Source organism: Prinia subflava, chromosome W (assembly GCF_021018805.1).
Source record: "Prinia subflava isolate CZ2003 ecotype Zambia chromosome W, Cam_Psub_1.2, whole genome shotgun sequence".
Classification (NCBI taxonomy): domain Eukaryota; kingdom Metazoa; phylum Chordata; class Aves; order Passeriformes; family Cisticolidae; genus Prinia; species Prinia subflava.
The window spans coordinates 9,731,372-10,855,263 of NC_086282.1; the positions used below are offsets into that span (position 1 = coordinate 9,731,372).

At 43.4% G+C, this 1,123,892-nt stretch overlaps 2 protein-coding genes and 1 long non-coding RNA gene across 7 annotated transcripts; all 3 read right to left on the reverse strand.

Annotated features, from left to right (window-relative positions):
• Positions 1-107,408: 107,408 nt before the first annotated feature.
• Positions 107,409-127,320, reverse strand: LOC134563406 (uncharacterized). 3 transcript variants are annotated; one of them, XR_010083360.1, is made up of 5 exons: positions 121,858-127,320; positions 119,617-119,762; positions 116,206-116,322; positions 115,129-115,226; positions 107,409-110,816 (listed from the first exon to the last, which is right to left on the reverse strand). It is a non-coding gene; the product is annotated as an uncharacterized LOC134563406 (long non-coding RNA). The 3 variants fall into 3 exon arrangements; XR_010083361.1 differs by adding an exon at positions 111,219-111,289 and having other exon boundaries at positions 115,129-116,322; XR_010083359.1 differs by lacking the exon at positions 107,409-110,816 and having other exon boundaries at positions 113,438-116,322.
• Positions 127,321-279,829: 152,509 nt separating this feature from the next.
• Positions 279,830-974,407, reverse strand: LOC134563470 (adhesion G protein-coupled receptor L3-like). 3 transcript variants are annotated; one of them, XM_063421391.1, is made up of 25 exons: positions 973,955-974,407; positions 973,585-973,761; positions 844,485-844,551; positions 701,242-701,484; positions 615,336-615,549; positions 526,124-526,233; positions 467,661-468,461; positions 445,054-445,134; positions 394,590-394,895; positions 392,783-392,886; positions 377,966-378,151; positions 375,218-375,256; positions 362,336-362,519; positions 361,394-361,516; positions 357,625-357,833; positions 356,773-356,949; positions 339,667-339,876; positions 338,926-339,146; positions 332,134-332,200; positions 330,637-330,728; positions 309,620-309,788; positions 306,735-306,860; positions 304,079-304,175; positions 288,986-289,114; positions 279,830-283,544 (listed from the first exon to the last, which is right to left on the reverse strand). In XM_063421391.1, exons 4-25 carry the CDS (start codon positions 701,312-701,314, stop codon positions 282,739-282,741), a joined length of 4,524 nt encoding a protein of 1,507 aa, XP_063277461.1. In that variant the 5' UTR covers positions 701,315-701,484; positions 844,485-844,551; positions 973,585-973,761; positions 973,955-974,407; the 3' UTR covers positions 279,830-282,738. The 3 variants fall into 3 exon arrangements, with proteins under 3 accessions (XP_063277461.1, XP_063277460.1, XP_063277459.1); XM_063421389.1 differs by lacking the exons at positions 288,986-289,114; positions 375,218-375,256 and having other exon boundaries at positions 279,832-283,544; XM_063421390.1 differs by lacking the exons at positions 288,986-289,114; positions 615,336-615,549; positions 701,242-701,484; ... (1 more) ...; positions 973,585-973,761; positions 973,955-974,407 and adding an exon at positions 573,956-574,195 and having other exon boundaries at positions 279,831-283,544.
• Positions 879,866-880,681, reverse strand: LOC134563429 (uncharacterized). Its single transcript, XM_063421345.1, has one exon. The coding sequence runs from the start codon at positions 880,679-880,681 to the stop codon at positions 879,866-879,868; it is 816 nt and encodes a 271-aa protein (XP_063277415.1).
• Positions 974,408-1,123,892: the final 149,485 nt, after the last annotated feature.

Sequence of the window (1,123,892 nt, forward strand, 5' to 3'; positions counted from 1 at the left end):
ACAAGAGGTACCAAAACAAGCCTAAAATCTCATTTCAAGCGAAATGCGTAACACAGTTAAAAGAATCAAATGAAGCTTCAAAAGGACATGCTAAAACATTGCATAAAACATACAAGATTGATTACAAAAGAGACAAACTATATACTTAACATGACACTTAAGAAAAAATTCTGACTTGCACCTAATAATACAACCATATCTGTTAACAACATTCATGAAATATTTAGATGGCTAAAAAGATAAATAGAATCATTTAAAATGACAAGTACTTGTTAGAAAACCCTATCGACAAATAACACAACATAAAAACTTGAACATCAACTTACAAATGCTACTAATTTATATACTTAACATGTCATCGAATTATATTTTAAAACTCTTATCTTTTAAAACTCTCATACACTAGGACAACTCACAACTAACAATACAATCAAGGATCTAACAATTTGCATCGTTTTAAATCTTCATTTCAGTTAAACCTGTTTCTTCCCTCTTTCTCGCCTTTTTTTTTTTTTTTTTTTTTTTTTTTTTTTTTTTGGTTCTAAGCACAGTTATAATGTCAAACTTGTTTTCACTGGGCAAAACTGTTCATTTACTCATTGCCCTAAGACCTTTCTCAAAGATTTCTTGACCCTACTGCTACTGCTGGCAGGATTATCAGTGAATTTCTGCTGCCCTGGCATCCTCCTGCCCAGGAAGATTGCTGGCTCTGCCAACTGCCTCTTGAGTGTCAGGTAGTTCAAAATGCTGTGAATCATGTTTCCAAACGCTCTTATGTGGCTGAAAAACGACAAACGTGGACTTTACAAGTACAATTTCAGCCTGTAGATTACTTAGCTGTTTCAGGAAACATTATTCTCAACTCACTGGCTGTGGTCGAAGCTGGGAAGATTTGCTATTTGGAGAACCTGGGAGAAGGTCACTCAGCTTGAGAGAATTTGTGCCACATGACTTTGCTCAGCAGAAGGCTGGGCTGTCATGGCCCTGAATTCAAATTACCTCTATTATAACTCATCTTGATCCTCTCAAAATTCACACTGACTGAAAAGTCTCACTGGCTAAAGTCCCTTACCCTTGTCCCATTCTGTCAGGCATGGGGACATCATGGCTCTCAGCTCTCTCACTAGTGCCATCACTGAACAAAACACACCACCACAGTCCTCAGGCTCTGAAACTCATCCCCTGAGGCACACTCCTGTGCGTCCCCATCGCTGCAGCACAGGACATGCTCGCCTGGGACTAAGCCAGCACAAAGTTCCTGAAAAATGACCTGCTGGTCACTGCCCCAACCCGCCAAGGAGGGGTCATAAAACAGATTCTCTCAGGCCATTCACTCCCCAGCCTCAGGAGTGACAAAGCACTAAAAGCTAATGTGCAAGACAGCCTTCTCTCATCTCTCTCCCTAGCACAGAAGACCAAACTCAAGAGCAGTAGCACAGCCTCTCTGCCCAAACAGATGTGCCAGGGGCTGGCTTCAGCCAGCTGCACCCACCTCTCTAGGCAGGACAACAACGCTGAGAGTTCTGAGATGAGACTTTGTTCAGCTCTGAGAATCATTCTCAAAAACAACTACTAGAAGACCTAGCAGTAAAGCAAGGGACCACTCCAGCTGGAGATGTCAGCTAGAGCCCTCTCAGCACCACTTACTCAAATGCAGCTAGCATGGCACTAATAACTATTTTCATGTAATTTTAAATTTAGTTTCCTTTTTCTCTCTCTCTTTTTTTTTTTTTTTTTTTTTTTTTTTTGTGGTTCTAACTAAACTTTACAAGTTAAACAACTATACCTTTTACAAATTATAAAGCACTCTTTAAATCAACTAACTCTTAAATCTAACATAAGTAAATTTCAACAAAAATCTACAACCCTCATTAACTTTATAAACTCTATATGTGTGGTAACTCACTAAAAATTCATTACTAATTAAACTCCTTAACATTTAAGTATAGACTCAAACTTAACTTAAACTTATCAGGGCCCAAATCCTAAAAACAAGCTTTAAAACTATATGTTTAACAATAATTAACTCAAATTCAAATTAATTCACACAAAAATTAATTTTAACAACATCAAAATGTAGAAACAACTCATCCTTACACAGAGTTAATAACTCTAGCTAAAAACTCATTTCTATTTCATTTTTTGCTTTATCTTTTTCATGATAGGATATATCTTTCTTTTTCATGTTGCATTTCTCACACAGTGATGGATTCTTTCACAACAGAGGGACAGATGACCATTTTCCCTTCTTTTTCTGGTGTTTTTCTTGCAATGTCTACTTGTTGCATGTTTTCACTGTCTCTGTTTAACAATCTTGAAAGCTTCCTGGGTAATAGCACGACACAGGGTCGAGTTACGATGCTTGCTTATCTTCAAAGACGACACTGACATGCCTCTGCACTCAGCGAAGGGGGGGGGTAAGAAGATTTCAGAGCCCAGTCCGTCGGCTAGTGCAGTTGATTGGCAGACTGCAGGGGCATAGGAGCCTCTAATTGAGCTGACGGTGTGCTGGCATTCTCATTAGTAGACATCTTGTTTATTATGTTTTTGAGCGGGACAGAGAAAGAAAGAAAAAAAAAAAAACACGGCTCAGCCAGGAACATTGCCGGTCGCTCCGCTGCTGCTGCCGCCCTGAGATCCGCCTCCTTGCTGCATCACTTGTGCCCTCCTTGTTCCGCCTTCGGCCCCTCCTGCCTTCTCATCTTTCGCACCGCCTCCTGGGTCTGGCAGCTGGGCTACTTCCTGTTTGTTTTCATTCGGCCCGAGAGGTGCAGGGAGCATTTCCTGCCTTTTCCCTGCACGGACAGCCAGAGACGAACAAAGGGAGGGGCAAGGCGAAGCTGCATTCTCACTCTCGGAATGCGTGGAATGCATGGAATCTCCACTGAAGCGTCTGGCTACCTTAGATTTTTCCTGTTGCTCCTTTGTCTTGGAGAGGGAAGTTGAGGGACAGGGAATCTGTTTTTCTCCAGCTAAAATTACGGTTTTGCTCTTTTCTGCGAATGTTCGCAAGGTATTTATTGCTTTTTCCCAAATTACGCTTAACTCTGAACGTCTCTTTGCTCTTTTTCCGGGTAAAACTACAACGTCCCATAGCAATCTGCCTTTCTCTTTCCGTCCTGCTTCTCTGCAAAGAGATGCTGGCCGCTTTCGCTTTCCTTCTTCCCGAATCCATAGGATTACGTGATTTCTATCAGAGTCTTTGATATTTTCGCCTCTTTTCGAGACAATGGACGCTACAAGCTGCATGGCAGCCAAAAGGTACCGGTCCATAATTTAATCCCTCCGCGTCTGCCGCTCTTACCTTCTCTCTGCTGACAGTAGGTGGTACTGTCGCCTTTCCTGACCAATCCAATCGACAGACGCTCCCCAGCCTGCCTCGGGAATTCCGGACTGTAGTTCGCAAGCGACACACACACGTCCAAAATCAAGCGAGGACTTCCAGCATTTAAGCTAATTAATTAACAGCATTGAAGCTAAATAATCCACAGCATTGAAGCTAAATTATCCACAGCATTTAAGCTAAATAATCACACAGCATCGAAGCTTTATATTTCATTAAAATCCAGGGCTCTGTCCCTGTTCGGGCGCCACATGACGTGGAACCCTGGAAAGACTGGGGACTAGAATAACGTGCGTCCACACCAATATGGTTCTAAGCACGTAATCCGCTTTATTCTGTGAGATGGTGGGTTAAATACAGACAGAATAGTTTACAAGAACAGGTGCATTCTGATAGGCAGTGAGAATACAGAAATATGTAAACTATTGCAGTTTAAGGTAGCCACCGTGTCTTCCCAGTAACTGTTCTATGCTAGTAACTGTTCTATCTTAATACATTCCTAGTAGCAGATAAGTTTATCTGCTACTACGTATGCTGAACGTACTGAGGCCTGCTAGGCCAGGCCTGGGGCCTGGTCTGAGGCCTAGTTTGAGGCCCAGGTGTGGATAGCTCTACCTTATGATACAAGCTATCCTCCTACAAGTAAATCTGGAGATGAAATACCAAAGCACACCTTTGTATCTTTGGAGTTCACTTCCACAGTCTGCCTTTGAAGTTCTAGAGCCAGACTTCAAAGATGTATGAATGCACAAATCCTATTCCTACTTGGGCAATTTTTAGAATCTTACCTTGTGACAATTAAATGAAATTGATGTTTTGCGATTCTCTGGAGCCCCTTTTTAGAGGCAGTATTTCCAAAGCATTTAAGTAATTTATGAACTAGAGTAAATTAAGGTAAATAGCTATTGTCAGAACTAGGAGGCTTACAAAGCTTAGATTCCATTTGAAAAACCCACCATCTCCACACAGCAATCTGTTTTGGTCACTATCAACAATTTTCTATTGTTAAATTGTCAAAAGTAGCAAACTAACTAGCTTTACAGATAAGGCACTGCACATATCAATCATTTCAAATTGCTGTGCTCATGTTTCTGCTCAATCTATGTAACTCATCTCAGCATAAAAGTCTCTGTTGGTAAGGACAAGGTAACCAGTGCTAGGGAATCATAAATGTTTATGAAGAAAGATATGCAGATACCCAGGGGTTGAAGTTAATCCAGATGAGATTTGACACATTGATACAGCAGAGAGCTGAGAATATTTTTTCTAACATTAGTCTATTTGTTCATAAGAAATACAGCAGCAGCTCTGTTTGCAGATGTGCTTAATTTATTTAGATTTCTTCACCTGTGATGGAGACTTACAGAAAGTTATTTGGAATAATGAGCAGATGAAATAAGTCAGCATGGAATAAAGCTGTAAATAGTGCTCAATTATCAGATAACATGTAAATGCAAAAGGAGAGAATATTCAAGCTCCTATGAAGCTAAGCAAATGCATTATTCAGTTATCTGTTATTTAATTCACCCTCTATTTTCCTCACCTCTTCCCAGCAACTGCTGGAGCCAACAGTTAATTTTGATACACATTCCCTCCAGACAGAGGACCACTTGACTGCTGTCAGATAGAACTAGCCTGTCTGGGACATTTAAAAGCTTCCCATTAGGAAGTAAGGAGGTGTCACCAAAAGCCAGCTAAGTTCATCCACTTTGGATGTGTTTTGCACTAAGAGAAAACTTCATCAGCCACAGAAAGAACCTTGACTGTTAGCTTAGATGATGTGACCAATACTGGGAGAGATCAGTTTGACTCTTGGTGACTGAGCTCCTACAGTATCAGTTGGGACCATCTGCTGTCATCATCAGCAGAAAACTGATGGATCAATTCCTAGGGCAAGGAAGAAAGGAGTATGGCTTTTCCTGTATTACAGCTCTTTTCCAGCTGTTCTTCAACATGCCTCAATGTGAGTCTGGAGTGTACACAGGGAGAAAATTACCTCTGCAGTGTTTCACTTATCCTGAAAGTTGTTAAAACTCCCTACTGCTTTGACTGCATCTAAAAATCAGTGTACCACTTGCATTAATAAAGGAGTTTTTTTCATGTACTTTCACAGTAGAAGTATCATCTCACATCAAGAACTACACTTTAGTTGTCTTGTTACAGTGCCATGCCAATTTTCCAATGCATCAGAATATCATCAAACCAAATGGCTTAATCTTACTTGCAATCTAACACTACACCATGCCACATTTCAGAACACTCAGATCTTCCACAGTTGTTTTTCCCTATGCCACAAGCCCAGGGTGCATCTCTGCAAGGCAGTAAAGGTGCATGCTTCTAACCACTCCATGCATCCTTCTCCTCCCATCCACTAATCAAACTAAGAGAACCTTTACAGACCATCTCCTGGAAAATAGAGACACATTTCAATAAGTATGCCTGTGATGAATGAGGCCTGGGGGGATTCCCACATCCTATTAAAATTTCTATGGCTTATAAAGAAAAAATGTATAAAGGGCAAACACATATATGACACAAAATTATAGAAGCTATTCAGGCAGGTTTCCATATATCTGAGTTATTGCTACACCCAAATGATTTTTAGTATTATTGCCTATTTCAAGTTGCAACACAGTACTTGCATTGCAATCACTTGCCTGCAAAATATGCTATGGAACAAATCAACACATTTGACCAAGATCAGGTGTGCTGTGTTTCAGAAAACACCATGTAATTACAAAGAAAGGCATTAAGGACTCTAAACTTGTCAGGTTGATTTTACATTGGGCACAGGCAGCTGGCCATGTCAATGATGCAGGCCTTATACACAAGGCAAAACAGTTTGAACTGAGACACAAAAATATCCTTCTCAAACCCTAATGGAAATTTTTCTGGATCAAGTCAATTCTCCCAGAAATTTGAATGTGACAGCAGAATTAAAGCATGATTTTAGTCCCTCCTTTGGTTGTTTTAATGCAGATAATTCCTAACAGTAGAGCATTAACTACTGTACACAGAGGCATATGCTGACACTCTGGACACAGCAGAAGGGCTGGAAAAGCTGGTTTCAAGGAAAAAGAGATGAGGTAATTGCATCAGCTTCAGCTGGACTAAGATTTCCATCCAATATTAAAGGAGTTGCACTCAGAATTCAAGTCTTGTTACAAACACCTACTACTCAGGTTTGGGTACTTCAGAAGCACTCCACTCTACTCAGAATATCTAAAATTAGTAGGAATAAATACAGAATTACTATAAAGCTTCTATATAGTGCAGCGATATAAAGCAGGCATGCTTAAGCAACAGTTTAGGAAGATTGGCTTGCTGCCCACTGTTTAACAGTGAAAAACACATAACTTGCTTCACCCATAAAGTGAGCCAACAAAACTCCAAATTTTGAACTACTCAAACAAAATCATCATGCAGAGACCTGCAAGAAACATCTTGCTGACCCAGACACAATGAAATTAACTCCATTTTGAGCCCAAGAAGAATTCAATTGTATAAAAACACCACATTCCAAGTAGTGCAGTCTCTTGTGTCCCATGTGAATGTCCTACCGATAAACCTAGACCCTCAAATGTTTCAACTTTTCTTTCTGGCCAAGTAACATTTACGCAAAATTTAGTTGGTTTTTTTAATAGGACAGTCAGCTGAGAACATCAAACAGCATAATCCTGATTTTCAAAGAGGAAGGAGAAACATCTTTAAGAGAAACTAGGGAGAAAAATAATTTTCTATGTACCTAGAGTTCTGTGCCTTGCCAGTGGATCCTCCCTGCCAGTGGCACAAAGAGAAAGTGAGGATGCCTGTGTATGCCACAATGCAAAAATCACTATGAAGGGCTTTCAAAACATACGGAGGGAGAACAACTGGAAACACTGAAGCAATTAAACATTAAGTACCTGCTATTAAAATAAGTAAGAGATTGGCAGCAGGACTTTTGGGCTCAGTTGTCAGTCAGGAAACCACAACTTCATTAGGAGTAAACTTGAAAGAAAAATTAATCTTTTCACCTTCTGTGCTGATGTAAATGCTCCCTTTTGCATTTGATTATGTACAGTTACAAGTAGTTTTCTTTCCTAATTATCCTTGCAAAACACTTTTGCAGAATGCTTTCTTTGGCACTGTTTGATATTTGAAAAGCACTTTTCAATTTTTCTTCTTCTGTTCAGTCTATATTATTGGCGATTGATGAGAGACGGGAAGACTGATTCAGTGATCAGAATTCGATTTTACTCAGGTTTCCCAAAAACTTATATACTATTTCAAACAGGTTAATGATTTCTACTACAATAATCAGGTTAAAAATCACACAGAAAACTCATGCATTTTACAACAATTCTTTGCTTGCAGAAGTTGATTGAATCTTCTCTCTTCCTGTAAGCAGGTGTAATCCCATCTCCTGTAATTTTCACAGTTCTGTTTGTTCCTGCCATGGCATCTTGGTTATCAAACCAGCTATGCTAATCAAGTCTGTTTGACTCTCTGTCTTGTGTATTCCCAGATATATTATTAGATTAGATTAGATTAGATTAGATTAGATTAGATTAGATTAGAATCTTTATGGAGTGTTCTCCAAAGCTGTTTCTTCATCTCTGTCTTTTCTCAGCCCTTTTAAGTACAATCTATAACAAAGTAAAGGGTAAGGGAGCTATTGATTATAGCATTATAACCACTGATAGCATCTCCATAAAGATGTTAACAAACCAATCGAAGGTCAAAATTGACAGAAGGGGCTCTGCAGTGCCAAAGCATGCCCACACATGCAAGGGCTAGAGGGCGCGTAGTGTTCACCTGCAGATTTACCAGTTATGCTGCTATGGAAATTAACAGAAAATCCCAGACAGCAGCCTAAGAAAGAAGAAGTGGATAAAATGAAGCCAGAATGAATAAACTAAAATATCTGGAGTGTTGGTGCTAGGTACCCACATCATTTTGTTCTTTCCTTCTTGGATCCTGTTTCAGAAAGCTGAATGTGCACTGCCATTATCCACCTGAAAATATTCCCCTCTAGAACCTGAAGTACTATGGATATCTTGGGAGAAGCAGAAAGAAGGAAGTCCAGAAAGGACATGCTTGATTTTACTCCTCAGAGCACATAAGGTTATGCAACCCCTGGTGCATCGAAAGCACTACTCCTTTCACATTAGCTGTAAAAACTGCTGACCACTAAGCACTATAATCCAGGCAACAAGACACACTGAATTGACAAAAACCTGCTGGAAAATGTTACTCTATAGCTTTTTATTCACTGGGCTAAACCCAAATGCACGTAAACCTTTGTAGCAACATGCTTTAAAGCCAGCAGCGGTAAATCAGCCCACTGCTCCTTTTTATGAGACCAACAGTATTTTCAACTAATAAGTGTGGAGTCCTGGTACCAGACAAGGTTAGTGCTTGCACAACAGGCAGCTCAGGGTACAGAGGCTGTTTCTGTGCGCAGGGTGTGCTGACCTCCTCACTCATGGAATTAACTCTGCAGCAAAGTCAGCGTGTGAACCTACCAAGAGGTGGCACTGGAAGGACACTTTATGGAAGGAGCCAGGCAAACGTCTGCTCCACAGAAGGGTGGTGAGAATCATCCAGCACACACAAAACCTCAGGAACAGCTGACGGTTCATCTCTTTCAACAGGTAGCTGAAGGCAGCCTTTCTACCTCGTTCTGCAACTTCATCACACTAAGCCGACTCGCACAGAACAATACCCACACACACCCCCACACCAAAATATTATCAGGACTGTTTTCCTGTTTTTCAACACTACTGATAATGAATTGAAAGAATAAAGCCACTAGCGAAACATTCACATGTAATTCAAAGCTGCTACCAACTTTATGACTCTCTGCAACTCTGTGACAATTCCAAAAACCACCAGGAAGAGCAGACTTGTTTCTAGAGAGCTTAAATCTACTACACATGGAGATCTGCATCTCCCATGGAGAAATGCTAGCAATCTACAAATAACAGAACAAAGAATAAAAGACTGCAAATCATGATATTAGAAGAGGACCTGTAATATTACATATGGTATGGCACTGATGCTTGTAGAGTGTATTTTTACACATATCTATGCACAAATCTATAAATACATTACATAAATTCAATTTTAGACATTTTCCCAGTGAAACACTTTACTACTATTCATATGGGTGGTAGTCCTGAATTAATATATTGGATATTGTATTCTGTGGGAAGTGTCAGAGTCAAGTTTTTCTTATCAGCAGGTAAAGAACAGCTCTCCTTTTACTGTCCCTCTCTATCCTTCCTCAAATTCTCCATCAAAGGGAAACAATAGTTTCTGGTTACCCTGGTTTTGTTTGCTTTTACCCATTCCAACAAACCAACTTCTCACAACATATTTAAGGCCCAATAAGTGAATTTATGCACACTTTTGTTCATTGTTAAGTAACCACCTGCTGCAGTTAATGTACTCATAAGTAAATCTAGGTGTGTACATTTACATGACTGGAGTCTAAAATTAGGTTACTCAAGGCAAAAAATCGGCTAGGTACAATCTAATTGCTTATAGTATCTTCTGCATATAAAGCATTTGAATTATTTTGAATAGTTTATTTCTGAATAAAGGTTTTGTGTGCTGACTTGTGTGTAGTGACCCAATCAGTCCCCAAACATATAAGATGGAAGTAAAAAAGACTTATTTTAACTGACATTTCACATAAGCTTGGTCATTCTGTTTCATCGGAAAAAGGTGAAACATCATTTACAGCTGTTTACTGAATATTGTACAACTCTGGAGTCTTTAGGTGCCTGCGGAGGTTTACATTTCATCACAGCCAAAAATTACTAGATATCTTATTTGTTAATACTACCATATCATAATTACAATGGCACAGTTTTGAGCTGACATAAGTTCACTATAATCTACATCTAAGTTGCTAAAGTACACTTAATTCTGGTTTACTGTCATTGGGCAGCAACAGCTCTGTTGCTGGATTTATTAGCTGGGGAAATGGAGGTTTATTTGTTTGTTTGTTTTTCTTCCAATAAACATCACAGTGAAAAGAAAAATTAAGACCCAGTGCAAAAAGATTAAATTCCTCATAAGTATCTGTATGTCAAGCAGCTGAAAACTCTCATTCCTTTTGCCTTTATGAAGGAAAAAAAATATATCTGAGAAAAAAGTTGAACTCACCAATTTGTTCCAACAAAATGTTATCAGTCTGTCGCATTTCAGTTACCTGTGTAATCAAATCATAAATGAAAATCACACAGCATTCAAAATACCTCTAATGTTCCAAGTCAAAATATATTCTTTATAGAGAGAGGCAACTCACATTGTTATGCTTCAAATTGATTACCACAAACTGTACCTATAATTAGATATAACTAATGCAATTTAGGTAAGAGAAAACTAATGTTTGAAGCTAAACACTGAAAGTCATCTTGTTGCCTTCCAGTCAGTTATCAAGCAGAAAATGCAGTCTCAGTAATTTATTATTATTAGAAACATCAGACTCTTAATTTATTCTAAGGACTTAACCACATATTTAAGGTAGTATTTCCCAGATGTATTTCAAAACAGCAAGCTTGCTTGATTTTTGCTGAAATAAAAAGCCCAGAACTCCTCCACTCTTACTATAAATGGATGAACCAGGAGAGGTGGACTAAGAGCCAGCTGAAGACTGCTTCAGTATAACTAACCAACAGGATCTCGTTTTAGCTGTCTACATAGAAACAAACAAAAGAAGGATGAATTAATTAAAAAAAAAAGTATAACTGTTATAAATGCCAATCAGATATTCCAATTAAAATAATTATTTGGTTTATTAATAACAAATCAAATTACAGAATTTCGATAACCCACCAACAGCGGAGAAACTTGACAGAGTTTTCCCGGGAAATGTCAAGGGTGAACCGTGAGATACAGGGTCTGGCAGCCTGCTATCTCCCCCAATGGTTCACAAATTTGCCCTGTTTGGGGCTTGGGTTTTATACACTTTATTTAGCCCGTGGCAATATTTCCCCAGATTCACCATTGTTTCCCCACTAACTAAACAAAATTCGGGAGGCTCCCCAACCAAGCAGAAAAGAGTCCTTTTCTTAGTTCAAGTGTTAATGTCCAATTTCAATAGGTCCTTATAGTTGATGAATGGTCGAGATATCGAGGATGTGACTTGATGGTCCGCGAAGCTGGCACCCAAGGTGTGAGTTGCTGGTGCCAGCTTATCTCCGGGGTCCCCTCCCAGGTGCTTGGGCAGCTGCGGGCTTCCCCGGAAAAATCCCTTTGTTCTCTTATGAATGGAGGTGTCAGCTGTCTCCGGGCTGTCAGTTTCGCCGTCTGCTGCAAAGTCTCTTTAAAACATAAATTTCTACCTGATATCACATTATGCAACTTTATAAATTTCTAATTTATCATAAAAACATGAATTAACCATCTATGTTTATAACATAACCTTTGTGAAGTGACAGGTGTTATAGAACCAAAGCAACATTTGGCATAATTTCAGCTAATGCATCTTAGGATCCCCAACTAATTGTTGCTCTATGCAAATGACAGGACACACAAATGTGCAGGCAGTATTCCATGACAATGTGCCCCAAAGTCTTTGGGATTCTTCTCCAGCATTCTCAGCATTCTCTCATTTACACAATTAGGCCTTTACCCACCCACAGTTTTCCTTCCTACAGCAGGCACTATAGGTACCACTACCTTCTTGCTGACCTCACCTAATGTTTTTATCCACCCAATAGGCTTCTATAGATAGCAGTATCACATGTTAACTGTGGGGACTCAGACCAGTCTCCTTCCCTCCAAATAACTCCAGGGTTAGCACATGCTTTATGGTCTCCTTGGCTGAAATATCAGGCACAGATATTTGCCTGTAACTACTCAAGTAGGAAGAGGGATAGAAGTTCCCCACCACTAGGACAACAGTAACAGCATCTACTAAGTGTGAAGGTTTCCTCCTTCTCTTAGCCATCTCCTAAACCCTGCAGAATTCTCTCCTTGCCCTCTCCCAGCCATGCTAGGAATAAAAGCTGAACAATGAATCGCTCTGTTCTCCTCTGAGCAGCAGGCACTGTTGCTACTCCCTGCTGCCTCCCAAGGGCTTTTCTATCTGGTAACAAAACACAACACATAACCCAAAGCAATGAGGCAAATAGAGCTACCTTAAACTGCAGTTCTCTGAAGCAGCAGTACATGAAATTTCATGATAACCTCAAGAAGGGAGTGTGCTTGCCCCAACACACAATTTAGTTTCAATCACACAGAAGAACCTTACTGATGCTTTGTACACATTAGCAACATGGTATTTATCTCACTTATTGCTAGACGATAGCAACATCATGTCCCTTCCCATACTCTAGGAATCATCATCCCTGTCTAGTAGCCCAGCAACAGAGAAAAGTAACATAAATATCATGTACCACTAGTTACCATGACAAAAGGAGCCTAAGAGGGAGGCAGAAGGAGATTGGTCCGGTACTTCAGACCTATCCTGGGAAACCTTAAAAAGGGCCAGAACTTAGTCAAACTAGATTCAGAAGACTGAAAAAAACACAGGACTATGTTATCAACGCACAAGAGGGTCTTATGCTGGCACCATAAGAGGTCTGTTCTCTAGAGCTAAGCTTCTTCAGCTCAGGAACATTGGAAGCCTCCCCTACAATCTCCAAGACTACTTGCTGTGCTGTTACATTCATTGCTGGCTGGTAGGCCTGAGGTACTGTGGTTTCCAAGGTGATTTGTGGGTTGAAGGCCTTGCATATACAAGCAGGAATACTAGTCATTTAAACTTGCCTTATTTGTCTCAGTTTCCAAGTCCTGAAATATAAGCCCACATGGTGCAACAGCACTTCATACTGAGCCTGAGTCACCCACCTATAAGGAAATGGTCCAAGATCACTTCCACAGAGGCCATTAAACAGCATCTTCCAGAAAGTAACTCACCAGCCTGACTAATTGAAACTCTTGACGTCACACTTGATGCCTAGTTTTGTCACTGCTTATAATAGCAGCAACATTCTGAGTATTATGTTCACAATCTTTATTTAATGATCAGTGTGGCATGCAGAGCCCTCTTCCCACACAGTGGGAAGTGGAAGAGGAAATCTTATTACAAAGAATATTGTCATATGAACAGTACTGAGCTCTTGTAAAGACACAGAGCTCACTTTAAAAAACAGTTCTACACCACCAAGAGAAAAAACTATGTTTTTCCATACAGAGCTCCACATTCTGTAAAATTTAACAGGCAGGAATACTACTGTATTCATCAACTGTGTTGATCTTTAATTTCTTCCTTCAAAGTCCCCAAAAAGAAGACTGCTTTAAAGAAGCAATCTGTATTTGGCAGCAGGACAAACCATTCAGTTAGAAATCCTTCCTTTTGCAACCACATGATCTGATCCAGCATCCAGGCTAAGGTATTTTCAGGAGGTGCTTAGTGTCCCCTTTTTTACTCTGCAAGAGTAAACACATGACAATCCAAAAAGGAAAATAGCTGTGGTGGCAGAAGCAATTCTGCAACCTTAACTATAATCTGAGCTTCAGCAATTTTCCTCAACTGACCCATAATTTCACATAGTGCCATCAGCAGCTCTGAGTTAACACCACTGCCTGCTGCCAGGCCCAAATCTAAAGCCTGCCAAGACATAGTTACAGAAGCATTTAGGTTGGAAAAGACCTCCAAGATCATCCAGTCCAACCTTTGACCGATCACCACCTTGTCACCAGACTATTGCACTGAGTGCTACATCCACCCATTTCCTGAACACCTCCACTACCTCCCTGGGCAGTCTGTTCCAACGCTTAGCAACCTTTTAATAAAGGAATTCTTCCTGAATTCAAGCGTGAGCCTGTGTTATGCAGAGTTTTAAGAGCAGAGAGGGTGACAAACAACAGCATGTACATTTGTGTTCACATGTGCATGCATGCACATGTTTGAGAACCACAGATGTTGAGATGCACAGATTCACCCTCTATGCTGTAACTTCAATGTTAACCTTGGGCAAAGGGCATATGAAAGTCACGCATGCGAAAATCTGTTAGAAAGCTCAAAAACATATCTTAAGCCCTCTCCTGTTTAAAGGCATCTAAAGGTTGCACATTTAGTATAAATTCTTGTTTGTACTAATGTACCAGGAATTTTCAGAAGAGGAGAATACAAGGACACCTTGCTGACTGAAACTAGGCATGCATGAGGACCAAGGTACACCATTAAGCCGCTCAATACCTCCCACTGTTTCCCTGTGTCCCTGTGGCAGGAGGTCACACAGACCTAAGCAGGTACTGAGGAAGTCAACTCAGCATCCATCAACAGCTTTTCTGCTGGACTGGATTCAATCCCATGGACAGCAAGGTATGAAACACAAGAACACATAGGTACAGCCCCAAGTTGAAAATCCCATTTGTCTTCTACCAGAGAAGAAACAAAACAACACAAAAACACAAAGCAGCACTGTTTACATACATATAATTTGAGAGATGACCACAGAGATATAAAAAAAATTAGGCATCACACACTGATATGAGGAATGTAACCAGAACACTGTTCAATAAGAAAATATAATTTTCCTTTTTATAAACGGGGTGCAGAGGAACAGCCATGAAAATGTCCTCTGGGGAAAAAAAATATAAACTGGCATGAAAGATGAAAAAGCTACTGAGGATTATTATTGCTCCAATACTTCATTTGGTGGTGTTACCATTGGAGTTCTTAGGAACTGCAACTTGCGAAGCTTTAACACACTTTGTCAATCTTGTGAACAAATTGACCTTAATCTAACTAAAGGTCACCACTCAAAAAATCCACCCAAAACCAGAGATTGCAATCAAGGACTGTATGCAAAGAAGAAAAGGCAGATGTGGAGAAATTAACGTTATGCTTTTATAGCTCCCATGCTGATACTCAAAAACTGATGTTGCGTTTTAGTGGACAGACCATTGGTTTGTTAATAGCAGCAGTCATAAAAGCCCTAATGAAGCCCCATGAGCACTCTGACCACACAAAATCTTGTATTCTTGTGTCAGCACGCTGAAAGAATCACATCTTTCCTTTATGATCTGCCTTTTAATAACTATTTTGCTGTGGGGGTTAGGTTCCTACTTTTTCTTCCTCCTGTCACTACCCTTCTTTCCCAGTATTCTGACATCTTGAACTGTCAAGAGTCAATGTGTAAAAGCTCTCAGACTTGATTGTCAAAATACTGAAACAATTTTCTTGTGTTTATCTTTTTTGCTCTCTGAGTATTTGCAATAAGCCTGCTTCCAGATTCAATGTTTGTGTTTAAGAGGCTGTAGTATTAGCTACAAAGGATCAGAGTGCAATCCTAGTGGTATTACAAGCTATGAAGCAAGCACAAAAGAAATCCAGAGCTTTCTATAGTCAATTTTTTGTCATGTAACTTAGGAACAAACACTTTTTTTTTCCTCTCACTCTCTCTCTGAGACAGTTCATTAAAAAAGCATCAGAAATTACTTGCTTTTTTTTGTGATGGATTTTGTTCTCATGAGAAGAGACAGATAATGCTGGTAGCTGCTGTTTAGTCTCTGGGATGTTAGTCTGCCCAAGAAGCCATCCCAATTCCCAGTTCAACAGGCAGGTTTATAAATTGGACAGCGGCAATTCTTGTTAAATGGAAACAGTCTCAACACAAGACAGACTAGTTCACAGTCATGATGGTCAGGTAACATCCACACACTATGATTTATGTTAATTTTAGCAAAGCCTCAGTGGTGTCAGGCCCTAAACCGCAGCACAGGGTTGCAAAAAGCACTTAAGATGGTCCTGCCTCATGAAGAAATCTAATAATTAAATCAGTTTCATGTTTATATGTTAGTGTGGAGGTAGAATAGTGTTTGCATTGACCTCAGCTGGCTCATCAAATCTTGTCACTTTTTCTAGTTCCCTAAAATGAGGATGTTCTTTCCTTCCAGCCTCCTTGTCCTTGTTCTGGAATCCACCCTCCTTGGTCAAGAGACCAGAATAGTGCGGGTGCACACACTTCCCACATCACCACTTTCTCCTGTGGTTCTTCTGTAATTATATCATTTATTGAAGAACAAAATGGTACAATGGGGGAAAGAAATAGTCTTCAAGTGTGGAACACACTCTGCAATTCTTAGTGATCACTGATGGGTTTTTTGTCCACCAACCCTTCCCATAAATAACTAGTGTAAGGAACCTTGGGCTTATGATTTTGGGACAAAAGTGTCTTGGTTAAGGATTTTGCATTAGAAGTGAGGAAAGGGCTGAGAGTGAATTCCTGAAAAAAAGCAAAACAAAATTTGCATTTTTAAAAGGAAAAAAGCATCTTGAAAAATCTCCTTTGAAACCACTTGCACATGGAATCTTGCACTGAATCTTGTTCCAGAGCTGTCTCCGCACAAATAAGGCAGTGTACACATGGACTCAAGGGTACAAATGTGCTTTTTCTCTGCATAGCAGAACTTAATTCAAGTAATGGATTAGCACAGATAGGTTGGGTTTGAACCAGGAAGATAAATCAGAGCATGGATATAATCCAAATTGTCTAAGTTATATAATTTGTGATCACTTTATTAGAAAACTATAGTTATCTGCAGTTAACTTCTCTGGTACCTAGGCCCACAGCACAAGATATAAATGTTAGCTGCTTCAAATCATACCTGAGAAAACCGCATAAGAAGGTTTAAATGCTTTTTTTTTTTTTTTTTTTTTTTTTATCTATCAAAATTAAAGTGGATGTGTGAAATTCTCTTTTTTCTCTATACGAGCACTTTAACTCTAGAATGCAGGAACCCTTAAGTTACTCCTCATTTATCTACTGACACAGCAAAATTTTGAACTGATGTCTCACAAAGACTAGAAACTGAATACTATTTACACTGTACAGGCACAGGTTCACGAGCCCTGCACTTTGTCTTTGAATCAAGCACTCCATTTATCCAGAACTATGGAGTTGAAGTTTCACACATCTATCAGCCAGAGTACAGGCTGCAGTGAAGTGCTGCGTTTTCTGAGATAGGAACATTTTGATGAACACTGTACGAGTGACTAGTGGGATCACCTATGTCCAAAGAGGATGTATAGCAGACCAACTCACATCTTGCCCAACTCACCTCTCATCGATAAGGGGAATCACAGAGCCTGAAGGAAGCTCAATAAGTAACTGTTCCCACCTCCTACATGGCAAACAGTACAAGTGCTTAATACACTTGCTTACATTTTATTGCGTAGGTGAATACAATAGAGGTTTTGCCCATTTTCAGAACTCTCCCTTGCATCTAATTTACCTTTTTAAAAAAGAAGGGAATCTTCCTTCCCTAAGGGTGACTGAGAACGCTCTGCAGAAAGGATGATGAGAGACCAAATAATCAAGAGGACAGAAAGTCTGACTGTGGCACGCAGTACAGTTTCATGTAAGTCCTGTAAGGATCTCAGTGCACTGTTCTGTCCTAGAAAAACAAAGCCATAAGGACCAGAAGTCTTCACTTTTTATGCTCTTTCTACAAAAAAAGCCAATCAAATAAACAGAGAAGTGCAGGATATGTCCAACCTAGAGACACGATAAAATAGGGTGGGCTCTGTCCCTCTGTGAGAAGTGTACTCAACTCTTCTGCCAGAGCATGTGGGCAACATACTTTCAGTGCTTAAGGTGAAGAAGTTTTTCCTAATATCAAGCTAAGATCTCTATTGCTTCCAATTAGATTAATTGCTTCTTGGCTTAACTTCAAAGAGAGGTTCATTTTTCATTGTTCATTGCCATTCTCTTGTGAGTTCTTTATGCATAGGAAATGATTTTTTTTTTTTTTTAGATTGAACAAGCAGTTTTCTCTTCCTAAAGGTAACATTTACAGCTTATAATTCTTGGTAAAAATAATAAGGAAATCACCATGGGACTCTTAAGATGGATCTCCAGGTGACTCTTAAGATGAATCGCCATGCTCTCAGGAATACCTAAACCAGTAACACAACCACATTCACATTTTTTTCAAGTAGAGCAGAATAACTACAACTACCCCTCATGCCTGATATTATTCATTCCTATTAACACAATCCAGAATATTAACAACTGCATTTCCTGCTGTAGCATCACCTTGTTGCCTCTAGTGTGTATGCAAATACAAGAAGAGATGGTTCTCTCTCCTCACTCCATATCCCAGTTTTGAGATTTTAAGGGATCACATGTCTGAACAGAAAACAAATGTCTCAATGCCTTCAAGTTCAGACCCTGTCTTTGGCTTCAGGTAATTGTTCTGTACCACTCATCAATTTGCAAAGGCAGAAAGGAAAACGAGCTTTTTTATCCAAGAAGATGTAGAAAAAAGCATGGCAAAAATTGATGGTGTGGCTGCACTTAAATGCAATTTTTACCAAGGAGTGCTGTAACAATTCCTTCAAAATAACCCATAGCTGACCACTCCTTAATACTTGTCAGACAAGATTCAGAGGTAGCAGATAAGTTCACCTGGCCCTTTCTTACATCTACTACGTGTCCACAGAATGCATGCAGGCAGATGTCAGGAAAAATATGTTCTCTAAACCCAGTTCACTTATCTGTCTGAGATCAAAATAAGGCTTCACAACCTCCATGTTTGCAAACTAATTAGCTCCCTGAAAATTCAGTCCCTTCTATAGTTGCAATGATTTCTCTGTGGGCTCCATTTAGAGAGCATCAAGGTAGCTAGGTGAAATAGCCAAGTCATGCTAGAGAAAAGCTATTTCCATTTATTCTGCTGTGAACAAGTAAATTGGCTGGGAAGGTGTCAAGTGTTCAAAAATCGTCCAAAGGAGTTTCTCCTTACTTTGAAGAATACATTAGTCATTTGATCTAGGTTTTTAACACCAATGAGATTTTTCAAAATATCAGAAATATACACATTCTTCATTTAGACACAAGACATAATCCAAGTATTTGAATGAAATGTTATCAATTTTTAGTGACAAACTAGATTCAGTAATCTGAAAGGCTCTGTCCTGTCACCCTTTAGAACTAGGTGAAAAACCCCAGAAAAAAACCCTACCCCAATTATAGTCCAAACTTGAATTACTCCACTCACAATTTAGCAACTGGAGCTGCCTCAGAGCAGGGACCATAGTGCTCTGAGTTTTACTGCAGTTCAAAAGGCAGTATACTCTATACACTAGATGACCTTTTCCTAGTTATAACCTTTCCAACTTCTCACCTCAACAGCAGAAGCACTACAGAAAGCTGAAGCTCAACTATACAGCAAACTGTGGCCCTGGATTCTGAGAGGCTGAGCAACACCCCCGTCCAAGCCCATTTTCATTTGTTGTAGCAGAGAAGAGACAACATTCAATCCCCTTTTCAAGCCTCTGTCCTTGTGACACTTCTGTGAAACAACTGAGAGGTGCTCTCCCTTTTTTATATGGGGCAAATGATAAAAAAAAAAAGAACTTGTCCTCATGTTAGGATCAAGAAGGTATGGAAACCTAATAGCATGACTAATGCATTTAAAAGCCTATGTGGAACATAAAAAGCAAAGGTTCTCACATGCTGTAGCTTTTCTGCAAGATGATTAACACAGTTGTTCACTCCTTGGCTACTCACACATCACTCAGTGGCAATTTCCCACACAAAGTCCAAGTAAAGCACCTGGAATCCATAAGAAATCAGTGCCAAAGCAAGGGCAAATGCCAATATCCCAAGGAAAGGCCATAAAGTATCATGCCATTTTTCAGTGCAGCTCAAGTGTATGCCAACAGTATATGAAAGCTTCCTAACTTGGAAGTCTATTTGTAGATCAGTTCTAAGAACAAGGCTCTCTCTTGACCAGGATAGTCTGTGTGCTGCTCCAGGCAGATGAATATAGCTCATATGGCAGCAGTTTCACCTCCCGAAGCCTCCTATTTTCACTGCAAATTAAATTCACAGGTAAAAAGTTTGTAGTTACAGCTTGATTTACGAGGCTTGATTTATACTGATGGCACTAGAAAAATCAGACTGCAGGTGTTGTGCAAACTTCTCAAAAAGGAAAGGTAAACTGAGGCTTAAATTTGAGGTATTAGTTGTAGAGTAGATTTGGACACATTTCCCCTTTTTAACTGAAGATTGGTAATGTCAAAAGTTAAGCAGCTCATCATTAAAATCAGAATTCTAATCTGGCCTCCTAACCACCACAGATATAATAAAAAAGACAGGCAAGAAACTCTAAAATGCACTTTGACTCCTCATTATTATAATGCAGAGCATTTAAAGGCTAATTTGTCTCAAGTACCACAAAGGTAGGACCCCATTATTAACACAGCAGGGACCACTCAGGTGGAGGATCCAGCTGAACTGTCCAGAGGAGCAGAACAGGGAACACAGCCATAATATCCAATACTTTAGGAAAGTTTACTGTGGAGTCCAGCCTGCTCATACTACTCCAAGCAGATGGAAGACCACTTCTGTGTGGATTAGACATTTGAGATGAGCAAATTAGGATCAAGTTCAACATATGGGCTCCATAGTCTATAACCTGCTAATGAGTAGCACCACTAGAAAGGCCAGAGAACTGGATCTGAAGGACTACACACGAGAGTCCCCATGGCTCTGTTTCTAAATCATTTATATGCTCACACTTTATGTGAGGTGGTGCCTAAGCATCAAACAGCCTCCTGCAGAACATCGCAGTGTCAGGTGGACTGCATGCAGATCCATCTCCACGTGGGCCAGATATCATTTCCACTGTGGGATCTGAAAGGAGGCAAGTTGGTGTTTTCAGTGCTGTCTCAGATCAGCAGACACTGGAACAAAAGAGTCCAGTTCATCTTACAGCCTTTACACCACTGAAAAGCATCTAGCTAAGAATGATTTCCTAGATGGCTTCAGCTGTGGTTTGGTTTTAACTAAATTAGAACTGAAGGGAAAGTATTTCAAATACAGAAATTCACTGTCCAATGCCATTGCCAAGCAGAAGAGAAACTTATCCAGGTGTAGTCGTGCATTTCTGTACCCGAGCAGGTGTTTCCATATAAGGAAGTGAAGCTAGAATTTTCTATAGCCTGCTCACTGTAATTGGCTCAGTCCCAACACAGACACAGTGATAGGACTTTAGAAGTGCACCTCAAAGTCTAGTGTCCATCTCATTGGGCCAAGAGCCAAAAAAGCCCACCTAGACCATCGAGTACTAAAGGGCCTGCATAAGAGTACACGAGGCTTTTTGGGAGTGCCTTAGCCTGTGTAGCTGTGCTTGGTACACTGTGCTCGGCTTATCTCTTTTCATTTTGTAACGTTTATTATTTTGCTGTTATTAAAACTTTATTTTACAAAACATATCCTGAGAAGCCGTCTCGCTATTTTATTAAGCCATTTCTCCGCTGGCTAGACCCTCAGAGTTATCGGGAGAAATCTCGATAAATGGCGCCCGAACAGGGACCCTACATTAGGGTAACTGAATCGAAGTTTGCTGACAGAGAGCCCTCACGTTCAGCTAGGCCATTTTGCTCTTGGTTTCGTTTTTTTAAAAGCGAGCTCGTGGTGGTTTTTTTAGTCGTGAAAATAAAACCACATTTTTGAGTCAAAAAGGCTGAGAGGGAGCCTTTTGACTGAACCCCTATACCGGTGAGAGGGGGTCTTTGCCGGACACCGATTCTGGTACAAGGTGGATTACTCTTTAGAAGAGAGAAGCTGCAGTCTAGCAGAGCTGGAGAACAGCTAATCACCGAGTGACCTGAGAGAGTCGGAGACAACCAAGAGCTGCCGGGAGATCACAAGAGCCATTCTGGTGAGTGACAATGGGGACCCGGCAATCCGTAGAACAGCGAGACACCTTTTGTTATTTTAATTATAAACTGACTATTCAAGACTATAAGTTTGAGAGGAAAGAACTTAAAAAACTTGTGAAATGGGTCTATAAGAAGTATCCGGACACTAATACAGCTGAAACAGTAACAGTGGAATTTTGGGACAAAATAGGATTGAAGTTGTATAATTCAAAGAAAAAATCTGTGTTAAAATTAAGACCCATCTTTAAAACTGTGTTAGACTTTGTAACAGAAGAAGGTGAAAGGCTCAGCAGTGAAAAAACACTTGAAACTGCAGAAAGAGAAACCTTGGGAAAAGCCTCTAAAAGCAACCATAAAAAAGGAGCCCAGAAAGTAAAATGCAAAAAGGCTCCTGCTCACCTTAGACATGAAGATAAAAATCCAAGTTCTGATGCCCCAAGTCCCAGAAAAAACCGGTTTGATTTACTCCCGAGGAGAAGGCACGGGGCGGCTCAAAGCCCTCCCCCGAGCCGTCCTCAGACCCCCGGAGTGGGACCTGTGCCAGCCGTGGCCAAGCAGGCAAAGATTCCATTCCAACCGCCCTCCCCACCCCCTCAGTCACCCAGTACGAGATTCGGGCGATCCCGGTCCGTTAATTTTGAGCGCGCGAGTTTTGAACAAAGCCCTGAAAGCGCGGGCTCACAGAACAATGAAAAACGTGGAATTCTCCCCATCTCTGAGGCAGAAACTGTAGCTCCACGTGGGCGGGCTCAGTACAGCCCGACGCTGCGGCACGAACCATCTGATGTGTCGCTCAGTTCCTCCCACTCCAGCACGGGAGGCTCCCCCTCCATGGGCGGTCCCAAGCCTCGGGCACCGCCCCGGGTTGCCACCCACAGCCTGGACAGACACGCCCTGGCTGTGAGGAGCGTGGGAACCGGATGTGACATCCCGGAACTTGCCCTCCCCAAGATGGCGGCGCCCATGCCGGAGAAATGTAAACAAACTCCGATGAAAAATCAGAAAGTTTCCCACACGTCCTGCAGTTTCTCTGATGATTCAGAGGATTCATCAGCCAGCATAGATCCCTGGCACAAGATAAGGAAAGAAACCAGCACCCCAGAGCCTGCCCGGCTCTGGCGACAAGAGACCAAAACAAAACAAAAACAAGGACAGAACAAGACTGAAGCAGTGAAAGTTTATCATCGTCTAAAACCCTCCAAGAAAACAGAACAGAGACAGCTAACAGTTCAATTCCAGCAGCCAAGATACAAAGTAGACTTCGTCCAAAAGAAGACTGTCATGAAAACCACCACAAGAATCCACCAAAGCAGCAGGCTCAAAATACCTTAAAACCCTGACCTATTCTTTTATTTTGCAGTTTTAACAAGAAACCCAGAACTTTATAAGTTAATTTTTTCATTAAGATCTGAAAAAGACTATCAAGTAATTCCAAAACAAAAGGTTTTTCTTTTCTGTTTTGTCAATTAAGCAAGAAGATTGTAATAACTTGCCCAAAAATTTATATTCCAAACTAATTATAAAAGCGAATTCCTAAATAATTTTTCCTTTACAGGAAAAGATTCTGCAAAAATATTTTGCTTGCTCATATCTTTAATTAAAATAGCTAATTCAAAATTCAAAAGTTTTTAAAAATAGCCCGTATAAATATTACAAAAAAAAATTATTAAATTCATCTCTATAATTAAATTGAAAACCTTTCAAAATTCATACTCCTCTAAAAACAATTCGTTTTATAAATAAGTCAAAAAAATCTAAAATCTCATAACCCTGTAGTGAAATCCTAACACCAAAAAATAAAAATCAGATTTTAAGAAAGTCTAAAAACTATATCTCAAAACCAAAAAAGAACAACTGTCTACATGTTTTTCAAAGTTCATATTTTATGTTTACAAATTTTTATGTTGCAAGTTTGGTAGAGGGAGCGAAGACCTCTCAAGAAAAAGTTCTAATCAATTGTAAAATTCACGTTAAAATACTAATCTTTTTCCTTTTTTCTCAACAGCAACTGTATTGTGTCACATGTTAAAACAAACATTAAACTCCTAAGTTTTATAGCAAATAGCAAGGTAACAGCAAACTTTTAACCATACATCAAAATACATCAGCTCTTGTAAAAAGTGTCGCATATATCTCAAAGTCAAATTAAGACAATTGTGCAACCATGCCCAAACTACCAAACACTAACTACACCATCAATAGCAGCAAAAGTTAACCCTCAAAATTAAAAACAAGTATCATGCAATATCAACCATTTAAACAATTCAAACAAATTCACTTGTCTAACCACACACTTTTTAAAGTATGTTCTACCTCAACACATAAAGGAGAAAAAGACCAAAAAAGACAATTAAAACATCTCTTGTAAACATTTCTCATTCCTAAATATACAGTTCTTAAAATTACAGAAGTTTTTCAACATATCAAATCTACCACATATTATAACTAATTCATTCAAAAGCCAATCTATTGTTAAAAAACACACAAACAGCTAAAAATGCTCTTTAAAAGATAAAAATGGGAAAATGTGTAGTGCTTTCTATTATAGAAAGGCTGAACAAAGTTATATATATGTTTTTTAATCTCTCATATTCATAAAAATTCTGAAAACAAGACAAATTTGAGAGCCTGTCCTTTATGGCAGGGAGAGAGGTTTTGTTTGTCTCCACAAGTACAGACTCTAAGAAAGTTCCTGCAAAAGAAGTTGAGTCACAACTACAAAGGAAGAAAGGAGAGCAGAACACACCTCAAGAAGAGCATGCAAAAAGACCCAGAGTGACCACAGACTGTGTCTTCAAGAGGACTTCTGCATTTTGACACAGCCCAGCACTATAGACACTGAAATACGTTTGAAGCAGAGACTTAAGTTTTATAAAAGTTGCACTGTTAAAATTTCTGAAGTTATTATTGTCATGTCAAAATTGTTCGTTGTTGTATGTTAAAAGTTATTGTCAAATCTTTATGCAAAAGAAAAAGAAAATATAGTTCACTTGAAAAAATCTCCCCAAAACAAAAAGTAAAATAAGATTCATATGTAATTTGAGACTAAATATTAATTTTAAAAGATTGGCTAATAAAAAGAAAGTACCAAATTTAAAATTTTGTAATCCATAAAACTATAGCTCAACTATAAACCAAATTGTTAAATAACAATAAGTTATTGACACAATCACAATTATGAACAAAAGTGAGAATTTTTTCAAAGTAACTATTTCTCTTTTTTTTTCTTTTTTTAATATGATTTTACAGGGTGAGATGTAGTCGTGCATTTCTGTACCCGAGCAGGTGTTTCCATATAAGGAAGTGAAGCTAGAATTTTCTATAGCCTGCTCGCTGTAATTGGCTCAGTCCCAGGACAGACACAGTGATAGGACTTTAGAAGTGCACCTCAAAGTCTAGTGTCCATCTCATTGGGCCAAGAGCCAAAAAAGCCCACCTAGACCATCGAGTACTAAAGGGCCTGCATAAGAGTACACGAGGCTTTTTGGGAGTGCCTTAGCCTGTGTAGCTGTGCTTGGTACACTGTGCTCGGCTTATCTCTTTTCATTTTGTAACGTTTATTATTTTGCTGTTATTAAAACTTTATTTTACAAAACATATCCTGAGAAGCCGTCTCGCTATTTTATTAAGCCATTTCTCCGCTGGCTAGACCCTCAAAGTTATCGGGAGAAATCTCGATATCCAGGGAAAAGATAATTAACATAACAACAAATCCTACAGAAGATTTCCTGAGGCATTACCACAGGGTAATAAGTTATAATCACCAACAGTGATAATTACAGCTAACACAAGACTACAAAATGCAAGCATGTCTTCATCTATCCAGCTCCACCAGTCTCAGGTCATTGCTATTGACAGGACATGATAATCTGGAAGAATTAAGACATTTCAACACTGTTTCATCACAACATGCTTGAATTATTTAGATCAAAACAGTTGCAGCATGTCAATCATTTTTACCATAAGTCTTCTAATAGAAGGGATTTTATTATTGCTAGTTAATACATGTTGCAGTCTCCAAGGTAGGAGCATAGCATACAGCAAGTTGCATCTGTATCCAAGCTACTTCAACCCTTGTTTAGCATGTTTTCTTCAAGCTCCAAGTTTTCTGAAGTGTGATAACAGAAAGAAGAAGCATTCTTCAGTTCTCAGAGAAGGAAAAGAGGTATGTCTAGGTGAGAGTCCCAGGGGGAGGACGGGTACATCCTACCTGAGGGAACGCAATCTTAAACATCAACAAGTCCTCAATCAGAGTAATTTGCAACCCATCATTACTGATCACTGATTGCTCCTAAGTTACATGGCATACAGAGCACTTGATAACAAATTATCCCCTTCATCTCTGTGCCAGAAGAAGAAAGACGTCACTAAGTCAGTATACAGAACATTTACTATAGAAAATACATTTGGTCCCTTAAAAATGAAGCCTCCTTACCAGAGTTTGGACAGGATCTGAAAAAAATCTTCCATTCACCTAGCTCAGTTGAAAAAAAAACCAAAAAAAACCCACACAAACAAAAACCACACGTATAGAATAGGGACTCTGAGAATGGAGTTTGGAGACAGAGCAACGCACGATCCAACCAATATGGTTATAACATACGTTCTCCCCTTTATTCCCGAAATGGCTGGTTTTATATGGTGCAGAATAGTTTACAGTAACAGGTGCATTTCTATTGGCATGCAGCATGAACAAGTATGTAAGCTATCACAGTTTAAGGCAGCGACCGTATTTCCATCTTAACTATCCTAGCTAAAGCATGTACACACCCTAAGTGAATTTCTAACTGCGCCACAGGTTTATCTACTTCTAGGCAGGCCCAAATCTGAGGCCTTGCAGGCCCAAATCTGAGGCCTAATTTGGGATAGCTCAACCTTTATTCTATAAGTCATCCTGCTCTTGCTACATTTGCCTGTTTTTCTTTTGAGCTATCCAAACTGGGTTTGTAGCAGGGTTGACTACTTTTGCATACACTGTTACAAGCAGAGCACTATTTGATTCACTCAGAAAAACCCCAAGATCTCAGCTATTAAAAGCATAAGATAAAAGCACAGTACTCAGTCTTTGCTATTCATTCATACACAGGTTTTAAATTTAAAGTCCCAAAATTGTCTGCCGTCTCTTCTTTACTGCTTGGTGATGTATCACAATTGCAGGCTCCTCTGTTGTTACTGGGATAGTCAATGTTGCTTTCTGTCAACGCAGCTGCAATGATGTGTCCTTGTTGCTCTATAGCATTTTGCATGGCTGCGGTGAATGCTGCTGTCTTGTTGTCTTGTTCAGCTCTGGCGGCTCTTACTAGCATCTCATTGACTCTACAGCTTTGAAGAAGGGAAGTTAAAACAGTCTTGGTATGTGAGTTGGTATTCTCAAAGGCAAGGGAACGAAATAGATGTTTTTGCATACTAATGAAAGTAAAATATAATTATCAAATCATTTTTGCCATTACCTCAGAGACTGCAAACTGTTGAAACACTTTCTTTTAGTGAAGATCCTGATACCTTTTCCTGGGCAAGGATACCAGGTTTCACTTTAAAGTTGATTCAGCTGTTATATTAATAAGATCAAATTGCTAAGTCAAAATAACTTGCATATTATTTTTTTGGAGCAGAAACCTCTGGGCTTTGTTGGCAAACAACATCTGTCCAAGTTAAAATCAGAGTCTGGCCAGGACTCAAACTTTAAGTTGGAGTGATGGTCTCTAGTATATTCTTTTAAATATAACTTCTAATAACAATAAACATAAAATGCCTAAAATACAGCAAACTGTTATAATATCTTTACACAAAAAAAAAAAACTTAAAATGAAACTTAAGAAAAAATTCTGACTTGCACTTAACAATAGAATTACATTTTTTAACAACAGCATTTACGAAATGCTTAAACGGCTAAAAAAAAAATAGAAAAATTCAAAATGACAAATGCTTTTTGAAAAACCTTATAAAAAATGACAAAGCATAAAAACCTAACTGTAATATCAACTTACAAGTACTATCAATTTTTATATATATTTTCATACTATATAATCAATATATCAGTACTTAACATGTCAACAAATTGTATTTTAAGACCCTCATACACTAATGAATTCAAAATGAAACACAAAAGACTAAAACAATTCACAACTAACAATAAAACCAAAGATCTAACAAATGGTATCTTCTCCTCAAATCTTATTTATCAATGTTCCATCATTATCATTTCAATTAAAATTGTTTCATTTCTGGAGAAATAACTAAACTTTACAAATTAACTAAACATACCTTTTATAAACTGTAAATCACCTTTTAAATCAACTAATATTTAAATCTAACGTAAACAAGTCTTCATAAGAAATTTTACAACTTACAGTAATCTTATGAAGTCTATATGCAGCAAATCAATAAAATATAAATTCATTACTAATTAAACTTCTTGAAACTTAAATATAAACTTAAATTCATCAGGGCCCAAATCTTAACAATAAACTTTAAAATTATATATTTAGCAATATGTAACTCAAACTCAAACTAAACCACACAAAAATGAATCTTAACAACATCAAAATGTAGAAACGTAACTTTACACACAATGAATAACTCTGTCTAAAAGCTCATTTTCATTTCATTTTCTATTTTAACTTCTTTCTGATAAAATGTTTTTTTCTCACACTGTGTTTCTCACACAATGATTGATTGCTCCACAACAGAGGGACGAATGATTGTATTTTCTTCTTCTGGTCTTTTCTTACAATGTCCACCTGCTGTTCTGTTGAAACACTTGTTGAAGTGCTGTGAGAATTTCTTCGCTTTGGGCTTGGAGGATCTTATCAAGTTGAAATATGTCCACTTTGCTGTATGTTTTCACCATCTCTGCTTAACAATCCTGGAAGTTCCTCGGGCATTGGCATAACATAGGGTTGAGTCACAAAGACTTGATTGCTTTCAAAGATTATACTGACAGGTTCTGCGCTTATTGAGGGGACACTCATGCTGCCCACCCTCACCGCATGGGGGTAGGGAGATTACAGGGACCAATCCGACGGCCAGTGCAGTTGATTTATGGTAGAAGTGTTCACGCCCGTGTCGAAAAGTAGCGATAGGGTGACAAATTGCGTTGATGTAGGCTGCGGGGGTGCAGGGGCTTTAGATCGAGCCGAGTCTGAATTCCTGAAGGCTGACATGGGCGCAGCCATGTTTGTTTTGGTTACATGTGCCGATGATGTCAGCTCCTGTTCCGGCAGGGAGAAGGCTGACACCGCCTCGCTCTCAGCACCGCCTTGAACTCTGCCTCCTTGCTGCGTCACTTGTGCCTGCTCGGCTCTGCCTTCGTCCCCGCCTGCCTCCTCGTCTGTCACCACGCCCCCTGAGTCCGGTGGCCGAGCCATTTCCTGGTTGCTTTCATTCTCCCCGGGAGCTGGAGAAGGCATTTCCTGCACTCGGACCATGCGGTACGCTGCATCTACCATTCCATGCAGACAGGGGCAAAGCGGAGCTGCATTCTCACTTACGGAATGCATGGAATTTATACCATAGAACCTGGCTATTTTAGATAGTTTTTTCAGCTCTTTTGGTTCAGAGAGGGAGGCTCCTGAGTCAGAGGGACAGGGAGTCGTTTTTTCCAAGGGTATAATTGCGGTTTTGCATTTTGCAGTGAATGTTTGCAAGGTATTTATCACTTTTTTCCAAATCATTCCTAACTCTGAGCAAATCTTTGCTTCTTTCCCTTGCGAAACAACAGAGTCCCATAATAATTCACTTATTTCCTTCCATCCTGCTTCACTAAAACGAAGCGATGGCTGGTTTAACCTTCTTTTTTCCCGAACCCATAGGGTTAGCTGGTCTATATCAGTTTCTTTTATTTTTTCGTCCCTTTTTGAGGCAATTGTAGCTAAAAGCTGCAGCGCTGCTTGATAATCTTTTTCCATCTTTAGAGTCCTTAGTTTCAATTTGCGGTAGTTGCTTACCTTCCCCAGAGCGTGTCGCTGTTCTCCTTCAGGTGAAATCAGGCGACAAGCGTTCTCCAACTCCAGCCCTGTGAGCTCAGGAAATGTCTAAGCGTCAGGGATTTGCTCCGCGTTTAGGCGAAATCCGTGTTCAGACGAAAAGTTTAAAAATCAGAATAAAATCAGCATTTAAGCTCCGCATTTAAGCGTAATAAAAATCAAATAAAATCCGTATTAAAACGTATCTGCATTAAAGCAAAAATAAAAGACAAAAGCAGGTCCCTATATCGGGAGCCAGTTATAGAATAGGGACTCTGAGAATGGAGTTTGGAGACAGAGCAACGCACGATCCAACCAATATGGTTATAATATACGTTCTCCCCTTTATTCCCGAAATGGCTGGTTTTATATGGTACAGAATAGTTTACAGTAACAGGTGCATTTCTATTGGCATGCAGCGTGAACAAGTATGTAAGCTATCACAGTTTAAGGCAGCGACCGTATTTCCATCTTAACTATCCTAGCTAAAGCATGTACACACCCTAAGTGAATTTCTATCTGCGCCACAGGTTTATCTACTTCTAGGCAGGCCAAAATCTGAGACCTTGCAGGCCCAAATCTGAGGCCTAGTTTGGGATAGCTCAACCTTTATTCTATAAGTCATCCTGCTCTTGCTACACACACACAAAAACAAAAACAAAACAAAAACAAACACACAAACAAAAACTCCAACCAAACACACACATGGCATATACAAAACATTAAAATTTTATGTTGAAAAACTTACATGGCTAATGAAGATATACTATTAGATTCTACTACCTCATGCCTGATGCATGGATTGAGTAGCATACACTCCCAAAGATTACTTGAAAAAAAATATACCATGTCAAAACATTGATGATGAATGAGATGAGAATGAAGAAACAAAACAAGCCTGTCATTCCCACTCCTGGTATTGAAATGCTCAGCATTTGATATCAAGAACTGGGCAAGGACCAAAGCAAGACTTGCCTTTCTTTCCAGTTCCATTGCCATGGAAATCCTCTTTTGTTCCTCAGAACCAAGATCACCCTCTGGGTGAAGCAAGAGACTGACAGCTATGGGAAATGAAATTTTTTGTCCTGTTGCAGGCTGGACTCGAGGGCATACTCTGCCAGTGACAAAGGTACCTCTAAGGCAATCAGTGGGAGCAGAGGGTCTGCCAGCTCTTTGTAAATGTCCTGTTTAGTACTTCAGACTTGTTGATTTGGCCTGCTTACACTCAGAGAATCCAGAATATCCAGAAGGAATATATCAACTTCAAGAAAATATGCTGACTCATGACCCTAATGGAGGGGGAACATGCAGACTGTATTGAACACCTTTTTATTGCAGGAGAAAAGAGGTTGGTATCAAAGAATGCAAAAGGATAGGCAGAGGTTCTGGGGTCCCAAAGGCCTCTCACACCTTGAGCCTGAATCAGTGGGCTCTTTGTAGGCAATAAGGTTCAATTAGAGGATGTTAACATTATGATGCTGGAGGATTCTGATGAGTGAAGGAGACTGGGGGAAAGTATCAGTGCATACCCAGCTGATCCTGTACTTCCAATAAAGATGGGGAACAAAGCAAAAGAGCTTTTAATAGACAGCAGAGCCTCACATTCAATAACAATGAGCAGTAAGGGCCTGTAAGTAGTGTCACAGTACTGATGTTTGGAGCAATGGGAAATAGAACTTTGCAGTCACTCTAGCAACCTACAAAATATACAATGGAGGTACTAAACTGTCCCATGAGTATATATATATATATGCGCTAGAATGTCCTTTCCATTGTCAAGATGCAAGTTAAATGCTCAAAAAACTTTGTTTTAAAAAGTCTGTACAAGTTATACCTCCCACAGGAAACAGCATAGAAGGCTTAAATCTGTTTACTAATGGACTGGACCTTGGATGAACCTGAGATTGACATCCCAGGTCCAGTACTGAACGTGGTAATCCCTCAGGGGGACGGGCTTCAGAGAAACCAGACAAAGCAGGGAATGTGAACTCCAGGAAGAGCTCAAGCCAGGAGCACAGCCAATGAGAGTAAATCAATACCCTGTTAGACTGGAAGCGTGTAAAGGATTGGAGCCCTTGATAAATGCTGCCATGCAGTATGGACTGCTGGGGGAGTATCAGTCTGAATTAAATACTCCTATTTTACCAGTAAGGAAGCTTCATTCTCAGGACTATGGACTGGCACAGAAGTTAAGAGCCATAAACCAAATAACTATGAATATATAGACATGCACACATACCCCACCATACCACTCCTTACACCTTGATATCCTCAGTTCCGGAAACAAATGCTTATTTTAGTGGTTTTGGATTTAAAAGATACTTTTTTTTTATCCCATGAGACATCAAAGAAAAACGGTTTTGGCCTTCAAATCAGAAATCCCATAATGGGAAGAAAGATGTAGCTGTGCTGTACTGTGCCCCTTCATGATATGAAAACAGCTCTACTCTGATTGGTAGCACATTAGCAAAAGCATATTGCCACTGGAACAATGGCAAGGTTACAATAACAATGTAATTTTGTTGGAATATGTTGATGAAAGAAGAAAAATGGATTGGCAGAAATACCAAAATGTTAAAAATAACGCCCCCAAAAAAATCAGAAGAATGGTGGAGAACTCCAAATCAGCACATTCTCAGAACTGCTGAAATGATGAGATCCTTATCAAGAAGTTATATCAAGAAATTAATGTGGAAACAGATGTCCAAGAAGTATCAAAGTTTCTGCAGTTTAATGGGATTTACATACCCTCTGTAGGCCCCAGTCTAGCAAAAAGGTGGAGTATGACTGAAAAAACCAACGAATTTTTTCAAAGTTTTTCCTGGCAATTGAGATCAAATAGGTAGATGTCTTACTGACTGCCTTGATGAGACTCACCGAGTCAGAGAGTGAGTCCTTTTGAACTATTGTAGGGGAAGTCATATCCAGCTAAAAAATTGGGCAATTGAAGCAATCAAATGCATGTTAAAGGGGAAAAAATGATAAAATGTTATTTGCTATTTTGCACATTTTATCATCTTTACATAGGTACTTCAGTGTTGACAGGAGTCAATCCCCGAGGACTTAACAGCTGCCAGCTGTGGCAGACAGATGTCACTCACTTCCCACCTTTTGGAAGGTCAAAGTATGTGCACGTATCGGTTGACACGTTTTCTGGAGCAGTGTTTGCATCATCTCATCCAGGAGAGACTACACAGAACACCATAAAGCACTTCCTCCTTGCCTTCGCTACCCTGGGAGTACCAAAAAAAGATCAAAACAGATAATGGACCTGCCTATGTCTCTCGTAAGTTAAGAGTTCTTCAGTGAATGGGGAATAGAACACAAGAAAGGCATACCTGCAAATCCCACAGGACAATCCATCATAGAGAGAACACATCAAACCCTCAAAAGAGTCCTCAATCAGCAGCAAAGAGAAACAAACATCATATCTCCAGTTGAAAGACTCTGCAAGGCTCTCTACGTCATCAACTTCCTGAATGGTACAACATCGGAGCCTGACCCGCCAGTACTTCGCCACTTTGCAAATACCACCCAAGCAAAGCTTGCTGAGAAACCACCTGTGCTAGTGAAGGACCCAGAGACTCATCAAATTTCTGGGCCTTTCCAGTTAATTACGTGGGGTAGAGGATATGCGTGTGTTTCACTACCATCTGGCCCAAGATGGTACCCAGGAAAAAACATAAAACCATACCTAGGCACTACAAACACTACTCCATCAAACACTGACAAGAATTCCTCTGAGTGAAATACAAGACCCCCTCAAAACCAGACAAGTTCTGCCTGGAGACAAAGGCACCACCGAATGTCTACATTCTGAAGAAAAGACTGTCCTATCACACGACAGCAGACAAAACAGAGAAGCTGAACAACATTCTGCTGCATCAGTCAATCCATAAGCCAGACATACCCTGAACACAAATTATTCTCTGTATTATATGTTTTTACCCCTTTTTTATTTTACCCTAAAGACCCCTATTATTCCCTTTCTCAACTCTTACCAAAAACCCCTAACCTCACACCCACTTACCCATCCCTTGCTTATATATATATATATAAAAAAAAAAAAAAAAGGGGGGAGGAGGGGGGAAGGAAGAGAGGAAAGGAATAAGGTACAACACCCTAACCCTCCCATCATAAAAGACAACAAATTTTGCTTATATTCCCTATCAGAAGCCTTATCCCTGTCCAGAGATGAAAATTGGTGCTCTCCTCACTTCTGCTTGGATGCTCTTCACCGTACTGTATGCCTGCAGCTGGATTTAGCCCACAGCCTAGCCATAAATGTTTGGATAACCTTAGCAAAAACACTGAAACAGGATAACGTGCTTATCCATGGGCAACATTGATAACCCACTTTCCACATGTCTAGTAGGGATTCCTTTCGTAGCAGATGACTGGCCCGTCTATAATTCAGAGCTCCTCCACACCACAGGTAAGAGACCCAATGCGGTAGATACTTGGGATGAGTGGACAAAAATGTTGCCTAATGCTCTAGAGGAACCCCAAGAATTGGACCTTCTGGGGTCCACCAAAGCAACATACTGCATCAAATTTTACTTTAGACATCCAAAGAATAATGGGCCAGAAATTGACCAAGTAAAAAACACATACAGAAAAGACATATCACCCATTAACAAAGCTTATAACTATCCAGATTGGTGCAATTACACCACTCGCGTGATATCTGTATCCTCTCTCCATCCCAAAGTACTACCCAAAGGAATGTTTCTCATCTGTGGTGACCAAATATGGGCTGGGATCCCCTCACACCTCCAAGGAGGTCCCTGTAGCCTTGGGAGACTTTCTACCCTCACGTCAAATATTACCTTGTTACATAATTGGAAAAAAGAAAGTGAAGCAAATCGCCACAAAAGATCCTACACGGAATTTGATGAAAATTGCGATCCCATATTATACAATTGGAATAAACCAAAAAGAATTGCTGTCTCCCTATTCCTACCATGGGTAGCTGCAGCTAAGGCCCTTGGTGAAATAAATCACCTAGGCTGCTGGCTTAGTAAGCAAGCCAACGCTACATCTGCTGCTCTGAGTGATCTCTTAAAAGATGAGGAAACCACAAGACATGCATCACTCCAGAACCGAGCAGTGACTGACTTCCTGCTGCTCGCCCGCGGACACGGATGCCAAGATTTCAAAGGGATGTGCTGCTTCAATCTCTTCATGCTCAGAATCCATCCACACAAACATCCAGAAACTGAGGGAACTTGTGAAGGACTTAAAAAGAGAAAAGAACCAAGACTGGGTCCATGACCTTTTTGGTCAATGAGGATTAACAGGATGGGTTGCATCTTTTGTTAAAGGAATTCTGTGGATTTTCATTGTAATTGTCATTGTATTAGCTATGTTCTCATGCCTTGTCCATTGCTTTAAAAGAACTATTGGGAACACCTTTTTATTAAATACAGAAAGTGGATTGTTGCAGCCATGAGGCCTGAGAGGCCTCTCTGGGGGTCAGTTGCCAGAAGACAAAGAAATGCCTAGTCATGGTGACTGGACCAAATAACCCCTCTCCTGCCCTCAGACCCTCTCTTATCTTCCTGTAAGACAATAGGTCACTTTTTACCGCAACTCATTTTCATGGGTTAGCACTGGCTAGGTGTTAATGCACCCATGAATATATGTGTTTTTTCTTAACAGCTACTGTGGGATGTGATCAAGAACAGAGCAGAGCAGGCCCAAAACTTGAAAACAGAGAACAAAACTTTATTACATTACATAAGAACAGAAATAGAAAGGAAAACTCTAAACACACACAAAAACAGAAATGAAAACTTCCCAGAACATTTCTTCTCCTCCCCCAATTTCTACCTCTTACACGTTACTCTCTATAGACCAAAACCTTGGGTTTTAAAATCAAACAATCACTACTCAAAAAAACCTAATCTTCAATTCAGCAAGGGAGAGAGGAGTCTCTCTCGCACCACAGACTGCTCCTCAGAAAACACATGTCCACCCCTTATGTGTTTCTAAGTCTGCAAGGGTAACACTCTCTTTTCTATGTCTAGTGCTCTCACCACTGTCCATGGACCAAAGCTGCTATAGGGCTCTTTTAAGGATGCTTGCATGCCGAGATCTCCCCATCTTTTCCCTGGGGCCGAGGGTTCCAGGAACAGATCTTCCCTGAGGGCAGAGGGCTCCACCACACCCTCCCCCTCTCTTCTCTGTTTGCTCCACTCTTAAAGTGCTAGTCACTGTAGCAAAAGTAGAGGCAGCTGCATCTACCTAAATGCAGTTTATGTTCAAAAGAGACTCAAGTTCAGTCTATGGCTAACATTATGCAAGAAAAGTCCAGCTCAAAAGCCACTCCTCTTCATCTCTGCCCACCTGGGGTTCTTTTCATCTTCCTTTATCATCTCGGTCCCAGGCTGTTTCTCTTCTGAAACCACTAGCCATGAGAATCAATGTCTGGGAAAAAGTTTCCTTCTGCCAAGAAAGGGTTAACAGTTCTTGGCTCCCGGCAGGGTCCTGGACTCTGCACCTCTTTACACAGCCGGGAACTTCTCCTCTCCCCTCCCCCCGCTCTTTCTTTGCTGCTGGCTGCTGCCAGTGTTTGAAACTCTGAAGCAGCAGTCTCTCTTCTTGGGGGGGGAGGGGGGGGAAGGGGGGCACCTTCACAGTTTTCCACCCCTCCATCCTGGATGGGGCCAGCTCAGCTCCATTCCTGTTCACTCTCTTCCCCCCCTCCCCGGGCATCGGCTTACCTCAGCCCGGCCGCATGGTTCCCCTCCCCCACCCAGCCTAGTAAACTGGCCAGGGGAGGAGATGTTTCCCTGCTGAAACTAGAACCCAAAAGAGGCAGACCCTCTGGGAGTCCTTGCTTTTAACCCCTTGTGTTCTCAGAAGCGTTTCTAAACCTCCCAGTGGCTACTCTAAGTGCCAGCATAAAACTTGACTACTGATTAGTTTGCCCACAATTTCTTAGAAAATTCACTTCCCCCTCAACCATGACACTCATACCATTGGACCATTTCTCAAAACCTTGATACCTTATACAAACCCCACTTTTGCCCAGTTCAGTAGAAGAGCTGTCCCTGAAACCCTTCACGGAGGATGCCAATAAAGACTCATCTGTGGAACCTCATACAGCGCTTCTCCTCTCTCTCCCTGCATCTGCCAGAGGCACTTAGCAAGCTCATGAGCTGAAATCACTAAGAGCTGAACCTGCAAAGAGCTGAAATCACTGATAGCTGAGCTTGCTAAGTATTGCCTGTGCCTGGGAGCTTTGCCCGAGGTACTTGGACAGGAGGTACTTAGCGGTACCCTCTGTCCAGGAAACCCTAGGGCAGCCGGGATCGGACTGATCTTCTAGCTCCAGGAAGGATAAACTTCAGTCAGTGAGCACCTTTGCCCTTGTTCAGTACACAATTTTCAAGATGGAAACTTTATATCCACACTTGGAGAGATGAGCCAAGGAAAGAAAACTGAAAAGGACCTTGCATTGTTCTGGTGGTTACACAGACAGCTGTAGGGCTCTTAAAGACTATATTGATGCACCAATATCTTCCACAAAATCAAAACCTATATGTTTATTGTGTTCTTTCTGGTTACAGAAATAACTGTGGTTTTTTCTAACACAGAGTGTGACTTGTAAGAAATGCTCTTTGGATATGTCCATAAGTCTCAAAGGGGAGAATTTGATATCAGTTGAGGTTAAAAATCCACAAAGAAGTTCACAGTAACTCTAGGTTGGTTTTGAAACCATTACAACAGTGTACCAGAGCAATGGAAGAGTGAAGAGTTCCCAGCAACAGAGTATTATGAATTGTTATTTCACTGACAATTAATTTTTCAAATAGACTCAAGCAGAAACTGTAATTGAGTATATGATTAAATAATAACTTGGTGTTAGCTGATAGGAAGAAAATATAACCTCAAGTTACCCCAGATTATTGTAATGCTAAAAAACACATCCAGGGAAATTTATATATGGAAATGATAACACAACGAACCAGACCAAGACCACCACACACGCATAAAGAATTTTGTTATATAATTGTGAGTGACCAGACATCTCTTTCTGTATTATTCATTCTTTATTGCCTTTTTGGATAAAAGACTCCCTGCTTCCTAGAAGGTGTGATGGTAGCTTTAGATGTCTGGCACCCTATTCTGCGGAATGGTAATTAAATCAAATATCTCAACTCCTTTTGTAGATTGGCTCTTGAACACTGGGTGAAAGAACCCTGCTTTAGGGACAGCAGTATTAACTGGTTGCCTGTTGCTCTATTCAGTGGCTCCATCAAAGCAAACATCACAGCTGGATGCCTCACTTTGGTTCCAAATCAAAGAAATACACTGAGAAAAGCACCAGTGGCCAGATCAGGTTGGTCATATTAAAACAGGAGGTCAGAAACAGAGGTTTATTTTTCAGAAAGCATTATGTGATGTTCCTGTTCAACAGGAGTCAAAGATGCTATTTTTTGACTGCTACCAGGAGCACTGCATGGTTATTTCCATTTCCAGAAAATTTTGGAGAATGTACATTTCCTGTGTCAAAGCCTGCAGTTCTGGGTACCCTACCAGCAACAACTGCTGCAAGAGCTCAGCATATGAAGGACTAGAAAGAGAAGGATGTCAAGTTTAGCCCTAGTCCTCCTGTGGTCACTTCACAGTTAAAAATATAAACTAGATACCAACAATTTGGTTTTGTTTTTTTATGAAAAAAAAATCTGCTAAATCAAGAAATTACCTCTGATTCTGTTTTTATACTGAGCTGTTACAAATGCTAAACAGTTATCCTGAAGCTTTTGATTATTCTTGAAATATACAGACATAATCTCATATAATTTCTAAATAGCTTGTAATTTCTGAATCACTTTCCTCCCACCTATTTCAAAGTTTATTATGTTATAGGCTTTATGCCAAGGTCATCAGTTTGCACACAATGTAGATGTTAGGCTATTTTATTGGCATTTCTGAATGGAAATGTCTCTTGACTATTGATTTGAAAACTCCTGAAAAATCTGTGCTTTCTTTCACAGCTGAAAAACTGAGACAATATGGTTGACACAAACACTTTATGGTGTCAGGTACACACAACTATTGTTGTGGAGAACTGTGCTTCAGTGGCTTTCAGTCTGGTCTTCATTCAGCACAAATCCTCTTGTCTCTGTCTTTCTTGTGTGTAGCATTCCCTGAAACCATTTACTTAAGTGCCTATAGAAATGTAAACAAAGACATTAAATACCTCAACAATTACTGTATTAGACCTTTGGAAAACTATTCTCCTAAATTAAAGTACACTTGAATGAGGAAATCTTATGGAAAAACATCCAATAGGGATTAAAAAATGTCTGGGATCAGAGATTCTACCAAAGTCTTTGGTAAACCATACTGTGTCCTATTACCCTGCAGTAGGGTTCTCCTTTGGTTTCTCTATTAAGCGGCTCACAGAATCCTACAAACAGCATCAGTGCTTGGCCTTTCCATTCCAGTTTGCCATGAGTCACAAAGCTTGAAATGTGACTGTGCTGGCCATGGTGACCATACTTCAGCAAAGGGGTGTTTGAAATGAGCTTACGGAACACATGGTAAATGTACTAACTCTCCCCGTGAATCTCAGAGCAACTGAATGTTCAGCTCTTGTATCTGACAAGGACCAAAGAAAACCAGGATGCTCCTGAAGAATTGCATATTCACCAAGACGAGGAGACCCTTAAGTGAAACATGCCACTTCCCAAATGCAGCTGGCAATTCTAGAAGAGATAGTTATGGACTGCTGACCCAGGAGAAGACCCTGACTTACTACCTTCAATTTTTTGAGGAAACTCCTCCTCCATCTTCTTCTACACTCCAGCCTTCCTCTATCCTGTTCTTTCTTTCCTCTCCCTTGAAGAAATTTACCTATCCACTCTGTAATCTTACTTTTTGCGCCGACAATCTGTGTTTCACAGATTTTTTTCCCCTGTGGAATGTGCTACTAAGTAGCTAAGGCTAGTGTAATAAATGATGAGAAATAATTCGTATTTTTGTAAATATGTAACAAGAAGTCAAGTTGTGTTTTATAAGTGAATAAAATTATTCGGGGTTGGAAATGAGATAAGGCCGGGAACCAGAGACACCTTTAGAGACAACAGCGAATTAGCAACAGAAAGAAGACAGCTTCAGCAGCAGATGTAGTATCATTACCAGGGAGGAGTGCAAATGACTCAGCCATCAGAACGAGATATGGATCTTGCCTCCCCATCTGAGGTGCTCATCCCCGATAGGAATCTCGAATCTCGAATCTCGCCGCACCCTTCAAAAATTGCATCCCAATACTCGGTTCCCAGAATCGAACTAAATATTCATTTCCACCCGAAAAAGGCCATTCAACCGACCAGACAGCAAAGATGAAGACTACATGAATATGAAAAAAGACTGAAAAGACAAAGAGAGTATGTCTGGGAATACACAAGACAGAGAATCAAACAGACTTGATTAGCATAGCTAGTTTGATAACCAAGATGCCATGGCAGGAACAAACAGAACTGTGAAAATAACAGGAGATGGGATTACACCTGCTTATGGGAAGAGAGAAGATTCAATCAACTTCTGCAAGCAAAGAGTTGTTGTAAAATGCATGAGTTTCCTGTGTGATTTTTAACCTGATTATTGTAGTAGAAATCATTAACCTGTTTGAAATAGTATATAAGCTTTTGGGAAACCTGAGTAAAATGGAATTCTGATCACCGAATCAGTCTTCCCATCTCTCATCAATCGCCAATAATTGGTGCTCCGTAAGACCGAAGAAGAACCGGCTATCTGCTGGCAATTGGTGACGACCCTGGAACTGATTGTGACAGCGAAGGAACAGTGTTTGGGCCTACAATCATCTGTACGTCGGACGTGACAGGTGAGCCAGGGAAACTCAAGGTATGGGACAGGACGTGTCCGACGAGAGAGACGTTAACAAAACCATGCAATGCTTGCTGAGCAATCATGTATCCCCCATCCTTAAGCAGGACCTTAAGTCGCTCCTACGATGGGCGTCACACGTTCCCCAATACCACCCCTTCCTCTGTTCTTACTCTCCGCTACTGGGACAAGGTTGGCGTAAAGCTCTACGACCTGGCTACGCTGCCTGGCCACGAGCCAGAGCTACACCTGCTTCCTGCATTGAGGGCGATTATGGAAGCAATTGAAAAAGAGGGAGGGAGCGAGGCAGCCTGTGAGGCTACCGCGGAGACGGCCCCGGAGGCCGTGCCAGACCAAAACCTGCCCAGGTCCCGCTCCCTGTCCCCCCGTCTGCACCCCCTCCCCGACGAACGCCAGAGATAAAGCCCAGCTGCCACCTGCAGCCCCACCGGGATCCCACCAGCGACCCCAGAGCCGCCGAACGCTAACCGCTTATGGGGACTCTGACTCTAGCAGTGACGGAAGCCTTTTGACCCCAGCCCCGAAAATGATCCAGACTTACTCGCTTCAAATAGGCATAACAATTGGTTACAGATAAAAAAGAAAGCCCTTAAAGACAGAGACTTTGCCTTTATTTCACTAATCAATGCCTCTTCAAGTTTCACCAAATGGCCAGCTTTTACAGCAAATCATCGCACAGGACAGCAACGAGTGCAGACACAAGTCCCACAGCCAACCCAGCAGCTGACACAGTAACCAGGAGCAACCTTCAGCTTCCAGCTGGCCCAGCCCCTATCCACTGGACCGTCTCCAATCTACGTACAGCCACCCCAAGAACTGCAGTAACGTTGTCTAATTGCTCAGTTTTTGTCTCCCTACAGGAAATCTATGGATTCTTCCCAGGTCTTCTCAGGGGTGGGTGGAAACAGTCAAAGCTATCAAAGCCAACACCTGGTACAGATCACCGGGCCTGAGGGGAGGGTGGCAACTGTCAGGCCTTATGTGTTGTCTAGTTTTGTGCGGGGGAGATGTTCTATCTCAGTAGGGAATTTTTATGCAGTCAAATTTTGTATAAAGGTCATTAAAGCGCGCGACTTTAAAACTAACCTAAAAAAAAAAGTTTGGTAAATTAATGTCTCTTAAGTTCTTAACAGGAAAAGGGGAGCCAAGGATGGCACCCCTGCTGAGAAGACTGCAGAAGGCTCTTTTACGTTTTCAGTCTTTTTTGTTCTTGATGAACTCTAAACAAATGGTTACAGCCTTTGAGTGAAAACTTAATGCAGAACTGCTTCTCTCCTTGTCTTGTCTAGTTTGTCATCAAACCGAGGTTAAATGCAAATGTGTTGAATGTATGATACTGTAGTACTGTGCATCTCTTAAAGGACGAGGTATTTGCTGTCGTGTGATCCATCAAGATGCATCAGAAATAATGCACAAATTCAACGAATAATGTGTGTATATAAGTTTGATCCACCTGAAGAATTACAGCACAGTGGCTTACTGCCACTGAGAATAAGGATATATGATGATTTCCTGACTATCATGATATTTACTGAGAATTGTTTCTAGTGCTCAGATACAGCCTGTTAAACTTACATGCTTTTGACAACTTACCTGCTTTTGACAAAGATTGTGATAACCAGTTTGATTTTTAGTTCAAAAGACATCTCCCTGGAAATATTTGGGCTGGCGAATAGGCATGCATTCAATTTCTGCACAACCCTTGCAAATTTTAACTGAAATCAAAACTTTACATGATGTACAAAAGATTTTTTGGGAGCAAGCTCCCTATTAGAAATCCCAAATGCAGAACTAAGTCTTTTGTTTAACCTGCTAAAGAGAGATTCAAACCTTTTTATCGCCTAAAAGACTTAATTTACAAGTTCAACATGCACTGCAGAGCTCAGTAAACTAGCAAGCTGCATGCTAGGCACCTAAACTGCCTTTCCTTTTAATAATTTTGCATCTAGCAAAACAACCTTATGCCTTAATATTTCAGTGGGACTCAGGAAAACCAGACCCTCTGCTAATTATCGAATGGGTCTTTTTGCCTAACAATATGCCCAAGACTATTTCCATGCAAGATGAACTTATGGCCATGTTGATTGTCAAGGCTCATCAAAGACTGACTGCTTTGGCCGGGAAAGATTTTGATCGTATCTATCTACCTCTCACAATGTTTTATTTGAATTGGTTGCTACAGATGTCTGAAAAATTGCAAATTGCTTTAACAAATTACCCAGGGCAGATATCTATCCATCCGCCTAAACACAAATTATTAAGTTTGTCTTTTAATTTAATCCCCAAGCCAAAGAGAAGTGAGACTCCTTTGCAAGCTATGACAATATTCACAGATGGGTCTGGGAAAACCCATAAATCAGTGATTGTATGGAGGGACCCTGAAACTGGAACTTGGCAATCTGATATTGCTGTTGTTGAAGGGTCTCCACAAATAGTGGAACTAGCTGCCGTGGTCAGAGTGTTTCAGAAATTCAGCACACCTTTTAATCTGATTACTGACTCCGCATATGTTTCAGGTATTGTACAGAGAGCAGAGAATTCTGTTTTGAAAAATGTTAAAAATGGCATTCTTTTTTCCTGGTTAAAACTGCTGGTCTCCCTGTTAGACCAAAGGACGGCTCCTCACTTTGTGATGCATATCAGGTCACATTCCAATCTACCTGGCTTTCTCACTGAAGGTAATGCCCAGGCAGACTTGTTAACCTTATCAGTGCAGCATGTTTTGCCTAACAAAATAGAGCAAGCTAAACTGAGTCACTCCTTTTTTCACCAAAATGCTGGGGCTTTGGTAAGACTTTTTAAATTAACTCAGCACAAGCCTCTAATATCATTTCTATATGCCCTGACTGTCAGCATTGCTCCCTTCCTAATGTGAACACAGGGGTCAACCCGAGAGGTCTACAGAGCCTGCAAATTGGGCAGACAGATGTGACACACATTCCTGAATTCGGCCGCTTGAAATTTGTGCATGCTTCTATTGATACCTTTTCAGGTGCTCTGTTTGTCTCAGCTCACACGGGAGAGACAGGGAAAGACGCCTGCAGTCATTTCGCTGCTGCCTTTGCCACCTTAGGAATTCCGCAATAGATTAAGACAGATAATGGACCCGCATACATTTCCCGTAGAGTTGCAAACTTCTTCTCCTTATGGGGTATCACTCACAAAAAAGGCATACCTCACTCACCCACAGGACAATCATAGAACGCGCCCATGGCTCTCTCAAACGTCTTCTGTTACAATAAAAGGGGGGAGCCGAGGACACTCCTGCTGAAAGATTATGCAAAGCCCTGTATGTTTTTAATTTCTTGAATTGTTCAATGACAGACTTAAATCCCCTCAAATTATTGAACTTGCTACTGTTGTCAGAGCTTTTCAAAAATTTTCCATTCCTTTTAATCTAGTAACAGATTCAGTTTATGTTGCAAAATTGTGAAGCCTCAGCCCTAAAAGAAAGTGTAAAACCTGCAAACAGATGATAGATTGGAATAGCTGAATAAACTCCTAAGAAGCTAAAGACTCCATGTTATAAACGCCAGGACAAATTTATTGCCAAATTCAATAGTTTGGTTTATTAACATCCAAATCACAAAATTTAGAATCAAATTATAACAATTTCAAACAATAAAAACAAAACAATACGAACCCCACAAACAGCGAAACTTACTTGACAGAAGTTCTCCCGGGAAAAGTTGAGCCAAGGGTGACCCCAGAGACACAGGACCTGGCAGCCGGTGTCTCTAGCTGGGTTCACGCTTTGCTCATCTAAAGGCCCAACTTAAATACCCTTAACTTCCCCCTCGGCAACCTTCCTCCCATTGTTTCTCTAATCATCGGCCATTAACTTTGTTTACATTAAATCCCGAAAGGGTCCCCGGGCACATTCAAATGCTAATGTCCAGAGTAAGTCCTTGCTTTGAGTAACTGTCGTAGAGGTGTGTGATGATCGTTGCAAGTCCTTGCTGGCATGTAACATTTGATCGTTGCAAGTCTTTGCTGGCACGTAGCATTCGACCGTTGCAAGTCCCGATGAGTTCAGCTGCACGTAGGCAGGGGTAAGTCATCAGCGCCTCGTGTTCTCACCTTCTATTTTTGGAACCCGGAAGATCAGGAGAGGTGCTTTACAGAAGTTCGTGAAACGTGCGGGTTGAGCAGACACACATACCTTTACACAATATATATCACAGTTCCCAATCTATAATTATTTATAGAACATGAATTAAATAACCATATTTCCCACACTCCATAAATAAATTAGAAATTTAGTTAAAATAAGCTTATATGTATTAGACATTATATTATGTATTGTTATAATTATTCCTTATATTTTACAGTGTGTTTAAACTGAAGGTAGAATCTGGATCTTGGCTAGATAACCTGTTTAGTGGCTGGGGTTTGACACCTTGGCTAAAAGATTTTCTTCGGATGGGAATGCATGTAATGATTTTAATAATAATTGTATTAGTTATGATACCTTGCTTGCTTCAGTTTGTGCAGAGATTAATTAATAAAGCCATCAAGGGGGTGTTCTTGGTTAATAGAGAAGGGGGAGATCTGGGAATACACAAGACAGAGAGTCAGACTTGATTAGCATAGCTAGTTTGATAACCAAGATGCCATGGCAGGAACAAACAGAACTGTGAAAATTACAGGAGATGGGATTACACCTGCTTACGGGAAGAGAGAAGATTCAATCAACTTCTGCAAGCAAAGCATTGTTGTAAAATGCATGAGTTTCCTGTGTGATTTTTAACCTGATTATTGTAGTAGAAATTATTAACCTGTTTGAAATAGTATATAAGCTTTTGGGAAACCTGAGTAAAATGGAATTCTGATCGCTGAATCAGTCTTCCCATCTCTCATCAATCGCCAATAAGTATGAAGTAATACTCTGTCCCGCTTAGAAAAACTGTATAAAAACAGACCTCGCAAAACTGAATTCATGAATGGGGGAGCTCCGGTGTGATAGAGGCCAAAGCTGAAGTTCATCCAGTGCCAATCCCGGGACTCGACACTGAATCTTTGATTGTGTGTTACCCAAAATTCTTTCCAATTGATTTTTTTATTAATAAAATTATTATTAATAATCTTAATTGGCTAACTCATTTATAACATTTTTGGCACCCAAACAGTGACCAGTTTCAGGGTCTACAGTCCCTTTTTTCTGTCCGGGAGGCACCCTGCTGATTCAGCAGCCCAGCAGAATGAGAGAGATTCCGTGGAACCAACTAGTCACCGAACTACTCAAATAAAAAGCCGCAATCAAAGGGGATAGGAAAAGCTAGCTTTAGGCTCTTGGGAACTCAGGATGAAGGCTTGGGGAGGGGGTCTTCGGGAACCGTGGTAAAAGTTCACTTGTAAAACTCAACATGCATGAAGAACCTACACAAGAAAGAGGAACCATAAGTACTGTGTGGTTGAGTGAGGTGACCAGGTGTGAATGTGTGTGAATGAGACATGATATTATCAAGAGGCGAGTGAGGACCTCGAGGCTGCATTTCCATCCACCTGCAAGGGTAGTGGTTGGGCAAAGGGGAAGCGATAGCTGTGTGTTTGTGTAAAATTTCCGATCCTCGTGAGGTCAGAAGGTCGGTCACAGGTAGACTAAAAGGGAGGGGACGTCCTTTAGAGTTCGAGGACTGGTAAACCTTTTAGTCTGAGACCAGGTAAGGTCCACAATGTGGTCTGTCCACAAGAAAAAGGAAATTGAGAGCCCATCACCAGACGAAGACCCACTGGTCGATCCCCTGCTGGGCTAGTAGTCTGGTGATATTGAGTCGCAACTTAGAAACACGGTACCAAGAACAATGTAGGTTATTACTTGAGAATAGGTAAACAGGGATAAGGCTGAGCCACTTCACAGTAGTTTGAATAAAAATGAGACTGAGCCTGGGTAGGGTTCAGGATAAATACGCAGAATAATCCGCTGGGGGAGGCATTCCAGAAATCCCATAGAGAAGCCCGCTGGAGTAGTTGTTAGACTGTTGAGAGGAATGCCTCACAAAGAAGAAGAAATCTAAAGAGAAGGTGATTCAATATTGCATAGAAATGGGGGGGGGGAAATGTATTACACTAGGCTTGCAAGAGAGTGGCAGCTTCTGAGCTTTCTGAGCGTCTAGAGACAGCTGTGCTGCTCTCTGAAAGACAAGGGCTTGATGCCATGAATAATTCAGCATCCTGCCCAAAGAGTAGGTCAGCAAGGCTGGCAGCCAGCAGCTGTAGCTGTCACAGCTCTGCTGTCCCCAGCGCCGTGAAGACACGTGCCCTGTGTGGCCATGGTGGGGCCATGGTAGCGCAAAGAGTCGGGGCTGCTGTCCCACAGAGATGTGCCCATTCCTGTGCCTGCTGGGTTGAGAGGGGTTTGCCCCTCTCTGCCTGTCCCGCTCGGTCCCCTGGCAGAGTCCCAGAGCTCTGACTCGGCCCAGGCAGGTCCGGAAGTGAGAGCTGGAGAGTCCCAGCGTGGCAGAGGCTGCTCCGGGTGCTAGATGTGAGCTGCTTTGGTAGCAGAAGTGCCTTTGAGCCTTGAGTGGCCATGGTTAAATGCGTGAGTGTGAGTGGGGGGCGGATGGGCTGCAGAGCTGCCAAAACCTCGCCTGCATGCTGCTGATCATTCTGGGGGTGTCCCTGGTGAGCAGATGTCCTGGCCGGGGCTAGCAGCATCTTTGCAGGAGCTGTGGCTCTGCTGTCCCATTCCTGACAAGTGCTGGGAGAGATGTGCTAGCACTAAGACCCTGTTATAGCCATTAGGGCTGTCTTTATGCAAAGCACACCTTTGGGGTTTGCCATACATAAAATAAAACCAGGAGATAGTGAGCTTGAGAAAGAGAGACAAAGAGTAGTAAAAAATCCCACTGTGTGAAATCCCTGCTGCGTTCGAGGTGTTTTGGAGCTCACCTGTGCAGTAGAGTTAAGGCTGGTGTTGCTAAGGTTGGTTTAAAGTTATTTGAGATGGAGTTACAGAGTTAGGAAGTTATGAACCAGCCCGGTGGTAGTTCCCCTCTGTACAGTGTGGTAGCACCGCGCTGTGAATCCCACGTTTTCCATGCCAAGCACCCCCCAAGGCTGTAAAGTTTTTTTTTTTTGAGGTTTTGGCTGAACTCTGCAGATTTCTCAGAGCATAAATTACTTTTCTGAGTGAAACAGAGCCAGGAGTTCTTGAGGCTGCAAGGACAGAAATAGAATGACCAAATCCCTTTCCAGGATGAACCAGAGCCACGTAAAATCTTTCTCTTTCACTCTGGGAGCTCTTTTTGGGGTGTAGTTGGTGATAGTGTTTTGAAGACAAAAGCTTGTTAAGTAGCCAAATGCACTAGAAATTTTACCTAAAAAAAAAAAAAAATCCCCTGAGAGCCGCATGCCAAAGGCAAGATCCTGCAAAGAATGTAGCTGAAAGAATCCAGAGAAGTGTAGTAGAGTCAGTAACATCTCCTCCCCTCCCAGCCAGCCTATAGTCAGTATTAATTTACCTCATTTGCAAATCAATGAGCCCAGGGTGTCCCTGCATGTCCCTTGAGTGTCCCAAGGCAGGAGCCAGATGACAGCCAAGCCCCAGGCAAGAGCACAGAGCTCTGCACTTTTTTCCTTTTTTGAGTTATTTTTGGTCGATTTGTTAAGTTTAGGTGCAGCCCCAGGCCCTTTGTAGCATCACCGAGCTCTTCAAGAGTGACTTGGAGAAGCAGCAAAACCCCAAATTTGGGTCATTTCCCATCCCTGACCACTTTTCTTCCACTTCCAGAGTGGAGGCTCGGAGTTTTCCCAGGTTTAGAGCCCGGGCCCAGCTCCTGGGCTGTTCCCTGAGTAAGTAAAATCACCAGAGTGAAGCTTCCCTGCCACTTTTGAAATTTTGAGAGAACTGAAAAAGAATCTAAGTTAGACTTGAATATTTTTCTTTATTTTTAACTGGAAAGGTGTAGTACAGCTTTAAGTCTTGTGAGGTTTTTTTCTTTTTTCTTTTTTTTTTTTTTTTCCTTTTCTTTTCTTGCTGTTTTCCTGCCAATGTTGTGTCTAAAGTCTAATGAAGTTTTCCCACTTCCTCCCCCCAGGAGAAGCACTGAGAGTTTAACCACTGGGGGGTCCCTTGTGATAGTATTTTTTGTTGTTTTAACACCCAAAATGTAGAGCTGAAGACCAAGCCTGGAGCAGCTTTAGTTAGATTCATATCCCCAAATCCAGGTGTTTCCCACCTTGCTATGCTCTGTTTCAGTGTTTTAAAGGCTCAACTCCAGCCAGCAGGAGGCATTTAATTGTGATTTTAGATAAGTAGAAAGAGAAAACCTTCAAGTGTTCCTAAGTTTGTGGCTACCCAAGGGGGAGTGACAGCCAAGACAGCACCTGGGCTCACCCTGGCATCAGTCTGTGCCCAGAGTAGTGCCAAAGCCAAGCCTAAACCCCTGCTCAGACCCAGCTTTGAGCCCTCAGCCCTAAGCCCAGCAAAGAAAAAGCCATTTCTGTGTTTCCTGCAGAGCAGGAAGAGCTCCCAAGCTAGAAGCTTTTTCCAAATCCTAAAGCTAGAAGAGAGTGAAAGCACTCCCCAGTTTTCCCAGTTCTCCCAGCTGAGTTGCTCAGCCCCTCTGCTATGCACACCCCCCCACTTTTGTATTAAATTTGGGTTGTACATTGTGAAAAAAGATAGACCTAAGAGTTTGTGTGCTAAGTGCTTTGAGACAGAGCAAGACCTGACTGAACATGTCTTAATACTGGCTAGACATAATTGAACTAGACTCCCCTTTGTAGTTTCAGCTATTTTGAAAAAAGATAGAGACAATTCAATGCTAGAGCACAGGACCTAGCAGTCAAGTGCCGGAAGACGGCCAAGACATCCTATAAGGTTGACCCAGTGAAACTGTCTAAGTGGGGTGTTTTTAAAAGGAAGTTCACGGCTCAAGCTCAATATAGAATTCCAAGAGGGGTACTCTTGCTGCCAAGAAGATAGATACCCTCGCCGCTGGCCGCAAATCAGTGGGCGCAGACAGAGGCAGAAAAGCATACCCATAGAAAACCCTAATAAACCCGAGCCTAGCTATATGCCAGATGGCGGGCCAGCCCTTGAAAGAGCGGCCTGGCAAAAGAGAGCAAAGCCTTAATAGATGCGAACCGAGCCTCGAGAGTACGACCCATCAGAAGTGCTGGTGTTATGGTATAAAAGGGTGTCATCCGTCTAATGGCACTAAAGTTAAAAAGTATAAATTTGAAAAAGAAATAGTATGCCACGGCATACGAGACATGCCTAAAAATGCACAGTCAAGCTTGCTCAATCCATACCGATAGTGTTGAAATAGAACAAACTATCCCCGTGTATAACCCAAATAATCACTCAAAGAGACCCGGGGGAGAGAGACTCACACCCATAACATATTTCCAAATTAACATAGCACCCCGCGAAGAAAAATCACTAAGTGTATGTGTAGCAAACAGAAAAGACTTTTAAAGTAAGAGAAACCTGAAGTATGGCAAGCCCACATTTGAGAATAAATTAACCAAGTTAAATTCTTTGAGAGAAAAAGATAACAGAATTTGCTTAAAAGTTAAAGAAATTTTCTGGGTATCAAATAAAAAAGAATTGCAAAAAGAACCCCCAGATACAAAAGAAAATCAACCATGCAAGAGAGACCAAACCCTGATCTATCTGTTGAAGAGGCTCATAAAATTACAAGCAGTAGTAGAAACTGTCTCAAGCCTCACTTTAGAATTGGCTAATCAGCATTCTCAAATATGGGTTCTTGCACACCAAAACCAACAAGTTTTAAAGAAAATAATGGCTAAAGATAAAGAAGTCCGTGAGAAATTCATAGGATCAGATTGCAGTAAATCAGCATCTCGAGCTTCATAGTTAGAACAGTTGTTTGAAAAGAAGGCATGGTAGAGAGAGATAAGAATTTTTATGATATACACCATAATCAGGGCCACATGTTTGCTTTGTCTAACACCATGCCTTGTGCTTTTAAAATATTTAATAAAACAAAGAACACAAATACTGGAAATCATGAAGCTAAAGAGACAAAAGAAGAGCAAGGCAGCAGAGACATTAGCCAGTTTTGAAGTTCAAGCCAAGAAGTAAAGAGATGGCTATAAAAGAGGTCTTAAACCAGAGTATTAATAAATAGAAATAAGAATAGTAAAACACAAATTAATGTGTTGAAATCAGAATTGGAGGAATTGTAATAAATGATGAGTAATAATTCGTATTTTTGTAAATATGTAACAAGAAGTCAAGTTGTGTTTTATAAGTGAATAAAATTATTCGGGGTTGGAAATGAGATAAGGCCAGGAACCAGAGACACCTTTAGAGACAACAGCGAATTAGCAACAGAAAGAAGACAGCTTCAGCAGCAGATGTAGTATCATTACCAGGGAGGAGTGCAAATGACTCAGCCATCAGAACGAGATATGGATCTTGCCTCCCCATCTGAGGTGCTCATCCCCGATAGGAATCTCGAATCTCGAATCTCGCCGCACCCTTCAAAAATTGCATCCCAATACTCGGTTCCCAGAATCGAACTAAATATTCATTTCCACCCGAAAAAGGCCATTCAACCGACCAGACAGCAAAGATGAAGACTACATGAATATGAAAAAAGACTGAAAAGACAAAGAGAGTATGAAGTAATACTCTGTACCACTTAGGAAAACTGTATAACAACAGACCTCGCAAAACTGAATTCGTGAATGGGGGAGCTGCGGTGCGATAGAGGCCGAAGCTGAAGTTCATCCAGTGCCAATCCCGGGACTCGACACTGAATCTTTGATTGTGTGCTACCCAAAATTCTTTCCAATTGATTTTTTTATTAATAAAATTATTATTAATAATTTTAATTGGCTAACATTTATAACAGCTAGGGACAACAACAAATAAAAGCTCTGGGAAAAAAATTATCTCACTGAGAGCAAGGTAGAGAACAACTTCCATTCTTGTCTAGAAATCTCTTCCACTACAGAGCTAAAAAGATAACTAAAGAAATAACTAATCAGAATAATAATAATAATAATAGTAATAAATAATCCCATGCATTTGAATGAATGAAAACACAGGTGAATGCAATGCTACCTTTAACACTGACACCAAAATAAATGTTTAAAAAGCAACCCTCCTGAGAAGTAAGGAAAACACAAGGATCCTTGTGAATAAGTGATCCTCTGTGAGATCCATAGAAATAAGTAGAACAAATCCCTGAATCTAGTTGCAGGGCACTTCTTAACTGAACAACTTTCCTAAAGAGAAAGGGATTCAGTTAGCACTCGAGTTCAGCCATGAAACATCCATCTGTATCTACAAACGGTCAGAGGCAGCTAACTTCAGTCTCAAGAAACACACTGATATTTTGGCTGATGGCAGCACTTCAGCTAAACCAGCATGGTAAATAGCAAGGAGTTATGCAAGGAGAAAGGAAAATGTATGTCTAAAACCAGCATGTGAGCCTAGGGCCTGCAAGTCAGTCAGCACAGCACCTCCACTGAAGCCTCAACACACTGAATGTTACAGTTGGACTATCGTTGCTCTGCGGTAGAGGAATGGATTTTAAGCACATGCATTAAACATTTTGTTAAGCTTCAGCCTGACCTGCTGACATGTATAAACAGACAGCTTCCACTCTGTTTAATCCATTTAAAACATGTCTGACGCCTTCAATGCTGTTAACTCTGGTCTTCAGTTGCATCACTCAGCTCTGGTGGCTGAGCCAGTGTTCAGGGTCCTACACATATATAATTATCTCTGCTAAGAAAGAGTATGCACAGGAAAGCCCTGCTGGTCTTGGGAGTAGAGCTGGGAGGAAGTCTGGGGGCCTAGAAACCAATCTTTTTCCTACTGCTCTGTGCACACAATTCCACCACCATCCCTCTGATTACTACACAAAAAAACTTCTATAATGGGTTTACTTTATATCATTCTCTTTTCCTGAGTATTCTTGTTAAGGAATCTCAATGCTCTTGTACAACCAGAGCACAATCTGGTTTCTGTCACAGAAATCACAGTGCAGAGATGGATTTGTTTTCTGTTTTGTCTATGTTACCTCTTAGACTATGCTTTTTATTCCTTCAGATACTTTAATTGGGCTTATAATTAGACCGTGCCTCCCTGCCTTTGTGCACCTTTTGCCAGCTTCCTTTCCTAAGTGCAAGATCCTAACAATATTAACATTCTCCTCTGGAACTCTTGAGATCTTAGCAGTAATTTCATGCACCAATAATGTTTTGCTGAAAATAAACAGACCTAAAACATTGGTAACCTGGGAATAATCAAGAAGTCACACATGTCCTGATATAGAGCCAGGCTGCCTGGTGACCTCTGTAATTATGTCACTCATTACCATATCCCCAGCCAGCCACTTTCCCTCTGGGTGATGGAGTGAATACCTGTCCAGCTAAGCAGACTGAAAAGGTGTGACCGACAAATCAATGAAAGCTGATGGGATAGAATCCCGGTGCCACAAAGGTTTAGGCTCACTGGAGTGATTTTGTTGTAGGAGCTGATGATCAGATTCCAGGTCCTGCAGCAGGAAACTAATTTTTACTCTGGCACAGCTCTAACATTATATGTTTCAAAGGATTCAAGGCATCTCTTACATTAGTAGGCATTCCTACTAATCACAGGTCAACCTCTGTAATACCATTCTGGACACAGGCATGTGAGACTCCACTACTGCCTAAAATGAGGTAACTATTCCCCTCAAAAGCACTGATGCTTCTGTATCCAAATATCTGTCCACAGGCAGCAAAGAAACCTTGGTCATGAGCTAAGGAATGTGCAAATGTCAAAATAATGTATTTAAGACAAAACCAAAATGAAACACCACACACATACACACAACAACACCACGCACCTGAATTTTAATCCTCCAAACACTGAGACATATGAAGAATGAGACAGTCTTCTGTCTTGGTACACACAGTAAATCTCTTTGCAATAGCAAAACACTTCCAGGAATCTCTTACAGCATAGATGCCTGGTGGTTCTCCAACAAATTACAAAACTTGGCACAAGTGCACACAAAAAAAGCACAAGTAAGCTTTTTAGTTTCAAGATCATCTTCCTAATTGCAAGTGGAACTTCAAGAGGCCAGAGACCACTGGAACAGGGAAATGGATTATTCTGTGGTATTTGGAATCTTGGCTGCTGGCAGGTTTTTAAAAAATTTTCAAACAAATGTGCACCAAGAAACCGCCCACAAATATATCCTCTCTCAGGTAGGAGGAAATGAGTACCTGGCCCCTGAGATTCATCCCTGAACAATTTTTCTGGGATTCCATGCAATTTCCACAAAAAAAAAAAAAAAAAAAAAAAAAAAAAATCTAAATGTGCAATATTTATTTTCCCAGAAATTATTCCTTGTTTTCCTAAAACTCAAATATAAGACATTTCAGTCTTACACATTCATGTCCTGAGGATTAACTTTCTACTCTAAGGTGGTCTAAATAGAGAAAGAAAAGCTACACCAAAGTTAGCTTCATTCACGGCCTTCTAAGACACAGATTGAATCATCCTCTGAGACTGATCTCTCCTGTTCACTGGCTTACACCAAAATCTAACTGCAAGCACAAAGGATCTCTGTTGGTCTAAGTCAACAGGAAACTGGAAAAGGTCCGTAATACTAAAAGGCAGAGAACAATACTCTACATCTTCAAGCAAATTACCTTATTCATAAAATATTTTAATTCAGTTCTGTTTCTTTGGTCTTAAACATAACAAAGCCACTTGTCTCGATTTCACTGAGCAGCTATATTTCTGAATTTGCTGCTAAACTAAAACAGAAAGAGTGAGTTTGTGGTTTTCAAAGGTTTTTTTTTTTCTCTTGTTTTTAATGGCTTGTTTAAATTCACAGAACAATCGTTTGCTCTCATTATGTCAGTCTGCAATTATAGCATGACAGAGGAGCAATCTTATTTCAAAATTACTTTTTTTAAATGGGAATAAGCCAATCTCATAATTTATTGAATTCTCAAACTTCAGCTACAATGGCAAATGCTGTACATAAGTTAAATCAAGACAACAAATTACAGTAAGCAATATAAAACCACAGAAATGTAATTAGACAGTTTCAACAGTTTTTCTTGTCAGAGCAATGGAAAGCATGCAGATGAATCTGAAACTTATACTGAATTTTGTTGAGTTCAGCCTAAGAACCACTTCATGTGATGGAGTCAGAGACTTCTGGTCCATGCCTTGGGGTCAAGCTATGGCAGACAAGTGCTTCAGGAAAAGCTGTTAAAATAGCTTTCACATCCAAGCCTTCATGGATTCATTCCCATTGGCACAAAATGGATTTTATTTCTCCTTCTAGACTTCTCAGCTCTATTAAATACCACCATGTCGGGTATTAAAGACAAACCTCCAGTCTGTCATTTTGGCATTAAGGATTCCAAGACAACAACTCAGCTTTGCCAGAGACTTTGCTATAACCCTGAGCAAACTGTTTTATCTTCTTTCTTCTCTCTTTATGACAGCAACTTAGATTGCAACTTCTTTAGGAAAGAACTCCATTTTAGCAGACAGAGTAAGAGACCTTCAACTTAATTTGATCCTCTAGGCACCACTGTAATTACAAAACAACAATAATCAGGGGAAATGATCAAATAATTAATGTGAAAAAAAACAGAGATGCATCTTATATATTATTCAAGTAGCTGAAGTTATTAATAACTTCCTAGATTATTGAAACTAAGCCAACAATAAAAATCAAATTTATTTTTGCTACCACTTCCTTCTGTTACCATCACCCTGTAAGACTGAAAACTACAATGGCACATTTAACCTAAGTGAGGAAACCACCACTGCCAAGTGCTGCCTCTGGACAGAAAACCTTGTAGGGGAGCTTTTGCATTGCAATGACTTGCAAAGTCGTAATAATATTTCTGTGTCCAGATTAAATTTTATAGAAGCCAATTTTTTACTATCAAATGTAAATCTGGGGCCTCTATTACCTGCCACACTGTCTTAAAATAGTTCCAAGGTTATGCTGTCATCGCATAACTCTAGAAATCTGTAACCCTGATTCAAGCACTGGAAATATAACACAGAATGTACAGCAAAAAAAAAATGTACCATCGAGCACAATTTTCTACAACAATAAGCTGGGGAGTGTCTGAGCAGAAAATTCATCTTTGATATTGATGTATGCATCAGCAGCCCATAAGTGAAGATCACACTTCTATCAAATGCTCACATGGTAATGGTGCTTGTGGAGCTACTTCTGAAGTGTCAGAAAACAACAGCAATAGCTTTCTTAAGTCCTGAAACTCATTGTTTGGCTATCTGGAAATGAATGTAACATAGAAACCTACTTCTGCTCCCATTCACTTTGTTCTCAGTGTACCCAGTCTTGGCTCCAGATCCTCTACCCTCAGCTTTATTTGTGATATCAAAAACAAAGCAGCACTTCTAGAAGATGCAACTTTCAATCCAGTACAGAATAATAGGAGAAAGCAGCAATAAAGCTATAAATTTCCCTATTTGCCAGGTATTAAGGAGAGCAGGGAACTTTTTTGGGCTTTGCATACAAAGACTGCTAAAAGGTCAGGAACTCCATGGAAAATACTCCACAGACACATTGTCTGGCAAGCAGCTTGTTAAAGCTCGAGTTTTGCCAGAGCAGGACAGACCGTGTACTAAGCATTTCACAGCCTCACAATTCAGGTTGCCCTACAACACAGGGGACCAAGGACTTGAGACTTCTCTTGTACAGCAGCCCCCTACACACAGATGAAAAGCACTGTTCGTGAAGCATCCTCACCTCTGTATCACACAGAAATATAACTTCACTTAGTGGGGAGACTGTCACAGATGACACTAAAAGAACCACACAAGGACACGCAGGTGTGCAGAGCAGGAGAAAAGGGGTAAGTTTTTTTACAAAACTCAATTTTATACATTTCCTATGGGGCCTGTGGATTGGAGGATGGAATTCCACATCTCAAACCACATTGGTCAAGCCAACTGTCAATCAACTTTCTCCTCCCACCTAGAAATATATAAACAATGAAAGACAGTTAGCAAAACATGGCTATTTTGTATAGTACAAACTGTGAGAAAGTAAAAATTCTGACTCCAATATGAAGAACATTACAGAAGGCTTAGAAAAGTCTTCAAAACCAGGGTGACAGGGAGACAGCAAGACACACCAGAGAACCTGCTGGCAAACATGAGGTTCAGCCAGTAACTCATCAACAGGACAGAAATGAACTGCAAAGGTCTAAATAGACTCCCATAAAGCAATAGCTTTATTGAATATGCTGGCCTATGGATGCTACATATTTTTGCACGGTGAAACAGAGTGATCTGTATCATGTTAAGAGCTGTCTCTGTGCACAAGTCTGAAAGAGATGGCCCATTTGTACACATTTCTCTAAGACAGAAACAGTTTTAAAATACTAAAAAGAAAACCAGGTGAAAATGATAAGTCTTTGTTTTACAGAAATTATTGAGTCAAAATTGTTGGCTGCTACACTGGGGATGGCTCCACTCTTCTTAGTAGCCTAGGTTTAATAACTGTATATAAAACATGCTCAAAATGGACCTCAGAACAGCATCTCTGCCTCCATCCCAAAGCAGTAAAAGTGTTATGAAGTTGTTTTTCATTATCATGCAGGAACTCTAACTTCAGGAGTAGGAGGGCCAAACCCTGACCACCCACAAAAATACAGGGAAATCTCAATAAACAGAACACAGAAAATGAAGCAAGGGGGAAAAGCTCTGCTCAGCGGAACAGTTGAGCAGACCCTAGTCATGGTCATGTTATAAATGCCAAGCCAATTCCAATTAATAAAATAGAATTATAATAATTAAAGAATTACGGGACAAAAATTTTGGGCAAACCAACAATCAGAAGCACAGCGCCAATGCCGAGGATCGACACTGGGTGAACCTCAGTTACGGCCTCTATCGCACCGTAACTCCCCTCGTTCATGAATTGGCCCTTTTCGGGGTCCCAGTTTTATACAGTTTATTTGGCCAGCGGCAGAGTATTTCCCCACAGTTCTCTGTCTTTGGGTTGGTTTCTTCATATTCATCTCTGCCGTCTGGTCTGCTGAATGGGGTTTCCCCACAGAAAGATGAGTGTTAAGTTCATTCCTCCAGTGTATACATGGGAAGCAAAGTTCTGAATGAGAGGCGTTCTCCTGATTATATCTTTCACAATGGCTGGGTGTTTCACAGTTCTGCTGCCCCTGAAGGACTGATTTCAATCTTGATTTGCCCTTTGTTCTGGTGTCAATAGTGGGCTTCTGATTCCTGGCAAGGTATTGTCCTTCCTGGAATAGCTGCCCCTGGGTGTTGCCCGTCCTGAAATTAGTTAGTTTCATGCCCGACCTGCTTGTATTTTATTTCACGAAATATATTTACATTCTACATACACCAAAAACACGAATTAATATACAATATTTATTACAGTAGCAAGAGAACCTGCAGTCTTACATCAGAAAGGGCACTCTTTCATGAGTTACACATGAGGACAAGGCTCTGTGCTAACACCACTGTTTCCTACAGCATCAAGCACCTAACAGAAGGTAGTTAACAATGAAAAAAGCCTGTGCAGTGAACTCTGGGCAGAGACTTGTTACCAAGTCTTGTGGCAGTGTGTTAATTTAATCAGTTATACTTCATATGTTTTCTGTACTGGTTTGGTTCTATGTACCCTACCCCCCCCAATTAATATTCCTTTGTCTCCCTCACATGAGTTATTTTAGCCTGCACCTGCACCTGTTATGTGACTTTCAGTTAAGTGTCTGTCACCCTTCCCGCCTTTGTAAAACCCCTCCTACCCTCTCCTGATTAGTCCACGTTATGTTTCCCTACCCCTGGGTCCCTCAGCAACTGGCCCTGGTTGGCTAGTGGTAGCCAAACCACTCCCCTTGCTCCCCCCAGCTAGCCCCTGACAAAACCCCACTGTACCCTCCTCTCCTCGGACAGTTCTGGGATGAGGAGGTGTTTCCAATAAACCCTCTGTTCACTCAGAACTGTCTCTTCCTTTCATTCCACTGCCTGTCGCTTCTCCATCACTCACAAGAGTCCCACAGGATAAGAACCCACAGGAGTCAGCCCTGCTTGCGTCGCTCGCAGGCTGACCCTCAACGACGCTTGTCCCAGTGTCTGGGCTTGCCGGGACAGGGTCCGCTGACCCTTGTAGGCACCGCGACAAAGTCTAACATCAAATGCACTGAAAAATAGTAGCACAACTGTATTCCCCATGTTTTCATTTAGTCTGCGACTTTGCTTTAATGTGTTGGCAATAAACATCCATCCAAGAAATGGCACACATGGTAATATCACCCTTTTCCCTGGAGCTGCTTTTCAGGACTATGAGGAAAATAAAACACAGTAGCATCCATGTCATGGCTCTTTCATTTTTGTCCAGTAGGACCTTAGTAACATGAAAAAGAGAGCATGAAGGCCATGACTTGGCACACTACATTTTTATATCTATAATGTTTGGCAACCATAAAGTTTTGCATGATTTTTAACAGTGTGAACCTCATTTTCTGAACACTGAGGTTGAACTGCCTTGTCAAAGAGCAGCAATATACTCAAAATTCTGCATTGCCGAGAGACTGCTGTTTGACACCGCAGCAGAAAATAAGAATTTGCACAATCAAATAACTGAATTGAAACAATAAATTAACATTTTTACTGATTTTAGCTTGTCTCTCTGACTGTATGTCAGGTGCAGGGTGACAATGATAACAGTGAGTTGCACTCACTGATAATTCCCTTAACCAATTATTCCATATTACTGCAGGAAGCAACACTGGAAGTATCTTTTGGAAAATAAAGATGCCTTGCTTTTAGAGCAAGAGAGTGTGAAGTAGACAATGTGCAGGGACTGATTTTGAGCATGAAGAACAACCAACAGTAAGCTCCTACCAGTTCTGCAAGCACTGCTCAGGCTGAGACAGGGATTCTACAGGAAAAGCACTAAAGCTAGATCATTCAGCTAAAGCCCCATGAGAAAATATGTACAGAAAAGGACAAAAGAGCAACATAAACCCATGCAGAATCACAGAGTTTTATAATTAATTAGGATTTGATTTGGGAATCTATCCACTTTTCCCTCTTTTTTTTCCTTCTTAAATAGGTCCTAAGTTTGTTAGGTATAAAGCGTATTCTCTGTACAGGGAGACAAAAATCACACAAATCAAATGAGAACCAATGGCTGTCAGGAAGGTAAGTCCATAGTGCATGGAACTATCATGCACCCACAGGGATGGAAGGGACCTCTAGAAGTTACAGGGCAAACTTCCACCTCAAGGCAAGCTCAGTTTTGCCCATGTTATTCCTGATCAATGTCTCTGCCTGACTGGCAATTAAAGACCAGCCACAGATACCTCAGATCCTGAGCAGAAGTATCCTTGTACAGCAGCAAGCAAGCAAGCAAGACAAGCATTTCCATCTTGAAGTAACTCTGGAAATACATTTGTTTGTGAGGATGAGCCACACACATCGCACATATAGAATTATCCTCAATAAGCAAGACTTCAAGAAGCCTGCTTTTACAAAACAAATGTAGAATAGCACAATCCAGCATCAAGGACAGCTGTGCTACTGCTGGCCCAGAGCCACAAGGGACAGACACCCAGCTCTCCACGTTCACCACCCCAATGGTCTAAGTCCGGGCACCCATTGTATCCCCTGCATCTATACCAAATCTCACTGGGACAAGAACACTTGTAACTGAGACAGTATAGGCCTTTAACAGCTTTAGTAACAATATTTCAGCATTTCAAATGACAGAGCAACATTCCAACAGTGCTCAACATGAAAACTGAGCTATTGTAAAAATCTGCATTCAGAGCAATGGCAATATCAGCTGGTCCCCAAAGAGCCAGGCCCAGTCAGCCACTAGGGGAGGAAGCATTCACACAAGAAAGTCCACTGTCTTCTGAATGAAAGGGCTTAAACAATTTACTGGCACAAGAAATGCATTACTTAAGTCAAGGGTACTTATTTATAGCCTATTTGATTTAGAGATCATAGAAAACAGAAACTTCTGTTTCTTTCCTAATATGACCCTTGACCAATATCCCAACTGAATTTTAAATTTGATAGAGCCCTTCTTTCAATTTTGACACCAAAATGAGGCTGTGGTGATTCAAAATTAGCTTACAGTAAGTGGAAATTCCAGATTAGCTTTCAGTCAAAAATACCGTGGGACTGTGGTTCACAGTTCTACAACCAGCTTGCAAACATACTCTGGAAATACAAGACCCTAAGAAACAGATGATATGGCAAAACTAGTGGATGTCACATGGTGAGATGCAAAGCCATCAAGGAAAGAAGATGTCTCATAAAAAATAAATAAAAATGTAGTACCAAAATTTGACTATATTTATTTCATATTCCATAGGATTTGGTTCCATTCCCAAATGGTGCTATACCAATAAATCCTCCTTCCCTAGGAAGTTGCAGCAACACAAAGGATAGAGGAAATGACACATAAGCAATCTGTGTGTTGACAAGAAGGCAATTTTGTAATATGTTGTTATTTATGGCCAACACTTAAGCAGATGGAAGACGCATCAAAATGAGAGTTTCATTTAGAACATGCAGGCCAGGGAGAAGTCTCTGCAGGAGATGTGCTCCATGGGAAAACATGAGGCACTTCACAGCTAGAACTATGTTACAGTGTTTGTGATAACATGCTGCAGACCAGGTAAAGATGCAACAGAGAGTCTCTCAAATAGGTGGCAAAAGGAAAAGTAAGAAGTGAAACCTTATTCAGAAGTGCACATACCCTGAGCAGCCCTCTTGCTTCCTGAAGGAAGTAGCATATCCCATGACCTGTCCTGCTGGAAGTCTGCCCCTTTTCCTATTCCTTCCCCCAGGGCGGGTGACATCCCTCACTTTTATGGGCTCAGGTGCTGAACCACAGTCATGATGGCAAAAGCAGCTACACAACTTGGCCCTTGCTCTGTGCACTGACCAGATTTGCATTTGTCACCCCACCACATTCATTACACTTCCCAGAGGCCTTCTGCCTCTGGCACTGCTGGGAGCACATGGTGATGCAGTGCAGGAAAGGAATGGACTGGCCAGTGAGCGATTTCTAGCCATAACTCACAGCACAGCACACAGCTCCCAACAAATGCACTTTTTTTAGCTGTATTGCTTTCCATGACATTAGCTCATGCACAAAAGGGGAAAATAAGTTAATAAGGGAAAAATATTTATGCCTCCTCCTCTCCCTCCCCACTATTTCATTTTAATCTAAATCAGTTTGGAAGCCCTGCTGGCATCAGGGCCCTGGAGCACTGACAGCATCAGGAAGCTTTCACTGAGTCCAACTCTCTGTTTTCCTCTCGACTGGCAAGGCCCCTTAGTCATACCATGGGACACAAGAGGGAGCAAAGCAGTTTTAGAATAGCAGTCTCTTTCAAAGCTGAAGTTTAGGAGTTTCCCACCCACTGAGGTATCCCCATGCATGCTAGGGTAATAACCCCTGTAGCAGGCGCATGATGTGCTATGGAATGAAGTTTGAGCTATCCCAAACTGGGCCTCAGATTTGGGCCCATGTAGAAGTAGATTAAACTTGTGGCGCATTTAGAAATTAAGTTAAAGTGTGTGCATGCTTTAGCTAGGACAGTTAGAGTAGAAACACGGTAGCTGCCTTAAGCTAAGATTGTTTGCATTCTTTCTCATTCTGAATGCCAATAGAAATGCACCTGCAACTGTAAACTATCTGACACTGTATAAAACCAGCCATTTTGGGAATAAAGAGGAGAATGTATGTTGTAACCACATTGGTCGTATCATACGTTGCTTTGTTCCAGCCCCATATAGAGACCCTGGTTTCAAACCCCCTCACCTCCCTCTCACACCCGCTGGCAATTCAACTCCTCATGTCACATGACTGTGTTCTCCAAAGATTAAGTTTGTGGTTTGGCTTCCAAACCAGTTAAATGCTCTGTATGTGCCTTTTTGCCTTCCTCTGCTGACTCTGAGCTTATTAGCCAATTTCTGTTGCCTTTGGCAGGGAGGAAGCGCTCTCAGGAACTTTCATGGTTTTTGCAGGAATTAGCAGGAGAGGAAGTGAAAATACTGTTTAAGACCCTGGTTGGGAGAAGACTGTACCATGAATGCTCTGTCTGACCAAGCTGCAGCAAACCTATGTGAAGTTGCTCCTCAAAATATGAACACATAGGAAATTTGGGTTCATTAGCTCTGCTTCTCTCTGTGTTATTCCATTTTTTCCTAGGCTTTCTACAGCTTCATCCAAACTCTGTGAGGCTCACCACAAATTCTGCCTGAAATATTTGTCAGTATTCTCTGCCTGGCAAAGTAGTGAGGTATCCTCCCTTCCTAGTACCTCACTGCCTGAAGCATATCGATATAAGCACCCTGTTCCTGCAAAGATGCATGTAACAGGGAAATTATTCAGCGCAAGGGTCACAGGGACAGAACAAGGGGCAACAGGTAGAGGTTGCATCAAGAGAGGTTCCATCTTGATGCAAGAAATTTCTTACAGTGAAACAATCAGCCAGTCACTGGAACAACCTCCCCAGGAATGTGGTAGTATATCCATCACTGGAGGTTTTCAAGGTGCAATTGGACAGCATGCTAGATAGTCTCATCGAGGCTCCCCTTCCCACAAAGGGATGGACCAGATGATCTTTCAAGGTCCTTTCCAAACTTTTGTAATTCTCTAATGCCAAAAGAAAGGGTCTGTCCATTGCACCAATATCCAATCCCTCACACACCGCCAAACACAACTCATGCTGGGGCAAAAAGATCATAAAAAGGTTGGGGAAAAAGCCAGGACTAGGGAGGGACTTTCTTTTGGTGATGCAGGTGGCTCAAATGCACAACAAATTTCAGTTTCAGAGGTTATTTCTGGAGGTCATACCTCAGCTCTGTTATGCTAACAGTTGCTAGACAACAGTCTTCATATGAATATAAAATCAACTACCAGGAAAAAGAAGTCTAAAATATTATTCTGATTTATCTAGGAATATCTGAAAATTCAAATTAAATTTAGCTAACAGGTATGTCCAGGTAAAAGTAGAAGTGAAAGTGTTCAAACAAACTACTTTCAAAATTAAGCATTTTGATATTTCTTTCCAAAATGTTTCTCTCTCCTCTGAGAAGTAGTTTATTTTTGGTTTTGGTAAAGCACACAATTTTCCCTTTCCCTTCACTGACTGAAGCAATATTTCACCTAATACTTTTTCCAGGTTTTGATAGGCAAAAAGGATGCACTTCTTGCTTTACAAAAAATGCAAGAATAGAAGTGTCTCCATTCAGATCAATGAGTGGCTGAGGCTTTTCTTTAGAATAAAAGAAATCTGAAATTCTGTGAGAGTTTCTGTTACTTTTCATACAGCTCTTCACAACTTTGCATAGTTAAACTGCAAATTAGGCTTGGAAAAGTTATGACTTCTGCTTTGTAAAAATGCAAGCAGGACAATTTTAGGTGGGAAGCCTCAGCAGGCTTAGCTTCACTTTAACTACATTAAAGTTAGGTCACTGTCAGTATTGAGACTGCAAGGATACAGATACAGTCAAATTCATGAGCTACTATAATCGAGCTGAAATGAAAAACTTTCAATGCTATGTTAACAGCTTGAGTGGAAAATACAGACATCACAGATTGTTAAAAAGATTAGTTAAAAAGGTTAGTTAGAAAGCTTGCCAGAGTTGTTTTGGCAGTGAACACACTGATAAGCACCCTCAAGGTGAATTACAGGAATGCTGCTGAGGTCGGAGGGACATTATGCAGAGAGCACTGTCTGATGGTAAAGCAGGGCACCTTACCTGGGCAGCTTTGTCACCCTGGTTTTTCTGAGTTTTTCTAAAGCCTTCTGCTTGGTTCATAAGATGGAGTCAGTTCTTTAGTTTCTGCATAATATTAGGAGTCAGTTTTTCAGTTTCTCGCGCCTTGGAACATAAACAAACCTTGTTTCTGTTCACTGTCTTTTGTTTACATATTTTCTAGCCTGAAAATAATGTTGATTGACAGCTGGTCTGGCCAGTGGGGTGAAGGGGTAGTAACCCCAGCAGCCAATCCACAACCAGACCCACAAATGTATAAAAATTAAAGAAATAGACAGGCTTGCCCTCTTTTGGGGGAGCAGCTCTTGCACTGCAGACCTCTTGCCTCTGTGTTGTCATTTTGCGTGTCAGTTGACACATGGCTTGGAAGAGACAGTAGTAAAATGTGCCTAAGAAGTAAGCATAGAATAGATGGAGCAAAATTAAGGTTGTTTTTTCATTGTTGGGTTGTTGTCATTTTTTTAGTAGAAATTCCTTTTTCCCTAGGGATGACTATTGAAAGCCTTATTTTGCTAATTATAAAGGTTAACCTAATTTTAAACCCGTGGAAATTATTAGGGATTAAATTTTGTAAGATACCTTGTCTGATTATCCTACAGCCAGCTCACACAATCCACTTCTTCCTTGGTTTTCCTGCAACAACTCCAGAGGCACCTGCTTGGAGGAAACAGGGCAAGTCCATGTGGTGCCTGCCCCTCTTTTGAGGAGGGGTGCCACCCTCAATCTGTGCCTCTGCAGGAACAGTGACAGCTGGTGGCAACAAGGTGGTAGGTACACAGAGCAGAGCAGCCATGGGGGCCTTGGGAAGTTTTCCAAAGTGACAGGAGTCAGAAAGCCTCATTCCCAGCCCCTCAAAACAGAATAAATAAATAACTAAATCCTTGCACACATCCCCCCTAAATACATTCTTTTTATACAACTTCTCACCAACTCTCTACAACCACCTCCATGATTTTTCATAGCTGCACTTCCCTACCCTGGGAAATCTTAAGCATTGAGATATGGACAGGGAAAACCATGATGACCAAAAAAGGCTCTAAATCATGGCTGAACCCAAACCTATGGTTGAGTTACTCACATTGAGCCTTCAGGCATTGCAGCAGCTTCCATGTGTGTAAAGCAGCACAAGGGGATACTCATCTACATGTTTAAAAGAAATAAAAATACTTCTGCCAGCTAAACAGTGTCATGGGTTGGCACTGGCCAGATGTTAATGCACCCATGAATATATGTTTTTTCTCTAACAACTCCTGTGGGATGTGATCAGGAACAGAGCAGAGCAGGCTTAAATCTTGAAAACAAAAAAAAAAACCCACCAAAACTTTATTAATTACATAAGAACAGGGACAGAAATACTCTTAAACACACACAGAGACAGAAATAAAAACTTCTTAGAACATTTCTTCTCCCAGTTTTTACCTCCCCACCCATCACTCTTCACAGACTAACCTTTGGGTTTTAGATCAAACAATCACCACTCAAAAACAAACTAATCTTCAATTCAGCAAGGGAGAGAGGAGTCTCTCTGGCACCACAGACTGTTCTCCAGAACACACAGGTCTACTCCTTATGTGTTCCCATGTCACCTGTGGCACCGCCCGGAGAAGTCTGCCAGGGTGACTCTCTCTTTTTCCTATGTCCAGCGCTCTCACCGCTGTCTCATAGGCCAAAACTACATACAGGGCTTTTTAAGGATACTTGCATGCCGAGCTCTCCCCTTTTTACCCAGGGGCCGGGGTTCCAGGAGCAGGTCTCCCCTGAGGGCAGAGGGCACCACCTCACCCTCCCCCTCTTTTCTCTGCTCGCTCCACTCTTCAAGTGCCAGTCACTGTAGCAAAAGCAGGGCAGCTGCATCCACCCAAAATGCAGTTTATGTTCAAAAGAGACTTAAGTTCAGTCCATGGCTGACATTATGCAAGAGAAGTCCAGCTCAGAAGGCTACTCCTCTCATTCTTTGCCCATCGGGTTCCTTCCAATCATGCTTTATCATCTCAGTCTCAGGCCGCTTCCCTCTCTCCGAAACCACTAGTCATGAGAATCAATGTCTAAGAAAAGTTTCTTTCTGCTACACAAGGGTTAACAGTTTTTTCTCGGCAGGGTGCAGGCTCAGGCACTCCCAGGCTCCACAACTCCCACGTGGCTGGGCACCTTCTCCCAGAGTTTGGGGGTGGAGGGGGGTGAGCACACACAGAAGGCACTTCCACAGTTTTCCACCCCTCCATCCTGGACGGGGCAGTTCAGTTCCAGTCCTGTCCCCTCTCTTCTCCCCCCCCTGGGGGCTCTGGCTTACCTGAGCCGACCACGTGTTTTCCCCTCCCCCACCCAGCCTCGTGGCTGGGCAGGGGAAGGAGGCCTGACACGTCTCTCTGCTGAAACCGGGATCTGAAAAGAGGCCGAACCCCCTTGGGGTCCTGCTTTTAACTCTTTGTGTCCTCAGAGGCGTGTCCAAACCTCCGAGTGACCAATCCAGGTGCCAGCAGAAAAGCTGATTACTGATTGGACTGCCTACATCCCCCTGGAAAAAATTCACCTCCCCCGCAACCACGACAAACAGCCAGAGAAGCAGACAAACCAACATATTTTAATGCAAACAGGAATTTAGCTGTTTTAGCTATTTTCACCTCAAGGATTTATAACATGCCCTGCCTCCCAAGTCTATTTCCTTCTCCAATGTTACTATTAGTCAGAATTCTATGAAAAGGTTTACCAAAGCTTTTCAGACGAAAAATCAGAGAGAAGGTCATGCTCTGCCCATGCACCACAGCATCTCACATCAGGCAGCAAGCTGGGTTGTTTCCTCCCCATCCCCTCTCTTTTGTTCATCATGCCTGCTGTCCCAATTTTTCACATTTAAAATTCACAAGGCAATTTTTGGAGGCTTAAACCAGGGGCCAGGATGTAGAGAAAGCAAACTGGTGTAAATCCAAAGGTGTCATGGAGCCGTGGTGATTTACACGAGCTGTGTCAAAGGCTTGCTTTGCGTCCTCCAAAGCACAGCACTACTAGCGTGACCATAAAACAATAAATAACAATAATAAAAATGCTCTGCACACATTCTAACTTGAATAATTGCTTTCTGTCTCTTTCCATTCCTCTCAAAGTGGCAGCAGGACACAGCTACTCCCATTACTTGCTTTGCTAGCCCAAAGAAAACCAAGCTCTTAAAGTCATACATCCCGAGAAACATTAGGAACATGTTTACACAACAAAGCAGAGGCACCTTGGCAGCAAATGCCAACATCTTTCTGTTGCCTTGAAAGATCCAACAGGGACACAATAGCAGCAAAGTAGGTTTGGGCATATTAGCCAAGTATGAACTTCTGAGGGAAACCAGGAAGGCTTTCAGCACTTGCTCTAAATCTCCACCTCTTTCTCCTCTACTTCCAGTGCAGAACCAGTGTATTGTCTCAGACACCAGTAAGTGCCTTGCTGGCTGGTCACACCAGACTAGCCTCCTTAGTCACCAAAGCAGATATCCAGCTCACTGGAAGCATTTGTACCTTGGCTGTGGGCATCTTGCTGGTGCATCTTCAGTGGCTGCCTTACCTATGTCAATGCAGTACGCTACACATTTGCTTGGGCTTGCTGTGATCACACTTATTTTGTTACAAAGAGCCCAAACAAAATTGCCTGAAGCGTCCAGACAGAGAAATCATTGTCAGCTCTGTCATACAAGTGCCTCATTACACAATGACAAATGGTGACAGAGGAGTCTGCTGGTTTGCTGACCTCCAGCTGTTGCTCAAGCCTATCCAGGATCAGGAGGACAGAACTGGTATCTACAGCTCTTAGAGGTCTAACTTTGGCCTAGGACATTCACAGTTCCTCTAATCTTTTCCCTTCTGACACAGCCTGTGCTTCCTGACCCAAACTCTACTGTAACTGCAGACATGAACACAATGGAAGAAAGAAATCAGTAAAGACCCCTAGGAAGCAAAGAGGAAAGACAGTCTAAGGGTCAGAGATTCATGAATGTAAACATTGCAGAGAAAAAGGAGATTGGTAAGAAATGGTGCAAGGACGGAAAAAACTTGAAATCCATGCAGATTTATACTGGAATGCAGCTGGGAGATGCAAGGTGGACTGTCAGAAGCTCTGTGCACTGGTCTGGGCCTTCTGTTTATCTCTGTGATAGTGCCCTCACCAATATCAATCTTTAGGTTAGTGGTAAAGAGCTCAGGAGCTCCTTGCAGGGAATGTGCCACACATTAAAATGAGAGTGCAGAACTGGAGGAAGAGGGGCTGGAGAAAAGATAAGAGGAAGAACAGAATCCTGCTGCTTCAACAGGCATGTGTCTCTGTGTGATTTTACCAACCCAGTGACATGCTGTTAAATTTCCTCTGTCTTCAAGAATGGGAAAGTCCATACCTATGCAGCCATGACAACAGCACACAAATACAATTATCGGCACAGCAAAACATGAACCTTAAGAGACTGATGAAGGCATAAAATCCTCTACAAGGTTCGCAAGATGAGTCTCTACAGCCACTAAATCACCAGGATGAAGGCACTCACCACTGTATATTTGAAAAAATTTTAGAGGCTCATTCAATATTGTTGGGAACAGCTGAACCTTTTTTGGTATTGCTAAAAGAAACCAGTAAACAGAAAAAATCACTCAGTAATACTAAGCTATCACTTCTCTTTAAACTTGGAAATACATTGACATTTTTGGTTTTGTCATTATAGCTCCAGACTGGTGTAAGACTTAATGTCTGGAATAACTGCATTGATCCATTCACCATCACCTGCTGCCAGAAGTTACAAAAAATATACTAATGGCACTCAGCTTAGTTTGAATACTGTAGGAAAAATAAAAGCCACCTTCCCCAGAGTAGGAAACACCACAACAACTCAGAGAGTGCAGTTTTCCCTCTGGCTACAGGAAGACATCTGGCAGTCATGGTTTTGAGGACCTGAGGTGATTTACAGATTGCTCAAGCCTGCCAGAAACCGGTGTGAAAGTGCATCTCTGTATTAGGTAGAGGTATGTGGAGCCAGTCAAATACACCTCAGAGACCACCCTTCTAGGACTCTTTGTGGGAATAGCTTTGCTAGGCTGTCTGTAATGAGTTATTCTTGCTAACCTTTATATTGCTTTAGCAATCTAGAAGCTCTGAGCAAGATCAGGGCACCAGTACATTTTTGCACAGTATTCTCAGGAAGAATACCTGCTGCAAGCCTCTCTAGCTGAAAGCCTGGCACATTTCAGTGGAGCCAAAATACAACTCTGACCCAAGAAGAGAGCAGAAAGCCACACTGAGACTGTGCCTCCTGATCACCCTGATCTGAGACCCCGGCTAGCAGGCACAGCAGTCAGCTGGGGATACTCCTCAGTGCCCTGGGGTACTGAGGGGTGGCTTTTCAAGTGCAAGCACTCCATCAACTGCAACCTGAAAGGCTCATACGTATCATGGGTTATCAAAATGGCTACCTTTTCAGGTAGTTGTACTGCATCCAATAGTCTCAGTATTTCTTGGGCATGTTTAATATTTTTCTCTTGTGATTTCAACAGTCCTCTGTCTTTCTAAATGGCTCCATGTGCATGAACTACTCCATATGCATACCTTGAGTCGGTATAGATATTAATTCTTTTTCTTTTTGCTAGCTTTAGGGCTCAAATTAAGGCAATTATCTCAGCCTTCTGCACAGAGGTATTTGTTGGTAGTGGTCCAGACTGTTACCTCTCTGCTTGTGGCAACTGCATACCCAGCATTCCTTTTTCCACTGATGGCATAGCTGCTCCCATCAGTAAACCAGGTCTTGGCATTCTCAAGAGAGGTATCCTTCAGATCTGGGCGACTGGAGTAGGTGGCTTCGACGGTCTCCAGGCAATCATGGATCACTGGTTCTCCCATACTTCCGCTGAGGAAGGAAGCTGGGTTCACAATGTTAGTTATCACAATCTCAGCATCATCTTGTTCTACCAGTATAGCTTGGTACTTCAGGAATCTCTGTGGGGAGAGCCAATGCCCCCCTTTCGCTTCCAGGACTGTAGACACTGTGTGGGACACTAGCACAGTCATCTTCTTGCCCAGGGTGAACTTGCGTGCCTCTTGGATGTTCATTGCTACTGCTGCAACAGCTCTGAGACACCGCAGCCACCCCTCAACTGCTGTATCCAGCTGTTTGGAGAGGTAGGCAACTACCCTTCGGTATGGGCCCAGATTTTGTGCTAGTGTTCCTAAAGCGATTCCTGTTGTAGTTTAAATTTATGGGGAGCTCCCGGGGGTGGTCCCCCGGGAGACCCCCGGGGTCCTTGGGGTCGTGGGTGTTCCCGTGCTGGCAGGCAAAGAGACTTCAGACACTGGTGGGGTGCTGATGAGGTGAGGGTTTATTCACTGAGGGAGAGGGGAAGGGAAGGGGGTGAAGGGAGGGGAGGGAAAGGGAGCATCAGGAGGCCTCCAGGGGAAGGGGGGCAAAGAGGGCAGAGCCTTCTGCCTTAGCATTCTTATCACAGAGGTTCAAAGGGGCGCGGTAACATTCTCCAGCCAATGAGGTTACAGATACACGATACTGCAGGGAGGATACAGACTTGGGATAAACCATACATTTTCCAGGGGTGAGCTAGAGCAAACCATTTCCATAAAATGCAATCCCACAATTCCTTGCTTCTCATGAGAAAACAAAAAGAACGGCTTACCCACGTCTGGAAGTCCCAAGGCTGGTGCTGACATGAGGGCCTTCTTTAGCTGGTCGAAGGCTCAAGTTGCTTCTTTTGTCCATTCAAGATCTCTGCTCCCTTCCGTGATCAAGGCATACAGAGGTTTAACAAGCAATCCATAATTATAAATCCACAGTCTGCACCACCCTGTCATGCCTAGAAAGGTTCTCAGTTCTTTCACTGTCTGAGGCTTTGGGGTCTGGCATATTGCCTCCTTGCGATCTTGTCCCAAGGTTCTTTGTCCAGCACTTCCTCCATAGCCCAGGTAAATAACTGTCTGCTTTACCATCTGAGCCTTCTTTTGGGATACTCCATACCCTTGCAGGCCTAGAAAATTTAGGAGGCTTACTGTCCAGTCCAAGCATGTTTCCTGAGTCTGGGTGGCTATTAAGAGGTCATCCACATACTGGAGGAGCTGTCCTTCTCCTGGAGGATGTTCCCAGGACTCCAAATCCTTTGCAAGCTGCTCCCCAAATATAGTGGGTGAGTTCTTATACCTCTGTGGTAATGCACACTATGCGAGCTGAGTTTTACGTCCAGATCTAGGGCTTTCCCACTAGAATGCAAAAATTTTCTGTCTGGCTTCATGGAGAGGTAGGCAAAAGAAAGCATCTTTCAAATCTAAAATGGTAAACCAGGTTAATTCAGGTGTTAAACGGGTTAACAGGGTGTAAGGATTGGCAACTACCGGGTACAAGTCCTCAGTTACCTTGTTAACAGCTCTTAAATTTTGTGCCAACCTGTATGACCCATCAGGCTTCTTCACTGGCAAAATAGGAGTGTTGAAATCAGACTGACACTCCCTCAGTAGTCCTATCCTCAAAAGGTTTTCAAAAATTGGACTAATCCCTTCTCTATCTTCTTTCTTTAGGGGGTATTTTTTAACCCTTACTGGCTGTCCTCCTTCTTTAAGTTTAATCTGTAGTGGTAGTGCATTCTTTGCCTTTCCTGGTATATCAGAAGCCCACACTCCAGGAAATACTTGATCTATTATTTTCCTGAAATTTTCCTCTTCATTTGCAACTTCAATTTCTTTGGTCATCATCATTAAACTTAACAGTTCTACATATTGTTGATCTTTTACTTCCAAAATAATTTCCTCATTATTAAATATTATTTTTGCCTCCAGCTGCTCTAGCAGGTCTCTGCCCAAAAGTGCAGATGGATCTTTAGGCATCTATAAAAATCGGTGAATTCTCCACTGTTTCCCCAATTTATACTTCAGTGGTTTGCAAAAATAAGCTCTTTCAGATTGGCCAGTCTCCCCTTTTACCATAACATAGTCATTGGTTACAGGTATTAGGGCCTTATTCAACACTAAAAAGGTTGCCCCTGTGTCTGTCAAAAATTCCACCTCTTTCTCTTTGTTCCCCAGTTTGACTATAAGCAGAGGGTCCTCTAGGGTAGGGCCCTCCAGTCTCTCTCAGTCCTCTTTTACATGAGCAACCACTCTTTCCCCTTTCTGACCATCTTTTCTATGTTCATCACTCCTTCTTAATTCTGGGCACTGGTTTTTCCAGTGACCAAGTTTTTTGCAAAATGCACACTGATCTTTTCCCAGTCGGGGTGGTCCCTGTTTCAGTGGACCTTGCTCACGTTTCCTTTTTTCTCCTTCTTTTACTACTGCTACTAATTTCTTCATCCCTTGTTTATATCTTTCTTCCCCATTACTAAAAACTCTCCTGGTCTCATCCAGTAAAGCTTCTAAATTCTGGCTGTTTGGACCCCAGATCTTCTGGAGTTTCTGCCTGATGTCTCCTGTAGACTGTCCTAAAAATAAATTTATGAATTGCTGCGTCCCTTCATGAGATCCAGGATCCAGGGTGGTGTGTCAGTGCATTGTGTCTCGCAGGTGATCTAGAAATTCAGAAGGTGTTTGAGGGGGGCCCTGTTTGATAGCATATAAGGCTGACCAGTTTATGGTTTTGGGGATTGCTCTTTCCAGCCCTTTTGCTATCAATTCCTGGTATCTCTTTAACCGTCCCAACCCCTCATCTGTGGGTACTGACAATGGTCTGAATTGTAGGCTTCAGGCACTGCTAGAGTCTGTGTGAAAGACAAGTGAGCAACTTTCTCATTCCAGCCTGGGAAGGTCCTAAGAAAGAATTCAAACAATTCTTGGGAAGTGAAAACCATCAGCAGGTAGTGTTTTTCCAACATGTTTACTGGCAAAAGATGTTTACAAAAGGGTGTAGGCTCTGAATGACCAATCATATTCATTGTACCAAAGTACTGTATAAAAGGAGAATTTAGAAGAATAAAGATTGCTCTCATTTCTGCATCACACTGAGAGTCAATGTCATTATTCCATGCCGTCCGAAAACCGTAACGACACTCATCATTATTAGGATCTCAGCCTGGGTCTTGAAGGGGAAGTTTGGGAGCTGGTGGGGGAGGTTCAGGTTCATCCCACTCACTGTCGCTGCTAGGCATTGGTGGATCCCTGGGTTCAGGAGTGGGTGGAGAAACCTGTCGCCCTGTTCTTTTGGAATTTACTTAGCCTTCTGATTGTTTACCTTCTTGGAGTCAGTTTCTCATGCTTCTAACAGTCTCTTAATGTAAATATAGCTCTGTTTACCTAATGGTTGTTTCTTGTTTACATTTCTTTCTGAAGGAGGAGAAAAACTGATTGACTGTCTGTTTGACCAGTGCGGTTGGAGGGGTCGTGATCCCATCCTCCAATCCACAACCAGTGCCAAAAATGTATAAATATGAAAGAAAGTAAAGTTCTGCCCTTCTTTCCTGTTTGGCATCTCTGAGTCCGTGTGGTTCTTTGGTGTCCGATTGGTACAGAAACCCCTACCTCAGCTGCTGTCCTTCCAAAGGAAGATGAAGTTAGAGATGAAGGGGGGGAGGTTGGAGTTAATGATAGTTCTGAATCTGCATTCCCCCAGCACCCTCTGCCTTTCCTGCCTTTTAGGAGGTGGTTTAAGTATGTCTTCTGTCTCTTGTTCCAATGCCTCTGCTTGGTATACCTTGTCAGGGTGTGTGCACCTCTGATTTATCAAGCAGGTACTACAACACCATTTGGGCTTCCCTTTGGTAACTTTATTGTCCTTTTCAAGGGCCAGTACTAAAGGATCAGGTGGTGGCCTCATTCCACAATCCCTTTGCCACTCAGGGTGATCCCTAAGCGTAAAAAACATATTAGCACCACTAAATCAGAAATCCCATGTGACACTGACTATATTCAAACAAATACATTTGAAACTAAATATTTCATCTGCCATGCGTGGACTCCCTAAAAGAACCTTGTCTGATAGAAAAAAAAGGCGGGGGGGGGGGGGGGGGGCGGGGGGGAGGGGGGAGGAAGAAGGCAAGATCAAGATTTAACCTTAGCAAAGAGTTCACACTGACCTTTTTCTGGAATGGTCTTGATCTCCAATGGTAATGGATTGAGGCAAAAATTTAGTCTCTAATTCAATGATTTCATATGGTAATGGATCTAAGCAAAATTTTAGTCTTTAAATCCACATAACATGAGGTAGAGTATGCTTTTCTTTCTCAGCACTGGGGACAAGCTAAAAGAATCCCATATCACATGTGAAAAATGCCTAGTTAATTTCATAGGGAGAGCTAAGCTGGGCTGCACTTAGGGTGAGAACAAGAGGCTTGCACAGACAAGACTGGGAATACACATACTTCAAGGTTAAAGATGGAGCACTCCTTTAAGGGCAGACATGCAATGTTAATTTAAGTACTCAAAGTGATTTTTTATAAGCGGGAGCGCAAAGGGACACCAAGTTCTCTTACTTTGTCACTGGGTCATACAATATAGTAGCTGGAAACCTACTAGAAACTTATAATTAAAGGTCTCTGCAGAATATATGATGGTTCTGCTGAGCTTCCTGCATAATTCTCAGTGAAAGGAGATGAAAAATTCCTTTGAAAATATAGGAGGTAGTGAATCTGTCCTCTCTGTGTGAGAGAACTTCATCAGAGCTGCTGAGGCCTGATGTCACTGAAGGGATGTAATACTTGAAGTACAGCATGATCAAATAAAATATGCAAAACGCAAGCACAGCCTTAGGCTCATTTCCTTTTAAGCAAACAAATTAAAAAATGTAAGGATATGACAGGGGAAAACAACATAGGGAAGAAAGCAAACCTTTCATTCAGGAAATTGAGGTACCCAGAAGTCACTTGTGTGGCCACAACGGGACACAGATATTATTTGACCCAAGTTATGGACCACGCTCTGTGGTAGCCTCTGTGTTTCTGAGGGTGCAGAATGTGGTAGCCAGAGGTGTCTGCTCAGGCCCTGCTCTTTCAAATTGACTGGTTTGGGTGGACCTGGGTGCCTGTAAAGGATCTCTGTTGCATTTGTGTCTTGGTTTGAGGGGAAGTGAGGTTTTCAGGAAGCTGAAGTCAAACCAATCAGTGGTCAGGTTTGAATGTTGGCACCTTCGGTGGCCACTGAGGGCTTAGACACGCCTCTGAGGACACAAGGGGTTAAAAGCGAGGCCTCCCAGAGGGACTTCCTCTTTCTGGCTCCGCTTTCAGGAGAGGAGCATCTTTTCCCTCTTCCCCTGCCCAGCTGACCAGGCTGGGTGGGGAAGGGGGGCCAGGTGGCCAGGCTGAGGTAGGCCCGGGCCCCGGGGGGGGGGGGGGGGGGAGGAAGAGAGAGAACGGGACTGGACTGGGCCAGCCCCATCCTGGATGGAGGGGTGGAGAACTTTGGAGGTGCCTTCTGTCCCCCCGTCCCTCCGCCCCCCGTCCCCCCCCCCTCGTCCCATCTCCTCCCCCTCCCCCCCCCCCAAGGAGAAGGTGCCGAGCTGCATGTGGGAGTTGTCGAGCCTGCGAGTGCCTGAGCCTGTGGCCTGCCAGGAGCCAGAAGCTTTTAACTCTTTCTGAGACAGAAGAAAACTATTCCCAGACATTGATTCTCATGGTTGGTGGTTTTAGAAGAGAGAGAGAGACAGCCTGGGACCGAGATGATAAAGGACGCTGAAAAGGACCCCCTCGATGTGCAGAGATGAAGAGGAGTGGCTTTTGGGCTGGACTTTTCTTGCGTAATGTTAGCCATAGACGGACCCTGAATTCTCCTGAACATAAATAAGACTGTATTTGGGTGGATGCATTTGGCTCAAAACCAAAGACTTTGTGGCCTGTTCTAAGAATAATACCCCCATCACCCTGTGAAGATCCTAGCACCACTCAGTGCTATCAGACAAAACAGAAAAACCCAGCCTTAAGGCATCAGTTTCCCCCCCTTTAGAGGCTTGACAAGGCCTCTACCTTGTCGAGTCTCTACCTAAATAGCAACCAGCATCTAGCAAAAAATAAATATTTAACAGTAACAGTATCTAACAAAATTATGTCTTACCCAGCCAGAAATGTAAAGAAAACAGTAATTAAACAAAGAAAAGAATTCATTTACAATGTATTATCATTTGCATCAGTCTTTGTTGTCGCAATTGTCTCAGGGGCAGAAGCCTTCTTAATTCTGGAGTAGTGGATCCATGGTCCTTAGCCAGCGACTTTTACTGCGGTGAAGGTGGTCAGCAGGACTTGAAATGGTCCTTTCCATTTGGCTTGTAAAGGATCACTGTCCCACCACTTAACATAGACCCAATCTCCAGGTTGGAAAGGATGTACAAGTGTATCCAATCCTATGGGTCTAGATAACACGACGTAGGTTTGAAGCTTCTGCAAAGTAGAACTTAGAGCTATTAAATATCTTTGTAAATCGAGTTTCCCTTTCATATGAATCTCACCTGGGATATGTGGGATTTGATAGGGTCTCCCATACAATATTTCATACGGACTGATGTTATCCCTTCGCCTGGGTTGGATGCGAATTCTTAGTAAGGCTATAGGCAGTGCTTGGACCCACGTCATAGATGTCTCTTGACAAATTTTACTAATTTGTGTCTTAAGAGTCCCATTCATACGTTCAACTTTACCACTCGCTTGGGGCCTATATGATGTGTGCAAGTCCCAATTCCCAAGATTTGGCTGATCTCTTTAATCACCTTTGCAACAAAGTGTGGTCCCCTATCTGATGACATTCCCAAGGGAACCCTGAACCTCAGAATGATATGGTTAAGCAAGACTTTTGTTACTTCCCTAGACGTGTTGGTGCGACAGGGGTAAGCTTCCGGCCATCCACTGAAAGTATCCACTAGTACCAGCAAGTATCCGTATCCCTCTTTACGTGGTAACTCCGCAAAATCTATTTGCCAGTAATCCCCAGGAAAATCCCCTGCCTTTGTTACTCCTAACACCACTCTTTTCCTACTGTCAGGATTGTTTTTACAACAAATTTCACATTTACTCACTACTGATTGTGCAATGTCAGCCATTCCCTTCCCTATCACTGCCTTTTTTAAATGTTTTAGAATATTCTCAACCCCAAAATGTGTGTTTTCATGTTCTTTCTGGGCTAGTTCCCAAAGGATCAGGGACGATACTACAACCTGATTTGCTGGTGTAACAGCCCATCCACTCTCTGTGATCTTAGCCTTAAGGAACTTAATTAGTTTATGATCTGCTTGATCATATTTTGGGGTAAACTCAGATAAATCAATTTCTTTTTGTGGAATTACTGCTAGGATACCTTTCTCTGCAATTCCTCTTGCCACTTTATCAGCAAAGCAATTTCCCAATCCTGGAGCAGTTTTCCCTTTTTTGGTGACCTTTATAGTGCATAATAGCTACTCCTGTGGGTTTTTTAATGCTCTCTAAAAGAGCAAGTATTTGTTCAGCATGTTTAACTGGATTGCCTTGGGTGTTCAGAAGTCCTCTCTCCTTCCAGATGGCTCCATGAGCATGGACAACACTGAACGCATACCTAGAATCAGTCCACATATTTACCTTCATTCCTTAACTCAAGTCTAAGGCCCTCGTCAGCGCAATCAATTCAGCCTTCTGCGATGATACATCTGCCGGCAGGGCCTTGGCCTCAATCACCTTGTCCTGTGTGGTCACAGCATAGACAGTCATTCTTTTACCATTTTTCACAAAGCTACTCCCATTGTGAAGAGTTCCCAATCTGGATCTTCCAGGGGCCTGTCCTTCAGATCTGGTTGACTAGAATGGACTTCTTCAATTGTTTGTAAGCAGTAATGTTCAGGCATACCGTCAATTAAAGTGGGAGACAAAAACATAGCCGGGTTAACGACAGAAGTGGTTTTCAAAGTAACGTCATCCTGCTCTAGCAGCAGTGCTTGGTACTTAAACATCCGGCTACCAGATAACCAATGTACCCCCTTTTGCTCAAGTACAGCTTCTACAGCATGGGGTACATACACCACAATGTGTTGCCCAAGGGTGAGCTTTCGGGCTTCTTGAATCAGGATGACAGTGGCTGCCACAGCCTTCAGGCACCCTGGCCAGCCTTGGGCAACATGGTCTAGTTGTTTAGAGAAGTAGGCCACAGCCCTCCGTTGGTTCCCGAGCCGCTGTGCTAGTACCCCCAAAGCCATATTCAGTCTTTCATATGTGAACAGTTCGAAAGGTTTAGTTAAGTCTGGCAGACCCAGCGCCAGAGCTGACATCAGAGAGTGCTTCATCTGTTTAAAAGCTGCTCTGCTTTTTTCAGTCCATATGATAATCCCTCTCTCAGCATCCTTTAAGGCTTCATATAAGGGTTTTACCAGCAGCCCATAGTTTGCTATCCACAACCGACACCAACCTACCATTCCCAGGAAGGCTTGCATTTCCCTTGTAGTGTGGGGCTCTGGGAATCGACAGATGGCTTCTTTCCGTTCTTTGCTGAGCTGTCGATGTCCATGAAAAATCTCAAGTCCCAAATAAACTACCGTTTCTTCAGCAATCTGTGCTTTGTCTTTTGAAACTCCATACCCACTCAGTCCCAAGAAATTTAATAAACTTACAGTAAGTTGTATACAGTCCTCTCTGGTTCCGGCTGCTATCAAGATGTCGTCTACATACTGTAGAATAACTGCTTTTGGCTCCTGTCTTTTCCAGTCCTCTAATTCCTTTTCTAGCTGATTTCCAAATAGAGTCGGCGAGGACTTAAAACCCTGTGGTAGCACTGACCAGGTAAGCTGACTTTTTCTCCCTGTCTGAGGGTTTTCCCACTCAAAAGCAAAAAGCTCTTGGCTGTTTTTACGCACAGGAATGCAAAAAAAGGCATCCTTCAGGTCCACCACAGTAAACCACCCTAACTCGTCTGTCAGCGCAGTCAAAAGGGTATAGGGATTGGCTACTACTGGGTGTATGTCCTCTGTAATCTTATTAATCGCTCTTAGATCTTGTACTAATCGGTAACTCTTACCATCAGCTTTCCTAAAAGCTAAAATGGTGTTAAGTTTAACACCATTAACATTAAGTGTTAAATTTAGACTCACATTGCACTAATAAACCATGTTCTAAGAATTTTTCAATTATAGGCATTAGTCCTTTACGGCTCTCTAATTTCAAAGGGTATTGCTTTTGCCTTACTGGTGTAGCTCCTGGTTTGAGTGTAACGATCACTGGTTCTGCGCGTTTGGATCTTCCTGGGATATCACCAGCCCACACTATTGGATTTACCTCCTTCTCAACTTCAGCAGGGATTTCATTATGTCTTTCCTGCACAAAAAGTGCAGCTACTTCAACAAGTTTAGATTCAGGTATTATAACTTGTACACCCTTTCCCTTTTTAAACTTAATTTCTACTTCCAATGTTTCTAGTAAGTCCCTCCCCATCAATGGTCATGGGGACGTAGGCATATAGAGGAATTGGTGGTTTACCAAATGCTTTCCCAATTTAAAGTCTAAAGGTTCAAAGAAAGGCCATGTTTCTCTTACCCTGGTTGCTCCAATAACATGTGCAGTATCGTGACTCAGTTTCCCTTTTAAAGTATTTAACGCGGAGTAGGCCGCTCCAGTATCTACAAGAAACTCAACATCTTCATTCCCCAGCTTAGCTATAACCGAGGGCTCTGCTGGGGGGTTAACCCTCGGTCCCCATCATTCAGATCCTGAGCCGCTTGAAGTTTGTACTACTGGGAGTTGGGGGACTGAGGATTTTCCTTTCAACACTGGGCAGTCCTTTTTCCAGTGCCCCAAATTCTTACAATATGCACACTGGTCTTTCTCTGCAGGGGGAGCTTTCTTAAATGGCTTTTCCTGAGCTGCCTTCTTACCAGGTTGGAATTTGCCTCTCTCATTTGGACCTCTATCTCGAAACACTTTCCAGGCCACTTCTAGAAGTTTATCTAGATCTCAAACTCCCTCTATCTTTTGCAGTTTTCTTCTTATATCATTTGTAGCTTGACCCATAAACAGCAAAACCAGATGTGCTTTTCCATCACCTGATTCAGGGTCTAGATCAGTATATTTGATGGCAGTTTCTCTTAACCTGTTTAAAAAATCAGTAGGTGATTCATCATAATTTTGCCTCACTTCATAAAGTTTTGACCAATTTATAGCCTTAGGGACACCATGCTTCAACCCATATACCACAAGGTTTTGGTATCATTTTAACCTTGCCATCTGTCCTGGTACATTCGGATCCCACTCTGGGTTTTCAAGCGGAAATATCTGAGTGACAGTACCTTGAAGCAGTCCACTAGCTATGCCCCCTTCCACGAAAGTAGTAATTGCCTTACTAACCATTCGTCTCTCAGTAGGATCAAGTAATGTGTCTAACATAGAATTCAAATCAACCCAATCAGGATTTTGGGAGTTGACAGCTTGCTCTACTAGTTGTGCTACTTTATCTGGGTTCTCCTTATACTTCCCCACAGTGGTTTTCCACTGTTCTAACTCTATGAGGGAGTATGCGACCTTCACATATACTGGCCCTTGATTACCGACAGCGTGTCTCAGCGGAGCTTGCAGAACTGGCTGTCTTTCCTTTTTCCTAGTACGTCGGGCAATTGCGCTCCTCTCTCTAATCGCTCTTCTTGCTATCTTTCCCCTCCTTCGCCTATTTGGGGCAGCACTGATCTCATCAGTTTTGTCCTCAGTTTCTTCCCCCTCAGAGCTGTCAGACTCGGTTGTAACAAGTTGCCCAGCTCGGCTAGTCCCAATTCTGGAAAGAGTCACACAAGACTTGCTGCGGCAAACCCTCTGTGCTGCGTGTCTGCTGTCCTTGAAAATATCTTCCCCGGAGGCAGCTCCTTGGCCTTCGGGGTTGCTATAGTAACTCACAGGCCTGAGGATGGGGGAGGCACCCCTCCCCCTTCGGGACGTTCCCTCCCTGCTCTCTCCATGAAAGGCTCTATCCCTCTGCCTGCCTTCCCTGGGCGGCTGCACAGCCCCACAGTCTCTCCCCCCCTTCCCCGCCCCTTGGGGTGGCGAAGGAGGTGGCGACAGGGACGGTGCCCGTCGCTGCCGGTCCGCGCCTTCCTCCCTCTTCACCGACCAGGGCCTGACCCGAGCTGCCCGCCCCCCCGCTGCCCCCCCCTCGCGATGGTGACTGAGGGGATGGTGGGGAAGGGGCCGCCCCTTGGCCCGAGCCTGCTGCAAGCGTGGCTGGGACCGGCCCTGCCCTCATGGCAGGTGCAATCAGATCGGTCTCTGCCTCCTCTGGGTTCCTATACATGTTGTTAATGGTCAGTTTTTTCTTTTTACCCTCCAAGACCAATATATTTTCTTTCTTATCACCCAAGTCCCGTTCGCAAGCCAACACCATAAAGAGCCGAGCATATTTCAACTCCTCAAAAGCCCTGTCCCAGCGCAGGAAGACATCAAATCTGATATCAGTTTTGGATCTGCACTCCCAAATCTAGGCCATGTCTTTCCATTATCTAATTGATACATCGGCCACATCCTCTCCAACAGCCTAATAAGCTTAGGCATGGAAAGGCCCGATTCCTCCCCAACCAAATACACCCAGTTTTTCATTATCAATCCCAGAGGGCTATCTCTCGGGATGATATCATTATTCCCTTCGCCAGAGAACACACAGCCCATTCTGATATTCACAACAAAGAACAAAACAAATATTTCTGGTACCCCCCTTTATTCACTCACGTGCCTCTGTTTCAAAGGTTCTTGGCTCTGGCACTTCTGGACCTCTGCTGGCAGGGTGAAGGCGGGGGGGGGGGGGGTGCTGCCTTCTTTCGGTCTACAGAAGATTTCCCAGACGCCTCCCGTCTCCTGCCTGGCTCGCCAAAGCATGATGCCTTGAGGCTGAAACAGAGGCTAGACAGAGTGAAAGGAACAAAATGAGTGTTTATTCAAGCCCATGCCCTTGCGTCTCCAGACCCACAGAAGTGTCCCAGCCCGAATATTTCCAAGATGGAGACGAAAAGGGGCTTGTCCCCAGATCTTACCCCTTTTACAAGTTTCCATTCATTTGCATATAGCAATGCACCGTCCAATCAATAACCCCGAATCACCGAACACCATCCTCTCGGCTTGCCCTTCTCTTCCAGGTTGTTTGTGCTCGGGTCTGGAGCTTGGAGACAATGTCCTTGAACAAGACTGCCCTACCCCCATCACCCTGTGAAGATCCTAGCACCACTCAGTGCTATCAGACAAAACAGAAAAACCCAGCCCTAAGGCATCACAAGTGTTAACCGTTAGAGCATGTAAGGGATGGAAATTGGGGGAGGAGAAGAAATGTTCTGGGAGGTTTTCATTTCTGTTTCTGGGTGTTTAGGTTTTCTTTTCTTTTCTATTTTCTGTTATGTAGTTTAATAAAGTTTTTTTTCTATTTCAAGTTTTAGGCCTGCTCTGCTCTGTTCTTGACCACATCTCACAGTAGTTCATTAGGAAAAACATACACTCATGGGTGCACTGGCATTTGGCCAGCGCCAACCCATGACAATCTTTTAGGGCTGTTTGCAGATGTGGTTTTACTGTGTGCCTATGTTCATCCATTCTGGAGAAGGAAGGATAAATAAAGCTCATTTGCTAGAACATCCCTAATTGTCACTGGGAACTGATCTCCCACCACTGGTGCCGAACCAGTGGATTCAGTCTCTCAGGAATTTTTGAGCTCAGATGTTGTCTTGGTTTGAAAGACAGGTATCTGCTAGGAAGGAGGCAGGACCTCCCTAGAGATGGAGAATTCGAATCTCCTCCCTCTAAATTACTCTAATTTAGAAAATTAAAGGGGCTTTCAGACAGAGGTATGGAGATAGGAATAACAGTTCTTTACTAGTATATATGACAAAACAACAAACAAACAACAACTACAGCATTAATAATAAACAGAACTAAGAACTTTGAGGGCTTTCTTTCACAAAAAAACCCGGGGCAGTTTGATCTCGGTGCTCCTGCAGGACTCTGAGAGGCTGAGCTGGAACGGTGGAAAGTCCCGGGCTGGTGGATGAGATGAGGAGCTCTGCGCTGGTAGCTGGAGTGGCAGGGGGTGTCCCGGCAGGGCTGGGCAGTGCTGGGCTGTGCTGGGCTACAGAGTAGCAGGAGAGCCTCAAAGCTCCAAAGAAGCAGCGGCGGTGGGGGGAGGGCTGGAGAAAACGATCTCAGCATTCCTGGGTACACAAGCAGATGACGGTAGATTTCCCAGGAAGAGGCAGAGGCAGAGTGATGGCTGTGAACTCTTCCTGCAGCGAGGGGCAGCTTGACTGTCTTCCTCGATGCTGAGAGCAAGAGTGAGCCCCCCTCCCCCAGCTCTGTCTTTTTACCTTTCCCAAAGCTCGCGTTATCTCTCCCCTCTGAGGGACATTCCCAGAGACTTAAAAACAATAGGTGTAGCCTTGTGCTGCCATGTCCTTCACCTACTCTCTTTGTTCTGGCTAAGTACTGTCATTAGGGTTTCTTAGAAACTTATGGGGAAAAAATCTGTAAGTGAAAAAGAGGCAAATCTAACCCCCAACAGATGTGCATCTGGTGGACCTCTTGGGGGGGAACTTTGTGATCCCTTGTCATCTTCCTCTGCTTCCCCTTCCCGTGTGCTTGCCATCCAGACAAGGTACATTTGGGTAGCTTGTGAGCAAAAAGTGCAGCTTCACCAGATGCAAATTTGTTTTGATCAGTTTTGATCTGCTCCCCCACCATGCTCCCCAAGTTTGTGGTTTAAAAGAATTGTTTCTGTTTTACAGTCCCTGTGCTCTGATAAGTCTTCTTGTCCACTAGTCTTTCTGGACCAGAATTTTGTCTTTGATCTTTGACAGAAACTGGATAGATGAATTAACATATCAAAACAAACAGGCTTCTTTTATTACCTTTCCCCCAAGTCAGCTAACCTGGAGCTTTTCCAGGAGCAGAAGCTCCTCTATTACATCTTTTTATGCTGATCAAGGTTTGCCATCTTTGTGTAATAGGACACAGAGCTGGAGATAGAAGATTGTTCCTACCAATTTCTATTTGATCTTCTGTCTTGGGTTATGTAACCAAACAAAAAATGTGTATTCTGTTTCATCTGTAGAAAGCAGTTGGGACATGGTTTCTTTTTTTCTTTATCTCTTGTAACTCCAGGGGGAGGAGGGTGGATGCCTTCTGATAATAGGCCAGCTGTTATAACCAGGTGGGGCAATGTTTCTTATCTCTTTCATCAACTTTGTCCACCCTCCAGGGGATATCTTCTGTTAATGGGCCATTAAGGCTCACCAATGACATTACACATTACATCACCCCATTGTGAGATGCACCACCCAGTGGGGAAGAGCCAACCATTCCCTACCCAGATAAAATGGGGACACAGGGACCCCAGATCATGCTCTTTTCCACTGGATTCTCAGAGGAAGACCAGACTCATCTCACCACCACTACAGGATCATCTCTACTCCAACAGAACCACATCTGTCACTCCAGGAGGACTTATTTAGGCTGCTTCCAGCATCCTGGCCAACAGAGTGGCAGGTTGTATTCCTGACACTGTCAGGGTTTTCTAGGACTTTTGTTTGTTTGCTTGCTTGCTTTTTTGTATTACTGCATTTGCATTTTTAATATTCCTAGTAAAGAACTGTTACTCCTACTCCCATATTTTTGCCTGAAAGCTCCTAATTGCAAAATTGCAATAATTTGGAGAGAGGGGGTTTTACATTCTCCATTCCAAGGGAAACTCCAGTTTTTCCTGACAGGTACATGTCTTTCCAAACCAAGCCATCTTCTCTTCACCACACTGCCATTGAAAGATTTTCCCCCCTTCTGCAGCTTGCTACAGTATATAAAATCACTTGCTGCTAACAGTGCTCTGCTGTTCTTTCTCAATTTTTCTGCAAGGTTTTATTTTTGGCACTCAGCAACTGATAGACTTGTTTCAGCCTGATAGTGGAGGGTTAAAAAAAAAATAATAATTTCTGTACAGCTAACTGCGGGTGGTGGGGGGAAGCTAGAAGACGCACGGCCTGAAACCTGACGCAGCCTGGCCTTGGAACAAACGTCAGCTTTCTGCAACCAGCCTCATACAATTGTTTTAACTGAATCAAGTGTGACTCCAGCCCAAGAGATAATTGAGAAGCATTGTTTTAACCAAATCAAGTATAACTCAGGGTAAAGCATAGGTATGATTTAAGATAGTAACTAAGAAATAGGAGAGCCAGTATCTAGGGGTGGATGTTAGTTAACGTATGTATAACTTGAAGCTATAAAACCACAAAGCAACTTTGTATCCTTGGGCACAAGATTTGGGCGTCTCACTGCCCCTGTGTCCCACGCGCTCAAATAAAGAACCGCATATGATCGCCTTCGTGTGGTTATATGTTTTCCTATGCTAACATTTTGGCTACCCAGGACGGGACCTTGTGGGCCCAGCCAGGACCCTGCGACCTGATCACGCTCCAGCCGGCACCGGGTGATTTCTCGGGGAGCCCATCGGGCCCGTGACCCTCGCCGTTTACAACGACCCCTGGTGAGAGGTAAGGTTCTTTATTTTCTGGTCTGGTCTGGGGCCTGCCATTAAGACGCAGCGAAAGCTACGCTTGGTTGGGCAAAAGGAATTCCTGGTGGTATTGCCTAGGCAGCCGTCCGTCAGACATCGCGAAAGCGTTGCAGGATCGGCATCAGTGGTTTTTAATGTATCTGTAATATGGAGAAACTAAATGGGTTAAAAGAGGTTTGGGGCAGCAATAATGCCTCTATACCACGTTCTTCTCCTTTGGGTTGTTTGTTGGCACATTGGAAAGAGGGGAATTTCAGTCAGGAATTACGAAAAAATAAATTGATTGAGTATTGTAATGTGAGCCGGCCAAAATATGCTTTGCCTGAAAACCAGAGCTGGCCACAAAACGGGTCTTTGGATGTAAAGGTTATTACGCAACTTAGATCACTTTGTACACAAGACGGAATGTTGGAAAAGATCCCATACCTAGATTTATTTCTATGCTTGCTCGAGAAACCGGTTTGGTGGGTTGACAGCAACCTGAAAGCAGTAAGGCTTGAAAATAATAAGTGCCTGGCTTGCATCCAAAATAATCGTTGTATGCAGCATGCGATTTTAAGTGAAGCTTTGGGGGGAGAAGGAGATGAACTGGACCCAGATTTATTAGTGGCACCTATGGCCCCTGCTTCCACCACAACCCCCTCGACACCGAGTTCTACCCCGCTCACCCTGACCCCACCCGATTCTCTTACACCTCCCTCGCTCATGCCAGCACAATATGTTTCCCCGCCCCCCTTTGTTTGCTGAAGGAAATTATCCTTCTTTGCCTGTGCCTGCTCCTCCTCCGCCTGTTCAGAGAAACCCCCCTTCTCCACATATACCTGCTCAAAGCTATCCTGCCCCCCCACCGACACCTGCTGAAAGATTTATTCCTCCTCCAACACCAACTCAAGGGTAGCCTCCCCTCCCACCTACACCTCCTTCACCAGCTCCTGTCCCTTCTGCCCCTCTGTACCCTCCTCTGCCAGATTCGCCTGTCCAGAATGTGATTGTGAGGCAGAAGCAAAGGGAGGATGCAGAGAAGGCAGATAGAATGGAAAGTAGTGACAGTGAAGAGGAAGAATTAGATGCCCCAGTAGCTCACCGAACACGAGGGAGACTGGCTCCGGCGTGGCCTAAGGCAGGAAAGAGTATATTGAAATCAGGCAAACAAAAGAGAACAATTATTGCACCACTAAGACAAGGGGTGGGAACTAATGGACCTGTCTTTGTAAAGGTACCCTTTTCACCAGCTGATTTAGTCATATGGAAACAATCAGCTGGAACATATAGAGAAAACCCAGATAAGGTAGCTCGCGTGGTTAAGATGATAATGAAAACTCAGAACCCTGATTGGGAAGATATTCATGTGATATTAGACACTCTGATGGATGAGACAGAAAGGGACATGGTACTTCAGGCAGCGAGAGAAAGAGCTAGAGAAGACATACGAAAAGGTTTGGTGACAGGGTGTCACGAGCCAAAGGATGGTCGTGATGGTTCGTTTTGATTTCAGAGTGCAAAAAGAGGCAATGAGAACTTAGTTCAAATAAAATCAATTGTATCTTTATTGATACACACAATTATGCGATAGGAGAGGAGGGAAAGAGAGAGAGAGAGAGAGTGAGAAGAGGAAAAGCTACCGAATGCAGACGTGAGTCCTCGTGACGCTGGAGCCCAAGACCACCTTTGCAGTCCTCGTGGCGCACGCCAATAGACCGTCGTGTCCGCCGGGGAGATCTCAGAAGCCTGCTCTTCTGGGGGTGATTGTTATAGTTCTTTATCGAGGCGAAGGGCAAGATGCCATGAAGGGGGGAGGTCTCATGGGCACTGCAGGTGTTTTCTCACAATAGAGGGAGCGGTTCAGCCCGAACCTTACAGCAGGTACGGTCGGTCTCTGAGGAGGGCGTTTCGGTCCAGTCAAACACGGCCTCCGCAAACACGGCCCAGAAACCGTAACAGCCCCCCCATTATTCATGTGCGGGTCTCTGAGGAGGGCGTTTCGGTCCAGTAACAGCATCTGCAGGGAGAAGCTTAGATCCCGCTTCGGTCAGGCCAATGGCCCAGGGTCCGTGGGGGTCTCGGCTTCTGGCAGTCATGAGGCAGATGTGGGCCTTTTTGACCGAGTCTTACACAGGGATACCGGATTACCATTTTCCCACTGCAGATCCGGAGTTGGACGCTAATGACCCATCTGGAGTAGATATGCTGAGGCTAAAGAGTTATCAGGAGTGGATTTCAATAGGTGTTCAACAGGCAATACCTAAGAGTATGAACTGGTCTAAGTTGTATGAAATTCGACAGGAAAAGAAACAATCTCCCACCTCCTTTCTAGAAAGACTTAAGGAAGCAGCCAGAAGATGTATTGATCTTCAGGTAGACAGTGAGCAAGGAAGAATTCAGCTTGCCTTTATTTTTCTGGGCCAAGCACAGGAAGATATTAGGAAAAAGCTACAGAAACTGGAAGGTGAAGAGTTAAGAAATCTGGATAAACTCCTAGAGGTTGCCTGGAAGGTTTACAATAACAGAGACAGAGAAGTTGCCAAGAAACAGGGGCAAAGTCTTTTGGCAGTTTTACAGAGACAGGGGCGAGGACGTGGTAGAGCCTGGAGTGGCGGTAATAGAGGTGGCTTTGGCAGAGGTTCTGGTCGTGGGGGGCTAGGACTGAATCAGTGTGCGTATTGTCGAATGGAGGGACACTGGAAAAAGGAGTGTCCGAGGCGATTTAGCCAGAATGGGCAGCCTCAGTTAGACAGCATGTTTAGCCAGAGTGGTGAGCCCCAATTGGATGGTGTAGCCAGGGTCATGGTTTTACATGAGAGAGAGCTAGGATCAAGGGAGCCCATGGTGACTTTGCATTTAGAAGGAAAAGACGTAGATTTTCTCATTGACACAGAAGCAACACATTCTGTATTAAATTATTTTGAGGGGCAAGTTGGGAACAAGTCAGCAGCAGTCATAGGAGACACCGGGAAGGAGGAGATACGGCCATTCCTGCAACCCTTAGATTTGAGCTTTGAAGATATGATCTTGACCCATGAATTCTTATACATGCCCGATTGCCCAACTCTGCTCTTAGGGCACCATTTACAGGCAGCACTGGAGGCAGTAATTACTTTTGAGAATGGTGAACTTGTAATGAGAATACCTGAGTCTAACACAGGAAAGACTTTGATGATAAAACAAAAACCAATTTCTAATATTCCTAAGGAAGGAGAGGATGCAGTAATTCCCTCTGTCTGGGAAACAAATGTACCTGGAAAACCTAAGTTAGCAAAACCGGTACACTTAGAATTAAAGGAAGGAGCAAAGGCTGTACAAATCAAACAGTACCCTATAAAACCAGAAGCACGACAGGGAATAGCAAAGACCATTGATAAATTCTTAAAATATCAAATTCTAGAGGAATGTGAGTCAGAATACAACACCCCAATATTCCCGGTAAAGAAACCCAACGGTGAGTATAGACTCATACAGGATTTAAGAGGCATAAATGAAATAACCAAAGACATTCATCCAGTGGTTGCCAACCCTTATACGTTGTTAGCATCCGTAAAAGAGATATATAAATAGTTTTCTGTAATTGACTTAAAAGATGCCTTCTTCTGCATACCCCTTGACCAAGAAAGTAAGAAACTATTTGCCTTTGAGTGGGAACATCCAGAAAATGGAAGAAAAACCCAGCTCACCTGGACCCGATTACCGATGGGGTACAAGAGCTCCCCCACTTTATTTGGGAGTTAACGGGCAAAGGAACTGGAAATCTGGACCAGAGAAGGGCAAGTACCAAGAGACCAATATCTATTACTCCAGTATGTAGATGACATTTTGATTGCAACAGAGGAAGAAATGACCTGCATAAAGGTAACCACTGAGATTTTAAATTCATTAAGACTGGGAGGGTATAAGGTATCCAGAGAAAAAGCACAAATTGCCCAACAGACTGTGATTTACCTGGGATGTGAAATCTCACAAGGGCAGAGAAAACTGGGTACTAATCGTATTCAAGCTATCTGTGCTATTCCAGAGCCCCAGAATCTACACGAGCTGCGGATCTTCCTTGGAATGACAGAGTGGTGTCGCCTATGGATCATGGACTATGGACTGATTGCAAAACCCTTGTACGAGGCTCAGAAGACGCAGCCGTTCACCTGGGGCAAACCACAGAAAGAGGCCTTCCAGAAGTTAAAGGAAGCACTGACAACTGCTCCTGCTTTGGGGTTACCTGATCTGTCTAAAGACTTTCAGCTGCATGTGCATGAAAGGCAGCGACTGGCACTGGGAGTCCTGACCCAACGACTGGGAAGCTGGAAAAGGCCGGTGGGCTACTTTTCCAAACAACTCGACAACGTAAATGCTGGGTGGCCTTCATGTCTGCGGGCAGTGGCAGCTACCGTGCTGCTGATACAGGAAGCCAGGGAGCTCACGATGGGAAGACACATAGATGTCTATGTGCCACACATGGTAACTACGGTCCTGGAACAAAAGGGGGGCCATTGGCTCTCTCCAAGCCGGATGATGAAATTCCAGGTAACCCTGACTGAGCAAGATGACGTTGCACTACAAACAACTTATCTCTTGAATCCAGCTTTATTTCTAGGTGCCACAGCTGAGGAAGGTCCATTAGAGCATGACTCTTTAGAAGTAATTGATCACACCTATTCAGCAAGAACAGATTTGAAGGACGTTCCCCTAGAGCAACCAGAGTGGGAACTCTTTACAGATGGAAGCAGCTTCATGGAGAACGGAACTTCTATTCATCCCCATATCACTTCACATTTGAGGCACAAGCTTACTAAGAAGGTGCATTTCTTTTAAAGCCAGAGGGGCTGAAGATATGTACAGGCTTTACTTGCAGGACCAGGAGTTTAAAGCTTGGGAACTCAAGGAGGGATATTCAAAACAGCTCAGCTTTGGAATTCCTCTGCTTTTAACACACCAGTGATAAGACTCCCATTGTCTACAAAGTGGTAAGTGCTACTATTTCACTTGGAGAAAGAGGATCAGCAGCATGCGATTTAAAAATGCCCAGCAGTTTTGAAGTCCTTGGTACCAGGAAAACATGTCTTACCACTTCTTACACAGTCAGCAGGTTAGGAAATGTGCATTTGGGAGGGCTGTCTTGTTTTAAAGATGAAAGTTGAGTCCCACTGAAACACCTGCCTTAGGAAGATGGAATACTGAGCTGACCTTCAACTACTGAGACAGCATAAAATCCAGAGTCAGCAACCATAACAGGGGACTTTGACAGTTCAAAGCAACTTGTCCTCTTCTTTTTCTCAGTCTTCTCTAAGCTAATTCCTACAGCTATGATCCAGGAATAAAAAAAAAAAAACCACAAACCTCTTTATGAAAACATGGTGACATTATATTTTGTGCTTTTGGCTGCACTGCTACCTCAATTGTGAGAAAACACCTGCAGTGCCCATGAGACCTCCCCCCTTCATGGCATCTTGCCCTTCGCCTCGATAAAGAACTATAACAATCACCCCCAGAAGAGCAGGCTTCTGAGATCTCCCCGGCGGACACAACGGTCTATTGGCGTGCGCCACGAGGACTGCAAAGGTGGTCTTGGGCTCCAGCGTCACGAGGACTCACGTCTGCATTCGGTAGCTTTTCCTCTTCTCACTCTCTCTCTCTCTCTCTCTTTCCCTCCTCTCCTATCGCATAATTGTGTGTATCAATAAAGATACAATTGATTTTATTTGAACTAAGTTCTCATTGCCTCTTTTTGCACTCTGAAATCAAAACGAACCATCACGACCATCCTTTGGCTCGTGACACCCTGTCACCAAACCTTTTCGTATGTCTTCTCTAGCTCTTTCTCTCGCTGCCTGAAGTACCATGTCCCTTTCTGTCTCATCCATCAGAGTGTCTAATATCACATGAATATCTTCCCAATCAGGGTTCTGAGTTTTCATTATCATCTTAACCACGCGAGCTACCTTATCTGGGTTTTCTCTATATGTTCCAGCTGATTGTTTCCATATGACTAAATCAGCTGGTGAAAAGGGTACCTTTACAAAGACAGGTCCATTAGTTCCCACCCCTTGTCTTAGTGGTGCAATAATTGTTCTCTTTTGTTTGCCTGATTTCAATATACTCTTTCCTGCCTTAGGCCACGCCGGAGCCAGTCTCCCTCGTGTTCGGTGAGCTACTGGGGCATCTAATTCTTCCTCTTCACTGTCACTACTTTCCATTCTATCTGCCTTCTCTGCATCCTCCCTTTGCTTCTGCCTCACAATCACATTCTGGACAGGCGAATCTGGCAGAGGAGGGTACAGAGGGGCAGAAGGGACAGGAGCTGGCGAAGGAGGTGTAGGTGGGAGGGGAGGCTACCCTTGAGTTGGTGTTGGAGGAGGAATAAATCTTTCAGCAGGTGTCGGTGGGGGGGCAGGATAGCTTTGAGCAGGTATATGTGGAGAAGGGGGGTTTCTCTGAACAGGCGGAGGAGGAGCAGGCACAGGCAAAGAAGGATAATTTCCTTCAGCAAACAAAGGGGGGCGGGGAAACATATTGTGCTGGCATGAGCGAGGGAGGTGTAAGAGAATCGGGTGGGGTCAGGGTGAGCGGGGTAGAACTCGGTGTCGAGGGGGTTGTGGTGGAAGCAGGGGCCATAGGTGCCACTAATAAATCTGGGTCCAGTTCATCTCCTTCTCCCCCCAAAGCTTCACTTAAAATCGCATGCTGCATACAACGATTATTTTGGATGCAAGCCAGGCACTTATTATTTTCAAGCCTTACTGCTTTCAGGTTGCTGTCAACCCACCAAACCGGTTTCTCGAGCAAGCATAGAAATAAATCTAGGTATGGGATCTTTTCCAACATTCCGTCTTGTGTACAAAGTGATCTAAGTTGCGTAATAACCTTTACATCCAAAGACCCGTTTTGTGGCCAGCTCTGGTTTTCAGGCAAAGCATATTTTGGCCGGCTCACATTACAATACTCAATCAATTTATTTTTTCGTAATTCCTGACTGAAATTCCCCTCTTTCCAATGTGCCAACAAACAACCCAAAGGAGAAGAACGTGGTATAGAGGCATTATTGCTGCCCCAAACCTCTTTTAACCCATTTAGTTTCTCCATATTACAGATACATTAAAAACCACTGATGCCGATCCTGCAACGCTTTCGCGATGTCTGACGGACGGCTGCCTAGGCAATACCACCAGGAATTCCTTTTGCCCAACCAAGCGTAGCTTTCGCTGCGTCTTAATGGCAGGCCCCAGACCAGACCAGAAAATAAAGAACCTTACCTCTCACCAGGGGTCGTTGTAAACGGCGAGGGTCACGGGCCCGATGGGCTCCCCGAGAAATCACCCGGTGCCGGTTGGAGCGTGATCAGGTCGCAGGGTCCTGGCTGGGCCCACAAGGTCCCGTCCTGGGTAGCCAAAATGTTAGCATAGGAAAACATATAACCACACGAAGGCGATCATATGCGGTTCTTTATTTGAGCGCGTGGGACACAGGGGCAGTGAGACGCCCAAATCTTGTGCCCAAGGATACAAAGTTGCTTTGTGGTTTTATAGCTTCAAGTTATACATACGTTAACTAACATCCACCCCTAGATACTGGCTCTCCTATTTCTTAGTTACTATCTTAAATCATACCTATGCTTTACCCTGAGTTATACTTGATTTGGTTAAAACAATGCTTCTCAATTATCTCTTGGGCTGGAGTCACACTTGATTCAGTTAAAACAATTGTATGAGGCTGGTTGCAGAAAGCTGACGTTTGTTCCAAGGCCAGGCTGCGTCAGGTTTCAGGCCGTGCGTCTTCTAGCTTCCCCCCACCACCCGCAGTTAGCTGTACAGAAATTATTATTTTTTTTTTAACCCTCCACTATCAGGCTGAAACAAGTCTATCAGTTGCTGAGTGCCAAAAATAAAACCTTGCAGAAAAATTGAGAAAGAACAGCAGAGCACTGTTAGCAGCAAGTGATTTTATATACTGTAGCAAGCTGCAGAAGGGGGGAAAATCTTTCAATGGCAGTGTGGTGAAGAGAAGATGGCTTGGTTTGGAAAGACATGTACCTGTCAGGAAAAACTGGAGTTTCCCTTGGAATGGAGAATGTAAAACCCCCTCTCTCCAAATTATTGCAATTTTGCAATTAGGAGCTTTCAGGCAAAAATATGGGAGTAGGAGTAACAGTTCTTTACTAGGAATATTAAAAATGCAAATGCAGTAATACAAAAAAGCAAGCAAGCAAACAAACAAAAGTCCTAGAAAACCCTGACAGTGTCAGGAATACAACCTGCCACTCTGTTGGCCAGGGTGCTGGAAGCAGCCTAAATAAGTCCTCCTGGAGTGACAGATGTGGTTCTGTTGGAGTAGAGATGATCCTGTAGTGGTGGTGAGATGAGTCTGGTCTTCCTCTGAGAATCCAGTGGAAAAGAGCATGATCTGGGGTCCCTGTGTCCCCATTTTATCTGGGTAGGGAATGGTTGGCTCTTCCCCACTGGGTGGTGCATCTCACAATGGGGTGATGTAATGTGTAATGTCATTGGTGAGCCTTAATGGCCCATTAACAGAAGATATCCCCTGGAGGGTGGACAAAGTTGATGAAAGAGATAAGAAACATTGCCCCACCTGGTTATAACAGCTGGCCTATTATCAGAAGGCATCCACCCTCCTCCCCCTGGAGTTACAAGAGATAAAGAAAAAAAGAAACCATGTCCCAACTGCTTTCTACAGATGAAACAGAATACACATTTTTTGTTTGGTTACATAACCCAAGACAGAAGATCAAATAGAAATTGGTAGGAACAATCTTCTATCTCCAGCTCTGTGTCCTATTACACAAAGATGGCAAACCTTGATCAGCATAAAAAGATGTAATAGAGGAGCTTCTGCTCCTGGAAAAGCTCCAGGTTAGCTGACTTGGGGGAAAGGTAATAAAAGAAGCCTGTTTGTTTTGATATGTTAATTCATCTATCCAGTTTCTGTCAAAGATCAAAGACAAAATTCTGGTCCAGAAAGACTAGTGGACAAGAAGACTTATCAGAGCACAGGGACTGTAAAACAGAAACAATTCTTTTAAACCACAAACTTGGGGAGCATGGTGGGGGAGCAGATCAAAACTGATCAAAACAAATTTGCATCTGGTGAAGCTGCACTTTTTGCTCACAAGCTACCCAAATGTACCTTGTCTGGATGGCAAGCACACGGGAAGGGGAAGCAGAGGAAGATGACAAGGGATCACAAAGTTCCCCCCCAAGAGGTCCACCAGATGCACATCTGTTGGGGGTTAGATTTGCCTCTTTTTCACTTACAGATTTTTTCCCCATAAGTTTCTAAGAAACCCTAATGACAGTACTTAGCCAGAACAAAGAGAGTAGGTGAAGGACATGGCAGCACAAGGCTACACCTATTGTTTTTAAGTCTCTGGGAATGTCCCTCAGAGGGGAGAGATAACGCGAGCTTTGGGAAAGGTAAAAAGACAGAGCTGGGGGAGGGGGGCTCACTCTTGCTCTCAGCATCGAGGAAGACAGTCAAGCTGCCCCTCGCTGCAGGAAGAGTTCACAGCCATCACTCTGCCTCTGCCTCTTCCTGGGAAATCTACCGTCATCTGCTTGTGTACCCAGGAATGCTGAGATCGTTTTCTCCAGCCCTCCCCCCACCGCCGCTGCTTCTTTGGAGCTTTGAGGCTCTCCTGCTACTCTGTAGCCCAGCACAGCCCAGCACTGCCCAGCCCTGCCGGGACACCCCCTGCCACTCCAGCTACCAGCGCAGAGCTCCTCATCTCATCCACCAGCCCGGGACTTTCCACCGTTCCAGCTCAGCCTCTCAGAGTCCTGCAGGAGCACCGAGATCAAACTGCCCCGGGTTTTTTTGTGAAAGAAAGCCCTCAAAGTTCTTAGTTCTGTTTATTATTAATGCTGTAGTTGTTGTTTGTTTGTTGTTTTGTCATATATACTAGTAAAGAACTGTTATTCCTATCTCCATACCTCTGTCTGAAAGCCCCTTTAATTTTCTAAATTAGAGTAATTTAGAGGGAGGAGATTCGAATTCTCCATCTCTAGGGAGGTCCTGCCTCCTTCCTAGCAGATACCTGTCTTTCAAACCAAGACAACATCTGAGCTCAAAAATTCCTGAGAGACTGAATCCACTGGTTCGGCACCAGTGGTGGGAGATCAGTTCCCAGTGACAATTAGGGATGTTCTAGCAAATGAGCTTTATTTATCCTTCCTTCTCCAGAATGGATGAACATAGGCACACAGTAAAACCACATCTGCAAACAGCCCTAAAAGATTGTCATGGGTTGGCGCTGGCCAAATGCCAGTGCACCCATGAGTGTATGTTTTTCCTAATGAACTACTGTGAGATGTGGTCAAGAACAGAGCAGAGCAGGCCTAAAACTTGAAATAGAAAAAAAACTTTATTAAACTACATAACAGAAAATAGAAAAGAAAAGAAAACCTAAACACCCAGAAACAGAAATGAAAACCTCCCAGAACATTTCTTCTCCTCCCCCAATTTCCATCCCTTACATGCTCTAACGGTTAACACTTGTGATGCCTTAGGGCTGGGTTTTTCTGTTTTGTCTGATAGCACTGAGTGGTGCTAGGATCTTCACAGGGTGATGGGGGTAGGGCAGTCTTGTTCAAGGACATTGTCTCCAAGCTCCAGACCCGAGCACAAACAACCTGGAAGAGAAGGGCAAGCCGAGAGGATGGTGTTCGGTGATTCGGGGTTATTGATTGGACGGTGCATTGCTATATGCAAATGAATGGAAACTTGTAAAAGGGGTAAGATCTGGGGACAAGCCCCTTTTCGTCTCCATCTTGGAAATATTCGGGCTGGGACACTTCTGTGGGTCTGGAGACGCAAGGGCATGGGCTTGAATAAACACTCATTTTGTTCCTTTCACTCTGTCTAGCCTCTGTTTCAGCCTCAAGGCATCATGCTTTGGCGAGCCAGGCAGGAGACGGGAGGCGTCTGGGAAATCTTCTGTAGACCGAAAGAAGGCAGCACCCCCCCCCCCCCCCCGCCTTCACCCTGCCAGCAGAGGTCCAGAAGTGCCAGAGCCAAGAACCTTTGAAACAGAGGCACGTGAGTGAATAAAGGGGGGTACCAGAAATATTTGTTTTGTTCTTTGTTGTGAATATCAGAATGGGCTGTGTGTTCTCTGGCGAAGGGAATAATGATATCATCCCGAGAGATAGCCCTCTGGGATTGATAATGAAAAACTGGGTGTATTTGGTTGGGGAGGAATCGGGCCTTTCCATGCCTAAGCTTATTAGGCTGTTGGAGAGGATGTGGCCGATGTATCAATTAGATAATGGAAAGACATGGCCTAGATTTGGGAGTGCAGATCCAAAACTGATATCAGATTTGATGTCTTCCTGCGCTGGGACAGGGCTTTTGAGGAGTTGAAATATGCTCGGCTCTTTATGGTGTTGGCTTGCGAACGGGACTTGGGTGATAAGAAAGAAAATATATTGGTCTTGGAGGGTAAAAAGAAAAAACTGACCATTAACAACATGTATAGGAACCCAGAGGAGGCAGAGACCGATCTGATTGCACCTGCCATGAGGGCAGGGCCGGTCCCAGCCACGCTTGCAGCAGGCTCGGGCCAAGGGGCGGCCCCTTCCCCACCATCCCCTCAGTCACCATCGCGAGGGGGGGGCAGCGGGGGGGTGGGCAGCTCGGGTCAGGCCCTGGTCGGTGAAGAGGGAGGAAGGCGCGGACCGGCAGCGACGGGCACCGTCCCTGTCGCCACCTCCTTCGCCACCCCAAGGGGCGGGGAAGGGGGGGAGAGACTGTGGGGCTGTGCAGCCGCCCAGGGAAGGCAGGCAGAGGGATAGAGCCTTTCATGGAGAGAGCAGGGAGGGAACGTCCCGAAGGGGGAGGGGTGCCTCCCCCATCCTCAGGCCTGTGAGTTACTATAGCAACCCCGAAGGCCAAGGAGCTGCCTCCGGGGAAGATATTTTCAAGGACAGCAGACACGCAGCACAGAGGGTTTGCCGCAGCAAGTCTTGTGTGACTCTTTCCAGAATTGGGACTAGCCGAGCTGGGCAACTTGTTACAACCGAGTCTGACAGCTCTGAGGGGGAAGAAACTGAGGACAAAACTGATGAGATCAGTGCTGCCCCAAATAGGCGAAGGAGGGGAAAGATAGCAAGAAGAGCGATTAGAGAGAGGAGCGCAATTGCCCGACGTACTAGGAAAAAGGAAAGACAGCCAGTTCTGCAAGCTCCGCTGAGACACGCTGTCGGTAATCAAGGGCCAGTATATGTGAAGGTCGCATACTCCCTCATAGAGTTAGAACAGTGGAAAACCACTGTGGGGAAGTATAAGGAGAACCCAGATAAAGTAGCACAACTAGTAGAGCAAGCTGTCAACTCCCAAAATCCTGATTGGGTTGATTTGAATTCTATGTTAGACACATTACTTGATCCTACTGAGAGACGAATGGTTAGTAAGGCAATTACTACTTTCGTGGAAGGGGGCATAGCTAGTGGACTGCTTCAAGGTACTGTCACTCAGATATTTCCGCTTGAAAACCCAGAGTGGGATCCGAATGTACCAGGACAGATGGCAAGGTTAAAATGATACCAAAACCTTGTGGTATATGGGTTGAAGCATGGTGTCCCTAAGGCTATAAATTGGTCAAAACTTTATGAAGTGAGGCAAAATTATGATGAATCACCTACTGATTTTTTAAACAGGTTAAGAGAAACTGCCATCAAATATACTGATCTAGACCCTGAATCAGGTGATGGAAAAGCACATCTGGTTTTGCTGTTTATGGGTCAAGCTACAAATGATATAAGAAGAAAACTGCAAAAGATAGAGGGAGTTTGAGATCTAGATAAACTTCTAGAAGTGGCCTGGAAAGTGTTTCGAGATAGAGGTCCAAATGAGAGAGGCAAATTCCAACCTGGTAAGAAGGCAGCTCAGGAAAAGCCATTTAAGAAAGCTCCCCCTGCAGAGAAAGACCAGTGTGCATATTGTAAGAATTTGGGGCACTGGAAAAAGGACTGCCCAGTGTTGAAAGGAAAATCCTCAGTCCCCCAACTCCCAGTAGTACAAACTTCAAGCGGCTCAGGATCTGAATGATGGGGACCGAGGGTTAACCCCCCAGCAGAGCCCTCGGTTATAGCTAAGCTGGGGAATGAAGATGTTGAGTTTCTTGTAGATACTGGAGCGGCCTACTCCGCGTTAAATACTTTAAAAGGGAAACTGAGTCACGATACTGCACATGTTATTGGAGCAACCAGGGTAAGAGAAACATGGCCTTTCTTTGAACCTTTAGACTTTAAATTGGGAAAGCATTTGGTAAACCACCAATTCCTCTATATGCCTACGTCCCCATGACCATTGATGGGGAGGGACTTACTAGAAACATTGGAAGTAGAAATTAAGTTTAAAAAGGGAAAGGGTGTACAAGTTATAATACCTGAATCTAAACTTGTTGAAGTAGCTGCACTTTTTGTGCAGGAAAGACATAATGAAATCCCTGCTGAAGTTGAGAAGGAGGTAAATCCAATAGTGTGGGCTGGTGATATCCCAGGAAGATCCAAACGCGCAGAACCAGTGATCGTTACACTCAAACCAGGAGCTACACCAGTAAGGCAAAAGCAATACCCTTTGAAATTAGAGAGCCGTAAAGGACTAATGCCTATAATTGAAAAATTCTTAGAACATGGTTTATTAGTGCAATGTGAGTCTAAATTTAACACTTAATGTTAATGGTGTTAAACTTAACACCATTTTAGCTTTTAGGAAAGCTGATGGTAAGAGTTACCGATTAGTACAAGATCTAAGAGCGATTAATAAGATTACAGAGGACATACACCCAGTAGTAGCCAATCCCTATACCCTTTTGACTGCGCTGACAGACGAGTTAGGGTGGTTTAATGCTGTAGTTGTTGTTTGTTTGTTGTTTTGTCATATATACTAGTAAAGAACTGTTATTCCTATCCCCATACCTCTGTCTGAAAGCCCCTTTAATTTTCTAAATTAGAGTAATTTAGAGGGAGGAGATTCGAATTCTCCATCTCTAGGGAGGTCCTGCCCCCTTCCTAGCAGATACATGTCTTTCAAACCAAGACAGATTTTTTTGGGCCCAACGTGGGGATTGAGGGCATTGAGAGGAAAAGGAATAACAGTTCTTAAGTGACCTTGTGCACTGGGTATAGAAACCTCCCTAAATAGCATCATGGGGTCTAGCTTACCTTGGTTTGGGTGGCATGTGGTTGTGGCTGTGTTTCTCCCATTTGCAGGTCCTTTTTTAAACTTGGGCTCTATAACTAAGGCCACTGTGGCTGTTATCTAGTTTGCACTATGAGTTAATAAGGTGAGGAATTCATGGATTTTTAACTTCCTCTTCAAAGCAGGCACATAGATACATGGCTATCACACTCTAAGTTTTTGTTTGTGGGGTTACTTTAACAATGGTACCTACTGTGAGGAAATGACACCAGGGGAAATTTTTTCCCAACCCTTCACTCAGCTGTTTGGGTCTATTCCACCAGTTCTTGAAGAGTTTAAATCTTCCCTGAATGCTAATGATATCATACAATGGCTAGTATTGCTCACAGGCCTATTCTATTTAGTATTCCGAGATAAGGGGAGATTGACCTGGATAACCACCCTGATACCTACCCCAGAGAATAAGGATACTGTCCTAGAGACTGAGGGTGCTGCCATGGAGCCTGACACTGCCCCACAGACTAAGGATGCTGCCCCACCACCTGACCCTGACATAAAGCCCACCTCAGAAATGAACCACCCAGATGTGGTGGGAGTTCTGGTGAAGGAGATGAGCCAGATGCTGAAGGAGCACCTTTCCCCAGTGGTGGCCTCATTAGCCCCAGGTAGTGGTAAACCTCCCCCTGCCCTGAAGAGGGAGAGTCTGAAGGTGCAGCAGTGGAACCCACAGACCTTACAACCGTCCAGGTTCCAGCTGAACCACAGGGGCAGTCACAAACAGCAGCAGTTGCCCCTGTGGAAAGGAAGAAATATAAGGTGAAATCAGAGCACCCAAGTGATAAGGATAAAAAAGGAAGGCCCTCACAACCCACAGGGGAGCCAGAAGTTGAGATCATCACCGAGTCCCTGTCGTATGAAAATCTCCATAGTCTGCAAAAAGATGCTGCACGACGGGGATGTGAGCCTTATACAACCTGGTTACTTAGGGTTTGGGACCTTATGGGTAGAGGTGTGCAACTGGATGGTGGTGAGGCAAGGAATATGGGACCCTTGACCCAAGACTCAGGTGTGAATCAGGTATTTGTAAAAGAGCAAGGACCCCTTCACCTTTGGGACTGGCTTTTAATGAGTGTAAGGGAGAGGTTTGTCCACAGAGACAGAATGCAGGAGCACCACCATAGCATGCGCTGGAAGACTCTTGAGGAAGGGATCCAACAGCTGAAAGAAGTGGCAATACTGGAGGTAGTTTTTGGGAGGGGTGGACAGCATGACAATGACCCCGACAAAGTCAGGTGCACAGGGCAAATGTTGTAGAATCTAGCAACTAAAGGGCCATCTCAATATACCACATTCATGTCAACGATTAATGCTGATACCAACCGAGTGACTGTAGGTTCTGTAGCCAGCAAGCTTAGAAATTTTGACAGTATGATCAGTGGCCCACTGCAGACTCAAGTCTCTGCCGTAGTTAAAGAACTCCAAGAAGAGATAAGGGAGGTAAGGGAGGAGATGAGGAGGAACAGTTCCCATGTGGCACTGGTGCAAGTCACAGGCCCCAGAGTCAGAGCCCAACGTCCCTCAGCTAGAGAGAGAAGGTATACCCCACGAGCTGACCTGTGGTCCTTCCTGCGTGACCATGAGGAAGACATAGGAAGGTGGGATAGAAAACCCACTTCTGTTGTAGCAGCACAGGTGCGTGAGCTCAAGGAGAGAAACACTAACCAAGGGGGTTCCACTAGAAAGAAGGTAGCCTCAGCCTCCCATGACCAGGCTGTCAGGTATTACAGAAATGAGGATGCTCTGTCAGATCCCCTTGAAGGAACCTCTACTATGTATGCACAGGAAGAGAGTAGTAACCGGTGCTAGAGGCGCCCTGCCTCTAGCCAGGAAGAGGCACGGGAAAACCAAGTCTTTTGGACTGTGTGGGTTCTATGGCCTGGCACATCAGAGCCACAGAAATATAAAGCTTTGGTCGATATTGGTTGCAGTGTACCCTAATGCCATCGGAACATGTGGGGACAGAACCTATTTCCATTGCTGGTGTGACAGAGGGATCACAAGAATTGACTCTGTTGGAAGCCGAGGTGAGCCTGACTGGGAAGGAGTGGCAGAAACATCCGATTGTGACCGGCCCAGAGGCTCCGAGTATTCTGGGCATAGACTTTCTCAGGAATGGCTATTACAAAGACCCTAAGGGACTCAGATGGGCTTTTGGAATAGCTGCTGTGGAGGCAGAGGGCATTAAGAAATTGAACACCTTGCCTGGATTATCAGAGAACCCATCTGCAGTAGGACTCCTGAAGGTAGAAGAGCAATGAGTACCTGTTGCCACCTCAACAGTGCATCGCCGGCAGTATCGGACGAATCAAGATGCTGTGATCCCCACCCTCAAGATGATCCAAGAGCTGGAGATGCAAGGGGTGGTTGGCAAAACCCACTCACCCTTCAACAGCCCCATCTGGCCTGTGCGCAAGTCTGATGGAGAATGGAGACTGACTGTGGACTATCGTGCCTTGAATGAAGTGACTCCGCCACTGAGCGCTGCCGTGCCAGACATGCTGGAACTCCAGTACGAGCTGGAGTCCAAGGCAGCAAAGTGGTATGCCACAATCGACATTGCTAATGCGTTTTTCTCCATTCCTCTGGCTGCAGAATGCAGGCCTCAGTTTGCTTTCACCTGGAGGGGCATGCAGTACACCTGGAACCGACTGCCCCAGGGGTGGAAGCACAGTCCCACCATCTGCCATGGACTGATCCAGGCTGCACTGGAAAAGGGTGAGGCTCCGGAACACCTACAGTACATTGATGACATCATTGTGTGGGGAAACAGAGCAAGGGAAGTATTTGAGAAAGGAGAGAAGATCATCCAGATTCTCCTGGAAGCTGGTTTTGCCATCAAAAAGAGCAAAGTCAAGGGACCTCCCAAGGAGATCCAGTTCCTGGGAGTGAAGTGGCAACATGGGCGGCGTCAGATTCCCACTGAGGTCATCAATAAGATCACTGTGATGTCTCCACCGACCAGCAAGAAGGAAACACAAGCTTTCCTAGGTGCCATAGGCTTTTGGAGAATGCACATTCCTGAGTACAGGCAGATTGTGAGCCCTCTCTACCTGGTTACCCGCAAGAAGAATGATTTCCACTGGGGCCCTGAACAGCAACAAGCCTTTGCCCAGATCAAGCAGGAGATCACTCATGCAGTAGCCCTTGGCCCAGTCAGGACAGGACCAGAGGTGAAGAACGTGCTCTACTCTGCAGCCGGGAACCATGGCCTGTCCTGGAGCCTTTGGCAGAAGGTGCCTGATGAGACTCGGGGTCGACCACTGGGATTCTGGAGTTGGATCTACAGAGGGTCTGAAGCCAACTACACCCCAACAGAGAAAGAAATCTTGGCTGCCTATGAAGGAGTCCAGGCTGCCTCAGAAGTGATTGGCACAGAAGCCCAACTCCTCCAGGCACCCCGACTACCTGTGCTGGGGTGGATGTTCAAAGGAAAGGTTCCCTCTACCCACCATGCCACCGATGCCACATGGAGCAAATGGACTGCCCTCATCACTCAGCGCGCCTGTATCGGAAACCCAAATCGCCCTGGGATTTTGGAGATAATCACAAACTGGCCAGAAGGTGAAAACTTTGGTCTCACTGATGAAGAGGAACAAGAGCAAGTGATACGCGCCGAAGAAGCTCCACCGTATAATCAGCTGCCAGCAGAAGAAACGTGCTACGCTCTTTTCACTGACGGTTCCTGTCGCATCGTAGGGATGAACCGCGAGTGGAAAGCAGCCGTATGGAGCCCCACACGACAAGTTGCACAAGCCACTGAAGGAGAAGGTGGATCAAGTCAACTTGCAGAACTCAAGGCTGTTCAATTGGCCCTGGACATTGCTGAAAGAGAGAAGTGGCCAAAGCTCTACCTCTACACTGATTCATGGATGGTGGCCAATGCTCTGTGGGGTTGGCTGGAAAGGTGGAAAAAGGCCAACTGGCAGCGTGGGGGAAAACCAATCTGGGCTGCTGATGAGTGGAAAGACATTGCTGCTCGGGTAGACAAGCTACCTGTAAAAGTCCGCCATGTAGATGCCCATGTCCCCAAGAGTCGGGCTAATGAGGAGCACCGAAACAACAAGCAAGTAGATCAAGCCGCCAAGATAGAAGTGTCAAAGATAGACCTAGATTGGCAACACAAGGGAGAGTTGTTCCTAGCTCGATGGGCCCATGACGTCTCAGGTCATCAGGGTAGAGATGCCACCTATAAGTGGGCACGAGACCGAAGGGTGGATCTAACCATGGACAGCATTTCTCAGGTTATCCATGACTGCGAGACGTGTGCTGCAATCAAGCAGGCCAAGTGAGTGAAGCCGCTATGGTATGGCGGGCTGTCGTCCAAATACAGGTATGGGGAAGCCTGGCAAATTGACTACATCACCCTTCCCCAAACCCGCCAAGGCAAGCGCTACGTGCTGACCATGGTGGAAGCCACCACTGGATGGCTGGAAACCTACCCTGTGTTTCACGCTACTGCCCGGAACACCATCCTGGGCCTGGAAAAGCAAGTCCTGTGGAGACATGGCACCCCTGAGAGAATCGAGTCGGACAATGGGACCCATTTCAAGAACAGCCTTATAGCAGCCTGGGCTAGGGAACATGGCGTTGAGTGGGTGTACCATATTCCTTATCACGCACCAGCAGCCGGGAAAGTTGAACGGTGCAATGGCCTGCTTAAAACCACCTTGAAGGCACTGGGTGGGGGGACTTTCAAGAACTGGGAGATTAATTTAGCAAAGGCCACATGGTTAGTGAACACTCGAGGTTCCACCAACCGAGCAGGCCCTGCACAATCTGAGCCCCTGAGAACAACACATGAAGATAAGGTTCCAGTAGTACACATGAGAGGTATGCTGGGGAAAACCGTTTGGATTAATTCTGCCTCCAGCAAAGACAATCCCATCCGTGGGGTTGTCTTTGCTCAGGGACCAGGATGCACCTGGTGGGTGATGCAAAAGGATGGAGAGACCTGATGCATACCTCAAGGAGACCTTGTTTTAGGATGAACTACCCACATCACGTGTCTGTACCCATATCTGTATGTATAGATGTATATAATTTAGGTCATGCATGTGTGCATATATTTTTAAATTCAATGGAATATGTTGGTATGGAAAAAAATTCGGGGTGGATAATGTTGGGGGTTAGATTTGCCTCTTTTTTTCACTTACAGAATTTTTTCCCATAAATTTCCAAGAAACCTTAATGACAGCACTTAATCAGAACAAAAGGGAGTAGTTGAAGGACATGGCAGCACAAGGCTATACCTATTGTTTTTAAGTCTCTGGGAGTGTCCCTCAGAGGGGAGAGATAACGAGCTTTGGGAAAGGTAAAAAGACAGAGCTGGGGGAGGGGGGCTCACTCTTGCTCTCAGCATCGAGGAAGACAGTCAAGCTACCCCTCCCTGCAGGAAGAGTTCACAGCCATCACTCTGCCTCTGCCTTGTCCTGGGAAATCTACCGTCATCTAGCTTGTGTACGCAGGAATCCTGAACTCGCTTTCTCCAGCCCTCCCCCCACCGCCGCTGCTTCTTTGGAGCTTTGAGGCTCTCCTGCTACTCTGTAGCCCAGCACTGCCCAGCACTGCCGGGACACCCCCTGCCATTCCAGCTACCAGCGCAGAGCTCCTCATCTCATTCACCAGCCCGGGACTTTCCTCCCTTCCAGCTCAGCCCCTCGCAGTGCTGCAGGGGCACCGAGATCAAACTGCCCCGGGCTTTTTGTGAAAGAAAGCCCTCAAAGTTCTTGGTTCTGTTTATTATTAATGCTGTAGTTGTTGTTTGTTTGTTGTTTTGTCATATATACTAGTAAAGAACTGTTATTCCTATCCCCATAGCTCTGTCTGAAAGCTCCTTTAATTTTCTAAATTAGAATAATTTGGAGGGAGAGGATTTGAATTCTCCATCTCTAAGGAGGTCCTGCCCCCTTCCTAGCAGATACCTGTCTTTCAAACCAAGACAACAATACATCACCCTCTCTGTTCCTTCAAGCTGTCCCAATAATATACATGAAAATGGCTACAACAGAAACTCAGGATTAGAAACGTATGTACCATTGCCTTTGTCACTTTGAACACTGCAATGTGCAGACAACACTACATAAATGTTTTCTCCTGCCCTCTTGTTACAGAGCCTGCATTGAAGTGTTTTCTGTGGGCTCAGCACATGGCGTTGCTGCATCAATCAGCGTGACACCCCATGGGTTAATGCACAGAAACTCCCAGGTTAAGCCATCCCTCTCTCACTTCCTGATGTCAATATACAACAGAGCCATCTTGTTGCGTTTAAACTTTAGTTGCTCCACGGGTGGATGAACGGCATAAAGCCCTGTGCCAGGTCTGAAGTCAGCCTCACACCTTTGAAACTTTTGGGGTTTCCAGAACTCTCTGATGGACTTAGATCTCCAGCTTTCCTGAATGTTTTCAATAATAGCCATCCAGAGACTGAAGTCCAGTTCTAAAGCAGCCTATGTTATGCGAGAGCAAACATTTTGGGTAGATTGTAGATTTTAACACCAAAAATTTCAATTCACACCTACATGCATTTGTCAGTTCTACTTAAGTCTACCTGGCTCAGTGACTACAGTCTGTGAGGTCGAGTTGGCCCTTTCCAAAATAAACTTCCACTCTCATCTGGAGAGAAAATTGATCTATGGCACAAGATAAAGAGGGCTCTAACATATGCTATTTTATATTGTGAGCACTGAGCAAACCTATATGGCAACTGTGCTTAGACAGCCATGCAAAATAAAATTATCTTTGGAGGTAAAGGCAAACTGTCAGCTAAACCAAGGGAGTTGCTATTTATTTTTGTGATAAAAAAGCACTTCTCTCCACCAACATATTTAATTTTTCAATTCAAATTGGAAATTCCTCTTTGGAAACCACTGCTGTCAGTAATCCTTTTAATTAATAGTGTCCGGAATACAATACTTTCTATATTCTGTACCTTAAATCAACAGAACCCTTACATATTGCATTTCTTTCACAACATATTAACTTTCTGGTCAGGTGCTCCAAAAGAATTTAAACATGAAGAGCATTACCCTAAGAAAAGCAACAGACAATGCTTTAAGGTCAATCTTCAAGCCACAGTGTGGAATGAATTTGGCATCCACTGGATGTCAATGGAGGTCTGAATTTTATCTGTATGCAGGAGATGGATGTATGTTATTTTAAAACTAGATCTCATTACTGATTTTATTAGGATAATTTTGCAGGTTTTTAGAGGGGATGGCTCATTTCCCAGTATTATTATTCAGTGCCTTCTGGTAGATGATAGCGGGAGCTGTTATCACAAAATGTCAAATGCCATTAATACAGAGACAACGTCTATTATCTCACTTCCACTAAAGGACAGAGGTAGATTCAACACGTTTGGTGCTCAGTAAGGACTGGGAAGTGCAAGAAATACTGAAGATAGTGCAGGGATGGCAGCAGTGAGACTGGCATGATGAGAGAGAGGTTTTGCAGTGAAGTGGAACATGCCAAACTGATGCTTGGAAACCATGAGAAGTATCATGTTTAATTAGTGTGGCTGTGCAAATAATGTAATGAGGAATTTGAGAATGAATTTGAATAGCAGTTGGATAAAAGATTAGTAATCAGGATGTCTGCCATCCATCAGAGGCCCAAGAGAGGGGTGCACAAGACACGTTGTCATATGCATCAGAAATGTCCAGATATAGAAATACACACTGACACAGGATGTTGTAAAGATATGGTGGAGTAGCCAGTTGTAAGGAAAATCTGGGCAGCTGCAAAGGGGAAAGCTGAGAATGGGGCAGGACCCCACAGCACCTAGAAATCCAGTAATCCCTGATACACCAGTAATTACCAGTGTGACAGAGCCCAGCTGTGGACAGCAGCTTATGACAGTAAAATTCAAGATTTCACGGAGTGTCTTATAGCAAATGCACAGTTCAAGGAAGTGAGGGATAAAGGATGAGATTTGCACAGAGGTAGCTCAATGAGGAAATTGCAAATTGCTACTCTGCAGAAATTTCTGGTAAAGTGGTAAAGGTGTCATTATTCGCTCACTAGCCAAAAGCAATGGCCAAAAGTTGGCAGACAGCACCATCCCATTGCTCTACAAGGTCTGCAAGTCAAAACAGATAGAGAGTTATTTGGTGAGGGAGGGAATACCTTTATTAATATTAAATAAATTACACCACACCTCTGTTAGAATTCAGCTGATGGGCAATGACCAGACCTAGCTACAGTGATTAAAAGACCTCATTCATATCTAATAATCACAGAGTAATAATCTCATTGTAAAAGGCAATCAGACACTTGTTCACTCTTCTTATCTCTGCTCCACATTTGTAGTTACTAAGAAAGGATCTGCCTTTGATCCTGTGCTTTTCCTGTGCTGCTCTTTAAGCCATTTCATTAAAGGGCCAGAGTTTCCTGGATTAATGTCCATTTGTCATTTCCCCAAATCAATCTCGCCTTGAGTCTGTTGAGACCTTCCAAACATTTTCTCAAATGTTTTTTCAGAATTACAGTAGTTTCTAATGCTGTGCTCAGAGGAGGTTTTATTTAAAAAGACAACAAAACCAAAACCAAACACCTGCCAGAGCAGCTTCTATTTTTTATTTAAAGGTATGAAAATCTTAACCGAATTTTTATTTTTAAAAAGCAATAAATATATTGATTGACTCCAGTTTTGTCTGCATATCTAAGAAGCCTTATTCTTTCAGCTTTTCAATCTGATTATTTTTTTTTGAGTTGCCTCCAGAGCCTGGGCTCAGCCCATCTGTCACTGTTGAACTCTTTACTATTTCTATTTAATTTATATCTACCACATCTGCTTTTTAGGCTCAAGTCTGACCAGTAAAATTTTTTTAGAGCCAAATATTTTAATAAAATCAGTGCCATGCTAAAACCTCATTTTTTTTGGAGGGGGGAAGACTACCACCTCTCCTGTCTCAGGGAAGCATAGCCATTCTGGTTGTTCATAAAGCAAATTCAGTTCTTCATACCAGTGGAGGGCTGAAGTTCAGTGTCAGAGCTTTTCTTCAGCATTCAGATTTACCTGGGAGCTGGTACTACTGCCATCCTATGAATGAGGGGGAATTTTAGTATTTAGCAGGGTTATTAATTTTGATTTGGGGTTTGTGGCTTTTTCTTCTACAGACAGAAACAACTTTCCAGTTCTTCAGTGACACAAGACCGTGAAGTGCCATTGGTCATACCCATCCTATGACAAGATTGCTTCCCATACAACTCTAGCATTCTTGCTAAGAGGCATACCAAATTTAATACAAGCCACCCAGAGACCTCTTATCCTTTTCAATCAATCCATGCATTCTTATCCATGCAGGTGTAATCTACTCCACTTTTACAGTGGTGGTATAGGGATGACAAGACACTAAACATTCAGTAATTGAGTCTCAGCTCTTGGATGCTAACACAAGACACATGTCACTAGATTTTCACAGTGCTGTTTAGTCAGGCAATTCCTTTGCACATGGATTTCAGAGCTTCTAATGTGTTAGTCATTAGGGTGATACCAGAGACCTAACTGAGGCTCTTAAAATGTTCATTCCAGAGCTGCTAGGCTGTGACTGGTACCAGCTAAGACTGTTAGCAGGCCTCTTTCCTAAGCAATGTGATCCAGGCAGAAACATGCTGGGCCATCCACCATCCAGGTGAAGCTCCTGCAAGTAACAGGTATTTCTCACCTCTCCAGATAAAGTGCTTGCTGTGTAGTTTGGACAGGGGAGTGACAAAGGTGTAGCCTTGGTTTGAGGTTTCAGCTCATGACACATTATTCCTGTCCTTAACTGGGGTAAAACCACACATTTGTGTGTTGAAAGTCACAATTTGACTTGCTCCTGGCAGCCCTCTTTGACGAGCTTGTGCCACAGAGGAACATACACGCTCATCACATTGAATGTTAATTGGCCCTGTTGAAAAGTGGGCCTGTCGGAGTTTGCTCCTGCTCAGCCTCAGCACTGTGCAAGCCACAACATAACATTCTGGTTGTCTAATTAGATACCTCCATTGTAGGGTTTGGTTTATAATTGTAAAAGTGTTTCAGGCTGATGCTCACCAGAAGGCCCCATGGGAAAGGCACAGCTGCAGGCTGAGCGGTTGAAGTCGGTTGAGGGGTGAGAGGCAGTTGGGAGTGAGGAGAGTCTGCTGAGAGACAGCTGGAAGTGAGATTGTGATTGGCTGGAGGGATGCGTGGCCAGCGTATGAGCAGAACAATGATTGGATGGTAGGACGTGTGGACAGCAGCACTACAGCTGGAACAGCCAATGGGTGCCTTCCTTCTGTTAAGGTCTGTTAGGCCTTGGTTTGGTTTCAGTTATGTCGGGTAGAGATTAAAGGTATAAAAAGGGTGCCATTTTTACAATAAAGCGATCTCCTTTGGATGCATAATGGGGTTTTGTGTGTCTTTGTTCCCCATTGCTACGCTCCATCAAACACAGCTACAGTTTGTAAATGATTGCATTGCTTTGATTTTTCCTGTTTCAATAGTAATTCACCTGACTCCCGTTCAATGGAGAGGTGTATACAGGTCACACTTCATTCAACTGGGGCAGTTCAGTTCTATCAGCATTCAATTGTTGCAATGAAACATTCCACAATTAGGCTGGCCAGGATCTGCAAGATGAAATTGTGATAACAAATTACATTCTTTTTGAAAGAGGCCTGAAATGCCTGACTGGCAAGACAGAAGGCAGCAGAGAGCTGAGGAATCAAACCTCACAACAGCTCGTGTTAAACCCACAGTGATGTAGCTACCATGCATCTTATTGAAACAATAAAAGCTGTTTTATATGGATCCAAAAAAACCAAGGGTTTCAAGGAAATGTTTCTCACAGCTGAGTGGGTATTTCCCAGGACTTGTTGGTTTTATTACCTCATCTGTGCCCTTAGCTATGAGCAAAGTAGTGCTGAAAGCTCCCCATTTAAAGCAGGCCATAGCAGAGATTTACCATCTTTCCAAAGCTTGTTTCAATTTACTGTGGGCACAAGCTCAACAAAAGCTTATAAAAGAGGTACCTGTAGCTTCCAAATTAGGCCCATTTTCTCTAATTAGCCTCCTTCTTCACAATTTTCCTTTTTCCTTGACTCTTAAAACAGAAAAAAAAAGCAATGGAAATACTGTGAAGGCCATAAAATCCACGTGCTTGCACTGAGCAGGGACTTGACATGTTGGAATTTTGCTGGAAGAGAAGTACAAACTTCAGCTGCAAAATGGACAAGGGAAATTAAGCATTCTAGTTGACTTGGACATGGTTGTGAGAAACCTTATCCATTTGCCTAACATTAATTTCCACCTGGTTATATTCTGAAGGAGTTTTTCTTTTCCTTGGAAGTTAATTCTCAGCATAACTGTTCATTGTTTACAAGCCAGTTTCTTTTAACTCCTGCTGACAGAGCAGAACCTCATTTCATCCTTTAATCTGATGACAGTCTTACTGAAAGCGACCGGCACAGAAGTAGTTTATGGCAAATGCTGTCTTTGCTGTTAGGTTATCATTGCAAAGAGCAGGGACAGGTAATTTGTTTGTTACTGTTAAGCAACCGCAAATAAGAGACTTCTACTAGGACCATTCTGTAACAGAGGACCTCTAAGCTAATAATTTTAATAAGTAGATTAAGAGGAGTGAATGGCTCTAATAATTAGAAATAGTTACAGAGCAAAGAACATGGTTCACGCAGCCTGTGCTGGGCTCAGAATTAAATCTTGACTCTGCACTGAAGCCCAGTTCATCTAGCCCTGCTTTAAGCTGTCTCTACAGCACTGGGAGAGTGTGTACAGAGAGTGCAAGGTGAAAATTCTCAGTTATCTTTGGCTCCCTGTTTGGATTCTTTAGGACTTAAGAGCATCTCATCTTTCCCAGCTCTGTCACAGAGGCAAAGGATACCTGCTGCCACTTCCCTAGGGGGCATGAAGCATCAACTGGGCAACCCACAGCCTGTGCCAAGCAGCAGAACTATCCCATCCTTTATTTTCAGCAACTTGAAATTTCAGCCTGTTCTCCTGGAAGACAGTGATATTCAGGGATCAGAGAAATCAGAGGGTGGGGGGGAAGCAATTCCCTCTAAGACATGGACATTCAAAGCCAAGGAGTTTGTAGTCTCTAAATCCAGATTGAAAGGCCTAATAAAAAGTGCTTCAGATCTGAACAGTGGCCCAGGCATTGCACTAGGAATTATTCCTGTGTTTTATTTAGCCAAGCAAGAGGCATGCTTCTCTGGTGAAGTATGCCAATGCCTTAGACAGATCTTGCTCCTAGGTAAGCATCTCAGAGACAAAGTTTCTCTTCATCCTCTTGGCTGGCAAATTTATGTATGCTTATATGAAAAATTCCTTTGTGTTGGGCATACACTGTTGTTTGCCTCAAAAGAAGGGTGAGCATGGCCATGGCACCTGGACCTATTAGCCCATCAGTTCTTGGCAGCAGTTCTGCTGTCTGTAGAGGTTAGAGCCCTTCAGCTACCCTCTTTCTCCCCACTGGGTCAATACTGCAGCTAAACACAGTGTGAGTAGCCACCCTTTGCTGACCATATTGCCCTTGGCTGAAGCAGGGTAGAAGGTACAGTGATGTCCAGGTAGGAGAGGCATTAAACAGGGCAGTCTGGCATCTCTGTATGCAGCACCTGCAGCCCTAGGGGATGACCCAAACACACTCTAAGCCAGCCAACAGGCATTTGTATCCACAAAGCAGTGAAAAAGCATTGTGCTTTCAAACAGTCTCCTGTCCTGACTTAATTGCAGGAGGGGAAAAATAAGTTCTACCAGAAGGACAGGTAGCTGAATCACTCACAACTTACAGCCTGCAGGGATGAGCCTGGATAAGCAGGGAGGCCCTTTCTGCTTCTAAGTACACATTGATCTATTTGCTGCGTGCTGAAAAACTTCAGGCTTTTATTCTGTACCAACAAACCGTAGTGTCATTTAGGTTGTAGCAGATATTTATTCCCTTCCTGTTTCTCCTCAGAGACATGAATGGTGTTATAAACACAAAGAAAATATCTGTGAAAAATAAAAAGTCTCACAATCAGTGGAGCCCAAGCTGAAATAAACTTAACAGAGCAAGCCTGGAAAAACTTCAGTTCTCCATAAAGATATCATATAGAGGCAACATGCATATAACACAATACTTGATGAAAAAAACTGTTTGTTTGTTTGTTTAGCAAAATAGAGTTATTGTCATATTACTTCAAAATGTTTACACTGCATGTGAGGTTTTTCTCTCTTTATTTGTTGTTTGCAAAATATGGTCATCTTTTATCTTTACACAAAGATCTTGATTTTTTACCTTTATCCAAAGTTAACAACACTAACCCAAAAATTAATTCAGTGAAGCTGCTTAACAGGACAATAGCAATAAATTCCTTCAAAATAGCTGGAGAAATTAAGGACTATTAAGACATGGAAATGATGAATCAGACAGGGTTTAAGTGATCATCTAGCAGTTGCTAAGCCTAATTTAAATACAGAAAGAATATCACATTTCATCAACTTCCATCTTCAGATTTAAGAGCTTCTCAAGCTCTCATTTATACCTGAAGTGTCACTGGCACATATATTAAAGCTGAAAAAATCCATTTACTGCAGCAAGCATGTTAATTTTCCTTTAGTGTTCTTTGTTTATAATAAAAGAAACAAACAAGCAGTTTGTGTTTATTAGTCTGAAGTTCTCCCACAAACATTTATGTGCATTTAGGAGTTGCACTTGTGAGTACTGCTGGCATTCAGTCCAATTGTTCTTTAAAATCCCCAGCATCTCTGATCCTCTGGACACTGCTCCTCCCTATCTCACAAAAAACCCAAACCAACAACCAGCCTTATAAAACAACCTGCCCCCAATAAACACTTTTCCTTAAAGGGTGATCAAAGTCTTATGAAGCCTGCAGCCATCTGATGTATAAACAGAAAAGTAAATGAGAGCTTTATCTGAGGTTCCTAGACATTACTGTTCAAGGAAAGTCATGCATCCTTTCTCATCCCCCCTCAGCCATGGGAAGAAACTCTGGAGAAGACAGCCCACACCTTTTCCAGCATCCTCATTATAATCCTATTTTTTTTCCCTAAGAAATGTGGAACTTTTTCTGCTCTTGTTCTGCTCTGCGAAGCAGAGATGGCAGCAACCTTATGACTTGATTCTTTGGTATCTAGCAAAGCACATGCTCCAAAGAAAGCTCAGCACTTGTTTCCTGCCCCTGCTTAGGCCCCAGGTCCCATGAAACCAATACCCTAACACATCTGCCACCTCACTTACATGTGTGTGTCTGACCAGTTTGAAAATACGTTCTTGGGGAAGGACAAGAGGGAGTCAGATATAGAAAGAAATGTCATAGCAGCCTCATATTCTCAACACACAGATTAAAAAAAAAAAAAAAAAAAAAAAAAAAAAAAAAAAAAAAAAAAGTCTTTTTCAGGGTCTTTCTCATTAGGGAAAGATTATTTCCTCCCAATATAGGCAGAGCCCTCCAAACCCATTTACTTTTTAGAGAATCAGTCAGAGGGGTCAGACCAGCCCATCCCAACAGACATATGAAGTAAAACAAGGGAACTTTTTAAACAGTGTCAATTCATCACTGCATCTTAATCCCCTTGATAGAAAAAGCACAGCACATTACAACAGCTGAAATACTGGGCTGTGTCCCTCACTGTTGTTCATTAGCTGCCCTTTATTAATTTATGCTGGCTGTTTTCTGCTCCATCCAGTCGTATTTTCAGTGCTGTTAAGAACACAGTCCTGGTAAAAAGCTTCAGAAGTTCCCTGTGGTAGCACAACCATTTCTTATCCAGGTATCCTATCTGCAGGTTTAAATCCCACTGTTTCTGCACCATCACCCCGCAGCCATCCCTGGCATCCCAGTACTTCCCCAGTCCCTTTGCAAGAGTTTGTTTTCTTTCTTTTGTTCCTTTTTCCCTGTAGTCTTTGCCCAAACTCACCTGTCTCTTGAAGGGAGCCCTGCTCATCTCCTCTCTCTTTTTTTGCCTCTTCTTCCTTGGGAAGTCAGCAATCAGGTGAACTTGAAAATGGTTCATTGCTGGAATTTTTCACCATCAAAGATATTTAAAGTACATTAAATCTTTTCTTTTAATTTACCTCCTGGTGGTTGTACTTCTGTGTGAATGAATGCCTACAAGGGACCTGAACAGTGGGCATCTCAGCCATACCATACCAGCCACACCTCATACCATGCATTTCTTTGAGCTGAGACCAACTCTAAAGCCTTATGCTACATCCTATGTCTTATTATTTCTACCTATGGCTATGGCTTAAAGTAGTGCTGCATTCCCGCCTTCTCTATCATCTCTACATGTTGCCTCCATAAAAATCTTGATCCTCCAAAACGTTCATTTCTGTCTCAAACCTGAGCTTGCCCCTTCCTTTCACATCACAAACCTTGCTGGGATCTCTCTCACTGTCAGACCAGGTGTGAGAAGTTTGCTTGCAAAAATGATGCTGCTAGGGGACAGTTCATCTCACAAAGCGAAAGAAAAATGAAACAAAAAATCTTAACAAAACCCACCGAACAAAGGGATATTTTTGCCCCTTAACTCTTATTCTTTTTTTTTTCCCAGCAGTTTCCTTTTTCCTTTACTTTTTTTTTTCCTTTTTTCCCCTCTGCATTTATTCCGGGCTCTTCTCCTCCTGCTGTCTCCAAAACCTGTTATGCTCAGATCACATGTAGATCTATCTACATGTCTGAAGATAAGCACCCTAACAAGATGAGATCATTTCACACATGCTGTTTGTTTCCTGTTATATTGGGGAATTTACTGTGGCTGCTGGCCATTATAAATACTGAACCATCAAGACAGCTTTTTCATATATTTCACTGCAATAGTCATTGCTGCATTTTTGTCCTAAAAGTAATTTGATTTGTTGTAATCGATTTGGGTGGGTTTTCATTCTTAATTAACTGCTGTTATGATGCAATGATGCAGTCCTTGTTCACAATTTAGAGGCCAGAAATTAAATTCAGAACAGGGTAATAGCAAGAAGATGGAGGAGAGACTTACCTGCCAGGAAGGTGAAGCAGTGGGCTGAGGAGCCAATTAGCCATGGTGTTGATTGGTGTGCTCTCATTAGTGGTGTGAAGGAACAAACTCAATCTTCTCAGGCTAGTGGCCAGCACCCTGCAAAATTCATTTCTTTGTCTTAAAAAAAGGACATATATCAATAAGAGCTCCCTAGTGCTGTTTTGGCAGACCCTGCCTTTTGCTGGCGATTGGGCAAATCTGCCCATCACTAGGTCATGTAGTGGAAAGCTGAGGCCATGGAACCTTACAAACACACATTCACTGCCACCTCTGCAAAATCCTCTCTTGCAGTCAGAGCCCCCAGCTGCTGATGGACATGTGCAAGGCAGAAGCATTTCCCACCATCGATCTGTCAGTCACGCCAATGCACTTACCTTTGTTATGTGGAATTTATGCTGTTATAACTCTGCTTTTTTTTTTTTGTTGTTGTTTGGTTGGTTTTTTTCATAATATTATTAAGACTGCTTAAAATTTCTTAGCTGGAACACTTTTCAGTTTCTTTGATTTTGGGAGTGGACTGAAACCAGGAATCACACAAATTCTTCCAGAATACAATAATCATGAGTGTTATTTCAGAGATGCCTTTTGAAAAGATTGTTGTACAAGTCAGAACATTCTGTAAACTCAGACTTGAGATGAAAAGACTTTATTGGCAGCACTCTAAAATTCTCCACTGCTTTTGCAATGCTGTTGCAGCTGCTGCTGTTCTGTTGGTCTTCTGGTATTTCTACTTCAATCAGATAACAGTAAATGCAAAAACACCTGTGTATATCACTTGAGGAACTAAACTAGGTATTATTGATCACAAACAGCACCTAGTTCCCCTTTCTTTTTTTTTCTTTTTTTTCTTTTTTTTTTTTTTTTTTCCCCATGGAGAAACCAGTCAGTGAAAACTAGGTGTTTTAATCAAACCAGAAAAGGTGTGCATTTGGTAATGATTTTTGTATGGTTTTTGACACTCTATGGTTCAAATGCTGTGGGTTGTCATTCTTTTCTGCAGAAAACGCTCTAAGCTAGTTTTTATGATGCACCATGGTCAAGATGTTCATGATGCCACTGACCTCCCTCCCTGCTCAGGAGTCAAGAGTGGCTACAAAGATCAAGCCAGGTAATTTGTGTATCTGACTTTTCCTGTTTAGCCCAGAATTGCAGTTTCCATAAGGTAAAAGAGAAGTATTTATAAATTAATTTATTTGTGGATTTAAGCCACAATATTTCTGTTTCCCACTAGAACATTCTAATACACTGTTTTCCACAGGGGGAAAAAATAATCTTGCTGAAAAAAAACCCAATACTTTTATAATCAGTCCTAATAACTAGCTCTGGGCACGATCTTCCTTTGCCTCGAATGAACAATATTATGGTAGTTTTTTTCCCTCTCATTTCAAACAGATAAGCTGAGCTGAGCCAAGATAATGGTAAATTTTCCACAAATCACAGCCTCTGGGACATTATCCTTTTTTTATGTTCTATGAGGTTGTCTAGGTGACGAGTAGACAGTTGTCCTCATCTGAAACACTAATGGACTTACAAGGAAGAAGTAACATTAACAAACTATTCAAGCCATGTGTTGTAAAGAGCATAAATTATGCTTTCCTCTTGGAACAATATCTCTTCTGATCTTGGGTTTCAAATTGTGGCATGTTTGTGAAGGAGTCCCAGAATAAATAAATGCAGATGCTCTTGCCCTGTTTTGTGCCCGAAAAAATTCTGCTTAATTAAGAGGAAACCCTCGCATCTCCAGTGAGAAGCTGATTCTCTCATTTCCTTTTACCCCTCTAATTCCTTAATAACAGATGGCCACACAGGTGTTAATAATATTCCCAGCATGCCCAATGGAAATACTGAGGACATCTAAATGTTGCTATTTACATTAATTGGCAACATTGCCCCAATGGACGAGCTTTAGTTGTCCTCCTAAGCTTTAGTTGTCTCTGTCTGAATACTTATCTTTATCCAACCAGTAAAGTCAAGGTCCTACTCTATTGTTTTCTCCCACAGAGGGTGATTTAATTGATAATGTGGTTTCAAATACAATCTCTTCCTAAATTATCCTATCAATTCCATTAATTCTTTTCTATTATCCTGAAAGTCTAAAAGAGTAGGTAAAAAATTAGGTGCCAAATTCACTGTAAGTTTAGGAACTCAGACTGACATCTCTAAATCCCTTTGATGAGATTTTTGTGATGTCATTCTCTCCAATTAACTTGGAGTGGTGTACTGGTGATAAAAAGATTTGGTCAGTATTTGTCTTCCAGATATTGAGTAAATACAAGTCTCTCTACTTCATCTACATTTAGTCTTTGTTGCAGATGTGATGAATATTTTTTATTTGATAAAGGTCATGCTTACTTTCTTTCCATGCCACAAAGAAACATTCTGTATGTGTGAAAAGTGTCATAACTGAAGGAAAAAAATAGTCTGGAACAGGGACTAGTCAAAAATGCTCTTGGGGAAAGCAGTTACATTTATATTATCAGGACAGGCAAGTCTTTTAATGCTGTGATACTGTAGTAGCAATTCAAAGCTAAGCCACTTTATAAATATTAAATTCCTAAGGAAATAGAAATTCATGGTGTACTAGTTTCAGAATGTTACTTCCACCTGTCACTTTGATCCTGAATGTATGGTCTTTGAACAGCAAAGGGCTTTTCCAATATTAAGATGTAGGTGTCAGGTATTTCCTTGTAGCTGTGTTTAAGAACATTATTTTTTTTCTTGCTCTGCTTTTCTCCTGAAGGATATGTAAACTGCTTTCCTCTCAGCAACATCCTCTGCTCACAAGAAGTGATCTGTGGCCCTGTTCTGCTGTTGCGTATCTCAATTAACATCTAACACCCAAGTATTAGCAAAAATTAGTAAAAAACCTCTCCTGGTTATTCAAGGAACAGCTATTTGAGCCAAATGCTCTTTGATGACCAATGCTCAAGGCCAAAAAGCAAACCCATTTTGTTTGGCTAGCATAATAGCGAGCAGGCTGGAGCATGGTTCCTACAACGCTGCACCTTTGGCCCTGTTCACTAGACTTTTCTCAAGACAAGCCATTACAGAACAGGCAGAAAGGCTGGCAAAATTGCAACTTGAGATCTCTGCAAAAATACCTATGGCACCATCCCAGAAACAGATTTGTATAGAAATGTCCTTTAGTTGTCATATGTGTAGAGTTACTTGTAAGCGGACCTCTGACTTGCCTGACCAGCATGTGAGAATCTGCCTGAAGAACAGCTCTTAAAAGCCTCATACAACTCATGTCTTTCACTAACGCAGCCCCCGGGTGCACTTAGTTTGTCCCTTTCACATATTCACTCTGAAGGTCTTAGTCTATTTATCTATGCAGTGCTGAGTGAAACTCTTTGTTACTGTTTTAAAAGATGTGAAAAAATGCCTTACTGCTTCTTGTCTGGGGTGAGAGCCTTTCTCAACTTTCAGGAAACATCTTGCAGACAGCCAAGGAGAGATCTGTGTGCTCAACATCTTGTAATAACTTGAAATCTTTGCCTCGAACTCACAGCTTTCTCAAGAGCAGGGTCACTGTACTGAAACAAAGAGAGCAAAGCCCCAAGCTATCAAGCAGAGTACAAGCAGATTAGGAATGTAATAAATAACATGGGATAATTCGTGTTATAGTGTATATATATATATTGATATATGTCTTTAAGAATAAATGAAACGAGCAAGTCCGGGCTTGTAGCGAATGCACTTTAAGACAAAAGCTGCTGCCAGGAATCCAAGGTGGAGCTGGAAACGCAAGAAGCACCGACATTAACAACAGAAAAGAGGGTGGACTAGCCCTTCTGGATGATGGGACTGTGAAGTGCCCAGCCATCAAGAACGATATTGATCTAGCAGCAATATCGGGAAAGACGCCCCTCTATTCACCATTCCATCTCCCTATTCAGGCTTTCTGAGAAACTAAATTATTATTCATCTTTTCCTCGGAAAGCCCCATTCAGCAGACTGGACGGCAGAAAGAAACTCATAAAGAAAAGAAAGAAGACAAAGAACTGTGGGGGCCACAGGCAAAATAAACTGTATAAAAGGGGACCCCAAGAAGGGCTGAATTTGTGAACAGGGAACTACGGTGCAATAGAGGCTGTAGTTAAGGTTCACCCAGTGCCGATCCCAGGACTCGACACTGAACTTCCGATTGCTGGCTTGTCCAAAATTTCTGTTTGTCGATTCTTTAATTAATAAAAAAATATTTTATTAATTGGAAATTGGCTGAGTATTTATAACAGGAATATTATAAATGCCAATACAATATTCCAATTAAAATAATAATTTGGTTTATTAACAAAGATCGAATTACAGAATTTCGGTAAACCCACCAACAGCGGAGATACTTGACAGTCTTTTTCCCGGGAAAATGCCAAGGGTGAACCGTGAGACACAGAACCTGGCCATCTGCTGTCTCCCCCTAGGTTCACAAATTTGCCCGGTTCGGGGCTTAGTTTTTATACATTTTATTCTGCCCTTGGCAATATTTCCCCATATTTCCCTTTGTTTCAAATCCAAGGGTGTCTCCGGCTAGGCTGGAAAGAGTTCTTTCTCTCAGTTCATATGTTAATGTCCAGTTTCTATAGATCCTCATGGCTGATGAATGGTCGAGATATGGATGATGATGCTTGATGCTTGGTGAGGGTGTCAGCTAGGGTGTTGATGGTCCTGCCGCCTTATCTTGATGGGTCTCCTCCTGGTGCTTGAGGAGACTGCCGGTTTTCCCGTAAACCTTTTGTCTATTTCTGAATGTGAGTTTCTGGGGTGGTGTCTGCCTTTTCATAATTTGGTTTAACAAGATATTACACGGTGTCCTGAAACTTATATTTTCATACAACACACATATATATACAGTTTTATAGTTTTCAATAAATTTCATTAACTATAAGAACATGAATTAACATACTACATTTTTCACAAGGAAGAAATGAAATTCATCAATACAAAGTGCCCTTTTGGTCAAAAGTTCACTAAAAGAGAAGGGAGCTGTACAATGCACCCATCTCCTTTTAATTGGCTTGAAGCTGCTTCCTACCATGCTCAAGCAGATATGGTGTCAGTGGAAGCCATGCTAAAGCAGAAACTTTTAATTATTTTGAAATAGCCTACTTCATCTTGAGGAGCTGTGGTTAGGACTTGACAGGGAGAAAGAAAAAAAAGTGAGAATAGGCTAATATTTTCTGGAGTAAATCTCTGCATTTACTTCCAAAACTCTTGTGTCCAGCATTTATTAGTGCAAAGGTAAGTTGTTCAGCAGCATATAAGAAGAAATAAAAATGCTGTAAACATTTCTGAAACCATGCATATTTGTGGTTGAATCATTGGGTGATTACATGGGATTTATTTATGTCCTTAACTCAAAAAATCGTGTCTGTCAAGAGGGAACAAAACAGGTAACATAGAGCTTATAACAAACCACAAAACAACTGGCTGTGTATTGGATATTTGAACCATTAGTTATAAGGCAGAAGTTAGACTGAAATACTGCCACATATATATGACAACTATTATTCTTGAGCAGACGTAATCTCTCATAGATAACTGAGGGCCAAACAATAGCTAAGGTGATTAAACCTGTTGCTCACCATGAGTAGGTCTGCAGCAGATAACATGGGTTACAATAATTTTAATTACCTTCAGTCTTCCAAAGTAGTATGTGGGGAAGCAGAGAGGGACATGCACTTTTGCTGAGGTGCAATTGCTGTTCTCTGAGCCTCTCCTTCCCTCTGAAAAGGGCTGTGCATGATCAGTGAGGGGTTGCTACCACAGGGCAAAGATGTATTGGCACTCTGTGGCAGGGAGAGTCCAGAAGACACTAAAGTAATTGAAAGAAAAAAAATGTTTGAAGACACAGAAAAGAACTTTGCAGTTCTTTTTGCAACGAGGAGGCAACAAAAAGCTGCTGGTCAGAAAGAAAACCCTCAGCAAAAACATCCTATACAAGAAAGAAATGTTTTTATAAACTTTGTTGATTGAATTTTCTCTTAAAGTGCAACAGTTGTAGATCCACATCTAACAAAGGCTAAAATCTGAAAAAAAAGTCCCAGGATGTGCCTGGGATCTGTTCCTTTAAACCCACGGTTCTGGAAGACCCATCTGAGAGATGAGACCATTGTGGAATGGATCACAGACCCATGATATGTTCACATGGCAAGTATGAAACTTTGCTACAGGTAGTCCATGTAATGATAAACATCTGTACATCTTGGTGTGGACTCTAACGTGTGATAAATGTAGAGTTAATAAGCGTTAAAAGGCAAAACCAACTTTCACCCTACTATGCTGTTAAAAGTTCTTTCACGTGCTGATTTTGCATTTCTCTCAAATATTTTATCAACCAAACCTTCATGGCACTGTGAAATTAGGCCACAACTGATACCCTCTGGTAAAACACAGCTCCAAGTCCTATGTTGTTCTGGTACCTATAAGCAATAGACTATAAAAAAAGTGTTTACTGTTGGCATAACTTACCTCCCACTGATGCTACAGGGCTTTATATCCTTGAGTTCAAAAAGAAATTGAGACTAGTCTAGTGAACAGATCCCAGCCTACCTTTGTTTTCAGTCTTATGAAGCAAGAGTGAGATCAGAGGAAATACTTATCAAATATTGATGTATTACAGTAAAAAAAAATCTGGCCAATTAGAATGACCTGTTTGTTATGTTTATGCAGGGCTCCTCTTGGTACCTGTGCCTGCTGGGATTTAGTTTAGCACATCAAAGTGTCTGTCAGGATCAGCATTTCTTCATAGTGCTAACAGGATCAGTTGAACACTAACTCCACTTCAGTGCACATGTGTGGAGCATCCTAGAAAAACATTTCTCATGAAAAGAAAAGAAAAGAAAAGAAAAGAAAAGAAAAGAAAAGAAAAGAAAAGAAAAGAAAAGAAAAGAAAAGAAAAGAAAAGAAAAGAAAAGAAAAGAAAAGAAAAGAAAAGAAAAAAGAAAAAAATTTGTGCTGTGTTGCAGCCATGAGGCCTGAGAGGCCTCTCTGGCGGTCAGTTGCCTAAGATAAAGAAATGCCTAGTCATGGTGACTGGACCAAGTAACCCCTCTCCTGCCTTCGGACCCTTTCTTATCTCCCTGTGAGACAATAGGTCACTTTTACCCCGACTCATACCATTGGACCATTTCTCAAAACCTTGATACCCTATAAAAACACTGTAGCAAGAGCAGGACGACTTATAGAATAAAGGTCGAGCTATCCCAAACTAGGCCTCAGATTTGGGCCTGCAAGGCCTCAGATTTTGGCCTGCCTAGAAGTAGATAAACCTGTGGTGCAGTTAGAAATTCACTTAAGGTGTGTACATGCTTTAGCTAGGATAGTTAAGATGGAAATACGGTCGCTGCCTTAAACTGTGATAGCTTACATAATTGTTCACGCTGCATGCCAATAGAAATGCACCTGTTACTGTAAACTATTCTGTACCGTATAAAACCAGCCATTTCGGGAATAAAGAGGAGAACGTATGGTAAAACCATATTGGTCGGACCTGCGTTGCTCTGTCTCCAACCCCGAGATAGAGTCCCAACCTTCAAAACCCCACTTTTGCCCAGCTCAGTAGAAGAGCTGTCCCTGAAACCCTTCACGGAGGATGCCAATAAAGACTCATCTGTGGAACCTCATACAGCGCTTCTCCTCTCTCTCCCTGCGTCTGCCGAAGGCACTTAGCAAGCTAATGAGCTGAAATCACTAAGAGCTGAACTTGCTAAGAGCTGAAACCACTTAGAGCTGAGCTTGCTAAGTATAGCCTGTTCCTGGGAGCTTTGCCCGAGGTACTTGGACAGGAGGTACTTAGCGGTACCCTCTATCCAAGAATACCTACAGCAGCCGGGATCAGACTGATCCTGAAGCCCTAGGAAGGATAAAGTGCTGGAAGTGGAAATAAGAGAGGAAAAATAGGAAATGGTTCTGATGGCTAGAAACTAATCTGACAGAATTAATGAGCACTTGCTACAAAGTCTCCATAGATTCTTTCACATGGCAAATATCCTCTTTTTAAAGCTTAGAAGATACCTAGCATGATGTAGCCCTTTATCCTCTCAGACAAGTCTCATGTCTGCAACCAACCCCACAACAGACACCTTCAGGCAAGCCGGCAAGCCCTCCTGATTCTGCAGACCATCTTGTCTTTCCAGATGGAGGAGAAGGTGCTCTCCTCCCCACAGGCTCGAGATCCTGACACCACATGAAGTTGCCAGCTGTGCTGAGGCACCCAGACAGGTCTTGGATGGTCTCAAGGTAGATCCAGTGATGCCCAAGCCCAGACTTGTAGCTCACACATCTGTTCTGAGCACAAACGTCCTTTCAAAGAGAACCCTGGAGCATGGGGGAGGCTGGGCCAAGAGCAGCCCTTGCCTAATGTGTCAGTTACAGGACGTACTTAAGCACTTAGAGAATTGTGGCACTGCTTGCCACTAAACATGCTCATAACCATCCTGAAAACTTAACTGCTCGATTGTGGTACTGACAATGGTCAGAATTTAGGCATCAGGAAGCAGAAGTGTCTGTGTGAAATCATCACATACTACCTTCATACAGGCTTGAGAAAGTGGCTTGGGAAATATTAAGGAGAAAACCAAAAACAATCCTTGAGAAGTGAGAAATGTTTACAAAAAGGTGTAGACTCTGAAGACGAATCATATTCATAGTGCCAAAGTACTCTACAAAAGGACTATGTAGAAGAATAAAGTTTGCTCTCATTTTACCATCATATAAAGTCATGTTGATATTTCCTGCCTTTCGAAAATCATAACACTTGATGCTATAAATAACTGGTTTCCTTTTTCCCCGGTGACTGATACTGCATTTCTTTAAGCTTCTCACTTTAAAATAAGACAAAAACAATGCTCTCAAAGTGCCAAACTGTACATAAGGGAAAGGCATGTGCAAGAGTGCAAGCTATTCCTGAAAGTCTGACAGACTCACTGTGATGGTTTTTTTGTGTTTACTCTCTTTTCTTTCTGTAAGATAGACTTTGGGAGGAAAAAGGCAAAACAGGCCCAACTTAAAGGTTACAAAGATAGTTTTAACACACACAAAAAGAAGAAATAAAAGAAAAAAATATTTGAATCCTTCTGTCCTGGGGTAACAGGACATTTTCATGCTTTGTATCCCAATCGTGTGTTTCTCTTCCTGTGTTCTCTGTTTTGTCTATAGCCGCACCCCTCCCCCCAGCTGCTGGCTCTCGCTTGCTGCTGCTAGCTTTAGGTTCGCTTTGCTGGCTTTGCTCTCTCTCACTTTTTGCTTTTTGCCTGCTTTTTTGCCATTTTTCTGTTTTTGTTTTTCCCCTTCTTTCCTTCCTCCCCTTCCCTGAAGACATCGGACCTGCTTCAGACCTTGATTCGGGAACGTCAAGGGACTCCCCCGGAGTCTGCATCTAAGAGAAGCTTTGGCACCCTCCCCAGCAGACTGCCCAAGCCGTTCGGCCTCTCTTGGACTGGTGAAAACGTTTGTTGTCATCTCGGGCTGTTTTTCTTGTGTTGGGGAGTGGGGGTTTTTTTGTTGTTTCTTAATAAACAAGTTTTTTCCACTTTTCCTCCGAGGAAATTCCTCCCAAACCCGGTGGTGGTGGGGGGGAGGAGTTGTGGAGGTTTGTTTCCTTTAAGGGGCTCCTTTGGAGATTTTCACCCTAATTTGTCCTAAACCAGGACACCTTCAAAACTCTTCTCCCTTCCCCACAAACTGTTCACTTTCCCACAACCAACACAGAGAGACAAAACTATGATTTTCAGTCACTTTCACCATTTAAACATAATCTTCCATCACTTTGGGAAAAGAGTCTCTCTTGATATCCCATGAATTTCCCCACTGTTTTCTTTTGGGTCTCAACTCTCACAAAGACAGCCACCCAGGAACCTGCCTTTGTGAAGTCCGTCCCATTAGCAGCTTTCCCAACACTGCATATGGGCTATGCCTGCTTATTTAGGGTACCACTTAAGGATGCCTCTGGGCCTGACATTGGTCTGAATTTAGGTTTCAGGCTCTGTCAGTGTCTGTGTGAAAGGCAAGCGAGCAACTTTCTCATGTTGGCCTGAGAAATCTTAAGGAGGAATTCAATTAAACCTTGGGAAGTGAGAAACAATCTGCAGGTTGTGTTTTTCCAACATGTTTACAGGAAAGAAATGTTTACTAAAGGGTGTAGACGCTCAATAACCAATCATGTTCTTTGTACTGATCTACTCTATAAAAGTAGAATTTAGAAGAATAAAGTTTGCGTTCATCTTTACCATCATAGAGTCATGCTGTTATTTCTGTGCCATCCGAAAACCATAACAACAGATGCCTCTTCTAGTATAAAACAAAGATTCTCTTCTTCTGTCTCCAAAATCATCTTCATCTCAAAAACTAGAGATCTCCTTTTTCCCTAGGAGCTAAAGGGCTTCATATCACTTTCCCTTCCTCTATTCAAAATTCTCCATTAAATCTCAGTTGTATCAATCCACAACTCTCAACTACAGCCGCGCATCCCCCAAACAGCATTCACATGTTACAGGAAATAGTCCATTCTCCATGGTTTTCACAAGAGACATCCAGCCAAAAATGGCAAAATCCTCAATCCCTCCTTCCAATAATCTTTATCAGTTCTTTCTCTGACTTTGATCATGCTGTCTCTCTTGATGTGTTCCTTCTCTCTCTCAGGGAAAGGGTTGGAATTCTGGAGGCTTCAGATTGCCCAAGTCCTCTCTCCCTCGGCTGCGGCTTATGGTGTCAGATTTCAAGGCCGAGCAGAGCTCTGGGCAGCCGGGTAGTCAGGAATCATAAATGCTTATACACGTCTCTTGCCCACCCTGGGATTTCATGGGGGGGCTCAGCCTGGAGCTGCCATCCGGGGACACAGACTCCCCTCCCCCTGCTGGGGGAAGGGCTCAGGGCCACGGCCAGGCCTCGGGCCGGCTCCCCCACCCCCAGCAGGTGGAAGCAGCAGGGTGTTTACATCTGCTAGAAACCCGATCCGGGCCGGGACAGGGGCATATTCTCATTCCCTCCCCCGGCCCGGGAGTCACCGGGCCAAGGGAGCCTCCCATGAAAGGCCCGGGCCTGGGCAGGCCCCGGGCCATCCCAGCCCCCTCCCGCAAAGAGAGAGCCGGGACTGCCTTCTTACCTCCTTCGAGGCCGGAAGGAGAGTGACTTGGACTCACTCATAATTTTATAGGGGTATTCCTCAAAGTCACATCTAGCTTCCTCAATGGCCCAACAACATGTCAATATTCAAAAATGGACTCTGATAGGTGCTTGTCTCGAAACGATCCCCAGGTCCTGACAGGGAACTGTTTCTACTTTAAGTAAAAGCCAAATTCTGTCAACCTATAACAGATGCAGAGTCTCAAGTAGCAGAGATGTTTCCCTTAGTTTAATAATAAATAATACTTACACTTAAAGCACACGTATTACATTAACAAGCACTAGATGACGCACAAAAAAAAAAGATGCTTATTTTTTTTGGCTGCTGAGACTTAGTTACATCAACTACTTGCCAGAACTGACAGCTAGAAAGGAGATGGGATGCATCTTCCTGGATCTTGTGGGCCTTTCATCTAAATTCTAACTACTGCAGGTGCCTCTCATTTATCTACTCTCTTCTTTTGACCCATTTAAGTTGATATGGCTTCTGGAGTTTTTTGATAAGGATCACTAGGGTAGATGGAGAGATTGCAGCTGAGTGAGGACCTTCTAACCCAGAAGAGAATCCGATACCTTAAACAAGGTGCAGTTGAGGGACAGAAGTCTGATCAATATGGATGGCCTGAGGTTGTCCAGTGGTCAGGAATGGTCAGGGACCTTCAAAGATTAGCAAGCAAGGACCAAGGCAAACACAAACTCTTGGTAAAAGGAAACCATGGAGAATACAATATAACTGTGTCCAAAATAACACAGATCAACCAGGTATGAGGAAGAACAATCCCTCAGCAGCAGAAAGCAAGAATGAAGGCAGATCTACAGAAATGCAGCTACAACCAAGTAGTGGATTGAGCAGCCCAGAGAAATTGCTCTTGCCAGGGGAAGTTTTGTCAGACTTTTAATGGACAAGAGAGGCAACATTTTAGGCTCCTATGTTCTTTGTTCTCTCAAGTTCTGGAGCTTTGTAGCTCAGGACATAAGCAGATGGCTCCTGGCCCCTTTGGACAGAACATCTGCTATCCATGACAGCAAAAGTATTGACCTGTCTGTGACTAGGCTAGGTCACTGGTTGAATTTCAATCCACAGAATTGTGTTGCTGTTACTCTGAGTGTTCACTGAAGGCAAACACATCACAATGCACTCTTGTTCTTGTCCCACATCTTCTTACATTCTTTATGGTCTCAGAGATCCTGGCAGCATCCAGTAGTTGCTGCTCCCAACTCACCTTCCTTTCCTTCTGGCTTTTCTTGCAGCTCTGGAAATCAGAGAAGCCATTTTGTTTTGCACCACACATATAGCTTTGCATTTTGTTAGGCAGAAAACCATGCTGGCATTAATGTTCAGTTTGTTTTATTCAGCTGTTTTCCACTCCCATATGTACAAAAGCTGCTTTTAATTCTCACCTCTCATTCTGATGCTTATATATGCCTCTGCTTTTCTGAGTTATACTTGCTTTATGACCTTCTGCTCAGTCAGAAAGTTGGCAGGTATTTGCTGCATTCCTATGAGGAATATTTCTCTTATCTTCAGCAAAACTGGCCTGGAGATTTTTATCTGGATTGCAGGAGATTTTTATCTGGATTATACCTAAGAACATGTTGTCCATGTGAAAGAAATGGTAGAACTTTCACTAGTGCTGCACTGCTTTCTGGGTCTGGATTTCTCAGTCAGTTTCAGAAGTTAATGGATAATGAAGACTTACCTCAAACAACAGAGACCACCAGGTGTGGAGGAGATCACTTCAGAGAGAGAGTGAGGAAACCAGGAATAGTTTCGCCTTCAGAAATGAATGCTGAGAGTAATATCATACCCTGACACTTTACTGGCCACAGCTGGAAAACATTCTGCTGCTTTTTAAATATGAAAGTCATTGTATATTTATATTTCATAATCATACACACTTTACATTTTTAACATTGCTGGGAAGACCGTTTAAATGTCTTAGCACAGAGGGACTGTTTGCCATAATAATGTCTCCTGAAGAGACATAGCCCACAGAGCTCAGGATGGGCTTGGCTGCCAACTGTCCTTTTAGCAAATGAATTCCCATCTCTGTGAGATGAGGGCTGTGCTGGAAGATTTCATAGCAGGATCAGAACATATTTCTCCACCAGAATTACAGTTAAATAAAATTTGGTGTAAACTCAGTCTAACTTAACATACCAGGTCCTCAGTTTGACTAACTACTTTGTCATAGTTATCTTAGTTACACACACATATATGGTGCTTTGTAAATTTTTTTAAACCTTTTAAATTACTGAGAACAAAAATAGTACACTGAAGTTTAGATTTTGCAATCAGACCCTCTAACAGTAATGCTTCCCTACTGATTTCATACCATTTATGCTCAGTTGTACCTTCCACACTTTTATATAAAAAAGCATGAGCATTATTGTATACTAGATTTAGATAATGCTTTGAATATAAACCTGACCAGACTGGAAGCTTGTACACATTTCATGGTAGGTCTGAAGGTCTTGAGCCATAGTGTGGAACATGACCAGACCTCACTGGGTAATTTTTGTAAAAATGGAATCCCATCGTTTTGGGTTCCCTCACTTTCATACTAAACAAAATTTAAACTTTTCTTGCATGCAACCTTATGGCTACATCATTCATTTAAGTCTTCTTTTTATTCTTTAGTCTGAATCAGAGCAATTTTTCTCCTTGGATGACTGCAATTTAGAGGGCAAGGGTCTGAACCTGCTTTTTTTTTTTTTTCATCCAAAGCTGGTGTGCTAAACTCCATGAGTTTAAGAAAACAGAAAATGTGGAAACATCCCTAAAAGCAATATATAGTTAAAAATAGTTATGATGTGGCATGATGTCATGTTGTCAGAGCAACTAACTCAATTAGAAATGTTCTTACTGGTCCTTATATGGTTTGGCTGAGGGTACCTCCTGTAAGCATCAAAAGTGATTACTGAATTGCAGGTCATGAAATAATTTCTTTGATACAGCACAGGTGCCACTGCAGTAAATCAGGATATCTCCATGCAATTTTACCAGTTGTGTGTAGCAATGCATCTGTATAACAGGCCATTTTGATGCACCAGCCAAACTGTTTGTGAGAAATCTTATCAAGCCACCTGCAGTCTTGTTTTCAGGGTTCTCAGGGATTCATCAAGGTTTCTAGGAAAATAACAGGGTTAAAATAAGAACAGAGGGCCTGAGAAACTGTCCACAAGGAATGTAAACCCTAGATACAGAAGACGCAACATGATGATGAACATTTGACCAATTAGATGTCCTGAAGGAGATGTACCTGCCTCTTGAACCAGTGACTTGGCCAACCAGGAGTGTGTGCCCATGTGGGCTGTAGATTTTAGAATCTATAACTGGGATTGTAATATAAACAATAAATGGTTTCTGGTGAAATCATATTGGTTTGCTATTCAGTTGCCCATATCCCCCTGCAGTTGTGTATCTAACTCAAGGTGTACCCCTGTTTGTGTCGCTTATTAAGCCAGAGGGTGAAATGCAGATATTTTGAGGATGGGGTGTATACTATGTTAAGTATGAGTAGTCCACAAATGCTTGCTTGCATCCCTTGGGTATTCAACCAGTGGCAGATTTGCAGTTTCCATTTAGAGCTGACCCAACTCTGAGAAATTTGCCAGGCCATGACTCTCAGCTGGGTTCTCCATTTCAGTCAAAAGCAGCTATACTCTAAAAGCTATCCAAGTTTATTGGGAGAAAGACTCCACATTCTGCCTTAAAATAAGTTACACAGATTGAAAAATACAGCCCAGGTCTTTCATCGTTTGTTCATGTTGTACAGACAGGAGTCCTTAGCATGCTGGAGCAGAGCTTGTAGCACCATGGTTTTACAAAGTCAGAGTAAATTAGAAAGAAAATGGATAAAATCCCCTCATAGTTCACTGTAAAGAATAATCATATAGCATCTGCCTTCATGTCTATAGCTGCATTACAATGAAGGACACAATCAGTCTCTCAAACATACATTTCTAGCTTGGCTTATCATCTCCTACCTCTCAAATTGATTCTTCTGCCTCTATTAAGTAGTTTTCCATTGACATTTTCTGTCCTTTTTCAATACACCAGGAGCTTTTGATGACATTGGCTATTACAGGACTTTCAAAACTTCATCTTTTTTAATATGAGGACAATCTGACTTTCTGATATCTTTTCTTCTGCATTTATCCTTACATGGTGCAGGTTTTTTGAAGGACTGGATTTCTCTTAATGGATTTCTCTGGAGTTCCAGTCTGCTTCTGTAAAGCCCAGGAAGCATAGGTTGGGAGGAACAGGAAGGTATTGCTGAATATGAGCCTTTTTTGAAATTTACTTGCTCTTAGGGTGGGGAAGTGAGGTGAGCTGATATTGCTGAAATATTTTTAAAATTTCAGGGATACAAAACTTTGCATTTTATGACATTTTTTAATGGGACCTTCTGCCTATGAAGGTACCCGTAACCTCTCCTTCTAATTTAATCCTCATTTTACCTCATGTATTTATTTATATATTTAATGTTGCTGGTTTCTCTTTAACATCACCTATTATGAGGAAGGTTGTTAACCTGTCATAGTTCCGTTGAGTCATTATACCCACCCTCACCTTCTCTTAGTAATATTGTAACTCTGAAATTGGTAGTAAGTCATTCTTTTGCCAGATATTTTCTTCTGTCATGATGCTGTTACAAAACTGCCTGGCTGCTTTCAAGCAGTCAAGATTAATATGTTGGATCACAAAAGACAGTGTTTCCATAGGAATTCCACTCCATTCCTCTTTAGGTTCACAATGGCAGTAAAGGAAAATACACAGGGACTTTCCAAGGCTGTAGCTCTTCATCCTCATGTGCACTGCTCATAAGAACAGAGTCCCTTACTCTTGTTGAGCTGAGGTGGTGTTAGCAGCAAGTGTCAGCTGGCACTCGGGAAGGACAAGCCTGGCCTGCAGGTTGCACACTGTGCTTCTCTGAAGGGCTGTGGCACTAAACCCCCCAGGTCATGGCATTTGCTGCAATCTGAAATGCAGTCCCCCACATGCTGCTTTATGGTCACAGTCAGTAGAGAGCAAGAATCACAACTCCTTTAGCTGGTGATGATTCCCTCTCCGTGCTCCAGCTAGCTTCGTGTCTTAGTTTGGAAAGACAGGTATCTGTCAGGGAAAACTAGAGTTTCCTTTGGAATGGAGAACGTAAAAACCCCTCCATCCAAATTATTACAATTTTGCAATTAGGAGCTTTCAGGCAAAAATATGGGAATAGGAATAATAGTTCTTTACTAGGAATATTAAAAAACTACAAATGCAGTAGTACAAAAAAAAAAACCAAAAAAACAAACAAGCAAACAAACAAAAGCCTTAGAAAACCCTGACAGAGATACGACCTGACACCTTGTTGTCAGGGTGTTTGAAGCAGTCCGAAATAAGTCCTCTTGGAGTAACAGATGTTGTTCTGTTAAGTAGAGATGATCCTGTAGAAAAAAGGGTCCAGTGCTGGCGAGATAGGTCCAGTCTTCCTCCAAGAATTCAGTGGAAAACCAGCTATCTTGTTGTTTGGGATTGCTGGTTTTATTCTGGTGGAAAGGCTTTGGCTCCTCCCACTGGGTGGAGCATCTCACAATGGAATGAAGTAACGTTATCAGTATGTGAGAGGCCTTAAATGGCCCATTCACAGGTGATGTCCCTCAGAGGAAGATGGGTGGAGGAAGAGATAAGGAGGCACTGCCTTATCTGGTGTTATCAGTTGTCCCATTAACAGAAGGCATCCGCCCGCTTCCCCCACCCCTAGAGTTACAAGAGATAAAGAACAACATCTCCCAACCGGTTTCAACAGATAAAAATAGAATACACATTTTTTGCTACATTTTTCAACCCAAGACACTTGGTAATAAGTCTCTGTCCTGGATTGTGACGCGCATCTGTGATTTAAGGCTGCTGTTTACTTCTTTGCTAATTTTCAGCACTTGTCATAGGTCTTGTGTTTGTGTAGCATTACCATCATCTATTTGGATGGTGTTACAGAATAGGGTACAGCATGGTCAGTTGTGGAATACACAAGACAGAGAGTCAAACAGACTTGATTAGCATAGCTGGTTTGATAACCAAGATACCATGGCAGGAACAAATAGAACTGTGAAAATTACAGAAGATGAGATTAAACCTGCTTACAGGAAGAGAGAAGATTCAATCAACTTCTGCAAGCAAAGAATTGTTGTAAAATGCATGAGTTTTCTGTGTGATTTTTAACCTGATTATTGTAGTAGAAATCATTAACCTGTTTGAAATAGTATATAAGCTTTTGGGAAACCTGAGTAAAATGGAATTCTGATCACCGTATCAGTCTTCCTGTCTCTCAATCAATCGCCAATAGTCAGTAACACTTCAAATCCCTTTTTCTCTTAGCCATCACAAAAGCATTGGTAGATTGAGAACTGCCTGAATGGCATATATCAGGGTTGTGATCACTGGCACAAGGTCCACTTGGAGGCCTGTCACTAGCGGTGTCCCACAGGGGTCAATACTGGGCCCAGTTTTATTTGACTTGTTCACCCATGACTTGGATGAAGGGGCAGAGGCCTCCTCAGCAAGTTCACTGATGACACAAAGCTGGGAGGAGTGGCTGATTCCCCAGAGAGATGTGCAGCCCTTCAGCAGGATCTCGACAGGATGGAGAGATGGTCAGAGAGGAACTGTCTGGAATTCAGAAAAGTGCAGGGTCCTTCTCCTGGTAAAGAATATCCCCAGGCACCAGCACAGGCTGGGGGTGCGCTGCTGGAAAGTTGCTCTGTATAAAAGGACCTGGGGGTCCTGGTGGACAACAAGTCATCCATGAGCCAGCTGTGCCCTGGTGGCCAAGAAGGCTGATGGTATCCTGGGGTAAATTAGGAAGAGCATTGACAGTGGGTTGAAGGTGGTGATCCTGCCCTCTACTCAGCCGTGGTGAGGTGCATCTGGAGTGCTGTGTCCAGTTTTGGGCTCCTCAGGGCAAGGGAGACATGGAGCTCCTGGAGCAAGTCCATTGGAGAGTGACAAGGATGATGAGGGGACTGGAAAACCTCTCTTAGGAGAAAAGACTGATGCAGCTGAGCCAGTTTAGTCTGGATCAGAGAAGATTGAGAGGGACCTTATCAATGTATGTGATTAACTGAAGGGACCATATCAAAAGGATGGAACCAGACTCTTCTCAGTGGTGCCAAGCGATAAGACAAGAGGCAATGAGCAGAAACTGATGCACAAGAAGTTTCACCTGAACAAGAGTGCATTACAGACCATGGGAGCAGGCTGCCCAGAGAGGTTCTGGAGTCTCCCTCACTGGAGATATACAAGAACAATCTGAACACAATCCAGAGCTCAGTGCTTTAGGGAAAACCTGCCTGAGCAGGGAGGTTGGACCAGATGACCTCCAGTGGCCCCTTCCAACCTTAAATCATAGGATCTCAGAATCAGTAAAGTGTTGACAAGTAGGAATCAAGACTTTGATTCAGAAATGTGGGATGACTAGTAAGGACATGCCTAAATATAGGTATATGTTTAAATACACTCCTGAAGCTAAGCCCAAACATTTGCAGATAGAATCTGAGCTGATTAGTACCCATAATCATGCTAGATTTTTACTGAGCCCATAATAAGCTCCTCCTTAATGCTGCGGCAAGGGATTAGCATACACTCACTTCTTATTCAAACACTTAGGAAATTGATTCCAGAACTAATTAACTGGACTACATCTTAATCATACAGACGTAAGCAAACCATCATATGATTCCCTACCAGCCTGATATATTTTCAATTTCAATGTAACTAAATAATTGCAGTACCAATTAGTTAAAATGTAAGTAGGAAAAAACATGGGATGAAGACATCTTAATTTAAATATAATCCATTAAGTAAAAACTGCTATTCTAATTAGTGATAATGTAGCACAATTAGGAAATAAAATTTGATTGGTACATGGGATTTTAAACTTAATTAGTAGCTGCTATCCTAATTAGTAAATGCAGTACAGTTTGAGCAGCATTTTCTTGGGGAGAAGTGCATGTACAGTAGAGATGATGGTGAGGAAAGAGACCTCAGGAGAGCTGAGGAGGGGAGTGTGGAATCCAGGAGTTCAGCAAGTGTCAAGCCCAAAGTCCTGCTTCTGAACCAACACTGACCTTAGAGCAGAGGAGTTCGATCTCGATCAAAAAAGTTGATGTGAAGGATAGTTTGCTGTCACCTTTGGGCAATCTCTCCCTGCAGTTAATTACTTCCAGTGCCCAGATGGAGTGTTTCACTTTGACATTTACAGCTTTCTGTTTCCAAATCTGGACTGGTAAACTTTGATAAACTAGGGAAAAAAGATATGGTAGTCAACTAAATTGAAGAGCTCAGCATTTTGAATTAGGAGAATGTAAAGTTGTCCTAGACATAAAGATGCTACAATACCATGGGTCTGCACTCTTATAACAGGGAGGATATTGAAGGAAGGAGCTTGAGACCTAGCAGGATCTACAGCCTTCTTAGAAAGATAACATTTCTTTTAATGAGAGGAGGTGAAAAAAAAAAGTTTTGGCTGTTATTTCCATTGAACTCCCCATAATTTCAACTTCTTTCTCCTGGAAAATATTTCACCTAAGCCCCCTATTATGTACACATACTTATCATCATTCTTCATTGTATTACTTTGCATTTATTGACACTGAATTTTGTCTGCTGTTTTATCAGCCAGTCACTTAATGTCATCAACATTTCAATGTCAAGTTTAGATTTGTGTTTCTGGACTAGCATGAAAATACCAGGAAATTTTATTGCTTCCTAATCACTCCTTTTGCAATCTCCTGTGACTACACAGAACATACCAGGTCCTGGAAGCACTGTATAGACTGCAATTACCTCTTCATTACTTACCTTTTAAGAGAGGAAAAAAAAGTATTTGGAATAAATTAATTACAAACATTTAATACATAGGAACAAGATATACAAGTTAACTAACCTTATCCCCTGATATCCCTAAAAGACTGGTCAGAGAATCTCTGTCAAAAGATTTTAAAAATCTGGTACTTTGTATTGATTGGATTCTTGTTATTAATACACACATTGCAGACAGTTTCAATAGATTTGTATGGTAATGGTTTCTTTTTATAAAAACTGCATAGTTGTTTTTTTCCTTACTGGATCAATTTATCCAAATGCCTACTCATTCTATTCTTAATTAGAGTTTACACCAGATGCTTCAAGACTTTACTTCAAAAATATTTGTTATATTTACCACTTTCCATCCCTGTAGTACCAAGAGCTATTTAAAGAGTACATGAAAAGAACAGTGCTGGTAGGTCAACACTTTCATACTTACATTCCTTGGCACCTCTTGTGTGAATATTAGTTAGCTTTTGCAGTTGGTTACTATTCTTCCTGCTAATTTACTTGGAAACCTTTTCTATCAGTAATTTAATTAGTTAGATTGTCAGAAAAGCACCCCAGAAAGAGATGTTGCAATATGAGAAAGCTCCTCACTTTACTCAAAATAATTTTTAAATGCCTTTATATTACATAGTCTGATCCTCTCTGGGTGCCCCTGACTGTGCCTCAATCATTTATTAACCCTACAGTACTGACAGCAACATCCCTTTTTCTGATGTATGTAGGAGGTGGAAAGTGCATTTAGCAGGCTCAGCTCCACAATCACTCCCCTCTCCCCCCCTTTTTTTTCTCCCATGGCTCTTCTTCTTAGGGTTTAACATTTAACTTTCCAGAATTTGGGCATGTCTTTTTGTGTGTGTACATGAGTGTTGAAACATCATTTCTAGCTTTCCTTAGTGCCTTTTTTTACTGCACTGTTTGACTGTAATCCTTTTTTTTTTTTTCTCCTCATGGGTAACACACAGTTACTCTGAGCTTCTACTTAAAGCATTTATGCTATAATCCAAGAATTTGACCCTTTTGACTGTTCCTTTTATGTATTTATTCCTGTCTGGCTTGCCTAGATGGTTAGAGAGTTTAGCCAATGAAGAGGCAAATAGACATCAAGTGTTGGGAGATCCATTTTATGGGCTCCAGCCAGATATGCTAACAGTACAAGAACCATATGCTACAACCAATGTTCAACTCACTTTTCCAGTTGAGATCCATCAGTTGTCTCAAGCATTGGCTCACAAAGTTTTGCTCTTAGTCCCAGACAAGAAAAAAACCTGCATCTTATGCTAACATTAAGCAAGGGGCCACGGAGCCATACGGGCAATTTATTGATAGGCTCTTGGCTGCTTTGAAAGATGCCCAAGATTTACCTACAGAAGTGCAAGAACATCTGTTTCATTCCCTTGTCTTTGAGAATGCCAGCTCACATACCAGGGCTGTTTTAGCTTCTCTCCCTCAAGGTTGTGCAGTTGATGAAATGTTAGTAAGAGCTACCAGAGCTGAACAAGACAACGAGACAGCAGCGTTCACAGCAGCCATGCAAAACACGATGCAGCAACAGGGACACATCATTGCAGCTGCGTTGACGGGAGGCAACGTCAACCATCCCAGCAACAACAGAAGAGCCTGCAGTTGTGATACATCACCATGCAGTGAAAGAGACCACAGGCGATTTTGGGACTTTATATTTATCACAAGAACATGCAAACGGGTGAATGGCAGGGATCGAGTCCTGTGCTGTTTAATGGCTTGGGTCATGGGGTTTCACTGGGTGGATCAAAGATTTAGTCCGTTTTGGTGTGGTGATTTTTATTGTTATTATAGTTATTTTGATTACTGTACCTTGTTTGTTACAGTGTATGCAAAAGTAGCCAGCCATGCCTTGGAATCAGTTTGGATAGCTCAAAAGAAAAAGAGGGAATTGTAACAGGATGACATGTTACGGAATGAAGTTTGAGCTATCGCAAACTGGGCCTAAGGTTTGGGCCTGCTGGGCCCCAGTTTTGGGCCTGTATAGAAGTAGATAAGCCTGTGGCGCAGTTAGAATTTAGGTTAAGGTGTGTGTATGGGTTAGATAGGATAGTTAGAGTAGAATCATGGTAGCTACCTTAAACTGAGATTGTTTGCATTCTTTTTCATGCTGAATACCAATTAGAAAACACCTGCAACTGTAAACTGTTTGAAACTGTATATAACCATCCATTTCGGGAATAAAGAGGAGAATGTTGGATTTCACCATATTGGTCGTGTTCTGCATTGCTCTGTCCAGCTTCCATATAGTTAATAGAGACCCTGGGTTCAAGAGAGTAAGCTTTTTTATTCTTCCACATTCTCTTTTAATTCTCCCCTTTGAAGTTAAAAATTAAGCAGTACATTTTCTGTTCCTGAATGTGAAGGTGGAGAAGCAAAACACCAGCATGCACCTGCCAAGTAGACTGTGGATGTTTTCTCTGCTCAATGTCTTCATAAATGGGTTACACAAATATCAATCAGGAATATTATCAGGATGACTGGATTGGCTTTGAAGTGAGGGTAAGAACTACTTAACCATGAATGTTTTCCTGCAATGCTGTTTTTCTGCAATTTTACAAAATATATGAGGGCAATAAACACCAGGAGAGAAAGAAAAGCCTCTCATGCTGAGGGTTAAGGCTGGTACAAAAGCAAATACCTTCACTTAAGTAATGAATAAATTAAGACTGTCAAGTTAGAAGATGGTTCATGTCTGTCAATAACAGATTTCCAATCAGAAGAGTAATTTAGGAAAATGCTAACCAGTTTTAATAGGAGGATTCCTAAATCATTGGGTAAGATCATGACTCCCTTTCTGTGACAGTAAGGGCTTAATTTTCTAACTGAAAAAGATCTTTCCTAGGTGGTTCAGGACATTTTTGTGCCCTTTACTGTTAGAGGATCCTCCTCTCTGAAATCTTTAGTTTTTGCTCCCCAGCTTGAAAGACAATTCAAGATCTGATTCCATTTTGGCAATGACTTTGGCAACATAATTTACCACTGTCAGAAAAAATCCAAAAGTTTATTTTGTTTGTACTAAGTCTGATACTCTATAATCTCATTTGATGTTCTTGACTCCTGAGTTATAAGATCAACCAACTTCCCCCTTTCCACCAAACTCCTATAATTTTCCCATGTATCTTACCCCCAGACACTTTTTTTTCCCCCCACATCAAGTAGCCTTGGACCATTTAATTACCCCTTAGAGAAAGCTGTTCCATACTACTGATAATCCTTCTTGCCTTGCTTTGGAGGTTGCCCAGATCTGCTAGATAATTTTTGAGCTAGACAAACAAATTTCATGCAGCACTCAAGATGAAAAAACACCATGTATTTAAGCAGCAGCCTGGGGGGATTTTCTATTCACTATTCCTAATAATTTTTAGCATAACTACTAATGAGGACTGAGCAGATGATGAAGCTCTAAAACCTCTTTTCTTACTGGCAGCAGTCACTTTGGAGCCCACAACTACATGTGCAAAGTTTTGAAGGATTTTTTACTCCATGCTGTTGTTTCCAATGTGTTTTTCAAATCCTGCAGAAAAAAAAGGTGTGAGTCACCCCAATTGGCAAATTGTCATCTGCAGCATATCAGTCCCTCCTGAATACAGACCAGAAGCCATTCACAGACACACAGCTGCATTCACCCAGTGCTCCAGACAGCTTATCAACCCAGATTTGGGATATTTTCCTACTGCAGTACCCTCTCAGATTTCTATTCAAGAAAGTCACTCAAACATCTGTTTAATACCACTCTAGTTAGCTAAATATTTAAGCACAAAGCTACCATTATACACCTAACAAATCCTTTTCTATTGTCATGGGTTAGCACTGGCCAGATGTTAATACGCCCATGAGTGTATGTTTTTCCCAATGAGCTACTGTGAGATGTGGTCAAGAACAGAGCAGAGCAGGCTTAAAACTTGAAAACAGAGAACAAAACTTTATTACATTACATAGGAACAGAAATGGAAAGGAAAACTCTAAATACACACACAAATAGAAATGAAACCTTCCCAGAACATTTCTTCTCCTCCCCCAATTTCCACCCCCTACACGTTACCCTCCATAGACCAAACCCTTGGGTTTTAAATCAAACCATCACCACTCAAAAAAAACTAATCTTCAGTTCAGCAAGGGAGAGAGGAGCCTCTCTCTCACCACAGACTACTCTTCAGAAAACACGGGTCCACCCCTTATGTGTTTCTATGTCACCCGTGGCACTGCCCGGAGGAAGTTGCCGTGGTAACACTCTCTTTTCCATGTCCAGTGCTCTCACCACTGTCCATGGGCTAAAACTGCATATAGGGCTCTTTTAAGGATGCTTGCATGCTGAGCTCTCCCCATCTTTCCCCTGGGGCCAAGGGTTCCAAGAGCAGGTTTCCCCTGAGGGCAGAGGGCACCACCACACCCTCCCCCTCTCTTCTCTGCTCGCTCTACTGCAGCAAGTCGAGCCGGCCACATCCACCCCAAAATGCAGTTTATGTTCAAAAGAGACTCAAGTTCAGTCTATGGCTAACATTATGCAAGAAAAGTCCAGCTCAGAAAGCTACTCCTCTCATTCTTTGCCCATCCAGGATTCTTTTCATCTTCTGACTTTATCATCTCAGTCCCAAGCTGTTTCTCTCTCTCTTCTGAAGCTACTAGTCATGAGAATCAATGTCTGGGAAAAAAAGTTTCTTTCTGCCAAGAAAGGGTTAACAGTTTCTGGCTCCCGGCAGGGCGCTGCAGGCTCAGGCACTCCCAGGCTCGGCAACTCCCACGCGGCTGGGCATCTCTTGGGGGGGGGGGAACACACAGAAGGCATCTCCACAGTTTTCCACCCCTCCATCCTGGATGGGGCTAGCTCAGCTCTACTTCTGTCCATTTTCTTCCCCCCCTCGGGGCCCCAGCTTACTTCAGTTTGGCTGCATGGTTCTTCTCAGCCCAGCCACGTGGCTCCCCTCCCCCACCCAGCCTAGTAACTGGGCAGGGGAGAGGCGATGTTTCTCTGCTGAAACCGGAACCCAAAAGAGGCAGACCTTCTGAGAGTCCTTGCTTTTAACCCCTTGTGTCCTCGGAGGCGTGTCCAACCCCTCAGTGGCTACTGATTGGTTTGACCACAGCCTCTTGAAAAAAAACTCACTTCCCCTCAAACCAGGACATCTATTCACCAGGATTTCTGAATTTGCTTGAATTTAAGTATAAACTTTGGCATTTTGCTGAGTGGAGATGCCTTCCTGAACAAAGCTTTTATCAAATGAATTAACCAAACAAACCAAAGGAGACTTCCTAAATCCTAGGCTTTCACCTACTGGAAATGGGTTGAGTGTGTGCATAGCTTAAGAAATAAACAGACGTGGGAGTTCTCCGTCAAAATTATTTTCTGCCAGCAAACACAAACAGTGCCTTATTTATCCTATGTGTGGATTGAATTGTATTATTTGTGCCTCACCTGAGTCAAACTTCACTGAGCAAGAGATGCAGACCAAGGGGAGGTCTGGAAGAGAAAGGCAGTAGCAGCAGCCCACCAGGCACAAACATTGCCATTACCAAATTTGAATCAACATAAAACATAATTTCTCTTGAGAATGCCTCTCTGACCTTGGCTTACTGCCACAGGAGTCCCTTGAGGTGTGTGCACATCCCATGAATTGTACTTAGGTTTTTTAAAAAATCTAATTATTGAGCTTAAGATTTCCTCTGATAAGTCAGTCATAAAGCCTGCAGTTCTGCCTACCCTTCGGCTGGGAGAAGCAAGAGCCCTTTAATCTGTCAGTTTGTGTTTTACCAGGGAAGTAATTCCTTCTGGTCTTATTGTACTGCCCAGGAAATGGAAAACTGCAGTCTGTTTTGAGACCTACTGTAGCTTGGAGCAGGGACAGAGGGTCTTCCTGCAGGATTTCTGAGTTCTGGCACCATGGTATAATGGCAGCAAGAACAGAAAACACAAAAGTCTTACCAAAGGGGTAGGTGTTGTGACTGGCAGCTGGAAGCCTGCATTGGGTCACATATGTGTATATTTGAACAAGCATCAATTGTTTTACCAGTTTTGCACAGTTATTTGTTATTTCCAAAATCCTCTCCAAACTCATTTTTTACTGTGTATTTTTATAGCCTCTAGTACAGTACAATAGGGTTTGAGCCCTTGACCACAGCTCTTAGGTAAAAACCACAATTCAAAGACCCAATGGGCAGCCAACAGGTCCCTGCCAAGCTGGTAATGCTTTTCTGCAGACTGCCTGGGAGAGCAGGGGCACAGGTAAGTGGGAGTAGGGGGCTCACTTAGAGTCACATCATGAACTAATGCTTGAGGGAAGAACATTACCTGCCTGCTCTGGGCTGTACAAATTGCATTTCTGCTCCATCTGCATGAGCAGAAATTAGAGTTTGCCTCATACAATGGACCTGAAATAAGCAGAGTGCTCACAGTGAAGGGCTTTTACCATTAGGCCCTAGTGGATAAGTAGCATTTGTTCCTAGAAAATGATGGTCATGCCCTCTAAATGCCTTTTATTGTAATACATTTTGTTATAAATGCCAGGACAATTTATTACCAAATTCAATAATTTGGTTTATTAAAAATTCAAATCACAAAATTTGGAATCAAATAACAGAATTTTAAGTAATAAAAAAACAAAACCCCACAAACAGCGACACTTACTTGACAGAATTTCTCCCGGGAAAAAATGAGTCAAGGGTGACCCAGAGACACGGACCCTGGCAGTATGTGTCTCTAGCTGGGTTCACACCTTGCCCACCTAGAGGCTTAACTTAAATACCCTTAATTTTACCCTCGGCAGCCCTTCTCCCATTGTTTCCACTAAGCACCGGCCATTAAGTTTGTTTATTCTGAAAGAATCCCTTGGCCCATTCAAATGCTAATGTCCAGAGTTAGTCCTTGCTTTGAGTAATTGAACCGTCGTAGAAGTGTGTGATGATTGCTCTGCACGTAGCATTCGACTGGTGTAAGTCCTGGTAATTTTCGCTGCACGTAGGCAGGGGTAGGTTGGTCCGTGTTCATTGTCTCATCAGTGCCTCGTGTTCTCACCTTCTATTTTTGGACCAGGGAGATCAGGAGAGGTGCTTTACAGAAGTCCGTGAAACGTGCGGGTTGAGCAGACACACATACCTTTATACAATATATTACAGTTTCCAGTCTATAATTATTTATAGAGCATGAATTAAATAACCCTATTTTCCATACATTTTGATTAAGCATTCTGATGAATCCTCTGATGAAGAGTAAGCCTGCCCTCATGCCACACTAAACACTGTGGAACAGCTCAGCTAATTTCAGCTGCCAAAAAATTAACTACCTAGACACAGCAGTCACTGGGGTATGCTGTGCTCAGGAGAGATTCAGGGCTCAGGCAGGCTTCATTTCCCTCAGAGCTACCTGCCTCACCACAAGAGAGGGTGATTCATCCTATCCTAAAATAGGTATGTAAACCAGGGATTTGCATCACGCTCTGGTAACGCTCTTCCTCAGCTCCTGATGACTCTCCTGGGAGCCCAGTATTCAGCACTGACCAGCCCTGGGGCCAACTGGCTGAAATAATTTAAGTGCCAAGTAATATGCTTTTTCCCACCCCAAGTAGCCAGCCATCTAAATAAAGGAGTAGATTTTCAGAAGAGAGGTTTTCAGCTGTCAGATCTGCTCCTCTGTGCAAGACAAGTGCCATCCTTCCTTACAGTCAGGGCTTGCAAGCAATTGCATTTCAGACAAGATTTTCTATCCTCACCTCTGCTGAGCAACAGGGGGATGTTCTCATTTCAACATACAACAGAGTGTGGCTTTGGCATGTTCTGTGCAGAGTCTATTTGACATTTTAATTGATGTCATTTGTTAATTAAGAAGGATAAATGATGACAGGGAGAGAAGAAGAGATCTTACAAAGAATGAATAATAACCTTGTTCAAAAGCAGGTAATGAGACACTGGGTTAAAATTATGTACGCACTTGCAAAAATGTCTAAATGTTTTTCAGAAATTAGGTGCTGCCCATCTTTTCCTTATCGCAGAAATGTCAGGGAGTGAAATTCATCAGCTGTAGTAGTGGTGTGTTAATGAGTTCTTTATATTTTATAAGTTTTTCTAAGTTCTTTGTAAGATGGTTTGTTCCTTGGACACACACCCCCCCCCCCCCCCCCCCCCATTTGCACTCCTGATAGTTGCCCCTAGAACTCTCCCAGTAACTGTTAGGTGTCAATCCCTTCCCCCCTCCTCCCTGGAGCCTGCCTGTCACCTCAGAGCCCTACCTCAGAGCTAGAAAGTTCTTTGAGGGGCTTCGAGTGATAGGCTAGGTTTGGGGAAAATTCCCTCCTCTCCCTTGTGTGTGGTCCTCGTTTGTGTCAGTCACCTTCCTAGCCCCTTCTGTATTGAGCCCAACTGGTTGTACCCTCCTCACCACCCTCTGTACCGCCCCCCCATAAAAGGGGGTCCCAAAAAGCCAAAAGTGGCTCGGTCAGAGCAGTCCTTGGCAGGTGGGAAGGCTCTGCCTGACTCCTCAAATAAACCCCTTTGCACTTACTCCGCCGGCTCCTCCCTTTATTCTCCGCTGTTGTCTGCCCACTTGCCACCTTTGCCCTCGACATTTTGTCGGAACCAAGACCCACTGGATCGGCTTGGCTTGCGCAGCTCGCCAGCCATAGCTGTTGCTTGCCGTGGTGCCTGAGCTAGCCTGGGCAGGGCAGGACCGCATTCTGAAAGGCACCAGCGACAATCAGCTACTTACAACACGTTCTCTTTACTGAAGGATTTTCTAGCAGAAAAAGCTTTGCATCCCTGAGTTAAGCAACAGCTGGTCTCCTGCCACAGCGTGGACTGGAGCTCACTATTCGCTTTGTCTCCACTTGCCATTACTGCAGCTGCCACCAAGGCACAGGACAAGGTCACACCACTGCCAGGCTCAGTCTGTCCAGACTGGGCTGTCCCCCAGTTTTGCACAGAAAGATTCCAGGCAGCAGCAACTTCCCTCAGCACTGATGAAGAAAACAATGGAGTTGGTAGCATGATGCTCAACACTAATCCCCTTTTCAGATGCACCAGCAGCTGTGTTTGAGGCTTGTTTTCCCTTAATGCCCTTAAAGTGTGTTATGCAAAGCCCTTTAATAGAGAGCAGGGCAGAGTCTGTTAGCCAGGAGAGCGGCAGAAAAGCAGATCCAAATGAGCCTTGGGTCTAGCTCCTTTCTGTGCAGATGCACATTTAAGCAGAGACAAAAGGAAAGACCAAGCAAATGCTAGAGAGAGAGGAAAAGCAATTTTCATCAGCTGATGTACGGAGTAGAGACAAAGGCTGTCATCCAAATTTCCAGTGTCAGTTCCTGGAAACAGAAAATTTCCAAGCTTGGTGTTTTGAACTGAGAAGGGCTTTTGACATCGAGCAAGAGACAGCATTCATCTAGACTCTCCTGTCCAGTTTGAAGTGACATTTCTGTCTCCTGCTCCTCTGCCCACCCCAGCAGAAGCACTGATATCAAAATCAGCATTGATGTAGAGTATACCATAAGTCCTCATATCTTATAGACATCAGTGTTATAAATGCCAATCCAATTCCAATTAATAAAATAGATTTTTTTTAAAATTAAAGAATTACAAGACAAAAATTTAGGCAAAACCAACAATCGGAAGCACAGTGCCGATGCCCGGGATTGACACTGGGTGAACCTCAGTTACAGCCTCTATCGCACCGTAACCCCCTCGTTCACAAATTGGCTCCTTTCGGGGTCCTTGTTTTATACAGTTTATTTGGCTGGCGGCAGAAGATTTCCCCACAGTTCTTTGTCTTTGGGGTGGTTTTTTCAAATTCATCTCTGCCTCTGCCGTCTGGTCTGCTTAATGGGGTTTCCCCATGAAGAGATGGGTGTTAATTTCTTTCCTCCATTGTATGAATTGGAGGTGAAGTCCTGAATGAAAGGCATCCCCCTGATGGTATTTTCGGTGATGTCTGGGCGTTTCACAGTTCTGCTGCCACTGGAGGACTGATTCTGATCTTGATTTGTCTTTTATTCTGATGTCAGTAGCAGGCTCCCGATTCCTGGCAAGGCATTGTCCTTCTCTGAATAGCAGCCCCTGGGTGTTGCTCATCTTGAGATTAGTTGGTTTCGTGCCTGACCTGCTTGCATTTTATTTTACAGAACATATTTACATTCTACATACACCAAAACCACGAATTAATATACCATATTTATTACACCAGGAAAACTGTACAGGTATGGGAGCTATTTACTAAGGTCTGTAATAAGTATATTGTTTGTGTCTCCGAGGATGAAAGGTGAGAGAGTTTACAGAGTTTCCATGTCCAGGAGCTCAGCAGCCAAGCTGCAATTTTGGAGGAGCCACCAGAGCACCCAAAAGATGCTGAGTCCCTATTCTGACTCTCCTACAGATTCTGGGTTACTTGAGCATGTCTCCTGCCTTTCCCAGCTCTCAGTTTGCTTCAGCAGGGTGAGAAGGGAGCAGTGAGCATTACAGCAACCTTGTCTGGTCTCTGAGATGAGCACCAGCACTGGGGCAGTGGCAGGGATTTCCACACAAAGGTATACTGCAAAATTGCTAGAAAAGTTCATTTGCAACTTCCATTAAAAAAAAAAAATCTGTGAAAACTTTAGGGAGTTGATTAATACCAGCTCCAGACTGGTGCAGGCTGATTGTGGGTTTTTTCCTGTTTGTTTTAGGTTGTTTACTCAAAGTACTCATTTGTTTACCTTGTTGTTTTCCACTCCTTGAATCTATTCATTTGTTTAAGTATGAGCCTCTGTGTTTTGCACTTCTGTTTCCTCTCATTACAGTGGAGCATCTGCTTAGCACTTAAAAAAATAAACCAAAAATAATCTTATACCATGGAGCAGAAAGTTTTCGTAAACTATGAGTGAAGAATGATTATTGTCTATGTAATCCCTTTTATTATTACTATTCATTTAGACTTCAGTTTGACTATAATCTGGATGACCTTGACAAACTTTTTTTTGGGGAAAAAGGTAGGAATCACAGCCTAAGAGAACATCTGAGATAATCAGCCCTCCCTGAAAATCAAGGAAACAAGACTTGTCTTTCCCTCCCTCTGCCAGTCACTTTAAATCCAGTCTTGAGATGGGGATAGCCTGCAAAAGTTTGTTTTTCCCTGCTAGCCAAAAATCCCAAGAGAAGATGAACCTGGCTAGATGTGATTCGGCTGCAAAACATCTGCACAAAGCTCAGATGGGCACGTTTGTGCAGTGTCACAAGAAATGCAGCATCACTGTCACCTTCACCAGCCCCCCAAACCTGGCCAAAACTCTCCTTTCTTCCTTTTCCAGCAGCTGCTGAGGGCTCTCAGAGTCGTGTGCACTCTTCCCTCCCTATAGGAGGGGAGCTGGGGAAAGCATCCCCACACCCCTTTGCCTCCCTGCCTACACAAGCAACCTCAGCCCTCCCTGGTTCTTCACCATGAGTAATGTCATCTGACCAAGTGACATTTAGAGGAAATTGTCTTGTTGATTAAAGGAAACATGCAGTATCTGTGGAAAAGATAACAAGAGCACATAAGGGGGTGATGTGAGGCTGAGTGTCCTCTTGCTGACTAACAGCTGCAGGCAACAATTATTCATTGATGTAATCAAGTCACATGAAATTCCATTACAATGTTGGGGAGTTCTGCATGAGTGATTAAACCAAACAGCAGGTAGATGAGCCTCTATCAGGTTTTCCAGAAACTGCCTGAATTGCTTCTAGGTTCAATTTTAGATCTAAGAGGTGATCCTGTTACCAGCAACCTGTCATGAGTGACTCTGAGTTCCCTTTCCACGTCTCCTGGTGTTACTGACATCCAATAAATCTTTAAAAAAGCAAGCAAACAAACAAACTAAAAACAACCCCAAAAAACCTCCCACACAGCAACACCATTTAGACACCACCACATTAGGAAACCCCAGTGCCTATGATGAAATATTCAGATAAAAAGCACCTGGGCTGAGCTGAGGGTGGACCAAAACCTTGTGAATCAAAATAAACTCAGTGTGTTTCTGCCTGTTTACACAAACATTTATTTCTCCTCTCACTAGATAGAAGAAAAGGAAGATTTTCTACAAAACAAGATAATAGTTGCTGCATAAAAGTACTGTTCTCATAAGCAGCGATATTCATGACAGTGAGTGGAAGAAAGCTTTTTCCCTTGCTCTATTCTGCTGTAAAGATGTGCTATCATTTAGAATATCACTTAATTAAATACTAAAAACGAGGATACATTGGAATTGAATAACTCTTTTCTCCAATAATTTTTTCTAGTGTTCAGATATTGGTCGGAAATAAACCCCTAGCCTTGTCACAGTCATCTAGTACTTAATTGGTTTTTTATTTAGTTCAGTATTAAAGCATGAACTTTGAGGAAAAAATTAATTCATTGCTCTCCAGTGTGGACAACTGGCAATGAGTGATTGTGTGGAAAGAAAGAGAACAACTCCAAATCTTTTTAAAGCCCAAGATCCGATCTTGGTATCATCTCTCATCTTTTACAAAACTCTAGCTGACACAGGAAGCACATCTTTTCTCTGTTAGCATTAAAAAGTAAACTGAAGGTAGGATTTTTCAAAGGCACTTACTTCTTGCTGCTCTCTTGATTCCCATTGAAACCAATGGCAAAATTCTTTCCTTCCTGACCAGAAACTAGGGCATGATGCCAAGCACATCTGAGCACCCCACATACACAAAAATCAATAAATGCTTGTTTGTGTCATCTAGACTGTGTCAGGTCAATGATGTGGAGACCCAAAGGTCATTTTGACCAGCCAAATCCACTGGGGAGACTCCTCCCTTTGAGTTGCCTCTTTAGCCCAACAGCACAGCTCTTTTCATGGTGCCAGGTTTTTTTGGGGAGGCAGGAGAGTTCTTGCTGGTACTGCCTTTTCCTTTCAGCTTTGCTCCAATTTAGACAGTTATGGGAGAGGATAACCAGGATTCCCCACAGCAGGAGAAGGGAGTGGTGGGATTACTTTGGCCTGTCACAGTGCACAGGGCAACACCAATCTCCATGCCAGGGCTGGGCAGAGCTACTTAGGGCCAAACTGGGAGTCAATTGGAGGAGCTGGCAGGGCATTTGGGGGCTGGCCTGAGGGGCCATCATTGCACTTCTTTTAGACAGCAGGCATAGGCACAAACCAGATCAGCTGGAAAGTGATAACAAGACTTGTGTTAACACCAGGAATGGAGGGCTTAATGCAGGCAATAAAAGACAAAGACCATCTCAGGCATCCAGGAAAGCTTGATTTTATAGGGCAGCTGCTGTCCCCATCCTCCCCTTTCAACTGTTTTACACAGTTCTGTCTCAGAGATGCTGGTCCCCATCCCTGCTCCTGCATCAGTGATGTCCTGCCAGGCAAGGGTGACTGAAGGACAGTCACATGTGTGAGACTCTATTAACTGGAAAAAGCCCTGACAGCACATGCCTCTATCAATGTGCTCTTAGAAGAAAGGCAGCTTGATAGGGATTTTGGCCCAGTGCTAAAACCAGGCTAGCAAAGACAAGGTGAGTCACACTTTCTGCACACCTGTGGATCACTGTGATCATTAAAAACTATAGACTACCTTGTTTTATTTGGCTGGATATCATACAGCAGCTAAAATGGTCTGGGGACAGCACTCGTCCTGGTGAGAGGGGATAAGGGAGGGAACAGGAATCAAAAAGATGCTGCAGAATCAGTGGAGAGCTAACACACAAGGAGACTGAAGTCTCCTTATTAGCACCACATAAGAGCAGTTTTGAAACACATGAAACACTTTGCTGCACCATCTGTTTTGCCTCACATTAATCATCTTTATTCCTTGTGAGTAATTCCCTTATGGGAAATCTACTGAGCATGTTTAAATTTATTAAAAACTATCACAGTTTATTAAGAGTCCATACCCAGTGTCTTCTGCCTTACACACCTGATGAAGGGGAGAGAAAAACAGCTGTAATCACAAAATAGTTTCTCTCATCTCTGTACCTCCCAGTGTTATTCATGGCAGTAGAGGGTATTGTTTGCAGTGACATTTCTTGCATGCCCACAGCAGTGCACCAAACACCATGTTTCTCTGGAAACCACGTGCCAAAACTTTTAGAAGAGAGGCAGATGTGGTTACATCTGGTTTAAAGAGAAAAGTTCTCACCAGCTCTCCTCTAAGCTAAAGTACGTAAGCCTGTTCCTAATTTTTAACATGGACAGATTTACCAGCCACCCTAGATAGGCATCAGCCACTTGATCAACTCTGGATCACATCTCCCAAGACAGCAAAAAAGACTTTTTGCCTTCATTACCCTTTGCAGGTAACCAAAGGGAGGCAAAGAACAAGGCTGGCATCATGAGGAACCAGGGAACATTTGCTATATGGCAGGACTTTGTATTCCAGAGGTCTTCAAGATGCTCATCTCTGACAGGACAAGGAAATACTGAAATGGTTTCCATTAAGTTTGTGTTGCAGCTGCATCAAAAGGGAATTTTTAACGACAGAAGAGTGACTCACTTTCCTGGTGTGAATCATCACACTATCTCAGTTTCCACACTTGTATTAGGAATACCAAAACATTTTCTTCTTATCAATAATGGAAATTACTTAATGTGTATAAAGGGCTGTCAAGCCACACCCAAAGACTGAGCAAGACTGCAGAATCCAAGCCTGGGGCCCCTTCTCTTAAGCCTGTCAAACCCACAAGTGGTGTCAGAGGAGGAGCTGTGCTATCCCATCAGTCACACTGGCAACACAAATCCATCTCATAGAGACATAACTGCTTCACCACACCCTTGGCTGGAGCAGGAGCACTGCAGGGGCATGGCTCTTTGTGCCCACTTTGCACCAAGACCAGTAACCTCTGTGAGCTGCCACATCCCAAGTCCCCAGCTTTTGTCCTCCCTAGACTGCAGCCCAGAGCTGTTTCACCTCATGCACACTTTAGTAAAGCTATCTTGGCTTGGTTTGCATGGCACAGAGAAATAGGAAACTTGAGCACAGCCAGTTTTATCCAGTCAAAAGCAAACACAGAGGCAATTATCCCTGCAAAACTCCCTTTGCAAGCTTAACGCACACCATCCAGGCAACCTCTTTAATCTGTACTGCCTAGTGACTCCCTGCTGAATAAGCTCACTTCTCCTTGAGGGGGTTGCCAGCCTAACTCATGTGCCTAAACTGGCAAAACCCACTGAAGTGTGAACAGTCCATCCAAGGAGTTCAGAGACCCATTCCTGGGTAATTAGCTTCCATAATGACACATACACACACAAACACAAACCACAGGAAAGCTTCCCCTCAGGTTTGCTCAGAGTACATACAGCTTTTCACCTGTGATGAATGATAAAGAGCTTGTCTTTTTATTCCCATGAATTAATCAGGTAAGGAAAAAGGGGGATCTGGATGAGTGCCATGGGCTAAAGGATAAAAATCCCATGCACACTCACACAGAGCAGGGACATGCAGAAATGCCATATGGAGAGTAAACAAGCTGTAGTAACCTTCTCGGGCTTTATCAAGTATTCATGGGAAGCAGACTCATGGGGATACAAAACTAATAATAATAATGAACCCACCAGCATCCTGGCATGTTCTGGTTCTCCCTTCTGGCAGCGTTGCCTCCCTGTTTGCATGCCAGATGCCTGTCAGCCCAGCAGCCCAGCCTGCCTGGTGGCCTTCAGCCCTTTGCTATTGGAGCTAAAGCAAAGGAGGGTGCAGCCATGTAGAGGATTTCTTTGCAACCCAGGCCTTTTAAAATAGAAAAGATCAGACAATGTCAGACCTTCAGGGAGACCTGGCAATCCATGGACTCCACTAGTTTAAAAGGTGACGACTAGCACCTTGCAACACCAGCGTCAAATTTTATACTCTTGTGCCTTCAACACAGACCTTGGGGTTTTTTTCCAGCCTCTGAGTAGCATGGTCATTAGGCACTTTCTGGAGATCAGGGATGGCATATGTTACCAAGTTAGTGACCTCAGACATGAAAGGAGTCATCTTAGTAGAAGCTGGCCATTCGACCATAGAAAATTACATTTCTTGAAGGATTTCAGCCTTGAATTTTCATTTCACAATATATTTCAAAGGAAAAATGGGACCTCCTAAACAGATAGCTGGAGGAATGAACTATGAAAGATGGGATGATTTTTCTAAAGGACAATGACCTATTTAAAAGCAACACAAATACCCTGAGTGGAAACCATCCAAATTATGTTGATGTGACTACTTAAGAAAGCTAAATGCAGGCAAGTCTTTGCATCATTAGTGCTTTCAGTTTTAATCTCTCAGAAGTAAAGAGAAAAAATGGCAATGTTGTCATTTCTTGAAAGACAGTGGCAGTATCTTGATTTTGGCATTCTTTGCTTCTCTTTGAACTGTTTTTTTCTCTCCTACATGTCAGATCTCAAAAAAGTTATTTTAAAATAACAGATATAATTGCCTAGAGGTGAGATAGAAAGGAGACAAAGAAGACCTGTATAAAGACTGAGTGCAAAAATGGCTGGACAGCATCTATAAAAATGACCCGGTCACCAATAAAACAGAATTGGAAGCTTTTGAGGGCTTATATGTTGCAGAAAGCAGCTTAGGTCAACTGCAGCAACTACCTGAAGGTGAATATTACAGCCATTTCAAGGAGGTTTTGTGAGCTCAGAAAATATTTACAGGTATGTAGGGGTAGAGCCAAAGCCTTCTGAAGCTGCCATCCCTCAGCCTTGCCCCACTGGGCAGCAGGGGCTTTCCAGGATGAACAAACCACTCTACCACAGAGCTGCTGCTTTGATTTCCTCCCTATACTTTCAAATGACTCTTGTATCTCTCACTTTCTCAGGCTATAAAGTGTCCCTGTGATAAGTTAAACAGTGGTGCTGTTTAATACTGAGATCTATACCTTGTGCTGGAGTAGCTGGGTGCAGGGTGAATGTGTCATGGAATAAGCTGCATTTCTCCTGTATTTTTAAGCACCTCCCTCATGCTTAGCCCATTAATCCAATATATATGGACAGACTTCTTATATTCCAGGCACCTGAACAGGTCCTGCTGCTAATAAACCCCCCTCCCCCCCCCCCCCCCCCCCCAAAAAAAACCCCAACAAAAACCCAACAAACCAAACAAAGCCCACCAGGGATAAAAACAGAGGTTTTTTCTCTGCCCTCAAGTGAAATTGCTTCAAGAAAACCACATTCATTTGTGTTTTATTGGTGAATAAATTGCTATTACAGTACTGGGAAATGCTTAGTGAAGAAGGCCAAAGAGGAGGCAAAACAAAACTCAGCCCTTCAACTACCTGAGGGGGAAAGCTTGAGGAGAGAGGCAAAGAGAAGATGGTAGGAATGGTTGAAAATCTGTGAAGTTCCAGGGATGAATGGGAAGATGAGGGCAAGGAGGCATCCATACACAAGAGGCAGTGCAAGAACACATTACTGATTATGATGCAATTTTAACCCTTGAGGTGTTTTGCTCATACTCATTACACACAAGAATTTTCCCTCATGAGCAGGCACAGGCACTCAAGCACACATCTACATCCGAACTCTAAACCAGCATCCACCACCTTATCAGAAGCAGTCTCTGCCTTTGGACTGGCACACCAGCTGTTACATCATGCTATAATTCCTTATTTTGCCTAAACCAGCTTCTCTCTCCCTGCACCAGGGGCTCCTAAGCACAGACTTGTATCCCATCTGACCCATGGGAACATGACACACTTTGGTTTTAATTCAATCCAACCTTTCCACTTGCTTTGGTGTTCTTTGCTCAATGTCACAGCAAGAGCAGCTTCCTTATTACCTTGCTACATGTTTATAATTAATTTCTCTCAGGGGAATTACAGCCAATATTATTACCAAACACATTTCCTAAGTACTGAAGCAGGATTGGTTCCAAAAAATATATGTGATTTATTTTCTTCCTAGGGAGCAGACATTTCTAAGTAGCAGATTACTGACATGCCACAACCAGAAAGCAAAACATAATAGCAATTAATACAGCATTGTGAAGGAAAGCCTGCCTGCTGCAGAGACCTCTCAATGGCAGAAAGCTGACAGCACCCGTGTCACAAAATCTGTCACAGGACTCAAAATACCAACAAATATTAAGAATAATACTGTGGGATTTAAGCTCCTTGCAGCAGAGACTATCCTTTTATTCTGCTTTTGAGCAGCACTGGGCAGGCAGAGGTCCTGCCCTACAATGGGTGCTACGAGCATCAGCACTAGGGATGAGGGTAACACACATCCATACTAAAGCACTGTGGGTGTTTCAGAGGAACCGAGGCCTTTTGATGGGATAGCTTTCAGAATAAATTTCAATTTTTTTTTCCCTTTTTAAACCTTTTTTTACAGAGAGAGAGATTTTTCCTTTTTTTCTTAAAAATTCATGAAGTTCCCCCTCTTCCCCTGCTTTCCATACTCTTTTGCTTAAAATTTCCTCAAATGTGTGACACAGTAACTTCAGCTGAGATTGTCCTTAGGCAAAAGTAGCTTCTCCTAGGAAAATTGGCTTCTGGAGAATATACTTTTGATCAGCCCTGAAGTAATAACACAAGTGGCCATGGCATGATTTTAAATCACTACTCTCTTAACACAAATCATAGGAAACTGTGTCGTGGTCCTACTCAGTTCAGTGGCCATTTAGCCCTATGCTTCCTTGAGGAGCCACTCCGTGAAAGGAGTAGAGGGGTCTGTCTTAAAAAAAACCACTTACTGCCTTGCCAACCCAAGCCACAGGTGCTTGCCAGAGGCATCTCTGCAGCACAGAGAACCACAGCATCACAGCAAAGCTTCAGTTCACCTGGCCTCGCAGCCAGGTGTCCCCTTCAGCACAGCTCCAGGTCACAGCCCAGGCTCTTTAGTGAGGGTCCTCTAGGAATGAGTTTGTGCACAGCTCATCTTCTCCCCTAGGGCTGCCTTTATTGCAGACACTGCAGGCTGAAAAGGGCACTGCAACGTGCCTGTGGCTGACTTGGTGAACCTGAGCCCTGTAACTCTCCAGCCTCTCTCCCTCATTAGCTCCAAAGACAACAGAAAGACGGTGACAGAGCATAGGGGCAAACCAGCCACCCTGACACCCAGAGCTGCAAAAAGCCACGTTAGCGAGGGCTGGCAAGCCCCTGCTTGTGGATGATTTGAAAATCAATTTCTAAATGCCCCTGCAAGTGTGACCCCAGACAAAATCTTGAGATCTTGTGCAAGAAAACTGCTTTCACTGAAAAATTACCAGTGAAGATTTTCAGATTTTCCCAGCAACACATGGCCAGCAGGGCTGAAAAGGAATAAAGAGGATGGGAAGATCCCTCTATCCCTCTCTAATTTATTTATCCACCTGTAAAAATAGCACTAAAAATTTCACTATGTGAAGAGGGTAGTTTTCAAATGTTAGTAAAACATTTTGCAAGCCACAGAAAGGAGAGAGAATCAAAATTTTAAGTGTGATTTTCTCTATTCCATTGTAGATTTTACAATTGTTTCTATGGACAAGCATGGGGCTGATGATAATTGGGGCTGTGCTTGTAGAAATTCTGGACATTGATGAGATCTTTTCACAGATATCCCAGTTATTGCAGCATGAAAACTCACTTAAAGTGTTTCTGCCTATTAAAATAACTTTCTGAATCCTGAAATAACCATGATAATAGATATAGAAACTTTCCACCTATGCTTTCCAGCATAATGACCTAAAAGGTTTTTAGAACCTAATTAATAATGTTAAAGTGTCAACAGCCTTTTCACTACCTGATGCAGAATATCCCACCTGGTGCTGGCAGCCTGTGGTTGCCACAGTTGCCTTTGATGAGCCATGCATTTGAAAGGATGGCATGCTCCAATTAACTCTGTGGATCTGGACTACATAAAAAGTGCTGTGATGGCATGAAAAAGTGAACTCTTCACCTCCAAATTATACTAGCAGGACTGATTATGGTAATGCCAATTTAAAAATACAACAGCAAGCTTGTTCTTCCACTTTTCTGACTCAAAAAGTCCACTTTGCTTCACAGTGTCTTTATTTTGATAGCAATGAACTTGGAGCCTGGCTCCCTGCCAGGTTTGTGAGCTTTTCCGATCTGTTTTTTTTTTTTTTTTTAAGTAAACTTCACTCAGTAATGAAAGTAGATCCTTGATATACCCATGACAACAACCCAGCTTTTTTAATATAGCACTGACTACCATCAAATTATGGCTATTTAACCTGGAGAACTTCTGGCTTTTGGTCTTATCTCTTAGAGTGCTAGCTGGGAAGATACCATTGTATTCAAGTCTGGTTCTTCATTTTCTTTTCCCATTTCTTTTTAAATTGGGACAGTGGGTCAGGTGGATCTAGGGTCTCATCCTGTAGGATTATTCCACTTTTCAAGACATACAGGACAAAAGTCACTGGACTTTTGATTTGGCTTAAAACATTTTTCCAAATGCCTCAAAGTTTGCCTTCTCTTTTTCTTAGTTTGACCAAGTAAGAAGATTTTCCAGTTTGTGATGTCTTAGGTTATGGTACAGGCGTGTGTTCACACTGTACTACATGGCAGTGCCTGCAGCTTATCGGAAGTGTACAAATGCAAATGCTTCCCAGTGTAACCTGCAAAGTAGGGGGAACTTGAAATCCTTAAGGACAAATTAAAAAGAAACAGATTTGTTAATAACTTGATTGCTTACCCAAAAGCCTTAGAAAGATGAATTTCTGTGTTGTTTGTGAAGGCAGAGCAAGAGGGTTTTGCTTGCTTCCTCAGCACTGTAACCCTGAATGTCTCCCAGCAGCAATAGCAGTTTTATATTGAAATCTGAAGTCACGAATAGCTTGTGTTTAAAACAGCAAGTTGGTCCTCCTGGAATCAGGAAAACAGGGCAAGGTTTCAAAAATAACACATTTTGGGTTGTCTGAATTATCAGTCTTTGGCATCAACATTTTGGAATCATATATTTGAGTTTCCTTCCTACAGTGTAAAAGCAGCCCCCTGGCCAGCAGGACCCCATAGCTTTGGGTCTTCCTACCTCCTGTCTGCACTTGTAGCATTCCTAAAAGACTGCAGAAACATATGGGGATCTTTAAGGAGGAGGTAGGTTTTCAAAGGGTGCCTCTGGTGGATATGACTGCAGGTCTCTGCCCTCCGAGTGGTAAAGCTATTTTTGCACTGTGTTCCTCTGACTTAGGTTCATAATTCCCGTCGTTTGTTTTTGTTTGTGGTTTTTTTGGGTTTTCTTTCACCCTCTAGCAAATAATTACAAGGACAGGAGAATGACATGTTCTGTGGGTATCTCTGAGAGACACTTGCATTCTTTTTGTCATAGACTGACCTCATTAATGCTTGTAACACCCAGTTTATTCCCTCATTTATAAGTGAAGTCCCACTTCCACTTCCCTATGTATTCTCTAGAGATATTTATTTTATTAATTTCTAGTCAATTTTATGTAGTGATACCTAAAACTTATTCTAATCAGTCTCAGCTTTTACAAGGAAATGAGTGAAAATTCAGCATGCTAAGACAAATGAAGCTGGATCAGTTGCAATCTATATCAAGCATGTACATTATCCCATACAGACCCATCTCATAATCATAGTTGGCTAATCTGATTGCTTGAGTCCAATTGTTTTAAATACTACTGGCAATCAATAGAGATTCATCCCTATAAACCTATTTGACCCCTTTCCTCAGCGAGGCAGGATTACACACATAACAGTCCTCTATTACCCTTTGACAGAGGCAGGAATTAGTGATCAAGTCTGACATACTGTAAGAGTCGGTCTGAAGATTTCTCATCTGCCTCATGACTGTCAGAGGCTGAGACCCCCACGGACCCTGGGCCGCAGCACAGGAGTTCTGGCCTGATTAAGGTGGGATCCAGGGCTTCTCCCTGCAGGTGCACCCTTTAGACCGAAACGCCCTTCTCAGAGATGAAGAATGGATGCTGTCACGGTTCCTGAGCCATGTTTGCGGAGGGGTGTTTGCTCTAAACTGGCTGTACCGTACTGACTGCAAGGTTCGGGCCGCCTTGCTCCTCCATTGTGAGAGAGCACCTGCAGTGCCCACGAGATCTCTCCCCCTTCCTGGCAGGTTGCCCTTCACCTCGAAAAAGAACTATAATAATCACCTCCAGAGAGGAGACTCTCTGAGATCTCCCCAACGGACAAGACGGATCTATTGGCGCGCCACAAGGACTGCAAAGGTGGTCTATTGCTTCCAGCACCATGAGGACACACGCTTGTTGTCGGTAGCTATGACCCCCCTTTTCCTCTTTTCTCTCTCTCTCTGTCTCTTTCTTTCCCTTCTCTTCTATCGCATAATTGTGTGTATCAATAGATACAATTGATTTTACTTGAACTAAGTTCTCATTGCCTCTTTTTGCACTTTGAAATCAAAATGAACCATCATGACCATCCTTTGGCTCATGCTGCATACAGATGGTGGAAACTTGCCAAGCAGTCTCAAAAACATCCATCTTCAGAATGAACCCAACACTGTGACCTTCTAAGAGAATAGAAATTCACCTCACAAGGTGGATACTAAAAGATAAGAGAAGCTTCATTGATCTTTCATTTCTCCCTACTGCACCATTGCTAATTGCAAATGATAAGAGGAAGAGCATTCAAAGTAAGCAAAGCTTTTCAATATTAACCTCAATAAGTGAATTAAACAGCAATACTTCGCATAAAATTAGAGATCACTAATGGGTCAAGAAGTACAATTCATTTTTGCTCTGGGCAATCAGGACTCTCTGATGATAAACCTCTGCAACTTACTGTGAGCCTGGTAATTGCTGCCCGTTACTGCAATAATCAGTCTGACCTCAGGGATGAGCCATACCAAAATCTTGGGATGAGCCACACCAAAATCTTGGGATGAGCCACACCAAAATCCTACTGGATTTCAGTGGCTTCAGGGCAGCAGCCTCCACCAACAGTCCCATCCTTTGAAACATCCCAGCCAACAATTCATCCTATGCTCTTGAATAAGACTAAGTCATTTAAACTGCTTCTAAAAGAGCAAGAGGTTAAATCCATCCCGAGGCTATCCTGTTGAAATAATGGTAAATCTGGAGCAGTGTTAATTAACAACTGTGAGGGATTCTTTTCCTATTAGCAGTAAAAAACCAATTACTATCCACAAGCAGCTGTATTTCAGCAGTAAAGATGTAATTGATATTGAAAATTTCCAGTTAGCTTCTGAATCTCTTAGGCATTGCAAAGCTCAAGGGAGAGAGTAATTCTCTTTCTACAGGGGAAGGCATCAAGAGCAGCTGTGCAGAGGTCGATGAAATAAAACTAGTGGAGAAAGACACACAAAGCCTAGAGTAGTAAATATAATCTTATTCCCTATCCCAGTGCAACTTGGTTTTGCATCATGGGGAATTTGTCACACCTGATTCAAAGGTCCAGTGATGCCAATAAAACAGTCTTAACAGAAGCCAATGTTTCATGCTTTGGAAAAAACCAGAAACACCCAGAACCTGTGAAAGTATTCAAACCCCCCCCCCCCCCAACCTCTAATTCCTGAGAAAAAGAGAAAGAGTATACCTGCAAAAGTATATTGCAATGTAGGAAAATTCCCTCACAGTCTCTCCCACGTTCACTGTGCTGAGCACTAACTCACCCAGGTTCTCAGAGGGCTGTTGCAGAGCCCAGCCTGGGGTACAGTATGAAGAAAGGGGTGCATGCCTGGCCTCAGCAGAAGGGAAGCTCTAATCAGTGGGTATTGAAAACAACTGGAGCTGCCAAAGCAGTGCCTATAACAGCTGAAGGCTTCTGTTGGTGCTTCTACTCTATATGGCCATGAGGGAGTCAAAGGAAGACTGGAAGGTTTTTCTAATTAGGATCGTGATGACACCTGTAGAAGGACCTAAGTGACACACATAGGGCAAGTCTGCAGTGATTTTGTGCTTGGTTTGGCTGTCAGAGGTGAAAACCAGCTGCAATACACATTTTCATGAGTTTTACATTTTGATGGTACCTGTAAACTGGCATGTTATGGCACTGAGCCAGTAAGGTCAGTTCTGTGAGGAGAAACCATAAAAGTATTAACCTCTTGTTTGGGTTGAGCTGTGAACAGCAGATGAACAGTAACTGGATCCAAATTATTTTCCTTTTCTTGCACAGATTAGATCCTTAAAGTTCTGCCCTAAGCCAGCTTGATAGCTCACATACTTGTTGATGTGCAGTGAGCTTGCTCTGTCCTTTCCAGTGCCCTAACTAAGCCTGACAGCTTTTAATATTTATCCTCACATCACCCCGTAAAGGAAAGCTATTACTCCTTCCTTGCGCAGGTGAGAAATTCATGCAAAAAAAAAGACCAAACCCAAAAAAAGAGATAAAAGGGTAGGCCATCAAGTAATTTTAAATTGATGGGAGTTAAACACCTAAATAACTGGATAAATTTGGACATTAAAGAGTCACCTACTGTCAGACAGGAATTCCTACTAATTCACAGATTTGAAGGCCTACCTCCCCCCACTTGCTCAATTTTTTTTTTTTTTTTTTTTTTTTTAATCCTGCAGTCCTGGATTTGGTTTGTGCCTTGTGTTCTAAGAACCATATTATGGGTCCTTCAGCCCACAGCCCACAGCCCCACTTCTCTCTGCTGCTTGCAGCAATGAGCCTACAAAGAGTGCACTGCTGTGTTTTAATGATGTTAAACTCCTGGAGCAATTTTCTGGGACCATAGGAGTTCCAGGATACCCTGGAATGGTTCCTGCCATTTCCAAACCATCCAGGAGAAGGAACCATAATAAATCACTGCAGACTAGGGAAATGCTAGACTTTTTCTCTGTGCAAACACAAGGGAATTTAGAGGTGCTCCATTTTACTTTTTAATTCTGTAGATATTTTGCTTCCTTAATGCTGTTTTTTAAAATATGCAACACTGTGCTTTAAGCATGCATACTTGTACTTGCAGACCCTTGCAATAAAACTGATGGTGCCCTCAAAAAACATAATCTAAAAGTTTATTTCCAGCAGTACTTTAAAAAGAAGATAGCAGGGTAATAATTCTAGAATTTTGCTGTGAAATAATTACATGTTTTATATCTTTTATCTTCCTCTTACACTGATCTTGTGGGCTTCAACATAGTGGAGTTCTCTACAATTGTGTGGCATGAATATACAAGCATAATTTCTCTCCAGCTCCAACCATCTAGATCTTATAACCTGCAAGACAGTGGCCACTCACATTTGAGGTAGTCACAGAGGTATCCTTGCTGACGTTCAGAGAATGTGTTGTTCACTACAGCAAGCTCTGCAGGAAATCAGAGCTGTTTTACATCCACCTGTCTAGTGCTGTTTTGTGTATATGACTAAATCCCCTATTAACTTCTTATCTCCAGTGTCCCAGTTTCATCTCCCCCTATTAAAATGTCTCCATGACAGTCAGTTATGATTTCAGAAAAGTCTTTCAAAATGGTATTTTTTTCTTTGGAAATCAATCCTCTCACAACGGAGCAAGTGGGGAAAGCAGAGACAGGATGGTGGGAAGTCTTAAGGGAGAAAAAACTGAAAGAACATGTTAAAAAGAAGTTGCTCATGAAATTCATTCATTTCATACCTGACTGCTTCACTTCCAATAAATAATTGCACTGTGCCAGAGACAGGAAAAGTTCTTGTTAGATCTCTTGGCTCTTCAAAACATAAAACCTGCATATCACAGACATGATTCATAAAGGGCTTTAAGACAGCACAAACACCTTGGCACAATGGGATGCTCAGCAACATAGTTGGAAGCACATGTAGAAATCATGACAAAAGCACATAATGAAAGCTTCTCAAAATTGTGTCCCCACCTCTAAAGTGGACAATAAATCCCTTCTTGCAGAAGGGATCTGTGTTCCTCCTCCCTGTTTGCACTCTCTCCCCCACTGCCCCTCTTGGAAAGGACAGTGATTCATTGTGTGCATGCAAGACCAAAGGTGCCTCAGGAAACTGTTCATTCACACACGCTTGTGGTGTTTTCTCTCTCCCAGTCCTGCACATTTTGTTGCATTTTGCAGCTTCCAAGAACCTCAGAGAGAAAGGCCAAGTACCTCATCCCTCTAAATAACATAGAATTTTTATTTAAGGTATTTTACTTTCAAACTGCTTTGCTTTTTCCTTGTGTTGTGTCCCTCATCCTATCACCAAACTGGTAAATTCTTTTCCAGCTCATACACACAGTCAGATTCAAGTACTGTGCAGCAATGTCCTAGTAAGTCCCAGGATGTACACTCATTATTCCATGTTTTTTGGAGCCTGTGGCACTGTGCAACTGCAAATAGGGTGACCCAAGTTGTCTAGGGCTTTTCACGTACAATTAATCTCCCCATTCATCTTTAAGGACTTTCCTCCTTCTCTTAGCCTTTATGTGTGTGTATCTATACATGGGCAATGCCTGATAGGGGTCATTCCTGATTTGCATCGGTGTAAGGGAAAAGAAAATCAGGCTCAAAATCCAGTAGGTGCTTTGGGCTCTTCTGACAGGTATAAGTGCACAGCATTTTTATTAGTCAGTCACACACCTCTAACCAGCTTTCCACTAAGTGGTTGTTTTAGTATGTTTTGACCCATAAAGTCATATAATTAGAAAAGTTATCAACTGAAGTGCAGACACAGTTGTCTCTGCTTGTTATTCACCCATGCTGCATGATATTTAGATGGGAAACAGCAGATGTGTGTGTGTGGTGCAGCCTGCAACAACCCCATCATCACCATGGAGGAAAATGATCATCTTAGGAACAACACAGTAAGGTGGGTTGATCCCACTCTCTGCAGAGCCTTTTCTTCTCTCATAGGGATCCAAAGCCCCAAAGAAAGTACCATCACTTCTCTCCTTACATTTTACATTGGATATAAATCAGACCAGAGTAATCGTTCCTGCACATTGAAAAACAGTGTCTTGGGTCCTTTCTAGCATGTGCCCATGGCATTTTAGGGATTGCACCAAGGCAATACTTACAGCATCCTGCCTATGCTGAAATCCATCCTGCAGTTACGCTGTGACTGCTGCCTTGGCCCACCCTGCTTGGAAACTACTGATAACTCTGCTCATAGAACTAGAGAAATGCTTCTTGAGTTCCTCCTGCACCCAGAATGATGGGTTCTCAGAGCTGGGAGCAATCCTCTATGATAACTAGTGTAACAAAAAACAAACAAATTTTAATGAAACTCTATTAACTACACTAGAGAGCTGCTTGGAGCATATGACTTCTGGCCCACACAATCTCACCAGTCCCTTCCTGCTTCCTTCTCAATTTCTTACACCACAAAATTAATTCCTTTGGAAAGAGAATTTCCCTTTATACTGTGTTTTAAAGATGATCCTGTGATTAAAAAGCAGATCTTACTTGTTTTCAGATCCCAGCAGGATAGAAAGCTACACAGTTTCCTGTGCCTTGTCCCTGTTTAAGTAGCCAAAGAGATTCTATTTAATCTTGTAAAGAAGTATTAAATAATGGGTCAAGGCCTCTGACACATGGATGTAAGGTGATGTCACTTTTCAAACCTGCTGCTAAGAGGAGAAATGAAGGTACAAAAGCAAGATTCAGCAGCAACTCCAGGCTGTCCCTGACATGGCCAGTGCAACTTCTCCCAGTTCAAGGGTTCTCCATCCACTTCAGGATGAGAGCAGCACTCCCAAGTAGCCTTTCTCTGAGGAGAAGACATTTATTTCAGAGCTGCTTTTGTCTCCTGCCTGCACAGAGTAGAGAGGCAGTGCTCTGTTAGAGGCCACTAAATACAAAGAGGAGGGATGGCTGCAGCTGGAACAAAAGAGACAAACCAGGAGGTTGCAGATGCACCAGCTTCCCTTCCTGGACTATGTCCTTCTACCTGTGGCATCTGTTGTCAACGGGCATCATCAGAAGCTGAGAGGAGAAGTAACATGGAAGAGACTTCATTGCTACCCACTGTCACATATTTGAAAGGAAAATTGTGTCTGTTTCTCTTTATCTCCAGTACCAGCAGGATTTCTGTTGAGCTGGCTACAAATTTCAGACTGCTTGTTTGACATGTCCCTTGCCAGCATCTAGGAGTCCCTTGGTCTCTCCTTTAGCTTCATCCTCTCCTTAGCTCTTTGAAAAAGAAAAAAAAACAATCATTCAGATGCAGCACCTCCTACTTTGGACCTACTCTACCTGGTTGATGTCTTGGGGCTATAAAGGGTGATACAGTGATCAGACAACAGCAAAGCTGAGGATCAGGTCTGAGATCCATCTTCAACTGTACAAATCACCTTCAATGTCCCACAAATGTTCTCCCCAGAGGCATCTTTTTTCTCCAGAGCATTTCCAAGATACTTCAGCAGCTTCCCTAGAGCCTGCAGTGCTCAGCCCCTTTGGGGAATCGCTCTCTGTCACAGACATCCCTCTTCCCTTACTCGTTCCTATCCAGAAGCTGGTTGAAAGGGCAGAAAGACTGAATTTGGGAACAGGGAGCTGGAAGATCTGGCTTCCTGGTCTCAAGTCCTGAGGTGTGTGGACATCAAAGGAAATGGCAAGGGAAGAATGTCAAGCTTTGTACTTGCCTCCTGAGCAGCAGCAGCAGCTCCCATGCACTCTCCTCCAATTTACCTCACTCACTACCAGCCTTGATTTCTCCATGACTTCTTTCCAAATCTGTCATCACATCAGTGTGTTACTCACTGAGCCACTCTAAATGAGCAATTCAGCAGCTTATACCTGCAGAAATTTCTAAAGAAAATTTGATCCAAATTTAAAGGTCATTTTATTTGTATAAATGCAGAAAACTTTCAAAGTAGCACCTGGAATCTTCAGTAACATTGTATAACATTTCTAGTGAGAACTACATTGGATGCACACAGGTTACACTTCACTACAATTCAAAACATCTCTGTTAAAAAGATGACAATCTCAGAAACAAGCTGTTGAGTGGACTTCGGGGAGAACACTTGTTCAGGAAAAAATAGACCAAACCTTTAAAACCTGGACCCTGACGCTTCCTGTCGGAATTGCAAATGTGACTGTAATTGGAAGCTGTCAGCTCTCAGGTAACAGTGACAAATTAAGGTGACAAACCAAGTTAAGAAAGTGAGGTTATAAACGCAGACACACTTTGCTGTCGGCAGGCTGACACAGTCATATGTGAAAGCTGCATTGCAGAGCACTATTTGTAACAACATTCATTGGGAATAGTGCTTAACACTATACCAGGTAGATTTAGGTTTAAGAAGAAAAGAAAAAGAAAATGAGAGAGGGTATATTTTTTCACTGAGCTTCCTTCAAGTCTATTTTCCTCCCTTCCACTGCCACCGTGGAATTTTCCCTGTGCCTCTGCTGTGTCATGTTCCATGGTGTTGGACAGGTGCCTTCACACCTGATTTCAGTCTTTGCCCTCCATCCCTTGTTTGCACAGTGCATAACACAGGTACCACATTTTTTCTTTGCAGAGGCAACAAGAATTGAAAATGGAATAATAGCTCATTTCCCTCTAAAAATCTATTTTAAATACATATTCACACACTCTAGAGGCTTGTGGTTTAAGCTAGAGTATATCTTACCAAGATCCTGGTTTTCTGAAGGAGGATCAGGGGGGTTTCATGAGGCATAGATCTGTAGGAAAAAAAAAAACCCACAAATACCTTCTCATACTGCTTTAAGTTTTTTTTTTTCAGTACGTGGCCCAAAATGAGTCTGCCCATTGTATGAAAACTGCTATGGATAGACAACCTCTGAATGCTGTTGCAGATAAAGAACATGTCAGCAAACAAGGAAAGGAGGACTTGAATGGGCCAGTCACAATAACACTGTGGGTAACATAGTTTGGTGGTGTTACCACCCAAACAAAGCCATCTATGTCCAAGCCCAAATTGTGCCCCTGTGGATACACACCATACTTTTGGCCGTACGCCAATTGCTCTTAGAGGTGCCTTCAACTCTGCATCAGTCACACGGGGAGCCTAAATGCCCATGGGGTAGAGTACTATTAGATGGCTGATATTAGGTTAGATGGCTCCCACTGTTTTGGCCAGGTTCAAGGGCTCCTGAATGTAAGTGAAGTATTTTCTCTGGCTGTTTGGGCTCACATACCATTAATGTGGTGCAGTCCTACCAGTTTAGTACCAATTTGGCATTGCAGTAAGTGTTTACATGAGGAATGAAGCACTGGAGATGGGCTTTAATAGGGGAACTTATTCTGGGGAACAGAACCCTCCTCCTTCTTGGGTGGGACCACTGTCATGTCCAGCGTCCTTGTTTATGGCTGGAAAACATCTCAACATGGTAAGGCTATAATATTTACAGAGAAAAGCTACTCAAAAATTTATTAACACAGTAAAGCACCAATTTCAGGGTACATTTTATTAGCAACAATAATTACTAATCAGTTAACTTGCTATTTCATATTACAAGACCTGCATGTACCATCCACTATCATCGGCTCTCTGAGGCTGGCATAGGTCAAGGATGCAACTCTCGTTTTACATGGTGGTACACACTTTTTCCAATTTCCATTGATTACAACTAATTAAAAGTTAATATCATAGAAGGACCAGATAAAATACACTTAAAAGCCATTCTAAAACTTATGCCTGCAGTAAAATATTTTAAATTAAAACTGAAGAGTATTTCCTGCAATATATTACTATACTGGTTATGTTGTTGGGTTTCCCTGCTTTAAAGAAATTTATTAAGCTGGAAAATGTCCAGTTTTGAGTCAGTTTTATCCCCGATTAGTTATATGTAGATAATTATGTAGCCAGAAGGACTTGCAAATGCATGTCCCCATGGACTGGCTAAGTCTCTTTGCAGGGTGATACAGCAGCAGCAAGCTTTATGGAGGGGAGAAAACTCTCAGAAAAGAAGAGGAAGTTTTTGTCTTCCTCTGCAAGCATGTGCAACTTTTACACCCCAACTGGCCACAGTAAACTGGTCAACACTGGGATTTCACCTTAGGAGTCAACAGGAGACCCAGTGTGCATTTCTGTCTCCTGCACACTTTATTTCATTCCCCTCCTGCTCTGTGTTAATACCTCAGCCAAGGATTTAAATGAGCTGGGGCTGAGAATGTCGCACCAATCTCTGTGAAAGGAATAACACAGCTGTGGTTTCAGGGGATTTAGCAGGCAGGTGCTCTGGGGAGCTCACTCTGGCATTGAGTGTCGGCCCATGGAGAGGAGCACATTGCACCACTTTGATTTTAATACTGCTTTTACTGGTGGAGGTGACGGCCCTGGGACTGTGCCTTTGGCTCTCTGTGGACTTTTACATCTCAGCCTATCATTCTCTTCAGGTAGAACTCGAGATACTTAAATACTTAAATAGTTTCTAAAAACCATAAGATATACTCAACAGGAAGGTGTCCACAAGCTCTGTTAGGTTGAAGATCAGACTAGGGATGGTGTGTTAGGGTCTCTTAGAGCCCTAAGTACTCCTCTTGTGCTTATATTCTTCCCTTAAAGATAATGGCAGAGTATATCTCGCATCTAGATTGTTCTTCCTTGCCTCTTTTCTAATTTGGTGATTTCATGTCTTTCTCTCTGGGCTAGGCACACAACATGAATGTTTCAATAAGAAATTTTGCTCACGTGTTGCATGTACACAGTCCCACAGGCTGAAGGTATCTCATGATAAACATCTTCACTTACTGTTTGTTATCACTATATGCCAATTTCCTGTTTAATTTAAAATACTGTCACTGTGAGCCTCGCCAGAAAGACACACTGGAGTCCGGAGTTTGGGTATCTCAGAGCAGCAGGGGAGAAAATCCCCACCTTGTTTATTACTTCCTATTTTATACTTCTAGCAAGGTGACCATGGATTGGAGAGTGGGCATTCCCACCTCTCACCACATTGGTAAAGGGGACTGTCACACAGTCTTGTTTGTCCCAGCATGGAATGTGAAAACAATGGCTATGTTTATAGAACACAGCTGGTGTTTACATGAAAGGAGCATGAGAAGGTGCAAACCTTCTACTTTAGTATGAACGCTCAGCAACTGGTAAAATCTCATGGTGACAAAATACCTTTTCTTTCCATATTGCATAAAACTGCAATAATCTCTACCATGACTGTTTTGAACATCAAAAGTTGCAACAATTTCTGACAGCTTTCTTTGATTTACTGACAATATTTAAACAATGCATATTCTATAGCACTTGCTGTTACTGAGCTGAGTTTCAAAGTGTTCAGTCCCCTATATCCCTGCCCCCCACATCTGTCTTCTTGAACACAGTGCTAGAGGAGAGCACAGCTTATGGGATCTTCGGTTGTGTTTGCATTCTCCACCACAGCTCTCAGCAGGTTCATAATCCATGACACAGGCAAGGGCAAGCACAGGTTAAAAAAAATAAGTCAATCTATCTCTGACCAGCATCACTCAGAGTGGTTCCACCTTTTTTTTGTTGGGCTGACACAAAGCAGGAGGATGTACTCACTCACTTTACACCACTGCACTAGGTGTCCCAGGCAAGAAAGCTATGCATAGGATCTTCCTATAGCTCTCACCCTATGAATATTCTACACTCAGGAGTTCTGTTGTGCAGGTTTTGTGAATGGCTATAACCTGTGCTATTTTTTCTTTAGAATTTCTGTTTTTTTGTATTTCTGCTGAGGAGATTTTTATAAGCATCCTGTTCTTAAAAACCTAAAAAATGTTCAAGCTATATGTATTGGTGTGTGTATATGGATAGACTGGGAATGCTGCCACAGTACCATCCCAGAAACACTTTATGATTATATTCTTTCCAGTTCCCCCAAATGTCCAGTCCATAACATCAGAAAATGCATCACCAGCAGCTTCCACAAAAGTGGCATTTTGTGCCTTGCACTACCATTGTGATACTGAAAACAAAGGCCCTACAGCACAGTCTTGAAGGATATTTATCTAACAGACTCCATACAATTACTAATTAGAATTGCTAATTGTTATCATATGGAAGACACACAGAAGACTCGGATGGCAGTATAATAGCAAAAAATTTAAATTAAAATTCAAACTCAAAATGGGCGCAGTAGAGCTTAAACCCATCCATTTTCTGATGCTCTGCAAAACAACTCATTCTCCTTCAGAAAGGCTTCCTCCCCAGGAGACTCCTGCCAGCAGTACTATAGCAGAGGAGGTCAGACTGGTAGGAGCAGCATGAAGCAGGCAGGAAAAGGTGCCACGAATCCATGCCTGTATCTATTCACAATGAAAAGGAAACAGATTTTTCTGAACATAATTACAACGTGCTGGAGCCTGCACATCTTGACATGAGTGAATGCACCTTTGCAAAAGCAGCTGAGAGCCTTGACAGCTATCAGGCCTTTCTCACAGCAAAAAATGATTGCTTCAGCCCTCCTGTGTCACCTCCTTGCAGCATCCTGATGGGAAATATTAACGCAGCAGCCTCACTGAGAGAAAAACCAATGTGGATTCGCCACACAGAGCCAGCGCCTCGGTGCCAGGCATTGACTTCTATCATTGACTGCAAACATCCCCTTCCAGTCTGATTTTTCCCTGAAAGGAATCATTATGGGATCTTCCTGTGCGTACCCTTGCCTGTCCAACCAAGGGTCCCTTTTTAACTTCTCTGGCAATTTTTATCTACACACAATAGATGGATCTCTCATACACACTTAGCTCCTACACATGTGTGACAGAGTTGGCTTATAGGTAGGGAAAAATTCCTCTCTCCTTAGCCCCTGGGAAAATGTCTAAGGAGTTTTATTAAGCATCAGCATATCTGCCCAGGAAAAAGGCCGGGGAAACCAGGTTTCATAACTTTCAGCATGTGCAAAGAAGTCTGGCTTAATATACCTATTTGCAATGGTGTGTCTGGGCAGCCCAATCCTGGAGGGACTGCAATGTCAGTGGATTAACTGTGCATCAGAGGTCCTGTGGATTATAAAGATGCTCAGCCTCAGTGGATGGAGGCTTACTTCTGCATGCCTCCTCTGGCTTCCTCAACACGCAGCTGGGAGGCAGGGGCTCGCACTGTGATCACAACTAAGATGTTTCTAAGAAATCCCTAAAGTAATGCACAACTTGTGTTTATTTTGCCTGATCTAGCAAAGGGCTTTACCTGGATAAAACACTGATTGGTTCTGATGAATTGTCTGCACATACGTAAATAGAAGCAGGGGTCCAAGGTTGCTGTTTTAAACAAAAGAAGTTTCTGTGCACTTTGGAAACACTCATGTTGCTTGTAGCAGCAACATGTCTGTGACTGGACAAAAAAACAGCTAGTCATACACAAAATATCCAAATACTGGAATATGAAGATGACTGGAATGTAAGACAGGGTTTATCAAAAGTCTATTGCAGACAGATGCTATGCAGTTTTCAGCAAATACTTTGAATTTTGGTTTGTTTCAAATGCAGCTCTGTAAACAGTGAAAAGTCCCACTGTTAATGACTGGCTTGCTGTATTTATAGAAAGCCAGATGTTATTTAGCTATGGTGGGATTTAACAAGCAGTCAAGCAGTCTAATAACTGGGGGCTTTTTTTTTTTTTTTTTTTTTAAATTCCAGCAACTAAATCAGTAAATCTTTCTTGCACCAGCAACCTCAAATGAAAGGGCATCTACTCAAGGTTCAGCAATACCAGCGTGACACAAGACAGGGAGGTGGTCCTTTTGGTAGAGCAAGTTATGCAATTTGGAGAAAGGACACCCAAGTGTAAATAGGAATAAATGTTTGAATCCTGCGGAAGTTTTTAAAAAAAGCTTTAGCTTGGAAGGTGTTAACTAAAATACATGAAGTAACCCATTGGGGAACCCAGGGATCATGTGACCACTTCTTAAGAGAAAACCTGTTGTTGGGGGTTAGATTTGCCTCTTCACTTATAGAATTTTTTCCCATAAGTTGCTAAGAAACTTTAACGACAGTGCTTAACCAGAACAAAGGGAGTAGTTGAAGGACATGGCAGCACAAGGCTATACCTATTGTTTTAGAGTCTCTGGGAGTGTCCCTCAGAGGGGAGAGATAATGTGAGCTTTGGGAAAGGTAAAAAGACAGAGCTGGGGGAGGGGGGCTCACTCTTGCTCTCAGCATCGAGGAAGACAGTCAAGCTACCCCTCGCTTCAGGAAGAGTTCACAGCCATCACTCTGCCTCTGCCTCTTCCTGGGAAATCTACCGTCATCTGCTTGTGTACCCAGGAATGCTGAGCTCGCTTTCTCCAGCCCTCCCCCCACCGCCGCTGCTTCTCCGGAGCTTTGAGGTTTTTCCTGCTACTCTGTAGCCCTGCACTTCCCAGCTCTGCTGGGACACCCCTGCCACTCCAGATACCAGTGCAGAGCTCCTCATCTCATCCACCAGCCCGGGACTTTCCATCGTTCCAGCTTGGCCTCTCAGAGTCCTGCAGGGGCACCGAGATCAAACTGCCCCAGGCTTTTGTGAAAGGAAACCCTCAAGATTCCTGGTTCTGTTTATTATTAATGCTGTAGTTGTGGTTTGTTTGTTTGTTTTGTCATATATACTAGTAAAAAACTGTTATTCCTATCCCCATACCTCTGCCTGAAAGGCCTTTAATTTTCTAATCTAGAATAATTTGGAGGGAGGGGATTTGAATTCTCCATCTCTAGGAAGGTCCTGCCCCCTTCCTAGCAGATACCTGTCTTTCAAACCAAGACACCTGTGCATTGGAGCACATAATTTGGCAAAAACAGTAACCCAAAGATATGTGATCTGCCAAAAGATAAACCAAAAAGTAATGAATAAAACAGAACCTGGGGGAAGAGAATTGCCTCTAAGACCATTTCAAAATATACAAGTGGATTTCACAGAAATGCCCTCTGTAGAAGGGTATAAAGATCTGCTAGTAATGGTAGATCATCTCACACACTGGATAGAGGCATTCCCAACTAAGAAAGAAACGGCAGAAGTGGTTGCTAGAATAATCCTAGAGAACATCATTCCCCGGTATAGATTAGTTAACAACATTGATTCTGACAGAGGACCCCACTTTGTTGCCCAGACCCTACAACAGGTGATCAAAGCCCTGGGGATGAAATGGAAGTTGCATACTCCATGGCATCCCCAGAGTTCAGGAAGGGTGGAAAGGATGAATAAAACCCTCAGAAGTGTGTTAACAAAATTAATAGCTGAAACCCAATTAAACTGGCTCAAGTGCTTGCCACTAGCACTACTGCGTATCAGAACTAGACCACGGGCGGATATCGGGGTTTCCCCCTATGAAATGATGTTAGGGCTTCCTTTCTTAATGTCCCCTTACAGTACAAGAGATTATTTAGATGGAGAGGAAGCCACAAGGAAATACCTAGAAACTATCGGGAGAACATTAGAAGGCCTTAGAAAAAAAGGGATATCTTCCTCAAACTTGCCCTCTTGACACCAATGTGCATAATATTAACCCTGGGGACTGGGTATTAGTTAAATCTTGGGATAACACCCCACTAACCCCGAAATTTGAAGGTCCTTTCCAGGTACTGCTAACTACACATACTGCGGTATGAACTCCAAAGAAAGGCTGGACGCATATCACCAGAGTTAAGGCACCTGTACAACCTCCCAATAATAGATCAAACTCGTCTGCACTATCCACAGAACCAGCAGTGAAAACCTCATCCATTGATCCACCAGAGTGGATTGTAACCCAAGGCCCAAAAGACTTAAAAATAACTCTCAAAAAAACCCTCAAGAGTTGGCAGAGACTGAAAATTGAAAACCAGGTTTAAAGAGAGACTAAAAAGTTTGTCATAAGTATTTTAAAGCTTCTAGTGTCACTTTTATAGAAGTTAAAAAGTTTTTTATTATAACAGCATTTTAAAAAGTTTGTTATGCATTAATACCAGGTTACTGATTTATTGAGAAAACAATTCATTGTGTTAGTGTTGAGAAAGTGTTTTTAAAGTTCCTAGAAGTAACAATGGTTAAGTCATTTTAAGAGTTAAAACATCCCCCTTAGGGAATTTTACACAGGTTAAATCTTCTACGGAGCATACCCTAAGGGCCACTAAAATAGTAGGGAGAAAGGGAGTGAGAGCTAATTGTTGAAGGAGGACTCTATGAAATCTCTGAGAAACCTCTCCGACCCAAGAGGCAAGACCGGGTGAGCAAGAACTGAAAAGATGGCTCTTACCGGACTCTTGGAAGGGCTAGTGCTAATACTACTCATGAGAAGCACTCTCGGGAGAGATGTGAACGCCTGCACTAAGTGCTACCATCCCATATATGATGGAGAAGATCTTAAGTCCTTACTTAGAGTCCACACCAACCTGAATCCTGGCTGTTTTAACCATTCCCAATTAAGTACCTGTCAAGAAGACGGGAAAGTTTATTGGCTTGCCAGAAATACAGCCTCCTATAGGCAGCGCCTGTTTAGGGAATGCCCCATAGAAGATACCTGGTTGTGCTTTGAGCACAAAGCAAACTGAGACGGATTAGTAGACCTAGTAAAAGAAAACCAATTGACAACTAAAGAAAAAGATAATTTAGACATCCCCCTAGGAAAAACCCTATTTATAGACCTAGTAGAACGAATTAGCAAAGAGTTAAACATGACTAATTGTTGGGTTTGTGGCAATACCCAAATGACTGAAATTTGGCCGTGGGAGGGAATCAATTTGAGTCCGTTAGAAATTTTAAGATGGAAACAAATTAGGCAGGAACCAGAACCAGAAATCCTGGCATCAAGGGGGAAGGAAAAATGGGATTTGAAGTCGAGAGTAACTGGGGAAAAATGTCTCATGAGAACAGAGAAAAAATATACTACCCCCGTAGGGAAAATGGTATGTAAAAGATACCTAATAGTAAAAAATCTGAGTACAAAGTGGGTCCCTAGAAAGCCAAATAGATATTGGGCTATTGGAAAGAAAGAAAAAGAGTGCATTTACCATGAAGGATACAAATTACACAAATGTGCAGATAAAGGCATAAACCCCTTCTGGGGAATAAAAAGACTATCAAAATTTTGGGAATTCCCGTTTGAAACAAGAGATAAGTTTTGGGAAGCTCCAGAACATTTATTTTGGATCTGTGGAGACACAGCATACACTAAGTTACCTGGGTACTGGGCAGGGAGTTGCACTATAGGGATTATTAAGCCAGCTTTCTTCCTGTTGCCAAAAGAATCAGGAGCACACCTAGGAGTCCCAGTGTATGGTGACTTAAAAAAAAACCCAATAGGAAAAAGAGAAGTACAATTGAGATAGGGGACTCCCAGGAGTGGAGAAACAAAGTTTGAACCCCAGAAGACATGATTAAAACCTATGGGCCAGCTACTTGGGCCCAAGATGAGTCCTGGGGATACCGTACCCCAATTCATATGCTGAACAGAATTATCAGGCTCCAGACTGTACTCGAAATGGTCTCCAACCAGACAGCCCTTGCACTAAACCATATAAGTGATCAGTTAACCCAGACAACAGCAGTAATACATCAAACTAGGCTAGCTGTAAACTACTTAGTGGCTGACGAAGGTGGGATATGGGGAAAATTCAATTCTTCCAAGTGCCGCCTGGAGATTGATGATAGGAGTGCAGTAATTAAAAATATCTCCAAAGAAATCCAAACATAAGCCTACGTGGGTACCCAAGAGTGGACTCTCCTAATGAATACTAACTGGTGGGACAACTTTTGGTCTTTCCAAGGGACCTGGTGGAAGAAAGCTGTGTTCATAGTAACCTGTGCAATTACTGGATTACTATTTTTGCCCTGTTTACTCCCCTGCTTAGTCCGAGCAATAACATCCACAGTTCAGGCAAGTATCCAAATCCCCAAAGTAGTTAATCAGAGACAAGCAAAACTCATGTTGGCAGAGAGCCAAGAGCAGGAACATCAGAATGCAAAAGAAATCTATAATAAATTCCAAAAAATCAAAACATTCTACTTTCAAGAACAAGAGACAGTAAATTGATGCGGGCATAAGCCCGATCAAAGAAATAGAGTGGGAAATTGTTATGAACAAATTTATAAGTTAATCGATTGTTACCATGTTGTGTTAATTGTTAAATGTTACCATGTCAAATGTTGATCCTCAAGATGAATGCATAGACTGTTAATCACCCATATTGTTAATTATCCTAACCAACAGTCCCTTACCTGTATCCTTGTCCCGTTGGGTATAGCCTCTGCTCCCCAAAATGGCGCACAATATGCAAATAAAGGGACACTAGGGACACTGGGTACTACTAAGAGACAAAAACCCCTTGTGACAAAAAGCCAATGCAAAATCTTAGATTAGAAATAGTACCCCCCAGACTGGCATTGCAGCAAAGATAGGATCACCAACCAAAGCAACTCCACCGTGTCGCTGTGACCTAAACAGTTCTTCATCTGCAGGACCAACGAGCTCAACAGGTCTTCCTGGCACGCCCGTGAGGATGGAAGCCCCATCTCTGCTGTGTAGCAAAGCTTCCTACCTCCTCCTCCACATTGCCAAAGGGAGCAGCGGCAGTGTGCGCGACCCCGTGGGCCCCCACCCAGAGCTGATTTCTTAATAAAGGCATTAAAAAGAAGCAGGTCTCCTTGCCCTTTTATTTCAAGACCACAGTAGATTTGCCTTTTTGGGTGCACACCTCAGCCTTTTGTTCATCTCAGTGAGGAGTCCTGCTCTGGTTGAGAAGGAATTTTTATTTTCAAAGAGCTAAGCTTTTAAAGGCAAGGCTGTATCGCCATTTACTGGCATTAGCAAGGCTCTTCGTAACAGCTTGAGCCCTTTCATTTGGTGGGTTTTCTTTTGTCTCCTCTAGAAAGTCCTGCACAAATATATTCATGGCATTTTGTCCCTGCCCTGAGCCTTACACACTGGAAATATTACTGCTTTTTCTCGGTCACCTTCTGGCTTGGTTTGTGCAGAAATGGAGCTCCCTCTTTCACAACCTGAAGCTGATTCGTTTCCTTCGCACAAAAATATCTCAGCAGATATTAGCACAAGGCTGACAAGGCTGCCTTTCTTTCTGGGTTTACTTTGAAATAAGCAGAAATCCATACCTCAAATCTGTGACATACGTGGCTGACAGTATCAATGTGTTAGCCTGGATTTAAAGAAAATACTTGATCACAGCTCCCAGGGGATCTTGAAGCACAAGCTAGGAATGATAGGCCATCTGTCCTCAGATCAGGGAAAAACCGGATGACAGGAGCTGTGTTTGCCCTGCTGCCTTCAATGTCTCATTTTGCACCCTGTCTTTCATTACACTCTTTTCCTCTGTTCTTTCAGACTCCAGCGCTCAGGCTTTTTGCTCACTCCTGTGGCAGGTAGGGTACATTGGTGCCCCTTAGCACACTACCTCTACCCTATGGGAGAAGGCTGTCAAACAGCACCCAGTCTCTCTGGGTTCAGAAGGTGCTGTACTCCATTAAATATATTAAATAAATTATGTGCTCAGTCTGCAGGGGAAGGCACTGAAAAACAGATCAGGAACTAAAATGAAGCAAAGCAAGGAAATGTAAATGTGGAGCTGAAGAGCCTGCTGCCCTGTTCCACAGAACAGTACTTGCTTTGTCAGGCAGCAAGTCATCTTCTGATAGTTTCATAACAACAGCTATTAGCTGGATTGCGCTCCTTATTCTCAGCCTTCTCCCCCTTTAAGCTCAGCTGATTTTGCTGCTCAGTGCAGGGGAGTCACAGGCAGATGAACCTACTGTTGTTAAGAGCCCAGTTTCCAGTCTTGAAACTCTTATAAATGCCAATCAGATATTCCAATTTTAAATAATAATTTGGTTTATTAATAACAAATCAAATCACAGAATTTCGATAACCCACCAACAGCAGAGAAACTTGACAGAGTTTTCCCGGGAAAATGCCAAGGGTGAACCGTGAGATACAGGGTCTGGCAGCCTGCTATCTCCCCCAACGGCTCACAAATTAGCCCGGTTCGGGGCTTGGTTTTTATACACTTTATTCTGCCCTCGGCAATATTTCCCCATATTTCCCATTGTTTCCCCACCAACTATACAAATTCGGGAGTTTCTCCAACCAAGCAGAAAAGAGTTCTTTTCTTAGTTCAAACTTTAATGTCCAATTTCTATAGGTCCTTATAGTTGATGGGTGATTGGGATATCGAAGATGTGGCTTGATGGTCTGTGAAGCTGGCACCCAAGGTGTGAGTTGCTGGTGCCAGCTTATCTCCGGGGGTCCCCTCCCGGTGCTTGGGACAGCTGCAAGCTTTCCCAGAAAACTCCTTTGTTCTTTTCTGAATGGGGCACCGGCTGTCTCAGGGTGGTCAGTTTCACCACCTGCTGCAAAATCTCTTAAAACATAAACTTTTACCTGATATCACTTTATACAATTTTATAAATTTCTAATTTATCATAAGAACATGAATTAACCATTCCACATTTATAACAAAACCCTCTGTTCATGCACTTACATCTGCACTTAGACCTAAAATTGGCACTTGACACCCACTGTAAGAGGTAAGTGCTGACAGGCTTTCTGAATAATCAGTGTGCAGGTGTTTAACTGCTGAATTAAAACCCTGATTTTTAAAACTGAGCTCTAAGTATCTGTATTTCTGTAACCAACTCTACTATCAACTTCAGACAGGCACCTTTGGGGAAATAGTCTGGCTATGAGGGCCAATTCCAACACTTTTTGAGTGATCAGCCTCATTTTTTGTGCCTTTCCCATCCCATTTTTGTCAGGTGTCCTCCCCTTTCTGTCTGCTCAGATCCAGGGTTAAAAATGGCAAAGGGAATAACCAAAAGCGACTTAAAACTCATCATTTCTGCTTCTGAAAGTCTTCCCATAGATTCTTGTCCTTCCCATCCTATGTGAAAACTTGGGGGAAGAAGGTAGAACTGGGGTTCATACCTCAGTTATCATTTCAGTGTTGCTTTTCAGCTGCTCTGAATTGCCTCTTTTTGTTGAAAGACTGCAAATGTAATTGGAGCAATGTTATAAACGCCAGGACAAATTTATTGCCAAATTCAATAATTTGGTTTATTAAAATTCAAATCACAAAATTTGGAATCAAATTATAACAATTTTAAACAATAAAAATAAAACAATACGAACCCCACAAACAGCGACACTTACTTGACAGAATTTCTCCCGGGAAAAGTTGAGCCAAGGGTGACCCCAGAGACACAGAACTTGGCAGTCGGTGTCTCTAGCTGGGTTCACGCTTTGCCCATCTAAAGGCTTAACTTAAATACTCTTAACTTCCTCCTCGGCAACCTTTCTCCCATTGTTTCACTAAGCACCGGCCATTAACTTTGTTTATACTAAATCCCGAAAGGGTCTCCTGGCACATTCAAGTGCTAATGTCCAGAGTTAGTCCTTGCTTTGAGTAGAAGTGGGTGATGATCCTGTTGGCACGTAGCATTTGATCGGTGAGAGTCTTTGTTGGCACGTAGCATTTGATCGGTGAGAGTCCCTGTTCTGAGCCGTAGAGGTGTGTGATGATCCTGTTGGCACGTAGCATTTGATCGGTGGGAGTCCTGGTGATTTTAGCTGCACGTAGGCAGGGGTAGGTCATCAGTGCCTCGTGTTCTTACCTTCTATTTTTGGACCAGGGAGATCAGGAGAGGTGCTTTACAGAAGTCCGTGAAACGTGCGGGTTGAGCAGACACACATACCTTTATACAATATATCACAGTTTCCAATCTATAATTATTTATAGAACATGAATTAAATAACCCTATTTTCCACAAGCAACCAAATTCCTTTTTTCTTATTTCAAAGACAAAGTATTAAGAACACTCATGATTAAAATTGTTATAAATGTCCAGCCACTTCCAATTAATAAAATATATTTTATTAAATAAAGAATTACAGAATATAAAATTTGGGCAAGCCAGCAATCGGAAGTTCAGTGTCGAGACCCGGGATCGGCACTAGGTGAACCTCAGCTACTGCCTCTATCGCACCGTAACTCCCCTTGTTCATGAATTTGGCCCTTTTTGGGGTCCTCTTTTATACAGTTTATTTTGCCAGCGGCAGAGTATTTCCCCACAGTTCTTTGTCTTTGGTTCTTCTTCATATTCACTTTTGCTGTCTGGTCCGCTGAATGGGGGTTTCCGAGGAAAGATGAATACTAAGTCTGTTCCTCCAAAGTATGAATGGGAGATGGAATCATGAATGGAAAGGCGTTCTCCCTGATTCGTATCTCCCCGATGTCTGGGTGCTTCACAGTTCCACCACCCCGGAGGACTGATTCCGATCTAGATACACCCTTTATTCTGGTGTTAATAGTGTGCTTCCTGATTTTCCCGGCAGGGGTATTGTTTTCCCAGATTCGTGGCCTTGGGTGTTTGCCCATCCTAAAATTCGTCGGCTTCATGCCTGACCTGCTTGTGCATTTTATTTTACAAAACATCTTTGCATTTTATATACACCAAAACACGAATTATCTGACAGTATTTATTACAAAATCAAAGCTGGAGGAGGTCAACTAAGAGTGAAGTACAAGGTTTCTAATAGCAAAAGCCAGTAAGCAGCAGACATGCCAGAAAACACAGGGTGCGGAGTTGCTGGTCTGCAAAATGGAACAGGACTCCCTCAGGCTGCTGAGTCCCCAGAGAGACAGCTGCTGCGGTTACCCACAGAGATATCTCTCTTGGCTCAGTGGCTGGGAGCAACAACACTCCGACCACATGTTAGTTCTTGTCCCATCTTGTCCCAAACCAGGAACAGCGGCTGGTAAATGCAGACCTTGAGGAAGCCAGGAAAAAGAGACCGCTTTCTCCTTGATGTTTACTTGCCAGAGAAACTGGACTAGGTGAAGAAGAAGCCAGGACTGTGGGGGGTTTTCTTAGTCCAGAGTTTATTTAAGCCCCAGCATGGGCTTTGAACCAGTCAAACAGCCCCTGCAGCCCCCGACCACAAGGTCTGCTGTATCTTTTATTCAGGGGAGGAGTGGGGGCAGGGGTTAAGGAACCCACCAGTGATGTGGCAGAGGAGGAGTTAACCAGGTAGAGGGACACTCAAGGTGGCCAGTGTTCTTCTAGGGGGGGAACTTCCTTTGTTTTTCTCCTATCACTCGACACCCCTCTCTGGAATTCCCCCGAGGGGGTAAAACCCCTTTCGTTCATGGACATGTCTCTGGGGAGGGGACATAGAAACTTCTGGGGGTCTGGGAAGAGGAGGAAGGGAGGACTGACCCAAATTTGGGAAGGGGGGGGAGGGAAAAACTATGAACTGCAAATGGGGTACAGGAATGAACTCTTTCATCACAGAACGCACCGCAACAATGGTGACTTTTCTCCTTTTGAATTCATATAATCAGGACTATTGATCTTCATGGAAATTATGTTTTAGGTAAAGAAGCTTTGCCAAGTTTACTGACAGGAATAGCAGAGTGTTTTCTGCCCTATGTTTTGAAGGGAGGTCAGCAGATGATACTGGCTCTATTCTGGCTCATTTTAGCTCTCCGCTGTAGAGAAAGAATTGTTCTGGCCCAAAAAAATATTTTAAAAGAAACAAGGGCCATTTCACCATTAAACAGCACAAGATTTCCAACACTTCTCTGGAAGAAAACTTTATGATCTGCCTATGAAATTTGGTTTGTCCAAAAATAAACTGTCTGGAGACACTTATTAAGAAAAAATGTTGAGATTCATGTTACCCAAGATCTAATATAAATAAAGCAGGGGAAAGGAAGGAGGATTTTTGAAAGGAAGATAGTGATATAGGTAAGAGTGTGCTACAACAAAACCAAAACCATCTGTACAGCTGAATGTGATAGTACAGAGAAAAAGCTTTTTTGTTTCAATATATTTTTCAAGGAAAGGAATCAAAACAGTTTTGCTGGCATTAAATAGGCACATTTGGGAAAAACTAAACTCCAAGTGCTAGAGATGTGAGTACATAAATTCCTGTGCATCTTTGCTGAACATTCCTACATCAGACTCATATTTTGGATTCTTATGGGTATCATTAGTCTGCTTTTGAAGTTGTGTAGTTGTGAGCTTTTTGGATTTTTTTTAACTATGTACTGGCATAATATTTGCCATTGCTGGCCCATAATGGCAATCAGCTTCTGAAAAAGAATATTCTCCTGTTTCAGTGTTTGCCCTTCCACCCACACACCCGCGCCTAAGTTTAACAGCAACTACGTCAGTATATGCCAAGACTTCAAAGGCTATAGATAATAAACATTTTTAGATTCATTACACACTGAAAAGAGATGGCTTAATATACATACTTAGCTTTACACATGCACTTAAACATACCTGAGTGGAGCAAGACCTCAGGTTTCATATTCCAAGGCCCCTGCAGATGGCTTAAGTTCAGGGCAGTACTAGCCAGCTGCCAGGAATATTTCCTCTTGTTGCCATGTAAAACTGTCTCTCCTTGTCCCATTCACCATACAGAGCAGCTCATCTACCTCTTCACAACAGCCTTCATACCTGGCTACGCAGCACATCTTAAGACAAGGCTTGAAAACAAAACATGGGTCCAAACTCTGACCTCAGTCACCTCCTTAAGCAGCATAACTATTTATTTCTTCCTATTCTGCATAGATCCTACTCAAGGTCCCAAAGGATTTCCTCACCCCCACATCTTGACTAGTCTTTTCAGCAAACCACAGCTCCCTCCCTTACTCTTCTCTTCTTATTTTGAGTCTGAGCTTCATCTCTGAAATTACTTCCCACAGTCTCCCAAATGGAAAATTTTTGAATTGGCTCACCAGGAAGAGACAGATGTGTTTGAAGGAGAAATAAAATAAAAACCACATGGCACAGGTCCAAAGATTTGTACTGGTCTTCCTTGACTTCTGAACAACCCTTGGGACAGAATCCTAATTTCAACTGCTAGGCCCAAGATTTTGCACCTTCCCCCACAAAATAGACTAGATGTAATTATACAGACATCATGGCATCTAACACTACCTGTGCCTTCACAGAGGGCATGCAGGGAGTTGCCCCAGAAAGTGACAGCAAAGCCCTGCCCAACCTACAGGTCATTGCCACTTTTGTGATGCCAATGGCATGGGACCAAATCCAGCTAATTTATCTGTGATTTAGACTGTTCACTGAGGTGTGAGGGACACGTGCAGCCTCCTAAAAATAAATAACTGTCATCCTTGGGGATGAGGTACAGCTCTTCTATCTGGACAATGAGGTCAAGCCAGTCCTGTACACAGTCTTTTAACTTTGAGCCCTAAAGGCTAAATTCACTGTCTTTGCCCCCCTTTCTAAACAAATTGTTACCCTCTTTCTTCTAAGCATCACCTTGAGGTTTCCTCATTGGTGCATGCTCCTAGCAGTATCCTAGCTCCCTGAGACAGACCTAAAGTGTTTGTCCCTCAGCCCCAAGAAGGTAACTAAGGATTACAATAAGCAGTGACAGTACAGTGCATTTTTTACAGTGCCTTGTTGCTCCTCCCTCCATTTCTAAAGTTATTTTAATACAAATAGCAAACATATTTCCTTTAGTAACACAATGTATCCCATTTTGATGACGTACATACTAAAATTATTCCAGTTTATTCAAGATCTTTGTTGCTGCTTATTTTCTGGTACTTTTCTATAAGGAATACAAGCCCGCTTTATTGTATATAGCTCAATCTGCATAGTACTTCTTTTTTAAATTTGGCTTAGTCTTACCTTATACCTGTTTAACTTTTCTGAAATTTTCAGAGTAGACATATCACTTATTCCCTTTGTTCCTTACACAGATACATGTCTCTAAGAGCAGCTCAGTGAATTCAATCTTCTGGGTCCTCTGAAGCTTTGATGTGTTGTCAGAGCAATGGGAAACCATGGCTAATCTGAATTTGGTAGGGGATTTAATATCAAGCTTAGATGAAATAAATCAGATGGAAAAAATATGGCATCAAACACACATGGTGGGGAGAGCATGGGGGTTAATTTGCAACCTTTCCCTTTGATCATGATCCAAGCATCATTGAGCCTAAAAAGCAGATGTTTGGTTTGCTACCTTAGGAAGAGGCATGGGGTATGTGTAGTCATAAAAAAAAAGTCACGATTTTTTAAATACTAACTACAATTCAAGGACTTTTAAAACTTTTTTTGTACAAGTCTTGTCAAAGACCTTTGAAATCAAGCAGGCCACAGATGAGGTAAATTTAATTGATGGTTTGGATTGTGTGCAACTTTTCTACATCAAAGTTCTCTTTCGATAATAAAACATTGACTACTTTCATTCCCTTTGGTTCATTTTTTTTTTTAATTTTAAAACTTTGCTATTCTTGTCAGTGAGAAACTTTTTCAGGCACACATATGGGAGCGCACACCTAATTATACGGTGAGGACAGAAATGCAGGAAGAAACTCTGCATCGTGACCCACCAGCAGCACTTCTATGCCACACCACACACTGTGGTGGGATTTCCTTTCAATGACTCTCATGCTGCTATGTTGTTTTTCATGCCTTCCTACAGCTGACAGTTCAGTCATTAATACCGTGACTTGCATTGCTCTATAGGAAGAATAGACATTTATGGTTGTAGGATGGGACCAAAAACACTGCTGTACGTATCAAAAATTGGCAGAATGGTTTGAGTTGAAAGAGATCTCAAAGATAATCTAGTTTCAGCATAGGGGAAACTACTAGCAGCTTCTCAGAGAAAGCCACCCCTGTATCCCCTTTGCTGCCAAAACCTTGTCATACAAACTTAATCCACCTTGTCACACAAACTTAATCCACTGGGTTTCTCTGATCCATCCAGCAAGGCAAGCTCAGTAACTATAATTCCAGAAAATACATAGACTAATTCTGTCTCCAGAAATAGGAGAATCGAAATGCTGCCTTAGATGGCAAATTCTACCCATAGCCTCACTGCCAACCTCCTCCCCTTTATTTATGCCTCTTCCAGAGACCATGCTTATAAGAATTCATTCATTGTCTTAAAATTGCACAAGTTGAGACTAATAGCCTATTGTAAGAAGACCCATGCAGTGTATCTCAAACAGAACAAATGTAATACTTTTTATGAGATATTTACAAAATGGGTCATAATAGATACAAGAGAAATGCTCAGTCTCCATAAAAATGTCTCCTAGAACATTTTAGAGTTCTGAACACATGACATACAGGGTGGATGCCCCAGCCTTTCTCTGGCATGCAGCAAAACACCCTCAGACAACTCCTAGACAATCTGATAGCAGTCTGAGCTTCTGGTGCTCATCTGAACTGAAGCACCCCAACCCTTTGATGCTTTCTCATTATTAATTAATTCAACATCAATGTTAATTGCCTACACAACACAGAATTGACAGTACATCAAGGACTCAGCCTGCCTGTTTTGTAGCTGGCTAACTGGGAATGCAAGTGCTTTGCTGCTCTCATTACTATTTTTCTCAGGCCAGACATGAAATAAAAGCAGTGACACTTTACCCCCAAACACAGTCTGTTGTGGGTGCAAGTCAGATCTGATAGCTACCAACAAGAGAAAATGGACTCAACTGGCATCACGACAGAAATCCACAGACAGTATTTTTTCCCTTTTGATTATTAGCTTCTAAAGATAAACACTGACATTAAGGCAAGCTTAGAAGATGCAGCACAAAATCTTTGTACAGACTCTCACTGTGGGTACCAATTTGCAAAAATTAATACAAACTGGAAACAAAATAATAATATTTGACAGATGTAAATCAAAACCATCTTGAAACAAAGAAGGACAAAAGGCTTCTTCCTTCACTGCAAAGAAAGCTCATAATTAACACCATGAATCACACCAAAGTTAGTCCAGGCTCAAACAGCTCCAGCAGCTCAGCAGCCAGCAGTGACCCAGTGTGCCATACACCTGTAATTACAGCCTCCACAGCTCCCACACGTTTCAGATGTGAAGCTTTCTGTGCTCTGCTCAGAGCGGTGATGGCATTCTAACCCACAACGTGCATATCTCATGGGTCATGGCCCTCCTATGTCTTCCCCATGCTGAATTGATGGAGCATGTGACTCCACAGTAGCTCCCCATTTGAAACTCCTCTTTGGCAGTTCAGACTTAAGGGAGGCTCTGCTCCTGTCCAGATCTGGCTGATGTTGGGTAACCCCACAGGCAGCTTGGCCTTCAGCTCCTTTGCTTTTTCCAGCAGTCTCAAATCATCCCCCAAACCATTTCAGGGCTGGGCCATCAGAGACTGACCAGATAAACATTTTTATCTTAATCTGTATGTTTTACTAGGCCTGACTGGGTGCAATTACACTGTGGTTGGTGGTTGCCTTGGCTGCATGAAAAGAATGAATGCCTGGCAGCAAGAGGTGAAGAGAGGGAAGGGAGTCCAGGAGGGGGGAGTGAATGGCTTCATCCATAAAGCTGCAGCTGGAGTAGGACGTGTGAGCACAGCCTGGATCCTGTTTTGCAAGCCCTGTGCTCAGCCATTCCTAACTCAGCATGGCAGATGAACTGTGGTGGTGTGGAATTAAGTTCATAATAAGTTTGTTAGGTTTGTGCAGGTTGATTGTACAATGGTATGTTCCTTGTACCCCATTTTTCCCCTGTTAGTATTATGCTGAAATTCCCAAAAGTCATGTAGCTATTCAGTTATTTGTCAATCTTTTCTCATAGTCTGTGTAAACCCCTCCCTGTTGTCGCTGATTGGTTTCGGTTATGTCACCCCATGTTCATACCACCTCTTTGGTTGAAACCCATTGGTTGTAACCTCCTTACCACACCCCATTTCACTGCTGTATAAAACAACAGGTCAGAAGAGCCTGGGGGGCAGTCTGAGCATCCGACAGGTGGTAAGGAGGTCACGTGGGACCCCCAAATAAATCTGTCGTTTTACTGGACTGGCTCCTCCCTTCTTCCTCTCTGTCATTGTCAGCATTCTCCACCGCCTCACACAGCCTCTCAGGACAAGAACTCACAGGGATCAGCCGGCTTGCGTGACTTGCCTAGCTGTACCCTTTAGCCTGCTGCGGCGTCTGAGCTAGCTGAGGCAGGCAGAGAGAGTGAGTTCTCTTAAAGGCACCGTGACAGCCTGGAGCCCAACTTGGGGCCTGAGAAGCTCCACAGACCCCATGGAGAGGACTAGCAAGCTGCAGTGTGAAGCTCTGGGCTTGCGAAGATCGTCCTTGGACATCAGGCTACAACTGGTTGTAGCAGCCTGTGTAATCGGGGTCTGCTCCTGGTGGACGAGGAAGGCAGCCTCTCCAGGCACTCAGGAGAGGTCTTTCTCAGATGGAGACCCCAGGATCAAGCGTTGCACCCAAGCCGGGTAGTGGTGAGTATCCTCCGTTCCTCTGTGAGGACGCAGGTGTGTGTGTGTTAGGGATCGAGTTTCTCTCCCTCCGTGGGCAATTCGTGCGGTGTGTTACCCGAATCGTCTGCTGCGCAGCCCCAGGGGTGTGGGTTTTGGCCCCTCTCCCTGGTTTTGACTCCCTGGCAGCTTTAGTTTTTTTTGGTGGCTTTTTCGTGCTTTTAGTTTGTGCAGAGTGAGTGTCTGCTCGAGTGGCTGTCAGCTCCAACAGGAGCAGATTGCTGTCAGCCAGTTTAAGTTTAGCACAGAGCCCCAGTCTGGCTTTTTGTGAGTGCTTGGGTTTTTGAATACTGGATTTTAAAGCGTGCTGTGGTTTCTAATTTCAGTTGCTAGCTTTATTTAGTCTTGATCCTGTGTGTGTGAGCTGTACTTAACATCGAGAGCAGAATGGGTGCAGGTCTCTCCACAGCTCAGAAGGGAGTGTTTTATGTTTTAGCTGAAGTTTTGAACTTAGAGAAAGTTAAATTCTCTAAGGGTTGTTTGAAGAGGTTCGTCCAGTGGATTTTTCTACTTTTCCCTCAAGTATCCCCAGCACAAGTCCACAGTGCCGGGTTTTGGTGCACTGTGGAGCAGAAAATTTTAGAATTGGCTAATGCAGGGGACAAAACATTTCAAAATTATTCATTCCTGGTCCTGCAGCTTAAGGCTGCCACACTGAAAACCAGGGAAATGGAGGAAAAGCCAGCTTCAGGACAACCTTCCCCAGTTTCTCCTCACCCCAGTCCCAACCCCTCTTTCCCAAGAAAAGGGATTCGAAAGGGAGCGACAGCCCCGAGGTCTGTCAGCTCAGGCTCCCCACAGGTCCCTCGATCCCCCTGCCCGAGCAGTCGAGGCCAGACTGCCCAGGATTCCTCTGAAAGCCCTGGCCAGGCAGTCCGAGGATCATGCCCTCCCCAGACTTACCACGTTGAAAAACCTAAAGTTCGTTTTAATTTTGATGCACCACAATCATCTCAAAATGGCGCCTGTGGTTTTAATTTTGCTGCGCCATAATCGTCTCAAAATGGCGGCGATTACATGCCCCAGTTGTCGTCCTCTTTGTCCCTTTCTTCTTCCCACAATCTTTTCTGTTCCTCCAACCCCTTCCGGTCCCCCACTCCTCCCACTTCCCCAACGATCCCACCCACCCGCCCTGCCCACAGACACACCCCTGATGCTGAATCCCCTCCTCCCTCAGCCTCACCCCTCACCGGAAGTCGGCCATCTTGGATTTCTGGTTCCCACGCCCCCACTTCCAGTTCCCACGATTGGAACCCGGAAGTGGGCAGCCGGGAACCCGGAAGTCCCCATGCCTGTTTTACTGCTGCCCCAGTGACTTACACAAGATCTCAGGGAAGTAATAATACCAATCCTAATTGGCATGCCTTTTCCCAATCCATCATTAGAGATCTGTTTAAGGCACATAAGGAGTATGGCAGAGAAAGTCCATACTTCAGAGGTCTCCTTGCTGCTGATTATTCTGGAATTGTTGCTGTTCCAGCAGATCTCCGACAACTGTTTGCACGCCTCATGAATACAACAGAATTTAAGCTCTGGGAAGGGGCATGGAAACAGTTGCTCAGAGATTCGCTTCCACATCTCCTACAGCAAGCAGACACAGCAATTGATGAGCAAGGCAATGCTCTCACCCCTGAATTGTTCTGTGGTGAGGGACAGTGGATGTCTGCCACCACTCAGGCTTCCCTAATCCCTGCTCCTGCCCTTGATGTTGTCAAAGAGCTCGCATGTAAAGCATTTTTTAGTCTGCAGCCTCATGGTCCCCTGCCTCCATATACTCAGATTAAACAAGGGTCAGCTGAACCTTTTGTAGATTTTGTTGAAAAATTAACACGAGCTATCGAGCTCCAAGTTAAGAATGAGCAAGCTAGGGAAGGGATCTTAGAGGAAATTGCTTTTGTGAATGCTAACGAGTTTTGTCCTGCAGCAATTTTAAGTCTTCCTTTAGACCCCCCTAGAACTCTTCAAAGTATGCTACAAGTCTTCCAGATAAAGGTTCCATTCCTGACCCTGAGGCATCCGACACGAGTGACCCAACCGCATCGTACTTCACGTGAAGTCAACGTTGCTGGTGCAACTGCTGCAGACTCCTCACATCGCAAGCCTTTGCAGCGCAAGCCGTCCTTTCGCCAGACCCCAACAAAGCCTTGTCTTCTGTGCAGGGAGGGTGGTCATTGGGCAACTGAATGTCCAGTCAAAGCTCAATTCCAGGCATTCAGACAGCAGACTCAGGGTGAGGAGGGGAATTCACAACACGTAGCACCACAGGGAAAGCCACGCCCCAACCGCCGTTTCCAAAAAAACTAAAGGGGGAGCGCGGGTCCACCCAGCGCGATGACACCAATGGGGTGGACCGGGCAGGGGAGAAAGGGGGAGAACAACCAGACTGTGACACAAAATTACCTGATGCGACTCGATCTTTAGAACATGACTTGGGAAAACCGATTCTAAAAACTCATTCTGCCTTTGAACCTTGCAGGTTGCGGCTGACGGAATCTTTGATTCTCAGTGACAGCGATTGGCATTTCGTCGTCATCAATCCAAACGAGATAGAGAACTGGCCTCTAATTGAAGGTGAGAATCTCATTGTTGGGGACTACAAATTTACTCCGCATGAGATTGAGGTTCTCCCTGGGAGACTTTCCAACAATCCCAGGCGCCTCATTCTCTGGCTGCGGTGCATCCATCCACCAACATTTTTACCAGAAGGGCAAATTGTAGCACAGGCAATTCCTTTTGGGAATCCATCTCCGAAAAACACTCCATCAGTCAACACAGTTCAAAAGGTAACAGTTCACAAGCCAAAGATCAAATGTACATTTAGGGTGGGAAATGAATCTTTTGACGCAGAGACACTTCTGGACACAGGGGAGGATGTGACGATCGTGCCCACCAAGGACTGGCCGTCACTTTGGGCCTTGGAAAACGTGGCTGGACACATCAGAGGTGTAGGAGGACTCCAATTGGTGAAACAATCCAAGAGCGTGGTGCAAATTAAGGGGCCGAAAGGACAATTGGCAAGTCTGCGTCCTTTCGTTTTAGATTATGAGGAACCTTTGCTTGGTAGAGACCTCATGGCCCAGTGGGGGGTCACAACTGACATTCCTGACCCATCGCAAAATTTTTGGGCTGCGGCCACTAAGAAGCACCCTACCCAAAGGCTGAATTGGAAGACTGATACACCAGTCTGGGTAGAGCAGTGGCCGCTCACCACTGAAAAATTGAAGGCGCTTCAGGAGCTCGTAGAGGAGCAATTGTTAAAAGGACACATAGAGGAGACTAACTCTCCTTGGAATTCCCCAGTCTTCGTCATTCACAAGGCTGACAAGACTCGGTGGCGGCTCCTCCACGACCTCTGCCAAATTAACAATGTCATAGAAGATATGGGGTCTCTCCAGCCTGGGATGCCTTCCCCAACCATGCTCCCACAAAATTGGCAATTGGCTGTAATAGACATTAATGATTGCTTTTTTCAAATTCCTTTGCACCCTGATGATGCCCCTCGTTTTGCTTTCTCGGTACCTTCCATCAACTGAGCGGCCCCAAGGAAGCGATACCACTGGAAGGTGCTTCCCCAGGGAATGAAAAACTTGTCAGTGATTTGTCAACAATACGTCGCTTCTTTGCTGTCCCCTGTCCGCGCAGCCACGGAGGGAGGGATAGTCCATCATTATATGGATGACATACTTATTTGCGCCCCAACTGATGATCTGCTGGCCTACGCGCTTGACCTCACAGAAAATTCGTTGGTTGCTGCAGGTTTTGAGTTGCAGGACAGCAAGATTCAGAAGATGCCACCTTGGAAATACCTGGGCTTGGAAATCGGTAGGAGGTCCATTGTACCGCAAAAATTGGACATCAAAACCAAAGTCAGGCCTCTTGCAGATGTCCATCAATTGTGTGGTGCATTGAACTGGGTAAGGCCTTGGCTAGGTCTGACTACTGAGGACCTAGCCCCTCTTTTCAATTTATTGAAAAGGGGAGAGGAGCTTAGTTCTCCTAGGACACTTACCCCAGAGGCCAAGGCAGCCCTGGTGAAGGTACAGGAGGCAATGTCAACACGACAGGCAAGCAGGTGTGACCCTGGTCTGCCATTCAATTTTATCATCATGGTAAAGGTGCCACACCTGCATGGTGTGATTTTCCAGTGGGACTCATCACACAAGTCACTGAAACAAGGTAGGAAGGGCCAAGGCAGAGGAGACCCTCTTATCTTAGAGTGGGTCTTTCTCAGTCACCATCGGCCCAAGAGAATGACATGGCCACAAGAATTGATGGCTGAGCTAATCCGCAAAGCGAGAACACGGATCAAAGAATTGGCCAGATGCGATTTTGCATGCATTCACATGCCAATTGGTTTGAAAACGGGCCAAATCATGAAACCAATGTTGGAGCACCTGCTTCAGGAGAATGAAGTGCTTCAATTTGCCCTGGACTCCTTTACAGGCCAAATTTCAATTCATCGGCCAGCCCACAAATTGTTTAATTCGAATGTAGAGTTTACATTGGCCTTGAAAAGTGTCCGCAGTAAAAAACCTCTAGAGGCTCTGACAGTTTTTACAGATGTGTCCGGCATCGCAGCAGGCTAAAGGGTACAGCTTGGCAAGTCACGCAAGCCTGCTGATCCCTGTGAGTTCTTGTCCTGAGAGGCTGTGTGAGGCGGTGGAGAATGCTGACAATGACAGAGAAGAAGAAGAGAGGAGCCAGTCCAGTAAAACGACAGATTTATTTGGGGGTCCCACGTGACCTCCTTACCACCTGTCGGATGCTCAGTCTGCCCCCCAGGCTCTTCTGACCTGTTGTTTTATACAGCAGTGAAATGGGGTGTGGTAAGGAGGTTACAACCAATGGGTTTCAACTAAAGAGGTGGTATGAACATGGGGTGACATAACCGAAACCAATCAGCGACAACAGGGAGGGGTTTACACAGACTATGAGAAAAGATTGACAAATAACTGAATAGCTACATGACTTTTGGGAATTTCAGCATAATACCAACAGGGGAAAAATGGGGTACAAGGAACATATCATTGTACAATCAACCTGCACAAACCTAACAAACTTATTATGAACTTAATTCCACACCACCACAGGCCTTTGCAGGACCATCTCTCTTACCATGCCAAATGCATGGGGAAGGATCTGAGGGGCCACAAGAATTTAACTAGGCATGACTCAAACACCTTGACACAATCTTGTTACAGATTAAATCCTTGTAACACTGGGCTGACTGCTGGAAGCTTCAGGTTTGTGACACTTTTCTCTACACCTTTCCTACTGTTACTAAATCAAGTTTCCAGATCATTGTGTCAGCTTCTGTTTAGATGCTTAGAAGGCCTTGAAGTTCTATATCTTTGAATCTATCCCAAATTTTGGGGGGTTCATCTCATCTGCTGTGGCTCAGTACCAACGCAGCAAACCTTGCAGCCCTGAAGCCAGAGTTACTTTGACATTCCACTTCTGGTGTCTGTGGGTGTTCAGCAAGTAGCCAATAACTAGCTGCATTCATTTTCCCCAGCCTAGGAGAAATCCCAGCTTTAGCTTGTCAGGGATTATTAGCATAAGGTTTTAGGCATACCTTTTGTCTTGCTTTGGTTTCAGGCTTTTATCATCACAGTGCCAGTTTGGTTAACTGGCTTCTATCTTCTGTGCTGCAAACAAAGAAGGTGATAATTTGCAATGTTTGTACTTAATTCATCACCTGTAATTGTTTGTGTCACCTGAAGCCTACGGCACAGCATGGCATCAGTTTCTCCGCTCTTGGCAAATAAGAACCACATATACGCTGGAAGAAATACCTGTGAGTATTTTGTTTGGTGACACACTGTACTTCCTAAGTGCACTCTGAGCAGGAGATAAGTGGTCTTTAAACTTTTCTTGCAGCAGCTGCAAAGCCAACACGTGCCAAAGCAGATGAGAGAATTCTGCCCCAAACAACACAACAGCCCAGGCAAATATCAAATGTTTGAGACAGAAACTTTGTCTGAGTGCCATCTTCCCCTCTTTCCAACATATGAGCATCCAGTGAGGAGTCACTGCATCCTTCGAACTCCCTTGCCCTCATTCATACACATCTAAGCCAGCCATGGACAGATCAGCACTCAAGCTTCCTGTGTAAGGAATGAGCAATTAGAGCTACAGTACAAGGCTGCAAGCCCTCAGAGTTTCAGCTCTAGAAATGAAGCTGCATCCATAGTCAGGATGGACAACTTGCATGTTTGGACATAGAGAGAGTCCCTGGCTTGAGGACCAGGGAACAGAAAGCCATTCTGGCAGGAAGACTGAAAGGACTCTGGAAACTTGCCTCCGGGCAGAGAGGGTACAAAAAGGGAGGACTCAAGTGTCTCAGTTTGAGGGGGAGGTGAATTTTTTAGGGAGTTGTGGGCAAACTAATTAATGGTCAGGTTTGAATATTGGCACTTTTAGTGACTACTGAAGTGTTAGACACGCCTCTGAGGACACAAGGAGTTAAAAGCAGAGACTCTCAGAAGGTCTGCCTCTTTTGGGTTCTAGTTTTAGCAGGGAAACATCTCCTCTCCCCTGCCCAGTTACTAGGCTGGGTGGGGGAGGGGAGCCACGTGGATGGGCTGAGAAAAACTACGCAGCTGAACTGAAGTAATCTGAGGCCCCGGGGGTGGAGAAGAGAATGGACAGAACTAGAGCTGAGCTAGCCCCATCCAAAATGGAGGAGTAGAAAACTGTGGAGGTGCCTTCCGTGCCTTCCCCCCCTCCACCTCCCTCCGGGAGAAAGTGCCTAGCCATGTAAGAGTTGCTGAGCCTGGGAGTGCCTGAGCCTGCAGCGCCCTGCCGGGAGCCAGAAACTGTTAACCCTTTCTGAGGCAGACAGAAACTTTTTTCCAGACATTGATTCTCACGACTAGTAGCTTCAGAAGAGAGAGCGAAACAGCTTAGGACCGAGAAGATAAAGTCAGAAGATTAAAAGAATCCTGGATGGGCAAAAAAAGGGAAGAGTGGCTTTTTAGGCTGAACTTCTCTTGCATAATGTTAGCCATAGACTAAACTTGCGACTCTTTTGAACATAAACTGCATTTTAGAGTAGATGTGGCCAGCTCAACTTGCTGCAGTGGAGCGAACAGAGAAGAGGAGGATGTAGTAGTGCCCTCTGCCCTCAGAGAAGAAACCCTCAGCCCCAGGGAAAAATGGAGAGAGCCTAGCATGCAAGCATCCTTAAAAAGAGCCCTATATGCAGCTTTAGCCCATAGACAGTAGTGAGAGCACTGGACATAGAGAAGAAAGTGTCACCATGGCAGCCAGGTAGTAACCAAGAGTGACACAAACACACATAAAGGGTAGACCTGTGTTTTTCTAAAGAGCAGTCTAGTGTAAAAAAGACTCCTCTCTCCTTGCTGAATTAAAGATTAGTTTTTTGAGTAGTGATTGATTTAAAACCCAAGGTTTTGGTCTATAGAGGGTAATGTGTAGGGGGTAGAAATTGGGAGAGGAGAAGAAATGTTCTGGGAAGTTTTCATTTCATTTCTAATTTTGTGTGTGTGTGTTTAGAGTTTTCTTTTCTATTTCTGTTCCTATGTAATAGTTTTTGTTTTCTGTTTTCAAGTTTTAAGCCTGCTCTGCTCTGTTCCTGATCACATCTCACAGTAGTTGCTAAGAAAAACATACTCATGGGTGCATTAACATCTAGCCAGTCCAAACCCATAGCATCAAGTAAGGTCAGAGTAAAGTCACATGTAAAATACACAATTTTCGAGTCTTAAGCAAAGAGATCCTGTTCACCCACTTACTCTGTTTAGGAGCAGGAAATCTGTATCAGCTTCTGTTCTGAGATATACCTGTGTGTCAGACTTGTAGCTACACAAGAAGGAAACCTTTATTTACGACTCAGTCAAAAATGGCACTAAGCCCAAAGTCATTAACTGCCTACTTACTGGTCCACATTCACAGAACCAAAACAACCTTCCCCCCTGTTGGGGGTTAGATTTGGTTTTTTTTTTCTTCTCACAGAATTTCTTCCCATAAGTTTCCAAGAAGCCTTAATGACTACTTAGTCAGAACAAAAAGGGGTACTTGAGGGATATGGCAGCACGAGGCTACACCTATTGTTTCTGAGTCCCTAGGAGTGTCCCTCAGAGGGGAGAGATGATGAGCTTTGGGAAAGGCAAAAAGACAGATCTGGGGAAGGGGGAGGCTCTCTTGCTCTCAGCGCCCCGAGGAGGACGGTCAGGCTGCCCTCTGCCTCGGCCTCGTCCTGGGAAATCTACAATCATCTGCTGTGTACCCGGGAATCCTGAGCTCGCTTTCTCCAGCCTCCCCCCACCGCCGCTGCTTCTTCGGACCTTTGAGGTTCCACTGCTACTCTGTAGCCCTGCACTGCCCAGCCCTGCCGGGACACCCCTGCTGCTCCAGCTGCCAGCGCAGAGCTCCTCATCTCATCCACCGGTCCGGGACTTTCCTCCCTTCCAGTTCGGCCTCTCGGAGCCCTGCAGGGGTGCTGAGATCAAACTGCTCTGGGCTTTTGTAAAAGAAAGCCCTCAAGGTTCTTGGTTCTGTTTATTATTGATGCTGTAGTTGTTGTTTGTTTGTCGTTTTGTCATATATACTAGTAAAGAACTGTTATTCCTACCCCATACCTCTGCCTGAAAGCTCCTTTAAATTTTTTTTTAATCGGAATAATTTGGAGGGAGGGGATTTGAATTCTCCATCTCTAGGGAGGTCCTGCCTCTTCCTAGCAGATATCTGTCTTTCAAACCAAGACAGATTTATTGGTGCCCACTGTGGGGCTTGAGGGCATTGAGAGGAAAAGGAATAACAGTTCTTAAGTGACCTTGTGCACTGGGTATAGAAACCTCCCTAAATAGCATCATGTGGTCTAGCTTACCTTGGTTTGGGTGGCATGTGGTTGTGGCTGTTTCTCCCATTTGCAGGTCCTTATTTAAACATGGGCCCTATAACTAAGGCTACTGTGGCTGTTATCCAGTTTGCACTATGGGTTAATAAGGTGAGGAATTCATGGATTTTTAACTTCCTCTGGAAGGCAGGCACATGGATACATGGCTATCACACTCCAAGTGTTTGTTTGTGGGGTTCCTTTAACAATGGTACCTATTGTGGGGAAATGACACCAGGGGAATTTTTTTCCCAACCCTTCACTCAGCTGTTTGGGTCTATTTTACCAGTTTTTGAAGGGTTTAAATCTTCCCTGAATGCTAATGATATCATACAATAGCTAGTATTGGTCACAGGGCTATTCTATTTAGTATTCCGAGATAAGGGGAGATTGACCTGGATAACCACCCTGATACCTATCCCAGAGAATAAGGATACTGTCCTAGAGACTGAGGGTGCTGCCATGGAGCCTGACACTGCCCCACAGACTAAGGATGCTGCCCCACCACCTGACCCTGACATAAAGCCCACCTCAGAAATGAACCACCCAGATTGGGTGGAAGTTCTAGTGAAAGAGATAAGCCAGGTGCTGAAGGAGCACCTTTCCCCAGCTGGTGGCAAACCCTCCCCCTGCCCTCAAGAGGGAGAGTCTGAAGGTGCAGCAGTGGAACCCACAGACGTTACAACTGTCCAGGTTCCAGCTGAACCACAGGGGCAGTCACAGCCAGCAGCAGTTGCCCCTGTGGAAAGAAAGAAATATAAGGTGAAATCAGAGCACCCAAGTGATAAGGATAAAAAAGGAAGGCCCTCACAACCCACAGGGGAGCCAGAAGTTGAGATCATCACTGAGTCCCTGTCATATGAAAATCTCCGTACTCTGCAAAAAGATGTTGCACGACGGGGACGTGAGCCTTATACAGCCTGGTTACTTAGGGTCTGGGACCTTATGGGTAGAGGTGTGCAACTGGATGGTGGTGAGGCAAGGAATATAGGACCCTTGACCCAAGACTCAGGTGTGAATCAGGTATTTGTAAGGGAGCAAGGACCCCTTCACCTTTGGCACCGGCTTTTAATGAGTGTAAGGGAGAGGGTTGTCCACAGAGACAGAATGCAGGAGCACCACCTCAGCATGCGCTGGAAGACTCTTGAGGAAGGGATCCAACAGCTGAGAGAAGTGGCAATACTGGAGGTAGTTTTTGGGAGGGATGGACAGCATAACAATGACCCCGACAACATCAGGTGCACAGGGCAAATGTTGTGGAATCTAGCAACTAAAGGGCCATCTGAATACAAAACATTCATGTCAATGATTAATGCTGATACCAGCCGAGTGACTGTAGGTTCTGTAGCCAGCAAGCTTAGAAATTTTGACAGTATGATCAGTGGCCCAATGCAGACTCAGGTCTCTGCCGTGGTTAAAGAACTCCAAGAGGAGATAAGGGAGGTGAGGGAGGAGATGAGGAGGAACAGTTCCCATGTGGCACCGGTGTGAGTCACAGGCCCCAGAGTCAGAACGCAACGTCCCTCAGCTAGAGAGAGAGGGTACACCCCACGAGCTGACCTGTGGTCCTTCCTGCGTGACCATGGGGAAGACATGGGAAGGTGGGATGGGAAACCCACTTCTGCCCTAGCAGCACGGGTGCGTGAGCTCAAAGAGAGAAACACTAACCGAGGGGGTTCCACTAGAATGAAGGTAGCCTCAGCCTCCCATGACCAGGCTGTCAGGTATTACAGAAATGAGGATGCTCTATCAGAGCCCCTTGAAGGAACCTCTACTATGTATGCACAGGAGGAGAGTAGTAACCGGTGCTAGAGGGGCCCTGCGTCTAGCCAGGAAGAGGCACGGGAAAACCGAGTCTTTTGGACTGTGTGGGTTCTATGGCCTGGCACATCAGAGCCACAGAAATATAAAGCTTTGGTTGATACCGGTTCTCAGTGTACCCTAATGCCGTCAGAACATGAGGGAGCAGAACCTATTTCCATTGCTGGTGTGACGGGGGGATCACAAGAATTGACTCAGTTAGAAGCCAAGGTGAGCCTGACCGGGAAGGAGTGGCAGAAACATCCAGTTGTGACTGGCCCAGAGGCTCCGTGTATTCTGGGCATGGACTATCTCAGGAATGGCTATTACAAAGACCCTAAGGGGTTCAGATGGGCTTTTGGAATAGCTGCTGTGGAGGCAGAGGGCATTAAGAAATTGAACACCTTGCCTGGATTATCAGAGAACCCATCTGCAGTAGGACTCCTGAAGGTAGAAGAGCAACGAGTACCTGTTGCCACCTTGACGGTGCATCGCCGGCAGTATCGGATGAATCGAGATGCTGTGATCCCCATCCACAAGATGATCTGAGAGCTGGAGAGCCAAGGGGTGGTCAGCAAAACCCACTCACCCTTCAACAGCCCCATTTGGCCTGTACGCAAGTCTGACGGAGAATGGAGACTGACTGTGGACTATCGTGGCTTGAATGAAGTGACTCCACCGCTGAGTGCTGCTGTGCCAGACATGCTGGAACTCCAGTACGAGCTGGAGTCCAAGGCAGCAAAGTGGTATGCCACAATCGACATTGCTAATGCGTTTTTCTCCATTCCTCTGGCTGCAGAATGTAGGCCTCAGTTTGCTTTCACCTGGAGGGGCGTGCAGTACACCTGGAACCGACTGCCCCAGGGGTGGAAGCACAGTCCCACCATCTGCCATGGACTGATCCAGGCTGCACTGGAAAAGGGTGAAGCTCCAGAACACCTACAGTACATTGATGGCATCATTGTGTGGGGGAACACGGCAAGGGAAGTGTTTGAGAAAGGAGAGAAGATCATCCAGATTCTCCTGGAAGCTGGTTTTGCCATCAAAAAGAGCAAAGTCAAGGGACCTCCCAAGGAGATCCAGTTCCTGGGAGTAAAGTGGGAAGATGGGCGGCGTCAGATTCCCATTGAGGTCATCAATAAGATCACTGCGATGTCTCCACCGACCAGCAAGAAGGAAACGCAAGCTTTCCTAGGCGCCATAGGCTTTTGGAGAATGCACATTCCTGAGTACAGCCAGATTGTGAGCCCTCTCTACCGGGTTACCCGCAAGAAGAACGATTTCCACTGGGGCCCTGAACAGCAACAAGCCTTTGCCCAGATCAAGCAGGAGATCACTCATGCAGTGGCCCTTAGCCCAGTCAGGACAGAACCAGACGTGAAAAATGTGCTCTACTCTGCAGCTGGGAACCATGGCCTGTCCTGGAGCCTTTGGCAGAAGGTGCCTGATGAGACTCGGGGTCAACCACTGGGATTCTGGAGTCAGAGCTACAGAGGGTCTGAAGCCAACTACACCCCAACAGAGAGAGAAATCTTGGCTGCCTATGAAGGAGTCCAGGCTGCCTCAGAAGTGATTGGCACAGAAGCCCAACTCCTCCTGGCACCCCGACTACCTGTGCTGGGGTGGATGTTCAAAGGAAAGGTTCCCTCTACCCACCATGCCACCGATGCCACATGGAGCAAATGGACTGCCCTCATCACTCAGCGTGCCCGTATCGGAAACCCAAATCGCCCTGGGATTTTGGAGATAATCACAAACTGGCCAGAAAGTGAAAACTTTGATCTCACAGATGAAGAGGAACAAGAGCAAGTGACACGTGCCGAAGAAGCTCCGCCGTATAATCAGCTGCCAGCAGAAGAAACGTGCTACGCTCCTTTCACTGACGGTTCCTGTCGCATCGTAGGGATGAACCGCAAGTGGAAAGCAGCTGTATGGAGCCCCACACAACAGGTTGCACAAGCCACTGAAGGAGAAGGTGGATCGAGTCAACTTGCAGAACTCAAGGCTGTTCAATTGGCCCTGGACATTGCTGAAAGAGAGAAGTGGCCAAAGCTCTACCTCTACACTGATTCATGGATGGTAGCCAATGCTCTGTGGGGTTGGCTGGAAAGGTGGAAAAAGGCCAACTGACAGCGTGGGGGGAAACCAATCTGGGCTGCTGATGAGTGGAAAGACATTGCTGCTCGGGTAGTCAAGCTACCTGTAAAAGTCTGCCATGTAGATGCCCATGTCCCCAAGAGTCGGGCTAATGAGGAGCACCGAAACAACGAGCAAGTAGATCAAGCCGCCAAGATAGAAGTGTCAAAGATAGACCTAGATTGGCAACACAAGGGAGAGTTGTTCCTAGCTCGATGGGCCCATGACGCCTCAGGTCATCAGGGCAGAGATGCCACCTATAAGTGGGCACGAGACCGAGGGGTGGATCTAACCATGGACAGCATTTCTCAGGTTATCCATGACTGCGAGACGTGTGCTGCAATCAAGCAGGCCAAGCGAGTGAAGCCCCTATGGTATGGCGGGCGGTGGTCCAAATACAGGTATGGGGAAGCCTGGCAAATTGACTACATCACCCTTCCCCAAACCCGCCAAGGCAAGCGCTACGTGCTGACCATGGTGGAAGCCACCACTGGATGGCTGGAAACCTACACTGTGCCTCACACTACTGCCCGGAACACCATCCTGGGCCTGGAAAAGCAAGTCCTGTGGAGACATGGCACCCCTGAGAGAATCGAGTCAGACAATGGGACCCATTTCAAGAACAGCCTTATAACAGCCTGGGCTAGGGAACATGGCGTTGAGTGGGTGTACCATATTCCTTATCACGCACCAGCAGCCGGGAAAGTTGAACGGTGCAATGGCCTGCTTAAAACCACCTTGAAGGCACTGGGTGGGGGGACTTTCAAGAACTGGGAGATTAATTTAGCAAAGACCACATGGTTAGTGAACACTCGAGGTTCCACCAACCGAGCAGGCCCTGCCTAATCTGAGCCCCTGAGAACAACAGATGGAGATAAAGTTCCAGTAGTACACATGAGAGGTATGCTGGGAAAAACTGTTTGGATTAATTCTGCCTCCAGCAAAGACAATCCCATCCATGGGGTTGTGTTCGCTCAGGGACCAGGATGCACCTGGTGGGTGATGCAAAAGGATGGAGAGACCCGATGCATACCTCAAGGAGACCTTGTTTTAGGATGAACTACCCACATCATGTGTCTGTACCCATAGCTGTATGTATAGATGTATATAATTTAGGTCATGCATGTGTGTATATATATATATATATATATATTGTTTTTAAAGATTTAAATTCAATGTAATAGGTTGGTATGGAAAAAAATTTGGGGTGGATGATGTTGGGGGTTAGATTTGGTTTTTTTTTCTTCTCACAGAATTTCTTCCCATAAGTATCCAAGAAGCCTTAATGACTGCTTAGTCAGAACAAAAAGGGGTACTTGAGGGATATGGCAGCACGAGGCTGCACCTATTGTTTCTGAGTCCCTAGGAGTGTCCCTCAGAGGGGAGAGATGATGAGCTTTGGGAAAGGCAAAAAGACAGATCTGGGGAAGGGGGAGGCTCTCTTGCTCTCAGCACCCCGAGGAGGACGGTCAGGCTGCCCTCTGCCTCGGCCTCGTCCTGGGAAATCTACAATCATCTGCTGTGTACCCGGGAATCCTGAGCTCGCTTTCTCCAGCCTCCCCCCACCGCCGCTGCTTCTTCGGACCTTTGAGGTTCCACTGCTACTCTGTAGCCCTGCACTGCCCAGCCCTGCCGGGACACCCCTGCTGCTCCAGCTGCCAGCGCAGAGCTCCTCATCTCATCCACCGGTCCGGGACTTTCCTCCCTTCCAGTTCGGCCTCTCGGAGCCCTGCAGGGGCGCTGAGATCAAACTGCTCTGGGCTTTTGTAAAAGAAAGCCCTCAAGATTCCTGGTTCTGTTTATTATTGATGCTGTAGTTGTTGTTTGTTTGTCGTTTTGTCATATATACTAGTAAAGAACTGTTATTCCTACCCCATACCTCTGCCTGAAAGCTCCTTTAAATTTTTTTTTAATCGGAATAATTTGGAGGGAGGGGATTTGAATTCTCCATCTCTAGGGAGGTCCTGCCCCTTCCTAGCAGATATCTGTCTTTCAAACCAAGACACCCCCCAAAAACCTACAAATCCACAGAGGTTAGCTCCAACCCAAGTGACTACTTGATGGATCAGGTGCTGTCTGTCCTCCTAAAATGAACATAGAAGTGATATCATGCTCCCCAGCTGATTTAAGGGAACTCTAACCTCCTCTATGGCAAGGAGATCCTACAGAAAACGGGTTTGGTACAAATGAGTGAAGTCACCACCATACTTAGGTGAAAAATGTGAAATGATTAATTCATGTTCTTATGGTAAATTGAAAAACTATAAAATTGTATAAATGTGTATTAGGTAAAGTATATGTTTTAGGAGACCTTGTAGCAGATGGTGAAACTAACAACCCTGAAAAAGCAGGCGCCACCATTCAGAAAGGAGCAAAGGATTTAAGAGAAAGCCTGCAGCCTTCTCGAGTACTGGGAGGAGACTCATCAAGATAAGGTGGCCCAGCAATCCACACCTTGGTTGACACCCTCACAGATGATCAAGCACTATCATCCATATCTCGATCATTCATTAACCATAAGGATCTATAGAAATTAGACATTAGCATATGAACTGAGAAAAGAACTCTTTTCAGCCTGGTCGGGGAAACTCCCGAATTTGTATAGCTAGTCAGGAAACAAAGAGAAATATAGGGAAATATTGCTGAAGGCAGAATAAAGGGTATAAAAACCAAGCCCCGAACCGGGCTAATTTGTGAACCGTTGGGAGAGATAGCAGACTGCCAAGTTCTGTATCTCACGGTTCACCCTTGGCATTTTCCCAGGAAAAAGACTGTCAAGTGTCTCCGCTATTAGTGAGTTTATCGAAATTCTGTAATTCGATCTTTATTAATAAACCAAATTCTTATTTTAATTGGAATATCGTATTGCCATTTATAACACCTGCCAAAGTTTGCTGTAGTCACAGAAATGGATGATTAAGATTTCCAGGAGGATGCACCCTTTTTTGATTAAATCTCAAGTATTACATGCCTAAAGTCTGTGTGCCATGATTATTCCCTTTTGGGAAGTACAGTCTCTGACAGATATGTATCACTAGTTGAAAAAAAACTTGAAAAGCCAAGGTTAAGTGGCACAGAAAGGTAAAATGCCCTCTCCAAAACATCCAAGAAACCAGTAACTGTGCCAAGTTATTGCCTGTCTTCTCTTCTGCCTCATGCTGCCTTTCAGCATGAATTAGCCATATGGCCTTCCCTTTCCTTGTGCTTTGCTATGCCAGCAGAGCTCAGCTCCACCATCTGTGCAGAGTTATATTTAGAGAGAAATTCCTTCAGCCCTGTCCAGCCAAACAGGCAGGAACAGGGCTTTTTGATGCCTTGTTCCTACATAATGAGACAGGGACAGCAGAGCTGGCCTTAACGCTGGGCACGCTCTACTTCTGTGACCTCCAGCCCTGCCAATGCCTGAGCAATCATGAGATGGAAAACAGTGTGCTACCTGATGTAAAAGTAGATAAAAAATAGGGAGGGGGGGGGAATGGCAAGAAAGGGCAGTGATTGTCATGCTTTTTCAGAGAGGTCTGGGGAAGAGGCATCTGGTCAGCCTCTTGTTGCAGCCCTCAGTGAGGCAGACCATCCCATCTGCTCTTTGCAGCTCCACACATTCCAAGTCTCTCTCAACGGTAGCTATGTGCTGGGACTGCCTCATGGTGTCACTACACATCCCCCTCTGCCCTGGAAGTGTTTTTCCTTTCCCTTAAATTCTGCTCTTGGGCCCTGTCACTGCTCTTAACCTATGTAGTATGAGCACTTATGCCTTCAGCCTCTCTCAGCTTCTTTTCCTTCCCCTGTCCAAAGCTCTGCACCCCTTGCACTTCACTCTTAATAGGGTTTTCAGCTTTGCTTTGGAGCAGGAGGGATAGGGAAGGATAACAGAGCAGGTTCCTGCCAAGCCAAGCACAATGTACACAAAAGAAAGCATAGAGATGGCAGAGTGCATTTGCAAGCCTGAGAGACTTCACAATAAAATGCCTTTTCTTCTTTCTTGTTTTGTCTTGTTACAGGGAAATAGCAACTGGAGAGGATTCTCCTGCAAGTTTTGTGCGCTGTCTGCTGACAGATGGATGATGTCTTGATTTTGAAACCCAAAGACCAAAAACAGCATCTGAAAGGCCTTTTGCTCCCATTATATGCAGCAGTCTCTTGACTTTGAAAAACACATGCAATCAGAGAGGCAATTGTAAGCAAGCACCAGTTCAGGTGCTGAATTACAGCCAGTGCCCCATGTCCTCGCAGGCACCTGCCCTTCCTGCTGGTGGAGGGAACATGCAGGGCATGACCTTGGCATGCCCTTGGAACCCTGCCAGGGCCTTGCATGTGTCTGCAGAGGGTGAATTGCTAGTTTAGGGGGCTAGACTTGCAACAAGGGGAATTTCATGCCCAGGGAAGGACCAGTGTGATATTAAAGTTATGGTGACAATTATCCCTGCTTGGGAGTCACAGAACTCCCTCATTTGGATATGGGGCCAGTGGTGACTTTTACTGTGACTCTGCTCCCCATATGCTGCCTCTTCTTCCCTTTTCCTCCTGTCTGAAATGGATTGTGAATGTTCTGGGGCTGGATATTCTCTGCATCCTTTGCCCAGAGATGCTGATAGAGAGCACCTCAATGCAAGCAGCACCTGGCCCCTTCCTGGCAGGAAGCAGGAAATGCCATGCTTCAACATAAGTAACAAGAAAATTTAAAAAATCATCCCTGGTTCTCACTTTTTGTGCACTCTGACCATCACACCATACTAATGTAAAGTGTGTTAGCTTTGAAAGTCACAGCAGCCCAGGCTATGCAGATGGGTCTCACTGCACTGATTCAGGCTCATCTCATATCTGCCAAAGATTTGTCATCCCCTTTCCCTTAATGCTTTAAAAACCTCCAAAATGAAGGAAGTAAAATGCAAAACCACAGCAAAGTAATGAGAACAAAAGAGGATTTATCCTTTTTTTTAAGCATATGACCATCCTTTTCTCTTTTCTTTTAATCTCTCAAGCTCATCTGACTGCAAAACTCAAAAGGCTACATTAGCCTAACTGTTCTGTTGTTTCCCTTCCTCTCCTCAATCAGCAGACATAACTTTCCTCTGGAGCAGTGAAGCTTTACAAGCTTTTGAAAAGTAATTCCTAATAAGGATAAATGAACAGGCTGCCTTCTCCTTCTCTTCATGTTCCCAGGGTATCTCCAGAAGAGCTTCTGTGGGTCTGAACTAAACACCACACCCTCTGCAACAACCGCTCTCAGGAGCCTGACACAGCCCAAGTGTGAGCAGAGACCACATGAGATCCCAAGGCTTCAGATCTCACCACTAACCCATAAGGACCCAAAGCCATCTGTCCCCCAAACCTTGCTTCACGAGTTTATCTCCTATAAACAGGGCATTTGGCTCCTGGGGACTTCTCTCCCAAAACTCTTGACTGTGAATAGACAATATAATTTTTTTATCTCTTTGTCCAAAGCTGATGTTTTTGTTCTAAAAGCTCAGAGAACTCCCTTAATTAATTAAATTATATGCACCAACATTCAGGACTTAAAAGATACCACCTAACTCATTTGGGATTTTTTTCCTTTGAGGGTGTCAGGCAGTATAAAAACATATCACTTGAAAACCCAGGTGAAGATGAGTTTAATGGGAATGCACCCCAGAAGGCACTAAGCCCTTTGCCTGCTGAAGACTGGGTGTCTCTAAAGCTTCTTCTCCACCATCCCTCGGAGTTTCTGCTGGGGGATGATGCTCACACTCCATCTTTCAGATGTGTTACTTGCTCTCAAATAAGGGTATGAGGATCATCACATAACTAACCTTAACCAGATGTTCAAAGTGTAATAAATGTAAAGCAAATTCCAAATTAATACATGATATTATTAATTTTAAAAAAAATCAATGAACAGAATTTGGGGTAAGCCAACAATCAAAGAATCAGTGTCAAGTCCCGGGATCGGCACTGGGTGAACCTTCGCTGCGGCCTCTATCGCACCGTAGCTCCCCCTGTTAACATCTTTGGTTTTGTGAGTCCTGTTTATATACAGTTTTTTAGTGGGACAGAGCATTACTTCATACTCTATTTGTCCCTTCAGTTTTTCTTCATATTCATGTAGATTCATCCTCGCCTGTCCGGTCGGTTGAAAAGTTCTTCCACAGGGAGATGAATATTAAATATGACTTCTGGGAATAGTGCATTGAGATGCGCATCCCCTATGGTGGAGCGAGATCCATTTCGGTGGTAATGGTTGGGTTGTTCGCAGTCCCATCTCCAGAGAAGACCCATCTTCCTCGGACCTTCTTTCCTTTCTCTTGTAAATTCGGTCATTCCCCAGTTCCCGGCAAAGTAGTTTTTCAATTCCCAAATCTGTCTCTCTCAGTCTCAAATGATTTTTACCATTTATTTTAAAGGGCACAACTTGGTTTATATTATACATACATTATAAACATGAATCGTCACATATAATTTATCACAATCCCCCCCTTATAATTTTAACATATAATTTGTGTTTCTCTTTCCCTTCTGATTTCTTACCATTTCTAATTGTTAATATCCTTGCCAAAAGTTGCCCCTATGGTTATCCCTTTCTGTTCTTGCCCTTGCCTCAAAGTTAGCTAATGCTGTTGCTGCCCTGCTCCCCTTTTCCCCCTTTAAATTCATTATTTTCAGTACTTGCATGGCTTGTACTATCAAATATATTGAACGGACGAGGCCAGGTGTTATGCAAGGCAAGATTATTATTCCAGCTATGGGGCATAGTATAAAGAGTCCTATTTTCTCCCACCATGTTCTTTCCCTGAATAGTTGATCCCACCATGAGGTTTGAAGCCTTGAGTCCCCTTTTTGTATGGGTACTTGTGCCGCCTTTTTAATTTCTGTGGCTTGGTCCTTTATAGTTTCCCCGTAACCATCAATCCCTGCCTGATATTCAGTTCCTTTTAACTTTCTAGAGGCTCCTTCTTCTCAAGCCAACAAGTGATCTAATGCTGCCCGGTGGTGATATATAAAAACCCCCATTTGAGGATGCTGTTTAGCCAATAATTCAAGGACATCCAAAGTAAGGTTTGAAATAATTTCTACTACTGCCTGCAACCTTAGGAGCCTATCTCGCAGATGGATCGGGGTTTCATATTTCCCATTTCCATCTCGAGCCCAGGTTGCAGGATCGTAGTATGGTAACATCTTTTCTGTTGGCCAATCTTTGCTACCCCAATTTCGATTTCTATCTACTTGTTGGGCTCCTCCTTTTAATTCCTTGTTGTCTGAGAAGCTGAAGGTTTCTTTTAAGCACATTCCTTCATTACTGTCTCCCAAGGGGTTTACATTGTCTCTTTGTTTTGGTAGCAAGTCTGACCGCTCATTGTTAGGTATTGCCTTTGGGTCATGGTCAGCTATTTCCACGCCTGATGTAAACATTTTGTGTCAAGTGCTGTTAAAGGCATAGTACCCATATCCCTTGTCCTTCTGGCAGCTATCCGGGGCTCGGTATGCTGTGGTTTCAGCAGGTTTTTGCTCCTCCTTGGTGCTAAGCTGAACTCCTCAAGGCTGACCCACCATTGAGCACACGACTAGGCTCAGGACCACTAAGATCCCCCATAGGTGTATCCCTCTGCCTGCGTCTCTGCCCACTGGGTTGCCACCAGTGGCGAGGTAATCCATCTTCTCGGCAGCAAGGATATTCTTCTGGGGTTCCATAACTGGGCCGAGCTGTATATCCTTTCTTAAAAGCACCCCACCTGGATAACTTTACCGTGTCTGCCCTGCAGGGTACCTTGTTAGTCCTTCGGCACTCGATTTCTAGGACCTGGGCTCTTGAATCCAATTTTCCCCTTATCCCCTTTTGGAATAGGCGAAACCACCCGTAAGAATCTAATTCCAGTATCCCCAAATTTGTGGCAAGCTCTAAGATCCAGCTGGTCAGTTCTTGCTCCATTTCTAGACACTTATCGCACAAGCCACTAGGTCTATATCCCCCTCTACAATGTACAACCCAAATTTCCTGACAATAACCACACTCTAAATGAATACATGGGTAGCAGGGACATCCCGGTTTTGAACAACTTATCGTGTCCTCCTCGGTCATTTATCACGTTGGTGAAGTTTTATCTTCAGGTCTCTGGGGGAGAAGGTGACTCTCCACTTAGTCTTCTCTTCTTGTCTTTCAATTTTCTTCACCTGAGAAGCATGTGTCCACCCTTTCTCAGCTGTCCTCATGGCAGTATCTGTGGTTAAGAGAACAAGAAACAGGCCCTCCCACTGTGGTGCTAGGGAAACTCCTTTCCAGGCTTTTATTAACACTTCATCCCCTGGTTTTATTTTATGAATCGCGAACCCTAGGGGGGTGCTTTGCATAACTATTCCCTTCTTTCTTAGCTCCTGCAGGTTTTTATTTATTGCTATTAAATAAGGCTGGATTTGTCCATCCTCCAGCCTTGGATGTCTGACTGGCATTCCATGTTCGTACAGCATTTGGTACAACATCTCAAAGGGTGATAAACCGCTCTCAGAGTGGGGCAAAGTCCTCAAATTTAGTAAGGCTAAAGGGAGACATTTAACCCAGGACATTTTGGTTTCCAACACCAGCTTTGATAATTGTACTTTCAGCATCTGGTTCATTCTTTCTACTCGCCCTGAGCTTTGAGGGTGCCAAGGAGTGTGATAATCCCATCTAATTCCTACGGTGTCTGCTAATTGTCCGATAATTTTTGAGGTGAAATGGGTCCCTTGGTCGGAGTCAGTGTGATCTATTATCCCGTAGCAAGGAATAATTTCTTGTAACAAAATTCTCGCTACTGTTCGAGCTGTTGCCCTAGCACTAGGGAAGGCTTCTACCCAGTGAGTTAACTGATCTACTATCACCAGCAGAAACTTATATCTCCCTAACTTAGGTAGTTCAGTGAAGTCTATTTGAATTTTCCCAAATGGTCGATATGCCAGGGGTCGACCCCCTAAGGGAGTCTGCCGTGATCTCGTTCGATTTATTCTCTGGCATATCATACATCCAAGAACTTGCTGTTTTGCTAGTTCATAAATCCCCTTGCATCCAAAAAACTTCAAAAACTGTTCTGACAGTGCCTGTGCTCCCCTGTGTGTCTGCTGATGGAACCTATTCGGAACCTTCCTTGCGTATTCCCTTGATAATAATTCTCTCCCATCTGGCAATTTCCACTTTCCTTCCTCCCACTGGCTCCCTAATTTCTTGTACTCCTCAATCTCTTTTGGGGACAAATGGGAGGGGTATTCTTAGGTATTTTCTTCCCTGACTTTTGGGGTACTCACTACTAGGAGGGCTGCCCTTTCTGCTTCCTTATCTGCCAAGTTGTTTCCCCAAGTTCTGAATTGTATACCCACTTGGTGCCCTTTTACATGTACAATGGCAATGGCCTCGGGCCCCCTTATTGCCTCTAAGATCTGTCTTATTAATTCTTGGTGGACCAACCCTTTCCCTCGGCTGCTAACCAACCCTCGCTCTTCCCAAATCTTTCCAAATGTGTGGACTACCCCAAAGGCGCACCTTGAGTCACTGTAAACTGTCCCTTGCTTCCCTTTCAGCCGCCTAAGCGCTTGCAAAACAGCGTACGATTCACAAGCCTGTGCCGATTAGCTCGCGCTTAAAGGTCCTGACTCTATGACTGCCCCTGATTTCCCGTCCACTATTACATACCGTGACTTTCTTTTCCCTTCTATGACCCTCGCAGACCCATCTACAAACCATTTCTTGCCATCCCTTAATTCCTCCTCTTCCAAGTCCAGTCTTATTTTTGTTTGTAGTTCTACCACCTCTGCACAATCATGATTACATTCCTCTCATGTCTCACCAAACATGAACTGAGCTGGATTTTGGGCAGCAGCTGTCCGTAGCTCCAAATCGGGTGAGTGGATCAATATTGCCTCATATTTTAGCAACCTGGCATCGGTGAGCCACTTATCCGCCTTCTGTTGCAAGATACTTCTAACATTGTGTGGGGTGTACACCACCAACGGTGCCCCGAAAGTGGCCTTCTTAGCCTCTTCTACCATTAGTGCCACTGCAACTATAGCTTGCAAGCAAGTGGGCCAGTCTCGGCTCACAGGGTCTAAAAGTTTCGATACATACCCCACTGGCTTCCTGATTCCTGCCCAATCCTGCATTAACACTCCGTATGCCGTGTGATTGCTAACATCCACAAACAGCTGAAACTGCTTCCTTATATCGGGAAGACTCAACACTGGAGCTGTAACAAGATTTCCCTTTAACTCTTCATGTTGTGCCTCGTCCTGCTCTGTCCATTTTATATTATCTGTAGTCAACTTCTCATATAAAAATTTCACCTTCTCAATGTATCCCTCAATCCATTGTCTGCAGTACCCCAGGAGTACTAACAGCTGCCTCACTTCCCTTTTTGACCATGGAGGAGGTAATGCAAAAATTCCTGCGATCCTGTCAGGATCTAACTTCTTTTTTTCTTTTGTGAGCCAATGTCCTAAGTACTTTACATTCTGTTTGGTGAACTGTAGCTTTGATTTTGACACCTTCAACCCCTTTCATCCCAGAAAATTTAACAGTGCTATCATGCTTTCCCTCACATCCTTCTCCCTAGGACCGGCGATCAATAGATCGTCCACATACTGTAATAGCTTTGTTCCCTTCTTCGGAGCGAACCGGCTCAACAACCACCCTCATGCTTGCCCAAACAGGTTGGGGGAATCGGTGAACCCCTGGGGCAGGGATGTGCATCGGAACTGTTGCTTCCTATTTGTCTCTGGGTCCTCCCAGGAAAAAGCAAAATAGTCCTGGCTGTCTTCAGCTAGGGGGCAAGTCCAAAAGGCGTCTTTGAGGTCTATTACGCTGTACCAAGTGTCCTCAGGGGAGATCTGATTCAGGAGGGTGAAGGGGTTAGCAACTACAGGGAAGCTGGTTTTTGTCCCCTGATTCACCGCCCTCAAATCCTGAACCAACCTAAAACTTCCATCAGTTTTTCTTACTGCCAAAATTGGGGTGTTATGCCTGGATAGGCACGGTTCTAAAATTCCCCGTTTCACTAGGTCATCAATTATGGGTTTCAGTGCTTTTCTTCCCTCCATGGAAATGCGGTATTGTTTTATTCTGATGGGTTCTTCCAGTCTCTGGATTTCAACAGAAATCAGTTCCATTTCTAGTCTCCCCCCTTCTCCTTGGGTATGCCAGACTATTGGGTCTACCTTATTTTCATCCTCCTCTGTTAACTGGTATAAGCTTACCACCAAGTTCTGTCCCTGAAGTATTAAGTTTATTCCGAGGGCCATGATTAAATCTCTTCCCAACAGATTGTAATCTGCCTCTTCTACCAGTAACATATTCCCCAAACCAATCTTAGTTTCTGATTATATTTCTACATTTTTAATAACCGGATCTTTGAAGGGTTCCCCTTTAGCCCCTATCAACATCATGGTATCTTGGCTTTTTGTGCATCCCTTTGGTAATTTCTGAACTGTGGAACGCTTGGCTCCCGTGTCCACCAGGAAGGATATTTCCTCCCTATGGGGTCCTATTTCTAATTTTATCAAGGGCTCCGTAGATGTTCTAGACTCCAGAATGAAGAGGCCCAGACACCTCTAGGCATCCTCCTGAAACATCTTTTCATCTTTGATCCTTCTCTGACAATCCTTTTTGATGTGCCCCCTTTTCCCACAATAATAACACTTAGGGTTTTCTCTCCATTTTCCCAAGTCCCTTCTCGGCGGAGGCGACTGTCCCCTCTTAGTACCATTCCTCCCTGTCCCCCCGAACTCGTGAGGCTGCTCCTGCTTCTGCATTTCCCTGACGGCCGCTACTAGCACCCTTGCTTGTACTTTTTGCTGTGCCTCCTCTCTCCTCATATAAACCATCTGAGCTTCCCTAAGCACTTCCTGCAACCCTTTTTCTTGCCAATCCTCTATGTTTTCCAATTTCCTTTGTATGTCTTCCCATGATTTTGCTACAAATTGCATCTTTAACAACACCTCTCCCACAGGGGAATTGGGGTCTGTCCCTGAGTATACCTGCAGGCTCTTCCTTAATCTGTCCAGCCATTCCGAAGGTGTTTTGTCCCTTCCTTGACACTCACTGAACACCTTGCTAATGTTTTGTCCCATTGGTACAGTCTCCCTTATACCTTGTATTACCATATTCCTTAGATCCCTCATATTTCATCGACCGTCGTCGGTCTGGGCATCCCACCTCGGGTTCTGACTTGGCCATTTTAGACTCCCTGGTTAGGATTGAGGATTTCGGCATTCCCACTCTTGTATTCCTGCTTGCCTGATCATTTCCCTCTCCTCATGATTAAATAATGACCGTAGTAAGGCCATTATATCATCATATGAGTAAATGCTTGTGCCTAGAAACTCATCAAGCCTATTGGAGACCCCTAAAGGATCATCCATCAGTCTTCCCATCTCTTTCTTAAACACTCTCATGTCCGCGGTATTAATGGGCACATTCACAAATCCAGTAATACTGGGGGCAGTCGGCACTTCCCTTAAGGGGAGTAAGTTGTGCCTATCTTCTTCACTTTCACTGTCTCCCTCGCTTACTTTTTTCCCTTTCTGCTGCGTCCTCCTAACTGGGGGGGTGGCAGCTGGTCTAGGCAAGTCAGGGCGTGTGCGGGGGCTAGGGCTGGGAAGGGATACCAAATCCCTCACAGGAGGTGGCTTCTCCGGGGGCGGGAGATCTCGGGGCTGAGGAGGGGGCATGGGTGAGGGTTGGAATTCCGTCTGCCAAGGCTGGCACTCAAGCGGCGGCGCCAAGGCTGCCACCAGAGGAGCTTGAGCTATCTGCAAGGGTTGAGGTGGGTCTCCTGAAGATACCTGGGGAGGGACTGGGGCTTGTGCGGGCTGGGGTGTAAGTATCGAGTATGGTGGATGGAGGTTATCTAAGGGATCCCATGTGTTCCCTCGTGTCTCGACAGGGTTTTTACTTCTTATCAGGTATAACCTGATATTTGCTCTTTCCATATCTGAGCATACTCATATTCCTTATACTCCCGTGTCTCCTTGTTTGCCACATAAGCGCACAAGGCCTGACAAGTCCACTGCTCAAATGTGCCAAATATAGGCCAAGTTAAATGCCTCCTTATCTCCTCCCCCCCGCCAGATGTCCATGCAGAAATGGATCATCCTCTCCTTAGACTTTCTCCTCCTTATGGGACACTCCTCCCAACATTCCAACAGCCACCCCAGGGGGCTTCTCCATGGGATTTCGGGAATGCCTCCCTCAGCGGTTTCTTCCGCGGCTTTTCCCTGAACCTTGCTTTGGTACAGTCTCATTTTGCCCAGACTACTGTGTTCCTCTTTCCTGCGTGAATTCTTCGTGCACATCGAGTTTTATGAATGAAAATTTACTGCGGTTTCCCAAGATCCCTTCCCTGGATCATCCCGGAGTTCCCAAGAGCCCCCGAGTTAGCTTTTTATCCCAACCCCTTTGATTGTGGCTTCTATTTGATTGGTTCATTGTCCAGCTGGTTCTACTGTTGCCATGAATTTTCCTGGTTTGCTGAGCGTCCATATGAAAGGAGAAGTGTGCAGCTTCTCACGCTCGTGAAGGTAAACACAGGACCATGTTTTGTAAATATTGGCAATGTTATGAATTCCTTCTCCAAGAGAAGGGGAGGTTGAATGACAGCCTCCTTGACCAATGTTGGTGGAGAGGTGGGGATACCATTCTCCAATCCATGGTCACCTTGCCACAGGTATATAATGGCAAAATAAACTAAGGGGCAGTTTTCTGCCCTGCATGCCCTGTTGCACCCAGATCTGTGTCCCCAGTCGGTTTTCTGGTTAGGCCTGCACGGCAATATCTGGCGCCCCCATGTGGTCAAGTTGCAAGCTAGTGAGGCAAGAAAAAAGAAGAAAAAAAAAAAAGAAGAAAAAAATCTGCCTTCTACAGCTGCAAAAAGAAGAAACCCACGATGTTCTCAGAGGAGAAACTTCTGTTGGAACTGTTCCAGTCCCTTCTGATGTCCCGTGACGCTGACCTGACCAGGAAACACGTGAGAGAACTGTATAGCTGGGGAAAGAAACTTGGAATTTTTTATAGTGCTGAAAAAGCACTCTCAATCGACCCATGGAAAACCCTGGGGAAAAGCCTTTTTTTATCCGTTCTGAATGGAAAGATGAGAGCTAGCGCTCTTTTAGGAGAATGGGCGAAAGTTTTTTTGCTTTTAAAAGAGGCTGGAGAAGAATTTGAATTCGATTCTGGGTTTTCGACACAGAGCAGAACTTCCCCTGTGAGCTCCGTCGCCTTTGACGACGAGGATTACTCTGATGCAGGGTTAGAGCCGATGCAGGAGATAACAGTCCCCTGTCGGGGGTTGGGCGCGCCCAGCGGGGTTTTTGGAAGGGCTGGGAAGCCTTTTTCGGTCCGCTCCCTGTGCGGCTGGGCGGATGGGGAGCTGGGGTGCCAAGGGGGCGGAGCACTCGGCATTGGGCCCCACGCCAAGCGCGGGGGATCGCCGCCCCAGGCCGCTGTGCTGCCGCGCCGCCTGGCCCCGCCCCACCCCCCACCAGCGGAGGAACCCGGCAGGGGCGGCCCCTGCGCCGCCCCGGCCCCTGGCCGCCGTGGCCGCGGGGTCGCCCGCGCCGCCCACCGGCACCGCGGGGTTCGCCGCGCCGCCCCTCCCCCTCCCTCTCGCGCGACCAGCGGAGGGCGGGCCGCCGGCTCGACCGAGTCCCGCCCACCCCGTCCCGGCCCCCCGTCGGCTGCTACGCGCAGGTCCTGTCCCGCCGCGCCCTGCGCCGGGCACCCCCCGCGCTCCGGGCAGCCGCCCCGCGCCGCCGCGCGGCCCTGCCGTGCGCCCCCTCCGTTCAGAGGGGGAGGGGCCAAGTGCTGACGCCGCAGAGCTGCTGTGGGCTCTGGCCCCGCCCACCGACGCATCGGCTGGCCGAGCAGGAGCCAAGAGCAGTGGCTGATCGGCCATGCCCCCCTGCCCAGCGCGATGAGCACCCCCCCGCATAGAGCGGGGGCTGAGTCACTGTCCCCCGCCCACCCCCCCTACGGGGCCGGGTTGGCTGTGGGGGATGATAATGGGGCGAAAGCGTTTTCTGATGTGCACACTTTTCCTGTCATGAAATCAGATGAGGTTTCTAGTCTGATATCCCAGCCAAATCAGGCTGCTAAGCTAACAGAGCTGCTGCCTGCAGATGCAGCTTTGCCCGAGCCAGTTCAGGGACCTGTGGGTTTGGTTCCACAGCATCATAGCCATGATGACCCATCACGGGCAGTCCCGTTTCCCTTATTAAGGGATGTGGCAAAAAATAATACAAGCTTCACTGAGGCAATTCAATGGATAAGTGCAGAATTTGAGACTCTCATATTTCCTTATGAAATAAGAGGTTTTGCATCAGTGATGTTTGAACCTCAACAGGTTTTTACCTTTGAGAGCAGTTGGAAATTCCTAGCTGGAGAAATGGCTGTCAAAAATAGCCACCTGCCTTGAGACGATCCCTTGTTTGGGGTCAGAGCTGAACTACTTATGGGGAGGAGTGAATATGCTTGCCCTGATGCGCAAACTGGCCTTTCTCGCACTGTCTTAGATTCGTGCAGATACATAGGGATATCTGCATTGATAAAAACCAAGTTATCCTTCTCCCCAAAGCAAGACTTCTCAGACATAGCACAGAAGCCAGAGGAAGCTTTTCATGAATTTATATCGCGTCTGATGAATTTTTTAAAGACGAGAGTCAGGGATAGCATTTTGAGAAATATTTTGGTGGATCAATTAGCAAGAAGCCATGCTAATTCTGCTTGCCAGAGGCTCCTGGAAACCATTCCAGAGACTTCTAATGTCCTGGAAATGATCCAGACCTGTGCAGTTCTGAACACCTGTGATTATATGGTGCCTGCCCTGACGGCTGCTCCACAGCCAGCTGACAAGAGGCTGAATAAGGAACATAAGACACAGACAGATATTCAGGCTAGTGGGGAACAGGAAAAGGAGGCACAGAAAGTGACTCCCTTGTTTTTCTGCGCACAATGTGGGGGTCCAGACCATACTGCAGAAACATGCAAAGCAGTGGGTCATGCCGAGCCCTTGCCAAGCCTGAAAAGTCAGAGGCAAAGAAGAAAAAGCTGAAGACATCAGGGGAACGAAACAGTTTCCCAAGCTCTAGAACAAGAGCAAAATCCGCTGGCTGGTTTACAGCCATCATCTCAAGTGTAGGAAGTGTTGATGTTGCCACATAGCTATGGTCAGTTTTCTTTGGACCTTGCAGTGGGTTTCTACGTCCACATCCTATGTTGCATGCATTCTTTGAGAGAAATTCAATTGCTCAATTTGTGTTTTCTAAGTTCTCTATCCTCAGGTTCTGCGATCTTTGCCAAGAAGGCGGCCACTGAAAGGCTGCTGAGCTGCCTCAGGTGCATTGGACTGATCATGTTTGATCCTGATTTGTGCCACCCTAGTGCCACCCATCACAGAAGCCTCTTCGAGATCTGATTAACATGGACACGGACTGGCATCCTCTCTTTTCCTATATGGCCTCCATAGAGACTTTGGATCCTGTGGAGCTGCTGGACAAGGACTGATTGGAGCAGTGTGATGCTGAGAGCCAGCGGACTGTTAATCATGGACTCAGAGGAACTGTTTGCTATGGTTCAGTTTTATGTACGGTAGCCATTGTGACCTCTGTGGGGAAAGTGCATGTTGTTGGGGTTGTGGTTTTGGGACAGAACTTTTGGGGTTCAGAATTTTGAACTGAGTGGTTAAATTTTCTTGGAATGCTCCTGCCTTTGCACCGTATATTCCCTTGTATCTTATAAAAATTTAAATATATGAGGGTTGTTGGTTAATTTATGTTAGACTATGCTCGAGATATTTTGAGCAGGTTATTGCAAGGGGTTCAGGGTGAAACCCTGGGTAGCAAAGGCAGAATCAGACCAACATGTAGCCCTCACACCGTTACCTAAATGAAGGTCGGTGAACTTTATACAGGTTTTTTTTTCTTTCTTTTTTCCTGTCATAGAATTGTTCATTTTTCTTTTTTTTTTTTTCTTTTTTGTATACTTAAAAGGGTGAGATGTTGCCATTAAATTTTCCTGGTTTGCTGAGCGTCCATATGAAAGGAGAAGTGTGCAGCTTCTCACGCTCATGAAGGTAAACACAGGACCATGTTTTGTAAATATTGGCAATGTTATGAATTCCTTCTTCAAGAGAAGGGGAGGTTGAATGACAGCCTCCTTGACCAATGTTGGTGGAGAGGTGGGGATACCATTCTCCAATCCATGGTCACCTTGCCACAGGTATATAATGGCAAAATAAACTAAGGGGCAGTCTTCTGCCCTGCATGCTCTGTTGCACCCAGATCTGTGTCCCCAGTCGGTTTTCTGGTTAGGCCTGCACGGCGATAGTTCTACAAAATCTCCCTGTTCCGCCGAGCCGCTGAATCAGCGGGGCGCCTCCTGGACAGAAAAAGGGGGACAGCAAACCCCAAAACTGGCCCCACGTTGGTCAACAAAACTGTAATAAATGTAAAGCCAATTCCAAATTAATACATGATTTTATTAATTAAAAAAAAAAATCAATGAACAGAATTTGGGGTAAACCAACAATCAAAGAATCAGTGTCAAGTCCCAGGATCGGCACTGGGTGAAACTTCGCTGTGGCCTCTATCGCACCGTAGCTCCCCCTGTTCACATCTTTGGTTTTGTGAGTCCTGTTTATATACAGTTTTTTAGTGGGACAGAGCATTACTTCATACTCTATTTGTCCCTTCAGTTTTTCTTCATATTCATGTAGATTCATCCTCGCCTGTTCGGTCGGTTGAAAAGTTCTTCCACAGGGAGATGAATATTAAATATGACTTCTGGGAATAGTGCATTGAGATGCGCATCCCCTATGGTGGAGCGAGATCCATTTCGGTGGTAATGGTTGGGTTGTTCGCAGTCCCATCTCCAGAGAAGACCCATCTTCCTCGGACCTTCTTTCCTTTCTCTTGTAAATTCGGTCATTCCCCAGTTCCCGGCAAAGTAGTTTTTCAATTCCCAAATCTGTCTCTCTCAGTCTCAAATGATTTTTACCATTTATTTTAAAGGGCACAACTTGGTTTATATTATACATACATTATAAACATGAATTATCCCACATCATTTATCACAAAAGCATGATACATTTACCCTGGCTCACGTCCCCTCTGCTTCCTCAGAGACCAACACAGCTCATCTGAGGAGATGAGCAGCAGATCCTGAGTAACCAACAGGCAAGGCAACTGCCATGAAACACCATTCCTGAAGATGCCTGAGACTGAAAGCTGACAGAGCATTAATTTAACTTTTTAATCAAAATGAAAGCAGCTTATAGGATTTTTTTCCTACTTAATTATGCAAGCAGGGTAATTTTTTTAAAAGGATATTAGGTTACTAATGGGTTTTTATTTTAAAAATCATATTTACCTGCTATCACAGAACATTATTGCAGAAAGTGTATCTGTAGGGTCAAATGGTATTTGAAATCCAAGTAGCAAAAGCCCACTTTGACAGTTGTTTTCACTGAGCTGCAAATTGATTGACAAATTATTCATTGCACACTCAGACATGTCTATCTTTCAGAAAAGAGAAGCAAGTGTAAAGTAGCCTCATCTGATTTTTATCCCCAAATCATTTTCCTCCCCAAAAGCGTATTGCATTCAAAGAACTCCACAAAAAGAAAAGTAATAAAATACCACTTCTGCTGACTTGTATAAAAAAAAAAAATCCACTTTTAAAAGGTTGAAATTGTGATTATAGAACTGAAATATTGCTAGCCCACAAGCAGTTGGGAAAAATACATATAAATTGCAGTTCAGTGTTTTACAACAATTATATTTTAGCTCTTAAACTGATTTGCAATCTCAACAGATTTACTGTACTTTCAAATTAACATACCATAGCTGAATCTTACTATTGCCATAATTTTACTCAGTCATATTTCTAATGGCAGCAAGTATTTTTTTACTGTTGGATAATTTTTGCTAAGTAAAATAAATACCCTGTTAGACTCAGGCTTTTACCCATAACTTAGCTGGTAACAGTGCCACTCAGCACCAAAAGCTAAATTGCTCTTACAAAGAAGTTGTAGCATCATGTCTTTTTGCTCTTTGAGGGCTGAAGGTAGCAGTAATTTAAGAGTGGAAAGAGGTCTGGGAGTTAAAACCAATACACTGTTCTGGCCTGGGGCCCATTGTCTACTAACATAAAAATGAGTGATGCTTCTCGATCAGCTCAGTGGGACCCCACAGGTTTTTGATCAGCTCAGCATAGTGCCACCAATTTTCCTTTTTGGTCAAATATTGGGTGTAGGCACAATGTTGAATGCAACTGTGTTATGGCAATACACCATGCTGCCATCAGTCAGATCCAACCCTATAACCAGTCATGCCCACAGCTGCACTTAACCCCAATGGTAAAGGGAAAATGCAGGGTATTGTGCCTGGGGAGGAGACAAAACACAAGTGTGGAGAGTGACTTCTGTCATAGACCATGCACGGCCATGAGTTTATCACATTTAAACATGTGCCTATTTAGTTTTCCTCTGAGCTTTTACATAGCTGATGTAAGCTTTGTTCCCTGTTAACCTTTTGCTCTGTTCCTGCTCCTGGCTTAAGGATTTCGCTGCTCTCAGTCTACAGACCAATACTTGTAGTTTGAGATAATTCCTGCTATAAAGACTCACTTTGAAAGGTATTGAGGTGCAGTTCCATGGTAATGCAAATTTATTTTTAAAAGACAAAAAAGCCCACAAAACTTTGAAAAGTATGTAATACCCATGGCAAGCTGAAACCTTCTAAGGACTCAACCACAGGGTTAAAAACTAATATTTACAGTTCACCTGGCTAGAGCTACAATACAGTGATACATATCACACAAAGATTAGTGGTTTGACATTTCACACTGAAGTCATAGCTCACAAGGCAAAGTCTGTTCTCCTCTCCATGAACCAGCTCAGCCACACCTTGTAGCACTTACACTTCAAAAAAGTGAAGTTCAAGGCCAGTATCTGAAAGAATATATAAAGATCTCATTTGTCTCTACATAACATACACACTTAAGGTTAGCAAATCTAAAATGCATGTGACTTTCAAATCTTACTGTTTAGGCACTCAAGAACTAAAATACTCAGAATCATCAGTTGTTTAACATGATTGATATGTTCCAAATGAAAAGAGATAGCTTTGGGGATTTGGGTCAGGTACAAATGCATCCAGTTTCTCTAAAAAAATAAAATAGTACTACCATGATTTGACAGACACTATTTCCATACCTACAATCAAAATGGGCACTTGTTCAGCTACAAAGTCTGTCTTTGCCTTCACTGCTAAGAAGCATCACTTCATTACCTTGGACCAGTGACGAGAAAGGGAAATTTATTAAATTCAAAAGATGACTTCACTATAACCTTTCTGGTCTGTTGATAGTTCATACATAAGCTACCTTACACATATATCAGCCAATATTTACCATTTGTCAATTTGGACGTCCCACATATCAGTACAGATGGGAGAAAAAAGTTATTATGTCTAATGTCCCTTGCTTACACAAAAGTTCATACTGAATTTGATGTTTCAAATCACACACTTGACAATTTTATTGTTGTCAGTGATAAAGGAAAAAGCTCAAATGAAACCAGTGTCCTTTGCTGTCAAACACAAGGGTATCTCATGTCTTGAATGCAATCACAGGCAGGAAATTGCCTGCCCTGGTTTCAAAGAGATTTCTGGAAGAAGAAGGGAATGACTTCTTCATAAACCACATTGTTTTTGAAAATTGTCTGTCAATCAAGGAAACCAAATCTCTGATTAGATGTTAACTCATTCAACTTGTCTTAATGTTGTCCACACAGCATATTAGGTGCTTTCTTTAGGACAGCAATATTTGTCAGACAGTAGCTTAGTCTCCAAAAACTTTGTTACCAAAGTTTTTCAGCCAATGCCTTCAATTTACCAAAAAATTCCTTGTCTGTTTTAGTCACCATTTATTTATCATCTCTCATGCCAAATGTGTTCATTCCCTCACTGCTCAAATAACCCTTTGATTTGATTCAGAAGCCCATGAAAAGGCCACAATAGCATTCACAGCTCACACCAGACTTATGGAAACATCGGGTGCAGGAGCCAACTGGCAAAGGCAAAACTTGATAGCATAAGCCTGGACAACAGGAATGCTCAGCAAAAAGGCTGTGCAATAGCATCTTGTCTTAAAAAAACCCCAAACCATACAAAGAAAGAGGATCCCAGCACAGGGAAATCAGATGATGCATTTTTGCTTTATGATTGCATGAGTACACATCTCCCATAGGCAGCAGCTGGGTCAGTTTTAGCAAAGCTCCTCTCTGAAAACCTGCCCCTTCTGTTTAGGAACCCCACAGCTCCTGTTCCCAAAGAAAGGATGGGGGTTATTATTTGTGTTTGTACAGTAGCTAGAGGAAGAACACTAAGACTTTCACCGGGAACATCTCTGGGCATGACTTCAAAATAAATTTAAGCACTGATGACAGAAGCTGTGGAGTTACAGAAGAGAAAACAGGGAAGTTCACAGCAGCCCTTCCCTTGCCTCTCTGGGAGATCAGTTAGGACTGACGAAATTGTGTGCTAGGGAAGGTAGACGGGAAATTTTGTGGTTTTTTCAAAATCACACAAGATATTGAGTAATTGAAGGCAGTGCTAAAAAGAGCAGCATGTCACAGCAAAAAGAGTTAGGATGTTGCCTACAGTAAGATGTTAAAAAGTCAAAACAAAATCAGGGATCAGACACTTGTCCTGCACTTCAAAGCTGCAACAACAAATACTAACAGAGTTATATAACCTTCTGCTTCAGGATTTAAAGTAATCTCTATGATAAAATTAATATAAAGGTCAGATTAACCAGTTTCTGCCTACTCCTCTCTCTCCCAAGGCAACTGGGTAGTGTTCAGAAGACTTAAACTGCTGGGAGGTAACTCACTAAATCTTTTCACAGCATGCTCTGGGTCTGATTGGAAGTGGGATTTCAGCCCATGCATCACTTAGCTGCTTTTGCAATTTTTAACTGAGTTGCTCTCCACTCTGAGACCACATCTGGCAATATCTAAAAACTCTCCCTACTCATGAAAATGTGATGAATACCAGGGTTTGCCAAGAAGATTCATATTAAATCTAACAGCTTTATAATAGTCAATAACCTACCTGTCAGGTCCAAGTATTTTATTAAAGACCATACTAATGGCTTTTCTCTAATATTACAATATTGAATTCTGTAGGTGGGCTGCACTGTGGAAAAAAAAAAATCACCTTTTCTATTTTTGTAGCTAAATAAATACATATATGCACAGGAGAAATCTACATTAGTTCACTGCACACTTTTGAAACATCCCATCTCTCCTGACACACAGTGGCATTTATTCTCCATGAACTTTGATTTCTGGGCTGCCTCTCTACTGCTTCTGGTCAGGGACAATCCCCTACTGAAATTTCTCTGTTTCACTCACTGTCAAAAATATTTCCCCCCCGCTTCCTTTCCAATAGGGTAGGATTACTCTTGACTAACACCAGCTGCTGACTGCATGCTCCTTTGAAGCATCTTGAAGTGGTGATAGTCGGTGAGACAAGCATGGGATGGGCGCAGCTGGAATCTGATTCAGTTGGACTATTCATTTTAGGGACAAAAAGCCAAATGCCATAATTTAGGCACCAACACCTTGCTCTACCTCCTAACCTAGTCTCATCACAGCACCTAATCTCACACCACTGCCCAACACAGTTAATCCCTCCCATCTCTGACTCTTTCTGGTAAAAAAATCTTGTCCTCCCTTGAGATTGCATTGCAGACTTCAACTTCCCCAAAGGGCTCAGGTTTCTCCCCAACAGGCATCCCAGAGAAGGAGCAACCACTTGTAAATAATTCTTGGATCACCAACACCACAATACATCACATCATGCTCATAAACAGAACATCTGCTTCCTACAAACCCAGGACAAAAAAGTTCCTAACTTAATCTCTGCTTGTTTTGCAGGCAGCAAACCAAAGGCTCAGCCACTGGACTGTCAGCATTGACTTACACTCTCTCATATCACCAGAAGCAAGAGGAAATGCAGCTGCTCTTGAACTCCCCTCACTATGATTAAAGGCTCACTCAACCTGCATAATTCCTGGAGGAGACAAGTACGTACTCCCACAGACTCACCTTGCTCCATAAGTTATTCCTCAGCACCATCAGCCATGGCTAGGGCCAGGGCTTAAGTGGGTGAGATGGGTGGACATCACAGGTGGAGACTCAGGTGAAGATGAAATAGGCAATTAGGGTTTAATAATGCCACTGCCCTAATAATTTGCTACACATGGTGCACAAGCTTGGCACAGCTTGGACATTTTATTTTACAGCCTAAATATGCCAGGAGATGCTGCAGAAGCCAAAGTTTCAGGCTGGAGCAGAAAAATAGTGGCTGAGGTCCAGGAGACCACTTTTGCTGTGGTGGTGGGTGGGTCCTGCCATTGTCTCAAAGCAAATTCCTTGCTACAGACTGGCACCTAGGCCAATATGCATGGCTCCTCCTGTAAAAACCATACTTTGTCCATGTAATGCAATCAGTACTTCTGTTTTTTTGCTGATGGCCAGAGAGTTTTTGCCCATTTCCACCAGACACAGAGAGCATATGTAAGGATGAGCAACAGCAGCTAGAGAAATTAGTCATACATGGAATATGAAGAGTAAAAAGAAAAAAAAAGCTAAGGACATTTTTTTGTGCTACAGAGGTGTGAGTCCTGCCAGCCCCTTCTTCTTTGCTCCCTGTGGAGTTGAATTCTTCCACATGTTTTGCAGAAATAGTGTGTTTTGAGGGGAATAAGATGGGAGAAAGAGATGTCTTTTATTGCAAGTTGCAGCTGAGTCCTGCTAAATACTGCAGGCAATGGTCCCAAATTGTTTCCCTGACTGACCCCAGTGTGAATAGCTTGTCTGACATAGGGCTCATTTGGAAATGCAGGTGTTGAAACCAGGCTGGAACACTAAAGGTTATGGTTCCTCAGCCAACAACAGAAAGTGCCACCTGACACAGCCCCTCAGGATGCTACCCAAAAGCTGGCAGAAGGAAGACTGCATGTTTTTCTGTAAGTACATGTGCATGCATGCAGGTGAGTGTGTGCACACATGATCCTCCTGTGTTACTGTGAACAGCATGAGAAACACCAAGCCTTTGAGCCATCAGTCCCAAGGAACAGAGCTGTTCACCCTGTAAGTGTATAGGGAGGGACACAGGGGACAGATCCCCATCGATCTCCTCAGGTTCCCTCTCCAGTCAACAGCAAAATGGAGACCTCTCCACAGGGAGGCTTCAAAGAGAACCAGAGAATATACGGACTAAATACAGGCTAATGCTCCTTTTCCACTCCTCCCCCTAAATGCAACAACATAAGGTTTAATTGAGGGCAAGCCTCCTCCTTATGATGCAGTCCTGACCCCAGAAGCAGCTGTGTCTGGATGAAAGGCAGATGTTTGCTCCAGCCAGCTGGGGTCAGTGATTCAAAACAGCTGCCCACTGCCAGCAGAGCCCATGGGAGTGAGCAGAGCAAACCTCCACAAGAAAAACTAGCAAAAATGTCCAATTAGTAGACTTCCCAAGGCTCCCAGCAAACCTTGATGCTGTGCTGGGTCTGCCCTGCTTTTGGTGGAGCAGCACACTACGTCCTGCTTCCGTCTTTGGGAGGCAGAAGTGGTCAGAGTTGATTTTCTCATTTGTATTCCCACTCAGAAGCAAAAAGCAGATCCTGTTCTTCTGCAGTCACATCAGGTATCCAGCCAAACAACTGTGTGCCCTTTAGATGGATTAATCTACCTGCTCCCAGCATTGCTCTCCAACTCTCTCTCTGCCCGAGCTATGTGTTATTCCTCATCATGCCACAGGAGTTGTGTTCCCACTTCCCCTCTTGTCTGAACACTCTCATTGGACTGCAGGACACAAGACAACCAAAGCAAAGGGCTGAGCTGGTGCTGGAGACCTTTTTCTTGATGTAGCCAGCAAGATTTGATGGCAGCATTCTCCCAGGCCACCCAGCCCTGAGTTAATCAGCATGGCATGCTCCTTCCTTCTCCACTTCCAAAAGCTAATGCCAAATGAGCCACCAAAACTTACAGGAACATTTTGAATTTGCTATGCAGCAGCTAAATTTTTCCTTGTTACAACTATATAGAGAGAATAATTATTTCTAGAAGGCCTTTTCATACTCCATGGAGTATTAAATAGGCAACACTGGATTTCCCTTAGTTGAAATTGCTTCCTCTGTCAAGGTAAACCCTATGCTCAGCCCCCCTCCATCTCATCTTCATTTTGCTGGCTTTAGCAGGCTGCTTCTCCCTAAATGACTGAACTTGACCACTGTAACTAAATCAATCATCCATCTAGAGGTGGATACTTGGATTTATTTATGTGGATGAGGAATGCTGTAGATAATGGGTCATTAAAAATTACACTTTTCAAACCACAGGTATCATGAGCCTGACTGGCAAAGAATGAGCTTTTTGATAAGAAAGAAGGCTTAGGAGGGTCAATTAGGTTAAATTGGCTTGGATCATCATCCTCTGCTACACAGGCTTTATTAAAGCCTGTAGTTGGAGATAATAGCTTATCTTCACTTCAGCACAATTATTTTTAAAATGTGGCCGCACAGTTTTGGGATTGCCAACACATGATATCCATTACCAACAAATCTGAGATTAACAAACATTTGAGCCCATCAGATTAAAAGGGTAATTATGTAGAAAAGATAGGGAGGACAAAACCACTGTTCTGTCAAGCTACGCTCAAGCCTCTGCAGAGCATGACTGGCTTGTGAAATAAAACACTGCAGGTCTTAAAGGAGCCAGTCAGCCGTGAGTAACCTGAGCCCTGCAGCTGAGCCCTTCCTCTGGGCACTCAGATGGGGTTTCCCTAGCCTGAAAAAGTTTCGGGGGCTCCAGCAATATCACAGTGCAATCTCCTGCTATGAGCATTTGCTCTGGGGAAGGAGAGAGAAACCCCTCTTAAGTCTTTCTCAAACAGATTATCTCATCTGTCTTTCTAGACATCTGTTTCTAGGTAAAAGGGAAAAACCTGCTTGCAATGAAACTAGCCACTGAGCCCAAAGCCAACGAGCTGCTCATATGGTTCTGTTCCCCCCCCAGTGCAGTCCCCCAGCCCTTTCTTTGACAAGAGCTGCAGGAGTAGGGTTCCTCCTTGTTTTCCTACTGTCTATCATCTAGTTTCACTGGAGGGTGCCTCGCTGCCCCTCTCTTCCCTGCTGAGCCACGCATCCTTGTTCTGTGGGACCTGGCAAGTGCATTGCTGATGATTTGCTATACCTCTTGGTTTCCAAACACCTGAGGCCAACCCTTAGATATTTCAGACAAGAGGGAAACCACATTGCTTGAAGGAAAGCATCCAGAATACCATCAGAATGAGTACACAGCACCTGGTGATCATCAGCAGCATTTTTCTTGAGCTGTTGCTCTCACACCTCATCTTTGTGTGACAGGATTTATAAGAGAGGCATGGGAACTGGGAGATCTCGAATCCCAGCCTCATTTCTGCTCCCTGCTTGTCATTTGGCTGGGAGCAAGATATTCATAACCTTACACATCCGCTTCTGAAGGTATCACGAGGACTCATCAGACATCTATGTTTATAAATAATGGCTTGTACACACAGTATCATGTGGTTTGCAGTCAGCACAACAGTGAGCTTGGCAAGACAGCCCTTCTGACATCCAAGGAATCCTGAGGACCACTGCAAAGATGCCTTCCAAATAAATCCTGTCCTTGGAAAGAGACTCTAAGATGGATTTGGAGAGCTTCCCATATTTTTGTTTTCTTCATGACATTCCCTCCTCTGCCCCATTTCTTACATGCTCTTTTAATATTGGGGGGGGAAAAAAGATTGCAAAAATATATCATTTTTTTGTCACTAGAAAGTGCAAAAATTTGCTGAGACCCTCTCCCTATTTAATTCATCCCAAATATATATGCATGATATCAAGATCAGAGTGTGAGAAAAAAGTCCCTTCTTTATAGAGAAAGCATGCATTCATAGAACAAATTTTCTGTAATAAATGTCTTCCTTTTTACCATATATTTTATAATCTGTCAGCTAGATCTTACCTGTATGTGCAATGGGCAGATGTCGGAGTCTAGAACATCCCTCTGGCCACCCTGGAGGGTTTGGAGACCGGACAGGGGGGTCTGGGATCTGTACAGGGGGGTCAGTTAGACCCACACGGATCCCAGGAGGACACTGACTCTGATTGCTGTCCATGGGAGTGAACACTCACATGCAGGAAGAATCACAAATCCTAAGAATTTAAAATAAGTAGTGGATGGTTTATTATAGAATATAAATATAGAAATTAGGATTCTTAGTATATGGGGCTGAAGAGACAAGATGGAGGAATTGGGGAGTGGCCCCTGTCCTCCTTGTTCTTGCTCTCGTCCCCCATCTTGTGCTGAGTTGGGTTTTAGAGATTGGCTTAGAGTAGAACTGACATGTTAGTAAAGGTAGTAGGTATTGGTAAAATTTTGTAAATAAAAAATACATCTCGGACAGTGGTTGGGTCAGGGGTACCATACATAAGGTGCGGGGCTCTCTGATCCGCCCAGTCTGCCGCGTGTCCTGCTCTGCTGGGGATGCCTCACAGAGCTGAGAAAGAACTAAGGTACCCTGCCAGGGAGGCCTGGCAGAGTTGAAAAAGGACTGAGATAATGAAGAATAAACAACCTTGGAAATGTGCACCGGCGGACTCAACTTGTCGTCTCTACCTCTGGTGTGTAACACTTAGGGCAAAGAGAAGACTGAAAACCTTATTACCTCTGGGAACAGCAACCCAGAGGAAACCCTCAGGGAACAGCAACCCTGGGGAAAAACCTTATTACCTTGGGGCCAGCAACCCCAAGGAGAATCTCAGGGAAACAATAACCTTGAGAGGCAGACATTTAAAAAGAGAGCAAATGCATGCATTTTTTACCCACATTTAGCCTGAAGTGGCTTCATTATTTATTACTTCAGTTTGCTGTTGCTGTGATTGAGAGCTGGAGAAAGGAAAGCCTCCAAGCAGGGATCATGGGAATATAAAGGGAATTGGCACTCACAAGTTGCTGAGAAAGTCTTGGGCTTGTGGCCTCATTTTGACTCCTATCAATGCCAAGTGTAAAATAATAGTCTGATTCAGAGCTAAATACCATCTAGATTTCCCACTGAGTCCATTAATTCTCTTCTTTTATTGTGGCAGAAAGCATTAAATACCACAGATTGGAATCAGGGTTTCATGCAGGATCTGTATTGCAATTACACAGCATCCTTTCCCAATTCAAGACATTGTATTGATTTGTTTGGGGGTAGGGAGAGTCTTTTTTTTTTTTTCTGCCAACTTAAAAAAGCAATTTATTCTTTCTTTTTAGATCAAATTGCAGATGTTTTTGTCAAGCTGCTTCCTATCAGAACTGGTGCATGAGCAAGGAGTGGTTGTTCATGAAGGAATATGTGAGTTGTGGACCTGTATTCTCTGGTCAAATCACCTCTCTGCGATCTTTGAGGATTATCATAACCAACGAGTTCCAAAGTAACACCTGCTATGCACTGTCTAGCCAATTATTTGAAGCTCCTCTGTTTCTGCTGAAGTTTTGGCAGCCAGCCTGTAAAGTATGACTCTGAGCTGTGTTTCTACAATATATGCTTCTAGGAACGAGACAAACTGCTTTTTCTAGCCAGTGCAAGAAACATTTGCCTCTCTACCACCACAAAAACAATATTAAGCAGCTGCTCAGCACTGCTTTCTAAAAGCATTTCTGTCACTGATCAGCAGAATTTAATAACATCCAGATTTAATCCCTCAGACTCAAGCTGGGCTCCCAGCAGAGGCACAGGGTGTATCAAGGGGGTATTTTGAAATTCAAGTTCTCTCACAGGCAAGTGAGCAGCTGGAGCTATTCTGGGTTGAAATATTTAGCCAGGGCCAGATGACCAGATTTGACAGGACAGTGGCAAGTTCTGCTTTAAAGTTTACTTTTTTTTCACTTGGTGCTTCACTCTTGTAAGAAGCCCAGAAAAGAGTTCCCTCATCAATCCTTTTTTTTTTCTTCTTTCATTTGGCATACTCAGGGTTTCATTTGACAAATGCAAGGAAAAAGGACTAGTTTGGCTGAAAGATGAGCAGTCTAGATGATGCTCTGAATGTCAAGAAAAAGCATCTTTGGGGTGCACATCACCAGTTTCAGTGAGGGGGCATCATTCTGTAACATCAATGAATTTCCCAGCAAATAGGAAGTTGCTCTGAGTTGTGTGAAACAGCAGACTCACCCTTCAAGGCTTTGTGGTCCTTGGAAGGAGGTGAACACCTCTGAAGATGGTCAATGCACTCAGTGTTGTCCCAGGCTCCTAAGCTGGGTGCTTCCAGTGATGGTGAGAACCCTCCATGTCTCCTGTTCCACTTCATCCTTCTCTGCCCAGCTACAAAAGAAATAAATTAAAAAGCCATACTGACACCAAAGTAATTCAATAAGACAAGTGGCCATTAGCTATTCTTCATAAAATTGTTTCTGACTTGTGATGGACGAAGCTTGCTAAGGCGGGTGGCCAGAAATATAGGATTATGCTGAATTATTCATAGAGATTTGCATAAAGCCCAATATATATGTTACCAAAAGTAGATCCTATAGGACAGATGGTATCCCTGCTCCTACTTTATTTTTTGCCCTGTCACTGTGACCCACAGCATCCTCTCTCCAGCCTTCATCTTGCAGTCTGTGCTCTACTCATTGCTTCCACAGTTGTTTGCTCTCTTCAGCCCTTCCAAATACTGACCACTCCTCCACATTTGCTGTCAGCTCCCAGCTGAACCTCTTCACGCAAATCTGTTTCTCCAGCCTTTTAGGTGACCCTGTTTTGGGTTATGGTCTTGCTCTTACAGCCATCTTATTTCTCAATACACCCCGACTCCTCCCACCTAAACAAAGAGCATTTGCCATGTTGGCCGGGACTTCACCTCACCTACAGCATATTGTGAAGAGAACTCTGGAGAAACATCTCTCTTCACCTCAATGAATATATAAATAAATTACAGAGTGGTGCTTTTTCAAAGTTTATTTTAACAGTGAAATAGTTTGCAAAACTGACACACTCAGCCAAGCAATGGTTGTTCCTTTTCACTCCTTACCCTGCAATAAATGCCCTGCTGGAAGAAACCCTCAGTCTCGGGTACAGTGCAGAGTTTTGTACCCTTTCCCCCCATAGCTGAAGGTCCTTGGCAGAGCAGAGCCAGATGTCCTTCTTGGCTTGAAAACAGGCTTCCTGGGGGAGGTAGTCCAGTCCACAGGCTATTTTTATGGAAAAGAGATGTGTAGAGAAGAATAAGACATGAACACCTCCAAGGTACCACCTGAGGAAGATGTATTTCAACTTGAAAAAATGATCTGATTTTTTTTTTAAAAAGCCCACTATTTTGGTATTTTTCCTTATTTTTGGGAATCTTAAAGCCTAACTTAGACACCTCTTCCCTTGCTAGCAGTGGTTTGGTAAAGTCATGCCAGAACTTCAACATCCTTTGAACTTAAAATAGAGATGGCAAGAACCTACCTCAGCTGTCCTTCACTAGCCATATTACTTAAAAATTATTCTTAGAAAAGTGAAGTGACTTCTCATCACTCAGAAATGAGCAAGGCTGTAGGTTTGGTTGGCAGAAGTAGTTTATCCCTTGTGTCATGGGTTAGCACTGGCCAGATGTTAATGCACCGATGAGTGTGTTTTTTCCTAATGAGCTACTGTGAGATGTGGTCAAGAACAGAGCAGAGCAGGCCCAAAACTTGAAAACAGAGATCAAAACTTTATTACATTACATAAGAACAGAAATAGAAAGGGAAACTAAACACACACAAAAACAGAAATGAAAACTTCCCAGAACATTTCTTCTCCTCCCCAGATTTCCACCCCCTACACGTTACCCTCCATAGACCAAACCCTTGGGTTTTAAATCAATCACCACTCAAAAAAACTAATCTTCAATTCAGCAAGGGAGAGAGGAGTCTCTCTTGCACCACAGACTGCTCCTCAGAAAACACAGGTCCACCCCTTATGGGTTTCCATGTCACCCGTGGCACTGCCCAGAGAAGTCTGCCGTGGTGACACTCTCTTTTCCATGTCTAGTGCTCTCACCACTGTCCATGGGCCAAAGCTGCATATAGGGCTCTTTTAAGGATGCTTGCATGCTGAGCTCTCCCCATCTTTCCCCTGGGGCCGAGGGTTCCAAGAGCAGGTTTCCCCTGAGGGCAGAGGGCACCATCACACCCTCCCCCTCTCTTCTCTGCTCGCTCCACTCTTCAAGTGCCAGTCACTGTAGCAAAAGTAAAGGCAGCTGCATCTACCCAAATGCAGTTTATGTTCAAAAGAGACTCAAGTTCAGTCTATGGCTAACATTATGCAAGAAAAGTCTATCTCAAAAGCCACTCCTCTTCATCTCTGCCCATCTGGGGTTCTTTTCATCTTCTTTAATCATCTCGGTCCCAGGCTGTTTTCTCTTTCTCTTCTGAAACCACTAGCCATGAGAATCAATGTCTGGGAAAAAGTTTCCTTCTGCCAAGAAAGGGTTAACAGTTCTTGGCTCCCGGCAGGGTCCTGGACTCGGCACCTCTTTACACAGCCGGGAACTTCTCCTCTCCCCTCCCCCCGCTCTTTCTTCGCTGCTGGCTGCTGCCAATGTTCGAAACTCTGAAGCAGCAGTCTCTCTCCTTGGGGGGGGGGAAGGGGGGAACCTTCACAGTTTTCCACCCCTCCATCCTGGATGGGGCCAGCTCAGCTCCAGTCTTGTTCACTCTCTTCCCCCCCCCGGGGCTCCAGCTTACCTCAGCCCGGCCGCATGGTTCCCCTCCCCCACTCAGCCTTGTAAGCTGAGCAGGGGAGGAGGCGAAGATGTTTCCTTGCTGAAACCAGAACCCAAAAGAGACAGACCCTCTGGGAGTCCTTGCTTTAAACTCCTTGTGTTCTCAGAGGCTTGTCTAAACCTCCCAGTGGCTACTCTAAGTGCCAGCATAAAACCTGACCACTGATTGGTTTGCCTACAACTTCCTGGAAAATTCACCTCCCCCTCAACCACGACACCTTGTTTCCAAAACAAATAAGCAAATCTGCATACCTTTTTCTTAACAGTTCTGAGACAGAAGTTCAGATGATAGCAGCTGGTATAACTCCATGGTTTTCACTGGAGCTGAGACAATTCCCAGTGTCTGAGTAATGAATTGTCATGAGTGAATGAGGAGCGGCCAAAGAAACATTTGGTTTCAGTTATGTAAGATTACAAATAATGGATCCTAGTTCGGGATTTTTTTTTTCTCCCTTTCGGTCTTAGCCACGTATGGATAGGGAGATTTTAGTCATAGATTGCTGGGCTTTTACAAGCATTTATTTTTTCCATATAAAAATAAGCTTGTGTTTCACCTGCAGATAACAGTCCCTGAAAATTCTCCCCCAAAGAAATAATAAATTCAGCATTCAAACTTATCTCAGCAGTAGATGGCACTGCAGGGACTGAAACCTGAAAGGGAAAAACCAAGACTCAAATTTTGCTCTCAGAAAGGATTGTCAGGATTATAATTACTATACAATATCCCACACATGCAGGTTACCCTATTAAGCACGTATTGATTATAAATTGTTTCCATAATTGCGATTTTAATGCGTGGAGTTTCTAAGGGCTTTGCACATGCTCTGTTGTGGAAGAAAAAAGTTGCCTGACTGCAAGAAGATGGGAAACCTACCAGCAATTAAATTTTGATTTTTGTATTATTTATCACAACACATACCTTATAGTTTAGCTTTTTTGGAGCATTTATCTGGCTTAAAAGGTAATGAATAAGCTTTCTATTGTGGGAAGCATTTGATTTATAGCCTGAAAAATATTCTTCCTCTTACACAACAGGATTATACTGAGTTCTTTTCTAGGCCTGTCCTGAGGTGACAGGACATTTTCATGCTTTGTATCCCAATCGTGTGTTTCTGTTCCCGTGCTCTCGGTTTGTTTTTTCTATAGCCGCACCCCTCCCCCCAGCTGCTGGCTCTCGCTTGCTGCTGCTAGCTTTAGGCTTGCTTTGCTGGCTTTGCTCTCTTGCTTTTTTATTTTCCTCTTTTTTGCTTGCTTTTTGCCATTAAGAAAAGTAAAGTTAAGGGACCTGTTCGGGAGATCCAGTTCCTGGGAGTGAAGTGGCAAGATGGACGGCATCAGATTCTTACTGATGTCATCAACAAAATCACAGCTATGTCCCCACCAACCAACAAGAAGGAGACACAAGCTTTCTTAGGTGCTATAGGTTTCTGGAGGATGCATATTCCTGAGTACAGTCAGATTGTGAGCCCTCTCTACCTGGTTACCCGTAAGAAAAACTATTTCCATTGGGGCCCTGAGCAGCAACAAGCTTTTGCCCAGATAAAGCAGGAAATTGCCCATGCAGTAGCCCTTAGCCCAGTCAGGACGGGATGAGATGTGAAGAACATGCTCTACTCTGCACCTGGGAGCCATGGCCTGTCCTGAAGCCTTTGGCATAAGGTGCCTGGTGAGACTTGAGGCCGACCACTGGGATTCTGGAGTCGGAGCTACAGAGGGTCTGAAAGTAACTACACCCCAACGGAGAAGGAAATCTTGGCCGCTTATGAAGGAGTCCAAGCTGCTTCAGAGGTGATTGGTACCAAAGTACAACTCTTCCTGGCACCCTGACTACCTGTGCTGGGGTGGATGTTTAGAGGAAAGGTTCCCTCCACCCACCATGCCACCAGTGCTACATGGAGCAAGTGGATTGCCCTCATTACACAGCGCGCCCAAATTGGGAAACTAAACCTTCCTGGGATTTTGGAGGTAATTACAAATTGGCCTGAGGGTGAAAGCTTCAGTCTCACTGGTGAAGAGGGAGAAGAGCAAGTGACCCGTGCTGAAGAAGCTCCACCTTACAACCAACTGCCGCCAGAAGACACACGTTACGCTCTTTTTACCAATGGTTCCTGTCACCTCGTAGGGATGAACTGGAAGTGGAAAGCAGTTGTGTGGAGTCCCACACGACAGGTCGCACAAGCTATCGAAGGAGAAGGTGGATCGAGTCAACTCGCGGAACTCAAAGCTGTTCAATTGGCCTTGAACATTGCTGAAGCAGAGAAGTGGCCAAAACTTTACCTTTATACTGATTCCTGGATGGTAGCCAATGCTCCGTGGGGATGGCTGAAGAGATGGAAGGAGGAGAACTGGCAGCGCAGAGGAAAACCAATTTGGGCCGCTGAAGAATGGAAAGACATCGCTACCCGGTTAGAGAAACTACCTGTGAAGGTTCACCATGTAGATGCCCATGTCCCCAGAAGCAGAGCTAATGAGGAGCAGCAAAACAATCAGCAGGTAGATCAGGCTGCCAAGATAGGGGAGTTGAAGATAGATCTTGACTGGGAGCACAAGGGAGAGCTGTTCCTAGCTCGATGGGCCCATGATGCCTCAGGCCACCAGGGTAGAGATGCCACCTATAAGTGGGCACGAGACCGAGGGGTGGATCTAACCATGGGCAGCATTTCTCAGGTTATCCATGACCGTGAGACGTGCTGACATTAAGCAGGCTAAGCGGGTGAAGCCCCTCTGGTATGGGGGGCGGTGGTCCAAGTACAAGTATGGGGAGGCTTGGCAGATTGATTACATCACACTGCCTTAAACCCGCCAAGGCAAGCGCCATGTACTAACCATGGTAGAAGCCACTACGGGATGGTTGGAAATCTACCCCGTGTCTCATGCTACAGCCCACAACACCATTTTGGGCCTTGAAAAGCAGGTCCTTTGGAGGCATGGTACTCCTGAGAGGATTGAGTCAGACAATGGGACTCATTTTAAAAATAATCTTATTAACACCTGGGCTAGGGAACATGGCATTGAGTGGGTGTACCACATCCCCTACCATGCACCAGCTGCAGGTAAAGTGGAGAGATACAATGGATTGTTAAAAACCACTTTGAAAGCATTGGGGGGGGGGGGGGGGGGGTCTTTCAAGAACTGGGAGCAGCATTTCGCAAGGGCCACCTGGTTAGTTAACACTCGAGGTTCCACCACCCGAGCAGGCCCTGCCCAGTCTGAGCCCCTTAATATAGTAGATGAACTCCCAGTGGCCCATGTCAGAGGTTTGTTGGGGAAGACAGTATGGATTAATCCTGCCTCGAGTACAGGAAAACCCATTCATGGGATTGTCTTTGCTCAAGGACCAGGTTATACCTGGTGGATAATGCAGAAAGATGGGACAACCCATTGTGTACCTCAGGGAGATCTGATTGTGGGATGATATCATTGTTTGCTGAGCATTACCACCATTGTCTGTACGTTAGATCATACAGACATGAGACAGAAGGAAATGTGAAAGTGTCAAAGGTCTGAGCAAGTAAGATGGAAGGAAATGTGTAAGTGTCAAAGGTTTGAGTAAGTGAGATGAAAGTTTTTACACTGTATTCAGTAACATGTTCACGATATGGGATAAGGGGTGGAATGTCTTGGGGTGACAGGACATTTTCATACTTTGTATCCCAATCGTGTGTTTCTGTTCCCGTGCTCTCGGTTTGTTTTGTCTATAGCCGCACCCCTCCCCCCAGCTGCTGGCTCTCGCTTGCTGCTGCTAGCTTTAGGCTTGCTTTGCTGGCTTTGCTCTCTTGCTTTTTTTTTCTCTCTCTTTTTTGCTTGCTTTTTGCTGTTTTTCTGCTTTTGTTTTTTTTCCCCTTCTTTCCTTCCTCCCCTTCCCTGAAGACATCGGAACCGGCTCTGGACCTTGATCTGGGAACGTCAAGGAACTCCCCCCTGGAGTCTGCATCTGAGAGAAGCTTTGGCACCCTCCCCAGCAGAGACTGCCCAAGCCATTCGTCCTCTTTTGGACTGGTGAAAACATATGTTGTCATCTGGGGCTGTTTTTCATGTGTTGGGGTGTGTTTTTTCTTGTTTCTTAATAAACAAGTTTTTTCCACTTTTCCTTCGAGGAAATTCCTCCTGAACCTGGTGGTGGGGGGAGGGGTTGGAGTTGTGGAGGTTTGTTTCCTTTAAGGGGCTCCTTTGGAGATTTTTCCCCTAATTTGTCCTAAACCAGGACAAGGCCTAATCTCTATTAGGTATTGTTATAAAATGGTGGTATACTTTCTTTAAGGCATGAACATGTGTAAAAGTCAGCTGGACAGAAGCTGTTAATTGAGTGTGCTGTATCTCTTTGAGAAAAGCTGAGAGAAAGAAGGGTTCCCATGATCTAATCCCACAGAAAAAAAGGTAGCATCCCATTATAAAGGTGGGCTCATTCCCGCCCTCACAAGGGACCTCCAGTTGATTTCAGATTCAAGTAATTAACCATCACCTGGTCTTTAAAGCGAGCCTTTCCCACAGCTCAGCTCCAAACCTGCAAGGTCCACTTCTATCGCTGTGGGTAATTTTGGGGTGATCCCAGTTGTAGTGATGTGTTTGCTGGTGCACTAGCAAACCAGCTTCTCTATCCCAAGAGAGAATTTCCTGCTTGGATACCTTAGCACTGCATCTAAAAACCAGGGGCCAGAATGTATGTTGGGGAGGGGATGTGCTTGATGCCAGTGAGTCTCTGAAGGGCAGGAGCCAGATTTGGAGCTGGGTGGTGGGGTTACAGAGACCCTCAGGGCTAAGGGCTCACTCCATGTCAGGAGCAAATGCTACAAGGTTTATGGTAGGGTCACATCGACATCTCAGATCAGCATCTTTGTCTCCTGCATCTTCCATCTCAGTACAGAAGATAATGGCTTTCCAGGAGGAGACTTCAAACCACAATAGCCAAACCTGTGAAGTCTCAGGGTTGAACTGACAGATCTTCATAGCTGAGGAAGCTTGGAACCTGCAGCTGCCATTAAGACAATTGCTCTAGCACATCTCCCTTCAGGGATGCTCTTCCATTCTTCTGATGTCCCTGGGATTTTAGGCTTAGGGGCAGGCAACTAACACTTCTATTTGGACCTAAAAACCTCAAGTCCAAGGAGGAGCATATGCCTGTTTGGCAAAACCATACACAAAAGCAGAAGAAAGGGTAAATGTACTTCTTTGTGTCACAATTGTCTATGTAAGTATCAGGCTGTGCTAGTTCTTGGTAAGCAAGCATTTGCTTAGAAGAGGTGGGGTAAACGATTAAAAAGCTGGGAGAAAGCACTTCTTCATATTTAAAAATAATAATAAAAAAAAATGAGCAAGACATTTCTTCTCCAGAACAACCCTGCCTGCATTTGCAGCTGCAACATGTGTGAAAACAAAAAGCACCACTTAGGGCAACCTTTTCCAAAAGAAGATAATCTTATAAAATATGCACTGAAACAAAAGGAAATTAAACCAGTGTGCTCACTAATGATGTGTGTGACAGCAGCTCACTCTGCTAGGTGCTGCTTGCAGAAGTCAGTGGAAAAGAAACAGAAAGCACTGTTGCAGGGATTAATCCTGCACTGATCAGGGGTTTAGCTGGGCATCCCACATGCATTCACCAGCACCACTAGGCTGAGCACCAGTTTTGGGGTTGCTCATCTCATGCCTGTACCAGCGTTATCCATCCTTTTGCTGCTCATCCTCGTTTCTGAGGAATGAAGGGCTGCTCAAGGAGGTGGGACATTTTATACTAGCTAGGACATCCAAAGTAGACATTTTACTCTTTCTTCTTCTATTTTTTCTTTGCTTTTCAGTCTGTGGGCTCCTGAAATTGGGAAAGTGTCATTATTGTGTAACAAACATTGCTGTTATTTAACTAAAAAAAAAAAAAAAAAGGCAAAACAAATCACCAAACATCATTCTGAGCACATGCCAGCACACAATTAGAAAAAAAAAAACCACTACAAAATTTACCTTTGAAAATAACTTTCCATTTCCTCTTTTCATCTCCTTTCACTTTGTTTTGGTTGAAAAGCAACAATAGAATGTCAGAGGTGAGAGGAAAGACATTTTTGTGACAGAATTGTGGAATATAAAATGGCTTGGGGAAAAGCACTTTTGCCAGTCTCATTTCTATTCAATAACTCAGTAGGCTTTCCTATTTTTATGTACACATATACATGTACAGATGTGCAGGTGGTGCCAGGATAATTTTATCTGCATTTACAGAGCATTTCCTACTTTGCCTTTGTCATCCTTGTTGTCTATAAATAATAATCATCCCGAATTTTCATTTGAGAAGCAGATCATACCAGGAATGTAAAGGGTGATGGCAACTTGTTTAACTGTGATCTTAAAATAAAAATTGAAATGTTCTGTGTTGTGTTGCAAGAAGAAAAAGAGCATAGTGTTGTTGCCTTGTTTTGGTTTTGGATTTCCCCTGCTTCCAAAGAAATAAAGGGACTGAAGCATTAAAGGTAGCTGGGTAGCATGCATTACTGTTGTTGTTCACAAAGAACAAAGCCTTTCTTTTAAAAGATTGAAATGTGTTTTACCTGCTTCCATCCATCTCCCACTCTCTTGTTCCTCTGTCTGCCCTAAAATTTCACAGCAACATCTTACTGTCTTGGCTTAGCAACACAGGTATTTGTCAGGGAAAGTTTTAGCTCTCCTTGGAATGGAGAGTGTAAACCCCCTCCCTCCAAATTATTATAAATTTGAAATTAGGGGCTTTTCAAGCTAAAATATAGGATTCGGAGTAACAGTTCTTTACTAGAAATATTAAAAAAAAAAACAAATGCAGTAGTACAAAAAAACCAACCAAACAAACAAAAAAACAAACGAGCAAACAAACAAAAGTCCAAGAAAACCCTGACAGAGTCAGAGATATAACCTGACACCCTGTTGTCAGAGTGTTGGAAGCAGTCCGAAATAAGTCTTCCTGGAGTAACAACAGATGTTTTTCTGTGGAGTAGAGACGATCCTGTAGAAAAAAGGGTCCAGTGCTGGCGAGATGGGTACAGTCTTCCTCCAAGAATCCAGTGGAAAACAGGCTGCTTGGTGTTCCTACATCTCAGTTTTTATCTTGGTAGAAATGGTTGGCTCCCCCCTCACTGGGTGGAGCATCTCACAATGGGATGATGTAATGTGAACCAGGGTCTCTATTAACTATATGGAAGCTGGAACAGAGCAACACACGGTACAACCAATATGGTTAGATCATACGTTCTCCTCTTTATTCTCGAAATGGCTGGTTTTATACAGTGTGAAATAATTTACAATTTCAGGTGCATTTTAATTGCCATTCAGCGTGAAGAAAAATGTAAACAATCTTAGTTTAAGGCAGCTACCGTTATTCTACTCTAACTGTCCCATCTAGTCCATACACACACCTTAACCTAATTTCTAACTGCGCCACAAAGCTTATCTACTTCTACACGGGCCCAAATCTGAGGCCTAGCAGGCCCAAATCTGAGGCCCAGTTTGGGATAGCTCAAATCTCATTCCACAGCACATCATGCTCGCGATCTCTAAGAAATCCAGTTACAGTAATGTGTCATGTCACCGGTGAGCCTTAATGGCCCATTAACAGAATATCCCCTCCCCCTATCGAGGGTGGACAGTGGTGAAAGAGATAAGAAACACTGCCTCACCTGGTTTTAACAGCTGCCCTATTATCAGAAGGCATCCGCCCCCTTTCCCTCTTGGAGCTACACGAGATAAAGGAAAAAAAAAAAAAAACCCACACATCTCCCCAACTGGTTTCAACAGATGAAATAGAATACACTTTTTTTTTTTTTTTTTTTTTTGTTACATAGCCCAAGACACTTACACAAAGGGAGCTTCACTAAATGTCATTTCAGAGTGGATAAACTCAGCCAAGATCTGGAGCAACACATGGGGTTTCCAGGTGTGGAGAGTCAAGCACTCCTTTTGCACCCATTTATCAGACTGTTGCCTTTCGATGGAAGGGCAGGCGACCTGGTTTCAGAAAGCCAGCACGGCGGCTCGACCTTCTCCCGAGCCACTCGGGCCACTGACACGCTGATACCAATGTGGTGGATGGCAAATGGCGGTTTATTGGATCAGCACGTGGGGTTAAATAGTCTAAGGGGTCTTTACTACGTCAGGGGGGGGGCGGAGGGTTCAAGGTGAGAGGCCAATGGGGTTAGGAGGGGTCACCACAGGAGAGACGGGGGGAGGGTCCTTATCTTTCCGTGACATCGCGAGATCTTCCGGTCGCCTTTCCTTATCTAACACACACATCTCCCCCCCCCGCCTCACAAATAAATGAGGCAGTTAAAACATAGGCATTAAAAAAGGGGTACAAGGTAGTAACTTAACAAGGAGAACAAGGGGGGTTTGGAGAACCTGAGTAGGTTTTGCGAGGCAGATCAGGCAGACCTCGCGACTGGCAATGTTCATAGTTTGATTCACAGCATCTGTTGTTGTCCGGTGCGTGACTGTTGGGTGCTCTCGGTTGGTCCCTTTCCTCTGGAACTGGAGTGTACACTTTACGGGGGCGTCTCACAGGCATGTCCTGTAAACAGAAACTCACAATTTTCATTAGTCTCATTCTGAAGATCAGGCTTGATCGACTTAAGTGGACACCACCTGATTCTTCCCTCCCTTTTGACAGCTGCGTACCCTCTCCCCGTGAGTACCAACCTCCAGCCCCGTTCCCATTCACCCAGCTCATTTTTGATTACAACTTGCTGGCCCTCCTCTAATGCTCGGGTGGCCCAGTGCTTTTGAGCAGGACTGTTTGTTTCATCCCCCCTGGGGAACTGGTTCAGTGCTAGCAGGGCAGTTGCCAGCAGCCTTGCCTGGTCTCCTGGGGGAATGGCATTGGTGAAACCCTCTGACTTCGCCAGCACCTCTATTCTGGTTTTGAGGGTTTGGTTGGCTCGCTCCACTATGGCCTGACCTGTAGAGTTGTATGGAATGCCTTGCACTAACGTGATGCCCCACTTTGAGGCGAATTCTTGCACAGGTTTGGAGGTAAAATTTGAACCATTGTCAGTTTTAATTTGCTTGGGGATACCAAGCCATGCCATGGCAGTCAGCCAGTGTTGAATCGTGGCTTTGGAGTTAGTTTTGGAGTGCTGTGTGGCCACAATCACTCCGCTGTAGGTGTCCACTGTCACTGCCAGCCATGGTCTGGGCTTCAGCAGTTGACATAAGGTGAAGTCCGACTGCCAGATTTCTGAGGCTTTGAGACCTCTTGGATTGACCCCACTGGTCCACAGGGGTGACCTCTGGCAATGAGGGCAGGTGGCCACTACATGTTTTGCGTCCGCTGTCGAGATCCTGCACCTCTTTGCCAGAGCTTTGGCTCCGATGTGGAACGACTCATGTAGTTGGCGAGCTGCCTGCAATGTCCACACTCCCTTTGCCGCGGCGTCCGCTTTGTCGTTGCCAGTCTGGAAGAAGCCCTTGACTGGGTTGTGGCTGTTGACATGAATGACAGACACGGTGCCCTGTCGTGAGGAGAGCGCTTCTTCCAGCATTGTGGCTGCTGCAGATGTTGACACGCCTGGTCCCGACATGGCCAGGCACAGCCTTGCCACGAATATAGAATCTGTCACGATGTTAAGGTGTTCATCTTGGAAGAGTCCGCACGCCAAGACCACAGCTGCTGCTTCCAGTTGTTGCACTGACAGTGTTGGGTCACATGCTTTGACACAGTGCCATTGTTCTCCGGTCTGCCACACCGCCGCTGCGGTGGAAGTCGCGGAGGAGGCGTCTGTGAAGACCGTCAGTCCTGGCAGTGGTCAGTCCATGACCTTTGGTGGCAGGTCTATGTCAACAATGGTCAGTAGCTGAGTCCAAGGTGGTCTGGAGGCGTAGCAGATTTCTCCTCCAAAGCCAGTGAGGGCAAGGGCCAGGTGCTCCGACGCTGCGGTTGACTCCGTGGTCAGCTGCTTGCGAAAGGGGAGATGGATTCTTGTTGGTTCAGTTCCCAGATGTTTCAGGGCGAGTTTCCTGCCTTTCATGATGATGTTGGCGACGCATTCGACTCCTGGGGAAAATGCACGAGCTGGTTTTCCGAGGACGACCCATTGGATCGGCTGGGCCTTCTCAGAGGGTCCTTGGGCCAGCGCTCCCACTCCTCCCTTCTGAGTGAAATGGACGTACAGATCAAGGGGCGCACCTGGGTTCCACCTGGCAAGTGTGCCAGTAGACATCTGATGTTCGATGAAGTTGAGGGAGCTAGCTGCTTGTGGCGTCAGCTCCTTGGGTTCCCAGGGGTGATTTCCTTTCAGGAGATCATACAAGGGGTCCATGACCTCGGGAGGGATCAGGATGATGTTGCGGAGCCACTGCAGAGATCCCACGAGTCGCTGCATGTCATGGAGCGTCTTGATGTCTCGGCAGACCTTCATCTTGGGAGGGGTCACGTAGGAGTTTGTGATCCCCACTCCCAGGAAGGTCACGCAGGGTCCTCTTTTGATCTTTGTGCTCGCAATCTCAAAGCCGTTTGCCTGGAGAGTCTCTGTGATTGTGGACACTAACTGATCCACCTGGCTGGCTGATGGTGCAGCGATGAGGACATCATCCATGTACTGAATGATGGTTGCAGCAGGGTGGGAATGTCGGACTGGCATCAGTGCTCTGTCCACGGTGATTTGGCATACCGTAGGGCTGTCCACAAAACCCTGTGGTAGCATGCGCCACTGGAAACGGAGGCTGGGTCGCTCGCCGTTTGGGAACACGACAGAAAAGGCAAACCGTTCCTTGTCCTTGGGGTGCAGGGGTATCGAGAAGAAACAGTCTTTGATGTCCAGCACTGCGCATGGCTGCCCTTCGGGGATGGCTGAGTTCATGGGCAGCAGTGTCTGAACAGGACCCATAGGTTTGGTTGTCTTATTCACTTCCCTGAGGTCATGGACGAGGCGATAGCCTTCTCCAGACCTTTTGGGGATCACAAACACGGGGGTGTTCCATGGGCTGGTGGAGGGTTCTATGTGACCCTTTTGCAGCTCACGGTCAACCAGTTCCAGCAAGGCTGTCATTCGAGGCTTTGGCAGGGGCCACTGCTCAATCCATACAGGGTCTGACGATTTCCAAGTCAGTTTGATTGGCAGCGGTGGGTGCACGGCAGTGGCCCTCAGGATAAATTTGTAATCCTGACTCCTAACATAGCAAAGACGTCCCTTCCTATCAAGGGTGGTGAATTTCGCAAAATGTAGGGGTAGTTTGCCACAGTTTGTTCTGGTCCTTCTTCTGTGTGGAGTGTTATAGCTACCAACTGGGTGCTTCTCCACGCCCGGGTCTGCCCTCCCACTCCTCTCAATGGGGGTACTTCTTTAAATTGCCAATGCCGAGGCCAGTATGCTTGGGGGATTATCGAACAGTCCGACCCCGTGTCCCCCCAAAACTGAAGCCCTATGACATGGGGGTCCTGGCTGCCATAAAGGCGGCACGTTCCCCATATCACCAGGGGCTCCTTCCCGATTTTCATGGCCAGGGCCACCCAGGAGTCCCGCTCTGGGTGACTCCTGCTGGCCCTGTGCCACAGGTGCGGCTTGTGGTGGTGGTGCACACGAGGGGGCCGCTGGCGGTGTTGTGAAACCTTGCCATTGTGTCGCTGTGGGGGGTGCAAAACCGGCTGTCCCCTGTGGGGGCATGGGGTATGAGGGTTCCCCACGCCACAGGGGGTTGGCATAGATGGGCCGCCTCGCATTCGCAGCGGGAGGAGGCTGGGTGTGGCCCGCACTCCCCCTCCCTTTCCCATTTCCCTGAGGCCGGGACCTGCAGTCTTTGGCAAGGTGCCCCTTCTTCCCACAGCCCCAGCAGGGCCCTCTCGCATGGGCTTGGAGTGGGGGCATCACTGGGGATGGCTGTGCTGGCTGGGGACAGCTCACTGCAATGTGGCCTGCCTGGCCACATTTGAAACATGCCATCGCACTGGTTAAGGTGCGGACGGCTGCCTGAATGGGTGTCAGTTGCTCCTCTTTTACTACATGTTTAATCATGTCGGCCAGGCTGGCTCCGGCCGGCAAGGAGCGCAGAATGTCTTTGGTAATTGAGTTACATTGTTGCCGCAGGCAATCAGCTACTACGGGGCCTTTCGCCTCTGGGGGCAGGGTAGACGAATCCACCGCTGCCTGAAGGCGATCCACAAACTGCGTGAAGCTTTCGCTTTCACCCTGTTTTATGGTGGACCATGGAGAGGGCCTGGCCACCACTCGGGATGCAGCTCGAATGGCCTCCCGGGCAGCCTGGGTGGTGGCTCTGACCTCCTCAGCCCGCATGTTCGCGGCTTGTTGCTGAGGGGTTATCATGTCATCATGTTTTCCCATCAGCCTGGATAGGCTGGAGTTGTGCAGTGGCTGCCCTGCTCCAGAAGACTGAGCCAGTAAATTTGTACAATTGTCCTTCCACTCTTGTTTGAACACAGTCATTCCCGCCCCATCAAATATCATACGTCCTATCTGTTTAATGTCAAAAGGGAGCAGATCAGAGTTGCCAAAAAGGCCATCCACCAGAGTGGAGACCATGGCTGAATTCAACCCTTTTTCTGAAATTGCTTTTATGATTGTTTGTATGTCTTTGGGATTTACCGGTGTATATGTTTTTTGCTGGTTACCCTCTGGCCCGGTAACCCTTACTAGGAAGGCTTTCACTGTGGCTGCCGGTGCCCATTCGGCACAAGCTATTTTTATTTTCCCCCAGTCAGTGAACTGGGCCGGCTCGTATTTTGAACCCCTTCCGGAGTGGCTTAAGGTTTTATTAGGTTTTGCTCTAGCCCTTGCTAGCCTCTCTGTCTCTAAATCCCAGTCAGTGTCTGACAGTTGTCCCGAACTGCTGCCGCTGGTGGTTTCCAACCGAGAGTCGGAAGCGGACTGCCAGCGCACTTCCGGGGTCCCGTGCCGTTTCGTGCGGCTCCGGTCCCGCCCCTCCCCTCGGGGGTGGGGCCGCTCCCGCCCCCTGGGCTCGCCCTGCCTCCCGCGGGGGGAGGTCTCTCCCTTAAATGATGGCAGTGTTAAACGCAGCTCCCGACGGGGCGTGTTCTCCCTGCCACTGTTCTGCGCGTGCGCGTTTGCAAAAGCCCGCGGTTCTGAGGCGAGAGCTTGCTCCCTGCCGCTCCCCCGCGCACACAAGTGCCCACAGCTCCCGGCTGAACGCTCGCTCTCCGCCGCTGTCCCGTGCATAGGGCTCTGCGGAAAGCTGCCTCTCTGAACCGCGCATGCGCTCTCCGCCACTGTCCCGCGCGCACGTGGCGGCGGAAATCCGCGGCGCCACTCCAAGCATGGACTCTCTCCCTTCCTGCCGCTCGTACACGCCAGCAAAAGCCCGCGGCTTCTGTCTGAGCACGTGCTCCTCTCTCTCTTCCCCGTCTTTCCCCCGCGCATGCGCGTCGGCAAACATCCGCGGCTCCAGGCTTTCCCCACCAAGAACATCCAGACCCCGCCCTTCCCCGTGGCTGCCAGCGCGATTTTCAAACACATATGGCGGCCGTGCCGCCCACATGTTCTCCCGTGCCACGTGCTCGGCGTCTCTGGCCTCGCTTGCCAATCCCTCCCAGAAAATCTGCGCGTGCTGCCACGCCTCGGGCACCAAAATGCCGGCTGACGGCGAAGAGACGCATTGGGGACCCGTGGATTTTCGGGAAGGTTCCGTGGGCGAGGGGGAGGCCGGTGGGTTCGGCGGGGGGGCCGAGGGGTTCCCTGAGGGTACCGGGGGGTTTGGACTCGGGCTCCGGGAGGGGGGAAGCATGCCTGGTTCCTGCGGTTCCCCACTCTCGGACAAATCATTTTCGGATGCCGTTTGCGTTGCAGCTCCCACCCCCAGCTTGGGAGTAGCTAGCAAGCACACGCGCGCGGCGCTCCAGGTCTCCTGTTCGTCCATTGCCTTGCGTAGAGCCTGCTCGACCCTTCCCCACGCCTTGAGGCTTTTGGCGCTGCCCGTGGATTTAGTATCCTCGGCTAGGGCAACCGTGCACCTCCCCCAAACCTCCGAATGTAATACATCTACCGGTCGTTCGACAACCCCAAGCTCTAATAACCTTGCCATAGCAAGTTCAAAATCTTTGAGCTTGCACTCAATTCCCCACTGTTTATGAATCGAACTTACGACCTTCGCCATGGCTTCCATTGGCTGGTCCGACGGCGTCCCGTCCGCCTAGGGTCAGATCCTTTGTCCTGCCCTGGCCACTGCTCCTGTCCAGGTGAAAATCCCGATTCCCGAGCGTTTTTTTCTCCCGGGTTTTCGGCACCACAATGTTGCCTTTCGATGGAAAGGCGGGCGACCTGGTTTCAGAAAGCCAGCACAGCGGCTCGACCTTCTCCCGAGCCACTCGGGCCACTGACACGCTGACACCAATGTGGTGGACGGCAAATGGCGGTTTATTGGATCAGCACGTGGGGTTAAATAGTCTAAGGGGTCTTTACTACGTCGGGGGGGGGCGGAGGGTTCAAGGTGAGAGGCCAATGGGGTTAGGAGGGGTCACCACAGGAGAGACGGGGGGACGGTCCTTATCTTTCCGTGACATCGCGAGATCTTCCGGTCGCCTTTCCTTATCTAACACACACATCAGACCAAAACCAAACCAGGGCACTCAGCTGGCTGCCAAAACATGAACTTGGAAGTTTTCATATATATTTGTAAATATATATAATAGGTATCTTTACATATCATATGTAATATATTACAATATTTATAATATATATTATAAATTTGATTTTATTTTTAATACTGAACACAGTTTTAAGGTTAGCAGCAATCTAAATCCAAAAATTTTAATTTCATGGTGCCCTGGACAGAAAAAAATGTGTGTCAAACCTTTCCTTTTTTCATTTACAAAATTCTACCCTGGAGAATTCTTTTTGATTTTAGTGGGGTTATTCCTGATTTACAGGAAGAGAGGAAGGTAGTAGAATGTCCAGCGTGGGTGTCCCTGGTGGAGTTTTCCTTACTGTCCATGGCACATCCTCCCTATGGAGCAGTGGGGAGATGGAAGGGAACTATTGACTGTATGGGGAAACAAATGTAGCTAATGACACTGAATTTCCTGGTAGATATTTTGGTGATCTTGTTTTCACTTCTGGTGATCTCCTTTACACAATTTTATCCATGACTGTTCACATGCATCCACTCCTTCCCATTGGTAATTGTGATTCAAGGTGATTCAGGACCAATCAAATCACTCCCAGCAGCATGGTCTGGAGAGTTTAGGAGTGTTGAGCCAGATGTTGGTGTAGCTATGATGTCGCTGTTAGCCTCGCTCGAATAAACACACGGAGTCAGGATTTTGGGAGAGCAGCGCATCAGAGGAGAATCTCTGCCCTTTGTTTGTTACTTCCTATTATATACTTGTAGAAAGGTGACCATGGATTGGAGGGTGGTATTCCCACCTCTCAACCACATTGGTCAAAGGGACTGTCACACAACCTCTCCTGTCCTTGGAGAGGAATGTGAAAACAATATCAATGTTTATAAAACAATCCGCTGTTTGCATGAAAGAGCGTGAGAAGGTGCAAACCTTCTACTTTAATATGAAGGCCCAGCATACTAGGAAAATCTCATGGTGACAGTATGACACTAACAGCTGTGAGACCCCCAAATCTACCAGAACACCTGGAAAAAGTATTGTGATCTCAGCACGTGTGCTGGCAAACCCAGACCAAGAGATATTCTCATAACCCACCACTATTTTGTCCCCATGACTCATCTTGTTACCCCTTTGATGGGAATTGTTCAAGAGGAGCCAAGACAAATGAAGAGGATCTAATTCCTCAAAACAAAACTAGAGTAATGTGCTAAGTAGTGCTTAAACACTTGAAAATGCTTTTCCAGATCCATAGGCACCCAGCTAAGGAACAAGCAGAGTTCAGCCAGGCCATAGGTGCAGTACTGAAGGAGCTAAATATCAGCTGAAACAGTTTGCCCCACATCTGGAAAGCTTTCTGAGCACCTCAGAAAGCTTTGCCTGAAACACAACATCTTCAATATATTTTATCCACATAAATATGATAAATGTATCAATTTAGGAATTAGCAACAATTCAAGGTGAAGACACAAGCAAAGAAGGTAGTCAGATTTCGCGGTGCCCAACTAATGGTCCTGTCCCACAGACACGCTTATAAGAGCAGATGGGAGTCTTTTCTGCCTTGAATGAATTCAGCTTTTGCTGACACTGAGTGGGGATTTTATCACTGTGTTGGGGGTTAGATTTGCCTCTTTTTCACTCACAGAATTTTTTCCCATAAGTTGCTAAGAAACTTTAACAACACTGCTTAACCAGAACAAAGGGAGTAGTCAAAGGACATGGCAGCACAAAGGGAGCTTCCCTCAGAGAGGAGATAACACTAGCTTTGGAAAAAGAAAAAGACAGAGTTAGGGGGGCAGTTGCTCTCTCTCTCGCTCTCAGCATCGAGGAGGACAGTCAAGCTGCCGCTCACTGCTGCAGGAAGAGTTCACGGCCATCACTCGGTCTCGTCCTGGGAAATCTACCATCATCTGCTCATGTACCCAGGAATCCTGAGCTCGCTTTCTCCGGCCCTCCCCCCACCGCTGCTGCTTCTTCGGAGTTTTGAGGTTTTTCCTGCTACTCTGTAGCCCTGCCCTGCCCAGCTCTGCCAGGACACCCCTGCCGCTCCAGCTACCAGCGCAGTGCATCTGATCTCATCCACCAGCCTGAGACTTTCCACCCTTCCAGCTTGGCCTTTTGGAGTCCTGCAGGGGCACCGAGATCAAACTGCCCTGGGCTTTTGTGAAAGAAAGCCCTCGAGGTTCCTGGTTCTGTTTATTACTAATGCTATAGTTGTTTGTTTCTTTGTTTTGTCATATATACTAGTAAAGAACTGTTATTCCTATCCCCATACCTCTGTCTGAAAGCCCCTTTAATTTTCTAAATTAGAATAATTTGGAGGGAGGGGATTTGAATTCTCCATCTCTAGGGAGGTCCTGCCCCCTTCCTAGCAGATGCCTCTCTTTCAAACCAAGACACACTGATAGCAAACAGGAATACAGCTACATCAGTGTATATCAGTTTTTACTAATCTTGCTCCTGCTGGACTCAAGTGCAGGTCCTCTCCATCTTATTTCCACAAGCATTGAAAGGTACTCAGTAGAGCCTGAAGGTCAGGGCTCATTTAGCACTGACCAGCTATTACAGGACCTAACCACCCTACTCACAGACATCTGCAGATCCAGTTTTACATAAGATGAATAGCAATACACTGAGCCTTAGTCTTATCAATTTGCCTTGTTTCCTCCTGTCCCTGCATCTGTAACAAAGCAGGGGATAACACACCTTTCCTGCATCCATCATGTGCTGGCTCTCATGGCTCTTGCCCAGCCTATTTAACAATCCTGGCACCCGGCCTCCTCTTTGCTACAGTAGCCTCTTTTGTCACTTGTCAACTAATTAGACCTCGCAGGCACATTACCAGCGTGGGCAGACAACAAGGTCTAGAACAATTACATTTTTATTTAAAAAAAAAAAAGCTACCAGATGTTTGCGGAGTCTTATCCAAAGGGATTTAATGGCAGCCTCAGCATGCTCCCTACAGGACAGCATCTGCAAGTCTCCAAACAGTGTGATTTCATTAATTCCTCAACAAGCTCAGATTTCTACCTGGGGCCCAGATTTTTCTTGTTTTTCTCCAAACATAGTGACAGATATATAGAGGGGGATTGCTATGCATTCCACAATGCAGAATTCCTACTGTACACCAGTCATATGCCAAAGCTGTCACACCAGGTCTTCCGACCATTCCCAGTCTCCAGGAATTTAACATCCTCTGTGCTCGGACTTGGTCAGCTTGGACAGAGCAGTATTGGCTACTGCAACATAGCACAGATGATTTATGAAGTTAATCTGGCTCAGGAAGCCCCTGTTTGGCCACAACAATATTCACACCTCTGTTTCAGGCCAGGGGAGACTGAGACCAGACTCCTTCTGGCAATATCTGCTACAGCAGGGCCTGGAAAGCCATCAATGCTCATAAATCACTGCATCAAGGGAGAGGCCTTTATCAAGGCAACCCTTTTGTCTCTTCTGTATCTGATAGCCATGATTCTGCAATAAAGGCAGAAATACTGTTGGCTTCCACAGTAATTTACTACAGAGAAAAATCAGGTAGTAGGTTCGATACAAACTTGACAGTTATAACTAGCACTCAGCTGTGTGTCAAGGAAGCTTGACCTTCTTACCCCACAGGAGAGGAAGACGGTTGCTTATGGTGTTTTCTTTCTATTCCTCATCTCTCTCTGCCCTCCTCATTGCCTCCCAAGTTCTCTTAGATTTTACATATATAGCTTTTGGCACTTCTCTTTTCTGTAGACTTTTGTCTAAGAGAAGGAAGGAAAAAAACACCTCCCAAAGGAAGGACTGCCAGACAGCTTGCCAGAGAGAGAGATCTGTGATTTCTGAGACTGGCATAAGACAGAAAAAGAGTGGTGGCATCCTTAACATGAAATGTGCATGCAGAACAGAAGTTCAGGGGGCCAAGAGGACATAGCTAAGTTCAGGCATACCTTCCCAGTGGAGGACTGCTGAATACTGAGAATTTGAATTCACTTATTACAATCTCATGGTGATTAAAAAAAACCCTCTTCAGCAGCTGAAATTAAATTAAAGCTTACCCACACACATCTTTTACCTGATGCAGTCTGATAACTGGTGGGATACCTAGAGATGTGTTTTTCTCTCCCTTAATAGTCCCCCATAATTTCCTTCATCTTAGCACCTTCTCTCTGCTTGCCTCTGCTCCCTTAAAGCTTTTACCATGCGGAGATTCTGGCAGCACAGAAAAACTAGAAAAGTAGTATCTATAGCCAGAATGCATTTCACACCCTGCTGGCTACCACAAAGAATATTTCTCCAACACATCTGTAAGACAGTTTGCAGTATTAAAGAGAGGGAGGTCCTCTACAGTCAAAACATTGTGATGGAAATTACACATTTTGATCCACAAGTGCTCCACAGACTTAAGTGTCTCCATGCAGATTTTCTTGGAAAAAGACAGGCAAAAGCTAATACATGGGCCACTTTCAGGCAGTCTGTAGGCAGACTAAATTAATCACTTCTTTTACAAGATGATTCAGTGGCAAACGTGGAAGGACACGCCTCCTTGGATGGGGGAGGGTCAGCAGAGAGGTTGGGTGTTGACATGGTGCATTTGATGTTTGTATACCAGAGTAGGAGAGAGATGATCCTATGGGTTCCTGTAGTGCTGTACTACCCAATGTAAAATAGGCCCATATCACCGTGGAGGCCTGTTGCCATGAATTTTCCTGGTTTGCTGAGCGTTCATATTAAAGGAGAAACGTGCAGTTTCTCACGCTGGTGAATTGTAAACACAGGACCATGTTTTGTAAATATTGGCAATGTTATGAATACTTTCTCCAAGACAAGGGGAGGTTGAATGACAGCCTCCTGGACCAATGTGACAGGAGAGGTGGCGATACCCTTCTCCAATCCATGGTCACCTTGCCACAGATATATAATGGAAAAATAAACTAAGGGCAGGGTCTTCTGCCCTGCTGCTGTTGTTGCACCCAGATCTCTGTCCCCAGTCTGTGTTCCTGGTTGGGCCTCCACGGTGATAACTGGCGCCTATACGTGGCCAAGTTGCAACGCCCCAACGTGGGGCGCCAGTTATCACCGTGGAGGCCCAACCAGGAACACAGACTGGGGACACAGATCTGGGTGCAACAAGAGCAGCAGGGCAGAAGACCTGCCCTTAGTTTATTTTTCCATTATATATCTGTGGCAAGGTGACCATGGATTGGAGAAGGGTATCGCCACCTCTCCTGTCACATTGGTCCAGGAGGCTGTCATTCAACCTCCCCTTGTCTTGGAGAAACAATTCATAACATTGCCAATATTTACAAAACATGGTCCTGTGTTTACAATTCACCAGCGTGAGAAACTGCACGTTTCTCCTTTAATATGAACGCTCAGCAAACCAGGAAAATTCATGGCAACAGAGGCCCAACCAGGAAAACAGACTGGGGACACAGATCTGGGTGCATCAACAGCAGCAGGGCAGAAGACCCTGCCCTTAGTTTATTTTTCCATTATATATCTGTGTCAAGGTGACCATGGATTGGAGAAGGGTATCGCCACCTCTCCTGTCACATTGGTCCAGGAGGCTGTCATTCAACCTCCCCTTGTCTTGGAGAAACAATTCATAACATTGCCAATATTTACAAAACATGGTCCTGTGTTTACAATTCACCAGCGTGAGAAACTGCACGTTTCTCCTTTAATATGAACGCTCAGCAAACCAGGAAAATTCATGGCAACATCTCACCCTTTTAAGTATATAAAAAAGAAAACAAAAAAAGAAAAATGAACAATTCCATGACAGGAAAAAAGAAAGAAAAAAAAACCTGTATAAAGTTCACCGACCTTCATTTAGGTGACAGTGTGAGGGCTACATGCTGGTCTGATTCTGCCTTTGCTACCCAGGGTTTCACCCTGAACCCCTTGCAATAACCTGCTCAAAATATCTCGAGCATAGTCTAACATAATTCAACCAACACCCTCATATTTTTAAATTTTTATAAGATACAAGGGAATATACGGTGCAAAAGGCAGGAGCATTCCAAGAAAGATTTAACCACTCAGTTGAAAATTCTGAACCCCAAAAGTTCTGTCCCAAAACCACAACCCCCAAACAACGTGCCCTTTCCCCACAGAGGTCACAATGGCTACCATACATAAAACTGAGCCGTAGCAAATGCAAAGCTGCATCTTCAGGCAGCAGCTCTCTTAGGTCAGCAGCCTGGTTCACCTGGGATGCAGGACTAAAAACCTCATCCGATTTCACGACAGGGAAAGCGTGCACATCAGACAACGCTTTTGCCCCGTTATCATCTCCCACAGCCGACCCGGCCCCATAGGGGGGGTGGGCGGGGGACAGTGAATCGCTCAGACTCCTCTCTGAGCGGGGGGGCGATTGTCGCGCTGGGCAGGGGGGCGTGGCCAGTCGGCCACAGCTTTCAGCTCCTGTTCCATCAGCCGATGGGTCGGTGGCCGGGGCCAGAGCCGGCGGCAGCTCTGCGGCTCCAGCGCTCGGCCCCGTCCCCTCTGAACAGAGGGGGCGCGCGGCGGGGCCGCGCGGCGGCGGGGGGGGCTGTGCAGCGCGTGGGGCCCCGCAGCAGAGGGCAGCGTTGCGCCCAGCCCTCCCCCCGCGGCGCCGGACCGGCACCGGACGCGTGGGGCGGGGCGCGGCGCGGTGGGCGGCGGCGGCGGCTCCGCTGCGGGCACCGCACGGACCGCCGGCGGCGGCGACCCCGCGCACAGCATTTGGCGCGGCGGGGGGACGGGGCGGGGCCGGGCGGCGGCGGCTCCGCGCGGCAGCTGCAGGGCGGACCCCGCAGCGGCGGCGGGCAGCGGGGGGGTCGCCGCGGCATGCCGGGCCCGTGAGGGGCGGGGAGCAGGGCCGGCGGAGCGGCGGGAGCGGCGTTGAACCGCTCTGGCTCGGCGGGACACAGGCGGACGCAGCACGCGCGCGCCAGCGGCACCGCCCGGGCACAGTGGCCCAGCAAAAAGGCTCACAAAAGTCCCGCAGCCCTTCCGAGACCCGCGCTGGCCACGCCCAACCCCCGACATGGGGGCTGGGATCTTCTGCATCGGCTCTAACCCTGCATCAGAGCTATCCTCGTCAGAAGCGACGGAGCTCGCAGGGGAGCCAGTCCTGCTTCCTGTCGAAAACCCAGAATCAACTTCAAAGTCCTCCCCAGCCTCTTTTAGAAGTGGGAAGACTGTTCCCCAGGTCCTTAAGAGAGCGCTAGCTCTCATATTTCCGTTCAGAACGGATAAAAAAAGTTTTTCCCCCAGGGTTTTCCATGGGTCGATTGAGAGTGCTTTTTCAGCACTATAAAAAATTCCAAGTTTCTTTCCCCAGCTAAATAGTTCTCTCACGTGTTTCCTGGTCAAGTCAGCGTCACAGGACAACAAAAAGGAGTGGAGCAGTTCCATCATCAATCGTTCCTCTGAGAACATCGTGGGTTTCTTCTTTTTGCAGCTGTAGAAGGCAGATTTTTTTTTTTTTTTCTTTTTTCTTGCCTCACTAGCTTGCAACTTGACCACGTAGGCGCCAGTTATCACCGTGGAGGCCCAACCAGGAACACAGACTGGGGACACAGATCTGGGTGCATCAACAGCAGCAGGGCAGATGACCCTGCCCTTAGTTTATTTTTCCATTATATATCTGTGTCAAGGTGACCATGGATTGGAGAAGGGTATCGCCACCTCTCCTGTCACATTGGTCCAGGAGGCTGTCATTCAACCTCCCCTTGTCTTGGAGAAACAATTCATAACATTGCCAGTATTTACAAAACATGGTCCTGTGTTTACGATTCACCAGCGTGAGAAACTGCACGTTTCTCCTTTAATATGAACGCTCAGCAAACCAGGAAAATTCATGGCAACAGGCCCACACTGTGAAAAAGCCAAAACTGTGCCTGCCCCATGCCAGGGACCGACCCTGGCACATTAGGAAAAGAGATTACCCAGCTGTGCTTGGCTTCTAGCACAGGACCCTGGACAGCCTTTGGCCTGGCAAAAAAGCATTACAGAGACTCAAGGAGTACCATTTTTTTTTTTCTCCTGTAAATGCTGTGGTTTTGTTTGGGGACCAGCTTCTGGTATCCCATTTCATTTAGAAGTAAAGATACAGTGAAACACTGCAGGCCCAAGCTCTCTTCTTCTGAAGAGATTGTGATGAGAACAGCAGCTTTCAATGTCTGAAACTGTCTAGGAAAGGAAATACAAAGTCATACTTTTTCTCAATCTGTGGTTTGACATCTTTCCTTTTCCTTTCTTCAGAGGCTGAACCCTGGGCTCATTTGTCACACTTGAAAAGAGGGGATCTTCAGAAGATCATCACAACCTCTACAACTCTCTCCTCAGCTCCCAATGTGATTTCTTCAGCTGATGGATTCAGGGCACATTGCAAACAGTATCGCAATGGCTGGTAACTCTGCACCTACCTCCTTGAAGATGAGGTGCTTAAGGAGCCCCTCTTCATCTCTTCCACTACTAAAAAAAGCTTGTGTGACAGCTTGCAAGGCAAGCAGAGTGCAAGAAACCAGCAGATTGGCACTAGCAGTTCATATTCATCACACAAGGTTTACAATGAGAAGTTTAATGGTGGGGAAGCAGAGAACTGAAAATACTCTTTGAGAACTAAATCCCTCAGCTCAGTGCTGGCAAATATATATCTCTGAATTATGACAAAAGACCATCCATCCTCCTCTTCCTCGTGCACACCAAAACAACAGAGGGGTGGAGGCATTTGAGCCCATCTGGTTTCAGACATGTAAGAGCACAGGTGCTCAAGGATCTACAATGAGTGGGGAGAAGGGGCATAGGGAAATTGAGCCCAGCTGGCTTTGGAACCATCTCAGTACAGCATTGTAACACTCAGGAGGGACTGGTCTCAACACTGGGTATCAGAGTTGGGACATGCTACCGCAGTAGGAGCTATGGGATTCTGCAGCCCTTGTAAGGTCTTGACACTTCATCCACCTGGCCAGAGCAACCAGGTTGAAAGCCTTGCTCTTCAGGGTAAATCAAGAAAAAATGAATGTAAAATTGACACCAATAGCATTTTCAGTGGACTGGTGTATTACTAGCAGTGTTATTGCTTCCACTGCCTTTATTTGAGTGTATGCACAGTGTGCAATAACGTAATTAGATTTCACAATGTGTAATAATGATTTTTATGCAATTCAACAACTGTGCATTAGAGAGGGGAATTGGTTCCCATTAGAGAGCCAGCACAAATCTTGGGCCAATGCTTCATACCTGACAGTGCATCTGTTGGGTCTTAAGTCTGGGCTATAATCCAGTAAAAGCTGGAGAACAGCCTAGTGCAGGGTTTTTTCCACCATGACTCCAGAAATGTGTCTGTTCTTCCTCCTGCCCCATGCCTTCCTGTATGGGAAGCATCACCAGAATCCAAGAGAACCCAGTACACAGCTCCTTCATGACAGGAATGCTCACAGGAGAAGACGACCCCTTTTAGTAGAGTAGGGAACATCTTTATCTACCTTGGAGAAAGCTATTTAGGAGCTAAGGTATACCCACAACACATGAACCTATCCAGGTGGGAGGAAAATCAGCAGCACAGCCCAAGACGAATGAGGGAAGATGAACCACAAGGGGACTGGGGACTACATAGGGCCCATTACTGGGATAATAGGGAGAGGCATATTAAAAGTGCTCCTGACCTACAGATATTCACTGCACCCATGTATCACCGTGGAGGCCCAACCAGGAACACAGACTGGGGACAGAGATCTGGGTGCAACAACAGCAGCAGGGCAGAAGACCCTGCCCTTAGTTTATTTTTCCATTATATATCTGTGGCAAGGTGACCATGGATTGGAGAAGGGTATCGCCACCTCTCCTGTCACATTGGTCCAGGAGGCTGTCATTCAACCTCCCCTTGTCTTGGAGAAAGTATTCATAACATTGCCAATATTTACAAAACATGGTCCTGTGTTTACAATTCACCAGCGTGAGAAACTGCACGTTTCTCCTTTAATATGAACGCTCAGCAAACCAGGAAAATTCATGGCAACATCTCACCCTTTTAAGTATATTAAAAAAGAAAACAAAAAAAGAAAAATGAACAATTCTATGACAGGAAAAAAGAAAGAAAAAAAAACCTGTATAAAGTTCACCGACCTTCATTTAGGTGACGGTGTGAGGGCTACATGTTGGTCTGATTCTGCCTTTGCTACCCAGGGTTTCACCCTGAACCCCTTGCAATAACCTGCTCAAAATATCTCGAGCATAGTCTAACATAATTCAACCAACACCCTCATATTTTTAAATTTTTATAAGATACAAGGGAATATACGGTGCAAAAGGCAGGAGCATTCCAAGAAAGATTTAACCACTCAATTGAAAATTCTGAACCCCAAAAGTTCTGTCCCAAAACCACAACCCCCAAACAACGTGCCCTTTCCCCACAGAGGTCACAATGGCTACCATACATAAAACTGAGCCATAGCAAACAATTCCTCTGAGTCCATGATTAACAGTCCGCTGGCTCTCAGCATCACACTGCTTCAGTCTGTCCTTGTCCAGCAGCTCCACAGGATCCAAAGTCTCTATGGAGGCCATATAGGAAAAGAGAGGATGCCAGTCCGTGTCCATGTCAATCAGATCTCGAAGAGGCTTCTGTGATGGGTGGCACTAGGGTGGCACAGGGTGCACAAAGTTTCAGGATCAAACAGGATCAGTCCAATCCACCTGAGGCAGCTCAGCAGACTTTCAACGGCCACCTTCTTAGCATGGATCGCAGAACCTGAGGATAGAGAACTTAGAAAACACAAATTGAGCAATTGACTTTTTCTCAAAGAATGCATGCAACATAGGATGTGGACGTAGAAACCCACTGCAAGGTCCAAGGAAAACTGACCATAGCTATGTGGCAACATCAACACTTCCTACACTTGAGATGATGGCTGTACACCAGCCAGAGAATTTTGCTCTTGTTCTAGAGCTTGGGAAACTGTTTCGTCCCCCTGACGTCTTCGTCTTTTTCTTCGCCTCCGAGTTTTCGGGCTTGGCGTGGGCTCATCATGACCCACTGCTTTACAAGTTTCTGCAGTATGGTCTGGACCCACACCTTGTGCGCAGAAAAACAAGGGAGTCACTTTCTGTGCCTCCTTTTCCTGTTCTCCACTAGGCTGAATATCTGCCTGTGTCTCATGTCCAGCATTCTGCCTCTTTTGTGCCGGCTGTGAAGCAGCTGTTGGGGTAATCACCATACAATCACAGGTGTTTAGAACTGCACAGGTCTGGACCATCTCCAGGACAGTAGAAGTCTCTGGAATGGTTTCCAGGAGCCTCTGGCAAGCAGAATTAGCATGGCTTCTTGCTAATTGCTCCAAAATTATCATTCTTAAAGTGCTATCCTGGACTCTCATCTCTAAAAAATCCATCAGACGCACTATAAGTCGATGAAAAGGTTCACCTGGCTTCTGTGCTATATCTGAGAAGTCTTCCTTTGGGGAGAAGGATAACTTGGTTTTTATCAATGCAGATATCCCTATGTATCTGCACGAATCTAAAACAGTGAAAGAAAGGCCAGCTTGCACATCAAGGCAAGCATATTGACTCCTCCCCATAAGTAGGTCAACTCCGACCCCAAACAAGGGATCATCTCGAGGCAGGTGGCTATTTTCGACAGCCATTTGTCCAGCTAGGAATTTCCAATTTCTTTCAAAGGTAAAAACCTGTTGAGGTTCAAGCATCACTGTTGCAAAACCTCTTATTACATAAGGCAAGATCAGATTCTCAAATTCTGCACTGATCCATTGAATTGCCTCAGTGAAGCTTGTATTATTTTCTGCCACGTCCCTTGATAAGGGAAACGGGACTGCCCGTGATGGGTCATCATGGCTATGATGCTGTGGACCCACGTCCACAGGTCCCTGAACTGGCTCGGGCAAAGCTGCATCTTCAGGCAGCAGCTCTCTTAGGTCAGCAGCCTGGTTCACCTGGGATGCAGAACTAAAAACCTCATCCGATTTCACGACAGGGAAAGCGTGCACATCAGACAACGCTTTTGCCCCGTTATCATCTCCCACAGCCGACCCGGCCCCGTAGGGGGGGTGGGCGGGGGACAGTGACTCGCTCAGACTCCTCTCTGAGCGGGGGGGCGATTGTCGCGCTGGGCAGGGAGGCGTGGCCGACGGGCCACAGCTTTCAGCTCCTGCCCGGCCAGTCGATGGGTCGGTGGCCAGGTCGGCGGCAGCAGCGGCAGCCGAGAGCCCCTCCCGCTCGGTGCGGAGGGACATTCCCCGAGCGGCAGGGAGGGGACGCGCGGCGGTGCCGCGCGGCGGCGCGGGGGGGCTGTCCATCGCGGGTGGCCCCGCAGCAGCGGGCAGCGTTGCGCCCAGCCCTCCCCCCGCGGCGCCGGACCGGCACCGGACGCGTGGGGCGGGGCGCGGCGCGGTGGGCGGCGGCGGCGACTCCGCTGCGGGCACCGCACGGACCGCCGGCGGCAGCGACCCCGCGCACAGCATTTGGCGCGGCGGGGGGACGGGGCAAGGAGGGGCCGTCCCCGCCGCTCTCGCCTGCCGAATCCTGCGCGGAGCAGGTCGCGGCGGGGCGGGGCGGGCCGGGGAGGCGGCGGCAGGGGGCGGCGCCGGCAGCGCCAGGGGCGGCGCGCACGGCGGCCCCCCCGGCTCCCCGCAGGGGGCCCGAGGCGGCGCGGCTCCGCGCGGCAGCTGCAGGGCGGACCCCGCAGCGGTGGCGGGCAGCGGGGGGGTCGCCGCGGCACGGCGGCCCGGGGCGGCGCGGGCGATCCCCCGCGCTCGGCGTGGGACCCGAGGCCGAGCGCTCCGCCCCCTCGGCACCCCAGCTCCCCGCCCGGCAAACCGCGCGGGGAGCGGACCGAAAAAAGCTTCCCCGCCCTTCCAAAAACCCCGCTGGGCGCGCCCAACCCCCGACATGGGGGTGGGGGTCTCCTGCATCGGCTCTAACCCTGCATCAGAGCAATCCTCGTCAGAAGCGACGGAGCTCGCAGGGGAGCTTCTGCTCTGTGTCGAAAACCCAGAATCAACTTCAAAGTCCTCCCCAGCCTCTTTTAGAAGTGGGAAGACTGTTCCCCAGGTCCTTAAGAGAGCGCTAGCTCTCATATTTCCGTTCAGAACGGATAAAAAAAGTTTTTCCCCCAGGGTTTTCCATGGGTCGATTGAGAGTGCTTTTTCAGCACTATAAAAAATTCCAAGTTTCTTTCCCCAGCTAAATAGTTCTCTCACATGTTTCCTGGTCAAGTCAGCGTCACAGGACAACAAAAAGGAGTGGAGCAGTTCCATCATCAATCGTTCCTCTGAGAACATCGTGGGTTTCTTCTTTTTGCAGCTGTAGAAGGCAGATTTTTTTTTTTTTCTTCTTTTTTCTTTCCTCACTAGCTTGCAACTTGGCCACGTATAGGCGCCAGTTATCACCGTGGAGGCCCAACCAGGAACACAGACTGGGGACAGAGATCTGGGTGCAACAACAGCAGCAGGGCAGAAGACCCTGCCCTTAGTTTATTTTTCCATTATATATCTGTGTCAAGGTGACCATGGATTGGAGAAGGGTATCGCCACCTCTCCTGTCACATTGGTCCAGGAGGCTGTCATTCAACCTCCCCTTGTCTTGGAGAAAGTATTCATAACATTGCCAATATTTACAAAACATGGTCCTGTGTTTACAATTCACCAGCGTGAGAAACTGCACGTTTCTCCTTTAATATGAACGCTCAGCAAACCAGGAAAATTCATGGCAACACCCATGTGTGGCTGCTGATGTGTGAGTGGGCTGACATAAAGCCTGGCACAATTTACCCCTTAGCACAGATGGGGCAAAGTAATTTCCAGCATCATGTCTCCCACTTTAGCCCCGATGACTGGGCTGGAACACTTGCGGCATGTGCCAGAAAGGGCACAGCAGTAGCCATCCGGCATGTCCTGCAATGCAGTGGAGAGCAGCAGCAGAAATGCTCATCAAATCCAGAGCTTGGCTTAACCCTGCCTGGACAACGGCACCCCAAAGCATTGTGACTTGCTCTTGAAATCCAACTGTGGCAACAAACATTTGATGCCTTCAGAATAAATAATTTTCACTTTCCCTCTGAGTGGACTTTTTTTAAATGCCACTTACTCCATCTCTGCCATTAATGTGCACAAGTTGACCCACTTATTCTCTGCTGCGTTTTCCACAGCAAATCATGACTTTACTACAAAGGTACAGAATATTAGAAAGACAATTTCATTGGCAAGATTTTTTTGCTTGTGAACCCATTAGTATTTTCCCTGATTTTTTTTTTCTCCCTTGTCTTGCTAGAGTAGAAAATTGCTCTTTAGAAGGTCTATTCTTACTGCTATTCCTTTGGCTTGAGTGAAATATATATGATGACTTAAGGTTTGAACTCTCAGTATATGTTTCTAATACAAAGTCTCCATGTGTTTGGGGACTTGAGACAGATATTTAATTTTAGATAAGAAATACTGGTGACATCATGCCTTTGTTTTCTTTGCTGGATATCTGTGCAGCCTGCACACGGTGAAGCTATTCAGCCACAATAGCCTCATTGCTTTTAGGAAGCTGTTGATTATTCAGCAGAGGTGCAGAGCAGCAGGCAGCCACTGGTCCTCACAGGTGGGGCTTAGGGGGAGTGCACTATACAAAAATACATATGCGTAAGGGTAAATAAAGGATATTGCAAAGAAAACAGGGGTCTCCAAGTCTCATTTTTGTGCAGCTGCTGCATACCCAGGACAGCAAAACTCTAAGCAGGGCACATCAGCTTGAGGGTCAGCTACCCTTAACCCAAAGCCACTTTGCAGATGTTGGTTTATGCCCCCCCAACATACACACTGGAGAGGGTTAATTTAGTCTTGCCATCAATGACTTCAGCTTCCCACAGCAGCAGATGCTAGCAAGTCAATCCAAGGAGAAGGAAGCATGCACATAACAGCTTAATTTTTAGCTTTACAGAAAAAAAAAAAAGGCATGTCTTTATTCTATTTTGAAACATGACTGACACTGCCGGTATAGTTCCCACTAGCTCTGTCTTCTTGGCTGTGCCAAGAGCTGTTCCCGAATCTGCCAGCAGGTTCAGGTATCAGTGCAGAACAAGGTGGTTCTTCCATGGCAACAGGTGTTACAACAGGTGCCTAGACTTCAGAGCAAGAACTAGAGGAGACTCCTTGTCTTAAGATTTCTCAGAGACCTTTATTCCCCGAGACGGGGGTACAAAAATGAGTAAAGAACAAAGCCCCCGCCTGCTTTTAAACCCGAGGGGTGAGGGAGTGTGGAACAAGCAGGTGATTGGTCCCAGGACAGATGGACAGGGGTTTTTCCCTAACATAGGGCAGGATCAGGGGAGAGATGGACAGCTAACTGAAGCTTAGACAAAGAGGGGGACATGCCTGGGCAGTACCCGACCCTTTGAGCAGAGGGGAAACAGGGAGGAACCACTGAAATACAGAACTCCAAACAGCTTAACCAAAACCCACCACCACACATGACTGAAAGCTCATATGTGTTATAAATGCTCAGCCAATTTTCCAAATTAATAAAGTAATTTATTAATTTAAGAAAATATAGAACTGAATTTAAACATGCCAGCAATCAAAAGGACAATGCTGATAGACCTGGGATCGACATTGGGTGAACCTCTGTCACAGCCTCTGTCGCACCGTGAACCCCTCCGTTCACAAAATCCCGCCCGCTTTAAAATCCCCTTATATATACTTTATTTCGCCTAAGGCCTTTCCAATTCCGTTCAACAGCCCTTTCATAAAGTAATTTCAGTTTTTTACTCAGTCCCTCTCCCCGTTGAATAGGTTCTTCGGAGGAGAGATGAATACTAATTTCGGGGTTTGGGTGGATGAATAGAGGTGTCTTCCTTCGAGTTGGCTGAGATTAGTGTCAGCCTTCAGTGACTGAACCATCAGTAGTCCTTGTTGCCAGAAAAGAGATGGCTCCTTCCTTAATGGCGGTACTTAGCGTCATTCCCTCCACCCAGCTACACCTTTCTGAAAAGCAATTTTTACAAGCCTGAGCTTGCCCGTTTCCAGGGCAAAACCCTTGCTTATAAGTGAAAAGCAACTTTTACAAGCCTGGGCCTGTCCGTTTCCAGAGCAAAACCCTTGCTTTTAAGTTAACTGTATTTTATACTCATATTCTTAACAAAATATAACCCAAAACCATGAATTATCCCCGGTCATCTATAACATATTGTGAAAAATGTGAAATGATTAATTCGTGTTCTTATAGTTAATGAAATATTATTGAAAACTATAAAACTGTATATCTGTGTGTGTTATATGAAAATGTAAGTTTCAGGACACCTTGTAACATTTGGCTAAACCAAAATGTTGAAAAGGCAGGCGCCACCCAAGAAACTCACATTCAGAAAGAGCCAAAAGGTTTATGGGAAACCGACAGCATCCTCAAGCACCGGGAGGAGACCCATCGAGATAAGGTGGCTGAAACATCAACAGTTCCTGACTACTCCCTCTCCGGTCATCATCCATATCTCGACCATATCAGCCATAAGGATCTATAGAAACTGGACATTAACATATGAACTGAGAAAAGAACTCTTTCCAGCCTGGTCGGAGACACCCTTGAATTTGAATAGCTAGCCGGGAAACAAAGGGAAATATGGGGAAATATTGCCGAGGGCAGAATAAAGTGTATAAAAACCAAGCCCCAATCTGGGCAAATTTGTGAACCGTAGGGGAGATAGCAGACTGCCAGGTTCTGTATCTCACGGTTCACCCTTGGCATTTTCCCAGGAAAACTCTGTCCAGTTTCTCCGCTGTTGGTGGGTTTATTGAAATTCTGTATTTCGATCTTTATCAATAAACCAAATTATTATTTTAATTGGAATATCGTATTGGCATTTATAACAATATGCATGGAGGGAAGCTTGAGGAAAAAAAATCAGACTCCTGCAGCAACACCTTTTAGTCAAGACCATACTGATGACATTATGGTCACAAATATTCAGCCCTTCCTACAATTTTGTACCTTCCTACACATCAGGTGTTATCCAAGAAGAACTAGGAGAGCTATTAGCATGGATAAACAGGGCATAAGACAGGAAATAAAATTTAATTGATGAGACACGAGTAAAACTGCCGTACTTGCACATCAACAGAAACACTTAGCATGTGGGGTGTTGTCTTGGTTTGAAAGACAGATATCTGCTAGGAAGGGGCAGGACCTCCCTAGAGATGGAGAATTCAAATCCCCTCCCTCCAAATTATTCCAATGAAAAGGAAAATTAAAGGAGCTTTCAGGCAGAGGTATGGGGGTAGGAATAACAGTTCTTTACTAGTATATATGACAAAACGACAAACAAACAACAACTACAGCATCAATAATAAACAGAATCAAGAACCTTGAGGGCTTTCTTTTACAAAAGCCCAGAGCAGTTTGATCTGGGTGCCCCTGCAGGACTCCGAGAGGCCGAACTGGAAGGAAGGAAAAGTCCCGGGCTGGTGGATGAGATGAGGAGCTCTGCGCTGGCAGCTGGAGGCAGGGGTGTCCCGGCAGGGCTGGGCAGTGCAGGGCTACAGAGTAGCAGGAGAGCCTCAAAGGTCCGAAGAAGCAGCGGCGGTGGGGGGAGAGGCTGGAGAAAGCGAGTTCAGGATTCCCGGCTACACAGCAGATGACGATAGATTTCCCAGGACGAGGCAGAGGCAGAGAGCAGCCTGACCGTCCTCCTCGGCGCTGAGAGCAAGAGTGCCTCCTCCTCTGAGGGACACTCCCAGGGACTCAAAAACAATAGGTGTAGCTTCGTGCTGCTATATCCCTCAAGCACTCTTTTTTGTTCTGACTAAGTAGTCATTAAGGCTCCTTGGAAACTTATGGGAAAAAATTCTGTGAGAAGAGGAAAAAAAAACAAAACCAAATCTAACCCCCAACATCATCCACCCCAAATTTTTTCCCATACCAACCTATTACATTGAATTTAAACCTTCAAAATATATATATATATACACATGCATGACCTAAATTATATACATCTATACATACAGATATGGGTACAGACACATGATGTGGGTAGTTCATCCTAAAACAAGGTCTCCTTGAGGTATGCATCGGGTCTCTCCATCCCTTTGCATCACCCACCAGGTGCATCCTGGTCCCTGAGCGAAGACAACCCCACGGATGGGATTGTCTTTGCTGGAGGCAGAATTAATCCAAACAGTTTTTCCCAGCATACCTCTCATGTGTACTACTGGAACCTTATCTCCATCTGTTGTTCTCAGGGGCTCAGATTGGGCAGGGCCTGCTCGGTTGGTGGAACCTCGAGTGTTCACTAACCAGGTGGCCTTTGCTAAATTAATCTCCCAGTTTTTGAAAGTCCCCCCACCCAATGCCTTCAAGGTGGTTTTAAGCAGGCCATTGCACCGTTCAACTTTCCCGGCTGCTGGTGCGTGATAAGGAATATGGTACACCCACTCAACGCCATGTTCCCTAGCCCAGGTTGCTATAAGGCTGTTCTTGAAATGGGTCCCATTGTCTGACTCGATTCTCTCAGGGGTGCCATGTCTCCACAGGACTTGCTTTTCCAGGCCCAGGATGGTGTTCCTGGCAGTAGCGTGAGGCACAGGGTAGGTTTCCAGCCATCCAGTGGTGGCTTCCACCATGGTCAGCACGTAGCGCTTGCCTTGGCGGGTTTGGGGAAGGGTGATGTAGTCAATTTGCCAGGCTTCCCCATACCTGTATTTGGACCACCGCCCGCCATACCATAGGGGCTTCACTCGCTTAGCCTGCTTGATTGCAGCACATGTCTCACAGTCATGGATAACCTGAGAAATGCTGTCCATGGTTAGATCCACCCCTCGGTCTCGTGCCCACTTATAGGTGGCATCTCTGCCCTGATGACCTGAGGCGTCGTGGGCCCATCGAGCTAGGAACAATTCTCCCTTGTGTTGCCAATCTAGGTCTATCTTTGACACTTCTATCTTGGCGGCTTGATCTACTTGCTCGTTGTTTCGGTGCTCCTCATTAGCCCGACTCCTGGGGACGTGGGCGTCTACATGGCGGACTTTTACAGGTAGCTTGACTACCCGAGCAGCAATGTCTTTCCACTCATCAGCAGCCCAGATTGGTTTTCCCCCACGCTGCCAGTTGGCCTTTTTCCACCTTTCCAGCCAACCCCACAGAGCATTGGCTACCATCCATGAATCAGTGTAGAGGTAGAGCTTTGGCCACTTCTCTCTTTCAGCAATGTCCAGGGCCAACTGAACAGCCTTGAGTTCTGCAAGTTGACTTGATCCACCTTCTCCTTCAGTGGCTTGTGCAACTTGTCGTGTGGGGCTCCATACGGCTGCTTTCCACTCGCGGTTCATCCCTACGATGCGACAGGAACCGTCAGTGAAAAGAGCGTAGCACGTTTCTTCTGCTGGCAGCTGATTATACGGCGGAGCTTCTTCGGTACGTGTCACTTGCTCTTGTTCCTCTCCATCTGTGAGATCAAAGTTTTCACTTTCTGGCCAGTTTGTGATTATCTCCAAAATCCCAGGACGATTTGGGTTTCCGATACGGGCGCGCTGAGTGATGAGGGCAGTCCATTTGCTCCATGTGGCATCGGTGGCGTGGTGGGTAGAGGGAACCTTTCCTTTGAACATCCACCCCAGCACAGGTAGTCGGGGTGCCAGGAGGAGTTGGGCTTCTGTGCCAATCACTTCTGAGGCAGCCTGGACTCCTTCATAGGCAGCCAAGATTTCTTTCTCTGTTGGGGTGTAGTTGGCTTCAGACCCTCTGTAGCTCCGACTCCAGAATCCCAGTGGTCGACCCCGAGTCTCACCAGGCACCTTCTGCCAAAGGCTCCAGGACAGGCCATGGTTCCCGGCTGCAGAGTAGAGCACGTTCTTCACTTCTGGTCCTGTCCTGACTGGGCCAAGGGCCACTGCATGAGCGATCTCCTGCTTGATCTGGGCAAAGGCTTGTTGCTGTTCAGGGCCCCAATGGAAATCGTTCTTCTTGCGGGTTACCCGGTAGAGAGGGCTCACAATCTGGCTGTACTCGGGAATGTGCATTCTCCAAAAGCCTATGGCGCCTAGGAAAGCTTGCGTTTCCTTCTTGCTGGTCGGTGGAGACATCGCAGTGATCTTATTGATGACCTCAATGGGAATCTGACGCCGCTCATCTTCCCACTTTACTCCCAGGAACTGGATCTCCTTGGGAGGTCCCTTGACTTTGCTCTTTTTGATGGCAAAACCAGCTTCCAGGAGAATCTGGATGATCTTCTCTCCTTTCTCAAACACTTCCCTTGCCGTGTTCCCCCACACAATGATGTCATCAATGTACTGTAGGTGTTCTGGAGCTTCACCCTTTTCCAGTGCAGCCTGGATCAGTCCATGGCAGATGGTGGGACTGTGCTTCCACCCCTGGGGCAGTCGGTTCCAGGTGTACTGCACGCCCCTCCAGGTGAAAGCAAACTGAGGCCTACATTCTGCAGCCAGAGGAATGGAGAAAAACGCATTAGCAATGTCGATTGTGGCGTACCACTTCGCTGCCTTGGACTCTAGCTCGTACTGGAGTTCCAGCATGTCCGGCACAGCGGCACTCAGAGGTGGAGTCACTTCATTCAAGCCACGATAGTCCACAGTCAGTCTCCATTCTCCGTCAGACTTGCGCACAGGCCAAATGGGGCTGTTGAAGGGTGAGTGGGTTTTACTGACCACCCCTTGGCTCTCCAGCTCTCGGATCATCTTGTGAAGGGGGATCACAGCATCTCGATTCGTCCGATACTGCCGGCGATGCACTGTCAAGGTGGCAACAGGTACTCGTTGCTCTTCTACCTTCAGGAGTCCTACTGCAGATGGGTTCTCTGACAGTCCAGGCAAGGTGTTCAATTTCTTAATGCCCTCTGCCTCCACAGCAGCTATTCCAAAAGCCCATCTGAACCCCTTAGGGTCTTTGTAATAGCCATTCCTGAGATAGTCTATGCCCAGAATACACGGAGCCTCTGGGCCAGTCACAACCGGATGTTTCTGCCACTCCTTCCCGGTCAGGCTCACTTCGGCTTCTAACTGAGTCAATTCTTGTGATCCCCCTGTCACCCCGGCAATGGAAATAGGTTCTGCTCCCTCATGTTCTGACGGCATTAGGGTACACTGAGAACCGGTGTCAACCAAAGATTTATATTTCTGTGGCTCTGATGTGCCAGGCCATAGAACCCACACAGTCCAAAAGACTCGGTTTTCCCGTGCCTCTTCCTGGCTAGAGGCAGGGCCCCTCTAGCACCGGTTACTACTCTCTTCCTGTGTATACATAGTAGAGGTTCCTTCAAGGGGGTCTGATAGAGCATCCTCATTTCTGTAATACCTGACAGCCTGGTCATGGGAGGCTGAGGCTACCTTCATTCTAGTGGAACCCCCTCGGTTAGTGTTTCTCTCTTTGAGCTCACGCACCCGTGCTGCTAGGGCAGAAGTGGGTTTCCCATCCCACCTTCCCATGTCTTCCCCATGGTCACGCAGGAAAGACCACAGGTCAGCTCTTGGGATGTACTCTCTCTCTCTAGCTCAAGGACGTTGGGTTCTGACTCTGGGGCCTGTGGCTCGCACCGGTGCCACATGGGAACTGTTCCTCCTCATCTCCTCCCTCACCTCCCTTATCTCCTCTTGGAGTTCTTTAACCACGGCAGAGACCTGAGTCTGCATTGGGCCACTGATCATACTGTCAAAATTTCTAAGCTTGCTGGCTACAGAACCTACAGTCACTCGGCTGGTATCAGCATTAATCATTGACATGAATGTTTTATATTCAGATGGCCCTTTAGTTGCTAGATTCCACAACATTTGCCCTGTGCACCTGACGTTGTCGGGGTCATTGTTATGCTGTCCATCCCTCCCAAAAACTACCTCCAGTATTGCCACTTCTCTCAGCTGTTGGATCCCTTCCTCAACAGTCTTCCAGCGCATGCTAAGGTGGTGCTCCTGCATTCTGTCTCTGTGGACAAACCTCTCCCTTACACTCATTAAAAGCCGGTCCCAAAGGTGAAGGGGTCCTTGCTCTTTTACAAATACCTGATTCACACCTGAGTCTTGGGTCAAGGGTCCCATATTCCTTGCCTCACCACCATCCAGTAGCACACCTCTACCCATAAGGTCCCAGACCCTAAGTAACCAGGCTGTATAAGGCTCACGTCCCCGTCGTGCAACATCTTTTTGCAGGGTACGGAGATTTTCATATGACAGGGACTCGGTGATGATCTCAACTTCTGGCTCCCCTGTGGGTTGTGAGGGCCTTCCTTTTTTATCCTTATCACTTGGGTGCTCTGATTTCACCTTATATTTCTTCCTTTCCACAGGGGCAACTGCTGCTGTTTGTGACTGCTCCTGTGGTTCAGCTGGAACCTGGACAGTTGTAACGTCTGTGGGTTCCACTGCTACACCTTCAGACTCTCCCTCTTCAGGGCAGGGGGAGGGTTTGCCAGCAGCTGGGGCTAATGAGGCCACCACTAGGGAAGTGTGCTCCTTCAGCATCTTGCCCATCTCCTTCACCAGAACTCCCACCCAATCTGGGTGGTTCATTCCTGAGGTGGGCTTTATGTCAGGGTCAGGTGGTGGGGCAGCATCCCCAGTCTCTAGGGCAGTGTCAGGCTCCATGGCAGCACTCTCAGTCTCTAGGGTAGTATCTTTATTCTCTGGGGTAGGTATCAGGGTGGTTATCCAGGCCAATCTCCCCTTATCTCGGAATATTAAATAGAATAGGCCTGTGAGCAATACTAGCCATTGTATGATATCATTAGCATTCAGAGAAGATTTAAACCCTTCAAAAACTGGTGGAATAGACCCAAAGAGCTGAGTAAAGGGTTGGGAAAAAATTTCCCCTGGTGTCATTTCCTCACAATAGGTACCATTGTTAAAGTAACCCCACAAACAAACACTTAGAGTGTGATAGCCATGTATCCATGTGCCTGCCTTCCAGAGGAAGTTAAAAATCCATGAATTCCTCACCTTATTAACCCATAGTGCAAACTGGATAACAGCCACAGTAGCCTTAGTTATAGGGCCCATGTTTAAATAAGGGCCTGCAAATGGGAGAAACACAGCCACAACCACATGCCACCCAAACCAAGGTAAGCTAGACCACATGATGCTATTTAGGGAGGTTTCTATACCCAGTGCACAAGGTCACTTAAGAACTGTTATTCCTTTTCCTCTCAATGCCCTCAAGCCCCACGTTGGGCACCAATAATCTGTCTTGGTTTGAAAGACAGATATCTGCTAGGAAGGGGCAGGACCTCCCTAGAGATGGAGAATTCAAATCCCCTCCCTCCAAATTATTCCAATGAAAAGGAAAATTAAAGGAGCTTTCAGGCAGAGGTATGGGGGTAGGAATAACAGTTCTTTACTAGTATATATGACAAAACGACAAACAAACAACAACTACAGCATCAATAATAAACAGAATCAAGAACCTTGAGGGCTTTCTTTTACAAAAGCCCAGAGCAGTTTGATCTGGGTGCCCCTGCAGGACTCCGAGAGGCCGAACTGGAAGGAAGGAAAAGTCCCGGGCTGGTGGATGAGATGAGGAGCTCTGCGCTGGCAGCTGGAGGCAGGGGTGTCCCGGCAGGGCTGGGCAGTGCAGGGCTACAGAGTAGCAGGAGAGCCTCAAAGGTCCGAAGAAGCAGCGGCGGTGGGGGGAGAGGCTGGAGAAAGCGAGTTCAGGATTCCCGGCTACACAGCAGATGACGATAGATTTCCCAGGACGAGGCAGAGGCAGAGAGCAGCCTGACCGTCCTCCTCGGCGCTGAGAGCAAGAGTGCCTCCCCCTCTGAGGGACACTCCCAGGGACTCAAAAACAATAGGTGTAGCTTCGTGCTGCTATATCCCTCAAGCACTCTTTTTTGTTCTGACTAAGTAGTCATTAAGGCTCCTTGGAAACTTATGGGAAAAAATTCTGTGAGAAGAGGAAAAAAAACCAAAACCAAATCTAACCCCCAACAGGTGTCTTACCAAGGGGTCCAACAGTCATCATTCTTCAGAATTCCAGTCACTCTTGAAACATCTTCCTAAAGTTCAGTCTCCAGTTCAGCCAGGACTTATAAAATTGCTGCAGACAGTAGCAACTTCATCACTTTGGCCTGCATGAAGGAAATCATCCTCAGCATAACCCTTGAGCTTGTTAAGGGGCCGCTAACCAACATCCACAGGTGTTCCTGTTACTTCTCCAGTTAGGAACCAGAATTACATCCAGGTGGGCACAGAGCTGATTAAAGCAGCTCCTGGCCTTCATACAACATACTTACATTGTGTTTACTTTTTTTTTTCCCCCTAGCCTTTGTCAGGTGCTTCTCTTAATTGCCCTAAAAGAATAGTGAACAAACCTGTAGATTCAGAGAATTTGGTTGGTTTGGCCTGTAAAGAGGAAAGCTTAGGAGTGATGTAATTGCAGACTTCCTGAACCTGAGGGAGCCAAAAAGAAACAAGGAGAGGGACTATTTGCTGACACAAGTTCTGCAGTGATGGGTTCAATGGTTGTGAGGCACAGTTACCTCTCAGTATCACTCTCTTATGATCCCATACTCTTGAAATTACAGCCCAGGGTGCTGACATGCAAAGTTTACTCCCCTTTTCACACTGCCAGCTAGCAAGTTATTTTCCAGGCCTACCTAATATTACTGTAATTTTTTTATGTTAAAAAATATGGTTGGGGAAAAAAAAGAAAAAAAACAACCCACAAGTGTGAAATATGGCTGAAGACTCAGCAGAGGTGTTTCCACAGTTCCTCAGGAAGCCAGCAATTCCTTCTGACCCTGAAACAAGAGACTAGGTGACAGGCTTTTCTTGTTTTTACTTTTTTTCCCCCCATTCTTTCTTTAAAATGTAAACCAGCAAAATATCTTACTAAAGCTTATTGTACATCACCTTACTGGTGTATTGGGTCAGGGAGTCTGTGAGTTAATCCTGTGATGGGTAATGAAACATTACTTATAACTACATTTAAGACTTCACCTCTTCATTGCCCCACATAGTGCCACTTGCTGTATTACCTATGGTGAACTGCAGCACTCAATTCACCTTCTCTGAACACTACTTATTATTTTATAGGTCTCTAACGTGTCACTTCTTCTGTGCCTTTGCACTAAAAATATTTCTAAATGGCTTCTAACAGGAAAGTCTCTGCTTTAATTTACTAAATCCTGTATGTCTCCTCATTCCTTGGTCACCGGGAGAAGCAGTGCAGTCCAAAGAAAACACGTGCCATTGACTGGGAACCTGGGATTAAGCCTCCTTGGAATGTTATACCCTTAAACACTCATTGTAGCCCAGCCACTTTCCCAGCTGCAATGCACAGTGAGCAGATGTTTTCCTTGCCCCCTTTGACCAGGCTTTCCTCAAGCTGTTGTAGGGGATCTGGCCCATGTGATTAAGACAATTTACCTGGAACTGGGATTCTCTTCTAAGATAAGGCAGCAGAAATCACCACACATGTCCATGAGCTCCTGCCTTTGCACTGGCTGGTGGCTCCTTGTTGCTTTGTCAGACCTCCAGGAATGTTTGCAAACATTGGGATATTTATGCTGACTTTGACATACTACCACTCAGATCTCCCATATTAGGGTTGCATTGTTTTTTATGTGAAATACTGCAGCAGCTAAATGCAATTACCAGAAAGCATATACAAGAGAGCTTGTTGATTGCCAGTAGACAAAGACACTTTGGAAATCTTGGATTTTGCTATAGATGAAAGCCTATAAATTTTAAAAGAGAAACCACATTATCATTTACAATTTCTGTTTGCGAACAAATTCTGCTAAACAAAATTTGTGGCTGATTAAGTAAACATTTATACATAAATAAAACGGTGAAGATCTTTTCAGTTGTTGAGATGCAGCCAGTTCAGTGTCTCGTAAATAATACAGTGATGAATTCTGGCGTTACAGTGCATGATAAAGCTACCTAGCCTCAAAGTCTTAGGCAAACTAATCCATACTCATGAATCAATCAGTTCATTTCAGTCATACCAGTGTTATATAAATGTCACCAAAATCAATGCCTGAAAGATATAACAGATCAATAAGTCCTCATGCGGTACATCTAACTGGGATGCAAACCTACAGCAGATAACTTCACACTGAACACAGCTAAACAAGTAGTTTGAATTAGTCATTTTAATAGAAAACTCAAGGGCAGGCCTGTAATGAGCAGGCATGGATGAGAAAAATCTGGTGCATTATTAATTTCAGATAAGGCCGAGTTCTTTTTCATAATGTACATTTTATTAATGCTTTCTGTGATAGTTTTTCATACCGGTTCACCACCAGGATACAGTAATTACAATGTATTAAGATTCATTCCATGCCTGAGGAGTAAGGAAGTCCAGGTACGATATGGAAAGCAAGTGAAATGTCAATCAGTATTGACTCAGGGCTGGATTAAATCAAAACTGCTGGGTGAGTTTGGTAACAGCACCTCCCACACACAATTTTCAGTGATTATCTGCCTCCCCCTCCTCACTGCTCATCTCCACGTGTGACCTGTGTGCCATCAATATGGACGCAGTGGATGAGATTTATCATTTTTATTAGGACTTGCAGTTGGTCTGGCTCATCTTTACAACTGTCAGTTGTGGGGTGGCAGCCTCTTTAGGGTTGGAGAGAGAGAGAAACATTGAAGGTTGTTGTAAACGCCTCCAAGAATAACTCTTCTAGACATAAAGGCAAGGCTTTAAGGTACAGGATGATGGGATTGTCTGGGGAGAGAAACTAATAGTGAGCGCTCCAATGAAAAAAATCTACCACTCAACCCAACCCAGGGGAGTTCTGCTTTCCTGCAATCTAGGAAAACCAGGGAATATCTTCTTTCCTGTAATTGCTGCCCATACATTTTCCCCATGCTGCACCTCAAACCGCCCCAGGGTCAGGAAGCCTTGGGTTCAGGATTTAGCATTGCCCTTTGGGGCCCTAGAAACCTTAAGAATGGTCCCCTCATGGATGTGAAAGATTGTGAACTTTCAAACATTTTGGAGCTTTTTTTTTTTTTTTTTTTTTGCTTAATACACTGGCTGACTTTCAGCACATTTCCAGCACTAAGTCAGGGTGTGTTGCTCCTACCTTTCACTATTTTTCTTCCTGGAAAAAAGGCTAACAGCCTTCACTGGGGAGGAAACCACAGCCTCCCCAAGATGATGGTCACCTTGCCTGGGGACACCATACAAGGCTGGAGAAGTGGGCAAAGGAAGAGGTGTCCACATGTGGCAGATGAAAGCACAGTGCCCCCCATGCACTGGTTTGATACATAAAAAATGGTCTGATAAATATATAAATCACTTGGCACTGGCAGTTGTTAGGTGTTAATGGTAACACACACAGCTGGATGACAGGAGGTATTCAAGTATTCAAGTGAAAAAGACTGTCTCTGCAGCTCACCTTGGACCACATCAAGCAAATTACCACTCTAGATGCCCACACCCCTCAAGAATTTGAGGCAGCTTCCAATTTCTGTTGATTGCCCTCTGTCTATTCCTTGCAAAGGTAAAGGGGCTTTGGCCCCAATGCTGTGTTAAATAGTGCAACAGTTGTTTCATGCAATCTGGCTTCTTCATGGGGAAGACATTTTACCTTGGCACTGCTTTCCTGCAAAATGTTAAGCTGAAGAGAGTGTTCTATGTCCAGAAGAAGTTATTGGAGGTAATTTTCAAAAATATATGTTTTCTTCTTATGTATCGGCTTTTTTCTGATTTCAGTTTCTAATTTCATTCTCTTTTCCTGATTTCCCTGCACTCCATGAGTCTGAACAGTTGAACTCAGAGTAAATAAGGCATAAGTAAGCTTTGGGTGGTGAATGATGAAAGGGAAACTCCAAAGCTCCTGTCCAACTTCCAGGAGGTACCATCCTGCCAGCGTCCATGCTCAAGTGCAGCCTGTTCTGCTGGTGGTGTTTGCAGATGAGCGCTGTTGTGCCACAGCAAGAGACAGTGGATGACAACTCAGTGCAGAGCAGAGATTTATCAGTTCTCAGTCAGCTAACACCATCCCCCTGCCTGCCATGCCTCATTCCCTGGAGAGGTGTGGACACTACTCCACACTCATGCTACTACAGCTGCACCTAGCAGCGTTACGTATGACTCCTCAGATGTGTTTGGGCATATGAAGGGCAGTACAACACACACATCCATTTTCTCTCCTCTCTCATGGACACAGCTACATGGACACAGGTACCTGCACTGGCTGGCAGCCCCTTGAATCAGACACAGCCTTGCACACGCGTTTGCACAGACAGAGAACTGCACAGACAGGCACTGGCTGACATGAACACAGAACATGTCTAGGCATACCTCCATTTACCCAGCTGAACAGTTGGCCCAATGCCATTAATAAACCTTCAGGGTTTGTTTTTTTTTTTTCTTTTTTCCTTTTTTTAACTAATGCTGAAAGCCTGAGGATCACCACGCTGATGGAGTTTGCATCCCTCTCATGATTTCTGCCCATCCCACCCTCCCTCTTCCCACAACTGCACCAAACAGTCCAAGTCCTCTGTGGGCTGTAGCTGAGTATTTATACCAGCAGAGACCATGGGACCAGTGACTTCGCCCTGTTTAGAGGGACTAGGGAGAAATGTCTGCCTAGTCCTCTGCTGGACAGGTTCATCCTCCTTCAGGTGCCTCCTGCACCTGCAGTGATGGCACAGCTTGGCTGCAAGACCCCTCACCAGACTCCAGCAGGCAGATCCCATGGGTTCCCATATATCCATCCCCAGCTGAGCTGATTGAGAAATGCTGTCTTCAAGATACTAAGGCTCATTTTTTTTTCCTCAAAAAAATATTTCTATTTACACAAGACATTAAAATCTGAGCAGCTTTTCCCCGAGAAGCTTTGGCCAAGTGGAGCTGCTGCTGGACACATGCGCCAGTCCCTATTTACAAGCAACAGCTTTGCTTGACAGTATTCTGCTGGCATGTTCAGCTTCTTCTGGTGTAAGAACTACTTCTCTGTCCCTCTGGTCCTTCCCTTGTTGGCTCTTCGCACTGACAGGTCTGTATTTGCAACAGCAACCTGCATCCTGCAGGTTCCCCTTTATACAGCCCAGCTTGAGAGCATGGAGAGAGGCTCAGGATGGTGCATTAAGCGCAATCAGCCATCTTTCAAATGTTATCAAGTTGCAAAGTCAATGTTTGGAGCAGGTGAAACTAATTTCTTATTACAAAAGACAATTTTCACCCGTTCTGCTCATCTTCAAAAAAGAGACAAGTGACCAGACGGCGAGGGCGCTTCCCAGGGTGCTGCCATGCATGGGGCAGCAGGAGTCTCAGCTGGGCTGTTCTCTCCTTGGGGATGCAAGGGTTTGCTGAGGGTTTGGTCGAGGACAGTTTCTCCAGCCTCTGCTGTTGTGCGATCCCAAGTGAGGGATGGGTGAGCTGAGGCACAGAGGAGCTGAGGTGGTGCACTGGCATGGGCTGGCCGGGGCAGGCTCATGGGGTCCTTGGGCACTAGATGACACTGTCCTCCATGGTGACTCGCCTGAAGACTGGCTCCTGCTTGGGCGTCCTTCCGCCTTCTGTGAAAAACAAGAGGAGAGCAGGTAAATCCCCGGAGCAGGACCCTGCAACCACCACCAGCTATTTTCAAGACCATTTCCATCCCCAAACAAAGCAGTAGATGCCTGGAATTGCCTTGAAAAGGAAGGCTTGCTCAGGGAAGGTGTATGTATTTATGGGTGAGCACTCCATTGGGAATCTCCTTCCACCCTTTTTGCTGAATTTGGTGCTACTCTTTTGCTTGGCTTTGGCCCCCCATGAGCCAGTAGTTTGTTGTACAGCAGCATTGGCTACTGCTGCCCACTGCCCTGCAGAAGAATGACACTGCCTCTTTTCTCCTCTGTGTTTAGCACAGCACTGAGCTATAGCCACCAGTTTGTATCAACACAACAGGGCTTTTATGAGCAAACTGCACTTTCTGTTGTGTCCCCCCTGCCCCTTAGTAATAAATATTCAGTACAAATGACTGCAGAGTAAACAGATTTGTTTTGGTTTCAGACATTAACTGAAGGGTGCTTTACATCCTGAGTGCTCTGCTTTACAGCTGCCTTTATAATCACTGCAGCCCCAGGGAGAAAAGCGCCTCCTTTCACAAGCTCACTTAGAAGGACACAGCCACATGCACTTTGGGGTGACCACATGCAGGCTTTTTTACAAATAATATTTCAGGGAGATCTTAAGATAGGCTAATCATATTCAAGAAGAATGAAGAGTTATTCTGGAGCCATTTTCTAAGCATAAATCATTTCACTCTGTTTCTCACCCCCCCCCCCCCAAATATATGTTGCCCTCTATGGCGTCAAAGGGGAAGTGGTGGGGGCAGAACCAGCAACTTTTCAGACATCTCCCAGCTTGGCAATTTTGATCTTGGGGGGTTTTTCTGAGGAGGAGGGACTTTCATCCTTTCCTTGTTGTTCATCTCTTTTTTTTTCTTCTTTTCCTGAGTAGTGGGATGCATTTTCTCCTTTCATTTTCACTGCTGTTAGCTCAGTGGGCTGCTTTGCATTGCAGTACAAACTTCCAGCAGTGGAAAATGCCTGGGTGCACAGTGTGTAAAGAATAAAGAAAATCAAAAATCCTACTTATTTAATATGTAGCACTCTTCCTGGCTGATATCAACAGCAGCTTAAGCAATGATAATGAGGCCTTTTATCTCTAAGTTTGAATAAGCAAGCAAGGAAGGGGGTGAGGGGATGGTGACCAAAGGGCAGAACTGAGGTGCTTGCACTGAAAAAAAAATCCTCTTTTATTTATCAGGAAGGCACCCTCTGAAAAAAAACCCCAAACCCAAACCGAAAGGCTGCTTTGTGGCAAACCATTAAAACTTATCTTTTTTTTTTTTTTTTTTTTTTTTTTTTTTTTTTTTTTTTAAGGTGAGGAAACCAGGGGCTGGCCAGAGCAGGCACCCGATAGCCACAGCAAAGCTTTAGCTTGCCTCAAATATGCCTCCCATCACACAGGGTTCTACTTCCCCATGACCTTGCACTTCTCTCCAGCTGCCTACAGGAAGCACCTGAAACTCTTTTTGGTATATTTCAGCCAGAGGACAAAGCCTTGCTAGAAATCAGGGGCTTTTTCTTTTAATTCCCCCCAACCAAAAGTCCATTTTCCCACACCCTCTTTGCAGCTTTTGTGCAACCAAATCCTCAGAGATGCTTGGGGCACAGTGCTTCTGCTTCCCAAGTGAAATACCCAGACATCTTCCACCCAGTTTGTTGACCGCTTGGTTTTCAACATTCATCCTCATTCATACTACCACAGAGCTGTGCCCACTGAAAGGTGAAGCCTTTGCTGCTGGTGGGACACAAAGGCTGCAGGGCCCATGTCTAGAGTGAGGTTTTCTGCCACAGGGACCCAAATTCACTCTGCCTGAGATGCCTCCAAGAGAAGTAGAAGACAGGCTGAAAATAGTATTATTATTGCTGTAATTTACCCATCAAGCACCCTTCTGCTGGATATAACCTTTCTAAAGCTGTAACACAAGATGCAGTCCATTGTACATGGCAGTCTGACATATTTGGTCATCTGTACAAATACTGCCATCACACCAGCTGAGGAGGTTGTGCAGCAGCTATGTTTGTGTCTTCAAAGCTGCTGGGGTTTTAAGCAGCACTGCTAAGATACCAAACATTTGCTTCCAACACATAATAATTGCTCTGTATACTAATATTTTTTGTTTATTTATTGAAGTTTTAGCTTGGGTTTTTACTTGTGTACAGTGTATTTAAGGAGTAGAAATATAAGAAAAGAAACTATGTGGAGGGTAAAGAAATGAAAAGACAAAAAATACTTAGAATGATTTTTTGGTTTTGTCATTTTCCTGAAGAAGACTATCACCATCTGTCTGGCGTACTGAATACAATAAACAGTAAGCACCTGTAAAAAGCTATTTTGATGTGAAAAAGGAAGATTTCCAAGCTGTCCTGGCTAGTCTCAATATTTCAGCTTTAAACAGACAGCCTTTTCTGAACTGAGATGATAAATGATCTGGTGTATGATCCATTCATCCCCAGGGCTTGCCAAAGCCTTTGGAAGAGCAAAACTGGCCCTAAGCCAGCTACCCATTCTGAAGGAAATGTCCCTCAGCCCAGAAAGGGGAATGCTGCTGCCTCCCAGGGGTCCTGCAGTGCCCTCCCCTGACTGCACTGTTAATGCCCCCACCGAGGAGAGTCACTGAACAATCCATGGCTGCCTTCCCTGGGAGCACTAATCACAGATTTTATCTGGCTTCAGCTTTACACTGCAGGATGTCCTCCATGCCACTACAAGAGAGCCTGCAACATGACATTTATATAATGTTCATGAGCCCAAACTATTTAAAATGTAAAATATTCATTAAATAAAATTTGCATAGAGTGTAGCTGAATGCAGCAGATAGCTAAAAATAAAGTACTTTTCTTTCTAAAGGTAAGGAGGAGATCAGGGTATGACAGATGACCAAGCCTGTGCTCTTAGGCTTTCCTGAGACAGGTTTTTAATAAGATGAGCTGTCTTTCTATCCCTGTTGACTAGGCAATTCTGCAGGGTATTACATTCTTCATATCCTAGTGAGATCAAGGGCACATGGGTGTGTGACAGAGAGGCCAGCTGGTCAGGGAAGGGGGATGCAGGCAATAGGGACATACACAGACACAAAAGGACCCCCAGGAGCTCAGTGCCTCCCCCCATCACCACTGTTTCCCCTGGCCCTCTGAGGTATCTCACTGCTTGTTACCTGGGGCAAGGGAGGAAAGAAAAAGATTGGTAAACAACTACAGATGTCAAGGAATTAAAAGCAATCAACAGGCAGAAATGAACAGGACCATAGTAAGCAATATCGCCTACACAGTGCCTCCAAAGCTGTGATGAATATCCCCCATTCCCAGCAACCCTCCAGCCTACATGGTCTTTCTTGGCTTGTCTTTTGCCTTGTATTTCTCCTTCACATTTCAAGGAGATCTTACAGTCTCTTCTGGCTCTTGCAGAAAATGGGTGAGAATTGCCTGCTGTAGTCAAAGTGCTTAGTCCTTAAGCAGTAAGCTGATGTGTCAGCTCTTTATGGGGTGGTCTCGAATGGGATTACACAGAAAAAAATAATCCAGTCCTGCACAAATTAGGAGTGAGTGTAGAAAGGGATTCATAACTTGTAAAGCATCCTAAGATGATTTTCAGGAAAATGCAAAGCATGGAGCCTTGTACTTCTCCATTCCCCTCTTCCCACAAGAAGGCTTTCTGAAAGGGACAGCTCAATCAATAGATCAGTATTAACAATCCTCACTTCAAACATGCCTGGCAGCTCATGCTTCCCAAAGGTGGCCCTGTGTTTCAGAAAATGGTCTGTATATCAGTTGATGTTCTCATCAGATCAAGCACTACCTGTTTGCCTCTATTTTGTCTGTTTTCATCTGAAAGTGGGATGCTTGTTGCAGTTGAATGACGAAGCTTTAATCTTCTCCCTATAAGATAAATCTGGTTTGGTTTAGTTTGGTTTGGTTTGGTTTGGTTTGGTTTGGTGTGCTTTGCTTTGTTTTGTTTTGTTAAATGGAGCTTTAAAAAAGATCCCTCGAGTACAGGGCTGATTATCCCCTTCAACCCAGCCTACACAGTTATGTGCCTCAAGCATGAGTATGGATTTAACAACATAATCACTACTAGATTTTCATCAAGCTTTTTTTCTCATGTTCTTGCCTTGGCTCAGCATTAAGAAATGCTTTAGAAGTTTTGCAGCTCTCTCTCATACCCCAGGAGCATTGTAGGCACCAAGGACTTAACAGTGAGTTGATTTTCACAAGCTGTAGTCTGCACAGAAGACACTGCTGCCAGTCACATAAGAATTGTATATAAGAAGCTACTTATCCAAGCACCAAACTTCACCATGCCTATAATCAACTGACACAACAAAATCTGTTCTCAAGGGAAAGAAAATGCCATAAATAATCTGCGTCCTGCTCCCCTTCATAAAACATCCTCACTATATTACAGTCTTCAACCATTTTTGGCTTAATAAAATTAATAATATATATTTTCCCTCTCTTTCATGATTCAGCTGTTTCCTAAGCCATAAGAAGCACCAACAGTGAATTCTGTGATGTCAGAACAGCCTGGGGACAGAAAAAATCAGCTTGAAAATAAACAGCATTTTTTTGCAATCAAAGTGCTAATAGGCATGGACAGGTTGGCAAAGAGAAGGGATAAAGAGGGGAAAAACAGCCTGCACACTGATAAACCTGAAATACATTAAAGGGCTGAGGAAGAATGACCATTTGTAGTAGAAGTTAAAGATTTTTCAGTAGGACAAAACCATCAAATGGCAAATCCACCACTGGTTTGTTCTTGCAGAGTTTCAGAAACACCAGTAAATGCTGTGTTCATCACCTGCCTCCCACTTTACCATGATGATATTTGCTAGGGCGTATCTCACCCTCAGCACGAACTCAATTCCACCATACCCCTGAAAAACTATTTTTTTGAGTCTAATACAGTGAAATAATTTTTACTTTCCCCAAAGTAAGAGGTACCTCAGTTATTTAAAGCCTCAGCAGCCTTTCTTGGGCTGATACATGGATTGCTGGGATCACATGGGTGTGAATCACCTGCTGTACCTGTAAGTGTATCCACCACGCACTATCCACTTTCATTGCTGCTGGTATGGAAAATAAAATTAAACAGGGAGGCAGGATCAAGAGCAAGGGCACAACCTGACTGGCCAGTGGCTGCTGTGCTATGAAGTCAGGTGATTCCCCAATATTCCAATAGGAAATGCTCCCTTACCAAAACCTAGACCCAGCAAGAGGCACTGCTGTGATCAGTGCTTGCTCCCACATGGAGCTTCTTCCCCAGGATGTTTTGGCCAGAGTGGCTGCAGGAAGGACTCAGGTGACTCGAACCAGACTCTTGTAGGCCATGAATACCACCAAGTACCACCACTCCTGGTTGGTGTCCAACAAGACTGATGAGAAGCACCGAGCAGCACTGCCCCAATGTGAGGACAACCCCGGGATGGAGAGGAACTGCTCCACTGATCTGCTGCTGCTGCATTTATCCTCCAGCACTGGGAATATCTTGTTTAACATGTGCCTCACCCACCTGCTCCAAGTCTTCTGGCTTTTACCCAGCATGATAGGACTTGGATAGGCACAGTTTAGATGGAGGCAGCACCAAGGCACTAAGCCCCCTAGGCCATGGGAGGGCTTTGCAAAAAATCACTGAAAATTCATTACCAGTCATATCCAGAGGTGGATATTTTCCCTTTCAACCTTTCCAGTCTATTTTGTGGCTTTCTGTATTCCTGATTGCACTCAAGGGATTTGAAGGGGGAGGCTGCAGGAGAGCAGCAAAGTGCCAGTGGGCCATTGGCAGAGGTGGGGTGGGAAGGACAACGTGGCCAAGGATGGTGAGGGTGCTTGGCATATGCCCGGAGCAAGAAAATAAAGGGACAGCAAACAACGATCAAGAAGGCCTAATGGGGACTTGTTTTACTCTTTGACATGCTACTGGCAGTTTTTAATCTCAGAAAACCCAAATTAAAAAAAAAAACAAAACAAAAACTAATTAAGAAAAGAAAAAAATTACAATGATTAAAAGATACGACACATGAAACACTATACTCAAATCATCCATGTGTTGTTGGCTACTTTATACAGTAGGCACAAAACAGACGTAGAATCACCTGCAACAAATGTCAATTAGTGTTGTGTTTGCCCCTAAACAAGTACCACCAGCCTCATATTTCTAGTCAGCCACAGCTGCATAACCTTTGTGCTTAAATTTCTCAGTTTAGGCCTCCTTTCTTCAGCATTGCTCACCCATGCCGTAAAGGAGTGGAGACCCATACTGAAGACATTAATGGAGAGAGGAACAACAACGACAAAAAAAGAGAGATTAATTGTACAGTACATACATACAGTATCTTTAAAATCGTGATCAGTTGTTTATTGGTTGGCAAACAAGCTTTACTTTTACAACAAATATTAGTAATGAGGTCATTCAACTGTTGAGACTGTACAAAATGGATCGTAAATTAAAAAAAAAAAAGAAAAAGAAAAAGAAGAATTCAGACTCCGTGCTGCTAATTTACCTCCAGAAAGCCTATGTTACTTTAAAATCCAGTCAAATAAATAAATTTCCTGTTAGGAAAAATAATGAACAGAGGACTTTTTTTTTTTTAATTAAAAATCACTGCAAAGTACTTTTAAGCTCATGACACGTCAATCTATTTTCTTCTTAACCACTGCAGTACAAGTGCCTAAACCAGGGACCAGACTGAGCCGAGAAGGCCCTTTGCTCCTCCAGGGAAATGGCCGCTGTCTCCTGTAGAACTCCCACTACGACTACAAAGCCCCATCTCAGTCCCTGGATGTGACCCAAGGGCCTGGATGAGGGGCTGTTCGCCAGAGATGCTTCACAGGATTATTGCCAGGATTGGTTGTGCACTGACAATGAGGAAGTTTGCCCTGCTCTAGGCTGCCAAAAGGTCTGCTGGCAACATGCCGGCTGAAAAAGGTTATACAGCAAGGAAATTAAAAGACTGCCTTAGCTGAAAAGAAATGGTGATGGTGTTATTAAAAATGGTCCTTAGAAAGTGATGTTTGGGTTTGGTTTTTTTTTCCCCGGTGAGTTTTTTTTTTACTGGGATGGGAAGGGGACAGAGGGAAGGAGCAGTGGAAGAGGAAAAACAAAATTTTTAAAAAAAAGAGTTATGAAAAACCTTGCTCCTACTGGTAGACAAACTTACAAGACCAGCACAACAGAAAAAAGTCCTTATTTTTTTTTCCACTACATTAACAGGGATGCAAGTTCTGGAGGAACAGAAAACAGACTATATATGCAATGCTAGTATCTGTACATTACATAGAAATTGTTCGCTTTTCTTTTTCTGCCATAAGTTTTTATCATCTGTTAATACAGCAAAATGTAAAATATGCCTTTAGCACAGGATTCTAGGATTCCCTTCCATCTCATTAAATTTGTTTACATTTTGTTTGCTCCCACAGCAAAGGGCGCTGCAGTGAAACCATGAGTGACCATAACCCATGATGTGATCTGGATTGGTAAGAGTTTTGCTAGCTTGTTTTACACAGAGCTCCCACCTAGATGTGTCATTGCTACTAGTTTCAAATGCACATTTTTGGCCTTTTATTTTTTTTTTTTCACTCTTAAATTAGGTCCTCGGTATTAAGAGCAACACAGCATCAAGGATTGTTTAAACAAACACAGCATAACTTGAGAAGGCCACGAAGTGTGCTGTTATCTATCTCTTTCATTAACATAACAAAGTCTGTCTGGAGGGAAGAAGGATGGGAAGATAAGGGAGGCACAGCAGTTACTGTCCTCTCTGGGCCGGCCTAAAAATTCCAGCAAAAAAAGTCTGAGAATTTCTTTTTGGACAGCATGAAGATTTAGGAGTACACACAATATTACCACTGTTTGGATTAACTCAGAATAGTAAACTGAGCATTACGGAGAGGCTTTTAGTTGTCTCTTTGTTTAATTTTTGCTGCATCTTCTATAGACTAGTGACCAAGTGAGCGGGTCCTTTTGCATTGCTGTCCGAGGAGGTTCCCTCTTTGTTTAGAGGGACTATAAAACCGTCGCTGCTGCCTCGACCTAGCTGGTAGTAAGTGTGTAGCTGATGGACGTGGTTCCTGGAGCCAAGATTAGGCATGCTTTTGTAGTAAATATCGTCGGCATTGCCACCGCCGCTTTTCGCTGGTGGAGGATCAGTCTGGGTGCTGGTGGTGATGCTTTCCGTCATGGGCATGCCAGCCAGTGCGAGCATACTGGTGTAGAGAGAATCCCTGTTGGGTGACTGCAGGTTGTCCGTGTGCTCATTGGTCAGCAAAGGGAAAAAGCTCTCCCTGTTGTCTTGTGGGATGCGATGCCGACTGTAGAGGTGGGGCTGGTGGTTGTCCGCCGAGTACACCCGGGGAGGCAGCAGTGGGGCATCCGACTCCTCATGGATGAGCTCCAGGCCCAGGCTCTCCTCATGGGTGAAGGAGGTGGCATCATCCAGCACGATGGCATCGTCCTCGCTCCCGCCACCCACGCTGTTGATGAGTTTGTTCATCAAGTTGTGGCTCTGCTCGCTGGAGTTCTCATGGTTGTTCAGGTAAGAAGGGATGTAGTTGGAGGTGAGTTCCTTCACGATCTTTTTCTCAAGGGCATTCTCCATGTGGTTGTACCCGTGGTCAAGGATTTGCACGCAGTTGCTGAGGTACTCGCTGCTAGCGATGCTGTAGCTGTTGCCCTGATTACCATTCAGTGGTAGAGTATCCGTGACACTTGTATCCCTGGCATTGTTCAGAAGCCCCTCTGAAAAACATTACACAAGAGAGGGTGACTTGTACAAACAGGACACTCATGCGGGATGTGCACACTCAAACTCCCTTCCTAGGCTGCCACGGCTGCTGGGGCTAGGCAGCAAGGAGAGCATCACGGCCAAAATGGGAGGGCGCAGCTCCATCTAACCAGCTGGTGGTCAAGGGCTTCCCACCAAAAAAATGGAAAGCACTGTCAAGTGTGTGACTTGATGTGGCAATATCCAGCCAGAAGGATAACCTCTCCTGGCCAGTATTCTCCTATAGCTCTTGTGCTCTATGTATCCCTGGGGGAGCTGAAAAATTAATGACCCTGGGCTGGTCCCAACTGCCCTGGCTCTAGGAGCTTTGGAGGAAGGGGACAGTTCCTCTCAGCTGAGGGAAAACTATTTTCAGCCCAGGCTAATCACTACGAAAACTTTGTTTGGGAGTATATCCTTCCTAGAGGGAAAAAAAGTCTGCTCTCCCTTTTGCTGGGCAGGCTGTCAGGATAAATAGATATAAGGACTGAATGGCAGGATTCAGGGAGTAGCAAGGGGGAGGCACAAAGTGCTTCCTGGCCCAGGATTTTCTGGAACAAGGCTAAATGCCCTACCTCTTCTGGCTAAAGGGCATAACCAAAATTATTTACTCCACACTGGCCAGGTGGGGATTTTCTAATACAATTGATGTTGGAGGCAGCTTTTCTGGGGTCTTGTGAAGCCTTTAAAAATAGCTCCTATTCCACCTGCAAAGTTAAAGCAGTGGGTTCAGCAGAGGGTACAGCAAATACCATCACTGTCATGGTATGGTGGGCTCATGGGAACCTGAGAGGAGTAGCAGGGGTGTCCCTGCTCTGCCTATTGCATCTCCATAGGTGTCTCAATTCTGATAGTGTAAGGCTAGAGCTCAGCTCTGTCCCAAAGCACTGCAGGAGATGGCAGGGGAAGTACTTTGAGAGCAATGCCAGCATGAGGGGGCAGGGGAGAAGAAAATCAGGCCCAGCAGTTAAGCCACCATGCTTTCTTTTTTGGGATCACTGGTCTCCTTGGAAGGAGAGCAGATGTGGGGATGCATGAAATAACTTATTGACCTCTCAGCTAAGGGCTTCAGGCATTGCCAAAAACTGGCAAGCAACTCCCAGCAAGGCACAGTGGATCAGAGAAGTCATTAAACTGACAATTTCAGATGAACAGTTGCTAATACCATGCTTAGTACATGGCATGTGTACCCTCTGAAAAGACAGGATTCAGTCTGTATCTGCGATGGAGTAGTTGCTGTATGTCAAGGGCTGGAAAGCGCTACTGAAGGCTTCTTGCTTTTGAGTAAAATGCCCCAAATGTGTCGGTCACCTTTTAGGTTTCTGAAGCTTAGAGGGTGCTGCTGTATCCTGGGTTCCCCAGCAAATGAGGGAGCTATGCCAGAAAATCAACTAGCCATCACAGACATAGAGCAAAGCCGTTGATTTTCATGGTGAAAGCTCTTCAACTGAGTCACGATGCTTGGGGAGAAATAAAAAGTGAACATTTTTGGGGGAGGGCCGTATGTAATGGGTGACAGGTACAACAGCATCTGTTTGATGGTTACGTTGAGTAACGTATGCACTGAGGCACTGAGCACTGCGCTCCTCCTGCCAATGCATAGATCTGGGGTTTGGTGCAGAAATAAAATGGGAGGCATTGCAGGTGAGAAGAGAGTGGGGGCTGCAATGAAATGCACTGTATAAAAATGCCATGACCTTGCAAATAAAAACATGAAGTTGGAAAAAAAAAAAAAAGCATATACAACTAAATGAGAAACTATGATGGGTAAACAATACCACAAAAATTAGAAATAAACAAAGAAAGCATCATCTAATCTCATCTATATATATGTACACATACATATATATCATACATATATATATACATACATACACACGCATACACATATATATACATATGTCTATTCTTAGTCTTTCGATTTCAAAATGGTGAGATTCATTTCCTTTATTAACTACATCACCTATATGTGATGCAATAAAAGTGAACTAAAAAAAATTACATTTGATATGCAATGTTTAGCTTTACTCTGATACTTGTCTCTCTGTAGGGCTCTAAACGACAGCATGAAGAAAAGGAAAGAAAAAACAAGTAAACTTACAGCGACAGTAGGAGAAATATGAGTAAAAAGGAAATTGATGATATGCAGAAGAGAGTAAACAGAAATAATTTCCACTGCCCAGAATACATGAATTTGTTACAAGGTTTATTTCAGGTTAAAAATATTGACATTTTAGACAGAAAAAAAATATTTTATGCACAATATTTAATAGTCTACATTTTTATTTTAAAAATTATCACATTTAAATTGTTTTCCAATGCCATTATAAAATGTTCAGCGTGCAACACAAATTAAGAAATAATGCCAGGAAATTTAAGGAAAGTCTAAAGCTGGTAACGGTCATGCTTGAAAAGACAGGCACTGTCACTGTCACTTCTAAAGTCTTAAAATGAATAGCTTTACTTACTGTTAGGTATAATAACCCCTGGCTGTTGAAACTGAAATTTGTTTCCTTGCTAAAAATGTTTTGCCGTCCATCTTTTGCAAAAGTGCTTTGTAAGAGTATGACTGCTCATGATGGGGTTGCTGGCATTTTACAAACTTTGGTTAGTCTGATTTTTACTTTAACCAAACATATGGCAAACAACATGGACTTGGCAAAAAAAGAAACAAAAAAAAGGGGAATGATGGCATTGCTAAATGAAACTATTAAGAAATGCTTAAAACAAGAAAAGTCAGAGAATAAGATGAAGAGGCAGTGATAACGCTCAGCATCCCACTCTTCAGTGGTCTGTGGCATGTTGGATTTTAAGTAGAGCTTGTTAATGGTAATTAATGCTTGTGAACACCTTCTCTCAAAATTAGTTCTGACAAAAGGTGTTTGGATGTTTTCCTGCTTTGGAGAAACTGAGCCAGTGTATGTCCCTCAGCTTCCAATGACAGTGAGCACTCGGCCCCTCACCTACCACCTCCTCCTTCCTCTACACTCTGTGTCCTATCAAGGACTCGCTTATGCTACTGGAACATGGGATTTTGGCCTTTTAGGGTCTGATTCTGCAGCTCTTTCCAAGGGTAATTTTTAGGACTTTCTGCCCCTGGTGATTGTCTACCACAGATGCAGCAGCTTTGGCTTAAGCAGAGACAGTATTTTAAAAGACGTAACTGGGGAAGGAAAAAGAAACAGGAGGATCAGATCAGTCCCTTGTTCCTTAGGGTGTCCTTCCCCATCCATGGCCAGCACCAGAAGTGGTGCATGAAGGTACAAAAAAAAAAAATCACAGCCTTAGTGATGTGGAATGAGTTAGCCGGATGATGTTAGCTAAGAATGCCTCACTGCACGCCAACCACAGCCAAGGCATACCCAGAGATGATGACAGCATCTACTTTTACAATGCACTCTCCTGGATTTAGCATTTCTGCTGGTGCAGCATCTGTAAACCCCAAAGGGCCACCAAGACCACTAGTCCTGGTTGGTTTTGCTACCCTTCATTTCTGCCATGGGATCTCCTAATATTCACAGTGTGTAATTACCTAACCAGTTTGAAAACTAATAGCTATACCAGTTCTGTGGTCATTAATTAACTTGCAGCTTCCTGAAAAGAATGTGTTGGGTTCTGCTCCTTCTGAAGTCAATGGCAAAGCTCCAGGAGCTTAAATGGGACCAGTGTTGGTCCCATTCTCTTTCTTCACCTCCCATGGATGAAGCCTGAATAGATTTCTCTGTTACTTATCTAACTGTGTTGAACAGAATAGCACTTGCAAAAAAAATATGCTATTTTTGTGGAATAACATTCTGTTAGCTCAGGTAACTGTATCAGATTCTAGTATTAAAAATTTGAAGAACACAAAGTTATTAAAATACATGTAATGCACATTTCTGCCCAAATCGCCTGGGTTCAGTTGAAGTACCCAGACCTGAACATCACGACTCCTCTTAAGGCAATGCTGATCCAGCATTACCTGTTGCCATTTGATTTAAGAGACTCCCACACCTCAAGGTTATCATGCAAAAAACTAGTCAGAACATCAAAGCTCATTTCAACATTTGCACTACACTGAAATTCTTAAAATTCAGAGCATTTCATGTTTAGCAGTAGCCCCTTTTTAAAAAAGCATTCTTGGAAGCAAATGTATCGCACAAAGTTAGCATAGTTTAGGAAATTAATAAACAGCAAAAAGGTCAAACGTGTGCTTTCCTTATGCTTTGAATGCAAATACCCTACTGATACAGTTCAACATCTATTTCTGTCATAAACAACATGCTGCCATAGAGTACAAAAGGGGCTTTCCTGGTAGCATTATAACCATCATTATTTTCCCTTTCTTGGATATCCTTTACTGGGAAGTGATGCCTTCATTGAGAGTGGAGAGCTGGCACACTTGCACTGGAATGCAGTGCTACTCTGTAGTGATTCAGCCACGTTACAAGTAAGACCAAAAAACAAAAAAAATCCCATGGAAGAGGCAGAGCGGGATGGAGCCAGCAAGAGACAGGAGCTGTCAGAGCTCCACGCTCCCCATCTCCTCCTCAGGCCCTACTTAAACACATCTGCCTCTCCCTCACAGAAGCACCAGGACATCAGCTTACAAACATTGTCCCTTCCCACAGAAGCCAGAGCAGAGACAAACATGTAGGTGACAAGAGTGTGATTTCCATAGCAGAAACCTCCATTAGGTACAACTGACTCTGCCTGTCTCTGTTGTCAAAAGGAGGGTATCAAAGATTATCTAGATTCACTACACCTTTTTTCTATTTTTCCCCCTAGTTTCACAGATAAAATGTATAAATGCAAACAGCAAAACCTTTCTTAGCTCTGCTCTTTGGAGCTGGCCTACACTCGTTGCTTCAACTGTCATTTTTCTTAGAGATCAAGGGCAGTTTTGTTTTATTTTGCATTTTACTTCCTGTGCAATGCTGACCACATTTCTCTACGCCATTTCAAATGAGAGCAGCTTTGGTGGCAAAGGCCAGTTTAGCTTCACTTACCTTCAACGGTGTTCCTGTTTCTGAAATGAATGGTTTAACAAGGAAATGCACTGACAACAAAGAGAGGAATGGATGTGTCTGAGAAAACCCACACACACACAGACAAGTCCAAAACAATACAAAAGCAAGGAGACTGAATTAAAAAAAAAAAAAAATCAAAACACTATGAATGCTTTGAGTAAAACTGACAAGAGTCTTTCAAAGTGAACTGGATTGCTCATGGAAAAATAGCATCTGGAAGATGGAAAGATGCATTGAAATGAAAGGAAGGGGAGGGGATCTTTTTTTGTGCCCAGTTCCAAAAAAGAAAAGTGTGCGTGCATGGGGAGAGAAAAAGAAAAAGGAAGAACAAAAGAAAGAAATGGGCCAAAATAAGCCACAGAAAATGGAATTCTCACTGGAAAAATTAGAGAGAAACTCCAGCACACCTTGTGCATTGTACATGCTGACAGAAGGGTTGTTATAGATGGCTGATTCCCCAAGCAATGTATTATAAGGGTTGTTAGTGCCATGAGGACGAAGCAGAGCATTGGTTATAAGATGATTAGCCATGGCTCCTGGAGCAGCCCGATAGAAAGACAGAGAAAAAAAAATAACAAAAAAGGTCAATCAGGCAAATGTGGTATTAAAAAAAAGGGGAAAAGAACATTCAGAATGACAACAGTTGAAATAGTCCTGATTACAAGCAGCCAGCTAATTAGACTCGAAAAACTGTATGCCACTAAAGCAGAACAGATGTTACTGACGATGCACAAATCCAAACCAACGCAAAAGAAAATGTATCAGAAAGCAGATAAGCTACATTTATGGTGGTTCCCCAGTTGATCGGAGTGTAAGCAAGGCTGCACCCACATGCTTGCTACAAAGAAAGAAAGGAAGATGGAAGCCTACACAATGTGGGGGGAAAAACTCTCTGGAAAGTGCCAAACAAATAATAATAAAAGAATATATATAATGACTAACAGACAACAGCACAGTCAACTCCTACTATGTGCTAGGATCTCTTTTACCACTCCTTCACAACATATCTAAATCAAAAAGGCAGAATTATAGAGAAAGGATGGAGAATGCAGCCTCTCCAAACGCTCTCAGCATTTCTCAGACAGCAGCTGTTTCTCATGTCTAAGAGGGCAAGTTTCACTTCAGCTGTTTCTCTGATACCACCATCAAGAACATCCACAAACACCTGAACACATCCTGGAAGGTGACAGCACTACAGCTCTATCTGGCATTTCTATCAGGAATGAGAGTGGCCAGGAAGTGCATGTCTCAAGGCTCTCTGTGTGCCCCACAAACACCTTGTTTCCCCACTCCCACACCTCTTTGCTGCTGTTTCCAAGCACTCAGCCCAGCAGTTGTCCTTTTCTTTTTGGTTTATCCCTTGGAGACACAGCCTCTGGACCTGTGCTTTTTGGGATCATCATGGTCTCGCAGGTGACTGCCAAGACCTACCTCAATTCCTATTGCAGGCATCAACCAAGGAAGCAGTCTCCTCCTACCTTTTAGCTGACCTACAGGATGAAAAACCCTTAAGCCCTTGCTCTGAACCTCTTCTAATCTCCAGAGACATGACCAAATAAAAAAACTTGCCCTTCAGGGCCATTCCCACTGAGTACTAGAGCAGGAAGGATGACCATGGTTTTTAAACTCCAGGACTAAACTGTAAAGACAAAACCTTTCCACCGGGAAAAGAAGTTATTGGTGGAACAACTAGAGCTAGTTAGGACAGGACTGTCAGAGGGCTCAGGTGACCTGGCTGTCATCAACATCTGATAGCCTCAACCCAAAGAAGTAGCCGAAAAGCCAATCCCAAACCCAGTAACCCTTTCAGGAATGCTTTTACCAGTGTCTGAAGCATGGAGACCTCATTTGCCTCTTTTAGGTGTGGAGGTGGCCCCATGCCAAGGTGAAGGCTGCCTTTGCAAGGTAAGACAGTGGGTACAATCTCTTTGGATGGAGTTGATGAGGATATATAAGCCCTGAGGGCCTCTGGCTGGTACAAATCCCTTTAGCAGGGAGTTCTCTGAAAGCTCACACCTACTAATTATTTACAGAAAGGCAAAAACTGGCCAAACCTCAGACTAGGTGGAGGCTGCCTCCTGCCTGCTTGTATGCAGGCCTGGGATGGCATTTGCCTGTGTCTTTGCAGGTAGAGTAGAGAGCAGGCTGTTTCCTCTTCTCCCCCATCATCCACCAACACTTCCCAGCCCCAGGCATATGGCATTAGCAGATCACTTAATCAGTCTTTTGAGCACAGGACAAAGTAGAAGGCAGTGTTGTATGGGGCCTGCATGCCAGGGAGGCTCCTCAACACATGCAGCTGGAAAAAAAAAGACTTGTTTTCTCTCACCTGATATTTTTGTCTATGCTGATGGAAAGCAAGATGAGCTGCTGTGTTTGAAAATAAGGAAACAAAGCTGTCTCCTGTAAGAAAACATTATAGGAACGCTTAACTAAGTAACCTTGAATGTATCTAATAGGTAAATGAGTCAATTCTTTCTGGTAATGTGTTTTCTTCTAATCTCACATACATCTGGAATGAGGGACTGTAGGAACCATATCTCTTCTTGTGCTAATTTTATACCAGTGAGCACTAAGGCCATTAAAATTGTTTCTGCTTTCATCCCACTTTTAATCAAGCCAGGTCATAAAAGATTCAGAAAAGGGCTCACTTTTATACAAGTAATGAGAATGTCTAGAGTTAATGTCAGCCATTAACTCAGAAATGATATAATCCTCCCGTCTGAGATTTAACTCAATCTCCAACTCAGTCCCTATGAGAATTGATATGAAAAATATACCCACGGTGGGCTTTTGAGCACTTTAGCTTGAGGTGCCTTTAAATGCCAGCTGTCAGAAAGAGCATCTCAGTCAATATATCCACAGCCTGATCTTGTTTAGTGAACCCCAGCAGGAAGGAACAAGCTGATCCCACCATGGCTGGGCAGGAGAAGCTGTTTTGCACAAGGGATGCTCTCAGATTGTGACAAGAAAGAAGGGATCAACCTGTGTAAGCACTTAAATGTAGGTTTTGCTTGCCTACATTTGCCAGCGTAGTGGGCTCTGGAATGAGCTGAATTCACACAAATATGGCCCTTTCAGCCAACTTTTAATACAGATCCATGATTTTGACTACAGACTTGGCAAAAAAAAAAAAAAAAGCTGAAAATACAGAATAAGTAAGTAATTTTTTCTCTTGGGTGTGTAAAAGACAGGGCTTGGTACTACAGCCACCCATTCCTGTATGCAGCAACTAAGCAAAAATACTCCATCTTCTGCTTTCCTCTCCCTTCATTTCATTAAGGTTTTTTAATTTACTGTTCAAAATGCCACTTTCAATGGCAGTACTGAGTAAGTCTCCTGGTGCAAATCCAAAACAAACGCTCTGCTAACATGGTCAGATATCTTCCAATACTTTCAGAGACCCAACTGGGCCTTAAGCACTCTGCAGCAGGTTCCCATCATGGTGAGTTGGCAAACTTCATACTTTCTGAACAACACAATAAATGTAACTTTGGCATCTTAAATACAAAATGATTTGTACCCTGTATTCATAAATTTGGGCTCTTGTTCCTTACTAACTGCTCTTGAGTTGCAAAATTCCCAGCCTAAAAGGGTGCTGAGAGAGGACTGCATCCAGGGTCCAAAAAGGCCACAGTTAAACCTTTTGATAAAACAGTAATACACCAACCCCCCCCCAAAAAAAAAAAAAAAAAGAAACAACAAACCCCCATAATTTGGTTTCTCTTTCCCAGGAGAAAAATGTAATTCCAGCCATACATTTAAGTATCAGCCTGACTTTTTTAGACCACTTTATCATTGCCATAGCAACCAATGGGACTATTAGGAAGAGCAGATTAGGTCTGCAGATGAGGCAGGAGCAGAAGGAGCAGGAAGATGACAGAACTATGACCTCATTTGCATGAAAATAGCCTTGGTAATAGAAAGCCAACAAAACCCCAGTAAAGTAAGCATGGGATCCTAGCAGCATGCTCTCCTAAAACACCAAGAGGGTTATTCTGCAGTCCTGTGTGTGAGTGTGCATCACTGGGGCTGCAATTATAAAGGTCAGTGCATGTCTAGGGGCCCAAAAAGCCAGAAAGATCAGGGCTGCAAGTGCCTGTCAACCACCTGGAATCTCCTCCATGTGAGAGCACTCTTGGGATGGGACCCTTGGCAGATGTCTGGCCCAGCATTGGCCATGTGCCTAATATCCTCAGCAGGCAGCAGTTATTACCACTTACTTTTATTTATTCACTTCCTGCTGGATCCTCAGCTCTTAGCATCTGTGGTGCAACACAGATCTCTCCCAGCAAACCCCACAGCTCTGTGTCATCCTTGCTTTCCTACATTCCAGAAATCGCACCCCCTATACAAATCCCTCCTTTGTCATCTGCTGAACCACCTAAGCCCAGAACACAGCATCAATTCTTTATTTAGTTGGGGGAACTGCCTTCTATATCACTGTGCTGAATCACCTTCAGTTCTGCTAGTCAAAGGCACCCTACTGAAAGCAAATACATTCTGTTTCCAAACCCCTATCATGCTGTGTACATATGGGAGCATGAATTTGGGGTTGGGAAAAAGATGGGTTCAAATCCACAGGTTCACCTTTTACAGCATGATGATATCACAACCAGCAAACATTTAACAGCAGCTCACACCTCTACAAAAATATTCCCTGCAACCACACTGGTACAATTAAAGTCCCAAGTCTCCTTGTTTCCACTGGTATTCAACTAAAATTCAGAGCAAAACACAGCTACCAGCTCAGCTCTAATATCCAAAATTACATTCAAATTCAGGTTTCTGGAAGGGCCAGTGCTCAGTTCAAGGCTTCCTGACGCTAGATTTCCTCAAGGATTTGCAGGCTGTGATCACAGGGAGAAAGAGATGATGGCCTTTCAGAAGTCAAGTATTCGCTGGGTAACATGCAGATGCTCCTGCCCCTCTCACAGCATCAGTGATCCTCATGATTCAAGCATCACAGATTCAGCCATACTAGATTTAAAAGGCCAGGGAAAGCCATGGCCTGTGCTCAGGGTGCAGGGGGAGATCTGGAAGGTTGCACTTTTCACTTGCAAACTGAGAAAAACTGTTAGGAAAACCAACCAAGACAAAGAAGACAAGAATCCCAAATTTTTTAACATCATTGTAACCAGACACAAAGGATTCAGATAGCTACACTTAGCTGCTTTCTGTGGCTATGAAAGTAGGTATTATTTTAATGACAGTATGCAAACAAATGAAACCATTTTCTTTTCTTTCTAAGGTAGAAATTGATGTCCTTGATGCAGGACAACATTCAGTGTAGGGATAATTTTTTTGGAAGAGATTCGTGTAATGACTGTATGGGAAAACTGCACCTTGTTAAACATAAGTATGGTTTATTCACTCACTGAAAGCAACGGATGAAAATTATGATGACAAGCACATGTTGCCAGACTCTAGACTGCATTACTCAGGAATAAAATTCAAAAATATTTCTTGTGGGCAGCTGGCTGACAAAGCCACACAGGATACCTTGAATCATCTGCATGGTGTACCCACCTGGGAGGAAAATGGATTCAAATGCTCCTCCAGATTTTCTGAATAATACTGTCACTCACCATGGCTCTGCCTGACTGAAAGGGTGTCCTAGGGTGACTTTATGATGCTTGTATCCCCAATTGTCTGTTCTGTTTGTGCTGTATATTGAGTTCTGTGCCTTTAAGACTGGATCTGAGAGCAAAGCAAGGAACTAAGGAGCACCAAGTTTGTTTTCAAAACAGCTCTCCTCCTACACATTGCTCTCTCTGGACTGTGTCCATCTGAAGCACAGACCAGCACCTGTGACAGAGATCTGTTTTTGATCTTTAGTTAGTTTTAGCTAGCTAGGGCAGAGAAGTTTTCTGGACTGTTCTTTTTTTTCCTTTTTCTTGGGACTCTTTGAATCTGCTCTGGACTGAAAACCCCAGAGAAGCAACAAGGGCTCACACCTGCAGCCCGCCGGGCCTGGACCTCCAGAAAGACTGGGACTGATAAAGAACTGAGTGAGCTGAGCCACCCACGGCAAGGATTTTCTCAGGTTTACCATCTCTGTTCAGAGCAGCAAGAAGTTTTATTGTTTCATATTATTCATTCTTTATGCTTGTGGGCATTTTGTTGTTAAATAAATAAGTTTTTTCCACTTTTCTCCAAAGAAGTTCTTTTCCCAGACTGGCTGAAGAGAAGAGCCTTTTGAGTTTGCTTTCCAGAAAGACCCTATTCAGAAGTTTCCTCTCAAATTTGCCCTAAACCAGGACAAAGGGTTTGAGCAGCACTGCTTTAACTGGGATCATCTTTCTGCACAGGCAACACCACCACCATATATATTTTTTGACTTCTGGTCTTTTCAGTTGCATACCAAAATGTTTTTGGTAAGTGCATTTTAGCAGGGGACTGGAGAGATTCCCCCACGGCCCAGCAAATGTGACAGAAGAGCAGTTTTGCTGAGAAAGGAGAATGGACCAGTTTAAATCTTAATTGGATGAACTATTCAATGCTTAAAAAATGTCCATACAAAATCAGTATTGTCCAAATTAAATGTTTTCACTTTTTGTTCCAGAAGAGTGGCTGGTATGAAAGCTGACTTTGACTTTTTCATATTATTTCAACTTTTTACTAGAAACAAAACAGAGGAAGCATTTATTCTCTAATATCTTCAAGCCACAAGAAAAGCCTTAGGTGTTACTCAGAGTAGGTAAGAAGTGTGTAGACAGACTGTGATAGATCATTTGGTGGTGTCCTCTGAATATCCTATCAAGATGAGCAGAGGCACTTCTACCTCTCCTAGAACTTGGCTGCTTGCTATTTGTTTTATATACAACATAAATTTAGCAGAAATATCTCTGTCACGCCAGTCACATTAATCCATCAAGGGCCAAACAAGCATCTTGAGAAAGGCTGATGCATGACAACAGTAGCACTTCCACTGTCCAAATTTCTACCTTATCTCTGATTTTTCTAGGCAGCAAGGAGTCAGCATTGGCAAATGGGTTATAATGAGCAGCAATTGCACTTTGAAGTGTACTAGGGATGGAGTTTGAGATCCCCAGGGAACCAGTTCTGCTCCTTTCTTTTTTTTTTTCTTTTTCCCTCCTCCCCTGCTTGCCTGTGCTTTTTACCACACCAAATTCCACCTTGTTTTCACTTCTGTATTGGCCAGTGATGTCCACACCATGGCACCCATCACCGCTGCAGGTGGCTAAACTGAAACTTCTTGATCTTGCAACACTGAGACACATCCAGCAGCCCTCATCTCTCAGCAGAAAGGGCAAATTTTGTTACCAAAACCTGACTCATTGCACTGTCTCAGTGCTAACCTACACCTCCTGTCTTCCAGAGTGAGAGTCTACTACCAAAGGAAGAATTTAACCTTCTACTGGTGTTTTCTAAATAACTGCTTCCGAAAAATGCAGGGAAATGTATCCACCTCAAAATAATTCTGCAACACACACAGTTGAATTCACAGTGCAGATACAATTTCAGCCTGGAAATCGCAGCTTAATTATATTTTTGTGTGGGTGGAAGTGTTATGAACAAGTTGATAAGTTAATCGATTGTTACCATGTTCTGTTAATTGTTAAATGTTACCATGTCAAATGTTGATCCCCAAGATGAATGCATAGACTGTTAATCACCCATATTGTTAATTACCCTAATCAACAGTTCCTTACCTGTACCCTTGTTCTGTTGGGTATAGCCTCTGCTCCCCAAAATGGCGCACAATATGCAAATAAAGGGACACTGAGGCACTGGGTACTACTAAGAGACAAAAAACCCTTAAGACAACGAGCCAGTGTAAAATTCAAGAATAGAAATAGTACCCCTAGACTGGCGTAGCAGTGGAGAAGATAAAACCAACAACCAAAGCAACTCCACCGTGTCGCCGTGACCTAAACAGTTCTTCATCTGCAGGACACCCTTAAGACAATGAGCTCAAGGGGACTTCCCAGGCATGTCCGTGAGGATGGAAGCCCCAGCTCTGCTGTGTAGCAAAGCTGCCTACCTCCTCCTCCACATCGCCGAAGGGAGCAGCGCTGGTGTGTGTGACCCCACGGGCCCCCACCCAGAGCTGATTTCTTAATAAAGGCATTAAAAAGGAGCAGGTCTCCTTGCCCTTTTATTTCAGAAGGAATTTGATGGGAGATTTCATTTAGGAAACAATCACATCTCAGTTGGGTTATGTTAGGAACTAAAGAAAAGAAAAAAAAAAACCAACAACAAAACAACAAAACAACCACCCCACAACTTGACCCTCTCCTGGCTAGAGTAACACCCCCCACACCCCAGACAATCTGAGTAGGGAGAGCTGCCCTGAAGGAAAGTTGCCTGGCAACTTTTCCCTACCTAATTGAAATGTGAAAAGAAGCTGCCCACACCTAGATAGCCCTATTGTCCTTTGTAACTACCTCATTTAGCAAGAGTAACTTCGGCTATGACCAGGACAAATGCATATGCATTTGGATATGCAGATAGGGCAGGGCCGCCCCCGTGGATCCTGGGAGGTTTTTTTTGGGGAAACTGCACCCCAGGACAGGAAGCTGGATTCGTCAGAAGAGAATTGGATAGTGCCCTGGCTGAGCGGGGGGTGGATGCACCTCCTGGCCTGGTTTGAAGATTGGCCATGACCTGTGAGGAGCCTGAATGGAATGGGAACTGGCCAGCTGAGCTGACTGATACAGAGAATGGGAAACTCTTGAAACTTTTCCCTGAGGGCAAAGAGCTGACTGCCACTGCTCTGCCTTCTGATGGTTGACCAGAGAGAACTGCCAGCTGTTTCTATGGGAACAAGGACTCAGCATCCACTGGGACAGCACCTGCTCCTTCAGATGGCTGCAGTAGTGTGGAAAACTCTGATCGGACTTTGCAAACCTGCTGATGATTTTAATAATGAGCTGATCACTTCAATAAAGAGCTGAATATTAATAAAGGCATATGCCCTGTTCTTTTCAGGTTAGAAATCAAGATATTAATGTTCTTCATTTTAATTTTCCTCTCTGACAAATTCCCACTGTTTGAATTTGAGCTCAACTTGTTCTGTTCATTATGAAGAAATCCACATGAATTTGACATTAAACTGACTTCCTCTGAAAACAGTAGCAATAATTTCCCTTTTTCCTGTGTGTGTTTCAGATTAAATCTTTGTGGTTGATTTAAAAGCACAGAGGAGAAATAATAAAGCAAAGGGAAATCAAGTATTTATTCTGGAATGCTACCCAGAAGAGGAAACATGCAACAGCACTTAGGCATTTGGGAAGAAAAAGCAAAGGGGAGGGACAAACAATACCCTCATTTCCATTTCCCATTCCAGCGCATTTGCACAGGAGCAAACAGGGAATGAACATGGCCTTCCAAGTCAGGGATAATATCTGTTGTGCCAATACTGGGGATCTGAGGGCTTTGTGATGACTCTGATGGGATTTGCTGGCAAGGGCCTGCTCCCTCATGAATGGACCCTTAGGGCCACATGAATGTATCTGTATTTAAGACTTACCATCCTTCAGTAAGAGCTGCCAGAGGTCCTGGGATCCAATCTGCAACAGCTTTTGAGGTCCTTATGACCCTCATAGGCCTCAGTGATCTCAAAGAAACCCACCAGGAAGCCACAGCCCTGCTTGGCTCTGGGCACCCAGTCCTTGCCTTGTGTCTGTCTCCTGGCTGGATCTTGGCCCTGGGTTGTAGCTCAGTTTCCAGCCCTGTCTCTGCCAGTATCTCCTGGCGGTATGGGCTGGACCCTGGACCAGATTCATCCCCTCACCTTGTCCAGGGCTCTGTCTCCTGGCTTAATCTCCAGTGTCACAATGAACCATCAGTGAGGGTTTGGATTGTGCTTGACTTTCCCCTCTGTGAAAAACATGAGATGATTAATTCATGTTCTTATGGTAAACTGGAAAATTATAAAGCTGTATAAATTTATATCAGGTAAAAATCTATGTTTCAGGAGGTTTCTGCAGCAGATAGTGAAACTGACCACCCTGAAAATCAAGCGTCTCCATTCAGAAGGGAACAAAAGACTTTGCAGCCTTCTCAAGTATTGGGAGGGGACCTGTTGAGATGAGCCGGTATCAGCAACTCACACCTCGAGAGCCACCTTCACAGACCATCAAGCAATATCACCCATATCTCAAACATTCATCAACTATAAAGATCCATAAAAACTGAATATTAACACATGGACTTGGGAGGGAAGCTCTTTTTCAATCCCACCGGAGACGAATTTGGGTTTGAATAGCTAACCAAGAAACAAAGGGAAGTATAGGGAAATATTGCCAGAGGCAGAATAAAGAGTATAAAAACCAAGCCTCGAACATGGCAAATTCGTAAACCCAGCTAGAGACACCGACGGCCAAGTTCCGTGTCTCTGGGTCACCCTTGGCTCAAATTTTCCCGGGAGAAATTCTGTCAAGTAAGTGTCGCTGTTTGTAGAGTTTCGTATTGTTTTGTTTTTATTACTTAAAATTCTGTAATTTGATTCCAAATTTTGTGATTTGAATTTTAATAAACCAAATTATTGAATTTGGCAATAAATTTGCCCTGGCATTTATAACACCCTCCGTTCCCAGGTGTTCTCCCTCATGAAACAGCTCTGGTCTTACAGCTCCCTGCTGTTTCTTTTCTTTCAGACAAGTGGAGCAGCAATGCAGACCACCAAGAAGTCCCTCCAGGAGACCTCCATGGATGAGGGTGGTAGGGATGGTGAGCAGTACTTTGGGGGTGGATGGACATAAAGCATATATATATATATAGCCAAAAGACAAGAGGTGTACATACTCCTGTTTCTACAGCAGGACTGCTATTGGGATAAACTATTAAATTTGCTGTGTAGTTTATAAGCTAAGAGTCAGAGCATTGCAGCAAGAGAACAGCACTTGACCCAACACAACACACTTCTGTAGCAGTTTCTGTTCTCTGTGAAATCTGGTGGCTTTACCCCTAGCCCAATTATTTCCCTCAAGAGGGAAAAACTATGTGCTAACTTGAGTTGATACACACAACTCCATCTGAGCATTTTCCTTTAACAAAGCACCGCCTTGTACCAGTGACAAAGTCCTTTGTCTCTGCTGCTCTTGAGTCTTACCAAAATAAGGAACAGTCCTTTCTTTAACAGATAACTTCCACTTTTCCTCTGAAAAAAAAAAATATCACACACATCATACCACCACCTCCTTTCCCCCAGCCTGAAAACCTGAAGGGTAAGAAAGTACCACATAGTTCATGATGATTTTTTTTCTCTCCCAGTTGTCTCATATCCAAAGAGAGACAGTAATTACTGTATTGCCTCTCACCTAAGACATGGATAAAAATAGGCTGGTGTCACATTGCTGTTTCATGCTATGGCTGCTTGTTTGCAAGGCTGGCTGAGCTATCCCAGAGCTTTTTGACATTAACACTCCAAAGGTGCAAACAGACCCATCCTTCACAATTCTGAGGTGGCCAATGGGATGTACCCAAAACTCAGGCAAGCTCTGTTGCTTTTCCTTCATACATTCCACTTTTCAGCCTTAAAAGTACTAAGCTCCAGAAAACAGTCCATCCTAAATGTATTCCTTTTGTACTACTTTTTCAGCACTGCATTCAAGTGCCTGCATTAAGATCACACACCAAACACCCTGCAGGCAAAGGGAAACTTCTTTTTCCTACTTATGAGGTAATCAGCTTGGTTCAGCTTTTACACCTCTGAAGTTTTCAGCACTAGGAAAAGAAATGTAGAGCACAGGCTGGATGTGAAATACATGGCAGAAGTATGCAGCCAGACCCAGGGTGTGAAAAATTGGACTGAGTTGCAGAGTGGGAGTGCAAGGAGCAGGAATCCCCCTGGATCCTGAAACAGATCATGTTCATGGGGTGGACAGGCATGCTCTTCATTCAACAGTAAAAAAGGAAATCCACAGTCAGTTTCTCTTCCCTTCCTCCTGATTTCAGTGGTATAACGACCCCAAATCCACATCACTACTAAGCCATAATGAGCAGCAAGGGGAAACAATGCCAGACATACTTTTTATTAATCAGTAATTAGATGCTACCTTCAAGAAATATCTGAAATAGTCTTGTGTGCCTTAGGACAGAGTAAAATTTTCATTACAGAACACATTACATCAGGCAATTTTGGGGTTATGCCTGAAATTCCTGGTGTGATAAATGAGAATAAGAAAAGTAACATTATGGTCAATTACTTTGGCTGGGAGAGGGGAGAATAGTAGATAAAAGAGAATATGAAGCTGAAAGAGCCATAAGCAGTGTGTTATCTGCTAAATGAGAAAAAGACATAGCTGTATGTCTAAAGGAGGGATGCACTAACACCAACACTATATTCCAGACTGATGCCCAGGAGGTTCATGAAGGAAGAAGGGATGGAATGTCATACAGAAATGCCAGTCATCATACAGGAAATATGGATAGCTAGAGCAGTCTTGCCTGAGATGTTATCATGTGGCAGGAGGCTGTGAATTTGATGAATGGTATCAGGGAAAAAAACAGGTTTCAATGAGACAGTACCCCAGTTAGAGGATGTCTCACTGCTTTCTGCTCCCCCAGCAGAATCATGAAAACTCAGTGCTGGCCCAGGACATGGAGAAGTGGAATTAAGCTCCATGACCTGGATGCTAGGACAATTCTGGGGACAAAGGATAATTTTCTTCCTGTTTTAGAACACAGATTGCTCTCTGAAGGCTCTGGGGAAAACGCCAGCACACAGAATGTTTAACTTGGGATGATACAGATAATTTTGTGCAAAAGGTGTCTAGGCTGGGAGGGTTGGAGTGGGAATTGTGAACAGGAATGGGACCCTCTTGTATCAACCTCAGACAGGGAAAGCTAATGACCATACAGTTCAAGGTTCACATTTGAATCCTCCAAGCTTCACTAGCATGCTTATAAATAAAACATTAATGAAACAGCTCCTTTAAAGATGAATAAATATGTAAATATTAAGATAAGGACTGTGAAAAACACATTGCCCCCCTGCTCTGTTCAGCCTGTAGTTCTCTGGAGAGTTTTCTCTGTGGAAAGCTCTAAGACCACGAATGTTGCTTTTCAGCTGAAATAAACAGGATAAAGGGAGAAATACCTGGAGTCCCATGCAGCTGGAATTACTTTGATGTCAGGTATATTTCCATATGGAACTGACCACTTGCTGCTTTGGAGATGCCATCTCCCATAGAAATGTTTTTAACCTCCACTTTGCAAATACTTCTGTTTACCAGGAAAAAAACAAACACAACAACAACAAATATTGTGCCCGCCTGTGTGAAAAAGAGGGAGGATGACTGTAGAATTGTAAAACTTACTCAAGTCACTTCAGTGTTCTGCCTGAAAGGCTTCTCTCTAAGACATTTATCAGGCTGCTTCTGTAGTCAGTAGAGAGATTCTGGCCCTTCAGGTGATTCACCTCATCCAGTGTTACACAAGGAAAATAGCTGGATGAAACCTGCTTTGAAGATGGTTCCCCTGGCAGTTCATTTCCCAACTGACCTTTAATTAACAGGCACATCTAGTAACAGGCTCTCACCACACTGGGATGAAGACTGTCAACTTGAAACCTCTTCACTTGTCCCAATTGACAGTCATACTTCCCTCTTTGACCAGAAAAAAAAATGCACAACCAAAAAAGGAGATATATCTTTCTTTTGCTAGCAAGCCCAGAATATCCAGCTTGCTAAAACACATCCCTTGGTAACCTCAGCTGCATCAGAGAGCAAGTTCAACTTCTGTGCTAACTAAAGGAGCAAACATTTAATGCATAACACATTTTGATTTGCCACTGAGATGAAGCAGTGGGATGGCTGAGGGAAACAGTGGCTCTTGCTGGAATCTTTGTGTGACAACCAATTATCCCTTACATTAGATCCAGAGAAGCCTGGCTGCTGCTCTTCAGTCTTTAATGCGGAGACAGAGATGTGAGGGCAGTGTATGTGGATAAATCTGCAGGCATTTGCAGTAATGGAATCTTATAGTCAACTTCAATAATAAATCTTCAGTGCAAAGGGAAAATATCCTGGCACAAAAAAGACCAGTGAGTTGAAGAACAGCACAGCTCCATGTTACACTGCCTTCCCCCTTTGCACAGATTTGGGCAGTGTGCATAATGTTCAGAGAACAGAATCATGTACCCCTAGTTCCCCCAGCACTCAGCAGTCAATATCACTCAGCACAGTCAAAATCCTTCAAGCCTATCCTCAGGCAAAACTCACCCTAAAAAAAAGTGGGAATTTGAAATAACCCCCTAGCTGCCCCTCAATGTTCCAATGGTAGCTCAGATCTTAGAAGGCTTTGGAGGAATATTTCAGGGACAGGATAAAGGATTCCAAAAGAGGCTCTAACTCCCCAGATGTAGTTCAAGACATTTATTCCAGGTGGTTTCCAGGAGGAAAGAGGGCGAGTGCAGAAGAAGACAGCTTTATCTAGGTTTCTGCTAAGGAGAGATAACTGGAACACAGCCAATAGGGTCAGAAAGGGGAGGAAGGGTTAAACTATGTGGTTACAGGCTCTAGGGGTCTCGGGGGAGGGAGAAACCATTTCCCAGGGAAATGCAACAGGAATTCTGTGGGAATAAAGACTGAATAGGAACCAAAGTCCCAACTCAATTCTCAGTTGAGCTTTGCAGACCATCAGGACTGGAAATATTTGCTTTTCATCATTATGAGAGAACAGCTAGGCACAGTAATCTCAATTCTACCCTCTCTTAATTTCAGCATCAACTGTTCAGATAACACAAAACAGAGTTTGGCATCTGGTTACTCAAGGTTAATTCATAAAGTAGCTGTACTGGATGATAAAGGAAACAATTTCTGAGGCTCTTTTTCTGGTATTCTGTTACCGCCACTTTCCTACAACTCCAAGTGAAAAACACTTGGTTTAAAAAAGCTGTTCATATTTCCTCTTGTGCCAGACATCACATTTTGTTTGGCATATAAATTTCTGATAGCCTTTCCTCCACAGATGTCTATCAAGTTCACATCAGTCAGTTCTTCAAACTAGGTATATCAACACCAACACAGACAATTTTGTTCCAAGCACAATTTTTCCTTACATCTATGTTTTGCTGTTCACTTTTGCTTCTGTAAAGATGAAAGTATTGCTACATATGCAGGACAATCAGGACTCCTGTGATGCTTAACACAGGCTGTATAGTTCTGCAATGGCCCATTTTCACTGTCAGCAACAAGGCCTGACACATCAGCAGCTTCTGGCACTAGCAGCTGAGGGAAAGGGGAGATTTCAACTTAATTTCATTTCTCTCTTTCACTTTTCCTAACTTCCTTCCAGAAATGACAATTCTTGAAAATGCACGTGTAGAAATAAAGAAAGAAAAGAAAAAGAAGGCAACAACCACCATAAAACCTCCTCCCATTTATCACTGTAACATTTCTTGGGTGGTAGAACAGGGTCCATTGACGTTTGGGGTGAGGAGGAAAAGGCAGGGGGCAAAGAGGCAACACATTTCAGACTCCTTAAAGCCATCAGAAGAGTTAGAAATATGAAAAATAGTTTATAATTACCTCTGTTGAGTGGAGCTGAACTGTTTATATCTCCAGTAATAAAGGAAGACTCGGACTGCTTTCGAACTGTGTCATTCCACATCCTACGAATCCGACTCTGAAGAGGGATTGAAGCACAGCAGGCAATGAATTTTTAGCAGCTGTAGAGAGGTTTCTTTCTGCCTCACTAAAGATGGCTGCTGGCATGTCTAGCTCAGGATGAGACTTGCTTCTAGCCGGCTGTAAGCAAGCAGTTGCTGTTTTGTTCTAACCTGCCTCATGCATGCCAGACCCTGCCAGACTTACTTTGTAACAAAAACGCTCAAAGAAAAAGTGTATAATTGAATTGCTTGCATCTTAATTAAAAAAAAAAAAAAATCATGCATGAGAGAAACACAGACCCCATGCCAGCTACAGGTTTATCAATATAGCACCAAATAATGGAAAAATAACCTACACACAGAAGCACATGTGCTTCTCATACTCAGACAACTCGTTTCTTATTTTTCTGTGAAGTATGACAGAAGACTTGATTTGTATCTTAGTGTCCCTGAATGAACAGAAATTTTCTATAGCTGTTTTCCATCTTGGGGATTTTAGGGGGGCACAAAAATTCCCCAGAAATGAATGACTTCTGTTCCCATACTGTGATGGTTTTGCCATCTGTGGTATAGCTTCTGCTACTGGCAAAAGTGTCCTGAATATGTTTGCCTTCTGTTTTGTTCCTCATATATGCTGTTAAGTATCTGCCTCTGTGGCATTTACATCACTGTCTCAAATCAGCCAAATGCATCTTGTGAGCAGTTCAATCCCAATCCCTGCACGAAGATGACTGGAGAACCCAGGTGTCCCAGGGAAACTCTCCCCCACCTCACATCTGTGACCCTGATGGACATTTTCCCTGGCTGTGTGAAAGTGATGCTAGGTGGTCTGGGGGACTGGGAAGCCTTTTTTCCCACTGTGACAGGCCACGTTTTTCTTAAGTGCCAAAAATTCAGTGGTATCCATAATGAGATTTTAGCCATGAGAGATCTACCAAGGCTTAATCATATGGTCCCAGGCTGAAAAGTCCTAGATTACTCATTAACAAATGAATAACAGCATCTCCTGATCATGCATTAACTCTATAAATGGAAGTACCATTTGACATGAGGCCCATGCCCTTTAACAGTAATTATTTTCACCTGGACATTTAATTTATTGTATTTCTCTGACATGATCTACTGTAGATTAATTATTCTACTTTCTATGTGCTTCTCAGAGAACAAAGGGATCTTAGAGGCTTTCCTCCTCATGGCCTTCCGTAAAGTTAGGAGCCAGATGTTTTCAACAACTCAGACTGATTTCCATCTACTCTCCATCACCTGTATGAGGTTTCTCCTGACTACAATAGGCCTTAGGAACTTCCATCCTTCCAGGGACATGCTTCTGCAGGCAAAATGCCTCAAACCTCACCTGCCACAAGTGGACTGCTGCTGGAAGACTCAGATCACCCTCAAAAGGGCTTGTTCTCTTATGCTGAGACTGGTGGGAGGGGGGACCATTAAAGTCAACTCTTCCTAGAGAGGAGGGCACCAGCACAACAGCTAAGTTATGTAACACCAGAGGCTTTCAAATCAGCCACCTAAATGATGCTGGATATTGTGAGTTTTGGACATTATTGGGATTTGATGGCCTACTGGAGAGAGGTTCTCTATTCTATTGCTTTAATTTGCTCTGCATAGCTAATAGACCTATGAAAACACCAAAGTGGAGCTTTTGGATGACATCTTGGAAACCACTGCAAATAAATAATGATTTGCTCCAAGACATAAATTGCAAATTAGGTTTTCCTGGAAAGTTATAAGCTGTTACTTGCTGCATGTCCTTTATAATTTAATAGTGGAACTGTCATGTATAATTACTTCCATTACTAATACTGAATAAATTTGTGTTTGGTTTCTATTAATTAAGAAATAAGCTTCTTCATTTTATATGAAATCTTCCTCCATAAATCTGCATCTCTACACACAAGTTAGCTCCAAAACTGCTAAGTGCGCAAACTACACAAAACTTCAATTTTCAAGTGACCAAAGGCAACAAATCTAGTAGCTTAGTGAGATAGTCTGACTCCAGTGGCTTGCCCTAAGAGGTCTGTAAGCTAAGACAAATTGTGTGAGGCATGGAACAGACAAAACCACTGAATTTCAGAGAACCAGCTCTTTCACTGGGAAGTCTGCTACAAGACACTTGTAGCTTTTGATTTTTTTTTTTTTACAAGAAAAACACAGCATCATTCTTGTACATATTAATAGTTTATAGTGACAACCTTCATCTCATGAGTAAAGGATGTACTGGAATGTAGCACAGCTGACGAAATGCTCCCACCTCCTGCTTCCCATGGAGAGCAGGCAGGACACCACAGGTGATACCCACCCACCTGCCTCTGGAAGGCAAGTTTGGACTTTTTATTCCCAACAGAACTATTTAGAAAGTTCTTGGAGAGGCATTTTATTGCCATCACATCTCAGGGGAAGCCACTGCATTGAGTTCAGGTCTGGAAGCGAGGGAAATCTCTGCAGGTGCACTGGGGAGAGGCCTAAGGCAGCTCCTTTGGTGCTGAGAGGAGCTCTCCTCCCAGAAGAGCTTAGAAGGGTCTTGGCATGGCATTGGGACACAAACAGAAAGTGTGGGTTACCTGTGAGCCTGTAGAATATCTTCCAGGTGTCCTTGACCTCGAGGTTTTTCCTGAGCCAGTAGAACTCTCTGTACTTTTCCCACTACAGCAATGCGTGTGCAGGCATTTTCCGTACTCTTTACGTACCTAGCCAAGGAAAGAGTGGTGGTGGTTAGCAGGCAGCTCCTTTTCCAGCCCACTGCCTTCTGATTTTCAACACACTCTGGTTTTTCCTCAGTGTTTCGCTAAAACAAAATCTGCTGCAGTGTGTGGGAAAGCAGTCTAGTACTCCTTGCAGCTGAGCTCATGGCTTAGGATGTCACAAGAGACTGCTCCCAATGCAGCAACACTGCTCATTGGCACCAGCCAGTTACAGCATCCTCTGAGGCATATCAAAGGAGCATGGGAGAAAGTGCAGGTACACTATTCATGACTGGAAATTAATATCATTGTAGATTTGATATAAATTAGCATATTGGCTCATCAAGGTACTGAAAGTTATTGTTTCTGGCAGGAGATTAAGAAAAAAGAATTCCAAGAGAAACATATGAAAGGTATTGATTTTTTATACAGAAAATGTTTCTTGCAGTCAAATTGAAATTTGAGGAAACTGTAGAACCAGCACCATTAGAGTTTATATTCCCAGTTCTCAGGGATGGCTGGAGCCTGCTTTCCCACAGCATTGTGCAAGCCAGTCATGTTTTAAAGGGGCACTGCAAACAAACCCGTGCCACCTCCTTTGCTTCAGAGGAAATATGCTGACTTGTGCCAGGACAGGATCTAACCTTCCACCAAGCTTCAGGTGTGACTTTTTATGGGCAGCCATACCCAGAAACCAGATGGGACATGGCTGAAAGTGAGCAGACTGTACTGAAGAGCCAAAAGAGGGTCATGTTACCCCTTGACACAAAAAAGCCCCCAAACCATCATGCATGTCCAAAACACCAGTTGAAATTCCTTGAAGCATGCAGTTAGCTGTAAAATTTTGCCAAAATCTCCATGAGCATTTCACAACTCTGTGAAACAACTGTTTAAATAGCAAATTACAGCTTTTTCATTAGGCTCTTCCCTAACCGCTTGAGACAAACACATACCACAAGTGCCCAATATGCTTGAGTGCCTAATCAATCCTTTGCTGAGAGAAAATAATTCAATTGCTTTAATTAGCCACACACTGCTTGCCTCTCTGCAGTGTTTTGCCGATTTTCTAGGTCATGACAGATAGGAAAAGAAAGACTTTTTTTTTTTCTCCTCTTAAAGAATACCTCCCTCAGCTCTTAGGTCAGAGAGATGTATCCACTCCACAACAAAGTACCAGCTGCATTCTCCTTCCCTCTGTGCAGCCGTAAATCAGGAACAATCCCACAGTCATCAGTGGTGGTTTGAGGGTGTAAATTGGCTTAAGACAGAAAAGAGAATGGTTCTGTCATGCTGACTGAGAACCCCACGAGCCAAGGAGGCTGTGGAGCTGTACAGGGATACTGGGTTAGGGACTGACCCTTTGCGGGGTGCATTGGAGGTGAGAGGATGTACCAGTCAGAGTGGTGCAGAAATTCAAACTTCTCACAGTGAGGCACCTGCAGATTTAATAAACAATGGTGATGCTTCCTACACTCTTACTATCATCTTGCCTGGAAACTCTCTTTCTGAAAAGTTTGGGATCATCTGCAGGAAGCTGCATCTAGATAAAGCTTTTAAGCTTCTTAAGATGGACAAATTTGAGATGCAACAACAAGGACAAAACTTAACCCCAAAAGTCTTCCTGTGGTTTCAAGAATGACATTTACACACAGCTCTGCAGATCTTTCCAGAGGCATCACTTGCAGAACTCACTTTTTATGATGAATTTTGATTATGTTTTAATGGGTCAGGTCTCGCTTGCCTGTATAGGAAAATGTAACAGAGGAGCAAGGCTGTGGGTCTCAGATGGAGGACAGATCTCAACACAGACCTGACTTTACTCAATAAGCCATTTCACCAAAAGATACTGGTTACCCTGAGAAACTGGGGTAAACATAAACTCTTCCCTATGTTTAATAGTTCAGTAAACTGCCCTTTGAAATTAAGATGTACAGAGCAAATTATCAGCAGATATGAACAGAATTGGTGAGCTTTGTACTACTGAATTTAAGCAGAAAACAAAAAGGTTCTTAAAAATACTTATTACTGATTGTCAGAGGCTAAATTTATCTACATAAACACAGAATTTTTATTCTGTTGGTTTTTTTTTTTTCCACTCCAGTGTTTATCTAAGTTACTCCACTGTTAACTTGCAAATGTTAATTGGGGCATACTTCAATTTCCACCAAGAAGCACTCGCTGTGCTTGCTTTGAGGAAGATTTCCCAAACACTGTATCAAACCCAAGCAATACAAAGGCTAATGAATCGCTGCAGAGCACAGGTCCTTCAGTTCTTAAAAAAGCAGGGGAAGCATCCCCTCCCTATTACATCCCATCAACCCACATATGCTGCCACAGAAAGGGGTAATTTCCTGCAGGGACTGCAAATGAGGATGTAAAGCTCCACTTTGCTGTGAGCACTCAACCACATGAGCACTTTCTGGATGCTCGTGGATTCTCTCCCCTCTCACACTGGCATACAAGGAAGGAGAATCTGGCTGACAGAAGGCAAAGCCCTGTTACAGGGCTGTGCAAACTGACAGCTGCCTTTTCCCTTGCCTCTGACATCTGCCAGGCTGCTGAAATGCCACTGCCACATGTCCTTGTTAGAACCTCATTCTCCAACATCTTGCTGGTTTCCAGCCTAAAGACCACCCTTATTAGGTTCACAGAGATAAATCTGTGTGATAGGAATTCAGGGCACACAGAGGATGCTGCGCTGTGGTTGTTGGGCAACAAAACACCTTGTTATCACCTCTCTTGCTGCTGGGAACCGTCAGTCTTACCTTTTTCTGGAGGACACAGTGGAAAATGAATATAAACATTCCCTGCAGAGAATTGAATATGGTGAAGAGATACGCCATGATGACTGTGCTTTCATTAATATACATGAGTCCGAATGCCCAGGTCAGTCCTAATAGGCAGAGTAGGGCTATTGCACCTATAACCCAGGACCTGTTAGGAGAAACAAAAGAAAAAAAAACAAAGAAAAAAAAAGAATGGGATTGGTTTTTCATCCACACAATAGAAGGCACGTGTCTACAGGCAAGAAGATTTTGCCCCTGGTTTTAGCAAAAAGAAAATAGCATATCAAAATAAATTATAGGGAGCTTTTGTCTTCAAGCTGAATACAGTTTACAAATCTTCAAGCTTGAGGAAATACAAGGAAATGGAAGTGTTATGAGCATAGAAATTTATCATAACCAAAGCACATTTGTAATCACGTCTCTTTTAAATATGTAAAAACAGTGTGCATGTAAATGACATGTAGATGTTATTTCTGCAAATGGAGGAAAAGAAAATAAACCAAATGAAATAACAACTCTGATTGTCGCTTTTTTTAGTGTCCACTGGTTTCACAGGACTGCCAGCTGGATTAGCTTCTTTATTTACACTTAACACCAAGACACATGTATTGCTGCATTTTAACTAGTCACCCATATGCCTGTAAGCCAGATAAACAGCTACAGGCAGGTGGGCAAAGCCTTCCCTGCTTGCCAGATCCACTCCACACAAGGATGTTCTTTGCAATGCTGCTTCACACTTCTTCCTCCCTGCGATGAGGGGAAGTCTATATACTTGTACAGGCACTCACACACATTTGCTAATGTGGTAGCTGCTGCCACACTTCTGCCCAGAGAAAAGGAGAGGCAATCCTTCTTCACATGGGCTGCAAATCTAAGATTATCACTTGCTCCACCTCAGAAGGGCAGTGGGAGTAGAGGTGTAGCCACTGCTTGGCCCCAAATGTTGTTCCAACAAACAGAGGGAGCAGGACATTTTTGCCTGCATTCTCCCACTGACTTTCTGTCTGGACAACAGAGCTGGCCACATGGAATGACTGCTGCATGTTAGGTGTTTTGAATGTTTTCAGGAAAGCTGGAAGCTCTGCTGGGATGGCAGGAGGAGTAAGTAATCCATGTTACACTGCTAAATAACATTTAATCATCTCCTAAATTACCTTCTCAAAGACTGATCTTCCAATACCAGGACAAGAGATGAAATGTGAGAAGCAGTATAAGAACTCTGTCCTGCTCCTAGCCTAGTTTTCACATGATGTATTACCTACAACTTTAAAGGATTTGCTGCTGCACAGGGGAGGGAGTAAACTTGTAACTGGGAAGCAAGCAGCACCTTGAATATCTGTTTGCCCTTTACTTGAAGGTGTGGGAACTGACAGTGGTCAGATTTTAGGCTTCAGGCACTAGCTATAGTCTGTGGGAAAGACAAGTGAGCGACACTCATTCTGGCCTGGGAAAATCCTAAGGAGGCATCCAAACAATCCTTGGGAGGTGAAAAACTGTTAGCAGGTGGTGTTTTTCTAACTTGTTTACTGTCAAAGATGTTTACAAAGAGGTGTAGGCCCTAAATGACCAATCATATTCATTGTACCGAAGTACTGTATAAAAAGAGGGTTTTGAAGAATAAAGGTCACTCTCCACTTGCTAAATAAGCTGGGAGTCATGTCGTTATTCCCATGCCATCCTTAAAACAATAACGACACTGAAGGCTTTGGTTTTCTTCTGCCATCCCCTGTTATTAGGTATAACGTAAAAATGAACATATTGATATCCAATCTTTGCACCCCTTCCTCACTGTTTAGCCCTTCTGCATCCCAAATCAGACAAGACTGCAGTGAGCCAGTACCTCTGCTTCCTTGTCTGCCTCAAGGCCCCCTGAGGTGCTGCAGAAGAGCTCACAGGGACAAAGACCTGCCTATGTTTCCAAGCTCCTTCAGCTTTGTGGGAATGTGGCCTCGGTTTGGGCATGTTTGGGCTTCCATCTGCTAAGCAGAGCATGGGGCAAGGGGGAGAAAGATGAAAAAGCAGCAACTTGGGGGAGACAAAGCAGTCCTGCAGAGGTCAGACAGACAACTCTGCTACAGAGATGCCATGGCAGCTACAGCCTTGAATCCTTTTCCTTTTAGCAGGGCTTGTCACAAACAAAAGCATACCAATGTATTCAAGTCTTTTGTTGTTTGTTTGTTTTTTTTCCATTTAGGTATTAGAATGAAAATGCAGAATTAAGTCTTCCACTGAAGTTTATAAAATATGTATTATTTAACCACATGACCAGAATAGCTCCCTAAGGTAACTGCTTATTAAGACAGTTCTTTAAAAATCACTATTAAGTACCTAGCAGACCAGAATAGCTCTTTTGAAGCACTTCCAGTCAATCAACAAATAATTTTCTTTTTTAACCAAAAAAAAGAACAAATTAAGTGGAAACCTCTTTTTTTTTTCACTTCCAGAGTATTTTAAAAATTATTCCTTGGATATCAGAAGAGTATTCTGCTCTGAAGCACAGCCCATTCTTGAATCTGATTAAAGAGCCTTTGGCTGCAGAGGTGTGAAGGAATGAAACAGTTATTTAGTGAAGATATGCTACCTTCAGTGATGGAAAGGAATCTGTGGGTTAGAAGACCCCCAACAGTGCAAACTGCATGCATTAGAAAATGAGACCCGTCGATAAAGAGGACATGGTGATTACTATGAATAGCTCCATCCCACATCCGCAGAAAAAAACAGAACCAAGCAATGAAAGAGAACATGGGAATGGTGCTGAAAGAATGAACACAAAGGACTCTTCACCAGAAGACCAAACTGAAAGTCTACTGCAAAGTTGATTTGCTTCTATTTTGTGCTACCGCACATTAGTTTTTTGGTTGCAGGAGAAAGAGCGCGGATGCCCTAAGGTATGTAATTTCTAGTAATTTTTTGCTTTCTTCACAGGTTTGAGGTTTTAGTTTTTGGTGCAGCTTGAGGTTTTTCTCTTGCTCATTGTACAGACTTGCTGCTTTTTCATGGCTTTTCTTTCCTGTAGTGGAATTTTATTGCAATAAAGAAACAAAAATATCTGTTTTGTCCTGCATTTGAAAATCAGTGGTTTACAATTAGGGACAATTAGGAGGTACTCCAATGAGTAAGGAGTCTCCAATGCACCAATGCACACAGATTTACTTGCACTACTCCCATTATCTAGAAAGGGAATGATGGGGAATAGCAGGCATGCACCTTTCTGAAAATTTGCTTCTGTATTTATACTACCATAAAGCAATCCCAGTGACAGAACACAGTGGACCAGAGGCTGCTGTTGGTAGAACAAGTCTGTACTACACTGGATTAACTTGGGAACTTTCACCTTAAATTCAAGTAACATCCAATTAAAGAATATAAAGCAAATAAGGTGACAATTGCCTGGCAATACACATGCAGCACATTTACTCTGCACCTTAGCTGTATGCCTGATCATTTTCCTTCACAGTTTGCTCTTCTGCCTCAAAAGCGAATGACAGAAGCTTTAATGATTTTTCAATATTGATCTGACAGCTGGTTCATGAGACCACACTGATAAATGAAATTTATCAGCCATTCAGGTCATTCTTACTTGATGAAGGGTCTGTTATCCTCATAGCTAAAAAATGCGTAGACATAAAGACAAGAACATCAACATTAGAAATATAATGACACAGAGGACAAAGTTTACTGCTAGTTCCCCTCCCTTCTCCCACCAGCCATCACAAAAACCAAAGATGGACCAGCATCAGGTGTCCCTGGAACACACCAGCCTGGCTTGCTGCCCCAGGGAATTGAAACATGACTGGGAATGCTGGCTTAATGCACAGAAGCAGGCATCGCTAGCTGTGTGCTGCAGCTACCCCTCCTGGCTACCATCCCACAGCTGTCAATGGACTGAAGTATCTTTCAAATGTCATGGCTGTCTCTGGAGAAGACAAGTTTTGAAACCCCAGCAGAGCCACCACAGGTGGCTTTCACTTGTTCAAGTGGCAAAACTTCACCACACCTCCAGCACTCTTTGCCTGTGGGGTTGGAGTGTGTTACAGGAGTATCTTTATTGCCATTTACTTTTCCAAAGTGGAACTCCCAAGTTGCCATATTATGAGTCAGAGTGCAGAATTCTTGAGGTAATGGCATCAGAATCTTCTAAAGCCCTGGGTGACAAGGCATGGACCTAATTACTGCCATTTCATGGGAAGGGCAAAGAAAGGCCTCTGCCAGGCAAGGGTGAAAAGCAGCTCACCGCAGTGATGAAGAAACCAAGCCAGATCACTCAGCTCTTGTCACTGTGGGGACACAAGATTAGTCCAGCCATTTTCCTAGGGGAGTCTCCCTGACCTTCTGGGACAGGCTGCGTGCCTAACCCTGCCTGTGTGGCAGGCAATGTGCAACAACTCCCAGGCCTCAGAGGTTCTGAACCTGCGATACCTCATAGAAATCCCCATGGGTGCCAGAGATGGAGGATGGCTCAATATGTTCATCTCATTACCCTTGTCAACTAGGGCCAGTCCATCCTTCTGAGACCTCCTTTGGTCAATACTGGCAACCTGCAGATCCCCTACAATGCAATTAAATGAAATGAAGATATGAGACAATCTGGAGCTGTCAGCCCAGCAATGTGGGCAGGAGCACGGCCTGGATTTCTACTACTGTGTTCACAAGCATGCAGGTTTTATGGCAAAGACTTTATACTGAAAAGCAACCAGCACTAGATTATAAAAGTACAGAATTAGAATTGTTTTTTTATGTTACTGTTACTGTCCAGACCCTCACAAAGTTTTTCAGCAACTCATAATAGTGTTTCTTCAAGGCAGCTGAAGGTTCTATTTCATCTTTGTACAGGCAAAATGCAAAACTGGTAAACTCAGATTCCCTTTGAGCTTGAGGCTAACTCTTCAAAGCAGCTCAAGAGAAAACCACCAAAGAGATCTCATCAGTTTTTACCCTATTTCCAACATGGATGTGTCTAGGACCCACTGCCCAAAGCAAACAAGTGCCTAAAGAAGTGAGATTTTCAAAGATGCCTAACTCCCAGTTTAATTCTCAACACACAGGGGCTGTAGATTTTAGTCTCGTATATCTCATGAAACACAGTCTTTTTCATTTTGCCAACTCAAGTGTTGTAAGAAGCTTAACTCTTGCGTTAGCAACAATTTCTGACAAAAATTACTTCGGCATGTTTGGGATTTTTTTTAACCCCTGGTGAAGTCTGTGAAACCTATCAGTGCTGCAGTAATACTGTGTCATTATCTGCAATACATAAAACCCATCACTTAGACAAGAGAAAAGCCTTTGAAGACCCTCAGTTCCCAGAAAAATGGAGATGCTGACTGGAAAACTGAGATTATATTCACTAGTAGTAAAATAGCTTCAGTAAAAGCTGAAGCAGAAATTGTTGGAAAATCTAGCCTAGCACAGCCGGAGATCTAAAGTGCTATCTCCAGATTTGGTTAAATTCATCCAATACCTGGCAGAAAGGGATATAGCCCATTGCATTCAAATTATGCGACACTGCTCCTCCCACAGTTAATGTCAGACTGTGACTCCCAAAGAGGAATTTATCCCTTAAAAGAACAGGTAGTAAAGGTAGGTGGGGCTTTGCCATCCCCTGAAGAAATGCATTTCTCTACTGACTGCAGAGGAAACCTGAATGATGGCTTAGGTGGAGGCTCCACTTTCAAATACCTGAAGGTAAAAAGCTGCATTATTTAGCGGCTGCATTATTCATTGAATCTGTGAAATTTTACCTCACCTCCCTTGTGTTTCTTTGCAGCCCAGATGATGGATAGCAGATGGTCTACCAATCTGTATAAATACCTAATTCATTTTCTAATCTTAAAAGAGCCCTGACTTTACCTTGGGGCAAAGACTTCTTAAGGTTAATTACACATCATGTAAAACTCTTTCAAAACCTTATTTAAGTTAGATGTCTTTCAATTTCCCAAAGTACCTTCTCCTTCCGTGATGAGAAAGCATTGTTCACATTATCTTCTATATTCCTGTGGTATTTCCAGACTAATACTTAAAAAAAAAAAAAAGTTGCTAAAATTAGCTACTTATAGCCTTATTTAGATGCTTAAGGAATTTCAAAACCAATTCATCCTAAGCTCAGGAACCCCTTTTGCACTGCCTATCCTTTTAAAACCCCAAGAAATACCTTTTTGTCATGAGGAGACAGAATTGCTGGGATACACATGGACAACCCCAAACAGTTACAGACAATCTGCAACTTATATTACATGAAGTAAATGACTTTCATGTACCTAGATTAGCAATACCATGAAATGTTAAAGCTTTTACTTTTTTTTGCAGCAGGAAAAGTAAGTAAAGAATTTACCTTCACATGAAGATTGGTTCTAAAATGCTGCTGAACAGAGAAAGTCTGTTATAAGAAAGCAGCTATTCAGCTCTCATTTTAAAAGAATAATGGCTTGTCTTCTTATTCTTTGAAAAGAGCTTTTTTTTTTTTTAAATTTAACAAAGTATAGTTTTGAGCAACATTTAGAGTAAACCTAGGCCTTTAATAAAACCCTACATAATTAATTCACTTTACATATAATTTTATACAACTCTTTATGGTTTAACTTTACTTAACTTGAATTTATCACTCTTTTGACAATTCCAAGTATTTCCCCATCTCTATGATAGCAGGAAAAAGCTCAGTAAGCATGTGGACTGATGACTTGGGCCCCAAAATAACTGTTTGAAAAGCAAGGAAAAACACCAAAGTGAGTATATAGGACCTTTAGTAGCTGTTAGGGGCACCATTTGCCAAGGCCATCTCTACAGGTTAATAGATCTTAAAAATCTAAGAACATTTTAGTCTTATGCAAAGTTGTTTATTACATAAAAGCACATATCTGAAGGTGAAAGAGTCCTAAATGAGCGGTCTTACAATTGATTGTGAGCATAAAGTCATAAAGAATAAAATATTACAATAAACAACAGTTTTGACACCGAATTCAACACAGCATCTCAGCTTCAGAGTAAAACAACCTCCAGCTCCTGACCCCAGGTAGGGTTCTCGGCCACAGGGTCTCAATGACAGTAAGGGGGCCCTGAGATCACGAACCCCAAGCAGGGTTCCCGGCCGCGGGGTTACAGTGGCAGGAAGGGGTCCTGAGATCACAAATCCCAAAGAGGGTTCCCGGCCTCAGAGTCGCAGTGGCAGGAAGGGGTCCCAGGGTCCCAAACCCACTCAGAGTCCCCAGCAGCCCCGAACAGAGTTCCAGGGCAAGCGCCACAAGGGGAGAAGGAAGGTGACCCCGGGGCCCTGATCCCAAGTGACAAAGACTACAATAGATGGTACCTTTAGAATCCCATTTTGGCTCCCTGGCAGGGCTCCTTCCCAAGGCTGCAGAAGGTGGAGGTTGGATCGATAGATCAGATTGATCGATTGACACCTCCACTTCCAACCCAGAGGCTTTTTATCTATATGTTACAAATGCATATTCATGCCTTTATCTACACACTGCCCAATCTAGGTGCAATTCTTAAAGTTCATAAAACTATGAAAAACTATGAAAAGCAGTATCAAAAACCTACGCATATAGCATATCTATTAGTGTAAAATCTCTATCTTAGTGTACGTCAAAAACTTTATCTTATTTGCATAAAATTTATACCAAAAATTATAAACAGTACTCTATTTTTGTTATGTCTAAACTATATCACTAAGCTTGAAGCTCTTTACTTTTACACTAGCAATTAGGCACTTAGGGTATGTGAAGCTTAAAGCTGAAGCTTAAATCTCTACTTTATGTGTGCGTGGCTTTATATATTTTAATTTTTCTAAAGGTTTTAATTCAACTCCTGTACTTCTCACTCTCTGCAGAGGATCCATGGAAACATGGACTCCAACAGTGATGAAACCCAAATAAAAACAGGTGGATAATGTGCCCCCTCAAAAGCATTCAGAAAACCCCATGGAATTAATTTTAACATGGTGCAAATAAAGCAGAGAAGCAGATGTTTCCTGCAGGCAAGCAGGAGGGAAACATAAAATAGTGCTATTGTGTCTCTCCGCTGCCTGCTGATATGAAGAAGAAGGGATATTTTGCTTTTCCTTTTTTTTTTAACTTCAAGGATTAGAAAAAATTGATTTATTGAAGGAGCTGGAAAGTCCAGCACACCCCTCATAAAGCAAATGGGTTCATCGTTAATTAGTGAAGGAGCATCTTCATGGCAAGAAAAATCAATAGCAAGCAATAAAAGAGTGCTTAAAGGATTTTGCCTTTGCATTACATGACCAAGTTACCACCTTGATGGCATGAAGCCAAATGGCTTCCTAATCTTCTTCCTTAGGCTGCTGGTGTTCATCCCCCCGACTTCCAGTCATCCTTTACCAGTCTCATCTTCTGGCTCCCGTACGGTCTTTGACAGTAGGTGGTCAGTCCCCTCAATACATCTGTAACCATCTCAGGCGTCAGTGAGCCTGCCACAGCTTCATTTGCAGGAGAAACTCCTGCCTTTACATGCCTTGGAGATCTGTAAAGGTTGGTGCTCTACCACCTGGCATAAGGGTAATTTTATATATACTGAAAGTCACAGCCACTTTTGATTTCCACCAGTAGATCTGCAAATATTATTCAGACAAATGAGGCCAAACCTTCCTTGGCCCTATGTGATGCCTAAGCCTATGATTTGGGGCAACGAGTGGCTGGACTTTTCTACCAAAGGCAAAGCATCATCCCTTTCTGCTCAACTCACACAGGGAAGTCATGTCCTGCTTTCTCAGATTTGTCCTTAATTATTGCAATTGGAAAGAGCAATTCTGTTAAGTTCCTCTCATTTTCTGTAAGTAATTAATTACCCTCAGAATTGCTTACCCTGTTTGTTTCCTTCCTCCTACCTTTGCAAAGGCATGGCACAATTATTCAAGCCACACTGATGTGTAACCACATATCTAATTGTTTCCACACTATATGGATTCAGCAAAGCCTTTAGACACATTTGTATTATCCAAATAGCACCAGCAGGGCTTGCTGACAAAGTGCTTAAAATGTATGGCCTTTTAAAACAATAATCATGATTTATGGGTTCACAGAAAGATTGTAGGCATTTAATATCTTCCAGGACACTCTCTCAAATCAATAACCACTGATTGATTTTGTTTTCTTAGATTCAGAAAGGACGACACCTGTCAGTGGGAAGATTAGTGCTTTACAATCACCATTCAACATTAACACAACAGTCACAAAAACATAGGTAAACAACCAAAACCCCAAACCAAAACAATCAGATATCAACCAAACTCTCCTGTGAAAAACTCAAACAGCAGCAGCTTGCAACAAATGAAATCAGATGCTGCCATCAATATCTCTGGGGGAAAAAGGCATGCAGACAAAAGGGCAGTCTCAGATGTTTTTCCAGCACTGGCAGGGCTTCTGCCTCTGAGGTGCTCGCAAACTTGGCCCTCAGGCAAAATATAAATGTGCCATACCTTTTCTTGGTAGGAAGCTTGTAAATAATTCATTTTGTGCCAACTCCAAGTGGTTTTTCTGAGTTTATTTTAGGCTGCCTGATCAAGTTTGTTCATACAGAGATGCAGATGAAGGCTATATAGGAGTAGCAATGAGTTAGACAGGGGACTTAAAAGCATGGTGCTTTCTTATACAGGATCCAGGGAGATCCGAGGCAACTCTTGGCTTGTTCAGCCTGATAAAGAGGAGGCTGAGGGGAGACCTCACAACTGCAGTTTCAGCTTCCTCAGGAGGGGAAGAGGAGAGGTAGACACTCTCTTCTCTGTGGTGACCAGTGGCAGGACCAAAGGAAATGGCCAGAAATTGTCAGGGAAGGTTTAGATTAGATATCAGAAAAGGGTTCTTAATCCAGATGTCACAATCCGCTTAATACACAAGCAGGAGTCGTGATAGGTTTGTGTGATCTCAGAGTGCAAAAAGTACTCAAGGGGACAATAGTTTAATCACATAAAAAATGCACCTTTATTGAGTGCCAACACTTGCAATAGAGGGAATGAGAAAGGAAAAAATAGGATACAGAGCGAGGAAAGAGGGGCAGGAGGATATAGCTACCAATGGCAGAGTGACGTCCTCATGGTGTGGCGTCTGGCCAATGGATCCGTCTTCTTTCCGTGGGGGAGATCTCAGAGTCAGTAAAGTTGTGGGGGCTTCTCATAGTCTTTTTCAAGGTGACAGGCAGTTCGCCAAGAGGTGAGGAGAAATCTGGGGTCCATTGAGGGAACAGGTACGGGTATGATCAGTACAGCAAAGGTACAGGACAGACCAGTCCAGCAGGGAGCACGGTCAGTCCACCGTGAAGTCCCATTGTTTCACGTGTACCAGTTCTTGGTCACATCTGCGGGTGAAACCTGGCAGACACCCCACCTCAGTCTGGGCCAGAACTCCTGTGTTGAGGGGGTCCTTCAGTCTCTGTCTTTATGACGGTTGTGAGGCAGATGAAACTTCGGACTGTCCCTTACACCAGAGACTGTTTGGGCACTGGAACAGGCTCCCCAGGGGAAGTGGTCACAGCACCAACCCTGACAGAGCTCAAGAAGCCTTTGGAAAATGCCTTTTGGGTGTTCTGTGTAGAACCAGGAGCTGGACTTCAATGATCTTCAAGATATTCTAAAAATCTATGATTCTATGACCATCAGGCTGTGAAGACATGGTATTCTCTAAAGGCCATATGGAACACATAGATCATGGCCAGAGCTCTGGGATAAATGAAAATGAGGGAAGATGTTTCTAATGCCCAGCTCAGTACTCCATGGCTAATATCTAAACTTTGCAGAGGAGGAGATTTTCCAAAGGAGGAAAAAGCTATTCTTAATTTTCCAAAGTGCCCAGATCATTTGGTTATACTTGCAAAACACTCCTGTTAAGATTTTTGGTGACAGAATTTGCTGTCTGCATGTCCCAAGCACTGTTTAAACACACTTCTCATCCAAGTTTATCCAGACCCAAACACTGGCTTGGGAGACCTTTTGGCTCATTAGGATCAGATTATCCTCTCCTGGAAAAGGAATCCAAGGATGATTCCTGTCCAGATGCCATCCCTGCAGCTGCTATGCTCTGAGCCTGCTGTCCCCAAAAGTCAGAGGAGGCCAAACATGCTGCATATAGCACAGCTGGGTGGGAAGGAGAGATTTTTCAATACCCTCTTCCTGAACAGCTCACTCAGTTAATCTTTCTATTTTGTTAGTAGGGCTGTATGAAAATCTTTAAAGAGAGCTCATTCTGTACAGGCACTGTTATTTAAGTTATAGGTAATGTCCAGTCAGGACATGGGTGCATGAAAACTTCCTCTCCACGCCTGCTGCTCCTAATAGGGAGTGCTCATGTTGCCAGACTCTCAGCCCTTACTTCATAAATCCGAGAACTCTGAAGGAATGAACCCTTTGCACCTGGATGCTGTGCTGGGCAAGCTCCCAAGAGCTGGACACCCTCATTGTACTTGTGTCCTCCCTCTGCACTCCCAAGCAACCACAAACTCAGAGGTAATGAAGGATTAAACTGTTGTTGTTCTCCAAGTCCAGTCCCCTGGGTGAACCCAATGCAGTATTCAGTTCCAGACCTTTTGTCATCACAAACTATTTCCAGGTTGTAGCATTTTATGATTAAACAAGGAAGATCTGGAAACCACTAGAGGATCTTAAATCTCCATAGAAAAAACTGGAATAATCCTTATTGTCTCCCACTTTGTTTTGTATCTAAAATGGCTAGAAAAAAGCACAAAGTTATCTTCCATTAGTAAAAGCATACCTGCTACAAATTATTGTTCTTCAGTGGTAATGTAAGCTCTTCATATCAAAGGCGAAAAAAAAAAATCTTGCATTTTCAGAAGTCTAACTCATTCCCCACAGCACCAAACCCAGGATGTTTACTTTTTTCTGCATTTCAATCAGCTGAGTAAATAAAACTAAACTGGTAAACTCTGCTCCTGCCAGCACAATACCACTATGTTGAATCAAAGATTTAATTTAAACACTTCTGCAGATGATTTTTGGAAGTTCTATTTAACCTTTGTTTTAAATTTTCTACCTAACTCAGGATTTTTTTATGACTTAAGCAAACCCACAGGACTGAAACAACAAGCTAATCTGGGGGCTGGAATTAGTCATGTCTCTAAATAAAATACATATGTTGAAGCACGAAAATGAGCAGATAATCACTTACACCCATACAACATATGGGGAGAGCGGGCTATGGCAACAGTTTTAAAAGATGCATATCTTCAAAAGGGGCTTCTCAGTTTTGTGCCTGGTGCTCCCCATCCTTCACCTCCCACAACCTGGGCCAGACTCTGAAAGAGCCCAGACTGGGCTTTGCAAGGTTTTATATAGTAATAATCAAGGTTAAACCTTTATGTTTGGCTCCTACTTTTGGCTGTTAAGTTGTGCATTCTTAGATTTATTTCTTGCAAGTCAAGAGACTTCTATGGGGAAAAAAAAAAAAAAAAACAAAATAGAGGAGTACGTTGTGAGTTTTGTTTCCACTCAGAAACTTGAGAGAACATATACATTTTTTCTTAGTCATTACATCAGGGCTGTGTGCCTTTAGCCATGGACCATTTGAAACTTCCATGGCAGCCATCAAGCTGAGAAGGGCTCCTTTGGTCATTTGAGGATTGATTTCTGAAGGCTGCAATATGCAGGACATTTCTGCTTCATCCCTGTTAATGGGATTTCAGCATGTGTTCTTGTGAATCCAGTCACAATGCCTAAAAACATTATCTCCTGTGTGCTCAGAATAAATACATGCTTTTCTAGGGAATTTCATGGTTTTGATATAGTGCTTATTTGTTCATTGTGGAAGATAGGATGCGAGCAGGTTTCCACAAGAGGAAGAAAATTGCAGCAGAACTACTGTGATTAATGCCAGGATTAAACTATCTCAAGGTCCCTAATTAATAGTGCCTCTTTAGCAACAAAAGATGCTCCCAGTTAAGACCCTGGGCCTTCCTGTCTGAAGGAAAGAAAATTAAATTTCCAGGATGACTTTCAGATGAGTTTCTACTGCACTAAATGAGTTTTTCCAACAAATGCAGGACTACAGCCTCATACACTCCTCTTTGAAGGGGTCCCCACATGTAGTGCTTTCTAAAGAGCATCCAGGTGGCCTATGGCATAACCCAAACTATACCCTGACTAAAACAATAACACAATAACATGGGACAAAAAGGGAAACAAACTGGCAAAGCCCTTTGCCTCTTGCCTTCTTTCTCATGCGTCTGTAACTCCTCTTGGCAGCTACAGCTGACGTTTTGCTCTTCCAAAGTAAATAAAATAAAATCTTGTTGTCACATACTACAGCACAGAAGAATGTCAGGAAGTCTGGTCTGGCCTGGGGAAACACTAACAGACTCAACCACAGCCAGGCAGCATCAGGGAGAGAAGGGATGGATGCCTGTGGGAACTTCAAAGGAAAGGTTATGTCTGTAAGGAAAAAGATGGCTTCTGGTCTCTGCTGAGAGATCCTCTCCCCTCCAGCCATTTGGAAAAGTCCACTGTAACTTTAGGTGCAGCAGCTGCTTGGCCCCCATTGGTGAGCCCTCTTAATCTACTAGTAGAACTTCCCTTTTGTTAGCTAAATGACTGCTCTCCCCTCATAATTTTCCAGCAGTTTTCCATGTTGTTAACTAATGAGCCCCACACAGTGCGCAATGAGAGCTTGCAGCAAAGACAAGAGCTCAGATTTCACTAGATATCCTCAAGAGCGCATCTGGATTACCATCAGTGTAGCTCCTCTCTTTTTCCCTTTACTATAACCACGATGATTTGAATGAGCAGTATTTAAACGGCTGCAGAACAAGCACTGCACTGCCATGTAGTGCAAAGGCACTTGAGGAGGGGCTTTGTCTGAAACCCTGTTTTGCAGAGAATGGTGGTTAAGCATCTGGAAACGTGGATGGTTTGTTGTGCTGCAGCATCTAGCATGGGTTGGATGGAAACCTGGTGTGCAAGCTGCCACAGTACATGCCTGACCACGTGGAAAGGAGTTGATGGATGGAAAACGGAAGAACCGTGCTGGACTATTCACATATAATGTATTTTCCGTTGTCACATAAGGCTTCGTACAGGAATTTGAATATGAAAAAGATTCAGTGTAGTCTTGTCTGCGACAGTCTGAGACATTTTGCACATCTAACATCTTCCCGGCACAATGGAAAAGCACAAAGGAGAGACTCTGATCCGCTCAGCTCCAGAAATCACTCCAAACAGCAGCAACCTCTGGTAAAACACCCTCACAGCTGCTCTAAAGAATTCCAGCTGGTAACGCATCCTCATGAGGAGCCATCTGCTAGCAAGAGTGCATCAATACTGTGCTGATATGCCTACAGTCTCCACCTCACAGGCTACAGGTGCAAGCAGCACAGCAGGCTTTCGCCATCCAAAAAGCTTATGTAGCCCGTGGCTTGAAAGAAGTGCCTTCCCTGCAAGCTCGTAAGGCTGGGAGAATCAATCTTCCAAAATAACGCCTTCCTAGGTACATTTGTTGACAGTAAATTAGTTTTTGCTCAAGAGCCTTTTTGTGCACCCTTTGCATTCCAGTTTTAGCTTCAGATGGGCCAGAAGTGCGATATGTGTGATGTGGGCAGAGCTAAGGACTAAACAATGCTCCTCTCTACCCATCTCTGCTCACATGTGTTTGCCAACAATCCACACACAGATGAAAGAGCAATGGCCACAGTGGACATCAAACACCCAGAAAACACCATTGTAAAAGGCTGGGAAGGAAAATCCCCTCCCAGCCTGTGTTTGGGGAGGCATGCTGACAAGCTATATATACCACCCAAGAGGCAGCTGTTTGGGTACTCTGGTCTGTGCCACTTCCCACTAAAGAGATCTTTAAAGGGCAGGAGAGATCCCCACTCAGGATGAATCCTTATAATTTCTGTGTAAATATACTGAAGGAAGACATCAAACAGAACTTTTTCATAAGGGCCTAGGTAAAAGCATGCCACTTTTGGGGATGGTACCTCTTATGAAAATGGAAGCCAATGTCTTCCTGGCATCAGTGGCAGGCACACAAACTCTTGCAGCTCTGAACAACATATCCCACACACACAGGTTCACATCTTTTCCTGGCTACGTGCCTCAAAAGCAGGACTAGAACATGAATTCTGCTGCTGCAGTGGGTACAACCCACTGAATCAGCTCAGTACCAACCTGTCATAGGGAGGATGCCACTAGCACAGGGGGAAGGACCCAGATATGTGGTTACCCTACTTCCCTCTTGAAAGTGCTGGGCTAAGCCAGAAAAGTTAACAAGGACAAAAATAAACCAGCTCTGTACTCATCAAATCTCTTGCTGGGTAACCCCTGGGTAACCAGTGTCCCACCGCAGGAATGTCAGAATCTCCCATGCTGGCACAATAATCCAGGGACTGTTCCTGAAGGTTAGGGAAGTTTATTTATAAACTTTGCACAGTACCTAGAAATCTATCAGCCACACAACATCTGGTTCAGGCACTGCCCTTTGAATGGCTTTTCTGTTGGTGCAATAATTAAAGGTATCCCAGGTGACACCTGATCCCCTATCAAGTTCATTAATTTAAGTGGAGTTATTTGGCTCTCTATTTTCTATACATCATAATGCATTTCTAACCTTTAAAGTGACATAGGCAAGGACCAGATTGAAGGGGCGCTTATTAACAGCCTATTAAAATATTTTATGGCCTTTATTTTTACGTTACCATAGGGAATCAAGTATTTTGTTGTTGTTAAACAGGCTCAGGATTTATGTTGCGAGAGCATCACCACAGCCTAACACAGAGTAATGCTAGGAAATGAGTTGTGAGAACAAACTCTCATTCAGCTCTCCATGTGCTGTAAAGCTGTCACATGCAGATGGCAGCAAGGGGCCCTCCAATGCAGGCCCTTGGTTTGGTTTGTTTTATTAAATATAAACTGATACAACAAGATGCAAGGCTCTGGGACCTGTGTGCCTTTTTGCTAACCCTGTAGACCCATGGAGGGAAGCTCAGAAAGGATCTTTGTTGTCCCCTGTGAAATAATACATTCAGTGGCTTTTTATTCCAGAGCTGCTGTAACACATCCCTGTTTTGCATCTAACTTAGAGCCAGTGACTGTGCAGGAAGACCATGATCTTACCTGCAACAAGACTATGATTGTATCTAGAAGACAACTATGATCTTACTGAAAAATTTTCTAGAGATTGCAAGTCCCTCACTTCCCTAAGAAACCTCCCTCCAAGGTGAATTCCCCTGTCTGTTAAAAATCTGCACTTCCTCCTAACTCAAGAACATCCAACACTGAGACAACACATCTTGAATTTAGAGACTTAATGATGTCCTGCTTAGGTGTTCAGACTACAATCAAGGCTGTTCTGAAATGCTTGGTTTGATAAACTTCCTAGGGTGAGCCTGGCATTTTCCCGAGTTTATTTTATGTTGCTCTTTTTTCTCAAGCATTGTCATGGTTGAGGGGGAATGAGTTTTCCAGGAAGTTGTGGGCAAACCAATCAGTGGTTAGGTTTTATGCTGGCACCTGGAGTAGCCACTGAGAGGTTGGACATGCCTCTGAGAACACAAGGAGTTAAAAGCAAGGACTTCAGAGGGACTGTCCCTCTTTTTGTTTTCGGTTGCGAGGTGAGCACACATCTCTCCCCTTCCCCCCAGCTCGCAGGGCTGAGTGGGGGAGGGGAGGGGAAAAGCCATGCGGAGCCTCTTCAAGATGGAAGGGTGGAGGACTGTGGAGGTGCCCTCCGTCCCCGCTTCCCCCCCAGGAGAGAGACTGCCACTTTGGAGCTTCGGAATTGATATTGGTGGCAGCCGGCAGTGAAGAAAGAGCGGAGGGGGGGGGGGGGGGAAGAAAAGTTCCCAGCTGTGTAGAGATGTGCCGAGCTTGCAACCCTGCTGGGAGTCAAGAACTGTTAACTCTTTCTTGGCAGAAGAAAACTTTTCTAGACATTGATTCTCATGGCTAGTGGTTTGTAAGAAGAGAGAGAGAGACAGCCTGGGACTGAGATGACAAAGGAAGATGAAAAGAATCCCAGATGGGAAGAGGTGAAGAAGAGTGGCTTTTGGGCTGGACTTTTCTTGCATAATGTTAGCCATAGACTGAACTTGAGTCTCTTTGAACATAAACTGCATTTGGGTGGATGCAGCCGGCTTGACTTTGCTGCAGTGACTGGCACTGTAAGAGTGGAGGAAACAGAGAAGAGAGGAAGAGGGTGTGGTGGCACCCTCTGCCCTCAGGGAAGATCTCTGTTCTTGGAAACCCTTGGCCCCAGGGAGAAGATGGGGAGAGCCCAGCATGCAAGCATCTTTAAAAGAGCCCTATATGCAGCTTTGGCCCATGGACAGTGGTAAGAGCACTGGACATGGAAAAGAGAGTGTCACCACGGCAGACTTCTCCGGGCAGTGCCATGGGTGACATGGAAACCCATAAGGGGTGGACCTGTGTTTTCTGGGGGGCAGTCTATGGTGCGAGAGAGACACCTCTCTCCCTTGCTGAATTGAAGATTAGGTTTTTTTGAGTGGTGATTGTTTGATTCAGAACCCAAGGTTTTGGTTTATGGAGGGTAACGTGTAAGGGGTGGAAATTGGGGGAGGAGAAGAAATGTTCTGGGAAGTTTTCATTTCTGTTTTTGTGTGTTTAGGTGGTTTTTTTTCCTTTTCTATTTCTGTTCTTATATAGTTTAATAAAGTTTTTTTCTGTTTTCAAGTTTTGGGCCTGCTCTGCTCTGTTCTTGATCACATCCCACAGTAGTTGTTAGGAAAAACATATATTATGGGTGCATTAGCATCTGGCCAGTGCCAACCCATGACAAGCATAAAAAGTAATTTGTAATGAACCAATACATTTGGAAGAATATCAGCAACATACTTGAAAGTATTTTAATTGCTTGTGTTTTCAAAACATTTTAATGAAGTCAAACCAGGAACAGACACTCATCTGCCAAAGAAACTATAAAATATTTTACAATGACATTATAATTGATGCAACTGGTTATATAAATCCCTGGTGTTAGGCATTTTAAACAAAGATACTAGAGATTAGCTTAAGAAGATTATTCAGTAGGCATTTATTATTTCTGCTTTAACTATAAGGGTTTTGGTGCTTTTTTCTTCCCAGTTTTTAATTTAAATATCATAATGTAAGATGATTTTGTGTCGGTAACCTTAGAGAGACTGTTCTCAGCAAGCAATCCCATACCACTAATGCATGCAAGTAGTCATATTAATAAATGATATTAAATATGCCATGCCTTTAATGCCTCGTCCAAGACCAAATGACAGACTATCTTTCTGGGATCAATCCTAGACATCCAGGAGGGATTGGTCCTCTAATTTCATTTTATAGCAGAGCAATAGCAGGAGAAATTAAAGCTCCCTGCAGAGGGGACTCCCCACACCCTGGGCGAACGAGGGCTCTGAGGGTTTCTGAGCTCACTGGGGTCTCCTGCATTTGTGCAGACTCCAGTCCCCTTTCCTCCCAACCCTCGAGGGAGAAGCTGCACCTAAGAAGCAAAAACTTCACCCAAAGGACCATGCCAGGTCATGGCACACCAGTGGCACTGCAAGCTCTGCCTGCTGAGAAAGTTTTTGGGGTGGCCCTGACCTGGTTTAAATCAAAGCTGTATCTGCAAGAATGGCTCAGCAGTAAGAACAACAGCCTTGCTGAGAGCTGCCTTGCAACTGTGCAATTCAGAAATCTTCTAATGAGCTCCCCTTATGCCTCTTCTTACTCTCCTACCACAAAAGAGAACTCACTCCAAGCCATGTTGCACCATGCTCTCCTTTCCTGAGTGAGCAGTAAAGCACTGACCCCCAACAATTTCCTCCTCCTGAAGCTCATTAGATGGTTTTATTAATTAGCAGGCTCCTAATCTTATCATGCACTGCACCTGAAATCTCGCTTGTGTTTTTGAAGAGAGTAATTAAAGCCAGAGGTAGTTGAATAAACAGGCACTGACAGAGACTAATACTCTAGCAATATAATGAAGCAGCTTGCTAGACACTAAGATGCCCAGGCTCAGATGTTAGCCCAGTACAAGGGCAAACAAAACATGCTTTGGCTGGCGAGCACATCCACCCACTGATGTGGGCACCCCCAGGCAAATCCTCAATAACTTCGCTGAAAGCAATCAGACACTGGGGGAGAATTTGGGTCATACAATCTGCCAGGGGCCAAAACAAACAGCAAAGAAGTAAGGCAGCCACCCTCAGAGCACACAGAAGTAGTAATAATCAACAGTTTCAACACCTTCCCTGTAGAGACTGCAATAATTAGCTGGTAATTATTGGGAACAATTTCCTTTATATAGACTACAAGGTGTCAAGGGTTGGTGCTGGCCAGATGCCAGTGCACCTATGAGTGTATGTTTTTCCCTAAAGAACTACTGTGAGATGTGGTCAAGAACAGAGCAGAGCAGGCTCAAAACTTGAAATAGAAAGAAAACTTTATTACACTACACAAGAACAGAAAATAGGAAAGGAATAAAAAAAAACAAAACCCAAAAACCCAAACACACAAAAAAACCAGAAATGAAAACCTCCCAGAACATTTCTTCTCCTCCTCCAATTTCCACCCCTTACATGCTCAAACTCTTAACACTTACACATCACCTTCCATCTTACTTGCTTAAACCAAAAACCCTGGGTTCCCCAATCAAAGTCATCATCCCTCAAAAAAACCAATCTTCCATTCATCCAGGGAGAGAGGAGTCTCTCTCGCACCATAGACTTCCCACAGGAAACACAGGTCCACCCTCCCGTGTTTCCATGTCACCCATGGCACCACCTGGAGAAGTCTGCCATGGTGACACCCTCCTTTCCATGTCTAGTGCTCTCACCACCGTCCATGGACCAAAACCGCATATAGGGCTCTTTTAAGGATGTTTGGCCAAGTACCAAAAACCAGCCATCTTCTCATATTGGGACTAGCAGTCCCCCCCACATTTACTCCTGGGGCAGAGGGTTTCCAAGAACAGAGATCTTCATCCCTCAAGACAGAGGGTGCCACCACACCCTCTTCCTTTCTTCTCTGTTCGCTCCACTTCCACAGTGGCAAATCACTGCCACAAAGTCTTTGGTTTCGAGCCAAATGCATCTACCCAAATACAGTCTTATATTCAGGAAAATCCAGGTTTAGTCTATGGCTAACATTATGCAAGAAAAGTCCAGCTCAAAAAGCCACTCCTCTTCACTTCTGCCCATCAGGGATTCTTTTCATCTTCCTTTATCATGTCAGTCTCAGGCTGTCTCTCTCTCTTCTGAAACCACCAGCCATGAGAATCAATGTCTGGGAAAAGTTTTCTTCTGCCTCAGAAAGAGTTAAAAGCTCCCGGCAGGGTTGCAGGCTCAGGCACTCGCAGGCTCAGGCACTCCCACACGCACTGGACACCTTCTCCCAGGGGGGGACGGACGGACGGACACGGAAGGCACTTCCACAGTTCTCCACCCCTCCATCCTGGATGGGGCTGGCTCAGCTCTAGTCCCGTTCCTCTCTTCTCCCCCCGGGGCACCGGCCTACCTCAGCCCGGCTGCCTAGCCGCATGGTTTCCCTCCCCCTCCCCCACCTAGCCTTGTAAGCTGGACAGGGGAGGAGGAGAAGATGCTTCTCTCCTGAAACCAGAACCAGAAAGGGAAAGTCCCTCTGGGAGCCCTTGCTTTTAACCCTTTGTGTCCTCAGAGGCGTGTCTAACTCCTCAGTGGCCACTCCAGGTGCCAACATTCAAACCTGACCACTGATTGGTTTGACCACAACTTCCTGGAAAACTCACTTCCCCTCAAACCAAGACAGAAGGTTACCTGTTTCAAGGACAGAAAATGTAGCTTTGCCTCCTTCGTGCAACATTGAATGGAAAATGCCAACAGTGGCAGCCAAATCCCAGTATAATGCTTCATCATCAGCCACTTGGTGTTTTTTAGAAACCATTCTGCAGTGCCAAAGCCCAAGGTATTATCCCTGGTTAGCACTGCTGCTGGCAGAGCTGGTTTCCCTGTTTCGCTCCTCAGAGGAATGAGGGAATAAACAGCAAAAGACAGAAACAGGCAGATAAAAAACCACTTACTTGATATTGTCAAGACATCCAGATTCAGGTTTCAGTATAGCAGTATGATGAAACATTTTATAGAGAGCAATCGCAAGGAAGATGACATTAAGCTGCAATGGAGGGGGAAGGAGAAAAAAAAAAAAAGGATTATGTGACACAGCATAACATGATGGGGAGAAAGTCAGCTCCTTCTTCTGTAACAGATGGGTTACTGTAGGAAATTAGCTCACAGTACAGCTTTATACTGACTGAATCACAGAAAATTTCTAAGCATTTTATGAGGTGACCTGGCCTGTAGATTACAGGACTGGCAATGCCACAGTCTTACCAGAGCTGTAGCACTGCTCATACAAGGCTGGTTCTAACCTCAACTGTCATGCTTCAAACAGCATTATAGAAAATTAGAAATACTTACTGTAAGGGCTTTCCTGTGTTTGAGAGGTGTACAGTTGTGAAAAGTCACTCCAAGCATCTTACATAGTCAGGCCCATTGTAATGAAGCATAAAAGCATCTTTTTCTGTGAATACACCTTTTAAACACATTGTAGCAGGGCAGATGGGCTGGGAAATCACAACTGATGCTTAGCACAATGCAAAGTTGAAAAACAAAAAAACAAAGGGGTTTGATTTGTTCTGTAAAAGATGGGATGATGTTTCCATGCCTCAGTGTTAACAAGGTGGCCAATTCCTGAAAAGGAGTTTCCCAAAAGCCCAGTCTAGTATTTGAGACATAATCAAAAAGGGAAGATATCTTTCTATGAATGAATTACTTAAGGGAAAAAAACACCAAGAGTTGTAGTTCGTGGCATGGCCCCCTTCCTGATGTAGAAGACTGCTGAAATGGCTCCCAAGTTGCAGGAGAAGCAAAAGAAGCAGAGACAATGTCTGCATTGAAGTGAGAGTGCCTAGCTTTCTGTGCTAGCCAAACTGTAGTCAAAACAAAGGATGGTTTATTTAAGCCATATTGTAGTGATTAAAGTATAAGAAAACTCCAGCTGTCTCTAAAGTTGGGTTCTCTACCTTGTTGCTGTGTTAGCTGATATGCTGGCAATGTGCTAAACATGAAGTCGCACAAGTTTCAACTTCTGCTGGTTAGGAATAATCACTTCTTTTCCAGTTTGGACTTTCTTTCCTCCTCCCTCCCCCACTCCCAGATTTCCCCTTTTATTTTTTTTTTTTTTTTTTTTTTTGCATTATCAATGCAGAACTTCACTCTGGAATTCAAAAAGGGTGTAAGCAGTGAGTGGGATCAAAAGTCTGGCACTGCTAAATGTCCAGTGGTAGAAACCAAACTCTGCAAGTCGCCGTTCTGAAGCTCCCTGGTCCATTTTGATCAAGTATTTTGCAATGCCAAGAGCCTCTCATAATGAGGGTCTAATTGCTATGCCAGGTGGGGTCAAAGAAGAACATGCCTTCCTCAAGTTAATCTGTGTAAATTAAAGATAAAGAGAAAAGGGACAGCAAAAGTTTTATTTCTTGACCTGAGAGATGGAGTAGTTAATTAGGAGTTCTTACCGTAATTATCAAGGTCGCTGGTCCTATAAAGCTCCAAATGAAGTAGGTGTCAAGTCGGAGCCAACATCTGTAATGACACACAGGGGAAAGAAGGCATTCAAGGATTGCACCCAGGACATACATCAAGAGTGAGTGAGTGAGTGACAGAGAAGAATGTGAGCTGCAAAACACGCTAGTGGGAGACAGGAAATATTACATTGCTTGTTCATTTAAATGCTCAATTATGTGCCCAGTTTCTGACAGCGCTATTGATGGAGTAAGATAATTATCTCTAGAGGAAGCAGGGAGAAAATGGCACAAGGCCTATTTGCTAAGGCTTTCTGCATCTGTCAGAAAAACTCCTTAGACTGTGGCTTTTTTTAAGGAAGGGGTCTGATGAACATCCACAGAGCTTCTTCTTTGCTTTGTGCTCCTCTTTGCTCTCCAGCTCTGATGCAATGCAAGCTGTCTGTCAGCTGTCAAGCAAGATGAGATTTCTCCAGAAAGTACATCAGAGAAACTTTGGTGCAAATAGGAAGCATGAATTGGATAACAGAAAGCTGAGGTTTAATTAGGTTCAGCAACTTCTCCTTTAAAGTGTTTTATTTCCCTGAACCTCCCGAGTGTTTTGTTTCCACTAATGTTTCCAGGGTTGCATATGGTCTGTGCTATCACAAGAAGTTGATTCATAGCTGAAAACTAAATTATTAATTGCTTAATTTCAACCACATTTAATACACCCCACATTTTTTAAGGCCCCTGGGAAATTACATTTCCATTCCTATTTCATCCCAGGCAATAGGAAGATAAAATGGAAGTGACTTGGTACAAGACAGACAAATGTAAATTCCAAGAAAGTTTCACACGATGTTTAAAATAATAATACCTTGTCTTTGCAATGCTGCAAATCACAGTTCTGTTTATACACAAAGGACTGAGAAAGCATAAAACCACTCTTATACTAAACATCTGATGCAATTTCATGATTAGGCAAGTGACAGGAACTGTATATATGAATTTATCATGGTGGTGGAGATAGCAGTTCTCACAAATGACAGCTCTAGTGTACATGCCTAATGTTTTTTTCCCTTCCAATGGACTTTGCAACAGGCAGAAAGGTCTCTGCCAGCAGCCCCATGGGAGATGATCAGCGGGAGATGATCAGCAGGAGATGTCTGATGAGAGAATAAAACGTGCCCTGAACCTCTGTGACTGGGAGAAGCCAAAATATAAATAAATTCAAATATGCAGAGAAAACTTCCCTCCCTGACCATATAAATTTCAGGTCTCATCAGTGCTGGAGATGTATTGATATATATACACACACTCATAACACTATTTGTCACAAATTAAAATACTGTAATTTCTGTGACTGTCATTCCTGAACTGCCGCTGCAGCTGCTCATCCAGAATCTTCATGTGATAGCATCAAAATCTTAATGCAGGAGGCAAACAGGCTTTCAGAGCGATTGCTGGGAAATCGTTTCCTCCGTAGCTGCTGAAGTTCAAGGTGATTTAGATGCAGCTGGTAATGAAACAACATGAGTGACTTGAAACTACTTGAGACTGATTCCCTATAGGAAAAGGTTTATGTGATCATGACATCTGTGTATCACCCATAATAACATCTGAAATGTCGTCCAATTGCAGCTAGATTTGACAAAGGAATAGAGGTTTAAAGGATAATGAGGTCCCTGTAAAAAGTGCCCCCCATTTCTAAACAAGGATGTCTGCATAGCAGCAGCTCACCTATCTACACAGCATTTCAGACTTTATACCTATCCCATCCCCCTCAGGAAAAATGAGTAACTAGTGCTTATGCCTCAGCTGCTGCATATAAATCACAGAATGCACAGCCCCATCACTTTTTTTCTACTGATAATGAGTGCTGGTGTGTGGGAGAGGACTCAGAGGGTTGCAGGGCTTTTATTTTTTTTTAATGAAAATATTTTGAACTTTTTTTTTTGACAGTTTAACATTCAAAACAACCTCCAGCCTCTGCTGCCCAGGTGTTAGGAACACTGTATTTCAGTCACCATCAACTTGGTTTTCCTTCAGCAACCTGGCTCTTGGAAAGTCTGGGGAGGAGGAAACACATAAACCCTCTCTTTACTACTTGAAGCATGGTGACCACCCTACAGTCACATCTGGTGCAGCTGGTTTTGAATGCATATAGATTGGGATATGGGGAAAACCAAAGAAAGCTGAAATACAGAATGAGCAAAAAGCTGTACCAGGCTCAGCAAAGAAGAGCAAAGCAACTGGTTCCTTTTACAGACAGCAAAAAGAATGAAATTTTCTACTCCACTCCCCTAAAATATCTGTCTCTTCAGTTGTAGAAAACAACTGAGTGACAAGAGACGGATGCTGTGGATGAGAAACAGCAGAGGAACCAGGTTCTGCCATTGAGATAAGTGAGGGCCCAGCATGGAGCAAAAGGAGCCCTAGGAGAAATGGCTTCACCTAAGCTGGAGCACAGCTTGTGAGAAACAGAGGCGGCTTTTTTTAGGCCTCTCTTCACACTTCAAAGAATGCAATGTCATTTTTTATTTGTTTGAATAGAAAAATTGCCTTTCTATGACACCATGTATGATACTCAGTCTTGGGGGACTTAAAAAAAAACCTGCGGTTTTTGGTGGTCATCAGGAAGAGATGAAACTTGAACCTGTTTAAGTCATACCTCATTAAAAATGCAAATTAAGACCAAAACATCAAAACACAGGCATCCCGCCAATTGCGTTGTGGAGCTGTAAATTGCTAATCAGACAAGTACCACACTGAGCTTTTCTTGCCTTAGAAGACAAAAACCCACACACACAATGAGCTGCATAAATGAGCTCCTCAAAACAAGGAAGCAATCAGGCAACTCACTTCCCAGAGTTGCTAATCTTGGGCTGCCGAGTTACTTGTGACCCTCCATGTGCAGCTGTGCTGTGAGCACGGACTTGCCACATTACGAGTTTAGGCTGCGCTGCCATTAAGCAAACAAGCTCTTTCAGGGCTCAGTGAAAGGCAAAGAATTATCATGAAATGTGTGTATGTAGGGAATACTGCTCAAAACCCCATTGCTTCTTCTAGGAGTTACCCCAATGAGTTCAATACCTGTTACAAGCTCTGTGGCACTGCTCTCCTTTATTTCTTAATTTTTTCCTTTTCCACAGTGGCAACTTGCAATATTCACCTAAAGCTTTGCCCAAATAATAAAACTACAAAGACTTTACTCTATTTTCTGCATGAAGAAAAATCAAATAGTAAACTATCCCTGGTGTGCAATACAACCAATAAACAATCATAAGCTGCCATTGGACCATAAAATTTGAAGAGCCCTAAATATATCATGTTGCTCATGGGAGCTCAGTGGTTTGTTTCCTGTGGCTGTACAGCCTTCTTGTCAGAGTGCAGTAATGGGATATGTATGCATCAGACATGCCTTTCAAGGGTGCAATATAGGTTCTGCCTAATGGAGTTGAGCATCCACATAACTCACACTTCCTCCTCCAAATACTGGCAGCAGCACTGCAAATAAAACAAGTTCAGTGGAGCCACTCAAGACAGACCACATTGTTAGAAGCTATTTTCTGAGCAGCATTTACATGCATGAAATGTCAGCGCCTGGCTGATGGACTTGGAGACTGTGTACTTACACAGGGCTTTCATTTTGCTTTCTGACAGCTGGATTGCTTACCATGTATATCCTGCTTTATAGCATTCCAAAACAGGGGAAGAAAGGGGGGAAAATCAAAAGAGAGATCCCTGCCATGATGGATTTGATCACCAGTGGATGAATACACCTACAAGTGCATTTTCTAAAATATATTGAACCACTCAAAGCGTAGCTGCTTTCCTCTGCAATTTGTAAGAGGCTTTGATACGAAACCCAGGAAAGTATGGAAATATGGAATAGCTTCTTGCTGCTGATTTGGGATGGCCTGCTTCCAGCATGAGTCCTCCTAAAGGCTGCTAAAGCCATAGTTGAGCTTTCACTGAATTTTAGATGCAAGTTATTTTCAAACACTAACTACAAATGCAAATACTATTTACTATACTATATTCTTTGCATTTTGTAGCATTGCCCACCATGACCCTTGACATCATATCCATCGAGGAAATGGATGGATTTGGTTAACACACAGGATAAGGCAAATTATGTATCTTTTTGTTTTGGTTTTTTCTTTTAGTGCAAGCCCAGTGTCTTCTTTTTTGCAGCAAAACTTGAGCTGTGACCATTTAAGACCTAGCAGCTGAAGATATGGCCTGTAAGAAATGGTCACTTGGAAGTTCATGACAGCATTGCCAGAATCTCTTTGGCAATGTGAGGGAACCACACTGTCAGCAGTGGGGCTTCCTGCTTTTCATCTTTACTTTAGAGGCTACAATCAGAATAAGGTGAGACGCAACATTTCTGATTTATCTGAGGGAAAGGGCCAAACACAGTTGAGCTAGCCTGAATGGGATGATCTTTTAAAGGAATCATTATGCTGCTGCTTAGTCATAAAAGCAAATTAATATCCTAATATAAGGCATTTGAACTGTTCTAAAACAAACAAAAAAGTAGGAAAAGGATCAATCCCTATCCTTGAAATAATTAAGTATATAAGAGTATCTTTATGGAGCCGCTACTCCAAAATGCCAATATGAATACTAGGATGTGGGACACTTCAGAAAATCACAAGCACCAAGTGATGAGTAAAGCAACAGAGAGAGGAACAAGTGCCTGTTCCTGGCTATGTAATCTGGGCATGTGTTACAAGAGGGTTGGATTTAGAAAGGAAAATGAAATCAAGAAAACCCTACACTGCGTGTTTAAGCAAATCATTCTGAGATGTATGAATGGTGGCACCAAATACCAGGCAAAAAAGAAATAAAACTAACAGCTCCATAAGTCCTGCTTAAACAAATGCAGTAAATAATGAAGGGAGGCAAGTAATATATTTCAGAGGATGTTTTACAAAACCTGGCAAAACCAAGCAAGTTCTTGCAATCAAATGATGTATGCCTGGCATATAGTTCACTACAAATTCTAATCAGTTCTATCCTCCTAATAACATTATACTGAAAAATACATCATCATCCATCAACCAGATGAAGCATGACAGTTATACAAAACATATTATATGGTTTTTATTTTCCTCTATGAGAACGTGATAAAATTGTGCATTCTGGAATTAAAAATTATAAATAAATATTTGTAAAATATTATATATACATGTTTAATCATTAAAAATATCCCTTTGTGCTGTGGGGAGGAAGACATATTGGCACACACACAGGACTGCTGCCTCTTCAATGCCAAGATAGCAAAGTGTTTGCCTTCAGTGAATTTCAGCCAAACTTTCTGCCTGTACCTTCCATGCCTTGGAAACATTTGGCCATCCAAGGTCTATTTGCAAAAGCCAAAGGGTGAAAAGTGTGGAAAGTAGCCACAAAATACTACACTGCAAACTGGACAGGTTAGGACAGCACTCCAGCAATGGCAGATATGCAGGAACTGACTTTCCAGGCAGCTGGAATATGTTTGAGGCTCAACGTGCCTGATGTAGGCCACTGAGAAGAGCTATGTCCTCCACTGAAACACCACAGTTAAGAATAAATTTGTCTAAAGGTACAAGGCAAACTGTTTCCATACCTGATTCAATAGGTGCTTATATAATGCTCAAGAGGGGGAGTGAGTAGAAGAGCTTGTTGGGGCAGGAAGCAGGTGGCAACTGATGGAAAGTCTTCAAAAATGGCAATCAGCTGTTATGTTACTTATTCCTTGCCCTCTAGGTCTGTAAAAATCAGTCAAATTACTTTGGATAAATTGGTAGAAATCCTTAAATCTTACACCCTCCTACCCTTATCTGTGTGGGCCATTTCCTTTCCTTTCCACAATGTATGACATTGATACAAATTCAGGTCGCTGCTCTCCTACTCATGGGAGGAACACAACACAAGTATCCATCTGAGATCCAAGCCTGCCTGCTGGCATGGTAATGGATCATGAGCAGCTCCACTGCTCTACAGATCTGCTTTTTCAAGAAATAAAGGTTCATATATCCTAATAAGGTTTCAGGCAAAAAATCTGCAGTTGAACCTAACAGAAGATCAAATGCTGCCATGGCCTGACCCGATCTATGCTAAAAAAGAGCTTCAGAACCACCACCGGCTCATTGCTATATATGCCTTCATATTGAGCCCTTAAGTTAAAGTGACACTGGAAAGGCAGACACAAGGGAAGAAAGAAAAAAGGTCAATAAAAACACATTGTTAATCCTATTGTAGCAAAGATGGCAAAGAGAATCAAAGGCTCCATTAGACGGTGTTGTATTCCATTAGGCAGTGTTGCATGATAATCTAATGTGCTTTCATGCCAGCTTCAGCAATGTTAAAAACACTTAAGAATATTCATAATGATAACTGATATAGCTGTTCTGATTTTCAAAGAGCCTGATGCACTCCACAGTCACCACCTATTTTGCCTGCAGGCACTGGTAATTTGATAGAATGGTTTTAAAAAAAAAGGAAGAAAACAGTATCTTCATCCAAATAAGAAATACTCTTTGGTTAGAGAAGAAGGATATTGCTGATATAGTCCCAAACTGAGACTCAGGACAGTCACCTCTGCTGATGTTATGCAATGATGTGACAAAATTTTCCTTGACTGACTTCCCTAGAAAACACCTTTGCAAATAATTTCATAGCGGGGAATTTGTCCTGCAAGAAATACTCCCGGCTGAGCTCTGCCTGAACAAACCCTCTGGGCCCCTCACATCCATTTGTTTCCCCCACTCCCATCTCTCCTGAGCAGGTCCAAGCAATGCCAAGGTCACTCACACTTTGTCCGTGCCGTAGCTCCGGTAGTCCACCGCTGCTGACACAGCCACGATCAGTGCAGGCATGCCGTACCCCACCAAATAGAAATACTTCCTCCGGGAGTGCTCGCTTTCAAAAACCTCCACCAGCATGATGTAGAGCTGCACCCCCTCCAGGAACATCCAGGTGAAAGCTGCCAGGAAGAAGAAGTGCAGGAGGGCAGCAAAGACAGCACAGGCAATCTGCATAAAGATTGAAAAGAGCAAGGGAAGGAGTTTGTACCATGATTAATTAAGGCAACATTAATTAATTAACTAAGCCTCCTCTTACTTGGAGGCTTGATAAAAATGAGGGTGTTCTTATCTTCCATCTCCAAAGGAAGAACCTTTTTTCATTTGGAAAACATGTGTGAATTGTTTTAAAATAGACACATATTTGCATATATAAATGATATTAAAAGATACAAAGGTAGGCACATAGACAATCAGGTAAATAAACACATGAAGATGTACATGGTATAAGCTCATTTTTACAACCTGCTTATTAAACAAACACGCACATTATTGACAAGCAACACACATACAGCCCCTGAAATCATAGCAGGCATCAGCATGTGAGTCCCAGTTATCAGCTGGGGGCCCAGTCCTTTCAGGACTTGTGCATGGAATGAAGACAGTGTCAGAATGTTTCTCACTGGTCAAACATTGCAGATGCACTGAGACAAGAGCCTCTGACAGAAGCAGAATTTGCTTTGCCTCTTACTGGCTGGTCAGTCCGGTTGATGCCGATGAGGAAGAGGAGCTCTGCCACGAAGAGGCTGATGCACAAGTTCTTGTGAATCGTGTTGCGGTCGCTCTGTAGCCCACAGAAGAAGCAGAAAGTGAAGATGCAGATCAGGAGGCAGACCAGTGAAAGCAGGATGCCAACCCATGTGATGAAGTCTAGGAGCAGGTTGTGGACTGCATCACTGTGCTGAAGGTAAAACAAAAAAAAACTCATCAGGTGCATGATGCATGACTTCTAATGCATCCCAGCCACAGAGTAAGGATGTCTCTGGCACAAGGCACCAGTACCAAGAAGACTAAATGGACCTAAACTTGAACCCTGCAGCAAGAAAGCTGCAACCTGAAACGCAGATTCCAAAGTACCTTGCAAGCTGCAGGTGCCCTGAACAGACTCAGACCCCAAAACCTTGCAGAAACATAATGCTGTTGATGAAAATACTGAGATATCAGGGCTGCTCTTGCATGTGGCTCAATCTTACACAATCATGAAAAAGGAATGCCTGGACACACAGAATAAAGAACCATTGAACAGAGTGATTTGAGTGTAAAAAAGCATTTCATGCTAACAACATTGTCCAACAACTGCAAGTCCATTACAACCATTTGCCAACAGTGAAAAAAGACTCTCTTTAAATGTTCAGAGATGTATGAGCTTGGAGGCTTTGGAAAGAGATTGCTTACATTTTTTTTTTCTTTTTCCACAGGGGAAGGAGAAAGAAAGTTTGGTTTTTCTTTTGCAAACCCTGGAGTTATATTTTAGAACTCCAGGGAAGTCAGATTGATCCTAAGAACATTATCCAGAAAAAAAAAAAACAAACCGAATTTGCTTTTAAACTATAACAGAACAGTGATTTTAAGACAGCCTGGAAAGTGACTGATTCCCTGTGATGAACTTTTAACACGGATGTACTTCAAAGCCATGCAAACAAAGCCAGTGCAAAGCTAGGCAACAAAGTTTTGTGAGAGGCAGGATAAGTAAGCTTTGGCTCTGCTGAAAAAACACTGCTTCATTGCTCCTGAGCTTACACTGCATGTCCCCCATGGAAAGAAGAGACATGTGATGAGACCCTCCTCATGAGAGTATCCCACCAACTTCTTCCTTATTCAGGCTGTAAAAATTGCCCATAACTCCCCAAGTTTCCACCAGATGTGGCAAAATTATGGATATCATTACTTAGCAAAATGAAAATAAAACATGAGAAATACATGGTGAGTCATGAGATGACTGCTTGGGTGTAAGTGGTTAGAGTCAATGAGCTGGGGATAAAAACTGGCTGGAAATCTCTGGGGGCATTTCATGAAGACCAGAGCAGCTCCAAGCCCAGCTTTGTAGTCAACCAGGTGTGTTATAAATGATAATCACATTCTCCACCGTTTCCAGCATTTCAATGACTTGGCCATTATGTAGGCTGGCAAATATAATAGTCTCACACTTCAAAAAGCCAGGGCAAAGTGGAAACATTTTTCTCTCCATGGGATAAAAGTTTATGACAGATGGAGGGGAAATGTGATTAATTTATCCATTTTCTTTGCCTGCTTGCCAATGACAAAGCCGTATCAAATGTCAGATGGCCTTTCCTGATATACATTCTGCTATGTCGGCACCCACAAGAAACATCTCAAACCTTTCAGCTCTTTGGCTTTACCAGCATGAGTGATAGGCATCAAATGATAATGAAAGATGGGGAGTGATTCTCTGCTCCGTCCCTTCCATGCTGGAAGTCTTATCTCCTGTGGAATCCCCCCTTTTCTAGGAGGCTGAAATCTGATCATACTCTCCTTGTGTTAACCCCTCCTTTGACCCAAACCCTAAAACTCCACCCCTTCAACACCCTATAAAACCCCACAACTTGATGCCTGTGGCCTCTTCCATTTTTCTGCCCCTTCCATTCCCTCTTCCATTCTTCCCCCCCACACACCTTCCTCCCCCTCCCTGGTCTGGGGGGGAAATAAAAATGGATCCTCGTGCTTAACCAAAGAGAGCCTTGTCTCATCAGTTTCCCTGCCGGTGGCTGTATCTCTGGACACGATGGTCACTATTGCCATGCAATACAACAGTCTCCAGGAAGACTTGGAGGTGGAGAGATGGAGGGCTCCTTTTCCCAAACCCCCTTGCATCTCTTTCCAACTATTTCCAATACCTAAGGAACTAGAGGTTACAAGTCCAACAGGGAGATGAGAAATCATTGTGTGCTTTCTGTGGCTCATGACAGAAATGCCTATTCCAGCCAGCTCATCCAGCAGCACCCAGAAACATGACAATATGAAGCACATCATTTCCCTGGCAGCTGTGCTTTGCTTAATCTCAGTGTCATTCCAGCTCATCCATCCCTCTTAACTTTGCAGAAAAATGTTAATGCAAACCTTGCACCTTCCAAATCATTCTTTATTTTGTCTGAGACTGAAGGGGAATGGCAGGAGAACATGTCTCTGAACAAGCCCTCATCTGATTAGATTGGCCTGCCAGGCTGAATGGACCAAGAGCTCTTGGGCTGGGCAACAGGACAAGGCAGCTAATGCAAGTGGATACAGGGAGAAAGAAACCAGGTAGACTTTGGCCAGATGCATGCACCCCACCCAGATGTGGCTAGATTCATCCATCCCAAGACAAGTTTAGCATGGTGCAGGGAAAATTCTCCAAGGGCTTCTTCCCCTAGGTGAGATAAATCTCACAGGTCCGAACTCCTGAACCTCTTATCACAATACCATAACTGCTGATTTTAAGACATGATGCAGGGATTACAGGTGTTTTTGCTCTTGGAGAAGGATCCTACCATCTAGGTTCTTTGTCTTCTTCAGGGAAGGGCTGCTTGCCCAAGAAGCTCACCATGCTTAGCAATAAACATGCTTCATTGCTGTATTATTATTATTATTATTAATAATATTATTATTATTATTATTATCACTCTTACTGCTTTTCTTTTTCATATTAATCGTAAAGATAATACTGATTTTATGTACATAACATTCATCCCTGGAGTGCTGGGAAACAACCGTAAAAACAACTTCTCCATAATTACAAACTCCCTCCCCAAACTGAACAAACTCACAGAACAAACAGAAAGGAATAATAACAATAAACTGGGAACAAGAGCAATTTAAAAAACCTCAGGGGGAAAAGATATGAATTTGTAGCCTTTTTTGGAAAAGTCCAAGAGAAGAAGTGAGCTGAATTTTAACGGCTGGGTACACTCCAGCCTGTTTGGGATGCCCAATTTCAGGTGCTACTGCAGAGCCAATGGATCAGGGAAGACTTGATAAGCATTGGCATCCTTCCCATGGCAGTGCTAACTGCTCCCTAAGGGCAGGCACATCCAGAGCTTGTACACCAGCAAGTACAACAAAAGGCAACTTGCCTTTTGCTGGAGACTGAAACTTGCAAATTATTGCACTGTTACAGCAATCAGAATAATATGGGAAAAGGAACAATAGTGGTAACCTCTCCCAATGCCATGAGCTTTTCCTTGCCATCACCTGATTGCTGCATGACAAACAAGGAGCAGCATAACCTGGCTTACACAGTTGGTATATGGAGTTCCAGGGTTAAATATGATACAGGGCACACCAAGATTTTCTATGTAGGTCTCAGCCTTCAAGCCTGGTCTCTTAACCACAGAAAAATTCAAGAGCAAATATTCTCTTTACCCTGTCCAGCACTGTTCAAAACTCCTTGACTGAGGATAAACAATTTTGATGTGCATGCTAACCACTGAATCACAGCATGGTGAAGGTTGGAAGGGACTACCAGTGGGGTTGTCTGCTCTGACCTCCCTGTTCAGGTCCAACTGGACTCTGTGCCACTGATCATGACCCTCTGGGATCTGCCGCTCCTAGAAGATCCGTAGGGATATCTTTCCAGCACAATGAAAGCCCTAGGGTCTCTAAAGCACACAACATACATCTGAGACCACTGGTGTATTGAGAACAGTCACCTCTCGTTTCTCAATGATCCTCCCAAATACTTGGGCAACCAGAAGAGCCCATGAGAAATACCAGATGTCAGTCCAAGAGACAATTTCCCAACAGCATCAACCAAACAGATCCTTGCCCAAATGCACCATGGCTCTCCAGACTGGTGCTGCATGGCACAGCATGCAAGACACTGAGGTTTGTTATCACTAAGCTACACTCACTTCGCAGAATAAGCTGACACACAGATTACTTTTAGCACAGGAACAACTTACTGAGTAACTGAAAAAAAACCAAAACCTAATACACTTCAGTGACAGGGTTTCTATAGGAAGTATCTTTTACATTTATGATTTAGGTATGAACCCAACCCAAAGCCCAGTGAAAGGAGATGTCTCTGGCTTTGGAATAAAGACCTGAGTTTGTTCCAGTGGGGCCAAGAGCAGTAGGAGGAGAGTGCTGATGGGGATTTGCACAGGAGGAGTGACAGGAGCACTGGTAGCAACCACAGCAGGGTGAGCAGGCAGCCCCGATATTATCCAGGCTGGAAAAATCAATGAGTAGCTCTGGCAGTGCCTGTACACCAGAACTGAGCTAATAAAAAAAAATTCCAGGGAATGTCAGCTTATGATAGAATGACTCTCCCTGAGATGAACAGCCATTTCCTCTCTTATTAAAAACATCAGCTGTTGACTGGAATGCAAAAACAACAACACAGAGGCAGAGGTCTGCAGTGAAAAGCTGCTCCCCCGAAAAAGGGACCCAGCCTGTTTATTTCTTTTCATTTTATAATTTTGTGGGTCTGGTAGTGGATTGGCTTCTGAGGTTACTACCCCTTCACCCCACTGGCCAGACCAGCTGTCAACCAACATTATTTTCAGGCTAGAAATATGTAAGCAAAGGACAGTGAACAAAAACAAGAAAGGTTGTTTATGTTCCAAAGTGTGAGAAAGTGAAAAACTGACCCTTAATATTTTACAGTAACTAAAGAACTGACTCCATCTTATAAGCAAGTAGAAGGCTTTAAAAAATCTCAGAAAAACCAGAGCAAGAATCAGCAGAAGAAAACAGCAGCCAAACCAAGCTGCCAGCAGCAAAGGACACATTCCTTTGCCTAATCTGTCCCTTCAGGAATGGAAGAAGTAATATCTTTGGGAGTGGAAGAATAAGCAAGCAGTAAATAAAAACACGGTGTCATCAACTAGCTCAAATATGACCACTCAGTGCCTGGTGGGAGCTGGCAGAGTGATGGGCTGGGCAGAGACCCAAGTAGGACAGGTTTGAACTTCTGTGCATTGCTGATGCTGCTTCTTGGATTTTTAGCTCTTTGGGGCCATGCAGGGTCTCTCTGCCCTTTTCCCCCTATCTCTGGTGGTGAGAGAGGATTTACTGCTGTGACCTGGCTGTAATGCTTTGTGGCTATGTGCAAAGAGCTACTGAAGAGGCAGACGGTTTTGTAGATGTGTCAAAAGCACCAGCTGGGGGACATGGACTAGGAGTAAATCCCAAGGATTCCTGAAGTGCATCTGAGCTGGCTAAAAGGCATCACCTCTGTGGCTATGAAGGTATGAGAGGCTTTAAGGGAGTTTTTCCTCTTCTGTGGCCAAGAGGAATATGAGCTGGGGAATCTCTTTTCTTTAGCATACATCCCCTCCATCTTCCCTAAGGATGCACCAAGGGAGGTAGACAGCTGTGCTCCGCAGTGAATACAGCACCCACGGACCTGGTACACATTCCCTCTGGGCTCTGCAAAGGTGATGCCATCATTGGCACCATCAGGTCCTAACCCAGGAATAAAGACAGCAAAATTCCCACCTGAAGCCCCTGTGCAACATTACTGTCTTCTGACTTTGGCTATTCACAATAAGGCTGAAATCCCTGAGCATTCCTACAAGCATTCTCTCCTTGCCTTAGTCAATGACGCTGCCTTCATATTCTGCATGGGCAACATAGACCATCTTTCTCCTCTTGTGCCTTCCTCAGCAAGATGAAGGCCTCCTAGCAGAACTCTGTCCCATTAACTTCTCCCCAAAATGCAACAGCCTTCCAGTGACTGCCAGAAGCAGCAATTCTAAGTCCTAGAAACCCCTGTGGCCAGAACAAAGCTGTAAGGGGGCAGGTGTACACAGAAAAATGGGTACAGTCCTCACCTCATCATGTGTCACAGACACTACTGCACATACAGCATGAGGCAAGAGCCCACTATTTCCACAGTACTCACCAACCCCACTGCAACTGAGAGGCAGCTGAGGTGAGATTCAGTTGTGGAGAGGAGGTGAGGCTTAGGAATAATAATTGCATCCATCATCCTGCTTTCCCATGATGGCTGGATTTTGGCAGCTATGATTACTCATATGGCATCTCCAACCCAAGAAATGAGCTACAGCACTTGTGCCAAACTCAGCGTAACTATCCACCCATCCAAGCTGCTAGAAATGTCAGTTTCTGGAAGAAGTTTCTTGCCAGGGTGAGCTATATGACTTGCACATGAAGGTTAGAACACAGGATCAGCCTGCAGTAACTCCAGCTTGCTCCTCTACTGCTTTAGGCAATGGACCACTACATTCCACTTAGACTTCATATAGTTTTATTCCTGTTATAAATGCCAATTTTATTCCAATTAATAAAATAGAATTATATTAATTAAAGAATTACAAGACAGAAATTTAGGCAAAACCAACAATCAGAAACAGTGCCGATGCCTGGGATCGACACTGGGTGAACCAGTTACAGCCTCCAGCGCGCTGTAACCCCCTCGTTCACCCAGTGTCGATCCCGGGCATCGGCACTGTGTTTCCGATTGTTGGTTTTGCCTAAATTTCTGTCTTGTAATTCTTTAATTAATATAATTCTATTTTATTAATTGGAATTAAATTGGCCTTTATAACAATTTTGGCACCCAATGTGGGGCCAGATTTGGGGGTGTCTGCAGTCTCCCTTTTTCGTCCGAGAGGCTCCCTGCTATTCTAGTGGCTCGGTGGAATCGGGATCTCGTGGAACCAATCTGGCCTCCGAACCAGCCAAAAATTTTTAAAGCCACAATCGGAAGGGCAGGCATACAAGCTAGCTTGGGAGGGGCTCTCGGGAACTCAGCAGAGACCCATAGAAGGGGTCTCCAGAACTGCAGTAATTTTTTTCACTTGCAAAACTCAACGTGCACGAGGAATCCATGCAAGAACAGGAGATCGTAAGTATTGCATGGTTGAGTGGGGTGACCGTGTGTGTGTGTGTGTGAGTGAGATGTGATACTATCACGGAGCGAGTGAGGACCCCAAGGTCGCAGTTCCATTGTTCCACGAGGAGCGTGGTCAGCTGTGGGGGAAGCGTGTGCCATTTGTTTGTGTGATTCCCCGAGCCTTGGTGGGTCGGGGAGGAATCAGTCACAGGGGGCTAAAAGGGAAGGGTACGTCCTTTTGAGTTTGGGGACTGGTAAACCTTCTAGCTCGCAACCAGGGAAGGTCCGTTTAATCTTCTTAAAAAATAGGGAGCCCATTGCCAGACAAAACCCCACGGGACGGTCCCCCGCTGGCTAGTAGTCTGACGATACCAAGTCTTTGACTTGGGATTTAGAGTCAGTTCATAAGAGACAACCCAAGAATTTCCTTACTGCTAAGGGTGGGGTTGTATTTTAGCAGAACGCAGGAGAATCTGTCAGGAGGAGTCTCCGGGGAGGGGGTCCCCGAGATCCCATGGGGAAGCCCCTTGGGATGGCTGCTGGAATACTGGCAGGATTGTCCAGTGAGGAGAAGGCGGTCAAAGAAAGAATGATCTGTTTTTGTATGGAGGTTTGGGGAGGGAAGGAGATCAGGAAGCACGTAGTTTGGCCAGTGTTCGGCACATTTGAACAATGGACTTGCCAGGCTTTGTGCACCTACATAAGGAATAAGGAGAGGAGGGAATTTGACGAATATGAGTATGCACAGCTATGGGAAAGATCACGCAGTAGATTATACCCAGTGCAAACTGTGAGGGGAGAAGAATGGGAACCCCTGGATAACCTCCCTCCTCCTTACTCGCCCCTGCTGGCACAAGCCCCTGCTCCTCCCTCAGGGTCTGCACAAGACCCGACCCTGCAACCAACCCAAGCTCCCCCGGTGGTGGCATCAGCACTGCCACTAGAGAGTCAGGTTCTCTAAGCGGAGACTTGAGCCCCGCCGATGCCCCCTCCACCGCCTTGGCCTCTCCCATCCCCTGCAGCACCACCTCCTGAAAGGGATGTGGCGTCTCTCCTCGGTCCCAGTCAGCACACCTGTGCTGATGCATCCAAGCCAGCACCCATACCCTCGGTTAGGAGAACAGGTGGAAGGGGAGGAAGGCTAGCAAGAGGGAGAGCAAAGCTGAGGAGGACAGTCCTAACTTGTTCCCCTTACGGGAAGTGCCCACGGCTCCCAGCGTTATTGGATACGCGAACGTGCCTATTAACACCACGGATGTGAGGGCCTTCGAGCGGGAAATGGAGAAGTTAATGAACGATCCGCTTAGAGTAGCAGAAAGAATTGATGAGTTCTTAGGAACCAGCATTTATACTTATGATGATATCATGGCAATTTTGAGGTCCTTGTTCAACCATGAGAAAAGAGAATTGATCAGGCAGGCAGGGATGAAGGAGTGGGAGCGTAGGAATGCCCAAGGGTCGCCGGGAAATGTAAAATGGCCCAGCCAAAACCCGGAATAGAACCCACAGTTGGAGGATGGGCGAAAGAGCATGATAGACCTAAAGAACATAGTGATCCAAGGTATTAGAGAAGCTGTACCCAGGGGTCAGAATATTAGTAAAGCTTTCAATGAGTGCCAAGGAAAGGATGAGACTCCCTCAGAGTAGTTAGGCTGAGGAAGAGCCTGCAGATATATTCGGGGACGGATCCTAATTCCCCAGTAAGAGAAGTATTACTCAAGACTCAATTCGTAGTAAATCCTGGGAGGACATAAGGAAATTAGAAAAAATAGAAGATTGGCAGGAGAGGGGGCTGCAGGAATTACTTAGGGAAGCACAGAAGGTGTATATGCGGCAGGAGACACAGCAAAAGGCACAGGCAAGAGTGTTGGTAGCCGCCGTCTGGGAAATGCAAAGAAGGGAGCCACCTCCCAAACAAGAGAATGCTGGACAGGGTAGCGCCAGGAGAGGGCAGTATCCTCCCGGACAAAAAAAATTCAGGAAAACCCAAGAAACAGCTAAGATGTTTTTACTGTGGGAGTAAGGGACACATAGAAAAAGATTGTTATAAATGAATAAAAGATGAAAACATGTTTAAAGAGGACTAGGGACGTCTTGGGCTCTTTTTCCGGAGGTCTTGTCCATCTAATGAGCCTAAAATAAAATTAAAAATAGGACCCCACAAGGAGGAGGTGTCGTTTCTGGTAGACATGGGAGCAGAACACTCCACGGTCAAGAAATTGCCTAGAGGTTGCTTTAAGAGCAGGGATACAATAATGGTGATAGGGGCAAAGGGAGAGCCTTTCCGAGTACCAGTGATTAAGAACGTAATTACTGAGTCAGAAAATAAGGTGTGCGTGGAGAATGTATTGCTAGTAGAAGAGGCTGATTATAATTTGCTTAGAAGGGATTTAATAGTAGCTTTAAGAATTAACCTTATAGTCAAGGGAATAGACATTGTAGTGAGTCTGTACTGATTGACCGAAGAGAATGAGAAAAGGGTTAACCCAGCCATAGGGCATACCTCGAGGAAAGGAAGAAAAATAGAAATAAATCCCATATCCATAGAAATTCAAAGACCCGAAGAGCCAATTAAGGTAAAACAGTACCCCATCTCCCTGGTAGGGAGGAGAGGGTTGAAACCCATAATTGAGGATTTGTAAAGCGAGAGATCCTTGAGCCGTGCCTGTCCAGGCACAACACGCCGATACCGGCAGTAAAGAAGCCAGATGGGAGTTTCAAACTGGTCCAGGACCTAAGAGCGGTAAATCTGAAAACAAAAAACAGCTTTCTGGTAGTAGCCAACCCTTACACCCTTTTAAATCAAATCTCCCCAGAGGATGTGTGGCATAGCGTGATAGATTTAAAGGATGCTTTCTGGATGTGCCCCCTAGCCGAAGATAGTAGAGATTTCTTTGCGTTTCAATGGGAGGATCTCGACACAAATAGAAAACAGAAGTTTAGGTGGACATCTTTTCCCCAGGGTTTCACAGACTCCCCAAACTTGTTCGGACAGGCCTTAGGGCAATTGCTTAGTCAGTTTGTCCCAAGGAGAGAATGAAACTTCTGCAATACGTAGATGACCTGATAATTGCCAGGCCCAGGGAAGAGGAAGTAAAGAATAGTACTATAGAATTGTTGAATTTCCTAGGGGAGAAGAGATTAAAGGTGTCAAAATCCAAGTTGCAGTTTGCAGAGCAGGAGGTGAAATACTTGGGGCATTGGCTGACAAAAAGGAAAAAGAAGCTGGACCCCGAGCGAATATCAGGAATTGTAGCCCTGCTGCCCCCACATTCCAAGCGGGAGGTCAGGCAATTACTAGGACTTCTTGGGTATTGCAGACAATAAATTGAAGGCTATAGTGAGAAAGTGAAGTTCCTCTATGAGAAACTCACCACAGATAGAGTAAAATAGAATAAGCAGGACGAAAAAAAGTTTGAAGAGCTTAAGAAGACCCTAGTAACCGCCCCAGTGTTGAGTCTCCCAGACGTGAAGCGGCAGTTCCAGCAATTTGTGGATGTCAGCAACTACACGGCGTATAAGGTATTGACGCAGGACTGGGCAGGAATCAGGAAACCGGTAAGATATGTCTCAAAGCTCTTAGACCCCGTGAGCCAAGGGTGGCCAACTTGCCTACAGGCAATAGTAGCGGTGACTTTAATAGTTGAGGAAGCCAAAAAAGTTACTTTCGGGGCCCTGCTAGTAGTTTACACTTCCCATAATATTAGAAGTATTTTACAGCAAAAAACAGACAAATAGCTCATGGACTCAAGGCTGTTAAAATATGAGGCAATCCTAGTACATTCCCCCAAGCTAGAATTATAAACTGCAGCAGCTCGGAACCCCGCCTAGTTTCTGTTCGGAGATAGATCAGAGAAATGTAGCCACGACTGCTCTGAGGTGGTGGAACTGCAAAGTAGAATTAGACCAGATTTAGAAGAAGAGGAGCTGGAAGAGGGCGGGAAATAGTTTGTAGATGGGTCTGCAAGAGTAGTGGAAAGTAGAAGAAAAACGGGATATGCTATTATAGATAGAAGAAATGGGAAAGTAATAGAATCGGGGCCACTGAATGCCAGTTGGTCGGCACAGGCTTGCGAACTATACGCTGTTCTGCAAGCTTTGAAAAGATTAAAAGGGAAACGGGACAGTCTTCACAGACACCAAATACACCTTCGGGGTAGTCCATAACTTCATAAAAATCTGGAAAGAGAGGGGGCTGGTCAGTACCTGCGGAAAGGGGCTGGTACACCAAGAGTTAATTAAGCAAATCCTGGAAGCTGTAAGGGGACCTAAAGCCATTGCAGTTGTGCACGTAAAAAGGCATCAAGTAGAGATGCAGTTCAGAACTCAGGGAAATAATCTCGCAAACCAAGAAGCGAAAAGGGCAGCCCTCTTAACCATGAGTGCCTCAGAAATAAGAGAGAGAAACCCTAAGAAGTATCCATCTCAGCTGTCCCCTCAAGAAATGGAAGAATACAAAAAGCTAGAAGCTAAGTGAGAAGAGAGAAAATAGAAATTACCAGACGGCAGAGAATTAATATCTAAAAAATATACCAGAAAAATCCTCAGGAGATTGCATCTAAAAACCCATTAGGGGGCTCAGGCGTTGGCTAAGCATTTTTTTTAATTGTTTGAGTGTAAGAGAATTTATGAATTGGCGAAACAAGAAGTGCTGGGTTGCATGATATGCCAAAAGGTAAATAAAACGAGGTTGAGACAAAACCCCTTAGGAGGGCGACCTCTAGCATACCGCCCCTTCGGGAAGGTATGGATAGATTATACCGAACTCCCCAAGGTAGGAAGGCATAAGTACTTGTTAGTAATAGTGGACCAGTTAACCCATTGAGTAGAGGCTTTTCCAAGTCCTCGAGCAACAGCTCATACCGTAGCAAAGATTTTATTGGAAGAAATTGTTCCCCGCTACAGTATCATAGATCACATTGACTCAGATCAGAAGACTCACTTCACATCAAAAATCAAAACAATTGGCTGACACCCTAGAGATCCGCTGAGATTACCATACCCCATGACACCCTCAACGTTTGGGAAGAGTTGAGAGAATAAATCAAACCTTAAAAGCCCAATTATCAAAATTAATGCTAGAAACAAAAATGTCCTGGATTAAGTGTCTGCCCTTAACTTTATTAAATATAAGGACCATACCAAATTCAGAAAGTGGGCTATCCCCCTTTGAATTATTGTACGTGATGCCATATGAGCATGGGATGCCCGTAGGGCACCCTAGATTAGAAGACTCACAAATTCAGCCCTAACTAGTAGCAATTAATAAAAATTTACAGGAATTGAAGAAAAAGAGAATCATTATGCAAAGCACCCCCTTGGAGTTCGCTATTCACAAAATACAACCCAGAAACAAAGTTTTGGTAAAAACATAAAAAGAGGTATCTTTAACCCCTCATTGAGAGAGTCCTTTTCTTGTTCTTCTGACAACAGATACAGCAGTGAGAACATATGAGAAGGGGTGAACTCATGCCTCCAGAGTTAAGAAGATAGAAATACCGAAAAAGAGACCAAAGTTGAGTTACCTCCTCCCTGAACATCAAACTTCACCGAAAAGGCAAATGACAGGAGAGCTCCAATTCCCTACTTGGAATCGGGGTGCTCCTGCAATCTTTATATCCACTTCAAGTACGAATGTTGCCTACAGATATAAGTAGTCCACTGTAAATGAGGGTGGAGGCCATCGGGGTTGTGTTGGAAGCGTTTTGAAGAAGAACAAGTCCTGACCGTGCGATTCTTAGAAAACGCCACTCGTCTGAACTTGTTAGAGTCAGATTCTCCTGAGTAGTATTTGTTGTATCAAAGCAAGTTACGGAGAAAGCTGAATTTGAAGGCCCAGGTTCTGGCCACTGAGTGCCAGCAGACGAATAAGGTACCTTGTATAGCAGAGCCAGTAAAACTATCCCGGTAGGAGGCCTTAAAAAGGAAATATGCAGCTTGAACCACACAGAAGATCCAGGCAGAGAACCCTTGCTGTCAAGAAGACGGCCCCACTTGAGCACCAAAATTGTTATAAAGGCCAATTTAATTCCAATTAATAAAATAGAATTATATTAATTAAAGAATTACAAGACAGAAATTTAGGCAAAACCAACAATCGGAAACACAGTGCCGATGCCCAAGATTGACATTGGGTGAATGAGGGGGTTACAGCGCGCTGGAGGCTGTAACTGGTTCACCCAGTGTCGATCCCAGGCATCGGCACTGTGTTTCCGATTGTTGGTTTTGCCTAAATTTCTGTCTTGTAATTCTTTAATTAATATAATTCTATTTTATTAATTGGAATTAAATTGGCCTTTATAACATCCCTTCTCTCCTTAGCTTGCCTTATGCTTCCACTCCCCAAATAATCAGCACAGTGCAACATGTTTGTGGTAAAGAAATACACTTCCTATTAATTACAACAGTCAAAACACCTTTCTTTTTTCCCCCCTTTCAATTTGTATTTTAAAAAGAAGAGTAAGATCTAGCACTTACTACTGATAAGCAACATTTATCTACCCTGGGGTACCTTTGCTTATTCTGGTTTGGGTGGGTTTTTTAATTGCATTTTCCCACCAGCTCTGAACTTTTCTGGCTGCATAATTTTCCCATGATACATTTAAGATGCATCTACTATAATTAGTATGATGCAAAGCACAAGTTTATGAAAAACAACTTGTAAATTTTGAATAACTCTACAGCAATTACATAGGTAGGATGGCTTATTTAATGATGGGCTTTGTTCTCCAGCATGGGAGCCACCACATTTTTATAGACAATGGCTGGAGGGGAACCTGCAGGTGAGGGTCCAATGCTCTTCCCAGCAGTTATGCATCCTGCTTGTGTGCACAGCTAAGTCTTGGTCTTGGACACTGTTATTTTACCCTAGTGAGTGAATAAGAAACTCTGAACCCAACATATTTTAACAGGCAGAAAGCATCTTCAAATTAAATTCTCTTAATCAGGTACAGTCCTAGTCAGACCAGAATTGATCCCAGAAACTTCTACTCTTTGAGCACATGAATAAACCCCTGCTGCCATGGTCAGCTGGTGGCATTTTCTGTCCCTTTGGATAAAGACATATTGCATTTTCACGCTGGAGAGCCAGATGGCCATCAATCACCTCTCCTCAGCGGCGCTACCTTCCAGCTCCACCTTGCCACACACACTCTGCTAATAATTAAACTGTAGCCCAGAATTCACAGAGCGGCCACCGAGATCCCCTCTAGAGAACACGCTTTTGTGTTATGTTACCAGGCAGGGAGATCATTCATGAGCAGATGTGACACTTGTCAAATTGGTGCTGGTTTTTGATTAAGGAGGAGGACTATGATGTCTGCTCCCCATGATGCCCAGTTTTCAGTCTCATTAGGCAGTGTGCTGTGCATACTCCTTACACCAAAGGATGTTCCCTATGGATCCAAAAATTCAAACAAACAACCGAAGTCAGGAAACTACAAATCTCAGTCATGGGAGAAAATAGTTTCTGTTGCAAAACTCTCAGAGTATTATTAATTATTGTGTGTACAACAGTCCTTTTTAGAGATCCTGGTCATTGCCAGAACATTGGTCTAAGAGGTCTTGCAGAAGCACACAACATCATTTCCCCAAGGATCATTACACCTCCAAGAACACTAACAGGTCACAGAATGACTAAGGAATGCCTTTTTGAACCAACCACAATATTAAAAAAAAATGGCTCAAAAGCATATCTATGAGCAGTGAGCATGAGTCAATGAATGACAACAACCCCCATTTGTTTTTAAACCTCCACTTTTCCAAACCAGCAGGTATTGTCCTGCCAAGACTTGAAAATCAACTCATGACAACAGCATAAGGAAGGTCATATAAGCCACCTTCTATGTCAAGAGCCACATGGTCAGCTCCACCATGGAGCGAGACAGTGCCACCAGGAAGAGCAAGGTGACAAGCAGCTGGCGGGGCAAGTTGCAAATGTTTGCATATTTATATCTGAAATATGTGTCAGTGTTATGTGGGAGGAAACTCTGCCCTGCCTCTGCCCTCAGGCCAGGATGATCACTGAAGTGGACATGCCAGGAAGCTGTCTGGTTGTATCAGTCAACAAAGTGGAGCCAATTTGTCTCTTACAGCAATGGTACTTTGGCTGCAACCAAATGATAAAACATGATAAAACGTGATCTGAAAGTCTTGATGGCACTTGTTAACACCTGGAAACAGCCACTAGCTAATAGCACACTGGCTTGGCACTCAGGAAGCTTCCAGCTGCAGCTCTTTACAACCTCCTGGATAAACATGTGCGAGGAAGGGTCTTGCATACTTTTCCTGCAAGATGAGATAACAGCAGCTCTACTTGTCTCACAAGGTTTGGATGGAAAGTGCAGACATGGCTGACGTATTTGCAGTTTGAGAAGAGGCTTGTTGAGCACCAGGCTGTATCTGCACCGCACAGTAGGGATAGCCCCTGTTCACACCAGTGGAGTGGATCACTATCTGCATTTCCCAGCTGCAATCTCTGACTTCAGTGACTCAGGCATATCTGTTAATTCCAGGTGGGTGATAATGAGCCAAACACACATTTCTTATGAAAATTCAAGCAGTTGTAGGAAATTGGCAAAACCAGACCTGGACTGCAGAATGCCATTGACCTGTAAACAGGCCTCTGAATAGGCCTTTTCTTCAGTCATCTCCCAGGACAATGCCACAAACATTTAATGGCATGTTTCCTGGACTAGGACTGACTTCTGCAGAATAAAATGGTTACCACAACTTGCAGGAGCAACAGATATATCCTGCCCCTTTCAGCTGGACCCAGCTGTTGTGAAAAATGTGCTCCTGGACTCCCATTTCTTTTTTTGCAGAGCTTTTGTCATGCATGGTGCTTATTTAATATGAATTTTATTGCAGCTCTTTACATTCCTCTTCAGATTATTAAGTGAACAAAAATACACAAAGCAGTGACACTGGAAGACTACTTGAGAAAAAGTAGTTTTAAAACCATAATAGCTTTTGTGGTTATGCTGGTCATGGAAGTGATTCTGAAAAGTTCTGCCTGCATGGAAGATGCCAGTTCCCTATCTACCTCAGAGCTGTGGGTTTTGCTGCTGTGCCAGGCACATGAAATGGAGACACCACAATGAAGAAAATGACTAGGCCAAAATCTTTTGGGCATCAGGGCCTTCCTTCTTTTTCCAGCAGTTTAGACTGTTGTCAACCAAAGATAGCCAAGGCAGCTCAGGAAGTGGAAGACCACCTCAACCATTCTCCTGTTCTTGAGTAAAATCCCAAATGTGTGCTTTGCTCCCAAAACCACTGCTACCATGAGGAACATCTACCTTCAGGATTAACTTCTTTAGCTCCAGTGGGGTTAGTCATGTAGAAAGCCAGATTTACATCACAGACATAAATGCAGGCAAGGGAACCAGCTGGTCATGTACTGGACTCAAGTAGATGCCCAGTTTATACAGGATGGTATCAAAAACTTCCCTCTCATGTGTCACACTCTGCATCTCTTGGTCACACAGTGAGATGCAGACAATGTATTTTTTCCCCTAGCTGGAAGAAGGAAAACACTGCTGGTTCCACACATGCACCTCACACAAACACCTGTGGCAGTGTATCTGCAGCTGCCGCCAGCAGGACATCCAACCTGTACCCCATGAGGCAGACTGCACACTTCTGTCCCCCCACCTCACTACTCCCTGGTGGCACAGGGAGGACCCTATGAGAAAGAACCCAGCCAGGAGATGTTCTGCACCAGTTAGCAAAGGATATGGCAAGAGCTAAACCTGCTCACTCACCATCCCCAGCTCAGAACTGGCCATGCTAAGAGCCTAAGACAGGCTTTGCATTGGTGTGACTAGTTCCTGTTTCTCCACAGAGCAGAAAGAAGACTTACATGAGATAGTTTCTACTTTCAGAGTTACTGTCACACAGCAACTTCCCTGCTCAGCTCCATTAGCGGTAACAAAATGGTGCCACACACGGACCACTTTTCCTGCCCAGTGCATTGGCAGCCTGGGAATCTGCAATGCCTACCTTAACTTCCACATGTGCCATCAGGACCGCAAAGTTGGTGAGGTGGTTGCAGGAGCACGTGGTGTGTGTCTTGTTAGTTGTCAGGAGGCGACAGCCCTGGGTGGACCAATACCCTGTCATTGTACGCTTTGTGTAGCTCCAGAATGAACAGTTTGGGTTAAAATTTTCTTCTGACTGCTGCAGGAAAGAAATTAATAAATGCAGTAACAATGATAGGCTCTCAGAGATCTCTAAATGCACTACTGAGGCTCTTTGTAACTCTCACCCTTCAATTTTAGATAAATAATCAGCAGTGGTTTATACGTCAAGTATTACTTGCCAATACCAGAGAAAGGTAGATTGTTGCTGCACTCTTTGCTAATGCAAACTCAGTTCTTTGTTCTTGATTAATTTCAGACATTGACTAAATCCAGCTCTTCAAAACGAGACTGCTTCATTTGCATTGCAGAACAGAGAAATTAATTGCTTTAAGCAATCAACTTCTGCAATGACTGAGCTTGGCTAACAGGACTAGCTGTCCTCTTTCGCTGTAATTCCACTTTCCTCTAACATCCCCTGCCACCATGATCAAATAATATTGTGGTCTATTCTAATTTATTGGTAATTTTTAATTACAGAATGATGCGTGTCAGCAATCGAGCAATGGGCATCGGCTCAAAGGAGACACTTTCTTTACTTCTATTAATGCAATATAAAAAAGACCTTCTCCACAAATAACACAAAGTGCAAAGGACCAGAAGTATAATTCAAAATCTAAACAAGGACTGCTGGGGGCCTCACAGCAGCCAACTTTTGCATCATTTAATTTCAGGAACTGAAAAATAAAGAGAAGTGCTTTTTGAACTCACATACCTTGATGTGCTTGACAGTAAACACCACAGGATCAGCCAGGTAAACCTTATTGCTGAACTCTTTATTTATTGCTGCTGTGATGACAGGGGAGTTGACAATGACGGAGTGATTGGTCAACATCGCTTCTGTTCCCAACTTCATGCTGGCATTCTCCATGGAGAGATAGGTGCCCAGGTTGTTGTACAGCACAAAAGCCACCCTAATCTCACCTAGAAGAGAGGTAAGAGGTTAGGTGGCCGGGTTGAATCACTGGGGTGGCTTTTTTGTTTTTTAGATTGCAAATCTTTTCTCTTAACCAACTTCAAAACTGCTCTGAGAAAATGTGAAAGGACCAGGATGTGGCATATGAAAACCCATCTCTTGCCAATTCCAGTGAGCACCAAGAGGTGCAATGAGCAATCCTTGGATAAGAAGGGCAGAGATACTTCTTCCACAAGAAACTTTTATAACCAAACAGATGAGCAGAAGACAGACAGGGAAGGTGGGCTTATTTATGGCATCAGTAGGTATAACTAGCTTCAGAAAAAAAAAGGCCAGGTGGTCCATTTCCCACCTGACATCACTTTATTCTCCTGGATATACCTGGGAAACATGTTTCAAGCTGACATGTTGCACAGATGCAGTATAAAACTATAATTTAGTCTGGTAATAAATTAGGACTATCTCAGAAAAGTGTAGGGACAACTCTGGGAGAAGAAATCAAAACCTTTCCAGTACAATTCCAATCTCACATGACAGGTAAAACAAAATTTCAGAAATTTCTTTTAAAAATACATTTATTCTCTGAATTTGCCAATCAGATAATCAGAAAAACACCATTGGAGAGCCTGCAGAAAACCAAGTCTACCAGCCAGTTGTTTTTAACTGAAACCATCCAGTTTGCCTTCTGTTTTGCACATTATTTCACAGCCTATAAATAAGACAGGAATGTGATTAGTTTGCCTTTATATGTATTAGTTGTGGAGAGGTATGTTTTTGTTTCTATATGAATCACCACAGTATCTGAGGAAGGTGAGGCACTGATGACTCCAAAGGTTCCTCCCAACCTAAATCCTTTTATGATAATTTTATTTGTAGCTCTTTGGTGACCTCTGGACATGTGTCAAGCTGGTGCGAATTGATGGGGTTCTGCTTTGAACAGAACTCTCCAGTGATACTGTGTTTAGAAAATCAAAACTTCCCTTTCATTGCTGGCAACAGATAGCTGAGTAAAAGCCCTCCTGTCATGGGTTGGCGCTGGCCAAATGCCAGTGCACCCATGAGTGTATGTTTTTCCTAATGAGCTACTGTGAGATGTGGTCAAGAACAGAGCAGAGCAGGCCTAAAACTTGAAATAAAGAAAATTTTATTAACCTACATAACAACAGACAATAGACAAGAAAAGAAAACCCAAACACCCAAAAGCAGAAATGAAAACCTCCCAGAACATTTCTTCTCCTCCCCCCAATTTCCATCCCTTACATGCTCACACGGTTGACACTTGCACATTACCCTCATCTTACTTGCTTAAACCTTCCACAACCCTGGGCCCCCCGTCAGTCATCATCCCTTAAAAAACAATCTTCAATCCATCCAGGGAGAGAGGAGTCTCTCTCACACCACAGACCCCCCACAGGAAACACAGGTCCATCCTCCCGTGTTCCCATGTCACCCATGGCATCACCTGGAGAAATCTGCCATGGTGACACCCTCCTTTCCATGTCCAGTGCTCTCACCACCATCCATGGACCAAAACCGCATAAAGGGCTCTTTTAAGGATGTTTGGCCAAGTACCAAAACCCAGCCATCTTCTCATATTGGGACAGCAGTCTCCCCACATTTACCCCTGGGGCCGAGGGTTCCAAGAACGAGGCCACAAAGTCTTTGGTTTTGAGCCAAAATGCATCCACCCAAATACAGTCTTATTTATGCTCAGGAGAGTTCAGGGTCGGTCTATGGCTAACATTATGCAAGAAAAGTCCAGCTCAAAGGCCACTCCTCTTCCTCTCTGCCATCGAGGGGGGGTCCTTTTCATCGTCCTTTATCATCTCGGTCCCAGGCTGTCCCTCTCTCTTCTGAAACCGCCAGCCATGAGAATCAATGTCTGGGAAAAGTTGTCCTCTGCCTCAGAAAGAGTTAAAAGCTTTTGTCTCCCGGCAAGGCCACAGGCTCAGGCACTCGCAGGCTCTGGCAACTCCCACACGCAGCAGCAGCTCGGCACCTTCTCCCGGGGGGGGGGGGGGGGGGGGGGGGAGACGAGACGAGGGGGACGGGGGGATGGGATGGGGGGACGGAAGTCAGCTCCGAAGTTCTCCACCCCTCCATCCTGGATGGGACTGGCTCAGCTCCAGTCCCGTTCTCTCTCTTCCCCCCCCCTGGGGCCCGAGGCCTACCTCAGCCTGACCACCTGGCCCCCCTCCCCCACCCAGCCTGGTTAGCTGGGCAGGGGAAGGGGGAAAAGATGTTCCTCTCCTGAAAGGGGAGCCAGAAAGAGGAAGTCCATCTGGGAGTCCTTGCTTTTAACCCCCTTGTGTCCTCAGAGGCGTGTCCAACTCCTCAGTGGCCACTCCAGGTGCCAACATTCGAACCTGACCACTGATTGGTTTGACCTCAGCTTCCTGAAAAACTCACTTCCCCTCAAACCAGGACACCTCCCCTGTTGGAGTTTTGTTACACAGCTTGAGTTTTAAACTGTCTTTAAAAGAAATACTTCTCCTCAAATCCTATCTGAAAGCAAGCCAATGGCAAGACTTTCTGAACCACCAGACCAAACTTTATCTAAAATTTTTGGAAATTTTAACACACCTAGTCTGGCTATAATGCTGCCCTATCACTCCATGTTCTTTATTCTTTATGCAGAGGAGGGTGAAGCCCTGGCAGAGATTTCCCAGAGAAGCTTGGGATGCCCCATCTCTGGAAATGTTCAAAGCCAGGTTGGATGGGGCTTGAGCAACTTAATCTAGTGGAAAGTGTCCTTGCTCATGGCAAGGGGGTTGGAACCACATGATCTTAAAGTTCTCTTCCAACTCAAGCCATTCTATGATTCTGTGTTTTGCCTGCAGTGACCAAAGCCCATATATGAGTGTTGTACCCTGCACACAGATTAAATTTTAAAGGAACTCAGAAATAGGAGCATGTTGGGCCCACCAGCAGAAGCCTATGAGTTTAAAGTTGGTCTACAGTGAGGCTGTAGAGATCAACAAATTTGTCTGCTCAAACTCCTGATCTGGAAATAAATGACTTGGCAGGATAAAGACCATTCACATATAACATCATCTAAAATTTATGCTGTATCAGGAGGTTCATAAGATATAGAAAGGCACTAAAGATTTAGAGTCATGACAGTTAAGCAACCTTTTTTGCCATGTTGGCTCATTATTAATATTTGCTACTATTGCTTTCATCCTTGACTTTTTCAGATATTTGTACAATGCCCTGCTGTGAAGCAATTTACTCAAATGAGCCTCTTATCCCATCTGAAGCCCCCTACTGCAGACATTACCAGTTAAAAGCACTCCTCTGGATTCAGCACTGTGCCCCAGAAGCCCCATAATTTAAGGATCTGATGCATTTTTAACGTCAAAAAATACTTTTTAAAGCTGTGAATCACTTAGCAATATAATACATTCCCAGTCAGCCAACACAGATTGCAATCAAGGGCACGAGCAAATTATGTTACCTGTTAATTTAAATCTGAACATAGCAATTGATACTTATAATGGTTAAACACAAAACAATGCCTAAGGCATGACTCTCATGAGGCTGGCATGGCCTGAGGTGCCAGACCTACCATTTCGACCATTTTGCTTCAAGGTATTTGCTGACAGCTGAATGGCGCTCCCATGGCCCATGTTCTGGGGAAACTTCAGATCTTCCAGATTCCCATCTGTGCTTAGTCTCGCAACTTCCAGCTCTGTGTGCAAGAGAGACAGACACTAAGAAAAAATTCTCTGCTGAAATGATTTTCAACACGGTATTTCAAAGGTACAAAATGGTGTTCCAGATCAGTTGAGAGGAGGGGAAACAACTTACAGTGCTGCATGCTAGAATGTGTTTGGGCTCCTATTTCTTTTTAAATCTTTGCCCTGAAGAAATTTTAAATTTAATTAAAAAAAAAAAAAAGTCCAAATAAATTCTACTCTCTGTGGAAGACAAAAGACAACCAGTTCTTGTAAACAAGAACCTCAGGATATTAAGGACAATGGTTAAAATGAAAATCTGAGAATACTAGTTCTTTGCCACTGGTGATTGGTACTTTCTGTAATGTTATCAGTGCTCAGGATCTGTATTCAAGGAAACAGAAAGAAGAGTTGTTCTCATTTTACATATGCACAGTGGGAATGCTGGTGCTTTCCATCAAGCTTGTTTTTTAATTAAAATCAACAATCAGCTGAATAAAAACACAAATTTGTATGTAATGAAACACAATTGCCTTACAATGAACAATCCCCCTGTGAAGCACTGCTCTCATTTCTCTAGCACAGATTATACCCTCAAAGCCAAGAGTAATAAAGGGAGGTCAGGTGCTCATTTTCCATGGGATTTCAAGGGTAGAGAGCTGCCTTATTCCTTTAGGCTCTTTTGGAAAGACTTTGAAGTCCTTCAGACAAAGGCCCAAGACGTATCTAAAAAATCACTCTCCAATTAATCTAGGGACCAAGACCAAAGCCGGGCTTCACAGCCTTTACTCTTCCACCGGCTGCTCACAGTTTTTATGGGATTTGCCCCTTACGGATGTTGTCAGTGTTCTCCCGGATGATGTCTGTCTTCAGCAGGTTGTCAGCCAGCACAAAGGCACTGTCCTCCACCGTGTCCAGCAACTTGGTGGCTGCATGCTGCTGCTCACTCATGTTCAGGTCCCTCCATGCGTTCAGAGCCTGAGGCTGCAGGAGGTTGTTCACCGTCTCCACCATGGCCTGCAGGGCAGAGGGATGGAGTGAGAAAAGGCTCCGACAAACCTAAAGCACTAGAGACCTCTGACATATGCTTATTCCCATCCTCCACACACATCATTTTACAGGGGGACAACAGCATCTCCTTCCCCTACCCATTAGGGCAGCCTGAAATGGAGCAGGACAGCTTTTATACTATCAGATGGAACAGGGAGGAAATACTATTTTTATTATAAATGCAGTCTGGGAATGGTGCTTTTCTGCTTCCATAATCATCAGCTCTGGGCTTGGAAAAAGAAGGAATTAGGGCAGGTGGGGAAGGAAGGGTAGGAGGAAGATGACAGTTTAGGAAACATGCAGGAAAAACCCATCTGCAGCACCAGAACTCCAGAGCAGGGCTGGGGCACTCACAGAAGGTATTTAGTATCTGCAAAGGTTACACTCCCCAAAACATTTCCCAGCACATAACCTCTGGCAAGCAGCCATGAAGACACAGGAATAGCTGAGTTACACCACTTCATCCAGAGCAGCAGCAGGTGCCCGTAGAGATTTAGATAAGACACTACATTTCAAATCACTGCATTCAGGAAGGAGTCAGTCCTGCGGAAACTGCTTCAGTCCCTCCTACAGTGCACCTTCTGCCCTGGGCTGCCACGCACAAAGAGCTCTCCCATGGATAACTTCCCACAGGTTAATCTGGATGCACACGCAGGATCACACAAAACTATACTGGTCTCATGACTGCAAAATTACTGCAGTAGAATTTACCCAAACTGAAGGCTTTTCTCAACCTAAACCCTCTGCTTCGTTACTAGCCACAGCTGACTCAAACACTTTTCAGCTAACATTTTTTAATGAGACCAGCTGTACCAGTTGATAGAACTGATTGTGCAGAGGAAAAGGATAAAAAATAAGCTACTTTGATCATGCTTTCTTCAGCTGGTTATGGTCTAGTCACCAGGCAGGCCTACCCCACAGAGAAACATCTCCACTGCCAGCTAATGCTGACTGCAGAAACCAACCTCCCCTTCAAGATGAAATTGCTGTTCATAATAATTTTGTATATGCTGAGCACATAGGCATCAAACCCACACCTCTGCCCTGCAAGCTGATGACAGTCCCATGAGACTTCAACATTTTCCAAGCCTAAAATGTGCCCCATGGGTTCACTGTCATGGGAATACTTCAGTATTTACTTCTGATACTGTTGCTAAACCCATGGGTGGAAAGAAGCTGTGGCATAGCCCATTCTCCAGCAGAGCCCTCAGGAGGAGTGTTGCAATGGCAACACATGGCACAGAGAGCACAGAGCATCCTGACTCACTCACCAGTCATGGTCAGGTCCAAATGAGCAATGGGAGGATACAATCACATCAAACTAGATTTGTTGAAGTAGATTTCATTGCTACATCCACGTGATCTTGACAAACATTTCAATTACAGCAAGGTTTGAGGAGAAGTAAAGACAGCTAGAACTGTCACTGCTGGTGCTTTTAATCCCAGCAAAGATACCTTCCTTGAGTTTGGAAGGTTTCTCACATCATCATATTTCCTGTTGGGAGATTGCATCATAATTGGGCTCCTCTGACAGCACAAAGCTCCTACTCTCACAGTTACATTTGTTCATGGTCAATTAAATCATTTGTTCTTATGCCAAACCTCTCCTATACCATAAACAGAATGCCTCACTGATAACCATAAATCAATTTTTTAAACTGATTATTAAACTGATTTTCCTGAATAGTCTAAAAATTATCTTAACACATTTGCTATGTACATACAACAAGCCAGTTGAAATTAGTAGTCAAGAAGAAATTGAAAAATCCATAGCACTTAAATCTGATATTTTTCTGAGATTTAGAATTTGGAAGACTGATCTCTGCATCTCCTAATAAAATTCTGTAGTATACTTTGGTAGCTTATCTCTTCACAGGCAAAAAAAAAAAAAAAAATAAGCAGTATTCTTTTCCAGTGACCAAAAAGCTTGATTTTTTTGTGGTGTAGCTTCTACACAACATGGCATTTCCTTGTAAAGACCTTTTATGCCTGGAAAGCAGAAAATGAGGATTTTTCTCCCCTTTCAATATTATCACACAATTTGCCTTACCTCCATTTAGCTCAGCTCCTACTGGTGACTTAAATTCTCTGCTAAAACAACATACTGCATAATTTTATCAATATCTGGATGGTAGAAAATGTCTTTGCAGCAGATCTAGCTCCTGGCTCTGGACAGAAAGGTAATGTCTATTCATCAGAATATGAAACAGATGCTGAAATATTTGTGTTACAGTGAAACATCTGCTGCAAAGACTTTCCCCCAGAAAAAAAAAATCTAATGCATTCTTTCATTTTAAATATGCACATATGTGTGCATGCAAGTTTGAGAGAGAACACCAATTAAGCCTAATGTACTACTTCCTGCACCATGTGCACTCCCCACCCAATACTGTGCATCCATCCCCTTGAAGTGACTACCTGAAACCAGCCACTTCACATCATTTTGGGTCTGGGGTCAAACACAAAAGCTCCAGGAAGATTTCCAAGGACTTTGGGTCACATCCTTATCACGTATCTGAACAAAGCTGGTAGACTGTCTTTGTTGGCATTACATCCAAAATTAATTTAGTCCCTAGCTTTTCCCAGAGGGTCATTCCCCTCACCTGTCTCAGTGCATTAATCAAGTGTTCCCCACGTTATATTTCTGAGTGCAGCACTTCATTATGGCCTAGTGCTGTGGGCTGAAGCCAAGGAGATGAGGTGCTAATGAAATGTTTGCGTTTTGGACAGGAGCTGAGGTAGGTGTTTAAATGAAACAAAACAGCTGTTATAGCAACAGTGATTTGTGAGAATGAGATGCCAACTGGGAAAACTTGGGCAGGGGAGTGGGAGTTGTGGGAAAGCAGGCACATATGACAAGGATAGGCCTATGTCTTTACATTTAAGATGAGCTTTTGTGATTTATGTGGGTTTGGCACCTGGTCCAAAGACATTATGGTCTGATGAAGCTCCAGCATAGAAGAAACAGCTGAGCCAAACTTCCAGGAAAGTCTCTCAGTGACCAGCTGGAGGAGGGTTAGCCCTGAGAGAGAACCTTCAAAATGTAGAAGGCATGGGATAGGTGTGTTTGTGAGCTGATGGCTAGATAGCTTTTACCTGAGATGCCTGGGGATCCTGATAAATGTGGAGACCTTCAGAGGGAGATAGGAAAGTTCTGACATAGTTTCATCCCACCCCACTTCTAGCATTTAACATGCAGCCAAGTAGGGAGTCCAGATACTCTCTAGTTTCTCTCTCCACTGAAAGTAGAAGAAACCACCCCAAGGATTATCTCCATTTTGCTCAAAATCACGAGATTATATCTATCCATAAAGAACCGAACGTCTATTAAAGAATGCTGCATGACCTCACTTGAAGACCCCGTCCTTGCTTCCCAAGCTAAAGAACTACCTCTCCTGTGGTTTTCTTTTCTTCCTCTCCTTGTTCCTTCTTCCAAATGCAGCTCAGCTGAGCTTCTTACAAAATAAAAATGTGGCGCTTGGAGCCCAAACATACCTCAACACCATGCACAGCATGGCTCCAAACCAATGCTGTGGTTGCTTGGACTTCATGACTAGACAGCACAAGCACACTGATCCATCAGGAAAAGGACAAAAGGAACTCAAATTAGATCAAGAGAAAGTTTTCATAAAGCACAGCTTGCTTGTTTGTAGGCTAAGATCAAATGAGGGAAGAAGGGAGCCAGGAAGGCAGACTTTGCATTTTTCTGTGCTGAGATATGTAGCACAGCTTAATGCTCTCTGTGATGTCAAGGTATCTATACATGCAAAGCCAAACCCTCTAATTACCAGCCCATAAAGAGCAACCACCCTGGGTCACAGAATATTAGATAGACACAGTGGACCTTTCATGTCCCCAGCAGTGACTACAGTTGGACAGAGAGAAGAGCAAGACCCTGCCAAACACAAAAGACAAATCCTATGACAGTGATGCCTTTCATTATGTGCTTATATAGAACCAGAGATTGTATGTTCAATGCAAATAAATGTAAATGAATTGCAGAGGGAGGTTTTTCCCAAATAAGGGCATGTGCTCATGGTTTCTTGGTTCTGTCCTGAGGTTACAGAAAAGAAACAAAATGTAAACCTTCTTTCTTAGACACAAATTTGTATTAAAAGATGCATTGTAAAAAGGAAACTAATTAAAATCCTTACAGTAATTATGCATTACTAAAGGGCCATTTGTACATATCCCATTGATTTCCTTTGTGACAGCTGCTAGATTTCATTAAACTGATTTTTGCTTGTTCATTTATTTTTCTCTTCTCCCCTTCCAGAAACGTCTAGTAAGAGTACCTGGCTATGTGGCACACACTTTACACCTAGGATGTTTGAACTCTGTATATATCCAGTGATACTATATCTATTTAATTTTCTTTCCCTGTACCAAACATACAAGACACTACTCTTTGATAAAAACAGATTTTGCAATGTAAAATCTCTCTTTAACTGGGACTCAACACTGAAAATCACTAGGAGATGTTAGAGGTAGTCAGCTCATTGCCAAATTTGGCACCAGACTGCAAGGTGCTACAATGTTTAAGCACAGTGACCCTAACCTTAGAAAACCAGGAGCTCTCATAGAGTTAGGATCTCTTTAAACCTCTGTTCTTCATTTTGGCCTCTTTCTGAGCAGCTGATGGAAGACCAAAACCCTCAACAAACCTACAGCTGGAGAAAATACTGCTTTATGGCTAGTGAATACCAGCAGGTGCTACAGGGAATATTGATTGAATCCTTCTGTTGAGTAATTTTCAAATATGCAGTTTGTCCTTCCTTACAAAGCAGCATCTTAGGAAGAGACTGAACACACTACACACTTTACTTAGCATGAAACTTACAAGGACTTACCTCCTACAGGAGCTTTGGGAGAACAAGGACAGTGGCACAGGGCAATAAAGTACCACTTTTGCAATGGCATCTCTAATTAAAACATCTGAATTTCATAATTTCTAAAGCCCTGTCTCATATTGCTAACACTTTCTTGATCTCACAGGAATATCTGATGCAATGCACTTTCAAAAACTAGGATATGAGGAGCTACAGCCACGAGGCTTTGCATAGGCTAAAATCACGGCTGGTGCATGAAACAATCAGTGCTTTGGTACCCCTGTGCCAAAGGTGTTTGCCAGCACACTCATCCAAAGAGGTTTGCTCACCCTTTCTGAGGACAGCCTGCAGAGTGCAATCACACAGCCACAGCCTCAGGCCCTGCTTATGGCCTGAACTTCAGGTCCTGCCTGAGGTCTCCCTGTGCTGCTCCAAAACAAATCCCTTGTCTTTATTTGAAAAATACAAACACATAACTAGCCCACTTTTTATAACAGCTTGAAGTTTTTATGGCAAATCAGCAGAGAAAAAAGCAAAAAACCCCTTTCAGGTCCACACTTCACAGTGCAAATGAAAAACCCATCAGAGAGCAGATGCATTGAAATGTGGATATGGTACAATGATCACAGTGTTATGCTCTTTTTTCCCATTTTCCGACTGGAAAGCAGTGGTACATGAAAAAAGCTTACTTGTCTCCTTGCTCAAGAATAGCTGGTTTTGCTCTTTATTCATATTAAACGCCCAGTGCTAAAACAAACCCTTTGCTCAAGCTATCAATATTTGCAAGCCTCCAAACTAATTGAGTTAAAGGCACAATCAATGCCATTGACAACAAGTTCTGCCATCAAGTTCTGCTGGCAGTTGTTTGATTCTTGCCTCTGGCCAGAAAAAGCACCAGTACAAGAGAAACTCCCATTAACTCTGAATGTACCTGGTACAGTCAGAATGGACCCTTTGGAAGAGAAGGCCAGCATGAAAGTATGGATGTGGGCACATAAATGCTTCTGGAAAGGTTATTGCATTGAAAGGGACCAGCTCAGGAAATGACAAGTCTTTTTAGAATGGCAAATGAACAGCACCTCAATACCACTACACAGGGGTCATCAATCAAATGATTACACTGTGTGGGACTTCAGGACAAAAAGAGATGCACATGTCATTTCTTCAGCTTCCTAAACAAGGAAAATATCATTTGGCTACATGATGGCATTAAATCCTACTTCTTAGCTGAAAAGTGCCTTTAAATCTGTCTGACAAGACTCTTGGATGATATTTTTCCTTGCCATTTAGTCTTTTAATTAAAAATCAAAATTTGTTCAAAGCATCAGTAAGCACAATGGAGATAATTTCTTACAGGGAAGCCCAGCCACCATCTAGTGTTTTTTTTTTAAAAAAGCAACAGAGTCATCACAAACTGTTGTAACATTCAATGGAATGGACAAACATTTAGACTGAAAGGAGCTCAGCCACAGTGAGTGCTTGAAAATAAATAAATCATTAGAATATCTACTGCTAATCTTTGCTTCTGCCTTCAAAACTAAGCCAGAAGCACTAGCCTACATGTGGTACCAGAGTAGTGATTGGTAACAGATGGTATCAGTTTTGGTGAACTGAGACAAAGCCTACTACTCTTGGCAAAATCAAGAAGAGAACTTCCCATGACCATCCAGAGGAATTTCTAAAATTGCTCCACAGATTGAGAGCAAAGGCTCCCAAGAGAGAGCATGCAACCCTCTCTCTTCAACTATACAGCAAATGTTTATGCTGTGGCTACAGGAACTGTACTGATTCAGAAATGGCCTGGATTCCAGCAGTGCTGAGAACTCACTGTAGTGAGAAGAAAGGCAGTGACCTTTATTAAAATTAGGCCATCTACAAAATGCTTAACTATGGAATTAATGGTCTTTTACTAGGTATGCAAGGTTTGCAATCTTGGCCTTGAACTACCAATAATCTCCTAATGGGAGCATGCAAAAATAATAGGCTATATGAGAAACAGAACAAGGTTACTAATTACAGGTTATGGTTTTGCTTTACTTATTATACAAGGAAGAATATTTTAAGGTCAGAAGGCATCCATAGGACTGAAATAAAAGAAATTGATTGAGAAGAAGGAAATAACATATGACCTATTTCATCTAATGTGATCTTCCCCACAGAATAAGCTGAGAACTGCATTTATGAATCATCTGTATTTGCTGCCCTACTGTTTGGGATTTGAAACCATAGAAGCAACTGCTAGAGTAATTACACTAGGAAAGTGAGCAAGGCTGTAGCAAGAAAGGAAAATGGGCCACACATCAGAAATGCCTCTGATAGAATATCCACAGCATTCAAGGAAACTCCCAGGGAGTCTGAGAGACTCATCCTTTCCTCCAGCAGTTCAAATCAAAGGGATATCTACTGCTGCCCCCTATGGCAATTTATATTCAGACTTTTTACCAGTGACACCAGATACCAGGACTGACTCAGACTCGAGCAGGGAGTAAGCACAGAGCAACACAGAAAACATTAGATTTTTTTCTCAGTTTTGCCATGTGAGAACCTAACCATAGATATAGCTGAGTTGTAGGTGGATGAATTTTGGAGTCTGGTCACAAACTCAAGGCTGCTGCTTTGATCCTCCTCTCCCCTAACAACGGGCTCACCACAGCAGAAATGTGAAGGGTGAGGATTTCTAGTTTATTTCTTGCTGACACAAATCAAGTGCAGGTTTCTCAAGCTGTGAAGTATATCAAGTTCAGAGAGTTTTAACAAAGGACTTCCAAACCACAGAACCTCACTGTGTGTTGCCCTGTTCTTTTGGAATTTTTTTAGCCTTCTGATTGTTTACCTTCTTGGAGTCAAGATTCTCACGCTTCTAACAGTCTCAATGTAAATATAGCTCTGTTTACCTAACAGTAGTTTTTTGTTTACATTCCTTTCTGGAGGAGGAGAAAAAATGATTGACTGTCTGACCAGTGTGGTTGCAGGGGTCGTGATCCCATCCTCCAATCCACAACTGGTGCCAAAAATGTATAAATATGAAAGAAAGTAAAGTTCTGCCCCTCTTCTTTCCTGCTGGGACATCTGTGAGTTGCGTGGTTCTTTTGTGTCCAACTGTGTCAACTGCGAGTCACACTTCTTTCAGATGTCCTTTTAATTATATTAAATGAAAGTTTTAGGCACTTTGATGCTGATGAGCAAACATCTCGATCTCTTGAAAAAGCAGCTAAAAGTACTCCCTGTAGCTATAGTTAATATACAACATTGTATGCTCACTGCTAGCCAATTTATTCCAGCCACTTTAACAATGATACCTCGCCTGACAGGCTGTGCAGAATAGCATCAGGAGTCAAGCAATGCACAAATCTTCAGAGAACTCTCAGAGTTGTTTGACACACACTGCAGAGCTCTTTGTCATACAGCAAATTAAGTGACCAAACCAGGAACTTGAAAACCTTCATTAATTTGCCTCTTTTTATATAAATGGAAGTAAGAGTCTTTCTTGTCACAGGGGCAAGAAGAATACAAGCAAACATGGCATAACTCAATTTGTGCTCCCTCTCAGAGGTGCAAGTTTCTTTTGTTTAATCTTCATGGAAGTTGGGACCAATCATGCAAGCAAGAAAGAAGTAGGACAAACAGAATTAATCCACTTTAAATAGTACTGGCTAAATCCCAGATGCACCTTTTATCTGATGATAACTACTAGGTTAGCAAAGAAAAAAAGTCTCTTCTGCTCAGGTCTAAACTTAATGCCTTGAATCCTCTGAGGAAAGCCTTTAATTTTTTGCTTAGTGAAACAATTCAAACAGCCCATGCTTCAAACAAGAAATGTTCAGAAAACTTCCAGGAAAACCAGAAGGACAACTCTGCAACCACCTACCATTGTCTGCTATCAGGAGCCTGCCATCATCTCATCACTGGCTTCATGAGTGGCTCTGATGACACCTGCACCCAGAAGCTCTTGTAAGTATCAAGGAACAGGTGGCACCTCCATAATCTTTGTTATCCAGACCAGTGCAGAATTACAAAACAGAGCAAGTTGATTTACAGGGCAACTCAGAGGATGGCAGGAACCAAGAGCAGCAAACTCCATTAGATGAGGAAGATGCTGCAAAAGCAACCCTCTGCTGCCTCCTTCCACCCTTTCCACAAAGCTGCCATTCACACTATCTATTGTATTCACCAGCCTCCAGCTTTAAAATCACTCATACTGACTTTATAACAGAAACCAAAAGAATGGGAACCCTGTGAAGTTTTTGCCTGCCAATATCCTCATCCCAAACACATCGTGCAATTTTACATGGGAAGAAGCCTCTGGTTTGGCACTGCAGGGAAATTCATTGGCCTCCTGATGCCCCAGATCTGCAGCCTACAAATCCAAATGAAGCAAGCAGGTGAGCTCAGACTTTGCAGTAAGATGCATGCACATGATAAAAAGACTTAAAGCATGGATGTGGTATGAACCTTTATTAAAAACTGTTTCCAGCTACTAAATCAGCAAAATTCTCTATTTTTTCCCCATGATTAAGTTTTCTGTTTTAATACAGCCTCACTTAATATATTACGTGACTACTTAGCCTCTTTTTTTTTCCTTTACTACCTCACCTCTGTTCCTAGAGGACAGGAGAATTGCATCCACGGCATTTTAATTTGGGGAGCTGAGAAATATCAAGTACATGAAGCTGAGGGGCATGGAAGAAATCTGTGACACCAAACGCAGTTTCACAGTCCCCCAAAGGCAAGTGATTCCTGTTTTCTACAACTCCAGTGCTTCAGTTTAAGGACAACAACTTTTGGATAATGAACAAACATAAATTCTGAAAAAATTAAATTCATACCAGCTTACATCACAGACCAGCCACCAAACCAATCTATGCTAATCAAATGTGTCACCCATTATGACTCATTCTCCCACATGATGACTTTTCCATCCCTTTACCAAAATAGAGTGCAAGAACTTCAGAAAGGTGGGCATAGGAGATGTAGAGCTCTGCTCTCTAAAAGGCCACCCTCTTTGCTAACAGAGCACCTTGCTGAGGCCACTCTGCCACCTTTATATACATTTTGGTCAGCTCAGTCTCAGCTGACTATTAATTAGTATCAGAAATTAAAACCCACTTAGCAGTTTTTTAATTATTACCATGACACAAAAATCTTCCAGCAACTATCCAGTCATTATATTAATATGTATTTATCATGCCACCTGCTGGGTTGGTTCTTGCTGGATTTTTGAGACAAAAAAAGATAATTTACCACATTTGAAACTAAAGAAGCAGCATTTGTAACCTCTATCTCCAGTAAATAAAATCCCTGAGCTTTTAACTCAACAAATACTGTGAAAGTGAACAAATTAAATCTGTTTGTTTTGAAGGTACCCAAAGAGATGAGGTGATAATCTGATAATGCATTCCCAGTTTTATGTTTGAATAACTTGCAGAATTTCTCCATCCACTTTGTATATTTATTTATAGTCATTTATTCTGGGCTTAAGAGGACTTTATACACCAATCGCTACATGGGTTCTGCCAGTCATGGCTACTTAAATTGGTTAGCCCAAAGAAAACAGTAAGACTGATTTTAGCAATTATTATCTTCTCAGGCCATCCCCCTCCTTCCAAAAAAACACCTTTCCTCAATAGCACTTTTGAAAATCACAGTTCCTGGACATCTCTTGCATAAACTTCATACTGCACCTTCCTTTATCTAGGGAGCCCAGAACTGAAGGCACACTTCCAGCCCTCTGAGCCAAATTCAGCCAGGGATGCTCTTCACAGTAATGGGATCAGCATGAGGAGATCATGACAGCAAAGTTGAACACTATTTCTCTGCCATCAACACCATATGTCCCAGTGACTTCCCATGTTCCATTGACTTTACAAAGCCCAGGATGTCTTAAGATTTGTTGAAAAATCTCTGCTAAATTCCCTTTAGCCAGCCTAGACATTTCACTTCTTGGTAAAGGATGAGTGGCCTGTAACAGGACTATCTGCAGTCACATCTAATTGCTATTACAGACAACCGCTCCCTCACTAGATTTTTTGATGACTTTAGCCATACAATTTTCCAAATGGAAGCATACTGTATGAAAATATGTCAAGATACCTCCATATAGTACAAAGCAGAGCTGGAAAGGTTCAATTAGGTCATCTAATTCATTCTTCAAGCCCTCTTTTACAGGACTTTCCTCTTCAATATATTTAACAGATTTGTCCATATCCATACTTAACAGCTCAAGCAATGAGCTTTCATCAGTTTTCATCTACTGAAGAAGTAGGTGCATGATTAATGTTTAAACATGCAAGCAACCTTTCCAAGTGAAAGGAAAGGAATCCTTGAAATTAAGGGTAAGCTGAACTTTTTGCAGAGTATTCAGGTTTTATTCTATCAAGGCTATCTTTCTGTAGGGTATATTAACCTCACCAATTTCTACTGTTTGAAGAAAGACAGAAGGGCAGGAGTGTGCATCCACTCTGAGGAGAATGCCTGTGCAGCCAGGGAAAGCACAACTATGGATCATGTAGCACCCAATGTCCCCAACAGGATTGTGCAGTACAGAGTCAAAGTAGTCTCACCATGTTTCCAGTGGTAGCAGTACACAAGGTAGCTAGCTTGGGAGTGAGCACCGCACTGCAAACTAAATTCCCTAAATTCCTTCAAATGCCTGCTAGTTGGTTTCTCTGGGATCTTAGACAAGGGTTGTGTAACTCCGTAACTCATCTTTATCCATTAAGGTATATGGAAGGGAAAAGGTGACTTTCTCTTGTGACATTTTCCAAAGGGAAGACAGCCTACCAGCACACAGGGGTACTGTTTTATTTCTAATGCCCTAGAAATCCAGACCATCTAATCCCATTTGCTAATGAAATATGTGCTCACAAAATAGTCTGTACCGACTGTAGGAAATGGAATTTTGCAGGAAAATGCAGGTACAGACACCCCCCTCCAGAAACATAGAGTTCATTTATGTGTGTTACATATATACATATAAATAATGATCAAGCACCCATAAGAACAATATCAACATTCACAAGCACAAGACAGAGATTAGAAGGTAAACATTCACATTTCTTAAAGAAGCATTAACTCACCTACAGTATACAAACAAGTTTATATAAAAAAAGACTGGAGCAAATGCTACAAGGCAAGGTTACAGGATTAGTAAGATAACCCAAGGTCCCACTCCTCAGAAGCCCACAAGTATGATCTTTCCAGAATGCAGGGGCTTGACTTTGTTCACATCAAACACAATGTAAGGCTATGAAAGTCAGGCCAGACCTAGGTGAACTTCATGGGATGTTATGTTCATTACCCTGTGCATTGTTTGGAGCACTCTCCTCCTTCCAACATCTCTCTGTGAGACACTACATTTCATTACAATCCTACCTCCTCCCTCATGCTGAGTGTTGCCATTTTGAATTGTTTCTAAATTTAAAAGGGTAAAAGGGGAAGAAGGAAAACTAAGGAAATGCAGGTGGCAGTAACATGAATGACATGCTGTAAGGAAAATCCAGTTGGTCTGGAGACACCTCTGTGAGCAGCAGTTTTGCATTCTTTACTTGCACATCTTCATACTGTCCTGCTCATTCAGATGGCCAGATGAATCATGTCAGATATCTCTTGTGTTTTTTTCCACTTTCTGGTTCAGAGATTTTGTCCCAAATTTTTGTCAAGTCTGAGAGAAATAGGGCAGGTCGGTGAGGTAAAAAATGACATTATTATCCCATAACCTTAACCTTAGAACTTGCTTCCACAAAGCTGGTAATAATCAGATTATTCACAGAGACAAGACCAACTTCACAGTCATTTAGACAAACAACTGGACATGTGTATTAAAAACACAAGAAATACCTGGACATAGGCCCTGCAAGAGCGCTCCCTTTTCTGAAGCTGAGTCCATAAAGAGAGCAGATTAAAAACAGAAAAGAAAAAACAAGTTAGTGACAGAACAAGGGAAAAAAAAAATGAAGAAAACGCCTGTGAAAAACCCCTCATTTCTCTCTTATACAGCTCTTGAAAAACCAACCAAACTAAAGGAGTGAGCGTGAGTTAGGCAGCAATGGAAAACTGGAAGGACTGGTTCCAGAAATGTGGTTAGTCCTTTTTCAGTGAAGTGAAGCACAGACTGGCAACTTTGCAAGAACAGCCATTAGATGGTAGAAGACACTGAAGTCTAGTAGAGATATTCAAGAGATTATGTTTTCCTTACAGCTTGGAGATCACATATGACATTTCCATGTCAAACAAAGCTGAAAAAGATGAGGCTGCTGGTTATTTGCATAAGAGGAGCGTGGGCTCTGCAGTCAGACAGTGCTGATGCCACAGTGAAATATAACCAAGCTTCAGATGAGCAGGACCAATCACAGGGAGCAAGACGTGCAGGACTGCATCCTGATATAGCCTGGACCTGTATGGACCCATCCTGACAGACCTGGGGCTTGGCAGGCAGTCTGCAGCAGTAAGCTGGAATTGGTGAGCTCTGCATCACTGCAATGAAAGCTCACAAAACCAGGCTGCTGAGAGCCACTGGCTTGGCTGGGTTTGTTTTTGTTGATGTGCCTGGTTGGAAATTGCACATCAACAGAGATTCAGGGCAACTTGCGCTCTCAACACACACCAGTGAAATACCATTAGTACAGCTGAGAGCCATATTTGTCCTTGAGAGTTTTGAGGCTCTGAAATAAACAAAATACACCCAGGTATCATGCAATGCCTAATTTCAATTTCTAATTCATCAATTTGTAACAGTAGAAATCTTCTTCTGGGTAAATCTGGCCAGTACGAAGACTTTACAGAAACAAATGGAGATCAAAGAAAGCCTTACTGAAAATTACAGAGCTATCCACTCAGGGGTCTTCCCAGTCTGAAATGGAACAATTATCACCCTAATTAAGCCTGATCCAGTGGAAAGCATAAAGCTTTTAGTGACAGAAAAGTGGTTCCTGAAAGATGATGGCTTTTAAAAATTCTGATTACGCCAGTTTATTTCAATTCATTGTACATCAGCTTGTAAAAAAACTCCACCAGTACAAAACAGCACAGGTGATTACTTTCAGATCCCCAGCACATTTCCTTTAATGATTAAAAGAATATTTAATGGCTAGTGCTTACTTTATTTCTTCTTTCTGACTAAACAGCACTAAAGAAAACTCTTTGCAAATTACTTTTTTCCTTTTTTTTTTTAATACTCTTGATCAGTGAAGGGGAAAATGGAGCAGTAACTCTGCTGCCTTTTTTTTGCCCAATACTACTTCCAAGTTGAATTCATGCATTCTTAAATGAACACAGAGCAGTTGCTCTTCTAAAGAATTAAGTGGGGAATGAGAGCAAGTAAATTACTGAGCCTGTCATCTGGATCACTGACTCGCATCACTGTTTTGCAGGACTTCACGTGGCCCAGAATTTTAATGTGGAATGCAATTGATTTGTATGACTTGCTTGTGCAAAGATGATGGCAGGGGAAAGAAACATGCAATGGGGACCCCAGAAGTGACAGCTGAGCCAAGGAGCTCTGCCTTGTCCAGTCCTCTCCTCCCCTCAGTAACTTGCTCCTGCCCCCATGATACAACCCCATTTCATGTAATTGAAACAAATATCATAAGGTGAGATTAAAAAAAGATGAAAAATATGTGCTTGCAAAGCTGAATTGACAAAATGTTGGGTGTGGCTAGTATGCATCCATAAGAGCAAGCAGACTACAACCATGAAACCTGTTAGTAGGTGACATTAATTGCTGGTTTTACCTAATATTGTCAGACATCACCATCATTTCAACAAAGAACCATGGTATGATTATAACAAATATTGTTATGCTGATGTAACAGTTAATACAATTGTTAGCTACATTGTTATAAAACAGCTGGAAGCAGCACTAATTAAAAGCATCAGGATAACCCAATTCACAGCACATGCAAAGCACATGGGATGCAGGAGTTCAGCTCCTATGCGACTGAAATCTGAAACAATCCCGAAGCCCTTTGCATTTAAAATAGCATCAGTCTACAATAATAACTTACAAGAAAAAAAAAGACCATGTTACTTCTCTGAAAAGCATTTCTCTTCATAAAACACTGAAGAAGTTTCAGGTTTAGGTGGGATCACTTATTCCCCACATAATCTTGGAACCAAGTTCTGTTCATGCTTACATGAATGCCAGAACTGTCAGAGCCTGATATGCAGCTGAGAACAAAATTCTGTGTCTTATTTTAACTGGGTGGCCAATATAACCACATGCTCATAGTCACTACGGTCCAGCTGCTCTTTGTCCTGACAACCAGGCCCACACAATTCACTATCAGAATCCTAGGTAAGTCCTATCCCATGTGTTTACATGAGATTCAGTGATCAGAGGGCCTTTCACTAAGGAAACCTTCAGCTTTAAATGCTTTCTTACAAAGTCCACAGCTCATATTTTCTCCCACAACTGGCAACTCCTAGCACCTTTAGTGCTATGTAGCAATTCCTCTTACTTCTGGAAATGACAGAAGGACTAATAATTCTTCTTAAATTGTGGGCACAAAAGCCACACTGTTGTAAAGCAGTTAAGGTGCTTCTGGGCTAAGTGACAGGTTATCACTGAAAGGGCCCCGCTGCTCTCACCTTATTTAAGCTGCGTGCAGCGCTGTCTTTCCCGCCGGGAGTCAGGTTCCGGAGCTGGACGTCCAGCAGGTTGATGAGCTGGACCATAGCAGACACAGAGTACGTGATGTCACCGGCATACAGGTGGTTCCTGGTGTGCTCCGCCAGCTCCCGTGCGATGTTGGCAGCCATCTCCCCCGATTTCATCTGCGGGTGAGAAAGCACAGGGAAAGGTTGTGCCTGGCTGCCAGTGAGATGTCACTCCAGTGCCTTCTGTCTTGGGTTATGTAACCAAAAATTATGCATTCTATTTCATCTGTTGAAACCAGTTGGGGAGATGGTTGGTTTTTTTCCTTTATCTCTTGTAACTCTAGGGGGGAGGGCAGTGGATGCCTTCTGATAATAGGCCAGCTGTTAAAACCAGGTGGGGCAGTGTTTCTTATCTCTTCCACCACTGTCCACCCTCTGGGGGGGGGGGGGGGGGGGGGAGAGAGGCGGGGTATCTTCTGTTAATGAGCCATTAAGGTTCACGAATGACATGACACATTACATCATCCCATTGTGAGATGCTCTACCCAATGGGGGGGGGGGAGCCAGCCATTCCTACCAAGATAAAAACAGATGTAAGAACACCAAGCATCCTCTTTTCCACTGGAGTCTCAGAGGAAGACCAGACTCATCTCACCACCACTGAATCTGTCTACAGGATCATCTCTACTCCAACAGAACCCCATCTGTCACTCCAGGAGGACTTATTTGGACTGCTTCCAACACCCTGGCCGACAGGGTGTCAGGTCATATTCCTGACTCTGTCAAGGTTTTCTAGGACTTTTGTTTGCTTGTTTGTTTTTTTTGTATTGCTGCATTTGCATTTTTAATATTCCTAGTAAACAACTGTTACTCCTATTCCCATATTTTTGCCTGAAAGCTCCTAATTGCAAAATTTTAATAATTTGGAGGGAGGGGGTTTTACATTCTGCATTCCAAGGGAAACTCCAGTTTTCCCTGACAGATACACGTCTTTCCAAACCAAGACACCTTCCAACCCCACAGCGTTAACCAAGTCAACTCCCCTCAAGAAGAAGAAAAGAGATGAAGGAAGGAGGTATAGAAGCATTTCCCAAAAAATCGACTACAACAAGTCTTTGTGGTTTGATCGTGAATAGATTTTTGCATATTGCTTTTCCAGTCAACCATGGTGGCTTGAACAATTTCTTCTCACTGGGCACTGTTTTACATGGGATTTCCATGCTAAGGAGGGCTTTAATTAGCTTGTCCCATTGGCTTACTGTGCCACTTGAAAAAAACAAACCATGTAAGTAGCCCCTCCTGTCAAGAAAAAGCAGTTTCTGATTTCAGAAGTTTATGTGATAGCAAAAAGATGATTTTTTTTTTACAACTTCTGCACAGAGTTCCTTGCAAAAGGTGCAAAAATAGATGAGATAACCCAGAAAACCAAAGCAAAAAGTTCACAATTTCCATCTTATTGATTTAATAATCTGGTACTAATTTATCACTTAGCATCACTTGTCACACTAGCTGTGATTATGAAGCCAGTGACTCTCAGCACATGTAAAAGCATCCTAACTCTAGAGCAAAAGGCTCAAGCAGAAGCCCACTAGAAGCAAAAAGCCAGCAGGTTGGTTGGCTGAAACTTCTACTAAAAGACTTGTATCATCTAGTTGAGTCACAAAAGTCACAAATAACCTGCAGGAAATTCACTGTGCAATTATTTGGGAAACTCTCACTTTTTCCCTGTGGCTTTTGCCCCTTTCTTGCTGCGTTTTGCTCTACCTGTCTGGTACTCCTTTCCTCTTCTGTGCCATGGGGATTTGGGGCAGGGCAGCTGGCCCCATCCACTTTTCATGAGCAGCCCACTAAAAAATACTGCTCCAGGTTGCTGATCTTTTATTCATTATCTACCAGTCTATGATCTGGAATGCAAATCCATGTGGAATATGCCTGGGACAAGGAGAAATTATACAGGATGACACATAAATGAAGTTCCCACTTCTCTGTCAGGCTCAATGGCAAACTCTGCTGGGGTCTTCATATGAATTTTCAATTGTCTTGTCCAACAGCTAGAAATCAGATATTTCTCTTGTTCTCTCACTTTCTGGTGCTTATCATAAAAGCAAGATTCTAGAGAAAGGTTATAGGCTGAGCTTCTACCTCTCTGTAAATCAATTACCCGAGTTATAAATAAATAACTTACTTCCATTAATTTGACAGCAAAAGCCAATCTGATTTAATGAAATCTAACTCAAGATGTTCATATGCTCATCTTCTGAGAATTAATGCATATGATGATACAGAGAAGATAAATAAAGGAGATATGTTGTTCTTCCCATTAGAGCAATGATAAGATATATTCAAAAACTGAATTATTTCTTTCTTGTTACACAGAAGACTAATGCCATAGAAAACAGATCCTATCTTACAGCTGCCTGCTCTCCTAAGCAGCTGAAGGAAGCCACACATAAGCACAGAGGCTGAATTTTGACCTCTGCTGTTGGCTCTCAGAACTTGAAAGAATGACTGCATCAAATCCCTTTACATAAAGAAATCAATTTCAACATTTTCCTGCAGTTCATTGCTGGAGCTTAGCATCTATCATGACACATTGTGTAAGCTCTGCAGAAAACTGTGGGAATTCAAGATATTTTTTTCAGATACATCAGAGAAAAACCAAAATATTTGATGCTCACATTTTCCCTTGGACCATACACCTATGCAAACTGGCACACTCAGAGAAAATTGCTAAATGCTACAAAGGCAAACACAAGAGTTTTCTGTCCCTGCAGGCTGTTGCTGTTCCTATCTGTCTGCAAAAGTGGTACAGGCTAGTCACTAATTAACCCTTTTCCTTTTCTCTTGGACTGACCCTAAAAAACTGCAAATCTGAGGAATTATGATGTGGCCAAATAAACAACACAAAAAAAAAGGAAGCAATGGAAAAATGTCTGAGAAAAAGGCAGACTAAAGCTCAGATTCTGTGAACTCCTAGGACATAGAAGTATTTACCTGTCCTGGTTTGAGGGGAAGTGAGTTTTCCAGGAAGTTGTGATCAAACCAATCAGTGGTCAGGTTTGAATGTTGGCATCTGGAGTGGCCACTGAGGAGTTGGACACGCCTCTGAGGACACAAGGGGTTAAAAGCAAGGACTTGCAGAGGGATTTCCTTTTTTTGGTTCCGGTTTCAGGAGAGAAGCATCTTCTCCTCCTCCCCTGTCCAGCTTACAAGGCTGGGTGGGGGAGGGGGAGGGAAACCATGAGGCCAGGCTGAGGTAGGCCGGTGCCCCTGGGGGAGAAGAGAGTGAAAGGGACTGGAGCTGAGCCAGCCCCATCCAGGATGGAAGGGGTGGAGAACTGTGGAGGTGCCTTCCGTCCCCATCCCCGTCCCCCCCCCAGGGAGAAAGTGCCCGGCTGCGTGGGGGATTGCCGCCGAACCTGCAGCCCTGCCGGGAACCAGAGACTTTTAACTCTTTCTGAGGCAGAAGAAAACTTTTCCCAGACATTGATTCTTGTGGCTGGTGGTTTGAGAGAAGAGAGAGAGAGACAGCCTGGGACTGAGATGTCAAAGGAAGATGAAAGGAATCCCAGATGGGCAGAGGTGAAGAGGAGTGGCTTTTTGAGCTGGACTTTTCTTGCATAATGTTAGCCATAGACTAAACCTGAATTTTCCTGAACATAAGACTGTATTTGGGTAGATGCATTTGGCTCGAAACCAAAGACTTTGTGGCAGTGATTTGCCACTGTAGGAGTGGAGCGAACAGAGAAAAGAGGAAGAGGGTGTGGTGGCGCCCTCTGTCTTGAGGGATGAAGATCTCTGTTCTTGGAAACCCTCTGCCCCAGGGGTAAATGGGGGGGACTGCTTGTCCCAATATGAGAAGATGGATGGTTTTTGGTACTTAGCCAAGCATCCTTAAAAGAGCCCTATATGCGGTTTTGGTCCATGGACGGTGGTGAGAGCACTAGACATGGAAAGGAGGGTGTCACCATGGCAGACTTCTCCTTCCCCCTCCATTGCAGCTTAATGTCATCTTCCTTGGGATTGCTCTCTATAAAATGTTTCATCATACTGCTATACTGAAACCCGAATCTGGATGTCTTGACAATATCAAGTAAGTGGTTTTTTATCTGCCTGTTTCTGTCTTTTGCTGTTTATTCCCTCATTCCTCTGAGGAGCGAAACAGGGAAACCAGCTCTGCCAGCAGCAGTGCTAACCAGGGATAATACCTTGGGCTTTGGCACTGCAGAATGGTTTCTAAAAAACACCAAGTGGCTGATGATGAAGCATTATACTGGGATTTGGCTGCCACTGTTGGCATTTTCCATTCAATGTTGCACGAAGGAGGCAAAGCTACATTTTCTGTCCTTGAAACAGGTAACCTTCTGTCTTGGTTTGAGGGGAAGTGAGTTTTCCAGGAAGTTGTGGTCAAACCAATCAGTGGTCAGGTTTGAATGTTGGCACCTGGAGTGGCCACTGAGGAGTTAGACACGCCTCTGAGGACACAAAGGGTTAAAAGCAAGGGCTCCCAGAGGGACTTTCCCTTTCTGGTTCTGGTTTCAGGAGAGAAGCATCTTCTCCTCCTCCCCTGTCCAGCTTACAAGGCTAGGTGGGGGAGGGGGAGGGAAACCATGCGGCTAGGCAGCCGGGCTGAGGTAGGCCGGTGCCCCGGGGGGAGAAGAGAGGAACGGGACTAGAGCTGAGCCAGCCCCATCCAGGATGGAGGGGTGGAGAACTGTGGAAGTGCCTTCCGTGTCCGTCCGTCCGTCCCCCCCTGGGAGAAGGTGTCCAGTGCGTGTGGGAGTGCCTGAGCCTGCGAGTGCCTGAGCCTGCGACCCTGCTGGGAGCTTTTAACTCTTTCTGAGGCAGAAGAAAACTTTTCCCAGACATTGATTCTCATGGCTAGTGGTTTCAGAAGAGAGAGAGACAGCCTGGGACTGACATGATAACGGAAGATGAAAAGAATCCCTGATGGGCAGAAGTGGAGTGGCTTTTTGAGCTGGACTTTTCTTGCATAATGTTAGCCATAGACTAAACCTGGATTTTCCTGAATATAAGACTGTATTTGGGTAGATGCATTTGGCTCGAACCAAAGACTTTGTGGCAGTGATTTGCCACTGTGGAAGTGGAGCGAACAGAGAAGAGAGGAAGAGGGTGTGGTGGCGCCCTCTGTCTTGAGGGATGAAGATCTCTGTTCTTGGAAACCCTCTGCCCCAGGAGTAAATGTGGGGGGGACTGCTAGTCCCAGTATGAGAAGATGGCTGGTTTTTGGTACTTGGCCAAACATCCTTAAAAGAGCCCTATATGCGGTTTTGGTCCATGGACGGTGGTGAGAGCACTAGACATGGAAAGGAGGGTGTCACCATGGCAGACTTCTCCAGGTGGTGCCATGGGTGACATGGAAACACGGGAGGGTGGACCTGTGTTTCCTGTGGGGGGTCTATGGTGCGAGAGAGACTCCTCTCTCCCTTGCTGAATTGAAGATTGGTTCTTTTTGAGTGATGATGACTTTGACTGGGAACCCAGGGTTTTGGTTTAAGTAAGTAAGATGGAAGGCAACGTGTAAGTGTTAAAATTTGGAGTGTGGAGGGGTGGAAATTGGGGGATGAGAAGAAATGTTCTGGGAGGTTTTCATTTCTGTTTTCTGTGTTTAGGTTTTTTTTTCTTTTCCCTTTTCTACTTCTGTTCTTATGTAGTTTAATAAAGTTTCCTTTTTATTTTCAAGTTTTGGGCCTGCTCTGTTCTGTTCTTGATCACATCCCACAGTAGTTGTTCGTAAAAACATACATTCATGGGTGCACTGGCATCTGGCCAGGGCCAACCCATGACATTACCCAACGTTATCTCACACACCCAGGTTTCCTCAAAACACAGATGCACCATTCTTCTGGGAAACCGTTTTTGGCTGGCAGGTAATGAAACTACATCCTAGCACTGACAATTCCACACCTACACATGGTCACACAAAAAGTGCAGCTACAAGTCACTACAACAGTGCTGAGACATTCTTTCCACTCTGGCTGTGTGCATGACAGGGGTGTCCAGAATGATGGCTGTGACACATTAATGCTGATTTCCTTGATTCTTTTGAGCTTTTTCCACTGAAATTGAAGTGTCTCCTATCCAATTCTTTCAAACCAAACTTCTCTTATGAGTCCCAAATGCTGGCTTAATATTCCAGAGCTAAGATAACTATCTGGTCTCTTATAACAACAGGACTGAACCCTTTCTTTTTTTTTTTTTTTTTTTTTTTTTGTGTTAATTCTACATAATGCTCAGCAAAGCTTACTGCTACCCAAGAGGATGCATTACTAACTTACTTCCTTTCTATAAATGACTTCTCCACATCTTTCTCTTCATTATTGCCGCATGAAAGACGAGCTCTTTATGTTATTTCTTCCAAAACATGTGATACTCTTTAACCCAAACACTGATATAGTTACATAGAAAACAGGAACAACCCCTGGAGGTTCTCCATGTCTCAAGCTGATATTGAGAGACAAGTAGGAAGGAGGGAAAAAATGTGTAAGTAACTGACCTTTCTACTGCTTGAGGCTTGAGAACAATAAAGGGAATTAAAAGTAATATCTCACTCCCTGATATGAGACTACTTTTTAACATTTTCTACCTCAATTATGAAAAGATTAAATTTTAAAACTAAATAGGATTCTAGGATAAAAGAAAACATTCTGTTTAAACCAAATTTGAACCCAAATTTTTGGTTTCTGTGGGTTTTTTGGCCTATTTTTTTACCTTTTACAAACTGAATAAAACCAGTCTCAGAATGCTAATTTGAAGAAATGAAAACGTTTCTTGCCAAAAATGCTAACACACAAAACACAGTTTTATAGGTCTGCCAAAACAATTCCTCCCCTCTTCCATTTGGGAAGACAGGATTTAGGACAGATTTACAAATGATCACTGGCACACCTGAAATCCCTCTGTGTAACACTCTGCTAACATTTTCCAAGTTTGTGCCACTATCTTGCACCTTCTTATGAGTGAAAAGAAGGTGAAATAATAGTTTTTTGAGAGGACATATTCTCCTGCCTGTTTCATTGTCCTGGGTTGAAAAATATAACCAAAAATATGTATTCTATTTTCATCTGTTGAAGTCGGTTGGGAGATATTGTTCTTTATCTCTTGTAACTCTAGGGGTAGAAAGAGGGCAGATGCCTTCTGTTAATGGAATGACTGATAAAACCAGATAAGGCAGTGCCTCCTTATCTCTTCCTCCACCCATCCTCCTCCGAGGGACATCACCTGTGAATGGGCCATTTAAGGCCTCTCACATGACTGATAACATTACTTCATTCCATTGTGAGATGCTCCACCCAGCAGGAGGAGCCAAAGCCTTTCCACTTAGATAAAACCAGCAATCCCAAACACCAAGGTAGCCTGTTTCCACTGGATTCCCAGAGGATGACTGGACCCTTTTCTTGAGGGTCATCTCTACTTCAACGGAGCCACAACCGTCACTCTGGGAGGACTTACCTCGGGCTGCTTCCAACACCCTGACCAACAGGGTGTCAGGTTTGCCTTCTGACTCTGTCAGTGGTCCTTTGTACTATTGCATCTGTCTTATTTTATTTTTATTTTATTTTTATTTTATTTTTATCTTTCTTGTTGTTTGTTCTCTCTCTATTAAATTGTATTTCTGACTTGGAGTCTCACTGGTTTTGCTTTCAAACCAGCACATTCATATATGCCAACAAACAGAAGTGGGGAGTTTTGCCTGGAAAGATGAAGAAAGACCCTCATGCAGCAGAGTTCGCTGTTTCAGCCCTACCTTTCTCAGAGTAAAACCAACTGCAGAAGAGGACAGTAGAATAAAAATGAGAGAAATTGAAAAAAAAAAAGTATTTAGGGAGGAAAATTCAGAAGAAATAAGAAATATGATGAGAAGGGAGCAAACTAACCAAAACACTGTAGTCATAAAGGCAAAAGTATTTTCCTGCAGCCTTTTGAAGAAGCAAATTGATATTATAAAAAAAAAAAAAAAGATGGCATCAAAGACTGAACTAGGATTTTTAAAAACAGTAACGTACAGATGGACTGGTCAGCTGGAGTTGATGCTATTTTCTGGAGGAACAAACATTTGACAGGTTTCAACAGGCACCATTAGCTGCCAGGAGTAAGGTAGTAAGGCTGTAACAGGGGCTGTGGGCTAACTTCTGACACTGCAAAGCCTTCATGGCATTTTTCCTCCCCTAGCAGGAATTTCAATATACATGTGTGCATTCACAGAAAAGAGTCAGAGCACATCTACCGTCCTTCTCTTTTTTTTTTTTTCTGAATCACAGAATCATTTAGGTTGGAAAAAAACCTCTAAGATTACGAAGTCCAACCTATGACCAAACACCAAAATGTCACCTAGACCATGGCATTGAGTACCACATCCAGCCTTGCCTTAAACAGCTCCAGACACAGTGACTCCACCATCTCCCTGGGCAGTCCAATCCAGTGCCCAATAACCCTTTCTATGAAGAAATGCCTCCTGATGCAAAAACCTAAACCTTCCCTGGCACAGCTTGCATCGTCTTGTCCTTTTGCCAGCTGCCTGGGAGAAAAGACAATGCGCTCCATAGAGTACAGCAGACTTAGATAACACTGACAAAGTGACTTTGAAACTAAGGTATTCAACCAACTTAAACTGCATTTAATGACCTTTAAATAAGCCACCCTCTGTGGCATCTGCTCCATCCAATTCATGATGGTGCTCTGAAAACAGACTGCCCAAAGCAACTTGGATGGAGGATTTCATCGTGCTGTCATCAGGAGTGCAACTGCACCCTCAGATCTGGAAGAGATGATGTGGGGATGTCCTCCACAAAACCTCACTCTCCCTGTGACACACACCCAAGCAGATCTCCAAGACCTCAGGAAGGTGCTATGAATCCTAAGGTTCACCTGTTCTTTGGGACTACATGATCCAGGCAGCTCAGGAGGGCAAGGGTGGGACATGCTTTAGATTTACAGATTAGGGCTTTTTGTGCATTCATAAAGGGAACAAATTTTTCTGTTCTGCTACAAAAGAGGCCTCCTTTCTTCCAGAGGCTTGAAGCTGAGCATTGCAGTGCCTGTCCTCCCCGGCAGCACCCACAGTTGAAAGCTGCAGCAAGGAAGAGATGTCTTCAGGGAAGTCACATGTGGCGCTATGATGGCACTGATGAAAGCAAAAGGCAAAACAAACAGGCTGAGACTGAACATGTGACCTCATGATCAGGATGATGCAATGTATCCAAAGCTGACCTTTTTGCTTCCTGTTACTGCTTGACTCTAGAAATAACCCAGGTAGCAGTGCATAATTCAATCGCACTGGCAACTTTATTCTTCCACTCTGTTAAAAGGGCATGGTAGGCACCAACAATAAAGTAAATGTCAAGAGGCAAATGAATTGCTGAGGAGAACATTTGTTCTGATCTTCCAAGAAGCAGAATAACTAATGGAAGCTAGGAAATGGCTGTAAAACCTAATACCATGATGCAAGCAGGCAAACACCCAACCTACAGTCTGAGCACAGCAAGAGAAAGAGAAGTAAGTAATCATTCTTACTTCACTACACAGATATAGAAAGCAACCACAGCATTTTCCTACCATCCATTCTGGCTTGGCTGAAATCCCTCCATGGGACCCATCACCATTCTTCCTGAGCAGTTTGGATCCAGCAGATGACAGATTTTTGGGAGACAAAACAGATTAGGAATGAAGACATGCTGAGCAGGTATGAACCCTGGCTGACAAAGAAGTATTTTTACCCATTTTGTCAGCTGTGCTGCAGCTGCAGTGGGCTGAGTGATCAGGAGAGCTGGGGATGCAGGAGAGCTGAGCTGCAGGGTGTAACCAGCCCTGTCCTCACAGCACAGCTGGCTTACTGCTTCCTCTAGCTGTCCCCACAGCAGCAAAAAGAGAAGCTGGCTTGACTTAGAGGAGGAAGGCTCTTTTTCATCTTCAGAGAGCTGCAGGAGCAAATCTGCAAGCTTTGGGAGGCATCCCATCCACAGCAGGGATGTTAGAAACCAGTGGTTGATTTACGGATTAATCAGTCTCCATCTTTAAGTGCAGTGATGATTTTCAAGCCTCTTGGTTGGGCAGGGAAACCAAATGGCTATTGGTTATTTCATAAGTAATTTAAAACTGTATTTACTGTAAGGATCCTACTGAATCTTCAAGGCAGGACATACTGACGTGCCAAAAGATGAGCTGGTGGGGAATAAGACTGACCTGGCTGAACAGAGAGCTTTGGTTGGTATAAGAAAAAAAAAAAAAAAAAAAAAAGAAAAGGAGAGAAAGGAGAGCTTATGGCCTCTGGAAAAAGGGCAGGTAACTAAGGAGGACTACAAGCGTGTTGTGGTTATACTGGGAGAAAATTAGCAGGACTAAAGATCAACTATAACTGTATGCTGCCATCAACAAAAAACGTTTTTCTAAACACTCTTAAGACAGAAGGAGAGCTATGGAGAATCTCTATTGGATATGGGGCAAATATAGTGACAAAGAATGAGGAAACGGTTGAGGTGGGAGTTAATGCCGTCTTTGGCTCAGTCTTTAACAGCTGTCCTCAGGGCACCCAGCACTCCGAGCTGGAAGACAGGGATGGAGATCAGAAGAAAACCCCCACAATCCAGGAAAAAGACGGTCAGTGACCTGATACATCATTTACACATCCACAGATCTATGGGGCTGGATGAGATCTACCTGCGGGTACTGAGGGAACTGGCAGAAGAGCTTACTGAGCCACTTTCCATCATTTATCAGCAGTCCTGGCTAACTGGGGGTGTCCTAGTGGACTGGAAGTTGAAAATGTGATGCAATATCATGGAGCAGATCATGCTGAGTGCCCTCACGTGGCATGTGCAGTATCTGGACAGGCTGGATCAATGGGCCAAGGCCAATGGTATGGGGTTCAATAAGGCCAAGTGTAGGTACTGCCCTTGGGTCACAAAAACCCCATGTAGCACTACAGGCTGGAGAAGGGTAACTGGAAAGCTGCCCAGCATAAAAGGTGAGCCAGCTGTGCCCAGGTGGCCAAGAAGGCTAGTGGCATCCTGGCCTGGATCAGCAATAGTGTGGCCAGCAGGACCAGGGCAGTGATTATTCTGGGCACTGGTGAGGCCATACCCTGAGTCCTGTGTCCAGTTCTGGGCCCCTCACTACAAGAAGGACATTGAGGTTCTGGAGCATGTCCAGAGAAGGGCAACAGAGCTGGGGAAGAGTCTGGAGCACAAGGCTTATGAGGAGCTGCTCAGGCAGCTGAGGGTGTTTAGCCTAGAGAAAAGGAGGTCGGGGGCCTTATCTATCTTTACAACTATGTGAAAGGAGGTTGTAGCAAGGTGGTTGTCAGTCTCTTAGTAATAAATGATAGGACAAGAAGAAACAACCTGAGGTTGCACCAGGGAAGGTTTATATTGTATATTAGGAAAAGTTTCTTCACAGAGAGTGGTCAAGCATTGGAACAGACTTCCCAGGTGTTATGGGTTAACACAGTTTGGGTTTTAGTTGAAGAAGAATATGGACTATTGCCCTGTCAGGACCTTAGATTTCTTTAGAAAAGATAACGACCTATCAAGGGCCAGTTCTTGACTACTGGCATGTGGTTTGACCACTGAGAAAACAGAATGCGACTTTTGGTAATACCCATACAAAACTGAGGCTTTGTTCGAGCCCTTCCTCTTTTCTCCCGGTGAGCCACCAGGTAACATCGTGGGCAGCAGCGGGGCCTGGCTTAGGCCCGCTCCACCTTGGGCAGCCGGCCCAAGCCGGGCCGGGTCTCCGGGAGCCGCTGCCGCGGGGAGCGGCCTGGCCGGCTGAGCCCCTTCTCTCCCCGGCTGCCGGCGGGGGAGACTGGAGGCTCTGGCTCGGCAGGGCCAGCCACGTGCTGGAGGCCGCGGCAGAGAAGGCCAGGCCATGGCTGGGCCCGGTAGCAGCTGGCAGTGAGGAAGGGGAGCTGGCAGACTCTGATGGCAGCCCCGAGCTGAGCTATCTTGGATCAGATTGAGGGGTGGAAAAGAAAGTATCCACCAGCCTCCTCTTACAGGCATGGCTTTGAGATCTTTGCAGCTGCCACCCAAAGAGACCACATGAACACCACAGGCCTGGGCAAACTTTAACTCTTTCCCACCAGCAGATGGAACTCCCAGAGCACTGGCCCTTCCTGAAGTGAGAACAGACAAAGTTATGGAACTATAAGGAGACATAGCATGAAACTTGAAGTCGGTGAAGAGTGAGTGAAAAAACTATTTGTAACAAAGGAGAAGGAGTGGCCTAATTTGGCTGGACGTCTCTAGTGAACTATGGATAATGGACTATTTTTCCTTTAACATATGAATGCTGTTGGGGGGGATGTAAGGCTCTAGTTAAAAATTATATGAAGCTCTTTGCTCCTAAGGAAAAAGGGATTTTTAGTTTTTGAGATGAAGATGATTTTGGAAATAGAAGAGAATCTTTGTTTTATACTAGAAGAAGCATCCTTAAACAGTACCCCGAACAAGAAGACATGACCCATATGCAGTGTTAGGAAAGCTGCTATTGGGAAGGACCTCACAAAGGCAGGTTCCTGGGAGGCTGTCTTTGTGAGAGATGAGACCCACAAGACAACTTTTATGTTGTCAGTGGAGAAATTCCATACAAGTTTCTAAGAGAGACTCCTTTCCTAAAAGAACTGATGAAAGATTATTTTTGAATGGTGAAACTGAGTGAAAATTACAAGTTTTGTCTCTTTATGTCCTATGTGAGAAAGTAAACCATTAGTGGAGGGGTAGGAGGGGAGTGCTTTGAAAGCTTCCATTTTATTTTTTTTTCTTTCCCTCTTTCTTTTGGTGTGTGTTAATAAATCTATTTTTATCTTTGAGTTTGTTTTTGCCTTTTCTCCTAATCTTATTTTCACAATAAGAAAATATTTAAACCACTACACTAAATTTAACAAGCAAAGTTCAGTGAACGTGAAACCTCTACACCAGGGAAGTGGTTGAGTCACTATTCCTGGAGTGATTTAAAAGACACCTAGACATGGCGCTTCGTGACATGGATTAGTAGTGGACATGGCAGTGTTGGGTGAGTAATTGGACCCAATGATCTTAGAGGTCTTTTTCAGTATAAATGTTTCAATGATTGCAACCCTCAGCACAAACCCCTAGGCAAGCCTTGCAAGGCTTTCCCCTCAAAAGTCACTCCTGAAAAGTCTTGATGTTCTGTAACTGTAACATCTGTCACTGAGGTTGGATCACATATCTCAGGATCCCAATGATTTCCCTCTCAGGCAAATAGCTTAGATTCAGGGTCATCTCATAGATTCCCCAAGTCCTTCTACCGACTGGTAAAAAGTATTCAACACTGAACATAACTAAATTCCTTCAGAAAAACAATAAAAATCTAGTCCCAGTTGTAACCTGCTGGGCATTTCTGAAAACTTGCCTGTTCCATTTTAGCTTGCTTTGAAAGCACGTAACAAATTAAATGGGGCTCATTTGTTACACAAATGATAGCTAGGATTTCAAATAAAATAAGCCTAACCTTGATGGAGATTTCATCAGTGCAGGCTATTATTTCTCTCTGCTAATGGCTAATGGCCTAGTCATCTTCACCAAGCAGCAAGGTCTCCCAGCTGCCTGGGTGAATTATGGCTGGAGTAAGTAATATTAACCCCTCCAGGGTAAGTACGTAGGTCATAAAACAAGAGCTGCACACAGCTGCTAACGCCAGCAAAGCCAGCCTGTATTCATCAGCTTGCTGGGTGTATGGCAGGAGAGGGACAAAAAGACCACAGGCTTTGTAGTGGCTGTGCTATATCACAGCAGCCCCTTGTTAATTGACATGCTCCTTTGTGGAGGGACGGGTATAACCACAGATGAAGCAAGGTAGAAATGATCAGTGGTAGCAATTCACAGATTATTAGGTCTCAGTTTAGATGGGGGCAGAGAGGAGAATGTCCAAGAGTCTTGTCTGTGGAGTGTCCCCATTCCATTGACCAGTGAGCAGTGGCTCTTTGGGAGATCTGTGTCACTACTGTGCAGCAGCACAGCTCACTGTCAACACTAGGACTCGCTTGCTCTGGCTAAAGGAGTGAATAAATCCCCACAAATTGCTATAATAAAGATTCAGCCCACAGACTCCGTGGCATAAACATACATCTGGTCTCTGTAATGAAATCAGCTGAAAGCACCACTGTGCATTAATAACAAAAATGCTCAACATATTGCTACCAAATAAGCTCTGCTTGTCTTGAACTTCTATTGTCACATGCGAATGCACTTTTAACACTGATAAATGATGAAGTGCTAGAAAACATTCATCAAGGGACTTAAGAGTCAAAAGATAAGCATTACTGCAGCATTGTTTTCTATTCCACCAGGTTTTTTATAATTTGGGAAGAAGTTAAAAACAGAAAGTCAGAGGCACAAACCAAACATTTCACAATGAGCCTGCCTTTGGTAAAGATTTCTTAACTATGGGGTTTATTCTGTGCTTGCATGACATGAAAAAATCCTTGAGGATGCATGAAAGGGTGTTTCCTTTTTCAACAACTCCGTACTTTCCATATGTCCACCCTCCTCCTCCTCCCTCTTCTTCCTTTTCTTGCCACAAACAAGAAATGTCATTCACTCTAGTTTAATTCCACTCTCCAGTCCCTCTCCTTTGCCATCTCTTACCCTCTTTGCCCTAATTTCCATGCAACACTTCCTTTCTTCTTGCAATTCTTGTCTACTATGCACAGCTAATGCTTTATGTGTGACTGTTGATCCTTTTGGGTACCCTTGTGTGAGAAAACCAGGGCGCTGAGCAAGGTCACTGTGCAGGCTCAGAGTGGTAAACACATGGGAAGGGTTTTACCTTTTGAGTGATGTGGTTGATCCAGGGTGAAGAGCAGTTGCTAAGATCAGGTCCTTGGAGTTCCCAGATACCGTCAGGTGCAAGACAACGGAAAGTTGCAACACCTGTAATAGGAAAGTTGCTGTGTTCAGTGTGACTGGTTACATTTTGCCCCTGGGACCCCATGCCAAAGGCTTCTGGGAGCTTATTAGTGCTCATGTCTTGAGTAGGACACTTCTGAGTCATCTCAGTGGCCTAGTCTCCCATCATCTTGGTCCTTTAAGGGCCCTAAGACATAAAAGATGCATGATGTTGTGCAGGAATATTATTTCAAATTTGGCAAACAGCAATTACAGACAGAGAACTTGCAGGAAAGCTGCCAGATACTAAGAAATCAGAAGTAGATCTCAAACACTGAGCCAGCACCTTGAGTGCTCAGCCCCACCACTGGTGATTTGGGATCAGACCCTGTGCCTCATCTTCCTTGCTGTTTTATGAAGATTCTATGGCTCTGAATCATCATTACAACATTTGGCTGGAAACACACAAAAGTCTGAACACTACAAATGCCAAGATATAATGCTGGGGTTTACTGTCAGCCCCCAACTGTCAAGAAGGACTTTAGAGGAGAGTTTTGTTTGGGAAGAGCTGCCCAATCCCTGGTGGAAAAGACACCAAAATGCCTCAGACCCTTTCAAAGACAAATGCATCACTGCTAATATATCACAGCTTTTAACAAAAGCCTGAATCACTGAAATCAGAGATGGGAAAGGCTTATGGCCATCCCCTATCCATAAGTTGGGCTATTATCTTTTCCTTAGTTATTTTTATCCAGTCCTTAGCTCTTGTGCTTAGGAAAGGACTCCCTGCATCCAGCCTTTATTTTCCTTTTTCATCTTCTTTTCCTTTTTACAGCTTTGGTTCAGAATAGCCTTTCCCATCTCTGGAAATCACATCACACTATTTGCAATAATTTTACCAAGTAGGACTGGGAAAGACACCAAAAATGCTCTTTACCTACTCTCACCCCTGATGCCTTTCCATGCTTCTCATACGTTAACATATATTTTATCAGTCTGTCCTCACCAAATTCCAGAGTGAGTCAGTACTCATATACACAGGTGTGAATGGCTCTCCAGGAGTGGAGAATTAACAGTCTCTCCTCTGCAAGTCAGATCCCTTCAACCCTCATTTTCAGGCAATTTCCTCCACTTTTAAGATTTCTTTTTTGAAAGTGAGCTCTTGGGGCTGGACACCAAGACTAGCATGAAAAATAACTATTTTTAGAAAACTGCATTTGTTAAAACACAGCAAACTGAACCATATGCTAAAACCCATTCTTAATGCAATTATGTTTCGAATTGAAAAGGAAATTTCCAAAAGCAACATTTTTCAAGAAAACAATTGCGGGAAGAACAGAGGAAAAGGAGCAAAATCCAATAAGCAATAAACCATTTTGAAAGATGTGGCTTTGTTCTCCCCCACCTCCCACACTTGCCCAGCTGATCACACTGGATGCTGGCTGCAGTTTAAAAAATCACTCACACTGGTTCAGGAGCTTCAAAGTACAAATTTTGTTGATTTCCTCCCCTGTCCCCTCTCTTAGCAAAACAAGCAAAGACTTGGCCACCAACACATTAGTCAGTGAGCCCAGGGGCTACAAATACAGGCAAAACCAGCTAAGGTGCATCCTACACAGCTTCTGGAGGCAGAGGTTGTTACAGCACACGAAGCACAACCCCACAAGTTTTTTAGTACTGGTTGCACAGTGGCAAGGTGTCATGAGAAGTGAAGACAGCCTGCTGTGTCCTCTGGGCCCTTGACTCACCTATGGAGCCCAAAGGACACAGCTGCTTTGCCACCTGGCCCTGCCGAGTCCGGGACCACATAATGTCGTGGGCTTCCATGGGGTCACAGCTCTCTGTTCCGGCCAGCGGCAGCTGGGAGGAGGCAGGCGGCAGGTGCGTGGTCATTTCGTCGGAGACGTCAGCCATGCAGGACGGCATGCTTGTGCTCCTGTTCCTCCTGCCTGAGGCTGATGTGGTGGTGGTGCGGCCGGTGGTGCTGGTGGCCATCCGTGGCGTGGTGCTGGCAGTGGTGCTCCCCGGGCCCAGCGCCCCCGATGTTGATACTCCTGAAACAAAGGCAGAGCTGGTTAGAAAGAGGAAGAAAACAGGACTCAAGCCTAGGTCCTGAGGATGTCCCCTCTGATGACCCCAGTGCCCTGCAGGGTGTAACTGGAGCTACGACTAAGGCAAGGCTTTCTGCACAGCTGCCTTTCAGAGAGAAGCTGGAGCAAACAGTGAGAGAAGCACACAGGGAGGTAATGACCATTGGAGCACAACTGATTTTCCAAAAGCACTAGCATCTGATGAAAATAAAGCAGCACTTTATGCCCTCATCATTTTTCTTCCTGGCATTTTAATGTAAAAATCCTATTTTCAATCTTTTAGGGAACCCCTAGCACAGGAGAGCTATTAATTGTTAAGTGTTGCTGAAGACCCAGCTGGTTTGGACAGAAAAACGTTTTCCACGGTGTAATAAAAAAAACCTCAAAACGACAAAACCCAAAACCAAACCACAAACCCATTCCCAAAATCAAAAGTGCACAGAGGGATGAACACAAGGCCGCACTCTGGAGCAAGCCATCAATTTTCTCTGAGGTTCATGCTTTGCTGCTCCATCCCAAGAGCAGTGCCTGGCCCCTTGACCTGCAGGCCACGTGACACAAGCAAATGTGCACATCAGCCCAGCCAGATCTTTGAGACCATAATTCTCAGTGGGCTTATCCATTGGAAACCTGCAATGAGCAGTCAAACAGCAAGAGGTGGGGAACATGCTTTAAAAGTGCATTAACCCACTGGACATCCTGCAATAGCTGCACCAAATACTGAGTGTGTGAGGAACATTGCGGGATGCCCACCTTACAATTACCTTATTTAACCTCCTACTTAGACCAAGGCGTTTGCACAGACTGGAGCTTCACAGGGATTTGTCTATGGCTTGACCTGAAATACCAGGTGCAGAAACTGAAGCAGGCTGCCCCCATCTACTGCCCCATCACTCCTGTCATGCCATGTCACACATAGCTCGTGGAAAAGCTTGCTTCTCCCATCTCCTTTACCTCACTCAAAAATAAGCACCCTCCAGCTTCTCTCAGCGTAAGACTTTTACTCCAGTTAAATGCCAGATATTTACAACTGCCCCCTCAATCCCTGCCTGAGAAAATGTTGGGGCTGACTCTGAAATGCAGGTAAGGAAGCAATATGAAAAGGCTTGCCTGATCCACTCTTACTTTAATTTCCATGCTGTAACACCTTATTATCAACCCACCTCTTCCAGCACCCAAAAAGCCTTCCATGTTCCAGCAACAGGAAATGGAGTTTCTACACTAACTCACCTGAGCACAAGGACACTAATCTGAAAACAGGTCTTCAACACACTCAGTGAACAGATTTTCCAGCCTTCTCCTGCCACCTTCCTTTCACCATGAACCCTGAGTTTAAATGAACTCTGAAAAATACAATGCAAAAAACATGCAGATCCTGACAGATTTCTTCCAGTTTCTGCTCAAAGCTGCACTAGGTCACCAAGCAATGATTTTCCCTTGATGTTACAGGGAGGACTAAAATTTGTAAAGAACCTCAGCAAATATTACATTTTTACTGCAGCAGGACTTGCCACAAGTATGTTTTATTTCTTCATAATATAGATTAGCCTGGTAAATAGCAACCTGTAAAATTTCTCCATTTACTCTTGCTATAACAAGTTATTTTCCTTATGCAAAATTACCTATGCCACATGCAAAAGAACTGAGTAGATACAGTGGATGCAGTTTCAAAGTCAAAGCTAGCAAATCCTGTTTAAAATAATTCTTACAGTCATGTGTGAGCATATAGAAACATATACTGAGCACCCTGGAGCTCCCCTTGATCCACACGCAGGAGATCTGCATTTTTAAGCCTAGTTTTCATTGAAAATCATTGAATATCACATGGCAGCCTGTTTTTGGAATAGGTCCGGCAAGTTTACTGTCGCAGTTAGGCACAAGGGATTTAATGGCATTTTCCTTTAGCCATAAAAAAAGAGCTGTTTTATCTTTCATAAACCCCCTGGCACCAGTGTCAAAATCTCTTTGAGGGCTTGTTCTTCCAACTTTTTTCTTGTTCCACAGGGCTTTCTTGCTGCTTTTGAAAATAAACACATCTGCCATTTACATAGGACAAGTTGTAAGACGACATGAAAGAGCTGCCTCCAAGTTGCCTAACCGAGTGAGACGGATGGGATACCACTGAACTGAGTTCAAAGGTTTGATTATTCAGAGTCAATTCGGTAATGAGCTCCAGCAATCATGATCACCATGTTAACACCACCCAGTTTTTCACCAGGAATCACCACTTGCCAGTTTTGCTCACACAAGTGTGTGCTTCAAAAAGCAAGTTAATTGGTAAGGAGGAAAAGAACAGGGGATCAGGATCATTTACATATCAATGATTCTCAAATCCAAGCAAAACCACAAAGAGACTGCAACCTGTGCAAAAGTACCTAAATCCTACAGCACAGAACAGAGATCAAACCTCCAGATTAACTCAGGCTGCCAATAAACTGAATTTTTAACTTGGGGGAAAGCAGCACTGCAGTACTACTTCAACAGAGGGATTCTTCAGATAATGTTTCACAAGACAATCTTTGCTCCAAGACAAGCACCTTTAAAAAACACCAACACTACTACAGCTGGGAATGTATAAACCTAATTATTTTATTTTTACTGTTTGTTTTTACCATGCATTGCCATATCAAGACCCTAAAGTTTTTGGGTAAGACTCAGTTTTTACTCCTTACAAATCCAAGACTTTGCTGACTTGGATTCCACGAAGCACAGCACTGAGATAGGAATTTTCAGTGCTCCCAAGAAAGCAATTTATGGCTGTGGAAACATTTCTTACCCAGAAACACCCTAAAGTGATACTTCACTGTTTTCTTTCCTTCTCTATCTAGAGAGCTGGCAGTAATAGCAGAAGACTAAGTTTTGCCATCATTCAGATTAGAGTGGCAGTCATAAAAAAACAAACCCCAAAACATTTCCAGCATCCACAGGGGAGCAACTGCAACTCCCAGAGGAGCCTCTCTCTACTCAGGGCACATTTGACTAGCAAGAAAATAGAAATGTTTAGGTTTTTCCCTTCTCTCTTTTATTTCCCAACCTCCACACAGAGCTCAGGCTTGTGGAGGCAGATTTTTGCTTGGTGGAAGGAAAATCATGGTAGGGATTTGCTCATAGACAAAAAAAACCTAACATAAGTAATGGACTGTCTTTTCCCCCATTTCTCTCTGTTCCCCTTTCCTGAAGTAGTGACATGACAAGTGACCAGCACTTTGTATTTGTCATGAGGAAAATCCACCACGTCATATAACCATGATGTGGTTAGATGCTCTGCTCACCTCTTCCCGGTGCTTGCAGACATGGGAGACTGCTTTCCCAAATGACTCTGACCAGCATTTTCCCATCACAAAAGCAGCTTTGATTGCAAGAAAGGCTATTTGCTACCTTTTCTCTCATTTTTAAAAAAATTTTGGCACCTAGGTCTCCAACCAATGACCCAGAGTACTCAATAATACTTTATAAGGGACACTGTGCACTTTCTGTCCCATGAATGAAGGGTGCCCCTCCAGCAGAAATTGCACAGAGGATTTCCTGGGTGAGGCTCACTGGCTTTGGTGAGGTAAGGGAGGACAGGAGACATCCATCAAGCTGTTCCCCCAGGGTCACAGTCCAAAGGTTCAGCCCGCTGGCTGTGTGCTACGAGCCAGCACTTGCTCACATAATTGGAAGAAGAGGCTGCACTCCAAGTTCTACACTCAAGGTCCAAGCAAACCACGATGACTTCACTCTGGTGAGTTCTGCATTCCCGAGCCTGATGCTCAAGGAGATGGGACGGGGCACCGGCAGCCAGGAGGCCCTGCCTGCTGCACCTAAAGCAGGGCTGGACCAAGTGAAGTACAACTAATCCAGCAGCTCAACAGCAGCAATCCCAGTGTTCTCTTGAGCATGTCCAGACTCCATGCACAATTATTTACACACATTGCTGCTGCACGAAGGCAAATGAAGTACTGCAGGAGTTGGGAAGGCTGCAAGAAACACAAAACCTGGAGGTCCCTCCCTTTCCTCACTCCCTGTAGTTTTGCCCGTTTCATATTTGGCAACCACATCCTTTGCTTACAGCATTCCTTTTATCATTTCTTCTTCTACTGAAAGATGGTGCAAGTTGTATTTACATAGCAAATAAGAAGATCTAGGCACGCCTTGAAAGAAGCAGTACAAAACTCCACAAACCTAATACAATTGGAGGATTATATCACAGCTGTTTTTCTCTTCCCTGTCACATAAATGCATCTCATGGGAATTAATTTTCTACAGGCATTTTCAAACACATTTCATAACATCTTCTGAAACTCCCTAGAAAAACAATAATATTTGAAAGTAAATATATTCCCACTTTCTTTTGCCTTTTTTCTTGTTCTCGTGTGTTTTTTTTTTTTAAGAATTACATGTGAGGTGACAGAAAAGGATGATGAAAACAAGCACCTACACAGACAGCACCTGTAGTCGTGCATTTCTGTACCCGAGCAGGTGTTTCCATATAAGGAAGTGAAGCTAGAATTTTCTATAGCCTGCTCGCTGCAATTGGCTCAGTCCCAGCACAGACACAGTGATAGGGCTTTGGAAATGCACCTCAAAGCCTAGTGTCCATCTCATTGGGCAAGGAGCCAAATAAGCCCACCTAGACCATCGAGTATTAAACAGCCAGCTCAAGGGCTGCACGAGGCTTTTTGGGAATGCCTTAGCCTGTGTAACTGTGCTTGGTACACTGTGCTCAGCTTATCTCTTTTCATTTTGTAATGTTTATTATTTTTGCTGTTATTAAAACCTTTATTTTACAAAGCATATCCTGGGAAGCCGTCTCGCTATTTTCTTAAGCCATTACTCCGCTGGCTGGACCCTCAGAGTTATTGAGAGAAATCTCAATAAGCACCAACTCATTAATACACTGTTGGACTGCAAAGTTACACTGAGTCTATGTTAAAGACATCACCCTGCAAAACCTTCTCATGGTAAATGTCTGCTGGAAGACCAAAAGCCACATGCTGGTGCTATTCAGGAGCGGCGGGCCAGGGAATCAACAAGGTGAGATTAGTCCCTAAATTATGTACAGCTCCTTCCACGTGTTTGAGAGCAACTATGATTTATTTTTAATGCAGGCGAAGGCCAAGTCAGCCTCACTTCAAACATCTGAACAGTTCTCCCCTCTGCTCACACATGCCATTATTTTGAAAAGCTGAGCCAGAATCCTGTGTGTGAACCTAAGTTCACACGCTGCTTTTGGGGCAGTTGGGATTGTGGAGCTTTATTTACTGACACTGACAAAAGGCTTGCAAAACCCATTGATGGAGGATTACATATGCAGTGGCCCCACAGTGCTCAACATGGCACATTGTCTTCAACAACACAACTGTACATAGCCCTGCACCCTGAAAAAGGCACATGAAGTATGATACACAGCTCTTCCTTTTCCTCCCTCTTAACTAACATAAGATAATGAGGAAAAGCAGAGGAGAAGGATGCTGCATCTGAGAGAAAGAAGAACCATTCCCTTGTGGACAGCTGACAAATGGCAAAACACTCTGGATATTCTTTTTTCCTACCTCTTCTAGCAGGGGGATCAGTTTTTGTGCCCAAGGCTACTCTGCCCACATATGACTGCTCTGCTGGGCTTGGACAGATGCTGCAACGGATATGGGCCATATGTTGAGTTCCTGCACTAAGAGGAAACCTACAGCAGTGGTCCAAGACATGGTGCAGACTCAGCTGTTTCAAGGCACTTCAAGCTGGAATCACTTAACACACTGGGACATTCCTCTGAGTCTCAGTCCCAGCATTTAACGTTAAACAACAAAGAATGAGAGCCAAAGTGGGCGAAATCATCACAACAGGCTCAAGTTCTCTCAAACTGCCCCAGCTTGTCCTTTTCACTGCAGCACCACTCTCAGCAAGATAGTTAATACATTCAAAGAGCTACTGAATGCACTGATTTTCAACAGGCAAAAAAGTATGCCTACCAGAGTCCTTTTGACTCAAAACTCTGCATTTGTGACAATGATCAACAGTTCATTCCACGTGCTGGATTGCTACAGAAAAGTTGTTCTGACAAAAACATTCTCATTATTATTGCAAATTTCTAGGTTTTGCCTGAAAAAATATGAACCCAAACAGCAGCCTGACTGCATTTTCGTGAAATATCAACCTTAATGCTTCTGTGGGACTTTTGTGGGGATGTGCGTGTGTCAGCACTTAATACTTTTTCTCTCACCAAACAGCTCTTTATGTCAGGTCCCCAAATTTAGTTGTCATTTGAATAAAAAAAGATAATTCTTTATTTTCTTCTTTTTTTCCTCTCTGACCCATTCTTCTGCAAGAAACTACTGGATCCTGCTTAAAATATGTAACTTCAGAGACATCAGACAAAATTTTAACTGTTATTTTACAGCACATATCTAGCAACACAAGGAGATGAATGGGTACAGCACAAGAGCATCACCTGTTGTCCTCACCGTGGTCCTCTTCTATCAAAAGATAGTTCCTAAAGTCTTATCTCTGGTTTCTGGCCCAGGACCTCTGCCAAATCCACTTTTGTGAACCTCTTGTACCCTTCGGCAACCATCCACTAAGGGTATTAAAGCCCTATTGCTTGTTCCAGACTTTGCAACTGATTCTGAATGCAGAATGCAGAAATTTAACTGGACCATTGTGCACAAGACACAAAAAACCCGAGCATTTCTTTCAACATCATGGTGTAATGCTTTTAGAAATGCAGATGAACTATGCCCATAGGAAAAGATTACAGAAGAGATGATCTAATAGACAGTAGATCAGGATTTATAATAAATGGACAAAACTCAGAGTTTTTAGAGTTCAGTTCAAGGGCTATTTTTAGGCACTCTAGCTTCAATTCACTCTAGTTCTTAAAAATGCTGTCAGATGTGGTTGCAGTTACTTTGAATGTATAAAATCTGATTTTTTCCCCCCAATCCACATGTGGTTTCACACAGGGGAAAAAAGAAGCATGTATATTTTTTCAAAGGATATACCAGCTGCGTATTATTACTGAATGTATGGTGTGAACTTCTCCTAAACAATCACTGTCCCTTGGCATGATTCACATCTATCAGAGCCAGTGGTACAGATCTTATGCTCTGTCTTCCAGCCTGAATCCTTCAAACTCTATTAAAGAGAAGCCTGGAAGGAATTCCCCAGTATCCCACTGTTAGAGAAATCACTTTTGATTTCAGTAACAGGTGCTGTCAGTTTTTCATTCAGACCACATTAGAGTGCAGACACATGAGCGCTACACACCTACAGCTTTAAGAGATTTACTGGAGGCTGGGATTGCCAGCTTTTTGGGGGTTTGGGGTTTTTTTTATCTTTTAATTAATTAAAACATGTATGCTCTATCCACGCAAGCTGAAACATACCTTTTAGTTTCTAGGCAGAACAAGCATATGTGTAGCTGGTAAGAAGGAAACCCAATTTTTTTCATCTGTATGGCAACAGATGTGGCTTCATCTAATGTGTTTCCCACTTTTTGCCTGCACTTATGAATCTTTAATCAAACAACTTGCGTGCACCGTGCAGAGGCAGTGCCAGATGGAGCCAGTCTCTCTTCAGCATTCTCCACCTCCGCATTTGCAAAGAATGGAATCGAGTGCAGGAATCAAAGTGACTGTTCACGCCCCAGCATTTTCTCATCTACCCAATCACTCTGAGGGTGGGCTGGTCAGCTGAAATCAGAGACAAAAAGGAATAAACCATAAAATATCAAAGGTGGAGTTACAGTTGCTCACACCCTTCTTCCTCTAACTCATGTTAGGATCAACTTCATTAGCATGCAGACCATACTGCATTGCCTGATATGAACTGGAGCCCCGAGAGCAGGCCCTGCTGTCTGTACAGTACGTTACCTCCATAGTCTAGAGTAACAGGAAATATAAACTTGCCAGCAAAAGCTCACCTTTAACCTTTCATCAAACCCATCTATTTTCCCTTCTTGCTACCCACCAGCTATTTCAAACCTGTTTTAAAATTAAAAATCCTTCTCCAAACCCACCAAAGGTGCTTCCTCTCTACAGGGCATTTGCTCCACTCAGTCTCTGACTGCATTGTCTTCTATTTTACTTATTTGTTCCATTTACTCTTGTTCCTATGAGGAAACTAGCCTGAACTTTGGAGAGAAATGACCACTGAAACCACCAGAAATACAGAAATGATGAGAAAGGCTGCCTTTTCTCATCCTTGGAGCATGTCCTGGTGCACCTCGGTATGGATGTGCTATCAAGACCCCTCCTAAAAATCAGAGGGCAGGCACAGCTTCAGCCTTTTGGCCATATCTTGGTTTGGAGCTCAGGTTAGTTCAGTCCTCTCCCCAAACTTACCAGTGGTTTGCTTTCTACCCCTGAAGACACAGATGGAAAGGAGGGAGAGAAGAAACAAGCTTATGCTAAAAAAAAAAAAGTATTTCACCTAAACCAATTCTCGGAAGCTGACAAAACTCCCTTGCAAGAATATCAGTATTCAGGCACTTTCAGAAATAAAGCAGTTTCCCTGAAAAAACATGAAATGCTGCTCAGCTCCCTTTCTAAACTCTTTATTACTTATGTAGAAACATCAATTTATTGTAAAGCTCAATTCTAATAGCTGTATTCAAGTTGTCTCAGGGATCTGCCTAAACAATGCTTAACTACAGCACTGGGGTCTAAATTTGTTTTATAGATATCTGACTTCTGCAGAGAGCTCCAACAATGAGAACACCATTAATATTATGAAAAACACATCTACTTCAGCAAAGCAGATTTATAACAAATAAACAAACTGTGCAATATACAGGGTATTTTAATGTGAAATGGACTGGGTAGCACTTTCAGGGATCTCCAGTTTTCCTAACAGAGTACTGGACACAGGCAGCTTGGTGCACTATCAAGTCCATGCTGATATCCTAAAGAACCTGGCATGCAAGCAGCTCTCACCCATGTCCCAGAGGCTAATTTTTCATTTGAGAGAGGCCATTGGGGTGCTGGTAGCAATGGTGAATATTCATTCATATGCTCAGCATTTCAGATCTCCACCCTGAAGGCTCCAGAGCTGGAGGCATTGCATGGCCAGTCATCTCAGTTGAAAAGTCACAGCAGACACCCGAGAGGCAGGAAGGAACAGCCTCCAAATATCAGAAAAGGAGGTTTTATCTAATATTTTTTTTCTCTGAACCATTAAGGGCTACCAGCTCTCATGAAGTCAACTTTGGCAGAGATATAGTTTCAGACTCTTACCTGCAGGGTTGATGACAAGATGACAATACATAAACCCAGGGTGGAAAAACTTTCAACATTGATTTGTAGCTTTAAATCTGCCAGCTTTCAGATTATTCTTGTTAATGGATAGCTCAGACCAGCACATTGCAAGGTAAGCATGTTTTTTTGTGTGAAGCCAAAGAATATACCCACTGACCTTTTAAGACTCAGTATTGGGCCCACAAAAGAGAAAAGACATTTAAAAGTTACAAGCAAGTGAATAGGAGTACTGAAAAGCAAGTATTTTAGGTCAAAGTTGTATGCCTGCTTCCCCAGGTTTGGCATGTGGTTTTACATGCAGTCAGGTGCTAAAGTTTATGTGCCTAGAGGAATTACTGGTCCAAACCAGAGCAACCAAATGCAGAGAAGAATGTCCAGGTGCTGCTGTGCCAGACTAGGGATTTTCCATAATGTAGTCTTGGCTTGGAAGCCTAAACTGCACCTGATCTACTTGGGCTACCAACAAAAGCATAGCAGATCCTCACAAGCAACAGCAGAATCTCAGGAAGCTGGGAACTGGTAGAAAAAAAAATCAAATAGGATGACACAGAAATGAAAAAAAAAAAAAGTATACTTTAGAGATTTTTAAACTGTGTAATGTCCTTGCTTTTTTATAATATATACATCCATAAAATGAAGTATCTGATGTCACTGCAAAGCATAAATTTGATACTTTGAACAAAAGAATCATCTCTCTCATAAGGAGAAAAAAAAAAGATACACATATTCAACATGTAAAAAAGAGGAGAGAGAAGAGAGACAAAGAAAGTCTGACCTGGTCCAATGCGTGTCTTAAAAACATAATTTCTAAATAGCTACATTTGTATTATACACAAAGACAGACATACAGACTTAACAAAATGTGAATGCTTCTCCATAGGTCAGCATGATTCAAAACCATAACAGAAAAACAGGAGGGAAAAAGAAATAGTCAAGCAGTATGTATCCAATTATGAAATACAGCCGAGATGCATATATACTTACAGATGTTTTCTTACTTTCAGTCTAGGTTAAAACTACTGCTACAGTGCATGTCTAAAAAGCTGCTATATGCCTCTAGCACACAGTTTGAACCACATTTTACAGCTCTCACAGGTAACATAAATGCACCAGTCTACAGTGATTATTAGTTTTCCCTCTCTTTGGTATCAAATATGTTCAAATGCTTTTGTTTTGTATTTTTTTTTACAGCAGACCACTCAGTACATGTGTTGAGACCTGTAATGTTGTTAGCCTGGAGCCTTTCACATTCCATGCATGCATCAAGAAGTTTCATCAATTTGCAGGGAAGAAGTATATTAGTTTTTCTAGTCATTGCAGTGCCTCACAGGTACTAAAAAACTCATAAGCCCTAATATTTTACATTATCCAGCCAGAACTCTCATTTTATAATAACACCAACCAAAAATCTAGCTCACTTATTTCATCAAAAGCAACTCTTCTTCCATTATATTAAATATAAATGAGAAAAAGCATGCAGCTGAAGCAGACAGAATAATTTATAATGAGAGGAGATCTGTCATGCCTGTAATACTAAAAAAAAAAAAAATAAAGCATAACCCTGAAATCATTTGGAATTGAAGGAAAAACCAGACTTTCTAGTGTGGTGGTCAGGCTCAAGATGAAAAAAGAGGAAGAAGGTCACCTGTGATAGACCTTCATGGTCAGCACTAAGCAAGTCAAGAAACGCTTAAACTTTCAAATAAATATTAGACACATTTTGTTGCTTTTTCTTCTTTTGAAAGAGGCCAGAGCCTAGCTGACCACAGATCAGAGACATGGCATTCATTGGCATGGCATTCAACCTGGAGATGGCTCAGCAAAATACAAATTCCAAATGTAGGCACTGCAGTGGCAAGCAGCTCATCCACTATGTTTAGCTGCCACAGCGATTGTTCCAAGGCAGAGAGAAATGTGGTTTTTCTTGAAGAAAAAGGGAAAGATTTGATTTAGGAATTTGAGTCAGCCAGTTTACAGATGATAAAAGGTAGCATCAAAAGCCATTCAATTTGTCCAAGACCCCAGGTGCTCTTTGGAGGTGCAGGAGCTATAGGTCGGTGCAATGCCATTGCCTTCACTGTATCAACATCTCCATGCCTGAGCCTTGGCTGAAAACTGTGCCATCCATCAGCAAGCAACTTCTGACATTGTGCCCTGAAAAGCTCAGTGTCTGTTACAGCAAGTCTCCAGGCTACAAAAGAAACTGCAAGCATCTCAACTATTTGCTCGCCTGTCCTTGAGGTGTTTAGTTGGTGCTGGGGAAGGCTTAAGCCTTTCCCAGACAACCAGAAAATCTGGAACTATGGCATAGATGCTAAGAACAGAGTAGTGTGGAGAGGCAGGGGAAAACTCCACCTCAAGCAGCCAACCTGATGTCCTTATTTCCTTCTCCTCCTGCAGAGGACATCATTCATCACAGTCCACAACACACTCCTGGGAAGTGCTGAGACGTGCCAAGGATTACAGTAAAACAAGAGGTGGACAGGGAAGGCTTTGATCCTCCCGTGTTATTGTATGAAGAAATCATTTGCTAATGCAAAAGAAGGAGCCCTTCTTTCAATCCAGGTTATTCCATGAGGAATCTCTTTCTGCAAAGCCTGAAGCTCAGACAAGGTATTGGGCTTGAGGGACCACTCTTCACATCTTCTGCACCAAGCTCAGCATGTCCACGGTATATTTCTGAGTGCAACATGCAACTCCCTAATCCTCTTGGCAGCAATCACTCCTGCAAGGTCAGTTCACCTGGCCTACAAGATGCCTTTCCAAATTAAGCTGTTATTTTCCCTTATTAAACATCATATTTGAGCTAAAACAGCATCACTGATTCAGTTAAACCTTCACTGTTTGCAGCTCTTGTTCAGAGCAGAGCACACAGAAATCTCATAGAGATCGAGATGCCTGGTCAAACAGACTCCAGTCAGTTGTAACTAAGGGAGATGCAACTTTCTTTTGGCAGCATGAATCATTTCAGGTCCAGGGACAGCAATGTGAATTGTGCTTCCTTGCTGAGCTTTTGTCTTCAGTAATAACAAATAGCATCTCCAAGAGTGGCCAATAGACACTGCTACCTACCAGGGTGTGGGATTGCATTTTATTGAAATGCTATGCTCTGTTTCACCCCTCGAAGTGTATGGTTTCTCCCAAGTCTGTAACCCCCCCTGCAGTATCGTTTATCTGTAACCTCATTGGCCTAAAGATCTATCCGCACTCACTTCAAATCTCTCTGTTAAGGGTGCAAATGGAGAGGGCTCGCTCTCTTTGCCCTGGAGGCCTCTGGAGGCTCTGCTCCTTTCCCCTTCCCTCTCCCCTTCCCTCTCCCCCCCCCCTCCTTCCCCCTCTCCCTTAGTAACCATGTTGCCTTCCCGGGGTCGAACTCCAAATAAATCCTCACCTCATCAGCACCTCACCAGCCATCTAGAGTCTCCTTGCCTGCTTGCATGCGAATACCAACGAACCTAGAGCTCTGGGGGCTCCCAGGGAACCCTCCCTGGGGACCCCCCCTAAATCTAAACTACAACACCAGGGCACCCTGACCTGACACTTATTTGCCACAGATGGCTTTCATCTGCTGGCAGCTGCTGATTTATGTGAGGATAGGGATGTTTAGCTCCACGAGGAGGTACTGTCCACTGCCATGGACCACCTTTGAGGGAAATGGGTAGAAATAAGAACAGTCATCTCTAGATACAGCCAGCTTTTAAGCAAGAGCAAGCAGTCATTGGATTTCAAATCTCACTAAGCAACAGAGGGTATGTTCTAATAAAAAGGAAATTTTAAGTGTGTGCAAAGAAAATCAAATAAAACACATAAGGAAGGGACTGAATCTAAAAGCAGATATTAGATTTCTTTTCTCTCTTGCATGCAAAGCAAATGTTCAAGGATGTTTAAAAATCTATTTGACAGCTGGGGCATGCAGGACTCCACTAGCAACATAACAGAATATTATCTGTCCATTTCTGTCAAGCTGAGGCAAGTTCACATTGTGTCGTCTACCTAAATGAAAAACAAAACCATGACAGAACTGACCCAGGCCAGCCTGAGAGTATGCTGGATGAGATGGGACAGAGATGAAGAAAAAGGGAAAGCAGATGCAAAGGGTATAAAATGAGAAAGAAGCCAAATGCAGGGATCAAGCTGACTTAAAAATTTGTTCTCCCTACAATTAACTGTTGGGCTTTCTAGGTTGCTTTTTCCTTTTTGATAGTATCTAAATCATAAAACCAGCCTGACTGGATGAAAGCTGTACGAGTTAAGTCAGTGTTACTGAACATTTCTCCTTTGGAGACAATTTCTTTGCAGGGATCCTCTGAGTGGTGACTGCAGTGTTACATTTCCTTCATCAGCCAACAGAAACATTGCACTGGTGGGGCCAAGCCCTTGCAGGTGATAGGATCCCTGCTGAAAATTCAGGCTAACATTCAGAAAACCCCCAATCTCCCTCTTATCCAGATTTCTCTCCCTGCACATAGAATAAAATCTCATTTATGTGGAACCTACATTACAGCGCTCTGGGCACAGTGCTGGATCACCTCCACTAAAAGGGATCTTAAATCTCTATTTTTAGTTCTTTTCCTCACCTCGGGTTAGTTCCAAAACTAACCCCTGCCTGTCTCCCTTGTCATTGCCTACAAACCACTTCTACATCTGCCCCTTGGGTAACGAGCTGCTCCTTCCACTTTTATTTCTCCATTGTCTTCCATTTGCTTTCCCTTCCCAAAAAAGGAAAGGGAACACATTCTCACATGGAGCTTTCCTCAGCCTCACGCCTGCTTCTTGGCTCTCTGTTCCCTTAACTCCAAAATGAAGGATTCTCTCAAGATAAACAATTTTCGAGATCCCCTTTACTTGACATCTGATGCTACTCCACCGAACCTCCTCAAAGTCCAGTGGGCACGACTTGCAGTGTGGGGTGGCATCTTTCTGGCTGATGTGCTACATCCCAGTGGTAATATTTGCTGAATTACCACTTTCTCCCCCTTTGGAGAACCAGCAGGGAAGTATTAAAGTCTGATTGCAGGGTAGAAACTTCATTAATTTCCCCACATCCAGAACTACCAGATGAACTGCTTGTGTTTGTGAGGACGTGTTTGTATATACTCTTCTTCCTTCTCCACAAAACAAATTACAATTAGAGTTAGCTGCATCTGATCAAACAACACATGAAAAAGGATGTGATAGATTTGCACTCAAAACATCTATCTCATTATAACTGGCATTCTTTTAAAGGGTTTTGTTTTTTTTTTTAATAGACAAATTGAACCAAAATTGATACCCATAAAAGCATTTATGATTTGATCTTCTACAAGTTATTTGTGCTCAATCAGAACTGCAGGCAAAAACTTGTTTTTTCCAATGATAAGCAAGCATACTAAAAAAAAAGAAGTATATTATGAGACACTCAGCTCTCTAATAACCCAACTTGAAGTCAAGGGCAAACTTCCTAGGCCAGAATACATTTCATTGAACAAAACTTTCTAATTAGCTGCTCACAATATAAGAGCTGTGTCAGCAAGTTTCCACACTGCTTGTCTCTCCTTGCCACTCTGCCATGCAGCAAGATGGGAGCACAACAAAGCCCTGATTAAACCTTCCTTGTTGCAGGGCATCCTCAGTTTTCTCAGTGAAACATGTGTTCAGTCCCCACTGTCCTTGGTGGCTGAGGTTAGATGGTTAGGCCACCTGCAGCAGGCGTGCAGCTGGCACATGGAAATAGCATGAATGATGATAGGTAATGATTTAGCCAACATGACCCATCATTTGGGCAGCCAGTCAGAGACACAGATAATGACTAGTCTTATTGCATTGATACACAGAAGCTTTAGGATGCAGCAGGAGCAGCTGGATATTTATTCCAGGCCTACAGTGTTGGAGGTAGCATGAGGTGTTGGGGAAGAAAACATCACCACACACCTGGCAATATCACAGCATCCTCCAAGAGCTCTCAGGTAAAGAAAGACTCATTTTATTACCAGGCTTGTAGGCCAAGGATGGAAAGAGCTATGGAGAGCTGAAAAAGTATTTAACCCTTGAAAAGTGATACAACTACCCAAATGCTGTCCTGAGAACATCAGTAAGTTGAGACAGAGATGTGCCAAGGGAGCGAAAGTCAAGTGTGTGGTCCCTGTGGAGCTCCTGCTCCATGGGTCAGTGAAGGAGCTTGTGAAGCACACACAAGTTTAGTTGCTTTTGTTGTTTGCAATTAGTCCCTTTGAAGTGTTACAGTCCTAACCAAATAAAGAAAACTGCTTGAGCACTGAATATTTAGGAAACCACTGTCCCACTGAGAGCAAAATGGCAAGGGGGATGCAAGGGGAATGAGCTGTGCTTGGTACAGATCAAGTCCTGTGTAGCCTGTGCCATTACAAGTGGGTCAGGAAGGACTTTGCAGACTTCCCTTTCTCTTAATTTTTGCAGTTCATTATTTTCCCCCTAGGAAAAAACAATGCAAACAGAGTGGGTAAGAGATTTAGGTCAAGACTTTCATAAACAGGATCCCAATGTTAGTCTCTGAACAAGTGACCTGAGTTTTAAAAACACTAAGAAAGCAGTATCTCCCACTGCCTTAAACAAACACTGGCCTTTCGAGTATCAGATTATTTAGGGGTCTCAGCCCTACTTTCAGATCAAGTTTCATCTTCTCATATTGTTAGCGTAGGAAAACATATAACTACACAGAGGCGATCATATGCGGTTCTTTATTCCAGCGCGCGGGACACCGGGGTGATAATACACCCAAATCTGATGTCCAAAGGATACAGAGTCGATTCGTGATTTTTATAGTTTAAATTATACACATGTTACCTAACCCCCACTCCTAGATACTGATTATCCTATTCCTTAGTTACTATCTTAAATCATACCTACGCTTCTACCCTGATCCACACTTGATTTGGTTAAAACAATAGCATGGAGCTGTTTACAGAAGCTGACGCTTGTTCCCAGCTAGCTGCGTCAAGTTCCAGTTGTACGTTCTCTACTTTCTTCCCCCTACACATTACTCAATCCAGAAATTACATTTTTTAACCCTCTACTAACATTCCCCCCTTTGAAAGTATTTTCACTCTAATATACTAAGTGTAAATGCTTTCACTTAATACAGTTCATTAGGCTTCAGAGTTTATACTGGATGTTTATTTTCAAATCTTCTGTTGTCATAGGCTTTGTCTGGGATGTTGTTGCGGATTGAAGGTGCTGGGTTCCGTGCCAATGCCTTCATTATGGTCCTGTTCCAAGATGCCTTTTTCTGTATCTCTCTCTTCAGGATTCTGTAAACTAACCAAATTACTAAAAATATAATCAGTAAAATTATCAGATTTTCAAGGATAGACTTTATCCATGAACTCACATTCTATCTTAATCTTTCAAAGATTTTACTTAACCAGCTAGTAGCTAAATCCTTTTGTTCCTTTTGTGCCTCATGCTCTATTTGTTTTAATTGACTGATGTCATGTTCTACATCTGCAGTTACATTTGGGATGTGGATGCAGCAATGGTCGATTTGTCCCTTTAAATATCTACACACTCCGTGTTCTTTCAAAAGTAACATATCTAAAGCCAAACGATTTTGCAGGGTCATTTTGGTGGTGGCCTGTAATTGCACATTGAGTTCCCTAAATCCCTCTCGTGTGATTCTTGCTAATCTGTCTACTTGACCTGTGAGTCTATATAGCATTTCTCTATTTCGATAATTTGCAATGGGACCAAACAAGGATTCTAGGGCCCACCTAATCTTTACTCTACTAGAGGGTTCTTTCTAAGTGTCATCTGGGTTCTTGTCTTCTGAGACGTCTCGCTTTGCTTTTATTTGCAAGGCTTCACTGCTCTTGTTAAATGGGGATTTCTTCTAAATTGGACATAAAGTGGGAAGGCCCAGGGTGATTTCTCTTACCTCCCCGTCTATAGGCAAGTGTGTTGTCCATGTGCCATCACTCATTGCCCATACAAATGGTCCTGGACTTCGAATTGTACTCTTGCTACATCTTACTATAATCTTAGAATCTATTTTGCCTTGTTTGTGTTTAATTTTCCTGCAGGCACAACCAATTCGTAAGGCTATTGCTAATGGTGACTACTGTTTCATTTCTAGATTGTCAGAGGTGCAATCATAAATTTTCTTACATACCCACCAACTTACCTTATTTGCCTCTTTCTGACTGCTAGTATCAGTATTCGTCACTGTGGGATCTGTCTCATTTTCAGAGCCTTTCCATTTAATGCACCAGGGTGTGCTTTCTATATATTGGAATTTCTGGAGGATGCTCACAGACCATGCACTGTCCTAAGGTTCTAGTCCTTTCTAATCTTTCTCTTCACATTTCTACACCACAACACTTTCTGTAGCGTTGTCCCTGATCTTTTGATAGCGTAGAAACTAACATTGCCATTTTGCTAGGTCTTGGTCCTTAACCCACTACTCTATGATTTGTCTCAATTTGCCATTACTAAGAATGCATTCTGACTTTCTCATGGGTTGCATATAGGAATCTTCTGTTATTTTCCAGTATTCTCTGACTACCACCCTTGACTCTGGTACTTGTTTACAGTTAATTGTTTTGTTCCTTCTTATTTCAGGTAATTTTGATGTTATTATTCCTCAGCTTACTGGGTCCCCTGCTGCCTTTGGTATTGGCAGGCAGGCCGTTATTCTGCTGATGGGGACCAGTCTACTTCTCTTTTAGTGGTTCTTCGTTCTAGGTTTTGATGTATACCTCATCTCCTGGTTCGATATTGTGGACTGGATTCTCCAGGGCCAGTGGTCTGTTCCACACGAGAACACTTCGGAGCCGAGCTAGAGTTTTCCCGAGGGACAGAACATAATTATACACATTTTGTTTCTCTGTGACATGAACATTTGGATTGGGGTTAGGAGATTCATATGGTTTCTTATACAATATTTCATAAGGACTAACTGACATCTCACTCTTAGGCTTTATCTGAACTCTCAGCAATGCGATCGGCAAAGCCTGTGGCTACTGCAGTTTGGCTTCCTGGCATATTTTACTGATCTGCCTCTTCAGTGTCTGGTTCATTCTTTCTACTTGCCTACTTGACTGGGGTCTCTATGGTGTGTGGAGGTCTCAAGATAATCCTAATAACTTGCTTACCTCTTGTACCACGGTGGCTATGAAGTGTGGGCCTCTGTCTGATGATATCCCTAGGGGCACCCCAAACCTGGGAATGATCTCCTGTAATAACCACTTAACTGTTTCCTTTGCTTGGTTTGTGCGACAGGGAAGGGCTTCTGGCTATCTAGAAAACGTGTCAACCCCTACTAACAGGTATTTGTATCCTCGAGTTTTTGGCAGTTCTGCAAAATCTACTTGCCAATAGTCTCCTGGTTCTATTCCCATCCGAATTCTGCCTAACTGTGCCTGTCGTCTAGCTACGGGATTGTTTTTCAGACAGATTTCACATTGAGACATTACTGACTTGGCCATTGTTTGCATCCGTACTGAGATTAGGTATTGTCTTAACTACTTTACTAACGCCTCTGCACCCCAGTGACACTCATTATGTTTTACCTGTAAAATTTCTCTCATTACTAAAGGAGGTACTACTATTTGCCCTTGTGCGGTTACATACCACCCTTCTGCGTTCTTCTGTGCCTTCAGCAGTTGTGCTAGTCTGTCATCTTCGATTGTATAGTTTGGCTTCGGAGGCAAATTAAATTGAGAGATATTAAGTCTTGATGGTATCAACGCCATTGTTTTCTGCACCTCTCGCGCTACCTGACGGGCTGCCTAATTTGCTTTTCGATTTCTTTCACAAATTTTGGAGTTGCCTGATTGATGTGCCTTGCAGTGCATGATTGCTACTTGTTCAGGTTTTTGTACTGCATCTATCAATTGTAGGACTGCATCTTGATGTTTAATATTTGTCCCTTGGGAGGACAGCAGTCCTCTTTCTTTCCATAAAGCTCCGTGTACATGCACTACTCCAAAGGCATATTTGGAGTCAGTCCAAATATTCACTGTCTTCACTCAGCTCGAGTGCTCTGGTTAATGCGATTAGTTCTGCCCTTTGTGCAGACGTGTTAGGTGGTAGTGATTTTGCCTCTATTACTACATCAATTGTAGTTACCGCATATCTCGCGTATCTGGCTCCGTTTTCCATGAAGCTGCTTCCATCTGTAAAGAGTTCTCACTCTGGTTGCTCCAGGGGGACATCTTTCAGATCTGTTCTTGCTGAATAAGTGTGCTCGATGACTTCTAGACAGTCATGCTCTAATGGACCTTCCTCAGCTGTGGCACCTAGAAATAGAGCTGGCTTCAAGAGGTTAGTTGTTTTTAGTGCAACGTCATCCTGCTCAGTCAGGGTTACTTGAAACTTTATCATCTGGCTTGGAGAGAGCCAATGGCCCCCCTTTTGTTCTAGGACTGTAGTTACCATGTGTGGCACATAGACATCTATGTGTCTTCCCATTGTGAGCTTCCTGGCTTCTTGTATCAGCAGTACGGTAGCTGCCACTGCTCGCAGACATGAAGGCCATCCGGCACTTATGTTGTCGAGTTGTTTGGAAAAGTAACCCACCGGCCTTTTCTAGCTTCTCAGTCGTTGGGTCAGGACTCCTAGTGCCAGTCGCTGCCTTTCATGCACGTACAGCTGAAAGTCTTTAGACAGATCAGGTAACTCCAGAGCAGGAGCAGTTGTCAGTGCTTCTTTTAACTTCTGGAAGGCCTCTTTCTGTGGTTTGCCTCAGGTGAACGGCTGCGTCTTCTGAGCCTCGTACAAGGGTTTTGCAATCAGTCCATAGTCCATGATCCACAGGCGACACCACCCTGTCATTCCGAGGAAGATCCGCAGCTCGTGTAGATTCTGGGGCTCTGGAATAGCACAGATAGCTTGAATACGATTAGTACCTAGTTTTCTCTGCTCTTGTGAGATTTCACATCTCAGGTAAATCACAGTCTGTTGGGCAATTTGTGCTTTTTCTCTGGATACCTTATACCCTCCCATTCTTAATGAATTTAAGATCTCAATGGTTACCTTTATGCAGGTCATTTCTTCCTCTGTTGCAATCAAAATGTCATCTACATACTGGAGTAATAAATATTGGTCTCTTGGTACTTGCCCTTCTCTGGTCTAGATTTCCAGTTCTTTTGCCAGTTGACTTCTAAAGAGAGTGGGGGACCCCTTGTACCCCATCGGTAATCGAGTCCAGGTGAGCTGAGTTTTTCTTCCACTTTCTGGATGTTCTCACTCAAAGGCAAATAGTTTTCTACTTTCTTGGTCAAGGGGTATACAGAAGAAAGCATCTTTTAAGTCAATTACAGTAAACCATTTATATATCTCTTTTACGGATGCTAATAATGTATAGGGATTGGCAACCACTGGATGAATGTCTTTTGTTATTTCATTTATACCTCTTAAATCCTGTACAAGTCTATACTCACCATTGGGTTTCTTCACTGGGAAAATTGGGGTGTTGTATTCCGATTTACATTCCTCTAGAATTCGATATTTTAAAAATTTATCAATGGTCTTTGCTATTCCCTGTCGTGCTTCTGGTTTTATAGGGTATTGTTTAATTCGTACAGCCTTTGCTCCTTCTTTTAACTCTACATGTACCGGTTGTGCCAATTTAGATTTTCTAGGTACATCTGTTTCTCAGACAGAGGGAATTACTGCATCTTCTACTTCTTTAGGAATATTAGAAATTGGTTTTTCTTTTATCATCAAAATCTTTCCTGTCTTAGACTCCGGAATTTTCATTACGAGTTCACTATTCTCAAAAGTAATTACTGCCTCCAGTGCTGCCAGTAGATCGCGCCCTAAGAGCGGAGTTGGGCAGTCTGGCATGTATAAGAATTCATGGGTCAAGATCATATCTTCAAAGCTCAATTCTAGGGGTTGCAAGAATGGCCGTACCTCCTCCTTCCCTGTGGCTCCAATGACTGCTGCTGACTTGTTCCTGATTTGCCCCTCAAGATAATTTAGTACAGAATGTGTGGCCCCCGTGTCAATGAGAAAATCTACATCTTTTCCTTCTAAATGCAAAGTCACCATGGGCTCTCTTGATCCTGGCTCTCTCTCATGTAAAACCATGACCCTGGCTACACCATCCAGCTGATGCTCACTACTTTGATTAAACATACTGTCTAACTGAGGCTGACCATTCTGGCTAAACCGGTTTGGACACTCCCTTTTCCAGTGTCCTTCCATCCGACAATATGCACACTGATTCAGACTTAATCTACCATGACCAGAACCTCTGCCAAAGCCACCTCTATTAACGCCACGACCACCTCTACCACGTCCCCGCCCCTGTCTCTGTAAGACTGCCAAAAGGCTTTGCCTCTGTTTCTTGACAATTTCTCTGTCCCTGTTATTATAAACTTTCCAGGCAACCTCTAGGAGTTTATCTAAGTTTCTTAACTCTTCACCTTCCAGTTTCTGTAGCTTTTTCCTAATATCTTCCTGTGCCTGACCCAGAAAAATAAAGGCAAGCTGAGTTCTTCTTTGCTCACTGTCTACTTGAAGATTAGTATATCTTCTAGCTGCTTCCTTAAGTCTTTCTAGAAAGGCTGTGGGAGATTCTTTCTTTTCCTGTCGAATTTCATACAACTTAGACCAGTTCATACTCTTAGGTATTGCCTGTTGAACACCAACTGAAATCCACTCCTGATATCTCTTTAGCCTTAACATATCCACTCCAGAGGGGTCATTAGCATCCCACTCTGGGTCTGCAGTGGGAAAATTATAATCCAGTGTCCTTGTCACTAAACCATTTTGTATGTCTTCTCTAGCTCTTTCTCTTGCTGCTCGAAGAACCATATCTCTCTCTGTCTCATCCATCAGAGTGTTTAATATGACATGAATATCTTCCCAATCAGGGTTCTGAGTTTTCATTATCATCTTAACCACACGAGCTACTTTATCTCGGTTTTCTCTATACGTTCTGGCTGATTGTTTCCATATAACTAAATCAGCAGGTGAAAAGGGTACCTTTACAAAGACGGGTCCATTAGTTCCCACCCTTTGCCTTAGTGGTGCAATAATCGTTCTCTTTTGTTTGCCTGATTTTAATTTACCCTTCCCTGTCTGAGGCCACTCCAGGGCCAGTTTTCCTCGTGTTCGGTGAGCTACTGGGGCGTCTAGTTCATTTGCTTCACTGTCACTACTTTCTATTCTATCTGTCTTCTTCACATTCCCCCTTTGCTTCCACCTCACAATCACATCCTGGATAGGGGAATCTGGAAGGGGGAGGTACAGGGGGGCAGACGGGCCAGAAGCTGGTGAAGGAGGTGTAGGTGGGAGCGGAGGGTACCCTTGAGCTGGTGTTAGAGGGGGGATAAATCTTTCAGCGGGTGTGGGCGGGGGAGCAGGATAGCTTTGAGCAGGTGTATGTGGAGAAGGGGGGGTTCTCTGAGCAGGCGGAGGAGGGGCAGGCACCTCGGCAGGCGGAGGAGGGGCAAGCGGAGGAGCGGCTGGCACAGGCAGAGGAGGATAATTACCTTCAGCAGACAAAGGTGGGGGTGAAACATATTGTGCTGGCGCGAGCGAGGGGGGTGTAAGAGAATCAGGTGGGGTCAGGGTGAGCGGGGTAGAACTTGGTGTTGAGGGGGCCGTGGTGGTTCCGGGAGCCATGGGAGATACCAATAATTCCGATTCCAGTTCATCTCTTTTTTCCCCTAAAATTTCACTTAAAACTGCATGTTCTATACAATGCTTATTTTGGACGCAAGCCAGACACTTATTATTCTCAAGCTTCATTGCTTTCATTTTGTCAAGCCACAAAACCGGTTTTTCAAGCAAGCACAGAAATAAGTCAATATATGGTAATTGTTCTACCCTTCTATCTTGTGTACAAAGCGATCTAAGTTGCATAATAACCTTCACATCAAAAGACCCGTTTTTCGGCCACCTCTGATTTTCAGGCAAAGCGTATTTTGGCCAGTGAAAATTACAATATTCAATCAACTTATCTTTTCGTAATTCCTGACTGAAGTTCCCCTCTTTCCAATGTGCCAACAAACAACCCAACGGAGAAGAACTTGGTATAGAGGCATTATTGCTGCCCAAAACCTCTTTTAACTCTTTTAGTTTCTCCATATTACAGATACATAAAAACCACAGATGCCGAACCTGCAACGCTTTCGCGATGTCTGACGGACGGCTGCTTAGGCAATACCACCAGGAATTCTTTTTGCCCAACCAAGCGTAGCTTTCGCTGCGTCTTAATGGCAGGCCCCCAGACCAGAGAATAAAGAACCTTACCTCTCACCAGGGGTCGTTGTGAGCGGCGAGGGTCGCGGTGCCGATGGGCTCCCCGAGAAATCACCCGGTGCCGGCTGGAGCGTGATCGGGTCGCGGGGTCCTGGCTGCGCCCACAAGGTCCCGTCCTGGGTCGCCAAAAATGTTAGCGTAGGAAAACATATAACTACACAGAGGCGATCATATGCGGTTCTTTATTCCAGCGCGCGGGACACCGGGGTGATAATACACCCAAATCTGATGTCCAAAGGATACAGAGTCGATTCGTGATTTTTATAGTTTAAATTATACACATGTTACCTAACCCCCACCCCTAGATACTGATTATCCTATTCCTTAGTTACTATCTTAAATCATACCTACGCTTCTACCCTGATCCACACTTGATTTGGTTAAAACAATAGCATGGAGCTGTTTACAGAAGCTGACGCTTGTTCCCAGCTAGCTGCGTCAAGTTCCAGTTGTACGTTCTCTACTTTCTTCCCCCTACACATTACTCAATCCAGAAATTACATTTTTTAACCCTCTACTAACAATATCACAGGCCCAGTACTGACTCAAGTGTCCAATCTAATGAAGGTGCATGTGGGAGACCAGATCTAAGATGAACCCTAAAAAAATAAGGCTCCCAATTCACTCAAGCCAGCTGGGAAATCCTGAGTGCACATTAGCAAGCAGTGACTGATGTATTTACATCACACCTCAAATACCTATAATTTCCAGTAAACCACAAACATCCTCTTCATATTCCTACAGGAATGCTCAGTTTTGCAAGGTGCGTTTCTTAATCTCTGTCTGAAGGTGCTCCTTTTCCTTGGTGGCAGAGGGAACACAGTGGATGGTTTAGCCCATCAAATTTTAAGTAGATTAAGATGGCTTAAATCCCTCCCACAGCTTGCTACCTCTGTATACGTCTCCTTGCATTTGCTGGACAGAATTAAAAGCAGGGATAGCCTTTATTACGGTCAGGTTAGATTAGTGCTCATGGTTAGAACAGTGCCTCAGGGCTAAGGAACATCTGCTCCATATTTGCTTTGAAACACCCAAAGAGAGCCTGTGCTGCCCTATTTCTCCCCACTCACTGGCAGAGAGCCCTGCACCAGCCTACGTGTACCTTCTGCCTCCCACATCACTGTTCAAGTTCCAAATTGACTGTCTTTGGTGCTTGGGGGGAAAAAAATCTCCTTTCTTATGAGCTTTTGAACAAGTTTCACTGCTGGAAAAAAAAATTCTATCCATGTTTTTCTGAATACAGAGGATGTACTCTCTAAAATCTACTCTAATCTTTAAATAAATACCATGTGAAATGGAGCACTGATGGGTATTGCATCTGAACTGAGACTGACACTGAAGCATTTTGCTTTGCCTTTTTACAATAAAAATGGTATTAATTGTTAGCAATAATACAACACATAACTTAGAGACATGGACTACCACATACAAAACTTGTTAACCTGGTAGTGCAGAGCATGTACTTAGTCCCCAGTTCAGTACAGCTTTTATATCTAGACTCACACTTAAGAGCCTAGCATGGATTTAACTCATTTCACAACCAGAGACACAAACTTTTAAATCCTCATTTGCTCAACTCCCCAGGAGACAAAAAAAAAAAAAGCCATACGAACACCAAAAAATGAGGCAGGACTAAGAGAGGGATCCAGCATCTCTCCCAAGAAGTGCTTACCTAACAACAGAGATATGTCAACCTCAGGCCACATTAGAGAGGACAAGAGCATGTGAAATGCATTTTTCTATACACTAGAGAACAAATGAAATAGTATATTAGGGACCAAATGCTGCAATAACACAAGACTGATCCTGGTCTATCTCTGTGCCCCATCAGCTCAGCCTCAACAAGGGCTAAATCTGAAATCTTTCACACAAACACCATCAAACATTGTTTCAATTGAAAAAGGCTTAAGGTGAGATTTACTTTCTTCCATACAAGTTCCTGCCACAACCACTGTCAAGACTCTTACATGCACTAACACATGACAGATACTAAATGATGAAGTGTATTATATTTCTTTTTAAATGCAACTAACTTGCTTCTTTGGAAAAGACTTGCATCATTCTAAATTTTAATTCAGCTCCCGTTTGTCTAAAACAGGCATCTTGTTCCTCTGCCATCTCACTGTGCTGTAGTTGCTGAGGTTTTCCTAATATTACAGATAGACAAGTTGATATTTTTTATATACTTACAAAAAATAGATCAAGCTTTCTCAAACATTGTGATTGTCCCCTCCTTGCATCAGGAGCACATCCTGGTGACAAAAAGCTAAGCAGAGCTGAAGGTACAATGCTACAGACAAAGAGCAATAGGAAAGGAAACATGTAACAGAAATATATTAGTCTCTTAATGAACAAGGACCCTGTTTCTGAATAAATGTCCTCAAGAGGAAGTAAAATCTGCAAAGAAAACACAAGTTTATAAACATAGCTAATTTGCTAAATTGCCTCAGAACAGACTGGTATTTTTTTCATGAAGATTTCCATGGTTCCTCACAGTCCTGGTTTAGGGCAAATTTGGGAGGAAACCTCTGAATAGGGTCCCTTGGGAAAGCAAACTCAAAAGGCCCCTCCCCCCAGCCGGTCTGGGAAAAGAACTTCCTTGGAGAAAAGTGGAAAAAACTTATTTATTTAACAACAAAATGCCCACAAGCATAAAGAATAAATAATATGAAACAATAAAACCTTTCGCTGCTCCAAACAGAGATGGTAAACTTGAGAAAATCCTTGCCGTGGGTGGCTCATCTCACTCAGTTCTTTATCAGTCTCAGTCCCTCTGGAGGTCCAGGCCCGGTGGGCCACAGGTGCGAGCCCTTGGTGCTTCTCTGGGGTTTTCAGTCTGGAGCAGATTCAAAGAGTCCCAAGAAAAAGGAAAAAACCAGTCCGGGGAACTTCTCTGCCCTAGCTAGCTAAAGCTAACTAAAAAGCAAAAAAAAATCTCTGTCACAGGTGCTGGTCTGTGCTTCAGATGAACACAGTCCAGAAAGAGCAATGTGTAGGAGGAGAGCTGTTTTCAAAACAAACTTGGTGCTTCTTTGTTCTTTGCTTTGCTCTCAGAGGCAGTCTTAAAGGCACAGAACTCAATATACAGCACAAACAGAACAGACGATTGGGGATACAAGCATCATAAAGTCACCCTAGGACACTCACAAAAAGCATTCCAAAAGCCAATAATATAGTATCTGCCACTTTTACACCTCACTGAGACACCTGGCAGACATCACTTCATGACCTATGCTTGTTGTCCAGGTATTGGAGGTGATGATCCAACTTTTTGGCTGTTTGATGAGATGAGATCCGTGTCCATTTCTTGCTATTTCCAGTTTTGTGATTTTTCTTCCAGCTGCCAACAAATTTTCAAACATATGATATGCCACTGATCTTGTGGTTTGTATTTCCTCCAGCACTTCACTAACATCTTCCAAATTCCTGGTAAATCCAACACTGGTTGACGAGCACTTTCCAATGGTGTGAAACTTAATGCAAGTAACTAGTGGAAGTTTGGGAGCAATTAAATTTTGATCAGGGGTAAGTTCAATTTTCAGCATTGTTAGTTATCTCTAGTGTCTAAATAGCTAATATCTATAATAACCCTATTGTGATCAGCAGCATGGAGCCACAGAAAGGGAGAAAAATAACAGCTTAAGAAGTGCCCTCCCCAAGAAAGCCACTTGCCATATTAATTACCTATGCAGTCTTTCTCTCTGACGTGCCATCTGTATCCCAAATTACTCAGTTGCGTTTTCCAGGCAGGTCCAAGTATCTGCCCCTCTCTTAGCTGCCTCTCCTCAGCCTCCTGCCTAAGATGTGCTCTCATGCCTGGCTCTGTTAGCAGGGCTTTTGTCTCTCTGCTCTTCAGTGTGTGTCAGGCCAAAGGAGCAGGGCTAATATTTCCTTTTGAAATGCCAGACAGCTTCCTTTCACCCTCCTTCCAGAACACACCAGGTCCTTGACTGCAAGCTGGCTTTTGCCTGGTTTCTTGGTCTCTCCCTCCAGCTGTGTCTGGAGCAGTGGGACACCTCCAATACTGCTCCAAATCCCTTCTCCCCGTGGGCTGTAAATTTACAGATTTCCTGCCAAAGTGTGCCTAATCCACCACCTTCCTTATCCTTGTAGACATAAAGGACAGCACAATGGTTTCTCATAAAATAAATCAAGCCTTTCTACTGCTCGGTGACACATGCAAGATACAGTCCTTTTACTATGCTGCCACAGCAGGCTCAAAGCTTTCCCACTGCTCTTCCAAGTTCAAAAATCCCCTGTTGCCAACGTAGAGCTATTTCTTTATGCATTCCAGCAGGGCCAACATAGCAAGCAGAGTTCAACACCTCCCAGACTGTTCTTAATGGAAAACGTAAGCCACAAAACAGAGGTTGGTGGCTGAGGTCTGGGAAGCATTCAGAGAAGTAGAGAGATCCCTGCAAAAGCCACTCTTTAGTATGAAATCTTTGTTAGAAGGTGGCCACACCATCAGAGCCAAGCTTCAGGGATGCACAAAACACAGCAGTGGGCTCTCTGGCCTCAGAAGGCTCCATAGAAAGCAGAAAAGATAACAGAAGCTGCTGATTTTTTTTTTTATTTCTTTGTAAGTGAAAGTATCCTAAACATCCTCAGCATGTGCAGCCTGGGGAAGTTAGATGAACAGCTGCCTGGACCTGAGCACTAATTCATCCATTTTGCTTTCTGTTAATGCATACAAACAATGGAAAATCAGTAGATGCAAAAACTCCACAATTTTTATGGATTTACAGACTGATTTTCTGTACCTCATCTAGTCATTTTTATGCCTGTGCAAAGTGATGGCACAGTTCATGTAAAGTACTACCAAATTATCATATGGATATTTTTACCCTCTATTTCCACTGGTACAGCAAATGGCTACAGGTGTCAATGGCAAAAGAAAATGTGCCTTTTAGGAGAGAAAAGGAATACTCAGAAGAAAAAAAAATGAAGTGAATTTGCTATCCCCACTGCTGTCTCCAGATAACGTGTGGATATGTACTGCTTTGTCTACAGAAAATTGTATTTACCTCTCCACCTCTGCCTCAAATTTTTCACATTTAAAGAGGTGTGCGACCACCAGGACCTATTTAGAGAAAGGCAGGAGGAGCATCAGTCCCAGCTGCAATCCTGTGTTGGAACAGCCTCTTTTCACGTTTCTCACCTGGTAGGACATGCACCCTGCTGTGCATTTCTCTTCCTACATTACAGCCTGCAGCTCAAATCCAGCTGGATTAGTGACAAACTGCACTGGGCTCAAGGGGAGATTGAGCACAGAGTGAACAAACCATGTTCTGACTTGCACAGACTCTCCTGGATTCCAGTTATAAATTTTTTAACCAAAAAACCACTGTGTAGGGTAAGAGAAATAGCTTCATAAAGTGTGTGTGCAGCTATGAGACAATCTTCTCTTTTCAGTTAATGGCAAATTTTGAGGCCACGGTTATTATGACAAAACAAATATTCCCACATGCAAATGCGAAATCCCTTTGAAGCTGAATATATACACCAAATACCAAGTACTGCTAGGAAGAGGAAAGGGGAAATGTCATTTCCCACTAAGCCAGCATGGATAATGCATCCCAGCACAAAGCCATTACAGTATGCACAGTTGAATAAACTATCCCTCTTCAAAAAATATACACAGAAACTCCTTGCACTGGTTCACAGACTTTTAAAGCAAGAAGGCATCGGGAATCATCTGCTCTGACCTCTGTGAGAACCAACTGGTACTGTTTCAGCCCCTGTGCCAACAACTCAGGCTCTGAGGCTTGCATCACTGTCAGATCGGTCCAACTGCTGAATCTGCCTGCTGAGAAAGCAGTGACTCTCAGCCAAAAATTGGCTTGCCACCCTTTCTCTTCGATAAAGGCACTCAGTGCACTGAGTTACTACACACCTACGCCAGCTAAACCTCAGCATTATTAAGCAGAGCCCAACAGACTCACTATTGATCTTATTTGGTGACATTTCTGCAAGCACACACACAAAATCCATAGACAAACAAGCAGCCCCACAGAAACTGTAGGTCAAGAAGAAACAGACAAAATCTTTCCTTTAAAAACAAGAGAAAATCCCACCACTCTTCCAGGTGGAATTAGCTATGTCTGTATTTGATATCTAGAAATCAGTGAATATCACTGTCTCCAAAAACCATGACAACCTGAAAATGTGAGCAATTATTTTTCCCCCTTTTTAAAATAGTTCTTCACACTGCTGAAATTCCTGTGTTGTTTTTTAAGATAACAGTGTGATGTCTTGGAGGCTCCAACCTGGAACGTGGCTGCTGGATGAGCCATTAATAATTTCAGGGCTTTGGGAGATTTAGCACCATGTTTCTTCGGTTTTTTTCATTCAACTGCATTTAATCAAAGACTGCAGCTATTCCTCACTCACAGCCAATATATCCATCTGTGTGCGTTCACCTTTGGAAGTTTTTTCTATCTGAGAAATAGTCACATCCAGCACTATGAGGTGTTTGGACAGCCTTTTTTTTTTTTTTTTTTTTTAATTTCCCCAGTGCTATATTGCCAAGGTCGTTTTACGGGCTATAGGAGTCTTTATAAGGTCTTACAGCATTTTAGTATCTAAATAGAGTAATTTATTTATACAAAAGCACATATCTGAAGGCATAAGAGTTCTGAGAGCGGCCTTATTCTACAATCAATTATAAATCTAGGCAAACAAAGTCTAAACAAGACAATAACCAAAGCATAGAAATCTTAACGCACAAAACTCTAATGAAACAGCAAACAAAGCATAGAATTCCTAACAAGCAAAACTCTAGTAAGACTATGAGCAAGCATAAATCTGACATTACAGCCTCCAGGTAAATCAGCCTCCCATCTCCTGATCCCAAGCAGGGTTTTCCAACCGTGGGGTCACAATAACAGAAAGGGATCACAAGATCACAGATCCCAGACAGGGGTCCCGGCTGCGGGGATCACAGTGGCAATAGGGGGGTCCCCAACTCGGCAGAGTTCCCGAACGCAGGGTCGCAGGGACAAGGAGGGGCCCCGGGGTCCCAAACCCACACTGTTCCCGGTTGCAGAGACAGGAAGGAGGTCCCGGGGTCCCGGACCCTCGCAGACTCCCCAGCAGCCCCGAACAGAGTCCCGGGGCAAATGCCAGAGGGGGAAAGGGAAGGGACGGGATCGCAGGGGCAAGGAGGGGTCCCTGGGGTCCCGCACCCTCGCAGGGGGAAGGGACAGGACCCCAGGCTACAATAGATGGTACCTTTAGAATCCCATCCGGCTCCCTAGCAAGGCTCCTTCCTCAGGCTGCAGGAGGTGGAGGTTGGATCGATAGGTTGGATTGATCAATCAATCCCTCCCCTGACCGACTGACACAGAGGCTTTTTATCCCAAATTGCAAAATGCATATTCATATTTTTTATCTACACACTAGCCAGTCTAGGTACGATTCTAAAGTTCGTAAAACTATGAAAATCAGCGTCAAAACCTATGCACATAGCATATCTATTAACATAAAACTCTATCTTACTAGCATAAGGTTCTACCTTGTTGTACATAAAACTCATACTAAAAATTATAAACAGTATTCTACTCTATTTTTGTTATGTCTATACTTTATCACTAGGCCTAAAGCTGTGTCCTACACTGAACTAGGACTTAGGGCATGTAAAACTTAAGGCTCAGGGTTAGATTTCTACTTTATGTATCTAAAGCTTTTATATATTCTAATTTTTCTAAAGGTTTTAATTCAATCTCTGTACTTTTCACTCTCTGTGGAGGATCCATGGAAACATGGACTCCAACACTATATAACTTTGTTTTCCCAACATTTTTTTTTACCTTTGTCAACTTAAAGGTGAAATACCATTAAACAAAGCCAAACAACAACCTGCATTAGGGCAAGAGCCAAGAGAAAGTAGCAATTTACAGCTCTCTGCCTGAAGGAAGGGTAGAGATTACTGCCATTTAAACCCACTTCCACCTTGCAATTTCCACCATTTCCTGCTACTTTGCAGCCTGGTGTGTTAAAACCAAGACACCAGAGCCAAGGTCTGACTTGAAGAGAAGCCCATCTCATTCTGCTTGGGAAGTACATTATATTTCAAGGCAATCTACATCTTGCTGTGGACAAAATTAGGTCCAATAAAACCAATTTCCGCTCTGACAATATTTAAACTTGGCCACAATCAAACAGAGTAGAAAGCCAAATGAAAAACCCAAACAGTAAAGGGATTTCATAGATGAAGGCTGAAAAGCTCCACTGATTTGAACCCCTCCCACTAAAGATGGATGTCCTGCAGTATATTATGGTCTGTGCACTGTAAAATTCTGGGACTTTTTAGATACACTCTTCATTTTAAGTGGATCATGTACTCTACACTCCCTTCTGCAACAGCTTAAATCCCACCATGCAATTATCTTTTCTTGTAATACCACACTTTTCAGAATAGCAGCACACCAGCATTATGAATAAACCCCAACAAAAGAAATTTAAGGACAAAAGAAGCATTGAGGGAGGCAGCCTCAATAACTACACTGTGGTTCATTCTTGCTTGCGGCTGTTGCTGTGACTGTGTGAAGTACCTTTGCCTTTTGAAAAGTGCTGCATGAAAAACTCTGTTATCCAGTCACTAATAGCAGCTTCTTTAAAGATTTCTGATAAACTGCATTGGTCTTTAATTGGATACAGAAAAAAAATATCTTAGTATCTTTGGACCTAATAAAAATTGCCTATATATTTGTTTCTTTATTCTTCATCCACAAAGCTGCCCACAGAAGTTGCACCCCATCCCCTGAGGTTGCAATAGAGTGGCAGAAGACATTTTTGCTAAATCCTTGCTGATCTGACAGTAACTTGCAGTCCCCAACTCCAAACCCTCTCATCTAGCATGGTATCAAACCCGCCCCCTTTGCTACTCATCCCAGCAGCCCTGACAGAGCTTCAAGAAACAAAGCTCACGAGCAGATGCATCCATATCATTTAAATACAGGGATGTAGGTACAACAAACCTCTTAACAGCAAATTAAATGTTAGGATGTGCTTCCTCCTGCCTGCCAGCCGGGTAAGGTAGTGCATGAGGAAGCAGTAGCTGCACTACCACCCTGAGGACACAAAGATCAGAGCCAAGGCTACATCTCAGTCCTGCCTGCAGATTTCAGGGAGTGTGTCCAATCCTATTCTTTTTTTTTATTTTTCCTTCTGTTTCTGCCTCCCTCCCCCTTTTTTTTTTTTTTTTGGGGGGGGGGGAGGGGTGGGTGGGGGTGGGTGGGGGTGTGAACAAATGATAGCTCTGTGAAAATCAGAGAACAAAGGGAAGATCAAAGAAGCAGGTAGCTAGATCATTATGTATCCCAGCTGGGACAAGAGTTTAAGCCTCCAGAGCTTACTTGCCAAGTTATTTTAGAGTTATGCCAAGAGAGCTGTGCCCTCTGAAGCCTTCTGGCATAGGAAGTGTTGTGAGGCTGTTGCAATGAGGTTTTCAGTGCTGCAGGAGGGATGTCAGGCTGCAGGAGCCATCAACTACACAGACATCTAGTTAATTCAAGTGCAATTACGGTCGATAAAAGTTGTTAGCTACTTAGATTTCTTTGGCATCCAATTCCAAGAGATGCAGATTTATGTACAGTTGGGTGTTAGATTTGCCTCTTTTTCACTTACAGAATTTTTTCCCATAAGTTTCTAAGAAACTTTAATGACAGTACTTAGTCAGAACAAAGGGAGTAGTTAAAAGAAATGGCAGCACAAAGCTACACCTATTGTTTTTGAGTCTCTGAGAGTGTCCCTCAGAGGGGAGAGATAATGCCAGCTTTGGGAAAAGTAAAAAGACAGAGCTAGGGGAAGGGGGGGGCTCACTTTTGCTCTCAGCATCGAAGAAGACAGTCAAGCTGCCCCTCGCTGCAGGAAGAGTTCACAGCCATCACTCTGCCTCTGCCTCTTCCTGGGAAATCTACCGTCATCTGCTTGTGTACCCAGGAATCCTGAGCTCATTTTCTCCAGCCCTCCCCCCACCGCCGCTGCTTCTTCGGAGCTTTGAGGCTTTCCGGCTACTCTGTAGCCCTGCACTGCCAAGCCCTGCCAGGACACCTCCTGCCACTCCAGCTACCAGCGCAGAGCTCCTCATCTCATCCACCAGCCCGGGACTTTCCACCATTCCAGATCAGCCTCTCAGAGTCCTGCAGGGGCACCGAGATCAAACTGCCCCGGGCTTTTTGTGAAAGAAAGCCCTCAAAGTTTTTAGTTCCATTTATTACTAATGCTGTAGTTGTTGTTTGGTTGTTGTTTTGTCATATATACTAGTAAAGAACTGTTATTCCTATCCCCATACCTCTGTCTGAAAGCCCCTTTAATTTTCTAAATTAGAATAATTTAGAGAGAGGAAATTCGAATTCTCCATCTCTAAGGAAGTCCTGTCCCCTTCCTAGCAGATACCTCTCTTTCAAACCAAGACATGTACTGAGGCCCTCTGGGGCCTGTGGGGTGTGTGGGTGTGGGTGTGTGTGGGTGTGTGTGAGGATTTTGGGGCAGAAACTGGGTTTGCTGAAGATGCAGCTAACAACTCTGAGGTGCTCACAGAGCACTCTCTCCCTATGCTGCAGCACTCCTGGGACAGTCAGTGCCTCTGGGAAGAGGATGTACATGGACATGTTGGAGATTAGGCTATAAATGTGGGTCAAGAAAACACCCCAGAAATACCACCACATCCCCGATGGGATCTGGCTGTGGAAAAAAACTCAGGACTGTAAGTGTGGCTTGGGTTCTTCACTAGAAGCCCCTTCTACTCTGCTTTTTCTACCTCTGTGTTTGGAAATGCTCAAAGGTACAATTTTGGTGGATGGTAGAACCTGCCTTGCTCAGCATGCACCTCTGTTCTTCCATCCTCACTGCTCATATACCGTGCTCTGTATTTTCCCAGCACCTCTTGAACAACTGAATGCAGTCAGTACTAATTAAGCTGTTCACACAGCCCCTTGTCCCCTTTTTTGTCCTGTGTTGCTTTTCCACCCATATTTTTATTTTCCTCTTCTATTATTATTATTAAAAAAAATTAATGCTTGTAGCTTTGAGCCACCTACAAATGGAGGTAAAGTGCTCTGTGCTAAGATGTTTTCCCTCCTTCCCATGCCAGTGTTCTCTTTAAAGCCAAACCCATGCCTCTGAGAATGTGTTTTCTGGATCTAATTTGTAATTGTCTGCGCAGAGAACAGAAGCAAGATGTTAATTTCACTAGATACTGATTGCAAAAGTCAATACTCCTTGAGCCATTTGTGCCATTTCTCATCTTGACAATTTTTCTGGAAAAGAATAAAAAGGCAAAAAGTGCAAAATATTTTACCCATGTGTGCAGATTATCAGCAATGGTGCCTAGAGACCACAACAAACAAAAAGCATTTTAAAGTATAAACCCATTTCTTTTCTACATGAAAAGAACAGGACATGTATTTCTGTCATTAGCTGCTGATTTTGGAAATATTTGTACATTAATTACACTGTGCCAGCAATAATTGACAAGCTCTGCAATTGCCTTTTCTCTTTTCCTTCAAACCTAGAGGTTCTACAGAACCAAAAAGACCATTTCCTATTATTCAGAATAGTACATGAAATAAACAGCCACAAGGTTAGAGGGTGCCACAGTTTAAAAATCACTTTCCACAGAAACTAGATATATGTGTGAGTGCATGAAATGACTAATCACACAACCAGCACAAGGAAACCTAAAAATAAAATCTGGTCTCCTGACAGCAGGCAATGGCTCCTAGGCCATGCCCAGCTTTCCCCACTGTTTGGAAGGAGCAACTCTTTATTAAAACCATGCCACAGGATGGTGATGCCACATGTCACAGGAAGGTGAAGGACTGTGTGGGCAGAGCAATGCCTGGAGATGGGGCTGGCCACATTGCTCCTAACAGGACTATCCAAGTGAGAGGGATCCTGCTTTAACTATTGGGGCATTCTATCATTCCTTTAGGAATCACAGACTTTATTCCTCTAAAAGCTATTTTAGCTCTGGCTCTTGTGTTCACTTGCATTTGCCTGGGCAAGCACGACAAGCAAGAGAGACAGACTGACAGCCCTGTGGTGGGCTGGCCCCTACTCCATCACTGTTGCCTCCTCCCCAGCACTTCAGCTCAGCAGCAAAATTTAGCATCCCACCTCCAGTTTCTTGCAATATAAACACTTTTATATGATTAATGTGTGCTCTGCATGTTCTACAAACACTACAGCAAAACCAGAGACTTCAGATACTCTCACCACTGTGATGCCAGCAAGCAGGAGAGCCTATCCTGAGCAATGAGGACACACTGTGACTGTGGGTGCAGGAACTCACTGCTCCATAGGGACTCAAGAAGATGGCATCAGATCTCATTAAATGTTTAGGATCCTAATTTTTTAGTGATTTCAATGGGCAGGTAAGCATCAAAAAGAAACCAGTGGTCATTATATATATAAGTCAGGTAAGAGTTTGAGGGTCTGCCTCAGCACAAAGGTCTCTAATTCAGTACATTAAATGAGCAAACAGGACAGCACAGCCCTGGTGCTGCAGCAGAACCTTCAGCTCCCCCCAGGAATCATTTCACTGGAAGCAGCAAACAGAGGAGAACTGACACAGAAGCCCTGCATCTGAAAGCGGGGCCTCAAGATTTCTCTGTGAGCAAAAAAAAAATCTCTTCCCCCTAAACGAGTCTCAATACCTGCCACTCTCCTGTCTCCAGCCTTTGTTCACTCCAGTAATGAACACCTTTGTACAAATAGCTGTAGATTAGAAAAGGAATTAATCTCCAAACAAAGGAGAAGCTTAATTAAGCATTGCACTAAAAGAAAACAGAGGGGAAGTACAGGTAAAAAAAAAAAAAAAAAAAAAAAAAAAAAAAGACAAGACAGCTGTGCAGACTTAATTCCATTTCTTCCTCTTGTAGGTAATTTTACTCAGTGCAATTTTCTTTCTGCATTTGCACAATTTTGTTGCTGAGGCACTGCCCATTAACAGAAGGGTTTTTCTTGCTTTCCATTCACCGGTACCTTTTTTTATGCTTTGCATTACAAGCTCTCCATCAAAAAAAAAAAAAATTATATAAAAAAGCAAAACAGATTTAAATTAGACTTTGGGAGTATGCCATTTGATATACTTCTCCCCAGAGAGTTTCAGCTAATTAAACAAATGATTGCAAAATACTCACAATGGCAACCCTGTCAGCTTATATGCAAAATATCTATACCAAGCCATGGTTATTTAACGAAACACAATGGGAGGAGCAACGTCCTTTGAAGATAAGCACAAACCTTAGGCTGTAAGGGGACACTTTTTAAAACCATGGGTGGATTATGGGGAGACAACGGACTTTGAATATCCCAGCCCATGGCCTCAGGAGTCAGCAGGCACAGCCACACCAATCTGAAAGGGACAGGAGCTGAAGATCTGGGTGACTAGGATGAGGAGACTTCAACACATTCCAAAAATGGATGAGCACACTGAGCTGCTCTTGACATTTAGGCTGAGCTCTATATTACTGCTAGGAGAACAGGCTAGGAGTAGCTAATGATGATGAAGGAAATATCAGGATTTTTGCTGTTAAATTGCAGCAGCTCAGAGCAAAACCTGGAAAGAAGCAAGCAGATAGAAATAGGTGCCTGGAGTAGGAAAGCAGGAATATAAATGTTATGTGATTAGTCTGTGCGTAATTGCTGGAGGCAGTGAAAGTCTAAATTGTCTAAAGTTAAAGGATTTTAAATTTCTCTATACATTACATAAAAACCTTCTTAACCACCCCCCCACACTTTTTTCCATCCTATCTTTCCATCCTATTGCTTTCCTCTACTCTAAGCCATGCAAGCTTGCCCAACAAGCTCTCCGTGTCCATCCTCTCTGCACAGACCCTGCTGCCTATTTCCACACTCTGCTACTCTTTATTCTTCCCATTTTCGTCTTTACAAAACACACCTTCAGCATGAAGCATGCGCTGACTCTCAGGACTGAGTACTCCTTTCCCTCTCACCCCTCCATCCTGTTCTTGTCTCAGACTATGTTTAATTTTCCCAAGAAAGAGACACTTCCGAGGCCAGGCACCTTAGCTTCCAGAAGGATTTTATGATCAGGTGTATGCAACAAGCTCTAACATAAATTATTACAGCCTTAGCTAGGAAAAAGCAATATAAAGATTCCTAAAGCCTTGTTAAGGGTCACAAGAACCCACTGCACAAGATTTGAGCAAACAGAACAGTGGGGAGGGAAGGCAGAGGATAAGGGAGGAAAGGTTGCTGTGCTCATGATAGCATGGTCAGAGGCTGAAGCCGATGTTAAAATACACTAATAGAGTAAGGATGCCGGCAAGCCTCTGATAGGTTTCCCAGCCGTACCTGAGCACTGCTGCTTGCTGTAGCTCTGGCAAACAGGACTGATCTCAGCTGGGTGGACCTGCTTGCACAGCACCCCTCGATTTAGGAGATGAGATTAGCAGGGGATAAGCCTCACCCGCCTGATCCGGGTGCAAACCCAGCTCTGTTGCACTGAATGTTTGAAAGTGTGAGACAGTGGTACCTGGCAAATATTATTATCTATTGTCAGGTGCCATGACCATGATATCCCTGAGAGTACTCCTGAGGACATTGTCCTGGCTGAATCAGCAAGGTGCAAGGCACAGCAGAATTCAGGCGAGCTCCTAGCCATCCAGTCCTCCTCTGTGGTTGCTTCATGCCTTGGCAGCAGTATTAATGAGCAAAAAATTTTTGAAAGGGGAAACTCAGTTCAGAATGTTCCTTTAGGAGAAATGCCAAGATCCTTCCTTGTTTATTTTACTTGTTGTGTAAACAATTTCATAATGCTTATCAATACAGTCTGTAAAGTGTATTTGTTAAAATAACTGGTGTGGAATCCTCCCTTTTCTAGGAGGCTGAAATCTGATCTTACTCTCCTTGTGTTAACCCCTCCTTTGACCCAAACCCTAAAACTCCACCCCTTCAACACCTTATAAAACGCCACGACTCGGCCCCTGTGCTCTCTTCGGTTCCTCCCGCCCTGCTTTCCTCCCCCTCCCCAGTCTGAGGGGAAATAAAATGGATCCTCGTGCTCAACCAAAGAGAGACTTGTCTCGTCAGTTTCCCTGCCGGCGGCTGTGTCTCCTGGACACGATGGTCACTGTTGCCATGCGATGCAACAAACCGGCATGGACGTCGGTATCTTGCTCAGGACTCTGGCCTTTTCTCTAACTTCATACACTGGAGCTAATGCATCATTTGCCATTTTACTTTGTGTATGGTGCTGGTCACACTGCAGGCTCTTAGTGAATCAAGTTAAATGAATGAGAAAGTACCAAAATCACATAATAGACACCAGCACTGGAAATGGTCAGGAAATAGGAATTAAGGATGAATGCTCTGTTTACATGATTCAAACACATTAAGGCATGAGGAAGCTGTGAAATTCTTCACTGTACGTGCTTGGTAAAAGCATTCAGCTTGCTCCTGCCAGATTCCCTCTCAGCAGTACTAGTTCCAGATTCGAACTGCGGAGCAATTTTAAAGTTCAGTGAACAAATTGTTTCAATTGTTTGGTTTTCTCCCATTTTCTGTGTGAATTATTCTCAAATTCAAGCTTAGTTTTTGCTTCTAAATGTGAGTAACAATCTGAGAAGGCTCTAATCAAAATAGTGCATTAACTTCTCCCCCCACCCCAACTTCTTCAAAGTACATAACTCAGCCTGCATAGTTATGGTCAAAAAATATTAACATAATGTACCTCTTCCTAGGCAACAGCTATAGTGTCAGGGGAATTCAGCCCATAATAATACAGCTTGATCCAGAAGCACAATAAAATATAAATAAGCTTGTTACACTTCAGTGGCACACAGGATTCCACTGAGAAGGGTCTTCTTGAATTTAGAAACCTCATCTTCTTTTTACTCTCCCACACAGATTATTTAGAAGAAGATTTATGGGCACACATTCCCTTTTATTCCTGAAAATGAAATGTAATTGTTTACTCAGTAACAGTGTTATTTTGCTGCATGTCTACTACTAAATTTGTGGGCATAATACAGTCACACACACACTCATCTGTGGAAAGCAGTGCTCATAATGAGATAAACCCAAAAACAGGACTTTGAGAAAATCTAAAGGGGAGACTGCCATGAGAGCATCCATAGTTGTGGTCATTTTCTAATGAAGAAAGCCCAAGCAATTTTCTGGGAAAAAAAAACCCCAAAAAACAAAAAACAAAACCAAAAACAAACAAAAAAAAAAAAGCCACAAAACCCCCCAAAAAACAATCCGCTAATCTGCTACAGTGAATTACCACTAATTAGCATGATTAATCTATAAGCCTTTCCCTGTACCTATTTGCAAAAACCCCAGCATCCCTGGCTGGGTAAGGGCAGTCTTCTTCTTGCCCCAAGCCCAGCTGTTTCTCTCCATCCCTGAAAGTTCCTTGGCCAACAACCCCATGGTTGCTGCACCCTCGTGCATGCTGGCCCTCTAACCCTTATAATTACAGCTAATCAACCTTAGTATCTATTCTTACAGGCAGTAAGATCTTTCAAATACTGCTTCTTGTGAGTTTTCGAGGAGAACAAACTACATCAAGCCAATTTGAAGGCAGCAACAAACCATTTGGAGCTAGAGGATAGCAGGCCTTCTCTTCTGAGCAAACACTGAAGTTTTCAAGCCAAATTTACTTGGCTGAAAGTCATAAAATATGAGGACTCTTATGAGGGAGCCAAGTTACAATCTTAGCATGGTGTTCCATAATCAGTAAATCAGTATTTAGTATGCATTTATTAAGGCTGGGATTTCCAAAAGCACTTTTTAAGAGTGAGGTACACAATTAACAGGTATAACTTTCCCTCTGAATGGATTATATCACATCACTAGGATTCCCTGCAACAAACAAGACACAAAGAAAAGAATCAAAATTCAGCAATCCACTTTGAGGAAATCCAGGAGCCAGAACAGGCTTGAAATCCAGACATTTTGAAAAGCATCAGATCACTGTCTCTGGTGGAAATCTCTCATTTCCAACAATATCTTACTCAGCCAAAGATGATTCCAAGAGCCAAGTGCTTTAAAAAAACCCCTGCTTACCTATAGAAAATCCCACTGCACAGCTGAAGAGCCATCAAATAAACACAAAACTGACTCAGTGCTGTCAGGATTAGTATGTCTGAGCCTAACATGATTTGCTTGTATGGGAAATCTGCCTGCCTTTCAACAGCACTGCTGATAAACTTCTACAAGAACATGGTAAACTATATTTCTACATTTTACTGAAAGGCAGACAGACTACACCGCTGGATAGCTCGGGTCTTTAGAAGTTGCTGTTCCTAACTTGTCATTAACTAGAACATTTTTCACATTTTTAACATTTCTTTTTGTAAGGGCGATTTGCTTTCTGTGAATACATCATATACATAGTGAAAAATAATAGCAACTGACAATCACAGACTCAGAATAGTTTGGGTTGGAAGGGACCTTAAGGACCATTTGGCTCCAACCCTCCTGCCATGGGCAGGGACACCTTCCACTAAACCAGGCTGCTCAGAGTCCCATCCAACCTGGCCTTGAACAGTTCCAGGGATGGGACATCCACAGCTGCTCTGGGCAACCTGTGCCAGTGCCTCACCACACTCACAGTAAAGAACTTGTTTCTAATATCTCTTTCAGTTTAAAGCCATTATCCCTTGTCCCATTTCAACAAGCCCTGCTAAAATGTTTCTCCCCATCCTTCTCGTAGGCCTCTTGAAGGTGCTGGAAGGTCTCCTGGGGGCCTTCTCTTCCCCATGCTGAACAAGGCCAACTCTTGGCCTGCCTTCATAGGAGAGGTGTTTCAGACTCCTGATCATTATACAGTATAACACATTATAACAGTATTACATATTATGACATTAATGATAGAAATGTATAAAAGGCAATCTTCCCAACCTGATCCTTTGAAGCTGTATCTATTTGAGTATACACAAGCCCTCCACTGAACAATTGGGATCCTATGTCCCACTCTAACACACCCATATGTTTCCAGAGGAATCCTCTAGATATCAGGGTTTTCATATCTTCCATCCTTCCAGGTGATGATGACACACTTCAGCTATGTCATGGAGCCCTTCTCTAGGTAGGCCCCACATGATGCAGTGCAAGAGATAACACAACATACAGCAAAGGATGCCAGCAGCATGGTTGCAGTGGCGAATCCTGGCTTTCCAGGGGCTAAACTCTTTGTGGCAGAGGGGTCCCATAGGAACTGCTACTTCACATCCTGCACCTTTTTAACATCTCTGGATGTGTAAAATGAAGGCCAGTTATGCCTCTCAATCAAAGCACTGCAGACCAATTCTAGTCTCTTTCACACAGGCATATGGCTTAGGAAATCAGTGAACCTGAAATTTGATCTCTCATATGATTTATTTGCCATCTTCTCCCATTACACAAATATAAATATAACAGGCTTTTTTTCTGCAGCCCTGAAATGATTCAGAATTAATACCAGATGACAAAATGAACCATGTACCAGGAGGGGAAAAGTTACAGTAAAAGCTCCTTCCCATTAATGGGGCCATTCATTCATATGCCTACTATTCCACAGGGGAGCTGGACATAAATTATGATTTTGACATCTAGTTATAGACAATTATATCTGACATAATGAAGTTATAATGGAAGGAGTTTGCACATTGTTTGGTTATTAAGTGCCCATTTCTTGTCCCTGCACCAGGTGCAATGGTGATAGGCCATACAAATCATCCAGAAGAAATGCCAAAATGGGCTCCCTTACTGATAAAGCACCACACATGTTTATTAATTTAACAGCTTGTCTTACGTCTCCCCCATCTGCTCATTTAAAACAGCTATTTGCCCTATAAATATTTCAGGAAGAGAAGTGTAGCCAAAAATTAGTCTGGCAGAAAAGGAAAAAAAAAAAAAAGTTTGAGAAAGGGTCTCTGATGCTGTATGCAGCATTACACTTTTTTTCACATTGCTCTGGTTCAACAGCTTTTTTTCAAGCTGGTAGTAGGACATTCACTTTAGATTAGTGATGCTTGAGGGTGTACCACCATAGCTGACTCTACTTTCCAGATGTTGCCACTGTGAAGTGAGGGAAAACTTCCACCACTGATGGCAAGTGGCAAAACTCAGTGCAGTGGAAAATAAAAGCCATTGTCAAAAGAATCTCCTGGGTGCATGTCCATGTCCATTTTGAGCTTATCAGGTCATACAATGGCTTCAAACAGCCTACAAATAGTAACATTTCAAGGCATCTTTAAATCACAGTTCAGGTTGATCTCCATAGCAAAACTCCTTTACAAGGCAGTAGCCAGCTGGTAAAAAAAAGCTTCTTAAAAAGTGCCCTTTTCATTTTTTTTTTCAGATGACTAAGGATAATAGAAAAAGGTGTTAAATATCACTCAGACTGTTCTTCCCCCCTTCCCCAAAATCCTTAAATATTTTCAAGTGTAAATACTTTGAACGGTTTCCACCAGCACACAGGAGTTAGCACTCCTCCTTGAGAGACTTTGTTAGCTCCAGCTTTCTGCTAGAGCAAACGCTGTATTCTTATAAACAGCAATGCCCCAAGGTGCTCCTCTGCAGTGAAAACACACATTCCAGAGAAATCAGAGCAACAGTTCAACACCACAGTGAAAACCAAAACGGTGAGTGGTCTGCAATTAACCCTTTCTGACTGTGGAGAGCTACAGGAGGGACCTCACTGATGGCAACAAACAAACAGGAGAACTGCATGCTGGCTGCAAGATTTCCAGGCGCTCTGGCTGCTCTGGTTGTGATACTCGTTAGCCCCACCTGTTGCAATGTGGATTTGGGGGGGGTCCCCAGGGAGGGTTCCCCGGGGCCCCCCCGGGCCCTATATTTGCTGGTATTTGCATGCAGACAGGCAAGGAGACTTCAGATGGCTGGTGAGGTGCTGTTTAGATGAGGATTTATTTGGAGTCTGACTCCAGGAAGGCAGCATGGTCACTGAAGGAGAGGGGGGGAAGGAGGGGGAGAGAGGGAAGGGGAGAGGGAAGGGGAGAGGGAAGGAGCCTCCAGAGGCCTCCAGAGCAAAGAGGGCGAGCCCTCTCCCTCTGCACCCTTAACACAGGGAGATTCGAAGTGGGCACGGGTTGATTCTCGGGCCAATGGGATTAGAGATAGACGATACTGCAGGGAAGGTTACAGACTCGGGATAAACCATACATTTTCCAGGGGTGAGCCAGAGCATACCATGTCAATAAAATGCAATTCCACACCCACCCATGATACCTAATGAGAAATTAATAAATAGGGAGAATGGCCCATGTTCAAAGCAGCTGCCTGCCCCAGGAACATCAGTGTAGTCCAGAAAGGTGGACATTTCAGTACAGACCTGAGCCACAATGGGAGATTTTCTTAGAGCGCTGCATAAAACTGAGAAAAGCATTGTATCAGAGCTCATCCATCCCTTCATCATTTTCAGGACCCAAACAAGCTCCATATCTGGCAATAGATTCCTGCATACACATCTACCACCCTGCCCAAAACCCACCCCATTGCAATGTTGACCCATTTAAAAACAGATATCCAGCCTTGAATGAGGCTGCCTATCACAAGGAAAAAAACCCCCAAAACTCAAATGAAAAGAAAACAAACAGCAAAGGAACACAACAACATAATCTCTGTAGACAGGTTCAAGAACAGACTTTCAAATAAGGCAGCTGCAAATTCACAGTACACATGAGGCTTGTAGTCATTGCAAAACCTTTCCACTGATGGTGCAGGTGCGGTGACTGTCACCTCCCTTCCACACAACTGGTGCAACACCAATTACCTGCATGCCTCTTACTGCTTTCCTGAAAGCCACGTGAGATAACAGAATGGTGCTGGCTTGCTGCAATGAGCACTCACACCCCAGGTTGGAGTGAGGGGGATGCTCTAGTGGGCTCAGGGCAGCCAGGAAAGGGAAACCCTGAGAGATGTCATCCTTGAAAAAAAGGCTGAGCAAAACCAAAGAACACGACCAAGAAAGAGAAGGACATAATACGGCATTCCAGAATCACACAGGGAAAAGGGCATGAGGGTCCTGCGTGTAGACCTGAAACAGCATTCACTGCATGATCCTTTCTTGGCTTAAAGGCATCAAATATACTTCTCTCCTTGATAGTGAAGGGTTAAAAATGATTTCTGCATGGCAAGTGGCTAACTGCGGGTGGTGGGGGAGCTAGAAGACGTACGGCCTGAAACCTGACGCAGCCAGGCCTTGGAACAAACGTCAGCTTACTGTAACTAGCATCATACTATTGTTTTAACTGAATCAGATGTTACTCCAGCCCAGGAGATAATTGGGGAAGAATTGTCTTAATCAAATCAAGTATAACTCAGGATAAAGTATAGGTGTGATTTGAGATAGTAACTAAGGATCAGGGGAGTCAGTAGCTAGGGGTGGGTGTTAGTTAACATATGTATAACGTGAAGCTATAAAATCACAAAGCAACTTGGTATCCTCGGGCACAAGATTTGGGCAGCCCACCGCCCCTGTGTCCCGCACGCTATAATAAAGAACCACATATGATTGCCTTTGTGTGGTTATATGTTCTTCCTACGCTAACATCCTGGACTCTTCCACCTGAATGATGTGAGGAAAATAATACTGCCTTAAGAAGCTGGAAACATATAGCTAACTCAGAAGGAGCAGAATGAGTAAGAGCAGGACCTCTGAGAGCAGCAGAGGGACACTGTAAAGGACTCCTGAGCTGAGAGAATGCCTTCTCCAGTGGCACTCCAGCAGAAAAAGAAAAAGCCTGGAAACCAAAGGTGCCTGGCCAGCCTACAGCAGGGAGCCCTGAACAGCACCTCTCTCATGGTGCTGGACCTGGGGAGGGGGAGGCAGGCAAGCTGGTGTCTCAGGGCCTGGTGAGCATGGGATACATGACCCCATGTGTCAGCCTGAATTGAGGCAAGGAGTGCCACTGGGCCTTGCTTCCCAGCTCTCTCTTATCTCTGGACCTGGGAAGGAGGACTGGGGCTGTGCAATAAGCCCAGCTGTCAGATCCTCCTACATCATCTGCAAAGCCATCGACCCTCTTGGGACCTTTGGGAGGGAAAAAATAAATAAGACCCAGAATGCATACATACAAAAAGCCTACTCTACTTTGGTTATGGGATTTCACAGTGCTTCTGCTGTTCAGGAAAGGTTCTCCCTCAGAGACTCCAAATGCAAAGGGGGGAAAAATGGAAGAATGGATCCAGGTTTTGAAGAAAGAAAGAACAAAGGGACATCTTCCACTAAGATGGAAAAGAAAGGTGCAAACCCAGCAAAACCTCTTGCTTCCTGATGTGCTGTCTAAGGACTAGGGCCTGATTCTGTCTTTATGGAATATGAACCTGTTAGCTGAGGTTTACAGGAAAACCTCCCACAGTGCCTTAACACAGTGTCACAACAACCTCCCTGGCTGAAGAAATTCGCACAGAAGGGTAAGAACTTCCTGTGTATCCTTTATTTGCTATTTATTTCTGGAACTGGGGACCAGTACAGAGTTTTGCTTATCAGGTACTGTTTAGGAAATGTACTGACTTTAAGCATATCAGTCTCCAAGATAACTACTCTTTGGACTTAAACTTAGAAGGAAACCTTTTCAAAACACATCAGCTCAACAGGGCAGGAGAGTTTTTCAGGCTGCCTAGCTTTAAATGCCAGGCACACATTTCAAGTTTAATATGATTCGACATATATGTTAAAATCTGCTTCTACACTGCTTTATAAATAGTTTTAGTGCACATATTTGGTGAGTTTAATTCACTTCTTTACTTTGTTTTAGTACCTGGCAGAATTTGAGTATAAACTTTTAATTTAATTTATTGGTATACATGATAATTCTATAAAATCCATTTCTAAGCCAGAGTATCAGTGTCACTCTCATCTATGAAACTCTTCAGTCTATGATATCACAACCTAAGGTCTCAGCTATGCCTGGAATTATTCTGTACAAAGAAGGTGTAAACACTTGCATAAAAATCATGTAGTCACATCCAAATTGTTGGATTTAAAGGAGGTGTAAAAGTAGTTAGTGCCTCATATATGGAACTAATTTTACAATAGCCTCAAATTAATAAGCAGGTGGGGTCTAAGAAGTGTCTTGAAAAATGCTGATGCAAGGCTTCATTTCTATTCACTGATGTACAGTGTCATTACTGGGTGGCTGCACAGAGCAGTGACTCAGAGTAATTACCCTGTAATGCACAGTGACACTAATGTACTAGGTAAACTACTGCAGTTTATACTCTATTCACCACCAGTGTCAGGACTCTGAAAGGCAGGTAAATGTCACCAGTGATAAAATCTTTAAAAAGGAGAAGGCAGTTACAAATAAATCTGTCAGCTGAGAATTGCAACTGCATAGACCCACAGGAGCACTACAGTTGTATCTTTTTTTGATAATACAGGAAGGAAAGATGCTTCTCTTAAAGCATCCTACTCAAGTTCTATTTCTATTTATTACAATTAAAACTGTATAGTGGCTGCTTCTTTTTGCCACTCTAAGAGCAAGGTTGGCTTGTACCTGTGTTCAGCTTAGTGCAAGGGGAAGCATGGAAGGGAAATGAAGAGCATCAAAGGAGTAGCCAGAAGCATTAGTGTTTTATGCTGACTGTCATAATGGTGCTCTGGTTTTAGAGATCCAGCCACAGGAAATGTGGAGGAACACAAGCTTAAGGACAGATGTTTTTGACTCCTTTGTTTAAAACAGCTCTTGTGGTTACGGGATGAAGCTTGGAAGCATGAACCAAGCATGTCCTAAGGTGTCAGAAAAAGCAGACAAACAAAAAGGAATCATAAGCCTAATACACTTAGGGAAAAAATATTATTACAATACTCTAATGTATTTTGGATTCTGAGGCTAGAAATGATGCAGCAGAGCTTCACATCCCATATCCCAGGGCCAGAGGAAAGCCTTGCTCTTCCCCCAGGAGACAGTACCAATTACTACGTTTTTAACAGACCCTAGCCACCAGCTAAAAGATTGATGCCTCCAGACCTAACTTTCTCTCTGGCCCTCTCCTGATAAGTTACACAAGAGCATTCAAATCCTTTTACTAGCACACAGCAGCAGTAATACCAGTCCATCCACCATGCGCAGCTCCTTCTTTAAGATCTCTCAACTAGGGAGTTGGAGGCCCTGGTGAAAGCAAACAGTGTAGCAGTTCATGTTGGATAAACTCTATTTTACCCTCTCTGCAAGCACTGCAACTGTTCTGCATGACCCACTTTGCCCTGCTCCTGGTGGCACTGCCATTCATTTGCTGAGGTAGCTCTGCCCTCATGAATAGCAGATCACTGAAGAGTTTTGCTAGTTTTTAGCTCTTTCAGCTTGGAAAAAGCAAGACACAGGTTCTCTGCTGCTGTTCTATAGTCAGTTCAGATGCCAAGGTAAGGATTTACATTGACCTATTCTAAGCAAGCTCTGATTCATTACCTCAATGACAGACTAGAGCAAGAAGGTCCTGCAAGTCGTAACTGTCTCTGCCTCATTAGAGTGCTCTGCTATAAAAGCAAGGTAGTAAATTTTACCACAGAACTGGAGATTTTCAAATGACTTAGAAGAAGCTGATGATATCAAATGCTCATGTCAAATCCCAGGGTTGTTCACTTAAAGCTGAATGGAGGTTGTGGACTGCCAGGAGATCGTACACAACCAGCCTGACTCATTGCAAGACCAGATTTGGAGAGAGGACTGTGAATCTGGCCTCATTGCACCACTCAGTACATGGCTCCACTTTCCATTTTTCAACTGAGAGCAGTTAGAGAAACATGTGCAGACACAAACACACATCTACAGCCTTACAGTGCTGTGGCAGAATGGTGACAATCACCACACAGGTCAATTTGGTACTCTTTCTGCCACTGTAGCACCCTTTGAAAAGTGGGAAAAAGGGAAAAACCCCAAACCTAAGCACCTAGAGAATCTGAGGCCGTGTGTGGAGCCCGGGGAACTCCACGTGTTTTCCTGTCCCTAGAGTGGGAGCAGAAGTCAGCGCCGCAGCTTGAACTGGGAGCTGTGGTAGTCTGAAAAGCCAGTTAGAAAAGGCTAGACACTATTAGGCCAGTCACGCTGAAAAGGCTCAAACAAATTTGCTAATTTGTTTCAAATCTTGCAATATAAACCCACATAACCCGTCTACTGCAATTACAAAGTCAGAGAAAAGTTCACAGTATAACATAATCCTTACTGCAATTGTATTTGGTTTTATGCTGCAAAACTGTGTAATTACTGTTTCATTTTTAAATTGTTAATTGTCATATGTCATATTTCTCTTCTCACATTTTAAAGAAAAAAAGGGTGAATTTTGGGATTGCATTTTATGGAAATGGTATGCTCTTGTTCACCCCTGGAAATTGTATGGTTTATCCCAAGTCTGTACCCTCCCTGTCGTATCATGTATCTGTAACTCTATTGGCTAGAGAATGTTACCGCGCCCCTTTGAACCTCTGTGTTAAGAGTGCTAACGCAAGGGGTCTCATCCTCTTTGCCCCTCTTCCCCCTGGAGGCCTCCGGACGCTTCCCTTCCCTTCCTCCCTTCCCCCTCTCCCCTTCCCTTCCCCCACTCCCGCAGGACCATGCTCCCTGCCTGGAGTGAGGCTCTGAATAAACCCTCATCTGATCAGCATCCCACCGGCATCTGAAGTCTCTTTGCCTGCCAGCACGGGAACACCCATGACCCTAGGACCCGGGGGTCTACCGGGGGACCCCCCCCGGGGACCCCCCAAAATTTAAACAACAACACTAAGGTATAGAATATCTCCATGCTGTCTTCTTTGGCTGTCTTCTTCCTCCCCTTCTTCCACAAAATTCCCTGGGTTTGATGTTCATATACACTTGCAGAGTTGACCAAGAAATCCCTTCATATTCCTGTACGATTTTCGCTTTGCTATTATCTATTCTAAGAAGAACAAGCTATTTACTTTGATATCATACTTGAATATTGACCAGCCTAACCAAAAAGGAGCAAAGGGAGGTGTAAGAAGTCTGTACCACCACATATGCTTGCTTTGGGGACAAGCTCATTTCCCCAGGCCTCAGGAGCAAACACTGGGGAATGATCCTCCAAATGTGGCAGAGAAATCAAGGGCTTGCATTAATATTGTTTTATTTGCACCACTAAAGACAGGCATCTAGAAATAGCAGGGCTATTCTGGACTTAGTCTGCACATAGTGGCTACTAGCATTGCTCCCCAGGGCAATCATCTCACCTAAAATTTGGATCATCCTCTATAATGGGCGTCTCATAAAGTCTTGAAAAAAACCCTTCAAGCAACAGCAATGCAGACTGAATCCAGGTTTGAAACACTGTACAACCCATTCTGTACCCTTTATTCACCTGAGGAGCAGCTGAAATCTGCCCTTTTGCTTTTTGCCATCAGCTCCCTGTGCTTTTGCACTGCCCTTAGGAAAGAAAGGTGCAAGACAGAGGGCAGGACCTAAGGTGTACCTGTCCCTGCAGGAGTAAACTAGTGGGGAAAGCAAATCACCCTGTGAAGTGATGGGATGTTCAAAGCTATGTAATGGGACACATGGGACACGGTCATCTCATATACATCTCTCCTGCAGGAGATTTGCTCCCCAGAGTGTCCTCAGATGGAAGGTGACAGCTTGGCCATGGCGGCTCAGTGAACAAGTGAGTGATATCCACCCATGCCTGTGGCTGGTTTAGAATGCGAGTGAATGGAGACTGTCCCACTGACTCACCCTTGGATGGCGGTCTCTCCAAATCCGAATCCAGGTGGATCGGTGGGGCAATGTAGGAAATCTGCCCATGGTGAGCCTGCCCTGTGGACAAATAAGTGGTTTAGTTCTGATGTTTCCTACAGAGATCTATCAGGGCTATAGTCAAATACACAGCGTTTGGATTTAAAACAGATTTGCAAGTATTTTGTTCTGTGTGTTTTTCACAATGAACTTCCATTTTGTGGAGGCACCTGGTGACAAGCTGAAATCACTTCCATCTCTCACTTTTTCCTTGAAGACGTGGGTACTCTGTTGAACTTTAGTTGTACTTGCTTTACCACTACTACGTCTACTTTACACCATGTGCTCTTGGAACCTGTTCTCTCTCTCTCTATATATATATGCTATGGAAGAGAACCCAATTTCACACAAGCCCATTCAATCTGTTAATGTCACTTTAAGAGGGAAACAAGCATTCCTATGTCACAGTCATTTTTGGAGGAAGCATGGTATGAAGTACAATACCACCTGTTTGCCCCACCTGCAGGAGACACACGTCATTTTTCAGAGCTCAGCATTGCTTTCACATGAGTGGAAGATGTTTTTTGGTTCCCAACACCATCATGCAGTTTCTCAGTTGTGAAAGACTCAATCCTTCCCTAGCAATTTGGAGGTAACTATATCGAGAAACTTCTATTTATAATAAAAACATTTTTTTATAATTCATCTATTTACTGTACCAATTTACAGGGTTGTTAATCTCTTCTTTGTGGCAGTGCATGTTTTTTGAGTTTACTGTTTTATGTAAGATTTAGTTGTCTGTAAAGGTTCAGTTCTATGTACCCCTACCTTCCCCCCCAATTAATATTCCTTTGTCCCTCTCCTCCATCACGAGGTGTCTGCACCTGTTCCCTTCGGTTAATTGTCAGTTATCTTTCCCGCCTTGAGTTTTCCCCTCCCAGTTACCTTTAATTGGTCCGAAGCACCCTTTTCCCCCTCTGTTCTCCCTAGAGACTGTAAACCATTGGCTGGAGGCGGCAAACCCCACCCCCTTCTCCCCACCTTCTTGGCTCCCCTTAAAACCCTGTGTTGATTCAAAGTCTGGGTCCAGAAAACGGCTCAGAGTTGAGTTAATAAACTCTCTGCTGCTCTGTTCGCTGGATCCTCCTTTCCTTCCTCTGCCTAGCCGCTTTTAAATCCCCTCATAAGCTCCTACGGGGTCCTGCACCTGTCGGAGCCGCTTCGCCGTCGCGGCGAGCGGGCTGGCTTTGGGCTGCGCCTTGTCCCGGTGCTTGGGCTGGCTCAGGGCGACCCCCAGTGGTTCTTTTGAGGCACCGTGGCAAAGCGTCTGGCGCCCAACGTGGGGCAGGGACGGACCCCCTCCCCACGGACGGAGTTAGCGGGGCTCGGACCAGGAGCCGACCCCCCAAAAAGAACTCCTGGACGTCACACAGCCTCAGTGTGAGCTGCCTCTTCTGAGGACTTGCTCCCCGAGGACGGGAAGGCAGCGCCTTGTATCGCACTCTGCTCGGCGTCTTCCCACAGCAGAGGAACCCCCGAAGACCGGCTTTTTGCACCCGTGCCAGGTTTGGTAAGTATAAAACCCCCTTTTACCGCGAGGGGGGCTTTCGGTATAGCAGTTCCGTGTGGGCTAAGCCCGCGGTCTGTGGTCGCGCGGCCCTGGGAGCTGGGTTTTGGGGCTCTTCTTCCCGGTTTGGAAATCCCTGGCGTTTTGATTTTTTTTCTTTTGGTTTCGTTTTTTTTTGCGATCGGAGGTAGTTTTGAAGTTCGTGCCGTGCACCGGTGGTCTTGCGGTTGCTAGTGAGTGTGTTTTTGTTTGCCGGTTTTTAAGCACGTGGCAGTTTACTTTTTCTTTGTGATCTTTACTTTGTCTGGTCTTTGGAGTGTGCAGATTCTGCTAACTTAAAGAGAATGGGTGCGTCTCTGAGCTCTGCACAGAAAGGAGTTTATTACGTTTGTGTTTCAATGTTACAAGTTCAGAAAGTTCAGTTTTCTAAGGGTTGTTTAAAGAGATTGATTCTGTGGCTTTTCTTGCACCTTCCAAATACTTCTGAGGTGGCAGTTCGCAGCTCCCAGTTCTGGGAGGCTGCAGAGAGGAAATTGGTCCATGCAGAAAGTTCGAAAGACAAAAAGGTCCAAGATCTCATGTTTTTGATCTCAAAACTAAAGTTCATTACAAAACAAAAAAAGGGGCAAGAAAAGCCACGGGTTAAGGAATCTACCCCAGTTCCCCCTCACCCCAATACCAGTCCCTCTGTCCCTAAAAAAGGAATTTTGAAGAGGGCTGCTAGCCCACGCTTACTACAAAATACCTTGCCGTCTAGACTCAGCAGTCTTGGCCAGACTGCTGAGGATTCCTCGAGGCACCATGGCCACGTGGCTCGAGGATCTTACCTTCCCCCATCTTCCCCTACAGTTAAGCCCAGAGTTAAGTTTGCTTTGAGTGAGTCACAGGCTCCAAAAAATGGTGCCTGTGATCCACAAAATGGTAGCAGTCGATCTTCAGGGTCGACATCTTCTTCTTCTCCCCTGAATCCTTTCTCTCCTACCCCCCCTCCCCTTCACTCCAACTCCTTCTATCCCCCCTCCCCTCACTACCCACCCAACCCCTTTCTTTCCCCAACTCCTCCCACAACCCCTCCCCTTCTCCAAAAGTTCTCGCCCTCTCGTCCCACCCCTGTTCCTCCCCCTACTCCTCCTACTACTCCTCCCACCTCCTGGCAAGCCCCTCCCATTCATCCCGCCTCAACTCCTCCCACTACCCCTCCCATTTCCCACAGGGCTCCACCCCATTCTCGCTCCGCCCATCACTCCACCCCTAGGGCGGAGCCGGCTGCATCTCCCCGCCCCGGAAGGAGGCCATCTTGACAGCAAAATTCCCATGCTTTTTCTTCTGGTTCCCATGATTCGGAACCAGTAGAAAATAGTGATGGGAATGAGGAAGTACACCTCTCTGCAGCGCCAGTCACCTACAGAAAGACACGGGGGGGGTGACATTCAAAAAGCTAATTGGCATCCTTTTTCTCAAAACATTATTAGAGAGCTCTGTAAGGCGCACAAGGAATTTGGCAGAGAGAGTCAATACTTCCGGGGCCTCCTAACAGCAGATTTAGCAGGGGTCACAGTAATCCCCGCAGACTTAAGACAGCTTTTTGCTTGCTTAATGAACGGCACAGAGTTCACCCTCTGGGAAGCCGCCTTTAAGCAAGCACTGCGGGAAGCCATTCCAACATTGCCATTCCCGGCAATTGACGAGCAGGGGAACCCTCTCTCTGTTGAGTTACTCAGTGGAGAGGGCTCTTTTAGTTCCCCCGATGCCCAAGCCATTTTAATTCCTCCATCAGTATTATCAGTTGTCAAAGACATTGCATGTAAGGCATTTCTTACATTACAGCCACACGCACCTCTACCACCTTTCACCACCATTAAGCAGGGACCTTCAGAGCCTTTTGTAGCTTTTGTTGAGAAACTTTCTAGGGCTCTAGAAGTGCAGGTGCCAGACGAGAGTGCAAGGGTGAAGATCAGGGAAAACCTTGTTTTTGTTAATGCTAATTATTTGTGTAGACAAGCTATTCTGAGTCTTCCCTTAGACCCTCCACGCACTCTTCAATCAATGTTACAAGTCTGTCAAATGAAGGTCCCATTCCTCGCGCGTCAAAATCCACCTGCTCCAGTTCCACCTGCAACTCCTGCGAGGTCTGTGCGTGTGGCAGAACACCCCACTCATCGTTCACAACCGCAACACCGCCCTGCTCGTCGTGGATGCTGTTTTCTCTGCAAAGAAGAGGGGCATTTCGCGCACGAATGCCCCAACAGACCTAAAGGGAGAAGGATGCCAGCTACACCACCAGGAACACCGCAGCCCTCCCGCAGCGACCAAAAAAACTGAATGGGGAGCGCAGGTCTGCCCGGCGTGATGACCCCAACAGGGTGGACCACAATGGGAGAGACGCCTTTGGGGGTCGCTGGAATGACATGAAACTACCGGACTGGACACTTTTAAATCCTGCTTGGGACTCAGCTAAACCAATAGTAACCACTTCCTCTCTCTATGACCCTTTCAGGTTGCACCTTACCAAGGGTCTGCACCTACGGGATCGGGCTTGGCATCAAGTCACCCTCAACCCGAAGGAGCTGAAGGACTGGCCACTGGCGAGAGGAGGTAAGTTCATCGTCATCGGCGATTGTAAATACACTCCGCAAGAGATTGAGGTGCTTCCTGGGACACTCTATAACAATCCCAGGGCCCTCATGATCTGGCTGCGTACTACTCATCCCCCAACATTTGTCCCAAAAGGACAAATTGTTGCACAGGCCCTTCCCTATGGGGATCCCGACCATTACACCTTTTCTGTAAATACTGTGCATCGTGTCACTACACAGAAGCCCATCATTATGTGTAAGATGACACTAGGGGATGAGTCAGTAAATACACCGTTGCTTTTTGACACAGGGGCATATGTGACAATAGTACCCATTAAGGACTGGCCGTCACATTGGGCATTAGAGGACGCGCCTGCAAACATCCGCGGTGTAGGTGGGTTTAAATCGGCGAAACAATCTAAAGGCGTGGTAAAATTTGAGGGACCAAAAGGACAATTGGCTTCTACCCGTCCTTTTGTTTTAGATTATGAGCGGCCCCTGTTTGGGAGAGATCTCATGTCTCAGTGGGGGGTCACAATTTGCATTCCAGACCCTCCACAGGATTTTTCAATAGCGGTCACTGAGAAGCGCCCGGCCCTGAGACTGACTTGGAAAACAGATGAACCAGTCTGGGTCGAACATTGGCTGCTGCCCATAGAAAAATTGAAGGCGCTTGAGGAGCTCGTGGAGGAGCAGTTACAGAAGGGGCACATCATAGAGACCAACTCCCCATGGAACTCGCCAGTTTTTGTCATTCGCAAGAGTGACAAAAAGCGATGGTGCCTCCTCCATGACCTCCGACAAATTAACAATGTGATAGAAGACATGGGGTCCCTACAACCAGGGATGCCGTCCCCCACCATGCTACCCCAAAATTGGAAATTGGCTGTTATTGACATCAAGGATTGCTTTTTCCAAATTCCACTGCACCCGGACGACGCACCACGTTTTGCCTTCTCAGTCCCTTCCATCAACTGAGCGGCCCCAAGGAAGAGATATCACTGGAGAGTTCTCCCTCAGGGAATGAAGAACTCCCCAGTGATGTGTCAGCAGTTTGTCTCTTCCTTGCTGCACCCTGTGCGCGCAGCCACGGAGGGGGTTATCATCCATCATTACATGGATGACATCCTCGTTTGCGCGCCGACGGACAATGAACTTTCACGAGCGCTTGACCTCGTAACAAGTTCGTTAGTTGCTGCAGGGTTCAAACTGCAGGACGATAAGATTCAGAAGATGCCGCCTTGGAAGTACCTGGGCCTAGAAATTGGAAAGAGGACCGTTGTTCCTCAAAAATTGGACATTCGGACTACCGTCCGTACCCTTGCCGATGCCCATCAGCTCTGCGGTGCTTTGAACTGGGTAAGGCCCTGGCTGGGTCTGACTACTGAGGACCTAGCACCTCTTTTCAATCTTTTGAAAGGGGGAGAGGAGCTTAGTTCTCCCAGGGTACTTACTGCAGAGGCAAAAGCAGCGTTGGAGAAAGTCCAAGAGGCAATGTCATCAAGGCAAGCACACAGGTGTGATCCCAAGCTACCCTTCAGGTTCATCATAATGGGTAAGCTGCCACATCTTCATGGGATCATTTTTCAATGGGACCCAAATAAATCACATGACACCAAGGGCCAAGGCAGAGGAGACCGTCTCCTTATTATAGAGTGGATCTTTCTCAGCCACCACCGGCCCAAGAGGATGACACAGCCACAAGAGCACATGGCTGAGCTGATCCGCAAAGCGAGAACGCGGATGTGGGATCTGGCTGGTTGTGACTTCGAATACATTCACATACCAATTAGATTGTCAACGGGCCAATTAACCAAAATTATGTTAGAACACCTGCTTCAAGAAAATGAAGCATTGCAATTTGCTCTAGATTCCTTTACGGGACAAATCTCAATTCATCGGCCGGCTCACAAATTGTTCAATTCAGAAGTGATTTTTAGATTGGCATTAAAGAGTGTCCAGAGCAAGAGACCCCTTGATGCTCTGACCGTTTTTACTGACGCGTCCGGGGCTTCTCACAAGTCAGTAATGACTTGGGAGGATCCCAAAACTCGGCAGTGGGATGCAGATATTGAAATTGTTGAGGGTTCTCCTCAGATTGCCGAGTTGGCCGCTGTCGTCAGAGCCTTTGAGAGGTTCCCCGGACCCTTCAATTTAGTTACCGACTCCGCATACGTTGCGGGGGTGGTATCTAGAGCTGATCAGGCCATTTTGCAACAGGTGTCTAACACAGCTCTATATGAGCAGCTCTCGAAGCTAGTCAAGCTTGTATCCCACCGAGAGCATCCCTTCTATGTAATGCATACGAGGTCACATACTGATTTGCCTGGGTTCGTTGCCGAGGGAAACAGAAGGGCTGATGCCCTTGCTGCCCCAGTGGCAATAGCCCCCTTGCCTGATGTTTTTGAGCAGGCAAAACTCAGCCATCAGCTATTCCATCAGAATGCGCCTAGTCTTGCCCGACGCTTTCACCTCACACGTCAGCAGGCTAAGGCAATTGTCGGCTCGTGCCCATCCTGCCAGTCCCATGCAGTGCCGACATTGCATGCCGGAGTCAACCCCAGAGGGTTAGAGAGCTGTGAGCTCTGGCAAATGGATGTCACCCACGTTACATCATTTGGAAAGCTTAAATACGTTCATGTTTCAGTGGATACTTTCTCCGGTGCTGTCTATGCCTCTGCGCACGCAGGGGAGAGAGCCCATCATGTTATCCAACACTTGCTCCAGGCTTTCTCATTTATGGGCATCCCCAAGGGGATCAAAACCGACAACGGACCAGCGTACAAATCTAAGGAGCTTGCGGATTTCCTGCAGCAATGGGGAGTGGAACATAAGACAGGCATCCCCCACTCCCCCACAGGCCAGGCGATTGTAGAGAGGACCCACCAAAACATCAAACGGGTCCTCCAACAACAACAACAGGTGCTAAAAACTGAGACACCTTCCGTCAGGTTGGCCAGGGCTTTGTATGTCATAAACTTTTTAAATTGCTCCTTTGAAAATCCTAATCCGCCTATTGTCAGGCATTTCCAGTACAACACCGACTGGAAAGTTGAGCGCCACCCGCCCGTTTTGGTAAGGTCCCCTGACTCAGGAAAAGTTGAGGGTCCCTTTGCCCTAGTGACGTGGAGGCGTGGGTACGCCTGCGTCCTCACTGATGGGGGGTTAAAGTGGATCCCGGCAAAATGGGTCAAACCTTACATCCAAAAGAGGAGAAAGAGAGAAGGAAGAGTCCCACAGGTAGCTTCAGCGGCACTATGCCACCGAAGAAAGTGTTCCAAAACGCCCCCATTTGACACCATCTGGGAATGGGAAAACGACTCCCCCTCAGCCTGTTTTTATGAGACCTCATGATTTGTGTTTTTAAGTTTGTTTTATAGGTCCTGCCCACCCAGACCGAATATGCAGACCATACATTTCATCATCGTGATCATCAGCCTCCTGACAACCAGTCAAGCCTGGTTTGTGCCACAGCCCGATGCGAATGTGTGGACCACGCTGGCGGGGTCCTTAGGCCAGGATCACATCTGCCTAAACCAGGCCAGTGCCTCGGACCTGATCTCCTCCTGCCTCGTGGGGATCCCTTTTCAAAAACATGAATTGCCCGAAAGACTACTCTAATATGCCCGCCGTTTGGATAAAATCAGGCCCCGTGTTAGTCCTTTTATTAGTTGGAGGAATTTCTTTTTCCGATTAGAGAATTCAAAAGATGAACCCCAGGAGCTGGAACTCCTTGGTTCAGCCAAAGCCCGGTTTTGCATCCACTTCACCAATGAGGCAAATGCCCTTAACCCCAAGACAAAAAATGTGGTTCAGTCAAATTCCCTATATCACGCCAGATCATGGTGTCAGGGAATGGCCAAAGGAGCACTTCCCCCTCAAGTTTACAATCACCCCAAAAAATTGCCAAAAGGTGTTTTTTTGATTTGCGGGACCCATGCTTGGGCAGGCATCCCCTCTCACCTTTCAGGAGGTCCGTGCACCTTAGGGAAATTGGGACTGTTTTCACCTAACAAAACCCAAATTATGGATTGGGAGCAAAAGAAAAACGGTGCACATAAATCGGCTATTTCTAAAAGAGATTTGAAGAATTTGGACCCAAACTGCGATTCAGAAATTGTACATTGGAGTAAGTCTAAAGGAGTCGCAGTTACTATATTTGCCCCCTGGGTTTCAATTGCCAAAAATATGGGGGAATTGGCTCATCTAGAGTGTTGGGTGGCCAAACAGTCAAAGATGACTTCCAAGGCCCTATATAACCTCCTGCAAGATGAGGATTTAACGAGGCAAGCCACCCTCCAAAATCGGGCGGCCATAGATTACCTCTTGCTCCTCCACGGGCATACCTGTGAGGAGTTCGAGGGTCTATGTTGTTTTAACTTGTCGAGCCGGGCCGAGGACACCAAGCAGATCTTGCGGCAGATGCAAGATATGGTCGGGCAGATAAAAAAGGAAACATTGGACTGGTTAAATAACATCTTCAGTGGCTGGGGGCTCTCTGGATGGGTAGGATCCATTCTGAGGACCATTTTGTTATTTATGTTCATCATTTTATTAATCCTGGTGGCCTTCGGACTAATTAGAAAGATGATGTTTAAATTGATTTCCAGTGCCACTTCTTCCCCCTCTCCAGAAGTTAATTACACTGCGGTGTCAGATGACCCTGACGAAATGGACTTAGAAGGCTCCGAAGGCTATCCGGAATCCGAATACCTTCCTGACCCACCGCAGCCTTTTTCATCTTAATTAAAAGAAAAGGGGGAGATGTGGCAGTGCACGTTTTTTGAGTTTACTGTTTTATGTAAGATTTAGTTGTCTGTAAAGGTTCAGTTCTATGTACCCCTACCTTCCCCCCCTAATTAATATTCCTTTGTCCCTCTCCTCCATCACGAGGTGTCTGCACCTGTTCCCTTCGGTTAATTGTCAGTTATCTTTCCCGCCTTGAGTTTTCCCCTCCCAGTTACCTTTAATTGGTCCGAAGCACCCTTTTCCCCCTCTGTTCTCCCTAGAGACTGTAAACCATTGGCTGGAGGCGGCAAACCCCACCCCCTTCTCCCCACCTTCTTGGCTCCCCTTAAAACCCTGTGTTGATTCAAAGTCTGGGTCCAGAAAACGGCTCAGAGTTGAGTTAATAAACTCTCTGCTGCTCTGTTCGCTGGATCCTCCTTTCCTTCCTCTGCCTAGCCGCTTTTAAATCCCCTCATAAGCTCCTACGGGGTCCTGCACCTGTCGGAGCCGCTTCGCCGTCGCGGCGAGCGGGCTGGCTTTGGGCTGCGCCTTGTCCCGGTGCTTGGGCTGGCTCGGGGCGACCCCCAGTGGTTCTTTTGAGGCACCGCAGCACTTCTTCTAAACATGGAAAGTTAATGACACATAGATTATGATAACAGTTAGAATAACCTTCCCATTTCAAGTAATATTCGTTCTGCAATAAAAGCAGTTGATTCCTCTTAAGAGACACATTCCAAATAATTAATACAGCTCTCTGTTGGCACTTGCTGTTGTTGCTCCAAGCAATTTCCAACCTAGTATCACAGGCAGAGGAGAAGCGGTACAGTCTTCAGGCTTCTTTGTAATGAAATCCAGGAATACCACAAGCACAGTATGCTATTGCACATAATATGTTGAAAACATCTCTCCAGGGAGACAAAATATTAATGGCAAAGGGGAGAGAGAAAGAAAAAAAAAAGAAGTGTGTCTGAATGTGCAGGTTATATTTACTGCTTTACACTGAGGATGACTCAGATAATTTACATTATTACAACAACTGGACATAATTCAGGTTTAAAATCTACAAATACATCATCAATTCTGTATTTGCTTTTAAGTGCTTTAACATGGGAAATCTGCTTCAGGCGAACCCATAGCAAATAACAAGTTCCTCTGCTTTCCTCTTCTTGTGTACATGTTAAAAACTCATTTGATGTTATTAGTGAGCAAAAGTCATCATTTAATAGCTGCTCGGTTCTGCAGCAGAAACAAGCAGATGGTCTGCTCTCACTTCAAGCTGCTCAATGTGCAGGATGATTAGTGCTCTTATAACCACAGAACAGTCTCCTCATTTGCTGCATCAAATATACCACTGAAATGTAAAATAGCTGAGCTTGGTAGGAAACTCTGGAAATCACCTAGCCCAGCTGAAGGGCAGCAAGAGCCCATAACAAGTGTCCAATCTCATTTCCAGTATCTCTAAGGATGGAGATTCTACAATCTCTCTGGGCAATCTGTACCAGTGCTTTGCCACCCTCATAGGAAAAAAATAGAAAAGCTTTTCCACTATCTGTCTGTAAGAAGAGTCTGGTTCCATCTTCTTTATTACTTGTCATCATGTACTTATACCTATCAGTAAGATCCCTTGGATTATCTGGTCCAGGCTGGATACTCATAGCTTCTCAGCCCATCCCCATAAAGAGATGCTTCAATCCCTTTATCATCATTATGGTCCTTTGCTGGACTTGCTTTGGGCACACTGCTGACACATGGTTTATGGTTTATTTTGTTTGGGTTTTTTTAATCACCTGGTCTTCCTGGGAGCAAACCAAAAAAAAAAAGAATGATTCTGGAGCCTGGAGTAAAGAAGATACACCCGCATTATATGAAAGACTAAAAAACATCTGTGAGTTTGTTTAGACATTCATTACAATTTAGTAATAACTATGGAAGCTTATTATTGCTTTATTAAGGCTTTTACTTTATATGGAGGAAGCAGTAGCATCAAATGCTCTCTAGCGATAAATGAAACAAGTTGCAGAAAGCTTTTATCTATTTGCTGCTGATGCAAAACACAGTACTTCCAAACAAAAAAAAAAAATCAAACTTCTGTTACTACCACTACTACTACTACTACATACTACTACTAAAAAAACAGACTTCTGTTAGACTGCGCACTTTTCACAATGCTAATAAAATCAAACTTTGGGTTTTAATATTCCTTCTCCAAAAAAACCAATGCAAACAACTGTTGTGATTCATTTTCTGGGTATGAATGCCAACTCACTTGTGCTTCAGACTCATCAGTGTTCACACAGGAGAAACAAAGGGTCTCCACTGTTGGCTTTTTAATCAATGGAATCCCATTTTTGCTTTAGTTTTACTGTTATTGCCAGAGGTGACCTTTGAGACAGTTGAGGCAAGTGGAGGTATCTGGACCAAGGCCTGGCAATGGGACTGATACACAAGCACATGGTCTTCTTGGCTTTAATGGCATTAAAAGTGCTGCCATTCACCCAGTTAAAAACCAAAATTTTACCCAATGGACCTATGAAAGGTTTTGAGACTGATATCACTGGTACAGCTCAAGTTGATCTTGACTGACAGAATGAGCTTTCCAAGGGAGGCCGACTCCCAGTCCCTGTGGAGCGAGTTTTGCAGTTTCAGATGCTTACTGCAAGCCCCAGCCCTAGGAATGAGGGACTCCTATCTCCCTCTCTTCAGTTCCAGCTGCTGTAGAAAAGCACTTTAAAAGATGGATGTGAGAGCCTTAAAAAAAAAATAAAAGGCAGAAACCCTCCAAACTCCACACCTCCCTCTCCAATCCTTCAGCTGTTTTCTCTGCACATTGAGTCTGAGCTGACAGTGGTGCAGGAAAAAGAAAGAAGACTTCTGACAAAATACCAAAGGTCAAGATGTCTGTTGCTGATGGGAAGTTGAGCATGCCTGGTATCGGGACAGCTTGCATGTCCTTCTCCCAATCCCACCCTGCCTATAACCATCTGCTCTTTCTGCAGCCAGCTCCCAGGTTAAAAAGTAAACAGCAATCAAATGTAATCATCAAAGTAATGTTTGATGAAGTTGCCAATTTTGTACCTACCAGCTCAGGTTGTGTTCCATTTCCTTTATCCCTCTTGCCTGGAGAGGCCTGTGCCCATGGCTCCCTGTGAGGGCTGGAAGACAGCTGTGGATCATCCCTGACTTGCTTTTCTTGCAACACAACACAGGGATGCAGGTCTGGCCAACACTACCTAAATATCAACACCATCTCAGGTGAGACAGGGCAAACAGCAGGTGTGGCACAGGTAGCCACAAACCAGCAGTCTTCATAACAGCCAGGCCACCTGCATGTGCTGTGACAATGTGAAAAAAAAAACCAAAAAACAACATGTTTGGTAGAAACAATTTTTGGAGCAACAATATGGATATGACCTTAAAGTCTATCTACTGACATGCTTTCCTGAGATAGAGGAAATGAGAAAGATGTTTGTGAATTAGAAAAAGTGCTTGACTGGCCATTATTTTCAGGTCTGCCACATGAGAGATACAATGCATTTTAAAAAGCCAATAACTTAGAAGAACAAAGATAATATTTTGTGAAGACTGAAGGAAACATAATAGCTTGGCCTAAGGGATTTTTTAAACTTTTTTTTAAAGGGATCTGGATGCTCATAGAGAGAAAATAAACATCCACACATCTTCAAAAATCTGCCCTGAAGCGATTTAAGTGATCTACAGATGCAATGATATAAAACTACAGAAAAAGTATGCAAATGCATGGAATAACCAAGAAAAGTAGCAACAAAGAAGTCTCATCTGTGTATCTATTAAAACCACTTCCTCCTGATCCTTTTTGGAAGCACACCCACTGTTTGCATCACCTGAGAAGGCAGGCCTTCCTCCTGATCCTGGGCCAAATTTCCAGTGCTGGTGACATTTAATTTTTCTAGAGTACAATGCCTATTGTCATGTGTGCACATGGGAAACTTTTCTGCCTGGCCCTCACTCATTTTCTATCTGAGATTTTCCAGTGCACTGTCAAAGAGAAAACCTGAATAGAAAACATAAGACTGAAAGATTCAAACCCCAAAAGCAAAGGAAAAAACCACCAACACTTACCAGGCTAAAAATAAGGCTTTTAAAAACATTTGATGACTTGTCTCCTAAAGCCCTGGTGATGCCATGAAGATAACCACAGTCACCTGAATGGATGGCTCTCCCTCTTCCCTGCTGCTCCTTTGCTCAGTGCCCATGGTGGGTATGAACAATCATGCACCTTTAATTGCAGTTCTGCCCCACACCTGACTCAGATCCAGCAGCAGCAGTGAGAAGCCACCAGGAGATATATTTTTTTAAACAAATATGATTCAAGTTCTTTGTTCTCAAGGGATCAGAGTCCCTGTTCTTTGCTGTCCTTATCCAGAGGTGATCGCTGCAACAATTTTTTTTTGCTGTCATGTCATATTACTCAGATTTCCACCCATTTTCCAGCCTCTTTTAGCATTCTTTTGTCTTCCACAGGTTCACCAGTTCCCAAGATCCTTTTTAGACAACCTAGTCAGCATTTCATGCAGAGGATTTAATTTAATTTTGTGCTGGTATCTCTGATGACCCATGCTCCCAGGTACTGCCTCTCCTACACCCCTTCTTGTCTGCACCTCTGAATGCAGGCACCTCCATGGATTTAATCCCTCATCTGTTAGTCCATTTGCTTGGATCATAAATTAGTTAATACCCATGAAACCATACATCCATTCCTGAGCCTTTGATTTCAGTTCTTCACATATTTTTACTTTTTAAAATAACGATAGGATGGACACATACTAGGTATGCAAAATACATAGTCTGAGAAGTCTTCGAAAACATGATGACAATTTTACTAATATCTCTACAGATAAAATATTCTTTACATGCTGTGGTGCTTTTTTTCTCATGTAACTGAAAAAAGTAATTTTTAAAAGCAGTCCAGTTTGTCTGTGATGATCTGATCTATAAAATACAACAGTACTTTCTGGGCACATTTATGTAATTCTGTAAACGTTAACAGGATTTTTTTAAAAATCCAATTTATTATCTAGCAAAAGGCTACATTCACTTTGTTGGAGGGCAGCTTCTAGGATCATCACACTCATCCTCTTTAATTTTCAAAACTAGTTAATTTTTTTCTTGTCCTTTTTTCTCCCCTCATGAGTCTTTTTGAATCCCATAATATGTAGGCATATATAAAAACATATGAAAAGAGAACTTAAAATTGCAACTCAAATTCATATGGATATTCACCATTTGTTCCAGCTTACAATTTTCTTACACTATTCCAGCTTATATTCTCTTTGGATGCTTCAGACACAAATCAGGAGGTAAAAAAAACTCTCACTGGCAAAATGCAATTCCTTCCAGGGCAAACAGCAATTCAGTGCAGACTCACTCCTGAAGCCTCTAGCCCAAACTCCCATCAGCTTTAGATGATTTATCTGAATAAAAGCTAAGCTGAAACTCTTCTGGGATTTTGTCCCAGAAAGTTTTTCATTTTATCAACCTTTACTTTTGCACACCTGGTGGACTCACCTGAAAGAAATCAACAATTCCATTCTTCATTTTTTCACAACTCAACTCTTGATTTAGTGTAGTTGCTAATAACAAAATGCACTTTGAGAAGGAGTGCTTTGAAGTGCTTACTACTTCTTTCTTTCTGGAATCTGTGTTCCCCTTTCAGGAGCATTTTACAGCCCTTCATGGCTGGTCCCATTTCTCCCTGAATGTGGAGATCTTCCAACTAGCCACCAAGATTTTTTTGCCCCTTCAACCTTAATTCCCTTTCCTATCACTAATCGATCCAATCCAACCCTACTATGAGAATTCAGCTGGATTTATGAGGATAATGCTGACCCTTCCATTCCTCATACATGCCTTGGGGTACTTTTTATCAGCACTGATATACCTCTGGAAAGTTGACTTGCTGCAGCATCTGAAAGATGGGGACCTGCTAATGACATCACCACAACTGCCTGAAGTCAAGGGAAGGCTCTTTAAAGACTCCCCTAAAGCGTCAGGAATTTTGTAGCTGACTCCTAAAGAGCTCCTTACTCTTTAACCTGAGTATGAAGGCAGAAAGAAGGGCATCCAACACCTCCCCTCCTTGCTTTGACTCTAAAGCAGAATATGGCAGGGCATCCATATCTGCTTTCTCAGTTTAAAAAAAAAAAAAAAAAAAAAAAAAAAAAAAAACCAACAAAACACAAAGAAAGGAAACCTGTCACAGCAGCACCGCAGAGTGCTGGTGGCATCGAAGAAGTTAATTAGCAGCATTGAATTAGACTTTAGGAGAAGATTCTTAATTAGTGTTGCTAAAAATATTACACTAGTCATTTTCAGAACAAACAATCAGTGGCAGATGAGGGAGGAGAGCAATCCAGACCTGTGAGCTACCGTGGTGGAAGTATTTTCAGTGGGGAACAGGAATAAAGGCTGCTCAATTCAGAAATGCAGTAGCCAAAAAACAAATCCAGGATAACCTTGTTCCAAGCCAGGCTAGTGGCTCTACAGCCAGGCCACAGCAGAACCTCAAGGAGCAGAAGGTGTTTGCACCACACAGGGCCTCGAGGTGCACAGATATAACCTACATTGAGAGGGTAATGTCTTGAGAAACAGCCTAGCAGATTATAATCTTGGTTGGGCTGGGAGGAAAGGAGCTGGCAGAGGCAACAACTCAAAAATGGACCATCCAGGAGTCTTTTCTTGGGCTAAACCCCCAATCCCATGCAGACCCCCATCACTGCACACAAGCCAGCTAAATCTGCTGGCCAAGAGATAAATGATGGACTAATCACCAGAATCATGTTTAAAAACCCAACACTCAAAGGCTGTCTCTAGTACACAATGTAGTCCCTTTCTCCTGCAAAAAGCAGCCTTGGACATTTGCAATGTGTCAGCTCTTGCTCCCTGCTGCTGGCAAACAGCTCTAACACAAAGTGCTGGCACATTCGCAGCTGGGTTCAGTGCAAAGTACTTGCACAGGACTGATAAGCCATGGTTGATGTCAGCATGACTCGGTGGTCTCGAACTCAATGAAATAACAACAAATCACTACTCAGGCTGATTCCTCACACTGAGGAGCTCGCTGCAGAAGAGGAAAAGCCCCTTTTCCCAATGCAATTACCCCCCTATCTGCATCCCATGCTTGCTGCCAGAAACAGCTGTCTCAGCTTTTCAGGCACATTCTTGTCAAGGTCCTTTTCCCCCTCATGGTGTTTGACAGGATTATGAAGTGCCGAAGCCTCAGGCCTCCTTTTGTTTTGAAGCTTGAAAGTGAAGTTTTAGCTTAATCATTTGGTGTCTTCCTGCCCTTCCCCTGTTTCAACCATCCTGGCTGCCCATCAGCCCAGTCCCCAAGCACTCCTATGGGAACAGGACCCCAGCCCATGGATATAGGCAATGGCAACAACTGACCTACGAGGATAGAGCAGTATCCCAGTTTAGCTCATGGATGAGTTAGATCTGCTGTACCATTTTCTCAAGGGGGTTTAAATAGGTGCCTCAGAACAGGAGCAGTGAACTGAGGAAGAGGAAAGGCTGCTACAACTCTGGTAAAGTTATCTGCTGTTCCATGGTAGTTTTATTTAGGAAAAAGGAGCAACCACATATTTATTTGTATTGGAGAGACACTGAAGTTCCTCCCACTGTACTAACCAAGCAGTATTAATATTTATGACACACTCTGCAAAGGGATAATTTTGAAGCTGAGGAATATTGCACTTTTTAAAGGTTTTTTTGTGAGAAGGTAGACAAAAGAGCTCAAACTCCAGCTTTCCAGACAGAAAGCAGAAACCCCTCATTTCAGAAGTCTAGTGTGGTATGATGCTTTTTGATAATTTTTTACTCAAACACTGCTTTACAAAGAGAACAAATTTAAAACAGGATAAAAATTAAGAGACAGACCAGGCCTAAAAGTGGAGTATGAATGCAATACTGTCCTCCTGTCCCTTTGAGCTTAGGGTACTGTCTGCCCAACAAATGTAGGCTGAAAGGCCTGCTTTGTTGTAAAAGACCTTTTTTCACCTCCAAACTTAGACATCCCTTTTTGTTTCAGATAGCAAAAAGGGACTGAAATATTCATTGACTGAATGGAACATGAATATGTGGGCAAATATTGGTGGATAAAAGCCAGGGCTCCAGTCACACTACACATTTAGCACAAAGCAAGAGCTTCTCTCTCTGAAAGCCTCCAGCAACACTGTGCAACCAGCAGCTGTCACTGTAAGCAATGAGGAGGATCAGGAGTGAGAGAGTCAGGGACGCTTCTAGGTGGTGTGAAAAACGAGGTTCACTTGGTAAAATTTAAAAGTTTAATAAAAAAATAGAAATAGACAATCAGAAGACAATAAGAACAAAAGTATTCTTTTACAGGCGCCTGGGTACTTTGACATGGGATTCACCATTCAGGTACACTGCTTAACAAAAGACTCGTCCCTTAAAAACACTAGTGTGTTGAATATTCATACATTACATACATGATTCAAACATTCCTTTCAAATCGTAGGTGTTCTTGTTAATCTCAACTCCCTCCCCCTTCTCCCTTCCATCTATAAATCTGGTTTTCTCATGGCTCCATTCAGTCACAGGGCTTTGCCATAAATATTTTCTCAGAGCCTTTTTAGAGTCATTGCTGCTATCTCTTATCAAGCTAGGATACTGTGGAAAAAATTCTTTGGTTATCTTCTCTATTTCTCGAGCTAATTACAAAAGCATCTTTACATAGCATAGTTTCTATTTTACTATCATTCTATAACCTAAAAACTACATTTACCATTTAACTGAAAGAAACTATATGAATACAGCAAACCTTCCCAACATAACACATGGGATATTAATTTTAATATGTGCAAAAAGCCAATTATATAATATGCATTTATAACAGTGGGAGGAAAGCAACTGCAAAGTAAAAACACAGGAGAAGAAGCAATTAAACACTCAGCAGCTCCCTGAAAAATGGCCTTTGTCCACCAGGAGAAGCTGCTCATCAGAAAGGCTCAGCCGGCCTTTTAAAATGCAGCACAAATTCAACTTCAGAGACAGCAAACGTTGCTTATCACACGGGTTCTTGAAGTGACAGCAATTCATATCCTGTGCACAAATGGGATTCAAGGTTCTGTAGCCCTTTTGATGCATTCCTGGGCAAGGAAGTCGGGTGTCAGAGGCGAGCAGCGCAGGAAGCAACTCCCAGCTACATATGAGCACATGACAGCTTTGAAACGTTCAAGTTCCTCTGCCCACTACCTGCATTACTCAGCTGTCAACAGAAAGGCCTCAGATTTATGAAGTGAAAATTACATTTTAACGAGGTGTCATATGTGTTTAAAGTCCTTATTCATCACTATACTGCCACATCTTCTACCCAAGACACAAATGCACTTAATTAGCATATTATAAGGACAGATGGTTCACCTTATCTGCATTGAGAAACTGCTTCAGAAGAAAAAACAGAAAACAACCCAAACATTCTGACTGAATAAAATACTTACAATCACACATCAAGAGAACAACCCACAATACTTGTCAAAATGTGGAAGATAAAAGTTTAACATGCACCCTCTGAGGTTCTTAAAATATCACAAATATCCATGTAATTTCTGTATCACATTTGATTACCAGAATGGCAGACCACAGTGTTAATATGAAATGTGTGGAAGCCACTTAAGCACATTTAGGCTGTATTATAAGTCCTACATATCATATCAGCATCTTCCCTGTGTACTGGGCATATTTATTTATTAATTTCACACATCCATGGAACAGCCCATATGGTAATACTTGGGTCTCCTGGACATAATTTAAAACACCTTCTTGGAAACAGGAGGTCTGTGGTTCCCATGTAACTGGCTTTCCATGTAACTTTGGCTGCTGGGACATCTAAGGCCAAAGTATGCAAAAAGGGATCCTTAACAAGTTCTTCCCTGGATTTCTCTACTATGGGACAGGCTCCAGTCCCCACTTAAGCACTCAAATGTTCAGTCAGCATATCCTGAGCCCTGGCAAGAGCTGCCAGCACTGGGGCACCTCATACAGAACTTGTGGTCTCTGTGATGCCCAGGAACCCCTGGCTGGTGTCCAGGCAGGAGCTGTGCCTGCCCAGGGAGGTGCTGAGTGCTGAGGCACAGATCCGGGAGATGTGCGTTTGTATGCAGCACAGTGCTGGGAAGCAGGATGGGAGTACTTCACCTTTTGGAGAGGAAGTCTTGTTGATATTTTCTTGTGTTTATTTGCACAGAACATATAAGTGAGTGATGATTAAAACAGGTAACTCTAGTGAATATCAACTGATTAGGCTGCAGAAAATTTTCATCCTGTCACTACAGCCTTCTGTTTACCTCTGCATATGTCTAATAAGACACATATTAAAAAAAAAAAAAAAAAAAAAAAAAAAAAAAAAAAAAAGCTTAATACTGTTCTGGGTTTAACTTCTTGAAGAATGAGAAGAGGTGCAGAGCTATCCTTACTAACACTTCAAATTCAAAAACTCAATCAAAGCTACAAAGAAATAACCAAAAAACTCAGGAGCATTTATGAAGAAGCATCCTCCAAAAAGCTCATTTTAAGGCCAAACAGCTCAAAGAAAATACACTTGAAAGGATTTTGGTATCTTCAAGTTCACTTCTTGAGGGCAGACATTAATGATACATTTCTTGGGACTTGCACACACTGAGGAGTGTTTGCTTTCAAAACCACTTTTAGGATAAATGAAAAACAACCCCAGACAAAAAGGAAAAAAAAAAGAGCAGGGTAAAACTTTAAAATGCAGCTTTCCTCATTTCTCCCAGTCTTTCTAGACAGTTTGGGAAAAGACTGGAAATGTTCGATTCTAGGTGAACTGCAGTCCCCAGAACCTGTATTTTATTTTAGATATCCCTGAAATGGATGATGCAAGTGATTTCAAATATGTTACTGGCTATTTAAGTAAATATTTCACTTTTCTTGTTATGATCAATTTTTGGTTTTAAGAGCTCTTCTGAAACTTCACCCTTAATTGTTTTTCAACAACCCATATGTTCAACCCATCAATTTTACAATCCTTCTTTTCTAATTAAGCTGATATTGTTTACAAATTTTGCTACTCAAATTGTAACACCATGGAACATGCCTGCATTGATCATGGCTCTAATACGGAGAAATACTGATGATTTTTGAAGAGAAGAGAAACACATATCCACAATCCACTGTGTAAAAAAAAAAAAAAAGAAAGAAAAAAGAAAAAAAAAAAGAAAAAAAACACCAACAACAACCCCCACCAAAAATTCTTCACTGCTTTCCCAGGGTTGTATCAGCTTCTGTTCCTGTTCTTTGGTGGAGGAGCTGGGCTTAAGCCAACCAGATATTTAGTGTTACATGTAAAGCAATGCAGCATGAAATTTGGTGCTAACCCAAAAAGGAGTTGCACTGAACTTGGAACAGAAAGCATCATGCAGACCTGGTCTCCTGGCTCCTCTATGCAAAAAAGCCTGATGTCAAGCAACTATTTGCCCACCTGTTCAACTCAAAATCAGTGCTTCTGTTTCATTGATTCATAAAAAATTGTTCCCACTAATCAGGCTGTGTGGGTAATGGAGCAGTTAACTTCCTTAGTGATGATTTTTCCTTCTTTTTGAAATATCTTGGCCCATTCAAGTTTTCTCATCAAAAAATTCAGTTGCTGTCAGAGTAGACCTCTCAAAAGTCCTCGACTTCTAAAATAGTGAGGTAATGGGATCCTTACGCAGTTTTACCAGAAAGGAAATCCCAACAATTTTCAGAGAAGAAAACCGCAGGTAAAATTCAGCCTTCTGTCCATATTACAAAGCTTTGCACAAAATTCGCACACAGGGAATATCAGAGAAGGCTCACCAGATTCCCTGACACCAGATTAACTCTCTCATGCCCACTATTAAAAGCTAAAAACTGCTTCAGCTTCCTATCTGATGCAATGGGGGATTCTAAATTCTCATCTAAATCAGAGTGAAACTAAAGGGGCTCCAAACCAGAGTGACACAAAGGTAAATCAAATCCTTGCACCTCACAGACTTTCAGCCCCCTGCAAGGTTTTCACCTATTCTCCTATTTCACCATCTTACACTGCAAAAAAAAAAAAAAGGGAGAACAATTTCCTTTTTTAATAGGATTTTCCCTTTTTTTAGGTTTTTCACTGATTAAACCTCTTTTTATTTAATATATATTGTATTAAAGATGCTATTACTGACAATGGTCACCACATGCAAAGCGCCAGCAAAGAGTCCATTATAATACCAGGAAGTAATTCACTAAAAAGAAGAGAAACTGTGAAATGGAAGGGATGGAATTGATTTCCAGTCCTTGGGGATAGCCAATAGCTCACTAATTGCTCTGCTTCACTCCACCACCCAGAAAGTACATGCTTGTCATTAAGTTAGGAGAATGAGAAGTATTACTTCATTTTTTACTCATCTGAGATCTTGCAGAGGTCAACATCATTGAAAATATCTCTACTCCTTAGCAGTCACTCAGTTCTTGTTCATCTGCTTCTTCAAGATTTTCTTCTCCCCTTCCTTACATTTTTGTAAAAAAAATCACAATTTTGCTGCCACAGTTTATGCCTTTCATTCCAGCACTCCCCAGATTTTCATACCCACAATTTCTTTCAGCATCTCTTGATCCATTTTCATTACATATGGGTAATATGCTGCACATAGGAAAAGAAAATCTCAGCAACAGAAACCTTTTCACTTCTCTTTTGCAATCTAAAGCCCTGAATCCACTCATCCACTTTCAAGCTTCTTACTTACAAAAAATGTTTCAGAAAAAGCTGTTATGAGTTGAATACTGTCCAAATTATATTAATTCTGTCTTTTTCTTACTTTTTCAGCCTTTCAAAGCACACAGTCCACCACAAGAACTACCTGATACTATGACTACATCAGTACAGTAACAACCATTTAAAATGAGCAAATCCTGTTTGGAAATTCTTGCAACATCATACAAGCTTGACCACAGTGTAGGCCAAGTCTTGTTACTAGTAAAGTGGTAACTTTATAATTGCAAAATTATGATGGAGTCGATAAAGGTAAGGGAATACACCTAAGTAACTAACAGGAAAAAAAGCCGAAAAGCTGGGAAAACTCTGGGGACCAGATGATCCTCTAAGATAAAGTATAGTAAGTCACAGTAAGTCATGAAAATCTTTAAAAATTAATGAGAAACTTTACATAAAATAAAGCAAGAATTTAGAGGGTTTTGTTGATTCTCCTCCTGACTCCAGACACACACTTGTGGGTGCATGACCACATATTCAATTAGTCTTAGCTTCCCTAAAAAGACAAAACACCCTCAGCTTAATAAAACAAAGTAATTTAAACCGGCAGGCAGTTTTCCTCCAGCTGTTTGCAACAACAACTTCTTCCATGCTTTGTTTTGTCAAAATTCCTGCAGAAGGGAAAATGATCTGATGACGTATGAAAGAAATTTGATTCAGGAGAAAAGACTGCTACCCCTGTGAATAAAAGCATGGTCATTTGGAAACTGTTTCAGGCTACTTGTGTGTAGATACTCATTTGTCCACTTAATTTCAACTAAGACAAAAAAAAAAAAATCTTCACATATTAATGTCTTCATAATCATTATAGGTCTATGGTGGGGCTTTATTTGCAGAAACTCAGCCAGATCAGTAAGATCAAAGTGTACTTCAATTTTACACAAAAAACAAATATTAAAAAAAATATATAGAAAGATTTTTGGTTTGGTATTAAACTCCTTACCTGCTCTGCTGTCCAGCGGGCCAAAATCCAAGGAGTATTTTACAACGTGATAGTTGTTCCATACATACAGGAGGTTGTCCCGGGGATTATAATCCACAGCAGCAATGTACTGATAGGAGTTTGGAAAGGGCACATCCACCGTGCTATCCTTGCTTTGGTCAGTGTTATATATGTAGTCTATTTTATTCCCTGTGGCTTCATTGTCATCATCTTCATACACAGACTTCACCACATATAAAATCCCACAGATCATGAAGGCATTAGAAGCTGACCTCTTGTCATAGGCAGTATCCCATGTCCCTTCGATCCTTAACGTGTAAGGGTTCAACTGGCTAATGACTATTTTGCCATTGTTTTGTTCTGTTGCATAGATTACCCAGAGCCCGCTCTCATCCACGGCCAGGTCTATGTCAGACTTGCCTCCCCAGCGGTAGGGAGAGGTGTCGTGGTAGTTGGCGTTAGCTATGATTGCCTCCCCGCTCTTTATCCTTGTCCGCAAGTCAAACTTGACAATGTTCCTGGTCCGCTCCTTGTTGAAGAACAAAGCCCCGTCGTACACCACGAACCCCGTGCCGTCCACCCGGTGTGGGAGTTTGTAGGTTGTGGTTGGCCTCCCGGCGATGAAGTCATCCTTGGAGGAGTATTCTGTCAGCGTGTCTGTCCGGTACGGTGTCCAGGGCATGTAGTAGATCTTGTCAGAGGCCTGCAGAGGGTCCTTGCACCAGGCGCCTGACTGGTGGTCAGACTCGAATAAGTGTTCGCTCTGGTAAACTCCTTTCAGCAGTCCAGGGCAAAGAAAAACTGTCGTAAGGGAAAAGAATTTAAAAGAAAAACAAACGTTAATGGCAGTTCAGGGGTGGCTGGCCCAAGCATCTCAACAGCTTCTAGTCGCGGAGCAGAGGACACTTGAGATGAGAGGAAACCCAAGAGCAATACCCTGTAGCTCGAGACTATTCTTCCAGCCCACTGTATCTTTGGAACAAGATCTGCTCCACCAAACTGGGTGTCCCCTGCCCCCCCCCCCCCCCTCCCACTTTTCCTATCAGTCAGCTGTGTCTTGTTTTCTTACTGCTTTTCAAATCTACTTTTACAGGTATACTTACTTGGACCAATCGGTTTTGTAAATTCTGAAATTAATATGTGCCCCATAAGGATTTCTGGGTTTGTATTTCCAAATTATATTCTGCAGTGAATCTGTACCTACTAGGTGAAGGGCTAAACTCCGAGGAAATTGATCCACATATTTATTTGAACAGCCCACAGAAGAGTGGCCTAGAAATGGAAATAAGAGAAAGAAATTCCCCTCCTTACAGCCCAAGTGATATTAAATATTTAAAGGATACCAATAGCAAAGCAGAGGCGAATACCTTAGCAACTCAGAAGAGCATTTAAAGCAAAGGGAGTGGGGGGGAGAACACCCATCTGGAGTATAACCAGAAATTAGACTTTCCAAGCTGCTACAGGACACACGAAACATGCAGTCCACACAATTAAAAACAAATGACATATGGATGCTGAAAGGAAAAGACAAGGAAGAAAGAAAGAAAGAAAGAAAGGAAAGAAGGAAGGAAAAGAATAAAGTTTGCTGGAGAGGAACCCAATGTCTAAATTTCAATCAGTTAAAAATGTCCTGTTAAATATAGTAGTAATTCAAACTTAAAACATATACCTTCTATTGTTACATGAGAGGAGCACAGAGGAGCAGTTTGACTAACTGGGATGCTTTGCTGCTCAGACTTCGGGGAGGGCTGACGGGCCAGGGCACGTCCAAAACCTGGGAAGAGGCTCAGCTGCTGCCTGGCTGACCTCGGCCCCATGGGAACATCACCACCGAAGGGCCGGCTGGATGGATGGATAGGGAGGCAAGAGGAGGGATGCTGCAGAGCAAATCTGGCCCTTGCCATCCCCATCAGCACCCTCCTGGCCTGAAGCCACTGCACATGCTTCGGGGGGAGGAGAATATTGGCTGGTTATTTGGAACACTGATCTCCACGATCCTCAAGAGGCACAGTAACCGTGATGATGGGATGGGCGGCAGGGAGGCATGAAGAAGTATCCCACCATGCACTTCTGGCAGCACTGGGCTGGCAAGATGGGATCCCACATTCACACTTCCTGCTCGGAGCATAATTGGTTATTTTTTGTAAATGCAGAAATTGGTAATGTTGTCTGGAGAGCAAGACAGGAGGAAAATCAGACTTAATAACCAGTATAAAATTATACAGATCCATTGGAGTCTAAGTAACCACTCAGGGTTGCTGAAAAAGGGTTGCCTTTTCCAAGAGGCTTTTATGCCATAATAAGACATACTTATGCACATACATAAGTGTGCACACCTTCCAAATTATTAGGGGCAGGAAAATGAGTTATCTAAGCCTTTAAATAGAAATTTAATGGAAAAAAAAAAGGTAACACTGGTAAAAACTTTTCAGCAAATATGAGTTATCTGGTGAAGTTGAGCAGCAGAGATACTAAATAAACTTCAACAAAAAGGTAGTGAGAATTAATGACAAAGTATTTCAACTAAAACGTTAAACTGTTAAATAACTTAGCCTATACATAAGTTATATATATATATATATTTTGAAAGGTATTTAATTACCTTTTTGTTCCACTTCTATTGTAGAGAGAGGGGTAAAGAGAGAAAGGAGAAAAGAGAACAGATTAATGGTACTGTATTGGCCAGGTACTTTACCTCTTTCATAAAAAAAGGAAGATATATCAATTTACTTAGGTATGTGAACATTTATATATATAAAAACCTTTCCTCTGATATATACACTGGATAATATGCAGACAAGCTGAACAAAATACAGATAAATTTTAGCTTTAGAAAAATCTGGCAGAAGAAAAAAAACAGCCCAGCAACTGGGATGTAATGAGCCCCCTGGACTCTACCTTGTCAGCAGCAACCTTAGATTAGTTTCATATAGCAAAATGAAATACCCATAAAGTGAAATATGATTGATACAGCTTTATGTATAGGATAAAAATTCCAGGGAGAAACTTTATATAATATACATCTTCATATATTTTGCCAAAATCCTGTAAAATACAGATCCCTACTTAAAACAGGAGAATATTAATTTATGATGTGAAAAGAAAACTTAGGAGAGTCAAATGAAGTATGTCCGTGGATGTTCGTAGAGTCCTGTCCTTTGTCTTGGAGAAACACACTTTAGTAAGAGTAGGAAGAAAGCACTGCAAACACTGTAGCTCTTATAAATAAGACCCCAAAGATTCACAGTGTTAACGAGACAAAAGTATGTAAGCATTATTTTAAAAGCCCAACCCCAGAACTTGCTGGATACTTTAATGTGAATTATTCACCATGCATCATAATGCTGCTGAAGAGACTGTGTCCCTTTGGACAAAGCCCCTTTCAAGTGGAATACATAAATGAAGTGCACTTATTAATTCCTAAATACTCAGTACTAGTTTCTATACCTAACAACCTTCCTGCAAGAAAGTTTCGGGGTCCTCATCCATAAGCAGTTGTGGCACAGGCCCTGATTTCTTCCAGCATGGTGGGGACCCAACAGCCTCTGCACCCCTAGCCCTGCGGTTTGTTGGTTCCATAGGGCCTCTTCCCCGAAGGTGTAAGAGAAGTCAGGCCCCATGAAATATCAAAGGGAGAAGTGAGAACATGCCAGCAAACCAGGATGGCTTTGACAGCTAAAAGATCTCTGTTCGGAGAAGCGAGACAGGTAGACAGGTATGTGAAGGTGTGCACGTGTACTTTGGTTTTGTTGCCCAGAGTTCACTCCAGCCCCTTCCAGACCGAGACACTTGCCAAGTGTCTTCTGGTGCTGGCATTGCAAAACTCCTTGCATTCAGAAGTCTGGTTCATTTGTATGGAAAATTGCAGGCTTGGAAGAAGAACAAATTCAGGGTAGGGCTGCGAATGCTAAGGGTAGACATATGGATCTACACATCCCTGTCCAGAGAGGCATACAGCTGGAGCCAACTGCAGCTTCCAGAATGAGTGTCTCCAAACTCCAACAGCCTTTTTTACCTGGGCTTTAATTCAGGCACCTTTCTACCTCATAACAGGTTAAGGTTAAAGGCAAATATTTTCAACATGTGGCTGTGTCGTAGTTGAGGAGGAAGTAACTTTTCCAGGAAGTTGTGGGGAAACCAATCAGTGGTCAGGTTTTGTGCTGGCACCTGGAGTGGCCACTGTGGAGTTGGACACGCATCTGAGAACACAAGGAGTTAAAAGCAAGGACTTCAGAGGAAGTAGCTCTCTTTTGTTTCCGGTAGCGAGGTGAGCACACATCTCTCCCCTTCCCCCCAGCTCGCGGGGCTGAGTGGGGGAGGGGAAAAGCCATGCGGAGCCTCTTCAAGATAGAAGGGTAGAGGACTGTGGAGGTGCCCTCCGTCCCCGCTTCCCCCCCCCAGGAGAGAGACTGCCGCTTCAGAGCTTCGGAATTGATATTGGTGGCAGCCGGCAGCGAAGAAAGAGCGGGGGGGGGGGGGGGGGGGGGGAAGAAAAGTTCCCGGCTGTGTAGAGATGTGCCGAGTCCGCAACCCTGCCGGAAGCCAAGAACTGTTAACTTTCTTGGCAGAAGAAAACTTTTCTAGACATTGATTCTCGTGGCTGGTGGTTTGTAAGAAGAAAGAGAGAGACAGCCTGGGACTGAGATGACGAAGATGAAGAGAATCTCAAATGGGCAGTGATGAAAAAGAGTGGCTTTTAGGCTAGACTTTCCTTACATAATGTTAGCCATAGACTGAACTTGAGTCTCTTTGAACATAAACTGCATTTAGGTAGATGCAACCAGCTCGACTTTGCTGCAGTGACTGGCACTGTAAGAGTGGAGCGAACAGAGAAGAGAAGATCTCTGTTCTTGGAAACTCTCGGCCCCAGGGGAAAGATGGAGAGAGCCTGGCATGCAAGCATCCTTAAAAGAGCCCTATATGCAGCTTTAGCCCATGGACAGTAGTAAGAGCACTAGAGATGGAAAAGAGAGCGTCACCACAGCAAACTTCTCCGAGTGGTGCCATGGGTGACATGGAAACCCATAAAGGGTAGACCTGTGTTTTCTGGGGTGCAGTCTATGGTGCGAGACTCCTCTTTCCCTTGCTGAATTGAAGATTAGTTTTTTTGAGTGGTGATTGATTTAAAACCCAAGGTTTTGGTCTATAGAGGGTAATGTGTAAGGGGTGGAAATTGGGGGAGGAGAAGAAATGTTCTGGGAAGTTTTCATTTCTGTTTTTGTGTGTTAAGAGTTTTTTTTTTCTTTTCTATTTTCTGTTCTTATGTAGTTTAATAAAGTTTTTTTTCCCGTTTTCAAGTTTTAGGCCTGCTCTGCTCTGTGCTTGATCACATCCCACAGTAGTTGTTAAGAAAAACATATATTCATGGGTACATTAGCATCTGGCCAGTGCCAACCCATGACAGGCTGTCAGGGCTCTAGGGAACAGAGACAATGCATTTGAGTGCAATCTGGTTTTGCAAGGGAAGGAGCCAGCAAGATTTAAAAGCTCTAGACTCAGCAATCAGAGAAACCCACACACCACTTGTTCTCCCCATCCTGGGCTGTGGCTGGTCACAGTTGAGTAAGGTATTCAGAAAAGCACTAAATGTCCCAGGCAAAAGCAAGAAGGCAACATGACAGATCCCCAAATGTATGGCTTCACACTGATTGCTCTGGCTGATGGTATACAGTACCCCTGGCAGCATAGAAGGTAGTAATTTACATTTCCAAATGCGCAAAAGCTTTTGTAATGCATTCAAACAGCATGATATTATAAAGCAGGGAGAGAGAAGCTTCTAGAGGAGATAATATATTTGCGACCAGCTGATTTGAGTGCCCTGAAGTGTTGATTACCCTTACCCTGAATAACTTATATGTGTTATTAACACTCAGTGCCATATCCAGCTCTTATAATTCCAAACACTGATGTGTTTTGGTGACCTCCTGAATGGTGTTTCCATTGTATGTATCGCAAATACATATTTTCCCTCTGCTAATTTAAGACTTAATGCTTTTGAATTTCAATAATTACTCAGCTTATATTCGGGTGCCATATTCTTCAGACAGGTTCCATGAGAAGGTTGGAGGATTTAGCTCATTGAACAATATTAAAAGAAAGGGTCTAATTAGAGTCTGATTACCCCTTCAGTTACACAACACACCACTGCAAAACCGTCTTCATAAAGTACTGATTGAATTTTTAAAATTTTGCTCAGTTACAGACAATTTTACATCTCTGTAATGCCTGTGCCAGTCTACAGAACTTAAGTACTGATGACAGCACAGGGTGGACCTTACTTTCCTACACAGATCTACAGAAAAAAAAAAAAAAAAACAAACCCAGGCATACATAGCTTTTACTCCTATAGTGAGGCCATCCATTCCTGCTGTCATTGCATAGGAGGAGAACAAGGGTATTTCACCTTGATTCCCTACAGTGGTTGCCAATGCCATTGACTTCAACAGTGCCAGAGGCCAAAAAGAAATCAAGGACCACTTGTTATGTCTGAGGGGAGTTACTAACAAGACTTTCCACACACACTGCCTTCCTCATGATTCTTCAGATGGAAGGAAAACTGAGGAGAGCGTGCAATCATGAGGCACTACAGCCTGTCCCCAAGCAGGCTCCTGCCACCCATTCAGAGAAATTGCACAAAAGCATTAATTAAATGTTCTTAGTATTGCTGTGTTGAGACTGAAAACGCACTCTGGCACAATTAACACTTGAACAACATTAACTTCTCATTTTCTTACTGCCACATTGAATTGCACTCAACTATTTAAGGCACAAGCACACAGTGGCAGAGCCATATCGAGAGCTGTCTACCTGGCAGTGCTTCAAACCCACACAACAGCAGCATAAAATTCCTGGGAAAAAAAGAAAATGTGAGTAGGGGAATATTAAAATGCAATTGCAAAAGTAGTGAAAAAATTTGTGCCCTGTACTTTGCTAGCTGTTTGTTTCACTTTTTATTTTTTTCAGGGCAGATGTTTAATAGTGGAATAAGTGACATCCACTCCCTGCTCCTGTCCTTCATAGATCTGATTGATTTAATATACTCAGACTAATAATTAATACACCCAGCACTAAACATAGTTAATGAAAAAACAGAAGGACCAAAAAACCCAGTTTTTTTGAGGCTGACCTTAGTAGCACAAGCTGCAGCTTCTCAGGCATGCTGAGAGTGTTTTTCATGCCAGATGTGGCTGCTGCATCTTTTACCCACAACCAACTTGACCACAAGCTGAAAAGCAATTTATGTGTCTCTCCCTAACACACAGCCCCATCTGTGGGTCCTAGGTTGAACAGGGACAAGTTTGAGAAGCTGAAAATCTACAAAGGCGCATGTAGAGCAAAGCATGCCCATGTAGAGCCTGCTCACAGGTGAAGGTGCACTTCTTTTTTGAAGGCATGGTTGAGTCCTGGAGTCACAGTAAAAAAAAAACAAGAGACACATTCAAAATTCAGGGCAGCATCAGATCTGAAATAAAAATATCAAAAACTCAGGGAATGAAAATCACAGAATCACTAAATGGTTTTGATTGGAAGGGACCTTAACCATCATCCAGTTCTAACAACACAGCAATGAGCAGGGGCATATTCCGCTTTACCAGGTTGCTCAAAGCCTCATTAAAGTATGAAAATACTTTAAAAAAAAAAATGCATTTCAAACCCACTCAACCCCCATATATGGTTCACCAGAAAAAAAGCTAAGAGAGCTAGCTCGGCATTTATATGACATGTTCTGGCAACCTGAAGTTCAACATGCTGCAGAAGTACCCATCTCTGCTTCTTTTTCTCCTCCCCACACATAATAGTGACAAAAGAGACACAGCCAAGTTCAGCGCTCACTCTGTGCAGCACAGGCACAAAACAAAGTACATGGCACCATTTCTCTCATCCACCCACTCCTTCTAGGGAAGCCTGGGGTCACATTGCAGTGCAGGTGGGCAGTCACCAGACCCCAAATGCCTTGATAATGGGAACACAGTCATGTCCACTGCAGAGAGCTGTACCCAGCAGGCCAGATGATATTTTGCCTCTAGGCAAAGGAAACCAAACAGCAATACAATGGTCTTCGGGTTCACTCCCTCCACTGCAACTATCCTCTCTACAGAAGACACAGTGACCAGCCTTTGCCCCCAACCTCCACATCAAGCTGTCCCCAAGTCAAAACTAAACTCTAGTCATGTGTGTCCCAGTGAAACACTCATTTTCTGAGCTTTTAATGTGAAAAGTTTGAACTTGCAACAGGAGAAAACCTCTTGAGTCTTGGCTCAGGAGCAAACACAAAGAATGGAAGAATTAGGTTTTCTAAGACTACTTTACAAATACATATTACTATTGCTGTTTTTCCATTTTTTGCTGCCTAGTCTTCCTTTACTTTGATTTTTCTTTTTTTCCTCAACATGTTGGATTTTCTAGAATGCATTTAAATGGAGAACAGACCCCATTAACATAACCAGAATTTGCAGTCCAAGAGCAACCTGACACTTGAATGTAAAGCATTCAGACTTTCATTCTCCAGCCAGAGGAATAAAGAAATTATTCTTATCAAGTATATCACCATGAATTATCTTTCCTGTGGCTGACAATTTCTCTTATGAAAGAACATTCAACCTTAAGCCGCTCCAATGGAGTTCTCCACCAGACAAAAATTACTCTGAAAGCTAAGCTTTAAAGTTTATTTAGGTTTAAACTATTATAGTGGTGGGAGTTAGTTTGTAACATTATTTTAAGGTTTCAGTAAACAGAATGCTTCCTTCTTCTTGGCTGTATGTAACTATGTGTGCACTTTAGACTCTCTCCTATTATGCTGGGAAGAAATTGTCTGGATTTATTACACAGGATCCATGCCTGCCTTATACAGCAAATGAAGAGTTAATCCTTTATTTTATAAAAGGGAGGAATAATCTCCCTTGCTTAAATTCCATACTACATTTTTCATATAATATCCAAGCATCAATAAACAAAGGTGCTCTAAAAATACTTTGCGCTACAATGGCTTCATGTAGCCCATTCCCAAAATTATCACCTTCTAATTCATTCTGCTGTGAACTACAGAGACTGGAAATGTCAATAATCTATGATTTCATGAACCACAACCTAAATTAGATCCTTAAATATGGTATCTATAGATCTGAAAAAATCAAAGCTGTTGTTTCTCATAAGTGGATTTTTTTTCCTCCTTAGATTTCCATTCATCTGATAAATTTGTGAAACCCTTCAAACCATTAATTTGGGCTTCCTTAAAATGTCATTGCTTTCAGTCTGCTTTTTAATACATAATAACTAAATTTAATAGATGTTCACTAAAATAAAACTAAGGATTATTAATGTTAAAACACTTGTCAGTGCAACTTAAAAGTCATCAGGACCCAGAAAACCACTAAGACACATTGTCTTGTCCACTAGATGGAAAAAGTTATGGCTTCCTACAAAATTGCCTTGTGTATTACAGATCAAACTTCAGGCTATTTTGGGAGAAAACCATCATTTTGTTAAGACATTCATATAATGGATGATAAGCATCAGAGGCCCAAGCTCTCACATGGACTCTCCCACAAAACCCAAGTAATAACAAATGCTTTTCCATGGCACAGTCCCCTTGAGGCAAATTTTCTATTAGCTTAAATGTTATTACGTCATTTCCTAATTTTAGGTACCAAAGCACACACAAAAAAATGCCTTTAAATATTTTGCAAAGGGAAAATCAAAAATCTCTCCTGCAGAAAGCAAATGAAACTCGGGGATTCTGAGTTTTGGGATTAAACAGATCCATGCTGTGTGCCTGGCCCTGCAAAAGGAGCAAAGAACGAGCTGGTTCTCAATGATTTTGCAAACATTTGGATTTCCCAATATCCTGTGAATAATTTCTCTTCTTTCTTTGCCTCTCTCCTCTCATTATTATTCCAGGTGGCAGTCACAGTGACTGACTTCTCTGAAGAAGCAGACACTTAATCAGCTTCAGCAGATACTGAATGTGATTGTGCTGCACTTCTAAATTTATTATTCCAAGAGATAAATATATTTTTTTCAAGTAAAGATAATTCACTTAAGATACGAGTCCTGAAATATACTGCACTGGAAAGAAAAGAAGCTGCAGGAATTGTTATATTCAAAGTTCATCTTCAGAAAGAATATCTGATTTTTTAATGTGTATAAATCTCTCTTGTTGTCTTGGTTTGAAAGACAGGTATCTGCTAGGAAGGGGGCAGGACCTCCCTAGAGACGGAGAATTTGAATCCCCTCCCTCTGTTATGAACAAGTTTCCCGGTTAAAAAAAAAAAAAAAAAAAAAAAAAAAGGCTGGGCTGTCCCTGTCCTAGGGGGGTTTTCCTGTTTAACCCCCACACCCCAGCCAGTTTGAGGGGGAGGGAAGCTGCCCTGAAGAGGATTTGCCTGGCAACACTTTCCTACCTCATTAAAAAGTGAAAAGGAGCGGCTCCGGCCTTAATTGCCCAGGTATTGTTCTTTGTAATGACCTCTGCTGCGACCAGGACAAATGCATATGCATTTGTATATGCAAATAAGGCCGCTCCCGTGGATCCTGGGAGGTTTTTTTGGGGAAACTGCACCCCGGGACAGGGAGCTGGATTCGTCAGAAGAGAATTGGATAGTGCCCTGGCCGAGCGGGGGGTGGATGCACCCCCTGGCCTGGTTTGAAGATTGGCCATGACCTGTGAGGAGCCTGAATGGAATGGGAACTGGCCAGCTGAGCTGACTAAGACAGAGAACAGGGAACTCTTGAAGGTTTCTCTGAGGGTAAAGAGCTGATTCTGTACCCCTGCAGCAGACTGCTCATCCGCCCTGCCTCCTGATGGTAGACCAGAGAGAACTCCTAGCCGTTCCTATGGGAACAAGGACTCGGCATCTACTGGTTGCAGTGGAATGATGAAATGGGACAGCACCTGCTCCTTTGGATGGCTGCAGCAGCGTGGAAAACTCTGATCGAACTCTGCAATCCTGCTGATGACTTGAATAATGAGCTGATCACTTTAATAAAGAGCTGAATATTAATAAAGGCATATGCCCTGTTCTTTTCACCTCCAAATTATTCTAATTTAGAAAATTAAAGGAGCTTTCAGACAGAGGTATGGGGATAGGAATAACAGTTCTTTACTAGTATATATGACAAAACAACAAACAAACAACAACTACAACATTAATAATAAACAGAACCAGGAACCTTGAGGGCTTTCTTTCACAAAAACGCCCAGGGCAGTTTGATCTCGGTGCCCCTGCAGGACTCTGAGAGGCCGAGCTGGAAGGGTGGAAAGTCCCGGGCTGGTGGATGAGATGAGGAGCTCTGCGCTGGTAGCTGGAATGGCAGGGGGTGTCCTGGCAGGGCTGGGCAGTGCAGAGCTACAGAGTAGCAGGAGAGCCTCAAAGCTCCGAAGAAGCAGCAGCGGTGGGGGGAGGGCTGGAGAAAATGAGCTCAGGATTCCTGGGTACACAAGCAGATGACGGTAGATTTCCCAGGAAGAGGCAGAGGCAGAGTGATGGCTGTGAACTCTTCCTGCAGCGAGGGGCAGCTTGACTGTCTTCTTCGATGCTGAGAGCAAGAGTGAGCCCCCCTCCCCCAGCTGTCTTTTTACCTTTCCCAAAGCTCGCGTTATCTCTCCCCTCTGAGGGACATTCCCAGAGACTTAAAAACAATAGGTGTAGCCTTGTGCTGCCATGTCCTTCAACTACTCTCTTTGTTCTGGCTAAGTACTGTCATTAGTGTTTCTTAGAAACTTATGGGAAAAAATTCTGTAAGTGGAAAAAAAAAAAAAAAGCAAATCTAACAATCTAACCCCCAACACTTGTAAATAAGATTTTATATTTAGAGCACCATTTCAAAGATAAAGCAACCTGAAAAATGAATTCATCCCTGAATATGGGAAAGAAAAAAGTTGTTTATGCTAGTCAAACTCTTTGTCCGTGGCACTGGCCACCACTCACCATCCTCACAAATAGAAAAAAAAACCCCAAACAAATCTCAAATTGTTGTGCACCAGAATTTTCCTTTTCAATTTGCCAGTTAAAAAAGAAGCAGCAAGATGAGTGAGCACAAGAGAGGAAGAAAAAAAAAAAAAAAAAAAAAAAAAAAAAGGAGTGTACAAGATCTGTGCAAAATTCAATTAAGGCTACAGGTCATTCAGCCAAACTTTCCCTGGTAGTTGGCCTCATATTGTTTTCAGCACAACAGCCGATGAGTGAGCTGCCATTAAATTACAGCAGAATCAGCCAGCTGAACATCATTCTCCCATTTAAAAAAAAAAAAAAATTGTAAAAGAAGTGAAAGCATAGCTCCAGAAAGGGAGGTAAGCACTGCAGGGCTGACCCTCTGCAGTGCTTGTTCTGTGGCTGGCTCCTCCTGACAATGAAGAGCCTGATGCTGAGCACCCATCAGCCTTTTGCAACACAGACCTACAGCGAAGGACAAACGAGATGTGGAGATCCAGTCTCCCCAACAGAGACATGAATTAAACCTCATCCAGGCTGTAAGCTTCTTTATAAAATGGGAGAGAGGCATTACTGTGCATTACTTACAGCTTCAAGCCTAAACAAGTAAAAAAAAAAAAATAGGAAAAGGAAAAAAGATACCTGAGCTTTCCCCCAGCATATTTATTTAAGTGTCCTTCCAAAAAGGGTCTGAGGGCAAACTGAGTACCAAGATGCTGTTTCCCTCCATCAAGAAAGGCTTCTATGCACATAGAGGTGGACTAAGAGGTGCTAGCAGCAGGGTTTGATGCTCCAGGACTGCTAAGTGTGGATTTTGAGGGCAGGAACATATATTAATTCCCAGTGCTGCCAGCTCAGCCCAGGAGTGCTCAGAGACAGGGTATGGAGAGACAAACTGACAGAATGTTTAAAGACCCACAACAAAACAGCTGTTTGGGAAACAAATAACCTTGTCTGGTAAAATCTAACCCCAGAAAGTTCTTGTAATGAAGTTTGAGTCTAGGTCTTACTCCCTTTGCCCATACAGCCATTGTAACTGGGTCAGGCAAATAGACCTGGATAACCACCCCACTTCTTCCTCCTTTTGAGATTTAAAATGCACAGGAATATCACATGGCATATCTAGGCAAATGTAGCTAACTAGGAATAATTATTATTTGCATGGGGGGGGTAATATATTTTTTGCCTCCTTACCTGACTTTAAAATGAAAGAAATCCTGAAGTCTCTTAAAGATTTGTCCTCATCCAGGAAAGAACTAAATCTGGGATGTCGAAAGCCTGACAGAGCCATCAAGGCAAACATTAGATGTCTTGCCTTAAGCAATAGGTGGGAAAGGAAAAATATCTTAGGTGGAGAGCACTGAATTAAAGTTCCGTGTCGTTCAGTCTGATCTCTCTCCAAAGAGGACTAAACTGTTTGTCATCCTGCCGGCTATGAGACTAGCTATAAAATAATAGATTCTACCAGCCCAAATGAGGGTAATCATGATTGCCAAGGCATGTCTGAGCTGTGAGAAGTGAGTGAAATCTGATGCTCTTCAGAGAAAACATTTATTGAAAAGCTCTTTTCTCTGCAATAAGCCTTGGCAGTTCTCTCATGTCTTGGAGTATCTACCATATTTCTCGTTTGATTGCAAGGCATATTGCTGACAGCAGCTGCTACGGCTGAGTTTACTTTAATAACGCTTTGGTGGTAAAACACCGCTTCTTTTTAGCTATTAAGAGAATGGTCAGGAAGGATTTCGTATCAATTGCCTCTGTCAATAGTACTTATTCTTAAGTGTCTCCAACTGGATGCTGTAGTAAAATGCCCATCAAAATCAGAAAAGGATTTCCACAAAGACAAAGTGACACATTTGTTTTCCCCTCTACAAATTGGCAAAACACCTACAAAGTAACTGGAGAGATGGGATTTTACTGCAACCACTTTGGAGAGCAAGTGAAGAGCAGGGGAAGGAGATATTAAGACTTCAGACTGGTCCTTTGGAACAGATTTTACCACCTGGTGTCAATTTTAACACCATCTGCTATTTAAAAAGAGAAGATTAAAAAAGAAACCAAGGTGTGCCTTCTAGCATTTTTAGGCTAAAGTAATTAACACAAGTGTTCTGTATGTGTGTGTGCACACATATGTGCACATATGCAGAGGAGTGGCTTCCAACATTTTAGGATTTAAATAATTAACCCAAGTAAGTGTGTGTCACATGCACATACACTCCCATGTGCAATGCAAAGATACTGGCACAACTCACACTTCAAGGCACATTCCTAAAACACTCTAAAAGAAATGATTCTGACACATCCCATCTACAGATTGCTAAAGCAAGTATTGCAGATAACTGCTTGGGAGCCTTCACTTCTCCTTTGCTTCAGCCCTCAGTATTGAGAGTCAACCAAACCTCAGCTGGAGGCAGATGTTTCAGAGGCGATCATGCACTGATGAATTGTGAAAGGCTCCCACGCCTTTTCCCCAGCTCATGCTCCAGATGTGCTGGGGGATGGGAGAGATTGTGTGCACGCCTTTGCAGTGTAAGGCAGACGGGCACAGCCACCTCCTCGAGAGGTACAGAGCAGAGGGTAACACTGAATAACCCCCTCAGCGCCCCTCTGAGCTGTGCACAAGCATTCTTCTCCTCACCTGCTTCCCTCATCTCCGCACCGCACCAAGCACTCATTAATCCCTGCCTACCCTCACGTATTTGGGGAGCTGACTGAGGAGCAGAAACGATGCCGGGAGTCCCCGCAGTGCTCTGGGGACGGCTGCGACAAGCCAGCCTGTTACCAGCTGGGGCTGCTGCACAGGCGGACCGGGAAGAGCTGGCACCAGCTGGAGGGTATTTACTTAAAGAAGCACACAGGTAAAGCCATTAAGGGAGTACCTTGCAGCTAATGTGTGCTCTGAGCCCAAGTGTGAATAGAGAACCCTTTATGGGTTTCAGGATTTGTCTCCCCACTGCTTGAATATAGGGCTAAGAGGGATGACACTGTATTTTATGCTTATTTTTAATTAATAAAGTGCTGATATAAAGCAGGAATGAACTGTCACTTTAAGGAAAACATGTGAGACCTTTAACTTGCACAGGTATATTCAGTGAAGACATTATTCTGCTTGGGAGAACCACAAATTACAGCAATAAAATATATGCAGTGAATATGTAGAAATTTCGTACTATTTGCAATGAACTGAATATTAGGCACTACTAAGACCTACCATTTCACAAAAGAGACTACTTCATTTCTAATTTAAAGCATAAGAATTTATGAAGGTTAAGGGAAGTCTTTTGTGTGCTTTTGCAACAGCTTAATTTCTAATGTATTATATATTCAAAAACTGGGATCCTTGAGGCTCTTGCACATTATTTACTGTGCAGATTATTGGAGCAGTCAATGTGTGGTGCCCTCTCTTTCATAGCCAATGCAGCTATTTCCCCATGGCATCAACAGAGATAAAAAAAAAGGTTTAAAATTTTGCTAAATAAAAAAAAAAAAAAAGAAGTGACAATGAAACACAGTCATGTTGGTATGAGATAATTCAATAAATCTGTCTACTTTGCTATGGCTTAGTTTTTATGTAAAACAAAACTTACTTATCTTGCTAAATTCAAAATGGAAAAAGAATTAAGGATGAGGTTCAGTTTTCAGTCCAGCTTTTAGTAATCTGAAAATAGTAAACAGTGTTAAAAGGGACCCTTAAGAAATCTAGGGGACAGAGCCAGATGCCAAGCTTCACATAAAAATGCCCTATCTTGAAATCTCTTTTGGATAATTTAGATGACGCAAAACCTCAAAAATCAAACTATCACATTGCCAGAAGTTCCCAGAAGGACATCAATGGGGCCATGCTGATATGATGAACAGAGGACTTGCCTCTTTCCTTTCACTGCATCTTGTTCTCTTCTGCATTCAGGAGGACTCATCTAACAGATCTGATGGGATTGTGCCATGGCCTGAACCCACTAACAGCACAAGCACAGCTTACAGCATCTCCCGGGAGAGGAGATTCAGCTTCCCACCAAATTCCTAAATAACTTTGGGGGTGAGAGGGAAGGGCTTTTGAGAAGAGTTGGACCATGCAGACATACAATAAGAAAGGCTGGTGAAAAGGGGCTGAAATTCGAAGTGAAGCAGCTTAAGGAACAGCACCATTAAGACCAGTATGGAAGCACAACCTAGAGACCATCTGTCAACACCCATCTCAACCATCAGCCACCACAGGTCATTGCTAACCTGGTCTGCTTTTTCCATGTTCACCTCCCAGACAGAGGACACCAGCATGATAACAACCCATGTTCCTGGCAGTAACAGCACATCATAAATACAGATCGTGCTCAAGGCACAACCCAACAAAGGTTTAATCAACTGTTTGGCCTCAGCAGGTTTGTGAAAGGCTGGGATGTTGTGCATCTCCCTCACAACCTGAGGGGAAAAGCATTTCCTTCAGTGAGAAGCTCTGGGTAGCCTACCCCATTGCCAGGAGCTCGTGTGGAATCTTTCACAAATGCATACTTCTATAAAAATTTAAACAACTTTCAGTGCATTACTATGTTCTCTTTGAGCTAATGCACAAAATAGAAGAAATAAGAAGAAAGTCCCCATGACAGCTCTACCTGGATTGACTGAGATAGAAGACTTCATCTTTAGCTCCACAGACAGTCTAAATTAGAAGACGACCAACCTAATTTTTAAAAAGGGCTTTGATTTAAAGAAGCAGGTACTCAAATGTTACATCCCCCTGGGGAAATGGTTTCTTCTCCCTCAGGGACCCCTGGAACTCCTGTCATGTAGTCTGACCCTTCCTTCCCCTTCTGACCCCATTGGCTGTGTGCCAGCTCGCCCCTCCCTCAGAATCCCTGAGAAAAGACCCCTGTCCCCCGGGACCTCTCTCTCTCTCTCTCCTGGGACACCATCCTGGAATAAAGATATCTGCAGCAAAGAAAGGGTGAGAGCCTCTTTTGAATCCTTATCCTGTCTTTCTTGATATAGTCCTCCTAGGCCTGAGAAGGGCTGAGCTAGCTGAGACCCTTAAGGGGAATAAGGAGGAAATATCAATTGGCGCCCAAGTGGGTTTACATACAGAAACCCATGCGGAGCTGGAGACCTTTCAGGGTCTTATAAGCTTTTTGGGAAGTTCAATTACCCTAGCCACTTTGGCCACATGTTGTTGCTATAGGTGGGTAGGGATAAGCTCGTAGCTTGTGGTTGCCCAGCCACGAGTGAGCTAAAAGACAGGAGTTCAGTTGCTTCTGACTCAGCATATGATACCACGGACCAGGTAAAGACCTCCGTTTGATCGGTACCGCAAACTGGGAGGGCGTAATTTTACCTTTGCTAGTAGCAGCGGGTGGATTTTAGGACCCTGCGGCGGGGATTTTTTTTTTCTTTTTTTTTCTTTCGTTTCTGATTGCCGCAGCCCGCGGGCCCGTGGAGCGGCTCCGCGCAAGGAGCCCTGCTTTTCGGGGAAACCCCGGCCCGGGCACGTATCCCATCGGCCAAGCAAGGCTGCAGGGACCCCCCGGTGCCACCGGGGCTGGAGAAACGGCGCGAATACGCGACCGCAGCCCCCGAGTTTTCCCCGCCTGTTCTCTCTGGTTATAGGAGATACAGGAGTTACATACAGCTGACTGTAGCAGCTGGAGGCTGGATTTTGAGCTAATAGCTTTCAATAATATCGAATCATGGGCATACAGCTATCAGCTCCTCAAAAGAGTATATTAAAACAACTCCAGGACCTTTTAATTAACGTTAAAATTTCCAAAAGGCTGCAAAAACGTTTTGTTCGTTGGTTAGAACATGAATTTACTGAAGCTGAATTGTTGCAGATAGATACTGTTCCCTTTTGGGACCACGTGGGTACTGTGATCACAGATAAAGTCCAAAATAATGATCACGCCGCTTCTGTATTTATCCCAATATTTTTGCAAGCTCGTAAACATCTTTTAGAGTTAAGCGAACCCAGCCAGGAGCAAAAACTTACCCCATGTAATCCTCCCTCTGATCCACCTTTATACCCGGGTTTACCTTTGTCCCGGGATCCTTTTAACAAAGCCAGTTTCTCTCCGGCTGATCTCGGGGGGGGGGGGGGCAGCGGCGGCCCGGGACTTCTGCCAGGCTGCAGAGCCCCTGGGGAAATCCCTCCACGTGGCAGATAATAATGGCGGCTGCCATGCGCCCCGACCTTCCCCCCACAACCCCTTCCCCCCCTACCCCCTCCCCCTGCCCCCGCCCCCACCCCATACCCCTGTGCCAACCCCTGCTGGCCTCTGGCAGCCCCACCCCACCCCTCCTCCACCTCCCTCCTTCCCGGCTGTTGCGGCGGCTCAGAGGGGGCCGGCCCCTCCTCCCCCTGCCTCCCTCCCGGCCCCGGCAGCAGGGAGAGGGCCGCCCCCTCCCCCCTGCTCAGCCACGGCGGGGGGTATGATTGCCACACGGCGGGGGGAGGGGGACAGCCTGGGTTGCCCAGCCAGCACGGAGAGAGCACTCCCCCCCTCCCCAACCCCCAAGGGACTTCAAACGCGGTAACTTCAGTGTCCTCGGGTACAGGGATATCAGCAGCAGTTCCCAGTCCCTTGGCACATGCAGATGAACACATTTTCTCTGTTGCTCCTGTTACATGTGTAGGTAGAAGGCAAGGTTCTAGGCAATACCAGCCACTCTCCTACCAAGACAAGAAAGAGCTATGCAAAGTACAACGTGAGTTTGGCAGGGACACTCCCATCTTTAAAGGGATGTTTAGAGCCACATTTGATTCTAATGAAATGGTTCCTAATGATATTAAAGACTTATTCAGATGTCTGTTATCTCCCTCAGAGTATGATCTGTGGGACAATATGTGGAAAAGAGCTTTAAGAACACTTTTACAGGAGATTCAGCAAAACCCTAATATGGCTAAGGACACTGAAAATAATGATATTACATTTGAACATCTGTGTGGTGAAGGTGCCTGGGCTTGCCCCGAAAAACAAACCCGAGTATTATCCAAACCAATTTTACTTAGGATTAGCAATGTTGCAGAGAAAATGTTTTATCAGCTACCATCAAGGGAAGGGAAAGGAAGTTATGTCAATGTTAAACAATTTGCTACGGAGAATTTCTTACAGTTTGTTGATCGTCTGAGGACACAGGTGGAACACCAAATACCAGATCCCGTGGTGCAGGCAGAGCTGATCAAAGAGATGGCTCAAAGAAATGCTAATGAGACCTGTCGTAGAATTATCCTCACTCTACCCTTGGACCCTCCACCTACTCTGTCCCAGATGATAGAAGCTTGTTCCAGACGGGCAGAAATGTTCTGCACATCTGAAAGACATCCTGGAACAACACACCCACAGCATACAGCCCCTGCTGGACCACACCCCAGCAGGCAACAGATGCCACCAGACCAGCTGCAGCGCATCATCTGCCTCCGCTGCAGGAAACCAGGACACTTCGCCAGATCCTGCCCCCAGACGCAGAAGCAGAAGAAATTCAACAAACAAAAAAACTGAATTTACAGCGCGTGCCCGCGGTTGATACTACAACGCGCAAAGATATAAATATAGCGGGACTCACATTGGCAAAAGCTTCTCTCTTAAAGAAAAAGGGGGGGGAGGGCAGGTCACGGGGTGTGGGGGTGCAGAAAAATGTAAATGTTAAATGCTCAACTAACAAGGTTTGGCAGCCACTTGGCCGTTTTAGACTTGTAACTACCAAAGGTTTCCATTTCAGATCTACTGAGTGGATGGTTATAACAGTTGACCTGTCTAACATCTCACAGGACCTGACGGTTTACCACATGGGATTGGACAGTGAGTATTTTGTTATTGGGGACACGGCACACACACCCTTGGAAATTGAGATAGCTCCCATGACCATAAAGGGAAAAATAATAGGCCTCATGTTGTTGGCTCGTTGTATGCACCCACCCTTTTATCTGGTAGCGGGGCAAATTCTTGCCCAAGCCATACCGGTTCCAGCAGAGATCACAGCAGACGGTAAATCACCAGAGGTCTACTGGACAGAGGTGGTGGGGGAACCTAAACCCTCTATGATGTGCAACATTATTTGTGGACAAGAGCGCCTCCTAGTGGCGGGGCTGCTCGACACGGGAGCAGACATTACTCTTCTGCCACAAAGCATGTGGCCTTCGAACTGGGAATTAGAGCCGGTGGCAGGCAAACTTCAGGGCATAGGAGGAATCACAATGGCAAGGATTTCGAAAAACGTGGTGCAAATTGAGGGACCTGATGGAAAGGTGGCTAATGTCCGTCCTTTCGTAGCAGATTATAAGGCCCCACTGTGGGGGAGGGACACCATGTCTCAGTGGGGAGTCCAATTGGTCATTCCTAAAACACCCCAGGATTTTTGCAAGTAGCCACTGTGGAGCGCCCTACCCAGAAGTTAAAGTGGTTGGAAAACACCCCCAGATGGGTAGCACAGTGGCCTTTGAGCAAAGAAAAGCTCAAGGCGCTGGAAAAACTCGTGGAAGAGCAATTGGCTCAGGGACATATTGTGGAGACAACAAGCCCCTGGAATTTCCCGATCTTTGTGATAAAGAAACCGGGAAAGGACAAGTGGAGGTTGCTCCATGATCTAAGAGAAATTAATAAAATAGTAGAAGACATGGGACCCCTCCAACCAGGGATGCCCACTCCAACAATGCTCCCCCGAGATTGGAAATTGGCTGTCTTAGACATCAAGGACTGTTTTTTCCAAATTCCATTGCACCCTGAAGATGCCCCTAGGTTTGCCTTCTCAGTTCCCACTGTCAATAGACAGGCCCCAATGAAGCGTTATCACTGGAGGGTCCTTCCCCAGGGTCTCAAATCGAGTCCTTTCATATGCCAACAATATGTAGCCTCATTACTGTCTCCAATACGCGCGCAGAGAAAAGAAGCCATCATCCTTCACTACATGGATGATGTGCTAGTGTGTGGCCCCAATGACTCTATACTCCAACACACGCTTGACCTAGTGGTTAAAGTTTTAACCTCTGCTGGATTTCAATTACAGGAGGACAAGGTTCAAAGGATGCCACCTTGGAAATACCTGGGCTTGCAAATCAGTGCAAGGACTGTTGTTCCACAGAGCTTAGAAATTGGTTGCAATCCAAAAACTCTAGCAGATCTCCACTCCCTGTGTGGGTCCTTGAATTGGGTAAGACCCTGGCTAGGCCTCACAAATCAAGATCTAGAACCCCTCTTCAATTTATTGAAGGGGGAGAAGGAGCTGACGTCTCCCAGGGAGCTGACCCCAGAGGCGAAGACAGCAATCGAAAAGGTACAAAAAGCCTTGTCAGAGAGACAGGCTCACCGGTGTGAGCCAAAGGTGCCTTTCCAGTTCATTGTTCTAGGAAAACTGCCACACCTGCATGGCTTGATCTTTCAATGGATCGAGGAAGAGAAAGATTCACTGTTAATAATAGAGTGGGTTTTCCTCTCCCACCAAAGATCCAAGACCATCACAGAGCCACAGGAGCTGATAGCGCAGCTGATTCGGAAGGCCAGGGTAAGATTGTGTGAATTGGCAGGTTGTGACTTTGCATGCATTCACCTCCCGGTCAGACTTTCAGAGGAGGGAAAGAACTCTCCTGAGAGATTGACCAAAGAGATGTTTGAGCATTTGCTGCAGAGTAATGCCAGTCTCCAATTATCTCTGGACAGCTACAGGGGACAAATATCAGTCCATGCCCCGTCCCACAAGTTGTTCAATGAGGAATTCCACCTCATTCCTCATGAGAAAAGGAGTCGGAGACCACTCAAAGCTCTCACAGTCTTCACAGACGCATCGGGGGCTTCAAACAAGTCCGTGGTGACTTGGAGGAACCCACAGACTCAGCATTGGGAAGCTGATGTTGAGTTTGTGGAGGGATCCCCCCAAGTGGCTGAACTGGCCGCAGTGGTAAGAGCTTTTGAGAAGTTCTCAGAACCAATCAATTTGGTAACTGACTCTGCCTATGTGGCGGGAGTAGTGTCCAGAGCGGAGCAGGCTGTGCTCAAAGAAATAGAGAATGAACATCTCTTCAGGTTGCTTTCAAAGCTAATCTATTTGGTTTCTCATCGACAGCACCTGTTTTACGTGATGCATGTGAGGTCACACACTGATTTGCCAGGTGAGATCGCAGAGGGGAATCGCCAGGCAGACTCCCTTGCTGCCCCAGTTGAAAAGGCACATCTCCCTGATGTCTTCCAGCAGGCAAAACTGAGTCACCAACATTACCATCAAAATGTGCCAGCCCTGATCCGACAATTCCAGCTAACACGGAGCCAGGCTCGAGCCATTGTAGGTACCTGTCCGAACTGCCAGCTCCAGGTCATGCCATCGATGGGCATGGGGGTTAACCCCAGAGGCCTGGGCAGCTGTGAGGTATGGCAAACAGACATCACACACATTCCTAGTTTTGGTCGCCTCAAATATGTTCATGTGAGCATTGACACATATTCAGGTGCAGTGTATGCCTCTGCCCACGCAGGAGAAAAATCCATACATGCCAAGCAGCACCTAGTGCAAGCCTTTGCAGTGTTGGGAATTCCAAAAACAATCAAAACTGATAACGGCCCAGGGTATGTGTCCAAGGAGTTCCTAGAATTTGTCCAGCAGTGGGGAGTGGAGCATAAAACTGGCATCCCTCACTCCCCCACAGGTCAAGCTGTGATCGAGCGTGCACACCAGACGCTCAAACAGGTTCTGGCTAGGCAGAACTCCTCGGCTTCGTGGATGACACCACAGCAGAAGCTCTGCAAAGCCATGTTCACCATCAATTTTCTGAACTGTTCATTTGAAAACATGAGTCCACCTGTGGTACGTCATTTTAATAGTGGTGATCAGTTTAAATTGTCTCAGCGTCCACCGGTTTTGATTAGGGATCCTGAAACTTGGGAAACCAGAGGTCCCTATGAGCTGGTGACCTGGGGTCGTGGCTATGCATGTGTGGCTACTCCCTCAGGCCCTCGGTGGATTCCCCAGAAGTGGGTGAAACCTTTTGTCCCCAAAAATCCAGCTCCAGCAGAAGGGGACGAGAAGCAAGTGACTGATGCTTCGAAGAGAAGACGCCGCCGGATGGAAGAGAAAGAACCTCCTTAGAGGTGGATTCCTTCTGGCAGAAACAGGAACCTTTTTAACATGTTTTAAAAAATATTTATTTTTCCCTTCCAAAGAAAACCTACCTCCCACTCAACACTATGATGAACCCCATCCAAGTTGTCATCCTGCTATCAAGGAACTGTTCAAGGGCTGGGGATTCACTGGGTGGTGGACTTCTGTAGTCAAAACAATTTTGTTACTTTTTGTTATCCTTTTCCTTGTAACCATAGCGTTCGGGATCCTACGCTGTTTGATTTTCAAGGCTATTAATGGCCTCATATCTTCTACCTCAGAAGTCAACCATATAGAGTTGGCAAATCTAAAGCGATCTAGTCTCCCTACCAACCATAAGTGGTGGGAAAACCCACACTCCGTGTCAAACAGAATTTGAGAATTTCTCTCTGTATCTTTTTAAACAAAAAAAGGAGGAGATGTTACATCCCCCTGGGGAAATGGTTTCTTCTCCCTCAGGGACCCCTGGAACTCCTGTCATGTAGTCTGACCCTTCCTTCCCCTTCTGACCCCATTGGCTGTGTGCCAGCTCGCCCCTCCCTCAGAATCCCTGAGAAAAGACCCCTGTCCCCCGGGACCTCTCTCTCTCTCTCTCCTGGGACACCATCCTGGAATAAAGATATCTGCAGCAAAGAAAGGGTGAGAGCCTCTTTTGAATCCTTATCCTGTCTTTCTTGATATAGTCCTCCTAGGCCTGAGAAGGGCTGAGCTAGCTGAGACCCTTAAGGGGAATAAGGAGGAAATATCACTCAAACAGCAGTTTCTCAAGAATCATGGCCCATATCTTGGTTCAACACTGATGTCTGTGAATAACAGCAGATTGTGTGCATGACCTGAGACACAGAGACAGGACAAAGTGTACACGCTACTTTGTCTGAGAGACTGCCCTTCTCTGAAAGCTGAAGAGGGAGTTGCTGGGGGCTCTTGGCAGCTGGTGCTGTCTCTTCTGGTGCCACACTAAAACAGAGAAAGGAGAAAAGATGGATGGGACAGCTCTGGTGCTGCATGTGTTTTCAAGCCATGGGGAACCTTCTGGGCAAGGCTACAGCGTTGGTCTTGTCATGGCCAGCAGGTAAGAAATGCAAGCAGGAAGTAGCCAGCTTTGCTGGCCCCTGGATCTTTTAGTAGACCTGCCAGTTTGAAAAATACACCTTTGATTGATGGCTTTTGCCCCCCTGTTCAATGCAAAGAGTAGGTGTTATGCAGCTCCTCCCTTCAAACCTCACTCGAGCAAGTAGTATTTCCATTTTACAGATAAGGAAGCCAACACAAATGCCAATACCTTGAAACTCTGACAGAGCAAGGAGCAGTGGCCTGGGACAGCTGGCCAGGAGTTTAATTCACTGTCCATTTGCTTACAGCAATTCTTAGTTCACAGACTCTCTAGGAATATTATCACTCCAGTTTTAAGGATGCCAAAAGGGGGAAAACCAGGGATTTTTGCAGTTTTCTGTAAGTCATGCCACAAAGCCAGAAGAAAATGACCAGGTGCTTGTGGCACAATTTGCAAAATGAAACTGTGTTTGACATATGCACTGCTGTGCGTGAACACAAGGAGAGGAGAAGTATGTTCAATGAAAAACTAAGATGACAAGTCTGGTACATCAGAGCTTTTCAGAGATCTGCATGTCCCACAATAAACCTCCATTTGCTAAACACGTCTAATTTCTTCCCGAAGCACAAGTGGAGCCAGAAGAAAACAGCCACAGTATGAACAGCAAGAGCACATTAAAATCTCTTTCTCTTCATGTTTTGGGGGAAGGGCAGGGATGGTGGTAAGAAAACTAAGTGTAAGTTAGAAGCAAAAAGAAGCAAAAAGAAGTAAAAAGAAGCAAAAAGAAAACCCCATCACCAAGGAAAACACCATTAAACACTACCTAAAATCATCCATTATTTCCATCCAAAGCCACATGCCCCTTTGGATCAGAACACTAATTCTGTCTCAGAAAACATCTCACTGTTTACAATTCTGGTCATCTCTGACTGCATAACAACCAAATATAGAGGGAAAATAACAGCCAAAAGGAACAGGCCTCATCTTCCTAAAGAAAGGCATGAAAAAATCACTTCATTACTTACATTCACAGGAAAAAAACGGCTAATTTAAAAACTCCATACATATTCTCAGCTTGACATGCTGATTCCCTTAAGCAAAGCCCTTGAGAAATAAAAAGTATTTTGTTCATACTTGCCTAAAGTTAGAAAACTAATGAAAAGACTAAATGTAATGTAAAAAATTCCTAAAACATTGGGCAAGAAAGCTGGCTTTTTTGTGGATATACCTTGTGTTATGTTCCTCTTAATCCTGTTTTAAATGTAACACAGATGTTGCCAAAGTTCTTATCTGAATACTTCTGTTTTGCATGCTGGGATTCGTAATTTAGTCAAAATTGTGGATCAACAAGCCAGTGATAATATTTCCACTGTGAGTGACACTGTCACAATGGCAAAGATACCAGATGAGGCAGTGTCCTGTTATTTTTGATGGTACTTATTCTGTAGCAATATCACAGGGCCAGAGCAGAAATAAGCAGAAGTCCACTACTAAGTGACAAAAGACTGTTCTCCCATTAACTTGCAAGCTAACAAACAACATAGTCAAGGTTAATTAAAGATTGATTAATATTTCCATTTGGGAACAGTAGCAGGAAAATATTACCTACTTCCCCAAGGAAGCTGTGGCAGAGCTGGGAAATGGCGCCAAAACTGGCTTCCTGTGCTTTAACTGTAGTCCAAAATCAAGTGTGAAAACCTGCAAGCATAAGGAACAAGCACAGATGCCTTCCTCAAGGGATGATCACTGCAAATGCAGCTGTCAGCATCCTTCCAGAGTGCTGTGTGCAGCCTGGCAAGGTCACCTTGCCCAGGTGACCCTTTCTTTTAAGGATGGTTGGCAGAATACAGGATGGTGGCCTCCCTTTAGACAGACAGTAAACATGTATAGAGAATTTTTCTTCTCCTCTAGTCCCACAGGTTCAATGCTGTGATCTCCTGTGGATCACATTTGCTCAGGAGAGAGGATGCAGGCTTTAGACACTGATGCCTTGTCAATGAACTCTGAGCTATCTTCTCAGCTGTGCTACCTGTCTGGGTGTCTGCCATCAGCAGAGTCTGCTGGAGTATGTCTGGTCACAGGGAGATTTGCTCTAAGGAACTGAGAAGGTTTGTTACTTTACAGTATTGTTTTCAGGTGCTGGCTTACAAACTGGCCAAGCCCTTCCTGGTGACAGCCTCCCCATGGATCGATGCCTCAATTCATCAAGCAGCAGGAGGGAGAAAAGTGTGTAAGAAATGCCCCTCTATGTCCCTTAGAGGAAGCAACATCAAAAGCTGTTTCTCTTCCTTAGAGAGCTGTGCCTGGCCTCAGTGTTTCTAAGGTTAAACTCCCAGAACAGGCTGCACTTTGGAAAGCCATCTTTTTAAAGCTGGTGCACAACACAGCTGCTCCTCTTTTACACAAGTTAGGTCCCAAAAGAAATGTCTACAGCACAGACCATGGCCTAAGGGCCCATTGCCTTCTGGTCCCACTTCAACCCCCCATAATGCTGGCAAAAGCTCAGAAGCTGCTCACCCCCCAGTACCCTGTGGTCAGGGCAGCTGTCTCTGAATGAACCTGCTGGTGGTGCCCATCCCACGAGCAGGGATAGCCAAGGAGGTGACAGCTTCATCTCCACCAGCATTGTTACCACTAGTGAACCACTGTCAATGAGGTCTGAGGCAGCTGGGCATGGGAACAAGGATGCTGCTTGATGGGCACCAAATACAGGGAAACAGCAGGGGGTTGGAGCCACACCCCCCTACAAATGGTCCACGGCTGTCACCATCCTTTCTAACAACAGAGCACCGGGGCATTTGGTGTTCTTACTGATGATCTTTCTCCTCCAATTCTGATGTCTGCACAGCAGAAGGCTCTTAAGTCGCAAAGTAAAACAAAACTGGAAGCAGATTTGCATGTACACACTTGCTGTAGAGCTACACCAGACTGGCAGATGCCATACCAGGAGAGGAAACATGCCTCATATCCACCATCAGAGCTGCACCAACTTGCAGTGGCTCTGAATAAAGGTCTTACTGTTTCCTTTCCTAGCAATGACAGCAGAGGCCAAGGATCTCAAAGATGCCACCTTTAAAAACACACAGACCAGAACCACAAGGAAGCAGAAAACACAACAGCAAGAGCTGGAGTTCAGCATCACTGAGAGACCACACTGGGGTGGCATTCACTGCAGGGAAGAGCAAAATGAGATGTTTAGCTGCTTAAGTAAAATAAATGCCAAGATAGACAGGAACCAGTGGGGCACAGCCAGTTAGGCCCTTTGTTATGTTCTCAGCTTTCCCTGACCACGACTGCAAGGGTAGCCTAATGCGGTGAGGCGTGTGACATGCACACAATAGCTTCAGAGTCACAAGACCCTCCACTATGAATTTTCCTACTTTTAACAGCAGGAATCTACCCATTAGATTATACAAAAAGTCATGTAGTGTAAGCATGCTGTGGGGACTGAGAGTAAAAAAATCCCAAAAAACTGTCTCCCCATCCTCCTCGCCACCCCCTCTTCTCCCAAGAGACAGTGAGATGCAGTTCCTCCCAGGAATGGATTAAGCAGCTCTGCAAAGCACATCTTGCCTCCCCTGTTTGTACTTGGAATGCAGAGAGGACTACAGCTCTCAGCAGTGCAGTCCTTGGGGAGGAGCCACAGGAGTGGCTCAGCACACCAGTTTTTGTTGCTTTCTTTGTTAATAAATCTAAAGGGGACTTAGGGCTTTGTGTGCAACATGGGCTTTATAGAGCAGGTCAGGGAAAGCTCCTGCTCACAAAGTCAATAGTGGAAAATAGCACTGCTGCACACAATATCATCACGCCTGGGACCTGAGCGTGGAGAATGCTGAGATTGTTGACTGTAATCACAATTTCTGCTTTGTTTTCCAACCTTTAGCCACAAAACAGCTATGTTTCACAAAAGGAAAACTGAGATGGAAAAGAGAGGCCATCAGGTTAGGGCATAACTGGGCTTCCTCCTGGACCATCAGGATTCATCCAGGTCACACCCAGTCAACACAGAGTTTGCAATCATGACCTTCTCTGGAAATTAGTTTTGCTACCCTGTTAAAATGTTTTATCCCACAGTGATTTTGCAGCTCCATGAAGCATTCCTGATTGGATTTTCAACACTGTAACACGTGAGGTCTCTTATACAGAACGGTATCCATACAGAAAATGTGAGGATCACCATTCAGCAGTTTTCACTGCACATTTCAAAGGAAAATAGAAAGAGAAAAATTGCATTTATATATAAAAAATAATTTTGAAGTGCTTGGAAACTCTTTAAAAACAAAGCTTTTTTCACAAGTACATTTAAGCAAACACATGTACAATTGAAGTTTTTTTAAGAGTAAAAAGTATCTCCTAGCACCACACACACTCAGGAACTATAAGCCAAAATTAAAATCATCTATAGCACCATCATAGGGTATTGCACTGCAGTGTTAGGGCAAACAAAGAAGGAACAGAAAGTTTTCAACTAGTCCAAGATTAGAATTGGAGATGGGAAAAATGCAAAACAAACATTAGTTCATGTCAGGGAAAGTCCTCCACTAGACATTTTAAAGACAGCAGGGGAAGATAGGAGGAAAGAGATACATTATGACCAAACTAATCTAAACAGGAATAATGTGGAGTCTATTTATTAGCTTTTCTAAAAGTAATATCCAGCAGATAGAGGAATGTAGAGTGAGATCTCATACCCGAGGAATAGACATGCAGTCTGGAGCACCAACATCACACTGTAAAGCCAAGACAATGTTTCCTTCCAAAATTCTACACAAGGGAGTCAGGTCATAAGCAAGAGGAAAACAGGACTGATGAACAACCCTGCAGGTCTTGCCCTCCCCTCCCTACACCTTATATTGCAACACTCCCAGACTAAGAATGTAACATCTACATGTAGCTGGTCCATATGACCCACAGAATCATGGAGAACTTGCCTTTCCTTAGAATGATACATGATAAGTAACAACATCCCTTCAAGTATTCCTCATCAGTATCAACGAGTTCCATTTTTTGCAGTGAGGATTAGGATCAAGGATTAGCTGTTCTGCAAAAAAAGTGTGTTCAAAAATTCTAAATAATTATAACTGAACCCTAAACTGAAGTTTTTTCTCTTTTTTTTTTTTTTAGTCTATTAGTTCTCTTGCAAGGCTTATATTCCAAGCTTGCTATTTTTCTCACTCATCTTTTTGCAATTAAACAGTTGCCTGAGCAGCCAGGAATAGTGCAGGCAGTCGGAAATGTCCACTGCAAAGCACCTCTAGCAGGATAAGCATCAAACAAAGCTGCATTAATCAACTCCCGCTGACTGAGCCTTACATGATCAGGTTTGTAAAAACACAGAACTCCTTCTGTGTGCCTAGCCCCAAACATTCACAGCTTTTAGATCAATTGCACATTGCAGGGACACACAACAGGGTATGTGTATTTCCAGCAATTCCTTGGTATCAATTTTGAATTCCAGGTTAGTTAGGTTTGAGGTCTGGCAGACCATGATGTTGGAAAAACTCTGCCACTAGGTACTGGGCTGGTATAAAAACTTCATCTCTGAACAAACTGATTGGGAAACTCCCTGAGAAACTAAACCAAATTTTGTTTGGATTTAAGTTAAAAGTATGGCTACAAGCAGTGCTGAAATTCTGTTTTCTGCTCAATCCCCACTTCAAAAACCTGCCCAAATGTCCCAATGGGAGCATCCACTGGTCCAAAATTCTGGCCCACATAATGGATTCTTTCTCAACTACAAAGACAAGTGAGCAAAGCCAGAGGTTTTTGTGTGATGTCCAGAGCATCACTCAGTTTGCCATGCTTTTTTAGAGCTGCCACACATCACCACAGAACCACCTCCACTGCAGCACTGGCAGAAGAGACATCAGGCTGCTGCTACATTTCAAGTAATTCATGAAATAATTTATGGTTTTTTCAAATAAAATATGTTTTAGAGAAAGAGATATTTGCATTTTTCATTTCTTTAAATGGAACTAACAAGGCACACACATAATAAAACCTAAAATCAAAGGAAAAAAAACCCCTGCAACATTTATTTTCTCTTAGGCACCTTCAATTTAACATTATTGTAGCACATTGTTGTGGAATTGCATTTTATGGAAATGGTATACTCTCGTTCACCCCTGGAAAATGTATGGTTTATCCCAAGTCTGTACCCTCCCTGCAGTATTGTGTATCTGTAACTCTATTGGCTGTAGAATCTTACCGCACCCACTTTGAACCTCTGTGTTAAGGGTGCAATCCGAGAGGGCTCTTCCTCTTTTGCCTCGTGGTCTTCGGGGACGGCTCTCACCCCTTCCCTCTCCCCTTCTCCCTCTCCCCCCTTCCCTTCCCCTCTCCCTCTGAATAAACCCTCATCTAATCAGCACCTCAGCAGCCGTCTGAAGTCTCTTTGCCTGCCAGCACGGGAACACCCGCGACCCTAGGATCCGGGGGTCTCCCGGGGGGCACTCCCCGGGGACCCCCTAAAATTTAAACTACAACACATTGTCTTTGGAGTTTTAATGCCTACACTTTTATAGACCAAAGCAAATCACTGCTATTTTGCTTGAAAGAAAACCTGCCAGCTGTGAAAAGAAGGCTCTAATTCACTTATTTTGTTTTATGAAAATCTGTGTCCCCAAGTTCTTTATGCAGTAAATTGAATTTTCAAAGTGATGTTTATCATATGTGCAACTGTTTCCACAAATGAATTTTTAAACAATGATACTAGACAGACCACTCAGGCAGAGAGCTTGCCTGATGTTTTTAAAACAAATGGTTGCAGTAAAAATGTCAGTCTGAAGAGGAAGTAAGAATTTTGTCTTCTCCTGCTGATTACATAGGTTTCAAAATTATGTTAGGACATTCATTTATGGCCAGTGTTAATCAGGAGTCATACAGCTGTAGGTCAGAGCAATTCCAGGCATTTAGAACCAAGTCCATAATTTCTGCATATAACTTTTCTTTGTTAGTTAAGAACAGTTTTGCAGTGAATATATACTGTTAGTTTCCAATAAGAGCACATTTCTCCTTATTTTTAGATCCATTACACACACAAAACTCATTCTGGGAATGTCTGAAATTCAGCATGATGGGCTGTATTTAGAAACAGAAGTTGTTCTTAGTTTGATGCTTTCTTACTGATCATTAACTACCACACAGCTGGCAATGAAATCAAGCCCCCAGTTGTCATTTAAATGCAATAAACACATAACTGGGTCAAATCATTGCTGTGAATCATCTTAAGCCACTTTCGCACCATGTAATTTAATATGCATTTGTAGAAGAGCTGACACTACCACTCTCTTCTCATTCAATACTGGAAAATTTAATTGGCTACCTATTTGACTTCAGGCAAACACTGACATAAACCAAACTCTCGCCTCTTGACCCTATTGATTGGCCAAAGACAAACACACCATTGGTATAACAAAAGCCATGTGAGCACTAAGGCTAATTCTGCATTCCTTAGAGGGGTCACATTTTGGGACTCTCTACTGGTGTGATGAGAAAAAGGTATTAAAAAAAAAATCAGTAACTCCAATGCCCTACAAGCTAATATCCTCCTGCATGTTCCAGGAGAGCCTCTGCTCCTGAAAGGTGAGGTTGCCTGCAAAGAACAGCATTTGGGTTTAAGAGGCTGAAGCTTGTAAAGCTACAGTCACAGCTGCGCAGCTATATTTATGATAAAGTAAGCAGGAATGTGAGAAATGAAGTGGAAAGAATAAAAGGGGAAATGAGAGGTGAATTTTCAATAAAACCTCCCTGAATTCAGGCAGAGGGAAAGGAAAGTGATAAATAATCTCTCTGGAGATAGCACTCATCTTGACACTACTTAATGGTATCCATACACCTAATTTCCATGAACTGTGATAGCATGAGAAAGACTGCAAACCCTGAGTACCTGGGACTCCTTCCCACACATCCTGAGTTCCAATGAGACTGTCATCCTGCTCAGATTTATGCAGCCCACAAACTGCATGGCAAAGAGAGCCAATGCCACTTTAAATGCAGTAACTCAGCACTGGGCCAAAAGGATCACAGGAAGGATGATCACAGGTTGGAGCAAAGAAGAAGGGTGCATCTCTTGTGCATCTTCCAGCAGCATGATTTGGGTAGCAGGAGGTGCAACTCTTGCCAAGGTGGCCATCACTACCTAAGTCTGCCTTTTCTCATCCTGAGCTCCAGAGCAAAAAAACTCCAAAAAATCCCTTAGGCCTTGCATAACTGTCACCACACTCCCACACAGGACCCATAAGGCATCACGTTCACATTGGGAACTTTTTACATACAGATCTGCGCACAATACAAGAAGTTTTTCCCACTGTCAACAAAGAGCACTGAAGAATTCCTCTCGTTTAGTCTGATAAAAGTGACATAAAGTTGATTTCTTCCCATTAAAATAAATATCAAGAGTACTGCTTAAAAAAACTTTTTGGTTAACTTCAGAGCTGTTTTGATTTATATATTTTCTTTGCCTGAAGAGAAGGTTGTGCAAATGCTGCACTGTTAAGGGAAAGTGTTGTTGTTTAAATTTATGGGGGGTCCCCGGGGAGTGCCCCCCGGAGACCCCCGGGGTCTTTTGGGGTCATGGTGTTCCCGCGCTGGCAGGCAAGGAGACTCAGATGCCGGTGGGATGCTGATGAGGTGAGGGTTTATTCACTGAGGGAGAGGGGAAGGGAAGGGGGGGGGAAGGGAGGAGAGGGAAAGGGAGCATCAGGAGGCCTCCAGGGGTAGAGGGGCAAGAGGGGCAGAGCCTTCTGCCTTAGCATTCTTATCACAGAGGTTCAAAGGGGCGCGGTAACAGTCTCCAGCCAATGAGGTTACAGATACAGGATACTGCAGGGAGGGTACAGACTTGGGATAAACCATACATTTTCCAAGGGTGAGCCAGAGCAAACCATTTCCATAAAATGCAATCCCACAGGAAAGAAGTTCAAACTTTACATAAGGGCTTTTTGCCCAGTGTCTCTTGGCACGCTTCCTTGAGTTGGAGATTGCTTTGTTTGGTGAAGTATTACACAATAAGATAACACTGTTATCAAGGCACTAAGGAAGGGCTTTGCACTAAAGAAATTGAGCCAAAATTCCTTTTCAAGGAGAGCAGAGAGCACATTTGAATAAGCACTAAATTCAGCAGGGGCATAATTAATATGATTGGTTTTAAAGACACAGAAATGAGTGTTTTGCTGTGTTAGGAATGCTAAGTGAGAATTTTAAAACATCAGACGAAGAAAATACACGCTTTCTACCCGCAGTTTCAGCTAAGATGCTGTAGCAATTTTATAAATCAGAAAATAAAGAAATTATTGTGATTCTATTTTTGAATGGCTATTATCACAAAATACCTTTGGCTCATTTGTTCTGGCAATGCATCTAGATGTATTCTGCAACATTTACAGCAAACGTTTTTATAGCAAATTTTGCAAGAACAATGAAGATTTTTAAATGGACTTTTCTCCACCAAATTAGGCACCAATCATGCAGATGGTTACACAGTTTATTTGTTTCCAGATAAGGCACGTACATAGGACTCTTGGGAAAGGCTGATCCACAGTAGTGCTGCAAATACAAATTTCACCCTTGCCCAGACAGGTGCAGCTCCCAGCAAGCTGAGAAAGAGCAGGATCCTCTAACACCAGAACTGATGTTTGCACACAGTTTTACATCGTTTAATATTTCATGGTCTTCATTTTTTGGTTATTAAAATAGGATGTTATTCAACAAGTGGAGGGAAAGACAAGGTCAGGGATTTGGTTCCCATCTCAGAAGTGGCAGCTAAAGCTGCTGAGCAGCATGTGTTTCTTGTTCGAAACGTATCATTTATTCTTAAAAGCAATAATGTATATAATCTGTTGCAGACATTCATAATTGATAAGATTTGGGCTGTGTTTGACTGCAAAAACCCATTTAAACTTGAGTGTAGATGTTCAGATAAAGAAGTGTTGCAAAGCAATTTGTTTGAGTTTTCTTACCACACATTACACCAACAATGTCCAACTGTCTCTGGGCACTCACACAGGGCTCTGGAAACCCCATTTATTACTTCACTGGGAAGCATCAGCATCTTCCCAGGGCAAAAATGGTTTATTTTCAGTTGGAATTATCATCTAGAGTCCTACTGTTCAACCACTTCAGGGCTGACCAAAAACCAAAGTATAATATTAAGGGCATTGTCCAAATGCTTCTTAAAGACTGATGGGCTAGGGGTATCAAACACCCCTCCAGGAAGCCTCCTCCAATGCTAGACCCTCTCAGTAAAGAAGTGCTTCCTAAAGTCAAGACTAAGCTTCCTCAGGCACACTTTGGACCATTCCAATGTGTCCTATCACTGGATCCCAAGGAGCAGAGCTCAGCATCTCCCTCTAACACATCCTTTCCTCAGGAAACTATGGAGAGCAACAAGGCTGTCCCTTGAACTCATTTTCTTCAAACTTGACAAATCCAAAGTTCTCAGCTGCTCCTCACAGGATGCATCTTCCATCCCTTTCACTGGCTTTGTTACCCTCCTTTGGATGCATTACAGCACCTTAACATCCTTTTTGTATTGTGGGATCCAGAACTGCACACAGGACTCAAGGTGGAGGCTGCATCAATGCTTAGTACAGTGGGATAATCACCCTTTTTGTTTGGCTGGTTATGCTGTGTTTGATGCACCAGGATGGGGATTGTCCTCTGGGCTTCCAAGGCACTCTGCTGGCTCACACTGAGCTGTTGTCAACCATCAACCCTAGATCCCCTTCTGCAGGGCTGCCACTCCCCCACACCAGGTAAAGAATCCAGGAATTGTTCTTGTAAAATTTTGTCGCATTAATCATTGCCTGATGCTCCAATCTATCTGTACTTCCTCTGCAAAGCCTTTCATCCCTCAAGAGAGTTAAAAGCAACTCCTAGTCTGGGATCATCAGCAAACTTGCTAATAATGCATTCACATCCTGTATCCAGATCTTTGATCCACTAGGCAAATGACCTTGTCATAGAAGAATACCAAATTATTTAAACAGGGATCTGCCTATATTACTGTGCCTGACAACTGGACTATTCTTTAAATGCCTGTCAATGGAACCCCACTATGATTTTCTTCATAATTTTCCAGGAACTGAGGTTGGACTAACAGTCCTTCTTATAAACTGAAATAACACTGGCTACCTTAAAGTCAGCAGGGACCTCCCCAGACTCCCAAGATATTTGGTAGATGATCAAGAGGGGTCTATGCCATAACATCTGCTAGTTCCATCAGTACTCTGGGATGAATTCCACCAGGGACCGTAGACTTGTCAACATTCAGCTGATGCAGCTGGTCCCTTACAATTTCACAAAAGGAAAGTCACTGCTCCCACATACTTATTGTCCTCCAACTGAAAGGACCAGGCAGCCCAAGGCCTACCAGGATTAATAAAGACTTAAGAAACAAAAACCAAATAACATTGAATGCCTCCACATTTTCTTCATCTCCATTAGAGGGGTTATCACCTTCAACAAGTATCACTCCCAGTGTTTCCTCTACATCTCCTCTTGCTATTAAAGTACTTTTTAAAAAGCTTTGTGTTATCTGCCACAGCACTGGCCAGTTTTAACTCTAATTGGGATTTGGCCTTTCCTGTCTTCTCCCAGCATACCTTAACCAGAGCTCTGTGACCTTCCTTTTATCAAGGCAAAATGTGAATGATTGTTTTTGTATACTCTAGAACTGGTTTGAGACTTAGTTAGTCAATTTCATTTCTGAGATGAGATGGCAGAATGGACCAGTACTCTTTGAGAAAGAAACGCTTTTCCTTTTCACTGGAAATCTCTCCATATTATTATCACTGAACAACAAATTTCTCCTAAATGTGAAGGCTCAGACTACCGCTGTTCAATAAGCAAGGCTGCACTGATTTAAATACTGTCCAATTTCACTCTCTGCATCCAAATTCCCTCCAACTCAACAAGAAAACTCCCAAATGTTTCAGTGGGCTCTCATCAAAGGCATGTGCTAAACGACAACTACTGTACCTCTATTAAAACTGTTAAAAAAAAAATCAGAAAAAATATACAAAACTTAAGACATTATTTTAACCTAAACATGACAATTGAATCAGGTCATATTTTTAATGGATTCTATTAGAAACACTGACTTTTTGTTTTCAAAGTACCAGCCACAGAATGTAGATTTGTCACTTTATGGTAATTACTAATATCCTCCCCCACCAGAGTCATCTGGAATATATTAATCATTGACTGTTGCCATGAGGTTTTTTCCTGGTTTGCCGAGCGTTCATATTAAAGGAGAAATGTGCAGTTTCTCGCGCTCATGAATATAAACACTGGCCATGTTTTGCTGTCTTTCACTGTTTACATATTTCTAGGTGGGAGGAGAAAGGTGATTAACAGTTGGCTTGACCAATGTGGATTGAGAGGTGGAATTCCATCCTCCAATATGAAGAACATTACAGAAGGCTTAGAAAAGTCTTCAAAACCAGGGTGACAATTGACTTCATTGGAAACGTACATGGAACATGCTCACTCTTCTGAGTAAGTCTTTAAATGGACAAAGGCCTATTTGTTTCTTCTCTGAAACCCCAGCCTGAGTGTTGCCATGAGGTTTTTTCCTGGTTTGCCGAGCGTTCATATTAAAGGAGAAATGTGCAGTTTCTCACGCTCGTTAATGTAAACACAGGACCATGTTTAGTAAACACTGCCCTTGTTATGAATTCCTTCTCAAGGAGAAGGGGAGGTTGAATGACAGCCTCCTTGGCCAGTGTGGTGGGGAGGTGGGAATTCCATCCTCCAATCCACAGGCCTCATAGGAAATGTATAAGAGTGGGTTTTTGTAAATAAAGGGTCTCTCCTGCCCTGCATGCCGGATGAACTCAGATCAGTCTCCGAGTCTCAATTCTGGTCAGGCCCCGCGGTGATATCTGGCGGCCCCGTGGTCAAGTAGCAAGCTCGTGAGACAAGGAAAAAAGAAGAAAAAAATCTGTCTTCCACAAGCTGCAAGAAACCTACGATGTTCTCAGAGGAGAAACTTCTGTTGGAACTGTTCCAGTCCCTTCTGATGTCCCGTGATGCTGACCTGACCAGGAAACATGTGAGAGAACTGTATAGCTGGGGAAAAAGACTTAGAATTTTTTACAGTGCTGAAAGTGCACTCTATATTGGCCCATGGAAAACCCTGGGGAAAAGCCTTTTTTCATCCGTCATGGACAGAGATTGTAATGCAGGCATTCTCTTAGGGACCTGGGCAACAGTCTTCCCACTTCTAAAAGAGGCTGGGGAAGGCTCTGAAGCAGATTCTGGGCTTTCAACAGGAAGCAGGACTGGTTCCCCTGCGAGCTCCGTCGCTTACGATGATGAATGCTCTGATGCAGGGTTGGAGCCAATGCAGGAGACCCCCACCCCCGTAGCAGGGGTTGGGCGTGCCTGGCGGTGTTTTTGGAAGGGCTGCGAGGCTTTTTTGGGTCCCTTTCCAGGGTTGCTGGGCATGGGGAGAGCCGGTGAGCCGCGGGGGCGGAGCTCGCCGCGTCGAGTCCCGCCGCGCACAGCGGGGGGGGCTGCTGGCCGCTGCTGCCGCTCCGCCGGCGCTGCGCCCCACCCCTCGCGAGCCCGGCGGCGTGCGGGTCCCTGCCGCCGCCCATGGTGGCTGCTGACCCCCCCCCCCCCCCCACGCCAGCACCGCTGCCGGGGCGGGTTCTCTGCGTCCCGCCCTACGGTGTGGTGCTGCACCCGCCGCTGCCCCCCCGCAGTCCCCGTCGCCGCCACCGTGCAGCCCCCCCACGCCACCCTCTGCGCGGGAGCTGGGTGCAGAGGCACCCCTTCCCCTCGGCACTGGAGTGGGGACAGAGGAGCCGCCTGCACCGTTGGCGGCTGTGCCTGCAGGGAGCGACCCTGTAGGGGCAAGCCCCCTCACCCTGCGCGGGCTGAGTCAGAGCAGCCCAGCAGGTGCGGGTCCTCCCTGCCCCCTGCCGGCTGCCGCACACGGGGTCCATCCCACCGCTGCCCGCACCCCCGCCCCCCTCCCTCCCGCGCAGCCCATGCAGGGCGGGCTGCTGGTCCGCCCCTCCCCGGCCCGCCCCGTCCCTGCACCGCACCGAATGCTGCGCGCAGGGTCGCTGCCACTGTGCGGCCCCCCCCGCGCCGCCGCCCAGCGCCACCACGCACTCCCCCCGGATGGAGGGGGCAGGGCTGAGCGCTGAAGCCGCAGAGCTGCCACCGGCTTGCGTGGTCCCACCCCCCCACCCATCCGCCGACCGAGCAGGAGCTGAGAGCTGTGGCCGATCGGCCACGCCCCCCTGCCCAACACCCCCCCCTCCGCTCAGAGCAGAGGCTGGGTGACTCTCTGTTCCCCCCGCCCCAGCGGGGTCGAGCCGGCTGTGGGGGATGAAAACGAGGCTGAAGCGTTGTCAGAGATACACGCTCGCCCTGTCATGAATTGGGATGCGGGTTCTGGTCCTGTATCCCAGGCGAATCTGGATGTTGAGCTAACGGGGCCGCTGCCTGAATATGCAGCTGTGCCCGAGCCGGTCCAGAAAGCTGTGGGCGTGGTTCCACAGCCTCACAGCCACGATGCCCCATCATGGGCAGTCCCGTTTCCCTTCTTAAGGGATGTAGCAAAAAATAAGTTTCACTGAAGTAACTCAATGGATCAGTGCAGAATTCGAGAATTCGTTATTTCCTTATGAAATTAGAGGCTTGGCAGTGGCGTTGCTTGAACCTAATCAGGTTTCTACCTTTGAGAACATTTGGGAATGCCTAGCTGCAGAAATGGCTTTCAAAAATAGCCACTTGCCTCAAGACGATCCCTTGTTTGGGGTCGGAGCGAATATGCTTATCCTGATGTGCAGATTGGCTTTCCTTGCACTGTCCTGAATCTGTGCAGATACATAGGTATATCTGCATTGATAAAAACCATGTTATCCTTCTCCCCAAAGCAAGACTTCTCAGATATCGTACAGAAGCCAGGTGAAGCCTTTGGTCATTTTCTAGCGCGTCTGACACATTCTTTAGAGATGCGAGTCAAGGATATCGCTTTGAGAATGATATTGCTAAAGCAATTAGCAAGGAGCCACACTAATTCTGCTTGCCAGAGGCTCCTGGGATCCATTCCTGAGACTTCTAATGTCCTGGAAATGGTCCAGGCCTGTGCAGTTCTGGACACCTCTGTTTCTATTGTGTCTGCCCCGGCTGGTGCTCCACAGCTGTCTGATAAGGGGCTGAATAATGAACATAAGACACAGGCAAATATTCAGGCCAGTGAAAAACAGGAAAAGGAGGCACAGGAAGTGACTCCCTTATTTTTCTGTGCGCAATGTGGCTGCCCAGACCATACTGCAGAAATATGCAAAGCAGTGGTTCATGAGGCAGAGCCCTTGCCAAGCCTGACAAGTCAGAGGCGAAGAAAGCACTGAAGACATCAGGGGAACGAAACAGATTCCCAAGCTCTGGAAAAAGAGCAAAATTCTCTGGCTGGCCTGCAGCCAGCATCTGAAGTGTAGGAAGTGTTGATGGTGCCACATAGCGATGGTCAAATTTTCTTTGGACCTTTGCAGTGGTTCCTACATCCACCTCCTATGTTGCATGCATTCTTTGAGAGAAATTCAATTGCTCAATTTGTGTTTTCTAAGTTTTCTGTCCTTAGGTTCCGGGATCTTTGCCATGAAGGCGGCCGCTGCAAGTCTGCTGAGCTGCCTCAGGTGCACTGAACTGATCCTGTTTGATCCTGAAACCTTGTGCACTCTGTGACACCCTGTGCCACCCATCAGAGAAGCCTCTTTGAGATCTGATTAACATGGACACAGACTGGTCATCCTCTCCTTTCCTGCATGGCCTCCATAGTGGCTTTGGATCCTGTGGAGCTGCCTGTTGCAGGACTGGGTGGAGCAGTGTGATGCTGTGAGAGCCAGCAGAATGTTAATCATGGACTCAGAGGAACTGTTTGCTATGGTTCAGTTTTATGTACTGTAGCCATTGCGACCTTTGTGGGGAATGTGCACATTGGTTGGGGTTGTGGTTTTGGGACAGAACTTTTGAGGTTCAGAATTTTGAATTGAGTGATTAATTTTTGTTGGAATGCTCCTGCCTTGCACCATATCCCCTTTGCATCTTATAAAAATTTGAAAAATTGAGGGTTGTTGGTCAAATTATGTTAGACTATGCTTGAGATATTTTGAGCAGGTTATTGCAAGGGGATTCAGGGTGAAACCCTGCGTAGCAAAGGCAGAATCAGACCAACATGTAACCCTCACACTGTCACCAAAATGAAGGTTGGTGAACTTTATACAGGATTTTTTTTTCTTTCTTTTTTCCTGTAACGTAATTGTTCGTTTTTCTTTTTCTGTTTTCTTTTTTAATATACTTAAAAGGGTGAGATGTTGCCATGAGGTTTTTTCCTGGTTTGCCGAGCGTTCATATTAAAGGAGAAATGTGCAGTTTCTCACGCTCGTTAATGTAAACACAGGACCATGTTTAGTAAACACTGCCCTTGTTATGAATTCCTTCTCAAGGAGAAGGGGAGGTTGAATGACAGCCTCCTTGGCCAGTGTGGTGGGGAGGTGGGAATTCCATCCTCCAATCCACAGGCCTCATAGGAAATGTATAAGAGTGGGTTTTTGTAAATAAAGGGTCTCTCCTGTCCTGCATGCCAGATGAACTCAGATCAGTCTCCGAGTCTCAATTCCGGTCAGGCCCCACGGTGATACCTGAGCACATAGAGGATGCCCCAAATCAGGCTTCTGTTAGTTGCATACAGCATATATAAGATACCAACATGCAAGCTGACATACATCAAACCTTTAAGCACATGCCTGGCTGAGAGTGTCCCAGTGATGCCAATGGGAAAGGCCTGAATGAAACCAGGGGTACAACTGTGTCTTGTACCAACACCCATGTGGTAAATTTATCCCTGCTTTACAGCTTGTGCCTCTGCATCTCATGCCCTGGTCCGCATCAGAGCTGGCTCACGTGTGCCTGTGAGATAGGACCATTTTTTCCCTACTACATTTTAGTAGCTGGTGCCTCTATACCCGCAGCTCTATACTGATTACTGACTGAAACAGTCTTTCCTGTTTCAGGCACTGCCAAACCTGAGTGTAAATACCCAAAGCAGCAGCAGGATAAAAATGCAATTATACTGAAGCAGGACTAATTTCAGCCAGTGATAAGGAAAGGACCACCAGTAGAGATGCAGTGTAATTTCACACCATAGAGTCACTAGTCACTCCATTTTGCTCTCCCACACGAGGCTAGACTATGAAACTCATTTATCTTACAATTTCAATGTTTTGAGGCATGTTTTACTAATAAAAAAATATCTCCAACACCATCTATATATTGTTCCCTGATTCTTCTTCTCCTTAAAGTCAAACTCAAGTCTGCATTTTACTCCACGGACTTTACATTCCTGCCAACCCTTCAGTTTTGCTGCAGAAACATGGAACCACCTTTTAGGGCTGCATTCAGAATAGCACTTAAATGCACAATTTGCTGCTTTAAATAGTAACACAGGTGGAATGATGCCAGAGTTTTTCCTATACATACATTAAAGGCAGATTTCCAGGGAAGCTCAGCTTTCATTAGGCTACCTAAATATAATAGACTCATTTTCAAAATCCAAGAGCACAATAGTTCCTGTTCTGTTTAGTAGAACCATTATTTTGCAGATGTGAATATCTGAAGTTTTGGAAGCTTTCAGGTGTGTGAGTGTGCATCTGTGTGGTCCTGTAAGCCACTGTAAGAAATGAAATGGAAAAATGTGAGATTATGAATTTTTAAAGCAAAAAAAGGACAAGCTCCCAACGCTGCCTCTCCTGGGATAAAAAGAAAGTACTCAGCTGGATTACATGGTGACATGCCAACCCCAGTCCCTGCTGCCCCAGCATGTGCACTCCAGCAAAGGACAAGACAAGAGTTTCACTCACAGACAACATTCAACACACACAAGAGAGAAGAAAAGAAAACCAAAAAACCAAACCAGAGTTAATAAGGTGCAGCTGAATAATACCTTCATAAAAGCAGAGAGAGAAACCAGGTAGACGTCATCTGCAAGGTAAATTAAAATTATACATCTCTGAGGATTATCAGTGAAAATTGAGATCTGGAAGGGAATTTGCTTTTGATATTGGATGGGATAAATACCCACTATAAATCTTTTTATGTGGGCCTGTAGAGCAGAACAGAGAAATTAAAGATAAATGAGATTAAGGCATTTTTAAAAACTACATTAGACATTTTTAAGTAACCCATGGAGAGAAAAAGGACTTTGGAGGAGGGGATTAGTTTAAACCCTCAGCAATACATTCATCTATGAAATCAATTGGAATAAATTTTTCTAATCTGAATTGGTCATCATTCTACTCCCCACCCTCTACCCCCCCTCAAAAAAAAAAAAAAAAAAAAAAAAAAGGCAGACACACCTCAAAAATCCTTGAGACTATTTCGGCATAGTCCAGCAATCAGCCCCAGATAAATGACACGCCATGACTATTTTTAGATAAGAAACCTCTAGAAATAAGTTTCAGGATTTTGTTTCGTGTTTTGTTTGTTTTTCAAAAGGATACCCGGGGGAACGCCCCTTTGCCTTAGTCCTCCACAATTCCTCCCATTTTACTCCTCTTGGAAACAGAAGCTAACAAAAATCAAATACTATGCAGTCAGTGTTTGTCACCTTTGCCAGACCTTGAGGTGCATACAACTACTGTGGTTTCATGCAGGCCTATATTGTTAAAAGTTGACTGGAAATGTTGTTAGGAAGAAAAGTGGAAGAAATGAGGGAAAGAAGTAACACATTAAGATGTATTTGGCTCTCTTCCTGGGAGCCTTTTTAATAAAAAGAAATTAAATAAAGTTGTATTTTAACACATCTTTCCAGATCTACTCGTATTTCAAACACTAAAGAGATTTGCCTTAATATACTCAAATTTCCCCCCTCCCTTATGTGCTAGAAGAAATGAACTTCAATCCTCAATTAAGCCACTGGATATACATATTCTGTTCTCCCTATTGGCCAGAATAAAAGCCAATACATGCATTAATTTCTTTTGTGGATTTATAATAGCACCTGGCAAGGATGGTCCTAATCTCCTTACACTGCTTGCACCAATGAAAGAAATCTTTGCAATATTTTTTGTAAGAGAAATTAAAGTAAAATAGGAATAAAACCTGGAAATATAAATATTATTTTCACCAAGATCTGTTATAAAACATATGAAACCCATATCAGTGTCTCCAGAGGATGCTTGGCATAAAAGCAAAATTTAGGCAATGTGTTTTTAAAGATGGGAAGAAACATATATTTCCCTTTGTCTTAGGGTGACTTTATGATGCTTGTATCCTCAATCATCTGTTCTGTTTGTGCTGTATATTGAGTTCTGTGCCTTTAAGACTGGCTATGAGAGCAAAGCAAGGAACTAAGGAGCACCAAGTTTGTTTTGAAAACAGCTCTCCTCCTACACATTCCTCTCTCTGGACTGTGTTCATCTGAAGCACAGACCAGCACCTGTGACAGAGATTTTTTTTTGCTTTTTAGTTAGTTTTAGCTAGCTAGGGCAGAGAAGTTCCCTGGACTGGTTTTTTGTTTTCCTTTTTCTTGAGACTCTTTGCATCTGCTCAGACTGAAAAACCCAGAGAAGCACCGAGGGCTAACACCTGTGGCCCACCAGGCCTGGACCTCCAAAAAGACTGGGACTGATAAAGAACTGAGTGAGCTGAGCTACCCAGGGCAAGGATTTTCTCAAGTTTACCATCTCTGTTCGGAGCAGCGAGAGGTTTTATTGTTCCATATTATTTATTCTTTATGCTTGTGGGTATTTTGTTGTTAAATAAATAAGTTTTTTCCACTTTTCTCCAAGGAAGTTCTTTTCCCAGACCGGCTGGGGGGAGGGGCCTTTTGAGTTTGCTTTCCCAAGGGACCCTATTCAGAGATTTCCTCTCAAATTTGCCCTAAACCAGTACAATACATTTTGTTATTGGTGCCCAACTGCAGGGCTGGAGAGAGTGGAAAAAACTTGTATTGATTATTGATTGCATTTTAGTTGTTCTTTGTGTGGAGATAAAACAGTCAGTAGCCATGTTGCTACTTGAATTCATAATGTCTCTAGGAATGGAGTCCTTCTTGTGTTTCTGTTCCCTAGGCTTTTTTGAAGTTTTAATACCTCTCTGGTCCCTAGGTTTGTTTTCTTATCCAGAAATAGCTCCAATGTTGTCTCTAACCCATAGCTTTTATACTAGAGGTGCACGAATTAAGATTGCTGTTTTGTTAGGCTCGGTGATCATGATTTATAGAAAGTTTATAAAGGTACTGGAGTTTGTGCCAAGTATGTTTGGTTTGTGGTTTCTTCGTCCTACCCTGTGTCCTAGTTCCAGTAGTATGTTTTGGAGATTTATTAGTAATTGTACCCAGTTTGTTAGAGGAGGAGTAGGGGATGAAGCTTTGCAGCCTTTCCTTTCCTTCTTCTCTTTTGAATCGGTTACATCACTTTTTTTAAATGTTCAGTGTCCCCTGAATGTTAAAGATACCACCTTCCTGGTATTTCATCTGGTAAGCTTCCTTTTTATGGTTTGTAGCTTGTCTAGAGCGAGGTCTGAGATTTACAGAGGGGCTGATAAGACCCCTGACCCAGAAAGAGACCCAGAAGTAGACCCGAGCATGGAACATCCTGAGTGGTGTGAAGAATGGGAGAGAATGGGCCGAACCTTGAAGAAATTTTCTGATCCCCCAGCTTGAGAATTTTCACGTGAACAAATTCAGAACCCAGATGAGGTGGGGAAATATCTGGAAGAGTACTGCCATGATGACTCTAAAGATAAAAAGCTCATTGCAATAAGCTGGGCCCTGGCATATGCTTATCGCACGCTGCTAGATACTGTAGGGCAGCAGATAGAGGCAGGGGGGCAGGGAGATAAATCAGCAGCTACCCCAGCCCCTCAGACTGCAGCCAACACCCCAACTACTCAGGCAGCAGCTAAAACAGACAGTGAGCCTAAAACACTGGCTGTTGCTGAGGGAAAGAAGGGAAAGAAGCACACATGCAAAACTGATTGACCAGTGCACAGTGATCCAGGTGAAGGACCCTCAACGCCTCCCGACACAATCAAAAGCTAAACCAACTGGCACCCAATCAGAAGCCGAAGCAACTTACACACAGTCAGACACCAAAGCAACTGATACACAATCAGAAGCCGAACCAACTGACACAAAAACAGAAATCCAACCATCTGGCACAAGATCAGGAGTCCAACCAACTAGCACAAGATCAAAAGCCCCACAGACTGACACAAAATCAGGAGCCACTATTGAGTCCTTTTCCCTGAAGGACCTTCGTGGCCTAAGAAAGGATTACACTCGACAACCCGATGAGTCTATAATTAGTTGGTTAGTCCATCTTTGGGATGCTGCAGGTGAGGCTACAATTCTGGATGGCACTGAAGCGAGGCATTTGAGATCCCTGTCACATGATCCGGTTACTGACCAAGAAATTATGAGGGAGGCTCACCCTTGCAGTCTCTGAGAACGGGTCCTGAGAAGTGTGGCACAAAGATACCTGTGTGCAGACAACCTCTTTATGCAGCAAACCCAGTGGAAGACCATAGAACAAGGGATTCAATGCTTAAGAGAAATGGCAGTGGCAGAGATTGCCTTCTCAGATGACCTAAACATTAGGAACCAAGACTTGGTGCCATGTACACCCGTGATGTGGTGAAAACTTGTATGACTTGGGCCACAAGAATACTTTTCTGCTTTAGCAATAATAAAGTGGGATGACACAGAGGAGACCATGCTGGATATGGCAAAGAAGCTCCGACTGTATGCAGATGCTGTGCGTGGTCCAACACATGCAAGAATCGCAGCTGTGGAAACACGTATGCAGAAATTAGAAGAAAAGATAGAAGAGAACCACAAGAAGCTCAGGGAAGAGATGAAAAAAGGCTTTCTCCAAATCTCGGCAGTAGAGATCAGAGGTTCTGGCACCAAACACAGACGTTCCCCAGATAGGGAGAGAAGGGACACTCTACGAGCTGAGCTCTGGTCATTCCTGCATGACTGTGGAGAAAACATGAGGAGATGGGATAGAAAACCTACTGCTGCTCTGGTGCGATGGGTGTCTGAATTAGAGGACAGCAAGACTCAAAGAGGAAGTTCCACCAAAAAAGAAGCAGCTCCAGTTACCCAAGAAAAGAAAGATAACCAGGCTTAGAGGGGCCCTACCTCTAGCCAGGTAGAGGCTAGGGAAAACCGTGTTTATTGGACTGTGTGGATTCATTGGCCTGGCACATCTGAACCACAAGAGTATGGGGCCTTGGTTGACACTGGTGCGCAGTGCACATTAATCCCATCAAGATATGTAGAGGAAGAATTTGTTTCTATTGCTGGCATGACAGGGAGATCACAGAACTTTACTTTAGTAGCTGATTTGAGCCTGACTAGAAATGAGTAGAAAAAACACCCTATTGTGACTGGCCCAGAGGCCCCATGTATTTTGGGCATAGATTTCCTCCGAAATGTTTATTTCAAAGACCCAAAGGGACTCAAGTGGGCATTTAGAATAGCGGCTGTAGAGACAGAGGGTGTTAAGCAATTGAACACCTTGCCTGGACTATCAGAGAACCCATGTGCAGTTGGACTTCTGAAAGCAGAAGAGCAACAGGTGCCAATTGCCACTTCGACAGTGCATCACCGACAGTACAGAACAACTTGAGATGCCATGATTCCCATTCACAAGATGATCCGTGAGCTGGAGAGCCAAGGGGTGGTCAGCAAAACCCACTCACCCTTCAACAGCCCCCATATGGCCTGTGCACAAGTCTGATGGAGAATAGAGACTGTAGACTATTGCAGCTTGAATGAAGTGACTCCACCACTAAGCGCTGCTGTGCCACACATGCTAGAACTCCAGTATGAGCTGAAGTCCAAGGCAGGGAAGTAGTACGCCACAACTGACATTGCCAATGCGTTTTTCTCCATTCCTCTGGCTGCAGAATGCATGACTCAGTTTGCTTTCACATGGAGAGGAGTGCAGTATACCTAGAACTGACTGCCCCAGGGGTAGAAGCATAGTCCTACCATTTGCCATGGACTGATCCAGACTGCACTAGAAAAGGGTGAGGCTCCAGAAAATCTACAGTATATCGATGACATCATTGTATGGGGGAACACTGCAGCAGAATGAAATAAATCCCCCTGTAGCCCCTCCAATGTTCCAATGCTAGCTCAGACCTTAGAGGGTTTTGGAGGAATATTTCATGGATAGGACAAAGGATTCCAAAAGAGGCTCTGACCCCCAGCTGTAGTTCAAGACATTTATTCCAGGTGGTGACCAGAGGGGAAAGAGGACAAGTGCGGAAGAAGAGGGTCTTATCTAGCTTCTGCCAGGGAAGGATAGTTGGGAAACAGCCAATAGGGTCAGAAAGGGGAGGAAGGGTTAAACTACATGGTTACAGGCTCTACAGGTCTCTGAGGGAGGAGAAACCATTCCCCAGGGGAATGTAACATCAGCAGTGTTTAAAAAAAAAAGAGCAAAGATCATCCAGATTCTCCTGAAAGCCAGGTTCGCTATCTAAAAGAGCAAAGTTAAAAGACCTGCTCATGAGATCCAGTTCCTGGGAGTAAAGTGGCAACATGGGCGGCGTCAGATTCCCACTGATGTCATCAATAAGATCACTGCAATGTCTCCACCAACCAGCAAGAAGGAAACGCAAGCTTTCCTAGGTGCCCTAGGCTTTTAGAGAATGCACATTCCTGAGTACAGGCAGATTGTGAGCCCTCTCTACCTGGTTACCCACAAGAAGAATGATTTCCACTGGGGCCCTGAACAGCAACAAGCCTTTGCCCAGATCAAGCAGGAGATTGCTCATGCAGTGGCCCTTAGCCCAGTCAGGACAGAACCAGACGTGAAAAATGTGCTCTACTCTGCAGCTGGGAACCATGGTCTGTCCTGGAGCCTTTGGCAGAAGGTGCCTGGTGAGACTTGAGGCCGACCACTGAGATTCTGGAGCCGAAGTTACAGAGGGTCCGAAGCCAACTACACTCCAGCAGAGAAGGAGTTCAAGCCGCCTCGGAGGTGATTGGCACGGAAGCACAACTCCTCCTGGCACCCCGACTACCAGTGCTGAGGTGGATATTCAAAGCAGAGGTTCCCTCTAGCCACCATGCCACCAATGCCACATGGAGCAAATGGACTGCCCTCATCACTCAGCGTGCCCGTATTAGAAAACTGAATCGCCCTGAGATTTTAGAGATAATTAGAAACTGGCCTGAAGGTGAAAACTTTAGTCTCAGTGATGAAAAGGAACAAAAGAAAGTGACGTGCTGAAGAAGCTCCACCATACAACCAATTGCCAGAAGAAAAAACTCGTTACACTCTTTTCACTGACAGTTCCTGTTGTATCGTAAAGATGAAATGAAAGTGGAAAGCAGCCATACGGAGCCCCACATGACAGGTTGCACAAGCCACTGGAAGAGAAAGCAGATCAAGCCAATTTGCTAAACTCAAAGCCGTCCAAATGGCTCTAAACATTGCTGAAAGAGAAAAGTGGCCAAAGCTCTACCTCTACACTGATTTGTAGATAGTAGCCAATGCTCTGTGGAGTTGGCTGGAAAAGTAAAAAAAAAAAGAAAAAAAAAAAAAAAAAGAAAAAAAAAAAAAGCCAACTGACAGCGTAAGAGAAAACCAATCCAGACCGCTGATGAGTAGAAAGATATCGCTACTAGAGTAGAGAAACTACCTGTGAAATTCCACCATGTAGATGCCCACGTCCCCAAGAGTAGAGCTAATGAGGAGCACCGAAACAACGAGCAAGTAGATCAAACTGCCAAGACAAAAGTGTCAAAAATAGACCTAGATTGGCAACATAAAGGAAAGTTGTTCCTAGCTCAATGGGCCTATGATGCCTCAGCTCATCAAGGCAAAAATGCCACCTATAAGCGAGCACGAGACTGAAAAGTAGATCTAACCATAGACAGCATTTCTCAGGTTATCCATGACTGTGAGACGTGTGCTGCCATCAAGCAAGCCAAGCGGGTGAAGCCCCTATGGTATGGCAGGCGGTAGTCCAAGTATAAGTATAGAGAGGCCTGGCAGATTGATTATTTTACACTACCCCAGACACGCCAAGGTAAGCGCTATGTGCTCACAATAGTAGAAGCCACCACGGGATGGCTAAAAACCTACCCTGTGCCTCACGCTACAGCCCGTAACACCATTCTAAGCCTTGAAAAGCAAGTTCTTTGGAAGCATAGTACCCCTGAGAGAACTGAGTCAAACAGTAAGACTCATTTCAAGAATAGCCTTATAAACACCTAAGCTAAAGAACATGGTATTGAGTGAGTGTACCATATCCCCTACCGTGCACCAGCTGCTGAGAAAGTAGAGATACAATAAACTGTTAAAGACTACCTTGAAAGCATTGGGTAGTAAGTCTTTCAAAAATTAAGAGCAGCATTTAGCAAAGGCCACCTAGTTAGTGAACACCCAAAGTTCCACCAACAGAGCAGGCCCTGCCCAGTCTAAGCTCCTATCTACAGCAGATGAAGATAAAGTCCCAGTGGTACATTTAAGAACTTTGTTAGAGAAGACAGTTTAGATTAGATCTGCCTTGAGTACAGACAAACCCATCCCTAACATTGTCTTTGCTCAGGGACCAGGTTGCACATAGTAGAAAATGCAGAAAGATAGAACAATATGATGTGTACCTCAAAGGAAGATAATTGTTAAGTGAGAACCATGTGGAAATATCATTGTTTCCTGAATGTCACTGCCATTGTCTGTATATAGTTGTATACTGTGTGTGTATATATATATATATACACGTATGAAGTGTGTGTGTAGAGTTAGAATTTATTTAGTTTTGGTATTAAGTTGATGATATGGGGATAAGGGGTGGAATGTCCTAGAGTGACTTTATGATGCTTGTATTTATAATCGTCTGTTCTCTTTGTGCTGTATATTGAGTTCTGTGCCTTTAAGACTGGCTCTGAGAGCAAAGCAAAGAACTAAGAAGCACCAAGTTTGTTTTGAAAACAGCTCTCCTCCTACACATTCCTCTCTCTGAACTGTGTTAGTCTGAAGCACAAACCGGCACCTGTAACAGAGATCTTTTTTTTGCTTTTTAGTTAGTTTAGCTAGCTAGAGCAGAGAAGTTCCATAGACTGTGGTTCCCTGGACTGTTTTTTTTTTTTTTTTTTTTCTTTTTCTTGAGACTCTTTGAATCTGCTCCAGACTGAAAACCCCAGAGGAGCACCGAGAGCTTGCACCTGTGGCCCACCGGGCCTGGACCTCCAGAGAGACTGAGACTGATAAAGAACTGAGTGAGCTGAGCCACCCACAGCAAAGATTTTCTCAAGTTTACCATCTCTTTTCGGAGCAGCGAGAAGTTTTATTGTTTCATATTATTCATTCTTTATGCTTGTGGGCATTTTGTTGTTAAATAAATAAGTTTTTTCCACTTTTCTTCAAAGAAGTTCTTTTCCCAGACTGGCTGGGAAGAGAAGCCGTTTGAGTTTGCTTTCTAGAAAGACCCTATTCAGAAGTTTCCTCCCAAATTTACCCTAAATCAAGACACCCTTAACGATGGCAGAATTGTTCAGAGACAATTGGGAAGTGTGGGGTCACGTTTAGACAGCAAATTGGTGGCAAATATGTACAAGTGTCATGTCAGAAAGAGTTGAATAACATGGCTTGGTACAGATGGCCTAAAGCCAGTGGGGCGTTCCAGTTGGCACTCCAGAAAAGCATTTGCAGGGGTCAGTCTGCTGTTTTGTAAGCATCTTTATTAAGGTAGCACAAATCTATTTCAGATACAAAGATGTCTCACTATTTAGATGTGGAACCATCAGCTGCCAAGGTGGGAGGACTGCAGCCTATCACTTTATTGAAGAATATCCCACATTTTCATTCTTCTTTCTATGTGGTATTGGCTACAATTCCTTTTTTGGCTGTGACAATATCAGTTATTTACTATGCTAGAAATGAGTGTTACAAAGATGAGTTTCTTGAAGAAAGCTAATGAATTCAGACAGCCTCAGGCTACCAGGAACCTGACCCAAAGTTTACTGACACTGAAAGAAAGTTTCCCTGCAATTTAATGACCGTTGATTCAGACTCAAAGGCCAAAAGCAATAGGGCAACAGATCGAAAGGTTTTAAGCACCTTTTAGTTTAAATGAGTAGACTCAAATCAAACCCATACACTTTCTCACTAAAACTTCAGCTGCTATGGGTCAGGAAGGCAAAGGAATAAACAGTGCATAGAAGTCACACAAGGAATTAGGTTACCCCCTTATATTAATAATCTTCATAAAATAACTTACACTATGCATCACAGTTTTCCACCTTCAAGTTCCATAATAAACCAATTATAGAGGCCCTCAGGAGAACTGACAGGGCTCTATATCAAGAAAAACCGCCTATGTGAGAAACACATAACAGACCTACACTAAATCCTTTGACTTATTTAAAGTCTAGGTCTCGACACTGCAAATTTTCTGAGGGTGAGGTGATGGTGGAGAGAGATGTGATTTTTGCCTCTTGTGCTCCACCACAGAAACCTTTTTATATTCTTAATAAAAAAAACCCTAAACAATTTCTCTCGGCTGTACAAGCATAAAAATATAATAAAAATATCAACAAATGTACAATCAAGCATCCCATGATCATCTGAGTTCATAGGTTGCCCAGGCTGTAACACACTCCAACTCTCATCCACTACAGCATCTCAGACCTAATGGAGTTGAGCACAGCACTGTGGTGACTTGTCTGATAAAGAGAGCTTGTGCAACTCCAAGACATACAGGAGCAAAACCTGTTGTTCGTGGAGATTTCCAGAACCAATGCATGTTTTAAAGACAGAACGCATCAGTGCATGGAGGCATTTCAATACTTTGAGTCTAGGGAGCGGTGAGCTGGTTCAGCAGGTAATCTGCTAAACACTGAGAACAAGAAAAAAAAATAGTTTTTGCACAAAGGCTCATACTAGCATGGGTGGAAGACATGAAGAAGTGTCCCACAACCTAGAGGAAAGGACAGAGATGACAGGAGCCAGCAGGAGCTGGCTTTTCATAGAATCATGCTGGAAATTAGAGATGCAGAAGGTAGGGATGGCCTTCCTACAATGGAGATTGCCTAACATGTATCTAGTGTCTCCCCACAAGAAAATCCATGCTGTTCATGCTGACAGCAGACCTTCAAACCAGTATGCTTTACAGACACAATGGAAACCACCTAACTTCCTTATTTTAAGCCAAACTCATCTCATATTAAAAAACTAACCATGTTGCCATGTATTTCACAGTGCCTTACAAAAACGTTCATTTCCCTTCATATCAGGCTACTTCAAGTTTTCAAATACCTTTATTTCCCTAGCTCTTAGCTTTCCTCCCCTTCTTGAATACTATGCATACAACTATGCAGATAGGTCAGCCTGCAGGTTTGCAAAGGCCCATAATATCAGGTTATTTTAACCAAGAGTGCTTTCCAGTGGGCACTCACCCCACAAACACACAGTAAAAGAAGACTGATAAGGGAAGCAAAACATTCTTTATTTCTGCCTCTGTGGATTAAAAAAAACCAACAAAAACTAACTAGCAAGCAAAGCTGGGAATGTCAGTGAATACAAAAAGGAGGCTTTTTTTACTGCAATGCCAGGAAATTGTATGCACTGGAAGAATGGCAATTTGTCAGCAGGACACAAAGATTCTTTGCTCAGAAATAATCATCATGGATAGTTAGGTCTGCTGTTGGGTTTTTGGTTCAGGGGTTTTTTGTTTGTTTTCTTTATTTGGTTTTACTTATTCTTCCCAGCCCATGCACAAAAATAATATATTTAACAAAAAAAAAAAAACAAAAGAGGCCTGCCTTCAGGAGGGAATTTGCTCATTACTGGCCAAAATGCCAACAGTCAGGCTTAATCCCTTGGGAACATTTGCCATTTTCCCTGCTGGGCCTTGAAGGACCAAATTCTCTTGGGAGAAAATCAAAACAAAGCAAACATAATGCAGGGCAAAAGAAAAGCAGAGAAGCTGCAAGTCCATTTGTTTAACAAAACACAACACTGCTCTCAGTGGGCAAACACCGCTTCTCAAGTGATGGAGAACGCAGCGAGAAAATGCAGAGGGAAAGCCTAGAGGCCACATAATGGCCTTAGAGCACTCCAGAAATAATTAAGAACTGTATTCTTGGGAAAAGTGGTCTCATTACACTGTTTTCAGATTGCAGTTTTGTCCCATCTTCTCCCCTCTCTTTGCCTTTCTACCAGCAATCTTAGAGCAATGAAAATATCAGTTTGCTTTCTAGTGCTTGCATTCTCTTAAAAATGTCATTATTCAATTACCTGTCTATTCACTGGCCCTAAGGTCCAGCAGAACAGATATTGTGCACCTTCATGAGATGTTTTTAAATGCACTTCAGTCCACTTGTGATACAATAAAACTTTATTGAATTCTGTTCCCACATCACACTTACCATCCCTCACTTTTATTGATATGTGAGCCCATCCACTCTTCTATCAGCAATAAAAGGACTATTTCTAGCAAGGCTATGACCTTTTCTTCCATCACTACAGCAATTGAGAAGTGTGATTTCAGGTTGTATGTTTAAAAAGAAAAGAAGTCCTAAGAAAAGAAAGGATAAAATATGCTCATGAGTTGGAGTTTTTTTCCCTTCTTCTTGTTAGTATTAATGAAAAAGGAAATTCTCTGTAAGCACCAGAGATGTGTGGTGCCTTCACATGAGTCCGTTTACCCAGAACAGAAAGAAAGAGCAATTTGTCCTTCCCTGGAAGCCATGAGCATTTTTTCCTTGCAAGAAACATCCCCTTGAACAGAGCTCCCCAATATTAAAAGCTGATGGAAGACTTGTGGCCTGGGTGTGAGGCAGATTATCATCACAGTGGGATATGCCATGCCCAAGGCACCTTCCTGCTGCTGCTGCCATTCCTTCCATCAATACAGCAATGGGCTTGTCCTCATGGAGTCACCACCCTTTTGCCACTTTGCCCTATCCCACAGGTAAAATTTTCCAATTCCCCGTTTATAAAACAGACTGCTTTTGAAGGACAACAGTGCACAAGTTATTCTGTGACCTCCAAAACCTAGAACCTAAGGGAACTGGGAGCTCAGGAAAAAGTGAAGGTAAATCTGACTCAGATAGCAAAATCCTTTTTTTCAACACTGTGCTGGATCCTTGGGAGCCTGTAAGATTGCCTCTACAGGGAAATGAAGAGAAGAAAGCATTCCAAAATACCTCTGGCACTTTCAACTCATACCATTTTCAAAACTGAAATAAAAACTAAATGCAGACAATCCCTAAATTTCAGTCTAAGCCAGTGGGCGATAGTTGCTTACGTGTTGGAATTTTCCCCTCTTCTGATCTGGAGTGCCACCCGTGAAGGGCAGTGCCACTGCCATGTCCCAAGGAGCACATGTGCTTGAGAGAGAAAAGGGAGTCTCAACTCGGTTGTTCACTCTATTCCTCCTTCTCAGAAATACCTGCAGAACTACTAAAACATGGACATTTTGAGCTGTAAAGTGTCACATACATACAGAGGCAGTATTAGCAAAACCAAAGGGTGGGTTTGGGTTTATTGTGTTGATAGAAAATCTGATTACAATGACAGCTAGCTTGGCAGCTCTCCCAACATCACTGCTCCTGCAAAACTGGGCTCTCTTTCTGGCCACTGGTCTCATGTACAGCTTTGGATAAACCACTCGTCTGCTTTCTGAGCCGGCTCATGAGTAAAATTGGAAAGCCCTTAGCACATTACAAAGGTGAAATAAGAAAAATTACACTCCTAGATGTACTGGCACCATAACAACAAGATTATACAAGCACCAGAAGATGATAGTGAAGTATTTCTGCATCGAGAGTGTTGACCTAGCTTTACAAAATCACCTCCACCACCGCTGTTCCCATCACCCATTTAACTCTGCTCTGTAAAGGGAGAAGGGAGAGGGAAGGAATGCAGTAGGAAACAGCAGAGTACTGGATCAAGAGAACCCTCACCATGTCAGGTTTCTCATACTAATACAAAGTACAAAACAGCTTAAATGCAGTTTCAGTCACTTCTCCACAATGAAACATGTTCACAGCTCTGGCAATGGCAGACTGCAGGTTTGCAGTGGTACATATTCAATTGAAAACTACGGAAAAACTCTTGGTCAGTAATTATTAAAAGAAAATTCAATTTAAGAAAACTCAAGCAGTAATTTAAGTATTTCAGAAGGACAGGGGCAGTGTGAAAAGCAGGCAATTAGATAAATACATGCCACATGCTAAGGCCTGCTTTGAGAAAGACAAAATTACTTTGACAATTTTTTTCTGATACCAGAAAAATAGGACAACTGATGCCACTGAAGCTTGACAAATTAGGCCTGCTATCTTTTTACCTGCTGATATTGCCTGCTTTTTACTTGCTTTTCACTGTCAGAGGGCAACCTAAGAAGTCCAGATGTCCTGGAATGACTGTCCATTCTAGTAGAAGGCTGCTGCTACCAGATAAAGCAACTACAGGATCAGGACTAAGCTATCTGTGTAATCATCTCTCATTTTGTACACATGTTGAGAATAACTGCAGCCTCATAAAACTCTCCTTGTCAGGGGTATCTCTAGTGAACACACAGGAATGTGGTGTGTGGGGTAATGTAAAGGACATTTTACAATATATGAGCTACTGAAGTTGGAGGACATTTGGATCTCCCTCATCTGAGAGGAAACAGGAATGCTTTCTTCTAGAAAATGATATGAGTTAGTGGTGGAAGAGCTAATAAATAAATAATAAAATCTCAAGAGAAGCAGACTAACAAATGGAGTTGTAAATCTTCCATATTTTTTCTTTGGGGGAGCATATACACTAGCACTATACTGAGCACAAGTGCCTAGGGTCATGCTTAACAACATCTATTAAAGATGACTGCCAAACCCTCTCCTCTTGAGATGCACACACCCTCCCTTCTGCTGCTCAGCCAACACTTGGGTAAACCCACTCTCTGTCCATAAAGAATGATGTGAAACTGAGGAGTAACCCATCCAACCAGACAAAGGCAAGCTGGAATTGCACACAAGTACAACTGCCTGTTGAAATACTAATTCCTTTATTATGCAACTGAGGTGTTCCTTTAGGAGATGGCCATATGGCAGACCCTACGAATCACCAAAGGCTGGCTGCACATGGGCTGTGGCATGCGGGTTCAGTGACAAGAACTGATCTCTGACAATAACAGAGCATAAAAAGAGGAACAGATTTCATCCACCAGACATGGCTTTGGTCCAGCCATGCCTTTGCTGACCTACTTGCCTAGAGCTGACACCTTCCCCATCACTTGGATGGCTTTCACTTATGGGACACTCATGGTGCCCAGGAGGGGAACTCCTACAAAGTTAATCTGACCATTCTGAGAGAAGAAATAGAGGCAGTAACAAAGAGGAGAGGAGAAGAATAAAATGGAGCTCTAGGTTTCCCACTCCATGTTGGCACATGAAGGGACATAGTTTGCCCAAACATAACCTATTTCATTGGTGCTACACTGAGTAACAACACATGAAGATTTGACCCAAAATTTCCTAGGTAACACACAACAACAATCGCAGCAGACTGGATCCTATTTCATCATGTGCTCACCCTTTGTCTTCCCCCTCTAAGACTGTGCAGAAGCACTATATTTGATTCATAAAGAAATGGAGGAAACAGCCATCAAAGCTCCTACCTTAACTGCAAAGGCAGCATGTCAGTTGTCATCCTTTTCCTCCCTACATTCAGATCATTAAAAAGTACTCAATCCCTACTGTGTATTTGCTACTGAGCAACCTCTCACAAGAGTTATTCTTTATCTTGTACACAGGGCCAATTAACACTTTGGGGTGTAATACTGACATATTGCCTTTCTCACAAGGCACCATTATTCCTCTTTATGTGCAACAAAGGCTGGGGAGGGGTACCAAGTAATGACTACTGCTTTACCAGCCCAGTCTCTGGAGGGAACAGCATACCCTCATGCAAATCATAAATCACAAGGAAATACAACCTGCTACGATAAGTTGAAACCAATCTTTCCTAACCCTTTCCATGCACAATGTTGCTTCTGAAATGAAAAGCCTTATTCAGAGAGGAATAACTCCAAACTACAATTTGGAGTATATTCTGCTTGATGGGGCAGACCCTAAGCCCTGATGTCAATCTTTCCATGGGTTTAATAGCTCACCCCATAAAAAGTATTCCATCACTGCATATAGAAGCTTCACAGTTTTGTTTAGAAAAATCAAATATGGACACACTGAGGCTCCTGCCAGCAGAGTATCCAAGTCCCTCAACAGAGAGATCCCCTTTACTCAGAGAGGTGATCTTGGAATTTCACAGAAGCCAAACACCACACAGTCTTTCCAGGCTGTGGCAGCAGGCAGGTGGCCACCTCCTGCCTGAGGGATGGGAACCACCCCAGGGGCTGTAAGCTCTTGCTTCCCCTCTGGACAGGGTGTCTGTCATTGCTCACCAACATCTGCTCTCCTGCAGCCCCTGCTTGAGGCAACAAATATGATCTTAGTCCTCAAGCCAAACTCTGAGTTTGAGCAAACTGATGCCTCCTGCTACTCTCACAATACGACACCGTGGGTTGAAAGCATACATTCCCATACCTGTTTTATTATTTTGAGAGGTGTGTTATAATAAGCTTTGGTCTGCTCAAACAGAAAACCTGGAAGTAGCGCTGTTATTCAGCTCTCTACAACTGCTAATAAAAAGTGCACTTCTCGTATTATCATCGCTATTTCCTTTCTCAGATACACCCTTTTTAGCAGTAGGGCCTTAACTGCATGTAACAAATTTGGTTTCTACGGAAAGCAAATTCTGAGGTACACAACTTCTTGTAGCTCTGAATTTCCTGCTTGGCACACATTGCTGTCATCTCAGGTGACTGGCTTTCTACCCTCAAAAACTCAGTCTAAATGGCTTGTCTGTAATTTGCCTTTGTAACTTTGGAAGCTTATGAAGTAGTATTTTTCTACCATCAAACATCAAATCAGCCAAAACAATAGCTTCCTACCTCCTTGGTGACACAATACTGTATTTTAAGGCACTTATCAAATGCCACCAATTACATGAACATAGGTCAGTTGAAGCACATTGCTGTATGCTTGTAATCACAAGCATAAACCTCTGTAAAGAGAAGGTATAAGCTAGCAATAGTGCTTCACTCATCTGGTCTGCTTTCTCTAATGGGGTTTGCCAAGTGTTTTCCAAAAGATATGTCACTGTTATTCTGTACAACATGGGACATTATTATGATATTAACCTAAGCACAAACCTTACATAGAGAACCATATTTCATATCTTATCAGCTCAGTCTCATATGATGCTTGTGGTCTGCTTTACTTGCCCATGAGCAACAGGAGACAAGCTCAAGGCTGCCCCAACCTCCACAATAAATCTCTACAGAACAAACAAGTGCAAACATATCAAGATACATACTGTAAGGGACACACTCGTACTGGACTTCCAGGTACTTGTACGTTCCGGGACATGGGTCTGGAAACACATCAGGGCCAGCAACAACTGCACACTGGGTCCGATTACTGCATCTGGAAAGCAACAAAGATGAGAGTCAGAAAACAGACCAGACAGAAGGACAAGTCAAGAAGCTAAGCAGCCCCTCCAGTGTCTAAAAGATGCAGGAGCCAGGACTTGAGCATCAGCTGGGGAAGCTCAGCAGTGAGCACACAGAGGCTGATGACAAATACCAACATCTTCATCAGTTTGTTACCAAAAGAAGAGGCACGGTGGCACAATGTGGCAGTAGAGACAGCCACAACACTTAGAGTGCTTCAGTAAAATCTCAGAAGGTTTCAAGCATCAGCTCCTTGTTATCTGAAAGTCTTTCATACCTTTTCTATGCAGCCTCCCATGGGCATCTCCACACAGCTCTGGCTCTTTCACTCTTCACTTTCTTCAGCAGTTCCAGCTCACTCCTTCCTGTCACTAGCACAGCCACCTAACCCTGTCTGTCCCTTGTACAATGCCTTACCCTTTCTGTCCCTTGCACGACCTCCTGTCCCTCCCTCCTCATAGCACAGCCAACAGACTCCAACTGGCTAACGCACTCTTTTATCCCACCCATAGCTGGGAGGGCAAGGCTGTTCCCACTCTTGAGTAATTAACACAGCTGCAATATATCAGAGGCAAGATTGCCTTCAGCACTGTCTCCCCACAGCACAACCCTTCCCCTCCAGGAGATATTTCTTTAATACCACCATCCTCACCAAACAAAATGCCAGGACTAAACCCACAAAACAATATGTTTTGCAACATTTTTATAAAGTGTTCCCACAAAACCAGTTATCTTGTATTTATCTTTGGCTTAAGCCAAAGCAACAACTAGAAACAGCAACACTTGCATAGGAGAAAAAAAAATCACCAAATAAGCTGTCTAAAAACCAAAATAATGTTTTTCATACAAGGCCTGTTAGGGAAACTTCCCAGTGGGATCATTTACAAGACGACACCCTTGCATTAGACATAAATGGCTACGTTTTTTTCCATCATTCTGCCCAGCATGGATGTGTCTCCTGAAATGAGGAACTTTTTCCAAAAAGCTTGTTCTCCATGAAGACACACAGAAGGAAGTGACCCTGCCTGCTGCAGTAAGCATCTTTCAGTTTAAGTGGATGCACACAGAGGTTGGGTTCTGCAAGATGCTCTTCCTGAGGCATATACAGATCCATAGGTAACTGACTTGAGCATGTGTAGAAACCCACATTTGCTCCTGATTTCATGGGATAAGCACCTCTAATGTACAATTGGTGATGCAAAAATATTTAGCAAACAGTGATTCAATAGAGAAAAATCCTCTGCTTCTTTGTTTAAAGAAAAAGAGAAATATTACTAGTTTTTGATTTTTCTGCTTTTGCATGCCAGAAAGAGACCTCCTAAGGGTAGACTACTGCATTTATTTTCTTTAGGATTCTAAAGATGCCTCCTCTGATGTGAAATGGGACCCCTGACCCTCCTGCTCTTCTGGCAGAAGCTGTGACATCCAGCTCAGAATTCATTTAGGTCTGCAGTGGAAATGCTTTGTGTTTACCTGAGGCTACAGTTTGTCAGCCTTAATGCGGATTTTATTTGAGCCTATAAATTAAAATTGATTCATTAGCGACTGCCTTAAGCTCCATAATTTCTTTAATTTTATGGAAAGAATAATAAGAGCTGATTTGCTTGCTCATCAAGCTGTTTTGCTGGATACCAGATAATCCAGAGGGCTAGGACATTCTCATGTTTTCTAGCTGAAAGACAACAGTTATCACAGCAAGTGACTAGTTTTATTATATAGACAAAAACAATTTTCTTAAAAAAGGTAACTGTCCTCACCCATGCTGGGATATCACAGGTAGCTCGGACTGCAAGTGGGCAGTTTTCCAGGAGAGGCTTTGAACATCATCCAAAATTTCACTTTCAACAAAAATCCTTTACTGGGCTCAATGTGCCTTTCAAAAAGCAATTTCACTGGTTTAATCAATAGTCTTCCCGGCTGAACGGACAGCACTGGCCACATTACACAGAATAACCACAGTGGATCAAAGATACCTTTCAAAATCATGAGTAAAGATCCAGAATTATGATGAATTAGAGGTAGGGCGAGGAACAAACACATTTAGGGTTCATCTGTGTTGCGTTTCCTTTGTGTTTGCAAGGCAGCATTTGCTTTGAATGGTCAAGCATTTCCTTGTGGCCCTTTGTTTTTTTTAATGCAAGAACTTGGACACATAAAACAGAAGCAAAAACACAACCTAGAAAGTTGTCTGTGAACACCAGGGTTTTAACCTCCTCAAATGCATGCTACCTTCTGCAATATCACCAAAGAGAGTAAAAGCTTCATGATACAAGGGGTTGAATGGGGAATGCAGGATGCACAGAAATGCAAAAGGTTTCCCCCCCAACTCTAGGACATCTTGAAGCTCCCCTACACATTCCTGGAAAGGGGGATGGCAAAGCCTACCAAGCACAGGAACTTTCAAAGAAGGTGAGATCAAATTATCACTGCCACCTTGGGGAGGAAACAGAAAACCAAATTAAAACCTCTCAGATTAAAATCTCAAATACTACGTGGTGTCAGTACCTCACAAAATTCACTAAAAAAGGATTTATATTAAAACAAACAAACAAAACAAAACCAAAACAAAACTGAAAAACCCAACATGAAAACCAAAATAACACAACCTCCTCTCACACTCCTTTCCTCTGGGCAGCAAAACTGCATGTGGCACTTGGCATTTTGAGCTTCCTTTTATCATCCCAGGGTGAAACAGGCAAGTTTCTCATTCCAGCACACTTAAGCGATGACGTCAATTTACACTAAAAACCAGAGGAAAAAACCGAATGCCTGTTCAATGAACGATTACTGCCAGACATCAGGCTATGGAAATTTTAAGGGGAGAAAGAGATAAAAAACACTCATCATTAAAGCTCTGGTTGCTCTGCTTTTGCTCATGCATTTTATCCCCTTTACAACAGCTTCTTGGCCCCTTCAGCTTTGTCATATTTCTTTTCAGACAGATTAAAGGCCCAGGTGACACTAAGTGACATGCAAAAAGTGACACAGGAAAGGAGATGTGTAAAAGATGATGAATCTGTAGCCTTGAAAATGACAGGGAGAAAAAACATAATGTATTCATGACATACTCCATTTCCAGCAAACCAGGCCATGAGTTATTCCTTGTAAATCACAGGATTTTACATGGAATCTTGGGATTTCTTGGCACATGGGTCTTGGCAATACTTGTTCCAAACTCCTGCAAGCTGTGAGGGTCAGTGCTGGGTATTGACCTTTCCAATAAATGCAGCAAGGATCTTTTTTTCATTCTTGTTTTTTTTTCTGTCATGTCCTGTCTGCCACTGTCCACCCCACTCCACTCCCCCTTCTTTCTTCTTTTAATTTTTCTCTTCTTTCTTGAAGGAAGATATTTGCCAGCTACTGGAGGTACAGTTTGCAGTGAGAACCAGCACTGCACCAGCTATTATGAAGCTGGTAAGGATGAATCTGTCTCCTCTACTGGGCAATCACAGAAACACCACCCAGCTCCCTTAGCTCTACAGTAGGAACAGCAGCTCTGCATCATGCTGGATTCCTCTCCAATAGTGCAGAAACTGCTTGCATTGCTGGCTATAGCATAACTGTACCCCAGAAAACTACAGGCACCTTTTTCACACTCATCTATATCTCTTATTACTGCCTTTACACAAGCACCTCTTATTTCTAGCACTGATTCACCAGCTCCTTCAAAGCAAACCACTTTTCTTTGCCCATCATGCTACAACTTTTCCAAGCAATCCCTGGCCTCTTGGGGTATTTCCTCATTCTCCATATGTTCTGATGCCAAGCAAACAAGAGAATTGTTAAGAATACTCTGGGAATTTAGGGGACCAGATAGACAATTTTATGCTATTAAAAAAAAACCAGCTTCCATTTTATTAGTTTGTCCAGCATTTTAAAGGCAAATGTTTTGGAGACACAGGAGAGTTAAAGTAGCCCCTCAAGTGGTTTCAGTTCACCTTGTTGTTGTTTATTATGAAATCTGACAATAAATTTATAGCCATCTTTTTGTGTGTGTGTGTTGGTTTGTTTTCTTTTGCAGTCCTACTTTCTACCTGCCATCATTCACCTTTCCGTTATGCCCTGAAGTGCAAGGTGGGCACATGAGTAAAGACTGCTTCTCAAAGAACCTCTCCATGTCTTGAGCCACCTCCATAATTGCTGCTGGGATTTGTGGACACTTTCCCTGAACCTAGAGTGTTCATACAGCTCAGCTAGACCAACCAAGAGACCAGAAACCAAAGCAAAACCCAAGATCAGCATTTTCAGCCTGACTACAGACACCGATTCCTGTCTGTTCCTGTATGTTCAGGAAAAGAGAATACTCCAAACCCTCCTGAAAGTCAGTCCAAGGTACCTGGCAACCTTTAAGCACCCATCATCTCATAAACATAAGTTCATGTTATTCACATCTATGTTTTTGAAAGGAAAAATCACCCTACTGGGAAAAGTGTAAATTTTTGCAGTTGCAAGATTAAATTAAAAAAGGAAAAAAAAAAAAACAAACAGAAAGAAAGGGGAAAAAAAAAAGGGGGGGGTGTCCTTATGCATTCTTTCCAGCTGCATTTATTCTTACTCGTTAAGACCCCTATTTTGTCTTTCTACTGGTTATGCAATAAAGTATTTAACCTAGAAGCAAGGTGTCAATACAGTGTAACAAATGCTCTGTAACAGAAAACATGGATTATTTTTGCAGAACTTCTCCCAGTTCCAGTGGAAAACGACTTCCAGGAGTTTTAATGTAAAACAGGAATAGTATTTCATATGTCATTTGTTTGGCATTTATAGCATTTGGACTGAAGGAAACATCTGAGTTCAGGACCAGCTGCAGGGCTCAACTCTGCTAACAACTCTCTCTTCAGACTTTAACTAAAAACACCAAAACTTCATTCCCTTCAGCAAACTTCCAGTTCTTCTTCATGGAAACATTTTTATGATTTTTAAGTGACAAGATCATCTTGTGATAGCGAAGCAGAAACACTTTAGACATAAACAGCTGCTTATTCCTGCTGTGATATCTTTTTTTTTTCAATGCTGACATTGTTAATATATTTAGCAAGAGACAAAAAAAACCACATCCCATAGTAGTTTGGCAGTTTATTTTTGGGCTTTCCAGAAACTTTTAAAGCATAGACATGTCAGCAACATCAGGCTAGACATGTCTGGGGCAATATGTTTGCCAGAACAAAAATGCAAAGGCAGCATAAATAAAAGATCAATCCCAAACAAAAGCCTTTCAGCATTAATCATCGCAGGTGCAATACCAGCAAGTCCTCCCACTCCCCGTCTAGGAGGGGATCAGACAATAAAAACAGGTGCCTAAACCATGGAGGCAGACACCTGTCATGCTGGGGACATCAGAAGAGGAAGCAGAATCCATGCAGAGCTCCACAACAAGACTAGAGGCTCAAACCTCGATTTCATCCCAACACATTCTCCTTCACCTTATCCTTCAGAGATGAAGCAACAATTTCTGCCACACCAGAAGCTCCTGTGAACATGGCACAGTGGAAACTACTACAAATGGGGAAGCCACCTGCTTCCTCTGAATCCACAGATTGTCAGAGTCCAAACTAGGATGTTAAATATCCTGAAGATGGGAAAACTTCACATCCATGAACTTAGATTTGTACAGCACATACTGAGCTGCCATATCCAGCCCATGCTCTGCTAACACATCCTGCTCATAGCTAGTGCTACTCTCCACCTACAGCAGCTTCCTACAAGGGATCCTTAATGCCCATGTGTGCAAACTGTTATAAATGTTCAGCCAATTTTAATTAATAAAATATTTTTTTTATTAATTAAAGAATTACAGATCAAAAATTTTGGGCAAACTAGCAATCGAAAGTGCAGTGTCGATAACCCGGGATCAGCACTGGGTGAACCGTAGCCACAGCCTCTATCGCACTGTGACCTTCTCCTGTTCACAAATTCAGCCCGTTCTGGGGTCCTCTTAAATACCGTTTATTTTGCCTGCGGCCTCCAAAGTTCATTGTTTTATTTAGCCACCCCATCTTCTGAATAGGCTTTCGTTCAGCCTGCCCAGAAAGAATAGATCTACCATCCTTTCTTGTTAATGGTGGTGCTTCTCGCTCTCCAGCTCCACCTGGCCACAGCCTTTGTTCATCCTGAAAGGCAATTACTACAAGCCCAGACTTGCCAGTTTCATCGCCAAAAACCCTGGCTTGCTTGTTACATTTATTTTTTATATCCATATAACCTTATAACACGAATTATCCCATGTCATTTATTACAAAACCAAGCCACTTGCCTGTGTTTCATGAGCACTGGCTGCTAAAAAAACAAGGCACTCTTTCTCTCTGCCCTCAGCTGAAACACCTACTTTACATAGACTTCATTATTTTCTGCAAAGAAAAGGCAGCCATCATGTGCCCAGGCACACTAATATAGCCAAGATATCAATATCTTAGCCTCTTTCTCAAGGTCTATTATGCTTTTCTAATGGTTTTACAGTAACAGACAGACTTAATTCATTATCCTTCATGCTGCAAGACATCCTTTTCTGTGGATGCATGGCTGGAAAAGCAGGGATGTGCACAATCCTGCTCTTAGCTTAAGGGATGAGTAGAAGCTGAAACATCCTTGAACCATTCCTTAGATGGGATAAGGAGGAAGTAAAGCTTGGAACAATAGCTATAACAGGATGCTAGACAGGATGCATTAACCATAAGTTGGGGAAGATTTGCAGCATTTAGCCTCATGGACAGAGCTTCTGAACCAACTATATATACTGCAAGGATGCGTGAACACTATGGTTTAACCAATGATGTTCAGAGTTAGGTGCATGATATGCTTAGCACAGTATAAATGTACGTCAAATAGCTGAATAAACGAGCAAGATTTTTAACTCATATTGAGTGCTGTCTTGACTCTGGCTGATTCCCCGGCCAACACTTTTCCTTCCCTGGAACACAAAAATCTCCTCTTTGGATGAGGGCTTTCAGAAAGAGGCTGTCACAGCAAATAAGTCAGCCAGGAGTGTGCTCTCCCCTGTCAATATATGATATTTCCAAATCAGCCCTTTAAGAAGAGCCAAGAGGAAAAAAAATGCCCTGGAGAAAGTAAACAGGAAGCAAAGAGAAGTATCACTAAAAAGCAGAGCTCACGTGATAGGCTGTAAATAAGAGGGAAAGGGGAAAAACAGGCACGCAGAGAAGGGAGGCAGTAGAGAGTGGAGAACAGAACTGTAAGCCCTAAGAAAAGACTTGAGTTCAGCAGATTTGCTTTCAGTAATATGCTGCACAAAAGCAAAGCTAAATCCTCCACATTTAGCTTCCAGAAATAAAGAATTCCTCAACAGAATCTTTTTCTGCCTCTGCAAAACATTAAAAGCAAAGCAACTAATGACAGGGAGATGAAAATCCAGTTTCTCTAGCATTTTTTTCATTATGAATGGGCCTTTTTATTGATCTTTCAGAGCACTGAGTGGCTGGCTTTCCAACCTCTGCTGCAATATAATTATCTGCGGTGTTTAATGTTAGCACAGACGAGTCCCAGTACACAGTGCATTTTGTTATTTTATTGACGAGTTTAAATTATCCAGGTGCTAAAGCTGTCAGATTGTGGTGGTGGGTTTTGGTTAAGCTGTTTGGAGTTCTGCATTTCAATGGTTCCTCCCTGTTTCCCCTCTGCTCGAAGGGTCGGGTGCTGCCCAGGCATGTCCCCCTCTTTGTCTAAGCTTCAGTTAGCTGTCCATCTCTCCCCTGATCCTGCCCTATGTTAGGGAAAAACGCCTGTCCATCTGTCCTGGGACCAATCACCTGCTTGTTCCACACTCCCCACCCCTCAGGTTTAAAAGCGGGTGTGGGCTTTGTTCTTTGCTCATTTTTGTACCCCCGTCTCGGGGAATAAAGACCTCTGAGAAATTGTACGAAAAGGAGTCTCCTCTAGTTCTTGCTCTGAAGTCTAGGCACCTGTTGTAACACCTGTTGCCGTGGAAGAACCGCCTTGTTCTGCACCATTACCTGACTCTGCTGGCAGGTTCGAGATCAGCTCTTGGCACAGCTGGGAAGACGGAGCTAGCGGGAACTATACCGGCCGTGTCAGCTGGTGCCCAATCACCGTGGGGCAGAAAAAAAACCCAGACGAAATAAACTGCTTCAGATCACCACCGCAGTGAGAGGGCTGAGGGATCGCGCTGTCGGCAAAGTCACGCCATCCCGGCCACGTGCAAGACAGCCACTGTGCGTGCTGCTCCCCCCCCAGGGAGAGAGCCCGTGTGGATCCCACGCCACCGCCACCACCACGGCCAGCCCGCGCGGAGCCGAGTCGCCGCCGCCGCCCGCACGAACCACGCCGCTGCCGCCTGTCCGCCGCGGGCAGCCCGTGCCAAACCCGCGCCACCGACGCGGGCAGCCCGCGCCGCGCTCCGCTCCACGCGACCGCTGCCGCCACGTGACCGCGGCTGCCGAGCGCATGGACCCCACCACCCACATGCTGGCGCGTGCTTGCCCGTGCTGTTTGAGCTGGCTGCGAGGCACGTGCTCGCCCGTGCCGCTCGCACAACGTGCCGGACAGTCACCGCCAGTCTCTCGCCACTTGCCGCGGACCGCTGCACCAGAGATTTACAGTTTGTGGAACGTCAGTGCCTCGGTGGAGACAGCCCTCTTTTTGGTCACGACAGCCTACAGGGGAAGGAGAGGTAGCCCTGCAGGAGCTCCCACAGTGTCTCTCCCGGCTCTGGGGACCAAACTTGCAGCTTTTATTTCCAGGACCGTCAGTTGGTGAGTTGCCTGACCGTGCGGCAGGCAGGGGTATGTGTGTCACCCCCGGGGGAGGGGAGGGGGGGGGGCACAGGGCTCACGTGGCGGACAAGCCGCGGGCTGCCAGGAAAGCCGCAGAGATGGCTGCGTACCCCGGACGGAATCCCTGGGCATTCCTTTTGTAAATACAAAGTTATGTTTCGTGTCAGGGAAATGAAAATCTGTGTAATTGTAGTTGTGGAACACGGCCATGGGACAGTTATAAAGATGAGTTCTAATAAATAACTGAGGAAAGCATGGAAGGAAGTTTTTGAATAAATCTTTTGCTTGCAATTACCTATTCTAAGTCTCAAGCTATTCTGTAATAAGTGTCTTTTAATTATAACCTTAGAAGCTTGCTTTGTATTAAAGAATTTTAACTGTATTTTTAGATTGTAAAAAGGCTTTTTAGGCAAAAGAAGGAAGTAAGAAGGGGGCCCAGGCCTTCACAGAAGGTGGGAAAACATCCTGGACACGAAAACAAGACTTCAGCTCACTGATTTATGGCTTCTGAAGAGGGAAACTGGACATCACTATTGGAGATTGATGGACCTGGAAAATAGAATGAGACCCCCACATCTGGAAGCCAAACCCCACCATCTGGAAAAACATATCCTGGATGTACATCCTGGAGTATTGAAATATCAAAATAGATCACAATAGTCTATAGAATTATACAGGACAATCTATAAATTTATGGCTGTTAAGTACTGAATTGTGACGTTAAAACTAGAAATGGAAACTGCTGAGAAAGCTTATGAATATGCATGAATATAGCAAATAAAATCCCAGCAAGTCCAGACATCGGTGTGCAGTCGGAAGGGAAAACCCCTACCACTGTACCCAGCGCTGCCTTTGCTCACACTGTACCATATTAATTAATCAATTATTAAATTGCTGCTTGATATATTGGCCGTGTCAAGCATCTTATTTCTAATACTTTTGCTTTTGTGTTCTCATTTTGCTGCAAGGGAGGGAGAATCAGTGATTCTGTAGATGCAATGGGAGCCAAACCCTCTGCAGAATCCAGAGAAGTGTTTGTCCAAGTTAAAGATTCCCTGGTGTGGGAAAAATGTGTTTTTCTCAGGCTTTGTTAAAAAGGTTTATTAGCGGGTTGTTTGTTCATTTTCCAGGTGTGTCTCCTAAAGATGTTAAAAGTTCAGCTTTTTGGAATGTTGTGAATTCAAAAATCATTGATTTAACCAAAAAAGGGGAAGTGTAGGAGGATAGCTTATATCATAAGGTAGAGCTATCCGCAAAACTGGGCCTCAAACCAGGCCTCAGACCAGGCCTCAGGCCTGGTCTAGCAGGCCTCAGTACGTTCCACATACGCAGCACAAATAACCTTATCTGTTACTGGAAATGTGTTAAGGTAGCGGTGCTGCTAGCATGGAATAGTTACTGGGAAGACACGGTGGCTACCTTAAACTGCAATAGTTTACATACTTCTGTATGTCCACTGCCTATCACAGTGCACCTGCTAACTGTAAACTATTCACTCTGTATAAAACCCGACATCTCGCGGAATAAATCGGATTACGTGCTTGGAACCATATTGGTGTGGACGCACGTCATTCTAGCCCCCGATCTACCAGGGCTCCGCCTTTATATGGCACCCGAACAGGGACGGAGCCTGGTCAATACGGCTTAGACGCTGTCTGTTCAAGACTCAGATATTGTCCGCCAGGCTTAGATGCTGTAAGCGAGACTTATTTACCGTCCACCAGGCTTCAATGCTGTAAGTGAGACGTATTAGCCGTCGCTGAGCTTAGGTGCTGTAAGCAAGACTTAAATGTTGAAGACCTCGCTTGATTTAGGACGTGTGTGTGTGTCGCTTGCGGACCACAGTCCTGAATACTCGGGGCAGATCAGGGAGAGTCTGTCGATTGGATTGGTTAGAAAGGCTACAGTGCCACCTACTGTCAGCAGAGAGAAGGTAAGCGCGGCAGACGCGGAGGGATTCATTTATGGACCAGTACCTTTTGGCTGCCATGCAGCTTTTAGCGTCCATTTTCTCGAAAAGAGACGAAAATATCAAAGACTGATATAAATCGGGTAACCCTATGGGTTCGGGAAGAACGAAAGCGAAAGCGGCCATCATTTCTTTGCAGAGAAGCAGGACGGAAAGAGAAAGGCAGATTGCTATGGGACGTTGTAGTTTTACCAGCAAAAAGAGCAAAGAGACGTTCAGAATTAAGCGTAATTTGGGAAAAAGCAATAAATACCTTGCAAACATTCGCAGTAAAGAGCAAAGCCGTAATTTTAGCCGGAGAAAAACAGATTCCCTGTCCCTCTGCTTCCCTCTCCAAGATAAAGGAAAAACAGGAAAAATCTAAGGTAGCCAGACGCTTCAGTGGAGATTCCATGCATTCCACGCATTCCGTGAGTGAGACTGCAGCTCCGCTTGGCCCCTTTCTGCATGAAATAGTGAGCACAGCTTCTCTTTGTTCGTCTCTGGCTAGCCATGTGGCCAGGAGGCAGGAAATGCCTCCTGCAGTTCCCGGGTGGAATGAAGACAACCAGGAAGTAGCTCGGCAGCCAGACCCGGGAGGCGGTGCGAAAGATGAGAAGGCAGGCGGGGCTGAAGGCAGAATAGGGAGAACACAAGTGACGCAGCAAGGAGGCGGACTTAGAGGCGGTGCCACCGGCGGAGCGGAGCCTATCCCCTCCCTAACGGAATGGGAGCTGATGTCAGCTGCCCACATGACAAAAACAAAAACAGAAGACATGGCGGCGCCCATTGCCCGGATCGGACAACACGAGTTCGATTCAATCCGAGATCCCTGCGCCCCCGCTTTTTTCAGTGAGTGCAGAGCCTGTCATTTCGTCTTTGAAGATAAGCAAGCATCGTAACTCGACTCTATGTCATGCCATTACCCAGGAAGCTGTCAGGATTGTTAAACAGAGACAGTGAAAACATACAACAAGTGAATATTGTAAGAACACACCAGAAAAGGAAGGAAAAATAGTCATCTGTACCTCTGCTGTGAAGAAATCCATTATTGTGTGAGAAATGCAACTTGAAAAAGAAAGATATATCCTATTATGAAAAAGATAAAGTAAAAAAAAAAATGAAATGGAGATGAGTTTTTAGCTAGAGTTATTACCTCTGTGTAAGGATGAGTTGTTTCTACATTTTGATGTTGTTAAGATTAATTTTTGTGTGAATTAATTTGAGTTTGAGTTAATTATTGTTAAACATATAATTTTAAAGCTTGTTTTTAGGATTTGGGCCCTGATAAGTTTAAGTCTATATTTAAATGTTAAGGAGTTTAATTAATAATGAATTTTTAGTGAGTTACCACACATATAGAGTTTATAAGGTTAATGAGAGTTGTAGATTTCTGTTAAGACTTACTTATGTTAGATTTAAGAGTTAGTTGATTTAAAGAGTGCTTTATAATTTGTAAAAGGTATAGTTGTTTAACTTTTAAAGTTTAGTTAATAAAAAAAAAAAAAAAGAGAGAGAAAAAGGAAACTAGATTTAAAATTACATGAAAATAGTCATTAGTGCCCTGCTAGCTACATTTGAGTAAGTGGTGCTGAGAGGGCTCTAGCTGACATCTCCAGCTGGAGTGGTCCCTTGCTTTACTGCTAGGTCTTCTAGTAGTTGTTTTTGAGAATGATTCTCAGAGCTGAACAAAGCCTCATCTCAGAATTCTCAGCGTTGTTGTCCTGCCTAGAGAAGTGGGTGCAGCTGGCTGAAGCCAGCCCCTGGCACATCTGTTTGTGCAGAGAGGCTGTGCTACTGCTCTTGGGTTTGGTCTTCTGTGCTGGGGGAGAGAGATGAGGGAAGGCTGTCTTGCACATTAGGTTCTATTGCTTTTTCACTCCTGAAGTGGGACAGTGAATGGCCTGAGAGAATCTGTTTTTATGACCCCTCCTTGGCAGGTTGAGGCAGTGACCAGTAGGTCATTTCTCAAGGAGTTTGTGCTGGCTTAGTCCCAGGAGAGCATGTCCTGTGCTGCAGCTATGGGGACGCACAGTAGTGTGCCTCAGGGGATGAGTTTCAGAGCCTGAGGACTGTGGTGGTATGTTTGGTTCAGTGATGGCACTAGGGAGAGAGTTGAGAGCCGTGATGTCCCCATGCCTGACAGAATGGGACAAGGGTAAGGGGCTTTAGCCAGTGAGACTTTTCAGTCAGTGTGAATTTTGAGAGGATCAAGATAAGTTATAATAGAGGTAACCTGAATTCAGAGCCATGACGGCCCAGTCTTCTGCTGAGCAAAGTCATGTGGCACAAGTTCTTTCAAGCTGAGTGACCTTCTCCCAGGTTCTCCAAAGAGCAAATCTTCCCAGCTTCGACCACAGCCAGTGAGTTGAGAATAATGTTTCCTGAAACAGCTAAGTAATCTACAGGCTGAAATTGTACTTGTAAAGTCCATGTTTGTCATTTGTCAGCACACATAAGAGCTTTTGGAAACATGATTCACAGCATTTTGAACTACTCGACATTCAAGAGGCAGTTAGCAGAGCCAGCAAACTTCCTGGGCAGGAAGATGCCAGGGCAGCAGAAATTCACTGATAATCCTGCCAGCAGTAGCAGTGGAGCCAAGAAATTTTTGAGAAAGGTCTTAGGGCAAAGAGTAAATAAACAGTTTTGCCCAGTGAAAAGAAGTTTGACATTATAACTGTGCTTGGAAAAAAAAACAAAAAACAAACAAAAAAAACCCAAAAAACCAAAAAAACGAGAAAGAGGGAAGAAACAGGTTTAACTGAGATGATAATAACAGAACATTGATAAAGAAGATTTAAAATGATGCAAATTGTTAGATCCTTAATTGTATTGTTAGTTGTGAGTTGTCCTAGTGTATGAGAGTTGTAAAAGATAAGAGTTTTAAAATATAATTCGATGACATGTTAAGTATATAAATTAGTAGCATTTTTAAGTTGATATTCTAGTTTTAATGTTGTGTTATTTGTCTATAGGGTTTTCTAACAAGTATTTGTCATTTTAAATTATTCTATTCATCTTTTTAGCCATCTAAATATTTCATAAATGTTAACAGATATGGTTGTATTATTAGGTGCAAGTCAGAATTTTTTCTTAAGTGTCATTTTAAGTATATAGTTTGTCTCTTTTGTAATCAATCTTGTATGTTTTATGCAATGTTTTAGTATGTCCTTTTGAAGCTTCATTTGATTCTTTTAACTGTGTTATACATTTTGCTTGCAATGAGATCTTGGGCTTGCTTTGGTACCTTTAAGTGTTTTTCAGAAGGTCTTGGAGAGAGATACCTGAAGCAGCATTGATAATTTTTCCATCAGGTGTTGATCCTGTGATTGCTCCAATTGGTACTCAACTGTCTTCAAGAAGAGTTCCAGAAAAGACGAGTTCCCGAGTGATCGGAACAATTTTTTATCTTAACTTTTAAATGTCTTTTTTGTGCAAAGATATTATGACAGTTGGTTGTATTTTAGGCATTTTATGTTTATTGTTGTTAGAGATTGTCTTTAAAGAATATACTAAAAAACATCACTCCAATTTAAGGTTTGAGTTCTGGCCAAACTCTAACTCTAACTTGGACGGATGGTGTTTGTTAACGAAGCCCAGAGGTTTCTGCTCAAAAAAAATAATATGCAAGTTATCTTAACTTGACAATTTGATCCAATCAGAATGACAGCTGAATCAGCTTGGAGTGAAGATTGTCATCTTTACCCGGGGAAAGATGTCAAGGTTCACTAAAGAAAAGCGTTTCAGCAGTGTGCAGTCTCTGGGGTGATAGCAGAAATAGTTTGATAATCGCTTATCACTTTCATTAGTAAGCAAAATTCCTATTCTATTCCCTTGTCTCTGAGAATGCTAATTCGCATACCAGGTCTGTTTTAGTTTCTTTTCTGCAAGCTGTAGACTCAATGAGATACTAACGAAAGCTGAACCAGATAAGAAGACAGCAACAGAGATGCAGCATTGCAGCTGCGTTGACAGAAGTAACCCTGGCTGCCCAGTGACAACAGAGAAGTCTGCAGCTGTGATACGTCATCAGGCAGCACAGAAGAAGAAGAAACAGCGAATATTTTTGAGACTTTAATTTAGAACCTGCGTATGAATGAAGAGCAAGGACTGAATATAGTGTGCTCTCATCTTTTTGCTTTTAGCAGCTAAGATCTTTGGGTTTTTCTTGGGTAGCTCAAGTAGTGCTTTGCTTATAACAGTATACGTAGAAGCAGCCAACCGTGTCACAGACCCAGTCTGGATGGCTCTAAAGAAAAAAAAGGGGGGATGTGTAGGAGGATAGCTTATATCATAAGGTAGAGCTATCCGCAAAACTGGGCCTCAAACCAGGCCTCAGACCAGGCCTCAGGCCTGGTCTAGCAGGCCTCAGTACGTTCCACATACGCAGCACAAATAACCTTATCTGTTACTGGAAATGTGTTAAGGTAGCGGTGCTGCTAGCATGGAATAGTTACTGGGAAGACATGGTGGCTACCTTAAACTGCAATAGCTTACATACTTCTGTATGTCCACTGCCTATCACAGTGCACCTGCTAACTGTAAACTATTCACTCTGTATAAAACCCGACATCTCGCGGAATAAATCGGATTACGTGCTTGGAACCGTATTGGTGTGGACGCACGTCATTCTAGCCCCCGATCTACCAGGGCTCCGCCTTTAGGGAAGCTTCTGGGGATGATTTCTATTCTCTGCTTGCTAAAATCCAAGCTGTAGTGAGTGAGCCAGAAAGGGAAAAAGATCCAGAGAAAATGAACAAACAACCAAGCCAGTGTTCCCCAGTTCCTCCTAATACTCCTCTTTCCCAAACCCATTGTCCCATTCCCTCATCCTCAAAGCCTTCTCAACACCCCTGCCCCTGCAGCAAAGTGCCTGCTGCCAAACAAATTTCCCTAAACCCTCTACCTATTCCATTTGTCCCAGTTCAAAGTCCCCAAATTGAATCTAGTTTGCCTTCCACCCTCCAAAATGGTTCCCAAGGGGAACAAAATGGCCAAGGCCTCATGGCTTGGTCTCAACCATGTGGTCCTTCTTCCAGCAATCCCTTTCTCCCTGTCTCCTCCCCTCCAAGCAACCCCCTTCCTGTAACCTAACCCCTCCTGCCCTCCAGGTACCACCCCTTCCTTTGAGTCAGCCTCTTCAGCTCCTCCCCCTGTGTCAGTCAACCTGACTCCTCCCCTGGCTCTGCCCAGGGTTCCACCCCCAATGACATCACTGGAAATCTCTGCCCCCTTTGGTGACTCCGCCCATGTTTCCATACCCTTTTTGTGCAGCTCTGCCCACCAACTTCCTACTTCTGGTTTCCATGGTCCAGAACCTGGGAGTGACTGGCCCAAAAGCCTAAACCCACAACAAGAATTGGAAGCCATTCCTTTTGCTGCCCCTGTTACATACAGTCCAAGGGCAAACCATCCAAAATGGAAACCTTTCTCTTGCCAAACCAAAAAGGAGCTTTGCAAAGCTCAAATAGAATTTGGTAGAAAAAGTGAATTTTTTAAAAGCTTATTAAAAAACTCTTTTTCAACAAATGTATTAGTTCCTAGTGACCTCAAAGATTTATTTTCATGCCTCCTTTCCCCCACAAACTATATTCTGTGGGAAAGGACATGGAAGAGGTTGTTAAAGGACCCCCTTCCTGAGCTATTGGAAATCCCCGAATGTGCAGTTGATGCACAAAACCATCCAATCACAATAGACCATATAAGTGGTGAAGGAGATTGGGGTCAACCACGCAAGCAAGCTGGAGGCATACCTCAGCCTGTTCTCCAATGCGTGAAAGGAGCTGCCGAAAAGGCATGTCAAATTATTCCTACCAAAGATGCTAGACAAAGTTATATTTCTATTTAACAGTCTCCTTCTGAGCCCTTCCTAGACTGTATAGACAGGCTTTGTGCTGTGGTGGAGAGTCAAATAGAAGACCGAGTTAGAACAAAAGATGATCCTAGAAGGTGCACAAACCAATGCCAATGAGGTTTGCAAGAGAGTCATCCTAGGACTCCCTGTTCATCCACTGACCCTGGACCTCCTTCTTGAGACGTGCATGAAGCGAGCTGTCACCATGAGAATTTACCAGCTGCTGAGCGTTTCATACTAAAGTAGAAGTTTGTACCTTCTCATGCTCTTTTCATGTAAACACCAGCTATGTTCTATAAACATAGCCATTGTTTTCACATTCCATGCTGGGACAAACAAGATTGTGTGACAGTCCCCTTGACCAATGTGGTGAGAGGTGGGAATGCTCACTTGCCAATCCATGGGCACCTTGCTAGAAGTATATAATAGGAAGGAATAAACAAGGGGCAAGTCTTCTGCCCTGCTGCTCTGATCAACCCAGAACTCCAGCTCCAGTGTGTCTTTCTGGCTAGGCTCGGAGCAATATCGAGCCATCATAGACCCAGAAAAAGTGCGAAAAGGACCTGGGCTCAGAAGCAAGACTGTGGCACCAGCCACCATCCCACCTCAACCACCAGTGGCTCAGAGAGTCACATGTCACCAGTGTGGGCAGGAGGGACACATAATGCGGTTCTGTCCTTTCAAAAATAAAACATCACATATACCAAGGAGGGAGAGGGGAAGAGGAGGGGAGCCTGCTTCAACATCAAAAAACTTAAAGGGGAGCGCAAACCTGTCCCGCGTGCTGAAAAGAATTGGACAGGTCGCCAGGTTGTAAAACTTGAAAAAGAGAGGGATTCTTTAGATGTGCAAGATCTTCAAAAACCTTCAGGTTTCATTACCACAAGAAGTAAGTGTGAGCCTTTTAGGCTTGAACTTATTTCACCCACGGTCTTTGCTTCACCTGACTGGCACACGATAACATTTGACCTTGAAAAAGTTTCAACCTTACACCAAGCTGACAATGAGTATCTTGTTCATGAAGACACAAAACACACACCCTCTGAGATCGAGATTGTTCCTGGCATTTTACCATCACAGCCAGAGCAAATTGTTCTCTGGGCACGTTGTGTCCATCCTCCCTTTTTCCTTCCTTAAGGTCAAGTAATAGGGGAAGCAATTCCAATTCCCAATTTACTGCCACCAGCACCAAAACCTCATGATGATACTGGTCTTTCTGTTTATTGGACTGAGGTTATGGGTGAACAAAAGCCTTTGGTCTGGGGTGTGCTCAAAAAAGAAGGGGACCATGTTCAGAAGCAAGGAATGATGAATCCATGGTCAAATGTAACTCTTATTCCACCAAACAAATGGCCATCACACTGGGAGCTGCAACCCGTGGCTGGCGAGATTTCAGGTGTCGGGGGCACAAAATTGGCCAAGAGATCAAAGAGCATTGTTCAAATTGAAGGACCGGACGGAAAATTTGCTTCTTTATGTCCATTTGTTGTCAATTCTGGGTATACCCTCTGGGAAACAGATGCCATGTCTCAATGGGGGGTTCAATTACAAATTCTAAAAAACCCCCAGGATTTTTAGTTGTGGCCACTTAAGAGCGCCCCATCCAAAAACTGAATTGGCTGACAGATACTCCAGTTTGGCTGGACCAGTGGCCGCTGAGCAAGCAAAAATTGAAGGCGCTCAACAAGCTCGTGGAGGAGCAACTAACTAAAGGCCACATTGTCGAAACTAACAGCCCATGGAATTCTCCAGTGTTTGTCATCAAAAAAACGGGGAAAGACAAGTGGCGTCTCCTCCAGGATCTGCGAAAAAGCAATGAAGTCATTTGTAGCAGGAGCAGGATGACTTATAGAATAAAGGTAGAGCTATCCCAAACTGGGCCTCAGACCAGGCCTTAGACCTGGGCCTGCTAGGCCTCAAACGTTTACCCTACATAGAACCAGATAAGCTTATTTTGTAGTAGGAATTGTGTTAAGGTATGAGCATTAACAGAATAGGGTAATCACGCTAGAAATACGGTAGCTGCCTTAACTTGAAATAGTTTGCATATTTCTTCACACGCTTTGCCAATAGGAATGCACCTGTTATAGTAAGCTATTCCTGCTGTATTTAATCCGCCATCTCGAGGAATAAAGCAGAGAACGTGTGATATAACCATATTGGCTGGACCCTTGTTTCTCTCATCTCTGATCTCTACACGGTCCTAGCTTCAGTCATTGAGGACATGGGGTCCCTTCAACCGGGTATGCCATCCCCTTCAAAGCTCCCCCATAACTGGAAACTGGTTGTCATTGATATAAAAGATTGTTTCTTCCAAATTCTCTGAGACCTAGCCGATGCTCTGCGGTTTGCTTTCTCTGTTCCTTCCATCAATAGGGAAACTCCCTAGAAGCGTTACCACTGGATGGTTTTACCACAAGGGATGAAAAACAGTCCAACTATTTGTCAGTGGTACGTTGCCAAAATACTGTCCCCAGTGCGTGCCAAAGCAGAAGAAGCTGTCATCCTTCACTATATGGATGACGTGCTAGTGTGTGCCCCTAATAGTGACATGCTCGAAGAAGTACTAGATGAAACTATTACTGCTCTGACTGCTGCGGGATTTGAGTTGCAGCAAGAAAAAGTGCAAAGGCTGCCGCCTTGGAAGTACTTAGGGCTTGAGATTGCAAACCGAACAATAACACCCCAAAAGTGTGTGATCAATGATAGGCCTAGGACCTTGAGAGACCTCCAACAGCTGTGTGGGTCCTTGAATTGGGTCAGGCCCTGGTTAGGTGTCACTACAGAGGACTTAGCCCCCCTCTTCAATTTGTTAAAGAGGGGAGAAGAGCTAGATTCTCCGAGGGCTCTGACACAGGAGGCCCAGCAAGCGTTAGAGAAGGTACAGTCAGTGATGTCAAGTCGGCAAGCCCATTGTTGCCGGCCAGACCTCCCATTCAATTTCATTATTCTGGGGAAATTGCCACACCTCCACAGGCTCATTTTTCAGTGGGACAAAGACCAGAAGGACCCTCTCTTGATCACAGAGTGGGTGTTCCTTGGTCACCAAATGTCCAAAAGTATCACCAAACCACAAGAGTTGATGGCCCAGCTGATCAGGAAAGCTAGGCTCAAAATGCGACTGCTAGCGGGGTGTGAGTTTACATGCATTCATGTACCAATTAAATTGTCAACAGGAAAGTTCACAAATGAAGCTTTAGAGGAATTGCTCCATGAAAATGAAATGTTACCGTTTCTCTAGACAGCTACCCAGGGACAATTTCAATTCATTGTCCTGGCCACAAATTGTTCAACTCTGAATTTAATTTGATCCCAAAAGAAAAGCAAAGTCGTAAGCCTCTTAAAGCCTTGACAGTTTTCACGGATGCATCCAGAGGGTCCCACAAGTCTGTAATGACTTGGAAAGATCCTCACACTCAGCAGTGGGAAACAGATGTAGAGAGAGCTGAGGGTTCCCCTCAAGTTGCTGAGTTGGCCGCAGTAGTCAGGGTCTTTGAGAAGTTCTCTGAACCAATTAATATTGTTACTGATTTGGCCTATGTAGCAGGGGTAGTGTCAAGAGCTGAAAATGCAGTTCTCAAAGAAGTTTCCAATCCAGTCATTTTTTACTTGTTCTCAAAACTAATCCATCTAGTCTTCCACCGAGAGCAACCGTATTACATAATGCATGCAAGATCACACACAGATCTTCCAGGTTTCATCGTGGAGGGCCCTAGCCACTCCTGTGCAGCTTGAGCAATCATAGATACCTGTCCAAACTGCCAAAAGTTCTCCCTGCCATCGTTAGGATCAGGAGTTAATCCGAGAGGGCTTGGCAGTTGTGAGGTGTGGCAAACTGATGTCACCCATATACCCCAGTTTGGAAAGTTTAAATACGTCCACGTTTCAGTTGATACCTTCTCTGGTGCAGTTTATGCCTCAGCCCACACAGGAGAGAAGACCACAGATGCACAGAAACACCTTGTGCAGGCCTTCTCCACTTTGGGGATCCCCAAAATTATCAAAACTGATAATGGTCTGACTTATGCCTGCAAGGAGTTCAGTAATTTCCTGCAAGAGTGGGGTTTGAACACCGCAAGGGTATCCCTTACTCCCCCACTGGTCAGGCAGTAATAGAAAGAACCCATCACACTCTCAAGAAAACCCTAGAAACACAGAGGGGAGATGTCAAAATCAACAGTCCACACCAACGACTTTGTAAATCTCTTTTTCCAATGAACTTTCTCAACTGTTCATTTGACAATCTCAATCCTCCTGGTTCAGGCATTTCAACCAGAGTCAGCAGTTGAAGTTTGAAGAGAGACCACCAGTCCTGGTGAAACCCTGAGACCTGGAAGGTCCAGGGGCCATTTGATTTAGTCACTTGGGGTCAAGGATACACCTGTGTGTCCACCCCCTCAGGTTTGAAATAGGTCCTGCAAAAATGGGTCAAACCTTATATTCCACCTAAAGGAAAAGACACCCTAAATTCAGATCCACCTTCACCTTCTCTACCCAATGATGTAGCTGTTGCTTCCTCTCAAAGGCGACGCAAAGGAAGTAGAGAACCCGAATCCTGTATTTTCCCTAAACCAGACTGTTTAATGAGTTCCTCTGATGAGTGTTAAATGTTTTTTTCCTTCTTACATGTGTATATTGTTTTTAGACATCCTCCTATTCCCCAGAATGAAGCCAGAACTCCTGTGGATTTTGTTCCTGCTAACACTGTCAGCAGAGCATGAACAAGAGCAGGATGACTTCAAAGTGATGCTTTGCCTCAATTTATCCAGTGGAGGCCAGAGCATCTTCGATTCCATCCAAGAAATGAAGAACATGATTGAAGAAATTAAGCGAGAATCAGGAGACTGGATGAAAGACATCTTTAGAGACTGGGGGTTGGCAGGGTGGATGTCATCAGTTGTAAAAGATATTCTAATAATTTTTCTCATTATCCTTTTGATTTCCCTAACTTTTAAAGTGGAAAAAGGAGTTCTAGCTAAAAGAGCCAAAAAATTGGCTCCTTCCAAATTCACTGTGGCTGTCGTTGAAAGATGGTGGGAAGAGCCACAGAAAAGAGTTTTAAGAGTTAGTTCTCTCTCTCTCCTTTCTTTTCAAATTAAACAAAAAGGAAGGAATTGTGGTGGTGAGTTTTGGTTAAGCTGTTTGGAGTTCTGTATTTCAATGGTTCCTCCCTGTTTCCCTTCTGCTCGAAGGGTCGGGTGCTGCCCAGGCATGTCCCCTTCTTTGTCTACCTCCCCTACCCCTGCCATGTTCCTAGAGCTGTCCATCTGTGCCCTGATCCTGACCTGTGGAATTGCATTTTATTGAAATGGTATGCTCTGGCTCACCCCTGGAAAATGTATGGTTTATCCCAAGTCTGTACCCTCCCTGCAGTATCCTGTATCTCTAAACCCATTGGACTGAGAATCTATCCGCGCCCATTTCGAAACTCCCTGATAAAGGTGCAAACGGAGAGGGCTCTCCCTCTTTGCCCTGGAGGCCTCTGGAGGCTCTGCTCCTTTCCCTTTCCCTCTCCCCTTCCCTCTCTCCCCCTCCTCTCCCCTCTCCCTCAGTAACCATGTTGCCTTCCTGGGGTCGAACTCCAAATAAATCCTCATCTCATCAGCACCTCTCCAGCCATCTGGAGTCTCCTTGCCTGCCTGCATGTAAATACCAACGAACATAGAGCCCAGGGGGTTTCCAGGGAACCCTCCCCAGGGACTCCCCTAAATCTAAACTACAACACTGCTCTATGTTATGGAAAAACGCCTGTCCATCTGTCCTGGGACCAATCACCTGCTTGTTCCACACTCCCTACCCCTCAGGTTTAAAAGCGGGCGCAGGCTTTGTTCTTTGCTCATTTTCGTACCCCCATCTCGGGGAATAAAGGTCTCTGAGAAATTGTATGAAAAGGAGTCTTCTCTAGTTCTTGCTCTGAAGTCTAGGCACCTGTTGTAACACCTGTTGCCGTGGAAGAACCACCTTGTTCTGCACCGTTACCTGAACCTGCTGGCAGGTTCGGGAACAGCTCTTGGCACAGCCGGGAAGACAGAGATAGCGGGAACTATACCGGCCGTGTCATCAGATAGGCTTCTTCTTATGTGATCAAAGTAATACAGGATGAGGCAGAGCCCTTTATTTGCAGCCTCACTGAGTGCCTCTGTACAGATATGCCAATGAGATACATTTAAACTGCTATGATTATTGTAAAATCTTACAAAGTTTGTTGGGAAAAGGAGTCCTCTTTCTACAGCTCCAACCTATTTCATTTCCCTTGTTATTATTTTATACTAAAACAAAAGGAAAATTGAAGGAAAACAAGCCTCCAAAACCACCTCAAAAGCCCAGCCAGCAAAATACCAGAAAAATCTTGCAGAGCCAAATATGAGCTGCAAAGGTCACCAAAGGGACTACCTTGATATGTTATGGAGAGCCTGGGAGCAAGAAGGAAAACCAATCCTGGAAATAAATTTAATACCAGTTTTGCACAGTAAAAACCAAAAAACTTAATTGCACTGTTTTAACTCATTGATAAGGCCCTTAAAATTTAACAAGAGGCATTTAATAGCAAATTCACAAGATTTAAGAGTTTTTAATAAAAATTTGGTGTACTCCTGAACATGGTGTATCTGCTCAGCTGCCAGGAACTCCCCAGGCCAGTAATCTGAGGTTTAGGGCAGGACCTACAAGAGGGGATGATAAGGTTCATCATGAACCTCCAAAAGAGAGTTCCCCCAATCAATAAAAGCTTTTTCCCATCTGCTTCATCATGTAATGTCTCTTACATTATATAGTTTCCTTAGATTTCTTTTGCCCCATCTTCTTGCAATTAGCATAGTGAGGAGAGGAGGTGGAATCCCCAAAGGCAATGAATGTATAGGGCAACAGGCGAGCCTGCCACATGCCCTGTGCCGATGTGCCAGGGTGCAGCACCCCTGCAGCTACAGGAAACTTGAACGCAAGCCTGGTGGAAGAGACTCATCCTTAAAGCAAGAACGGCAAAACAATCAGCCCAAGCCATTGGGTGTGTTTGGACAAAAAGTTTGGGTCAGCATGGAAAACAGATCTGCACTGAGCACATCTCAAGCAGTCAGTGTTGCTCCAGCTGCAGGGAGATGAGGACACAATCAAGGCCAGGTTTGCAATGCAGGCTAACATTACTGGATGGTCCCCAAGGCTAAACACCAGACCAGCCAGGCCTTAAAACTGTAAAGCTCATCTTTTAAAGAACTACATCTGGCTTTTTACAGGTACTCTTAATTTTTCCAACTCCATAAACTTCTGTAGCAGCCTGATTAAAAAAACACTTTACAAAACACTGTCAGGGTATTTGGAGAGGAGAGCAAACACCTAAAACAAACCAACCAATAAAATGCTCATCAGTTTAGCCAGACTTAACACTAGTTAAAATAACTGTGAACAGAAAACAATATGTTTTTTAATTTGGGCTAGGAGGTCAAATTAAAGGCTAAGGGAGATCTGGGATGAATTTCAGCTGGCACTCCACATTACTTTGGCTTCATTGCCATTTTAACACAAGTCAACATGAATTAAAGCCCATTTTTTCTTCTTTAGTGAAGCTACCCAGAGCTAGTTGAAATGGGTCTCTACAACAGCTCTGAAGTGTGGTCAGACCCTCAGTCTACCATGACCTGCCTGTCTACTGAGCTTGCAGCACAGGGAGCGATGCTCTGCCTGACACCAAGTGCTGCAGCCTGTAGCACTGTGAGATACAAACTTGCCGTTCAGCACTGGCTGAGCAGAAAGCAAATTTGAACGTGAACATTTAGAAACGTTTTAAATATAGTAACAAAAAATCATAGCTAAATATTCCACCCTGTTTTCAAGGAAAATCCAGTATTACTTTCACTGCATCCCTCTTTGCTAATTGTCACGGCACTGCTGCCATTTACTGCCACCACCCACTGCCCCCATCCCAGCCACTCAACAGTTCCTGCAAAAGATAAAACTGAAATCAGAGTATATTATCTCTAAAGGGGCTGAAGTAATCTGTATGCATGGGCTGGTAGGTTTAACATATTAACCTTTCACCTCTGCAAATAGGGTTAAAGAAAGGTTTGGGGCCAAAAAAATTTGTAGTGCACTCCATCTCAAATTTGACATAATAACTGAATGAAACAAAAATGAACATGTCCAAACAGCACAGAAGGTCAAGGCTGGGCAACTCCCCGATGCATTAAAGAGTAAACCAATGGCACACAAGGCACTTCTGTTTCTGTAACCCAGAGCAACATCTCTCTTCATGGCTCTTGCCAATAGCATGATACTGAAGTGATTTTTAAGAAAAGGTCCACAGATTTTAGTTAAGGTGGCAATTTGCCCTCAGCCTCTTGGTGAGGGCGGGGGGAGGGAGGCAGCAGGGTACAGTAAGCTTCCTGACCAAATGAAACACAGGATCAACATGTGACAGGTTGTGACTTTAGCACCATGGGTAAAGCAGCTCAGACAAAAAGATAATATTAGTGAGTAAAGAAACAGCCACCAACAGCCTGCCACATCATGTGCTATTAATACAGAATCTGTTCATGGTCCCTGATTTTGTACAGCACCTTGTGGAAAGGTGACTTGGCCCTCTCTGTGCCTCAGGCATTAAAGCAAGACAAACAATAATCAGAAACAAAACACATTTTCTCAAAAAATAATCCTGAAATGAACTAAGTATGATATTCAATATTCAAAAGTGATTTCTTTTTTTATTTTATTCCAACACAACCAATGCTGCCTCTTTGATCTTCAGCCCAAAGCTTGAATAAAGGCAGCCTGCACTTTGATTCTAAGCTCCAGAGAAATCACAGTGTCACAAAACCTTCATGCACTTCCCAGCTCCGCATTGCCCAACCAAAGTATATTCAGAAACAAATGGTAAGGAGAAAAAAAAAAAAGCCAAATATCAAATGTATTGAAACCGTCGTTGTGAAGTTGCTCAAAATGTCTAAACATAGCACTGAACATTTTGTGGTTGCGTGAAGCAACATAGGAAGGGATGGAAGGAAGCATTTTTAAAAACATATGCCCAGCAGCTCCAGAGAGGCTTTCTTACACTGTGCTCAGCACAAGGCTGGGCAAAGTCTGATCACACACCTCTACCGTCTCAGCCCCCTATTCCTTCCACATTTGTCCTTCCCCAGGGCAGTTTTCAGCACATCTGTCTGTCTCTTATCAGCTATATACACACACTTGCACTTCTCCTTCCTCACCCTCAGGTCACCATCCTGAAAGGGACACTACTTGTTCATTACATACCTTATCTGACTTTAAAATACATGCTTAAAAAACAGAGATTTGGCTAAAAAAACTCCTTTGAGAAAAAGTCTGATAGGAAAAGGGCCTCTGAACATCTGCAGGACAACAGCTGGTAGGAACAGAGGAACAGGGCTTCTGCAAAACCTCAAGTCTTCTTTGTGACGATGTGGAAAATACTTTGTTAGTAGAGGATTCACTATTTCATAATACAAAGCCCACCTGAGAATTAAAGAATTAAACTCACTGTAAGACAGCTTCCTTTGGGGAAGCTAAACTCAAAGGTCAAGTTTTCCAGAAAGCCTCTGCCTCCCACCAGGGCTGGATTCTTCCAAAGAGCTCGGTTCTTCCTGGAGGAGCTACAAAAAGGTACAGTTGTTCAAGTATGGCCTGGGACTCCTCAATTCTCATGGGCAGCAGATGAAGCTGACAGCTATTAAGCATTTTTCAGGCAGCAGGCTGTGCCACAGAGTGCCTACTTTGATAATCTAACCCAGAGAGTTCCATAGGAGAAAAAAAAAAAAAAATAGGCCTGCACAGGATTGTATGGAAGCCTTAGGTGGGGCAAAAACTGGGAAATCCACATTCCAGAGCATGGAGCAAGTCTCTGGCAAGTCAGCTTTAAAATATGTGACCGATGCTGCTCAGAGATACTAGCTGAAGTCCAGGGAGATGGATGAAAGGGTAAAGATGCAGGATAAAGTCATCAGATGTCTCCATAAATAATTTCTATAGTTAACATTTGTTCTCTGCTTTTCATTACTTACATTTCTAAAGCCACTGGGTGCCTTGCTGCAGTGGATATAATAAGAAGGAAGATAAATTTTAATATCCCTTTTTGAAACATGTTAAAATGATCTAGCTTTCTTTTCAATGTTTATGGCAAGCATTACAAGAAACACAATGTCTCAAAACAATTCACTTGGGCTGGAAGAAAAAGCAGAGTCTCACTGTAGCCTGGAAATTCACAGTCCTGGTCACCACCCCAACTGGTTTAAGAGATTTTATTTCTGGCCCTAATGTTTTGGGCAGCTTTGTCACTGAAACCTGCTATTGCTTTGCACAGACTGACTCAAGGGCAAAATTCCATACTTGAGAAGAGAAGGAAATTGTTACATTCCCCTGTGGGAATGGTCTCTCCCCCCTCAGGGACCCCTAGAGCTTGTACCATGTAGTTTGACCCTTCCTTCCCTTTCTGACCCCATTGGCTGTGTTTCAATTTGCCCCTCCCTGACAAGAGCTGAGAAAAGACCCTGTTCCTCTGTGCACGCCCTCTTTCCCTCTGGAGACCACCTGGAATAAACATCTTACTGCAGCTAAGGGTTAGAGCCTCTTTTGGGTCCTTTTTTCTGTCTATGATATATTCCTTCAGAGCCTGAGAAGGCCTGAGCTAGCTTAGACCCTCGGAGGGGTTAAAAGGAGGATTTATTATCAGGAAATATTTTTGGAGACTGGCAGTTTGGAAAAGAATCTGAGCTGCCTGACAGCTGTTCAGAGACATGGGATACCAGAGGGATCCCAGCAGAACATACAGGATTACACACACGCACACACAGAGAAAATCATTAAAGTTTCTGTCTCTGAAGTTTCACATTTAATAAAAGAAAGCAAGGGAGATATCTGGAGAATTCTTGGGTTATATTGACAGCTAACGATCCTCACTTTGCCAAAAGCACACCCTGGGAAACTCGCTGGCAGTGATGGGGGGACCCACAAAAATGCCAGTGTGTCCAGGTGGTGTGGAGAGAGGGAGCAGAGAGTGATGTCCCTCGAGTTCTCCCTGATCCATCCCCGGAGGAGCCGGGAATCAAGTGGAGAGTCTGCTGAGGCATGGCTGGAGTTGTTCTACAACAGAAGCAAGGACCTTTATAACCAAGTTTAATCCTTTACAGGTTAAACAAAACAAATGACTGCACAAGTGAGCAATTAAAAAGCATTCCACAGCCAGCCCTGGAAGAGCTTCCACTGATTAATTAGGTTCAAAGGGCCAAGGCTAACTTCACCGTCCCCTGAGAAAGAGACCACTTAGCCCCTTCTAAAACAGAAAAAAAAAAAAAAAAAAAATCAGCATTCCTATTAAACACTGGAGCATTAGTTAAACAGCTGCTAAAGCAGTGAAACAATTACTTGGGACTGATCTACATTCAGCTGTATTGTTTTATTACATTCAGGAGAAACTTAATTAAGCTTCTGTTACTTAATAAAAGTAAATAAAATTCTCCATTTTATGACAAGGAGCTGCACTGTTTCTGCCATGCAAAGCCCTCATATTTGACAATGGGGTTTCCCATTGTAATATATGTTATAAAATAAATTCATGCTAAAGACTAAAACTACAGTATCTTTCAATGGAAGCCAAGTGACAAAAAGAGCAACGTGCACCAGGTGTTAAGGGAAAAGGTACTCAGCTACCAAGGATGGATTGCTGTCTCCAGAAATGTGTATTACAAGAGGATTATTCATCTGGCAAAACCCCTGTGATACGAATTCGATATGCATCCACGATAAGATAATATTTGTCGCCAGAAGAAGTGTATTCCTAAAGATTTTCATGTGAATTATTCACTCGATTCTGGGAAAACTTTCGTCATATGTGGCAGAAAGAAAGAAAAACTACACTAATATGCTAAAAAGGATAAGACCAACCCTGGTATCCCGCAAAACCTAAAGCATGTATAAAAAAGACCCTGTGAAAGCAGTATTTCATGAACTACAGGGGTACGGAGCTGCAGAGTCCAGACCCAGTTCACCCAGGGCCGATCGCCTAGCTCGGCGCTGTTTTGCTTGTGGCTTTTTCCAAATTCAGAGTGTAAACAGTCCTTTACAGGCACAACATACCATTAACAGGGTCTGAGCTGGGTAGCATACTAAGAAAATATATGAAGAATTTCACTAGCTCATGCCAACAGCAAGACTCCCCCAAACCATCCACCCAAAGTCTGCCTGGAATATTAAGGTTTTAAAAGATTGCAAAAGATTTGTAAAAAGGACCATGCCATACATGTGACCCACACTCATGAGCTGTAATTCTGCCCAACTTCTCTACAGGATTATCAGCCACACACTACATCCTAACCACCCTCTCCCTAAAATGCTTGTCTTGCCCTCCTCCTGCCCTCACACAAACAGCTCCTCTGCTCTGACTTACCAAAAGATCCAATTTTGAGGAAAAAAACCTGTCCCCAGCTTTGTACAAATAATGAAAGCAAAAACTTGAATTGCAAAGAGCCAGACAAAAACACTTACCAGCTGCCCAAACTCTCTGGACTTCCACTGAACTGACTGGATGCTCAGACAAACTTTGGTGAGGTAATGGGAAAATTTCTCCCCAGTGAGGGAGAAAACCCAAAAAGTGTCCCTTGCTGAGCAGAGGCCATGGCTCAAGTAGCTTTTCAGCACTGGCACCGTGACCAGTAAATGATTTCTGAACACACCGACTCACACTGTGTTTCCCAGCCAAAGGTAACTTGCCAACTGGCTTTTGGTCCTACTGAACTCTTTGCTGGGTGCTTGTGACTCTGAAGTTGCTACTGCATGTTCTGACACATTCAATTCCACATGTGCCCTACTGACGTTTTTATTTATAATGCTCCCTTTTCTTTCCAGGAGACAAAGGCATGGGTACAGAGGTGACAGCCACGCACCAAGAAGCAATTCCCCCAGCCATGTGACACTAGGGCCCCTGCATCAGCTCAGCAACTCACAGCAAGTAGCTGTTAATAATGCCATGACACTTCCCAGACTTTAAAATCACAAGAAGCTCTGAAGTCTGCACACTGTCCGGACTGTCAGTGCCAAGCACACTGGTCTGATGATGCTTGCAGCTACTTTACTCTCTGAAGTAATTCACTGCCACAGATTCCGTTCTGTGGACCTGAAAGAACTGGATTTAATTCCACGGATGGCTGTAAAGACTTAGTTCCCAGCCCGTAGCAGAGCACCCTTATGTTGGTGAAGCCCAAACCTTTTCTCCTTGCAAGGGGCTCTGCTTTTTCTGAATGGTGACTTAAAATCCTGCAGTACTTAGGTAGTCCAAATTGCAGCCTGGCTGTAACAAGGGGCAGTGGGGAACAGATCTCAGGTGCTGTAGAGTATGCAGTCAGGGGTGAAGACATCTCAATTCACCTTTGGGGTCAACAGAGCTCTCCATATATTCAGTACTGCTAACCCCGATTGCAGTAAAATAATAGGTGAGTCACCGCATTTTATTCTCTTTGTTAGTGTAAACAAGAATTGCTTGTTAAGACACAGGTGGCATCAAATTCTTCCTTCTTTTTCTCAGTGCAAATGTATCAAAAGTTAATTCTCTTCCAAATGTTGAGAAGATGAAGCTTTTCCTCATCTGTGCTTTTGGAAGACTTTATCTTACTCCAGGCTTTTAGAAGTGTCATGTATAAATAGCCAATGCCCCTCATTGTACTGAATTAGCCGGTACAGACATATGGACAGGGCTGAGAAAGTTCAGTGTGAACAGAGTGACAAACCTTAAAATACTGACCAACTAGGAAATTTCCTCTGCCCCTACTAGTCTCATCCTGTGTGTCTCTCTCTGCAATCATCCAGAGCCTGGGAAAAAAGACGCTTTGGTGTTCCACTTAATGGCTACCCACCTACTACTGCCAGGGCCTGGGGCTTGATCCTGCAGCCTCTGCCTTTACAAATGCTCTGACAACTCTCTCAAAACACCTCATCTCACTCACTCTAACACGACTGAGCAAATAAATAATGCTATTTATGCTCTGCACACCATTTGTCAACCCATTTGTCATTTCTGATCTTTCATTGCTCATGCAGTAAAACTACATGGCATTTTATTCAAACCTCCCTTGCAGGTGTGATGAATGCTTTATGTATACAACACCATTTCATCTTGTGGAACCATTACTATGCATATACAAGCCTTTAAGTCCCTGTGTGGTGTACGTAGAAGGTGTAAAGACATGATAACTAGAGGCAGCGCTGTAATTAAAGCCACAGGGGGAATCAAGGATGGCTCAGCTAAAACTGGGACATGTGTGCCAAGGAAAACATACCACTTCAGATGAAGCATTCACTCTCCATCATCAGGCAAGGGGAAAAACATGCATCAGTTCCCAAAGACCTTCTTAAAGGTCAGTGTGACAATGTCTATCCATGCCCAGCTTATCTGAGCACCCACGACATCAGCAACTGCTCTGCCTAGGGAGCACATTATTTCAAAGCAAATCATCTCCCACTGACTCCCCCCGCCAGAATTCCAGTCCAGAACCAAAAAACCTGGAAGGAGACACTCCTACAAACAACCAGTTATCAGCCATGAATAAATTCCCTTGGGTGGTGTCTTCTAGTGGCCAAAAGTACAGACAAGAAGTGGCGAAGGAGCCTCTACTGAGATTTCTGTTGTGAGGCACAGCGACCCTATGGGGGACATCTCTGCTCTTCCGCACCACTGGAAGCACAACACTGACCTCCCTGCAAAGTCTTTTAAGAGCCACAGAAGAAAAACTTTTATATATATACATACTACTTTTATAACTGTTCACTGGCTGGGAAATCTGCTGCCCAAACCTGCTGAGATCTATAGGGTCTCTTCTGGAAGTAAAGCTCTGTTACAATGAAGGACATCACAACCTCTGCCTGATTTCTACTTTGCATCACAGTCACCACAGTAAGGCTTGACTTGCGTTCACTCGTGCCATGGAGCACACCAAATGCTTCCCCGGCTTACAGGAGGTCCTTTTTAACCATTTGACACAAGTAGGGCTGCAATAAAAAGAGTAAAGGATCAGCCCTGAATTGATCCCTTTGTTTTCTGGCAGGAACTTCCTTGGCAGTTTTTACTGTGCAAGCAGAATCTAATCAGCTCCAGAATGATCTTCCTGGCAGCTCCTGGTGGCTTCAGATAAATCTGCAACATCTATCACCAATTCTCATATTTTTGTGGATGTGGGATAAAGAAAAGGTCAAAGAAACAGCTACAGACCAATTTCAGGTACCTTGATATCAAACTCCTTCATCCACTTTCTTTTTAAATTTCATGGGGTGGGTGGGAATCATACAAAATTGTGTAAATAGGCATCAGACTCATGTTTATTGCCTAAACAATAGAAAATTAGAACTGACAGATGGAGAGGTTTTTGGAGACATAGATGCTACAATCATTTTAATATAATTTTGATTTCCAAATCAGTAATTACTCTGTCACATATTTATAATTTTGTAGATGCTACTAGAAATGCTGATGTCTTTTTCTATGCACAGTAATGAGCAACAACAAGGGCTGTTAATATAAAGCCTGTAATGTTTGTATTCATATGTAAATAGGTTATGTAAACGTTTTAGACATTTCTCACTAAAACACTGAGTTCTAATCTAAGTGGCTCTATTCCTAAACTAGAAAATCACACTCTGCATAGAAATTGTTTACTAGTCTGTCAGCAAAGCCACCAAAGCAGTGAGCTGAATTTATAGGGGGACTTTCATTTCCTCATTAGACACAACATTAGAGTAATTGACAATCTATAAATTCCCAGACAGATATGCACGTTGTTATTCAGAAATTTGCTTGCATGTGATGTCATACATATTCAGCACACATGCACCTTTGGTGTTACATATGCACAAGCACAGACACTGTTTTTGAGCCCTGAGGAATGCAGTAGTGTTTGATTTAATTAAACTAATTTAGTTAAGCTGATACAAACCCTGGTTAAGAGCAACAGAATCAGTTTAGTTTCTACCTGCTCCTAATTGACTTATGATCAAAGTGAGTAAGGTACACTAAAACACCAATGAGTGTCTCCAAGCAAGAGTAAATTACACAAACTTAAACCCACAACTTTAGTTAATTCCAAGTGATGCTATGTTGTGGTTTAGATTTTGGGGGATCCCTGGGGAGGGTTCCCCAGGAGCCCCCCGGGCTCTAGGTTCGTTGGTATTTGCATGCAGGCAGGCAAGGAGACTCTAGACGGCTGGTGAGGTGCTGATGAGATGAGGATTTATTTGGAGTTCGACCCCAGGAAGGCAATATGGCTTCTGAGGGAGAGGGGAGAGGAGGGGGAGAGAGGGAAGGGGAGAGGAGAGGAGCAAAGCCTCTGAAGGCCTCCAGGGCAAAGAGAGCGGGCCCTCTCCCTTTGCACCCTTTTCAGGCAGATTCAAAGTGGGCACGGATAGATCTTTAGGCCAATGAGGTTACAGACACACGATACTGCAGAGAAGGTTACAGACTTGGGATAAACCACACACTTTCCAGGGGTGAGCCAGAGCATACCATTTCAATAAAATGCAATTCCACAATGCTAGGAATGGAAGAAAGAAAGAAAAAAAGGAAGTGGACTAAAATGCTCCAGGGAAACCATAGGATGGTTTTCACCATAGCATGTTACCATTTTTCTCCCCTCTCCTTCCCCTAAAGCTGCATTTGTCCCAGCTGGTGCTTGGGGAGCTTGGAGGAGTGGCCCTTGAGGCTTACAGGCCATTTGCATCTCAGCTGGAGCATGGATACACCACCACAGCACTGTCCTTTGGAGGACCTGCTGTGCCTATCAAAGCAAACACCTGGGCCTCTCTCCTCTTTGAACACCATACTACTAACTTGCATTAACTTCAGTGATACCTGCTCTCAACTCCGTAATGCAGAGGGGATCACATCTTGAGTCTTTTTCCTTGGTGTCTCTAACAAACCATATCCAGCCTCATCCTTTTCTCTTCTTGATTGCATATATTTGCAAAGATGATTTAGTGCCAGTAAAGGCTTTGGCAAGACAGTCCAGAAACTCCCAAGGCTCTGGTACAGCATATGAGTAACTCCTATTTGCAGAGGAGACAATAGATGTCTTCTCTTCATCAGCAAAAATAAAATGGAAATGACAACAAGGATGCAAACATCGTGCAGTTGCTGCAGGAATTCTCAGCATCTTCTAGCATCTAGGGATAGTATTTTCAAGATCAGTTTAGTCCTTTGCTTTTGATGAGGCTGTCAAACACCACCAGGGGCAGCTACTGGTGTTTTGACCTTGCTCTCTTCTGCTTCCCCTGCTCCTTGTTCATTCCCACTTTCCCTTTGTTCCACTTTGAAGCACTCTTACACCACTCGTAGAATGGTATTAACAATGAACTAGCCAAAGTACATTAACATCTTGTGCAATCACAGCTTTGCTCAGCCTGACCTCTTAACCACTGCCTTCAAGCAAGGCAAAGTAACATCAGTCATGCCATGAAACAACAGGGAGAGAAAAGCTCGACATCCATACCCAAGCACTTGAATTATTGTCATTTCCCTGGAGAGCCACAGTGATGTGGGATGATCTGTGACAAACAAGGCACTTTCCAGTGGAAATTAGGGGTGGGGGAAGGCAGACAGCTCTACAGGAAAAGCATAATAATTGCTCCAGGCCACAAGCGTAGACTCTATTATGCCCCTGCCAAGAACAGTTACTCACATGAGTAAAATTAAGAGGACTACAGACTAGGTGAGTAAATCCATGCCCACATTGTTTCCAAGGACAGAATTTCATCCTGGTAAGGCTCTGTTTGTACAGAGGAATATCAATATCGATTTCAGCAGTTATTGCAGTCTTCCAGTGCAGGAACACTGAAGTGAATCAAACCCCCTGTGGTTTTGCCCCTGTGATCACCTTTGTGCTAAGGGGTATTGGGATGCCCAGTGCTAAGAAACTGGGTCATAGGCTGCTTTAGATTTTTATTCCCATTTCTCTAGGATGTGATAAATGGGCAGCACTTTCTAATGATGAGGTAAGTGCTAAAACATGGTTGCACCTAAGAAAAACATTGGAGTGGAAGTCATTTTGCCTGCTCACCTGGAACTTGTTACATCAAGTGAATTAGCAAACAAACAGAGCAAAATGGAAGCTCTTTGTTCCTGTTGGGGAACCTTTATCTATCAGTTTTAGGAGGAATAAGTAAAAAATGGGCCACGTGGCACATTTGCTCAGCAGGACTGGTGGTCAGACATCACTGTGTCACTTAAATATAGCTGTACACTGATCAAATCTGATCATATTTCCCGTTACATAACCTGTTCCAACAAGGACAATTATTTTTACTAAATCAGTCCAGTGATCCCACTGGGAGACCAAACTTCTCCCTTGGTTTTAAAACACCATCCCTGACCTGATGAGTTCGCTGTCTAGCTTGCAGACTCTGCAATAGCCTTGATACTCAAAACAGTGTTCTGAAATCAGGGAAGTATCCAGGACCTTTGTGCCATCTGAGAGTGAAGACCTTGTCTGAATGAGTCAGCCTCTGTCCAAGGCCTGCACAGGGAGCAAAACCAACAAATCACTTTAACTGTCTCTGTCAGAAGCATCACAAATGATGATGAATCCGGTTTAGTACTTGTGTTTAATAAAAACAATTCTTGATTCATCAAAACCTCTTTTTGGCATAGCCATATTCAAACTAAACCTATGCAACAACCTCATGAAGTAAATGAGGCTGGTAAGAGAGCTTGTTGCTGGCAGAGCTTTCTTCATCCTCTCTGTAAAGCCAGTTACCCAGGCAAAACAAATTATTTATGAACAGGTCTGTGCTGAAATTAGGAGTCCTAGTGGTGTGGCACAACTTCTTCCTGTGTTGTTAACCAACTGCATTGGCAAAATATCTAGTGCACACCAGCCTGCAGATCCATGTCCACTGGTGTTTTCAAAGGATTCTGCCTCATGTCAGGAAAATCCTATTCAGACTTAGATTCCTGTGGTGCCAATACATCCTTAAACATCTGCTCCTAAGACTATCCCTCCACATTACTTCACAGCATAATTACAAAGGCACAAAGCTGGAGTATCCCTCACCACCCACTCCAAATCCTCTCTCACACTGCCTGTCTCTTCTCATATTTCCCTCCATTTCAGGACAATCCTGATTACAGCAACACAAAGGGAATTGGACAACTTTGTTCAGATGCAGCCTGAACAGACAGCATTTGTATTGATCAATGCCTCTGCTTGACTTATTAATTTGGGTTTTTTATGTTAAACAAAGAACTAGGAAGTTTGTAACTATTTCACCAATTAAAAAAAAAATTACAGTGCACAAGATATTAAGAAATTCCACTCTCTTCCTTTTACAGATATTGCTGCTATGCTTTCTTGCATAAGTGGTTCTGCTCCAATATTTGTTTGGGTCCCTACTGAGAGATCCTAAATCCACCTGGCTGTGGGTGGAAAACATGAACAAAAACTGAACAGGGAAAAGGTTCCTAATTTTGTACCATGATTCAAAGAGCTGCAAGGAACATTTGTCTTGTCAACTCATCTGTTTAATCAAAGAATTTTAATCAAACTGCAGTTCCAGAAACCACAGGTTAATGTGGACAAATAAGAATAATTAAAGCACTCAAATAATCTGTAGCTTGTCTGTCATCAGCTCCTATGTACGCTGGAGTTTTGAGATAATTTTATCTTGCATATTTAGTGAGCCGGATCCTTAGCAGGACTCAGTAAATAAAGATCCCATGGAACTATTCCTGATTGTTGTTGTTTAAATTTATGGGGGGTCCCCGGGGAGTGCCCCCCGGAGACCCCCGGGGTCTTTTGGGGTCGTGGTGTTCCCGCGCTGGCAGGCAAGGAGACTTCAGATGCCGGTGGGATGCTGATGAGGTGAGGGTTTATTCACTGAGGGAGAGGGGAAGGGAAAGGGGGGGGGGAAGGGAGGAGAGGGAAAGGGAGCATCAGGAGGCCTCCAGGGGTAGAGGGGCAAGAGGGGCAGAGCCTTCTGCCTTAGCATTCTTATCACAGAGGTTCAAAGGGGCACGGTAACATTCTCCAGCCAATGAGGTTACAGATACAGGATACTGCAGGGAGGGTACAGACTTGGGATAAACCATACATTTTCCAAGGGTGAGCCAGAGCAAACCATTTCCATAAAATGCAATCCCACAAGTCACCCTTTTTTTCTTTAAAATGTGAGAAGAGAAATATGACATATGATAATTAACAATTTAAAAAATGAAACAGTAATTACAGTTTTGCAGCATGAAACCAAATACAATTGCAGTAAGGATTATGTTATAAGGTGAACAGTTGATCTGACCTTGTAATTGCAGTAGACGGGTTATGTGAGTTTATATTGCAAGATTTGAAACAAGTTAACAAATTTGTTTGAGCCTTTTCAGCGTGACTGGCCTAATAGTGTCTAGTCTTTTCCAACTGGCTTTTCAGACCACCACAGCCCCCAGCTTAGGCTGAGGCGCTGACCTCTGCTCCCACTCTAGGGACAGGAAAACACGTGGAGTTCCCCGGGCTCCACACACGGCCTCAGATTCTCACCCAAGGATCTGAGCCAAATCACTCCTTTCACTTTCTAACTGGTTCAACCGCCTAACAAAAGACCCCCAGTTTTAGGTCATCAAAAGAAAAACAAAAGAAAAAAACTACAAAAACCGTCAAATACTTTCTCAGACACTCTATCAGGTTATCAATCACCCTCAGAACTAACTGAGGACAGTATAAACCCAAAAAGCATTATCGATTCAGTAGTCTACTACTGATTCGCGCTTTACAAGAAGACAATCTAAAAACTGCTTCCCTTGGATCCACACTTGTGACCTGAAAAGGCCTCTGCTTTCTAAATTAGAAAACAGGGGAATCTGCAATATGAACACACACAAAACTAGAATGGCATAATTGTAAAAACTACTTCATGGGGATGGGAAGGAAATGGAGGGGTTTGGGACACCCTGCTGTTTGGCCAGAACAGCAAGGGACAGGGGCAGAAAAACAGGGAAAGGGAATCAAAGTAGCATTAACAATTATACAGGGCTGCAAAACTGGTATTACAAATTCACTTTAGCTTTGGGGTTTGGTTTCTTAGCGTTTACCTTGTGGGACTTGAAAAGCGGAAGATGGGACTGAGAGCACGTGGCCATGGTGGCCATGCGGTCACAGCGCAGCACGTGGTGTTAGCTGTGCCGTGCCGGGTTTAGCAGGAAGGGGTTAACTCTCGGGGGTTTGTTAAGGGAAAGGGGGTTAGGGAGAAGGAGCAGCGAGGGGAGGAGGGGGAAAGGGTAAGGAAGGAGGTTACACAATTTACAAAACCGAGTTTTGGAAGGTGCGGGGCTTGGGCACAACCGAAGACTGCTTTTTCCTTCTCTGATGGCCGTCTGGCTGAGTTCCTTTCGCTGCTGTCCAGGGCTGCTTCGCCGCTGTTGCCGGGCGGGGGGAGGGGCACCTGTTCGCGCGGCTTCTCCAGGTGCTGGGGCCCGCGCGCGCTGCGGCGGGGCTGGGGCCACGTGCTGGCTCGCTCCGGGACTGCCCCGCTCCACGGCCGCTGGGCTGGGGCCGCTCCTCCGCTGGGGCCGCGCCGGGCCGGGGCCGCTCCGCCGCCGGGGCCGCGCCGGGCCGGGGCCGCTCCGCCGCCGTTTCGCCGCCCGCGCCGCGGCTGCCGCGGGCCGGAGGGTGCCGCGCCGCTGCCGCGCAGCCCGCGCCGCCGAGCCGAGGCGGGCCGGGGCCACGCCGCAGCCACGCGCCGCAGCCACGCGCCGCAGCCACGCGCCGCTGCAGCGGTCCCGCCGCGCCGGGGCTCACGCCGGAGCCTCGCCGTGGCGGAGCCGCGCCGCCCAGGCCGCGCCGCCCGGCGGGGCTGTGCAGCCCGCGCAGCGCCGAGGCGGGCCGGGGCCCCAAGGGGCCGGGACCCGGGCCCGCGCCGGGCTGGTCGGCGGTGGTGGGATGGCCGCGTGGTGGCTCACGAGGTCTCTGCGCGGTGGGGGAGGGGCCGCCCCGGGCCGCGATGGCCCAGAACGGCCGCTCCACCGGAGACGGCACCGAAACGGAGTTACCATGGTCCATCTTGTCTCAGGGTCGCTGATGCTGTTGCCCCACGTTGGGCACCATCTGTTGTTGTTTAAATTTATGGGGGGTCCCCGGGGAGTGCCCCCCGGAGACCCCCGGGGTCTTTTGGGGTCGTGGTGTTCCCGCGCTGGCAGGCAAGGAGACTTCAGACGCCGGTGGGGTGCTGATGAGGTGAGGGTTTATTCACTGAGGGAGAGGGGAAGGGAAAGGGGGGGGGGGAAGGGAGGAGAGGGAAAGGGAGCATCAGGAGGCCTCCAGGGGTAGAGGGGCAAGAGGGGCAGAGCCTTCTGCCTTAGCATTCTTATCACAGAGGTTCAAAGGGGCACGGTAACATTCTCCAGCCAATGAGGTTACAGATACAGGATACTGCAGGGAGGGTACAGACTTGGGATAAACCATACATTTTCCAAGGGTGAGCCAGAGCAAACCATTTCCATAAAATGCAATCCCACAGCTGATCCCTGATGAATGCAGAGCTATTACCTCCAAAGGCTGAGCTCTTCCAGTCTCCATGTTTCTTCAGACACACATGCATCCACAGGAACAACCACTGTATTGTTTCTTATCAATGCAGTTAAATACAGAATTGTCACAGCCAAATATTTTTGAGGCACTGTTTTCCCTTGGAAAATGATGAACTATTGAATCAAAATGCTGTGTGGGAATGTGCTGATGCACATTGCCATTTAGGAAAAAACTTTCCCGTTTAAAATGTGTTTTATGTGCTCTTATTAATTACATAGCTTTTAAAAGCAAAATATTCTGATTCAACAAACATTTCTTTCAGCAGAAAGTCAGTCTTCTGGACAATTTAAAAATGTTTGATCTTGTGTTGATTCAGAATTGTTTTACACTGTCACTGCAATGGCAGAAATTCCTGTAGCAGTTGAGAGTGTTCTCAGCAAAAGTTAAGTAATGCAGCCCTCTTTCACTTTTGTTTTTTTCTTGGTAGCTTCAGTCGGTCTCGGCTGTCTTGGTTGTTTCTGGTTAGGGGTGCACCTACGTACCCTCTTGCCTAAGCAACTCTGGCAAAGCTCCTAGGCACAGGCAACACTTAGCAAGCTTAGTTATAGTGATATTCAGCTCTTAGCAGTGATCAGCTCTTTTGTAGTGATTCTTAGCTTATAAGCTTGCTAAGGTGCCTTGGCAGACACAGGGAGAGAGAGGAGAAGCGCCGTATGGAGTTCCACAGATGAATCTTTATTAGCTTCTTCCGTGAAGGGTTCTAGGGACAGCTCTTCTACTGAGCTGGGGGAAAAGTGGTGTTTTTATAGGGTACTGAGGTTTTGAAAAGGGGTCCAATAGTATGAGTCGGGGTAGAAAGTGACCTGTTGTCTTACAGGGAGATAAGAGAGGGTCTAAGCGCGGGAGAAGGGTTATTTTGGCCTAGTCACCATGACTAGGCATTTCTGCTCTTAGGCGACTGACCGCTAGAGAGGCCTACCAGGCCTCACGGCTGCAACAATTCCACTTTCTGTATTTAATAAAAAAGAGTTCCCTATAGTTCTTTTAAAGCAATAGACAAGGCATGAGAACAGAACTAATACAATGACAATTACAATGAAAATCTACAGAATTCCCTTAGCAAGAGATGTAACCCATCTTGTTAATCTCTATTGACTGTCTTGGTTGTTTCTGGTTAGGGGTGCACCTACGTACCCTCTTGCCTAAGCAACTCTGGCAAAGCTCCTAGGCACAGGCAACACTTAGCAAGCTTAGTTATAGTGATATTCAGCTCTTAGCAGTGATCAGCTCTTTTGTAGTGATTCTTAGCTTATAAGCTTGCTAAGGTGCCTTAGCAGACACAAGGAGAGAGAAGCGCCGTATAGAGTTCCACAGATGAATCTTTATTAACTTCTTTCGTGAAGAGTTCTAAAGACAACTCTTCTACTGAGCTGAGAAAAAAGTAGGGTTTTTATAGAGTACTGAGGTTTTGAAAAGGGGTCCAATAGTATGAGTCAGAGTAAAAAGTGACCTATTGTCTTACAGAGAGATAAGAGAGAGTCTAAGCGTGAGAGAAAAGTTATTTTAGCCTAGTCACCATAACTAAGCGTTTCTGCTCTTAAGCGACTGACCGCTAGAGGCCTACCAGGCCTCACGGCTGCAACATTTCACCATCTTCCAGGCTATCTCAAATTGATGTGAGATCACTGTACGGTTCTTCAGAATATGTTTCTGCATGTTTTTGAGAGTTACTACACAGCCACTGATCTTCACCAACTCACTGGCCAGCCAGAGCCCTTCCTTGGTCCTCAATTCTGGACACTAACAGAATTTCACAAGACTGGCTGAGTAGATTCATGGACATGAAAATGCAAAAACAAATGCACACAAGACACTGATTGAACTGCAGCCTAGGAGGGAAAAAGCCAGAGATAATCCAAGCCTTTTGCAGGCAGCAGGCTCCTGAGAAAAGAAGATGATTTCAGGCAGGTCCAACTGCATTGTAACGCCTTCCAAGATTAGCAGTTTGCACACCACTTCTGAGGCGTACCCTGCTCCTGTCTGTCGGTGTTGCTGACCTCCATTTGGCTGCTTTTTGAGGGAAGCCCCATGATTAGGACACCTCACTTGAATTCCACAGGGCTGAAGGGAATTAAATATTTGTCTGACAGCAGAGGAGGAAGAGAGAGAGAAAAAAAAAGTGAGCCAAAGGAGCTCCTTCCTACTCTGCAAAGAACTTGAACTCGTACATGCCTACCAGGATGAGGGAGGATAGAGAGGTTCAAGTTTCAGGGCATTGTTTATGGTGTAAGAGAGGCCCCTTGTGAAGGAACCTGTAGGAAAATTTATGGGGAAGGGCAAAACAGAGTTGCTGAGCACAAAATGCGAGATGATGTTACTACAAAAAAAATAAAAGTCTAAGTGTTGGTACCCAAGAGGTATTTCCCAAGACTGTCAAAGAAGGTTTGGAAAATGGAGACGTGGCCTCTGGAAAAGTGAGAAGATCATCAAGGCCATTCTTCCTATAGTGTTAAAAGCAAGAATTGTACTGGCAGAAGATTCAAGTTTACGTCTCCCAGTAACTCAGGAGATCCAGAGGGACCAAAAAACCAAATCGATGAGGTGCCCTCTTGGGGATGTTGGGAAGGCTGCAACAGGCACAAGAAGACAAGGAAATCTTTATTGATTTGCCCAAAACTGCACTCATAATCAATAGGACAGACTTATGCCTCCAAACATAAAGACTATGAATTGGTGGTGAAATCAAAGCATAAGTATAGACAGACTGCAAACATTTTAAGAATAAGGGTTACAACTATTTGGTTACAAAGGTAGTAATTTTACTTTTTTTTTGTTTGAAGTTTATCCTTCAGTCATTCTTATGAAATGGAAATGTGCTGCCAGAACCAATTTATTATCTAACATGTTGCAACAGCTACTGCTTTTCATTAGGAGATGCTACAGCAGTGTTTATTCAAACATTCAATAAGAGCAATTTCACTTCTCACCTTAGATTGTTTGTTCAGGTACACACTGATATTGATGCTAGCAGGCATCAAGTTAAAAATCACACATTAGAAACATAAGCTTCCACCGGTTTTACCCTTGTGTTTTGTCACTGCAGATCACATAAATCAAAGCAGTGATTTTTTTCCCCTTTCCTCTGCTTTTAAGCATATTCTACTGTAGGTTGTTTTTACTTGGGTCAGGAGATGGCTATATAATACATTAGACATTTGCTTTTGCAGACTTGGGAAATAATTTAATCAGTTTATGAATGAGGCTTAAAGAAACAGAAAGCTTCCTAATGCAAATGCAGCTGTGACTGATAAGGACAATGGACAGAAATCCTTGACTTGATTAACTTAGTGACCTAGAAAGAGGGATGTGTCTCATTCCAACAGCGCAGAACAGAGAAACACTCATTAACTGTTCCTTTCGACTGAAAAGATCCGAAGCACTCACTTCCGCACCCAAAGGAGCCATTCACCAGAAACTTGGACACACTAGGGAAGCTTTTCTTTCAGTTTCTGGCTGTACAAAGTCGAACAGAGGCACAGACCTCACATAAATGTCTTTCTCTCTCCCCCTCTCCCTCTCTTCCTCCCTGCATTGGCTTTTCAGATGGTTCAGCTGGTCCTAAACCACATACAGTAAGAAAGATTATTTGAAAAGGACTTGATTCACTTTGATGTGTCATTTTGTTTTAATGGGATGACTTTCTAAAGACATGCAAAAACTCTTGAATATTTCATAACTGTATGCACACTGTGTACATCTGCCTGGTAATTGTATGGGAGGGAGCAGAACTCATCAAGGCTAATCTTAGTAAGACCTTTAATAATACTCCAGATATATCTTACACCTTTCAAAACCCTATGGACAGCAGCTAATTAAATCAACACTCTTCTGGTACAGATGGGTTAAGACTAGTTATCTCTGTCTTGCAGGTGGAAGGATAGAAACAACATGACATGCTGCAGAATTTAGAAGCTGCAGTCATTTCCTCCTCCAGCTCATGCCTCTAAGTGCACACCCCAAAATCCCACAGAGCAGCCCAGTTGCGTGAGAAAAAGGGGTCACACACTGCCCTGGGAGAGTTTAGGCACTGAGAGAGAGAGAGGACATGAACCCAGAACCTGCCTCCTGACCCCAAGGACTCCCGCCACAGGCAACAATGCTAAACAGCACTGACATTTTTACACAGAAAAGAAATGGAACACAGAGGTCTCATAAAGAATCAATTAGATATTGCAAGAGAATGCAAAATAAAGGTGAGGGACATACAGAATATCAAATGGAGAGGAGAAAGGCAGGAGGACATTCTCCTAGGGCTTGCTCACGTCCTCACTCCAGCTATCACAAGCCTGATTGGCATGCAGGAGGATGGGAATCCAGAAGTGTAGCAGAGCTGGAAAGGAAGCCAGAAGTTCCTTATCTTGCCACGGTGGTCCCATTCCTCCAAATAACAAAAGTTTGGAATATTAATTAACATGCTGAAAGTCTGACCACAAGAGCAGATTTCTAATTAGCTACTGATAGTGCTGGAAAGCTGCTTCAGAGTCAAGGCTGACTCTACTGGCCACACACAGGGTATGGGCCCTGACTGACTGAAAAGCTAACAAACCTGGACACTACTTACTCCAGTGATTCATGCATAAGAGGGTAAAAAGAGCACATTAACACTGGCTTATAACATGGTGGACTTGCAGCATATCACCAAGGATCCAAACAGCGCTTCTTAATTAAAACATTTATGTCTTACTGCCTGTATCAGCCTACACATCTTTCCTTCACTCATCTCCAAATACCAATGTTCAAAAACAGCACACAGAGTCATGAGAGCTCACCTAAGCCTCAGCCCTGCTTGGTTAACATCACTAAGCAGAACTCACACTTGGATAAGGATTGAAGGCAGATGTATTGGGGATGGCAATGCCAATGCCAGGAATCTTCAATGGATGGAGCTCTTCCACAACCCTGGACTGACAGTATGAGAGTTAAATATTTTAGATGATCAAAAGGGCAACAGGGATCTTTGGGAGTGTCACTGCTGTGTCTGATCCCAGAGAGCTATCTTAGATTTCCACAGCAATTTTAACCTCACCACTCTCACCAGCATTGCCACCTCTCCCCTCCAAATGTTTCTCCTCATAATGGAAGTCTTCTATTTGGGGAGTCCAAATTCAGGGGTGTCCCCTGAAGCTTAAACGTATTTTTCCAACCATATCTGAATCAGAACAAGATTCATAAGAAGTGAGGGCACAGCAGTGATTTAATGGAGAACTCGAGCAGGAAAAAACAGGAGTCAGGCAACAAAAAATGACAGGCACTGAGCAGCAGAGAAGCTGAGGACCACCTAAGCAGAGCTCAATACAGCTTGCACAGCAGGAACATCTCAGCTGCTGGGCATGGCCTCACAACGAGGGCAGAACAAGGTGTGCAAGGGAGGGGGGGCCTAGCTCCAAAGAGCCCAAAGCACACAGAAACAAGCCATGAGTCCTTCTGGCAGGGATAATGGGCCAGAAGTGGGATCCCTGGCTGCAGGGGGGAAGCGGGAGATGCCAGCTGCTCCTGCCAGACTCTGAGGCTGGCACACGGTGATTGATGGGGGACATGCGAGATGCATAAAGGAAAGGAACTGTGAGGAGAAGGAAGAACCAGCTAATTTAGCCACAAGCAGCTAACACAGCCAAAATCGTGCTAGGGTCAGGAGCCAGACAAAAATTAGGAACTTTGACTTGACAGGAAGATGCTTGGCAAAGAGAAAAGACAACCTAGTTTCTTCACAAAAAGTCTGTGGAAATGGAGGCTGCTAGGAAGAACAAAAGGAGCATTTTTTTAGGGGGAAAAAAATCCAATCCATCACAAGGTGCAAGAAGAAAGGAGGCAATGAAGGAAACCTGATCTAGAAAGGGAGCAGGGAGCAGAGTGCCTGACATGAGCTGGAAGGATGAGTTAATTAGTGGCAAAAGAAAGAGCCAGGAGAGATTTATGAGTTTGGAACAAATCACTTAATTACAGATGGAGCAAATAAAGCTTTCACCTAAAATCTACTTCTTAATGCATCTCCCGGATAGTTTGGTGTGTGCCCTGCTGATAAGGAGCTAGTTTAAAATAAAAGCACAAATCTCTGAGTACCTAAAACCAGCAATTTGTGGGTCTTATCCTGCTGGGAAGACTCATGTGACTTCAGCCAGCCACATCCAAACCATTGGTGTTTAGGAGGCAGAAGAGGCAGATCAGAGCATGGGAGGAGCAAAGCTCTAATTCCAGGAAAGCAGCTGGCAAGGGCACATGGAGGCAAACACCCAAACACACTATCAGAAGTAGAACCTGCAAAAAGTAGCCTTTACATATTCACAGTTAAGGGCATAGGCCAGGCTTGACTAGAGAAAGAAGGGAAAAAAAAAGCACCAACAAATATAGCCTGAAACTAAGGGGGGAGGGGGAAGCATGAGTGACCCAAGGAATACTCAAATTATGTTTAATTAAAAGCAAATTATTGCAAAATTGCAGGAACCTCTCTAATCCCATCACTGACACCTTATTTTTCAGCCACTTTATCTATTTTTTTTAATTTCTTTTTTAGTCAGAAGAGAAAAAATATTTTATTAATTGAATTAATAAAATCCCTTGTTGACTCCAGTCCATCCTGGGTGATAACAAATCCTTTCCAGATGGATTGTAATTTCCATTTAATCTTTTATTCCTCTGCCGACCAGCAACACACAGGACATGAGAACTCAATTTCTAGACATCCCTGCCTTGGTGCTGTATCACCAGGGGTAACTGTAACAGCCCTTTAAGTGGCTTTACTCCATTTTGAGACCACATTCAAAGTCAGCTTCCTTTAGTAGCCACACAAATAGTGAATCCTGCCCAGCCTTCAATCCCATTTGTTAAAAACTGTCTTCCCAGAACTTATCCAAAGAGGTGAAGAATCTGCTTATATTAAGTCTGATTCAAAAGCTGAAAGCTTAGATTTGAAGAAGCACTGTGTCTTGTACTGTGTTGCATTTCCCAACACAAACCATGCTTTTGGTGACGCTCAGTGTAGTTATGAATGTGTCTGCATGGCTAAATCACTGACTGTGGCTGCTTTCTCACATACTTTAGAAAACTGTATTAATATCATGATCAAAACTTGCAGGAACTGAGTAAGAAGTGGCATCCTTTAATAATTAAAAAACAAACAAAAAACAAAAACAAAAACTGGACAATCAAGAGCAGAAAATTCCATTTTAGTGCTTCAGCTCTATGTGTCCAGATCATTAATTAATCTTTGTACATCACAGGATTCCCAACCTTCAACCGAGCCATTAACCAGGATGCAAAATGATTATAGTAGCTCTCTTCCCTCTTTTCTCTCTCTCTTCTCTTGCCCTGCACAAGGCAGCCATAATGAAGACCTCCATGGTCAAAGGGTGAGTGAAAGCTCCTTCTAAGACCATCATGGATAAGGAAGGTGGAAAGAGCAATAAAGACAGCCACTTTTCTCAGCTGTTTTAAACAATATATCCTTTTATCACCACTAATGCTTTCCTGCATCAACTCGAAAGAACAAACTCCTTCCCTATTCAATGATGGTTAAGGGATTAAAACAGAATTCCCTCACTGTAAGCGACAGCCACATACAATACAAATTCCTCAATCTGAAGTAAACCCAAAGAAAACATTTCTTTAAAAAGAAAGGATGGATGGGTGTAGCAAGAGGAGGATGTCTTATGGAATGAAGGTTGAGCTATCCCAAACTGGGCCTCAGATTTGGGCCCATGTAGTAGTAGATAAACCTGTGGCGCAGTTAGAAATTCACTTAAGGTGTATACATACTTTAGCTGGGACAGTTAGGATAGAAACACGGTCACTGCCTTAAACTGAAATAGTTTACATATTTGCTCACGCTGAATACCAATACAAATGCACCTGCAACTGTAAACTATTCTGCACTATATAAAACCAGCCATTTCAAGAATAAAGAGGAGAACGTATGTTATTAATCATATTGATTGGACCTGCGTTTGTTCCGTCTCCAACTCCAAACAGGGTCTCTGATTTCATCTGGCGCCTTTGAACAGGGACCTCTCTTTTGCTTTTTATTTTTGCTTAAATGCAGATGCTCAGATGCAGATTTTATTTTGATTTTATTACGCTTCAATGCGGATTTTATTCTGATTTTTATACTTTTCATTTAAATATCGATCTTGCCTCGACACGGTGAAAGTCTATGCCATTTTGGGTTGTTTTGTGTGTAAGATTCGGACTGAACATTCGACCGAACAGGACACAAGCAGCGCTGAACTTGCAGAGCTGTAGTTTGGAGAGCGTAGTGATTCACCCGAATGGGAGCAGCGACACACAGTGAAAGGGAGAGGTAAGCAGCTGACGCAAGGGAGACAAAAGATTTTAAAAGCATGGAGAAGGCTTTTCACGCAGCAGAGCAACTCTTAACAACAATTGCCTCAAAAAGGGGCGAAAAGATAAAAGAAACTGATATAGGACAGTAAACCCTATTGGTTCGAAAAAAAGGAAAGTTAAACTAGCCATCGCTTCGTTTTAGTGAAGCAGAATGAAAGGAAATAAGTAAATTATTATGAGACTGTTATTTCACAAGGGAAAAAAGTGAAGATTTGTTCAGAGTTAGGCGTGATTTGGAAAAAAGTGATAAATACCTTGAAAACGTTCGCTGCGAAAAGCAGAGCTGCCATTTGGGCTTTAAAAAAGGCAGCCCCTCCCTTCGAATCAGGGGTGTCCCTCTCCGAACCAAAAGAGCTGAAAAAACCATCTAAAGTAGCAAGGTTTTTCTGTATAAATTCCATGCATCCCGTCAGAGGCAATGCAGCTCTGCTTTGCTCTTCCCTACGTGAAATAGTAGATACAGCAAATAGCCACATGAGCCGTATGCAGCAAGTGTTTCCTCCAACGCCCGGGGAGAATGAGAGTGAATGAGAAACATCTCGGCCGCCAGGCTCAGGGGGCATGGTGAAAGACGAGGAGGCAGGCGGGGCCAAAGGCGGAGCGGGGCGGGCACAAGTGATGCAGCAAGGAGGCAGAGTTTGGGGCGGTGCCGAGAGCGGGGCAGTGTCAGCCTTCTCCCTGCCGGAAAAAGAGCTGACGTCACCAGCACATGTGACCAAAACAAACATAGCAGCCTCCATGTCGGCTTCCGAGAACTCAGACCCAATTCCATCTGAAGTTCCTGCTCCCCCGCAGCCTGCATCAGCGAAGTACGTCATCTGATCACTACTTCTCGACACGGGTGTGGACACTTCTACTATAAATCAACTGCATTGGCTGCCTAATCTGCCCCTGCAATCTCCCTACACCCACATTGTGGGGGTGGGCGGCATGAGTGTCTCCTTAAGGAGCACAGACACTATCAGTATTATTTTTGAAGACAATCAAGTCATTGTGACTCAACCCTATGTTATGCCAATGCCCGAAGAGCTTCCAGGATTGCTAGGCAGAGATGGTGAAGGCATGCAGTGAAGTGGACACACCTCAGCACGGCACATCAGTGCAGGTAAACAACTGAAGAAAGCTGTTTGGAAGGATCCTCCAAGGCCGAGATGAAGGAATTCTCACAGCACTTCAACAAGTGATTCAACAGAACAGCATGTGGACATTGTAAGAAAAGACCAAAAGGAGAAAATACAATCATTCGTTCCTTTGTTGTGGAGCAATCCATCATTGTGTAGGAAACACAATGTGAGAAAGGGACATCCTATCATAAAGAAGATAAAATAGAAAATGAAATGGAAATGAGCTTTTAGCCAGAGTTATTCATTGTGTGTAAGTTTGAGTTATGTTTCCACATGTTAATGTTGTTGAAATTGATTTTTGTGCGGTTTGGTTCGAGATTGAGTTACATATTGTTAAATATATAATTTTAAAGTTTATTTCAAGTTTGTACCCTGATAAGTTTAAGTTAAGTTTATATTTAAGTTTCAAGAAGTTTAATTAGTAATGAATTTATATTTTATTGATTTGCTGTATATGGATTCTATAAGGTTACTGCAAGTTGTAGATTTTTTGTCAAGATTTGTTTGTGCTGAATTTAAGTGTTGTTTGATTTAAAAGGTGATTTACAGTTTATAAAAGATATGTTTGTTTAATTTGTAAAGTTTAGTTATTTCTCTCCAGAAATGAAACAGTTTCAATTAAAATGATGATGATGGAACATTGATAAATAAGATTTGAGGAGAAGATGCAATTTGTTAGATCCTTGATTTTATTGTTGGTTGTGAATTGTTTCAGTCTTTTGTGTTTCATTTTGAATTAACAAGTGTACGAGAGTCTTGAAACACAATTTGATATGTTAAGTATTGATATATTGATTATATAGTATGAAAATATATATAAAAATTGATAGTATTTGTAAGTTGATATTACAGTTTTTTGCTTTATTTGTTTATAGAGTTTTTCAAAAGGCATTTGTCATTTTGAATTTTTCTATTTGTTTTTTTAGACAGTTAAGCATTTCGTAAATACTGCTGTTAAAAAATGTAGTTGTATTGTTAAGTGCAAGTCAGAATTTTTTCTTAAGTTTCATTTTAAGTATATAGTTTGTCTCTTTTGTAATCCATCTTGTATGTTTTATGCAATGTTTTTGCATGTCCTTTTGAAATTTCATTTGATTTTTAACTATGTTATGCATTTCTTTTGGAATGAGATTTTGGGCTTGTTTTGGTACCTCTTGTGTGAGTAGAGGCACTGCATTTCAGTTTGTTAAATCTTTAAGTGTTTTTCAGAAGGTCTTAGAGAGAGATACCTGAAGCATCATTGATGATTTTTCCATCAGCTGTTGATCCTGTGATTGTTCCAATTGGTGCTCAGCTGTTTTCAAGAAAAGTTCCAGAAAGGATGAGTTCCTGAGTGATCTGATCAACTGTTCATCTTAAGTTTTAAGTACTTCTTTTGTGTAAAAATGTTATGACAGTTTGTTGTATTTTAGGCATTTTATGTTCATTGTTGTTAGAGGTTTTATTTAAAGGATATATTAAAGAGCATCACTCCAACTTGAAGTTTGGGTCCTGGCCAGACTCTGATTTCAACTTGGACGGATGTTGTTTGCCAACAAAGCCCAGAGGTTTCTGCTCCAAAAAATAATATGCAGGTCTTCTTGACTTGGCAAGCTGATCCTATTAGTATAACAGCTGACTCAACTTTGAAGTGAAACCTGATGTCCTTGCCTGGGAAAGGGTATCAGGATCTTCACTGAAGGAAAGTGTTTCAACAGTTTGCAGTCTCTGAGGTGATGACAAAAATGATTTGATAATCATGTTTCATTTTCAGTAGTATGCCAATTTTTTTCTTTGTGTTGAACATTTTTATTTGAAGTCTTTTGTCATGCTATATAATACGCATGTCATGTTTTATATAGCGAAAGAGAAGAAGCATATTGAATGCAAATTTAAGCAGAATCCTGAATGTTGAAGAAAATTTAGTATGTTTGAAACTTTTGACAAGTTCTTTTGTAAAGTCCACTTCATCGATCACTTATCTGTAGCTTTAAAAGATGCCCCAGATTTATCTGCAGAAGTGCAAGAACATCTATTTCGTTCCCTTGCCTTTGAGAATGCCAACTCACATACCAGGACTGTTTTATCCTCCCTTTCCCAAGGCTGTGGAGTTGATGAGATGCTGGTAAAAGCTGCCAGAGCTGAACAAGACAATGAGACAGCAGCATTCACAGCAGCTATGCAAGATGCCATAGAGCAACAGGGACACATCATTGCAGCTGCGTTGACAGAAAGCAACATCACCCATCCCAGTAACAACAGAGAAGCCTACAGTCGTGATACATCACCAGGCAGTGAAGAAAAAGAAGAGAGCGCAGACAATTTTGGGACTTTATATTTAGAACCTGTGTATGGATGAATGGCAGGGACTGAGTACTGTGCTTTTATCTTTTTGCTTTTAATGGCTGGGATCGGGGGGTTTTTTGGGTGAATTAAGTTGTGCTTTGCTTGTAACAGTGTATGCAAAAAGTAGCGAGCCATGCCACAGAGCCAGTTTGGATAGCTCTAAAGAAAAAGAGGGAACTTGTATCAAGAGCAGGATGTGTTATGGAATGAAGGTTGAGCTATCCCAAACTGGGTCTCAGATTTGGGCCTGCAAGGCCTCAGATTTGGGCCCATGTAGTAGTAGATAAACCGGTGGCACAGTTAGAAATTCACTTAAGGTGTATACATACTTTAGCTGGGACAGCTAGGATAGAAACAGTCGCTGCCTTAAACTGAAATAGTTTACATATTTGCTCACGCTGAATACCAATACAAATGCACCTGCAACTGTAAACTATTCTGCACTATATAAAACCAGCCATTTCAAGAATAAAGAGGAGAACGTATGTTATTAATCATATTGACTGGACCTGCGTTTGTTCCATCTCCAACTCCAAACAGGGTCTCTGATTTCAGATGGGAGGTGGAGACACTGAAAATCTCTGTCAAAAAGGAATGTTAAAGCCATTCAGCTGTTGAAAACAAAGTAATAACAGTTTATTAATTTACAGGAGAGAACATGCATTTAAACTTTAGCCTATTTTTCCAAGAGCTGCAAAGGGTCTTGAGAGTCTACTGGCATAGCCTGAAGAGATGACCCTCACACCAGTGCAAGGGCTTGCTCAAGCTACCCATTTTGGGCTCCCCAACACCCTCAAAGGGGAATATTCAGCAAAATGATGGGGGGGGGGTCTCAAAGGCTGGTGCAAACATCTAGGAGAGAGGCATGAAGGCTTTCTTAACCTTTCATTTTGCACAAGCTGGCACTTCATCAGTGCCTTTTGCAGTTGGGTCACTACATCTCAGGAGTTTTCAAAATGGGAATGTCCTGAACCACAAGCCTGCACTTGTAGTGCACTTCACTAGGTCTAGGTCTCCATGCAAAAAGAGAAAAAACTCTGTTCAGACAAGTCTAGAAAAGAAGCCATCTCTTTCCACTTGGCATAACCATTCCAAAACAACTCCAGTTCCATTAATTTGCCTATGTTTAACTGCTGTATGCATGTAAAAACAAGTAACAGCAGCACTGAAAGCCACAATGAACTGCTATATTAAATGACTTTTGACTCCCCTTTAGTAGTCACCCAACCCTGCAGTGAGCCAATTAAAATACAATTACTTTAAGGACTAATAAAGAATAGCCTTGATAAAATAAATCAGGTTTATAGTCCCTAATTATTTTTCACTTTTCCTCAGATGGCTTACCTGTGCTTATTAAAATACCATTCCTGAGTACCTACAGGTAGACAGCTAATGATTTTAACCAGAAAAAGGTTTCAACCACTATTGTTCAAATGTTGATCACATCTGTATAAAATCACATTCCTAATAATAGAATTTAATTTTACTGAGCAATATGTACAGGGATATGCTAACACTAAGTTCCTAGTTTCAAGAATAACTTTACTTATCATATGGGTATATGTCTATAAATGCAGACATCTTTTTCAAAAAACCGTTAAAAAATACACACACATAAACACATAGATAATACAGAAACACAGAGGTGAAACTGCACAGTCCAGGCACAAAGAATCCAGTAATTTAAACAGATGTTTGGTTTAAGGTGCAGGACATGAGGCAACTCCCTTCAACAGAGCATCCAGCTGATTTTCTGAGAAGGAAAGAAATGAGCAGTCATAGACATGAAGCTGGAAGCTCCCTACACTGTCACTGAAACACTGCTTCAAAGATGTCTTGGGCAAAGATACCTTAGTATTCAAGGCAAGGAAATTGTCAGTGCTACAGAGACTGAAATTTGTCTTCTTTTTTATTCAACCACAAAAATAGCTCTTTGGTTAAAAAGTGAAAACAAAACTCAATACACCATTCACTAAAAAAAAAAAAAAAAAAAGAAGAAGCAGTGGCTAAAAACTAAACTAAGTTAAATTAGAATCAAACACAATACTAGGACATTTCTGATGCTAGGCACCTGAAGAGAATGCACCCCAACCACAACCTACCATAGATTTCTTAACTGAGGAAAAAGTCAGCTAAAAAAACTTCAACACACGTATACTTTACATTCTTTGCAAAGTAGCTCAATTCCCTCTCCTCTTTTGGCTGTCAAAATGAAGAACTGGGAAGCATTTACCCAAAGATTGGCAGAATCTGTCAAAGATTTAGTGGTGTAATTGATAGGAAATCTAGTGTGTTTAGACAGCAGTGACTGACATCAGCCTGGCATGCCAAAATTGTTATGCTATTACAAAACATGTCCAACAAAAAAGGAGTACAGGTTCTGGCAGCTTATAATGGCAGCTTGCTTGCATATGACCAAAAGTGGCTTCATCCAAAAGATACAGAACCTGGATCTACTCTGTGAAATATTAAAAATGAGTATGTGGCCAGTAATATGTAAAAGACACTGAAACAGAGACTGGTAAATAGTGGAGCTATATGGAACAGTGGCATCACTGTCACAAAAGGAAGTGGAGAATATCATGTCCTTCAGATGGAAAAAACCCAAGGAGCTGGATTTAATAACAGTATAACTACCTACAAAGCTTTCCATCTCCAATGAGTGCCAGATCATTAGTATGCTTGACTCAGACTGATAGTGAAGAGAAAACTAGAAGCTGTGAGCAGAGCAACAAGAAATAGAGTGAGATATGGCTCAAACCACAAGGTGAATTCAATATACAGTTCTCGCCCAAAGGGAGCTTAGTCAAGAAACACAAAATACAGCTGAAATATTTAACAAAGTATAGCTCTCCACAAAGGCATCTGCACGTTGCTGTCTTGCACAATGTATTGACAATGGAATCACTCAAAATCTGGTTACCAACTCTACTGACAAGCTCTCAGTGTTCAGCAGCTCAAACTAACTAGATAAAGCAGTTTTCTAACAAATATGAATTAATATCACCACCAAATGGTTGGAAGGCTTCAAAATAAAGACTGTATTCACTAACACTGGTATGGGCAATACATCAAATGTATCAAAAATGCTTGCAATTTAACTGTTTAAAAATTTTTAGATTTAACTTCCTTCAAGACTCATTTCTTGTGATATATATACAGGCCTAGCATGAATGTTCAGGTTTTGCATGCAAAGCTATGTTGCATATTTGCTGGTTATATGCTTTATTATTTTTTTAAGATGTCTCTAGGCAGACAAAAGGTTTACAACTCCAAGCTCCCCAGAAGGCATCTGAGAATATCTATTGGGAGACAGCTTTTCAAAGATCAAAGAAAAGAAACTTCCTATCCCACAACCCAAAAATATTAATGTTCAACTGAATTATCTCTCTTGTTTTTTGGCTGGCATACTTAAAAAGTGCAGTTGTAACCAAATTCCTCTCTCCCTCTGTCAACTTGTCATCCAGAAATTTTGTAATGCCAATGCAAGTTTGTAGTATCAATCATATAATAAACTTTAATAGTGTAAAGGATGTATACAAATTCAGGCAAAGTCTTTTAATACATTTCTTGAGCAACTGCTTGACACAACTTTTCAACAGGCTGAGAAAGTTGCGGCTGTTCATCCTGGAGAAGGCTCCAGGAAGACCACATAGCAACCTTCTAGTACCTAAAGGGGGCTGCAAGAGACCTGAAGAGGGACTTTTTACAATGGCATGTGAGGATAGGAAAAGGGGGAATGGCTTTAAGATGAAGATTATTAGATTTAGAATAGATATTAGGAAAAATTCTTTAGTGTGAAAGTGCTGAGGCACTGGCACAGTTTGCTCAGAGAAGCTGTGGATGCCCCCTCCCTGGATATGTCTTATACATAAGAGCATACACCTACTAAGATTAGTACTATGATGACAAAGAAACTCAAATTAATCATCAGTGAAAATTAGGAATCATTTTTCCCCAAATCTGTCATACCTTAAAGGAGAGTTTTACAAAAAGAAACAAACAACTCCCCCCAAAAGACCACCACAAACAAAACCAAAACCAAAACCAAAACCAAAACCAAACCACCACAACCAAAACCAAACGCTGCATTAAAATCCAAGCTTTTCTAAATAACCAGTGTAAATATATTATTGTAAAAATCAAAATGGTCAAATACTACATGCCTTCATCAGCTAGAGAATACAGAGATGAAAGTGGCCAATTTGATAAAGGTGGAAACAAAATCACCAACTAGAAACTTTAAAAGCTGCTTCAGGGTTCCTCTGCTCTCTGAAACACTAGGATATCATTAAAGCTGGTACAAACCAGGTGCCCTCACAGAAGCAAATGATGGCCCTGATCCTGCAAATAGCTTGCGAGTGCTTCCAGGACTAGAGTGGATGAATTGAAATAACTTACTTTTTTTCTGGCTTGTGACCACAGGATCATCTATATTCTGCACAGAAGACAATCCATTGCAGGCAGGCAAACAAATTAGATATTCTTGGGGTTTGCAAGCTGAGGCTGTTATTTATCAGTAACAACTGCAGTAATTACACTGCAAATGGCCACCTGTTTAAATTACTCAGGTATTTGTGTTCCAGGAAGACTACTGGGAAATCTGGGCACATGAAGTTTTAATGAAGGACGTCCACAGTTCAATAATTGGGTTTGATTTTATTAAATAGAGAGCAATCCTTGGGAAGAAAACATAAATACATGCAGGTTTGAGGGGGAATGTTGCTATGATTTTCGGATGGCACCGAAATAACAACATGACTTTCGATATAATGGTGAAGATGAGCGCAAACTTTATTTTTCTAAATTCTACTTTTATAGAGTAGTTTGGTGCAAAGAACATGATTGTTTATTCAGCGTCTACACCCTGTTATAAACATCTTTTGCCAGTGAACATGTTAGAAAAACACCACCTGCAGATGGTTTCTCACTTCCCAAGGTTTGTTTGAATTCCTCCTTAAGATTTTCCCAAGCCAAAATGAGAAAGTTGCTCGCCTGCCTTTTACACAGACACTGGCAGAGCCTGAAGCCTAAATTCAGACCAATTGTCTGCACCCATAGGGGAACCAAGCACATAAACTGCTTACAAAGAGTGGACACATTCTATGTACTCCGCTGTGGAACAACAACTTCACTAAGTGGTTTAACTGCTGATCTTCCTTCTGCCTCCCATCCCTGTTTGCTCCCCTCTGTGCCCAGCACATCTGCCTTAACGCAGAGCTGCTCCTTGATGTTTTCTGGCTTCCTGGCCTAAATTTAAGATATACCATTTTGTTCCTCATTTCCTTGTCTCAATGCATTCAGGATTTACCGTCCTGCTACTGCTCCCAAAAATACACTGTCAGATTTTGTGCAGAAGAAATCTGCACACAAGTTATTTAGACCACGTCTCAGATCTGCCCTGAGATCAGCCTTTTAGGAAGGGATTCTAGGAAGAACTTCTGCAAAGTGGTTCAGAAGGATTTCAATGCATGCTTGTTGAATAGCTACTTCAGAAACTTCAACAAAAGCCACTGGATACACAAACTACGTTGGTAACTTATGCAACAGGATGCACTTACCATCTTAGGAGTGCATACATTCCTCCAAAGGGTGAAGCAGGGGGATTCCCAGCACACTGACAGGTGATAATGGAAACGTTGCATTTTCGCTTGGGTTTGAAGGCTGGTGAATTTATAAGGATCAGTGTAGCTTGATTATTATACTTGGTATGTTATCATCAAACTACTGTGGAGATTTCAAAGGCTTCCTGTGCTAGTCCATTTGACAGTGTTGGCAGTCTGCAATGTTGTGGTCATTAAATGAACTACATTACTTTTACTACAGAGCTCAGGGAAATAGGAAAACAAATTGACTTACAAAAAGAGGGACACGGAGAGTTTTTTGCTCAAATGGCAACCTGATAGGATATCAGTTGAGGATGGAGCCTTAAATAAATAGTTAAGAATTCCAACTAAGATGTGACGACTTCCTTACTGTATTAACAACTTCCATTTTCTTAAGACAATGCTGTGATGTCCCCCAAGAAGTTCTCGGATATGGAAGTGCTAAGCCTTTGCTCTTACTATTACTAGTCAGTTTTCTTAGACAAAAGCTTCAGGGCAAACTACTTTCCACTGCTGGACATACTCCCACTTTACTCAAAGGGTTAGTGATCATGTATTTGTTGCCAACTCACTGTCAATTTACTTTCCAACTAATTTAATACATCTTGCCTCTGAGGTGTTTTTTATTTTCTCCCCTGCTGATATCACTATGTCAGAGATCAAAAGCTCATTCCTATCTTCCAGCTCATGCTACATTCAAGTAAATTACCAGATATATTACAGAAAATTTGCAGCACTCATCCAAACATTGTCACAAGCAACCCAACAAAGCTCTGAACACTTTGCAGAATCGGGGGCACTGACAAACCAGGGCTGGAAAGCCAAGCTAATGAACCATGACAATGTGTCTCCTGTACCTAGCAGGAACTTACAGATGTGTGGGCTGGAAAGAAAAACCAAAATCCTATGGGGCAAGGGGGAGGAGGGCTGGAGGATGGAGGGCTGTGTTAAGGGGATAAAAGGGGAAAAAAAGATACAGAGGTTTTCTTTTAGCTTGGTTTAACAAAGCTAGTAAAGAGATTTGTAAAGCTTTGGCAGGTCTACATGGTTTTTAACCTGTTCTTGCCCACACATGTGAAGAAGGCCTTTCAGAATGCTCAAAAGAAAATAATGAGCAAATGTCTAGTAAAGACTAGGTCAAGCATTTCTGGCTCGCCTCTGTAACCCTTTCAGCACAAGCTAATCCTCCTTTGGCATTGAAATAAAGACATACAAACAGAAATCCCTTCTGTGTTGGCTGCCTGCCTGCCTAAACTATAGTGTCTGTAAACTTTCATTGAAAACCCTGTTGGAGTGAAAATTAATTCAGTGAAGACAATTCATTGCTCCAATAAGTGACTCTCTCATAACAAGACATACCTGACAGCTCAGCTTGATGACCTATGTCAGAGGAAAAAACACATGTATATACAACATGTGGAAACACAGAAAATGGGGCATACTGGGGTCCTGACTTGAAGTTTGCAAGAATACTTCAAAGTAAGAAACCTATGAGAGAATTTATTTCAATTCCGTCTTAAGTGCTCTCTAGTGCACACCAAAACCACCCCTCTCTCCAGCATTCTAGCACAATTATGTTCGTACCTCTGGGTAATTAGCTCTGATATCTTGAAAACAGTGAGAGAGAAATTAGCTGTGTGAAGGGATTAAAAGCCAGCACCATGGGATGGATCAGAGTCTGGATGCCAGGATATTCTGAAGAGAGCACCATTGCAACTTAAACAACAATTAGAAAGAAATATCTAAAAAAACTGTAACACAAAGAAAGAAACTTTAATGCAGAATGTACATGCTGCCTGTTATGGCCATCAGAAAACAAAACAGGGTAAAAGCACTAACTGAAAAAACATCAGTATCTGTTTATTTTAAAACATTAAAGAAATGAAAAGGCTGCTAGTTTAAGATTGCTGTCATATTAAATCATCTGGAAGACTATATCTAGGCTTCCCTGCCGCCAGCTTGAATGCAATTTGTATCTCAAAACAATTTCAGAGATACTTTGAATAAACCAAAACTCGCTAACAAGAAGGAAATCAAATGCTCCAAAATCACCATGACAAATCCAAATAGACTGAAGCAAAAAATCCCAGTTGGCAAACCAGCAAATGCAATTTCTGACCATTTCCCAATAATTTCCATGCCATACATCTTCAAGCTATTCAACTCTACTACCTATCAGATGAAATGTCTGGATAGATGGGAAGTGATTAGTGTCAGAGGAGTTCTTTAGAGGCTGAACTACCCAGTGCATTTAAGAGAAAAAAAAAAGAGTAGGACAAAAATAGAGTCAATCATGTAGGGTGATGGGTAATTTATTACAAGGAGTTTCTCCTGCTTTTCTGGGAGGGTTGCAGTGTCAAGCACACAGGATGAGAGAAACAACTCGAGAGACAGATCTTGACTGTTACTGGGGTTACAAAGATGACAGCTTCCACAGAGTGAAAGCTGTCAGGTTACAGTAGCCAACCAAGGGGTAACCAAAGGTATTTAAACAGTGAAAAACTTATTTTTTTCTTTCATCCTTCTTACTTTTCCCCTCTTTTACTACCATAACTGTCGACATCAGTTACCATCTCACCCTTTCCCATTGTGCACTACAGTGGCCATACAACAGGCAGACCTGCCAGTTGCACTGAAATAGAAAGGGTGACCAGCAGACAGATGCTTTCAGTTAAGATTATATGCCTTTTTTTTCCCCAGTCCTCTTCCCAATAAACAGCAGTTGCATGCATATTGCTTGTGCAAATCTGAACTATCCAGCACCAGGTTACAAATATTGACTGTTGCATTTCCTGGGCCAAATTTTCCAAAGGGCTCAGCTCCTATTCAGGGCTGTTAGATAAACCAGCTCATCTTTAAAGGGTCTGGCAAAATAATCAAGTCTCACTGTTATTCCCCAACAAAGCTACTTTTGAAAATGACATACCACCTTCTCTTCAGTTGTCAAAACAGAACTGAAACCAATGCTACCATTCTTCATCTAGAGTGGATGTTGTACAAACTGTAATTGCCAAATCCCTCAAAACACTAGTCACATGTTTTGTCACTATAAGCACACAGCAAAAAAGGTTGGATTTAGTTGGGTTATTCATCTTTCAGCCTCATTTAAGAAATAACAACATCCAAAAAGCCTTAGAGACACTTCTTGAACACACAGTAAAATTATGTGTGGGTCCATTCCACAGCTAATTGCATCCCTAACTACTCCTGTGTTTTCCTAAATCTGCTTAACCCATTTCTGAGTCTCCATAAACAGGGGACTAATACCAGGTGTATTATGCAATAGAAAAGAGTTAGAATTAATCTTAAAACCATGAACAAAAGTAAGTAGTAATGGTGAGAGCAGCCTGACCACAAAGAGCCAGACACCTCAGGCTACAAAATCCACCTGAGATTCTGCCCTCTGTAAAGCAGGAGGTTATTGAACTCGTGTTGATGCTGCCTGACCAGTTTTAGTTGTCTGTTTTCTTTCATCTATCGACTCCCTTGATATTCCTTATTCTTTTAAATCCACACACAGTCCTTCTACATCTCCCAGGTCAGGTATTTCAAAGCCTTCTCCCCGAGCAGTTTACCATGCGCCAGAGCTGAGGCTGTGCACTTTCGGCAGTGAACACTGATGAGACACACAATAAGAAAGGTTATGTTACCCACAGCTCCTTGAGCATTTGAGGGAGTTTTCTTTTACTGGGAATGCTCTGTTGTCACCTTGGCTGCAATCCTCCATTAACATGACATGGGAGACAAGGATAAGCTACAGCTCCCACTTCTTAAGCTTTTCTTCAGAGAATTAGGAGCTCCGCATCTTGATAAAATGACACAGAATATGTTGCTTGAGAATGAAAGTGATTTTCTAGCCTTTGCTGAAAGCATGCTTGATAAATTGAATGGAAAGGCATAAAAAAATAGGGAGATGGCTGAGAACAAGAGATGTTAACAATGAAGCTCTTATGTGAGGTGTATTCAGGTCATCAATTTCCCTTCAGTATGAATCAAATACTGTTAGCAACATGGAATCGGCTCAACAATAAGACGCACAGACACGCTTGAGAAATTTAATGCTTTGCCCCTCGTTGCAGAATTTACAATTTACAGCATTTAATCAACCAAATGGAAAGGCAGAGGCTTTTATCAACTGGAAAGCGGGAGGCGTGACAGGAGAGCAGACTGGGATAATGAATGCACAGTGAAGTCATAGGGATGCTTGTGAAGGCACTCCAGTGTCTCAGCGATGCTGAGGTTCTCAGAGTTAATTAAATTACATCTCCCTCATGGGCACAATCTAATTTGGGATGTGATGGAAGTAAGGGACAGCCTCCATTTTCTTCCATGCTCCAGAGGACACAGAGTATCACTGAATTAGATGCCTGATGATCCACATCAAGGTTTGCATCCTTACCAGTGAGCGCTTCTGCCTTCACCCACAAGATTTCCTCCTCTTCTTCTTTGGATCACCTCTATAAGCTGCTTTCTAAAATACTTCCCTAGAAATGTCTCTCAGCCATGCTGCAGCCTTCCATCCTTGCTATACTCCACTTTTATAGTGACCAAACTTGTCTGCTTCCAAGCTGTGCCTGCTACATGCCTTGGCTCTCTCATCATTCTCTAAATTCAGTTTGCTAGTACACAACACACAGCAGGTAGCACCTGCAGTGATTCCCTCACCTCCAAAAAAACCTTGCAAAACAACAAAACCAAACTATGCATCACTGTACAAGATGATCCAGTTGTTCATCAGGCTTTCATGCACATTTCTTCTCTCTCAAAGGTGCTTACAGTATCTTCTTTGAATCAAAATTTCTCTAAGAGGCAAAAGCACTTGTTAGACTAAAGAGCTATGTAACACAGATGCAAGCATTTATGTGCAGAAAAATCACAACAATTAATTAAAATTAAGACTCTGCTAATATAAACACTGCCATTCTTCCCCATTAGCTTCTAAATGGTGGTAAAAAGGATACTATGTGAACTTTACAGATTATCCAATATGTTTCTTTGGCATCTACTGATGTAGCCATGCATTTTAATACACAAGAATGTCACAAACATCCAATTTTCTAGTATTTTGTCCTGGGGTGACAGGACATTTTCATGCTTTGTATCCCAATCGTGTGTTTCTGTTCCCATGCTCTCAGTTTGTTTTGTCTATAGCCGCGCCCCTCCCCTGGCTGCTTGCTCTCTTGCTTGCCGTTGCTAGTTTTAGGCTTCGCTGGCTGCTGGCTTTGCTCTCTTGCTTTTTTGCTTTTTGACATCTTCCTGCTTTTGTTTTTCCCCTTCTTTCCTTCCTCCCCTTCCCTGAAGACGTCAGAACCTGCTTCCGACCTTGATCTGGGAATGTCAAGGAACTCCCCCGGAGTCTGCATCTGAGAGAAGCTTTGGCACCCTCCCCAGCAGAGACTGCTCACCCTCTCTTGGACTGGTGAAAACATTTGTTGTCATCTCGGGCTGTTTTTCTTGTGTTGGGGAGTGTTTTTTGTTCTTTCTTAATAAACAAGTTTTTTCCACTTTTCCTCTGAGGAAATTCCTCCCGAACCCGGGGGGGGGGGGGGGGGGGGAAGAGTTGTGGAGGTTTGTTTCCTTTAAGGGGCTCCTTTGGAGATTTTCCCCTAATTTGTCCTAAACCAGGACATATTTCTTCAGAAATAGAATTTTATTTACTGTTGACAAGTAACTTCTCCCATATAAATTAATGCTAAAATAAATCTATAGCACCCATTTCCACATCAAGCAACATCTAAGCAGAAAATAGAGCAGAAAAATAAGTTATTGGCAGTAATAGTTTCAAATAGCTATCCAGGGGTCTTCTCCCTGCTCACAGCACTTCTCTAAACACTGATTCAGCACACAAAAGGCATCTTCAGTAATCTGAATGGAACCTGCTAGTACAGGGGTTTTTTTTAATTATGTTTGTTGAGTCACAGTGTTTATCAGCTTCTGGACAGCCAAGAGGCAAAATTATTCCTCTAGTATCTATGGTGTCAGTCCTCCCAACACAGTCTTCCCAGAATTTCTGCATTGACAAGCATTTCATTCTTTCTATTGATCCAAAGCGCACATTAAAATGGCTTGCAGAAGAGGGATAGCTGTGTCGTTACTATATTCAATACTTGCCTTCCCATAAGGGCAAAAACCTTGTGCTTTGAAATGATAGAGAAAAGGGACAAGTTACAACTTCATACACAATGCAGCAGATTCCTGTCACACCCAGCATTCCTGTCCAGTTTGGTCTCAGTAACCCGCCGTCCGTCAGGATGCCCAAACTCTCCTGCTGCCTTGATGAAGCCACTGGACCCAGCCAAGGGTCTCCAGTGCCAGGGAGAGGTTCTCCTTGCACTGTGCTACTCGTGAGCAGCTGCTGTCACTGCCACTGATGCCCCACTTTGTGATCACTTAATACCAAGTCATCACCCCTGGCATAGGAAGGATCCATGATTCTCCCAAATAAACTCATTGACTTGTAGGAAAAGGGCACTGGGGGACAAAATCTCTGCCAACAGTCTCTGCATTTCATGACTAGAAACCCAGTCTTTCCTTGAGCCCTGTGGGAATTGCCCACAGGGCTGTGATCTCAAGGTGGCATTTCTCTCCTGAGAAGCTGAAAGAACAGTTTTCATCAAAGAATAACATAATCAGGAAAACAATGATTAAAGAATTCTCATGCTGTATTTGCACATCAATCAATCCTCTAAAGCAAGGTATATATCGAGACATACAAAGAGGTAATCAACTTTTTAATCATAGGAACGACTTTTTGAATGGCATTGCTTCTTGTTTCAGAAAACAAAATCTACTGCACACCTCAATTGAGAGAAAAATAGCTTTCTTCAGGTTGTTTCTGAGAAAGCACACAAGAAAAAGATTGTAGGAACATAAGAAATGCCAGAGGCTTTGACCATACAACTCTGCTTCTGCTGCCCTGCTGAAATTCTCATTTGTTCTGTCACCCAGTGCAAGCAACCAAGATACACAAGTACGTAACAATGAATTACCCTTACTGCAACTTAATTCTTGACCTGAATAGGTCTCTAGTTTTCATTTTAGGGCAACAAAGAATGAGAATTATTCAATGACCCACACATTGCATGTTTCTGGGTGGAACTGAGATGAGGAGCAGAGGGTGTGGGAAGCTGTCCTTCCTCTTCTGTTGAATCTGCAAATGGCATGTTTGCATGAGAGAGGGAATCAGAGCTTTTGGCCATGTCACCATCTCTCAGAACTGCTGCCTGTGTGCCTCTCAAACTTCAAACTAGCTCCACTTTACCATGCAAGAGCAACTTCAGAGGCAATTTCAGGAGTCTATAGAAAAAATAGAAAAGAAAGAGGCTTAGTTTTGAGTTCTCCTTAAGTGCCACAAAACACTTGTGAGCAAACCACACATTGTATGATTTTCAAGACAAAGTGGCAAATTCCTGACCATATTACTGGAAGTGTCATAGAGGCAATTAAGCAACCATCCAGAGATACAAATTATCAGAGAATCCTGCTGTCAGCAGCAATCAAAGGCATCAAATACATCTGCAACAAACAGGAGCAGCAGAAGCAGAAAGATCAGTGACATCAATTGATTTCAAACAACCTACAGGAAAAGCAAATTGCATGGACAGGCAGAAAGAGATCTCTTTCTACACTTAGCAGATATATAAACCTTAAAAACCCCAGGTGGTGTTCACACTGAGAAAAGCAAATGCACAGAGCTGGCAAGGCTGCTGTTTAGGAGAAAAGAAACCTCTACTTTCCCCAAGGGTGCCCAAAAGCTCTAAGACAATATCAGGATGCCAAAAGAAAAGGAGAAAAACATGTATATTTTTATATATGGTGAAACAAGACAGCAATAATCAGAGGAGGCAAGAATTTCCTCTGAAGGCAAGTTTTACTATAATTGCCTGCTTCAAGAATACTGAGTCCTAAGCACTCCTTCAGCTTAATCTCCGTAAAATAAATATAGCCTGCTGAACACTCTGAATTTGGAAAAAAAAGGTCTTAGTAAAAATTAAAATTTATAGTAATAGCATGTATTTGCATATAGCATAAGTGGAAAAGTCACGAGCAAACATCAAATGAGTTCCTATGTGACCTGGTCTAAGACATCTAGAAGAAATAATTCCTCCCATCCCTCTATAAATCCTTGGTCAGCAGTTGCTGGACACATCAATAAAGCATTATACCATCCTAACCAGAGGATCAGTTGTACCCCAGCCAACCATCTGAAAGCTTTTCTGGAGGAGAAACAGCCCTTTTCCCCTACCCTTGTATCCACACACACTCACATCCCAAATTATAACACAATTAAGTACTTCTTTGTAGTTGTTCCAACTTCACAGATAAAGTTCCTGCAGCTTAGAGTCAAGTCTGCTGGTGCAGAGGAGATTGACAGAAAGCCTTCCCACACCTACAGCTTCAGCCTTCTTAGAGGTATGAGTAATAAAATACAATCTGAGAAACAGCCATTCAGGATAAATTCTCTTTTGGAAAAGATGAAAAATTCATTCTCTACCCAGAGCCAAGCTGAAGCAGTCAGGAGTATTCATGTCTTTTTGCTATCAACTCAATTAAGCACACAGTAAGGATTGCTGGGTAAAATGTAGCATGTATTTGCATGCATGTAAAATGCAGACTCAAGGAGTCTTAAAATTCCCTTACATATACAGCAAAAATAGACCAATAAAATATTTTGTAATGACTATTAATGTTTGTATAACAACTCATTATTTCAATTCTCCCCATCAGGGATTTCTTGTTTCTTCACTCTAGCCCTTAAATAAATCTAAATAAATTATACATTTAAAAACGGGCTATAAATCAACAGAAACAAATTTCATTTAATATCCAGCTGTCAAAGCCAGCCCTTCTGTCACTCTTTATTTGAGTCTGTTCTACATAATTCATGTCATCTTAATTATTTCCTTCTCTTTCTGGGTAGGATAGCACTTAAGGACAAGCCACTTACAGCACAGTCATTTCCTTTGGAGATGATACCACTGCATGCCATGATCACTCAAAAAAAAAAACGCCCCAAAAAACCACATTGATATTTTAAGGTCTCCAGGTGGGGAATGATGTATATGCAGATGCTATCATGATGGACCTCACCTGATCCACATACTACAGCAATAAATAGTAGTATATATGCATAATACTGTGTTTAACACAGACATACTGCACTATTAATAGCCTCCCTTTTTGCTTCTTTAACTCCTGTAGAGACAGATGCTGACAGAGTTCATGGAAAGCAGAAGACAAAAGAAGAGAGCATTAGTTCAAACTACATGGGTATGTTTTTCTCCTTTATTTTTTTTTTATTAAATCCCCCAAATTAAAAATTATTAAGTCTCAGCCAAAGTCTGTCCTTTCCTCCACCACTCTGTGCCAGTAGTCAATTAACAGGATTTACAAACAGACTTTTAATCACAAGTACACTAAAATATGTCTTGTGATAAATATAGTGGGATAATTCATGTTTTTTATGAAGCATAACATGTTAAAATCATGGTTTGGTAAAATGTAATATAAAGTGTAACCTAAATTCCAGCCAGCCACGGAATTAAGAAATTCTTAGGCAGGCACCACCCAGTAACCACTATTCAGGAGGACACAATGAGTTGTCTGGAACTGGAGATGATGAGATTGGCATCAGAAAGGAAGACACATTAAGATAAGAAATCAGTTCTCCTCCCGTGGGCTGCAGAGCCATCAGAGCATCATCACCCCCATCTCCAGAGGAGAACACCTTTCCATTCACCCACCAGAGGACTAAAATTGGCACCTCTCCCTCCCAGAAGAAACTCCTTTCAGCAGACCACCGACAACAATGAATTCAAATAACTAGTCCCGGGAAACAAAGAAACTGTGAGGAAATCTTATGCCAGGGGCAAAATAAAGTGTATAAAACCTGGACCCCAAACGGGGCCAATTTGTGAACTTTGAGGGGACTGCAGTGCGTTAGAGGCTGCGTCCCAGTTCACCCTTTGACGATCCCGGGTTTATCGTCACCATAACTCCGTTGGGGGTTTTTACCGAAATTCTGTGATTTGATTTTTAATAAACCAAATCACATGTTCAATTGGAATACTGGATTGGCATTTATAACAGTCTGAAGCAATACAAGCATCACTCTAGAAATACCCTATCCCATTTGCACAGGATAAATAATTAAATTGTTTTAAGCAGTTTAATCTGTTAATGCCTGAGAGGCTGTTGTTGTTTAAATTTATGGGGGGCTCCCAGGGAGGGTCCCTTGGGAGACCCCCAGGGTCCTTGGGGTCGTGGGTGTTCTTGTGCTGGCAGGCAAAGAGACTTCAGATGGCTGCTGAGGTGCTGATGAGGTGAGGGTTTATTCAGTCCCACTCCAGGCAGGGAGCATGGTCCTGCGGGAGTGGGGGAAGGGAAGGGGAGGGGGGGAAGGGAGGAAGGGAAGGGGAGCGTCTGGAGGCCTCCAGGGGAAGGGGGGCAAAGAGGGCGAGACCCCTTGCGTTAGCATTCTTATCACAGAGGTTCAAAGGGGCGCGGTAACATTCTTCAGCCAATGAGGTTACAGATAACTTGATACTGCAGGGAGGTTACAGACTTGGGATAGTCCATACATTTTCCAGGGGTGAGCCAGAGCATACCATTTCTATAAAATGCAATCCCACAATTCACCCCTTTTTTCTTTAAAATGTGAGAAGAGAAATATGACATATGATAATTAACAATTTAAAAATGAAACAGTAATTACACAGTTTTGCAGCATGAAACCAAATACAATTGCAGTAAGGATTATGTTATACTGTGAACAGTTTATCTGACCTTGTAATTGCAGTTAACGGGTTATGTGGGTTTATATTGCAAGATTTGAAACAAATTTACAAATTTGTTTGAGCCTTTTCAGCGTGACTGGCCTAATAGTGTCTAGCCTTTTCCAACTGGCTTTTCAGACCACCACAGCCCCCACTTCTAGGCTGAGGCGCTGACCTCTGCTCCCACTCTAGGGACAGGAAAACACGTGGAGTTCCCCGGGCTCCACACACGGCCTCAGATTCTCACCCACGGATCTGAGCCAAATCACTCCTTTCACTTTCCAGCTGGTTCAACCGAAAGGACCCACACTCTGCATGCAATTGTTTACATTTGTCGATATGTACCCATTGGGGATTTTTTTCGTCCATACTTGCACCAGAAGTGTCGGAGACCTAACAAAAGACCCCCAGTTTTAGGTCATCAAAAGAAAAACAAAAGAAAAAAACTACAAAAACCGTCAAATACTTTCTCAGACACCAATTTAGGTTATCAATCACCCTCAGAACTAACTGAGGACAGTATAAACCCAAAAGCGTTACTGATTCAATAGTCTACCACTGAATTGCGCCTTACAAGAAGACAATCCAAAAACTGCTTCCCTTGGATGTACACTTGTGACTTGAAAAAGCCTCTGCTTTCTAAATCAGAAAACAGGGGAATCCTACAATATTCACACACACAAAACTAGAAAGGCATAATTGTAAAACTGCTTCATGGGGAAAATAGAATTAACAATTACACAAGGCTGTAAAACCGGTATTACAAATTCACTTTAGCTTTGGGGTTTGGTTCTTTTCGCTGCTGTCCAGGGGCATTGGCTGCTTGGGCTTGATCGATGGTGTGCAGGACTCTTTTCGCCGCTGCTGCCGGGCGGGGGGAGGGGCGCCTGTTCTCCGCGCGGCTTCTCCAGGTGCTGGGGCCCGCGCGCATGCTGCGGCGCGTCCGGGGCCACGTGTCTGCTCGCGCCGGGACTGCCCCGCGCCGCGGAGGGGTCCCACTGGGCCGGGGCTGCTCCGCCGCCGGGGCCGCGCTGCCGCTTGCCATCCGCACCGGAGCCGCTGTGCTCCCACTGCGCTGCCGCTTTGCCGCGGCCGCCGCAGGGCCGCTCCGCCGCCGGGGCCGGCCCTGCGCCGCGGGCACGCGCCGCAGCAGCGGTCCCGCCGCGCCGGGGCTCACGCTGGAGCTTTCACCGTGGCGGAGCCGCGCCGCCTGCGCCGCGCAGCCAGCACAGCGCCGAGGCGGGCCGGGGCCCCAAGGGGCCAGGACCCAGGCCCGCGCCGGGCTGGTCGGCGGTGTTGGGACGGCGGCATGGTGGCTCACGAGGTCTCTGCGCAGTGGGGGGGGGGGCCGCCCCGGGCCGCAGCGGCCCGGAACGACCACTCCACTGGAGACGGCACCAAAACAGTGTTACCATGGTCCATCTTGTCTCAGGGTCGTTGGTGCTGTTGCCCGACGTTGGTGCGTCAAGAGGCCTTAATTTTGGCTACTAAATTTCAAGAAGCTACTTTTGTCAATTCAGTATAGTTAATAGCCATAAATCAACTTCCTCACTCTACATGACTAATGAATTTACTACATGACAGAGAAAGCCAATTCCTTGAATTAAGGTTTCACTATGAAACGCTCTTCATCCTCCCAATAGCCCAACACATTCCTCTTCCTTCTCTGCCCTTTCTGTGGCCTCCTGAAAGCTGCAGCAGGAGACTTGTGAAAGTGATAGCCTGGATCCTGAGAACATTTGCTTGCAAAGATGACCACCATGATTCAGGAAATGTTCTCAGTTGAACTGAGTTACTAAATCTCATCAGTACTTTGCATTACCCCAGACCCTCCAGAATCAGGTTCTTCATGCTCTAAAACACTGTTAGAAACATCATTGATCACACCCAGGCTCCAAACAAATCTGAGGCTGCTACCTGCACATGCAGTCCTGTACTTTTCACCCTGCTCTGCTGCTCACATTGCCTTGCACACCATCTCAGGTTACTTAAAGCCTCAGCAAAGCATAATCACTTACTCAAAGCTGAGCTGAAATGGCAGCAGAAGTCTCCATACTCAGGGTTGTTGCCATCTCAGAGCACAGCTCAAGGCCAGGAATACAAACATGGATTGATCTGCTAGCGCTGGCAGAGCCACATGCACAGATCAGCAAAAGTCGGGGGACTCAACTCATTAGGAGCTGGGAAAATTGAAGGGGCTAGACACAGTCACAGGACAAAAGCAGTGTAAAATATTAACTTAATTCCATACCAGCTGACTGTGCAACATCAAAGAAATCCCAGCTATATGACTCTCCAGCAAAATACAGATTGCCTCTTCAGTGCCAGAAGAGGACAAGCAAAGAGCTTGTTGCCTACCCACCTGCTTCCCCACATAATGCTGGCAGTAGGAAGACACTGCAAATAGGAACTGCCCTCCCTGGGGTGGTATCCCTATGGGAGGCACTTGCTGGTGCAGCCACACAAAGGCTGTTTGGAACACAGCAGATCTTGAGTGCCTCCAAATCAGGACACTCCGACTTCACTGTAGGGCAGTGCAGGATCTACATCTCCACACAGCCTAATAAGATTCCCTGTAACCACATTAAAAAGAAAAGGACATAAGGATTACTTAGAAATAAGCAACAATAGCACAGTTTTCACAGAGAAAACAGTGATCACCTGGGAGCAAAAGGACACTGAGAAGTGCCTAGGAAGAAAGAAAAAGTCCAGCAAAAAGTAAAGCCAGGAGAAAATGGGAAGTACTAAAGCAAGAGTTACAGCTCTCTCTGATGCCTAATAATGAGATGATAATAAGATGATAACCAAATGACAAGCTTGGGCAAGAAGGAAAAAAAATTAAGCAGCTGAAAGTCAAAAGCTAAATTCTTGGGCATGTTACAAAGCCAGCTCCCTTGGACCCCATTTCCTACTATGGTCTTACACACAGTGGGCCAAAGTGGGATATACAGTCTCAGTGTGAGTTCATTGATTAGCAGTCATGAAAGTTTGGAAGTGCCAAGCTAAAAGTCATGACACCTGTGTGGGATATTAAGATCGCAATCTTTCAGCATTATATGTGGTGTAGAAGCATGGGCTTAACAGATATCCAGAGCAGCACAACTTTCTTGCTTTCTTTGCAGTTTTGAGGAAACCCAAATGACCAACATCTACATCATAATACAATTTAGATTTGCTAGTCTTCTGCAATACCTTTGGGGGTCTTGTGGATGTTGCTACTGCTATCAGCTCTGAAGAGACTGTGTGTTGCTTCTGCATCCTTCTTGGTATTAAATCAGTTCTGTTCTTTCTCCTGTGTGGTCAACACAGTTTTTGTACGATTTTGTTCTAGTTAAGCCCTCCTGTGATCCACCAACAACTGATGATAGCTCCTCTTGCAGCACAAGAATTTCACAATTACCCAGTGTTTACTTCAGAGTCTCATGCTCACAGCTAAGCCCTTCCACCATTCCTGCAATCAATGCTAAACACAACTTTAAATTAGCACCACAGGCACTGCAGCTTTGTTTCTCTCTGTGCTGAGCAACACTGGACTGTGACCAATCTGTCCTATAGATTTCCTCCTTCCTGTAAGACCCCTAATAAAATTTGTGATATTCAAAAATTGATATGCTCTTGATTTCACATTCCTCTTCTACAGCTGCATTATTCCTGCTGAAACAGTGGAATGAAATTATGCATGGAAACTCTGCTGAGAGTTTTCCTCTTCATGGAAGAAGGAAAAATGCTCAGCATGCTCAGAATTCAAATCAGAACCACAAGGGTCCCAATTCCATATACATGTTATCAATATGGTGCATATTTGGAAACTGCACAGTATTTGCCAAACTTGAGGGTGTCCCTCTGGGAGGAACAGGATTAATACGTAACCATGGGTTAAAAGAGTTTACACAATCAGGATTTCCCATACCAACACTGAGGAAATTAAATTCATGGTGGAGATAATCTGCTGCTGAAATGCAAGGAAACACTGGAAGAAACTAACATGCTTAAAATACATTAATTAATTATTTTATGCAGAAGAGCCCCAAAACACAGATTTGGCAGGTATATTCTTTAAACTCACTTATTTATTCATTCATTTTAGTGTGCCTGCTGTACTTTGTGAATTATTCTCCATAATTCAAGCAGATGTGTAAGAAAACTCCCACATATTTTAATACATATTCTGGAGTCTCAAAAAAAAAATTAACTATGTATCCATTTCTATGGGTGCATATTTGTGTACAACTCCAAGAATGACAGCTGGAAAAGGGACTATTGGGTTTTAATCTCTTAATTATGCTTTTTTCCCCCTCCCCTCTTAGTGCATTAATTTGGCAGTAAAGGTTTCTGCTCTCAGTGAAGGCTGAGACAACAAAGCCTCTCCGAGCCCTGATTTTTGGCACCACCTCACTCCTACTTTATGCTTGAGGCTACTTCCCCTCTGACTGATTCTTAATTTGAAAAAGCTTTCACTGAAGACTGTATCAGAACCGCAGCAAGTTAATCTTATTAAACCATACAAGTTTAAAAACTCATAGCTTGATGTCAGGCAGGTTTTTTATAAATTGGTATACTTAAGATCCAAATTAGATCATGAGCAAAATATTAAAAGGCACTAGAGCCATTTAAGAGTGAACTTCCATTTTGAAAAGAAATTTCTGGACACTGAGACCTCAAGACTTGTGCCAGTTCAGTGGAAGTCAGGCTTCTGGCTGCAATGGGTGCTTTTAGAGTGTTTTTAAACCTTTTAAATTTAAGCTATGGAGAAAGGAATAAAGGAATTTATTTCATTTATTGTCAGTACTAGCACAAATATATGGGTCATTCTGAAGGATACTTTATGTATAGGAGGTTTCTACTCCAAACCAAAGTCCCTGATAAAAAAACATCTTTGGGGAACACTGTGTCAGCTGGCATTGAATCTGTTAGCTGATGCAACAAAGTGCCTTTTAAGCACTATACAACAAAACCTCCATCCTCTTTCTCTCCCTTTACTCTATTTTAGAGAGTACTTTTGGTTTTTAAATAATTGTCAAGTGTTTATAACTTCAGTTTCCCTTCAGCCAGCTCTGAGCATAGAAGACTTCCCCCCACAATTGACAGACATGGGGGAAGTAGTGATTATGATGCTTGGCTCACCAACCCATGTGGTTTGCAGCAAATTTGGTGGTGGGTGAGTAACCCTTAGGCCCCTGTGACTTCCAGCGATTTGGTGAGATGAACCACTGGGTGCTTTTACCATCTGGATGCCATCCAGGCCCCAAAAATGAGGAGAGACCTCTCTCTCTCTGCAGGGATTTCCTAGAAGGCTTCTACCTCCATGCTGGCTTCAGACAGCTCTCATCACATGCATGGTTACACAGGCACCAAAGCATTCTCTGGATTGCAGCCCACCACAACAGGCATTACCCTGCACTGTTTGGTGCCCAGCTTTAACTCTTTCCATCTAGCTACAAGTGCAGCTAATCAAACAAAATTGATTTTCCAGAGCTCCGACTAATCCACTGCATTGAAGGTGACCTATACTCTTTGTATGTATCATTAAGGGGTTTGAGGTTTTTTTAAGGTGTCTTGGATATTAAGATGCCTGTCTTCAGCTGTCAGCAACCTTGCCAATAATTAAAAAGGATGCTGAGGTACACTTCTGACACTGGCAGGCTTGGGGTTTTTAAAGATGTCTTCTTTGCTCCCTGAAATATCAATGATGATAATGAGTCGTCTGCATTTTAATGTGAAATTTTCCATGACCCATGGGAAAATCACTTGAGATACCAACTTGAGCACATGTCCAGTCCACCAACATCTGTGACAAGGTTATAGTGCTCCACTATGTGTGACTAAGACCCTGGACGCCTGAAACAAGTACTATACTTTTTCCAGAACTAACCTTGCTTCCTCCAGCCTAATGGATGTTGATATTTTACTCCACACATTTGCTAGTATCAAGGACCAGACTTTTCTTTCCATCAATACTAGCTTGCACCACTGTAATCATTTAAGTGGAACAATCTGTTCCAAGCAACCAAGACAACTAATAATTTATCAGGAGCAGAGCAGGCCTTTTGGGGAAGGACAAAATTGTATTTGTGTGGGCGTAATACTCTTGAGTCAAAAGGGACATTCTGTGTAATTCAAAGCCACTTGGGAAAAGGAAGAGTGGACACAGGCTTTGCAGAGAGAAATTACCTCTGACTCTCAAATCGATCACAATATTTTTTTCTCCCTCTTCTGTCCTTTTGGGTTTGCTTAAAAATGAAGGGTATTCAGGGAGAACAACAAGAACCTTCACACACTTGTAACAAAAACCCATACCAACTTCCATAAGAAGAAATATTTGAAAGATCATCATGTTCTCCCTTTGAGAACAGAAAGGTTGGAAGCCATATAATAAATGAATACAAGCTAAGCAACAGAAATGGCAAAGGTAGCTTGGATGCCTCTGTCTCCACAGTGGGAAGGATGGCAATGAAATTAAGACCTAACATCAATTTTTGCCATAGTAAGCTATTATCCTGATGGACTTGGAGCTCCTAGAAGTGACCATGATCAGGGACTTAATGAGATTTAGAAAGGATTTGACCATTTATGCAGACAGCAGAAATATACAATTACAATTATGGCTGAAAATCTAGAAAGGGTATTTAAAATCTTGGGCATTGGGGTAAAAGGTCAACTCTATGAGGGATCAAGAAGGAAAAAAAAAGGCATGGGAGTGGCAAAGATAGTCCCTGCCCACTATGGGATGCCACATCCTGCCCTAAGGGGGGTAGGACTGGGCATAGGGGCAAACCAGTGACTGCGTGGGGTAGCTCTGTTCCCATTCTGGCATCTTTCCTTCTGGCCAGCTCAAAATCCTCCCTTCTTCTCCTGCATTAGTTTTATAGTTCTCTATTGTGTTGCCCATAACTCAGTCTTCCATTTCTCACAGTGTCTCTGGGATAAAGTTTTTCCCTTCCTTGTCACCAGCCCTACTCTGGGTAAAAGCATGTAATATACTGCCTGCTACCAACTGCAACTCTCAAGTAACAGACTGAATGCTGAGGCCATAATTCAGTCTGGAGACTCCACTACTACCCACAAACCACTCCCTGTCTCCCAGTTTATGATGCCAGCAGGACTCAAGCTGAATTAAGGCTTCTACTCAATATGACTGACATCAATGTATTATACATAATGCATAGAAGATGGCTCTAATCAAATTCCATATCCTGCCCTTTCTTTACATCACAAATGTGGCCTGGCAGTTCTTATGCACTCCACTTACTGATACATAAAATCCTTCTCCTGAATTACAATGGGCAGCAAAACCTGTTCTTGGGTCACCGCTTCCAGTAACTGTCATTCCTTCCCTCTTTTTCCCAAAGAGGTTGAAATAAACTTCAGTTTATCTCTCTAACAAAACACACACTTAAATTTAGGACCACATTGAATTGATCATCCAGGAACATTGCCTGCGTCAGTCCATATTTTCTATACTGGCAAGAAAATGTTTTGTGTCTAATGGATATCTTGCCTGTTTGCATTTGGTATCAGCAGTGATCACACAAAGTGCAAAGCCACGCAGTGGATGCCAAATTGCAAGCGTGCAAAGGTGAGGGAGGTCTGCAGGGAGCACTTCCAGCCCTGCAAAGAGGCACAGAAATCCCAAGCATACACACACAGAGGGTGTAGTATAAGCCAGTGATGGTTTTACACAACTTGGAATGGAATACGGAGTCCAAGCTCCAAAGATTCCACAAACGATATAGTCCAAAATGTGCTAAATGAAAGCTTTGAAATGTCCTAGAGAATAGACAATCCCCTATGTATAAACCCAATTTCGACCTCAGGCTCAAACTGAGGTCTTTTGTACATGAAGAAAAAAACAAAAGAAATTGATATAGATGCATTACTTCAAAGCTATCTTACCTCACAGCCCTTCAGACATTATTCCTAACCAGAAAACCAACCAGAGAAGTGTGCACACGTTTCTAATCAAAAGAAATTTTTGCACTTTTTTTGTTTTGTTTTTCTTAATATATATTTTTTTTATCTTAAAATAGTTCAAGTCCACTTAGCCTCAACAAACCTTATAGACTAACTTGCAATGCTTTGCATAGATTTAAGCCTCATGACAAAAAGACCAAGCATCTGAAGGCAAATTCTTGCAACAGCTTCGTATGACTGCCACATTCAGGTGAATAAAGATGCAGGAAGACTGAGCAAAAGCATCTTTGATGTTTATCACTTCAGCTATTTAGTTAATGGACAGGAGGTGCCATGGGAAGCATGCAGATGCCTGGCTTTAAACTTTGCTCTTTGGGCACTTTGGAAAATGCTTGCATGGTACAAAACCTGTATCAGCAAAAGCAGAGAACACCCAAGAGCCTAAAGCTGCAACTTTCCTGAGCACCCTTCTTGTGGTTCCAAGACTGCTGCCAGCAACACATCCATCCTTGCTCAACCCTTCCTCCCATCTTAACAATTGAGCTGCTGCCCTCAACAAGCCTCAAACACTCAGAAGAAAAACATATGACAGGGGTATGTTTCACATAGGTCTTCTCCCACTGGCAAAAGCTACATGTGAAAGGCTGCCAAGGGCTGGCCAGTTCCTTCCCTCTGACAGGCTGTAGGAGGCCACTTTCACACTAGTAAAGTAGTGGGTGCAGTAATAAACCTGGATTTTTCCTGCATGGTTTTCAGACCATCATGTGTTCAGAGATTTTGAGGCCACTTCAAGATATGATTTACCCAAGAGATTATCCTGTTTTCTCTTTGTCAGTTAAGGCCGGGGCTGGGGGAGAACTGGAATGAAACAAAACAAAATACCTGGGAAAACTGAAACTTAGAGAACAGAAAAGATGAATTCCTCCAGCATGCCCACATCAAGGTGGCCTTTCTCTTTGGCCAGAGGGCCTGCTGGTGGCACATTGCTTTCTCAGCTCAAGTCTGGATTTTCCCAAATGGCAATGCGCTGGAGTCACATGTTACCAATAACCAAAACCCAACAGCCACAGCACAATACAACCATCTATTTTTTTATTTAAGTGTGGTGTTTTATAGCTGGCCACAGCTACCAACTGGTACCCAGGGAGGCCTAAAGCACTATTTTTGATCTACAGAGCCTTCTATGGTTTGCAACCTAATTACCTTCAGAGGCTACTGCCTCTTCCTCATCTGTTACCATGGCAGCTGCAATCATCTGAGATGTTTGAGCTGGCAAATCCTGATTTCCTAGGGTACCAGGGCAATTCCAAGGGGCTGTCACTCTAAGAATTTACTCCAACATTATTTTCAGGAAAGAAAGAGGTAGGATAAATTAAGACTGTGTAGGCTGGGAAGTAGCAACCTATTTTAGAGTGATTCAACAGTCCAGTGCACAAAACCCCACTAGGACTTACCGTTGTTGTAATACAGCATATGTGCCCTTGTCCCATGGTCAAGGTTCAGGTGAAATTAACAGAATTCCCTTCATTTAAAAATCTTTCCACATGGTGAAAAAAGAGATGGTTTAACCAAGTGGTGAGGCTTGTTTTCTAACCTTTAAAATCAGAATCCAAGGAGCGTGAGTTTCAGTATTCCCCATTGATTTCTATTGGTTACAAAATCTGTTTAAATGAAACATTAGTATTTTTCCATATTGATGCTTTTCACGTGGAGATCTCAAAGTGCCAGACTTAGGCTTCCCAGAAAGCCTAGCTTCCCATTGCAGCATCTCAGTCCTTCAGAAATGTACTTCTCATGCCATCTGTGTGATAACAAATTTAGAAAAATGAGTGGTATCTTGGCAGTCTTAGAAAAATGTGCTCAGGATGCAGAGGAGGGTGGTGGGGGGCTGCTACCAAATAGGGTATTCAGTATCTGAGTCAGAGGTGATGACAGCATCTAAGCAGGGGGCTGTTTTCTAAGAAATATGCCATTAATTCTGTGGAGCCTGACACAACTGTGCTGCAGTTCAGCTGAAGCCATCCCCTTCAGTCCTGCTGACGGCCTTGTCAGTACAGAGCCTCCAGGTCTTCAGCTCTTCTTGTCCTCTGCACCTTCTCACGTGCACTGCAACAAGCTCCTTAATATAAAAGACTCAACAAGAACATCCCAAAACTAGTCTGTTCAAATCCAGTGGCTGTTTTATGAATGACCAATGTGAATGATCCTATCTGTAAAATACAGGTAATCCTGCCTCTTTATTTCCCAATGCAAGTGCAGATCACTGACATTTGAGAAGTGTCTTGAAAATTGCAGGAGATGATAACATCAATACCAGCACGCCATGAGATGTAATATTATTACAATAATAATGGCACTCATTTCAGATTCCTGCATTTTTCAGGTCATCTACCAAAAACATTAGCAAAACACAGCCCTTCAGGAGATGAAAAATCTTTGCTGTGTAATGCAAGCGGCTTCATTCAATTTATTCATTCTCCCCTATGCTGTGCAAAGTGCCTGCTACCATCCCTCCAACTACCAAGAGAATTGTGTGTGCCCCTTCTCACATAAAAAGATTAGGCCCTCTGATAAAACTAAAGGGAAATCTGAGAGCAACTGACCAGTCTTACATTCCTGCACTCTTGCACTTCCCCCCCCCCCCCTTTAAGTCTTGACCTGCAATCTTCATCAATGATGTCAACACTGAAACCACAGGGACACGTGTGAGAGTCGGGATCCGAGGGTCCCTGGTTTTGCCTCACGACCCTTCATTAAGGATCCCCCCCCCCCCCGTCAAGGAAGGGACTGTGTGCAAGGGGCTCGGGCCTAAGCCACGGTGCGTGTTTGCCAAGCATTGGACTGCAGGTGTGTCCACTGGACCAGAGCTGGCTCCCATGGGAACTTGTACGAAGACAATGGACAGCTGGACAGCCTGTGCTTACCAGTGACCAGGCCCAGACCTGCTTGTCCCAAACCTGCCTGATCTGAACGGTTGCACCTGGTTCCCAGAGCAACTGGCCTCCTCACAATGACTTTTGGGTGCTCCCCCCACGTTGGCTGGGTGCCCCCTGCTTCTGAAATGACTATAAAAGCTTCCTCCTGTGACTCACACTTCGAGATCTCCCCACGGACAGAAGACAGATCCATTGGCCAGAGACCACGCCATGAGGATGTCACTCTGCCTTGGTAGCTATATACCCCTGCCCCCCCTTTCCTCGCTCTGTATCCTATTTTTCCTTTCTCATTCCCTCTATTGCATGTGTTGTTGGCACTCAATAAAGGTGCATTTGTTGTATGATTAAACTATTGTCCCCTCAAGTACTTTTTGCACTCTGAGATCACACGAACCTATCACGATTCCTGCTTGGATCGTGACAACATGCCATGCAAATCAGACTCAAACCTAAAGGAAATTAGCTCAGCTAAGCTACTGCAGGCCCAGCAGGACATCTAGTACCTCCCAGCTGTGCCTCCCTTCAGGGGAGAAGAGAGGAGATAGCTGAGCAGCTTTCAGCAGCCCTCATCCCCAAGCCAGAAATGGTAAGAGCAGCATACAAGAGCCCTGCATGGTTCTGCTGTGGCAAAAGGAAAACACTGCCTACTTTGCAAACTGAACTCTCTGCATTGTTGAGAGAGATGACACTTCTCCAGCAAGAGCCTTCCACATCTTCCAGGGAAGAAAGAATTTTGCTTTGATCTTGAGAACAACTGCTGAGACCTGTGAACATTTCTCCTGTCTCTTCTGCTCTGCCTGCTGATTTTGATACTTTGCCTAATTATTTCATCCCTCCTTTCCTTCCTCCAGATGAAGAGTAGCAGATGATGGTTGGGGTAGACAAGGATCCAAAAAGCAAAAGGAAATCCTTGCTCTTGCCTTTAGGGAAAAAAAAAAAAAGGTGTTCTATGTATGTGTACCTACATGTCAGGTACTTCCTACTGTTCCTACTTGGACTTCCCTCTTCCCCCCACCCTTTTTAACATTTGAGATTAAAGTCTACGGAAAAGAACGTTCCAAACTTCAAAGTTAAATGCAAAGGTGGAATTGACAGCATAAAGTTCTGTCAACATACATGCAAAAACATGATCCTTTCTTCCTTGCCTTGTGTCCTGGGGTGACAGGATATTTTCATGCTTTGTATCCCAAATCGTGTGTTTCTGTTCCCATGTTCTCAGTTTGTTTTGTCTATAGCTGAGCCCCTCCCCCAGCTGCTTGCTTTTGGCTTGCTTGCTGCTAGCTAGGCTCGCTTTGCTGGCTTTGCTCTCTTGCTTTCTGCTTTTTTGCTTGCTTTTTGCCATTTTTCTGCTTTTGTTTTTCCCCTTCTTTCCTTCCTCCCCTTCCCTGAAGACATCAGACCTGCTTTGGGCCCTGATTCGGGAATGTCAAGGGACCCCCCCCAGAGTCTGCACCTGAGAGAAGCTTTGGCACCCTCCCCAGCAGAGACTGCTCACCCTCTCTTGGACTGGTGAAAACACTTGTTGTCATCTCGGACTGTTTTTCTTGTGTTGGGGAGTGGGTTTTTTTTGCTGTTTCTTAATAAACAAGTTTTTTCCACTTCTCCTCTGAGGAAATTCCTCCCGAACCCAGTGGTGGGGGAGGGAGTTGTGGGGATTTTCCCCTAATTTGTCCTAAACCAGGACAAACATTTTTGGTGGCCCGTATGGGGAGTCGATCATACAAAGTGGAAAAAACTTTATTCTAATAATATTTTGGTTTCAGTTGTTTTGTGAGCATATTGGTATGTCTCTTTTTGAAGTTATAATGTCATTTGGAGGGAAAGCCTGCCTCTATTTCTGGTTATTAGGGTTCTTTGAAGTTTTAATACCTTTGTGGTCCCTAGGTTTATTTTCTTATCCAGAAATAGCTCCGGTATTGTCCCTAATGCGTAGCTTTTGTAGCAGAGGGACACTAACCAGAATATTTATCGAGCTGGGCTTGGTTGTGATGATTTGCAAGAGGTTTATAAGAATGTTGTTATCGGTTCCAGGAATGTATGGTTCATGGTTGTGGCTGTGTACTCAGTTTGTTAGGGGAGAAGCAGGGGAGGAGGCTTTTCAGCCTTTGCTTTCCTTCTTCTCCTCCGAATTGTTTACATCTCTATTAGAAAATGTTTGGTTCTCCCTGACTGCCAAGGACACCATCTTTCTGGCATTTAATTTAGTAAGCTTTCTTTATACTGTCTGCAGTTTATATAAGATGAAGGCTGAGATTTCTAGAGGAGCTGGTGAGACTCCTGATTTAGGAGTAAAACCAAGGGTGAAGGATTCTGAGTGGTGTGGGAAATGGGAGGATATGGGCCAAAATTTAAAGGAGTTTTATGATCCTGTAGTCTGGGGCTTTCTATCTGAACAAATTCAGAACCCAGCCGAGGCGGTAAAGTATCTGAAAGAGAGGTGCCATGGTAACACTAAGGAGGAAAGGATCATTGCAGTGAGCTGGGCCCTGGCACATGCTTATCGCACCCTGCTAGATACTGTAGGGCAGCAGATAGAGGAAAGGGAACAGGGAGATAAATTAGTTACTATCCCAGTCACTCAGGCTGCAGCAAACATCCCAGGCTCCAGGCCAGTAGTTAAACCAGAGAGTAAGCCCCAACCAATGGCTGTTGCTGCAAATACAAGAGGTGGAAAGTGCAAAAGCAAGACTGATCGAAGGGTGGAGGATGATGATGATCCAAGAGAAGGGCCATCACCATCAGAGACCACACCAAGTGGCACAGATTCCGGAGCCAATATTGATTCCTTCGCCCAGAAGGACCTTCGAGGCCTAAGGAAGGATTATAGGCGACAGCCCGATGAGTCTATAATTAGTTGGCTAGTCCGCCTTTGGGATGCGGCAGGGGAGGCTACCATTCTGGATGGCACTGAAGCGAGGCATTTAGGATCCCTGTCACATGATCCTGTCATCGACCAAGGCATGATGAGGAGGGCTAGCCCTCACAGCCTCTGGGAACGGGTCCTGGACAGCATAGCACAAAGATACCTGTGTGCAGATGACCTCTATATTCAGCAGACACGGTGGAAGACCATAGAACAGGGGATCCAACGCCTGAGGGAGATGGCAGTGGTAGAGATCATTTTTTCAGATGACATAACAACTAGGAATCCGGACTTTGTACAGTGCACACCTGTAATGTGGAGGAAACTTGTGCGCCTTGGGCCACCTGAATACGCTTCTGCTCTAGCAATAATGAAGCGGGATGAGATATATGAGACTGTGCTCGATATGGCAAAGAAGCTTCGGGCATATGCGGATGCTGTACATGGCCCGACTCATGCCAGAATTGCAGCTGTGGAAACACGACTGCAGAAATTAGAAGACAAAATAGAGGAAAGTCATAAGAAACTCAGGGAAGAGATTAAGGAGGACCTCCTCCAAATCTCAGCTGTACAAATTAGAGGCCCTAGTATCCAACGCAGACGTTCCCTTGTTGGGGAGAGAAGGTACACCCCACGAGCTGAGTTGTGGTTCTTCCTACGTGAGTCTGGAGAAAACATGAGGAGATGGGATGGGAAGCCTACTGCTGCTCTGGCACAACGGGTGCGTGAATTGAAGGAAGGTAAGAAAAGGGAAGCAGCTCCAGTTGCCCGTAGTCGAACTGTCAGGCATAATGATGACGATGACTTGTCCGATCCCCTTGAAGGAACCTCCAAGACATATGTCTCAGGAAAGAAGGATAACCAGGCTTAGAGGGGCCCTGCCTCTAGCCAGGTAGAGGTTAGGGAAAACCGAGTTTTTTGGACAGTATGGGTTCTATGGCCTGGCACATCAGAGCCACAGAAATATAAAGCTTTGGTTGATACCGGTTCTCAGTGTGCCCTAATGCCATCAGAACATGTGGGAACAGAACCTATTTCCATTGCCGGTGTGACGGGAGGATCACAAGAATTGACCCTGTTGGAAGCCAAGGTGAGCCTGACCGGGAAGGAGTGGCAGAAACATCCGATTGTGACTGGCCCAGAGGCTCCGTGTATTCTGGGCATAGACTATCTCAGGAATGGCTATTACAAAGACCCTAAGGGGTTCAGATGGGCTTTTGGAATAGCTGCGGTGGAGGCAGAGGGCATTAAGAAATTGAACACCTTGCCTGGACTGTCAGAGAACCCATCTGCAGTAGGACTCCTGAAGGTAGAAGAGCAACGAGTACCTGTTGCCACCTCAACAGTGCATTGCCGGCAGTATCGAACGAATCGAGATGCTGTGATCCCCATTCACAAGATGATCCGAGAGTTAGAGAGCCAAGGGGTGGTTAGTAAAACCCACTCACCCTTCAACAGTCCCATCTGGCCTGTGCGTAAATCTGAAGGAGAATGGAGATTGACCGTGGATTACAGTGCTTTGAATGAAGTGACTCCACCGCTGAGCGCTGCTGTGCCAAACATGCTGGAACTCCAGTACGAGCTGGAGTCCAAGGCAGCAAAGTGGTACGCCACAATCGACATTGCTAATGCGTTTTTCTCCATTCCTCTGGCTGCAGAATGCAGGCCTCAGTTTGCTTTCACCTGGAGGGGCGTGCAGTACACCTGGAACCGACTGCCCCAGGGGTGGAAGCACAGTCCCACCATCTGCCATGGACTGATCCAGGTTGCACTGGAAAAGGGTGAGGCTCCAGAACATTTACAATACATTGATGATATCACTGTGTGGGGAAACACAGCAGCAGAAGTGTTTGAGAAAGGAGAGAAAATCATCCAAATTCTCCTGGAAGCCGGCTTTGCATTAAGAAAAGTAAAGTTAAGGAACCTGTTCAGGAGATCCAGTTCCTGGGAGTGAAGTGGCAAGATGGACGGCGCCAGATTCCTACTGATGTCATCAACAAAATCACAGCTATGTCCCCACCAACCAACAAGAAGGAAACACAAGCTTTCTTAGGTGCTATAGGTTTCTGGAGGATGCACATTCCTGAGTACAGTCAGATTGTGAGCCCTCTTTACTTGGTTACCCGTAAGAAGAATGATTTCTATTGGGGCCCTGAACAGCAGCAAGCCTTTGCCCAGATCAAGCAGGAGATCACTCATGCGGTAGCCCTTGGCCCAGTCAGGACAGGACCAGAGGTGAAGAACGTGCTCTACTCTCCAGCCGGGAACCATGGCCTGTCCTGGAGCCTTTGGCAGAAGGTGCCTGGTGAGACCCGAGGCCGACCACTGGGATTCTGGAGTCGGAGCTACAGAGGGTCTGAAGCCAACTACACCCCAACAGAGAAAGAAATCCTGGGCTAGTATGAAGGAGTCCAAGCTGCTTCAGAAGTGATTGGTACCGAGGTACAACTCTTCCTGGCACCTCGACTACCCGTGCTGGGGTGGATGTTTAGAGGAAAGGTTCCCTCCACCCACCATGCCACCAATGCTACATGGAGCAAGTGGATTGCCCTCATTACACAGCGCGCCCAAATTGGGAAACTAAATCGTCCTGGGATTTTGGAGGTAATTACAAATTGGCCTGAGGGTGAAAGCTTCAGTCTCACTGGTGAAGAGGGAGAAGAGCAAGTGACTCGTGCTGAAGAAGCTCCACCATATAACCAACTGCCGGCAGAAGACACACGCTACGCTCTTTTTACTGATGGTTCCTGTCACCTTGTGGGGATGAACCGGAAGTGGAAAGCAGCCGTATGGAGCCCCACACGACAAGTTGCACAAGCTATCGAAGGAGAAGGTGGATCGAGTCAACTCGCGGAGCTCAAAGCCGTTCAGTTGGCCCTGGACATTGCTGAAGCAGAGAAGTGGCCAAAACTTTACCTTTATACTGATTCCTGGATGGTAGCCAATGCTCTGTGGGGATGGCTGAAGAGATGGAAGGAGGCGAACTGGCAGCGCAGAGGAAAACCAATTTGGGCTGCTGAAGAATGGAAAGACATCACTACCCGGTTAGAGAAACTACCTGTGAAGGTTCACCATGTAGATGCCCATGTCCCTAGAAGCAGAGCTAATGAGGAGCAGCAGAACAATCAGCAGGTAGATCAGGCTGCAAAGATAGGGGAGTTGAAGATAGATCTTGACTGGGAGCACAAAGGAGAGCTGTTCCTAGCTCGATGGGCCCATGATGCCTCAGGCCACCAGGGTAGAGATGCCACCTACAAGTGGGCACGAGACCGAGGGGTGGATCTAACCATGGACAGCATTTCTCAGGTTATTCATGACTGTGAGACATGTGCTGCCATTAAACAGGCTAAGCGGGTGAAGCCCCTCTGGTATGGGGGGCGGTGGTCCAAGTACAAGTATGGGGAGGCCTGGCAGATTGATTACATCACACTGCCTCAAACCCGCCAAGGCAAGCGCCATGTACTAACCATGGTAGAAGCCACTACGGGATGGTTGGAAACCTACCCCGTGTCTCATGCTACAGCCCGCAACACCATTCTGGGCCTTGAAAAGCAGGTCCTTTGGAAGCATGGTACTCCTGAGAGGATTGAGTCAGACAATGGGACTCATTTTAAAAATAATCTTATTAACACCTGGGCTAGGGAACATGGCATCGAGTGGGTGTACCACATCCCCTACCATGCACCAGCTGCAGGTAAAGTGGAGAGGTACAATGGATTGTTAAAAACCACTTTGAAAGCACTGGGTGGGGGATCTTTCAAGAACTGGGAGCAGCATTTAGCAAGAGCCACCTGGTTAGTTAACACTCGAGGTTCCACCAACTGAGCAGGTCCTGCCCAGTCTGAGCCCCTTAATATAGTAGATGGAGATAAAGTCCCAGTGGCCCATGTCAGAGGTTTGTTGGGGAAGACAGTATGGATTAACCCTGCCTTGAGTACAGGCAAACCCATTCGTGGGATTGTCTTTGCTCAAGGACCAGGTTATACCTGGTGGATAATGCAGAAAGATGGGAAAACCCGTTGTGTACCTCAGAGAGATCTGATTGTGGGATGATATCATTGTTTGCTGAGCGTTACCACCATTATGTACGTTAGATCATACAGATATGAGACAGAAGGAAATGTGAAAGTGTCAAAGGTCTGAGCAAGTAAGATGGAAGGAAATGTGTAAGTGTGGAAGGTTTGAGCAAGTGAGAAGAAAGTTTTTCATTGTGTTCAGTAACATGTTCACAATATGGGAAAAGGGGTGGAATGTCCTGGGGTGACAGGATATTTTCATGCTTTGTATCCCAAATCGTGTGTTTCTGTTCCCATGTTCTCAGTTTGTTTTGTCTATAGCTGAGCCCCTCCCCCAGCTGCTTGCTTTTGGCTTGCTTGCTGCTAGCTAGGCTCGCTTTGCTGGCTTTGCTCTCTTGCTTTCTGCTTTTTTGCTTGCTTTTTGCCATTTTTCTGCTTTTGTTTTTCCCCTTCTTTCCTTCCTCCCCTTCCCTGAAGACATCAGACCTGCTTTGGGCCCTGATTCGGGAATGTCAAGGGACCCCCCCCAGAGTCTGCACCTGAGAGAAGCTTTGGCACCCTCCCCAGCAGAGACTGCTCACCCTCTCTTGGACTGGTGAAAACACTTGTTGTCATCTCGGACTGTTTTTCTTGTGTTGGGGAGTGGGGTTTTTTTTGTTGTTTCTTAATAAACAAGTTTTTTCCACTTTTCCTCTGAGGAAATTCCTCCCAAACCAGGTGGTGGGGGAGGGAGTTGTGGAGATTTTCCCCTAATTTGTCCTAAACCAGGACACCTTGCTTCCTTGGTGGGAAGCATTAACAGGAAATTCGAGAGAGCACACCAAAAGCTATTTTTTTTCCTTTTATTCTTTAGGGTGTTTTCAATATATTAAACTGTGTTAACACTATAACAACAAAGGCAACTCTTATGGGAATAGGAGGCTGCTTTTCCCTATTGTTTGCAGAGAACCCTGGCTGTTGGAATGAATGATATGTTAATTTAGTGGCACAGTTGCTCAAGGGAGGACATAGCAAAGTCTCCTGTGGTACAGTGCACACAGTTTAAAATGGGCATGGTTAGAATTTAATCATTTGTTACAGGCCTTGCAAAGATGGTTCTCCAAAGCAAACACATTATGCAATACATTTTTTCTAATCACATCAGAAGAACTTTAGTTCATAAAGCACACCTTCTGAGCTGTTACGGACAACAGCTGCTCAGACATTTGAAGGAGGAGCTGGCAAAATAAAAAAAATAATAATAATAATTTAAAAAAAGCCTAAAATAGGCCTCAGAGATTTAATGTCCTATAAAATAGCTCCCTACAAGCTGTTTAAATGTCCTTTACTTCAAGAAATACTCCCAAGATTGTAGAGAGTTCCAGGGCAATACTTGCAGCAAGAACTCCTTGTGCTCCCTCTGCTTAGGGGGCTCCACAAACACACTGTAAAATTTATGCCTTTCACTTTCCAAATAACGTCATGTAGTCATCTGCAAAAATTAGTTTATATAAGCTTACAGAAGAAAGGAACATGTTAGCTCAGGGTCTTGTGTTTTGGGGTTTTTTTTTCAGTGCGGGTGGGCTGAGGGAGTAATCACTAATACCTACCATAAATCTGCTCACTCACAGCCTCATCTCACACACTACCACCACCTCTGTCTCACACCCACACTTTCCTTCCCATTTTTCCCTCTCTCCCTCCCCACAGACACTCCAGAATGTGTCTGAATTGGCTGTGCAGTGTTGCTGATTAAAATCTGCCAGTAGTGAGACAACTTACTATAGAGCCTACAAGGGGACTGTGTATTTATGAATGCAATAATTAATCAGTGCATAATAAGCACACACTGTACATACCATTTTTCTTTCCATACACAGACAGCTTCAATTACCGGGCAGGTTTCACTGTCACGACAATCTTCAGTTCCCAGTAGCTGCTCCCCCACCCTGCAGCGTTAGCAAAGACAAGCTCACTGTGTTAGAGCCTGCATTAATCTGCAAACCCACCCAAATACTGCTAAATTGATTAATTTTGCAGGTACAGGTATTCAGAAGAAAATGCCGTAGTTAGTGCCACAACTACTAGGCTGTCACAATTTTCCTTTTAAACTACTTTTTTCAGAGGCTCGGCTGTAAAGTGTACTCGTAGCTCTGAGCTGACAGACTAGTTTGCATCATAAGAACATATTTCATTTTAATGGCTTTATTTTTAAATTGTTTCAACTCTTTGAATTAATGGAGACTTAAAAAATAAATGAGACTGATAAAAATGCCAAGTAGAATATTTTCCCCTTTTTTACCTTTTAACATCAGGCTATATTTATTTTCAAGAAATTCAATAGTACCCAATAAGAGGACTGCACACCTTTTTCCCCCTTCAGTACCACTTTCTGCTCAAATACAAGAACAGAGATACTCTGCCCCAGAGATGTGCTTCCCTAACTTTCTGCTAAGCCATTTGAGCCTGCACTGATGATACCTGGAGGTGAGTAATCACCACAAGTTTTCATTGCAGTGCCACGGGCACAGAAGACAATTATGTGCCCTCCCTGACCCAAGGGCTAATGTTTATTGCAGACTTGCCACATGTAGGGACTGACCAGAAGGTTGCAGAGCTCTGCATTTGGCTTGGGAGCTGCTGCCTGGAGGACACTAGTACACATATATATATAAAAATATGAATACTTTTTTCTCTGTAATGGGCCACAAAGGGGATGACTTGGCTTTATTCTGCCAATATGCATAGGATTAAGGGTTTCTGCTTTAAGCTACTAACAACCTGAACAGGAGAATTACAGTAATTCTGCTAAAACCACACTGAATCCAAGGGACTGGCTGATAGCACACTTTTACCCTTCCCACTTCTCTCAAAAATGTAGCTGGCCCAACTCTATAAAGATGACTTCAACCAGCTATGCAAGGAGGCCCAACTTAAAGAATGGTCTTAGAGGAGCCACATGCAGCAGTGGGGACATTTCTCGCAAGACTTCTCAACATTTTGAGAATTAAATACTCAACATGGAGCAGTTTCTAAAGGGAAGTCAGGAATAGCAGTTAGCATGTGAAACACAGCTGAAAGTAATTTTGCTCACACCAGTCCATTTTAGCGCAAAGCATTTCACAGCAAACACAACAGCAAGATACTCCAGTAAACCTGCACTGCTTTAGGCCATGAGGTCACTGTTAGGACCCAAACACTGTTGTCATGGCATTAATTAGCAACACTTTGCCTATGCCAATGCTATTATTAATACCTTGAAATACTAATCTCTATTACTAATTAACAGTCAAATGCACTAAATAATTATTCATGTATTAGGAATGTATTACTGAATTCAATTACACGTTGAGAGCTGCGACTTATGAATCCTTCCCACAACATCACTTGTGCCAGAAAATATCCTTAAAAATTCAGCAACATTTAAAAGGCTTTTCATAACCAAGAACAAACCTCTAGGTTGGAATAAACTGTTAGGCCCTAGCTCCACAAGCCAGACAGGAGTCTGTCAACATGTCTGACTGTATCTCAGTTACCATTTCCAAATGCAGCAGCCACACTTAAGAGCTACAGTTATTCTACAGAAATTTAGCAATTCATCAATGAGAATACCAGTGCTCATCTGGAAATTCAGATTCTCCCTAAAACTAAGCCTGGCAACACAAGGAAGGATGCAGATGCCTCTGTATTTTGAAAACTGTAAATGTTATTCTGAACACCAAATATTGATTGTTTCAAGGAGATTACTGGCCTTCTGTTTGAACACAGCACAAAAACTAGTGAATATGCATTTTGAGAAAGATTTCACTTTCTACATTCATTAAGAGCCTTGGTATTTAGGTATTTCAGAGGGAAAACTGGGATGCAGTGAGAATCAAGATGACTGATGAGCAGTACTTACAGGAAATGTTATTTATACTGTGTCATGCTAAACCAACTTGGTTAAACCCATAGTTTAGTAATGATAGCTGCAATTCTGTGCCCATACATCCAGACTAAGTACCTGCATTTTCTCACACAAACACACACACAAACTGGTGTATACACTCCAGATTGAAAAAACCAACAGTCAGTAAACAATGAATATTAAATACTATACCTTTGAGTCATAATCTTATAGGCATCTGGCAGATAACAGCGGATATTCTCCATCTGAGCAGGATCAGAGTCACAGATTTTATCATCAGTCCTGCCGTAGTTGGCACTTTCGATCATGATAACATCTGTTCCCGGGCAGCGCAGCTCGATGGGGTAACTCTCACAGGACAGCTCCCTTCGGACCACAGCCATGGGCACTGGGGCACGGCTGAAAGCTGCAAGGATTAACACAGAAACACAGTCAACACTGACTTTCCACACTGAGGCTAAAATTAAAAGCAGAATCCCATTCAGCAGCAGGTTTTACCCATATGCTGTGCTGAGATAGTTTTGGTACCATTCAGATAAGATCTGCAGAAACAGGGTCTGGTCGCTGGCTTGCTGGCTGTCCAGAGAAATCACTTCTCTGGAGACTCAGTGACTTGATTTTTTCATTTTAAAAACAAGCTATAGATCCTTTTATGTAGGGTTTTAGAAATCCCTTATTGAAACAGGTAAATAGCAACTATGGCATTGTTATTATTTCTACTTACCAGGTGAAAAACTAGTCAGCTTTGATATATAAAATTACAGTCCTGTGGTGTACTTGAACAAGCAAAGAAAATTTTATGACAACAAGCAATCCAAGCACCGGGATCCCACCTAATCAGCAAGATTGCACCTGTCCTACAGCAGATGTAATAACATCTGTATTGCTCCTGGTCCTTTTCTTAGCCCTTAGAAAAAGTGATCCTAATGGCTTTTGCTGTAGCCTGCAGCATGCCAGGGGATGGCTGCAGGTTCTGGCAACCATTCCAAAGTTTGGGCCCTGCAGTGATACTTTCCATGGAAAGGCCAATTTATGGGATGCCAGATGATTTAAGTTCAGTCTTAGCTTTGTACTGGATCTGCCTAGATGGTCAAATAGCTGGCAAATACTTGTGAAATTAAAGAGCTCTCAGAAATCTTACCTGTTTTAAAAGAAATCCAGGCTACAGTTTGCAAAAGAAAAAAAAGAAACACACTCTGCGATGCCTTGAAAACAAAGCCCTAAAGTATTAGTAAACAATGTCACTTGACAACAAGCAATTGTATTTCCCATCTTTACAGCTTCTTGGATTCAAAGATCCTCAACAGCTTGACAAATGTGAATATATTAATCCCCAAATATCTAAATGAAGTAGCTACAGATTGTCTTTCTCAACTCAGCCACAGAAGGGTTTTGCAGCTTCCAGAAGATCTCATGGGAAATCCATGGTGATGCTAGGAACCAAATACTTGTTTCCCAGCCTAGCACACCAGTCACAAGCTGAAATAAAAGCCAACTCCTTTCCTCCTTTATTTCAGAAGAATGAAAACTCATCCACACCAGAAAGGCTTCCAGATATAGGGATGATATGCCCTCCCAGCTACATTTTTACACTTCCAACCACAAAACTCAACATACAACCCAAGCCTGTCTCTACATGAAGGTGACAGAGGTTTAAGCCTCCAGTAGATCCATGGCCCATCTGATACTAGGCATCTTTCAACAACTCCCCTTCCTCCTGGCCCCATTATAAAAACACCAAAATACCCTCCCTCTAAACCAAAAATGCCATCCAATGATCTGCTGGTTTGCTCCATAAAATTTCCCCATGGTACATGCACACCAAGTTTGCTTATGGAAAATAAGAGTATATTGATATTTCTCAGAATACCATTTTGACCATATCGAGGGTGCCCTGTCTGTCTGTCAGGCAGTAATCCAACACATTGACTTCCATGAATCCTTCTATTATTGTCAGTTGTCTCATTTATGTATCACTGGACAGATTCTCAGATTCTGATTTCTGTAAATCTGCAGGGAGTAGTTGGATATCAGACCTTCCCTGATGTGCCAGAGTTGTGGACTAATTGCCAAACTCCCAAGACAGACACGTGATTATTCTTCAACAATAGTTTGCACAATTAGCACAGCTTTAGGGTTTGGATCACTTGAGATGTCCTCCTTCCCTGAGATCAGAGAAATGGTTTTGCCCTGGGCTCATATTGCATCATATATTTGTGTAATGCAAAAAATTCTCACTTCCAACAACTTCTCCTGTTACAAGAGGAGGAAAATGAGGAGGACAAGCATGAACCCCTAAGGTGCACTGCCTCATTCTTACCCTTGGCTTGATACCACTTGTCAACAAGGTGAGTGAATAAAGGATGGGACAATGTTAGAGACAACATTTGATAGAAGAGATAAGCCAGCCAGAAAGGCAGAGTCAGCAAAGCCCAGCAATTTTAGTCTGCCCTACAAACAGCTTCAAGAGGTATTAAGTTTGCTTACAGAGATCTGTCCACAGAAGCCTGCAGCAGGCCCTGCTCTGTCAAACACTGGACTCTGTATGGCAGAAGGCCAGTGCTGACCAAAAAACTTCTCATGCCAGGATTCTGATTTTGGAAAAGAGCTGTGGTGAGCTCTCCTCTCAAACGTGTTCTGTGCTGAACTTGAGCAGATTGGTGACATGGGAGGCAGAAGGTTTCTAGCAGCTTTTGGCAGAATGCTGAGGCCAAGGCCTCTCCCTCCTCCTGCCATGTGCTTAGATGACTCCCATTAACTGCCAAAAAATGACTAAATGAGGTTTACAGTCAATATTATCTTCTTGGAGCTATGTTTGGCCCAGTCCTTGGGCAATTTGGATCTTTTTCTCTGGAAGGTTAACGTAGGCTATACAAAGGGCAAAGAGAGCTTCTAATACTACTTTTCTTTTTACAGTTCCCACTACAGAATACAAAACTTCTGAGCCACACGCTACAGAAAGTATATTTTTGCTCTTAATTCCTATGTTTTGGGGTCTTTTTCAGTAACTATCCTATATCAAAGACAGACATTAAACATGTGAAGGCTGAGGAAAACCCTGCTTAAAATCACAAAAATTAAATGCCTCAGAATTCACTCATTCAAACCTGGTGCATTTGTCAAACAGCAATACTGTACAAATGCAGGTAACCTTAACTCTTTTGTTATGATGGAAATAAGACATTAAGAATTACTAACAACAAATTACAAAACCATTAAAAATATTTTTCTACTTCAAAGGAAAACACATTTCTAGTATCATGGGTGTGTTTCCTCCTGTATATGAGACTTTACAGCATTGATCTCCTAAAATTGCATGCATATCAGTTCCAAGGATGGCCCCAAAACAACCTAAACCCAAGCTGAACACCCCTTCCCCAAAACAACAGCTCATGTTCTACTCTCCAGTAAAGAATCTCTGGACAGATGATGCAAACATTTCTAGATTCGGCTTTAAACTTCCTGAAATTCACCTTTTTGCCTTTCACATAATCACTTGACTGCTTGCTGTAAGAAGGACAGCACTCACAGACACCTCCCTGTGGTATCATGGAGTCAACATTTGCATTTATTTTCTGGATAAAAAGCATAAAAAAAGATAACACCCTGGAAAAGCTAGAAGCAGCTGATTACTGTAATACAGCATGATCTCCTATCATGCTTTCTCCTAAAGCAATAGGCACATGTTTTCCATCCTGCCATAGTCCACCAAATCACTTGCTCCGCATGGCTGTTTTTTCCTACTCCAGTATGTGCAATAACTACTCTGAAGGGAGTTTAGAGCCTGGCTGTTTATCTCCTTGTAAACATGTTTTTTGTTGTTGTGTCCCTATATGATAATCTTATTTAATAATTTATACTGGTTTTCCTGTAAGGAGCAAAGATGTTTTGCTTTTTGCAGTGAAACAAGATAAATCAAAGCCCATCTGTGAAATACACAGCACGATTGTATTAATTCATTAATGTACTTCTCTCTTCTTTGAGAAGCTCCCTATCTTTGCAGTCTCTCATTGAGCTCCTTATTTAATCTCCTAAATAAGTGACCTAATTGTTGGCTTCAAGTCAAGAGGAGCTGATGGCTGCTCACTACTTTGAAAAACAGGTGTCTTTTTCCAGGATCCTATGTGCAGACAGCCATCTAAATACAGAACTTAAAAAGAGTGTTTTTCAAATTCTTAAACGTTTAAAAGTGTGCCAACTTGAGTTTTATACGTGCAGCCATTTGGTGGAAAATAATCCTCCTGAGCTTCTGCAGGGCAAAGTGAGAGCAGAGGGTGAAAAGGCAACAGATAATGACAGGATTTTATCTGGGCGTTTTAGAACTCCTTTGTCTCTGCTAATTTCAGGAGCTGGAAAATTAAGTAAGTCATCAAAATCTTGTGCTTTTTCTCCCCCTCGCTTTTGACCTCAGAACATAATTGCCTCTTGTCATGCCTGCAGGGTATGGGCTTGTAGTTATCACTGTGTGCTTAATCAAGTGGCGAAATAGCCTTTAAATTGTGTCTCCTTGGCTGCTAGAGACTTGTTGAGCTCTGTTACATTTAGAGGCATGATGGCAGTAGATGTACTTTTAAAAGAAAAGTGTGGGTTGATGCTTTTAATTAGGTTTCATATGCAATTTTCCCAGCAAAATCATGTTCTGGCTCAGAATTTTCAGAGCGAAATTTCAGTACATATTTAAGGGCCGTGAAACAAAAGCTGGAATTGTAGAGAGAATTATTTTCACAAGCTCTGTATATGATTTGGTCTGCCCAGCTAAGTATCTGACTTACTGTTCCCAAGTGCAAAAAGAGCATGCTGGGGGAAGAGGTTTCTTAGTAATTTGGAAGAATGCTTCTGTGTTTGTAATTTTGTAGTATTTATTACTCCCACAGTTCACCTTGGCTCTGTGGGGAAAAAATCATGAAGTGATAATAATAAAGTCTCCCTCCCCTTATTCTCAAGCCTACTAAGGTGTGGGTAGGAGCAGAAATCCCTTTCAGTCAATGAGTCAATGGGCTTTGTAGGGCTCACTGCACATTCCGAAGTGCTTTTCTAAACCAGGGCCTACTTTTCCCTATTAGGATATGAAGTCTCCATAGTGCATTTGTTTGCAGCATACAGAAACTGCCCAGTATTTCTTCTCTGTCTCTCTTTTCCTTAATCCAAATGATGCCTGGCCTCTGATCTCAAGAACAATATTAGTAGAAAGCAAAAGCTTGAGTTAAAGATGGTGACAACAAACTTTTCTCAAGCATCCAATACTCCCATTTCCCAGTACTTTCACAAATATCAACAAAGTTCTGACAAGCTTAAAATAGCTTGGTTGGTCTAAAGTTTTCTGAAATCTTATGATTAATATACAAATATACCATTCTTTCTCTCCCAATTTCTCTACAGATGCTGACAATAAAAATAAATAAATAAAATAAAAAATAACGCAAACAACTTTGTCTTTTCTAGAGGCACAAGGTGGAAAAGCCTTTCTTCTGCTCTTAGCCTGCAGTGGGTTAAAGAAAGGTGCATCCTGCAGACAAAGGCTGGTATCCAGACATTGCAGCAAATGCTTGCAACATCCATATCCAGCTCCCCCAGGGAAGAAATGAAGATTGAAGGCAGCCAGTGTGGCTGAAGAGCTGAAGCCATCAGCAGTACAAGGCTGGACAGTCCTAGTCCCCACTCCCAGCTCTCCCCTATGTGCCTCAGATGACTGCTGTCTCATCTATCAAAACGGGAACATTATCTTCTCTCCCCTATTAAGCACTCTAAAATCTGCTACAGAAAGGAAGAATTAGATGTATCCTCAGAAAGTGAAGCATGTGGCTTCAGATTTGGTTTCCCCCATGAATCAAATACCCACATCTTCTTAGATCATCTCAGGCTTTCTTATTTTACAGATGATATCAAAAGCAATTAGCAACTTTCCTTTGGTCACCTTCACCTTGATCCCCCTTACCCAGCAAACAGGCAGCTAAACTGAAAGAGCATCTTTTTACATGGTGGGATGGAGTAAACAAAAAAAAAAAGACAAGAGAAACAGAAGGCTGAGCAACACCCCAGCCAAAGCAACCAAAGAAAAGCTAAAAACCAGAAAATCCCCACACACTTCCCTGTGCTGTTTATGTGGATGTTGAGGCCAACTATCTTATGGTTACATAAATTGCTTACTCTATCTCCATTATAACATGCAAGGGGCACCTGCTAGGGATTTTCTCCCTGCTTCTAGGAGTGAAAACAGAATAGATGTTCATCTGTAAGTTTATATCTCATGCCCTCCTCCACAATTAAAAGGATACACAGAAGGTTGTAGCAAACATGGAGAGGATTTTTTGTATGGACTGCCAAATTCACACACAATCAGTGAATTTTCCAAGGCAACACAACTAAAGATACAAACAGGAGCACAAAAAACTCCCAAACCTAGCCAAGTCCTTAACTGACCATCTCTGAAGCAAGCCTGTCTCCATGCATAAGCCTCATGGAAAGCACCTTTTAATCCATGGCAGATCTCCTTCCACATTTCTAGGCATCCAAGATCTCAAAACAGTGCTGGACAAACAATTGGCCCTTTCCACCACCCTCTAGAAGACCAAAAAGCCCAGGGACAGCAGCCAGAGGATTAAGCACCAGACAGCTACATCCTGGGGTAATTCTACTGCTTACTCTTCATTCCACCAATACTCCTCATCTCTTTGCCATGCTCAGCTGATAAATATCCTTATTCTTTCTCCTTACATTCCCAAACTGTTGGAGTCCATGTTTCCATGGATCCTCCACAGAGAGTGAAAAGTGAAGGAATTGAATTAAAACCTTTAGAAAAATTAGAATATATAAAGCTATATATGCATAAAGTAGAAATCTAAGCCTCAGTTTTAAGCTTCACATGCCCTAAGTGCCTAGTTGTTAGTGTAGAAGTACAGAGCTTCAGGCCTAGTGATAGAGTTTAGACACAACAAAAATAGAGTAGAGCACTGTTTATAATTTTTGGTATGAATTTTGCACAAATAAGATAAAGTTTTTTACGTATGTTAAGATAGAGTTTTTCACATAACAAGATAGAATTTTTACTCACAATAAGATAGAACTTTTCTGCTGGTAAGATAGAGTTTTTGCACTGATAGATATGCTATATGCGTAGGTTTTTGATGCTGCTTTTCGTAGTTTTTCGTAGTTTTACGAACTTAGAAAATTGCACCTAGATTGGGTAGTGTGCAGATAAAGATATGAATATGCATTTGTAACTTATGGATAAAAAGCCTCTGGGCTGAAAGTGAAGGTATCGATTGATCAATCCGATCTATCGATCCAACTTTCACCTTCTGCAGCCTGAGGAAGGAGCCCTGCCAGGGAGCCGAATGGGATTCTAAAGGTACCATCTATTGTAGTCTTTGTTGCCTGGGGTCTGGGCCCTGGGGTCCCGTCCCTTCCCTTTCCTCCTGCGGCATTTGCCCCGGAACTCTGTTTGGGGCTGCCGGGGACTCTGCGAGGGTTCAGGACCCCGGGACCCCTTCTTGCCTCTGCGACCCCGGGACCCCCTTCCTGTTCCTGCGATCCCTGCGGCCGGGAACTCCGCGTGGAATTCGGGACCTTGGGACCCTCTTCCTGTCACTACGATCCCACGGCCAGGAACTCTGCTGGGTTCAGGATCCCTCACTGCCATCATGACCCTGCGGCCGGGGACTCTGTGCAGGTTCTGAATCTTGGGACCTTTTCTGTCACTGTGATCCCCGCAGCTGGGACCCCTGTCTGGGATTTGTGATCTCGTGATCCCTTTCTGTTATTGCGACCCCACGGCCAGAAACCCTGTTTGGGGTCAGGAGTTGAAGGTTGTTTTATCCTAAGGCTGGAATGTTATGTTTAATTCCATGTTAAGATTACTGTTTATTCTGGAATTTTATTTCTAAGACTTTATACTCATATACTTTATACTCATAACCGATTGTGACATGGTAAGACCGCTCATTTAGGACTCTCGCACCTTCAGATACATGCTTTCATATAATAAACAATTCTGTTTACAACCTTAAAATATTCTTAGACCTTTAAGACTTATAACCCATAGAAATGGCCTCAGCACCAAACCCTTACTCAAAGTATGGAGAAGCTTTCCTTATAAGTAAGAAGCATTAGATTCTCTTTGAAACTCTCAGTATCTTCCTAGAGAAGAGAAAAGAAACTCTCAGACAGTGGACAAAGTGTACTGTGGAAAATCAGCAGAAAAAGACAACCACAGTGAAATGGATCCATTTGGACCCAGGGATGAGTGTTCACAAGGGAAATCGGTCATTGCAAGGCCCTGGGAGAGAAGAAAATGAAGCGATAAAAGAACAAAATCACAGAATTAAGATGGTGGCTCTGAATGGAGGAGTTTGACAGGAGGAAATGACTGAGGGAGGCACTGTGTGAACACAGACTGAGCCAGGGAGACCCAACTCAGGCCTGTGGGAGGAAGCAGCACAACAGCAATACTGTGCTTCCTTTCTGATTCTCCATTCTCACCTTCTGGGACTCATGAGCTGTTGCCTCATTCCTGAATGATGGGAAACTGAGAACTGCAACAAACTTGCCTTTCAACAAGGCCTCATCCTCACCTATTTTCCCTTTATGGAGAAGTGAATACCTCTGAAGCTGATTTCTAAACTGGAGCAAGGCATCACCAAGGGTCACCACCCTCCAAGCTGCTGAAGAGGCAGTGGTCTGGAGTAAGTCCACCTGCCAGGAGAGGGTTGTTGAAAGGTAAAGGGATCCTGCTTCCTTCCCAAGACAAACCCTCCTATCTCCAGCCATGGCTCCCTGCTGCTGGACATGCATCCAGTTCTGTGCTTGCTGCTCCCCTTCATGAGGCAGGTCAACTCAATAATTCACCAAGAAATTAAACCAGTGGGAGGAGAAGGGAAGGGGGGGATTTCTGCTGGGCTGAGAGTTGAATCAGCTCAGAAAAGGTCAGCTCAGGTCATAGGGAGAAAGCAAAAGATTTTTAGAAGGAAGGGAGGCTGAATTTAGAGTGCTTTTCAAAAATACATGGCAACCTACCTTCAAATCAGAGGTCAGAAGCACAGTCCCAGCCTGAGCTAAATGTCACTTCAATTAATTTAATTAAAGCAGAAGCAACAAGTTGAGAACAACAGACAAATAAAACGTGGCCTCCAAGGGGACGTTGAATGCAAGTGCTTTAATATTTAGGCCCCATCATAGGAAAAAACCTATCTCCAAGTATCTTTTCCTTTGCAGTGGATCATCTAATTTGTAATGAAAGGCACACATTAGATACTTAGATAAAAATTTTCTTTAAATTTACAGACTTCCTTCATGTGAATTACCTGTCAAATGTAGGAAAGCTGTGCACAGACAGGGAAAGTGTCTGAGTTTAAAGCCCTGCACTGTGGTGCTTAATTTCTGTAACCAACCTTTATGATAAACTTGCCCTCCAGCCTAACAGTGACATTATTAAAATATCTGGCTTTTATATCCTGGTCCGTAACACTGAGACATTTGTACTCTCAATAAAGGAAGCATTAGGTTCTGAGCCACAGGGACCAGTCCTTTTTACAAATCCATACACCACAAATTTCACTGGGATCCTTAGTAAGGGAAAACATTGCACTTATTTCTTACCCAACTCAAAGTTATTGTTGTTAAAATAAGCACTCAACTGTCTCCAAAAACACCCCCCAAATCCACAAAATCAGAGAAGCTTTGACTTTGACATTGCTGAATGACCTTGATATCTCAAATTTATTACAGCACAAATTTATGTGGTGAAGCGAGTAGGATTTAAGTAATAACAGAATTCTCCCCATTTCAAATTACTCTAATGTAGGTTTTAATTATAGCCATTAGTAAGGTTAATTTTTTAATCTCATACAAAAACTCTTATAAACCACCATAATGGTATAATCAGAGGCAGTTAGATAAATGAGCATCAAGGGTTTAGCCTAAGAACATTAAGTAAAAAGAATCTGTTCATAATTTTCAGATTTCATATTATATCATAAGTTCACTTAAAATTATAGTTTGATTTTGTTCCCATTTAAAACACTAGCTTAAAATTCCTACACTTTGTAAAATAACACAAAGCTAGAATAGCTTTCCTGTTACCAGCAGAGCTATTTTAGGTTTGCCATTAGAATGGGCTTCAGTAGGATTTAGTGGTGGCCTAGAGGGATATTTCCCAAGTGCTCTTCTGCATCTTGTACCAGTGTGAACTGGAAAGTGGCAGCTCTGGGCTACAGGAAGCAGGATGAGGATAACTGGAGAAGGCCAAGACAAAAATGGATTCTCAAAAGTTGGAGATAGTCTGCCACTGAAGATCAAACAGCACAAATTTGACTTTTATCTCACCAAATGAGAAAAATATGGGGGAGGGGGAGAGAAAGGGGGAAACCCCAAACATAAAACCACACCAAAGTAATTAATCGACCCCAAAAAACCAAAAAAGTCTGGAAGAGACCCAGTGAACTCAGCAAGTTCAGAAATTCTTTTAAGGCTGTCAAAAATTAGAGAGGTTGGATGTATTTGGAGCTTTGCTGAAGAGCTGCAAATAATAGATTCCTACCAAGTAATACCTTCACAAAGTTAAAGTTTAATTTTGATTTTCAGCTCCCTGAAAAGCCTCTGAAGGGGAACATTAAAGCTCTTGTAGAAATATCTGCATTATTACAGAAATGATGAACAGCAAGAGTGAAGATTACTTTGTGCTGTTTACACACTTGTTTATCAGACCAGTAAATCTATTTTTAAGTTTGTACTCCTGGAAAGGAGAACTATATGAAATCTGGAGAACTGTCCAGAGAAAAAGACAGGCAGGCAAAAAAGAATTTCTATCAAAGTATTAGAGCCTGTCACTCAAATATCTGTAGAAAAGTCTGGGGAGCCAAATATTTACCATTTAAACCAACTGCTTTACATCAAAGGCAAAAAATGACACCTTTAGTGTTCGTTTTACAAGAAGTTACCCAGATCTCAAAGATTAGCCATCTCAAGGAAGTAATATGTCTAAATCATAGATCATTAATAACTGATTTTTCTTTGTGTTCTAGCCATCACAGCTCCTTTGAGTCTCTGCCATAAACAGCAACAGGGAATTTGTTCTTTCCACTAGCCGTAACTGTGAAAGTTTTATGAAGAAGTCTGAGACTACCTTAAGATCTTGACTTCTCAGAATTGCATTCCATTATATTTTATATATATATGTACACATTTTCTTAAACTTCTAGAAAGGCATGATGCATATGAAGCAGGCAAAATGGCAAGCGTAGTTTTCTACATGGCACGATGACATTTGGGGTCCCCTACTGAACACACCTTAAAGGTCACTGATTTTTAGAAATCAACGGGTGCTTCTTACTGTAGATTACCTGTGAGTAATCTACAAAGATAACTCAGTCCCCAGCTGCTGGATGAGGTTTTCCATAGCATGCCATATATGAGCTCTACCACAGGAACACCAGCACGAGATCCAAGATCCTTTTTTGCTGATACACTAACGAAAATTACAAGTAGGCTGTGCCAAGCCATTCTTTCCAGTCCTCTGAATCATGACTCCCCAAACTCTATGACGTTTACTCCCCCTCCTCCTTTGACCTCAAAATAGCAAGGATTTCACCTTGAAGTTACTAGCAGCTTCAAAGAGCTTTTCAGAAGCGTTTACATTCATCTGAACAGTGCCCAACTTTATTTACTTCCCCTCAATCTTAAAAATAAAGAACAGTAGGAGAATTATATTTGGGAAATGAACTGAAACATGCACACTTGCTCCAGGTGGAAATATACCTGAAGTAAAAGCAGATTTTCAAGGAATTCACATATTTTTGCCCGTAGTACCCCTTTCTCCTCAGCAGAAAATAGCAAAACATTAAAACTAATAAATTACCTCCAGAAAATGGGTCACCTTCTAGGAAACATAACTATAATCTTGAGTGATGAAGTTTCTTATTGTGCCCACCTGCTCACAGCAAGCACTGTGATTAATTATTTTCCCACCTAATATAACCTGTGCAAATATTGCTCCAGAAACACTATATATCTAGATATGGGTGTGTGTTGATATAAAACTTAGATGCACACAATATAGCCCCCATCTCAAGGTGAGTCACAAAAAAAATTTAAAAAAAACCCCTGAAATATTGCTCAGCTGTAGGCTCCCAGAAATGCCCTGGACATATCAATTGCTCCCAGAAAAATTATATGAACAGCTGAGAGCTTCTGGAGTTTGTAGTAGGGAGGAGATGCTACCCTGTGGTACCACCAGGACTGCCATTGCAGATCGGGGCAGCCAGGGCACAACAGTGTGGCCAAACTCGCCTTACTACATTTTTATCTGCAATAAAACATTCTGAATCTTGCCCTCCCACACTCCACCAGCGTTGGAGGTGTCCCAGTGTTGCAGCCATGAGGCCTGAGAGGCCTCCCTGGCGGTCAGTCACCTAAAGGAAAAGAAATGCCTAGTCATGGTGACTAGGCCAAATAACCCCTCTCCTGCCCTTGGACCCTCTCTTATCTCCCTGTAAGACAATAGGTCACTTTCTACCCCGACTCATACCATTGGACCATTTCTCAAAACCTCGGTACCCTATATAAACCCCACTTTTGCCCAGCTCAGTAGAAGAGCTGTCCCTGAAACCCTTCACGGAGGATGCCAATAAAGATTCATCTGTGGAACTTCATACAGCGGTTCTCCTCTCTCTCCCTGCGTCTGCCAAGGCACTTAGTAAGCTTATGAGCTGAATATCACTAAAGCTGAAATCACTATAAGAGCTGTCACTGCAAAGCTGAAATCACTGATAGCTAAGCTTGCTAAGTATTGCCTGTACCTGGGAGCTTTGCCTGAGGTACTTGGACAGGAGGTAATTAACAGTATTCCCTATCCAGGAACACCTAAGGCAGCCGGGATCGGACTGAAGCTACCGGGAGAAAACAAAAACTGGCGCACCAAACTGGGTAAAAAAGCCCAACAGAGCAGCCTTCATCGAGAAGAGTAACTGCCTTGGTTCGCTACAGCCTTCTGAAGATAACTTCTCCGTTATAGAAGAATCTATCTTCAGAGGCCGTCTGACAACCCTCTCAATCCAGCCCTGAGGAGTCAGACATTGGCAGACCACCCTACCAGCAGTCTTTTGACCCGCATTCGGCTGAAGTGTAAGTATATTACAGCCGTTTTTGCGCACTTCTTTACTTGGGTCTTTTTCTTTTTCTTTTTTTTTTTTTTTTCCTCATTTTTTCTGCTGGGAGGGGAACGGGAACCACATTAGAATGGGATCAAAAAATAGTAAATTAAAACGATCCCAGAATGAGAGAGACTTATATTTACAAATCTTAGAAATTCTATCCCTTAACAACCCTTCTTTCTCTAAAAGTAAATTCTTAAAAACTAACTTGAAAAAGTTTATAAAATGGATTATTTTCCAGTTTCCAGATACTAATACACACTCTATCACTTTAGATTCTTTTTGGGACTCAGTGGGGATAAAAATATACACTTCCCAAATTAATCGAAACTTCTCTGTTACGTGATTTTTACCCATTTTTCATAATATTACCAAAGTAGTAGAACAAACAAATATTAAGAAATCTCAAAGTCCCCCTGCGGAGAGCATTCCGACCTTATCTCTCCCGCCAGACACCGTCCTTTCGAATGCTAATCTTCCCCCTCTCAAAACGTCGGCCGCCACAGGTGGGTAGGGCCTGAATGCGCCGTGCCCGCCGAGAAAACAAAATCCCAGGATACAAGTTTCTATTAATTTTCCACTCCAGCCCTCAAGGTGGTTAACAATAGCCTAAAAAGCATTAATAACAAGTGTGAGTAGTCACGGAGACATTGTGCTCAGTAAAAAGAAAATTAAAACAAAAAAACCTTGTATTGGTTAAAAGGCAGTTCAATGAAAATACGGCTGAAAAAAATTATCTAAGTTGCTTCAGGAGAAAAACACTGCAAACAACTGTGATGGATAGAAGACTTTTCTAATCCTTTTTTTTAAAAAAAAAGCCCACAATCACTAGACTTGTTTCAAAATGCCCTCCTTCAAAAGGTAGATGAAAGAAGTAAATTTTTTGCTGATCTATCTGGCAGCAAAAACCAGGATATATTTGCCCAGCCTAACCAGAGAGAGATAGTGAGCCCAAAGGCAAAGAAATATTTTTGACAAAAAAAATCTGATAAAAGAGTCCATTCCTCCTTCCCCTATAAATAAGGTGTCAGAGAGAGCAGGACTTTTTTCAAGCCCCAGCACTGCTGTGACACCAGAGGATGCTCAGGCATGTGAAAAACGTGAGATGATTAATTCATGTTCTTATGGTAAATTGGAAAATTATAAAGCTGTATAAATTTATATCAGGTAAAAGTCTATGTTTTAGGAGGTTTCTCCATTCAGAAGGGAACAAAAGACTTTGCAGCTTTCTCAAGTATTGGGAGGGGACCTGTTGAGATGAGCCGGTATCAGCAACTCACACCTCGGGAGCCACCTTCACAGACCATCAAGCAATATCACCCATATCTCGAACATTCATCAACTATAAGGATCCATAGAAACTGAACATTAACACATGGACTTGGGAGGGGAGCTCTTTTTCAATCCGACCGGAGATGGATTTGGGTTTGAATAGCTAACCAAGAAACAAAGGGAAATATGGGGAAATATTGCCAGAGGCAGAATAAAGAGTATAAAAACCAAGCCTCGAACATGGCAAATTTGTGTACCCAGCTAGAGACACAGACGGCCAGGGTCTATGTCTATGGGTCACCCTTGACTTCTTTTTCCTGGGAGAAACTCTGTCAAGTAAGTGTCGCTGTTTGTGGGGGTTTTTTTTATTGCTTAAAATTCTGAAATTTGATTCCAAATTTTGTGATTTGAATTTTTAATAAACGAAATTATAGAATTTGGTAATAAATTGTCCTGGCATTTATAACAATTTTGGCGCCCAACAGAGGGGCCATTTTTGAATATTCTACGGACCCCTGCTTCTGACCGAGGGGCGCCCCGCTGTAAAAAGCGGCCTGGCAGAGCAGGTAAGTCCAGAAGAACGAACTGGCTTTACGGACCCAGAACCCACAACAGCAAAAGTATTAAGTGTTAGAACAAGCTAGCTTGGGGAGGGCTCGGGAACTCAGCAGGGGTTTTCCCCTAGAACCGCGGTGTTTTTTCACTCGTAAAAGTCTAAGTGCACGAAGAATCCACGCAGGAAAAGGACCGTAAGTATAGTGTAGTTGAGTAGGGTGACCAAGTGCTTGAGAACGTATATGTGCGTGTGAGTGTGTGTGAAACGCGTGATATTTCGTGTGTGAGTGTTACCCGACGGAGTGTGGGAGTCACCAGGAGTCCTGAAGGAAAGAGGACGTCCCTTTTTGAGTTCGGGGACTAGTAAGCCTTCTTGACTGCGACCGAGTGGGGTCCGTTAATTTTTTCGGTGGCAGTTACAGAGCCCTCAGTTGACTGAACTTCCACGGAACGGTCATCCGTTAGATCATTAAGTTAACGGCACCGAGTTCAGAAACTCGAGATTTAATTTTTAGTATCTTATAACTTCTGTGCCACGGGGAGTATAGGATCGTATCTCAGTAGAGATCAGGAGGATAATTTGTGAGAAGACTCAGCAGAGATAGTCCCTGAGATCCCAAGGGGAAGCCCCTTGGGATAAATGTCAGAATATTGGAACGAATGTCCTAGAAGGAGATAGAGAAATATGTGGTCTGGCCGAAGTTCGGCACGTTTGAGTCCTAGACATGTCAGGCTTTGTGTAAATATGCCAGAAACAAAAAGAAAAGGGAGATAGACGAGTTAAAATGTGCGTCGTTGTGGAATAGATCCCAGTTTAGAGTGTATCCAGTAGGGGAGTTAAGAAAAAGGAATGAATGGGAGCCCCCAGACTGCCTTCCTCCTCCCTGCAAACCCCCGCCAGCGCCGGCCCCTGTCCCGATCCTGGAGCCCGCTCCCTACCCTAGTCCGCAGCGTACCCGGGTTCATCCCGCTACAGCCGCGGCACCGCCGGCAGAGAACGGGGTTTCACTAACCGAGACCCCTGCCCCGTTGCTTTTCGCCACCCCGAAACCCCGCTCTTCCCTGGTTCGAGCCAGCGCATGCGCTCCGAACCAAAGCTGGTGCTCACATCCCCGGTGCAAGGGGGAGAAAAGGGGGGGGTAGAGAAGCGGAAGCATTCAGTCAGGAGGGGATGTGTGACCGTGTTCTAACAGGAGAAAAATGCTATAGGGAAAGCCTCTCTCGCAGCTTAGTAGTCAAGGCGAAGTCTGTCCCAACCCCCGCCTCCTCTGCAGCCTTCTCGGTGATAGCATCAGCTGCGTCACCCGAGACCCATGCGGAACCACGTGACTCGTAGCTGCCTGCTTCTCGCTCAAAGGAGATTCCTGAGAGAGAACTCAGTCCCCGCTCCTAGTCCTGACTTCAAACCCCCGGCCACCGATGCTAAATTACGAAGAAAAAGATAGGAAAAAGAATTAAAAAAGAATTTCGTTTACTCTTTTCTTTAGTAGTGGTAGATCTTTTACTTCAGGCTGAATACATTTTAGACGCTCCCTAGAGTTGTTTGTTTTGCTGAAATCGGCAGAGTTCTTGGTTTTTTCTTTCAGTAAAAACTAAACCCCAGCAGGCGATGAGGCAAGTGCAGTTCCCAGTTGCCAGGAGACAAAGAAAAAAAAAAAAAAAAAAAAAAAGGCAGGTTTTTTGCTACGACAGGACGGCAGCCTAGAGCCGAAATTGACAAAAGTTTTAAAAACTATAACAAAGGTGTGCTTAGCAATAGAATAGAGTTAATAAAGTAAAGTAAAGTGAAGAGAAAAGTTTTGAAGAGTTTTTCTTGTTTAGAATTGTGTAAATAGTAGTAAAAGCTAAACACTTAAAGTTGATGAATAACACTTTAGAAAAGGCCAGGATGCTTTTTTTTCTCTCTCCCTTTAATCACCTGAATTTGTGTAGTTTTTGTCCAATATAGTGAAAAAGTGCAGATTGCTTTTCAGGCAGTTTACCCTCCCTCCTCTCTATTAACCGTTGTCAGAAGTAAGACACAAAAAAGTCACGCCCATATGCTTGTGCGGGAGAATCTAAGTATGAACTCCCTGTTCCCATGAAGTTTTCTTAGGAGAACTTTAGAAACTGGTGTGTTTTCTGCTGGTTGGAGCTAGGCTGCCGAGGCTCAGCGAGATTGCCTTAGGGAAACGTATGAAAGTTTGCTTTGTAGTTGTAAACAGTGTAAAAAGCTATTTGTATTTCACGTATAAAAGGATATAGTAGTAGCTGTTTTTAAATGCCTAGAACAGTAGGCATTGCAGTTGCTTGTTTATTGCATGTGAGAGTTTTTGTGTGCATGCTAAGATTGTGACCGATGTAGCTCATTGATGTTTGAAATGATTGCTACACTTTTGAGTTAAAATTGTTAGTTTAAATATGAAATAATAATACAGCGTTTGTGGAGGCAAGCAACGTGTTGCAAAGAATTTTTTTTTCTGTTAATTGAGTTTTTTGAAGCGTGTGACCAGTAGAGTCCGAGTTAAAATTGCTTCTTAATTGAACTGGCTATGATTTTTTTCTGATTCTCTATAATCTTTATTTTTGTGTGTGTTTGCTTAAAAGAAACAGAGAAAAGTTTTTTATATATAGCTAATTTCTTAGAAGAGATAGTTGATTCCTTTAGTATAGTGTCTTTTTGTCTATCCCTAGGTGCGGAGGGTACAAGTCTTAAAATTGTTCTAGTGCTTATATTTCTTAAGTGAATAATTGTGTAGACTTATTTCTTTCTTAGTGTTTTTGCTTTAGATTTATTTCTATAGTATCCCTCGGGAAGTTTTGCGTTTTTCTGAATGTTGTTAGCATTACATGCAGAAAAAGAAAAAAAAAAAAAAGAGAAAAATATGCTCTTCAAAAACAACTGATGTGTGAGAAGACATTTGTGTTTTGTAGATACAATAGAAAGAAAACTGGTTGCTTGGGTTTCAGCTCTTTAAATAGTTAAATACTATATTTTTGTAGGTAAATATTTAAATGGTACACTGAAAGCATAATTAAATTACATATATTAATTTGATTTTTTTTTTTTGAAGAAAAAAGTAAATTAAAACTGACCGGTTTGGATCTAAAATAAATGGAAAATAGGTTAATTTTGTAGAAGCTCTTTGTGACAGATAATGGTGCCTGTATCTGTACTGGAAAAGGTTGAGTAAGCTAATAGGGCCTGAGTTTCAGGGTAACTCGTAGCCCTGAAAAGTTTTCAAGTATTTTGATGCCTGTTACAGATGAATTAACCCTGTTGTTTTATCCACTTCCTATAATAAAAGCTAAAAGAGATCAGACCCTCAACAAAGTTATATTCTATAAGTAGTAAAAGAATAAGTTCTGCTATTTGTAATATCATTTTCTTCTATTTAGTGTGCCTTGTTTTTTCTATGTCTTGTTAAAATACTCCCCCAAGATTATGGGTGAAGTCTTAAGTTTTTCTTTTAATCTGTATTAGGTACAAATGTTGCTTAAAGGTTATCCTTCATTACGTTGTCCTGCTCACTGATTGTTTGAATTGGCTCCCTGTCGAAGTGGTCACTTCAGCTATTACTGTGGATTGTATCTTGCCGCGCTGGGTAGGGGCCTGAAATATAAATTTGTAGTTCAGTTAATTAGCAGTAGTGCGGACTCATTGCACTGAGACTGCAGAAACTGAGGGAAGATGTGTGTAACCTTAACAACTGATTGTCTTAGAAACTGCTGTTGTCTAGGTTTTATGAATGTTTGTCTGTATACCAAATCACTCTGAATGTGCTGAGTTTGATTCTTGAAATAAGCCCAAATTGTTTGTGCTTGTCTATGATTTTTTTAACTGAATTTTTCTTTAAAGAGCTAAAACCTGTGTTAATGCTATGGGATTTGGAGTAGTCTTAGTGTTTATTGTTTACTCGCTATATACCCAGTGGACATTGTCAGAAGTAAAATTCTCTTTCTGTTAATTTTAATTTTTCCTGTAACAGTACAAATAAAAGAAGATTTCTTTTGTATTGAGTTCTTTAAATTCTAGATAAGGAATTGAATCATTCTTATGTGAAAAGAAGATTTTGAGTTGTATGGAGAATTGTAAATTATTTTTTATAAAAACGATGAGTGAATTATGAACTAGAAAACTCATTCAAATATTCAGATTGTCTGAATAATAGTCGTAGCATGTTTCCTTCCTGTAATGTATTTCTGAAGATTTTTCAAAAAGTACTGTTCAAAATTAAACTTACATTATACCTAGATCTGAATTAATAAATTTAATTTGAAGCCAGCTGTGAGAGAGCTTCAAGATGTTGATTTATAAAATCAGATAGATTCTAGAAAAAGAAGTTTTTTCATATGACAAAGGTGTAGTCTGTGCTAACCCCTCAGTTTTGGAGAGTTCCCCTGTTATGTCTTTAACAGGTGCTGGTGCGAAGAAACATTAGGAGAAATATTAAGAGAGACATTTTTGACCGTGTGATCGGTGGGGAAAACTGGAATCAATTGGATAACACCTAAAATTCGGTAAGCGGGGGTAGAAAAGCAAAAACATAGAAACTGAGATTTTGGTCCAAAAGGCTCCTGACCGCGACAGAACAGCTAAAGCCATCTAAGGGAAACCACCTGATAGATATGTAGCAGAAACCAGAAAGAGGATCAGAGCAACCTTTACCTGCTGTTTGAGAAGAAACAAACACCTCGCCATTTGGATGCAACCAAATGGGCGCTAGCATAAACAGAGGAATCAGTTTGTAGATCACTCTAATGGTCATAAGCCTAACTGAGCCCAACAGAAAGCTGGCATAATGAAACTGAACTTAGTCCGAGGTTTCCCAACCTAGACGGCCCTGAAGCTAAAATTCAGTCCACCTTGGAGCACCCTCAAAAGGGAAATTTGGACCAGGGGATGAAATTCAAAAAAAGGATTTCAACCGATAGACCTTACCTAAAGATCATTGGTCACAAATGTTCTCTTCATCCTCAGAAATCCCATTGAAAGGGACCTCTGAGGGGGTTTAACCTCACACAGTAAAAGCTATAGAAATTTGTAAGAAATAGTACCAGGGAAAACAAAAGCATTGAAATTTAGTCTAAAATTGAAAGTTAAGTAAATATGCAATCAGAGAATGATAAAGATGATGCGAACATGAATTAAATGGTCAACAAAAGAAAAGAAATGGGGGAATTGTGAAAAACGTGAGATGATTAATTCATGTTCTTATGGTAAATTGGAAAATTATAAAGCTGTATAAATTTATATCAGGTAAAAGTCTATGTTTTAGGAGGTTTCTCCATTCAGAAGGGAACAAAAGACTTTGCAGCTTTCTCAAGTATTGGGAGGGGACCTGTTGAGATGAGCCGGTATCAGCAACTCACACCTCGGGAGCCACCTTCACAGACCATCAAGCAATATCACCCATATCTCGAACATTCATCAACTATAAGGATCCATAGAAACTGAACATTAACACATGGACATGGGAGGGGAGCTCTTTTCAATCCGACCGGAGATGGATTTGGGTTTGAATAGCTAACCAAGAAACAAAGGGAAATATGGGGAAATATTGCCAGAGGCAGAATAAAGAGTATAAAAACCAAGCCTCGAACATGGCAAATTTGTGTACCCAGCTAGAGACACAGACGGCCAGGGTCTATGTCTATGGGTCACCCTTGACTTCTTTTTCCTGGGAGAAACTCTGTCAAGTAAGTGTCGCTGTTTGTGGGGGGTTTTTTTAATTGCTTAAAATTCTGAAATTTGATTCCAAATTTTGTGATTTGAATTTTTAAAAAACGAAATTATAGAATTTGGTAATAAATTGTCCTGGCATTTATAACAGGCAGAAGGGCAAAGAAAGAGCTCTTGGAAAACCAAGCACTTGCTTGGCACTTGGTAACTCCCCTATGCTGTTTGCCCGTAACAGGTTTTGAAAGATTCTTTCAAGTTAAAACAAACAAACAAAAAACAAACAAACAAACAACCCAAAACAAAACAAAAAACCCACAAAAAACAAAAAACAAACAAACAAAAAAAAAACCACCAAAAAAACCCCAGGGAAAACAGACAAAGGTTTCCGGAAAATTTTCTGAGAGATTATTAATTAAATTTCTAATGTGATTATGTTGCAGTACATTTAAGTGCACTTTCTAAATAGAAACTGACTCTTATCTAACAAAGGATCCATTTCAAGCACTTTTTCTTCTATCTATAATATCCATTTCCTTTTGTACCTGTTTCAAGCATTGTTCTTCTAGAATTATTTATATTTCACATTTAGAATTTTCTGCTTTTTTAAAGAATAAAATAGTTACATATTTCCATCATCTTGCGCTCCCTTTTCATATTTGAGGAAGGAATTCTGCTGCCACTGTCCCTCCAAGGGAGCTTTTGGAGCACAAGGAAAAACCTTCATAAAATAAATCAGGTTTTTCTACTTACAGTTCTTCTATTGCCCCCCATTATTCTGAATTAAAGCTCCTCAAACTCTGTAGGGTAAAAAAAAATCAGTGTTTTTAAGGGGTAACAACCTGGGCAAAATAAAAAAAGTCACTGAGCAACTTCATTGTTGAGTCAGTCTTTTTGATGCACTGTAACATTTGCCCTTATTGTGTTGATCACAGACAAAAAAAACCCCAAACAAACAAAAATCTAAACCAAAACCACAAACAAACAAAAATCAACTCCCCAAAAAAACCCAACAAACAAAACCAAAACCATCACCATCAACAAACACACAGATGTCTATGACCAAATAATCACAAACCAATTTTACTTGGTAAATAAAAAAAGATCCCTGTCTTGGCTGGTAACACAAATATTTGAGGGTTCTAGCCAGGATAGCTCCTCACAGGTTAAAATACTGAACACAAAATTAAACAGAAATGAAAATTTAAAAATAAAAATGCAGACAGTAAACTGAGAAGTCTATTTCCAGATGACAAAATCCTCTGCAATCATGAGAAATGGCTTCTTTTGTTAGTCTACCTCCAGTTAAAAAAATAAATTTAAAAAAAAGTAGCACTGTAGTTAACAAGTACAAATTACAGTTTGGAAACACAAACGTGCAGCGCTAAAACCTCAAAATACAAATGAAATAACTGTAGAGCATCAAACTAAGAAAAAATATGCTTGCAGAATTTTTAAAGAAGCATATTTCTAAATTAGTAAGGTTTGTGGGTCAAAGATAATCAGCTATCAAGCATAAACTGAACTCCCTACAAATATTCAGTAACTCCAATCTGTATTTAAAAAGAGGCAAACAATTATTTATCATTCAAAGTGATAAAGAGATGCTTTCTGTTCTAGCAGATATTTGGAAAGGTATTAATAGCAAAATGCCCAATATTTTTCATTCTGAAGAATGGGAGTTTGTAAGAAACCAACAACCCTCTTAGGAACCCCCTTTCTGTTTTTTAGCTTGATTTCAGGCACTGACACATTGCTACTAACAAGCTTTCCAAAAAAAAAAAAAAAAAAGGCATGAAAACAGAACATAAGTCCACTCACACACAGGAAAAATGCATTAGCTGTTGCTTCTCAAAAACTAATGTAAATGTGGAACTGTCATCTCAACTGAAACATTTCTGGAGGTTCAGCAAGAACCTCATCAGTCCAAAATCATTCAACACACTTCTCAATGATATGAGAGAAAATAAACTCAGAGCTTGCCAAATCTGCAGTCAGCACAAAAACTGATGAAATGTTAAGTAATGACACCGACCTTGTCGGTGTTGCAGGTTGATCTACACACTGTCTGAGCAGACCACACTTGAACACAGACAAATACAAGTCTGTGTAAGAATAGAAGTGTTCATTATGTGAGACCACAGCCTTGCAAGCAGTGACTCTGAAACAAGACTGTTTCCAAAACTGATAACAATTTGAATGACATGCAGTAGCTCTAAAGGGCAAACATGATCTCTCCAAGTATGAAGAGGTGAATAATAAGTAGAAGTGGGAAGATGGAATTGCCCTGCATATGGTGTTAATGAGACCATTCCTGGAATATGTACACATTGTGGTGCCTATACTTCAGAGAGTTTGTCAGAAACATTGAAAGGGTTTGCAAAAGAACTTAAAAAATAAAGAAAAAAAAATCAAGTAGAGCCTGGAAAGCCAGCTTAACAAGTGAGCCACCAAAATTGCGTAAGTCTGTTTAACTAGTCGAAAAGACTATTGTAGTCTGCAGGTAACTACCAAGGGAAGATATTTCTCTTTCATCTAGTAGAGCAAGGCAAGCAAGATTCAATATCTGGAAGCTGAAGTTTGATACATGGAGATAAAATTAAGATAACTATTTTTAACCGTGTGAGCAATTTACTGTGGAACAGCTTACTTATATATATTTATCTACAATTTGTTCCTTATCAGCTGAAGTCCCTAAAAAATGACTGAGTATTTTTCTGGAACACACCAATGCCTGATTCACAAATTACTGTGTGAAATCTCTACTGTGCAAATAGTCTGGCTTGTTGACCATAGGAGTTTCTTTGTATTTTAAGGCTCTATGTAGATTTGGGAGAAAGAGAACAGGAAGAGGAAGGGGGCATTTAGCTGCATGGAACCCACTGAATTTATTAACTTAGAGTAAAAAAAAAAAAAAAAAGAAAACTCAAAAAAGACCCCACACTAAAAAAATTCAACAACAAACCTCAAAACAAAAAACCCAAACAAACAACACAAAACCTCCAATAAGCTTTTATGCAGAGCTGCTGAGCTTATCCACAAAGAGAAGGTTTCTATACTGCCTTTAGTGGTTGTAAATAGGGAAAAAAATGTTTCAGGACAGCTTCTTGGAATGCCCAGGAATAAAAAATGGCAAGGAAGAGAAAGGGAATTACTTCATGCAAACCAACAGATGGGATTTTCAGTCAGAGGCTTGCTTTGTTTTCATAACAAACCATAATCTGTGTAATCTAAAACAGTTTTTATTTACTGCAGTGAGACAAAGACTGCAGCTATGGCATGTGAATTTTCTCCACCCTTCTTCCTTACAGAAGGTAGCAATGCAGATGCACTGGACCTGGACTAATCAGTCAGAGTAAATTTGGAAGGATGGATGAAAGTGTAGGTATGGCACTATGTGTTTAGTAGGTTTGTCTGTCCTGGTTTTTTGTTTTGTTATATTTTCTTTAATTCAGCCTTCCACTATGGCTATCTGATAAATTAGTGTAATTCTGTAAAGGATATTAACTGGCCTCTCGGTGTTATTAGCTAGTGTACACCCTACAATATTAAATCAAAATCAGAGACATGTAGGGGCCTGGTGTGATGTTACTGGGATGGGTTGGGAGCATTATTCCCTAAATCCTACTTCCCAGTCATGGTGCTGCAGGTGAACCCAACCCTGGCATTGTCCTGTGAGTCGTCTCTGGCTGTGCAGCCCCTCGTGCCAGCTGTGGGAGCTGCAGGAAGCCAGCAGCACTGCAGAGAAGCAAGGTCTGTGTTCTGCTGGCAGCTCTGTACCCCAAATCTGTCCCTGCCAGCCAGGCAAAGCATGGCCTACATACAGTATCCCTATATTACATCCAGTTACATTATACACTCTACTACAAAATGGACAGGTAAGCAACTCAATGTTAAGGCACAAAGCCAAGAAAAACTTAAGCTACCTGGAAGCCTGGAGCTGCAAACAGTGGCTGCCATAGATATTGCTTATTATTTTTCTGAAGTCCAAGATTTAGTTTTTAGAAACATCAGACATCTACTTGTGGCTTCTCAGCACACTTATATTCCCATAACATTTTTGCAATATAAAATACTGACTTCTATTCATACATATTTCCCCATGTTATCAAGTCCATCTTCATATTAAAAATAAATGAATTTAAAATGTAGGCAGCTACATACATAAGCACTCTGCTTCAAAGACATACTTCACCTTTAAATAGCAGCAATCAATAGATACATTACATAACCTAGACAAATTTCTATTATGAATTCCTAATGGATGCATGCTTTGGTCATTTTTATTACTAATATATTATTGATCTACAGAATACATTACTACCTTAGGCACTGGGATTTGCTGAAGTCCTTACACTGTGTTTGTAGTTTTAGTCAAAATACGAGCCAAAAGTCAATACCCCATTTACCACCAGCATAGACTCACTACAGAGTTAGATATTTAATTATGGTCTGACTCTCACAGTGGAATCACAGGTCTTACACTGGTACATATAAGTCATAGTTATTAATGTAAAATTATCCATGAGGCCTGCCTGCTTTTCTTTCACTCTATTGCCAAAACACTTTGGTAGTCACAGTTTGGACAAAATTTGCAAAAACACTGGCAGTCTAACCTTGCAGTTCCCTTGCAGGGCAGAGTTTCTCTGAAATCAAAGCATCCACTTGGGCTCTTTTGCTCTGAATCAATGAACAGTTTCTCTTTGTTGCCATTCACATCGGGGAGCAGTGATTGACTCTAGCAGTTGCCCAGGAGAAAGGGAACCAAACAGCTTTCTTTGATATGAATACTAATGCCAGGAGACAGGGAGAAGACAGCATGCCAATCAGCCCCCCCACTACCTCTGTACACAGGCTGCAGATAACATGTCAACTGCTACTCCATGAAGCTTTAGAAGCCTGTAATAAGATGGGCACATCATATTATTGTTACACAAATCAAATCCAAAGTGTTTGTTTACTGCTACAGGCAGAAATGAGGAGGAAAAGAGGAGTTTGGGTTATGGTTACTTGGGTGAAACAACGCCATGTTGTTGGCTTGCAGATCTATGCCACACAGGTGCAAGAACACATGTGTCTTGCCAGAATATTATCACACCTTGGGCAAGTCAGGCTTTCTGTCAAAAGCCAAGCACAGAAATGGCAGAGATACAGTATCACAAGCATCACTGGTTTTTCAGGCGCTCAATGACACAATTTGCCTGTAATCTCTAAATAAGTTATTTCCAGGGAAAATCCCAAGTAAAATATTGCTTTTCTAGTTTTAATATCTTTTAAGAGATGGATGAGAATCCACCCCTTGAGGAGAACAGTCTACAAGGAGGGAATCCTGCTTCTCTCAATTTCCTCTTTGTGGAAATGCATTTTATGGAAATAGTTTGCTCTAGCTCGCCCCTGGAAAACGTATGGTTTATCCCAAGTCTGTAACCTCCCTGCAGTATCCTGTATCTGTAACCTCATTGGCTGGAGAATGTTACCGCGCCCCTTTGAACCTCAGTGTTAAGAATGCTAATGCAAGGGGTCTCGCTCTCTTTTGCCCCTCTTCCCCTGGAGGCCTCCGGACGCTCCCCTCCCCTCCCCTCTCCTCCCTTCCCCCTCTCCCCTTCCCTTCCCCCACTCCCGCAGAACCATGCTCCCTGCCTGGACTGGGACTCTGAATAAACCCTCACCTCATCAGCACCCCACCGGCGTCTGAAGTCTTTTTGCCTGCCAGCACAGGAACCCCACGACCCCCTAGGACCCTGGGGGTCTCCCAGGGGACCCTCCCCGGGAGCCCCCCAAAATTTAAACTACAACACCTCTTTGTCTTTTGTTTTGTTTTGTTTTGTTTTCAAACTGATACATGTGAGGACAAAGGAATAAAATACATACAGAGTATGAGTGCTTTGCACCCTTTTTGCAGAAGAACAAACAACTGCAACAGAGAAGAGTAATCAAAAACACACCTGAGAAAATAACAGCTGCAAAAAGCAAAAGTCATATCAATTGCTTAGGCCTCTCTGTGCACAGAAGTTAAGTGAGGTGAAGCGAAAAAGTTTCATTCACTGAGCTGACTAGAATTAAACAAATAAGCCATCTAAAAAGTGGAAGATCAGCTCCTAAAAACCTGCCTGTAATGCACCCTGTCACACCAACTTAAACTGTTTTTTCACCCACTGTCCCTTTCCTTACCTAAAGGCAAGGTGCTCACCCCCTCCTCTTTCATTTCTTTCTCACACAGGGATTCTAGCACATGCCTTGCAGGGGTCACCCAACATCAGCCAAATTTAGAAATCACCTAAGTCTTGGTCTTTGCTCCAACACCAAAGGGGACATGAAAGCTTCAGCAGTATGTTGAGAGGTCCCTGAACACAACACATCCATAAGGGGCAAAAATCACATCAGTTTTCCCTGCCTTGTCACCACCCAACCGTATCTCTCTGCAGTGATAACTTTGAAGAGTTATCACCAAGCCACAGAACTATGCAAGAGGCCGTCCTAGCAGATACAAAGTCTGACAGATTCAGAACACACCCAGCAGAGGCTCTTCCAGACTAGGGTAGGACTCTTGAGAGACAGGACATTTTGCAAAAAAAGCCCCACCTTTAGAGCAGTACAGGAAGAAGCTTCCAAAGGCTCAGCTGACAGACATGAGACATTTTATGAGCAGCCTTTTCTGTTTCCATCCTTATTCACCAGTGGCAACAAGAAAACACGATCAAATATAAAATTATTCTGATGCCTGTTGATGAATCTGTCACACATGGAGACAGTCCTGGAAATTATCCTTGCTTCACCTCCCTCTAGCATGGCTTGTGTCCAGGAACCCTAGGTTATAGAGCAATTCCCATTTTTGTGAATATTTACTGCATCACCATCCCTGTTCAACACATGCACGCAAAGCATGGTGAATCTGGTAAATACTGAGTTTATTTCTATGTATCTTGTGCCAGGCAAGGACATGACAAAACATCATGTTTCTAAAATCAAAACAAATTTATTAGCAGAATTAAACAAAGAGGTGCCACAATTTTACTGAACTTCAAAGCTACAGGCAGGAGTTTGTGGCAGTTGTTTCAGTCAAATGTGTTATTGATCCAGATTCACACTGAACAAAGCAATATGTAAGGCACACCAGAATTGGAAAGCAACATTTAAACAATATTCTCCACTTCTCATTTTTAAACACACAGCCAACACTGTCCCATTCAAATATCTTCCAAACAAAACAAATTCCTTACAAAGATTTTTTTCTTTATATTTCTTCAAATGCAATTTAAAACAGATATGCAAAATAAATAAAGAGAACCTACAGGAAATCTTTCATTCTGCCCAACAAAAAAGCTTAGTTGAATCCCACACAGTGGTTTACGGGGGGGCTTCTGGGTTTTGTTTCCTTCCCCCCCCCCCCTTAATTGCTTCAGGAAGGGTATCAGAGCAGAGAGACACAAGCAGGAAATGAGGAGGTTGGAGGGTGTCAGTGGTAGAGAGCTTGGCTCTGTTCAGTAAGCCTGCCCATACTTTGCATTGTCCCACCTCTAGGAATGCACAGACCTTGGTATTGCCCTTCCCAGTGATCATTTCCAGCAGCATCTTTGTGCTCCTGCTGTATGAATGCCATCATCTGAAAGCCCTTCCACCATATGAGAGGACATTCAGATACACCACAATACTTCCTGAAGTCAGGAAGCTGAGGGATTCATCCAGATCAGCTTGACATAACCCAGAGCCATGGCTGTTTTTGTCACAAGTTAAGCAGCTATATTTTCTCCTTGGCAACAGTAACAGCTCCTTTTCTGCATTGTCTTAAAGGCCTTGGACTGGATCAACTCCTCAGTTTGTTAAAATGCTCTCTTAGTGCTGTCAGCCACACACCAAGGATGGGGCAGTTCAAGGGATGTGATGATTTCTCCACCAACACTAGCAGTACTTTATCCTTCAGAAGCCACACAGGCATTGCATGTACAGAGGGACCAAAAGACAAGGCTGAGACAAGAGGTTTCTTTTTATTTTTATCCTTACATTGCCCTGTAGACATGCATGTCCTTCAGTTGCATTCTCTCATTACATTCAAATACTGGACAGGACCCAGATATCTGCTCTGTCCCTCTGCTCCAGGGCTGTCCTGGGATTACACCCATGCCCTGCCACAAGTGATGTGGCTGTGTGTCAGCTGCATGAATCTCCAGGCAAAAACCTCTCCACTTGCATGGGCTTGGTATCACAACATGCTTGCATTTGCCTGCAAGGCACAGAATGATTGCACTGTATCTCACCAAGGCTTGGTCCTATTTCCCTAGGCTTCTATTTTCCACTTATCAGCATGGCTGGGATTACACAGCAGCTGGCCTGGCAATCCAGAGCAAACTGAAGAGTCTGTTGACTCAGCATAGCTGTAAAATATGGCAATGAAATGTTTGGCAACCTCCTCTAGCACCGCACACACAGGGAAAGTAGGTCCTTACCTCCTGCGCTCTGGGTTCCTGCAGCCCAGGTCTACTTCTGCAGGAGGTTTTCAGCCCTTCACTGGGTGTTTCAGTCAGCTTTTTCTCTACCCTCGCTCCTGCTAACCTGCATGCATCATGTGGATTCAGTGCTAGGGAGCCTTTAATGTCCCCAGAAATTATGTGCTGGAGTCAGAATTGTCACATCTCTAAAGGAGTCAATGCAGCCTTCTCACAAACTTTGGCTCTGGGCAACAGGAGCACTACTGCCCTGCCCTGGGCAAGGACACTCCCAAACCCCAGGCAGCCTTGGGCACTGTTTCCAGCAACAGCTTCCCAGTCCTACCTTCAGTGTCATTGTTCTCCCAAAAGCTGGGGAGTAAATTTTACATTTGTTTTCTTATCTTTATTCCCCAGGTTAGTCTGTGCACAAACTCACATCCTCCTTTCTCTATCCCCCTGCCCCCGCAAGGGAATTTTGTTCAAAATTGAAGGGGTTTTGTGCTTTTGAGATCTTGTATAAAGCTCTTTAATTTAGTTTGATAGTGACAGCAGTGTTCTTTTTTTTTCTCCTTTTTATCACACTCTTGCTTGATGTACAACACTTCAAGTTGGGCTAGAAATTCCAGAGGTATCTTCAAACCAGCACGGATGTAATTCTTGCCCCTTGTGGATCTCCCTGGCACCACCACACCTTATGCTTCTTTTTCTCAAAAACAGCCCAAACTGAACAGTTACTTCAGGAACAGAATTAGTAAAGGTAAAGCTACAACTCCATCACACACCCAGGCCATTTTCACAGGCTGCCTCTCTCTTGCTTCTCTTAGCCTGGCTTCTTTCCTCCTCCTAGCAGGGAGGTTGCTGTGGCAATTGCTTGAGAAACAAAGAGAAAAAGGGATACAAGAAACACAAAGCATGGAGAAGGGCATGGAAGAGAAAATAAACGTATCTTTTGTGTTAATAAATCCATTTCCCCCAAATCTTTACCTGGAAAGCCACTGATGAGGAGACCAGACTCTCAAACACTCCTGCTCTGCAGCACATCCCCCAACACACAGCACAGGGAGTTTGCAGTGGTGGCAGCCCCTGTGATTGGCACCCCACCAACACAGGATGTTGAAGCAGAGTTACACTCGTGTGCCACAAAACAAAACATTTACAACAACCAGTCAGAAAGGACACTAAGACCTTTTTCGTCCCCCTTAGAGTTGTTGAGAATTCCTTAAGTGATCAGTACAGGCTTTCAACACTTTCTCCAAAATGCCCATGGGACTCTCAATCCAAAAGAGATGGGTAGGAAAGACAGAGGGAAGCAGACAAGTTAAGGAAAGAGAAGAAATAATAAAGAAAAAAAAATTCAGAAAACACAGTGGCAAATTACATCAGCTCCATTCATAGCAATACTCAGGGTTGTTCAGGCATCCTGCCATCATTTATCACCAATGCCCTCAAAGGATGAAGAGAAGCAAGGTCTAAAAGAGATTGGAAAATAGATATCTGTAACTATATTGATTGCTTCAGTTTTTCCAGATTATGCCTTGTTTTAGTTTCCTCAAAAGAAATGCCAGAGCCTGGTTGTTGCTTGGTGTTTTCAATTTCTCTGGATATTGACCTTGTTATCTTGACTTATTTCCATCACATATGCTGTTAGGGCTCTGTAAGGATCTTAACTAGTGCCTGAAGATAAATGCAGTCCCCAGTCAAGGCTATTTTATACACTTATGTAGGCTCAGTGTTAGGGCACATCTCAGGTGTTCTGCCTGCCATGCAATGAAAGACAGATCAGTGCTCCTGTCCTACCTCTATAAAACCACGGTCTGAAGGGATTATGGGCCAGGTCCAAAAGGAGTAGTCAGAAGAACCAGCATGACCTTTGGTTCAAGGACTGACATGGGACTTCAGCCAAAACCCAATGCTCATTCTTGTGCTGCATCTTCCCTACAAGCCTCAGTTTGGCAATGCTGTCAGCACCTGTGGTTGCTTCACTGCTGCTACAGCAGCATGCAAGTACCTTGTTCCCACTCGTCTGCCATCTCAGGGGGCTTCTTGACACATGGAAATGAGCCCAAGCATCTCATCAATGGTCTTAAGGCAAGCCAGTGCAAGAGCAGGCTCCTCAGCTTAGCTCTTTTTGCCAGCTGAGAGAGCTGGAAACGTTGGGGAAAAGAAAAGTGACTGTTCTGTCTCTCCCCTTGCCTCCATGACAGCCCTCAGGACTGGTGAGAGTCTGCAGAGGCACCATCCTGCTGCAAGGCATGCAGGTAAGGGAGCCCACAGGCACAAAGCCCCATTATTAAGCAGCAACTTCAACTTGGAAAAGACACAACAGAGAGAGAGAAGTTTGCCATGCCTAGCATTAGTAATAGTATGAGGAAGGAAATAGGAAATAATTGTTCAGTACTCCTCCTAATACCACAAATGAGGGAAGTCAATAAAATAGTTTCAGAGACAAGGTTCAAAAACAAGCATAGTTATGTATTTCTGCATGCAGCTTGTAGTGTCTTTGGGAACTCGCTGTAGCAGGATGGTGTAGAAGCCAGACACATTCAAAAACAACTAGACAAATTCCCAGAGCACGGGGTCCATCAGCAGCTTTAACCTGACAGTCCAGATGTTATCTCCAGATTAGAAACTCAGCATCAGAAGATTACAGATGTGCCATTGTTCTCATACAACTTTTCCCTTCACTCCATCTGTTGCTAATTACTGCTGGAGACAAGACACTGGGTCAACAAGTCTTCAGACTGACCCAGTAATAATTTCCCTAGGGATGTAGGGATGTTCTCACTGCTTGGAACAGAAGAAAGAATAAGGTGTCTCCTATCATCTTCTGAACAAAAATGATTGTTAGAAAGAAGGGGAAACTAGAGCTAATTAACCTGAGTTTTACCCATCTATTGTGCAAGAAAAAAATGAAGTACATGTGCTGTTGTTTTCTCCCCTGCACCCTATTGCTCTATAGAGTAAGATATCATTACATCAGTGTAAAAAGGTATTTCCTAAAAAATAGATTTGCAAGGATTCTACTGGCCTACCACACTTTCCCTGAACTCTGCGTTAGAACTGTTGAGTTCAATGATAGCCCTGAAGGGAGGTAGTAATGACAACAGAGGAGAACACATCTCACATGCCAATCCTCCAACTAAAGCTAAAAATCACTAAGGGAAATATTCAACAGGAACCCTACACACAGTATCTGACTCTATCACTAATACCTAATGATTCATCCAGAAAAAAGCTCTTCAATACCAACATGCCAAAGCCAAGTACAATCACAGGGAAAGAGCCTGGTTTGTTGCCTAGGTCGTTTTACGGGTATACAGTCTTTATAAGGTCTTACAGCATCTTAGTATCTAAATAGAGTAATTTATTTATACAAAAGCACATATCTGAAGGCATAAGAGTTCTGAGAGCGGCCTTATTCTACAACCAATTATAAACCTAGGCAAACAAAGTCTAAACAAGACAATAACCAAAGCATAGAAATCTTAACACACAGAGCTCTAATGAAACAGCAAACAAAGCATAGAATTCCTAACAAGCAAAACTCTAATAAGACTATAAGCAAAGCACATATCTGACATTACAGCCTCTAGGTAAATCAGCCTCCCATCTCCTGACCCCAAGCAGGGTTTTCTAACCGTGGGGTCACAATACCAGAAAGGGAACACAAGATCACAGATCCCAGACAGGGGTCCTGGCCGCGGGGATCACAGTGGCAATGGGGGGGTCCCCAACTCGGCAGAGTTCCCGAACGCAGGATCGCAGGGACAAGGAGGGGTCCCTGGGGTCCTGCACCCTCGCAGGGGGAAGGAACGGGACCCCAGGGCCCAGATGCCAGGCAACAATAGGTAGTACCTTTAGAATCCCATCCGGCTCCTTGGCAAGGCTCCTCCCTCAGGCTGCAGGAGGTGGAGGTTGGATCGATTGATCGGATTGATCACTCGACCGCTGACTGACTGACACAGAGGCTTTTTTATCCCGAATTGCAAAATGCATATTCATATTTTTTATCTACACACTAGCCAATCTAGGTACAATTCTAAAGTTCGTAAAACTATGAAAATCAGCGTCAAAACCTACGCACATAGCATATCTACTAACGTAAAACTCTATCTTACTAGCATAAGGTTCTACCTTGTTGTACATAAAACTCATACTAAAAATTATAAACAGTACCCTACTCTATTTTTGTTATGTCTGTACTCTATCACTAAGCCTGAAGCTGTGTCCTTCTACACTGAACTAGGACGTAGGGCATGTAAAGCTTAAGGCTAAGGGTTAGATTTCTACTTTATGTATCTAAAGCTTTTATATATTCTAATTTTTCTAAAGGTTTTAATTCAATCTCTGTACTTTTCACTCTCTGTGGAGGATCCATGGAAACATGGACTTCGACAGTTTGTCATCCACCCAAAACCAGTGGGAACAGGGACAGGCTAAAGACCTCAGCTCCAGGATATCCTTAGACTCTGCTGTGGCATAGCTAGTCTTGCTACATACAGGAACATGACTTGTACAATATTGTTACGTACAGGTCTGTGTATCTGCATCCCACCAAGTCACTGCCCCTCAAGTCAAGGAAAAGAGACTTTGCTAATGATTACTTTCTAACTGTTTGGTAAGAAAACAGGGCAAAAGAGAGAAACCCTATCAGCACAGAAGATGCTGCAGGTTCAGTTCAGCCCAGACTAGACACCACAGGAATCCAGTATATTCAGTATATTACACTTTGCCAAACTACCATCTTCCAGCTCCCACAGGTGGGTGCATACAGCAATGATCAATGCCCAGTTAATCCAAAGTCTGTATTTAGCTCTCAAGATATCCCACTAAAACAGAAGAGCCAATCCCCACAAAAGTCGGCTCTTGCTCTGCTTCCCAGTCACTAAAATATGTTTCCCAGTCCATACCCTGCTTCCAACCCTGCAGTAACCAGCAACTTGTACATCCCTTCCTCCAATACATGGACCAGCACTGTAGGGGTTAATTGTGAAATAAATATTAATAAAATCCTGTCTATCCCACACCCAACCAGATGGTGCAGTTGCCAAGCAGCTCTGTCACTGCATAAGAAGAATTAATTGTGCTATAGGCCCTACTGTAAGCTTTGAGCAAAGTTACACTGTAACAGTCAAATTAATTTCCAGACTTCATTTTCTTCTTGCTGTTTCAAATTACCATTAAAGAAAAAAAGATACAATATTTCTGGAATATAATAAAACACTTTCCCGTGATCTTTAGCACAGTTCTATTAATACACATCACTTAGCTTTTACAGCTTCTCCCAGCAATCCTCATGTGAGATCCACACAATGATCCAGGAAAGGTTTGCCCTCACTTCCTCACACGTACCACAGGCACTTTTCCACCACATTTTAATCAAATCTGTAGACTGCATAAAACTAACAAGATATTACTTTACATTGCCATTCAAGATTTGTGTACTAGAAGAGGGGAAAGAAGTTTACAAAGTGGCACAGATGTGTAATGTCATTTTATAAGTGTTTCGAATATTTATAAAAATTCATATACACACTGAAAATAAACACCTGTAGTGAAACACAAGGGCAGCCTAGACAGTCACAATAACAATCACTTTCAGAAAGTAACTAAAACAGTCCTCAAATAACAAAGTCAATTCAAAACCATCAGAGGAAGAAAAATCACTGAAACAATTATTTTCACTCACAATAAACAAGTAAGCCAGAGAAACCTCAGAAGAGTCACTTTGCTTAGCAGAAGTTGCTGAAATCAAGTGATGTACATCAGCATCCAGCTGAAAAATAATATCTAGGTTTAAATAACTAGTTACTTCATTACTCTTTCTTCCTATATCCTATCATAAAGAAAATGGAAATTGCAGATTTCAGGCTGTTTGAAGTTTCTGTATAATTTTATTTTAGGGAACTGAAAAATATGTGCTTTCTAAAAAATGACAAATATTATCTCTGAAATTTAGTGCAGGGAGTGGAAATACAGATATTAAAAAAATCACAGAACATAAAACAAAAAGCAAGAGAATAGCTACCTTGCAGCCTGGTCCAGGACAGCACTTCCTAGTCCAGGCATCCCAAATTATGAGACCACTTCTGCCCATATTTCCATGCAGACAATGAAGTTTAGATGAACAACACCTCACTTCTTGTCTGCAGGACAAGCATGCGGAAGCTGTGTGAGGGTGAGGACAAAGTGACTCAGGCTAAAATTTTATCCAAGAAGAAGCCAACCAAAGCTTTAGCAGCTATCCCACAGATGTTTCAGGCCAGTGAACTGCTGATCCACTGCTGAGACTAACAAGATTTGGAGGGTGCACAGGACCTTGCAGAACAAAACTGTGCAAATTTAGAGAACAGGGTTATTGTGTGCCAAGGCAATGAGAAGTAATAAGTGTTGGGAAAAAAAACAGAGGGGTTTCTTCCTTCTGTTACTGTATGCTTGCCATTTTACAGTGAGATTTAAAAGATGTAGAAATGATGCTAAAAGCCTGTCACATTTCTACTGAAGTGAGAGGTGAACATCTCTGTGTGTGCTGCTGCTCCCCAGGCCCGGTGGCACACAGGGGTAGCCCCAAGGCTGACAAGAAGTCACAGGCAGCTGTCGGAGACCACCTTGAACAGCTGGAGAGCCCAGCATGACCTGAAAGCACCATCAGCTGCAGGAGCACCACTTTTTTAGGATAACCACTGCTGCCTGGCTTTGAAGTCCCCACCAAGAACAGGACCCATCAGCCACATCCCCTCCAGCTCTGAGACTACCATGAATCTCCAATGCCAGCTGTGATAAAGCATTCAGTTTGAGCTGACTCCCCTGCAGAGTCTCCCACATTCCGCAGGGAGAAAGTTTAATCTCATCTGGGAAATGAGATCACCCACTACTGCAAGCTTTGCCTCATACTTTTGCAATGCCCTCGCTGCTTTGCATTTGGCCTGAGGCTAAGTCCAGACAGTCAGCTGAGCATAGGGCAGAACAACTGAAAACTCCTATTTTTATTAACAGCAACCTGTTAACTAATCAACACCATGAAATTAAAAAGCAAAGGGATTTCAAACTTTATTCAAAATCTGCTTGGCATGTAAAATTACCTGAAGCACAAATGTTAGTTAAAATGAGTATAACCTGGCTGCCACTTGTGGAAAGGTAGATAAGCCATAAAGGTCCCCTTAATATCATTATCTCCAAAACCTGCATGTCTACAGAGCCAGCTGCAATTTCAATTCTTTAACCAATTTCAGGCAATGGATGCAGCAGAAGCCTGCAAGTGTGATTCAACTCTGACAAGCAGCTTGGGTTTGTTTAAAAAAAAATGAAGCAAAGAAAAAGGAAAGGCAACCCAGGGTTCCAATTTTATTGTCTCTGTAATTTCCTTATTAAATCTGCATGGCATATATACACAAAGACCACAGGTTTCTAGGGTTCTTTCAATAAATGAAAACAGAAAACAATGCCTCACTGCCCGTCTCCCCTAAAAATGATCCTGTAATGTGAAAATCAGCCCAGGATGCCTTTTTTTTTTTTTTTTTTTTATGTTACTGTAAGTAATAGTTCTTTAGGCAAATAAAGCACAGTTGTTGCTGTGCAATTTGAAGGCATTTACTTGAGCTGCACAAGTGTAACTCATTATCCACGTACAAAAAAATTTACTAAGCCATGTTTTCTTCAATACAGAAGATAAATAACCACCTTTCTTAGTTCTCATTTACTACCAGGAATTTTTGAGGTATAAATATAGTAATATTTTTGTCACCTGGAAGGTAATGTTACAGCAGGTAAACCATCAAAAAGAGCATTTCTGCTCCACAGGTTTCTGAGCAACCAAATTCTGCAGTCTGTCTAAAGCTGGGCAACGTATGCAAAGGATGCATTTTCTTCCTTGCTACTCCGGAGGCAGAGCCCACCACCTCTGTCACTGATTGACTACTGAGCTTGAAGAAAACATCTGCATGTACCTCTGCTGCAACACTGGAAAACAAAACCCAAACCCATGTACAGTTTAAAGACAGTATTTTTTAAAGTTTATGCTCTGTTGAACAACAAACATAGATATCCACAAAACTACCAAAGTGTCTTGGTTTGAAAGACAGGTATCTGCTAGGAAGGGGGCAGGACCTCCCTAGAGATGGAGAATTCGAATCCCCTCCCTCCAAAATATTCTAATTTAGAAAATTAAAGGGGCTTTCAGGCAGAGGTATGGGGATAGGAATAACAGTTCTTTACTAGTATATATGACAAAATGTTGGTGGAGGCTTAAAAAAAATATAATTTCTCTATAAGTTAACCACGGGATTAAGTTGAGGTATGTATGGGGGGAGGAAGGTAGAGAACGTACAACTGGAACTTGACGCAGCTCGGCTTTGGAACAAGCATCAGCTTCTGCAACCAGCTCCATGCCATTGTAATGACCGAATCAAGTGTGACTGTAGCCCAGGAAGATAATTGAGAAGCATTGTTTTAACCAAATCAAGTGTGGATCAGGGTAGAAGTGTAGGTATGATTTAAGATAGTAACTAAGGAATAGGATAATCAGTATCTAGGGGTGGAGGTTAGTTAACGTGTATAATTTAAACTATAAAAATCACAAATCGACTCTGTATTTTTGGGGCACAAGATTTGGGCACTGTATGCCCCTGTGTCCCCGCGTGCGCAAATAAAGAACCGCATAGGATCGCCTTCGTGTGGTTATATGTTTTCCTACACTAACATTTTTGGCGACCCAGATGGGACCTTGTGGGCACAGCCAGGATCCCGCGACCCGATCACGCTCCAGCCGGCACCGGGTGATTTCTCGGGGAGCCCATCGGCGCCGCGACCCTTGCCGCTCACAACGACCCCTGGTGAGAGATAAGGTTCTTTATTCTCTGGTCTGGGGGCCTGCCATTAAGACGCAGCGAAAGCTACGCTTGGTTGGGCAAAAGGAATTCCTGGTGGTATTGCCTAGGCAGCCGTCCGTCAGACATCGCGAAAGCGTTGCAGGTTCTGCATCTGTGGTTTTTATGTATCTGTAATATGGAGAAACTAAAAGGGTTAAAAGAGGTTTTGGGCAGCAATAATGCCTCTATACCAAGTTCTTCTCCGTTGGGTTGTTTGTTGGCACATTGGAAAGAGGGGAACTTCGGTCAGGAATTACGAAAAGATAAATTGATTGAATATTGTAATGTTCACTGGCCAAAATATGCTTTGCCTGAAAATCAGAGGTGGCCGAAAAACGGGTCTTTTGATGTGAAGGTTATTATGCAACTTAGATCGCTTTGTACACAAGATGGAATGGTGGAACAAATCCCATACCTTGATTTATTTCTATGCTTGCTCGAGAAACCGGTTTTGTGGCTTGACAAAATGAAAGCAATGAAGCTTGAGAATAAGTGTCTGGCTTGCGTCCAAAATAAGCATTGTATGGAACATGTAGTTTTAAGTGAAATTTTAGGGGAAAAAAGAGATGAACTAGAATCAGAATTATTGGTATCCCCCATGGCTCCCGGACCCACCACAGCCCCCTCAACACTGAGTTCTACCCCGCTCACCCTGACCCCACCTGATTCTCTTACATCCCCCTCGCTCGCGCCAGCACAATATGTTTCACCCCCACCTTTGTCTGCTGAAGGTAATTATCCTCCTCTATCCGTGCCTGCCCCTCCTCTGCCTGCTCGGGTGCCTGCCCCTGCTCCAGCTGCTCAGAGAACCCCCCTTCTCCACATACACCTGCTCAAAGCTATCCTGCTCCCCCGCCCGCTGAAAGATTTATCCCCCCTCCAACACCAGTTCAAGGGTACCCTCCGCTCCCACCTACACCTCCTTCACCAGCTCCTGTCCCGTCTGCCCCCCTGTACCCTCCCCTGCCAGATTCACCTGTCCAGGATGTGATTGTGAGGCGGAAACAAAGGGGGAATGTGAAAAAGACAGATAGAATGGAAAGTAGTGACAGTGAAGTGTATGAGCTAGATGCCCCAGTAGCTCACCGAACACGAGGAAAACTGGCCCCGGAGTGGCCTCAGGCAGGAAAGGGTATATTAAAATCAGGCAAACAAAAGAGAACAATTATTGCACCACTAAGGCAAGGGGTGGGAACTAATGGACCTGTCTTTGTAAAGGTACCCTTTTCACCTGCTGATTTAGTTATATAGAAACAATCAGCTGGAACGTATAGAGAAAACCCAGATAAGGTAGCTCGCCTGGTTAAGATGATACTGAAAACTCAGAACCCTGATTGGGAAGATATTCATGTGATATTAGAAACTCTGATGGATGAGACAGAGAGAGATATGGTCCTTCGAGCAGTGAGAGAAAGAGCTAGAGAAGACATACGAAATGGTTTGGTGACAGGGACACTGGATTATAATTTTCCCACTGCAGACCCAGAGTGGGATGCTAATGACCCCTCTGGAGTGGATATGTTAAGGCTAAAGAGATATCAGGAGTGGATTTCAAGTGGTGTTCAACAGGCAATACCTAAGAGTATGAACTGGTCTAAGTTGTATGAAATTCGACAAGAAAGGAAAGAATCTCCCACTGCCTTTCTAGAAAGACTTAAAGAAGCAGCTAGAAGATATACTGATCTTCAGGTAGACAGTGAGCAAGGAAGAACTCAGCTTGCCTTTATTTTTCTGGGTCAGGCACAGGAAGATATTAGGAAAAAGCTACAGAAACTGGAAGGTGAAGAGTTAAGAAACTTGGATAAACTCCTAGAGGTTGCCTGGAAAGTTTATAATAACAAGGACAGAGAAATTGCCAAGAAACAGGGGCAAAGCCTTTTGGCAGTTTTACAGAGACAGGGGCGGGGACGTGGTAGAGGAGGTTGTGGCGTTAATAGAGGTGGCTTTGGCAGAGGTTCTGGTCATGGTAGACTAGGTCTGAACCAGTGTGCATATTGTCGGATGGAGGGACACTGGAAAAGGGAGTGTCCAAACCGGTTTAGCCAGAATGGTCAGCCTCAGTTAGACAGTATGTTTAATCAAAGTGGTGAGCATCAGCTGGATGGTGTAGCCAGGGTCATGGTTTTACATGGGAGAGAGCCAGGATCAAGGGAGCCCATGGTGACTTTGCATTTAGAAGGAAAAGATGTAGATTTTCTCATTGACACGGGGGCCACACATTCTGTACTAAATTATCTTGAGGGGCAAATTGGGAACAAGTCAGCAGCAGTCATTGGAGCCACAGGGAAGGAGGAGGTACAGCCATTCTTGCAACCCCTAGAATTGAGCTTTGAAGATATGATCTTGACCCATGAATTCTTATACATGCCAGACTGCCCAACTCCACTCTTAGGGCGCGATCTACTGGCAGCACTGGAGGCAGTAATTACTTTTGAGAATGTTGAACTCGTAATGAAAATTCCAGAGTCTAAGACTGTTGCAGCCGTGAGGCCTGGTAGGCTTCCCTGGCGGGCAGTCGCCTAAGGGCAGAAATGCCTAGTCATGGTGACTAGGCCGAAATAACCCTTCTCCCGCGCTTGGACCCTCGCTTATCTCCCTGTAAGACAATAGGTCACTTTGTACCCCGAACCATACTATTGGACACCTTTTCAAAACCTCAGTACCCTATAAAAACACCACTTTTCCCCCAGCTCAGTAGAACTGCTGTCCCTGGAACCCTTCACAGAAGAAGCTAATAAAGATTCATCTGTGGAACTCCATACGGCGCTTCTCCTCTCTCTGCCTTGTGTCTGCCAAGGCACCTTAGCAAGCTTATGAGCTGAGAATCACTGCAAAAGAGCTGATCACTGCTAAGAGCTGAATATCACTGTAACTAAGCTTGCTAAGTGTTGCCTGTGCCTGGGAGCTTTGCTGGAGTTGCTTGGGCAGGGGGGTACGTAGGTGCACCCCTAGGCAGGACCAACCAAGGCAGCCGAGACACCGACTGAAGCTACCGGGGAAAAACAAAATAAGACAGGAAAGATTTTGATGATAAAAGAAAAACCAATTTCTAATATTCCTAAAAAAATAGAGGATGCAGTAATTCCCTCTGTCTGGGAAACAGATGTACCTGGAAAATCTAAATTGGCACAACCGGTACATGTAGAGTTAAAAGAAGGAGCAAAGGCTGTACGAATCAAACAGTACCCTATAAAACCAGAAGCACGACAGGGAATAGCAAAGACCATTGATAAATTTTTAAAATATCGAATTCTAGAGGAATGTAAATTGGAATACAACACCCCAATTTTCCCAGTGAAGAAAGCCAATGGTGAGTTTAGACTTGTACAGGATTTAAGAGGTATAAATGAAATAACCAAAGACATTCATCCAGTGGTTGCCAATCCCTATACATTGTTAGCATCCGTAAAAGAGATATATAAATGGTTTACTGTAATTGACTTAAAAGATGCTTTCTTCTGTATACCCCTTGACCAAGAAAGTAGGAAACTATTTGCCTTTGAGTGGGAACATCCAGAAAGTGGAAGAAAAACTCAGCTCACCTGGACTCGATTACCGATGGGGTACAAGGGCTCCCCCACTTTGTTTGGAAGTCAACTGGCAAAGGAACTGGAAATCTGGACCAGAGAAGGGCAAGTACCAAGAGACCAATATCTATTACTCCAGTATGTAGATGACATTTTGATTGCAACAGAGGAAGAAATGACCTGCATAAAGGTAACCATTGAGATCTTAAATTCATTAGGAATGGGAGGGTATAAGGTATCCAGAGAAAAAGCACAAATTGCCCAACAGACTGTGATTTACCTGGGATGTGAAATCTCACAAGGGCAGAGAAAACTGGGTACTAATCGTATTCAAGCTATCTGTGCTATTCCAGAGCCCCAGAATCTACACGAGCTGCGGATTTTCCTCGGAATGACCGGATGGTGTCGCCTGTGGATCATGGACTATGGACTGATTGCAAAACCCTTGTATGAGGCTCAGAAGACGCAGCCGTTCACCTGGGGCAAACCACAGAAAAAGGCCTTCCAGAAGTTAAAGGAAGCACTGACAACTGCTCCTGCTTTGGGGGTTACCTGATCTGTCTAAAGACTTTCAGCTGCATGTGCATGAAAGGCAGCGACTGGCACTGGGAGTCCTGACCCAACGACTGGGAAGCTGGAAAAGGCCGGTGGGTTACTTTTCCAAACAACTTGACAACATAAGTGCCGGATGGCCTTCATGTCTGCGGGCAGTGGCAGCTACCGTGCTGCTGATACAGGAAGCCAGGAAGCTCACGATGGGAAGACACATAGATGTCTATGTGCCACACATGGTAACTACGGTCCTGGAACAAAAGGGGGGCCATTGGCTCTCTCCAAGCCGGATGATGAAATTTCAGGTATCCCTGACTGAGCAGGATGACGGTGCACTAAAAACAACTAACCTCTTGAATCCAGCTCTATTTCTAGGTGCCACAGCTGAGGAAGGTCCATTAGAGCATGACTGTCTAGAAGTCATCGAGCACACTTATTCAGCAAGAACAGATCTGAAAGATGTCCCCCTAGACCAACCAGAGTGGGAACTCTTTACAGATGGAAGCAGCTTCATGGAGAACGGAGCCAGACACGCGGGATATGCGGTAACTACAATTGATGTAGTAATAGAGGCAAAAGCACTACCACCTAACACGTCTGCCCAAAGGGCAGAACTAATCGCATTAACCAGAGCTCTCGAGCTCAGTGAAGGGAAGACAGTGAATATCTGGGCTGATTCCAAATATGCCTTCGGAGTAGTGCATGTACACGGAGCTTTATGGAAAGAAAGAGGACTGCTGTCCTCCCGAGGGACAAATATTAAACATCAAGATGCAGTCCTACAACTGATAGATGCAGTACAAAAACCTGAACATGTAGCAATCATGCACTGCAAGGCACATCAATCAGGCAACTCCAAAATTTGTGAAGGAAATCGAAGAGCAGATTGGGCAGCCCGTCAGGTAGCGCGAGAGGTGCAGAAAACAATGGCATTGATACCATCAAGACTTAATATCTCTCAATTTAATTTGCCTCCTAAGCCAAAATATACAATTGAAGATGACAAACTAGCACAACTGCTGAAAGCACAGAAGAACACAGAAGGGTGGTATGTAACCACACAAGGGCAAATAGTGGTACCTCCTTTGGTAATGAGAGAAATTTTACAGGTAAAACATAATGAGTGTCACTGGGGTGCAGAGGCGTTGGTAAAGTGGTTAAGACAATACCTAATCTCAGTACGGATGCAAACAATGGCCAAGTCAGTAATGTCTAAATGTGAAATCTGCCTGAAAAACAATCCAGTAGCTAGACGACAGGCACAGCTAGGCAGAATTCGGATGGGAATAGAACCAGGAGACTATTGGCAAGTGGATTTTGCAGAATTGCCAAGAACTCGGGGATACAAATACCTGTTAGTAGGGGTTGACACGTTTTCTGGATGGCCAGAAGCCCTTCCCTGTCACACAAACCAAGCAAAGGAAACAGTTAAGTGGTTATTACAGGAGATCATTCCCAGGTTTGGGGTGCCCCTAGGGATATCATCAGACAGAGGCCCACACTTCATAGCCACAGTGGTACAAGGGGTAAGCAAGTTATTGGGAATATCTTGGGACCTCCACACACCATGGAGACCCCAGTCAAGTGGGCAAGTAGAGAGAATGAACCAGACACTGAAGGGGCAGATCAGTAAAATATGCCAGGAAGCCAAACTGCAGTGGCCACAGGCTTTGCCGATCGCATTGCTGAGAACTCGGATAAAGCCTAGGAGTGGGATGTCAGTTAGTCCTTATGAAATATTGTATGGGAAACCATATGAATCTCCTAACCCCAATCCAAATGTTCATGTCACAGGGAAACAAGATGTGTATAATTATGTTCTGTCCCTCGGGAAAACTCTAGCTCGGCTTCGAAGTGTTCTCGTGTGGAACAGACCACTGGCCCTGGAGAATCCAGTCCACAATATTGAACCAGGAGATGAAGTATACATCAAAACCTGGAACGAAGAACCACTAAAAGAGAAGTGGACTGGTCCCCATCAGGTACTGCTAACCACCTTTACAGCAGTCAAAGTGGCTGGAGTGGAACCCTGGATACACTACACGCACGTGAAGAAGGTCCCTCGTGGAGTCCAATCGTGGGCTGTAGAAACTATAGGACCAACAAAGCTGAGGCTAAAACATCTGTAACTGTTCAAATGGTATTGGTAACTGTGCTCATGCTCTTCTTGTGGGTAATGTTAATTTCATAGATACTAATGTCACCAATAGGGATTGCTGTTACTTTGGGATATAGAATACAGAAGGGTCAACTAACAACTCTTCATTCTAGAATGAAGAGAGAGGTACAAGCAAAGACACAAGTAATAGAAATTTCTAATGAAATTTGGGCTGAGAATGTAATGATTAGATTAGTCAGAGACTTTGCCAAAATGCACAATACCAGCAGAATAACAGCCTGTCTGCCAATACCAAAGGCAGCAGGGGACCCAGTAAGCTGGGGAATAATAACGTCAAAATTACCTGAAATAGGAGGGAACAAAACAATCAAATGTAAACAAGTACCAGAGTCAAGGGTGGTGGTCAGAGAGTACTGGAAGATAACAGAGAGTTCCTATATGCAATCCATGTGAAAATCAGACTGCATTCTTAGTAATGGCAAATTAGGACAAATCATAGAGTAGTGGGTTAAGGACCAAGACCTTGCAAAATGGCAATGTTGGTTTCTACACTATCAAAAGATCAGGGACAACGCTACAGAGAGTGTTGTGGTGTGGAAATATGAAGAAAAGGATTGGAAAGGACTGGAACCCTGGGACAGTGCATGGTCTATGAGTATCCTCCAGAAATTCCAATATATGGAAAGCACACCCTGGTGCATTAAATGGAAAGGCTCTGAAAATGAGACAGATCCCACAGTGACGAGTACTGGTACTAGCAGTCAGAAAGAGGCAAATAAGGTAAGTTGGTGGGTATGTAATAAAATTTATGATTGCACCTCTGATAATCTGGAAATAAAACAGTGGTCACCATTGGCAGTAGCCTTACGAATCGGTTGTGCCTGCAGGAAAATTAAACACAAACAAGGCAAAATAGATTCCAAGATTATAGTAGGATGTAGCAGGAGTACAATTTGAAGTCCAGGACCGTTTGTATGGGCAATGAGTGATGGCACATGGAGAACACACTTGCATATGGACGGGGAGGTAAGAGAAATCACCCTGGGCCTTCCCACTTTATGTCCAATTTGGAAGAAATCCCCATTTAACGGGAGCAGTGAGGCCTTGCAAATAAAAGCAAAACGAGATGTCTCAGAGGACAAGAACCCAGATGACACTTGGAAGGAACCCTCTAGTGGAGTAAAGATTGGGTGGGCCCTAGGATCCTTGTTTGGTCCCATTGCAAATTATCGAAATAGAGAAATGCTATATAGACTCACAGGTCAAGTAGACAGATTAGCAAGAATCACACGAGAGGGATTTAGGGAACTCAATGTGCAGTTACAGGCCACCACCAAAATGACCCTGCAAAATCGTTTGGCTTTAGATATGTTACTTTTGAAAGAACACGGAGTGTGTGGATATTTAAAGGGACAAATTGACCATTGCTGCATCCACATCCCAAATGTAACTGCAGATGTAGAACATGACATCAGTCAGTTAAAACAAATAGAGCATGAGGCACAAAAGGAACAAAAAGATTTAGCTACCAGCTGGTTGGGTAAAATCTTTGAAGGATTAGGATGGAATGTGAGTTCATGGATAAAGTCTATCCTTGAAAATCTGATAATTTTACTAATTATATTTTTAGTAATTTGGTTAGTTTACAGAATCCTGAAGAGAGAGATACAGAAAAAGGCATCTTGGAACAGGACCATAATGAAGGCATTGGCACGGAATCCAGCACCTTTGATCCGCAACAACATCCCGGACAAAGCCTATGACAACAGAGGCTTTGAAGATGAACACCCAGTATAAACTCTGAAGCCTAATGGACTGTATTAAGTGAAAGCATTTACACTTAGTATATTAGAGTGAAAATACTTTCAAAGGGGGGAATGTTGGTGGAGGGTTAAAAAAAATATAATTTCTGTATAAGTTAACCACGGGATTAAGTTGAGGTATGTATGGGGGGAGGAAGGTAGAGAACGTACAACTGGAACTTGACGCAGCTCAGCTTTGGAACAAGCATCAGCTTCTGCAACCAGCTCCATGCCATTGTAATGACCGAATCAAGTGTGACTGTAGCCCAGGAAGATAATTGAGAAGCATTGTTTTAACCAAATCAAGTGTGGATCAGGGTAGAAGTGTAGGTATGATTTAAGATAGTAACTAAGGAATAGGATAATCAGTATCTAGAGGTGGAGGTTAGTTAACGTGTATAATTTAAACTATAAAAATCACAAATCGACTCTGTATTTTTGGGGCACAAGATTTGGGCACTGTATGCCCCTGTGTCCCCGCGTGCGCAAATAAAGAACCGCATAGGATCGCCTTCGTGTGGTTATATGTTTTCCTACGCTAACAAAAACAAACAAACAAACCACAACTACAGCATTAATAATAAACAGAACCAGGAACCTCGAGGGCTTTCTTTCACAAAAGCCCGAGGCAGTTTGATCTCGGTGCCCCTGCAGGACTCCGAGAGGCCAAGCTGGAACGATGGCAAGTCCCGGGCTGGTGGATGAGATCAGATGCACTGCGCTGGTAGCTGGAGCAGCAGGGATGTCTCGGCAGAGCTGGGCAGTGCAGGGCTACAGAGTAGCAGGAAAAACCTCAAAACTCTGAAGAAGCAGCGGCGGTGGGGGCAGGGCTGGAGAAAGCAAGCTCAGGATTCCTGGGTACATGAGCAGATGACGAGGCAGAATGATGACCGTGAACTCTTCCTGCAGCGAGGGGCAGCTTGACTGTCCTCCCCGATGCGGAGAGCAAGAGAGAGCAACTGCCCCCCCAGCTCTGTCTTTTACCTTTCCCAAAGCTTGAGTTATCCCTCCCCTCTGAGGGAAGCTCCCGGAGACTCAAAACAATAGGTGTAGCCTTGTGCTGCTATCTCCTTTGACTACTCCCTTTGTTCTGGTTAAGCACTGTCCTTAAGGTTTCTTAGCAACTTATGGGAAAAAATTCTGTAAGTGAAAAAGAGGCAAATCTAACCTCCAACACAAAGTTCTAACATCTTACTTCCTATCTTCCCACAGATTTCAGTGTCAGCTGAAGGGCCTAATTACTTTTCTGGATCTAGCTGTAGCTCCCTAAAAACGCCTGCCTGGGCAGGAGTTGTGTGCCTGATCAGTAGGCAGCACGTATTGCCTGTGGGCAGCTCCCCTTGTGCTAAGGGACTGCAGCTGAAAAAACCTGATATATGCAGAGAGTCTACCTCCTTACAGGCCATGCATCCAGAATCCCTAAATGCCCTCTCCAGCAGTGCAAGCTCCACAGACAGAGCAGTGCTGGTGCTGTTACATTCCCCTGTGGGAAGGGTTTCTCCCCCCTCAGGGACCCCTAGAGCTTATAACCATGTAGTTTAACCCTTCCTCCCCTTTCTGACCCTATTGGCTGTGTCCCAAACTGCGCCTCCCTGGCAGGAGCTAAGAAAAGACCCTCTCCCTCTGTGCACGCCCTCTTTCCTTCTGGACACCACCTGGAATAAACGTCTTGAACTGCAGCTGGGGGTCAGAGCCTCTTTTGGAGTCCTTTATCCTGTCCATGAAATATTCCTCCAAAGCCTTCTAAGGCCTGAGCTAGCATTGGAACCTTGGAGGGGTTAAAAGGAGGATTTATTTCAGGTGCTCACATTAACATACCCAGCAGTAAATATCCAAGCCCAGTAACTTTTCAACATGCTACCCCTTCTGTTGCCCCAAACAGACCTATAAAACATTCCTAAGTTGAGCCCAAATGCCTATCCAATTAATGAAGCTGTCATTTATCTCAATGCTTTTGACATTAGTATGGCACTCCAGCATCCCACCAATGATATAATGCCAGTAGGATCAGATCTTGTTAGGCAGGGATGCAAGGAACACCGTTTCATGAATTTTTTTTATGACCTTCAGTATTCCCCCCAGTCCCGGCTGTTTCATCAAAACTATAAAAAAAGACAAACTTTCAGCAAAGGCAGAGCTGTTCTTATCACATTACTATCACTACAGCTGCATTGCCATAAACATCAATGGCACCTTCCCAAGCAAATAAAGGTGACACAGATTAATGTCCCAGATAACTTAATTTTTGACATATCTTGAAACAAAGAGCCACAGTTCAAGCATTTGAGAGCAAGAGGTCATCCTGGAGACAAGGAGAGAAACTTACAGAAAAGGTAGAGAGAAAAAAAGAAGCTATCCAGGATTTTTTTGCACAAAAGACAGCTTGAAAGAGGAGGGGAGTAGGTAATGAAGAAGAAAGAAATGTTTCAGTGAGATATAAAGCAGGAGGAAATAAGAATCTCTACCAAAACACAGGAAGAAAGAGGAAGCCAGCCTGAGAGACTGATGAGAACAAGCAACTGTTGTGAACATGGAGAGCATCCTCATGTCTTGCTCAAAATATCAAGACAATCTCAGTGCATTCACAGCACATTTAACTCCTGGCAATGAGGGTTTGCAGTGACCTTGAGTGGGGAGATCTGCTTAAAGGACCATGAGTTTCTCACATTTAGAAAAGTCTTTTAGAAACAATACAGCCCAAGTCCACTGCATTCGCCTTCTGGTTGTTAACTCCAAGCCTCATTCCTGCAGCTCTTTACCAAATTATTTACTAAGTGCATTAACATAAATGGAACCAGAAGATTTATTTTTAATTAAAAAGAGAGGGAAAGAGACCTGAGCACACTGTTAATATTGCCAGTGCTTTTCATGACTCCACTAAAAAATAAATTTTAAGATTCACCTTTAGTAGTTATTGTAATAGAGCTACTTTTCATTGACTCAGTGAAATTCCTTTCACATTCCTTTTACTAGGAAAATTAAATGTAAAAGCACATCTAATTTTTTCTAAAGCAGATATTTCCTCCAATAAGGAAGCAAAACAACTAAATTATTTATCTGTCATGTATAGGAAGAGTGAAAAGAAAATAAAATCATTAGCTTTCTTCAAAACAGGAAAAGAAAAATCTCTCATGCAATAGTTGCTTCTTCAGTTATGAACGTTGCACTAATTTTAGTCCAAAGTACACAGAAAGTTTTTAGGAGAACAGGAGGCATTTTCTGCACTTTCAGAATTGAACTTCTCTGTCTCCCAGGTCTTCTTGCACTGCCCGAGACCTCCCAACAGCTAACATCTCTCCAAATCTTGGAGAGCACCAAATCTTCAGGATCCCTAGTCTTCATGATGAGGTCAGAGCCAACCTACTGGTGAGTTGCCTCCAGGGATCTGACCCAGGTAATAAAGTCAAAAGATCCACACAGCATGTTAAGGAAGCTAAGCCAGAGAGTACCAAAGAGGTGCATTTTAACTCTCCTTCCATTATCTCCCTTCATTCCTTGTGACAGTCAAGAGAGGGGCAGCCAAGATGGATGCACCGCAAAGCTAAAGTAAACTTCAAGTTTCTGAAGCTGCTTCCCAGTAATCCAGGCTTCCCAACATTCACCATGCATATAAACTGCTACTTATACCTATTCAGAGTGCCTCCATGTCCCAAAGTGCCAAACGATGAAGCCCAGCACTTTGAACTAATCCAACACTTGCTGTACAAAGGAGTACTAAACTGTAAGCAACTTCAAAAACCTAGGCAGAATAAACACCTATTTTCCCCCTGAAGGAAGACTTGAGTAACAGAAACAAAAGGCTATTACATTTTCAGATAAATGTACAAGGGATTAAATTTTTCTTATAAATATTAAACAGAGTGAAAATATAATTTGTTTCAAGGACAATAATTCAAATAAGCAAATTTAGAAATTCTGTTTCATTTGATACCCATGTCTACATTTCACTGCAACCTATTAAGTATAGAAGGCTAAAACCTATTTTTCAAGCAAGTGAAGTGTGAAAACATTCAGGTTATATCTCTTAAAAAAAAAAACACTCTCACATTAGTGCCTTCATTCGTTTTGCAGTATCACCTGCTCTGTCCTCCTCACAGAACAGCACCAGCAATTAAAACAATGACCCAAGACTTTTTAAGGGCCATTAGCAGGTGTACCAACACAGAAGACAGCAGGAGCTGTGCCCCAGGGAGAGAGAGAGGATTTTGCTGGCAAACCCAAAGGGTGACAGATCCCTCCCACGTCAGAGAGTCTCTTGGTTGGAAGGCTGCCAGTCGAGCACAAGAGACATGACCCAGGCGGCCAGTTGCTCTCCAGATCATCTTTCCTGATCTCCATTGGGGATTTTGGTTCAGTGCCACTCGATATAGTGTCAATTGTCACACCGAGGTCTCAGAACAGCTGTCAGTCAACAGCTGCAGAGCACAGCTTACCCAGGCAGAGCACAGCAAAGCAGGGTTGCTCCAGATACCACTGGTCATGCACGGGGTTGAAGTAAAACCCAAGTATCTCCAGCCCTGAAATTACAGTTCTGCTAGTAAATTGAACAAGGCCAGGACACTGCCACAAAGACTAGCACATGATCGTCCACATACAAACTGATATCCTCACATGGGTTTCAGCAACAACTTCCTGCCAACATCTAGGTAAGGCAGAGAGCTTAGGACAAACCAAGGACCGTATCCTCTAAGTTAACTGGGGACAGGCAGCCTGTTTTGGAGGGTTACCTTCCTAAGAACAACCTGGCCACATCATCCATCCAAGAGCTAGAAAAAGTATTAGTACAATCAAACAGGAGTATGGGCTCCTGTCATCACAGTGAGAAAAGTGTGCATCTGACTCCCACTGAAGACGCTGAAACATTGCCAAGCGTTTGGACACTACTATGGAAAGGCAACATAAGACTCTGAAGTACACAGAATTTTGCTGTTCTCAAAATAGGGGTGATCTGATCACTCCTACCCAAGAATGAAAAAGTAAGTAATTTCTACAAGTAAAGACAGCTCTCAGAGCAGGCAGACATACTAAAGCAGCCTTAAAGACTAGACCAGCCATGCACTCAGAGCATTTATATTCTGTTTATACAAGGGAACTATTTTCAGCAGGACTCATTATTTAAAATCCTTCACACATCCCCATGCAATGCAGCAAGAAAGGTTAAAGTTTTGTTCCCCTGGTGAATTCTCAACATAATTTGACAAGGGTAAAGCACTGTTCTTGTTCATCAGGTTAAATACAGACCCTGTCACATCACTGGAGGTGCTGTGGACATCAGGCTCTCCTACAGTCCACCACATGTTTTGACATTGTGTCTCTGTGTGCCCATGTTTCTTGCAAGTGATGGTTTGCAACAGTTTTTATAAAATGGCAACAGAGCTAATATTTGTCTCTGCTTCCCCAAGCACAAACTATACCCACTTCCTTCATCATGTGTAGATAACGTGACCCAGAGCAATACCTCAAAAATTTGGAATAATGGTGGTAATCCTCAGAGTTTGAGGAGGACTTGTGAGACTTGAGCTGCCCAGAGCTCCCATAAAAGTAATCTAGCAATGAGACTACTCTGCTTCTGGCAAAGGATGCTTTATAGAACCTCAAAGGACCGAGGTGCACAAGGTTTCTTGTATCCATAAGTCATGTCATCTGTCTTGTCTAAATCAGTAAACAAAATCAAATCAGACCAAATCATGCACTGTAAGTGTAACAGCCAAACAGCCCTTCATCTCACATAATACAACAGCAGTGCATAAAAAGCAGGAGTGCTAGTGCAGCATTTTAAAATACTTTTTCCCCCTGTACAGAAGCCACAGGTTGGGAACACAACAGCGAGGGCTCATTTCTGCAGATTTCTGCTGCATGCTATGATACCAACAAGAAGGAAAGTGTGTATGATGGCCTGCTTGCTTCCTGCCACCCTAAGCACATATCTCCATGGGTGCCACACATGTGGTAAGCCTCCTGAGCAGCCCCAAGAAGTGCTGTAAAAAATGCCATCAAGGAGATCAAAGATCAGCACACAGTCAGATCCCTTCATCCCAAGATTTCAGCTTCTCCTAACTGTCCTTTGCTCTTCTGAGTAGTCTAATTACACAGCAAAGCCCTTGTGAGTGTGCAGAAGAGGGGGTGAGCCCTGCTCACATGGGGTAAATCCCTCTGTACTTAAAGTGGGAGCAGCAAAAACAAATGCAGACAGACATAAATAAGCAAGGCTGCCTCTTTGAGATTTTCAAAATGAGAGGTGGAAAATAATTCTCATCAAAAATACATCAAGATCCAAATCAGTGTGTAAGGGCAGCTTCAGTCTGGCTATTACCCTGGAGAGCACAATGTCCAGTCACCAAAACCACAAGATGTCACATCAGACGTCTGTTGTCATAGTTCCTTTGTTCCCATCACTAGCTGACCCAACAGAGATAAAGCTCAGTTGGGCCCTTCTACACACACAGTGACTGCATCTCCCCAAAACTGCAGGCACACCATCACATCTGATCAGGTCCTGGGAAAACACAGAGACAGTGAGATGCGGGCTGCCACCCTGTTACTTGGTATTGGGAGATGCAAGCCATGTGTGTTTCTGAACAGTCATTCATATGTGTTTTTAGTAACTGTGTATGACTTTCCACAATAATAACCACAATCAGTGGTGGTGTTGATGTAAATTACTTAAGTTTAAATACAAATCATAATAAGATGCTGTAATTCTGTTTTCAGACAGTTTTACCCTGAACATTAAACATTATTCCACTTATAAAAAGAAATCAGTTTAGCACAGTCACCTTAAGGAACTTGCATGTTTTAATCATCATTTCTAATTAGGCTAAAAAGTAAAGTATAAATCAAGGTCCTTTTTGAGGCACTCTCAAAATGCATCAAATAGGCTCCATTCTTTATTTGGCTGAAGTACACATTATGCTAAAGTGTTAATGAGAACAAACGAGTAACTGAAAACAGTCCCCTGCTAATTTTCATAATTTGTAGTAGAACACTTTACTAATTAATAACAGACTTCTAGAGACATCTATGTTGACAAATACACACAGGCTGCACTCATTTACATTTCTGACATCTTGCCTTTGATGCTGATGTACAAGGTGCTTCCACACCTTTTTTATCTACAAGCTGGTTAGCATTATGTCTTGGTTTGAAAGACAGATATCTGCTAGGAAGGGGGCAGGACCTCCTTAGAGATGGAGAATTCGAATCCCCTCCCTCCAAATTATTCTTATTTAAAAAATTAAAGGAGCTTTCAGACAGAGCTATGGGGATAGGAATAACAGTTCTTTACTAGTATATATGACAAAACAACAAACAAACAACAACTACAGCATTAATAATAAACAGAACCAGGAACCTTGAGGGCTTTCTTTCACAAAAACACCCAGGGCAGTTTGATCTCGGTGCCCCTGCAGGACTCCGAGAGGCTGAGCTGGAAGGGAGGAAAGTCCTGGGCTGGTGGATGAGATGAGGAGCTCTGCGCTGGTAGCTGGAGCGGCAGGGGTGTCCCGGCAGGGCTTGGCAGTGCAGGGCTACAGAGTAGCAGGGGAACCTCAAAGCTCCGGAGAAGCAGCGGCGGTGGGGGGAGGCTGGAGAAAGCGAGCTCAGGATTCCCGGGTACACGAACAGATGACGGTAGATTTCCCAGGACGAGACAGAGGCAGAGTGATAGCCGCGAACTCTTCCTACAACGAGGGGCAGCTTGACTGTCTTCTTCGATGCTGAGAGCAAGCTAGAGTGAGTTCCCCTCCCCCAGCTCTGTCTTCTTGCCTTTCCCAAAGCTCATCATCTCTCCCCTCTGAGGGACACTCTCAGGGACTCAAAAACAATAGGTGTAGCCTTGTGCTGCCATGTCCCTCAAGTACTCCTTTTTGTTCTGACTAAGTAGTCATCAAGGCCTCTTGGAAACTTATGGGAAAAAAAATTTCTGTAAGTGAAAAAAAAAAACCAAATCTAACCCCCAACACATTAAAAACCTGCATTTTTCCATGAGTCTTTTGATAGCATCCCACTGTCCCACTGTTTGTGAGCTACAATAAATACTTATAGTTTAAGACAGAGGAAGTTAGTAGCACCAACACAATTCTACATTCAGATGCATGCTGAAACAAATGTACTTTGCAGTCAGCAGTACAACAGAATTTGGCAGAAATAATACATTAAAAGAAAAATGATATTATTATTCAGATTTGGATTTTTTTTCTGTCTCTAACGTCTACAGCTTCTATGGGCTGCTTATGTGCCAGGGGCTGTCACTTGGCACAACAGTCCAAGTCACCCAAAGCTACATCTACTGTATCATGTGGAAGAATGCATTTGGTGCCCAGGGACAGTGGAGAATACTGATCATACACTGCAGACCATGAAAGCCTTCAAGGCCATCTCCTGCACTCCATGCATCCTTCTGGCTAAGTCACTCTGGCCAAGTTTGTATTACAATAGGCATAGAAGGACATTCAGAAGTGAAGGGCAAATCACCTCATAAAATGTGAAACCCACAAAGATAAGGGGTCTGCATGCTTGTTTGCTGCCTCTTTGCAAGATACATGCTGTTCTTGTGCTTGTAAAACCTGTCCTCCTGCACATACCAGCCTAAGCCATCAAGACACTGAAAATCAATTTGCCTAGTAAGCAAAAAAACCCAAAAAACTCCCAAACATTCCTATCTGCTCCTCAGGTATATTTGATTCTAGCTACTGCCCAGTTATAATCTATTTATTGTCTTCTACTGTGTAACTAGAGCTGATGAAAGAGTTGCCCTACAATCACTACATTCATATGTTCTGCTTGCCTTTGCTTTAGCTCCCCAAAACCTGCTGTACACTGACAGCAACAAATGGCATCAAACACTAGTAGGTGGAGGTGTTCATTTACAAAACTACCCCATGATGTCAAATCAACTGAATGTATTCCTCGAGTGCTGCCCACAACAGCCCAGGCCTAAATTTGAAAGCATTTGCCTCACCCTCCTAAAACAGGCAATTTCATGTTATTTTCATTTCTTTCAAAATCTTGTAATCTCCTTCAAAGCTCGTCACTTTTCCTGGTTTTTTTCAGCCCCTTGACCCCGCTCACATTTCTGCCAGCAGCCCTTCAAGGAGCAGCAAGAGTGACAAGCCAGAAAGAGGGAAAGGGGCTCACTGAAAAAGAAGACATCAATGCAGGAAAAGACAAAGAACATGAAAAGTGACTGAAGGCTTAAGAATTTTGCACACAACAGCCCAGTCAAACCAGCTCTGTAAGAAAGATTTTCCGACTACTTAACTGCATTCACTATCAACCTCACTTGTCCTTTATAGCCTAATTCATTACTCAATATAACTCAGGTTAAAAAAGATGCAGGCAGTGCCTCCAAGAAAGTCTCTCTCCAGGGGAACACAACCCTTCCCACATAACCCTCATTGTTATTCAGTTAATGAGCAGCAGGAATCTCACAAGAAGCAAACAGGAAACCAAAACAACTGTGAGAGAACTTCATAGAACATGTATGTTTGTAGTCATCAGTCAAATTCTCATTTGTCTTAGAGAGGTAGTCACTTTAAATCACATCATCAAAAGGCTCCCAGTACTAAATTTGAGGGCAATACAGATTTTTTTTTTTATTTTTAAACACAGGTTGACAGTCTAAAGCAATTGCATTTCTATTTCTTAAAAGAAGGTCTTTTAATAAAAACACTACATATCACAAGGCATGCCACAAAATATCTCAAGATATAACTCAATGATGCAAATTCAGTGATGCAGGATTTTTTTTCTGCCTAACACAGTAATTTTTTTTTTTTCATTTAAATATTCTAGTCACCCAAAAGCAGTCCCAAAGTAATTGAGTACCTTCTGGAAGCTAATTTTGAAATAATCCAGAAGAAAATTAGGCTAAAACATTTTTAAAAACAAACAAAGAACTAAAAGGTAAAAACAAAACATTTCATTCATTTCATTTGGACTCACAATGAAATACAATTTAATCCAAGCTGGTTTTAGTCAAGTTCTTCTCTGGTTAGAAGTGTCTCGTTTTTTAGAAAATTGATCTCCCACCCCAAAATCACATTTTCTTCTTATATTGCTCAAAATCTGGCCTGGCCCATCAAACACTAAAACTCCATTTTTCATGTGCATTTGTTTTTTTCCATCCACTGAGGGTAAATGAAAGGTAAGAGGTTTCCAGGAGCCCTCACAATGACAGAGAGTTTTCTCAACAAGCACATATTGAATATCTCCACCAAAACCAAGACAACAGCTAACTCTGACAGGAAAAATCACACTGCAGTAGGAAAAATGTCAAACCTCAAAACACAGGGGGTTTTTAATTACTTTTTATTAAAATCATGAATAAAGTGAATTATTCCTTGTGTGGAAGGTTCCAGGGTTTTCATACGGTCTCTAACATCAAGAGTTGCAGTAACTATTTGCATCTTAACAGGGATCTGTGAGCATACACTTGCTGACAGTAACCCTGCCTACTATTAAATTAGCTGATCTGAAACTAGGAAAATACTTTATAAAAGCCTTTAAGAGAAAGATTTACTTAAATATTTTTCCTGGATTATTTTCTTGAATAAACCAAAGAACACTCTCCACAGAGGTGGAAAAAGAGCAAGGAATAGCTTAGACCTTAGCGAGCACTAGGATGCTGTGAACAAGGTCAGGTTTAGCAGGTTTTATCTCAGTTCCTTGGGAAAGGGTATCTCCTGTATCATATGCCTCTCCCATCTCTAATGATGCACAGAGACCAGCTGTTGCTCCTATTTAGACACCACTCTATTCACCAGGCAAAAAAGTTTCACCTAGAGCAAGGAATGATGTCAGTAGAATGTTATTTTGAAAATGGCTGCCTCTTCAATTTATCATTATCCAAGACCAGCCAGAACAAGTAGGCAGTCCATTTTGAAAATAAATGGATTAATCAACAAAAAAATAAATCCTCTGAGGCCAGGTAAAAATGGAGGGAAATTGCCAGGGCGTGAGAGTTTTAGTTGCTGTTCTCTGCCTTCTCCACTACCTGGAGATTGACCCAGGAGAAAGCACCTGGTGCCAAGAAGGGTCCCACATGAAGCACACTGACGTTCAGAAATCAATCCTCATCCAGTAGACAAGGGATATGCAGAATCCCCAGGGGTAGATTTACAGCAGTGCTGTGACAATTCTTTGTTTCCCTCCTGCAGTTAAGTAACCTTTGAGAGACACTGCAGCTGTAACCACAATTCTGAAAGTTGATCATACCACCACCACAGAACAAATGGAATAGCAACACCTGACTGATAGGAATAGATATTGGCACTAGGAAGATTAAATGAAATTAAAAATTAAACATACTAGAAACTACCCAGCCTGCAAAGGTGTGCTAGATATTCCACAATTATCCAGCAAGTTGTCTCTAGCTCTCAAGACTTTAGAGTACAACTGTGATAAAGTTAGAGCACCTCAGCACTGTGGGATATCTAGTCAGATTCACCATGCCAAGGACACTTGGATTTTAATATTTCGCATTTTATTTCATTATAGCTTTTGCAGATTTAACCTTGTACTAGCAGCAGAATTAAAGGTGGAAGAAAATAAAAACAGCACAGGATACAAACATGTCGGAGTCCATGTTTCCATGGATCCTCTACAGAGAGTAAAAAGTACAGAGATAGAATTAAAACGTTTAGAAAAATTAGAATATATAAAAGCTTTAGATACATAAAGTAGAAATCTAACCCTGAGCCTTAAGTCTTACATGCCCTAAGTCCTAGTTCAGTGTAGAAGGACACAGCTTCAGGCTTAGTGATAGAGTATAGACATAACAAAAATAGAGTAGGGTACTGTTTATAATTTTTAGTATGAGTTTTATGTACAACAAGGTAGAACCTTATGCTAATAAGATAGAGTTTTACGTTAATAGATATGCTATGTGCGTAAGTTTTGACGCTGATTTTCATAGTTTTATGAACTTTAGAATTGTACCTAGATTGGTTAGTGTGTAGATAAAAAATATGAATATGCATTTTGCAATTTGGGATAAAAAGCCTCTGTGTCAGTCAGTCAGTTGGAGGAATTGGTCGAGTGATCAATCCGATCAATCGATCTAACCTCTACCTCCTGCAGCCTGAGGGAGGAGCCTTGCCAGGGAGCCAAATAGGATTCTAAAGGTATCATCTATTGTAGCCTGGCATCTGGGCCCTGGGGTCCCGTTCCTTCCCCCTGCGAGGGTGCAGGACCCCAGGGACCCCTCCTTGTCCCTGCGATCCTGCGTTCGGGAACTCTGCCAAGTTGGGGACCCCTCCATTGCCACTGTGATCCCTGCGGCCGGGACCCCTGTCTGGGATCTGTGATCTTGTGTTCCCTTTCTGTTATTTTGACCCCACGGTTAGAAAATCCTGCTTAAGGTCAGATGAGAAGCTGATTTACCTAGAAGCTGTGATGTCAGATTTGTGCTTTCCTTATAGTTTTACTAGTTTTGCTTGTTAAGAATTCTATGCTTTAGTTATTGTCTTATTTAGACTTTGTTTACCTAGGTTTATAATTAGTTGTAGAATAAGGCCGCTCTCAGAACTCTTATGCCTTCAGGTATGTGCTTTTGTATAAATAAATTACTTTATTTAGATACTAAGATGTTGTAAGACCTTTTAGGGATTTTATACCCGTACAACGACCTAGTACCTATCATATCCATAAGGTACACAGCAGACCACATCTGCATTGCAAATCAGCGTTGATACATTCTACATATGTGAAATTTAACGCACTCAAGTTATGATCCAAAAGAATACAAAGGCAGTCATAAAGAAAACACATGAACTAAAGTATCAGCTTACTGCTAATTCACTGTGGTGCAATCTCCTGCCTAAATGCAAATAAACGCTGTGTCCTTTAGGTCAGGTAGATGAAAAGTCTTCTACCAATAAAAGGCATCTGTCAGATTTGCAGTATAGAGACTAAAAGCATTTGAAAGGTAAATCTGAAACCCCAGACTGAAACAATACTCTGCTTTCATTTAAACATGTTACTCTGCATGGTTACTATAAAACTCTTCACTCACAGTGTAATTTAAGGACCATTTGGAAAAAAGGTGTCAAATGAACGAAAGCGGTGTAGAGTCCAGAAACTTTGTGCAAATGAAGCCCCATCTGTATTAGCACCCTATAGGGTTTTATTTCAACAGCATTATTATATAATTGTAATGGTGCCATAGCATTTGCCTCAGAGACCCCCACCTCTATGAAGAGACTCCCACAGCATCCCTGTTCCTCAGCCACAAATGCTGGTGACAGATTCCATGCAATCAGCAGCTAATACTGTAACACAGCTCGTGTAATGGTCACATGAAGTACACATTTGCATGAGGTCTCCAGACAGAACCTGCCTGGTTGCATGGACAGCCCACATTGCCCTCACTGCTGACTTCTGACATTCAAGGCCAGAGAGGGCTGTGGCCCCTACAATTCTCCTACAACCTTGCTTATGCAGAGAAAGTTGGGGCAGCAGATGCCATCCATATGAGGAAGCAGCAGGCAGTGACAAACCAACTGTGCAGCAGAAGGGATGATTTTTGTTTGTTTTGTTCTCAAAGGGTATTGGAGCTAATATGAGATCATATAGATCAATCTCGTAGATCATGTCTGCTGCACAGTATCCTGCTAACCACTTTTAGCCTGTTGTTCCATTTGGAACCCCATCTGGTAAAAAAGGACTGAGAACATAAATAATTCAATTTCTGCAAGTTTCAAAGTGAGGAGCTTGCCAGTGGAGGAGACACCCCACACTACCTTCTACAATGAAGAAAACAATCCAAAATACAAATCTGCCTCCCTTACTTCTTTTGCCCATGAAACAAGTGGTCTTTTCAGAATGATAAAGTTTATTTAACTAGTAACTTACTTAAAGGCCACAACAGAAATCTCTACTATTTTCTGCAAGTACAGGGACTGATAAACTTTTTGAGTTATCAGGTCTTCCTGCATTGGACACAAGTATGCAAGACAATGTGATGTTGATGTGTGATGTGCACTGAAGTTGCAGGAAAAGAGTTAAGATTCTTTCCTATGTCCTCTTCTTCCTGCTAAAGGGATAGATTGGAAGTGCCACACCAACAATCCCAACCATCACATAACCTCCAAGTCAAGCAATAAACTATTTACTACAGTCCCCTATTGGAAAGGGAGTCAATTAGTTAACCGGCCATCAATTAATACTTAGCAAGGAACAATCCAAAGAGAGGAACTGGTCTGAACAGCACAGCTTGAAAAAAAGCGTGCTTTTGAACCAGATACCTCTGTGTTCAAGCCAGTATCTTGCATTACTGAACATCTATTTCAATACATAAGCAACTACATTTGCTAGCAAGACATCCTGTTGACACCTATTCAGTCCTGCCCTAGTTTGGCATGACAGTCCTGTGCGTTCTTCAGGGTTCAAGTGAGTGCTCGGATACATTCAAAGGATTATTATGTGATGTATTTGAGGGCATGAGGCAAAAGCTTTGTTTCCCAAACAACATCTGAAGGGCAGCATCCCCTCGAGGATGCTGCAAAGTTACCCTGAAGACAGTCTCTGAGGAACAGTGACAATTCTCTGCAGACAAGATCATCTGTTGGGTTGCTATTTTAAGTGGGGGAATGGGCTGGTGAGTTCTCCACTCGTTTTGGAAGCAGGAAGGGAAATGAAGCTGAGGGAAGGAAAAATAGTGTTAGGAACTTATTCCAGGATCTTTATAATAAGAAATGCCTATCACTCCCTCTACTATACAATAGCATCATTTTACTGTCAGGAAGTAAATAGCTTTCGCAGTTTCTTGACATGACTTTCTCTTAAACTTGGCTTTCAGCCCTGCAATCCAATAAAAGCAGAGCTCAATCAACCTCTCTGCTCAAGAACTGAGGACCCTGCATTTATGGTCTTCATTTTGCTGAGCCTGGCATCTCTGCTCTTCAGACAAGGAGTCCAACCAGGAGAAAGCACCACACACATGAAGCCATGAGAACTCACCAGAGGCATCACAGCAAACTGTGTCAAAATAGATTTTTTTTTTAATATTGTCAAAGCCAGGTATTCTGCATTATGAACAAACATTCACCCAGGCTTCCCCAGGAAAAATACTTTCCATTACTATTACTTTTCAGCTTTACTTAGCTCTTTCCCACAGCTTTAGCTGTTATTTCTGTTGCTTTCTAGGTAGTATATCTGGTTCCTAACCATTTCATATGTGTATTTGGCTTCACACATAATGCTCTAGAGGTGTAAGCAATATTACTACATCACCACCAATGAAGGTATGTATAAAAATGAAGAAATTTTGACAGCTCTGCAGCTACCACGTCCACAAGATAATCAAATTGCCATATCTCAATGCAAACTACCACAAAGAAAAATTATAAATAAATAAAACAAAAATAAAAATCACACACTGCAATGAAACATATTAAAATTTACTTAGCCCCTAAACTGGCTGTGAGTCTAACTCTCAGAGGTTCATACCCTACAGCTCCCTTTGACTTCTGAGTTTATCCTTTTTAACTCACTGCATTTTCGTGAGTGCTAGAGAGACTGATCTCATCTCCTTGTATCAACTTTTCTGTGCTCTAAGCTTCTCAACATAATAGCATTCCAGAGTGATATTGGATACACCAGCCCTCCTCAAGTTATTCTTGATTGCATTTTGCCAACTGGCCAACAAGGGATAATGAAATTCAACACGTAAGCACTCCCCGGAGAGCTGGAGAATTTCACATCTGCCATATATTTACTATCTAAAAAAGAAAGGCACTGTATCTGTGCAAGGGCTAGGGCTCTTAGAAACAGGGCTGTCACCAGATGTTCCACAGCTGAGAATCTGCATAGCCTCAAGATGTGAGGCTAATCAGTGTAGGCCCTAAATAATTAAGATACTATGCTTTGCAAGAACTGCTGGCTATTTAGAGGAGAAAGACCACAATTCAACACCCTAGTGAGAGAAAGGCAGAACGAGCTCATATATTACATAGGTGAATGGGGGACAGCCAGCATTACCAGGGCAGAACACATAGGACAAAGTAGGAATCCACATCAAGCCAAACATCAAAATAGACCGGGCCCACTAGAAGATTTTGGCACCAGTGTCACAAATCACAGCAGAGAGCAAATAGTCTAAGCCATTTGGGTTTCTACTAAACAGCATTCCCAATCCTGTTTTTAATTAAGATCCCCAAGGACACTTCAGAGACTATAGGTTCATCCATTTTGTGCCTCATCTCCTCCATCTTATTGTCTTCCAGCTCTTTAATCTTAGGCTCCTGTGAATTCAGGTATGCAATCTGACTGTAGCTGTCAGGATGCAAGGACATGCTTGCAGTGCCTCATGAAAACTGCTCTGTGTCTGGAGAGGTGGCTCTGCTAAAGACACAGCAAAGCAGCTTCTTACAAATAAGAGCTCTCAAAATTTAGGCCCAGACTCATTCTGTTATAAAGGTAAGCAAGTTGGAGTTTTTTTGAAACTTTTTTAATGGCTGTCTGATACTTTAACACATGACTTCCAAGCACTTTGGTGACCAGGGCTCACAAACTCTAAGGTGTCTGCTGGTGATAGGAATTCATTATGTATTTGGCATTTGGCCAGGAGACCATTTTTTTCCCCCAAATCAAATTAAGGAAAACAACTAAATATTATTAGATTTTTTTTAGTCCTAAGAATTCCCCCAGAGCAATATCTAATAGTAAGATTTTTAATTGTTCATGCCTATAAGATTACAAATTGTGATGACAGGTTGGATTTCAAGCCATGACAAAGACATGAAGGCATGTCAATGTTCTTTGCATTATTCTAAGTTTAGACAGACTGGCTCTTTATGGATTTATTTATATATACAGTATGAAAATTACACTTAAAGCACATACACATCGTCATATATATATAAACACAGAAAAATAAAATCAAGTGATCTGGATTTTCCTACAACTCTTACAAATAGGCATTCTTCCTTGAAAACATACTACCAATTACATGTGCACAGAACTGAGCAGCCATGCTGGCAAAATACAGTTTGAGGTGATAAATAGGATGTGGACATGAGTCTGTCTTTCAGAGTGGAGGAATAAAGAGGATATCTGTTCCCAGGAACACCTGCCAGCCCAGCTGATGACTGTCCTGCTCCAGCAGAGGAGCAGACACATTAGAGGGAGGAAGAGGATGCCTCTGGAGAAATCCACAGTTAGCAGCAGTTGGCAGGGTTTTAGTACCAGCCTCTGGCTTTGTGAAGCACCACCATGGTTTTTCCCTACCTGCAGAGACACAGCTGAACTCAGGGTCTCTATTAATTATATGGAAGCTGGAACAGAGCAATGCACGATACAACCAATATGGTCAGAACATACATTCTCCTCTTTATTCTCGAAATAGTTGGTTTTATACAGTGTGAAATAATTTACAGTTGCAGGTGTTTTCTCATTGGCATTCAGCACGAGAAAGAATGCAAACAATCTTAGCTTAAGGCAGCTACCGTGATTCTACTCTAACTGTCCTATCTAAAGCATGCGCACACCTTAACTTAAATTCTAACTGCGCCACAGGTTTATCTACTTCTACATGGGCCCAAATCTGAGGCCTAGCAGGCCCAAATCTGAGGCCCAGTTTGGGATAGCTCAAACTTCATTCCATAACATGTCATGTTCATGCTACACACAGCCACATGGGTTTGCTCATCCACACCCTTGGCTGGAAGGGCACTAAGCTCCCAGCTACACTCCAACCTGACTCAAGTAGCACAGCCAGCCACACTGCCTTGATCATAAGCCAACAGGCTTATCTCTCCCTCCACCCCACTGCAAAGAGAAGTGCTGCACAAGACTGACATACCAAAGCCAGCTTCCTTTTTGTCATCTGCTCCCCTGATACTAAATCAGCCATTACTGCAGCCTCCAGCCTTTCAGTAATAGAAACAAGACACTGTGAATTAAAAGTTGGAGACAGATCTTCAGCAACAAGAGCTGCAGAGGGGAAAAAAACTAAAACAAATTCTCCTTTAAATCAGCAGCACTGATGGGTTTCTAATTATTCATAGAAGAGCTTGACAGGAATCAATCTACCAAGAGAATAAGGACTAAGCACGATGCTGTAACTCTCAGGGCAGGGGAGCAGCCCACAACCTAGTGAACTCACTGCAAGCACTAAGACTTGACAGATTAGCCCAGGGTACCTTCTACTCCGTGTTACACTCCAGCTTTCCCAAAAGTAATCCCTCTGGGCTGAGCAAACTGGATTCAGAGTGCATTTACATGGAATCATCGACCTGCCATGAGATTTGGATCAGACCCCAAAAATATTTAGAGCATAGGCTGGGCTTTAGGGCATGGGTTACTCAATGATCTTGAAGGTCTCTTCCAACCTAATGATTCTGTGATTAAATAAACTCCATATTAAAATACTATATTTATTTATGGCTCCAAATTCTGGAGACTTAAGAACAGGCAACAATTTGACTGAGCTCCTAAAATCCATCAGGCATCTCAGTTTCCACAGATTATGGTATAGGAGAGAGTGACAGTAGCAAAATTACATCTTTCTAGTCCTTACTTCTTTTTTTGCCTATTCTAATGCACAGACTGTCTTGAGAAGGATTTTTAGCACCTGTGAGTCTTACAGGAAACAAACACCTCAGGATGTGTAACAAGACACCCACCACTATCAAGCACTGCAGAAAGCAGCCCAGCACAGCAAAGCACAAGGGAATCTATAGAAGTATATGCTGCTGTGATTATAATTCCTTAAGTTTATGGGATGCATTCAGTACTGCACTGTAATTAAAAACCCACCAGCCCAGGCCCACGCTTGCTACAATGGGCAGATTGCAGCATCTGTGTGGTGTTGTCTAAAAGCCCATTGCGCATCCCACAGCTTGGAGCAGAACCATGACAGAACAGGGATCATCTTGCCAGGCACTGGGAGGGATATTCCAGGGAGGCTGCCCAGCACAAAACTGTTGGATGAAATCAGGGAAATTCCAAGTGAGGAAAATCTACCAAAGTCTCTGACATGCTTTTAATTTTTTTCCCATACCACAGCATCTTTCCCAGATGAGTTGCTCACTGAGCAGCAGGAAACGTTTTCCAAATTCAAATTAAACCACATCACCAAATATATCTAATTAAAAAAAAAAAAACCACCAAACAAAAAACCAAAAAACATGATCAATAAAGGAAACAACTGAACAACAGTGAATATGTCATGGGTAATAAACATCAGATGGCTCTAAGATTCATTTAACATGAGTGGATTTGATAAAACAGATGTTAGAAATATCTTATGGGCAATCAGCAGCTTCATTTGCAATAAAGAGCTGCTTCTTGCTGTTTTCTGCTAGGCAAGGGGTGCTCTCCCTAACAGGAAAACAGCAGGTCTGTCAAGATCTCATGGGAGCAGGTTAGCAGCAACTGAGGAGGAGGTGCCAGAATGCAGGTGGCCGTAATTCATTCCCTCACTGTCTTTCTTTACTCATTTTAGCTCAGAGTACTTTAACATGTCCAGTTTAAATGTATGAGAGAACAAGGGCAGAAAACTCTCAGAAATATTTTTTTCTGTCCAACTCCAAAGGTTTAAGATAGCTGAAGTTATTAGAAAAAGAGAAATGACAACCCATTCGTGGCCAATCCTACAAATTTTTGCATCCAGAAAAGAGGTGTTCCAGCTGCATGGAAAGGATAGGCACAGCAAGCTTTTGCACTTACAAAACCTGGCCATGGCTTCCACCTGCACTGCTGGAAAGGATGTCTCTGCCCAAGCATTACACAGCTGCTTTGTCTGTAAAGATGTCCTTTGGTCCTGCAGTTCTTCATTCATCGGGGGAATGGATGCATGGCCTCACCCACCAAACCCCTTTAGTCAGCCCAGAATGTTAGGATCTCTCCAATCCCTGGCAGCTTCCTGTCCTTTTCACAAAAAAAGAGCTTCATCTGGAAGCTTAGCATTAACAAAGTAGACAGGAATCAGCAATTAGCCAAATTAAGGTAACGATGCAATAGGTGAAAACAAATAGGAAATGGGTGGGCAGTTATCTCCCCTATTCATGAGGATAAGGAAAGGGAAACTCCTCACTTCTGTAGCTCTTTCTTTACTGCACCAGCCTCATTCGATCTCAGCTTGTTCCATAAACTGGTTCTTTTGGAGTATCTTGCATGTCCAGGAAGATCCAGGACAAGGTGTCTTCTCATGTGTAGAAAGCTGCAGATGTAAAAACATTCCTGGTGCTCCATGGTACCTCTGGGTATTGGCTAAGAGATGCCTGTACCCATATTAGTCAGCTTTTCAGTCCTGGTTGCTTAGGACTATTAACTCCAAAAGGATGTATAGAGAGATCATTCTCATGTTTAACTGGAAAAGTCAGGCAAACATTTTTGCTTATTTTTTGATTTGGTTTGTTTTTTTGAAGCATTAGCATCTAATGCCAAACCACAGCAATTGCATCACTTACATGGAAAACTACTGTGGTTTTTCATTAGGATGCTATTCTTAATACCCATATATCTTTCAGAAGTGAAACAGCTTTGGCCCCATCAATATCCTGATGAGCTGTAAGTTGCTGAGAAGATAAGTAAAATTCATTTAGAGAGTAACTGCCTTGAAAGTACCCACTATGAATAGCAACCCCATATTTATTCTGTGCTTGGCTATGACAAGGACTCATGAGGAATAGGGCTATGTAACAGTGCTTGCTAGCCAGGAACTACTACAAGAGACAGACCTGGATCAGCATGGTTGGATAATTTCAACATCCTTCTGAATCCCAAGAGAAAGCCAGGCAATATCCCAGAGATCCTGTCATTTCAAGCACATGGCTGCTCTTAATTCTTTAAAAACAATTCATTGGGAAGAAGGTTTTAGCCTGGTAACCTTTAAGCCCCCTTAACTGCATGAGCTTTGACTTTTCTCTTCAATTAAAAAACAAATGAATGCTAAAGGTTTGTAGAAAGACAAAGGAAAAAGAAAATTAAGAAAGACCTTTAAGGCATTCATGGCCCTTTTGTTTTTCCTCTCCAGTACCACCCAAGCTGTTTTCAAGTCGGCTTATTTTTTTCCCCAACACATCAGCCTGGTCCCTTTCTGATGCTCCTCCTAACTGCTGCCACCAAACCACCTTGTCTATTTGCTCAGCACCTGCTCGGACCAAACCCAAATGCAGCAGATATTGCATTTGTATAGCCTGAATTGGGAGAAGATTGGAAGGCTCAAGAGACTGGCTGCAAGCTAAGGTTTCTGGATCGAATCAAGACTAGGTCAGAAACAAAGAAACCTAATCATCCTACTTAGCAACTGCATGGCAGCTTATACAAAATGAATACTTAGAGTTAGGTCATCTTTTACAACAGCAGATGACTGCACCATGACACCTATTCATTACCTAGGGTATTAACTACACAAATACAGTTTCAGGATTTAACCGTAGGAGTGCATTCTTACACCTAAACAGGTGTTTCTATATAAGGGAAAGAGTTTCAGCTTACCTTGGAACATATAAGGAAGTTAAACTAGAATTTTCTATAGCCTGCTCATTGTAACTGGCTCAGTGCCAGCACAGAGGCACTGACTGGGCTTTGGAAGTGTATCTCAAAGCCTGTTACCAGTTTCATTAGGCAAGGTACCAAATTGTAGTTGTGCATTTCTGTACCCGAGCAGGTGTTTCCATATAAGGAAGTGAAGCTAGAATTTTCTATAGCCTGCTCGCTGTAATTGGCTCAGTCCCAACACAGACACAGTGATAGGACTTTAGAAGTGCACCTCAAAGTCTAGTGTCCATCTCATTGGGCCAAGAGCCAAAAAAGCCCACCTAGACCATCGAGTACTAAAGGGCCTGCATAAGGGTACACGAGGCTTTTTGGGAGTGCCTTAGCCTGTGTAGCTGTGCTTGGTACACTGTGCTCGGCTTATCTCTTTTCATTTTGTAACGTTTATTATTTTTCCTGTTATTAAAACTTTATTTTACAAAGCATATCCTGGGAAGCCGTCTTGCTATTTTATTAAGCCATTTCTCCGCTGGCTGGACCCTCGGAGTTATCGGGAGAAATCTCGATACCAAATAGCCCACCTAGGTCATTCAGTATTTAAGAAAGAGCACAAAAGAACTTACAGGCTTTTTTGGAATGCCTTAACCAGTGTAAGAGTGTTTTGTACACTGTTTGGCTTGTATTTCTTTGTTTTATAATGTTTATTATTTTTGTTGTTATTAAAACCTTTTATTTTACAAAGCATGTCCAGAGAAGCCGTCTTGCTATTTATTAAGCCATTTCTCTGCAAGGCTGGGCCCTCAGAGGTATTGGGCTCTTCCAATACATGGCGCCCGAACAGGGACACCTTATATTAAGATGCCTGATTCAAGTTCTACTGACCAGCCCTCAGTCAGCTAGGCTGTTATGCCCTTGGTTTTTGTTTTTTTAAAGCGAGCTCATGGTAGTTTTTTAGTCATGAAAAAAACCACATTGTGAGTCTAAAAGCTAAGAGGGAGTTTTTAGACCAAATCCCCATGCCAGTGAGAGAGAATCGTAGCCAGATCACCGATTCAAGAACACAAGCAGATCTCCTCGGAGTAGAAGCTACACAGACTGACAGAGCTGGAGTCGACAAGAAAAAAACAAACACCACATGACCACAAAGATCAAGGACAAACCAAGGGAGCAAGGATGTCACAGCAAGCCAAGTTTAGTGACTGAAATAGAAACCCAGCAATTTAGTAGTTAAGTGAGAGTTTTATTTTTATTTTGATTATAATTTAGCAATTTAAGACTTTAATTTGAGAAGAAACACCTCAAAAGACTTGTAAAATCAGTCTCTAAAAAAACCCCGAAGGCAGAAAAACTTATACGGGACTTTTAAAACAGTGAGGAGAAACACGTGCAGTCTGGAGAATAAAGAAATTTTATTGAAACTTTGTAACAGAAGAAAGTAAAAAAAGCCTCGCAAGACAAGTTGTAACATACCTTTAAAAGTAGCAGAAAAATGGAGCAAAGCAATATAAAATGTAAGAAAACCGGAGCTCCAATCAAGTAGAAGAAAACAACATGCTTTGATTTTGTAATCGCAAAAAGCAGTCTGTTCCTTATGCTAACCCTAAAAAGCAAACTCGGGATCTGTCCGGAAAGCCCCAAACTGCTTTTTCCCCTCTCCTTCTCCCCCAGCATGGAAATTGAGTTAATACTGGCCATATTAGCAACGTTCCCGTCCCCTCCACCCTTCCAATTCCTTTGCGTTCCTGTTGTTCTCCTACCAATAATCCTAAAAAGAAAAGCAAATTCAGAAGGTGCTGCGCAGAAATTTAAAAAACGTGCTGAAAAAATATTTCCTGTGTGAGAAGCCACGTGCTCTCGGAGCCATATTGCCTCAGCACGGGTTCTCCCCTTCGTGGGCGTTACCATCCAGCTGTGCCCTGCAAGGCACACCCAGTCCCACAAGTCACAGAGTCCCTCTCTATCAGCCGCGAGACAGCCCCAGCCTACGTCACTGCCCTCAGCTCAAGGAGACGCCCCCAGCTCGAGTGACCATAAGAACCAAAGCTAAAGTCTAAAAAACTACACCTCGCCCAACAGGGCAGCTGCCGTTCAGCCAGAAGTAAAACAAAACCTAAGTCCAAATTACAGCAACAGCTTTCACAGATCCTGCAGTCTCTCTGTTGCCTCAAACAGCAAGAGACACACAGCAAACAGCAAAAATCACTAGCAGAGAGCAAAAGAGAAAAGCTAGGCAAAGCAAAGCTGAGCCGCACCAGCGGTGCCGCTCCCAGTAGATGGGGGCTCTCTTCCCCCTGCACCTGCTGTGCCCAGCAACAGACACCAACCCTCAGCTAAGACCGCGCCTGAAACAGCGACTGCCAGTCCCAACGCTGAAGTAGCGGCAAAAGACACAACCAAAGACCTCTGCCCCAAGTGTCAGCATCAAAGTAGCAGTAAAAGAAGAAACCAGCACCCCAAGACCAGCCCAGCTCCGGCGACAACAGAGCAAAACAAAACAAAAGCAGAGAACAGAGCAAGACTGAAACAGCGAAAGTTTCTTATCTTCTCAAACACTCCAAGAAAACAGAACAGAGACAGCTAACAGTTCAATTCCAGCAACCAAGATACAAAGTAGACTTTGTCCAAAAGAAGACACATGAAAACCACAACAAGAATCCACCAAAGAAAAAGCGCAAAATACCTTAAAACCCTAACCTATTATTTTATTTTGCAGTTTTAAGAAGAAACTCACAACTTTATAAGTTAAATTTTCAGAAAAAAAATTGTAGTAACTTGCCCAAAAATTTATATTCCAAACTAATTATAAAAGCTAATTCCTAAATAATTTTTCCTTTACAGGAAAAGATTCTGCAAAAATATTTTGCTTGCTCATATCTTTAATTGAAATAATTAATTCAAAATTCAAAAGTTTTTATAAATTGCCCTTATAAATATTACAAAAAATCTCTAATTATTAAATTCATATCTATAATTAAATTTAAAACCTTTAAATTTTAATTAAATATGATAATTAATTTGAAAACCTTTTAAAATTCATACACCCCTAAAAACAATTTGTTTTATAAATAACTCAAGAAAATCTAAAGCCTCATAACCATGTAGTAAAATCCTAACACCATAAAATAAAAATCAGATTTTAAGAAAATCTAAAGACCATATCTCAAAACCAAAAAAGAACAACTGTCTACATGTTTTTCAAAGTTCATATTTCATATTAACAAATTTTTTATATGTTACAGGTTTAATAGAAAAAGCAAAGACCTCTCTGCTCAAGAAAAGTTCTAATCAATTGTAAAATTTACATTAAAATACTAATCTTTTTCCCTTTTTCTCAACAGCAACTGTATTGTCACACATGTTAAGGCAAACACTAGATTCCTAAGTTTTATAGCAAATAGCAATGTATCAGCAAACTTTTAACCATATATCTGCCATCAAAATACATCAGCTCTTGTACAAAGTGTCTCATATATCTCAAAGTCAAATTAAGACAATTGTACATCAATGCCCACATTCTCCACCATTTGTTGCATCTCATGGCAACAGTGACCATCATGTCCAGAGATACAGCCACCGGCAGGGAAACTGAGGAGACAAGGCTCTCTTTGGTTAAGCACGAGGATCCATTTTTATTTCTCCCCCGGACCGGGGAGGGGGAGGAAGGTGGGGGGGAAGAACGGAAGGGGGAACGGAAGGGGCAGAAAAACTGAATGGTCACAGGGGCAAATTCGTGGGGTTTTACAGGGTGTTGAAGGGGCAGAGTTCTGGGGTTTGGGTCAAAGGAGGGGTTAACACAAGGAGAGTAAGGTCAGATTTCAGCTTCCTGGAAAAGGGGGGATTCCACATTTAACAAAACTCCTTATTGCGTAAAGCTATTTACACGTCTTTGTGAGAAGTTCAGCATTGCACTTTTCAATTCTGTTTTTTAAAAAGTGACTTTTCTCAGAGAAGTTCACTAATAAAAAAATTTTTACAATCACAGTAAAATATAATAGGAATTAAATTATGGCACAATAATTCACACTTGACTGCACAGAGGCCATTTGGCCTTCATCTTTGTGTCTGAATGTGCTAGATGGGAATTACTACACTGTAATTCACATTCTGTCACATCTTATGGCTTGGCTAACACTTGAAAAAAATCAGAGCTCATAGTTGGTCAATAGAGAACAGAAACCAGTCTTGTCAGGAAATTGTTACAAATGACAGAAGCATCAGATACTGCAGGCCTGAAAGGTAACACAGCTTACCTCCTCCTGCTGCTGTGAGAGCAAGCCCATTTTCTGCTGCTGCAGTTCAGAAAGAAAACCACATGCCCTGCTTCCATACACCATACATGTTAAAAACCATCAAATGTTTAGGATGGGAAGGGACTAAAGATCATCCAGTGCCAACCCCCCTGCCATAGGCAGGGACACCTCCCACTAGACCAGGTTGCTCAGAGTCCCACCCAACCTGCTCTTGAACACTTTCCAAGGATGGGATACACAGCTTTCGCTGGGCAACCTGTTCCAGTGCCTCACCACCCTCACAGTGAAGACTTTCTTTGGCTTTGTGGAACATCACAACCTTCCCGAGGCCCCTTCTTTTGGGTTTGTTCAGACCCCTTTGGATAGCATTCTATCCTTCAGGCATATCAATGCATCACACAGCTTGGTGTCAACAAAAACCTTGCTGAGGATGCACTTGATCCCTTTGTCCATGCCACTGATGAAGACATTAAATAGCCCTAGTCCTGATGCGGACCCCTGGGGGTAAAAGGTCTTGTTTCCTCCCTATAGCAAGAAGATTCTATGAAGAAATACACTTACCAAAAACTGAAGAAAAAAATCCACATTATGAGAAAACCCACTTATCATATCCCTCCTTTAGTGTGAAATTTAGACATGAAAGAAGTGGGTCTGCACACAGACCTCTGCACTGCAGATTGGCTTAAACAAGAATTAAATAGTGGATAGTCTTAAAAAGGTTGAATTTCACCCTCTATCAGTTTATAGATTGATCTGTCATGAGATGGGGAACTTAATACTCTTCATTTTAGTGTAATGCTGCTAATGAAAGCATTCTAGTTTATACAGAGAACAGCCAGCCTCTTTTATCAGGAAAAGCATTCCTCGATCACTTGTTCCACTAAGGAAAAGGTGGCACAGCTGCAGGTAATACAAATTGCCAAGAATAGCAAACATTATAAATATTTCAAGGATGATTAATCTTTAAAACACTGAAGTTAGGCAGAAGCCTGGAAGTCAACCTGGCTGTTTCACAACTAATAAAACATGTATCTTGTATTTCATTGTGACTGTATAAAGAGTATTGTAGTGAAAGGCAATTATCCACCATTCACTAGCTAACATAACACTTGTACAAGTATAAAAGAAACACAGTATGTATTTTAAGCAGTGACAGTATTTTCACCATATTAAAATAGTAGTGAGGCAAATGTTCAGCTCACATTAAACAGCACTCTGTCACTGAAGACCAGCCTGCTAGCATCATATATTCCCCCAAGATAGATAATGCTGCTTGCTTTAACAGAATCATTGTCACCAGGCAACTACCAGTGCTGTTCAGTAATAAATATTTCCATTGTTCCCACAGAAACCAGCTCAGCATCTGGACCTGCTAATGCCTAGAGAGATCAGCCTGACCTTGAAGTGCCATCTTTTCACAAGGATGTAGCCCTTGCCAGGACTGTCTCCCATAAGCATTGCAAAGATGGAGCAGAAGCTCAGAAGGCAGGAACAGGACAGCAGCCAAGGCTCTCTTCCTTGCAGCTGCAATGACTTGAAAGGACTTCACATTTCACTTCCTACTCCACAAATGATAAATTAGTTCAGCCCCATCTCAAACTAATTCTCATATGGAGAGAAAATGGAATCTGTCCCTAAATGCAGGAAGGTCACTTGACAGCTACGCCACAAGACTGCATAAATGAATTCTTGGAGGCAACCTGGTTTTTTGAAGCTTAGAACTGAGCCAGCAGCATCTGAAGTCCTGACAGTTGGGTGCTGTCAAGTATCAGTATTAGGCCTTAAGCTTCATAACAACACCAGGCTCCAGGACTTGACAGGCTTTGTCTGAACCACAACCTATTTTAGCTTAAAATGAGCTCTAATCTCCAAAGTTATTTGAGAAACTCTGGTGGACATGCAACTTCCCCTGGGATTAGGTAACTTTTTCCTAGTCTGTCCTAGCTGCCATGTCAGATTGTCCTGGTTTTGGCTGGGACAGAGTTCATTTTTCCTTAGTAGTTGGTACAGGGCTGTGTTTTGGATTCAGTACGAAAATACAGAATCACATTCATATATGAGGGAAGTAGAGCAAGCATCTGTGTGGTGCTTAGTTGCTAGCTCAGCTTAAACCATCACACAGATACCTATTGTTTGTCCTGTAATTTCAGCCAGGTTTTGGTTACATTATTGTTTAACTTGTTCTGACTTAAGTTTTGCTTATGTAACAAATATTGTGTATTAATTCGTATTTTTGGTGTATGTAGAATGTAAATATGTTTTGTGAAATAAAATACAAGCAGGTCGGGCACTAAACCAACTAATTTCAGGACGGGCAACACCCAGGGGCTGCTATTCCAGGAAGGACAATACCTTGCCCGGAATCGGGAGCCCGCTATTGACACCAGAACAAAGGGCAAATCAAGACTGAAATCAGTCCTCCAGGGGCAGCAGAACTGTGAAACGCCCAGCCATCATGAAAGATACAATCAGGAGAACGCCTCTCATTCAGAACTTTGCTTCCCATTTATACACCGGAGGAATGAACTCAACACTCATCTTTCCGCGAGGAAACCCCATTCAGCAGACCAGATGGCAGAGATGAATATGAAGAAACCAACCCAAAGACAAAGAACTGTGGGGAAATCCTCTGCCGCCAGCCAAATAAACTGTATAAAACTGGGACCCCGAAAAGGGCCAATTCGTGAACGAGGGGAGTTACGGTGACATAGAGGCCATAACTGAGGTTCACCCAGTGTCAATCCCGGGCTTCGGCACTGTGCTTCCAATTGTTGGTTTGCCCAAAATTTTTGTCCTGTAATTCTTTCATTATTAAAATTCTATTTTATTAATTGGAATTGGCTTGGCATTTATAACAGCTTAGTTTTGGCCAAGTGTGTGGTTCTAACCCAAAAATCACATTGTATATCAAGGAAAATATTAAGGAATTTAAGCAATTATAGCAATGACTTACCAACCCCATGGCTCATCAGGAGAGAAGTGTGCAATCCATTAATAAATACATGGTTAAAATATATACAAAACAACCCCAAGCAGCTGCAAGACCAGGAGGAACCAAACCCCAGAACTTTGCCCAAGCAGGATCTAGGATGCTGACAGCTCACTCTCATGTCACAAGAGCAAGGAGAGAACTTAGCAGCAAAAGAAACAGGTAGACAGCCACACTTGTTGATTTCATAGCATTTGTAACAATCTCCAATAGAAACTGGGCAATTTGGATTATTACTTGATTGTAAAAAAAGTGGTTGTCCCTTTTTGGATTATTAAAAAAAGCAGAGTAACAATTAACTCATTCTTTGTTGCCCATAATATAATTAGACATGCAGTACAATCCTTAAAAATAATTTGCAAATAAATAATAATAAACCAATCTGATGGGATGATAAATATCTTTGTATATGTCTTGGTTTGAAAGACAGGTGTCTGCTAGGGAGGGGTAGAACCCCCCTTGGGATGGAGAATTTAAATCCCCTCCCTCCAAATTATTATAATTTAGAAAATTAAAGGGGCTTTCAGGCAGAAGTATGGGGGTAGGAATAACAGTCCTTTATTAGTGTGTCTAACAAGGCAAATAAACAATAACAACTACAGCATTAATAATAAACAGAACCAAGAACCTCAAGGGGCTTTGGTTTCACAAAGCCCGGGGCAGTCTGATCTCTTGGGACTCCGAGAGCACCAAGCTGGAACGGTGGAAAATCCTGGGCTGGTGGATGAGATGTATCAAAAGCTCTGTCGGTGGTAGCTAGAGCGGCAGGGGTGTCCCAGCAGGGCTGGGCAGTGCAGGGCTAGAGAGTAGCAGAAAGCCTCAAAGCAACGCCTAAGGAACAGTGGCAGCAGTACAGGGCCAGCCAGGCAGGGCAGGAGGAGGCGAGCTCGGGGTTCCGGCGCACAGGAGCACTGCAGCAAGCAGCAGCCTGGCCGTTCTCTCTCCCATTCTCTCTCCAACCCTTTTACTGCTCCCAAAACTTGCGTTATCTCCCCTCTCTGAGGGAAACTCCAAGAGACCCAAAAACAATAGGTGCTGACATCTCTTTTGACCACTTCTTTTGTTTTTGTCCAGCACTCAGTCATTAGTCTCCTAGCAACTTATGGGAAAAATTTTTGTAAGTGAAAAAGAAATAAATTTAACCCCCAACAGCATACAACAGGCCTTCAGTTCTCCTCTAGTGTGGGTACTGACAATGGTCTGAATTGTAGGCTTCAGACACTGCTAAGGTCAACTTGCTCATTCTGGCCTGGGAAAATCTCAAAGAAGAACAATAACAATCCTTGGGAAGTGAAAACCATCAGCAGGTGGTGTTTTTCCAACATGTTTACTGGCAAAAGATGTTTACAAAAGGGGTGTAGGCTCTAAGGACTAATCATATGAATTGTATCAAAGTGCTGTATAAAAGGAAATTTAGAAGTGTAAAGATTGCTCTCATTTCTTCTCTACACTGAGAGTCAATATCGTTATTCCATGCCATCCAAAAACCATAACGACACTCCAGAGCCTAAAATAAGTTCCTTGTTTGAAGACATGCAAAATTTCACTCCACAACAGTCACTGAGATATCCTTCCTATCTTGTTCCTAACTGCATGCAGCTCTGATTCCCTTTATTTCTATTATTATTATTATTATTTTCCAGCAGTCTGGAAGTCTTAAATCTCAGCTCTGAGCCACACACGAGCACAACAGCAATGTGACAGAGAAGGTGTACATCTCTCCAGGATTGCAAACTGAGCTGCTGCCTGTCATGTCTATCTCATTTCAAGTGAACTTTTGACAGCGTTCATTTGTGGGTGAAGAGAAATCTGCTTTGTTTGGGGTCAAGGGGAGGAAGGCTGAGGAAGAGAACAGCTGCTCATTCCAGAAAACGTCTCTTGGAAATCCACCTGCTACAGGGAAAGAGGATCAGTTTGCTCAGGTGTACATGGGGGGGAAACACAAACCAAGGAGCACTTTCCCAGGGTCCAGACCTTCACATGCTTTGGGAAAAGCTTCCAAAGAGTGGCAAAAAGAAGGCAGGGGTGCAAAAGTACTGTCTCCTTAGCAGAGTCCTTGCAAAGGATGAAAAAGGCTTTGCTTTTATTGTTATTGCTGATGAATTTATTTTATTCCTTGGTATTATTTCAGTCTATCTTGTGTAATTCTCTCATTTTGTATAACAGATTTAATTTTAGGCAGCAAATGGATTTACAGGCTTTGCTGTGGCTTAGGAGAGGGGTTAGCTTTTGGGTGGCTTCTACAGTGCTCCAAGTCGTGCCATGAGTTGTAAGCTGTTTTCCATTTAAGTCAACGGTAACAGTAAAGAAAGCAGCCACTACACAAATCTATTATTATTTTAAGTATTTCACATGGCCTAATTTTTTGGTGAGCAATAATTCAAAGCAGTCTGAGCAAAACTAGACTGTGCTGTGCCTGTGCATTTTGGGTACAGCAGATTAACATCATCACTGAGGAAATGCAAGGACTCATGACCTTTTCCCCTTTTATGATTTCTACAGCTTATCAACAAAATGACATTATATCACAGCAATATTCTGGAAGATTACTTTTAATCTTGCAGATCACTGAAGTATACACCCTTTGACTCCATACCTGTCCTCACAGCCCAAGACATACAATCTACTCCAAGAAATGAAATAGCTAAACAAAAAAAACCCAAGCCCCCTCAAAAAAACCCCAAAACATCAAAACACCACCACCACCTCTCCAATTTATGAGACCACTGGTCTAAGAAATCTGTCTGTAATGCAGCTACCACTACATATGAAGAGGCTGTGTCAGGGAACTCAAAAAGGGAATGAGATGTATCAAGGTCAGTCTGAAAAAGTGGTTAATATCATCTCCAGCAATCACTACAGGACAGGAGTCATTCCAGATCATGAAAGAGGAACTCAAATGCTTGATTCCTGTTAAGCATAAATTCTGAATGTTTTTTACATGCAGTTAAAAGGGATTACTAAAAGGGAAAATTAAATTAAAAAAAAAAAAAAAAAAAGCAGGGCTTAACTAGGCTATTTTTGTAAGGAAGGTGAGGTTGTGGCATGTTTTTAAACAGCATGCCACAGTTCTGAGTTCTGAGATGGAAGCTGCATCCAGGCCACTCAGAGATCAGAACAGGGAAAACCAAAGTTCTTTGCCTCAGACCAAGGGTGTCCTCTCTCCCTTGTTCAAAGACATCTATCACGCTTTCACTAGCAACTGATGAGATAATGTGGGTGTTGGGTAGATGTATGATGGTCAAATTTACCACCACTGACTGCCACAACCACCACAGCAAACTCCCCATTCATTTCGTCTTGGAGAGCACCTTAAAGAGTAGAAATATTTCCAGGCATAGCTCCAGCACCTCAGGCATGTGCTCATCTGTAGTATAATATGACTCCTAGGATACTTGTGACATTTTCATTTACTGGGACTATCAGGCAGGACTTTCCAGCTACAGTGGCACTGAGAATCTTAAACAAAACTGCCAGAGGCATATTTAAACTAATAATTGCTTTTACTGTTAATACTACTTAATTTGAAAGATTTACAAAACATTTAGCATTTAACTTTCCTGGAGAAGACTGGAGAGCACCTTTCTTAATAGCTATTTCATTCCATCTGTGAAAAATATGGGATGTTAATTCATGTTCTTATGGGTTGTGACATATTAAAACTATGAAAATCACTATATAGATATATGTTACATGAGAATATAAGTTTCAGTCTGCCTTGAAAATTTGTTAAAGCAAAAAGCAGGCACCACCCTGGAATTTAACATTCAGAAAGGAGACAAAGGATTTACAAGAAAACCGGCCGTCTCCTCAGCATCAGAAGACACATTAAGATAAGCTATCAGTCTTCTCCTCCCTGGATGGCATAGTTGTCAGATCATTATCTTCAGCCAACACCCTCCTTCGAGCATCGAGCATCGAGCATCGGAACACCACCATTAGAGGATCATCATCACCCACATCTCCGGAGATGAACTTTTACCATTCATAAACCTGGACGTCTATACACTCACAGGAAACCAAAAATTGACCCCTCACAGGAGAGGAGGAACTCTTTTCAGCTAAGCCGGAGACAACTATGAATTTGAATAACTAGCTTGGAAACAAGAGGACTATGAGGAAATTTTTGCCAGAGGCGGAATAAAGTGTATAAAAACTAAGCCCTGGACAAGGCCAATTCGTGAACCTAGGGGGGACGGCAGTCGGCCAGGTACTGTGTCCCGGTTCACCCTTGACATTTCCCGGGTAAAAGAGTCAAGTATCTCCACTGTGGGTGGTTTTGCCGAAATTCTGTAATTCGATCTTTTTTAATAAACCAAAAATTATAATTTTAATTGGACTACTGTATTGGCATTTATAACAATTTTGGTGCCCAACGTGGGGCCAATTTTGGGAGATCTGCGGATTCCCCGTTTCTGACCGAGGGGCACCCCGCTGTTACAAGCGGCTTGGCAGATTGGGGTAAGTCCAGCGGAGCCAACTGGCTAACAAGAACCCATAAACAAAAGAAACCCCAACAGCGGAGGGGTAGGGCAAGCTAGCTTGGGGAAGGGCTCTGGGAACTTGGCAGGGACCCGAAGGGGGGTCTCTGGGAACCGCGGTATTTTTGATTTTTCACTCGTAAAAGTCTATGTGCACGAAGAACCCATGCGAGAAAAGGAGACCGTGAGTATCATGTGGTTGGGTGGGGTGACCAAGTGTATGAAACGTGTGTGTGTGTGTGAATGAGATGTGATAAAATCATGAAGCGTGTGGACCTTAAAGCCGTGGTTCCACTGTCCCGCAAGGGTCATGGCCGGTTGAGAGGGAAGCATATAATACCTGTGTGAGTGTTCCCCGACGGGGGGGTGTCGGTCACAAGGGGGCTGGAAGAAAAGCGACGTCCTTTTGAGTTCGGGAATTTGTAAGCCTTCCAGACTGCGACCAGTGAAGGTCCATTTAATTTTTCTCTGGCATTTGTAGTTTGAGCACCCGCCATTAAAGGAACCTCCACGGGACGGTCCCCCGTTGGAACAGTAGGTTAACAGCACCGAGTTTCTAAACTCGGGATTTTTGGTTTAATTTGTGTAGCAACCCGCCACTTCTGCGCCACGTTAAAGATGGGGTCGTATTTTAGTAAAGATCAGGAAGATCTTTTAAGGGAAGCCTCGGTGGAGGTGGTTCCCAAGATCCCAAGGGGAAGCCCTTTGGGATGGATGTTGGAATACTGACAGGAGTGTCCCGAGAGGAGGGTGAAATCTAAGAAAAGAATGATTTACTTTTGCATGGAAGTATGGGGAGGAAAGGAGATAGAGAAATACGTGATTTAGCCGATTATTGGCACGTTTGAGTCATGGACGTGCCAGGATCTGTGTAAGTATGTGAGGAACAAGGAACGAAGGGAATTAGATGAGTCTGTATGCACAAAAGTTTGGGAAGGAAAGGAAGTAAGATCGAATCTGATATGGCCTGTGTTTGGTACATTTGATGAATAGGATTTTGAGGCTCTGTGCATATAAGTAAAAACTGAGAAAATAAATGAGCCAGATGAATTGGGATATGTTCTGTTGTGGAATAGGACACGAATTATGATGTATCTTGAGGAAAGGGACGCGAGAAGGAAGCAGGATTCCTGGCGGAGCCCCCTCTCTCCCTGCTCGGTGGTCACCGTTTTGTCTGTCTCTACCCCCAGAAACCCTCCCTCGCCTGATCCACGCAGGATCCAACCTCGTCCTCAGCCACCTTGGTGGCGGCGTTAGCGCAGCCGTCCGAGAACCATGCAAAGCCTCGAGTTCTGCGGCCGTCCCAAACCTCCTCTTGCTAAAAGGGGACCTCCGAAAGGGAACCCTGTCCCTTCTTCCTGGCCACTGACGCAAACTTTTAGGGAGCTCTGGCTTTCACTTGGACCCTTGAAAAAGGTCCAAGGAAACCCAAGAGAGATTCGGGGTGGGACAAGCTGGTACATCAGAAAAGGTAGTCCGGGTGGAAACGGGGAAAAAGAAACCTTCCCATGAAAAAGAAGAGTATTTTTCCTGTACTTTGTATGGAAAAATTGTTACAACAACCATTAGAGTATAATACTTCAGCCTTGGGGAAAGTTTTTTTTGGCTGGCACAGGAAAAAGGGAACTAAGCTGTGAAAAATGTGAAATGATTAATTCATGTTCTTATGGTTAATTGAAAAACTATAAAACTGTATAAATGTGTATTGTATAAAGTATATGTTTCAGGAGACCTTGTAGCAGTTGGTGAAACTAAAAATGTTGAAAAGGCAGGCACCACCCTAGAAACTCCCATTCAGAAAGAGAAAAAAGGTTTACTGGAAAACCAGCAGCCTCCTCAAGTACCGGGAGGAGACCCATCAAGATAAGGTGGCCAAGAGATCCACACCTCTGCTGACACCCTCACAGATCATCAGGCACCATCATCCATATCTCGACCATTCATCAGCCATAAGGATCTATAGAAACTGGACATTAACATATGAACTGAGAAAAGAACTCTTTCCAGCCTGGTCGGAGAAACCCTTGAATTTGAATAGCTAGCCGGGAAACAAAGGGAAATATGGGGAAATATTGCCAAGGGCAGAATAAAGTGTATAAAAACTAAGCCCCAAACCGGGCAAATTTGTGAACCAGAGGGGAGATAGCAGACTGCCAGGCTCTGTATCTCACAGTTCACCCTTGGCATTTTCCTGGGAAAAAGACTGTCAAGTATCTCCGCTGTTGGTGGGTTTATCAAAATTCTGTAATTTGATCTTTATTAATAAAACAAATTATTATTTTAATTGGAATATCGTATTGGCATTTATAACATAAACCCCCACGAAAAAGGGACGAGCAATGGGGAGCGAGTTTAGTTCCTTGTTGCTAGGCAACAGCGGCAGTGGCCACGCGGCAGGGCGCGGCGGGGCAGGCGGCTCTCCCCTTCCCTGTCTGTGGCAGCGCAGGACTGCCCAGGGCAGGGGTAACGATGTAGGGATCCGAAAAAAGCAGTATGGAAGGGCAAAAACGGATATAAGATTGGGAAAAGGGACCGAGAATAAAACTGTGATTTACTAGAAAGGATATTAGAAGTTTTTAAAGGCTGTGGTTAGACTGTGTGTTTTTGTGTATTGAGATTCTGCTGCGGACTGGATTGAATTGGTAGAACCCGAGAATGTAGGAAAAATTGAAAAGGAAGCTCCTGTTTTTAGGTTTTGGGTTAAAGCCACAGGTTTTTTGGATGGTAGCGAGTGTTCAATACCTGGAGTGATAAATAAAAATTAAGAAGAGGTCAGGAAATTAGTGGAACTAGTATAAATAAATTATGGGGTTTTGGAAGCCAAGGCTAGTAGGTGATTCACAGATGCTAAGTTGTTGAATATATTTGGTTTTTGTGGGGAATAGGGAAGAGATGTAACACTGATTGGTGAAGAGGTGACCAGGCTTAGAGGATGCAGAGCTAAAAAGCGAGCAAGGAATGTTTCTGAAGATAGTTCAGTAAGAAAAACAGTAATCTGAAGATGTAGGATAATGGGATGTTAGTGAGTAAAAACAGGACTGTAAGCCACTCAGTTTTACAGGCATTAAGAGTATACAAAGTATTCATAAAGCAGCTAACAAAAAGCATAAGAGACTTGTATGCCAGAAGATCAAAGGGAAGGTGATTTTTGACTCCTAGCTGTTATATCGAGACTGAATTAACATAGCTGGTCAAAAGGTGCAAGAATTCTATTACAGCTTGAATGGGCTCTTAATGTGCCCAGAAAAAAAAAAGTTTACTAGCATGCATTAAAAAATGAAGAAAATATTCATGTAATGAAGAACAAGAACTTTTTTTCTGAAAAGGTGACTTTTTGGTTTTTTGAAGTTTAATCAGTGCTAATGTTTGTCTCATCTCTGATGATTTGGGTGTTACTGGCTTCTGTGGTCATTACTTTAGTCTGCATAATTCAGTTATCGAATGATAAATGAGCAAGGAAGAAATGAAGATGACTCTGTTTGGGAGTGTACCTCATATATTGTCTAAAATTCTCTTAAACTGTGAATGTAGCAATAACTGAGTCAGCAGCACTAACCTTACTTTAAAGGTATGAGCCTTTATGTAAACAAAGTTGTTTACAACTGCAGAAAATACACTCTTGTCAAAGAAATGTGTTGTAATCATTGACAATCTGTATGTTCCTTTTTATGTTCATCTCTTACATGTTGAAGTACTGTTTTGACAATCTTGTTTCATTTATCTCAGATGTAAACTGCACACTATAAATGATTTTCTGAGAAATTAATGACTAGTATGTGATACTAGTTTTCTGCGTTAGTAAATACAGGGACTTTATATAAAAAAATAATTGTTTCAACATTGTAGAGCCATTAGCACCAAAAGGTAGAGCAGAACTGAAGGGGTTTTAAGTAAAAATCAGGTTTGAAGTTGCTTGTCTTACAATACTTTTTAAAAAATTTCATGGTTTTGCAGCTTTATAGGGTATCTTGGAAGTAGAAAAAAAATACCAGTGGCGAAAAGCTATTGCTGTTGTATTTCCTTACTAGGAATTTTTACCTGATTATTGTTACAGAGTATGCAGTACCTAAAAGTGAAGAGCTGTAGTAAATAAAATCCACAACACCCTGGTTATTTTTCCTTTTTTGTCAACTGAATTTTTCAGGTTGCAGCCAAAAGGTTAGGATTAATTTGTATTATACTTTTAAAAGGGTGCAGATTGGCTTTTCAGGGATGGCTCACTCTCCCCTCTTTCTGTTATTTACTGCTGTCAAAAGTCAGCCACCAAAAGTCACATCTATGCACAGAATTTTTTCTGCTTAACAGGAATCATTTGCTGTGATTTCATGGTGTTAGTAGCTAAAAGCTGTGTTTTCTCTGCAGACCTTAGTCTTTTCTTAATGTATTCTGTCTGACTTCTAATTACTGATTTCTCCTGAGAAAATAGTTAATGCTATTCTTTTGATATTATGCCTTCTTTCCCTGCCTCTCCTTGAAGAATGTAAAACCTTAAGATCGTTTTGATACCTGTATTTAAAAGATGGGGAGTAATTAATTTCTGTTAAGCAGATCCTGTGTTACATGTATTGGATATGGTAAATATTTGTTAACAGTCTTTTAAACCATGTATTTAAGTTTTAGTGGGAAAAAAAAAAGGATGGATATGTGATTGAAGTTAAAAGTTAGTCTTAAACTATAAATGTGGGAAGTGTCTGAGGCTGTGCCATTTCTATAATAGTCATGTAATGTATGTACAGTAACTGTGGAAAACCAAACATAATATTGCTGCTAGTGTTATGTGCACCTTTTGTTCTTATCGCATGTATATGCTTGGTTTATTTTGAGAGGTTAAGATATTCCATATGCTGTAGAGTAAGTTCTGTAATTTGTGGTATCATTTCTTTCGCTTTTCTATGCCTTGTTAAAATATCCCCCAGGATTATGGTTGATGTCTTAAATTTTATCTCGTTTAAATACTAATCTTGCTTAGGCGGCTCTTCTTCACTAGAATCATATTACCTGGAGCTAGGTTGTGGGGTCTAAGGTTGTTTTTAGTGTTTATTGTTTACTTGTTGTGCAAAAACCCATGTACAGGTGGGCACTTTCAGATGTATCTGTAGTATATATATACAAAAATGTTGTTTATCTGCATTATCATAAACCTTATTTAATAATGGGTAGAATCCCTTCCTGTTGTCAGGCATCCACAGGGATGTGGGACCCTGTGTGGGTCCCTGTTCTGGCACCCTCAATGCTGGTCAAGAATCATGGCCAGGGTTTGGTTTTGTTTTTCTTTCTCCCTGTAATAGTATAAAAAATGAGAATTTGGATTGTGTGTTGAATTTGAATCATTTATGAGTAATGTGGAGCTTCTGCCTCCAAGGGTAGCAAATGCTGAACCCCAAATACCTGTTTTTGCACATGCTTTAACTGGATAGCTGTAATAGCTTAATACTATTAAGAAATACCCTATCCTGAGGGTGTTCTAATCAAACACCTGAAGAAGTTTGGTTTTTTTCTATCTGGAAATGATTCTACTAATGCACACAAATATGGTCAACTATTGTAATTCCAAAAATTTTTTTAATTACCATGAAGGAAGTGGGAATCTTAGTTGCTTATGGGGACACCTTTTACCAAGTGCTGTATAAATTGAAGATCAGTTTCAGATAAAATATTCCAATTAAAATTACAATTCTGGTTTATTAACAAACAGATCAAATTACAGAATTTCGGCAAAACCACCCACAGTGGAGATACTTGACTATTTTTACCCGGGAAAATGTCAAGGGTGAACCGGGACACAGTACCTGGCCGACTGCCGTCCCCTCTAGGTTCACGAATTGGCCTTGTTCAGGGCTTAGTTTTTATACACTTTATTCCGCCTCTGGCAAAAATTTCCTCATAGTCCTCTTTTTTCCAAGCTAGTTATTCAAATTCATAGTTGTCTCCGGCTTAGCTGAAAAGAGTTCCTCCTCTCCTGTGAGGGGTCAATTTTTGGTTTCCTGTGAGTGTATAGACGTCCAGGTTTATGAATGGTAAAAGTTCATCTCCGGAGATGTGGGTGATGATGATCCTCTAATGGTGGTGTTCCGATGCTCTATGCTCGATGCTCGAAGGAGGGTGTTGGCTGAAGATAATGATCTGACAACTATGCCATCCAGGGAGGAGAAGACTGATAGCTTATCTTAATGTGTCTTCTGATGCTGAGGAGACGGCCGGTTTTCTTGTAAATCCTTTGTCTCCTTTCTGAATGTTAAATTCCAGGGTGGTGCCTGCTTTTTGTTTTAACAAATTTTCAAGGCAGACTGAAACTTATATTCTCATGTAACATATATCTATATAGTGATTTTCATAGTTTTAATATGTCACAACCCATAAGAACATGAATTAACATCCCATATTTTTCACACCCTGCAGCCCTTGGAGGTGAAGCAGCTGTGCCCCTGCAGCCTCGCTGTGGCTCTGTGGAGAGAGAAGCCCACGCTGGAGCAGGTTTGCTGGCAGGACACGTGATCCCATGGCAGGAACCCATGCTGGAGCAGGCTAAGAATGTGAAGGCTCCTCCCTCTGAGGAGGAAGGAGCAGTAGAAACAAGATGTGATGAACTGAACACAGCTCCTATTCCCTGTGCCCCTGTACTGCTGCAGGGGAGGAGGTAGAGACAATTGGGAGTAAGTTCACTTCAGGAAGAAGGGAGGTGGGGGGAAAGGTGTTTTTGCAATTTGCCTTTATTTCTCATTACCCTACTCTGATTTGATTGGTAATAAATCCATTTTTCCCAGAGAAAAAGGAAGAAAAAGTCTGCCTCACGTAGCAGCTAAACTCAACAAAAGAAACCTTTATGTGTCACCAGAGTTCTTTGTTTCAGTAGTCAAGTCATAATGTAACCCGTGAATTTCAAAGACCTGAGGTGCAAGCAGGGAGAGAAATCAACATCCTGTAAAAAAAACCCACATCATTAGGAAAAGACATAGACAAAATCCTTGCTGTTTTCTCTTCCCACAAGCACATTTACACCATCTCTCACTCACCATGGGCAAACGTTGTTAAGAGCATTGTGAAGAACAGCAGCTGTGATGACCACATGACTGTGAATGAGAGCATGAAAGTATCCCAGCAAACAAGGGTTCAAATAAAAAGGTGAGCGTCCTCCTGCACTTGCTTCTAAAACTTCAACTGTTGTTGGCCTTCAATTCACATCCAAAAAGGGGGGGAAAAAGCCAATAAAAAAAAAAAATAAAAAAACCCCACAGCCAGTATCCAGAGTCTGAGACCTACAAAAGAGAAAGGAAAAAAATACTGCAGTTAGTAAAACAGTAAGATAGGTGTTTTCAATCAAGTCTTGTTGCGGTTCTTTGCTGCCAGCAGCTGTAAAGGCAAATGTGTCTTCCCTACTCCCTGGCCGTTCAGATGCATGCACATTCCTACATAAAATAGGTATTAGAACTTATGCCTGTGCAGAGAACCAGTTACCAGTTGGTGGATAACCTGTGCTCTGCTTCCTCTCTCAAAAGAGGGCCCCAGACAGCAGTTTTGAACAAAAAAGCTAAGACCTTTCCCTCCCTTTTGCATTTCTGTCATGCCTCCGCTGTGGATGCTGATGGCAAGATACCAGGCCAGGCAGTGGGATTAGTAACAAAGCTTGGGAGTATTTCCACTGATGATATGCCAAACAGCCTCTCTTTGTTTGAGGCAACCTGTATGGCCTTTAATCACTGAATCTGGACCAGGCTTTGAACCCAAGCAGAGCCCAAAGTCATCCTTATCCTATAACCAGCTACTTTCTAGTCACTGCCAGCTACTCACTGCTAGTCGAGCTCTGCAGTTATTTATTGTGAAATTAAAAATATTGGTCTTGTCCATCCCACGTACTTACAGGAAAGCGCAGGGAAATCTGAATCCATGCTTGAATAGAAACATTCGCTCATTTAACCAGAAAACATATTCCAGCTTTCCATCATTTTAATCTCTCCAGAAGGGGCTAGATGGCCACAGTGACTCAAACTTGGCAGGAAAAAAACAACTATACAGAGTTAAACTGCAGCAGCAGTTTGAAACTTAGCTCCCCACTGACTTTAAAATGATGAGGAAATATGAGGAATTGAAAACTACTTTACATATCTGTTTTGAACTCCTTAGACTCTGCAGTCCTCACAGTACTGGTCTAATTAAAAACCTCTCCAAAATCTCTGATCAACAGAAGTTATTCTTCTCTGAGCACAGAAGCTGTTTTTGCCAACTTTTTTTCTTACCCAAAACCAAGTCTGAGCCAAAAAGCTGTATGAAAAAACTGTGCTGCATGCCATTGTGATGTGGGTATATTTCTGAAAGTCTGACATGACAAAGTGGCCTTTGTTTTGCTTCCTATCTTTACTGATGAACTAAATAAAACCCCATATTGTTCAGAACCAAAGTCTATAAAGAAGCTCCATTTTTTTTAATAAATATATCTTTCACTGCCAAGATTTTATTCTCTCACTTGACTCTCCTCCCAAGTCTGTCCCTGAAATTTCTTCACTCAAATGTAGCATTTAGTTTCCATAGTTTTTTTCTCATCTCTGTATGTGAGGTTACTAAATCCAAGGTCAATCTGCAGTCAAGTGGCTTCTTTGTGGACATCCTTGAAATTAAAACCTTGCTCGAGCTGGGACTAATCAAAATGGTCATTGATAATATTAAAAGTCTGTTTTTCAAATGGGGAAGAGCCTCATAAATATTTTAAATTGTACATTCAAAACAGTGATCAAGTTTTGCATTTGTATTTTAGTAGGCTACCAGTACACATCAAACTACAGCACTACCATTATTTATGCATGCTTTTTCTATAGCATCCTTATAAAGTTTCAAAAGTGAGAAGCTTTTTGTGCTAGAAAATTTGAAAAGGCATACAGAAATGAGTGAAAGCTATCCAAACACAGGTACACTTCCCTGAAGCAAAAGCTCAGTCAGGCAGTGAAGGAGCAAAGGTTTGTTTTCGATTTTTATTTGCTTAATTTAAATCAGTTCTGAATAATCTAAGCCTGTTAAAAAGAGATAACATTATGGTGCAGTAAAAGGGTTTGGGGTATAACTGAAGAAACCATAAAATAATTAGGCTCTGTCCTAGAGAAGGGATAATTGTCAGCAAAATACTTACACAGAGCCATGTAAATTTTTTTCATCTGTCTATACATTCCTGCAGGATAGGATTCAAAGATTTTTTTCCTGTCATCTCATGGGCTGAGGCTGAATGAGCAAAGCATTCACACACCCTCTGCAAAGTCCAAAAAATGATTTTTGAGAACTAATGTCTTAGAACCATAAGAGCCATGAATAAACATTTTATCCTCCTGGAAAGCACATTATTGAGTCACAAAGTTCCTGTGCAAAAGAGACAACAGGACTAGGTCATCATTATGCACCATTTACTGCAGTTGTAAATCTGACCAAATATTCTCTGCCCTACCATCCTTCCTGCCAGAGGAGAACACGCCAGAGCCATAGCCTGTCGGGTGGTGTTTGCACACCTTGGCTGGCACAACCTTGTCCTTAAAACTTGCTTCTGCAAAGCCTTCAACTCTTTCAGCTTAAGCTCACACACAAATATTACCAAATACACAGTGTGTCTGGAGACATACCAGCTGTGTTTAACAACACAGGGCACCATTAGATCAACCAAATACAATGGAATGCTGCAAAATTCTGGGTGGGTTTGTATTTCACGAAATCAAATAATCACAGTGTGTTTGTGAACTGGATATCTGCAGGGAAACAGCTACATAGGAAATGAGTGGAACAACCCTTTTTCTTAATGGCCACTCAACTCCTACAAGCAGCATTGTAAAACACAGAAAGAGGCCTGCAAAACAGAATTCATTTCATCGTTGGATTACCTCCAGATAAAGTACAGCCAAAGAGAGAAACTAGAGGAAACAGTTCACTATCTGTGAACTGCTCCGTGCAGAGTGTTACATTTATTGATGCAAGAAAAGGATACACTATCACAGTGAAAAATTTAAGGGCTTGATTTAAGGAGTTTGGACTTTAACCACAAAGATGATGCAGCCTACGTTGATTTAAGAGAAAGTTCTTCTCCTCACTGACCTTTATGCCCAAAGGCCTGCCCCTGACATCTTCACAGTCTGATCTGCTACATCACCCAAACAAGAATTGCATGCTTGCAGTTTTATCTTTCCCGGAGCTTCTCAAGATCAATCTGATCTTGGCTGCCTTGGTGCTCCTGGATAGGGAGTACCGCTAAGAAATGGTCTGTTACATTCCCTTGTGGGAATGGTTTCTTCCCCCTCAGGGACCCCTGGAACTCCTGTCATGTAGTCTGACCCTTCCTTCCCTTTCTGACCCCATTGGCTGTGTGCCAACTTGCCCCTCCCTCAGAAGTCCTGAGAAAAGACCCTGTCCCCCTGGGGACTTCCTCTCTTTCCCTGGACACCACCTGGAAATAAACATCACTGCAGCTAAGGGTGAGAGCCTCTTTTGAATCCTTTTTCCTGTCTCTTTGATATATTCCTCCAAGGCCTGAGAAGGACTGAGCTAGCTTAGACCCTTAAGGGAAATAAAGGAGGTTTATTTATCAATTGGTGCCCCACGTTGGGCACCATCTGTTGTTTAAATTTTCGGGGGCCTCCCGGGGAGGGTCCCCCGGGAGACCCCTGGGGTCCTTGGGTCGTGGGGTTCCCGTGCTGGCCGGCAAAGAGACTTCAGACACTGGTGGGATGCTGATCAGATGAGGGTTTATTCAGAGTCCCACTCCAGGCAGGGAGCATGGTCCTGCGGGAGTGGGGGAAGGGAAGGGGAGAGGGGGAAGGGAGGAGAGGGAAGGGGAGCGTCCGGAGGCCTCCAGGGGAAGAAGGGCAAAGAGGGTGAACCCCCTTGCATTAACATTCTTATCACAGAGGTTCAAAAGGGGCGCAGATACATTCTCTAGCCAATCAGGTTACAGATAACTTGATACTGCAGGGAGTGTACAGACTTGGGATAAACCATACATTTTCCAGGGGTGAGCTAGAACAAACCATTTCCATAAAATGCAATCCCACAATGGTCTGATGGTATGAGTCAGGGTAGAAAGTGACCTATTGTCTTACAGGGAGATAAGAGAGGGTCCAAGAGCAGGAGAGGGGTTATTTGGTCCAGTCACCATGATTAGGCATTTCTTTGCCTTTAGGCAACTGACCGCCAGAGAGGCCTCTCAGGCCTCATTGCTGCAACATGCAGTTCCCAAAAATCCAGCTCAAAGTGCTACTGACAGAATAGGAGAAAGCTAAATAAAGGAAACTAAGGCCTTGTAGTGAAGAGATGAGCAGTGAAGTATTCATCAAGGCGTTGTTCATAAAAGAGCATTATAGATACACTGACAAGTTCAACATCTACCCAATTCTGTTCTTCAGTAGTTGATGTCAAGCAGCACATGGAGCATTTTCTGAGCTCATCTGTCAACAGTCTACAGGGAGGGTGAAAACGAAACCAGTTCATGTGGTGAGTGAACAGATAGGCTGAATTCAAAGCAGAATTCAGAGCAGTGCAAGCCAAACCTGTCAGAACTCCATTTAATTACTGCCTTCTTCCAAACACAAGCATTTGCACCTGCACAAGGCTGTACACTACCCTTCTCACATGGCAAAAGCTGCTTCAGGTATCCAGCATTTTCTAGTCAGCCAGGGGAGGGGAGATAGTGTCTTACAAAGAGGCCCATTAGCAAGAGCCAGATAGAAATGCTGGCGTTTTCTTATCTGGTTTTACTTGCAGCAATTTCCTCCCCACCCCTGAAAATGTGCATAGCAAAATCAGTTTAAACAAATTAAGAATACGAGGATTGTTTTATATTTCTTAATAGAAAAGATTACAGCACTTATTCTCCTCCTTTGGCAAAGGTCACCTACTAAGTAAAAAATAAGCGTGGTGTTTCAAACAAATATTGATTAAATTCACTGTTTACAAGGGGAAATGTTTGGAAGTAATTAAACTCCTTGAAGCTGATGGTCTAAGCTGGAACCATGGCTGTAATTCCCCATTCTCAGCATCTGCTACTTGAGATAATTTATTTCAGGCAACATATTCAGAATTTTGCTAAGAAAGGCAAGAGAAATAACCCAGCAAGAAAAAATAAAACGTGCAATCTCTGCAAAATTAAATTAACTGCAATTTAATGTTAGAAAATTCCTTTAAGTAAGAGAATGAGCTGTATTTCCACTCCCATTATGAATGGCTAAACAGAAGAATTTCTGCAATACATTAGGCCATAGGTTGTTTGCAAAACACTTTTTTTTTGTTTCTTTTTTTGCAACATTACTAAAAAGGAAAGGTTTTGCTCCTCCAGTCTCTTTTCACCTTTATCCTATTTAAATTCATTTTCCCTGTCAGGTTTTTAGGATGTGGGTCCCTGGTCACTTTGTGGTGGCAGCAACACAAGCTGCCATGTAAAAGGCCACACAGGCATTACCAACTCTGTAACACAGGGAGCAGGGCAGGAGCAAGCTGCACTCCTGGCATTTCCACATGCACTTTCACTCACAGCCACTCACTGAAGTTACTGCTACATGGTCATTGATGGACAGACTACTCTGTGTGCATTTTTAAGAAGTCAGGAACATGTTTTGGAGACAAACAGAATTGTCTGTAAACTATTATCTCTGGCTGTGTTCAGCCCAGGAGAATGTTCATCCCATACCACAAATACTTATGAAGTCAGAGTTTGCACTGAGTACAGAGAACAAAAAACCCACTTTCATTTCTCAAAATAATGAGTTGTCCACAGCTTTTAGCTCTTTATTTCAAGTTTTTAGTTTGCCAGATGTGAGGAAGCACTGTGAGAGAGCCAGTGAGCCTTCTTAGGGTGACAGGACTCCTCAGCTCATGGTTCAAACTGCTCACATCTACATCCCCTTTCTGTACTGCAGACCCTGCTTCTGCTCTCACGCCTCGGCTGAGGCTGTGAACTCTGAAGGAAACACCTCAACCTCCTCACTCAGTATGTGCAAAACGACACAGTATTTTTAAATCACTTCTTCTGAGAAAGATTTTAAATGAGCACTTGCCCCTCTATTGCACTTAATTGTCATTCCTGTACATTAGTATTCATTTCATCCATACTGTTTGAAAAACCAAGACCATTCTACTTGTTATTTCCTCCCTTATACCTGATGTAGAGCTCTGAAATGTAATTTAAAAAAAAAACCTTAAAAACATACAACAATGACCACAAAGTCTAATAAGTTTGTGTTTATCCTGGATTCTTGGGTATCACTGCAGTGCTACTTATGCTTCCCTGATGGGAGCGGCCAGAGCAGCAAGGAGTCACTCTCAGCTCAAACCAGGCTCATCAACCACCCATTTAGGCTATAATTCAAAGTGACAAAGAGCTCTTAAGATGTTCTGCGGGATTTGCTGCAAAATAACTCTCAAGTGTTAACTGAGTTAATAATTTCAGATTAATCAAGCCTTTGATGAAAGCACACCTGAATACAGACCAACTGAATATAGTAGTGTCTTGGTTTGGAAAGACAGGTATCTGTCAGGGAAAACTGGAGTTTCCCTTGGAATGGAGAATGTAAAAAACCCCTCCCTCCAAATTATTTTAATTTTGCAATTAGGAGCTTTCAGGAAAAAATATGGGAATAGGAATAACAGTTCTTTATTAGGAATATTAAAAAAATACAAATGCAGTAATACAAAAAAACCACAAAAACAACAAAAAAAAAAAAGGCAAGAAGAAAAAAAAAATCCTTGAAAACCCTGATGGAGTCAGGAATACAACCTGACACCCTGTTGGCCGGGGTGTTGGAAGCAGTCCAAATAAGTCCTCCTGGAGTTACAGATGTGGTTCTGTTGGAGTAGAGATGATCCTGTAGACAGGTTCAGTGGTGGTGAGATGAATCTAGACTTCCTCTGGGAATCCAGTGGAAAACAGGATGCCTGGGGTCTCTAGGTCCCCATTTTTATCTGGGTAGGGAATAGTTGGCTCCTCTCCACTGGGTGGAGCATCTCACAATGAGATGATGTAATGTGTCATGTCATTGGTGAGCCTTAATGGCCCATTAACAGAGGATATCCCCTGAGGGTGGACAAAGTTGATGAGAGAAACACTGCCCCACCTGGTTTTAACAGATGGTCTATTATCAGAAGGCATCCACCACCCTCCCCCCTGGAGTTACAAGAGATAAAGAAAAAATAAACTATCCCCCAACTGCTTTCTACTGATGAAACAGAATACACATTTTTGGTTACATAACCCAAGACAAGTAGTTTTTGGTTTGTTTGGTTTTTTGTTTGTTTTTTTTTTCCCTGTGTAGGTGGAATAGAGGCTTTTGTGCTGCTCCAGATGTCAAAAGGGGAACTTGAGCTATCAGCTGGTTTTTGGTTTTCCCATTCAGTCCAGAATCAAAGCCATTTCAGCATAAAATGATACTTATACTAATAGTGAAGCCATTCACATACCATTTGACTACACATGAAGGATGGTGGGAAGTAACAGAGAGAGAAAAGTTAAGAGTCTTGAAAATATGGTCTAGAAGCTTAGAAAGAATGTACTGAATTGTACATCTGAATATCACAGCTACTAAATGTTCCAGACTTTCCTTAAGTGCCTGCTGGTTATCCTTGGCAATATACTTGTTATAAATGCCAGGACAAATTTATTGCCAAATTCAATAATTTGGTTTATTAAAATTCAAATCACAAAATTTGGAATCAAATTATAACAATTTTAAGCAATAAAAACAAAACAATACGAACCCCACAACAGCGACACTTACTTGACAGAATTTCTCCCGGGAAAAGTTGAGCCAAGGGTGACCCCAGAGACACAGGACCTGGCAGCCGGTGTATCTAGCTGGGTTCACACCTTTGCCCACCTAAAGGCCCAACTTAAATACCCTTAACTTCCCCCTGGGCAACCTTTCTCCCATTGTTTCTCTAATCATCAGCCATTAACTTTGTTTACACTAAATCCCGAAAGGGTCCCCGGCACATTCAAGTGCTAATGTCTAGAGTTAGTCCTTGCTTTGAGTAACTGTCCTAGAAGTGTGTGATGATCCTGTTGGCATGTAGCATTTGATCGTTGCAAGTCCTTGTTGGCACGTATCATTTGATCAATGAAAGTCTCAATGAGTTTAGCTGCATGTAGGCAGGGGTAAGTCATCAGTGCCTCGTGTTCTCACCTTCTATTTTTAGGACCCGGAAGATCAGGAGAGGTGCTTTACAGAAGTGCGTGAAACGTGCGGGTTGAGCAGACACACGTACCTTTATACAATATATTACAGTTCCCAATCTATAATTATTTATAGAACATGAATTAAATAACTCTATTTTCCACAACTCCCCCATTTCTCTTCTTTTGTCAACAATTTTAATTCATGTTTTATATTTAGCCTAATTGTTTTCCTCTCTTGAGTTTCTCGTTCCTTGGAGAAACACCTGACCAGCGATTCCTGAACCATGTTTGCCTTTTTTGCTTTTCTTCTATCTTTCTAATTCCCATGTCCCTGACTGCCTTTGAGTGCCAGCTAGTTACTTGTGTCTTAACAGGGGTAACTTTTTGGAGGAGCCTTATGTCACAGGGCTGGCCCTTCACCGAGCGCACAGCCTGGTTCACACTCCTAGAGTGATCCGCAGAAGCTCCCCTCTGTCTGGCCCAGCGTCTGTCGGGTTGCAACCGAACAACGGGGAAGTTTTTCTCTTCGCGACAGCAGGGGCTCTCTGCTCGGACCCTCGGGGTGGTTCAGACGGCATACCTCCTTTTAAAAGCTCTCCACTGAGATTACTTTACTTGCTCTGCCACACACGGCACTACATTAGTTCGACGGCACTCAGTGGCTAACACTTGGGCTTTTAGATCTAATTTTCCCTTTAACCCCTTTTCGTATATTGAATACCACCCGGGATAATCTGGTTCTATCAATCCCAAACGTGTGGCACAGTCTAAGAATCGCATAGTCAGAGTCTGTTCTTCCTCAGAACACCTGTGGCATAACCCCAGCGGCCTCCACCCCCACTTGCAGTGCACCACCCAAATTTCAAGACAATAATTGTATTTGAAATGGATATATGGATTGCAGGGGCATCCAGGTTCAGAGCAGCGCATGGATATTTCTTCTGCCATTTGTTTCTGATATCCTGGGGGTGGAGTTCCTTCTCTTTAAATTTCTGGAGCTCCGGATTCACCCTTCCTGATGTTCTAACACCTGTTAAAAACAAAACAGGGGAACCCTCCAAAACTGAGGGGTTAGCACAGACTACACCTTTGTCACATGAAAAAAAACCCTCTTTTTCCAGAATCTATCTGATTTTATAAATTAACATCTTGAAGCTCTCTCACAGCTGGCTTCAAATTAAATTTATCAATTCAGATCTAGGTATAATGCAAGTTTAATTTTTAACCGTACTTTTTGAAAAATCTCCGGAAATACCTTACAGGAAGAAAACATGCTACGACTATTATTCAGACAATCTGAATATTTGAATGAGTTTTCTAGCTCATAATTCACTCATCCCCTTTATACAGAATAATTTACAATTCTTCATACGACTCAAAATCTTCTTTTCACACAAGAATGATTTAATTCCTTATCTAGAATTTAAAGAACTCAATACAAAATTCAAAAAAAATCCTCTTTTTTTTTTTTTTGTACTGTTACAGGAAAAATTAAAATTAACAGAAAGAGAATTTTACTTCTTATTAAACGAGGTTTATACTGAAACATACAAACAATTCTTTTTACATTCTACCAATACTTCTGACAATGTCCACTGGATATATAGCGAGTAAACAATAAACACTAAGACTACTCTAAATCCCATAGCATTAACACAGGTTTTAGCTTTTTAAAGAAAAATTCAGTTTAAAAAAATCATAGACAAGCACAAACAATTTGGGCTTATTTCAAGAACCAAACTCAGCACATTCAGAGTGATTTGGTATACAGACAAACATTCATAAAACCCCGTATCCTGCAACGTTTTTAGACACCAGCAGTTTAAGGTTACACACATCTTCCCTCAGTTTCTGCAGTCTCAGTGCAATGAGTCCGCACTACTGCTAATTAACTGAACTACAAATTTATATTTCAGGCCCCTACCCAGCGCGGCAAGATACAATCCACAGTAATAGCTGAAGTGACCACTTCGACAGGGAGCCAATTCAAACAATCAGTGAGCAGGACAACGTAATGAGGGATAACCTTTAAGCAACATTTGTACCTAATACAAATTAAAAGAAAAACTTAAGACCTCACCCATAATCCTGGGGGAGTATTTTAACAAGACATAGAAAAAACAAGGCACACTAAATAGAAGAAAATGATATTACAAATAGCAGAACTTATTCTTTTACCACTTATAGAATATTCTAGACATATACAGATGCTATAAGAACAATACTGGCAGCAATATAAAAATGGCATCGCCTCAGGCACTTCTAACTTATTGCGGGTCTGAGCTTTCTTCAGTTTTTATCAAAAGAAGTGAATAAAGTAGCAAGACTAACTCATCTGTTTTAGATGGAAGGCATCAAAAGCTATGGTTAAAATGCATCAAAATACTCTGTAATAAACCATGCATTACTTAAATTCGGAACTTAAGACTCAGAAAAGTTTTCCAAAGCCAGGAGTTACTGTAAACTTCAGGCCCCGGTAATCAGACAGCTTTATCTAGTGCAATTGTCAGAACATTAACACTACTGCTTTTTACCTCAGTCCAAAAAAACTTCACAAACTTAGCCTCTTTTAACAAGCAACTCGAGTTAACTTATGCCTAATTCTCAAAGCAAAGCTCCTGTATTTGCTATCCATTCTTGCGTATTATTAAACCTAAATACATGGCTCGAAGGACCACAAGCAAACACCGACCAAACTTAACACTGGTGACAAAATGCTGCCTCTCATACATCACTTACTATCTCCCCTGAAAACACAGGCACCAGGGCAACCTCAAGGTTCACATCCTCCAAATTGAGGAGCAAGTAAGAAGACATAATATCAAAGGGACAACACAAACCATCTCCTTCTAAGGAGTCAGTAATTAAAATTAAGAATCCCGATTCCCAACTAGATAAAATACATACAGAATAGGAACTGCAAAGAATAAAGAAAAATCCTGTAACTACCAACACAGAGAATTATACCACTTTCCTAACTTAATACTAGAATCCTGACTCCAATTACCATTCTAACACTATCTCGACAGAAAGATTTAGTTTCCTGCCTCTCAACAGCCGCTTTAATTTGGACTCCACCGGCTACATGCTTCAACCTTTTGAAAGAAAAACTTAAACACACAAAACCCTTGCAATACACTGTCTGCCAACAAAAATGCCATATTCCTGCTCAAGCTAACAGTCCGAATTCAAAATGTAGCAATTGTTTCAAACATAGACGAACTACATCCACCATACTATCAACATTTTGATTTGCACAAAATCCTCATATGCAGTAGACAGGCAACCAAAAGGAAGATATATTTTCAGCTTTTCAAGAACAAACACCTAGGTATTTCCCACGCATAAGTATAGCTCTCATTCTTGGTCTCTTCTCTCAATACTTTTATCCATTTTTGCTTCCTATTTCGCCTTACAGGGCGGTTTTCTGCTCCAGGCAGCCTCGTCTAGTCACTTTAAAACTGCCGCTTTCCTTCGTCTCCCGGCAACCATGGACTGACTCACCCTGCCGCTTGCGGGGGGGGAAGGGAGCGGGTTTCGTTCCTTTCCCTAAAAAGACTCCGCCGATCTCGTCCAGGAGAAAAAAAAAAAACCCTTTAAAGCAAAATACACAACTCTAGGGAGCCTCCAAAATGTATTCAGCCTGAAGTAAAAGATCTACCACCACTAAGGAAAAGAGTAAGCAAGATTCCTTTTAATTCCTTTTTCTATCTTTTTTCCTTTTGCAGACTTGCGTGAATTCTCGCATTTCTAATTTGCACGCTTCCCAACACTACTAGTTATTCTCTAATGCATTCTAATTCACCTTTGGTAATTTCTGTTTTGCTCTACTGTCTAGCTTAAATTTTTACGGGAATGCTTCTTTTTCCCCATTTTTCCTCCCGGGCCGTTCTTGCTCTCACACCAACTGTCCTACCCTGAATCCCTCCCGGGTTCTTCAAGATCTCCTTCGGGGGTCCTGGTTTTAGCCAGGGCTCTAACTGGTGTATACCTGTCTGGTTTATTCTTCCACCCTTCGTTTTTCTTACCCTTCTTCTCTTTTTCTCCATAGTTTAGCGTCGGTGGCCGAGGTGCGGGGTCAGGACCAGAAACGGGGGCAGGATTCCCTCTCGGGAATCTCCTTGAACGGGAGGGAGGTTTCTGGAGTGGCCGCTGAGCTCGGGGCTCCGCATGGGTCTCGGATGGCAGTGCTAACGCTGCCCCTGAGAAGGCCGGGGAGGAGGAAGGGGTAGGGGTAGGGGCTGACAGGATGTGGGCCACCGAGCCGTGAGAGAAGTTTATCCCGTAGTCTAGTTCATTCCGTGTTTCCCTTTCCTCAGAATACAGCTTTACTCGTACTCCATAATATAACAGAACATATGCCAGTTCCTCAAATTCTCTCCTTTTCTTCTTCGCTACATGTTCCCACAGAGCTTCCCACGCCCATTCGTCAAAAGTACCAAACACAGGCCATATAAGATTAGGTCCTATCTCCTTTCCTCCCCAAACATTCATACACAAATAAATCATCCGATCTTTAGATGCTCCTCTCCTAATTGGGCATTCTTGCCAACCTTGCAACAACTTTCCTAATGGACTTTTCCGAGGGATTTCAAGAGCAGCCCCCGCTGAGGTTTCCCTTAAGGAATCCTCCCGATCTCTAGTGAGATCTGATCCCATACTCCCCGTGGCACAGAAGTTATGGGATACTAAAAAATTAAATCCCGAGTTTCCGAACTCGGTGCCGTTAACTTAATGATCCAACGGATGACCGTTCCGTGGATGTTCGGTTAACCGCGGGGCTCTGTAACCACCACTGAAAAAATTGAAGGACCCCACTCCGTCGCGGTCAAGAAGGCTTACTCGTCCCCGAACTCAAAAAGGGACGTCCTCTTTCCTCCAGGACCCCTGGTGACCCCCACACCCCGTCGGGTAACACTCACATACGAAGCGAAATATCACGCATTCCAATCGCTTCCCCGTCGGTCGGCCATGTCCCTCGCGGGAGCAGCGGAAACGCGACCTTAAGGTCCGCTCTCGCTTCATGATAAATCACGTCTCATTCACACACACTCACACGCACATACACGTTCTCAAGCACTTGGTCACCCCACTCAACCACGCTATACTTACGGTCCTTTTCCTGCGTGGATTCTTCGTGCACTTAGATTTTTATGAGTGAAACAATACCGCGGTTCCAGGGGAAAACCCCTGCTGAGTTCCCGAGCCCCCCCCCAAGCTAGCTTGTCCTAATGCCTAATACCTTCGCTGTTGTGGGTTCTGGGTTCGTAAAGCCAGTTCATTCTTCCGGACTTACCCGCTCTGCCAGGCCGCTTTTTACGGCGGGGCACCCCCTGGTCAGAAGCAGGGATCCGTAGAATATTCAAAACTGGCCCCACGTTGGGCGCCAAAATTGTTATAAATGCCAGGACAAATTTATTACCAAATTCAATAATTTGGTTTATTAAAATTCAAATCACAAAATTTGGAATCAAATTATAACAATTTTAAGCAATAAAAACAAAACAATACGAACCCCACAACAGCGACACTTACTTGACAGAATTTCTCCCGGGAAAAGTTGAGCCAAGGGTGACCCCAGAGACACAGGACCTGGCAGCCGGTGTATCTAGCTGGGTTCACACCTTTGCCCACCTAAAGGCCCAACTTAAATACCCTTAACTTCCCCCTCGGCAACCTTTCTCCCATTGTTTCTCTAATCATCAGCCATTAACTTTGTTTACACTAAATCCCGAAAGGGTCCCCGGGCACATTCAAGGAAAGGGTCCCCGGGCACATTCAAGTGCTAATGTCTAGAGTTAGTCCTTGCTTTGAGTAACTGTCCTAGAAGTGTGTGATGATCCTGTTGGCACGTAGCATTTGATCGTTGCAAGTCCTTGTTGGCACGTATCATTTGATCAATGAAAGTCTCAATGAGTTTAGCTGCACGTAGGCAGGGGTAAGTCATCAGTGCCTCGTGTTCTCACCTTCTATTTTTAGGACCCGGAAGATCAGGAGAGGTGCTTTACAGAAGTTCGTGAAACGTGCGGGTTGAGCAGACACACATACCTTTATACAATATATTACAGTTCCCAATCTATAATTATTTATAGAACATGAATTAAATAACCCTATTTTCCACATACTTCATCACAGATTTAAGAGGAAAGTACACCATTCACAAGGTCCCTGCGTGTGTGCAAATATATGATAACACATGCAAAATTTATCATGTGAGGATGTGGTAAAATATGCAAATGTTTGTGTTGCATTACCACCCCAGATCAACGGGCTTTCTGAAAACTGATCACAAAAAACTTGGTACTCTCACTGGTTAAGCACCACCTGCTAAAGCAGATCACAGCTGGCAAGAAGCATGGCAGTCCCTCCACTCCAAACCCATCAGGGCAAAAAAAACCCTGTAAGTATTGGGAAAGCACCATAAACTTCTGATCACCTGGAAGAGTCCTATGTCATCACCATATACAGCAATCATTGGAGCAATGTTCTGAAAATTTTCAGGGAGGTGTTAAGATCTTTCTTAAAAATTTATTATACCTACAAAATACAGCCATCTTTCTCAAATATTTTAGTTGATAGCACATTTTTTATAGAGGGAAAATAATGCAGAGGCAAGCTCTCTTGACAGTATTGCCAACAGTTATGATTTCATTGCAAAACTCAATATGTGACAGCTCCTTGCAATAATAAAAATTTCAGCTTTCTTTTCAAGTGAATTTCTCCTTGCAGAAAGAAGCTTAAAAATAGGACCCAAATACAGCTCAGAGGCTCGGTAAACTGGTGGTAAATAAACATAATTCAACATATTTGATTTGAAATTCGCATGACTTTTAATCAAATCTCCTTTTTTTTTCTTTCCTGTGAATGATTCAGGATGTTGAAAGTCTGGGTTTGACAATACTCTTGCAGTGCTTATTTGCATTCCACAGAGCCTTTGGCAATTCGTTTGTGACAAATAAAACACGTGTGGTACGTGCATTGAAAATGCAGACAAGCTTATCACCAGGGTCAGCACAATTTTAATTTCCCTTTGCTACCATAAACTCAGCTTATATTTTGCAGCATTTCCTCTCCCACACATCCTGGCCCCATTTCTTCAAGAGCCTTACCACGGCTGTAATTGCAATGCCACAGATCCTGCACCGGGTCTTGCTTTAACGTAAAGAAGTGACAGCATCCAAGGAGAAAACTAGCCAAAGGAAGTGGCAGAAAATTCCATGACAGTTCAAATAGGGGAAGCGAAGTCTGATATTGGGACTAGAGGAGGACTACTCCTAAATGCCTCTGGATGCAGCCTTTAAAATACTTTTTTAATATTCATTTATACTCCCTATCACTCGCTCCCTGCTCTGGCTCCTTCATACCACCTTTAATTTTCTTCCTTTCCTCTTCCTGGCAGGAAAGGACCTCTTTAACTTGCATTGCTCCAGACTGACCACCAGCTGCAGGTATATATATAGAGAAACAGTTTAGTGACATTTACCTTCACTACAAGGATGGGATTTCTTGCTGAGGCATGCAGGGGAATGCAGGAAGGAGCCATTTCTCTTTTGCCTGAATCCATCAGGAGGCAGCCCAGAGCTCATATTAGTGGCCTCCTTGCCTCTATGCATCAGCCAGGAACAGGTGTTTGCTCCCTCCAAAAGCAGCATTATGTCAAAGAAGTTTCTTACTTACAAAGATGACAGTGGACCACTTTTTGTGAGCCCTGCAATTCAGAAAAGGAGGAACGGGCTGACTTATGTCCACCCTGGGGCACTCTCCTTCACAGCCCAGCTGGCCCCACAGTTTTTTGGCTATGAAGCTTAAAGAGAACAGTTAAAGACATCAACAGCTTCAGAGAAATGAGCCCTGCTGAGTTGAAGCACAAAGCCTGCCCCCGCTTTGATGGCTTGTTTCATGGGACCTGGCAGATAGCAACACATGAACCAAAAATACCAGGAACATGACTGCATTTCTTGTAGGAAGCAGTACTTTTGACAGTGCTGGGTTTCCTCAGCCTTTGACTCGCTCCAGCTCCAGTCACTACTTGCAAATACGACTGTATATAAGGAAACCCTGAAAAGACTGGATTTGTGAACAGGGGGAGTTACAGTGCGCTAGAGGCTGTAGCTAAGGTTCACCCAGTGCCAATACCAGGACTCAACACTGAACTTCCGATTGCTGGCATATCATAAATTTTGTTTTGCTAATTCTTGATATATAATTAAAGAATTTATTTATTTGGAATTGGCTGAACATTTATAACAGCTAGAATTTGTTCTTTTGGGACTACCTCAAAAAATGAGCATGAGAGAAATTTTGTCATATTTTTCAACAAAGCAGTCAACCTTAAACATTCATACCTACAAGAGAAAAAAAAGAAAGAAAAACTTTTTAGACCTGGAGACAAAGACCAGCCCAGCAGGTTGCTAGGAGAAAAATAAACAGTGCTTGATGCTGTATAAAAAGAGCGGGTAAGCAAAGCAAAGCCCTGCATACACTGCCTGGGAAAGCAACACAGGAACACAGAAGCAGCATTCTGCATCATAAAAAAAAAAAAAAAAAAAAAAAAAAAAGAAGAGAGATATGCATAGAGAAGAATAAAGGTTGCATCTAAACTTCTAGGTGTGGTATTCTCGAGTGAGGTGCATGCACAGAAACAACAGCAAAAGCAATAGGCCAAATTACTGAACAAAAAGTATTTACAGTTCCCTAAAGCAAATGTCTGTGTAGTAATAACCCATAGCCTGTTTTTCCACATTTTATCATGTTAATGAATTCTGTTGTGCATTAATCAAGAGTCGAACTGCTTTGATCTTTGGAGGGGAAAATAAAAATAAAGACATTTAATTATTGCACTCATTTTCTGCACAGATACTTTTTTTATTACTTATATTCTACTAACAGAGGTCATCATCTCACCCAAAGCCTAGTTATGAACGGTCTTGGGCATTCTCACAGGAAAACACAGCTTTCTTCCTCCTTACCCCTTCCTCCCTCATATTATCCAATCAACAAAAATGGCATGAAAACACTCCTTTGCAGAGAATAGAGCTGTAGAGAGAGAGGGGCTAGGGATTTCTGTGTGCCCTTCAACTCTGAAATCAAGCTTCAGCCAGTAAGTGGACTATTTCCAGCCAACTTTGATAACCAGTCATAAATACTCAACATCTCCTTAACCCCTGCAGAAGTAGCCCTTCAGAACAGCACCCAGTCCAGTCCCTAAGGAAAATACCCCTCAAACACTAGCTGAAAGACTGGAACTTTTTTTTGCTCTCTTCCTAATAAAGAGGATTGCATCACTACACACAACAGCGACTTCAAATCTGAAAGGGCCACTGTGTTACATCTGAGAGTCAACACTTCTCTCAGTACTACAAAGAAAATATTTTATATGAGAAGCTCTGCACGGATAAAATATTTATATAATACCGATCACACACACTCTCTTCCCTTCTGAAGTGAAACAAAGGCCAGATATTTCCAGATGAAACTACAAGAGGGATCTTAAGTAAACAGAACATTTAAACCTGGATGGAATTTCACCAGGAGCTTCCAGCTGAAGTTTCCACCCTCACATCCCAACTTGGCATCATAACAATATATATGGCAACCACCTCTTCTCCTGAGTGTTGTAATTTAAATTTTAAGGGGGTCCCCGTGGAGGGTTCCCCGGGAGCCCCCCGGGTCCTAGGTTCATTGGTATTTGCATGAAGGTAGGCAAGGAGACTCTAGACGGCTGGTGAGGTGCTGATGAGGTGAGGATTTATTTGGAGTTCGACCCCAGGAAGGCAGCATGGTCACTGAGGGAAAGGGGGAAGGGAAGGGGATAGGGGGAAGGGGAGAGAGGGAAGGGAAGAGCAGCAGAGCCTCCGGAGGCTTCAAGGGCAAAGAGAGAGAGCCCTCTCCGTTTGCACTCTTAACAGAGGGATTCAAAGTGGGTCGAACTCCAAATAAATCCTCACCTCATCAGCACCTCACCAGCCGTCTAGAGTCTCCTTGCCTACCTTCATGCAAATACCAACGAACCTAGGACCCGGGGGGCTCCTGGGGAACCCTCCACGGGGACCCCCCCCCTTAAATTTTAATTACAACAACTAGCATCTTAATTCTTGCAAAAAGTATTTTTTAAAGCCAAATACTTGCTTCTTGCAAAAGAAAAGCAAGTTTTGCAGAAGAAAATCTTACTCCAGTAAGCATGTGTGCTTTTTAATGGGTACTATCAAGTTTTCAAACAGTAAAATACTTGGGTGACTGAAAGGCTAAAATTATTTAATTCCTTGAGTGCTTTCTAGCACAAGTTAATTGTAAGGACAATCAGGAAAAATGTGCTTTTTAAGAGAATTATCTTGGGCGCTGAGTAAGGACTACGAGACACTTGTCCTCTTTTCATGCCTCATAGCTGAGGATCAGTAGCAACCACCTAAAGAGAAAATGCACTGGTTGTGAAATTTGCCAATATAACATGTGCCTGCCTCTATAAGCCTCAAACACATTTTTTAATGACCTATTTCATAGCAACAACCACTGAGAGGTCCACCAGAAAACTCAAAACAGGCTTTACCATGGAAGGTTATCTTAAATCCCAGAAAATGATGCAGTGTCATGTAAAGAATGGGAAGGGGGAAACCCCAAATTAAACTCAGAAATTTCTTAACTGCCTTTTTCTCCCCAGTTAAACTTGGGAGAAAACTTGGGAGTCCTACTTGACACCCTCTCAAATCATGGGATTGCAACTTACCTTTTAGCTAAACTACTGCAGGACGAGAGTGACTGCATTCAGTAACAATGCTCTCATTTGTAGTTTGTCCAACTGAAGCAACAAACTTCTATAACATTTTACATTTTAAAGTATGCATTGAATTGAGAATACTCAAGAAAGGATTATAAAGATTTAACTCAGTCACAGCTATCTCGCAAAATCAAATACCATCTAATACAGTCAGACTGGCTACAGCACTAGAAACTCTGCAAGAAACTTAATTATTCAGCTTCCATTATTTATGAGTAAACAGCAAATAACCTCATTTCCATATACCTGAGCATACCAGCTGTAAAATCTGAAGTAACACCTATATTTGTGGTATGCAAGTCCACTTCTGATTTTGCTCTTATTGCCTTGCTTCCACCTAGATAAAAAGCAAGATGTCTCAGTAGTCGAGGAACAACATTTAATTGCAGGAGTCACATTCAATTCAAAAGAAGAAATTAAGCACCTCTGGCAAATAGACGGCAAGATAATAATTGTGATGTATGGGCCTGTCTCTTGTGATATTTTGCAGGGGACTCTGTAAAATACCAGAATGTAGCTATGTTTGATAGGCAACATGAATTTGTGAGGAAGAGGGAGAATTTTGGTAACTCCCAAAATGTTTCCTGTGAAAGAAAGGCTGTAGCAAGATCAGGATTTCTTACAGAATAAAGGTTGAGCTATCCCAAACTGGGCCTCAGATTTGGGCCCAAGTAGTAGTAGATAAACCTGTGGCGCAGTTAGAGATTCACTTAAGGTGTATACATACTTTAGCTGGGACAGTTAGGATAGAAACACGGTCGCTGCCTTAAACTGAAATAGTTTACATACTTGCTCACGCTGAATGCCAATAGAAATGCACCTGCAACTGTAAACTATTCTGCACTGTATAAAACCAGCCATTTCGAGAATAAAGAGGAGAACGTATGTTATTAATCATATTGATTTGACCTGCGTTTGTTCCGTCTCCAACTCCAAACAGGGTCCCTGATTTCATCTGGCGCCCTTGAACAGGGACTTCTCTTTTCCTTTTTATTTTTGCTTAGATGCAGATTCTATTTGATTTTATTATGCTTAAATGCGCAGCTTAAATGTGGATTTTATTCTGATTTTTAAACTTTTCATTTAAATATGGATCTCGCCTCGACGCTGTCAAAGTCTCGGCCGTTTAGGTTGTTTTGTGTATAAGACTCGGACTGAACATTCAATCGAACGGGACACAAGCAACACTGAACTTACGGATCTGGGGTTTTGGAGAGCGTTTCATCTGCTTCAGCCGGAGGGGAACAGCGACATGCAGTGGAAGGGAGAGGTAAGCAGCTGACACAAGGGAGACAAAAGATTTTAAAAGCATGGAGAAGGCTTTTCGCGCAGCAGAGCAACTCTTAACAACAATTGCCTCAAAAAGGGGTGAAAAGATAAAAGAAACTGATATAGGACAGTTAACCCTATGGGTTCAGAAAAAAGGAAAGTTAAACCAGCCATCGCTTCTTTTTAGTGAAGCAGAATGAAAGGAAATAAGTGAATTATCATGGGACTCTGTTATTTCGCAAAGAAATAAATGCGAAGATTTGTTCAGAGTTAGGCGTGATTTGGAAAAAAGTGATAAATACCTTGAAAACGTTCGCTGCGAAAAGCAGAGCTGCCATTTGGGCTTTAAAAAAGGCAGCCCCTCCCTTCGAATCGGGGGTGTCCCTCTCCGAACCAAAAGAGCTGAAAAAACCATCTAAAGTAGCAAGGTTTTTCTGTATAAATTCCACGCATCCCGTCAGAGGGAAAGCCGCTCCGTTGTGCCCCTCCCTGCATAAAATATTAGATACAGCAAATAGCCGTGTGAGCCGAGCTCAGGAAGTGCTTTCACCAATGCCCGGGGAGAATGAGAGCGAATGAGAAACATCTCGGCCGCCAGGCTCAGGGGGCATGGTGAAAGACGAGGAGGCAGGCGGGGCCAAAGGCGGAGCGGGGCGGGCACAAGTGATGCAGCAAGGAGGCAGAGTTTGGGGCGGTGCCGAGAGCGGGGCAGTGTCAGCCTTCTCCCTGCCGGAAAAAGAGCTGACGTCACCAGCACATGTGACCAAAACAAACATAGCAGCCTCCATGTCGGCTTCCGAGAACTCAGACCCAATTCCATCTGAAGTTCCTGCTCCCCCGCAGCCTGCATCAGCGAAGTACGTCATCTGATCACTACTTCTCGACACGGGTGTGGACACTTCTACTATAAATCAACTGCATTGGCTGCCTAATCTGCCCCTGCAATCTCCCTACACCCACATTGTGGGGGTGGGCGGCATGAGTGTCTCCTTAAGGAGCACAGACACTATCAGTATTATTTTTGAAGACAATCAAGTCATTGTGACTCAACCCTATGTTATGCCAATGCCCGAAGAGCTTCCAGGATTGCTAGGCAGAGATGGTGAAGGCATGCAGTGAAGTGGACACACCTCAGCACGGCACATCAGTGCAGGTAAACAACTGAAGAAAGCTGTTTGGAAGGATCCTCCAAGGCCGAGATGAAGGAATTCTCACAGCACTTCAACAAGTGATTCAACAGAACAGCATGTGGACATTGTAAGAAAAGACCAAAAGGAGAAAATACAATCATTCGTTCCTTTGTTGTGGAGCAATCCATCATTGTGTAGGAAACACAATGTGAGAAAGGGACATCCTATCATAAAGAAGATAAAATAGAAAATGAAATGGAAATGAGCTTTTAGCCAGAGTTATTCATTGTGTGTAAGTTTGAGTTATGTTTCCACATGTTAATGTTGTTGAAATTGATTTTTGTGCGGTTTGGTTCGAGATTGAGTTACATATTGTTAAATATATAATTTTAAAGTTTATTTCAAGTTTGTACCCTGATAAGTTTAAGTTAAGTTTATATTTAAGTTTCAAGAAGTTTAATTAGTAATGAATTTATATTTTATTGATTTGCTGTATATGGATTCTATAAGGTTACTGCAAGTTGTAGATTTTTTGTCAAGATTTGTTTGTGCTGAATTTAAGTGTTGTTTGATTTAAAAGGTGATTTACAGTTTATAAAAGATATGTTTGTTTAATTTGTAAAGTTTAGTTATTTCTCTCCAGAAATGAAACAGTTTCAATTAAAATGATGATGATGGAACATTGATAAATAAGATTTGAGGAGAAGATGCAATTTGTTAGATCCTTGATTTTATTGTTGGTTGTGAATTGTTTCAGTCTTTTGTGTTTCATTTTGAATTAACAAGTGTATGAGACTCTAGAAATACAGTTTGACAAGTTGATATTTCAGTTAAGTTTTTTGCTTTGACATTTGTTTATAGGGTTTTTCAAAAGGCATTTGTCATTTTGAATTTTTCTATTTGTTTTTTTAGCCAGTGTTTTTTAGAAGGTCTTAAAGAGAGATACCTGAAGCATCACTGATGATTTCTCCATCACCTGTTGATCCTGTGATTGTTCCAATTAGTGCTCAGCTGTTTTCAAGAAAAGTTCCAGAAAGGACGAGTTCCTGAGTGATCTGATCAACTTTTCATCTTAAGTTTTAAGTACTTCTTTTGTGTAAAAATGTTATGACAGTTTGTTGTATTTTAGGCATTTTATGTTCATTGTTGTTAGAGGTTTTATTTAAAGGATATATTAAAGAGCATCACTCCAACTTGAAGTTTGGGTCCTGGCCAGACTCTGATTTAACTTGGACGGATGTTGTTTGCCAACAAAGCCCAGAGGTTTCTGCTCCAAAAAATAATATGCAGGTCTTCTTGACTTGGCAATTTGATCCTATTAGTATAACAGCTGACTCAACTTTGAAGTGAAACCTGATGTCCTTGCCCGAGAAAGAGTATCAGGATCTTCACTGAAGGAAAGTGTTTCAACAGTTTGCAGTCTCTGAGGTGATGGCAAAAATGATTTGATAATCATGTTTCATTTTCAGTAGTATGCCAATTTTTTTCTTTGTGTTGAACATTTTTATTTGAAGTCTTTTGTCATGCTATATAATACGCATGTCATGTTTTATATAGCGAAAGAGAAGAAGCATATTGAATGCAAATTTAAGCAGAATCCTGAATGTTGAAGAAAATTTAGTATGTTTGAAACTTTTGACAAGTTCTTTTGTAAAGTCCACTTCATCGATCGCTTATCTGTAGCTTTAAAAGATGCCCCAGATTTATCTGCAGAAGTGCAAGAACATCTATTTCGTTCCCTTGCCTTTGAGAATGCCAACTCACATACCAGGACTGTTTTATCCTCCCTTCCTCAAAGCTGTAGAGTCGATGAGATGCTAGTAAAAATTGCCAGAGCTGAACAAGACAACAAGACAGCAGCATTCACCACAGCCATGCAAGATGCCATAGAGCAACAGGGACACATCATTGCAGCTGCGTTGACAGAAAGCAACATCACCCATCCCAGTAACAACAGAGAAGCCTGCAGTCGTGATACATCACCAGGCAGTGAAGAAAAAGAGACCGCAAACAATTTTAGGACTTTATATTTAGAACCTGTGTACAGATGAATGGCAGAGACTAAGTACTGTGCTTTTATCTTTTTGCTTTTAATGACTAGGATCATAAAGTTTTTCTGGGTAAATCAAGTTGTGCTTTGCTTGTAACAGTGTATGCAAAAGTAGCGAGCCGTGCCACAGAGCCAGTTTGGATAGCTCAAAAGAAAAAGAGGGAGAATGTAGCAAGATCAAGATGTCTTATACAATAAAGGTTGAGCTATCCCAAACTGGGCCTCAGATTTGGGCCCATGTAGTAGTAGATAAACCTGTGGCGCAGTTAGAGATTCACTTAAGGTGTATACATGCTTCAGCTGGGACAGTTAGGATAGCTATACGGTCGCTACCTTAAACTGAAATAGTTTACATACTTGCTCACGCTGAATGCCAATAGAAATGCACCTGCAACTGTAAACTATTCTTCACTGTATAAAACCAGCCATTTCGAGAATAAAGGGGAGAACGTATGTTATTAATCATATTGGTTGGACCTGCGTTTGTTCCATCTCCAACCCCAAGAACAGGGTCCCTGATTTCAAAAGACTCCATTTCTCATTCCTCTGTAGGAGAAGGTTTCAAAAGCACTGCTGCTCTAATGCTAACTCATCTGAGGTCACTGGCAAAATTCTGCTGATTGTTGAAGGAAGATGCAGAATCGAGAGAGATTTTGCAAACATCACCCTAAGCCTAGCAAGCAGCAAGTAAATCCTTTGCTATTTAAGGCCATAGCTGGAAGTGAAACTGCAATAATGTACTTCATTTGATTATATGAAAGGCAATTCACTGTAAACAACAAACAGTAAGTCTTTACTACATCTTTACTTCAACTTATTTTACTGTAAGTGGACTAAGCACTGCAGTTTATAAAACAAGGGGATAAATGACAGAGAGAGATCAACTCTAAATATTTTGCTAAAGAAATCACACTTTTGTTCATTTTCTTCTCCCTATAAGGGAGATTCACAAGGCTAAAGCAGAAACACTGGACTTCAAAGTAACCAAAATTGGCAAATTGTGCAGAAAGATAGATAGTGTCATTGTTTAGCACTTGGCATCAGCTTGGATCTGAGCAAGGAAGAACACAAATTGCCTGTGATGGAAAAATCTATGAAATGTAAGAGAGCCAATTGATGGCTAAAATTCTAACATTAAGATCCTTTCATTCATTGCTTACTGTTATAAATGCCAATCCACTTTGCCAATTAAATATAATTTGGTTTATTAAAAAATAAAATTACAGAATTTCAGTAAAACCAACAAGCGGAGTTACGGTGACGATTACCCGGGATCGTCAGAGGGTGAATGGAAAGCAGCCTCTATCACACTGCAATCCCCCAGAGTTCACAAATTGTCCCCTTCTGGGGCCTGGGTTTTATACAGTTTATTTCGCCCCTGGCATAGGATTTCCCCACAGTTCTTTGTTTTCTTGGGGTGGCTATTCAAATGTATCGCTGTCCTTGGTCTGCTGAATGAGGTTTCCTCTAGGAGGGAGAAGTGTCAATTTCTTTCCTCTGGCGGATGACTGGAAGATGAAATTCTGAATGAACAGGTGTTCCCCTCCTATGATAAGGGTGATGGCCAGATGTTCATGGCTCAGCTGCTTCTGGGAGAAGGACTGATTTCTTATCTTGATGTGTCCTCTATTCTGATACCAATGGCAAAGTCTCCAGTTCCTGGCATTGCATTTTCCTCCTCTGAATGGTGGTTTCTGGGTTTTGCCTGTCTTGGGATTAGTCAGTTTCATGCCTGACTTTTACCAGTGCTACATTTTACAGAACATATTTACAGTTTACATGCACCAAAACACAAATTAACATACTATATTTACTACACTTACCTTACATTTACATCTGTTTCATTTCCAAAGCAGAGACCCCAAAGAGGCAGTGTCTGAACTGAAAGAGAACTTTATTCCAGCTAAGAGCAAGATCAAGACCTTCTTACCAAGATCCAAACTTACCATCAAAGAAAAAGCTAAATATCTGAAATTAATTTTCACCAAAGTAACATTTTTCCATTTGAGTTTTGCCTATCCTATTTACAGAAATATGGAGAGAAGACTTAAATTTGTTTTCTGATAGCAAGAAGGAGTAGGTTGCTCCCTGGCATCAGTGTCCCTTCTGACCGCACAATCCAACACAGCCTTTGCCCAAAGCTCACTTGCAGTGCAAACACAGCCAGCACAGTTCAGCAGTGCATCATACAGAAGCCCACAGACCGAGGTCCCAGCCAGGGCTGTCTCATTATGGAAGAAAACAGAAACAGCATTCCTAAATTGTATGTGATCACCAGGAACAATTTAGCATCAAATGCTTCAGAATCTGCATGTAAAAAGCCAAAGCACTGCATGCCAGTAGATTTCAGGCTGTAGATAGCCTTAGGGTGAGAGAGCAGGCAAGTCCAAATGGGACAGTTTGCTATCAGAAATTTATCACAGTTCATGCATTATTTCTTCCTCCTACATCAAGAATTAAACCCACTGATGTGGGGCTCAGATTGGCAGAGTGAAGGGGGGGAGAGATTACCCAAACAAGCACCTTGTCACAGCTTCAGTCACAGCTAGAGGGAGAAAGCAACGTTTGGCAGAGCTCCACTAATGTCAGAGGTCCAGTCTTCACCCATGAGGGTCTTGTTGTGTGCCACACATATTGACAGCAGGAAACAAAAATGCCTTTTCATGTTAAGCAGGTTGGGAAACTTCTAGGAGTTTCCCCCCCTTCTACAACTGCCCTTGTTTATAAAAAAACTCCAATACTGAGACTAACATAGTCCACTTCAAACACAAGAAAACCAGGTGGTTTTACAAGCCTGAGGCCTTTACAAGTCCCATCAACTGAAGAGAAAGGAGTTAATCAGCTCAGAGACAAGGAAATCATGCTGGCTTACATAGCAGCAGAACTGAATTTCACTCTGAGGCATCAGAGGTCCCTGGCTCACATGACTGTGTATGTCAGGACTTCTCAACCAACCTGCACATATCAGGGAAATCATGACAAAGTTACCTTTATCTCCTCCTTGAGAATTAAAATTATGTAAGTTCTCCCTTCAGAACACAAAAGATAGATATTTGCTCTTTCCAGAGCATTTCTGATCTAAATGATTTTTTCTGAATTTTACATTTTCCTGAAAATAATTATCAATTTCAGTATTTTTTTAAATTAGGTTTTCCTATTATCCAGTTGGAAATTACTTTTTCTGATAATATTTCAATCCATGACACTTCATTTTAAGAAACTAAGGTGCTCTTAACAGAAGATTTCAGTTGTGTTGAAGCATTCTGGCCGATACATTATTTTGATTAGGAAAGTCAATTTGCTGGAGGAAATAGCATCCCTGTGTGATAAATACAGTGTGTTAATTCGTGGTTTTATGGATTATAATATGTTAAAATCATGTTTTGGTAAATGCAAACTGGAATATAACTTCAATTCCAGCCAGCCACGGAATTGAGGAATTGAGGCAGGCAACACCCAAAAACCACCATTTAGGAGGACACAATGCAATGTGGGGACTGGAGATGCTGCCATTAGCATCAGAAAGGAGGACACATTAAGATAAGCAATCAGTTCTCCTCCTGTAAGCAGCAGAGCCATCAGAGCTTCATCATCACACTGATCACCAGAGGAGAATGCCTGTCCTTTCAAAAATTAACACACCAGAGGAAAGAAATTGACACTTCTTCCTCCCATAGGAAACCTCATTCAGCAGTCCTACATGGCTTGGCTCGAATAACTATTCTAAGAAACAAATAACTGTGTGGGAACCTTATGCCAGGGGCAAAATAAAATGTATAAAACGTGGACCCCAAACGGGGCCAATTCGTGAACACTGGGGGACTGCAGTGCGAGAGGCTGCTTTCCGGTTCACCCTTTGGCGATCCCGGGTTATCATCACCGTAACTCCGCTTGTTGGTTTTACTGAAATTCTGTAATTTTATTTTTTAATAAACCAAATTATATTTCAATTAGCAAAGTGGATTGGCATTTATAACACCTGGATTTTTTTCTCCTCCTCAAAATTTCCAATAACTCAAAGCAATTTTCCCTCTACTCAGAGGAGAAGATATGTGCAATGTGATGACTCAGATCACTGTTGCATAAAATGCTCTGACCACTGGGTAGCCTTCTATGAGCTGAGAGAACCAGGAGGAACCACCATGTTACTGAAAATGAAGGCTGCTGCTGGAAAGCTCTCCATGTCCCTGATTCCCCCACCACATCTACTGTGCTTCCCTCAGCAAAAGGCCAAGACCCTTCTCTCCCATCCTCTTCCAGTGCAAAATCCACACACATTTTCAGGTCAGCTTTTTCCTGCTTCCAAATGTACTTCAGCCTGCATATGCTCCACCCTTTAAGTACCTAGACCCTCCACCCCACAGGGCTCAGCCCCAAACCCACTGACTTCTCCCTCAGAAGCACTGCCATGAATTCAAGACTTTCATTACTGTAAGGCAAGACTAAGAGGAACTAATAGGTGGAGAACAGCTGAGGACACAGACCTCCCTAGAATTCTCTTTACAATTAATGAGAACTTAGCCACAATTAAACCAGAAGAGCTAGCCAGACAGTAGGGCTGCTCCCTGGTAGCAAACTCACAGGTACCAACAGTAGGTATGGATGCAACAGCTTCTTTGGTTTTCCCCACCAACTTCAGCATTCCTCATGCACAAAGGCACCAGGGAAGATAATCAAGGGAGTGGAGCATGTCCCAGCATTGCCACCCTCCAATGCCACACAATTAGCTCAAGCACTTTTCTCTGCAAGACTCTTGCATTTCAGCTCCCTCTACTTTAGCTTCCTACCTGCCTTGAAACACATTCACCAGCATTTAGCTTTCAGACAAGTGAGGTGTCAGACTGGAGTGTTCTTTCACTGATCTTCCTCTGACCTAATCTGGGCCTTGCTATTCTCATCCACAAATGACTGGTACTAGAGAAGAAACATCAGTCTTCCCTACCATGCGTGGCACCACTGGCCAAGCAAACACTATCTATAGCTACAAAGCTCATGTCTGGAATAATTGGGAGTAAAGCTCAGGGCTGTCTTAAAAAAAAAAAAAAAAATTGAATCTTAAAATGGTTAGCATAGTACTTTTGATCCACAGGACTTCCTTGTGCCTCCCTCTCCCACAACATTATGCTACCTTTTCTTGCAAAAATAGCCAGCACCTTTGATTTATTTTTGAATACTAATCTTCCAGTCAGCAGCAGGGTTTTATCCAGTTTAAGTGAAAATGTCAGTCAGGCTGGTTCCCCCTACCTAATGAAACCATTGTCACATACATAGTTTCAGAGAATACCTGCAGATCACACTTAAGACTAAACCAGGACTTAGCAGTCCTCATAGCTCTTCAGTGCCTCTACATTTTCTCACTGTCATTTAAAGCAGCAAAATTCTTGTGAAATGCAGCAAGCCCCAACTCTTAAAACACATTCCTTTATCTTCTTAACCATAGAGTGTCTGAAAGGTTTTCCCATATTAAGAAAAGGGACAAAGAGGAATGCTCAGGAACACCACCACATGGTTATCAGAGGCAGGACAGAAACAATTGCAGGGATCAGCAGCAAAGCCAGAGCTCATCTTCACAAAGCAAATAATTGTGTCTGTAAGGCCAGCAATTTCAAAGGCAGCCTGCATGAAAATCACTACAATATGAAAACATGAAACTTGTGTCTCTGTGGTGTAAAGCAAAGCTATGCTGTACCCACCATGAGAAAATTAAATCAATGCTGTTCAGGGGCAATACTGGGAAGCCACTAACCAAACAAGCAGCAATGTGAATTTGATTCTGTACATCTATACTTCCATGCTTCTTGCTTCACCTTCTGAAACATTTCCATCACCTTGCACAATGTAAAACCAGAGACTGTAACTCCTAATTAATACTTCCCAAAAACCTGAAGTCAAAATCAGACAATTACAAGGACCTTTGGTAGCATTAAATGTTTGTCAAAACACATTAAGAACAAAAATGATTTTTAAAATTATTCTGCTTTTTTTAAGTCATCAGGCTGAACACTTAGTAAGGACAACCTCAGGCAACTCAGTAAGGCTACTTGGATGGGTCTGTGACATGCACTGCCTAACTGAAAGCTGCTCCTGCTGAGCACACAGGAGTGCAGACAAGCAAATCACTAAGTGGGGACAAAACCAGGCAAAATTATTGCCTGGGCTTATTTTATTGTGCATCCAAAAATAGATAAGCTTGTCAGCCACTGGAGACTTGCATGTCCCTGTCTTCCTTCCCAGCAAGGTGAAAGGCTTCTGGGGACACATTTACCTTCCTCTCCCTCTCCTCACTGCTCCCCTAGTCTCAGGGTGAAAACCAGGGCAGGATTAGAAAAGAACTGGGGGGTAAACACATAGGTAAAACAATAAATATCAGCTAGACAGCTTGGAGGGTCAGGAGATGTTTAGGAAGATTACAAGTTCAAAGACCACAGCAGCAGCAAGTACTGACAGATAAAATGCACTGCTCCTTATAAAAAGTATATGCAAGTTGCACACATATACGTTGTGCACAGATATGGGTTTTCATATAAAACTTTAAATTTTAACCTTTTAAATTTTTTTTTAACTCCTAAAACATGAAAGCACCTTACTATTGTTTTCCTATGGCAGAGTGCATCCCCACAGAGCGCTGACAAGGAGACCTGGTGTCAGAGGCCTCCAAAGAGATTTCTTTAACAAGTCAGAGGATTCAGGGGGTTTGGCAGAAGCAGTGGGGGTAGCAAGGGGCTGCACAGGAATCCCTCCAGCTTCCCAGCAGCATCTCAGGGGAAGCTCTGTGTGGTCACTGTGGCCACTGCCTGGCCTTGCTCCCTCCCCTCCTGGGTGGAGAGCAGCACTTCTGGACACCAGGACCTTCTCTTTGGGGCTGCATACCATCCCCACCCAGATCATGTGGGTCCTACCCCACAGCCTCCACCACCAGGGTCCCTTGCCCCTGTGGCCACTCCTGACCAAGGCTTTCCTCTGATGACCCTCTAGGAGCCATTCTCCTCCCCCCATACCTTGCTGCTCAGCCCCATGGTTACCCCAGCACTGAGGCTCTCACAGACCCAGCAGAGGAGACACAGGTCCCTAGTGTTGCATTCAGACCCCAGTCCAGGGCCTGTTAGCTTGACCAAGAGGCCATTAAATTGCTAACACAGCTTTTAGGCCAGGCAGACAGAAATAATGGTTTACAGAAGATTCTTTATCTGAGACTGATTGCCTTGAAGCCATCACAGAGCCCCAAAGTGACCCAGCAGGCCAGAAAGTGTGGGGAGAGCATGGCTGCTGTCCTTCAGCAAGTTAAGAGGACAGACTGCATTCAAATAGTCAAGCAGCACCTACAAAGGTACTCTAAAAACAATATAGCCTTAGCAAAAGCTGGCCCAAGGTCGACAAGGCTTCCCCCTCTCCTCCAGAATAATCAGATTTTAAACATACCCTTCAGAGAAATGGTCCAGTCATTAACAGTAACTGTTTCTTATGTGCATCAGTAAAAGATGTAGTGCTACAGAGACTAAAAGGGACTTACAGAAAAGAAGCCATAAATCTTTGTCAGCCTCTCAGAAATGAACACTTAATACAACTAGCTTGGAGTACATCACTTCTCACTCAGCTGAGGTACCAACTATGGCACCACTATGATGTATTTTAATCACTGTTGTGTTAATGGCTCCCACAATTTATTTTGTCCCCTCTCTGCACTAATGACCTGTTCTCAAAGTCTCATGATTCAAATACTTTCCCCTTCCAGCTGAATAGAGCAATCTTTTGGATTTCAACCTATGATACTGCTGACCTATTCAAAGATGTATGAAAGGACTTCAGACTCTTGGACCTTCAGAAAGTTTGGGTCAAAAGACAGTTACAGTGCAGCTAGCAGTCATTTGTTTCCCTTTCCTTGCTTTTCCTCCACCCCACCCCCCCAGAGCTTTAATTTCCTTATCAGCATTTGTCGTGGTTGCGGGGGGAGGTGAATTTTTCCAGGGGGACGTGGGCAAGCCAATCAGTGATCAGCTTTTCTGCTGGCACCTGGATTGGTCACTCGGAGGTTTGGACACGCCTCTGAGGACACAAAGAGTTAAAAGCAGGACTCCAGGGGGGTTCAGTCTCTTTTTGGATTCCGGTTTAAGCAGACAGACGTCTCAGGCCTCCTTCCCCCGCCCTGCCATGAGGCTGGGTGGGGGAGGGGAAACACGTGGTCGGGCTCAGGTAAGCCGGAGCCCCGGGGGGGAGAAGAGAGTGGACAGGACTCTGGAACTGAGCTGCCCCATCCAGGATGGAGGGGTGGAAAACTGTGGAAGTGCCTTCTGTGTGTGCTCACCTCCCCCCCCCCCGGGAGAAGATGCCCAGCCACGTGGGAGTTGCCCAGCCTAGGAGTGCCTGAGCCTGCAGCCTTGCCGAGAGCTAGAAACTCTTAACCCTTGCTTGGCAGAAAGAAACTTTTCTTAGACATTGATTCTCATAACTGGTAGTTTCAGAAGAGAGAGAGAAACAGCCTGAGACCGAGATGATAAAGGAAGATGAAAAATCCTGGATAGGCAAAGAATGAGAGGAGTAGCTTTCTGAGCTGGACTTTTCTTGCATAATGTTAGCCATAGACTGAACTTGAGTCTCTTTTAAACATAAACTACATTTTGGGGTGGATGTAGCCAGCTCGACTTGCTGCAGTGGAGCGAACAGAGAAGAGAGGAAGAGGGTGTGGTAGTGCTCTCTGCCCTCAGAGAAAAAACCCTCGGCCCCAAGGGGAAAAATGGAGAGAGCTCGGCATGCAAGCATCCTTAAAAGAGCCCTGTATTCAGCTTCAGCCTATGGACAGCGGTGAGAGCGCTGGACATAGGAAAAAAAGAAGTGTCCCCTGGCAGACTTCTCCGGGCGGTGCCACGGGTGACATGGAAACACATAAGGGGTAGACCCGTGTTTTCTGAAGAGCAGTCTGTGGTGCGAGAGAGACTCCTCTCTCCCTTACTGAATTGAAGACTGGTTTTTTTTGAGTGGTGAGTGTTTGATCTAAAACCCCAAGGTTTGGTCTGTGGAGAGTAATGTGTGGGGGGTGGAAACTGGGGGAAGAGAAGAAATGTTCTGAGAAGTTTTTATTTCTGTCTCTGTGTGTTTAAGAGTTTTCTGTCTCTGTTCTTATGTAATGTAATAAAGTTTTGGTTTTTTGTTTTCAAGATTTAAGCCTGCTCTGCTCTGTTCCTGATCACATCCCACAGTAGTTGTTAGGGAAAAAACATATATTCATGGGTGCATTAACATCTGGCCAGTGTTAACCCATGACAGCATTTCAATCCTTTCTTTTCATGTTGTAAAGGTCATCGTAAAACCAACACACTACTTAGGGCCACAAAAAGAGAGCTGCCCACTAAGTCTCCCTCAGCACCCCTTGAGTTACTAGTTGGGATTAATTTAGGAAGCAGTTTTACAATCTCAAAAGGGGACACACATTCCATGGTAGCAAGAAGCCTCCTTGCTTCTACAAAACTTGGCTCACCAAAACCAGACCAGCTAGAGATATGCTACATCCCTACATCCTGCGTGTGACAGAAACACATCACTTGGGTAAGTCTCCTAAAGCAAGGGGATCAGTCACAGTGTGCAGAGCGATTTGGGTAGCCTGGGTTGCTCCAGATGGGGTCAAGGGTCACCCAACAGTGTTAAAATGTAGTAAATCAAAACATCTTGAAGAAATTTCCCCTGTCCTACCTAAGCCAGGGAACTTGCTGACATAAGAGGGTGATGAAGCCAATTCACAAAAGCAGCAGATATTTATATCCCAGTCCCTAATCTTCAGCAGCTCACAAAATCCCTCTGACCAGGTTGTCCTGGAACTATTTATCAAACAATCTGCCCATCTCTGTTGCTCAGGATCCATGGAAATGAGAGAAGAAAGTCACACACACAAGAACTCCCACGTTTGTTGCAACAGCAAGTCGGCAACATGGAAGTAAATGGATTCTAACTACTTTTTGCCATTATCCCCTGAGAAACTTATGACAGAAGTCATCCAAGCAAGAGCACATCACAGATGACTTCTATGTTAACAACTAAAAATAAACAAAGAAGCTTTTATTTATCTCTTCTCCCTCAATTTCCATCCCATTACCTACCTACATTCTTAATTAGTTCTGGATTTTTTTTTTAACATCCTTCCTACTATCTAAAGCAAAAACAACTTTCAAAACCTTTTTTCTTCATGAAGACGCAGTGGGTTCAAAGCACAGCACATCCCATATCAGTCTCTGGAACACCTGGCTAAACTCAAAAGCTTCAAGGAAAATTCCTTAATAAACATCCCCAGTGCCCCCTTCTGCATGAGAGCAAGTGTCTTCTAGCGTCATGGTTTAATCCCAGACAACAACCAAGCTCCACACAACTGCTCATTCACTTTCTCCCAAGTGGGAAGGGGGAGAGAATTAGAAGGGTAAAAGTGAGAAAATTAATGGGTTGAGATAAAGACAATTTAATAGGCAAATTAAAAGCTGTGCACATAAGCAAAGCAAAACAAGGAGTTCATTACCTGCTTCCCATGGGCAGACAACTGTTCAGCCATACCCAGGTAAGCAGGACACCATCATGCACAATGGTTACCTGGGAAGACAAACACGCTCACTCTAAAAAGTGTCTCTCCCTTCCTTCTCCCCCCAGCTCTATATGCTGGGCAAGATGCCGTATGGGATGAAATATCCCCTGGGTCACTTGGGGTCAGCTGTGCTGGCTGTGTCCCCTCTCAGCTCTTCATGCACCCTCAGCCTCCTCATTGGCAGGGTGGGGTGAGAGGCAGAAGAGGCCTTGTTGCTGTGCAAGTGCTGTTCAGCAGTGAGCAAAATATCCCTGAATTATCCACACTGTATCCAGCAGAAATCCATACCAGCAACTGTGAAGAAAACTAACTCCACCCCAGTCAAAACCAGCACACATACCCAAAAGTCCTCCATGAGTGGCAAAATCTCCCTCAGAACCGGTTTCATCTCTCACAGAGCATTCGACACTGCTGCAACAGCAGATACCTCCTGGACTCTGAAGCCCTGCAGAGCTTTGTTTATGAAGCACTACCATATTCTGCATGAACAGGGGCCAATTTGAGGGCTGGATCATGGCAGTGTCTGAGTGTTATAGGTTATCACAGTTTAGTTTTTAGTTAAAGAATAATATGGACTATTGCCCTGTCAGGACCCTGGATTTCTTTAGAAAAGCCAAAGACTTATCAAGGGCCAGTTCTTGACTATTGGCATGTGGTTTGACCACTGAGAAAACAGAATGCGACTTTTGGTAATACCCATATAAAACTCAGGCTTTGTTCGAGCCCTCCCTCTTTTCTCCCAGTGAGCCACCAGGTAACATTGTGAGCAGCAGCGGGGCCCGCCTTAGGCCCGTGTGAAATACAAAGTTATGTTTCGTGTCAGGGAAATGAAGAAAATCTGTGTAATTGTAGTTGTGGAATACGGCCATGGGACAGTTATAAAGATGAGTTCTAATAATCAACTAAGGAAAGCATGGAAGGAAGTTTTTGAATAAATCTTTTGCTTGCAATTACCTATTCTAAGTCTCAAGCTATTCTGTAATAAGTGCCTTTTAATTATAACCTTAGAAGCTTGCTTTGTATTAAAGAATTTTTAACTGTAGTTTTAGATTGTAAAAAGGCTTTTAGACAAAAGAAGGAAGTAAGAAGGGGGCCCAGGCCTTCACAGAAGGTGGGAAAACATCCTGGACATGAAAACAAGACTTCAGCTCACTGATTTATGGCTTCTGAAGAGGGAAACTGGACATCACTATTGGAGATTGATGGACCTGGAAAATAGAAACTGGCCCCCCACATCTGGAAGCCAGACCCCACCATCTGAAAAACATATCCTGGATGTACATCTTAGAATATTGAAATATCGAAATAGATCACTATAGCCTATAGAACTGTACAGGACAAAATATGGATTTATGACTGTTAAGTATTGAATTGTAACGTTAAAACTAGAAATGGAGACTGCTGAGAAAGCCTATGAATATGTATGAATATAGCAAATAAAATCCCAGCAAGTCCAGCAATTGGTGTGCAGTCGGAAGGGAAAACCCCTACCACTGTACCCAGTGCGCTGTCTTTGCTCACACTTTACCATGGTAATTAATTAATTATTAAATTGAATTGCTGCTTGATATATTGACCGTGTCAAGCATCTCATTTCTAACACCCGCTCTGCCTTAGGCGGCCGGGCTGGGCCTAGCCAGGTCTCCGGGAGCCGCTGCCGCAGAGAGCAGCCCGGCCGGCTGAGCCGAGCTCCTCTTCTCTCCCGGCTGCCACGTGGAAGACTGGAGGCTCTGGCTCGGCAGGGCCAGCCGCGTGCTGGAGGCTGCAGCAAAAGAGGCCAGGCCATGGCCGGGCCAGGGAGCAGTCGGCAGCGGGGAAAAAAGAGCTTGCAGACTCCGATGGCAGCCCCGAGCTGAGCTATCTTGGATCAGATCGAGGGGTGGAAAAGAAAGCATCCACCAGCCTCCTCTACCGGCATAGCTTTGAGATCTTTGCAGCTGCTGCCCGGCGAGACCACATGACCACATGACCACCGCAGGCCTGGGCAAGTTTTAACTCTTTCCCGCCAGCAGATAGAACTCCCAGAGCACCAGCCCTTCCTGAAGTGAGAACACACAAAGTGATTGAGCTATTGTGAGAGTCGGGGCCCGAGGGTCCCTGGTTTTGCCTCACGACCTTCATCAAGGTCCTCTGTCAAGGAAGGGACTGTGTGCAAGGGGCTTGGGCCTAACCCACGGTGTGTGTGTGTACCAAGCACTGAACTGCAGGTGTGACTACTGGACCGGAGCTGGTTCCTATGGGAACTTGTATGAAGACAATGGACGGCTGGACAGCCTGTGCTTACCTGCAACCAGGCCCAGACCTGCTTGTCCCAGACCTGCTTGATCTAAACGGTTGCACCTGGTTCCCAGAGCAACGGGGCTCCTCACAATGACTTTCAGGTGCTCCCTCCCGATCCTGCCCGCATTGGCCAGGTGCCCCCCGCTTTTGCCTGTGTTGGCCAGGTGCCCCCCGCTTCTGAAATGACTATAAAAGCTTCCCCCTGTGACTCACACTTTGAGATCTCCCCACGGACATTAGACGGATCCATTGGCCAGACGCCACGCCACGAGGACGCCTCTGCCATTGGTAGCTATATCCCCCTGCCCCCCCTTTCCTCGCTCTGTATCCTATTTCTCCTTTCTCATTCCCTCTATCGCAAGTGTTGTTGGCACTCAATAAAGGTGCATTTGTTGTATGATTAAACTATTGTCCCCTCGAGTACTTTTTGCACTCTGAGATCACACAAACCTATCACGATTCCTGCTTGGATAGTGACATTAAATTGGCATCACAGACAGGATTCTGACAGACAGAGGGGTTGCAAGGTTGTGTGTGGTCTGTACCAGGGGGAGGAAGTTTGGCTCCAGCCGCACCTATCCCGTCACCCCAGTGAACGTGGTTAGAAAGCAAGGGGGGCCTCTCTGATTCCTCACACACTGCACATGCCTAAGGTGTAACAGCACCCCAAACTCGATTGAGGGTTCTGTTGTCAGAATTTCACAAAAGAACTTTGAGTGCAAAAGTCGGGACTGACTACCTGGTGTTAGGGGGAGACATCCTGTGTTGTAATTGAAGGTGAACCTCCCAGGTAGATAGGTCTCCCCACCCACTCAGGGAAGAAAAGGGAAGACACAGCCCTGCTGTGCGCGTGTGTGTGTAACTAAGCAGTGCCTCCCTGACGTGGTTTTGATCCCTACACAGACATGGCTGAGGACCACACTGTAAAAGATAAAACTGCATTTTATGCCTTGTTAGCAAAATATAATGCCCGACCCTCTCCTGGGGGAGAAGAGTGGGCGAAAGTTAACTGGTTTAACTTGGAGAGTATAATTGATAGAATATCCTCTTTACAACATGAAACAAAATTTAAACTGGGCAAAAATAAAACCATACTCTGCTCAGTTCTGGGAGCTTGCCTTACCGCAGCTATAGAAACTCGCTTTAAGCGAAGAAGTGAAAAAAACGCAATAATTGACTCTCTTCAAAATTTAGTTGAAATTTTGCAAAATGAAAATCATTTGCTGAGAGATGAAAATAATTTGCTACGGACTGCCTTGGGAAATGAATATTCTAGAAATTTAGAGAATGCTGACTTCCCAAAAAAGGCAGAAGAAAAAGAAACTCCTCACATTAATCAGATTTGCCCCCAGAAAGAATTGGTGTTAGTAAAGAATTATGGGAACACTGCTACCGTAGCATAACACCTCTAGTAAAAACAGAAACTTTAGTTTGTACTCCCAAACAGCCCCTGGAAACTATTCACAAAGCTGCCTGTTTTCAAATGATATATGATGACTCTCCAATGCAATTGTCTGTAAAGCCTGAAATTAGGATTCCTTTAATTCAAAAGTCTTTGGAATTACTTAAACCTATAGCAATTGTTTTAAGTTCTGTAGAAAAGCTAGACAGATCCCTCGGAAACCCAAGTGAACCAACCGGATCTACAGATCGTGGTTTCAGTGCTTATCCTACCCCCTCCCAGCCCCCAGCCCCTCAATCTAATTCACTTGCCAGTGATCGTAATGTCTATGTATTAAGTGAAATTGCAGTAGAATTGACCAACTATGTTAAAACTTCTAGTAGTGAAAAATCAGAGAAAAGAAAACAGATCACTAGCTGTCAACACTTGTTGCTATTAGATATTAAAAAAGGGGTCCCCAAAGAAAACTCAAATTTGCTGGGGCAACCCCTCACCAAAAAATCACAGCCCAGTACACACCTTTCTTCTGAGAATCTGGGCAGTGAGCCCAGAAACAATCTAACAATCCAACCCCCCCACCCTCGCCCTCTCAGCACCCAGGCAACAAGCCAAAGCAAAGCCTTCCTTCTCAAGGGAACCGACATTCACCCACCCTTGCCCACCCTGCTTTAGCCCAAGAATTACAAAAAAATACCCATAACTGACAATGTAGCTGTTTACCAATGCATTGATGATATTTTTGTGGGTAGGGATGAAATAGAAGAAGTGGAAGATGCCCAACAGAAAACAATTTCCAATTTAGAAAGCTTTGATCTAAATAAGTATGACAAGCATGTGATAACCTCCTTCGATCAAATTAAAATGCCAGAATCTACGAAGGAACTGCAACAAGTTTTAGGATTACTAGTGTTTTGGAGAAAACACATCCCTGATTTTGCTATAATTGCCAGACCCCTTTACAGCTTGCAGAGTAAAGGTAAAATTTGGGAATGGGATGATTTCCATCAGGAGATTTTAAAGTTGTTAATTTTTGAGGCAACTGCCCACCAGGCACTTAGTCCTACTTATCCTACAGATCCTTTCCAGATGGAATGGGGTTTTTCTTTTTCAGGATTGTCAGTACAACAACCCATTGCCCTGAGAGCCCCTTTTAAAGCTGTTATTCCATATTCAACCCCCCCACCTGACGGGGTGGCTGAAAGAGCCTCAGTCGGAGCTGTAAAAAATGTGACAATGAACTTGGATGACAGCCCAGAACTACCTGCCTCAGTCACTGGAACAGCCCCTCCCTTTTGCCCCAAGCAGTTTCACCTTACTGCAAAAATTGTCCCAGATTGGGCAAAAAGTGAAAAGATCAAATGGGCTTCTCATACCCTTTATGGATGGGAGGCTAACAAGTGTTCCAAAATCACTGCTTTTTGCCCAGCAGTTCCAAGTATAAATACACGCTGCATAATTCCTTCATACTAACTTTTCTGCCTTTGGAGGCAGATTCTGTTGTGTTTACTTTTCACAGGAGAACTTCGAGGGACATAAAGACCACATAAAACCATGATAAAACTGGTGATATTTTAAATATTATTTGTGTTATAGGAACAAAATTAAGAATTTTAAATAGTATTGATTTAGAAATATTAATTAATAAATTGGTTGTTACAATTAAGAATTTGACAATACCTTTTACAGTCGTCCTTATTGGCCTTGGGAATGACTCAGTGGCTATTATCAAACATATCAAACTGAGAACTGGTAAATGTGAATGATCATAAATTGATAATTGATCACAAAACTTTTAGCTATTAGCTGCCTCCAGTTTTAGTTGTGGATGCAGTTAGTTGCTGCCTCAATTGTAAAGAAGGCAGTCTCTTTACTGAAATTTGGAAAATAATTTGGGACAATGCCAATAATTTTGAAAGAGATTTTCAATTTTGGTGGAACCTAGTGAATTTTATTTAAAACTTTATTATAAACATAGTCACAGTTTTTGTATTGATCATATGTAATGCTTTAGTATATTTGATATTTATTATTATTGTGTTAAGTTTAAATCATGATGGAGCTATTCTCTATCCTTTCCAGTATAGGGAATGGGCCCATCAAACTGATGAGAAATTGAAAACTGTTAATTTAGAATTTTGTATTGTTTGGGAACAACGAAAGTTATTTGTGCTCACTTGACATGGATATTCACAAAGTTATTGACACAGAGTGAATTGCACTAACAGCAAAGTAAGGATCTTTTGATGCGTATTTTAAATTGATGGTTGTATTTTGATATTTTTTGTGATTTGTTTTGATTGTTTGAAAGAAAATTGTTTTATTGTAATTATTATTGATTGAAATTGTTCAACTAGAATTGTTTGATTTTCTAATGGTTAATTGAATGTAAACATAATGAGAAACAATTATTAATAACAATGTTTTGTTTCCTTTTTCCTTGTCCCTTTTGTTTTCCTCTTTCCTACTTTTCTTTATCCCTCTACTCTTTTCCCTATTTTCTGGGATATGCTACTGACGGCTTGATGAGTCCTGAAGACTTCACAACCGCCCTGCTGAATCAACGAAGTTTTCTTGACGACGATCGTGAGTCACGGGGTGGTGTGAGAGTCGGGGCCCGAGGGTCCCTGGTTTTGCCTCACGACCTTCATCAAGGTCCTCTGTCAAGGAAGGGACTGTGTGCAAGGGGCTTGGGCCTAACCCACGGTGTGTGTGTGTACCAAGCACTGAACTGCAGGTGTGACTGCTGGACTGGAGCTGGCTCCTATGGGAACTTGTATGAAGACAATGGACGGCTGGACAGCCTGTGCTTACCTGCAACCAGGCCCAGACCTGCTTGTCCCAGACCTGCTTGATCTAAACGGTTGCACCTGGTTCCCAGAGCAACGGGGCTCCTCACAATGACTTTCGGGTGCTCCCTCCCGATCCTGCCCGCATTGGCCAGGTGCCCCCCGCTTTTGCCTGTGTTGGCCAGGTGCCCCCCGCTTCTGAAATGACTATAAAAGCTTCCCCCTGTGACTCACACTTTGAGATCTCCCCACGGACATTAGACGGATCCATTGGCCAGACGCCACGCCACGAGGACGCCTCTGCCGTTGGTAGCTATATCCCCCTGCTCCCCCTTTCCTCACTCTGTATCCTATTTCTCCTTTCTCATTCCCTCTATCGCAAGTGTTGTTGGCACTCAATAAAGGTGCATTTGTTGTATGATTAAACTATTGTCCCCTCGAGTACTTTTTGCACTCTGAGATCACACAAACCTATCACGATTCCTGCTTGGATCGTGACAGCTATCAAAGGACATAGCATGAAACTTAAAGTCAGTGAAGAGTGAGTGAAAAGACTATTTAGAACAAAAGAGAAAGAGTGGCCTAATTTTTCTGGACATCTCTAGTGAACTATGGATAATGGACTATTTTTCTTGTAACATATGAATGCTGTTTAAAAAGATGTAAAGCTCTAGTTAAAAATTATATGAAGCTCTTTGCCCCTAAAAAAAAAGACATTTTTAGTTTTTGAGATGAAGATGATTTTGGAAATAGAAGAGAATCTTTGTTTTATACTAGAAGAGGCATCCTTAAACAGTACCCCTAATAAGCAGATATGGCCCATATGCAGTGTTAAGAAAGCTACTATTGAGAAAGACCTCACAAAGGCAAGTTTTCTGGGCAGCTGTCTTTGTGAGAAATGAGACCCACAAAACAACTTTTATGTTGTTAGTAGAGAAATTCCATAGAAGTTTCTAAGAATGACTCCTTTCCTAAAAGAACTGATGAAAGATTATATTTGAACAGTAAAACTGACTGAAAATTACAAGTTTTGTCTCTTTATGTTGTATGTGAGAAAGTAAACCATTAGAGGAGGAAGTGCTTTAAAAAGTTTCATTTTTTATTTTTTTATTTCCCTCTTTCTTTTAGTGTGTGTTAATAAATCTACTTTTTTTAACTTTAAGTTGAGCCTGTTTTGCCTTTTCTCCTAATCTTATTTTCACAATAAGAAAATATTTAAACCTCTACATAATTTGGTGTTTCTGCCTAGTTTTGAATTTAAAACCATTACACTGAGTAGGGAATGGTCCCATGAAACACAGCAACAAATTTCATGGGGGATTGCCTTTTTACTTTCTGCCTACGAACTCTGTGCCATATGGAGAGCTGGCAAAAGGGAGAGGACAGATATCTGGAGACATTATAGTTATTATGTTAACTGCCTGCGAGTTTATTCATCAGAATGTGATCACCCTTTCTTCTGGTAAGAATTTAACTTTCTCTGCAGCTTTGAGAGGTTGACAGCAAATCACTATTATACAGTTCTCAAAAAGCACCAGGTGATTTGCAGCCTCGATTAAAAGGCATGGTTCTTGACCTAAAATACCAAACATCAGGCAAAACCTACAAAAGCAAAAGAACTAAGAGGTTACAGCAGCAGAGAAAAGGAGATTAATTGAAGGCCCTCTCAGCAGCCATGCAGGCTCTGTGCATGTTTGCACGCTCAGGTAGAACATTGGATCAAGTCAGATGTTACAATGGTGCACAGCTATATGAGCAAAAAAAAGTGCTGCTTCACGAAGAGAAGCTTCTTTTTTCTGCATTCAAACAAAGGGAAGATTTAGAGCAAAACTATTTACTTTTCCTCAGTCTTTCACAGAGACTGAGCTCCCATGAGATGTCCTTTGAGTCAACCTGGCGTTCATTTCTGGTGGACAAGGAAGAGTATTAAGTGCCCATGTGGTTCTTGGAAGTAAAAGAACAAAATCATTTAGAAAATCCTTTCCAACATTAAATCTGCTTCTGGAGTTTGCATCCTGTAAGCAACACTCCCTGTGAAGGAGTAGCCATTGTGTTGGGGGTTAGATTTGGTTTTGTTGGTTTTTTTTTCCCCCTTCTCACAGAATTTTTTCCCATAAGTTTCCAAGAAGCCTTAATGACTACTTAGTCAGGACAAAAAGAGTGCTTGAGAGATATAGCAGCACGAAGCTACACCTATTGTTTTTAAGTCCCTGGGAGTGTCCCTGAGACGGGAGAGATGATTAGCTTTGGGGAAAGGCAAAAAGACAGATCTGGGGGAGGGGGAAGCACTCTTGCTCTCAGCGCCGAGGAGGACAGTCAGGCTGCCCTCTGCCTCTGCCTCGTCCTGGGAAATCTATCGTCATCTGTTTGTGTACCCGGGAATCCTGAGCTCGCTTTCTCCAGCCTCTCCCCCCACCGCCGCTGCTTCTTCAGACCTTTGAGGCTCTCCTGCTACTCTGTAGCTCTGCACTGCCCAGCCCTGCCGGGACACCCCTGCTGTTCCAGCTGCCAGCGCAGACGTCATCTCATCCACCAGCCCGGGACTTTTTTCCTTCCTTCCAGTTCGGCCTCTCGGAGTCCTGCAGGGGCACCCAGATCAAACTGCTCTGGGCTTTTGTAAAAGAAAGCCCTCAAGGTTCTTAGTTCTGTTTATTATTGATGCTGTAGTTGTTGTTTGTTTGTCGTTTTGTCATATATACTAGTAAAGAACTGTTATTCCTACCCCCATACCTCTGCCTGAAAGCTCCTTTAATTTTCCTTTTAATTAGAATAATTTAGAGGGAGGAAATTTGAATTCTCCATCTCTAGAGAGGTCCTGCCCCTTCCTAGCAGATATCTGTCTTTCAAACCAAGACACATTGGCAATACAAATCTGCAGTCTCACAAGCTGAAGATGGAGGAGAATGAGAATTCAAGTGAGAATTCAGCCCACAGATGGGCACAAAGCCTAAAACTTATCACACTGTTTGGATGTACATAAGAGAGAAAAAATGAAGTCAGCCTTCACCCAACATGAAGCTGAGGGGAAGCTACCCTGGTGTCATCTTTACCTGAGCATTGGATGGACTGCAATAGTGAAATCATAGATATTCGGTCTATGGGAGGAGGGAGAAGTCAACTATTCCTTTTCCCTGTGAGGCAGGTTCCAGACAGAACTGAGCAAGAACAGAGAAATCTCAGATAATAGATGACAGAATAGGTTGGCAAAAGGGGAGGGAGCTGGTAGCATTTCCCTCAGATTGGCTACCAACATACCTACAATTTAGACAAGCTGAATTGATGGGACAAGGCCAGCTGTATGGTGCTCAACAAGAGCAAGTGCCAGGTACTGCACTTGAGCCACAACAACCCACTGCAGGCTGGGGGAGAGAGTCTGGAAAGCTGCCCAGTGGAAAAGGACCCACGGGGTACTCGTCCACAGCAGCTGAACACGAGCCAGCTGTGCCCAGGATGGCCAAGAAGGCCAATGGCATCCTGGCCTGGATCAGCAATAGTGCGGACAGCAGGAGCAGGGCAGGGATTGTCCCTCTATACTGGGCACTGTTGAGGCCACACCTCAAATCTTGTGTTCAATTCTGGCCCCCTCACTACAGGAAACATATTGAGGTGCTAGAGCATGTCCAGAGAAGGGCAGCAGAGCTGATGAAGGGTCTAAAGGGTAAGTCCTATGAGGAGCAGCTGAGGGAGCTGGGGTTGTTTAGCCTGGGGAAAAGGAGGCTGAGGAGAGATCCTACTACTCTCTACAACTCCCTGAAAGGAGGCTGTAGCCAGGTGGGGGTTGGTTTCTTCTCCCAAGTAAGAAATGACAGGATAAGAGGAAATGGCCTCAAGCTGCATCAGGGGAGCAGATAGACTGGATATTTGGAAAAATTTCTTCACTGAAATGGTTGACGAGTACTAGAATAGACTTCCCAGGGAAGTGAAGGAGCCACCATTCCTTGAGGTGTTTCAAAAGATGTGTAGATGTGGGACATGGTTTAGACTCAGAAGTGCTATGCTTATGGCTGAACTCCATCTTATATATATTTTCCAACCTGATTCCATGACTCTATGCAAAGAGGATTCTCTTCAGCACAGGACACCTACCCACTATTTTTCCCCAGCTGCTGTTAAAGAGTTACCAACTTTTACCCAGTCCATGGCTGTGGAAGACAGTGCAACAAAAAGGCTGCCTCTGTAGAAACAGCCTTCATTAAGTCAGACAGGTAGGAGGATGGCAAAAAAAGATGTCAGACAGGTAGGAAGACATACACGCACACAAAAAAGAAAAAAGATGAAACAGTCATTCTTCATGTAAATACCAATGTGTCCTGGCACTTAGTACAATGTAGAAATGATTGCTCCCCTCCTTGGAAGAATTTATCATTTACAGTGGAAGAGGAAAACAACTTTAAACCACATTCAGAGAAATGAGAGCTGTAGCGTTTAAAAGATAAAAAAAATCATTTGCCAGTCTATCATCTATTTCTTCTGGCACTAGATGAAATCTCACCTGCCTGCCTGTTGTGTTTGGGCTTTTTTACCAAAATTCAGGTCAGTCACTGTCCCTTATTCACAGTCCCTCAGCCATTCTGAATATACATATCAAAGCGTTAGCTGAAAAAGTGAGCTGCCAGACACCCCTGCAGTGCAGGTCAGGCACACCAACATTTTTCTTCTTGTTTTTTGCCTGTGTAAAAGGCCATGCTTATTCTCCCCAGAACGCAAATCCCAGCTACCAGTGAGGTGACAGAGAGAGCAGGCAACCAGAAGGTGGCATCCCATGGTGTCACCAGTGCTGTTCCTGACACAGAGGTGGGGAACAACAGGTCACCTCCCGCAGGAGCTCCCTCTAACAGGTGGCAAGGATGGCACACACCCCCTGCTCTCCCATCCCTACTGCCAGCCCACACACAGCCCAAAACACGACTGATCTTCCCAAGGCCCTTCACACAAGAGGTTCGTTAAATAGGTGATTCTCAGAAGGAAAGAACTTGGGAGCAAAACAGAGACTATGATAATGAACTAACTGTTCACAAGGGCTTTATCTCTGCAGGGGAGGGATTTGTTGGTTTAAAATTCTCAGCCAGTAGATGATGAAACACCTCTCCCGGGGGTTTGCTGACCGACAGTAAACAGCATGCATGTATGCCTGCATCTTTTTTTTTAAGTTCCTCTTTAACACAGGTTTAAAGGAAGCCAACATAGACTGCCTTTAATGCAGAAACGCCCAAGTAACAAATGCAAGACCAAACTTCATGACTTTTCTTGCTTGCTGCAATGCTTCCACTCACTGGCTTATAATAATATGCACAGAGAAGCATGAACATGGGACAGGAACACAAAAAAAATTGCAGTATCAGAAGGCAGGTTCCAAGAACTGGAACCTCCATGCTTGACATTGAGGCAAAATAAAAAACTAAAAAATAAAAGTAGGGCAAATGCTACCTATGTTACCTTGATTCTCTGTGCTTTCTCCACAGTGCTGTCATCCCCTAATGCATTTGAATTGCTTGTTTTGCAGATCATTGCTCTCTAATATTACTGTTCTTTGCCTGAAAAATTGGGATTTATATTTTTTAAGTGAGAAAAAATACACATACCCCTTAAGGATTGACTGAATTATTTTTTTATCCTTTAGGTTTTTCAAGTGTGGAGAAGAGGAGATGCCTCCTCTTATCTGCATGCTGATTCCCCCCCCCCCCCCCCCCATTAAACTGTGCTTAAGGCCAAAACAGTCAGTACACTCAAGTACCACAAAACTGCCTTAGACAGACAAGGATTTAGCCTTAGCAGACATTCTTTCATCATTTTCAAGTGCTGTTATGGTCTCATCCAAACTGCACTCAGTCACAACAGAGAAGTATTCATGGATATTAATAAATGAGAAACTGAGCTGCAAAAACAAAACATGATCTTGGACATCATAGGTTTCCTTAATTAGAATAATAAAATTTAACATAAAAAGCCCTATTTGTGGAGACCAAATTGCTTCTTCTGTGATTGAAGGAAAACTGTGGAAATCAGGCCAAAGCAGAAATGGCCTGCAAGCAGAAGAGCAATGCTGCCTGTGGCAGCAACTTGCTCATAAACCCAGCATTAGAACTTCACCTGTCCCAAATACCCTGTTCTGAAACAAGACATCATATTCCTTGGTGAATCTGTACACACACCTAATTCCATGGTAAGCAGGACCTCATTTGTTCCCTTGTGACATCTATCTCAACCTGCTCCTGCAGGACAACAGCAAATGTGTGCCACAAAGCACAGTGTGCCAGCAGAGGTTCTCACAGTAATCTGCCCATGAATGAGGCATCTATCTAGCTGCAGGCACAGCCTTTGTGAGAAAGAACACTTTAAATTTCTGAATCAAGGACTGCAATCAGCAAGGGTGGTACAAAATCCTAAACCAGTCCCCTTCCCTGCAACTCTGTTTCCTTCTCTAGCTTATTTTAGTTACCTAAAAGCAGACAGCTCTTGTTTATCTGGCAATCAGTTAGTTTCAGTCTATGTATATTACTACTAACCAAAGTGCTTTGTAAAAATATTATCCTTTCACAAGCATAAAAAGCTCCACAGATCTAAATAACAAACATACAACTTTATTCTTTGAAAAAAAAACAAAAACAAACACCCAAAAAGAACCACAAAACAATAAAAACCCCAAACCTAAAAACAAACAGTATAATATCACATCTCAAAGTCATTTGAGAGAGATGATGAGCATTCAAAGCAGGCACACACTGCTGCCCCACGTCCTGTGCATCCGAAAGGTTTGTATTTTGCTTCAAGTAGCCACAGGACCAAAAGCAGCCCCGGGCAACCAATGGACAAAGCACCTTGATTACAGCAGTTTCAACACCAAAGATGAGGGGAGGAAAAAACCAAACAAACCCAAAGAAGCAAGCAGCTAACCAACAAACCTCCAGAAAATGCAAGATTATCTGTGGGAAGCACAGGGATAAGAGCCAGAGAAGCATGACCCCAGCACTGCCCATCCTCAGACATGCTCCTGGCACAGGGACTGTTGTAAGCCTAATGATAATGGGAGAAGAAGGAAAGGATTCCTTGGCAGGGTTCTGTCCAAATATATGTAAGAGTTATAACAACATATTCTTGAGTACAAGGAAAGGTAGGAATAACAGCAATGCTTATGGACTGCCTAAAACTCAGGCTACAGGAATACAGAGAGAAGCAGCTTAGAATTGCGATGTGCTAAAGGCTAAAACAACAAAAACCCCCCCCGACTCTTCCAGCTGTAAAAACCAGTAGCAGCAAAATCCAAAGTGCCAGGCAAATAATTCTTCATTAATTACATATTATAAAACAAGACACCAAGGCACACAATGGTTTTGGAGGTGGAAACACAGAAAAAGTTAAGGGGCTGGTGGCAGACAACAGAGGAAATCACTGGCTATCAACTAATCCACTAGATTACAGCTCCTCTTACTCCACAGACAACTTGCTTTGAGTTTATTCCTTGTTCACATTACTTTCCAATATTTCTGCTTTATTTTTAAGCCCCCCACAATACACACACTGACAAGAGCCTATTGATTTCAACAAAATGGTACCTAGATCAAGAGGGGAAGGTCAGTGCTGCCAAAGCCTCAGCTTTGGGAACCTTCCAGGTGGAAGCACAACTATACCAAATTTGCTCCTGGTTGTGCTGGTCAGGTTGTTAAAAGCACTGTGTTTGCACCATGTTATAAGGCTCTTCAGAGAGGGGGAAACATAGCTCAACAGGATTGTTTAATGTGGACTCAATAGCTAGAGAAGAGAGCAACCCTGCTGGAAATGGGCCATTGTTGGGAGCTGAGTTACAATCACCATTATTTTAGTCCCCGGAGAGCTCAGCAGGCCAGAATACAAATTAAAAGATTAAAAATAGTACCAAGCAAGGGGTTTTGTTATTATGTCTGAGGCAGCACTGTGCTGACCTGCATTTAGGTTTCACCACAAATCTCAAATTCGGCTCAAGCCCCCAAGAAAAGTTCAGGGAAGTGTCAGCACCACCCCAGTAACGGTCGTGACTTGGGATAATCTGCTTGTTTTACTCTCATGGTGCCAGCAGAGTATTTATAACTTCACCTTGAAGCCAGATGGAAATGGATGATTTTGTATAGTCTTAAGTCCTGATGTTCACAGAAAGCATTCAGAGCACCAAATCAGAGTTTTCCAAGGGAAGAGAGAGGGGGCACAAAATCCCAAACCCATAAGCATGTTCAAGCTCTCTTTCTCCAATTTAAGTTCCACATCCAATTGAAGTGCTTGACATATCCCATCAAAAGTAGACCTTTCTTCCTACACTGCTTGGTGATGAGAAGTTGCATGGAATGGGAAGGGCAAGGCAAGGAGCTGGGATTTGGGAGCCTCTGGTCTCCTTATGCCTCTACAACTCATCTGTGATGTCCTTGTTCAGTTTCCCTGACATACTTCTGCTAAAGCTTGTGTTTCGTTTACTGCCACTTTTCCAAAGAAGAGTATGTTCTAGTTTACTTATAAGCCTCAAATTGACTTCCTGCTCCCTCAGAAAAGTACTTGGGACCATCAAGAGAGACATTGTTGACCGTAACTGAAAGAACTTACTTTTATTTTTGAGTTTTCCAGTTGCAAACCAAAATGTTTTCCCTGGAATAATTTTAGCTGAATGAAGGTTTCAATCCTGGCTCTGTGCCTCACCTGCCCTAGGTGGTATAACATCAAGTAGCCAGAATCTTCAACCTCAAAGAGCTCACGATTTCCATATAAAACAGCTGATGGCAGGACACCAAATTAACTCCAGTGACTAACCCTGCCTTCACACGAGCACAGGTCATCAGAATAATGGATCATTTTCATTACTGGGCTCTTCATAGTCCCAACTCATTTCAAGTATGATAAGCATCAGTATAGCAGCTTTGAACTCATGAACCCACCAGTTTCCAGAGAGAGCAAGATGTCTAAAGCCTTATCATTTTCAAGGTAAGACAAATGAATGCTAAAGACAGACCTCTTAATGCTGTGCTTTCCAGATCAGAGTGGAAAGTTTCTGCTTTTGATATTTGCCTCCAGAGTTTTTTCAGAGGATCTGTGAGAAGTGACTGGTCTGAACAAAAGAATCCTTCACAATTATCTAGAAGCCTTTAGAAAAGGCTGATGTTAAATGTCACATTTTATGCTATCTCACAGGCCTCAAGGAAGAACAGAGCTTATGTCAGAGTTGGTATTTGTTTTTCCTTCTGCAGAGATGCACACTCCAGTGGGAAAGCTTCTCCCAGAAAGATATATTTCTTAGGTGAGATAGCGATATGAAAAGCAGGATGCTTTGAAGATCCCTCTCCCCCTTTTACTACAGAGTTTCAATATATCACTTGGGGTAACAAAACCAGATTATTCCACCAAAATTCAAGCTGATCTGAGCTTAGCATGTAATTGCTCTCCCCAAAACCCACAAGATTCAGAAAATCAAGCTGCTGAATGCAAGCAATGGCTGCAGAACCTGGCTCAAAGTGAATCTGCAGAAATAGCAGCCTCTCACCTCTACAGAAGTCATCTGATGATAACGCACACCACCATCACTGTCCTGCTCAAAATGGCCAATCTCTGCTTAATGACACCAATGCTCTGGGAGACACCTCTACTGAGCAAGGATTCAGAACTTCCCAGTTCTCTGGTGCTGCCACCTCTCCTTCCCCACCACCTCCAAGGAATCTGTATTGCTCCACACACCTGGCTCTGTACCTGCCCCTCCTACTGCTACCTTTCCACCTAGGCTGCTGACATCTGTCTAACCTTGCTGACAGGACGCGTGACTAATCTACTGGTTTGCAAACACAACCGGACTTGCAGCTCTTCCCACAGGCATTTACCAGCGTATTTTAGGAAACGGTTTGCACAGATGGCAGCAGGTTGCTGGAAAACCATTTAATCCTCCTCCATGTGCTTTGGAGACAGTGTTATTCTTAGAGCTGGCAGCACTGCCCTGATCTGTTGCACCAAACTACAGATGTATCAGTCTTGGTATTATTAGACCGTGGCAGTTTACTCCAAGGGGAAAAAAAACCAAACAAACCAAAAACCCTCCAACAAACCACCGCCAAGGTACTTTTACTAAACATTGGTCAGTACAAACATGCACCTCCCATCAGGAATGCCAGAAAAGCCCTGGGATGAGCAGAGCTGGGATTACATCACAGTGGCAAGGGTTGGTCCAGACACACTTCCACAGACAGCAAGGAACAGAAATGATGCTCAAGGAACAGTGGTCATATGGCTGCAGCCCATGACTGCTCCTGCAGCAAACTGTTACTGCTCATCTAGGGACAAACCCCCTTCTGCCATCACCCAGTTGGCTTGGGGACAAGGTAAGCCTCCTCTGCTCCCCAAACCACCCAAAATCTACCTGAAGACCACCAGCTCTGAAGACCATCTCTGAGGCACTGGACTCTACCCTGCAGCAGGAGCATGCACAGATTTCCAAAGCCCAATTATTTTCTTTGGCTCAGACAACACACCACAACATGGCTTGTGGTATTTTTCCTTCCTAGGGACGTGTCTTAGCACTCCAAACCAGCAGGAGCTAATAGCAAAGTATCAATGCCCATTCAAAATGATACTGTAGCTCTTTTTCCCCTGGGGATTCACTACCATTGTCCAAATCTACAAAATGCCCCATAACCAAACCAAAAAACAAATCTCCTTCCAAGGAAGACAACCTGCAAAGCCTCATTCGACATCCTGAATTCAGAGACATAGAGTAAGTGTTGGCAATATTTCAAAATCACTTAAGCCACTTTTAAGAAGTACAGCCTGTTCAACACTGCAAAAAATATTTCTTTCAAGAGGATCCTCAAGTCATCTGTCTGAGATGCTACACCTGGGCCAAACCACCTGCAGCAGTGTGCCATGAAAAGATAAGAGGATCAGAAAGCAACAGCATAAGGAAGCAGTTATGACAGAACAAAATGTCATGGCACAAACCCTGGACATGTCTTAATCGCCATCTGGAAACAGCTTATTTTTTATTTTTTAATTTAACCAAACAGCCTTCCTGCCCTTAAAGCCAGAGGGCCCAGCCTAGACAAAGACACGCACTGGGCACTCAGATGGCTCACACCCTCTAGCTCCTCACACCCTCTAGTACCTGTGTACGAGAGTGCATCTGGCTGAGCTTCTTTCTTACGGATTGCAGCCAAAAAATTTTGCAAATTGCAATGAAATTACAGAAAAAAACATTTCCAACAAAGAGAAGAGGGGGGGAAATGAAGCAAAGGCTACATTAAAAGCATCTTCTTAGAAGACAGGCTTTTTGTCTCCAGTCAGACCTATCCTATTCACTACTCATATCTGGTGGAACATCCAGTGATGGCAGAGGATTTAGAATAGGGCCTATATATTGGAGTGATTTTGTCAGCATTTAAAGTGAAAAAAAATGCACATAAATTGTTTCAATTTCTAGGCTTTAATAAGATAAACCCCATACTTCCAAAAATGCAGGAGCCTTAAGGCACAGACATATTTCTGTCAAAGGTGCAACTAACACATCTGCATACCTGCAGGATGCTTAAATCAACCTGACTCAAGTGCCAGAAATTGTGACAAGGGAGTCTTGTCCTGCCACAGCTTCACTGCTATTGCTGCCATGATAGACTTGATGAAAAGTAGGTCTCACACTACAATTATAATTACAATTCACAGTACTAGTATGTTTCTACTTCACAGACTTTCAGTATGCTTTTAGCTGATACAGAATCAATCTTCCTAACTAATCCCACCTTTAAAGGTGTTTAAGAGATGGAGAAACCTCATTTTCAACTATTTTTAGTGGATCTACTGGTCCTAAGAGGCATGCAGCCAAAAACTGAAGGTGTGAGGGGCTTTGTCTGCTGTGAAGGCAAAGACATCAGATTCTCTCCTGAAGTGCCTGCAGCCACTTCCATTTTCTGCTCAAAGCTCACCTTCATGTGTTGGTCCAAGAGTTACAATGCCCCTGGGACTGGCTTGCTAGCAGAGCTGGCAACCCCAGCCAGTGCCACCAAAGAGATAAAGAGAGAGGAGATCCTCTTTATAACCCATACAACCCACAAAATTTCATGTTAAAAAAAAGAGAAGAAATAAAAAACCTCGGGCTGGTTCCTAGATTACCTAGGCAGCATCCAGCAAGCTACTTCAGGTACCTTAGTGATACATCACTGGGAGCTAATTATCTTCTGCAATTTCCTGCCTTCTTAGCATCAAAAAGGATTCCACTTTGGGCTAAAAATGTGACATTGTACTGTAGATGTCAATCTCCTTGCTGTACAGTTAGCAGTGAAAAATCTTACAGTACCACCTTGTACCCCTGCTCTCACACAGTACCTCAGGCTCATTTCTTCTGCTGCACCACCTATTTTTTAATGGAAGATTCTTGCATTTTTCTATTGTCAGTATTTGATACACAGCCAGATCACAAAGATTAATCTGATCATTTGATTTCCATGATTAATTACCTCCTGATAAGCAGCTTTTTCCTCTACCTTTCATAAGAGCAGTTAGTACCCAGCCTTGCCCTTAATTCATCACATCAAATTTGATCTTTTTTGTTAAACTCTGACAAATTGAGAGTAAAGTCAGAAATGAGCACTGCCTTGCTGCACATCAGCTAAGCTTAGGGACAGCAGAAATGGAGAACTGACAGACTGTCTAGAAATTAGCTCCAGAGTCAGCCCATGGCCACAGAAAGACATCTCATGCTACAAGGAGAGAAGCTCACATTAGCTGGTTGTCCTGAGTCCCTTCCCATGGCACTGGTGAAAGGGGGATGAGAAGAAACATATGCAACCACCTGCTCTCTAAAAAGAGCAAGTCCTCTTCTTTCTCTTTCCACCTCCCTGCTCCAGCCTAAAGGGATGCTGCTTCCAATACCACCTCACTGTGCCGTGCCTTCCAAGTGCCACTGAACCCTTGCTCCAGTGACAAAAGAAGAAATTTCCAGCAGGGATTATAGCACAGACAGCATTGGCCACAAACAACCTAATTTTCCCCAGAGGCAGGCTGTGTATTTTTTTGTTGTTCAGAGCCATCTGCAAGAAACTGGATATTTGCAAATAAAAGGAGATTAGGACAAGACATTAATCCAGCATCTGCTGCTCATTCATGCTGTCCCCTGAAAGAGAGCCCACATACAACATTTAAGTCCTAACATTCCGTTCTGAGCTGCTGGTAAATTATAAAAAAAAAAAAGAAAAGAAAAAAAAAAAAAGAAGAGAAATTAATAGGCACACAAAGTTGTGGTATTACTTTTTATACCAACTAAGCCCCAGGAGTGCAGAAACACGTGAAGCTGTAAAGAAAACAAAGTGAGATTCCCTTTGGGGAAGGACAGCTTTCCCTTGGACAGCTTTCCCTTGGCTGTGCCTACCCATGCACAAAGCCTGAGCAGAGAAGACAATTGTCCAGGAACAGGGTGGAAGCAGAAATGGCAACAGCTTGTCCAGAAACCACTGTTCTTAGAAAGGTCTCATTTCTTAAAGCCTACAAAACAGCACAACAGGGCTATTGTCCCCAGAGTTGGATGGCAAAGACTCTTGCTACCCTTGGGAATTGTTTCCGCTGTTGGATGGAAGGGTACAGAAGAAAATCATCTACAGCCTTTACAAAAAGCTCTGCTCCATGCATCACGACACAAGAGAGCAAGGGCAGCAACCCAGCAAGCTCACTTCTATTTTTTTTCTTCATATTCACAGTAACTAAGTGGCTGTCAGTGCTGCTTTTCTGAGAGACAGAAAAAAAAAAAGATAAAAAATAATTTAAGCATGGAGGAAAACATCCAGTTCAAAATCACAGATGAAAAGCATTTGTCTGGTTTTCTACCAACAGCCACTTTTCACAGAGTATTTTACCTCACAGAGCTGATAACCACTCCCCACTGCTCAGATTTGGGTTTGATACCTTTCAGATGTAGCTGGCACATTTGGCGTTCAAAGGCATTGCACAAGTGGCACCACCTGCATCCTATGCCTTGGGAATCAAGAGCACATTTCACATTACAAACACTGACCTGTCTACCACTGCCATCTGATGCTTTCTATTCAGCTTTTTTCCCAGCTTAATTTTATTTACTTTAAGATGGAAGAGATGGTTCATTAGAGGCACTTCCCACAGCCTACTTAAAAGCACTGATGCGCTGACACACATTTTCATAGGTTCAGATTTCATCACTTTACCTCAAGTTGCAGCTTTTTAGCAGAGAGCAACAAGACAGCCCAGTAAGAGCTGCCTTACAGTGCCTATCCCCAGCACCCTATCCCTATCCACAGCACCTCTGCAACCTGGAGTATTTCTACCTTACTAGTTCAGGAGCATCCTGTGCTCAGCAAGCCAAATCTTCCTTCCACCTGCACTCATTTCAGTTACATCTGGGAAAAAAAAATAAATTTGTTTTTAAGAGAAAAATTTGGGTCAAATTTCAGACAAGAGACCTGGACAGTTAGGAAAGACACTCAGGCAGTACCCTCAGAAGAAACATTCCTTAGTAATTTCTGCACCAGACTTGAAGGAGTTTTAAGAACATGAGTTTCAAATACATAGAAGAGCTGATAGCTGGTGTTAGTCAGTCCCACCACTGCACACCAATTAGGGGAAGGGCACAGAGACACAGCCTAATGAGGTGGCCAGCTGGTGACACACAGTGGGGACAGTCATGGGAGCAGCTTGGGAGCAGCAGGTAGCTTACTCCAGCCTCACATGGCCACCTCCTCCAAGATGAACACTAAGTGAATTGGCTGCAATTCCTGGAAGAATTGCCCTCCACGAAACACAATCATTTCCCACCTCCCTCTTCCAGTTCTGTGAAGCCAGTCTAAGCATCACTCCCCACCCAAGCAACCTTTTGGCATCCAAGTAGCATTAAAGCCACCCTTGCCTTGCCATGACATTAGTTTAAATCAGTGTTACAGCCAGTTCCCCGATCAATGAAATGCAGAAACATGACTGAAGGAAGGAATTAGCAGCTGTAATCCCGTGATTACATAAATCCCTTTGGTCAATCAGTTATTAATGGCTGTTATATTTATTGGGGTTTATAGCAGACCGAAAAACCTGAGCCATTAGAAGCAGACACCAAAAAGGACACTATAAAAAAGCTGTTTGATTACTGACTCCTCACACCAAGCACTGACAGAATACAAATTTGGCTCACTCTTCCACCTGTTCACAAGCCTGCTAATGAGCTTGCCAATTAAGAGCCAATCTGAAGACCTTGGAGGGGAAGCTGTCAAGAACATGAACTCCCATGCCTCTGAGGAGCAGCTGCAGGACTCACGTGGAGAGCCACCTTCAGCACTTCTTGTTGATGCCACCCACTGATGCCTATATCTCCCACAACTCAACTCCCTCACCCAGGAAATACAAACACTTGTCACACATGCATATTATGGCTTCTAAGGCATGGACATTGAAAACAAACACATGCTAAAGAGTAAAAAAAAAATCCTCCCTTGCTCCTGATCATTGCAGAAGTTTTACTAGGTCAAATGCTAGTACTATGAAAGTACAAAAGCTTTAAAATAATAATAATGAGAAGAATCACTAATTACACATCATAATGTCTAATTATATTGGCATGCATTTTGTATTTTTGCACATGTGTATTTCTATTTAAGGAATCAAGGACAGCTTGAGCAAGAGAATTTGGGCTCTTAGCTCCCTTTGGATATTTCTGTGCAGGTTCCTCCCCTCATAAGCAATTAACATAATACAGTTCATGAAAGGCAAAAGCATAAATCCTACACCAGTCCAAAACCTCTGGAAACAAAACTTCATGACTTTCAGTGCCAGGGACATGTGATCCACTTCAGTCACAGCAACACAACAGGACAAGGTGCAAGCATCTCATACATCAGTCGAATCTTTATTTCCAGTACACTCATTTGGCCTGCCATACCATACCTTGGCCTGCCACTTAAGCAGACAATCTCATTTCAGAACTACTAAATGCTGCATTTCTTTGTAGTTTTTTTCCTTCCCAGTCCTTGAGTGGGTAAACTAACAGTGGCATTTCCAACAGAGAGCTGCAACCAACACACCTCCCCCCTGAAGTAACCCCGGTGACTGCTCATAGAGGGTAAATTTTATTGCAACATTCATGTTCAAGGGATGTTGGAGTCCATGTTTCCATGGATTCTCCGCAGAGAGTGAGAAGTACAGAGATAGAATTAAAACCTTTAGAAAAATTAGAATATATAAAAGCTTAAAATGCATAAAGTAGAAATCTAACCCTCAGCCTTAAGTTTTACATGCCTTAAATCCTAGTTGTCAGTGTAGAAGGACACAGCTTCAGGCCTAGTGATAGAGTATAGACATAACAAAAATAGAGTACTGTTTATAATTTTTAGTATGAATTTTATGTACAACAAGGTAGAACCTTATGCTAGTAAGATAGAGTTTTACGTTAATAGATATGCTATGTGCGTAGGTTTTGACGCTGATTTTCGTAGTTTTACGAACTTTAGAATTGTACCTAGATTGGTTAGTGTGTAGATAAAAAATATGAATATGCATTTTGCAATTTGGGATAAAAAGCCTCTGTGTCAGTCGGTCGGTCGATTGATTGAGTGATCAATCCGATCTATCGATCCAACCTCCACCTCCTGCAGCCTGAGGAAGGAGCCCTGCCAGGGAGCCGAATGGGATTCTAAAGGTATCATCTATCGTAGCCTGGGGTTTGGGCCCTGGGGTCCCGTCCCTTCCCCCTGCGAGGGTGTGGGACCCTGGGACCCCTCCTTGCCCCTGTGATCTCTTGCCTTCCCTTTCCTCCTGCGGCATTTGCCCCAGAACTCTGTTCGGGGCTGCTGGGGAGTCTGCGAGAGTTTGGGACCCCGGGACCTCCTTCCTGTCTCTGCAACCGGGAACTGCAAGGGTTTGGGACCCCGGGACCCCTCCTTGTCCCTGCGGCCCTGCGTTCAGGAACTCTGCCGAGTTCGGGACCCCCCCATTGCCACTGTGATCCCCGCGGCAGGGACCCCTGTCTGGGATCTGTGATCTTGTGATCCCTTTCTGTTATTATGACCCCACGGTTGGAAAATCCTGCTTGGGGTCAGATGGGAGGCTGATTTACCTAGAGGCTGTAATGTCAGATTTATGCTTGCTTATAGTCTTACTAGAGTTTTGCTTGTTAGGAATTCTATGCTTTGTTTGCTGTTTCATTAGAGTTTTGTTTGTTAAGATTTCTATGCTTTGGTTATTGTTTTACTTAGACCTTGCTTGTTTATGTTTATAATTGGTTGTATTGTAAGACCGCTCTTAGAACTCTCGCACCTTCAGATACATGCTTTGTAAATAAACCACTCTGCTTAGATACTAAAATGCAGTAAGACCCTATAGAGACTATACCCGTACAACGACCTCGGCAAAGGGACTGTCAGGAAAGCAAACAGGAGCAGGACTCCTGGCCCAGGTTTTCTTCTGGATTTTTTCCGTCCCCCGTTTAATTCATCACACCACACGATGAGTAACCCTCTGGAAATAACCTTTAGCAGAAAGCTCTGTTACCTAAATAAAGAAATGCCACAGTTTCTCTGAAACTATATCATTCTGCTGAAACTAATTATGAGAAAGCTGGTGTTTAATGAAAGTTTGCTTTAATATTACTTATACTACTCATAAGTTTGCTTTGGACAGCGTCCAGGTTTTTTAAATTAAATATTAGCAGTCAGCCTATCAAACAAACCTAAGTATGTCAAGTTAGTATTTTAATAGTGTTTTTTCTTCTCCTCCCAGCCTAGGTTTGGCTTCCTAATTGACTTGCTGCTTTAAAGTCAGTAAATTCAGAAGTCTGAGATGTCACACTTTAATGGTTTAGGACTGCAAGCTTTGTCTGGGTGATTGATGGATCAAATGTGTGCTGAGGAATGCCGCAACATTTCTTTCATCATTTCTGCTTCTCACGAGGCTGAGAACTGGACAATCACTAAACATCTTTGCTGCTAGAAACAATAATAAAATTCTCATTCATTATAAATGTAAAATCCACCTTGGTGTCCTGAAGGGCTGTTATTGAGCTGACATTACTGTGTGAGCACCAACCGAGGTATACATGAGAATTTATCACCTAGGATGCAGCTGAATCTATGTACCAGGCATGCTAGGCTCTTTGGCTCATTACACTCCTTTCCTGGTTATTGCCAGCCCCAACCTGTTTGGTGAATCAGATATGGAAGAGCTGCGAAGATACAGGGGCAAAAGGTCCTTCAGAAACACAGGCAATAAATGGGGTAACATTCACAGGTGACTCGTAAAGAAAGACGGAGGCGTTAATCGAGGGTTGCGCATCTGACAAAAGGCACAACTGTAGATGGAGAGCCCTTATTAAAGCAATATTAAGTAATTTTCAGAGTGCTTTTCAACTGCATTTACTTTCAGTCCTGCCTAATCAAGTAAAGGACTGCACCATTTCTGATCTCAAGACAAGGGCTGAAAGGTAGAAAAGGCTTTCAAACAATGTGCGTGCTCTCCAAAGTGACTGATACAGACCACACACATATTCACGCACCTCTATCAAATTTTCTAGTGCAAGAACAAGTATTTCTGACTGCAGGCCCTGCCAGTGGGATGTGAAAATCAGGCAGGTTCTCAAAAGTGCTGACATCACACTTATTAAATGTAACATATGATGTGAGATAATTCGTGTTCATACAATGTAAATGTGAAATATTTCACATTCATGTAATATGATGTGGAATAACTCGCATTTGTGATCGATGGTGTAAAATCAGTTGCGTTTTAGAAGGAATACAGTAACAGTCACTCGGGCTTGGAAATAAAGAAAAATGTTAGGAATTGTAAACGCCTTTGCCCGAAACTTGGGCAAGGACCACAATTTGCAAGAGAAAGGCGAGTGACTACAAGTAGAGATAAGCCCATTCCTGAGATGGAATCGACAACAATGCAGATGCTTACAGCTTGATATGGATCTAGCCTACCGCTTGATATGGATCTAGCCTCCATCATCCGGGGTGTGCATCCCAATATGAGATTCCCACAAATCAAATCAAGCATTCATCTCTACTCAGAAATCCATTCAACCCTCCGGCAGTGAGGACAGAATTACATGAATATGCAAAAGGAATCAGAAAGACAAAGAAGTATGAGGCAATGCCCTGTCCAACCAAAAAAGTGCATATAAACTGACCCTGCAGAGACTGAAATTGTGAACAGGGGAGCTCCGGTGCGATAGAGGCCGAAGCTAAGTTCACCCAGTGCCGACCCCGGGCTCGACATTGATTTTGTTTGTGGCTATTTCATTTTTCAAATTCTGTTTCTAAACTCGATTTTGTAAATTATTAATAAAATTCTTTTTTATTAATTGTGATAAATTATGTGGGATAATTCGTGTTTATAATGTATGTATAATATGTGAAAAATGCATATTATATGGCTCTACGCAGATATTTATTATATGTATTATGCTAGGTTGGAAAGTTATGCTGTATTAACATTTCAATAATATAGTAAATGTAGTAGTGTAATTAAAATCAAGCTTTAGTGGTTAAAATAGAAACTATGTGTGTGAGATATTCTTTTTTTTTAGCTCAAGAAAAGGAGAAGATAATCAAGAAATTCTTCGCACAGAGATAACATTTACAGAGACCCCTAAATTTTCCAGTGGAGAAGAATTTATGGCTCTCCTTATCAACAGAAACAAACTTTTTCAAGCCTGACTTGGACTCAAAGGCGCCTGGGCATTAACAGAAAGTTTTTGACAAGTACCAGGCGAATTTTCTTGTTTTAAGTAAAATATGCATAATCATGAGGTTATTCCTCTTAAGGAATGAATTCTCTTTTAACAGGGTCCTTTTCCTGGCTCACTTTGGTCCAGGAAGAGGTATCCAGCCCAGGCTGTAATTCTTTGCTGGTATTGTCTCATTAATTGTCCTAACTCTAATTGTTTAACCTTTATTACTATATTTGTATTATTATTTTTATAACCATTTTATTTTTATTAAACTTTTATAAATTTCTAAAACAAGTGATTGGCATTTATTACAAATATAAATCAAGTTGTCCCCTTTATAATAAATAGTAAAAATCATTTGAGACTGGGGTAGACAGATTCAGGAACTGAAAAACGACTACCTCCGAAATGGATCTCGCTCCACCATTGGGGGACGTGCATCTCAATGCGCTGTTCCCAGAAGTCGTATTTAATATTCATCTCCCCACAGAAGAACTATTCAACCGACCTGACGACCTGACAGCGAGGATGAATCTACATGAATATGAAGAAAAACTGAAGGGACAAAGAGAGTATGAAGTAATGCTCTGTCCCACTAAAAAAACCTGTATATAAACAGGACTCAGAGAACCTAAGATGTGAACAGGGGGAGCTACGATGCGATAGAGGCTGCAGCTAAGGTACACCCAGTGTTGATCCTGGGACTCGACACTGATTCTTTGATTGTTGGCTTACCTGAAATTCTGTTCATTGATTTTGTTTTTTAATTAATAAAATCATTTATTAATTTGGAATTGGCTTTACATTTATTACATTAAGTTGCTACGCATTTATAACATTAAACGTTTTACATATAAAGCTTAGTTAACAAATCCGCTGACAATGCGCAAGCTGGAATAAAAGCCTGTTCCCTTCTCCAGAGCAGGGCGGCTCTCCCCAATTAAAGGAGAGCAGAAAGGTATTGACACTCACTGAGGTCAGGTAAGGGGGCTGGCACAAATGTGGGTACCATTAGAGCAAATCTTCCCAGAGTGTCCCAGAAAGACAACTGCAAGAAATCTCTTGCGATGCAGAGTGCAATGCACTCAAGCATAAGCAGTCAGAGGAAGAATGGGGCAGGAGCGATCAAGAGCACTGTCAATACCCTCAAGCACTGAAATAGTAGAGGATTTGTTAAATCCCAGACAGCAGCCCTGGCTGTATTTGGCAAAGGATAAAGCAAAGCCCTGGAAGTGCTGGCAAGTCTGGAGAGGGTCGTAGTTGCTTTCCTCTCCCCACATCTGGGGAACACAAGGTGACAAGCAGGGCTGAACAGTCAGGTACCCCAACATTCTTGTGCTCTCTCAAGAAGCCACAGGCCTACCCACAGCAGAGGCACCAGGGATTTCAGCAGGATCCAACTTGCACTTCAGTCCCTGCACAGCCTCTGTTTCTCATGTTGGTCAGGCATTTATCTACACTCCTCATCCCCACAGCTCCTTCCAAGTCCCTTGCAAACTTAAATGGGGTTGCTGAGTACTTCACCCAATAAAATCCTTCCTGCCCTACCTCAAATGAATGTTTCATTGCAGTAGCTATATATTTTTCCTTTATTTTCCTTGCCATACTATCCATGAAAAAATAAAAAGGTGCTGTGCTTTATCCAGTCTTGTGCTGACTGCATTACATACCAGCAGTGAGGTGGACTCACAGGCACCAGCTGTGATTTCTCCTCTACTCTCCACACTTCTAACTTGCACCAACACTTGTGTATCTTTGTATTTTAGGCATACCTTTGAGACTGCTCATTTATCTAGAAATCATCCTCACCATAATGACAAGCCAGGAATGCCATTTTTCCTCCCTTGCTCTATAGAGAGGCAGAGAAAATGAGGCACTGAATAGGCAGGGACATGCCTCAACTTGGCCTTAGAAAGAGTCAAGCCTGGGGCCACCCAAAAGTACAGCCCCCCCCCTCCCCTCTCATTAGGGGGCTGTAGAGATCAATCCCACCTGTGTCCACACTGCAGCACTGATGACATTTCACTCATCAATACAAGTACAGCAGGGATTCATACACATACAAGGAGAGCTTTGCTGCCTGGCCAGGCTCAGGGCCATTTGCAGGACAGTTGCACTTTCCTTTGTTCCCCATCTCTTTCCTTCCCCCTCCCATGCTCTGGCAGGGGTGCTAAACGCTGATGAGACAATACTTGATACATCTTCAAGTACTTATTTTCGGGCAATTAACTTGGCATCATAGAAGCACTTAAGAAACCTGGCTTTCTGGAGTGGTAGACAACTGACTAAAAAGCTAATCAAAGTAGTAAATTATTGTCAAATTACTAAAAAAGAACAGGGAATGGGGGGGGGGGGGGGGGGAGGTGAAGAAACCAACACTTTGATTGAAAAGGCTTGCTGCTGTCAAGCCAGATCTGAGATCTGACAAAAAAAGCCAATCTAACAGTTTCAGCAACCATTAGTGTGAGTCCAATACTGGCCACTAACAATTGTGTCTAAAACAATTGAGTTTTGCCATTCAAGGCTGGATGCTTTATTTTCTGAGATCTCCTGATTGTATGTCTATTGTTGTTTAAATTTTGGGGGGCTCCCGGGGAGGGTCCCCTGGGAGACCCCCGGGTCCTAGGGGTTGTGGGGTTCCCGTGCTGGCAGGCAAAGAGACTTCAGATGCCGGTGGGGTGCTGATCAGATGAGGGTTTATTCAGAGTCCCACTCCAGGCAGGGAGCATGGTCCTGCGGGAGTGGGGGAAGGGAAGGGGAGAGGGGGAAGGGAGAAGAGGGGAGGGGAGCGTCTGGAGGCCTCCAGGGGAAGAAGGGCAAAGAGGCCGAACCCCCTTGCGTTAGCATTCTTATCACAGAGGCTCAAAGGGGTGCGGTAACATTCTCCAGCCAATAGAATTAGAGATAACTTGATACTGCAGGGAGGTTACAGACTTGGGATAAACCATACATTTTCCAGGGGTGAACAAGAGCAAACCATTTCCATAAAATGCAATCCCACATATGTCATCAATTCATCCTTGGAAAAATTAGCCCATTAAGCATCTATCTATTACTCTAATGTTCCAAAGGTTTACCGTGATAAATGCCAATTTTATTCCAATTAATAAAATATAATTTTTTAAATTAAAGAATTGCAAGGCAAAAATTTAGGCAAAACCAGCGATCGGAAGTACAGCGCCAATTACCCGAGATCATAGCTGGGTGAACCTGTCACAGCCACTAGCATGCTGTAACCCCCTCGTTCACAAATTGGTTTGTTTCAGGGTCCTGGTTTTATACAGTTTATTTGGCCCGCGGCAGAGGATTTCTCCACAGTTGTTTGTGTTCGAGGTGGCTTTTCAAATTCATCTCCTCCTTTGTCAGGCTGAATGGGGCTTCTTCTTCAAAGGATGGGCATTGATCTCTTCCCTCTTGTATGAATGGGGGACAAATTTCTGAATGGAGAGGGTCCCCCGGATAGTATCTTGGGTGATAGCTGAGCAGTTCGCAGTTCTACTGCCCCGGGAGGGCTGATTTAGACCTTGATTTCCCTGTCATTTTGATGCCAATAGCAGAGTCCCGGTCCTCGGCAAGGCATTGCCCTTTTTGAATAGCAGTTCCAGGGTGTTGGTCAACCTGAGATTTGCTGGTTTTGTGCCTGGCCTGCTGGCATTTTATTTTACATAACAGATTTACAGTCTACATGCATCAAAAAAGGAATTAATATACCATACTTATTGTTATGAACAAGTTTCCCGGTCAAAAAAAGCTAAGCTATCCCTGTCCTAGCCCCATAGTGAGACAGCTCCATCCCCCCAGAGGAAAACACAGAGCACGCATTAGTATATTAAAAGAGCTCTGAGAATGCAACTCCCCTCCTCCCAATTTCTGCTGTCACCCAGCCTTTTAGAAAAATGCGGGTTTTTCTGTTTTGCAGAGAACCCCATAGCTGGGATGAGGCTGCTGTCCCTCGAAAGAGGCTGACCCCCTCCTGGCTAGAGGTAACCCCCACATCCCAGCAATTTTGAGTAGGGAGGGAAGCTGCCCTGAAGAAAAGTTGTCTGGCAACACTTTCCTACCTCATTAAAATGTGAAAAGAAGCTGCCCATGCCTAGATAGCCCTATCACTGTTCTTTGTAACTACCTCCTTCAACAGGAATACCTCTGCTGCGACCAGGACAAATGAATATGCATTTGTATATGTAAATAAAACCGCCCCGGTGGATCCTGGGAGGGTTTTTTAGGGAAACTGCACCCCAAGACAAGAAGCTAGATTCGTCAGAGGAGAATTAGATAGTGCCCTGGCCAAGCAAGAGGTAGATGCACCCCCTGGCCTGGTTTGAAGATTCACCATGACCTATGAGGAGCCTGAATGGAATGGGAACTGGCCAGCTGAACTGACTTGTTGTTTAAATTTATGGGGGGTCCCCGGGGAGTGCCCCCCGGAGACCCCCGGGGTCTTTTGGGGTCGTGGTGTTCCCGCGCTGGCAGGCAAGGAGACTCAGATGCCGGTGGGGTGCTGATGAGGTGAGGGTTTATTCACTGAGGGAGAGGGGAAGGGAAGGGGGGGGTAGGGAGGAGAGGGAAAGGGAGCATCAGGAGGCCTCCAGGGGGAGGGGGGCAAGAGGGGGGCAGAGCCTTCTGCCTTAGCATTCTTATCACAGAGGTTCAAAGGGGCGCGGTAACATTCTCCAGCCAATGAGGTTACAGATACACGATACTGCAGGGAGGGTACAGACTTGGGATAAACCATACATTTTCCAAGGCTGAGCCAGAGCAAACCATTTCCATAAAATGCAATCCCACACTGACTGACACAGACAACGGGAAACTCTCAAGGTTTTTCCCTGAGGGTAAAGAGCTTTTTCTGCACTCCAGTGGCAGAGCCCCATCGCTCTGCCTTCTGATGGTTGACCAGAGAGAACTCCTAGCTGTTCCTATGGGAACAAGGACTCACCATTTACTGTTTGCAGTGGAATGATGAGCTGGGACAGCACCTGCTCCTTCAGATGGCTGCAGCAGCGTGGAAAACTCCGATCGAACTCTGCAATCCTGCTGATGACTTTAATAATGAGCTGATCACTTTAATAAAGAGCTGAATATTAATAAAGGCATATGCCCTGTTCTTTTCACTTATTACATTTACCAATCACCATTTGGTCTTTCATCACTAACTGTGCCTGCTACAATAATTCTTTTCTACATTCAGAAGCAATTGCTTACCCGTTATCAATGTTTTACTTATTTACCTGGTCTTGAATTCAATTCTCGGGGGGCAGAACCACAAACCATTAATTCAATTTTTCATAAACCAGAATTTTCCAAGTTTTCCTTTGTGGTGTTATTTTCCTGTCCCCAAAATGATACTTCAAAGATGCATTTGCCTTTCATCCCTTAGATGCCAACATCAGGAATGGGGCATGAAAAAAGCCTGTCTGGCACTGCCTGAGCAGTCCCTCTGCTGGGCACCTGAATGTTCCCTCACATTCCCTACTTGGCTTTGGGAACACTGGGGACTTTTTTTGTAGATCAGAAGCATGCTGATTTTGCAGACACAGCTTCAGGTTTAAAGTGAATAAATAAATATTAGTCTTCCCATGCATAGTTTACAGCTACCTTCTACATTTTTCAATGGATGTTGCTGCAGACCCCTACTGTCGGAGTCTAGAACATCCCTCTGGCCACCCTGGAGGGTTTGGAGACCGGACAGGGGGGTCTGGGATCTGTACAAGGGGGTCAGCCAGCCTCACACAGAGCCCAGGAGGACACTGCCTCTGATCCCTGTCCATGGGAGTGAATGCCCACATTGTATGAAGAATCACAAGCTGAGAGAACTCAAAAAAAGTACCAGCTAGTTTATCATAGGATGTAAATGTAGAAGCTAGAATTTTTAGTATATGGGATTGAAGAGGCAAGATGGAGGAATTGGGGAGTGGTCCTGTCCTCCTTGTTCTTGTTCTTTTCCCCCATTTTCTGCTGAGTTGTATTACAAGGATTGGTTTAGAGTAGAAATGACATGTTAACATGGGTAGCAGGTATTGGCAAAATTTTGTAAATAAAAAGTACGTTTTGGATGGTGGTTGGGTCAAAGGAACCGTACATAAGGTCTGGGACCCTCTGATCCGCCCCCTGTCCGCCGCATGTCCTGCTCTGCTGGAGATGCCTTGCAGAGCTGAGAAAGAACTAAGATAATGTACCCTGCCAGGGAGGCCTGGCAGAGCTGAGAAAGAACTGAGACATAATGAAGAATAAACAACCTTGGAAACATGCACTGGTGGACTCAGCTTGTCTTCTCTGGCTCCAGCGTGAGACCTTTTGGGCAAGAGAAGCTCGAAAGCCTTATTACCTTGGGGAACAGCAATCCCGAGGAAAGTCTCAGGGAACAGCAACCCTGAGAGAAAACCCTTTTACCTCGGGGAACAGCAACCCCGAGGAGAATCTCAGGGAACAGCAACCCTGAGACCCTACAGCTAAAAGAAGACTACAGACACCTGCATAATAAGTTGTCCTTTAAGGGGAAAAAAAAAAATCCACTTGTAGTTTATCCTACTGGCTATTCCAGCTACCTCCCCACCCTGTATGTGTACTGCTGCTGACAGTGAGCAATATCCTGGAGCTGGAACTCCAGTGGAACATGCTGCTCTGCAGGCACAGAGGCTGGGGCTGCTTTCAGGAGCTAATGGGAAGAACATAGGGACAGGCAAATAGGGCAGTAAATTCCCCTATTTCCTATGCTTTCAAAACCCAAATTAAAAATGTTTCCTTTTGCCTCACTAAATTGACATAAAGATGTAAAACACCAGCAATATGAAAATCCACAAGGTGCATACAGAAAAAACCAACCTGCCACCCCTCTATCTGCCAACTCACACAAAGAAGCAGAGATCTCAGACACCCAGACTTATTCCCATTAAATATTCAGTGTTATAAACCAAGCCCTCCCACCTTATATAAACACGACAGCTCTTGCACAATAACATCCTGCTTGCATACATTTACATTATTCTCTCAAATGAAAAAACTATTCCATGAAACATAATCTATGCAATCCTCTTAAAACAGTTTAAAGGAAGGAAACAGAACCTAAAATAAAGGCAGACAATATCCTTAAGAGGAAATACCTTTAAGGCAGATAGTTCAGGTGGGACATACAGCACTTTCAGGGCTCACAGGCAAACTTGAAGTCACAACCCTCTATGTAACAAAAAGCAAACGCAACAACAAACAAACCCAAAGTCAAGATATGCAAGAGATGGAGACCAAGCCAAACAGCTCCTCTTTCCCAACCTGGTTATTTCTTTCTAGAAATAAACACTCTACTACCAGCTGGCATGAGCTGGTGTCACTGCTGGGATACAAGGGGGAGGGGGGGGGGGAAGGAAAGTACCTGGCTTACTGTTTTCACCACAAAATTAATTTTATGGGTAAACATGAGCACTTGAATTATCAGCTGCACATTAAGCAGATGAACAGCATTCAGGAGGCACTAGTACACCCTTCACCTTCCTCTTGCAGCTCCAGCCCTATCATATACACCTGGGTACACTGGGCTTCAAGAGCACCAAACCATGACATGGACCATTGCAGTCCTGTTTCCCGGGGCATCCAACACACCAATTCTGCTGCTGTGAAGCATTTTGTAACTACAACAAGTTGGTTAGGTTTTATACATCAGTTTTAAATGCTGCAAAATAAAAATTATTTGCTCTCCTGGACTTTCCTCACACTTGTGGGCATGTTCTCATCTTTTTGTTTAACTGGGAACACCACACATTTCAGCCCCAAGGGGAAACCACAAGCTACTTTTAGGCATTTATTATCTCTTCATTCACATAGCCATCCTAGGCTTGACATGCCATTGTTTTCAAACACCACCTACAAGGGATGCCTAGCCTAGCGCACCAGAATGGGACAACCATTTAGCCATAGCCCTCCACATGCTTTCCCACACTCAAGCAGTTCAGGGACTCAATTGAAATGAAGCAACACAGAGTTCTGCATGGAGGTCTTTCCAAAACTAACTGTCTTCATCAGCACCAATCCAGCTGCAACAATATTAGTCAAGGCTGCATTAATGCCAAATAGGCCCTGCAAGCACACAGGTTTTGTTAAGAGAACCTCAGATACTTGAAAGGTGGGGTGGGCTTTTCTCTCTGCTGTTCTGGTTTTCTTGGCTTTCCATCCTCCCCTCTAAGATCAAAAGCTGGCAGCAATTTACAGCAAATTACTGTGTAGAAGGTATGGGCCCACATAAGCCAGACAACTCAGTAAGTTTTTCTTAGGGAAAGAATCCCACTGCAAGGGGCTGGACTCAGTTCCTTGATGGTCTAAATGGGGCATTCGCTAATTACAGTCTTAGGCAAAAGATTACAATCAGGCAGATATTTCTCCAAAAAGAACACAGGAACCATTACATTCCAAAAGAGAATCAACTTTGGAGATGCTTGTATCTCCCTGTCCTGGCAGCCCAGGTAGTACCAGCCTGTAGACTGGAGCCCTTCTGTGTAAAAAACATTATCTTGTCATTGCCCCAGGCAGGGGAAGAGGGATTTTAGGCCTGGTCTTTAGCACTTCAGGACTTTAAAACAAGCGCCCTCCAGGAAAGGTGCACAAGAGAGCTTCCCTTTTGATATTTACACCACTCAGGTATGTAATCACCCTACAAAGTGCCCTGCCTACATGTGCCAAATAGGACAGCACTCTCAACTTTTCATCATGGGTTTGCCACAGGACTAAGCAAGCAAATACCTCTATTGCTTTTCTTCAAGTCCAACAGACAATACTAAGCCACACATTTCTCTCTTCTCTGCTCACATGTATGTCATGAAGCTGGATGAACCAGCAGCATGTGCTGACACATGTAATGCTGAAACTTTTTACACAGATAAGAGACACACTCCATCTCATTAATTCAGGGTTTCTACCTGCTCAGAGAGATGTATTTTGTCAAAGCCCAAGCTTAAGTCATTCAACCTGCAGTACAAAAGACTACTGAGAATAAAAAACTCTTTGCTGGCAAAACCAAACAAAATGGAGCCAAGAAGGACATAAATCCACAGAGCCTCAGAGAAGGATTAAAAACACCACTTGCCATCCCCACAGGCTTTGAAACCCTCATGAGCCTGAGAGGGATGGATTTCAGCATGTTAAGATCCTAAGAGAATACTACAAGAAATGGCATGCTGTGGGTCATTATATGATCTTCTGGTTTACCAGAGAATTCTGCCAACTCCCCCAAGCCTTTCATGGCATATCAGTGAAGATTATTATGGACAGTCACACTTTGCTGGGGATTTTCAAGTCTCTCGACCAGGAGAGACAAGCTCATGGGCTTTACAAGTACTGCCGACTGGCCTGTCTACCAGTTATATTTCATGAACCCTGGAATGAACAAATAACTCTTAGAGAATATAAAACATAATTTTGTTAGAGCAGTTTGTCAGCTCAGAAAACTCAGAACACAAAGGGCTCAAGGTTTATTTTAATTTCCACTGGAGGTGTCACCCATGGAGTTTACAAGGTTCATCAACCAACTCAGATCCACACACATCTTGTAGTATCAAATTTGCTCAGGTTAGGAAGATCCCACCATAATCAGAACAGAGGTTCCAATCTGCAAAAACTTACACCAGTAACAGGAGGAAAAAAAAAGGAAAGCTATCATGTACATGCCTTCCGTTATGCCAGGGAACCTCAAACTCACTGAAGTACATACTGAGAGAATCCAGAGCCAAAAGATAAGGCCTTTGACTTCTCCTCAGATGTTGATGCAAAAAGGGAAAAAATTGCAACACAGCACTTTGCAAACTGGAACCCAGCCCTGAAAGAAGTCTCCATGTATTCCTGCTCAATGAGAAAAACAGCAGCAGATTGATGTACACTTAAACAGGGCCTTTGTGAATATTAAGACCTTCAACCAAGAGCCTTTTCTGAAAATGCTTCAAGCCCTTCATCAGCACAGCATTCTCCTTTTCCCAAGCTATTTCTTGGTGTCTCGGTTTGAAAGACAGGTATCTGCTAGGGAGTGGCAGGACCTCCCTAGAGATGGAGAATTCAAATCCCCTCCCTCCAAAATATTCTAATTTAGAATATTAAAGGGGCTTTCAGGCAGAGGTATGGGGATAGGAATAACAGTTCTTTACTAGTATATATGACAAAACAAACAAACAACTACAGCATTAATAATAAACAGAACCAGGAACCTTGAGGGCTTTCTTTCACAAAAGCCCAGGGCAGTTTGAACTCAGTGCCCCTGCAGGACTCTGAGAGACCAAGCTGGAATGGTGGAAAGTCCTGTGCTGGTGGATGAGATCAGAAGTTCTGCAGTGGTAGCTGGAATGGATGTCCCAGCAGGGCAGGGCAGCGCAGTGTGAAATTGCATTTTTTTGAAATGGTATGCACTGTCTCACCCCTGGAAAGTGTATGGTTTATCCCAAGTCTGTAACCTCCCCTGCAGTATTATGTATCTATAACCCCATTGGCCCGAGAATCAACCCGCGCCCACTTCGAATCTCCCTGTTAAGGGTGCAGAGGGAGAGGGCTCGCCCTCTTTGCCCCGGAGGCCTCTGGAGGCTCTGCACCTCTCCCCTTCCCTCTCTCCCCCTCCTTCTCCCCTCTCCCTCAGTAACCATGCCGCCTTCCTGGGGTCAGACTCCAAATAAATCCTCATCTAAATAGCACCTCACCAGCTGTCTGAAGTCTCCTTGCCTGTCTGCATGCGAACACCCGCAAAGGTAGGGCTTCGGTGGCCCCCTGGAGAACCCCCCCGGGGACCCCGCCAAATCCACATTGCAACATTTGGTGCACCAACTTGGGGCGAGAGAACCGAAAACCTTGAGACGAAGATGGACCACCCCAACACCAGCACAGGTCAGAACCCCACGGAACACTGCTTCAGCGCTGTCTCCAGGCACCACAGATTGGCCGCCCCGGGCCACAATTGTGGCCCTGGGTGGCCCCTCCCCCACCGCGCACAGGCCCCGCAAGACACCACGCCGCCATCCCACCACCACCAGTTAGCGTGGTGCGGGCCCGGGTCCCAGCCCCTCGGGACCCCGGCCCGCCGTGGCGTGGGCTGGGCAGCCCCAGCGCAGCCCCAGCGCGAGCCCTGGTGCAGCAGGACCACCGCCGCAGCGCAGGCCCGAGACCTGGCGCAGCACGGCCCCAGGCCCACTGCTGCACGTGTGCGAGCCCTGGCACCCAGAGAAGCCACACGGAGAACACCCAGCCCACTGCCCGTGGTGCCGTCGCCGTGGTGATGGGGCTGAGACAGCCCTCCCCCTGCCTGGTGGCGGAAGGGCCACACAGAACAAGCAGACCGTGCAGACCATCGAGCCCGAGCAGCCAACACCCTGGACAGCGGCGAAAGGAACCCAAGCCCACCTGTTTAGCGAGAGAGCCATCAGAGCAGGAAAAAGCAGTCTTTAGCTTTGCCAAAGCCCTGTACCCCCCAAAACTGTTTTTGTAAATTCTGTGACCTCCTTCCTCACTCTTACTCCTTCCGCCCCTTCTGCTCCTTCTCCCTAACCCACCTTCCCCTAAACAAACCCCCAAGAGTTCACCCCATCCTGCTAAGCCCGGCACAGCTCAGCTGCTGCCATGTGCTCTGTAGCCACATGACTGACCTGGCCACGTGCCTCCCCTCCAGCTCCTAGTTCCCACCTTCCACTTTCCAAGTTCCACAAGGTAAGCTAAGAAACCAAAACCCAAAGCTAAAGTAAATTTGTAATACCAGTTTTACAGCCTTGTATAATTGTTAATTCTACTTTATGATCTCCTTTCCCTGTTATTCTGCGCCTGTCCCTCCTGTCTCTCCTCACCCCAGCCCCAAGCCCAACACCCCAAAACTCAACGTTTTGGACAAAAAAAAAAAGAAAAAAAGAAAAAGAAAAAAAGAAAAAGAAAAAAATACCCCCCCTTGCTGTTCTGGCAAAACAGCAGGGTGATCCAATTCCCAACTTCTCCAACCCTAAAACCCAGAACCTGTTGTTTCTCCATTTCCTTCCCATCTCCATGAAGTAGTTTTACAATTATGCCTTTCTAGTTTGTGTGTGTTTATATTGCAGATTCCCCTGTTTTCAGTTTTAGAAAGCAGAGGCCTATTCAGGTCACAAGGGTAAATCCATGAGAAGCAGTTTTTGAATTGTTTTCTTGAATAGCGCGATTCAGATAGTAATAGACTGCTGAGTCAGAAACACTTTTGGGTTTATGCTGTCCTCAGTAGGTTCTGAGGGTGACTGATAACCTAAAATGGTGTCTGAGGAAGTATTTTGATGGTTTTAGTAAAAAAAAAAAAATTTTTTCCTTTTTGTTTTTCTTTTGGTGACCTACAACTGGGGGTCTTCTGTTAGGTCTCCCGACACTTTTGGTGCAGATATGGACAATAAAATCCCCAATGGGTACTTATGGACATACATAGACGATTGCATGCAGAGTGTCGCTCCTTTGGTTGAACCAGTTGGAAAGTGAAAGCAGTTGTTTGACTCAGATCCATGGGTGAGAATCTGAAGCCTTGTCTGGAGGCCAGGGGGCTCCAAGTGTTTTCTGTCCCTAGAGTGGGAGCAGAAGTCAGCGCCATAGCCTAGAACTGGGGGCTATGGTGGTCTGAAAAGCCAGTTGGAAAAGGCTAGACACCATTAGGCCAGTCACGCTGAAAAGGCTAATAAATTTGTTTGTTTCACAATATGAACCCACATACCCGTTTATTGCAATTACATCAAGTCAGATAGACTGTTCACAGTATAACATAATCCTTACTGCAATTGTATTCGTTTTTATGCTGCAAAACTGTGTCATTACTGCTTCATTTCTAAATTGTTAATTGTCTAATTTCTCCTCATCTCACATTCTAACGAAAAAAGGGTGAAGTGTGGAATTGCATTTTTTTGAAATGGTATGTTCTATCTCACCCCTGGCAAGTGTATGGTTTATTCCAAGTCTGTAACCTCCCCTGCAGTATCATGTATCTGTAATCCCATTGGCCCAAGAATCAACCCGCGCCCACTTCGAATCTCCCTGTTAAGGGTGCAGAGGGAGAGGGCTCGCCCTCTTTGCCCCGGAGGCCTCTGGAGGCTCTGCACCTCTCTCCTTCTCTCTCTCCCCCTCCTTCTCCCCTCTCCCTCAGTAACCATGCCGCCTTCCTGGGGTCAGACTCCAAATAAATCCTCATCTAAATAGCACCTCACCAGCCGTCTGAAGTCTACTTGCCTGTCTGCATGCGAACACCCGCAAACGTAGGGCTTGGGGGGCCCCCCCGGGGAATCCCCCAAATCCACATTGCAACAGCGCGGGGCCACAGAGTAGCAGAAAGCCTCAAAGCGCTGAGGAAGCAGCGGTGGTGGGGGCAGGGCTGGCCCAGCAGGGCAGGAGAAGGTGGGCTCAGAATTCCTGGATACATGAGCAGATGATGGTAGATTTCCCAGGATGAGACAGTGATGACCATGAACTCTTCCCGCAGCAAACAGCAACCTGACCGTCCTCCCCGATGCCAAGAGCAAGCGAGACCAACTGCCCCCCAGCTCTGTCTTCACGTTATCTCCCCCAAACCTCATGTTATCTCCCTCCTCTGAGAGAAAAAAAACTCCCAGAGACTCAAAAACAATAGGTTGGCCCAGTGATACAATCTCCTTTGGCCACTTCTTTGTCTTGGTCTAGGACCCAGTAGTTAGTCTCCTAGCAACTCATGGGGAAAAAAATCTATAAGTAAAACAAACCCCAAACAAATCTAACCCCCAACACTTGGTCAAGAGAGAAACAGGTCATACCTCCAAAGGAAAAGAAAGCCCTCTAATCCCCACCTCCTTCCTCTAGGAATTGGTCTGGAGAGGAAAAAATGTTAAAAATAAAATGAAATAACTTAGATTCCAATTGCTTCATGGTTTTCCTGCAACGTTTTAATAACTTCCTCCAGCTTGTGCACTCAGTATATCTTATTCAGAGTATCCAAATGAAATTTCCAAAAGTTCAGCAGACTTTTAATTGCATCACTTAAAATGGTTCCCTGTCAAGGGCCCATGCCGAAAGCAGGTTAGAGACTTTTAGATCAAGGATATTTCATGAGTAGATAGAAATTTAGACACAAAAAGCCAAAGCAAGAGAGCACACAGAACTGTTACATACTGTGGCTACTCAGTGTCTTTTAAATAAACACTTGGGTGCAATACAGGGAGCAGTTTTTAATATCCTCACTGTCTTTCTTCTCAGAAGCGTTCAAAACATTGTTCATTATACATCTTTGTGGAACAGGCAGACTGGGGTTCTTCACATCTTTGTGAACATGCACATTTTAACAGACCACAAGTCTGCACAGCACAGAGGTGTCAAATGAAGAAAGAAATAGACTGACTCCCAATGAAGTTAAAAATAAGGAAAGCATTTAATTATGCATATTTCTCCAATGCTTTGGAAACTGCTTTTAAAGGAGAAGTGTCAAAACTCAAAGGTATTTACTCTCATGAAAAACTACGCTTGTTCAGGCTACTTCCAATATATTCAAATAAAAGATGGGTTGAGATTTTTTTTTCCCCCTTCAAGAAGAACACTCAGGAAATTACATCCCATCCAACCCTTCCCCCTCATTTTTTTGTCAGCAAATCCTATAAACCCACAAATTGCCCAGAATTAAATGCTAAGGTTGGCCATCTGTCATTGACATATGTTCCTGCCTTTTTTTTTCCCCACCAAGTCATGAGATAAAGCTGCAGTTTCAGCCTTAGCATGGAAATTCTCAGCACCAGTTAGTATTTGGTGGCTTCAGTTCTCCCCCTTCCTTTTTCCCCTTTCCCTCTTCTCAGTGTCATTTACTCTGCTATCCCATAAGCTAATTTTTCAAGAGTCACAGCCAGCTTGCAGCAACACCATCAGCTTCCAAGCATGACACTGGACAGCCCCACGATACACTGCCATGACAAAATAATTGCTTCCCTTTGGGAAGTCTTCAGCACAAGCTGTCCAAACATTATTTAGGATTTCAAGTGTTGCCTTATTTATGGCTGAAATTCTTCCTGTTCAGAAGAGAGACTGAGTAACTTATTAGGAATGTTCCTAGGGAATGGGGGAAAGTGGGAAATGAGATCAGTCATAACTCCAGGAACATTTACAGCTTTTATGCAAAATTTAAAATTGGAGCATTATCAAAAAAAAAAAAAAAAACCCACACCTATCTCAACCAAAACAACCTTCATCTGATAGTTTGCCAAGCTACAGGTGGGTTTTGTAAGGAGGGAGAGGATTCCAGCTTTCTTGTTTGGAGAAGAAAGGCAAGCATAACTTCTAGGAAGATGAAATACTAGAAGTGGATATATTTACACAGTATGTGGGAAGTGTGAACAGATGCTACATAGGAGGCCTTTCTCATGACAGCATCTCCAGAACACAAGACAGTTTTTCATTTGGATTCTGTTTGTGTGGTATGGTGGTTTCTTTGTAAGACACAAAAATAATTTTTTACAGTGTTTTGCAATTGGAAATACTTGCTTCTAAGGCCTTTCAAATGAACCTATTAATAGCTTTTTTGGTGGTTAATAGAAATAATTATTGTTGTCTTCCTACCTGTAGATTCTATTACAGACTGACTTGTGTGAATATTGAACTTAAAACCAACACGTGTCATTTTCAGCAGTGGTAAATACAACTGTTCCTACTGACATCTGTCATGGCTACAGATGCTCCATACAGCTGCAATTTCAGCCCAGACCCTCACCTTCCCAAAATCTGGCCCACAATTTTGCTTGCAGCAGAGGTTTTCAAATCAATGGCATGGAGATTGGTTCTGGCAAAGATGCCTTGGAATAGGAAAAGCGTAACAAAGCTCACCTGAGTCCAGATGGGGAAAGAAATCAATGGGCAAATTAGGAAGAGCAAACAGGACACACACCACCAGAGCTTTTTGTATTTAGTTGGTGTTTATAAAGCAGGACCCACATCAGTAATGACAAAAGAATGATATCATGATTTGTTTGGGTACAGCTACAGACAGCATCACTTCGTGAAGAGCTGGCAGCTCCCAAATAGCTGACTTCCAGAGAGTTCAGTTAAATAAAACCCTACTGCCCAAGCCACACATAAAATCTATTCCATTTAATGTGATTTCAGCTAAATATGAAGACTTAACATCCAAAGAGCTACATATTGATTATGCCACTTCCATTCTGATGAAAACGACTTTGAAACAGCACACAGAATACAATATTTTCCTTAATTCCTTAAAGTTCCACTACCAAAGGCTTTCTATTTATTTTCATTATAAAGTACCCTATTCACAGGTACTCCTTCAGGTTCCAGGTCAACCCAGGCATTTACTGGCCCATACAACAAATACACACATACAAACATATTCCCATGCACACAAACACTTATTCTTTCACATATGCTCCCCTTTCAATACCTTTAGGGTAGAAAAAATTAAAGGAGACTGAATTTGTTTCAGTGGCTCAAACCCGCAAGGAAATTGTGCCTCCTATATTGTTTTCAGGCTCTCAGCTACACAAGATTTAATCAAGGCTGCTGATGGGAGCATAGTCATTCATGTTGCTTTATAAGAAAACAGAGAAATTAAAAAGAAAAAAAGTGATGTGCACATGTGTGAATACCATTTACACCAGAGAAGATGCCTAGTTAGATAACCTCTTCTACTTCTAATGCTTCACAGTGATTTAGCTCTCTACCCTGAGGGTTCATAGGTAGATAGGCAGTTTTAACACTCTCACGTAGCCCATTAAAAATATCAATCGGGGGGAGGTCCTCTTCTGAATCTGGCTGGAATATGATCTACGTTTAAGAAACCAAAACTACTTCCCACTGAGGTCCACGTGGTGCCTGTCCTTGTGCACAGTTGTAACTAACTCTTAACATTGGAAAGATATTTTCTTCCATCCGTCACTGCAGAAAAACTGAGAAGGGGAGGCAATATCTCAAGATGGTCATAAATCAGACTGTGTCATTTGCTGTACTTATATCTTTAACCCATCTTATTTAAAAAAGACACAAATCCTCATAAGCAACATGCTGTTCTTCTGGATACCATAAACAGACTATGGGTATCATAATCATATGCATATAAGGTTGAGCCACAGAAAGGGTAAAAAAGAGAAACACTGAAGAAAACCACACAGCAAATTGACAACTGAGGTCTGAAGCCGAGCTCTAGAAAGACCGGGGGCTAGAGCAACGTGAGACCAACCAGTATGGTTTCAAGCACGTACTCCGGTTTATTCCGCGAGGTGGCGGGTTATATACAGAGTGAGTCGTTTACATTTAGCAGGTGCACTGTGATAGGCAGTGGACATACAAAAGTATGTAAACAATCCAGGGTTAAGGTAGCTACGGAGATTTAGTGCCATTACTTCTATGCTGTAAGTGTCCATACCTTAACACATTCCTAGTAGCAGATAAGTTTATCTGCTACTACGTATGCTGAACGTTCTGCGGCCTACTAGACCCAGGCCTGAGGCCTAGTTCGGCCTAGTTTGGAATAGCTCAAATCGTATCTTCCAGCATATCATGCCCACGATACCTGAGAAACTCGGCCACAGAGGTCCATGGTTTAATTTCAGAGCTGTAGTAGCAGATTTTGGTAAGTGTTTTTTTTTCTTGTACTTGATAGGGCTCCTCAGCCTAACAAGCAACAAAGGCAAAACAAAAAAAATCAAAGAAACCTTTTATTAGGCTCATGAAAATAGCTAAGGGGTAATGATAATTAACCCTCCTTATACCCCTCAAGGGTCCAAGCTAGCTCAGCCCTTCTCAGGCCTAGGAGGATTATATCAAGAAAGACAGGAAAAGGATTCAAAAGGGGCTCTCTCACCCTTTTAGCTGCAGAATCTTTATTCCAGGTTGGTGTCCCAGGAGAGAGAGAGCGATCCCGGGGGACAAGGGTCTTTTCTCAGGGTTTCTGAGGGAGGGGCAAGCTGGCACACAGCCAATGGGGTCAGAAGGGGAAGGAAGGGTCAGACTACATGACAGGAGTTCCAGGGGTCCCTGAGGGAGAAGAAACCATTTCCCCAGGGGGATGTAACATCTCCTCCTTTTTTTGTTTAAAAAGATACAGAGAGAAATTCTCAAATTCCGTTTGACACGGAGTGTGGGTTTTCCCACCACTTATGGTTGGTAGGGAGACCAGATCACTTTAGATTTGCCAACTCTATATGGTTGACTTCTGAGGTAGAAGATATGAGGCCATTAATAGCCTTGAAAATCAAACAGCGTAGGATCCCGAATGCTATGGTTACAAGGAAAAGGATAACAAAAAGTAACAAAATTGTTTTGACTACAGAAGTCCACCACCCAGTGAATCCCCAGCCCTTGAACAGTTCCTTGATCCAATCTTCTGATTCTTGCTTCACTTGTCCGATCATGTTGTTCATGCTTCGGAGGGCAGCATGGATGTTTGGAGCCTTTGAGGACAAATTCATGCAACAGAGTCCTTCAAATTCCTGGCATTCATGTCCATGCAATAGCAAAAGATAATCGATAGCGGCACGGTTCTGGATGGTGGCCTGTCTGGTAATCTCCTCGTCTTCTAGGAGGGAGCTGATGGCGATGGATGTTAAATTAGCTTGCTTGACCACCCAGCACTCTAGGTGGCCCAATTCACCTAGAGCTTTGGCTGCTGCTACCCACGGAAGAAACAGGGATACAGCAACTCTTTTTGACTTTGCCCAATGAAAAATGTCTGAATTACAATTTGGGTCCAAATTGTCAGCACTCCTCTTTTGAATTTTGTCAGCCGATTTGTTTTTGTGTGTCCATTCACGAATTAAAGTTTGGTTGGGTGTCAACACGGACAATCGCCCTATGGTACATGGCCCTCCGAAAAGCCGGGATGGAATTCCTGCCCATGCCTGATCCCCACAAACCAAGAACAATCCTCTAGGGAGGCTTCTGGGTTTGGAGTGAGATGGGTTGTCTGGTGCAATGTGGCTTATATTATGACACCACCTCTTTGCAGTAAATTCTCCCCGGAACTGCCTTATAAGGTGGTACTCGTCAGTGTTAGGGGGTATTGGGATGATAGAGAACTGGATGCAGTATGTGGCAGGGGAGGAACCCAATAGTTCTAACTCCTGGGGTTCATGAGCTACCCTGGGCAAACCCTGCACCCATTCCGCTAAGGGGTTCATGGCGAACACACCTTGCTTTTGATGATCTTTGTGTGGTTGTGGGGTGTGTGCCTCTGGAATTTCGTTGGACTTGTATTTGTCCAAGCCTGCTGGAAATTCTCCAGCCTGCAAAGGAATTCCTACCAGACAGGTAGACATAGGATTCTTAGCTGCTGCAGTGGACAAACATATGTTTTCTTGCTGAAGTGTCTGTGCCAGGGTTACCCAGACGTTCTGACGTGGTTGAGGGATGATCCATGTAGCTGCCAGACTGTTCAGCATTAGCAGAATGACAACTTGGATGGGGTTCATCACAGGGTTGAGTGGGAGGTAGGTTTTCTCTGGAAGGGAAAAATAAACATTTTTAAAACATGTTAAAAAGGTTCCTGTTTCTGCCAGAAGGAATCCACCTCTAAGGAGGTTCTTTCTCTTCCATCCGGCGGCGTCTTCTCTTCGAAGCATCAGTCACTTGCTTCTCGTCCCCTTCTGCTGGAGCTGGATTTTTGGGGACAAAAGGTTTCACCCACTTCTGGGGAATCCACCGAGGGCCTGAGGGAGTAGCCACACATGCATAGCCACGACCCCAGGTCACCAGCTCATAGGGACCTCTGGTTTCCCAAGTTTCAGGATCCCTAATCAAAACCGGTGGACGCTGAGACAATTTAAACTGATCACCACTATTAAAATGACGTACCACAGGTGGACTCATGTTTTCAAATGAACAGTTCAGAAAATTGATGGTGAACATGGCTTTGCAGAGCTTCTGCTGTGGTGTCATCCACGAAACCGAGGAGTTCTGCCTAGCCAGAACCTGTTTGAGCGTCTGGTGTGCACGCTCGATCACAGCTTGACCTGTGGGGGAGTGAGGGATGCCAGTTTTATGCTCCACTCCCCACTGCTGGACAAATTCTAGGAACTCCTTGGACACATACCCTGGGCCGTTATCAGTTTTGATTGTTTTTGGAATTCCCAACACTGCAAAGGCTTGCACTAGGTGCTGCTTGGCATGTATGGATTTTTCTCCTGCGTGGGCAGAGGCATACACTGCACCTGAATATGTGTCAATGCTCACATGAACATATTTGAGGCGACCAAAACTAGGAATGTGTGTGATGTCTGTTTGCCATACCTCACAGCTGCCCAGGCCCCTGGGGTTAACCCCCATGCCCATCGATGGCATGACCTGGAGCTGGCAGTTCGGACAGGTACCTACAATGGCTCGAGCCTGGCTCCGTGTTAGCTGGAATTGTCGGATCAGGGCTGGCACATTTTGATGGTAATGTTGGTGACTCAGTTTTGCCTGCTGGAAGACATAAGGGAGATGTGCCTTTTCAACTGGTGCAGCAAGGGAGTCTGCCTGGCGATTCCCCTCTCCGATCTCACCTAGCAAATCAGTGTGTGACCTCACATGCATCACGTAAAACGGGTGCTGTCGATGAGAAACCAAATAGATTAGCTTTGAAAGCAACCTGAAGAGATGTTCATTCTCTATTTCTTTGAGCACAGCCTGCTCCGCTCTGGACACTACTCCCGCCACATAGGCAGAGTCAGTTACCAAATTGATTGGTTCTGAGAACTTCTCAAAAGCTCTTACCACTGCGGCCAGTTCAGCCACTTGGGGGGATCCCTCCACAAACTCGACATCAGCTTCCCAATGCTGAGTCTGTGGGTTCCTCCAAGTCATCACCGACTTGTTGGAAGCACCCGATGCGTCTGTGAAGACTGTGAGAGCTTTGAGTGGTCTCCGACTCCTTTTCTCATGAGGAATGAGGTGGAATTCCTCATTGAACAACTTGTGGGATGGGGCATGGACTGATATTTGTCCCCTGTAGCTGTCCAGAGATAATTGGAGACTGGCATTACTCTGCAGCAAATGCTCAAACATCTCTTTGGTCAATCTCTCAGGAGAGTTCTTTCCCTCCTCTGAAAGTCTGACCGGGAGGTGAATGCATGCAAAGTCACAACCTGCCAATTCACACAATCTTACCCTGGCCTTCCGAATCAGCTGCACTATCAGCTCCTGTGGCTCTGTGATGGTCTTGGATCTTTGGTGGGAGAGTAAAACCCACTCTATTATCAACAGTGAATCTCTCTCTTCCTCGATCCATTGAAAGATCAAACCATGCAGGTGTGGCAGTTTTCCTAGAACAATGAACTGGAAAGGCACCTTTGGCTCACACCGGTGAGCCTGTCTCTCTGACAAGGCTTTTTGTACCTTTTCGATTGCTGTCTTCGCCTCTGGGGTCAGCTCCCTGGGAGACGTCAGCTCCTTCTCCCCCTTCAATAAATTGAAGAGAGGTTCTAGATCTTGATTTGTGAGGCCTAGCCAGGGTCTTACCCAATTCAAAGACCCACACAGGGAGTGGAGATCTGCTAGAGTTTTTGGATTGCAACCAATTTCTAAGCTCTGTGGAACAACAGTCCTTGCACTGATTTGCAAGCCCAGGTATTTCCAAGGTGGCATCCTTTGAACCTTGTCCTCCTGTAATTGAAATCCAGCAGAGGTTAAAACTTTAACCACTAGGTCAAGCGTGTGTTGGAGTATAGAGTCATTGGGGCCACACACTAGCACATCATCCATGTAGTGAAGGATGATGGCTTCTTTTCTCTGTGCGCGTATTGGAGACAGTAATGAGGCTACATATTGTTGGCATATGAAAGGACTCGATTTGAGACCCTGGGGAAGGACCCTCCAGTGATAACGCTTCATTGGGGCCTGTCTATTGACAGTGGGAACTGAGAAGGCAAACCTAGGGGCATCTTCAGGGTGCAATGGAATTTGGAAAAAACAGTCCTTGATGTCTAAGACAGCCAATTTCCAATCTCGGGGGAGCATTGTTGGAGTGGGCATCCCTGGTTGGAGGGGTCCCATGTCTTCTACTATTTTATTAATTTCTCTTAGATCATGGAGCAACCTCCACTTGTCCTTTCCCGGTTTCTTTATCACAAAGATCGGGAAATTCCAGGGGCTAGTTGTCTCCACAATATGTCCCTGAGCCAATTGCTCTTCCACGAGTTTTTCCAGTGCCTTGAGCTTTTCTTTACTCAAAGGCCACTGTGCTACCCATCTGGGGGTGTTTTCCAACCACTTTAACTTCTGGGTAGGGTGCTCCACAGTGGCTACTTGCAAAAATCCTGGGGTGTTTTAGGAATGACCAACTGGACTCCCCACTGAGACATGGTGTCCCTCCCCCACAGTGGGGCCTTATAATCTGCTACGAAAGGACGGACATTAGCCACCTTTCCATCAGGTCCCTCAATTTGCACCACGTTTTTCGAAATCCTTGCCATTGTGATTCCTCCTATGCCCTGAAGTTTGCCTGCCACCGGCTGTAATTCCCAGTTTGAAGGCCACATGCTTTGTGGCAGTACGGTAATGTCCGCGCCTGTGTCGAGCACTCCTGCCACTAGGAGGCGCTCTTGTCCACAAATAATGTTGCACATCATAGAGGGTTTAGGTTCCCCCACCACCTCTGTCCAGTAGACCTCTGGTGATTTACCGTCTGCTGTGATCTCTGCTGGAACCGGTATGGCTTGGGCAAGAATTTGCCCCGCTACCAGATAAAAGGGTGGGTGCATACAACGAGCCAACAACATGAGGCCTATTATTTTTCCCTTTATGGTCATGGGAGCTATCTCAATTTCCAAGGGTGTGTGTGCCGTGTCCCCAATAACAAAATACTCACTGTCCAATCCCATGTGGTAAACCGTCAGGTCCTGTGAGATGTTAGGTCAACTGTTATAACCATCCACTCAGTAGATCTGAAATGGAAACTTTTGGTAGTTACAAGTCTAAAACGGCCAAGTGGCTGCCAAACCTTGTTAGTTGAGCATTTAACATTTACATTTTTCTGCACCTCCACACCCCGTGACCTGCCCTCCCCCCCCTTTTTCTTTAAGAGAGAAGCTTTTGCCAATGTGAGTCCCGCTATATTTATATCTTTGCGCGTTGTAGTGTCAACAGCGGGCACGCGCTGTAAATTCAGTTTTTTTGTTTGTGAAATTTCTTCTGCTTCTGGGTCTGGGGACAGGATCTGGCGAAGTGTCCTGGTTTCCTGCAGCGGAGGCAGATGATGCGCTGCAGCTGGTCTGGTGGCATCTGTTGCCTGCTGGGGTGTGGTCCTGCAGGGGCTGTATGCTGTGGGTGTGTTGTTCCAGGATGTCTTTCAGATGTGCAGAACATTTCTGCCCGTCTTGAACAAGCTTCTATCATCTGGGACAGAGTAGGTGGAGGGTCCAAGGGTAGAGTGAGGATACTTCTATGACAGGTCTCATTAGCATTTCTTTGAGCCATCTCTTTGATCAGCTCTGCCTGCACCACGGGATCTGGTATTTGGTGTTCCACCTGTGTCCTCAGACGATCAACAAACTGTAAGAAATTCTCCGTAGCAAATTGTTTAACATTGACATAACTTCCTTTCCCTTCCCTTGATGGTAGCTGATAAAACATTTTCTCTGCAACATTGCTAATCCTAAGTAAAATTGGTTTGGATAATACTCGGGTTTGTTTTTCGGGGCAAGCCCAGGCACCTTCACCACACAGATGTTCAAATGTAATATCATTATTCTCAGTGTCCTTAGCCATATTAGGGTTTTGCTGAATCTCCTGTAAAATTGTTCTTAAAGCTCTTTTCCACATATTGTCCCACAGATCATACTCTGAGGGAGATAACAGACATCTGAATAAGTCTTTAATATCATTAGGAACCATTTCATTAGAATCAAATGTGGCTCTAAACATCCCTTTAAAGATGGGAGTGTCCCTGCCAAACTCACGTTGTACTTTGCATAGCTCTTTCTTGTCTTGGTAGGAGAGTGGCTGGTATTGCCTAGAACCTTGCCTTCTACCTACACATGTAACAGGAGCAACAGAGAAAATGTGTTCATCTGCATGTGCCAAGGGACTGGGAACTGCTGCTGATATCCCTGTACCCGAGGACACTGAAGTTACCGCGTTTGAAGTCCCTTGGGGGTTGGGGAGGGGGGGAGTGCTCTCTCCGTGCTGGCTGGGCAACCCAGGCTGTCCCCCTCCCCCCGCCGTGTGGCAATCATACCCCCCGCCGTGGCTGTGCGGGGAGGGGGGGCCGGCCCCCTCTGAGCCGCCGCAACAGCCAGGAAGGAGGCAGGGGGAGGAGGGGTGGGGTGGGGCTGCCGGAGGCCAGCAGGGGTTGGCACAGGGGTATGGGGTGGGGGCGGGGGCAGGGGGAGGGGGTAGGGGGGAGAAGGGGTTGTGGGAGGAAGCTCGGGGCACATGGCAGCCACCATTGTTATCTGCCACGTGGAGGGATAGCCCCAGGGGCTCTGCAGCCTGGCAGAAGTCCCGGGCCGCCGCTGCCCCCCCCACTGATATCAGCCGGAGAGAAACTGGCTTTGTTAAAAGGATCCCGGGACAAAGGTAAACCCGGATATAAAGGTGGATCAGAGGGAGGATTACATGGGGTAAGTTTTTGCTCCTGGCTGGTTTTGCTTAACTCTAAAAGATGTTTACGAGCTTGCAAAAATATTGGGATAAATACAGAAGCGGCGTGATCATTATTTTGGACTTTATCTGTGATCACAGTACCCACGTGGTCCCAAAAGGAAACAGTATCTATCTGTAACAATTCAGCTTCAGTAAATTCATGTTCTAACCAACGAACAAATTTTTTTTGCAGCCTTTTGGAAATTTTAACGTTAATTAAAAGGTCCTGGAGTTTTTTTAATACACTCTTTTGAGGAGCCGATAGCTGTATGCCCATGATTCGATATTATTGAAAGCTATTTGCTCAAAATCCAGCCTCCAGCTGCTACAGTCAGCTGTATGTAACTCCTGTGTCTCCTATAACCAGAGAGAACAGGCGGGGAAAACTCGGGGGCTGCGGTCGCGTATTCGCGCCGTTTCTCCAGCCCCGGTGGCACCGGGGGGGTCCCCGCAGCCTTGCTTGGCCGATGGGATATGTGCCCGGGCCGGGGTTTCCCCGAAAAGCAGGGCTTCCTATGCGGAGCCGCTCCACGGGCCCGCGGGCTGCGGCAATCGGAAACGAAAGAAAAAAAAGAAAAAAAATCCCAGCCGCTGGGTCACCCGCTGCTACTTGTAAAGGTAAAATAACTCCCTCCCAGTTTGCAGTACCGATCAAACGGAGGTCTTTACCTGGTCCGTGGTAGCATATGCTGAGTCAGAAGCAACTGAAGGTCCTGTCTTTTAGCTCACTTGTGACTGGGCAACTCACAAGCTACGAGCTTATCCCTACCCACCTATAGCAACAACATGTGGCCAAAGTGGCTAGGGTAATTGAACGTCCCAAAAAGCTTCTAAGACCCTGAAAGGTCTCCAGCTCCGCATGGGTTTCTATATTTAAACCCAGGTTGGGGGCCAATTGATAATTAACCCTCCTTATACCCCTCAAGGGTCCAAGCTAGCTCAGCCCTTCTCAGGCCTAGGAGGATTATATCAAGAAAGACAGGAAAAGGATTCAAAAGGGGCTCTCTCACCCTTTTAGCTGCAGAATCTTTATTCCAGGTTGGTGTCCCAGGAGAGAGAGAGCGATCCCGGGGGACAAGGGTCTTTTCTCAGGGTTTCTGAGGGAGGGGCAAGCTGGCACACAGCCAATGGGGTCAGAAGGGGAAGGAAGGGTCAGACTACATGACAGGAGTTCCAGGGGTCCCTGAGGGAGAAGAAACCATTTCCCCAGGGGGATGTAACAGGGTAATGGCTCATAAATACAGTCCTACCCAATTCTTTCATCAAACTGTCAGCCAGGGGATGCCCTGAATATTTGCTCACTGTTTGCCCTGTCAGTGTATTTCAGCTCCATCAAATTCAGACTGAGAACCACACTCATGACAAAATAATACAACTACATAAAAAACAATCCAGCAAATCCCCTTAGGTATGAGACAGCACCTAGACAGCTGCAGATGAGAAAGCCAATGATCCCACTTCTGTACAAAGATGAACCTTCTCCCTGAAGAAGGCTTGAGCCCGAGACAGCTAAAGCCTCCTGTAGTTCTGATGCTGTCCTCTGCACTGCCAGATCATCTCCCAAAGACAAAAGGAGAAAGTAAGTGTGGTAACATTTATTACCTTTTTAATCCAGTTTCAGTATCAAGAGAAATCCAACTGCAACAGAACTCTTCACAAACACCTTTTCCAGGAGAGCACTACTTCACTTCTTTTGAGGAGATGCAGAACTTCTCATGCAAACTTTAGTAGCATATTCTAAATTTTTCAGTTTTTCTCCTATAGAGAGCTACTTGCTCCAGTAACAATATGAAGCCAATTCACATTTTCTGTTCACTTGGCTGTATTTTCCAGTCCTCCTACCACATTTGGAGAATAGGAATATGTGGAAGGGAGAAGCTGTGCAGTGCCGTCATTTTTGACTGGTTCATCAGCCTGATGGCAAGTTGCACAAGTAGAGTTGCCTAAAATGGTGGCATCTAGTTAAAAAAAGAAGTCATGATTTAGTGCCAAATTAGCACGGAAGGAGCTAAGCATGACTAATGGCAGGCTCAAGCATAATACTCCTGTCTTCACAAGCCCACGAGCTGCCTTAACCTTTCTATACAAAGAACTGCCAAGAAAGGCACCATCAACACAAACCAAGCATGTAAATCCTGCAAATTACACGAGAAGGGAAAAATGAGCTGCAAGAAAAACAATGTATGAATGTATCATGTTAACCATTCAAAGTAGGAACAAAACCCCAGTAATTATGTGTTAGTTAGAAAGGCTGATCTCAAGACGGACCTAATCACCAGCAAGAGCTTCACTGGGGCCAGATGTCCCAGAATTATGCCTGCCTCCACCACCCTCCTTCTTTCTTTGCACAGAAAGTAAGTCAGGGTCTTGGAAATATAAAAATAAAAGCACAGCTCTTTCACACCCAGCATCTTCCTTCTCTGCTCCACATGGAAAGCCTTTCCCTTCCACACTATCACTTATAAGGTAAAAAAAAAAATTCAAAACAATTTTTCCTTCATTTCCTAATTTTTCTCTGTAAAAAACTACAGACATGGAACAGCACCTACCTGCAGTTGAGTACTAAAATGCTTAATGCAACATTCAAAGCTACCCCAGACAGAGTCCCAAGCAAAACTCTGAAAAAGTGAGGGGGAAGAACTGCTATGAGAAAAATCTCTCCTCCCTTTTAGTCTGATCCAACAAAGCAGAGCAGCACTACTTCCTCCAGAAATATCTCTCAATTCAACACTTCAAGACATCAATATTTTGGCCAAAATTTCAGCTTTCTGGTGTGCATACTGTGCTCCCTATTATGCAAGGTCTCAGGTGTATGGTCTAAGTCAAAGCTGAGAGCACAAATAGCTGTGCAAGAAAAAGAAATCAATCACTGAATGCAGCTCATTCTTTAAAAAGTGTTTTCTTTAAAAAAGAAAGTTCTGAAACCCACATGGCTTTTAACTTTGGTTTGGCACACAGACAGCAGCTCAGTTTATGGTCACTTAAGCAATGTGTTCCTAAGATTCATGCTCGCTCCCAACATCACATTGTCTCCGTTTCTCAGTTCACATGACTTCAACTCAATAAGCAGCTCCAACCCTCAGCAAACAGATGCCACAGGCTGGGGATTGATCTCAGCTTGCGTCCAACCCCAGGATCCTCTTTGGGAACGTGCCACAAGGAAAGCTGAGTGGGGGTGAGGGAATGGCATATCTGAGTTACCAGGATCAACATCTGGCTCATAATTCTGTGCCACACTTTTTCTTCTTAATGCTTTGATTTTAAAAGTGCCTATTTAGGGATCCTTAAAGATTTTAAAGCATGAGAGGAGGGGAGGGATGGGATGAAACACTACTTGTAGCATTTTAAGAATGTTAGCGTGTTTCCTCCATAACCATTCTCTCAACTTCAGGGGGACCAGGCTTTACAGACAAACACAGGTTCTTTATAATTCACTGGGAAAGCCCTTAAGAAAAACAATATTAAAGATACGCATTAACTCAGAAATAAAACATTAACCTGTTCTGCATGGGCAGACCAGACAAACTGCAGGAGAGAGTCCAGCAAGAAGGTAGCACCTTCACTGGCCACAGTTCAGTGAAGATAAATGAAGATAAGGCAAGGAACAGCATAAGCTATACAGTACTGTACATAGCACCACTAAAAGGACAACAATGTCTGTCCTGTGTGGCATTAAGCTTCCCCTGGCCTTTAAAACAACTGATGGTTCATTTTATGAATTAACATCACCACTGTTAGAGCTCCTACCCACAGCCATAAACCAGATTTTGTCTGACCTCAGAAACTGAGCTGACCTAGGTTTGGCTCCTGCTTCGGTGGAAAAATAAATTGGGATCCTGAGCACCAAAGGCAGAAACTGTTGTCAGTCAACTGATGTGTGTTCAGCTGTGAAAAGGGTGAGCAGAATCAAATAGGGAGCTTTTAGCAGCAAAGACTGGATGAAAAACGGCATTGCAAACACCATTAGTCTCCAGGTCTTTATTACAGCAGTGTCACTCCTTAAGTGCTTGATGTCATTAGAGTTATGCCAGCACCAAACCACCACAAAAAGAAGACAGGCTCAAACTTTGAGTTTCATCTGTGAATTTCTGAGTTTTAGAACTTCTGAGTTTGCCTCACCCCGAAGCTGCCATTTGAGAGACATAATACCACAATGCATGAATGCTGGGCACCAGCTCAAGTCCAAGCATGACTTCAGAGTCCCTAAGCTGGTCTCTTGCTAAATAAATCACACACAGACTCATGCTGAGTTGCCTCCCTGCTTCAGAGCCTAAGACAAGATACCAATTTGCTTAATGCGCAAAAAATTAAGCCACTCTGAAATTAATTATAAACATTTGCCTTGTTTAGCTGAAATTTATTTGACACAGCAGTCAGGAGTCAGATTAAAACTCCAGCCCATCCAGTTAAAATTTCTCTGACTTAAGAAGTTAATACCTTGTCATATTACAGGTGACATGCTTGCCTCATTCCACTTTGCACAGCATTAACTACTGATTTTCTTCAGTGCTTTGGCTGGAAACAAAACGACCTACATATGCATTTGGTACGAACAGTACCATGCAGAAACCAAACCCAAACATCTTCATACAGAAGAGATGTGGTAACACTTTTCTTATATATATGTGTGTGTGTATGAACATATACACACATACAGGGTAGTTTGCTGGCAGAATGTTCCATTTTATTTTTGGAAATACTTGGCCTGGCCTCTTATGCACCAGGAACATAAGCTAAAGAATGTTCCTGGAGCTTTCCCTTAGAGAAATAAGGTAAGTTTCACTCCTATATTCCACTGTGTTTCTCTAAATAGGATTACACTGTAGACTTGTAAGTCTACAAAACTAGGGATCTTTGCTTTCCCTTTCTGTTTCAGTAGGCCTGTCAAATAAGGGTAATTCTTTTCTCTCACCTTTTGTCCATCTCGCCTATCTACAGCTGTATATTTTTCAAGATGGAAAGTGTTCATAACCAAGAGGCTCTCACTTTCAACATCACACATAAATAAGTATTAGGTGCTTTGCTTACATTTTTAACAACAAAAAAATCTTTTAATGAAAATTTACAAAGAATTAAAATATTCCACCAACAGCAGTATATTGCATGATGGGTTTGGGGAAAGGAAAGAGAGAGTTCATTGAGGGCTCATCTACATTGGAAAATAACATTATGTTAGAACATGATGCTTAATGAGTCCCATTAACAGCTGCATCATCTTGCAGTGCTCCAGTTATTTTTTTTTCCATAATACTTGCACAGATTTGCACCAGGCACAGGCCTCCTTCTCAGTCTATAAGGGAACAGTTGGCTGAATCACAAACACCCTCTGAGGGTAAAATATTTTAGGACAGTTCAAACAGAACTGACCTAAACATGTTCCCTCCAAAAAAAAAAAACCATAAAATATTTTCAAATGCTTTTCCAGACCTAAAGTTTAGCCAAGCTAAAGCAACACTAAGCTAGGAAGAACCTCTCCTATGCCTGCAGAAGCACTGGATTTTCAAAAGAAAAGCACTACAGAAAAAACCATCAGGCCAACACAAGGTTTACACTCAGTGGCTTAGATATATAGAGTATGCAGGGTGGCAGCACCTGAAGAGTGACTCATTCTGCCACGTGCTGGCTTTGGGTATAGGATTTCTGTTTGCAACCCATAACTATGTATATCTCACCCTACCTCCTTCCCAACACAGTTCAAGACAGAGCAAGTGTGGAGAGAGGGGCATAGCCCAGTCACCAGCTTTGCAACTCTTGTAACATTAAACAAGATGATGTTCCCATGCTATTCTGTGAGAACCTGTTGAAGACATGAAAATAGCACAATGTTTCTTGGTTTGGTACCAAATTTTGTCTCTAAAAAATTAGATCAGGAGCTGGAATGCAAGCAATTTTGTTGGAGAAAAAAACTTGTCAGTATTCTTATTTTTACAAACATGTTTATCCACTTCTAGCAAGTGGTACAGACAGGTCATGACATAAAACTTCAGCTTGGGGCCCAAAAAAAAAAAGCTCAGGGAAGGTCTGATACGTGCTGTTCACAAGCACAAGAGCTACAGGATTTCCCTCCTCCTCCACTGAATCCCTGCCTACATTTTCCCATACCTTGTGAGTCAAAATCACTTTCTCCACATAACAGAAAAAAATTCTCCCTGAGCAAGGAAAGTCCTGCTAGTGCAGAAGAACAACCACCATGGATGTTTAGGTTACTGAAGCCAGGCATGTTTGTCTTTTCCCTGTGGCAAAATTGTTTAAATGTGTATGAAACAGTAGATTGATTGTTATAGGAAAAAAATGACTGCTCCTTTTCCTTCCTTGCATTAACTTACAAGTCATAAAAAACAATAAACTCAGACTTATGTCCCGATAAACAAAACCACAGCAGAGCATGGCATAATTTCTCTCTTGCTGCTGCCTAACTCAGCTTTTTAATTCAGGCCGTATTTAATCTACATGTAGGAAATATAAATCTGTTTCTAATAAGAGAAGGAAAGTAATGAGATGTCAAAGAAGAGTTTCCTTAGGCCAGAGAGACTTCAAAGTTGAGTCTGGCAGCTTGTCCTGCATTTATTGTTTGAGTCAAGCTTAAGATTTTCTAAAGAGCAACTGGCCATTTAAAATAATTATAAGCTGAAACTTAAACCCAAACAGCACATGAACGTATGATAAAACACTTATGCCATCATCCAAATTTCGAAATCAGCCCTATATCAGAGAACACATAGCTCCAGATTCTGGATTAAAACAATAAGTGCAAGCTGAAAATGAGCATATAATTCTTTCAGCTAATGCACAAGGATCATGCTGCTTAATGCAAAAGCATTAAATGAAACTATGGACTACATTGCCTCAACATATGAGCTGCAACCACAGGCACTCCTGGTGTGCCTATCAGCTGTGTCTGTCCTGGAGCAAGAGGCAAAGCCCCCCCAAAAAAAGTATTTCCACTGAGGGATATTATTTTTTTGCCTCCTGACTATTATTTTTTGTCAAACTTCTGAGTTATAGTAGAGCTGAGAAAAACCAGGAACATAAAACAAAAAAGAAAAAAAGACACTGCTAATTGCTTATCTCACAGAACTGTACTGCTCATTCATGCTGAGTCTTCCTGCTCCCAAAGCCAGGGCAGAGGCTTGTGCAGAAAGGGGAAGCCCTTAAAATAAGGGCCACAGCAGCACAGAATAAGTATTAGCATACAAGTTTAATACTAAAAATCAAAATTAAAAGGCCTTACCTCTGCACCAATAAATGCAAAAGGAAAAACCCTGCAAGGTCCACAGCACGCAAGCACTGAGGCAGGCAAAATTATAAAATAGGCAGCCAATCTGTCTATCACAGGCAGCACTGCTAAACACAAAGCACACCTTCTAATTGATTCCGTTTTCTAATGTGTCTGCGTGCATGTATTTATGAACACATACACACTTTATTGTTTATCACCTCTCAGCACACACTCTAAGCCAGCAGACAGAAGGAAATATGTCTGAGCGGTGTTTAAAATTACCCCCTTTACAAATGAAACCATCTAAATTTGGTGCTAGAGAATTAATGAGCTTCTCATGTAAATCACACATAATTTACAGCGGAATTTGTTCTTGTGCCAACAGCCACTTGCACTGCATAATAATGAAGGCAGTGTTTCAGAGACACACTGAGCTCCCCACAGCCTATTTGAGTCCTGCCTCTGCTGTTGCCTGAGCAACCAGACCACCATAAACCCTTTCAAAGTGTGTCTTGGTTTGGAAAGACAGGTATCTGTCAGGGAAAACTGGAGTTTCCCTTGGAATGGAGAATGTAAAGCTCCCTCCTTCCAAATTATTTTAATTTTGCAATTAGGAGCTTTCAGGCAAAAATATGGGGATACGAGTAACAGTTGTTTACTAGGAATATTTGAAAAATGCAAAAGCAGTAATAAAAAAAAAACCCCACAAAAAAACAAGTAAGCAAACAAACAAAAGTCCTAGAAAACCCTGACAGAGTCAGGAATATGACCTGACACCCTGTTGGCCGGGGTGTTGGAAGCAGTCCAAATAAGTCCTCCTGGAGATACAGATGTGGTTCTGTTGGAGTAGAGAGAATCCTGTAGACAGGTTCAGTGGTGGTGAGATGAGTCTAGACTTCCTCTGGGAATCCAGTGGAAAAGAGGATGCTTGGTGTTCTTACATCTCAGTTCTTATCTTGGTAGGAATGGCTGGCTCCCCCCCACTGGGTAGAGCATCTCACAATGGGATGGTGTAATGTGTCATGTCACTGGTGAACCTTAATGGCCCATTAATAGACGATAACCCCTGGAGGGTGGACAGTGGTGGAAAAGATAAGAAACGCTGCCCCACCTGGTTTTAACAGCTGGCCTATTATCAGAAGGCATCTGCCCCCCTCCCCCTTGGAGTTACAAGAGATAAAGGAAAAAAAAATATCCCCAACTGGTTTGAACAGATGAAATAGAATACACTTTTTTTTTTGTTACATAACCCAAGACAAATGCAGTAATACGAGGCTTCAAATAACACAGTCTTCATCTTTCATTTCTCCTTTTCACTTCTGGCTGAGAAATGTTGCCACCACCAGGAACATTGATTTTAACAGCTATTAATTCACATTTAAAAACATTTTAAGTTTGAGCATAGTCTCATGTTGGGTTGAATACCTGAGACAACCATTAAGCCTTTATAACACTGCTTAAGGCATTACCTGTGTTTTAGGCAAAAGGAGGAGCAGTAACAGCATCAGGGAGTGGAAAGGATCAGAGAAAACCACTGCACACCACTCTAGAGATGCAGCCAGTAGAGATGAACTCAGTGCCTTATTGCAAACACATCAATTTAATTTGACCTAAATCCCATTTCTGTTGATCTAGAAAGCCTCAAAGACCTCACAAAACCAACCCTGGAAAAGCCCATTCCTCTTTCAGCTGATAAGAATTATCAGTCACCAAACCCCTGATTCACCAACACCTCCAACAGCCTCCTCCTGCTATGACCAAGCAGGAGCACGCCAACAAGCTGTTGCAAAACAGGATCCCCCCCAGCACCCAACATAGCAGGCGCCTGGAAGGAGAAGAGCTAAATACCTTCTCCCCAGGCACAGCTGAGAGCCATAATGCCTCAAGGCACAGATGGGAGCCCAAATTCAGCATTGATGAGCAGTAAAACTTCCCCACTCTTTCCCTGAAGGGGTGGCACCAAAGCAAAACAATTTTTTGGTCACTGTCATTTTCTTTCTTTTTTTGAGGACTTATGTGCTGTGTGGGTTTGAAGGGTGCTTGGAGATCCAGCAAGGCTCCCAGGACACAGGAATAAAAGCAGCAGTGAGGGGCATGCATGGAAACACCTAATTGTCCTTCCCTCCCAAAGACACAGATATAAACCTGCATCTCTATCAACTCCACAGCCTCTTCTAAATGTATTTACAAGGACTCCCCTGTCTGTTCCTTTTTGTTATTACAAAGCACTTGTATTTGATGCCTGGGCAATATAAAAGGACATTCCCCTATACTTTCCTACCCCTGTGCCCAGCAGCCACTCAGAAGAGCTCATTAATAACACTATTCTTCCCCCTAAGCCCTCGCAAAGGGAGCCCATATTATAAAACCTGGAGGGATCATGCTGTCACATTGTGTGAGGCTGTGCAGGATGAAGCAATAAAAGCAGGAATTTTTTTTTCCCAAAACAAAGGACACATTCTGCTTGAGGATGCTGAAGGCTCCCAGTGGCAGCAACCATTGCTGTCAATAGAAATATAACAGCAGCAGGTTGGGAAATATGCCTGGTAGTACAACTTCTGTATCTGTGTGTCAACAGTCCAGTCCCAGCAGCCAGAAGAGCATTCTCAGGTGCTGCATATCCCCTCACTTGTGTTTTTGCTGCTGAAGGCCCCACCCACAAGTGCTGGTTTGGGCATTTCTCACTATTGGACAAAGCAACTGGTTTTAATGGCGTCCTATGTGGAGATCTCCACCCTTCTACCCTCACTGCTAATTCCTGTCCAATCCCATACAGTTGTCTTCACTCTTTTGAGATTTCTCTGCCTGCTTTGCTTATTCCAAGACTTCTCTGCCATCCTGATTGGTCAATAACTTTTATTAGTACCAGTCATTAAACATCTAGCTTTGAGACAAGACCAGGTGCCCAGTGAAACAAATAAAACTCAAGGTAGGGAGTACAATGTATATCTTAGAGACACATAAATGATGAAGTACCCCCACCTTCAAGTGGAGCCAAGATTTTACCTTAAGTCCCTGCTTCTCAGCTTAATTATTGAAATAAATGAGCATTCCTTATTTCACTATGGGTTTGAAAATCTGATGTCCAACAGACATGAGGGCACACCTCTTTTGTCACCACCTTGTCTATTTCTTTGTTTTTCTCACTGAGTTGGCCCAGCAAAACCCCTGGAGGTTTACAATAGTGAACTCCACTCTGAGAGTCCATACATGATGTTCTGTGACTCATTTTGCACAGCAAATTTGGCACAAGAAGTACACCTGAAATTTCACTTCCATTTGTAATAAATGCAATTTGGTAATTCGTGTTTTCAATATGTTTATAAAATGTAATTTGTTAATTTGTGCTTTCTATGTATATGTGGAGCAGGATGGCTTATATCATAAGGTAGAGCTCTCCCAAACTGGGCCTTAGACCAGGCCTCAGGCCTGGGCCTAGTAGGCCTCGTACGTCCAACATACATAGTACCAGATAAGATGATCTGGTATTGGGAATGTGTTAAGGTATGGACATTTACAGAATAGAAGTAATTGCACTGAAACTCCGTAGCTGCCTTAACTCTAGATTGTTTGCATATTTCTCTACTCTCACTGCCTATCAGAATGCACCTGTTCTTGTAAACCATTCTGTCTGTATTTAACCCGCCATCTCAAGGAATAAATGGGAGAACCTGCGATATACCCACATTGGGTCAGACCCTCGTTTCTCTAGTCCCCGATCTTATCTGATCCCAACTTTCATCTGGCGCCTTGAACTGGGACCAGTTTTTTCTCTTAAATGAGGTTTTTGGGTTTTTTTTCTCTTCAATGAGGTTTTTTACCGCTTGAATGCGTGGTTTTTGCTTAGATACAGAAAAATCCTTGTGCTTGGAAAGTGATTTGTGTGCTTGCATACACCTGTTCTGAGCTCGCAAGGCAGATCGGGGAACAATTGCTGACTGGGTCGTTTGGAAGGTCCGCGGTGCCCCCCCCCACTGCTGATGGAAAGAAGGTAAGCAGCGATCGCAGAAGGAGAAAAAAAGACTTTAAAAGAAATGATGGCAAGAGATTACCCTGCTGTTTTTCAGCGTGTAGCCATCGGTGCCTCCCAGAGGGGCGAAAAGATAAGAGCTAATATGGGACAGTTAACCCTATGGGTTCAGAAAAAACGAAGGTTGAATCGTCTGTTGCTTCGCTTTAGTGAAGCAGGATGGAAGGAAAAAGGAAAATTAATATGGGACGCTGTAGTTTTACAAGGAGAAAGAGCAAAGAATCGTTCAGAGTTAAGCGCAATTTGGAGAAAAGCAATAAATACCTTGCAAACATTCGCTGCAAAATGCAAAGCCATAATTTTAGCCACAGAAAAGATGTCTCCCTGTCTTTCTGGTTCAAAAACGTCCCTCTCCGAGCCAAAAGAGATGAAAAAGCTGTCTAAAATAATGAGGTTTTTTGGTCTGCATTCCGCGCATTCCGAGAGTGAGAACACAGCTTCCCTTTGTTTGTCCCATGCGAGCAGAGTGCAGGAAATGCTCTCTGCAGCTCTCGGAAAAAATGAAGGCAACCAGGAAGTGACTCGGCCACCAGACCCGGGAGGTGTGGTGAAAGATGAGAAGGCAGGCGGGGCTGAAGGCGGAGCAGGGAGGGCACAAGTGATGCAGCAAGGAGGCGGATCTCAGGGCGGTGCTGGAAGCAGGGCGGTGATAGATTCCTCCTCACAGGAAAAGGAGCTGACGTCATCACACACAAAAACAACTAGGATGGCTGAGCCCATGTCAGCCCCCAAGAAACCAGACCCAGCTCGATTGAAGGCTTCTGCACCCCTGCAGTCTGCATCAACGAAATCTATCACTCTATCACTACTTTTCGACACGGGTGTGAGCAATCCTACTATAAATCAACTGCACTGGCCGACGGACTGGTGTTTGAGATCTCCTTACCCCCCTTCAGTGAGTGCAGAGCCTGTCAGTATCGTCTTTGAAGACAAACAAAGCATCGTAACTCGACCCTATGTCATGCCAATGCCCAAGGAGCTTCCAGGATTGTTAGGCAGAGATAGTGAAAACATACAGCAAGTGAACATTGCAAGAAAACACCAGAAAAAGAAAAAGCGGTCATCTGTCCCTCTGTTGTAAAGCAATCCATCATTGTGTGAGAAATGCAATGTGAAAAAGAAACATCCTATCATGAAAAAGATAAAGTAAAAAATGAAATAGAGATGAGTTTTTAGCTAGAGTTATTGATTCTGTGTAAGGATGAGTTATGTTTCTACATTTTGATATTGTTAAGATTGATTTTTTGTGTGATTTGAGTTTAAGTTAATTATTGTTAAACATATAAAGTTTAATTTTAAGATTTGGACCCTGATAAGTTTAAGTTCAGTTTAAGTTTATATTTAAGTTTTAAGAAGTTTAATTAGTAATAAATTTATATTGATTTACTACATATAGATTTTATAAGGTTAATGCAAGTTGTAGCTTTTGTTAAGATTTACTTATGTTGGATTTAAGAGTTAGTTGATTTAAAGAGTGATTTATAATTTATAAAAGGTATAGTTGTTTAATTTGTAAGGTTTAGTTATTAAAAAAGGAAAGAAACAGTTTTAACTGAAATGATAACAACAGAACATTGATAAAAAAGATTTAAAACCATACAATTTGTTAGATCCTTGATTTTATTGTTAGTTGTGAGTTGTTTTAGTATATGAGAGTTTTAAAATATAATTCGTTGACATGTTAAGTATATAAATTGGAAGTATTTGTAATTTGATATTACAGTTAAGTTTTTATGCTTTGTTAATTGTTTAAAAGGTTTTCCAACAAGCATTTGTAATTTTAAATGACTCTATTTATTTTTTAGCCATCTAAGTATTTTACAAATGTTTCTATCTACTTTTTAGCCATTTAAATATTTCATAAATGTTATTAACAGATGTAGCTGTATTGGTAAGTGTAAGTTAGAATTTTTATTAAGTTTCATTTTAAGTATTTCCTTTATGCAAAGATATTATAGTAGTTTGTTGTATTTTAAGCATTTTGTGTTTATTGTTGTTAGAGATTGTCTTTAAAAGATATACTAAAGAACATCACTCCAACTTAAGGTTTGAGTTCTGGCCAAACTCTAATTTTAACTTGGATGGATGTTGTTTGTCAGCAAAGCCCAGAGGTTTCTGCTCCAAAAATAATATGCAAGTTATCTTAACTTGACAATTTGATCCGATTAAAATGACAGCTAAATCAGCTTTGAGGTGAAACCTGGTATTCCTTGCCCGGGAAAGGGATATCAAGATTTTCACTAAAGAAAAGCATTTCAGTAGTTTGCAGTCTCTGGGGTGATAGCAGAAATGGTTTGATAATCACTTTTCACTTTCGTTAGTATGTAAAACTTCTATTCTGTTCCCTTGCCTTTGAAAATGCTAATTCACATACCAGGTCTGTTTTAGTTTCTCTTCTGTAAGCTGTAGAATCAATAAGATACTAACAAAAGCTGCCAAAGCTGAACCAGACAAGGCGACAGCAACAGAGACGCATCATTGCAGCTGCGTTTGCAGGAGGTAACATCAACTATCCCAGTAACAACAGAGAAGCTTGTAGCCATGATGTATCACCAGATGGTGAAGAAGAAAAAGAGACTACAGATGATTTTGAGACTTTATATTCAGAACCTGTGTAGGAATGAATGGCAAAGACTGAACACTGTGCCTTTATCTTTTTGCTTTTAGTAGCTAGGATCTTAGGGTTTTTCCTGGGTAATTCAGATAGCGCTTGCTTGTAACGATATATGTGAAAGTAGCCAGCCGTGTCACAGACCCAGTTTGGATAGCTCTAAAGAAGAGAGGGGATTTGTAGCAGGATGGCTTATATCATAAGGTAGAGCTCTCCCAAACTGGGCCTCAGACCAGGCCTCAGGCCTGGGCCTAGTGGGCCTCGTACGTCCAACATACATAATACCAGATAAGGTTATCTGGTATTGGGAATGTGTTAAGGTATGGACATTTACAGAATAGAAGTAATTGCACTGAAACTCCGTAGCTGCCTTAACTCTAGATTGTTTGCATATTTCTCTACTCTCACTGCCTATCAGAATGCACCTGTCCTTGTAAACCATTCTGTCTGTATTTAACCCGCCATCTCAAGGAATAAACGGGAGAACCTGCGATATACCCACATTGGGTCGGACCCTCGTTTCTCTAGTCCCCGATCTTATCTGATCCCAGCTTTCATATATGTATAACACAAATGCATTCCTGTAACATAAAATATGCTCAGGACTGACATAGACACAGCCTCCCTCAGGAGCAGCTATTCCCAGGATATCACCATTCAGGACAGGACAATAGCTCTTCCCGTAACTGGGGCCCATGGTTGGCATCAAAATAGAGGCTAATCAAGATTGATATCAGCTATCCAAGGGCAACAGAACTGGGAGATGCCCAGCGATCAGCGGTAGCACGATAAGAGAGAAGTGGAATTTGACAAGGGAACGCCCCTCCTATTCAGCATCCCTGACTCGGACTCTATTCAGACCTTGGAGGAGAGAGATTAATGATAGTTACTTCGGGAGGGGAAACATGAATACATGAAATCACCCCGGAAAACCATGAACTGTGGGGAAAACCTTTGCCACGGGCTAAATAAACTGTATAAAAACTGAGGTCGGGACAGGGCCAATTTGTGAACTCTGGGGGATTGCAGTGCGATAGAGGCTGCTTTGCGTTCACCCTCTGACGATCCCAGGCATCGTCACCGTAAGTCTGCCTGTTGGTTTACCGAAATTCTGTAATTTTATTTTTAATAAACCAAATTATACTTTAATTGGCAAAGTGGATTGGCATTTATAACACATTGACCTGAAGTGCATCAACATCAAAGTTTGTGCCAAGTACTCCAGGAAATCCTACCAGCCTATCCCAGCTGAGCAGCCACTGAACAAACTTCTTCCAGCCACCAGATAGATCTGGGATTTTCTTCCAGTTATGTGATTTCATAAAGGGTATCACAGAGGGTGGAAGCAAAATGTCCAGGCAGCCCCCCTGCCAGACCATGAAGTGAGTCCCATACTCATCTAAAATAGTCATTAAATAAAACTATACTAATATTGGCCTCTTTGTCTGTGGGTAACCAGGAAATAATGAGTTAAAACTCTAAGTAGCCCTGACTTCTCATTTGCTTATCTCAGTGGTCATTAATGGGTCATTACTGGTGGAGACAGAGACCCTATTGCATCCCTGTAATGCAACCTTGGCTGCACATTTCCACATTGTCCTACCCTTAGGAGGGATTCATGGCAGAAAATAAAAGCGTAATCTCGTGCCATATATTCACAGATATCCTCCCCCCATAAAATAAAAACAAATAGGAAGCTAATCCCTGTGAAATGTCACTTCATGAACAGAGCTGGTAAAGGGGGAACAAGTATCCCTTTCCCTCCTTCTCTTTGCAGTCTTTCCTCAGGACCCATCCGCTTTTCATTGCACATAAGTAAAATTAATTCCTGCTCTTGTATTCCTAACAATGAAGCTTCTCAGAGCAGCCCAGAATTACAAACATTTACATAATGGCTTAATTTTTAGAATCAATTAGGAATTTTTAAGGAGTCTTTCCACTGCCAAAGCTCTGCACCAAGCCAGGTGCTTCCCACACCTTCCTTGCAACTGCAAGCGAGTTTCCTTTGACCTGCAGAAGGCAGGCAGCACTCCTTTGGCTTTAAAATCCATCATATTACAAATATAATGACTGCATAAGCAAATTAATTGCCTTGAAGGTTCAGAAGAAGTTTCACCAGATTTAAATCAAATTTGGGGGGGGGGAAAAAACCCAACCATCCCAAAAGAAAACCCAGAAAAACCAGCCCACCCTACAGCAACAGTGAAGTTTGTTTAAAATAAAAACCACTTTTTCTCTAGCTTCCCTAGATTTTGGAGTACAAGCTTTTTTTGCTTTTTTCCTAAAGAACTGAGAGCAATTCAACCACTCTTTTTGGGGTCTCTTTTAATTGCCTTCACTCCCTCCCCTGTGCCTCTGAATCCAGAGGCTCTTTTCAATCATTTTTGAAAGAAGGGTAGAAAGATAAATTGGGGTTTTTTTTATGATTTGTGGACACTGGCAGCTGGACAGAAGAGGTGGCATTCAAACTGCTGCCTAGGGAAACCCATGTAAAATTCATCTGTTGGACACAACTTCAAAGTGGATGGGTGACTAATTAGTAGAAGCAAGTAAAAAAAAATTAAAAGCTAATGTATACCAGAAAAAAAAAAAAGTCAAAAAACAACAGGATTAAACAGAACAGGAACTATGACACACTGCACACAAAGTCTCATGTCAAATCAGCTTGAGTGCCATAATCCCACTCAGAAAACCAGGCTCCCTGCAGCTCCAAGTGATGCCGCTCTGTGCTGGGAAGCCTGGCCATGCAGCTCTCCCTCCTTCCAGGAAGTTTTTATTACAAAAACATTTATCAGTATGCAAAAAGTAGCCGAGACTGTGGAATCCCCCCTGTGAAAAATGTGAAATGTTAATTCATGTTCTTATAGTTAATGACATTAAAAACTATAAGTTACTGTATAAGTATATGTGATACATGAAGACGTGAGTCCCAACATGTCCTGTAACATTATGTTAAGACAAAAAGCAGGTACCACCCCGAGTCCTTTTGTTCAGAAACAGAGAAAGGATGAATGGAGAGCGCTGGGAGGAAACTCGATAGAGATAAGAAATTAGCAGGGCCATCAACACAGCCAGACACCTCCCTCCTCGAGCATCAGTGATGGTAGCAAGAACCATCGACAATATCTCGACCATTCATCAGCCATGAAGACCTATAGAAACTGGACATTAACATCTGAACTGAGGGAGAGAACTCTTTTCAGCCTAGCTGGAGACACCCATGGACTTGAATAGCTAGCATGAACACAAAGGAAAATATGGGGAAATATTGCCAAAGGCAGAATAAAGTGTATATAAACCAAGCCCTGGACAGGGCAAATTTGTGAACCTAGGGGGAGACAGCAGACGGCCAGGTTCTGTGTCTCGAGGTTCACCCTTGGCATTTTCCCGGGAAAAAGACTGTCAAGTATCTCCGCTGTTGGTGGGTTTACCAAAATTCTGTAATTTGATCTTTTGTTAATAAACCAAATTATTATTTTAATTGGAATATTGTATTGGCATTTATAACACCCCTTTTCTAGGAAGCTGAAATCTGATCTTACTCTCCTTGTGTTAACCCCTCCTTTGACCCAAACCCTAAAACTCCGCCCCTTCAACACCTTATAAAACCCCACAACTCAGCCCCTGTGGCCTCTTCCATTTTTCTGCCCCTTCCATTTCCCCTTCTGTTCTTCCCTCCCTGCTTTCCTCCCCCTCCCCAGTCTGAGGGGAAATAAAATGGATCCTCGTGCTCAACCAAAGAGAGACTTGTCTCATCAGTTTCCCTGCTGGCGGCTGTGTCTCCGGACACGATGGTCACTGTTGCCATGCGATGCAACACGAGACCACATTTTCTTCCCCTCCCTGCTTCTTCCTGCTCCCATTTTATCTTCCCCCTTCTACTCCCCAGGGACACTGGTAGCCTCCTCACTGTGGTCCTGCTTACACCCTGCTGTGATTCTACTTTAAGTATGGTCCCAGCAGGTTATTTAAGCTCACCAAAAGTCAGGGATCACCAGGATTCCTAAGGCTGTGCTTTGCATACACACGTTTTACTTGCTGTACCCAAGGTGTTTGTTATGGAGCTCCCAGCTCCACAGAATGTTTTATCCCCTCTTTTTCCAAGGATTCATGTTTTGGTTACTGCAACATCTTCTCTTGCAGCCTTGCAGAAAATCATCCTGACACATTTGTTTTCTTTCCAAATGCTGCCATGAAGATCCTTTCTGCATCTCATTGCTTTGACCACATCCCACTTGCATGTTTTTCTTATGTGGTTACCTCTGTTTCACACATCCAGAATAAACACCAGGCTTTTAGCTCCAGGGTTTTTTCATGGCTTACCTCCAACTTGAACATCACCTCTACTGCTACCAAGATGTACTTCTACTCTGCCATGGCACTTTTTCCCCTGAACTTGTATATTTGAAAACCAAACAAACATATTTTCTCTTACACTGGCATGCACAGAAGAGACACATTTATTGCTAGAAAACTCTCTCTTGTCCTTCCCTAAACCCCTCCCCTTGCTGCAATGCCAAATATAGACCCCACATCTGTTTTCAGAGGGTCAAGAAAACCACTCCTGGCCTTGTGAGTGTCACTAAAATCAACACATGCATCTCCACTTGCATTTATTTGGTGGATTTTTAAATAGACTCTGCCTTCTGGCATGCTGAGGCTGACATGTAGATCGCTGATGTAGATCCCTAGCCCACAGCCTCCCTATGCCCCATCTATGACGCCTTACAATGAGGGGGCTCTGGGGCAGGTGTACCTCTCTGCTCTGCAGTCATAAAGCACAGAGCACATCTGGTTGCGATCCATGTCTGGGCTTCCCAGATGTTACAGGAACTGGATAATACTTGAATAATAACAATAACACACCCAGCTGTTTGTTTTACGGCACCTTTGTGGTCGTCAGCATGCCTTATGTGATACTTCAATTTGCTCCTTGCTGTCTCTACATGGCAGTCTTGCAAGAGTCTTAGGAAGCTTGATTTCCCCTAAAATCACTGAGAATCCAGGAGAAAACCTTGAGGAGAGCTGGTTGGCATTCTTAGCAGCTCTCCTTCAATACAGTTTTATATCCTTGCTCTCTCCCAGCTGGCTCACTTCTTGCCCTGTTTATTTTCAGCAGAAGGCAGGAGGAGCCCAAATTAATAGAAAACAGGGAGATTTCTGGCTTTCATCAAAATCCGCAGAGTTCTGACCAGCATGGACAGAAGAAACCGCTTGACAAGGAGTTGTTGTTTAAATTTTGGGGGGCTCCCGGGGAGTGCCCCCTGGGAGACCCCCGGGTCCTAGGGTCGTGGGTGTTCCCGTGCTGGCAGGCAAAGAGACTTCAGACGCCGGTGGGGTGCTGATGAGGTGAGGGTTTATTCACTGAGGGAGAGGGGAAGGGAAGGGGAGAGGGGGAAGGGGGGAAGGGAAGGGGATCGTCCGGAGGCCTCCAGGGGAAGAGGGGCAAAGAGGGCGAACTCCCTTGCATTAGCATTCTTAACACCGAGGTTCAAAGGGGCGCGGTAACATTCTCCAGCCAATGAGGTTACAGATAACTTGATACTGCAGGGAGGGTACAGACTTGGGATAAACCATACATTTTCCAGGGGTGAACAAGAGCATACCATTTCCATAAAATGCAATCCCACAACAAGGGGTTTGCAGGACAGCAAAGCAAAGTCACAGTGATGTTTGCAGGAGTGAGCCCAGGAGATCTAAATGCTGCTTCAGCAAGGGCAGCATCCCTGGATCCTCAGGGAGCAAGCATCCCAGGTAGAGGAAAACTGGTTTTATGTACTTCTGAGTTCCTCAGGCTCTTTTGAAAGCAATGTAAGGAAGTAATTTTGGGAAAGAAAAAAAAAAGGCAAAAAAAAACCCCACAGAAAGTTAGACATTAAGATTATTTTCTCTCTCTACACTGTATATCTTGATGAGCTATTTGTCATTGCAAGCCTTGAGTCTGCAAAGAAAATAAAGAAAGACAAAATGTTCTGCAAATGCAAATACACAACTCTACATTAAGCTGAGTATCTCCTGATATCTCTATATAAAATGAAAGCAGTGCTTAAATTCTAGTTCTGGAGTACCTGAACTACACAGAGGAAAAGTAGTTCTTAAAAAGATCTATTATTGAGCAGTCTTCAGGATGACACATCTGCTTATTAATATACAGTAGGCTGGGAAGGCTGTGGCTGTGAGTGATGGATTCTGAAGTACTGCCTATGTACATCAAATCAGATCGCTTTTTGTCAAAGGAAAAACACACGTCTGGGAAACTGAGAACGGAAGAGAGAAGTTCTCACAACAAAAATATAAGAGTAATAATTATTAGCTTCCACTGTTTCTGCAGACATAAGGGCAATCACTTTAATTCTTCTGCATCTTGGCAAGCCTCTTATTTCTTAACTCTAACAATTAGCATGCCGAATTAATGTGAACCTGGATGCAATTACTGAAGAGCCAGGGAGGAGAGAGGGAGATGGGTAGAATGACTGCATGCTCAAATTATTTCACTTTAGGGAACATCTCAGTGAAACCAGCTCAGGCACACTATTAATGGAAGTAAAAGACTATGGAAGAAGAGATGCGGATCTAGGCCCTCCACTCCCTCTCCTGTATGTGCTGTGTTTGAAAGAGAACTACTCCTATATCCCTACCATGGATTTTAAGTTTGCCACTGCACTGTTGATAGGAACCAATAAAAAACAAATGTTTCTTCTTTGTTTCCAGCTGATGTCCATTTAAGACATACATACATCTCATGTCACCACCATCGCCAAATCTTAACAATAGGTTTCCACAGCTTTTCTTTTTTTAAATCAAAAATAAAACGTGTGTGAGTTCTACATTATCTTGCAGTTGCATAAGCTTCCTGCCTTGAGAAAAACTACCATTTTCACTGAAGTAAGTTCTGCTAGCAGGTTAATATATATATAATTTTAAAAATGTTTCACAGGAGGGAAAATAAAATCTAAAATCAATTTTCAGAAATTAAGATGAAATCCATATGCTTAGTGGTTTTGTTTCCAAATACCTTTTCCCCATATTAATGTTTCCCATACAAACTCTTACAGATGGACCCCGTTAGCCTCTGAAGGGGATGGCTGGTGGCAGGACACTCATAGCAGCACAAGGCAGTCAGAAACAGGACAACCTGGAAGAAGGGAGGACTTCAGGATGAATACATTTGGGACTCTATATACACACAGGTCACATGGTGATTTTTAACCTTTTTCAGCCTGCAAAAAATTTTTAAAAATGTTTCAGTCAAGCTCTATATATACTTGGCTGTAACTGAAGGGTCCCTCAATGCCCTTCTGGCCATAGAGTTCACCCAGGTCAGAGTGGTGCGGGTATGTAAATTTGCAGTTGGGTCAGGTTTGCTCACAGAGAGGGCAGGGGTTTGTTGGCAAACCACCTGCTCAGGGTGGACAAACCTTTGGCCTGGGGTGTAAAGGTAATTCTGCACTACTTCCCTTTTCTAGCATAGCTCATACATATACATTTCCCGCACAAGCGTGTGCATGGTTATGTAAACCATCACAACCAAAACATTCGACTCCACATCCATCTTTCCTTGGGAAGCAGATGAAAGAGCATGTACAGATGTGCACCACTGGAAGCTATTTGGAAACCGCAGCAATAAAGGTGATACCAAGAAACAACTGAGGAGAGAAAAACAAAACCACATGAAACCAAGGCCAAGCAGTGCATCCATCTGAACCAGTCAGACTGATCAGACAGATTTGCTTTTAGTTAAAAATGACCTTAACTGGGGTGCTATCAGTCCATATATGGGGACACATAATACACATTTTTTTATAGTGAAAACATGTTAAGGAAGAAAAACTATGAGAGAGTTCCTCCAGAAACCCTAACTGTGAACTTCCTGGCACAGCAGCAGCTAAGCCCCTGCCTTAATCATGCATGTGTTTTGCATTATTTTTAATTGACTTTTCAAACTCATAAAATGAGAAAATAAAAGAAAATCTCAGTGACTAGCCACACAACCAATCTTTCTGGTCCTATAATCCCACAGACCTCTACAACACAGTTTTATTTTAAACACCTGGGTAATCCTATTGAAGTCAGGGAGATTACTCATGGATGTGGAGTCAAACATATGACTCACCGAGTGTCCCTACTGATGGACAATACACAATTCCCATGGACACCCTCTTGAAACACAGACATGACAACTTTTTTTCCACACTTTATTAAGGGAAAAGCTAAAAGAAGAAGCAATGCAAGCATGAGACACATTGGCTGCTCATCTCAAGTCTGTGGAAAATCAGAAATATCTCAAAGGCGACTGGGGAGCAGAGGATGGGATGAAATCTTAATGCAACCCTTGCCTGACCCACAGTCACAGTACAGCAGCTAAAGCCATAGTGGATTCTAGCAAAAATGAATATAACCTGCAGCATCTTTACAGAGACTGCAAAATACAGGAAGGTCATTGACTAAGTAAACATCAAATGAAGGATTATCTTAATTTATAAAGAACGCACGACCAGGAGGAAACCAGGCCAGGCAATTTCCATCTCCATTGAGGTAGGATCATATCTACCTGTTTGAGCTGAAGGGAATCTATTCCTTCAATAATAATTCCACTTAAGGTCAGTAAACATCAGTCTGATGCCCTGGAAGAGACACATATTTCACAGATTCCTTTTTCCTTTTTCCTATTGCTGATCTACAATTCAAGTGTAGACTTCTTCCAGCAATGATTATTATTTAGTCACACAAACCCAGGTCTAATATTTCAAGCATCCAGGTTTGAGTTCTTTAATTGCAACTTTCTGTGACTTCATGATTTATTCATCTCAAGATGCACTCAAAAGTCTAGTGTATCACTGACATCCCCACGCAGCATACTGTTAGCTTTAAAATTTCATAAACCACCATGTACTTGACAAGTTGAAAAGTTAACAAGGGTTATAAGGCAAGGGAAAAAAAGCATGCTGAGCTCTGATCAGCTCAGCCCCCACAAATCCAGGCTTTTTGGAAGTGCAGCACACAGTTTGGCATTAAAAAGGGAGACTATTACAATATTGTCTTTATGGCCCATGTTTCCCCATTCCTCAGCTGAGCTAAAATACGTCTCCTCTTTAATGAAAGCCATACTTACTTCATCCACACTGGCTGTAAACTATCAAACAGTGTCTCTGTCTAATGCATAAATTAAGTCTTGCTCGTAGATTTTTTTTAAAGACCTTTGAAAAACAAATGGCTTGTGAGGCCACTCAGTCCTATGTGGCTACATGAGCAGCTAGGAGACACCAAAACCTGCCCTTCACCCCCACACAAGTCAGTGGCCATCTACATACTGGGTTCAGAGTGCTCTGGGGAAAGATAGGAGAAACCCTGCACAATTAGGAATGAGGGGTCTCTTACTCCAAATGACTATGAAAGATGTCTTGTTTAAAAGAAGCCCCTTTGCAGAAAGAAGAGCCAGCAAGTTCTTCCTGAGAAGGTTTCTATGAGGGTAAAGTTCTCAGCCCACAATCAGCAGAAAAACATTACAGGCAGAAACAGACAACATCAGGTAGAAAAAAAATAAATGCATAAATATGACATACACTAGTATATAATACCTTACCAACATCATAGGCATCAAGTTGTACCCTATATGGACCCAAAGACTTTTTTTTCAAGTCTACTGAATTATCTCACCAATTTTTGTATGTTCCCCCTGATGCCTAGAACTATTCACAAAGCAGGTCTGCTCTGACGAGCAGGCAGTAAAATGACAAATACAAAGTAAATCTTTTCATCTTACCAGTGATGGTGCAGCTCTCTCACACTTGCCTGAGCTCAGTGTCAGCTACCACAGGTCTCCCTCAGAGATGAAGGGGCTTCGACTGTACACATGAACCACCATGTGAAGGTTTAGAGGATGACAAAACTGCCTTTTAACCGGTTTTCAAGTCTATAAACAGCACTTTCAGAGCCACTTACATTTCTGTTGTCCTGTAAATGGATTTCTTCAATGGGAAAGCAACAACAGTCATTCACTTTCATCCCAAACAAAACAAAAGGACCACAGATAAACCAGAAACTGTGTGTGTATGGCACCAGAATATTTGATTACCACTTCTGAAAATATACCTGCATAGCATGAAAAATCTCCCAACGGACCACGCTGTGCTGTGTTTTTATTTTACAAATGCAAATTGAATTTAAGCAGCTTTTGCAAAGCCTGTTTTGTTAAGAAAATCAGCCAGCAATGTGATGTAGCCCTGCCTACATTAGCAAGGACAGGCTCCAAACTGCAGGATGGGGCATGGGACAATAAACAGGCAGACAGTGATTTGGTTTCTGCACCAAACTCAGAAATTAGGCAGACCAGGGAGAAATTTCAAGCTCACTTAGTGAACATTAAGCTTATAAGAAAACACATATTATTACAAAATGGGCTGCAGTGGGCTGTCCTTGAAAAGCGATGCTGCAAACTCAAACAGAAGTATAATTTAATAAAATGCAGTGAGATTCAAGTGAATAATAAAACCTGCTGTGATGAGAAGACTAAATGAAATAGCTTCTTCTTGTCCATTATACCTATATTTTTGACTAGGGAAACAAAAGCTGGGAATCAAAATGTCAGGCTTTTTCATCCACAATGGGTTCCTATGGATACTGAAAAGGGAGAAAGTGCCTTGATTCTGGCAAAGATGAGTAGCATAACTTCAGAGTGAAAAACAGGTAGCAGCAGTCACACAACTCACACATGGATGCAGACTTCTGCAAAGACCCTTTAACAAAAAGGCAAACATTATCCCTAACTTGATTTCTAAAATGAGTACATAAAAACACATTAATTTCATGCACTTTCCATGACACTTCATTACTTCCCAGAAAATTATATGCAATGGCTGTCTTTTCTTCCATGCTAAAATATACACTGCACCGCACACTGGCTCGTGTTTCTTACACACTGCATTTTGAAATATGGAGTAGAAACCTCCTCACGCAGAGAGGGTAAAGGAAATGTATGACTCAATAAAGCTGACTAGCATTACATGCAAAACTCTCCTTCTGCTACACTCCCCAAATTCTTACCCTCTTTTTGCTGAGGCCATTAAAGCTGTTAAATTTGGTTTCTTGTAATTTCTGTCCCCATGTTTCTCAGTCAAGAAAGAAAAGGCTGATAGAAAATCTCTGATCCTTCCTGAAACAATACTCACTTGCATTTGCCCAAGTGTGTCTTGGTTTGAGAAGACAGATATCTGCTAGGAAGGGGAAGGACCTCCCTAGAGATGGAGAATTCAAATCCCCTCTCTCCAAATTATTTCAATTAAAAAAAAATTAAAGGAGCTTTTAGACAGAGGTATGGGGGTAGGAATAACAGTTCTTTACTAGTATATATGACAAAACGACAAACAAACAACAACTACAGCATCAATAATAAAGAGAACCAAGAACCTTGAGGGCTTTCTTTTACAAAAGCCCAGAGCAGTTTGATCTCGGCGCCCCTGCAGGGCTCCGAGAGGCCGAGCTGGAAGGGAGGAAAGTCCCGGGCTGGTGGAAGAGATGAGGAGCTCTGCGCTGGTAGCTGGAGCAGCAGGGGTGTCCCAGCAGGGCTGGGCAGTGCAGGGCTACAGAGTAGCAGGGGAACCTCAAAGCTCCGAAGAAGCAGCGGCGGTGGGGGGAGGCTGGAGAAAGCGAGCTCAGGATTCCCGGGTACAGGAGCAGATGACGATAGATTTCCCAGGACGAGGCAGAGGCAGAGGGCAGCCTGACCGTCCTCCTCGGCGCTGAGAGCAAGAGTGCCTCCCCCTCCCCCAGATCTGTCTTTTTGCCTTTCCCAAAGCTCATCATCTCTCCCCTCTGAGGGACACTCCCAGGGACTCAAAAACAATAGGTGTAGCCTTGTGCTGCCACATCCCTCAAGTACTCCTTTTGTTCTGACTAAGTAGTCATCAAGGCTTCTTGGAAACTTATGGGAAAAAATTCTGTGAGAAGAAAAAAAACCAAATCTAACCCCCAACAAAGTGTTTCAGCAGCAAGCCTCCTGTCATGAGCACTCTTTCCCTAAATTTGTCATCCTGGGTCCACTCCCTCCAAGCACCATTTGCATGGAGAAATAAAGCCATGTCACTGGATTACTCTTTTAATTACTCTTATTTGGATGTCAGTGACACCCAGAAGGCCAAACCCCCAACTTTGTCAAGTATTTCTTCAGTGACCCCCATGTGAAGTTCACGAAAGTAGGATAGCCTAGTTTCTCGTCTTTCATGCCAAATGGTGACTGCATTGGTGGCAGTGTTGTTTAAGGACAAAACACGCCATTAGATCACTCTCTAAACTGTCAATACAACTGTCTTTCACTAGGACTAGCACAGCCTATATGGATAAGATGATTAATCACTTCAGTTCTACCAGCCATTATTTCTAATTAAAAAACAACCCATAAATACCTATTTTATCACTAGGTCTGTGCGGTAAGTAAATTCAAGTGATCAGTAAAACACTCACAAAGGAAATTACATTTAAAAAATGATTTTTCATTACCAAGTGTATCTTCCTAATTAAAATGGCTGTTTCCCATACTGTCTTGGATTGAAAAAATGTAACCAAAAATGTGTATTCTATTTTCATCTGTTGAAACTGGTTGGGAGATATTGTTCTTTATATTTTGTAACTCTAGGGGGGGAAGTGTTCTTATGATTTTCCGACGGCACAGAAATAGCAGCATCTCTTGATATGATGGTGAAAATGAGAGCACCTTTATTCTTCTAAATTCTACTTTTATAGAGTAGTTCGGTACAAAGAACATGATTGGTTATTCAGCATCTACACCCTTTTATAAACATCTTTTGCCAGTAAACATGTTGGAAAAACACCACCTGCGGATGGTTTCTCACTCCCTAAGGTTTGTTTGAATTCCTCCTTAAGATTTTCTCAAGCCAGAATGAGAAAGTTGCTTGTCTGCCTTTCACACAGACACTGGCAGAGCCTGAAGCCTAAATTCAGACCAATTGTCAGTACCACAGGGAAGAAGGCAGATGCCTTTTGCTAATGGGCCAACTGATAACATCAGATAAGGTAGTGCCTTCTTATCTCTTCCTCCACCCATCCTCCTCCGAGGGACATCACCTGTGAATGGGCCATTTAAGGCCTCTCACGACTGATAACATTACTTCATTCCATTGTGAGATGCACCACCTAGTGGGAGGAGCCAAAGCCTTTCCACCAGCATAAAACCAGCCATTCCAAACACCAAGTTAGCCTGTTTTTCCACTAGATTCTTGGAGGAAGACCGGACCCATCTCACCAGCACTGGACCCCTTTTTTTCCTACAGGATCATTTCTACTTCACAGAACAACATCTGTTACTGCAGGAAGACTCATTTGGACTACTTCCAACACCCTGACAACAGGCTGTCAGGTCATATCTCTGACTCTGTCAGGGTTTGCTAGGACTTTTGTTTGTTTGCTTGTTTTTTGTACTACTGCATTTGTTTGGGTTTTTTTAATATTCCTAGTAAACAACTGTTACTCCTATCCCCATATTTTTTGCCTGAAAGGTCCTAATTGCAAAATTGTAATAATTTGGATGGAGGGAGCTTTACATTCTCCATTCCAAGGGAAACTCCAGTTTTCCCTGACAGATACCTGTCTTTCCAAACCAAGACACCTACATATCCCAGCAGCACAGTCTGCAATAATTTAAAGAGTCTTTGAAAGCACAATTCTCAACAAACACATTAAAATAACTTATTACCATCATCTGTTCAATGGAAACTAGAGCATTTTAGTATTATACCACACTTGTCAATGTTGACACTTTAGTGCTTCTCTGTGTCCCAGCCAGGCAGTGAAGAATTAAAGCACAAGCAAAAAGAGAAACATGCAAAATGTGCAACTTCCTAAACAGGCAACTTCATACATTCAGATTAATTATCCTCCAGTGCTGATGGCAGATGCAAATCTGTATGGGTAATGATATCAAACCTTCTTTCCAGGAACATCTCAAACCTAAGGGGTTCTTGGGGCACCTTGGGGTTTTCCTGGTAAGGAAGAAAAACCCTTTTAGTTTAACAGTGCAAAGAAGCTGCTAAGAAGGAAGCCCCAAGGTGGGACTGCCAGGCCAAGACACTATGTGTGGTCGGCATGAAAATGCAGATGTTAATACCCTTCTAATCATCACTTCACATCTAGCACAGTCATAACTTACTCTGTATACATGGAGCTGTTACACAAACTCCTCTGCCTTCGGAGTCCCAAAAGGACCCACTCCACAGAAAGCAGAGCAAAGTCCTCCGTTCCTTATGGAGCATGTGGCAAAGAAATGCAGCCCTGCTCCTTGGTACAGCTCCAGTGACCAGGGAAGAAAATGGGACCCAGAATCCAAGGGGTGTTTTTCACATTTGAGTTTCCAGAGGAAGAAGCAAGACTGTGCTGGGCATTGGCAATATTTACCTTGCAAGGAAAGGAAGGAAGAACAGTTCAACTGAGACATGAAAAAAGGGAAATGCTGCAAGCAAAGCACAAGCTGAACTGCCATCTATAAATATTTGAATTATTGTATGCAATATTTCAGAACATAACAAACAGCACTGGGATTTATATTAAAACAATCCCTCTGTGTTGTTCCTGTATGTGTATATGAATCATACACATTCTTCTTTAGATGCACTGCGTATAAAAATATAGATCAAAAATAAAGCTAAGGACCAGAGTTTCAAAAGCCCTCAGCACACATTTAGATACTCACTGTCAGCTGAGACTGCTGGAGAAATCAGATGACTTTTTTTTGAGGACTGCAAGGATGGCAGAAGCCACCACCACACTCTTGAATTTTGCTGATACACAGCCTGGATGTGAAGACTTTTCCAAAACAAGGCCACAGTACTTATGCTCTTGAGTGTGTACTAAATGCACTTGAGAAAACCTGACCCTAAATGGCCAATTTTACCTATGCTGATTCTGCTAAAAACCACAACAAAGCCATAACCTAACATCTAGCGCAACTATAGCACACTTGAAACACTTATAATATGCCATATGTATTACTGGTTATTTATTCTTTAATATAAACACTTAAAAAATTAATTACATGCTCTGTCAGAGCTGTCTAATACATAGGCAATCTCAACTATAAAACACTGCTGTGCTCTTTTCTGTAATCATCCCCACCTTTTGAAATTACCTTCAGATGTTTGTTAAGGGACATTAATGTCTCTGAAATCTAGCAAGAGGTAAAATGTTGCACTCAGCTCAGTGCCATGTATATAATTCCTGCATCATTAACTGGCAGCCACTAATTTTATCCTTAAACGATAACACAATTTTATGTGACTTTTCCAGAGACCAGTTATTGTAACTCTTACTACTTCAGGAGGACAGAAAAAACCCTCAACTGCATCAAACCAGTCTATCCAGAACTGCAATTCTTCAGCTCACATGGTTTTATAAGGCCTTAAGTGCGCTGCTGTGGGGGTTTACAGCATGATTCTCCAACTGCCTGGACGGACACACGAGAACAACTCTAGCAAACTTGCCTTCAGCACCACTTCCACTGAGGCAAAGATCTCCTTGAGACTAACAAGCAGCTGGTGTGTACTGCACAAAGCAGCACTGGACAACAGGGCATGGAAAAGCTGGCTTGGATATATAGTTATGTGCACTGAAAAAGTAAGATACAAATGTGATTTTAAGTGAAACTTAGCAGATGACCTTTCTAGCTTGGGATCTGTCGAAAATTATCTCTACACCTTGGAAATTATGCAAGAGGAAATGAAGACAATGAATTTAGTGAGAGGTGTTTTCCCTATTTGATTAACTGCAGGGTGCTTACCAATCAATTGTGAAAGTTATTAAAGCAATTTGTAACTTTAGGCATCTAATGGCATTTATGCAGGAGGGAACTGGCAATCAGCACTACCTAATTCAGCTTGAGGTGTTTCTGTTTTTTAATATATCATAAGTGAATTATGGCTGTGCTTCTAACAATATGCCACATTTGAATTTGGCTCTTATTTTGCACTGGTAATTTCCACATTTTAATTTGCACTGACAACCAAGGATGGCGTAAGACTGTTTCTCACCCTCCTTGCCCTCCCTTTTTAACATATAGTCAAGAAACTGCTCGACACCCTGTTTTTCTCTAGAATAAAAAAAATTCCTCCTGAATATGCAAACCTCCTTCTAAAGAAATAGAGACCTGCTAACTAAAAGAATTTGCTCCTGGTCAAGTGGGACTCTTTAATTCCCTCACGTGCAACAAGATGCAATAGAAACAAACCTGGATCAAAGCACAGTGAGGGGTTACTGTAACAAATGCATGTGCTTTATTCCACAACCAAGTTGATGAGACTTCATCACCCAGATTTTCCTCTACTTACTTTTTACCCTGTCCAGACACTTTTCCTCATCATCAACCTGATGAGTTACTGAATTTTATTGAAAATTAAAGCACAACCAGCCAGTCACCTTTTACGAAATCCCAACAAATTAATGTACCAAACACAAAATGCTTATGGAAATCAGTTACCCATTAATGGGTTTTCTTGTTGTTGTTTTTGAAATGTGGAATAATTCTGAAAAAAACAAATAAAATAGACACCACATAACTCTGCCTATTTGGTTCATAATTGTTCATTACAGGCTATTTCCACCTACAAGACTATGGGCTATGTTCTCAGTTTGAGCCCTCCTGCTAAGAAATAACTGAAATCTCAACTATATGAGATATAAATATAATACTGACTTTTGAATTGCTGTTTTAATGGTGTGTCTAAGCAGCATGAATACAAATGTGCTGTGCAGAAATAGATATATTTCCACCACTGAAAAAACCCTAAAGAACTCAACAAAAAAACCTACTCCATAGGACTATTTTGACTGCAGTAATCCTATAATTGTCTTCTCTACTTTCTAAGAGGTTTTTTTTTCCTTTCAGGTGTGACAGTAAATCTGTCTTTCTCTCTTCATTTTAACAGACTCCAGCCTATAGGCATTTGCTGAAGTATGTGTCTTAATTTCTGACACTGAGTGCTGCTGCATTTTTGAGGAAGATTTTGGGAAAGAGTCAAGCAGTTCTACAAGTTTCTGCATCCTCACAGACGTGACATGGGTACTCAAATCAAAATGAAAACATCATAATTTTTTTTTGTTTGTTTTACTGACTTGCCACCAAGTAGCTCTTGGTAAAAACAGGGAGATCTGCTGGCTCCTGATACCTCTGCAAAAAGGTATCCCCTTTGAAGAGTGGTTTCTATGATTTAAAACCTGAGACCTTCAACCCTTCCCTCTTTATAGTCATCAGGTTTAGATGCCCAATCTAAAAGTGAGATGCAGTTAGTGCCTGCAAGATGTTGGTTAGGGGTGGAGTTCACAGGAGTGTTTCTCTACATAGGAGAGACTGAAAAATCATCCTTGTGTTCTGTCATTTTCCAGGCTCTGCCACTTCTCAGTGCTGAGGAAGGATGAGCACGGTTTTTCCCTTAAAGGGTTTTCATTCTACATTCACCAAAAATATGCAGTTTTACTGCAGGAGCAGGAGAGGAAGGTATGGTGGGGCAGATAGTAAGTTGATTTGAAAATGACTGAGAAAGGCTTTTTCTCCCTACTTATAACTCAAGACTCACTGAAGTTTAAAATTTGAAATGTTCAGGTTGGCTAATCCCCTCTGGGGCTTTGCATTACTAGTAAAAGTTATGATAGCAAAAAGACCTGGATTAGAAGTGGTTACAAACTTCAGCTTTCTGGGACAATAAAAAAAGTAAGGGACAGCATATAGGAGAAAGAAGTTTCAGAAAAATTCCAGTTTTAATACTGTGACAAGGTAATACTGCAAATCCACTCTGCTGTTCTGACTTCTTTTTTGGGGGAGGTTATATCTGCACTTTAATGCATACCTTAAACAGTGAATGAGTATCTGCATAGGTAAAAAATACCCACAGGGTAGCTCAGTCCTGTGGATGGCCATAGAAAGGAGTTATATTGGGATTTTAAAGAAAATCAGTGGCTGTTCCTGTTGCAGGCATGAGGGAACACTGCACTGCAGGAGAGAGAATAAGGGAAGCATCCTTCCAGCTGTAACTCCAATCAATCAGGACATGGCTGAAGGGGAAAGAAAAATGTTTAGGGTTTTTCAGCTGTTGTGACATGCAGCAATCCTGATCTGTAACCCAGCCATCCACACAGCCTCTCTCCTCCCTGCAACTGCATCGCATCCTGAAAACCACTGAACCAAGTTCACAACCTAACATGGACAGCGTGGTGGTGTGGGTTTTTGCTTTGAGTTTTCAGGCTAGCTTTCTATTTCATTTGTGTGTTATGATTTAAATTATACATGCCGTTATGTGTCAATTCTCTGCGTCCCTGCCTCTGTTTCTAGAACCTTCCTTGCCAATCTTCCCTCGCTCGATATATCATTTGCTGTTTTATATCATACGCTGCTTCTGCTATTCCCATTGGATTTAGTTCTGTATCACCCGCCTTAGACTCCTCCCTGAGTGCATTCTCATTGGTTGTTTGCTTTGTATTGCCTGTGTATAAAATCCACGGCGGGACACGTGCTCCCGGTCCTTGGGGTTCAGCTTTTAGTTTTTATTCTTCAGTTGTACCATTAATAAATCTCCTCAGTTTACCCCAAGACCCGTCTCGCCTCTGCTTCATCTCTGCGCCCCAAAAGCAACCGCTGAGACCACCGAAGTTCCTGAGCGGGGAAAAAGAGTCTCCCCGGAGGAAATGTGTCGCACCCCAATGTTGCCTTGTGAGTCCTGGGAAATGCACACCGCAACAGGACAGTTCCAGTTTTCTAGCAATCCTGTCCTCAGGGAGGAGAGAAAAAGAAAAAAAAACAAAAAGAGAGAGAGAGAAAAGCCAAACAAAACCAGGAAAGACAAGTGAAAAAATACTGGGAAAAAAACAACAAGGAATAATTAGTCTGTTTTCAAATTGTTATGCATATAGCATTTATGTATGTATTCCAGGGGGGGTGAAAAGAGGCAAAAGTTGTAGGACTTTCATTCTGGACATTTTCTAAAGTGCCTCTTACTGCCTTATACAGAAGTAGTTTTATTTGTACATTGTGTTGATTTACAGCCCTCCCTTCTAAAAATGAAAAAAAAAAACAAACCTGCCTATTCTCTGCAAGAAGGGTTAAGTGTTTAAACCTGTCACTTCTTCAGAAAAATTACAAATTGGTCTACGAAGCCAGCAAGAAATAAAAAGAGAGGGAAAAAAGAAGTCTTAAATGGATAAGTCATTTCAGCAAGCTCTCTACTATCTCTTTTTTACCTTACATGAAAAATCTAATTAAATGCTTCAAGAGGGAAAGGCAAAGTAGTTCTCAGGCTGATTATATTTGACCTTTCTTCCTTCAAGGTGATAAACAAACAGGATGCTAATTATTGTCTCAGCTTGAATTTGCACTTGGAAAAAAATATTAAGTTTTGCTTAGCTAAGACTATAGGGAAAGCTGTAAACTCTCAGGAACTTTATAGTTGATCTTGACTTTGTTATGGCTTTTGATGTCCAAAAACACATTCATTTGGGACACCTTCCCCAAGCTTATGTTTGGAGCAGAGCTGAGAGCACAAGTATCCAACTCCTGCCAGCTCTAGTCTGACCTGCACAACTGGAATCCACTTGGTACAAAACTCAGTATGAGCAGCAGTGGGTATATATTGAAGAACAGCTCTGCCAAACATGCCTCTGATCAGAGGGGATAACACTGGACTTGTCTCATCTCAAGGGAATGTAATAATTCAGTCTGGGTTTTGGAAGAGCCCATCGGAGGACATGCCTTTTGGTTTGGCAATGTTCCCACTACACAGCCCTTGATGCAAACCACAGACTGTGGTCACCTAAATGACTGCTTACACCACGCTCTCTGGTTAGAAACCCGCTCTGCAGCTGCCCCAGCCATGTCTCCTGCACCTTTCTATACAGCCATGTGGGCAGCGGAAATGAGCGTTTGAGGCTGCTTTTGTGTAAGAAAAAGGGCATTTTCTTTCTGATCTTGAACTCGATCAGGGCGCACATCCCCTTTAGTCCCCTTCAAGGAAATCCTCAGCCTGTTGAAGATGATGGCAAACCTCCCGTCATCAGCTTGAGAGTTGGCCAAGACAGTACCCTTAAAACTTCCAGAAAATTAAAGCCACCACAGGGAACTCTGAAAACCTGCATGAATGAGAAGCCCAGGTCCCAGGCTCTTCCCTTGTATAGGTGTGCTTCAACACTTCACCCAGTCAATCCAATTGATACATTTATCAATTAAATTGTATTAAGCCTTGAGAGTTGCTAAGATGTTCTACTTACAAAGCTCTTGAATTGTGACTATCCTGATTTCCACACAAAAGCCAGCTCCCCACCACACAGACAGGTGAGTTTTTTGGTGCAAAGTAGCACAAATACTTGCTGTGCCAAGAAACTCAAAGAAAAGAAAGGAAAATGTTTCCTTAATAGCTCTTGATGTCTACATGGTAGAGGCATTTGGTCACTGTCATGAAAATTTTCTAATTCGAGCTGCAGCACAGGAGATTTGTTTAATACAAACACCATGGATGCATCCACCTATTCACCCTTCAGCTGAGATGGATATGCAGCTTTCTAGGAGTCATGTCATGGGTTTTGAAGAAGAATATCTCACTGAAAAGAGTCCTGCTCAGGAAAACACTTGCACAACATGACCCAAGCCTGGGGTACTTGAGTATTGAGTGAAAAATGAATCAAAAGCAACAGGTCAAGGCACAATGGAAGGAAATATAAACAAAAAGCCTTTAAAAGAAATCAATGCCACAAACAGAAGTGAAATTACCAATGCTTCTCCCAGTGACACTGGTTGCTTGCTCACCTTACAAAAGCTCATGATCCGTATTTTGCCCGGGAAGGAAGGGTTCAGCAGTGAGTTTAAAAAAAGTAAAGTCAAGGGTCAGGAAATAGTTCCTCAAAATATAATCTGTTAGATGCAGCACAGAAAGTGGCTTTCAGAGACATAAAAAAGAGTTATGAAGCTGGTTCTTTACATGTTGGGAACGAACTTTTATTTGGTGAGACTGCACCAAGTACTTCTTTTCCTGCTTGTTCTGTGTACTGGTGTCGTGGTTGCGGGGGGAGGTCAATTTTTCCAGGGGGAGGTGAGTAGGCCAATCAGTAATCAGCTTTTCTGCTGGCACCTGGATTGGTCACTCGGAGGTTTAGACACGCCTCTGAGGACACAAAGAGTTAAAAGCAGGACTCCAGGGGGGTTCGGCCTCTTTTGGATTCTGGTTTAGGCGGAGAGACGTCTCAGGCCTCCTTCCCCTGCCCAGCCACAAGGCTGGGTGGGGGAGGGGAAACACGTGGTCGGGCTCAGGTAAGCCGGAGCCCCGGGGGGGAGAAGAGAGTGGACAGGACTCTGGAACTGAGCTGCCCCAGCCAGGATGGAGGGGTGGAAAACTGTGGAAGTGCCTTCTGTGTGTGCTCACCCCCCTCCCCCCTCCCCTCCGGGAGAAGGTGCCCAGCCACGTGGGAGTTGCCGAGCCTGGGAGTGCCTGAGCCTGCACCCTGCCGAGAGCTAGAAACTGTTAACCTTTGCTTGGCAGAAAGAAACTTTTCTTAGACATTGATTCTCATGACTGGTGGTTTCGGAGGAGAGAGGGAAGCGACCTGGGACCGAGATGATAAAGCACGATTGGAAGGAACCCGATGGGCAAAGAATGAGAGGAGTAGCTTTCTGAGCTGGACTTTTCTTGCATAATGTCAGCCATGGACTGAACTTAAGTCTCTTTTGAACATAAACTGCATTTTGGGTGGATACAGCTGCCCCTGCTTTTGCTACAGTGACTGGCACTTGAAGAGTGGAGCGAGCAGAGAAGAGAGGGGGAGGGTGTGGTGGCACCCTCTGCCCTCAGGGGAGACCTGCTCCCGGAACCTCGGCCCCTGGGTAAAAAGGGGGAGAGCTCGGCATGCAAGTATCCTTAAAAGAGCCCTGTATGCAGCTTCAGACTATGGACAGCGGTGAGAGCGCTGGACATAGGAAAAAGAGAGTGTCACCCTGGCAGACTTCTCCGGGCGGTGCTACGGGTGACATGGGAACACATAAGGGGTAGACCCGTGTGTTTTGGGGAACAGTCCGTGGTGCGAGAGAGACTCCTCTCTCCCTTGCTGAATTGAAGATTGGTTTGTTTTGGTTTTTTTTGAGTGGTGATTGTTTGATCTAAAACCCAAAGGTTTGGTCTGTGAAGAGTAATGTGTGGGGGGTGGAAACTGGGGGAAGAGATGTTCTGAGAAGTTTTTATTTCTGTCTCTGTGTGTGTTTAAGAGTTTTTCTGTCCCTGTTCTTATGTAATGTAATAAAGTTTTGGTGTTTGTTTTTTTTTTGTTTTCAAGATTTAAGTTTGCTCTGCTCTGTTCCTGATCACATCCCACAGTAGTTGTTAGGGAAAAAACATATATTCATGGGTGCATTAACATCTGGCCAGTGCCAACCCATGACAACTGGCATTTAAGCTACAATGAAAAACAATCCCATGCACCTTTAAATATTTAATTGTTTCTCTCTATCTTGTTTTTTTCCAGAAGGGCAAAACTGAGCTAGCTGGAAAAGATTCACACATTTTGACATTTCATCAAAACTCCAAGAAGATAAAGCATTACATCAAAACTAAATTCCCCCCAGAAACCTACATTATTTCAAAGACAGTGAAAACAAGTCGAAGCTATCTTGAAAAGAGTTTTCCATCGGTTGGTCCACTACAGTCCTTCTGAATGGATTGAAATGTTCCATTTTCTCCTCTAGTCCATTTTCCTTTGATAAAAAACCTCTTTGCTCATCTACCAGTGGAAGTCATCCAGCTGGAAAGCACCCAGAGGAAGCAGTCAGGCAGGGAGCTCAGCTGGCTGTGGAAAAGTCATGCAAAACTTGGGAAGGACCACCCAGCTCAGGATGAGTGGGCCAAACTTGCAGGTTTTAACAGCGTTAGATTCTTCTGCATGATCTGCACTAGAAGTGGCCTTCTTTTTTTGATTTTTCCCATTCTCCCCTAAAAAAAAGTTGACATTTTCTGCAGCAGCCAAATCCTCTTCCCTTTCCACTACTGGAAAACAGGTTCAACTCACATGCCTTACAGCAGCCCCAACAGGACAGGGCTGGAGCTGTGGCAGAAATGGGCATTTCCCACCAGAGATATCTCACCCCATCACCAGTGAGCACCTCCGTTACTGGGGCCAGTGAACCCTCCCATTGGAACATGGGGCTTACAGGCTCCTGGCACAGTGCTCTCAGGCATGGCTGAAATGGACTCAGACTAAAAAGACAGAGAAAGGGGAAACCAGAAGATTATAATGACCACATATTTGTTGAAACACTGAAAAACACCTAAGACAGCCTTAAAAGAGGCAAGCAATAATCAGTAACACTTTTACTCAAACTGAACCTTAATTTTTTCATAAAGCTGCCATCACTTTTACCTGGGATCAAGGAGAAGACATATTTGAAGAGAAGGAAGCTATGGATGGGAGATGAGAAGAGAGGAGATAGTGACCCAAATATCCATGCTGATGGAAAACAAGAGACTGGGAATACAGGCAAGTCTCACTACTGGGAAGCCCACGGAGGACACAAAGAATTAATGGCTCTGTCCATCTGTAGCTGATGAAAAATAGGTTTAAGTATTTTAGGAATTCACTCCGAAGCATTCTTTGAGGGCCTGATTCAGCATCTGCTGCACTCAATTTAGCCATGTAAATGCAAAACCACACACTAGAAAAGAAGTTACTTATGGCTTCGTAAGGTTGAAAGAAAGCATAAGGCTTCTTTTACCTATAGGAAATTCAACCTAGCCCTCCTAGAGAAACCAACCAACAAAAATACCGAACAATCTTTCCAGAAGAAGAAAAGACATTTTATCCACTTACAATCCTGGCCTATTCAGCTCCCAGCATTCAGCAGTAAAATGCACCAGGGTTTTGACAGTCAGAAAACCACCTAATGCTACTAGGCACCTCTTCATAGCAAATTATTTCTAACATGGATGTGAAAAGATCTTCATCATGTTGTTCTCCAGGCTCATCTGGAGAAGAACTGAGCTTGCAGAGTCATTAAAATGCCAATGACCTGCCATTAAAATGCTAATATGCCACCACAGCTAACAAGGGCATAACTTAGTGTTATTTTTAAGTGAATGCAGAAGTGCTTTGAGAAAGCAGTTGGAGGGTACTTAAATACCCAAGTCCAGTAATGGGAAGAAAATATCCACAGCATTATGGCCATGGGCAGACTGTGAGGTCCTCTGCTTGCTGCAAAGCAAATCAGAAATGTGCTGCAATAAAGGAGAAGAATGGAGCTCACATCTCATGTTTCAGAGTGACTTTTGGAAAACAATGGCTGTTGCTACAAGCCATGCCTTCCTACATCATGAGTGGAAAATTATCCACTTCAATGCACACAGATACATACACATACACACCTAAGAAATATTCCAGTTTCTTTTTTACAAACAGTGGGAATAATTTCTATTCTAAATTAGACCTTTGTAAATAAATGTATAATTACAGAGGCCTGCTAGGAACACCAGCAAACAGATTGACTTACAGTGTTTCAAGTGAACCAAATCATGGCACTCAGATCATATGAAAGCAATTTTTATGTGGAAAATTGGTTTTGCAATTCTCAAGCTCTGCTGTAATAAAACTCCCTACAGTGTATCTGTGTGTCCACTAATTCCAGGGACTGATTTGTGCTATATGTTTGAAATTATTTGGTAAGGATATACCAATGACATAACTCTTATGACTACACAGGCAAAGCTCACCTCTTAAAGAACAATGCTTGGAAGTGTGGTTTGTTTTTTTTCCCCCCACATTAATCCTCCATGCACTTTAAGTAATTTATGGTTACTTAAAATTTTACAATTCTAAAAATTCTTTGTAGACTAAACCAGATGTTAATCTTCATTTCTAAAAAGCATTCTTGAACCCAACAGAGAGATAGAACCATTGATTAATAACCAAATTTTGTGTCATGTCATCTTTGAAGGATAGTTAAGGAAAACTCCCTTGTGAAATGTACTTTTGAAACACTACTAATGTCTGGATTTCTTTGATTTTCCTCGCTCTCCTTTCATTGCTTCCACTCCATAAAAGCTTCTTTGCATCCTTCAAAAATTGTCTTATTAAAAAAAATTTAAATCAAGTTCCTAAATAAGTCTGGCTCTTTGACTAAAATTACAATTAACAAGCTATGGGACTGAAATCTGTCCCCAAGGCAGATGCACGAACCCAACAAAGTAAACTGGAATAGCTACTGTTGACCTCAAAAGCAGCAGAGTTTGGCCCACTGCAAACTTTACAAAAATTATGTAAGACGTAATTTACTAGACACCCATCCAGAAATCAAGAAAGCTATTCAAGGTTTACTCTTGCTACAGCTTTTAGATAATATGAAAACCAACCTTAGCTATCATTAGATTGGGAATTTTTATGGCCTCAATAGTATCACTAATATAAAGCAAAACATGTGATGGCCAGCTATCAACAAAAGAGCATGTAATATTTAGACAGCTTTGCTGGCTTGTAAAATAAACCAAAATTATTGCCTCACAGCATTCCACTCCAGCAGGATATTACTTTAAAGGTGGCTATAAGCAGCAGCAACCCCTACAGCTGGGACACAGGCAAGCCTTGTATTCTGTTTGGTGGAAGATCTAGGAGCGTTGGCCACTGACGTACAAATTTACATTCTGGAATCTGACAGCCTCTCTCGAATCACTCAACTGTTTACCCTCCTCTTTGTCATCTGCTTTAAATCCTGGCAGACACAAAGCATCTGCCAGGAGGTCATGCTGAAATCAGCAGGCAGGTACCACGGGGGAGCTGCTCTGATCTGTGATGGCTCCGACCACACAATGGAACTGGCACCTTCCTCAGCTTGCTTGGTGCTCGTCAGCCAAACAAGAAAATGCAGTCTGATTAGAGGCTGCTTCTTCAGCGAGTGCCAAAATAAAACTTTCGCCTTCCAAAGGGACACAGATTATTTATTAGCAATTACTTCTCTCGAAAGCCCTCTTTTCCAGGAAATCGTCTTTTCTCTCTTCACTTCAGAAAGTTTACACACAGCTTTCCAGGATGTCACTAAAGTGCTAGCAAACTATTTACATTCCTACCATATGTCTACTGATACCCTGCAGCTGTCTATCTAATTTACAATTAGATACCAAACCCCTGCTTGCATAACCATTTGCATGCTTCTCCACTACATGTTTTTAACACAGTTAAGTAGATGCCATTTTTTTTGTTTTTTAAATGTAGCTTATGTTTTCTTACCTTAAATTTGTTCATGTCTACACATTTCTCCCAGTAAAAGAGGAGAAGGATTAAAAAATAAGCATTCAATGCCCTGGGTATTGGCAGGTCATAAGAGAGACAGCACTACCTCCAGCTTTGGAGGTTTTTAAGATAACAGCTGTACAAAGTCACCATCAAGCTGGTCTCATGCAGACAATTGTCCTGCCCTGAATGGGAGACTGGACCAGTAACTCCACAATGAGTTGTCCTATAACTTCCAGATCCTGCCCTCCTGGCACAGGGAAGGAAACAGCATACCCTACTTCTTTCTGAACAAAGAGGTAAGACCCAAGCCACACACCAAGACACACAGCCCTTCTCCCTAGGAGACTAAGCCTAGTTGTGCTTCTGTCGGAGTCCATGTTTCCATGGATCCTCCGCAGAGAGTGAAAAGTAGAGATAGAATTAAAACCTTTAGAAAAATTAGAATATATAAAAGCTTTAGATACATAAAGTAGAAATCTAACCCTGAGCCTTAAGTCTTACATGCCCTAAGTCCTAGTTCAGTGTAGAAGGACACAGCTTCAGGCTAGTGAGAGAGTATAGACATAACAAAAATAGAGTAGGGTACTGTTTATAATTTTTAGTATGAGTTTTATGTACAACAAGGTAGAACCTTATGCTAGTAAGATAGAGTTTTACATTAGTAGATATGCTATGTGCGTAGGTTTTGACGCTGATCTTCGTAGTTTTACGAATTTTAGAATTGTACCTAGATTGGTTAGTGTGTAGATAAAAAATATGAATATGCATTTTGCAATTTGGGATAAAAAGCCTCTGTGTCAGTCGGTCAGTGGATTGGAGGGATTGATTGATTGATCAGTCCGATCTATCGATCCAACCTCCACCTCCTGCAGCCTGAGGAAGTAGCCTTGCTAGGGAGCCGGATGGGATTCTAAAGGTACCACCTATTGTTGCCTGGCATCTGGGCCCTGGGGTCCCTTCCCCCTGCAAGGGTGTGGGACCCCGGGGACCCCTCCTTGCCCCTGCGATCCCGTCCCTTCCCTTTCCCCCTGCGGTGTTTGTCCCCGGACTCTGTTCGGGGCTGCTGGGGAGTCTGCGAGGGTTCGGGACCCCGGGACCTCCTTCCTGTCTCTGCAACCGGGAACTGCAAGGGTTTGGGACCCCTGGGACCCCTCCTTGTCCCTGTGACCCCCCGGACAGGAACTCTGTGCGGTTCGGGATCCCTCACTGTCATCGTGACCCTGTGATCGGGGACTCTGTATGGGTTTTGAATCTTGGGGCCCCTTTCTGTTGCTGTGATCCCCACGGCTGGGACCCCTGTCTGGGATCTGTGATCTTGTGATCCCTTTCTGTTATTGTGACCCCACGGTTGGAAAGCCCTGCTTGGGGTCAGATGGGAGGCTGATTTACCTAGAGGCTGTAATGTCAGATTTATGCTTGCTTATAGTCTTACTAGTTTTGCTTGTTAGGAATTCTATGCTTTGTTTGCTGTTTCATTAGAACTCTGTGTGTTAAGATTTCTATGCTTTGTTTATTGTTTTATTTGGACTCTGCTTGTTTATGTTTATAACTGATCGCATTGTAAGACCGCTCTTAGAACTCTCGTACCTTCAGATATGTGCTTTTGTATAAATAAATTACTCTATTTAGATACTAAAATGCTGTAAGACCTTATAGAGACTTTATACCCGTACGACCTAGGCATGCTTCCAGAGCTCTACAGACACTATAGGCATCAAAACTCGAATTCTGTGCGCATCCATATGCCTGCTTTTAAATTCAAGCATGTGCTGTGACTGACTTCATGAGCTGACCAACTAAACACAACAGCAACACTCCTGTTAGAGCCATGCATGCAGTACCACCCAGGAAATAACCCACCCCACAGGAACAGGGCCTGCACTTCCACTGCCTCCACAGTATTTCCTGAGTGCAGATTCAATATTCAACCTCAAAATGCCCCCCCAAACACCTTTTGCAGCTCAAAGGGAAGATGCAACTGAGACAATACGTAAACTCCATGTGCAGGCTGAAAGCTGGAGCATAGAAAAATCTCTTGGGAAACTGTGGATGAGCACTGGTCTTGTGTGTCTGTGTGTGCACATGGCTCCTAAAAAGGATGAGCAAGTTTGGTACCCTCATTCATTTCGTATCCCTCAGCATCCCTTCATAATTGTCATGCAGAGGATGCAACCTCAGTAAGGCCTGGGGAAAACCTCAGCGTATTTGTCTCTGCAATGAAAGGCTGACAGGTATTTTTCCAGGGCTCCATTGGGAAGCAGGGAAAAAAATTGATTTCCTAATCCAAATAAAAGACTGGGAGATTTTAATTCTTTGTTCCATACCTGAACTTGTATTAAAATTATACACACATATGAAGCATGATATTGGAAATTAGAGGATATTAATCATAGAAATTAGGAAATGTTCATTAAAAGAGTAGGCATTCAGATGATGTGTATTGCTGCCCTTAGAAGTAGAAAAACAGATGTAGGAATGCAAGGATGCCTGTTAAGAAGGGGAATGCTTACCAAAGCAGGAGACAAGAATAGAAGTTAACCAAAGATACTAAGATAACAGGCGCCTTGCACCCCCAGGGACAGATAAAACTGACCTTACAGCTTGAACTATGACCAGAACATCAGTAAGCATGCGCAAGGCAGCAGGGTCAAAAGTTCATCTTGAGAGGAAGACTCCTTCCTTCATCCCCGAGACCCCCAAGAAGACCACCAGAGACAACTGCGGAGGTGCAAAAGACTGATAAGCTAATGAGCATACAAAGCGGAGAGGGGGGCAGCCAAAGGATGAATATGCATGAGGGTATTGAGAAACTCGCTACATATGCAACATTCCAGAGGATAAAAGAAAACGTGAATTATCTCGCATAGTGCCCAGTGCTGAATAAACCACATACCTACTTTAAAACTCAGCTCTGCCTCTGAGTTTTAGAGTCTTTCCGTGCGTCACATATCAGAAAAAAGCTAATCAAATTTTCCTTTCTGGTGAAACAGCATTCTAGACAGAAAGTTATTTAAAGTTAATTAAAATAAGTTACATTTGATGAAAAAAAATTTTCACTTTCCTCTCTTCCTACTAAAACAGAGTAAGAATTACAACTCTAAATGCAAGATATTGAACACAAAAAAATATCAATTCTGCAACTATCAAGAAGACATTCTGACATCTTCCAAATTATTTTTGTCTTACTTCTGTTCAAAAGAAAGGCCCATTAAAATTAATGAGCTTTAAAAAGCAAATTTGTTTTGAAGAAGCAGATTTTCCTAAGAGGAAATTGTTTCTATGGATTTTTTTTTTCCTGTTTTGATCACTATTTATTTGAAGACACAGGAGTTCTCTGATTCTGGGCATATGACATGGATTATAGTGAAACCAGCTGGATATTAAATTTCTCACATATGGAGCTCATGACCCTCTTTATGAATCATCACACTGTTTGTTTAATATTTAATACAACTCTTAGTTACTCTGAAGAAAACGTTGAACAACAGGGGCCCATAAAATTAAAATCACACAGCAAAATCACAGCTACTTGCAAGCCCTCTCTCTTTTTTGGGACTTCATCACAAATCTGTCTGATCTAGGTTCATTAAGTTTATTTTTTCACTTCCAAGACAGTAAGATACGATGAAACACTAAAATTTCATATAAACATTGTGGGATTGCATTTTATGGAAATGGTTTGCTCTGGCTCAGCCTTGGAAAATGTATGGTTTATCCCAAGTCTGTACCCTCCCTGCAGTATCGTGTATCTGTAACCTCATTGGCTGGAGAATGTTACCGCGCCTCTTTGAACCTCTGTGATAAGAATGCTAAGGCAGAAGGCTCTGCCCCTCTTGCCCCTCTACCCCTGGAGGCCTCCTGATGCTCCCTTTTTCCCTCTCTTCCCTTCCCCCCCTTTCCCTTCCCCTCTCCCTCAGTGAATAAACCCTCACCTCATCAGCATCCCACCGGCATCTGAGTCTCCTTGCCTGCCAGCACGGGAACACCACGACCCCAAAAGACCCCGGGGGTCTCCGGGGGGCACTCCCCGGGGACCCCCCATAAATTTAAACAACAACAAAACATCTTTGATTATAGCTTTCAAGCCTCAAGACATCAAGCCTTGCCTTTCATGCAGACCTAGGCATGGTAATATCTTGAGATTAAAAAGAAATATTTCTAGCATGCTAATCTATTGAAATCTTAGGAAGAGCAGGAAATTAAAACTGTGCAGTTCTAGATATGATTTTACTATCTTAAATTCATAGACCATGCACACTGGAAAAGCAACTATCTCAGTCGTGGTGATCTCTCTTTCCTTGGCTCCTTAACTCACCAACATGAACAATAAATGCAGAAAAATATCAGTAGGATCTCAGAGAATCAGGAACATTTTATCTACCTATTTTGGCAAAGCTAAAAGAAATACACTCTTTCTAAAGATATTTGCACAGCTTCCAAAAATTGCCATGGCAATAAGTGCTATTAAATGGGTCGTGTGAGAAGTTTAAAGCTTCACCACCACCACCTGGTCATCTGAGGAAGGTCAGCAAGGCCAAAGCCAAAACCCACCTCCCTACCTATCAACCTGAATCTGTCTTTTGCTCAAAGACCTGTTTCCACTCAATATGAAGACACCTCTTGCCTTCAGCTTTCAGAGCAGAGCCCAGGTTCACATCCAATCCCTGACAGACATCCAATGAGCAAAATCTCCTTCCCGCCATGTTATTTTCTGGCATCAAGCATCCCTCTGCCTTCCCTGTTCCATCAGTGCTCCCACTCTGACTTACCCCCATCATACCAAAAAATTACACACGTTCTCACACCTAGATGCCTGTTGGATTGATACAGCAAGAATCAAGTCATATAAGGCTCATGTGGTTCTCTGCTATTAAATAGGCATCAGTAGCCACAATCTTTTAAAAACTCCTTTTAATATAACGCCTGGTTGAGCAGATTCAGTGTCTGGAGTTGTGTTTTCATTCAGAAGTGGTGCTTCAGGCAAGTCTCAAAACACAGGCAGTGTTGATTGCCTCGTGCCAGAGCATGTTAGGTGTGCAGCTGGGACATGCTGGTGATTGTGCCAGCTTTAAATGCTGCTGCTGTTCCATAGCTGCTGCTGCCCTGCCTGTGCAGAGCCAGTGGCAGGGGATGGGTGAGCACTCCTCATCCTCTCCAGGGCACATTACTGCAGCCCACACCAAAAGCTGCTGATGTTGCCCTTAAGAGAAGATGGAAGGCTTTCCCACAGTGATTTCTGCAGTTCTGCTGAGCTTCTTCATTCCTGCCCAAGACAACATCTGCACAGGCAGAATGGTTTATCACATGGAAAGAGCCTCCAGTGTAGAGCAGAGCACTGTGCACCTCCAAACCTGCATGTGCTACAAGTGGTTTATTCATTTTCCAAGTGAAAAGCATGCAGCTGCAGCCCTGACTTCTGCACAGCCTCCATGCCTCAGCAGTGAGCATCCACAGAGCACCTGCCTGGCTGCTCAGTTACTGTCTCTGCAAGCCTGAACCCATCTGCAGGGGTACATGTGGAAACAGAAATCCCAGGCTGCCCATCTACCCAAGTAGGGCAGCAGCAACATTCTTCCACTGAGAACACCAAGCACCCACTCAATAGAAAAAACAGGTACCTAAAAGCGATTTTTCTGCCATGAAAGCACCTGTTGTGCTGTGCTCTGCTGAATTAGGTATGTAAGCATAGACCTCCCAAGCCCCCCAACACTGTCCTTGCCATCTCTTGTGGCTCTGCAGTTTGCATAACTATTCCAGCAGCACCTTCTTGTACGCTCCATAGCAGAATTAATTAATGTTTGCACAGTACTTTGAAGATGAAAGTACTAAGTGACTGCTAAATATCAGGCCAGATTCTCAGCTGGTTTAAAAAACAGCATTTGCGGTGCAGCATCCAGGCCAACTACCACCCCGGCTCATTAGAGAGACTCTGTAGCAAATGTGGAGAAAAAAAAAGAATTTTAAAAAAAGAAAAAGAATGTAGAAAAAGAAGAATATATGCAGAAAAGCAGCACTGAAGTAATAACCTTCATGACTTTCACAGTGTGGTATCCCCTGAAAAATGGTTTATTCCCTCAAACCCCATCCATGGTTCAGCCCCCGTCTGTCAAACCCAACTGTTATCTCATCCCACGCCCACCCCATGTCCATCATCCCATACCCACCTCCCAGTTCTGGAATGTTCTCCCCAACTCTGTTCCCCATTTGGCAATATGTTGAAATCACACCTTCGTGTTTTCCCTGATTGGTTCTCCCCCTATGGGGTGATCCCATACCCCACCCCTGAAAGTTACTGATTGGTTCCTGATTTTTGTACCACCCCTCTTTAAAAAGGCTCACATTTCTTTGTTCTCGGTCTTGTGGTGCTGGCCCGCTTCGGACAATAAAGGTGCACCAGAACTGCCAACCCTTAAGACCCCGTGTGGTCCTTTACCAGCCCTCTGTCGCCACCCCACTTCTTTTGGACCTTATCACAATCCACTCCACTGAGATTGCCGGGGTTTAGGAGTCCGGGATTGTGATAACAGAGTCCCTCTTTCTGCAGAAGAGTACAAATCTGCAGAGCCATGACACTGTTCTCCTTCAAACCTCCTTAAAACTCACCTCTGCTGAGATGCCTACAAATCATTCAGCACTGATTAACCAGCTGATGTACTGTGACTTCTGCACATTACACTTACCATAACCAGCCTGCTCTTAATGTTGGCCCATCCCATCTGTTTACTCAACCTGCTGCTTCTTTCCTATCCTCTGCCTTGAGTGTTTGCAGGTTTTTCTTTCTTTTATTTGGTGTCAGGCCTAGCCCAGGGATACACTGACACTGACAAAATGTCTTTCCAGTCCTTTGCAGGCTCTGTGTAATAAGGACATGCAAAATTCAGTCTCAAAGGGTTAGTCTCAATATGTTCAGACCCACTTACTCAGTGTGTTCCTCAGTAAAATGGTAGATCATGGAAAGCAACCCATGACGTTTGTCATGCACATGTTACACATAAAGTAGCTGTGTGCTTTTACAAAAGCCACTGTGCTGCTGCAGTTCAAAGGCTAAACTTCCTGCTTATGGTATATCTTTTTTTCTTTTTTTTAATAGCAGAAATTGTTCTTAAAATTGTAGCTAATGTGGTCCAAGAAAAAAAGAGAAAGAGAGGAAGGGAGGTACCTGTAGACTGCTCTCATCTGATGTCGGGACACCACGGCTGATGGGAGAAGCACCTCCATCAGCTGGACATGTGGAGGATGAAACAATAGCAATGAATAATATCTGAGGATGAGGTAACAGAGTGAGTCATCGATCACAAAGGGACCGATACTGCGTGACTTGGATCTGGTCAAATCTCTCATCATACCCACATGATCTAAGGGCCAAACTCAGGCTCACTTCAATAAAACACAACTCCACTTATTTCAGGGGGAAGTCATGTGTGCAAAGGGTGAAGATACTCCTTCTGTGGCCTCAGTAGACCTCATATTTTTGACATGTTCACTAAATCAGGCACATGCACCATTCACAGAGATACAAAAGGAGAGCCCTCAAACTTTTTCCCACATGCAACAGCGAGACTCTACTCACTCAAATGCCTAAAAGGGCACTTAACTTTTAGATATTTAAATTAAAATATTACACCAAAAATAAGCCTCCATGCTGTGAGATTCCAGTGAGTGCTACAAATCCCAAGGACACTACCTTTGTAAGAATGTAGTTTTTTTAAAAAAAAAGGTAAAATCAAAGAGAAAACTGGGGCCACCAGCCTCAAGTTTTTCATCTGTACTCCCTGGGTGCAGCAGTACTGATCAAAACATGAGAGGATGTCCCTACCCACCTGAAAACAGAGAGACTGTCCATGTACACACTTTGGCAGTAGCAAAAACTCACAGATGCATCCACGTGGGTTAACTTCCAAGCCTTGTGCCTTGGGCAAAGCTGGATATTATTCCATCTGGTTGCAGATCTTTCTTACCCGAGTCTGCTTCATGCCTCTGCTGTCCAAATGAAGCCTCTCTCCATTGAGAAACATTCCTTCTGCCTCTTCAGCATGACTTAAGCTGAGGCTCTGCACTCATAGCCCTAATCTCTAGAGAGCTGGGATGAGATTTTCAAAAGCACTTAGTCTTGACCTACCTCTGCTCCAAATCAGACTGATCACATTAGGTTAACTATATTTAAGTCTGGCCATGTATATTTTGTCATAATAAACTTACCCCAAAAGAAATGCTGTTGCTTTATACAAGATTACAAGACCTGCAACTATATTTTTGCATCTCAATAAGGAATCTGATTTTCCAGTTTTGGGTCTGTGGAATTATTTTGGAGCACACTGAATATTTAGTACTGGCAGAACAGAGGTCAATGCAATTATGTCCCCTATAAACTGAGTGCTAAAGAAGCACTGCACTGGAGACCTTAAGGCTCAAAACTCCAAAACAAATGTTTAAAATTAATAAAGATCTCATGCCAGCCAGAATGCACTTTTTTCCCAGCATATATGAGTGGCTCTGCACAATGAAGACCTAAATATCAATATGGGACTTTATCTTTCAGTTCCTCCTTTTTTTTTTTTTTTTTTTTTTTTTTTTTTTTTTTTTTTCCCCAAGAATTGCCTGGCAGCGAGTGTTTCTAAATAGTACAAGTAGTGACTGTCAGCTGCCACCAGCTTTTTTCCAAAACACGAACACTGGAGAGCCACTTCTCAACTTGGTCCATATGGCACCTTCAGAAAGGCCAGAGTAGTAATTCAGGAATTTTGGCCATGAAGCTCATACAGTGTAGGACTAAACGTACTCTTCCAGATGAGATGGTTTTGTTTTTGTTTTTTTAAAATTAGTATGTTGTTAGGTATTAGATTTGTTTTTGTTTTTGTTTTTGTTTTTGTTTTTGTTTTTGTTTTTGTTTTTGTTTTTGTTTTTTGTTTTTTGTTTTTTGTTTTTTGTTTTTTGTTTTTGTTTCCTTTTCTTATAGAATTTTTCCCCATAAGTTGCTAGGAGATAAATTAGTCTTTGACTGTAACAAAGAAGTGGCCAAAGGAGATTGTATCACTGAGCTAACCTATTGTTTTTGAGTCTCTGGGAGTTTTCTCTCAGAGGGGCGAGATAACTCAAGCTTTGGGAAAGGTAAAAGACAGAGCTGGGGGGACAGTTGCTCTCTCGCTCTCAGCATCGGGGAGGATGGTCGGGCTGCTGCTCACTGCGGGAAGAGTTCACCGTCATAACTCCGTCTCATCCTGGGAAATCTACCATCATCTGCTCGTGCATCCGGGAATCCTGAGCTCGCCTCCTGCCCTGCTGGGCCGGCCCTGCCCCACCACTGCTGCTTCCTCGGCGCTTTGAGGCTTTTCTGCTACTCTGTAGCCCTGCACTGCCCTGCCCTGCTGGGACATCCCTACCGTTCCAGCAACCAGTGCAAAGCATCTGATCTCATCCACCAGCCTGGGACTTTACACCATTTCCAGCTTGGTCTCTTGGAGTCCCGCAGGGGCACTGAGATTAAACTGCCCCGGGCTTTGTGAAAGAAAGCCCTCGAGGTTCCTGGTTCTGTTTATTATTAATGCTGTAGTTGTTGTTTGTTTGTTTTGTCATATATACTAGTAAAGAACTGTTATTCCTATCCCCATACCTCTGCCTGAAAGCCCCTTTAATATTCTAAATTAAAATAATTTGGAGGGAGGGGATTTGAATTCTCCATCTCTGGGGAGGTCCTGCCCCCTTCCTAGCAGATACCTGTCTTTCAAACAAAGACATATGTTGAGCCTTCTTCTGCTGCATTTTCTCTTGTGATATATAGGTATTTTTAACCAAATCCATAATTGGTCTATCTAAATGATTGACAGCAAAGGTGAAGGAACAGTCTGTTGGTCTTGACTGCTAGAGTAATGAATAGAGAAACGGACATGTTAAATTTCTTCACCTCCAATTGGAATTATAAATTTGTTGGGGGTTAGATTTGGTTTTTTTCTTCTCACAGAATTTTTTCCCATAAGTTTCCAAGAAGCCTTGATGACTACTTAGTCAGAACAAAAGGAGTACTTGAGGGATGTGGCAGCACAAGGCTACACCTATTGTTTTTGAGTCCCTGGGAGTGTCCCTCAGAGGGGAGAGATGATGAGCTTTGGGAAAGGCAAAAAGACAGATCTGGGGGAGGGGGAGGCACTCTTGCTCTCAGCGCCGAGGAGGACGGTCAGGCTGCCCTCTGCCTCTGCCTCGTCCTGGGAAATCTATCGTCATCTGCTCCTGTACCCGGGAATCCTGAGCTCGCTTTCTCCAGCCTCCCCCCACCGCCGCTGCTTCTTCAGAGCTTTGAGGTTCCCCTGCTACTCTGTAGCCCTGCACTGCCCAGCCCTGCCGGGACACCCCTGCTGCTCCAGCTACCAGCGCAGAGCTCCTCATCTCTTCCACCAGCCCGGGACTTTCCTCCCTTCCAGCTCGGCCTCTCGGAGTCCTGCAGGGGCGCCGAGATCAAACTGCTCTGGGCTTTCGTAAAAGAAAGCCCTCAAGGTTCTTGGTTCTCTTTATTATTGATGCTGTAGTTGTTGTTTGTTTGTCGTTTTGTCATATATACTAGTAAAGAACTGTTATTCCTATCCCCATACCTCTGTCTGAAAGCTCCTTTAATTTTTTTTTAATTGGAATAATTTGGAGGGAGGGGATTTGAATTCTCCATCTCTAGGGAGGTCCTGCCCCCTTCCTAGCAGATATCTGTCTTCTCAAACCAAGACAAAATTATAGACTTCTTTTACATTATCATATTACCAAGTTCATCTTAAAAATGGAATGATTCCTTGGGGGTATATTTATAGTGAAAAAATACATATCTAATGCTGTACTTAGCATATCTTCATATTTTAATAAAATTGGTTTGATTGTTCCGATTTGGTTCTTATTTTTGGAAATTAAAAAGCAGAATCAGGTCATCTTACATCTTTTTACAAGGTCCATTGTGGAATTGCATTTTATGGAAATGGTTTGCTCTAGCTCACCCCTGGAAAATGTATGGTTTATCCCAAGTCTGTATCCTCCCTGCAGTATCGTGTATCTGTAACCTCATTGGCTGGAGAATGTTACCGCGCCCCTTTGAACCTCTGTGATAAGAATGCTAAGGCAGAAGGCTCTGCCCCTCTTTGCCCCTCTCCCCCTGGAGGCCTCCTGATGCTCCCTTTCCCTCTCCTCCCTTCCCCCCCCTTCCCTTCCCCTCTCCCTCAGTGAATAAACCCTCACCTCATCAGCACCCCACCGGCATCTGAGTCTCCTTGCCTGCCAGCGCGGGAACACCACGACCCCAAAAGACCCCGGGGGTCTCCGGGGGGCACTCCCCGGGGACCCCCCATAAATTTAAACAACAACAGTCCATCGTTTTGCTCCTGCAGGACATTCTGAAGTTTTCAAAAGCTCTTTGTAATTTAACATATCCTCCTGCTCTCTCCCTACAGCTACTTGGCACATCGCATCTTCCCAGTTTGGCCAAGGGCCACTTTATCTGAGTCTGTACAAACTTTGCAGGGAGTGGAACTGAGATCTGAAAAAGTCTGTGGAAATAAAGTTTCTACCCCATAAAACCCCTTTAATTCAGCCTTCATCCCTAAGCAAACAACTTCTGCGAAACAAATCATTGTGTCCAAATGAATCAGTTTGTGTGAAAGCAAACACAGCCCCTCAATAAAGCAAAGCAGTAAACCACAGGGAAATGTCTCCAAGACAGATACAGTGCATTTAGACTCTCCAGTGTGCTTTACATGAGAGGGAGGGGAGAGAGCTCTTTAAAGTTTTGTGTAAATTAGACTTAAGTTCAAATCATGCTGGTACAAAATCTCAATGCCCAGCTCCTAATGCTTTAACTGTCTGTGGAAGTGCAGAGAGGACAAAGATGATCTGCATTGTGGGATACCAAGAGGAGGGGTTTTCCGGGGAGGGAGTAGATGCAGTCACCCAGGCCCCAAGTCCTGTCCTCCACCCCAAAGCAGGCCCAGGCAATAAGACTCTCAATCTGCTCTCGATTCTTGACAGGCAAAGGGAGACACCTTGGCCACAGTTCTTTCTGTTCACCTGAGTTTTCTATACATTTAATGTATATAGCTCTGTCGGCAATGCTGCTTTCTACTGACTTTTTTCCTTCCACAGGAAAAAAAATCAGCCTCAAGTCATCTGCACGATGAATTCCCCTGCAGCTCTCATAAGTGCTGCCTGCCTTCAATTACATTGGTGTGCCTTGAACTTATAAAATATTTTCAATTTGCAGAACAGTTTTGACATGGGGAGAGAGGAAGGGACAGTGAAGAACAATACGCTTCAAATGAAATTTGGCACCATTCAGGATTTCTTCCACCTCAGAAAAAAATCCTCTGAGACAGAAATAAATGTATCTTATTAAGTTAGCAGTATATCTTTTCCTAATAGTGCAATTAGCTTTTATAGGAGATAGGCCCATGTACTGTCTTGAGAATAGATTCTCAGGCATATATAAGCATGTAATATCAGGCACACTTCTCTCAAATTAAGAGAAGCATTTGTCATTTCCAGTGCTGACACTGAAAAAGCAGTGTTTTAAATTCTGTATTAGCATAGACTCCCAAGGGATCTCTTGAGCAGTGCCTTTCAAGGAGCAAACCCCAGCACTGACTCCTTCAATTCCCTTTTCGCTGCCTGAAGGAGAAGCGCTGCTGGGGAACACCCTTTACACGGGAGAAGGCAGCAAGATCCACAACATTGCAATGAGCTGGTTAACAAGTCACGGCTAAGACATCTGAAAGACTTTGAGACTTTACCTCTTGCAACCATGTAAGGAGTCTCTGCAGCAGTCCTATCCCATCCTGAATTCCCACAGACGTCCAGAGCTCACCCCATTGCTTTGCTGCTGTGCTCCGTACAACATACACAGACGTACCTGTGGATCACCTCCCACTCTGCATATTAGGCAAAAGCAACTTTACTTCAATTACTGCAGACTTGGTAAATTGTAGCCCTTATCCATCAACAGGATGGCCTTCATTTAAGGTGACCAAAAGCCATTGCCAAACCGATTACACTGACTATTTTATTAATATCCTGTATTCAGCAAATGGGGAAGAAAAGGTATTATTCTGGTAACTGTTTCATGTTTGCCACCAGATACATGATGGAAATGTGTCCAGGAAATGCTTACTTGCCCACTATCACCCACGTGTAAGTGCAGACACTCTTCAGTTGCAAGGAAGCCACTAGAAAAAACTGCAAGGAAAGTAAAGTCACCACATGGACGAAAAAAAAGCTAACAAATACTGCCACACCATATCCAAGCATGCAGTGCAATGTTCTATTCACGCTTACAATTAGTATGAAGCTGTTTTCTTGGTATCAGCACAGGCTCAAAATGCCTGATCTTTCCCATTCCACAAACCCTACACAGTGACAAAATCTGCTCTAATATCTGGATGGCAGCAGTTACGTTTCCCATTGGCCATTTCTGTAACCCAAAAAGAAGCAGCATTTCCAGAGCACGATTTGCATCGTGGATGGGCAAAATCACCTTCTAAGGTTATTCATGTTTGTCAACCAACCAGGTCAAGGCTCTTCATGCAGTTATTCTGGCAGAAATGCATCCTCACCCAGCTGAAACCCATCGGTGATTCCTCTGGGCTAGGCTCCAGGTGGGGGACAGGAGGACAGCAATAACAGCATCTCAGCGCTGCATGGTTTCCAGCTTCCCTTCAGCCTACACTGTTTAATATCCGCAACATTGCACTTAACTGCAAACTGTAAATGTAAGGAATGCACAAATAAGCTCTGGCACACCTCCAGCTTAGCCCCTGCTCTTCACTTGGGTTCAGCTTTACCATGCAAAGTTCGAAACATCTGTTATAGACATGCTACCACCAAGCTTTGCAAAATCCGTCAACCTGCAAGCCTTGGCAACAAAACCAGTTCAAGAGATGTAAGCAGCAATCTGAGAAGATACTCCCCAGGAATTAGATTTTAAACAAACATTTCAGCTAATTGCATTCTTGTTCTCAGTGCAGTGAAGGCCCCGTTTAGCCAAAGCATTTGTCTACAGAGTTTAGTTTCTTCCATCTAATGAACGTTGATCCTGTCTTAGTCTCAGCTGGTATATCATCAGGATCAACATGAAATACTAATGGAGAGAGATGCTTAATATCATTTCAAGTGTTTAAGTTACAACTGCAGCTATTAGGGCAAATCCATTTTACTTGTTCCTCCTCAGGCTCTCCAGTAAGACAGATTTAAAAGTTTCCATGGGGAGAAGTGATTCATAATGGCTACACAGATGAGAAAAAGCCTTTCACCATTAATTACAGCCAGTGTTTCCAAACCCAAGCTGGTCATTTTGCTGTCACAACACATAATCAGCAAGGCTCATTTTATTTCGTTGCCTTCACAAATTAGTTCACTTTTTAAAAAGCAAGGTGGCTGCCTCCAGCAGCAGGGATAACTATGACAACCAGACAGAAAAATAAGCCATTGTCATCCACTTGTAGTCCATGGCAGAAAAATCCAGCAGATCCCCCAGTTTTCACTCCCCTTACTGGTTCAATGCAGGAATCAGTGTTGCTCCCTGTGGCATCCCAAACATGAGACTTTGAGGTGCACCCCTTTAAGACAATCACAGCCAGTCCTATGAATGTAGTTCTTGGCAGTGAGAGAAGCTTCCTCTATTTCAAACTTTCCAACTGCTCAGTCAAAGTGCAGGACCTGCAATAGCCAGAGCAGTGAGGAGGAGAAGGATGCTTCCTGCTCCTCCACCTGTCGAGGAACTGCACTGGGTCGAGCCCCAGTGGCATCCAAGCCATCTTCAGAGTGTTTTTAGAGACATCACAGTAATACAAGCAGGAGATGATGCATTGTAAGAGATGCTGGACTCACTCACCCAGAGAGAACATTATCAGGCACCACCTGCATTTTAAAGCAGGACTGTTTCGTTCTTTGCTTGGCTCAGGCTGCCCCTCAATCTCTTTGAGGAGCAACTTCTCCACAGCAGAGGCTTCTGGGGGATGTACCTGCCAAGATCCCAGTTTTGAACAAGGCACTCAAAATAGTGGTTGGAGCCCCTGACACCCACTAGACAGAGCATGCTGCTGGAAGCTATTGTTGAAAATACTAAATTTATCCTCATGCAGATTTTAAAAGGCCACTATTTATGCATGTAAATTCTGAAGGGCATTAGCAGCATCACTGACACACGCTGACAGCCAGCCCAGCTTTGGGAAGGGAATAAGCAGCAGTGACTGCCTGAATAATTGATGTGCTTTTACTCTGCCCCATGGCCCAGTTATTACATTGCTCACTCTCTTCAACTGCCTATGGTTTCTAAATTAATTAGAAATCTTAATGTCATGGCCAGCCAGTAACAAAAAAGGAAAAAAAAGACACCAAGAACAAAAGAAGAGAGTGCTTCTCATGCCCTTGAGCCTTGGGATTTCTTCCTTCAGTCTGGCCATTGTAGGAAGTAAAAGCACAGTCTCATTTTCTGCAGCTTTGGACCCCACTCACTGATACTAACAGCAGCACAGCATGAAATCCACTCCATCTGCAAAAAGCTCCCATTGCACGGGGGTAAGCATCCCTATCAAGGTCACTGCCTCCATAAGATGGGGCAAAACCTTTCCTAGGGTCTGGCTCATGTGCAGAGCAGCTACTGTGTGTTCTGCAATGAAATACATCTGATACGTCCCTAGCCCAGCCATGCAGCACCAAATAAAAAAGACACCACTGCAGTCTGGAGGAATAAAAGAGCTCATAGTTGTTCTGCTCACACAGCTGGCAAAACTAAATGACTGTGGGATACTGTTCATGGGATGAAAAAAACTGCGTGTGACTACCTGACCTCAAAGAAGAGGAGATCAAATATAACAACATGAGTGGCCATATTTTGCTGCATATATACCCTTACCTACTTACAATATTGCTTACGTGAAACTTTAAAACAACACCTATAGCTTTCAAGAAACCCAGTGGGAATAATTCCCATGTTTGAGCCACATTGCAATAGCGCAGGTAGTTGTGTTTCAAGGCCTCGGAAAGCACGTAGCCATGGTGAATGTGGGCATGTTTTTAATCTCTTACTTGCAAAAAGAAATACTGCTTTTTTCAAAAATCTTTTTAAAACTGTCCCAAAAGCATAAATAAACATAAATGACTGAACTTGTACAGATAAATTTAAATTGCACAGATAACTTGGACTAGTATTTCACCTTATTATAAAAAAGCAGTGGAATGCCAGTGAGACTCAACAGTATGGCACAGTCTTCCTCTTTGCCAACACATTGTATCATACTGTAATCGGCCACCTTTCCATTATTCCCTTTGGGAAACTCATTATTTTAAAGAAATCAAATTTTTCAACCTATCTTTTTGACATGGATAAACAGACTTAGAGCATTGAGCTGTCTGACTCCCAGTAAAGCTATCCTACATCTCCCACACATGCCAAGTGCCCAAACAGGACAGTCCTACAGCAGAGAAATGAGCTGGTGATGGTGACAGAAAGCATTACAGAGTTTTAAATGACAACACAAATCCAAATGGAAGTATCTAACAAAATTAATCCCATTTGTTAGCACGTGGAAGGTAGTTCAAAACACTGTGATCCCAAATACAGGAGAATGTGGTTCTCCAAAAGTTTAATGCACTTTGATCAAGTCTTTATTTGCTCCAAGAGCTGCTTCTTCTGTCTCCTCTTTTTCCTCTCCTGTCATAATTTTGCACTAACTTGATGCATGCAGAGATCACCACAAGAAAAACACACAAGGTTCCACACAAGTTGCAAATTTAGGCCCTTGAAGTGTTTTTCAACATGCTTCTTGAAATTACACTTCCATTTGTAGGGTGGAAAGATGGACTTCCAGAAAATGATAATGCTGATACATGGAGAAAGCAGAACTGTTCCACCCTATGATTCGTCTGTGTTTGTCATCTTGGCTTCATACTGCCTCTAAAATGCATGTGCTAATTATCAGCAGTATGGCACTGCAGATGTAGTGAACACAAGATGTCACTCACATGCATTTTTCAAACCCAAGCAATGAAATTAAGTGTCTCATAAAAACATGTCACATGTTCATACAGAAAGTTTCCTGACCCCAGCAATATCTGCTGTGTCTCTCTCTTCATAGCCATGTTTTTAAGTCTCACTAGGTTTGCTTTGCTATACTCAGATTTACAGACCTTCACATTATATATTCATTTTGTTCTTCATACTGGTGTCTACCGACACATTTTCTTACTTTAAATTCATTATAGTAATTACTAAAAAAACTTACTGAAATGCTCAGCTCATGTAGATTACTCAGCTTAACCCCAGTAATAATCATGCCCAACTCAGACTTTAGGCCAGAGGTGAGTTCCTGGTCCCTCTTCTGGATCACCATACAGCTGAACGGATGTACCAGCTGAAACAGGACCACTGTTGCCATGAGTTTTTCCCGGTTTTGCTGAGCGCTCATATTAAAGGAGAAGTTTGTACCTTCTCACGCTCTTTTAATGTAAACATCAGCTATGTTCTATAAACATAGCCATTGTTTTTACATTCTCTGCTGGGACAAACAAGACTGTGTGACAGTCCCCTTCACCAATGTGATGTGGAGGTGGGAATTCCTTCCTCCAATCCACAGGCCTCATAGTAAAAGTATAAAAGTAGGTTTTTGTAAATAAACCGGGTCTTCTGCCCTGCTGCTGTTGTTGCACCCAGATCTGTGTCCCCAGTCTGTTTTTCCTGGTTAGGCCTCCACGGTGATAGACCACCAGCCTTCAACATGGCCATGCCAGCCTAGTCCAACTTTTCCTCCAGGGAGGAAAGGGTGCAAAACCACTCAAGGCCCTGTAAGGGTGCTCACTTCTCAGCCTTGGAAAGAAAGTAGAAGGAAAATACCTCAGGAGATGGCAGCAGTACAGAGCAGCACAGCTCTGCTCCCTGCTTTTTGGAGCCTACTCTTTCAAGATGCAGCCCCTGGCAAAGTGTCTCATGAAAGTTTGATGAGCAGCATTTTGTTTAACACCAGCAACTGAGCCACAGCCCTGCCGAGCTGCGTTGCCCCAACAAAATGTCATGACCCAGGAGGATCAAGAAACTCAATTGCAAGAGGGAGGCTTGCAGGCAGCAGAGGAGCTCACAATCTCTGGAGCAGGGTGCATCACCCAACAGCTACTCGGTCACTGAAACATGAGGCTGCTGTAACGCTGATGATCACTGAGCCTCCTCTGACACTTGCCCAGCAGGCTGCAAGGCTCCACCAGGCAGTCTTGCAAACAGAGCAAAGTCTGCAGCCCTTTTCCCATTGGCACATATAAGCCTCGATATTTTTTTTTCCCCTTTTACCCTTATCACTTCTACACGTACTGAAAATATTCACGGTATGCTCTTCCCTACCATTTGCTTCAGCATTTTCCTGCTCTGCTGCTTTTGTTCCCCTGCTCCCTTTACACAAAGGAATATTCAAGAAACAAGTGGGCCTGCATAACTGAAAATATGCAAAACCCATATGCAGACACAGTGCTGGAGGCTCATGCAACGTGATCAGGTCTAAATATCTTATCACAGCAAACAAATGAGTCTTGACTGTATGGTCTGGTAATTACCTTTTCTTGTTCATCAAGTGCAAGAAATCCAGATGCTATTTTTTGCAGAGTACTGTATTCAACATTTCTGGAAACAAAGAGAAAAAGAAAACAATTAAAAATATTTATACTTGCCTCTGAGGACTTATCAGGCACTCATGAACTTTCTGCTATGCATTTACCAGAAGACAGAGCAATGAACAACAGATTTTTGATCAACAGAACTGATTTTTGGAGAGTAAGAATTTTTAATGTCTATGAAGTAGATCTCTGCATGGGAAGACAGCAGTAACACATACAAAACAGTGGTCAGAGAAAAAAAATCAGTGGACAATATCTGCCAATAATTTAAAAAACCTTAGAGATTCAAGTAGATATCAAACACACATACAGGTACAGTAGTATCTCTTCCCACTACAGGCTCCAATGTCATCTGGAGAAACTATTGTTAAACCAGACAATTTATCAGAGGTTTTTAGAGGTCGCTGCACCAGAATAAAAAACATCTAGTTTAAAAAGAAGTTAAAATAAATGATGATTGCAAGGATAGTAATTCCTTTTCCTCAGCAGCTACAACTTAAAATTTCTCTGTCCCTTTACATCTTCAGTATTTTCTTCTAGTTACAGTGTTAGATGCTAAATATAACATTAATTGACAAAACAATGAAATAGATGGATCCGTGTCAGCCTCCTGGAAGTGTTGCTTTTAGTAGGATTAATTACACATGAAAAATTGCTCCTCACAGTTGGGATTGCTACAGATGAAACTTCAGGGAAAATCAGTCTTTTCAGAGTCAAGCTGGATGGCACAGGACCCCAGGACCTCATCCCAGCCCAGTGAAACAATTAGAAAATTTAATTAAAACCCATGCAAAGGAAACAGCAATGAGTCCTCCTGCCTGAATTTTGCTTCCAACGTCAACCACAAATCCAGCTCACTTTCTCTCCTGTAGGAGAGAACACAGGTCATGTTATTTGAAAGAAGTGCATTGAAATGAAAAATACTTTAAAGGCTGATTAAAAAAGGATCCAGTGTTAACCTGGGGACAATTGTTCCAGTTACAGCAGTGAGTCCCCAAGCCTTTCCCAACCAGCACAGATTTCACTCTGCTGCCATGGATTCACACCCTGGACCACCCTACACCTTCAAAAAAGTCATACCAAAAAAAAAAAAAAAAAAGGTCCTGGGGCTCTGGTTTCACATCTGAGCTAATCCAGAACAGCCTTACTTTAATTTTCAATGGCAAAAAAAGAAAGTTGCAGCTCAGCTCTAAGCACTCCTCAACAGATCCTCCCCTGAGAGCATGAGAAGAACAAGGCAGAGGCATTGGTCCCTAACACATAATTCATCTTATTTATGTACTGAAGAAGCAATTGCTTGCATTCAGTAACCTCGGAAATCAGACAAGTAAATTAAAACTTAAACCAAGGTTTGAGAGTCCAGCATGCATGCTGGTTTTTGAGTGATTTCTCTATAATAGGCAAGTATGGATGCTCTGGAAGAAAATGAGACCTATTCCAGCTTGCCTGTCAGCAAAATTGCCTCTGTAAGCAATAAACAGGCTTTGGATCATTTAAGAAATTTACAGGGAAACTCAGGGTAAGGCCAGTTATTGTTCCTCACTGTACAAATGAAAAAGTCTCTAGATGTACAGACTATGCCCACTGTCAGCCTTGGATTTTGACCAAATATATACAGTTTCAGTAGGAAAAAACACTTTTACAAGTGTAGAGCAGACCAAGCAACACCTTGTAGGGGCATCCATATACTTTATTTCTAGGAAAAATGACATTTGTTTAGACTACTCGTGCTTTATAGCAAAACCTTTACCTGGTCCCAAGAAGCTTTTGGAGAATAATTCTCATTTGATGGGAGCAGTATAGAGGAGAGAAATTATCATTTGCCTGGTTTGAAGAAGTTAATGTTTGTTACCCCATTGCCTTGCAATGGTTTTTAAAATAAAATTAAAACAAGATCTTTGTTTCATTTATGATACGATACATTTTACTTCTGCTTGAAGCATAAAGGACTAGAGATAGCACAACATACTGTCCTTTATGGCTCTTCTGTGTCATTTTAAGATTCAGCACATGCTCTTCTCCCAGCTCACCTTTATTTTATCATAATGTGAGTGTACTGACTGGTAAATTTTTCTTGCCTTCCCTTCCCAAATGCCAAATGCATAACCTTGAGTTGGCCTCTGCCGTATGCTGTTTCTATGCAGATTTCAAATTCAGATTGGGAAATTCTTGTTCTTATTATAATAGGAAGGGAATCATACAGGGATTCCTGCATGTCATGGGTTGGCACTGGCCAGATGTTAATGCACCCATGAATATATGTTTTTTCCCTAACAACTACTGTGGGATGTGATCAGGAACAGAGCAGAGCAGGCTTAAATCTTGAAAACAAAAAAAAAAAACAAACACCAAAACTTTATTACATTACATAAGAACAGGGACAGAAAAACTCTTAAACACACACAGAGACAGAAATAAAAACTTCTCAGAACATCTCTTCCCCCAGTTTCCACCCCCCACACATTACTCTTCACAGACCAAACCTTTGGGTTTTAGATCAAACAATCACCACTCAAAAAAAACCAAAACAAACCAATCTTCAATTCAGCAAGGGAGAGAGGAGTCTCTCTCGCACCACGGACTGTTCCCCAAAACACACGGGTCTACCCCTTATGTGTTCCCATGTCACCCGTAGCACCGCCCGGAGAAGTCTGCCAGGGTGACACTCTCTTTTTCCTATGTCCAGCGCTCTCACCGCTGTCCATAGTCTGAAGCTGCATACAGGGCTCTTTTAAGGATACTTGCATGCCGAGCTCTCCCCCTTTTTACCCAGGGGCCGAGGTTCCGGGAGCAGGTCTCCCCTGAGGGCAGAGGGTGCCACCACACCCTCCCCCTCTCTTCTCTGCTCGCTCCACTCTTCAAGTGCCAGTCACTGTAGCAAAAGCAGGGGCAGCTGTATCCACCCAAAATGCAGTTTATGTTCAAAAGAGACTTAAGTTCAGTCCATGGCTGACATTATGCAAGAAAAGTCCAGCTCAGAAAACTACTCCTCTCATTCTTTGCCCATCGGGTTCCTTCCAATCGTGCTTTATCATCTCGGTCCCAGGTCGCTTCCCTCTCTCCTCCGAAACCACCAGTCATGAGAATCAATGTCTAAGAAAAGTTTCTTTCTGCCAAGCAAAGGTTAACAGTTTCTAGCTCTCGGCAGGGTGCAGGCTCAGGCACTCCCAGGCTCGGCAACTCCCACGTGGCTGGGCACCTTCTCCCGGAGGGGAGGGGGGAGGGGGGTGGGGGGTGAGCACACACAGAAGGCACTTCCACAGTTTTCCACCCCTCCATCCTGGCTGGGGCAGCTCAGTTCCAGAGTCCTGTCCACTCTCTTCTCCCCCCCGGGGCTCCGGCTTACCTGAGCCCGACCACGTGTTTCCCCTCCCCCACCCAGCCTCGTGGCTGGGCAGGAGAAGGAGGCCTGAGACGTCTCTCCGCCTAAACCAGAATCCAAAAGAGGCCGAACCCCCCTGGAGTCCTGCTTTTAACTCTTTGTGTCCTCAGAGGCGTGTCTAAACCTCCGAGTGACCAATCCAGGTGCCAGCAGAAAAGCTGATTACTGACTGGCCTGCCCACATCCCCCTGGAAAAATTGACCTCCCCCCGCAACCACGACACTGCAAGAGCAAGGATCTTGCAAAATACTTCTTAGAGAGTCGACGCACACTGGCAGTGGTGCACTGCAGGAACTACAGAGATTTAGCATTAGCCCTAAAACAGAGAATAAACACACTAAAGAAGGAGGCATTGCTTTACCTCTGACTCCTACTAATACTCAGAGCAGTGGAGCTCCTGTCCTTTATGCAAGAGAACTATGTTTTGATCCTCTTTTACTGTTTTCCACATCACTTGACTAACCTGTTTGACCTCAAACCTACAGTGTTTCTCAGAAAGCATTTGCTATTTCTTCCCCAGTACTCCCCTGGTCATACTATGCCTGGACAATTTGGAAAGTGGTCTCACTCAGGATGTAAAGGAGAGGGGAAATCACCTCTCTCCCTTACTTCACCCCATATTACCCTGGAGCTCTACCTGCCAAGTTTACTGCTAAATGAATAATTGGAGATACTTCAACATAGCCTACTTTTACTAACATGGCTGACAGTGTTCATGGGGATAAATATTTCTAAATCCTCTGCTATGGTGGGTAATGTATCCACCCAAAGAGGACATGGGCACATTGCTCTGCATCACAAGATGCCACAAGAAGGGTAATTAATCTGCAAACTGGCATGCTGCTGCACCATCTCAAACCAGAAGTTGCTAATAAGGAGAGCAACAATAAACACTTTATTTTGGCAACAGCAAAGGCTAGGAGGAGACTCCATCAAGATGGGATGGCTCACCCTCAAGGAACTGTCTTCGCTGCAAAAAGCCAAGCAGCCCAATTCTGTCGCAAATGCTCACAACAGAGGGACCCACAAAAAAGAACATGAAGTTTTAGGCAATCAGTAGGAGACTTCTGAAAAAGCCTTGCTTGTTAAAATGTACCAAGCACCCTGCTTCTGTCTCTGCAGAAGAAGAGTGAGCACCCAGCATCAGTGCCATGCTTTTGGGGATGAAAATCCATATGGAGCAGCACTGCCTTGCTCCCGGGCATCAGCATCTCTGCATCAGCCCAAGGAAACCCAATCAGCAACTTTCACCCACAGTGACTTAATTAAAAGGCACCCTACAGATTTCTCCAAATCCTCCACACTGACACCCTCCATTACCAAGCTCTTTTCATGAAAGTGATTAAAGCTAACAATTATAATTTCTTTTAGAGAAGCCCCTAGAGGCTTGGTGAGGCTCAGACTTCATTGTTCACAGAACACACTGCAAAGAAATCTCTCTCCTGAAGAGCTCATCCTGCACAAAGACAAGGCAATCAAGGAATAGCAGAAACAAAAGGCAAGGAGACAAAAAATTTTTGCTCAAGATCAAAAAGCAGGCCCCTGACAAAGCTAGAACAAAACCCACCTCCTCTGGAGTACTCATGAGGCCATGCTGACTCCCCAATAATAAGCTGATCAACTAATACTCTTTATTTATCAAGTGTCAAGAGCAGGTGAAGTAGTTCAGTGTTACTTGCTGTTCTGGTTTTGATCATGTCTTTTTGTGGTGGCTCTCCAAGCAAAGCTAACCATGACAGTGAAAGGGTTACCTCCCCTCCACATTCCAAAGAAATGTTTCCCATACTTTTTCATGCAGATTACTGACAAATCAATCCCCCTCAAATTTTTTATTCTTCCATCAATGCTCTCAACAAGGAGTGATTGCTCAAGTACCCTTTCTGAACCTTGCACTTCCAATTTTTTAAAGAATGGTCAATCTCAGTATGCATAATTATAATTGCAAATGGATCATTTCATCTTGCACTCTTCTGTTTTAATGGGCTTATGTACCATCAAATCTCTACAGCAACATTTAAAGTAAAAATGTCCTACATCATTCATGTGTGGTTTAGATATTTAAAACATTAATATGCAACCTGTGATATTATGAAAGGTTAGATTTCTAACTACCTGGCTCAATTATGACACCATAAATCTGATGTAGTCTTCACTGATTACTAGAAAAATCTTTCCAATGCAGTATAACTGTAATTTGATAGAACTTCTTGACATACAATTCATCAGCAAGAGAGCGGTTCTGTTGTGCTTTGTACAGGGATAGAACAAAGCACAAGTGTGCAAAGTGAGTGAAGCTTTTAGTCTTTGCAAAACAACTTCAGTGCCTAAAATATTAAAAGCAATGCTAAACTAATCTCTGGAAAGAAGTGCAGGCAATTCACTACAACTTGTATTACAATTGCCTTTGGTTTACCTTTTAAAAAACATTAGAGTCTACCATTATGGTTGTGTATCATAGTGCTGTACATTAACCTCTGTAATTTTCCAACATGGTATATTGCAGTAACACAAATTAGGCTATCTGGCAAAAAAAAAAAAATCTTAAAAAGATGCAATATTTAAAGACAGCAGACAGGAAAGCTCCTTGCTCCTTCCTGCCAAAGACAGCAGGAGAAAGTCCAGTCCTCTTTTCCTCAAAGCAAATGGTAAAATCCCATTAATTTCCCCTGGAACCAACTGATCCACAGCATCTGGGAAAGGATTCAGTCTAAATACATCGCAGACATAACAGATGAATGATTTTGGGGAAAGGGGTCACCTGCTCTCATTTTAACACTTCTGTGTAACAGGAACGGAGCAGGTCATTTCTGTAAGCTTGAAAATGCTTTGTGAGCTTTCAGTAGGATATTCCCTTCAGCTTTTTTTGCCTTCTGTCTCCATTTTCTTCCTGTTCATACACTTAATGGCTTTCAAATCTATTGAGTGTACAAGATGCTTAAAGCCTACACTTGATATTTACTGTTGTAGGAACAACATGGATGAAATATTGTTCTCCTGCAATTAATAGGAAAACATTTACATTACATGTATTTTTGAACAATTATACGTTCTCCACAAAAGAAACAAACTGGAAGCTAAATTTTCACTTGCACATAATATGGAAGTTTTCAAAGCAAGATATCTATTTCAGTTACTGAAAAACAACCATAATAAAATGCTCCTCGTGTTTGCAAATTATTCGAATTTCCATGATGAAATTTATCCACTCAGAAATATGTTTAATAACTAAACCAGAAAGATTTCATTTGGTTTTGTAACTGTTTTCAAAGATTCTTTTTTTTTTTCTTGGTGGGATAAGAGACTTCTAAAATTATGAAAAAAAAACCATAAGAAAGAAGAAGAAGAAAGAGAACACAGCCCAACACCAAGACAGCAACACTCACCTAGGGCGTGTTGGAGTCCTGCTTCTTCTATGCAGGATTCAGAACACACACTCAGACCTTGCTGCTTCCCCTACAAGGCCACTGACTCGCTGCTCTCCTTCCTATAGAACTACCTGGCTCCTTTCCCTCGCTCTCCACTTCTAATGTATCTGAAGCTCCATCCAAAATAAATGCTCCTGTTAAATATATTGAGTTTGAGGAGAAAAAGGTCAGCTTCATTTTGTCTCAGCTGGCTCTAGCTCCCAGCTTTCAGGACCAGTGGGTGCTGGGGTTAAGCGAGACTTTTTGAGCCTGTCTTTGAAGCAGAGAGCTGTTGTTAGGGTTTTCGGATGGCACAGAAATAACAACATGACTCTCCATGATGGTAAAAATGAGACCAAACTTTATTCTTCTAAATTATACTTTTATAGAGTAGTTCGGTACAAAGAACATGATTGGTTATTCAGCGTCTACACCCTTTAGTAAACATTTCTTTCCTGCAAACATGTTGGAAAAACACCACCTGTGGATGGTTTCTCACTTCCCAAGGTTCGTTTGAATTCCTCCTTTAGATTTCTCAGGCTAACATGAGAAAGTTGCTTGTCTGCCTTTCACACAGATACTGGCATAGCCTGAAGCCTAAATTCAGACCAATTTCAGGCCCACAGAGAGCAGCCATTATTTCAAGCTGGCATCCCAGAGATATTTTTTTCCAAGCAATATACTGGTTCCAAGAGGTTTTTGAAGCAAGCAACCAGGCAGCTATGTGAAACTGCGGATCTGGTATTGGAAGATCCAGAGAGCTCCCGGCAACAAGGCATTTAATGGGAGCGGAGCCTGGAGCCCTGTCAAATCTAATCCTGGTTATACGTGCCACAGCTGGATTTCTTCAAGTAGGGGCTATTACACTGGCACACTGCTGACCAAAATCTTCTGTTTCATGTAAATTCTCTGCAAAGACCTTAGGAGATAAAACTGATTAATCCTATTTAAAATGAAAATCAAGGAAATGACACAGTCTGTTGAATCTATTTGATGAATGAAAAGCTTCCCTCATTTCTATGTTAATTGTCTTTTTATAAATGTGCAGCACTCTCATACTCACAGAATAATGTTTTCATATTTTTCTTCACTTGGAACATTGCAGGACAGATGTTACAAAGCAACCAGAGAGCCCTTCTGCATTATCAGGCCCCTGCAGAAGTGCCTAGCTGGGTGCTGACTCCTCTTTCAGACTTCTCATGGCTTTAACTAGAAAAAAAAAAATCCCAGCCTGCAGCAGTGCAGCAGCCCAGACACGGAAGGTAGGAAAGGACTGGCACCAGGCAGGATGCAGCACCTTCCAGGATGCTGAAAGGTGTGCAAGATGCCCCATTAGCATTGAGTAGGGAATGTACCATAAGTTAAATTCAACCAACACAAACACACAAATTCCCTGCTCTCCATTTGCACGAGTCTGATAACACTTCCGTGAAATGTCTTTGCTCGAGTTTTTATCAAAAGCCTACCTGCACATGACACTGTATCACAGAGAGGACATTTGGGAAAGCAATCAACCTGCAAAGGTATTCTTGAAGTGCAGAAATGCAGAACAGACCCTTTCAAGGCAAGTTCAACTTCTGATAAGAGTGATTTAAAGAGGAATGAACCGGCACACTGTTAACACCAGCCAATTAAAAGGTGGAATGCATAGAAGGGTCTCTATAGATACGTATGTAACACATTAAAGAGATCCACATTTTGTTTGTATACAGTCAAAATCACATCTTGCCAAAACTTGTAGGGGGGCAAAACTAACCTAAGAGGTAAAGGCACACTGGACAAAATCCAGAATCTGCTGCATTACTTGCTTAGACACCATTTATTGTGGCTACATTTTATTATACAGTAGTAAAAAATGACAAGGCAGCATCCTGCGTTATTTCCCGCTGGGATAAATGATACAGATTTACTATTAAACCTCAAAACCAGCACCAGTCTGCCAGGTTACATTCCATTTGTGTCTTTATAATGTGTCAATGGGCTGACATTTAGGCCTTCTGATGGTAAAGAGAATTATGTTATAGACATTTAAATATGCCATAAAATGCCTAGCACTGCACAAACTTAGAACTCTTCCCGTCTTTACCAAAACAACATACACAAATCAAAAATCTCACCAGACACCAGCATCCAAATCTAGGACCTATCGGTTTCCCTTTTTTCCATGCTAAGTTGATTTTTGTATTGCTGTCAGCCCCAGCTGACACTGGGAATGCACTCATAAAGGTCTGCCACAATTTGCAGCCCAAGGGCATCCTAAACCATGGAAATGCAGCAGAAAGGTGTGGCAGTGCATTATTTTTAGTTTATTATTATTTCATATTGGTTGTAATAACTCAGTTTTGCGTACCCCATTTTCCTTCTTTATGTGCCCTTAATTTAGTTCTATGTACCCCTATCCCCCTCATTAGTATTCCTTTGTCTCCTTCAGTTGCTTGAAGTTATGCGTGCACCTGTTATGTTATGTGACTTTCAGTTATCTGTCTATTATCTTTCCCGCCTTATGTAAACCCATCCCACACATCCTGGATTGGTTTCTGTTAGTTTTACCCGCGGATGCAACACCCTAGATACAGATCCTAATTGGTTGCTTTAAATTTACCGCTCCCTTTACCCCTCCCCTAAGCTTGTTGTATAAAACCCACTGCCCGAGCCCTGCTCGGGGCTTCTTGGGGTGTTGTCTTTTAGTTGCTCATCTCCTTAATAAACCTCTTCAGTTCACCCCAAGAGCCGTCTCGCCTCCACTCCATCTCTGCTTCCGAAATAGACACTGCCGAGAACATCGGAGTCCCTAGGTGGGGAGGTGAGAGCTCCCCAGGGGGGAAGGTGTCGCACCCCTGGCCACTGTGTGCCCTGGGACTGGAGAGAGTCACACACCGTGACATTCCTGGCGACCAACGAGAGGCCTCCCTGCCTCTTCTGAGGAACCAAACGGGCAAATTCGAGGGCGCCCGCCTCGCCAAGGAAGAGGAAGGGAGGAAGGAACATCGGCGGCACGGGACTCTTTGACTCCGGGGAGGAACCGAAAGGCAGGAGCGGTTCCAGGACTCCTTCGTGCCTGCCCCCAGTGGGGGTGTGTACCCGAGGACGAAGGAGAAAGCTTGCCGAGAAGGCCCTCGCAAGGTATGGTGCCTTGGAGGGAAGGCGCAGAGGCGCGCCGTGGCTGGGGTCTCTGGCGTAAGTGACTCGCAGAGATCCAGTCATGGGGGCGGCGAGCCGAGAACAGAAAGGGAGCCCTCGGCACGTGTCATCGAGACCTGCGACCCGATCAGCTGCGGGAGGCGTGGTGAGCCGAGAATCGCTAGATCCAGCGCCAGGGCGGTCCGCCTGGGGGGACTAGCGCCAGCTGAGCCTGCAGGGAGCCGAGGTGCTGCGAGGACCAAGCGCCTGGAATGGGTAAGGCTCCGGGGTCGCGCCCCAGCAGCGCGCAGGTTTTAGGTCCCTACCGGTTGGGAACTGGCCAGGCCGGTGGGGAATCCTTCTCCCAAAGGAAAAAAGGGTGGATTGTCGGTAGCTTACTGTCCAGACCTTACGGGATGTCTGCAGCAGATAAAGCAGCAGCTTGAGTGAGTGTTTCGAGTCCTCACTGCCCCTGCCTTGCCCCAATGAGGGAACTGCAGTAAGTTACCTGAGAGAAAGCCTTTGGGGAGGGAAGTAGGCTCACCAACCCCATTCCTTTCACTCTCACCCCCTGTAACCAGGAGTAAGTCGCGGGGCGCATCTTTGGGGGGAGGAGGGAGAGTGGAAGGAAAAAAAAGATAATGGAGCAGAGAGTGTTGAGTGGACAGCGAGGCGTTTATGTTAGGTTTAAATTTATTTTAAGAAATTATGGGAGAGATATTGAGAAAAAGGATTTAAAAAGGATAATAATTTTAATTTTTGGGGTTTTCCCAGGGACCCCAATCGATGATTTCTTTAAAATTGAGTTTTGGAATTTTTGGGAAAATTGGATTTTAAAAGATGAGTTAAAAGCTGTTTGTATTATAATTAAGGAGGCCCTTTACCACCATGGGCTGCGTCGAAATTCGGTTGCGTCGGGCCCCTCTCCCATAGACTCTCCTGTGGCTTCTGTGAAGCCCCTCGTAACCCCAATCCCTACGACTTTCCTCAACCCTTGTCTGTCCCCTGAGCCAGCCGCCATTAACTTGGGTCAGGCAGGCTCTCCCCTCCAAGATGGCGATGCGCACTCTGCTTGGAACCCACGTTCCCTCGCCTCTCCTTCTTTTCCGGTCCCTGAATCTGTCCCCGGTTCCACGCCTTCCTTCAATCGCCCTCCCTTCCGTTGTCACCCTGATACCCCTCTTTCGAGGGGTCTTCCGGGGGCGGGAGAGGAGGGGTCAGCCCCTTTGAAGGGATGCCGAACCGCGAACCCCACTCCTTCTTCTGGCTCTACAGCCCCCTCCTCTAAGGAGGGACGCTGCTCCTCAGATGGAGGAGGAAGAGCCGGAAACCCAGGCTTGGGGTTGTTGTCTGGCCTCCCCCCAAGACGGCAGCGCCCAGGTCACCCCCTTTACCGGAACCCCAAATCACTTGTGACAGTTGCCCAATCCCTAATTCCCTTTCTGCCTCTTTTAGCTTTCCACACATTAACTCGAATGCTTTTGCTTCTTTTATTGAAAAGCATTTTCTTCGTTTAGTTTGCGTTCAGTCACTGATGCTCAGTTTTTGGAATGACATCCCACAAAGTTTTGATCCTTTGCGACCTCTGAGAAAGCCTGTCCGGTCTGTAAGATTTTTTCATCCCAACGAAAAGAAATTCTGTATTATTTTGCCAAAATAAGCTGTGCATTTCTTCAGTATTGTTTTAAGTTTAATGATTCATTTGTAGCAACTGCACAAGTTCCCATCCATTCTCCTTGTCATACCTTTCCCAATGTTCCCTTTGATTTCCTATTATCCTTATATTCTAGTTTACTACATTAGTTATTATATTTAATTATATTTATTACTTATATGTATATTACATATGTGTTTAATATTATTATTATAACAATTTTATTAATATCTTTTAATTTAATGAGATTAAATATAAGTTAATATATCTATTTACTAAGCCTTGTCCATTGTCTTCTTGCAAGGGCCCAGCAGAAGGTCAATGTTCATAGTTTAGTGATAGAAAGCTAATTTAAATATTATATTATTTAAGGTAATTTGATTTTCTATATAATAGACCTTATTTTCGGTTTAATATCTTGATTATAGTATTATTGCAGAGGTAATATGTTGAATTATTTTAAGTCTCTACTTTAGATTTTATATTTTGTATTTTAGATTGTATTTGTATTTTTAATTTGTATTTTAGAATAAGTAACCCAAGTTGAAATACAAGCTGAGTTAAACCTTAAACCCACGTAATTTTAATTTCATTTTTCCTACCTTGTATCCAATCCAGGATGTTCCTTATATTTTTGATTATTTCTAAATTATTTGTCAAGTTGTGTTATAGAAAGAAAGTCATGTTGCCGCATTTGCACCTGCTCAGAACTTCTAGGAGTTTGCAATCAGCTAACAGTGAAGACTGCAAAGACTGAAACAACCCTGTTGCTCTCCAGCCGCCCAGGAGAGAATCAAAGAAAGTGATTGCAAAGCAAGCAGCAAGAGTAGTACTTCTGTCGTGTTATTGTGTTGATAAAAATGATTTATTGTCATTTTGATAAAAAAAAATTTACTTTGTAAATGCATAGCATCCAAGAACCCATAATTACCAAATGAAAATTTGGCATTTAAATTGGCCTGGAGTCTGAAGTTGAAAAGCTCTTTCAGAGTGCAAAGTATTTTATAAGGACAAATACTGTTCCTGGATGCTATGAATGTTAGTTCCCTTGAATTCTTTTTCTTAGTAAATATGATTTTAGACACCACACACTCTTCTTTTTGAAAAAAGAAAGGAGGAGATGTGGCGGTGCATTATTTTTAGTTTATTATTATTTCATATTGGTTGTAATAACTCAGTTTTGCGTACCCCATTTTCCTTCTTTATGTGCCCTTAATTTAGTTCTATGTACCCCTATCCCCCTCATTAGTATTCCTTTGTCTCCTTCAGTTGCTTGAAGTTATGCGTGCACCTGTTATGTTATGTGACTTTCAGTTATCTGTCTATTATCTTTCCCGCCTTATGTAAACCCATCCCACACATCCTGGATTGGTTTCTGTTAGTTTTACCCGCGGATGCAACACCCTAGATACAGATCCTAATTGGTTGCTTTAAATTTACCGCTCCCTTTACCCCTCCCCTAAGCTTGTTGTATAAAACCCACTGCCCGAGCCCTGCTCGGGGCTTCTTGGGGTGTTGTCTTTTAGTTGCTCATCTCCTTAATAAACCTCTTCAGTTCACCCCAAGACCCGTCTCGCCTCCGCTCCATCTCTGCTTCCGAAATAGACACTGCCGAGAACATCGGAGTCCCTAGGTGGGGAGGTGAGAGCTCCCCAGGGGGGAAGGTGTCGCACCCCTGGCCACTGTGTGCCCTGCGAATGGAGAGAGTCACACACCGCGACAGAAAGGTGTCGTGGTTGGGGGGGGAGGTGAATTTTTCCAGGGAGATGTGGGCAGTCCAATCAGTGATCAGCTTTTCTGCTGGCACCTGGATTGGTCACTCGGAGGTTTGGACACGCCTCTGAGGACACAAAGAGTTAAAAGCAGGAGTCTGGGGGGTTCGGCCTCTTTTCAGATCCCGGTTTCAGCAGAGAGACGTGTGAGGCTTCTTTCTCCTGCCCAGCCACGAGGCTGGGTGGGGGAGGGGAAACACGTGGTCGGCTCAGGTAAGCCGGAGCCCCCGGGGGGGGGAGAAGAGAAGGGACAGGACTGGAACTGAGCTGCCCCGTCCAGGATGGAGGGGTGGAAAACTGTGGAAGTGCCTGCTGTGTGTGCTCACCCCCCTCCTCCCCCCCCAAACTCCGGGAGAAGGTGCCCAGCCACGTGGGGGTTTGCGGAGCCTGGGAGTGCCTCAGCCTGCACCCTGCCGAGAAGAAACTGTTAACCCTTGCTTGGTAGAAAGAAACTTTTCTTAGACATTGATTCTCATGACTGGTGGTTTTCGGAGAGAGGGAAGCGGCCTGGGACCGAGGTGATAAAGCACGACTGGAAGGAACCTGATGGGCAAAGAATGAGAGGAGTAGCCTTTGGAGCTGGACTTTTCTTGCATAATGTCAGCCATGGACTGAACTTGAGTCTCTTTTGAACATAAACTGCATTTTGGGTGGATGCAGCTGCCCTTGCTTTTGCTACAGTGACTGGCACTTGAAGTGAGTAGCGAGCAGAGAAGAGAGGGGGAGGGTGAGGTGGCGCCCTCTGCCCTCAGGGCAGACCTACTCCTGGAACCCTGGCCCCTGGGTAAAAAGGGGAGAGCTCGGCATGCAAGTATCCTTAAAAGAGCCCTGTATGCAGTTTTCAGCCTGTGGACAGCGGTGAGAGCGCTGGACATAGGAAAAAGAGAGTGTCACCCTGGCAGACCTCTCTGGGCGGTGCCACGGGTGACATGGGAACACATAAGGGGTGGACCCGTGTTTTCTGAGGAACAGTCCGTGGTGCGAGAGAGACTCCTCTCTCCCTTGCTGAATTGAAGATTAGTTTGTTTTTGAGTGGTGATTGTTTGATCTAAAACCCAAGGGTTGGTCTGTGAAGAGTGATGGGTGGGGAGGTAGAAACTGGGAGAAGAAATGTTCTAAGAAGTTTTTATTTCTGTCTCTGTGTGTGTTTAAGAGTATCTCTGTCCCTGTTCTTATGTAATTAATAAAGTTTTGGTGGGTTTTTTTTGTTTTCAAGATTTAAGCCTGCTCTGCTCTGTTCCTGATCACATCCCACAGGAGTTGTTAGAGAAAAAACATATATTCATGGGTGCACTAACATCTAGCCAGTGCTAACCCATGACAAAAGGGATGGTCCTATAGGGATCTTACTGCAGGGCACACACTGTATGTGAATGAAGACATGATCTCAGCCTGGTCAGTGATGCAGAGGGCTTGAGGGACATCAAGTTCAATAACTCCGATTGTAAATAAGCGCTCTCTGCTTAGTCACCACCAGCTCCTTTGAAAAAGCCATCCTGGCAAGAAATCAAGACAAAACACCCATAGATTGGCTATTAAATGTCCTGCTTGTGAGAAGTGGCAAGATAAAAACATGGACAGTAGCATACAATGGATATTTTAGGCCCATCATAGTCTTGCATTAATGCGATTCACCAAAGTTAGTTAACTTGAAATGAGGCTCTAAGATATGCAGGTGACAAAATCAGACTTGGGAACAAAAAAATTCATCCTTGAGACTAGATGGTCAAAATTAAAAAGTCCCTCCATGGCCAAATTACAGGGGCTATCTGGGCTAAAAGTAGATTGGAGTAACTGGAAGCGGTGAATGGAGATGCATAAACAGCAAAACATGATGGGTTTAATCTAAACTCAAAGAAGCCCCAAGGCTGTGGTTGAAGCTTTTTTTGCAGACATCAAGTTCCTTAATAATATAAAAGATAAGCAGGCAAAAGCAAAAGAGGAGTTCAGAAATATGCAGCCTGGAAACGCATGCTGGAAGGAGGGCTGCATGCTCCAGTTACTATCCCTCCAGCAAATGGCATGTGAGGATAAGGAGAAGCTGCAAACATACCAACTCTATAGTATTCTGCAGGGATCACATCTTGAAATGATTGTAATTGGAATAAGGGATACTGATGCTTCAGGGACTTGTTAAAAAAAAGTCTTTAAAAGAAAATTATCATAGAAAACAAGTCTGGGTTATTTTGCCTCTGAGAACATTTAGAGCTTAATGTGAAAGCAGGGTCTCTATTTGGGGTTGGAGATGGAGCAAACGCAGATACAACCAGTGTGGCTAAAACATACGTTCTCCCCGTTTATTCCCGAAATGGCTGGTTTTATACAGTGTCAGATAGTTTACAGTTGCAGGTGCATTTCTATTGGCATTCAGCATGAGAAAGAATGCAAACAATCTTAGCTTAAGGCAGCCACCGTGTTTCTATTCTAACTGTCCTAGCTGAAGCATGCACACACCTTAACTTAATTTCTAACTGCGCCACAGGTTTATCTACTACTACATGGGCCCAAATCTGAGGCCCAGTTTGGGATAGCTCAACCTTCATTCCATAAGACATCCTGCTCTTGCTACATTAATGCATTAGAAATGCAGCTACATCAGATACTGCACTAGGATTGTCCATGATCAAGCTGCAAGGCAGGAAAATGCCAGGCTGAGCCACTTCATTACAGTGCTTATCATCAAAATGAGACAGAAAGTGGCTGCTTCTCCATTCTCACAAATTTTTAATTGCATCTAGAAATTACTTTCTACTTTAAATTTCATTCCAAAATTGTGTCTAATAGAGGCTGCTTAAGATGAGTTTGTCACACTTCTAAATAATTATTATTAATGTGACAGTAACATCTTTCCCTGGAGTTTACACCACCTAAAATGTCTTTGAAAAAATGTCCTTATCATTAAACTTAGCACCAAATGTGACTGAAATGCAGAATTATTCTGACCTTTTTTAATTCCAAGTGGCTTAGCGGTCACAGTCCTCCTCCAAAAGGAGGTCCATCACCTTTTCTGTTTTGCTGACATTAGTGAACCTCTTCTGAAGGACAGAAGAATACCTTCCCATGTCAGAGCACAATAAACACACAGGCACAAGCTTAGATGATACTCATAACCAAGACTAAGATTATTAACAGGCTGCATTGTCTCAAGACAACACAGTCCAATCTAAAAGTCACAGAATGACCAGATTTTCAAGAGCGCCTTCTACAAGCTCATTTGATGAGCTTTGTATCCTGTCAGAGAAAATATCACATGTGAACAAAACAGTGAAGATCACCAGCTTTGCAGCATTGGCAAAGCATGAGCCTTGAAAATTCTGCACCACCAGGACCTGAAGCCACCAGAAAAGCAGAGGGTGTCTATGCAGAGACCCTCATGAAATCAGCTGTCCAACAATCCGCTACACAAATTCAATGAGAAACCTTCCAGCTCGTGATGAAGATTTTAAAAAGGAAGGAAAGAAAGCCTCCTTCTAAAGCAGAAAATATTTTTTTACCAAAAAGAGGAGCTCCAAGAAAGCTACAGTCATGGCCTGAAAAAGTTTCCTTTTGATTTTCTACAGGGCAGATCATCCCACAAGTTTTAAAGACCTGTAAATGCAGCTAATACAGACATTAAAGAATCTCTATAAATGTAAAATAAATAAATGAAATGTAGCATGAAGAAATCCATGAGAGGAAAAAACCAGTGTCTCCTCACACAGTTATGCAATATTAGGATTCAATCACCTTTTTCCTGAGACATGAAAGCTATATAATGACTGGCATATAAAGACATCTCTGGCTACAGTTGCTTTGGAACTGACTTCAACTATGTTTTATTACCTCAGATAACATGATGTCATCAGAAGCCTTTTAATGTCTTTTAAGACCTTTTCCAGTTTTCTTAAATTATTAGGTGTGACTATGTGCATGTGTGTGGCATTTCTTTATTCCTGCAACCATGTGATAAACTGCAGTGCCACAAAATAAATTGCATTCAGATTACAAATTTGACCTCCTCACTTGAACTCTGCCTACTAATCCATTTCAGCTGGGACTATTTCTAATATGCCATACTTCCAAGCAGCTTTCAAACAGCTGTAGGGGCTTTTTTCTTTAATGTGTGTTTTCAAGTGGATTTCACATTAGAAGTGGTTTTCTTCTTTGCACCAGAAAGTGGAACAGATTACAAGCACACAGACCCTGGCTCCTGGCAGCTCCAGGATCGAGTGTCAGATATAGCCCAAGCCAAAGGGGAATAAGAGCTGCTCTAGGTATACAGGAAATTTTTCTGGCATGGGGTGTTCATACCTTTAATGGTGTGCCTCCAACAATATCTGTCACACACCTGCAATCCCATTAAAATCCTCAGGAGTTATCCTCCTGCATCAGCCTGCAAGTTTTAATGACGGTTTAGACAGTCAAGCCTGGCTTTCACATATGTCACCCCATGTCATGCAGAAGAAGCATCACCCTACCATACAGGGCTCTCAATTAAACCAGGTACTGTGCTGCTACCTGCTCAACTCCAGGCAAGCAATTTGGGTAATACTCCATTTCCACAAAAGCTTCTGGAATTCAGAACAAATGCCTCAAGTTATGTGCTGTGATACAGAAGGGGTAACTAATAATCAAACCAATTTGGGGTTTCCCTTTGGAATAGATGAACATATTTTAATTGTTGTTAGTTTTCCAGAGGTAGCATAGAACCAGCTCTCGCTAACACACATTTTGTCTGTGTGTTTGAGAAGTTCACTGCTTTTCAATGGCTTAATTTATTTTATTTTTTTTTACTTTCTAAATTTTTTTGCTTGGTTCCATCCTATTTTTTTTTTTAAAACGGTAAATGATAAAGTTTTGTTTGCAGTTAGCCAGCATAAACAAATCATCTCTCAACTACTCACTACAATTTTTCATAGAAAGGACAAGAATAAGTTTTTTAATAACTTGCTTAAATATCCGTGACAGAAGAGTCCTACTGCTGCCAAGCTGACCCTTGCATTTGCCAGGCCGGACCAAACAGCAAAACCTCCACTTTCTTGGCCTCTCCTTGAATCTCAGACTAGATGGATGCTCAGAGTAGCACTTCTCATTCAGCTGATGGGTGCATTTCACTAAGCAAAGCAGCCAACTGCACAGTTCAAGTATGAGCTTATATCTGCATATGCTCTGAAATACCAGAACCACCAGCTCATGCTGCTACACCATCCCTAATACAGGGTGTAAACCTCAGCATTACTCCTGCACAAGGAAAACAAGCCAGCCCCCTTCTCAGCTTCAAATAACTGAGAAGCCCTAGCAGCCACCATAAAACTAGTGTGGCTGAAAATTAAGGATGTAGTTAAAAGCCCTTGCCAGATTGGGGGTCTTGATATATTTTTCCAAAAGAAGTTCGATGGCATCAGATATATAAACATGAATGGCTTAAGCAATTAGACCTGCATTTACTATAAACTCTGCAATCAAATATACATTTAATTTTGCAATGTCATCAGTAGTCTGACACAAGTAAAAGCAAATTAAAAATGCAGGTAAGTATTCCAGGTAATCATATGCTTTTTTAAGGAGCTAAATTACTTATTTAAATTACAGATACATACTGAATGGGACGGCTGTGAAAAAATAGTGCTGAATGTTTGAAACAAGACAGTGAGTTCAGTTTTAACAGACTCAGCTTACAGATCCCTCAACTACATAAGCCCTCAAACAATGATGTGTTCTAACAGGGTGAAGTACTAAAATGCATCTAAGCTGCAAACAGAGGATTGGTATCCTGCAGTGACAGAAAATTACTACTGGATGACAGGGCCTGCAAAGTTAAATTGTATTGCTTTAAAGGAGAAGGTAAGAGTACTGCTAGGAAATGCAGGCTGCTATACAGTCGAGTATAATGTACAGGAGCCGAGGTCTCTCTTATTATTCTGCTGTTGTAGTAGCCAAGGCATGCCAAATGAATTAAGGAATTTCCCAGTGACTTAGAAGAAAAAAAAAGAATTTCAATTTAATAAATATATATGTATATAAATATATATATATTTATAAACATGGCCTAGGGCTTTACAAATTACAGAATTTATTAAAATATTAAATGAGAAATTTACCTGCTATTTTTACAAGTTGCCCTCTGCCCTCACAAATAACAGAGGATGTGTTTGTACTTTTGTAACCTCAGCCAACTACACCAACTTTTTCTGATGATATTCCTGTGCCTTTATTTTCAGCTCCTCCATTCTGCACTGCTTTGTGTTATGGTGTAGCACTTTTCCCAGGGCTTCCCCCTTGTATTGTAATAGACCAAATATTTAAATTTTTCTACTTCTCTTTACTATAACAAGCATCTTTAGTCATCTGCTTGCTTGTTTCAAAAACAACTACTTTCAGTGCACACAACAATTTGCCATGAGAATATTTTTTTAAATGCTGCACACTTGCCTTTTAAAACTAAAATCTCATATAAAAAAAAAAAAAAAGGTAAGTTGGACATGTAACAAGTGTGACCCACAAGATCTCCAGTCTGCTGGAAAATCACAGCTATGACATTCAACTTTAATTTTTTCCTATTGTTATAAATGCCAATACAATATTCCAATTAAATAATTTTAATTTATTAATCAAAAGATCGAATTACAGAATTTCGGTAAACTCACCAACAGCAGAGATACTTGACAGTCTTTTTCCCGGGAAAATGCCAAGGGTGAACTGTGAGACACAGAACCTGGCCGTCTGCTGCCTCCCCTCTGGTTCACAAATTTGCCCAGTTCGGGGTTTAGTTTTTATACACTTTATTCTGCCCTTGGCAATATTTCCCCATATTTCTCTTTGTTTCCAGGCTAGCTATTCAAATCCAAGGGTGTCTCCGACTAGGCTGGAAAGAGTTCTTTCTCTCAGTTCATATGTTAATGTCCAGTTTCTATAGATCCTCATGGCTGATGAATGGTCGAGATATGGATGATGATGCTTGATGATCGGAGAGGGTGTAGTCTGGAACCGTTAATGGTTCTGCGGCCTTATCTTGATGGGTCTCCTCCGTTGCTCGAGGAGACTGCCGGTTTCCTGTAAACCTTTTGTCTATTTCTGAATGTGAGTTTCTGGGGTGGTGCCTGCCTTTTCATAATTTGGTTTAACAAAATGTTACAGGGTGTCTTGAAACTTACATTTTCATACAACACACAGTTTTATAGTTTTCAATAATATTTCATTAACTATAAGAACATGAATTAACATACTACATTTTTCACACTATCTTGTGAAAAGTTCATCCACTCCATTTTAGCTATCCGGCGATAAATTTCAAAAATTAGAATTTTCGTTTCTGTAACATGAAAGTCTGTTATTTGAGCAAATTCAACTACCAATCCTACAGACCCACCAAAGCTTGCATGAAAACAAAAAGGACTGAGATAAGACAAACAATCCAACACAACTCCTGTTTCTACATGAAAAATTTACTGCAAGTCAAAATGTCAGCACTCGGGGGCACATGGAGATTGTGAAAAAGCTGTGATTGCTCCACACACACAATTTAAGCAGATTCTTCTTCTTTCTGTTACCTCTGCACCTTCCCCATGACATGATTTACAGCTATCCTGATGAAGCTCAGCCAGCTATGGCTGAGATACAGAAACAATCTTGTCCATCGCTGAGAAGCACCGAGCACCTCCAAAACCTGTTCTGCGTTAACCTCTGTGCCTACAGATGGATTTCAGTGCCCTGGGCTTCAACTGATCAAGGGTCTGTCAATACTTCCCTGGTAACAGCCTCCTGTCCTGCAGGACAAGGGTTCATTTGAGAGACCTTGTGTTGATTGCTAACGTGTCCACACTTAGAATATTTTATTTCATGGTGAAATTCAGATGCAGTTATGATTTTAAAACACTCTAGTGATGGATTCAAATGGATAAGCAGACTAAGCATAGTTAAAAGTCCCACTGGGAAGTCTTAAAAAATACTAATTTTTGAATATGCAAACACTTTCATGTCACTCAATCCTGATAAACTCCAGTTCCAGAAGCCCACAAGATGAAGGCAATCTGATACTAAACAAAGCCACAAAATGCAAGAATAGTAACTTAGAAATGATTTATACTGAGGAATTTATCCTGTGCAAGTTTCCTTTCAAACACACTACTGCTTGGGCTCTCCTTCTTTTCCAAAGACCTCGTATATTGTTATTTTGTGACCACTTTACTCCTCTATAGTAGTTTTTGACATCTGCATTAAACTACCCTATGTATTCCCGTCTCTTCTGCACTAAGTGGTGTAAGTAGAAGAAAAGGAAACTATTTCTCCTGACACACACAAAGTCACATAAATTAAAATACTGTTACAGCTGAAAGGAAGAATTTTCTGCTTGTTTTGTTTGCATTTAGGAAGCTTATCACAACTAAAAATACACCTTGCCTGGTAATACTAAAGATGTGTTAGTGGGGATGCACAGGATTTGCAAAATTATTTCATTCTAGCTTAATGCTGCAATCAGAAGTAAAAGGACCATCAGCAGATGGAAAGGATAGGGGATGATTCCAGACATAGCCTTCACAAGGAATGCAGGCCAATAGAGAGCATTTGGAACAACCACCCCTCAAAGAGATGTATTATTAAAGTCAGGACACAAAACCAGTTAGGTTATTGACAGCCAGGGTGTGTGTCCTACATACTGCTGTGCACAGTGGGGGTCACAGCCTGACCCAGCTGCACACTTGGACTGAGCAGCTCTTCCAGTGCTCTCATCCTTGCCCTTGCTGTCTATAACTGTATATTATTCTAAGTATTATGGATGATAAACCAGGGGCTGCTAAGCTCTGACTGAGCCTTCCACTAGCATTACACTGACTTCACTGAGATCAGGGGAGAAAAAATCAGACCTACACTATCAGGCAATGTGGCAAGAGGCAGGGGATGACACAGATATGGCAAAACATGGCAGCTTCTCCTCGGTGTGAAAGATGCCAGGAAGCCCCACAACCCAAGCAGTCACCAGGAGAGGGGATGTGCCTCCAGCATCTCTTCAGGGCAGGAGACAGGACTGATTGCAAAGCTTAAGATCACAGAGTCCCTGTCAGAACATCTGTCCCTGGATGTGAGCAGATTAAATAAATATGGCCACACAGGTTAAATGGAAAGATGTTAAGCGCCCTGGACTGCAAGAGTGGGGTGGGTTTGCTCCTTTGGAATGTATATGTTTAAATTTTACTTCCTCTCTCGTTAGCCTGATTTGAAACCACCACCGCAGTGCTATTTTCTCATTTGGCCAAATGCACGTAGACCATTTTCAGAAATGTTTTTTGTCCTTGAGAACAGACACACAGCATCTTTTCATGGTACCTGCAGCTCACAGACATCACACACAGCTTTGGAAGCAACTCAAACCAATTCAGAGCAGTCTAAGGAGCCGGGTCTCAACAAAGGGTCAGCCAGGACTGACTCTGAGGACATTCTGAGCTCACTGGTGACCATCAACAAATCAGCAGGAATGTGGTCAAACCAAGAGTACTGACAAAACTAAAATCTCCATTATTCTGTTCTATTGGGGAAAACTGAGAGAGACAGATGAACTAAAATGCCTTCCTGGTGATTCATGGCCAAAGCTTATACACTGGTCCAAGAAAAAAAGTCTGCTCAAGGTTTTAGCTCAGTTTTATCCTTTGCTTAAAAAAAAAAAAACAAGTGCTTGAATGCAAATAGTGGACAGTGAAAGAAGAAGGTTGATCTCTTCAGGCTCTCAAACTTGCACAGGAGTCCAACAGAGCTACAAGATGCAAAAAGGCAAACTTGTTTTTTTAGTGTTTAAAATACATTAACCCAAATAGTGACTCATTTTCTTCTTGATTACTGAAAGATGATTATGCACATTAAAGTATTTTGTGAATCTGCAAAAATAAAAGACTATGATGACATTTTAGAGAATGTGAAACACTTATCCTTCCCCCAAACTTCTTATTTAAAAAATAAGGACTTTTCTCCAGAAAATTACTTCCTCTCTGAAAAAAAAAAATCTTCCACCTGGAAAGATAACCTTATGGTCAGCAGACTGATGTGTGAAGGATACTGGAGCAAGGACCAGTACCTAGAAAAACTGATAAAAAGAGTGAGCTCAGGTACTTGAATGTGAACATAGCAAAGGTGTAGGCGCCACAAAAGTAGGGAGTTACCACCTGAAAGCACAACTCCTGCCAGGCAGTTTCTAGATCATGGTACAGGAGGTGGTATCTCGAAATAGGGCTCAGTCAAAAGAAAATTATATCCAAGATGCCTGATTAGTAAAGACACTAATAGAGGTGTGCCTTTCCTTCCTGAATGAAACAAGACTACCAGTTGTGCTAAGAAAAAGGATTTCCTAAGAGCAAAGAAGCAGAAATAAGGGAAAGCTCAATCCACACCTACACTATGGTGAAATTTCTCAGCCATGGCTGAGGCGTGGAAGGCACATATAAATCCAGTGTAAAAGCAGATGTAGGAAAACAAAAAGAGGATCAAAGTTCATATGAACAAATTGCAAAAGTCAAAAAGTCTAACCGGAACTTTTTAACTCTGCTGGTATCTAGATGCAAGGCAGGTAACAGGGAAAACAAGTATTGATTTGGGCAAGTACAGTCCAAAATACAAGACTCAAAGGAAATTTTCCTTAATAACATGAAAACTCACAGCCTGAAATAATAAAAATGCATCAGATACGGGAGATCTGGAGATCTCAGAGTTTGCATTTGGAGGGGGTGTTCAGGGGAAGAGAGGAGGATACCTGTTTTCATGGGTCACCCAACACACTACAAATTAATCTGGATACACTGCAGAGAGGCTTCCAAAAGTAAGAGCAAGGCCTTCAGCTCTTACCTCTTCAGAAAGAGAAGAAAGTAGAAATGCCTCCCTGACATGCAAGAAGTACTCAGAGCTGGAAGAGACAGGCACCATATGAGGAGATATCAGTGAGACTCAGAGCTGGGGGAAACCACAGAGGAAAATAACCATTTAAGAGCAGCTGCTCCTAAAACAGAGTGGCAGCTCTTCTCTTCCTGGAGGACTTTGCCACATTTGCGTACAGCAGTAACAGCTGCTGCCTTTGTCAGGGAAAAGGAAACCCAGAGAATGTGCTACCAACAGCTCCTTGCCACCCTACCCCATGCTCAACCATTTCTCCAGCAGCTCTCAGCTTGCTGGAATTGAAAGGATAGCTGTTGCATCACACCATAACAGAACAGATATAGATTTTTACACAGTCTTCTTTATATATCTTTAAAGAGTATATTTCTGGAATGTTTATGGCATATCCATTCTAGTAATGAGACTGGAAGATAAGCTATTTGCTCCCATACTCATAGTAAGTTTAATTCACAGGAAAGTTGTTGCAACTTGAAACACTGCCAGTCTTACACAATGTCTTTGTAGCCCCAGACCCCCTCAAGGCTCCTCAGAACACCACAACAGGGACACTTACAGGGTGAATGGAGAACCCCACTTAGCTGTGACCTGCAGGCACAGCCCTGATGGACAGGTAGGTTTGCCCAAGGGAAACCAAATTTTGGGGTGCAGACTTCAGGAGGAGCTTCCCATTGGGCATAGTTAAATGCTGGAGGGATGGGAGAGGCTGCAGCCACCATGCCTACCTGCCTCTCCCCGTCCTGGGGTGGCACAGTTGCAGGGGTTCCTGGCATTCAGACCATCATTTCCCAGCAGTTTCCAGGCTAATGAGTCTTAAACAAAAGATTCAGCTGCCCAGAGACTAGTGGCTAAAATGGAGCCATAAGCAGCCTAAATACTCACCAGGTTCCTTTTATAGCCAGCAGAGATTGAGTAAATATAGTCAGGGGAATTCAGGGAGTGATTCATCTTGACCCAGACACAAGTGTCCAAAAGCATGTACAAAAAGCTAAGTACTTGCCAAGAGGGCAGGCCAGCAGAAAGTACGGTTGTCCTCACAGCCTCTACATAGCTTGTGTAGCTATCGCATAAAGATGTAATTATGTTTCTTCTCAGACTTCTGTTTAATTTTGCAAAGAGGGCCCCAGCAGCTAAACTGAGTAAAACAGATGAAGGGGATCAGACCTCACCCTTCACGTCCAGGCACCATTCCCAACTTTGAAATGGGAGATGGAACACACCTCAGCATGCAGGCTCTGCAGACAGCATACACACATAGCTCTGCCCTGCTGACAGAGTTCTGAAAGTGCACCAGGGTGCTGGGTAAGGTCTAGGAAGCTATATCAGGCATCACTTAAGTTTTTTAGGAAGCTCACAGTAACCTAGGGAAAAAAAAAAAAAAAAGGAGTGGGAAATCACAGAATCGTTAAGGATGGAAAAGCTCTCTAAAATGCATAGAGTCCCAACCATTAACCCAGAAAAACCACAATAACCCTAAACCATGTCCCTAAGTCCATGGCAGATGGTGGGGTTGTGCTTCAGCCCCTGGGGCAGTCCGTTCCAGGTGTACTGCATGCCCCTCCAGGTGAAAGCAAACTGAGACCTGCATTCTGCTGACGGAGAACGGAGACTGACTCTAGACTATCATGCCTTGAATGAAGTGACTCAACCACTGAGTGCCGCTGTGCTGGACATGCTGGAACTCCAGTACAAGCTGCAGTCCAAGGCTGTAAAGTGGTATGCCACAATTGGCATTGCTAATGCGTTTTTCTCCATTCTTCTGACAGCAGAATGCAGGCCTCAGTTTGCTTTCACCTGGAGGGGCCTGCAGTACACCTGGAACCGACTGCCCCAGGGGTGGAAGCACAGCCCCACCATCTGCCATGGACTGATCCAGACTGCACTGGAAAAGGGTGAGGCTCCTGAATATCTACAGTACATTGATGGCATCATTGTGTGGGGGAACACAGCAAGGGAAGTATTCTAGAAAGGAGAGAAGATCATCCAGATTCTCCTGGAATGCGGGTTTTGCAATCAAGAGGAGCAAAGTCAAGGGACCTTCCAAGGAGATCCAGTTCCTGGGAGTAAAGTGGCAAGATGGGGGGCGTCAGATTCCCACTGAGGTCATCAACAAGATCACTGCAATGTCTCCACCAACCAGCAAGAAGGAAACGCAAGCTTTCCTAGGTGCCATAGGCTTTTGCAGAATGCACATTCCTGAGTACAGCCAGATTGTGAGCCCTCTCTACCTGGTTACCCACAAGAAGAACGATTTCCACTGGGGCCCTGAACAGCAACAAGCCTTTGCCCAGATCAAGCAGAAAATTGCTCATGCAGTAGCCCTTGGCCCAGTCAGGACAGGACCAGAGGTGAAGAACGTGCTCTACTCTGCAGCCGAGAACCATAGCCTGTCCTGGAGCCTTTGGCAGAAGATGCCTGGTGAGACTCGAGGCCGACCACTGGGATTCTGGAGCCAAAGTTACAGAGGGTCCAAAGCCAACTACACTCCCACAGAGAAGGAGTTCAAGCCGCCACAGAGGTGATTGGCATAGAAGCACAACTCCTGGCACCCCGACTACCGGTGCTGGGGTGGATGTTCAAAGGAAAGGTTCCCTCTACCCACCATACCACTGACACCACATGGAGAAAATGAATTGCCCTCATCACTCAGGCTGCCCATATTGGAAATCCAAATTGCCCTGGGATTTTGGAAGTAATTACCAACTGGCCGGAGGGTGAAAACTTTCATCTCACCAATGAAGAGGAACAAGAGCAAGTGACACGTGCCAAAGAAGCTCCACCATATAATCAGCTGCCAGCAGAAGAAACACGCTATGCTCTTTTCACTGACGGTTCCTGTCGCATTGTAGGGATGAATCAGAAGTGGAAAACAACCGTATGGAGCCCCACAAGACAGGTTGCACAAGCCACTGAAGGAGAAGGTAGATCGAGTCAACTTGCAGAACTCAAGGCTGTTCAATTGGCCCTGAACATTGCTGAAAGAGAGAAGTGACCAAAGCTCTACCTCTACACTTATTTGTGGATGGTAGCCAATGCTCCGTGGGGTTGGGTGGAAAGGTAGAAAAAGGCCAACTGGCAGCACGGGGGAAAACCAATCTGGGCTGCTGATGAGTGGAAAGAATTTTCCACTCGTGTAGAAAAGCTACCTGTAAAAGTCCGCCATGTAGATGCCCATGTCCCCAAGAGTCGGGCTAATGAGGAGCACCAAAACAACGAGCAAGTAGATCAAGCTGCAAAGATAGAAGTGTCAAAGATAGACTTAGACTGGCAGCATAAGGGAGAGTTGTTCCTACCTCGATGGGCCCATGATGCCTCAGGTCATCAGGGCAGAGATGCCACCTATAAGTGGGCACGAGACCGAAGGATGGATCTAACCATGGACAGTATTTGCTCAGGTTATCCATGACTGTGAGACATGTGCTGCAATCAAACAGGCCAAGCGAGTTAAGCCCCTAAGGTATGGCGGGCGGTAGTCCAAATCTAGATATGGGGAAGCTTGGCAAATTGACTACATCACCCTTCCCCAAACCTGCCAAGGCAAGCACTAAGTACTGACCATGGTGGAAACCACCACTGGATGGTTGCAGACCTACCCTGTGCCTCACGCTACTGCCCAGAACACCATCCTGGGCCTGGAAAAGCAAGTCCTGTGGAGACATGGCACCCCTGAGAGAAGTGAGTCAGACAATGGAACCCATTTTAAGAACAGCCTTATAAACACCTGGGCGCGAGGTGGGACAACTGATAACACCAGATAAGGCAGTGTCTTCTTATCTCTTCCTCCACTCATCCTCCTCCAAGGGACATCACCTGTGAATGGGCCATTTATGACTGATAACATTACTTCATTCCATTGTGAGATGCTCCACCTAGTGGGAGGAGCCAAAGCCTTTCACCGGCATAAAACCAGCCATTCCAAACATCAAGATATCCAGTTTTCCACTGAATTCTCAGAGGAAGACTGGACCAATCTCGCCAGCACTGGACCCTTTTTTCTACAGGATCATCTCTACTTCACAGAACAGCATCTGTTACTCCAGGAAGACTCGTTTGGACTGCTTCCAACACCCTGACAGCAGGGTGTCAGGTCATATCTCTGACTCTGTCAGGGTTTTCTAGGACTTTTGTTTGTTTGCTTGTTTGGTTTTTATACTACTGCATTTGTATTTTTTTTAATATTCCTAGTAAACAACTGTTACTCCTATTCCCATGTTTTTGCCTGAAAGCTCCTAATTGCAAAATTGTAATCATTTGGAGGGAGGGGTTTTTTACATTTTCCATTCCAAGGGAAACTCCAGTTTTCCCTGACAGATACCTGTCTTTCCAAACCAAGACACACATAGACACAGTTTTTAAACTTTTTTATGGTGATGTAGATTCCACTGCTTCCCTAGGAAGCCCATTCCAGTGACTGACCACCCTCACAGCAAACAAATTTTTCCTAATGTGCAATCTAAACCTCCTCTGGTAATTTCCTCTTGTCCTATCACATGTTACCAGGGAGAAAAGACACACCCCTACCTTTACACATCTCCTTTCAGGTCATTTTAGAGAGCAATAAGATCCCCCTTGGTCTCCTCCAGACTAAACACTCCCAGCTCCCTCAGCTGCTCCTCATTACACTCATGCTCTAGACCCTTTCCCAGTTCTGCTGGCCTTTTCTAGGCAGGCTCCAGCACCTCCATGTCTTTCCTGTAGGGAAGGGCCCAGAACTGGACACAGCACTCTAGGTGCGGCCTCACCAGTGCTGAGTACAGAGGGACAATCCCTGCCCTGGTCCTGCTGGCCACGCTGTTGCTGACCCAGGCCAGGTTGCCCATGAACTTCTTGGCCGCCTGGTCACATCTGGCTCATGTTCAGCTGCTGTGTCCCAGCATCCCCATTTCTTTTCTCCTAGTGTCATGGGTTGGCACTGGCCAGATGCTAGTGCACCCATGAGTATATGTTTTTCCTAACAACTACTGTGGGATGTGATCAAGAACAGAGCAGAGCAGGCCAAAAACTTAAAAAAAATAGAAAAAAAACTTTATTAAACTACATAAGAACAGGAATAAAAAAGAAAAAAAAATTAAAAACACAAAAGCAGAAATGAAAACTTCCCAGAACATTTCTTCTCCTCCCCCAATTTCCACCCTTCCACGCTCAAACCAAACCCTAGGTTCTCAATCAAAACAATCACCACTCAGACAAAACTAATCTACAATTCAGCAAGGGAGAGAGGAGTCTCTCTCGCACCACAAACTGCCCCCCAGGAAACACAAGTCCACCCTTCCATGTTTCCATGTCACCCATGGCACCACCCGGAGAAGTCTGCCGTGGTTACACCCTCTTTTCCATGTCCAGTGCTCTCACCACTGTCTATGGGCCAAAGCTGCATATAGGGTTCTTTTAAGGATGCTTCGCCAAGTCTCATTTGGGGACAGCAGTCCCCCCCATCTTTCCCCTGGGGCCGAGGGTTCCAAGAACAGAGATCTTCCCTGAAAGCAGAGGGCACCACCACACCCTCCTCTTCTCTGTTCGCTCCAATCCTACAGTGCCAGTCATTGCAGCAAAGTCAAGCCGACTGCATCCACCCAAATACAGTCTACGTTCAAGAGGACTCAGGTTCAGTCTATGGCTAACATTATGCAAGAAATGTCCAGCCCAGAAAGCCCCTCCTCTTCATCTCTACCCATCTGGGATTCTTTTCATCTTCCTTTGACATCTCAGTCCCAGGCTGTCTCTCTCTCTCTTCCCTCAAACCACCAGCCATGAGAATCAATGTCTGGAAAAAGTTTTCTTCTGCTAAGAAAGAGTTAAAAGTCTCTGGCTCTCGGCAGGGCTGCAGGCTTGGCACTCCCCTACGCAGCTGGGCACCTTTCCCCCCCCCGCCCCCCCCCCCCCAGTCCTTCTCAACTGCCGGCTGCTACCAATATCAATTCCAAAGCTCCAAAGCGGCAATCTCTCCCTTGGGGGGGGAGGGGGGGGAGAGGAGAACGGGGACGGAAGGCACCTCCACAGTTTTCCACCCTTCCATCTTGAAGAAGCTTCGCGTGGCTTTTCCCCTCCCCTCCCCCACTGTTGGGGGTTAGATTTGCCTCTTTTTTTCACTTACAGAATTTTTTCCCATAAGTTTCTAAGAAATCCTAATGACAGTACTTAGCCAGAACAAAGAGAGTAGTTGAAGGACATGGCAGCACAAGGCTACACCTATTGTTTTTAAGTCTCTGGGAATGTCCCTCAGAGGGGAGAGATAACACGAGCTTTGGGAAAGGTAAAAAGACAGCTGGGGGAGGGGGGGCACTCTTGCTCTCAGCCTCGAGGAAGACAGTCAAGCTGCCCCTCACTGCAGGAAGAGTTCACTGCCATCACTCTGCTTCTGCCTCGTCCTGAGAAATCTACCGTCATCTGCTTGTGTACCCAGGAATCCTGAGATCGTTTTCTCCAGCCCTCCCCCCACTGCTGCTGCTTCTTCAGAGCTTTGAGGCTCTCCTGCTACTCTGTAGCCCAGCACTGCCAAGCCCTGCCGAGACACCCCTGCTGCTCCAGCTACCAGCGCAGAGCTCCTCATCTCATCCACCAGCCCGGGACTTTCCACCATTCCAGCTCAGCCTCTCAGAGTCCTGCAGGGGCACCGAGATCAAACTGCCCCAGGCTTTTTGTGAAAGAAAGCCCTCAAAGTTCTTAGTTCTGTTTATCACTAATGCTGTAGTTGTTGTTTGTTTGTTGTTTTGTCATATATACTAGTAAAGAACTGTTATTTCTATCCCCATACCTCTGCCTGAAAGCCCCTTTAATTTTCTAAATTAGAATAATTTGGAGGGAGGGAATTCGAATTCTCCATCTCTAGGAAAGTCCTGCCCTCTTCCTAGCAGATACCTGTCTTTCAAACCTAGACACCCACCCAGCCCCGCGAGCTGGGGGGAAGGGGAGAGATGTGTGCTCACCTTAACCGGAACCCAAAGAGGGCAGTCTCTCTGGAAGTCCTTGCTTTTAACTCCTTGTGTTCTCAGAGGCATGTCCAACCTCTCAGTGGCTACTCCAGGTGCCAGCATAAAACCTGACCACTGATTGGTTTGCCCACAACTTCCTGGAAAACTCACTTCTCCCTCGAACCAGGACATCTAGGCAGCTTTCCAGCCACTCAAATTCTGGGAAGGAACCTTCTCCATCAGAATCTATTGGTTTTTTTGGGGTTTTTTTGGGTTTTTTTTTAATGTCTTTCTTTATTGAGCATATCTAGCTCTAGTGCAAGACACATTTAGATTTGGCCATGAAGACTGCAACCCATCTCACTTTACAATGTGTCTTGAGTATTCTGGGGAAGATAAGAGGGGATTTTTTATGTAGGTTCACAAATGCTGCCTGAAAGACCTGCTAGAAGAACCCTTTGCCTCTTTCCACTGGTGAAGCCCAGCACTGACTTCACCCAAAAAGAGCCATCACTCACGCCACCTCTCCAACTCTCCTCCAGGCAAGCATCAGGGGAAAAAAGGGGCTATTCCAACCTCACTGTATGAACACAAAGTGAGTAGAAAAACACTCTAAAAGTTAAGAATAGGCAGAGAAATGAGTAAGAGGTGGAGCAGCTAGGAGGTGACTAAGAACTACTTCACAAATAGGCTGAAGCTGCTGGACGGGGAGGCTGGGGCCCAGGCCACCTGAAAGTCATCCAAACCATGCCCTTTAGAGATGCTTCAGCTATGCGAAGGAGTAAGATGAGCATCCTCTGAAGAGATTCACCAGGGAGGTGTAGAAACAGAAGGAATAAGGCTGGGAGCCAAATTGGGGCCTAGGGGGTGTGGAAGGAGGGACGATAAGGCACTTTACTACATGTCAAGTTAGGAATGTGGCTCACAAGGCCTGTTGTTTGGGTTTAGAGTTGCACAAGACGTTAGGAAGCTCAGATCAACACCACCTCCAAAAAAAAGGGCAACAAAATATGCAATATGTAAATAACTGGCAGTTGTGTTGCCACAGAATGACCAGCTAAGAGGCAGTTCAATTGAGCTAGCAACTCTTCAAGGAGAAAAGAAAACAGTCTCTTCACCAAAGGTGCAGCAGCTGAGGACGTTTTCCATTACTCAAAAGAAAAAAACCCAAACCAAAAACCACCAAAGAAACAGGAAAAATTAAAGAAAAAAAATAGACAAAAAATGTGTTTGACCATAAATATGGAGTGGCCGCAGCACAGCTGAGGTGAGCAACAGCAGAGACTGTGCAGATCAAAGCTCAGCTTCAAGTTGGAAAAGCGATGTCCCCATCTCCAAGGCATGGAGGAGATGGCAGGGTACAGGGAGCTCCTGTTGTGGTACTAATATTTGAAAACAAATTATGTCATTTGAAAATACAAGCTCTGTATGCTTCACTGTTATAAATGCCAATACAGTAGTCCAATTAGAAATATATTTTTTTGGTTTATTAAAAAGGATCGAATTACAGAATTTAGGCAAAACCTCCCCCAGCGGAGTTACATTGATGATTGACCAGGGGAATCATCAAGGGTGAACTGGGATACAGTATCTGGCAAACTGCCGTCCCCCCTGAGTTCACGAATTGGCCTTGTTCGGGGCTTAGATTTTATACACTTTATTCCGCCTCTGGCAAAAATTTCCTCATAGTCCTTTTGTTTTTATGCTGGTTATTCAAATTCATAGTTGTCTCCGGCTGAACTGAAAAGAGTTTCCTCCTTCTTTTTAAATTGTCAACGTTTGGTTTCCCTTGAGTGAATAGACACCAATGGAAATGAATGGTTTCCCTTGAGTGAATAGACACCAATGGAAATGAATGGAAAGAGTTCATCTCCGGAGATTTTAACGATGATGGTGCTCTGAGATGGTGTTCAGACACTTTGATGACAGCTTATCTTAATGTGTCCTTTCTGATGCCAAAGAGAAGGCCAGGGTTTTCCTGTAAATCCTTTGTCTCCTTTCTAAATGGAAATTCCAGGGTGGTGCCTGCCTCCATCTTAGTGAATTCCAAGGCAGACTGAAATTTAAGACTATATTCCCATATAACATATATACATTGGTTTTTATAATTTCTAACATGCCATAACCCATAAGAACACGAATTACATCCCATATTTTTCACATTCACCAAGAACAACAGCTACAAATACAATTTAAATGCTTTTCTCCTCCCTTTCTATTTTTTGTTGCCCAATGTGTGTAGGAAAAGGAGTGAGGCCAGCTGGACGGGACAAGAAACCTGTGTCCAGACAGTGTATTCATGCTCACAGAGAAAATCTTCACCAAACCTTTCCAGACCCTGTGTTACAATTGGCTAACACCAGTCTTTGGGAAAATTTGTTCACTTCTATATAGTTCTCATGTGGAGTCCCTTGCGCCCTTAAAGGAATTCCCAACTGCCTTGCCCTGGAAAAGTGAAGATTAAAGATACCCCTTCCACGTGTAGCAAAGGCTTTTCCCCTATGGTCCCTTGCAAACATTGCTCAATCTGCTCCCTGGGTGTTGGGAAGGATGAAGTAGAAAGACCTTGCAAATATGGTGGTTTAGATTCTGGGAGTCTGAGTTCAACAAGCGAGATAGAAATGAAAGCATGCTTTGAGATTTAGGGTGTGGGGTGCAGGGCCATCAGCTTGTAAACAACGACCTGCTAAGCTGAGGGCCAGATCGTTTGATTAAACAATCCCCTTCTGCTTGCCTTAGGTAATGGGACATTTCTATTGGCTGTATATGCTGTTATCTTGTATTAGATTGGTTAGTCCAACTCATACTATTCAACTTGGAAAGATATTTAATGTACGGTATTCGAGACCTCGCTCTCTCAGCTCAGTTCTCTGTTCCTGCTCTCCTGGCCTGCTTTAGCTGTGCCTAGCAGCTACAAGCAAGGCCCTCACAATAAACCACGTGCTACCCCTGCAACATAGCTTATAGAGATACTTTGTCGCCAACTCTACCGTCACGGAGATACTCCTTCAATTGGTGCCCAGCTGTGGATGAACGCCGGATCCAGCCTTTTCCACCCGTAGGAGATTTCTCCATGGACGGTAACTAAATAACCAGTTTTAGCCACCTGAAAGTGTCGCGAGCACAGCTTACGGCTGCAGCGCAGCGCCATAGCTGGAGCTCTTAAAATCTGCTGAGGTACACCTGGAGCACGGGAAGCTGTTACTGCAGTAGCAGCCTCCTCGAGCTCTGAGAGGAATCTACCTGGCAGTCCTCGAGCACGGGGCCACCGCTGAGCAGTGGCTCCTTGGAGCTCTCCTGAGGATTAGCGTAGCTACCCTCGAGCCGTCTCGCCGTTGCTGGCAGCAGCGTGCCGGATCTCTGCTGAGGGAATCTGCTACGTGTCAGAGCACACGTGAGTGTTGCTGAAAGCACCGCCCGCACTACAGCTCTGAGTGGGACGTCCCGAGCACAGCAAGCCGAAGCCAGTGCTCTGAAGAGGGACGTGAAGCAGCGTCCACGCCAACAGGAGTGCCTGGCCAACACTCCACGCCGTTCGAGCTAAGGACCCTGCTTTGGCGACACACAGGTGAGAAAAAATCAGTCTAATAATGGGGCAATCACACTCTACCGGTGATAAATATCTTTATAAGCAACTAAAGCATTTATTGTACTCCAGCCAAAGTAAGTTACCAAAAGAAGAGCTAAAAAACCTCTTAGAATGGACTTTGATTAATTTCCCAAATGTTGACCGGTCAGCTGTATTCACCAAAGAATTTTGGGACACAGTCGGAATTAAGCTCTTTAATAACATTTCCCGCCGTGATTTCGCGGCCGGGGAGCTCGTCCCAGCCTGCAGAGCACTTGTAGAAGTGCTTGCTGCGAAGGAGCGACCCGCGGTAGCTGCTTTGAAGAACGCCGTTCCCGCTGCGAGTTTGCAGCAGGACACGCCCACCGCCTTCCAGCCGAACCTCGTGGCTCCGGTACCCACCGTCCCGCTAGCCCCTGCCGCCCCGTCCCCTCTCCCCGCGGCCCCTGGCACCTCACCTGCCCCCACTACCCCCCCTCCACCTCGATCCGCGCCATCCCGCCGCTCCCTGCTGTCCCGGCTCCCGCGGTATCGGCCCCCGGTTCCACCGGAGTCCCCGCGGTCCCCCTCCTCGCTTCTGCCCCAGCGAGCCCGCCCACCGCCGTCCCTGCACCCCTATCACCCCCCCTAAGTCCCGCCGGGCCGGCCGCTTGCCCCTACCCACCCACGACTCTGCCAGCTGCTGTCATCCCACCTCCCCTGGCCGCGGCCGCAACCACCACGTGTCCTCCTCGGCGCCGCGCTGCTTCCCCTCCCCCGGCGCACCCTGTGCACGTGCCCGCTGCTCCCTTTGTCCCCCCCGGGGCTCCAGAGCAATTTCCTGGTCCAGGCGTTCCAGCGCGGTTCCCCTGTCCCGGTGTTTCGCCGAGGTTTCCGAGCCCCGGCGATCCGGCGGCGCTCCCTTGTCCCAGCGCGGCTGCGCGGGACCTCGTAGAAGCTGCGCTAAACACCGCAACCCCGGCCGCGGTTAGTGCCCTGGCGCACCGCCCGCCGCCAGCCCCGGTGTTCGCCGCGGCTGTTCCCGTGTTGGAAACGGCGCCCTCCCCCCTTCCCGCCGCCGCTCCGGCCGACCCCCTGGTCCCGCCGCCCCAGCGGCTCCGCTCATGCCCGCACAGACCCCTACGTTTGCGGCCGCCGCGCCCACAGCCGTGCCTCCCTCCGCGCCCGCGGCGGCAGCCCAGCCTCCCGCCCCCGGTCCCCCCGGAGCGCCTCCGTTGTTCGCCGCGCCGCCGCTGCTCGCCGTCCCGTCCCGGGCCGTGCCGGCTCCGCCGCAGCCCTCTGCGTCCGAGCTGCTGCGAGGAGTCTCCCCGCCGCTTCTTGCCACCGCCGATGCCCCGTTCCCGCCCGCGGCCGTGCTGCCCTCCGCGCCCCCAGTCCCGGCTGCGGCACTGATGGACACAGACACGCAAGCCCTGCCTAGCACGTGGGCCATTGTTCCGCATCACGCGGAACCGCTGGGGTGGCCCGCGCATGCGCAGTTGCCGCTTCCCCGGAACCAGCACGCTCCGCCTCCGCCCCCCGCAGCCTTTGCCACGGCTCTGACAGAGCCTCCCGGTCCCGACCCGCCCCCTGCCACGGTGCAGCCCCAGCCGGCATCCCTGTGCCCGCCGCCCCCATGCCAGGCTGCACAGCCGCCGCCGCCAAAGCTGATATTCGCAATTCCAGAACTGTATCCATCCGCGCCACCAGCCCAGCCAGTTACTGCTCCGACAGCCCCAGCTGCAGCCTCTCCGCAAATAATCCCTCCCGCAGCTCGGCCCGCCACGCCACCACCAAGGCACCAGCACACGGCACCCACGCATCTGCAGCCCCCAAACATCCCTCCGCTGCCACCACCGAGTCCACAGACAACACCGCTACAGCCGATTCCTGCACCGCCTTGGATGCATCCTTCTGCGCCACCCTCTCTGCCATATGCTGCCGTCCCGGGCACAGCCACATCTTTGAGAGACCCGTCACCACCGCACGACCCTGCCCAGCTAACAGCTGATGTGCCTTCACTGTCAGCTCCTCTGCCTCCGATGCCTGCTGCCCTACCCCAGCCACCGAATCTCCTCTGTCACCCAGCTGCGTTCCCTCCCTCCGCACCCCTAGCACCGAATGAGACTTCATTGTATCACAACTCGCCCAGACGGTCCCAGCCAAACACACAAACTGTGCAACGAAAAGGGGGAGAGTGGAATACGACAGCTGCTTCAATGAATACAGGACAGACAGAGAACTATTTTGTCCCTGCAAATGACAACCCTTTGATTCAAATACAAGAGAACCCTGAAAAACAAATAAGTCTGTTCCCAAACAGCTCTACAGGCCCCCCTGTCCCTGTGTTTGGGACAGACTTCTCAACCCAAAATGAGACATTAAACCCTGATTATTCACTAACATCAATCCCAAAAGTACAAAACCCCCAGAAGTGTTTTAGCAATTCCCAGTTCACAGACTGGCATGAAGTCAGACGCCAGATTTGCAAAGAGGAAAGTCTAAATCCTCTAGCTATGCCTGTGCTAATCAGCCAACAAGCCGAAGGTCCAAGAACATGGACAGCTATCCCACCTCATGAAATAAAAGAACTACGAAAAGCAGTGAAAGACAGTGGCATTTGCTCGCCATATTTTAAACAACTGCTGAAAAGTACTATAGAAGAACACACGCTGACACCAAATGACTGTAAAAATCTCGCCAGTGTAATTCTCACAGATTCACAATATATGCTGTGGGAACACATATGGAGAAGAATGCTTACAGGAGTTTTGACCACTTACAGGCAAAGCACTGATGCAACCCTTCGCACCCTTACCATATCTAAGTTGACTGGTGAACATCCTGATGATCGGAATGAAGATCAAGTGAACCTACCCAGAATAGTGTTTGATGACATTAAAAAAATGGCTCATAGAGCCTTTTTGCAGATTGAGCCTGCAGGAAGTTTTGAAAAAGCCTACAATCTGATTAGTCAAGAGCTGTCTGAACCATTTACTGCATTTGCAGACCGAGTGATACAAGCAGCAGAAAGGCAATGTGGCGATGATATAGCTCGCCCAATTATGATAAGAGACATTATTGAAAATAACGCCAATGCTGAATGTAAAAGAGTAATCAAAGCCCTAGGAAAAGAAAGACCCACAGTACCTGAAATGATTGAAGCCTGCAACAGAATTGGAAGTCCACAGCAAGTGGCAGCTATCCAAGCAAATGAACTTGGAAAGACTTTAGGAGAAAAAATTGAACGAGCTCTTACAGCTCAGGCAACACAGGCAGAGGCACGAGACCAAAAACTGACTGAAATTCTAGCTGCTTTGCACCTGAACTCCCAGCAACAAAACAACACCATGGCTGTTATGCAAACTGCTGTAACCTCAGCACCTTGCTACTTTTGTAAAAAACCTGGTCATATTGTGAGAAATTGCCCAGAAATCAAAAAGGGTGCACAAGCACCGCATCGTTGCCATGCCTGCAAGAAAGGGAAACATCATGCCTGGCAATGTCTAGCTAAGCATGACACAAGACAAACCCACTTTCCAAAAAACTCCAAAGCGAGCCCGCAACGCCATTGCGTGACGACACAAATAGTGGCATCCCAATCACCCGAGGCAAAATTTATGAATGCCTCGACTCCACAACACTCCGCTACGTTACCAGTCAGATCCCAAGTACTGACCCAGACCTACTACCACCAAGATCCTGGTGAACTTTGGCAACCTCCAAATCAACAACACTTTTAAAAGACAATAGCTAAATTGTTTGTTTGATAGTTAGAGCTTTGCACCTTGGCTAAAAGAACTTTGTAAAATAGGCCTGTTCATTTTAGTAGTAATAGTTGTAGTTTTAGTAGCAGTTCCCTGTATACTTCAGTGTGTGCAGAAAATCATGAGTAAAGCAGTTTCTAGTATTTTAATTGTTCATCAGAACTGGGGAGATGTTGGGAAGGATGAAGTAGAAAGACCTTGCAAATAGGGTGGTTTAGATTCTGGGAGTCTGAGTTCAACAAGCGAGATAGAAATGAAAGCATCCTTTGAGATTTAGGGTGTGGGGTGCAGGGCCATCAGCTTGTGAACAACAACCTGCTAAGCTGAGGGCCAGATCGTTTGATTAAACAATCCCCTTCTGCTTGCCTTAGGTAATGGGACATTTCTATTGGCTGTATATGTTGTTATCTTGTATTAGATTGGTTAGTCCAACTCATACTATTCAACTTGGAAAGATATTTAATGTACGGTATTCGAGACCTCGCTCTCTCGGCTCGGTTCTCTGTTCCTGCTCTCCTGGCCTGCTTTAGCTGTGCCTAGCAGCTACAAGCAAGGCCCTCACAATAAACCACGTGCTACCTCTGCTACTTTGCTTATAGAGATACTTTGTCGCCGACTCTACTGTCACGGAGATACTCCTTCACCTGGGTTTCCCAATGTCCATCACTTCCCCATGGTGTCCCCTTTCCCTGGTCCCCCATTGGCTGTGGGGCCTAGTTTCCAGTTTCTGTCTTCCCTATGGCCACTTGCCCCCTGCCCTGCCCCCCTGTACCACCCACGAACCTGAGACATTATATAACTGAGAAAAATCACATGATCTGCCCTTAGGGCTCCAAATTTCCCTTTGGCACATAGAATAAACCTCCCTGGGACCAATCTGGTGGCTGAGGGCCTTCTACCTCTCTTGCTTGAGCTAGCCCATAACGTGTGTGGATGTGTAGCTTAATTGCTTTGCCTGAATCCTTCTCAAGTGGTTTCTCCACTGGAGAGGCTGACTGAGATTTAATTACACTGTAGCTACACTCTGAAAAAGACACACATTCTCATGCTCACTAAAAAAAAAAAAAAAAAAAAAAAAAAAAAAAAGTAATACAAATGAACAAGTTCATTTATTTCTACCCATTTCCCATAAATATCCAATTAACTTTCTCTAACAGACAGAACTGCTTCCACACAATCAACAGTGGGTTTCAGTTGCATATGGTACTATTTGTGTAGGAAGGAAGAGTTCAGCAAAAGGTGGCAACATTATGCACAGCCTGTCTGATGTATGGAAAGCTATACATCCCTGAAAAGCCATAGGGCAGCTTCCCTTTGCTCAGCTGAATTAGCATGCAAATTTCCCTTAGATGAATGAAGCAACAGCAAAGGCAGGGTGTATCACTTCAGATTTTGGGACAGAATAACATCTGGATAAAGCCATTCTGGATTAGTCTGCTACCAGGCAGATTGCAGCACAGATACCTTGCACAATGGGACGCTGATATTTGCATACTGCACCGGATGCCAGCTAGCCCCCTGTTTGCACAGGAGATGGAAGGAATAATCCTGCCTCACTTTGAAATTCCTCATCCTAACTAAAGAGAAAGAATGAAGCCTCATACTAATATTATTATTAGCTTCTTGGATGCACTCACTTGAAAAAACAAAACAGTTGCACTAAAAGATCCACATTCACTGTGCTGGTCACTCATTTGCAATCCTGCTTCCATACCACAAATAACCACTTTGTGCTTGCTGGGCTATGTGATCTCCATAGCTATACACATATATACTAATACACCTGCAAAGGCATGGCAGGTGAGCATCCCAAATCCTCCTGTCAAATGAATGGAATACAAAAGAGGTATCTGAGAAACAAAACATATTTTAAAAGCACCAAAAATTGGGCAGAACTGAAGTGTTTGGTCATATCAAAAACATAATTTCCCCAATGGCCAGGTTCATTCCAAAACAGACACTGAGCAAAACAAATCATTGGCTTTGACACAGGGATGTGTCAAAAAGCAGAAAACAGCCACATTGTTGTACACATACAAGAACCTAATTTTATTATTTTATTATTATTTTAATGCAGAAGCAGTTGTCCCAGTGCTTATTATTGGGCTGAATGAGTTGAAGTGAGACTTCCCCGGCAGCTGCAGACATAATGAATGATTGTGTGGTGAAGCCGAGAATGTCAATGATGAAGAATTTTGAAAGGCTCTGGAATTTGTAAATAACAAAAGTAGCTACAGTCCCCAAAATCTCATCATTTGTTCTCAGCAACAAAGGAGGACTCAAAGGCCTTTGTTTAACAAAATGATTCAAAAACAGGATACGAAAGGAATTAGGGGTTATCTCTACTGGCATAATACAGCAAGCAAATTGTGTCCCCAAGTAGGAAGAGTTATGAATGCATTCTGTCAAACATATTGTTAACTGAATTATTGCAGTACTGTTTCTTTAATCCCTTTTCCAGTACTGTTACCGTGTTTCCTGAGCCAGTAATTCTCAAGGTCTTGGGGCCTTTCAACTCAGACTCTGCAAAAGGGAACCTGCTTATTCCACAGGAGACTTCAGTCCTCCAATGTGCAAAGGGGAAGCATCTGACCATACAATCCATTCCTCCATCATGATGCCTTGGCATATCTCTTCACCAGTATTAAAAATAAGCACAGTTACAATTATCTTAAATAAATATTTAATTTGAATTAAAAAAACAAACAAAAGCCCCCAAAAAACAAACAAAAAAAACCAAGCATCACAACCTTATTACTGGTCTCCAGTATGGGATAAGAGCTTGGATGGCACAAGGCACTGGAATGGCATTGGAAAAAGACAGTCATGCTCCAAAGCAGCTTCCTTTCCCCTCAAGGGGGAACAAGCATTCCAGTTTTGGAGTACTTAGTGTGGGAATTATGTACAGGCTCGGTGAAAGACAATTGAACCTGATGAAGATTCATGCCACACTGACAAGTGCTATCCAAACAAATATAAATTCAATTAAAAGACTGTTGTGTGAGCAATAAACTGAGAAGTGTTCTGGATCAATGAGTGGAAAGCCAGCTCACCCGTGAAGGTTCTCAGGCTTGAGAAATTAAGATAGCAGACAGGAGCAATGCTGATGCTGAAACCAAAGGCAGGCAGCATAAATCAGAAGGACGGCACTCCTGAGCAAGGGAAGGAGGGACCAATACCTACTGAGAGACAGATCCAGCTCTGTTCCCTCCTCCTCATGTTTGGGACCAACAGCTGAAGGGCTGGCAAGGGTTTAACCTCCTGCAGGCTCCACTGCCCACTGGATGAGCTCTGCCAAAACCCTGGCCATGACACACTTATAGGGATAACATCAAGGACTCCTGTACAGAATTATTACTCTTGTTATCTTTCCTTGCATTTAGGCATTCATTTTATTAAACCATGCACTTCCTACTGCAGCAGCCAAAGTCAATAGTACCTGTGGTGTCTCTTTTGCCAATCAATATAATGCTGTAGCTGCAAGCAGTGCAATAAAACCTGCTTGTGCTACCCTGACTGCCTTCAGTCAATGCAAATTTGGCAATCCTTTCAAAGGAACCAGGCTTTCACCTTGGGATGCTACTCAGACCTGGAAGAAAAAGTCTCCCTGACATTAATTTTTACAGGTGCCTCATCAGCTCATCCTGTCTCTCCAAGGAAACACTGATTAGACAACAATAAAAATGCAGCAGAAACCAATGGTTAAAGAGCATCTTCAGTTCCTGGCCTCCTTCAGTCCCCTGGGCAGTACTCGGAGAACAAGAGGGATTGATTCATCAGCATATCTTTCTAAAGATTTTAGCGCACCTTTGCTGACATTTGGTGCCAAGTATTATTGCTGAAAATTATTTTTTTAATGAATGGCAAAATCAGTACTAAATATTCCAATTCCAGGAGCTTCACCAGAACTAAAAAAAAAAAAAAAATTAAACCATGTGATTCATGGTAAAAAAGATAACAAGATATGACAGCCACATTGAGAAGTTGCCTAGAGAACATAAGGTGAAGAAAATCCGCTATCAAATTGTCATGCCCAACATGAAATAAAGCCCCTACAAAACAATGCAGGGCTGAAGAGGCTGGAGATGTATGTTTTCTGAGTAGTGACATCTTCTGAAATATGGTTTAACACCTGTTATTAATCCTGCTGCCTTGGCACATTTACACCATTACTTCTTCCATTTCAGCTACAAATTCAAAGGATCACACCTGAGCCTGACATTAACCCACGGAACCACCACAGTCGGAGTTAACCCATCCTGCACGTTCAAAGGGAAGCCTGCTGTTGAATTCCATTCTGTTTAAGAAAACTCCTAATTCCAGTCCCAGACCTATCATCCCTCCCTGTCAACCCCACTTCAGCCTTTTGCCTTCACTAATGGTAATTTATGGACAAAGATATATGGCAGTGACTGTATTTTAGCTGCTCATTTCCATTCTCTTAATGTATTAAGCCTAAAAAAAAAAAAAAAAAAAAAAAAAAAAAAAAAAGCAGTGGAAAAACAAAGTTTTCACTATTTGCTTTCTAAAATTGCCAGAATGGTGAATAAGCACACCAGAAAAACTGAAAATGCAAGAACCTGAAAGAAAGTAAACCACTAAAACATGTGAGAAGATGCCCCCAAACTGAGCTGGTCCTCCCAGCTCAAAATTCTCCATTTATTACTGATTTTTTGCACTGGGCATCACTTGCTCCACACTACCCATTTAAGCTCTAGCCATCTACCATAATTCAGCAGAGATTTCAATGTGCTGAAGCAAAAACATCTCTCCACTTGGTTCTGTCACATCAAAAACAGAGACCCTAATAGGTCACCCAACAAGAGTGTAACAACCTTCAGACCATGACTGCCTTCAAAGCCCTGACATCCTCCAAAGAAATGTTGTATAGGAAGAAAGCAGTGGAGCCACATGCTCTTGGGAAATGAGTCTGCTCTTACCATGTCAGCACCTTCAGCATCACATCTGCATAGTGACACCAACAAGAAGCTGGAGTGCCTGTCCCAAAGAGCATCCCACCAATGAGACACAGAGGAAGGTAACAGAGCCAGCAGCAGCTTGGGGAAAAATCAAGCAGAGTTGGGTGCTGGTGATAGCAGTGCATCCTTGGGCAGGAATGCTCGTGTGCCTCTTTTCCCAGCATCACCCAGACAACATACAAAAACTAGGTTTAGCCCCCAAATTTTTCAGCTGCTTCTGATCTCAGTGAACATTAATGTGTGGACAACAGGCTTAGCCCCTATGTCCCCACTGCTGTGCCCTGTGAATGACCTTTAATTGGCAAAGGACACAATGGGAGACAAGGGCCAATTCAGAGCCACTCCTGCCGACCATGTCACTTTGTCTTGGTTTGGAAAGACAGGTATCTGTCAGGGAAAACTGGAGTTTCCCTTGGAATGGAAAATGTAAAAAACCCCTCCCTCCAAATGATTACAGTTTTGCAATTAGGAGCTTTCAGGCAAAAACATGGGAATAGGAGTAACAGTTGTTTACTAGGAATATTAAAAAAAATACAAATGCAGTAGTACAAAAACCCAAACAAGCAAACAAAGTCCTAGAAAACCCTAACAGAGTCAGAGATACGACCTGACACCCTGTTGTCAGGGTGTTGGAAGCAGTCCAAATAAGTCTTCCTGGAGTAACAACAGATGTTCTGTGAAGTAGAGATGGTCGTGTAGAAAAAAGGGTCCAGTGCTGGTGAGATGGGTCTAGTCTTCCTCCAAGAATCTAGTGGAAAACAGGCTGTTTGGTGTTCCTACATCTCTGTTTTTATCTTGGTAGAAACGGTTGGCTCCCCCCTCACTGGGTGGAGCATCTCAAAATGGGATGGTGTAATGTGTCATGTCACTGGTGAGCCTTAATGGCTCATTAACAGAAGATATCTTCCCCGGAGGGTGGACAGTGGTGGAAGAGATAAGAAACACTGCCCCACCTGGTTTTAACAGCTGGCCTATTATCAGAAGGCATCTGCCTCCCTCCCCTCTGGAGTTATAAGAGATAAAGAAAAAAAAATCCCCCCAACTGGTTTCAACAGATGAAATAGAATACACATTTTTTTGGTTACATAACCCAAGACACACTTCTTATTTACTCTTGCCAAAGCACAAACATCACTTGTCTGGTGACAAAACAAACAAACAAACAAAAAAACCCCAAAAAACCAAAAAAAAAAACCTACTCAAAGAACTTATGAATTTACTTTGTTGGAAGTCCATAGGATGATGTGAAAGATTTGGGCAAAATGAAGCTCCAGTTGATCTTGGTACTGCAGTGCACAAGCATTACCCACAGAGCAGAGGGGGAAACAGATGCTCAGCATGAAGGAATACCCTGGCAAATGATTTTATTTCTCCAAGATATCCAAGGATGGTATTTTTACCTTATGCAATAGGAGTCTAGTAAATTTTGTGCTGTAAATTTGAACTCTCCCAGTAGTCTTCAGGGATACTAAAAAAGGAAAATCTCACTGGTTTTCCACTCTCTCTTCTCAAATTTTACAGCAAAATAAAAAACAACAAAATGAGCTCTGCTCCCTGATGAAAACACTAGACTCTACTGCACTTCTTTGTGTTGGAAGTCCTGTTCCCCAATCCCCCTGATCCTTTCTAGCTCTATTCCCCTGGCATGTCTAGACACTTTCCCTCTCCTCCCTCCATATTTCATGTAGAAGATATTCCACTCAATTTAATAAAGATGGAGAGTCACCTAAGTGGGGGCTGTGCATAATTCAACTTCAGTACTCTGTGACTGCTTCTTCTTTAGAACAGCCATAGGCTAAATGAGTAAGAAGGAGCAATTTTCCTTCTGGGAGACACAGCACCTTTCTCATGGCTCAATCATCATTTTATTATGCTGGTTGCACAATGCATTTTGAGGTTTGGAGCACACTCTGAAAAACTGCAACATTTGTTCACACATAAAACTTTCCCAGAAGTAATGCAACACTAAACAAGCCATCATTTCTTCAAGGGGTTGTTTTAGTTTTCTGCTGATGATTTTTATGCTGGTGGTGCACATTAAAGGTAGCCTCACCAGACAGGTATAGTGCATTGGAATGAAAATGTCAATATGGTGAAACAGTATGTGTCACATTAAACAACATTATTATGTGTATTTATACTCCAGGAGGCAATGACCACAAGATGCAATGCAACAGCAACTTTATATGCCCATTAATAAAAACTTGTACTTCTAGCAAGTCAGTGTCATGGCAATGCACTGCATAAGGCCTATTACTGGCAACAGGAATGGTCATTTATAAAAATGTTATATTTAGAACTATGTGTTATAGTTACACAGCAGGTCAAGAAGATAAATTCTGGAAATAATTTTGCCTTAAAAACTGAATGTTTAAATTCTCTTATCTCGTACAAATATGTTGCTTAGTGCTTCTTTGTTGCTTTGGGTTTTTTTGAGTTTTTTTAAAACCTACTTGTTCATAAGATGGAGTCAGTTCTTTAGTTTCTGTACAATATTAAGGGTCAGTTTTTCACTTTCTCACACTTTGGAACATAAACAACCTTTCTTGTTTTTGTTCACTACCCTTTGTTTACATATTTCTAGCCTGAAAATAATGTTGGTTGACAGCTGGTCTGGCCAGTGAGGTAAAGGGGCAGTAACCCCAGAAGCCAATCCACAACCGGACCCACAAATGTATAAAAATGAAAGAAATAAACAGGCTCATCCTCTTTTTGGGGAGCAGCTTTTCACTGCAGACCTCCTGCCTCCGTGTTGTTGTTTTGCATGCCACTTTCACAATTCTTAAATTTTCAAGACTCTTATCATAATGACACCTCAGCTATGCACAATTGGGACTCTAAAACTTCAAAATGATCGAGTGAACATTCCTTCCCTGCATGTCATCTCAAGCACCCACCAAAGAGGTCAACCTGGAGCCTGCAGGGATGTCAGTCGATGCACAGCTCTGAGGTAAAAAGCATTTAGATAAATTGCCCAGCACAGCGCAATCATTATTTCACTTGTATATCACCTAAATACCTGCATTTCTAGACTATTTTCTCTCTGGAAAAAAATTATTCTTGCTTAAGATATTAAAAAGCAGACTTCTATAACTTCGCCTTAGTTATCTCAGCTTAAAATTTAGGAAATTACAATTATCTTCAACAGACAAAAAATTCCCTTCAAACCACAGGCTAGAGTAATCAAGTTTAAATGAGAAATGCCACAACCCTTCTGATCTCCAAAGCAGGAAAGGGTTTATTTAAGCCACTACCAGTAGACACTAGCTCTGCCACCACTAAGATGGGAAAACAATACAATGCTATTTCCCTGGTGGCCCTGAAAACAGAAGTCCCTGCTCAGTGCCAAGGCTGTTGCTTGGAGCTGGTACAGCAGCAATGACCTTAAAATCTTATTCCTTTGACCCTCCTTTACCAAGATTGCTCACCCGCACAGCACCATGAGCCAGCTATAAAGCTGACTGGCCCAGGGAACAAGCTTTCTCTGCCCCTCACCTCCTCCCTATACTCCTGGATCATGGGATAGAGTTTTGTGCACTCTCTAATATCAGCAAAGCTGTTTTCCCAGCAAAGGGAGGAGGCTATCAACAAGTATCTCTGGGAGGTTCTGCTCAACTGTTCAGCGTGATTCAGATCATAGCGTTTCCCTCCAGTATCTCCATGTCAGGGACTGTGAGTGCTGCTGAAATCTTAATGACCTATTCATCTTGTCCACATGTAGGAACAAAAAAATCTAAAGGAAAACATAAAATTATTTTACTGCAAGGCTGCATGAAGAGATCCAAATAGGACCTCTATTCTACAAGGAGACTTGAGTCTTGCTTAAGTGGCTTTTCACTTACTTTCATGAGCAATGCAAACAAAAAATCATCATGCTACTAGGAAATCCCCGTCTTACATTTTCTTTTACTATTAGTAAATGAATGGAATTAACAAAAAAAAAATCCAGCCTGTCTTTAATGGTTTTTCTGGCTGGACCCCATCAGCAGCAATGGAAGCTGGCAGAAAGCAGACAGCAAAGGATAGATGAGGATTGTTTTAGGGAAGAGTTATTTTCACCCAATGTAACTCTTCAGCAGACAACATTCCTGCTATGAGGCACCATCCTGCCTTTTGAAACTTCATGCAGCATTTCTCCAAGGAAACCCTTCTAATACCCATTGAGATTTACTGCTGCTCCTGCCCCAAATGTACAGGTTTGTGCAAACAAAAAATTAAAAAAAAAAAAAAACACCCAATCAAACAAACAAAAAATCCCAACCAACCAACACCACAAACCAAAAATATTTTTTAAAAGGGCTGAAAAAAAATGTGTGTCAAGATCGCAGCTTCACCTGAAATTGAAATCAAAGATTTTTCTGCATGCAAGGCTTTACAGACATGTATCTTGACACAGACAGTCAGCAATAGCCAAGCTGGAGGAGGGTTTAGCCCTTCCTCCAGTGTTATAAAGGTAAAGCCAATTCCAAATTAATAAATGATTTTATTAATTTTTAAAAAAATCAACAAACAGAATTTCGGGTAAGCCAACAATCAAAGAATCAGTGTCAAGTCCCGGGATCGGCACTGGGTGAACCTTAGCTGCGGCCTCTATCGCACCATAGCTCCCCTGTTCACCTCTTTGGTTTTGTGAGTCCTGTTTATATACAGTTTTATTCCAGGACAGGGTATTACTTCATACTCTCTTTGTCCCTTCAGTTTTTCTTCATATTCATGTAGATTCATCCTCGGTCACCAGGTCGGTTCAATAGTTCTTCCAAGGGGAGATGAATATTAAATACGATTTCTGGGAATCGTGCATTGAGATGCACGTCCCCTATGGTGGAGCGAGATCCATATCAGTGGTAATGGTTGGGTCATTTGCAGTTCCATCTCCAGAGAAGACCACTCTTCCTCAGACCTTTCCTTCTCTCTGTTGTAAATTCAGTCGTTCACGGGTTCCGGCAGAGTAGTTTTCAATTCTTGAATCCGTTTATCCCCAAGTCAAAGGATTTTTACCATTTATTTTAAAGAGCACATCTTTGGTTTATATTATACATTCATTATAAACACGAATTATCCCACATCATTTATCACATCCAGGATGCAACAGAAGAGCCTTGGATCCCTCTGAGTGTAAATTTATTTTGAAAGTCAGATAACAATTGATCTGCCTGCTTGTCTATGGAGTGATAATACAAGTTTTATTAACTGCAGAATGCTTTTTTTCTCTTCAGTCATTGTAATTAACATTTCAAATATCACTGTAGGGAAGCACAGCTTCTTGTGTGTTGCCTTACTTTCAGAAACATGAATGGCCTCCATGGTTTCTACTATGAAACAGAAAAGGAAGTGAAAAATGATCCTGGGCCAAAGAAGTGGACTTTAAGTTCTATATAGGAAACCTGCAATCATTTCAGATTGAGATAAATGACATGGGATAATTCGTGTTTATGATGTATATAAAATATAAATTAAGAAACGTTCTGTAAAATAAATGAGAAAGTTGGTCAGGCTTGGGACAGACGGATTTTTAGGATGGACAACTGACTCTGCCGGGAATTTGGGATGAATAATACTCCTGTCCGGAAACTGGGAAATACAAAATTAGCAATAGAAAAGAAGGTGGGTCCAGGGACAGATGAGTCTTCTTGGGCGGTGGAACTGTGAATGATCCAGCCATTAGGATCGATATGGATCTCGCTCCACCATCTGGGGGACAGGTCTCCATTCACGATTCCGAGAAACTGAATTAATATTCATTCTCCCTCGGAAGAACCATTCAACAGACCAGAGGGCAGAGAGGAACCCCCATGAATATGAAGGAAAAGACAAAAGACAAAGAAGATGTGGAGAAATACTCTGCCCTCGGCTAAATCAACTATATAAGGAAACCCCGAAAAGACTGAATTTGTGAACGGGGGAGTAACAGTGCGCTAGAGGCCGTAGCTAAGGTTCACCCAGTGCCGATCCCGGGACTCGACACTGAACTTCCGATTGTTGGTTGACTCTAAATTTTGTTTTGTTAATTCTTGATAATTAATAAAAGTATTTATTAATTTGGAATTGGCTAAACGTTTATAACAATATTATCAGCAGTGCCTAAGCAACTTAGAAATAAAAATCCCCACAGCTTCCACTGGTGGATCTGCCTCTAAAACTGATAAATATTATTTTCCTAAGTCCTTCATTGACATAAGCACACAAATCCCACTGACTTCCTAAGTGCTTTAAGTGCTACCAGAAAGAATTTTAAAAGGTGTTTAGGCTCCTGTTTGATCCTGAAATCAACAAGAATTAGCCACAGACCTTCAAAAATATTCCTCAAGGGCAATGAGCAATTAAACTTTCATGTTACTTAAAGGAGATCTTTTAAACTTCATGAATTACTGGTCATTTTACCTCCTACCCTGTAATAGGTGAGAAAGGAAAAAAAAAATAGAGATGTAAAAAATAATAATACCAAAAAAATCCCAGGAAAACCCCACATTTTCTCCTTTTCTAGCAATGCTTTTCTTTGCATTACTGACTTTGAGAAACATAATGGAAGTGCAAAACTCGGAAGCAAAACGTAAAAGTAAATCAGTAGAAAGGTTTAAAAAGCTCACTAAGACACTGAACAAAATATCTAAATTAATAATTTCTGCTTTTTCACTAGCATATTCTGAGGTTTCCTCACTGGGTCTCATCAACACATAAACCAGCAGCTCAAGTACTCCAATTGACACATCATCTTTCATAGAAGGATGGGAAGCACTGATTTCAGAAGAGCTTGGGGTTTTTTTGGAGATAAAAGCAAGATACCTATGCAAGAATTTGCCATAACAGGTAGTGTTTAAATGTTATTGTCTTTGACTAAGAGGATTTAAATACCTGGCTGGGCAGCACAACCTAAATGGTTCAGTCTGTGATTCCATAGGGAGGACTGTAAATCAGCATATGGCATCTATGCAATGGAGATGGAAAACTACCTCCTCCAAGAAATGACTATGGATTCTCAAGCCTAACATTGAAAAATGCAGTGGTATCAGTAACGAAAGCATGAAATAGTTTACTGAACCAGTTATAAACTTCTCTCCACAGAAAACATGACATAGGAAGATTTTCCATAAATATTCTGTGTAAAAAAACAACAACCGAAGCTATTTTGAAGAAAATTAAAACTGTTTTACTGCCAACATTTCTGATTAAACAATTTACTCAAAAAGCTTATTTTATGATATAACAAAACTTGAAAACACTGACATTATTGCAAAACATATATCTTTTTGTGATAAATAACCTGGGATAATTTATGTTATAGTGTATATAAATATGATGTAAGATATGTTTTAAAAATAAATTAAGCAAGCAAGCCCGGGCTTGTAGCAAATGCACTTTAGGATGAACAAGGTGGACAATACCCTGGCTGGAAATGTGAGAAACACCGAAATTAAGAACAGAACGGAAGGTGGGCTGAGAGCAGATTGTCTCTTCTGGGTGAAGAGACTGAGAAGTGCCCAGCCATCAAAATTGATATGGATCTAGCAGCAATACCCAGAAAGATGCCCCTCTATTCACCATCCATCTCCCTAATCATGCTTTCTGAGAAACGGAATTATTATTCATCTTTCCCTGAGAAAACCCCATTCAGCAGCCCTGACAGCAGAAAGAGACTCATATGAATATGAAGGAAAAGAAAGGAGACAAAGAACTATGGGGGCCACAGGCTAAATAAACTGTATATAACGAGACCCCTAAAAGGGCTGAATTCGTGAACAGGGGGAACTACCGTGCTGTCGGAGTCTAGAACATCCCTCTGGCCACCCTGGAGGGTTTGGAGACCGGACAGGGGGGTCTGGGATCTGTACAGGGGGGTCAGTTAGACCCACACAGGTCCCAGGAGGACACTGCCTCTGATCCCTGTCCATGGGAGTGAACACTCACATGCAGGAAGAATCACAAATCCTAAGAATTTGAAATAAGTAGTGGATAGTTTATTATAGAATATAAATATAGAAATTAGGATTCTTAGCATATGGGGCTGAAGAGACAAGATGGAGGAATTGGGGAGTGGCCCCTGTCCTCCTTGTTCTTGCTCTCGTCCCCCATCTTGTGCTGAGTTGGGTTTTAGAGATTGGCTTAGAGTAGAACTGACATGTTAGTAAAGGTAGTAGGTATTGGTAAAATTTTGTAAATAAAAAATACGTCTCGGACAGTGGTTGGGTCAAGGGGACTGTACATAAGGTGTGGGGCTCTCTGATCCGCCCAGTCCGCCGCGTGTCCTGCTCTGCGGAGACACCTTGCAGAGCTGAGAAAGAACTAAGATAAGGTACCCTGCCAGGGAAGTGTTTGGCAGAGCTGAAAAAGGACTGAGATAATGAGGAATAAACGGCCTTGGAAATGTGCACTGGCGGACTCAGTTTGTCGTCTCTACCTCTGGTGTGTAACACTTAGGGCAAAGAGAAGACTGAAAACCTTATTACCTCTGGGAACAGCAACCCAGGGGAAACTCCTAGGGAACAGCAACCTTGGGAGACCCTTATTACCTTGGGGCCAGCAACCCCAGGGAGAATCTCAGGAAAACTACAACCCTGAGAATTGGTGCCCGAACTCCTCCGAGCAGCTACGGACCCTCAGAAGAAGACAAAAACTCCACCCTTAGAAGATAAGAACAGACTCAGCAGTTGCCGACTCTGGAACTTCAGCTGGACCGACGTGGACCCAGGGGCCCAGGGCTGCGTCATCCCACAGCTGCCGGACAGCAAGGGACAACACCGGTTCCAGTTCCACAGCCAGGAAAGACTGCACCTAGGTGAGACCGGTCAAAAACCCAGAACACGGGGGGAATGCATTCCAGAAATAGCTACGTATCTTATTAACTTGGCAAAGCATTACTGCTGCATAATTTGCGGCTTCAATTGAAAGAGCCAGCAGCTCTCTAATAATGGGTTTGCCTCGCAATCCTACAACACAAATCGGAACTAAAGTTCCAGATAGAATTTTGGAAAGAGGTGAACAAAAAAACACTATATCAAAATGCAATAAGGAGAGATAAAAAAAAAAAAAAGCTCTCAAATTAATGGCATTGGCAAGTGCACTGCTGCAAACCATATTACAGAATTCCAGGGAAGAATTAAAACTCCCACGACAGCAGAGAGGCAAAGAGGAATTAGATTCCCAGCCCTCTGAGAAGCGAGCCCACATGTCGACCGCAACGCCAGAAAAGGGAGGGGACGCTCAAAAGCAGTCTCTAACAGTTCCTCGGACATCCCCCACTCTGCACCCTACCCTGCACCCCAGAAAGAACACTGAAGTGGGCGGCCCGCGGCCGTGCGGCGCAGCTCCCCCCATCCCCCACTGCAGAACAACAGGGGAAAGAGGGGAGAGGGCAGACGGAACACCAGCCGTGCCACCAAGGCAGGGGGAGGACACACCGCGCGGGGGAGGGCGCCCCGCAGACGCCCTGCACTGGGAAGGAAACAGCCGGGAAGAGAGTTTGGAAACAGGGTGAAGAAATACATTAAGGAGAAGGCAAGCTTTCACAGTCGCTTTTGAATCGGTCAGAGCAAGAAAGTGAGGAGAATGAATTGTTTCTGAGTGATTTTTATGAAATGCTGTTTGCACCAAGAATACAGAGCAGGTTTAGTGGCCGTGCGTGCTCGCACATCTCAGAGCTGGAGCGAAAGCGGCCGGCGGTGCCGCCGTGCATCGCGAGGCGGGGAAGCCGGGATTGGGTCGCGCCACGCGAGCTTTTGCGGACCCCGCGGCACTGACCGTGCGCCCGGTGGCAGAGGCTGCTGCCTCCCCAGCAGGGAGGCGGAGACGGGGCAGTGCCGCGGCACAGCGCGAGCAAAAGGAGGCTTGTTCCCTCCCCCCCCCCCCCGTTTTTTCCCCCCCCCCCCGTTCCCCGTCCGCCACGATACGCGTTCCCCGGGAAGGAGGCGCGGGGAGTCCAACACAGACCCCGCCTCCATGTCCCCAAAGCTCCCTCCCTCCAAACATCGAACACGGAAGGACAAAGCACTGTCCCCCTCCCCGGCCCCCCCCCCCCCCCCCCCCCACAGCGGGACAGGGAGAGACGAAGGGGAAAAGAATACAAGGATCACAGGCAGCGGTCACCGAACGCGGGAATGCGGAAGCGCGGGAACGCGGGAATGCGGAAGCGTGGGCAGGGCGCACGCTGATGTCGCGGATGGTGAAAACCGAGGCAGGGACTGGGGGCACCACTCCAGCACAAGCTGTGGGGATGCAGGAAGCACGGGCACCGGCGGCATTTGTAAGGACCGCCAGCGCAGATTAGGGCGGGGCGGACCCCGGGAGAGAGCAGACAGAGCGCGTCTTTTCGGGCTTTGCCAAGCCAGAGTAGGCAGAGGAGGGGCGTGGCCACGCCGAAGGCGTTTCATTCCACGCCCCCATGCCGGCGCAGACAGGGGCAAGGTGGGGCCAGAGTGGGATTTCCCTCTGGGCACCGTCCCCCTGCCCCACCCCCTCGCAACGGGCGTTTTGTCTATTCCCTCATAGCAGCAGTGCTCAGGCAGCGGGAGGTCCCCCAGCAACCCCGGTGCACAATTGAAATTAAAAGCAATTATGCAGCAATGCCAAGGCATAGAAATAATTAAAACTAAGCAGCAAATATGCTCGCAGCACCCAGCCGGAGCTACGCGAGTGACAAAATTGTGAAAGTGCAGCTTTTTAAAGCATGCATCACAAAGATTATAAGTCCCCATCCTCAGAAAGGAGAGGGGAAGATGATGTTGCATGATGGCAACACATGACATTTAAGATTTATAAGAAACACGCAGCAACGCGCAAAAGCTGCAGTGATCAGGGCAAAGAATTTTTCATAAATATGCCCGTTGTATCACAACATTGGCAAGGATTGGCCGTGCCAGGGACCCCTCGATGTTTTTTTTATCAAGCCCAAATCCCTCAGCTCAGTCAGAATGGCCTGGCTAGCCGGACAAGCTGAAACTGAACCCAGCCGGTTCAGCATCACCACCATGCATGGTGGAACAGAAGCATTGCAACAATTTCTAAGCAGATTGCACAGCTTCAACAACAAAAATAGTAACAAAGGAAGCCTCCATTAACTCCTGAAGACAACAAAGTTCAAGATATGCTAGCTCAGAAGCAGCAGCAAATATTCACCGTTGGTGACAGCAAGTCAGTTCAAACTCCACATGATTTTTGGACTGTAGCCCAAGCTTCTTTTGCCACTCAATCACAATCATCTTTATTTTCAAAAGATTTTTTTTTATATAAAAAAAAAGCAATTATTTCTTCAGTTGAAAGACTGTGCTCTGGAATTTTATCCGAATTTAGCAATGCATTTCCCTCAATCACCCCTTCCAGCATAAGGTAGTCACACCCTTTCTGAATCCTCTGCAAATAATTCCTACACATTTACATCAAGGCTACCTGCTGGGTCAGCGGCAGGTTCAGCCGTGATTTCCCTTCACCGTGCCACATAGGTATTATGTGCAGCACACAGAAAAAGTAATACCCCAGTCCTCATAGAGGAGGGGGAAAATGATTTACAATATCCACTCCTCATCCAGGAGAGGGAGAAAAGTTAGAAATGTTAGCAAGCTCCAAAATGGAAGAAAGAGCATCATGGTAATAGCAATTGAATCACATTCCTGCAAATCCACAGGATGAAAGAGTTATAACAGACTGCAAAGAAATCAAAAAGAAAACACTGAAAGAGAAAAACTGTGATATAGTGAAGCATGGAAAGTATTGTGTTACCAATGACATGATCTACAGGATTCAAACTCAAGATAGGGGCAATTGTATCACGATGTGCTCAAAGATTGAAAGAAAGTCATGCGAGAAAAGGGTTTGAAATTTCTGTACTTCAAACAGTTTTTGAAGGAATGTTAAATGGAGGAAAGCCCTCGATGAACTAAGGAACAAATAGCAGGGAGTGAATGCAACCCTCACCATGTTGCAGGTGGCAGGGGACATACCACATGACAGACCCAAAATTCAAGCCAGGGATTTGCCACAACAGGTGCAGGCAGACATCAGAAGTACACCACAAAAAACAATTTTGTAAGTTCCATCGATTGAAACACCTGAAAACATTTGTACATATATAATATATATATATACATATATAATAATCCAGCAAGGACCTTCAAAGTCTTTCATGTCATTCCCTGGTTGCCTCACCAAGACAATGAACAGGCAAGTAAACAATGAAATAGCAAAGCTACACCTGCTTCAATTCCTTGCGTTTGGAAATGCCAACGCAGAATGCAGATGCATCATCAATGCAATGCCTGGTCGATCGTCTCAGGCAGAGACGGTGAAGGCAGAGACGGTGAAGGCAGAGATGGTGAAGGCAGAGACGTTGAAGGCAGAGATGGTGAAGGCAGAGATGGTGAAGGCATGCAGTGAAGTGGACACACCTCAGCACGGCACATCAGTGCAGGCAGGCATCTGAAGAAACCAGCTTGAAAAGATCCTCCAAGCCCGGGACGAAGGAATTCTCACAGCACTTCAACAAGTGATTCAACAGAACAGCATGTGAACATTGTAAGAAAAAATCAGAATAAGAAAATACAATCATTTGTCCCTTTGTTGTGGAGCAATCCATCATTGTGTGAGAAACACAAAATGTGAGAAAGGGACATCCTATCATAAAGAAGAAAAATAGAAAATGAAATGAAGATGAGCTTTTAGCCAGAGTTAATCATTATTTGTTAATTTGAGTTATGTTTCCACATTTTACTGTTGTTGAAATTTTTGTGTGGTTTGGTTCGAGTTTAAGTTACATATTGTTAAATATATAATTCTAAAATTTATTTCAAGTTTGGGCCCTGAAGAGTTTAAATTAAGTTTGTATTTGAGTTTCATGAAGTTTAATTAGTAATTAATTTATATTTTATTGATTTATTATATATGGATTTTATAAGGTTACTGCAAGTTGTAGATTTTTTATCAAGCTTTATTTATGTTGAATTCAAGTCTTCGTTGATTTAAAAGGTGATTTACAATTTATAGAAGGTATGTTTGTTTAATTTGCAAAGTTTAGTTATTTTTCTTCAACAAAGAAACAGCTTCAACTGAAATGATGATGATGGAACATTGATAAATAAGATTTGAGGAGAAGATACAATTTGTTAGATCCTTGATTTTATTGTTGGTTATGAATTATTGCAGTCTTTTGTGTTTCATTTTAAATTAATAAGTGTATGAGAGTTTTGAAATGCAATTTAACATGTTAAGTATTGATACATTGATTACATAGTATGGAAACATATATAAAAATTGATAGTACTTGTAAGTTAATATTACCGTTAAGCTTTTATGCTTTGTAATTTATTTATAGGATTTTTCAAAAGGCATTTGTAATTTTGAATCTTTTCTATTTGTTTTTTTACCATTTAAGTATTTCGTAAATGCTGTTGTTGAAAAATGTAGTTGTATTATTAAGTGCAAGTCAGAATTTTTTCTTAAGTTTCATTTTAAGTATATAATTTGTCTCTTTTATAATCAATCTTGTGTGTTTTATGCAATGTTTTAGCATGTCCTTTTGAAGTTTCATTTGAATTTTTAACTGTGTTATGCATTTCACTTGAAATGAGATTTTGGGCTTGTTTTGGTACCTCTTGTGTGAGTAGAGACATTGCATTTCAGTTTGTTAAATCTTTAAGTGTTTTTCAGAAGGTCTTGGAGAGAGATACCTGAAGCATCATTGATGATTTTTCCATCAGCTGTTGATCCTGTGATTGTTCCAATTGGTATTCAACTGTTTTCAAGAAAAGTTCCAGAAAAGACTAGCTCCTGAGTGATCTGATCAATTTTTCATCTTAAATTTTAAATGTTTCTTTTATGTAAAAACGTTATGACAGTTTGTTGTATTTGGGGCATTTAATGCTCATTGTTGTTAGAGGATTTATTTGGAGAATGTGCTAAAGAGCATCACTCCAACTTGAAGTTTGAGTTCTGGCCAAACTCTGATTTTAACTTGGATGGATGCTGTTTGCCAACAAAGCCCAGAGATTTCTGCTCCAAAAAATAATATGCAAGTTATTTTGACTTGGCAATTTGATCTTATTAATATAACAGCTGAATCAACTTTGTCGTGAGACCTGATGTCTTGCCTGGGAAAGAACATCGGGATCTCCACTGAAGGAAAGTGTTTCAGCAGTTTGCAGTCTCTGAGGTGATGGCACAAATGATTTGATAATCACATTTCATTTTCATTGGTATGCCGAATTTTTTTCCTTTGTGTTGAGCATTTCTTTATAGAATTCTTTTGTCATGCTTTATAGTACTTATGTTATGTTTTATATCTCCAAAAAATTGAAATAACCTCCATGATGCAAAAGGACAGGGGAGGAATGCTGAGTGTAAATTTAAGCAGAATGTTGAGGAAAAAATAGTATGTTTTAAACTTTTGATAAGTTTTTTTGTAGAGTCCATTTCACTGAGCAGCAAGTGGAACGGGAAGAGAAATGTGAAGAGAATCCTTTAGTCTTGAGCAGAAACCCAGAGACAGGATGGATTGGAAAATCATTTAAATTTAAGGTTTGGGGCAGGGATTGTGCTTGTGTTTTCACAGGAGCCGAAAATGAGCATCAGCAAGGCATGAGAACCTCTGCCAAAGTCAACGACATCAGGCGTTGGTCCAGAAATGGAAAAGCAGGCACACAGACATGGCTGTCAAGACTGCAGACATTTCTTCGTTTGGAACGCAAAAGATTTTGGGACTTGGGATTTCTCTGGGACTTGAGTGGTGTTGCATTTCAGATATTCCCACAGAGAGTGAGGCCTTTGAACAAGCAGTTTAATCAAGTGTTATACTTGTGCATTGTGTTCTCACCCATTGTCTTGGGCAGTGGGGTGGTTTTGCCCATGATTCAGTCAAGGAAGAATGGTTGGGAAACTCTGGCCAATGTATCAGAGCTGAGCATCTTTCATTTGACATACTCAAGATCAGGGAAATTCTTTTCATCATGTTTTATGAGTTTGTTAGTAGGCAGGTGATTGAACAAGTAGTCGATCCCAGAGAACATCCCTCCAGCAATTTCACAGTTCATTTTCAACCTGGTGGGCAAATGGGATGTTCAAATGAAATTCTTTTCTATGGTTCTTTGTGAACCTCGAAAATGAAAACCTTTGGTTCAGCAAAAGAGAATTTTTGCAGAAAATTTGGTCTTTCCTGGAGTGACACAAAAAAGATAATATCGTAGACGTCACTCCAAATCATATGATTTGTAAAAGTGCATCACCTTAGTGTAACTACACTGAGATATCAGATAAACTAGCAAGCCAGGTTTCAATGTTATTCCCGAAAGAAATCCTTTTCATTTTTGAAGACAGGATTCAGTCTGTGCTTCTTGAAGATGTCAAGGATGGTCCATGCAGCAACAAGAAATGTTCTTTGTTAACACATGTTAACACCCAGCATGACTGATAAAAGAGCAAGAGAGGAAAGATCTGTTGAACAATATGATCCAAGTTGTGATGGTAATGCAGACAGTATCAGGGATGATTTTAATACTATTGGATCAAAAGGGCTGTTGTCAGAACAAGTATGCCCATGCCACTTCTCTTACACTGAATGATTTGTTAACTGATATTGACAGTGTGAAACAAAAACAGAACAGCAATTGATTATTCATTGCTGATGCTGAGACACAAGTAAATAAGTTTGAAGGAATATCATGAGAACATAAGACAACTGGAAAAAGGCTGTGAACCAACTTATTATAAGAACTGAGCCTTGAATGGATGGAATGTTCAATGTGTTTAACCTTTTATCTTGGTAGAGGGAACTTTTGAGAGTATGTGTGTATTTCCTGTTGAAGTTTGTGATTCTTCTGATGTATGTGCCGTGTTTGCTTCAAACCATACGGTGGGCCAGGAAAAGAGTTGTCAGAGAAGCATTTTTACTGCAAAGAGGAGGGGGAGATGTCGGAGTCTAGAACATCCCTCTGGCCACCCTGGAGGGTTTGGAGACCGGACAGGGGGGTCTGGGATCTGTACAGGGGGGTCAGTTAGACCCACACAGGTCCCAGGAGGACACTGCCTCTGATCCCTGTCCATGGGAGTGAACACTCACATGCAGGAAGAATCACAAATCCTAAGAATTTGAAATAAGTAGTGGATAGTTTATTATAGAATATAAATATAGAAATTAGGATTCTTAGCATATGGGGCTGAAGAGACAAGATGGAGGAATTGGGGAGTGGCCCCTGTCCTCCTTGTTCTTGCTCTCGTCCCCCATCTTGTGCTGAGTTGGGTTTTAGAGATTGGCTTAGAGTAGAACTGACATGTTAGTAAAGGTAGTAGGTATTGGTAAAATTTTGTAAATAAAAAATACGTCTCGGACAGTGGTTGGGTCAAGGGGACCGTACATAAGGTGTGGGGCTCTCTGATCCGCCCAGTCCGCCGCGTGTCCTGCTCTGCGGAGACACCTTGCAGAGCTGAGAAAGAACTAAGATAAGGTACCCTGCCAGGGAAGTGTTTGGCAGAGCTGAAAAAGGACTGAGATAATGAGGAATAAACGGCCTTGGAAATGTGCACTGGCGGACTCAGTTTGTCGTCTCTACCTCTGGTGTGTAACACTTAGGGCAAAGAGAAGACTGAAAACCTTATTACCCCTGGGAACAGCAACCCAGGGGAAACTCCTAGGGAACAGCAACCTTGGGAGACCCTTATTACCTTGGGGCCAGCAACCCCAGGGAGAATCTCAGGAAAACTACAACCCTGAGACCGTGCGATAGAGGCCATAGTTAAGGTTCACCCAGTGCCGATCCTGGGACTTGACACTGAACTTCCGATTGCTGGCTTGTCCGAAATTTCTGTTTGTTAATTCTTTAATTAATAAAAATTATTTTATTAATTGGGAATTGGCTGAGTATTTATAACATTCTGCAAAGATATTAAAAGCTAGGTAGTAAATTCGTGCTCCATTTTATTCCTTTTAAGGTTAAACAACATTTTTCCTTTAAGACTAAATTGAGACTTGAAGTCCAAAATTACTGCTTTTAGAATGCAAGAGTACAGTAGTTTCAGATCACACTCCCTGTACCCATTTGTTCAAAATATTCTTTTTGATTCTAAACAGTTTTCAAAACTACCAACACAGAATATTTTTATGTATTTATGCTCTGTACTCTGCAAGATCAGGACTTATGCAGGAGGACTAATTTGGGAAGAGAGAAAAGGCTGCATGTTTTGCTGTGTTAAAGGAGGAGGAGAATTTGCCTCAGTCGGGATTTGTTGCAAGAGCCTTGCTCCCTGTTAGCAAGGGATATTGCTTTATTTCTTGTTTCCCTTCCACTACATGAAGCTGATTTTAAAGAGGGTATGTACTGATAGGCTAAGGGGGAATGGCTTCAAGCTGAAGAAGCTAGATTTAAATTAGATATAAGGAAAAAATTCTTTATTGGGAGGGTAGTGAGGCACTGGCACAAGTTGCCCAGAGAAGTGGTAGATGCCCATCCCTGGAAGTGTTCAAGGCCAGGCTGGATTGGGCTCTGATTAACCTGGTCTACTGGAAGGTGTCCCTGCCCATGGCAGGGGGAGTGGAACTAGATGATCTTTATTGACCCTTCTGTTATAAATGAAAAGCTTGACTCATCAATATATCAAGCAACATAGGCAATTTAGTAATTCATTCGATAAGAGTGAGCAAACAGCTCTGGGTGCATGGGGAGTCACCACCACACCAACACACAAAAATGATCCTCTAGAATGTCTGTGTTCTTATACCATCTTAAGCTCTTTATGTCCATAAATAATTTTGCTAAGTTTCAATTATTTTCTTCATGATCTGGCACAAGTCAGCAGTTGTGGTTTCCTGAAGATCTGTGAGGGAGGTGGTCCAAGGTGGTCTTCTCGTCTCCCATTCTCTCTTTGCAGTCTACTGATATTATTTTTGGTTATATATTTTGCTTAAGTAAGTAAAAGTATTTAGCAAGTGTGTTACAAGGTGTTACCTTTTCTCTAGTGTAATCCTTAAAGCCCACATCTCTTGGAATATATATATATTTCTGTGGTGAGCCTACCTCTCTCCATCTGCTCTACTTCCCTTTTTTCTGTGTATAGCTGTTACAAGTTCCCCAAACTTAAAACTTTAAAGTTTATTTTAAAACTTTATACTTTATTTGTTATAAGTCTTAAAAACTGTTAAACTGTTTGTTAGTATTTTACTACTATTTAACAGTCCGATTTTTAGCTATTACAAGGTTTAAAGCTAATATGCCCTCAGAATATCATTTATAGCCCCTCCCCCTACCCTTCTTCTACCAGTTTTGCTTATTAAACATTGTTGTAGTTTAGATTTATGGGGGTTCCCGGGGAAGGTTCCCCGGGAGCCCCCCCAAGTCCTAGGTTCGTTGGTATTTGCATGCAGGCAGGCAAGGAGACTCTAGACAGCTGGTGAGGTGCTGATGAGATGAGGATTTATTCGGAGTTTGTTCGACCCCAGGAAGGCAACATGGTCACTGACGGAGAGGGGGAAGGAAGGGGAGAGGGAAGGGGAGAGGGAAGGGGAGAGGAGCAGAGCCTCCGGAGGCCTCCAGGGCAAAGAGAGCGCGCCCTCTCAGTTTTCACCCTTAACAGGCAGATTCAAAGTGAGCGCAGATAGATTCTCCGGCCAATAGGGTTACAGATACACGATACTGCAGGGAGGTTACAGACTTGGGATAAACCATACACTTTCCAGGGGTGAAATGGAGCATACCATTTCAATAAAATGCAATTCCACAAACCATTTTAAAGCTTACATCAATTTCCTACAAACAATTATAATTTCATTCTTTAAGCTAACAAGTTAAAGGTTTACTTCCATGCTTTACTTGGCTGATCTTTTAAAACTCATTTTTATAATCATCCCAGGCTTTCATTGTATGATCTCTACAACTATATTTTTGACATGAACCACAGCGGTATGTCACACTTCTAAAGCAAACCATTCTGTGATATTCAACTTTTCTTGCTTCTTGTGTGCACACACTCTCACTATATTTTTTCTCTATAAAGACTAGTTACTTTCTCCCTATTTCTTCTCTGCTTTAAGACATTTTTTCTGAAGGAAACAGTAAACTTCAAACAGCCAGACCACCACCCAAGAACACACAAATGTAACTCAGGGCAAGACCCCATGGATTAATTACAAGATGGCAACCAAGCCATCCATTTGCTAACATTTATATGCAGAACACCTAACTGTGAGGTGTACAAATTTTTTGGGCCAATGAGACACTAATTTTGAAGATTTTAGAAAAGCTAAGGTTATAGTTAACAATAGATGTTGCTGATTTAGCTGAAATGAATAGATAAGCTTTGCTGAAATCAGTTAAAAGAGGATGGTTAAAAGAAACCACATTTAAGATAAGCTACCCCAGATCTAGTAACTCATTGCTTGTCAAACAGAGAAACCAATCAATAGAACACAAGACCTCCTGTTTCCAGAAACCCACTGAAATATTCCTGGAAAACAGGAAACAAGGAGTTCTACCATCCATTAATCACATCTGCATTGAAAAGGTTGAAAGTTTAGAACGAGGAAGACTCGTTTTACTTCCTCCTTTTGGTGACCACTCCTCACAAAAGGACCACCGACCCATTTCAGGGAACAAACTACCCATGCTTAATAGCCTTGTTGTCAATTAGCATACGAAACGGAGAAGAGGAAGTGACAGGGGTATGAATATGCATTTGTATTTTGTGTATTCAACATTTTTCTAAATAAAAGGCTTTGTGATTACCTGTGATCTTTGCAGTGTGCATTAGGGAGCTGTCCCACAGCACTGGCCAGGCATTGCAATAAACATACACTTTCTAACTTTAACTGTTAGAGAGATTTTTGTCCATCACAGTTGGATATTCATATTAGATCAATGTTCATATTTTAATAAATCACCAAGAGCTCCACATCTGCTTCTCTGCTGGCTCATGCAAAGCACTGCTGGTGTACAGAATGCAATGACTTTCCACCATGCAACAGGTGAGCCTCTAGGCAAGTAAATGTTGGCTACCCAAGCGGCTTAATGGTTTAATGCCTGACTTTCACCCAGGGACATTTAAATGCAGGAAAAGCACTGTGCTGTGCTTGTCAGCTGGGAACAGGAAGTATGAGTAAGTTTTTGGCAGGGCAAGGAGGGATCAGCCCCACAACTACTCGAGGAGGTCTCTGAGACATTGCCCCTACTGCAGGCCAGTGAAAGCACATTTGGAGAGCCAATGCCCTACTAAGGCCATCTGCAGTGCCAGCCTGGGTGGAGGACAACAGATATTCCTCCCTATGGAGGAACTCTCCATCTGTGCATCCCTGCTCCTGTGCACGCTCTCTGGAAAGGCAACCCCAGCTCGTGGCTGCACCAGCAAGCAGACAACTCAGCAGCATTCACCTCGCACAAAGAAATCTGATCATCCTCAGTAATTTCCTTAGGATAGACTGCAGCAGAAGCCTAGAGCAAAATTAACTGGATGGTCTGTCAAAGCCATTAGACGAGGACTGAACTCAAGGAAAATTATGTTCGCTGATGCCTTCATATTTACCTTAGAATGCAGTCATTTTGATGGGTTCATGAGGTAGATCTCATTTTATGAAGGTCTTAAGGGACAAAAGGAGCAGAAATATAACATGCTGCTGTCTCAGTCAGCAAAACGATCACAAAATTACTTTACAACTGACTTTCAAAACTACAAATCCAGTTATTCTGAGTAATTTCAGCCTTTTAAAAAAGATACATGGTGCTTCAGATTGACCAAAAAAGCATCACACTCAATAAGTATGACTGAGACAATTTTCCTTCCTTGTAAAATGATGTTTCTGCACATAACCACCTCCATCTCCTTCAGTTCAAGAACAACTTGAGCACAGCCTACCAACCAGACAACAGAGCAGAGACTTCATTTGCAATCAAGCCATCAATTACCCCAAAATTGTGTTAAGATTCACTGGGTACCAACCTAGCATCTCCTTCACCTCTTTATTAATAGTTTCTATCCAGAATGAGCAAAACAACTGAATTTCCAAAATTTTTAATCCCTCACAATCCCTTACTTGCCTGCTTGTCATCAAAGGTGTGCACCAGCCTCTTTTTCAAGGCAACATAAGCACCAGTGAGCAGTGTAAGTGATTTTCTGTGCTCTTCTGTCAAAGAACCTTGCCAGTAATGCCAGGATAAAGCTTTGGGAAGGCTCCTCCTCCCTGTGGCACCAATGCTATTCCAAAAGGTGGCCAAACACACAAGCAGGGATTTACAGAAAGTTCATAGGAGGAACTGCCTTGGATATAATCTCTTTTCTGCAAGATCAGTACAGTACAATTAGAAAATAATTTCCTAGCTGCAATTACTTCATTCCCCAGCCCTGAAATTACCACAGAGCTCCAAGTCTTGTTTGTATGCAGGAGGTGTGCTGGGGAACCACAAAAACAGTGCTGCTCCGTGTTGAAACTTTCCATGCTGACTTTACTCCTGCAGAAAAACTTGCTGTGAGCACAGCTGGGTGCATCCAGCAGCAATGGTAAAAAGGAGAGAGTTGGGTTTTTTTTAATACTTTTTGCCTATTTCCACTTGCAATACTTAAAACGTGATGCCCTTAAAATAAAAATTTTAAAAAATATATTTAAGTCCACTTTTTTCCTTTTTTAAAATTGATTAATTTCTTAATTTCCCTCCATCACATTTTTATTTAATTTTCTACTTTTTGCTTTTTGTGCAGCCATTTTAAATAAATCTTTTGCTCTATATTAAAATACAAATAATAAATACTAACTAAATAAATAAAAACAACAACAAAGCCCCAGGAATTTAACGAAAAGGAAATTGAGGAATTTAAATAATTTTAACCCCACTGTGCTTGCTAGAATAAGAAAAACCCAACTAATGCAATAAAAGCAACACTGTCCAACTGCTGACTGCAGTTAATGCATTACATCTCTAAGAAGAGCCACTTTTTTGATCTGTCCACAATATTTTCCCTTTCTCAGGCCCTTTCAAAGGAAATCCTCCAGCATTACAAGCTGAAGATTCACCTCAGCAGTGTAGGGAGGGGGCTGGAATGGCATTGCCTGGGGTCATTTGTGGCTTTCAGGGAAAGCCAGAGCCACCATCCAACCAAGGCCAGGCAGAGCCAAGGTGGAGCAGAAACCAAGGACCCCTGACCTGGCTGAGGCACAGACAGCAGAGATGCTGCTGGTTGATGTCTGAGGCAAGAAGGAGCCACTTCTGCAAGCTCCAACAAGCCTAGGAATTTAAATCCCTTCCTGGGAATCCATGTCACATGTGCCTGACGCTGCCCTGACGTCAAGTACAACCAGAACTAAACAGGGATGAAATAATTAGGCAAAAGACATCTTGTAAAATTACCAAAGTACATCTGATATCCGAAGCACACAACGGTACAATAACTGCAACATCTGCATAACCTGTCAGAAGCAATAGAAATAAATGAACATTGCTGTTATTAATGCTGAAGTTGTCTTTAAACCCATTGAAATCACCATAGCCTCAGATCCAGGGAAGAGAAAGGTGGTGTATAACATCTGTGCTGATTACATGAGGAACCTGGTCAAGCTGGTAGATACCGCCCTTCAAGCTGGCAGAGGGCTCTGAAAAAACTATTATTTCTGGACAAAAAAAGGGGGAGCAAAGGACTGCAGCAAGGAAAAAGGAAGGAAGGAAGGAAGGAAGGAAGGAAGGAAGGAAGGAAGGAAGGAAGGAAGGAAGGAAGGAAGGAAGGAAGGAAGGAAGGAAGGAAGGAAGGAAGGAAGGAAGGAAGGAAGGAAGGAAGGAAGGAAGGAAGGAAGGAAGGAAGGAAGGAAGGAAGGAATTATTGATTCTACAATTCCACTTTGAGCATAACTAATTCCCCCCCACCCAAAAATCAGAAAACAGGGTTTTTTAAAAAAATAAGTATGAATGTGGCTCACTAGAAAGACATGAACTGGCAAAAAATAATTAATAAAAAGGAAACTTAAAGCAGATCTTGTGGTTAGATCAGAATACTTAGCTCTGTTGTAATTAAGATTGATTTTAATGGATAAATGTTGGTTTTGGCATCCTGTCTCCCACCCAGAATCATACACTTCAAATTCCTGACTCATATTTGCATTTCAAATTGCCCAGAAAGTGATACCAGTTAGCACCCTGGGACCTGCAAAGCAAATAGGCAAATTTGTCGTTCCTACAGGAAGGACCCTGTCCCTGGAAGAGAGAACTGTGTCCTGCTCTTATTGGTTTTGTGTTGGAGTCCATGTTTCCATGGATCCTCCACAGAGAGTGAAACGTGAAGGAATTGAATTAAAACCTTTAGAAAAATTAGAATATATAAAGCTATATATGCATAAAGTAGAAATCTAAGCCTCAGTTTTAAGCTTCACATGCCCTAAGTGCCTAGTTGTTAGTGTAGAAGTACAGAGCTTCAGGCCTAGTGATAGAGTTTAGACACAACAAAAATAGAGTACTGTTTATAATTTTTGGTATGAATTTTGCACAAATAAGATAAAGTTTTTTACGTATGTTAAGATAGAGTTTTTCACATAACAAGATAGAATTTTTACTCACAATAAGATAGAACTTTTACGCTAGTAAGATAGAGTTTTTGCACTGATAGATATGCTATATGCGTAGGTTTTTGATGCTGCTTTTCGTAGTTTTTCGTAGTTTTACGAACTTAGAAAATTGCACCTAGACTGGGTAGTGTGTAGATAAAGATATGAATATGCATTTGTAACTTATGGATAAAAAGCCTCTGGGCTGAAAGTGAAGGTATCGATTGATCAATCCGATCTATCGATCCAACCTCCACCTTCTGCAGCCTGAGGAAGGAGCCCTGCCAGGGAGCCGAATGGGATTCTAAAGGTACCATCTATTGTAGTCTTTGTTACCTGGGATCTGGGCCCTGGGGTCCCGTCCCTTCCCTTTCCTCCTGCGGCGTTTGCCCCGGAACTCTGTTCGGGGCTGCCGGGGACTCTGCAAGGGTTTGGGATCCCGGGACCCCCTTCCTGTCACTACGGTCCTGCGGCCAAGAATTCTGCGTGGGATTCGGGACCCCGGGACCCCCTTCCTGTCCCTGCGGTCCCTGTGGCCGGGAACTCTGCCGGGTTGGGACCCCCATTGCCATCATGTCCCCACGGCCGGGAACTCTGTCTGGTTCGGGATCCCTCACTGCCATCACGACCCTGCGGCCAGGGACTCTGTGCGGGTTCTGAATCTCGTGATCCCTTTCTGTTATTGCGACCCTGTTTGGGGTCAGGAGATTGGAGGTTGATTTACCTGGAGGCTGTGATGTCAAATTTTATGCTTTGATTATTGTTTTACTAGAATTTTGCTTGTTAAGAATTCTATGCTTTGCTTATTGCTTTACTAGGATTTTGCTTACTAAGACTTACGTTTATAACCTATTATGACATTGTAAGACCGCTCATTTAGGACTCTCGCACCTTCAGATACATGCTTTCATATAATAAACAACTGTTTAGACCTTAAAATGTTCTTTGACCTTTAAGACCTATAACCCGTAAAACGGCCTTGGCAGTTTTGCACACATGTGTAGGCAATGCACATACCCAGGTATGTAAAGAGTAATTTTATCACTGCAAGCTGAGGAAGTGGAAGGTATATATACTCTTGAGCATATGTGTGTCTATACGTATGTGTACATATGTGTTATAAATGCCAATCCAAAATCCAATTGAAAATATGATTTGGTTTATTGAAAAGATCAAATTACAGAATTTCGGTAAAAACCCCAGCGGAGTTACGTTGACGATGACCCGGGAGATCGTCAAAGGGTGAACTAGGACACAGTATCTAGGGCACTGCAGCCCCCCCAAAAGTTCACGAATTTGCCTCGTTTGGAGCTCCAGTTTTATACACTTTATTTTGCCCCTGGCACAAGATTTGCCCACAGTCTCTTTGTTCCCGGGACTGGTTATTCGAATTCATAGTCATCCTTGGTCTGTTGAAAAGATTTTCCTCAGGTAGGGAGAGGTGCCAATTTCAGGCTTCCTGTGGGTGAATGGAAACCGAGGTTTGTGAATGGAAAGGCATTCTTCTCTAGAGATCCAGGTGATGATGGTGCTCTGATGGCTCTGCTGTCCACGGGAGGAAGGACTGATTGCTTATCTTAATGTGTCCTCCTTTCTGATGCCAAAGACAGGAGGGATTTCCTGACAATTCCTTGTCTTTTCCTAAATGGTAATTCTAGGGTGGTGCCTGCCTCGGGATCAGTAAATTCCAAGGCGGGCTGGAACTAAGGTTACATTTTCATATAACATATTTACAGTGGTTACTTATGATTTTTAACATACCATAACCCATAAGAACACGAATTAACATTCCATGTTTTTTACAATATGTATATAGGAGTACACACATGAGTACATAATACTCATATATGCATGTATGTATGTATTTTTTTCATCTGTATTGCATATAGGCACTAAGGTGTCATGTAAAGGTCCACCCTCACACCCAGACAGATCTAGCCCAAGCATCCTCCCATGCTGAGCCAGAGTGGGACACTGCTGCTCTTCCCCATTGAAGTGAGCACTGCAAGAGGCTCCTGCAGAGCTCAGCAAACCCTTCTCCAAGCACGTTGTTTTGATGAATGCCGAACAACAGGGGGAAAAATGTGGCCAGCCAGGAGCACAGGGCAGGCTGAAGGATGATTTCAATAGCTCCCCCCATCTCCTGCCTTGAAGCCAAACACCAGCCCCAATGCCCCACACTGGTATCTGAGCTGCTGCTCCAATGCAGCAAGGCATTAAAAGCTGCTAATCATGAAATTTTCCCCTCCATCAGAGGAGTTGAACATAGGTAATTGTCTCACCAGTAAAAGCACCCAAAAATAAATTAGGACTGGCTGCAGCCCCATGAGATTGCCAGAGCTGCACCTGTCTGTAAAGCAGACACATCCAGAGCTCTGTATAGGATACACCTAAAGCTTTATCTAGGACACACCTAAAGCTCTATATAGGACGCAACTAAAGCTAAGGTCCTTCATGGTTGTTTATAAAACTGTGAAGGGCAAAAAAAGCCCAGCAGACCAGGTGTGAACCAAGACGTGTACTTTCATTACTGTGAATCTTCTCTCCCTCATAGGCAGGAGTCTTGTTTGATAGAAAATAAAATAGAGAGGGAGAGGATGGGACAAAAGCAGTTCAGTAGTGCCAAAAGCAACCCAAGTAGTACAGGTAACCCAGGTAACACAAGTAACCCAGCTTTGACTTGCAAAAATGTAATTTTTTTCAGGGTTCTACTCTTTGCAGTGATTCACAGCACTGCTCCTTTTGCAGCTAGCAGCAGGCAGCTTGCTCACCAGCTACCTCAAGCAAATAGGTTTGCTCCTAGGGGCAAAAGCAAGATCTCTTCTGAAGAAATCCCCAGGACTCAGCTTTTACAGATTATTTTCTGTACTGGAACTGTTTATTATCTAAATAAATTTCAGGTGGCTACACATCCATCCTCCCTCTGATGACCTAACTATATTTCCACCTGCAGCTAGGACAGTTTGGGGTGCACATGTGGCAAACAAGCTTTACAAAAACAAGTCATCATCCAGCATTTTACAGTTAGTACTCCTGAATGTAGCTTGGTGCCATTGCCAAGCTCTTCTTTTTAATAATGTATCTACCGTTTGATGCTGCGAAGATCTTCCAGCATGTAATTAAGTCCAGGGAAGTCCTGCAGGCAGCAGTAGGATGAAGCTGATACAGTGCTATGTAAAGTCTAGCATGTAGGTTATACAGCTAGTGGATACATATAAATATATATATACATATAACATCTTCATTCCTTTACACATCCATGCCTTCTCAACATATTATTAATAGCAGCAGAGCATGGAGCACTGCATACATAGGAACACTGTTGATGTAACATTTTGCATGTTTATTCTCAATGGATATTTGTGATTAACTCTGTAGGGCATTTCTTTTGTATCTCTGAGAAAATATTAAATGGTAATAGCCCCCCTTCTTGCAGGTGGCCTGCAGATTTTGTGTGCTGTTAAAAGATGAGTTACAAATCAATCTGGAAAACAGGGTAAGAAGGACAAGGTTCAGTAATTTAATGAGAGCTCTGATACAGCACAGTTCTCCTTTTGAAGTGCTCCTCTTTTCTAAGGAGCTTGGTGTCATTGGAGGCCAGAGACTGCAAAATCACTCATAAAAATTTCACTGAATTCTGTGAGGTCAGTCACTCACCTATAACCTGGGTGGCAAAAGTATTTGATTCCTGTCAATTGCAGCCATGACCCTGGGTACATGTGAATGTTTCTCTGTATAACTCTTGATAAGAATTCTTGAGAAATTAGTTTACCATGCCAAAATTTAGTGTTCAAAATTTCATATTACAAAGAATAAAATCACAATCCTCATTACCACTCAATGAGACCAGTGAAGTTGATTTACTGGTGTTTATATAAAGTTGAGCATTAACTTCTGATTAAAACTAAAATAATAAGAAATGAGCTGAAATGTCAGCCACCATTCCACAGCTCATCTACACCATCACAGACTAGAATTTTAAAATGGGATATAAAGAAATATCTGCCTGCACATAGCATGAATATGGAAGGCATTCAGATACCAAATCAGCATTCCCAGCTCTTCCTCCAAAATTCTGAAGCTTTTTCATTAGCAAGTAAATAAATATGTGCAAGAGCCACACTGTGCTCCAGCAATGTATAAATGACCCACAGCAACCCAGATAAATCTACAAGCACATCTTTTCCTCCCTCCCCAAGACAGTTATTATACCCTCTTTCACTGACTCAATGAAAATAAATTCAAATACCTACAACTTATTGAAGGTAAACCATCACAGGCCTAGAAATGCCAGGTTTTGGCTGTGTGCCATGATCCAGAGTGCCCAGCCCTGCCCACTGGGGCACCTGCACCTAGCATACCAGTCCCCCTTTTCTTCCCCAAAGCTTAGCCAAGACAAGACAAAGTCATGTTCTTTCCAAAGACATTCTAAAAAGCCCTTGTAATAAAGGTTAGAATTTTCAGCCAAAATCTGTTTCTCAGGCATTTCTATTTATTTTCGGTATTCAGCATTTCCTGGAAGTTTAATGGTCCCAGTACTGGGCTGTATTTGCTTCCCCTCTAAGCCAATGGCAGCACATTTAATGATTTACTGTAATTTCAACTAAGCATGGCTCACAAACCATGCTGTAAATTTAATCCCTATTTCACCTAAGAGACAAAATAAAGTTTGAAAGAAACTGCTCAGAACAAGGCAGACCTTTAAGCAGCTCTGCAGTTCACTGAATTTGGTTACTAAAAGAAGAATAAAGCTAGAATGAAGGGGATAAATAACTAGGTTAATCCTTATGAGCTTTCTGTGCAGTCAGTCCCGACTTCCTGCCACTCCTATGGCATTTCAGGTGTTCACTGCTTGAAAGTCACAAAGCAGCCCACAGAAGGAGTAGGTGAGTGATTCACAAAGTAGTAAATGCCTGAAGACAAGAAGTTTGGGAGCCTTTCCACTTCTTTTTGGGTGCCATAATTTTTAAGATCCATAATTAAAAGTTTCCCAGGCAGCTACAAGGTGAAGCAGCCAATGTGCTGAGATTCCCCTGGGACCACACAAATCTAAGTAATAGAGCTGATGACAAAGACTGTACACTGGAAGATACATGATAAAAATTATGATAAATTGGAAACAAGAGGGTTTTCACCTGGTGCAACAGCATAGTATGAAATTTGCAATTTCCTTCATTCAAACTCTATCCCAGAACTGTATGTAATCAAAGTATAAAGAGAGGGTGTAAAACAGGCTTCCACAGTATTGCAGACACCTCCTTTCTTATGGTGGGTCTGTAAAGAATCAACATTAATGGGATGCCAACTGGAGTTCAGATTCTGGGAATTAACACACTACCAATAAATAATAAAAGCCAGCACAAGAGAAAATGTATGGCTTTGTCACTGCATGGAAGGAAGTAAAAAAACAATAATTAAAGAAATTTGGATACTGCTTGCAGTAGTATCTTTAAGAATAAAAGCATTCCTTCTGATAGAGCTAAGATCTGCTGGCTGTCAAAGATGGGGAAATTCACTCTTTTATTTGTATCATTGTTCCTTGCACCAAGATACTCAGAGCACTGGGAAGGGTTTTGATCAGCATCATAACACATTCTAAATAAACACAGAGTGCAATAAATCTCCACCCACGGAACTCCGGGACTATGAGCACTTGGGTTGTGTGATATATGATGTAAAATAATTTGTGTTTGTAATCTGTAGTGTAAAATAATTCACGTTTTATAAGATATACGGTAAAAGTCACTCAGGCTTAGAAATAAAAAAAACGTTCAGGAATTGTAAATGCCCTTGCCCGAAACTCAGGCAAGGACTAAAATTTGCAATAGAAAGAAGGGTGGCTCCGAGAAGAGATGAGCCCTCTCCGGAGATGGACTTGACAATGCCCCAATGATTAACACTCGATATGGATCTAGCCTCCATCATCCGGGGTGTGAATCCCAATACAGGGTTCCCAGAAATCAAATCAAGTATTCATCTCTCCTCGGAAACCTATTCAACCCACTGGAAACCTATTCAATCCACCCGCAGTGAGGAAAAGACTACATGAATATGAAAAAGAAACTGAAGGGACAAAAGAAGTATGAGGCAATGCCCTGTCCAGCTGAAGAAACTGTATATAAACTGGCTCCACTTAGACTGAATTTGTGAACAGGGGAGCTCTGGTGCGATAGAGGCCGAAGCTAAGTTCACCCAGTGCTAATCCAAGGCTCGACACTAATTTTTCCTTGTGGGTTTTCAAAACTCCGTATTGTAAATTATTAATAAAATTCTTTTTAAATTTAATTGGCTATGCATTTATAACAGGCTGGATGGCCAGACCTCAGCTATGCTGCACCACACATTGGCAAACCCTGGCTGCTCAGAAAGGCATTGCCCAATACTCACTGCTGTCTTCACCCAGCTCGGCTCTCAGTGAAGCAAGTGTGACTCAGAGCCCAGTGTCGCCAAACTGGGACACCTCCTGTGAAACTGCTGCTTTCCGTACATTATTTTTAGCTTTCTAATTATACAGTTACCAAACATACCAGGAAGGCTGAGTGGGTCCCTCCTTAAGCAAGGGGAAAAAAAAAAAAAAAGTGACTACCAGCATAGGAGGTGATAACACACCAAAACCCACAAGTCTGACACAACAGAGAGATCTGCAAGAGCACTGTTCAGGTAACAGGCTAAACAACACTAAAAAAAAAAAGCTGGATGCAAGACTCTTGGGGCCAACTCCTGCTGCACTCCACACACAGAAAGCATGGACAACCTGAAAATTAAACCATAACCTCTCCATATATCCTGGGGCAGGGGCTGACATTTCCAAGCACCTGATGAGCTGTCAGTAGGCAGAAGGAACTGGTATAATAGACTGTCTATCAGCAGTTAAGTTGCATCATAAGCTACTAATAATATCCTATAATGGTGCCTTTTAATTTATTTTTAGACCTGTAACACCAAACAGCTCAGGAAAAATACATTTCCAAATGGGTCTGCTGGCTCACAACTTCATCCCATTTCTTCTCTAAAAGGGTTATAGGCTGCTGGCTTCAGGGTAAGGAGGACTGAATATTTACAGCATGGCAACTGCTGGGGATAGCCTGAGCCTCTAATCACTCTGACAGTGGATCCACCCTTTGTCATCACAACATGAAGTCTTGATTGCTGTTTTCCTGCGAAGTTTAGCAACAAATTTTAAAAATATGGATATACTGCAGTTCAGATGCCTCACGTGAAGTCAAATCTAAGAGAAGATTGCTGTCTGATTTTCAGATTTCGACTGCAATGACTTATTTCAACTTCTACATGGCAAGGCATGCCTCCACAAAGCCTAACAAACACTGCTGAGACACTAATTTTGAAGATTTTAGAAAAGCTAAGGTTACAGTTAACAACAGATGTTGCTGATTTAGCTGAAATGAATAGATAAGCTTTGCTGAAATCAGTTAAAAGTTAGAGGATGGTTAAAAGAAAATGGATTTAAGATAAGCTACCCCAGATGTAGTAATTCATTGCTTGTCAACTTTATGAAAAACAGAGAAAATAATCAATAGAACACAAGACAACTGCAAACCTGTTTCCAGAAACCCACTGAAATAGTCCTGGAAAACAGGAAACAAGGAGTTCTACCATCCATTAATCACATCTGCATTGAAAAGGCTGAAAGTTTAGAACGAGGAAGACTCGTTTTACTTCCTCCTTTTGGTGACCACTCCTCACAAAAGGACAATCGACCCATTTCAGGGAACAAACTACCCATGCTTAATAGCCTTGTTGTCAATTAACATACGAAGTGGAGAAGAGGAAGTTACAGGGGTATGAATATGCATTTGTATTTTGTGTATTCAACATTTTTCTAAATAAAAGGATTTGTAATTACCTGTGATCTTTGCAGTGTGCATTAGGGAGCTATCCCACAGCACTGCCCTGCGTCAAATTAACATACACTTTCTAACTTTAACTGTTAGAGAGATTTTGTCCGTCACAGTTGGATAACGATATTAGATTGATATTCATATTTTAATAAATCACTGCTAGGATTAATCATTGCAGTTTGCAACATTCCCTTCTCCACTGCTGCATGAGTTCACAGACCATGACAGCCTTGAGTTCACACTTCATAAAGTTACCTTTATATCATTTAAAATCACAAAAAATCATTGTGTCATCCATTTTTTTTCCTCAAAGCTTTATCATATGAGTGAATTAAAAACTCACACACAATGCTGCCATCCTCTCTCCCTCGGGAGGCTCCTTCCAAAACCGTGATTTTTATTGAAAACAAAAACAAATTCAAAGAAGTCAGCGCAGGCTGTCTCTGCTCTGAGCTCTGTCCTCTCCCCACCAAAGCCCCATAGCCTCTCTGCTCACCTGGCTGTGGTGTCCAAGCAACCCCTTTCTATCAGCTTTAAGACAGCTGGATTCACACATACCTATTTCCTCCCGAAGATTTTATCAACAGGAAAGAACATTAAAAAAAAAGAAAAGAAAGCAGTTGTAGAAGGACTTGTCTTTGGAGCATAGGGCTAAAATGCACAGCACATCACAGCATCCAGACTACACAGCAGTTCCTCCACATGTGCTTTCATCTTGCTCACCTGAAGCTCATATTTCTTTTTTTTCTTTTTTTTCCCCTCTCCACTTGAAGGTTACTATTTCTGCAGGCCATTGATGTGCAGTCAGAGAAAAGGACTTGGTGACACCAGAAGAGAAAACCAGAGCTGGAAAAAGGTCACACTGTTACGTGTCGGGAAGCTTGTTTGGTCCAGTTACATCCTTCTCTGACTGCAGGTGGTAATTTTACCTTTCCAGACAGCAGTTTATCTTAAAATAAAATAAAATAAAAAGTAGCAGATATCACCAGAAATTGCAAACTGTCAGTTCCCATTCACACAGCCTCTGAAAGTAAAGGCTTATCGCACCACATAGCTGCCTAAATTTCTTGATGCGACAACATCACTGGCAGCATTCTTAACTAAAATATGCCAGCTTGCATCCCACTGTCACACTGACATTACGATCCATCTATTTCCAATGGCAAATTCAATGAAATAAGAACAATCTCTGGAGTAAACATGCATTTTATTTCCAGTTCTAACCACATTTAGTACTAGCTAGCTTCAAATGGGATGAAAAAGCCACAATTGCCATTCCTAAATGTCAGAAACCAGTTGGACTGGGGCCACTGGGAAGCTGGTAGGATTTCATTCTTCTACCTACTTTGCTGAACCAACTCTGAAGGCACTGGGTACACACTAACAATCAAATGTTTTGTGCCAGCTCTGCTCTTTCAGGATCGGCAGAGGTATTAGAACTGTAATAGGAATCAAAGAATCACCAGACTGCATGTCCATCCACATCTTCCATAGATCCATGTCTTCTCCCAAAGAGTCAATGCTCAGACAAAGAGATCACCAGTCAGTACTTGGCCCCCATCACCACCATCTGGGCAAAGGAGGTCAAAACACTATTAACAGGTTAGCAGACATGAGCAGGATAGGAAAGCTGGCAGGAACTCTCAGGGAAAATACAGAAATACTGAATGCACTTTAATGGCAATAAGAAGCATCTCAAGGGGACTGGCACAGGAAATCTGCTAAGCTTCTCTGTAGAGAGATTTCATCTTATTTCTTGAGAAGTCTATTTTAAGACAATTTCAGTGACCTTACTTAACAGAGATTATGCTGTGTTTCAATTAATTCTTACAGCATTATAATTAATATTTTGGTGTCTGCTGGAAAGCACGCTGAGCTGTTGTCTTGGTTTGGAAAAACAGGTCTCTGTCAGGGAAAACTGGAGTTTCCCTTGGAATGGAGAATGTAAAAACCCCTTCCTCCAAACTATTACAATTTTGCAATTAGGAGCTTTCAGACAAAAAAATATGGGAATAGGAATAACAGTTGTTTACTAGGAATATAAAAAAACCCCAAAAAACAAATGCAGTAGTACAAAAAAACAAACAAGCAAACAAACAAAAGTCCTAGAAAACCCTAACAGAGTCAGAGATATGACCTGACATCCTGTTTCCAGGGTGTTGGAAGCAGTCCAAATGAGTCTTCCTGGAGTAACAGATGTTGTTCTGTGAAGTAGAGATGATCATGTAGGAAAAAAGGGGTCCAGTGCTGGCGAGATAGGTCCAAGTCTTCCTCTGAGAATTCAGTGGAAAAACAGGCTAACCTGGTGTTTGGAATGGCTGATTTTATCCCGGTGGAAAGGCTTTGGCTCCTCCCACTAGGTGGTGCATCTCACAATGGAATGAAGTAATGTTATCAGTCATGTGAGAGGCCTTAAATGGCCCATTCACAGGTGATGGCCCTCGGAGGAGGATGGGTGGAGGAAGAGATAAGAAGGCACTGCCTTATCTGGTGTTATCAGTTGTCCCATTAAAAGAAGGCATCTGCCCTCTTCCCCCCCTAGAGTTACAAGAGCTAAAGAACACTATCTCCCAACTAGTCTCAACAGATGAAAGTAGAATACGCATTTTTGGTTACATTTTTTCAACCCAAGACAGCTGTGTAAAATCCACATGTGCAGCAAGATGACAAGTGCTGTTACAGAGGTGGAAGGAAGGACATAAGAGCCCTCCAGCCTTCCTTGGTAGGGCAGAGCAGCAGCACCCCTCCAGCTGACTGCTCCTGTGAGGGCACAGCACATGGAAACGTGGTAAAGGTCAGCGTTCCTCCTCAAATAACCCAGCCAGTACTGCTAGGGTGGGGATATTTTCTCAAGCTAATGAATTTCCACATGCACCCACACCACAAGCAGAGCTTCTCCTCGCCACCTGCTCAAATAACTGAACCCCAGAAGGTGAAAGCAGCCAAATCAGCACAGCTTATACACATGCAGTTTATCTCAGTGCAGTCTTTTTTCCCCCACTCAGAGAGCCAAACCTTAGCTCATCTGGTCAGATACATCTGGTCAGAATTCCTCTGTGTGCTGATGACCTCTCAAGTAAACCATTCTCACACCACTACACAGGCTTCTTTTTGCAGGGCTCATTTTTGCTTCTGTTCCATCCCTGGGTTTGCAGGAGTACAGAAGACATTGCATGATACCACTCCTTCAGATCTCTGCTCCAGAAACATTGCACCTCCAAACCAACAGCTTTACCACCCTTGTTCACTCAAGGAAAATTGACTTCTATACACCCACATTAATAAACAAGACTGAATTGATGGGACACTGAAATAAAGTTTCTGGGAGTGCTGTTACTTCAGGAGCAGTGTTTCCCCTCAATACAACTTCAAATGCTCCATTTTGATTTCTGCTGTTAGTGTTTCAATGAGTCTCAGCTGTTGATGCCTTTACCAAGCAGGAAAAGATTCACAAGCACATCAGCTCCACTTTTTAAAACTTCAAGCTCCAAAGAAAAAAGTCTTCCTAAAAACTCGTAACAACATGACAACAACCGAACTGTGCTTCATGAAATTCAGCAACTGTGCAATATTTGAGCACAGCCAGGAATGTACATTCAATTCATCTAAATCTCTGCAAAAGATTTTGATAGGATGCTGCATGGGTGAAGTACCACCAGCAGTGTTGCTAGAGGATGTTTGAAATGTTCTTCCTGAATTTGTAACAAATCAGGAGTGAGGGGAAGACACACAGGGAAAAGTTCTAATTGTGACAACTCAGCAGTGGTGATTTGTGACTGAGATATGATCTGGCACAGAGAGCAAGAACTCCAACTACAAGAAGGGGTTAAACTCTCTTGAGGCAGGAATACCAGGGTCAGAAGGCCGCCTTAAAAGGGAGAGAAGTTTCCCTGGGTGGTAAGAGAGAGTCTCAGTACTGTTTTGTAGCCATCCTGGAACTGAAGCTTCAGGGGCTGAGCTCAGGGAGACCTCTGGGAAGCAGAGGTGGGCTGGTGGTGGCCTATGCAAATACTCCTGGGATTGGTGCTAGAGCCGGTTTTGGCATTTGCTTGTGATGCATCTTCGAAGATTCCCTGTGGAACCAGGTATTTCAGTAGGACTCTGCACATGTATTTAAACACAAATGTGTGCTTAATTTGCCTCAACAGGCACCACAAAAATTTCCTACTAATTTTTTTAACAGTTCTCAAGTGAAAAAAAACCCCTCTAATACCATGTATCTAATTGGAAATTCTGGCCTTACCAAAAATACTATTAAACAACAAACTCAAGCTTATACTCCTAACTGCAGGCTATCTGTATTTGTGGCCACTTGAGTTATGAATATTGACTCTGGGCTTCAACCTCGTCAAATCACCAGCCAAGATCCATTTCCAGGACAACCCTTTATCTCATTGTTGGAAGAGTTCTTCTTCAAACCACTTCCAGTACTACCTGACCTATGCAGAGCAAAGGAGGTAGGGCAGCAGCTATGTGGGTACAAGTGGGGAACCATCAATGCAAACAATGACAAGTAAAAGAAAATTATGTGTAGCCTACTGAACAAGACGAGCAGGTATAGACACTGGCCATTTCTTTGCACACACAACCTTCCTTTGAATTGGAATGGTGTAACAAATTGAAGTATTCAGGACATTGTAAACAGGAATAATGTTCACTGTGAGCTCCAGCTTCACTTTTTTTTTCTCACTCTGAAATCAATTAAATGTGCTGCTGATAGAAGAAACTGGTTTGCATCTCTATGAACATGCCACACAGGAAAAATTATGTTTAGTGAAATGCCAGGAGTCTAACTAAAATGTAAAGTTTTTGTCACATGCTTTCAGCTATCAATGACTTCCTTGTCATCACATTTAGAAACAACATGGAATATGTCTTCCATCTCAGGTTCAGAGTGACAAAGCACTCTCAGACAAAGCAAGGATCTGAGGTTAGCTCAGCAGGTTGCTTACAGCTGGCTTGCTCCTACCACACAAGGTTTTGTAAAACAGTTGCCACAAAGCAGGGAGAAGTGTGTAAGTACAGAACAAGCATTGTCGTTTGAGCAAGTAGGCACAAAAGGAGCATATATAAGTCAGTATTTTTTGGCAAAAGTTACATATAAAATGGAAAGAGTTGAACACAGCTCTTGAAAGCCAGGAGGGAGAAAGAACCTTACAGATTTTTTGTAAGACTCTCTTGCTGCCATAGGAAAAGAAGTGATAGTACACGGTTGATAGCTATTCTGACCATAAAGCCAGAGACAACTAACAAACTAGTACACTTCCTGCAAGATCTAAATTCTCAAAGTATTAACCATTGTGAGGCCCTCTTAAAAGTGGATTTTAAACAGAAAGGAACAGAAGAAGAGAACAGGAAGGAAAAAGAAGAGCAATGTTTGCCTTAGGATTGAAGTATTGATCCTGTCAAAAGCAAGAAGCAAATGCCAGTCCTATATACTTTCATTTCCTCTCCTGTGAAACAATCTATGCTCTTGCATCCTTATGTTTCAGTGACCTCTTAGAACCACATAATTATTTAGCTTGGAAAAGATCTCTGAGATAAAATTCAACTAGCACTGCTTAACACTGCGAAGTCCACTAGCAATCCATGTTCCTAAGCACAGCTACACATCTTTTAAATACTTCCAGGGATGGTGACTCCAGTACTTCTCAGGGCAGCCTATTCCAGTGCTTGATAATCCTTTTGATGATGATTTTATCCCTAATATCCAGTCTAAACCTCCACTGCTGCAACTTGAGGCCATTTCCTCTTATCCTGTCACTTTTTACTTGTGAGAAAAGACCCAAATCCCACCCTTCTGTCAGGTAGCTGTAGAGTGATAAGGTCTCCTCTGAGCCTCCTTTTGTCCAGATTGAACAACCCCAGCTCCCTCAGACACTCCTGTTAAGACTTGTGCTCCACACCCTTCCCCAGCTCCATTGCTCCTCTTTGGAAATAGCAGAAAGATCCATGAAAAAATAGCCTTTAGAGACAGTGTCAGCAAAAAGCTTCCCTGCAATACCACTTAAAAATGGTGACACTGCTTTAAAATTCACTAAACAACATATTTACTCACAGGCTGACTACATATGCTGTACTTAGATGTCACAGCAGATTACTCACTAATTACACTAGGAAAAACCCAAGTAATTACTGCAGACTCCTCTGGTGCAGAAGAGGTCAGAGCTGTACATTTACATGACAAATGATAACGCCTACAACTAGCGGTGGCTGCTTCCAGCACAGGACCCCTCCTCTGAACAAGTGCCATTTAATGATCCTTTTTTTATTATTATTATTACATTAAAAGCTGAGGATGTATCAGAAATGCAGACTGAAAAAAAATTAGGAGCTCTCGCTGTTAATGAGTCAGTTTGTTTGGGTCAATGGTGCAAAAATGAAATTGTTTCTTAATATTTTATCTGACCTTTCAGGCTGATAAAAACTTCTGCTACTGAATGAAGAAAATCATATTACCAGGGCTGATATTCATCAGAAATATTTTGAACTGAATATGTGAACTGCTTTTAACTGAGTTTAAATCGATAACGCCACTACTGTGGTTAGTTTTACTGAATTGTACATTGGAATAATATAATTTCAATTATGTTATGATGACAGTATTACCCTTCACTATGAGCTGTATTTATTCAGCAGGAAGGTGAGATGTGCCACTTCTTCATTTGACAAATCAGACACACCACTGTGTTGCCCTGGTTTTTCTGAGATTTTTTAAAGCCTTCTACTTGCTTATAAGTTGGAGTCCGTTCTTTAGCTACTGTGCGATATTAAGGGTCAGTTTTTTCACTTTCTCACGCTTTGGAACATAAACAACCTTTCTTGTTTTTGTTCACTGTCCTTTGCTTACATATTTCCAGCCTGAAAATAATGTTGGTTGAAAGCTGGTCTGGCCAGTGGGGTGAAGGGGTAGTAACCCCAAGAGCCAATGTGCTACCAGACCCAAAAAATTATAAAAGGAAAAGAAATAAACAGGCTGGCCCCTTTTTTCGGTGGGGAGCAGCTTTCACTGAAGACCTCTGCCTCCGTGTCGTTGATTTTTGCGTTCTGGGCAACACCACTGCTCTTAATGCTATTTTATGGAATGATCATTGCAGGTTTACGCTGCTACATATGCACCAGGCTCTTCCCTCAAAAGGTCAACACCTTGAAAAACCTTTATTTTTGATGGCATTTCTTTTTCCTTTCAGAAATAAAGCACTGGAGGGAAGTTCAAATGCAACCATACAAACCTATACAAACCAGCATATGTTAAGTGCCTAGGATCGTTCATTGCTGCTTCCAGAGATCCAGGCAGGGACTTGGAAGCAAGAGAAGGTTTGTTGGCAGGGAGTGGTTATGCTTATAAGCATTATTTATACATGTAAGATGACAGCTAAATACTTCTTGCTTCGCCCTGGTGGAAATGCAAGAGGGGAGCAGCCTGTCATCTGCTTTAAGCATTTGAATTTTTTGTTACCTGTAAATATTCAGCTGTAAAGTAGGAGAGAAAAAAAATACTAATATGGATTCAAGGCTCATTTCTATGTTTCCTCTCAAAAGATTTTCATTTTTAAAGTATCATTTCATAGTTTAATCTGCATAACATCTGTCTTCATCTTGTTAAACTCTAATAGAATTTAAAACCACAGGGAAGTGGCAAGCAGAAATAACTCGTCATCCTAAAACGGCACTTGTCAGAGGTGAATTTCAGAGCATCTTGACAAAGGTTGTCAAAATCATTAACTGCATTTTACTGGGGTTTAGATGCAATAAGGAGACTGCAACCAGGAAAAATGACACATGCACACAAGGCAGGAATAGCATCCTGCTCTCCTACCTGGCCATGGGAGCACTGCAAACTCATTCTATGTCATAACATTATGACCATTATCACAGATGTGCTGTACAGAAGGCTTCTTTTCTCCCCCAAGCACCACTGACTTATGAACTCTCAACCTCCATTCCTGTAATACCTATAATTAAGTAGCTTTTACTTTTCTTTGGTGTACCAAAAAGCATACTGCTACTGAGTTTTGTCTACTTGTTTGACTAATGGTCACAGAAATCACCAGTGACTTCAATTACCTTAGCAGGATTAAAGAGGGTTATTTTTTCCTTTGCATGGAAAAAATGCTACTGCATAGATTTCCCCACAATAATCAACAACCAGCTTTTAAGTCCCATGTTAGCCAGTGATGTTCTTTTTTCACTAACTTGGAGCCATGCTTGTTTTCCATCAGCAAGAAGGGAAAGGTCTCGTTCCTAGGAGACATCCAGATTTCATTACTTCCTGTACCTAGGTCCTTCTGACCTGTGATAAACACAGTGTCTTGCTTCCTCCTGTTGCCCTGGTTTTTCTGAGATTTTTTAAAGCCTTCTACTTGCTTGTAAGATGGAGTCAGTTCTTTAGCTACTGTTGCAATATTAAGGGTCAGTCTTTCACTTTCTCACGCTTTGGAACATAAACAACCTTTCTTGTTTTTGTTCACTGTCCTTTGCTTACATATTTCCAGCCTGAAAATAATGTTGGTTGACAGCTGGCATGGCCAGTGGGGTGAAGGGGTAGTAACCCCAAGAGCCAATGTGTTTCCAGACCCACAAAATTATAAAAAGAAAGAAATAAACAGGCTGGCCCCTTTTTTCGGTGGGGAGCAGCTTTCACTGAAGACTCTGCCTCTGTGTGGTTGATTATTGCGTTCCGGGCAACAATTGGTGACCCCGTCTGTGTGAGAAGACGTTTGGTGAGATCCTTCCTTTCCCTCCCTCCCTGTTGTGCGGTGGTTTTTTTTTAGACAAATTGCTTTGCGCTACACCGGTGCCAGTGTCTACTCCCGTGCAGTATGCAGGACTCCGAGGAGTTGGAGTTTTGGGGGGATTTGTTGGAGCGGAAACACGCTCGGGTGTCTCGGCAGGAGCTTCGGCGTTTGTACGAGTGGGGCAGAGGGCGTGGGTTCTTTCCCACGCCAGATAAGGTGCTCCGTCCAGAGGTGTGGTCCCTCCTGGGAGAATGCCTCATGGAAGCGGTCGACACGGAATATGATGTGGAAGTAGCACGCCTTTTGATTAAATGGAAGCTGTTTGAGGGGGCTGCGTTCAGGTCAAGCCCTCCCAGCTCGCAGAGCTCGCGGGCTGTTTCCCCCATCCCGAAATGGGGCGGGGAGCTGGGGGACGGCGAGGTCATTCTGTCAGACCGGGAAGTATTGTCTGAGGCCGGACTTCAGCTCCCAAGGGAGGAAATCTCAACCCCTCCCTCTCTGGTCGCTGCGCCGGGGGGTCTTTCTCCCCCGGGCTTCGGTGTGGATCTCCGGGGGGCGGGGCGCGCCCCGGGCCCCTCCGAGCTGCTCGGGCAGCAGGGGGGCGGGGCCCCGGCAAGCCCGGGGCCGGTCCCGCCTGTGCCTGCGCCAGGGACGGAGGAGCCCCTCCTCCACGCCTTTCCGGTGCTGGAGGGGGACGGCGATCCGGGAGCGCGGCCCCCAGCGCTCTTTGACCAGGATTCAGTCACGGTGTGGTGTCCATGCTGTGGCACGCCCATTGCGTGCCCGGTGAAGCCGGCTGGAGCGGCACAGCCCGCTCCAGCATCTGGGCTCACCCCGGGGGGTGGTGCGCTGGCCACTTCTCCGCCCGCCCCGCCTGCTGAGGGCACGGGGGGTGTGGACGCCCCCGGAGGCTGGGCCCCGGTCGGTTTTTCGCTGGTCCCCGCCCTGGCAGGCGGGCGCACAGCCCCGCTCCCCGCGGGGACGGCTGTGCCTGCTGTGGGTGTCCACCCTGGCGCTGGGACCCTTCTGGGGGCGGTCCCAGGCCCTCCTCTGCCCACGCCAGCTGCGGCAACGGCCGGCTCTGCCGGGTTGCCGGCGGCAGGTGTGACGGCCCCGGCGGCGGCTGAGCTGCTGCTGCCGTCTCCGCCTGAATCGATCCCGGGCGGTCAGGCTTTGCCGGGATGCGTGCGTGCCGCGGAGCCCTTTGAGCAGTCCCCGGCGGCCAGTGCCGCGGCGCTTCAGGCGGGCTCCAGCCCCACGGGGGCTGGGGCGGCCCCGGCGTCGGCGGCTGGCCCCGCTCCCCTTCCCTTTCCCGCTGCGAGCGCCGCGGCGGCTTCGGATCGCCGGGGTGTTTAAGTTCAGCGCCGGCGGGGACACGGCCGGGATGCGGCCAGTCTTTGATAGGAGTAAAGGGCCCCGCACTGTTGGTTCTTCCTCCACAGCCTGGTGGACACTCCCCCCCGTCAGGTGACAGTACGCCCGAGAGACCGCGAGCGGTTTTGGGGGGAAGTGAGAGCTAAGTCCGAACGAGTGGGTGATTGTGCTGGTGCGCAAGACTCATTGGGGATTGAAGATGTGTACTCCAGCCCTGTTGGTATTGCTGCTGATGCTGCTGCTGGACCTGCAGCGTCGGGTGTTCAGCCAGTCCCTAGCCGAGTGCCTGCCTCTAACCCTGTGGGACCCACAGGGCAGGATGTGGCAGGTTCTGCTGCTTCATCCGGGGGTCTTCAGGCCTTCCCTGTCCTTCAGGGTGTTACTCATAACACCCATCAACCCTTGGCTTGGCAGAGCTGCGTGATGCAGTCAGGAAGTATGGTCTGGGGTCGGCCAAGGTAATGCAGATCCTCCGGTTTTTCAACGCAAATCTTTTAATACCATTTGACATAAGAACCATAGCTCGGACCCTCTTTCCACCAGTTGAGTATGACTGCTTTGAGGACATGTGGACTCAGCTGGCGGCCAGAGCAGTGCAACAGAACGCGACACTGGATCCGGCCGATCCTAGGCGTACAGTTAATACTGATATGCTGCTGGGAACAGGCAATTATGCCAGGGCCGATGGGCAGGTTGGTTTTCAGCCCTTGGTCCAGGAGCAGTGCCAGGAAACAGGCATGGCAGCCCTGGTCCAGACAATACAGATGGCTACTCCAGAAGAGTCCTTTGTAAAAATTGTCCAGGGAGCTGATGAGCCTTTTCTCCGCTTTGCGGGAAGGCTGACTGCTGCTGTTGAAAGGCAGGTGAGTGATCCTGCGGCTAGGAAGCTCATGCTTCCGTTGCTTGCTCGAAACAACTGCAATGCTGTGTGCAGGGGGATCATTGAAGCGCTTCCTGGGGATCCACCGATGCCACGGATGGTTCAGGTCTGTGCGAGGGTGACCCCTCCCAGCCACAAGATGGCTGCTGTGGCTGCAGCCATGCAGCTGACTGCGGCTGCTGCTGCACAGCCCGCTTGGATCACTCCCCACGGTGTGCAGCGGCAGCAAAGGGGTGCTTGGGCCAGGAGGAAACAGGGCAGAAAGGCACAGAAGCCTACGGCTGTCTTGTTCTTTTGTGCACGATGTGGAAGGCCGAATCACGCTGCAGACACGTGTAAGGCAACAGTGCACGTGAATGGTCGTTCGTTGGTCGGTTTGGGAAACGCAACACAGAGCGCGAAGGTGAGGCGCGTGCCGACACAAATGCCTCAGCCTCAGCCCGAACCAATGGAGATCTGCTTGGCAGGCTTGCAGCCAGCACCCGCGGTTCAGCAGGAGTTGATGTCTGCACAGCCGAGTCTGTCGTAATTGGTTCGGACAAAATACACAAGGTTCCCCTGGATGCCTTTGGTCCGTTGGGTGGTGGCATGAGTGCCTTCCTGATGGGGAGGTCCAGTGCCACCATTCAGGGTATCATTGTGCACCTGGGGCTGATCGATGCCGATTTTTCCGGGCAGATTCACGCGATGGTCTCCACACCTACCCCCCCTCTGACTATCCCAAAAGGCACATGCATTGCTCAACTTGTTCCTTTTAAGTCTTCTGTTTCCAGGACGGAGGACCGGTCACGAGGTGACGGCGGTTTCGGCTCTACTGGGCCACCTCAAGTGCACTGGACTGTTGCCCTGACCAAAGACCGTCCTGAGATGGTGTGTACTGTGTCCATGGCTGGTGCAACGCCGCCGGAGATTCAACTTCCTGCCCTCCTGGACCCCGGGGCCAATGTTACGATTCTCTCCCTGGTGGCTTGGCCCCCACAGTGGCCTTTGAGCCTGGTGCAGACACCTGTGACGGGCATAGGAGGAACGACCCAAAGCTACGTGAGCCAGAATCCCGTTATCGTTACCAGCCCGGAGGGACAGACGGCCATGGTTTGGCCTCATGTTATGAACACTCCTAGGAACCTCTGGGGGAGGGATGTTTTGGCCGCGTGGGGGGTGCGACTCAGCACGGATTTTTAATGGGGGCCACTGTGATGAAGGGCGCAGAGTGTCCCACGCCTCCTTTATGGTGGCTGGTGGACAAACCCATCTGGGAGAATCAGTGGCCCCTCTCTCATGACAAGCTTGTCGCCCTTCGTGAACTTGTACAGGAGCAGTTGGACCAGGGGCATCTGGAACCATCTACCAGTCCCTGGAACACTCCTGTGTTTTGTATCAAAAAGAAGTCTGGGAAATGGAGGTTGCTACAAGACCTCCGAAAAATCAATGCCGTGATGGAAGGCATGGGGACATTGCAGGCGGGCATGCCATCGCCTACCATGCTTCCCGCGGACTGGCCGGTCCTCATTGTGGATCTGAAGGATTGTTTTTTTACGATCCCTCTGCATCCCAATGACAGACAAAAATTTGCATTCACGGTACCTGCAATAAACAATGCTGAACCGGCACAGAGATATCAATGGAAGTTTCTGCCTCAAGGAATGCGAAATTCACTGGTATTATGCCAGCGGTACGTGGCCCATGCCTTGTCTGGAGTCCGCAAGCAGTTTCCTGATGCTCACGTCTATCATTATATGGACGACATTCTGGTGGCTGCGCCCACCCAGGATGAGCTGCTGAGGATACAGCCTCAGTTGTTGAATGCTCTGCATTCACATGGACTGCAGGTGGCTCCAGAAAAGGTACAACAGCAACCTCCCTGGAAATATTTGGGTGTCAAAATTCTGGAACGGACTATCCGTCACCAGGAGGTGCAGTTTGTGCAATCGGTAAAGACACTGAATGATGCTCAGAAGCTGGTAGGTGTCATCACTTGGTTACGTCCTTACCTGGGACTGACCACCGCACAACTGTCTCCCTTGTTTGAATTGTTGAAAGGGGACACTGATTTGAAGTCACCTCGTAAATTGACCCCTGAGGCACAAAAAGTGCTGGAGGAGGTGCAGCAAGCTGTTTCGGCCCGCCAGGTGTACCGTATTGAACCTTCCATTGATGTCACTGTGTTCATCACCACTCCTGATGTACATCCTACAGGTATCATTGGCCAATGGAACGATGATTGGACTGATCCTCTGCACATCTTGGAATGGGTCTTCCTGCCTCATCAGCCGCACAAGACGGCAACTGCGTTGTTTGAATTGATTGCGCACTTGATAATCAAGTGCCGGCAACGCTGTTTGCAATTGATGGGTGCAGATCCCTCAAGAATCATACTCCCGGTTCAGAGGGAGGAATTTGATTGGAGCTATGCGAACAACGTTTCGCTGCAAAGTGCTCTAGAGGGTTTTTCAGGGCAGATCACTTATCATCAGCCCAGCCACAAGCTACTGCAAGTGGCAAAATATACTCGAATTTCATTACGACCCAAAAACAGCCAAGAGCCAGTGCAAGGACCCACTGTCTTCACTGACGGTTCAGGGAAAACAGGAAAAGCCATTGTTACCTGGAAGGATGGATCTGAGTGGCAGGTTTTGGAAGGCCATGAGGACGGGTCAGCCCAACTAGTAGAACTAAGGGCTGCCGTCATGGCATTCGAAAAATTTTCCCAGACACCCTTCAATTTGATCACGGATTCCGCCTACGTTGCCGACATCGCACAGCGATTGGGTTATTCAGTTTTGAAGGAGGTCAGTAATCCTGCCTTGTTTCATTTACTGAAGGCCCTGTGGTGTGCAATTCAGTCCAGGGTTCATCCCTATTATGTTCTGCATGTACGAAGCCACACTAATTTGCCAGGGTTTGTTGCGGAAGGTAACGCAAGGGCTGACAAGTTGGCTAACCCAGCGTCGGTAGCTCCTCAGCCTGACACACTTGCGCAGGCCAAGGCATCGCATGGGTTTTTCCACCAAAATGCGCATACGCTGCAGAAGCAGTTCCAACTGACGGCCACCGAGGCTCATGAGATTGTCGAGTCATGCGACGACTGTCACGCTCTTGGTGCGCCATTGCCGGCAGGGGTTAACCCCAGGGGCCTTAAGGCCTTGGAGCTTTGGCAGACCGATGTCACCCAGGTCGCCGAGTTTGGCCGGCTCAAGTATGTGCATGTCACGGTGGACACATTCTCCTCTGCGATGTGGGCTTCGGCTCACACTGGAGAGAAAGCCCGCGATGTCATTGCCCACTGGAGGCAGGCCTTTGCCATTCTTGGCATACCTTCTGCTGTGAAAACCGACAATGGGCCTGCTTATGCCTCTCAACAGGTACGGCAGTTCCTACAGTTGTGGGGTGTGTCACACAACTTTGGCATCCCTCATTCTCCAACAGGACAAGCAATCGTAGAACGTGCTCATGGGACACTCAAGCGTGTTCTTCAGAAACAAAAGCAGGGGATGCAGGGCGAAACCCCGCACAGTCGGTTGGCAAAGGCTTTGTACACCATCAACCACCTCACAGTGCCGCAGAACTCAAATAACCCTGTGATTTTGAATCATCACCTCTCGTTGCAGGCTTCGGATGACGCGCATCAGCCTCGAGCAAAGGTTCGGGTCTGCAACGTAGTCACCAAGCAGTGGGAAGGTCCCTATGACCTGATAGCTATGGGGCGTGGGTATGCGTGTGTGTCCACAGATACTGGGGCACGTTGGGTACCTGACGTTGATCCCTGGAAAGACTGGGGACTAGAATAACGTGCGTCCACACTAATATGGTTCTAAGCACGTAATTCGATTTATTCTGTGAGATGGTGGGTTAAATACAGACGGAATAGTTTACAAGAACAGGTGCATTCTGATAGGCAGTGAGAATACAGAAATATGTAAGCTATTGCAGTTTAAGGTAGCCACCGTGTCTTCCCAGTAACTGTTCTATGTTAGTGACACTACCACTTTAAGACATCCTTAGTAGTAGATAAGTTTATCTCTCAGTACGTATGCTGAACGTACTGAGGCCTGCTAGACCAGGCCTGAGGCCTGGTCTGAGGCCTGGTTTGAGGCCCAGTTTTGCGGATAGCTCTACCTTATGATACAAGCTATCCTCCTACACATCCCCCCTTTTTTCTTTAGAGCTATCTAAACTGGGTCTGTGACACGGTTGGCTGCTTCTACATATACTGTTATGAGCAAAGCACTACTTGAGTTACTTAAGAAAAACCTAAAGATCTTAGCTGCTAAAAGCAAAAAGATGAGAGTACACTATATTCAGTCTTTGCTCTTCGTTCATACGCAGGTTCTAAGTTAAAGTTTCAAATCATCTGCTGTCTCCTCTTCTTCTGCGTTGCCTGATGGTGTTCCACAGCTGAAGACTTCTCTGCTGTCACTGGGCAGCCAGGGTTACTTCTGTCAACGCAGCTGCAATGCTGTGTCTGTGTTGCTGTCTCGCTGTCTGGTTCAGCTTTCGTTAGTATCTCATTGAGTCTACAGCTTGCAGAAAAGAAACTAAAACAGACCTGGTATGTGAATTGGCATTCTCAGAGACAAGGAAATAGAATAGGAATTTTGCTTACTAATGAAAGTGATAAGCGATTATCAAACTATTTCTGCTATCACCCCAGAGACTGCAAACTGCTGAAACGCTTTTCTTTAGTGAACCTTGACATCTTTCCCCGGGTAAAGATGACAATCTTCACTCCAAGCTGATTCAGCTGTCATTCTGATCGGATCAAATTGTCAAGTTAAGATAACTTGCATATTATTTTTGGAGCAGAAACCTCTGGGTTTCGTTAACAAACACCATCTGTCTAAGTTAGAGTTAGAGTTTGGCCAGAACTCAAACCTTAAATTGGAGTGATGTTTTTAACATATCTTTCAAAGACAATCTCTAACAACAATAAACATAAAATGCTTAAAATACAACAAACTGTTATAATATCATTACATAAAAGACATTTAAAAGCTAAGATAAAAGATTGTTCCGATCACTCGGGAACTCGTCTTTTCTGGAACTCTTCTTGAAGACAGTTGAGTACCAATTGGAGCAATCACAGGATCAACACCTGATGGAAAAATTATCAATGATGCTTCAGGTATCTCTCTCCAAGACCTTCTGAAAAACACTTAAAGATTTAACAAACTGAAATGCAATGTCTCGACTCACACAAGAGGTACTAAAACAAGCCTAAAATCTCATTTCAAGCGAAATGCGTAACACAGTTAAAAGAATTAAATGAAGCTTTAAAAGGACATGCTAAAACATTGCATAAAACATACAAGATTGATTACAAAAGAGACAAACTATATACTTAACATGACACTTAAGAGAAAATTCTGACTTGCACTTAACAATACAACCATATTTGTTAACAACATTAATGAAATATTTAGATGGCTAAAAAAATAAATAGAATCATTTAAAATGACAAGTACTTGTTAGAAAACCTTATAGACAAATAATACAACATAAAAATTTGAACATTAACTTACAAATGCTACTAATTTATATACTTAACATGTCATCGAATTATATTTTAAAACTCTTATCTTTTACAACTTTCATACACTAAGACACCTCACAACTAACAATACAATCAAGGATCTAACAATTTGCATCATTTTAAATCTCTTTTATCAATGTTCTGTTATTATCATTTCAGTTAAACTTGTTTCTTCCCTCTTTCTCGCTTTTTTTTTTTTTTTTTTTTTTTTTTTTTTTTTTTTTTTCCCAGTTCTAAGCACAGTTATAACATCAAACTTGTTTTCACTGGGCAAAACTGTTAATTTACTCATTGCCCTAAGACCTTTCTCAAAGATTTCTTGGCTCTACTGCTACTGCTGGCAGGATTATCTGAATTTCTGCTGCCCTGGCATCCTCCTGCCCAGGAAGATTGCTGGCTCTCTCAACTGCTTCTTGAATGTCAGGTAGTTCAAAATGCTGTGAATCATGTTTCCAAACGCTCTTATGTGTTTGACAAACGACAAACGTGGACTTTACAAGTACAATTTCAGCCTGTAGATTACTTAGCTGTTTCAGGAAACATTATTCTCAACTCACTGGCTGTGGTCGAAGCTGGGAAGATTTGCTATTTGGAGAACCTGGGAGAAGGTCACTCAGCTTGAGAGAATTTGTGCCACATGACTTTGCTCAGCAGAAGGCTGGGCCGTCATGGCTCTGAATTCAAATTACCTCTATTATAACTTATCTTGATTCTCTCAAAATTCACACTGACTGAAAAGTCTCACTGGCTAAAGTCCCTTATCTTTGTCTCATTCTGTCAGGCATGGGGACATCACGGCTCTCAGCTCTCTCACTAGTGCCATCACTGAACAAAACATACCACTACATTCCCAGGCTCTGAAACTCATCCCCTGGGCACACTACTGTGCGTCCCCATCGCTGCAGCACAGGACATGCTCGCCTGGGACTAAGCCAGCACAAACTTCCTGAAAAATGACCCACTGGTCACCGCCCCAACCCGCCAAGGAGGGGTCATAAAAACAGATTCTCTCAGGCCATTCACTCCCCAGCCTCAGGAGTGACAAAGCACTAAAAGCTAATGTGCAAGACAGCTTTCTCTCATCTCTCTCCCTAGCACAGAAGACCAAACTCAAGAGCAGTAGCACAGCCTCTCTGCCCAAACAGATGTGCCAGAGGCTGGCTTCAGCCAGCTGCACCCACCTCTCTAGGCAGGACAACAACGCTGAGAGTTCTGAGATGAGGCTTTGTTCAGCTCTGAGAATCATTCTCAAAAACAACTACTAGAAGACCTAGCAGTGACGCAAGGGACCACTCCAGCTGGAGATGTCAGCTAGAGCCCTCTCAGCACCACTTACTCAAATGTAGCTAGCATGGCACTAATAACTATTTTCATGTAATTTTAAATTTAGTTTCCTTTTTCTCTCTCTCTTTTTTTTTTTTTTTTTTTTTTTTTTTTTTTTTTTTTGGTTCTAACTAAACTTTACAAGTTAAACAACTATACCTTTTACAAATTATAAAACAATCTTTAAATCAACTAACTCTTAAATCTAACATAAGTAAGTCTCAACAACAATTTACAACCTTCATTAACTTTATAAACTCTATATGTGTGGTAACTCACTAAAAAATCATTACTAATTAAACTCCTTAACATTTAAGTATAGACTTAAACTTAACTTAAACTTTTTAGGGCCCAAATCCTAAAAACAAGCTTTAAAACTATATGTTTAACAATAATTAACTCAAATTCAAATAATTCACACAAAAATTAATTTTAACAACATTAAAATGTAGAAACAACTCATCCTTACACAGAGTTAATAACTCTAGCTAAGAACTCATTTCTATTTCATTTTTTGCTTTATCTTTTTCATGATAGGATGTATCTTTTTCACATTGTATTTCTCACACAGTGATGGATTCTTTCACAACAGAGGGACAGATGACTATTTTCCCTTCTTTTTCTGGTGTTTTTCTTGCAATGTCTACTTGTTGCATGTTTTCACTGTCTCTGTTTAACAATCTTGAAAGCTTCCTGGGTAATAGCATGACATAGGGTCGAGTTACGATGCTTGCTTATCTTCAAAGACGACACTGACATGCCTCTGCACTCAGCGAAGGGGGGGGGGTAAGAAGATTTCAGAGCCCAGTCCGTCGGCTAGTGCAGTTGATTGGCAGACTGCAGGGGCATAGGAGCCTCTAATTGAGCTGACGGTGTGCTGGCATTCTCATTAGTAGACATCTTGTTTATTATATTTTTGAGCGGGACAGAGAAAGAAAGAAAAAAAACAAGGCTCGGCCAGGAACACTGCCGGTCGCTCCGCTGCTGCTGCCGCCCTGAGATCTGCCTCCTTGCTGCATCACTTGTGCCCTCCTTGTTCCGCCTTCGGCCCCTCCTGCCTTCTCATCTTTCGCACCGCCTCCTGGGTCTGGCAGCTGGGCTACTTCCTGGTTGTTTTTATTCGGCCCGAGAGGTGCAGGGAGCATTTCCTGCCTTCTCTCTGCACGGCCGGCCAGAGACGAACAAAGGGAGGGGCAAAGCGGAGCTGCATTCTCACTCTCGGAATGCGTGGAATGCATGGAATCTCCACTGAAGCGTCTGGCTACCTTAGATTTTTCCTGTTGTTCTTTTATCTTGGAAAGGGAAGCAGAGGGACAGGGAATCTGTTTTTCTCCGGCTAAAATTACGGCTTTGCTCTTTACTGCGAATGTTTGCAAGGTATTTATTGCTTTTTCTCAAATTACGCTTAACTCTGAACGTCTCTTTGCTCTTTTTCCCGGTAAAACTACAACGTCCCATAGCAATCTGCCTTTCTCTTTCCGTCCTGCTTCTCTGCAAAGAGATGCTGGCCGCTTTCGCTTTCCTTTTTCCCGAACCCATAGGGTTACCCGATTTCTATCAGAGTCTTTGATATTTTCGCCTCTTTTCGAGACAATGGACGCTACAAGCTGCATGGCAGCCAAAAGGTACCGGTCCATAATTGAATCCCTCTGCGTCTGCCGCTCTTACTTTCTCTCTGCTGACAGTAGGTGGTACTGTCGTCTTTCTGATCAATCTAATCGACAGACGCTCCCTAGCCTGCCTCGGAAATTCCGGACTGTAGTTCGCAAGCGACACACACACGTCCCAAATCAAGCGAGGTCTTCCAGCATTTAAGCTAAATAATTGACAGCATTTAAGCTAAATAATCACACAGCATCGAAGCTTTATATTTCAGTAAAATCCAGGGCTCTGTCCCTGTTCGGGCGCCACTGACGTTGATCCCTGGAAAGACTGGGGACTAGAATAACGTGCGTCCACACTAATATGGTTCTAAGCGCGTAATTCGATTTATTCTGTGAGATGGTGGGTTAAATACAGACGGAATAGTTTACAAGAACAGGTGCATTCTGATAGGCAGTGAGAATACAGAAATATGTAAGCTATTGCAGTTTAAGGTAGCTACCGTGTCTTCCCAGTAACTGTTCTATGTTAGTGACACTACCACTTTAAGACATCCTTAGTAGTAGGTAAGTTTATCTCTCAGTACGTATGCTGAACGTACTGAGGCCTGCTAGACCAGGCCTGAGGCCTGGTTTGAGGCCCAGGTGTGGATAGCTCTACCTTATGATACAAGCTATCCTCCTACAGGTACCCCCAAAGTGTGTCCGTCCTGACCTGCGACCGCAGAGGCAGAATTCGGCTAACAGGCGAGGTGGAGGCCGTGATCAACTTGAAGGTCACCAAGTGGATGAATCCTCAAGTGATGACTCAGATGCTGATGATGCAAGTGGTCACTCTGATGATTCCTCCACAGAAAATGGTTGAATTTGTATATATGCCTTTTGTAAATTTGTTCATTTTTCTTTTTTCTGTTTTTCTTTTTGTAAAGTTAAAAAGGGTGAGATGTTGCCCTGGTTTTTCTGAGATTTTTTAAAGCCTTCTACTTGCTTGTAAGATGGAGTCAGTTCTTTAGCTACTGTTGCAATATTAAGGGTCAGTCTTTCACTTTCTCACGCTTTGGAACATAAACAACCTTTCTTGTTTTTGTTCACTGTCCTTTGCTTACATATTTCCAGCCTGAAAACAATGTTGGTTGACAGCTGGCATGGCCAGTGGGGTGAAGGGGTAGTAACCCCAAGAGCCAATGTGTTTCCAGACCCACAAAATTATAAAAGGAAAGAAATAAACAGGCTGGCCCTCCTTTCTCGGTGGGGAGCAGCTTTCACTGAAGACTCTGCCTCTGTGTTGTTGATTATTGCGTTCCGGGCAACATCCTCCTACATTCACCTACAACCTCTCACTTCTGCAAACAGGGACATAAAGTCAGTGCACCTTTGTTCTTTAAATTAAGCTGAAGTGGGACACTAAGAGCCCCAAATGGCACCTGCTTCAGTTAGGTGTCTTCTACTCCAAATACCATTTCCAGAGACGTCCATGTCCACGCACACTGCTGCTGGAGTCTAGCCAAGAAACTATTAGCACTTTGCAGCCTTCAATTTAAGAGCATCAGTGTGTGACAATTAGATACATTTAATTCTGTTAGGCCAACAAAACTTATGATTTAACTAACAGAACAATACCAATAATTTATATTTTCTTATCAGTGCTTAATCCACTAGACTTCATGCTTTGATTATGATACTTGAGGGTTTCACTTTTCCAAAAATATCCATTACAGATATGCAGACAAGTACCAAGTTACACCACTACCTATAATTTCATTCTCCTTGCTGCCAAACTGAGCCTGGGTCTTTTACCATGTGTACAAATGCAAATTACAGCTCAACACTAATGTTAATCCTGACATCTGCTAATTAAAAGATCTTCTGCAGAGTCAGCAATGCTATTCACATGAAAACATTAATCAGTTTTAAATTTAAAAAAATAGATCAACAAAGCAGGAATTTTAGTCCTTGGTTTAATTAATATCAAAGTGCAAACTGAAAGCACTCAAGAGCAAGTGTCAGTACATTCTTTGGGAATATCTAATGTTCAGTGAAAAGGAAAACTTTCAGCACGGTGTGATTTCTCTGTTCTCAGTAACTGTCCACTTTCTCTCTTACACTTTCTTTAATCCTCCCTTCTCTGCAACCAGAGCACCTCAGAAACCCAAGATCAGCCCATACCAACATCCCACAGTCAAGCCAAGGCAAGCACAAATAACTACATGTGTACATTCAAATACCTAAGAAATCCCACTTAAGCTTCATGGGACCAGTCTCCTCTACAGCTAATACATGGACCTACAGGATCAGAGCTGTCATGGACAACTACAACCCATTAACATACTCATTAACAATGTCTTGGATAAGACAGTCCAGATTTGCTTCCCATTTCAGCACACACAGTAGGCATGGGAAAAGGATAAGAAGCAGGATGCATCCACCCCATGAAATAATCACTGAGATCATAAAACCACACCAAAAAGTCTACACAGGCATGGACCTAACACATAGCATAGGGCTCCTTAATTCACCCATTCCTACATCAAACCCTGCTGCTTTACATTTTGTCCCCAGTCCGTGTTTTTCCTTTAAGGGATGTCTATGCATTCCTCCTGGAAGAGCCCTCCTGCATGGCAGCTTCACTCTCTACATGAACTGAGCTGCTGCTTTTCAGACTCTGCTTGCTGGTTCCTTCTTTGATTAATTTCTTTAGTGCTTAGAAACCATGGTACAGGTGCTCCACAGATAAAGTAGCTCTGGTCAGAGTTAGGATTATGGGGACATTAGAACCAGACAGACTACTCCAATTTCCAAGGAAACCATAAGAAAATGGAGGTTTTGAAGAGATGAAGAGAAAGTGCAACCCAATGGCATCCCAACAAGAGCAGTCTCCTACAGAGCAATCTTTTAAAAACCCTAAGTGCCAGAAGGATGCCTATTGATAAAGAGGAATGGGAAGTCACCTCAAAACAAACAAAAAAATTACCTTGTCGTGCTGGTTTGAAAGTAAAACCAGTGAGACACTCCAAGTCAGAAATACAATTTAATAGGAGAGAGAGAAAAAAAGTAAAATAAAATAAAATAAAAGCAACAGCACAAAAAAAAAACCAAACCCACTGACAGAGTCAGAATACAACCTGACACCCTGTTAGTTAGGGTGGTGGTAGCAGTCCAGATGAAGCAGTCTTGTTGAAGCAGTGATCCTGTAGAAAGGTCTAGTAGCTCTTGCCCTCTGGGAATCCAGTGGGTAAGGGCTCCTGTGCTGTCCCAAATCCCAGATTATATCCAGGTGGGAATGCTTGGCTCCTCCCCCTGGGTGGAGCATCTCAAAATGGAATGATATCATTTTATGAGTAATGCAGTGGGTCCTTGATTGCCCATTAAACAGAGATAGCTCCCAGCGGGAGCTACCTATGAGTCATGGGGTGAAGCCTTGATGGCCCATTAACAGAAGATAGTCCAGAGGGAGGGGACAAGGAAAACACTGCCCCACCTAGTTTCAACAGCTCCTGAAGATGGTGATAGAATACATACTTTGTGTACATCTTAAATTGTAACCTAGGACACTTATCTTAGTGGGGCAATACTCCTGCAACCCTCCAAAAGAAAGAAACAATTCCTGTAGAGGAAAAAGCCCACGAGCAACAGCAGCTTCCAAGGCAGCACTGGGCAAGCAGCAAAATAAGGCATTAGCATGCTGCTGCTCAACATTTATTTTAAATAGGCTGCATTTATTTTGCTGGAGCTCAACAAAAAAAAAAGAGCTCTTTGAACTTTTTATACAAGTTAATATTTGTATTTATAAGGAAACCACAAATCAAGTTTACTGCCTTTTTAACAATGTTAATATGAAAATGCTCTTTTGATGTAAGATGTCAAGGTTTCCTCCCTTTTTTCACCTTCTCAGCTAGATGCCCTGCAATTGCCATCTTATCTGCACTTTAAAATTTCCACTCTGGTGAAGTCTTACACTGTAATATATCTTTAGCTAATAATACACCACAGCCAGTTATAAATTAATCACGTTGATAAAAGGTCTAACAAAGTTACCAATACCATTCTGTAATGCACAAGTAATATTAGCAAGTCTTATTTGAATAGAATAGGCAATTCAATCAAGAAAAAATGTGCCAGAGACTTCCGACTGCAAAAGAATCTTAAATCATTAATGAAATTAAGAAATTAATGTATGCAAATTAAATTATATATGTATATTTCAATGGGCTAAAAGTTTATGTGCATACTTTACTTGGGAATCTGCCTTGGGATACAATTAGAAAGGAACTGACAATTCAGATTTGTAGTGGTGTGTTAATGAGTTCTTTATATTTGATAAGTTTTTCTAAGTTCTTTGTAAGATGGTTTGTTCCTTGTACCCGCTGTTTTGCCTTCCTATTAGTTGTCCCTGGTAATCCCACAGTAACTGTTAGGTGTCAATCCTTTCCCCCCTCCTCCCTGGAGCCTGCCTGTCACCTCAGAGCCCTGCCTCAGAGCTAGAAAGTTCTGTGAGGGCCTTCGAGTGATAGGCTAGGTTTGGGGGAAATTCCCTCCTCTCCCTTATGTGTGGTCCTCGTTTGTGTCAGTCACCTTCCTAGCCCCTTCTGTATTGAACCCAATTGGTTGTACCCTCCTCACCGCCCTCTGTACCACCCCCCCATAAAAGGGGGTCCCAAAAAGCCAAAAGTGGCTTGGTCAGAGCAAGTTCTTGGCAGGTGGGCAGGCTCTGCCTGGCCCCTCAAATAAACCCCCTTGGATTTACTCGGCTGACTCCTCCCTTTATTCTCTGCTGTCGTCTGCCCCTTGCCACCTGTGCCCTCGACGTTTCATCGGAACCCAGACCCACTGGATCGGCTTGGCTTGCGCTGCTTGCCAGCCATACCTGCTGCTTGCCGCTGTGCCTGAACTAGCCTGGGCAGGGTGGGACCGCATTCTGAAAGGCACCTGCGACACAGATTTTTTATTACTTTGGACTGTAAAGTGTTCATATAATTTATGTTCACCTAAAAAGGTACAGAACTTCATCAATTAAAGCCAGTCTGCAGATGGTATAAATAGACTGCAGCCCCACTGAAGGTGCTATAGGCACTGTCTCAGTACATCATTTGAGGTTCAGGTCTCACTAGTCTCCACTTGTAAGAAGCAAATAGAACCTGAGGTTATGAAAAACCGGGCACTAGCCTGCACAGAATTCAAAGAAAATAATTTGAGACCTCTCCTCCTCTGGTAATCAAATTCAGCAGCAGGTTCAAAAGTTACCAGGGTGTGGCACAGAGGACACTCACCTGTACAACCATTAAATAAGCTTCCTCTCCTGGCAAATCACTATTTAGAGGCAGGAAGGGAACAGATGATAAAATATTAATCTTATTGATTGTGCCCTAAGGGAAAAAAAGGTTAGAATCTGATTGCAGAGGATATGACAGCTTGTGGCTACTAAACATCTCTTCAAAATTACTATGTTGGATTTTTCCCCTTTTTAGTAAAGCAGGCCAAACAAACATTCCCCTAATTAAATGTCACATTTTTTTGACTTCTGAAATCAACCCGGTATTTCCTGCTATAAGCCATTTACTGGGGAGACATAAAAATCCAGGCAGGAAATGGGCCCTTTAGGAAACATTTTTACCCCCAAGCACAGAAAATTATATTGATAAAAATAAACACTTTTATGTTGCCACAGTGAAAAAGATTCAACTAAGATATAATGTTTAAATCCCTTGAACCCTGGCTCTGTCAGCAAGTGTTGCCTGGGAGAGTAACAGAGATTTTGAACTCACACTTAGGAGCTTTACAGATCTATAGCCTTCAAACTGCTCCAAGTTTGTTTTTTCTTTTTAATGCTAATTAATTTAATTCAAGATGGAACACACACGTCTTTGTGACCTCAAGAAAATTTCAGGAAGAGGTCTGTGCAAAAGCACTTTGCTTGGCCACTGGAGTTAGGGTACAATGCTGACTTGAAAGTAATTATGGATGTTTGATGCACTGATAAATCCCCAGCAACTGGAACAAAATAACAGGACTATGCTGTAAACAGACACAAACACATCGTAAAAAACTGTCATTAAACACACACATAGTTTCAGAAGACTATGGAAGGCATGAATATACTTCATAATCAGTGACTTGAAGCAAAAGGACCAAGATCAAGGGCTACCAAGTAACCGTGAACAGAGCTTTCTCAAACCCCCGAATCAAAGAATTGTTCATTTCCAGCTAAAGTGGCTAAAACTTTCAAGCAATTTCCTCCAATTTTTTAATTAGATCTGACAATTATTACCATAAAGCATAAATTATTTTTAAGCTACACTGAAGTAAACACTCAGCAACATCTGCTTTGTTTTCATTGTTCATTAAAACTTATTCAGAACAACAGAAGTTTTAAATGCACCATCTCCAGTTGTTATTCTGCATTTAAATACTTCGATCAGCTCTCCTCTATTTAGAAAAAGCAACATACGCTATTTTCCATCAAGACTAAAGAAGAAAGAAATTTCCCCTTAGTCCTCTAACAATGGCAAAATCATCCAATGGCACCACAGAAATTTACCAGTTGCTAAAAAAATTAAAAAAACCCCTCAGCCACCAGAGTGAGACTGCTACAGTACTCTGCTATAATCCCATTTCCATCGAGTTCAAAAGTCTGGGCTGTTCAAGGATTCAGTCACCTGCTTAAAAAATTAAAACCAACAGTGTGGAGAAGAAACAAGTACCAAGTACTTAGGAACAGGATGAATGAATTTAGTCCTATGTATCTGCAATACTGATGGATTCAGGCATGCACTATGCATATATAGTTCTGCTTTGGAGATGCAAGATGCAGATTACTCTCACACCTCTCTTTCTCCAAAGTTCTGTACAAATTTTAAAATGAATTTGCATGATGCTGAGGTTCGATTCTGGTAGTTTTCACTGGAGTATATTAGAAACAGCAGGAAGGAAGAGAATAGAACATGCCTTGCTAAGCAATTTAGCATACATACACACACACATACATCTAGAGAATCACAGAATCATCAAAGTTGGAAGAGACCTTTAAGATGATCAAGTCCAATCATCCACCCAGCACTGCTACTGTAACTTCTAAACCACTAAATCATCACCCAGCAGCAGATCCAGACACCTCCTGAACACCTGACAGTGGATCCCATCAGTGCCCATAGACTTGTGAGTGCCTAAATGGCACAGCAGGCCACTAATCATTTTCTCATGGATTATGGGGACTTCACTCATCTCCCCATCACCAACTTCCAGCTCTGAAAGCTGGGTATCCTGAGGACAACTGGCCCTGATATTGAAGACTGGGGCAAAGAAGGCATTAAGTACACATGCATGTGTATATATGTACACATTCCTACTCACACATACTCGTGTAATACACATATATGCAATGCTCAGTGTTCCCTAGGGCAGGAGACTTAACCAACACACTGGGGACTGACCTTCAGATCACTTAAGACTGGAAACAGTAAGGTTGAGAGACTCCAACACCGCAGAGGAAACATCAGAAACATTTTGAGCAGCTCTGCACTGTCCCACAACTTGTGCTACTACTACACAGCCATACAAAAATTAGCTGTAAACCAGCCAGGAAGCTGATCCCAGGTGAAAACAGCCTAGCAAGATGACAAATTCAACAGAGATTTTAAAATTAGAGCTTCATTTCCTAGCTTGGTTGCCCATACAGCCACAGAAACAGATGGGAAATGAAGAGAGTTGATTTGGGGGTGGAGGGGAAGCAGTCAAAACTTGTACTGGAACATCTGTCCAAACTGCAGTTCTCAGGGAATCAAGAAAGGAGAGTAGAAAAAATTTTTTTTTTCCTGAGTCTTGAAGACACTAGCAGGATCTATGTATACCTTATTCATAGGGCATAGCTTTCTTAGATAAATCATTAATTTGCCTAGAACCAGGAGCTTAGGGTTGCATTCTGGGAAGCTCCTCTTCCACCAACTGGCTCAGTATCCCAGGGTACCTACCCAAGGGATGCTTTCCCACCCAAGTCAAGGAAGATAGATTTCTCAGCATCTGCCTTTTCACCATCTTCACTGACTTTTATGTTTGCAATCCATGAAAGAAAAAGGGAGAGCAGAGGTGTAATTGGTCAGGTTTGAAGGTTATTCCATGTTCTTGAGGAAAAATGGAGGTACAAAAGCCCGTGCTGGGAGTGCCGCTCATAACATACAAGACTACACAGGAACTAACAGGAGTAATCACTCGTATGACACTATGCTTGCATTTATTTTTGAGATATTTAAGGTTCATGTGTTACACCAACTGAAGTGAGAGCTCCTCCTGGGCACAAGCTCTGTGAAGATCAAGGGCCATTTCAAATACTCTCCGTGCACTTCCTGATGGATCAGCTTTGCTGTGCCAGGTACCAGCTTATCATGCAGATTCACATTTGAATTGGAAATGCACTGCGAGCCAAGGAGAGTAATTTCCTGGGGTGGGATTCACCTCCTCCATCTTAAGGTATCTGCAATGTAAATGTCTCTGAGTTTGGCACCTTAGGCTCCCTTTACAGTCAGTGAAAGAAATAATCTTTTTAGGATGCAATTCATCTGACATATTTTAAAGGTCTACATGAGAAGGAAAGGAATCATGTCTCAAAAGTGCCTGCCTCTTCCCATTAGACAGAGCATCAATTTAAATCATTAGCTTGCATACAGACATATCAGTTGGACCAGATAAACAAAACCTACCTCATCTTTCTGCTTTTAAAAAACAAAACAAAAACAACAACAACAAAAAAATCACAAAAAATCCGATGAAAAATCCCAAAGAAACAAACCTACACAAAAGCCCACCCCCAAAAAAACCCCGAAATCCAAACAAAAGACCACAAAGGCCAGACACACTAATCCCATGGCAAAAGTGGGATGCAGAAAAAAAGAATAAAATAATAAAAATACCAATTAGCTATTCAAACAAGCTGGAACAATGCCCACTTCCTGTCCACCACACTTCAGCACTGCAATAAAAGCTCGCTAATGAGCCAGTTAACCACACCAGACTTACTCATTGCCTACAGCAGTGACCAGCTGACTGACCACCAAACGTGTCCCAGTAGATGCTCCCCAGCTGCAGCTCAGCCCAACTCAAGTGTCTGGGCAGAAACCACAAGAGGAAGGCAGGCTGCTCACTGGGATGTTTTTCTAGATACTCGACCAGCTCAAATAATTTTGTTCAGGAAGAGAAAAAGGCAAAGTTGCAAGAGTGCCATATTCATCAGAAAGCAGCCAGCAGAAGCTCAAGAAATTTGGAGCCAAGGTTAGCTGTAAGGAAAAGATAAGCATTTGTCATTATAAAAATATACACAGGCAGGATCCAAGCACCAACCATTATTTCTGCATAAAGCAATAATTAAAGTTTTGTAACTTTATTCCTTTCATATCCTAAGTATAACAGGTATTATTTCTGGAACAGCAACAACTTCTAAGGTATCTCCAAAATTCACAGGCTTTGGCACATCATGTTTTTCGTGAAATTGCTGTATACATGCAACTTCCCACTGGAGTGTTCAAATATCATTTTTAATCAGTGACATACTTAGAGATGCCTAAAGAGAAAAGACATGAAACAATAAAGGTCAGCACGGGGACTGAAGGAAGTTCAGCAGACAAATCAGGGCATGAGGGGATTACACCCTGTCACACTTGTACAACTGAACTCAATACTTCTGCTGCCTGGTCCTGCAGGCAGCAGTCCTGTTAATCATAACATTATAATATACATACAATACATAAGAGTTGCATAATAACCTCTAAGTTATCAGGTATCAGTAAAATAAAGTGACGAGACATCGTAATTTTAAAAGAAACTTTAATTTCCCCCATATTTCAGCAATATTATGAGCCACCACTAGATTACTTTTCAAATGTGTCTCCACATTGAATGAAGCAGATATTTACAAGCCACTTCAAGCTGATTCACCCTTTACTTTTCCAGGCAACCTCTTACATGACTAATGTGCAGGAAAATTCAAGTCCACAACATTCAGCTCTCAATTAGAGGCTATTTTTAATTAGCTACAAACACTATATCCAAAGACTGTATCTGCAGCAACTGGCCTGAATCAACACAGAGTTTTTGAGGAAAACAAACAAAGCAAGCCCACACAAGAAAACAGTATAGAGACAAGCACAACAAAATCATACCAATACAAAAAACCAGGAAATACAGTTTTCATTGGTCTGATATTCTAAAACGTAAAAAAGATGAGAACTGATCAGCAAGGTGGTAGGAAAACTTAAAAGGGAAGGAGAAAAAAAAAAGGCCCCATCCATCTCTTCACAATCTCTTCACTGCACCCAGAAAATGGAGGCAACCACAACTCTGTCTGCTCATTCTCTTCCATTGGCACATGCCGATAACCGTTTGTGCCATGATGTGACACCAGCACCTAGAGCTGAACACCAAAGGGCAAACATTGCAAGGCTACATCAAGATTTCACAACACGATTTATTTGTGAATTTGAAAACTATTTTTTATTTGAAAATTATTTGTGAATTCTATTTTCAAATTCAAACAATTGTACAAAGTCCTCAAGATCTGCACAGGTGACTTCCAGACAGGGAAAAGGGACTATAAAATAATATCTCTTGCTCCCATGTACCTTTGCTAAGGGCCACCACAACTCTCAGGATGGAAGCATCACTGGTGCTTTCACAATGTGCACCAACCCAACCAGCACATCCAGCACATGTGGCAAGCAACTTTTATTTCAGTTTTTAAAAATAGCTTATCTTTAGAAGCGACAAAATGCTAGTAAAGAATGCCATGTCCCCTTTTGAAACAGTCATCCAAGAAATTTATCAGTGGTGGATTTTTTTGGCTAATTTTCGAGTCCCACTGAAAGTTTAAAGTTAAGGGAAATGCTATAGCTCTGCAGCACTTACATAAAAAAAGAACAAATGTTTTAAATATTACAAGAAGATGTCATTCCCAATTCAGAAACAAATTATGAGACTCAGCTCAGGAACAGATACATATAGAGTTACATGGACCAAGTTACTTCTATAGAAGAACAGATGTCAAATAGACTTCAGCCCAGTGAATTTTCCATCTTCCTTTTCCTGTCTGACTTCTAGCTTAAGAACATAATGGGACCAGTACTTTTCCAGCAGGCTGTGCTTTCATATGTAAATTTCATCTCCATAAAGGAACATTTTTGAATGTTTGGGATTTTTTTAAGTCTGGATTATAACCTAGCTTCCATGCAGGGACCCAGATGAAACAAGGCCTGTCTAAGCACCTCACTGAGTTTCACCCAGGGCCAAGAACACCTGCCATCCTTCTGCAACCAGTAAAATGGTTACAAACCCAGCTTCTTTTGCCCTTATCCTTCCTCTTTGTCTGCGACCATCCCAGGATGATGATTTCATGGCAGGCAGTTTCACCATCCTCAGCACCAAGCCAGCCCTGGGAACACCATCTAGGATGCTGAAAAAGGATCATGTTTGCTGCTCTTTGACCCATGGCTCTGGGTTTGCAGTCTGCTAAAAACACAACTCTTATCCAGCTGCAAATTTATGGAAGAGCCCCTTAAAATATGGTCATCAGCTACATGCTTACAAGCCATATTCCTCCTCAGTGTACCATATACACAAATCACCTTGCAAAGAGAAAATTTCCCTGAAGCTCAGGCAAACATCACGGCAAAATATGCAGAGCTCACAGACACATGAATTCCTATGCTTCACACTGTCCTGGTTTAGGACAAATTAGGAGAAAATCTCCAAAAGGAGCCCCTTAAAAAACAAACCCCCACAACTCCTCCCCCCCCCCCCAGGTTTGGGAAGAATCTCCCCTGGAGGAAAAGTGGAAAAAACTTGTTTATTAAGAAAACAACAAAAAACACTCCCCAACACAAGAAAAAGAACAGCCCCAGATGACAACAAATGTTTTCACCAGTCCAAGAGAGGATGAACAACTTGGGCAGTCTCTGCTGGGGAGGGTGCTAAGCTTCTCTCACAGATGCAGACTCCGGAGGGGGGTTCCTTGACGTTCCCAGATCAAGGTCCAGAGCCTGTTCCGATGTCTTCAGGAAAGGGGAGGAAGGAAAGAAGGGGAAAAAACAAAAGCAGAAAAACAGCAAAAAGCAAGCAAAAAAGCAAGCGAGCAAAGCCAGCAGCAAGCGAAGCTGAAAAGCCAGCAGCAAGCAAGCAGCCGGGGGAGGGGTGCGGCTATTAGATAAAACAAAAACCTCTCCGAGAGCACGGGAACAGAAACACACAATTGGCATACAAAGCACTGTCACCCCAGGACACACAGCCAGCCTCACAAATCTGCATTTGGCATCTGATAGGATTAGCTGTGCACTAGGAGAGAAAAAATACATTGTCTTGGTTTGAAAGACAGGTATCTGCTAGGAAGGGGGCAGGACTTCCCTAGAGATGGAGAATTCAAATCTCTTCTCTCTAAATTATTCTAATTTAGAAAATTAAAGGGGCTTTCAGGCAGAGGTATGGGGGTAGGAATAACAGTTCTTTACTAGTATATATGACAAAACAAACAAACAACAACTACAGCATTAATAATAAACAGAACCAGGAACCTCGAGGGCTTTCTTTCACAAAAGCCTGGGGCAGTTTAATCTCGGGGCCCCTGCAGGACTCCAAGAGGCCAAGCTGGAAGGGTGGAAAGTCCTGGGCTGGTGGATGAGATCAGATACTCGGTGCTGGTAGCTGGAGCGGCAGGGATGTCCCGGCAGGGCAGGGCGGTGCAGGGCTACAGAGTAGCAGGAGAGCCTCAAAGCTCCAAAGAAGCAGCGGTGGTGGGGGCAGGGTTGGAGAAGGCGAGCTCAGGATTCCTGGGTACATGAGCAGATGACGGTAGATTTCCCAGGACGAGGTAGAATGATGGCCGTGAACTCTTCCTGCAGCGAGGGGCAGCTTGACTGTCCTCCCCGATGCCGAGAGCAAGAGAGCAATTGCCCCCCCAGCTCTGTCTTTTTACCTTTCCCAAAGCTCGCATTATCTCCCCCCTCTGAGTGAAACTCCCAGAGACTCAAAAACAATAGGTGTAGCCTTGTGCTGCTGTAGCCTTTGCCCACTTTCTTTGTTTTGGTTAAGCACTGTGGTTAAGTTTCCTAGCAACTTATGGGAAGAAATTCTGTAAGTGAAAAAGAAGCAAATCTAACCCCCAACATACATGCATAATTTAAAGTTATTAAAAAGTCCTGAGAGTTGTCCAGCTCCTAGGAAACACAATACCCTTTACCAAAGACCAGGGAAGGTGAACAGCTGGAGCATCAAACACTGGAGGCCTAAGTTGGCACCTCACGATGTCATTAAGGCATGGAGCTCACATCTTCTCTCAACTCCTGAAAGGAAAGGTTTTGGGTTTACCTCTAGAGGGAGGAATCAATCATCATCTAACCTGATGTAAAGACAGCTGCTGTACAATGCAGCGAAGCAGTGGGGCAGATGGGGATTGATCAAAACACAGTTTTGGAGCAGAGGCACTCTGGAGCTCCTTTCCTTTAAAAGTGGAATTCCTCCTTCTTTTGCAGGGGAAGACTAAGTCACTCAGAAAACTCTATCTATCCCTCAAAGATCACCACAGCCTGTTGGAGTCTAGAACATCCCTCTGACCGCCCTGGAGGGTTTGGAGGCCGGACAGGGGGTCTGGGATCTGTACAGGGGGATCAGTTAGACCCACACAGATCCCAGGAGGACACTGACCCTGATGGCTGTCCATGGGAGTGAACACTCACATGCAGGAAGAATCACAAATCCTAAGAATTTAAAATATGTAGTGGACAGTTTATTATAGAATATAAATATAGAAATTAGGATTCTTAGCCTATGGGGCTGAAGAGGCAAGATGGATGAATTGGGGAGTGGCCCCTGTCCTCCTTGCTCTTGCTCTCGTCCCCCATCTTGTGCTGAGTTGGGTTTTAGAGATTGGCTTAGAGTAGAACTGACATGTTAGTAAAGGTAGTAGGTATTGGTAAAATTTTGTAAATAAAAAATACGTCTCGGACAGTGGTTGGGTCAGGGGTACCGTACTTAAGGTGCGGGGCTCTCTGATCCGCCCAGTCTGCCGCGTGTCCTGCCCTGCTGGGGATGCCTCACAGAGCTGAGAAAGAACTGAGATAAGGTACCCTGCCAGGGAGGCCTGGCAGAGCTGAAAAATGACTGAGATAATGAAGAATAAACAACCTTGGAAATGTGCACCGGCGGACTCAGCTTGTCGTCTCTACCTCTGGTGTGTAACACTTAGGGCAAAGAGAAGACTGAAAACCTTATTACCTCTGGGAACAGCAACCCAGAGGAAACTCCCAGGGAACAGCAACCTTGGGGGAACCCTTATTACCTTGTGGGCCAGCAACCCCAAGGAGAATCTCAGGGAAACAGCAACCTTGAGAAGAGCCCACTACTGAAAAAGAAAGTTTAAAATAATGTGCTTCCAGGTACTCATGTTCTCAGCTTCATATTGGGAAAAGCAAGTCATGTAGTTGTGTGTCAGCACCTGAAAAACCTGTGCAGTTCACACATTCGATCAATTTTTATCCCTGTGAGTTGTATGGAAAACTATAATGAAGTCAACAGTTTTGTTGGAAAACCAGATAAATACCACTGTATGTCCAATGTTTCAAAACTGGAAGCTCTTGTGAAATATTTTTTCCCTGGTGAAGGGTTACACAGTAGCTGTGCCCAATAAAAAGCACTGTGCTTTCAACTGTCATGGTTTAACCCCAGCTGGCAACCAAGCCCCACAGAGCTGCTCACTTGATCCCCATAACAGAATGGGGGAGAGAATCACACTAAAAGTAAGAACACTCATGGGTTGAGATAAGGGCAGTTTAATAGGTAAACCAAAAGCTGTGCAGGCAAGCAGAGCAAAACAAGGAATTTATTCACCAATTCCCATGGGCAGCAAAGTGTTTAGCCATATCCCAGGTAAGCAGGGCTCCATCACACACAGTGGTTACTTGGGAAGACAAAAAGCCACCAATCAAAATATCTTCCACTTCCTTCATTGTGGGCCTGACATTGGTCTGAATTTAGGCTTCAGGCTCTGCCACTGTCTGTGTGAAAGGCAAGCGAGCAACTTTCTTATGTTAGCCTGAGAAATCTTAAAGAGGAATTCAAACAAACCTTGGGAAGTGAGAAACTATCTGCAGGTGGTGTTTTTCCAACATGTTTACTGGAAAGAAATATTTACAAAAGAGTGTAGACGCTGAATAACCAATCATGTTCTTTGTACCGAACTACTCTATAAAAGTAGAATTTAGAAGAATAAAGTTTGCTCTCATCTTTACCATCACGGAGAGTCATGTTGTTATTTCTGTGCCGTCCGAAAACCATAGCAACATCTGGTGACCTGACGTTTTTCGAAGAAGTTCAGCGCAGCCAGGACTGATTCATGCAGCAAAGCTTGAAAATTCTACTTGCCTCCTCAGAGAGGTAAGCGAAATATCTCCACGTTTTTTCTAAAGAATGCTGGTCCTGCTGACCATGGAAAAAGATCAATCCTGCCAAAAGACAGCAGGTCGGACGGCACCCAGCACAGCTGGACTTTAATTTCTAGAAAAGACAGCCGGGCAGAGGTTCCAGAAAAACCTGGGGAACCCCTCTCCTGAGAGAGGACAGCTTGTGCCTTTCCTGACAAGAGCAGGTGGAATTCTTCGCTGCCGACAGCTTGCCCAGCACTCCCCCGACCTCTTTCGGTTCTGTCTGGCCGAGATCAAAGCGAGCGTCTGTAAGCCTCTCCCGGCCGGCAGAGACGGCGCTTCCTTGGCTTTTCCTTCTCCTTTCTTCATACCACGGATGGCTGGCAGTGGTTCCTGCGCTATCATCAACTGCGACTAGTCTGTACCGTGACTTTAAAAGATGCTAGCCCGTCCAAGATACAGCTGGTCAGATTCCGACCCGGAGTGTGACACAACGATCCTTTCCTCGTCGGCGTGGCCCAGCATCTGGCCTGCGGACGGGACCGGGATCGAAAACCTTTGATCCCTCTGTATCCTTCTGTGTGTTCAGGGCGAAAAGTTCACTTTATGAGTGTTTTATGCTTTTAACGTTACCTGTGCTTGTTTTTATGATTGCCTGTGTGAGTTTAGGGCTTGTCTTTCTTTGTGTCTCTGTGTTTTAACTTTGTTCTTTCCCTTGTGCGGGGGTGGGGGGTGCGGTGAGACAGGCATGGCAGCACGGATGCGATCTCCCTGCCTTCTCTCTCTCTCGCTCGGTTTTTCTCCCGCCCTGCTCCAGGGCGCTGCAGCGGCTGCAAAATCTCTCTCTCTCTCGTTTTTCCGTACTCGGTTTTCCCCCCTCCCCAGAGGCGCGCGGGTCGGGCGGGCGCGCAGATCTCTTCCCCGCGCGGTGCCGCTGAGACGGGCGGCTTGGAGCAGCTTTGCCTCTTCGTCCCCCCCCCCCTCCCCCCCAGGGCGGTGAGGGGGGCCACCGGCTCTCCGCTTGAGGCAGGCGGCGGCAGGGTGGCGGCGGGCTGAGCTCCGCCGAGCACCGCTCCGTTGTCCCCTCCCCGTTTCCCCCCCGGCGGAGGTTTTCTCCCGCCGTGTGCAGTGGCGATGAGAGCAGGGGCCAGCGGCCACTGCCCCGCCGGCACACACTTCATCGCTGTTTTCATTTCCTTCCCGCGTGAATTTGTACAGCAAGGCGTCATAGGAACCGAGGAGCGGTCTCCTCGCTCCTTTTCCCCCTTCCCCCCGCCATGAGCAGCGGGGTTCGCTCCCCCACTCCTTCCCTGCGGGCCGAGCGGCGACTGCGAATAGGGCACGAGGAACTTGCCGTTCCTCTAGACAGCGGATAATGCTGTAGGAGTTGCTTCGCTTGAATTTTTTTTTTTTTTTACATAGAAATGGGGGCCACGTTTGTTTGGATTTCCCCCAGCTCTGCGGAGCGGCCCTGGGGCCATTGAGCCCCCAAAGCCCCACTCAGGGCAGGGCCAAATAGCTTCACCGCCTTTAAGGCAGGCAGAAGCTTTTTCCTTTACAGAAAAATGGGGGCCACGTTTGTTTGGATTTCCCCCAGCTCCGCGGGGTGGCCCTGGGGCTCTTGAGCCCCCAAAGCTCCACTCAGGGAGGGCCAAATAGCTTCGCCGCTTTTGAGGTGAGCAGAAGCTTTTCCTTTTAGAGGGACAGTTGATTTTTGTTTGGGTTTTTCCCTCCCCCCTCCCTCAAAACATTTCTTCTCAAGGCGTCTCTGTGAACAGAATTGGAGCCTTAAATGCCTGTTCATAATAGAAGAAAAATGACAAGAAATACAAAAAACAAATAAGCAACCTTTGTTGCCTTTCGCAGATAACACAAGTATTATTAATAATTCTATAGTATAACCATCAGTTATGTTTTAAGTGTTATCTCAGTTTTTAAGATATTTGATGTGAATTCATTGATATGATAAAGTTATCACAGTTCTACAGCCGGCTGCTACTGCTGCTGCTTCTGCTTTTTCTTCTCATGTACTTTGCTATTTGTCTATAATTGCCTGTAAGACACGTGTCACCCAAGAATTTTTTCTTGTTTTCTAGCTGTCTATGCTAGTTTTGCATTCATGATTTTCTAAATATTTTCAGATTTCCAGACAAGGTTATCTGAGTTTGTAAGAATGCCTCCTCTGTCCTGACGGTTTGGGATGCAGTTCCAATCCTGGTCACAGACCATCTCAAGAGCCTGCTGAGCTCAGAGCATCTCTACCCTGACAAATTTAGGAGGTGTCAGTTACCATATTAGTTTCTTATTATAGGATTTTTAAGAAGTTTGTTTTTAAAATTGGTGTAAGGGATTCCTCTGCAGTTAGAGCTGGGCACTGGCCATGCCTTGGCTCTCTCTGGATGGGAATTGCCTATTTGCCCAGATGTTTTAGCAAGAAATTACATGAGTTATTTGACTCAGCAATTTGACCTTTAAATATAATAGCTGAATTGATCTTTGAGGTGAACCTGGAATTCCTGCCCGGGAAGGATGAACAGGATCTCACTGGTAAAGAAGCACTTCAGCTTTTGCAGTTCCTGGGCTGATCAAAATTATTATCAAAAAGATAACAGGCAACAATGTAACATTTATGTTATGGACCTGAAGAAAAAGTAATTCTGAAACCTGGATGTTGAATTTAGACAATGGAGCCTGACAAGTTTGTTAACTTAAGGAGAAGATGTGCCTGTGTTTTATCATTAGCAGGTTCAGCAGTCGTGTTACCCATCACCTTTGAGGAGTGAAAAGGGACATTGCATAGCCTTAGTGGCTGTCATATAGACTGCAAAGATGACCATGTGGTTGGAAGTTATGGAGACAACAGAAGTCCTGTGTCAGCAGCATGGTCCTGTTTTCATCGATCATCCTCGAGTCACTCCCTGCTCCAGGCTTCAAGAAGACATCCAGTGATGCTAAGGATCAACATCTTGTCTCAATGGACTTTTTCTTTTCATGTGTTTTAATTTTATAGATGTTGTTTCATTTAAGTTTCCTACATAGATGTAGTTGTATTTTAGGTAATATTTCACGTGCCTTCGGTGTATGTTTTGTAGTTATTAAGGGCTGTTGTTTCACTTTGTGGTTTTTGCCTTTCTGGTCTTTGGGATCATGTAGATTTTTTTTGGAGTCAGATATCTTTTATTGATATTTTTATTAATTTTATTATTCCTTTTTTTCTCTTTCTAGGTGACATCCTACAGATATCATGGGCCAATTGAGTGAACGATGGTCCAATACTGCACATCCTGCAATGGGTCTCTGCCCTTTCAAACATCGCATGCATTTTTGCATTAAAAAAAAAAAAAAAAAAAAAAAAAAAAAAAAAAAAAGTCAACTCAGGTTGTCCAAATAATTGGAAAATTAAATCAGTTTGGGGTTGCAGGTGTAATGCAAGGACCACTGTCCTTTGCTAAAAGGCAGAAAAAGCCCTTGTTATCTGAAAGGATGATTCCTAGAGTGATGGATCTTGACAAATTAGACTGCCATTTTTGAGCAGGCTAATGATGTTTTGTTTTTTTCTGTATTAGAATTAGTAAATAGCTAAGCTTGACGCTGGTGCATGGACATGGTTATGAAGGGTCAACACCAAATGCCACAGAACTTCCCTGGCCATTTAAGTTGGTGCCCAATGAAAGTTCTGTTTAGTAATTGGTTGATTACTAATGGGACTTCTGGTGTCATGTTTGTCTTTTTTTCTCTTGCAAGGGCCCTGCAGGAGAGGACACAGACACAGACGCCGCCCTCAGCAAAAACTAAAAGGGGGAGATGTGGGCCTGACATTGGTCTGAATTTAGGCTTCAGGCTCTGCCACTGTCTGTGTGAAAGGCAAGCGAGCAACTTTCTTATGTTAGCCTGAGAAATCTTAAAGAGGAATTCAAACAAACCTTGGGAAGTGAGAAACTATCTGCAGGTGGTGTTTTTCCAACATGTTTACTGGAAAGAAATATTTACAAAAGAGTGTAGACGCTGAATAACCAATCATGTTCTTTGTACCGAACTACTCTATAAAAGTAGAATTTAGAAGAATAAAGTTTGCTCTCATCTTTACCATCACGGAGAGTCATGTTGTTATTTCTGTGCCGTCCGAAAACCATAGCAACACTTCATCTTCTCCCAGCTCAAAATGCTGAATATGATGCCATATGGGATGAAATGTCCCTTGGGTCAGCTGGGATCAGCTGTCCTGGCTGTGTTCCCCTCCCAGCTCCTTGTGCTCCCCCAGCCTCCTCACTGGTGGGATGGGGTGAGAGGCAGAAGAGGCCTTGACACTGTGCAAGAGCTGCTCAGCAGTGACCAAAATACCCTTGAATTATTGACATGGTTTCCAGTGCAAATCCCAAACACAGCCGCATCAACTACTGTGAAGAAATTAACTCCAGCCCAGCCAAAACCAGCAAACTGATGATAAAAACAAGTAAGACGAGAATATTAACCCACATTTCACATTTTCTTCTTGTTGGACACAATATAAGAGGTTAAACACCCTGTAGTGAAGTCTCCCTTTGTCTCACTGATTTGGAACTATCATAAAACATAGAACTGCTTAAGGGCATCAGCACTGATGACAGGAGTCAACCACCATCAACTACATCAGCACTGACCACAGGAGTAAAATCTATGTTTGGGGATTTGTGTTTGTGGGATTTGATTTTTTCTTTTTACATCTACAAAATTTAAGCATGCAAAAGCTCTAGCTAAAGGATAAGATTATTGATACAGAGCTACATATATATGTGCATCACTTGATAGGCCAAATCATATGCCAACAGGGAAGTCATGAAGTGTGTAAATCTCGATCTGAAAATAATTCTCAGCAGAACTAGGGCCTGAATCTGCAACACTGTCGCTGTGAGCCTCGCCAGGAAAGACACACGGAGCCCAGAGTTTGGGGAGATCAGACAGCAGCAGGGAGAAATCCCCCGCCTTGTTTATTACTTCCTATTTTATACTTCTAGCAAGGTGACCATGGATTGGAGAGTGGGCATTCCCACCTCTCACCACATTGGTAAAGGGGACTGTCACACAGTCTTGTTTGTCCCAGCATGGAATGTGAAAACAATGGCTATGTTTATAGAACATAGCTGGTGATTACATGAAAGGAGCGTGAGAAGGTGCAAACCTTCTACTTTAATATGAACGCTCAGCAACTAGTAAAATCTCATGGTGACATCTCACCCTTTTAACTATTACAAAAAAGAAAACAAAAAAAGAAAAATGAACAATTGTACAACGGGGAAAAAAAAGAAGAAAAACCAGTACAAAGTTCACCGACCTTCATTTTGGTCATGGTGTGAGGGTTGCTTGTTGGCCTGATTCTGCCTTTGCTGTGCAGGGTTTTACCCTGAATCCCCTTGCAGTAAACCTGTTCAAAGTACCTCGAGCATATTCTACAATGGTTCGACCAAACAACCCTCATTTTTAAAATTTCTATATGATGCAAGGGCAATATGATGCAAAGGCAGGAGCATTCCAAGAAAAGGAAATCACTCAAATCAAGGTTCTGTCCCAAACCGCAACCCCTAACCACGTGCACATTCCCCACAAAGGTCACAATGGCTACAGTACATAAAACTGAACCATCGCAAACAGTTCCTCTGAGTCCACAATTAACACACCCTGCTGGCTCACACAGCATCACGCTGTTCCACCCCATCCTGACACAGGCAGCCCCACAGGATCCAAAGCCACTATGGAGGCCATGCAGAAAAGGAGAGGATGGCTAAATCCGTGTCCATGTCAATCAGATCTCGAAGAGGCTTCTCTGATGGGTGGCACCAGGGTGGCACAGGGTACACAAGGTTTCAGGATCAGACAGGATCACAGTCCAGTGCACTTGAGGCAGCTCAGCAGACTTGAGGCAGCCGCCTTCACAACACTGATCCTCGAACCTGACATCAGAAAACTTAAAAAACACAAATTGAGCAATTTGAATTTTCTCAAAGAATGCGACATGGGAGGTGGGTGTGGAAACCACTGCACTTCGCAAGAGTCCAAAAAAAATGACCATTGCTACTGTGGTGACAACACCTCCTGAACTTCAGATGCTGGCTTGTTGCAGCCGTGAGGCCTGGTAGGCCTCCCTGGCAGTCAGTCGCCTAAAGACAAGGAAATGCCTAGTCATGGTGACTAGGCCAAAATAACCCTTCTCCCGCGCTTGGACCCTCGCTTGTCCCTGTAAGACAATAGGTCACTTTCTACCCCAGCTAATACTATTGGACACCTTTTCAAAACCTCGGTACCCTATAAAAACCCCACTTTTCCCCCAGCCCAGTAGAAGAGCTGTCCCTGGAACCCTTCACGGAAGAAGCTAATAAAGATTCATCTGTGGAACTCCATATGGCGCTTCTCCTCTCTCTCCCTTGTGTCTGCTAAGGCACCTTAGCAAGCTTATGATCTGAGAATCACTGCAAAAGAGCTGATCACTGCTAAGAGCTGAATATCACTATAACTAAGCTTGCTAAGTGTTGCCTGTGCCCGGGAGCTTTGCCGGAGTTGCTTGGGCAGGGGGGTACGTAGGTGCACCCCTAGCCAGGACCAACCAAGGCAGCCAAGACACCGACCGAAGCTACCGGGAGGAAAACAAAACTGGCTGCAAGCGAGCCAAACAAACTTGCTCTTGCTCCAGAGCTTGGGAAACTGTTTCGTTCCCCAGACATCTTCGGCGTTTTTTTCTCTTCTGATTTTTCAGGCTTGGCAAGGGCTGGCCATCAACATGAACCACTGCTTTGCATATGTCTGCAGTATGGACTGGCCTGCCACACCGTGCGCAGAAAAACAAGGGGGTCACTTTCTGTGCCGCCTTTCCCTGTTTTCCACTGGCCTGAACATTCGCCTGTGTCTTATGTTCACGTTTCAGCCCCTTATCAGACAGCTGTGGGGCAGCAGACACCGTAAGGTCAGAGGTGTCCAGAACCGCACAGGCCTGGACCATTTCCAGGACATTAGAAGTCTCAGGAATGCTTCCAAGGAGCCTCTGGCAAGCAGAATTAGCATTGCTCCTTGCAAATTGTTCTAGCAATATTATTTTCAAAGTGCTATCCTCAACTTGCTTCTCTAAAGAATGCATCAGACTCCTTACAAATTAAGCAAAGGTCTCGTCTGGCTTCTGGATTTTATCCAAGAAGTCTTGCTTTAGAGAGGAGGATAACATAGTTTTTATCAGTGCAGATATACCTATGTGTCTGCACAGATTCAGAACAGTCTGAGAAAGGCCAAATTGCACATCAGGGTAAGCATATTCGCTTCTCCCAGTCAGCAAAATAGTTCCGACCCCAAACACGGGATCTTCTTGACACAATTGACTATTTTGGACAGCCACTTCTGCGGCCAGTCGTTTCCAATTGTCTTCAAAGGTAGAAACCTGAACAGGTCCAGATAACGCCAAAGCCAGGTGTCTAATTTCATATGGAAGGCTCAAATTCAACACTGATCAGTTGTATGACATCAGAAAAACCGACATCACTTTTGGCCACCTCCCTTCAGAAGGGAGGCAGATCTGCCCAGGACACACGGAGCCCAGAGTTTGGGGAGATCAGACAGCAGCAGGGAGAAATCCCCCGCCTTGTTTATTACTTCCTATTTTATACTTCTAGCAAGGTGATCATGGATTGGAGAGTGGGCATTCCCACCTCTCACCACATTGGTAAAGGGGACTGTCACACAGTCTTGTTTGTCCCAGCAAGGAATGTGAAAACAATGGCTATGTTTATAGAACATAGCTGGTGTTTACATGAAAGGAGCGTGAGAAGGTGCAAACCTTCTACTTTAATATGAACGCTCAGCAACCAGTAAAATCTCATGGTGACACAACTTATGATAATTTCCCTACATCCTATTCTCACATCTGTTCTCTTGTGTTATCTTCTCCCCCCAATCGCATTGCAAAACCCTACACCGAAAAATAATAAGCCCAACCCCCAGAACACATTGCACAGCTGTCTCACTGTCACATCTATTATTCAAGAAAGGTCTCATTGAATAAATGTCTGTTCAGAGGCTCTAAACAAATTTCATTTCTGAACACCACTGCCTGCAGCCCAGCAGGCCATTTCACCAAGATAAGATCACACATTTAATCAAATGCTTCAAAAAAGAAATACGCAAGGAGTTTGCTTAATAACGTCAAATAATAAAAGTGCAGCACTGGCAGCATACAAATTTTTAGTGCTCTTTCTTCTTTGAGAGTTGTCTCAATTGTCAAGGTCAACCGTACATGGGATTTCTTCTAATTAGGGCTTCTGGTAATGGCCAGACCTGTTTACTCTCACCACTTAACCATGGTTTTCCCTAAAATGAAGAGATGTCTCTTTCATTTTAAATTAAATCACTGCAACATCCCACCCAAGTGCGACAGACAAAACTGCATAACTCTGCTAATTCAACAGAGGATGTAAATGAAAGAAACAAAACCCACATCTTTGTGGTCAATAAGCAGTCATTCACACAAATGTCTATGGTATAAAAGGAAAAGTGATTTACAGGGGAAAAAAACAAAAACAAAACACGATTATCTCCTTGATGTTTAACTCCAGCTCCTACTGCAGTACAGCACAGACCTATTTTGAGTTAGAAATTGGGAGTTGACTTGGCATCCCTAGGCCAAAATACATTTTGCCCTTTATTTTATTGTAGTAGTAAGAGGAACTAGATCAAAAATCCAGCATTATGTTACTACTACTGCAAAATACATCTGTATTACTACAGACCAGACTTAAATGGTATTCTTCATTAATTGATCTATTACTCTGTTTATTAATAATTACTCATTTATGCATATATGTAATCAGCTTTACCACAATGATGACTGCTGAAATAGGCTTTACCCCCAAATTACATGAACTTGGGATAACCATGGATTCTTGCTGTGCTCAAGCCTGCAGCTTGAAAAGGGTCAAATAAAAGCTGGCATCCTTACTCTTGCAGCCGGGCTCATAGGTTATGCTGGGCTGCCCTTTGCTTGTTTGGGATGAGGGAGCAACCAAGCATAAAGGCATTGGAGAAGACAACTCCCCATCTGCTGCTGCAAATCTTGAGACAAACAGTGAGGCAGCTCTGAGATGTATTCCACACCATATCCTGTTTTCTCTGTCAAAAACATCCCTGCAGACACTGTGGAGGTCCAGATTCTCCTCCAGAACGCGATAATTGCAGCTTAGTTTAGGCTGGCATAAACAACTGCTTGAGTCTATTGGCAAACATCTTTCTACATGTTTCAAACACCTTGAGTTTCACCCAAGGTCTCAGCTCCACTGCAAATACAGGGCTGCTCAGTTGGGAATATCCTCATGTGCTCACCAAAACAAGAATACTTACATAGGTATCATTCCCTTATTGCAGTGGATATTGTCTACCTCGACTTCAGCAAGGCTTTAGACCCTTATCTCTCACAACATCCCCACAGGCAAGCTCAGGAAGTGTGGAATGGATGAGGGGACAGTGAGGTGGATTGAGAAATGGCTGCACTGCAGGTCCCAGGGGGTTGTAATCACTGCACAGGGTTCATTTAGAGGCCTGTCACTGGTGCTGTCCTCCACGGTTCAATACTGGGCCTGGTTAATCAGTGACAAAGGGGCAGAGGCCTCTTCAGCAAGTTCACTGATGACACAAGGCTGGGAGGAGTGGTCGATTCCCCACAGGGATGTGCAGCCCTTCAGCAGAAACCCTCTGAAATTCAGCAAAGGTAAATGCTGGGTCCTGCACCTGTGGAAGAATAATCCAAGCACAGACTGGGGGCTGACCTGCTGGGGAGCAACTCTGTGGACAAGGACCTGGAGGTCCTGGTGGAAAACAAGCCATCCATGAGCCAGCTGTGGCCTGGTGTCCAAAAAGGCTGATAGTGTCCTAGGATGCATTAGGAAAAGCATTGACAGTGGGTTGAGGGAGGTGATCCTGCCCCTCTACTCAGCCTTTGTAAGGCCTCACTTAGAATGCTGTGTCCAGTTCTGGGCTCCTCAGGACAAGAGGCATGAAGCTCCTGGAGCAAGTCCAGTGGAGGCCAAGAAAGATGATGAGGGGCCTAGAGCATTAAGGGACTGGAGCATTTATGGAAGAAATTCTTTACTGTGAGGGTGGTGAGGCACAGGCACAGGTTGCCCAGAGAGGCTGTGGATGCCCAGGCAATAAGTGTTCAAGGCCAGGTTGGATGAGACATTGACCAACCTGGTCCAATTGGAAAGTATCCCTGCCCATGGCAGGGGTTTGGAACTAGATGATCTTTAAGGTCCCTTCCAACTCAAACCATTCTATGATTCCATGATTCTGTTTCTCTTACTGAGATATAAGTAACAGGCTAAGAGAGCTGGGCCTATTCAGCCTCAAGAAGAGATGGCTGAGAAGGGATCTCATCAGTGTCTGAGTATATGAAGGGAGGTGTCAAGAGAATGTTTCCAGGCTCTTTTCATTGGTGACAAGCAAAAGGACAAGAGGCAATGGGCAGAAACTGAGGCACAAGAAGTTCCACCTTCATGAGGAAGACCTTTTTTTACTGTGTGGGTGACTGAGCACTGGAACAGATTGCCCAAAAAAGATTGTGAGTCTCCCTGATGAGATATTCAAGGACAGTCTGGATGCAAAGCTTTGCAATGTGGTCTAGGATGATCCTGCATCAGTAGAACAGTTGGATCAGATGACGCAGTGTGGTCACTTCCAACCTTATCCATCCTGTGATTCCGTGTGATTTCAGCCTCCCTTTTGAACATCAGTGATGTTGTACAGAACAAGGCTACCCACTCCTGCAACCGAAAGGCCTCTCACAGACTTCAGAAAGACTCATTGCAAATTGGTGACCTACTTAAGGAGATCTATAAAGTGCATTACGATTGTAATTGTGGATCCCTTGTCAGAAGGTCACAAGTTATCCCTCTATGCAGCGTAATTGCTATATTTCAAATACCTATCAGGAAGAATTTTACTCAAGGTGGTATATGCCATTTTGGAGCTGTACCAAATAAAGCAGCGATTGTAACATTACTGTCCTCTAAAAAAAAAAAAAAAAAAAAAAGACACACAGACATACCACACACCTGTATCCATTAAAGATAATCCAAAATGACATTTTCTTGAAGAAGTCTGGGCTGTGGGAATTGCAAGTGCAGTAGTCACATCATAATTTCCCTCAGAAGAAAGTGGGATATATACACCAAATTTTCAAACTATTACAGCCTGTCATTGCAATATCCAAAATCCAAAGGAATGACATTTTAGATTACACACACAGTTCCAGCGGGCTTTAGCTGAGACACAATGTCCAATATAGAAATCTGTGGTGTGCTGGAAACAAGAACAGCTGTTCTCTGGATCCATCTACTACAGGACTACAGATCAGTACTGTGTAGCTCCAGATAGACTTCAATTAAAAAATCATTCAGGATAGAATCCCAAAGTCTTTTGTAAATGCAGGGAAAAAAAGAAGGGAGACAAAAAACCCCAACAAAACAAACAACCCAAACCAAAAATGCAAAAGAATGCAGCAACAAAAGTGGTAAGTAAGGATTCACATTACACAGCACATATGGGTAAAAAATCCACAACATACATTTTGCTGAAACAAAAACACCCAAAAAACAAAAGCCCATGCCCTTTGAAGTGAGTGGTGGGAATTTGCACCATTTCAAAATCACAGTGTTTCAGTCCATAACACACACATGCAAAGGCAAATGAAAAGAAAAGGAGTTAACATGATCCCTGAAATTCTCAACTGCCTCCATCAGTGAAATGTATTCAAAAAGACAGCTACAAAGGGTGGGTTTTTTTCTTTCCTCCAGCAGTCTTCAGAACAGAAAAAAAATTAAATTAAAATAAACAAAACAAAACAAAACAAAATAAAATAAAATAAAATAAAATAAAATAAAATAAAATAAAATAAAATAAAATAAAATAAAATAAAATTTGGGTTGGGGGAGGAAGGTTAAAAAAAAAGAAAAAATCCAGAAACCTATTGAAAATCTCATTACAGGGTCAGCTGTCACTGGAATGCATTTGAGTATTCAAGGTACCCACCCGTGCAGAACATCAAAAACTGGGCTTGGGTCCCTCCCCTATTCTCATGGGCTTAAGCCAAAGCTTGGTTTGCAACACTGGAGAGCAAGACAGGGAAGTGCCTCTGCAGGGCTCATAAACAGAGACCCACCAATCAAACAGAACAAGGATGCTACTTCTGCTTAGGGCTTCCCTTGTCTCCTGGTATCCTCCAACACAATACACTGGCTTTATCACTAAAAAACAGTTAACAGCTCAGCAGTTCCCAGTGCTGGGCTCTTCTGAGCTAAATTCCTCATCCAACCTAGGCCTGCCCAAAGTTAGGCAGGATACTTGTAACTAACATGCTCCCTACTCCTTGCTTGAAGGAAAATGTTGACATCCCCAAGTACCCTACAACCAGGACTTCTGCAACACAGTGAAGCTTCTCTTCCTCACTGTGTGGGCAATGAAAAAAAAATCTCATTAAGGCAGGCTTGAGATCAGCAACTTCAGAATGGAAAAAATAAGCAAGGACCAGCACTGACTGATAAAACATGTGATTGCTTAACACATCTGAAAATGTGGTTGTTCTATTTTGGTGTTGGACTACTAACCAAGCAACTCAGTTAAAATTTTAAAACTGCAGGCCCATGCACAAGTTATTGTCCATTACTGCACCTACCAAAAAACAACCAGAAAATAAATAGGTAGAGTCTTTCCAGCAAGTCAATTAAAAAAAACCCCAAAAAACCTATATGTATCAGCACCATAATTTCACAAACAAAACCTATGTATGCACACACACAGACATACACGTGTGGGTACATATGTTTTGAGTATAGGTGCAATTCTCAGATTTCACCTAAAGCCAAAATTCTTTTTCACTTCACCGAGTTTGACAAAAAATCAGAACTGTGTCTGTTCCCCAAATCATAGTATTTATATGCCTATATATGTGGCTGCACATAATAAACAGATGCTCTAAGGCTGCATTAGTCGGAATGTTCCTATTCCCCAAACTTTAAACAGTGTTCATTGATGCAGTGCCCTCACCTCTGTAAGTAGATTCTTGGTTCCTGGGGAGTGGGAAAGGGACTTACAGTAAAAAACTCATATATATTGTATGCAGTAACTCTTACAAACTAATTATCTGCCATTGGTGTAAAACCACTAAGAGTCTTATCCAAAGGGGCCAGGTTTAGACTAGACCTCCTTTAAGAACAGCGCTGTGCAACACTGGCACCTTTGTACAGGACTTTGCAGTAGGGCAATTCATGGCTAAATTTTAAGCATCACTTCTACAAAAGCATGGAGAGTCCTATTTCACTTCATTTTAACTTTGCATTGCTGTAAAAAAACACTCATATTGTTCCTTTGTATTTATGACACTGCTCTAAGTTTTAGAAACACATAGCTCTGTTCCAAAGTTCAAAATCAATGACTGTACCTGATATAAATCAATGCAACTGCAATCAAATCAGTAAAGCTCTTACAATTAATAGTAGCAAAGCTACAATCCAAACTACTCAAAAGACTGTGCATAAAATTTCAAAGCTGTTCCCTGACAGTTACCCACTGTAATGAATTGTAGTTGTGCTACAGGCCTCTGAGGAATTAGTTTTGTAGTCACTGAAATAATTCATGTGTAATTACTCACATGTTGACTAACGTGCTTTAAAAAAATAATTTTCAAAAATCCTGGCAGAGTGAGCACAAATGAATACTCTGTAAAGGTTTATTACTCTTAGGCATTTAAACGAAATCTACAACTTCAGATTGCCTAAGTGGGACAGCTCCCAAACTCCTCTTTGCTTTCTTCAGAATGGTGTCTATTTCATGACCCTTGAAACTGAAAGCTGTCAAGTCTCAAACAAAAGTGTCTTGATTTTAACTTTGGACTGTTTTCACAAACACATTTTAGAAGTGTACACAGATTTCTACTCTTCCTCTCTGTTCATTGCTTTGTTCAGCCTGAAATGCCACCTCTGGCAAAGATGTTACAAAACAATTACTAGAAACTTGATGCTGAAGCAGGGCAATGTTTTTGAAAAGATACCACATCTGAGATTCTGGAGTTTCTTTTCAGAAGATACCACATGTGAGATTCTTGAGTATCTTCCTCTCACAGGGAAGCCAACAGAAGTGCTCCATTGACTACAGTGGGAATTCCCATCGCAGATGCAGCAGTACCTCCCTCGGATGGGAGTGGGCCTGAAGAGATGAAAAGTTTAAAAAGGGAGGAAAAAAAAGACTCAGCCAGAGGAAAACAGGTTTCAGGCAGGTTGAAAAAATCCCGCACTGAGCATCACTTAGTAAGTAAAAGTGTGGTCCAGAACACTACTAAAAGGATGTTTTCATTGCCTGAAAAGACTAGCTACCTTGCTATAGTTACAGATGCATGGTGCAACGACTGGTAAAATCATCTGCCTTACAGGCAAAATCAGAAGGTTCTCTGAAAAGACTGCTGAAGTAAAAGCTATAGTGTCAAGGTGTCCTTAGAGAAGTTGTCTTAAAAATGAACACTGAGCTTGCAGCCAGGAATTTCAGACTACACTGTAGAGATTATCTAGTGAGGAACATAAAGCATTACACTGCAAACTTGGAGGCCAAAAACAGGCAATGAGATAACGTCCTAGATAGAATCACATCACAGATTTGAGTAGGAGATGGTTTCCTTGCCATTAAAGTAGGCAAGAATTAAAAGTAGATGCTTAAAAGCAAAGTTCTCCTTCTACTTCATCAGCCTGCTCTGTGAGCTCCCACTGCCAGTAGGCACTAGGATGAGATCAGGGAGTGCTGGAGCATCTCAACACCTACAGAAACAGGACATTCACATGCATCCCAAGTAGGGATTAAAGAGCCTGACATTACATGCTGGTGAGGATCGTGACAAACATTTGGCATAATTCAAGGCAGGCATGACCCCAGGAGATGAGGCAGTCAGAGGCCAGCATGTCACACTGCCTTACTGGGACAGGTACATTCCTACAAATACACCAATGCACACTGAACTCCTGCAAGAGACAATTTCTAGCTCTCCATCCTGCAACTGAAAGCACTGCCTAAAGATATACCAGAGACTGAAGTGTGGATGTACACTCAGAATTTGTCATCATGGTGCATTTTTCATATTCCCATCCCAGCAGGAGGGCATCTATTGAATGAGAAAAGGACCAGCAGGGAAGAAATGGGTGTTCATAAACATAAACATTCATAAACTCTCCAGGATGTTGATGCTCACCAGTACATCCTACCCCAATATGCAGCCCATCAGAAGGGGCAGACAGAATCTTCTTTATTTTGCAGGGCTGTCCTGATGTTTCAGTATTGTCCTCAGCAATATCGTGATGTTAAGACACTAATTTTGAAGATTTGAGAAAAGCTAAGGTTATAGTTAACAATAGATGTTGCTGATTTAGCTGAAATGAATAGATAAGTTTTGCTGAAATCAGTTAAAAGTTAGAGGATGGTTAAAAGAAACCGGATTTAAGATAAGCTACCCCAGATTTAATAACTCATTGCTTGTCAAACAGAGAAACTAATCAATACAACACCAGACCTCCTGTTTCCAGAAACGCACTGAAATAGTCCTGGAAAACAGGAAACAGGGAGTTCTACCATCCATTAATCACATCTGCATTGAAAAGGTTGAAAGTTTAGAATGAGGAAGACTCATTTTACTTCCTCCTTTTGGTGACCACTCCTCACAAAAGGACCACCAACCCATTTCAGGGAACAAACTACCCATGCTTAATAGCCTTGTTGTCAATTAGCATACGAAACGGAGAAGAGGAAGTGACAGGGGTATGAATATGCATTTGTATTTTGTGTATTCAACATTTTTCTAAATAAAAGGCTTTGTAATTACCTGTGATCTTTGCAGTGTGCATTAGAGAGCTATCCCACAGCACTGGCCAGGCATTGCAATAAACATACACTTTCTAACTTTAACTGTTAGAGTTTTTTGTCCATCACAGTTGGATATTCATATTAGATCGATATTCATATTTTAATAAATCAATGTCTGTCTCTCAGATGGATCACCACTCCAAAAAAAAATTTTTGAGTTGTTCTTACAAAACTGTTGTGGTATGCAAGAAGTCTCTAGGGAATAAAAATTTTTATCAAAATCACTCCAATTGCAGTATTTGGCTGTTTCCACAACCACCAAGTAACATAATTACAACAGGAAAAAAAAAAGTAACTTATTTAAGGCATAGAAATCCTTGTGCCTATCCTCCATGCTTTAGCTTTTCCCTGATCCATTCTTGCTCCCTGAATTCCATCTCTTTCATCAATCTTTAACCCATCCTTTATACTGTCACGCATTAAATTGCTTCCTAGTCAATCTACACCAGTCCCAACACTATTAGTATTAAAATTATTAATAAATCACCCATTCCTAGGACTTCTCCATTTACAAAGACTTTCCTCTCCCGTGTGCATGAATAAATGAGTTGATGATGCATCCATTCATGCTCTGAATGTGAAAACCCTGATGGCAGCATCAGGCCCTCCAGCTGAGTGCTGCCCAAAGATAAAGGTCATGCATATTCCTGTTCAGTCCTGGCTGATAATTCACTCTACCTGCCTCTAAATGTTTATTTATTAATTTTTCTAACAGCCCTGCAACTAGGCTGAGATGCCCAGCTCATCAGTCAGCTGGCTGGATGTGTGTGCCTGCATTTTCACCTACAAACCTGCTTGCACTTCCCTCCCGCCAGCAAAGAGCACTGGCTTCACATTTGCACCAGTAGGCACAGGGCAAATTGCTTTCTGTTTCAGGAGGAAAAAAGCCTTTTCTGCAATTAATGCTTGGATAGACAAGCTGAGCACCTCTGCTACATCACTCCCGACTGGGAGGAAGGACGTGGCCCCCATGGCATCCCAACCTGTGGGATGCACAGTCAAGCAAACAAAGGAGGGGAGTGGAGGGATGGAGCCGGCAGGGCTTGGGGACAAATTCAAATATCCTAGGCTGAGACATAAACTACTTCATCTCCGGAGGGCACCAAGAAACTGAAACACCAGCTCCCGCTTTTGTCACAAAAAAACATCTCCATGAGGACTCGGTAGCCTCAACTTAATAAATACCATTAAAATTTCACTGCCCCACAAAGCAGCACTCAGTGTTTTCACTATCTACACATCTTGTTCTGGAATTCAATGCAAAACTAAACATACCTTCTCCTAACCACCCCAAGAAGAAAAGGGAAAATATATATTTATTCAATAATAGAAATTATATGGAACTCACTGGTCAAGACTAGCTTTATAAAAACATCAGCCCTTTTGGAAATAAACACACCAGAGATTTGTATCCACTTTATTTTTTGCTAGCAGGTAACAAGACAACTGTCACTTTTTAGTAAATCAAGCCTAAATAAGGAAAAAGTACTCTTAAAGTACTCTTAAAGAGCAGGAACAGGAGCAGCCTTGACCACAAAAAGAGGGACTGACTCCTGTTCTCTCAGAGCAGTTCAATCTTAAGGAAAAAAATACAGCTTTACCATGGAGCCCTAACCTGAACTTTGTCACCCAACATTGGCATAGATCTAAAGTAACTAAAGACTAAAGACTGCAGACTTTTGACAGCAGCCCATTTTAACCTGTAACACCTGGTTTACTCCCATGAAAAACTCCATAGAAGAATTTTTCCTAATGAATGCACAGTAGAAGCCTGTTCATGTTGCAAACCCCTGGAAATGTTGATAAATGAGCTCTACAAAGCACATGCTACTACTCAATACCAAGCAGGCAGCATTGGCTGCGCTCTTAAGAGGCAGCATTCCACAATGAAAATGGAATTTCTTTTCAACTCCAGTGGAGATTTCTTTTTGGTCAGTTTTAAAAATTTTGATCCCACACTCTGTGCAGGAATAATCAGTGCTATAATACAGAGAGAAATTGCAGCCGGCAGACTACCTCTGTGCCTTATATCAAGAAACAGATGGCATTTTTGCCCTTTCCCTTGCATCTCAGCCTGCCTCTGAGTAGCTGGCTACCTGGAACCACAACTGTAATAGTGGAAATGGCAATAACTCCTAAGCAGTGATCTAAACAGGAAAGTAAATACAATAGACATGGGTTGTTTTGGCTAGAACTATAATGAACTTTACAGTTGGCAAGCAAAAACAATACATTGCTGTTGGCCAAAATATGAGTTGTTTTAACTACCGCAGAGAAGAATCCCATGCCTGTCAGGAAAGGGAGAGAAAGAGGCTCCTTTCCTACCTCGCGACCCCTCAAGCAAAACTAAACATCTGATTGTCTATACGGGAAAGGGTGAGGAAAAAAACCCAGCTAAATGTATGGGAGGTCAGCGTTACTTCCCTGGACAACTCCGGATGCAAGGCTGCTGATCAAACTCAGTCCTTGAAGGCAATCCCCCAAATACCCAGGGCACATCTCTGGGGTAGTGTATCTACTCCCTCATTAGCACTAACGGGAACCAGCTAGAGGTAGGCTCCTTAAACTGAGAAACAGGGTTGCTCTCTGGCTGATGGCAGGGAGGTACTTCCAAGTTATGCGGTCAAAAGATGATTGCAAGGGGAACACAAATAAATAATCAAGGGAGCAAATAAACAAAGGGTTAAAGAGGAAAGAGGCATTAAAAACACAATTTTCGTCGTTCAGCTATACATATCGGCCCTTGCTCAAAACAAACGCCAGTCCTACACTGATAAGAGCCAGCAAACGCAGCCTCACAGGCAGGAGGTGGGGAGCTCTGCACATCCCTACCTACACCGTACGTTTCGCTCTTTGGATGCACGGGAAGGCGAAGCTCCTGTCGTCTACCTGTAACGCGGGGCTGCTGGATTCAGACCTCTACCCTACCCCCTCACATCCACGCACAGGCAGCCCCCACCACGCACTCCCAATTCGGCAACATCCACCCACTCATGCCCCTTGATATCCAATAAAGCAATTGCTTCTCGAGGCACCCTTCAGCGATTAAACAGCAACGCAGATCCACGAAGACAAAGGAAGGGCATGAAGACGAGGGAAGGGGGGGAGAAGGGGGCAGATTGATAAAACAATGAAACTCACGAATTCCTCAGTGTAACACCAGCAAAACCCGCGGTTCAACGTGGTGCCTTCATAGAAAAAAAAAAACAAAAAAACAAAAAAAAACCAAAAACAAGACAGAGCAAGAACAAAACCTACCAGGTCCACTTCATCTCCTCACTGCCTTTGCCACCCTAGCTGCCCACAGCCAAACCAGGCTGGAGCCCACAAGGCATTTCCAAACAAGATGCGCACCACTTGTTTCCACTGTCGCCCAGCATGCAGACCCGGAGAGATGCTCCCCCGTTACCTGGAGCCCCCTGAAGACAAACTACCCTTATTGCAGCATAATTCAATCCAAGCGTGCGCCCACGACGGCCGGCACCCTTCAGCCCAACGCAAGCGGGCAAGGGAGCAACTGAAGGCCAGGCAAGGGCTGGTGAGCATCCATCCGCTGGTTACTTACCTTTAGTCACCTCCGGCTCCTGAGATGCGAGTCCCCATCAGATCCTCAACAACCTGCAGCAGGGAGCTGCTGCCACAATCCAGCCATTAAAACCACTGGTAGGAAGCACACCTGGCCATAGTACCAAAGCCCCCAGCCAGGAGAAAAAAGGGGGCAGACTAGAAGCACGAAACGTCCCTCAAGCAAGGAAAAAAAAAAAAAAAAAAAAAAGGAAAAAATAGAAAGAAGTAAGTCTTTCCTTTTCTGCCGTGTTCTGCTAGACAAGCTTTCTCCCGGAGGACGAGGGTGTGTGGGGATGGGGGAGGCGATCGCTCCCTCCTCTTTCCCGCCGTCGCCGAACCCTCTGGACGAAAGCCCTGCTCCGATTTACCTCCTCCTCCAGGTGGGCAACTTCAGGACAAGGTGATGTCTCCGGAGCCGGCACCACCGGCCAGGCAATTCGGATGCGGCAGAGTCATTGCCTGTGCTGCTGCTGCTGCTGCCGCTGCTGTCTCCGCCGCTGCTGCTGCTGGGGAAGAACAGACGCTGCCGAAGAGACCACCAAAAAAACCCCCAAAAACAAACAAACAAACAAACAAACAAAAAAGTAAAAGAAAAAAGGAGAGAAATCTTCCACCATTCCCCTTTCTCTCTCTCCTCTCCAGGACCAGCCGCTCTTCGCATCCGCTCCCCTGCCCGCGGCCCTCGCTCCGCCGGGGCTGGGGGACACAAAGGCGCCCGCGCAGAGGGAGGCGAGTGCTCTTCAGCCCCCCGCGCTCCGCAGACACCCTGGATCCTTCCTCCTCTTCCTCCCCCTCCTGCTGCAGAGACCGCCAGCCGCGGCGCGGCGCGGCTCAGCGCGGGCTGGCGGGCGGGCGGAGGGGGCGGCTGGGCGGGCGCGCCCCGCGCGACGCTCAGCGGGCGCGGGGGGGCCGCACGGCCGCTCCGCTGGCTCGGCACGGCTCGGCTCGGCGCAGCGCACACGCTCCGCAAACGGGCAGCGCGCTCCGGGGCGGCGGGACCCTCGGCACCCGCGTCCCCCGCAGGGCCGGGAGCGGGGAACGGGGCCCGGGGAGGAGGCGGCGGCGGGCGGCGCAGCGCTGCTGCCCTGCCCGGCGGCGGCCGTACGGAGCCGGGCGGGCGGCGAGCCGAGGGGCGGGGGAGCGCCGAGGGCCCGGATCTGGGTTGCGCGGACGCGGGCTCCACCTAGCAGCCGGCCGGCACCGCACCGCCGTCTCCGAGCCCGCACTGCCCCCCAGCCGCCCCTTACCCCGCACCCCCTGCGACCTCGGCCCCCCGCCCGCCACCACCTGTCCCGCCGCCCCCTCCCGATAGGATCCCGCACCGCCCGGTTGGACACTCTGCCCGTAGCTCCCCTGCCAGGTAGCAAATCGCAGCCTCCATACAGGGCACGGACCCACTCCACACTGGATCTCTCACATCCCGATTGGCCACTTGGAATTTTGTTTCCATCCAAGCAGCCAATTGCAACCTGTCTTTGCGGCACCGATCCATCAAGTGTGTGGTTCTATCACCCCTGATTGGGTGCTCTGAGCACTGCTCCCCTCCCAGAAAGCCAATTGCAGCCTCTATTTCCAGCACAGACTCATTCCCCACCAGATTCCCCAGCTCACAATTGGCCTCTCAGCCTGTTGTCCAAAACCAAGTAGCCCAACAGACCCCACATCCTGGTCAAGGATGGTCTCTCTGCAACCCAGCACAGGGATGGGGCTCAGGGCAGCCTGGCATCAGCTGGGGCCAGCAAGACACACTCTGTCCCTGCCCTGGCAGACCCAGCGGGTAGGAAACATGAATCCCCTAGTCTCCTGAGAATCAGGAACCTCCAGGAAAGAGGACAAGAAGCCTGCCTTTGCGTTAACTTTTGTAATCTTAAATGTTTACATGGGACCTCCAGAAATAATGGCGCTTGGTTGGAACATACCGAACACTTTTCTCACAAACCAAATTTTTTGTTTGCTTTTGGTTTTTGAGGGAAGGACCTAAACAAATGAAGCTCTTTTAACAACAAAACAAACAAAAAAAGTAGATTTCAGGAAATCATAGTTTTATTATTGCCTGAGTGCTGACACATGCAACACATCACACTTTATCCCAGTGACCAGACCTACCTGGGGAGTTATTGCTGCACTCCCACCTTTGACTGTAGCTAAGAGAGCTGGAAGGGCCCAAATGAAGCCTCCTGATCCAACCCAATGTAAGATCCACTCAATTTATTATCCTGCTCAGCTTTTTCCATAACATGCTCCTAAGTATCCATGTGATGGAGACCTCGCAAGGCCATCCTTTTAAATGGAATAAGGGAATTAAGTAACCTTGTTTGTTAACTCAGACCATGAGTCAGGAAGATGCTCACACATGTCCCTAGCTGAATTGCTAGTTAGCCAGGCACATAAATATGTATTTAAGGTTAAGAACTGCTATTCTGCATGCATTGATGTGCACTGGAAAATTAGTACCAATAAACGTAAGTGCTGTTTTCCATATAATAACACCAGGCCCATTCACTGACTGCAGAAATAAAGGAAGAATATCGACTGAGGTCAGGGAAGGGAAATCTACAAATTTTGACAGATCTGTCTCAACCATTTCCATTTCCAGTAGACCTCTGCAAAGTCATGTTAGAGAATACCTGTCCTTTTCCTACATGGCTGTAGAATAACCCCACATGTCCAAGTGAATGATGCACAATCTTCTACAATCATTTGATTTAAGAAAAAGTAGATTTCAAAGCAATTTAAAAGCTGTTGTTCTTTGAACCTTGCATTTGGTTCACCAAAATTATTATCCCCAGTGGAAAAACCCCTTGGAGAATCTACTGCTCCATCTTTGGGAAAGTCCTTTTTGTAACAGCCTTTCTTCCAAGGTCTGCATGGAGGGGAAAAACAAAAAACAAAACAAACAAGCAGAACGACAACCAAAAAATCCTCCACAAAACCAACCAACCAAACAACCCCATCTCCCAAAAACCCCAAACCAAACTAGCAAAACCACCAAATCTTTAGGACTGCTTTTGCAGGGATGCTCAGAGATATGATATTCTTCAAGATACAATTACCTCTCTGATGATATTCACCATTCACCACATATGCTCTGGGAACAAAACAAAGCCCTACAAGTTAAAATTAGATTATATCTTTAAGCTATGTTTTAATGCAGAGGTGGGAATAAAATCAATGTTAGTCAGTGAGTAAAAAAAAAACCAAAAAACACTAAGCTGAAAGTGTGGTGGTGTGTAGTTTGTTTTTTTTTTCCCTTTCATAGCATTGAGTATAACAAAGATGGTGTTGGGGGTTAGATTTGTTTCTTTTTCACTTACAGAATTTTTCTCTATAAGTTGCTAGGAGACTAGCTACCGGGTACTTATCTAAAACAAAAGAAGTGGCCAAAGGAGATGGCAGCACCAGGCTACACCTATTGTTTTTGGGTCTCTGGGAGTTTCCCTCAGAGGGGGGAGATAACCCGAGTTTTGGGAAAAGTAAAGGACAGGGTTGGAGGCAGCTTCGCTCTCTTGCTCTGGGCATCAGAAAGAGAATGGCCAGGCTGCTGCTTGCTGCAGGAGTTCGCTGTTACCCCCCCCCATACAGTCTTGGAAAATCGACCACCATCTGCTCGTGTGCGCTGGAACCCTGAGCTAGCCTCCTCCTGTCCCACCGCTGCTGTTTCTTTGGCACTGCTTTGAGGCTTTCCACCACTCTGTGGCCCTGCACTGCCCTGCCCTGCCGGGACTTCCCTGCTGCTCCAGCTACCACCGACAGAGCTTCTGATACATCTCATCCACCAGCCCGGGATTTTTCCACCATTCCAGCTTAGTGCTCTCGGAGTCCCAAGAGGTCAGACTGACCTGTCTTTCAAACCAAGACAGAAAAAGTCCGATAAATTATGGGGGGAGGCAAGGAAGAGCTTTAAAATGCTATCAGCCTGTTGGGCTTTTGGTGCTTTTTTAAATCGTCTCTCAGACTTAATGCTGTGACTCAGCCCCGAAAACCTTAGACAGAATAGTTGCAATAGATTGTGCAGTTGTCTCCAGAGGCAACAGCAAGATTATTCCCCAGAGGATATTTTCCTAGTACTTTGTCCAGCAAAACTTGAAATGTGTCCAGGGATAAGGTTTCCACCAATTCCCTTGAGTGATTACTCCCCAGACTCATATATCTCACTGTTTGGAAGATTTCCCTGGAGTTCAGCCTACATTTTTGCATTTCTTAATTTCATACTATTACTTGTGGTTATGGCCCAAATTAATCAAAGTACTTCAATGCATGCTTAAGTTTAGGTATGCACTTAAGCTCCACTGAAATCATGATTGTGGGTGTTTTGCAGTGCTGATGGATCTGCACATGTGTTTTAGCACTGTGCTGAATTGAGATCATGCTTCATGCAAAATAATTATCCTTCTCTTATGTATTTTTAAGCCATTATCCTTCCCTTGCTTAATTATCGATTAGATAAGCTATATATTTAAGCTACTTAATCTCTCCTTATGTATCATTCTTTCCAAGAGTCTGATCATTTTTCTTTTTCAGATCTGAATTCCCTGAAACTCTTCCATTTTTTCTTTTCCATATCCATCACCCCAGCACTCAGATATTTTTTACTTGCAGAGGCAGACAGCCTTTAGGTCTTGATATTCAGTGTGGTGTTTTAGCCTGGGAAACCTGTTACAGAACCAAATTGCAACCTTAGAGTGGTTTCCAGAGCACTTTCTTCCCTCCACCCCCCACCCCCAAAAAAAAAAAAACCCAACAAAAAAAAGTTGTGTCCTGGTTTTAAAGCAAAACCAGTGAGATACTCTAAGTCAGAAATAAAATTTAATAGGAGAGAGAGAAAAAAAAGAGAGTAAAATAAAATAAAAGCAATAGCACAAAAACCACTGACGGAGTCAGAATACAACCCTGTTAGTTAGGGTGGTGGTAGCAGTCCAGATGAAGCGGTCCTGTTGAAGCAGTGATCCTGTAGAAAGGTCTGGTAGCTCTTCTCCTCTGGGAATCCAGTGGGTAAGGCCTCTTGTGCTGTCCCAAATCCCAGATTACATCCAGGTGGGAATGCTTGGCTCCTCCCCCTGAGTGGAGCATCTCACAATGGGATGATGTAATTTTATGATTCATGCAGTGGGTCCTTGATTGCTGTGAAAAACGTGTAATGATTAATTCATGTTCTTATGGTAAACTGGAAAATGATGAAACTGTATAAATTTATATCAGGTAAAAGTCTATGTTTTAGGAGACCTTGCAGCAGATGGTGAAACTAACAACCCTGAAAGGCAGGCACCTCCATTCAGAAAGGAACAAAAGACTTTTCCGGGAGAGCCTGCAGCTTTCTCAAGTACCTGGAGGAGACCTATCGAGATAAGGTGGAGACCTATCGAGTTAAGGTGGCATCAGCAACTCACACCTTGGTTGCCACCTTCACAGATCCTCAAGCAACATCATCCTTATCTCGATCATTCATCAACCATAAGGACCTATAGAAATTGGACATTAACATTTGAACTGAGAAAAGAACTCTTTTCTGCTTGGTCCGGGAAACTCCTGAATTTGTATAGCTAGTCGGGAAACAATGGTAAATATGGGGAAATATTGCCGGGGGCTAAATAAAGTGTATAAAACCAAGCCCCAAACCGGGCAAATTTGGGAACCATTGGGGGAGATAGCAGGCTGCCAGACCCTGTATCTCACAGTTCACCCTTGGCATTTTCCCAGGAAAACTCTGTCAAGTTTCTCCACTGTTGGTGGGTTTTCGAAATTCTGTGATTTGATCTTTATTAATAAACCAAATTATTATTTTAATTGGAATATCGTGTTGGCATTTATAACAGTTGCCCTTTAAACAGAGATAGCTCCCAGAGGGATTTACCGATGAGTCATGAGCAAGGCCTTGATGGCCCATTAGCAGAAGATAGTCCAGAGGGAGGGGGCAAGGAAAACACTGCCCCACCTAGTTTCAACAGCTCCTGAAGATGGTGATAGAATACATACTTTGGGCACATCTTACATTGTAACCTAGGACAAGTTGGTTCAAGTTGTATTATTTGAGTCTGTTCACCCAGGATTTTGAGTTCCAAATCAATTTACTTCAGGAGGATTTGTCACACATACCACCCTGGCACCATGGTGTCTGCATCATTTGTTGCTCATTATTTCATTATCCCTCAGGTACATGTGGAGCTTTAATGATAATTTCATTATTTTACAATGTTTTAAAAGTGGGTTTACTGAATTGTAATTAACTGTGATTCTGATTGTTTTCTCCTTTTTCCCCCCTTCTTTTCCTGAAGATATATCCTATTTGCTTTCTCTCTTTCTCTCATATTTCCATTAACTTCCATAAACAACTGTCACTGAGCCATTACATCCTGTAATGAATTACCTTATCCTCAAATATGCATGTCATCTGGACCAATTCATGGATATACATTTCTGTTTTCAGGACTGTTACCAGCTGTCCTACACAAAACATACAATGTTTTCTTTACTTTACAATCAAGTATTATGGTTAGTTTTCACCTTTTTTTTTCCCAATCTGAAGTATTTTCATGACAAAACTACATGATTTTTTAAAAACAAATGTTGTGGAATGATAAAAATAAACATCACTGCTAAACATTGCTGCTACAGATCCAGCAAAACTCATTTTATCTCTGATATACCCGCATTTCCATCATAAAATCCCAACAATTCGAGTGGATGGATGGATGGATGGATGGATGGATGGATGGATGGATGGATAGATAGATAGATAGATAGATAGATAGATAGATAGATAGATAAATAGTAACACTGAATTAGACCTTCACAGACTCCACATTCTGGGTTTACTTCTTCCCCATCATCATCTCCTCTCCAGTCTTGGTTTAGGAGAGCACCATAAGATCCCTCCTTGCCAGGGAAGCACCTAATGTTTTTGCATGCTGAATTTTCCCGCAGTGTCTTGGTTTGAAGGGAAGTGAGTTTTTCAGGAAGCTGAGGTCAAACCAATCAGTGGTCAGGTTTGAATGTTGGCACCTAGAGTGGCCACTGAGGGGTTGGACACGCCTCTGAGGACACAAGGGGTTAAAAGCAAGGACTCCCAGAGGGACTTCTTCTTTCTGGCTCCCCTTTCAGGAGAGGAGCATCTTTTCCCTCTTCCCCTGCCCAGCTGACCAGGCTGGGTGGGGGAGGGGGGCCAGGTGGTCAGGCTGAGGTAGGCCTTGGGCCCCAGGGGGGGAAAGAGAGACAACAGGACTGGAGCTGAGCCAGTCCCATCCAGGATGGAGGGGTGGAGAACTTTGGAGGTGCCTTCCATCATCCCCCCGTCCCGTCCCATCCCGTCTCCGCCCCCCAGGGAGAAGGTGCCGAGCTGCTGCATGTGGGAGTTGCCGGAGGCTGTGAGTGCCTGAGCCTGTGGCCTTGTCAGGAGCCAGAAGCTTTTAACCCTTTCTGAGGCAGAGGAAAACTGTTCCCAGACATTAATTCTCATGGCTGGTGGTTTCAGAAGAGAGAGAGACAGCCTGGGACGGAGATGATAAAGGACGATGAAAAGAACCCCCTCGATAGCTAGAGGTGAAGAGGAGTGGCTTTTGGGCTGGACTTTTCTTGCGTAATGTTAGCCATAGACAGACCCTGAACTCTCCTGAACATAAATAAGACTGTATTTGGGTGGATGCATTTTGGCTCAAAACCAAAGACTTTGTGGCCTCGTTCTTGGAACCCTCGGCCCCAGGGGTAAATGTGGGGGGGACTGCTTGTCCCAATATGAGAAGATGGCTGGTTTTTGGTACTTGGCCAAACATCCTTAAAAGAGCCCTATATGCGGTTTTGGTCCATGGATGGTGGTGAGAGCACTGGACATGGAAAGGAGGGTGTAACCACGGCAGACTTCTCCGGGTGGTGCCATGGGTGACATGGAAACATGGAAGGGTGGACTTGTGTTTCCTGGGGGGCAGTTTGTGGTGCGAGAGAGACTCCTCTCTCCCTGGATGGATTGAAGATTGCTTCTTTAAGGGATGATGACTTTGATGGGAAACCCAGATTTGTGGAAGGTTTAAGCAAGTAGGATGAGGGTAATGTGCAAGTGTTAACTGTTGAGCATGTAAGGGATGGAAATTGGGGGGAGGAGAAGAAATGTTCTGGGAGGTTTTCATTTCTGTTTCTGGGTGTTTGGGTTTTCTTTTCTTTTCTGTTGTCTGTTGTTATGTAGTTTAATAAAGTTTTTTTTCTGTTTCAAGTTTTAGGCCTGCTCTGCTCTGTTCTTGACCACATCTCACAGTAGCTCACTAGGAAAAACATACACTCATGGGTGCACTGGCATCTGGCCAGTACCAACCCATGACACGCACTCATTTTTAGGCATGAACCTCAGTGGGATTGCTTGCACTGGGTTCAAGCAAAAATCCAAAATAAGGAGTAATTCAAAAGCAGAAATCAGCAGCAAGGCTCACAACCTGACTTTTTAGTCTCTTCCTCCTAATACATACCTTAATTTTGATACCATTTTTCTAGATGCAAGAATAACCTCAAAAAATAACAAAAGACACCCCCCCTCCCATATTACATAGAAAATGCAACTAATAATGATTTAATTTTGAAATCACGGGCTGTCAAAAGAAATGCTTTCCACTTAAGGCATAGTTTAAGCCATAGCACAGTTGCCAACCATAGTAGGCTTGCAGTACCACGGCATCAACAAAAAAGCCTAAAGGAGAAAAAGTGCCATGTCTAACATATTTCCTTGCAACCTGCTCATGTTCAATGCCTTGTGCAGCAGAAGATGGATTCTTAGTCTCTCAATAACAGTGTGCTGGTTTCAGCTGGGGTAGAGTTAATTTTGTGCACAGAGGCTATTATTGGGCTGTGTTTTGGATTTGTGCTGAACACAGCGATGATAATCTAAAGATGTTTTTTTTACTGCTGAGCAGGGCTTGCATAGAGCCAAGGCCTCTTCTGTTGTTTGTATTGCCATGGTGGCAGGGAGGCTGGGCATATGCAGGAGGTTGGGAGGAGACACAGCTAGGACAGGTGAACCAAACTGACCAAAGGGATATTCCAGACCATGTGGCATCATGCTCAATATATAAAGTAGGGGGAAGAAGGGTGAAGGGGGGGGGCATTTGGTGTTTTTCTTTCCAAGTTAGATGTGCTGGGGGGCCCTGCTCACTTGGAGATGGTTGAACACATTCCTGCCCATGGGAAGCACTGAATGAATTCCTTGTTTTGCTTTGCCTGAGTGCGCTGCTTTTGCTTTTCCTATTAAACTGTCTTTATCTTAACCCATGAGTTTTCTAGCTTTTGCTGTTCCGATTCTTTCACCAGTCTTACTGGTGGGGGAGTGAGTGAGCTTTTGCATAGGGCTTTGTTGATGGTTGAGGTAAACCATGACAAACAAAAATATGCCTGATTTTCTTTTGATATTCCTACTTTTTCAGTGGGTGTCAGTGCTGTTTCAGTGCTTCCTGAAGTGGAGGCAGTAAGGGGACATGGAAAGACTTCCTGGCATAGATGCTCAAGATTGGGTGTTGCCCTGAAAAGGGTAGTATTTAGTCCAACTGGGAAGGCTGTGCAGACCCACTGTGGAAGACTGGTAGTGACTTCTTGACTGGTGGCTTAGATATGGATTGCAAAATGGCCATGCATAAAACCTATCTGAACTGTTGATTTGAATCTGTCTGAAATCGAGGTAATAAGGCAATTAGACACAAAAATCATTAATAATTTAGCTTCATTGAAACCTAACAATGCAGACTTCCTCTACAATTCCAAGTTATTTCAACTGTTTGGAAAGCATGGCCTGTCTGTTGTTCTAGTACATATGTAATGTGTGAGAAAATAAAAATTGTCACTAGAATTTCACTTTAAAGAACTTGTGTTGCTTTTTTACCATCTCATTAATTTGAACCCCTGAATTCTCAGAGTTAGCTCTGTTTCTATTTTCAAATAAAGGCTCTTTTTGTGTGTGGATAAATTAGGCTGTAGGATGTAACTGGCTGTTGCAGAGCAGGGGTGGGACTTTGACGTAGAAGTCATGTTAAAGCAGATGGATGTGCTGAGCATGCTTCAGCCAGGCTAAATGGGAAGAGCAATTAAATGCTCTTCCACACAGTTATTGCTGGAACAACAGGAAGCAGAAATAGCAGAGTAAATAAGCTGTGCCATCAAAGAGGTTTCCCTGGAAGCAAATTGGGAAGCAAAAGGGTTTGTTGGTTGCAGCTGCTGCTGAAAGTCAGAAAAGTTCAGGGAAACCAGGAAAAAACCCAATAAACAGCAAAAGCAATGGCTTGGTTGAGGAGGAGAAGAAGGAGAATTATTTTTAGGATCAAAAAGGTGGACAGTAATTTCTGGGCTGCTTGTTGATTTACTCTTGTAGTATTCAGGAAAATCAGATGTTCTTTGAAACAAACAACCCAACAACACAAATATTTGGTACCCATACTCCTTAAGAGACCAACAGACTGACCTAAATCTATCTACAGGACACTTGAAGACATACATTGCATGCTGCAACTCCACCAGCCAGGATCATGGAGCCTTTAGGCAACTGAAAGAAAACATGTCCCACCCATAAGGAAGAGTGGCAAATCCACCACTAGCATCCCTCACAGTGTTACCACGAAGGATGAATGATAGTGATGTCCAGAAGGTAAGGTTCCAGTTCACATTGCTTGCTGGGCTGGAGAGAAATTTGAGCTACTGGGAGAAATGTTATATGGGCCCTGGGGACTGCTGGACACAGTGCTTTTGCAGTACTATTAACCATCTATCCTGTAATGCTGATATCATATGTAAACACTTATCATACCTATCTTCTGGCAAGCAGGATTTGAGAGAAAAAAAACAAGGGAATATACCACTCTTGTTGCAACACCGTGGGAGGGTTTAAAGCCATTTGGGAAACAAAAGTAGGAAATTATCACAGCTGAGAAATGAATGTTTTAAAGGTACTCTCAGAGGACTTTGCCATAGTATAAATTTAGTATTTGTTGGCCGGGGAATCAGCCAGAGTCAAGACCACTCAATATGAGTTTAAAATCTTGCTCGTTTATTCAGCTATTTGGCTTACATTTATACTGTGCTAAGCATATCATGCACCTAACTCTGAACATCATTGGTTAAACCATCGTGTTCACACATCCTTGCAGTATACATAATTGGTTCAGAAGCTCTGTCCATGAGGCTAAATGCTGCAAATCTTCCCTAACTTATGGTCAATGCATCCTGTCTAGCATCCTGTTACAGCTATTGTTCCAAACTTTACTTCCTCCTTATCCCATCTAAGGAATGGTTCAAGGACGTTTCATCTTCTACTCATCCCTTAAGCTAAGAGCAGGATTGTGCTCATGTCCCTGCTTTTCCAGCCATGCATCCACAATTCCCCAGTTTTCTTTTTGCACAATCCATGCCTATTCTGTTACCTTCGCAAACACTCTACACACGCATGACAAACAACCAAACACATTCCAAGATAACCACTAATAACACAACAGTTCCTGTTTTCACTAATCTCTTTCTCTACCTACCAAGGCCCAACCAATCACATAATGACTTCAATCCAAAGAATCCCACATCTTGCTGGATCTTGTTAAGATCTGTATTTACTTGTGGATGGACTCAAAATGATCCTCAAGGTCCATGCAACACATTCCATCAAAGTCTTCACAACCAGGACCATGTGCTAATAACAGGAATTCAATCGCGACGTGGTTCTATAACACCACATGCTGCACACTAAATAAGTCCTTAGCTAATAAAGATAAAACACTAATAGTAGCATTAGCCTGCCCAGCAAGCTAACTCTTCTAAATTGCTATAAGCATTGCCATGCTTACTTGTCCAACTGTATATGGCCCATCAACAGGTGCTGGAGGTATCCCAGCCCAGGCGTGATTGCCACATATTAAAAATAGGCCAGCTGGTAATTGCCTAGGGTAACCGATGATGCTGGGGTTGTTTTATTCTGAGTCAGCTCCAAGCACCATAAGGATTCATTATTCCATCCGTTTGACCCTGTAACAAAAGTAGGCCTTACACGACTGTCATCCTTTATCCCCAATGGCCACCCATATGCTGATGCTATTTATTTTTAAAATAAAAACATGAAGGAGCAGTAAGTGTCCCAAGAATTTCAATCTCCTGAGGATCGCCTGGATGAAAGGGTAGTGTAGGAATCCATGAATTGATTCCATACATACATTTTCCAGTAATCGAGGTAAAGCTAATCACCAATCCATTTTCATAATAGTTTACCTCACTGCTACAAAAATCTATGGGGGTCTCAGTCAACAAATTTATGTTGGAGTCATTTATTGGAACACCTACTAAGCATGCCACAAATGGTGACATTGGGATGGCCAAACTGGCACAAAAGGAGGTAGTATTCAAGTTTCTTGCCAGCATTACCCAAACATTTTCTCTGGGGTCAAATAAGGCTTTCCCAGGGTCTGCTGTGGCAGTATCAACCTTGTGTAGTGTGGCTAGAATGGCGATTGCGACGACCATTACGGCGCCGCTGCCAATATCGGCACATCCTTTCCCAGCTATCTTCAGGAACCCCATGTTTAATAGGGACTCTCACTCCCCTACTACATTGCTGTTCCAAAATATGTGTATTCCTAAGGGTAACCACATGTTTCAAAGTTTACTGGATGAGCCAAACCATCCAGGCTCTCCGTCTGGCTCCTTCATTTTCAAATAAACCCCCTAAACTGTGATTGTCTAACTGTACTTCTCCTAAATACTCTCTTAATGCTGCCCAAGGATTTCCAGGGCAAAAATTACCATTACACCTAATACAACAGGCAATCAAACAGAGGCAACTCCTATGAATCCAAATAATTCACTGGCAGACTCCACACTTAATCTTTGCCTACCAATCACAACTACCACATTCATAACAAGATTGTCTCAAACAATGTAAATACACCGCATTGGGTCTGATGTTCAGCTTGTCAATGGCATCACTTGTTGTCTTCGGCCTCCCTTCTTCCCCGTTTTTCTTTTGCCATTGACAAAGCACAGCAAACACAGTGGTGGGTTGTGTCACCACAAACAAATGACGTGAAGTCCATTGAGTGGAAATGAGATGACCAAGGTGGTTAATACAGTCTTTCTGCTCTTGAGTAAGTTCTGTAAGTTGATCTGAATCAGTACCCCTGAGTAGCTCCAAGAGTGGGTACAATTCATTGTTTGTAATGCCAATTAGAGTTCGAACCCACTGTAGATCACCAAGTAGCATTTACGCATCTGTGAGAGTGGAAATTTGAGTTTTAATGGTGTTTTTTTGCGGAGTGATTATCGCATCAGTTATGAGCCAACTCAAATATTTCCAAGGGCTCTTCTGTTGAATCTTCTCGGGTGCAATTTGCAACCCAGCTTTCCTTCACTCTCTTTCCCTGTGGCTTCTACAGAGGCTACTTGCCATTCCTCTTCCAGGATCACATCGTGGATGACACCTGACCATCTATTTCCTGCTTGTTTAGGCTTTACCACAATTCCTTCTGATGAGGAGATAAGCACAGGTTCTTGCAGTGGTCCAATGGGCAGAGCCGTTGGCCTGCTAAAGGGATTAGGATTCATCGGAGGTGGTTTTTCAGTATGCATATGCTTTGTCATTTCTTGTTCTGCTTCCCATTGTTTCTGTGGGAGACCCTTGTCTCTCCCAGCTGAATCGATTGCTTGGCTTGTTGCACTCTTCTGTTGTGCAAGCTCTTCTAATTTCTTCAGCATTTCCTTCATTAATTGCTGAGTTTCAGTTGTTTGACTTGTTTCTGTACCAGGTAGGCTCTTTGTAACCTCCATAGGAGAAAAAGGTGAAGGGGGTGACACATGCCCACTGATGGATGTTCATCCTTGGGAGCAGGGGGGACAAGGTGTTGTTTGTCCACTAACTGGGAGCGGAGGATAAGCTCGTGGCCGGTGAGCCACTTCGCTTTGCTCTGTTACATCATGACTTGGCACAGGTATAGGGACTGTGTCTTGGTGAGTAGAACCACCTGGTGCTTGGGTAGCCACTTCGTCTTTTGTTACTTCCACAGCAGTTTTTTGGCTGCTGCTGCAGTCCTCTTATCGGCTGCATATGATCAGTGCCAAAAAATCTTCCGATCCGAAAAGTCCTTGTTTCAGGGACTGGGGGGGAGCGGCTGGAGGGCGTAGCACCTCTGTAGCTGCCAGAGCGACCTTACATTCTGCTTTCATCTGCAGTAATGTGTTGATTATACTGTGCCATAAGCTCCCCAGCTTTTTAGCCAGTTTACTGCCTTCGATTGTCTTCTCCCATAGGGCATCGCACACCTCCCTCCATTCTTCAGGGCTAAAGATCAGAGATACGTCTTTCATATGTCCATGTTCTTTAGCCCATTTTAAAAGCTCTCTGAGCTGTCTCTCCTCGGTGTTCATCCCTTGCTTGGCAAGGATACATTTCAACAGACCAAGGGCCGCCTCCCACTCCATTCTTCAGGGTTAGCGGTCTTACCTCTATGCAGGTCTGACTTGAGCTCCTAGTACGAATTCCTGCTATCTCCCTTGTTGAGAAGCCTTCCCGCTCTGATCCCCGCTCTCCGTCTGCCTCTTAATTATCCGCAGATTTGAGAGTTCCCATTTCCTCTTCTTAGTTTTTCGGGCGCCAGAATGTTGGCCGGGGAATCAGCCAGAGTCAAGACCACTCAATATGAGTTAAAAATCTTGCTCGTTTATTCAGCTATTTGACGTACATTTATACTGTGTTAAGCATATCATGCACCTAACTCTGAACATCATTGGTTAAACCATCGTGTTCACGCATCCTTGCAGTATACATAATTGGTTCAGAAGCTCTTGTCCACAAGGCTAAATGCTGCAAATCCTCCCTAACTTATGGTCAATGCATCCTGTCTAGCATCCTGTTACAGCTATTGTTCCAAGCTTTACTTCCTCCTTATCCCATCTAAGGAATGGTTCAAGGACGTTTCACCTTTACTCATCTCTTAAGCTAAGAGCAGGATTGTGCACATGTCCCTGCTTTTCCAGCCGTGCATCCACAAGTATTCATGGTATTAATAGAAAAAATTCTAAACTGAATAGGAAATTAACTTTCTTACTTGAGGATATGCTGCAGTGGTAAAGTGATCCTAATTATTTTTAAGACTAAATGCTATTGCTCGGAGTAAATCAGGTTTCAAAAAGAAAGAAATCAATAATACAAAGACAAATTTTGAAGATTTCAAATAATTAAACTAGGTAGAGTGGTTTGCATCAAATACAACAGAAAATCCCTTCAGTGAAACATGCATAAGGTTGTCTTGAGTGGATACCTCATGCATACAATTTAATGAATAAAAAACATACATCAAATAAGACTGGGTCAAAACAGACAAAGGGATTACACCGAAAATCAGAGCTTTACGAAATAGGTGGTTGTGCAGAGACGTGCAATTGATCTTTTTGGTCTTTTACATAACCTTTTGGCCTCCTGGACTCTGTTTCAGAAATCAGGAGAATGATTTTTTTATTAAGTTCAGTTTTCTTTTAACACATAGCAGCAGTCGCTGAAATAATGGCTTTTTTTACCCCCTACTGTACAGTTGATTGGCACATCCTTGTTTCACACATTCATTTTATAAATCTTTTAATGCTTCCTCTGACTGAGTCACAGGAAAATGATCCAAGACAAATGGGCAATCTAATATTCAGATAGTTAGCACAGTGCCTGGCAGCTGAAGAGAAAGCAAATAAAATGCCAAAATGTACCAGCAGATGCACCCAACAGGAAGAGATGACTGAAATGCAGAAAGGGCCAGTGGACTCCCACCTGAGGGCTGTGTGAAATGCTGAGTAGTCCATTACCAAGGTACTGATACCATAACAGTGCAAAAAGGGTGACAGTGCCAGGTAGTCTTGAATGTCCCTAAGTATGGCTACAGATGTACCCAATTAGTTTTGTACTCATTAGGGCTGTAGAAGAAAGGTCTTACTGAGACAAATTCTGAAAGAGGAGCAAGCAAGATGTACCTAATGTCTTTCACGAAGGATAACAGGATGGACTATAAAATGTTATCAACCAGCACACAAGAAAAGGGGGTCAGGGACCTTACCTATTCAGCCAAATGGAAATAGGACAGCAATCAATATCTGGAGCAGATTTCAAAGGAGCTTTTCAGGTGCATAATCTCAGCAGAGACCAGTGGGAATTGTGTTCTAAAACCCCTTACACACTAATCCCTATTTTTGCATGGCTATAAAGAAAAAAAACAAACATATGGCGAGGACTGTAGGTAGCCTGATATTAGCACATGTAAAATGTGTAGTGGTGGCATTTCTTTAAGCTTGAACTCATCACTTGGTAGCTTTGGCTGAGCAGGAGTTTATTATTCATAACTCAAATTCACCTCATCTCATTTCATCGTCTAAGCTGTACAATCAATAATTCAAGTATGAATTTTAAGAAGAATTCCAAATTAAGGTAGACACTAATGTATAGGACATTCCACACCAATTAGTATACACAACAGCTTCTCAGTGAGCCAAGATGAGAGCAGCATAGTGGTTTGGAAAATATGAATATCATTATGCTGAAGAGATGCTTAGAGCAGTAGTTAGGGAATAAGGTTCAAGCATTGGAATTGCTTTTCAGATGTGACCCTCAATATATTTTGGATATTTGTATCCAATGCCAGGCACCTATAAATTGACTGGCAAATTGATGTGTCCTGGATCACCAGGCTCTTTCACGGAATACAGCTAAACCCCTAAATACCATCAGTATTATTAGAATATGAGAGCTCCCAGTGACCTGTGTTATCCAGTACACCCTTTTCCTCAGGTACATCTTACTGTCAGCTTGTTCAAATGATCTGTGCAAGGAGGGAACTGCAGTACAGCTCTTTTTTGCAGTGTTGCTTACCCAGTGCCACACACTTGTTTGTGACATTTTCTGGGCACTAGATAGCTTGGATGTGGCAGTGGAGAACATCATCAAATATAATGCAAACAGCAAAACCCCTGCTCTGTGGTGGTCAATCCAGGATATCCAACATAAATTTAAATATAGGTTATGAGTTACCTGCCTTCTGCTTTTTGGAGCACTGACATAGAATGGCCTTTTTTAGCAGGGCTCATAAAATTCCTTGTCGTTTACGTGTACTTACATGTTGAAGATTGGAAGCTTTTGTGTGCAAAGAAGGGAGGAATCATTTCTCCCAGTGAAATTCGTGATCCATCTAAGGCCAGTGTAACATCAGTGGCCCCACATTGCTCTCTTTCAAGTCAAAATACGACAGCACTAAGTATTTTTTGTTGTTTTGGTTTTTGTTGAAGGTGGATTTTTTGGTTGGTTTTTTCATTGTTTTATATTGTAGGGTTTGGTTTTGTTTGTGTTCACCCTGTTTTTTCTTTTATTTATATTTTCATTTACTTTTAATTAGTTCAACTGATTGCCTTGTTGGCTTTGTTAAATACTAACTGTCCACACTTATGTTTTTCTGTATTTAAGGTCTTGGAATAAGGATTCCTGCTAGGACTGCTGACCTTATTGATGAGATAGTTGAGGTGTTATTTCTTTTCTTTAATGTGGCTGTCCTCTAGCTTGGAGGGTTCAAGACAGTGGGCTGCATGCTCCTTGGTGTCCTTTCAAGGACTGACATACAGGTGGAGATTCTGTTGTTTGGCTCTGTGACCAAACACCTGCAGGCTGCCGGCTTTTCTTTTGCTGACCTTGAGTGTCGCGGTGTCTTTAAGAGAACTCAGTCTCTCTCTGCCTGCCCCGGCTAGCTCAGACACCGCAGAAGGCTAAAGGGTACAGCTAGGCAAGTCACGCAAGCCAGCTGATCCCTGTGAGTTCTTGTCCTGAGAGGCTGTGAGGCAGTGGAGAATGCTGACAATGACAGAGAAGAAGAAGGGAGGAGCCAGTCCAGTAAAACGACAGATTTATTTGGGGGTCCCACAGGACCTCCTTACCACCTGCCTGATGCTCAGACTGCCCCTGAGGCTCTTCTGACCTGCCGTTTTATACAGCAGTGAAATGGGGTGTGGTAAGGAGGTTACAACCAATGGGTTTCAACTAAAGAGGGGGTACGAACATGGGGTGACATAACCAAAACTAATCAGGGACAACAGGGAGGGGTTTACAGAGACTATGAGAAAAGATTGACAAATAACTGAATAGCTACATGACTTTGGGGAATTGCAGGATAATACTAACAGGGGAAAAATGGGGTACAAGGAACATACTATTGTACAATCAACCTGCACAAACCTAACAAACTTATTATGAACTTAATTCCACACCACCACACTTGAGCATCCCTCTCTTACAAACTGCTGGGTGTCATTTACACCTTTGAAGACAAGCATATTTACTTTGACAAGTATTGAAAAGGAAGGGTCATTTCTAAATAAATAAAGCTGTTATTTTATTCAGGAAGGGCAGTAAGATATAGCCCTTCCAGTGAGGATCCACACTTGCCTCTTTGGCTGTGTATCCCAGCCCCTGGGCTAAACAGAGGCTGAAGCAGAGTAGTCCATTCAGGCTGCAAAGCTGATCCTGCACATAAAAGCTGAAGGGAATGGAATGGCCAAGGCAGAAACCTGTCAGAGTCCAGGACATCCCTCTGGCCACCCTGGAGGGTTTGGAGACCGGACAGGGGGGTCTGGGATCTGTACAAGGGGGTCAGCCATCCTCACACAGAGCCCAGGAGGACACTGCCTCTGATCCCTGTCCATGGGAGTGAATGCCCACATTGTATGAAGAATCACAAGCTGAGAGAATTCAAAATAAGTAGTAGTTAGTTTATCACAGAGTGTAAATGTAGAATCTAGGATTTTTAGTATATGGGTTTGAAGAGGCAAGATGGAGGAATTGGGGAGTGGTCCTGTCCTCCTTGTTCTTGTTCTTTTCCCCCATTTTCTGCTGAGTTGTATCACAAGGATTGGTTTAGAGTAGAAATGACATGTTAACATAGGTAGTAAGTATTGGTAAGATTTTGTAAATAAAAAGTACATTGTGGACAGTGGTTGGACCAGAGAAATGATACAAAGGGTCCGGGACCCTCTGATCCGTCCAGTCCACCGCATGTCCTGGTCTGCTGGGGACACCTTGCAGAGCTGATAAAGAACTAAGAGCTAATGTACTTTGCTGGGGATGCCTGGCAGAGCTGAGAAAGAACTGAGAGATAATGAAGAATAAACAACCTTGGAAACATGCACTAGCGGACTCAGCTTGTCTTCTCTGGCTCCGGCATGAGACCTTTTGGGCAAGAGAAGCTCGAAAGCCTTATTACCTTGGGGAACAGCAACCCCAAGGAAAGTCTCGGGGAACAGCAACCCCAAGGAAAGTCTCAGGGAACAGCAACCCTGAGAGAAAGCCTTATTACCTCGGGGAACAGCAACCCTGAGAGAAACCCGCATTTCACCTCTTCAGGCCATATCTGTACCTAGCTGACCTTCATGCATAGTTTCCCTGTACAAAGAATATTGGGCAAGGAGAGACCACCCACTTCATCAGTCTGGATCTCGTGTGGCAGACACCAACACCTCAATGTTCACCAAAACCAGCCAGGTTTTTACCTGTAGTATATAAATGCGAATCAGGAGTATATATTTCTATAGATATGTTAGCAATATCTAGAGGGCAGTGTTACTGCTGCTGTTGTCTCTCTTTTTCTGTCCCATCATCCAGGCCTTCAGGGGATGCAATTCAAATCCAGCTATCAATGAGTTTTGAATGCTGTTATCATGTTTTATATTTGGTTTTGAGAAGGTGCATGATTTATGTTTGTGGTGTGCAAAATATTGGTTCATATTTGGTTTATGTTTATTTTTATTTATTTCTATTATACTTATATTTGTTTTCCCAATGATTTTTTAAGTAATTGTAATTATGCTTTCTGTGTCATTGCTAGTCATGTGAGTTTGTATTATGCTGCATTCTCAGTCTGATATTTCCAAGAAGTGGACAAGCAGTGTCCATGATTGTATCATACAGTCTCTTTCCTTCCTTTCTAAGGCCACCATGCTGGATCTCCTAGCATATGCCTTATGGCCATTAGCAGCCAAAAGAAGAGTCTCAAGTGGATTTTTATGCATCAGTATTTCTTACTTGGACTAAGATTGCAACAAACCTCCTATTACTCTCCTATTGGGATGAAGCCACTTCTGTTTTGTGGCTCTTACAGAATGTCTGGTGCCAAATGTGACAGCCTTTAAGGTTGCGCCTTTTAAAAAACCTCTAGCTATATTGTTATGATCATAAACTGAACTGCTAATAGTTTCCAAAAGCTGACTGCAATTGTTATGCTCTGTACTTTCTTCCCTCTATCCTCATTTTATCATCTCCTGTACAAAGAGCCCATTCCTTTGCAGCCATAAATAAGCTCTCAGTTTCTCTTTCCAGTCCCTCTCTGACAGTGATTATCATGTCTTATTTTTCATAGTTGCTGAAGCTGTCAATCCACAGTGCTTCCCAAGAGCCACGTTCAGGTTCACAGAAGCAAGAAGCAAGCACAGCGAAAGTCTCAGAAGTCAGTCATCATTTTAAAGATAAGGTCTCATCAGGGAGACACAGCTGCTTAGTTGGGGAAGATTTAAAAGCAGCATATGGTTCATGTTCAGGATATAAACAGCTTACACACACACCCTGCAACCACACACGTGCTCCAGCTGTTCCCCTAAAGACACATTGCAAAAACAGCACAAACACTTGTGATATTTTTCCCCAAATACTCTTTCACCTGTTTTAATTTCAGGAACTTTCTCATTTACATGTGGAGTGTCGCAGGTACCTTTCAGAATGCGGTCCCGCCCTGCCCAGGCTAGCTCAGGCACCGCGGCAAGCAGCAGGTACAGCTGGCAAGCAGCGCAAGCCAAGCCAATCCAGTGGGTCTTGGTTCCGACGAAACGTCGAGGGCACAGGTGGCAAGGGGCAGATGATGGCAGAGAACAAAGAGAGGAGCCGGCCGAGTAAGTCCAAGGGAGTTTATTTGAGGGGTCAGGCAGAACCTCCCCACCTGCCAAGAACTCGCTCTGATCGAGCCACTTTTGGCTTTTTGGAACCCCCTTTTATGGGGGGGCGGTACAGAGGGTGGTGAGGAGGGTACAACCAATTGGGTTCAGTACAGGAGAGGCTAGGAAGGTGACTGACACAAACGAGGACCAGACATAAGGGAGAGGAAGGGTTTTCCCCTGAACCTAGCCTATAACTCAAAGCCCACCACAGAACTTCCTAGCTCTGAGGCAGGGCTCTGAGATGAGAGGCAGGCTCCAGGGAGGAGGGGGGAAAGGATTGACACCTAACAGTTACTGGGGGAGTACCAGGGACAACTATCAGGAAGGCAAAATGGGGGTACAAGGAACAAACCATCTTACAAAGAACTTAGAAAAACTTAGAAAATATGAAAAACTCATTAACACACCACTACATCTCCCCCTTTTCTTTTTAAAATGACGAGAACTAGAAGGGTGGTGGAGGATATTCAAATTATGGATATTATTCTGCAACCCATTCTGAAGTGTCCTCATCAGGAGGGTAGGGCTGCTCCTCTGCATCCTCTATCTCATACATTTCGTACTCTTCTGGAGCATTTGGAATGGTAACTTGATTAACGGAAGGGGTAGAGGAAGCACCCAAAATCAACTTACTGATCATCCTCTTAATAATTCAAAAGGCAATTGCAACAATGGTAAGGATAAACACAACTAACAAACAAGTTTTTAGAATAGAACTTGCCCAACCCAAGAGTCCCCAACCTTTGCAAAGTCCACTGAACCAATCGCTGTTTTCCTGCTTGATTTCGTGTACCATGTCCTGCATCTGATTAATGGTCTTACGGATGTTTTCTGCTCTTGAGGTTAGATTAAAACAACAGAGTCCTTCAAACTCCTTGCAGTGATGGCCATGGAGGAGAAGGAGATAACTGATCGCGGCTCTGTTTTGAAGTGTCGCGTGCCTTGTAATCTCCTCGTCTGCCAGGAGGACGGCCAGGGCGTTGGAAGTAAAGTTTGCCTGTTTAACCACCCAGCACTCTAGATGGCCCAATTCTCCGAGTGCTTTTGCCGCCGAGACCCACGGCAAAAAGACTGTGATGGCGACACCTTTAGGTCTAGACCAATGAACAAATTCCGAGTCACAGTTCGGGTCCAAATAAGACAGATGTCTCTTTTGGATCTTTTCGGAGGCCAAAATAACAGTAGAATTTTTCTTTTTCCAATTCATAATTTGGGATTTATTTGGGGTAAACAGGCTCAAACGGCCAAGGGTGCATGGACCTCCTGTCAGGCAAGGGGGGATGCCTGCCCACGCTCGGTCACCACAAATAAGGAAACTACCTTTGGGGAGGGCCAGGGGCTTATAATTTAGAGTAGAGGGCGGAACAGCTTCTCCTGGCCTTTGGGTGGATCAAACATAAACTGAACACACCACTAGGAGCTGGAGGAACCAAGGATTTTAAACTCAACAGGGACTTCGGACAACTGAGGCATGGTGGCAACTTAATCTCTCCACAAAACTAAGGTGTTATGGACGGGTATAGCTACTTTGTGGGAAATGGAGGCCTGAGCAACTCTATGGGGTGGTTTCAGTCTGTTAATGCCAGCCATAATTTTCAACAGAGGAGGGGAGAATTCCTCAGGCTTAAAAGGGATCCCCACAAGACAGGTCGACAATGGATCGGCTGATGATGCAGAGGACAAACAAATGTGGTCTTGGCCCATCGCTCTGGCAAGCCTGGCCCACACATTGGCCTTTGGCTGCGGCAAGATCCACCCTCACGTTTGCGGGACAATGCAGGCAACCAGGAAAACTGGTATCCACATGGTGCTTTTTTGGACTGAGACTCGGGTCTGGGCTCGATGCAGTGTAACTGAAAAAGACTTAAGATAAAACACAATTTATCACCTGGACAGGGACTAGGGGGAAAGGGGAATTCTTCCCACGTGTCCTTCTCTTTATGCTTTCTCCATTACGCTGCCTTTGCGACCAGTGGAATATCGTCATTTTTCCCTGAGACCTTCGGGGCGTAGGGCCTCACCCACTTGAATGGGATCCATTTCAGGCCAGTGGGGGTGGACATGGAAGCGTACCCCCATCCCCACGTAACAAATTCATGAGGTCCTTCTGTCTGCCCGGTCTCAGGGACCTTTACCAGAACTGGTGGCCTCTCCTTGATCTGCAGCTGTCCGTTTGCTCGGAAATGACGTATGATTGGTGGGTTCAAAACCTCAAAGGAGCAGTTTAAAAAATTGATGGTATATAATGCCCTGGCCAATCAGATCGGGGGTGGTTCCACCTTTAAAACTGGTTGTTCTTGAGCAAGGACCTGCTTGATCTCGCAGTGGGTCCTTTCTACCACGGCTTGGCCCATCGGGGAATGGGGGATGCCTGTTTTGTGCTCCACTCCCCATTGTTGCAGGAAGCTGCGGAGCTCCTCGGAGCGGTACGCAGAGCCATTGTCGGTTTTCAAGGCCTTCGGGACACCCATGAAAGAGAAAGCCTGTATTAGACGCTTGATAGCATCCCAGGCTTTTTCCCCTGTGTGGGCAGAGGCAAAGACTGCAGCTGAAAAGGTGTCCACAGATACATGAACATATTTTTGTCTACCAAATGCTGGAATGTGGGTAACATCCATTTGCCACAACTCACATCTGTTCAATCCTATGTGGTTCACGCCTGCATGTAAAGTGGGAAGGGCATGTCACTGACACGAGGGACATGCGGCCACAATGGCCCTGGCTTGCTGATAAGAGATGAAATCGTCTCACCAAGCCAGGCACATTTTGATGGAAAAGTTGATGGCTGAGTTTTGCCTGCTTGAAAATATTCGGCAGAGGGGCCATTTCTGCAGGGGCAGCAAGAGCATCTACCCTCCTGTTTCCCTCAGCAATGAACCCCGGCAAATTGGTATGGGACCTCATATGCATCACATAAAATGATCGCTCTCGGTAGGAGACCAGCTTGACCATTTTTCAGAGCAACTCAAAAAGTGCAACATTAGACACCTCTTGCAGGATGGCTTGTTCCGCTCTGGAAACAACTCCTGCAACATATGCGGAGTCAGTTACTAAATTGAATGGTTCATGGAACCTTTCGAAGGCTCTGACGACAGCGGCCAACTCAGCGACCTGAGGTGATCCTTCCACCTCAGCAGTATCTGCCTCCCACTGCTGAGTCTGAGGATCCCTCCAAGTCAAAACTGACTTGTGGGATCTTCCGGACGTGTCAGTGAACACTGTCAGGGCTTCTAAGGGTTTCCTGCTCCAAATGCTTGACAGCACCAATGTAAATTGGGCTTCCGAATTGAAAATTTTGTGGGTGGGTTGATGAATTGAAATTTGGCCTGTGAAAGAGTCCAGAGTGAATTGCAATGCTTCGTTCTCTCGAAGCAGGTGTTCTAACATGGGCTTTGTAATTTGGCCCGATTGTAAACCAATTGGAATGTGAATGCATTCGAAGTCACATCCGGCCAGTTCTTTGATTCGTGTCCTTGCCTTCTGAATCAGCTCAGCCACCAACTCTTGTGGCCTTGTCATTCTTTTGGACCTCTGGTGGCTGAGGAAGACCCACTCTACGATTAATAGAGGATCTCCTCTTCCTTGGTCCTTTTTGGATGTTCTTGGCATTTTTCGTGCACTGTCCCATTGAAAAATCACCTCATGGAGGTGTGGCAGTCTACCCGTAATGATGAACTTAAAAGGCAGGTCCGGGTCACACCGGTTGGCCTGCCGGGTAGACTTGGTGTCTTGGACCTTTTCTAGGGCCTTCCATGCCTCTAAGGTAAACGTCCTAGGAGAACATAGCTCCTCTCCCCCTTTCAATAAATCAAAAAGGGGCACCAGGTCTTCGGTGGTCAGACCCAGCCAGGGCCGCACCCAGTTCAATGCCCCACACAGTTGATGGACATCTGCGAGGGTACTAATTTTGGTCTTTATTGCCAATTTTTGCGGCACAATGGTCCGCTTACCGATCTCGAGCCCTAGGTACCTCTAAGGCGGCACCCATGGAACCTTGTCCTCCTGCAGCTCGAATCCTGCAACAACCAATGCACTGATTGTGAGGTCAAGCGCGTGGGTTAGCAGGTCATCATTGGGGGCACAAATGAGGACATCATCCATGTAATGATGGATAATGATCATCTCCATTGCTGCGTGGACTGGGGACAGCAAGGAAGCGACATACCATTGGCAAATCACCAGGCTGTTCTTCATCCCATGCGGGAGACCTCGCCAATGCTAGTGCTTTCTTGGGGCCTTGTAGCAGGAACATGATGTGTTATGGAATGAAGGTTGAGCTATCCCAAACCGGGCCTCAGATTTGGGCCTGCAAGGCCTCAGATTTGGGCCCGTGTAGTAGTAGATAAACCTGTGGCACAGTTAGAAATTAAGTTAAGGTGTGTGCATGCTTTAGCTAGAACAGTTATAATAGAAACACGGTGGCTGCCTTAAGCTAAGATTGTTTGCATTCTTTCTCATGCTGAATGCCAATAGAAATGGACCTGCAACTGTAAACTATCTGACACTGTATAAAACCAGCCATTTCGGGAATAAAGAGGAGAACGTATGTTGTAACCACATTGGTTGTATAGTACGTTGCTTTGTTCCAGCCCCATATAGAGACCCTGGTTTCAGGGCCTCCTGGCTGATAGAGGGAACTGAGAACGCAAACCGTGCGGTATCATCAGGATGTAAGGGAATATGGAAAAAGCAATCTTTGATGTCAATGACTGCCAATTTCCAATCTTGGGGGAGCATGGTCGGGGAAGGCATCCCTAGCTGGAGTGACCCCATATCTTCAATAATGTTTTTAATTTGCCTGAGGTTGTGAAGGAGCTGCCATTTGCTTTTGTCAGCCTTATGGATGACAAAAATGGGAGAATTCCACGGTGAAGTGGTCTCCTCAATGTGACCTTTTCTCAGCTGCTCTTCCATGAGCTCATGAAGCGCCTTTAATTTTTCTATCGAGACCGGCCACTGATCTACCCACACTGGTGTGTGTGTTCGCCAATTCAGCTTCTGGGTAGGGTGCTTCTCAGAGACCACCGCCCAAAAATCCTGTGAGGGGTCTAGGATGTTAATTGTGACCCCCCACTGGGCCATGAGGTCTCATCCAAGCAAAGGTACCTTATAATCTAAAATGAAAGGGCGGAGGCTTGCCAATTGCCCTTTTGGCCCCTCAATTTGGACACCATCCTTCTATTGTTTAGCTGCTTGGATGCCTCCTACACCCTGTACGTGTCCGGCCACATTTTGCAAGGCCCAATGTGATGGCCAATACCATTCAGGCAAGCTCGTCACCTTTGCTCCGGTATCCAGGATACCCTCAATGTCCAGGGTCTCTTCCACCCTGATTTTGCATATTGTTTTAGGTTTGTCGGTGGTGATCTTCTGGACAGAGCAGGCCGAGGGGACATCTTCTTCTGTGGGGTCCACGGTAGGGATGGCCTGCCCCACAACCTGGCCTCTTGGGAGGAATGTTGGTGGGTGGGAGGAACGTTGGTGGGTGGGAACAAAGCAGCCAGAGAACGAGGCCTCCGGGATTAGTTCTGAGTTTTCCCGGGATAACCTCGATTTCCTGTGGAGTGTATTTGCAATCCCCGACCATGAGGATCTCACCTTTCATCTGAGGCCAGTTCTCCAGCTTGCTAGGGTCAGCAGTGAGAAGATGCCAATCATCATCATTCAGGAGCAAAGGCTGTGTCAACTGCAACCTGTAAAGTTCAGAGGAAGAGGTTGCTGTTATAATTGGTCTGGGTAGATCTAATTCAAAAGGTTTTGTAATGTCCGATAAATTGTCCGTAGAACTGGACTGTGTTCATGGTTCCTTCTGCATGAGAAGGCACTCTTGTGTCTATTGACTGTTTCCTCTCCCCATTGTGCCCTGCCCAGTTGTCCTGGTTTAGGACAAATTGGGTGAAAATCTCCAAAGGAGCCCCTTAAAGGAAACAAACCTCCACAACTCCACTCCCCCCACCCCCCCCCCCACCGGGTTCGGGAGGAATTTCCTCAGAGGAAAAGTGGAAAAAACTTGTTTATTAAGAAACAACAAAAAACCACTCCCCAACACAAGAAAAACAGCCCGAGATGACAACAAACGTTTTCACCAGTCCAAGAGAGGCCGAACGGCTTGGACAGTCTGCTGGGGAGGGTGCCAAAGCTTCTCTCAGATGCAGACTCCGGGGGAGTTCCTTGACGTTCCCAGATCAAGGTCCGAAGCAGGTCCGATGTCTTCAGGGAAGGGGAGGAAGGAAAGAAGGGGAAAAACAAAAGCAGAAAAATGGCAAAAAGCAAGCAAAAAGCAAGAGAGGAAGCCAGCAGCCAGCGAAGCCTAAAGCTAGCAGCAGCAAGCAAGAGAGCAAGCAGCCGAGGGAGGGGTGTGGCTATAGACAAAACAAACTGAGAGCACAGGAACAGAAACACAGGATTGGGATACAAAGCATGAAAATGTCCTGTCACCCCAGGACACCAGTTCACCCTATTTATGTCCTGGTGCAGGGTGGACTCTCGCTCCCTATCTAGTTTTTTGAACCCTTGGGTTCAGCCCAGGTTTCCCTCCCTCAGGTTTCCCCTGTCCCCCCTGTTTTTACTTTTAAAGTCCTCGAACTCCTTCTTGAGTGGACAATCGGACATCCAGTGTCCAGACTGTCCGCATAGCATGCAGGGTTTGTCCGGAGGACGCAGAGTCCGACGAGGCAACGGAACGTTGGCAGGCTGAGCAGATGAACCTGCGATGATGGCGTCAGCAGCTGCAGCCTTCAGGGGATGATTCTGGGGCATGTGCCTCAGATGTTGTCTTGGCGGAGGGACCATGAAAGGAACCTTCACTTGGCTGACCTGTAACGCACTTCTCAAGGTCCGAGGGGGGTCTAGAGGAAGACTGAGGATTGCGGCACAGCAGGCATCATTTGCATTAATAAGGCAATCTCCTCTAGAGAACTCAGTGCTAGAACTCAGCTCCTCTCCCCCTTTCAATGAATCGAAAAGGGGGGCAAGGTCTTCAGTGGTCAGACCCTCTCAAGGTTGCTGTTGCCTGAGATTCTCCTCAGGGTTGCTGTTCCCTGAGGTAATAAGGCTTTTGAGCTTCTCTTGCCCAAAAGGTCTCACGCCGGAGCCAGAGGAGACAAGCTGAGTCCGCTAGTGCATGTTTCCAAGGTTGTTTATTCTTCATTATCTCTCAGTTCTTTCTCAGCTCTGCCAGGCATCCCCAGCAAAGTACATTAGCTCTTAGTTCTTTATCAGCTCTGCAAGGTGTCCCCAGCAGACCAGGACATGCGGTGGACTGGACGGATCAGAGGGTCCCGGACCCTTTGTACCATTTCTCTGACCCAACCACCGTGCACAAGGTACTTTTTATTTACAAAATCTTACCAATACTTACTACCTATGTTAACATGTCATTTCTACTCTAAACCAATCCTTGTGATACAACTCAGCAGAAAATGGGGGAAAAGAACAAGAACAAGGAGGACAGGACCACTCCCCAATTCCTCCATCTTGCCTCTTCAAACCCATATACTAAAAATCCTAGATTCTACATTTACACTCTGTGATAAACTAGCTACTACTTATTTTGAATTCTCTCAGCTTGTGATTCTTCATACAATGTGGGCATTCACTCCCATGGACAGGGATCAGAGGCAGTGTCCTCCTGGGCTCTGTGTGAGGCTGGTTGACCCCCTTGTACAGATCCCAGACCCCCGTGTCCGGTCTCCAAACCCTCCAGGGCGACCAGAGGGATGTCCTGGACTCCAACAAGGTCAGATTATTTTCTCTAGTCCCTAGCTAGCATCTATGAAAATATTAAAAATGTCCTATTCTGTCAAGTCCCAAAGCTATCTGGAGTTTTTTTGACTGATCTTATTCCTTTCTGATTCTTCCAGTACCTTCCTCACTTGCTAGTTATTTTTCTCCTCCCCTGTCTGCATACATCAAAATTATTCCTGCTTCCTCCCATCTCCCTGGTGAGCATAGATGTAAGGAAGTCATTGAGATTTCTGGTTCTGTATGCTTGCCCTGTCTTTCAAAGCCTACAGTGTTAGCTCAGCAAGATTACTGCTTTATATGACTGCCGAAGCTTTTATTTTTCTTCACAGCTTGTGCAGGCCTGGTTTCATTTTCACTGGTGGTTTGCTAAGGCTGTACCTTGTATTCCCGACTGACACAAGGTTAGTGTTTCATGTATAAAGTTATTGTCTTCATACCCGCTTCTTTTCTGTATCAATCCCTGCATTTCCCTGATCATCAGTGTTCGTTGTTTACTATTGATAGTAAAAGCTTTTCCTTAATTTTTTTTTTTGCTGTGCTGGACACTTGAAAAGCTGCTTTTGAGGGCTAAGCTCTCTTTTCCTCTGCCTTATTCCTCTTTTCTCTAGCAGCTGGTTTTTACCAGTACAAACTTTTCTGCTTTTCTGCCAAATTTTAGTGGTTGAACTGGACACTGGCTTTCCATTTTGGAAATTATCCTGTTCTTTATTTCTGACAAGCACAGACTGACATGTGAAAACCTCATGGAGTTATGTAAGTGTTGAGTTCTACTGGTGCCTGATCTGTAAAATATGATTCTGATTCCCTGTTGCTCTTAGCTAAGTATCCATATTGAATTAAGTGGTTTCTGCAGACAAAAGTGAACAAAATATGATGACGATTAAATAGAGAAGGAAGAGTGCTGTTTCCTGTCCTCCTGCCACCTCTTTCCTCCCAGCTAATGGCACTTCATGCTCCAAAGTGCCAGAGGCATTTCGAAGTCCAGCAAACATCCTGAGGTTAATCACCACAGTGAGTGGACAGAATTTCCCTGTGTGTTTTGATATAGTTCAGCTTGAACCATGTGGGATGATCTACAGGGTGCCCTGGCTGTTCACACTAAGGAACGCCATGGCTTGGCTGGGACCATGCAGCATAGATAAGGAATGCTTATACCATCTAATACCAAACACTGTAGAGAGAGGATTGATAGGAAAACAATTTTTAATCAGGGGCATCTCCAAAGGTAGAAAGAAGGAAAACTATCCCATGCTTAGGATGAGACACTGGCCTTAGCCTTTTTCCTTCAAAAGCTGGACATTTAGTTCATCATTTCTGTAACAGTGTAGAGGTTAGAGCTGATGACAAAGATATGCACTAGAGAGTGAAGGAGTGTCGTGGTGTGTGACTCTCTCCTGTTCCAGGGCACACAGCGGCCAGGGGTGCGACACCTTCCCCCTGGGGAGCTCTCACCTCCCCACCTAGGGACTCCGATGTTCTCGGCAGTGTCTATTTCGGATGCAGAGATGGAGTGGAGACGAGACGGGTCTTGGGGTGAACTGAAGAGGTTTATTAAGGAGATGAGCAACTGAAAAGCAAAACCCCAAGAAGCCCCGAGCAGGGCTTGGGCAGTGGGTTTTATACAACAAGCTTAGGAGAGGGGTAAAGGGAGCGGTAAAATTACAGCAACCAATTAGGGTCTGTATCTAGGGTGTTGCATCAGTGGGTAAAGCTAACAGAAACCAATCCAGGATGTGTGGGATGGGTTTACATAAGGCGGGAAAGATAATAGACAGATAACTGAAAATCACATAACATAACAGGTGCACGCATAAATTAAAGCAACTGAAGGAGACAAAGGAATATTAATGAGGGGGGTAGGGATACACAGAACTGAATTGAGGGCACATAAAGAAGGAAAATGGGGTACACAAAACTGAGTTATTACAACAAATATGAAATCATAATAAAATAATGCACCACCACAAAGGAGAGCTGTCCCTATGGAAAATTCCCTAATCACTTGGCAAGAGGCTGTTTGAGCTGGAGTAGCTGAGGTGCTCAAATTTCCTTCTAGCAGAAGGGAATTCAAGTCCCAGGGACTGGCTGTAGCAGGAGAGGAAGCAGAAAGGGTGGCATAGCAGGCTGAGCACTCAGATAGAAAAGGTGCAAGTATTGTCTGTCCTCATGGAAATAATTCTAAGTTTGATATGAAAGAGTTTCTGAAACAAACCCAGGACACTGTTTCCAAAAACTAATTCTTAACAGCAAAGTTGTAAAGGTTTTCTTCTGCTTTCAGTTTTACACCTTTCTTCCTGCACTATTTAGGCAGCCTAAGTAAAGCTGCCTGGGAACCCAAATTCTTCCTGGCATGAATAGGGAAAGCCATTGGAGAACAAGATCCACCTTTGCATCTCCTGGATTTCATTCTTTGTGTTCATACATAAAGAAAGCCATTGTACAAGAAGGGTGAAAGATGGCTGAATACTTGTGATCAGCTAAGAGGTTAAAGGACACTTTATTGCAGATTGTCCCTTTTCCTCTCCCCCCCCCCGAAAGTAAGGCAATATTTCCAATGTCTTCATCTGTAAAAACAAGAAAAAATCAGCCATAGTAACTTGTAACTTGAGAGTATAGCAAATGTCCACATCCAACACACTCCTTATGTAATGGCATATTTCCACAGCTTTGCCAAGAACTCACTTTTGGCTGGAAAAAGTGTTGACTCCAATCTGCAGCTGTAGGTATAAGCAAGCCATACACTAACTCTGTGTGAATAATCTGACCTAGGAACTAGAATCTTTTTTAAATTAGATGGACTCAATGTTTAGCTTCTGGACAGTTTGCTTTTTATTTACTCTGAATCCACAAATTGATCTGTGAACAGCCATTGCTTTCACAGAGGGCTTTGATTTGTGGAATTATGGGCTAGATTTATCATACTGATGACATAAATTTTCATACTTTGGATTTTATTAATGGCATGTTCTTTGCTTGTTAGCATTCAAAGGAGATCAATCACAAGGTATTCAGCTGCTATTGAGTTTCTATGGAAAAAGGACATCATATGCTGAGGCAGGAGTAGAGGTCAGTGTGTATCAGTCTCATAGAAATACAATACCTTACTAACAGGAAATAATTGGAAAATGGGTCCAAATTTCAGCCAATTCAAGAACATCACTGTTCTCTTGGAAAAAAATCTGTGGACTGAAATGCATTACTCTCAATGCTTTTTTGTTCACAATGCCTTTATTATCTCCCACCCCCATCTAAGAGAAAAATTGTAAAATTTGTGCAAATATAACTTTACCAAGCACTCCTGTTGACCAGTCCTGTGCTTGGATTACTAACCCTCAGTGCTTTTCTCCAGTTATGGACTTACACAAGTAAACTCTCCAGTCTTAAAAGCCCAGTACCCTACTTATTCTCTGGAAAAATCAGCTGCTACTTCTTCGAGCATGCATCATTTACCTCATTGAACCTGTGCCACAGTAATCAGTACTATATGGGGAAATCGTATTACCTTTCAGGAAACTTTTAATACAGCCCATGATATGCATTTTCAGTATTTCTGTAATTCAGTGCTGTGGTTTAAAAAGTTACATTCTCTATAAAAATGGGTGATTAAATGAACTGCATGGAGCTCTGTCCAGCTACAGATGAGCAAAGAACACTGAAGTTCAGCGGGACTGTTTAGTGTAAGATCCCTGAAATAACTACTGAGTATTTTTCAATACTGTTCACTTTGGGTGAACTCCCTATTACAAGAAGCCAAAGTTTTTCTTCACTGACCCAACCAGCACTGTTTTTGGGAGCTTGTGATGAGGTGAAGTGTTTACTTTGCTGTTTGGAAACTCTTCAGAGCATGGAATCAGTTTATTAACTTCAATCTCCAGCCAATTCACAAGAACACAGAAGGCACAGGACATTGGGAGGTTGCCTTAACAAATGCAGGGGGCTGATTAATACATTGTCCTGGCTTTAATGTTAGCAAGTTTCTTAGCAACAGCACTGCTTCAGATGATCACATCTCTCATTTGGGAAGACTGGAGTATATAGTTGTTCAAAGGACACTTGAAATAGATTATGGGTTTTTCTCCTGGAGGGTGGGGGGGAACAAGATGGCAAAAAAAAAGTTGTCAAAGACTGGTCTAATTCCTGTGCACAGTGTTCTTTTAACTTTGCCACTGATTTCCCTTTTGGCCTTTTTGAGAAACAGAGCCATCATTTTTCCCTCAGACCTTTTGCTCCTATTGAGACTGATGTCTTTTCCTTGCTCATTGATTCCCATTGAGCCATTGAGTTTTCTGTCACATTACTTGGGAATTGCATGCATAATTTTGAAGGGAAAGCTGGAAGCAAAGAATAGCCTGGCACGCAGAGAAAGTGGAAATACATAAGTAGGTATTTTGTGCTTGATCAGAAGCAAAGTATGGGAATACACATGACAGAGAGTCAGACTTGATTAGCATAGCTGGTTTGATAACCAAGATGCCATGGCAGGAACAAACAGAACTGTGAAAATTACAGAAGATGGGATTAAACCTGCTTACGGGAAGAGAGAAGATTCAAACAACTTCTGCAAGCAAAGAATTATTGTAAAATGCATGAGTTTTCTGTGTAATTTTTAACCTGATTATTGTAGTAGAAATTATTAACCTGTCTGAAATAGTATATAAGCTTTTGGGAAACCTGAGTAAAATGGAATTCTGATCACCGAATCAGTCTTCCCATCTCTCAGTCAATCTCCAGTATCAAAGGAACAGATTTTATTCCTCACAAGTTTTTCTGTACCTCAAAATTTATACTGTAATAAACGTTATTGGACATTATATTCAATATACAGAGACAAGAACTACCTTAGCAAGTGCTGTGAAAAAACAATGGAATCTTTGTTTTCAAGGACGTTAGGCTGTCAATTTGAAGGCATTAGTTATGGAAAATAGAAGTGCATTGGGCCCTGTTTGAGAGTCACCTTTCCTGGAATCAGGAAAAAGCCTTGAGCTCCTTGAGCAAGGACCCTGAAAAGTTGTCTTGATGGGATTTAGCTGTGCAGACACATACAATCGAGTGTTTGACTTTCTAGGCCTGACCATCTATCAGTTGAATATCCAGACAAATAGAAATTTGAAATATTGTTTAATTTAGACATATTGTATTTTAGAAGGTTTCTTTCCCATTTTGGAAAATACAATTCAGGCTTTTCTAATGGTAAATTCCTGATCATTTTACAAAGGCTCTGAAACAGCATGTAAAACATTAAAATATGGGTAATTGTTTTGTAAAAGCATGATTGCAAACAGCAGGACATTGTTTTCTAAACCTTCTAGTGCAGAGGCAGCTCTGATCTTTTACAGAAATCTGATGTAAGAATTTGCCTCGGCAGGATCAGACCTGACCCTTGCTGGCTGTTTTCAAAATCTTTGCCTAGGAGTCTCTATTTCCTTTTCTCTATGGGAAAGAAAAGATAAATATGCAACAGTCACACTTTCCACAGAAAACACAATTTTTCATGGATATATAGTAACTGTAAAGAATGCACCTTCCAGGGGTCAGGGGTTAAACTTAGAGTGCTGCAACATTTCAGGCTCAGTGAACTTCCCTGAACTACCATTTATATTGTGGCATCCATAATTTCTCCAACGTTTTTTATGCTAAACAATACCTTTACTGTTCATATTTCTCCTAAGAGATGTACATTTTTGTTAAAATATGAACTAATTTAACATATGATTTCAATAGAAGGTGCTATGTGTATTATTCTTATCTACTACTATTGACAAAAAATAAATTTACACTAACAAAGACTTCCTTTGATTGCAGTCATGTGACTGCAGCCTCAGGAGTGCATCAGGTGGCAATGAAAATGCATATCATCACAATTCAGTTTGAGGCCATCTCCCAAGTTCATATCAGCCCCTGCAGTCCATAGTTCTGTGGGTGTATTGCAGGATTTGGGATGTGCTGAACATGACACATACCTTACCTTGTAAGTTCTCATTTGGCTTTTGGCCAAATGATACTATAAGTGGAAAACACTCAATTAGATGAAGATACATCTTAATGAACTGCCTGCTGCACATCACCACTTGGTAAAATTGTATGCTAGACACTTGTTAAAAAATACAGCTTCACATATGGCAACTTAAAAGACAGTCTTTTTGCTCTGTAGTGAGGAAGGGCTGGGTTCTTAGAGGCACTTGCTTTCTTGAGGATTAGCCACATTGCAAAGGACACATGCAAACAATCTGAGGATAAGATGAACCCTCTGCAGTTTCCCAGGTTAGCCCTTGCCCTCCCTGTTGGTGCAGACCAGGAAAAGTGCACACCAGGCTGTGGCAGACATATTCTTTGCTCCCAGGCCCAAGAGGTGCAAAGTAGGAGAGTCTCATGATGCTCCCAACCCCTTCAAAATTCCTGAGCACTTCCTGGAATCTTCAGAGGTGGATTGCATCACCCACCTCTGTAAATAGCACTGCCTCTGTCAGTGTAGTCTGCAAGCACAGTTGGGTAAATAAATGTTTTATCTTTTTATCCAGTGTCCTCTAAGTTCAAATTACATCAGCATGTGATTCATACAAAAGCAGACAGAAGAGAGAAATCCAGTAATAGAAATCCATCCCTCCTCCTCTGCTAAGGTACAGTGACATTTATGAATATCATCTTTTACTACCTTTATTATGAGGGAGAAAGCTGCAGTCTTCTTTCATGTCTTATTTTGGAAATTCTTAAAGAAATGGAAGATTAAAGATAAGCAGCAACCGCTAGAATTTTCAGATCACAGGTCAGCTGTCTTCTTCCTCCTCAGCAGAGATTATGAGGACTATTGTTTTCATTTCTTGAATAGATTTGCATTCTTATTTGTTCCCTTCATTTCAAGGGATTCATTCTCCCACTGCTATCTTGGACCTTCTGCACAAAGCTTCTCGTTACTCTTCAGGGGCTGCCTTGCCTGTTCCTGATCTCAATGATCCCTCCCTGGAGGGAAAGGCAGGCTTGATTCTCCTACAAGTAAGAGGAGGAAGAAGAGTGAGGAAGAAGAAGGACATTGAAGTTTTCAAGTGAGACTACCAATACCTTTTTCAGTGTTTTTGACATTGCTCAACTCTAGCAGTAGTTGAGTCGCAGCAGAGCCTGTGCCAGGTCTGCCAAGGCAGCATATTCCAGATTTGTAATATCCAAAAATCTGTGTCCTTCATGCCCTTCATCTTTAAGTGCTCTACATGCCCCCATCCATGTTTTTTCGGAAAAAAAAATTGACTTTGTGGGCATTTGGGTTGTTTCTTCCTTCAGCAAACTGAGTGGTGCATATGTTTGTTAGGTTAACTGGTATAGGCCATCAATTCTCCTCCCTAAAAGGAGGTATTAGAGTGGAGACCATTGAATAAGAGTTACAGTGATGGTCTCGCTGAGCTCCTTTAAATGTTTTAGGTGGTTGCTCTCATGAGCAATATTTTAATTCCAGCTTCTACCACTAGACTGAAAAATTCTGGCTTGAAACCTGAAGGGATCTTGGATTTGTTCTTTGGACTTGCAACTAGGATGCAGGCTCCTTTTATTTTCACTATTTATTGGGTTTGCTTGATAAGTTTTTTGCAGTGGGGCAGGGCTACAGGGATAGGTTCTCTGGGAAGCTGCCAGCAGCTTTCTCCCAAGTCCAAAAGATCTCCTTTTCCTGACCCATGAGCTTTTTTAAAATTTCTCTTTCCCCATCTATTTGAAGAAGAAGAGTGAAAGAGCATCTTTGGTGAGCACCTGGCATCCAACCAGGGTCAAACCACCACACAGCTCTAAAACTGACAAGTCGAGATTAAACTTGTTTGTTCAACTTTACATAGCTTAACTGTCTCAACTCTTGATTTTGTGCCTTGGTCTGACTGCCCAGATCCACATGAGTCTTCATGCCAACCCATTTCATCTGCAGACAGAAGAATCCACAGCAGCAATGGATTAACAATGCCCTTATCTTGTACTGTTACAACCCACAGCAAAGGTTCCCTTTAGCATTGCCAAACTTCTGCAGACGCGAGCAGAAAATGCAGGCACACAAGGAAATATGTAGGTATAATATTAGGTGTCTGAATTGTAGATTATTCAAATAATTAACTCAACCAGCTACTTGGTGATCTATCTTGAATTATTAAATCTCTGGAGATGCATGCAGAATCAGATTTAAAATGACAGGTATGCCTAATTACAATAATTGCCAGCAGAGCATTTCATCACAGACTTTTCTGGACTGTTAAATGACCGGTTTAAGTGACAAACTAGTTAATCAGCAGAAGCCGCCTTTGGTGAAGTTGTGTAAATGACACTAGACAGGAAACGTGTCCTAGGGTGACTTTATGATGCTTGTATCGCCAATTGTCTCTTCTGTTTGTGCTGTATATTGAGTTCTGTGCCTTTAAGACTGGCTCTGAGAGCAAAGCAAAGAAGGAAGAAGTGCCAAGCTTGTTTTGAAAACAGCGCTCCACCTGCACATTCCTCTCTGGACTGTGTTGGTCTGAAGCACAGACCGGCACCTGTGACAGACATCTTTTTTTGCTTTTTAGTTAGCTTTAGCTAGCTAAGGCAGAGAAGTTCTCCAGATTTTTTTCCCTTTTCTTGAGACTCTGAATCTGCTCCAGACTGAAAACCCCAGAGAAGCACCAAGGGCTCGCACCTGCGGGCCACTGGGCCTAAACCTCCAGAAAGACTGAGTCTGATAAAGAACTGAGCTGAGCCACCCACAGCAAAGATTTTCTGAAGTTTACCATCTCTGTTCAAAGCAGCGAAGAGTTTTATTGTTTCATATTATTCATTCTTTATACTTGTAAGCATTTTGTTGTTAAATAAATAAGTTTTTTCCACTTTACTCCAAAGAACTTCTTTTCCCAGACTGGGTGGGGAGAGAGGCCTTTTAAGTTTGCTTTCCAAAGAAACCCTATTCAAAAGTTTCCTCCCAAATTTGCCCTAAACCAAAACAAAATGTTTTATGGTTTGAAGCCTGTGGCTTTGCCAATGGGACTTTCTGAGGGTATTTATCGAGATTTCTCTCAATACCTCCAAGGGTCCAGCCAGCGGAGTAATGGCTTAATAAAATAGCGAGACGGCTTCCCAGTATATGCTTTGTAAAATAAAGGTTTTAATAACAGCAAAAATAATAAACATTACAAAATGAAAAGAGATAAGCCGAGCACAGTGTACCAAGCACAGTTACACAGGCTAAGGCACTCCCAAAAAGCCTCGTGCACCCCTTGAGCTGGCTCTTTAATACTCGATGGTCTAGGTGGGCTTATTTGGCTCTTTGCCCAATGAGATTGACACTAGGCTTTGAGGTGCACTTCCAGAGCCCTATCACTGTGTCTGTGCTGGTACTGAGCCAATTGCAACGAGCAGGCTATAGAAAATTCTAGTTTAACTTCCTTATATAGAAACACCTGCTCGGGTACAGAAATGCACGACTACATCTCACCCTGTAAAATCATATTAAAAAAAAGAAAAAATAAAAGAGAAACAGTTACTTTGAAAAAAATCTCACTTTCGGGGATAATTGTGATTGTGTCAATAACTTATTGTCATTTAACAATTTGGTTTATAGTTAAGCTGTAGTTTTATGGATTACAAAATTTTAAATTTGGTACTTTCTTTTTTGTTATCCAATATTTAAAATTATTATTTAGTCTCAAATTACATATGAATCTTATTTTACTTTTTTGTTTGGGGAGATTTTTTCAAGTGAACTATATTTTCTTTTTCTTCTGCATAAGGATTTGATAATAACTTTTAACATAAAACAACGAACAATTTTGACATGACAATAATAACTTCAAAAATTTTAACAGTGCAACTTCTATAAAACTTAAGTCTCTGCTTCAAATGTATTTCAGTGTCTAGTGCTGGGCTGTGTGAAAATGCAGAAGTCTTTTTGAAGACACGGTCTGTGGTCATTCCGTGTCCTTTTGCATGCTCTTCTTCAGGTGTGTTCTGCTCTCCTTTCCTCTTTTGTAGTTGTGACTCAGCTTCTTTTGCAGGAACTTTCTTAGAGTCTGTACCTGTGGAGACAAACAAAACCTCTCTCCCTGCCATATAGGACAGGCTCTAAATTTTGTCTTGTTTTCAGAATTTTTATGAATACGAGAGATTAAAAAAACATATATATAACTTTGTTCAACCTTTCTATAATAGAAAGCACTACACACTCTCCCATTTTTTTCTTTTAAAGAGCATTCTTAGCTATTTGTGTGCTTTTTTTTTTTTTAACAATAGATTGGCTTTTGAATGAATTAGTTATAATATGTGGTAGATTTGATATGTTGAAAAACTTCTGTAATTTTAAAAACTGTACATTTAGGAATGAGAAATGTTTACAAGAGATGTTTTAATTGTCTTTTTTGGTCCTTTTCTCCTTCATGTGTTGAGGTAGAACATACTTTAAAAAGTGTGTGGTTAGACAAGTGAATTTGTTTGAATTGTTTAAATGGTTGATATTGCATGATATTTTTAATTTTGAGGGTTAACTTTTGCTGCTATTGATGGCATTAGTTAGTGTTAGGTAGTTTGGGCATGGTTGCACAATTGTCTTAATTTGACTTTGAGATATATGAGACGCTTTTTACAAGAGCTGATGTATTTTGATGACGGATGTATGGTTAAAAGTTTGCTGTTACATTGCTATTTGCTATAAAACTTAGGAGTTTAGTGTTTGCTTTAACATGTGACACAATACAGTTGCTGTTGAGAAAAAAGGAAAAAGATTAGTATTTTAATGTAAATTTTACAATTGATTAGAACTTTTTCTTGAGAGGTCTTTGCTTTTTTTTATTAAACTTATAACATAAAAATTTGTAAATATAAAATATGAACTTTGAAAAACATGTAGACAGTTGTTCTTTTTTGGTTTTGAGATATGGTTTTTAGACTTTCTTAAAATCTGATTTTTATTTTTTGGTGTTAGGATTTTACTACATGGTTATGAGATTTTAGATTTTCTTGACTTATTTATAAAACGAACTGTTTTTAGAGGTGTATGAATTTTGAAAGGTTTTCAATTTAATTATAGAGATGAATTTAATAATTAGAGGTTTTTTTGTAATATTTATACGGGCAATTTATAAAAACTTTTGAATTTTGAATTAACTATTTCAATTAAAGATATGAGCAAGCAAAATATTTTTGCAGAATCTTGTTGGAGTCTAGAACACCCCTCTGGCCACCCTGGAGGGTTTGGAGACCGGACAGGGGGTCTGGGATCTGTACAGGGGGATCAGTTAGACCCACACGGATCCCAGGAGGACACTGACTCTGATTGCTGTCCATGGGAGTGAACACTCACGTGCAGGAAGAATCACAAATCCTAAGAATTTAAAATAAGTAGTGGATGGTTTATTATAGAATATAAATATAGAAATTAGGATTCTTAGCCTATGGGGCTGAAGAGGCAAGATGGAGGAATTGGGGAGTGGCCCCTGTCCTCCTAGTTCTTGCTCTTGTTCCCCATCTTGTGCTGAGTTGGGTTTTAGAGATTGGCTTAGAGTAGAACTGACATGTTAGTAAAGGTAGTAGGTATTGGTAAAATTTTGTAAATAAAAAATACGTCTTGGACAGTGGTTGGGTCAAGGGGACCGTACATAAGGTGCGGGGGTCTCTGATCCGCCCAGTCTGCCGCGTGTCCTGCTCTGCGGAGACACCTTGCAGAGCTGAGAAAGATCTAAGATAAGGTACCCTGCCAGGGAAGTGCCTGGCAGAGCTGAAAAAGGACTGAGATAATGGAGAATAAACAACCTTGGAAATGTGCACCGGCAGACTCCGCTTGTCGTCTCTACCTCTGGTGTGTAACACTTAGGGCAAAGAGAAGACTGAAAACCTTATTACCTCTGGGAACAGCAACCCAGAGGAAACTCCCAGGGAACAGCAACCTTGGGAGAACCCTTATTACCTTGGGGGTCAGCAACCCCAAGGAGAATATCAAGGAAACAGCAACCTTGAGAAATCTTTTCGTGTAAAGGAAAAATTATTTAGGAATTAGCTTTTATAATTAGTTTGGAATATAAATTTTTGGGCAAGTTACTACAATCTTCTTGCTTAATTGACAAAACAGAAAAGAAAAAACCTTTTGTTTTGGAATTACTTGGTGGTCTTTTTGAGATCTTGATGAAAAAATTAACTGATAAAGTTCTGGGTTTCTTGTTAAAACTGCAAAATAAAAGAATAGGTCAGGGTTTTAAGGTATTTTGAGCTGCTGCTTTGGTGGATTCTTGTGGTGGTTTTTATGACAGTCTTCTTTTGGACAAAGTCTACTTTGTATCTTGGCTGCTGGAATTGAACTGTTAGCTGTCTCTGTTCTGTTTTCTTGGAGGGTTTTAGACGACGATAAACTTTCACTGCTTCAGTCTTGCTCTGTCCTTGCTTTTGTTTTGTTTGCTCTTCTGTCGCCGGAGCCGGGCTGGCCCCAGGGTGCTGGTTTCTTTTCAGCTGTTGCTTCGGCGCTGGGACTGGGGTTATTATATCACTGTTTTTGCTGGGTTTACATTCACTCCTTCCCCTACAAGCTGCTCAAGTGTTAAGGCTGCAGTGGCTGGATTTGTGTCATAGTCTCTTAAAAGCTGATTTAAAGCATGCTTCCATGCCAATTCCCATAAAGAATATTCAGTAGGAGACAGGAGAGATGTCATTATTTGTTTTAGATCATGGGGTGTTAGTACATTGGCAGCAAAGGTGGCTTGCAATAGACCTCTAAAAAAGGTAGAGTCTCTTCCATATAACTTTGCAGTTTTGCAAAGTTCTTTTATTTCAGAGAAACTTATTTGTTCCCAGTGGGGATTTAATCCTGCTCTATTATATCGGACTGGGAAGACTTTGAGTTTTGAAAGGATATCTCACTCCCTGTCTTGTGCTGCTTCCTTCCTTATCTTGTGCCAGGGATCTATGCTGACTGATGAATCCTCCAAACCATTGGAGAAACTGCAGGACGTGTGGGAAACCTGATTTTTCATTGGAGTTTGTTTACATTCCTCCGGCATGGGCGCCACCATCTTGAGGGGGGCGAATTCCGGGATGTCACATCTGGTTCTCACGCTCCTCACAGCCAGGACGTGTCTGTCCAGGCTGTGGGTGGCAACCCGGGGCGGTGCCTGAGGCTTGGGACTGCCCATGGAGGGGAAGCTTCCCGTGCTGGAGTGGGAGGAGTTAAGTGACACATCGGACTGGGCATGCCGCAGGGTCAGGCTGTACCGAGCCCGCCCACGTGGAGCTGCAGCCTCTGCCTCAGAAATATGGAGAGTGCCACGTTTTTCTTTGTTCTCTGAGCTCGCATTTTCAGGGCTTTGTTCAAAACTCGCGCGCTCAAAATTAACGGACTGGGATTGCTCGAATCTCGTACCAGGAGACTGAGGGGGTGGGGAGGGTGGTTGGAATGGAACCTTAGCCTGTGTGGCCAGTGCTGGCACGGGTCCCACTCCAGGGGGACTGAGGAGGGCAAGGGGGGGGGGGGGGGGGGGCTCTGAGCCCTCCCATGCCTGCTTCTCGGGAGTACATCAAACCGTTTTTTTCTGGGACTTGGGCGATCAGAACTTGGATTTTTATCTTCACGTCTAAGGTGAGCAGGAGCCTTTTTGCATTTTACTTTCTGGGCTCCTTTTTTATGGTCGCTTTTAGAAGCATTTTGCCAGGTTTCTCTCTCTGCAGTTTCAGGTGTTTTTGCACTGCTGAGCCTTTCACCTTCTGTTACAAAGTCTAACACAGTTTTAAAGATGGGTCTTAATTTTAACGCAGATTTTTTCTTTGAATTATACAACTTCAATCCTATTTTGTCCCAAAATTCTACTGTTATTGTTTCAGCTGTATTAGTGTCCGGAAAATTTTTATAGACCCATTTCACAAGTTTTTTAAGCTCTTTCCTCTCAAACTTATAGTCTTGAATAGTCAGTTTATAATTAAAATAACAAAAGGTGTCTCGCTGTTCTACGGATTGCCGGGTCCCCATTTCACTCACCAGAATGGCTCTTGTGATCACCCAGTGCTCTTGGTTTGTCCCCGACTCTCTGAAGTCACTCAGTGATTAGCTGGTCTGTCTCCAGCTCTGCTAGACTGCAGCTTCTCTCTTCTAAAGAGTAATCCACCTCGTACCAGAATTGGTGTCCCGGCAACGACCCCTTCTCACCGGTATAGGGGTTCAGTCAAAAGGCTCCCTCTCAGCCTTTTTGACCCAAAAATGTGGGTTTATTTTCACGACTAAAAAAACCACCACGAGCTCGCTTTTAAAAAAACGAAAACCAAGAGCAAAACGGCCTAGCTGACGTGAGGGCTCTGTCAGCAAAACTCGAACTACGTATCTTAATATAAGGTCCGAGTTCGAGCGCCATTTATCGAGATTTCTCTCAATAACTCCGAGGGTCCAGCCAGCAGAGTAATGGCTTAATAAAATAGCGAGACGGCTTCCCAGTATATGCTTTGTAAAATAAAGGTTTTAATAACAGCAAAAATAATAAACATTACAAAATGAAAAGAGATAAGCCGAGCACAGTGTACCAAGCACAGTTACACAGGCTAAGGCACTCCCAAAAAGCCTCGTGCACCCCTTGAGCTGGCTCTTTAATACTCGATGGTCTAGGTGGGCTTATTTGGCTCTTTGCCCAATGAGATTGACACTAGGCTTTGAGGTGCACTTCCAGAGCCCTATCACTGTGTCTGTGCTGGTACTGAGCCAATTGCAACGAGCAGGCTATAGAAAATTCTAGTTTAACTTCCTTATATAGAAACACCTGCTCGGGTACAGAAATGCACGACTGCAGGTATTGATGAAATTTACTCTATATAGTGTCAAAGGAAATTGAAAGCAAGAAAGCAGAAGGGGCTTCTCTATGTATTCATGGGCCATTGATTGCAGTGATAGTCAGAGTTTCTGATACCTGATATCTCTGAACATCTGCACGAGTAAGTTTTTGCTTATAAAGTTGTTTTCCAAAAGGGATGCATAAAAGAATAAGCTTGCTGTCACCATGTGGCTGTTGAGACTCAAGAGACTTCTTGTGTGGTGAAGTAGAGAAGGTGAGGTCAATTTGGGGTTTGGGAATTTCCAGAATCACTTATAACTCTGGTAGAACCTCTGAGGATCTTCTGCAAAGTGCCTTGCTGAAACCCCTTTCTAAGGTCTGGGTAAACCATAGAATAGATGCTTCTGGAAATCTGAGTCATATCGGACAATAAAAGCATTGAAATTAATGTGTGCCACTAGATAAGTAACACCACATAAATATCAGTTCATTACAGAAAAAAAAAAAGTATGCCAATGATAGGAGAAGGAGATGCATTTGCATCAGGGACGTAAGTACTTTCCACAGCATTACTCCCTATGCAGGACATTGATCCTGCAAAGATTTTCTCATTATACCACAAATTAGGAGAGTTGTATGAAAGGCCTGAAAGACCTGGGAAGAGATATTAGGGTTTCTTATTGTCTAGCACATCTCCCTTTTATCCAGATACAGTCTATTTAGTAGGATTTAATAAGCTCAGTACATTTTAGTTCTCAGATTTAAATAACAGAAATAAATATACCCTGGAACACAACAGAGATTGTAAGGGATTTCACACTCTTAACCTTGTAATCCTTGATTATTATAATGTGAATAATAAATTGGCTAATTTTGTCTAAAATATGGTTTGTCAACATCTGCAAGAGTGTCTTGGGTTATGTAACCAAAAAAATGTGTATTCTATTTCATCTGTAGAAAGCAGTTGGGAGATGGTTTATTTTTTCTTTATCTCTTGTAACTCCAGGGGGGAGGGGGGTGGATGCCTTCTGATAATAGACCAGCTGTTAAAACCAGGTGAGGCAATGTTTCCTATCTCTTTCACCACTGTCCACCCTCTGGGAGAGATATCTTCTGTTAATGGGCCATTAAGGCTCACCAATGACGTGACACATTACATCATTCCATTGTGAGATGCTCCACCCAGTGGGGAGGAGCCAACCCTTTCTACAAAGATAAAAACTGAGATGTAGGAACACCAAGCAGCCTGTTTTCCACTGGATTCTTGGAGGAAGACCGGACCCATCTCACCACCACTGAACCCTTTTTTCTACAGGATCATCTCTACTCCACAGAACAACATCTGTTACTCCAAGAAGACTTATTTGGACTGCTTCCAACACCCTGACAGCAGGATGTCAGGTTGGATCTCTGACTCCTTCAGAATTTTCTAGCACTTTTTTTTGTTTGCTTGTGTTTTTGTTTTTTTGTACTACCGCATTTGTATTTTTTAATATTCCTAGTAAAGAACTGTTATTCCTATTCCCATATTTTAGCTTGAAAGCCCCTAATTTCAAAATTATAATAATTTGGAGGGAGGGGGTTTATACATTCTCCATTCTAAGGAGAGCTCCAACTTTCCCTGACAGATACCTGTCTTGCCAAACCAAGACAATGAGTAATACATTTCAAATTAGAATATTCCAATTAATGTATTCTTCATTGCTTTTTAGTCTCTTTTTCTTTTTGCAGAGTCATGAAATGCATTTATGTAAAGATTATTTTAATTATTTCATTAAGCTCTCAAACATCCTTTTGTTTTTCCTGTTTGGAAGGGGAAAAAAAAAGGTATTTCCTTTATCAGAGCTACAGTGATAGGTCAAAGAGAATTCTCCTACATAACAAAATCAATGGCATGCATAATTAGTCTGAAATGAGAAATAATCTGGATTTTGAAGGTCAACAGCATGCCTGTGGGAGAGAAAAATGTATGCAAGGAGTACTGTTCAAGTACCATGCATGTTCTGGAAGGTCTGGTTATGGATGTTATTCCCCAGTGAATTCCCAGAACAGGGAGCACTGATGAGTTGTGCGTCCCCAGATGAATCTAATTAATAACTCAGTTGTGACTACAGAAGTAAGTCCAATGGGTGGGCAGAGAGCGACAAATGTAGCCTTACAAGAACGCGGCCCCTGCAGCCAGACATGAGCTGTGATATGAGCTGGGAGGAAGCTGGGGGAGGAAAGGGACAGAGAGGAAATCAGTGCAAGGAATGTCTCCAGCCTGCCTGTGCAAGAGAATATTGCTGAGTAAAATCCCCTAAAGAAAGCTCATGGTCTAAGCTTGACTGTGGGGATTGAGCAGCCTTTTTTTCCTCTGTCAAAGAAAATGCTGCATTTTAATCCTGCCTGCAAACATCTTACAATTATTAATGTTAGCATTAGCATATTTGACTTTCATATGTGACTTGATAGGCTTAAAACTCTACTATGTCCTGGTTGCAACATGAAGACAGTGGAAATGAATGAAAAAAGGGAACAGAGAGTGAAATAATGTGGTGGTGGTGAGGAAATAAAAAAGGAAGTGTTGGTTTGGGCAGATAGAAAACAAAGTTTTATTAAACCAAAAATCCAAAAGGAAAGAGTGGAGTGTATTCATAACATGTTGGCAAGCTTTAAAGTCAATGAGTTCTCCTAGGGCTTCAGATTGTTGATTTTTTCCCCCCATTTTGAATTATGAACAGCTCTCTCAAGGAAAAATGGGAAAACTCTACTTTAGAAAACATTGAAGTACTTTGATGTCGCAGCCTACAATTTTTTCCTCAAAACATTTTGTCAACTTCAGCCCAAAAAACCATGAAATTACATTTTGAACTTTTTATCTTCTGAAAAGAATTTGCCCAGCTGTATTTTCAGACTTCAGTGATGAAGAACACATCTACATCCTTCAAGTCTCAATGCTGAATTGATATCCTAAACATTAATAATGCACTGCAGTTGCAGGAAGTTTCAAGCATCCACCACACTGTTGTATTCCAGAAAGCACTTTTGGTTAAAACTATTTCTAGGGATAGAAATTCTCAAAGCAGCCCATGCAGAATTGGTTTTCCTCTATCTCTGAGTTTCATTACATCTATATTTTCCAGTGGAGATATGGGTCACTGTTATATGAATATAGCTTACTGAAAACCAGCTTATTTTAAACTGCCTTCTGCAAGGATGACAAAGAGACCATAGATTCCCCTATGGCTGCAGTACAGAGGACAAATGAGCTAAGCAGAACAAGTCTGTGCTCCACTTTGACCAGCTGGGCTAAGTTGCAATTATATTTAAGCACAACATGTAGGAACAATTGGAATGGAGACATCACCTCTAGCATAAGAGAAGATCAATGTTTGCATCACCAGCTTTACCATACCTGGTGAGTGTGACCATGCCATTGCAAGCTATACACACTGTTGAGGTAGCAGCAAACACACAGCCACTTTGATGGACAAGGCTATTGAAGCCTGACCCCTCTCCTGAAGCTGCCTGGAGCAGATTTAGATAGAACCAGAAGAACACTGCAGAGAATCTCACCTACTGTGTTCTGTTGCAGCCATGAGGCCTGACAGGCCTCTCTGGCGGTCAGTTGCCTAAAGGCAAAGAAATGCCTAGTCATGGTGACTGGACCAAATAACCCCTCTCCCACGCTCGGACCCTCTCTTATCTCCCTGTAAGACAATAGGTCACTTTTCACCCCGACTCATACCATTGGACCATTTCTCAAAACCTTGGTACCCTATATAAACCCCACTTTTGCCCAGCTCAGTGGAAGAGCTGTCCCTGAAACCCTTTGCAGAGGATGCCAATAAAGACTCATCTGTGGAACTACATACAGCGCTTCTCTCTCTCCCTGCGTCTGCCAAGGCACTTAGCAAGCTCACAAGCTGAAAATCACTAATAGAGCTGAAACTGCAAAGAGCTTAAATCACTGATAGCTGAGCTGCTAAGTATTGCCTGGGCCTGGGAGCTTTGCCTGAGGTACTTGGACAGGAGGTACTTAGCAGTACTCTCTATCCAGGAAACCCTAGGGCAGCCAGGATCGGACTGATCTTGAGAAGCTCCGGGAAAGATAAAGTGTTCCATCGTTGAAACAAGAGCAGAGTATCTCCATTTCACACATCTTCATAGGAATTTGAGAAATGAAGTGGGTGCCAACACATTGTACTTCTGAACAGTTGCCTTGCTATGATTAAAAAAAAACCCCACCAAAACACTCTTTGGTTTGCTTCTGCCCTTGTGCCCTAAGATAACATCAGGGCGTGCTAATTTCTTCTAAACCTGATAATACCCTTACATTACCCTCAAAAACATCTTTATTTGCAAATTTTTAGAATGCATGAAATTATATACACTTGATTTCTGCTAATACTCGATACCTCTATTTTATCTGCCAATTACAGCAAATAGAAAATCTAGACAAGCATGAATGCAATAAGATAATATCTTTTAGCAGTACCTAATTAAACCATAAAACAAAACATGTTCTATTTAAGGGATAATGTTCATGGCACTTGAACACATCAAGCAATAAGCTGTGTTTGTAGTTGATTAAATGTCAGAGTGAATCTGAAATATCTGATAACTGCAAAAATAATTTCCTGCAATATGCTAATAAGATGAAAAGATAGAGTTTCACATTTTGTGAGGTACAGATGAGAACACCCTGGACTTAGAAAAAGAAGGAAATGTTTGCTCCATAGGTCTGTTGGTGAGCTGTGTGGATGAGAATAAGCATCAGCTGAGCAAGGGGTGTTATATACAACTATGACAGCATTCTTCTGTTCCTGTACAGTGCCAGGGCTTTCACAGGGCAAAAAGCCATACTAATTTCAGCATGGGTGGCTTTGGTTTTGAGAGATAAGAGATTATATTGAACACTCCTGTCAGTTACTGAAGCAAGGACATGAAGCACATTAAGACTCTGTATGGACAAGTCAAGCTAATAGCTCTCTGCATCTTAAATTTCTTCTCGTGGTTATAGTCTGATAAATTAGACTTCGAGTCTTCCCCGTCTCAGTCTCAAGTGCTGCTGAGAAGGTTCACCACAGAAAGCTGGATTTTAATCCCAGCATAAACCAGAAAAGTCCTTATTGCATGGCATTAGTTTACAAAGGCTTGTAGGATGTTCATTCTTCAGTATAATTATTGTCAAAGATCATGCGTGGAAAGGAGACGTTTCATTTACTTTTCTTTTGCAGAACTATAAACAGCACAGTGATTTATTATAAACTTGCTGTCCTTGTTTGAGTCACAGATCTCAAGTTTCCATGTATAAATATTAATGGCAGGAATCTGTTTGGTGTAACATGTAAACTGTCTGATCACACAGGCCCATATTTTCTGGGCCCAACCTCATTTGCTCACTCTTGAGATTCTGCACCCTGTTGCATTGCCAATACATGTCAGACTCCTTTTAGAGGGAATGTTGTGCACTCTGGGGCTCACGATTTGCTCTCATCCTTCTTCTGTCATCACGCAACTCCATAAAGCATCTTGAAATGGGAGAAATCTGGCTAACAACATCTCAATGCCAGATAATTATCAGATGGTAACTACCCACACTGATTACCACTCAAATTAGAGAGGGAGTTTAAAGATCAATTTGTGTGTTTATGTGGGGATTGAGCTTGTGGCTCATCTCTGCCCAGACTCTTCAGCAGTAGGAAGTGCAGGTATTATATTTCCTCTAGCAGGAATGCTAACTGAGAATTCCTAGCTTGAGCACAGAAAAAGAAAATGGGACTCAGTCCAAACCGTTTCAAGAGGAAGGAAAAAAACCCCAACTTGTTTCCTAACTTGGCTTTGGTTCGTGTTTAACATCAAGGGAAGCTATTGATGCTGGAGGCGCTGTACTGAAAGTTGTTGCCTTCATGCAAGTTGCATTGTCTCTCTTCTGTTGCCTCTTGGCCAAGTGGTATTTCATTTGTGGGCTTGTAGCAGTTCAATATACATTACTGGAGGGAAGGTCAGGTCATAGAACCCAGCCCGGTACTTTTTGCTCACTTAATGAGAAAATGTTCTGACTATAGACTGGAGGAAAGAAATAGGAAATAAAGTCAGAGAGTCAGATAGGAAAAAACCCAGCCGAGTCACCATTTAGTCCTTTAAGGATTTCCAGTTGCTCACTGCTTTACTTTATAGAAGAAACATCAAAGAGCATTGACTATCTTTGTAGTTGAACTCAAAAGTATGGATGACTATATTTTAAGTTATCCTTCTGATATTGGGCACAAATTTTTAACTGAGACTTCTACTGATGTTTTACCAAGCTGCTGCATCTATCAAGGGAAATCAGAATATTACCGACAAAGGTGTTAATTCTACACCTCAGATTTTTAACTAGATGAACCTCTATTCAAGCTGGATTCTTCCAATCAAAGCAACAAGAGGATCTGCAGAAGTGCCACCACTATACATTGGCCCTATGACAAGGGAGTTATTTTACAGTTTCTACTATTACAAGAGCATCCAAGCCTCATTCCAAAACATACCTGCAGTAGATGTATCCATTTCCAGACCTCAGATGTGTTGTGGGTCCCAAGGTAATCGGAAACTTCACAATTTTTATATTAGCACATAGAGGAATTAATCCTCACTGGCTACAGAATTCTCAGTTTCTATTGTTTAAATGATTCCCTTGCTTCTAATGTTAGTTAATCCTGTGCTCAGTCTTTCTCTTCTTTTGAATTGGTAGGTTTCTTGTGTTGAGTCGATGAGTTGTGTTCTCCTCTTGCTGGAATTAGCTGATTTCAGCACACTTCCTGAGTTGTGGATTTCCTTGAGGATACTTTGGATCCATTATTAGTGTTCCCCCAGCTTTGCCTCCTCCTAGGTCAGAGATAACACTCAGGCAATACTACCACCTTATTATCTCATCGCAAGCTCCCATCAAATGGCCTAACTTACAATAAGAGTTCCAGGAATCCATGGAGACATATTTGGGTCAGGGGAAAGGAGAGGGAACAGGGGAGGCAGCTTTGGTGGTCTCAGATATCCACCACATCTGTCCCATAACTTGGGGTGATCTTTGCTTGACACACTTTGCCACAGTGGGACTTTGTGTTCTTAAGAGCATTTGAGAGAGGCAATTGTGATCTCCTTACACTGGGGAGAGTGGAAAAAAGTACAAAAAATAGTTTTGTGGTGGATCAAGATGACTGTCTAAATAATCACAAAATAATGATCATTTTAGTTGGAAATATGAGGCTGGGGACTCATAGGCCAAATTTGCCTCAGTGTAGTTGAAACAGGGATGCAGTACATGTTACTGTTCTAGTGATTTCTATATGAATATTAAAGAAATCCAGCTGACACTGTGCAATTAAATACCATGTTGGCAAAACTAGATCAGGACCATTTTTATTACCTTTACATGTGGTTATCTGCATGTTAAGATGGTTAAAGCCATCACATCTCATTTCAAGGTGTATGAAGGTCAAGACACAGGTCAGGTTTCTCAGCTGACTTTAGATGACATCCCCATCTCTGCTAATTATTAGCTTAAAACATTTCCCCTTACATAGCAATCAAAAACTTGGAGTATTTCTTCAGTTTATGAATTTAATATTTTCAAATTTATTTTATTAGGAACTTCTGCTGACATAACTTAGTTTATAACCCTATTAGCTTGAGTTACTAAAGTGTTTTACAAAATAACAGTAGCATTCAGACAGATTTCTGAGGTGCAGAGCCATAAATTTTGACAGCATTTTATTTGATGAAAGTAAAGAGTGTCATTTTCCTCTTTATGAACTCTATTTGACATACACTCTGATCTTAAAAAAATTATCGCATTTGAGAATGGAGAAGATGGGCTGCTCAAATTCTCCATGACCAATAATTTATCAAATCTGTCTCCCATTTTTTCTACACATACAAAAGCCTGTTCTGCTAATGTCCTCCAGTGTTTAAAGCTAATGGGTTATATTTGGGGTATTCTATTATCTAAGATATGTGATAAATATTAAGAATTAAAGATGTCTCCTGAAAAGGCAACAGGATTTATTATTAATCAAAAGAATACATCGGTTTTTTCTCTATGTCAATCCTTGTCTATTTAAAAAGGTTGCCAATGTTGCAGTTCTCTCATCCCGTTGTTAATGGAGTTTCAGATGTTTCTGTTCCTGAGGGGTTTTAGAGTTTCAGCACTTCTAAGCTCCCTGGAAAGGGGGCAGATGCTTTCTCTGGTTCAGGGCTCAATGCTCTGTGTTGATAACATAATAGTGCTAACCTAAAACACAGCCTCATCTGCAGTTCCCACTGCTCCATCTGCTAATTTTCTCCTCTTAACATGATGATAGCATGCAGATTCCTCTGTACCCATCATGAGCAGAGGCAGCCCTAACTCCACAAATTCACCATCTCCTGATGGGCAAAACATGAGGCTCATTAGTTACAAGGTGGGTCTTTCTTGCAAATCACACCAGAAAACTTTCAGGAGTAAAAATGATGTGGTCTGTATAAATGCAACTGCTGGGAAACACCACTGGAGGCAGTGAAAGATTTCCAGCTGGAAAGACTTAGTGCCTGTTGTTTCTGGAAAGCAAGTTGAAAACACGGCTTTTCCACACAATGTGCTTCTCCGCAAGCATCCAGGTAGAGGATACAAGACCTGAAGAAACTTTTAGAGAGGCAACACCTTTGTGAAGAAATACTGCTTTGTATTGATGATACTTTTGAAAATAAACAGCAGTGCTAGATGAGGGGCAGAGCTTGAAAGTCAGATTTCTAGTTGGTACTTAATTTTTTCTTTTCCCCCGAAATATAATTCTGCTCAGTGCTCCCACCTGGCTTTTCTCCCTCAGGGGAGAAGACCCTCACATTGCAACATGCTCCCCCAGCCAGGGTTAAGCTAAAATTCTCAAATAGGAGGAAAACAAATTTCTCTCTTTAACAGTGGTCTGTTCACAGATCAGCATTCAGAGATATCGTCCCATCATCCAACTTCAACACCCAACTGAAGGAGATGCCTACTTCTTTGGCACCTGAAATTCTCACTTGAGTAGATTTAGATATTCTGCTCTAGCTGAAGCCACTCACATCATTGTCACCTTTTGATGGAAAGGCGGGCGACCTGGTTTCAGAAAGCCAGCACGGCGGCTCGACCTTTTCCCGAGCCACTCGGGCCACTGACACGCTGACACCAATGTGGTGGATGGCAAATGGCGGTTTATTGAGTTAGCACATGGGGTTAAATAGCCTAAGGGGTCTTTACTACGTCAGAAGGGGGGGGCGGAGGGTTCAAGGTGGGGAGCCAATGGGGTTAGGAGGGGTCACCACCAGAGAGACGGGGGGAGGGTCCTTATCTTTCCGTGACATCGTGAGATCTTCCAGTCGCCTGTCCTTATCTATCACACACATCTCCCCCCCCCCCCTCACAAATAAATGAGGTAGTTAAAACATAGGCATTGAAAAAGGGGTACAAGGTAGTAACTTAACAAGGAGAAAAAAGGGGGTTTGGAGAACCTGAGTAAGTTCTGCGAGGCAGATCAGGCAGACCTCGCGACTGGCAGTGTTCACAGTTTGACTCACAGCACTTGTTGTTGTCCTACAAACAGAATGTTGGCCCGTTCTAAGCGTGTTTGAACAAATGTGACCAGCTTGTTTAGCAGGCACGGTCCAAAGGCGAGAGCTCAAAACAGCATTGCCAGTGGGCCTATCAGGGTGGAAATTAGGATGGTGAGCCATGGCGATTGATTGAACCAGGACTCGAACCAGCCCTGTTGGGCTTCCCTGTCTCTCTGGGCCAGTCTGTCTCGGAGTTCCATCATGGAGTCTCTAATGACTCCTGTGTGATCGGCATAAAAACAACATTCCTCTTTCAAGGCGGCACACAAGCCTCCTTGTTGCATGAACAGGAGGTCCATTCCCCGCCTGTTCTGCAGGACGACTTCTGAAAGCGAGGAAACTGATTTCTCTAAGAAGGAGATGGATTTCTCGATCCTCTGCAAGTCCTCGTCGATGGTCATTTGTAATTGAGAAAGTCCTTGGTGTCGGGTCACGAGGGCTGAGACACCTGTGGCCGTGCCGGCTGCTCCCAGTCCGAGCAGCATCGCGATGGTTACCCCTGTTATTATCTCTCGTTTGTGGAGCCGGACAGGTTCCTCGAAAAGTTGACACACCTCCTCGTCTGAGCGGTACAAGACCCTGGAAACAATCAGAACTTGAACACAGAAATCATCAGTCTCATTGAATTTGGCCAGAGACACACAAGGACTCACCCCAGACCGCTGGCAAACCCACATCCCGGATGCAGATGGGATCACCCACTTGTTGATCTTCTTGTCAGGTTTGACAACTTCAGCGCAAACATTTCCTTCCTGCCTGGCTAAGGTAGCGTTGCCAAAGCATTTTCCCTGACCTGTGACTTGACTCAGGGTGATTCCTCTGCGGGGAGTGTCCCACCTGCACTGGTGGGGGACATCAGCTGTGGAATAACTGAATGGGATGTTTAGAGCAACTCCTTCATAGAAAGGAGGTTTAACATCGTAACAGAGCCAGCATGAATCGGTTAGGTTCGGGTTGGATTCATTCAGAGATGAAAAGGTAGCTTCTAGCATGCGGAAAATGGGGTTCGGGTCAGACACGGCTAAGCGGTCTATCTGAAAGACATCTGCATAGCCGGTCGGGGTATTGGTGACCTTTGTGGGCAAAGATTTGAGGTGGGTTGTGTTTTCCCTTTTTAGTGAGTCTCTAATAACTTCATTGGGTCCAACCGCTCAGGGCACTGGCGGCTGGAGCCTGATAATTTGTACATTAACCCACTCTTTTGGCAATTGGAGGGCTACTGTCCACATCCTGCCTGTGGCCCAACTAGGGTGATCTGGCTGTAAAACGGTCATGTTATAATCGGTGCATGTCCGGCGGGCAGGGTCCTGATAATAGTTTCGATAGAACCCTGTCCTGAAGAAGGGTTTGTTACAGCTGGTGGGTGCCCAGGTGAACTGTAAAAATTTATCGGGTTCCTGTGGGTCCCACCCGTATCCTGATGGTCTGGCATCTGTAACAATGGTTTCACAGCCCCAGTAGCCACAGTACCCCCACCCGGGGTAGATGCAGTACCTTTTCCCTGGGTTGGAGGCTGGGCACCAGTAGGCCATGTACACGTGCATGAGGTATGGGGCGTGGCGGTCTATTTTCGGTCGCCCCGGGAACAGGTCAGTGATGTGAAACACAAAGGATGGGGCGCCCGGTGTGGTAATTTCTTTGAGCACCTTGTCACTTGAAAGGTGTTTCATGACCCACCTGAATGGTTGGTGGGGGTAATAGTCTGGGCTGGCTTGCATTCTGGCAACAAGCCCTAATAGCAAAATCATGCAAAAGCACCGTTGTTGTCTGGGTCTCACCGGTGCGTGACTCTTGGGTGCTCTCGGTTTGTCCCTTTCCTCTGGAACTGGAGTGCACACTTTACGGGGGCGTCTCACAGGCATGTCCTGTAAACAGAAACTCACAATTTTCATTAGTCTCATTCTGAGGATCAGGCTTGATTAAGTGGACACCACCTGATTCTTCCCTCCCTTTTGACAGCTGCGTACCCTCTCCCCGTGAGTACCAACCTCCAGCCCCGTTCCCATTCACCCAGCTCATTTTTGATTACAACCTGTGGGCCCTCCTCTAATGCTCGGGTGGCCCAATGCCTTTGAACAGGGCTGTTTGTTTCATCCCCCCTGGGGAATTGGTTCAGTGCTAGCAGGGCAGTTGCCAGCAGCCGTGCCTGGTCTCCTGGGGGAATGGCATTGGCGAAACCCTCTGACTTCGCCAGCACCTCTATTCTGGTTTTGAGGGTTTGGTTGGCTCGCTCCACTATGGCCTGACCTGTAGAGTTGTATGGAATGCCCTGCACTAACGTGATGCCCCACTTTGAGGCGAATTCTTGCACAGGTTTGGAGGTAAAATTTGAACCATTGTCGGTTTTAATTTGCTTGGGGATACCAAGCCATGCCATGGCGGTCAGCCAGTGCTGAATCGTGGCTTTAGAGTTAGTTTTGGAGTGCTGTGTGGCCACAATCACTCCTCTGTAGGTGTCCACTGTCACTGCCAACCATGCTCGAAGCTTCAGCAGTTGACATAAGGTGAAGTCCGACTGCCAGATTTCTGATGCCTTGAGACCTCTTGGGTTGACCCCACTGGTCCACAGGGGTGACTTTTGGCAATGAGGGCAGGTGGCCACTACATGTTTTGCGTCTGTTGTCAAGATCCTGCACCTCTTTGCCAGAGCTTTGGCTCCGATGTGGAGTGACTCATGCAGTTGGCGAGCTTCCTGCAATGTCCACACTCCCTTTGCTGCGGCGTCCGCTTTGTCATTGCTGGTTTGGAGAAAGCCCTTGACTGGGTTGTGGCTGTTGACATGAATGACAGACACGGTGCCTTGTCGCGAGGAGAGTGCTTCTTCAAGCATTGAGGCTGCTGCAGATGTTGACACGCCTGGTCCCGACATGGCCAGGCACAGCCTTGCCACGAATATAGAATCTGTCACGATGTTAAGGTCTTCATCTTGGAAGAGTCCGCACGCCAAGACTACAGCTGCTGCTTCCAGTTGTTGCACTGACAGTGTGGGGTCACATGCTTTGACACAATGCCATTGTTCTCCGGTCTGCCACACCGCCGCTGCGGTGGAAGTCGTGGAGGAGGCGTCTGTGAAGACCGTTGGTCCTGGCAGTGGTCGGTCCATGACCTTTGGTGGCAGGTCTATGTCAACAATGGTCAGCAGCTGGGTCCAAGGTGGTCTGGTGGCGCAGCAGATTTCTCCTCCGAAGCCAGTGAGGGCAAGGGCCAGGTGCTCCGATGCTGCGGTTGACTCCGTGGTCAGCTGCTTGCGAAAGGGGAGATGGATTCTTGTCGGTTCAGTTCCCAGATGTTTCAGGGCGAGTTTCCTGCCTTTCATGATGATGTTGGCGACGCATTCGACTCCTGGGGAAAATGCTGGTCTTCTGAGGACCACCCATTGGATCGGCCGGGCCTTCTCAGAGGGTCCTTGGGCCAGCACTCCCACTCCTCCCTTCTGAGTGAAATGGACATACAGATCAAGGGGCGCACCTGGGTTCCACCTGGCGAGTGTGCCAGTGGACATCTGATGTTCGATGAAGTCGAGGGAGCTCGCTGCTTGTGGCGTCAGCTCCTTGGGTTCCCAGGGGTGCTTTCCTTTCAGGAGGTCATACAAGGGGTCCATGACCTCGGGAGGGATTAGGATGATGTTGCGGAGCCACTGCAGAGATCCCACGAGTCGCTGCATGTCATGGAGCGTCTTGATGTCTCGGCAGACCTTCACCTTGGGAGGGGTCACGTAGGAGTTTGTGATCCCCACTCCCAGGAAGGTCACGCAAGGTCCTCTTTTGATCTTTGTGCTCGCAATCTCAAAGCCGTTTGCCTGGAGAGTTTTCGTGATTGTGGACACTAAGTGATCCACTTGGCTGGCTGATGGTGCGGTGATGAGGACGTCATCCATGTACTGAATAATGGTTGCAGCAGGGTGGGAATGTTGGACTGGCATCAGTGCTCTGTCCACGGTGATTTGGCATACCGTAGGGCTGTCCACAAAACCCTGTGGTAGCATTCGCCGCTGGAAACGGAGGCTGGGTCGCTCGCCGTTTGGGAACACGACAGAAAAGGCAAACCGTTCCTTGTCCTTGGGGTGCAGGGGTATCGAGAAGAAACAGTCTTTGATGTCCAGCACTGCGCATGGCTGCCCTTCGGGGATGGCTGAGTTCATGGGCAGCAGTGTCTGAACAGGACCCATAGGTTTGGTTGTCTTATTCACTTCCCTGAGGTCGTGGACGAGGCGATAGCCTTCTCCAGACCTTTTGGGGATCACAAACACGGGGGTGTTCCATGGGCTGGTGGAGGGTTCTATGTGACCCTTTTGCAGCTCATGGTCAACCAGTTCCAGCAAGGCTGCCATTCGAGGCTTTGACAGGGGCCACTGCTCAACCCATCCAGGGTCTGACGATTTCCAAGTCAGTTTGATTGGCAGCGGTGGGTGCACGGCAGTGGCCCTCAGGATAAATTTGTAATCCTGACTCCTAACATGGCAAGGACATCCCTTCCTATCAAGGGTGGGGAATTTTGCAAAATGTAGGGGTAGATTGCCACAGTTTGTTCTGGTCCTTCTTCTGTGTGGAGTGTTATCGCTACCAACTGGGTGCTTCTCCATGCCCGGGTCTGCCCTCCCACTCTGTTCACTGGGGCTACTTCTTTAAATTGCCCATGCCGGGGCCAGTATGCTTGGGGAAGTATAGAACAATCAGACCCCGTGTCTCCCCAAAACTGGAGCCCTATGACATGGGGGTCCCGGCTGCCATAAAGGCGGCATGTTCCCCAAATCATCAGGGGCTCCTTCCCTATTTTCATGGCCAGAGCCACCCAGGGGTCCCGCTCTGGGGTGACCCCTGCTGGCCCTGTGTTACAGGTGCGGCTTGCGGCGGTGGTGGACACGAGGGCGCCCCTGGCGATGTTGTGAAACTTTGCCATTGTGTCGCTGTGGGGGGTGCAAAACCGGCTGTCCCCTGTGGGGGCAGGGGGTATGAGGGTTCCCCGCCCCACTGGGGGTTGGCATAGATGGGCCGCCTACGCATTCGCAGCGGGAGGAGGCTGGGTGCAGCCCGCACGCCCCCTCCCTTTCCCGTTTCCCTGAGGCCGGGACCTACAGTCTTTGGCAAGGTGCCCTTTTTTCCCACAGCTCCAGCAGGGCCCTCTTGCACGGGCTTGGAGCGGGGGCACAGCCGGGGATGGCTGTGCTGGCTGGGGACAGCTCACTGCAATGTGGCCTGCCTGGCCACATTTGAAACATGCCATCGCACTGGTTAAGGTACGGACGGCTGCCTGGATGGGTGTCAGTTGCTCCTCTTTTACTACATGTTTAATCATGTCGGCCAGGCTGGCTCCAGCCGGCAAGGAGCGCAGAATGTCCTTGGTAACTGAGTTGCATTGTTGCCGCAGGCAATCAGCTACTACAGGGCCTTTCGCCTCTCGGGGCAGGGTAGATGAATCTACTGCTGCCTGCAGGCGATCCACAAACTGCGTGAAGCTTTCGCTTTCACCCTGTTTTATGGTGGACCATGGAGATGGCCTGGCCACCACGCGAGACGCGGCACAAATGGCCTCCCGGGCAGCTTGGGTGGTGGCTCTGACCTCCTCAGCCCGCATGTTCGCGGCTTGTTGCTGAGGGGTTATCATGTCGTCATGTTTTCCCATCAACCTGGATAAGCTGGAGCCATGCAGTGGCTGCCCTGCTCCAGAAGACTGAGCCAGTAAATTTGTACAATTGTCCTTCCATTCTTGTTTGAAAACAGTCATTCCCGCCCCATCAAATATCATGCGTCCTATCTGTTTAATATCAAAAGGGAGCAAATCATAGTTGCCAAAAAGGCCATCCACCAGAATGGAAACCATGGCTGAATTCAACCCTTTTTCTGAGATTGCTTTTACAATTGTTTGTATATCTTTGGGGTTTACCGGTGTATATGTTTTTTGATGGTTACCCTCTGGCCCGGTAACCCTTACTGGGAAGGCTTTCACTGCGGCCGCCGGTGCCCATTTGGCGCAAGCTATTTTTATTTTTCCCCAGTCAGTGAACTGGGCTGGCTCGTTTTTTGAACCCCTTTCGGAGTGGCTTAAGGTTTTATTAGGTTTTGCTCTAGCCCTTGCTAGCCCCGCTCTCTCTGTCTCTGAGTCCCAGTCAGTGTCTGACAGTTCTCCCGAACTGCTGCCGCTGGTGGTGTCCGACTGAGAGTCAGAGGCACACTGCCAGCTCACTTCCGGGTTCGGGTGCCATTTTGTGCTGCTCCGGCCCCGCCCCTCCCCTCGGGGGTGGCCCCGCTCCCGCCCCCTGGGCTCGTCCTGCCTCCCACGGGGGGAGGTCTCTCCCTTAAATGGTGGCAGTGTTGAACGCAGCTTCTGACAGGGCGTGCGCTCTCTGCCGTTCTCCCTTGCGTGCGCGTTTGCGAAAGCCAGCGGTTCGAGCCAAGCGCTTGCTCCCCGGCACTCCCCTGTGCATACGCGTCTGCGAGAGCCCGCAGCTCCCGGCTGAATGCTCGCTCTCCACCACTGTCCTGTGCATAGGGGTCTGCGGAAAGCTGCCTCTCCGAATCGCGCATGCGCTCTCCGCCACTGTCCCGTGCACACGTGCCAGCAGAAATCCGCGGCGCCACTCCAAGCATGCACTCTGTCCCTTCTTGCCGCTCGTACGCGCCAGCAAAAGCCTGCCGCTTTTGTCTGAGCACATGCTCTTCTCTCTCTTCCCCATCTTTCCCCCACGCATGCGCGTCAGCAAACACCCGCGGCTCCGGGCTTTCCCCAGCAAGAACATCCAGATCCCGCCCTTCCCCGCGGCAGCCGGCCCAATTTTCAAACAAGTATGGCGGCGGTGCCGCCCACGTGTTCTCCTGTGCCACGTGCTCGGCGTCTCTGGCCTCACTCGCCAATCCTTCCCAGAAAAACTGCGCGTGCTGCCGCGCCTTGGGCACCGAAATGCTGGCTGACGACGAAGAGACGGATGGGGGACCCGTGGATTTTCGGGAAGGTTCCATGGGCGAGGGGGAGGCCGGCGGGTTTGGCGGGGGGGCCGGGGGGTTCCCTGAGGGCACCGGGAGGTTTGGACTTGGACTCTGGGAGGGGGGAAGCATGCCTGGCTCCCGCGGTTCCCCACACTCGGACAAATAATTTTCAGATGCCGTTTGCGTTGTAGCTCCCACCCCCAGCTTGGGGGTAGCTAGCAAGCACACGCGAGTGGCGCTCCAGGTCTCTTGCTCCTCCATCGCCCTGTGTAGGGCCTGCTCTACCTTCCCCCATGCCTTGAGGCTTTTAGCGCTGCCCGTGGATTTTGTATCCTCGGCCAGGGCAACCGTGCACCTCCCCCAAACCTCCGAATGTAATAAATCTACCGGTCGTTCGACGACCCCAAGCTCTAATAACCTTGCCATAGCAAGTTGAAAATCCTTGAGCTTGCACTCAATTCCCCACTGTTTATGAATTGAACTTACGACCTTCACCATGGCTTCCATTGGCTGGTCCTACAGCGTCCCATCCGCCTAGGGTCAGTTCCTTTGTCCTGCCCTGGCCGCTGCTCCTGTCCAGGCGAAAATCCCGATTCCCGAGTGTTTTTTCCTCCCGGGTTTCGGCACCACAATGTCACCTTTTGATGGAAAGGCGGGCGACCTGGTTTCAGAAAGCCAGCACGGCGGCTCGACCTTTTCCCGAGCCACTCGGGCCACTGACACGCTGACACCAATGTGGTGGATGGCAAATGGCGGTTTATTGAGTTAGCACATGGGGTTAAATAGCCTAAGGGGTCTTTACTACGTCAGAAGGGGGGGGCGGAGGGTTCAAGGTGGGGAGCCAATGGGGTTAGGAGGGGTCACCACCAGAGAGACGGGGGGAGGGTCCTTATCTTTCCGTGACATCGCGAGATCTTCCAGTCGCCTGTCCTTATCTATCACACACACATCATACAGGGATTTTAATCCTCATTGCTACCCATGGTTTGAAGTCTACATCTGTATTGCTAAACTAAAATAGCATGAGGAAGGGTAGAAAATTAGAGGAAGAAAAGAATGAGAGGATCTTAAATATAAACTCAAGTCTGATGCAAAGACCTCATTGTGGAGATAAAACACTTTTGTTGTTTTGCTGTATATTTTAGGAGAGAATAATATCTTAATTCTGGGCCTGTAAACATTTTCCTTTGAGATGTTCAGAAGCCTTGGTTTCTGCCATGACATAATTATACAGCACAGAATAATTATGTTACAGTCAATTAAGTACACTAAATGTGCATATTTAGGAAACCCGATTTAAACGTCATCTGTACCATGCTGCATCTCTACCACACCACAGTTCCTCCATCTGAACCAGAGACAAATTACTTTGGCAATTAAACTCAGGGGTTCAGCCACCTTCTGAGGGAGTGCTTGAAACTTTTGTTTTGTTGTGGAAATTATGCCAGACACCATAACAGGGCTTGGCTCTTGGTTTCTGCTGATTACATAAAGCCAAAGAGGAAAATCTTCTGTAAAGTTCTCTTTTATTAGCACTAGAGCTCATGCTCCAAATAGGAACACTGAACCCTAAAGTTTTCTTATACAAAGAATTACATTTTTCAATCATGTAGTCTATCAGTCAATAAAACCCAACATTTTTGCAGCAGACCAAATTCATGGCATGCACAGGTATTCAGTTTTTGATAATGGCTGAACGATGGTTTATGAAAGCTCTTATTAAGAAAAATTAGAAGTCATCCAGTGTTATGGGAATTTCTCCAAATGTTATTATAATATTAGAAGGATGATTAATATTATGGCACACATAAAATTCTTTCATCTTTTCTGGGACACAATTTCTTTTCTGTCTATGACTGACTGTGAAGAGGAGAAAGAAGAGAAAGATATCACTGCAGGAAGGAAAGTGGGTTTTGCTGGTTTCCCTCCAAGCATTTTGACTGTACTACTTACATAGAGAATGTCTTATTTGGTATTAGACTAAGAAAGGGGTACAACCGACTTCAAACCAAAGCAGAACAAGAACAAACCAAAAGACTGAAATACTATTAGTACTATGACTACTACTGCTACTAGTAGTAAAAAAAAAAAAAATAATTTGGCTGACTCTTTTAAATAAATGTCAGACATTTGAACCAAGTCCCAAACTGTCTTGTCACATGGAGATCTAGTTCTTCAGCACTTCCTCTAAAAATATTTAATTAAAAAAAAATTTAATGAAACACCTTTCCCCCTCCCATGCTCCCTTCACCTTAAACGCTTAATATTTACTACGTTTTTACCCTTATCACTTAGAGTAGACAAACACAGACATGAACAATACAACACAAAAGGCCATCAACCACTTGGGGCTGTTATATTTAGCAAGGCAGGTGCTCCCTTAGCACTTGGTTCCACTTAACATTGAAAATACAGCTGTATTATGGGAAAGGAGTAGGAAAAGTTGTAATATTACAAGTCTCCCACCCTGTTCTGTGATCAGTCCCAGTAAATCTCTCTCTGGAAATCTCTCTCACTTTAGATGTTTGTGAAAATATAGGTATCACTTTGTCAGGCATGTCAACAACAGATGACAAGGATGACCTCTTTTGATTTCACTGCAATGCTCGCAGCTTGCATAACCAAAGACTGGTAACTTCTTTCAGAGTGTCGGGAATGTTCCCTTGCTTGTTAGTTCCTCAAACAAAACATCCTTTTCTTCATTCAAGTAACAGATGGATTTCAGACATTTTCCTGAAGCAACCCGGGCTGTCCCTGTTTTTTATCAGGAGCTTAGCAGCGCAGTAGAATGAATATTCAGTGTGATGAATTGGGTGTGGGGTGAAGGAAGAAGATGAATGAGCACAGACACTGTCAAGGCTTCTCTGGTAGAAAATGTTAACGATGTGCTTGGAGTTTCCTGATAAGTCTGTCATATGGCCCATTACTGGAAATAATCTTCCCTTCTGACACCATGCTGATGTGATTGTGGAGGCAGAAATGGGAAGTAGTGGCACTCACGAAATACAAATTGCAGGTGGTTTTTCTGTCTGGGGTTCAGACAAAGCACTAAAAGTGTCTCTGCTTTCACTCTCAGAAATGCAGCCACTGTACCTAGGCACGAACAAGGTGGACAGGCTTGTGCGGAGATTCAGACTGATCTACAGGAGTACAAAATCAGAGAGTTGTGTTCCTGCCTATACAAATAGAGCATTATTAAGCTTCTGCATGAGGGAAATAAGATCAGGAGCCGACTCATTTGACTTGCTACAAACACTTAATAATTACTTGCAATTTTTATAATATAAGTTAAATATTAAGAGAAGCTTTAAATCCAGTTCCTCAGAGCAAACATCTCCCAAAGCTGAGCAAAAGAAAAGAAAAAAAAAAAAAAAAAAGGAGGCCAACCCCATTTGCTGATTTAGGTGTGAAATTATTTCTACATTCTTTTAATTTTAGGCAAAAAGATTAGCAATATCTGTCACAGATTGCTGAGGACTCTTCATTAACTCCAGAGGCCAAAGCACTTTTGCTTTGAGTGGATATGCTATTTCTGCTCTGTAACATTAATTCTCTACTCAAAAGCAATAACATTCCTCTAGTTAACCTTGAAATAAAACTGTTGGAGTCTGTTTTTATGGATCTTCCACAGAGAGTGAGAAGTTGTCATGGGTTGGCACTGGCCAGATGTTAATGCACCCATGAATATATGTTTTTTCTCTAACAACTCTTGTGGGATGTGATCAGGAACAGAGCAGAGCAGGCTTAAATCTTGAAAACAAAAAAAACCACTAAAACTTTATTACATTACATAAGAACAGCGACAGAAAAACTCTTAAACACACACAGAGACAGAAATAAAAACTTCCCAGGACATTTTTTCTCTTCTCCCAGTTTCCATCCCCCACACATTACTCTTCACAGACCAAACCTTTGGGTTTTAGAGCAAACAATCACTACTCAAAAAAAACCAAACTAATCTTCAGTTCAGCAAGGGAGAGAGGAGTCTCTCTCGCACCACAGACTGTTCTCCAGAACACACAGGTCTACTCTTTATGTGTTCCCATGTCACCTGTGGCACTGCCTGGAGAAGTCTGCCAGGGTGACTCTCTCTTTTTCCTATGTCCAGCGCTCTCACTGCTGTCTCATAGGCCAAAACTACATACAGGGCTTTTTAAGGATGCTGCATGCCGAGCTCTCTCCCTTTTTACTCAGGGGCCGGGGTTCCAGGAGCAGGTCTCCCCTGAGGGCAGAGGGCGCCACTTCACCCTCCCTCTCTTTTCTCTGCTCGCTCTACTCTTCAAGTGCTAGTCACTGTAGCAAAAGCAGGGCAGCTGCATCTACCCAAAATGCAGTTTATGTTCAAAAGAGACTTAAGTTCAGTCTATGGCTGACATTATGCAAGAGAAGTCTAGCTCAGAAGGCTACTCTTCTCATTCTTCTATCGGGTTCTTTCTAATCATGCTTTATTATCTCAGTCTCAGGCTGCTTCTCTCTCTCCGAAACTACTAGTCATGAGAATCAATGTTTAAGAAAAGTTTCTTTCTGCTACACAAGGGTTAACAATTTTTTCTTGGCAGGGTGCTGCAGGCTCAGGCACTCTCAGGCTCCGCAACTCCCACGTGGCTGGGCACCTTCTCCCGGAGTTTGGGGGGGGGAGGGGGGTGAGTACACACAGAAGGCACTTCTACAGTTTTCTACCCCTCCATCCTGGACGGGGCAGTTCAGTTCCAGTTCTGTTTCCTCTCTTCTCTCCCCCGGGGCTCTGGCTTACCTGAGCCGACCATGTGTTTCTCCTCCTCTACCCAGCCTCGTGGCTGGGCAGGGGAAGGAGGCCTGACACATCTCTCTGCTGAAACTAGGATCTGAAAAGAGGCCGAACCCCCTTGGGGTCCTGCTTTTAACTCTTTGTGTCCTCAGAGGCGTGTCCAAACCTTCGAGTGACCAATCTAGGTGCCAGCAGAAAAGCTGATCACTGATTGGACTGCCCACATCCCTCTAGAAAAATTCACTTCCCCCGCAACCACGACAGAAGTGCAGGAATTGAATTAAAACATTTAGAAAAATTAAAATAGATAAAGCTACACACACATAAAATAGAAATTTAAGTTTCAGCGTTAAGCTTCATTCATACTTTAAGTGCTTAATTGTTAGTGTAGAAGTTCAGAGCTTCAGGCCTAGTGATAGAGTTTAGACATAACAAAAATGGAGTAGAGCACTGTTTATAATTTTTAGTATAAATTTTGTGCAAATAAGATAAAGTTTTTACGTATGTTAAGATAAAGTTTTTCACATAACAAGATAGAATTTTTACGCTAGCAAGATAGATTTTTTGCACTAATAAATATACTATATTCATAGGTTTTTGATACTACTTTTCGTAGTTTTTCGTAGTTTTTCATAGTTTTATGAACTTAGAGAATTGAACTTAAATTGAGTAGTGTGTAAATAAAAGTATGAATATGCATTTGTAACATATAGATAAAAAGCATCTGAGTTGGAAGTGGGGGTATCGATCGATCAATCTGATCTATCAATCCAACCTCCACCTTCTGCAACCTAGAGAAAAAGCCCTGCCAAGGAGCCAAAACAAGATTTTAAAAGTACCATCTATTGTAGTCTTTGTTGCTTGAGATCAGGGCCCCAGGGTCCCTTCCCTTCCTTTTCCCCTTGTGTCATTTGCCTCAGAACTCTGTTTGGGGCTGCCGGGGACTGCTCGAGTTCGGGACCCCAGGACCCCTTTCTGCCACTGGGCCCCAGCGACCAAGAACCCTGTTTGAGATTCAGGATCTTGAGACCCCTTCCTGTCCCTGTGACCCCACGGCCGGGAACCCATGTTTAAGATTTGTGATCCCAAGACCCTTTCCTGTCCCTGCAGCTGAGAACCCTACTTGAAGTCTAGAATTAGAAGTTGTTTTACCCAGAGGCTGTAATGCTGTGTTAAACTCTGTGTTCTGACTGTTGCTTTACTAGTATTTTATTTTCTAAAAACTTTATACTCATAACCGATTGTAAGATCACTCATTTAGAACTCTCGCACCTTCAGATATATGCTTTCATATAATAAACAACTTTGTATAAGACTTTAAAATGTTCTTAGACCTTTAAGATCTATTAACCTGTAGAAAAAGCCTCAGCATAAAACCAGATTGATTATTTCTGACATGTGGTATTGAAATGAACATCCTGCTGTGGAAGAGGTGTTGAAGAAGGGTTTCTATCTTAAATGAAATATTGTTTCCCTTGTGCAAGGAAGAGATTAAAATCCCAGAAATGCAAACTCTGGCAATTTGATAATCAAGAAAAAGAGATAGCAGGGGCTTGACCTTTCAGCCAAGCACAACATCTTTTCAAGCAGTTGTATTTGTTGAAATGCTGCCAATTACTAAAGACTAGCTGTTGCTTTCATCCAACTGCCTGCCTGCCGTCATTCAGCAGAGGCAGTGTAAATACTGGCTGGAGAGGGAGGAGCTGAAGTGAAGATGGATGACTGCTCCAATCCCCAGTCCATGCTAGCGGAGAATTGTTCCTGGTGTGGAGGAACCCTTTTGCCTTTTCATGAAGGCAGCTCAGCTCCAGCTCTTGGGTGGAGCCAGTTTCCAGGCAGGAGTCTCGCAGCACTGACATTACAGGATGAACACAGGTGCTGTCCATTCGGATAAAGGAGCACAGCATTCCCATTCCAGCTCAAGAGCAAGTAAGAGCAGAAGGAAACCCCAGACACCTGCCTGTGTAAGTGTAGGAGCAGCTCTGGAGGGCTTAGTAACTCTAGAGCATGCTGTAATTTTCTCTCTCAAAGTTGTTTTGGTAGCATATGAAAATCTTGACTACAAAATTGTCTCGGTTTGAGGGGGAGGTGAATTTTTCAGGGAGTTGTGGGCAAACCAATCAATGGTCAGGTTTGAATATTGGCACTTTCAGTGACCACTGAGGTGTTAGACACGCCTCCGAGGACACAAGGAGTTAAAAGCAGGGACTCCCAGAGGGTCTGCCTCTTTTGGATTCCGGTTTCAGCAGGGAAACATCTCCTCTCCCCTGCCTGGTTACTAGGCTGGGTGGGGGAGGGGAGCCACGTGGCCGGGCTGAGAAGAACCACCCGGCCGAACTGAAGTAAGCTGGGGCCCCGGGCCAGGGAAGAGAATGGACAGAACTAGAGCTGAGCTGGCCCCATCCAGGATGGAGGGGTGGAAAACTGTGGAGGTGCCTTCTATCCATCCCCCCCCCTTCCGCCCCCCTCCGGGAGAAGGTGCCCAGCTGCGTGGGAGTTGCTGAGCCTGGGAGTGCCTGAGCCTGCAGCCCCCTGCTGGGAGCCAGGAACTGTTAACCCTTTCTGAGGCAGAAAGAAACTTTTTTCCAGACATTGATTCTCATGACTAGTAGCTTCAGAAGAGAGAGAGAAACAGCTTGGGACCGAGAGGATAAAGTCAGAAGATGAAAAGAATCCTAGATGGGCAAAGAATGAGAAGAGTGGCTTTTTGGGCTGAACTTTTCTTGCATAATGTTAGCCATAGACTGAACTTGAGACTCTTTTGAACATAAACTGCATTTTGGGGTGGATGTGGCCAGCTCGACTTGCTGCAGTGGACCGAACAGAGAAGAGAGGAAGAGGGTGTAGTGGTGCTCTCTGCCCTCAGAGAAGAAACCCTCGGCCCCAGAGGAAAAATGGGGAGAACCTGGCATGCAAGCATCCTTAAAAAGAGCCCTATATGCAGCTTTAGCCCATGGACAGTGGTGAGAGCACTGGACATGGAGAAGAGAGTGTCACCATGGCAGCCAGGTAGTAGCCATGAGTAACACAAACACAAATAAAGGGTAGACCTGTGTTTTTCTGAAGAGCAGTCTGTGGTGTGAGAAAGACTCCTCTCTCCCTTGCTGAACTGAAGATGAGTTTTTTTGAGTGGTGATTGTTTGATTTAAAACCCAAAGGTTTTGGTCTATAGAGGGTAATGTGTAGGGGGTGGAAATTGGGAGAGGAGAAGAAATGTTCTAGGAAGTTTTCATTTCATTTCTGGTTTTTTTTTGTGTGTGTGTTTAGAGTTTTCCTTTCTATTTCTGTTCCTATGTAATGTAATAAAGTTTTTGTCTTCTGTTTTCAAGTTTTGAGCCTGCTCTGCTCTGTTCCTGACCACATCCCACAGTAGTTGCTAAGAAAAACATATACTCATAAGTGCATTAACATCTGGCCAGTCCAAACCCATGACAAAAATATTCCCTATAAAAGACTTTGACCTGGGGAAGGAGTCAGAATAGTCCACATGTGAGCTGTTCAAAGGGCATTTTTAAAGTGTAAGGCCTTAATGTCAGTGTACATTTTGTAGAGTCACTGCATCTTTTCCAACTGCTAGAGCACGGTCCAAGCTGCATCAAAATGATCCTTTTTCTCATGGGCATGTGAAAGAAACTCTGTCAAAGGAGTTTGCATATAAACATCCCAATTCCAAATAAAATTTTAGAATAAAACTTTGCAAAGTAAGTGCACTACAGAAAATCAAAACTGAAATAAAACTTGGAGAGTATTTGGCAAGTACAGTTTCACACAGACACAAAACATGCAAAAGATTGAGAAGTTTTCAGAATCAAGAAAAGGGAGCTGATAAATGCTAGAAACACAAGGATCTGTGGAATTTATTCTGATCTCCAGTAAGTATGATTTCTAACAAAACAATTATACGCTGTGGCGTTTTTTTCCCCATGGGACACCAGAGTCCTCCAAAGCCCAGAAGGTATAATGTCTGTGGATAGATCAGGCTTGTGGAGTGAAGAAGTCTGTTGTTTGTGGGTTTGCTTTCTTCAATTTGATTAAAACCTTGCCAAAGAAATTCTGGCATCTCTGTACTTTTTAAAAATTGCTCCACCAGATGGTTATTATTCAGCTTGTGGGAGAGGCACTGGGGGAGTTGTTTAGGAATCCAGAACTTTTATGTGCACATGTCACCAAATTATTAACAACTGCTTCTTTCAAAGCAGAGCTTGATTGGTACAATGTACGGGCTGGAAATAGAAGTGCAGCACCGGTGTCTGCTGTAGTTACCTTGTTTTGGCTGTGCTCCATCATGAGTGAGGAATGTGCCACACAGGCATCTGGCAAGAGGCGAGGATGCGGGACATAGAAACTGCACTAAGGATGTAGGACATAAAAACTGCACCAGTGACTCAGCTAGATCAGGAAACCTGTAGGTGTTGACTGGGGACTCTTGCAGGGATCCCTGAGATTCCCTCACTTGTTGACAATCCCCTGCTACTGGATGAAAGTGAAAATGGAAATATTTCCAAACTTGCTGTGGCAAAAGGAGAGCTCAAACACATTTCCAGAGTTGGGCTAAAGGTCCAACTGTTCCCCCAGAGCCCAATGAGGAACATGAAAGTGCAAGTGTGTTATACTGCAGATGGGGGATATAGCTAGGAACTTGCTTCTTTAAGCTTAGATTTACATAACCAACCTTTCTGCTGAGAAATTCCCCAGTGTCAGATTTTGTATTTCTTTCTTTTTCTTTTATAACACACTCAGACTTCCATTTCAGCATTTTTCTTACTCAGAATTTTTCTTTTTTAAATTGGATGAGGACAGGGAGAAGAAGTTAAAGATTAGAATTTTCATACTAAGGTTTGAAAAGACTGAACATCTCTGTGCATAGGGGAGAATTTGCAGGTATTCTCTTGCTCTGAGACTGTTATTTAGTTGGAGTTTCTAGTGAATGAGTTTCTAATGAGTCAGACTAGTTTCTTTTAGAAGTTCAAATATTGCATGGTCTGTATGCAGTGTCTAATGAAGAAAAAATTGTTAGCTAAAAAAAAATTAATCAGGAAAAAAAAGCATTCTAAAACAAATGGTCAATGATATCTTGGGAATATGCAGACTATTATTTTTAATGGCTTGTGATGAGTGCAGAGTTGTTTCCTCACATTCCTGTGATAGACATGCAATAATTCTGTACCTCTGCACACAAAAACAGTGACCAAAGACTCATATAGATACACTGCCATGTGCTTACATCTTTATTAATTTCCTCAGGTAGTTGCACCAGAGCCCTGTTTTAGGCTCAGTGAACGGGAGCCAGCAGGTGTTGACAGATTTGTTTCCAGCCAGGCTTTGTCTGTTTTGGAGTCATGCACTATCTTTTTTCTGGGTGCAATTCTGAGCCACTGAGGCCAGGAGTTATAGCTTATCTTTAACCATGGCTCAGGCAGAATCTGTAGGATGTTGTGTCAGAAAAGGATCTAGGTACTCCAGTAGCACTAACAATTATTATTATTAAAGATAATTGAAAAAATAGACTATATTCTGTAAAGAAGTTGGTCCCAATCGTGGGTGCTGAGTGCTTCTGCTATGTGCCCTTTCAGTTTAACCTTGCACAATAAATTTGAATAAATGTGCATGTGGAGGGGGGGGGGTCTTTCAAAGTGCTCATCACTGTCATGAGTCTGCTGGCACTGATGTCAGGAGCAGACTCCCTCTGAAATTCAGATAGCTGATCCAGGCCAATGCTAAGTGCTTCTGAAAATCCCAGCCTTGCAACCCATTTATTTGCATAAATCCATTTCCTTGGAAAATTGAAAACTAAACAGGAATTTTAAAGCCATAATGCTACTGTCATCACAAATCTTGCACACTCACCTAACATCTTTCAACCTAAAGAGTATAAATATGCTCAGGCTATACAAGGAGTGTTTGGATATCCTGATTAACAAGTGAATGCATCAGGGCATTCTGCTTGGCAGAAATGTGTTGGCATCTCTGACATGCATCAGTTGCTGAATTACTAGACAGAGTGTGCAGCTGAGCCTTTGAGCAAGAACATTAAGATGAATCTCCATTCTTTGGTATTATCTCAAGAGAAGTTTAATATTCACACAAAGAAGCTTCACTTTTTGAACTCTTATCTGGTAGATCCCAAATCACTATTTACCTACTTTTGCAGAATAAAGTGAGCCTGCCAGGATAGGTAGGACAGGTAGTTATAGATTTTAGGGACTGGTAAGCATTCATCCCCAAACCTCATAGGGCGTACATCTTCCTCTCTGAACAGTGGAAGAAAATTGAGATTTTATATGTATGGAAGGATAGAGAACTGTTATCATTATGCCCTCATAAACTTTTATTCTATAGCAGAAGACAAATGACCAACATAGACAGGAATGAAACCACACACACCAAAGGAGCTAGAACTACAGAAGCACTGACTGTAAAAATATGTGATTCCTCCATATTATGTGTTACAGACATTGCTCTATATCTGTTTGTCTTGGTTTGAAAGACAGGTATCTGCTAGGAAGGGGACAGGACCTCCCTAGAGATGGAGGATTCAAATCCCCTCCCTCCAAATTATTCTAATTTAGAAAACTAAAGGGGCTTTCAGGCAGAGGTATGGGGATAGGAATAACAGTTCTTTACTAGTATATATGACAAAACAAACAAACAACAATAACTACAGCATTAATAATAAACAGAACCAGGAACCTTGAGGGCTTTCTTTCACAAAGCCCGGGGCAGTTTGATCTCAGTGCCCCTGCAGGACTCCAAGAGGCCGAGCTGGAAGGGTGGAAAGTCTCAGGCTGGTGGATGAGATGAGGAGCTCTGCACTGGTAGCTGGAGCGGCAGGGGTGTCCCAGCAGAGCTGGGCAGTGCAGGGCCACAGAGTAGCAGGAAAGCCTCAAAGCTGTGAAGAAGCAGCGGCGGTGGGGGGAGGGCCGGAGAAAGCGAGCTCAGGATTCCTGGGTACACGAGCAGATGATGGTAGATTTCCCAGGATGAGACGGAGTGATGGCCGTGAACTCCTATCACCGCGAGGCCTAACCAGAAATGAGACTGGGGAGACAGATCTGGGTGGACAGAGCATGCAGGGCAGAAGATGAAGTTTATTTACAAAAACCCACTTTTATACATTTCCTATGAGGCCTGTGGATTGGAGGATGGAATTCCCACCTCCCCACCACATTGGTCAAGGAGGCTGTCATTCAACCTCCCCTTCTCCTTGAGAAGGAATTCATAACAAGGGCGGTGTTTACAAAACATGGTCCTGTGTTTACATTCACGAGGGTGAGAAACTGCACATTTCTCCTTTAATATGAACGCTCGGCAAACCAGGAAAAAACCTCATGGCAACAAACTCCCTGCAGCGAGGGGCAGCTTGACTGTCCCCCTCGATGCGGAGAGCAAGAGTAAGCAACTGACCCCCCAGCTCTGTCTTTTACCTTTCCCAAAGCTGGAGTTATCTCTCCCCTCTGAGGGAAACTCCCAGAGACGCAAAAACAATAGGTGTAGCCTTGTGCTGCCATGTCTTTTTAACTACTCCCTTTGTTCTAAGTACTGTCATTAAGGTTTCTTAGCAACTTATGGGAAAAAATTCTGTAAGTGAAAAAGAGGCAAATCTAACCCCCAACACTGTTTAACAGTGCATTGCATAGGCTCCTGAACTCAAGCAGTACCTAGGAAAAAAGACTGTCAAAGCAAGAGTTATCCACCAGAGGAAAGGGAGAGAAGGTTGCCAGTGGATAGCTGCAGGTGTTTGTCTAAAACTGGAGGAGGGGAAGGAGGAAAAAATCAGGAAAGGAAAGGAGAGAAATACATATGCTGTGACCTACCAGAGTAGAGAGGCAAGCAAAAAGTTACCTAAAATGTGGAAAATACATTTGGTGAGTGGAAAATAGCTGCCAGCTGCAGACTTTCAGAGCGAGTTTTAAATATTGCTGAGAGTACATTTCTCAGAAGTTAACGGAATCTTCTGGGCATAAAATTTCATTTAGCACATTGCATTAAAGTGCTGCAGCTTTCTGCGAGAGTGGCAAAGTTTCTTACACAGGCTTGTGTGTTACACCCCTTGTGATATCTGGCAAATGTGTGCATAAAGGAATCTTACATGCATCTCCCAGGTTATTCCTCCTTCCAGTGAGGCAACCACATGTGCATAATAAATGGCTAAACTTTATATTCTCTTGGCTTCTATTTCTTTTGTACTTTCCTTATTAGATCAGGAGCAAATTAGAAATAGCTAGGAAGTAATGTTTTTCCTCTGCAAAATTCTCAACCAAAAGCAATTTATTTTGTTTTCATAGGCAATCGCAACTGATATATATCTCTTTTGCCATAAACCTGATGTGCTTTGATTAAAAATATAATTAGTGCAAGTTTTCATTTAATTTAAAAGCTATTTTAAATAGGAAAAAGTTTTCTCACACAATTTCTTAACCAAATTGAAGAAAAATTAGGTTCTTACTACAATACAGATTTGCCACAGCACTTGTCACTGTGATGGACTTCAGACTTAGAAGTCATACCTTACTGGGAAGTAGCTTGGGAAATATTTAAGAGCATACCAAAGGCAATGGATGGGTTCAGGTCATAAATATAATCTTTCAAGTGATATAAAAGAAAATATAAATAAGGATATTACTTTACTTGGAACCTCAACCTTGGCACAGGCTCATATCTTACCTGAAGGTGGTTTCTAATTGTTTAACATGCCACAGTTCCTTTTCTGAGTAGTCAGCAAATAGGTGCAAAGACAAGCATTATACAAGGGCTGTTTCCCTGTCATTCAGAAATGTTCCAAGACTTGTTAACTTTCCCTTTAAATGTATATCAAAGAGTTAAATATCAATGAAATGCCTTTCAGAAAGTAAGAATGGATAAAAAACCAAAACCTGTTTGGATCTGAATTTTAAATGCATGGGCACTGATGGATATTTTATTAGGGTTTTGGAGATTTTTTTACTTTTTTTTTTTTTGGTAACTGAGAAAATCTGACAAGAATTTTAGCAGGGAAGTTTTCAGAGGCCTGTTAATTTACTGCTCTGTTTATCCGTGCCTTCTGTGTGCAGCTGCAGAGTATTATTGTGTCAAATGTATTAAAATGGGGCACTGATTTAGTTAGAGAAACTCTGCAGGAACTGATGAAAGCAATCTCTTGAAAAACCAGGGAAATATGCTTCTCTAGACCTCTTAAAAGGGACATTTTGACAATGCATCAAACAATTTGGAAATGCAAATGAAAACCCACAAAGCTCCTGGTTGGTACTGCCTAGGTTGTCACCCCTCTGTAATGTCATAACATCATAACTCAATACTCTCCTCTCATTCAGAATCCATTCACATGTGTTTAACCTGAGGTCTGGGTTTAGGCCTTGCTGCTTTCACCAGGAGTTAAATCCACACAAGTTCACAGCAATATGAGAAATACAAATACCATTTTGAGATGCAGCAGATATGGAAGGGGGTGTATGCTGTGAGGATGCCTATTTGGCTTGACAATATTATCCTTGCACTATAGGAAACCCAGCACCTTTGATCCTAACAGTGTCACTGGGAATTAGACATTTAAATAACTCTTGAGAACCAAAACAACATAGTGCTAAGGTATTTAGGCAGCTAATGGTGCAATCCACACTGCCTGGTAGGATTTCTAGTCTTGGTAATGTACTTAGTTTCAGCTGGTTTAAAAAAATACCCAAACATTGCAATTCAATAAGTCACATACCTTCTAGCAGCAATAATGTTGTTTCCTTAGGAATGCTTCCTTATTAAAAGTGTCCCATTCAAATACGTATTGTATGACTTGTGTTATAACGTTGCACATCTGTTCATTGTAGCTTCATTTGGATCAAGGGAATGTGAGACAATGTACAATACTTTCATTATCTTTTCTCATGGTTTCGTGATCTGAAAAAGCTGCAAAACATTTGAAAAGAAGATAATCTAGGTGTCTAGTCTTCATAGTGTGTAGAGCACTGTAGTAGTGCTTCAGCTGAGCACACATGGTCATTCCTTGAGGAAGGAGCAGGGTGAGACAGCACTGCAGTGAGCAGCTGTCCATCTTTTGCAAGCAAGCACCCCATGTCCAGTGCATTTTGGTGCATGTCTGTTAAATATTGCTGGAGGTTTGGTGTTCTAGGAAGAGCTCACCTGGATCTTACATGTTATTCTGACCACAATCAAAATCTGAACAAGTGCCAGAGTGCCCTCTTCTCTTCCTTCCTCACCAAATACTACAAATGTGAAGGTTGACCTAACAGGCACTCTGCCATCTCTGAAGTTCCAAGGAAGTAGAATTCCCCTTGGCTTCGTGGATTCTGATGCTTCTCTGCAAGCCCCTACCCACAGCTTCCTACTGTCTGAAGGGTTAAAGCCCCTCCACTCTTTACTTAACTTCATGTAGGCACAAAAGATTTACTTGTCAATATAAATAACTCAACCCTCTTAAAATCCTGTTAAATTCTTTTACTCAACAATTTCCTGTGACATTGAATTCCATGGACTGATAATGTGCTACTTTAAAATACTTTCCCTTCTGTTCATTTCACATTCTCTCCCTGTCAATTTAATCAAGTTGTCTCTTGTATTTGCTTTACGTGGCTGGGACTGGCTATGGAGGAATGCTAGATCTCTTTCCTGTAAACAATTATTTATTTTGGATGGTCATTCTTATATTCTTCCTTTCAACTAAATAGCCTTGGTTGTTTTAATTGTTCTCATTATTTAATCTCTCTTCCACTCTTATTCCCTGTCCATGCAAAACTTTACCATCTCTGGCACACAGGAGTTTGGATTTAAAATAGACTACCCTGTGCACAGCATTAAGGGGGGGAAAAGTATCACCAAATCATAAAATCCTAGTCTGTTCCAATATTTCTTTTAGCAATCCTTGCAATTTTTATAATTTTGCCCAATCACTTCCTTGTTCTGAAATCTCAGCAGGACACCAGCCTGCTAATGATAAGTGCTAGATCTGTTCCTGAAATACTCTAGGTAATTTAGATCTCTAGGTAATTTAGATCCCAGCAGTGTGTGAAAAATAATTAGGCTTTTTCTCACACTCCATATCACTTCACATTTATCTAATTTAAATTGTAGCTGCTACCCAACCACATTGCTGATAGGTTTATTCGGTCCTGTTTGAGTGTAGATACCAGCTATCCTTGTTCCTCGTTTTGTTGACTAAATTAACAGAGCTTTTTTTTTAGTCCCCAGAAGGCGAGCTAAAGGGATGATGGGGTTAGTTTCAGATACTAAAAGGGGAGGTGTTAGATAATTATTTGACCTGTGATTTGCCTCATGTAGAACATGTGAGATATGTGCAATCCTTACTTGTCACACAAGTGTTACTATCAGTGTACCTAGGAAACAATGTGTGAAGTTTTACTGTTTGTTTGGGTTTTTTTTAACTTTTCCAAATTATTTATTTTTTGCTAGTAGAACAGTGACAGGACAGTTCTTAGGTCTCCATGAACTGTTTGACCTAATCTTGGAATCATGTCTTCTTTCACACTCACTTATCAAAACTTCTAGTGAGGTTTCTTTGAAGCTATTAAAAAGTTGTGTTTGGGTTAGAGGAAAAGCAGATGAGAATGAGTAAGAGATAATGAACAGACCGGCAGTGTATGCTTCATTTCTCTAGTAACTAAATGAAACATGGTTGTTTTAACTAAGCTTTTTTTTTTCAGATTTTGAATTCATTGGAGCTTTAATCTAAAACATCCACTGGTAGGTGCATATGAATTTAAAGTAAATGTAATGGTCAAATGAGGTAAAGTGTTGTAAAACTACCTCAGTGTTTTTCACATTGTCTGTTACCATAGCATCTAAACAGTTATGGCATAGCAGCACTGGCAGCTGGTGCTAGCTTTGAGAATACTAAATTCTTTAATAAAAACTTCTGGATTTGATATTAACAGGCTTTCAGGCCATTCTTATTAGCACCCACCTACCTTTTTTGCTTGTGTCCAGCAGATTTTTGCACAGAGAAAAAAAGAGAAGCACTAAAGATATAGCTGGTTTTCAGTCTGGGGTCATTGGCAGCAGCATGGACTGCATGAAATACATATTCACAAGGCTGTCCAAAGTGCAGCAAGTACCCTAATACAATGCAGTGCTTGGTTTAATTGCCTGAGGTATTTATTAGTATTGTATTCACTGTTAATGAACCAAAGTGCCTTGCTATGTTAGCAGTTTGATCACTGATAGCGAGACAAACTGGTGAAATTTGTTTGTGGTTAGCAGTATTTAGTAAGCATTTGATGCAGATTAGGTTGAATGAGGTTACTTTGACATTGTTACCTTGAGAGAGTCTCAGGTTTTTAAAGAAATGGTCATTGGAAAGAAATTAAGATCTCCTGAGATGGATTGATATAAACTGTAGGTCATTCAGAAGCCTTTCAGTTCCTAAGGTTACATGTCTTTCTTCAACTTACCTTCCCCTGAAAGCAAAACAGTCAGGCTTTTGTCTTATTTTATCCAGGAAATATAAAACATGCAATTTAGGCATATTAGATACTGTCTGAACCTGCAGAAAACCTGAAATGGCCAAAACGGGCTGCTGGGCAATACAGTTAGTCAGACTGTACAGACAGGACAACAGGGCAGAGCTAGACAGTGTGTGGTGCCTGTATTTTGTAGGAATAAGACTACCATAATCTGTCATGGATAACAGTGTAGTGATTGAGCTGCTTGTGCTTAGCTGCCCATTCCTTTTGCTCTGTCCCAAGAGACCATCAGAAGAGGAAGCTCTTGGCTGGGAAGCTGCTGAAACAGGAATAATTGAGCCAAGTCTGCAAAGAACAGGAAAAGAGAGCCTGGATGTAAAAATGAGCGGGAAACTTTTATTGTCCTATTTTGACTCTAGCTGCTGTAAACTAAGAGAAATTCAACAGTCCTGGTGCAGTGATTAAAGCAAGACCATCTGGATAGAGACTGACTCCCAAACACCAGTGCCAGCTTATATATCTTTAGTAAATATTTGTGGATGGATTGCCCAACTCATCCAAGATCTATCTTGGAAACATTCACTCTTCTGGAACTGTAGGAACTGCTGAGCTCAAGGAATTTACTCCTGCATTTTTTTGTGTCAGTTTTTTCCTCAGTCCTCCTTCTGGTGGACTTTTGAGAGTTGAGAGCTTTTTTGCTTTTTTTTTTTTTTTTTTTTTTTTTTAATCAGAAATTATTGAAGAATTGCCTTTTCTTGTGAAATTCCTTGGAGCTTGTAGGAATACCACCATTAAACATTTTCATGCCAATGGGTTGGAAAAAGAAACCTGTAACTCTCACCCTGTGAAGGAACAACAGTTCATTTATTTTGTGAAGAAGCTGACTGGAAAGGGAATGTTTGGTAAGAAAACTGAGTCCTTGTTTTAACTACAGGCAGCTAGGGGAGTACCATGGGTATCTTCAAATGGTACTTCCCACCTGCCTTACACAAAATGGCATGGTCTGACTCTGCAGGGAAATGTCTCCATGGTCTAAAGAAGGAGCCTGGTTGACAAGCTTAGCCAAAATCCCACGTGGGGCTGCTAGAACAACTACTTTAGGATAAGCATGACCATTCAGATATTCAGCATAAAAATGGGATATCACAGCCTCTTTCTGAAAACCACCCTTAGCAGTGCTTAAAACACAGTCCTTACATTATGATTAAGCCAACAAAGATCTACAATGTCTTGGTGCACAAAGACTACATTGAACAGGGTGATGGAACTTGAAAGAAATGCTGCATCTCCTGCCTGTAGGACAGAGGAGACTTCCTTCATAAACCACACAACCTAAGCTGACTTCACCAGGACCAGCTCAGTTTTGACGTGTTACCTGTTCACATACCAACACCTCACATCATGGAAGCCTCCAAGACTAACCTGATGTATGTACAACACAGAGTAGTCCTCAGAAATCCAAACCAGTCAACTTCTTTTGATTTTCACACGACTTCACTTTCTGTATCTGACAGTGAGGGCACAACTGCCTCATGCAGAGGATTTTGCAGTATGTTAGTCTTGCAATGAGCCACCTAGAAAAAGGTATTTTAAATGTCTATTCCATCATGTTCCTGCTTATACTTATGCTGTACCTCAGTTTATATAAATGACACCTTTATCATCTGGAGTCTTTCCCTGAAGTCTACCACAAATGCAATATGAGTCCCTACCTCCTTCAACAGCCCTCCAGCCCTCAGTGTGGATCTTTACTAAACACTACAGCAGCACTCTGATGGTCAAACACATGTAAACAGATTCATAACACATGAACATCATGTGTAAGCACTGCCTACACATCTCTGCTCTTACAATGCCTTGTCCTCCACTGGATCATTACAAGACCTGGAGCTTACATATCTCATGTGTAATATACTTTAGCAAGCACATCAAATACCCACAAGGAAATTGCATGTGTGAAAACAACCAATCAACAAACACCAGAATGAGTGAATAACTGATGGAAAACAGACACGCTCAAAGATCTGAGAAAGAATATTTCTTACAAACCCTTCATTTAATTTTTTCCTGTTATGTTCTTATCTTCAAGGTAAGCCTGAGAAATGCCTCAAAATAAGTACCTGGAAATTAAAACTCATAATACTATTGGAAATAAAGAATTGATTAGAGAAATACTACTTTCATAGCACTTCTTGTTTCCATGACTGCTAATTCTCTCAAGTTCAATTGATGATCAATCACCCCTCTCCTTTTCTCACAGGAGATACATATCTTATCATCTGTTTTGATGCAGGCATTTCTGAGGTACCTACTGCATTTTCTGTAAAATGATCTACCTGATTAACAAATTCAAAGTGGTTGTTCTCAGCCTCCATGAAACTCCAAAGACCTCTGCATTTCTTTCAAGCTTGAAGAAGAAGCTGTACACTTGAAAGCTTGTCTGTTTTGACTATACCAGTAATCAAAAAAACCACCAAACCCCAAACTTCCTTCTGGTTCAAATCTTGTATGGCTTAGGAATACTCTTTTAGAGTTAATTATATAAGATGCAATTTAAGACATGCAAGTCACAAGATCACAGAATAGTTAAGGTTGGAAGGAACCTCTTAAGATCATCTAATCCAAACCCCAATCTTTTAAATGCTCAAATGTATGTAAAAAGTATTGTGTAAAAGTTACACAGTGTTTGTCACACCATTTAAACAGTTTTAATAATTGGAAATGGGACTTGTTTCCTTTGCAAATATTTCTCATCATGAAAACAATTCATTAAATTGGATAAAGCTGCCTGTAGCCTATGCTTTTAAACAGAGTAAAAATACACATTGTTTGTTTTTCCGGTGATTGCACTTACTTGCTCAGTTCTGATCCATCTTACTCTTTCTTCTCTGTGGTTTGTTTAGTGACAGAGAAAAAGCCTAATATGGTCGACTTGATGTTGTTGTAATGCTTTGGGTAAAATGTATTTTGATTTTTTGTGTATTTTGTGGCTGGCAGATGTGCTCAACATTTATCTGAAGCAGCTGTGGGTACAAAGGTGGGTCTATCTGTTAGTTACTGTTTACTTGAGGATATTGTTGATGGCCTTGGTGGCAGCACTGGTTTCGGGCTTCGAGATTTGAGGCTTGGCAGACAACTGTTTTCTTGTCTCTGGGGAATAGAGAAAGTGTGAGAATAGGCTCCACAGTGGGAAGGCCCTGTCTTGTGCCTTCATAAAAATGCTTTTCCTGCTTGCATTTCCCACTGTAGGGCTATTTGTTTGAATGATTTGTTGGTACTTAAAGAGCAGACCAGTGTATAGTGCTGTCTAATGTCATCAATTTTCTACATTTCAAACACACTTGGATAAACCTTTCAGGGAATAAATATAACACCAAAGCCTAGCAGTTGCAGCTTAAATCACTTGTACACAATGTGGTCTATTTTTTTCTTAATCTATCTGCACTTTCTGTGGGGGAACTGGGCTAAATTTGCAACAGAGAAAGCACGCTGCATTACTTTTCCAGGTTTCACAGCCTTGGGCATAGGAGAATTGGAACTGAAGTACTTTTTCCCCTTCCCATCTCCTGCATTGACTGGTCATCTGAAAGAAAAAAGAATATCATTAATTCAGACAGCGCTGAGTGTTGTTAGTTGGCACATCCAAGTTCAGAATATCAAAAAGATGAGCAACATATAAATCCTCCTGTCCTTAAATACGGTAAAACTTAAAATATCCCTGAACTGTGCACTGTACCAGCTGATGGCTGGGATGAATAAGAGCAACCATATGGCAGGGAGGGAGTTGAATGATGAAGCAGGAGGCTTAATTTTCTAAGATTAAGAAGGAATGTCAAATAGTCACCAAAATAAATAAATAAGTAGATAAAGTGATATTGGAAACTGTCTGAGTTCAAGAGAACAGTGTTTTCAGTTGGCTACATACACAGGCTTATCACACAAGCACACCCAGTGTTTTTTGGATGCTGTGCTCATCTGCTCTTTTGAGCAATCTGTCGAACACATTGGGTATATAAAAATCCTGCTCTGTGAAACAGTCTGTCTGCTGCTTATAATTCCAGCAATGATAACATGTGCTGGTTTTTTGTGGCAGGGTCACCTCAGGTGCAGTGGTAAAGCAAAGGGATTTTGTGGCACATTTGGGATTTTTGTGCATAGGAAGGAATTGCTGATGTTATTTCATTGAGACACTAGAGTAGAATATTACTGTGCCCCTTAATTTAGATATAGTCATTGTTGGTTTGGGATTATAGTGTCCCTTTCAGAGTACTTCACTGATGCATCAATTTCTGGGCTGATCTGTGGTCAGTTGTCCATTACAAACGTTAGGTAAGGCCTGTGACATTTTGTTAGCAAATAAGAGACAGACATTTCCAGCATGTGAAAGTAAGCAGGAAGAAGAGATTAATCTTTTGATGGTGTGAAATATGGTATGAAATAATTCGTGTTTAATTAAATATATGGTGTAAAGTGATTCAGGCTTGGGAATAAAAGTGTTCAGGAATTGTGAACGCCCCTGCCAAGAACTCGGGAAGGAACCAAAATTTGCAATAGAAAGAAGGGTGGCACCGAAGAGATGGGCCCTCTCTGGAGGTGGGTCTGACAACGACCCAGCGATTAACACTCGATATGGATCTAGCCTCCATCATCCAGGGCGTGCATCCCAATACCCGGTTCCTAGAAACTGAATCAAGTATTCATCCCTTCTCGAAAAACTATTCAACCAACTGGCAGCAAGGAAAAAGGCTACATGAATACGCAAAAGAAACTGGAGGAAGAAAAGAAATATGAAGCAATACACTGACCAGCCGGAAAAAAAACTGTATATAAACGGACTCTGCAAAGACTGAATTGGTGAACTCAGGGAGCTTTGGTGTGATAGAGGCCGAAGCTGAGGTTCACCCAGTGCCCATCCCGGGCTCAGCACTGATTTTTGCTTGTGGTTTTCTCGGATTTCTATATTGCAATTTTCAATAAAATTCTTCATTGATAAAATTGGCTAATCATTGAGTACAGATGGTTTAGAGCTTACTGATTTGAACTTTAAAAGAATCCTGTCCATTCAATATCTGTTTTAAGAAATAGCACTGTATGTATCTATAATTTCATGAGGACCTATAGCACTTCCTATTAGCTATTTCACTTTATAGAAAAAGCCTAGATGTACCTCTTTGCAATTTCTCTGAGTCCTTTTAATATACCTTGTGCAACACTGAATCAATCACACTGATGTTGCTGAAAGGGAGTGGGGTGGCTTATTTTGCCTATTTCCACAATCAGGGAACATATTCCCTGAGCCTGCAAAGCATCTTCAAAAGCACTCCTTTTCCTGCTAGTCTCACAAGTCATGATGAGGAAGAGCACACTTCCCACTTTCTCCCTGAAACCAAGAAGAACATGTTGCACGATGTAAAAATATTTCCAGACATCCGTAACATTGTAATCGCAGATCATTACTTCTTTTCTCAAACGAAAAGAAAAATCCTTGTGTTTGGGGTTTTTTTCCCCAAAGCTGTTAAATGAGCCAAAAATTCTGTATTAGAAGAGCCAAAAAATTCTGTATTAGAAGTATACTCAAAGAAAACTAGATTTCTAATATGTTTTAATTGTCAAAATGTCCCCTGTTAATGTGAGCTTATGTATACTATGGACCTCTTAAACTGCAGGAAACAATTTATTGGAATTAATTTGGGGGCTTTGTGGCATTTTGAAGAACACTTGTGATCCTAAGAGTAATTTAATTTCTGCACAGCATGTGCATGGCATTTGCTACCATAAAGAGGTGAAATTAAGTCAGTAGCTGTGTGGGGGAGACTTGCTGACAACAGCAGCCACAAAACAACTTCCCCTGTTCTTGGCCCATTGCCCTCACAGAACTAAGCCGTACAAAGAAGAGGCAGACTGGTTATTTCTTCTCTCAGAAGCCTTTGAACATGAAATGAACTCCTAGTGCCATGCAAAAGTCACAGACAGCACAACTGTTATTATGGGATAATGGTCCTTTTTTAGTCAGCAATGGGCTCGGCGCTGTTTCTACTGACTGTGAGCCGAGCAGTCTAAGGCATGGTAAGCCTATAGCACTATCCATAGCCTGCAAACAGAGGAATGAACCTATGACCCTCCCTCCCTTCACTGCTGCAGAAAAGCCACCTTTCTCATGTAAATGTGCCTCTTTTGTTTCCTGGTGTTAGCAGCAATGATGTCATATATTCAACCATCTCTTACTTTCCAAAGTGTATAATGCACTTGTGAATGAAAGATATGCAGCGGTTTGAAAAGAAAATCATGACAGCCGGTCAGAATTAGAGTCCAGCATTATTAAATATCCTGTGTCTTGCTCACACTACCTTCAAATGCATCATTTTGGGGAATTGTTAGACTATGTGAAGGTAGAAAAATTGTCATCTCCAGAGCATTGGGATCTCTAAAAGTTTTTTTTTTTCTTTTTTTTTAGTTTTCATTTTCTGAGTGTGTGATTCAATATTAACTAAATTTTCTCAATCAAGATATAATGTACTGCTTGTCAATATCAGTTAAAATCATGTGGTTTCAATAGGAGAGACTTATTGCAAGTGTTTTCTTTTGGCAGACAGCTGTATTTTTTGATTTATTGAGACAGGACTGCTTGCCAGTTACCACTTTAGGTAAGACCATATAAAAAAAAAATTACAAAAACCTGGAAAGCAAAACCTGTGGTGTTCAATTAAATAACCTTCCTTTCTTTTAAAGGAAAAATTCATCCAGGAAATATACAAAACTATTTTGGGAAGTGTTATAATTGCCAATCAGATATTCCAATTTTAAATAATAATTTGGTTTATTAATAACAAATCAAATTACAGAATTTCGAGAACCCACCAACAGCGGAGAAACTTGACAGAGTTTTCCCGGGAAATGTCAAGGGTGAACTGTGGCGGTGCATTATTTTTAGTTTATTATGATTTCATATTTGTTGTAATAACTCAGTTTTGCATACCCCATTTTCCTTCTTTATGTGCCCTTAATTTAGTTCTATGTACCCCTACCCCCCTCATTAGTATTCCTTTGTCTCCTTCAGTTGCTTTAAGTTATGCGTGCACCTGTGATGTTATGTGACTTTCAGTTATCTGTCTATTATCTTTCCCGCCTTATGTAAACCCATCCCACACATCCTGGATTGGTTTCTGTTAGTTTTACCCACTGATGCAACACCCTAGATACAGACCCTAATTGGTTGCTTTAAATTTACCGCTCCCTTTACCCCTCCCCTAAGCTTGTTGTATAAAACCCACTGCCCGAGCCCTGCTCGGGGCTTCTTGGGGTGTTGTCTTTTAGTTGCTCATCTCCTTAATAAACCTCTTCAGTTCACCCCAAGACCCGTCTCGCCTCCACTCCATCTCTGCTTCCAAAATAGACACTGTCAAGAACATCGGAGTCCCTAGGTGGGGAGGTGAGAGCTCCCCAGGGGGGAAGGTGTGGCACCCCTGGCCGCTGTGTGCCCTGGGACTGAAGAGAGTCACACACCGCAACATCGAACTGTGAGATACAGGGTCTGGCAGCCTGCTATCTCCCCCAACGGTTCACAAATTCGCCCTGTTTGGGGCTTGGGTTTTATACACTTTATTTAGCCCGTGGCAATATTTCCCCAGATTCACCATTGTTTCCCCACTAACTAAACAAAATTCGGGAGGCTCCCCAACCAAGCAGAAAAGAGTCCTTTTCTTAGTTGAAGTGTTAATGTCCAATTTCAATAGGTCCTTATAGTTCATGAGTGGTCGAGATATCGAGGATGTGGCTTGATGGTCCGCGAAGCTGGCACTCAAGGTGTGAGTTGCTGGTGCCAGCTTATCTCCGGGGTCCCCTCCCTGGTGCTTGGGCAGCTGCGGGCTTTCCCGGAAAAATCCCTTTGTTCTCTTATGAATGGAGGTGTCAGCGGTCTCGGGGCTGTCAGTTTCGCCGTCTGCTGCAAAGTCTCTTTAAAACATAAACTTCTACCTGATATCACATTATACAACTTTATAAATTTCTAATTTATCATAAGAACATGAATTAACCATCTATGTTTATAACAGAAAGCAATTTAGTTTTAAATTGAAGCTAAATGGCTAATTAACCATTGGTTAAAATTCTACTGTGGTATGTTCACTTTGTTGTCTTGCTCTTCAAGAGGGAATAAGACTGAAAGTTGGGCAAGAAGAAAAAAAAATGGTAGCATTACTGTAGCACAACAGGGGATTTTACAAAGCATTCCCTTGTTCTATATGCCATGATCCAGCCAGATGGCATTTATAACAATTAACATGTTCTAAAAATAATTAGAAAATCTGTTAATTATGTGTCTTCTTACTTGACTATTCATTAGGATGTGTTTGTTGTCACTGCAAAGACAAAACTCAAAAAATCTCTGTTACCAAACCTGTTCCAGTATTTTAGTTTGTTACAGCAAAAAATGGACCAGAGTAGGCACAAGCTGTAGGGGAACATCTTTTTCAGCATGCAGAGGAGAGTATGGAAAACAAATAGAGGGCAGCCAAAGATGTAATAAACAGATCTTATGAACCAATGCATGTACATCAGTTGTATTTGTTAGGGCTCTGAACCTTCAAAGATTTATGTCAGGGGACTACTTGGAGTGCATAAAGTCTTTTAGTATCACTGCCTATGCTATCTCTGGGTGTTGAATTTGGATGTTTAGGTGTCAGTCACAGAAATGAAAGAACTTAGTGTACAGATAGGTAACAAACAGTTTTTTGTTGTTGTTGTTAAAAGAGTGCCTCTTGTCAACTTACACTTCTTAAAGGTAGGTCAAGTCCTCAGCTGGCACAAAACAGTACAGCTCAACTGAGGTAAATGCATCTTTCAGCATATACAGAGTGAGCTTTTACTTCTCAATGAAAGCTGTCAAGACAATGGAGAATACAGTATTTGAAATTCCTGAGCCAGGAAATGCCAACCACCATGGAAAATAAGTAAGAAACCCTGCACTCTGGAGAGGACTAAATCAGAAGGGGATAATAATACATGGAAAGTGAAGATGGATTTGTTCGAATAGGGCACCTATCTTGTCACAACTAAACCTGGTCATGAAATCAGTACTCATCTGTGTGAGTTCCCCAAAGATTCACATGGGGAGGTATACCAGGTAGCCCCCTAAGACATGAGAGAATCAGATGCCTGTGAAGTGTGTACATAATCCCACAGAGTGCAGAAGATGCAGATTGTTATAAATGTTTAGCCAATTCCAAATTAATAAATGATTTTATTAATTTTAAAGAATTAACAAACAGAATTTCAGGTCAGCCAACAATCGAAAGTTCAGCGTCGAGTCCTGGGATCGGCACTGGGTGAACCTTAGCTACGGCCTCTAGCGCACCGTAACTCCCCCATTCACGAGTTCAGTCCTTTTTGGGGTTTGCTTATATACAGTTTATTTAGCTGGGGGCAGAGAATTTCTCCACATCTTCTTTGTCTTTCTTCTTTTCTTTCATATTCATGGGAGTTCCTTTCCGCCGGCCGGTCTGTTGAACCGTTCTTCCAAGGGAGGATGAATATTAACACGGTTTCTCAGAATCATGTATTGAGATGCTTTTAGTTTCTTAGAATTGTGTATTGGGAGGCGTCCCCCAGATGGTGGAGCGAGATCCATATTGGTTGTAATGGCTGGATCATTCACATTTCCATTTTCTGAGAGGGCCCATCTGTCTCGGACCCCCCTTCTTTTCTATTGCAAATCTTGTCGTTCCTGGTTTCCTGGCAGAGATATTGTCTATCCCCAGATTCCCGGCAGGGACCATTGCCTGTCCCCAAATTCCCAGCAGAAGCAATTGTCCATCCCAAAACTCGTTTGTCCCAAGCCTGACTTTTACCATTTATTTTTCAGAACATTGCTTAATTTATATTTTATATACATCATAAACACGAATTATCCCATGTCATTTATTACAAGATGAATATTAAACTTTTATTGCCTAACAGAGCTGCATATCCATCAGGCTGTCTGCTTTTCAGAAAGGTGCTGCTCTACTTTAAAGGACATTTTTCATAACTTTTTTTTGTTTTGGGTTTGTTTTGGGTTTTTTTCTCACTTTTTGCAACAAAGCCTATGAGACTCTTTTGACCAACTAAAAGAAACTGAAAACAGATGTGACCTTCTCTTGCAATGATTCGGGCAGTTTTCCTGGATAGCTAATGCTGAGTGATATACAGCAGTTGGGGAATGGGCGCAGGCTTTCTAAGTAAGGATATTCTCTTTTTTACATTAAACAATCACTGCATAACACCATGAAAGTGAAAGTTTAAGAGCTTATGAAGTGCACTAGCTTGCTTGACTTCATGTAATGATTCATTCAGAAAGTGGAGCAGTTTGTAATGTTTAATCTGTTGATTACTAGAAAGTATTGAGATTACAGAAAATATTAATGAATTAATGCTATTTTAAAAATCTGTCTTAATGTTTACTCTTCAAGCAGTAACACATCAAGTGCTTAACATGATGCTGAGCTTTAGACTTTGGGTTGTATTGTTCAATTTCATTTCTTTATCCACTCCAGTGTGCCCACTTGGAGAACATGGTCTTAATGGAGGGCAAGTGACAGTTTGAGCTCTAGGTCAAATTTAAGTTCATCTAATTGTTGGAAATAACAATTTAAAAAAACAAAAACTAAGCAAATCCCATCCCATGTAACATGCCTGTTCCTTCCAATCTGACTATCCATTTGTCACCATTTCTGGTGATTGATATACAAAAAAATCATGGTAGAAAACAATCAAAAGACATCCTTTCAAATGCTGAATACTCACCTGAAATACCCTGTTCTATTTATCCAGTCATGATCACTGGTAACAAAAGAAATGGTGTCCTCTTAGAACTTAACTTTCTGATAGTATGTTCTGGGGATGACCATGCATTATGATAAGGTATTTGCCACTGGAAGAAATGAATTCCAAAACTTCTGATGTCTTCTGACCAAATGGACAATGCCTGTTATTTATTGTAACTTTGTTTTGTTGATGTCAGAAATCCTTTAATTGTCATATTCAGTGTAAAATGAAAGGCTGAGAGACAACTACAGTTCAGAAAAGAGAGGGTGGAAAACAGAGTAGATGGAGGAAAGACTGTCAGCAGGACCTCTAAAATGCTTAGTTCTAAGGGCTGAATGCTGCAAAGCCTCCTATCTATAAGGCTAGACCTACAAAGTTAGATCTTAGTAAGGTCCAGTACCAAAACAAACAGCATCTGCCCTTTGTCTTGTAGTTCACTAGAATCTATTTTTCCTCATTTATGTATTGCAATTTAATTCAGTTGTATGTAGTTGTTTCAAAACCATGTATATTTTGTTACTTATCCTCTGTTATCTAAAGCTATAGTGTAGGGGAAACACAGGGAAAATAACTGACACCTAACAGCTTCCCGAGAAAACAGTCAGTGTTTTTACAAGAAGGAAAGGGAAGAAAGAGACATAAAACAGAAAACAAAGACTTTTATGATGGGCTTTAAAAAAAGAATCATAAATGTGATGATGGTAGCAAAGAAGTCAAAAAAGTTGAACCTGAAAGAGAAAACAATATTTAGTAATGAAAACAGAAGAAAATATGCCAAGGTCATATGAAAAGGATAAACAGAGAAAGACAAGGAGACCAGAAGAGTTTGTTTCATCACAGCAATTTCTATCACAATTCAGGCAGATATGCAAAGAATAAGGAAGAAATGCAAGAACAAAACAAATAAATACAGTAACTGGAAAAGCACAGATGTGCACAGTTGTTTTATCTCTGCTGAAACTACAAAGCAAAAAAAGGGCTTTTGAAGAACAACTTTTTAAAAAAAGAACAACAGAAACCTGCCTGGCAATTCATCTGACTTGCAGAAAGTTTAGAAAGGATAGTAAAAGAAGCTGTGAATGTGTTTCTGACCAATATTGATCTCTGGCAAGAAAGTATGACTGCTTTTGCTTGAAAATGTTGTCTGGTTAAATCCTTATGCAGTAATAATTTTCTGTACATGAGCATAGAAGACTCAAAATTCTGATATACAAATGGAAGCTTGGTATTGTTTATCAGTTGCTCTAGAAAAACAGAAATATTTCATGTTATATGCAGTACAAGCAAGAATGCGACAAATCTCTATGTACTTCCAGAGTAAAGGAAGTAGATTCCAAAACTTCAAGGATACACTGCCATGTATTTGGGGCTTGTGATCACATTATAAGGATGCAATTTCCAGGCTACTTCTTACATTATGACACAAAGAGCAAGTTTTTCCCTTTTCTTTAAGAGTGCAATTTATGCCAATCCCCCAAATAACTTTGGACAATTGCCTTTGAATAATGTCTAATGTAGTGCCTATCACAATGCTGATTTTACATCTATTGGAATAACATAAGGAATTCATAGTAGGCTTTCTGGTTTGGGTGGTTGTTGTTTTGTTGGGTTTTTTTTGTTTGTTTGTTTGTTTTGGTTTGGGTTTTTTTTGTTTTTGTTTTTGTTTGTTTGTTTTTTTTCCTAAGGGAAACCATTTTGAGTCCTGTAGCAGTGACAGGCATACTAAATAGTCTTTCTCTGTTACTGCACAGCCCATCTCTGTAGCACTTCATATGAAAAGTTTCATCCAAGTCTCTGGGTGCTGTATCATATCCTGAAACATCACTCAGCAGCCACTGCTTCTACTTGAACAATTCCCCAGACTTGTCGCAGCAAAGGCTTTATCTTCAGAGTTCCCATTTAAACAATGCATAATGCTTATTTCTGTTTCAGCAAGATCATTTCACTTTGGTCAAAAACCTGGCCATATGCATGGGCCCTAAATTATTAATTATCTTCTGTCCAAGCAGTACTGATCTTCCCTCTTCCAAAACTAATGGTGAGATTATTGTTTGCTCCTGAACAGTCTAAAGACCAGTGTAGACAGGTCACTCCTCTAGGAAGTAGAAGACAGGTATGAAAGGACCTCATCCCGGGCAGAAGTAAAAAACAGCATTCGTTTCCTGGGTATAACCATGATGGTTGTGTTTATTGAACAAAGCAATCTGTGATGGAGAATTTTTCAAAATTCCAAAATTTTGTTTACAGTGTCTCATTGTTTCTCAGCTTAGTGGCAAAGTTCACACTGATGTTTCTTCTGTTGGACAGTTGTCCAACAGAATGCTTGAGAATGCTTCTGGAGTGATGAACTTATGACTGTCTGTCTTCAGTTGACCTGATTAATTCAACCACACCTATTTTAAACAAAGGTTGTTTTGTAAAGGATGGGTAGGCAATGGCAACCTAGCCTCAGACATGCAATCCATGTGCTTCTGTTGTCTGCACAGTTTATTCCCGTTTGAACACACCTCCCTGGAAATCAGATGTGGATCACATTTGCTTGGCTACACTGTACAGTATCGAATCTGAATTTCCTGTACCCTTTCTCTTTGAATCAGCAACCCTAACAATGAAGTTACCCAGAGCACCCGAGAGGACAGGCAAGGATAAAAAGCCTCATTGAGAAGGAGCTATCAATTAGCAGATGCATTTACTATTCAAGCTGCATTATAAAGTAATTAAATGTAAGCGGTCCTTCATTCAAAGCCTCAGGGGCAAGTAAATAAACTTAGTGGAAGCCACAGCAATTAAATGAAGACATGGCATGGGCAATCAACAGCAGCAAAAGACTTAAAGAAAATAAACTCTTTCCTATTAGGCTTGGGGAGGGGGCTTTGCAGTGGACTCTGAGTGAAGAAACCTTGCTCTAGACTTTGGAGGCTCTTGCTCATGGCATTGTGCAGTTGAGTTTTGTTCTTAACAAAGAGCTGGGGTTATAAAACCACAGTGAAACCTCTGCAAGCTGACAAGACTTATTATCTGGGCACAGGGTGAATTTTTCAAGGCATTACAAGTAAATGATTAGTTTATATGTTCCAATGAATTACACTAGACTAATTAAAAGACATGGAAGTTTTATGGTGTGGGCATGCATAATTAGAGCAGTCATGCAAGATAATTTCTCTTTGCTGATGCCAGTGGAAGACAGGGACATAAACCATGGTGTCTTTACCAAAGCAATTTGGTTTCATCTGGGCCAAAGGTATTCAAGTGCTCTTGTTCAAATGACAGTGGTATTGCATGATATTCCAAAGGGACAAGTTAAAATTTCATTTGTGCCAAGAGTATGCACTGCCAAGTCTTGGTGTGTTTGAGCTTTCTCACGTTTAATGCTGAATTTTCTGGGCTTGTTCATTGTGCATGATAACTAAGGAGCCTCATGTGTTGCTTCACTTATTCTAGAACACATAAACCAAGTTGGAACTCTAACAGCCTCTGGCTCAAATCAAAATCTTTCAAGCCCTTAACAGGGGAATTATTTTACACTTAGCCCTTGCAGTGAAAGCTGGTACAGAAATATTTTTCATGCAATAATTACTCTTGGGTAGATCTGAAGAAACTTGGGTTCAGTCCCATACTGCTCTGGTCAGCAACCTCTGCCAATGCTGTTTGATACTTTGGCTCCCTACATGAGATTTGAACCTTCAAAACTCTTCATGGGATTGATCCCATCTTATTTTACTCATCTTCATGTTATATACGCAACTTGAGATGTCCTCTAGGCTCCCTTTGTTGTCAAGGAAGTTTGGTAGGTGCCTCTCTTCAGAGATTAATTTACACATTTCCTAGGACTGACTTTGGATTAATCCATTTTATTTCAGCTTGGACAACTTATTTTTGAGCAAGCAGAGACTGAGCTAGAGGAAACATACACTTGCTCTCCATCTCCTTTATGCACTCTGTTGGAAGAAACTGAAGGCATTTCTCATTCTTCCTGAAGTCTATTCCTTCTTCAGAGTGCTGCTTCTACAAAGAAGGCAAATCTCCAGGAGAAGCACCTGTTTTCACATTTAGGTTTCACTCCAGTAGCTGGGAGAACATTGCAGGATCCTTATGCAACACACACGCATCTGACAATATTGGATCATGTATCCTGTATTCTTTTCAGCACACTTTTATGTACATAGTCTTATTGTGTTATTTATTCTCTCTTTTCTCCTGATTCCAAAACTTTATTCATGCTGAAAATATTTATTTTAGGACTTTTCCCTGTGGCATTTGCATATATACTGGGAAATTGCCATATCTTTATTATTTTCAGATTTACAATTAGTTTAGCTTTTGTCTGATTTTTTTAATGTGAATTCCTGTCCTTCTACAGTACATTTTACCTCTATGAAGCCTGATTTCAGGTGTATTTTCACCCCCTTCCATATTCTACATAAGCAAAAACTTTTGCTTTTTTCAACATGTCTTTTCAGCTCTGTGTCAAAACTGGATGCTACTTTTCTTTGTGATCAATGCAGGAAGCAAAAAAAAAATCTCTCATGCTCTTTATACTAGTCCAGTATTGGCTATATTTTTAAGGCTTCTCATGCCCTCTCAGTTTTGCTTTCACTGTGTGATTTGTGATCTGGTCATCTAGTCCACTGAGCACTGAGCTTTGTTTCCAACATGTTCCTATCTCTTCTGCAGACTGATACCACTTTACTTTTTTTCTTCTAAGCTTCTGTCAAGGACATCTAGTAATATTTTCTGTATGACTCCTCAGAAGTCCTTGGGAAACTAATGTTAAATTATGAGTGCTGCAAAATCTCCCTCTTCATAGTAATATGTCTTGTGTAAATGTAAAGTCCCTGGACTTCTGTAAAGGCTTTGGTTTCATGTACAAAATGTAGCTCTCAAAGCTGGGATTCTTTCTGGTCATGTATGAAATTTTGGGACCCACATCTGATAAACAGAATCATTCTTTCTTACCTCAGCTAGGCTGTTAAACAAATCCAGTGAAACTGCCTTAACAATGGTAAATTTAACAAATCCTATTTTCTCTCACATCAATTAATTTTTATACCCAAACAACCACTGAATTTCTACAGCTGCACTGGAGCTTCTCCTCACCTCCTTCTCCCTGGTGCTTCTCTTTCTCGGGATTAGGCAGTGTTTCTGTGGCAAGCTTTAGGGTTTCATCACACAACAAAATTGAGTCCTCATCAGAGCAGCAGATTCAGTAATATAAAAACCAACAAAAATAAATGTAGAGGGTAAGAATGTTGCTCTGTCTCCTGGATACTCTAATTAAAACTGGTGCTGTTGTTAGTGGATTCTGGGAATAAATTTCCTGGCAAAAAGAAAGAGGAAGATATTGTGGAACGTTTCTGGCCTATCCATGTAACTTACTAGCACACCACATGGCCTTTGACCTTCATACTTCTACATGAATTTGGGTTAAAAACCTCTAGGTGATTCAGCTTTCCAGAGCCCCATTGTACAGCAGCCTCCAGCACTGTGTTCAGCAGCCACACAGCATCACAACAAAATCAGGGAGCTCACAAAGCTAAAGCAAAGGAAATCTCACTTCACTGTCACTTGGTAGAGGTGACTACCAGAAGTTACTGATACCTTTTGGCTCAACTCTGCTGCCATCATCAATGTTCATAGGAAAAAAAAAGTAGTGAAAAAAAAAACCCAAAGCACACAATCTTAAGTCTGGCATTTCAAAACAATGCTATTAAAAAGCTGATGGCAATTACAGTCTTAACATTACAGCCATAATTGTGCACATACCTCCACCTTAAACAGAAATCACAGGCACTATTAAAGCTCAGGTATTAATATCAAATTCCCTGTGGTTTTTTATAACAGTTTTTTTAAGATTCACACAATTGTTTCTTTTTATCTTATATCCTCCAAGTCTGTGATGCCTTAAAATGTTTAATATATTTGACATGACACATTATTCTATGACACTCTCTGTTGCACAAGCTTCTTCTTCAACTAGTATGACAAATTGTCACAGGAGAGAGGCATCTAGAGGAAAGGAAATACTCATTTTGATTTCATCAGGGTAGTCAGGATGTGAAGCTAAGGCAGGTGCATTGTATGTGTGACAGTCTGCAAAAGTAAAGTACTTTTACTTGATAGGGAAATGGGCAATTTGGGGGTGGTTTTTCCACAGTCTGGGACAGCTGGGTTTTAACTATACCCAGGACCAGAATATCTAAAATTAATATTCTCCCCTATAAGGTCCCGAATTTTAAGGTGTGCTTAGTGCAGATAAGTGAAATTTTTTAAGAGGCAAACTGCCTGAAAATGCAGACGTTCAGAGTACCTTTGAAAGCGGGGCATCTTTTTTCTTTTTTTTTCTTTTTTCAAAAAAAATCATGCATGTATAGTAGGGCAAGGCAGGTAGATGGGGTGATGGGTGTGCCTTGTAATGAAATCTAAATCAGGAGTCCAGTGCATCTGGATGGGCTGTGGTATCTGTTTCATGAAATCACTGGCAACAGGGTGGCATATAGGGAATATGAAACAGGAAATCATCAGCAGGTTTTGTTTTGTGATTTGCCTCAGCGATACCATGACAATATTGGCTGCATTCCCACAGGGCACAAATAAAGCAGCAGTTCAGGAAGCCTGACATTAGTTCATAGCAATCTGATGATACTCATCGAATTTCCCACTGCTGTGATAATGCAGCTCCAGCCAGCTGCTAAATTTCCTTCTTGTAAATCCTTTCCAAAGTATAAGGGAAAAACGTCCACAGTGAGGAGAGTCCAAACCAGACCAGTGTCTTCCATTCTTCAACCTGTAACATATCCAACTCTCAGGGTTGCTGTTCCCTGAGATTCTCCTTGGGGTTGCTGTTCCCCGAGGTAATAAGGTTTTCGGGACTCTCTTTCTCTCTTTCTCTCTCAGGGTTGCTGTTCCCTGAGACTTTCCTCGGGGTTGCTGTTCCCCAAGATAATAAGGCTTTCGAGCTTCTCTTGCCCAAAAGGTCTCACGCTGGAGCCAGAGAAGACAAGCTGAGTCTGCCAGTGCATGTTTCCAAGGTTGTTTATTCTTCATTATCTCTCAGTTCTTTCTCAGCTCTGCAAGGTGTCCCCAGCAGAGCAGGACATGCGGCGGACTGGACGGATCAGAGGGTCCCGGACCCTTTGTACCATTTCTCTGACCCAACCACCGTGCACAAGGTACTTTTTATTTACAAAATCTTACCAATACTTACTACCTATGTTAACATGTCATTTCTACTCTAAACCAATCCTTGTGATACAACTCAGCAGAAAATGGGGGAAAAGAACAAGAACAAGGAGGACAGGACCACTCCCCAATTCCTCCATCTTGCCTCTTCAAACCCATATACTAAAAATCCTAGATTCTACATTCACACTCTGTGATAAACTAGCTACTACTTATTTTGAATTCTCTCAGCTTGTGATTCTTCATACAATGTGGGCATTCACTCCCATGGACAGGGATCAGAGGCAGTGTCCTCCTGGGCTTTGTGTGAGGCTGGCTGACCCCCTTGTACAGATCCTAGGCCCCCCTTGTCCGGTCTCCAAACCCTCCAGGGCGACCAGAGGGATGTCCTGGACTCCGACATCCAGCTGGGCTGTGGAGGTGAGACTGAAGAAATTATGATTTGTCCTAAATTTAATATTCCCTTGTCAACCACTTTTAAACACCTTTTGTGCTTTTATGCTTCCAAGAGCTTTCAGAGGCAGGTATAGACTGGAGCAAGGGTGGTGCTGCCTCTATTAGAGAGGATTTGGATAAGCTCTTCCACATCACCCAGCAGTATACCTCATATCCTTTGCCAGGAGTTTGAGGGAAACTTAGGAGGAAATCAGACAGCTATTTGCTGCCTAAGTACTTCTACTCTCACACTTTGACCATGTGTATTCATAGGCACTATGAACATATGACTACAACTGAGTGGGTTAAGCTTGAGATCTCTATGTGATAAAGATGAAAAGGAGCACTCATATAGTCTGAATAGAGTTGGATTTATCTTTCTGATCTCTGGACAACTTGGTACATTTTTTCTCCCCTTTTTTTTTTTCATCCAGTTGTTTTTTCCTCACTTTGCCACATATATTTTCATGACTTGACTCAAAGCTTTCAAGAATGATGGTGACTTAGAAGGAGAGTTGTTAAATAATACAAATTCATGAATTTTGGATATCGAACATTCAGATATTTCTAAATGACATACTAGGTTTTATTTCCAGCTGAAATTTTTGGCCATTTGGAGGGAGAAATGCTGGTATTGCTGGCATCCCATCAACTTGCCAGATCGGGAGAACTCTGGCTTGACTCTGGTCGGGCAGAAATGCCAGTCAAATGGTAACTGCATCATAATCCATAAATCCGACTTTTGGGATTTCCTGTGAAGGTAGTGCTCTTGTACAGCAAATCAGATATTTCACAAAGCACTGAACTCAAAAGGATAAAACACAAGAACATATTTCTAGCCAGAAAACGCTGGAAGAATATGTGTGTCTGTGCTACAACTTCACTAAACTCTGGGATCACTATCAGTGTGCATTGTAAATGCAGCAATTCTGTTATCTTTGGAAATGCGCAAAAATACCCCAGGCAAGTTACTGAAAGAGAGGGATTATGAAATTGTTGTGCTTTTTAGCAGGTCTGAGTGCAGGACTGTGTTTGCAGGTGGCAGGATCACTGTTCAGAGTGGGCTGTTATCAACCATATGTCTAAAAAGAGCCCTAAATTCCTTATGAGGCTTTAGATTATTCACTAATTTGGCCCTAAAATTTATATTTTCTCTCTGTGAAGAACACATACTCAATACATGCACATTTGCTACCTTTTCTCACTGGTATAGCAAACTAATATCAAGATTTGTAAAAATGATGATTTATGAAAGGTAATGAATGCTACTTCATCTTTAAAGTAAAATTATTGCAGCAAGAATATTTTTTCAAGCTGGCTCTTAAATCTGGGATAAAACCCCCTATTTTCACTTGAAATGGGCATACAAAATTCCCAGGCAAAATGAAAACAGTCAAAAGAAATGGGCTATTTTTGAATGATGGAATTAAAACCAGAACAAGTGTGCTAGTGTCAGGCTTCATTGTGAAAAACAGAAAATATAATTTGACAAGGGAGTCTTTCATCATATTGCTTTATTAGTTGGTTTTGGTTGGGGTTATTTTTTTTTAATTTGGAAAGTTGCCTTTCCATTTTTAACATTCAGAAAGCTATTTCTGAGAGAACACAGTAATGTCATAAAGATCGTTTTGTAGGTCTACTCTCACCAAAATGTATAGCCAGAAAGAGCTACTTCATACTGCTGGTCCAAACACTATCTGCAAAATTCTCTCCATCTGTCAAATGAAAACAACTCAGAATGAAATAGATTAAAATGTAAATAGTTTTAAATATGCACATGCATATGTTCTTCCATACTCCTGTAACTGTGCTGATTATCCAGAGGAAATCTTGTGTTGTAAAGTGTTGATTTTTCTATCAGCTTAATATCTCATGTTTTCCAGGTGAGACATTTTGAATTAATTACAGAATGACAGATGTGCAGAAGACAGGCCCTAGATTAGATGTGGAGACCAAGAGTTGATTGTGTTTCAAATCTACTTAGATTGTCACGTGACAGTAGTGTACTCTGTGTCTTGACAAACTTAAAAACCAGGTGGGCATCATACATATTGCTGGAAATTTTGCTCCTGAAATCATTAGCAACTCCCTCAAAAGACCCCAAACTAATCCAATTCAACTCCTTAATTAATTTAAATATAAACTCTGCATTCTGAATACAGCCACTTCATCCCAAGGTGATGGTTCTGAAAATGTGAAGTAACAGATGGTTAAAATCCAGGCAAAATTTATTACCATAAATGCAGAATAATCCTAAATATCCTTTCTCAGACTTTTTAGAAGTGTCCTTATTCATTTTCAGCATGATTGGTACAATTTTCAGTCTAAGATTTTCCAATACAAGTGGAAGAAAATTATTGGATAAAGTTAAAATAGGCTTTAATGACCATGAAAGCAGCCTACAATTAAACATTGGAAGAACAATTTGCTATTTCTTCAAAATACATACCAGTCTGTCTATCTGTCAACTCCCTTAACATAGAGTATATATAAATTTGTGTATTAAAAAGAAGTACCTAAGAGTTTGCTTCTGACAGGTGCTGAAGTCCTGACAGAAGCTCAGAAACTGTCAGGATCCTACTCAAATTAGATGATTTTCACAGACAGTGGAATAACTGTAAAAGAACATTCCCAACCTCAAATAAATACCAGTTTACCAACTTGACTTTCTGATCTGAATTGAAACAACACAGCATTGTTTATGCATGAGATATCCTGTAGTTTTTCTAATTTTTTTGTATTTAATTTTTGAATTTACAGACAAAAAATTGTCAAAGGTTAAGTAAATTTTTTGTTTGTTGGTTTGATTTTATGTGCAGTTTCCCATAACAGAAACTAGAGGAACTGAAAAATTCTCATGAAATGCTTATTAATTTGCATCTTGTCCCAGAGGTAGGATTTGACTGATATGCAATGAGAACGTTTGTTTTGACATCAAAGTGGTTCAGAGGAACTGGCTAACCAGGTAGGGAAGGGTCTCCAAATTTCTGCTGACCGTTTGTAGTCTGAACTAGAATCAGATATTAAGTTATTAAACAGATATTAAGATATTAAACAGTATAGATACCGATACAGATCCCTGAAGGACAGCCTTCATGACTGATCTTCCTCTGGACACTGAGGTGTTGACTGCTCTCCAGATGCAAACATCTATTCAATTCCTTATCCATCATAGAGCCCACCCATCAAAACCATATATCTACAGTTTAGAGAGGAGGATCTCATGCAGGACAGTATCAAAGGCTGTGGCAGTGTGTTAATTTAATCGGTTAGGCTTTCTATACTTTTGTACTTGTTGGGTTCCCTGTACCCCACCCCTCGATTGTTCCTTTGTTTAACTCACATGACTCCGGCACCTGTCATGAGGCACACGGTTAGCTGCCTGTCATTTCTCCCGCCTTTGTAAATCCCTCCTATTTTTCCCCTGATTAGTCCAAGCGATGTTCTATTACACCTGTATCCCCTGGCAACCTGCCCCGGTTGGCTGGCAGTGGCTGGCCACCCCCTTTGTCCCCCCTCCGAATCCTTCGGACAAAAACCCCCCGCATCCCTCTCCCCCCGGAACAGTTTCGGGCTGAGGAGGTGTTTGCAATAAACCCTCTGTTCGTCTGAAATTGTTTCCTCCTTTCTTTCCACTGCCCGTCGAATCTCCATCGCTCGCATAAGCCTCTACCAGGCAAAGAACCCACAGGGTCAGTACTGCTTGCGAGCTTGCAGACTGACCCCCTACCACTCTGTCGCTGTATCTGGGCCAGCGGCGACAGAGCCCGTTGGCTCTCTGTGAGCACACCGACGGAGGTGTGACGCCCACCGTCCGGCACTGGAAAGGGGCTTTCAGCGCCTTTACGGAGCCCACGGGCAGGATTGGTGCGTCTCAGCAAGGAGCTGAGCTCACCTGAAATAATCCCTGGACGTCACATCGGCCCGGGTTTGAGCGCCCTCCGCGAGGGACCGCTCCCCCGGGGAAGAGGAGGGCAGCCGTCTCCGCCGCGTCCCGAAGACGGTCCTTCTCCAGTGGTGGATCTTCTGGAGCAGCTTTGGAGCACCACGCCAGGGGTTCGTAAGTAAGCAGACCCCCCTAGTCCGCGGGGCGGGTCAGTGGGAACGGCGTTTCCCTTTCTGGCAGCCTGTGGGGGACAGCACGCCCCGGGCTGAGGTCGCGCGGCCCCCGGGATTTGGGTTTTTTGGCCCCTGTCCTGGGCTCACCCCCCCCCGGCGGTTTTCCGTTCCCTCAGTTTGATTTAAAGCCTTTATTTTTGTGCGCAAGCCCGAGCTCGCACGGCGCGGCTGCCGGCAGGCGCGGGTTTTCGCCGGCCAGCCAGTTTCGGTTTCGCCGCGTGCGCCGGCTTTTTGCAGAGCGGTCGGGCGCGTGAAACAGCGGTTTTAAAACGCGCGCGGTGGCGGGTTTTTTTTCGTTGCGTCTTTCGTTTGCTAGCTCCAGAAATCACGCAGGCAGAATGGGTGCTTCTCTGTCTGCTTCCCAGAAAGGAGTGTTTTACAGTTGTGTTACGTTATTAGAAGCTAATGAAGTTAAGTTCTCTAAGGATTGTTTAAAAAAGCTGGTCCGATGGCTTTTCCTGCACTACCCTACGGCGTCCCCGCCGATGGTACACAGCCCCCGATTTTGGGAGCTGGCGGAAAAGAAACTATTACAATTAGGTAACGCCGGGGAAAAGAACACACAGAAATTAGCCTTTTTAATTTTGCAATTAAAGACGGCAGCGACGAATAAGGGAGTGCAGAAAAGCTCTCAGGAACCCCAGCTAGCCCCGGTTTCCCTTCAACCCAATCCCAGCCCCTCTGCCCCGAGAAAGGGAATTTTGAGGAAAGCAGCAACTCAGAGAGTTGTCCGCCCAGACTCTCCGAAAAATTCCCGGCCCCCGAGCCCCAGTAGCCTGGGACAAACTGCTGGGGACCCCTTGGAAAGCTCTGGCCAAGCTGACCGAGGACCTTTCCTTCCCCCTGCTTCCCCGAATTGCAAACCCAAGGTTCAGTTTAATTTAAATGCGTCACACTGGCCACAAAATGGCGGCAGTGACCCACCTAATGGCGTCCACTCCTCCACGTGGCCGCCACCCTTCCCCCATCCCCTGAACCCCTTTCTTCCCTCCAACCCCTTCCTTCCCTCAACTCCTCCCCCAGCCCCTCCCATAGCCCCTCCCCAGACCCCTCCCTCCTCCCCAAAGGTCCCACCCACTCGCCCTGCCCCTCGACACGCCCCTGAGGCGAGGCCGAGTCCCTCTCCCTGCCCCGGAAGGACGCCATCTTGCCGGCAATTTTCCCACGCCCTCTCTTCTGGTTCCCACGGTTGGGAACCAGAAGAAATGAGCGAGGGTGAGCCAGAGGTCACTCTCTCTGCTGCGCCTGTCACCTACTGCAGAACACGTGGTGGTGACACACCAAAACCCAATTGGCATGCTTTTTCCCAAAGCATCATTCGGGATTTATGCAAGGCGCACAAGGAATATGGCAGGGAGAGTCCCTACTTCCGTGGCCTCCTCACTGCTGATCTCGCAGGTGTCCATGTTGTTCCAGCAGACCTCCGGCAGCTTTTCTCTTGCCTGATGAATGGCACAGAGTTTAAGCTCTGGGATGCAGCATTTAAACAGGCCCTGCGAGAAGCAATGCCTCAGTTGCCCTTTCCAGCCATCGATGAAGAGGGCAATCCCCTCTCTCTTGAGTTGCTTGCTGGTGAAGGTTCCTATGTTTCCCCTGAGTCCCAGGCAGCCCTAATACCCTCAGCAGTCCTTTCAATTATAAAAAATATAGCCTGCAAGGCTTTCTTTTGTTTGCAGCCAGACGCACCATCACCACCCTATACCACCATTAGGCAGGGACCTTCTGAATCATTTGTTGCCTTTGTAGAGCGGCTCACCAGAGCAGTGGAAGTTCAAGTTAAAACAGAAAGTGCACGGGAAGGTATTATAGGGGAGCTTGTTTTCGTCAATGCTAACGACCTGTGTAAACAGGCAATTTTGAGTCTTCCCCTAGATCCGCCCCGCACTCTCCAGTCAGTGCTCCAGGTGTGCCAGATGAAGGTGCCCTTCCTTGCCCGGAGGAACCCACCACCACCCTCCCAGGCAACCTTTCTGCCCAAGGCTGTGCGTGCTGCAGAATCATCCCAACAGCCTCGACATCGTCCGCCTCGGCGGCGACCCTCCTTCGGCAATCGCCCTGGTCGCTGCTTCTTCTGCAAGGACGAAGGACACTGGACTGCCAACTGCCCTAAGAAACCTTTACTACAGCGAACTCAAAATACATCTCCAGGAACACCGGTGCCATCCCAGGCACAGCAAAAAAACTGAAAGGGGAGCGCGGGTCCACCCAGCGCGACGACCCCAATCGGGTGGACCGGGCAGGGAACTCCAAAGGGGGTCAATTGGATGGACATTCTACACCAGACTCAAGAACACCTGAACATGATATAGCAAAACCTATTCTCACTACCTCTTCCTTTTTTGAACCCTACAGGTTGCATCTCACCAGACCATTGTACCTGACGGATAGGGACTTCCATTTTGTGACCATAGACCCAAAGAAGTTACATCAGTGGCCAATGACCGGCGAAGGTAAGTTCATCGTCGTCGGTGATTGCAAATAAACTCCACAGGAGATTGAGGTAGTCCCGGGGACACTTCACAACAACCCCAGGGCCCTCATTCTCTGGCTGCGCTGCACTCATCCACCCACATTTTTACCCGAGGGCCAGGTCATCGCACAAGCAATTCCTTATGGTGACCCAGAACATCTTACCTTTACTGTAAATGCTGTACATCACATTTCCACCCGTAAGCCCTTAGTGCGATGTACGCTCACTGTGGGAGATGAGTCAATAGATAAAGATCTGCTTTTTCACACAGAGGCAGATGTGACGATTATTCCGACCGCGGAATGGCCGTCACATTGGGCCCTGGAGGACGTGGACGGACAGATCCAAGGTGTAGGAGGGTTCCAATCCGCAAAACAGTCGAAAAACGTGGTAAAAATTACGGGGCCAAAAGGACAATTGGCTGCCATCCGTCCTTTTGTTTTAGATTACAAGGAACCCCTGCTTGGAAGAGACCTCATGGCTCAGTGGGGGGTCACAATCGAAATTCCCGACCCCTCGCAAAATTTTCAGGCAGCGGCTGCTGAGAAGCGCCCGACCCTCAAACTGAATTGGACGACAGATAAACCAGTCTGGGTTGAGCAATGGCCGCTAACAAAAGAGAAATTACAGGCGCTTGAGGAGCTCGTGGAGGAGCAATTAGCTAAAGGTCACATCGTGGAGACCAATTCTCCATGGAACTCGCCCGTTTTTGTCATTCGAAAGAGTGACAAAAAACGATGGCGCCTCCTCCACGACCTCCGCCAAATTAATGAAGTAATTGAAGATATGGGGTCTCTCCAACCTGGAATGCCTTCCCCAACCATGCTGCCACGAAATTGGAATCTGGCTGTAATTGACATAAAAGATTGCTTTTTCCAAATTCCTCTACACCCGGATGATGCCCCGCGTTTCGCCTTCTCGGTTCCTTCCATCAACCGAGCGGCCCCAAGGAAGAGATACCACTGGAGGGTGCTCCCGCAAGGGTTGAAAGCCTCCCCGGTGATGTGTCAGCAGTACGTCTCTTCCTTGCTGTCCCCTGTGCGCGCAGCCGCGGAGGGGGTTGTCATCCACCACTATATGGATGACATCCTCGTTTGCGCGCCGACCGAAGATGAACTTACGCGAGCGCTTGACCTTGTAACCAATTCGTTAGTTGCTGCAGGGTTCGAGCTGCAAAAAGATAAGATCCAAAGGATGCCACCCTGGAAGTACCTGGGCCTGGAGATTGGTAAGAGGACCATTGTGCCTCAAAAATTGGAAATTTGGACAAATGTCCGTACCCTTGCGGACACCCATCAACTTTGCCGTGCCTTGAATTGGGTAAGGCCCTGGCTATGTCTGACCACCGAGGATCTAGCCCCTCTTTTCAATTTATTGAAAGGGGGAGGGGAGCTCAGTTCTCCTAGGGTGCTTACCGCAGAGGCAAAAGCAGCGTTGGAGAAGGTCCATCAGGCAATGACATCGCGACAGGCACACAGATGGGATCCCGAGCTTCCCTTTCGGTTCATCATTCTGGGTAAGCTGCCACATCTACATGGGATAATTTTTCAATGGGACACGGGTGCAAAAACATCAGCACACAACACCAAGGGCCAAGGCAGAAAGGACCCTCTTCTTATTATAGAGTGGGTCTTTCTCAGCCACCATCGGCTCAAAAGAATGACACAGCCACAAGAGCTTATGGCTGAGCTCGTCCGCAAAGCAAGAACGCGGATGAAAGATTTGGCAGGGTGCGACTTTGAATGTATTCACATGCCAATTGGATTGTCAACAGGCCAAATGACCAAACCCATGTTGGAACACCTGCTTCAGGAAAATGAAGCACTTCAATTCGCTCTAGATTCCTTTACGGGCCAAATTTCAATTCATCGGCCGGCCCACAAACTATTTAATTCGGACGTAACATTTAAATTGGCTTTAAAGAGTGTCCAGAGCAGGAGACCTCTCGATGCGATGACAGTTTTTACTGACGCGTCCGGGAGTTCTCACAAGTCAGTGATGACTTGGGAGGACCCTGAAACTCGGCAGTGGGAGGCAGATATTAAAGTAGTTGAGGGTTCACCTCAAATAGCCGAGTTGGCCGCTGTCGTCAGAGCACTTGAGAGATTCTCTGGACCTCTCAATATTGTAACCAACTCCGCATACGTAGCGGGGGTGGTATCTAGAGCAGATCAGGCCATTTTACAGGAGGTGTCCAACACAGCTTTGTATGAGCAGCTCTCGAAATTGGTCAAACTTGTCTCCCACCGAGAGCAACCGTTTTATGTGATGCATACCAGGTCGCACACTGAATTGCCTGGGTTTATTGCTGAGGGTAACAGGAGGGCTGACGCTCTTGCTGCCCCTGTAGCGATAGCCCCATTGCCTGACGTTTTTGAGCAGGCCAAGCTCAGCCATCAGCTGTTCCATCAGAACGCGCCTAGCTTAGCTAGACGTTTTAACCTCACACGTCAACAAGCTAAGGCGATTGTTGGCTCGTGTCCTTCATGCCAGTCCCACGCTGTGCCTACCCTGCATGCCGGGGTCAACCCTCGCGGGTTGGAGAGCTGTGAACTCTGGCAGACAGATGTCACCCACATTCCATCATTTGGGAGACTGAAGTACGTTCACGTCTCCGTCGATACCTTCTCTGGCGCTGTCTATGCCTCTGCGCACGCAGGTGAGAGGGCCCAACATGTTATCCAACACTTTGTTCAGGCCTTCTCATTCATGGGCATCCCCAAGGGGATCAAAACAGACAACGGCCCTGCGTACAAATCCAAGGAATTTGCTGGCTTCCTGCAGCAATGGGGAGTGGAGCACAAGATAGGCATCCCCCACTCCCCCACAGGCCAAGCAATCGTAGAGAGGACACACCAAGAGATCAAGAGGGTCCTTAAACAACAGCAACAGGTATTAAAGGTGGAACTGCCGGCAATCAGATTGGCCCGAGCCCCTTATGTCATCAATTTTCTAAATTGTTCCTTTGAAAATCCCAATCCGCCCATTACCATACACTTTGGGTGCAACAAGGAGTGGCAGTTCGATCCCAAGCCCCCGGTGCTGGTGAGATCGCCTGAGTCAGGAAAGGTGGAGGGTCCATTTGACCTGGTGACGTGGGGGCGTGGGTACGCCTGTGTCCTCATGCCTACCGGGATCAAATGGATACCTGCCAAATGGGTAAAACCATTCATTAAAAGGAAGAGGGAGCGTGACGACAGCGTCCCGCAGGTGGCTTCGGTGGCATTCCGCCGTCGAAGGCGAGTCTCCTCCAGACCCTCTCTTCCCATCCTGTGGGAATGGGACCATGACCTGTCCTTTACCTATTTCTGTGACCCAAATTAATAATTTTTGGCCCCCCAGTTTTGTTTTTCAGACCTGGACCCAGGATGCTAAGCCTCCCGACCGTGCTCTTCCTGAAAGGGTGGGGCTTATCAGGATGGGCTGGGTCCATTTTAAAAACATGTCTGTTGATTTTGTTTATTATTTTAATTGTTTGTCTTGCTTTCGGACTAATCAAGAGATTGTTAATTAAGTTAGTTTTAAGTTCCACATCTACCCCCTCTCCGGCTGCTGCTCGGCTCGCCAAGGTCACGGCTCCTGAAGACGAGCTGAAGGAGCTTGAAAATGAGCTTGAAGAAGAAAGTGACGGCAAAAGCCTCGCAGACGATTAGTGGCCAGCTCAACAACCTTGATTCGCCAAATGTTACCTGGACTCTGAGCATCTGCCGGACCCCCCTCACTTCTGTTCTTTTAGTAAAAAGAAAACGGGGAGATGTGGCAGTGTGTTAATTTAATCGGTTAGGCTTTCTATACTTTTGTACTTGTTGGGTTCCCTGTACCCCACCCCTCGATTGTTCCTTTGTTTAACTCACATGACTCCGGCACCTGTCATGAGGCACACGGTTAGCTGCCTGTCATTTCTCCCGCCTTTGTAAATCCCTCCTATTTTTCCCCTGATTAGTCCAAGCGATGTTCTATTACACCTGTATCCCCTGGCAACCTGCCCCGGTTGGCTGGCAGTGGCTGGCCACCCCCTTTGTCCCCCCTCCGAATCCTTCGGACAAAAACCCCCCGCATCCCTCTCCCCCCGGAACAGTTTCGGGCTGAGGAGGTGTTTGCAATAAACCCTCTGTTCGTCTGAAATTGTTTCCTCCTTTCTTTCCACTGCCCGTCGAATCTCCATCGCTCGCATAAGCCTCTACCAGGCAAAGAACCCACAGGGTCAGTACTGCTTGCGAGCTTGCAGACTGACCCCCTACCACTCTGTCGCTGTGTCTGGGCCAGCGGCGACAGAGCCCGTTGGCTCTCTGTGAGCACACCGACGGAAAAGGCCTTACAGAAGTCCAGAGGGATGGCATCCATAATTCTTCCCTTGTCCACTGATGGAGTCACTCCATCACAGAAGGCCACGGGGTTGGTCAGGCAGGATTTGCCCTTGGTGAAGCCATGGTGGTTGTCTCAAATCACCTTCTCATTCTCCATATGCCTTAGCACAGCTTCCAGGAGGATCTGTTCCATTTAATTGCTTTAAAGTTGCCTTTGCAGTCATTTTACATGTTTACCAAGTCAATTCTGAAATTCAAAATAGTATTGTGTGTGCATGTATACTTGTTTTTTTGTTTGACTATTTTTGCAAACTGTTGGAAATAAACTTCAGATTGAACTGACATATACAATTTATGAAGAGGAAAGTATTCAAACATTCTTTTCTTCAGGTGAGATATGTGTTTATTACAAAATCTTGAACAGTCTGTGTGTGAGACAAGGTAAAAAAGAAAATTCACATAGCTTAACACATTCTCCACTAGATTTTAGTGCTTAATTTTATGGAGATGAGCATATAAAAACAGATAAATGTAACAAGACACATCATTGCTGAAGGCTACTAACATTTCTGCATACATGAGGAAATTAGCTGGCACCACAATAACTTTGTTGGGGAGTTATGCCCAAGTAACTCCCTGCATACTTGATTCTGAAATAAAAGTGACTTTATTCTAGAATGATTATTCCCTTCTGGAAGCAGAGTCATTATTCTCGAATAAAATTTCTGTTATTCTGGAGATGAATGTCTGCACTGGGGAGTTATTCCGGAATAGTTAAATTATACCAAAATAGTAATAGTGGAAGTTATTACAGAACTGCTCTGCTGGCTAATTTCCCCTGAGTAGAGCAGACCAAAGGTTGAGTTACACCAGAATGTATTGTACATAATTATGTGAGTGATTGCTATAGAGTAAGAGATTTTAAAGGGAATTACTCCCTTCTAAGACAACTTCTCATACTCCTCCTCCATCTCCCTCTTCCTCCCTGCCCCAAATAAAATCCCAGTTAATTAGGCCCCGCAGCTAAGAAAGTTTCAAATGAAAAAGAATGAGTAAGTTCAGGGGCAGGACAGTAAATTATTGTAGCCAATCCCATCCAAACTAGAAGAAACATCTATGGTTGGCACTATGTTGTTTACTGTCTCACACGTCATTCATGATGGGTTGTCCTCCTTTGCATGCATAGTGACAGCTATCATCATCCAGAAACAAAACCTTCTTGTGTCTGTTCTTACTAAGCTGTGGTTGTTTCAATGGATTTCACTTTGTGTCCTGGAAAGTGCCAAGCCCCAGAGTACACAGTGTGAATCTGCCTTTCTGTAGCCAGTCTTGCACTTGGTGCCTCATCCTTAGCTAATGAAAAATAGGGGAGGGAGGAAAGAGGGAATTTCTAGCACTTAAAAACAGGTACTTCAAGGTAATATAGTGGAATAAACGAAAGGTCTGTAGATATGATAAACCTCAGCTTTGTAGGGAGGCAACAGGATAATGATAAACTTGTGGCTTTTGTCAAGCCTCTACCTCCTGTCAAGCTTTTCTTTGCCTTTTATTCCTGGGACTGGATAGTTAGGTGAAGTCCAGGCTTTGGACTTCATTAAAACTAAGACTGTTCCACATAATTAGGGCTGTGCACTTGTTTTTAAAGTAAGAAACATCCCCTTGTACTCTGCTCTGTTGTGGTGTACACTGGATGTAGATCAGGCCCCCCTGACTCCTCAGGGGTGTTAAATGATCAGCACTGTCAGGGGCATAGTCCCACTCTGTGGAGGTCTTGCATGGCTCTGGAAGGCTCTGAAAGATTTATTTTAAAGCAACAGCCAGAAAAGCAAGGCAAGAGGCTTCCTGCTAGGCATTCTTCAACTATTACCCTTCTATCCAGAAGCCACAGGTCTGAGGGCTTTTGGGTTCTGCCCTTTAATAGCTTCTCAGTTAGCAAAAACAGATTTAAGTAGGACAGCTCTCTTCCCAGGACAGATTTTGATGGATACTTGCACATTAAATTTCAAACAGAAGAGAAATTTTCTTGCTGGGGTCATTTGATACTGTACTGTATTGCACAATGCAACTGCTTATCTAGGGTTGCAGAGGTTATTTGCTGCAGGGAAGGCTGAGAATGTCATTAGAGCACCGTGCCCTGAGATAATCTGCAGCATATCATTAAACCATCTAATGACTCTATGGCCCACTGACCTCCATCACTCATTTGCTAACAATGTTTGTTATTTACAAGCACTAGGGAAATTACTGTTGAGTTATTACTCAACCTTCCCTTCCTGCTGCCATCACAATACCTGGTGATATGCAACAGGAAAACGTAGAAACCCAGTAATTTTGCTTTAAAGATATGCATATGAATTTAGTCTGTAGATGCATTTATTGAGTCCCCCCCTGCTGTCATCACCCCCACCCTACCAAATCTGGTATATCACTCTTGTCACTGAAATAATATTTTCCCTAAGCCATGCCTTGCCATCCAGCTTTGGGTTCCACTGGCTGAGATTTTCTCTTAAAAGCATGTTATGCAACAATATGGAATGGAGATAAACCTGGTGATGGGAGAAGCTGAATACATAGATAATTGGTACTTGTACTGAAAATGTCACTTAGCCCCCAGATTCTTAAAGTAAAGCAATTGAGACTCTTAAATTGCTATCTTTTTCTGCAGATGTGAAGTATTTGCAACCCCTCATATTAAAACATTTCTTCCATGAAACAGGGTATTTTCAAAGGCAGTTAAGGCTATTAAACAGCTAAACCTTACTGGAACTGAAAGGTACTGGCTTGGATTTTTGTTTGGTTGTGAGATTTTGGAAGATAAGTGAAGATAAGGTAGTTGTTTATTTAAACTACTTTGCTATTAATAATGCAATAAACAAAACTGGGGGTGTTTTCAGAAAATATTAAGCTTTCCAATGGTTAAAAGTCTATTCAGCAAGTTAAATTAACCTGCTGTTTTTCCAAAGTATGAGCAATTGAATTTTCTTTTGGGGTAAATGAGGGCTAATGAAGAACATGAAATACAGATGGAATAATATTCTAATCACATGCCTGCTTGCAACCTCACAGAGAGGTGTATAGTTTTCACTGCCTTCAGTGAATTATGACAGTACAGAACAAGGCATTGTGTACTGCTAGACTCAATTAGCATTACTGGCTCCATTTGAGGGTGACCAGATGTCCACACCCAAAGCAGGACACCTGTCTCTGGTTGCCAGGATCTCAAAAGGACAACATGCAAATCAAGCCAAATTATGTTTATACTGCAAATATTACTCCGGCTTTTGGGATTTTCCTTTGCAAAAGGGAATAATAACATAAACAAATGGTGTTTGTGCTTGAGAGAGTCTGATTCTGTTACCATACCTACTGCAGTTTTCTTTTTTAAAGCAGGAGTGAGTTTACAGGGTTCCTCAAAGTCTCACTCATTATCACTTCTTCAATATTACTTCACCATCTGAAAAATAGGGTTAATAAATAATAATATTGTAAGTGTAACAGTGTGAAATACAAAGGAATATGTCTGGGGTACAAATCCAGCAAGAATAAATAATCAGTCCAGCTAAAGACATTCAGGGAATCAGCTCAAATCAGTATAGAGTACCACAATTTAAGGATAGTATTAACAAGGCATGGTATTAAGTGACCAAATATCATTTTACAAAGCTGAATAAAGGTGCAACCAAACAGAAGGTCAGTTTTTGTCATCTAATAACACAAAACTGATCATAATCCAGGGTACACCAGCAGCCGGGAAAAGCTTACCATGATGATAGACAAATGAATTACCGTAGCTTAATGACATCAGCAGAGCTACAGGAGCTGACTGGCGCAGCATCCTTTGCCACCAGCAAATGCTATCTAAAATGCATTAAAGTAATGTGTTAATCTAAACCACAATGAACTTGCTACACTGCAGTAATTCCATTCAATTTTGTGTCACAACCCCTCCAACTTTTTGCTAGGTTTTATTTAAGCCAATGCAGGTTTAGTCACTTGTGGGTGCACGGCTGGAAAAGCAGGGACATGTGCACAATCCTGCTCTTAGCTTAAGGGATGAGTAGAAGATGAAACGTCCTTGAACCATTCCTTAGATGGGATAAGGAGGAAGTAAAGCTTGGAACAATAGCTGTGACAGGATGCTAGACAGGATGCATTGACCATAAGTTGGGGAAGATTTGCAGCATTTAGCCTCGTGGACAGAGCTTCTGAACCAATTACGTATACTGCAAGGACGCATGAACACTATGGTTTAACCAATGATGTTCAGAGTTAGGTGCATGATATGCTTAGCACAGTATAAATGTACGTCAAATAGCTGAATAAAAGAGCAAGATTTTTAACTCATATTGAGTGCTGTCTTGACTCTGGCTGATTCCCCAGCCAACAGTCACTCACTTCAAAACTCCAGATACCCAACACTGGGATTCAGTGAAGACACTCAATTCAATGTTGCCTTCATCAGATTCCAGAATCACAGAATCACAGAATCACAGAATTAGTAGGTTGGAAGAGACCTTCAAGATCATCGAGTCCAACCCATGCTCTAATACCTCAACTAAACCATGGCACTGACTGACACATCCATCCTTTTTTTAAACACATCCAGGGATGGTGACTCCACCACCTGCCCAGGCAGGCTATTCCAGTACTTTATTACTCTCTCTGTGAAAAACTTCTTCCTAATATCCAACTTATATTTCCCTTGACGCAGCTTGAGACTGTGTCCTCTTGTTCTGTCAGTTGTTGTCCAAAGAAAGAGACTGACCCCCACCTGACTACAACCACCTTTCAGGAAGTTGTAGAGAGTTATAAGATCACCTCTGAGTCTCCTTTCCTCCAGGCTAAACAACCCCAGCTCCCTCAGCCGTTCCTCATAAGGCTTGTGTTCCAAATCCCTCACCAGCTTTGTTGACCTCCTCTAGATGTGCTCAAGTATCTCAATGTCCTTCTTAAACTGAGGGGCCCAGAACTGGACACAGTACTCAAGGTGCATCCTCACCAGTGCTGTGTACAAGGGAAGAATGATCTCCCTGCTCCTGCTGGCCACACTGTTCCTGATACAGGCCAGGAGCCCATTGGCCTTCTTGGCCACCAGGGCACACTGCTGGCTCATGTCCAGCCGGCTGTTGACCAGTACCCCCAGATCCTTCTCTGCCTGAGCACTGTCCAGCCACACTGTCCCCAGCCTATAGTGCTGCAGAGGGTTTTTGTGGCCAAAATGCTGGACTCAGCACATGGACTTATTAAACTTCATCCCATTGGACTCTGCCCATCCATCCAACCGTTCCAGGTCTCTCTGCAGAGCCCTCCTACCTTCCAACAGATCAACACACACTCCCAGCTTAGTGTCATCTGCAAATTTACTAATGAAAGATTCAATACCCTCATCCATGTCATCAATGAAGATATTGAATAAAACAGGCCCCAGCACAGACCCCTGAGGGACACCACTGGTCACTGGCCGCCAGCTGTATGCAGCACCGTTCACCACCACTCTCTGGGCTTAGCCATCCAGCCAGTTCCTAACCCAGCAAAGAGTGCTCCTGTCCAAGCTGTGGGCTGCCAGCTTATCTAGGAGTATGCTGTGGAAGACAGTGTCAAAGGCCTTGCTGAAGTCCAAATAGACAACATCCACAGACTTTCCTGTATCCACCAGGCGGGTTACTTGGTCATAAAAGGAGATCAGGTTGGTCAAACACGACCTACCCCTCCTAAACCCATGCTGGCTGGGTCTGATACCCTGGCCATCCTGTGAGTGCTGCATGATAATAGTCAATATAAACTGCTCCATAACCTTACCAGGTACTGAGGTCAGGCTAACTGGCCTATAATTACCAGGATCCTCCTTTCTACCCCCTTTGTGGATGGGTGTCACATTGGCCAGCTTCCAGTCATCTGGAATCTCACCAGTGAACCAGGACTGTTGGTAAATGATGGAGAGTGGCTTTGCAAGCTCATCTGCCAGCTCCCTCATCACCCTGGGATGGATCCCATCTGGGCCTATGGATTTATGAATATCCAAACATCTCAATAGTTCTCTGACTGCCTCCTCCTGAATAACAGGGGGACCATTCAGCTCCCTGACACCATTTACCAAATCAAGAGGACAATTGTCCTGAAGGCTAGTCTTCCCACTAAAAACTGAGGCAAAGAAGGCATTAAGCACCTCTGCCTTCTCCTTATCTACAGTTACTAAGTTCCCTCCTGCATCTAATAAAGAACAAAGGTTGGTCTTACCCCTCCTTTTATCATTAATATATTTGTAAAAACATTTCTTATTATCCTTTACAGAAGTTGCCATTTAAAGTTCAAACTGACCTTTGGCTTCCCTACTTCTTTTCCTATATGCTCTAGTAGCCCCCTTAAATATTTCCCAAGAGACCTGACCTTCCTTCCAAAGATGACACATCCTCTTTTTATTCCTACGTTGCTTCAAAACCTCCATGCCCAGCCAGGCTGGACGTTTGCCTCCTGGACTCCTCTTTCAGCACACAGGGACAGTCTGTTCCTGTGCCCTCAAGATCTCTGTTTTGAAGCACGTCTATCTTTCCTGAACTCCTTTGTTTTTAAGGACTGCTTCCCAAGGAACTCTTTGGATAATCCTCCTAAATAGGCTGAAGTCTGCCCTCCGAAAGTCCAATGTAGAAGTCTTATTGATATTCTTCCTGACTTCACCAGTTATCAAGAATTCTATAATTTTGTGATCATTGTGCCCCAACCGCCCTCCAACCACCACATCTTCCACCAGCCCATGTCTATTTACAAATAACAGATCTAACATAGTCCTTCCCCTGGTGGACTCACCCACCAGCTGTGACTAAAAGTTGTCCTCCACACACTCTAAAAATTTCCTGGACTGCCTTTTTTCTGCTGTATTAAGTTTCCAGCAGATGTCTGGCAGGTTGAAGTCACCTACAAGAACAAGGGCTGATGATCTTGAAACAGTTTCCAGCTGCTTATAGAATAAGTTGTCTACCTCTTCTTCCTGCTTGAGTGGATGATAGCAGACTCCCAGCAGGATATCAGACTTGTTGGCCTTCCTCTTAATTCTTACCCACAGACAATCAATTTCATTGTCATTAATTTCAACACTCATAGCATCAAAACCCTCCCTAATATAAAAGGCCACCCCTCCACCTCCTTTCCCTTTCCTATCTCTTCTGAAGAGTCTGTAGCCATCCAGTGCAGTGCTGCAGCTATGTGAGCCATTCCACCACGTTTCCGTGATGGCGACTACATCATAGCACTGCTGCTGCACCATGGCTTCCAAATCTCCTTGTTTGTTACCCATGCTGCGTGCATTAGTATACATGCACCACAGCTTGGCTGCTGATTTCACCCCTTACTCAGGTTTGTCACCATTGGGCCTGCTTCCAGATAGTGCAGCTGCATCCCCTTCCCCCTTCAAACCTAGTTTAAAGCCCTCTCAACAAGTTCTGCCAGTTCATTAGCTAAATTTCTTTTGCCTTTAACAGAAAGATGGAACCCATCTGGTTTAAGCAGGCCAGGTGCCATAAAAGTTGCCCCATGATCAAAGAATCCAAAATTCTGCCTATAACACCAACCTTTAAGCCACTTGTTGATAATGAGTTCTCCTATGCCTTTCATCCTTCTTCTCAGCCACCAAAGGGACTGAGGAGAAAACTGTCTGTGCCCCTGTCCTAATAATCATCTGACCTAGTGCCCTAAAATCCCTTTTAATTGTCCTGATACTCCTCTTTTCAATCTCATCATCGCCAGCCTGGAGTATCAGCAGTGGGTAATAATCAGAGGGCTGAATCAGCCCAGGGAGTCTTTCAGTAATGTCCCATACCCGGGCCCCAGGGAGGCAGCAGACCTCCCTGTGGGATGGGTCCGGTCAACATATGGGGCCCTCTGTTCCCCTCAGAAGGGAGTCACCCACTACGACTACCCTTCTTTTCTTTTTGATGTTAGAGGTGGTGATCTGTCTGACAGATGAATCATAATTAGGAGGCAGATAATTTTCTTCTAAATCATCAGTGAAGACCCTCACATTCAAATCCATCTTGAAAAAATACTGACCCAACACCAGTCCCTTCACTCTCTTTCACTCTGGTCAGTCTTTTAGTATAAAAGCTCTCTATGGGTATCTCTATTTTACTGTTGATCTTCTTCAAGATGTACCATGATGTGCAAGCACCAAGTTCCTCTCAAATATTTTTTGCAGTGAAACTGCCACCATACCAGTCCATAAAGTAAAGGTACTGTTCTTAAGCTAGGAAATATTCTGATAATCAATCCCTCCTACTTTTGAGTACAAGCCTGAGAAGAGGACCCAACAGAGATATTTTAGGACTTGCAAGTTTATCATGAAGGATTTCAAATGGAACAGAAGCATGGTCCCTACTAAGTGACTTAACGTGTTTTCTCCCTGTATAAAGTGCTCCTTTTAATCTGGGATAGTCTTGCTTCATCTCTCATCCATAGGAGTTCATTAGGACTCCTCCTGATCTGTTAATAAGCCACCTATTCAGATCTCTTTATGCTTCCAAGTGTGAAACTGCTAACTCATTTTGAATGGAACACTGGCTACTTTCTCTGTTATCTTTTACATCTGTGATCAGTGAAATCTTATCAAGAGTGGACATGTAATTAACTTGAAGAATAATGGAGTAAATTACTTTAATCCAAGCAGAAGCCCTGTGAAGTAGTGAGATGGTAACAGCACAGACCTTCCTTGCAAGGGACCAGCACAAGAATTTCTTTGTAAATAGGTGCTTGGGGTAGCACCTTAAAAATAAAACAGCAAAGATGTGATAAGGGACCATCTTCTGGGAAGGAAAGTGAGGCATGATTTTGTTGCAAGTGGATCTAACTCAGTGAGCAAGACAGGAAGTGGGCTTCTTGGGAAAGAGCTCACATGGTGCAAAGAAGAGCTATGCCAAAGCGAATGATCCTAGGCTCCTTCTGTCTTCAGAAAGTGGACAGGCATGATGAATTAACAGCACTAGGGAAACAGGACAACACAGTATAGATGTTAGAGATGGATTTCAGATCAACCACATATAGAATCACTTTTGTGGGCTCTGTGCCTGTTTTTAACTGTCAGATGTCCTTTGAGGGTCAATTTATAAATCTGGAGAACCTGCAGGATATGGGAGGTGAAAAAGGTGTGCTTAAATTACTAGACCATCAGGGTGCGATAGCCCTAGACTTTACTTGTTGGTCAATATTGCAATATAATCTTGTAGTCTACCAGGAAATAATCAGGTGGAGTAGTCACAAAGGATGTGGAAGGGAAAGATGGCACTCTGGTGTTCTCAAATCAAAGCAAGGCATGGGACTGGCTTCCTGGAATTTGAACACATCAGCCTGGTAAGCTTGTAAGTAGGAAAGGCTTACCGAAAACTACGTCAGAAATCTCCTATTTAATAATTACCTGCGGACTGTGACAAAACTACTTCTTGTCTTTGTCTCAGCTTAAGCAAGAAGGCTAACAAGTGTGAGGCTGACCAGTCAGGAGCCCAGTGAGGAGTCCAAATCCAAACCACAGCAATGTGACAACAAATGATCATCTTTCATCTGGGATTTTATCTGTTTTGGATGCTAGCTCCTCTGGATCCTATCATTAAATGCACAACAATCTGCTTTTTGACAGTACACTTAATAACTGGAGAATGCTCATGCTAACTGTGCTGGATACCAGACTTCTCTTTGGTATCCTTCAGTACTTTACTGTTTCCTAGGTAGTCCACAGAGGTGATAATTGTGTGTAGAGTGGGTCTGCTGAGGGGTTTATTTTTAAAAAACCTTAGTAGTTGTTGTCTATCTCTGTCACAGCTTTTATGGTGTTTCCGTGATGGCTTGACAATTTTTATTTTCAAATTGACAGTTCCGATAATGATGTACTACTCAGGAAATCTGTAAATCTTCTGCTGAAGAAATCCTCTGTATATTTTGTTTAATGTCTTTGGCAGCATTTTAATGGATTTAAAATTACATTTATTGTTCGTGATATTGTGTGACAAGGGATGGATTTCAACCACTCCCTTCCCAGGAAACATAGCCTTATTACTTGATGCAGAAATACTGCTTTTACATATAGGCTACTTATCACAATTTAAACTTGCCCTCTGACAGTGATTCAAACCTTGTGAGCTCTGTGGCCAAACTGGGAACCTCAGTAAGCTCTGAGTATTACCAGATTCTCATGTTTAAAAGGAAAATATATGGATTATGATTAAATTAAAGCTGCTGTTCCTGTTTCCTGCTGTATCACCTTAATATTGCCCAGTCCAAGAGCATCTCCCACTGTGACCCACATGGAGCCTCTCTGTCTGAACACATCTACTCTTCACATGCATCTGACTGCAGCAGGGAAGGAGGGAAATGGGAGGAGAAGGACGGGACACCCAGCATCTCTTTGCTCTTAGGCATGCCAAGGCAAGATTTTTTGATGAGTCCTAATCATTCTGATTTATAATTCAGATCTGGTTTTGTGTCTGAAAACATATCCTAACCTGCTCAATCAGTCTCACCAAGCAAGCCAACATCACAGGCATATGTTGTGGGAAAGGCAACAATATTGCCAGTCATAGGATTGCACAGGAGCCCATTCCATCAAATTCTCATTCAGGTCCCTTAAAAATCATTCTCCATCTTTATGTAATACCCTTCTTCATACCGAGAGACTGCTGTGAGAGGCTTTGAAGACCCATAGGGGTCCAGGGATTGCCCACAGAATTTTTGATTAGCTCCCATAAGTTAATCATGAATCATGATTGCTTCAACCCACACTTACCTATTCCTGTCAGAGCTACTCTTAAGCAGCAGTTTTGTGCTTTTCTAGCTTCCCACAGAACAGAACAGTCATCAGGGAGACATACAGTCATTAACAGACCCTTTTATCAAATGAGTGACCCTAATTTTGGTACCACAGCAAATACATTCACGACACAGCTTCTTTGAAAGTCGTGTTCCCATCGGAGTGCTGGCCCGTTGGGTAATTAGCCAGCATGGACCAGTCAACATATATTAAATGGGTTTCTATGCTCTCTTGGTTTGAAAGACAAGTATCTGCTAGGAAGGGGGCAGGACCTCCCTAGAGATGGAGAATTCGAATCCCCTCCGTCCAAATTATTCTAATTTAGAAAACTAAAGGGGCTTTCAGGCAGAGGTATGGGAGTAGGAATAACAGTTCTTTACTAGTATATATGACAAAACAAACAACTACAGCATTAATAATAAACATGTTATAAACATTCAGCCAATTCCAAATTAATAAATACTTTTATTAATTAAAGAATTAACAAAACAAAAATTTTGGACAAGCCAGCAATCAGAAGTTCAGTGTCGAGTCCTGGGATCGACACTGGGTGAACTTCAGCTACGGCCTCTAGCGCACCATAGCTCTCCCTGTTCACAAAGTCCAGTCTATTAGGGGTCTCCTTATATACAATTTATTTAGCTGGAGGCAGAGTATTTCTCCACAGTTGTTTGTCCTCCGTCTTTTCTTCATATTCATAGGAGTCCCTTTTCTGTTGTCAGGTCTGTTGAATGGGGGCTTCCGAGGGAAAAATGAATAGTAATTCAATTTCTCAGAAGCCTGAATGGGGAGGTAGATTTGTGAATGGAGAGGCGTTTTCCCTGATACTGAGGCTAGAGCCATATCAGTCTTGATTGCTGGGTATTACACAGTTCCACTGCCCAGGATAGTCAATTTGTTCTCGGCCCACCTTTTATTCTGTTGTTAATTTGGCATTTCCCAAGTTCTCAGCAAGGGTATTGTCCACCTCGGATTCCTGGCGGCAGCTGTTGTTCATCCTAAAATTTGTTTGTTTCAACACCAAACTCCTTGTTCATTTTATTTTACAGTACACATCTTACATCACATTTTATGTACATTATAACACCAATTATTCTATGTCATTTATTACAAACAGAACCAGGAACCTCGATGGCTTTCTTTCACAAAACCCCAGGGGCAGTTTGATCTCGGTGCCCCTGCAGGACTCCGAGACGCCAAGCTGGAAGGGTGGAAAGTCCCAGGCTGGTGGATGAGATCAGATGCACTGCGCTGGTAGCTGGAGCGGCAGGGATGTCCCGGCAGAGCAGGGCAGGGCAGTGCAGGGCTACAGAGTAGTAGCAAAGCCTCAAAGCTGTGAAGAAACAGCGGCGGTGGGGGCAGGGCCGGAGAAGACGAGCTCAGGATTCCTGGGTACACAAGCAAATGATGGTAGATTTCCTGGGACGAGACAGTGATGCCTTGACAGGCTGAAACAGAGGCTAGACAGAGTGAAAGGAACAAAGTGAGTATTTATTCAACACTATGCCCTGGCGTCTCCAGAGCCACAGAAGTGGCCTAGCTCGGATGTTCCAAGATGGAGACAAAAGGGGGTTGTCCCGAGATCTTACCCCTTTTACAAGATTCCATTCATTTGCATATAACAACCCACTGTCCAATCAACAACCCCAAATCACAGAACACCATCCTCCCTGCTTGCCCTTCTCTTCCACGTTGTTTATGCTGGGGCCTGGAGTTTGGAGACAGTGTCCTTGAATTCCCCGCCAGGACAAGACTGCCCTACCCCCATCACCCCATGAAGAGATCCCAGCACCACCCAATGCTATCAAAGGAAACAGAAAACCCAGCCCTAAGGCATCAACAGATTGATGACTGTGAACTCTTCCTGCACCGAGGGGCAGCCTGACCGTGCTCCCCGATGCCGAGAGCAAGAGAAATGAAGCTGCCCCCAACCCCTCTTTTACTTCCCCCAAAACTCGCGTTATCTTCCCTCTCTGAGGGTAGCTCCTGGAGACCCAAAACCAATAGGTGTAGCCTTGTGCTGCCATCTCCTTTGCGCACTTTGTTTTGGTTAAGCACTGTCGTTAAATTTCCTAGCAACTTATGGGAAAAAATTCTGTAAGTGAAAAAGAAGCAAATCTAATCCCCAACACATGCATTTCTCTCTCTTCTCCCTCCTCACTGACTGCATATCCAAGGGGTGTTGCCTGTGTATAACAATGGATGCTACTAATGTGTGATGGCACATCAAACTCGGAACACAACTTCCTCTCTCCTCTCTACCTGTGGTTGCCCCATCACTCCCTCTAGCCTGGAGCCACCAAAGGAAGAACGTTCCATCCAGATTCGTTTACCACAAAAAAACCCCACCAATAAACAAACAAACAAACAAACAAAAAAAAAAAACCAAAAACCAACAAAAAACAAAAAACCAGCAAAACCCCAGAACAAGTAAAAGAAACATTTTCATTCCAAAGTGTTCCAGAAAGGGCATGGGAAGTTGCAACATTGTAATTCAGTCAGAAGATTTTATTTTACCTTTGATGATTTTCTCTTGTGATTTAGAACTGTCTGTCCTCTGTATTCTTTTATTTAGTGTGTGGGTGCAAGGGCAAGAACCCAGACAAAATCCATTTTTTCCCCTTCTTTTATTCCTCCTGGTGAAACTTGCAGAACCATTTTTGTTCTGTTTCTTTTTCCAAAAAGAGAAAAATAAAGTAAGTGGCAAGAAAATCCCTTCACCCTCTAATTTGAGTAAAACAGGTGTTGGCCTGGTTTTACTCCAGTAAGGTAAAGTGTTGTTACTGCTGAACAGAGTGACTTTTTCTCTCAAATAGAACTCTGATGTGGACATTATACAAGCATAACTAAAATAGAATCAGATTTGTTTTCTCCTCACTCACAGTAGCTACAACTGACAACATTTCTGTGCAAACAAGCCATCCTAGTGTCATACCTGGATTGTAGTTTTGCAGAACCCTTTGAGACAACTGTCCTGACCCATTAGTTTCAAAGCATTTTTGTGGCTGCCTAGATAAACATACAGTGGAGTGGCAAATGTAGTCTAATCCAGCTATAGTGCCCCACTGCCACTGAAGACAGGAAGTTACACAGTATGGAAAACCTCTAGCTTGCAAATACTCTACCAGGGACACTAGTGAATGTGAAGTCATGGGGTTAATTTCAATTTACTAGAGAAATTTCTGTTTATAATGCCAGAAAAGCCAATGGTGGTATTGGTCTGGACGTTCCCATTTTTATCTATTCTTTCTCTTTCAGATTATAATTTGCTCTTTTTTCTAGGTCAGATGATAATTTACCAGGGAGTTGTTAATGTGAAAGAAGGTATTATACTGTAGAAGCACAGAATCATAGAATTGTCATAGAATCATCATAGAACCATCATAGAATCGCCATAGAATCACCATAGAATCACCATAGATTCATAGATTGGCTTAGGTTGGAAGGGGCCTTAAAGATCATTTATTTCTAACCCCGCTTCTGTGGTTCTATGGTAGGGAAACCTTTCACTAGACCATTTCACTTTATCATATTTTTATGAGATATACATCCTCACTCTGCTTTTTCCAAGGACTGGGGCTTGTCATGTCATGAACTGCCTAGTTTCAGTCTATTTTTTGGTCTCTTTTTTTTGTCTAAAGCTCATTTACTTTTTCTTATTATTTTATTTTTTTAAAAACAGCATGTTAATATTTCAGGATTCACACTATCAATCTCAGTTTCCCAGACAGAACTTAGCAGAGGATATGGCATAAACCATATCAAAACTCAAATAGAAGCATCATGCATGGTAAAATTTGCTAGAATACAATGATCATTAAATCATTCATGAAGATATATTGAAATGTTTTAAGAAATGATGACTGATGTTATTAATTTTGAGAGAGAATAATTAGAATTTTTTCTCTTTGTCGCTATGACTGATACTTATCTTGGCTGAAAGTCATCTGTTGGAAACACTACAAAATATTTTGAAGAAATAATAATAAGTGAAATAGGGGGTGAGAAATATCAACTATGCCAAGCTTAGTGATATAATTTCTCTCTCCCATCAACAGCTACTCATACAAGTCATGTCTAAGGAGGTCACAATCATGTGATCTGTTCCACTGAACACAAATCTTTGACTTTCATTGCTACCCATTAATTCCTTCACCCTGTATTTAGACTAGTGCTGAGCACTTGTTCTCTTCTAGAACAGATTGTGAGGGTTGAAGAGATTCATATTTCTTGCAAACAGACACCCATTGCTGGAGGTTAGTTTCCTTCCTCTTATCCTGGTATGGATGGAAAGAGAAGTTTATTCTTGGCAGGACTCTCCACATGTTCAAATTTTTCCACTTTCCCAAGAAAGGCTTTTGTCTTTGTGTCTAGAAATGAGAATAGTCTCAAAATTGAGACAGGCCATTATGTAATGAGATCAGAAGGAAAATCTTTCCCTTATGCTTTTAAGCTCCAATTCTGTCTCTCACTAGTTATTTTTAAGGTGTGTATCCTCATGACCCAAGGCAATCCATAAATTGTACATTACTGAAAGACTTGAAATGGCTTGAGATAACAGATTTTCCTGTAGCAAGAACAGACTGAAAAATTATTTCCAAGAACTTTTATAAGTTCCTGTATTCTTGTTTAATTATTCCATTTAATCCATAATGGCGCAACTGTAAGACAGGAGTTCAATTGTAACTGTTTGGCACCTTCAAGCAGGCCTTTGCATCTGTATGGAGAACTGGGTTCTTTTTGCTTGACATGATTTTTCTAAAAAACATCTTATCCAAACTATTCTTTTCCCCTGTTCATTTTATGATCTGTGGACAAAGCAACCCACCCTGCCTCAGCAGGCTGAATTACCTCTGTAATTTTCAAATTCCTTGAACAAGTGTCCAAGGAGTGTCTAGCTGAGGCAAAACACCAGTTCTCAGATGATAAAACTTAGACAACATGAGTCCTATCCTAAAGGAACACAAACTGCATTAACAATCTTCCAAAGTATATTTAAACTCTTGTTATTAAATGGTATTATTTATTTGTGTGAAGTAAACTTACTTGTCAGTGTTTTATAAAATTCTGGATTTATATGAACAGTATCTTCAAACATATGAGGTATTTTTCTAAAACTGGTGGGATCTTTGAAAAAGCTCGTTTGCCTTTCTAATTCTCCCTTTGCTGCTATTTAAGAGTGGTGAAAAATCTGCTCACTCTAACTTGGACAGAGATAGTCCAGACTAATTCTATGCCTTCTTTTCAAGTAGTCTGATCCAAAAATCTATTGAGGTAATTGATGTTTCAGTTGGTTCTGGCCTCCAATGGAAACATGCAAGAGCTCATTTTGTAGCTTCAGGCCTTGTGCTAGTACCATGCATAAGTGCTATTTATCCTTTCCATGCATAGAAATCCAGCTAAAAGAGGCAGTCAATTATTTTGGTACAATTTTTCATGGTCTTCATGGAAATGAAAGAAGGGAACAAGATCCACTTATTAAAATTGGCCCATCTCCATTTTATTCAAATGGGTCACAGTTCGTTTCACACATTCCTAAAAAAATACACTTCTGTTGGGAGAATAAGTAGGAATAAGATTTATCATTATCTACAATGATGAACTTGTGGATGGACACAGGTTTTCAATGTAGTTTTAGAATATTTTTCTTCAAAAGTATTAATAAATATGTTAAAATTGAACTTTTTTCTGCTTTATCCTCTTCCTGGGCTACCACAGCATATTCAAGATGACTAAACCATTCCTAATTCATTTCTGCATGATTCAATCAAATACATCCAATTAGAATATTAGGTGACAAAACGTAAAATAAGTTAAAAGATTTTAAAAATCACACTTCCTCCTCTAAGATTAACCATTTGAGAAAAGACTTATTAAATAAAACCCAATTAGTGACACAGTTAAACATTCCAAATAAAATCCCTAACTGTTACCAAGCTGAATGTTCAGACCTTGCTGCAGATGAGTAGACATACTGCTGTGGCATGGGTTTCAAAATGTAATTATAGATGTCAATCAGGGAGTCATTATGTTTTAATACTTAAATTTTTCACTGTCTACCTCTATCCCTCCCTCTCTCTCTTTTTTTTTTTAATCTCCAGTGATCTTATTAAGTAATGAGTTTAAGTTTTTGAACCCATCACAGATCATAATGGCCTCTGCTTGTCATCCAAGTAGACCTCTTGCAACCTCTACCTAGATGCTGAAGAAGAAATTGCTCCTTCCTTATACTGCCTTTTCTACAGTTCTTGCATTGCTGAGTGTCTTGATTAACTTTATTTTTTCCCTAAACCCTCTGTTTCTCCATTATAGTGAGAACTGTGTGTTGTTTCTTCCATAGAATAAATATTCAGAGGTCTGAAATACAAAACGTTATAAAACATTATTTAAAACCATGGCCTTGTAAGTGTATTTGTAAATGTCTTTAGCCAGTGTGTGTGCTGTCATACCTTTGAGATAAACTCTTTTCTTTCTTGGACCTAATTTTAAGCCGAATTTGTTTTACAAGAAAAGCTGGCCAGACAATAAGAACTATGTTTTTGTGGCAGTGTTGGGGGTTTCCAGCATGAGGTGCTGAACCTGGGTCAGGAAAACCCCTGTTTTCAGCATAGGCTGGGAGATGAACAGATGGAGAGCAGCCCTGCCCAGAAGGACTTGGGGGGTGCTGGTGGATGGGAGGCTGGACATGATCTGGCAATGGGCACTCACAGCCCAGAAAGCCAAACGCATCCAAAGCACCATGGCCAGCAGGGCAAGGGAGGGAACTCTGCCACTCTGCTCTGCTCTGCTGAGACCTCACCTGCAGTGCTGCATCAGCTCTGGGGTGCCAGCACAAGAAGGACATGGACCTGTTGGAGTGAGTCCAGAGGAGACCACCAAGATGACCAGAGGGATGGAACACCTCTCCTGTGAGGAAAGGCTAAGAAGAACTGGTATTGTTCAGGATGAAAAAGAGATGGTGTCTGAGTGATTGAATTATGGCCTTGCAGCACCTGAAAGGAGCCCACAAGACAGATGCAGTGACTCTGAGGGTATGCAGTGACAGGACAAGGGGAAAGGCTTTAAACTGAAAGAGAGTAGATGTTGGAAAGAAATTCTTTTCCAGGCACAGAAACAGATTGTCCAGATAAATTGTGGATGTCCCATCCCTGGAAGTGTTCAAGGCCAAGTTGGATGAGGTTCTGAGCAACCTGGACTGCTGAAAGGTGTCCCTGCCCATGGCAGGCCTGTTGGAACTAGGTGATCTTTAAGGTCCCTTCCAACACAAACCATTCTATGATTCTATGAAATTTGTCCTTGTTCTTCATTAGAACAAACAGTTAAAGTCCAAAGGTGTGTAGGAATGAGGAAATTCACCAGTCTACACTCCAAGAGCCTATACTCTGAATATAGGATGTAAAACATGCTATCAAGAAGAGAAATTAAAGAAGAGGGATATATTTGAAGGTATCACAATAGTTGGAGCAAAACTTTCGCTGAATTATTATCTTCTTAGCATTTTTCTTCAAATCATTGGGATTTATATGTGAGAGCTGGAACTGTGACTTTTATAAAGCTTTGAAAAGTGTTTCAAGTATTCTTTTATGAATATTTTTGTTTATTTTTAATTTCACTGCATAAATAGACAACATTTTCTAGCATTGTCAAAAAGCCATTTAGGCAGGATATTATTTTAGTGCTCTGTTTCTAAATTCAGCTATATGTAAGAGACTGTTCAGACCTTCTTAATGCTGACTGGAACTGCCATGATGAAGTTTGTGGCCATGTCCCTTAAAATAGGATGGCTTCCAAAAGAGAAGCCATGATTTTCTCCTGGCATAGGAAACCACAAGCAAATATTGCCATGATATACACCCATTATTGCTGACTATTTGCATCAGTGTTCTCTCCCTCCATGACACTGCTATCTGTACAATACATTTCCCTCCTTTAGATCACAAAAATGTGCTCTGGTGAAATGTTACAGCTAGATATTTGTTTAGAATTGTCAGAGATTAAATCTGGTTAGATTTGACTTAACATGTTTAGAGCCACAACAGCAACCTCAAAAGAGATATCATATATGGACAGCATTTTTGTTGCTCTTGGACACAGCTGCAAGGATCTTGGTGCAGGGCTACAACTAGGTTGGGTTGTTCAGGTGCCTTTCAGCCCCCTGCTCATCTGTCAGTGGTGAGATAGAAAACTAATAAACTGGTTAACATGTCCACAGCATTAAGGAACTAAAGATTATTTCATACAGGTTCTTATTCTACCTTTGAATTGAAGTGAAACCTTTCAGTGCTTTCCATCTAGGCCCCAGTAAAAGAGGCATGTCCACGTCTCTCTCCTCAGGGACTAGAAGATTAGATTCACTCTCTCTTTTTTTCTTCTGGTGGAAAGTATCTGGTTTCGCCTCTCAGTTCTGTCCTCCATGTAAGATATCTATTGGGGATCTTTTTGATTATTTTAATGAAAACAGTTTTTACAGAAGTTGTTGGGCTTGCGTTGTTTTTAGGGGTTTTTTTATACATATGTGTGATTAATCCTAGTTTTAATCTGCCACGGAGGCAGGGAGCCTTCTCTTGCCCTAGGTGATAATACACTTTTATAATAATACTTTTCTTCTTTTCTTGTGTTCTCTTCACACACAAATACCAACAGAGCTAAGCCATCGTAAACAAGAGTGTAGGAGCAAGAGCCTTGAATAACCGCTGAAGAGGAAAGATTTATTGCTGAATAGATGTGCTGGCTGCCAGCACTGAGACTTATTTTTCAGCTGTTCTTCAGGCTGTTAAATTATCAACAGGTGTTCTTAATAGGGGAATAATAATAATAATAATAGGGGAAGTGGTACACTGTTGATGCTGCAGTGCTGATTCATTCTCACCCTGAGTGCACCAACACATGTTCAGAGGGAGGTACTGTGGCAACAAGGCTGTGGCAGGCAACCTGCAATGTCTCTTCTTCCAGACACCATAGTTGTGCTCTCTGAATTTCCTTCTCCCAGAGACCCCGTTTTTACTGTTTTGTGCATGTATTGGCATCAAAGGTACTGGTAGAAGCCCATCACTGAGGGGCTGGTTATTTGTCTTGGAGTTAGTCTAAAAATTTCAGGGAATCCATGCTTGGAGGCCAGCTTCTTGAGGATTAGATGTACAGATTGGCATAACTCTGAGCTTAAGTTAAGAAATCTTATATCACTTAAAGCAGGGAACTGAACCTAGGTTTCCAATTTTACAGACAAGTGTCTATTTTTATGATCATTTAAATTTCTTTTATATATAACATTGAAGGCTCTATTAAATTTCTCATCACAAGCAATCTCTAAATGTGGATGTCATAGAATCATAGAATGGTTTTGCTTGAAAGGGACCTTAAAAATCATTGAGTTCCAATTACCCCTGATGTGGGCAGTGACATCTCCCACTAGACCAGGTTAATTAATGCCCCATCCCCTTGAGCATTGCCAGGCATGGGGCATCCACAGCTTCTCTGGGCAACCTGTTCCAGTGTCTCACCACTCTCAGAGTAAAGAATTTCTTCCATATATCTAACCTGTATTTTCCCTCTTTCAATTTGAAATATATTTTTTTAAGTAAGATTAATACTTTCAGGATAGCCTTGGGCCATACACATATCAAAGAAAAAGAAACTGTCCAAACGTGCTTGTAACTAACACAAGCCAGTATCCAAATATACTAAGCTCTTCTATGAACATATGAAGCAGTTGTCTGAATCAAAAAAGGCAACTGGACAGCAAAACAGGCTCCTACTGATGCTATCTACCTATGTGATAAATCAAGTAACATTACATTATCTAATGGTCTCTTCTTGCTTTAAGAAACAGATCTATGATTGCCATGCACTTTAGGAAAACCATGGCATCACCCCATCACACTCGTGCTTTAGATGACAGATGATTACAGATCAGCTGCCTGCATGTCCAAAATCCAAGATCAATGTGAGAAATTAATCTCATATGTAAGGTATATGTGAATATGTGAATGGCAAGAAGGTCACTGTGCTTCAGAAAAATGTTTTTTAAGAAAGGCCATTGGTGGCAGCGTGGGCATTGTCTTGTAGAATTAAATCTGATGATTTGTCCATTCAGGCCTGCATTTGCCCTCAACAGCAGCTCTTACTTTATATTTTACTGTCGCGGTGCCTTTAGAGAACTCAGTCTCTCTGCCTGCCCAGGCTAGCTCAGGCTCCACGGCAGCTAAAAGGTACAGCCAGGCGAGTCACGCAAGCCGGCTGATCCCTGTGAGTTCTTGTCTCCTGAGAGGCTGTGTGAGGAGGTGGAGAAGCACTGATAACAACAGAGAGAAATGAAGGGAAGAGCCAGTCAAGTAAACTAACAGAAGGTTTATTTGGGGGTCACAAGGGACCTCCTTACCACCTGCCGAATCCTCAGACTGCGCCCCCCAGGCTCTTGCGACATGATGCTTTATACAGCAGTGACGTGGGGTGTGGTAAGGAGGTTACAACCAATGGGCTTCAACCAAAGAGGTGGTAAGAACATGGGGTGACATTACAGAAACCAATCGGTAAACTTGGGGAGGGGATTCACATAGAATTGACAGATAACTGACGGTTACATAACTAGGGAGATTTCAGGAGCATACCAACTGGGAAGAACAATGGGGTACAGAGAACGAACCATTCTACAAACAGAATTCTATAAACTTTATGTAAACCTAAATCCACACTGCCACATCTCCCCCTTTTCTTTTTATTAAAATGACGAGAACTGGTGAGGAGGTGGCAGGTACTCTGATTCTGGGTATAACTCATCAAACCCAGTCTGAATCGTCAGCCACTGTTCACCTGGTGGACATTCCCCTTTCTTCCATGTCTTGGAGGTCGACCATCTCGAACTCTTCCAACTGTTCAGGAATGCTGACTTGGTTTACCGATGGATGGGGGGTAGATGTAGCACTTGAAATTATCTAATTTAGCATGCATTTGACTAAACTTAAGGTAATTATTGCAACAATTATAATGAACAAAATCAACAGACAAGTCTTTATAATCAACCCGACCCAGCCCGAAAGTCCCCAGCTCTGTAGAAATCCACTGAACCAATCAGCCATCTCCTTTTTAATTTCACCGACCATGTCCCACATCTTTGTGATGGTTTTGCGCAGGTCCTCAGCCTTTGATGTTAGACTGAAGCAGCATAGCCCCTCAAACTCCTCACCTGTGACCATGTCGGAGCAAAAGGTAATCTATGGCTGCTCTGTTCTGTAAACTGGCCTGTCTCGTAATCTCCTCATCTTGTAGGAGGTCAGCCGGGGCGTTGGAAGTCAAATTCGCCTGTTTCGCCACCCAACATTCATTGTGAGCCAATTCGCCCATTGCCTTAGCGATAGAAACCCAGGGCAAAAACACAGTGACTGCGACTCCTTTAGGTTTACTCCAATGAATAATTTCTGAGTCACAGTCAGGATCTAATTCTTTCAGATCTTGTTTTTGGATTGCCAACTTGTGTGTGCTATTTTTTCTTTTCCAATCCATGATTTGGGTTCTGTTGGGGGTGAAAAGGCTCAACCTACCGAGGGTGCACGGACCTCCTACAAGGCGAGAGGGGATCCCTGTCCATGCTCGGTCCCCACAAATTAAAAAACTTCCCTTAGGAAGCGCCAAGGGCCTATAATGCAAGGTGGAAGCCATTCACACGTGGGCGGTCTGCTCACACCACGGATTGGCATTATATGCTTTGTTTGATTGGAGAACATTAGTAAAGGCTTTCAATTGTTGTTGAGAGGGAATAAGTGTAAACTGAACACAAAAGGGCGCTCTTGAAGAACCAAGGAGTTCTATGTCCAAAGGTTCTTCTTGAAGGTTTTCCAATTTGGCAGTAAAACTGTGCCATCCAACAAACGGATTTATATCGGGAACGGTTCTCTGATCCATAACTACCATTGAATGTGAACCATCAGGAACCTGCGATTTACTTATCCTGATTGAGTTTTGCAGCATGGCTGCCGGGAATTCTAAATGTTGGAAAGGGATCCCCACGAGACAGGTTGACAGAGGGTAGGTGGCTGAGGCTTGGCTAAGGCATATGTGGTCTTGGCCAAGGGAATTCACCAAGGTGGTCCACACATTGGCCTTAGGCTGCGGGACAATCCAGGCTTGGTGTTGAGCCAGGAGGTCGGCAATCAGGATCAACGTTACCAGAAGGATGGACATGATTGTTTCTGATTGTTTCTTCACAAACAGTCTTATGCATTTGGCAGGGACCCACCGCAAGCCCGTGGGTGTAGAGACGCAGGCGTACCCAAGCCCCCACGTGACGAGCTCGTAGGGACCCTCTACCTGACCTGATTCTGGTGATCTTACCAGAACTGGCGGCTTTTCTTTGAGGTCGAACTTGGGGTTCGATCCAAAGTGTCTCATGACTGGCAGGTTCAAAACCTCAAAGATACAATTAAAAAAGTTTATAGTATATAAAGCCCTGGCTAGCCTAATTGAAGGAGGTTCGATCTTTAGAACCCGTTGCTGCTGAGCAAGGACCCTTTTGATCTCTCGGTGGGTCCTTTCTATGACTGCTTGGCCTGTGGGGGAGTGGGGGATGCCAGTTTTATGTTCCACTCCCCATTGCTGCAGAAAGTGGCAGAATTCCTTGGGTGTACCATGGGTCATTATCTGTTTTCAGGCTCTTGGGGATGCCCATGAAAGAAAACGCCTGTATCAGGTGTTTGATTACCTCTTGCACTTTCTCTTCTGTGTGGGTGGAGGCAAAGACTGCACCTGAGAAGGTATCAACAGAGACATGCACGTAATTTTGTCTGCCAAACTGTGGGATATTTGTGACGTCCATTTGCCAAACCTTGCAGCTCTTCAGGCCGCGAGGACTGACTCCTGCGTGCAGTGTGGAAACTGTGTGTGATTGGCAGAATGGACACGAAGCCACAATGGCCCTTGCCTGCTGCCGCATGAGGTGAAAACACCGAACGAGGCTTGGCGCATTTTGATGAAACAATTGGTGGCTGAGCTTCCCCTGCTCGAAAATGTTCGGCAGTGGGGCAATTGCTGCAGGAGCAGCGAGAGGGTCTGCCCTCCTGTTCCCTTCAGCAATATACCCTGGCAAATCGGTGTGCGATAGCGTATGCATTACATAAAATGGATGCTCTCGGTAGGAGACTAGCTTCACTAGCTTTGAGAGCCACTCAAAAAGAGCTGTGTTGGACACCTCTTGTAGAACAACCTGATCTGCCCTAGAAACCACCCCCGCAACGTACGCGGAGTCTGTGACTAAATTGAATGGTCCGGGGAACCTTTCGAAAGCTCTGATGACTGCGGCCAACTCAGCAATTTGAGGCGATCCCATCACCTCCTCGACATCTGTTTCCCAATGCTGAGTTTGGGGATCCTGCCAAGTCAAGACTGACTTGTGAGACCTCTCGGACACGTCTGTAAAAACTGTCAGAGCCTCTAGAGGTTTTTTACCGCGGACACTTTTCAAGGCCAATGTAAAGTCTACATTCAAATTAAACCATTTGTGGACTGGCCGATGAATTGAAATTTGGCCTGTAAAGGAGTCCAGGGCGAATTGGAGCCCTTCATTCTCCTGAAGCAGGTGCTCCAACATTGGTTTCATGATTTGGCCCGTTTGCAAGACAATTGGCATGTGAATGCATGCGAAATCGCAGCCGGCCAATTCTCTGACCTGTGTTCTTTCCTTGCGGATTAGCTCAGACATCAATTCTTGTGGTCGTGTTGTTAGCGTAGGAAAACATATAACTACATGAAGGTGATCATATGCGGTTCTTTATTTGAGCGCTCGGGACACAGGGGCATACAGTGCCCAAATCTTGTGCCCAAGAATACAGAGTTGATTTGTGATTTTTATAGTTTCAAATTATACATATGTTAACTAACCTCCACCCCTAGATACTGGTTATCCTATTTCTTAGTTACTATCTTAAATCATATCTACGCTTCTACCCTGGGTTCTACTTGATTTGGTTAAAACAATGCTTCTCAATTATCTCCTGGGCTGGAGTCATACTTAAACAATAGCATGCAGCTAGTTGCAGAAGCTGACATTTGTTCCAAAGCCAGACTGCGTAAAGTTCAGATTGTGCATCTTCTACTGTCCCCCCCTCAACTACCCGCGGTTAACTTATACAATTTTTAACCCTCCGCTATCAGTGTCATCCTCTTGGGCCAGTGGTGGCTGAGAAAGACCCACTCTATTATCAGAAGAGGGTCTCCTCTGCCTTAGCCTTTCTTACCATGTTTGGGTGTTCTGCGTGATGTGTCGTGTAGCAAGAGCAGGATGTCTTATGGAATGAAGGTTGAGCTATCCCAAACTGGGCCTCAGATTTGGGCCCATGTAGTAGTAGAGAAACCTGTGGCGCAGTTAGAAATTAGGTTAAGGTGTGTGCATGCTTTAGCTAGAACAGTTAGAATAGAAACACGGTTGCTGCCTTCAGCTAAGACTGTTTGCATTCTTTCTCACACTGAATGCCAATAGAAATGCGCCTACAACTGTAAACTATCTGACACTGTATAAAACAAGCCATTTCGGGAATAAACGGGGAGAACATATGTTATAACCACATTGGTTCGATCGTACGTTGCTTTCTTTCCAACCCGATATAGAGACCCTGGTTTCCGTGTCGCACTGAAAAATCACACCATGTAGGTGCGCAACTTCCCCATGATGATGAAGTTAAATGGCAGGTCAGGCTCATATCTATTTGCCTGCTGCGTAGACATTACATCCTGTACCTTCTCCAGAGCTGCTTCCGCCTCTAGGGTAAGTGACCTAGGAGAACTAAGCTCCTCTCCCCCTTTCAATAAATTGAAAAGAGCGGCTAGGTCTTCTGTGGTCAGACCCAGCCAAGGCCTTACCCAATTCAACGCGCCACACAGCTGATGGGCATCGGCAAGAGTCCTGATGGCCAATTTCTGCTGAACAATGGACCGCTTACTGATTTCCAGCCCAAGGTACCTCCAAGGTGGCATCTTCTGAATCTTGCTGTCCTGCAATTCAAAACCTGCAGCAACCAACAAATTCATTGTGAGGTCAAGCGTGTAGGCCAGCAGATCATCACTTGGGATGCAAAAGAGTATGTCATCCATATAATGATGGATGATTACTCCCTCCACGGCTGCATGAACAGGGGACAGCCAGGAAGCGACATACTGTTGGCAAATCACTGGGGAGTTTTTCATTCCCTGAGAAAGTACCTTCCAGTGATACCGCTTCCTTGGGGCCTCTCGGTTGATAGAAGGTACCGAGAAAGCAAAACGAGGGGCATGGTCAGGGTGCAAAGGAATTTGAAAAAAGCAATCCTTAATGTCTATTACAGCCAATTGCCAATTTTGTGGGAGCATAGTTGGGGAAGGCATCCCAGGCTGGAGAGACCCCACATCTTCTATGACGTTGTTAATTTGGCGGAGGTCTTGGAGGAGCCGCCACCGAGTCTTGTCAGCCTTGGGGATGACGAAGACTGGGGAATTCCAAGGAGAGTTAGTCTCCTCTATGTGCCCTTTTTTCAATTGCTCCTCTACGAGCTCCTGAAGCGCCTTCAATTTTCGGTGGTGAGCGGCCACTGTTCTACCCAGACTGGTGTATCAGTCTTCCAATTCAGCCTTTGGGTAGGGTGCTTCTCAGTGGCTGCAGCCCAAAAATTTTTTGAGGGGTTGGGAATGTCAATCATGATCCCCCACTGGGCCATGAGGTCTTGCCCGAGCAAGGGTTCCTCGTAATCTAACACGAAAGGACGCAAACTTGCCAATTGTCCTTTCGGCACCTTAATTTGCACCACGCTCTTGGATTGTTTCGCCAGTTGCAGTCCTCCTACACCTCTGACGTGTCCAGCCACGTTTTCCAAGGCCCAAAGTGACGGCCAGTCCTTAGGGGGGACGATCGTCACATTTGCCCCCATGTCCAGAAGTGTCTCCGCATCGAAAGACTCATTTCCCACCGTAAATGTGCACTTTATTTTTGGTTTTGTTACAGTTACCTTGTGGACTGTGCTGACGGATGAAGTGCTTTTCAGAGATGGATTCCCAAAAGGAATCGCCTGTGCTACAATTTGCCCTTTTGGTGAAAATGTTGGTGGGTGGATGCATCGCAGCCAGAGAATGAGGCTCCTGGGATTGTTGGAAAGTCTCCCAGGGAGAACCTCAATCTCTTGCAGAGTAGATTTTCAACCCCCAACAATGAGATACTCACCTTCAATTAGAGGCCAGTTCTCTATCTCGCCGGGATTGATGACGACGAAATGCCAATCGCGGTCACTGAGGATCAAAGATTCCGTCAGACGCAACCTGTAAGGTTCAAAGGTAGAATGAGTTGTTAAAATCGGTTTTGCCAAGTCATGTTCTAAAGATTGAGTCGGGTCAGGTAATTTTGTGTCACGGCCCGGTTGTTCCCCCTCTTTCTCCCCTGCCTGGTCCACCCCATTGGTGTCATCGCGCTGGGTGGACCCGCGCTCCCCCTTTAGTTTTTTTGGAAACGGCGGTTGGGGCGTGGCTTTCCCTGTGGTGCTACGTGTTGTGAATTCCCCTCCTCACCCTGAGTCTGTTGTCTGAATGCCTGGAATTGAGCTTTGACTGGACATTCAGTTGCCCAATGACCACCCTCCCCGCACAGAAGACAAGGCTTTGTTGGGGTCTGGCGAAAGGACGGCTTGCACTGCAAAGGCTTGCAATGTGAAGAGTCTGCAGTGGTCGCACCAGCAACGTTGACTTCACGTGAAGTATGATGCTGTTGGGTCACTGGTGTCGGATGCCTCAGGGTCAGGAATGGAACCTTTATCTGGCAGACTTGTAGCATACTTTGAAGAATTCTGGGGGGGTCTAGAGGAAGACTTAAAATTGCTGCACGACAAAACTCGTTAGCATTCACAAAGGCAATTTCCTCTAAGATCCCTTCCCTAGCTTGCTCATTCTTAACTTGGAGCTGGATAGCTCGTGTCAATTTTTCAACAAAGTCTACAAAAGGTTCTGCTGACCCTTGTTTAATCTGAGTGTATGGGGGCAGGGGACCATGAGGCTGCAGACTAAAGAATGCCTTACATGCGACCTCTTTTACAACATCAAGGGCAGGAACAGGGATGAGGGAAGCCTGAGTGGTGGCAGACATCCATTCTCCCTCACCACAGAGCAACTCAGGGGTGAGAGCATTGCCGTGCTCGTCAACCACTGTGTCTGCTTGCTGTAGGAGATGTGGAAGTGAATCTCTGAGCAACTGTTTCCATGCCCCTTCTCAGAGTTTAAATTCTTTTGTATTCATGAGGCATGCAAACAGTTGTCAGAGATCTGCTGGAACAGCAACAATTCTGGAAAGGTCAGCAGCAAGGAGACCTCTGAAGTTTGCACTTTCTCTGCCATACTCCTTATGTGCCGTACATAGATCTCTAATGATGGATTGGGAGAAGGGATGCCAAATAGGATTGGTGGCATTACCTCCTCTGGATCGCCTGTAAGTCACAGGAGCAGCAGTGAAAGAGGCATGGGGACTTCCGGGTTTGGGATCACCCTCTTCCAGGTTCCAAGCATGGGAACCGGAAGTTCGGGCATGGGAACCACAGTTACAAGATGGCCGACTTCCGGAGCGGGGTGACTCTTGGGAAAGTGCTGAGTCCGCCTCGAGGGTGTGTCTGTTGGCAGGGTGGGTGGGTGGGATCTTTGGGGAAGTGGGAGGAGTTGGGCACCGGAAGGGGTTGGAGGGACGGAAGGGATTGTGGGAAGAAGAAAGGGACAAAGAGGACGACAACTGCGCCATGTGGTCGCCGCCATTTTGAGACCACGACCGCTTCATGCGGTCGACGCCATTTTGAGACACTTTTGGCTCAGCAAAATTAAAACCACAGGCCCCATTTTGAGTCGCTTGTGGCGCAGCAAAATTAAAATGAACTTTAGGTTTATCAACTCAGAAAGTCTGGGGAGGGCATGATCCTCGGACTGCCTGGCCAGGGCTTTCAGAGGAATCCCGGGCAGTCTGGCCTTGACTGCTCGAGCAGGGGGATCGAGGGACCTGTGGGGAGCCTGAGCTGACAGACCTCTGGGCTGTCACTCCCTTTAGAATCCCTTTTCTCAGGAAAGAGGGGTTGGGACTGGGGCAAGGAGAAACTGGGCAAAGTTGTCCTGAACCTGGCTTTTCCTCCGTTTCCCTGTTTTTCAGTGTGGCAGCCTTAAGCTGCAGGACCAGGAATGAATAATTTTGAACTGTTTTGTCCCCTGCATTAGCCAATTCTAAAATTTTCTTCTCCACAGTGCACCAAAACCGGGCACTGTGGACTTGTGCTGGGGATACTTGAGGGAAATGTAGGAAAATCCATCAGACCAACCTCTTCAAACATCTCTTAAGGAATTTAACTTTCTCTGAGTTTAAAACTTCAACTAAAACATAAAACACCCCCTTCTGAGCTGTGGAGAGACCCGCACCCATTCTGCTCTTGATGTTATGTTTACAGCTCACTCACAGGACCAAGATTTAACAAAGGTATCAAGTGAAATCAGACACCACAGCGCGCTTCAAAAACCAGCACTCAAAACCCATGCACTCTCAACAACCATATAAAACCCAGCTGGGGCGCTGCGAATAACTCAAGCTGGCTGACAGCAAACCATTCTAAGTTCCATTGGGGCTGACAGCCACACGCATGTGCAAATCAAATCTATTGAAAACTCACTAAAAGAGCTAAAGCTGCTGGAGAGTCAAAACCAGGGAGAGGGGCCAACACCCACACCCCTGGGGCTGCGCAGCCTGACGACCCCAGTGACACATGGCACAGGTCACCCATGGAGGGAGCGGCACACATACACACACCCCTCTGTCCTCATAGAGGAAACGGAGGGCACTCACCACTCTCTGGCTTGGGTGCAACACTTGATCCTGGAATTCTCCATCTGAGAAAGACCTCCCCCGAGTGCTTGGAGAGGCTACCTTCCTCGTCCACCAGGAGTGCACCCCAATTATTGGAGCTGCTGCGACTGGTGGTAGCGTGACCTCCAGGGATGAATTCGCAAGCCCAAAACTTCAAGCTGCGGCTTGCCAGTCCTCACTGTGGGGTCCGTCGAGCTTCTCAGGCCCCCCCGTTGGGCGTGATGTGGGGCGTGGTAAGGAGGTTACAACCAATGGGCTTCAACCAAAGAGGTGGTAAGAACATGGGGTGACATTACAGAAACCAATCGGTAAACTTGGGGAGGGGATTCACATAGAATTGACAGATAACTGACGGTTACATAACTAGGGAGATTTCAGGAGCATACCAACTGGGAAGAACAATGGGGTACAGAGAACGAACCATTCTACAAACAGAATTCTATAAACTTTATGTAAACCTAAATCCACACTGCCACATTTCACAGCAAGATAAGGCTAATGAACAGACAGTCAGACTTATATCCTTTCTAAAACACTTTGTTGTTGATATGGTATAAAACCCTGAGCATTTTCTATATCCGTATCTTACTCTGCATGCTTCTAAATTACTGATTTCAACAACACTTTGTAGCAAGGAGTTTCATAAGGGAACGTGTAGGATGGGAAAGCTTTTCTCATGATCAGCTTTCAATTTTCCATATTTAGACTTCAAGTCTTGTTTGTGAAGATTTTTTTCCCTTTGCAGCACATTTGGACACTGTGGGTACCTTTTTCATAGCAGATTCTGCATTTTTATTTTCTAAAATTAATAACATGAATGTTTGATTCCCCTAAAGAGATATTTCTTTACACTTAGTTAATTCCCAGAGCCAATTTCTATCTTGGGCATATAGTTCTTTGTGAAGAACCACTTCTGAAGTAGCATTTTTAGTGTAGGTTTTCTTAATTATCTTTAAATTTTTGCAGCTGTGCTTATCTTGAGATGGGGTAACAGTCTAGCTTTTTTTTAAAGGATTAAATAGCAGATTTAAAGCCTAGTAAAAAAAATATTCCTACTGCATATGTTACTTTGTCAACATTGAATTTCCCTTCCCATTGCAGTTCTCAGTTTTTCAATTTGCTTATGTGTCTTGGAAACTTTGATAAGGTCTGATATAGACAAAGGAAAGTGAACCTTTTTTTCATGTGATGGTTTATTCCCTTTTTCAAATTTTACAAAAGTTTTGGCTCTTCTTTAAGGTGAGATGAGTTTGTATGGTTAACAGTAATTTGGTCTCTTCACTAATGAGAAAGACTATATCTTGCTTCTTAGGAACTACAGCAAAGACTGGGAAAAGAATGAATTTTACATGAAATTCTAAACAAATACATGAACATGTTTGTCTGATGAAACTAATTTAAAATTGGATGTAGCATTCTAGATGTAGCATTGAGCATCAGTACCTTTTTAGCCAGAAAAAATATATATTGTTATGTGTCTTCTTCAAATGTTCTTTTTATTCAACTCCACTGAAAGCTCAAGTGTCAAAATGGGGCAAAATGATAATTTTATTTTAATCTAATATATCATTTACAGTAACTGTATTCAGATCTCAGAAGTCACAGTATCCATTATACATTAATCATCACAGAATTTCTATGGCAAAGTTTCAGTAAAAGCAGTCAGTTTCTCTGCTGTTGGTGAGGACATTTCCACAAGTCAGCTTATTTATTTTAAATTAAAACTTACTTATTAATTTCCCAGATTTATAATGCCAAAGTTGAAATAATTACAGTGAATCTCTGATGTTTGGTTGGTCTCTTCCTCAAATTGTTTCAACACGCTTTTTACCTTCCTGTCACTTTCAGGAATTTTAGCTGTTAAAAATGCATTTTCAGGGGTCAGATCTCTACTTCAGTGGGAATCCACGTTTTCAAGGTAACTGCATGGCTGATATAAGGAGGATTGTCACTTTCTGGACATTTTTAAACAGTCTTCCACTTTCAATAGCATATTCGCTCCATGGGAACGGTTGTTAAGAGATTTCAGGACTGGAAAGGCTTTAGGTGCTTATATGGGCATTGCACAGCACTTACAGAAGCAGTGCTGCTCTGTGAGGCCTCCAAAAACTGAGATTGTGGTGGGCACTAAGCAAGCAGTTCTTTAAAATGCCTGTAATGTACAGAACACTGTATGACAGTGGTGCCATAAACAGACACAGCAAGTACAGCTGCCAACACTCAGCTGTGTGCATCTTTGCCACATTTTAATGCCTCCAGCCAACACTTTCAACAACAGTTTGTCTCATCCTGATATTTTTATTACATTTGCCTTATATTCAAGTCACAGCTAAAATGATTAATTAACTTAGGAATTAATTCTGTGACTTTTCTTTCTTTCTTATTTTTCTGGAAAGTCTTAGCTGTTCCCAGAAAAACTGCACTTTTTGCCTCGGAAGAAAACTTGCAGCATGACTGGCTGGTCTCAGAGAGATGTTTTTCAGGCAAATTTTGTGTCCAGGTTTAAAGTGTCTGACAAATCTGCCTTAGAGTGAACTTAATAGAGTTTTCCTTGTGTGCTGCACTGCAATCCCCTGAGGACGCTCCCTGTTCTGGGCACTCACAGGGGCAGTGCTCCAGGAACAGCCAAAGGAGGAGTGGGCATATGAATTCTGCATCTGCCCTCCAAGTGACACAAAAGAGGGACTTGGACATGCAGGATTGAACAAAGCTTTCACAGCTACTCCTCTACAGTGCTGCCAGAGAATGCTGTGGCAACTGACATGAAAACCAGAGAGACTTCAATCCGTACTTTCCTGATTTGATTGTGGGAAGGCACAACTGGGAGATGCAGAAATAGAGGAATAGGTTGTATCCCTCTCTTTTAATGGCTGCAGCAATGAGCTGCAAGGCTAGACGAAGAATTCCATGATTGCATTTAACATTTCTAATTAAAATCTACCCACACTATTTCTCTCCCAGCAACTTCAACTGCAGTTTCTTTCTAATCCCTTTTCTGTCCCTCAAAAGCTTACTGAGGCCCAGGAGAGGCAAAATGTGCTCCTTGCCTAGCAACATAACAAAAGTCCAAAATCCCAAAGGCAGGGATTTCTGATAGGTGGTGGAAATGCACACCACACACTGGTACACTGCATATGATTTTGACCCTGTCAGCATCAAAGATATTGCATTTGGTATGTTCACACCATTATCTATTAGCAAGATGTCAAAAAGTCAGAGATGTCTAAAACATGTTGGACACATATTTTTGCCTGTCTGCAGTATCTGAACTCATAGTATCAAAGGCACTTGATGATTAGGCAGAGGAACACATATACAATTGCTTGAAATTCTTTAAAATAGATGAACTGTAAATAGATGGCATATGCAGAACTCATAATGAGACTTATGTAGAATATAGAGTCTGTGTACATGTGTTTGGAATGTTATGGCCACTTTACTGGTGTCTGCCACGTGGGAATAGCATATGAATTCAAGATTTTCTATCACACCACTTCATCACATATTTTCTCTGAGTGTTTCTATGTGTAAGTACATTTATGCATCTGTATCTCTCCCCGTGTACCTCTATCTGCAATGAACATCTGAAGTAAAAAAGCATTCCTATTTTTCTGGGTTTTGGAGGAATTGCCCCAGCTATCCTGCTTATCAGGAAAGAACGAAATAATAATATACAAAACAATGCTTGGATCAGCTTTATTCTATTTAGATTCTGTGCATAAAATACATCCACATCCCCCCTCTCCCCTGTCTACCTGGATATCAGTTAGCTGATGACTAGTTAAACATTTGTCACCTTGACTAGTTTAATTTAGAAATCATTTCCCCTTAAACTTCACACAATATTTGTGATTCTAACCCCAGATTCCTGTATTCTGTCACTACCAATCAAGCTTACTGAACAAATCATAGTTTTATTGCTTCCAAAGCTGACAGTCAGATCTATGTTCACTAAAGAGAAAGGTTAAACACTTTTCCATCTTATTATTCTTTTCAGATACAATGAAGCATCATGAAAATCCTAGCAGTCCTCAGTGCTGTCATGCTAAATTAACATATATTTTTAAGGAAAAGCAGAAGGTATTTGAGTAATGCCTAACACAGTATTTTCATTTTGTCCTTAATTATAACAGACAGTTGCTACTTCCTGTTTCACTTTTCAAGTATGTTGTGTTTGGTTTGGGGATGCGCTGGAAATATAATTTTACCAGGTCTGGAAAAGAAAAGAAGTGAAAAACCTTTCAGTCTGGGAATTCACCTGTCCAGTTAGAAACACTACTTTTAAATCTCTTGCATGAAATAAGTAGAGGATGTCAAAAGAAATGAAAGTTTCTTTCAGCTATTGGTATGAGAATGTAGGCATGAACAATATTAAGACAGTGTACAGAAATACTTTATTTAAAGTTAATAATTACTCATAGATGTGTAATATCTTGTTTTAAGTTCTAAGAAGTCAATAGGTTGCTTATAATTGTGTGTAACATTTCCCACTGACATTTTCATAAACATATATTATGCATGCTGCTCTTGTTGGTAGCATACCCTAAAATATCTGCTAGCCAACTATTAACCCTTCAAAAGCATTTATGATCTTCTTTGCAACATGCTGTGAATGCAAAGAGAGCACAATTGTCATGTGAAAATATATATGAACTAAAAATTCCAGTGACCTGTGGGGGTAGGTATTTAGTGTCCATTCTTTCATCCATTTTGAACATGTTCTTTTGTCTCTGTTTTCAGTACTAAGGAGTCTAAAGGCAACCTGTGTCAAGTAACATCCTGCTTAAAGATAAAGGAGGGTATTTTTCTGAGAACATTAGTGTTTTTTCTGTAAAATCAAAGTTATTAACTGATTCGTTATAAAAGAGAATCACAGAATGGTTGAGGCTGAAAGGAACTACTGGAGGTCATCTTGGTCCACCCTTTGCCTAAGCAGGTTACTCAGGAACTTTTCTAGACAGGAATATCTTTAAAGAGGGACACTCCAGAGGGCTTCTCTGGGATACCTGCTCCATTGCTGTCACAACCACAGTGAAAAGAGTTTTCTTGTGTTCAGATGGTAAAAACCCTTCCTGTTTCAGTTTCTGTCTACTGCCTCTGGTCCTGTCTCAAAGTACCACAGAAAAGAGCCTATCTCCACCTTACTTGCACCATTCCTTCAGATATTTGTGCATATTGATATTGATTAGGTCCCCACGAAAATAAACTACAGTATTTTGGCTTTTTAATGGTGATTTCAACTTGAAACAGATAAATTTTAAAAGATGCCTATCAGTGGCCTTTGTCAGTAGCATGGCCTTCAGCAATGACATCTGAATGCCTGACTTAATTTTTACAAAGAGTTTATCTATTTATGCCTTCTATTTTCTTTTATTCTAGCTACTGCCATTTGTTACTTCTGTAGAAGCTGACCTACAGCTTTTATCTCTCTTTCTGCCCTCAGCAGTACAGGTGCCTGGTGGCACATTGGATGTTCTCTTCTTTGAAACTTTCCCTGTAGTACAGCTCCCCTATTATTCTCATTTTAGTCTAACCCATCCAACACTTGGCTGTGTTTCTCACAATATCCTGATTTTCTTGCCCACTGAAGTTTGCAGGATGCAATCTGGGGCACCTGTCTGAGCTTCTCAGGGAGCAGCAGTCAGCACTCAGCTAAAATAAGACTCAAGTTTGTTCTAGATTTTGTTTCAGCCTTTTAGAGAATCAGTCCATGCTATACTAAACATTTTTGCCTCTTTCTCTTCACAGACTGAGCTTGTGTCCTTGTCATGGTTGGCTGAGCCTGTGAAGGGTGAAAGAGTTTCACACTGGCAGCACCAGTGATGAATTTTACAAGGAAAAAAATCACCTGTTCTGCTGTTTCTACTTCATCTCCTTTCCATTAAAAGGTTTAATCTATTTTGTCCTTGTTTCTGAAGTTTGTCGTGTCCCCTGAATTGCTTCTCTCAGTTATAATTTGGGGGGCAGATTCAGAGCTGACACAAATCTACTCCATATCTTTGTTTCTATCTCTGTGATACAATAAGAACAGGGTTTAAAACTCACTAATATTACAATTATTCCTCCATATTTTTTGGGGTTTTTTTTAGTGGGTTTTTTTTTTTCGTTTGGGGTATTTCTTTTTTTTTTTTTTACTTTTCCTATTCCATCCATCAATTGCTTGTTATTCTAGGGTGTTCCCTTTGTGTTTTGGCTGCATTATATGGAGCCCCAAGCTAAGGATCTCTGATACTTGTTTGGAACCTGTGAGTTCTATTATAATATGTAAATATTTAAACATTAAAATATTTTGCATAGCTCTGAGAAAATATTTTAATATTCAACATGTCCCAATTTCTCCAAAGTAAGAAAAGTACATATTGTTGCTTTTTCACATGTACATTCCTTAGTGGGTGTAAAGGACCTCAGAAAAAGGCAGATGTATAGCCAGTGCATTATTTCTTTTATGCCCTGGGTAGACAGAACAGTGCAGACTGTGTGGAAAGTGATGGATGATGGAAAAGGAGTGCTGATTCATAGGAAGGGTGGGAAACCATAGCAATTCAACTAAAGCCAAATGATGTTGGGAAAAACAGTTTTCTAATCAGGTCTGGACATGCTTATTGTAAAGAGGCATTTCTGAGTGCAAAAACAGCCCTCTGCTGTTAATACAGGAAGTGGAGAAAAGAAAAAATGAAAACAAAGATTTTGATTTTATTTTACCCTGTAACATATTTGTCTTCAGCCCATTCATTTCTTGTTTGTTTGTTTGGGGGTTTTTAAAGTTTATAACATCATTTTCATTCTTTCTTCTCACATATATTCCCCTCAGTCCAAGAGAGATAATGGAGATTCTTAGTATTTCCAGTTTCATTTCAATGGGTAGGCTCGGTGGAACAAAGGATTATTCAAAATAATCAGGATGGACAGATTCTGCCCTGGCACTTTTCAAAGGATTCTTTCTCAGAGTTAAAGAAAGAGAAATATTTTGGCTGACTGTCTTCTTTAACTTCTGCCTACTTTGTATTCTTTGATATTTGGAAATTATCTCAAATGCTGTCCAGTTCTCTAAGGGGCTGCCTGAATAGGAAATGTCTGCTACATAAAGCAGTGTGACTTTATGGGAAGAATTGTTGCTTGGTGTGTTGATGTTCTTTCTGCTGATGTAGTGGGGTTCAGTACTTTAAAACTGTCACTTTGAAATTTTTCTCTGGACTACTAATAAAAATGGGGATTAGGGAATGCTGCTGATCCCACACCAAAACAAATCTTCCTACAGAGAGAACTAACATGCAGTTTGTTTGTATCTGCTTGGAATTCAAAGAAGGTGCACTGCAAATAAAATGGAAGTGGATTTATTACTAGAGGGTTTTTTCTTTTCTGTTTTGCCTCAGCCCTACAGGTAGTGGTAAAAGATTTGCAGTTGTTCCAAATCTTTCACATACTGATGCTAACTAGACTGACCTCCTTGACATGCAGTGAGAATGTTTTTCAACACAAGCCAGAGTGATTTCCATTCCTACATTTTAATTCTTCCCATTTCCTTTTTAAATTCTCTCCCTTCTATCAGAAGTAAATATTAGTTCTATAGGGTTAAGACAGTCAAACACATGCATATAAATGGGTTGGTTTCTTTGCGAATTCATGAATCTCTTCCAGTTCTGTACATTTTTTTCAAAAATATTGATAAAATTAGGCTCAGAGTTTACTGGCAGTCATTGCTTCTGTAGCCAAAGATGTGGAACAGTTAAATTGCAAGCATCCTTTCTTTATCCATTATAAAGTGGGTAAGACCTGTAGGTGCACACCAACCTCAAAAATTAGGACTTGTCATTGACTTTCCAAATGAATTTAATGTCCAGCATCTCAGAAACAAACATTTAGACCTGGGTTTTCAAAGAGTTTTAATGGTATTAAATTAGCCCAGTATATTAACATAGGAATATCTGGGACTGCTGTGTGTTTTTTAAAATCTATCTTCCACATAACTTTTGCAGAAGCATTATGTTTATTCTCCTTTTTCTTTTTCCTCCCATACATAGTAACATACTTGCTGTTATATATTAACATATTTGCTGTTGCTCCCAAGCCAGGGAAGGTTTGTTTTGTGCTGTTTTTAAAAAATATTGTTGCTTCGAGATTCATAATATGACTTTCAATCTGGCTTACTTGTTTACTTCCAAGTAAGAAAGAGTTCTCTTTATTCCCTTGGCAAACTGCTTAACTGGGATGTATTAGAAAATGTGTTGTGTAATAATAAGAGCTGTTTACATAATATGAAATACTTTCAAGGATTAACCAAACCTACCACAGTCCCAATAGAAATAATATCAAATATCTTTAGCTCAAGGCCATATGTCAGGCAAGGGGGTTTTGGTCTGGGTTTTCTTTAATAGTCAGGATGTTTTGTTTTGGGGTTTTTGTTTTGTTTTGGTTTGTGTTTTTTTCTGTTGAAGGAATCATCTTCTTCCTTTCTACTGTATAAAACGTCGTCCAGATCGGAAGAACTGTACATAAATTATTATTTCAGGTAACCGTTACAACACCAAGGCTGTCTAGGAAATCGCACTGTCATCTGAAATGTTCAACGAGTAATGGGCAGCCATTTTCTCAGAGAAAAGGGTCATAAAGAGATGAATGAATTATAGTTAATAACAATTACTGTGTCAGGCCTCTCTTGGGATTTTTAACATTATGATCCAGGGCTAAAAGGAGATGCTTGGAAGGAAAGATTTGTGGCTGGAGTCCATAAACCCCACTGGTATCACTTCCAAGATTTCATCCCCTTCTGAGGTGCAAAGCATTTGACATTGTTTTAAGTTGTCAATAATGAAATATTTGCCAGCTATTTAGACACCCCATGTACAAAGCGGTTTTCTCATTTAGACAACTCCCTTCAGTTTTCCTCAGTCAAATGCACCAATCATGGGAAACAGTGGCTTTCCAACACAGACCTTTTGAAACACAGGCACTGAAATATCACCTCTGCTGTCCTTGCCAGTGAGCTTTCATTTTAAGGATGGAGATTTTAATATGCATACTTCTGAGCTCCATTTGCTCTTCCTAGAAAGCAGGAAACAAGCCTGTAGAGTTCTTCTGGTCAACATGGGTAGAAGGGGAGCTGGGCAGTGCAGAGATGTTGGGGAGAGAGGGGAAGGAAAGGTGCCCTGGAGAGGAAGAAGCACAGATGCATGTGCTTAGTGCTTCCTGGCACCTGCTACCTGCACAAACTGATGCCACGGCTGCAGAGGAAGAGTGGAAGAGTGGGCAGCTGGGACAGAGCAGACAGCATGGTCAGAGGACAACTGTGGTGGAAATCTTGATGCATTCTGTTCCCACCCTATCTGATAATGAATGCCAAGCATGTGTGTTAACATTGCTGAGCTAATTATCTCTTGGCACTATGATAGCAACAGTTTCCAACCTCATGCTGAACTGTGTGGGTTTGCCACAGCCATGAAATTATATCAGACAAAGAGAAATTCAAATTTCCAGGAAAATCAAGTGTGCATACAAAAGTAAATCCCAGCAGGGCTGAGCAAAGCACTGGGCTTCTCTAAAACTAGCCAGGGGTACAAAACTGTGCACATCACTTTGATTTATTCAGATAAAAAATGAACCAACAGAAAGCAGAACAATGTTGGAAGTTATACTTGAAGAATATCCATGCCTGGAAAAGCCAAATAAATTGAGTACCCTGTCTGGTGTTCCTCTCCAAAGTACTCTAGTGACATGAGACAAGAGTTCACATTCATGGAAAACTGTGAAATGGGAGAAAGCCCTTGATGTTGAAGTGCAGCCACTGCACAGTAATATCTGTCAAGTTGTTGGTGAAGAAGACTTCCTTATCTTTTCAGAAAACAACATTCTTGTGTATCGTCCCTTGAAAAAGCACTAGATGGACTTAAATTTTGAAAATTACCTGACCTTAACACAGCCATTTCCTGAAAGAGGAAAGAACTCAAGAAGCAAAATTCTATCTTTCCAGCAGCATGTTAGTTCAGCAAGTCTTTGGAAGCATTCAGTAAACATGGAGAACCTTTCACTTATTAGAGCTTCCCACTGGGTATTATGGATTTCAGTCTAGAGCTAACAGCTTTTGAAGATCCTCCTCCTACACTCTGTTCTTGTTTGGCAGCTTCTATTCTAGTCATATGGAACAAGGGATGGTATTTCAAAATGTTGTGGTTAGCTTGTACAATTCTATTGTCCATCTTCTGCACGAATGTTGCAGCAACATTACATATGGCTGCTGTTTAGGGGGCTTTTAGGAATTCAGAGTCAAAAGATTCTGCCTTAGGCTATGAGGTAAAGTTAGTAAAATGAGATCTTGAAACAATTTAACCAAAGAATTTTTGGCAGATCCATACAGTCTTTTGCTTGATCTGCAGCTTTGGTAAGAGAAGACAAAAAAATAGAAGGATGCAGGAGGATAATAATATAGAAAAAATTATAAGTGTCATTATTTGTATTAGTAGCTTGACTTTACTTTAAAAGATATGTTCAGTTCTACATAATCACAAAAAGGATAATGCAGAATTAATTGAGGTTCAACAAGAATGAATAGGGGTATGGGAAAATGCTAGTAAAAAGGGTGGTTGAATGTGGGATTGCATTTTATGGTCACGCTGAAAAAGCTCAAACAAATTTGCTAATTTGTTTCAAATCTTGCAATATAAACCCACATAACCCGTTTACTGCAATTACAAGGTCAGATAAACTGTTCACACTATAACATAATCCTTACTGCAATTGTATTTAGTTTCATGCTGCAAAACTGTGTAATTACTGTTTCATTTTTAAATTGTTAATTGTCATATGTCATATTTCTCTTCTCACATTTTAAAGAAAAAAAGGGTGAATTGTGGAAATGCATTTTATGGAAATGGTTTGCTCTGGCTCACCCCTGGAAAATGTATGGTCTGTCCCAAGTCTGTACCCTCCTTGCAGTATCCTGTATCTGTAACCTGATTAGCTAGAGAATGTTACCGCACCCCTTTGAACCTCTGTGTTAAGAATGCTAAGGCAAGGGGTCTCGCCCTCTTTGCCCCTCTTCCCCTGGAGGCCTCCAGACGCTCCCCTTCCCTCTTCTCCCTTCCCCCTCTCCCCTTCCCTTCCCCCACTCCTGCAGGACCATGCTCCCTGCCTAGAGTGAGACTGAATAAACCCTCATCTCATCAGCACCCCACCGGCGTCTGAAGTCTCTTTGCCTGCCAGCACGGGAACACCACGACCCTAGGACCCAGGGGTCTCCCGGGGGACCCTCCCCGGGAGCCCCTCAAAATTTTAAACAACAATAGTTGAATAAATTTAAACTTACAGAGAAGGTGTGTGACTGCTGCAATTCGAAATAATGCTGAAACTGCCATTGATCTTAATTGAACAAAATTAATAACCAAACCAATCAAATGTGACACAATAAAATCCTAGAAAATAAGAAAAGGATATCATTAAGGGGGAACCTACAACTGCTGGGCAAAGAAGCAACTAGGAACTCTACACAGGAGCAAGTAAGCTTGAACCTTCTGATGAAATGAATGTTTCTGCATAACATGCACTTTGTACTTCTCAAAACCATCAGAAGCTTCAAGGCCTTTATCCTTTTCAGGGACTAGGAGAAGAATGGCCTCCTTATTAAAAAGCAAAGAATCTGAGCTGCAATGGCACTTCTAAAGCAGCATCAGATTGTAAAGACTTCAGGCCTCTTCCAAACACTCGGACCTTGAGGCATTTGACATCTTCTTCCTGGCAGATGAGGATAAATATTATTAAGGTTCAAATTGTATCTCTTTCTTTGTGGCTTCTTACATGTGAGGTGACAGTCCCTCTCAGAGGAACAGGAGTTTCTGCTGGATGTTTTGGATCTCTTGAGCTTCTACAGCCTGGCAGAGGAAAACCCCCAGTCCCATTCTGTAACTTTATTTGCAGGGTTGATTGGTGGTTTTGCTATTTGTGCAGTCACATGATGCCGTCCTCAAAAGCTCCCTGTTAAAGCCAAACAACACAAGCTCCCATTTGTGTTTCTAATTACACATGCGCTTTAAATCACCACTAGCAGTCACAGAGCTGACCCCTGTCTGCACCTTTCAGACACGGGTGAGGCATTGTTCGATGTCAGCTTTGCAGGCTCCTGCTCAGAAATGCAAGGGGGCCTCTCACTGCCCATGGCCATTGTTATGAACGAATTTCCAGTGGGTATGAGGGCTCAAAAAGCTGCCCATGTTGGCTGCTGTGGCCCTGGGAGGGGGGCAGGGCTATGTCTCTAGAACACCAGCCGCCGGGCAGCCACAGCCATGTCATGTGGCCCTGACAGGCGCAGCCACTGCTGACGAGAACCACGGCCGGGCTCTGAACAGAATAAATTCGGGGGGGGGGGGGGGGGGCACTGGAACCCCCAGTGTTTCCCAGGGAAGGGAAAACCCCGGTCGAGAGGGGTTGTGCCATCCCTGTCTTTTAGCCCCCATAGCGAGACAGCAGAGACAGCCGCCCCATCCCCCCAGAGGAAAATGCAGAGCACCCATTTGTTGCTATGTCAAGCTCACACCCATTAGCATATTAAAAGAATTTCTGAGTACTCAAAATGCAACCGCCTCCTCCCAATTTGTGCCATCACGCAGCCTTTTAGAAAAATGGGGGGTTTTCCGTTTTGCAGAGAACCCCATAGCTGGGGTGATGCTGTTGTTCCTAGAAGAGCCGCTGACCCCCTCCTGGCTAGGCTAGATGTAGCCCCACACCCCAGCAAGTTTGAGGATGAGTGGAAGCTGCCCTGTGGCATTCTCCTACCTCATTAAAATGTGAAAAGGAGTGGCTCCTGTCTAAATGGCCCTGTCATTGTTTAGCTGTAACTACCTTTTACAGCAGGGATACCCTCTGCTTCGACCAGGACAAATGCATATGCATTTGTATATACAAATAAAACCGACCGTGTGAATCCTGGGAGGGCTTTTTTGAGAGGAACTGCACCCCAAGATGGGAAACTAGATGCATCAGAGGAGAATTAGATAGTGCCCTGGCCAAGCAAGGAGTGGACGCACCCCCTGGCCTGGTTTGAAGACTCACCATGACCTATGAGGAGTCTGAATGGAATGGGAGCCGGCCAGCTGAACTGACTGACACAGACAATGGGAAACTCTCAAGGTTTTTCCCTGAGGGTAAAGAGCTGGCTACTCTGCACTCCAGTGGCAGACCCCTCACCGCTCTGCCTTCTGATGGTTGACCAGAAAGAACGTCTAGCTGTTCCTATGGGAACAAGGACTCGGCATCTACTGTTTGCAGCGGAATGATCAAATGGGACAGCACCTGCTCCTTCGGATTGCTGCAGCAGCGTGGAAAACTCCTGCCAGACCCTACTATCCACCTGATGACTTTAATAAAGAGCTGAATTTTAATAAAGGCATATGCCCAGTTCTTTTCAGCCATGATTGGAGACAAATGCCTATTTCCTATCCAGTGATCCTAAGAAAACCTACATTAACAGGTATGTTTTAACCAGATTGTTTTCCAGGGGGTTTGGCTCTTTTTGACTGTTGTCTTGACAGTGTTTCTGTCTTTGGTAACCATTTTGTCCACTTCAAAAATGTGATTTCTAATTGTGAAATTTTTGCCTTTAGCAAGGGGAATATGGAGAAGGAGGTAGAAACAGTCAAAATTAGGATGGAGTTCAAAATAGGGTAAAGATGATTGTTTTGAAAGCATTATCTGGAAGAAAAGGAACTGTGAGGAATAAAAAATATGAGTCAGTCTGTATAATACTGTGTCCCATGTCAGGTTGGGAAGTTTCCAGAAATCCGTTCCAAACTAAATTTTAGTTGATGCTGTGTTTTGTCATGTCATATAGTTGTTGCATGGGCTTTACGGCAGTATAGACAGTACTCAGACAAGAGGACAAGTATTTCTTTTGCACAGTGTCTTTACATTCCACCCAATTAATTTTTTTTTCAAACTTAACCTTACTCATGAACTCTGTGAGTCTTCCCAGAATTACATGAGCAGTATCATGTCACTGATGTGAAGGAGCTCCACTTTTGTGTTGAATGTCTGTTACCCCATTTTCAGCATTTCTGAAAATAAATTATATCAATAAATTTTGAGGAGCTAAGGCTTAGTATCAGATGCAGTAAGTTATAATCACTCAGCATATTTTGATCATAATGAGAAAATTCAGTGCTCCTCCTGTCACTGCTGCAAGGGATGTTCTGACAGATGTGCACACTTAGAAAGTAGGAAGAATGAAGATGTTACTAACATTAATTAGTGATGAATGCATTTCACCATAGGTGGATCTAAAAC

Excerpts from the sequence above, each read along its gene's own strand:
- LOC134563429 (XM_063421345.1), bottom strand. The coding sequence starts at position 880,681 with ATGCGCGGGCCACCCCAGCGGTTCCGCGTGATGCGGAACAATGGCCCA.
- LOC134563470 (XM_063421391.1), bottom strand. The coding sequence starts at position 701,314 with ATGCTCTCATTCACAGTCATGTGGTCATCACAGCTGCTGTTCTTCACA. Across the intron at positions 332,201-338,925 it reads AGCTACGGCACGGACAAAGT|ATGTTGGCTCCGACTTGACA; the intron begins GTGAGTGACCTT and ends GTGTCATTACAG. Across the intron at positions 309,789-330,636 it reads GGATGTCTTGACAATATCAA|GTCCTGGGTTATAGGTGCAA; the intron begins GTAAGTGGTTTT and ends TTCTCCTAACAG.